The sequence below is a fragment of the Orcinus orca genome, chromosome 13 (genome assembly GCF_937001465.1).
Source record: "Orcinus orca chromosome 13, mOrcOrc1.1, whole genome shotgun sequence".
Classification (NCBI taxonomy): Eukaryota; Metazoa; Chordata; class Mammalia; order Artiodactyla; family Delphinidae; genus Orcinus; species Orcinus orca.
The window spans coordinates 29,709,312-30,862,744 of NC_064571.1; the positions used below are offsets into that span (position 1 = coordinate 29,709,312).

Consider the following 1,153,433-nt stretch of genomic DNA (forward strand, 5'->3'; position numbering starts at 1 on the left):
GGGCTCCAGAGAGGCCTATGGGTCCGGCCCGGCTCCCTCCTGGGCAGAACACAGTTCACGAGGCGAGGGTTCAACAAAGCTGCACGGGAAGCTATCCCAGCACCAGTGAGGAGGAACTGATGTAAACCAGGGTGTCAAGATGCTGAGAGCAAGGGCCATGGCTGCAGAGTGCCCATAGGAACCAAGCTCGGAAAGTCCCACGGTCAAGGGGACGTGCAAAGATCATTCCCTGAAAGGAAGGCACGCAGCTTAGGCCACCAGAGCTGAGGATAGCTCCCTGTGATCCCTCCACTTCAGCCACACGCAACGTGGGGTTCTCAAGGTGCTCGTCAACAATAGCTCAGCCGGTGGGGCTCTGCTGGGCCCAGGCCAGCCCCACCGAGGGGCTGTGACCGGCCCGGCTTGCTCAGGGAAGGCCTACTGAGCGCTGCTGTCCACCCGTCCTCGTGCTCACCTCTGCAGGGCCCTGATCTCCGGAGGGAGGAACGGTCGGGGGAAGGAAGGGAGCATCATTCCTCGGCTGCTTCTCCCCTTCCCAGCTGCATCTGTGTCTCTTCGAGAGAGACTTTGGTTTGTTCCCTGGAGAGGGCCCAAAAACTCCCAAATTAGCAAACCTGGCAAGCCCACAGCTCAGAAAATAGTTCATCCTGATTCCATGTTTTTCAGGCTCACAGAAGCCTTTATTAATGAAGTCACAACACCAATATTTACCGTCTGCGGGGAGAGGCACAACATGAGGGCATGGATGGGAGTGCGGCGGGGACTCCCGCCCCACCCCTTGCGGGCCTGGCCTAGGAAGATTGGCAGGTTTCTCTGGGTCTTTTCCAGCCCTTTATCTGGATGACAGGGGTGCTCTGCTGTGATCTTCCTGCACTCCCTCCCCCACCAAGTGAGAGGAACAATTTACCCATTCCTCCGCCCTGGGATGGTGCCAAAAAATGCCTCCTCTTCTTACCTTCACCCCACCTGTGCATACCTGCTCCCCAGAGGCTATCCAACCTGCCTGGCAGTGAGAGTCCACTGTGAGGTTCAACTTGGACTTTCCTGGTTGATGTCTGGGGAGGGTGTTGGGATGGGACACAGCCCGTTGGTTTCTAGCATTGACTGGACCCAGGAGAGACACTGACAGTCCCAGCAGCAGGACCTTCTGTGCTTTGATCCCTGCATGTGCCCCAGGCAACAAGGCTTGGCCCTTGACTTCTTTCCAATGACTTCAACATTGATCAACACCCCCCCCCCCCGGCCCCCAGGACATTCTAGGCGCCAAGAATAGGATAAGTAAAGGCACAGCACAGGCCAAACACGTGGCTCACCGGGGGATGGGGATGACGTGGGTGAGACTGAAGCAGAGGGCACCAGTAGCAAAGGAGGAGAGGCCAAGGGTGGGAAAGAAGGGAGCAGAGTGGGGGCCTGAGGAAGGGGGGTGGCGTGGTCCTCTTTGAGCTTGAGGAAGAGAACCCTAGCCTCAGCACGCAGGTCCTCCTCTGAAGTGAGCCTCATCCTTGACATCTGCACAAACCTCATTATGCCTCCCACCCCTGCCCTCCCCTCCCAAACCCCCGGGATCCATGTACACTGTTTCCCAAGGTAGAAGAAACCTTGGCTGTTGGCGAAGGTGGGCAATCCTGGAAGACAGCAAGTGGGGCCGTGAGTCAGCTGTGAACACGTTGGGTTTGAGGTGCTGGGGAGTGTGGAGGGCAGCAGGCAGCCGGCTCATAGGTTTGCAGCTCAGCAGAGGTTGGCTGGAGGCATTGGCTGGGAAGCAAAGAGAAGTCCTGGAGGTGGATGCAAAGGCCCAGGCGGAGGGCACAGTGAGGGAGGCGGGAGGAGCACAGACGGACCCCGAGGTGGACAGAGGCGACGGGACAGGGATAAAACTGGGGAGGACTCAGAAAGGCAGGAAGAGGTATCAGAGGTACTGGAGTGAAGGCAGGGAGGGGTGGGGGAGCCTAGGAGGGAATGGCCAGAAGATGGGGAGCAGTGAAGCCAGACAGGAGGTGTGGAGTCTGGCCACAAGGGTGGCAGTAACTGGTTGGTGGCGGTCATGAGCATCAGCCCAGTGGTAAGACAGAGGAGGGAGAGCAAGGGGTTGGGTAGCACACGGGAGCCGAAGAGGTAGAGGCAGGTCTGGACATCGTAAGGGAAAGGGTGTTAGGAATACAGGTTTTGTTTCTTAGGATGAAGGAAGACATGATGTGTGACAAGCAGGAAAGACAAGTGGACAAACTGGAGGCAGATGAACTAAAGAGATCAGCGGGCCGGGCCTTGAGCTCTTTGCCAGGCTGGGAGGCCCTGAGCCCTCGGGAACCAGGTGCGAGCTCGGCCTCAAGCGGAGGTCCGAAGCTTTCATCTGAAGCTTTCATCTGCTGAGAGGGTGGGGAGGGGGGGCTCTCCAGGGACAGGTGAGCATCCTGGTGGGGCCAGGACCTGCGGCAGGGACTGTCAGCCTCTGTGCCCTCAACCCAGCCCCCAACACTCCCCATTTCCTCTGTTTTTCCCTCAACTGGAGAAGCCACCAGAGCCCTACGCATGGGCAAGTACAGACGCTCTCTCCTCCCTGACCCACCTGGGCCTGATTCCCACTGCTCATTAAGTTTGGAGAGACTTGAGCATAGCCTCCCTCAAGACACAGGGTGGTCCTTCCCTACATCTAGCCTCAGGTTCTCTTGCTGTGGAGTTGAAGCTAGAGACTAGGGTCAACCACCAAGAAAGAAGAGTTCATGGACTGAGTCTCCAAGGCCCCACCCCAGGCTCCCAGGCCCTGAACAAGCTTGCTCTACCAGTTCCCCCAGTGGCCCTCAGAGCCAGAATCCACCACGCCAGGCTCGCAGGCTCTGGGGTTGGAGCTGGATGCCTGTGTCATTAAGAGAGAGACTTTTATTATTCCCATAGGGAAGGGAGACACGAGGGGATCACTAAGAACTACAGCGGGTGCCTGGAAAATAAATTAAAACAGAAACGCATCAAAACAAAAAGGAGATAAGAGAAATGGAGAGTGGCTGGGAGGCTGCAGTGGCCTGCAGCCTGCTCAGGCAGGCAGGCTCTCTGAGGAGAAGGTCGAGCAGTCCCGGGCCTCAGCCAGCCCATTTCTTGTCCCTCTGTCGGTGGTGGCCCCAGGCTCCAAGCCCTCTGGGGCCGTGACTTGAGGCCTCCGCGCAGCCTGGCCAAGGAGTGGCCAGAGTCCTGCCGGGCCCGCCGAGGGGCCTGGCCAGCGGCAAGCAGCACTCCGCCCTCGTGGGTTTGTGACCGCCCACACCCTAGTCATTGGAGGTGACGTCGATGTCCTCCCCGTTGGCCTGCTTCGTGGCGATGCGCCACCGGTTGATGTGGTGGGAGCCCTTCTTCTTCTGCTCAGACTCGGGCCCCTCTTCCTCCAGCTTCTGCCGCTTGTACTTTGTCCTCCGGTTCTGGAACCACACCTTCACCTGGGCCAGGGAGGGAGGGGCACAGGTGAGAAACACCCAGGAGGCCCCCAGAGCAGCCACCAGGGCCTCAGCACTCAGGCTGAGCTGGGAGCCGGAGAGGGAAACCGAGGCCAGGGTTGTCTCCTTTGGCCGGTGCCGCCTCATGCGTCTGGAGGTCTGCCCTTCCAGATGCAAATGAGGGGGGCCAGGGAGAGGGCACAGTGGGCCAGAGAGCGGCCGTTTTCCCGTCCCCTCAACAGAGGGAGAGGAGGGGGTCATGGAACTGCCAAGTATCCTGGTTCCTGGAACAGAGAGACCTGGGTCTCTACCAGTTTTCAGAGAAGAGATTAATAATTACTCCTTCTCAGGGTTGATGTGAACAGTAAATGAGGGAATATACAAGAAGCCGTCACACGGGTTCTGATGGCCCGGAGTGAGCCCCATCCCCCGGGGCAAGCCTGTGCTCTTTGTGGCACAAAGAGGCAGAGTGGACACGGCTACCTAACCAGGAGGTGGTGTCCACACCAAGAGCAGCGCCCAGGACAGCCAGAGCGCTCCTAGGGTCACGGACCCTGCTGCTCGAGGCTCTAACTTCTCATGCTGTCTAGGTTAGTCCGTTTCACCAGAGGACCCCGTCTTAGCAACCTCAGGTGGAATTCCAGAGGGTCTCTGGGGAAGGTGGTGCCGAAGGGCAGGGTTAGGAGGCATGGATGGTTTCCTGAAATGACAGCACATTTAAAAAGCAGGTAGGTTTAGCCAACTGCAGTTGGAGTGATCCACGGTGCCCATGCAGGTGGTGAGCGGTAAGTCGTGTGTGTGGCATGAGGATGGGCACCTCAGTTTGGCAGCAGCAGTGACTGCTGAGGGGAGATCCTTGAATCCCGGGCAGGCCTAAAGGCAAACCTCAGAAACACTACCCACTTCGGCCCCTGCTCCCTGAGAACGGGTGAAAAGTACAGGTCGTAGGCTTAAAGCCAAGCGGCGCAAGCCAAAGCAGGCCTGGCATCCGGGCCAGGGAGGAGCTTCGTGCCCAGGATGCCCCACTCTCACATTTCCCAGACACTCCCCTCTGTCCCCTCCATGGAGCCAACCCAACCCAGGGCTCCTCCGACAGCCCACCCCTCCCCAGGGTTTCCATGGTACCATCTGCCTTGCCCGTTGAATTTTGAGCATGAGGATAGGTGTGAGGGCAGCCAGTGGTCAATGACACACAGAGCAGCCAGCCAGGGACAGGAAGAGATGAGGTACCTGGCCTTGGTGGACGGCGAGGGAAGGCCTTCTTCCCTCATTTCCAGAGCTGGCTTCAAACCCATTGCCTGCACGTCCCAGCTCAGATAGATGGGGAGGATGGCAGATGCTCCAGGCGCAGGGCTTCTGGATTCCATGCCCACCTTTCCTTGGGCACAGGGCTAGCTGGGCCCTGGGTGGTTCCCGGCACAACCATTTGGCAGCCAGCCTGGCCCCTGCCCCCGGCCCTGGAGCCCACTGTGACTGTGCCAGCCCGTAGGCGGGTGAGCTCGCCCAGACTCCTGTGCAAGGCTTGTGTGTGACTCAGGCCTGGGGCGGTGTTCCTGAGAGCCCGAGGGGCTGGCTGAGGGCTAAGCATGGCCAGCCTGGTGATGCGTGATCTGGGGCAGCACGAGGGACACAGGGCCCCTTTCTGCACCTTCTCCCTCCCACACACACTCCCCAGTCTCCTTCCAGAAGGAGACTTGCCTCTAGTGGGATGGACCTAGGCTGCTACTCTTGCCCAGCATCACTGGCCCAAAGAAGGAAAACTTCTTGGGCACAGGGCACAGGGTATGTTTTCACACCAGGGCTGGTTTCCTGGTACTTACAAATGAAAAGCAATTCTGAAGACTTTCTCCATGAAAACTACTAGGGTCAAGGAGGCAGCTCTCCAGAAACAGGGACAAAAACTCTCTCCCCAGGCAGCCTGGCTATCTTCCGGAGAACAGCCTTGGGCTGAGTGTCCAGATGCTGTTTACAAAGACTGTAATAACAAGGGGATGCTTATGACTTAGTAATATCAGTGAAAGCTGCAGGACGCACAGTTTGGGCACAGTGTGATCACAACCATGGAAGAACAAAGCCTGTGCATGGAGAAAAAAGACTAGAAGGAAATGTACCCAAAGTATGGGTCACTTGTCTTTCTTCTTTCCACTTTTCTGACTTTTCTTTAATGCATTACTGAAAACAATTGCCAGTCATTTTTTATTTGGAAAAAGAAAAGGAACTGGGCTCCGAATGTAGTAAGAGATGAGAGTGACACCCCAGCCAGGCAACACTGAGGTCACCCCAGAACCCCTTCCCTAAAGGACAGAGGACATAGAAAGGAACCAGGTCACATACTGTGGGTACCAGCGCAGTGGGAGCGGCCTTAGGAGGCCTGCTTATTCTGCACTGCCTCCCCTCAACACCAGCATGCTACTCACCTTTCAAGTCCAGGGCGTACTTGGGGTACTGGCTGGAGGAACCCCTCACCCATCTCTGAGCCCTCTGGGTTTGGGGAGAGAGAGGTTCCTTGTGGCCGCCCAAGTTCCCACCTCACTCAATGTCTCTCAGTTTTTCTGATAAGCGAGATCCTTCCAAGAGTCTCTACTTTTGTCTGAGTTACACCACCTGGAATACTCTTACTTAGTCTTCGAAACCCTGCTCCCTTGTTCCTAGACTGGATGTGCCCCAACACCTGTCCGTAACTCCTTAGTGCTTTTTTCTGTCTCAGTAACAATGACCCCAGCAACATGTTAATTTATTTGCCCAAACCTCTGTGTCCTCATCAGATGGTACGGGAACCAGGAGAACGAAAGTGGTGTGTTAGCTGGCTTTGGAGGCCCAGTGGGCATGTCCCAGGTATGTTCAGCCAGCGGGGCAGAGGTGAAGTGACCTAGCCCTATGCTCTAGGAAAGAGGCGCTTGGGCCAACCTGGAAAACAGGAGAAAATCAATGGTAGAGGGATTGAGGTCTAATTGGAAAGGGGCTTTTGAAAGTGCTAACTGCTGCAGAGATGGGATCTTTTTTGGGCTTAGTTCAGTGGACACTTCTACAAGAGGGTCAGTTCTTAATTCTTCATGCTGTGGAATGGATTAACCACTTCTGGGGGGGGGAGGTGGAGAGGAAGATCCACTGTTGAGGGGACAAGGGTCAGCTTGAGTCAGGTAGGATAAAGAAGTTAAAACTGCTGCGGATGAATGAATGAAGGCATTAAGGCATTAGCAGATTGATCACTGGACGTATTAATGAATGAAAACGTGCATGAGTGAATGGACACATGAACTTACAAACAAGCAAACTACAACTCCAGCCAATGTTTCAGACTTTACCTTTGAATGAACCAGGTCTGCATCCCTTCTTTCCCACCCCTCCCCATCTTAGCCCATCCCAAATGGGAGAGTCCGTGGCTCCTGGCCCCTGCATACTTTCAAGTGAATACCTGTCTTCTCATCAAGGAGTTCAAAAACCTCTATCAAGGGACATCTGAGTCTTGTAACTCTGATACAAGAAGTTCCTCCTTATGTCCTACTGTTGTCTCTTCTGTTTTAATTTAAGCCTGTGTCCTCCTATTCTGTCATCCTCAGACACAGAGAAAGTCCTCATACTAGAGAGAAGCTTAGCGACATCAGTCAAGCCACTGCTCAGCCTGCTCACCCCCCTGCCCTCTCCGCTGGGATCCACTTCCTAACATGACCTGCTCTCAGTGTCAAGCCCAATGCCATGCGAAGCTCAGCTCCCACCCCACCAAACCGAGGTCACCTCTGACTCCCCATCAACTAGAGTCTGAACTCTTCCTGAGATTTCTCAGTTCCTCCTCTCTCAGTCCACCCTGGATGCTTGCCCTCACTCTCAGGGAGACATCACAAGATTTGCCTCCTCGCTCAGGACCACACCCTCAGAGAATCATTCCAGTCTCCCTTATCTCCCGTGCCCTCTCCTGCCTCCCACTGGACTCCCTGAGTTTCAGAGGTGTAGAAGTTCTTGGAGAAGAGCCAAGACTTAGAACACACAGTGAGCCAGTAACCTTTCCCTAAAATTCAAGTCCCTAGGATATCTCCCTCTCAGCCATCTCCCAAAAGGCAGATGTTCCAGGCAGGAAGTCTTCTTACCATGCCCCTGGGGGGATAATCCCATAGGCAGGTGACCACACACTCCTGCCTCCTAAGACCCCACCACCCATGCTCTCAACTCCCAATCCGTCTTAATCTCAAAGCCTCCCCTTTCTTCCTACCAACCCACACATCCCTCCAAACCTTGCATGTCTGCGGCCTCCCAGGGGATTTCCACCAATGCAGCTCTCCCCTGACTCCCTCAGTCCACAGCTGTGGCTTCAATGGGACTCCAGTCACTCACCCCTCACATGCCCTGGCACTGCATGAGGAATCTCCAAGGCCAAGACACCACGCTTTTCCCTCACAGTTTAGCTCAGCTAAACTGAGCCAGGGAAGGTCAAGAAACACCTCCTGAACTGTTCAGAGCTGGAGGAGCGGCTGGAAACACTAACCAATCAATCAGCTGAAGCAACCAAAGGCTTTCTCTCACTCCCCCCAAAACTAATGTGCCCCTCCCCACACATGCACAGAAGCTCACAGAGGCACTCCATGCCACGTGTACATAGGATAGCACCTGACCTTTGGGCATTGATCACACTAAGCCCACACGTGCTCCACATTATGGGCATACATATGTTACATACACCCATTACACACACACACACACACACACACACACACACACGCGAGGCTCTGATCTGACCCAGGCCCGAGTCTGCCCCAACAGCCACCAGGACTGAAACTTAGATGGGCTTCACTCCAGTCAGACTCCTGGCCTGCACAACAGTGAGGAACAAATAACTAGAGCCAGAAGGAAGACCTAGCCCTTGCCCAGGGCCCCTCCCTCCACCTCCTGGATTAACCCATGGCCGTCCCAGTACAAATACCCCACACGCAACAAAATTATAGCCCTACCCCAGCAAAGCATCTCAGGTTGCCCACCCCCAATATCCCATGCTAGAGCTTTGGGCATACAGACACCCCTGAACTCTGAACTAAGACCCCCACACCAATCTGCTTAACGCTCCCAGAAGTTTTATCCATGAAATGGTAAATAAAACTCGATCATCTAGATCAACAATCAGCTACGAAAGTGTAAGGGAATGATAGAAGGAGAGGGACAGAAAGGGAGCAGTGACGGTAGAGAGTGAGGGAAATGACTGATAAAGTTAACATATGGATAAGTATACAATCAAGAGAAACTTGCCCGTTCATTCGATACATATTTATGGAGCACCTACTTTTTGCTGGTCACGGAGCTGGGCCCTGGAGCACAGCGAGAAATAGGAAGGCTTGGCCTCTGCCTCCCAGAGCTGAGATGCTCAGGCCTATTGTTTATCAGGAACACCCAGAGAGCTGTTTTAAAATCTTTCCGGGGTCCCATCCTGGAACTCCTAAGAGAATCTCCTGAGCAGGGTCCAGGAATCTGCATTTTAAGATTTCTTTGAGAGACGGATGCAACCAGTGTACAGACTGACATTTGGACATGGAAGATTATTAAACAATAGCAAAGTCCTATAAATATTATGATATGCAGGAGATATGCTGTGAGTTCTGAGAACCTGGAGGAGGGATTATACAGAAACACAGAGAAGTAGAATATACATGAGCCAGAAGCTCAGGGCTGAAAAGAACCCTGGAGTTCATTTCATTCAATCTTTCAGATCAGCAACTGAGGCCCAGAAAAAAAAGACAAAGTGAGAGCTGATGAGGTGATAACCATTACAGACATATGCATACACCGTCAGCTGCTAAAGATCTATAGAGATGGAAGTTTGAGACGGATGGTAGATATACAGAAGGTAAAACAGAGTAGATGATAAAGAGATAATCAACAGTTGGGTAAATAGGAATTGTTAAGAAGAAGATAGAGTTAATTAAAAATAGGAAATATAAATTAACCAGCTTTGCAGAGGCAGTTTAATGAAAGCAGACAGAAGTACATGGCTAGATATAAAATAGCTCTCTGTGAGAGATGAATATAGATATTGACGGTACAAGTAGATGGCAGGGGGCTGATGGGAGTGACTGATGCTTGACAAATAGCTGATAGCTAGAAATGACAGGTCAGCCTGCCTGGCAAAAACAGAGAGATAAATAGATAATTAGTTAGTTATATAGCCTAGGTCTTAATGATAGTTACGAGAGGGACAGAAAGACAGCTCTGGTGATGAAAAAGACTGAATTAAGAGTCAGGAATTCCAGGTTTGGATCTTATTATAACGCTAATTTGACATATTACTTTCAACAAAAGGAAGGGAAGCACTGGGGATGAGAATTAATCTTATTTGAGTTCATATTAGGTGCCTTTAATCCTTAAACAACCTATTTTATGGATGAGGAAAACAGAACTCAGAGAGGTTGAGTAACTGGCCCAAGGTCACACAGTCAGTTAGCAGGGAGGCAGATACTGAAATCCCATCTGCCTGCACGGGGTGCTCTGCCTAATTCATCTCTCCATCTCAAAGGCCTCACCTGGAAAGACAGGACTCTACAAGGAGGTTTCTCAGGCTTAAATCTCCCACAGTTCTATTATTTTGTTTGTTTGTTTCATATGCTTAACCAGCTCATTTATAGACGGAACAAGATTAGCCATGCATTTTGATCGTTAGTGAAGCTGGGTACATTTTATTTTCTATCTGGTTTTGTTTTAAATATATGTTTAAGCACCTTATAATAAAAATGAAAGAGAAAATCATTGGGTTTACTAACTGGCATTGTTAGGAGCAAATATTAACAGGCAGGTAGGTTCAGTTGAAAGAAAGTCAATTAAAAATGCTCTGGCTGAGCTAAAAAATTGAAAGTTTAAAAACAATGACATTATTTCAACAAGTGTTAATCTGTGGGTGGTGAGCTTATAAACGGTTTTGTTTTCTTACACTTCTGCAATTAAAATTTAATAACTAATACTTTTAAAATGAAGTTAACTATAAATACCATTCTTAAACTGACACCTTGTTTTAAACAACAATTTTAAAACACTGTTTGCCAAGAGGGAAAAGGGGGTATTATTTTATTAACTTCTTTTTTAAAAAACATATCTTTCTTTAAAACGTTTTTAAAATTAAGTCCGTTGTTTTGTAAGCTTTATCTCTGCAGTTAGAACAGCCCAGCTAGCAAATCTGAAAAAGCCCGGGTCCTGCCACGGAGATGGGAGCAATGCATTGATGAAATAGGGCATCAGATAGATAGGACAATAGATACCAAAATGCGACGTGAGCGGCAAAGAGTGAGGTCGGGGCTGCAGGATGCTGGGGACGAAGTTTGGGTTTGGACTCCCTCACGACGCCTTCCGTCTATCCTCACTGCTACCCGGGAGACCCCAGGCTGCACACACACCCCACCCCCACCTCCAGTCGGACGCCTTCTCACTGTCCAGGACTAGGGTGGAGGACGGCGGTGTAAGAGGGGCGAGGCGAGCAGAAAGGGGAGCGGAAGATGAAATGCCGGCGGGCGAGAGCTGCTGGGCCTCGCCAGCCGACCTCTCTCTTTGCAAATCTGGGCGCTGTCAGGGACAGAAGGGAGTTAAGGTCTCCCGAAGCCCATTCAGATACTGAAATCCGCCTCCAGGGCAGCAGCCAGCCACCCCCGCACGTTGGACTCCAGGCGGACTAAGAGCTTAGCGGTGCTTCCAGACAGCATTTATTTATGGCAAAGTCTTTACTTACAATAAACCCAAATCTGCCTCCCTATAATTCCCTTCTAGTTCTTTAAATTTTTTTTCTAATTATCAATTACAAAAATACTACGTGGTGATTGTAATTTCACCCAGTTCAAACCCCTTCAACTCCATTGCAGTTTATTCCCTCCCCAACGCAACAGCCCTTCAAGAGATTGGAAACAGGTCCTGAGCACCAGAATCTGCTTTCCCACCGTTCCCAGGCCCCGCCAACGCCCGCGCACACACGCCACAGTTTCAGAGCCCTGCCAGCCGGGCTGGGCAGAGATCAGTGCCCCCCTTGGACCCCCAGCAGGGCTGCGCGCTCCCGCCTAATCCCTCTGCTTCTGATGTTTATAGCCTGAGGACACGTGGGCTTTCTCCCCACAGCACACCCGCTGGGGGACAGCGAGGCCTCCGCCGCTTTGCCCCTGCACAGCAGCGAAGCCAGTGCGAGACAGGCCTGGGCACCCCACACACCCCTGAGCGCCCCCGGAACAGTGCGGGAGAAGGGCTGCAGTAACCGCAGGGCTGAGACGGCGCCAGAGGGCCCCGGGTGGGCGCGGAGTGACCGCGGCTTGGGCGCTCAGCGCTCGGCCGGCTCCCGAGGGCGCCAGCCGCCTTCTGGCAACTGGCATCTCCTATGGGCTATGGGAGTGGGGTCGGGATAAGGTTTGATCCCAACCTCCCGGTGGGTCCTTAGTGCTTAATAAAAGTCCTGTGGCCTCTTCGAAGTTGCATACAGTCGGAGGGAAGACAGGCGTGACGGGGGCGCCGCAGGGGTAGCGGGAGAAGCTGGGGAAGGCTGGGGGCGAGGCCGGCCGCTCCGGCCCCCCCTCCACCCGGCTCCCGGCGCAGCGCGGATCATTACCTGCGTCTCGGAGAGGCTGAGGCTGCCGGCCAGCTGCTTCCGCTCGGCGCCCACCACGTAGTGGTTCTTCTCGAAGGCACGCTCCAGTCGCAGAAGCTGCGAGGGCGAGAAGGCCGTGCGGATCCGCTTGGGCTTGCGCGCGAAGGGGCCGTGCAGAAGCAGCCCGTCCTGGGGCACGTCGCTCGCTGCGGCCGCGCCGCCGACGGCAACACACGCAGATACAGACAGAGAGAAGGGCGCCGTGAGCCGCAGTCCGGCCAACGGGCCGCCCGCGGGAGCCAGCCAAGCTACTCATCGCACCGCGCTCTCGCACACGCCCCGGAGTGCTCCGATGCCCTCTCCAACCCTTGACACACGCATTTCTCTTTCTCTTTTGCCGCCCCTTCTGTAAGTCCACTCCCTTTCCCAACACCTCCCGGCTGAGGGGGCCTCGCAGAATCGCAGCGCTGCGGATCACTGTTAGGCCAGGAGGTGGGCCCAGGCCTGGTGAGGCCCAAATCCACAGTGCCTGGAGCAACCTAAGAGGCCAAGGAGTGGGAAGCTCTTTTTGTCGGCTCGCCCCGTCATGTCTCCCTCAAAGTGGACCAAGAGCAGAGACGGGGCTGGGTGTCAGGACAGTGGTAAGGGGAACAGCCAGGTTGTTAGGCATCCCCCTACCAAATACAGATTCAAGAACTGGAGGGTATCCCAGGAACTCTCCCTTCACACCTGCTTAAACCAGCCTTGCAACTAAATGCTCAGGCTACTAGCCCATAGAAAATTCCTTCCAACAAGCCAAGGCTCTGCCTTGCAAGTGGTAAAAATAGGCTAGGGGCTAAGTCAACATCCAGGCAGCACCTGGAGGTCTAAAGTTAGGTTTCTTCTTCCCGGCTTTCCCACCTTTCTCCCGTCAGGCCTTCAGGTAAAATCCTCTTCCCACAGGAGACTTACTGCTCTCTGGTGGAAAAAGGCCTTGCTTCATCCCTGAATAATCCGCTGCTGAAGAAACATGTGTATAAATATCTAGACGTCATTTTTCTCTCAATATATATAGATATAGATATATTGGTTTCTGCATGGGCGTGTGTAAATACATGCTCCAGCCTCCCTACTGTCTTCTTCTCTTATCTACCATACAGGATTTTCAAAGAGGGCAACTGTCCCTGGGCAAATGTTGGCCATCATGGGGACTCAGCTCGTACGTGCAGGAGGAGGGGCTGACATTGGGCTGGATGGGGCTGAGGTGGTGGGGTCAGGAGCTACAAAAGTGAAACTAGCTTCCACCCACAGCCCCAGTCTCAGTGAACCCCCCCCCCACTAGGCCTTCACACCACCTCTGGTTTGGTTGCACATGCCAACAAGACTGGAAACAGGCCCTGACATCGTCCACGGAGCCTCATGCAGTGGCACATAACAGTACCCTGACCCACCAACAATGCAGAGCACTAGATGAAATGTTTTGACAGTTAGTTGTTGAGATTGACTGATCCAATTAATTTCTTCAGAAACGGCCACTTGTTTGACTCAATTTGATTTGTTGTTTCATTTTTTAAGACAATTGTTTGGATAATTCGGTTGAGATCTCCCATCTCTGGAAATATCTCTGTAAGTGAATCAAGGGCACATAATTGAGATACTATGGCTAAAACTCTCCAGGTAACTGTTCATATCCCTCTGCTGGTGGAAACTGCCGGACATGACTTTCTCCACGTCCATGGGCTTTGGACACCTACACAGGCGAACTTTATTGTTGGGGTTTTCTGTGGAACAGCATTGCCTAGGAATGAGGGGCTAGTGCCTGGGGGGAGACAGAGTTGCCTGAGAGGGAGAAGCCACTAACTTCCAGTCACCTTATCCATTTCAAGTGGCTGGATCTGTGCTGCTGTAAAAGTGAGTGGGATCACATCATAGGAAGATGGAAGGAGGACACCCTGCCCATTGGGCCCTTCAAGGAGGGGGCAGATCCAGGGCTCTCAGGCCTGACAGAAGGAAGAGAAGTTTAGCTTGTGGTGGTGGAGGGGACAGATGATCAGGGGAGGTGGTCTGGCAGAGAGGGGTAAGAGGGAGAGAAAGGAGAAGAATGATCCAGTTGGGCATAAGAAGGATTAAGGCCTCAAGTGAGGGCCAGTGTGATAGGCCAGAGATAGAGAGGTGGGTGGGAAGCAAACACTTCTTCCTGATGTTAAAATAAATTGCCTCAAAAAAACAGCAGCATTCTGAGCTCAAGTCAAATACCAACAGTGGTTTCCTCTGGACAAATGAGCTGAAGAGGGAGAGAAAGCCCAGCCCTGTGATCGCAGGGTTTGGCCTCAGCAGCGTGACTGGCCCAGATTGGTCAGAAGTGAAGTGGCAGCGTGGAGAGACCAGGGAGTTGTGAGTGAATGGGATGCAGAAGTGTGGGGCTGAGAAAGCAGGACTGCAGCCTGCCTCTGTGTGTGTGATTTGATGGCTATTTTGTAATTTCGTGGTGTGTGTTGGTCACTTGTGTGGTAGAGTTCTCTATGTTTGTCTTTATAAACCCAAAGTGGAGGATGGAAGCAACAAGCTCCTCCTGACATACACGTCTCTTTGCTTCAAGTCAGGCTATTTTAGGGGAAAGGTAGGTTGCTTGAGGTCTCCATCAACTAGAGAGAGAATAGCCCCAGTTCACTGTAATGCCCTGAAGGGACAGAGAGCATGTATCCTGTAGTCTGTGTTGCATGTGCAGAAACACAGGGGTCCTTCTGACCCAACCAAGAAGCAGCAGAGGCCAGAAAAAAGTATTCAAGATGTTGATTAGTGATGACAGATTTGATTTCAAAAGAATCAGGGCTCTTTCCTGTAAGGAAGAGTATGTTTAGTACAAAACTGAGAAACTCACCAATAGCTGCATGTTTGTGTAAGAACTAGGGTGGTGCCTATGAGCCTGGGCCACTCTCACTCTGACCTATGGAGAGGGGGCCTCAAACGTCCCTACCAAGGCTTCAGTTTCCCTTAATTGGATCACAAGGGCAGAACAAGCTTGGGACTGGGTTGCCGTGTGGCCTGTTTAGATGCAGTAATTCTGGGCTCTGAGAGTGGGCTGTCAGTTTCAGACAAGGACAGGTGGAAAAGTGGAAAGGGGCTGGCTTAGTCTTTCCTGGAGCTAGTAACTGTACCCCACCCGCCCGCTTTCCTCCAGCGTTCTCTGCGGGCCCCTTTAAGGCACTGGCTGGGACCTAGCAACGGAGGTTCCCAGGAGTGAGGCGGCAGGAGGTGGGAGCTAGGGGTTCGAAGGCCCGGGGCTCGAGGTCCAGCTGCCTCCTGGAGAGGCCGAGGCAGACTGGGGGCTCTGGGCCGGATGGCGGGGCGGAGGGGCCTGGGGCTACGAGACGGAGAGGCCCGCACGGCAACGGAGATAACCTCTTTCCCCCTCCTCCGGCCGGAACAAAGGCGCCCTTTGAAGCACCGGCCCATTACCACCACCAGTCCCAGAGGGCCTTGTCTCCCACGGCCCCCTCCCGACGCTGCTCCTCGGCCTGGAAAGTTCCTGCTGTCCGGGGGAAATAGCACCGAAGTGCGGCTAACTCGTCGTCTCTACCAGCTCCTCCCCTTCAGGTCTCGAAAGCCGCCCCCGTCTTCGGCGTCCCGCCGCCTGGTCCCGACCATCCCGCGCTGGCTTTTCCTCTCCCACCGCCTCGCTCAGCGAAGAAGCCGCTTCCCTGCGCGCCGGGACCGCGCTGCTGGAGAGCGCTGCGCACTGAGCGCAGACGTGTTCCTTTTCGTTCGTGTAGGGTTTCGCTTCTTGCATTAAAACGGGGCTGAAATGAGCATCGCAGAGACCCGGTTCTCTAGAAAACGCGGCGCCGGAGGGTCTGAAATGGCTCGGCTCGTAGCCCCGAGGGCCCGCGGGATCGCAGGACTCAAGGGTGCCCGGGCCGCAGGGGTCTGCCCCGACGATGACCGGCCCTGAAGCCAAAACTTCTTAGGATTCGAAAAGTCCTTCAGTGCCCAACGGATTCCGTGTTCACCAATGCGACCACATTTGGCTCCATCTCCGCGTCCAGACACAGTTCTTGGGAGAAAAATGCAACCGTTTTTGCAACTCGACAACGTGCCCGCCGGGACTGACGGCTCAGGGAGAGGCGGCAAATTCCGAGGGTTTTGCGGAGGATTTATTCGGCCTCGTCTGACTGGGGATGCTCAGAGCTGGAGCCGGATCTCTCGCAAGGCGCCCCCGACGCTTGGCGCCCCCGGCCCTCGCACCCTAAGCCCGCGCGGGCGAGGCCAGAGGCGGGAAAGGTAGCACGGAGGGCGTGGAGCGCCGGGTCCAAAGCCGAGGGCGTCGCCGGGAGGCCATCTCCGAGTGAGCAGAGACTACAGGTGTCAGGACCAGCTCTGCCCTCTTCTCCGAGCCCCTGTCTCTGTACTAGCCTCTTAAACGCTGGTCCCTCCGCCGCCCCGGGCCCGAAGGTTCACAAACAGCCGCGACTCTCAAATTGGCCCGCGGTCGCGAGGTTTAGAGACCCAGGCTGGGGACCCAGTCCATGGAGGACCGAAGTGGTTTGCTCAATTTTAAACAATACTTCATTTTACCAGTAAACATATATTTTAATTGACAGGTTTCTTTCCCATAGCGGCTGACACCATAGGCTTCTCCCTCCCCGCCCAATGATTTGGGCAAATCTTTGAAATCTCCTGGGCAGACAAAACTGCCCACAAAGATTCTTGTTCAAATAATTACATTATCTTATTTTGTGGGATCTGTTGGGTCAGTATCCTTTGACCAGATAGGACTGAGAAAACTGTCTGACAAATCGGGGCCCGGGAAAGCGGCTTTCCGTGAAAACAGTTAAGCAGCTATAGCAAAAGCTTCCAGAGATCATTTTTCTTCTGTTAGCTAGATAATTGTACCCAATATCCAGTTTATTTTGACTGTGTACACCCAGTTTACCCTCGGATTAGCTCCAGGAGCCAAAGCTCTAGCCACATCCTTTTCATTTGTTTTGCTAAAATCAGGGTTACCTAGCTCTGAGTCATGGAACCTCATAAGACTGAGGTCCGGTCTACACTAACAAAATAAAACCAGAAACTAAACCAATTACTGCACAAATTAAGGACACTCCAAAAAAAAAAAAAAGAAGAAGAAGAAAGAAAAGAAAAACTCCAACAAATTCAAAGAAGCAAACGAACTCCAACTAATGGAACTCTTTCTTTTGGGAAAGTCAGATCATTGAAACCTGTGTGTGTGTGTGTGTGTGTGTGTGTGTGAGAGAGAGAGAGAGAGAGAGAGAGAGAGAGAGAGAGAGAGAGAGAGAGAGAGACCGAGACCAGTGGGGGATCTTCTTTAGCAAACCCACTGCCCAGTGCAGACTAGGGGGCTCAGACTGTCTAGGACCTTAAAAGCCCTCTGCCCCCGCCCCCTGCCTGGGAGGATTGCTGTTGGTCCCCCAGCAGCCGGTGGGTTCCCGGAGTCGGCGAGCGGCGGAGGAAGCCAGTTTGCTATTTCAAACCTTCCCACCCTAGGTCCGAGAAGCACGTGTGACTTGAAGAAGTCGGGTCGAGGTTGCTGACAAACATCCCAAGACAGCAGAGCACTCACCACTGAACATTAACTCTCCAGTTTGCCCTCCCCTCTGCCCCTTCTTCCCACAGACCCGGGGCACGCAGGTGGACTTTCCCCTGCCTCCAAGCGCCGGTGAAGGCGGATCCCTGGGAGTTGGTGGTGGAAATGCGAAGCATGGTCCCAGGTCCAGCTGGGTCACAGGCAGGGCGGCGGGCGCTGCGCTGTCTGGGATGGGACTGGCTCAGCCAGGAGAGATTAAGGCAGGCCGCAGAGAGGAACAGGAGAGGCTCCAAGGATGAGCCCGGGCTTGGCGTCCGGACCGGCATCGTTCTTGGGAAAGCCTAGAGGTCCCAACCTGGTTCTCTGGGAGGTAACCCAACGCGGCAGAAGCGCGGATGGATCTGGCGTGGCTCGTCCCTGCTTAAGAATCGGCCTTTGCAGACCCGCAGCCTCATCGGCAACAACTTCTGAACGGCCCCGCACGCCCCCGAGCCTCCCCGCGCCACCTCAGCACGGGCGCCGGCCGGCCGCCGAGGCGGGCACAACGTGGGCACTCACCCTGAAAGCGGTGGCCGAAGAAGCGGTTTCGCAGCACCCAGGGATAGAAGTGCAGAGGGTCCCGGTGCTGGGCGCCGAAGAAGGAGTGCGGGGGCTGCAGCGGGGAGGCGCCCAGCTGGTGCGCCGGGTGCACGGTCAGCGCAGGGTGGTTCATGGCCTCGGGGAACACGAGCTCGGGCCCGCCGTAGAGCGAGCGGCCGGCGCCCGCGGCGGCGGGGAAGCCGCTCACGAAGGCCGCTTCGGCCGCGCCGGGGTGAGGGTAATTGAGCGCCGTGGGCCGGAGCGGCTCCTCCGAGGCGGCCGCCGCCAGGGGATGGGAGCCTGCACCCCCGCCGCCAGTGCCCCCGCCGGTGCCGCCGTCCTTGGCCACCAAAGACTCGATGGTAAAGCCGCGCTTGGCTGTGGGCTGGAACATGGTCGCGGCCGCCAGAGCCGAGCGAGGCAGCCGGGCGCTGGGGAGCGCTCCGCGTCCTGGCGCCGCCGCCGTGCGGGGTGTGCACCCAGCCAGGCACATGCACACACACCAGCACCCCTCACCTCCCCCGCCCGCCCGCCCGCGCTCAGCCCCTGCCCACGAGCCAGGCGCGGAGCGGCGAGGGGTGTGCGAGCCAGTGAACGGAGAGTCGGGCCACGGCGCGCAGCTAGGCTCGCCGGCCTCTGCGGCCGAGCGGGCAGCTCCCGGCGCCTGCACTGGCGCGGGCTCCGTGCGATGCTGCGAGCTGCCTCTACGGCCTGGGGGCTGAGCCCGGCCCCCTCCCTCCCGAGTCCAGCCAGGACCGACCCCCGCCCCCGGTCCTCCCAGCACTGTCCAGCCCTGGCTTGGCCACCGCGATGCGAGGCGAGAGTTAGCGGGCACCTGCCCCGAGCCCGCCCATTGGCCGCGGCTCACCTGCCCCAAGGTGGGGGGCGGGGCGGGGCGGGGCGAGGGACAGCGGGTGGGGACGGAGCAAGCAGTCGGAGGCAAAAACCGGACTGGAGCTTGTGCGGGGCGATCTAGGCCTCCTCCCCATCTCGCGTCTTCTCTCATCTCCGCCCTTTTAGCAGAGTCTGGCTGCCGCCGCAACCGTCTCAACCCGCGCGGGAGCCGAAGGTGGCGTATAAGGGACCTGGGGCTTGGGAGAAACTCCAACCCCAGTCCCCAGTGTGTAAATCAGTTGAACCCTCTCCAGTTCGTCCCGGGATGTCGTTTCAGTTCTCAGATAACTTGGATCCGAGTGGAATGTGGGTGTTTGGAGTCCAACAAATAGGTTCTCCCGAGAACCAGCTCCCTGCTCCCCTGGCCTCCAGGACCCTCGGGATCACCCACCATCCGTCTCCTGGGCCGCAGTCTGAAGCCGCGGCCTTGGTCGTGAGGTTTCGCGTTTTCTGGGTGTTATGGGTGACAGCTCCGGAAAGGGGTCGCGCAATTCTTTTCACAAGGGCCCCCCGGGCCGGGGACAGCGCTGGAGAAGATAGCGGAGCGGTCCCCCTGCAGTCATCAAGCTGCAGTTCTCAGGGCTTGGAAGGAGCTCCTTGGCCCAGCCACAGACACCGCGGCCGGCTCGTACCGGGACGCAGGGCGATCTGCTTTCCTCCTCTTCTCTGGTCGTGGGGCTCAGGTGCAGGTGGGCCAGGCCAGGCCGGGGCCTTGAAGACACTGTCTTAAATTGGAGGTGGCCGAGCAGTCTAAAGCCATCCCCAAGAAGACATACCGGCTGTCCCGGGAACATAGCGGCCGCCTGGCCTCCCCCGACCCCCACCTTCCCCCCGCGCCCGCGGAGCAGCGGACTACTCCAGCCAGTTTCCATTTCGTGCACTAATTCTCCGGGGATAAGAGGGCAGTTGGGAAGGAGAACCAATACTCAGAAAACTTTTTCATCCGGGCCTTCCAGGCCGCAGGAAAACACCGCATTCAGGCCTAGGAAGGCGTTAGGCGGTGATAGGGAGGCTGGGACGCGGACCCTGACAGCGCACTACGAGAAGGGGACTGCAGGCCGATCCGCTTCCTCGCTCCTGCCCGGGTCAGTCAGAGCGGCCTGACCGCGGCCTGGGTGCGCGAATCCGGGCCGGGACTCCCGGCGCCCCGAGGCCAGGAGGTCCTCGTTCCGCGAGACTCTACAAGAACTCCAGGCCGGGTCTTGGGAGTGGCCCGCCTGAGCGCCCGGAGCCCCGGCCCAGGAGAGCGCTCCGGGCGCCCTTGTTGCCACAAAGCGGGTTAAAGTCTATTTTCCAGTCGACTGCTCCGAAAAGCCCCCGCGCCGAAACCGTTCCGGCCCCCTTGGGCTAGGTGGGGAGGGGACAGCGAGGGGGTGGGGGTGGGACTGCCGCACCCTGCAGCCGTTCGCGACCTGAGCAGACCCGGGCCGAGCACCTCGGAGGCGCCCCAGAAACGCCTGAGGAAGGAATCATTAAGGAATTCGTGGCGAGAGCCTGTGTCTCTTTTGCTGGCCTCTCCGGATCTCTCTGGCTCACTGTGCTGGTCTCTCCCTCTCTCCCGTTCCTGTCTCAGGCTCTCTGTCACTTTACCCCTTTCCTGCTTCCCAACCGTCCCCCCCCCCTTTTCCTCTATTTCTCCCCCCTCTCCCTTTGCCCCATCCTCAGTCCTAGATAAGGAGAAGCTCCCCAGAGTGGGGACAGGGACCTAACCAGGCCATATCGCTGGGGTGGCGAGGGTGCGGAGCTGGGCAAAGACATAGAGCGAGATTTTCGTTCTATATGGAAGGAGACAACGGGGATTTTGTTGGATAAGCAAGGTCCCCACAGGGGCGCGGGTTTAGTTGCATAAGTATTGCCTGGGCCTGTGCTCTGGTGGAGACAGACCGAGTGCTTGGGCCTGTGACCGAGAAGACAGGAGCCAGATCTAGTTAAACTCGGCTCCAGGGCCTTGTGCCCCTAGTGGGAGGTGAACCTCACCTGTCTAGCTGCAGGCCCCCACCTCCTACCCCACCTCAAGGCTGGACATTGACTCACTAAATTGGGCAGGTAGAGGAGCTTGGAATCTCCTGGGCCATTTCTAGACATATGTACACTGCACATCTACTTTCATCGTCTGGCTCTGGGTATACATCTCCTTATGTAAATCCATGGACCTTTATAATAACAACTCCTTCCCTTGTTGTGGTGCTTTCCAAATACTTTGACATCAGCTGTCTGTCGTTAACCCTGTTTACAGATGAAGAAACAGGCTGCACAGGACCAAAGACTGAAGTTGGTCATGGTCTGGGTTGAGGTGGGAGAGCTCAATGGTCCTGCCCTGGCTCAGGTTCCACCCCCATTCTACCCCCAAGCCCGCCACTGCAGCGTACTCTCACAGGATTAGTGATGGGGTACCCCGGTGCCCTGGGTGATGGGAGTTCTACGCCATTTTTCCTCTCCTTACCCACTCCCAACGCCCCTTTCTCTCACGTTCCTTTCCTGTAATTCCATAATTTCTCTCCTCCCCTTCCCTCCCTCTGCAGATATTCACCCTTTACCTGATTTCCTCTATTTCTGCTCCTCTTAGGGCCTCTTTCCCCGTTGTCCCTCTCCTTGCAGTAGGTTAAGAGAAGAATCTGTCAGCCTCAGGAGGTCTCTAAGTCTCCCACTGTGTTCTGGATCCAGCATCAATGACCCCCACCATGCCCCAATCTTTTCTTGTGCCGGATCCCCTGCTCAGTCCCCGCCAAGCTCTCAGACATTTCCCATTTCGATCTCTCCCCCAAACAGCTGACCGTGTACATGCCTCCTCTCTTCACCAGTGGACAGCCGCCCATCTTAACCAAACACCTGAGGCCCCTCCCCCACTTCTGTTCCCCAGCCCTTCCTCTCCACCTCCCTGTCCTCCCTTTCAGGCTGCTGAGTTCTGCGGAAGACCCCAGGTTGATCGTGCCTCCCTCATGCTGGAGTGCCCTAAAGTCCCACACATCTGCAGGCTGCTTACCTTTCACTCTGCACCTGCCTGAAGCCCAGCCCCTTCCCTGGGTTCCCATCTCCCCAAACCCAGCACTTTGGCTTTCTGCAGAGGAGCCTGATGCTTACTTAGAGTATAAGACCTGGACCATGTGTCCTGGTTCTAGCCCCACATCAACTTTTCTCCTCCCTCCATCTCTGGAATAGCCTGGGCTCAAACCCTGACTCATCCATTTACTAGGGGTGAGACCTGGGGCCAACAGTCTTGCCTCAGCTTGCACATCTGTGAAATGGCAAGCCTTGTATGGGACCTCTGTGGGGATTAAATGAGATCTAAGTTTGTGATGCGCAGGACCAGTGCCTGACTCCAGAGAGGCACTCAGTAAATATTACACTCTCTGCCTTTGTAGGAAACCTGGGAATCATCCTCAAATCCTCATTCTCTCTTATCCTCCTCATCCTTCAGGTCACCAAGTCTTGAGGTCAAGCACTTCTCAAATCTGTATCCTCTCCCTTTGTGCTTCTTTGCTGGGTAACTTCATTCTTCACAACTCAGTCCAGCTCCTCACAGAGCCACCACCCAAACCCTCACCACCTCTCACCATTCTGTCATAGCTTTCACCTGTGGGGTGGAGCATCTTGTGGAGAGATTGGTCCAAAACATCCCCAGCCATCTCCCTTTTACCTTCCATCTCTCTCTTTCCTCTTCAGCCGACTTCATCTTCATGCCTCCCTGTCCTCATGTTTTCCTCACTCTGTTAACTTTTCTTCTTCACCACCAAGTTTCTTGAATAACTTTCGTCTCTCTTCAGATCCCTTATTTCCCCCTTGACTCAGTAAGCCTTTGCAACCTGGCTTCCATCCCATCGAATTAGGAAAATGGCTTGCAAAACTCCAAAACTTTTATTATGGTGCTGTTACAACAGAAACATATGCTTATGGAGACGATAATAAGCACAACCTTGTGGCATTATTGTCAGACTGAATGAGTTATAAACCCCACCCAGTGGCCTTAGAGCAATGCCTAACATGTAGTAAGCGCTTGATAAATGTTAGCTATTATTTTATAGAGCTGTTCTGTCCAATATGGAAGCCATGTGGCTGTTGAGTGCTTGAAATGTGGATGGCCCAAATTGAGATATTCTTTTTTTTTTGAGATATTCTATAAATGTAAAATACACACCAGATTTGGAAGGCTGAGTGTTGAAAAGTGTTATCGTTGTTATCAATATTTTTATCATTAATATTTTCTATGTTGATTACATGTTACAATAATAATATTTGGGGGTTAAATAAAATATATTATTTTTTATCAGTTTATTTTTACTTTTTAAATGCAGCTACTAGAACATTTAAAATTACTTATGTGTCTCACATTATATTTCTATTGGACAGAGTTGCTATAGAAAATACAAGTAATCCAAAAGAGAGAGGGATGGTAAATGGATGTGGGGGAAGGGAAAACAGAGGTCTTATAATTGTCAAATCCTCCGACCCAGAAACAGCATCATGGAATTCTTATAGTATATCCTTCCAGTTCTGTCTATATGTACCTCCCTTAAAAGCGGGGCAGGGGGAGTCATACTGTACACAGTTTTGTAATCTGCTTCTTTATAACCATCACAAGCATCTTTGTATCCATTAAATATTCTCTGTTGTTGACATTTATGCTGTTTACAAATTTTAAACAAAATTTTGACCAACAGCTCCACGGCTGTACCTCACTATATGTCCCTGAGTATTACTTTTCTATACAAATTTCTAGAAGTAATTTCTAGAAAAGTAATTTCCAGATATGCAATATTTTAATTCTTTTGATCCACATTGCCAGTTTGGCTCTGGAAATGTTGTACCCATTTATTCTCCTATGAGAGAGTTTAAAGGTTTCTCTTCATCCTCTGAAATGCTCATCAGGACTCCTTATTTCCAAATCCCAGTCTTTCTAGTTATAATTGTCCGTGGGCTCCTCACATTTGACTAACTTCAACTCCCTTTTCTTTTGGAAACTCTCTCTTCCCTTCACTTTCCTAACAAGGTACTTGCCTAGATCTGCAGCCTCTGGGACTAGCTCCTTCATGGGCTTCCCTTTCTTCTCCTAACTGTGGGTGTCCATTAGGCTCCCTTGTCTATTGCAGCCATCTTATCTATCTATCTATCATCTACCTATCTATTATCTATCTATCTATCTATCATCTACCTATCATCTATCTATCTACCTATCATCTATCTATCTATCTCTCTCATCTATCTATCATCTACCTACTATCTTGTCTGTCATCTATCTACTATGTATCTATCTATCTACTATCTATCTATCATCTACCTATCTATCATCTATCACCTACCTATCTTCATCTATCTATCTATCTATCATCTATCGTCTCTCTATCTACTATATCTATCATCTATCTTTTTCTATCATCTATCTATGTATAATCTACCTATCTATCATCTCTCTATCATCTATCTATCATCTATCTATCATCTATGTACCTACCTATCTCTCATCTATCTCTCAATCTATCATCTATCTATCTATCATCTATCTACCTAACATTATTTACTCCCACAGCTTCAACCAGTACCTGATACAGACCCCTTTATGTGTTTGTAACACCAACTCTTTATTTTTCCCCAGATCAAGTCACTAATTTTTCAAATGTTTGTGAGATGCCTTCCCACAGGCTCCTTAGACACTCACAATACTCTCGAACTGAGCTCAACATCTTCCCCACCAAATTTGCGGCTCTGGCTTAGCCTCTTCTGAATCGACCCCACCTTTCTCCAAGACACCCAGCAGCTAGGAGGCATCTGTGATATCTTCCTCTCGGTCAGCACCCTGCACATCCAGGCTTTGCATCCATTCTTTCCTTACTGTTCCCTCTGCCACTGACCTACTTCTGGCTCTTGTTACCTTTCCCTGGTGATCCTCTTATGATAACCATTTGTGGTCTCTCCTCTCTACGATTCATCTTACACGTGGCTGCCAGATTTCTACAACACAATTCTATCCCGTTAAAGTATTTTCACACAACTGTGGGACCCAGGCCAGTTTCTTTACCTCTCTGTGACTCAGTTTTTCATCTGCAATCTGCAGATAATAATAGTACCTGGAGAGTTCTTTACAGAATTAAAATGAGGTGATTCATGTATAGCTTTTAACACATAGAGTAAGCACTCAATAAGCATCAACTATTAATGTCACTATCTCCAATAAAGTTCAAACTCCTTAGCTGGGCCTTCAAGGCCCTTCATGAGCAAGTCCCTACTAGATCATGTCCTCTGCTCACCTATGGGTAGCCGCACTGCAGCAATACTGTTGCCACCCAAGGCCTTTATCCAGAGACCTCTTGCTCTCTGTGCACTCCCTACACATTTCCCCTGCTAGCCTTCCTCAAAAATGTTACTCTAGAGCATATGTCAGTCCATCTTCCGAGAGGAGGAAAATTGTCAAAAGTGCATGAAGTCAACTGTATAGAATGCCAACTTCATGAGAACTTCATTTATCGTGTTCACTGCTGTGTTCCCAATACCCAGCATAATTGCCGGGCATATAATAGACGCTCGTTCAAAACTGTTGACTGAACATATCAATTTGAAAAGCATAATTTAAGATTATGTTTGTTCTGAGACAGTTTAAAACTGTAAATTTTCATCACCGTAGAACATAATGAAGAGATGATCCATGCTCTGTGGGGCCTGTGATGAAAGGAGAGTTGGACCTAGTCCTCTTCTTGGAAGATTTCTTCTTCAGAGCTTCCAACTGATGGGAAAGGAATCCCAGACACTTTGAATTTGAACCCTGCCCACTAATTCCCTAAACTCTTGAGTGTGGAGGACTATAAATTTTCCAGTGTGTCTCTATATTGTAAAATGTGTGAACTTGGAGTAAATATCTCTATCTTCTGGGAAGACCACTTCAATGGCTGCCTTACTTTTGCAAAGACAAACAAAAGACTTAATTCTTAAACAGAGCAATTAGAGATCCCATGACTCAGTGTTCTGCGTAATGATATAAACGTCTTCTCTCTAATAGGATGGTATCTTTGCAGATTACTATTGCTTCAGGGAAATGTTTCTTTTCAACATATGGGTCTAGGCTCTCTGTCCCTGAAAATTAGAGCTCTTTCTTGGGAGTGTGGTTGTGTTCTTATTCAAGCAGTTTTTCCACAGAACTGGAAAATGAAGGGCAGGGAGACCTTATCTTCACCTCCCACTGATAGAGGGGTCTTGACCAGAAGTGCCAAAGCCCACACTGAGCTACTGATTCTGCTGAATACCCACTCAGAATATCAATCCAGAAAGAATATTTTGACTTTTTATTATAAAAACTTGCAAACATACCCCAAAGTAGATGAAATAGTATAGCCCACCCATATTCCCTGTCACTTAGATTTTGCAATTACTAACATTTTTCCATTTTGCTTCATCCTTTTTCCTCTGAAGTAGTTTTGAGTAGGTTACAGGTATCATGATGTCTCACCTCTAAATATCTCACTATGAAGCTCTATAGGGAATTCTTTTTGAAAAACCAAGACATTTTATTATGTGAAATTTCAAACACACTTTGTAGAGAGAATGGTATGATGACTCTCCACTTGTTTATCACTCAACTCAATTATCAATCTTTTGCCAGACTTAAAAACATCTTTCTGAATGATGGCTGAGTTGGCACAAAAATAAGGAAAAATCCTTAATTGCCCAGAAATTATAGAAACTTGAATTGAGACAAGGAAGTGAGTTCTGAAGCTGGAGTTTCTGTTGGAACAAATCCCAGTTCACTGGTGGTCCAGAACTTGGGCTTTGAAGGGCCACAAGTGAGAGGGGGACAAAGAATGGGACAGGAAGTCAGATCAGAGACCTTTGAAAGGCGACATCTTTACTGAGTGAATGAGAAAATATTTCACCTGCCGCAAAAGGAGGTGGTAGACATATGTATCTGGGTTAGCTTTGGCTCTGTGTGGAAGGAAAAAAAAGAAAACATGCTTTCTGGAGAGGTCCTAACCACAGCCCTGGTATACTTGGATTTGGGGCCAAAAATTTTAGGAGGCCCTAAAAGATTCCAAGCTGAAATTTAGTATCCACTGGCAGAGGCAAACAAGCTTCTTTGGAGGAATATACTTGAAAGCCAAACTTTATTTTTTTATTTTTATTTTACATTGGAGTATAGTTGGTTAACAATGTTGTGTTAGTTTCAGGTGTACAGCAAAGTGATTCATTTATATATTTATAAGTATCCATTCTTTTTCAAATTCTTTTCCCATTTAGGTTATTGCAGAGTATTGAGCAGAGTTCCCTGTGCTATACAGTAGGTCCTTGTTGGTTATCTATTTTAAATACACCAGTGTGTACATGTCAATCCCAAACTCCCAATCTATCCCTCCCCGTTCCCCTTCCCCCCAGTAACCAGAAGTTCATTCTCTAAGTCTGTGAGTCTGTTTCTGTTTGAAAGCCAAACTTTAAATAACTTCCCCAAACAAAGTTCCAAGGAAGCTAAACTCACAGTCAAAAATCACAAAATACACAGGGAAATAAACTACCATGAGAGTTAGCAGATACTACAAACTACAAATCAGACCTGCAGACAGCATATGTTAGAACTCTCAGATATAGAATATAAAAAATTATGTTTAATATGTTTTTAAAATAAAAGAGAGTATTGAAAAGAAACTAAAAATACCTAGCATGGGTGTGGAAAATGGTACAACTTTGGAAAATTATTTGGCAGGTTTTCTTTGTTGGGTTTTTTGGCTTTTTTGGTCATGCCATGTGGCTTGCAGAATCTTAGTTCCCTGACCAGGGAGTGAACCCAGGCCCCAGCAATGAGAGCGCTGAGTCCTAACCACTGGACAGCAGGGAATTCCCTTGGCAATTTTAAATAAAATTAAAATGTACCCATTCAGCCATTCTACTCCTGGGTATATACCCAAGAGAAAGGAGTGCATATGTCTACAAAAAGACATTATTCATAATCATCAAAACCTTGAAACAATCTACATGTCCATCAACAGTAGGGTGAACAAATAAATTATTAGATTCATACAATTGAATGCAATAAAAATGAACAACGGATCATGTAACAACATGGATAGATCTCAGATATATTATTGGGTTGATAGAAGTCAGAATAATGGTTACCTCTGAGGGATTCCTGCCTGGAAAGTAGCAGAGTGGAACATTCTGAGGTCCTAGAAACGTTCTGTATTTAAATTTGGGGACTTCCCTGGTGGCGCAGTGGTTAAGAATCCGCCTGTCAATGCAGGGGACACGGGTTCAAGCCCTGGTCCGGAAAGATTCCACATGCTGTGGAGCAACTAAGCCCATGAGCCATAACTACTTAAGCCTGCACGCCTAGAGCCTGTGCCCCATAACAAGACAAGCCACCGCAATGAGAAGCCTGAGCAACACAACGAAGAGGAAAGCCTGCGTGCAGCAGCGAAGACCCAATGCAGTCAAAACTAAATAAATATTTAAAAATAAATAAATAAGTAAATAAATTTTGTGGTGTTTACATGGATACACACATATGTAAAAATTCATCAGGAAGTACACTTAAGATTTATGCATTTTACAATATGTAAATTACCTCGGTATAAACAAAAGGGACCTAGTCAATTTGGAAAGGTATAAGGGAGAAATCTAAACTAAAATCACTGAAATTACGGCTTCCCTGGTGGCGCAGTGGTTGAGAATCTGCCTGCCGATGCAGGGGACACGGGTTCGAGCCCTGGTCTGGGAAGATCCCACATGCCGCGGAGCAGCTGGGCCCATGAGCCACAACTACTGAGCCTGTGCGTCTGGAGCCTGTGCTCCGCAACAAGAGAGGCCGCAACAGTGAGAGGCCTGCACACCACAATAAAGAGTGGCCCCCACTCGCCACAACTAGAGAAAGCCCTTGCACAGAAACGAAGACCCAACACAGCCATAAATAAATAAATAAATTAGTTTTAAAAAATCACTGAAATTAGAAACTCAATTTATAGGAAATAAGTAGATTAGACATAGCAGAAGAGAGAAATCATGAACTGAAAGACCTAACGAGTTGAAGAAATACACCACAAAGAGAGGCAAAGATGTAAAAATTATTGAGAGGTTAAGAAATATGTAGGGTGGTCCATGAAGATTATATCTAATCAGGATTCTAGAAGTAGAGGATAGAGGTCATGGGGCAGAGGCATCATTTGAAGAGCTAATGGCTAAGAATTTTTCAAAATCGTTGAGTGACACCAATACTTGCATTAGGGAAGTCCATCAAATTTCTACAAGATAAATAAAAGAAATCCACACATAGACAATGTAATTGCAGAATACATAAGGAAAAGAGATTTTAAAAGTAGCCAGAGGGAAACAACAGATTATTACAAAGCGATGACGATAGGGCTGACAAGCGACTGTCAACAATGGGTGCCAGGAGAGAGTGGAATATATCTTCAAAGTACTGAGAGAAATTAACTTACAATCCAGAAATGTATTGCTGGCAAAAGTGGTCTTTCAAGAAAAGGAGTGAAATAAAGACATATTGGGGCAAATCAAAAATGAAAATTTCTACCAACCGACTTTCACTGAAGGAATTTCAGGCAGAAGGAAAATTATTGCAGAAGGAATGTCTGAGATGAAAGGATGAACGGTGAGTAAAGTTAATATAACAAATACTGGCTGATTCAAAAATGGGCAAAGATTTGAACAGACATTTCTCCAAAGAAGACATACAAATGGCCAACGAGCACATGAAAAAATGCTTAACTTCACTAATCATTAGGAAAATGCAAACCAAAACTACAATGAGACAGTACCTCATACCCATTAAGATGGCTACTATCAATAAGACAGAAAATAACAAGTGTTGGCAAAGATGTGAAGAAATTGGAAGGCTTGTGCACTGCTGGTAAGAATGTAAAATGCGGTAGCCTCTGTGGACGACAGCATAGCAGTTCCTCAAAAACTTAAAAAATAGAAGTATTATACAATCCAGCAAGTCTACTTCTGGGTGTATACCCAAAAGAATTGAAAGCAGAGTTGTGAAGAGATATTTGTACATCCATATTCATTGCAGCATTATTCACAATAGCTAATACGTAGAAGCAATTCAAGTATCCATCAACAGATGAATGAATAAGCAAAATGTGGTATATACATACAATGGAATATTATTAAGCCTTAAAAATGAAGGAAATTTTGCAATATGCTAGGACATGGCTGAACCTTGAAGACAATATGCTAAATGAAATAAACCAATCACAAAAATTAAACACTGCGTAATTCCACTTCTATAAGGTACTTAGAATAGTCAAAATCATAGAGACAGAAAATAGAATGGTGATTGCCAGGGACTGGGGAGAAGGGAAAACAGGGAGTTATTTTTTAATGGGTAGAGAATTTTAGTTTTGCAAGATGAAAAGAGTTTTGGAGATGGATGGTGGTGGTGGTTGAACAACAGTATGAATGTACTTAATACCTTAATGACCTGTACACTTAAAAATGGTTAAGGTGGTAAATGTTATGTTATGTGTATTCTACCATAATAAAAATAATTTTTAAAATAAATAATAAATAAATGATGGCATAGCAAGTAGTGTGTGTATATCCTAAAATATGTCTTTCTGGCAAAATAAAAACTTTGCAACACACCAATCTAAAATATAAATGTTGACTATAAAACCTTAATGTTCCTGTATAATTTGTAGGACTAAAAAAACTCTAAATATTGAACAATAAATAGCACATTAGTTGGGGTGGAGTGGTAACCAATTAAAGCATATTTGGATCATGTATTTTTCTGAAGAAAGGTAAAGAGAGTGATTAACTTTAGATATTTGGAAGTTACATATGCCTGATAAGATGTCTAGGGTAACCACCAAAAGAACAGAAACAGTGTATTATTTCCAAATTAGTAAGAGAGGAAAAAATAGAATTTTCAAAATCTAGGATGAAAGATAATTAAAGAACAATAAAACATCTTCTTAATAAAAACTGTAGTCAGTGGGAAAATCTGAAATCCATGGTTTCTAGGCTATTGCAGTAGAATGCCACTAGGCTGAAAGAGCCCTGCTTTGGGACATTAATCTGGTTAGAAAATAACTGAGAAAACATGGAAAGTGTCATAACAAGAAGTGTTAGAGAATCTGTCATTGGCATTCTCTTCTTGGAGATGGAACACAATCACTGAGCTATTCTAAATAAATACTTAAATCACAGGAAATTAAAACGTGATGTCAAAACAAAAGTTTGAGTTTCTATATTTCACAAAAATTTCTAAGAGTTTACCATCAAATTATGATGCCAATAGTACTGTGAGGAGTAATCACGTATTTCACCATCAAGAGTTAATCAGGGTTGACATGAGGATTGGTATAGAGAGTAACACATTTCAAGCCAAGGTTCTGTACATGGTTTGAAATTTATGAAAGAAAGTAATAAGCCTTTTCAATCTGAAACTACCTTCAAAGTACAAAAACTTCAAGGAGAATTAGAATATTCTTTTAAAACCTTTGTATCCAGACTGCTGATAGCTGGGACAGAGCATTGTAAAAGATGTGCTAATTTTTACCCGTTCTATGGAATGGGTATTTTTTTTATTCGGCTAACAAGAATTCAGGAATGAAAAAACTTGAAAAAATTACTGGAAATTTCAGACAACCAGAAACAATGTGGTATAGTTTTTTAGTAAACATCTACTTTTTGGTGACACTGTCTCTTATAAACTTTTATTTGACTAACTGAAGCATAACGAGGAAAGTAGAATGTATCGACAGTTGAAAATGAAAACTGTGTGTATCAAGGGGATAGGGAATCTAATCTTGAACAAAAGGAATTGTTCTGAATTGGAAATCAAAGAGAAATATCAACTAATTTAAGTTGGTTTCTACAAACTGTGCACACTTAATATGAAACTTAGGCAAGTTGCTTAATCTTACAGTGCCAGCTTCCTTTTTTGAAAAATGGGAATAAATCATAGAACCTGCCTTGAGAACATAAACGCAAAGCACATAAAATAGTATCTAGCACATAGCAAGTATTTAGAATTATTAATAAAATAATATAGACATTGTTTCCTTAAATTACTCATGAGATACAATAAGACAACTGATGGTATAATAACACTAAACTCTCAACCTGTGCAAGCTTCCTGCAGAAAATGTCCCAGGCCATCTTAATTAAGCAGATGTTCCTGGGTGCCACGGCTATAGATGACATCACGGGAAGGCTCTTACATGGGATTATTATGGAAGTTGATTTTAATAAAATGCGTGGCTATATCTACATGGGAGCTGCTGACACCAGTGAAAGATTTAATGTTGTTGCCACAACGTTTACGGAGGATGAGCCAAGAGCTTTATGCACATATTGTCATGCACGTCTTGGGGATTTAATGGTGTTGAGGTTTGTTGGGATATGAAAGAAGTCCGCAGTGATCTCAGTACTGTCAATTCTTTGCATGACAGTAGTCATGCATCTCTGAAAAGCTGGCAAATTTTCAAAACATTTGTAAGCGGAGTGAAGGCATAACATACAGGAAGTTCCAAGGTTGTTGAAAACATGTTGGATTGTTGGTTATGACTGAGGGACTTCTGCAGATTATTCAAACATGGGAAGTTGTATCAAGCTATTCTTGAAATGCGCAGGTGGCTGGTGCGGTGAGGCTGGCTTTGGTTTCCAAATCTGAATTCACCTTTGTTTACAAATTTTAACAAATTTTAAACAAAGGGATAAGCACTGCAGGCATTTTTTTTTTTTTCCTAAAAAGCGCTTCCAATGAAGCTATAGACATTTTTCTCTGCATCAAAGTTAGAAGCAAAATTTTATGGTTTATCATCTGAGAGAAGTGATAAATATTTCAAAACCATTTGGGATAGAATGGAGAAGTTATGCCAAAAAGTAATCCCCAAGGATTTCAAAGTGGGAAAAGTTGTTTTAAGAAAAAAAAGTTCACGGTAATTCAGGTAAGACGTTTCCGCTACTACATAAAAAAGTATAATAAGTGTTTATTTCTAATAAATAGTAGTCATATTGCTAAATTTGTATTTTTAAAAACCAGTAATAGCTGGTTAATAAAATGAAAGAAATTTCAGAAACACTATCTTGTGGAACAGTATATTAAATGAAGCTAAAAATGTGCAAGAATTTTCAGTGTGCCTGCCATGCCCGCCCTTCCATACATCCATACTGTCCTGGGTGAACCACGGGCCCTCCTGCTGGCCACAGCTGATTGGACTCAGGTGGTCACCATAAGCTTGCTCGTGACCTTGATTTGGAGCTGGGCTCAAACAATGAGATTGTCTCTCAGGCATTTGAGTTAAGTGACTCAGAGGGAAATGACACCTGGTAGTGGGCAGAGGGGCAGAGAGTACAGCAATCCGGAAGGTGGGGACAGTGCCTGGAGCCCCTGAAGGCTGGGCCTCCGAGTGAGCCCAGGGTAGCAGCCCATGCAGAAAGGCCATCCTGGCTTCAGGCCGAGGGCCTGTTGTACTTAAGGTCAGGAGCACAGGCGTATCGTGGGACTGCTCCCCCTGTGTCTGTCTCCTTTAGTCTTTGAGAGCACTCATGTTTTGTTATCTCGTGTCCTCCTACTGCAGATGTTCACCAGGCTTCTTGGTAAATGGATTAATTAGGATAAGAGGACAGTTAGGAAATTTGCTGGGTGAGTGATGTGATGAGTGTGATAGATACTTCAGGAGAGGACTCTCGACCTAGTACTGGATCCCCTGGCAGGTGGCCTTGAGTATTGGTGATATCAGTGGCAGGGAGGGGCCTGGAAGAAGAGACAGACTTGAGAAGTCTCAGGAACCTGGGGCTGAGGATGGGGGCCTGTTAATGTAGACACTCATCCCCAGGAGAGCAGCCCCGTGTGAGCCCAGTGCCTCAGCCCCAGTGCTTCAAAGACATCGGCAATGTGGCCTCATCCAATCTTAATAGACCATGGGCCACCCAGCTAGCTGGTGTCCCTGTCCTCACACACCATACCCCTCGGTGCTTCTGCCTTCCACCTCCCATCGAGGCGAACCCTGCTCAACTTTCAAGGCCTCTTCTAACCTCACTTCTCCCAGGCAGCCTTCCACACCCTCCTTCCCCTAAATGGTGCCCTTTGGAGTCTTCAGGCCTCCACTCACACTTGAATTTGTTAACTCAGAAAAGGCATGTGGCACAAACCCAGGACTCCCCGGGGCCATAGCATGAAAAGAACAAGGCAGCCACTGCCCTTGATTCCCCCACCAGCCACTTAGGTCCTCCTCAACCCCCTTTTTGCCTCATTCCATGACCCGTCCCCCAACGAGATAGGAGAGCCAGAAGACGTTCTTTTCTCCCACATCCATGTCTGGGTTTCTGGACCTCCACCTCCCGTGTCCAGGGGGCCTGTGGTTTCAGGTGTTCTCTCTCCTTCTGCCTCTGCAAAGGCACAGGATGCTCCTCCCAGGCTGCAGCCCATCCACTCACCTCCACCCAGCCCCAGGGACACCCTGTCTCTCCTTGATGCTGCAGCATCAGCCTGGGTCCACCCCCAGCACCCGGTAGCCAACCACACTTTAACGAGCACATTAGCGCTCAGGTGTGGCGAGCCCACAACTCTCAGTAAGCTGGGGTGAGCCTCTCGTTATTCTAATGAGCTGGCTGGCAGCTCTTCGGGAGACCCCCTCTCTTTCTCAAGGGATCACAGACTTTGTCCTCTCAGTTACACCACTGGGTCTGCATTGCCCTTCCCACCCTGCTGCCACCTGCCGCTCAGGTCTCAACATTGCTGCTCCCATTCCCTGTGTTCTGGGAGGCTGATTCCAGACCTTGACCCGTCTGATGTGCTCAGTGCTGACACTGTGGTTGGTGGAATTTCTGGTTGCTTAGACATGAACCACGAAAAAGGCCAGGACATGCTAAGACAAGCTTTCTCTTGCTGCAGTGGAAGCCCTATCTCACTTCTTTCAGTGCAATGTGCTCTTCCTCCAGGAAGCCTCCCTGACTACTCTAAATCTAACTCAGCCTGGATCTACCAGCTCTCTCCAGAGAAGTCTGATGCTCACAAATGATTCTGTAACACGTGTTCGCCTTTTGCATCTCTGTAAGACCTTTATAAATGTATAGAATGGTGTGATTATGCACTTTCCCAATATTCGACAGATACTTACTGATCACCCACTACGTGCCAAGCATTGTACTTGGTGCTGAGAACAAAGCAGTGCGCGAAACAAAGCATGGTTGCCCTGTCATGGAGTTTAACTCGTAGCATGTTGTGTGAAACAGAACAAGCAACCAGACACTGATGGTACGGTGTGAGCCGTGTTGAGTGGGTGGCGGGAGGTGTTTTGGGAGCAACATGGTAGGAGCACAATATCAAAGATGCCAACCATTCCTTGTTCCACCCAAACCCCGATCTGAGGAAACTTTGGTCCAAACAATCATAGTCTGCACTGTGTGAGCCATACAACCCCAAAATGAAGGAGACCCAACAAGACAGGCCCCTAGGCCGAGCTTAAGCAAGGAGTGGGATAGGTCAAGGGAGGCCGCCAGGGATGTGAAGAATCAGGAAGACTTAGTCACCCAGGAGAGGAGAGGGAGGGAGTTTCCTGGAGATAAGAGTGTTTGTCACGGTGTAAGACCTCCAGGGGTCTTACAACTGCACTCACTGCAGCATGAGCAAAACAGTAGACATTTGATAGAAAAAACAGCAGAGCTGCATTTGCTTTGAACAGTATAAATCCTTCCTTCCCTCCTTCCTTCTTTCTTTCTCTCTCTTTCTGTTTATTCTCTCATTACATTTAATTCATATTGCCAAGGAAATGAATTTTCACCGTGGAAAATTTTTAATATATTGTAAAGCAAAAAGTGCTACATAAAAATTCTTCAAAATTCCACCACTCAGATATCATTATTGTAAAAATCTTACTGTTATTAAGACTAATAGTAGCTAATATTTATTGAGCTCTTTCTAGATACAAGGCCCTATTCTAATAGTTTCCATGCATTATCCTCACGACACGAGTAGATGAGTAGTCTTTGTAACTCAACCTAGCAGATAGATGAGGAAACTGAGAGAGATGGTCTAAGTAGGAGACAAAACTGCGACATGAATCCAGGCAGCCGATAAGCAACTTGAATGATAAGCAGTGTTAACTTTTTGTTGTACATATTTATGGTCTTTTAAAAAAGATCATAATCAAATATGAACTCCTTTTCTGTTTCTTTTTACAAATATACTTTGAAGAAATTTCAAGTGACATATAGTCATAATATACTTTATATAGATCAAGTCATATATTTGTGTTGGAGAAAGTAAAAAATACAGATGATTGTAACAAGGAAAACAAAAATCATTTGTGATCCTCCCACCCGAAAGACTGCTGTTTACATTTAGGATCTATCCTCCATTCCTGGAGTGAATTTAGGATTAGGAACATAGCTGCAGCCTAAACCAGGCAACATCACCCAGGGAGCCTTTTAATGAGCTGGGAGGCCACGTGAGCCTTCGGCAGTCGGGCACGCACTGGAGGATGTAAATTATGTTGGAAACCCTGAAGAACACTTCTGTCTGATGCAGATGAGTATGTCACAGACTGTAAGGTTAAACGTTGCACAAAGTCTTTATAAACACCCTGGTGGCAGCAGAAAGGGAGCTGGGCCAGGGGTCAATAGAGCTGGACTCTCCTCCAGAGATGCACTAGCAGAAGTCATTTCCTGTCTGAGCCTCAGTTTCCTCATCTGTACAATGAGCTGCTACGTTTCGAGGAATGAGTGAATGTCAGCAGAGTTTCATTTCTGGGTTATCTGCTGCGTTTTGGACGATTCCTGACACAGTTCCCACCCAGCTCTGGTACGAAAGAGAAGAGGGCCAGTATTATGAAAGAAGCTGGGGTCAGGGAACACCAAAGGCTTAAGGATGCCCAAAGGAGGGTGTGAGCTCTATTTTCCTGGAGGGCTGGGCCAGCCGAGCCGATTAGGGGCCCGGAGCAGCTGTGGGCAGAGGGAGGCTGCTGGGAGTGAGGGGATTCAAACGGCTCTTTCCCACCCTCTCCCCCACCAGCCTGCTCTGTGTAAAAATTCCAAACTCCCAATCAAACCCCCATCTCTTTTCTTCTTTCATTCACCTGCCCATCTTCCTCTCCTCTTCTCTCCTTTTCTATCCAAACTCATAATTAATCGCTCAAGGCAAAAGTAATGAATGTTAATTGGCCATCTGTAGGAAGACTAATTAAAATCTACCACGCTGGGGTTTCAAACATACCTATAGCAACGGAGTGAATCGGGAATGAGGCGAGGAGGGACTGAGGTAACAGCTGAAAGACTGCAAAACACCATTGGGCTTAGGTGTGAGGGAACAACGCCAGAGAGGGGCTGAGATGCCGGAGAGAGGGAGAGAGAGGAGGGAGAGAAAGAAAGGGAGAGAGAGAGAGAGAGAGAGAGAGAGAGAGAAACTTACTTGATTTATTCTTACCACTGCAGGACCTGGCATTTTGTTGCTTTCTGTTTTGTATTTAACAAACACATTTATACATTTCCTTCTCACTGGACATGGCTTAAGGGGTGGCTGGAGTTTGTCAGCACACAACTGTCCCTCAGTCACAGGCCTGAACACACCCCTTGATTCAAGTACACCTGCATTTGTCAAAATCACACACACGCACATGCTGGTTAAATCTCATGCACAGCTTTGCCCAGGTTCAGGCTTGCAAGGTCATACCCTGTCTCATGTATACATATGCACACCCAGTTATAAGCTGAGAGCAACCAGGGACGTGTGGTTACACACAATCACACGTAATCACGTCTGCACATTGCTGCATGCATACATGGTTTAAACATACAAACCAACTGTGATGCAAATAAAAATGTAGGTGTGCACTCACAGTGGTTTACACTTACACTCAAAGTCATACAGTTGCCTTCTTGGTATGTGTAGACAGACACCCAGACCAACATTTGCATGCAAACACTGTTATCTGGCAAGTTTTACATCAAAACTTTTATACACAGGTATACACACAATTACACAAATTCCCCCTCCTCGCATAAGCAGAGCCAAATATTCAAGCATCCATATAACCAATATTGATACTAAGGCGGCAAACAGTGACCACACACACGTTTGGCTGGGGCCAGGGCAGGCCCGTGTGTCTTCATATGTGTCCATATATGTGCATACAGAGACCCTAGCCCCAGGAAAGAACACACCCTGCATGACGGCCACTAACCCTCCTGAGAACACAGGTCTGGAGCCACAGGTGCAAGGGCTTAGGCCTCATGTCCTCTCTCAGAACACCCTGCTCTGAGCAACACAGGCACCTATAGCCTGTCTACAATGTCCCATCCAACCTTTGGGCAGAAAGAGTGGTGGATCTGGGGAAGGAGGGAGAGATAACCTGGGGGTCATGATGGACTTTGATGAGGCAGGTCACGGGTGAGGCTGCCGGCGGGTGGGTTGGGTGGCAGGGCCTTTGGACTCCCCATATCTTGACAGGGTCAGTTCTGTGGGTCTGGGGAGGCTTCCACTAGTGGGTCTGGAACTGTGGGAAGAGCTTTGACCCAGGGGCTGGGTCCCTTTGACCAGGGTTCCTGTTTTCTTAGGCTGAAAATGCTGCTCTCCTTTCTGAATAGTTTCTGAGGCCTCTTCCTCATTGCTGTAAAATCTCTTTACAATAAGTTTAGATGAAAGCAGGAGGGCGTGCAAACACAAAAAAGAACTTCCTGACGTAGCGGGCCGGGGATGAAAACCTGGAAAGGCTCAGCAAAGAGAAGGGAGACAGAGCTCCACCCGGGGGTCCTTACCAGAAAGGGGTAAGCCTCCCCTGGGCCTTATGCCCACTCTCCCTGCTCAGGATCTGAGGTTCTCAGACCTCTGTAGCCCAGAGTCAGTGTCCAAGCACATCCCCGGGCCCAGCAGGGAAATCAGCTGGGAGAAGAGCCAGCCAGAGCAGGGCAATGGCCTCAGTGCTCGCAGAGGGAGCTGCATGCTGGGTGCATCCCTGGAGGTCAGGAGTCAGCCACAGAAGGAATCCCCAGCTATAATAAGAGGCTGCAGAGGATCCCTGAGATCCCAGGAGCAACAGACACGCGTGAGGCCAGCACTCATCACCACCCTTGTGGGATCCAGGGAGCTTGGCTACTTTACATCCCCACGTGAAAAGTGAGGACACCCAGCTGCTCCGACTGCCCAGGGCCATGTGGCTGTAAGAGGCCAAATCAGGCCACAGACGCCAAGTCTGGTGCTGGGCCTCTCCCCGTGCAGGCCAGGAGGGAGTGGGCCTGCTTCCCTGGGTGTGGACTTCCTGGAGAGCCTCCGGGCCCTTGGGATCTCTGAAGGCCTCAGCATCCTCTGGGAGGAACAGGCGCACACACATGCACACGCTTTCACACTCACACACACAACCCTATGACAGCTTCTACATTTGGAGCTGACAGATGTGCAAGGTAACAGCTCGGCACCGCCTGTGCAGCTGAGGCCCTGTGTCGGAGTGGGATTATTTCCAGCGAGGCTCAGGGCGGCTGCGTGAGCACACGACCGGGTGTGTGTGAGTGTGTGTGGCTTCTCTTGCTCTCTCTCCCTCCATCTAAATCTGTCTCACTATGTTTCAAATCTCTCTGTCTCTGTCTGTTTTCCTCCCTGTGTTTCTCCATCTTTCTCTCACTGTCCTGTTCACTCTGCCTCCGTCTTTCACCCTCGCTGTGTGTCCTGGATGCTCCAGAGAGGAGACCTGCCTCCTCTCCGCTCCCTCACTTAGCCTGGTCCCTTTCCTGTCACACCCGGCAGGCCTCAAGGACAGACCCTTAGAGAAAGCCCGCTTTGTTTCAGAGGACAATGCAGCTGTCCCTGCCCTGGGCACAGGGCTCCTGCCCAGGGGGACAGAGTGGTGGAATCTGGAGCCATCCCAAGGCTAAGAGAGCAACTCCTCCCTCCCTGCCTTGGTCACGGTCTTCAGGCTTGGCCTTCTTCTCCTACTGAGCCAGCTTACCCTGCCATTCATCATTTATGTGCAGGCCTCTTTTGCTTCCCAAAGTTGTCAATCTCCCTCTTGTTATTCCCAACTCCCAGCACAAGCTAAGCCTAGCCATGGCCCTGTGCTGATCCCAGATCTGGACTCGCAATGACCCTGACCTTGGCCATACGTTGCTCACTAGTTCTGACCTCAGACTAACCCCAACCCTTAAGCCTGACTCTGTCCCTTGAACTTCCCTTTCTTTGAGGGGCTGGCTCCTTTGATCTCTGCCAATACCACCTGGGTTTGCAAGGTTCACAGCTCACTTTTTAAATTAATTAATGACTTTTCACAGCTCACTTTGTAATGCTGTAGCGCAAGTGGGGACATATCTAGATCCACTGAATTGGAGTCTGCGGTAAAGGAGAAACAATGGGAGAGCGATTTTTCTTAACTCGCTGGGTGATTCTGACACAGGCCAGTCTTACCTATGTCCACAATACATACATGCGGGCTTTCCTTTAGGGATTCCAAGGGGCAATCCAAGGGGGGCTTGAACCCCCGCATGGGATGCCTGGGCTGGGTGGGGGCTTGTCTGCAGGCATCTGACTCCCAGGCACCGGTCATCACACCCAAGCCCTTTCAAATGCTTTACTATACACCTGGCAGTGGGCCACTAGAGCACTGACTTGTTCACTCTCTCATTCATTTTTCATCAAACACTCAACAAGGTCCCAGTGGATTAAGTCTGGGTAAGGTCTGTGGGATACACACAGCCCCTTGAGCCTGAGACCTTGGATCCCCAGGGTCAAGCTGGGCCTTGGAAGGGCAGGGCCTGGCAGGAAAGACCTCTGCAGCAGCTGGACCAAGACCTGAACCAGAGTATGGGCCAGACAGACTCCTGTGGCCCCAAGAGGAGGCACTGGGTCTGGAAAGTGGGAGCTAGGCCCCTCTCTTCCCTTGCCCTGGGGGTGGGGATGGGGGACATGGGCCTTGGGCTAACAGACCACTAGACAGCTTGCAGGTCAGTCAGCTGAGGAATCATCTGAGCCCATGGAGTCAGCTGGGGGTGGGCCTGAGAGGTGGATCCCCCAAAGGAAAAAGGAAACTTCCATCTCCCTTCCTTTCTTTTCCTGACCCCTTCCTGAAAATCAAAGGTCAGGGCTCTCCCAGCTCACACTAAGGACAGTTAGGGCTGACGGGATGGGTGAAATGGGAGACAAAGGGGGTGCTAGGGGAGTCTTTCTGTGAGTAACAATAATTTGGGTGGGGCTGGGGAGGTGGGCTTTACTTCAAAAGTCCCAGAGAACGTCCAGCATTAGCCCCATCTCCCAGCACTGCAGGCAGAAGACCTTGGGATCGGGGCAGGGGAGCACGGACGGCTCATTCCCTCCTCTCTCCAGCCACGCTTTGACCCTCCCCATGCTGGTCCCAGAGGCTCAGAGTGAATCCTCAGCTAACGTCCCTGCAAGCTGCCTAGTGGCTTCAGGTCCACACCCCTTCGCTCCTCTACCCCAGATCACTGTGAGTTGCTCTGGGGGCCCCACCCCGGCCACTGGCAGTGCCCTTCGCCCACCTTCCTGTCACCACATAGGACCCCAGTGGTGAGGGCACATGGCTGGGCACTGTGAGTGGGAATTACTGCACACACATCAGCACAGGGGGCTGTGTTCCGTGGGGAGAGACTGGGGGAGGGGAGGCCGGAAGGCAGTAGCCCAGAGCCCAGCTCTGAGGTGAGACACGGAGAGAGCAGGGTGGAGCACCGCCCCACAGGGTTTTCCTGAGTGGTGAGGTAGGAGCACCTCTGCACCTCCAGCCTCAGCTAACAGTGAACTCAAGCACCAGCCTGCATTTTATTCAGGGGACAAAGGACAGGAATTGGGGGTGGGGAGGGAGCTTCTGACCAGCCCAGTCCCAGCTGGTCATGCTCACAGACAGAGGTGCTGGAGCTCCCTGGGGTGGGCCTGGAATATTCCCCTCACTCTCCTGCTCCCACAGGCCAGCTGCTGGCCTCCAGCTCAGGGATATTAAACACAAAACCGAAAAACTACCCGCTCGTTCACGCCACAGACAAAGAAACCTTGTTTGTCTTTCGGCTAATCCAAGGCCCTGCATGGCAAGCAGCTGAGCTCTGGGCACGTGCAGGCATGTATTGTGTGTGTGTTCGCGTGCACTCCTGTGTGTGGTGGCCAAGGCCAGGCTGTGCACTCTGAGAACACTCGTGGCTTGTCCCTGGAGGCTGGCAAGAAAGTCTCCCTGCCCCAGTGGTGCAGGACCTGGGGAGGCTGAGTCCAGGCTAAGGAGCAAGACCTGGGCCAGAGCCCATGGATCACTTAGGAGGCCTGGGAAGCCTGCTGGGGAGAGTGATCCCAGCTCTTTCTGCCTCCCCAGTTCCCTGGGGGCCCCTGAGAGTCCAGAAGAGAGACAGGTCCAGGGTCTTCTCCAAGGCTCTTAAATCTCTGAGCTCAGAGAGGCTATGTCAGGTGTGGGAGGGCCTCGCCACCTTGTGGGGACATGTGGTACTCCTCATGAAGTCCTGGCCTTACCTCCTCCTAAGTCCTGGCCAACCAGCCCTCTGGAGAGGGAGTCAACCCCACGGGACATCAAGTAGGGTTGTGCTTACTTACACCACCCTTACACTCCCATGGGAGCAAGGGCCAGGTGAGGAAATCTGTCCCACACCCACCAGATAGAAGGGATAGCCCAGGCTGCACAGCCCCACCTGCAGTGGCAAATCTGATGCCAGCAGATGCAGCCTGACCGCACTTAGAGAAAGGTTTGTAGCAAAGAATCTTAGAGCTCATCTGTTCTAGGGAAACTGAAGCCCAGAGATAAGGCCCTGCCCAAGACCCACAGTATCTCCGACACAGAGCGAAGTGGGGCTAAGGGTTCGACTCCAAGGCTCAAGCGTTTTCCTGAGGGTTTGGTGAATCCAGGACCAGCTGTCCACACTGAACCCCAGTCCCACTGAGGCCCGGATTAGAGGCGGCGCAGTGAGAGTTCTTGCCACAGGTCAGCAAGGGGGAGGGCATCTGGGCCATGTGGAGATGAGGCTATACAAATGGGGCTCCAGGACGATCTGGATCTTGATATTAAAAAGAAATAAATTAGCATTTACGGGCACTTACTGCAATGCCAGCACTGTGCTAAACATTTACAAACATGGGGTCATTTAATACTCACAATGCCCCTTTGAGGGAGGCATCAGTATAATCCACTTTTTTCAGATAAGGAAACTGAAGCAAGGGGAACAACTTGCCCTGGGTGGCAAAGCGGGGACCTGAGAACAGTGATTTTGACTCCACTGAGGGCAAAGGCTCTGCTGGACGAAGAAAGTGCATGAGTTGCTCACTCTCTCCTAGGGAACCTAGCAGGGCACTGCCAGCTCTGGCCCAGGGCCTGCCTCCAGAGATAGGCCCTGCCACTGGTTCTCCAGGAGGCATGGCCTCGGTGCGCCCTCTGCCGTGCGTGAGGAGGAACAGAGAGTTCTGTCCTGCTATCTGATGCAGGGCTGAGTCCTGAGATGGCTGGCAAGGACCATGGTCTCTCTTTCCAAATAAGGAACAAGGACAGTGGTCTGGCTGGCTGTAGACCACCACCACTGCAGAGCTCCCAGCCTGGCCCACACCTAGTGATCCACAGAAGGATGGGTTTCGTCGCACCCCTGGTTTCTCAGGGCTTCTCCCTCTTAGAATCTTGTCCACCTCCCCCAAAGGCATGTTGGTCCTAAGTCCACCCCACTGAGGACCAGGACCGTGGGCCAGATGGACGTTACCAGGAGGGCCCACGAAAGGCCCCCTTAAGAGCTGGGATCCACTCAGAGCATTGCCATGTGGATAAAGGGCAGAGTTGGGAATCCAAGCGAGCCAGGGAAAGTACCCTTCCCCAAGGGCTGGGGTAGCTGCGAGTCAAGCCCTGAATGCTGGATACTCTTTAAACAGGTGAAGGGTGAGGAAAGGGTAATAAAGACTGGGGTAAGAATAGGCAAAAGCATAAAGGAGGAACAGGTGTCTGGGCAAGTCACCTAGGCCAACTTTGTTTGAACTTGGGCTTACTACTGAGTGGAGCTCAGTGAGAAAAGGCAGATAGCCCCAAGACAACGCTGCAGGACATAAGGGCAGCACCCCAAGTTTGGATTAACTGCTTCAGGAACACCCCTTGGGTCCAGCAAACCAGGGACTTAGTCATGGGACCTGTACCAGAATCGAAAGCAGGCATTAATAAAGGACAATCCAAAAAATAAAATAAAATAAAACAAAATAAAAAATAAAGGACAATCCATGTTTTATTTGTATCTGCCTTTAACATGTACATAAACTCTCGGGGCCCTTTCCCCCATCTGGTGGATACATGGTAGGTTCTGGAGGGAGGAAGCATTAGAGTTAGGATACAGAGTTCACCTGAAGGTCCTGCTACCCTGAGCAAGGAGCTTCCCTGTGGGCTGAGACTTGCGCTGTCCTCCCTTCCCTCCAGGCCATCTGTGAATCGACAGAGGCCCTCCTATTTGGCCCTAGCTCATCCCCTCTTCCCCATGGACTCTTCCCTCCTGCCATGGGCAGAACCATCCTCCTTTTTTCAGTGTTTTAGCTTCTTGTCCTGTTTTTCCCATCCCTAAAATTCTATTCCTGGGGAGAGAGAACACCAGCAGCCATAACTTGTCTCTCCTAAGTCTACTCCTAACTCAAGGTGGTCAATACAGACTCCTGAGAACTGGGAACTCCAGCCACCTGGCACCCTCACAGCTGGCTGGATCCGAGGGCAGGACAGTAAGCATGAGTGTTTATCTGCGTAAGGCAGGGTTGGCAGTGCCACTGTAGCAGGATGTGGGGAGGCACAGGACTCCTGGGCATGCCTGAGAGGGGAAAGAAAGTCCTAAGAACCAAGGACGTGGGCTTATTCATCGTAGAAATCGACATGGGCTCCAGACTTGAACTTGTCCTTTTGCAGCAAATTCAGAAGTTTCTGGGCTGATATCCTGCAATCCACAAGTTCCCCTTTTGTCTTCAGATCCTGCAGCCTTTTTCGCAAGTCTGGGTCCACAGAGGTCTCCCGGGCTAACTGCTGCATGTCTGTGTCCAGGGGACCTAGGGGATGAAGAGAAGAAGATGAGGCAGGGGCCCATGATGTATGTGTGGAGTTGGGTGGAGTCAGGTGTGGCCAGAGGCAACGCCTCATCTTGGCTGACACATGGTCAGGATCGCCAAGACTCCACACTGTCACCACTGAGCTCCAGACTCAAATTTCATTGTCCACTAAACATGGTCCCTCTAGACCACCAAATCTACAGATTCACACTACCCTATCACCCCTTCCCCAAGCCCCAGCAGCCAAGTGCAGAGAGAGACACCATCCCCATGGGAGAAGAAGAGTGAAGTGAGCACCCAACCTCCTTGGGGGCTCCCGAGTCAGCCTGCTCCAGCACCAGGCCAACTCCCATGGCCCGAGGTGGCCCAGGGCCTGCCTCCAGAGATAGGCCCTGCCTATGAACCCAGGCCTCCAGCTCATCCTGACACCCAGCTCCAGTGGTCCCAGCAGCCCCAGGCACCTCCCAAAGCCCCAGGCAGCTCCTGGAACTCCAGGCTCCTAGAGGGCCCCTGAGAAGCCAGGCCCCTGATCCACTCCAGCACCAGCTGGCTCCCACGGCCTCAGGTGGTTCCCATGGCGCCAGGCTCCCATGAACCCAGGCTTCTGGCACACCCCAGCACTAGCCAACTCCCGTGGCCCTACATGGCTCCTGTAGGTCACAGTGTCTGTGAACCTAGGCTTTAGGTGGGCACTCTCAAACCAGACTCCCAGTTGGTCTAGTGCCAGGATGACTACTGTGGACCCAGGCTTTGTACCCACCCCAGCAACAGGCTGCCTTAGGACTCTAGTGGCAAAACTGCCACGGACATCACCAGATGACCCACCCAGAATCACTAAAAGAGTTGACTGGTGAAGGGCTCTGCCTACTGAACTCAGTCTATAAAGACTGGAAGAGGTGTCTACTTCCTCAAATGTACAAATACCAACACAAGGCCACAAGATCATGAATAATCAAGGAAACATGGCACCACTGAAGGAAAGTAATACAACTCTGATGACGGACCCTAAAGAAATGAGATGTATGAACTGCCTGACAAAGAATTCAGAATAATCCTCTTAAAGAAATTCTGTGAACTCTAAGAAAACACAGACACCTAAATGAAATTAGGAAAACAATGCATGAACAAAAAGAGAAGTTCAACAAAGAAACAGAAACCATTTGAAAAAAACAAAAACAACCCAAAATCTAGAGTTGAAGAATACAATGACTGAACTGAAGAATTTGACAGAGTTCAACAGCAGACTGAACCAAGCAGGAAAAATTAGTGAACTAGAAAACAGGGCATTTGAAATTATCTAGTCAGAGGAGCAAAAAGGAAAAAGAATGTAAAAGAGTGAAGAAAGACTACATGAACTAAGGATTACCATTAAAAGAAACAATCTCTGTATTATGGAGTCCCAGAGAGAAAAAAGGAACAGAAAGCTTAAAGAAATAATAGTTGAGAACTTCCCAAATCTCTGAGAAGAGATTTGCACATCCAAGTTTATGAAGCTAATATTTCAACCCCAAATTATCTTCTCCAAGACACCAGGACTAGATAGTTTCACTGGTAAACTGTGTCTGTTTTTTATGCCAATACCGTAATATTTTGATTACTGTAGCTTTGTAATATAGTTTGAAATCAAGGCAAGTGATGCTGGAGAACTTTGTTCTTCTTTCTCAAGATTGCTTTGGCTCATGAGGTTCCATACAAATTTTAGAATTGTTTGTTCTATTTCTGTGAAAAATGCCATTGGAAATTTGATAGGGATTGCATTAAATCTGTAGATTGGGTTGGATAGTATGGACATTTTAAAAATATTAATTCTTCCAATCCATGAGCATGGCAACTTTCCATTTTGTACCTTCTTCAAATTCTTTCATCAATGTCTTATAGTTTTCAGTTTGCAGGTCTTTTACCTCCTTGGTTAAATTTATTCCCAGGTATTTTATTCTGTTTGATGCAACTGTAAACGGGACTATTAATTTTTCTTTCTGATACTTCATTATTAGTGTATAGAAATGCAACTGATTTTTTACATTGTTTTGTATCCTGCAACTTTACTGAATTTGTTTATTAGTTCTAACAATTTTTTGGTGAAGTCTCTAGGGTTTCCTATATATAATACGTCATCTGCAAATAGAGACAGTTTTACCTCTTCCTTTCCAATTTGGATGCCTTTTATTTTTCTTGTCTAATTGCTCTGACTGGGACTTCCAATACTATGTTGAATAGAAGTGGGAAGAATGGCTTCCTTGTCTTGTTCCTGATCTTAGAGGAAAAGCTTTTAGCTTTTCACCATTGAGTATATTAGTTGTGGGCTTGTCAACTTCCTCACAATGTCCAGGGCAGCCCCCTGAAATGTAACCCAGTCACATGGCACTCTAGAGTTTGCTCTGCTCCTGACTATGGTTTCCATTTGCTCTCTGTTGACTGAGTGAGTCCTAGGCTGAACTCAGGGTGGGTGCTGAGTTGAATATTAGCTGCAAGAATAACTGTATTACATTAGGGAGGGACAGAAGGAGGATTGGGTACTAGAGAGCATAAGGAAGTAGAAACTGCATTGATCATGACCTTGGAGGCAAGGTTTGATCCTGGCTATGCTGCATCTGGACTTTGGTCAGGTTAATCTACCTCTTTGCCGCTAGGGTTCCAAGGGGAATAGACTACTGGATCTCTATCTAAGTTGCTCAGACATCATGCAACAGCTATGTCACCACCTTCTAATTCCAGCAACCTCAAACTGAAAACAGAAGCCTCACTCTTAACAAAGGTGTACAGTGGCATCAGGGTAGGATGATGAGAAACCAGACCAAGTACCACAAGACCCCCTACCCTTTAACTTTCATGAGGACGGGGCTCTATTTTATTTATCTCAGCATTCCCCAGTGTTCCAGCACAGTTCAGCATGGGATGGTCAGCATTCAACAATGTCTGTCTGCTCTTCATTCAGCTAACATTCACTGCAGACTGGCTCAGTGGGGTGCTTTACTAGGTGCTGGGGATATAAAGATGAATAGTGCATAATGCCTGCTTTCAAGGCCTTCCTATGCAGAGAGAGAAGTAGAGAAGTATATATAGATATAAAGATAATACAGTGTGATAAGTCCTATCTAACAATTACAAATGCTAACAATTAGATAGCCCTTCACAGTTTGGGATCACTTTTACATGTTTTACCTCATTCAGTCCTACAAACTGCCCTGTGAGACAGGTAGCATCTTCCCCGTTTCACATGAAGAAATGAGGTACAGGCCTGGAATTCAAATCCTAATCATCTCTCAAACTTTAACATCTCAGACTTTCTGGGCCCACCCTCAAGTCCAGGCAGCTGCCCACTCTCAATCCATACCTGATAGCTACAGCTCCCTGCCCCTGCCAGCACTAACTTTCTTGCAGCCTGTATTTCTCTTAAGGAGTGATGGGTCATGATTCAAGGACAAAATATTCTATGGGTCCTTTCCTGGAGGAGACAGAGAAGGCTCCTTGCCCAGTCTCCAAAGGGTAACCAGCCGGTTCTGGGGACAGGGATGGCAATAATGCTTCACCTACCTGGGGCATAGCTCAGCACCCTCACACTAGGTTCCTCTGCGGCCAGAACCTGGAACATCATGTTACGGGCAGCCTTCCCCGCACAGTACGGTGCCCAGCCCTTGAAGGGCTGCAGGGCACAGACGGACGAGATATTAACCACAGTCCTACTGAGGCCAGGACTATCCGGGAAGGCCTTCAGAATGCTGGAAGTCAGGCAGAGCATGGAGGTCAAGTTCAGAGCCCAGTAGTTGTTCACTTCAGCTGGGTCAGCCAGGTCTACGAAGCGTTTGGACACATCTCCAAGACTGCCTGAAAAAACAGACCTTAGGAATCACTCAGTGCAGGCAAGGTTTTCTCTTCTCCCAGCCCTCTTCAAACTCTTCCAGACACCTCCTTCCCATCCAGACCTAAAGGAGGAGTCTCCCTAGTGCTTCTGAAGACACCTCCCTCTTCCCAGCTCTGCAGACACGAATACCTGGGGAATCCACTCACCTGAAGCTTCAAAGTGAGAAAGCGCATGCCCTTCTCTGGGGCTGGGGCTGGGGACACGAATACCTGGGGAACCCACTCACCTGAAGCTTCAAAGTGAGAAAGCGCATGCCCTTTTCTGGGGCTGGGGTTCGGGGGAACTCTGGGGGCCATTTGGAGAAGTGGGGGAATTTACTTCTGCTGGGAGACCCCATGCCCTAACTCACGCCTCCGCCAGAGAGCGCTGAGCAAGACGATCAGAAAAGTTCTTGGCGTTGAAAGGTGAAGGGGGGAAGAAGGGGGAGAGAACGAGCCCCAGACATCACCAGGTCTTCCTCCACACCCCGCTGAAACTACGGCTTTCAGGCGTCTTTTCAGACTTCTAGGAGTCACCTTTAAAGCTCTAAGAGGCGGGGGTAGTGAAAGGGAGGGAAAACAGAACTGGACGCTAAGCAGTATGCCAAGCGCTCACACGCCGGCAGGCGTCTTACCGGCATTGTTGATGAGCAGCACTCGCTGCAGGCCTTCGGGCCTGGGGAGCTCGCGCAGGGCACCGAGCAGCTGCTGCAAGCCGGCCTCGGCGCTCAGGTCGGCGGTCACCCGCACGAGGCGCAGGCCGGGCCACTCGGCGCCCAGCTCGGCCTCCAGCTGCCGCAGCGCCTCGTCACTGCGGGCGCTTAGGACCAGCACGGAGCCAGGCGACAGCAGCGGGGCCAGGAGATGGGCCAGCGTCCATCCGAAGCCGCGGGAAGCCCCGGTCAGCACGCACAAAGCGCGCCCCAGGCCTCCCACCTTGCCGACGCAGCCCTCCATACCTCCTACCTCGGCAATCTTGAGCCGCGTCCCAAGACCCGGAAGTGGCCGGGGCCGCCGCGGTGGGAGGGGCCGCGGTGGGAGGAGGAGGAGGCCCCGCCCGGTGCGGGCGGGAACCTAAGGCTTCGGGCAGAGACCGGCCGCCCCTACTTTCTTTTGCAGTTGGCAGTGGAAGTGGAGTTGTCTGCAAACTCCGACAGAGCGCGAAAGCACTAAACCGGAAGGGCGGGAGGCGCGGCCCCCACCGGAAATCCTGGCCCAGTGCTGAGCGCGGGCCTCGTCCTTTACCCTGCTAGTCGGTTCAGTACCCCGCTGGGATGTATTCTCCTCCGAAGTCCAGACCCAACTTTCTTGCATAAGTGACTTCCTCCAGGTCAGGCCATCTTGCTCCTTGCTGGGCATCCCTGCACGTGGCACGTGCCAGTTTAGGGACTGGGGACCCTACTGGGCTGGGGAAACTCACCGCCCCCGGGAGCGACCTTTGGGAAAAACACAAGTCTCCCCTCCATCAGATGTAAGACCCTCTTCTCCCTACTTGGCTCTGTGATCGCACTGATTCCCCTGCCTCTGAGATTTCTCACTCCTTCTGTCCCTAACGGTCTGTGTTCCCAGGGATCCTGCACCCACTCATGCTACGCTCTTCCTAGTAGGCAATTCCATCTACTCCCACATTCGAGTTTTCGCAAATGATCATCTAAGTCTGTACGTCCAGGCCTGTGCTTCAGAAAACGCACATTTCCAGCTTTTTTCAAGGAGAGAGGGAAGATGGGAAAGTTGGCAGACAGCCCCAGATCTCCGTAAAAAAGGAGTCTCTTAAGAGATTAGCAAGGGCAGCAAGCAACCTCCATAGCGCAGCCCAAGTCCTCACAGTGCTGTTCCTGTCCTGGGGACAGACAGCAAAATTGCCTTTCAAGGATCCTAGCAAAATGCATTTTGCTCCCTTGTTCTTTGGGCTGTCATTATAAACACCAGAACAATTTGGGGGAAGCTTCTCACTTTCCACTTAGGTGCCTTTACCACAAACTTTTTGTAAAATGTACAGCCCAGACTGTACATCACTGTGGAACATATTCTAAGAAAAAATGAAACTGCAAAATTTAGTAGATTATTTGTTAACATAGCATAGTATTATTTTGAAACTATTTTATGTAAAATATGACAAAGAAAACAAGTAATTATGCTAACTGATATTAGGAGCCAAGATTTTCAGTGTTAGAGAAAAGAGACCAAGAATGAATTCAAGGAAGTTAAGGGAACAATCTCTAAGTTTTTGAATTGGAAACCAGAAAATTGTAGAATTTACTTTTACCATTAAATTAAAATTACTTTTAATGTATTACTTACATTAAAATTAATGTATTACATTAATTTAATTTTAATGTATTACTTACATTGTATTACATTGTAAGTAATACATTGTAATTACTTACAATGTATTACTTACATTAAAATTACTTTTACCATTTTCTCTTCTGATGTGTTGGTTCTCCAATACCTACTGTAACAGAGAAAAACAAACCTAACTCCATATTGAATCTTCCTTTAGCTCTGACTTTTGTCCTCTGTTGTCTGTGCTTTTGTCATGCTGGCTCTGCACCTTTTGTAAAAGAATGTTGCCTATAGCCTGAAATATACAGGATTGCCCATTCTCAAGACTCTGACCTTTAAAGGTATATCACTCTTATTCACATAGAAATAAAAAGCTGCAGAACAGAGAATAACATTTGTCTTGTTGGAGGTTTATAGAAACATTTAGACAGACCTACTGGACACCCACAAGGACAAAGGATTCCAGCACCAAGAAGTTTGCAACAACCAGCCACACCCCCCACCCCTTTTAGTATAAATGAAACCTGAATTCTAACTCTGGTAAGATGGTTCTTTAGGACACTAGTCCACCATCTTCTCAGTCTGCTGCCTTTTTTCTTTTAAGTTTATTTTTATTTATTATTTTTGGCCGTGTTGGGTCTTCATTGCTGCACGTGGTGGGCTTTCTCTTGTTGTGGCGAGTGGGGGCTACTCTTCATTGAGGTGAATGGGCTTCTCATTGCGGTGGCTTCTCTTGTTGCAGAGCATGGGCTCTAGGCATGTGGGCTTCAGTAGTTGCAGAATGCAGCCTTCAGTAGTTGTGGCATGCAGGTTCAATTGTTGTGGCTCGCAGCTCTAGAGCGCAGTCTCAGTAGTTGTGGAGCACGGGCTTAGTTGCTCTGCAGCGTGGGGGAATCTTCCTGGACCAGGGCTTGAACCGGTGTCCCCTGCATTGGCAGGTGCATTCTTAACCACTGTGCCACCAGGAAAGCGCCCTCTGCTGGCTTTCTGAATAAAGTTGCTATTCCTTGCTCTAACACCTCTACTCTCAATTCATTGGCCTTTTGTGCAGCAAGCAACATGTGCTTGGACTCGGTAACACTATGACAATCCTTTTTAAGAGTTCTCCCTGCAACAGTGGTAGAGATTAAAGTGGTGCTGGATTAAGTCTACAATTGTGTTTTGTTTGGCCAATGGGGCTTTCTTTTTTCTTTTAAAATTTGAGGTGACATTTCTAAAGTGGAAGATTTTACATAGTATCAGAATCTCCAGCTTCTTTTGAGTAATAGGAATGTCTGGCAAACTGGGTTCTGATTGAGGTAAGCAATAGTGCCTCTTGGAAAGGAGACTGTCCTCCAGTTTGCCAAGATTTTCATCACTCATGGGTGTAGGCATTTTTGTTTCCCACTAATGATGCATAGCTGAATTCTTACCCAGTGGTAATGGTCAAAACATTTAACAGCCAGGGCATTGTGCTGGATTGTGGAGAGGTGGGTCTCAGGAGAGGTGAGGAGGCTTTTGATGTTTGAACACAAGTTGGACTATGTATAGCTGTATATCATTTGAGGCTTTCCTGCTTTTCACTTATCTGTTAAGGATGGAAGATACAGATTTTAAATTTGATTGCTCCAAAGCTAAACTCTCCTGTACTGCCCCAATGGCCTACTCTTTAAATAAATTTTAATAGCTTTTCCCTGCTCTCAGGCCTCAGAAAATAGGTTGGTGAAAGCACAATCCCATCCATCCATTCATTTGGCATTTATTGAATTTCTACCTTGTGCCAGGCTTTGAAGAAAGGAGGGAACAATGAAGGGATGGCTAAAAGTCAAACCTAGCCTCTTCTAAACCTAGCTGCTTGTAGGAGGAACCATTTGGAAATAGCACCCGAAGAGAGTGTGGTTTGCCTTGACTGGGAGAGAGACTGGAAAATTTTTCTTTTCTGAGAAAGATGATTATCTGCCATACACCTCCTCCCACTATCAGTCTTATTTCAAGTAATATTTCAGTAATTTGTGAATAATATTTCAGGGGCAACACAACCCATAGAATTCATTTAACAGTAGCACAGTGGTTTCCAGATTTGTCTACACATTGGAGTCACTGGGGAACTTCAAAACACTGATGCTTCTGTCCCACAGGCCTGGATTTGGGAATTTTTTATTCAATTTATTTAAACTAAAAAAACAAACAAACCCAGTTCACCCATTTCTCCCACCTCCACCCCCCGCCTCTTGCAACCACCAATCTGTTCTCTGTATCTCTCAGCTTGGTTTTTGGTTTTGTTTTGTTTTGTTATTAGAGTCCAGATATAAAAGAGATCATATTGTATTTGTCTTTGTCTGACTAATTTCACTTAGTATAATGCCCTTGAGGTCCGTCCATGTTGTTGAAAATGGCAAGATTTCATTCTTTTTTTATAGCTGAATGATATTCCACTGTATAGATATGCCACAATTTTTGAATCCATCCTTGGACACTTAGGTTGTTTCCATATCTTGACTATTGTAAATAATGCTGCAATGAACACGGGGTGCATATATCTTTTCAAATTAGTATTTTTGTTTTCATTGGATAAATACCCAGAAGTGGAATTGCTGGATCTTATGGTAGTTCTATTTTTAATTTTTTTGAGGAACCTCTATACTGTTTTCTGTAGTGGCTGCACCAATTTGTATTCCCACCAACAGTGCACAAGTGTTCCCTTTTCTCCACAACATCACCAACACGTGTTTCTTATCTTTTTGATAATAGCAATTCTAACAGGTATGAAGTGATATCTCATTGTGGTTTTGATTTGCATTTCCCTGATGATTAGTGATGTTGAGCATCTTTTCATGTGTCTGTTGTCCACCTGTATGTCTTCTTTGGAAAAATGTCTATTCAGATCTTCTGTCCATTTTTTAATTGGATTGTTTGGTTTTTTGCTTCTGAGTTGTGTGATAGTTTGTTTTAGCCCCTTATCAGATATATGATTTGCAATTATTTCTCTCGTTCAGTGGGTTTGTGTTTTTGTTTTGTTGATGGTTTCCTTTGCTGGGCAGAAGCTTTTTTTTTTTTTTTTTTTGAGGTATGCGGGCCTCTCACTGTTGTGGCCTCTCCCGTTGCGGAGCACAGGCTCTGGACGCGCAGGCTCAGCAGCCATGGCTCACAGGCCCAGCTGCTCTGCGGCATGTGGGATCTTCCCGGACTGGGGCACGAACCCGCGTCCCCTGCATCGGCAGGCGGACTCTCAACCACTGCGCCACCAGGGAAGCCCCAGAAGCTTTTTTGTTTGATACCATCTCACTTGTTTATTTTTGCTTTTGTTGCCTTTGCTTTTGGTGTCAGATTCAAACAATCATTGCCAAGACCAATGTCAAGGAGCATACAGCTTATGTTTTCTTTTAGAGATCTTATGGTTTCAAGTCTTACATTCAAGTCTTTAATCCATTTTAAGTTCATTTTTTGTGTATGGTGTAAGATAGTGGTTAAGTTTCACTCTTTTGCATATGGCTGTCCAACTTTCCCAACACCAGTTATTGAAGAGATTGTCCTTTCCCTGTTGTGTATTTTTGGCCCGTTTGTCATAAATTAATTAACCAAATTTATGGGTTTATACCTGGGCTCTCTGTTCTGTTCCATTGATCTGTGGGTCTGTTTTTATGCCAATACTATACTGTTTCAATGATGATAGCTTTGTGATATAGTTTGAAATCAGGGAGCATAATGACTTCAGCTTTGTTGTTTTTTCTCAAGAATTTTCTCTAGAAATTTTTAAAAGCTCTCCAGGTGATTCTAATGTGCAAACAAGTTTGGGAGCTACTGCAATAGCAATTGGCAGTAACATTTTTTTTTAAGGGTACAAATGCCTGAAAGGTAAGAAATATGTTAAAATAAATTTAAAAGCTTAAACCTGATAAAGGCCTTTAGAAGAAAAATTAGTGAAATTTGAATAAGATCTGTAGGTTAGCTACTGATATTGTATCATTTCCTGATTTTGACCATTGAGCTATTGTTATGTAAGAGAATGTCCTTCTTTTTGGAAATATACTAAAGTATTTAGAGGTAAAGTGCCCTTTATATATAACTTAGTCTCAAAAGTTTCAGAACAAAAATAGAATGAATAAAGCAAACGTAGTAAACCATTAACATTTGGGAAACCTGGGTTAAAGGTATATGGTTCTTAATACTATTTTTGCAATTTTTAAAGGTCTGAAATTATTTCTAAATAGAAACTTAAAAAAAATTAACCATACTTACAACTCAATGTTAAAAAGACAAATAAAATTGAAGAATAAATTAACAAAGCAGGAAAATCCAGAATGTGAGACTTTCTGCAGAACATCAGTCAGTTTCTTTGAGTCAATGGCATGAAAAAAAGGTGGTAGGGACAGCTTTATATTAAAAAGACATGACAACTCAATTAAAAATATGGATCTTGTTTGGATTCTGATTCAAGCAAACCAATGTAAAATATATATTTTAAATAATTGAGGACATTTCAATATACTTGGTATTAGATGATGTCAATGATTTACTGTTATTTTTTTAGGTGTAATAATGCATGTGGTTACATAAGAAAATGATGACTTTTTTGGAAAATGAAGAAAATGATGAAATTTATTTTGATTTCTTCTGTGAGTTGATTACTCATGCTCTTTGCCCATTTTTCTATTAGGCTTTCTACTTCTGGGCTTCTTTGTGTTTTATTTATTTATTTTTAATTTATTTTAAATACTTATTATTTTTAATAATAATTTTTATTTATTTTTAATAATAATTTTTATTATTTTTAATATTTATTATTTATTTATTTATTTTTCTTTGTTCCATTTTTTCCCCTATTGATTTGGAAGTTACAGATTCTGTTTTTAGTCTACCAATAGTTACTTTTGAAATAAAATTGTAAAAGTGTGAACTTTTATTTTTCTATTAGTATTAAAACCAAAACATTATACTTTGGGGAAAACAATATGACTGAATTTTGGAGGCAAACAGACCTGGTTGGAATCCCGGCTCTATCTCTTACTGTGAAAACTTGGCCAGGTCAAATGACATGTTTAAAGGTCGATTACTTTATAGGCTTGTTTACTCAACATTGCACAAATATTTGTTAAGTGCCTAACATGAACCAGGAAATGGGCTAGGCTCTGGAGATGTAATGATGAGCAACTCAGACAATCTCAGTGTTCATAGTGGGTAGAATAAGGCAGCTAAATATAAGGCACTTAGTCTATTGCTTTATAATACAATAAATAGTAGATATTATTATTATTACATCTCCATATTATGAGAGATTTAACATATTTTAATTCCTCCACACCTTCCCATGCACCAGCTTTTCAAAAACAATTTATATGGCCTTTAGATTCAACTTAATAATATTTATTTCATACATTATGTCCTCTTCGGGAATTATTTTTGATATCTTTACTGTTTTATCAGCATGGAAAAGAAGTATTTAAACACTGACTCTGGCTGAGTCAAGATGGCGGAGTAGGAGGATGCAAAGTTCCCGTCTCCCCACAACTAGGGCACCTAGGAGATGCTGGTGGGGGACCTCGACACCCAAGGGGATGGGAGGAACCCCGAATGACCAGGTAGGATATGGGGGGTGGGGAGCGAGGGGGGAGGAGAAGAGGAGGCCAGATGGGACCAGTGCCCCTGAGGGGTGACTAGGGGAGGGGTTCCTGCACCAGGCGGGATCCTTGGGGATTGGAGGATCAGGGAGGGAACGCAGCTGTTTCCCCCGCCCATGCAGGCCCTGGGAAGCCTGCTGGGCTCCCGGGCCTGGTCCTCTGCCTTCCGGGGCCCCCTCCGGCCGTGTGGGTCCTAGGGTCATGGTTGAGGGGGGAAAGAAGAGGAGAGGTGGATGGGGAGGGACCCTCTGGAATCAGAGGATCAGGGGAACTGCAGCTAGCATTTCCCTGCCCATGGAGGCCCCGGAAAGCCTGCTGGGGTCCCAGGCCTGGTCCTCCACCCTCCGAGGCCCCCTCCAGCCGCATGGGTCCAAGGGGCGTGGGAGTGAGGGGGGGAAGAAGAGTAGAGGCAAACAGGGGAAGAACCCTCCAGGACCAGAGGATGGGGGGGGGAACATTTCCCCCACCCACTCAGCCCCCAGGGAGTGTGCTGAGGTCCTGGCCTGACCATCTGCACTCAGAGGCTGGAGGCATTCTAGGGCCCCTCTGCCCACACTAAGACTAAGCCCCACCGCCAACCCCCAGGGCCTTAGGTGACCACAAGGGTCCTAAGCCTAGACCCCGCTCCCCGCCTAAACCACCCACCCACCCAAGTCTCTCCCACCCACAGCCAAGGCCTTTTCTGGCCTTTATTTTCCCTTCTTTTTTGCTTTTGTGGCTCTGTTTTACCTTCCAGTTGTTGTTTCATCTATATTTTTATTTTTTTTGACATATCTGTTAGTTTTCTAACCTTATTTTATTTTTACTTTTTGTTATTGTTCTGCTCGTTTTTTCTTTTCTCTTTTTTTTCTTTTTTGCCACCCCTCTCCCCCAAGGCTTGCAGGATCTTGGTTCATGGGCCAGGGGTCGGGCCTGAGCTCCTGTGGTGGGAGGAAACTGGACAGCTACATGTAAAAGAATGAAATTAGAACACCATCTAACACCATACACAAAAATAAACTCAAAATGGATTAAAGACCTAAATGTAAGACCAGACACTATAAAACTCTTAGAGAAAAATAGAGGAAAAATGCTCTTTGATATAAACCACAGTGAGATCTTTTTTGACCCACCTCCTAGAGTAATGAAAAGAAAAAGAAAAAGAAACAAATGGGACCTAATTAAACTTAAAAACTTTTGCACAGCAAAGGAAACCATAAACAAGACGAAAAGACAACCCTCAGAATGGGAGAAAATATTTGCAAATGAAGCAACAGACAACGGATTAATCTCCAAAATATACAAACAGCTCATGGAGCTCAATATTGAAAAAACAAACAACCCAATCAAAAAATGGGCAGAAGACCTAAGTAGACATTTCTCCAAGGAGGATATACAGATGGCCAAGGGGCACATGAAAGGATGCTCAACATCACTAATTATTAGAGAAATGAAAATCAAAACTACATTCTGACCTCACACTGGTCAGAATGGCCATCATCAAATGATCTACAAACAATAAATGCTGGAGAGGGTGTGGAGAAAAGGAAACCCTCTTGCACTGTTGGTGGGAATGTAAATTGGTGCAGCCACTATGGAGAACACTATGGAGTTTCCTTAAAAAACTAAAAATAGAAGTGCCATATGACCCAGCAATCCCACGACTACTATATACATATATATATATACATATATATACATACATATATACTGGGCATATACCCTTAGAAAACCATAATTCAAAAGGACACATGGAGAGGAGCTTCAAGATGGCAGAAGAGTAAGATGCGGAGATCACCTTCCTCCCCACAAATACATCAGAGATACATCTGCATGTGGAACAACTCCTACAGAACACCTACTGAACGCTGGCAGAAGACCTCAGACTTCCCAAAAGGCAAGAAACTCCCCACGTACCTGGGTAGGGCAAAAGAAAAGAGAAAAAAGAGAGACAAAAGAATAGGGACAGGACCTGCACCAGTGGGAGGGAGCTGTGAAGGAGGAAAGGTTTCCACACACTAGAAGCCCCTTCGCGGGCTGAGATTGCGGGTAGCAGAGGTGGAAGCTTCAGAGCCATGGAGGAGAGCACAGCCACCGGGGTGCGGAGGGCAAAGTGGAGAGATTCCTGCACAGAGGATCGGTGCCGACCAGCACTCACCAGCCTGAGAGGATTGTCTGCTCACCCGCCGGGACGGGCTTGGGCTTCAGAGGTCGGATTCCAGGGAGAGGACTGGGGTTGGCTGCGTGAACACAGCCTGAAGGGGTTAGTGCGCCACGGCTAGCCGGGAGGGAGTCCGGGAAAAGTCTGGAGCTGCCGAAGAGACAAGAGACTTTCTCTTGCCTGTTTGTTTCCTGGTGCGCGAAGAGAGGGGATTCAGAGCGCTGTTTAAAGGAGCTCCAGAGACAGGCGTGAGCCGCGGCTCTCAGCGCGGACCCCAGAGACGGGCGTGAAACGCTAAGGCGGTCACTGCCGCGACCAAGCAGCCTGTGTGCAAGCACAGATCACTATCCACACGTCCCCTCCCGGGAGCCTGTGCGGACCGCCACTGCCAGGGTCCCGTGATCCAGGGACAACTTCTCTGGGAGAACACATGGCATGCCTCAGGCTGTTGCAACGTCATGCCGGCCTCTGCGGCTGCAGGCTCGAGGCCTCTGCAGGCTCACCCTGCACTCCATACCCCTCCCTACCCCCGGCCTGACTGAGCCAGAGCTCCCGAATTAGCGGCTCCTTTAACCCCGTCCTGTCTGAGCGAAGAACAGACGCCCTCAGGCCACCTACACACAGAGGAGGGTCCAAATCCAAAGCTGAACCCCAGGAGCTGTGCGAATAAAGAAGAGAAAAGGAAATTTCTCCCAGCAGCCTCAGGAGCAGCAGACTAAATCTCCACAATCAACTAGATGTACCCTGCATCTGTGGAATACCTGAAGAGGCAACCAATCATCCCAAATTGAGGAGGTGGACTTTGGGAGCAATGATATATATATTTTTTTCCCCTTTTTCTCTTTTAGTGAGTGTGTATGTGTATGCTTCTCTGTGTGGTTTTGTCTGTATTGCTTTGCTTTTACCAATTGTCCTAGGGTTCTGTCTGTCCGTTTTTTTTTTTACTTAAAAAATTTTTTTCTTAATGATTATTCTTTTTTTTTTGCGGTACGCTGGCCTCTCATCATTGTGGCCTCTCCCGTTGCAGAGCACAGGCTCCGGACGCGCAGGCTCAGCGGCCATGGCTCACGGGCCCAGCCGCTCCACGGCATGTGGGATCTTCCCGGACCGGGGCACGAACCCGTGTCCCCTGCATCGGCAGGCGGACTCTCAACCACTGCGCCACCAGGGAAGCCCAATGATTATTCTTTATTTCAATGACTTTTTAATTTTATTTTATCATCTTTCTTTCTTTCTTTCTTTCTTTATTTTCTCACTCTTATTCTGCACCGTGTGGATGACAGGCTCTTGGTGCTCCAGCCAGACGTCAGGGTTGTGCCTCTGAGGTGGGAGAGCCAAGTTCAGGACACTGGTCCACAAGAGACCTCCCAGCTCCACGTAATATCAAACGGCAAAAATCTCTCAGAGATCTCCATCTCAACACCAAGACCCAGCTCCACTCAACGACCAGCAAGCTACAGTGCTGGACACCCTATGCCAAACAACTAGCAAGACAGGAATACAACCCCACCCATTAGCAGAGAGGCTGCCTAAAATCATAATAAGGCAACAGACACCCCAAAACACACCACCAGACGTGGACCTGCTCACCAGAAAGACAAGATCCAGCCTCATCCACCAGAACGCAGGCACTAGTCCCCTCCACCAGGAAGCCTACACAACCCACTGATCCAACCTTAGCCACTGGGGACAGACACCAATAACAACAGGAACTACGAACTTGCAGCCTGTGAAAAGGAGACCCCAAACACAGTAAGTTAAGCAAAATGAGAAGACAGAGAAACACACAGCAGGTGAAGGAGTAAGGCAAAAACCCACCAGACCTAACAAATGAAGAGGAAATAGGCAGTCTCACTGAAAAAGAATTCAGAATTATGATAGTAAAGATGATCGAAAATCTTGGCAATAGAATGGAGAAAATAAAAGAAACATTTAACAAGGACCTAGAAGAACTAAACATGAAAAGATGAAACAAACAATGATGAACAAAACAATAAATGAAATTAAAAATTCTCTAGAAGGGATCAATAGCAGAATAACTGAGGCAGAAGAACGGATAAGTGACCTGGAAGATAAAATAGTGAAAATAACTACTGCAGAGCATAATAAAGAAAAAAGAATGAAAAGAATTGAGGACAGTCTTAGAGAGCTCTGGGATAACATTAAACACACCAACATTCGAATTATAGGGGTTCCAGAAGAAGATGAGCAAAAGAAAGGGACAGAGAAAATATTTGAAGAGATTATAGTTGAAAACTTCACCAATATGGGAAATGAAATAGTTAATCAAGTCCAGGAAGCACAGAGAGTCCCATATAGGATAAATCCAAGGAAAAACATGCCAAGCCACATATTAATCAAACCATCAAAAATTAAATACAAAGAATAAATATTAAAAGTAACAAGGGAAAAACAACAAATAACATGTAAGGGAATCCCCATAAGGTTAACAGCTGATCTTTCAGCAGAAACTCTGCAAGCCAGAAGGGAGTGGCAGGACATGTTTAAAGTAATGAAGGAGAAAAACATACAAAGATTACTCTACCCAGCTAGGATCTCACTCAGATTTGATGGAGAAATTAAAAGCTTTACAGAGAAGCAAAAGCTAAGAGTATTCAGCACCACCAAACCAGCTTTACAACAAGTGCTAAAGGAACTTCTCTAGGCAGGAAGCCCAAGAGAAGGAAAAGACCTACAATAGCAAACCCAAAACAGTTAAGAAAATGGTAATAGGAACATACATATTGATAATTACCTTAAATGTAAATGGATTAAATGCTCCAACCAAAAGACATAGACTGGCTGAATGGATACAAAACAAGACCCACATATATGCTGTCTACAAGAAGCCCACTTCAGACCTAGAGACACATACAGACTGAAAGTAAGGGGATGGAAAAAGATATTCCATGCAAATGGAAATCAAAAGAATGCTGGAGTAGCAAGTCTCATATCAGACAAAATAGACTTTAAAATAAAGACTATTACAAGACACAAAGAAGGATACTACATAATGATCAAGGGATCAATCCAAGAAGAAGATATAACAATTGTAAATATCTATTCACCCAACATAGGAGCACCTCAATACATAAGGCAAACACTAACAGCCATAAAAGGGGAAACGGACAGTAACACAATCATAGTAGGGGACTTTAACACCGCACTTTAACCAATGGACTGATCATCCAAAATGAAAATAAATAAGGAAAAACAAGCTTTAAATGATACATTAAACAAGATGGACTTAATTGATATTTATAGGACATTCCATCCAAAAACAACGGAATACACATTCTTCTCAAGTGCCCATGGAACATTCTCCAGGACAGATCGTATCTTGGGTCACAAATCAAGCCTTGGTAAATTTAAGAAAATTGAAATCATATCAAGTATCTTTTCTGACCACAACGCTATGAGACTAGGTATCAATTACAGGAAAAAATCTGTAAAAAATGCAAACACATGGAGGCTAAACAACACACTATTTTTTTTTTAACATCTTTATTAGAGTATAATTGCTTTACAGTGGTGTGTTGTTTCTGCTTTATAACAAAGTGAATCAGTTATACATATACATATGTTCCCATATCACTTCCCTCTTGCATCTCCCTCCCTCCCACCCTCCCTATCCCACCCCTCTAGGTGGTCACAAAGCACCGAGCTGATCTCCCTGTGCTATGCGGCTGCTTCTCACTAGCTATCTATTTTACGTTTGGTAGTGTATATATGTCCATGCCACTCTCTCACTTTGTCCCAGCTTACCCTTCCCCTTCCCCGTATCCTCAAGTCCAATATCTAGTAGGTCTGCATCTTTATTCCCGTCTTGCCCCTAGATTCTTTGGACCTTTTTTTTTTTCTTTTTTTAGATTCCATATATATGTGTTAGCATATGGTATTTGTTTTTCTCTTTCTGACTTACTTCACTCTGTATGACAGTCTCGAGGTCCATCCACCTCACCACAAATAACTCAGTTTCGTTCCTTTTTATGGCTGAGTAATATTCAATTGTATATATATGCCACATCTTCTTTATCCATTCATCTGTTGATGGACACTTAGGTTGCTTCCATGTCCTGGCTCTTGTAAACAGAGCTGCAATGAACATTGTGGTACATGACTCTCTTTGAATTATGGTTTTCTCAGGGTATATGCCCAGTAGTGGGATTGCTGGGTTGTATGGTAGTTCTATTTTTAGTTTTTTAAGGAACCTCCATACTGTTCTCCATAGTGGCTGTATCAGTTTACATTCCCACCAACAGTGCAAGAGGGTTCCCTTTTCTTCACATCCTCTCCAGCATTAATTGTTTGTAGATTTTTTGTTGATGGCCATTCTGACTGGTGTGAGATGATATCTCATTGTAGTTTTGATTTGCCTTTCTCTAATGATTAATGATGTTGAGGATTCTTTCATGTGTTTGTTGGCAGTCTGTATATCTTCTTTAGAGAAATGTCTATTTAGGTCTTCTGCCCATTTTTGCATTGGGTTGTTTGTTTTTTTGTTATTGAGCTGCATGAGTTGCTTGTATATTTTGGAGATTAATCCTTTGTGCGTTGCTTCATTTGTAAATATTTTCTCCCATTCTGAGGGTTGTCTTTTCATCCTGTTTATGGTTTCCTTTGCTGTGCAGAAGGTTTTAAGTTTAATTAGGTCCCATTTGTTTATTTTTCTTTTTATTTTCATTAGTCTAGGAGGTGGGTCAAAATGGAACTTGCTCTGATTTATGTCATAGAGTGTTCTGCCGATGTTTTCCTCTAAGAGTTTGATGGTGTCTGGCCTTACATTTAGGTCTTTAATCCATTTTGAGTTTATTTTTGTGTATGGTGTTAGGGAATGTTCTAAATTCATTGTTTTACATATAGCTGTCCAGTTTTTCCAGCACCACTTATTGAAGAGGCTGTGTTTTCTCCACTGTATATTCTTGCCTCCTTTATCAAAGATAAGGTGACCATATGTGTGTGGGTTTATCTCTGTGCTTTTTTATCCTGTTCCATTGATCTATATTTCTTTTTTTGTGCCAGTACCATACTGTCTTGATTACCGTTGCTTTGTAGTATAGTCTGAAGTCAGGGAACCTGATACCTCCAGCTCTGTTTTTCTTTCTCAAGATTGCTTTGGCTATTCGGGGTCTTTTGTGTTTCCATATGAATTGTGAAATTTTTGTTCTAGTTCTGTGAAAAATGCCAGTGGTAGTTTGATAGGGATTGCACTGAATCTGTACATTGCTTTGGATAGTAGAGTCATTTTCACAATGTTGATTCTTCCAATCCAAGAACATGGTATATCTCTCCATCTGTTTGTATCATATTTAATTTCTTTCATTAATGTCTTATAAATTTCTGCATACAGGTCTTTTGTCTCCTTAGGTAGGTTTATACCTAGATATTTTATTCTTTTTGTTGTAGTGGTAAATGAGAGTGTTTTCTTAATTTCACTTTCAGATTTTTCATCATTAGTGTATAGGAATGCAAGAGATTTCTGTGCATTAATTTTGTATCCTGCTACTTTACCAAATTCATTGATTAGCTCTAGTAGTTTTCTGCTAGCATCTTTAGGATTCTCTATGTATAGTATCATGTCATCTGCAAACAGTGACAGCTTTACTTCTTCTTTTGCAATTTGGATTACTTTTATTTCTTTTTCTTCTCTGATTGCTGTGGCTAAAACTTCCAACACTATGTTGAATAATAGGGGTGAGAGTGGGCAACCATGTCTTGTTCCTGATCTTAGTGGAAATGGTTTCAGTTTTTCAGCATTGAAGATGATGTTGGCTGTGAGTTTGTCATATATGGCCTTTATTATGTTGAGGAAAGTCCCCTCTCTGCCTACATTCTGGAGGGTTTTTATCATAAATGGGTGTTGAATTTTGTCGAAAACTTTCTCTGCATCTTTTGAGATGATCATATGGTTTTTGTCCTTCAATTTGTTAATATGGTGTATCATGTTGATTGATTTGCATATATTGAAGAATCCTTGCATTCCTGGGATAAACCCCACTTGATCGTGGGGTATGATCCTTTTAATGTGCTGTTGGATTCTGTTTGCTAGTATTTTGTTGAGGATTTTTGCATCTATGTTTATCAGTGATATTGGCATACAGTTTTCTTTCTTTGTGACATCTTTGCCTGGTTTTGGTATCAGGGTGATGGTGGCCTTGTAGAATGAGTTTGGGAGTGTTCCTCCCTCTACTATATTTTGGAAGAGTTTGAGAAGGATAGGTGTTAGCTCTTCTCTAAATGTTTGATGGAATTCACCTGTGAAGCCATCTGGTCCTGGACTTTTGTTTGGTGGAAATTTTTAATCACAGTTTTAATATCAGTGCTTGTGATTGGTCTGTTCATATTTTCTATTTCTTCCTGGTTCAGTCTCGGCAGGTTGTGCATTTCTAAGAATTTGTCCATTTCTTCCAGGTTGTCCAGTTTATTGGCATATAGTTGCTTGTAGTAATGTCTCATGATCCTTTGTATTTCTGCAGTGTCAGTTGTTACTTCTCCTTTTTCATTTCTAATTCTATTGATTTGAGTCTTCTCCCTTTCTTTCTTGATAAGTCTGGCTAATGGTTTATCAAATTTGTTTATCTTCTCAAAGAACCAGTTTTTAGTATTATTGATCTTTGCTATTGTTTCCTTCATTTCTTTTTCATTTATTTGTGATCTGATCTTAATGATTTCTTTCCTTCTGCTAACTTTGGGGGTTTTTTGTTCTTCATTCTCTAATTGCTTTACATGTAAGGTTAGGTTGTTTATTTGAGATGTTTCTTGTTTCTTAAGGTAGGCTTGTATAGCTCTAAACTTCCCTCTTAGAACTGCTTTTGCTGCATCCCATCGGTTTTGGGTTGTCGTGTTTTCATTGTCATTTGTTTCTAGGTATTTTTTAATTTCCTCTTTGATATCTTCAGTGATCTCTTGGTTATTAAGTAGTGTGTTGTTTAGCCTCCACGTTTTTGTATTTCTTACAGATTTTTTCCTGTAATTGATATCTAGTCTCATAGCGTTGCGGTCGGTAAAGATACTTGATATGATTTCAATTTTCTTAAATTTACCAAGGCTTGATTTGTGACCCAAGATGTGATCTATCCTGGAGAATATTCCATAAGCACTTGAGAAGAAAGTGTATTCTGTTGTTTTTGGATGGAGTGTCCTATAAATATCAAGTCTGTCTTGTTCTTGTTTAATGTATCATTTAAAGTTTGTGTTCCTTTATGTTCATTTTGGATGATCTGTCCATTGGTTAAAGTGCGGTGTTAAAGTCCCCTACTATGATTGTGCTACTGTCAATTTCCCCTTTTATGGCTGTTAGCATTTGCCTTATGTATTGAGGTGCTCCTATGTTGGGTGAATAAATATTTACAATTGTTATATCTTCTTCTTGGATTGATACCTTGATCATTATGTAGTGTCCTTCTTTGTCTCTTGTAATAGTCTTTGTTTTAAAGTCTATTTTGTCTGATATGAGACTTGCTACTCCAGCTTTCTTTTGATTTCCATTTGCATGGAATATCTTTTTCCATCCCCTCCCTTTCAGTCTGTATGTGTCCCTAGGTATGAAGTGGGTCTCTTGTAGACAGCATATATATGGGTCTTATTTTTGCATCCATTCAGCCAGTCTATGTCTTTTGGTTGGAGCATTTAATCCATTTACATTTAAGGTAATTATCGATATGTATGTTCCTATTACCATTTTCTTAACTGTTTTGGGTTTGCTATTGTAGGTCTTTTCCTTCTCTTGGGCTTCCTGCCTAGAGAAGTTCTTTTAGCATTTGTTGTAAAGCTGGTTTGGTGGTGCTGAATTCTCTTAGCTTTTGCTTCTCTGTAAAGCTTTTAATTTCTCCATCAAATCTGAATGAGATCCTAGCTGGGTAGAGTAATCTTTGTATGTTTTTCTCCTTCATTACTTTAAACATGTCCTGCCACTCCCTTCTGGCTTGCGGAGTTTCTGCTGAAAGATCAGCTGTTAACCTTATGGGGATTCCCTTACATGTTATTTGTTGTTTTTCCCTTGTTACTTTTAATATTTGTTCTTTGTAATTAATTTTTGATGGTTTGATTAATATGTGGCTTGGCATGTTTTTCCTTGGATTTATCCTATATGGGACTCTCTGTACTTCCTGGACTTGATTAACTATTTCCTTTCCCATAGTAGGGAAGTTTTCAACTATAATCTCTTCAAATATTTTCTCTGTCCCTTTCTTTTGCTCTTCTTCTTCTGGGACCCCTATAATTCGAATGTTGTCCCAGAGCTCTCTGAGACTGTCCTCAATTCTTTTCATTCTTTTTTCTTTATTATGCTCTGCAGTAGTTATTTCCACTATTTTATCTTCCAGGTCACTTATCCGTTCTTGTGCCTCAGTTATTCTGCTATTGATCCCTTCTAGAGAATTTTTTTTTTCTTTTTTTGCGGTACACAGGCCTCTCACTGTTGTGGCCCTTCCCGTTGCGGAGCACAGGCTCCGGACATGCAGGCTCAGCGGCCATGGCTCATGGGCCTAGCTGCTCTGCGGCATGTGGGATCTTCCCGGACCGGGGCACAAACCCGCGTCCCCTGCATCGGCAGGTGGACTCTCAACCACTGCGCCACCAGGGAAGCCCCTTCTAGAGAATTTTTAATTTCATTTATTGTGTTGTTCATCATTGTTTGTTTGCTCTTTAGTTCTTCTAGGTCCTTGTTAAATATTTCTTGTATTTTCTCCATTCTTTTGCCAAGATGTTCGATCATCTTTACTATCATTATTCTGAATTCTTTTTCAGGTAGACTGCCTATTTCCTCTTCATTTATTAGGTCTGGTGGGTTTTGGCCTTGCTCCTTCATCAGCTGTGTGTTTCTCTGTCTTCTCATTTTGCTTAACTTACTGTGTTTGGGGTCTCCTTTTCGCAGGCTGCAGGTTCGTCGTTCTCGTTGTTTTTGGTGGCTGCCCCCAGTGACTAAGGCTGGTTCAGTGGGTTGTGTAGGTTTCCTGGTGGAGGGGACTAGTGCCTGTGTTCTGGTGGATGAGGCTGTATCTTGTCATTCTCGTGGGCAGGTCCACGTTTGGTGGTGTGTTTTGGGGTGTCTGTGACCTTATGATTTTAGGCAGCCTCTGTGCTAATGGATGGGTTGTGTTCCTGTCTTGCTAGTTGTTTGGCATAGGGTGTCCAACACTGTAGCTTGCTGGTTGTTGAGTGGAGCTGGGTTTTGGCATTGAGATGGAGATCTCTGGGAAATTTTTTGCCATTTGATATTACGTGCAGCTGGGGGGTCTCTTGTGGACCAGTGTCCTGAACTTGGCTCTCCCACCTCAGTGGCACAGCCCTGACACCTGGCTGGAGCACCAAGAGCCTGTCCTCCACATGGCTCAGAATAAAAGGGAGAAAAAAAGAGAAAGAATGATAGAGGAAGATAAAATAAAATAAAGTTAAATAAAGTTACTAAAATAAAAAATAATTATTAGGAAAAAAAAATTTTTACTGTAAGAACACCCCCAAAAAACAAAAAGAAACGGACAGACAGAACACTAGGCCAAATGGTAAAAGCAAAGCTATACAGAGAAAATCACACACAGAAGCATACACATACACACTCACAAAAAGAGAAAAAGGGAATATATATATATATATCGTTGCTCCCAAAGTCCACCTCCTCAATTTGGGGTGATTGGTTGCCTCTTCAGGTATTTCACAGAAACAGGGTACATCTAGTTGATGTGGAGATTTAATCCACTGCTCCTGAGGCTGCTGGGAGAAATTTCCCTTTCTCTTCTTTGTTCGCACAGCTCCCGGGGTTCAGCTTTGGATTTGGACCCGCCTCTGAGTGTAGGTCGCCTGAGGGCGTCTGTTCTTCACTCAGATAGGACGGGGTTAAAGGAGCAGCTGATTCGGGAGCTGTGGCTCACTCAGGCCGGGGGTAGGGAGGGCTACAGATGTGATGCGGGGCAAGCCTGCGGTTGCAGAGGCCGGCATGACATTGCAACAGCCTGGGGAAATTGTCCCTGGATCACGGGACCCTGGCAGTGGCGGGCTGCACAGGCTCCTGGGAGGGGAGGTGTGGATAGTGACCTGTGTTTGCACACAGGCTTCTACGTGACTGCAGCAGCAGCCTTAATGTCTCATGCCCGTCTCTGGTGTCCGCGCTTTTAGCCACGGCCCGCGCTCGTCTCTGGAGCTCCTTTAAGCAGTTCTCTTAATCCCCTCTCCTCGCTCACCAGGAAACAAAGAGGCAAGAAAAAGTCTCTTGCCTCTTCGGCAGCTCCAGACTTTCACTAACCCCTTCAGGCTGTGTTCATGGCGCCAAGCCCAGTCCTCTCCCTTGGATCCACCCGAAGCCCGACCCTCTGCTCCCAACCCCCACCAGTCCCGGTGGATGAGCAGACAAGCCTCTTGGGCTGGTGAGTGCTGGTCGACACTGATCCTCTGTGCGGGAATCTCTCTGCTTTGCCCTCTGCACCGCTGTTGCTGTGCTCTCCTCCGTGGCTCTGAAAATTCCCTCCTCCGCCACCTGCAGTCTCCCCCATGAAGAGCCTTCCTAGTGTGTGGAAACGTTTCCTCCTTCACAGCTCCCTCGCACTGGTGCAGATCCCGTCCCTATTCTTTTGTCTCTGTTTTTTTCTTTTTTCTTTTGCCCTATCCAGGTACGTGGGGAGTTTCTTGCCTTTGGGGAAATCTGAGGTCTTCTGCCAGCGTTCAGAGGTGTTCTGTTGGAGTTGTTCCACATGTAGATGTATTTCTGATGTATCTGTGGGGAGGAATGTGATCTCTGCATCTTACTCTTTCACTATCTTGAAGCTTCTCTCCCCAACACACTGCTTAATAACCAAGAGATCATTGAAGAAATCAAAGAGGAAATCAAAAAATACCTAGAAACGAATGACAATGAAAACACGACGACCCAAAACCAATGGGATGCAGCAAAAGCAATTCTAAGAGGGAAGTTTATAGCAATACAATCCTACCTTAAGAAACAAGAGAGGGGGCTTCCCTCGTGGCGCAGTGGTTAAGAATCTGCCTGGCAATGCAGGGGACACAGGTTCGAGCCCTGGTCCAGGAAGATGCTACATGCTGCACAGCAACTAAGCTTGTGCACCACAAATACTGAGCCTGTGCTCTAGATCCCGCAAGCCACAAGTACTGAAGCCTGCGTGCCTAGAGCCCCTGCTCCACAACAAGAGAAGCCACCACAATGAGAAACCCGTGCACCGCAACAGAGAGTAGCCTCCGCTCTCAGCAACTAGAGACAACCCGTGCACAGCAACGAAGACCCAATGCAGCCAAAAATTAAATAAATAAATAAATTAAAATTAAAAAAGAAACGAGAAACATCTCAAATAAACCACCTAACCTTACACCTAAAGCAATTAGAGAAAGAAGAACAAAAAAACCCGAAAGTTATGGGCTTCCCTGGTGGCGCAGTGGTTGAGAGTCCGCCTGCCGATGCAGGGGACACGGGTTCATGCCCCAGTCCCAGAAGGTTCCACATGCCGCGGAGCGGCTAGGCCCGTGAGCCATGGCCGCTGAGCCTGCGCGTCTGGAGCCTGTGCTCCGCAATGGGAGCAACCACAACAGTGAGAGGCCCGCGTACCATACACACAAAATAAAACCCCAAAAGTTAGCAGAAGGAAAGAAATCATTAAGATCAGATCAGAAATAAATGAAAAAGAAATGAAAAAATAGCAGAGATCAATAAACTAAAAGCTGGTTCTTTGAGAAGATAAACAAAATTGATAAACCATTAGCCAGACTCATCAAGAAAAAAAGGGAGAAGACTCAAATCAATAGAATTAGAAATGAAAAAGCAGAAGTAACGGACACTGCAGAAATACAAAGGATTATGAGAGATTACTACAAGCAACTATATGCCAATAAAATGGACAACCTGGAAGAAATGGACAAATTCTTAGAAAGGCAAACCTTCCGAGACTGAACTAGGAAGAAATAGAAAATATGAACAGACCAATCACAAGCACTGGAATTGAAACTGTGATTAAATATCTTCCATCAAACAAAAGTCCAGGACCAGATGGCTTCACAGGTGAATTCTATCAAACATTTAGAGAAGAGCTAACACCTATCCTTCTCAAACTCTTCCAAAATATAGTAGAGGGAGGAACACTCCCAAACTCATTCTACAAGGCCACCATCACTCTGATACCCAAACCAGGCAAAGATGTCACAAAGAAAGAAAACTGTATGCCAATATCACTGATAAACATAGATGCAAAAATCCTCAACAAAATACTAGCAAACAGAATCCTACAGCACATTAAAAGGATCATACACCATGATCAAGTGGGGTTTATCCCAGGAATGCAAGGATTCTTCAATATACACAAATTAATCAATGTGATACACCATATTAACAAATTGAAGGACAAAAACCATATAATCATCTCAATAGATGCAGAGAAAGTTTTTGACAAAATTCAACAGACATTTATGATAAAAACCCTGCAGAAAGTAGGCATAGAGGGAACTTACCGCAACATAATAAAGGCCATATATGACAAACCCACAGCCAACATTGTCCTCAATGGTGAAAAACTGAAACCATTTCCACTAAGATCAGGAACAAGAAAAGGTTGCCCACACTCACCACTATTATTCAACATAGTTTTGGAAGTTTGAACTACAGCAATTAGAGAAGAAAAAGAAATAAAAGTAATCCAAATTGGAAAAGAAGAAGTAAAGCTGTCACTGTTTGCAGATGACATGATACTATACATAGAGAATCCTAAAGATGCTAGCAGAAAACTACTAGAGCTAATCAATGAATTTGGTAAAGTAGCAGGATACAAAATTAATGCACAGAAATCTCTTGCATTCCTATACACTAATGATGAAAAATCTTAAAGTGAAATTAAGAAAACACTCCCATTTACCATTGCAACAAAAAGAATAAAATATCTAGGTATAAACCTACCTAAGGAGACAAAAGACTTGTATGCAGAAAATTATAAGATAGTGATGAAAGAAATTAAATATGATACAAATAGATGGAGAGATATACCATGTTATTGGATTGGAAGAATCAACATTGTGAAAATGACTCTACTACCCAAAGCAATGTACAGATTCAATGCAATCCCTGTCAAACTACCACTGGCATTTTTCACAGAATTAGAACAAAAATTTCACAATTTGTATGGAAACACAAAAGACCCCGAATAGCCAAAGCAATCTTGAGAAAGAAAAACAGAGCTGGAGGAATCAGGCTCCCTGACTCCAGACTATACTACAAAGCTACAGTAATCAAGACAGTGTGGTACTGGCACAAAAGCAGAAGTATAGATCAATGGAACAGGATAGAAAGCCCAGAGATAAACCCATGGACATGTGGTCAGCTTATCTTTGATAAAAGAGGCATGAATATACAGTGGAGAAAACACAGCCTCTTCAATATGTGGTGCTGGGAAAACTGGACAGCTACATGTAAAAGAATGAAATTAGAACACTCGCTAACACCATACACAAAAATAAACTCAAAATGGATTAAAGACCTAAATGTAAGGCCAGACACTATCAAACTCTTAGAGGAAAACATCGGCAGAACACTCTATGACATAAATCACAGCAAGATCCTTTTTGACCCCCCTCCTAGAGAAATGGAAATAAAAACAAAAATAAACAAATGAGACCTAATGCAACTTAAAACTTTTGCACAGCAAAGGAAACCATAAACAAGCTGAAAAGACAACCCTCAGAATGGGAGGAAACATTTGCAAATGAAGCAACTGACAAAGGATTAATCTCCAAAATTTACAAGCAGCTCATGCAACTCAATATCAATAAGACAAACAAATAAGACAACAAACATGAAAGAATGCTCAACATCATTGATCATTAGAGAAATGCAAATCAAAACTACAGTGAGATATCATCTCACACCGGTCAGAATGGCCATCCTTAAAAAATCTACAAACAATAAATGCTGGAGAGGGTGTGGAGAAAAGGGAACCCTCTTGCACTGTTGGTGGGAATATAAATTGATACAGCCACTATGGAGAACAGTATGGAGGTTCCTTAAAAAACTAAAAATAGACTTACCATACGACCCAGCAATCCCACTACTGGGCATATACCCTGAGAAAACCATAATTCAAAAAGAGTCATGTACCACAATGTTCACTGCAGCTCTATTTACAATAGCCAGGACATGGAAGCAACCTAAGTGTCCATCAACACATGAATGGATAAAGAAAATGAGGCACATATATACAATGGAATATTACTCAGCCATAAAAAGAAACGAATTGAGTTATTTTTAGTGAGGTGGATGGACCTAGAGACTGTTATACAGAGTGAAGTAAGTCAGAAAGAGAAAAACAAATACCGTATGGTAACACATGTATATGGTGTCTAAAAAACAAAAACAGAAATGGTCATAAGAACCTTGGGGCAAGATGGGAATAAAGACGTAGACATATTAGAGAGTGGACTTGAGGATACGGGGAGGGGGAAGGGTACGCTGGGACGAAATGAGAGAGTGGCATGGACATACACTACCAAATGTAAAATAGATAGCTAGTGGGAAGCAGCTGAATAGCACAGGGAGATCAGCTCAGTGCTTTGTGACCACCTAGAGGGATGGGATAGGGAGGGTGGGAGGGAGGGAGACGCAAGAGGGAGGAGATATGGGAACATATGTTTATGTATAACTGATTTACTTTGTTATAAAGCAAAAACTAACACATCATTGTAAAGCAATTACAGTCCAATAAAGATGTTAAAAAACAAAGAAAAAAAATCATACACATTTACTCTTGCTTCCTCCTGAAATATCACTAAAACTATCATAATGTTTTGTTGTTCTTTTTAAAGATACAAACATACTTGGATTAGGAGATGGGAAAGGGGCTCATTACAAAATTTTGGAGGCTAGAAATAATATGGATGACTTAGGAGACTCAAGGAAGCCAAATTGTTGGTAGCAGTGGGCAGAGCTGAGATCCAACTTAGTCTACTGGCAGAATTCTAAAAAGGATCTGGAATTGGCAACACCAACTATCTCTAGATTAAAGGTAAGGAGGCAGGCTACAATAACAAGTGGGTAAAAGCTATGTAAAACCCAGTGAGATCCTAAATCCCCTCCCTCACTCCACACCTATAACTGATTAATTCTCCCTTTCCCCAGATGAAGACTTACGGACTGAAAGTTTTTTCCCCCTAAAATTCATATGTGGAAATCCTAGACACCAATGTGCGATGGGAAGCTAATTAAATCATGAGGGTGGAGCCGTTATGAATGGGATTAGTGCCCTTCTAAGAAGATACTCCAGAGCTTGTTCTTGCTCTCTGCCATGTGAGATACAGTGAGAAGATGGCTGTTTGCAAACCCTCACCAGACACTGGATCTGCTGGCACCTTGATCTTGGATTTCCCAGCCTCCTGAACAGTGAAAAATGAATATTTGTTGTTTAAGCCACCCAGACTATGATAATTTGATATAGCAGCCTGAACTGTCAAAGACAAAGACTAAAGGTTTATTTTCTGGAAAGGGAAAAACATAAGATCTCTGGACTAGAGAATACCAAGTACAGCTGAGGGCACGAACACCCTAATAAATGGGGAGGAGGGAATGAGGAGGCAAGATTAAGTGGATAAATGAGACTGAAGGCTGGGACCCCCAGGCTTCTTTCCCCACTGAGCCCTGAGAATGATGGCACCCAGACCTTGATACTTCACACTGCAGATTAGAAAAATCTGATCACCCCAAGAGGAAATACCTAACATCAGGAGTTCACCATCAGATGGCCTAGCCAGATCACCTTATGATGAAGTTCAAAGTCAACAAGCCCCATTCAGTTACTCAGGGCTTTCAGATAAATTTTTAGTTCCCTTGCCCCAAATTTAAAATATCCTATGAATGAAACAAGAAGAAGATACTAAAAAAGAATATTCAGAGAACAGAGAAGTTGTTGGAAATTAAAAATATGATAGCAGAATTGTTATAAAAATTAACAGACTGTGTTTAACGGACTGTGTGATGAATTGGAAGATTGGGATTGACATATGTACACTAAAATGTATAAAATGGATAACTAAAAAGAACCTGCTGTATAAAAAAATAAAATAAAATTCAAAAAAAAGTTCTATTAAAAAAAAATTAACAGACTGGTAGGAAGATAAATTTGAGAATATTTTTCCAGATAGTAGAGCAAAAAAAGATAAAATAAGGCAAAAAGAAAGCAAGAATGTTAGTGGACCAATCCAGGAGATCCAAAATCTGAATGATATTTTATAAAGAGAGACAGAAAGAAAGGAAAAGAGAAAAGGAAATCATTAATGGAATAATTCAAGAAAAATGTTCCGAATTAAAGCACATGAATTTCCAGATCAAAAAGGACATGAATTTTCACTGAGTACCCAGCACAAGGGATGAAAATAGGCTACAACAAGGCTTATCATTATAAATTTTGAACAATGAAGGTAAAGGAAAGATCCTACAAGCTTCTAGAGAGAGAGGTAAAAGCAAAAAAAAAAAATCATATAGAAATAAAGGATGGTAATCCGAAAGTCTTTGGACTTCCAGACAGCCACACCAGAAATTCTGAAGGAAAATGATTTCTAACATGAATTCCATACCAACACAAACCATTAATTGTGCATGAGGGTAGAATAAAATGCCTTTCCAGATACACAGGTCTCAAAATAGTTCTCTTACATACTCTTTATCAAGAAGTTCCCTGACGATTATGACACTAAAATAAGATAAACGGCAACAACAAAAAAAGGCATAGGATATAGAAAAGAAGAGATAAAACACAGGAGAGAGGCAATAGGATCCCCCATGATAATGGTTGAATTACTTGACGGCAGATGGAAATGTATTTCTCTCTGTCAGAAGTAGGTGTGTTCTCCTGGGAAGGTAGGTTGCTCTCTCTTCCATAAGATTGTCCAGGGGCCCAAATCCTTCTATCCTGTTGCTTGGGCAACAAGATAGGATGTTGTCCTCATCTACATGGTCCAGTCTGGCTCACCAGCACTTCGTATACATTCCAGCCTTCAGGAAGAAGAGGGAAAACAGCTCTCACTCATATCCCATTAACCAGAATTGATTACATGATATATGTGCTAGGAAGAATGGAAATCACATGCTCTTGAGCTGGGTTATGGAAGTGGACTTTCCTTCCCTATAGCAACATTCCAACTTCATTGCTGTCATTGCCAGACAGCTCCTACCTCTCTTTCGTGGCTTGAGAAAAAGGGAAAGAAATCAGAGCCAGTCCCTCTGCCCTCCTCTCTGCCAAACCATGCGTGTCATTACTCCTCAAAACTCACCTTTTCTAGACAAATATCATATGATATTACTTATATGTGGAATCTAAAAAACATGATACAAGTGAACTTATTTACAAAACAGAAACAGACTCACAGGCATAGAAAACAAACTTATGGTTACCAAACCAGAAAGGTGGGGGAGAGGGATAAATTAGGAGTTTGGCATTAACATATACACACTACTATATATAAAATATATAATCAACAAGGACCTGATGTATAGCACAGGGAACTCTACTCAATATTCTGTAATAACCTAAATGGGAAAAGAATCTGAAAAACAATAGATATATGTATACATATAACCGAATCACTTTGCTGTACACCTGAAACTAACACAATGTTGTAAATCAACTATACTCCAATACAAAGTAAAAATTTTTTAAAAACTCACCATTTCTTTATTGCTTTCTTTGACCTGAGATTCCTTAATAGTTTGCCACCTGGTGACAGCTGCTCTATGTGTATTCTTTGGCTTCATTCATTCAGCAACTATTTATAGAGTGCCTATGAAGCATCAGCCTTCCAAGACATCACATCCACACTGCATTTAGGTGCTGGGGATACATCAGTTTAAAAAATAGGCTGAAACAAATAAGACATTGTAAGTCAACTGTACATCAACTATACTTCAATTTTTTTAAAAAAAAGGCAAAAATTACTGTCTTCCCAAAGCTTCCTGTAGGCTGGTAGGGAGAAACACACACACACACACACACACACACACACACACACACTCATTCACGCAAAGTAAAACCTGTAGTATGTTGGATAGTGATAAGCTTCAAAGGAAAATAAAACAAGGATGGTAAACATCAGTGCTAGGCTGAAAGGAGCTTGCAGTTTAATATAGAGTGACCCCAGAATGCCACACGGAAAGCACAATACTTGAGAAGAGAACTGCAGGAGGTGATAGAGTGATCTGTGCAGAAATCCAGAGGAGGAATATTTCAGGCATATATATTCCTTCGCGTAAGTGCAAAGGCTTTGAAGTGGGAGTGTGCCTGGCTTGTATGAAAAACAGAAAACGGTCAGGGTAGTTTTATTAGTATTAGAAAGACAGAGGGAATCTGGAAGGGAGATCAGAGGAATCATGGAAGGCCAGATTTGTATAGGACTTGTAGACTTTGTAGACTTTTCCTTTTATTAAGAGAGCATTGGAAAAGCACTGGAGGGATCTGAGCAGAAGGCACCTGCTTGGACTCAGGATCATTCTTGCTTCAATTTTTAGAATAAACTATAGATTCTAGGCAGAAGCAGGAAGACCATTTAGGAGATTATTTCTGTAATACAGATGAGTGATTGTGGAGTTTTGGACCAGGGTGATTTAGCAGGACGGTGGTGAGATGTGATCTATTTGAGGATATATCTTGAAGATAAAGGCAAAAAGTATTTGCTGAGGAAGTAGATATGGGGCATATGAAAAAGGGGATAATCAACAGTGACCCCAAGGTTTGGAGCCTGAGCAACTGGGAGGATAAAATCTCAGGAGATGGCAAAGGTTGCAAGACGAACAGGATTCTTTGCAGGGAGATCAAGAGTTTGGTTTTGCATATGCTAAGTCTAGATGCCTACTAGACATCCAAGAGGTAGATATTAAGTAGTGGATAATGTTTGGATTAAAGTGGAGAGGTCTGCACTGGTGATATAAATTTGAGAGTATTCAGCAGATAATTTTAAAGCCTCAAGGCAGGATGAGTTTGCATAGAGAGTGAGTATAGATGGAGAAGAGAAGAAGTTGAGGAGATAAGGAGGAACAGCAAAAGGAAACAGAGATGGGGTTGCCAGATGAAATAAAGGATACCCAGTTAAATTTTAATTTCAGATAAAGAACATATAATTTTAGTATATTATTATCTCATGTAATATTTGGCAAATATTTATATAAAAATTATTTGTTGTTTATCTGAAATTCATCTTTAACTGGGGATCCTGTATTTTGTTTGCTAAATCTGACATTTCTAGACCATGTAAGGTAGGTGGGAAATCAGAGTGTGATGTCTTAGTAGCCTGGTTTAAAAAGTACTTCAAGGAGGAATGTGTGATCGACATGTCACAAGCTCCTGATAGGTCAAGTATACAGAGAATTGGTGACTGGATTTAACAGCATGGAAGTCATTGGCGGCCTTCACATGAGAAGTTTCAGTGGAATGATGGGTACACAGGCTTAACTGAAGTAGGTTCAAGAGAGAACAAATGAGAGGAATTGAAAAATGCTGAGGACAGAATGTAGATTGTCTAAGACCTACTCATCATCCAGTTCTGCTATTGTTGAATCTTCATCTTCCATTTATAGATGAAATGCAACATAAAGTCCTTAGCCCCCAGGATCATCCAGGGTTTCCCTGTTTGTAACAGGCGTTCTCCTTACGGATCTGTTTGATTATGGAGCACCTTATCCTTCTCCCACTGTCTGATTCTATGAATCTATGGAATCTCTGTCCTTACTTACAACACTTTCTGCAGGGATCCCACATCCCAGATTAGAAGATGCCAGTGTTAACCTCCCTAAAAAATGTAGGTCAGCTTGACAATGTCAATAATACAAATGGAGCACATCATTTAGAACTATTGCAAAATTTAACTTAGAGTGGAAATATCATTCATTATATGCTTTATATGTTAATATTCTCTTACACTTTAAAGTATTATTGCAGGAGTAAAGTTCTGAGGTAATTAACAGTGACTGTAAAAGCTGTTAATTTTAAATATCAAAACAATTGTTACGAGATTTCAAGTAAAAGGGGGAATAGATTGAGTTGGTACAACATTAAGAAAGTGTGGGGCTTCCCTGGTGGCGCAGTGGTTGAGAGTCCACCTGCCGATGCAGGGGACATGGGTTCGTGCCCCTGTCCGGGAGGATCCCACATGCCGCGGAGCGGCTGGGCCCATGAGCCAAGGCCACTGGGCTTGCACATCCGGAGCCTGTGCTCCGCAATGGGAGAGGCCACAACAGTAAGAGGCCCATGTACCGCAAAAAAAAAAAAAAAGAAAGTGTGTAAGATAAACAATTTAGGTATAAAATTGTATCCTTTTTGGTCCAATAAATCTTTATTTAAAATGTAAGTATATACAGGCAAAACAATAGAGATTACAGTTGAAAACTGCTAAAAGAATAAGAAAATTTTGTAAGGTTAGTAGTACAAAATAAATTTTCTGAAATCAATGGTTTTCATAGTTAAATGATAATTAGTTAAAAGACATAAATAGGAGACCATATATAATTGGTGCATAAAAGAGAATACAAAAAAAAAAAAAAAAGAGAATACATACGTATAAACTTGAACAAGAAATATGGAAAGCATACATAAAGAAAGCTAAAACTTTCCCCCCAAACACAAAAATAGACCAGAATAGAAAAGTATAAATTGTTCTTGAACAGGAAGACATCACAAAGATGTTAATTCTCCCTAAGCTAATAAAATATTTTAATAGAATCTCGATAAAAATACAAAGAAAAAATGTTTTTGAATGAAACAAGCAATACTAGTTAGAAAATAAATGTGTGCCTGATGCTAGACTGGATCTTGTACTGGAAGTGGGAGAAATGGGGGAAAGGGCATCATTAGGTCAAATGGCAAAATTGAAATATGAATGGTAGAACAGGTAAAAGTGTTATATCAATGTACATTTATGAAGTTGATAATGGTACTGTGTCTATCTAAGAGATTATTCCTATTCTTGGGAAATGCACAGTTAGGGACATCTAGGGCTAAAGAGCCATGGTGTGTGAAACTTGCCCTCAAATGGCTCAGCAAAAAAGATGTGTGAGGGAAAAAAGGTGAAATAATAAAGCAAATGTTAACAATAGGAGATTCTGGGTAAAGGATATATGTTCATTCTTTGTACTATTTTTATTTCTGTAATTATTTGTAAATTTGAATTTATTTACAAATACAGTTTTTTTGTTTTATTTGTTTGTTTGTTTGTTTTAAGGAAAAGAATGAACAGAAAGATTCTGAAAAAAAAGATCAATAGAAGGAACTTGGTCCTACCACAAACACTACTGAAATTGTGTGCATTGGGCACCTGAATAGACACAGAAGAGGAAGTAGAATACAGCAATCCAGAAAAAGATGAAAAGCATAGGAGAATTTAGTCTATAATAAAGAAGATATCTCAATGTTAATATGTTATGTTAGGACAACCAGGTATCTTTCTGGAAAAGATAAATTGGGATCCATACCTCACACTATATACATCAAGACAAGCTCCAAATAGAGCAAAGATTTATGTGGAAAAAAATAAAACTATTAAAGCAGTAGAAAAAATATGAACAAATTTCTACATTGGTGTGAGAAAGGCCTTTCTATGATTCAAAGTCCAGAAGCCAAATAAGAAGGGATTGATATATTTTATTACCAAAAAAAATCAGATGGCAAAAAGCATAGACAAAGCTACAAGGCAGAGAAATAGGAAATATTTGCAACTCAGAAAACTGACAAAGGGCTAATCTCCTCCATATATGAAGAGTTCCTTGATATCAAGACATAAAAGAACACAATATGAAAATAGGCAAAGCATATGAACAGATGATTATCAGAAAAAAATTATAAATGACTTTAAACACATGAAAGATACTCAATTTCACTTATAATATGAGAACTGGAAATTAAAACAAAATTGACATACCATTTCTCATGTATAAGATTAGCAAAAAAAAATCCAAATTTTGATAGCACATACTTTTGGCAAGGAACCCTTATGCATTGCTGATTGGGGCCCAATATATTACAACCCTATGAAACGCAATTCGGAAATATCTTTCAAAATTACAAATGTTAGGGACTTCCCTGGTGGCGCAGTGGTTGGGAGTCTGCCTGCCAGTGCAGGGGACGCGGGTTCCATCCCTGGTCTGGGAAGATCCCGCATGCTGTGGAGTGGCTGGGCCCGTGCGCCACAACTACTGTGCCCACGCACCACAACTACAGAAGCCCACACGCCTGGAACCCGTGCTGTGCAGCGGAGGGGGCCACCACAATGAGAGGCCCGCTCGGTGCATCTTAGAGTGGCCCTCGCTTGCTGCAACTGGAGAGAGCCTGCGCACAGCAGGGAAGACTCAATGCAGCCAAAAAATTACAAAAAAAAAATTACAAAAAAAAAATTACAAATGTTTTTACTCTTTGACCAGTAATCTCACTTATGGAATTTTACCTCAGATAGACTTCCCATGTATTAAATAACTTAGGTTAAAGGTTTTGCATGGTAGCATTGCTTATAACAACAAAAGATTGGAAAAGATCTAAATGTTATAAACAGAGACCTGGTTAGATACACTATGGTGCATCTGCAAAATGGAATAATATGCAGGTGTAAAAATGAATGAAACTTTCTCTATGCACTGATGTGAGAGGATCTCCAGAATATACTGAGTGAAAACGGTAAAGTGAGGAACAGAAAAAAAGTATATATTATGCTATCTTTTGTGCAATAAAAGGGGAGGATAAAAGTATATGCTTAGATTTTTTTTACAGTCACATATTAAATACTAGAAAGATCCCTAATAAATTATAAAATTGGTCAACTACAGAAGAGGGAGAGGAGACTTGGGGTGGAAGTGAATATACTCAGAGTGCACCTTTTTGAATTATTTTGATTTTTTAAGCCATGTAAACGTATTCTCTACTCAGAATTAAATTAAATAGATTCTTGAATGAAAACAAACTGTACTAGAAAAAAAGAATAAAGACAGATTATATCATAATTTGAATCTTTATAGACTTGATTGGCATTTTAGCATTCATAACATTAAACAAAATAATCTTTAAGAACTAAATTTAATTCTTAGTTATTCAATTTTATTGAGCTTTGAGTCTTTCAAGAAAATGGACTATTTGGGAATTCTTCACATCACGTGAGAATGACTCACAAGAAGAACATCAGCTTTGCCACCACAAAACTTTATAAGAAGGAAAACTCTAAAATCCTGTAAAGCAACATCCATGCTGAAACAACTTTGACCCAGATATAACAAAGAATATAGACTATGAATAAAAGGAGAAAGTTTCAGAGAAAAATGTGATATCCCAAGCCCACTCTGCTCTTAACTAATCAAATTTCAAAACAACAGACTTTATAAAAACATTTCAAGAACATAGGTCCTTCTACTTTTGAGTCTATGCAAAACTTTAAACAGAAAGCTTGACAAAAATATTGCTATAAAAAAAAATTGCTATAGACTGCCAACTATTTTTAGTGCTAAAAGATGAAGAATTTTTGACAATTGATGAAGATAGAAAATTCCTTCTATAAAATATGTTACTAAAAACATTTTTTAGAATTAAAGGCTGCTGTGTATAAAAAAGTTAATGATATTATTAAATGTGCTTCTTTTGTATTCTGTACATCAGACACTTGAAAACGCAGAAACAACCAAGTCTTTAAAAAATATAAGATAACACTATGGATTGGAAATAAACAGTAGACCTTTTCCTTACTCTTCTCCAGATAAAGCAAACAATGTGATACACAAATACTTGGAATTGCTTTGTCATGTATTTAAGCAAGATGTTCAAACAAGGAGAAATAGCAGTTATTACACATCAAGAGGCTGTTGGACTGAAAGAAAGCCTTGACATTTTCTTTGCAGATAACAGTAGCAACACAGCAGCAATTCTTGGTAGCTTGAAGATAAAGCAGTTCATTTGCTGGAACACGCCAAAGTAATCAACTCAATTGTCTTGCGAAGGCAATGTTCCCTTCACTGTCTGAAACCTGCTGTTGGAGTGGGAATTTACCAATAAACACAAGCAGGGGGGAAGGCTAGAATGAATCATGTGATAATGGATTGGCATTGGCAGTATCAGTTTGAACACATATTTAGCATAATATAGACACAGAAGAATAAATAGACAAATAATTATAGATATGTGAGTATACGTATTTCCAAACTCTCTTTTGAGAGGGTCAAGAAGCAAAGATACCGCAGTAGCAGCGAGTACACCCAGTGTCCAGATCTTGGTTTGTAAAACCATTCTCCAGTAAAAAGAACGAGAGCTCCTTAGAGGAATGGCTGATTTTAGAACTTGTGCAGAAAATGGTCTGGAGCATCTTGTAGTGCCAGAAAGTAAAAAAAGTGCTTAAAAAAAATAAAAGCACTCACAATGATAGGGGTAGGTCAAAGAGACACAGGAAGCAACTGAAAGTGCTCACAGTGGCCAAAGTAGAACAAATTGAGCAACAAACCCAAGTAGACTGGATTGTGACTCAAAGCATAAAATAATTTTCCATGGGGCTTCCCTGGTGGCGCAGTGGTTGAGAGTTCGCCTGCCGATGCAGGGGACACGGGTTCGTGCCCCGGTCCGGGAAGATCCCACATGCCGCGGAGCGGCTGGGCCCATGAGCCATGGCCGCTGAGCCTGCGCGTCCGGAGCCTGTGCTCCGCAATGGGAGAGGCCACAACATCGAGAGGCCCGCGTACCACACACACACACACAAAATTCCATGAATCTACATGCTATAAATAAATGATTAAGTAAATAAACAAATGGAGGCGAATAGACAAATTTCTCATACAGAAGAATTCCAAATAATTCATGTAGATACTACCACCGTAAGGAGGTGCATCATAACTCCCCACTTCTTAAATGTGGCTGTGCATAGTGAATTCCTTCCAAATTGTATAGTATAGAGAAGGGTTGGGGGAGAAGACATTACAGTGGTGAAACCTGACAAAAACTATCTCAGCCTGGATATCAAGAGCAACATCAACGGTGATGAGTCATGTTGCTAGCATGTACCCTTGATATGATGTGATGCAAATGTCACTTTACCACTAAGGTCTTCCTCCCCCAAGCCCATAATCCCAGTATAATCATGAGAAATATATCAGTCAAACCTAAATAGAAGGACATTCTACAAAATACTTGGCCAATACTCCTCAAAAATATCAAGGTTATCAAAAACAAAGAAAGTCTGAGTAACTGTCATTGTCAAAAGGACACTAAGTAGACATGACAACTAAATATAATATGGTATACTGGAAGGGATCTTGGAACAGAAAAAGAATATTAGGTAAAAACTAAGGACATCTGAATAAAGTGTTGATTTTAACTAATAATAATGTATCAATATTGGTTCATTAGTTGTGAACAAATGTACCACACTAACGTAAAATACTAATAATAGGGGAAGCTGCATGTATGTATATTGTCACAATTTATTTTGTCAATCTAAAATTACTCTTAGGGCCTTCCCTGGTGGTGCTGTGGTTAAGAATTTGCCTGCCAATGCAGGGGACACGGGTTCGAGCCCTGGTCTGGGAAGATCCCACATGCCGTGGAGCAACTAAACCCGTGCACCACAACTATTGAGCCTGCGCTCTAGAGCCCGCGAGCCACAACTACTGAGCCTGTGTACCACAACTACTGAAGCCCCATGTCTAGAGCCCTTGCTCCGCAACAAGAGAAGCCACCACAATTAGAAGCCCGTGCACCACAATGAAGAGTAGCCCCTGCTCACTGCAACTAGAGAAAGCCCATGCGCAGCAATGAAGACCCAATGCAGCGAAAAAGAAATAAAATAATTTATTGAAAAAAATTACTCTTAGGAAAGAATCCACTCATCAACCCTTCTGTTCTTTTAAAAAATTACTTGAACTGAGGTCTAAGTAATGCATCCAAAAAATTATATGGATTAATGGAAGGATAGAGGGATAACTAGATAAATAGGCATGTGATAAAAACAACTATAGTAAATTATTAATAATAGAATCTAGGTTGTTGAGCAACAATTCCACTCCTACGTATCTACCCAAGAGAAATGAAAACATATGTCTCCACAATGACTTGCATGCAAATGTTCACAGTAGCATTATTCACAATAGCCCCAAACTGGAAACAATTTAAATGTCCATCAACTAGTGAATGGATAAACAAAATGTGGTATATACATACAATGGAATACCACTCAGCAATAAAAAGGAACAGTCCTGATACATGCTACAACATAGGTGAACCTCCTGAAAGAAGCCAGAAATAACTACATATTGTATGATTACATTTATCTGAAACTTCTAGAAAGAGCAAAACAATAGAGACAGAAAGCTAATCAATGGTTATCTAAAACTGAAGGTAGAAGCAAGAATTAGTTGCAAATAGACACTAGGGAACTTTTTGGGGTGATTGAAGTGTTCTAAAACTGGATTGTGATGATGGCTGCACAATTGTAAGAGTTTTCTAGTTTTAGTTCTTAAATTTAAGTTTTTGATCGATTTGGAATTGACTTATGTGTATGGTATGAGGTGATGGTCCAGCTTTGTTTTTTTTTGCCTGTGGGTATCCTGTTTTCCCAAAATACTTTGTTGAGGAGACTGACCTGTCTCCCACAGAATGGTCTTGGTACACTTGTCAAAAATCAATTGACTGCAGATGCGAGAATTTATTTCTGTGCTCTCAACTTTATTCCATTGGTCTATATGTCTACCTTTATGCCAGTACCACACTGTTTTGACAAATGTAGCTTTGTAGGAAGTTTTTGAAATTAGGAACTGTGAGTCCTTCAAGTTTGTTTTTTTCCTTCAAGATTGTTTTGCCTATTGAGCGTTTTTTGAGATTCCATATGAATTTTAGGATGGGCTTTTCCATTCCTGAAAAAAAAGACCAAAAAATGCCATTGGAATTTTGATAGGAATTGCATTGAATCTGTATATCAGCTTTCCAACCCATGAACATGGGATATTTCCATTTATTTAGGTTTTCTTTCAGCAAAATGTTGTAATTTTCAGTATATGTCTTATGCCTCCTTAGTTAACTTTATTCCTAAGTATTTTCTTTTTGATGTTATTTTCAATGAAATTGTTTTCTTAATTTCCTTTTTGGACTTTCACTCCTGGTATATAGAAATACAACTGATTTTTATGTGTAGATTTTGTATCCTGCAATTTTGCTGAGTTTGTTTATTAAGCTGTAACAGTTATGTATGTGTATGGTATGTGTATTCTTAGGGTTTTCTACAGATAAGATTATACCATCTATGTACAGAGATAACTTCACTTCTTCTTTTCCAATTTGGATGCCTTTTATTTCATTTTTGTAACAGAGAAGAATGAACCTGACTCAATATTGGATCTATTCCTTTAGCTCTAAACTTTATGCTCTGTTGCCTGTGCTTAGTCATGCTGGCTCTGTTGCCTATAGCCTGAAATATACATGATATCCCATTCTCAAGGCTCTGCCTCCCAGGCTTGAGCTTTAAAGGTATAACACTTTTCCATTCAAATAGATGCAGAAAATAACATTTGTCTTGTTGGAGGCTTATAGGAGCATTGTGGCCAGACCTACGTGGACAAGTGCAAGAATTCCAGCACCAAGAATTTTGCAAAAACCAGCCACACTCCATCCACTTTCAGTGTAAAAGAAGCCTGAATTCTAACTTGGGTAAGATGGTTCTTTGGGACAATAGTCCACCATCTTCTCAGTCTGCTGGCTTTCTAAATAAAGTCACTATTTCTTGCCCCAATACCTCTTCTCTCAATTTATTGGCCTGTTGTGTGGCAGTACAGGCTTGGGCTCGGTGACATTTTCTTGTCTAATTTCTCTAGCTAGAACTTCCAGTACAATATTGAGGAGAAGTGGTAAAAATTGACATCTTTGGTTTTTTCCTGATGTTAGGGAAAAAGCTTTCAATCTTTCACATTGGGTTTTTTGTTTATGGCCATTATCATGTTGAAGAAGTTCCCTTCTATTCCTATTTTGTTGAGTGTTTTTTATCTTGAAAGAAAGTTGGATTTTGTCAAATAATTTTCCTGCTCAATTGAGATGATCATGTTGGTTTTTCCCCTTCATTCTATTAATGAGGTATATAACACTGATTAATTTTATATGTGGAACCAACCTTTCATTCTTGGGATAAATCCCACTTGGTCATGATTATAAAATCCTTTTATATTCATAAAGGAATATTAGTCTGTAGTTTTCTTGTAGTGTCCTTGGCTTTGGTATCAGGGTAATAGTAAAGGAGATTTGAACAACACAGTTACAAGTTTGACTTAAAAGATATATACTGTGTGTGTGTGTGTAGAGAGTCAGCGAGAGAGAATATTTTGTATCCACAACTAAACAACACCAATCTTTTCTTTCCTTCTTTTTTTTTTTTTGCAGTACGCGGGCCTCTCACTGTTGTGGCCTCTCCCGTTGTGGAGCACAGGCTCCAGATGCGCAGGCTCAGCAGCCATGGCTCACGGGCCCAGCCACTCCATGGCATGTGGGATCTTCCCGGACCGGGGCACGAACCCATGTCCCCTGCATCGGCAGGCGGACTCTCAACCACTGCGCCACCAGGGAAGCCAAACAACACCAATCTTTTAATTACCCAAAGAACATTTACAAAACTTCATTGTGAACATAGAAATCTCTATAAATCCCCTAAAAGTCTCTTACCACAATGTAACAAAATGAAAAAATAGCAAATGATATTTTAAAAATTCACTTGAATTTCTAAAAACATCTTGCCAGATAACTCATTTCAAAGTAGAAATAGGGCTTCCCTGGTGGCGCAGTGGTTGAGAGTCCACCTGCTGATGCGGGGACACGGGTTTGTGCCCCGGTCTGGGAGGATCCCACATGTCATGGAGCGGCTGGGCCCATGAGCCATGGCCGCTGAGCCTGTGCGTCCGGAGCCTGTGTTCCGCAACGGGAGAGGCCACAGCAGTGAGAGGCCCGCGTACGGCAAAAAAAAAAAAAAAAAAAAAGTAGAAATAAAAATATGTTCATTAAATAATAACAATGAGAACACTTTGTATACTAGCAAACTCTTCTCAGAGGAAACTTTATATTACTAAATATTTTCTATTAGAAAGCAAAACAGACAGAAATGAATGAAGTGAGTTCATTGAGTTAAGGATATTTGTTTGCAAAAAACAGAAATCAAATCAGACAAAATAAAACAAAAAAATAAATTTTGGTTTAGCTCACAGCACTGAAAGAGAAAGCTATAAAAACAGGTCCATAAAGGGCAGAAACCCCAGGTGGCTCTGGGGTTGCTTTCTGAACCAGGAAACAGAAAGCCGTGAACCAGTACAGAATGAATCAGCTACTAGATGAATCAGCTCCAGCTGTTTCCAGTCTTATCATTTTGCTTAAGATTTAGTTGCCATGGAGAGAGCATAAAATTACCCTACATCAGGTTTCATGTCTACTTCTTAACCTAGAAAAGTTCAGTGCATCTTCATTGATAGTTTCACCAAGCAGTATCCAATAGGGAAAAGTTAGTTCCCCATGAAAAATTGGAGTAGTACTATCAGAGGAAGGGGCAATGAATATGGGGTGGCAAAACAACAAATTGTCCATTACACACCCTTTGAGGGTAGATTTTTTGCTAGGATGTTCACTATAGCATTTATTTATAGTACCATAAAGTTATGAGTTCTCAATATTAACTGAATGGATAAATGAAATATAGTGTTGCGACTTCCCTGGTGGTCCAGTGGTTAAGACTCTGTGCTCCCAGTGAAGAGGGCCCAGGTCTGATCCCTGGTCAGGGAACTAGATCCCACATGCTACAACTAAGAGCCTGCATGCCACAACTAAAAGATCCCACATGCTGGCATAAAGATCCTGCATTCCACAGCTAAGAGCCAGTGCAGCCAAATAAATAAATAAATAAATAAAGAGAGAGAGAGAAATATAGTATGCTTAAGATGGTCTATGATGCATCCACTATAACTATATTTTGGATTAATATTTAAAGAACAAAAACACTCACTATGGAAAAATAGAATAAAATCTGTTTAGAGTCTATGAATTAAATTCAGTTTAAAAGTTTTATTTATGCATGCAACTAACACCTGAGAAAAATGGGAAATGTGTGTGTGTGTGTGTGTGTGTTTGTGTGTGTGTGTATCCATAACCTAACACCTGAACCTGTGAATATGCCCTTATTTGGGAAAAGGGTCTTTGTAGATGTAAATATAATTAAATTAATCATTTTGAGATGAGATCATCTTGGATTATCCTCATCACTTAAATCCATTGACCAGTGTCCTTAAAAAAGACAGAAGAGAAGACACAGACACAGAGAAGGCCATGACCATGTGAAGACAGAGATTAGAGTAATGCAACTACAAGCAAAGGAATGCCTGGAGCCACCAGAAGCTGGAAGAAGCAAGAAACTATTCTCTTTTATCTTGAAGGGAGTGCAGCCCTGCTATAGACTGAAAGAAAAAATACACAACCTAAAAGTTGCAAGTTATGTTTTTCAGGGACCTTACTACTCAGGACTATAGCGCAGGAATGCAGTTCTCAAATAGCTCCGAGGAATTGTTCCCAAGAGGTAAGGGAGGAGCCAGGATGTATAGGAGTTTTTGCTGAAAAAAAATGTTGTTGAACATCAAAAGATTACTGCTAATCACAAAAAAAGTCTTAAATTAATGATTTTAGTGCTTTTTTATGTATGGGAAGATGCAAGAGTCTAGGCTCATTGAAATTATCCTTTTGATATGCATCTTGACTATTGAGGGCCAGTATCCTGTTTTTTTCTCCATCCTGAATTCCCCTCAGGGTGGCTGCAGTGCCCGACAGCCCGATGACTGATGGCTTGATGGCGGACAACATCCTTTGTTTACTGAAATGGCAGGCAACATTTTTTTGTCCACACTGATGACACCTTGATTTTAGACTTTGGCCTACCACAACTGGGAGAGAATAAATTTCTGTTATTTTAAGCCACCCAGCTTGTGGTAATTTGTTATAACAGCCATAGGAAACATACACACACACACACACACACACACATACACAAATAAGAGTAATCGCACTAAATAAAGATAGGTGGATAGATATAGAAAATATACAAAATATTTTCCCCAAATTTTCATATTTTTTTCACAATAAGCTATATTGTTTTAAAATGTAAGTATAAAGAAGGCTAGCAAATTTTACATCAGACAAAATAAATTTTAAGCCAAAAAATTAAATGTGCCTATATTCGCAGGAGCAATTCCCTTTGAAAATGCTGGCCACTGTAAATCAGGGAGCCCCTCCAGCCCTGTCTCCTGTTTGCTGCTTTGAATGCTTGGGCTCTTGTAGGGTCTTCCCACCTCCTTCAGGCATCTGTTTCTCTCTCCCTTCCACTCCTTCCCTTGGGCGTTAGGGTCGGCTGGGTAGACGTGTTGGGGTTGGGTCTTGCTCCTCTGTCTGCTGCCTTGGTTCCTGCCATCCCCACCTGTCTGGGAAGGGGGAATCAGATATTTACAAACAGGGGCTATTACCACTTTTCGGGTGCCTACAGCACATGTGGAGTTGTTAGGGGAAACACTGACTGCAACCGCGCCCGCAGGGAACAAGCAAGATAGTAGCCACTTGCATGAGTTCTCTCACAGCAGGAGGTCCTGGTAAGGAACACAGAACTAACAAGCTACCACCAACTGGAAGAATTCCAGAAAGGTCAAAAGGAGAAAGGAGACGCCAGTCCACACGTCCTACCAACCTCCTAGAATCCTTCTAGCTGAAATCCATCTTGACTGAGTGCTGCACGCGCCACCAGGAAGAACCCTGAGTCAGAATGATTGGCCAGAGACAACCAGGAAACTAATCCCGTCACCATAAAACCCAAGACTGCAAGCCATGTGGCAAAGCAGGTCTCCTGGATTCCCTTACCCTACTGCTCTCTGCTTGGGCCCCCCTTCCCAGTAAAGTCTCTTGCTTTGTCAGGACACGTGTCCTAGGACAATTCATTTCCGAGTGTTAGACAAGAGCCCACTCTCGGGCTCTGGAAGGGGTCCCCCTTCCTGCAACAGAGCGATGATGAGGAAACCCCCACAGTAACACGCTCGCACTACAGTGTGAATTACAATATAGAGCAATGTGGTGAATGTTTGCTACTCTCTAAGGGCCAAGGTGGGGATTAAAGTTATCTTTCTTGGTAGGGTCGGGGAAAGGTCAGGCGGTGAAAACGCAGACCACCTTATTTTGGAAACCGGGAAGTGGAAGGTCGTGTCCTCAGTATTCTTGGTGCCCAGTGTCCCAGATCACCCAACAAAGCAGGCGCCATCTAACTGGGCAGATTCTGGGAAGACCCGTAGCTCTCAGAGATGTCCCAGGCAGGTGGAGGGTCATTTGCAAAAGCGCCATCATCCCAAACAGGGTGTAAGCCCGGCCTGTCACACCACCACTGGGTGGTGCCAAAGCGCAAGCAGACCTGGTGGATTTGGATCCAGCAGCCTCAGACTAGACATGTCAGTAAAGCAGAACCAGACACTGCTGTAGGTGTCTTGAGAAAGGGCCTTCCCTGCCCTCTGCCCGCAACCCCCAGGGTCGGAACTCCCCTTAAGGGGATATGAACACCCCCCCTTTGCAGTCCCCTGTTAGGGATGTGAGATCCAAAAGTGGAGATTCTCTGGGCAGAACAGGGAGGCAGCAAGTCTTGCATAAATGAGTCCAGGCAGCCTGGCAAGGTATCAAGATTGTCAAGGGACTAGAGAACCTGAGAATGCAAAGGTTCCACAAAGGTGGCTGGGAGAGGGCTGGAAGAATGGAAGTGGCCTTGAGGTCTGGGCCAGAAATGTATGTACCAAAACTGCAAAGTGTAGGAAACAGGCCACTAAACTAATGTCTGCATAGTCTGTGGCAGGTGACAGGCTTGGGAAGGGAAGTCGATGTACATCTCAAGGGATGCCGAAGTGGGCAGGTGATGAACAGAGCATTCAGATGACCCTCCCGTAATGCTACAAAAGTTCCTCCTGACTTAGATGCAACCTCCTGTAAGAAGGTGGGAAGGGGAAAATTATAATTGATTGGGAAAATCCTGAAAAAGCAGAACTGGCTGAGTTTACCTAGAAATGACAAATATTTATGTGTGGTTGGTGAGGTTTTTTTTTTTTTTATGGCCATTAGGAGTAATAGATAACTCAAAATAGAGGAAAAGTTCTGTAACATAAAAAGTTACATATTGTAAAAAAAAAAAAAAAAAAGTTACATATTGTTTTACCAAACCTGAATCTGCCTGTGAAATGCATATCAGCTACAAATATTCATAAAAGTTGATTGCATAAAAAAACCTTAATACATTCCAAAAGCAGAAATTTTATAGACTGAATTCTGTAGCCACACTGTAACCAATAAACATGTCAAAACAAAACAAGAAAATCCAGACACTTGGAAATCATAAAAGGGGGAAAATATCCTAAACAGCACTAGAGTCATAGAGAAATCAAGATGACAATATAAGATTTTTTAGAGAAAGAATAAGTAAGAAAGCACAACATAATAAGTCTAAGTATATGGACAAAGTTGTGTTTTCACATATAAATTTGTAGTTTTAAATGCTTTTGTTAGCTGAGAGAGTCAACTAAATATTCCGCTTAGAATTTTAGAAAAACAAAAAATCATTTAAAAAGGAGTAAAGAAATAACTACAGAAATAAATTAATCAGAAAAAAGTACAGAGTTAGGTTAAAAAAAAAACTAATAGACAAATTACACTAAGAGAAATGCAAAATACACACCTCCTACTTACCTTGTCCTTCAGAAAGCACTAAGCCATCCAAGGACCCTTTCATCCCTCCAATTTGCCCACTGTGCCCCTCAAAGGAGAGTCACAGTACACCCTTCCTTGTAGGTTAGAGCTTGCTCCCGCAAGGTTTAAAGTAATCTTTAAAATCCCAAAGTTCCCACACCTACAGAGCCCAGCTGAGACAGGGAACAGTCCTCCTGCAGGATGACAGCAGGATGATGGGAGTTTCCAGTTGGAAAGTGCTTACAACTTCGTATGTGTGCACAAGTATGAGTGTGTGTGGTTTACTTTCACTCCTAGAATTATTCTAAATTGTTGAATCCAGATAGTCTCTAACCATACAATCCCAACACAAAAGTACATTTTTTTTTTTTTTTTTTTTTTTTGCGATACGCGGGCCTCTCACCGTTGCGGCGTCTCCTGTTGCAGAGCACAGGCTCCGGACGCACAGGCCCAGCCGTCATGGCTCATGGGCCCAGCCGCTCCGCGGCATGTGGGATCTTCCCGGACCGGGGCACGAACCCACATCCCCTGCATCGGCAGGTGGACACTCAACCACTGCGCCACCAGGGAAGCCCAAAAGTACATTTTTTATGTGTCCCATGACCAGTGATGAACATGCATTATAAATCAAGGATTCTGATCAATTCAAATTGTGCTCCCAAAATTTTTTTAAAAAGACTCCCAGAAAGGAACTACCCTGATTTCCTTGGCTACCTATAATCAATCATCTGTAGCAACTGAGCACCATATACTAAGGACTCAGTGCCAAACAATCATTATCTCAGCTAACCTCTTATCATGCAGGAAATACTGTTATTATTACCATGCAATACACAGGGTTCATGGATGGGTTAAAGTGACTTGCCCTGCATCACATAGCTAGCCCAAAGTCAAGCCTAAATAAGGTTTGTATGGCTCTAAAGATACTGGTCTTATCATTATGCTACGAAAAGTATTATAAGTATTTTTATAATAAAAGTAATTTTAAAGTATTTTTCTCCCATGCTTTTAAAAGTGTTTTTTCTCCATTCTTGTTGTATGCATATACAAAATAATATGTATGTCTGCGTTGGACGTTTTGGCCCTAAAATCAGGAGGCCCAGCACAAGAGCTGGGACACCGTGTTGTGGTCTGACCGCCATAAGGTGGCAGCAGAATCTGAAGCTTTTTCACTGACATGCAGCCCAGCCCCTTCTTGCCCTACAGGAATCTGCCCAGGTAGAGGAGCCCTCCTTGTCCTCATTATCCTTTGATCACTAGTCTGGCTTCAAATTTTGCTTTTCATCATCCCACTGCGCTGCTCCTCACAAGTGAGCAAACACAGAACTGGCTTGCAATAAAACACCACTGTTGGACTTCCCTGGTGGCACAGTGGTTAAGAATCCGCCTGCCAATGCAGGGGACACCAGTTCGAGCCCTGGTCTGGAAAGATCCCACAAGCCGTGGAGCAACTAAGCCTGTGTGCCACAGCTACTGAAGCCTGTGCACCTAGAGCCCGTGCTCTGCAACAAGAAAAGCCACTGCAATGAGAAGCCTGTGCACCGCATGGAAGAGTAAAGCCTGCATGCAGCAACGGAGACCCAACGCAGCCAAAAAAAAAAGACACCACTGTTGCTAACACACTGAATTTTCTGTACTTGAGTCCTATTCAAGATGTAACTTATAGGGCTTCCCTGGTGGCGCAGTGGTTGAGAGTCCGCCTACCGATGCAGGGGACACAGGTTCATGCCCCGGTCCGGGAGAATCCCACATGCTGCGGAGTGGCTGGGCCCGTGAGCCATGGCCACTGAGCCTGTGCGTTCGGAGCCTGTGCTCCGCAACGGGAGGGCCACAGCAGTTTAGAGGCCCGCATACTGCAAAAAAAAAAAGATGTAACTTATATAAAACCAAGGGACTTGGTTTTACCCTGGGACTTCCCTGGTGGTCCGGTGGTTAAGAATCCACCTTTCAATGCAGGGGGCACAGGTTCAATTCCTAGTCGGGGAACTAAGATCCCATATGCTGCATGGCACGGCCAAAAAATTTAGAAAATAAATAAATAAAAGAAGCTGTATTGAGGACTGCTAGTCAGAACATCCTTTTAACACACAATGAAGCTGAACCTATGACAGTCCTGTGGAACAGCGAGATACTGAATTTGAAGGTTCCTGGAGCTGGCACCAGGGGCAGTGGAATGCTACCCCTCCTCCATCCCTCCCCACTGTGCTCAATTCTCACCATCTTCATGAAGGCAATGAGCTCTGGCTAGATACAAGTGCCTGTGGCTCTGGAAAAGACTCTCGGGAGTGTAGCCCCAGAAGGAAAAAAAGCCAGAAGGGTTACCTAGACTGTTTCAGAAAAATTCTGCCGCTTCTCCTATGTTTGATTAGGGCAGAGGGTGAGTCTCCTTGTGGCCCCTTCTCTCCCATGGTGCTCTTTCTGACCAGGGCTCCTTTGGGTCTCTGCTCCTGACCACGATGCTCTTCCATAGCTGGGTGAAGCCCCACCCTACAAAGGTCCTTGTTGTCAATGCAACCACCCTCTCATGACACCTCAGACAAACATTTGAGAAATTATGCTCTTGCAGTGCGGGATGGACAGAGAGCGGGTGACCCGACTTTGAAGGAGGGGCGCCTCACTGTGGCAGCCCCTCCTACTACCATCATCTCCCCATAGCCCATTGTCCCAGCCCTTGACAAGCTCTAGGGTTTTTTCCCCTCTGAATTTGACTGTTGAGGGAAATGACCCCGCAATGTTACATTCATTTAATAGACCCCTTAGTTGGTCTGAAGGATGAAGGGGAGTGAAGAGATAGGTGTTGCAGTGGAGGGAGAAACACCCCAGGGTAAGGGGCCAGCGTGAGGGACAGCTGAGATGGCTGGAACTTTGACAGTAGGAGCAAGAAGCGCAAGATAAGATCAGGGGTTGATGGGGTTAAAATTTTTGATCTTTGTCATGATAGTGATGGAGAGCCATTCAAGAGTTTGAAACAGATTAGTGATATAACCTGATTTGTGTTTTAAAAGATTATCTGTCTGCAAAATAATGTGGAGCGGGGTAAGCATGTTAGAAGGATATAGCTGTGGCCTAAGTGAGAGATGATGGTGGCATGAGGGTGGTGGCAGCCTGGATGAAGAGAAGACCTATTTAGAATCTGGGGGGAGAGGAGTGAAAGATGCATTTACAACACAAAGATAAGGTTATTTTCCTGTGACCATGCTTACCCTTCCGTACACACTCACACCTACATTTATACTTTCTCTCCACCTTGGAGGGAAGATTTTCTCTGTCAATCATCTCAGAGGGAGAACTCAGGGACCTGGTGGACTGGGGTAAGGAGATAAACATACAATAGGTGAGATGAGAAGAGTGAGACCCCAAGGTGTGGGTCACTCTAGGTCAACAAATCTATTCAACTTCATCTCTCCAGGCCCTCCCTCAGAACCCTGGAGAAAAGCCAGCCAGCTGCTTCCCAGGAAACCAAGCAGCTCCCTGAGTCCTGGTCCCTAGAGAAGCTGCACCAGAGTGCCATGGCAACAGCGGTCATGTGACACACATAGGCCCCCACCTCCATGTCCCCAGGACCCGGGGCACCGCAGTTGGAAGGAGGTTTGGGAGTAGGACCCAAACCTCCTCAAGCAGGGCCTCTTAACTATCTTGGTGACAGACACAGCTGAGGTGTGATGTTTTCTGACTTTAGCTCTCCACAAGGGGCTAATCTAGCCCAGCCAGAGGGAAGGGTTTAGGGGGGCTACAGGCCAAAGGACAGGAAAAGCTGGAGGCCATGGAGGAAGAAGCCAGGTGCCAAGAGAGGGAGGTTGGCCACTGGCCTCCAAGCAATAGAATCAAAAGTAAGAAAGTGCTCAAAAAACAACAGGATGGGGGCGTATCAAAAGGACACGGGGGGCTTCCCTGGTGGTGCAGTGGTTGAGAATCTGCCTGCTAATGCAGGGGACACTGGTTCGAGCCCTGGTCTGGGAGGATCCAACATGCCGCGGAGCAACTAGGCCCGTGAGCCATGGCCGCTGAGCCTGCGCGTCTGGAGCCTGTGCTCTGCAACAAGAGAGGCGGCTATAGTGAGAGGCCCACGCACCGCGATGAAGAGTGGCCCTGCTTGCCACAACTAGAGAAAGCCCTCGCACAGAAATGAAGACCCAACACAGCAAAACAAAAAATAAATTAATTAATAAACTCCTACCCCTAACATCTGCTTTAAAAAAAAAAAAAGAACACAGGAACTGATCTAAAGGAGCTCCCAGTGGTCAAAGCTGGAACAATGTGAGCAATAAAATAAATAATATAGTATTGAATTATTATCCAAAACATGAAATAAACATACATGTGTTCATAGTGATAAAAATATATGTTTGAATACATAAGTAAATGGGGGCAGGAGAGAAATCTTCCCCCTGAAAATTCATTTATCATACGCCAATTTTCCCTTCTCTAGGAGGCAGAGATTAGCTCCCCTTCCACACCTGAGGGTGGACTTGACACTGGCTGTATGCCAAAGAATAGAGTTTGGAAAGGGAAAAATAGTAACATTACTATCAGGGGAGGAACCTGGCAAACACTGCCTTAATCATGTGATCAAAGTAAACATCATGGGTGATGTGTGGATTTATATGTCCCCTACTGTGATGCAATGAGAAGCGACTTCACCACTGTGGTATTCTTTCCAGAAACTCATAACCTCAGTCTAGTCATGAGAAAAACATCAGCGAAACCTAAATTGAGTGGTATCCTACGAAATACCTGACCGGTATTGCTCCTCAAAACCACCAAGGAAAGCCTGAAAAATTGTCACAGATTGAAAAAGACTGAGAGACCTGATGACTAAATGCTATGTGGTGTCCTGGATTGGATTCTGGAGCAGAAAGAGGTCATTAATGGAAAAACCCAGTGAAATCCAAATGAAGTCTGGAGTTTAGTTAGCAGAAATGTCCCAATATTGGTTTCTTAGTTTTGACAATGTACTATGTAATGTAAGATGATAACATTAGGAGAAACTGAAACTGAGTGAGGAATACACAGGAACTCTCTGCACAATTTTCACAATTTTTCTGTAAATCTAAAATTATCCTAAAGTTAAAAGTTTATTAAAAATATGTATCTCAGTACATAGAGAGCTTCCTCACTTGTTTTTACTACTGTATAGTCTCCATTGATGGATTTACTGTAATTTATTTAACCATTTCTTTACTGATGGACATTTAGGTTGTTTCCAATCTGTTTGCTATTACAAACAACGGTACATGAATGATATCACACTTACACATGTGCAAGAATATCTGTAGGATGAATTCCTGGAAGTGCTATTGTTAGATTAAAAAATATTGGTGAAACAGGAGGGAAGGGGACAGGGCACAACTTTTAAAAGAATGACATAGCCATAGGACTTCCCTAGTGGCACAGAATCTGCCTGCCAATGCAGGGACACTGGTTCGAGCCCTGGTCTGGGAAGATCCCATATGCTGTGGAGCAACTAAGCCCGTGAGCCACAACTACTGAGTCTGCACTCTAGAGCCCATGAGCCACAACTACAGAAGCCCGTGCCTAGAGCCTGTGCTCTGCAACAAAGAGAAGCCATCGCAATGAGTACCCCACGCACTGCAGTTAAAGACATCCTGAGCACAACAATGAAGAACCAGTGCAGCCAAAAACAAAATAAATAAAGAAATAAATTTATTTAAAAAAAAAAAAAAAGAATGACATTGTCACAGTACATGAGGAAAATTAGTGAGAACCAACTAGGTCCAAGAAGTTGGAAGATTCAACTTCCAGTAGACCTTGAGCCTCATTCATTGTACGCTCATTGTAATACACTGGCATGCTAAATGACACACCCACATGCTCCATGACAGTTTTGAAGGTAACCATAAAAGGTCAAAAGGTGGGCGGTGACCCAGTTCCTGGAAATCCCTGTCCCTTCCCCCAAATAGTTGGAATAATCCTCCCACTCATTAGCCTATGAGATTATCCAGCCCATAAAAACTAACCATGCCATATTTCAAGGCCTCCAAGATGGCCTGCACTCTGCCTGTGGAGTGTTTCTCCCAAGTTCTCTCACCTTCCGAGATGGCACACACTCTGTCTGTGGAGTGTGCTTCTCTCTAAATAAATCTGATTTTTACCTATCACTTTGTCTCCAAATTCTTTTGTGATGAAGAAAGAACCTTAAGTTCACCGGCTGCGTTGGCACTTGTCATTTTGGTCAATACAGTGAAATTGCCTTCTCTAGATGTTGAACCAATTTATACTCCTGCCAGCAATGTAGGAAATGCCTCTTTCCCCACATCCTCCCAACATTGGTTATAATCAAACCAGCTACAGATCAGAGGTTCCCATAAACCCCTCCTCAATTAATTTGCTAGGGCAACTCACAGAACTCAGGAAATAAGTTTACTTACTAGATTACCAGTTTGTTGCAAGGGATATTAAAGGATACAAATGAAGACATACACAGGACCTTCCACCCCAGTGGAGTTTGGGGTGCACTGCCCTCTTGGCACATGGATGCATTCTGGTTCACTAACCTGGAAGCTTTCCAAACCCCATAGTCCAGGTATTTTTATGGAGGTTTCATTAGGTATGATCGCTGAAATCATTGGCCATTGGTGATTGAACTGTCTCCAGCCTTTCTGTCCTCTCTGGAGGTCAGAGGGTGGGGCTGAAAGTTCTAACCTTGTAATCACATGCTTGGCTCCTCTGGCTACCAGACTTTATCCTCAGGTTGCCTGGAGAGCCTTATAATAGTCACCTTTTAACATGAACTCAGGTGTGGTTAAAAGGGCTTGTTACAAATAATAAGATATCAATTTCACATTTATGTTTCAGGAACTGAGGACAAAAGATCAAATATTGGGCTTCCCCGGTGGTGCAGTGGTTGAGAGTCTGCCTGCCGATGCAGGGGGACACGGGTTCGTGCCCCGGTCCGGGAAGATCCCACATGCCGCGGAGCAGCTGGGCCCGGGAGCCATGGCTGCTGAGCCTGCACGTCCGGAGCCTGTGGTCTGCAACGGGAGAGACCACAACAGTTAGAGGCCCGCGTACCTCAAAAACAAACAAAAAAAACAAAAGACCAAATATTATCACAAAAGATGATGTCATTGTTCCAATCATTTAGGAAATTCTAAGGATTTTGGGAGCTGTGAGCCAGGAACCATGGTGGAAGACCAAAATGTATATTTATTATAAATCACAATATTACAGGTTTATAATAGTGTGTGGTATGCAGAATAGTGGCCTCCAAAGATGTCCATGTCCTAATCCCTAGAATCTGTGAATGTTATCTTATGTGACAAAAGGGACTTTGTAGGTGTTATTAAGGATCTTAGATGGGAGATTGCCCAACATGTCCTAGGTGGGACCAATGTGAAGCTGAAACTGAGCAGGACCCTGTGGGGCCTTCCTGGGTACAAAATCCCCTCTGAGTCTCCCATTTCTTGCCTGTAGGAAAAAGGCTTTAGTTTCCTTGGTCTTTTCTGAGTTCCAAAGAGCAGGCACACAGGCAGTTACTAATTAGGGAAGTGAGGGAATGCAGAAACAAAGGAAAAGCAGTTAATCAAGAAAGGTAATGACAATAGTTCAGCAATAAGACAGAGTCCTAGTTTCTCCTCAAGGGATATACATAACAATCTGACACAAATCTTCAAGGTGTTCTGTAGGAATTAAGACTTGCCCCCAACCCATGCAGGTGGAGGATGGTGACCTCATGCTGAGCACAAGCACTAGACCCCAGACTAGCTGGAACGAGAAGGTTGATGATTAAAATTCCTGAAACATTACCCTGTTACCTCACCACCAGCCAACCAGAAGAAAGTCATGTATCCTGCAGCCCTCACCACAAATGTTGTCTTTAAAAGCCCTTCTCTGAAATCCATCAGGTTGTTTGGGGCTTTTGAGCATGAGCTTCCCATTCTCCTTACTTCGTGCCTGCAATAAACGCTGTACTTTCCTTCACCACAATCTGGTGTCAGTAAATTGGCTTTGCTGCCTGGTGGGTGAGTGGACCTAAGTTCAATTCAGTGACTTGACCCAAGTTCAACACGGTGACTTATAAGGGGCCTTATTGTAACAGGGAAGAGCCAATTCTGACTCCATGTTACATCTGTTTCTTTTACTTTATCCTTTGCTTTTTATTGTTTTTGTTATTATAATCACTGACTATAGCTTTAAGCATACATAATGGCCTGCCACAGGGAACCCTGCCCCTCTGCCTGACTGTTAAACTAAAAAGCCTTTATTCAGTTTACAGAGAGACATTCTGATCCTGCCCACCTGTGAATGGCTGCAGAAAAGAAGAAATTAACACATTCCCTCCTATTTTGCAAGATAAATGGCCTTTTTTTTTTTTTTTTGGCCTTTTTGCTTTACTTCCTCACCTCCTCCCTGTCTCTGTTCTATAAAAGAAACTGGCATCCAGACCCTGATATGGGGACCCTAGTGCACCATCTTCTTGGTCTGCCTGCTTTCCAAATAAAGTTGCTATTCCTTGCCTCAGCACCTCGTCTCCAAATTTATTGGCCTGTCATGTGGCAAGAAGAGCAAGCTTGGACTCGGTAACAAATTGTGTTTCTACCTTATGACTTTGCACTCTCTGTACCCTTTGCCTGTACTGCTTCCCCTTCACCCACAATCTTTACATGGCTGGCTTTTTCTTGTTATTCAGAGCTCAGCTTAAGCATCACTTCTTCAGAGATGCCTTCTCTAATGATCAATGTAGAAATTACCTGTGTGGCCTCTGCTGTGTCACTCCACTTAAAAACATATTTATTTATTTTTATTGTAGTAAAATATACATAACACAAAATCTACCATTTTAACCATTTTTAAGTGTGTAATTCAGTGACATTAAGCACATTTACACCGTTGTGTAACCATCACCGCCATCCATCTCTAGAACTTTTTCATCTTCTTAAACTCTGTGTCCATCATACAAAAGGTCCCCATTCCTCCTGCACCCCCAACCCCTGGCAACCACTATTTAATTTTTGTTTCTAAGAATTTGCCTATTTTAGTACCTCATATAAGTGGAATCATACAACGTTTGTCATTTTGTGTCAGCTTATTTCAGTTATCATGTCTTCAAGTTTCAGCCACGTTGTAGAGCATGTGTCAGAATCCCATTCTTTTTTAAGGCTGAATAATATTCATATATATAATGCATATATGTTATATATATATATATGTAAAACAGATAAATGGAAAAATAAAATGTGATACATTTTGCTCATCCATTCATCTGTTGATGAACACTTGGGTAGGTTCCATCTTTTGGCTAATGTTAATAATGTGACTATGAACATGGCAAGTATCTGTTTGAGTTCTTGGTTTCAATTCTTTTGGGTATATACCCAGAAGTGGAATTGCTGGATCATATGGTAATTCTATGCTTAATTTTTTAAGGAACTGTTATACTGGTTTCCACAGTGGCTGCACCATTTTCCATTCCCATCAACAGTCACAAGTGCCCCAGTTTCTCTGCAACCACACCAACCCTTGTTATTTTTTGTTTTTTGGTAATAACCATACTAATGTGTGTGAAGTGGTATATTATTCCATTTCAGTTCTCTACATAGCCCTTGTAACTAGCTGAGATTTTATACACACATACATTTTTGCCTCTACCAACTATGTTGTAATCTCCATAAGAACAGGGATCTTGTTTACCACTGTATTACCAGCACCTAAGAGTGCCTGGCAAGTAATATGAGCAACAACAATAATGACAATAGCTACAACAAATAAAATAGCCAACATTGTTATGTGCCAGGCGCTGTTTTATAACAATATAACAGTTCTATAGGAGAGGTATTATTATTATTATCATGATTTTACAGATAGGAAAATTGAGAGCAACTTGCTCAAGGTCACACAGTGTCACTTTAGTTGCTCAAAAAATATTTTTTGAATAGAAGAGTAAAGGAATGAATGATGGGGAAGGAGGATTTTAGGAAAATAAGTTGGTAGACTATTGTCCTGGCACAAGTTGTTAGACCTTGACTTCTGGTACTAGCAGTGGTGATAGACAAAGGGTGGGCGGATTCAGGCCACTGCAGAAGGAGAATAAATGACAAGTTTCATGGTGTAAATGTGTATTCAGGAATGTCTCTTTAATGTACAAGAAAATTAGATTGTCTGGGATAGGCACATAGGTTGTGAGAGGGGGCTTAGAGACAGACCTCAAGGAGGTGAAGGGAAAACTAACCCCAAACACTCCTGATGACGCCATACATTTTAGTACTTGGTTATTTTCAATTTACCACATTGTTGTATTCTGTCTTTATGAATTTTCCTATTTGATGTAGAGCAGAATAATGTAATTGAGCTTCTACTTTGTCTTTCATTCTTCTGATTTCCTTCTCCCATTCCTAGGGGGCAGTCTAGCTTTGGGTACCATTGCCTCAGAGCCATTTGTATGTCAAGACAGAAATGAAAGTAGTCAGAGGCAAGTTTAAGATCCTTGATGGTTGATACTAGACTACAGAAAGAGGGAGCATGTTAGTGTCTGAAGGGATAAGGCTAAAGTGGAGAGGGCAGAGGGGAAGAAAGAGTTCTGCAAGATTTTGGGGCTAACTTAGGGGTTCTTAAACATGTAAGAGCCCTGTCCCATTGGGGCATCCTGAAGCGGTGGTGAAACAGTAGAAAGGAATAGCACACAGTGCACCCCAGGCTCCAGGGTTGCCAGCCCTACAATGCTTCCTAAGGGGAAAAGTGGTCTGGAGGCTGTGGAGCTACTTCACAGGTCCCCCAGGGCTGGAACAATGAGCATCTCAGTGCTGCTCCCAGAAGGCCTCCTGGGCCTTTGCTCAAGACTGGATTGAGATTGAATTTTCACTAACCAGAAGGTTCAGAATTTGGAAGTAGATTTAATTTGACTGAAGGGAATTAAATTAATGCACTATTTCTTGCTTACCCAGTTTGTAAAGCAAAGTTTATGCCTGCTTTAGGTGTGCTAGTCAGCTTCCCCGAATAGAAGAGACACTCTCTAAATGCAAGGATCACTTTTTATCATTCATTTGGCCAAGAAAGATTTATTGAGCACCTTCTATGTGGTAGGCACTGATCTAGGTACTGGGTATACATTAAATTCAGACATGGTCCTTGCCCCCTTGGATTTACAACCTAGTGAGGGAGAAAGAAAATAAACAAACAAACAAACAAGTATATAAGTATAAATTGGGATGAATTCTATGAAGGAAAAGAACAGGGTCTTCATCTTAGTAGCAAAGTATCTAACATAGAAGCTGGCCCCGAAGCAGCACTGTCAGGGAGAAGAACTTGATGCAGTAATGTAGCCCATGCATCAGCTCCTCTGCTGGAGCAGCACCTCGACTGAACCCCAAGTCCTCGGGACTGATGCTGCCTTTTGCAATGGACAGACCTGCCAGATATTTTAAATTTGAACTTTTAATACTCAAACACCATGCCCAAGTCATCAGTCACATTCTGTTTGCTACTCTCTCTGAGGGGTAACTAACTTAAGACCTACTAACTCTGACTCATCCTGCAAGTCTCAAACATAAATTGCAAACCCTGAAGTGGTCAAGGTTTTGGTGTGTTTGAGGGACTGAAAGATGGCTGATGGCACTGGAGCGGTTGAACACAGGAAGAACAGGGCCAGATAAAGCTGGGGTAGCCGGGGGGAGGTGTCCCGGGCCATGGTTTAAGTTCGAATTTTTTTCTAAGTGCAATGGAAACAATGTGAGGATTTTAACCTGAGGAGTGCCTATCTAATTTTTCTTTTAAACCATATCCCATAGTGCTAAATATTAGGGGAAATGATTATCTATTTGGTTGTTTGATGATTCCTTGCCAAATTGAATTAAACTAGGGGTTGGTAGATGGAGGGAAAGAATCCCTTTATGGAGATGGCTTCCTTATGGCTAGCAAAGACTGGGAAGTTAAAAACCCAAAAGTTCAGTGTTGAAGCCCTTTTACGTTTCCAAGCCTGTGAGAGTCAGAGCCTGGAAAATTTGACAAGTTGTTCTAATTTTCTCTTCCTCAACTTTTCCATTTTCCAGTCTGAAGAAAACACTGAGGAGTGTTTTTTTGTTGTTGTTGCTGTTTTTGGATAATTCACTGTGTTTCCTGATTTATATTGGTGTGTCAGAGATTCCAGGCAGTGTGTGTGTGTGTGTGTATGTGTGTGTGTGTGTGTGTGCATAGCAAAGTATTGAGCGAAGCTTACAGTTTTAGGTGCAGGCAAGTTACGGTGAAAAACAAAAAGGAAAACTGTCCATACATAGAAAGAGACTTCTGGGCAAAGAAACGGATCCCTAAAATCATGGTTAAAAGTTGTCTTAGGCAGGGACGTGTGGGTCTGAGTTCCTAAGAAGCCCCATGGAATCAAGGGTGACGTCAGTGTGATTATGACCTTTGGGGCCTGGCAGAGCAGGAGGCTGACAACACCGCCCAGAGGATCCAGTGAGCTCAGATTCCAGGGAGGCCTCGTCACAGTCCCCAAAGATGCTGGAGCAGCAAACATGACCAAGGGGACCCAGGGGACTGAGCTGCTTTCATCTGCTGTGCAATTATTATCCTTTTCCTTCATGCTTCCACCAGTATAGAAGCCTACCTCAGCACTGGTGAGGGAGAAAGAAGGAAGGAGCATTGATGCTCTGCTCCCTGTAAATTTTAGACCTTATGGGGAGACGTATTTTTTCCCATAAGAGAGCCATCTGCTGGGACAGGTTCCTGCCCACAAGGAGCTCATGGTATAGGTGATGAGACGGACTTGAAAACTAATAAAAGCAATAAAAGGAAGTGTATGAGCTTTGAGGTTAGGCCTGGCTACTAACCTCAGTCTGTCAATTAGTGATTAACCATTTGACCTCGGGCAAGTTATTTAACCACACTGGGCTTCAGTTCCTTCATCAATAAAATGGAGACAACAATTTTTGTCCTATAGCAGAGTAACTGTGAAGATGAAATGAGAGAAATTGTATTATGTTCCTGGAACCCAGCAGGTATTAATAAACGATAGCTGTTATTACTGCCACTACTCAAGGTCACACCGTGTGACAGAGACAATATAGAGTCATCTATTAATACAAGATAGAGATGTTGACAAAGGATCCATTGTTCGACTGCCTGTGTTAGGAAGGGAAGGCTTCTCTTCACAGAAGAAGGTCACACAAGCTGGATCTTGAAGAATGATTTCAGCAAGTGAGCAAGGAGGAAGAAGGGGAAGTGTATTTCATATAGAAGGAAGAGAATTGCATATACAAAAACTGAAAAAAAGCACAAGCAGCTCAGTTCAGTTCAGTTCAGGTCCACTCAAGCTACATGAGCTAAGTGTCTTCTATTCCAAGTACTTAAAAGAAAATTTTATTGGAGTATAGTTGATTTACAAGGTTGTGTTAGTTTCACGTGTACAGCAAAATGAATCAATTATACATATACATATATCCACTCTTTTTTGATTATTTTCCCATACAGGCCATTACACAGTATTGAGTAGAGTTCCCTGTACTATACAGCAGGACCTTATTAGTTACCTATTTTATATATAGTAGTGTGCATATGTAAATCCCAATCTTCCAATTTATCCCACCCCCGCTTACCCCCGGTAACCATAAGTTTGTTTTCTACATCCGTAACTCTATTTCTGTTTTGTAGATAAGTTCATTTGTACCTGTTTTTAAGATTCCACATAGGGCTTCCCTGGTGGCGCAGTGGTTGGGAGTCCACCTGCCGATGCAGGGGACACGGGTTCGTGCCCCGGTCTGGGAGGATCCCACATGCCGCGGAGCGGCTGGGCCTGTGAGCCATGGCCGCTGGGGTTGCGCGTCCGGAGCCTGTGCTCTGCAGTGGGAGAGGCCACAACGGTGAGAGGCCCGCATACCACACACACAAAAAAAGATTCCACATATATGCAATATCATATGCTATTTGTCCTTCTCTGTCTGACTTACTTTGCTCAGTATGACAATCTCTAGATCCATCCATGTTGCTATAAATGGCATTATTTCATTCTTTTTGATGGCCGAGTAATATTCCATTGTATGTATGCACCACATCTTCTTTATCCATTCCTCTCTTGAAGGAGTTTGCTTCCATGTCCTGGCTACTGTAAATAGTGTTGCAATGAACATTGGGATGCATGTATCTTTTCAAATTATGGTTTTCTCTGGATATAAGCCCAGGAGTGGGATTGCTGGATCATATGGTAGCTCTATTTTTAGTTTTTTAATGAACCTTCATACTGTTCTCCATAGTGGCTATACCAGTTTACATTCCCACCAACAGTGTAGGAGGGTTCCCTTTTCTCCACATCCTATCCAGCATTTATTGTTTGTAGATTTTTTTTAAACATCTTTATTGGAGTATAAGTGCTTTACAATGGTATGTTAGTTTCTGCTTTATAACAAAGTGAATCAGCTATACATATATCCCCATATCTCTTCCCTCTTGTGTCTCCCTCCCTCCCACCCTCCCTATCCCACCGCTCTAGGTGGTCACAAAGCACCAAGCTGATCTCCCCGTGCTATGTGGCTGCTTCCCACTAGCTATTTATTTTACATTTGGTAGTGTATATACGTCCATGCCACTCTCTCACTTTGTCCCAGCTTCCCCTTCCCCTTCCCCGTGTCCCCAAGTCCATTCTCTAGTAGGTCTGTGTCTTTATTCCTGTCTTGCCCCTAGGTTCTTCATGACTATTTTTTTTTTTACACACTATATATATGTTAGCATACAGTATTGGTTTTTCTCTTTCTGACTTACTTCACTCTGTATGACAAACTCTAGGTCCATCTACATCACTACAAATGACTCAATTTCGATTCTTTTCATGGCTGAGTAATATTCCATTGTATGTATGTGCCACATCTTCTTTATCCATTCATCTGTCGATGGACACTTAGGTTGCTTACATGTCCTGGCTCTTGTAAATAGAGCTGCAATGAACATTGTGGTACATGACTCTTTTTTTTTTTAACATCTTTATTGCAGTATAATGGCTTTACAATGGTGTGTTAGTTTCTGCTTTATAACAAAGTGAATCAGTTATACATATACATATGTTCCCATATCTCTTCCCTCTTGTGTCTCCCTCCCTCCCACCCTCCCTATCCCACTCCTCCAGGCGGTCACAGAGCACCGAGCTGATCTCCCAGTACTATGCGGCTGCTTCCCACTAGCTATCTACCTTATGTTTGGTAGTGTATATATGTCCATGCCTCTCTCTCGCTTTGTCACAGCTCACCCTACCCCTCCCCATATCCTCAAGTCCATTCTCTAGTAGGTCTGTGTCTTTATTCCTGTCTTACCCCTAGGTTCTTCATGACATTTTTTTTTTCTTAAATTCCATATATATGTGTTAGCATACGGTATTTGTCTTTCTCTTTCTGACTTACTTCACTCTGTATGACAGACTCTAGGTCTATCCACCTCATTACAAATAACTCAATTTCATTTCTTTTTATGGCTGAGTAATATTCCATTGTATATATGTACCACATCTTCTTTATCCATTCATCCGATGATGGACACTTAGGTTGTTTCCATCTCCCGGCTATTGTAAATAGAGCTTCAATGAACATTTTGGTACTTTTTTTTAATGAATTATGGTTTTCTCAGGGTATATGCCCAGTAGTGGGATTGCTGGATCGTCTGGTAGTTCTATTTTTAGTTTTTTAAGGAACCTCCATAATGTTCTTCATAGTGGCTGTATCAATTTACATTCCCACCAACAGTGCAAGAGGGTTCCCTTTTCTCCACACCCTCTCCAGCATTTATTGTTTGTAGATTTTTTTTTTTTTTTTTTTTTTGCGGTACGCGGGCCTCTCACTGTTGTGGGCTCTCCCATTGCGGAGCACAGGCTCTGGATGCGCAGGCTCAGCAGCCATGGCTCATGGGCCCAGCCGCTCTGTGGCGTGTGGGATCCTCCCAGACCGGGGCATGAACCCATGTCCCCTGCATCGACAGGCAGACTCTCAACCACTGCGCCACCAGGGAAGTCCAGTGTTTGTAGATTTTTTGATGATGGCCATACTGACCAGGGTGAGATGATATCTCATTGTACTTTTGATTTGCATTTCTCTAATGATTAAAGATGTTGAGCATTCTTTCATGTGTTTGTTGGCAATCTGTATAGCTTCTTTGGAGAAATGTCTATTTAGGTCTTCTGCCCATTTTTGGATTGGGTTGTTTGTTTTTTTGATATTGAGTGCATGAGGTGCTTGTAAATGTTGGAGATTAATCCTTTGTCAGTTGCTTCATTTGCAAATATTTTCTCCCATTCTAAGGGTCATCTTTTCATCTTATTTATGGTTTCCTTTGTAGTGCAAAAGTTTTTAAGTGTCATTAGGTCCCATTTGTTTATTTTTGTTTTTATTTCCCTTTCTCTAGGAGGTGGGTAAAAAAAGATCTTGCTGTGATTTATGTCATAGAGTGTTCTGCCTATGTTTTCCTCTAAGAGTTTGATGATCTCTGGCCTTACATTTAGGTCTTTAATCCATTTTGAGTTTATTTTTGTGTATGGTGTTAGGAAGTGTTCTAATTTCATTCTTTTACATGTAGCTGTCCAGTTTTCCCAGCACCACATATTGAAGAGGCTGTCTTTTCTCCATTGTATATTCTTGCCTCCTTTATCAAAGATAAGGTGATCATATTGCGTGGGTTTATCTCTGTGCTTTCTATTCCATTCCATTGATCTATATTTCTGTTTTTGTGCCAGTACCACACTGTCTTGATTACTGTAGCTTTATAGCATAGTCTGAAGCCAGGGAGCCTGATTCCTCCAGCTCCATTTTTCTTTCTCAAGATTGCTTTGGCTATTCGGGGTCTTTTGTGTTTCCATACAAATTGTGAAATTTTTGTTCTAGTTCTGTGAAAAATGCCAGTGGTAGTTTGATAGGGATTGAACTGAATCTGTAGATTGCTTGGGGTAGTAGAGTCATTTTCACAATATTTATTCTTCCAATCCAAGAACATGGTATATCTCTCCATCTATTTGTATCACCTTTAATTTCTTTCATCAGTGCCTTGTAATTTTCTGCATACATGTCTTTTGTCTCCTTAGGTATGTTTATTCCCAGGTATTTTATTCTTTTTGTTGAAGTGGAAAATGGGAGTGTTTTCTTAATTTCACTTTCAGATTTTTTCCTCATTAGTGTATAGGAACGCAAGAGATTTCTGTGCATTAATTTTGTGTTCTGCTACTTTACCAAATTAATTGATTAGCTCTGGTAGTTTTCTGGTAGCATCTTTAGGATTCTCTATGTATAGTATCATGTCATCTGCAAACAGTGACAGCTTTACTTCTTCTTTTCCAATTTGCATTCCTTTTATTTCTTTTTCTTCTCTGATTGCTGTGGCTAAAACTTCCAACACTATGTTGAATAATAGAGGTGAGAGTGGGCAACCTTTTCTTGTTCCTGATCTTAGTGGAAATGGTTTCAGGTTTTCACCATTGAGGACGATGTTGGCTGTGGGTTTGTCATATATGGCCTTTATTATGTTTAGGAAAGTTTCCTCTATGCCTACTCTCTGGAGGGTTTTTATCTTAAATCGGTGTTGAATTTTGTCAAAAGTTTCTCCGCATCTATTGAAATATGGTTTTTCTTCCTCAATTTGTTAATATGGTGTATCACGTTGATTGATTTGGGTATATTGAAGAATCCTTGCATTCCTGGGATAAACCCCACTTGATCATGGTGTATGATCCTTTTAATGTGCTGTAGGATTCTGTTTGCTAGTATTTTGTCGAGGATTTTTGCATCTATGTTCATCAGTGATATTTGCCTGTTGTTTTCTTTCTTTGTGATATCTTTGTCTGGTTTTGGTATCAGGGTGATGGTGAGCTCGTAGAATGAGTTTGGGAGTGTTCCTCCCTCTGCTATATTTTGGAAGAGTTTGAGAAGGATAGGTGTTAATTCTTCTCTAAATGTTTGATAGAATTCGCCTGTGAAGCCAAAGAAAGCGTATTCTGTTGTTTTTAGATAGAATGTCCTATAAATATCAATTTATACTACAAAGACTATACTACAGACTATACTGCAAAGCTACAGTAATCAAAACAGTATGGTAGTGGCACAAAAACAGAAATATACATCAATGCAACAGGATAGAAAGTCTAGAGATAAACCCACACACCTATGGTCACCTAATCTATAACAAAGGAGGCAAGAATATACAATGGAGAAAAGACAGTGTCTTCAATAAGTGGTGTGGGAAAACTAGACAGCTACATGTAAAAGAATGAAATTAGAACACTACCTAGCACCATAAACAAAAATAAATCCGAATGCTTTGCTGAACTGCTGGAGTCCCAGGGGTGAATAATAGTATGAATATTAATACTTATTTTAAGTGCTTTGTATATATTAATTAATTTTAACTCCATGAGGTAAGTAGTATTATCTTCCCCACATTATGGATGAGGAAACTGAGGCATAGAAAGATGAATAATTTGCCAATCACATAGCTAGAAACAGGTAGAGTCAGGATTTTCATCTATACTGTCTGACTCTAGAGTGTCCTAATTACTCTGCTATAAGAGACTAAGTTATCCTGAGGGCAATAAATGGTAAAATCATGTGGTAACTCTTGGGACTGACAAATACACAGGAGACTGAGAGCCCAAATAGAGGGATGAGATCATAGAGTAAAGACTCCCCATAGGAGAAGGTGACTATGGAGTTAAGTCTTAAAGAATGAATGTGTTGTTCCTGGTAGAATGAACAACATTAACAAGAATGGGGGCAATTAGATTGGCTATAATAGTCCTGATATGAGGTGCAAGGACCTGAATTATGTAGGGCAGGGATAGATGCAATAAAGAGAAGTGAACAGATGAGTAAAATTAGCAGGGCTTGGTGCCTATTGGATGTAAGATATGAGGGGAAAGAAAGAATCTAGAATGACTCCTTAGTTTCTGGTGTGAGCACCTACTGTCATTAACTGAGATGGATTTGAGAAGGGAGAGAGTATAAAATCAGTTTTGAACAAATTGAGTTTGAAGTATGTGGGAGATGTTTAAGATCAAATATCTATTCAACAATAATAGTTGGAGGCTTCATTACCCTACTTTCAATAATGGATAAAACAGCTAGAAATAAGGGAAAAGAAAACTTGAACAACAGCAGAATACACATTTTTCTCAAGTGCACATGGAACACCCTATAGGATAGACTATCAGTAAATGTAAGAGGAAATAATACAAGGTATGTTTTCTGTACCGCAATGGAATTAAATTAGAAAATCAATTTGGGAATTCACAAATATGTGAAAATTAGACAGCATATTCTTAATAACCAGTGGGTCAAAAAATCTCATGGGAAATTAGAAAATAATTCAAGATGAATAGAAATGAAAGCACAATTTACCAAAATTTATGGGTGCAGCTAAAACAGCACTAAGAGGGAAATTTATAGCTATAAATGCCTATATTGGAAATGAAGAAAGTTTTCAAATCAATAACTTGAACTTTCACCTTAAGAAACTAGAAAAAAGAAGAGCAGACTAGATCTAAATCAAGCAGAAGGGAGGAAATAAAACAGAGTAGAAATAAATAAATAGAGAATAGAAAAATGATTGAGACAATCAATAAACCAATAGTTGGTTCAAAAGTTCAACAAAATTGAAAAACTTTTAGCTAGACTGACCTCTTCCCCAACTGCAAAACAAAGAGAAGACCCAAATAAAAAAAAAATACTTAAGAATAAATTTAGTAAAAGAAGTGTAAGACTTGTACATGAAAACTACAAAACGTTGTTGAAAGAAATTTAGAAAGACCTAAATAAATGGAAAGATATCCCATGTTCATGTGTTAGAAAAGTTAATATTGTTAAGATGGCAATACTCCCCAAACTGAACTATAGATTCACAAAATCCCAGTCAAAAGCCTAGCTTCCTTTTTTTTTTTTTCTGCAGAAGTTGACAAGGTTATCCTAAAATTCAATTAGAAATGTAGGGACTGGAATAGCCAAACAACCTTGAAAAAAACAAAGTTGGAGGACTTACTCACCCTTCCTAATATCAAAATTTATTACAAAGATATAGTAACAAAGACAATGCTGTAGTGTCATAAGCTGGACCTATGGATCAATGGAATATAATTGAGAGTCTAGAAATAATTTATGGTCAATTGATTTTTAAGAAGAGTGCCAATACAATTCAATAGGGAAAGAATAGGTTTTTTTATATATGGTTCTGGGACAAGTGGATAACCACAGGTAAAAGAATGAAGTTGGAGCCCTACCTCACACCATTTACAAAAATTAACTTAAACTAGATCCAGACCTAAATAAAAGAGCTAATACTATAAAACTCTTAGATGAAAACATAGAATAAGTATTTATTACCTTGGGTTAGGCATGGTTGTTAAATATGTTATCAGAAGCATGAATAACAAAAGAAGAAATAGATAAATTGGACATCATTGAAATTAAAAACTTTTGTTCTTCAAAGAACACTATAATGAAAGTGAAAAGACAATCCACAGGATGGGAGAAAATATTTACAAATCATATGTGATGAAGAATTTATAAAGAACTTTTACAACTCAATAACAACAGAAAAAATGTAAATAAACTAATGGAAATATGGGTAAAGGACATGAATAGACATAGCTTTAAAGAAGATGTATGAATGACCAATAAGCACATGAAAAGATATTCAACAGCACTGGTCATTAGGGAAATGTAAATCAAAACAGTAACAACGTGCTACTTCACGCCAACTAGGATTGCTAAAATGAAAAAGATATACAAAAACAAATGTTGGCAAGAATATGGAGAAGTTGGAACCCTCATATACTGCTGGTGGGAATGTAACGTGGTGCAAACACTTTGGAAAATAAACTGACAGTTCCTAAAAATGTTAAACATAGGGTTACCATATGACCCAACAACCCTGCTCCTAGGTATATACCCAAGAGAATTGAAAACATATGTCTGCACAAAAACATTTACATAAATGTTCATAGCAGCATTATTCATAAAAATGGAAAACATCAGATGTTTATCAACTGATGAATGGATAAACACAAATGGTATGGCTATATAATGGAATATTATTTGGCTAAAAAAGGGACGAAGTGTTGATATACGCTCCAACATAGATGAACCTTGGAAAAATTATGCTAAGTAAAAAAAGCCAGCCACAAAAGACTACATACTGTATGATTCTATTTATATGAAATGTCCCATTAGGCAAATCTGTAGAGGGAGAAAGTAGATTAGTGGTTGCCCAGGGCTGGGGAAGTTTGGTTGAAATGCAGATTATTGCTAACGGGCACAGGGTTTCTGTTTGAGGTGATGAAAATGTTCTAAAACTAATTGTGCTGATCGTTGCACAATTCTTTGAATATACCAAAAACCACTGAATCAAGGAATCTGTGAGAGTAAGAAAACTGTTGCTTTATGCTGTTTTGTAACATAGCAATAGTAAATGGAACAAAGCAGTTCTAACCTAATAATGTCTTTTATTACCATATTTTTTAAGGAAGGGGAGTTGTGGCAATCGTGTGTGTATGTGTGTGTGTGTGTGTGTGTGTGTGTAGTAGAGTTTTAGGGATTGAGAAGATTATTGAAGTGGCAAATGATTGCTGAGGAAAATGTGAGAATTGACTAAGGATAGGTAAAAGAGAATTGCGGGGTGGGGGGGTAGGCAACTCACAGATCTTTGCTGAGATTGGTACTTTGGGTTGGTGGCAACAACAGTTTGTATGTTTGCACTCTCTTCTCTAGTTGCCCTTGGCACTTCAGGTGTAGGAATGAAGGGTGATTGATTCACAGTTGGGGTTTGTAAGGCAGTACAGTGGACGAACGAGAGCCAGGCATGGAAGAATAGGATGGAAGAATAGGACTGTCAACCTTGCCTCAGGAAGGCTATAAGGAAGGTAGTGTCCTCAGAGGGAAGTCAAAGCTTATTCAAGGCAGGAACTGGGAGGACTGTTCTGGGAAAACGTGAGGGAGTCTGGCTTAAAGTAGAGGTCAGCACTGGGTAAGAATTCTAGAGAAGTAAGGGAGTGAGACAGTCCGAGGCTTATGCAATTTGAAAAGTAGTCAAGAGTGATTAGGATCGAAAGCAAAGAAGAAATCGTTCTGGTTCTACTCTCTGAATGAAGCTCAGAGGGTAAGCTTCTGGAGGTTGATCTCTGACCCAATCATGCTGGCAGAAGGCATCCAATCTGTGGGTCACCTTAGGTGCAGCTATTCACCCCAGGTGTCCTTGGCTTTGTCAGGACTGAGATGGACCTATACAAGTTTATTGGTATTGATTAAATAGTGGGTGGTTTTGTTATCTGTCAGAGGGAAGGCGGGAAAGAGTAAGAGCTGATTTTATCAAGAACTTTAGAAATTTGTTTAAAATATTGAGTTTGAAGTAGTAGGAGCATATTAAGCAGCAATATCCAGAAGGTAACCATAAATCTGGGTCTGAAGTTTTGAGGAGAGCATTAGGAGTCAATAGCAGAGATTATGTTTGATCCTCGAGGATTAAATGAGATGACTCAGAGAGAGACAGTGTGAAAGGAGGTTGAGAAGGGTACCAAGAGGATACATAGAATAAAAAAAATTGGTGAAGAAGATTAAGAAAATGCAAGGACAGTAAGAGTGAGCCACGAGAGTTAAGTGTCCTACAAACTAACGGAGGAGACACTTTTATGAAGGAAGGTAGGGTGTATTACATAGCTATTGTCTCAATAAAACTGTGTAACCAGCCAACCCAAAAGGCATGGCACACAACAAAAAGTATTTATTTCTCACTTATGAGTTTGTGGTCAGCTGCAGTGGCTCTGTTTCAGGCTACAGTGTGTAGATTAGCTGGGTAGCTCTGTTCTATATGTCTTTCTTTCTTCCTGGACCAGTGGGCTTTTTAGGCATGATTTTCTCATAGTCATGCCAGAAAGGCAAGAGGGTAAGCCAACCATGTAAGTACATTTTAGGCCTCTGCTTATCACTTGTTTGTCCCATTGGCCAAATCAAGTCCCATGGCTGAGCCCAAAGTCAAGGATCAGGGAAACACACTCTACCTGTAGTGGGAGGAATTGCAAAGTTACATGGAAAAGTGAAGCACTGGGAAGAATAATGCAATGAACTACATACAAGTAGTCAACTAGGCCTGCTCCCTAATATTTTGTTAAGACCTGAGATAAGGGTTTGAAAGGAAGTCTACTCTCCTCTCTTCCTATTTCCTGGCTCCACTCAGCACCTGGGGTCAACATTGTCAAATAACGGATAGAGACCAGGTAAGATGAAGGCTGGAAAAAGCCTTTGGATTTGGCAATTAGAAAGTTTACGATTTCCTTTGAAAAGCTATTTTCCAGGAATGATTCAAGACATTAAGGATAAGGGGGAAGTGGAGAGAAAGAGTGAATATAAAATACATTTCCAAGTAGTAAGGGAAATGGAGGAAATGGAGTAGCTCAGGGATGCAGGACTGAAGGGAGAGACTTTCTTTTTAATTTTAATTTTTCTTCCAGCTTTATTGAGATATGACATTGTGTAAGCTTAAGGTGTACAAAGTGATGGTTTGATGCACTTGTATATTACAAAATGATTACCACCATAGATTTAACTAGTAACTGCATCATGTCACATAATTGCCATTTCTTTTTTGCCATGAGAACATTTAAAATTTACTCTCTTAGCAACTTTCAGGTATACAATATAGTACTATTGTTATCAAGTCCAAGCTCTTTCTGATCGTCGCATGACAGGCTGATACATTGGGAGACAAGGTGTTGGAACAAGGAATAACTACTTTATTCGGAAAAGCCAGCAGACTGAGAAGATGCAGACTAATGTCTCAAAGAACCATCTTTCCCCAGTCAGAATTTAGGCTTTTTTAATGTAAGAAAGGGGATGGGAGGGGGTGTGGTTGGTTGTTGCAAACTTCTTGGTGCAGAAATCCTTGTTCTTGTAGCTGTTCATGTAGGTCAGGTCATGGTCAGGTCACGATGTTCCTGTAAACCTCCAACAAAATAAATGTTATTCTCTGTTCTGCATTTTTTAATCTAAAAGTGTAATACTTTTAAAGGTCATAGCCTTGAGAATAGGCTATCCTGTATATTGCAAGCTATAGGCAGCATTCTTTTGCAAAAGATACAGAGCCAACAAGACTAAACACAGGTGACAGAGGACAAAGGTTAAAGTAAGGTTAAAATAAAAAGAACAGGTCTAGTGTTGTCAGATTTGTTCTTCCCTATTATATTATTAATTATAATCACCATGCTGTACATACTCAGAACTTATTCATCTTATAAACAGGAACTTTGTACCCTTTCACCAACATTTCCTCATTTTCCCCATCTCCCATCCCATCTCTGTTTCTATGAATTTCTATGAATTTGTCTGTTTAGATTCCACACATAAGTGATATCACACAGTATTTGTCTTTCTCTGTCTGACTTATTTCACTTAGCATAATGCCCTCAGGTTTTATCCATGTTGCTGCAAGTGGCAGGAGTTCTTCCTTTCTCATGGCTGAATTTTATATATATATATATATATATATATATATATATATATATATATATCGATAGATAGATATAGATATAGGTATATATATAATATATAGATATAGATACATCTTCTTTATCCATTCATCTATTTCCAGACACTTAGGTTGCTGTTTCCATGTCTTGGCTATTGTGAACAATGCTGCAAAGAACATGGGAGTGTAAATATCTCTTTGAGATCCTCTTTTTATTTCCTTTGGATAAATACACAAAAGTGGGATTGCTGTATCATATGGTAGTTTTATTTTTAATTTTTTGAGGAACCTCTATACTGTTTTCCTTAAAGATCATACCAATTTCCGTACAAACTAAAAGTGCACAAATATTCCCTTTTCACTACATCCTTGCCAACACTTGTTATCCATTGTCTTTTTCTTTTTTGCGGTACGCAGGCCTCTCACTGCTGCGGCCTCTCCCGTTGCGGAGCACAGGCTCCGGATGCTCAGGCTCAGCGGCCATGGCTCACGGGCCCAGCCACTCTGCGGCATGTGGGATCCTCCCGGACTGGGGCACGAACCCGCGTCCCCTGCATCGGCAGGCGGACTCTCAACCACTGCGCCACCAGGGAAGCCCCCATTGTCTTTTTAATGATAGAAATTCTAACAGTGTGAAGTTATATCTCATTGTGGTTTTGATTTGCATTTTCCTGATGATTAGTGATGTTGAGTGCCTTTTCATGTATCTCTTGGCCATTTGTCTGTCTTCTTTGAAAAAAATGTCTATTCAGAGTGGACTGGCCAATATGACAGAGTAGGAAGACCCTGAGCTCACCTCCTCCCAGATGAGCACACCAAAATTACAACTATTTATAGAGCAACTATTGATGAGAGAAACTGGAAGACCAGCAGAAAAGATCTTCTACAACAAAAGATACAAAGAAGGAACCACAATGAGATGGGTAGTAGGGGCAGAGTTATGATCTACTTAAGACTCATACTCCTGGGTGGGCGACCCCAAAACGGGAGGATACTTACAATTGCAGAGGTTCTCCCCACGGAGTGAGGGGTCCAGGCCCCACATTGGGCTCTCCAGCACAGGGGACCTGCTCTAGGAAGACAAATACCCAGAAAGTTTGGCTTTGGAGGCCAGTGGGGTTTAGTTTTCAGAGAGCCATACAACTGAAGGAAACAGACACTCCATTCCTAAAGGGTGCACACAAAATCTCACATGCTCTAGGAGCCAGGGCCAAAGCAGTAATTTGAAAGAAGCCTAGGCAAACCCACCTGCTGATCTTAGAGAACCTCCTGGAGAGGTAAGAGGCAACTGGAGCTCACTCTGGGGACATAAACATTGGTGGCAGCCGATTTGGGGAGCTCATTCTGTCATGTGGACACTGGTGCTGGCAAGTGCCATTTTTGGACCCTCCCTCTAGCTTATTAGCTCCAAGGGCCCAGCCCCACCCACCAACCTGTCACCACCAGTATTGGGATGCCTCAGACCAAGCAACTAGCAGGCAGGAGACACAGCCCCATCTACTAACAGGTCAGCTGCCTTAAGTCTCCCTGAACTGACCACCACCCCAGGACTGGGTCCTGTCCACCAGAGGTCACAGGACCTGTCCCCACACAACAGTGTGCTTTCACTAGCCCCAGAACCCCCTGTAGCCAGAGACCCTGGGACCCATCTCCACCGACCAATGGGCCAGCACTAACCCCAGGACCAGCCTCACCCACCAGCCTCAGGACTCCTGGGCCTTAGCCCCACCCACCAGTGTGCAGGCACAAGCCCCAGGACCCCTGGGCCCTGGCTCTGCACACCAGCAGGCCAATGCCAGCTCTGGGACATTTTGGGTCCCTCAGCCAGCTGCCCCAGGATCCAGTCCCAACCACCCACCAGTGGGGCTGACACCAGCTTTGGGACACACTAGACCCCACAGCCAGACATGTTAGGAATTGGCCCTGCTCACGAGCAGGATCTGGGATTTCTAGGGAACTGCAGCCAGAGACCTGGAAACATAGATCTACCCACCAGTGAGCTGGCTGGAGCCTCCAGATGTCCTTGTCCCTGGCCGTGCCTACCAGCAGGCCAACACCAGCCCTGGGACCTTCCCCCATCCTAAGCCCTGCCCACCAGCCTGCTGAAACCAGCTCTGAGACACTTTGGACCACTCAGTTGGCCAACATCAGATTTGGGAAATACCAGACCCCACAGCCAACCATGACAGGAACCAGCTATGCCCACCAGCATGCTGACACTAGATCTGGGACCACCAGTCATGCAACTACCCACTCCAGAACCCAGCTCTGCCTATCCGTGGGTCACCAGCACTGGCGCTGGGACACCTGGGGCCCTTCAGCCAGCAGCCTTATGACCCAGCACTGCCTACCAGTGGCCACCAGCTTCAGCATGATGCAAGGTTTGGCAACCAACTGGACTGGGAACTAACCACACCTACCAGACCACTCATAGTAGTCAGCCTACCACAAAAGAAACCACACAACTCAAATAGGGGTCACCCCTAGAGCATATAGCTCTGGTGACCAGAGGAGAGTGCACTGCTGGGACACACAGGACATTTCCTACAAAAGACTACTGTTCCAAGGTTGGGAAACATAACCAACTTACCACATATATAGAGTGAAAACAGCAAATTAGGCAAAATGAGGCAACAGAGGAATATGTTCCAAATGAAGAAACAAGAAAAAAAAACCCAGAAGAAAAACTAAGTGAAGTGGAGATATGTAATCTACCTGACAAGAAGTTCAAGGTAATGATCGTGAAGATGTTCAAAGGACTTGGGAAAAGATTGGATGAACAGATTGAGAAGTTAAACGTTTTAAACAAAGAGTTAGAAAACATAAAGAAGAACCAAACAAAGATGAAGAATACAATAACTGAAATGATAAAAGAATCAACTAGAAAGAATCAACAGTAGATTAGATAAAACAGAGAAACATATCAGTGAGCTGAAAGACAAGAGTCATAGAAATCACTGAAGCTGAATGGAAAAAAAGGTAAAGAATAAAAAGAAATGAAGACAGTTTAAGAGACCTCTGAGACAACATCAAGTTTACTAACATTCACATTGCAGGGTCCTAGAAGGGGAAGAGAGAGAGAAAGGGGAAGAGAACATATTTGAAGATATAATAGCTGAAAAATTCCCTAACCTGTGGAAGGGGACAGACATCCAGGTCCAGAAAGTACAGAGAGTCCCGAAAAAATCAACCCAAAGAGGACCAACCAAGACACATTGTAATTAACATGGCAAAAATGAAAGATAAAGAGAGATAAAAGCAGCAAGGGAAAGGCAACAAGTTATGTACTAGGGAACTCCCATAAGGCTATAAGTTAAATTTTCAGCAGAAATTCTGCACGTCAGAAGGGAATAGTATGATATATTTAAAATGATGAAAGGGAAAAAATCTATAATCAAGAATTCTCTACCTGGCAAGAATTCCATTCAGATTCAATGGAAAGATAAAAAGTTTTACAGACGAGCAAAAACTAAAAGAGTTCAGCACCACCAAACCAGACTTACCAGAAATGTTAAAGGGACTTCTCTAAACAAAAAAGAAAAGGCACCAACTAGAAAAATGAAAAGTATGAAAGGTAAAATCTCATTGTAAAGACAAATACACAGTAAAGTAGTAAGTCAACCATGTATAAAGGTAGTAGGTAGGTTAAAAGACAAAAGTAGTAAAATCATTTATATCTGCAATAAGTAGTTAAAGGATATACAAAACAAAAAGATGTAAAATACGGTGTCAAAGACAATAAACATGGGGGGAGTAAAAATGAAAGGTTGTTAAAATATATTTGAAATTAAGAGATCAATAACTCAAAATAATCATGTAGATAGATAAATAGATATGGATATAGATACAGATAAATAGATAGGAGGATAGCTATGTATAAACCTCATGGTAACCACAAACTAAAAATCTATAATAGATACACACACAGGGCTTCTCTGGTGGCGCAGTGGCTGGGAATCCGCCTGCCAATGCAGGGGACACGGGTTTGGGTCCTGGTCTGGGAAGATCCCACATGCCACGGAGCAACAAATCCTGCGAGCCACAACTACTGAAGTCCAGGTGCCTAGAGCTTGTGCTCCACAACAAAGAGAAGGTACCGCGATGAGAAACCTGTGCACCACAACAAAGAGTAGCCCACTCGCTGCAACTAGAGAAAGCCCACGTGCAACAATGAAGACACAACACAGCCAAAAATAAAATAAATAAATTTTAAAAAATAGATACACACACAGATAAAAGAAAAGAATCCAAACATAGCACTAAAGATAGTCATCAAATCACCAGGGAAGAGAACAAAAGGAACAAAAAAGGAACTACAAAAACAACCCCAAAACAAGGAAAAAAATGACAATGAGAACATACTTATCAATAATTACTTCAAATGTAAATGGATTAAATGCTCCAATCAGAAGACATAGAGTGGCTGAAGAGATATAAAAACAAGACCCATATATATGCTGCCTACAAAAGGCTCACTTCACATCTAAAGATACATACAGACTGAAAGTGAGTTGCTGGAAAAAGGTATTTCATGAAAATGGAAATCAAAAGAAAGCTTGGGTAGTAATACTTATACCAGACAAAATAGACTTTAGCACAAAGACTATAATGAGAGACAAATAAGGACATTACATAATGATCAAGGGATCAATTCAATAAGAAGATGTAATAATTGTAAACATATATGCACCAAACATAGGAGCACCTAAATACATAAGGCAAATATTAAGAAACATAAAAGGAGAAATTGACCATAATACAATAATAGTAAGAGATGTTAACACCTCACTTACATCAATGGACAGATAATCCAGACGGAAAATCAGTAAGGAAGCACTGGCTTTAAATGACATATTAGACCATGTTGCTTAGTAGATATATATAGAACATTCCATCCAAAAGCAGCAGAATAAACATTCTTTTCAAGTGCTATGGAACATTCTCCAGGATAGATCACATGCTGGGCCACAAAACAAGTCTCAATAAATTTAAGAAAATTGAAATCATATCAAGCATCTTTTGTGACTACAAAGCTATGAGACTAGAAATCAACCATAAGAAAAAAAAGGGGACTTCTCTGGTGGCACAGTGGCTAAGAATCTGTCGGCCAATGCAGGGGACATGGGTTAGATCCCTGGTCTGGGAAGATCCCACATGCTGCGGAGCAAATAAACCCATGTACCACAGCTACTGAGCCTGCACTCTAGAACCCACAAGCCACAATTACTGAGCCCGCGTGCCACAACTACTGAAGCCCGTGTGTCTAGAGCCTGTGCTCCGCAACAGGAGAAGCCACCTCAATGAGAAGGCTGTGCACTGCAATGAAGAGTAGCCCTTGCTGGCTGCAACTAGAGAAAGCTTGTGCACAACAATGAAGACCCAGCACAGCCAAAAATAAATAAATTAATTTATTAAAAAAAAAAGAAAAGAAAAACACAAAGATGTGGAGGCTAAACACTATGCTACAACCAATGAATCACTGAAGAAATCAAATAGGAAATAAAAAAATACCTGGAGACAAATGAAAATGAAAATGCAATGTTCCAAAATCTATGGGATGCAGCAAAAGCAGTTCTAAGGGGGAAGTTTATAGTGATACAAGCCTACCAAAGGAAACAAGAAAAATTTCAGATTAATAACCTAACCTTACACCTAAAAGAACTAGAAAGAGAAGGACAAATAAAAGCTAATGTTAGTAGCAGGAAAGAAATCATAAAGATCAGAGCAGAAATAAAAGAAACAGAGACTAAAAAAAAAAAAAAGAAAAGGTTAATGAACCAGACAAAGATATCAAAAAAAAGAAAATTACAGGTCACTATCACTGATGAACATACATTAAAAGATCCTCAACAAAATACTAGCAAACCAAATTAAATAATACATTAAAAGGATCATACCATGATCCAGTGGGATTTATCCCAGGGATGCAAGGATGGTTCAATATCTGCAATGTTAATGTGATATACCACATTAACTATTTGAAAATAAAAATTGTGTATCATCTCAATAGGTGGAGAAAAAGCTTTTGACAAAATTCAACTTGCATTTATGATAAAAATTCTCAACAAAGTGAGTATAGAGGGAACATACCTCAACATAATAAAGGCCGTATATGATAAGCCCACAGCTAACATCATGCTCAATGGTGAAAAGTTGAAAGGATTTCCTCTAAGATCAGGAACAAGACTAGGAGGCCCCGTCTCACTACTTCTATTCAACTTAGTATTGGAAGTCTTAGCCATAGCAATCACTGTTTGCAGACAACATGATACTATACATAGAACATTCTTAAAACAGTACCAACAAATTACTAGAGCTCATCTATGAATTTGGTAAAGTTGCAGGATAGAAAGTTAATATACAGAAATCTGTTGTGTTTCTATACAATAACAACAAACTATTGGAAAGGAAAATTAAGAAAGCAGTCTCTTCTACAATTGCATCACAAAGAATAAAATACCTAGGAATAAATCTAAGGTAGTAAAAGACCTGCACTCAAAAAACTGTAAGACACTGGTGAAAGAAATTGAAGACAACACAAACTGATAAAAAGATATATCATGTTCATGGATTGGAATACTTAATAATGCTAAAATGACTGTACTACCCAAGGCAATCTACAGATTCAATGCAATCCCTATCAAAATACCAACAGCATTTTTCACAGAACTAGAAATAATTCTAAAATTTGTATGGAAACACAAAGGACCCCAAATAGCCAAAACAATCTTGAGAAAGAAGAACAAAACTGGAGATATCATGCTCCCTGGTTTTGAACTATACTACAAAGCTCCAGTCATCAAAACCATATGGTACTGGCACAAAAGCAAGCGCACAGATCAATGGAACTGAATAGAGAGCCCAGAAATGAGCCCAAAGTTATATGGGCAATTAACCTACAATCGAGGATGAAAGAATATACAATGGGTAAATGACATCCTCTTTAATAAATGGTTTTGGGAAAACTGGACAGCTACATGCAAAAGAATCAAACTGGACTACTCTCTCATACCATGAACAAAAATAAATTCAAAATGCATTAAAGACTTAAATGTAAGACCTGAAACCATAACACATCTAGAAGAAAAAACATAGGCAATACTCCCTTTGACAGCTTACTAATATTTTTTTGATATGTCTCTTCAGGCAAGGGACTCAAAGCCAAAAAAAAAAAAAAAAATCAAAAAAGAAAAAAACAAGTGGGACTAAAAAGCTTTTGCATAGCAAAGAAAACTATCAAAAAACCCAAAAGGCCACCTACTGAATGGGAGAAGATATTTGCAAAAGGTATATTAAATAAGGGGTTAATATCCAAAATATACAAGGAACTCATATAAGTCAACATCAAAAGAACAAACAACTGGATTAAAAAATGTGCAGAGGATCTGAAGAGACATTTTTCCAAAGAAGATATACAGATGGCACGTGGCCAATAGGCACATGAAAAAATGGTGAACGTCACTAGTCATCAAGGAAATCCAAATCAAAACCACAAATGAAATATCACTTCACACTTGTCAGAATGGCTATTATCAAAAAGACAAGAAATAACATGTGTTGTCAATGATGTGGAGAAAAGAGAAACATTGTACACTCTGGTGGGAATGTAAATTGGTACAGCCACTGTGCAAAACAGTATGGAGATTCCTCAAAAAATAGCAATTTCACTCCTGGGTATTTATCTGAAGAAAACAAAAACAGTGATTAGAAAAGTTATATGCACACCTATGTTCATTGCAGCATTATTTACAATAGCCAAGATGTGGCAGAAACCCATGTGCCCATGAATGGATGAATGGATAAGAAGATGTGGTGTATATATATATATATATATATATATATATATATATATATATATATATATATATATGAATAATAAAAAAGACATACACATATATATAATAAACACACACATATATATCTTGCTATTTGTGACAACATGGATGGACCTAGAGTATTATGCTAAGTGACATAGGTCAGACAAAGACAAATACTGTATGATTTTACTTATATGTGGAATCTGAAAAATAAAACAGAGGAACAAATATAAGAAAACAGAAACAGGGCTTCCCTGGTGGCGCAATGGTTGAGAGTCTGCCTGCCGATGCAGGGGACACGGGTTCGTGCTGCGGCCCGGGAAGATCCCACATGCCGCGGAGCGGCTGGGCCCGTGAGCCATGGCTGCTGAGCCTGCACGTCCGGAGCCTGTGCTCCGCAACGGGAGAGGCCACAACAGTGAGAGGCCCGCGTACCGCAAAAAAAAAAAAAAAAAAGAAAACAGAAACAGACTCATAGATACAGATAGATACAGAGAAGAAACATGATTCTACCAGAGGGGAGGGGTATGGGGGAGGAAAGAAATAGGTGAGGGAGATTAAGAGGTACAAACTTCCAGCTGAAAATAAATGAGTCACAGGTATAAAATGTACAGTGTGGGGAATATAGCCAATAATTTTAGTATGTTTTTATAATGACGTAGTGCAACTAGACTTACTGTTGTGATCATTTTGAAAAGTATAAAAACACCAAATCACTATGTCATTAGACAGGAACTAACATAGTGTTGTAAATCAATTATACTTCAAAACCAACCAAACAAACAAACTCATATTAAAGGGGATCAGATATGCGGTTACCAGAAACAGGGGATAGGGGGAGGGGGAATTGGATGAAGGTTGTCAAATAGCACAAACTTCCAGTTATAAGATAAGCAAGTAAAAGATATGTAATGTAAAACATAATAAATGTAATTAACATTGCTGTATGTCATATATGAAAGTAAATCCAAGAGTAAATCCAAGAGTAAATCCAAGAGTTCTCATCATAAGAAAAAAGTTTTTCTCTTATGTCTTTAATTTTGTATCTATATGGTATGATAGATATTCACTAATCTTATCATTTCATGATGAATGTAAATTAAATCATTGTGCTGTACACCTTCAACTTATACAGTGTTGTACGTCCATTATATCTCAATAAAACTGGAAGAAAAAAAGTCTATTCAGATCTGCCCATTTTTCAATTGGTTTTTTTATTGTTTGTTTGTTTTGTTTTGTTATTGAGTTGTATGAGTTCTTTATTTTGGATATTAACCCCTTATCAGATATATGATTTGCAAATATTTTCTACCATTTAGTATGTTACCTTTTCATTTCAATGATAGTTTTGTTTTTGTTCTGCTTTTTTTTTTTTTCTGGGCAGAGAAAAAAATCATTAGTTCGATGTAGTCCCACTAGTTCATTTTTGCTTGTTTTGCTTGCACTTTTGGCATCACATCCAAAAAAAATTGTTACGAAGACCAATTACTCTGTGTTTTCTTCTAGTAGTTTTACAGTTTCTGGTCTTACCTTTAGGTCTTTAATCCATCTTGAGTCAATTTTTGTGTCTGATGTAAGATAAGGGTCCAGTTTCATTCTTCTGCATTTGGTTATCCAGTTTGAAAGGAAAGATTTTTATTTGGAAAGACTCAAGCATATGTATACTGATCAACGTAAAGAAAAGAAGGAACATCTGAAGCTGTAAGAGGGAAGGTAAATAGTTGTGGGAACTTTTCCCAGAGGAGAAGTTGACTTCAGCAGGTGACAGTGATCCCCATTTCTCTTACACAGGAGATGAGGAAGAGTTGGATGAAAAGATGGTGAACAGTAGGGAAGTTGAAGTTTTCATAATGAATGGTGGTCATTTCAGTGAAGTGGGAGGCAAATGCCTTTTCTAAGAGCAAGAAGGATAGAAGCAGGTCTAGGATTTTAAGTAGAGAGGAAAGGATTATAAATGGGTGCTGTGAGCGGAAATAGAAGTCAAAGGATGGTTGAATAGCCTTGAGGGTCCAAATGATACTGAGCAACACAAATGTGCTGTGGTGCTAGTTGCCATGGTCACAACCTTTTGTCTCCATGACAGAAGGGGGAGGAATTGGCAGTGTTGGTATGATGAAGATCAAGATGTTAAAGGAAGCTAAAGATTTAGAAATGGTTTAGTCAAATTGGTGGCTCATGGAAGTATGGAAACATGGGGTAAGTAGCTTCTAACTTTTATTCTGCCAAGCCCTGTTTTGGGCCCCTTACATTAAGTATTCTTAATACTTACAAATGCCTAAGGTAGATATTATAAACTCCATTTTATACCTGAGAAAACTGTAGCTTACGGAAGCCACATAACTTACTCAAACTCACCTGCTGATTAGTGGAGAAGCCAGGGATCAAACTCAGATCTCTCTGAATCGGAAGCTTGGATAGAAGAAAATTCAGGATAGAAGGGGAAAATGCCAACAGATTTTATAAAAATCAGAAATGAAGACAAGGATTAGAGTAATGTGTAGGCCCCATGGAAATTAAGCAGAGGAAGAGGTGGATGGAAAGGGGGCACAGAGAGGAATTTCAGAGCTTGTAGTCTTGCCAATAGAGCAATGTTAATAGAACGTAAAGGAAAAAGTGAGGCTGTGAATGCATTGCCTAAGTGGCATGAGGAACATGGTTGGCATAGTTGGGATCCATGAAGTCAAGGTATTGGGTGGGTTATCCATGTTGATGTTGAAGTGTCTCAGGATGATGGCAGAGAATGAGGTGGATAGGGAATCTGTGAGCCAAGTGGTTAAATTTCTGAGGAGCATGACCACAGCTCAATCTGGTGCCCTACTTCATCAGGAAGGCTGAGAAATTAGGGGGTCAGAAGAACAGTTTAAACATGGCAGTGAAGAGTATTGAGAGGCTGTAAATCTACTGAGGCAGGAGACGAAAAATCGGTTCATTTACAGTGAATGAGGAGAAAGAGGTAGTTCTTTGAAGAGGGCTTCAAAGTGATCAGGAAGGGGTCTGAGAAATGACACAATCCATCATACTAATGTGGAAGCAGATGCGGAGAGGCAGAATGATTTGCTTAAGTTCACACAATAAATGCGTGGCAATGGAGGGGGTGGGTGGGACAGTATGGTTGAATGGTCAGGAAATAGAGTTTGGAATGAGATTGACTTGAGTTTGAATATCAGCGTGATCACTTACACTGTGAGGCTTGAGGTATTACCTAATCTCTCAGCTTTCTCATGTGTAAAATGAGATATATAATATCTATAGCAAAGGATTGTTGTAAGGACTTAATGGTGAATATGAAGTGCTTACTTTCTGTATTGTGCTTGGCACCAGAAAGTGCCCAATATATTTTAACTGCTAAACTGGAACTGAACTAAAGGGCCCCAAGTCTTAGTCTGGTACTCTTCTGGTCATTCCACACTGACCTGACATTCTATTTAGAGGGCATTCATGTTAGGCCATCTTCATTCGAGTTTCCTACACTAGTCACTCCAAACTCACACACCCTTGCTGGTAAGAACTCATGTGAGATCTCTGGCTTCTGAGGGGGCTAAAAAAAACCCCTGCTGACAGTGGCAGAAGCTAGTTTAACCACTACTATACATTTCTGGTCTACATACTTGTCTTCTTCCTGTGATGTACATACAAAAAGCTTTTTGCCGAGTGAGATGCTAAAATTGATGATTGAAGGGATCTTCTTTCATATATTTCAAGAGGTCTTTAAAAATACGGAAGGCTCCATACTCTCCCTACCTCTCCTACGTCTGTCTGAAATTGTTTAAGCATGAGTAATGAAACAAGGTGAGGACAGCCAGAGATTATCTAGAAACAGACAGGTTTAGCCACTTGCTCAGTTCCTTGCAAACCAGGACTTGTAATCCATTCTCCTCACTACTGGTTTATTTTTAAAATGTATTTTTAATTAATAACTACAATTTTTTTTGTAGTTATTAACTACAAAAAGCAGTACATACATGAGGGAAAGAATTCCAAAAGTGCATACATAGTAAAAATTATCTTCCTCCTACTTCAGGACCCTTCCTCCCAATCTCTCTCCTGGCTGCCACTACTGTTGACAGTTCCTTGGATATCCTTTCAGAAATATTCTATCTGTGTAGTATTTTATGTATATATAGGCATATATATGAATTTTTTCTTTGTGATTAAAAAAAAAAATTATTTATTTATTTATTTATTTGGCTGCCCTGGGTCTTAGTTGTGGCACTTGGGATCTTCATTGTGGCGAGTGGGATCTTTAGTTGTGGCATGCAGGATCTTTAGTTGCGGCATGCGGGCTCTTAGTTGAGGCATGCGGGATCTAGTTCCCTGACCAGGGATCGAACCCAGGCCCTCTGCATTGGGAGTGTGGAGTCTTAACCTCTGGACCACCAGGGAAGTCCCGTGATTTTTTAATTGAGGTATAAATGACTTACAACATTAGTAATTTCTGGTGTACAACGTAATGAGTAATTTCTGGTGTACAACGTAATGAGTGAAATAAGTGTAGTTAATATCCGTCACCATACGTAGTTACAGAACTTTTTTTTTCTTGTGGTGAGAATTTTTAAGATCTAGTCAATTAGCTACTTTCAATTATGCGATACAGTATTCTTTTTGGTTTTTTCCTTTCTTTTTTCAACAAATATATCTGTTCAGTTTTTTATTCAACCAAACAAAAAGATTCTACAATCAATTCCACTTGCATTTTTTCCTTGAAATATAGTTGATTTACAATGTTGTGTTAATTACTGCTGTACAGCATATATACATTCTTTTTTTAAAAAAAATAAATTTATTTATTTATTTATGGCTGTGTTGGGTACTCGTTGCTGTGCGTGGGCTTCCTCTAGTTGTGGCGAGTGGGGGCCACTCTTCGTTGTGGTGCGCGGGCCGCTCACTGTTGTGGCCTCTCCTGCTGTGGAGCACAGGCCCCAGGCGTGCAGGCTTCAGTAGTTGTGGCACGTGGGCTCAGCAGTTGTGGCTCGTGGGCTCTAGAGTGGAGGCTCAGTAGCTGTGGCACACGGGCTCAGCTGCTCCGCAGCATGTGGGATCCTCCCGGGCCAGGGCTCGAACCCATGTCCCCTGCATTGGCAGGCAGACTCCCAACCACTGAACCACCAGGGAAGCGCCTACATTCTTTTTTTAAATATTCTTTTCCATTATGGTTTACCATAGGATATTGAATATAGTCCTCTGTGCTATACAGTATGACCTTGCTGTTAATCTCCTTTTCTCTTTTTCCTGAAGTATAGTTGATGTACAATATTATATAAGTTTCAGGTGTACAACAAAGTGATTCACAATTTTTAAAGGTTATATCCCATTTATAGTTATAAAATATTGGTTATATTCCCTGTGCTGTACAATATATCCTTGTATCTTATTCATTTTATACATAGTAGTTTGTACCTCTTAATCCCCTCCCCCATCTTGCCCCTCCCCACTTCCCTCTCCCAACTTGTAACCACTAGTTTGTTCTCTATATCTGTGAGTCTGTTTCTTTTTTCTTGTATTCACTAGTTATTTTATCTTTTTAGATTCCACATATAAGTGGTATCATACAATATCTGTCTTTCTCTGTCTGACTTATTGCACTTAGCATAATACCCTCCAGGTCCATCATCCATGCTGTTGCTAATGGCAACATTTCATTCTTTTTTATGGCTGAGTAGTATTCCATTGTGTGTGTGTGTGTGTGTGTGTGTGTGTGTGTGTGTGTGTGTGTGTATACCACATCTTCTTTATCCATTCATCTGCTGATGGACACTTAGGTTGCTTGAATTTTTTTTTTAAATGAAAACATGCTCTATATACTGTTTCATGCATTTTTTCACTCTACCCTACAATTTGAAGACAGTTTCATATCTGAATATAGAGTCTTTTCTCTTTCTCCTTGATGATTGCATAATTATCCGTGGCATAAATTATTTAGCCTCAACTTCCAGTTTGGTTCTTACATGCCTTTTTTTGTTGATGGCACCATTCTCCCGGTTACTCTGCTCCAAACCTTGGAGTAATACCAAACATCTTCCTTCCCCATACCTAGTAAATCATGCCAATTCTGCTTTTACAATGCTTTTCCTACTTGTCCATTCTTTTTCATTCTCATTGCCACTTCCCTGGTTTAGGCCTTAACATTTTCTATAGCATTTTCCTGTCTCCAAATTTTCTATTTCTGTCCACCTTGCACACTTGCTTTAGATCAAGTTTCCTAAGGCCAAGATTTGGTTTGTGTCACTACTCTTCTTAAAAACCTTCAGTGGATTCCCAGTCATTGTGTTATATTTTAAAACTCAAGCAGTGATCAATAAATATGATTTAAAAATTCTAATCTGGTGAATTTATGAAATGCAGATGCCTGGATAAGAATGTCCATATGTAGGACCTTTGGTCTGTATTAAAAAAAAGGATCCAAGGTGCTTTTGATGCAGTTGGTTGTTGGACCAGTGGAGCCATTAGAATAAAGTACAAATTTCTCTTCCCAGTATTCCTTTTCCAAGATGCTTTTCCAGCCGCATCTCTTGCTACTACTTCTCTACACACCAGTGCAAATGAAGTTTTTGTTGGCCTTCTGGGTGCTCCTCACACCTTGCAATCACATCTTTAAAAAATGTTCAGGCTTAGTCTCTCAATGAATCCTTCGCAGCCAGAAGTGATCACTGTGCTCGATTCTCTGAACTGGCTTACAGGTACATTATGCCTTATCTCTTAGTTTCGGGTTTCTTAGTTTTGAGCTTTTCCTCCCTGTTAACTTGTAAGATCGCTGTCCGCAGAAACCTAGTTCGTCCTTTCTTAATATTCGTGCCTATAGAGGCTTTTGCACTTTGAGGCATGGGTCTTAAGAATTTGTAGGTTTAGTGCCATTGCCGGACTTAATCTCCGTTGCATATGAAGTCCTTAACTGTTCCTGCCTTAGAGCGGAGCTTTTAACACGTTTGCCGATTCAATGAATAACGTGTGGAACCCCATCTCCCAGAGAACTACAATCCCAGCGGGCATTGCGCGGAACGTCTGCGGACGCGGGGACGTTAGGGGGCGTGCCGCATGTGAGGGAGGGGTCGTCCTGCGGGTAGCAGGAGGCTCAGGAGGCTCTGGAGACTGGGGTGAGAGAGAGGAGGGAGAGAGAGAGAGAGAGAGCGGGAGAGAGGGAGAGAGGGAGAGAGAGAGAGCGCGAGCGAGCGAAAGGTGAGCCGAGCTGAAGGAGGGCACGCGCTGCCGGGCACCCCCAGTCTATGGAGCGGGGTAAGATGGCGGAGGCGGAGAGCCTGGAGACAGCGGCGGAGCACGAGCGGATCCTCCGAGAGATCGAGAGCACCGACACGGCCTGCATCGGGCCCACGCTCAGGTACCCTGGGTACCGGGGTCACAGATGGGCGGGCACGGGCGGGATCCGGGGGCAGGCTTCCTCCGGGCTGTGCGCCGGGCCGGCCACCCTCAGGGCCAGCGCCGGCCCCTCCCTTCGGAGAGCCAGGCGAGCGACCTCCACCCTCGGTGAGGCGGGTCCCCCTCCGCAGTCTCGCCGGGGGGTCCCTTCACGACCGTCGGCGCCGGCAGCCCCGTTACTCTGTAGGCTCCTGCCTCCCTTGGGGCGGGGGCAGCCGTCGTTCTCCCTCAGAGGCTAGACCGGCGCGGGCAGCGGGAGCGCGCCCGGCAGGTGGTGGCTTTTAGCAGAGCTTTCCCACTGAGGACATCACCCTTCTGTCTCCGACTCAAACCCCGTCCTGCCCTAGACCCAAGACCTGCTCTTCAGGCAAAACAGAATTCACCCCACGGTCTCTTGCTCGGAAATTAAACTCTTGCCTCAGAATCACAACCACTTCTCAGATTCGAGTTCTTGAAAATCCTAGGCCTGGAAGGAGGGAAGTTTCCTTCAGCGTCTCCTGTGAGCGGGTGCTCGCTGAGCCCTGTCAGGAGGACGACCTCCCCAAGTGTGCAGCCTCCTGGTACTCCTCACCGAAGAGACGTTATCTCCCCTCCGTTCCCTGTGACCATTACTTTGCCCACACACCCCCATTTTATTTGGAGTTGTCAAAACAAGCCGCCACCCACCTCAACTTATTTAACAAAACTTAGGTACCACTTACTATGTAAAGTGCAAGACATTTATTAAGCGATTTAAAAGTATAACTTATTCAAACTGCACAACAGCCCTATTAGGAAGGTACTATTATTGCCCTCCTTTTACAGATGAAGCACAGAGAGGTTAAGTGACTTGCCCAAGGTCACAGAGAAAATAAATTAGGAGAGTCGTGATTCCTGCTCACGCATTCTGGATCCAGAGTCTGCATTCTTAATCTCTGTTTTTCTGCCTCAGTTGGGGATCACCATCTACCAGTACTTTATGTTAATTACTCACCAAGCGCAATTTCAAACTACCTTTTTCTTTCCCCTCAGTTTATTAGTGCCCTAGAACTAACTTATCTTCGTCCTTCCTGTGGCACCTTCTGGTCTCCATGCAGCCAACAGAGAGAATTATCTTACCCACCTTGTACAGTCTTGGGTCGCTGTTCCTCCCCTCAAAAAAGTTATTACTCACTACTTTGTTTTTTCATGGGGAGAGTTGCCTCATGAAAGTGTTTGAAGGAGGGGCAGGCTGGAGACTAGACTCCTCATTTCCACCCGCACAGCTTCCTTCTCCAGGGCATATTGTTAGCACAGTTTTACCAGTGCCATCCCTGGACATGGGACATGACCATCCTTAGTAGTTTGCTTTTTGTCTCTTACTGCATTATGATCATGACCGTCATGCTCCTCTCTTTTTACATTTTCTTGAGTTCTTAGGGGTGAATGACCCTCATTTCATTATCTTTACTTTTATAAAAACTAAGGACTACTTACTGATATTCTATGTACATTATTAATGGTTATTAATATTTGGTTTTCATGAAACAAAATGTTATTAGAGTTACTGAGGATGCTGTTTCAGTGTTCTACTAAGAAATTTGGCTGCTGAGCTATATAGTTGGCAGCCAAGCAAAGCTCCTGCTGGAACAGTTGGGATTACCAGAGTTTTGAGGAAGGATTCTTCATCAGAACACCATTAATGTTGTCTTGAGTTGGTTGCGGTTTTTAATTGCTGTCGTTCTTGGTTTATAGGATAAATGACTTAATTTAGTGTTATCAATTTAGTTGTGATTTGTTATGTTAGCTCTCCACTGAATAGTAGTGCATATTTGTTCAACTGAATTTTGGCCTGTAATTTTCCATTATCTTGTCTGAAGAGTATACATATTATGTTTAAAATATGTTACCCATTCTCCCGCAGATTTGCCTCATTGTTATCACTGAGTTCTTTTTTCACTGGAAAGTCAGGTTTTGTTGGGGTATATGGATTAGGGATCTTTTGTCCTAAGGGGACATGGTAAAAAAAAAAAGTTTTGAAAACCGCTGCACTATCCTACTACTTTTAGTTGCTTTTCTTGACTCCCTTTTATCATTATTAGGGGCTTTTCATTTTTGGCCTCGCCTGGTCTTTGGTGGATAACCCTAAATCTTACTATCAGACCCAAGATTCAATTACTAGAACATCCTATAATACAAGTAATATACACTGTCTCTGTCTTTAGTCTAGCTTGTTCTTCCCATATTCACAGGGGACGATCTCATCTTTCTTTCTTATTCCATTCAGAGGCAGCAGCATGCACAGACTTGATGTTTCACATCTCATGCTTTACCCTGGGTGCACTTCCATAATCATTATCTCCTGGTTTTCCATCACAGTTATTAAACAGGTTTGATAAAGGCAGTAGGCTCTCTTCCCTAACTTTACTCTTAACTGTAAATCTCAAACTCTATCCCTCTTCATAGTCTTTCCTGTTTCTTCTGAGGTAGCATTTTTAAGGCACCGGGTTCTTAGCTGTTCCTGAGAAAGGTTTTGTAAGTGAAGAGGAACTAGATAATAATAATTTGTGGTACCAAATTATTCTTCCAGTTTTATCCCTTTTTGTTTGAGGAGCCACAGTGGCTTGACTTTTTCATTATATAACTAACCTTATTTAAGCTTGAACAGTAAATGCAATGTTAGTTGATTCCCATGTATCATAAGGAGTGCCTTTCCTTACTTACTGTAATTCTGAAAGTCCCAAGCTTATCCATGCATATAGAGGCTGTTGCCTAGCAAATTCTTTTGGGAAAGCAGCCATCTCTTTCTTCTCTGTCTTCATCTCAAAAATTATTTTGTTAACTACAAGTCCTGATTTTGCAGATGAGGAAAGAGACCCATAAGATGTTAGGGCATGTCTTGTTTTTAAAATAATATTGATTCTTGCCTTGTAGTGCTAATACTAAAATAGTGATCACAAATCACTCATGAACAATAGCTTCATAGTTTCATTTTTCAAATCACGTTTACATATCTCTAGTCTTCTTTCACATCAGTTATTCAGAATAAGCCATTTCCTCACTTTGCTCTCTGGGTGCTAGCAATTAACATTCAGTTTTAATTGCTATTTAAGATTTTAAAACAGACTTTTAAATTTAACAGTGAAATACATTGCCTTTAAAACAGTAGCTTTATTGGGATATAATTCATATCCCGTACAGTTCACCCATTTAAACTATACAATTCAGTGTTTTTTAGTGTATTCACAGAGTTGTGTAACAGTCACCACAGTCTAATTTTAGAACATTTTCATCACCCCCAAAAGAAACCCCATACCCATTAGCACTCACTCTTCATTCTGTCCCCCTTCCCAAGGTAGTCACTACTTTCTGTCTTTATGGGTTTGCCTATTCTGTTCACTTTGTATAAATGGAATCATACAACATTTTGAGGAACTGCCGAACTGTTTAACAAAATGTCTGTACCATTTTGCATTCCTGCCAGCAATGTGTAAGTGTTCCAGTTTCTTCATATCCTTGTCAGCACTTGTTAGTATCTTTTTTATTTTAGCCATCCTAGTGGATACGAAGTTGCGTCTCACTGTCGTTTTGATTTGCATTTCCCTAATGGTTAATGTTTTCATGTGCTTATTATTATTATTTTTGCGGTATGCGGCCTCTCACTGTTGTGGCCTGTCCCGTTGCGGAGCACAGGCTCCGGATGTGCAGGCCCAGCAGCCATGGCTCACGGGCCCAGCCGCTCCGCGGCACGTGGGATCCTCCCGGACCGGGGCACGAACCTGTGTCCCCTGCACCGGCAGGCGGCCTCTCAACCACTGCGTCACCAGGGAAGCCCATGTGCTTATTATTTATTTATCTTTTTTGGAGCAATGTCTATTGAGATCCTTTGCTCAGTTTTTACTTGGGTTGTCTTTTTATTATTGAGTTGTAAGAGTTCTTTATATATTCTGGATATAAGTCTCTTACCAGGAATAGGATTTGCAAATACTTTCTTCCATTCTTTTGGTTTGTTTTTTCATTTTTCTTGTTGCACAAAAGTTAAATTTTGATGTAAGTCCAGTATATCTAGTTTTTATTTTTTTGCTTGTGCTTTTGGTGTTGTATCTAGGAAGCCTTTGCTTTACCCAAGATTATGAAGATTTCCTCTTGTTTTTTTCCTGAGTTGTATAATTTTATCTTTACATTAAGGTCTGTGATCCATTTTGAGTTAATTTTTGCCTATAGTGTAAGGAAGGGTGTTCATTTTCATTCTTTTACATGTTGATATGCAGTTCTAGCATCATTTGTTGATTGCCATTTTTCTAACCCAGATATGTTTCTGGTTGATTTATCTTGGTCTTTTTGCCATTAAATTTATATTCCTTATTTGTAGCAGAAATGTAACCTTCAAGACCCTGTCATTGTGTTTGTTTGACTTTGCTGTTCAGCTTGACCTCCCTTGTTGAGTGCTCTCACCTGGGAAGAAGTTTGCTCTAATGTTTTCAGGTAAAGGTTTTCTCTTTTTTAGCTTAGTTGCTGCCTTCCATTTCTGAGGTTCTTGTGTTATAAGAATGATGTGATTGCTATATTTGATCTTGGTAAAGCACTTTACTTTAGGGACTGATTCTTGTCTTACCTCATGGAATGGTTTTGTGTTATACTGCTCAGCTTTAAGATTAACATAAGGTGTATTAATGATAGAATCTTATCTATTTGATCTTTTTCATTGTTGAAACATTAAAAAAGCTATTATATCAACATTTTAAAAATTTTGGAAGCTATATTAAGAATTACTTACACTCCTATAACACTGCTGCTGTTGTTTTGGTGCATTTCCTTTTAGACCTTTGCTTTATGTATTTTGTTGTTAAAAAGCTGTATTCTTGGTGCAGTAACAATTTTCTCTCTTGCTTATTTAATTGTGTGTAAAGCTGCCTCTTACAGAAAAGAAATATGGGAAATATTTTCAAAAGCTGTTTAGCTCAGTGTCATTTGATAATTAAATATGGGGAACTGGCTTCCCCACTTACTACTTCTGTGCCTTTGGCCACATGGCTTTGTTGTCCATCCTCTGCCCTCCCCTGTTAACCTAAGTTGTACAGAAACCAGTTAATCATAATCCTTGGTTTATGACACTGTCTCATTATTGGTCACCGCATGGACCTCTTTAAACAATTAATTACTTGTTTTTATAAGCAATTTACCACCCTAGTAGGCAAATTTTTCTCATCTTTAAAATGGGGATTATACCACCTACATTGCAGGAACAGTATCAAAAAAAAAAAAAAAGGAGATAAAGCATTCTTCACTGTACCTGCTAGGTAGTAGTAACTCCGATAATGTGAATCATCTGCCTTTTACCCTTGAGTTTGCTATGTGGACTTAGGTATTTCTGTTTTTGGAGTTATGTTAATTACAAAACTTAGTGTTTGGAGTGGTTCTTGACTTTTTTTTTTCCCTTCCACTCATACAGCTGAGGGATATAATATTCATCAATAATCAGACCCTGGAAGTGGTTACTTTGATATAGACTGGAGAATGGAGGAGGAGATGGGAAACAATTTTATAAAGGCAGTTCAGGTGACTGATATACTCCGTCCTTGACAATCAGTGAGGGGAAAGAAATGATCTCCCATTGCTAATTGCTTATTTTTTAGTAGTAGCTCCCTTCTAAAAATAAAATTTTTATATTTTAATTTATAAATGTAAGGTAATGACTTGTAAAAAGAAGAAACAGACAACAAAAAACTTAATCCTACCACCCTGTCACAATCTTATATTTGTATATTTCTTTTAAGCTTTTTCCATATTTATTACATTAGAAGAATATTATCATGTTGTGTCTTGCTTTTTCAGTTAACATATTATATACAGTTTTATACATTGTTATATATTATATATCTATATTATTTTGGTGGCTTCATTCATGAATTAATTTATGCATTCATTCTACAAATATTTATGGAACAACTTCTATGTGCCAGGTACTCTTCCAGGCTCTGGGGTACAACAGGGAACAAAATAGACATGTCCCTGCCCTTTTGGACCTTACATTCTAGCGGAGCACTCACAGAATAAACAAACACATAGATACATAAAATAATAGTGTTATTTAGTTGTTAGTGTTACATATGATGGGGTATTAGTTTTGATTAGGTGATTAGAAAAAGTTATTCTGGCAAAGGTTTGAAAAGAGTGAAGGAGCAAGCCATATGGCTCTCTGGGGGAAGTACCTTCCAGACAGCAGGCACAGTGTGAAGACTCAGGAGAAGCATAATGGGAGGTGATGGTAGGAAATTAGTGAGGGTCCAGATAGTGTAGACAAAGAAAGAGACTGATTTTATTTCTAAGTGTTATGGCAAGGTACAAGAGAGTTTTGAGCAGGAAAGTGACATGCTGTAACTTAAGTTAAACAAAGAACATTCTGGCTGCTGTGTGAAGATTGGAGTAAGAGAAGAAACAGGAAAACCAGTCAAGGGATATTTGCAGTAATAAGAACTAAGAGATGGTTGTAGCATGCAGTAAGATGTTGGGGAGGAGATGATGAGAAGTAGTTGGATTTAGAATATGTTTTGAAAGCAGAGCCAAAATATTGGATTAGTTATAGGGGTTAAAGAAACAGAGGAATCAAGCATGATTCCAAGGCTCTTGGCCTAAGTAAATGGGTGAATGGTGGTGCCATTTATTAGAATAGAGAATAAAGGGGGAGGAATTTTATTTTTCTTCGTGGCACTTACTATTGCCTGACGGATATAATTTTTAATTGTCTCCTTCATTAGAATGTGTATTCCAGGAGGGGAGGAATTTTGTTTCTTTTGTTTGCTGCTGTATCCTGGAAACCTGAAAGAGTGCCTGGCATACAGTTGGTACTCAATAAATATTTGTTGAATGAATAGAAGAATAAAATAATTGTACCATGAACTGTTAATGATTTGGGGGTTAATTAAATGATTTGTAGATTAACTGTCTTAAAAAATATGACTAGGCTTTTGAGGAAAAAATAAAACTGCTGAAAATCTTGAAAACCTCGGCGTGTTGGAAGTGTTTATTTTTTGGAATTACGTATGATTTTAGAGTTCCTCTTTCTCTTCAACAAAAGCGTAATCTAAAATAATTGGCCTCTAATGCCTGTGAATCTTAAATATTTTTGCAGTATTGTTAAAATTTTTCAAATATAAGTATGATAACTTTAGTGACTAAAATGTTATGATCTAAGTACACATTGTATAAATAAAGCTTAACATTTGGTAATAAGTTAAAATTTTTGTACATTTGGGAAAAAGGGGGTGGACAGTGTTAAATAAGTTTCAATTACAATATGGAATAGGATAATGAATTTTTTGTGGTTTAATAAAGAAAAGTTAGGTTTTATTTTAATAACTTCATTGACTTGTCAAGCAAATTGAAAAATGAAAAACTGAAAAAGCCCTCTTGTAGCTGATAAGACAGTGCTGGTTTGGTTCAATCAGCATTGGGCTCCAAGTCTGATTTTATTCGAGCTAAATAAACAAAAATTTTCATTGAAGCTCTTCCAGTGGAAGGTTATTCTGGTGTGTTATCTGATCAATTAGGTTCAAGCCATAGAAAAATTAGTAGTCACAGAGGGAAATTAAATGGGAGAGTAGCATTTGGCAATCATTCCTATGTTGAATTTGAAGAATTTATTAGTTATCATTAGATCAAATATATAGTGCTGGTGAAACTCATCTGGAAATTTTACCTAGTATAATTCTGAAAATAAAATATGAATGGGTAAATTATCTTTATTTGTATGGGTTTGAAATATTTAAAAAGTGGAAAGAAAATGATATGAACCATAAATCTAGTATTTTTCCCATTCCCTCTATTCCTCATTTTATTAGTTTGTTGTTTATTCTTCCATTGTATTTTTAATGCAAATATAGGCATATATGATTTTATTTTCTCCTCCCCTTTTACAAAAGAAGCAGTGTACTGTATATGCAGTTCTGTAGCTTAGTGTTTTATATTATTTCATCAATATATTTTGGAGATCTGTCCATATCAGTATGCAGAGATTTCCCTTATTCTTTTTTACAGCTACATAGTGTAAATATACTATGGTTTATTCAGCCAGTTCCCTATTTCTGTATACTTGGCTTATGTCCAGTCTTTTGTTGGACAAAATAATGCAGCAGTGAATAATCTTGAATGTCTGTAATTTCTTATTGTACATTTCCTACTGTATCTGTAGGATCGATTCCCAGAAGTGGGATTGCTGGGTAAAATAATGAGTGTACCTGTACTTTGGTAGGTATTACTTTCTACAGGGGTTGTACCATTTTGTTCTCCTTCTAGCCGTCTATGAGATTGCTCATTTCTCCATAGCATTTTCAGCAAAGTGTGTTTTAGACTTTTGAGTTTTTGCTAATATGATAATGACAAATGGTATTTCAGCGTTTTTATTTGTACTGTATGAGTGAGGCTGAACATCTCTTCATATGTGTAAAGACTGTGTGTGTGTGTGTGTACTGTCTGTCCGTGTCCTTTGATTATTTTTCTATAGGGTTGGTATTTTTCTCTTTGATTTGGGAGCACCAGTAAAGAACCTTTGATAATTATGCTTTGCTTAAATGCATCAGGAGTGTACAAACTAAAATGGGTTGTGATTACTAAAACAAAGAAACTATTGTTTTTTATGGAATGAAAGTTTCAAACCTGCCTTTCTGTTGTTTTAGTTATAAAGGAACATGAATAAACAGACATTTTAAAAGAATTAAAAAAAATCTTATACCAAGAGGCTATGATAATTTGAAATCAGAAGGTTTTTTGGGGGAATGCAGTAACATTATTAGATAATGCTGCTTCACATACAAATACAGTTCTTAGCAAATCAGAGGATGTCAACATTTTAATAAATTCTTTACGTTAAAATGTTCTGGTATGTATTCACATGTTTACATAATTTCCAGCATTTACCTAATTAGTATATGAATTAGTTGCAAAAAATTATTGATAAGGACAATTATTTAGTATGGTTTTGGAAGCAGTTTAGAATTTTAGAGGACTTTTATGACGTAGCTTTAGTTTGGAATATGATATGTATGAATATTGATTAGGTCATTGAGGAAAATAAAGATATTTTGATTCTTTACATCGTTGGATTTGATAGATTTTAGTATTCGCTAATGATGTAGTAATTTATTTACTCACATACAAAATCAAGCTTCCAGCTGAAAACAACTTGAAGAAATAAAATTAGTGAGTAGCTTCTCTATGAAACATGTTAATCTGGGTTGAGATGCTGAGCAACTATGACATTTAATATTTGCTTGGGGGAGATAGCAAAAATAATGAGGGGGGAGGAGTTAGTAAAAACTGAGTTAAAAATAAAGCTGAGCTTAAACCTGATGTGATTAATAGCTTATTTCTTAGAGATGTCTGCTATGGCTGTGGGAAAAAAGAGTAAAGCCTTTTTTTGCAGTGTAGTAGTATCTGCTGGAGTATTTAGAAAACAAGACAGTTTGCTGACTAGCTAATGTTACATGGACTTTGTTTGAATATTTGAAGTAAGGAGAGGTCAGTTAAGAGATAGTGATAATGAAATATTTTATTATTTTGGCTATTTTAGAAAGCAGTTTGTGATGTGTATCTGTAAGTTATATTTATGTTATATTTTACGTTCCTCGATGTCCTTGGAATGTTAAATGTTTTCTTTCAAATTGCGGGTAACATTAATATTTCCTTCACATTTTGACTGATTTTTTTGAAGGGTGATTAATTTTGTCTTAACTCTGTTTTGGGGTTATTCTCAGTCTCCTTCCCCTCTTATTCTGGTTGACAATTGACTGTTTTCTCTTTCTCTCTCTTTTTCTCTGGTTTTCCCCTTGCCTTGTAGAAAGGAATTAGATGGTTTCCAAAAATCTACATGATTTAAAAAGATATTGTAATAGATACATCAAAGGTGGTGAGCAAATTGGGGGGAGGGAAAACAAAGGTAGGAAAGAGAATATGAAGTCAAGAGTGAGAGCTGTTAAAAGATTATGTTTGTTAAGGTAGGCCATCAGTTTGGCTCTAGGCTTTCCGGCAGCTAGTGCAAAAACGAGATATGCTTTGTTGTTTGAGTTATGGTGTAAACTTAAAAAGTAGTTACTTTGGAGAAGCACAGCTATTCTTGGTTCTGAGAACTGTTTCTCCCATATGTCCTCACAAAGAAGGCCCTGTATAATGTAACTTTAATAGCCATATAGTAAATGCAGCAATATGTGACAGGCTGTTTCTTATATTGTCCTTTAGTGAAAGCATATGGCATAACCAAAGCACAATTTAGTAAAAGCAGTTCTGCAGGGAGTCAAGGGAATGCAGTTGTCTGCTTGTCTTGGCTTAATCAAGGCATAGATTTTATAATACCTACAGTGGAAGTTGATGGTGCATTATCCCGCTTACCCCCTTTTTTGGATTATTGATCACTTTGAGAATCTTTTGAATGCTATACACCCTTTCCTTAGTAAAATGCATGTGACCAGTCTTCATAATTTCTAGTCTAGAAGAGTGTATGCCTTGCATGTACGTTAAGTCTTCATAAATACTGCTTTTAGTAGTCAAAGTTTTTGATAACTGACAAGTATCAGTGAGTTCAAGATTATATTTTTTTGCCTTTCTTTGTGAATGTATCACTTGCATGTGTTCTAGGTTAAGTAAGACCTGTATGTGCTTTAAAAGTAAACCAGCTGTGGGTTGGAATATTATTTTTTTATGAAAGTTGAAGAACCTGGATAAGCCACTCTATTCCTTCAAAAGAAGTAGAGTGAGAGAGAGTACTTAAGGATAGGGCCAAGGTTCTTTAGAAGTTATTTGGGTTGTGTTCTAGAAAGAAAGAAATGCCGTTAAAGCCACCAAAATTTTATTCCTAACAGTCTTAAATTTGATGTTAAAGACCAACCCACCTTGGCCATTTAAAAAACTGCCAACAAATAAAGTAACCATAGATGTTTTGTCTGTGTAATTTAGAGTATACTTCCTGGAAAATGTATGCCTTATTAAGGAGGTTATTTACCTGGAATGTCTGGAACCTACCCTGTTCTGGATTTATAATTAAAAAAAAATTGAGATGTATAAGTCTCAAGAGCACAGAGATTGATAAAATAAAATTTAAGCGTGTAATATATATTTGCATAAAAAAACTTTAAAACATGCATCGCCCGGTTAAACATCTAAGTGAGCAAGAATTATCACATTGCAACCAACTAGGTTACCTTAATGTGATTTGTGATGATACATATGGACTAGGACTCTGTTAAAATACATGCCTCCCATTCACAGTCTTGGAGATCATCAGATTGACATGTATCTTGCACTGTAGTGAATTTACTTTCAGGTACTACTGTGATTTGATAAAAGCAAAAGCAAAAACAATGACAATAGCAAACTTTTTAAAAGAACAATTCTGTCATTTTTTGGGTATTTAGATGTTTCCAGTGTTTAGGAAGCTGGACAAATGTTCTGTTGTATATTAGATAAGTGACAAGGCCATTTGCCAAAAATGATGATTTGGATTAAAATAAGGCTCTTTTGCATATTTGTTTTTGATTAAAAAGCTGTGGAGTAACACAGGCTTTGAATTTTGATTGTGTTTTTATATACTTGGAACATGACAAACTGGGACGAAAGTGTATCTTTTGGCATTGTGATTTTGTATAGTGGAGCACTAACGTCTTGTTGCATGTCAGAACCTTTGCTTTTATTGTTCTCAATATCTCTATATTTAAAAAGTGTTTCTTTATGTTTTTTTCCTTTAAAAATTGTGGCTTTGTTTCTTTCCTCATATTTGTGCTTGCTTTTTGTATCTCCCTTCTGCTTTCTGTGAAACATCTAAGCAAGCAAGAATCATTGCAGTGCGACTAACTTTCACTTTCTAGGGAAGCTCTGGTGCCAATAAACAATAACATTTTAAGGGTATTGATATGAAATGTGATCTTACCAAGAAATATGAATGAATAAAAACAGCAGACATTGAGCTTGACTGAATCCATGTTATGAAACATTTTTGGTATGGAGTTTGATGTTAGGAAAGACATGTTTGTATAACACATTAAAAAAAAAAAAAGGAAAGAAATAAGGGAGCTAGCCAAACATTTTGTTTTTGATGAGGTAAAAGAATTACTTGACATTTGTAAGGGAAAAGTGTACAACAAAGATCTTTTGGCATTGGAATAGCAAAAGAAAGAGGAAAATGAAATGAGAAGAGCTCTGGAAATAGAAAAATAGGTTGTTGGAAGCATTTTTAAATGGTAAATATGGATCTGACTCTATACATTTATTATTTGATTTTTTTAAAATGAAACTTTGCATTTTGAAGTAATTGGAAATTCACTTGTAAGAAATTATACAGAGATCCCCTGTACCCTTTACACAGTTTCCTCCACTAGTAGCATCATGAGAAACTGTAGTACAATATATCAGGACTAAGATATTGCCATTGTGACAGTCAAAGTACAGAATATTTTCATCATCACAAGCATCCCTCATGTTGCCCTCTTACAACTACAACTATTTTCCTTCTGTCCCTATCTGCTCTTTAGCCCCTGAAAACCACTAAACTGTTCTCCATTTCTATAATTTTACCATCTCAAGAATGTTATATAAATGGAATCATACAGTATGTAACATTTTGGAATTGGCTTCACTCAATGTAATTTCCTGGAGATTCATCCAAATTGTGGTGTATCAATAGTTTGTTCCTTTTTATTGCAGAATGGTATTCCATGGTATAGCTGTACCACAGTTTTTTAATCATTCACCCATTAAAGGACATCTGGCTTATTTCCGGATTTTGGCTATTAAAATGAAACTGCTATAAATACTTCTGTAAAGGTTTTTGTGTGAACAAACATTTTCACTTCTCTAGGGTATATAGCTAGTGATGGAATTGCTGGGTCATATGGTAACTCTATGTTTAACTTTTTGAAGAACTACTAAACTTGTTTTCTGAAGTGGTGGTACCATTTTACGTTCCCACCAGCAATGTAGGTGGGTTCGTTTTTCCAGATCCTTGCTAGCATTTGGTATCACTATTTTTTATTTTAGCCATTCTGATACAGGTGTAGTAGTATCTTATTGTGGTTTTAACTTTTTTAACTTATTGTGGTTTGTATTTTTCTAACTGCTAATGATGCTGAATATCTTTTCATGTACTTACTTGGCATATGTATATCTTCTTTGTTGAATTGCTTCTTCATGTGTTTTGCCCAGTTTCTAATTGGATTTTTTTAACTGTTGAATTTTGAAAATTCTTTATATTTCTAGATACTAGTCCTTTATTGGATGTGTGGCTTGTAGACATTTTCTCCCACTCTGTGGCTTGTCTTTTCACCCTCTTAACAGAGGTCTGTTACAGATCAGAAGTTTTTTATTTTGATGAAGTCCAAGTTACCAATTTTTCTTTGTATGGAACATGTTTTTGGCGTCAATTCTAAGAACTCTGCCTAGCCCTAGATCTTGAGGATTTTCCCTGGTGATTTTTTTTATCCTAAAAGTTTATAGTTTTACAAAAATGAAAAGTCTGTGATTCATTTTTCAAAAAAATTCATTTATTTAATTTATTTTATTTTTGGCTGCGTTGGGTTTTCGTTGCTGCGAGCGGGCTTTCTCTAGTTGTGGCGAGAGGGGGCTACTCTTCGTTGCGGTGCGCGGGCTTCTCATTGCGGTGGCTTCCTTTGTTGCGGAGCACAGGCTCTAGGCACGCAGGCTTCAATAATTGCAGCACGCAGGCTCGGTAGTTGTGGCTCACGGGCTCTAGAGCGCAGGCTTGGTCGTTGTGGCACATGGGCTTAGTTGCTCCGTGGCATGTGGGATCTTCCCGGACCAGGGCTCGAACCCATGTGCCGTGCATTGGCAGGTGGATTCTTAACCACTGAGCCACCAGGGAAGCCCCTGTGATTCATTTTGAAATGATTTTTGTAATTTTTGTATAAGCAATGAGACTTCAAAATTTCTCCCTCCTTTTTTTTTGGCCTATGGATATCCAATTGTTCAACCACCATTTATTGAAAAGGCTGTTTTTCCTCTAATGAACTGCTTTTGCACCTTCGCCAAAAGCCATTTGGGCTTATTTGTGTTGGTCTGTTCTGGGGTCTCTCTTTTCTGTTGATCTATATGTCTATCCCTCTCCCAGTATCACAGTCTTGATTACTGTAACTATATAGAATAAGTCTTGATAATGGGTAGACTGATTCCTTCCACTTTAATCTTCTTTATCAAAATAGTTTTAGCTCATTTAGTTCCTTTGCCTTTCCATATAAATTTTAGAATAATTTTGTTTATATCTACAAAAGTATCTTGCTGAGATTTTGATAGGAGTTGTATTAAACCTGTATATCAATTTGTGGAGAATTGACTTCTTTACTTCATGAGTCTTCCAGTCACACATATGGTATGTTTATCAATTTGTTTAGCTCCCTTTTGATCTCTTTTTATCAGCACTGTGCAGTTTTTTGCATACAAACTCAGTCCATATTTTGTTAGATTTACACCTCAGTATTTCTTTTTTAAAAAGTGATTGTAAATGGTACTGTATTTTAAATTTTGGTGTCATTATGTTCATTGCTAATATGTAGAAATACAATTAATTTTTGGATGTCTATCTTGTATCTTTGTAACTTTCTTTATTAGTCTAGGACTTTTTTGTAGATTCCTTGGAGTTTTCTATGTTGATAATAGTGTCATGTGCAATAGGGACAGTTTTAGTTTTTCTTTTCCAATCTGTATGCCTTTTCTTTAACTTTGTTTCACTGGCTAGAACTTTCAGGACTATGTTGAATAAGACTGGAAAATGTGGACATCTTTACCTTGTTCCGAGTCCCAGAGAAAGCATTCAGTCTTTCCCCCATTAAGTATAGTGTTAAGTTATAGAATTTTTGCAAATGCTGTTTATCAAGTTGAGGAAGTTTCCTTATATTCCTATTTTCTGAGAGTTTTTATCATGAAAAAGTGTTGAATTTTGTCCAGTGCTTTTAGTGCATTGATTGATATGATCATGTGATTTTTCTTCTTTAGTCGTGTGGATTACATTGATTGATTTTGAATATTGAATGAGCCTGCCTTCCTGGAATAAAGCTAACTTAGTCATTGTGTATATTTCTTTTCATACCTTGAATTCTCCTTGCCCATATTTTCTTAGGGATTTTTGTGTTTATTTTTATGAGGGATATTGTTTTGTAGTTTTATTTATTTATTTGCTGTCTTTGTTTGGTTTTGACGTTAGGGTTGCTTCAGAAAAATGAATTGGAAGGTGTTTCCTCCCTCTTCTATTTTTTTCCCTCTTCTATTTTCAAGAAGAGACTTTAGAATTAATTCATAATTAGATTAATTCTGCTTTAAACATTTTGTAGAATTCTCCAATTAAACCATCTAGGCCTGGAGATTTATTTTTTGGGAGATCTTACAAATTCAGTTTCCTTCATAGTTCTGGGGCTATATAAATTACTATTTTCTAGTGGGTGAATTGTGATAATTTGTGATTTTTGAAGAATTGGTTTATTTCATCTAAGTTGTCAAATTTATGTCAAAAGAGTTTATAGTTCTCTTTTATTATCCTTTTTTTTTTTTTTTTTTGCGGTACGCGGGCCTCTCACTGCTGTGGCCTCTCCCGTTTCGGAGCACAGGCTCCGGACGCGCAGGCTCAGCGGCCATGACTCACGGGCCCAGCCGCTCCGCGGCATGTGGGATCCTCCCGGACCGGGGCACGAACCCGTGTCCCCTGCATCGGCAGGCGGACTCTCAACCACTGCGCCACCAGGGAAGCCCTATTATCCTTTTGATGGCTACAGGGTGTGTAGTGATGTCTGTGCTTTCATTCCTTATCTTGATAATTTGTTAGATATCTGTCAATTTTATCGGTATTTTCAAAGAATCAGACTTTTCATTGATTTTATGTATTGTTTTTCTGTTTTCTATTATACTGAATTCTACCCTCATATTTATTATTTCCTTCCTACTGTTTGTTTTTGCTCTGTAGTTTCTTGAGGTGTATGGGGGCTTCAAAGATTGATTTGAGGTTTTTTTCTCTTTTCTAATGCTATAAAATATCTCTAATGCTACATATCTCTATATTTATAATGCTGTAAAATATCTCTAGTGCTATAAATATCTCTCCCAGCACTGATTTACCTGTGTCCTATAAGTTTTGATATGTTGTATTTTCATATTCATTCAGTTCAGTGTATTTTTGGATTTCCCTTTAGATTTCCTGTTTGGCCCATGAATTATTTAGAAGTGTGTTGTTTAGTTTCCAAGTGTTTGAATATTTCATGTTATCAATTTCTAGGTTGATTCCATTGTGGTTGGAGAGCATACTGTGTATCATTTCAGTTCTTTTGAATTTGTTGAGGTTTGTGTTATGGCCCACAGTATGGTCTTTCTTGATATATGTTCTGTGGACTCTTGAAAAGTATGTATATTCTGTTGGGTAGAGTGTTTTATGAATGTCGATTAGATTCCCATTGGTTGATGGTGTTGTATTTTTTCTGTATCGTTGCTGACTTTCTGTCTCAATTGTTGAAAGAGAGGTGTTGAAGTCTCTTAAGTATAATTGTGGAATTGTCTATTTCTCCTTTCAGATCTGTCCACTTTTGCTTCACATGTTTAGCAGCTCTGTTGTTTGGTACATATACATTTAGAATTGCTATGTCTTCTTAGTGGATTGAGTATTTCATTATATAATGACCTATGTTGTCTCTGGTAATTTGCTATGAAATCTACTTTATCTGATGATAATATAGTTACCCCTGTTTTCCTTTGATTACTGTTTACATGATATATCATTTTCCATTCTTTTATTTTTAACCTGCCTATATCATTATATATTCATTTGAAGTGACTTTCTTGCTCATAGCATACAGGTGTGTTTTTTCATCTATGTTGTCAGTCTCTGGTGTAATTAGAACATTTGCATTTAATGTAATTATTGATATGCTAAGTCTTAATTCTATTGTTTCATTTGTTGTTTTCTGTTTATTCTCTCTTATGTTTTTCTATTTTCTTTGTCAAAGTAATTCTTTGAATTACTTGAACATTTTTAGAGAATTCCATTTTGATTCATCTAATGTTTTTGAGTGTACCCTTTTTGGTGGTTTCTCTAGCGTTAGTGTAGTTTTTATTTAACTTCCTGCATTTTACTAGTGTCATCATTTTCCACTTTGAGTGAAGTATAGAAAACTTACTCCCCTTGGGACTTCCCTGGTGGCGCAGTGGTTAAGAATCCGCCTCCCAATGCAGGGGACATGGGTTCGAGCCCTGGTCCAGAAAGATCCCACATGCCGTGGAGCAGCTAAGCCTGTGTGCCACAACTACTGAGCCTGCGTGCCACAGCTATTGAAACTCGTGTGCCTAGAGCCTGTGCTCCGCAACAAGAGAAGCCACCACAATAAGAAGCCTGTGCACTGCAATGGAGAGTAGCCCCCGCTCACCGCAACTAGAGAAAGCCTGCGTGCAGCAACGAAGACCCAACACAGCCAAAAATAAATAAATAAATAGATCAAATGTTAATTGTAAAAAAAAAGAAACCCTACCTCCCTTTATATCCCTTTATTTATCCACATTTTTGCTTACTGTGTCCTTTTTTCCTTTCTGATGTTCCAAGCTTTTCTTTTCTATCTGTCTCCTTTTTAAAAAAAAATCATTTCCTTTCCATTTAGAAAACATCCTACAGCCATTCTTTTAGAGTAGGCGTACTGGCAACACATTTTCTTTACATGGGAATGGCTTAGTTTTCCTTTATGTGAGAATGTTTTGATTTCCCCTTCATTCCTAAAGGGTATTTCTCCTGGGTGTAGGATTCTGGTTGAAAAGTGCTGTGCTACTTCTTTTTGGCCTCCATGGTTTCTGATGAGAAATTTGCTGTCATTCAAATTATTTTTTCCTTGTAGGAAACATGTCATTTTCCTCTGGCTACTTTCAAGATTTTTTCTGTCTTTAGTTTTCAGGAATTTAATTATGGTGTGTCTTGGCATGGATTTCTTTGGGTTTTTCCTGTTTGGGATTTGCTGATCTTTTTGAATCTGTAGGTTTATATCCTTTGCCAAATTTGGGAAGTTTTTAGCCATTATTTCTTCAAGTACTTTCTTGCCTCACCCTCTTTCTACTCTCCTGGGACTTGGGTAACATGAATGTTAGATTTTTTGTTATAGTCCAACAGCCCTTGAGGCTCTGTTCATTTCTTTCACTTTATTTTCTCATGTTGTTCTGATAATGTAATTTCTCCTGTTCTGTCTTTCATTTTGCTTGAGTTTTTCCTCTGTCCCTTCCACTCTGTTCTTCGGTCCATCCACTGAGTTTTTAATTTCAGTTATTGTATTTTTCAGTTCTGAACTCTACATTTGGTTATCATTTCCTGAATTTCTTTGCTGAGGCTCTTTTTTTGTTTCAAGCACGTTCATAATTGTTTGTTGAATCATTTTTATAGTGACGACTTTAAAATCTTCATCAGATAATTCTAACTTCTCTGTTGTCTCAGTCTTGGCACCTAGTGATTATCTTTTTTCATTAGTTTGGCAACTTCTTGGTTCTTGGTATGAAGAATGATTTTTAATTGAAATCTGTACATTTTTGTATTATGTTATGCGACTCTGGCTCTCATTTAAATCTATTCTTTTAGCTGGCTTTCTCTGACACCACTTTGGCAGGAGAAGATGTGGGTTACTGCTTCATTATTGCTTGGCAGAGGTAGGTGTCCACTTGGTGTCTGTTGACACCTGAGAGGGGCCCCTCATTACTGCTGGAGATAGCAGTTCTGATTCCATACTTGGTCTTTGCTGACACCGTGGTGTGGGTTGTAAACATCTGGTGGGGATGCAAGTCCCAGATCGCTTCTTGGCCTTCTCTGACACCCTGACTGAGGTGTTGGGTGCTTTGTTATTACCTGTGAGGGTGGAAGTCTAGGTTTTCTTTCTGCCTGTGGTGATGTGGGTATGGGCGGGGCACAGTCTCCCCCCCGCTCCCGCCCACTGTGGTGTTTATCTTGAATGGAAGGGTGATTGTATAAATATTTTCTGTCTTAGGCTGCCTTTTTTGTCATCTTTTGACTAGAGAGAGCAAGCTTTTGTTGGGGCTTTTTTTATTTGCACCTGTTCGTGTTTCTGGGTTGCCAGCCTCTTCAGTTCCAAGTCTGGGATATGAGGCAAAAAGAAAACAGAGGAAACTCACCATTGTGTCATTCTTTTTGTCCTGAGGTCCCAAGCCAGTTAGTTTGCTGCCTTCTTTCCACCTTTCAGACTTTTTAATTTTTGTTTTACATATAATGTCTAGAGTTTTTAGTTATACTTATTGGGAGGAATAGGAAAAACTATGTCGCTGCATCTTTCCAGAAGTGGAAGTCTTATTATAAGCCTTTTAATTTTCAAATTATTTTTCTTTCTATAAGTATGCTGCATGCTTATTAGTAAAAATAAAATCAAGCAGTACAGAAGAGTATAAAGAAGACACAAGTACATATCTGGCAGAAATCTGTTTCTGAGAAATAACCATCATTAACTTTAGGTGATCATCATTCCAGATCAACATCACGTCACACAAATATACAAATAGAAGGATGAGAAGAAGAAAATAATTTTCATGAAAATTGGATATACTATAATGCTATTTCTAATAAAAAGTATTACATTTAATTTTACTTGAAAAGGAAACTGAAATGAAACTTATATAATTATTGAATTTCAGATAAATGTATTTTCATCACAAATAATGTTCCTTTTTAAAAGATCTTTTAAACTTAGAGTAAAAAGTCAGCTTCTATATTTGTGATTAAAAAATTACATTCAATTTTAGGCAGTATTAATTGATTTCCCATTATGGAAGAAAAGGAAAATTAGTCCTTTTTCTTTTTTCACAAGAGCTTTATTGAGATATAGTTCACATACTATACAATTTACTCGTTTAAACTGTACAATTCAGTGGTTTTAAATATATTCTCAGGCTACATAATTTCTCCAGAGAAAAATCCCCTGATACCTTTTCAGGTGTTTGGCTGCTGGAATACCCATGTATGGGGTGCATGTGTAGGGGTCTGACTGTTCTGTATTAAGTCTTCCATTTAATCTGTTTGTTTTCAGTGCTTCCATTATTCTTGGCATTCTAAATCCCGACCTTCTCCATGGTTATGGCTGGTACCCAGACTCCCTTTTGGATTTCATTCCCTTGGCAAATACTCTAGGCTCTTTTTTGTACTATTCTGCTTCATCCTTACTGCCTTTGGACAGCTTTTCTTCCAGAAATTTATTGCTATATCTTGTTAGCTACAGGTTCTTTTCTTGTTCTTTTCCTTTAATGGGGTCTCAGAAGGGAGGAAGATAAATGCATGTGGTTGTTTCATCACACTGAAATAGAATTCTGGAAGCCAGAGTTAACTCATGCTGGCTCAAGTTGTTATCCTCTAGGCTGAAGCCAGTATATGTTAAATAGTGGATATTCACTAGAGTTTTAAAAATGAAGGAAAAGTCTAAAGAAGATTTTCCATAGCTACTAACTGCCCTGTCCTGTCCTCCATCCCTCATTTTTCAATATTGTTTTCATACGATGTGGTGACCCTCTCCCATTTATGGAACTCTTTCACTATCTCCTAATTTTCCTTCCACATATTTTCTGTCTTTTTTCCCTCTTCCCTTGTTTTTCACTGCTAGTCATTTCTTATCCAGTGTACCTCAGTTTTCTCTATCCATGATTATCCTGTAGAAGTCTTATTCATATATGTGTCCCAGTGTTTGCATTTCTTCTTTTTCTTTCATATTTTTGAAACAAACTTTTCAAAAGTTTATTGGTTTAAATGGTTTTCCTTTAAACTTTATTATTTCTATTTTATGTGAAATTATTTTGTCATATCTGTGAGTGTGTGACAGTCCCTAGGCAATTCTTTTAAAATTTTCTCTCATTAATTGAGTAACTTTTATGTTCCAGGTACTTTATTTTTAAACTGTAATGGCTTTTTTTTTTTTGCTGCATTGGGTCTTCGTTGGTGCATGCGGGCTTTCTCTAGTTGTGGCAAGCGGGGGCTACTCTTCGTTGCAGTGAGCGGGCTTCTCATTGCAGTGGATTCTCTTGTTGTGGAGCATGGGCTCTAGGCACGTGGGTTTCAGTTGTTGCAGCACGCAGGCTCAGCAGTTGTGGCACGCGGGCCCTAGAGCGTGCGGGCTTCAGTAGTTGTGGTGCATGGGCTCAGTAGTTGTAGCTCATGGGCTCTAGAGCACAGGTTCAGTAATTGTAATGCACAGGCTTAGTTGTTCCGCAGCATGTAGGATCTTCCCGGACCAGGGCTCGAGCCTGTGTCCCCTGCACTGGCAGGCGGATTCTTAACCACCATGCCACCAGGGAAGTCTTGTAATGGCCTTTAAATATTTTACAATTTTATAAGTTTATTATAAAAAAGTAACAATTTAGAAGTATATAAGTAAACTTTCCTCTCTTCCCCATTTTAAAGTTACCCCTTCAAAGCATTATTAGTAGTTTGATGGGTAGTATTCTAGACTTTTTTCTATGCTTATATAAGCATGTGTATATACATACATTTATATATACATACATAGTCTTATAGTTTTTCTTTTTAGCTGGGAATTACCATATACATTTTGATACACATTTATTTTTTTCTACTTAACAACATATAAATATGTCTGGTATTTTTATGAATTGAAACTTCTGGCTCTACTTTTGTTCTTTTTAATGACTGCAGAATATTCTGTTGTAGGAATTACATACTCCTCTCTTGATGGACATTTAGATGGTCTCCTTTTCCCTCCCCACATTGTTCTTACAGAAAATTTTGTATTCTCATAAATATCTGTTTACATATTGATACTGGTATTTCTGTAGGATAGATTCTTAAATGTGGGCTTGTTGAATATAAGCTTTGTAAATTTAACACTTTGATAGGTACAGTCAATTCTTGCCCTATTCTTTTTTCTTTCCAAATTAATTTACTGTGGAAAATTTAAAACAAAATTGAGACAATAGTACAATAAATTCCTGTGTAACCTTCTCACAGTCTTAACAGTTATCAACACATAACAATCTTGTTTCATCTAATTCTGTCACTGCCTACCCCTTCTCCCCATGGCAACCTTGGCTAATTTTGAAGTAAATCCTAGACATCATATCAGTTCATCCATAAACATTCAGAATCAGCTGTATTACTTCTGGAAATTATTGCTTTAATTTACAAATATTTGCTTCATACATATGCTCCCAGGAACTTATTTATTAAGTGAATCAGGGACTGCCTGTAGTTGGTCTGAAATTATCCTTTCTGGCAATAATTAGGCAGCAAGGTCAGTTTTCTGAGGTCACACCTAAAACTGTTTAAGCATATAAGATACAGCTTTTGTTTCCATTCTCTTTGGGGGTGGGGATGGGGAAGGAAAGAAAGGGGAAGAAAGGCATAAATTCAGCTCAACCAAGAGAGTTTTCAAATTTTTAGGGTATAAGACTAAATAACAATAAAAGAAGTCCTTATTTATCTCACTGAAAATTATCATCTGATGTTTCAGAAGACTTTGTCTATAGTTCCCAGCTCCTGTGCCAAATTTTAGGAATAGACTCTAACTACTTTTTTTTTGAGCTCATAAAGTTTTTACCGAGAGTCTTAAGGGTCCATAAAAGCCTCATGCAATTGATATTCTTTATTATGATTCATTGCATTCATTGAGGATGCTGGCATGTAATTGTAATGAATTATTTAGTATGTATAATACTAATGGATTATTTAGTAATGTACTGCTTTTTTTTTTTTTTCTTTACTGAGGATGATCAAAATGTTGTTCTTTAAAATAGTGACTCAGGCCCTACTGTCCAATCAGAAAGACCATTGTGTGGAGGAGGTAAATTGGCAAAGTGGTTCTTAGATAATTCTGGAGGAAGAAAATCTTTCTAAGGCTTTATTTAGCTTGAAGTTTTAAATCAGTTGTACAGTATGGGGGCATGTGACCAGTACTTTGAAGTGGCCTCATTTCAGTACACAAAGTTCTGAGAATTTATAAAGCTGGGAAAACAACCTCCCAAAGGTATACCAGATTTAAACTGTCATTGTCTCCATTATCAAATTTGGACAGCATGACCCAGAATTTGCCCTTGTTAACCAGACTTGTTAAAAAAAAGTCAGAAGTTTATAATAAATTAATTCTTTAAAAAGTTCCCAGGTATCCTTTTTGTGGTTTTATTTCCTATGTCATTACGTAAACTTGGTCAGAAGTTTTACATTTTGCTATCTGGCAGTCTTTGACAAAGTAGGAGGACAAATTCCATGTCACTTCCAGTTAGTAGTAGTAGTATTTTTTTGGCCGCACCCTGCGGCATGCGAGATCTTAGTTCCTCAACCAGGGATAGAACCTGCGCCTCCTTCCTTGAGAGTGTGGAGTCTTAACCACTGGACCGCCAGGGAAGTCCCTCAGTCAGTTTTAAATAACCACAGTTTGTTGATCGAAGAAGCAGGGAGAAATTTCTCAAGATACTTGAGGTAGAGTTGTAAAAGTATCATTGCATTACAAGTTGCTAGAAAGACTTTGAAAGACTCCCTTGATCCTTTTGGTTTTCCTCAGTTTGCTAGTCTTCTAAGGCCAATCATACATGGAGATGGCTCTGGAATAGCTCTTTTAAGAGTTAAATGAAGAAGAAATGCTCATCTGTCTGGTCTGGAGTAAAGTGGGGCTGCAGAATACTGCAAATTGCTATATACCTGAGCAGATTTACTTCTGGTATTATGGTTTTGCACCATTAGGTTCTGTTCATCATATAAAAAATTTAAAGAATATTTCATTCAAGTTAGTATATTGTCAGTAAAATAGCTAGTTGCTAGCAATCAGACCACTCATTTCTCTGTGGCCTTAGGATGGGCTGTATCAGACCTTTGTCTATTGTGGTATTCTTGTTTTTAGAGATATAACAGACAAAATAGGCAGCCAGACCTATTAAAAAAAAAGTAAGTAAAAATTAAATAGACTCAGAAGCAGATGAAGAATATGAATCTGCAGCAGAATTCTCAACTAATTTTGCTTTTCTATGTACTAGAATCCATAGTCTAAGCAGCATCATCCTGTTTGTTGGAAAAGCAAAGCGTCAGAGAACTACCTGCTGTTCTTTATCCGCTTGAGGCTGGAACCCCAGAGCTATATAGTTTTATCATTAGTTACTTGGAAAGATGAGGTTATAGGTTATGTATGTAGTGGGGAGACTCCTGTCAGTCTGTCCTCTGTCAGCTTTATGGTCAGACCTCTTAAAGATTTCTGATTCACTGTGGAGGTTCAGATATGGTCTAAATTAGGCTAATTCTTAAGCGTGTTTGCTTTGCACACTTGTGCAGGTTGTATAGTGCATAGCTGGGCCATATCAACGATGATACCATTTATAGCATATATAATGTGGGTTTATACATTCATTAGGACAGTTTTCCAGCAGATGGCAGGCAAGTATCTTGAAGAGGGGAAAGATACCATATGGACAAATGTAGACCCTATTTTTAAGTATATAAAAATTTCTTGCAAAACTGTAAATGAGAACTCTTTTTTTAAATTGTATTTATAGATGCAATAATTTTAAGTGCACTGTCCATATATTTAACCCCTCTTTGCTGTATTTATTATTTCTCCCACATTTTCTTTATTTTAATACTGATGGTGTTTTTTTTCCCCCCCTTCTGCTGGAGAAATGAGCTCTTAAGTGAATTTACTGTGAAAGTGTTTCAGACTTATTTTTGATGTGTTTAGTTTGTTCATAATTAAGTAACTCTGAAGCCTTAATATGGACGTTCTTGACATTTTGAGATGACTTAATGCTTGGATCCTGTTAATAGCTCCATTGTATGTTGAATAAACCTTATATCTTTGCCAGAGGGCTGGGTATTACTTAGTTGTGATTCTATCAGTGTGTGGTCAGTTAGGATTCCAAGTCCATTTGTTATTGCTTAGAGTTTTCAGAAGGTTGCCCTGGGTAGCACTAGGCTTTTGATAGTATTCACCATCTGGAGCTGTTGTTTCTAATGTTGGGCTTGGAAGTTTTGTTCTGTTTGCAACAGGATTAGTCATAGCTCAGGTGGGATTGCTGCTTCATTTCTGATATTTCAAGTATTTTTCAGGTCTTTATTCCCAAATTTTATCAGCAAGAAGGCTCTCCTGGGGGCTTCCCTGGTGGCGCAGTGGTTGAGAGTCCGCCTGCCGATGCAGGGGACACGGGTTCGTGCCCCGGTCCGGGAAGATCCCACATGCAGCGGAGCGGCTAGGCCCGTGAGCCATGGACGCTGAGCCTGTGCTCTGCAACGGGAGAGGCCACAACAGTGAGAGGCCCGCGTACCGCAAAAAAAAAAAAAAAGAAGGCTCTCCTGATGGAGACATCGCCTCCATTTGTTTGGATTTATGTGGCACTAACAATACCAAGAGGTGTTTAAATTGGCCTTTCAGATCGCCAGGTTTTGAGTTCATCTTAAACACTGGTTCTCAAACTGGAGAATGGATCAGAACCAACTGGATACAGATGTGGGCTCCACCCCTAGATTTTCTAGTTCAGTATGTCTGGAGTGGGGCTTGAGATTTTGCATTTCTAACTAGTTTTAGGTGATGCTGATCAGCTGCTAGTCACTTTGAGAACCACCGCTCTAAGATAAAATTGTCTTATTCTTCTCTAAATTTATAGTACTTAGCATCTGTTATGAAAAGAAATAGGTTCAGGTCGTTGAAAAAAGTATCCAAATCTTAGAATTCTTTCTTTATAAGATGAAAAGGGATTTTTTTCTCTGATTTTGAAAATAATATATGTATATAGTAAAAAATTCAAACTAAAAAGAAACGTTTAAAGATAAAAGTAAAAAAATACTTAAAATCCCATTATCAATACAGTAAACTAATTTTGGTATACTTCATTCCAGATGTTTTTCAATCCATTCATATACGTTTATAATCTCACTTAAAATGATTCAGTTTATACCTGGTATTTTGTAATCTATTTCTAAAATTCAGCAATATACATAGACACAGATGTACATCAAATTAGTATTCCATTATATAGATTGCACAATTTATTTAATCAATGATTGTGGTAAACATTTAGATTGTTTCCAATTTTCTAGCAGTTTTAAGTTTTTATATTACATTTTTGTACATATGTCTAATCATCTTATGAATTATAAGAAATGGTATTGCTAGGTCAAAGGAGATGTACATTTAAAATTTTGATATGTATTGCCAAATTGCCCTTCAGTAAGGTAGTGAATTAACACTTCCAACAAGCTTCCACAGGTTTTGCCTGGAAACTGAAATGGTTTTAAAGATAGTAACTTACTTTATTCCATTCTTCGTATGGTAGAAAATGTTTTTTCTAAGATGGACAATGTCTATTCTTGGAGCAAATAAAAATTCTAATAGTTCTGGGATTGAGAGTCTTTAGTTTTCTATCCCTTCAAATTTCATCATAGTTCTGATAAGATTACTTAATCTTGGTGAGTGGCAGAACACTGTCCCAGATGTACCTTTATATTCATGATACCTTTATATTCATCCCCTTCTGGGATGACAACTGCATTATTTGTCCTTCATTCAAGTTTTGTTGAAAGTTTCTGAGAAGGACCTTTATTGCAGGGTAGGGACAGTCAACATGGTGCTTTAGGAATTCATCTGGTGACCAGTTAAACAACTAAAAATATCCTGAAACTTTAGGGTGTAAAAGGAAACCTTTAAAATAAAAGTCAAACCATCTTTACAGTGATGTAAAAAAAAATTTTTTTTGCTAGTTGTCTATTTTTTGACCATGTATTCCTATCAGTAAACAATGAGCACACTTACCCTCTTTAAGTATATTTATTTATAAATTATATGCAAGTACTAAAATATTGTATGTATATATTTTGTAAAACATACACAGAAAAATAGAAATTTAAAAGAATGAGATTAGGATATTGATAGTAAGGATGCTAATGTTTTTTTTCTGTACTTCTATAGAAACTGCTGCTCTATGCAGGGTTTATTTCTTAAGCATCATTTTCTACAGAGAACAAGGGGCTTCCTGATTTGAGGCATATACCTGAACTGAATTTTTATACCTATCATAGTCCTACCAAGCCCAAATACCTATTTTGATATTTTATTCCTGAACCTTATAATGCAATTTATGTTTCTTTAGCTACTTCTGAAAAACTGCAGTTACTTGTAATCACCACAGTGGAGAATGAGAAGGAAGAGGATTTTATTTGTTCCGTTAGGTAGATGGATTTAAAGTCTTTGATAAAGCATATGTTACTTTTTTTTGTTTGTTTTTGGTACGCAGGCCTCTCACTGTTGTGGCCTCTCCCGTTGCGGAGCACAGGCTCCGGATGCGCAGGCGCAGTGGCCATGGCTCATGGGCCCAGCCGCTCTGCGGCATGTGGGATCTTCCCAGACCAGGGCACGAACCCGTGTCCCCTGCATCGGTAGGCGGACTCTCAACCACGGCGCCACCAGGGAAGCCCAGAGCATATGTTACTTTGACTTTAGATCCAGTTCTATTCAAAACCATAGAGTTTATAAAAGTATTGTGGAAATCATCTCTTCTCATTTCTCTTTATTACCTGAGTTTTAGTGTGGTGGTTTAGAACCCAGTCCCAGACTCTGGAGTTAGACTAGTTGGATTCCATTTCTAGCTCTGTTGCTTATTCACTGTGTGATGTTGGGTGAGTTACTTTCCCTTTTTGTGCCTTACTTTCTTTACCTGTAAAATGGGGCTGTAAGAGCATTCATCTTATGAGGGCTATTGTGAGAAATAATGTCTATCTTGTAGTCAGGGCTTCTATTAAATGTTTGCTATTGTTACTACTATTGATTCATTGTTATTAAATTAACTTCAAAGTAATATGAAAAGGAATATTTAACTTAAAATTAAAACTTGACAAATTCACTTATAAATCTCCCACCAGATATTTTGGTATTTTATGACAGGCAGAATGGCATATCTTTCTGGAATTCTGCTTGGGTTTGAACCCTGGCTTTATTACTTACTAGCTATATCACCTTGGTCAAATCAACTTGTGTTTGCCTCTGGTTATTTATCATTTAAGTGAGTGATAATAATAGTGCCTTAAAGTTGTCATAAGAATTAAATGAACTGTTACATGTATAGAGGTTAGAAGAATGCCTGGGTATGATAAGAGATCAATGAAATCTATATATTTTATTCTTTACAGTTACTTGAAAGCATATTTGTAAATTTCAATTTTTTTTTTTTTTTTTTTTTGCGGTACACGGGCCTCTCACTGTTGTGGCCTCTCCCGTTGTGGAGCACAGGCTCCAGACGCGCAGGCTCAGCGGCCATGGCTCACGGGCCCAGCCACTCCATGGCATGTGGGATCTTCCCAGACTGGGGCACAAACCCGTGTCCCCTGCATCGGCAGGCGGACTCTCAACCACTGCGCCACCAGGGAAGCCCTGTAAATTTTAATTTTTAAAGCAAATTATTTCGTAAATTCTTTTAATGTTTTTATTTTGTTATATTTATAATTTTTAATGTCTACGTAGTATTCTATAATTTTGAGATACTATGAACCCTAAACAATAATTATTTTGCTTCTTTGTTAGAAGTAAGTTGTTTTTTTTTTTTTTTAAATTTATTTATTTGTTTTTATTTATTTTTGGCTGTGTTGGGTCTTCGTTTTTGTGCGAGGGCTTTCTCTAGTTGCGGCGAGCAGGGGCCACTCTTCATCGCAGTGCGCGGGCCTCTCACTGTCGCGGCCTCTCTTGTTGTGGAGCACAGGCTCCAGACGCGCAGGCTTAGCAGTTGTGGCTCACGGGCCCAGTTGCCCTGTGGCATGTGGGATCCTCCCAGACCAGGTCTCGAACCTGCGTCCCCTCCATTGGCAGGCAGACTCTCAACCACTGCGCCACCAGGGAAGCCCAGTTGTTTTGTTTTGCTTGTCCCATTTCTTCAAAAAGAAAAAATTCTTTGTTTTTTGCTGTGCCACGTGGCTTGCAGGATCTTAGTTCACTGACCAGGGATTGAACCCATGCCCCCTGCAGTAGAAGCGCGGAGTTCGGAGTTCTAATCACTGGACCACCAGGGAATTCCCAAGATTATTCTTCTTGTAAACATTTCAAAAATAGTTTCTTTTAGACTTCCCTGGTGGCACAGGGGTTAAGAATCTGCCTGCCAATACAGGGAACACGGGTTCGATCCCTGGTCCAGGAAAATCCCACATGCCACGGAGCAACTAAGTCCGTGCACCACAGCTACTGAGCCTGCGTTGTAGAGCCCGTGAGGCACGTCTGCTGAGCCCATGCACCACAACTACTGAAGCCTGCGCACACTGGGGCTCGTGTGCTGCAACTACGGGGCTTGCGTACTGCAACTACTGACCCGTGTGCTGCAACTACTGAAGCCCACGCACCTAGAGCCCATGCTTCGCAACAAGAGAAGCCACTGCAATGAGAAGCCCGCGCATTGCAACGAAGAGTAGCTCCCGCTTGCCACAACTAGAGGAAGCCCATGCACATCAACGAAGACCCAAAGCAGCCAAAAAAACAACAAAAGAAGTTTCTTTTACATACATTTTGACATTAAAATGCAATTTTAAACCTTAATTTAGAACACATTTCAAATGATATTGAATGTTAGGCCAAATGACTACATAAAATAATACTTGGAAATAAATTCATTGCTGTTTTTATATTACTGTCAACTTTTTCTCATTTACCTAGTTGCATAGGCTTTTATGGCAACATTTCATTCTTTTTTTATGGCTGAGTAGTATCCTATTGTATATATATGCCACATCCTCTTTATCCATTCATCTGTTGATGGACACTTAGGTTGCTTCCATATCTTGGCAATCGTAAGTACAGTAAGTCCCCTACATAAAAATGAGTTCTGCTCCAAGAGCCTGTTTGTAAGTCCAGTTTGTTTATAAGTCCAACAAAGTTAGCCTAGGTACCCAACTAACACAATAGGCTATATAGTACTGTACTGTAATAGGTTTATAATACTTTTCACACAAATAATACATTAAAAAACAAAAAATAAAGAAAACATTTTTAATCTTACAGCACAGTACCTTGAAAAGTACAGTAGTACAGTACAACAGCTGGCATACGGGGCTGGCATCAAGTGAACAGGCAAGAAGAGTTACTGACTGGAGGAGGGAGAGGAGGGGGGAGATGGTAGAGCTGAAGGATCATCAGCAATAGACAGAGGGCAAGCTGCAATTTCACTCACGCCTTATGTTGATGGCACAGGTTCTGGTTCCTTGCTGAATTCAGTTCTATCTGCCCTCTTGAAAAAATGATCTAGTGATATCTGGGTAGTAGCTGTTTTTTTCTTGTCATAGATGACATGGTAGCACTGGATTGCATTCTGAACGGCTGCTGCAACCTTCGTGTACTGTTCTACGTTCAGGTCCTTTGCCTCAGAAACTAACAGTGCCTCCTCAAATAGAACTAACTTAGTGATTGGACATGCGAACACACGTTCGTGTCTTTGAAAGTTCACAACTTGAAGGTTCGTATGTAGGGGACTTATTGTAATGCTGCTATGAACATTAGGGTGCATGTATCTTTTCGAATTAGTGTTTTTGTTTTTTTCAGATATATACTCAGGAGTGGAGTTGTTGGGTCGTATGGTAGTTCTATTTTTAGTTTTTTGAGCAACCTCCATACTGTTTTCCCTAGTGGTTGAACCAATTTACATTCCTACCAACAGTGTACAAGGGTTCCTTTTTCTTCAAATTCTCGCCAACATTTGTTATTTGTAGCACGTTGTTATTTTAAGTCAACGTGCTACAGATCTGAGTTTTAACTTTTTAAAAGTTAAAAGTATTCAATTTTCATATGCTTTTTTTCTTTTGAATTTATGTAAGGTGAATTGATTCATAAATTAAATTTGTGATAAAGTTAAGAATTGTAAAAATCATATATACTTATTTTTCTTTGTTCCATAGAGTTACACAAAATGGGATTCTAATCTTTTATGTTTGTCTTTTCCAACAGGTAAATTTTTGGGGTGGAAAATGGCAAAGTTTACTAAGTTTACATCTCTAGAAGTGTTCTTTTAAATTTAATTGTTTGGTTTATAAATGTTTCTTAAATGTCTACTCTGTCAATTACTGTTAGTCCCAAGGGACATGAAGATAAAAATTAGAGAACATAGTTTATTGGGAATTTCTTTGGCAGATTCTTAAGTTGAAAAATTACATTTGAGTAATTTTTTTATAATGTCAGAATTTTTTTTCATGGAAAACAACTGTTCACAAAATATAAATATGGGAAGTAAAATTAGTTTTATCATCCTTTTTGTGGTTAGTTTTTTTCTGTTGGGGTGGGGATAAGGATGAAACAAAATTCTCCATATGCTGAAAATTAACTGAAGCTGGATGATAGGTACATGGTGAGAGATTCAGTTAATCTAGAACTTGAATCAAATGAAATATTGTTTTGACAGATATAGTATTTTGATCCAGTTTAGTATGTCTAGAAAATGTATTGGTCTAATTTGTGGTAAATTTATTCTTTGTGATTTAGCATTTGACTCAGTTTGTGTTTTGGTAAAATTAATATTTAGTTCTGAATTAACTGAATAATGAGATGAGAAAATAGATTATTAAAAATGAACATGGAAATAATATGTTACTTAACATTAAGCATGTTTTCCTTTTTCTTTTCAATACACAGAATATATTAAGAATTCTTCTGGTGTTTTCTATTGGCAAAGTATATTGTTTTAGCTATACTTTGTATAGCCTTGAGTTTATGATAATTTTTCCTAGTGGTGCTATGTTGGAATGACTCCTTGAGAGAGTTCTTAAATTTCTGTTTTTTAACTTAGTCTTTTCCCTCCAAATTCATCTCAAACTTAGTCCCGCCTCCTCCTCTAATAAAATATTCAAATTCTAGACCATTTACCCTTCCTCTGCTTTTCTATTCTTCTATATAGAGACCTTCTCTTATCTTTTCTTGTCTATTACCCACATTGAGCTAAACAATTTTGGGAAGTTCTTTATGTCTAGCTAGAGTTTCTTCCTTTAATGAGGGAATCAGAGAAAAAAGGGACATTTTTGTCAGGACCAGGTATAGCAAGAAACTGAGATATATAAACAGCTCTTCCCTTGTCCCTTCAGATAAACCACCCTTGCTGAGGAAGAGAACCAGACTAATGCTGCTTGATTAGTATGGGAAAGGATGTACCAAAGAAAATGATGGAGTGATCAGTGGTGCTGGTGGCGTCAGGCATGATGATACCAGTTTTGGGATTTCCAGAGGAAGCCATTCCTTTGACTCAGTTCATTCCTCCCATTGTTTATGTCTAAAGTCCCCTCCTACAATTAATTTATCCTCCCAGAAGCTTAATTTATCTACTCTATACCTCTTCTCCTTAGAAGTACTGTAGCCTGAGGTATATTTGTACATTATTAGACATGCTTTTTTGGGAAGTTTACTCTGCAGTGTAGCCTTATTCCCTTTTGGTAAATTATCTCCTCTTTATGGGTGCTCTCCTCCTGTGGTCTAAGTGAAATTGCTTCTGGTTGCAAATTGAGCTAGTTGTGTCCTCTGGCAATAAGAGACCAGTGGGGATGCCTGGGAGACTTCTTCCTCCAAATCTTGACCACGTAGAGTAGCATAGGGATTGTCCTGGTAGAAGGCCTATATGTACTGGTAGGGGAAGGAAGAGGAATACAGAGACATGAAAGTAGGGGTGAAGAGAGAGATTCATTTGTTAAACAAATAATTATTTAGTGCCTAATATGTGTTCAGGATGGAGAGATGAATAAAATAGGTCCCTGTTCTTGAAGAGCACATTGTCTAGTGGGGAAGAGGATTATGTAAACATCTAATTATGATATAAGTATATGTATTTATAAGGGAAGACAGATAAAATAGTAATTAATTCTTTGAAGGAGAGGTACTTTTTGAGCTGCACCTGAGATAATGAACTCAAATTATTTTTAAATAAGGAAGCATATTAATTTCCTATGGCTGCTGTAACAAATTACCACAAATTTAAAACAGCACACGTTTATTGTCTTATAGTTCTGTAGTTCAGAAGTGTGACATGAGTCTCACTGAGCTAAAATCAAGGTGTCAGCAGTTCCTTTCTGGGGGCTCCAGGGGAGAATTCGTTTCCTTGCCTTTTCCTTCTTTTGGAGGCCATCTACATTCCCTGGCTTGTGGCCCCCTTCCTCTGTATTCAAAGTCAGCAACAGAGCCCCTCTCTCTGACCCTGCTTCCATCCTCATACCTCTCTCTCAGAGTCTTATCTTCTTTCTCCCTCTTCCACTTTTCAAAACCCTTATAATTACTTTGGGTCCACCTGGATAATACAGGTTAATCACCCTATCTCACAGCTGACTAGCAACTTCAATTCCTCCTTAGTTCCCTTTTGACATGTAGCCTAGTGTATTCATGGGCCTCTTTGGGGGGGCCATTACACTGCTTACCACAGGAAAGGATAGTTTTTTTGTTTTTTTTTTTTGTGGTACGCGGGCCTCTCACCACTGTGGCCTCTCCCGTTGTGGAGCACAGGCTCCGGACGTGCAGGCTCAGTGGCCACGGCTCACGGGCCCAGCCGCTCCGCGGCATATGGGATCTTCCCGGACCAGGGCACGAACCCGTGTCCCCTGCATCGGCAGGCAGACTCTCAACCGCTGCGCCACCAGGGAAGCCCGGAAAGGATAGTTTTTATGTCATTCCTCTGTTTAAAAACTTGGTTACCTTATTGCTAACAAAAGAGATTTTTTTTGGGGGGCAGAATCCAAATGTGATGAAATGTATGATTACTTTCACTATAATAATGATCACGTAGAAATTTTGTAATAGTTTTGGGATGGCCTCTTAGAGGGCTAGTTTGGCTTTGAAGGCCTTTTCAGTCTAGCCCTAGTCTAACTCTAGCTCTCCCCTTCCTCCGACCCTATCTCCCAACCCAAGTAATCTTTCTAGCTTAGTGCTTCTCAAACCTGGCTGTACCTCAGAAACATCTGTGAAATGGTATAAAATTATATATCCAAGACTCAGTCCCTTTCCAGCCAGGGTTGAGAATCACTGATTCAGCCGCACTAGATTGTTATTCCTGGAGGATTTCGTCTTTTTCCTTTATTCCCCTCACCTCCACTGGATAAACTCCCAGTATTTTTTCGAGGCCCAAGTGAGATGGCGCCTCTTCTGTGATGTTTCCCTTACTTAGTTCCTATTAGAACTTCTCTGTTATTTCTTTTCACTTAGATTTCACACTTTTTATTATTTGTTATAGCAATTAGCTCATTATGGTTAGTTCACATTTGTTTCCTGAGCAGGTTATGAACTCCTTGTTTCTAGCACCTACTACAGTAAATGAGTCATGTTAGGTACTCAGTGTTTATTTGGATCATTTGTCAAATAAAAGTCACTGAACTCATTCATCTGCTTATGTTTAGGTCATAACATAGCAGTACCTTCTCTAGGAAGTGAATAAAGGAACGAGATTTATAAACTGGTAGGAAATGATTAAATTGTTTTTGATTATTGGTGTACTTTAAATGAATAAACTTTCTTTTTCTGTTTGTAGCTCCGCATCTCATCAAAGTATCTGGGTGACATTCACCAAATTTCAAAATTACCTTTGGTATTGTTTGACATTGACTTTGGGGAGCTCTGGAGGGAGGATCACCTGAAAACTAGATAATCATTGCAGAGCAGCTGATACTGAGTTAGGTTAAGAGGCCCATGTGACTGCCAGTTTGGAGAGTCATGTCATACATATTTAAGATGCCATACACAGAGAAACAATAGTTTCAAATATGAGCTCCAAATCAAAGGTCAAATGATGGGTTATCTATGTTTTACCAGAATTTAGCTGCTCCTAACAAGGGTGGATGTATATAGCATGAGACAGGATTTCTCTGTTTATATCACGGCTAATGAGTATACTGAGCAACATGGCAGTGGTCAGTGGGAGGGCAATTAGTTGTTCATAAATTAGTATTCATCTCTCATCCGTAATACCAAGGAACACCTCCCTTTTGGAGTGAGATTTAGAGCAGTTTCTGCTGGTACACCATGGCTCCAGTGAAGAGACTGAGGCTGAATTTAGTTTTCTCAGTGTTCCTTCTCTTCCATTTTATTAATATGCCTTACATACTATCTACCAACTTTTTGTCCATGTCATATTTGTTGTTCTAGGTACAAATTATTCAGGCATCTTGTTTTCTAGTGTACCTTTTTGTTTCTAGTAGATCTTTATCTTCCCAGTGGCAAAAGGGGCTCATCTCCCAGTTGAATTATCCGCCTTTAAAATAGTTTTTCCTGATGCTCTACCTAATGACTTCCTCTTACATCTCATTGACTTGTTTGTAAGGGTTGTCCTTTCAACCATTTTCCACCTCAAAACCATACCTACTCTTCAAGGCCCACTTCAGGTGTGTCATCTCTTTTTTCCTGACTCCTTTAGGTAGTTAAGTAGTTCATTTTCTTTGCTTCTAAAGAACATTGTTCGTATCTCTGTTGTGGAATTTATAACATTATTCTAACCCGTCAATTCTTTCTTCCCTTCAAGACTAAACATTTTACCCTTCTGTGAGTTTTATATTTGGAACCAATGCATCATAGTAATATGTGGGATGGGTGAGGAGTAAGCCTTTATTTTCTAAGGTTACTGTATTATAAATGTAGCCTGTTATTAGGCAGATCAGTTTTAGGAAATAGCATATATGGGTGTTAGGGTCTGAGTTGGATTCTTGAGAAACAGTATGCCCATTTACTATTTGGAAAGTTTTTGTGTGTTCTTTGTGTACTCTTTGTGTAGGTATGTGTCTGTTTGAAGGTCACTGCATAAAAGAAAATCTTTTGCATTTACATCAGGTTACATGTCAAGGAAATGATTGCAGCATCAATGTATATAATAACTAAAACATGGAAATGATTCAGATGTACAAAAACAATAGGGTTGTTTGGTAGAACATTATATAGTAATGAAAATTGATGACTCACAGGTAAGGTAGAACAACATGGATTCAGCTCATTATTTATGTAATATTGAAAGAAGTGGCACAAAAGAATAGTCTTATATGCCATTTGCATAATATTCAAGAATAAGCAAAACTAACCAATATTGTTTATAGTGCATATGTATATGGTAAAATATAAAGGAAAACAAGGAAATGATTATCACAAACTCAGGGTAATGGTTACCTTCGGGGCAAGGAATGTGAGGTCGTGATTAGGGAGGGATTCTCAGTAGGGCAAAAGTAATGATTCTAGTGACCAAGTGAATTGGGGCAAATTATCTAACCTTTTAACCTCAGTTTCTTTAACTGTAAACTGGAATAATATAACTACTTTATGAAAGTTGCAAGGATTAAGAGAGATAAACTATATAAAGCAGTTAGCTCAGTGTCTGGCTAATAGTTAACAGTAAGTAAATGATAATATTTTCCTTATTATATTTCTCTCACCATGACTTGAAGTAGATGCTATAGGCTTTTGGTAGGGAGGATAAAGTTCAAAAAAAGTGGATGGAATTGAAATAAGAAAATCTAGAAATAATGATAAGGACAAGGAAACTACATTTAGGTGCTACTGCTGCTTTGTGTCATATGTCTTGCTAGTTGGGTACATTATTTAATCTTCAAAATAATCCTGAGACCAAAGATTCAGTTTTAACAGCCAGAGTTAACCCATATCTTGTGGCTTTAGGTGTCATTATTACCAGTTTATGTCAGATTGGTTAGGTAACTTTCTCAGGGTTCTACAACTAATAAGTGATAGAGCTGGGATTTGAATCAAGATTTTTTTCCACTGTGCTGTTATTAATGATTAAATTTGACTTGAAAGTTGCCAGAAAATAGTTGGTAGTCTACATTCATTGTACATGTAAATGCTCGCCGAAGTATTTAATGGAGATATATCCTGAGAAAGTTCTATTGAAGAACATTAGATTATATCCGTTTCCAGGGAGGGACTCCATTTTTCTATGGCTATGTGGCAGAGTCTGGTTAAACTACTGTAGTTTATTCTGGGCCTCCAGGATTAATTCTCATTTAACAGGGTCCATTCTGGAATGCCAAAACTGGGATTTGAGGAAATTATTTGGAATTTTCAGTGAGTTCAGGATTACAAAGCAAAAACTTACAGGGTTGGTTGCTGAAGACCGTCTCATGTTGAATTATTGTGTGCCTCACTGTCTTAGGTGTTTACTGCAGTGAAGTCAGATGTGATGCTGTGCAATCAGATTTACAGTATACTCCAAGGATTGAAAAGATGACTTCATCAAGAATTGCTTATCCTCCACTATGTACATATCCTTTGAGTATTGACTCCTTCCCAGCTGTGTTTGTTCTCTCATCATTATTATTTCTTAATAAGCATTTATTTAGCCCTTGGTTTTAAATTTATTTTTAATTGGCCTATTTTCAGTTCAGAAAGTATGGTTAGTATTGCTTTCAATTTAAGCAGACAGATAAAGTGGCTTTTAAAAACCACCCAGAGAGGTTGCAGTGATATCAATATGTACATCCCCAGCTCCAGATTGCTTTTAGTGCCAATAGTAATCCTCTGATTTTCTAGACTCTTATTTTGTTTTCTACTGAGAAGTTTTGGATTAAAATGGGCCACTTTTGTCTTGCCTCCTACATTACTTAAGAAAGGAGCTATGAACAGTTTGTTCCCTATATTCAGCTTAAAGAATTCTGGAGACCAGAGTAAGCTGAAAGCATAGCTTTTGGTGGGACTGCTTTGGGTCCCAGAAACTATTTGACAGACCTTTTTAAAAAAAATTTCTTTATTTATTTTTGGCTGTGTTGGGTCTTTTTTTTTTTTTTTAAACATCTTTATTGGAGTATAATTGCTTTACAATTGTGTGTTAGTTTCTGCTTTATAACAAAGTGAATCAGCTGTACATATACGTATATCCCCATATCTCCTCCCTCTTGTGTCTCCCTCCCACCCTCCCTATCCCACACCTCTAGGTGGTCACAAAGCACCGAGGTGATCTCCCTGTGCTATGCGGCTGCTTCCCACTATCTATTTTACATTTGGTAGTATGTATCAGTCCATGCCACTCTCTCACTTCGTCCCAGCTTACCCTTCTCCCTCCCCGTGTCCTCAAGTCCATTCTCTACATCTTTGTCATTATTCCTGTCCTGCCCGGTAGGTTCTTTATAACCATTTTCTTTGTTTTTAGATTTAATTTATTTTTTTATTTTTTAGTGAATAGGCCCCCAAAATCTCTCTTTTTATTTGGAAATCAAGTTGAACAAATGTTTTTGAAATACTTTTCAAATACTCTAAGGTACCTAATACTGTTTTTTCCCTTATATTTAATTTTATTATTTTTTTATACGGCAGGTTCTTATTAGTCATCCATTTAATACACATCAGTGTATACATGTCAATCCCAATCTCCCAATTCATCACACACACACCCCCCCCCTTTCCCCCCTTGGTGTCCATACGTTTTTTCTCTACATCTGTGTTGCAATTTCTGCCCTGCAAACCAGTTCATCTGTACCATTTCCTAGGTTCCATATATATGTGTTAGCATATGGTATTTGTTTTTCTCTTTCTGACTTAGTTCCCTCTGTATGACAGATTCTAAGTCCATCCACCTCACTATAAATAACTCAGTTTCGTTTCTTTTTATGGCTGAGTAATATTCCATTGTATATATGTACCACATCTTCTTTATCCATTCATCTGTCGATGGACACTTAGGTTGCTTCCATGTCCTGGCTATTGTACATAGAGCTGCAATGAACATTGTGGTACATGACTCTTTTTGAATTATGGTTTTCTCAGGGTATATGCCCAGTTGTCGGATTGCTGGGTCATATGATAATTCTGTTTTTAGTTTTTTAAGGACCCTCCGTACTGTTCTCCATAGTGGCTGTATCAATTTACATTCCCACCAACAGTGCAAGAGTTCTCCACACTCTCTCCAGCATTGGTTGTTTGTAGATTTTCTAATGATGCCCATTCTAACTGGTGTGAGCTGATACCTCATTGTAGTTTTGATTTGCATTTCTCTAATAATTAGTGATGTTGAGCAGCTTTTCATGTGCTGCTTGGCCATCTGTATGTCTTCTTTGGAGAAATGTCTGTTTAGGTCTTCTGCCCATTTTTGGATTGGGTTGTTTGTTTTTTTAATATTGAGCTGCATGAGCTATTTATATACTTTGGAGGTTAATCCTTTGTCCGTTGATTTGTTTGCAAATATTTTCTTCCATTCCGAGGGTTGTCTTTCGTCTTGTTTGTAGTTTCCTTTGCTGTGCAAAAACTTTTGAGTGTCATTAGGTCCCATTTGTTTATTTTTGTTTTTATGTCCATTACTCTAGGAGATGGATCAAAAAGATCTTGCTGTGATTTATGTCAAAGAGTGTTCTCCCTATGTTTTCCTCTAAGAGTTTTATAGTGTCCGATCTTACATTTAGGTCTTTAATCCATTTTGAGTTTATTTTTGTGTATGGTGTTAGGGAGTATTCTAATTTCATTCTTTTACAAGTAGCTGTCCAGTTCTCCCAGCACCACTTATTGGAGAGACTGTCTTTTCTCCATTGTATATCTTTGCCTCCTTTGTCATAGATTAGTTGACCATAGGTGCGTGGGTTTATCTCTGGGCTTTCTATCCTGTTCCATTGATCTATATTTCTGTTTTTGTGCCAGTAACATATTGTCTTGATTACTGTAGTTTTGTAGTATAGTCTGAAGTCCGGGAGCCTGATTCCTCCAGCTCTGTTATTTTCCCTCAAGACTGCTTTGGCTATTCAGGGTCTTTTGTGCGTCCATACAAATTTTAAGATTTTTTTGTTCTAGTTCTGTAAAAACTGCCATTGGTAATTTGATAGGGATTGAACTGAATCTGTAGGTTGCTTTGAGTAGTATAGTCATTTCCACAATATTGATTCTTCCAATCCAAGAAAATGGTATATCTCTCCATCTATTTGTGTCATCTTTAATTTCTTTCATCAGTGTCTTATAATTTTCTGCATACAGGTCTTTTGTCTCCCTAGGTAGGTTTATTCCTAGGTATTTTATTCTTTTGGTTGCAGTGGTAAATGGGAGTGTTTCCTTAATTTCTTTTTCAGATTTTTCATCATTAGTGTACAGGAATGCAAGAGATTTCTGTGCATTAATTTTGTATCCTGCAACTTTACCAAATTCATTGATTAGCTCTAGTAGTTTCCTGATGGCATCTTTAGGATTCTCTACATATAGTATCATGTCATCTGCAAACAGTGACAGTTTTACTACTTCTTTTCCAATTTGTATTCCTTTTATTTCTTTTTCTTCTCTGATTGCTGTGGCTAGGACTTCCAAAACTATGTTGAATAATAGTGGTGAGAGTGGGCAACCTTGTCTTGTTCCTGATCTTAGTGGAAATGGTTTCAGGTTTTCACCATTGAGGACAATGTTGGCTGCGGGTTTGTCATATATGGCCTTCATTATGTTGAGGTAAGTTCCTCTATGCCTACTTTCTGCAGGGTTTTTAATCATAAATGGGTGTTGAATTTTGTCAAAAGCTTTCTCTTCATCTATTGAAATGATCATATGGTTTTTATCCATCAATTTGTTAATATGGTGTATTACGTTGATTGATTTGCATGTATTGAAGAATCCTTTCATTCCTGGAATAAACCCCACTTGATCATGGTGTATGATCCTTTTAATGTGCTGCTGGATTCTGTTTACTAGTATTTTGTTGAGGATTTTTATATGTGTGTTCATCAGTGATATTGGCCTGTAGTTTTCTTTCTTTGTGACATCTTTGTCTGGCTTTGGTATCAGGGTGATGGTGCCTTCGTAGAATGTGTTTGGGAGTGTTCCTCCCTCTGCTGTATTTTGGAAGAGTTTGAGATGAATAGGTGTTAGCTCTTCTCTAAATGTTTAATAGAATTCGCCTGTGAAGCCATCTGGTCCTGGGCTTTTGTTTGTTGGAAGATTTTTAATTACAGTCTCAAGTTCAGTGCTTGTGATTGGTCTGTTTATATTTTCTGTTTCTTCCTGGTTCAGTCGCGGAAGGTTGTGCTTTTCTAAAAATGTTTCCATTTCTTCCAGGTTGTCTATATTATTGGCATATAGTTGCTTGTAGTAATCTCTCATGATCCTTTGTATTTCTGCAGTGTCCATTGTTACTTTTCCTTTTTCATTTCTAATTCTATTGATTTGAGTCTTCTCCCTTTTTTCATGATGAGTCTGGCTAATGGTCTGTCTAATCAATTTTGTTTATCTTCTCAAAGAACCAGCTTTTAGTTTTATTGATCTTTGCTATTTCCTTCATTTCTGTTTCATTTATTTCTGCTCTGATCTTTATGATTTCTTTCCTTCTGCTAACTTTGGTTTTTTTTTGTTTGTTTGTTTTGTTTTTCTTTCTCTAATTGCTTTAGGTGTAAGGTTAGGTTGTTTATTTGAGATGTTTTTTGTTTCTTGAGGTAGGATTGGATTGCTTTAAACTTCCCTCTTAGAACTGCTTTTCCTGCATCCCGTAAGTTTTGTGTTTTCATTGTCATTTGTTTCTAGGTATTTTTTTGACTTCCTCTTTGATTTCTTCAGTGATCTCTTGGTCATTAAGTAGTGGATTGTTTACCTCCATGTGTTTGTAGTTTGTACAGATGTTTTTCCTGTGATCGATATCTAGTCTCATAGCGTTTTGGTCAGAAAAGATGCTTGATACGATTTCAGTGTTCTTAAATTTACCAAGGCTTGATTTGTGACTCCAGATATGATCTATCCTGGAGAATGTTCCATGAGCACTTGAGAAGAAAGTGTATTCTGTTGTTTTTGGATGGAATGTCCTATAAATATCAATTAAGTCCATCTTGCTTAATGTGTCATTTAAAGCTTTTGTTTCCTTATTTATTTTCATTTTGGATGATCTGTCCATTGGTGAAAGTGGGGTGTTAAAGTCCCCTACTATGATTGTATTACTGTCGATTTCCCCTTTTATGGCTGTTAGCATTTGACTTATGTATTGAGGTGCTCCTACGTTCGTTGTGTAAATACTTAAAATTGTTATATCTTCTTTGATTGGTTCTTTGATCGTTATGTAGTGTCCTTCTTTGTCTCTTGTAATAGTCTTTATTTTAAAGTCTGTTTTGTCTGATATGAGAATTCCTACTCCAGCTTTCTTTTGCTTTTCATTTGCATGGAGTATCTTTTTCCATCGCCACACTTTCAGTCTGTATGGGTCCCTAGGTCTGAAGTGGGTCTGTTGTAGACAGCATATATACAGGCCTTGTTTCTGTATCCATTCAGCCAGGCTGTCTTTTGGTTGGAGCATTTAATCTATTTACATTTAAGGTAATTATCGATATGTATGTTCCTATTACCAGTTTCTTAATTGTTTTGGGTTAATTATTATACGTCTTTTCCTTCTGTTGTGTTTCCTGCCTAGAGAAGTTCATTTAGCATTTGTTGTAAAGCTCGTTTGGTGGTGCTGAATTCTCTTAGCTTTTCCTTGTGAGTAAAGGTTTTAATTTCCCAGTTGAATCTGAATGAGATCCTAGCTGGGTAGAGTAATCTTGGTTGTAGGCTTTTCCCTTTCATCACTTTAAGTATGTCCTGCCACTCCCTTTTGGCTTGCAGAGTTTCTGCTGAAAGATCCACTGTTAACCTTATGGGGATTCCCTTGTATGTTATTTGTTGTTTTTCCCTGCTGCTTTTAATATTTTTTCTTTGTATTTAATTTTTGAAAGTTTGATTAATATATGTCTTGGCGTGTTTCTCCTTGGATTTATCCTGTATGGGACTGCCTGTGCTTCCTGGACTTGATTTACTATTTCCTTTCCCATATTAGGGAAGTTTTCAACTATAATCTCTTCATATATTTTCTCAGTCCCTTTCTTTTTCTCTTCTTCTTTTGGGACCCCTATAATTCGAATGTTGGTGCATGTAATGTCCTGGAGGTCTCTAAGACTGTCCTCAATTCTTGTCATTCTTTTTTCTTTATTCTGCTCTGAAGTAGTTATTTCCACTCTTTTATCTTCCAGGTCAATTACCCGTTCTTCTGCCCCAGTTATTCTGCTATTGATCCCTTCTAGAGAATTTAAAATTTCATTTATTGTGTTGTTCATCATTGTTTGTTTGCTCTTTATTTCTTCTAGGTGCTTGTTAAACATTTCTTGTATTTTCTCCATTCTATTTCCAAGATTTTGGATCATCTTTACTATTATTACTCTGAATCCTTATTCAGGTAGAGTACCTGTGTCCTCTTCATTTGTTTGGTCTGGTGGGTTTTTACCTTGCTCCTTCATATGCTGTGTGTTTCTCTGTCTTCTCATTTTGCTTCACTTACTGTGTGTGGGGCTTCCTTTTCGCAGGCGGCAGGTATGTAGTTCCCGTTGTTTTTGGTGTCTGCCCCCAGTGGCTAAGGTTGATTCAGTGGGTTGTGTAGGCTTCCTGGTGGAGGGGACTGGTGCCTGTGTTCTGGAGGATGAGGCCGGATCTTATCTTTCTGGTGGGCAGGACTGCGTCCAGTGGTGTGTTTTGGGGGGTCTGTGACCTTATTATGATTTTAGGTAGCCTCTCTGCTAATGGGTGGGATTGTGTTCCTGTCTTGCTAGTTGTTTGGCATAGGGTGTCCAGCACTGTAGCTTGCTGGTCGTTGATTGGAGCTGGGTCTTAGTGTTGAGATGGAGATCTCTGGGAGACCTTTCGCCATTTTATGGAGCTGGGGGTCTCTGGTGGACCAATGTCTTGAATTCGGCTCTCCCACCTCAGAGGCACAGGCCTGACACCTGGCCCAAGTACCACGCTGCTCAGAAGAAAAGGGAGAAAAAAAGAAAGAAAGAAAGAAAGAAAGAAAGAAAAAGGAAGTTATTAAATTAAAAAATAAAAAATAATTATTCACAATAAAGAAAAGGACTTCCCTGGTGGCTCAGTGGTTGGGAATCCGCCTGCCAGTGCAGGGGACACGGGTTCAAACCCTGGTCCAGGAAGATCCCACATGCTGCAGAGCAACTGGGCCCATGCGCCACAACTACTGAGCCTGCACTCTGGAGCCTGCGAGCCACGGCTGCTGAGGCCCGCATGCCTGGAGCCCGTGCTCTGCAACGGGAGAGGCCACTGCGGTGGGGGGCCCGCGCACCGCAGCGAGGAGTAGCCCCCGCTTGCCTCAAATGGAGAGGGCCCACGCAGCAGCGGAGACCCAAAGCAACTAAAAATAAATAATAATAAATTAATTTAAAAAATAAAGAAGATAAAAGAAAAAAGAAAGAAGAGAGCAACCAAACCAAAAAACAAATCCACTAATGATAACAAGTGCTAAAAAATATACTAAGAAAAAAACAAATCCCAAAAAACAAAAAAAAACGGACAGACAGAAGAACCCTAGGACAAATGGTAAAAGCAAAGATATATACAGACAAAATCACACAAAGAATCGTACACATACACACTCACAAAAAAAGAAAAAGGAAAAAAAAATATATATCGTTGCTCCCAAAGTCCACTGCCTCAATTTTGGGATGATTCGTTGTCTATTCAGGTATTCCAGAGATGCAGGGTACATCAAGTTGATTGTGGAGATTTAATCCGCTGCTTCTGAGGCTGCTGGGAGAAATTTCTGTTTCTCTTTTCATTCACACAGCTCCTGGGGTTCAGCTTTGGATTTGGCCCCGCCTCTGCGTGTAGGTGGCCTGAGGGCATCTGTTCTTCACTGAGACAGGACGGGGGTTAAAGTAGCAGCTGATTAGGGGCCTCTGGCTCACTCAGCCTGGGGGGAGGGAGGGGTACGGATGTGGTGCGAGCCTGCGGCAGCAGAGGCCGGCGTGACGTTGCACCAGACTGAGGCACGCCATGCGTTCTCCTGGGGAAGTTGTCCCTGGATCACGGGACCCTGGAGTGGTGGGCTGCACAGGCTCCGGGAAGGGGAGGTGTGGATAGTGACCTGTGCTTGCGCACAGGCTTTTTGGTGGCTGCAGCAGCATCCTCAGCGTTTATTTCCCGTCTCTGAGATCCGTGCTGACAGCCGCAGCTTGCACCCGTCTCTGGAGCTCCTTTAAGCAGCGCTCTTAATCCCCTCTCCTCGCGCACCCCGAAACAACAGTGTCTTGCCTCTTAGGAAGTTCCAGACTTTTTCCCAGACTCCCTCCCGCCTAGCTGTGGCGCACTAGCATCCTTCAGTCTGTGTTTGCGCAGCCAACCCGGATCTGATCTCCCAGCCCCCACCCGTCCCAGCTGGCGTGTGAGCAGACAAGCCTCTCGGGCTGGTGAGTGCTGGTCGGCATCGATCCTCTGTGTGGGAATCTCTCCACTTTGCCCTCTGCACCCCTGTTGCTGCGCTCTCCTCCATGGCTCCGAAGCTTCCCCCCTACGCCACCCGCAGTCTCCGCCCATGAAGGGGCTTCCTAGTGTGTGGAAACCTTTCCTCCTTCACAGCTCCCTCCCACTGGTGCGGGTTCCGTCCCTATTCTTTTGTCTGTTTTTTCTTTTGCCCTACCCAGGTGCATGGGGGAGTTTCTTGCCTTTTGGGAAGTCTGAGGTCTTCTGCCAGCGTTCAGTACGTGTTCTATAGGAGTGGTTCCACATGTAGATGTATTTCTGATGTATTTGTGGGGAGGAAAGCGATCTCCCCGTCTCACTCCTCCGTCATCTTGAAGGTCTCCCTGCGTTGGGTCTTTGTTGCCGCGCACGCGGGCTTTCTTTAGTTGTGTTGATCAGGGGCTACTCTTTGTTGCGGTGCGCAGCTTTCTCATTGCAGCAGCTTCTCTTGTTGCAGAGCATGGGCTCTAGGCGCGCGGGCTCTCGAGCGCAGGCTCAGTAGTTGTGGCACACGGGCTTAGCTGCTGCATGGCATGTGGGATCTTCCCAGACCAGGGCTTGAACGCGTGTCCCCTGCATTGGCAGGTGGATTCTTAACCAGTGTGCCACCAGGGAAGCCCGATGAGAGACCTTTTAATAAGCTAATTATCAAGCTTTAAATAAAGTTCCCATTTTCACATTTTTAGTTTGTTCCCTGTTTAAGAGCATAATGTGGATTAGGTCTCCTTTGAAGTTGAGGTATTGATGGGTACTAAATACACAGTTCTTTTCTTATTTCTGTTTAATGGAAAAAAAATCCCTCTTTTGCTACTTACAACCTACTTTGTACTTACTTTTTCTACTTACTTTTGCTGGTTACAACTTACTTTTTGTACTCTACAACCATAGAAACTCACTACTTCCTGCTTCTCCATAACTGCTTTTTCTTAGGTTTATTTGATTGTACTCAGCATTTTTTCTTGATTTTAAAAATTAAAAAAATTATCTCAGTAAAGGTTTCTAGTGCTGCCTTGGAGTGGAGATGTTATTCATGGTAGAAGCTTGGGAATACACTCACCAGACCAGTCCATTTCAACTGACTGTTAGAACAGATTTATGGCTGCCAGGTGGAAACTCCTTGTTCTAATTAGCCTTCTGCTGTTCCTCTGAGTGTGGCACTCTTAAGGGGATCTGTGAACATCTAGGTAGATTGATATAAGAGTTAATCAGGAAAAAATCAGAGAGATTTTGTTTTCTATTAATTAGATGCTATAAAAAGTAATTTTTTTTTTTCTCCCCTGAACTCTTGGAGTGTTAGTGTATGAGTGTGTCAAGTACTGCCCCTCTGTCCTCTGCTGTCCCAGCTTTTTATTCAGCAAAATTCCTAATTTACAGAAAAATAGGCCAATCACCTAGATTCAATAATTAACATTTGCCATTTTTACTTTATCTATACACATTTTCCTTTTTGGCTTTTTATTACATAGTTGAGAGAAAATTCAGGTTGATGTCCACCAGTTAGTAGTTCTGATTTTCACATTATTCCTGAAATGTAGAACATTTTGATTTCTGAGTCAGAAAATGGAGTCAGAAAGTGAAGTTTTCTTCTTGATGTTAATCATGATACAAACATTAAACATATAACCACACCTACCTTTTAGGAACTTTGGAGGCACACCTAAAATGAGGAAGTAGGAGATTGATATCATTAATTTACATTCAGCCCAGAAGATGTTGAGTTGTTGTCAAGAACCCCAGTGTCTCCAAGCTGTGCCTCAGCAAATTAACCATGCACACCCATGCTAGTCTGTCCTCCAAACTTTTTCACTGTATACTCCCTGGAGGTGGGGATTAAGTAGGGAGAAGGGTAGAAAGAAACTAGCATTTATTGATTGGAGCTAGATATATATCTTAGCTCATTTAATAATAATAGCAATGTTCTTATGATACTACTATCCGCATTTTATAGCTGAGGAGACTAGGTTCAGATAAGTTAAATAATTTGCCCAGAGTCACATACTGCTGGTAAGTAGAGAAGTAGTATTTTTGAATTAAAAAAAAAAACACCTGTTATTTTTAGGTCACTGTGATGACAGTATATCAGGTACATTTAAATTAGAGATCTCAGGTGAAAAATGGTTCTTTTAACATCTTGTAGTTGGATAAATTATTTGTCTCACATGATTGGCAGTCTGGGTGGGACTTAATACTGCTTCTTAGGAGATAGTTGACAAAGGTCTTAGTTCCTTTGGGATTTCAGGGGACTTGATAGTGCTAAGTGAAGAACTTGTAGTCATGTTTTGTGCTTTTCCTCACCCTGATAAAGAAATAGTGGATCAAAAGTACAATGAGGAATCACCTCACACCAGTCAGAATGGCCATCATCAAAAAATCTACAAATAATAAATGCTGGAGAGGGTGTGGAGAAAAGGGGGCCCTCTTGCACTGTTGGTGGGAATGTAAATTGATATAGCCACTATGGAGAACGATATGGAGATTCCTTAAAAAACTAAAAATAGAATTACCATATGACCCAGCAATCTGACAACTGGGCATATACCCAGAGAAAACCGTAATTTAAAAAGACACATGCACCCCAGTGTTCATTGCAGCACTATTTACAATAGCCAGAACATGGAAGTAACCTAAATGTCCATCAACAGAGGAATGAGTAAAGAAGATGTGCTTTAACATAGTAAATTTAACATAGTAAAAATTCCATATATACAATGGAATATTACTCATTTGTAATAAAAAGGAACAAAATTGGGTCATTTGTAGAGACATGGATGGACCTAGAGTCTGTCATACAGAGTGAAGTAAGTCAGAAAGAGAAAAAGCAAATATTGTATATTAATGCATATATGTGGACTCTAAAAAAATGGTATAGAAGATCTAATTTGCAAAGTAGAAATAGAGACACAGACGTAGAGAACAAAGGGTGCGGATACCAAGGGGGAAGGGGGGTGGGATGTATTGGGAGAGGAGGATTAACATATGTATACTGTTGATACTATGTATAAAATAGGTAACTAACGAGGACCTACTGTATAGCGCAGGGAACTCTACTTAATGCTCTGTGGTGACCTAAATGGGAAGGAAATCCAAAAAAGAGGAGATGTATGTATACATATAGCTGAATCAATTTGCTGTATGGTTGAACACAATATTGTAAAGCAACTATATTCCAATAAAAATTTTAAAAAATTAAGTAATTAATAAGGGCCTACATGTAAACCATACTATGCAATTTAAAATCTTTGCTTATAATAAAGTCCAATAATTTCTCAAAAAAAAAAAACCAGTGGAAAATTACAAGCTAAACCAGCCTAAATACAGCTGAATTCCACCACATCAGCATTCTTAGAAGAGATGATGCCAAACATGGCACCACACCCAGAATCAGCCCGGCACACCCCATTAAAGAGTCTAAATCAGGAATTCAGTGGAGAGGTTGTGACTCATCCCAGGATCCTAGAGAAAAAGCTGACGTTAAGATCTAAGGAAGATGGATGGACCTAGAGTCTGTCATACAGAGTGAAGTAAGTCAGAAAGAGAAAAACAAATACCGTATGCTAACACATGTATATGGAATCTAAAAAAAAAAAAAAAAGTCATGAAGAACCTAGGGGCAAGACGGGAATAAAGACACAGACCTACTAGAGAATGGACTTGAGGACACAGGGAGGGGGAAGGGTAAGCTGGAACAAAGTGAGAGAGTGGCATGTACATATATACACTACTGAACGTAAAATAGATAGCTAGTGGGAAGCAGCCGCATAGCACAGGGAGATCAGCTCGGTGCTTTGTGTCCACCTAGAGGGGTGGGATAGGGAGGGTGGGAGGGAGGGAGATGCAAGAGGGAAGAGATATGGGGATATATGTATATGTATTCACTTTGAATTTATATTATATTTGACTTTATATTCACTTTGTTATAAAGCAGACACTAACCATTGTAAAGCATTTATACTCCAATAAAGATGTTTTAAAAAAAAATGATCTAAGGAAGAAGCTCAGGCCAAGAATGTGGTTCTTGCTCAGGGCTTTACCGGTGGTAGCATTAGTAATGTGTGACACTCTTGGTATTCCTGAAGGATATATGTTGTTGAGAGTCTCCAGTTCCAGAACACTGCTAATATAAATGTTGATGTAAGGTAGTTTGCTAGGCTCATACACAGGCTAAATGACTAGCCTTCACATTCATCTTAATACCTATATTTGTATTAGATATTTTAAATAATAAGAGCAGTTAACATTTATTGAGTACTTACTTTGTGCGGGCCCTATCCTAAGCAGTTTTACACATATTAACTCATTTAATACAACAACCCTATGAGGTAGATAAGGAAACAACTCAGAGAGTAATGCAGAGATCATGGTTAGGCAAAGGAACGGAAATTTGAATCTAAGGAGTCTAGGTGTAGTGTTTTTGCTTTTGACTGCTGTGCTGTATCCAAACCATTGTGCTATATTAGAAAAACACTGTAAGGTAGGTATTATCTCATTTTTCTAATAAATTATTTTTTAAGGTCAAACTTGAATAGGAAAAATGTGAATATCAAGTATTAAGAAATTGTTTTAGTCATATCTCTCTCTTTTTTTTTTTTTTTTTGACTTTTGGGCACGCTGCGCAGCATGTGGGATCTTAGTTCCCCGACCAGGGATCGAACCTTTTCCCCTGCATTGGAAGCACGGAGTCTTAACCACTGGACCGCCAGGGAAGTCCCTAGTCATGTCTCTCTTATCTAGCTCAGATGGCTTGATGAGTCTTCCTTTTAGTCTTTTGAACTTGTAGTGCCAAATCTTAGAAATTAGACTAGTAGTCTCTTTCTGGATCTAAGCTAAAACCTTCTTGAAGTTTGTGTTATAATTAAAAGTAAATTAAAATCTTGAATTGCCCTTAAAACTGTTATGGAATATAAGAAAGAAGAAAACCTTAGAGATTGAGGCATGAAGGCTTTTTAAAGATCTTCTGAGATGAATTCGCAGTCGGTGCTAGTTGAGAGAATTGCTTTTTAATAACATGTAATACATTGTCAGGTAGTTGTTCCTAGAGTTCTTTGTGAGGCATCTTTGTGACCAGATTGCTTCTTTAGTCTCTATAACTGTTTTCTCTAAGTTCCTATAGTTCATAGGACATAGAACTTAGCATTTAAATAAAGACTAACTCAGTGTTGATGTTATACCTACCTCCCCCTGTCATTGGCCTAATTCAGGCCCTTATGTTTTTCTTGGACAACAGTTTCCTTACTGTTTCTCTGCTGCATGCTTCTTTATTTTTTCAACAAATATGTACTTAATAATGTCTGCTAGGTGTGAGACGCTGTGCTCAGCATTGGGTATATCAGCAGTAAACAAGACAGACATTGTCTTGCCCTAGCAGAATGTATAGTCTACTAATTGGTCAGTCCGTTTTCCATACCATTGCCATAAACGTTTTCGAAAATTCAGGTCTGATTTTTGCTGGTTCTCTTTTGCCTACCTCAGGCTTTTCATAGTCAAGTTGTAGCATACCATAACGGTTCAAATGACTTGTCCAATGAAGCCATCCTTGATCACTCCTTAGAAGCAGAAATAATTATTTTCTTATCCTGGTTCCCGTAGCCCTTTATAAAAATCCTTATCAGAGTATTTATTATATTTTATTATAGTTGTTTATATCAGTTTCCTCTAATTGTTTGTGAATTTCTTGAGACCAGCGATAGTATTTTATTTATTATTGTTTTATCCTCAGTGTCGGATATAGAATCTGGAATGTAAGTGCTCCATAAAAGTTTAAAGTATAGTATAGTCTTAGTACTTTCTATATCATGTCATGTATGTATGTTTTGTTCCTCCAACTATTAGGTTACAGACTGTCTTATAATTTCTTTGTATTCCTTCTGTTATCCAGGCTGATGCAAAGAACATCCTTAAAAAATATTTACTGATTGTTATTAGCCTTTCAGTATCTTCTGCATGGTAGTTCTTTTTTAGAAAAGCATTTATTGGTCCCTTGTTTTACAGAATGTCTCACTATATTTAAAAAAATCCAAATATTTTATTTAAAGGGGCCTTATTTCTATGATATGCCTATCTTAAGCAACAGCTCATTGATACTGTGACTGGTAAGATGGATCTTGCTTGCTTTCTTCTGTTTGTCTACTAGAATACTTAGAGGTAAATTTGTGGTTCACCTTCAGAAAAGATATGATATGCATCTTGTGTATCATCTTCACTTCTGGTCTTATGTTGCTGCCCTTTGTATCGATTATTGCTCTCCTGTTTTTAATTTTATTTAATGTTGTATTGTTTATGTCTTTATATGCCACTTTAGATCCTTAAACTAACTAAAAACCAGACAAAAACCTAGAAACCAGTGGTATTTTCATTTATCCTCCAAGTACTTATTGAATCCTGAGTCCTATGCCTTAAGAGATAAATAATACATAATACCTATCCCAAGAAACTGGAATTTGTTAATGTAGAAAACACTTGATGTAAGAAAGGTTAGACAAGAGGGCTTTGGGAGGTGATGGGAGGCATAGGGTTTGGAGATTTAGGTGCTTCTGGAGAAGGTGACATTTGAACTGAATCTTGAGAAATGGCTAGTATTTTGATTGGTAAAAAAGGAGAGATTGGGCATTCTAGTAGGTGGAAACAGTAAGTGACCAAGAAAATATAATTTGTGTTATTCATTAGGGTTATCCACCCAAAATTTCTGTTTCTCTTCCCAGTCACATGTTATGATTGCATGTCCTTGCCCCTTGGAAGTTAGGTGTGGCCATGTAAGTTGCTTTGACCAATGATGTGTGAGCTGAAGTGATCTGAGTCATTTCCATATAGAAGATTTAAGAATCGGTGCATTCACTATGCTTTCTTTTCCTCTGCCACAGTGATCTGCAGTGCTCTGATTAGCCTGTGGGCCAAATATGGTCTGCCTGTATTTGTAAATAAAGTTTTATTGGAACATAGCCATCGTGATTTGTTTATGTATTGTCTATGGCTGCTTTTGCACTACAACAGCAAAGTTGAATAGTTGTTACAGAGAGCGTATATCCCATAAGGCTGAATATATTTACTATCTGGCCATTTATAGAAAAGTCTTGCTGACAGCTGCTCTGGATATTGGCTGCTTAGAGTGAGGATTTTGTAGAGCAGAGACTCGTGCTGACCCACAGTGGACATATGCATATGCCATCAGAAAGAAATAAATCTGTATTCACTGATATTTTGGGGTTGTTTGTTATAGTAGTATAATCCAGCTCATCCTGACAGTCAGGCTCTTTATAGGAAAAATATTTCAGTTGCTCACAGAGGAAGAAACCTTATGGACAGGAGTAGTGTGGAACAAAGATGGATAGGAATGTTAGGGTACTGTTGTGAAAGTACGAGACTGTTAAGCTCAGGTGTTTAGATTTTATTTAGAATCCTCAATATGGAATCAGGACTTAACAATTTTTTTTGAGGGACTGAAGAATAGTATGGTGGGAGCTTTATGGTAAAAAGTTTAATCTGCCAATAGTTATAGAAAGGCTGGAGCATTCGTTGAGTCAGGAATTTGATCTCTGTAAAACAAAAGTCCCTGGAAACTGGACTGACAGTGGTTTAAATGGAGTTTTTTTTTCCTTAAAAAGTTGCAGTGACTTAATTTCTTGTGCCATTAATGCTTAATAGCAACCTCAGATTTTTTGTAATTTGAGCTGTTTATACAAGTGAGGAAACATCATTGTAAAGGGAGTTGTGATAGTTGAGGGCCAGTTTTTTTATTTCCTTCTTTTTTTCTTTGATTTCCTCTTTTTTAGGTAAAGCAAACACATCAGACACTGCCATCAACTCAGTGAAATTTGGTGTCAGGTAGCCTAAGGTAGTTTAAAGTGGAAAAATGGTCACTTTAGAATTCGGTCTTACTGCATCTCCTGTTACTTCATCTGCTATATATCTGCTGAAGGAAACCTTCGTCAGTTTGCCAAGTTACATGAATGCAGCTGAGAGGATATAGCAGTTCCTCAAGGTTAAAATATAATATTTTAGGTTACTGAATCCTTCAGGCTTCCTAAAGCAGTTTCATCCTGCATATATGATGTTTTGAAGATACATAGAAGGAAAAGAAGAATGATAATAACAACGAAAAATGCTGTAGAAAATTCCTGTATAATCAGGTTATTTTGTAAAGTGATGGACAAACTTGTTCTTCTAATCCTTTTTGGCTTTAGTGAAAGAATGTTCTTTTTTACTTGTTTTGATTTTACTGGCATAGCGGCCTTTAGAAATTTGGAAAATTCATTGCATTGCAGGCCTGTTTTGTTATTTATTAAACTGTTAATTATTCCTTTTCTCTTGGAGTTTATATTTTAATAATACAACATCTCACATATAGACCATTTCTTTAAAAGAAATAAACAGTACAGAAATATTTTTCTGCCTTTTTATTGATTATGAAAATAATACATGTTTATATTGCTTGGGACTCTGGTTGCAAGTTATAGAAACTCTATGTGAATTAACTTTAGCAGAACAGTTTAATATATTAGCTTACTGTGAGCAGGCATCTGCAGACACAGGGTGAGCTGGTATTAGGTAAGACTGCAACATGGGACTCTTGTGTTTTTCTCTTGGCAATGTGTTTTACATTTTTAGTAAATGTTTTCTGTGTAGTTGAAAAATGCAAACAATGTGTTTATATAACGTATATATTTATAAAGTTATGTATATTTTGTATTGGGGCAGCAAGTTATAATATGTACATTTCATATATGTATATTATATATTCTTTTTTTAAAAAAATTATTTATCTTCAGCTGCGTTGGGTCTTCGTTGCTGCACGCGGGCTCTCTCTTTGTGAGCGGGGGCTACTCTTCGTTGCGGTGCGCGGGCTTCTAGTTGCAGTGGCATCTCTTGTTGTGGAGCACTGGCTCTAGGTGTGCAAGCTTCAGTAGTTGTGGCACGTGGGCTCAGTAGTTGTGGCTCGCGGGCTCTAGAGCGGAGGCTCAGTAGTTGTGACGCACAGGCTTATTTACTCCGTGGCACGTGGAATCTTCCTGGAGCAGGGCTTGAACCCATGTCCTCTGCATTGGCAGGCAGATTCTTAACCACTCGCCACCAGGGAAGTATCTATATATTCTTTTTTTATGGGCAGATAGAGAAATAGATAAGTGTGGGATTCCGTGTCAGTATACTTATACTTTAATCATGGCTCTGTGACTTGGCAAATAATTTATCTTATCTGTGAGTCAGTTTCTTTGTATGTAAAATGAAAATAATACTGTTACTCTATATCATGGGATGGCTTTGAAATTAAGCAAGATAGTACATACAGAGTGTTTAGAACAGTCCTTTATAAGTAGTGAACATGGACTAAATGTTATTATAAATACTGTAATGTTTATATTATATTATTAATGTACACGTGCACTATATATATATATTGTGTTAATATATGGATAGATACTTAAGGACTTTGTATCTTGCTTTCTTCACTAAACTGTTTGTTTTCTTTATTATATTTTTGAACTTTAACACCTTTTAGAAAACTGACAAACCTAAAGGAAATAAACTTTAGAGTTCATTGATGATCTTAACTTTCCTCTGAAACATGGCATTTTTGGAAAACCTTTGCTTGAGCATGCTAGCCTTTAACCCAAAGATGTGATGTGTTCAGAAGGAATAGGAGATGACTAATACCCATGAATGGCTGAACGTGTTGGTTATTGAAATTTGTATATCCCTTTCCTGAATTGAAAAGATGACTTTTTGGTATAAACAGACTAAAGATCAACCAGGGACTCTTTATCAATATATAAAATGACAGTTTTTTCATTACTAGTATGAATCATATTATGACTAGATTTTAAGTCTGTTTTTATTATTGTGCTCTGCAGAATGACCGATTTGTTATTTGCACTACTTGTGTGGAATTTACTATTGCTGCCTGTTTATATTTTCAGATGTAGCCTGTCGCCCTCTTAAGATTGCCAGTACTTACAAACTTTTCTTATGGGACTGAGTGGTGATATAATGAATGTGATTTTTTGAATTGTATAATGAAATATATCAACATTTGCAAAACCCAGCGAACCAGTATTTTTCAAATGAACAATACCTGATGTTACAAAATCATACATGGGTAAAAGATTCATTTGAAGTATAAGATAGACCAATGAATTTTAATCTAGAACTCATCAAGTTTTGAGGTTGTATCATAAATTTGTGTGTGTGTGTGTGTATATATATATATATAAAGTTTTCTGAAAAGGCTTAAAAATACTTTCTCCCCTTTCCAACTACATACGTGCAAGGCTGGGTTTTCTTTAGGTACTGTAACCAAAACCCCACATTTTAATAGATTTAATGTAGAAGTGGTTATAGAGTCCAGATATCTTCTGCAGACATTAAAGATATTTGCACAAATGCAAAAGACTCTTCCAACTATTTTTTATTTGTTTATTTCAGAATATAAAATTATTTTTCATAAAATATATTCTTTAACATGTAAATATTATTGTGTTTTAATATTAATGAATTAATATTTTCTAATTTTCAGTTTTAATTTCTAATATAGTAAATATTGATATATATATAAATCAATGTAAACCAAAGTTCTTTAGGGTTCTTAATATTTAATAGTATAAAAATTAAAAATTGTGTTTAAAATGCTGGAGAGCTGATAGTTTAGATGAAAAAAACTGAAGAAACATGACAGTTGAATGTAATACATGGTACTGGGCCGGATACTCTCCAGGAGGAAATGAAAACACTCTAAAGAACATTATTGGGACAGTTGACAGGACTGGAATATGGACTATGGATTAGATTATAATTGTATCAATGTAAATTTTTTGAATTTGATAATTGTATTATAGTTAGATAAGATAGGAAATACACATTGTAGTTTTAAGGGTATAATACATGCAACATATTCTAAACATACATGTACATATATGTAGAAGAGAAAGTGTTAAAACAAATGTGGCAAAAACATTACAAATTGGTGAATTCTGTATAACGGCTAAATAGGAGTTCTCTATTATTTGTACAATGTGAAGTTATTTCAAAATAAAAATTAAAAAATTATGAAGTAATATAATGAATCTCTTAGAAGTGGATTTTACAGATTAATTGGTGAGTGTCTTTTTGTGCTTGTGAATGACTGAGAGGTTTTGAGCAGTGTATAACTGGCTATGTAAGTCCTTTGGAGTTTTCACTGCTTTTCAGAGGACACTCCTTGTGCTCTGCTGCCCCCTAGTGACTTTTATGCTCATCAGCAGTTTATTCTGCAAGTACAAGTTGGGAATTTGGATCACTGTAGTCATCATTTAAAAATAATTTAGTATCAACTAAAAGGATTGTTTTGGGGGGGTGGAGGAAGATACTACTGTGAAGATCTCATGATCTGTTTTGTCTTATAATTTTTTAAAAATTATATTTTTGTTCTTGTGGTTCCTTTGAATTGTATCCTCAGTCTCCCCTTCCCCCCCCCTTTTTTTGAAGATAGTATTTATTGGTTCCTCATCTGACAGAAACAGTAGAATTTCCTGTATTTTCTTTCCCTCTCTTTTCTGTGACCACAAGTATTAGTCAATAATATTATGTTAGTGTTTTACTTTATAGTCTTAAAATGTTTAGAATTCTGCTAGCCCATAATCTCTCATTTGCAATATGAAAATTCCAAAGACTCTGAAACCATTTGTCGTCAAAAGCTGTCTGAATTCATTTGGCAACAAAACTTGATGTGAGTTGCTGTGAGATAGTGATAGTCTTTATATTTACCACTTGTGTGAATATTCCTACATTTGCTGCAGAGTTACTAATGTTACTAAACTAAACCCCAAGGGTTTTAGATTAGGAATTGTAGACTTGTACCTGATTTGCTTAGCTTTGACTCCCAGTTATGAGGTATGAAGCGTCACCAGCTTATACTACTTTCTATCTTTTCTCTCTTCTTTTTATTAGTTGTATAATTTTTACATACTATTTAAAAAATTTTTATTAGAGTATAGTTGATTTACAATGTTGTGTTATCACATACTATTTTTTTTTTTCTTTCTTTTTTTTTTGCGGTACGCAGGCCTCTCACTGCTGTGGCCTCTCCCGTTGCGGAGCACAGGCTCTGGACGCACAGGCTTAGCGGCCATGGCTCACGGGCCCAGCTGCTCCGCGGCATGTGGGATCTTCCTGGACCGGGACACGAACCCGTGTCCCCTGCATCAGCAGGCGGACTCTAAACCACTGCACCACCAGGGAAGCCCACATGCTATTTTTATATACCATATTTTGTCACTCTTAATCTGATCTTTTTGTCTTAGAGTTGCAGTTAAATATGTTCCCTTATTACTTCCAGTCTTTTTTGTTGACGTTTCTCTTGTTATTTAGTTTGGTTGGAGTTTTTCTCTACCAGTTACCTTCAGATGGACTTATATAAACAATAATTTTTGAGTTCTTGTATATTCAGAATGGCTGCTCTGTAGACTGTACATTCAAAGGACAGCTTCATTGAACTTAAAACTTTGACTCGTATTTTGTTTCCCTGAGTATTGTCTTCTGGTGTTCGGTGTTGTAGAAAGGTCTGATGGCTGCTAGATTTTCTTTTCCTGATTATTGACTGTTTTTTTTCTTTTGCTGTCTTTTGGTTCTTCTTTTTCTAATCTATAGGAATTACTCTAAGGATTACCACATGCATCTTTGACTCATTAAAGTATAATATAAATTAATTCTTTTATCATTTCCTTGATACTACTAGGACCATATAACACTTCATTTTCATTTACCCTTTCCCATCTGTTAATCTATTGCTGTCATGAATTTTAATTTTACATGTCATTTAGTGCCCCCAAGACATTATTATTTTGTAGAGTCAGCATTCATTTATGTTTACCCCTTTTTGGTTTCCTACATTTCTGTGCTTTATTCTGAGATTACTTTCTTTTTGCATGAAGAACTCTCTTTAGCATTTCTTTGAATGCAAGCCTAATACTGACACATTCTCTCATTTTTTTGCTTGTTTGTATGAAAAGTGTCTTTATTTTACCTTAATTTTTTGAAATTGTCGTAAAATATACATAACAAAATTTACCATTTTAACCATCTTTAAGTGTATAGTTTAATGGCATTAAGTATATTCACATTATTGTGCAATCATCACCATCATCCATCTTCAGAATTTTCGTCATGTTCCCAAACTGAAATTCTGTGCCCATTAAACAATAATTCCTCATTCTCCCCTTTCCCTTCTCCTGGCAGCCACTATTCTACTTCCTGTCTCTATAAATCTGACGCTTCTGAGTACTTCATATATGTGGAGTCATACAGTATTTGTCCTTTTGTGACTGGCTTCTTTCACTTAGGATAATGTCTTCAGCGTTCATCCATGTTGTAGCATGTGTCACAATTTCCTTCTTTTTTTAAGGCTGAATAATATTCCATTGTATGTGTACCACATTTTGTTTATCCATTCATCCTTCGATGAACATTTGAATTGCTTCCTCCTTTTGGCTGTTGTGAATAATGCTGCTATGAACATAGATGTGTAAATATTTCTTTGAGTCCCTGATTTCACTTTTTTTGGGTATGTACCCAGAAGTAGAATTGCTGGATTATATGGTAAATTATTTTTAATTTTTTGAGGAACTGCCAAATTGTTTTCTGTAGTGGATGTACCATTTTACATTGCCTGCCTTAATTTTTAAGGGACTTTTTTTTTTAAAACTAGCTTTAGGATTCTAGGCTGGCAGTTTATTTTTTTTCAGCACTTTACTGTATATAATTCAATTGTTATTTGACATATATTTCCTGTTAAAAAGTTAGCTCTTAATCTTAATGTTGTTCCTTTAATATTTTTTACTATGGTTTTGTTTTTCTGCAGTTTTACTATGAGGTGCTTACGTATAGTTTTCATTGTATTTATCCTGTCGGGTTTGTAGAGCTTGAAACTGTGGATTGATGTCTTTCATTAGTTTTGGGAAATAGTTGACTCTGATGTTTTAAATATTGCCATTTCCCCATTATAGAAAGACTAGACCTCTTTCTGCAGAGTCACAAATTTAAAACTATTTTCCTAGTAACACTAAGATATTGCTTTCTTCTTTTACTCACATTCTTGCAGGAGAATATAGTGAAGTACGCCAGAGGCTATATGATATGTGAAGACAGTTGTTGTTTTAATGGCTAATGTAATATATGCTTGTGTATTCTTATGTTTAAATTTTTATTCAGCTTTAATTTTTAATGTGATAAATGTCAATAAATATAACCACGTATACAAAAGTTCTTGGGGAGATCCATATTTTTTAAGAGTATGAAAATATCCTTAAGCCAAACAGTTTGAGAACTGCTGGGGTAGGCATTTTGACTCTATCCCATATATTTCATATTTTTTATAGTCTTCTGTATTTTATATATTTTTATTTTCCTCTTTATGCTTTTTTTTAAATGGGAAGAGTAGGCATTTTAATTATGCTCCAAGGTGTTACAGAGCTAGATTAACAAATTTCAGTCAGTATAAAATAGACTTATTGTCAATATTCAGTCATAATACAACCCAGGTAAATGAATCATTACTTTATACAAGGCTCAGATGTTTAAAATCTATCTTAACTTTACACATGTACTATAAAATGATAAATACTTAAAATGACAATGCAAGGGAAATATTATAAAAATACAATTGTTGTAGACCCTTGTATGAAAGTTCTTTAAAGTTCTGCCTTAAGGAATAATACCATGCTGCATATCAGAACCAAAAATAAAGCATTTTCCTTGAGGTTACAATGCTCAGCGATATACTGGATGAACTCTAAAGTACCATGCCTGACAAGAATCAGAAGAGACAAGGCCTTCAATAATTTGAGAGAAAAAAAAAGAGAGAGGAGTAATCAATTGTCATATGCTGATTTCTGCTGGAATGGCCTCTTTAAACAATTATAGCACTGTGGAAGAACTGAAGAAGGGGACCAGTCTCAGCTTTATATAAAGGATTTCCAAGTCAGCACAAACTCAGACAGTGTTAAAAGGTACTGTTCCCAGTACTCTCCTTCAACCGTTTACATGGACTCCTCGTCCTAAGTCCCTGTTTTTTCTCTAATTTCTTCCTAAGGGCTTACCAAACACACTTTCTGTTTTCTATTATCCAACATACAAACCAAAAGGCATTAAGCAAAACAATATCTGTCAGTCAAGTCAGTTCTAAAGACACCAATTTTGGTTTAAGTATTAATCTTGAGATTTACACATAACCATCCTTCTTCCACAGACACTCCCACCTCCCCTTACATATTGACTCCATCCTAAACTGTGAAGCAATATGAAGTCTTAAGATTTTTTTTTTTCCTTCATCAATGATTTGCCTGTTGCCAAGCTGCTTGGTTGGCAGCAATATCAGGAGCTGTTTGGAATGCTTGGTCAGAATATATAAGAAGGATGTGGTCAGTGAATTACTGTAACCTATCAAAGTGAGCTTCTACAGGCAGACATGAAGAATTTACCTTTAGACTTCTCACACTCATTTCAGAAGGGAGAAAATGTGTCTTAAAAGGGAAAGGAAAAAAATTAGATAAGGAAATACAGCAAAATATTAATACTGTAGTAATAGGAAAGGGAATGCTACCTACATTGTGGGGAAGTTTCTGGCATAAAAATCAAACTTTCTCTCCCATTACTCTTTGCACAAGATTAACAGTTGATTTACATCAAGAGGGGCAGAAAGCCACTAAACACTTTCTTCAAAGGTAGGGAATTTCTTTTTGAAATGAGCATTAGAGAAGGGAGGAAAAGGTAGGGAAAGCTCAGTCAAAGAGGTCCTCAAACATGCGTTGTCTCATTGCTATGTACGCTTCCTTTTCATCTGGTGTCATTTGGGCCACCAGCTCTGGCTTCTGGCTCACTTCGCTGTAGGAGAACGGACGGCCAGCCACCATGACAATGGGGTCATCTGCTCCTTCCTCAAATTCATCCTCCTCCTCATCCTCTTCCCCATGATGTGCAGCCACAGCTGCCGCACAGGGTGGAGAGTCATTGTCTCACTCACTGGTCTCACTCTCAGAGTCACTGCCATTGGCAGTGGTCACAGGAGCAGCTGTCCCCACTGAGCCTGCTGTGGCAGAGGGGGTCTTCTTCTCATGAATGAGCAGTGCTCGCATGACCTCCTCATTATCATCTGGCCCCGCACGGCCTTCCTCACGCTCCTGAAACGAGTCTATATCTAAGCCACCTTCCTTCATCTCTTCAGAACTATGTGCTCCTTCGATAGTGCTCTCTCTTAACCAAATAGTTCTCTCTTTGGCAGATTTTCCCTCCAGTGAGGCTCGATGAAGATCGTCTTGGTCATCCATGTTAATGACAACATTCTGAGTGTATAAGTACTCATAAGACGGACCTTGGTGGCCCATGCTTCCTGGTGGTGCCCACCTGCCAGGCCAGCAACTGCAGCCGCAGTTGCTGCACGGTCCTTGCTCTGTTTCAGGGCTGGTATTTCTGTGGGTTCTGGCTCAAGTATTTCATAGGCCAAGTTCACATCCTCTGTCTCTCAAAGCAAAGCATAAATGGGCTCAGTTTGTTCATTAAACCTTGCCAAAAGTGTGTGTGCATCTTTTTTGGGCATTGCTGATTCATCTTCTTTGACCTCTGTGTGGCAGAAAATATAGCGGAAAGTTCCTGTCATGGGATCAAAGAGCTGATTATCTTCTAAATCTGTAAAAGTACCACTGCAGATGGGACATTTGAAGGAGGCCCGGTTGGTGGAATCTCTCTCATCAGTTTCAATCCTCCTTCTCATGTGGTCCAATTTATATTTTACCACATAAACAAGAGTACAATAATTGATAAAGTAGTAGTTGTGGTGAGTGGTTTTCCCATCTGCAGCAGTCTCCACTCTCATTCTGCACTTGATGAATTTGTCTCCCTTTAAATTATTCAAGAGTGATCGAAGTTGCTTCTGATCAAACTTGAGCAGCTCCAGCATGTCCTCCTCTTTCACACAGAGGTTTCGGATCAAGATGTCCAAGGCCAAAGCATGCTCAATGCCATAAAACCCCCGGATCACATACTTGGCTAACTGCTTCAATGCTGCAGGAACCTCGGTGAGGACATCTGGATCTGCCATCTTTAGCAGCAAACTTCAACTTTAAATGTACTGACCAAAGCACATCCTGCATGGGGAGGGCCCTGTGCCACATCATTTAGCCTGTTACCTTTGCCTGAAACACCTTAGGGGACCCAGAGTGAATCCTTGAACACTCCCACTGCAGCTTCCCTCAGCGCCTCCACTACTGGCTTAAACGAGCCGTGCCACTTGTGCGACAAAGAGAACGCCCTATTCCTGCGACCGGCTTTAGAAACCACGTGCTACTTTCCTCTTTATGCTTTAATCTGGATATTTTCTATTAATTTATCTTCACTAATCTCCTCTTGCTGATAAACTATCTATGGAGCTCTTAATTTTAAAAATAACATTTTCACTTCTGAATTTTCTCAATTTTTAAATAGCATAGATTTCAAGGCTCTGGTGAATTTTCCATCTTTTTGTCTATTTTGTTCTTTTTCCTTTTATTTTTTTTATCATATTAATCATAGACATTTCAAAGTCCTTTTCTCATAATTTCAATATCTGTGTCATCTGTGGATCTTGATTTTCAGTTATATGGTCCTCCCCCTTGGCATGCTTGGTAATTTTGGACTGCATGGAGATAAAAAACTCTTGGAGGTTCTGGGTAACCTTCTCTTCCGTAAGAGAAGGTTAAACTCCCCCCAACCCCGTCTTTTTCGGTAAGGTAGATAGAGTGGCAGTGATCTGAATCCAGTCAGGGTCAGAGCTATGGCTATCTCTGGTTCAGTACTGCCTTTTGCTATAGTCCTTCACATTTTCCAAACAGCGTTGGAGTGATGATTAGGGCCCCTATCCTCAGGTGGACACTGCATTCTAATCTTTACTCCATACCTCAAGACTACCTAAAACTCTGTTCTGCTTCTATGCTTGTCGTCTTAGCCTCTTGCCCGCTGTAGGTTAAGAATTCAGCGCATGTATTGAGGGAAAAACAGAAGAGTGTTGTGTTTTTTACCATTTTTCCTCTCTAGGATCTTTACCTCTTGTCTCTAATTTATGTCACTTCAGTGCCACAAAACTGTCAAAAGCTGATTTCTCTACCTCTTCTGCTTGATTCCTACACTGGAAACTTAGCCTCTTGTGTGCAGACTTGGCAAATATCTTGGGAAAAAGTGACTAAAGAATGTTGGCACACCCCTTCTCATTCTTCCCCTGGTCTCCAGCATTTTGTTCCCTTAATTTCTGATCATCTTAGCAGCTCTGTAAGTCAACCAAGAAAGAACATCAAAAATAGGTATGCAGAAAGCCTGGATAGGTGTCAGTTCAGATTGGAGCAGGGGAAATGGGAGCATCAAGAGAGAGTTTTCCAGAAAAAGGGGGGGAGATTCCCATAAGAAAGGAATGGTATACAACCTGGCTTAAAAGTGAAGAATATTTATATAGTTAAACTAATACAAATGTTGTTTATTGGTTTTAAAGACAAAGTACTGGTAAACCATAAAAGACAATTATGATTCTGGAACAGAATATATATGTTATTAACCCAACCCAGTCAATGTAAAATTCACTTCAACAGTTGGAAGAAAGTGAGGAAAACAAATGAAGAGAAAGTAAAGGGGAGCTAATGCCTCACTTTGCACAATTAGGGGGTCAAGGTAGTCATAGATGATGATGTAAGAAATAAAAGCATAAGTATATTATTAAGAAATAAAAGTACAATATTAAGCATAGTATATTAAATTACAAAAATAATCTTTAGAAAAACTAAAAGTGGTATAAGTATGTTGAGAGGAGAGGGAGGGGGAATGATATGGTATGATGAGGTAAATCTGCTCTGATTATAGCAGAAAGACAATATCTAAACTGATTAAAAAAAAGCAATATTATTATATGTTTTACAGATATGGGCTTACCTCCACAAAATTAAGACCAGAAACATTTAAAAAAGCTCCAAGTGGTTTTCTCTGGAATATTAAAATGGAAATCCAAGAAGCTTAAAGATCCTCAAGCAGGGTAAACACAAGCAACAAAACTACAGCAAGGCACCACAAAAGGAATCACAATAATAGCTCAAAAGATGGGAAGGGGGAAATGGAATTATACTTAATTAATTAAAAAGAAAGCAGGAAAAGAGGAAATCATTTACATTAATATAATTACCTATTTGACTAGGTTTAAGTCTGTTATCTTGTTATTTATTATTCATTTGTCCCATCAGTTCTTTGTCCCTTGTTTTCTCTTTTCTTACTTTCCTTAACTAAATTAGATTAACTGAATATATTTTAGGATTCAATTTTCCCCCACTATTGTCTTATTCAGTATACCTTTTTGTTATATATATATTTTAGTGGTTGCTGTACGGTTTACAATATGCATCTTTAACTTATTACATTTGCTATTGCCTGAATGTTTTGTGTCCCTTCAAAATTCATATGTTGATACCTTACCCTTCCCCCCCACTCCCCCTGCCAATGTGATGATATTAGGAGGTGGGGCCTTTGGGAGTTAATTAATTCATGAGGAAGTCATGAGAGTGGAGCCCTCTTGAAAGGGATTTGTGCCCTTGTAAGAAGAGACATGAGAGCTTGCTCTCTCTCTCTCTGTTCTCTGCAATGTGAGGATACAGTGAGAAGATGACTGTCTGGTAAACCAGGAAGCTGGCCCTCACCAAACACTGGATATGCTGTGCTTTGATCTTGGACTTCTCAGCCTACTGAACTCTGAGAAATAAATTTTTATGAAGCCACTCAGTCTATGTAATTTGTTATAGCAGCCTGAACTGATTAAGACAACAGTTTGCCTTCAAATGATATTATACCTATTCATATATAACATAAGATCCTTGTAACAGTATACTTTTATTTCCCCCATTGACCTTTGAGTTATAGTTAGCATGTATTTTACTTCTACATATGTTATGAATTCCACAATTCATTGCTATTATTTTTGCTTTAAACTTTCAGTTATCTTTTAGATAAATTTAAAAAATGATAAAAATCTTTATATTTATCATTTCCTATGCTCTTTATTCCCTTGTATATATCCATATTTTGACCTGATTTTATTTCTTTTCACCTAAGGAACTTACTTTAATGTTTCTTGTAGTGCAGGCATGCTGGAAACAACTTCTCTAAGATTTTGTCTGAAAAAAAGAAAATCTTTGTCCTTAGGTTTTGGAGAATATGTTTGCTGGCTATAGAATTCTAGGTCTACAATTTTTCCTTCAGCACTTTGGAGATATCTTTCCATTGTCTTCTTGCTTACATAATTTGGATGACAAATCTGCAGTCGTTTTGTTTGTTTGTTTGTGTTCTTTTTTCCCTCCTCTGTATCCTTTTAAGTTTTTTTTTTCCCCTCATTTTTTTTTTTTACTGTTTTTCAGCAACTCCAAGAAGCCTTTTCTGATTAATCCAATTCCACAGCAAACATTACGTTTTTATAATGCTGTACAGATTTAGGTGTACAGATTTAAACATTATATTAATTTCTATACAGATTTATAATTACCTTCAATTGTGTTTCCTTGTGTGTTTCTTATTATAGTATGTGTTTCCTCAAAGGGAAACATTCTTGTCTTCATTTTAGTAAATTCTCAATAAATGCTTACTAAGTGAGCCTATGATGGTAAAATGTCCAAACCACCTGGTATAGCCAGTTTTCTTGTTTCTGAGAAAACAGTTTTTTCTTTTTTTTTTTTTTTTTTTGGTGGTACGTGGGCCTCTCACTGTTGTGGCCTCTCCCGTTGCGGGGCACAGGCTCCGGACGCGCAGGCTCAGTGGCCATGGCTCACGGGCCTAGCCGCTCTGCGGCATGTGGGATCTTCCCGGACCGGGGCACGAACCCATGTCCCCTGCATCGGCAGGTGGACTCTCAACCACTGCGCCACCAGGGAAGCCTGAGAAAACAGTTTTTGTTTAACTTGCTGTGGTCATTTTATTTTATTATTTGGTTATTTTATTACTTAGTAGTCATATTTCTCTTGCCTTTTAAAAGTTTATTTCTTCTGGTTTAGTGTATCATGAACATTTAAGAAAATTACTCCCATTTCCCCTCATTAAGTAAACAATCAAGTTACTCCTTAGATTGGAGAACTGAAGTGTGATAAGCATATTCCATAGCTTTTGGAGAGTGACCTAAACATAACCCTATGGAGAAGTAATTTACTGGTAGGCAATATTTGTTTCTTCAGTGATGTTTGGGGCCATATTAGATTGTCATTTTGTTAACTGAGAATTGACCTGTGTAGGGTGTCAGATTCTCCAAAGAAGTCATATGATCTAGGCCAGATTAACTGATAATATATAATTGATGATAGATAAGTAATGAAAATATGCATTAGGCCTCAGGTAGATATCTAACGAATTATATAACAAACTTTAATCACAGGGTCATTTCTGAAAGGCAGGCAATTAATTTTTCCCAGTTACCCATTGTAAATTACTTAATTCCTTGTATTGAACCAATCATTTGGCTTTAGTGACCTCTGTTTTCAGAAAAATGTCTCTTAACATGTTAAGCTAGTCTGTCTCCAGTCTTTTTTTTTTATCATGTGAGTTTTGGTATCACTCATTCTGTTAAATTTTATTTTGATTGTTTTAGAACCATTTTTCCATATAAGTCCATATAGATCAAGGTTGTTTCAGATCTTTTTTTATCTTTCAAAGTATTAAAAATAAGATCATTTTAGTGTCATTTATGTAGTAGAACATGTATTTTATTTCTTGGTCTAGGCATAAAGTAAATTTATTGACTAGAGTGGATACTAAAATGACTCTATGTAGAGAGAGTTAATGACAGAAGTAAAGTCTTAATCAAAGACAGTGACCAGCATTTCTAGCCCTATCTTGGAACACAAAGGACTGTATAGCAAGGCTGACTGTGATATGCCAGGGCAATGTTTTGGGAGTATGATCCAGATCATTGGTTCTGGATGCTGACATTTGAAAATGATTTCTTGGTGGTGCATATGTGACCTTGGAATTATGAATTGTCTTAGAATTTCTTTTCAAGGGAAGGAAGCATATAAACGGGAGGGTAAACAAATATTTTGTTAATAATTTGCTGTAAAGACGGTTTATTACAGTTTAATATTAAACAGCTCAGGAGCCCTAAAATTTATCTCACTTGGTTCTAACTGGTGTTTCTTGCTGACACATGGTGTGAATCAACTGTCCTTCCAACTTGAAAAAGCAGAGAGCTCGCTGACACAACTCCTTTGTTCTAGGGAATTGTTTCCACTGTGCCTTCAAAAAAGAGGGACATTAAAAGCTTTGGCTCATAGCAAGTTCTCTCCAAGTTGGACACAGTTGGGGGGCTGAATCTTGGCTAAAGAAAGTGGGGTTGGTGATTTCTTTTGTATCTTGGATTTTTTTTTTTTTGAAATTGAACATTTACTTTTTCAAGCTCTCTACTTGACCTTATGTGATTAACAGTTCTTCCTTCCCCCTTAAAATGGAACCAGAAAATCTCTCATATGCTGGTGTTTTCCAGGGTGCTCCTTTCTTAGGTCCTAGAGTTGCTTGGGTTTCTGCCCTTCCTCATAGTTGAGTTTTCTTTTGTGAAAATATTCATGTACCTACTTAACAAAGCAAAACATGAACATGGAAGGTTTAATGACAAAATTATGTCTCAAAAGATCTCAGGGCTTCCCTGGTGGCACAGTGGTTGAGAGTCTGCCTGCCGATGCAGGGGACACGGGTTCGTATCCCGGTCCGGGAAGATCCCATATGCCGCGGAGCGGCTAGGCCCGTGAGCCATGGCTGCTGAGCCTGCGCGTCCGGAGCCTGTGCTCCGCAACGGGAGAGGCCACAACAGTGAGAGGCCCGCGTACCGCAAAAAAAAAAAAAAGATCTCAGAAGACTGGAAAAAGGATTATAATTGTAATAGATAGTAAGTAGTAGATTCAGACTATCAACTGAATGAATATAGCAATGTATTATAAAAACAAATTAAAAGATTTTATGTGACTTTAAGCTCAATGTACAGTATAACTGCCAGAAACACTAAAGCATTAGGCTGTTTTAATAAGGCCGAGTAACAAAGTTAAAGGAGATGAGTCTTATTTTCCTAGTTTGACCATGTTTGATCTGAAAATTGCTTGTATTTATAGCGTGCTTTCTGTGTGCCATGTACTGTTTTGAATGCTTTACTTACATTATGCCATTTAATCTTTACACAGCAACTGTATGAAATGGTTTTTATTATTATCTACATTTTATAGACGTGGAAACTAAACTATAGAGAAGTTTAATAACTTTCCCAAGGTCACAAAATTAATAACCAAGACGAATCCAGGAAGTTTGACTTTGAAGCCTGTGCTCTTGACTGCTGTACTACACTGCCTGTTTTGTTGCATTTTAAGAATGTTGACTACTAGAATGTGTCTAGAGGGTAAAAGCCTGAATTGAAAGGCTGTATGTAGAATAGTTGAATAATTTGGATTGTTGAGTCTGGAGAAGGGAAAGGAGGGACCAAGGACTCGTTTTTGGTGGTCCTTTGAGGGCAAAAATAAGATAATTGGTGAAAATTATAGGAAGGCAAATTTTATTTTTTATAAGAACTTTGCAACAGCTATTGAAATGGGATTGGTTGCCTTGTAATGAACGTCCCCTTACTAGAGCTGTTTCAGTGGAAGCTAGACACAAGTATGTGATAGAGATGTTTAAAAAAAATTGAACTTGTATTTGTGAATTAAGGCCAATCATTTCTGAGGTTCCTTTTTTTGGTACATTTCTATATTTCCATATTAAAGGGAGATCTTTGAAATGGCCTAGTGTATACTGCCCTTAAGCAAATGCTTCTGTGAAAAAAAGGCACAGTAATGATTCCTAATGGAAACATGGTGTGAGAGGAGGGGGTGTGTCCTCATTTATTTTCATCTAAAACATGAAGGGTTTTTTGTAAATAACTTTATGATATTGGTAGGGAGTTCTTTGCATATCATGTTAGTGGTATAGGAAACAACAGAAAATAGCTTACTTTTCCAATTCACAAATCAAGTTACTTAAATTGAGTAATAGATCAGAGGTTCCATGGTAATAACCATTGAGGCCCCCCTCTTCCCCTCCCATTTGAAGGATCATGAAAGAACATTAATTGGTGAGGTTCATAGTTGCTATGGAAGGGCTCTAGGAAACTGCTGTGTGAGTTTTTGAATAAAAAATTTCAGTGTGTCAAATATATGTATGTTTTAAATACATTTTGAAGTTATGATCAGTAATGAGAAGGTTAGAATATAGAAGAGATACTGAATTTTTAAAATTCCAGAATTCCCTGGCAGTCCATTGGTTAGGACTCCATGCTTCCATTGCAGAGGGGCATGGGTTCGATCCCTGGTCGGGGAACTTAGATCCCACAAGCTGCGGCAGCGTGACCAAAAAAAAAAACACAAATTCTGATCAGTGGTGATTGCTTCTTGGGTTTGTAGGTGATAGATTGTGAGAAGAAATTCTTCTCTATTTTTTTACATAATTGTTTTTGAATAATTATTAAAAACTAGGCCCCAGGTTACTCTGAAGTGTTTGTTCTTGTTTGGTTTTTAATTTTAATTAATATTTTATTGAGCATCTACTATGAACCAGGTACTATTCTAGACTTTTAAAAATGCACTTCCTTTTCTCAATTATAAAAGCAATACATGTTTAAGAAAATAAAAAGTTAGAGAAGTAGAAGAAAGTCACAATTGCCTTATTCAAACCATTTGAACCATTCAAACCATTTTGCCATTTGTATTATTTGTATTATTTTGGTGATTTTCTCCTCTGCCTCCTCCCTCTTGTGCTCATCTTCCTCTGTCCCATTTTCCTTTTCTTCCCTCTCATCCTTTTTCTTTCATCTTTTCCTTGATATAACTGTAGCAACCTGGGGAAGGTAGATGTTTTTGTGTACTGGCAATGTCAGAAAGGTTGCTTCATGCGTGAAATGATGATATTGGTAACTACTCCAGTAGGATTATTTTTGAGCAGTAAGTGAGTTAGTGTATGTAAAATGTTCAACAGAGGGCTTGGTACATTATTTTTAAAATGCTTATGTTTACTGTTGTAATTTTGAGCTGGATTTATCCTTTAATGTTCTGGGTGATATCGGTATAGTAAGATTTCCTAGACTGAGTTGCTGGGTGGTTGAATGATTGGCCTCTAATTTTCTTACGAATTGGTACTATACGTAACTTTCCCCCTCATGTTCTTGAGCCATCATTACAAACTCAGACTTGCACCTCAGAGTTTTTTCAAAACCATGATCAGGTATAAATCAACTTACCTGTTCCATATGATGTGTGGTAGGATTTCTCTGCATACCCCTGCGATAACCATTTAATAGAACACTTGATCCAGGTCAAAATAGAATAATGAAAAGTTGCTAAATAGCAGGGCATTTAGCATTGCCCTTTGTTCAGCTCTCCGTGACTGTACATTATGGTGTCTAGTCTGGGTATGAGACTAATGTTTATCATTATGGTACAGAATTCTTGACTACTTTTATGTTCTACCAAATAAAAATCTTTAACAGACTCCACCCTGCCCTCCCCCTTAAATAAAGAAAGACTTTGCCAACAAATTTTTTTCTCTCCTTTGAGAGTTAGCTTGGTAATTTGGAGCATATAACCATGATGTTTGGGAGCTGTTTCCATTGTTGCAGTCTGATTGTCCATGGTTTAATCATCAGTAGTTAAGAAAGAAAGCAAAAAATGGCTCCAGGCTGCAGAGTACCATAAAAACTTTCCACCTGGAAGCAATTTTTTTCTAAAAGCCCTTAGGGACTGCTGTCACCCTTCCCCTTCTATTGGCAACAAGGGCCAGAAATACCAGTTCCCTTCAGAGCCAGGTCTTGTTGCAATTTAATCATCTTCCTTTTCCTAGCTTCCAGAGAAGGTTTGAGGAGAGCTAGGGAAATAAATTATTCCCAGACACTTCTACAGTAGATTTCCTTGAACCTTCTAAGTCCCTTCTTCCTCTAATTCCTTCCTTTTCTATTTAGCATTTTAGCTGAAGTACAAATTATTTGCACTGCTAGAACTTGAATTTACTTTTGAAGCAAGAATGTTTATTATTAACTCTAGTGCTTGTCTTTGGAGAAAGTCTAAATCTTGAAACATTTTTGGGCACTGCTTTAGGCCCTTTGTCACTTTGTCTTCTCTGTGGGAGGTGGGCATTGTTCCAGGTGTAAACCCTCAAGGAACTCATGGTCCTGTAGGGGATATAGACATGTAAATAAATCATTACTGTGTAGAGTGCTCAGTGTAGTACCCTTTCAACAATATGAACAAATAAACATTTCAAAACAAAAGAGTATCAATTCAGCTTTCCATCAGTGAATGTCAATAGTGGTGGTGCCCATTAATTTCTAGGATATTATCATGCATTTGTTCAAGAACTTTAAGGCAAAACAGGATGATAGTACTTCTGGTGAAATTTACCTCAAATTACACATGGTTTCATAGGTTCAAGGATGGTTCAGATTTGCACAGTGTCAAAATGAGAGACAGGTGGTAAATGAGGATACTGTGACTGTAAAGGGGTACCATTTATCTTATATGACTTATCAAGGATAGGTCTAGGTGTTTTAACAGAATTTGTTTCTTCATCTTTTTAAAATAGAATTTTAAATATATTTCTTAAAAATAGGCTATTACATGCTGTAACAGGTTTTTTTTTATAAACATCTTTATTGGAGTATAATTGCTTTACAATGGTGTGTTAGTTTCTGCTTTATAACAAAGTGAATCAGTTATACATATACATATATCCCCATATCTCTTCCCTCTTGCATCTCCCTCCCTCCCACCCTCCCTATCCCACCTCTCTAGGTGGTCACAAAGCACGGAGCTGATCTCCCTGTGCTATGTGGCTGCTTCCCACTAGCTATCTACGTTTGGTAGTGTATATATGTCCATGCCACTCTCACTTTGTCACAGCTTACCCTTCCCCCTCCCCGTGTCCTCAAGTCCATTCCCTAGTAGGTCTGTGTCTTTATTCCCATCTTGCCCCTAGGTTCTTCATGACCATTTTTTTTTTCTCTTAGATTCCATATATATGTGTTAGCATACGGTATTTGTTTTTCTCTTTCTGACTTACTTCACTCTGTATGACAGACTCTAGGTCCATCCACCTCACTACAAATAACTCAATTTCGTTTCTTTTTATGGCTGAGTAATATTCCATTGTATATAGGTGCCACATCTTCTTTATCCATTCATCTGTTGATGGACACTTAGGTTGTTTCCATGTCCTGGCTATTGTAAATAGAGCTGCAATGAACATTTTGGTACATGACTCTTTTTGAATTATGGTTTTCTCTGGGTATATGCCCAGTAGTGGGATTGCTGCGTCATATGGTAATTCTATTTTTAGTTTTTTAAGGAACCTCCATACTGTTCTCCATAGTGGCTGTATGAATTTACATTCCCACCAACAGTGCAAGAGGGTTCCTTTTTCTCCACACCCTCTCCAGCATTTATTGTTTGTAGATTTTTTGATGTAACGGGTTTTTAATGTAGTTGAAGTTGGCTTCTTTTGGGAAAAAATGCCTAATATCAGCATATCAGTAAGCAGGAGAAAAGTAGCCTTCAGTATGAATCTTCAAAGAATGGACTCACAGTCCTATTTGGTGTAAATGTCTCCAGAGAGTGCAAGCTTAAATTCTTGCTGGCTTTATGAACAGTTTCTTAGGTTCTGCCTAGTTTGTAAGGAGGGGAGTTTCTATATTAGGGTATAGTAGTTGTAGTAGGAAGGGAGGTTTTATAGTAGGGGTGTGTTATGAGCTGAATCTTGAAGGATGAGGAGGAATTTCCCAGATAAAGTGATAATAAGGAGATTCTTGGCAGAGGGACTACATAGCACACTCAGGGAACTTCAAGCAGAGTTGTAGAGTGAGTGTGGGGAGTATTCAGAGATAAATCTGTACATGGATGGGGTCTTACATACTATGCTAGGGACTTTGGACTTGATCCTGAGGCAGGACTTAATCCTAAATTGTGGTGTGCGTGTGTGTTCTTGTGTGTGTGTGGTGTGTGTGTTTCATGATTATATTTCATTTAAAGAAGATTACTGTGAGAGAAGTATCGAACATGGACTTTTAGGAAAGTAAGGAGAGGGAGGTGAAAACAGTTGCTTGGAGGAGAGATAATGACGCAGGGCAAGGCAGTAGCAGAGGAGGATAGAGAGGAAGAAAAACATAGAAAAGCTATTATGGAATTAGATTGGGAGGCCTTAGTGATTGATTAGTTGGAGGGAGGTGTGAGGTTGAGTGAGGCGTCAAGGATAACTTATGTATTTCTAGTGTCGGTAACTGGGTGGCTCTGGTTGTTTCAATTGAGATGGTGAATATAGGAGGGATGTGCAGGTTTGGGTAGAAGAGTTAATGATTTTAACTTTTGACATGCACTGTTTGAGATGTATTTGAGGATGAATGGTGGTTGAATATTCAGGTTTACAGGATTTGAAAGATATGCCTTGTTATTGATTTGGGAACCAACGATGTTTAATTAACAGTGAAAGCTGAAGTATTGGTGATATCTCCGAGGGAATATGAAGAATGAGAAGAGATGAAGTCCAAGCAGGTATTGAGGGCCAGAAGGACGAAGAATTATTGGAGACTGAGAAGGGGAATGTAATAGAAACCCTGGGAGTAGATATTTAAGAAAGAGGAGGTGGTTAGCGATGGCACATATAAAAGAGGAGTCAAGTAAATGATTTGATTTGACAATTAGTAGGCTTTTATTGACCTTAGCAAGAATAGGTTCATTGGGGGGATGTGGGTAAGAAACAGGTTACACTGGATCGAAGAGCAAATCCAATTTGAGGAAATGGAGGAAGTGAGTATAGACTGCTCTTTTAAGAATCTTAACTGTGAAAGGAGAAAGAGGGAAAGAGAAAGGATACCAGATTAAAATTATTGGAAGAGAGATTTTAATTTAATAGTACTTCATTTAAAAAACACAAAAAAGCGCCAAGTTATTTTGTTAAGAGGGGACATGTTTTGTTAAGAAAAAGAAGTCAGTAGAGCTAAAACATGAAAAGTACAGACATTTAAAAAAGTATTGATGGGGTACAGGGGAAAGGAGATTTTTAGAACATAGGATTAGTCTTATAAGTAAGGTAAGTTGTCTGTTTTATTGAGATAGGAATGCACAAATGTAAGGGTAGATAGAGATATAGATAGACTTGTATATTGGAATGCAGGGAATTAAGAAGATTCATGCCTAATAAGCTTGTATTTTCTTTATGAAATTAGGTGGCAAAAGTAAGTTGCTGGATCAAGGTTGGACTCTTAAAGAGAATGGCAATAGTTTGGAATAAATGTTCTAGTCGTGGAAGAATGAGTTGGCAAAAGACACACCAGATGTTTGGATGCTGCTAACGGTTCATGTATTTGTATAATTAGCTCCATCAGTATAAGGTTCTACACACAACTGTAGTTGAGTCATAAAGAGAATGGCAGCCAGTTCTAAATGTTGGTAGATAGAGCTGAATAGAGAAGAGTGCTCTTCCTCTGTTGGGGGACTTCTTTTGGTGAGGCTTATAGGTTTGTCTTTTTACTTTGAGGATAACAACTTCCTGTATCTTTCATCAATTCTGGGAAATCCTCAGCTATTTCTCCGAATATTACATGTTTTTTGTTTTTTTGTTTTTAAAAATTATTTATTTATTTAATTTTTGGCTGTATTGGGTCTTCATTGCTGCATGTGGGCTTTCTCTAGTTGCGGTGAGCGGGACTACTATTCATTGCGGTGCTCGGGCTTCTCACTGCAGTCGCTTCTCCTTGTTGTGGAGCACGGGCTCTAGGTGCATGGACTTCAGTAGTTGTGGCTCGCGGGCTCTAGAGTGCAGGCTCACTAGTTGTGGCACACGGGCTTTGTTGCTCTGAGTCATGTGGGATCTTCCTGGACCAGGGATTGAACCCGTATTCCCTGCAGGCAGATGTCAGGCAGATTCTTAACCACTGCGCCACCAGGGAAGCTGTTTGTTATTTTTTACTAGAGCTCCCATTAAACCCATCCTATTCTCCATGTTCTTAACCTTTCTTTACTGTTTCCTGCTATAGGTTGAGTGTTTTGTGTCCCATCAATATTCATATGTTGAAATCCTAACCCCCAAGGTGATGGTATTAAGAGGATTAAGAGATGGGACCTTCGGGGGTGATTATGTCAAGAGAGTGGAGGCTTCATGGACAGGATTAGTTTTCTGGGCCATTATAAAGAGGCCCCAGAGAGTTTGCTTGCCCTTTCTGCCCTGTGAGGATACAAGTTAGCTGCCCAGAAGAGGGCCCTCACCTGACCATGCTGGCACCCTGATCTCAGACTTCCAGCTCCAGAACTGTGAGAGAGAAATTTTTGTTGTTTATGTTACCCAATCTGTGGTATTTTGTTATAGCAGCCTGACAGACTAAGACATTTTACATCTTTTGTCTCTGTGCTGCATTTTGTATAAGTTTTACGCATACTTCCTAGTTAAATATTGTCCCTTCCCATTTATTAAATTTTTAAATATCAGTAATTATAGTTTTTATTCAGAAAGTTCTATCTTTTCCAGTGTGTCTGTTTTTGTTTTGGTAATTCCCTCATGTTTCTTTAAATATATTACACATTTATTTTTAATTTATACATATTTATTTTCAAGCAGGTCTGATTCTGTTGTTTTTGTTGATTCTTGTTTATATGCTTTGTTTCCTTGTGTGTTTCATGGTTTTTGATACTTGAGTTCAGCTCAAAGGAATGTTATTATTTGTGAAAATAATTAGAACTATTGTTAAGATGTATTCCTCTAGAGAAGCTTTTCCTTTTCTTCAGTCAGTTTTCTGGGGTACTAACAACCAGACTTTTAAAATAAATTCTCAATTTGAGATATCTCAGACCACACAGGTAATATTAAGTATGAACATGGGCCCTCACTTTGGGTGAGAAGGCCAGGTTGTGGCTTCAAATTATCCCAGGAGTACGTCTCCCCGCTTCCCTGCCCAAAACAAGGAAGTTTCCTTTCAGCCACCTTTTATGGGGAAGAATTTTTCTACATCTTTCACTAAGGGTGTAGCCCTTGGGTGTCTTGGCTTTATTCACTTGGAGGCCTCTCATTGGACTCCCCGTCTCTTGTGGGCCCTAGGTTTTGTCTCTTGTTCTCTATATAGCTATAAAATAGAAGCATTAGGGGCTTCCCTGGTGGTGCAGTGTTTGAGAGTCTGCCTGCCGATGCAGGGGACACGGCTTCGTGCCCTGATCTGGGAAGATCCCACATGCCACAGAGCGGCTAGGCCCGTGAGCCATGGCCGCTGAGCCTGCGTGTCCGGAGCCTGTGCTCTGCAACGGGAGAGGCCACAACAGTGAGAGGCCTGCGTACAGCAAAAAAAAAAAAAAAAAAAAAAAGAAGCATTAGGTTGTAAGGGATTGGTAGAATCTGGAGTCCTGTTCTAGTTTTGTTTTAGCCTCTGGAAATTTTCCTTATTTTCTTTTTTGCTTAGCCACGCACTAAAAAAGACTTAGAAACTTAATGCAGCAGTTTTAGAAGTTTAGTAGTAGAAAGGTTTTTCATGGTATATCCAGTCTTACATATTGTCCATGGAACTTTATCCTGTTTTGCCTACTTAGTTCTCCATCATGTTTTAGGATGGAAACTATTCTCATACCTTTTATCCATCCTCCTTTCAGGGTCTTCATTGCTTATAGACTTAAGGTGTCTTAAATTGTGATCATTTATGGCCATGGGGTGTGAAATTAGACCAGGAATTGAATGTGATGTTGGCAAGTCTGGTTCTTTCTCAGAAAATCAGAAAAGTATGTGCGTGTGTGTTTGTTTCATGCATGTGTGTGTGTATCACAGATGCATACATATAGCATACACACTATATAACATACATATATGTGTATATAATGTGTACTTATGTAGGTACATACATACTATACACAACATACACATTTACAAATGACGTCACATTTATTATAGTTTGATTTAGTGATTCTGGGAAACTTGGCTGGTCTAATTTTGTTAGACCCACATTAAATCTACATGCATAAGGAGACCAGGACTATTCACTTAAGTGTTTCTAATACCTGTCCCCCATTGGTTTGTTTTTCTGTGTGAATACCTTTATGATCGCTGTCACTGTAGCCATAATGATAATTTTAAGTGTGGAGAATCTGAAGCATTTCTTCAATTAATAGGCAGTCTTTTACAATATTTTCATAGCTCTTCAGAGCAATTATTTAAATTAAATACTTAAATCTTTTGTAAAGGATCTTGAAGAGTTCTACTAACATACACTAGATTCAGACACATTATGATGGTGGTGGATAGTAAGTGAATCAGTAGTTTCATTTTGTTCTAGCTTTACCTGTTTAAGTGTTAAACTTGACACTTTGAATTCCATGCAGTGAAACTGGAGCTAATCTACCAGTGTTAATTATAACCCTGTATATACCAACCGTATTAGATTCAATCAGTATCACCAGGCTGTAGATGGAGTATTTCTTTTATTTGGCAGTAGCATCTGAAACCCAACTTTTAGCTGTCAGATTTTATGACCACCACTGAAAGCTGCAGTGAAATAAATCTTATTGCACTTAATGCAAATTGATACAGAGGCCAAGATGAAGCCACTAACATATCTTGTAGTGCTTTTGTGTCTTCAGTTGCTTATGCTGATTAATTGTTCTAACAGTGTGACATTATCATGGTAGTAGTTAGAGCAGTCTTCATATCCTTAATTTGGAGTTTTCTTGCTTTTGTTAGTTTATTTCCTAATAGTCTGTTGTTGATTTGACTGATGTTTTGTGACAAGGTCCCCTTCTCCACTTTCCTGTGCTATTTAACCAATACCTGGGTTTTAGTAGGCTCTTTGGCTAGGTGCCATTTGAAACTTCTCTACCCTGTTTTTATCCCTTTGAAAATAGCCATCATGGAAGTGTGGGGTTCCCTTCCTGCCTTGAGGGAGAGTTCCATCACAACTTCTTTTGGTTGCGTGGGCTATCTTAGTGAAGCCAGTTGGATACCTTGGTATTTGCAAAGTGGGAAAAGGATTTGAATGTATTTGGTCTCCTGTGGCAGTACAAAAACATTTGGGTGTAGTCTTCAGCTTAGACTTCATCAATTAGCATATGCTTCCCCTGTCATGGATGGTGATATACAGTGATCTACTTTCACATTTTGCACTCAGAGCATCCAAATTACCATAGTAAGGTCTGAATTAAATTGATAGACAAACTGAAGTAAGGAAGGGAAGGGGACTTTAAAATCCTCTTGACCTCCTGCAGTTTCTCTTTCAACATCCTGCTCAAATCTGTTTTTCTACTTTATTTTTAACTTTTGGAATAAACAGAAATACTAATGATGCTTTTATGGAGCTTAATAAGAAGAAAATGTTTCAGGACTAAAACCATGACAGAAGTTAAAAAACATATATATGAAAAAGAAAAGAACAAAAATTCTGGAATTTTTTCTTGGACTAATCAAAAACAAAAGCAAAATGTTCAGTCTTTTGTGTCTTGAAGTTCTCCTTGGTTCTGAAAACATCTCAACAGATAAACTGTGTTTGATATGATACTCTTTTGCATCCATCTTTGAGGCAGTCAGAAACCCACATGTTAGTTTCCTACCCTTACTTCTCTTTCTCTATCTTTAGCATACATGGAGGATCTCCTCTGTGCCAGGCTCTGTGCTATAAGCTGGAGATAAAATGGGTAAGACACAGTCTCAACACACAGGAGATTAACATTTTGGTGTGGGGAAACTGACAAGTGAATGGGTAATCAGAATATAGTTAAATAGATTCTGTGATGGCATTAATAACAAAGGAGGAACACATAACAGAGTCTATGTGATTAGAGAAGGTTTCCAGAAAAAGTAAGGTGCAAGCTGAGATTTGAAGAGTGGATTGAGAGTTAACTCTTAACTAAGAAGAAAACCAGAAAGAGCAGTCTAGGTCCTGGAAACAGGATTCCTTAGCCATGTTTAGACTTTGACTGGTTGCTGGTTGTTTCTTTGATTTGCCTGCTACCTTTGAAGAATGAACAGTGTTGTGCACTTAGGATACTTTGTTTTGAAAGTAGCAGACTATTGAGACAAAGTGGAAATAGGAAGTTTCCCTTAAAATAGGAAATTTATTAATGCACATAACATGAAGGCTGGAGATAGGACTGTTTCAGGATTGGCTCATCATCAAGGACCCAGTTGTTTTCCATCTTTCCCCTTTGCAATCCTCAGATTATTGGCAATATCTCCTCTCTTCTCAGGATGGTTGCTTCATCCCTAAGCATTGTATAGGACAATGTCCAAAGTAGGAAAAGCAGTTTCTTTTCCTGCATCCTTCAGGAAAGAAACCTTTCCTTGGATCCTCACTTCCAAAATTCCCTTTACTTCCATCAGTGACTTGTGTCATCTGTTAATTGGTCACTGACAAGGGGAATGGAATTACCATGATTGGTCTAAATTAGTATTTACCCCTTGCGGTAGGATGGAAAGGTGAAATACCAGAACAAATTGGAACTCTTCCAGCAGGAAGAATGGAATAGCTGTTGTGTAGGCACAACTAATAGGGAGCAAACTCATCATAAAGTGTGTGTGTGTGTGTGTGTGTGTGTGTGTGTGTGTGTGTCTTTTAAAAAACCACTTAGCTTTGTGTCAGGCTTCATATTGCATTAGTTTTTCCTGTTTTCTTTGGGAGTCAGGCCCAGGTGTATCAGTAACAAGCAATATAATTTTGATTAAGGCATTTAACTTTTCTTGGCTTCAGTTTCCTCCATTGTACAATAAAAGCTTTGTATTCCATCCCCGAGACCTCTTTCAACTCTAACGTTTTAGGGGTCCATGTGACTTTCTTACTTTCCTTTGCTCTAAAAGGAGACAGACTGATGTACTACAGAGAACACTTTCTAGCTGTGTGGATTTGGCAAATTACTTCATCTTCTTGGGTTTTAAGTTCCTCAGTTATAAAATGGGAATAATGTCTAATTTATAAGGTGCCTAGGATTTAAATGAGATAACACATGCTCATTACATTATTTATTTATTTTCTCTTTTGACAGATTGGAGCTGATGTTAAGTTCTTGCAAGTGATATAATCCTGTAATGATTCAGTACTTGGGAATCATAAATATTTTTGTTGAATAGAATTCCTGAAGTGTTTTATAAATTAAAATCTCTCTCTTAATCTAGGTGGAATGTTTAGAAGTATGTGTCAGATATGGACACTAGGGTAAAACATTTTACTTTTTGCAAAAACCTGTGGTTTACTTGGGATTTTTTGGAAATTAGACTCCACAAGGCAGCATTTATGTAGTTGAGTAAAAATTTAGGCTATTAAAAGTTGCTAGTTTCCAAACATATCTTATTGTTTACATTTCACTAGGTACCAGAATATTCTTTGGATTATCACAAATAATTAAACCAGTGGTGCAGTTTATTTTGTAGTCTTGTTTAATTGTGACATACCTATGGCACACATGTCAAAAGCATATGACTGTTTTCAAGATCCTGCTTTCTATTAGAAACGGATGTTTAAACATTAGAGTACTTTATGTAAAATATCATTTAATAACAAGTTATAAGACTTTGGCTAGCAAGTATTATAGAATATAGTTTTTAGATTTTTAAGCAGCCTCTCTTTGCTTGGTCACATCAAATTTAAGTTTCAAAGCATGTTGGAAATGGGCCATCACTAGATGGCAGTCTTTCTCCAGTTTAATCCATTTATTGTGGGGGAGGGAGATAACTGTTCAGGTGCAATGTTGATTACCAATATTAGGTTAATTTCAGGAGATCTATGACTTTTCCAGAATTTAAGACTTGTTTATTTTTGTTTTTAGCATTTTATATCTGATAGCTGGTTAGCACTAAGTCTGAGATACAGGTGAAATGCTGATGTGAGTTGAACTGTTAGGTACTAATTATAGTTGCCTTTTCCTGTTAGGCAGTTTGAAACAAAACCTTTAAATCAGTGGTTTTTAACCCTTTGATAACCAGATGAAAACTGTGGATGTTTTCCTTAAAAATTACACATATGTGCTTCTGCTTATACACATAAAATCTGGAAATTGTGGTTTTCCAGATGCATACTCATGGAACACAGGTTAATTAAATATAGTCCAAAACTCCTGTTTTAGATGTGTGGGTTTTACATTTTATTCTAACTTTTAAAATTCTCAAGATATTCAGGAGATTCACTATAAATCTTTCATGTTATTCAACATTATTATAATTGAAGAGACTATTAGAATCATAAAGACCCTAAAATAGGAGAAACAGGTGGGGCCTAGTGATAAGGATGTAGAAAATTCATTAACTTGTTTTGAACTACCTCTTTACACTGTTCTGAAAAATGTATGATCTTTACATTATTGCTGACTGGACTTGAAAGTGGAAGTGAATTGCAGAAATTTAGAGCTAGGCTGATGCTAAAGAGGATTTCTAATTGATTGCTTCCTATTTTCTAATGAGAAAGCTGAGGGTGAGAGAGATTAACTGAATTGACCAAAGACTCATAGCTAGTTAATTACATTGCTAAACACCAAGGCCATGCAGTCAGGCAGCAAAAATCCACTCTTCCTTTCTTTGATTTATACTTTTTTTTTTATAGAAAGTTCAGGGAGCTAGGATAAATTATGAATTTCTTAGCTATGAGATTTTCTTCTCCTTGAGGTTATCTTTTGTCATATTAATGTAGATCTTTGGAGGGAGAAAAATAAAAAGTTTTACATTGTAGAAGGAAGTATACTTACTACCTAACTTAAAAGTATTAATGGGTCAAGATATAACTGAATTTGAAACCAAGAGGCTTGTCTCAGTATTGAATAATAATCTTCTTATGCCATTTAGACTGATGAATTTTCCGTGGTTATTCCTCTTCTTCAAATGGCAAGGAATACTGGTGCCTTTACATGGAAATCTTTCTTTTCCTTTCCTTTGGAAGGGGAAAAGTTATGCTTTTTTTGAGGTTAGTTGAAATGTCAATAGTAGATTCTGTCTTGTGTTTCCCAATAGCTCTTCTAGGCAAGTGGTTATGCTATAGTATGTCTTAGTTGTCAAAGCCGGGATTGTTTATAATTTATTTGAAGATCTTGTCCCTTTATTTGAAATGAAGGAGAATGAATCTGGATTGCTCTGGTTTTTCTGAAGTAAGTGTTCAGAATTCTTACCGGAATCCAAACTTGTATATATATTTTCTATGGTTACTGCTTGAGTTCTGGGTAGTGGAAGTGATCTGCTGAGGAGTGGGTGCTCTCTTATCCACAGGACCAGGGTGGTGATCTGGTACCTACAAATGATTATAGAACCAGAAAATGTTGGTAATGAGCAAATGTATATTTGTTGAATAAATATCAGAGATCAAAGTGTTCTTAGAGATAATGTTATTTATTTACTCAGTGAACGTTTACTCACTGCCTATTACCTGTCTGGCACTGCTGTAGAGGTACAGTGGTGAATTGGCAGACAAAGTTCTTGCCCCGGAGTTTACAATCTAATTGGGATGGGTTGGGGGGAAGATAGATAACAAACTATGGATGATGAGAAGGAGAAAGTTGCTTGAAGATATAGGGGGTGAGTGTTACTAGCCTAAGAACAGTAAAAACAAAATTCTTGAGGCAGGAAGAGGCTAAAAAAAAAATCCTCTGTAGCAGGAGCATAGAGGATGGAGGAAGGCAAGGCTAGGGGGTGGGACCTAGAGAGAAGCAAGGTTAGAGAGCTAATCAGAGGTTAGATTATGTGGTATGTTATAGGCCGTGGTAAGGATTTGTGATTTTTATTCCTTTTGTAAAGAGAACGAATTGGAGCGATTTAAGCATGAGGCTACATCTGAACTATTGCTTCATAAAGACCATTTTTACTGCTGTGTGGAGAGTATCTGCATTGGGAGAGGGAGTAGAGGGGATGAAGAGTGCAGAACGGAGACTTTTACTTTTAGGAGGCTATTGCATTGATCCAGTGTGCCAATGATACAGGTTTAGACTAGGGTTTTAGTGGAAATGGAGGGATGGTGGTCAATTTTAAGATATGTTTTGGAGGTTGAGTTGTCAGGACTTACTAATGGATTGGATGGGGTGTATGATGGAAAGAGGTACATGAGGAGTGATTCCTGGATTTGCATTTTTGACTTGGGCAACTGGATAGTACCGTTAGCTGAGATGGGGTAGCTGAGTGGTGGGGAGCATCAGGTTTGGGAGTGGAGATAGTTTGGTGATAGATGATTTTTTTGTTTTTCTATGTTAAAATTTGAGATGGCTTTTGAAAATCCAATTGGAGTTGTTAAATTATAGCTGGGTATTTGAGTCTAGTGCTCAGAATTGAAGGTACAGATTAGGAAGTCTACCACTGTAATAGATAGTATTATAAAGACATGGGATTAGCTGGCATTTCTTGGTGAGAGGGCATAGGTAGGGAAGAGAAGAGCTTTTACGAATATTTAGAAAAAGAATAGAGGAGGAGGAGCCCAGGACGGAGATTGAGAAGGCATGTCAGTAAAAGGATGAAAATCACTTAGTGTGGTATCATTGAAGTCTAGAGAAAATGGTGTTTTAAGAAGGAAGGTATATTTAAACCATAACAAATGCTGCCTTTAGGTACAGTAGGATGGATGCTAACTAATGGGGGTTGAGGAAGTAGAAAGAAGTTTTGCTGGGAAGGGGAGCAGAGAAATGAGATGGTAGCTGGAGGGAAATGTGTAGGTAAGGACAGGTTTCTTAAAGTCATGTTTAAATAGCCATGAGAATGACTTAGTGGAGTGGGAGACATATATAATACAGGATAGGGATAAAAGGGAATAACTGCAGGAGTAAAGTTCTTAGAGACAACAAGAATGACTGTAGATAAGAGCTTGAAATACTTTTTCCATTGTTATAGGAGGGTGGACAGAATAGGAGTTTCAGATGTAAGTAGGTTGGTTGAGGAGAGGAATTTTTTTTTCCTGTGAAGTGTAGCTGAGAGCCAGAGAGAGGGTAGACATTTGAGGAGAGGAGAAGTAAGGTTTTCACACATTTTGGAGACTACAAAGTGATTTTTTGGTGGTGGTATTTGGCGGGATAATTTCATTATTTTTAACTGGTGTCTGGCTGCCCAATTTAAATTTGTCGTAAGATAGCTAAACTGAGTCTAGCAGCACAGTTACGTGATTTCTCTCCAGCAGTGTCAGGTTCTTGGGTATAATCTTGGAGTAAATGTATAGTTGGGTTTATCCAAAATTAAGTTTTTCTAGATTAGTTTAATTGAGAAAGAAAGGTACGGAGGAATTGTAATTCAATCCTTTCATTTTATGATGAGAATTCTGTGATGAATACTGTCAAACACTTACATATTTTTCAGTAAATAAGGAAACAAAATTTTGGATTTTCCTAAAAAAAATACTCATCTAGCATTGGGGCAACATTAATACAATTGGATTACTCTGTGGTTTATGTAACTTAAATACCTGATTTCCAAATAAATTTGCTTCTGGGTTTGTAATTCTGTTTCTCTTTCTTAGATGTAAATCTGGTATAATCTCCATGCCATTTTTTTAAAAGGTCTGTCTATGATGGTGAGGAACATGGACGATTCATGGAGAAGCTTGAAACTCGCATCCGCAATCATGACCGAGAAATTGAGAAAATGTGTAACTTTCATTACCAGGGCTTTGTGGACTCTATAACGGAACTGCTGAAAGTAAGAGGAGAAGCCCAGAAACTCAAAGTAAGGAGACTCTAAGACTTGTTTCTCTCTGTCTTGGGGTTTTGATGAACATTAAGAGTGGGGAATACATTGCAGGTGACATATTTGTACTAAACATTTTTGAATAGTAAGAAAGGAGTTTATACTGCAACATAGATAACTGGGATTATGGCTTTTAGCTGGAAAGGATACTGTTTTAAGTTAAAATTTATTTGGGATAACTATGTGTGGATGAGAACCAATGACAAGAATCAGTTTCTTTCACACAGAAACTCGGTTGACTCTTCATGTCATCTGTCTGCTTCCTTGCTAGATGAAAGCCATCACTATTGGATGACAGAATTGCAAGGCATGGCTGTAGAAGTCTTTGCAGCAAGGCAATCTGAGCCAAAGGAAATATAAAATTAGTGTTAGTTGGGGAATGTCTTCTACCAAAGCATGAAGGTTCTTTCTTGATATGACAGATTTAAGTTCAGGAAAGAGGCTAGCTATATTGGTTTTGTCCCTGGCATAGCAAATTCACGTATCTTGGGTAACTGACTTTGATACAGAAATATTACTGTATTTGATTATGGGATGCTGTCCTAGTGCCCATTGTTACATAATAAACAATATATACCATATTATCTTTATAAAATTTCCAAAATTTTGAAGTCCAAAACACATTGGGTCCCAAGATTTCAGATAAGAGTTTATGGACCTGTACAACAACTATCCAATCATCATAAGAAATATAATATTGCCAACAAAATTAAATCTCTCTTTTTTATCCTTCTCAGTGACTCTCTCCACCCTCCCCTCCAAAAGTAACAACTCTTCTGATTTGTTGTTAATGTTCTTTAATGCTTAACTATTTTAATTGAAATTAACTTAGATTCCTTTCTCAGTCAATGTACCAAATTTAATTTCAGATGAACTAAAGAGTTAAATGTAAAAAAACCATAAAGGAACTAGTAGAAAATATAGATGAATATTTATGTGATTTTTAGGAGTGAGGGATACATTTCTAAACACAGTTCCTAAGCCAGAAAGAAAATATTGATAGGTACGACAACATTAAAATGAAAGAACTTTCTACGTAGAAGTTAAAAATGTAAAGGTAAATAATAAATAAAAATATTTACAAATACACATGACAAATGATTGATATCCTAACATAGAAAAAGCCTACAAATTAATAGGAAAAATATGAACACTCTAATAGAAAACTGAGAAATACATGTTAATATACAGTTTACATAAGAAGAAATATAAGGGGACTCTACAATTTAGAATTAAAGGAATGCAAATTTAAACAATAAAGTGCCACCTAATAAAATGACAAAAATGAAACAAATACTAAGATTGGAGATGATACCTATCAACCTGGGAATGCCTGGTTGGAAGGTAGACTGTTACAACTTTTAAGGAGAGCAATTTTATTTATCAATACTAAAAACACCACATAGTTTTAAGATTTATTCTACAGCTACAGGTGCATGTACAGAGATGTTCATGTGTTTTTTTTTAAATGACTAAAACTTTAAGATGTCCCTGAAAGTGATGTACTAGAGGATTAGTGAAATAAATCATGGTATATCCATTTAAAAGAGTAATAAACTACAATATATTGTAGAAGGATATCTGACATGGGAAAGCATTAGAAATGTTTGCTTAATGTATAAAGCAGATTAAAAAGTATGAACAATTTGATTCCATTTAAAAAGTTATACTGAGTTTTGGGGGGCTGAAAAGCGTCAGATGGACAGAAGTATCTGAAATATGTGAAAACAAAGATACGGGGCTTCTGCCAGGAGCTGTGTGTGCTGTTTGTCCTCACTCAGCCATCCCAGCTTCCCATCCATCTTCACCTTGGGCTGTTCTTGATGCCTGTATTCCAAAACCTCTCCCTCTGCTCCTTGGGCTCTTTGTCCATGGTGGGCAACGGGGTGCTCTGTGTCTGGTTACTGAAGTAGTCATGTGGTTAAGTACCTGAATATTGCCCATAATGCTCACCATTAACACCTGGGAGACTCTGCTCTAGGGGACATCCATTCAACCTGTGTTAAGAGCCTATGGAACTTAGAAATTCTTGAACTTGAGAAAAGAGTTTAGAAAATGGAAAAGGTTAAGTATTACCTACTGTCAGTACTATTTGAACATAACAATGAAAAATCCTACTCTCTCTAGGATGTCCATTATTTCTTTTGATTCACAGTATGTATGTTGGTACGTGTGTGTGTATATATACACACATACATATATATGTTCTCTGAAGCAACAAGTAGCATCCTAGACAGGCAGTATAGATTTCCTCCCATTGTTATGTTCAAATAGTATTGAAATAGTAATTACCTTTCTTATCAGAAGCTTTGGTTAGTCTCCTATGGATGTTTTAGAACTCTGGTTTGCATGAAATCAATTTAGTGGGCCATGATCAGTATTTTTAATAAAAATTGAAATAGAATAAAAAAGGAAGCAACGAAGTGTATTACATGCAGTAAGTCCAAACATTGTTTCTTAAAAATTTTGTTTCTCTGTGTGTGTGTGTGCACGCGTCTGCATTCCCTATACTTGTGTACTGGGTTGCAATGTAAAATATATTTCTTACAATGAGTTTGAGGTAAAAAAAATTTCAGAAATGGTAAACAAGTTATTTTAGTAGAAACAGCAATGCTGAATTTAGTAGTATTTATGGAAGGTTGAATTTTTTGAAATCTGTTTATGTGAAAAAAAATCTATTCTTGAACAATGATCACTCAAGGCAACCCACCCCATTTTTATTCACATCGCTTAAAAGCTTTTTCTTGTATTGAGCTGATATTAATCCCATTTTTGAATAACATTCATTTATTGGTTTGAATAATAAACTTTTCAATCTCACTTATTCTAGACCAAGGATCAACAAGCTATATCTTGCAGGCCAAATCCAGCTTGCCTCCTAATTTTGTAATAAAGTTTTATTGGAACACAGCAATGCCCATTCATTTATGTTATGTTTATGGCTGCATTTTTGCTACAATGGCAGTGCATGTGGTAATCTGCTCAGAAAGTGATAGTCCAGGTATAGTGTATAGTGTATAGTTTAGGGCAAAGTTTTCAAAGGTGTGTTCCTGAAAAAGTAGTTTCTTAAGATGATCCTCAATAAAAGGATGTTACATAAAATAAGTTGGAAAACACTGTATGATATCTTCTTGGGCTTCAGGAAGTCCTGAATAAACTAACCTGTTTAGTGGTATTTCCCATACATATTGATATGTGTGTGTGTGTGTGTGTGTGTGTGTGTGTGTGTGTGTGTGTGTATGTACAGAGTGCAGAGTACCTTTTAACTACCATTTCTTGGTGTTCCAAGAGACATAATAGGAAATGCTGGGTTAAGGTAGTGTCTTAAAAGCGTAAGGAGTCGCAGTTATTGGTGGAAGTATGGAAAGCTTCTATTAAAGAAAGCTTTAGAAGTTAATGTTGCTCATATTTTGATAATGTTTAAGAAAGTGAGGAAATTACTATTCTATATACTTAATTTTTTTATATCAGTTGATTCTTCAAAAGTGGCTACCAAAATAAGTGGTGCCAGTTCCTTTAAATTATGAACTGTACCTAATTTTAAAGCTTGTTCACCTGATTTTGACTGTGTGATCGAGAGATTAATTTAGAAAAATGGGAATGTGGAAGTGTTAGAAACTATTAAGAATTAATAATCCAAAAAATTAAGATAAAAGGTTTTCTAAAATTAGATAAGTAGAAATATTTGACCTGAGTTAAAAAGTTCAATTTATACTCAAGTTTTCCAGGAATACATTGGTGAAGTGAGGACTATCTATGAAAAAATTTGTTCTTTGTACACATAGTAGAGATGGTAAGGTTCTTTGTGGGTTATTTTTTCTATTATATTTTTTCTTTCCTTTCCAAATGAAAGTGTGATCTTTAGTTATGTTATTTTAGTTTGTAATATTTCAAACAACATATTTTTTAGTAATTTTTTTTATTGTTCAAAAGGTCATACAAATGTTCAGTAGAAAAGTTGATATAATTTCATCCCAAGAGAACACCACTAAACCAAAATGTGGTGGAATATGGAAACAATCTGAATACCTATTCTTAGTCTTTTCATTTAAAATTTTGATCTTATCCAACTATTATCTAAGTGTTTTTTATGAGTTTAAATTGTCTTCTCTCCACAGAATCAAGTGACGGATACTAATAGAAAACTACAACATGAGGGAAAGGAAGTAAGGCCAGTTTACCTTTTGAAAAAATCTTTTCTGTTTCCTGTCATTCTCTTTGATAACTGTGTTCTTGATTTAGTGGCTTGTAAGACCATAAGCAGCATGTTGGAGGAACTTGGACATTATCTTTGCTTCTCCTAATGTTTATCTGAAGTAAATGAATATAGCACTAGAAAGCTTAATGAGAGTATGTAGCCGCCTTCCTTAGCTGTGTTTTTAAATCACTTGAGCAGTCATAATATGGCCAATGCTGTTTCCTCTGCCTGGAATGTTCTTTCCCACATGTTTACCTACTTCAGACTTTTGCTCCTCACATGTTACCTCCTTCATGAGGCCTTTTCTAACCACCTTATTTAGAATTGCAGTCTCACGTTCACGCCATGTATTCTTTTTATCTTTCCTGCTTTATTTTTCTCCATTGCACCTATCATGCTTTGGTATTATACAGTTTTCCTTATATGTTTGTTTTTTGTTTGTCTCTTTCCATTAGAAATTAAGCTCCATGAGGTCAGGATTTTTTTTTTTTTTTTAACTGCATTGCCATATCCCCTCTACCTGCCTAAACAGTGACTGGCACAACATGAATATGCATAAGTATTTGTTTAAAAAAAAAAAAGAATCTTTGATTCTGTTAATTGATATACTCACCATTTAAATCATCATAGTTTATAAGATTATTTTACATCCATTTTCTCACTTAATCCTCATGACAGACCTATGACAAGGTCAGGACTGGTATTATCACTACTTTATTGATTAGGAAACTAAAACAGATGATTTGCTAAAGTTTACATAGTAATTGGAAGGCTGGGACTAAAACCCAAGTTTTCTGACTTACAGTCTATTACCGTTCTCTGTATCATATACCTTCCTCATTGCCTAATACTTACTTAATGTTTAATTTTAATAATCTTTAAGATTAGCCTTTGATTGTCTTATCAGTAACTTAATCAGGACCATTCCCTTTTTTCTTTTTTGCGTAGTATCTAAGTAGATAACTTTTAGGAAAGGGTATGGGATAAATACTATAAGAGGCCATGTAGATTATTGCTTTTTAAAAGTTTGTCTCACATATTTTAAGTTTTTGCAAAGAATGCAGTTTCTTCTAGTTTTATTGTGGTATGACTTCAGATGGAAGACTTTAAAATGTTGTGAGAAGAAAAGTGAGTTACTCTTCATTAAACTGGAACTCTTGGAAAAGCCACAACTTCTAACTGTGTGGTTTATTTGTTGAAATACAGATTTAGTTGCAGATTATTTTCAAGATTCATTTGAAGCTGTATAGGAAGAACTGTTTTCCTCTAGGAGTCTAGCACTGATGACAGAAATATAGGATCTTCTTAGAAGATTGATGAAATATAAATCATGAAGAGTCTGAAGAGGGTGTGGAGCAAATATGCATGCTTTTTCTTTTCTCCTGGATAGCCCCTGAATTTTAAGATTTCATTTCACCTAGCCTTTTCTAATGTAGTATGTATGCATCTTGGGGAGAAAGTGGGAAACCATACAGGGATGTTTTACTGGTTGAGAAAGGCAGTTCCGTAGTCCACTTGGCAGATCTTACTATGAAACTGTCTGGGATTTTCTGATGAATTGAACATAGGGTGGAAAAATGTGACTGAAAGCTTTTTATTTACAGCTGTTGGCATAATTCAGTTTTTTCCCCTCTTGCTAAGCTGGTAATAGCAATGGAAGAGCTGAAGCAGTGTCGACTACAACAGAGAAATATTTCTGCCACTGTTGATAAATTAATGCTGTGTCTTCCAGGTGAGGAACTGGAAATAGAGTAGAATTCTTGATGCAATTCCTTTAGCTTTAATTAGTCTTTTCACTTTCTCTAAATAATGCTTGTGTGCTCTTTTTCCCCTTCTCTTTCAAGTCCTGGAGATGTATAGCAAACTGAGGGACCAGATGAAAACTAAAAGGTAAGATATTTTTTTGTTGAATACTTTGTATTATCTAAAATTTCTGTTATTTAGAATTTTTTTAAAAGTCCATATTTAGCATAACCTTTCAAAAAATAATTAAGTCCATATAACATCTTCTCTTGCCTTTTGTATATCTATTGATTCATCCTGAGAGTTATTTACATATGCTGATGTATTTTGTCATGTATTATGTTTAATAAAAAACACTACACGTAGTTTGATTTTTAGAAGACCCAGCTTTTTAGGGGAAAAGCATGTAACTGTTTTAGTGATAGTTAATTTGAGAAACATGCTTTGGTTTAGTATTATAGTAGAAAAAATAGTTACTGGTTTTGCTGGGGTGGATCAGTCAGGGTTCTCCGTTGAAACAGAACCAGTGGTGTGTGTGTGTGTGTGTGCAGAGAGAGAGAGAGAGAGAGTGATTTTTTTAGCAAATTGGTTCACATGATTATGGAGGTCCAAATCTGCATAGTAGGCTGATAGGCTAGTGTCAGGGAAGAGTAAATATTGTTGCCTGAGTCTGAAGGCAGTCTGCTGGCAGAATTCCGTCTTCCTCTGGGGAGTTTAGTCTTTTTCCTATCAAGGCCTTTAACTGATTTAACGAGGCCCACCCACATTATGGAGAATGTTCATCTTTACTCAGTCTACTGATTTAAGTGCTAATAATCTCATGTAAAAAAAAAACTTCACAGAAATATCCAGAATAATATTTGACCAAATCTCTGGGTACTATGGCCTAACCAAGTTGATATATAAAATTAACCATCACAAGGAACAAGGTCAAGGTTAAGTTCAGAGGAGTCTTTTCCTGTGTGTTATTTTCATCTGGTTTTATTCCACAGGAAACTTGATAGTGACTCTTTGGCTCTTCTTCCCAAACTAGAGTAAGCATCTCCACCCTCTCTGCCCTGGAGTACCCTGTGGTATGATGGGGGTATGTGAAGCTATAAGATAAACAGGACACATCTTCCTGGAATGTTAATTTTACCTAGTTTTGAGGGGAAAAGTATGGAATTAAAATGTATTTAATACTGAAATAAGATTAAAAATATTGTGAATAAAAATGATAAATTCTCAAGAATTTTAACATTAAAGCATGAGGCATCAATATTTTTTGAATTTCTTAAGATTATTTCCCAAACTGCCTTCTCCCTGGGAGGATACATTCATATAAGAGAACATAGGTTGAACAGTATGAGAAATTCTGTTCAGTGAGATAGAAAGTAATATTATTTCCCTGATAACCTTTTTGTGAAGTTCTAAAATTATAGAAAATTACAGAGATTAAAAAAAAGCTTCAGTATCAACTTCTCTGAATTAACAGATAGCAACAATTCCAGTTTTGATTCATATATATGTAAATATTTATGACATATATATAAACACATATGGACAGAAAGAGGTAAAATGTACATTTTAAAAAATTATAGATAAAACTCATATCCCCTTCCTCAGTCCTATCCCTTTCCCTACTCTGTTGGGGAAACTAGTATCATAAATTTGGTGTGTCCTTCTAGTCCATGTTTTTAATACCCATAAATCATATGTTGTATTTTGTGTTTTTAGAAACATTTACATGAATAGTTCTCAGTCCTTGTTTTTTTGAGAATCATTCATTCAATAAAAATGAATTGAGTACTTACTGTGTTGTTAGGCATTGCTCTTAGTGCTGGGAATATAGCTCTGAACAAAATAGACAAAAATATCTGCTGCTGTGGGGCTTACGTATTAGTGGAGAGCTTTTAAATTTATGTATAGAGATCTAGTTCACTTATTTTAATTGCTGTATAGTAGTCCCATTATATGAACAACCCACATTTCTCCTCTTAATTTGAGTGGCTGTCATAAGTACTGTTCACCAGTATTTCTAGCTCAACCTTTTTCTGGCACAAAGAGTAGGTTTATATGTCTTGGGCTCCTTTGAGCTGTATCAACACTGCACACTGAGTTGCCCTCCTATATTGTATCCTCCTTACTCTACTTGGGCTCTCATACCCTGTGTTATGCTTCTGTCTTCCCTGAATGCCCTCCTCATCCCTCTTTGGCTCTGACATTCCATGCAATGCTGCCTTCCTATACAGACAGTCTTACCTCACTAGGTCTCTTGTATCCCATGCTGGTCCATCTTACCCCTCACCCACCAGTATGAATGCTCTCATTTATTTAGGTCTTCTTTAATTTTTTTCAGCAATGTTTTTAGTTTTTAGTGAATAAGTCTTATCTTTTGTCATATTTATCCCTATTATTTTGTATTTTTTGATGCTTATTTTAAATGGTATTGCTGGGGCTTCCCTGGTGGCCCAGTGGTTAAGACTCTGCCCTTCCAATGCAGGGGGCATGTGTTTGAATTCTGTTCAGGGAACTAAGATCTCACATGCTGCAGCGGTGCAACCAAAAAAATTTAAAAAAAATGCTGTTGCTTTTTAAATTTCAATTTTCAGTCATTAATTACTAGTATACTATTAAATTTGTATATTTATCTTGTATTCTGCAACCTTACTAAATCACTTACTAATTCTAGTAGCATTTTTGTGTATTCCATTGGATTTTCTATGTAGCTGATTATCTTGTCTACAAATAAAGACAGGTATATTTCTTTCTTTCCAATTGGGATGCTTTCTTTTTGGTTTGGTTTTCTTGTTTTATTGAACTGGCTAGAGCCTCCAGTACAATGTTGAATAGAAGTAGTGAGAGTAGATATCTTTGCCCTGTTCCTGATCTTAGGGGGAAAGCATTTAACCATTAAGTCATATATGTTAGATATAGTCTTTTTGTACATGCCATTTAGAAGGCTGAAGAAGTTCCCTTCTAATTCTAGTTGTTGAAAGTTTCTATCAGGAATGAATATTGTTTTTGTCAAATGCTTTTTCTATGTCAGTGAGATGATCATATGTTTTTTTTTATATTTCTTTTTTAGTTTATTAATATGATAAATTATATTGAATGTTAAACCAAACTTGCATTCATGGAATAAATCCCACTTGGTCATGGTAAATTATCCTTTTAAATATGATGTGGTATTTGATTTGCTAAAATTTTGTTGAGGAGTTTTGTATCTATGTTCATGAGAAATACTTGTCTGTAGTTTTCTTTTTTGTAATATCTTTGTTTTTGGTATCAGATTAATGCTGGCCTCATGAATAACTTGGAAAGTTTTCCCTCTTTGGTTTTCCAGAAGAATTTGTGCAGTGTTGGCAATTACCTTCCTTAAATATTTGGTAGAATCTAACAGTGAAACCACTTGGCCTTGGAGATTTGTTTGTTTTTGGTGAGAAAGTTGTTAACTAAAAATTTAATTATAAAAATAAATACATGGCTGCTTGCATTTTGTGTTTCTTGAGTAAATTTTGCTTATTTGTATCTTTCAAATAATTTGTCCATGTCATCCAAGTTTTTGAATTCCTTAACAAAAGTTATTCATGATATTCCTGTATTATTTTAACAGTGTAGGATCTATAGTGATACTTTCTCTTTCATTGCTTATGTTGATAATTTGTCTTTTCTCTCTTTGTTTCTGTCTCTGTCTCTCTGATTATTTTGGCTAGAGGTTTGTCAATTTTATGATTTTTTTGAAAATAGTAATTTAGGTTTTATTGAGTTTTTTTTCCTTGTTTTTCTATTTTACTGATTTTCACTGGTATCTTTAGTATTTCCTTTCTCCTGCTTACTTGGGGTTTAATTTGCTCTTACAAATTGAAGTATAGTTGATTTACAATGTTGTGTTAGTTTCAAGTGTACATCAAAGTGATTCAGTTATATATATATATATATATATATATCTCATAATATATATCTCATATTTTCTTTATCCATTCATCCCTTGATGGACACTTGGGTTGCTTCCATGTCTTGGCTATTGTAAATAATTTGCTCTTTTTTTAGCTTTATTAGGTGGAGGCCTAGGGCATTGATTTTGGTTCTGTTTTCTAATGTAGCCGTATAAAGCTGTACATTTCTCTCTAAGCAGTGTTTTGACTGCATCTTACATGTTTTCTGATGTTGTGGGTTTTTTTTTTACATTTATTTCAAATATTTTCTAATTTCTTTTGTAATTTTTAGAATTTATTTCACCAACTTATTTAGAAGTTCATTGGTTAATTTCTAAATATTAGGGGATTTTCCAGATTTATCAAAATTGATTTGTAATTTCACTTCATTGTGTTCATAAATGTAAAACGTATGATTGCAACCTTTTATATATTTTGAGACTTGTTTTACGCCCCAGCATATGGTCTGTTTTGGTGAAAATTACATACACACTTCAAAATAATATATATTGTTATTGAGGAGAGCATTCTTTAACTGTCATTTAGATATACTTGGTGTTGTGCAGGTTTTCTCTATCCTTATGATTTTGTATTTGTTATTTGTTGACAGAGGAGTGTTGAAGTTGCCTATTATAACTGGCTTTGCATATGTCTTCTTTCTGTTCTTTCAGTTTTTGCTATGTGTATTTTGAAGCTCTCTTATTGGATGCATATACATTAAGCATTGTTGTATCTTCTTGACGAAAGGACCCATTTGTAATTATGGAAGGTTCTTCTTTATCCCTGAAATATGTGTTGTTTTTCTTTTTTTCTTTTTTTCTGAAATATGTGTTGTTTGGTATTAATGCAGCCAGCCACTGCTGCTTTCTTTTTAATTTTTACATTGTCTGTTTTTAATATCCTTTTTTCTAAAATATTCTTAACAGCTTCATTGAGACACAGTTTACCTACTTTTCACTTCATTCATTTAATGTATACAATTCAGTGGCTTTTAGTGTAGTCAGAGTTCTGTGACCATCACCACAATCAATTGTAGAATGTTTTTATTCTTCACAAAAGAAACTCTGAGCCCCCTGGCCATCAGCACACAATTTTCTCCTGTCCCCTGCCCCCCTTGCCAGCTTCTGGGAACTACTGATTTATTTTCTGTTTCTTCAGATTTGCCTATTCTGGACATTTCATATAAATGGAATCATATAATATATCGTTCTTTGTGATTGGCTTCTTTCATTTAACATGATGTTTCCAAGGTTAATCCATGTTGTACCATATATCAGTACTTCATTTCTTTTTTAAATTAATTAATTAATTAATTTTGGGCTGCGTTGGGTCTGCATTGCTGCACACGGGCTTTCTCTAGTTGCGGTGAGCGGGGCCTACTCTTCGTTGTGGTGTGCGGGCTTCTCATTGCGATGGCTTCTCTGGTTGCGGAGCACGGGCTCTAGGCACGTGGGCTTCAATAGTTGTGGCACGTGGGCTCAGTAGTTGTGGCTTGTGGGCTCTAGAGTACAGAGTAGTTGTGGCGCACGGGCTTAGTTGCTCTGTGGCATGTGGGATCTTCCCAGACCAGGGCTAAAACCCATGTTCCCTGCCCTGGCAGGCGGATTCTTAACCGCTGCACCACCAGGGAAGTCCCATCTCTTTAATTGCTGAATATTCCACTGTATGGATTTACCACATTTTATTTATCCATTCATTAGTTGATGAGCATTTGGGTTGTTTACAATTTTGGGTTTTTACAAATAATGCTGCTATGCATTTTTGTTTACAGGTTGTTGTATGGACATATGTTTTCATTTCTCTTGGCTATATACACCTAGGAATGAAATTTTGCTGGATCATGGTAACTCTGTTTATCCATTTGAGGAACTGCCAGCCTGTTTTCCAAAGCAGCTGTGCCATTTTACCTTCCCCCAGCAGCATATGAGGATTCGATTTTCTGTACATCCTAGCCAATACTTATTACTGTCTGTCTTTTGATTATGGCCATCTTGGTGGGTGTGAAATGCTATCTCGTTGTTCACCTTCATTTTGAAATATATTTTTGGTGGGCATATAATTCTAGGTTTATAGATTCATTAGTTCTTAAGATATCATTTTTTTGTCTTCTGGCTTATGTAGTTTCTGAGGGAGAAGTATATGAACAGCCTTAACTTTTTTGTCACTCTACTTAATGTGTCTTTTCTCCAGCTGTTTAAAAACTTTTGTCTGTATAATTTGTTCTCAGCAATTTGATTTTGATATGCTTTGGTGTAAATATGTTTGTATGCATGAATGTGTGTGTATATTTATACTGCTTGTGGTTTGTTTAGTTGCTTGGTTTTTTTTTGAAATTTTCATAAAATCTGGAAGATGTTCAGATATTATTTTTCCAAACCTTTTTTTTGTCCTTTTTCCATCCTCATTCTGAGACTTCAGTTATATCTATGTTGGACAACTTCACATAATCCCACAGGTGACTTGAGGATCTTCTTTTTCTCCAGTCTTTTTTCTTTGTGCTTTATATGGGATAGATTTTATTGCTGTGTTCTTTCTTTTTCATTGTCTAATCTTTTAATCTTATCCAGTGAAATTTTCATTTCAGATGATATATTTTTCATCGTTAGGAGTTCCATTTAGTTTTTTATGTTTAATTTCTTTTGTTAGTTTTGCATCTTTAAAAAATACCTGTAACAGAGCTCTAATTTCTGTTTTTATGTACTTCTTTGCTAGTTCTGTCACTTCTGGTATTTTGGATTTCTCTGAAGATTATTTTGTTTTTCCTAGTTACATGTCATTTTTTTGGTTCTTATCATGTCTTATAAGTTTTGATTGGATAATTGTCATTATATTATGTTGTTGAGTGTCTGGATTTTGGGGAGCTTTTTTTTCTTAGAGGGTGTTGGTCTTTGTTTTGGCAAATAGTTTAGTTGTTTTCAGATCCACTTGATCCCAATCCCATCAGACCCCATTTTTAAGCTTTGGTAGGCCCTCCTTCATTCCAGGGGTTGCTGTGGGTAGTATTCATCTACTTTGAAAAACTCAGAAACCCCCAGGGACTCTTCACTTTGGCTGTTCAGAGTTCAGATGTTTCTCTGTCTTGTCTGAGTTCCTTGAAGTGTTTTTCTTACATCTTGCTGCTGTCTGTCTGTCTCTCCTTCCTTGCCTTCTCTCCCTCCCTTCTCTTCCTTCTCTTCCTTCCCTCCCTTCTTCATGCCTGTTCATGCAGAATTTCACTTTTCCTATGCCTGGCCTAGTACTTAGCAAAGACTCAAGGGAACCCTTATGTAAATTTCTGCATCTTTTTTCTGCATTGCTTCCTTTTTTTTTTTTTTTTTTTTGGAATTCTGCTGCACAACCTTAAGGTGCACAAGCTTTCCTGAACTCCTGTCTCTGATGCTAACTCTGCTAAGTTGTTGGGCTCTGTTTGGGTTTTCTCTGACTGTGTCCATGATCTAGAAATCACATTCAGTCAGATAACCCAGATAACTATTTTTTATTTTACTTATTTATTTTTTGGCTGTGTTGGGTCTTTGTTACTGCGCCTGGGCTTTTTCTAGTTGTGGCGAGCGGGGGCTACTCAACGTTGCGGTGTACGGGCTTCTCATTGCAGTGGCTTCTGTTGTTGCGGAGCACGGGCTCTAGACGCATGGGCTTCAGTATTTGTGGCACATGGGCTCAGTAGTTGTGGCTCACGGGCTCTAGAGTGCCGACTCAGTAGTTGTGGAGCACGGGCTTTGTTGCTCAGAGACATGTGGGATCTTCCTGGACCAGGGCTCGAACCCATGTCCCCTGCTTTGGCAGGCGGATTCTTAACCACTGTGCCACCAGGGAAGCCCCCCAGATAACTATTAAATTCACCTTGTTTGTTTCTCTTTTTTCAGAGATCACAGTTCTGTGTTACTTGATGTTCACTATGTGAAAGCAGTTGTTTTATGTATTTTAGCCAGTATTTTACTTCTTAAGAGTGAGAGTTCATGTCTGTTCTTTGTTATTCCTTAATGGCTGGAAGCCTAGTTATTTTTTTTTTAAGCTATAAATACTCATTATACTACTAGGTTTTATGTTCCCTGAGGAAAGATATCTGACCATCTTTCTAGCTCTAGCACATAGAAGGGATTAAATATTTCTTAATGATGCTCTTTAATTAGGAAAGACACTAATATTTTCTGTGCAGAAAGATTTTGTTTTATATTCTTATCATACTCTGAATTTTAAGAAATTTCTCATGGGTAGTTGTAATCCACTTTGAAAGATTACTTATTAGAATTTTAAAAACCATCATTGTGAACGAGTTCCATACCATGACAAAAAAGTTCCAAAATTTAATTTGCCTAGAATCAACATTCCTCTTCTCAGGATAGCATTCAACCATGTCTAAGTTATTCTGACCTTAAGTTATCCAATTTTTAGGATTATTTAGACATCTTTTCCTGCCTTATTTTAAAAAATTTCTTGCTTTTATTTCATTTACTTTCTTTCTGCTCACATCTCTATTAGGGAGCCTGCATGCGGTGGGGGGAGGGGGAGAGCTAGCACATTTGGCTTTTGATTCAGTTTTAATGTTTAGAGGTTGTCAAAAGTAATGTCAAAATCTTGTTTTAGATTTCCATGGCCCTTGGAAATAGAATTCTTTTCTTTTGGTGTCTGCTATAGAGGTGTTTAATTGGCTGTCATTCTTTAACCTGTCACTGATATTGAAGTACACTAGAAATTTGAATGAATCTTATTGATCTGTTACAGTTGGAGTATGAGTGTGTTAGGGAAAGGACAATGGGGAAATAAAGTAACATTCTTTATTGCCAGAAATCACTGGGTTTTGTACTAATTAGCCTTGAAAAATGTGGAGTTATTTGACAGACCAGATGTTTTCACTGTGCAGCCATGTGTCTCATCAGTGAATGTGCCTTGTGTCTGCAGGCAACATTGTTAGATTTTTCTCATTCTATAAACAATGTTCCAAAATATAACTAAACCCTAAAGTGTGTTTATCTTTTTGGCTTAATTTCTAGGTTTATATCCATTCTAAAGTTTCTCTCTAGAGGAAATGCATTTTATTGCACATAGCTCTTCGTACCTAATTGTAGTATAAACACCATTCTGTTTATACTAAACCATGTGAATTGTATTGTTTGTGAGTCTGTAAAATTTTAATAAAAGCAACCATTTCAGATTAAACTATATTTGTAATTTTATTTCTTAATTTAGGGGAAATAATTCTTTCTTCCCTTCATTTATTTGGACTAAGATTTTGATTTTTGGAACACAGAAGGGAAAAACATAAGCAAAGAAAACAAGTAAATCCAACCTCTAATCTTTAGTGTTTGTGGTATTACGTGCATTGGAGTAAGAAGAGTTTAAGTATCTCCCATGGAATTCATTCTTAAAACCTGAAATAGAACTATAAGTCTTTTACTTACAGGATCAAAACTGAGTTTTTCCTATACTAAATATGGGAAATGTAGAAATTAAAAACGTGAAGACGAAAACTATTACCCATAATGTTCCTATCCAAAGGAAAGAAAAATCATGGTTAACATTTTTGTATATATTTTCTTAGTCATTTTCTATGTACTTATATTTGTGTGTGTGTTTATATTTAGTACTGTGTAGCTCGTACATACATATGTATACATAATTTACACATGTATAATTGTAATTTTGAAAAACATTATCATACTTGTAAGTTCAATTTTTTTGAAATAATTTTCACTCAACAATATTGTAAACACTTCGCTGTTTTATTATTCTTTGAATATACATATATACTACATGGATATATCATAATGCGTTTAACCAATTCCTTGTTAATAGACTTCTAGATTAGTTTTTTATTTGTTAATATAAATAACTACAGTTCAAGAGGCTTATACATATTTTTGTACATGTAATTTTTTTGTGGGGGAGAATGCAACTGCTTAGAATACTTGTTTGGTGAAATTTTTCATTGAAAACGTGAATCATTAATATAAATACGTTTATCAGCAGGCTGTGAATTCTCATTTATTAAAACCCCTGATGATAATATCCATTATTTTTTAAGAAATTGTTGGCAGTTTGAGTGACAAAATTTTATTTTTTATTTTCATTTCTTCACATCAGTTCAACTTTTTTTTTTTTCGTGTTTGCCATTTTGGGGGCTCTTTTGTGGCTTTTCTTTGTTCATTGCTTAAAAAAAAATCCCTCAAAAAAAATCTAATGTGTCTGATATTAATATAGCCATTCAAGCACTTTTATGGTTACTTTTGGGGTATATCTTATTCTAGCTTTTACTTCAGTCTGTTTGTATCTGTGATTCTAAAGTGGGTTTCTTGTAAGCAACGTATAGTTGGATCATGCTTTTTTTTTTTTGCGGTACGCGGGCCTCTCACTGTTGTGGCTTCTCCCGTTGCGGAGCACAGGCTCCGGACGCGCAGGCTCAGCAGCCATGGCTCACAGGCCTAGATGCTCTGCGGCATGTGGGATCTTCCCGGACTGGGGCACGAACCCGTGTCCCCTGCATCGGCAGGCGGACTCTCAACCACTGCGCCACCAGGGAAGCCCAGGATCATGCTTTTTATATTATTTACTTATTTTTAATTTTTATTTATTTTTTTGAAGATGTTGGGGATAGGAGTTTATTAATTTATTTTTGCTGTGTTGGGTCTTCGTTTCTGTGCGAGGGCTTTCTCTAGTTCTGGCAAGCGGGGGCCACGCTTCATCGCGGTGCGCGGGCCTCTCACTATCGTGGCCTCTCTTGTTGCGGAGCACAGGCTCCAGACTCGCAGGCTCAGTAGTTGTGGCTCACGGGCTTAGTTGCTCCGCGGCATGTGGGATCCTCCCAGACCAGGGTTCGAACCCGTGTCCCCTGCATTAGCAGGCAGATTCTCAACCACTGCGCCACCAGGGAAACCCTATTTTTTATTTTATTTTAGCCGCATTGTGCGGCATGCGGGATCTTAGTTCCCCAACCAGGGATTGAACCCATGCCCCCTGCGGTGGAAGCATGGAGCCTTAACCGCTGGAACGCCAGGGAAGTCCCTGGATCATGCTTTTTAAATCCTGTCTGACAGTGTCTGCCTTTTGAACATGTATTTTTTTTTTTTTTTAATTTTATTTATTTATTTATGGCTGTGTTGGGCCTTCTCTGCTGCATGCAGGCTTTCTCTAGCTATGGCGAGCAGAAGCCACTGTTCGTTGCTAGGGCATGTGGGATCTTCCCAGGCCAGGGCTCGAACCCGTGTCCCCTGCATTGGCAGGCAGACTCTCAACCTTCACGCCACCGGGGAAGTCCCTGAACATGTATTTTTAATTTTTTTATTGTTTTGCGGTACACGGGCCTCTCACTGTTTTGGCCTCTTCCGTTGCGGAGCACAGGCTCCGGATGCGCAGGCCCAGCGGCCATGGCTCACGGGCCCAGCTGCTCCACGGCATGTGGGATCTTCCCGGACCGGGGCACAAACCCGTGTCCCCTGTATCGGCAGGTGGACTCTCAACCACTGCGCCACCAGGGAAGCCCCAGTGTCTGCCTTTTGATTTGCGTGCTTATTAGTCCATTTGCATTTAATATAATTATTAATATGGTTGGGTTTTGCTCTTTACTTTCTATGTTTTTCATGTCTTTTTTGTTCTTATTTATCTTTTACTCCTTTTTTGTATTAAATATTTTGTAGTATACTATTTTAATTCTTCCGTAAACCTTTTAATGTATTTTTTGAGGTCTTTTTTTTTTTAGAGGTTACTCTGTGGATTATAATCTTCTTCATTTGTCACAGTCTACTTTAGGTCATTGCTCGTGTAGTTTTGATATAATATATAGAAGTAGTTTTGCTTCAACTTAGCTCCATTTCTTCCCTCTTCTTTTGTGCTATTATTGTCATTTATATTATATCTATATATTTTATAAACCCAACAATACAGTGTTATAATCATTGCTTTAAAAACTATTGTTTTTTACTGATAGTAAAAGAAGAAAAGAGAAAAAACCCCACATTTATTCAGTCTTTTATATTTAGCATATATTTACTCTTTCCTATATTCTTCATTTTTTTTCCTCTGAATTCAAGTTACTATCTGCTATCATTTCCTTTCTGGCTTTCTTTAGTATTTCTTGTAAGGCAGATCTGCTAGCAAGGAATTCTATTAGTCTTTGTTTATCTGGGAATATAATTCATTTTCATTTTTAAAGGCTAGTCATCAGCTAATGGTTGGTCCTGGGTGCTCAAAGAAACTTGAGCTGAGAAAGGTGTCTACCCTTTGTTAGTGGACTTGTATGTGGGTTAGGGAGTGCGTTCAAAATTCAGGCAAGTTTTCAAGTCTGCTGAGCTTTTATATTCTGCCAAGCCTTCTCCTATGTGCAGGCCTGCAGTCTCCTAGTCAGCTAAGGATGTGTGGAGTGCTTAAGCCCTTTTAGGTGTCCCCTGCATTTGTGCACAGCTTCTCAGTCAGCTAGGGATATTCAGAGAGCTATCAGGTTATTCTATGGGTCTCTTATTTCCAGGACTTCCCTGTTAAGTTTTTGGTTAGTCCTCCAGTCTGCTCTTTGTTCCAACCTAGACGAACTTCAGCCCATTAGAGCTGGAGGTTCCCCCCACTCTCTTCCTTTTTTAAAATGAGTTTGCTACTTTTCCTAACAACACCACTCCATATAAGATTTTCACCCTCTGCTCCAAATCATGTCAGCCCCTAACTGAAGAGAAGCTGCTGATTTTCCTGACAAGCCATAACCAGTGATGGGGTGAGGGGAGGTGGAGAGGGTGATGGAGGTAGCCCCAGGCAAGAATACCACAAAGTCCCTCTCTATTTAGCAGTTTTCATGAATAAACCCTTCTCAATTTGTTGTTCTCCTCTGCAGAGTCCTTTCCAATTTCCGGAATCTTGAAATGGTTGTTTGGGACAGTTTTGTCTAGTTTATATTTGCTTTTTGGGTAGAAGATTTGCTAAGCTCTTCTGTGTGCCATAGCTGGAAGTCTGTCCTTGGGTACTTTATTTTATGGGATGATTTTTGTGGCATTGATATGATCATTTTATATTTCCCTTTATTTATTTTTTCCTAGCAATGGCCTTTATTCTTTATGTAATGAGTTTCATTGGTGGATTTTCAAAGTTTTCTGTATTCTTGGGAAAAATCTTTTTTTGATTATAATTTATTAAGTCCTGTAATATATATATTGATTTTTAATAATTTTACATTAATTTTTCCGTTCATGTTTTTATTGAAACTTAATCCTGGATTTGTCTTAATGTACAGTGAAAACTAATTCAGGCTAGAAATTTTGCCTGAGGAATATATCTGTGGCCCTAAAGAAGACTGAGTTGAGCTAAAGGTGATGCAATTCCTTTTATAGGCATTATCCTGCACTGAAAACTCTGGAACATCTAGAGCATACCTATCTGCCTCAAGTAAGCCATTATCGATTCTGCAAGGTGATGGTGGACAATATCCCCAAGCTTCGAGAAGAAATTAAGGATGTTTCTATGTCTGATCTCAAAGACTTTCTGGAGAGTATCCGCAAACATTCAGACAAAATTGGAGAGACTGCCATGAAGCAAGTAGGTCTTGGGTTTATGATAGGTTGGCCAATGACTTTGCAAGTATTCTGTTAAACACAGATTTCTTTTTGCTAAATGTCTTAATTGTTTCTTGTCATTTTAGGGAAGTCCTTCATCTTTATGGGAACACATGATTTTAAAATATCTTTTATTTTCTTAGCAGAGCAGTGAATTATTTACTAGTATATTGTTTTGCTCTGTGAATATTCAGTACATACTGATTGATTGTGATGGTTTATATTGGTGCTTTGAAGAGGCTTTTCTATTTTTTGAATACTTTTCTTGACTTTGGGTATGATTTGAAGCCCAAGATTTTTTTTTCCCCCCAAGATTTTTAAAAGTTCTTTCTAGTTAATGAGCTAAATTGTGCTGCAGGTACCTTTGGTTGATTATTTACTATGTAATTAAGCAAGATGTCATGTTATATATGAATATTTCTATAACTGTTATTTCTGATATCAATGGGTATCAATGAAAAAAGACCTTTTGGGAAATGCTGGGAATTATGATCACAGAAAGGAATTTGTTTATAGCTTATAAATTAACAATGTGTTGAAAGTGTTTTGATTTTTTTCTTTCAATAACTTCATCTCTAAGTTATGAAAGCCACAAGGAACGTCCAGAAGTACTTTGTCGTTATGAATAAAGAACAGTAATAATTTGCAGTATTACTTGCTCTTTTGAAATTTAAGTCACACTGCTTTTATTAAAATTTCTCAGTATACCTTATGATGTAACCTATAACAATAAGTAGAAGATCCAGCTGTTTATGGAAAGTCTTTTTTGGTTCTATAAACAACTGTGTTCTTGAATAAGTCATTTGTAGTTCTTAATTCTGTGAGGAATGAGAGAGTAGGTCATATTTTTGGTCTCAACTAACCTTGGTAATCTTTTAGATATGTCTTTGATTCTGCAAAAGAAATCTGCCTCTTTGGAAATCCCTTTCCTAAGGGAATACACATATTCTTTTCCCAATTCTTCTTTTAATTTCCTTATTGTTATACTTTACGAAGTGGAAAGCTTAAAACTAGTTGATGATAAACCCTGATGGAAATAATCATATCATGTCATTTTTTTTAGTGGTGAAGAAACAAAATTAATCATTGAAAATACACTTTTGCCTTGCTGTGTATATTTTGAGTACAGGAATGAAGGTATCTTGTAAGACAAGTCTTTATTGTGGTTGACAAATTTTTACTAATTTTTCAAAATATACAAGAGTATAGTACAAAGTTGCTTTTTCTAGGCCTTTGCTTGAGAAATTACTTCCTTTTTGGTGAAAGAGAGGATTCCATGAAGAATATTGTTATTTCATTTAATGTGAGATATCTGGTCTCTCCCCTAATTATCTGAAGAAATTAAGGCCTAGGCCAGGGAAGTGATTTGCTCAAGTTCAGACAGCTTGTAAAGGTCAGATTCTGTAGTAGAATTCAGATTAGACTGAGATGAATTTGTCTGCTATGGCACTCAAAATGTGTAAACTGTTAACTGTTGGCTGTATTTTTGTCATTTAAAGAAACGGTGAAGAAACCTTTCGTGAATTCAGGACTTTTTAATTAACTGATAACCCTTTATTCCTCCTATAGCATTTTTCATCTCAAGTATAGCTCTTATTGCATGTATTACTATCCTATGCTATGGGATATATAAGATCATTGAATAAAGATATCTTACACATTTTAAAATCTTGTAGTACCTAAAAAGTAAGGAAAGTAGGAGGGAGAGAAACTACCATATACTTTGTACGTAGTAGGTGTTCAGTAAATATTTGTTTGAATTCATGGATGTTAGAAAAGAGGGAGAGATCTGGTTTATTTCTCACTTATGTCAAGCCCAAAATGATGTTTCTGATTTGTGATGGTTTTCTTTGCAATGGTGATTTAAGGAAAGTTTCCATTATATGGGTCTGTCATTTTTAATATGGTTTTGAAGATTGCTGCAAAAGGGGAAAGACCAAAGAGTATTGCATGTGGTAGGGTTTTTAAGGGCTAGGCATGGATGTGACACATCATCACTTTTCTGATTTCACTGGCCAGAACTTAATAACATGGCCATAGCAACCTGTAAGAGATGCTGGGGAATATAATCTCACTCTGTCTAAGAGAAGAACACAGTTTTGGTGCATAGTAGCTAGTCTCTGGCACAGTTCTACCCTTTTGGTCATCAAATATTTCTTCACTCCTGTTTTTTTAAAAAATAAATTTATTTATTTATGGCTGTGTTGGGTCTTCGTTGCTGCGCGTGAGCTTTTTCTAGTTGTGGCAAGTGGGGACTACTCTTCGTTGTGGTGTGTGGGCTTCTCGTTGTGGTGGCTTCTCTTGTTGTAGAGCATGGGCTCTAGGTGTACAGGCTCAGTAGTTGTGGCTCGTAGGCTCAGTAGTTGTGGCACACGGGCTTAGTTGCTCCGCTGCATGTGGGATCTTCCCGGACCAGGGCTCAAACCCGTGTCCCCTGCAGTGGCAGGGGGATTCTTAACCACTGCGCCGTCAGGGAATTCCATATCTGTTCACTCTTCCTCTCATCCATAGAACATACTTGTCCCTTCCCTAAGGAATACAACCCAATATCCCATCTAGTTACTACATCCATCTCAAAGTACGATATCTTCCAGGGATGCTCAGTACTCTCCATCAGATCCAGATGTGGCTCTTCAGTGGGCTGATGACCAGGAACTAAGATAGGTTATCTGCACCTGTGGCCCTCCCACCCTCAGTATACCATGGAGAAGCTAGAACAGAATAGCTACAACAAAAACTTCCATTTAGAAAAGGGAAGAACAGGAGATGTGCAGTATTACCTGCTTCATAGCAAATCATGTAATCCTTTTGGGCCATCATTGGGAAATCTTTCTGCCTTAGTAGTAGGGGAACTTCCTTGTCTAGATGTTGATTCTGTGGAAAGAACTCCTTTGCGCATTGTTCTCCTGGGCTCTTGGCTGCATCTTAGTTTTTCTTTCCCTATTTTTTTCTGTGTACATTTCTGAAGTGTGTGCTGGGGAATATACCTTCATTTGAAGATTTTTTTCTCTCTCTCTGTAGATATACACATACATCTGCATTTACACTTATATCTACAACCACATTTATATCTCTATCTTTCAGTGCTTACTTTCTGCTTCTACAAGTTTAGGAGCCCAAGGGTTGTTTTAAGGTTCTGAACAAAGTTTTATTTAGTCCAGATTTGTGGGGTTTTGACATTACAGTTAACTCAAAACTTAGTAGACCTCTGATCTGTCTCTTTCCAATAGGTTCTATTTAGATACCATACCCACTGTTCTTTTCTAAATATAATTTTCAGGAATGATTTTTTTTCTTCTTCCCTGTTTGGGGAGGTAGTAGAGTTGGGGGAGCATAACCCTTGCCTCATGTCTCTTTCTTACTTAGGCCCTACTTGGAGGCTATATGAAATAACGGGTAAGAAAACCATACCTGAATCTAATTTTTGCCTCAGGATTAAGTCACTTTGTTCAAGAAGGTCTTCTTTGGACTTAATTGCTCAAAATTTACCATCTTTTTCTTTTACTATTTGGGATCTATATGTGTTCAGCTTTCTAACCCTCTGAGGCCCAAGTTTCTGGCCTTGTGCTATTCCCTGTAATTTCAGTTTTCGAAGCAGGAAATTCTGTGCTCATCGTTTTTGTGTAAAACCTTGGTAAAAGCAGAAAGCAAATGCCAATATACACTATGACTCTCTCTCTACATTCACATATAGAGCTACAGACCCAATAGACATGCGGTGTGCCTTTTCATTTATTACAGGTTCCAGTTTTGCCAGTTGTTTTGCCACAATATCACAGGGCTTTTCAGGCCTTTGACTTGCTAAATATATATTCTTGTGGCCTACTGCCTGACCTCTAAACTGATGTCATTTATTTTAGGTTTTTTTGTTATGGCAACACCATTCTTCCAATGCCAGTGCCTGTTTCTTTAAATAACGATGCCTGTTGTAATAGCTAAGCTCTAAAATCTCACCGTAGAAATTTTATTTTTCGCTCATGTGACGTCCAAAATGGATGTTCCCGGTTGGGTAGCTCTTCTTTAAGTGACTGTGAAGGGATCCAGGACTCTTCCAACTTGTGGCTCTATCACTTCAACATGTGGCTTTCAATGTTACAGCAGTAGAGAAAAAAGTAAATAATGCCTGGAGATTTTTTTTTTTTAATTGACCAGGCTTGTAAGTGATACATATGACTGCTGCCAACATTACATCAGCAGAAGCTCATACACTGCAAGCGAGGATTAGAAATATAGTCTATCTGTGTGACCAGGAGAAAGAGGAAATACGTTTGGTGAATACCTAGCTAGTCTGCTACAACCTGCTATTACAGAGCTTAGAAAAATACATATTTCCGTGTCTCTTGTCTGTTTTTCTTCACAATTTCATCTCTTTGACATTTCTCCCCCATATGTTTGCTTTCTAATTTACTAATCCAGTTTTTAGCATTGTCTATGCCACTATTCAGAACTTTATCATCATCATCAGTTTTAGTTCAGCAACTGCAATTTTGGCCTTAAAAATGTGTTCTTTTCCTTAAAAAAAATTCTAAGTGGCCTTTAGAATCATACAAGAAAACAGATTTGAAAATATCACTTAATATTGATAGTTGGTCTGGGAGCTTCTGGAAATTATGTAAATGATTGTGCTTTTTCTTGGTGGACATCTCCCGTTTTCTTCTTCCACTTACCCTATCCTGAGTTGCTGCATTGACCCATGGGTGGGGCTTTGTCCTTAGTACAATGAAATGATGGAGGCAGTTGGTAGATTGGCTTATCTTTGGGATATACCAGTTAAACTACCAGAAGGACTCCACCCTAATTAGGGTTTAATGAGCAAATTTGGCTCCAGACTTTTACCTGAGATTATAATCTCAAACTGTTAGTTGTCCAATTTTATCAAGAGATATGATGCAAAAAATACTATTTGAGGATGATGCAAAAATACTGTTTGAGGATGACCTGAAGGATATGTAGTTTATACATTTCTCTGTATTCCAACTATTATATTCTCTCTGGATAAAGCTTTATCTGTAGGAAGCTTTTTGCTTTGATTACATGTGGGAGGCAGAATTCTAAGATGGTCCCCAGGATTCCTGCCCCCTGGTCTATGCATCCTGTAAAATCCTCTCCCTTGAGCGTGTGAACCTAATATGTAAGGTGAGAACCTTTAAAAGAGGGTCTAGAGGTCAGATATAAAGTTAGAGAGATTAAAAACTGCAGCAGATGCTTTACTATTGGTCTTGAAGAAACAGAATGCCATGCTTTGGAGGGGGCCACACGGCAGGGAACTGTAGGCAGCCTTGAGTTGCTGAGAGCTATCCCCAGCCGACAGTCAGCAAGAAAATGGGGACCTGAGTTCTACAACCACAAGGAACTGGATTCTGCCAACAGTATGAGTGAACTTAGAAGACTGTGAGCTCCAGATGAAACCACAGACCTGACTGACATCATGATTTCAGCCTGTCAAGACCCTGAGCAGAAGGCCCAGCAAAAACATGTTGAACTCCTGACCCATGGAAACTTAGATAATAATTGTGTGTAGTTTCAAGTCACTAAGTTTATAGTAGTATGTTACACAGCAGTAGAAAACTAATATTCTCTGTTACTTTGGTCTTGAATAGAATTACTTTTTACTAAACTGTACATTTTTATTTTAATTTTGCCTTTGGGTCTAGGAAACAATGGTATAGTCAGTCTGGTTTAAAAGGTGTCAAGCTAGAAGTTTCTGAGTCTTTCACTTGTCTTCCAATATACAATACCTGGGAAGCTGCAGAAAAGTAAGAAAAATGTATAAGTATGAAAACTAGGATAGAAGTTCAATCATATAGCAGAATCTGAGGAGGAATTTAAAAATTGTCCATTCTACTGTGTATTACCATATCGAATTTTAAGTCAAGCGGTCTTATTTTACAAAAAAAAACGTTTCATGTTCCTGTATATATCTTTTTAACATGGTATTGTAATGAAAGCATTTAATGGACCCACCTATGAGTCTGCCATGGGAAGTAGAGCCATAGTTAAAGCAAGTAGAAAAACCCTCCCTTTTATCCTATTCCATTTTCTGTGTTGATATTCTTACAGTGTGCTTCCAAAATACTGTGTATGTCTTATTTTTGAATAATCACCTTAGCTTGAACTGTTTTATAAAAAATGTCTAAAGTAGTTCTTCGTTAATTGTCTGCTGTTTTTTAGTTCTCCTTTTGAAATTGATTTCTGTAATTCACTTGTTAGGGAATTGATTTGTGCAGGAGGGAAGTTCTGTATTTGTTATTTTGGTTAGTTTGCCTTAGGCTTTGTGGGACTAAATAACATTTGTAAGGTAAACATTCTTGGCTAGGTTGATTTCTATGTGGGGCCCTTTAACAAAGGGAAGGATTTACTTACTTTTAAAATTCTAACTTGGCTTTGCCAAATTATATAGGTTATATGACTGATGCTTAGAAAAGGAACTGCTTGCTTATAAAAGAAATGGAAGGCTCCCCAGGCATTCTTCCTTTAGTAACTAGTTTTAAAGAAACTGCTCCTTGGGTGAGATTAACTGTCACCGTGGTTCTTTCAGCCCTTGACTTTCTTTGATTAAGTCTTGACTAGAGCAAAATGTGTTGTTTTATTTATTGTGTAGAACATCTTTGACTTAGATCAGGCATAGTACTACCAACTGAGTTCACATAGGCCATGCAATGACTGCCAAGTAAAAGCATTATTGCTGTTGAAATCTCTTTTGTGCTGGATGCTATGCAAAACTTCCACAGAATATGGCCTTTGGAGTCAAAGAAGTTGGTGCTCACTTGGTTTGGTGTTCCTGGATTTACTTTTTCTTTTCTTTTCTTCTTGATTTTGGTATTTTTGTGTTTGTACTAATTCTTGCTCCTTATTCTTTGATGATATGGATGGCCTGCGGGTAAGGTGGGGGAATGTGAGAGCTGTGTTATATGGGATTCTTGAAGTAGGCAACAATCAGAGTAGCTTATGATAGATAGTACAATTTTAGAATCTGAGCTTATGATAGATAGTACAATTTTAGAATCTGAGCTTATGATAGTACAATTTTAGAATCTGAGCTTATGATAGATAGTACAATTTTAGAATCTGAAGAGGATAGTAGGGATTTAGTTTACTGTTCAGTAATATGATAGTTAACAGAATAGACTTTGGAGTTTGGATTAAACTCCTAGATTTGTCATTTGCTAGCTGTATGACAGTGGGCAAGTTACTAAACATCACATTCAGTCTTCACAACTGTACAGTTGGAATTTTTAATCTTCTTTGAAACGATGTGGAAATATTTAGGGAAATCAAGTACTTAGCTTAGTCCCAGGCTTATAATACATGTTAAATTAAAAGAAAGAAAAAAAAGAACCATCCTAGATGAATGGTGAACGTAAATAGATTCTAAGAGTATGGAGAAGGAGAAGATTAAAATTAGAGTTAAACTTGATGATTGAACTACTTTTAATTTTATTCCTAAAATTCAATTTTCGGTGACAATTTTCAGCCTTGAATTAGATCTCATTTTTAATCAGTTTTTTTCTCCTTACCATAAAAATTATTTCTATTGTATACACTTCTAAAATATTTTGAACCTGAGTTCAGTTAAAAAGATGACAATTAAATTTAAAAGATCAATGACCCTTGATTCATGTTGAGTGAAAGAAGAAAGAGAATTTATTCCTTAAATCTAATTTGATGGCAATATTACAGTTTGCTTTTGAGTTTTCTTCAGGATAAAAAGGAAACTATATGGTGTGTGTATATATAATAAACATATTATTTATTTGCTTTGGCTAAGCAAAGCATACCAGCTTATCAGGAGAAATTTTCTTGTTATTAAATTTTAAGAGAAAATTGTCATATGGGTTCTCAGTATAATTTGTGAACATGGATTTTTAGTGTGCTCATCCTAAAATAGACCATTACTTTAGAGGAACAGCAGCTATTGCAATACTTACACCATCTCCCACAAATATACTACATATATGCATATATATATATATGTTTCAGTTATTTTAAGATTAAATTCTTTTGAGAATATTCCTTTTACTGAGCCTTGGCTTGTACTAGAAAGCAGTAATACTTAATTTAAAACAATATGGTATCATAAGAATAAACTGCTGAGTAGAACAGAATACAAGTTCAGAAATTGACCCAAATGTATAGTATAAGAATTTAATAAGTGATAAAGGTAGTGTTATACAAGAGGCATAGACACACACACATTAGTATTATGCCATATAGGTATAAAGTAACTTTTCCTCAGTAAACCTTATAGGCAGAAAGGTCAGAATAGTGCCTGAGAATACCATCTTCCTGTCATTTTGTGGAGGGACCTGATGGGTTCAACTTTGCTGTATAAACAGTGGGACATGCCTCAGGAGAAGGACCCTGCTCTTGTAATATTGATAGGGAAGCTGGGAGAAGGGCAAGAACATCTAGTCAATATGTACTAGGTGGATCCTTGCTGGTCAGAGAAATGACTTGGCTAGGGGAATTCTATCAATGCCTCTTAGATTAGCTAAAGAGACTTAGTATTCTTCAGATGAGCTGACTCAGTCTATTGAGTTAGTAACTAGTTTTACCAGTTCATTGCTAAGCTTTGAGAATGGGGAAGGTAGAGAGCCACTAGGGCCCTCCAAGGTAGCATCTCATGGCACTAGGGAATGCTGTTAGCATGACTGCTGCTTTACTTATCTGTCTTCCCAACCAGTTTATGGTCTCTGTAAGGACAGAGGTATGTTTTTTACCTTTATATCTTCAGCACCTTGCTAGCATAGTGCTTGGTCATAGTAGATAGTCAATAAATCAATTAATTACTCTTAATTGTGTATTTAATTAAATTTAATGTACCTACACCTTAACATTTTTCAGGAAAAGCCATCCTTTTTTTTTAATATTCTAAGGTATATCCGCTTATTCCAATTATATTCTTAAGTATATGAAAACATTAAAATTGCACTTTGAATGGATTTTGAAACTATCTGAAAATACTGTGGAGGTACTAAGAAGTGATCAAATTAACTTCTTGTTAAAGATAGTGGGTCGAACACATATATTTCTATCTTCCACCTCTCCAAACTCATAAAAACAACAGCTAAGGGAATTTTTTTAAAAAACACGAGCTCCCAAACATAAAGACTCTAGGAGAGCAGGTGATAGCAACATTTTTTGGAAATTGGAAAGTAAAAAGATGTGTGATAATTGTCCTAACATATCCAAGAAAACTCAGTCCTAAACCAGTAGTAGAAGAAAATGAGAACAACCCAATTTTTAGTGTTTTGCAGAACCCCTATGTTTAAGAAATTGCTGGCATCAGGGAAAGGGGGTAAAATTGATGGCCAAACAGGAAGATTGGTTGAATGTCTATTTCAGAACCAGTTAGACATCTGGATTCCTTACCCAGCTTTTTCCTATCAGTTAACTACCTGATCTCAACTCTAGCTGAAGATCAGAGAACAATAGACACAAACTGAAAACAGTGAAAGTTTATATACTAAATACTGAGATTTATCCTAAATCTCACAGCCCTCTTTTCTGATTTGGTTCCCAGAACCAGGCTTATACCCTTCAGGTGTGAGATTGGAAGATAATCTGAATACTCTGAATAATATGATTAGCCCAAGAGAAGTATCCTAAAGATATGTCCACTGAGTAGTCCCTAGTAAAAAGGGCAAGTCAGATCACTTTGAAGGCCACAGTAGACTAGACTGATGTACATTCAGTCAGCTTTTTAGTTTCCCAATTTAAAATTTGAGCAGATGGCTAAGGATCAGCAGATATTTGAGAAAAGATTCTAACATGAAAGTAGAGTCAGAACAAACACATACAAAGAAGCAACTTGGAGAAGATAGGGACTATGCAAGAAGAGGAAAACCTAAAAGGCAAAAAAACCCAAACTATCGTCAGTAGCATTAGAAAGATAATAGAAAATAAATTACATGTAAAAAGCAAGATCAGAATGCTGCATAAAAGGAGAAGTGCAGAGAACAAAAAGAATTTTAGAAATTAAAAATATGATAGCAGAAAACACTTAAAGGAGGGTTTGGAAAATAAAGTTAAAAATATATTCCAGAGAGAAGAGTAAAAAGAAAAAGAGATAGAACATGGGAAATAGAAAAGATATAAGAATATTAAGGGGCAGTGTAGGCGATCCAGCATTTGAATACTAAGCATTTTAGAAAAATAAAGCAAAAATGAAGGGAAGGAATTCATCACAGAAATAATATGGGAAAATTTCCCAAAATTCTAAGACATGAACATGCAGATTAAAGGACCCACCAAGTATCCAACAAAAGGCATGAAAAGAGGCTTATATAAAGGCATATTGTGAATTTTCAGAAGCCAGAGGTCAAAGTGAAAATCCTAAATGTCTTTAGAGGTTAAAAACAATATCTTATATGGCTTGGCTATGTATTGCATTTATACAGTTATAATAATTAAATGCTAAAAGTTAATATAGGTAATTAATCCATTGGTTTATCTCTGTTGTAGAGGGATATGTGAATGGACACTGCACAGATATTTGGTGCTGGTGTGTTAAGAATGTGAAAGAGGGCTTCCCTGGTGGTACAGTGGTTTGAGAGTCCGCCTGCCGATACAGGGGATGCGGGTTCGTGCCCCTGTCCGGGAAGATCCCACATGCCGCGGAGCGGCTAGGCCCGTGAGCCATGGCCGCTGAGCCTGCGTGTCCGGAGCCTGTGCTCCGCAACGGGAGAGGCCACAACAGTGAGAGGCCCGCGTACCGCAAAAAAAAAAGGAATGTGAAAGAGACCTTAAACCCCCGTCTTCCATGGTGGAAAGTCAATAGATAATGCTTAGAACTAAAAAACCCCACAATAACCAAAAGGCAGAAACAATCCTAGTGTCCATTGATGGATGGATAAACAAAATGTGGTATATACATATAATGGAATATTTTTTAGCCTTAAAAAAGGAAATTTGGACACATGCTACAACATGAATGAACCTTGAAGACATTATGCTAAGTGAAATAAGCCAGGCATGAAAGGACAAATATTGTATAGTTCCACTTATCTGAGGTTCTGAAGTAGTCAAATTCATAAAGACAGAAGGTAGAATGATGGTTTCCAGGGGCTAGCAGTAAAAGGGATGAGGAGTTAATGTTTAATGGGTACAGAGTTTTGGTTGGGGAAGATGAAGAAGTTCTGAAGATGGGTGGTGGTGATGGTTGTCCAACAAGGTGAATGTACCTAATGGCACAGAACTGTACAGTTAAAAATGGTTAAAATGGAAAATTTTATGTCATAAATTTTACCACAATTAAAAAAACCTACAGAAATAAGCAGTAGCACACATAAGCATGGTATGTAGAGATAAAGATGTAAGCATCAAAAGAGTGGTTGCTTCTGGGGAGCAGGATTTGGGGAGAAAGAGGAGAGGAGGAAACGGTTGTTTCTCATAATAAACTCTTTATGTATAACTTAACTATGCATATTTTTGCATGTATAACTTAGGGAAGATATATTGAACACACACAAAAGGAAAAGAAACTTAAGTCAGATTAGGTGTATGTGTATAATATGGGATTTGTTGGTGGACTGGATATGAGGTAGTAAATGTTCCAACTCTCAGGGTACAGAGGAAGCGTTCCCTTATTTAAGGGACTATTTATACCTATCTATGGCATTATTGATTTTCTTTTCTGTTTTATGTGGGTAATTGAGGAGTCTCCAGTCTTCAGATTCATAGCTGTAACAAGGTGGGAAAGGAATTATTTGTTAGTTGTAACTTAAACTGAGGTCCATTCAAATCTCTGTTGTATTGTGTGCCTTATTAAAGAAGTGAACAGATAAATTTGATTTAATAGGCAACAAAGCAAATTAAAAAAAATAATATAAAAATCTTGAAAGTGATGATAAAGGTTGCAAATTTGTGATAACCAGAATGTTCTCTTTCCCTTGCCTTGAATTCTTAAGTTAAATATTTACCATTGTTCAGAAGAGAATATGAGTTCTTCAATACCTTCCTTTGGTTGCAAAATGTCACACTACCTCACCCCTGCCACTGTTGCAGGTTCACACTCATTTCATACTTGGGCATGTGTTCTGGTGAGTGAGTAGTCCCTGTGCTGCTGCAGGAGAAGATGGGGAAAGAGGGAGTTAAAAGAGCAGTGAAGGAAAGTAGTGCTGATAGGCTAGCTTACATATAATTTGACTTGGCCTCAGAGTTTTGTGGGAGAGAGCCAGTGTTAACTTTCTGTTAAATTTACAATAAAGGAAAATGACCTACACTATGAAGTTTTTCTTCGGTAGTTCGTACAATAACTGAACTTCATTCCGTTACAATATTCCTGGGATTTCCTGCAGCCTCCAAGTATCATGAAAAATTGTACCACACTAATGTGGAAATGAAATTCAGGTCACTGAACTCACTTTTTTTTTTTTTTTGCGCTATGCAGGCCTCTCACTGTTGTGGCCTCTCCCGTTGCGGAGCACAGGCTCCGGCCGCGCAGGCTCAGCGGCCATGGCTCACGGGCCCAGCCGCTCCGTGGCATGTGGGATCTTCCCAGACCGGGGCACAAACCTGCGTCCCCTGCATCGGCAGGCGGACTCTCAACCACTGCGCCACCAGGGAAGCCCCCTAAACTCACTTTTGACTTGAACTTGAGACCAGCACTTTCAATCTAACTTATCAGGTGGAAATGAATTGATCTTATTGACATAAATAAGATGCTACCTGTTTGTGTTTTTATTATATAATTTAGCCTCTGAAATATGCAATGATATGAAAGGTTATTTAAAATGATGCCTTAAATATAATATGTAAATATACAGCCTAAGTGCTGTTAAATATTACTGTACAGGGGGCCAAGAACAACCACTTTATTGTCTTTATTATCAGATTAAGTTTATTATTATTTTTTAAAAAGCCTTTATTTTCAAATTGTATTTATTTATTTATTTTTGGCTGCGTTGGGTCTTTGTTGCTGCGCGCGGGCTTTCTCTAGTTGGGGTGAGCGGGCTTCTCATTGCGGTGGCTTCTCTAGTTGCGGAGCAGGGCTCCAGGCGTGTGGGCTTCAGTAGTTGTGGTGCGTGGGCTCAGCAGTTGTGGTTTGCGGGCTCTAGAGCGCAGGCTCAGTAGTTGTGGCGCATGGGCTTAGTTGTTCCGTGGCATGTGGGATCTTCCTAGACCAGGGCTTGAACCCGTGTCCCCTGTATTGGCAGGCAGATTCTTAACCACTGCACCACCAGGGAAGCCCCAAGCCTTTATTTATTTGCTTATTTATTTTTGGCCGCACAGCGCAGCTTGCCCGGGCCCTTGGCAGTAGAAGCACGGAGTCCTAACCACTGGACCACCAGGGAATTCCCATTATCAGATGAAGTTTAGATCTGTTCAGACACAGCCTCTCTCTGCCTTTCTAAATGATGAATGGAAGCAAGATGTATTTTCATCTCATTGGAATGAACTATTAAAGTTTATGTTTAATAGGTAGTGATCTCTCACTACAGGTCTGAACGAACTAGTATTCTTTCTTTTTTTTTGCTTTGTAATCAGTATATTAAGGAGACATTCATACATTTCAAGAATTGCTTAATTCTGATATCCAGATTTAAGCTTGTGAGAATATGACTTTAAACATACAATTAAAGCTATTCATAGTTTGCTATACTACCAACATTAAATTACAGTTTCTTTGGAGCATAAGTTAAATGGTTTAAAGTAAGCCTGTAATATACCTGCAAAACACCTTCCTAACTCATACATGCAAATTACTTCTTCATGTAAAGGTCTTATCACTCCAGCCTCTAAGTTACCCTGCTCCAGAAGTCACTACTCTTAAGGCTTACTGTGGTCCAAAGAGAAGGAAAAAAAAAAAAAAGTAACCAGGACCAATAACTAGATATATTAAAAAAAGATGGCCCAGCAGAAGGGAATGCAGTTCAACAAATGCAAGCCCTCAAGAAGCAGCATGTTATATGATAAACCCCTTCTTTAGAAAGGTATCATTTCTATCACTGATACCACAGGCTAAATTAAATTATATAGCATGCCATCTTCAAGTAACAGTTGAGGCAATAGAATAAAGGCAGAGGCATCACAATGAATCCCACTTAATACCACTGTACAGACCAACACTTCTCTACAAATTCTCTGACTGCCAGTTAAATCCAGTTTTAACTTCATAGCTGAACAATTAAGGGTCATACACTGAAGTCAATACATATACCTGGCATTTCAGTCTAAGCTATTCCATGTACATAGCTGAAATCAGTTACAAAGTATGGCCTAACAAATGCTAGGGGAAATTTTTTAAAGTAGTTTTTACAAGTATTCAACTTATCTTGCACACTGAAGTCATCATACATACAGGGCAAAGTCAGCGCTTTTATATTTGAGTTTATTCTTCATTTAACTTTTAAAACACTACTATAGTTGAATATTAAAACAAACAATAGCAAGTAGTGAGCATATTATGATTATAGTTCTTCACTCAATCACTACTGCAAATAAAATGCCAGCAGTGAGTGTTATTCACTGGCCCCATTAGGAGGTCTGACACTGAACACCACCCTGAGGATGATGTTCATCATCCTCATATGCTTCTCCATTGTGGTGGCACTGTCTTTCCTGATTTGGATCAAAGTCCACTAGTTCTGCCTGGTCCATTTCATCAGTCTCTTCCACTTCCTTCCTCTCAGGTTGGAGTTTTTCCAGCAAAGAGAGTTTATCAGGGGAGAGAAAGCCATTCTCAGGAAAGTTTACCTTAAATTCATCGATGATGCGACCCTTTTAATGTGATCTACGATAAATTGGCATGCCTTCATTTAGCACACACTTGATATCTCCACGCTCGACAGTCTGACCTGGATGAGAAGTGATGACTGTGGTGCGGTTGTCAAGAGTAGATATTGGCTTTTGGAAGCCACACAATGCCTCAACCAGCTGTATGTCCATACACATGAGAAGGTCTTCTCCTCGTCGAGTAAAAACAGCATGGTCCTCCTGATCTAAAATGATGATAATATCTCCTGGCTCCAGTCCTGGTTCTTGGTGTCTCCTTCACCGTGGAATGTTATCTTCTGGTCATCTTTCATGCCTTTGTTAATGTGAACATCTAGAATTTTCTTCTCTCAAACTACCTTCCCTCCATTGCAGCTTTTACATCTATCTTTAGGACTGATCTGCTCCCCATGGCCCTGGCACTCCATGCAGACAGACTGAATTTGCTGGACCATTCCAGGTCCTATTTGATGAATTCTTATTTGCATTCCAGTACCTCGGCAATTGAGAAGCACTTTACTGCTCCTTTCTTAGCATCTCGGCCTTCACATTTGTCACAAATCACATTCTTTTGCAGATCTAGTTTTCTTTTTGCACCATAAATCTTCTAAGGTTACTGTGAGTTGATGCACAACATTTTTACCTCTCCTTTCTCTTTGCATCCTGCCTCTTCCTCCAAAAAACATATCAAAGATGTCCATGGGGGAGCCCAAACCACCACCTGCTCCACCTTCTTTAATTGCCTGTTCTCCTCCTTTGTCATATAATTCCCTTTGCCTCAGAGAGCACTTCGAAAGCTTAAGAAATCTGTTTAAACTTCTCTCCTACATTTGGATTCTTATCAGGGTGGTACTTCAAGGCCAGTTTCCTGTAAGCCTTTTTCAGTTCTTCTTGGGTGGCATTGGGTTTGACCCCCAAAACATCATAAGTGGTTTCTTTCACCGTTTTCTACAGTCGGTGAGATGAGTGGGTCAGTGGGCGATGAGTGGGTCAGTGGGCCGGTGCCGGCGTGGGGGAGCGGGAAGGAGCGCGTTGTGGTGCGCAGCTCGGGCAGCCGCCACTCCTCCGCCTTTTCGAGGAGCGTACTATCTTACTCTGCTTGTGTATGGATGATGTTTTCTCAAGTCAGATATAACAACTGCATGATTGAAATATGGAATAGATATTTTAAAACAAAGACTTGCTTCTCTTTTACTTGCATCTCTTTATATGGTTGGGGTCCCCCTCTCCATTTCCTTTCCTTTTTCTTCTCTTATTTTTTCTCTATTTCTCTCTTTTTTTTTTTCTCTCTCTCTTTCTCTTTCTCTGTTTGCCTCTCTCTTAGTTCTAGAAATCCTGCTTGTAAGACCTGAGAATTCAGCTTCATCTTGAGCAGCCTTACATGCTGACCACCCCAACTGAGAATCTTTATTTTAAAAAGTCAACCATGATATAAGATCTGAAACCATAATAAAGTTTGAGAATCGTGGTATTTGCTCTCTATTATGTGTATGTTTAGCTGTGTGGATAATGGTTCTTTGGTCTAAAGAACAGTTCCAAGTTTGACATTTTTAAAGGGTTTAAATTCAAGGATAAGAACTCATCAGTTCTGGTTCTTCCCAGATCTCAGATTTTCTTGATGTTCTGATATGCTTTCACTATTAATTCTAATTAAATTCTAATATCTAATCTTATATTAACACAGTGAATGTACAAAGCAAACAAGGACACTAAAGACATGTTTTAAAATGGTTGTTAAGTCTTGCATATTTTTACTTAAATGTGATTAATCCTTGGGCCCTGCCTACAGATAGTAATTTATTCTACTGTTTGAACTGCATCTTAAATTTGGCGAATGCTTTCTCACATTTCGTGCTTATTTACCCCAAGTTTAGATCTGTTTAATATCATTTTATAAAATAGATCTCATAGAGATCTGGTCATTTGGTCATTTCAACTGTCTTTTATTTTTTAATGCTTTCATTGGGCTAGCAGGGATCATTAATACCCAAGAAAATTGGTCTCATGTAGTTGACTATAAAAATTACTGTAACGTTTTATAAGTAGGAGAATTATGAGTTATAAAATGTTATAATCAAAGAGGCATTAGCACCAATCAAAGCTACTTTTACTTTAGAAAGGTTGAGTTTGATTATATTGGTTATAAGAACACTTCGAGATAGTGGTCTTAGAATGTAGACCCTTAAATGGGAGAAAGGAGACTGGATCCATTGCTGACTCTCTCAAGGACCATAGGCATTTACTTATTATCAACTTGGCTTGCACTAATTGCAGACTAGGAGAGGTGGTGCCTTACCTTATCTTTGTCATGCAGTTATAGTGATAATAGAGAATACAGAGCAGCAGTCAACTCTCTTTGTAATAATTTTTAGAGAAAATTAGCTCATATCCATTCCTAGTCAAGTCTTTCTTGTAGAAAATTTCTTTTGTAGTGTCTTCAATATTAAAGAGCATAGGTTTGGAATCAAGAAAGCTGGGTTGAAACTTCTCACTTATAATGGGCAAAACACTTAATCTAAGCCTTATTTTCCTCTTTTATTAATGTGTCTAATAAGATCATGTATGCACTTAATAAATATGGCATTTTTGGATTTTTTTGTTTTGAGATCTATGTGATTTTATCAGGCAATTAGTCTTCAGTGTAGCTTGGATATTGATAGCTTAATACCAGCTGTCTTTCTGCCTCTCCATCTTCTTATTAAATGATTGCAACTACATTTTTTTCATAAGTAGTTTTAAACAAACTGATTTGGGAAAGCATGAGCCACTACTTTTAGAGGGAAAAAAATTTTTTTTAACCTGAAGGTTTTCCTTATTTTTTTCAGGCTTCAGTGTTAAGAAATGCAGGGTTTTTGTTTGTTTTGTTTTTTGTACTATATTGCAATAATTGCTTTAATGTCAGTGAGAAACCAAACCTTACATCTGCTTAAATGGGCAATTCAGACCTTAGAAATTAGTGAGACTTAAATGGATATCTTTATTTTGTTGATGGAAATTGTATTTTGGGTTCTTAGTCTTTCTACAGTCTCTTGAAGTAACTTCACTATGCATGTGGTGATCGTGTTTCTCAGTTACTAGATTGAGCTATACTCTGAGCTCAGTGTATTTTCTCATCTCCTGTGCTGATACTTCTTGGTATGAACAAGTCAGTTTACTGGTATGCTGTACTTCCCTTTTGACAATTCTAGATGCCTGCCACGTGTGCAGAGTGTAGTGGAGCCAAGTTTGAGGTTTGGATTTAGAGCCCTCCCCGAATCCCCGTGGTGTGCCCTTTGACCTGGGGGATAGTTCTTACTGGCCCTGGAGAAATCCAGTTGAGAATTCCTAGGATTGTTGTGCTCTCAGTGAGTGCTTTATTCTTGTCCTCTGCCAGATGTTTTCTTTACTGAGCAAAAAAACTCCATCAAAATAATGGTAAGGGAACTGGTATGTGAGGAAATAAAAAGAAAGGAAGAAAAAGAAATATTCAAATATATTCAGGAGGGCCAGAGATGTGGACCTAAGGATGTTCTAGAACAAGAGGAATCTATTTTCTCACATCCTACTAGATCTCCCTGCTAAAAAGTTTTAGCAAGTAACCCTAGAGTAGCTTCAAAATTAAAAATATTTACATACAATATATCTTTTTTTTGGTGTCCATAACTTTTTAAACATGCATAGATTCACGTAAACACCACCACAAACAGAACAATTCCATCACCTCCCCAAATTCCTTTGTGCTACCCCTTTGTAGTCAAACCATCTCTCTATTCCTAACCCCTTGGCCATTGGTCATGAAGTTTATCAAAAGTATAGGTTGGGAAGCATATTGAACAGGTAATGAGGACTACCAGAAACTTCAGTTAATTAATTATTGCTAATTATTATCTCACTGATTGAGAATGTGACATTTCTCTTATTCCCTCTTGTTTAGGATCTCAACAGAGAAATGAACCCCAAACTAAAAACGCAGAAAAATTAAATTTTTGCAATTGAATAGTGACAGATGACCACCTAAGTTGCTGCTTTTTTAGGTCTATGTGATTCTAAGCTTTAGAGGCTTTATGACCTCTGAACCTGACTGTACTGGGATGAATTCTTTCTGTCTTCATTAGGAGGTGAATGGATAAATGCCTGCACCAAGATGGCTAGGGAATAAAACTCTGGACTGGGAAGTATGGGAAGTGGTTAGATCATTAGAGGTGAATTTTTCACTCATAGACTCTTTTGTTCTTTGTTCTTTGTGAGAGGCTATTGAACAAAGCAGTGGCAAGAGTTTATACTGTGAGCCGGAAGTTTTCAACCGACTACATTTTATTTGTTTTGAAAGCTTGCAAAAAAGTTGTTTTGTTGACAAGTTCAGGCTACTTTACCTTCCTGACATAATTTTCTAATTGCACATCTACAGCAGATTTAGAACAGCTTTCAATTATTACTTTGTGTGTGCATGCAGAGGAGAAAATGCTCTGCAGATTGGGGCAGTTGTCTGGGGGGAAAGAAAAGGCCTTGTCATGTTGTAAGTGCCTACTTGCATGTGTGTGTTTGCTTAAACTCAGAAGTCAGCCAACCATTGAGGCCTCTAGTGTGGTTAGCTATTAAAACAGAACAGTGATAATGGATCTTTATATAAATGTTTAAGTATTTGGAAATTTTTAAAATTGAGAAAATTCTGTTTTACAAATCAGGGTGGGCTGTCAGGGGAGATGATTACCCTATACCAGTTGAGATGTTAATGAGATTGGGAAGGAAGTAGGGAATTTAAGAGCCCTTATTTTTAAAGTCTTGCAATGCCAGTGCTTAAGATGTGTTCTGTGGCACACCACCATAAATCACAGAGGACTCACTTGTAGAATACTAGGTAATAAAAGGGATCTGGGACACTTGTTTGGAGGAGGGGAACCTATAGCTAGGATAGAGTTCAGGAAGTGGAACTAAGATGATAATCACTTACTGGCATTTTCTCGAGGGCATATGTCTGAATTGGCTTCATCTTATTGTTCGCATAGAACCTAGCACACTGCTTTGTACAAACTAGGCATTCAGCAAATTTTTGTTATATTATACATACATACACTTTTTTTTTCCTTTGGCAGGGCACTTATGCATTTAAGGACAGAGAATTTCCATGGATATTGTAAGAGTTTTAATATTTTCCTGGTCTTCTTAGGCTCTTAATTTGCTGATGAAACCTGTAACTGTTATGTTCAATTTTGATATCTCGAGTTGCAAATTATCTTTGAAGAACCAGCTGAAACTTTTTCACTTAGGTATAATTTTATCTTGATTCTCCTCCAGTGAAACTTTCTCACTTCTGTATACCAGTGCTATTTTTTCTTGGTAAAATATTCATAACATAAAATTTACCTTCTTAAATCATTTTAAAACGTACGGTTTTGTGGCATTAATCAGTACATTCACACTGTTGTACAATCATTACCACCATCCATCTTCAGGACTTTTTCATCTTCTAAAACTGAAACCCTGTAACCAGTGAATTAAAAGCTTATGATTTGTGCTCCAGTACTGACTGAACAAATAAAATCTTTTATATATGTGTTGAGGAACTTGTGATCTCTTTCCAGGGAAGAAAAAAAGGCGAAAAGCAAAACCGGAATTCACACAATAGCTTTTTAATTTAATAAGAAATAGATTGTAGTTCTTGAATTTTATAGATAGGTTTTTCTCTTCTTTAGTTTCCTTGAGAAATTTGTTCAGAAGCAACAACTGGAGTAGCCCTTATTCTCTGAAAGTATTTCTAGTCTGTGTATGTGTGTGTGTGTGTGTGTGTGTGTGTGTGTGTGTGTGTATTTTTGTAGTCTTTGTAACTAACAAGACAAATAGAAAGCTATATTTTTACCTTAGGTTTTGTTTTTAGTGTAATTACTTGCTGGCTTGAACCGTGGTGGTCTTAATCTTCTTTTGAGGGTTGTGCCCTTGAGTATGGTGATTTTATTCTGGTGTCAAAGAATTTAAGGATAAGGAGTATCTTTTTTTTCGGTACTATAATCTTATTTTTTGACTTAGGCTGAAGTCTGTTATTAATTTGTACCTTTCCCTTACTTCCCATATAAGAAAACAAGCAAATGTCAAAAAATAGTACGGCCTACTTTCCAACAGAATGACTTCAGCTCTCCTCAGTTTGTTAAACATATGAATCTCTTAGCTGCCCTGATGAAGAGGCTGTGGTCTATCTGGGCATGTGTTATGTTTGTCTCTTGGTAAGTCTTTAAAGCAGAGTTGGTCTTTTAACAGTGGAGAGGAGAGAGATCTATAGCAGTAGTTCTTAAACATTTTAGGGACGTAAACCTTTTGAGAATCCAATGAAAGTCATGAACCCTCTCCTCAGAAAAATTATTGTGTGGACACAAATTTTTCATAAAATGTCAGAGGATTTGAGTACTCTGTGAAATATATCCTTGTGGGAGCCATCTGGACTGTTAAGATCCAGTATGAGTATTAGATTCAGTAGTGTATTCTGAGATGCTCCTTTTCTAGTTTCATCATGGTTTGTGAAGAATACATAGTGGAAAAGCTTGAATAAAATTATAACAGTCTCACAGTTCAATTTTACATCATTAGTGAAAATGGATACTATTTTTACTAACACACTGACAGGTAGATTCAAGATGTTGGTAAATTTTTCTGACTTGCCCAGTTTAGATAGTAGATAGGTGTCTGAGAATACGTTGACCTATATTGTATACTGTGAAAGTTGGATAAGGTGGTATTTCCAAACTTTGGTTTGCCTGTGATTTCTCCTGTGCTTTTGTTACTTCTTTTTTCTTCTTACTTCTGTTGTATAGGTACTACAGAAGAAATAGAGAAGGGCAAAATAACAATGAAAATAAATTTTAACTTGAAATAGCTAGTGATAGCATAATATGAGTAAACTTAAAATGGCATATTCAGTATGACTTACACTTAAAATTGGTCATATTCAGTAGACATAAAAAGGCATTTTATAATACTTCGGTGAAGATTCACCTTTTTCTTCATAGAGAAAATACTCCTTTTTTCTGTACCTTAACCCATGTCCTAGAGAAACAGGACTTTTAAGCAGAAATTTGCTTGGCTTTCAGTACTCTTACTGCTTAATTATATGTTTCCACCATTCTTTATTGCTTCAATTCCAGTTTCAGAGGAAGAGGCTATTCCTCCTGTTTAAGACTGTTTCTTCCACTTGTGCTCAGTCTTATTTCTTTTTCTGTCAAATGTTCCATCTTTCTCTTCCTTCCTTTTTTCTTCAACCTTTCCCTTTCACTGACTCCTTCCACTTTACAGTTGACATGCTCAGGTCTCCCTTTCATTGGCTTTACCACTGTAATCCCTCTCCCTGTCACCAAACCATCCAATGCTTTTCTTCCATATTTCCTGTCTTATTGAAAGATATCACTGTTCATCCAAGATAGAAATCTGCGATGCTAAGGAATTTGATAGTTGGGTGGTAATCTAAGTGTAGTAAGTAGCATAGTAAGTAAAATATTGTGGGATGGGGGGAGGATTCATAATATTGTAAAGTAAAAATGCATTGTATTAGTAAAAGCAGAATATTAGAACCATGGAGATTCTTACTTCCTGGGATAGTTTGGAGCTTGTAATGTCTGGAAATAGAGGTGGACTAAATAGCTTGATGAGGCTCTTTTTTCAACTTTTACTACATGTACTAGAGCATGACAGCTCACTGAAACTTTTCCAAAAAATTTGACACCCTTATCTTCAAACGAAATTGAACATTTATACCCAGTAGCTGTATATTTGTATTTAAAAATTATATATGTATATTAATTTCAGTAGTAATACACATATGGTTCTAAACTTTTTTGATTATGGACTGCCTTCAGTAAAACATTTTTGTGCATATATACCTTATATATGTATATGTTATTTATTATAAGTGGTATACATATGTACTATTATTAGCTACTGTCTCTGGGCAGGATGTATATTTAGGGAGAGAGTCATTGTTAATAATGCATTTAAATTCCCCTTTCAAATAGTCATTTCTATATTTCAAATTTGGGGTGTTATTTTCGGTCAGATCTGCTTTGATCATTCTTATATTTGCCACATGATATATTTGACAGGGGGCTCTTACCAGGTGTATCAGCTATCAATTGCTCTTAACAAACTACCTCAAAACTTAATGGCTTAAAGATAATATTGATATATTTTTTCTTTTTAAAAAATATTTATTGAGTGGCATAGCTGAGGCTTAAAAAAGAGGTTTGTTCATGTTAATTCTCGGCTTTTTTTTTTTTTTTTTTGGCTGTGCCATGTGGCTTGTAGGATCTTAGTTCCCCAACCAGGGATTGAACTCGCGCCCTTGGCAGTGAAGGCGTGGAATCCTAACCACTGGACCACCGGGGAATTCCCTGATGTATTTTTTCTTATGATTCCATGCATTTGTCTGCTGTCCTCACCTTGAAGTCACTCATGTGGTTAGCTGACAGTTGGTGCCAGCTGTTGTCTTGGTTCTGTACCTGAACTCTCACCCCATAGTAGGCTAAACTGAGCTTCCTCATAGCATGGTGGTCTTCCTCATAGCATTCCTCATAGCATGGGCTCAGACAGAGAAAGAGAGCTGAAGCTGCTGGGCCTCTTAGGACCCAGAGTCCAGAATTTGGCAATGTCCATCACCTTCTGCTAGCCAAAAGCAAGTAACAAAGCCAGTCCAGATTGAAGAGCATGGAGAAATGGTCTTTACCTCTTCATAGAAGCAGCAGAGTCACATTGCTAAGGGGCATGCACACAGGGAGGCTTGATTCTTGGGGACCAATATTATAATGGTCTTACCACACCAGGATGAAGACAGGTGTTAACCCTATTTTTTAGTATTATTTCAAACCACAGTGTATATCTAGGGAAACATTAAAACCATTTGCCCATTTTCTACAAGTTTAACTAAAACTAGATAGTATAATCTAATTTTATTTAACTGAGCACATGTAGTCTGCAACACATCACAATAAACTGAAAGAAAATCAACAAATGAGGGTATTACTATCAACCACTCTGCACTGTTTTTCCTCAGTATATATATTGTGAATTCCATATCTGGTACTTGACTCTTTGTCAGAGAGTGAGGGTGTCAGTGTCATTTCTTAAATCAAATATTAGTAACTTAGTTTCTTTGTTTTTTTAAGATGAAAACAAATATAAGTACTAATGTATTGTTCTTGCATAACCTTCCAGGTAGACACCGCCCCACTCTGGAGACGATCAGTCTAACTGATGTGGAACAGTTATGTGCCACAAATCTGTGCCTGTTAGTGTCCACTCTGATAGAAATCAGTGATTCAGCATGGCAGTCTTGCTAGACTAAGTTAGAGTCCTTCTCAGTGGACTAAGCCAGCAGTGATCTAGGCCATCTTTCACAAATGGATCATAGATGGCACATGGGATAAAATGTGGCTGTTATTCTGGTTATAAGAGATTAATTGTACTTGTGGAAGAGGTAGAATATTCATATATTTTGTAGTTGGCATTTGGGGAAGATCTTATCAACAGTATGTGTGTGTTTTGGGGGTTTGTATGAGGAACTTGGGGAGATAATGGCCTTCCATCTCTGTTTTAGTAATTGTCTTTTTTGTTTAATCATCAGTGGTAACTTTCCTTTGGCTCCCATATTCAAAGAAACTTTAATAATATTTTAATATATTGAATATTTTAAACTTACGTTTAGATAGGAGATGAAAACAAGTGTTTATGTCTAATATATGAGGTTTGTTTTAATCCTTTGTTTCTACAAAACTCAGTTCACAGTTGAAGTTTTCTGATGTATGAGAGTTTGCTGATGTGAGTTCTTTAGCTTTTGATATATGATTGTCCTATTGTACTGCTGGAGTTTTGTGCTTTTACTAAAGAGTTTACTGCTTGAAAAGCGTTGTTAAAATTCTGGTGTACTCACAGCTACTTCTCTTATAGTGTGCTTTTCTGTGTCTTGGTGACTGTGGAGAGTGCTTCTTCCATGCAGCCAGCAGGATTAACAAATAGCCAAGCTGAACCTAAAGCATTCAACCTTCTTTCCTGCTTTGACCCCATAACCTCTCTTCTGGTTGGCAGTGTGCTGGTGTTGACAGTTCTCCTGGTTCAGCCAAAGGTGAAAGATAATTGCTTGTGGAGTAGCGGCTGGGATGGTATGTGTTTTTGCAGCAAGCACCCCCACCCCCGTCCCCAGGCAAAGCTTTGGATCTGGTGCACATTTCAAAGCACGTGTTAAACTTTATGTGGTACTGATTAAAATAGAGGGCTCCAGGGTGAATTGGCAGAGCCCCACAACTGCATCTGCCAAATGACATACAGAGAAATGTCTTGCTACAAATGGAAGGGCTGAATTCTATCTCAGCAATATGTAAGCCCGCAGAAGGAAAGGTGACTCTGGGCACGAATACATACACAGCCTGTGGAGCATCCAGGATTCTTTAGTAACTTCTTTGTTCCTATGGCATTTTAACAGGAACGAAAGCCTTTTTATTTTCCTTCTCCTTTAAACAACAACAGCAAAATCCACATGGAAATAATAGTTCATATTACCATGTCCTTCACTTCGCCATTCCCACTGAACATTTATTAAAAACCTAACTTGGACTAAAGACAGAGGTGGAAGAACTATCTACCTTCTGAAGCTAGATTTATGGGTCTTTGGGATGAGATTTATGAATGTCATTGTTGAAGGAAGCAAACTTTTACAAAGCAGGTAAGTTTGTGTCCAGAGGTTTTTAGGTTCAAGATCTCCTCAGGATTTCTTTCTAAAAAGAAGTATGTATTTTTTATCTTATGTGTAGATCAGCACTTCCCCAGAGGGAACATAAACAACATTAGTATCTCAGGTCACATTTCCTTAGACATCTTGCCCTACTTTTATGAGTTAGGATAGAGAGACCATCAGTTCTTTCAAGAGATTTAGACATTTTGTTAGGAAAAGGTAAGGAATTTAGAGGAGTAAGAAGGGTAAGTGGCACACATGCAGGAATAAAAAACGAAGAAGGAGAAAGAATTGAAGAAATCGGTAGAAAGAGGAGGGTGAATAAAGAGATCAGTCAGGCTTCTAATTCATGGGTGAATCAGAGGGAACAAATATTAGGGATTACAAAAGGTGGAGTGGGTATGAAATATCAACAAAAAGTAGCCACAATTATATCGATTTATGGATTTAAATAACCCCACTAGACATTGATGTATTTCATCACATTCATTCCCTGCTCTAGAGAATGAAGAATTGTTTGATCCTTTGCAGTATCCTTTTGTTTCTCAGAATGGCCCAAAAGATGGCTTTGGGGACTTAGTATAGAACTTTGTTATCACCCAGGTTATATTTGAGGTGGGGAAGCATAAGTTGAACAACTTCACAGGCAAAGAAAAGCACTGTGTAGAGCAGATCCTGGGTTGGGAAAACAAATACATTTTATTGTTCAGAACTTGCTTTTATAAACTCTATATAAAAAACAAACACAAAAAAAGCAAACACTATACATATGGATATATTTCAGTTTTCCAGGTGAGACCATCAGATCTGTTTTGCTTTTAAGTGTTTTCTATCATGTATCCTATTTCTTTGTTAAATTTTGTCCTCCCCTCCTCCTCATGCTTCTCCTCCTTTGTACTCTTTTGAAACAAGGGTGGAGAATATGCAGGGAACAGAAAGAAAATGCTGGCTGTTTGCCTACTATTTTGGAGCTTTTGTTGAATTTCATACAGTTTCTTTGTTTTCCTCTGGTATTAAAGCTCACTGTTTCAGTCATGAAGATACTTATTTCTAAAGGATATTTTCCACAGAACTTTTATTTGAGTGGTTTGGGGTTGGGAGATTGATAATCTGTTTTTCTCTTTGCTAGAGTTTTGGTAGGGTCAAATAGGATTTGCCCTGAGGATATTAGTATTGACTTCATGTAAAAGAAGTGTGAAACCTAAGATTCCACTTAACTTCCTCTCCTGGGCTTTTGTAGCATATTTTGCACAGGGAGAAAAATGCAACTGGAATGTAGTTAGCCACCAATCTTAGTGAATGCCATTTCTTTCCAAGGATCATCTTAGAGTTTCACTGGGTCAGTTACTAAATGGAAGGTTCATTTTATGTAAAGTAATCTTAATTGATAAAGAATTCTATGAAAACAGAAGAGGAAGATTCTACACACTTCTTTGTGTAGTCAGAGTTGTAAAACAGAAGGAAGAATAATAGAAAAGGAATATGGAACTTGTTAGTAATCACATAGTATTCTCCTTATATAACACATTCATTTCACTATTTTATGTGTCAAAGATTATCCTTATTTAGAAATATCTCAGAATTTGAATAGTTTTAAAGAAGTCAAGATTAATATCGAGTGCTTACCCAGTTCCCACAATTGTATAACGTCAAGATTAATAGCTTTACACTTCATTTATTATTTCAGTCAATAAATACCTATTGAGTGTGTATTAAAAACAAGTCAGTTTAGTTTGTCAAATAGTGATATTTGCTATGCTGAGAAATCAAGCGGGGAAGGGGGAAGGTTTAGCTGTTTATTTTGAGATTGGATAAGGTGTTCTGTCCTTTAGTGTTCTATAGCTACTTAAAAATTAAATTTTGTATTTTCAAGATTCATTGCCTCTTCACATCAGCCAAAACTCATTATCTTGTTAGAGTTTAGGCTATCTTTGGGGGGCAGCACTTAATGCTTCTGCTTCTTCAGTAGCCCAGATTCTGACTATAAGCAGCTATTTTTAAGTAAATTGGTATAAAATTTTGTATTTGTCCGTGTTTTTCATAGTACCTTTGGCTAGTGTAAAGCCAAATACAACAGCAGGTCACCAAATAATAATATCCAATTTTTAAAAAAGAAGTACTTGAAACTTTAAAGAAGTTCTTATGCATTATAAATTTATATATTAGGTGAAAAGTGGATTTGGATGTATTTCCTCTTTTTGTTGTAGTTTTTAGATGATTGGTAGACACGTTTATGTTGTACTATTTTATTTCAGGGCTGAAAAGTTTCAAACCAGTCCGTCTTTTGGTTGATACTTGCAGTTTTTACTTTTCTACTCTGTAATAGGGTTTTTGAGATGGATTTGTTGAACCCCTTGAAGTGCCTTCAATATTTTGTCCTTGTGTGTGTATGTGCATTATCTTGGTTCCTAACTTTCATATCCTCTCAAAGCCGTCTATGTATCAGTCCAGGTTTAGTCAGAGGAGTAGAACCACTAGGAGAGTACTTACCCAGTTCCCACAATTGCATAAATCAGTCCCTAAGCAGAGCTGTTATCTTTGTGTCTGATGCTGGAGTTTGAAATCCAAAGGGAAGGTAGTCAGGAAGGGAAAGAAGATATAAAATAGGGGAGAGCAAAGACAAGCTGGAACTCACAGGTATGAGCTGGAACCCAGGAGAATGGACTGAAACCCATTAATTCTGGCTGCTTTTGATTTTGATGATCTGCATATACTGCAGGAGAAATGGTGCCCTTCATCTTGGAGCTAAACACACCTGGCCTAGGAGGAGCCGAAGGCAGTTCGGGGGGAAAGTGGAGTAACTGGCAGGTTTGGCTGCTGTCTTGTGCCAACAAGCTTAACTAGCAGATAAGTGTAACATGTGGGAGCTACAAAATGGCTGCTGCTCCCTTTCCACTCCCTACATCTTGCACAGGAATATCTTTTGTGCCTCACCTTAACTAGAAACACATAGGGAGGGCAACTGGGGGACATGTAGTTTGGCCTAGCCAAGTCGACTCATTACAACTATGTGTCTGTTTCCAGGACAATTAAAAACCATTACTCTGTAGCAAGGGTTGGAACTACAGCATATGGGTGAACCACCTGTTTTTTTAAGTAGAGCTTAATTGGAACACAGCCTTGCTAATTTGTTTACATGTTGCCTACTTTTGTGTTGCCAAGGCAAAGTTGAATAGTTGCAGTAGCCACTGTATGGCCTGCAAAGCCTAAACTATTTACTATCTGGCTATTTAGGAGCAAGTTTACTGACCCTCCTTCTGTGGGAACTAAGGGATTCTTTGGATCCCAGAGGACTCATATCTAGAAATGCTTCTCAGAAGCTCTAGAACATTTGTATTTATCCCTAGGAAGCCTTGCTAGTTTATATTTTCTTTTTGCAAGCATTCCTGTTAAAATTTTGTTTATCTTTACCCTTGGATTTTAAAGTTGTCTGAAATGTTAATCAGAAATAGAATAAAAGTTATTTATAACATATTATCAATTGACATTCTTTTTAGAGCTCTGTACATTTAACTGCATATTCATCATAGTTTTTCTATAAGTTTTATAGCTAAACTGTATTGTGTGTTAATTTTTTTTTTTCTTTTTAGTGTGATCCCTCAGTTTATAGTTAAATTTCTTAAGGTAGGTGTATTAGTTTCCTAGGGCTGTTGTAACAAAGTAACACAAATAAGGTGGCTTTAAAAAAACCAGAAATTCATTCTCTCACAGTTCTGGAGGCTAGACATCTGAAATCAAGGTGTGGGCAGGGTTGGTTAATTCCTTCTTGGGGCCTTAGAGAGTCTGTTTCATGCCTCTCCTAGTTTTTGGTAGTTGCCAGAAATCCTCGGCATTCCTTGGCTTGTGGCAGTATAACTCCAGTTTCTGCATCCTTCATCACATGGCATTCTCCCTGTGTGTCTGTGTCCCTTTTCCTTTTCTTATAAGGACACCAGTCATATTAGATTAAGGCCCACCCTGATGGTCTCATCTTAACTTGATTATGTCTGCAAAGAGACACTTTCCAAATAAGATCATATTTACAGGTTGGCAGTTAGGACTTCAACATGTATTTTGGGGGGGACACAATTTAACCCACGAAAGTAGAATTTAAGTTGATTGAGTGCCTGGCATGCCCTTGTTAGCAGCTTTCTCTGTATTGTCATGCCACAAGGAATGAGCTCTAAACACACCAGAAATTTTTAGCATAAGAAACTTTGTACTTTATGAAAAATGGATAAAAACTAAGTAGGTATAACAGGCTCTATATTAAGAAACTCAGGCTAATACAGTATACACAAAGATGTCAAATTGATTAAAAAGACTGATTCATGATTTGTTACTAGTGTTCATCAACAAGCTGTGCCTAACTTCAGTCAACAAATCAGTAGTAGTCATTGACATTTTTTGTGTGACCATTAAGTACAAGGACTTATATTAGGTATTGTCAAAAGGCTCGAAAGAATCCCTTGAGAACCTTTTCAGGGAAGATGAATTGATGTATGATCAACTAATAAAACTATTGAGGCAACTTGGGAATAAAGGAATGATTAGGTTAGTTTAATTTAGAAAATAAGATACTCCTCTTTATTTCTTGTCTCATGGAAATGAAATTATTGGAATATGCATGGGGATATGAAGAAAGCCATTTGTTAACTTGTCATTAGTTAATTATAATGTTGCTCTTCTTGGCTATCATGTACCCAGATGGTACTCAAATGATGAAAAGTTTACTGATGATATGAAACATCTGTTTAGAGGTTACTGTTGGCTATTTTTGTGAAGTAGGTCAGTGTTTTTTCCTTCTCTGCCTTAGGCTGTGGGGAAAAGCAACTTATCTGGACAGGCTGGCTATAGAACTTGATAATAAACTGATTTGAATTGAAGGTTTAATTCCTGGGTTTTAATAAACCACCTCTGCCCCCCTGGCGCGAAGATTTCAAACTTGTATAACAGGTTGTCTTGGCAGAGTCAGAGCTAGAATGAGAAGTTAGGCAATATTCCCTTGGATGTCTTATATGTGTTTTGGGCAGACAGTCTGTTTAAGACTGTCCCAGAAATCTCAGGGACACTTAAGCAGCACCTAGCTATGTCCCCTATTTGTCTGGTACATTATGGACCACATGTGCACAATTGTGCATACTTAAACTGGGATAAGGTGATCAGATTGCAAGGAGAGACATTGGAGCCCCTAGGAGAAACAAGCATGTGCATAAGGATCCTGGCACAGTGAGCCAGACTTTGGTACAGGACCTGAATATTAGAAAGGAGCATTGATCCAACCATTCTGACCTAGTCTTCTTCCTAACCTTGCTCTAGAGCCAAGCAGTTGTATACCTTAGGATATGAAACTTTAAGATTATATCATTAGGATTCCCAGTTCTTCTACTGTGAGGTACCCATCTTTAAACAAACTAGATATTAAAAGAGAAGGCATTTCTATAAAGAATAGAGAGACTCCTACAAAGTGGACTGTGAGTGAGAGTATGAGTGGCAACTGAAGTTCCCACTTTGATAAGTGAAGTTTTTGAGCCATTGGGTTTAGAGATATAATATCTTTAGAATAGCCTAGTAGGATACTTCAGTTAATGGGCTTAGGGGACATTCAGGTTGCATTTACCTTTCAGAGTTTTTTTTTTTTTATTTATTTTTTTTATTTTTTTAATCCTTTTATTATTCTTTTTTAACAAACGGCCCCAGGGATAGGGGACCAGGGGAGGGGGGAGGAGGGGAAGCGAGGCCCCAGCCCCACAACCCCTCCCCACCCGCCCCTTTACCTTTCAGAGTTTTAATGTTGCAGCCAGGTGTACTTTTTAGTTTTTGTTACTTAATTGTGAAATAAAGTAATGGACCTTTCTGGCCAGCTAGCTGCTCTGGGCTAAAATTCTTAGAGCTGGGAATTGGCATAATGTGAATGTGAAAGTTAGCAGGCAGTATGTTTTGAAAGTTTAAAATGGGTGCCATATGAGAGAGAAGCATGGACATATATACACTAACAAACGTAAGGTAGATAGCTAGTGGGAAGCAGCCGCATGGCACAGGGAGATCAGCTCGGTGCTTTGTGACCGCCTGGAGGGGTGGGATAGGGAGGGTGGGAGGGAGACGCAAGAGGGAAGAGATATGGGAACATATGTATATGTATAACTGATTCACTTTGTTATAAAGCAGAAACTAACACACCATTGTAAAGCAATTATACCCCAATAAAGATGTTAAAAAAATAAAATAAAATGGGTGCCATGAGTTTAACTTTTAATTTCACCTTAATTTACTTTTGGACCTTAATTTAAATTTGGACCTTAAATTTCACCTTAATTTACTTTTCGACCTAATGTATCACATTGTTGATTTAGACTCATTTTCTCGTTGGTGAAGTAGGGGTGGTTAATGATTACCATACAGAGTGATGAGGTTAGTATCATTAACCAAAATAATGTACAGCTTTGACTAGATAATTTTGTAAAAGTGCTTGATAATTTTGGGACCCCTGTCACTTACTACTAAGTTATTAGCTTTCTAAAAGACAGTTAAGAAAAGGATTCAAGAGTGAACTTCCAAGAGACAGTGTTTTACGTTGGATAAGATAGTGACACAAATAAGCTCAGTTATCATGATGGATGTAGCAAATACAGTTGTGCCCTGTTTATATCCCTTTAGACCTTACGCTTTCAGTGTGTGCCTACTGAACCTCCAGTTTCAGCACCTGCATTTCTTTGCCTAAGGGTTTTCTTTGGATGCCAGAGACAGGGAATTAATGCCACTCCTCCCACCCCAATGTCCCTGGTCCCAGTAGCCCTCAATCAATAACTGATGGAAGTTGGTGTGTAAATACGTCAGCTCCCTTGACCATCAGGTGGGAGGATGGTATAGAATACTTCTGAGGTAAGTATTCTATACTATATCTGAGTACTCCACGGAATTAAGTTTCAGTTGACCTAACTTGCTTGATAATAGACCCTTTATTGGCTTCTTTCTTTTCATTGTCTCACTTCTTCATGTCCCTACTAATCCTTCCCGGTGTCTTCTCCCAGATAAATTCCTTGGACTGAAAATCTTGTCTCTGGGGGATCTTAAAATAAGACAATAATCAATAGCAATGAGAAGTCTGGACCCTGTTTCTATACATACTCAGCAATAAATGTGAGTTTCTAGTAGATCCAAGACAAAGCATACTTACATAGCCACTTAACTCCAACTCCCATTGAAGTTGTTCCCTCTTCTGTTCCCCCCACCTGTAGGGTGATCTGGATGGACAATTTCTCTGGGGAGAAACTTCCTTTGTCAGTATCTTTTGGTGATTTTTTTTTTTTGGGGGGGGCGGCTGGTCAAATTATCCCAAGTAGGAGCTTCTAGAATCCTTCTTGCTTGCCAGCATTTTAAGGAGTCTAAGTGGGAGGAAAAGATTGGGGATCTCAACATTTAGTAAGTAAACTCTCATGCTTAATCTCCCATTTTCAGAATGATTCTTATGTTCTCAATTGTGACAGCTATTCCCCAGTCCAGAGACTTTCTAGCCTTTTGCTGTGATGAGGGAAGGATAGGTGGTGCCCAGATGAATTTAGAAAGGGGAATCTGAGAGTCTAATTGCTTCTTAAGCATACTTTCAACTAAGCCTATTCAAGCTTCATTTTCTACTCTCCCTTCCAGAGATACCTAGTGCTACTGATATGGTGCAAGTCAGGCTGCCACTTGGTTTTCCCCATTACTTACTTGGTCTGGTTACCAACTGGGCCCTCTACTTTCCAGCTTCCAGCATTTTGTTGTTGTTTGTTCTTCTGTACTCTTTGATTTTTGTACGTTTGTGCCTTTTAAAAAAAAGGCTGTTCAGTTTTATTTTAGTGGAGTTTTGAGGAAGGAGTTTAGCTCAGTGCATGCTCAATCTGCCATCATAGAAGTAGTTTTCACTAAAGAAAATATAATAAAAGAAGGCTGTATAGCCAGCAGTATTGAATAAAATGGTAGGTTGTGTATAGTGCCCCAGTAGTTAACAAATTATATATTTCTGAGCATCTGAGGGAAAACATTCCAAGCGATTATTTCTTTTCGGACTATTCATAAAATGCTCTTGAGTAAGAAAAACACAGAAGTGAAAGCTGGGGAAGAAACTAAGATCTTACAGTTTTAGTGGCATGGGATATGTGTTCTCTATTTGTGTAGGATATTTGTGCTGAGTTTCATTGTTTGGGATGTACTTACGTATATTGTACAGGGCCTCTTTTGTAGTCGGAAGAAAGGACTATAGCAGTAGTACTTATTTACTCTTACGTATATGAGAAATTCAAAGTCTTTAAACATAAATAACTTAGAAAGTTTGGTTAATTTTATTGATGGGGTGAATAAAGAATTCAGAATCTTGCTTTGGTTACACAGAAGTCTCCAAACAGGTTACATAGAAGTCTCTAATCCTTCATTTCTGAAACCTGGACTTTTTCAGATACTACTCCTTGGCAAAAAAATCTGTGCCATATGCATAAATTGTTTTACTTTAGTAGGATTATCAGATCATAATTGTACTTTCTAAGATACCTGTTGATTAGTAATTTTTCCCTAAGAGAATATCTTTCTTCCATCACCCATGGTATTGTGTGTTTTATTCTATTTTAGACTGTATTAACTCAGTGAATTTTGTATGTGGCATATTTGTTAAGTTACAGAATTCTGTGGGTGGTTTTCTTATCATGACTCTTTTGTCTCTTAGACTTAAAAGCCTGAGCCTTCCTCAGGAAACCCACTTTCCAAAACTCTAGCTTCAAGTGTGATGGAACTTAAAGAAAAGCTCTTGGCTGAGTTTGAATGCTGAGAACCAGCTAAGTGGTTTTCTCTGTCTGGAGAAAATTGGAAAAAGGGAATTATTAAGCCCAGCAAATGTAGTTATTGATGGAAATGCTGACAGACTGGTCCTGCTTGGTGCCACTGTTGTAAGAAGTCAATCAATATTAGATGTATTGTAAGAGCTGCTGCTTATGTACAAGTTGTGTCTTGTAGACCTTGTCACACATAAATAAACCCCTTCAAAAAATGTTAAGTGATCTCTATAAAAAACATTTATTTTGTTCTCCGTCTTAAGCCAAATTCTTGTTGTTTATGGCTTCCTGTACCCAACAGTTCCTGATTGTCTCAAAAAGCAAAACATGTCCTGCGTGGATTAAGCTGCTGAAATGCCTTTCAGGCATTGTTTATGAGTCTGTGCTCTTTATTTTCAGAGAGAAAGTGAATACTTTAATGTCTTCCATATTCCATAAATCTGTCCCATGCTGCAATTCAAAGCTGTGTGTGTTTTTGTTAGAAGGTACTTCTGGTTGTACTTAGGAAGAAAAGCTGCCTAAGAACGTTAGTGAATATTTGGGTGGTGGTGGCAGACTCCCCTAAAGAGGATTTGTACTGGTTGAAAGTGCTCTTGATTTTTTAGCGCAAGAAAGAAGTCACCAAAGGTGCTGTTACAGTTAGTAGTAGTGTAGAAGCTCTTTGATTGCTTTGCACCAGTGAGTTTCCTGTTTGGCTCATCCTTTGGGACTGGTCTTCCCTCCAGGCATGCTTGCTGATTTACCACTTTGACTCCACTACTAAGTAGCATATTGAGTGTGCCTCTCTAATGGTCTCAGTAGAGGGAAATTGGACTTTACTTGCCCCCAAATAAGGCTATCTCTGGAGACTGAGCAAAAAGTAATTTGAGTTGCAGGTCAAAGTTTACTTTTTTCTTAACATTTTATTTTGAAAAATTTCACACATGCAGAAAAGCTGGAAGAATTGTACAGTTGTACAGTTAACACCCATATTTAGATTCTACAGTTAACATTCTACAATACTTGTTTTGTCATCTATTATTCCTCAACCCATCACATCTTTTTTTATGCATTTCAAAGTAAGTGTGAAACATCAGTACACTTAATCTCTAAATACTTCAGGATGCATAACATTAGCTAGAGTTCAGTATTCATTTGATTATTCTTTTTGAGGTAAATTTAAAATACCATAATATGCACAAATTTGAAGTGAGTTTTTGATAAGTATATCCACTTGTTTAACCTAACCCCTGTCAAGATATAGAACATTACCATCTCCCTAGAAAGTTCTCTCATGCTTCTTTCTGTTCGGTCCTCTACTCTTTTCTCCCCAGAGACAACCACTTTTTCCACTATAGATTAATTTTGCCTGTTGTAGAACTTGATATAAATGGATTCATATAATATGTACTCTTTTATATAAGGCTTCTTTCACATATAATGATTTTGAGATGCGTTTATATTGTTACATGTTTAAGTAGTTCATTCTTTTTCATTGCTCAATTTTATTCTTTTACATCAATTGAACAGTGTTTATTCATTCTCCTATGGATGGACGCTCAAGATGTTTCTGTTTTTGGCTATTATGAATAAAGGTACTCTGAACACTCTTATAAGTCTTTTGTGGACATGTTTCATTTCCCAGGGTAAATATACCTGGGAGTGGACTTCTGGGTCACAATTTTGTGAGAGACTGCCAAACCTTTTTGCAAAGTGGTTGTTCCATTTTACATTCTATTAATATGTGAAAGTTTCAATTGCTCTACCTCCTTGCTAACATTCGTTGTGGCCAGCCTTTTTAATTTTTGTCATTCTGATGGGTGTATAGTATTCTCATTGTGTTCAACATTTATTTTTGTTTTAATGTGGGAATGATAAATAAGAGATGGAAGGGACATAAAAACCAAATTGTAACAGCTTACCTAGTGAATTTTCTGCCCTGCTGTTGGATGTGGATGGAGCTGTGAGTAAAGAAAACACAAAGGACAGTAAGACAGAAAGGTAGAGTGATAAGGCAGGTGACAAAGGACCTGAGGGCTACCAGGGCTGAAGTCACTTCAGGGATTTGGGAAAAAGAATAGTAGTTAGCTTAGAGAGATAAATTTAGTTGACTTTTTTTTCCAACATAAAAACATTTAAATTGTTTTGATATCCATGGGAGGGATTAATATTTGTTATTTAAAAATTTCATATACTCTATAATGATGTATGTGACCAGGAATGTGAGAATCATTCAAAAATCCCACTACTCACAGATAATCTTTTGGTGAAAAGATTTTATATTTTTAATCTATGGATAAATGAGAATCATTTGTATAATACATATACATGTGAGTATATACATATTTGCAAAAATGAACTTAAGCTATATATACAAACTATATAGCCTTTTATTCACATCTTAGACATAATGTCCATAAGTATACCAAATCATTTAAAATATTTTATATAGTATTTATATAATTATATAATAACTATACAGTTAAATAGTTATTATATAATTATATAAATACCATAATATAACTTTTCCTCTGTTTCTGGACATTGCATTGTTTCTAATATTTTTAAAGTAGCGTTTTTTTTCTTAATGTGCAAAGCTTTATACTAGGCACTGGGTGGGCAAGGTTAAGGAAGGCAGAGAATCTAAAATGAAAAAGACATAGTTCTGCCTTCTAGGAACTCATAAGCCAGTGAAACTGAATCAGATGCTAAAAGCTTTCAAAGTAAGTGTTTTTCTTACTTTGAGTGTGTGGTGGTTTGTGCAAAAACTCTTTAAGTCAGGTTTAATATGACTCAATTGCTTTTCAGTCCTTTGTTGATATACCTGGGCAGAAAGATTGCCAAATTTTGATAGCGTTTGGTATTCTAAGAAGTATTGTAAAAACTAGTTGCAGTTAGGAGTAAAAAACTGTTCCTGCGATTTTCATATGTGGTTCCACAGAACCTTAGAACTGCATGAGAACTTTATGGGGGTTCATTGAAAGAAAGAACAATTTTAGAGGGTGTGTCTTTTCCCGTGTTTACATATAATCCCACGATAGTATTTGAAGATCTAGGTTATAAAACAATACCACAGAATAGCTTCATAGCCTTTCTACTTTAATATGGGATCAAGATGGATTTCTTCCTTATAGTTTTCTTCTTAGTTATGTTTATAAAGTCAGAACAAAACCAGTTCAAATATTACTATTTGGTAACTTTGTTACCAGATCACATAAGTCTTTTAAAATCATTGAATAAGTGAACAGTTGGTTTTCTCCTGTGCTTTCTCCTTATCTCTTACGGTTACCCTGTGGTTTATTTTCGGGTCCATCATCTCTCCTTTCAAAAGTACTCCAAAACATGTTTTCTTCCAAGAACCTTCTTACAGAGTTTTCTTACAGAAGGGATAGCAAAGGAGGTGGAGAAAATAATATAAATAGAAAAAAGATAAAATATGTCTAGGAGTTTGTACACTTCTAATCTTACTACTGTCTGAATTTTATCTGGTTTAAATTGTGATCTTCAACTCCAGGGATCTTGTTTCTTGAATGGAATAAATAATGTCAGCCTGTCCATTTGTGAAAAAGGAATCTTAGGAAGAAAGAGCAGATGGTTGGAGCCATTGTGTTTCTTACCCAGCTGGGAAGAATACTATTTTCAAATGTTATTTCCATTGTGTTTAATACAGCTCAAGGGCCTATTTCCAGCACCTTTTTTATTTGGCCATGTGTTTTTCCCAACTCATTGTGCAAAAAGAACTCTGGTCAAGACTTTGATTATAGGAATTAACCAGGCATTGTGACTAGCAAGATTAAAAGGCTTCACAGACAAATTGTGTTAGTTCTCTTTTTTTAGATACTCTAGTTTTAGAAATAACTTTATGAACTGAAATTAGGCCATCCTGTTTCACTGCTAGTGGAGAGAAGGAACTTAGAAAGTTGTCATCTCATATGGTGTATGCCTCTGGCAGCAAAAGTATTTTCAATTATTAATATTGTTTTTAATAAATTAAGAACTCAATATTGTTTTACTGGTGTATATTAGGAAATCAGTGAACATGTTTTTAGGGGAAATGCCCTTTCTTACCAAACTACACTGCCATCTACTTTTCCTGAGATCTTGAGGCATGTAGCTGGTTTTTAAAGATGAAAACTTGCGTGGCTAACATTTTATATACTTGGTTAAAAGTATAGATTTTACTTAAACATTAGTCCTCTGCCTTGGACAAATGCTTTCATATGCTACTCAATAGATTATCCTTTGTCTACTGACATACTGGAATTTCTTGTCAAGATTCTTATCAAGAGATTAATTCACTCAACACTAATTGAAAGCCTATATTATATCAGGTTTTGTGCTTGGAATTAAAAAAACTTAAAATACATAGCTCTTGCCCCTAAGAAGCTTAAATTTTTTTTTTTTTTTGGCCATGCTATGGCTTGTGGGATCTTAGTTCCCCGACCAGGTATCGAACCTGGGCCCCCTACAATGGAAGCACAGAGTCCTAACCTCGGGACTGCCAGGGAATTCCCACCCCTAAGAAGCTTAGAACCTAATGAGCATGATAGACTAATCAGTGATTATAGTATGATACCGTGGTGGAGGTGTGCATGTAGGGTTTTGCGTGCTCAGAGAGGCATTTACATCATACTGAGATAAGTTTTGAGAGAGAATATGAGTTGGCTAGATGAATAAGGGTGAGGTCCTCTTCTAGGCAGAAAAAAATCATCTGTTTTAGGGATTGAAGGTTTGTATTCAGAGAACTACGCTGAGGCCTGAGTGAAGGGTATATTTGTGGAAGTGTGTTGAGAGATGAGAACAAAGAGGTATGCTGTAACTAAATCATTATGGGCTTTATATAATAAGTTAAAAGAGTTACAATTTTATTTAAAGCTAATATTGAAGATTTTAAGGACGGTATCAACTTATCAGATTGTATGTATAAAGAATTATATGTATAAAAATCCCGCTTGACAGCCATCAGAGAATAGGTTAAAGAATGACCAGCCTGGAGACAGGGAGCCCACACAAAGGATCAATAACCTTGAAGCTAAAGATGAAAAACCATGACTTTTCCCAGTTTGTTTCTTTTTTTCTGTAATTAGCTTAGTCTAAGGCAGAGAGTGGTGGGCTGAAATGGGGCAGGAATAAGAATGATATTTGGAAAGGAATGATAACAACAATAGTGATTAAGATTTGAGTGCTTCTTATTTGTCAGATACTGTTTTAATAAACACTTTGCATGAATTATTTCATTATCATTTTATTCTTTACAACAACTTGAGGTAGTATTATATTAATCCCTACTTTACAAATGAGGAAACAGAAGCAGAGACAAAGTTAAAAAACTTATTTGTCTAATGTCACATAGTGAGTGGCAGAGCCAGAATTTGAACCTAGACAGCCACGCTCAGAGCACATATTTTTAAATACTTTTTAAAGTAATTTCAGACTTGAAAAGTTACAGAAGTTGTACAAATAAGTATATATACACTTTATCCATATTGCCCAAATGTTTTCGTTTTACCATATTTGCTTTACCCATCTCTCTCTACATATAATTACACATATTATTAGTTTTTTCCAAACGATTAGTTGCAGACATAACTCCTCCTCTAAAAATGCATTTTCTTATATAATATATATATATCTTATATATATTCTCTTTTAAAATCACATTATCAAAATCAGGGAATTAATATTCATATTATCCAATCTACAAACCTTATTCAATTAAAAAATTTTAAAGATCTTATTGGCTTTATTCAGCGATTCGTGAATCAGGCAGCATCCAATCTAGCAGATAGACAGGAGCTCTCTAAAATTTTATAAAAGAAAAACATTTGTTTTGGCCCCAAATCCAGTCCACGATCACCTGTTCAGAGTTTGTGCTCTTAATCTCTATACTGTACAGCCTTCCCACGGGCTGTTCACCATTGCTAGTACTATCAGAATCATTGTCTCCAGCCAAATATTGATTCTATTCGATTTTTCTTTTGAAATCTTCTGTCACCATTTATATCAATTCAAAGATTTAATAATTTCAAGGTTCTGTTTTTCTCTTTTTCAGAATTTTTTCTCCAATTATAAATGTAAACTTTACCTTTTCCATCCTTTTCTCCCACATTTTATATACCATCAGTGAAGTCCCATGAAATTACCATTTTTTTTTTTTTTTTTCTCGGTACGCAGGCCTCTCACCGCTGTGGCCTCTCCTGTTGCGGAGCACAGGCTCCGGATTCGCAGGCTCAGCGGCCATGGCTCACGGGCCCAGCCGCTCCGTGGCATGTGGGATCTTCCCGGACCGGGGCACGAATGCGTGTCCCCTGCATCGGAAGGCGGACTCTCAACCACTGCGCCACCAGGGAAGCCCCACCAATGTTTTAATGTTAGAAATTTTATTCTTTCTCCTGAACTTCCTTTCTTCTCTCCTGGAAAATACACTTCTAAAAACATAATCTTGACAGATTACAACTAAGAGACCCACATTTCCTTTGTTTACCTTAAAATGTCCTTTTTTAGAACTGGAATTCTTTTTTTTTTAAATTGAAGTATAGTTAATTTACAGTGTTTTGCCAATCTCTGCTGTACAGCAAATTGACTAAGTTATACACATATATACATTTTTTATATTCTTTTCCATTATGGTTTATCACAGGTTATCGAATAAAGTTCCCTGTGCTATACATTAGGACCTTGTTGTTTATCCATTATAAATGTTAACAGCTTGCATCTACTAACCCCAGACTCCCAGTCCATCCCTCTCCGTCCCCTCCTCCCCCTTGGCAATCACAAGTTTGTTCTCTATGTCTGTGAGTCTGTTTTTGTCTTGTAGACAGGTTCATTTGTGCCATATTTTAGATTCCACATATAAGTGACATCATACAGTGTTTATCTTTCTCTTTCTGACTTCACTTAGTATGATAATCTCTAGTTGCATCCATGTTGCTGCAAATGGCATTATGTTGTTCTTTTTCATGGCTGAGTAGTATTCCATTATATACACACACACGCATGCATGCATGCACACGTGTGCGCACACACACACACAAAACACATCTTCTTTATCCGTTCATCTGTCAATGGACATTTAAATAGTTTCCATGTTTTGGCTATTGTGAATAGTGCTGCTATGAACATAGAGGTGCATGTATCTTTTTGAATGATAGTTTTGTCCAGGTATATTCCCAGGAGTGGGATTGCTGGATCATATGATAATTCTATTTTTAGTTTCCTGAGGAACCTCCGTGCTGTCTTCCATAGTGGCTGTACCAAGTTACATTCCCAACCAACAGTGTAGGAGGGTTCCCTTTTCTCCACAGCCTCTCCAGCATTTGTTATTTGTAGACTTTTTAATGATGGCCATTCTGACTGGTGGTACCTCGTTGTTTTGATTTGCATTCTTTGAAAATTAGTGATGTTGAGCATCTTTTCATGTGCCTACTGGAATTTTAGTCTGTGGTCCATGATCTGTAGGTCCATTAACCCTCTGCAATATTATATGTATTTGCAAATAATTTCTGGACAGAGTGATCTTACCTTCCATTGGGGTTTTAAAGTAGTTGATAGCCCAGAATGATTTTAAGAATTTTCCTGTTAGTTTGTTAATTTCTAGAGGAGAGAAATTACATCTTTGGGGGTTTTTTTTTTTGTGTGTGTGTCTTATGAAATCCTAGTAGACAACAAAACAGTAGGTCCTAGCAAATTTTAATCAAGTGCACTTTTTGAGAATTCATACTGCATGTCAATTTGATAGGTACACATGTACATGTTAGTATTTCTATGTTCCTAATTTAAACAGACTGCTATTGTGTATGTTTTAGCTGTTAGCCTGCTTCAGTTCCTTAATAAGCAGCACTGTCTCCTTCTCATTGCCACCTCTTCTAGGGAACCAGTGCCCAACCAGCCACACTGTTTTACTACTGGGCAGTGAAATCAGATTGTACACTAGTGGCAGCAGCATTTATAAGCATTGAAACAGAAATTGGTGATTGTGTTACAAATGTTCAGCAAGCCACATTTCATGACCAGCTTTACAAGAAAAAGTTGAAAGTGTAAACAGCTGTTGGTGCATTGCATTTGCATTTCTAAAATTTCAAGTGAAGATAAAACATTAGCAGCTGTGATAGATAGATTCCTGCATTTGACCTAGCGCCTCAGGGTGTATAATACATTGATGTCATCAGGCTGTCAGGGTCCTGGTGAGAAGTATGGAGAGAGGGAGAATCTAAGAGATGAAAATAGGTTTGTTGTTCCTTTAAGTTTTTTTTTTTTTTAAATCTAGATAGACCTACTGGAATCTAGCAATTCCCATAGTCAGTGAAAGAGCTTTTGATATAGAAATTCCAATAGTTGATTGTTCTCAGACCATGTATGCCTTAAAAATATTAAAGCAGTTATCTCTCTCATGGATTGCCCATTTTAAAATTTTGTCTATTCTGGATTGTATGCCTTTATGAGATTTTAATTCTCCTTTGAATGTGTTTGGGTTTCCTCCTCTGTCTTCACTTAAGGCACTGTTGAGGAACTCTTTTATGAGATCCAAATGCTTGAGGGCAGAATGAAACTTTATTGATGAAATTACTTTAAGCCCACTTCTCATAATATTTATTAATAAATTATATTTTCTTTCTCCTCTAGGAATTATGAAGTAAACTGTCAAGGAATATACCACTGTTTGACTTTCGGGCCCACTGAAGCTCAATGTGTAATGCTTTGGAGAGGGTCCAGATAAAACTGTTAAACAGGATTAAAAGTGTGAAGAGTAGGCTTGAAGGTGTTGAGTGCCTGAAGCTGTAAAAGAAAGAATTGGGGAGGGGCTGGAAAGGATCAGTTATCAGTGTTATAAGGATCTATTTCTTATAAGTTTGAAGGTACTTAATTATTCTTTACTCTTGTGCACTCATTGTCTCCACTTTGCTGAACTGCAGAAAGGAAGGTGTAGGGTTTGTGCTCTGATAGTTGAGAATCAGGTTAGAGATTAGGGCTGTATGGATTCTGAAACACTGGAATATATTCCAAAAGTTAGCAGATTTTTGGTCCAGGGATATTAATAAGAAAGGTAAATTTAATGTTTTGTCTGGAATGGTTTTATTTTAGAAGATCCTTGAAGATCTTTTAGTCCAAGATTCTATGTATTCTGATATTCTGGTACTAAGACTTAGTGGACCTTATGGTAAGAACAGTAAGTCATTTGAATTTTTTTGGTTTGTTTGTTTCTGGCTCATTTGGATCCAAAGCAAAACTCTGATGTGTCATCATGTGGGCTAACTCAGAACTTCTTTGTTTTGGGGTTATGTTTTGTTTTGTTTTGGGTGTTTTTTTTTGTATAGTTCTTTCCCTGTTTGAGAACCACGATAGTTTTGTAGTCAGTGGTATTATCTTTTTCAGTTGTCTAGGAGGCGGAAGATCTTGTGATCTGATTGTTTCTCTGAATACAGTTGACATCTGATTAGATAAAGATGCTTTTTCTTGCCTTCTTTTAGTTAGAGCTATTGCCTCTGTTTTGGAAATAGCATTTGGTGGTTCCCCTTTTACTCTCAACCACTAGACCTGTTAATCTTATTGAAGACTTGAGATTTTATGTGCAGCCTGTGCAGGTAGCCAGATGCCATATGCTGTTAATTTCTGATTCCATGAAGGCCAGATCATACAGCTGGAAATGATCGAAAGGAAAAGCCTGTTCTTTTGTTTAACAAGACAAAGCCTATTGTGTACTCTGCTTCTGATGCTTAAAAGATGTATTTTTTTTCTTACTGCATAGTACGTAGGGCTAAAAGTTTTGAACTCTTCACTTCAGAAATTACTTTTCCAGACAAAAGAGCAAAACAATGTTTGTTTAAATTGTTCTCTGGAACATGACTGATAGTGTTTACAACATTTCTATGACATTTTGATCCAGTGGGGAGTACTTGGAGAGGTATTTAAAGTGCTTTTCACTAAATCAGATGCTTTGTAGTGTTTGAACCTTTAAAAAAAATTATTTGAAAGGTTGAGTTGAGAGACAGAAAATGGCCAGGGCATTCTCTAAAGACTAAGAATGGCTTATCATAAGCAAAGCTAATTTTTTCCCTCAAAAATAGAAAACCTACTTCTTTTTTAACTAGAATGAGATGAATACATATTGGTTCAGAGCTTTGTTTATTCATGTCAGCCCTTTCATAAGGGTTGTTTTCCAGAGTCTACCTTCTAGTCAATGAGAATTTCTTTGGAAAAAGCCATTGAGGGTGTGTGTGTTTGTGTGTGTGTTTGTGTTTAAATTCTACTGCAGAGGAAGTTATAGCTTGATTCAGGTACTAGGGACATACTAGTAGAACATAGAGGAAAGCACTATGTAGGTGTCTGTATTGAGCCAAAGATAGAGTATACGTAGAGAAGTTTGTGTTTTGCACATTGTTTTTTCTGATCCTCATGTTTGACATGTGAGTTGAAGGCATTTAGCTGCTTGAAACTGCCTCAGGGGAGCTTATGAGCTATAAAAATTCCACAACATAAGTATTTAAGTAATTGACTCATTTTGCATAATCAGTTACTTATAGAGAATCCCAGCTTTTTTTAGAATCCCAGCTTTAGGACATCAGACTAGTGGAATGTTTAAATGCTATCTTTAAACTGGGAGAGATCATGTTCAGCTTTTATTTTATTTTATTCTATTCTATTCTATCTATTTAACTTTTTAATCAGCTATAGAAATTTTGCATTATGGAATTCCAGGTATGAAAGTCAAAACAAAGTTCAAAGAACCAGTTAGTGATATGCCCTGATCATATGACATTTATCAATAACACTCCTCAGGATTGGACTATGCTCTGTACATATCTGTATAAATTATGGCAGAGCAAGATATTTTAGTTTTGCCTGTTTTGAGTGGTATATAAAGAAACATGGTCAACCTGATTTTGTAGATGGGATATACAACTGAAGTGGCTGTTAACCTAAAGATATGAAAGGAATATATTTAAGAAGCATTCAAGTATCATTATTAAACACACTTATTGTTGTGTATTGGGCAATTTAGATAGTTAAATTGACACTATCTGTTTTCTAGGCCTTTGTAAGCTAAAACAGATAAACATTGTTTAATGTTGGTTTTCAGTCAGATGCACAGCCATTTTAAAGGTACATGAATCATTACTATTGGATAGATATAAATGATTGAAATAAATGGGCATCTGTAGAAATGCATCTTTGTGTGTACAAGAGTGTGAAAAGTAAGTGGAGAACATTGGAAGTTGAGATAGCACTGGTTCCAAGACTATTAATTAATGAAATGCTTTGGGACTCTGCATTTGAAAGAATATTGAAGGTGGAGAGCTTGATCGTCTATAAGAGACAGGACTTTCCTAATTATATAACAAGATCTGAGAGAAATCTCAGAAGAAGGGTGATGTTGTTGAAGGGAGATTGGGAATATGCTTGATTGATAGAGGTACAAAGGACCAAACTCGGGAAATAGGGAATTGGGGTAACTGGGACTTCCTAGTGAAACTCACTGAAATAAAGAAGTCATAGTTTCATAAAATCAAAGTGGTAAAGGATATCTTTTAAGTCATATAATCTAAACTTTCTGCCAATGCAAAAGTCCTTCTTCAGTATTACTAATGATTGAAGGGAAGTTTTAAATGTTTAAAAAAAAAGAACTCTTTTGGTCAGTCAATAAAGACTTATTGTCTGCTATGTGTCAGACACTGTATTATTAATGTAGTTGTGAAGGAAATACAGTCTTCTGCTCATGAATTTTACTGTGTAATTGGGTGTTGATGGTGTAGAAAGAATAATCTTTAGGAACTTAAAAACTAAATACATGCTTATAATTTTGTGATAAGAATTATTTTCTTTTTTTCTTAAATTTATTTATTTTATTTATTTACTTTTGGCTGTGTTGTGTCTTCATTGCTGCGCGCGGGCTTCCTCTAGTTGCGGCGAGTGAGGATTACTCTGAGTTGTGGTGTGCAGGCTTCTCATTGCGGTGGCTTCTCTTGTTGCAGAGCACGGGCTGTAGGTGCACAGGCTTCAGTAGTTGTGGCACGCAGGTTCAGTAGTTGTGGCTCACAGGCTCTAGAGCGCAGGCTCAGTAGTTGTGGTGCATGGGCTTAGTTGCTCCACGACATGTGGGATCTTCCCAGACCAGGGCTCGAATCCCTGTCCCCTGCATTGTCAGGCGGATTCTTAACCACTGCGCCACCAGGGAAGTCCCAAGAACTATTTTCTTTCCAGTAATAGAGAACTAACTCTAATTGCCTTCACAAAAAAAAGGCCGGTGGGGAGGAATTTACTGGTGTACATAGTTGAAAGTTCCAGGAATGGATCCACAGATGGATCTAATGTGCTAATTATATCTGCTTTTCTTTGTGATGACTTAGGGAGATTTTTTTCTACCAGGTGGCAAAGATGGCTGCCAGCAGCTCTAGGCTTATATAATATTAAACAGCCAATACTTCTCCAGATAACTTCAATAAAAGCTCAGAAAATGACTCAGCTTGAGTCATATGCTCAGTCTTAAACTATTACCAGAAGAATGGGATACTCTGGCTAGCCCATGTCATATGGGCACCGTTGGGGTGGAGCATATCACTGACAGTCACTTCATTCATTCCATAAATACCAATACCCTACACTCCAGACCAGTTGAACCTGAATCACTGAGGATGGGGCCTGGGCAATGGTATATTTTAAAAGCTTCTCAACTGATTCTAAGTATCCAGTCTTGATTAATGCTGATGTAGGCCTTGAAAGTTAGTATAAAGACTTACTTTTGAGTGAGAAGGAAGCCCCTGGAGGGTTTTGACCAGGAAAGAATTGATCACTTTTTAAAATTTATTTTATTTTAATTTATTTATTTTTGGCTGCGTTGGGTCTTCATTGCTGCACGCAGGCTTTCTCTAGTTGCAGTGAGCTGGGGCTACTCTCTGTTGTGGTGCGCGGGCTTCCCGTTGCGGTGGCTTCTCTTGTTGCAGAGCACGGGCTCTAGGCACGCGGGCTCAGCAGTTGTGGCTCGTGGGCTCTAGAGCGCAGGCTCAGTAGTTGTGGTGCACGGGCTTAGTTGCCCCGCGGCATGTGGGATCTTCCTGGGCCAGGGCTCGAACCTGTGTCTCCTGCATTGGCAGGCAGATTCTTAACCACTGTGCCACCAAGGGAAGCCCTGATCACTTTTTTGACCCTTGGGTACATCACTCTCACTGCTGTGTGGAATACAGACAGAGAGGGTAAAAGTAGAATAAGAAGACCAGGTAGGAGGCAATTTCAATAATGAAGGCATGAGAGGACTGTAGCTTAGATAAGACTGTAGTGGTGGAGAAGGCTTATACTCTGGATTTAATATATTTTGAGTGTAGAACCAGTAGGTGGATTAAGTAGGGTTGTAGCATAGAGAGATATCAAGAATGACTGTAAGGCTTTTGTTTTGAATAGCTCCAAGAATGGAATCGCTGTTTACCAAGATGGAGAAGAATGTGGGTGGAGCAGGTTTTTGGTGGGGGAGGAGGAGTTGGGAGAGGGAGTCAAGAGTTTGATTTTGGGTATGTTAAGTTTGAGATGCCTGTAAGACTTATGAGTACACATGTTGAGTAGGGAGATTTATGAGTCTGCGGTTCAGGAGAGAGGCCTCAGCTTGTAATATAATTTTGAGACTCATCACAGAACTGGATGGAATCACCTGAAGGGAAAGTGTTGATAAAGAAGATGTCTAAGGACTAAGCACAGGAACTTCTCCAAAATTGAGAGGGTGAGGAAAGGAGGTGAAGCTAGCAAAACAGATTAACTATAGCATTCAATAAAGAAGTAGGAGAGCCAGAAGAGAGAGGTGTTACAGGTTCTTTTATAATGAAGAAAGTTTTCAGTATGAGGGGAGAGAGAGAAAGTTCCTAAAAAGAAATATTGTTGGGCAAATAATAGTATCATATTATATAGGGTCTTGAATGCCATTTTGAGGAATTTGGGCTTTTTCCTTTAGCTCTGTAAAATGTTTATAAGCATCAGATGGGCATGACCACGTTTGTGTTTTGGGTAGGCTTGCTGGTAAGCAGTGTGATGGCCAGGTTAAACGAAAAAGGAGAGACTTGAAGAATTTCAAGGGAGAGGTGGTATAGTTTAATATACTGGTTCAACTCTGTCAGAGCTAATGCTGCCTTTTTATAAGGAATATTTTGTAATGCCCCCTTTACAGTTCTTAATAAGTAGATAATGTAATCTACCTCTGTACATAATTCAAAAACTAATATAATACCTAACTGTAATATAAAGGAGAAATAAAAGGAAAGTAACATAATAAAATATTATCATAACATAAAAATTGTATTATGATATAACTTATTGACTTGTAAAGTGTTTTTTTTTACAACCCATCCAGGTGTGCATGAGTGACTCTGGAGCAGGCACCATTAAGACTGTATAATTCCTACAGATGTGAATCTGAGCCTGTGTATTTAAAAAAATGTTTATTAAGCAGTTTACTCCAGTGGGGCTCCTACCAGACATCTCTCCATTTTGTCTCTTCTGACACTACAACCTTGAGGAAACAATTAGTAATTGGGAGTTGAGTGTTTACAAAATGAGGGTAGGAAGTATTACTGTGGTGGATCCTGCTCCTCCCTCTGTGAGGTCTTTGCTTCAGGGACGGGGGTCTTATTTTTATCCCAGCAATCTGAAGCTGTTTCCTTTTCTTAGGTCTGTTATATATTGTTTCTATAAAATATTATGAATTCTGGACATGTTTGTAAAAGAATTGCTTAAGATTTGTATAAAATGTTGTTTATGGATCTTCTAATGAATAAACACAAAAAGTTCCATAGGTGAAAAATTATGTATTTTTATCTAAAAATGCTTGAAGACATAGTGGAATATATTGAAGGCATAATGAAATGGTTAGATACTTGTTAACCTTGTATGTTATATCTATAAATGCAGACTCATACCAGCACACTGTGTGTGCAACTTAAATACCATAAGCAGCATTACTATTGATGCTTAATTTTCTGAATTGGAGAACAACTCTTTGTGAGGTTCTGGACAAACCACAGAACACAGTTTTCCCTTAATTTACATGGTCATTGCATTTGTGAAAGTTCAGTGTATGTTAAAGCTGTTTAAAACCTTCAAGTTATGGGTTCTGATAACTAATTACAGTTTTTGCTTACGGGAATGTGATTGGGACCGCAGACATTGCTTTTGTAGGACTATTTGACACATTCAGAATGTCTAGCATCTCTGACCCTGCTCACTGATGGCCAGTAGTGTCTGGATATAGTGATAACCAGACCTCCTCCACAGATTTCTTAAATGCCTCATCCTCAACACTCACACAGCATGGAGATCCCTAGTTTAAGGCATAATAGCATGTTTGATTTCTTTGTGTCTGGTGCTCTTTCTTTTTTTATAGAACTTTGAGGAGAAAGTTATGGTGAATTATAGTGTCATGTTGGAACTTCTTATGAATCATCAGGAAATGGTACTGTTTGGTTTGGTGTTTCTATAATTGTATAGATATACATTTAAATAGTTTCTGATCCCAGGGTTAATGATATATTTATTGTAGTATTAATTCCTCATATTTTGTTTTGAGCTCTGAAACATGTAAAAACAAATTGATGAAAACAGTACCCACTCTCTTTATAAATCAGAATCATTTCTTTGACTTAGTTTTTATCTCTTATTTTATTAAAAATTGAATGGTCTTTATCTTAGATTACAGTTACATTTGGGTAAGAGAAGCTTGACAGTGAACCTTCCACTTGTTTTTTGAGCGTTGTGAGGATTTCTTGGCCTCTTGAAGTGGTTGGAACTTTTGCCTGCTGCATTGTTCTTGATCGCTCATGTTCCCAGGATTTATAACTGTTTTTCTGTATTCGAATAATGGGTGGCTTCTTCTCTTTTTTCTTTTTTAAAATAAATTAATAGACTTTATTTTTAAGAGCAGTTTTAGGTTTACTGAAAATTTGAACAGAAAATACAGAGAGTTCCCATATACTCCGTAAATTCCATCATGCATTAGTGTGGTACTTTTTTTTTTTTTTTTACAATTGATGAGCCAAATTTATACATTATTATTAACTAAAGTCCATAGTTTACATTAGTGTCACTCTTTGTGTTGTATATTCTATGGCTTTTTTCTTCAACAGTATAAATAACACATATATAATGACATGTATCCACCATTCACTATCGTACAGAAGAGTTTCACTGCCCTAACAATCTCTTGTGCGCCACCTATTCATCCCTCCTTCACTCCCTCTTCCAGCCTCTGGTAACCACTGATCTGTTTACTGTCCCCATATTGCCTTTTCCATAATGTCATGAATTTGGAATCATATAGAAATAAACTTCCCTGTAAGCACTACTTTTTCTGCAGCATACAAATTTTTTTTTTTTTTTTTTTTTTTTTTGCGGTATGCGGGCCTCTCACTGTTATGGCCTCTCCCGTAGCGGAGCACAGGCTCCAGACGCACAGGCTCAGCGGCCATGGCTCACGGGCCCAGCCGCTCCGCAGCATGTGGGATCTTCCCAGACCAGGGCACGAACCCGTGTCCCCTGCATCGGCAGGCGGACTCTCAACCACTGCGCCACCAGGGAAGCCCTGCAGCATACAAATTTTGATAAGTTATATTTTCATTTTCATTTAGTACAAAATATTTTTAAATTTCTCTTGAGAGTTCCTCTTTGACCCATATGTTATTTAGACGTGTGTTTTTTAATCTCCAATTATTTTGGGATTTTTCCATCTATCTTTCTGTTACTGATTTGTAAAACTCCCTTGTGATGTTCTTTTATAGTCCTCCCCCCTGAGAGCACTATAGTTTCATCTCTTTGAGAATGTCATATAAATGGTATCATACATATGTACACTTTTGAGACTGGCATATTTCATTCAGCATAATGTCTTTGATATTCATCCAAATTGTTGCATGTGTCAGTAGTTCACTCCTATTTATTGTTGAATATTACCCCATTGTATGGATGTACCACAAGTTGTTTAGTCAACTTTTGAAAGAATTTGGGTTGTTTTCATTTTTTAAATAGAGCTGCTATAAACAGTTACGTACAGGATTTTATATGAACATAAGTTTTCTAGGATAAATCTAGGAAAAATGCTATAGAATGAGATTGCTGGATTATAGGGTAGGTGTATGTTTAACTGTTTAAGAAACGGTCAAACTGTTTTTAGAATATGCCCCACCAGCAATGTCTGAAAATTCCATTTTCTCTACATCCTCCACAGTACTTGGTATTGTCAGCTCCCCCTGCACCCCACCCCCACCCTCAGAAGTCTTAGATATATAGTGATATGTTATGGTTAAATTTGCCTGTCTGTACTGGCTAATGATCTTGAATATCTTTTCATGACATCCAGGTGATTTTTGTTTGGTTTGGTTTGGTTTGGTGAAGTGTCTGCTCAAATATTTTGCCCATTTTTAAATTGGGTTGGTTGTTTTCTTATTTTGGATTTTGGGAGTTCTTTACGTATTCTGGAAACAAGGCCTTTGTCAGATACGTGACTTGCAGATATCTTCTCCCAGTCTGTAGCTCATTTAAAAGTTTTTTTTTAACAGTGTGTTTCACACAGCAAAAGTTTTTAATATTGATGAAGTTCAGTTTTTCAGATTAAACAAATGGATCATGATTTTGGTGTCATGTCTAAGAACTCTAGGCTGTGAATATTTTCTTCTATGAAACATTTCATAGTTTTAGGTTTTGCAGTTAGGACTATGATTCATTTTTAATTTTTGTATAAGGTAAAAAGTTAAGTTCAAAGCTTTTTTTTGGGAGGGGGGGCGGGGTACATATGAATGTCCAGGAGTTCCAGCACCAGTTGATGAAAAGACTATGTTTTTCTCCAGTGAATTGTTTCTGCACCTTTTTCAAAAGTCAAATGGCCATATTGATATGAGTCTATTTCTGTCATTTCTGATCATTGATGTATGTGTCTATCCCTTCACCGATAATATACTGTCTTGATTACTGTAGCTTTAAAGTAAGTCTTAAAAACCAGGTAGTATAGTTCTTCTCACTTTACTCTTCTTTTTCCAAAATAAAAAAATATTTTAGTTCCTTTGCCTTTCTACATAAATTTTAGAATCAGCTTGTCCAATAGCTACAAAAAAATCCCACTGGGATTTTAATTGTAATTGCATTAAATCTGTGGTTCAGTTTGGGAAGGATTGACGTCTTTATATTGTTGGCTCTTTTAATAATACATGGATATGGTATGTCTCTCCATTTATGTAGGTCTCCTTTGATTTCTTTCATTAGCATTTTGTAGTTTTCAACATGCAGAGCCTGTATATATTTTGTTAGATTTATACCAGTTACTTCATATTTCAGTTACTTTAAGCTATTGTAAGTGATATTAAACTTTCTGTTTTCCAATTATTTATTGATAGTTTATAGAAGTACAGTTGATGTTTGTGTGTTGATAGTACATTCTCCAAGCTTGCCAAACTCACTTTTTTGTCGTAGGATTTTTCTTTTTTAAGGATTCTTTTTTTTTTTTTCGGTACGTGGGCCTCTCACTGTTGCGGCCTCTCCTGTTGCAGAGCACAGGCTCCGGACACGCAGGCTCAGTGGCCATGGCTCACGAGCCCAGCCACTCTGCAGCATGTGGGATCTTCCCGGACCGGGGCATGAACCCATGTCCTCTGAATCGGCAGGCGGACCCTCAACCACTGCGCCACCAGGGAAGCCCTTTAAGGATTCTTTGATGTTTTCTAGGTAGATAATCATGTCACCTGTGAATAGCAACAGTTTTTTTTTTTTCTTTCTAATCTGTATGCTTTTAATTTCCCATTCTTGTTTTATTGCATTGACTAGCTATTTTTCAGTTCCCTGGCTTTTGTTTTTAATCCTCTAGCTAGAAAGCTGGGGCTTTTCTTGTGGGACTTCCCCACCTGCCCTCTCATCCTGAGCCAAACAGTGGGAAGACAGAGAGAAAGAAAAAAGCACTTGGTTTGGCCCCACCCTCTAAGAACCACAGCTCCACTGTATGGAGGGAAAGGTTCTTCTCGCTTAAGGGTTTTAGCTCCTGTAGGATCTCATTAGTGACCAGTGCCACTGTTGTTTAGAAATTGCTTATAGGCTATGGTGGGATGGAGAAAAGAAAGAGAAAAAAGATGGAATATTTCTGTACTCTCTGAACTTTAGGTAGTCCCTTTCCTGTTTCTTGGGCCAAAATCAGAGGGCAGATCCTGAAGCTTCGTGGTCCACTTCCAAGTTTATGGTACATTGAGTTCAGGCTAGGAGATACCAGAAGGGAAAAAAAAAAAAGTACAGCCTGCTACTATTTACTTTTCAAAGTCCTCAAATAGCTGCTGTATGCCTTCTGTCCATATTTTATAGCTATATGCAAGTAGGAGAGATAGGTTTGAATATGTTTACTCCATTTTACCTGGAACTGGACTCCATTAATGGAATTTTACAGAGATTGAGCTAAGCCATCTCTCTTGTGTACAGACTAAATAATCAAGAATGAACAAACTCATGATGTTGCCATAGTTATAACAAAATATTCTGTGATAGATCAATTAATAGGCAAATACATTGATGGAGACAAAGTTGTTGTTAGAAGACATTGGATCAGAATAGCATTTGTACATTGCTCCTGAGGGGAATTTCAAGGATACTGTAGATAATTCATCTTTGTTGTGCCATTAGAAAGAGCTACGTTTCTGTAATTTTTAAAAAAGATTTATTTATTTATTTTATTTATTTTTGGCTGCATTGGGTCTTAGTTGTGGCACACAGGATCTTCGTTGAGGCTTGCGGGATCTTTTGCTGCAGCATGTGGGCTTTTCGTTGTGACGCGCGGACTTCTCTCTAGTTGTGGCTTGCGGGTTTTCTGTTCTTCTCTAATTGTGGCGCACAGGCTCCAGTGCGTGTGGGCTCTGTAGTTGTGGCGCGTGGGCTTAGTTGCCCCACGTCATGTGGGATCTTAGTTCCCTGACCAGGGATTGAACCTGCGTCCCCTGCATTGTAAGGCGGATTCTTTACCACTGGACCACCAGTGAAGTCCCCATAATTTTTTTTTACTAATTAAAGAGAATAGAAAAAGCCTAATTGTCAAAAGGCTGAGAAAGGAGAGTGTTTTCTGAATACCAGTCTACAAATGTCCCTGGAAGTATGTGCAATAAGTATGTATTGTTAACTATATTTAAGATAATTAAATTATTTCAGGCTTTTTCCTCCGAGCTTTTGGATTAGATTAGTCATAGTTTTTTTTGTGTGAATTTTATTTATTTTTTTATACAGCAGGGTCTTATTAGTTATCCATTTCATACATATTAGTGAATATATGTCAATCCCAATCTACGAATTCATCACGCCCCCCCCCCCCAACTTTCCCCCCTTGGTGTCCATACGTTTGTTCTCTACATCTGTGTCTCTATTTCTGCTCTGAAGACTGGTTCATCTGTACCATTTTTCTACGTTCCACATATATGTGTTAATACATGACATTTGTTTTTCTCTTTCTGACTTACTTCACTCTGTATGACAGTCTCTAGATCCGTCCACGTCTCTACAATTGACCCAATCTCATTCCTTTTTATGGCTGAGTAGTATCCCATTGTAAATATGTACCACATCTTCTTTATCCATTCGTCTGTCAATGGACATTTAGGTTGCTCCATGACCTGGCTATTGTAAATAGTGCTGCAATGAACATTGGGGTGCATGTGTCTTTTTGAATTATGGTTTTCTCTGGGTATATGCCCAGTAGTGGGATTGCTGGGTCATATGGTAATTCTATTTTTAGTTTTTTAAGGAACCTCCATACAGTTGATACAGTGACTGTATCAATTTACATTCCCACCAACAGTGCAAAGGGTTCCCTTTTCTCCACACCCTCTCCGGCATTGGTCATCTGTAGATTTTCTGATGATGCCCATTCTAACCAGTGAGAGGTGATACCTCATTGTAGTTTTGATTTGCATTTCTCTAATAATTAGTGATGTTGAGCAGCTTTTCATGTGCTGCTTGGCCATCTGTATGTCTTCTTTGGAGAAATGTCTGTTTAGGTCTTCTGCCCATGTTTTGGTTGGGTTGTTTGTTTCTGTAACATTGAGCTGCATGAGCTGTTTATATATTTTGGAGATGAATCCTTTTCTGTTGATTCGTTTGCAAATATTTTCTCCCATTCTGAGGGCTGTCTTTTCACCTTGTTTGTAGTTTCCTTTGCTTTGCAAAAGCCTTTAAGTTTCATTAGGTCCCATTTGTTTATTTTGTTTTTATTTCCATTACTCTAGGAGGTGGATCAAAAAAGATCTTGCTGTGATTTATGTGAAAGAGTGTTCTCCCTATGTTTTCCTCTAAGAGTTTTATAGTGTCTGGTCTTACATTTAGGTCTCTAATTCATTTTGACTTTATTTTTGTGTATGGTGTTAAGGAGTGTTCTAATTTCATTCTTTTACATGTAGCTGTCCAGTTTTCCCAGCACCACTTATTGAAGAGACTGTCTTTTCTCCATTGTATATCCTTGCCTCCTCTATCATAGATTAGTTGACCATAGGTGCGTGGGTTTATCTCTGGGCTTTCTGTCCTGTTCCATTGATCTGTATTTCTGTTTTTGTGCCTGTACCATATTGTCTTGATTACTGTAGCTTTGTAGTATAGTCTGAAGTCAGGGAGTCTGATTCCTCCAGCTCTGTTTTTTCCCCTCAAGACTGCTTTGGCTATTCGAGGTCTTTTGTGTCTCCATGCAAATTTTAAGATGTTTTTGTTCTAGTTCTGTAAAAAATGCCATTGGTAATTTGGTAGGGATTGCATTGAATCTGTAGATTGCTCTAGGTAGTATAGTCATTTTCACAATATTGATTCTTCCAATCCAAGAACATGGTATATGTTAAAAAATATTTATTTATTTATTTTTGGCTGTATCGGGTCATAGTTGTGGCACGCAGGATCTTTCATTGTGGCGTGCGGTCTTCTCTCTAATTGTGGTGCATGGGCTCTGTAGTTGTGGCGCACGTGGGCTCTATAGTTGCAGCACACTGGCTCTCTAGTTGTGCCTCACGTGCTCAGTAGTTGCGGCCCGTGGACTTAGTTGCCATGCGGCGTGTGGGATATTAGTTCTCTGACCAGGAATTTAACCTGTGTCCCCTGCATTGGAAGGCAGATTCTTAACCACTGGACCACCAGGGAAGTCCCAGTCATAGTTTTAAAGAATTAGGATAGTACTGCCTATCGGCAGACTGAGTTTTAAAAGCTAATCCTTCACTCTTACTCTAAAAAATGTTTACTAAAAGGAGAGGGTGAGATAGTGTTTAGTAAAGGAGACCACTGTACCAGTTTATGCTGTGATTGCTCATTTTGGGGTTTGTCCAGACTGATCTACATGGGATAGACCTTTTGCTGTTTTCAGATTGCCCTTTAGTAAGCTGAGGCTTTTAAGAGTTTAACATTACAAATACCTTAGGTTCATTGGCATATGCAGAACAAATGTGAATCAAACACAAAATTGATTCTTTCAAGAATTTTATTTATTGATGTGGTAGTGAAATACTACACTGTTTACAATAGAGAACTAAGTGGGATTTTGGGTATGCTGAGAAGTTGACAGCTTGTGGGTCTTGAACAAAATACTTTCTTTTGTGGGATAAAAGAAGAAAAGATTATGTTCTTGAAATGATTATTTATAAATTATTTGAAATCTTGTTCTGCTTCCAGCTCAAGAGGCTTTTGCCAGCATTGTGGTCACTGCAATAGAGAAATTTTGGATGCAAAAAAAATCTTCACAGAATCTGTTTGCATTTGAGTAACAAGTTAAAGAACCCTTATGTAGGCTCAGGGCAGTAAAATATAGTTGTGCTCACAGTTCTTTCACTTTCTTTTTTATGGTAAAATAATTAGGAATTGGAATTAAAAATTGTAGCAATTCAGTGAAAAGTGAATCATGGGTATGTGGAAAGGATTTTGCTTGTTATACAGTGGGTAAGAGATTAGCAGTTGCTTCATTGAGGGGATAGAGATCCCATGGAGAGATTTGCTTCTTGTGTGACTTTATCTTCTTTAGATGGGAAGATAATATCTCATTTTAGGTTGTTTTTTGAAATTTGAGCTATAGTCAAAAGACTGCATGTTTTTCATATTGTGTATGTTCCAGTTTGTTTATTAATTTATTGTATGTTTCTGCCTACTTTCAAAAAAAATTTGAGGTACGTTTGGGAAAAGGCATAGACCTACAAATACTGGGGTTAAATGAACAGTAATATAGTAATGAAAATGGTGGTGGATAGGGGGCATAATGAAAAGGAAGAGGAAATAATTATACCAGGAAATTGATCTACAGGATCAGCTAAGGTTAAAAAAGTCAACATGGGCTGCATAATTTTCATCATTATCAGATAAAAAGTATAACTTTTTCCCCTGGAAGTTTCTAAGAGAATGGAGAGGGTTTTTTTTTTGTTTGTTTGTTTTTAAACTCTATATTACTCTTGATCATTGGGGGAAGGGTACACAGTAACAGTGGTTAAAAATAGTAAAGGTATATTTGTGAAAAGAATGAAAATTACTAACTCTTAATAAAAATATATACATTTATTAGAAAGTGTTTTTTTTTTCTCGATCTCTCTCTTTCTTGCCCATCAGAATTGTAACCATCAAATGGCCATTCATATACGAAAGGCAAGCAAAAGCTCTTTCTTGGCTCTAGTACCGCAGTGTCAGGGCTATGAAGGCCAAGGGATTAGGTGATGGGAGAAAGGCAGTGGGAGGGAGGGAACATTGCAACTGGAACTGAGTCTTTGCTTTTCCCTGAATCCATTATAATATTTGAAAAAAAGAGAGCTCAGCTATGAAACTAACAATTACAAATTATTTTAAAAGACAGAAACAATTTGTTGCACTTTGCCAACAGTTTTTTTTTTGGTCCTTCTATATTGTTGAACCTTTATTGGTTTAAAAATTTTCAGTTGATTTTGTATTTTTTTTAAAAACTAGTTTTGCTTTTACTGTGATATCTTTGATTTTGTCTGTCTGCTGCTCCTTCCCTTCAGTTATCTCAGGGTACATTGATTTTTTAAAGGTCAAGAACATATCTGTATTGGTTCCTGGAAGATGTTTTTGTGTGACCTTCAGTATAGTGAAGGTGACCTTCACCTTTATTTTTTATAGAGAAAGTTAGAACTAAAGAGCAGGACCGGATAGTTAACCTGCTCTTTAGATATTTTCCAATACTTACTGCCTTATTTTAATTGTACATCTTTTTTTTTTCAGATTATGAAAGTAATACTTGTTTAGTGCAGGACATCTGGGAAGTAAATAAAATAAAAATTGCATATAATTAATACTTAGATGTTACCACTGATAATATTCTCATAGTGTTCTTATGATTCTTTATACGTCCACCTTTTAAAATCTAGTAGTGTGAACATTTTTTAATGTAAGAAAATATTCTTCTGTAAAAATAATAGCTAATATTTCTTGAGTGCTTTATTTTTCTCATGTAAAATTCTTATGGTAGGCTTTCCAAGACTAATGTAATGACTTTAGCCCACAAAATCATCAGAGACCCAGTCTTTTTCTAGCTTGCTGCTCTGTCATCTGTCAGTGCTACCTCAGGTTGAAGATGACTATCTGAATTTTATTTGTCTTAACCATATTCCAGCCAGGAGGAGAATTGTTGAAAATGGCAAAAGAAAAAAAGGAAAGACCTAATGTTGAACAGTCATGGTAATATGGCTAAATAGTTAATAAAATAGATATTGATGTATATTGTTAATTAAAAAATAACAGGTTATAAAATAATGCGTGTATATACAGTTGGCCTTCTGATTCAACCAAATTGCAGTTCGAAAGATTTGGGGGCAACAACCACAGAAAGTTTCAAAAAAAACCCTTGAATTTGCTGTACTCTAGCAACTATTTATATAGCTAGCGTTTACACTGTATTAGGTGTTATAAGTAACCTAGAGGTGATTTAAAGTATGGGCATATCTCAGAGATATTGTGAGTTTGGTTCCAGACCACCACAATAAAGGGAGTATCACAATAAAGCAAGCCACACGAATTTCTTGGTTTCCCAGTGCATATAAAAGTTATGTTTACACTATACTGTAGTCTAGTAAGTGTGCAAATAGCACTGTCTAAAAAAATGTACATGCCTGAATTAAAAATACTTTGTTGCTAAAAATGCTAACTATCATCTGAGCCTTCAGTGAGTCATAATCTTTTTGCTGGTGGAGGGTCTTGCCTTGATGTTGATGGCTGCTGACTGATCATGGTAGTGGTTGCTGAATGTTGGGGTGGCTCTGGCAATTTCTTAATGTAAGACAACAATGAAGTTGGCTGCATTGATTGACTTTTCCTTTCACCAACAATTTCTCTGTAGCATGCAGTGCTATTTGATAGCAGTTTACCCACAGTAGAACTTCTTTCAAAATTGGACTCAGTTCCCTCAAAGCTGCTGTTGCTTTATCAATCAACTAAGTTTATGTAATATTCTAAATCCTTTGAGGTCATTTCAACAATTTACACAACATCTTCACCAGGAGTAGATTCTATCTCAAGAAACTACTTTCTTTACTCATCTATAAGAACAACTCTTCATCCATTAAAGTTTTATCATGAGATTACAGTAATTCAGTCGCATCTTCAGGCTCCACTTCTCATTTTAGTTCTCTTGCTATTTCTACCACATCTGCAGTTCCTTCCTCCCTTCAAAGTTATCCATGAGGGTTGGAATCAACGTCTTCTAAATTCCTGTTAGTGTTGATATTTTGACCTTTTTCCATGAATCAAGAATGTTCTTAATGACATGGAGAATGGTGAACCCTTTCTAGAAAGTTTCAGTTTACTTTGCCCAGATTCATTCTAGGAATCATTATCTGTGGCAGCTATAGCCTTACAAAATGTTTCTTAAATAATAAGACTTGAACGTTGAAATTACTCCTTGATCCATGGACAGCAGAGTGGATATTATGTTAGCAGGCATGAAAATAATGTGAATGTCGTTGTCCATCTCCATCAGGCCCGTGGATGACCAGGTGCATTGTAAATGAGCAGTAACATTTTGAAGGAGTCTTTTTTTTCTGAGCAGTAGGTCTCAACAGTGGGCTAAAAATATTCAGTAAACCACGTTGTAAACAGATGTGCTGTCATCCAGGCTTTGTTATTCCATTTATAGAGCACAGGCAGAGCAGATTTATCGTAATTCTTAAGGATCCTAGGATTTTCAGAATCCTAGGTAAATGAGTATTGGCTTCAACTTAAAGTCACCAACTGCATTAACCCCTAAGAGAGTCAGCTTGTTCTTTGAAGGTTTGAAGCAGGCACTGACTTCTCCTCTTGACCTATGAAAGTCCTAGATGGCATCTTCTTCAATTATATCTATCCAGACCAGTAAAACTTTCTCCATATCAGCAGTGAGGTTGTTTTGCTTCCTTATCATTTGTGTGTTCACTGGAATAGCACTTTTAATTTCCTTCAAGAACTTATCCTTTGCATTCACAACTTGGCTAACTGGCACAAGAGGCCTAGCTTTTGGCCTGTTTCAGCTTGTGAGATGCCTTCCTGACTAAGCTTAATCATTTCTAGTTTTTGATTTAAAGTGAGAGACATGCGACTCTTCCTTTTACTTGAACACTTAGAGGTCACTGTAAGGTTATTAATTGGCTTAATTTCAATATTGTTGCGTCCCAGGGAATAGGAAGGCCTAAGAAAAGGGAGAAAGACAGGGAATGGCTGATGAGTAGAGCAGCCAGAACACACAGAATTATTAAGTCTATTATGGGCGCAGTCCGTGGTGTCCCCAAACAGTTAGAATAGTAATATTATGGATCTCTGACCACAGATCAGCATAACAAATTTAATAATAATGAAAAGTTTGAAATATTGCTGGAATTACCAAAATGTGATACAGAGACACAAAGTGAGCAAATACTACTGGAAAATGGCACCCATAACCTCACTTTGATGCAGGGTTTGCCACAAACCTTCAGTTTGTAAAAAACATATTATCTGCGAAGCACAATAAAGGCATAGCTCAATAAAATGAGGTATGCCTGTATACGGAAGGACGTACATAGGTTTTATGCAAATACTACATCATTTTATATAAGAGACCTGAGCATCCATGAATTGTAGTATATGTAGGGGGTCTTGGAACCAATTCCTCACAGATACCAAGGGACGATTAAATGAGTATATGTATGTATGCAACTGTATTTGTGTGCGCACACACACACACACACACACACACAGATTAAAAAGGTCTGGAAGGACATACACCAAAGTGATAGTAGTACTCATCTCTGGGTGGCAGTTTTATATATTAAAAAAATTTAAAAACAGTTCTATGATGAACATCCTTGAATGAAGATTTTTTAGTTTCATCAGTAGTGAATGAATGTGGCTGTTTATCTACACTGTTGGCAGACTTTTTTTTTTGCTGAACTATAGTTGATTTACAATGTCGTATTAATTTTTGCTGTACAGCAAAGTAATTCAGCTATACATATATATACATTTTAAAATATTCTTTTCCATTATGGTTTATCCCAGGACATTGAATATAGTTCCCTGTGCTATACAGTAGGACTTTGTTGTCCTATATGTAATAGTACATATTCTATATGTAATAGTAACCCCAAGCTCCTAGACCATCCCCACCCCCAACCACCCTCCCTCCCCCTTGGCAGCCACAAGTCTGTTCTCTGTGTCTTTGAGTCTGTTTCTGCTTTGTAGACAGGTTCGTGTCATATTTTAGATTCCACATATAAGTGATATCATATGGTATTTGTCTTTCTCTTTCCGACTTACTTCACTTAGTATGATAATCTCTAGTTGCATCCATGTTGCAGCAAATGGCATTATTTTGTTCTTTTTTATGGCTGAGTAGTATTCCATTGTATATACATACCACATCTTCTTTAGCCATTCATCTGTCGATGGACATTTAGGTTGTTTCCATGTTTTGGCTATTGTGAATAGTCATGTTGTGGCATACTGTGAATAGTCATTCTATGAACGTAGGGATGCATGTATCTTTTTGAATTAGAGTTATGTCCAGATATATGCCTAGGAGTGGGATTGCTGGAGCATATGGTAATTCTGTTTTTAGTTTTCTGAGGAACCTCTGTACTGTTTTCCATAGTGGCTGCACCAACTTACATCCCTACCAACAGTGTAGGAGGGTTCCTTTTTCTCCATACCCTCTCCAGCATTTGTTATTTGTAGACTTTTTTAATTTTGATCTCTATTTTTTAAAAATTTATTTATTTAATTAATTTATTTTTGGCTGCGTTGGGTCTTTGTTGCTGCACGTGGGCTTTCTCTAGTCGTGGTGAGCTGGGGGGCTGCTCTTCGTTGCTGTGCACGGGCTTCTCATTGCAGTGGCTTCTCTTGTTGCGGAGCACAGGCTCTAGGCACGTGGGCTTCAGTAGTTGTGGTGCACAGGCTTCAGTAGTTGTGGCTCATGGGCTCTAGAGTGCAGGCTCAGTAGTTGTGGCACACAGGCTTAGTTGCTCCGCCAAATGTGGGATCTTCCTGGACCAGGGCTCGAACCCGTGTCCCCTGCATTAGCAGGTGGATTCTTAACCACTGTGCCACCAGGGAAGCCCCTATTTGTAGACTTTTTAATGATGGCCATTCTGACTGGTGTGAGGTGGTATCTCATTATAGTTTTGATTTGCATTTCTCTAATAATTAGTGATGTTGAGCATCTTTTCATGTGTCTATTGGCCATTTGTATGTCTTCTTTGGAGAAATATCTATTTAGGTCCTCTGTCTGTTTTTCGATTGCATTGTTTTTGTTTTTTTAAATAAACGTTTTTGTGATATAAGAAGGAAAAATTGATATCTTATTTTTTGACTTGCAATTTTTTGACTATTTTATTTCTTCTTTTGTGAATTGCCTTTTTTTGGTCCCTTAAATTTATTTGTAGATGTTTTAGTTTTACGTAATCATATTTGATGAGCTTTTCCTTTGTTTTCTCTTGTGAAATCTTTCTCCATTATGAGATGAAAAAGTTATTCTCCTTTTTTTTTTATGGTATGTTTGTTTTAGTATGAGATAGAAACCTGGCATTGTATATTTTCACCAACGTTTATTCATTTATTCCATTTATTAAATAATTAACCTTTTCTTCACTGATTTGAGATACTACCTTTATAATTTTAGGCTGTTTTTGGACTTTCTAGTCTATTCATTTTTTTCTCCTGTCTATTGCACACTATTTTAACTATTATCGCTTTACGTATACTCTAACATCTGATATTTTAGCTTCCCTCTCATTATTATTCAGTTCAAGATGATTTTGAGCATTTTCATCTATTTATTTCTTCATTTCCAACATTGTCTTAGAAAACATTGTCATGTTTCATTAGGACTTTGTTAAAAGTTTGAAAAGAATTACCTTATATTTCTAATTTAACTTGTGGATGAACAGACTTTTTGCAGTAGAGGCATCACATCCAAGAATATGTATCTTCATTTATTCTGGACTTTTTATGTCTATTAAGTTTTATAGACCAAGATATTATCAGGAAATATGTAAGTTTAAACTGGGAGCCTTTGCAAAATATCTCAGGGATAGTTAACTAGCTCAGTATTACTAAATTAGAAAGGCACTTTATACATAAAAAGAAATTTGTAATTTTGGTCATCATGCTTTCAATAATTTTTTGGAATCTATTTTGTTAAATATTTTGGTGTTCATATTCAGACGTTGGATACTAGAGTTTCTCCACGTTGGGGTTCTTATTTTGATTAGTTTTTATATATGGGAGGGCATCTTTGAATACTTTTTCATTAAGTGTACATGGAATGGAATTTACATGGATGAAAATCTTTTGGAACTATTGTATAGCTGTATAATTTTTTTTACCCCTTTTTCTTTCTCTCACAAATAACAACTTTCTTGAAAACAGAATTTTTGTGTCACATGTTTTTTCCACCTCAGAAGGTATTTATTTTCCTCCATTGTCTCATTGCATTTATGGTAGAAGGCTTATGTCTGCTTGATTTTTCCTTTTAGCTTGCCTTTAAAAATATCTATAAATATAAAGAATTAAGAAAAGAAAAGACCCTGGTTAGTTTTGAATAAGTTAGCATACAGTTATTTGTAATATGTACTTCTAAATTTTTTATTGACCTTCATATTTCCCAGCTACTGAGGTGATCATAGTTACAGTTATTTCTGCATAAACTTCACTGCTCCTAGTAGTGCTTTGTGTAGAGCAGTTACTAAAATCTGCTTAGTTGTTTGAATCATTGATCCAGTAATTCTGGATACTGAGTCAGTAAGAAAACCAGATTTGTTTTTCAAAAGATAAATATACTTGTAAGTAAAAAAAATGAAGTAATTATTTCTTACTAGTTATATGTGGTACTATTTGTTTTCAATCAGTATATTCCTGTTCTTTTTTGGAAAGTGTTTAAGGTAGTTCATGTAGAGTAAAACCCAAGAAAACATGTTCAACCTGTTTTCTGCTCAATTAACCTATAAAATCATACAGCCTGCTAACTTGCTGAGAGAGTTTTGTGGTTGGAGCATTTGTGGCTATATTGATATGTGGGTGATAACAGCTGTTGAGAATTATATTTGAGGGCTTTGAATTTAAAATAATCCTGGCATAAAGTTGGGTGGTCAAGAAAGGTAAAAAAAAAAAAAAAAAAAAAAAGGAAGAAAGAAAACGACAGAAAGCGAAAGAAAAAGAAATTACTCATCCTTGTGTTCAGCATGTAAATATTTCATGTATTCAGAAAGGAAGAAAGGCACCTAGTTGTTTAATTTTCATCTCTGGAGGAGTCAAAAATAATAAGACAAAATCAGACAAACTCTATATGTCAGTTTAAAAATCTTATCTCCCCCTCAACCCAAATGATTGTTGTTAAATCCTTTGGGTTTTTTTCTTCGTTAACCTAGCTAATTATAAACATGAGAGAAATTTGGAAACTGACTTCAGTTATATGCGATATATGAACCCTTTGGGAATAAGATAAGACTTGTTAGAAGACAGTTGTTAAAGACTTCTATGTAGATTGAAAGCTGGAAGAAAATCTGATGTCTAAAAGTGTTTTTTAAAAATTAAATGCAGGATGTTGTGCAGTGGTATGTTTTCAAAGATAGCCTTACAATCCTTTCAATGTTATTAATACTTAATATCCTTTTAGATTCATTTCTAACAATGCTACGACCATTGTTTATAGAAGCTTGGAATATCGCACTGAAGCACATATATAGGAAGATTTATATTTGATAAAGCCTCTGCCAAATATTAGGCTCAAATGTTAAGTATCAAATTAATAACTTTGCTCAGCCCATTAACGTTATTCCTTCTTTAGACAGTATTTATATATTCAGGATTAGGGAGTAAAATTAGATGATTTTTAAAGTGTCTTTCAACTCAGTGTCAGTTGAAAGGTATTGCTCTCACATTGCTTTCTAGAAAAAAGCAGATTATAAAAGAGTAAGTAATTTTTCCTTTTCTCTATAGAATTACATACACTTATATGAAATGTTTTATAATTATATATGATATATACATAATATATGTATATACAGGTTCCCCCTACTATCTGAAAATACAGCGTTCCTATGAAACCTTTGTGAGCCTAAATGTTATAAAGTGAAGAATATGTACTCTGCTTTCTGAAAGTTCACATTATACCACTTTGCTTTTAGGAAAGTATGGTAATGGCTTTTTTCCATAAAAGTGAAAATCTTCCGGTTTCTTTTGGTTAGCGAAAGTGGGCCCTCCCCTCCCCCATCCCCACCGTCCCTCTGTACACACACACACACACACACACACACACACTACCCTTTTTCCTTCTCTCACAAATAACAACTTTCTTGAAAATAGAAATTTTGTGTCACATGTTTCTACCACCTCATAATGTATTTATTTTCCTCCATTGTCTCATTGCATTTATGGTAGAAGGCTTATGTCTGCTTGATTTTTCCTTTTAGCTTATCTTTAAAAAAACTATAAATTTAAAGAATTAAAAATTTAAAGAATATGTATACATATATATATATATAGATTGTTTTTGTGGAATTTTTTTCACTTAGGTAAGCAATAGAGATTATAATTAGCTTATTTGGTGTAGCAACAAATAAGAAAAATTTTATCATTAGGTCGTTGCTGATAATTGCAAAGTTTCACTTGATTAATCAGGAAAAATTATAGGTAGGAAGAATTCTTTTTCTATAGAAACTGTCACTCTGTGTTATAATTTCCCTTAGTTTTCTAACTTTAATATTTGCAGAACAAGCAGTAGCAAGGAGTTGGTAATCGTTGTGTGGTTGGTCGGTAATTTTGTTACTGAGCTAAATAAATGTAAGTATGATATCACATTGAAGAGGCTGGCAGGTCCATCACTGGATAATAGGATTTGAACTTATTATAAAGTCAGAACAAACTAGAAAGACACATAGATGCAAACTTAATAAGAATAGAGAGAAAGGAAATGTGTATAGGTTAGGCATAAGCTATATACAAATTCAATGGTTTATTAAAAGATGATTTCATTAAAACTACGTAGGGTTTGTTATAGAATACAAATCCTTAATTTTATGAAATAAGACTGTGTACCCTTTTTCTCGTTTTGTTAACATCTTTATTGGAGTATAATTGCTTTTACAATGGTGTGTTAGTTTCTGCTGTATAACAAAGTGAATCAGCTATACATATACATACATCCCCAATCTCCTCCCTCTTGCGTCTCCCTCCCACCCTCCCTATCCCACCCCTCTAGGTGGACACAAAGCGCTGAGCTGATCTCCCTGTGCTATGTGGCTGCTTCCCACTAGCTAGCTATTTTACACTTGGTAGTGTATATATGTCCATGCCACTCTCTCACTTTGTCCCAGCTTACCCTTCCCCCTCCCCATGTCCTCAAGTCCATTCTCTATAAGACAGTGTACTCTTTCTCATTACCACTGTTCAACATTTAATAGAAATTCGATCACTGCAATAAAAGAATAATATGAAATGAGTTGTGTAAAAAATGAAGAAGGAACAGGATGTTTTAAACTTGCAATGTAATGCCATTTATGGGATAGACCCAAGAAAATCAGTTGGAAAATGATTTGAACTAGTAATACAGAGTAGTAACTAGCTGTAAATATATAAAATTCTATGCTTTACCATATGCAAGAAATAACAGAAAAATAAAATGGGAAAAAAGATGCCATTTACAAGTGCACTGACAAGAACTATGTGTACTCAAGTATATATTTCCTTGGAAAAAATAAGACACAATTAAACAAATTAAACTAACAAAGAAGATGCAGAATCTATGTGAAGAAGAGAATAAAACACTATTAAGGGACATAAAATAAGACTTTAATAAATGAAGAGACCATGTTGATGGATGGGAAATCATAAATTAACATAGTTATAATGAAGATTGCAGTGAAATGTGAAATTCGTTTGGATAAAATGAAAAAGTGATTTCAGAATTCACTTGGTGGAGTAACTACAGTCATATTACTGGAATCACATTACTGAATAAGGATGTATGGCTTTTGTGGTATGTATTTGTGATTTGGTGCTAACATATGAAAATATATAATGCTATAACATACAGTAATGACAGAACATAAGACTAGAATAGAAAGTACATAAACAAACCTTAGTACGTGTAAGAAGTTGATATATGATAGGAAGCATTTTAAATTACTAGTAGGAAGACTGAAGGAGTTCACTGTGGCACACAGACACTACAAGTGGATTGAAAAAGTAAATATAAAATCCACCAAAGTGGACTTCCCTTGGTGGCACAGTGGTTAAAAATCTGCCTGCCAATGCTGGGGATATGGGTTCGAGCCCTGGTCCGGGAAGATCCCGCATGCTGCGGAGCAACTAAGCCTGTGCACCACAGCTACTGAGCCTGCACTCTGGAGCCCACGAGCCACAACTACTGAGCCTGTGCACCACAGCTACTGAAGCCTGCGTGCCTAGAACCCATGCTCCTCAACAAAGAGAAGCCACCGCAATGAGAAGCTTGCGCACCACAACGAAGAGTAGCCCCCAGCTCGCTGCAACTAGAGAAAGCCCGCACACAGCAATGCAGACCCAACGTGGCCAAAAAAAAAATTAAATAAATACATAAATAAATAAATTTATATAAAAAGAAGTCCACCAAAGTAACAGACAATATGATTTATTATTAGTCTTGGGGTCAGGAGGGGCTTCTAAACTTGATACCAGAGAAAGTATAACAACGTTTGGGGAAAATTTAGTAAATTTCATTATAAAATTAAAAACCTGTGTCTTATTTATTAAAATCAAAAGTGAAAGACAAAACACATACCAGGAGAGAATATTTCATATCCAATGAAGGACTTGTATCCATAATATACAAAGAACTCTTAAAACTCAACAGTAAAACAACTCAAAAAACTGGCAAAAGAGCTGAACAGACACCTCACTAAAGAAGACATTCACACAGGAAAATTAGCATATGAAAAGATCCTCTACATCGTATGTCATTAGGGAATTGCAAAGTAAGACAACAATGAGACACCACTACACACCTAACAGAATGGCCAACATCCAAAACACTGACAGCACCAAATGATGTTGGTGATGTCAAGCAACAGGAGTTCTCATTTATTGCTGGTAGGAATACAAAATGGTACAGCCACTTTGGGAGACAGTTTGGCAGTTTCCTATAAAGCTACACATACTCTTACCATATGATCCAGCAATCATGTGCCTGGGTGTTTACCCAAATGAGTCGAAAACTTGTGTTCGCACAAAAAAACCTGCATGCAAATGTTTATGGCAGCTTTATTCATCCTTGCCAAAAATTGGAAGCAACCAAGTTGTCCTTCAATTGATGAATGGATAAATAAACTGTGGTACATCCATACAGTGGAAAACTATTTAGCACCAAAAAGAAATGAACTGTCAAGCCATGAACAGACATGGAGGAACCTTAAATGCATATTGCTAAGGGAATGAAGCCAGTCTGAAAAGGCTACATACATATGGCTACATACATCAACTATATTTTATTCTGGACAAGGCAAAACTATGAGGGACAATAAAAAAGATCAGGGGTTGGAGCTGGGGGAGAGGATGAATAGGTGGAGCATAGGGGACTTTTAGGATAATGAAACTACTCTGTATGATACTATAATAATGGATACATGACATTATACATTTGTCAAAGCCTACAGAACTGTACAACACAGAGAGTGAAACTTAATGTAATCTTTGGACTTTAGTTAATAATAATTTATCATTATTGGTTCATCAGTTGTAACAAGTGTACCACACCAATGCAAAATGTTAGTTTTAAAAAAAATGCCTCAGAATGCTCTTTGACATAAATCACAGCAATATCTTTTTGGACCTGTCTCCTAGAGTAATGGAAATAAAAACAAAAACAAACAAATGGGACCTAATTAAACTTAAAAGCTTTTGCACAGCAAAGGAAGCCATAAACAAAATGAAAAGACAACCTACAGAATGGGAGAAAATATTTGGAAATGATGTGACTGACAAGGGATTAATCTCCAAAATATACAAACAGCTCATACAGTTCAATACCAAAAAAGCAACCCAATCAAAAAATGGGCAGAAGATCTAAATAGACATTTCTCCAAGGAAGACATACAGATGGCCAAAAGGCATATGAAAAGATGCTCAACATCACTAATTATTAGAGAAATGCAATTCAGAACTACAGTGAAATATCACCTCACACTGGTCAGAATGACTATTATAAAAAGTCTACACATAATATATGCTGGAGAGGGTGTGGAGAAAAAGGAACCCTCCTACACTGTTGGTGGGAATTTAAATTGGTATAGCTACTATGGAGAACAGTATGGAGGTTCCTTAAAAAACTAAAAGTAGAGTTGCCATATGATCCAGCAGTCCCATTCCTGGGCATATACCCGGAGAAAATAATAATTCGAAAAGATGTATGCACCTCAGTGTTCATTGCACCACTGTTTACAATAGCCAGGACATGGAAGCAACCTAAATGTCCATCGACAGAGGAATGGATAAAGAAGATGTGGTACATATATACAATGGAATATTACTCAGCCATAAAAAAGAATGAAATAATGCCATTTGCAGCAACATGGATGGACCTAGAGATTATTATACTGAGTGAAGTAAGCCAGAGAAAGATAAATATCATATGGTATCACCTATATATGAAATCTAAAAAAAAGGAGATACAAATTAACTAATATACAAAACAGAAATAGACCCACAGACACAGAAAACAAATTTATGGTTACCAAAGGGGAAAGGGGGGTGAGGGATAAATTAGGAGTTTGGGATTAACAGATACACACTACTGTATGTAAAACAGATAACCAACAAGGACCTACTCTATAGCACAGGGAAATATACTTAATATTTTGTAATAACCTATAAGGGAAAAGAATCTGAAAAAAATAGATGTATATGTATGTATAACCGAATCACTTAGCTGTACACCTGAAACTAACACAACACTGTAAATCAATTAACTTCAATTAAAAAAATGCCTAAAAAAATGCCTAAAAAATGAAAGGCAGAACAACTGGAATACATTTATATTGTAGAATGTAAAAAAAATAGTTAATATCTTTAGTTTTAGAGAACTCTATAGACAAAGAGCCTCATAAAATGGGCAAAGAATATGAACAAAAGAAGGCAAGTTCAGTAGAAATAATGGAAATGTACTTTAAAGTTCTAATATGATGTTATTTGCCGCCTGTGGAGTTGGCAGAAATATTCAAAAAGTGATAATGTACTGTGACCAAAATATAGAGAAACAACCGTTTTTTTACATATTTCTGATTGGAGGAAGTATCAATATTAGTGAGTAAAAGAAAATTTGAGGACACACATCAACGCTTTAAAGCCTTTGTCTAGAATTTAAAGGTTGACAGATTATCCCAGTTAAAATGATCAAGGGTGTGTGCAAAGATCTGGTTATAAGGTTATACTCTGCCCTATGTCACTAAAAATTGGAAACCACCTAAATGTCCCACCATTAAATAAATTATTGTATGTTTATACAGTAGAAAAATATGCTGAAATGGTTTTCTAGACCAGTGATTTTCAAACTTGAATGTACTTCAGAATTACTAGATCCCCGGAACGCCATCTTCAGAAATTCTGTTTTGGCAGGTCTGGAGTGGGGGCCATGAGTTTGCAGTTGATCAGCATCTGCTGATCTGGGGACCATATTTTGAGAACCACTTTTTAAGAGAAATATTTAAGGAAAGAATACAGATTATAAAAGTGTTTATAGTGTGATTCCACTCTTATAAGTGAAATAAGTAACATTCATTTGTAAAACTGTTGAAATAATATACAGCAAAATGCTTGCTGTGGTTGTTTTGTATGACGGAGATATGGGTGATTATTCTTCTTTTGTTAATGTGTTTTTAAAACTTTACATAATGAAATTTTTAAATAAAGGAAAAAATTGAAACAACTTAAAAAACAAAAAGGTAAGGTAGAAGAAGACTTAAATTCTTTTCAGGTTCAACATGAGAACTAAAAGCTTAAGCTATAGGTGATTCCTTTCTCCTCTGTCATCTCCCACATGCTATCAGTTGTAAAGATGTATCAATTTTACTTTCTAAATGTTTCTTTAATCTTTCCTTTGTTTGCCATTCCTTCAGCCATTACTTCAATTTGGTCTGTTATAATCTCACTGTTCCGTTTCTGGAATAGACTCCTAATCTGGTTCCCCTCCAATCCATTCTTTACTCAACAGGCAGAATAATCTTTATAAAATTAAAAATTGAATCATTAAGCACTTAATGTGTCCTTAGCTGCCAGAGTAAAATCCAGACTCTTACCTCTCTTGCTTATCTTTAATAGTTCTCCACTTCTACTTTTCCAGACATTCTGAGCTCCTTTTATTTTAAATCATGTAAGATGTATTTTAGTTTCACCATTCAGGTCTGAATACTTTTTTTTCCCCCCATGATTTTTGGGGCTTATCCTTCCACTTCACCCCTGACCTAACTAACTCCTAGTGACTTCAGCATAAATGTTTCCTCTGGGGAGCTTTTTCTAAGGTGCTTCCTCCCCTACTACTTCCTAATTCTACATTAAGCACTCTTTCTGTGTACTTACATGGCATTCTTATCATAGGACCTTCCGCACTGCATTTTAGTTGCCTCTTGTCTGTATTACCCATTTGACTATAAACCTTCAGAGGGTAGGGATCAGTGCCTGGTATAGAGTGGGAGCTTCAGAAATAATTGTTGATGACTGAGTGAATGAATGAATGGATGAAAAATGAAACATGAAGATGAGATGTAGAGATGCATTGATGTATGGTCCATTAAGTATAACTCATGTAACCTGCTCTGGTTAGACTAGAATTCTCTTTACTTCTTTGTGCTACCAGAAGTTAAACTTGGAAAGAATTTGGAGAATTACCCTGATATTTAAAGAGCTAGAAAGTAGAAACAATGAGGCAAAATTAAAGGAATTAGAAAATTATGAGTAGCCTGAATGTTAGCAGTATGGTCTAAAGCTGTATTTAAGTACATGCATGCACAATTAATTTTCTAAGAATATTGATCAACTATTCGCCACCATTTCATGAGGAAAAATAATTTGATTCTGTAGCAGAATTTAAATTCAATATATGGGGGAAAACTTAATGACTGCTAGTAAATCCTGGAATTATTTACTATGTGAAGCAATGGGAAGTGCCAACTTTTGTTTTAATTTGTAAAAATCCTTGTAAGTAGAGAAGTATTGTAAAATACTTGTAAACGTGGTTTCTGGTGTTTATTTTGTCAGTCAATAAAATACAGATAATCATAGTGCCTCAGATACTATGGAAATTTAAAACTAAAATTTCTCCTCCAAAAAAGCTGTTCAGACTTGAATATTGTTGATACCGAATAGTTTTCTGACTAATCTCTAAGGTAGCCTCACCAATTTCCTCTCAAGATTCAAGAAATTTTAGTCTTAAATCTATGGAGAAAATTCTGTCAAAATCTGAGATGTTAATAATCAATATATAGAGAGCTATTCTGGGGGTAACATGAGCCTAGCAGTGTTGACTTGAATGTGAGTGAGTGATGTGTATCCTATATAATCAGCAGAATGTAAGGTTTAGCTTTCTCTGCAGCTGCAGGAGACATATTTAATTAATACTGAAGCAATTATCTTGACAAGTAAATCAAACTCAATTATATCTCAATTAGAACATTAACATTTTCTCAAATATTGTATGGTTGCCAGATGGTTACACTTTTTTTTACCCCCCCCACTCCCCTTTTCTTCTTTTAAAGATTGACTTTCTCACTACTGTGTTTATTAGGTATAATTGTTTTGTTTTCTTATTTTGGGGAACAGATTTGAAATTTAATATAAGTGTATATCAAAATTCTCTTCCTAGCAATGCGTGGTTTTGTTTTATAGAAATTTGCAAAAGTAACAAATATTTACTTATTTATAAAATTAACAAATTCTAATTATAGATTTTGGATCGCTTAGGAAGAGAGATTTTTAGAAGGTATTTAATTCATAACCTTGCCAGATGCAGCCCAAATTACAACTGGATCTATGTATCACTGTGTCATAGTTATATTTTGTCTTCGAGTAGAATGGAATCATAGTTTTTTAAGACTTAATAAGCATAGGCGTCTGATTACAAACTGTAATGTAATGCCCACTAAATAAGAAATTACTGTAACATCTTCTACTAACCAGTTAGTTATACTTATGACAACTGTATCTTCAGAGGTTTTCCTTTCTAGTTCCTTTTCAAAGGTCAACTAAATTTATATCAATTCAGGTCCAGCTATTTTACCTCAGTCTTAAATTTAATTTCTTGCATCTTACTTGGTTGTTCACTCCCAGATAAAAGTGGAAGGTAGTATAGTAGAGGTAGTATTGAATCATGGAACAGAACTGCAGGTTTTGTGATCAGACTACATGAATTCTGAGTCCTGGCTTTCCCACTTCTTAGTCGTGAGGCTTTGGGCAAGTGACTTAACTTCTGTGATCCACAGTTTAAGGTAAAAAACCTAATTTAAAAGGATAGTTGAAGGTTTAAAGCAGATAGACAGTGTTTAGTGTAATTCCTTGTGCATAGTAACACTGAGTAAAAATTGGCTGCTGTTGTTATTATTCATTTACTTAATCATTGGTTTGATTCATTCACTAATACTTGGGTAATACTAGTCTTTAGATAACATTAATTCTTAAATTTAAGGATTCTGGATTTTATTGCTTAGCATATATGTAAGATTTTCAAGAAAGATGAAATACTCTCCTAAATTATTTTCTTGTTTCTGTTTTTGTCACTCTTCTATCCATTCTCCAAATATCCTACATCAGGTGTGGGCAAATATTTTGTTTCAAGGGCAAGAGAGTAAATACTAATAGTAAATATTTTAGGCTTTGGGGGCCACACAGTGTCTGTCATAAATATATATATTTCTAACTTTTTACTTTGAAATAAATATAGATTTACAGAAAGTTGTAAAGATAATACAGAGAGGTCTCATATACCTTTCACATACTTTCTACAGTGGTTACATCTTACATAATTATATTAATTTCACATTGTAATTCACCACTTCATATATTGGTTACATTGGTATGTGTGTGTAGAGTTCTGTGTTATTTTATCACATCTGTAGATTCCTGTACCTACCACCTCAATCTGCGATCAAGATACAGAATTATCTGATCAGTTGCAAAGAACTCCCTCATGCTACTCCTTTATAGTCATGCCCACCTCCTCATCTCAGTATCCCTAACCCCTGGAAGTCTCTAATCTGTTTATATTTTTGTCATTTTGAGAATTTTATATGAATAGAATGATATAGCATGTGATTTTTTGGGATTTATTTTTTCCCTTGTTCTTGAGATATAGTGTTTTATGTTATGATACACCACAGTTTGTTTATTGTGTGTAGTTTTCGAGGAATTGGTCCATTTCATCTTAGTTTCACCTTAGTTGTGTAGAGTTGTTTGTAGTATGGCCTGCATAGTGTGTGGTGATATCCCCCGGTTCCTTCGTGATTTACTCCTTTTCTGTTTCATTGTCAGTATTGTTAGAAGTTTGTCAGTTTTACTGATATTTTCAAAGAACCACCTTTTTGTTTCATTGACTTTTCTCTATTATTTTCCTGTTCTCAATTTAGTTGATTTGTGCATTTATCGTTATTTTCTTCCTTCTGCTTGTTTTGGGTTTATTTTGCTCTTTTTGTTTCTTGAGTTTAATTTATTTGAGACTTTTCCTCTTTTCTAATGTATACATTTAGTACTATGGATTTCCCCACTACTTTATCCCACAAATTTTGATGCACTTTATTTACACTTTCATTCAGCTCAGTATATTTTTGAATTTCCTTTGAGACTTTCTCTTGACTCTTGTGTTGTTTAGAAGTGTTTTGCTTAGTTTCCAAGGTGTGGGAGATTGATTATTTTCAGAGATTACACCCTGTTTCAGTTCTTTTAAAATTGTTGACATGCGTTTTATGGCCCAGAATATGGTCTGTCTTAGTATGTGTTCTGTGAGTACTTGAAAAGAGTGGGTATTCTGCTGTTACTGTGAGGAGTGTTCTATGAATGTCAGATCTTGTTGGTTGATGACATTTTGAATTCTTCTATATCCTTGCTTATTTCCTGTCTACTTGTTCTATCACTTGTTGAGATAGGGGTGTTGAATCTCTAACTATAACTGTGAATTTGTCTGTTTCTCTTTTCCATTCTATCACATGGTCTCCATTGGCACCGTGCAGGGGTTCCTTATTACTGCTCTGGCTCCCTACTCTGCCTTTTCTGACAGCATCCTTAAATGAGGGAGGAGTTAGAGCACCTCATTATAGTCTGGAGGGGTGGGAGTCTTGGCTCCTCACTAGGCCTTTGATGAGGCAGTGATGAGTGGGACTGCAGTTTTTTCTGCGGTGTTTGGCTAGGGTAGAGTGGTTACTGTGTAAGTTTTCTTTTTCTGTCTTGGTAGACTGCTCCTTTCCTAGTCCTTTGGCTAGAGACAGGGAACTTTTTGGACTTCTTTTGATCAGCTTTCATTGGCTTTTCCAGGTTGCTGGCTTCCCTAGTATCCAGTATGGTATATGTGAGTCAAAATAAAACCCAGGGAACCCACTGCCATGTTGTTTGTTGGCTCCCTAGATGGTCTGCTGCTTTCTTTCCTCCTCTCAGAATCTGTATGTAATGTCTAGAATTTATAGCTGTACTTAGTAGCAAAAGTAGGAAAAATACATTTATTCTATCTTACTGGAAGTGGAAGCCTGTTTTTTTTTTTTTTTTGGCGGTACGCGGGCCTCTCACCGCTGTGGCCTCTCCCGTCGCGGAGCACAGGCTCCGGACGCGCAGGCCCAGAGGCCATGGCTCACGGGCCCAGCTGCTCCGCGGCATGTGGGACCCCCCCGGACCAGGGCACGAACCCGTGTCCCCAGCATCGGCAGGCGGACCCTCAACCACTGCGCCACCAGGGAAGCCCGGAAGCCTGTTTTTTGTTTTGGTTTTTTTATTAATTTTTTTAAGACATTTTTTGGGGGCAGTTTTATGTTCACAGCAAAACTGAGAGAAAGCTACAGAGATTCCCCATATATGGCGCTGTCACATATGTGTAGCCACCTCCATTATCAGCATCCTCCGCCAGAGTGCACATTTGTTTCAACTGATGGACATGTATTAACACATCATAATCACTCAATAGTAGTTCAGTAATCACTTTGAACTGCTATTACATTATAGTCCACTGTTGGTATTGTACATTCTGTGGATTTGGACAAATGTATAATGATATATATCTACTCTTATAGTATCATACAGGATATTTTCACTGCCCTGGAAATCCTCTGTGCTTTGTCTATTCTCCACTCACCCCTGCAAACCTTGGCAACCACTGATCTTTTTATTAACTTCATAACTTTGCCTTTTCCAGAAGAATGTCATATAGTTGTTATTGTAAAGTATGTAGTCTTTTCAGATTGGCTTCTTTCACTTAATAATATAAATTTAAGTTTCCTTCATGATTTTTCATGGCGTGATAGCCCACTTCTTTTTACTGCTGAATAATGTTCCACTGTCTGGTTGTATCACAGTTTATCCATTCACCTAATGAAGGACATCATGGTTGCTTTCATGTTTTGGCAGTGATAAATAAAGCTGCTGTAAACACTCATGTATGTTTTTGTGTGGACATAAGTTTTCAGCTCTGTTGGATAGAAACCAAGGAGTGCAATTGCTGGATTGTATGAAAACTACCACACTGTCTTCCAAAGTGGCTGTACCATTTTGTATTCCCATCAGTAATGAATGAAAGTTCCTGTTGCTCCACACCCTTCTCAATATTTGGTGTTGCCAGAGTTCAGGATTTTGGCCATTCTAATAGGTGGGTAGTGGTATCTCATTGTTTTGTAGTGTTTTTTTGTACAATCCTTAAAAATGTTAAAAAACATTCTCAGCTCTAGGACTATATGAAAGACTATGGAGTGAATTTGGGTCATGGGTTGTAGTTTGCCAATATGATAGCTGCCTCTGTTTTTAAAGTCTCATCTTGAGTCTTTCTCCTGGTGACTCAGTATATTGCAGCCACTGGATTTTTTTTTTAAACCTGCCAATTCTTTCCTGTCTTTGGACCTTCAAATATGCACTTTCTTAATGGGTCTCATTCTTACCTCCATTGTTCCCCTCCATATCTCCTGTTTATCCTTTAGACTTCAGCTTAAACATCACCTTTTAATAGCAATCTTTTTTGACCCTTAGCAGTCTAAGTTAGATTCCCTACACTACTTCATAAAACTTTTCTTTTATAGTGCTTATGACGATTCTTAACTTTTATAGTGCTTATGATGATTATTCTAAACTTTTCTTTTATAGTGCTTATGACAGTATTCTAAACTTTTCTTTTATAGTGCTTATGATGATATCTTATTCTAAATTTTGTAAGTGTGACTGTTTGTTTAAACCTTGTTTTTATTTTTACAAAATTGTACGTTCTTCGGGGGAACTGAAACCCCCCCCCCCCCACCGCCGCCAATCTGTTTTATTCACCACCTTACACTGCCCTTAGAACAATATTTCAGTGCTTAACCCGGTAGTTGACACTTCAGCAGTTTATTAAGGGGAAGTTGAAATTTTCATTTGACTCAGCTCCAAGATATTGTTCTAGGTGTTTTACCTATGTTTGCTAATTTACTATTTATATAAATCTGTAAGGCAAACATTGTTATTCCTTTTTATAAGTGAGGATGCTGAACCTCTACGAGCTAAAGACATTTAAGGTTGGAGAGGTAGAACCAACCAGAGTTGGGTGGTAGCCTGAATCCAGACTTATTTTGTTTTTAATTACACCAGCGGTTCTCACTGAGGCCTCAGAATCTTGATGGCAATAGGAAATGGAGAAGTGATATTAAAATAACAACAACAGCAAAACCAAACGCTATATGATCCTATTTCCTTCCCCAGTTTGGGGGCAGGAAGACAGGTGGCCAGGAATGTGCTCCTGTGTTTAGAATCCCTGCACCTCCACCTGCTGGCAGACAGAGTACTTTTTGTTAAGCGGCTTAATACTTGGTCTGAGAGACAAATTTTGTGTTTTATAATTTGCTAATGAGGCAGAGTTAAATAAATGCTAAAATAAAAAAGGATATATCAATGGATATACCGAGGAGGGTACAATTCATTCTAGCTGGACAGTTTAAAGAAGTTTGTTCACATCCCATTTCCTTCATTGGGAAGCTAGGGTGTAAATTCAGAAGGTGGTGTCTGGGATTTACTTCCTGGGGGCCGGTTAGTGTAGTCTCTTACTAGATGTAACATTGGGTACTAAGAAGTAGGGGGTAAACTAATAATGTAAGAGACTACTGTTACTGAATTTTTGCTTATTTTCCTCTAGAATTTTTGTCTCCATGGCTGTGCTTTTAAAAGCATATTCTCAATCATACTGTATATGCAGTTGTGTATCTTATTTTATACATTTACTTATAAGTATTTTCACATTGTTTATTCCATGCAAACTTCACTTTCCATGAATGTTTTGTATTCATCTAGAGAGTCATTATGCTATATATTAATTATTTTTACTAAATGATGGATATTTAGATTATTTTTTGTTTTTTTGAATATTAAAATATCAACGATGTGCCCTAGCCTTTTCCATATTAAGATCATTTCATTAAGATAGATTCTGAGAAATGGAATTATTGAGTTAAACAATATAAATATCTTCAAGGTTCTTGCTACATATTAAAGAATTGTGTTCTAAATTGATTTTTCTCATTTTATTGATATTTTCAGAGAGTTTCTGTTTCCTTGTACTCTTGTCGGTAGAGTGTATTATTATTTTTTCAGTATTTTAAAATTTAATAGGCATTGTTTTACTTTGCACTTCTCTAATCACTAGTAAGACTAAGCATTTTAACATGTGTTTATCCACTAGTTATATTTCTCTTTTGTGAATTGTGTATTCATTTCCCTTGCTCATTCTTCTATTCTGTTGGGACATAGTACCTAGGTTTTTTGTATTTGTTTTTTTAAAATCATCAATTTATGTTTACTCCATGTAGTATCTTCTATTCTTTTTTCTTTGGGATTTCTTATTGTTTTTATGTTTGGATATTTATATTTGATCCTATTTTTTAAAATAGTTTTGAGTGTTTTTCTCCCTTAATTTAACTGTTTAATCCATTTGGAATTTATTTTGTTGTGCGGTTAAAGTAAAAATTATTGGATTATCCTTACATTCTATTATGAATTTGACTCCTGTACATGCCCATGTGTTTGTGCATTAACTTTTACTGGTTTGATGTCAGGAGTTAGAGTAGAGCAGTAGGGTTCTATATAATGGTGATGTGGGATTATGGATAATTCACCTTTACTCATTTACGTTACATTGTTTTACACACACACAGATATACATATATGCACATACATCCATAAACACACACACATAATTTTATGCTTTAGAACTCTGAAGGAATATTAACCGTGCTATATTACCTTTTCACACTGTGATATATTTTCCATTATAAATAAAAGTTAATTTTTGTCGGATGTTCTGATTAGTGATAGTAATGCAAAGTCATGATGAATGTGCTGTTATGTAGTTTGCTATGTTAGGACACCACTTTGGGATTATTTAGTTTCGTTTGGTGATTAGATATGGTGCCAGCATTTCTCCTTTAGGGTTGACTAGTGTAGCATTATTAGTCATATTGCTACCTCCTCCTGAGATTTTCACCTGAGCATTAGAAATTTTTTTCCAGTGCAAAAATACAGTTAATATGGTTTAGGATTGCCATTTCTCCTACTGTAATTGTTTAATTAGCTAGCTTGGGAGTTCCTTCCTCTCTTATTTAGCTTGAGAAGTAATCCTATATTTCCTAACTTCTGACAGCATTATTATTTTCAAAAATGTAAAATGTTTTATTTATTTATTTTTTCTGTTTGGAAAAACATACACACATTTATTGTACAATGCAGAAGAGTATGTAAGAGTTTGGTGATCTCAGAATAAGATTTCAGAGGTCCCAGTGGAAGGGTTGGGGGAAGAGGTCATGGACATGGATAGGACTAGATTGTACCAGGACAGATATTGCATATTCAGTTAACTCCAGGAATTAAGCAGGTGTGTAAATGAGTATGGTGAGGATTGTGTGGTTCTAAGGGGATTAGCTACTATTAGCTCTAGCTGATTGTTTCAGTGGGGCTCAGTGTTACCAGATGTTGTGTGAATTCTCTTAATTTCTAAATATTGGCAGGTCATACATTTGTGATCTTTCAGGAGATCTAGAGAGCGTTTGGGGATGACAGTCTAGAGGGAGATGAATGATTAAAGAAGGTTAGGCTTCATTACTGAGGTAAATAGATGTGAGGCATGATAGAATTTGTACATGAAGCCTATGAAATGATGGTGGGTAATTAGATTTCTTGCTCTGGTCTGGAATCTTTCTTTCTGAATTTGTTGGCTCTTTGAGGCTTGGCCTGATGTAATGATACCATAGCTAAAAGTGCTTCCAAATAAAGGCTTGCAGTCTGGTGAGTATGAAACACAAGTAAAGAAGAAATTATAACAAAGTACAGTGAATGTTGTAATAGGGGAAGTGCAGGGTGTTTCTGAATCTCAGAAGAGGGATAACTAACCTAGATTTGGGTGATCAAGGAAGACCTCCCATAAAAAGAGGTGTATTCACTGAGACAAAGAAGTCTGATGAAGGTGGGGTGGTAGGTAGGGCCTGTTGTGTGTAGAGGACGGAGTTTATAAAGGCCTGAAGGCTAGAGAAGATGGTGCATTTAGAAACTGGAAAGTAGTTCACTTTTGTAACTATCCCTCATTTTTAACATTGCTTTATATCATTGGCAGTTTAGTTACTGTTTATACACAGTGAACTATGAGTTGCGTAAAAAGACCAATAAATAGATAACTGGTTGAATAAAAAGTGCAGTGATAAATGAATCTGTACAAATAGAAGATGGCTGCTATTGTATAGTAGGGTCCTTTGTGTTGAGTATTGGCTTTTTCATCAGAATAAAGATGTAATGAATAGGATGAATATGAGAAACAAGATTCTGAAGGCTCTTTATAGGGTGATGAATCTGCCTTCATCCAGTAGAGTAAAATTTTGTCTTGAGTTGAAATTTTATCTTGAGTACGTTGCACTGCTCTTAAATCTATAATAATTAACTGTTAAGAAAAGTATGAGAAAATTTTGTAAGCAATGTGTGTGTGTGTAGCAATCTGGTCATTCAGAAAAGCCAAGGATGCATGAGTAGTTTATTAATGAATGAGGGTATTCTGTTTGGAATACATCTGGAATGTTATATTCAGCTTTTGGTGCAGCACTCTAATAGGCTACAAGTGAAGTAGAACATCTTCAGGGAAATGGAAAGAGAGTAGCTATCCAACAAAACACTGTTGGATATGATGAGTAGTTAAAGGACTAAAAGGTGTTTTTAATTTGGAAAACAGAAAACTTTGGGGGTCATCGATATGGCTTTGTATTTTGAAAGGGTTAATCATGGAAAATTAATTAGAATCGTAATGTTTTGGCACCGATAATGGCATCATATCAGATGGTTAGAAGCTTTGGGTTTGGGGAAAGATTAGGGTGCAGGAAGAAAGCGAAAGGATAGGAACTGACATTTCATACTTTAAATGTATTACATCATATAATCCTTATAACACCCTATACGTTAAATATTACTTTAAGAATAATTTTGTGTATAAACATTTTTATAATATAAAATATTTTTACAAATTTGCTAATTCCACATTTGCATAAAATTACATTTAAAAGCTAATCCTCTACATCAAATGGCTTCTACATCCTGCTTTTACAAAACTAGCAAAGAACAAAAAATGCATTACAGGGATACATTTATCACAAAAATACCGCAACAAAAAATAAGAAACCGAGGAACCTCAACCTTCTATACACTACATCTTTGTGTTTCTTGTGAGCAGATTTTCCAATCTTGGCATTTTCTGATTACAAGGACCTAAAGTACCAGGGATATGCTATATCATTTTCTTTCAAAAAAAAAAAAGACTTCTGCCAGGCCTTTGCAGAGCACATGCTTCCAAGGTAGCCAAATTATGCATGGCAATTGAATAACAGAAGCAGAAGCAACCAGTGCTTTTCAGTAACAGCTCATGTAAGAGCTTTTATTAGTAACTTTAATGATTTTTTTCTTTGAATATAAAAACATAACATATTCTAAATACTTGAAGCTAGCTCCATCCAAAAGCTTTTCTACCTCAGGAATGTTTTTTGTGGATGGAGCACTGGTTGCATAAGAATGTACAGCATAGTCTGTTAAATTACAAAGGTTCTGTTCTATGAGTGGCGAGTTATTATACAATTGGGCAGTGATCTCTAATGTGGCACCAGTAAAGGAAGCACTGCTGAAAAGGAGAGTGTTTTTAATATGTGCATTCGTAGGGTCTTAGACTCAATTAGAGAAGGAATTTAGTTTGTAGTTTGCCCTGACTTTTAGTAACCTGAGAAGCAGAGATGAAGAAAGGAACAATTTTGCATGCAGAACAGCTAAAGAGAAATAATAAGACTCTAACTTTTCATTTTGCTTACTAAAAGCCTGTGCATGAATTCTGTCCCCACCCTATCTTCATAATAGCTGAGAGCACAGTCTCTTCTTACTCAACTACAAAACATATGATATTCGTCTGATACTGCTCTCTTCCTTAAATCTTCAATCAGCCCACCCTGTGCAGTAGAATACTCCATCAGCCTCATTAAATAGAAATTAAAATTGCTTCTGAATATTAATAAGGCATAGATCAGAATCATCTTAATTAAGATCATTGCCCAGAAGGGAGCAAACGTTAGCCCACGTATTTAAAATAAACATATTTAAGGCTTCCCTGGTGGCGCAGTGGTTGAGAGTCCGCCTGCCGATGCAGGGGACACGGGTTCGTGCCCCGGTCCGGGAAGATCCCACATGCCGCGGAGCGGCTGGGCCTGTGAGCCATGGCTGCTGAGCCTGCGCGTCTGGAGCCTGTGCTCCGCAACGGGAGAGGCCACAGCAGGGAGAGGCCCGCGTACCGCAAAAAAACAAAAATAAAAACAAACATATTTAAAAATAATATAAAAGCAAAAAGAGGTTTTCTCCCATTTAAGTAGATTATAGGGTATCAGGAAGAGAAAAAGCTCCTCCTCATACTTAGCATGTTTAATAGTATGTGTAAAGTATTGTGCAAGTTAGATGCCAAAAAATTTATTAAAAGGTCATGATGTTGTCTTTAATATTATTATAGTCTATGTGGGAAGACAAAACTATTATACATAGAAAGAAACTAAAATGGTAGTATATAAATAGCAAATAAATGTTATAGGCAATGTGTAGTAAAGGTTATCAGTACAGGGAGAGATCACTGTTAGATCTCTCTAACAGTGTTGGTGGAATGGTCAAGGAAAGCTAAATCAGAGAATTCACAGTCTCATAGTTTGAAAGGACCCCAAAAATCATTTTGTCTAATAACCCACTTAAGCGTTGACCATACAGTCAGATACCTCTAAAGATTGGAAACTTACCTCTTTGGATGAGGCTAAATCATAAAATATTCCTCAAAATAGATTTCAGAGCTATTATGCCACCTATTTATTATCTTAAGAGGAACTATATACTATGAAGAGTCTTTGGTATTCTCTTTTTTATAACCATTTAGTGTTTATTCTCTTCTTCTCAGCTAGATAAATGCTGAAAAACCCAAGCATTTCTATTGTTGAATATGAATGAGTTCATCTATAAGAATGAACTTAGGATATTTTCATATTCCATCATGCCTTATTCTTTTAAAGTGAAAAAACATGTGTTTTGGAATTTTAAATTATTTTTTTCTAGATTTGGTGAGGTGTTCTGGGAGATGGAGAGAAGTGTATCTTTAAATTACTTGATTTATGCAGTAGTCCTGATGTAGGAAAGGAAGGGCTACTGTTTAAATTCTGAATGAAGGTGAATTCAGAAGGGAGGGATAGATTAGTAGAAACTTTAGAGAGTAGCCAGAACATGTAAGTTTAGTCTCTGAAACCATGGAAGAGTTATAATTTTGTAAAATCCACAGTAAATTCATTTGAAACCATTGTTTACTGTAAATGATGACCAAATGTGAATTGGAGATGAGGGTATTCCTGAAGTTAGATTTGTAATGGATCTGCTGTGGTGGTCTTGAAGCAACGGAAGGAGAATAGGAATACCCACTGATATTTATACAATTCAGTAAGACTAAGAATCCCAAGAGAATGCATGACGTTTGGGATCTTTAACAAGACTGCAGGAATTTGGAGGTAATTGGTATGGCCTGGTGCCTTTCTTGGCATATGTTAGCAAATTATGGGGAAAAAAAAAGTCCTTTTTCCAGATGTGTTACATGGGAGAGTTTTTCATGAGCTGCTGGAATGAGGACAATAGGAGAAACAAGAAACTGACGTTTCCTTGCCCTCCTTTGATGGTTAGGAGAGGGGGCCAGTCCCTCTTCGGAATCTGGAAATAAATTTTGTGTGAGAGATAACTGAAATTAGTGAACCTAGCAGAGCTATATTCAGGGTTCTGGACATGTACTTGACTATATAATTACAGACAAATATGAAAAGACTGTCTCATTTGAAATTTCATAAGTGAACGAATGTTAAAACAGTCTTTTTTTTTTATGTCTCTTTTTATAGAAAAGAAAAACTTTATATGTTCCTGAGCATGGAAAAAGATATGGAAAGACAGACCACCAGGCTGTTATCATTGATTAGGAGGTAGAAGAGTGTAGTGGTTAATGTTGTATGGACTCTGCAGCCAGACAAGCTGTTTCAAATCCTTACTCTGCCACTTACATTATGTGTGACCTTGGGGAAGGTACCTAACCTCTTGGTGTGTTTCTTCTTTCATAGGGTTGATATGAAAATTAAATAAGGTAATACTGTAAAGTACTTAGAATGGTGCCTTGCAAATGGTCAGTACTATATATAAATGCTTTTTAAAGTAAAATACAGTAAATAAGATTTTCTGACCTTGTTCTAAGGGGAGAAAATATAGAGTTACTCTTTATATCTTCAGTCTTCATTCTACTGAGGACTGAACACAATATATTTTTAAGTGATTGTGTCATCATATTAATGTGCCACAATTTATTGAACCATTTCTCTACTATTGGGCATTTAAATTATTTCCAATCTAAATATTAGGGTCAAATGGCTCTTTCAAAGATCTTATAAATATATTACAAAGTTGTAAAAAACAGGATCTTAATCTGACTTAAATATTCATACAGATATGCTTTTAATTTAAAAGGGGTGGGGTGGGAGGAATTGGGAGATTGGGATTGACACATATACACTATTGATACTGTGTATAAAATAGACAACTGATGGGAACATACAGTATAGCACAGGAAACTCTACTTAATGCACTGTGGTGACCTAAAAGGGAGGGAAATCCAAAAGGGAGGGGATATATGTATATGTATGGCTGATTCATTTTGCTGAGCAGTAGAAGCTAACACAACATTGTAAAGCAACTATACTCCAATAAAAATTAATTTAAAAAAGTATCTCTGATGGTTTTAATTGAGATTGAGTAAACAAAATCAATTTTTTTAACCTTAAGAATATCTCATTTTATATTCTATCCTATTGAACTTTATTCCCAGAAATGAACTGTGGTTTTTGAAAGAGCCAGTGAATTGCAAAATTAAGAAAAAATTATAGTTATTTCCTGTGGAAAGTTTTTTTACCTTTTTTGATTCAAAGACTAATGAAGAGGATATATATGAAACTGTAGTGTTGTGCCTCCTTTCTGGACTGTATCCAAATATTTAAGCAGATCATATTTAAATAGTACATTATCACTGTTTCCATTCCTATAAATGAGACAGTAAGATTAGAGCTTTTCCCCAAATTTTGATTTTCTATTTATGAGTCTAGGTGCAAGCGAAAGATAATTTGGTACACAAAACTCAGCCCATAGAATTTGGTTACCCTGAATAATGTTTGCATCTTTATATTAATTAACATTTATTAAACATCAACAGATAACGCCATCTTTATTGATATCTAGCTTAGACCTCTTTTGACCTTTGGCTTTTTTGACCATTTAAAAAAAATCACCCTAACTTCTTCTAGTTAACAAAGAATTTTCACTTTATTTCTTTTGTCCTTTAAAAATTTTATGGAGTTTATATTCATATGCCCCTTAGATTTTTTAAAACCTGAGTCATAAAAACATAAAGTATGCAGATGAAAAATAATACAGGCACTGAATTATTTAATTCCTTCTATGTGTTTGTTGCTTTCCACATAATTTCATTAACTTCACAGTGACTCTGTGAGGTTGATATTATCTCATTTTTATAAAGGTGAAAACTGAGGCTTTGAAAGTTAAACATTACTTGATCTAAGTCACATACCTGGTAGGTAGTACAGCAAGAATTCAGACCCATCTTAAACTGGTATCACATACTTCTTTCATCATACTAGGTTCTCTAAATATCTAGTATTTTCACTGTTATAATTATTTAAAAATATTTCTTGTTTTTTGATCTTTCTTCTTTGAGATTCTTATTATTTGGACACATATGTAGAAGAGACATAGGGAAAAGAAAAGGTTAATGCTACCTACTTTCTAGGGATATTACCGCTTTTATAGTAGAACAGGGTACTGCTTTATCACATTGTGAGTGTTCCTCAGATTTTCTCAGGCTGGAGTCCTTGCTTCTCTCAATCTTCAGTACCTACTGAAATTTGCCTAAAATTTGATACTCTGATATGTTTTTTAGCCACATCATTTATATTTCCTATATTTAGTGGTATTTTGCTTTGTTTTAAATCTTAGTTTTGCCATACTGTTAATGAAACTTTATTCATAAGTGTTTGAACTTATTCCTAAGATTCCTATTGATTATAGAATAGTTACATATTACATAGACCAGCCATCAATGCTGTCCACAGCTTGTCACAGCCTCTCTCTCTTATCTCATTGTCCTTTTCTCCTTTATTCAAACATTCTCTTCCCGCCCAGATTGTCCTGTGAACATCTCAGGACCTCAGTTGGCCTCCTAAATCCTTTGCTTGTAAGTAAAACCTAGCACTATATTCAGATCCCAGTCAATTGCTACCTTCTTCATATAGGTTTCTTGGTATCTTCAGTTAACTTTCTTAAAATTTTTAAACTTTAAAATAATTATAGAATTACAAAGGTTGCAGGGATAGTTTGAAGAAGTCCTGTGTACCCTTTACCCATTTTCTCCCATTGGTCACATCTTACATAATTATAGCACAGTATTAAAACCAGCGAACTGACAGTGGTACAGTGAGTATGTATGGATGAGTATGTGTCATTTTATCATTTGTGTAGGATATAGAACTATTCCATCACCACAGAGATCTCCTGGTATCAGTGTTTTACCAATTAAAGTGTAGAAATCTCTCCTCTCCATGTCTCTTTAGTCTCCCTTGAAGATAGTATAGTTGTCTTAAAATTTTCCTCTCTATGTGTTGAAATCCCTACCAGACAATACCATATTATATTTTTGCTTTGATCATTGAATATAATTTAGAAAACTCAAGAGGAGTAGGAAAGTCTGTTGTACTTATTCATGTTTTTTCTCTTTCTCTTTTTTCTCCTTCCTTCTTTCCTGATGTTCCAAGATTCATTCATTTATCATTTCCTTTCTATTTAAGAACATCCTTTAGGCATTTTTTAGGGTAGGTCTGTGGTGACAGATTCTCTTAGTTTTCCTTCATCTTTATGTTTTGAGACATTCTGACGACAATATCTGACATAATTTTCCCTTGACTTTTTTTTTGCTATTTATTTATTTATTTATCTATTTATTTTTTATTGAGATGTAGTTGATTTACAGTATAAAGTTTCAGGTGTACCACATAGTGATTCACAATTTTTAAATTTTATATTCCATTTAGTTATTATAAAATATTGGCTGTATTCCCTGTGCTGTACAATATATCCTGTAACTTACTTATTTTCTACATAATAGTTTGTACCTCTTAATCCCCTTCCCCTATCTTGCCCTTCTCCACCTTCCCTCTCCCGGCTGGTAACCACTAGATTGTTCTTGATATCTTTAATTTTTTTTTAATATTCACTAGTTTGTTTTATTTTTTAGATTCCACATGTAAGTGTTAGCATATAGTGTTTGTCTTTCTCTGACTTATTTCACTAAGCATAATACCCTCCAAGTTCATCCATGTTGTTGCACATAGCAAAATTTCATTCATTTTTATGGCTGAGTAGTATTCCACTGTGTGTGTGTGTGTGTGTGTGTGTGTGTGTGTGTGAGAGAGAGAGAGAGAGAGAGAGAGAGAGAGAGAGAGAGACAGACAGACAGACAGACAGACAGACATCTTTTTCCATTCATCTGTTGATGGACACTTAGGTTGCTTCCATATCTTGGCTATTGTAAATAATGCTTCAGTGAACTTTGGGTGCATATATCTCTTCATTTCCCCTTTACTCTTAAAGGATAATTTCACTGGATATAAAATTTGAGGTTGGCTGTTCTTTTTTTTCAGCACTTGGAAGATATTGTATCATTTCCTTTGTCCTCCATAGTTTCTGATATACAGTAGTATTATTTGAATTGCATTTTGTGTCTCCTGCCAAATATGGGAAGTTTTTAGTCATTATTTCTTTAAATACTTTTCAGCCCCACTGTCTTTCTCCTTTCCTCTGGGATTCCAATGCTAAGAATATATTTCCAGGTGTCCCAGGGGCTCTATTTATTTGTTTATAGTCCATTTTCTCTCTGTTGTATATATTGTTTTCTTCTCAAGTTAACTAATTGTTTTTTCCTCTGTTTTCTCCAGTTAGCCATTGAGCCTATCCATTGAGACTTTTAAATTTCTTGGTTATTGTAGTTTTTAGTTCTAAAAATGTTTTTAGCTCTCCGTAGTGAGAGGAATGAGGAGAAGTGCATCCTTTTCATGAGTTAGCTTTTGGGTAGTACTTTACAGTTGACAGTCCATTTGTTTCAAGCATGTTTATAATTGTTTGTTGAAGCATTTTTATGGCTGCTTCAGAATCCTTGTCAGATAGTTCCAACATCTGTGTCATCTTACTTTTTTTTTTTTTTTTTTTTGCGGTACGTGAGCCTCTCACTGCTGTGGCCTCTCCTGTTGGGAGCACAGGCTCTGGACGTGCAGGCTCAGCGGCCATGGCTCACGGGCCCAGACGCTCTGTGGCATGTGGGATCCTCCTGGACCGGGGCATGAACCCGTGTCCCCTGAATCGGCAGGCGGACCCTCAACCACTGCGCCACCAGGGAAGCCCTGTCTCATCTTACTTTTGGTGTCTATTGGTTGTCCTTTTTTTTTTTTTTTAAGTTCAAGTTAAAAGCTTCCTGATTCTTGATATTATGCATGATTTTTTATTTATTATGTGTGTTTTACATATTATGAGGTTAGATCTTATTTAAATTTTCAATTTTAGCAGATATTTTTAGCTGTGCTGGACTGTTTCAACAGAGAAGTTGGTTACATTTTGCTGCCAGTTGTAGTAGAAATTTGGGTTCCCCACTTGGCCTCCTTTGACACCCTGGGAGGAAGAGTGCTTTGTTACTAATAGAAGAAGGTAGGATTTCAGGTTTCCCCCAGGCTTTCACTGACACTTTCTTGGCTGAGAAGGGGAGAGACACCTTGATAATGTTCCTCAAGTGGCCTGTACTGACCCTGCAGTGGGAGAAGGATTTGTTACCACTGGATGATGGTAAAAGTTCTGACTTTCCCCACTGGGCCTCCTTTGACACTACCTTGTTGGGGTGCGGGAGAGGAATACCTCACTATTACTTTATTGGGGTTGAAATCTAGGATCCCCTCATAACCTCCACTGACACCATGGGGAGGGGCCTTGTTACTGCCTGATGAGGGTGGGAGTCTCTTCCCAACTTGGCCTTTTCTGTTGGGGTGGGAGTGGAATTTGCATTTTTCCCCCAGGGTGTTTGGCTGGAGTGGGATTCTCACTTTCTAAAAGTGTACTATCTTGCTAGATTGACCCTTTCCTAGTCCTTTGGCTAGAGAGAAGGGGCTTTTCTTTGACTTTGTCTGCTTTGGTTGGTTTTTCTTGGTTGTTAGTTTCTCTTATACCTGCTCTGCGATATATGAGACCAAAACAAAACAAAAATAATAACAAAAAACCCCAGGGAACTTAACCTCTGTGATGTTCCTCAGTTTCTGTGGTCCCTAGGCAGCCTTTCTCCTTCTCTGTACCTTTCAGAATCTTCATGTTTGTTTTATACATAATATCCAAAATTTTTAGCTCTACTTATTTGAAGGAATAGGGAGAAGCATGGTCAACTTAATCTTCCGTTAGTTAACTTTTGTACATTACTTGCAGTTGGCAAAATACTTTTATATATATCATCTCACTTGATTTCTCATAAGAATTTTATGGGGTATAGCTGTTGGTATTATTTTCTACTTTTAATAGATTTAGATTTGGGCTCAGGGGTTTAAAAAGAAATTGAGGAACAGAGCTCAGATTAGAAACTCAGCAATTCTTGTTCTACATTTCTTTTTCCTCCACTCTACTAGTTTGCTTCCCCGTCACTCCAGTCTATAGTAATCCTCCTTCATTTGAATGAGAATAGCATTTACTCTCTGATCATTAATTTGGTAATCTTCATGTGATTTTTTAAAAATTGAATCTTATTTCTTTATGTATTTGCCTTGACTCTATAATGAGGTTTTAAATTCTTTAAATGAATGATTATCCTCCTGAGCCTCATTTCATCTTTGGTTTCTTGTCCAATGTCTTGATCATAATTGGTATTTAAAAACGTTGCATTAAATGAATAGCTTGTGTCTCCTTCTTATGTTACTGCTTCAGATTGGCTATATCAGTGTCAGTGAGTAGTACATTTTGATTCTTTTGTAGGAGGTGTTGGCAGGAAAGATGGAAGGAGTAAAATGATGTTTTTGATAAGGGCAGTTGAATGGAAACAAAGAGTTATGGGCAGAAGTGGGCTTCCTTCTTTTCATCTCCATCTCTATCTTCATCTCTATCTATTCCTCCTTTCTTTTTTCCTCTGTCTCTGTCTATCTCTCTCTTTCTTCCTCTTTCCATAACCAGCTTGGTTTGGCATTGTATATTGTTCTTAATAGTCTTGTGCTAGGTACTGCTTAGGGTTTCCTAGTCTCTCTCCCACTTATGCCCCTCTGGCTGCCATGTTTTCTATTCCCCCTTTTCATTGCCTTTCCCGTCTTTCCATTATTTTCTCCATGATTTCCTAGTGGTTTAAGCTATTTTAAGAACATTTAAAAAAATATATAGGGCATTTGTCCCCCAAAGGGCTCTACAACCTGGTTTGATGCACTTGTAATAATGTCCAGGTTTTGTCGTTGGCCACTTTTTTGGTTTGTACTGTAGGCTTTCTGCCTAAGGAAACATGAAAACTGTCAGGACTTCAACTATTATCTATGTATCATTGACTCCTAAATATCTTTGTCTGCTCTGAACTCTTACCTGAATTCCACTCCTGTTTTTTGACTGCAGGACAGCTTCATCTTGATGAAACTCAAAACTCAAAATGGTGCCTAAGACTCAAATTGTCTGAAATTAAACTCATATTCATTCACCCTGTACGGCTGAACAAAGCTTTCTCTTCTCTTTTCTTTCTCATTTGGTAGCTGCACTAACTAGTCTTTCAAGTTAGGGACCTAGACATTCATCTTTCTCTCTTCCTCTTTTTACATGCACTTCATTATTACAGTCTGCCCCACCATTACTACTGCTGCTACTGCCACAGTTGCCAAACCATTTTTCAGTATTCATGCTTTGGCATGCACTATTCTGAGCTCTTTACATGTGTTAACTCATTTAATACTCACAGTACACCTATGAAGTAGGTGCATCCCTATTTTACAGATGATGAAATTGCCCAAGATCATACAGCTAGAGAGTGGAGGAGCTTGGCAGGTTTTAAGAGCAGGTGTGTGCTCTTACCAAGTCTTGAAGATATTTTTTGAATCTTCCACCTCATATCCACCTGTACTACTAATGCCCCAGTTTAGACTAGGTTATTATCCTAGGTTAACAAACTTTACAGCCTTCTGTTGTTTCCTCCTTCAGGTCCATTCTCTACATAGTCATTAGGATGACAGCACTAAAGAGCAACGTTTTTCAAATAGCAGTAGTTCCCAACACTTGGGAATAATATCCAGGCTCTTAACCCAGTATCCAAGGCTGTCCATTACTGTCTGGTTCCTGTCTAGTTCCTGTTCTTCTCCTGTCACTTCTTGTGCCTCTTTTCATTCTAGCACCTGTAAAGTTGATGGTTTCTGAAGTTATTTAGACAGAAACTGGTTATGTGAGCATTCGTTTTTTTAACTCCTTCATGGGCTCCTTTGTCATCCACTTTTGGTGTCCTGCCTTAGCCCATGAATCTTCTTTTTCTGTGTTCTTGCCATTGTACCTTTCCTCATATTCTCTCTTGTGCTTGGTATATTCTTCCCTTTTGGCTGAACAAACCTAGAAGATTCAGTTCCAGGTCACCTTATCTTAGAAACCTTCCCAGAATTCTTTCTCCCATTTCCTTCCTTTGTGGGCTAGTGTGGTACCCTGTACATACCTCTGTCATTGCACTTAGTCTTCAGTGCACTGATTCGTTTTTGTTGGTCTTGCCCAGTCAGTTGGACTATTTGAGGGTAAGACCATGTCAGTGATATTGGCATATAGCATTGACAGGGTGCCTCACACACAGTAGGTATTTAATAGACGTTTGTGTGTTTGAGCTGAATTGTTATATTCACTTTTATATTTCTAGTATTAGCCACTGTATGTGTCATATACTTGTTGCTGTCTTGGTAGGTGTTATATGAATTCAATTTGTTGATATGAAGCTGTGAGTTTTTTCACTGCACACAGAAATGAAACTAAACAGAAGTACATGTGGACAAGTTCATTGCTAAAATAGCCCATTTTGAAATGTTTCATTTATTCTTCTAAATATGGAATCAGTAATTTTAAGGTAAGTAAAATACTTTTTATAGTATTTTACTGGAAGCATGGTATATTGGATGTGGTGGTTCACATCTTGTTTCTGCTTTTCTAAGTGATAGTGGACCAGTAATATGTATCTTTTAACTTTGGTTTTCTCATCTGGAAATGCTGGCAATTAATGCGGAGAGTCTCCATGGACCAATGTAAATACATGTTATTGGAAATTGCTAGGCCATCATCAATACTTTTATAAATATTTACCTTTTGTCCTGATCTGTTCTTCATGTATTCTCTCATACTTTGCTTTTTCTTATGATCACCTGTTCATACCACTGGGTTTCATTAAGGTTTCTTGGGAATTCATTTAGCCTATGTTTTCTTTGGTGATTCTTTCTATTTTCTATACAGGCTAATTCTTGCCCCTGCCCTTGTATTTTTGTTGTTGCTGTTGTTGTTGTTGTTGTCAGTTTTCTCCCTTTGACATTGATGACGTCAGGACTTTATTCCTGTAGTCAACAATATCCCTACCATATCCTGCCAAATTGTTTTACAGCTCTTTGAATCTGATCAAATATACCCCCTGGGGCTTCCCTGGTGGCGCAGTGGTTGAGAGTCTGCCTGCCGATGCAGGGGACACGGGTTCGTGCCTCGGTCTGGGAGGATCCCACATGCTGCGGAGCGGCTGGGCCCGTGAGCCATGGCTGCTGGGCCTGCGCGTCTGGAGCCCGTGCTCCGCAACGGGAGAGGCCACAACAGTGAGAGGCCCGCATACTGCAAAAAAAAAAAAAAAAAAAAATACCCCCTGCATTTTTGGACACTTGGCAGGTAGAACTCTGAAAACAACCCTACACATTTGTTACACAGCTGTAATCTACTAGTGTTCGAAGTGCTTTGCATTGACAGTTTAATCCCTGTCACATCTTTATGATTTATATTGGATAGGATGAAAAAATGACAGGATTAGCCTTGTGCTTACCAAATTTGTCAGTAAGAAGAAAAAAAAGTGTTTAGCTTTCCATTCTGTGCTTACTCTGCCTTCTTTGAGAGTGGTATTATCCAAGAGTGAAATTTTTACCATATTAATTTTTACTGTTTTTGTTTGCAGTCATTTCCAATTTTACTCACATGAGAATATGTGTGAGTCAGTATATAATAGAGATTGTGTGTAGATCCTAAGCAGTTTGCACTAACATGTGAAGAAGAATGTTATGAGTGTATTAGGTTCTAGTTTTGCCCTAGTCTTGCTTGTGACTTTAGTGAAGTCATTTAAACTTCTTCAGTGTGTTTTCCCAACCATCACGTGATGTGGTTACCTTCTAGAATAGATCAAAATTATGAGAACTGCCAGCAGAATCAGCAATTCTGAGAATACTTGCTAAATACTTTGAGAGTGAGAGCCCTGACCTTTTAGATCTTTTAACAGTAGATTCTAGTATAAACCTTTAGGCTCAGTCTTCACTGTCACTTGACTTTGTATTCTATTTAAATTTGGCCTTCTTTTTCTTTACATGTACCTGCATTTTCTTAACATGATTTTTCTTAGCCGCAGTCTTCTTCTTATGATAACTGACACTAAAATGATTGCTTCTGTGATTTTATCCCCTTCCATGACTATGAGAATATAACATACTCCAGGGGATAAAAAGAAGGAAGACAGGAAGATGTCAACCTCTGTTTCACCTTTTATCTCTTGAGAATACCTTAGTTTTAGTAAGTTGCCTACCTGTTTTTTGACCTTTGTTGGTCTTGCATGGAAATGATAAATGCTATGTAACATCTGTAGACAGTTAATTATAAATTTGCACAATATGTTCTTTGGGGTCATGTGTTTTTGGCTTTATAAAAGACAAGTAAAATTTTTTTTACATCTAATTTTTTTCTACATCCAGTTTCAGTTGTGGGTGTTTGGAATAGTTTGTTACCCACATCTTTTGGTTTTTTATGGGGCTCTTGGCCTAAGAACATTGTGACCATTTCAGTATTCCACTATTTTTTAAAGTGTTCCAAAGGCTACATTATTGGAACTTCCCTTATGTAGAACATAAAAGTGTCATTGTTGTTGTTTTTAAAATTGCAACCATATTTTTTTTATTAAAATCAGTTGCAATTCCAGTGAACAATAAGTCAGAAAATTTTCCAAACATTTGCCTTGGGCTGTTGTTTCTATTTTTAATTTTATGGAAACTAACTTTTTTTCTGATTATAAAAGTAATATATGTTCATTCTAGAGAACTTGGAAAATGTTAAGAGGTACAATGAATAAATACACATCAATAATGATGTATCAGCCAGAAAGAGATTGTTAGCATTTTAACAGATTATACTTTTTTGAGAGATATATAAAGACACATATTTATTAAAAACAGACATCATATTTTTAAATAGACTATTGGATGTCTAGACTATATTTTTCATTTGTTATAAAATATATAATGCATTAAAGTATGTAATATATGAAAATATATAATAAATGTATAATATATGAAAATTATAAAACATAAAAGTAAGATAAACATCTTTGTCCTGCTCTCCAGCTTAAGATAGATATTATCAGCAAGTTTGAAGCCCTCTGAGTAGATCAATTTCATCATATCCCTGCTTCTTCCTCTACAAGATATAACTAGTATGCTACATTTTGTGTACATCATTTACTTCTGTTTTTTGTAGTTATGTGTCTAACCATATATACTGTATTATTTACTTTTCCTTGCTTTTGATCCCTACGAAAAGGGTAACATATTTGAGGCTTGTATTTTATACTCAACATTATGTTGCTACAAATCGTCTGTGTCTTTGTGGCTCATTTATTTTTTTTGCTCTATCAAAATATCATGAGGTACTTCACCATTCATCTGAAGGTGGACATTTGAGGATGGCTCAAGTTTGATAACCTCAAAGTAGTATAGTATGGTTTGATATATAAAATTATATATATAAAGGTTATGTGTGTGTGTATTATATTATAGTGCTTACTATCACTTTTTGTTTTATTTAGTTTGAAGCTGTGTTATTAGGTGTTCGAATCTCATTGTAATATTATTTTTATCTCTAGTAATGATTTTGCCTGATATTTTGTGTGATATTAAAAGAACTATGCTAGTATATATGTAAGTATGGTTAGTATTTTTATTATTTTCAGTTTTTTTGAAAATAAGTTTTTAGGTGTGTCTCTTGTGAATAGCATATGGCTGGACTTTTAAAACAATCCAGTTTGATCTATTATCAGTGCTATTTATATTTATTAACAGAGGTATTCAGTCCTGTTAGGTCTATATTTATTAACAGAGGCATTCAGTTTACATTTAGTCTACTACTAGTACATTCAAAATTTTATCTATCATTTTAATTTGTGTTTTCTGTTTTTTGGCTCTTCTCTGTTTCTTTCTCACCTTTTCTTGCCTCTTTTTGGATTGATTTTTAAAAATCCTTTATTCACTGTCCCTCAATTATCTCTCCCTCTTTGAAAGTTATACACACTTTCTGTTCTTTCAGTGGTTACCCTAGAAATTACAACATACATCCTTAACTTACGAAAATCTAAAGTTAATTAAACTTTTACTTTCCTCCTGGGTAAGGACTTCAGAACACCTAAATTCCGTTTACCTTCCACCTGATTTGTGGTATCATTGTTCTATATTTTAATTTTCTTTTTATTCCTGCTTGACATTATTATAGTTTCATAAAATAAATGTTAGTTTATATTAGCCTTCCATTTGAGATCACTTACCTTCTGCCTGAAGAATGTCCTTTATAATTTCCATTGATGGAAGTCTGTCTGCAACTAACATTTTTAGTTTTGTTTTCTGCTATTTGGCTTGAAATTTATTTCACCCTTATTTTTTTTTAACATCTTTATTGGAGTATAATTGCTTTACAGTGTTGTTAGTTTCTGCTGTATAACAAAGTGAATCAGCTATATGCATACGTATATCTGCATATCCCCTCCCTCTTGCATCTCCCTCCCACCCTCCTTTTCCCACCCCTCTAGGTGGTTGCAAAGCACCGAGCTGATCATGGCACCCTTATTCTTAAAAGTAGGAATGTAATTCTGAGATTGCAGTTATTTTCCTTTAGTACTTATCATATAGTAGCGCACTGTCTTCTAGCTTCTTTTTTTGATGGTTTTAAATTAGCTGTCAGTCTGACTCCCACTTTGAATGTAATTTTTCTTTTTTCCCCTTGTCTTCTTTAAAATTTTCTTCACGTCTTTGGTTTTCAGCTGCTTCATTGTGAAATGTTTGTGAGTAAATTCCTTTTTATTTATACTGTTTTGATTTTATTGCATGTTTGATTAGTGTCTTTCATCAGTTCTGGAAAATTCTCAGCTGTTCTTTTTTAAAATATTTTCCTTGCCTCAATCTCTCTGTTTTCTCTTTCTGGAATTTTAATTAAACGCATATTAGATTAATTTCACTCTAAACTCCATGTTTGTTATTTCCTGCTCTATATTTTTCATCATTTTTCTCTGACTTGATTCTCTATAATTTCTTCTGATCTTTCTTCCAGTTAATTAATTCTTTCTTCTGCTGTGTCTTATTACCAGTGATATACACTGAATTTAAAATTTGTGTTTTTTTCCCCATTTCTAGGATTTCTATTGTTTCCCCAAATGTGGAATCTCCCCTCCTAACAGTTTTCTATTAAAATTTTTTTTAATTGAAGTATAGTTGAATTACAATGTTGTTAATTACTGCTGTACAGCAAAGTGACTCAGTTATACATATATATGTACATTCTTTTTCATATTCTTTTCCATTATGGTTTATCACAGGATATTGAATACAGTTCCCTGTGCTATATAGTAGGACCTTGTTATTTATCCATTCTGTATATACCAGTTTAATAGTTTTCTATTTTTATAAGATATTGTCAACAATTTTATTTTCTTAAAACAGATAAAGAATAGCTGTAATATCTGTGCCTATTAATTCTAATACCTGAAGTCTTTGTGGGTATTTTTCTGCTTGTTCATACTCATGGATCTTGATTTTCTTTTTTGCCTAGTTTCCTTTGACTCTGTCATGACTATTACCATTGGAAAAATGTGTGTGTGTGTGTGTGTGTGTGTGTGTGTGTATTCCTTGAGGTCTGTCAGGTACCTAGTAGCACTGCCAATAAGGGAGTTTCTTAAACCAAACTCACGTGATCCATCAAGGTATGGGCTTCAAATTCTTGTGAGGCTTTGGCTATGATTACACCTTCCTCAGCATCTTGTTTTTGTTTTCCTCCTCTACTCCCTGACCTAACTCCCTGCCTTATTTTTGTTGTTGTTGTTAATATTGTGTTCTGCTCTGCACCAAGGTATCTTGCCTTTGACTCCCCTCTGGATGGTAAGGATTTAGTGATCTATCCTTACTTCTAGGGTGTAGTTGTCCTTTGAAGCTCTTTGTGGGGAGAATCTTGGATTCTTGGATGGATTTGAGTCATTCTGCCTTCCTTGCCCTTTCAGGCTCCCAAGATGAACCTCAAGTTTCTAGAATTGTAATTGGGAAATGTCTTCAGTTCAAAATCAGTTTGGTGCTCTGGTATTCTCCTTACTTCTCTGGGTATCAGGTTTCTTCTGGAATTTGTCCTGGTGTTTTCACAGTAGCTTATTAACACTTCATTGCTTTTTTACGTGATTTTTAAATGTTTTAGCTAACATTTACTTGTTTAAGAAGAAATGTTGGTTTGAGTAACCAAGCTCTCTGGTACTAAAAATAGAATTTCTGTTGTGATTTGTTGTTGTTGTTAGTGCTAACTCAGTTTCTTTGGACCTTTATTTATGGATGCTATAGTCCTTATGAGAAAATTGTATTAGCAGCTGCTCGTGGGGTGAGGGACATTGATTATTTAATTCCAATGTAAATTAAATTTTCAACTTGGTATTTTTTGAGCCCCAGATCTATATGCAGGCTGTGTAGTGGCCACAAATGCTCAGGGAAAGTCCTCTTCTTATTCCCTGGTCCCCTGTCCATGAATAGTTATTGTGGAAGCAGGCATGTGTCCATGCTATATGATTTTGTGGGATATATATTTCTCTAGTTCACTTGTGATTAAGTGTGTAGCCCTTTGTTGTTACTGCCTTTTTACCACATCTCCAGTTTAGTTCCTTGCCCTGTGTGAGCCAGAGGCTTTCTTTCCTGTCCCCTTTGTGTATTTATTAAAAATGAAGCTCTTGGCCAAGGGTTGGCAAACTTTTTCTGTAAAGGGCCAGATAGAAGATATTTTAGGCTTTGCAGGTCATACAGTCTCTGCTGTTGTGATATGAAAGCAGCTGTAGACAATACTTAAATGAATGAGCATAGGTGTGTTGTAAAAAACTTCATTTATGGACACTGAAATTTGAGTTTCATAAATTTTGTTAAGATTTCTTCTTTTTTATTTTCAACTATTAAAAAATTTAAAAACTATTCTTAGCTTATGACTATAAGCTGGATTTGGCTTGTGGGCCATAGTTTTCCAACCCCTGCTTTAGGCCATTAAGATAGCTTTCCTCTCTGCTGCTCTCATTCCTGGCTCTTTTAGAATTTTTCTCACTTCCAGGAAAGCTTAATATTCATTTTAATATGAAATTTAAAAAGTACATTTTCTGTTCTATCCAGCATTTTAGGTGTTTTGCAGTAGGAACATTTCAGAGTATATATACATATGGCCAGATTCATGTTTATTTTATCATTTCATATTTAGTAATACATAGTGAAATATGAACAAAAAGGCAAAACATTCCCTATTTGAGATTTTATGACCCTTTCTGATCCTTATTTTACATTATTCACAATCTCCGTACTTATTATTTAATGAATATATAATATTCTTTGTCTTACTGTACTACAGTTTCTTCAGTTAACTTCCTTATTTGGGAATTGGTTTTTTTTCCCCTCAGCTATTTGTTTTTGTTGTTGATTGTAACTGAGTAGTATAGCAAATAAAAAAGTGGAAATAGTTTCTGTCTCCCATCATGGTTCATTTTGTTAAGACAGTTTAAAGCACTTAAAGGGAGGAGCTTCTTGAAGAGAAAATAAGAGAAGATCTTATTTTATTCTTTTTTCACTCCAAATGACCTCTGCATAACAAATGCCTGCTCAATAAAATGTTTTGTTATATAAACACTACTCATTAAGTTAAAGTAAATTGAGAGGTTTAACTCTGATTTTATTGTCATTGTTTTAATAATAAAACAACTCAAGTTGTTTGTCCTTAGCCTTCCCCCAAACAAGGATGGAACAGTTCCTCTTCTACCTATCCCAGGGAACCTAAGCCAGTATTTATTGTGGCTTGAAAAATACCAAATACTACTGAGCTGAATGACTTTCTTAAAAGTAGATTTTGTTCTATTTTCAGGACATATAATAAGAAAAATTTGGGTACAGGAATCAGTTCTTTAATGTTTGGATTGTATACATGTGCTCAGAAGAGAAAACTTGAAACAGTGGTGCTTTAAAAAAAGGTGGGGGGGTTATTTTTGTTTTGTAACACAAAGTAGGGAGGTAGGCAGTTCAGGGCTGTTGCAGTTGGGGCCCAGGCTTCTTCTATCTTTCTGCTCAGAAATCCGTAACATGTAGATTTTACCCACATGTTTTCTTCTCATAATTTCACGATGACTGTTCTGTTACCAGTGTAATGTCAAGAAGAGAAGGGTAAGAGGTAAAGGGGAACACAAACTTAGCTGGGTCTTTACCCTTTTAAAGAGTGTTCCTAGATGATTTTTGTATACAATCAAAATGTAGTTTTTTACTTAAGCACACTGCTATTTTTAATAAAACTGGAAATCTTTTAGAATGGAAGGAGAGAATTGATCGCGGATAGGCAAATGTCAAATCTGCCTCATTTAGGATGATACTTTTGTAGAAACCTCAAAGGAGAGGTCATAGAATTGAAAATTTTACCTTCAGGCATGTGGTGCTCATCATACTTGGTACACCAAGAAGAGAATTTTTTAAAATCTATTATGTGGAAAATATATAGATTTCTTTAATTTACTTTGTTCCTTTTTCTGTGCATTATTGCCAGTGTGTGTGTACATTTTATAAGATTTAGATATTACTTATACAGTTTTTAATCTTGATTTTCACACTTGAAACATTATTTAGTAAGATTTTACCACATTGTTAAAATTCCTTATAAACATTTTTGAAGGTTACACATAGTATCCCATGATATTGGTGTACCATAATTTGTTTACCAGTTCTCTTGCTATTAAACATTTATTTAGTTAGTTTGATTTTTACTAATGTAATTATAATTTTGGGGAAATAGTTTGAGATTTACAGAAAAGTTTCAAAGATAATACAGAGAGCTCTTGTATGCCCCTCACCCAGTTCCCCCATTGTTAGCATCTTACATTTACACTTATCAAAACTAAGAAACCAGCATGGACACATCACTGTTAACTAAATGCCAGAGTTTATTTGTATTTCACCAGTTTTTCCACTAATATCCTCTTTCTGTTCATTGATTCAGTTGAGGGTAGCACATTGTTTAGTTGTCCTGTCTCCCCATATTCCTCTGATCTGTGATAATTTCTCACTCTTTCCTTGGTTTTCATGACCTTGGCAGTCTTGACACTTACTGACTAGGTATCCTGTAGAATGTGCCTCAATCTGGGTTTGTCTGATATTTTTCTTATAGTTAGACTGGGGTTGTGGGTTTGTGGAGAGAATACCACATAAGTCAACTTCCCTTTTTATCTCATCATATCGGGGAATGTGTGGTATCCACATAGCATCACGGGTGATGTGACCCTTCATCACGTGGATAAGGTGATGTTTGCCAGGTTTCTTCACTGAAGAGTTACAGTTTTTCCCTTTCCTTCCTCTTCTTTGGAAGTGAGTCACTAAGTGTAGCTTACACTTAAGGTGGTATTGTGTGGTGGGGTGGGGTGGGGAAGAGCAGATTAAGCTTCACCTTCTGGAAGGAGTATCTACATAAATTATCTGGAATTCTTCTGTAAGGAAGATTTGTCCCTCTCATTCCCCTATCATTAATTTATTGGTTCAATCCTTTATTTATATCAGCATGGACTCATGTATATTTTATACTTTGAACTGTAATCCAAAAGTGTATTATTTATTTAGTTTCTCAAATCATTCTGGTTTAGGTCATTGTAAATTCTTTAAAGGCTGTTTTCTATATCCTGTTGATATACTCCCATTAAAATTTCTTTTTTAGCAGTTTCTTACCTTTTAGTACCACAAGATGCTCCAATCTCATCTTTTATTTTTCCTGTCTTAGTCCTAGAATCATCCATTGCTCTGGGTAGCGCTGGTTCCTTTTTATTGGAGAATGGCATTTAGAAACCAAGATCTGGTTGCTCATTGCTGCTAGGGTATCATTGCTTCTAGTCCCTCGGTAGAAAGAGCTGCACTGTGTATGTGTGGAACCAGTGAATACACACATGTAGATTAAGTTTCATTATGTATTTTAATTGGTTTGACCATTTTATTATTATGAAATCTACCACTTTATCTCTGGTAGTAGGCTTTGTCTTGAGATTAATTTTGCCTGATAGTAATATAGACACACTAGTTATTTTTTAGGATTACTGTTTGTGTGTTGTCTTTTTCCATCTTTTTTTAGTTTATTTTTTATTGAGATATAGTTCATTTATAAAATTATATGTTTCAGTTATTTTAAAATATTGGCTATATTCCCTGTGCTGTATAATATATCCTTGCAGCTTATTTATTATACATAGTAGTTTGTATCTCATAATCCTCTAGCCCTATCTTGCCCCTTCCTCCTTCCTTCTTTCCACTGGTAACCACTAGTTTTCTATATAGATCTGTGAGTCTGTTTCCACATATAAGTGATAACATACAGTATTTGTCTTTCTCTGCCTGACTTATTTCACAAGCATAATACCCTCCAAGTCCATCCATGTTGTTGCAAATGGTGAAATTTCATACTTTTATATGACTGAGTGGTATTACATTGTATATATCTACCACATCTTCTTATCCGTTCATCTTGGCTATTGTAAATAATGCTGCTACAAACATTGGGGTGCATGTGTCTTTTCAAATTAGTGTTTTTGTTTTTTTCAGATATATACCCAGGAGTGGAATTGCTGGGTCATTTGGTACTTCTGTTTGTAGTCTCTCTCTCTCTTTTTTTTTTTGTTTATTTTTTTGGTCGTGCCATGCATCTTGTGGGATCCCAGTTCCCTGACCAGGGATTGAACCAGGGCCCTCAGCAGTGAAAGTGCAGAGTCCCAACCACTGGACCGCCAGGGAATTCCCTTGTAGTCTTCTAAGGAACCTCCATACTGTTTTCCACAGTGGCTGTACCAATTTACATTCCACCAACAGTGTACAAATGTTTCCTTTTCTCCACAGCCTCACCAGCATTTGTTATTTGTGGTCTTTTTGACGACAGCCGTTCTGACACGTGTGAGGTGATACCTCATTGTGATTTTGATTTGCGTTTCTCTGATGATTAACGATGTTGAACACCTTTTCATGTGCCTGTTGGCCATTTGTATATCTTCTTTGGAAAAATGTCTGTTCAGGTCTCCTGCCCATTTTTCAGTCAGGTTGTTTTTTTGGTATTGAGTTGTATGAGGTGCTTTTGTATTTTGGATATTAACCCCTTGTTAGTCATATCATTTACAAATATTTTCTCGCATTCAGTAGGTTGTCTTTTTATTTTGTTGGTGGTTTCCTTTGGTGTGTAAAGGCCTTTAATTTAATTTAATTAGGTCCCATTTGTTTATTTTTGCTTTTGTTTTCTTTACCTTAGGAGAAAGATCCAAAAAAAATTTCTAGGATTTATGTCAATAAAAAAGAAAAGTGTTCTACCTATGTTTTCTTCTAGGTCTTTCATGGTTTCTGGTCTTACATTTAGGTTTATAATCCATTTCGAGTTTATTTTTGTATATGGGGTAAGAGAATGCTCTAATTTCATTCTCTTGTATGTACCTGTCCAGTTTTCCCAGCACCACTTATTGAAGAAACTGTTTTTTCTCCATTATGTATTCACGCCTCCTTGGTCATGGATTAATTGACCATAAGTGTATGGGTTTATTTCTGGGCTCTCTATTCTGTTCCATTGGTCTATGTGTCTGTTTTTGTGCCAGTACCACACTGCTTTGATTACTGTGGCTTTGTAGTATAGTCCGAAGTCAGGGAATGTGATACCTCCAGCTCTGTTCTTTCCTAAGATTGTTTTGGTTTCAGGGTATTTTGTGTTTTCATACAAATATTAAAATTATTTATTCCAGTATTGTGAAGAATGCCATTGATATTTTGATAGGGATTGCATTGCACCTGTAGAGTGCCTTTGGTAGTATGGTCATTTAAACAGTATTCTTCCAATTCATGAACATGGTATATCTTTGCATCTGTTTCTGTCCTCTTTGTTTTCTTTCATCAGTGTCTTACAGTTTTCTAGTACAAGTCTTTTACCTCCTTAGGAAGTTTATTCCTAGGTATTTTATTCTTTCTGATGTGATTGTAAGTGTGATTGTATCCTTAATTTATCTTTCTGATAGTTCATTGTTAGTATATAAAAATGCAACAGATTTCTGTATATTAATTTTGTATCCTGCAACTTTACCGAATTCATTGGTGAGCTCTAGTAGTCTTCTGGTAATGTCTTCAGGATTTTCTATGTATAGTTTCATGTAGTTTTCAAACAGTGACAGTTTTACTTCTTCCTTTCCAATTTGAATTCCTTTTACTTCTTTTTATTGTCTGATTGCTTTGGCTTCCAAAACTATGTTGAATAAAAGTGGCGAAAGTTGGCATCCTTGTCTTGTTCCTGATGTTAGAGGAAATGCTTTCAGCTTTTCACCATTGAGCATGATGTTAGCTCTGGGCTTATCATATATGACCTGTATTATGTTGAGATATGTTCCCTCTATACCTACTTTCTGGAGAGTTTTTATCATAAATGGATGTTGAATGTTGTCAAAAGCATTTTCTGCATCTATTGATATAATTATATGATTTTTATTTTCAGATTGTTAATGTGGTATATCATTAACATTGCAGGTATTTAAAACATTTTTTTAATTTGGGTATAGTTGATTTACAATGTTGTGTTAGTACATAGCAGATATTGAACCATCCTCGCATCCCTGGGATAAATCCCACTTGATCATGATGTATGATCTTTTTAGTGTATTGTTGAATTTGCTTTGTTAATATTTTGTTGAGGATTTTTTTTTGTCTTGTTATCTCATTTTATTTACCTTTTAGAACTCCTCCAAATATTAGAGGAAAGAAATCAATATCAATTTTCACCTGTTACGTTCCACACTTCAATTATTATTATTATTTTTACATCTTTATTGGACTATAATTGCTTTACAATGGTGTGTTAGCTCCTGCTTCATCACAAAGTGAATCAGTTATACATGCACACATGTTCCCATATCTCTTCCCTCTTGCGTCTCCCTCCCTTCCACCCTCCCTATCACACCCCTCCAGGTGGTCACAAAACACCGACCTGATCTCCCTGTGCCATGCGGCTGCTTCCCACTAGCTATCTACTTTATGTTTGGCAGTGTATATATGTCCATGCCACTCGCTCGCCTCGTCACAGCTTACCCTTCCCCCTCCCCATATCCTCAAGTCCATTCTCTAGTAGGTCTGTGTCTTTATTCCTGTCTTATCCTTAGGTTCTTCATGACATTTTTTTTTTCTTAAATTCCATATATGTGTGTTAGCATATAGTATTTGTCTTTCTCTTTCTGACTTACTTCACTCTGTATGACAGACTCTAGGTCCATCCACCTCACTATAAATAACTCAATTTCATTTCTTTTTATGGCTGAGTAATATTCCATTGTATATATGTGCCACATCTTCTTTATCCATTCATCTGATGATGGACACTTAGGTTGTTTCCATCTCTGGGCTATTGTAAATAGAGCTGCAATGAACATTTTGGTACATGACTCTTTTTGAATTATGGTTTTCTCTGGGTATATGCCCAGTAGTGGGATTGCTGGGTCATATGGTAGTTCTATTTGTAGTTTTTTAAGGAACCTCCATACTGTTCTCCATAGTGGCTGTACCAATTCATATTCCAACCAGCAGTGCAAGAGTGTTCCCTTTTCTCCACACCTTCTCCAGCATTTATTGTTTCTAGATTGTTTGATGATGGCCATTCTGACTGGTGTGAGATGATATCCCATTGTAGTTTTGATTTGCATTTCTCTAATGATTAATGATTTTGAGCATTCTTTCATGTGTTTGTTGGCAGTCTGTATATCTTCTTTGGAGAAATGTCTATGTAGGTCTTCTGCCCATTTTTGGATTGGGTTGTTTGTTTTTTTGTTATTGATCTGCATGAGCTGCTTATAAATTTTGGAGATTAATACTCTGTCAGTTGCTTCATTTGCAAATATTTTCTCCCATTCTGAGTGTTGTCTTTTGGTCTTGTTTATGGTTTCCTTTGCTGTGCAAAAGCTTTGAAGTTTCATTAGGTCCCACTTGTTTATTTTTGTTTTTGTTTCCATTTCTCTAGGAGGTGGGTCAAAAAGGATCTTGCTATAATTTATGTCATAGAGTGTTCTGCCTATGTTTTCCTCTAAGAGTTTGATAGTTTCTGGCCTTACGTTTAGGTCTTTAATCCATTTTGAGCTTATTTTTGTGTATGGTGTTAGGGAGTGATCTAATCTCATACTTTTACATGTACCTGTACAGTTTTCCCGGCACCACTTATTGAAGAGGCTGTCCTTTCTCCACTGTACGTTCCTTCCTCCTTTATCAAAGGTAAAGTGACCATATGTGCATGGGTTTATCTCTGGGCTTTCTATCCTGTTCCATTGATCTATCTTTCTGTTTCTGTGCCAGTACCATACTGTCTTGATTACTGTAGCTTTGTAGTATAGTCTGAAGTCAGGGAGCCTGATTCCTCCAGCTCCATTTTTCTTTCTCAAGATTGCTTTGGCTATTTGGGGTCTTTTGTGTTTCCATACAAATTGTGAAATTTTTTGTTCTAGTTCTGTGAAGAAGGCCAGTGGTAGTTTGATAGGGATTGCATTGAATCTGTAGATTGCTTGGGGTAGTAGAGTCATTTTCACAATGTTGATTCTTCCAATCCAAGAACATGGTATATCTCTCCATCTATTTGTATCATCTTTAATATCTTTCATCAGTGTCTTATAATTTTCTGCATACAGGTCTTTTGTCTCCTTAGGTAGGTTTATTCCTAGATATTTTATTCTTTTTGTTGCAATGGTAAATGGGAGTCTTTTCTTGATTTCACTTCCAGATTTTTCATCATTAGTGTATAGGAATGCCAGAGATTTCTGTGCATTAATTTTGTATCCTGCTACTTCACCAAATTCATTGATTAGCTCTAGTAGTTTTCTGGTAGCATCTTTAGGATTCTCTATGGATAGTATCATGTCATCTGCAAACAGTGACAGCTTTAATTCTTCTTTCCGATTTGGATTCCTTTTATTTCCTTTTCTTCTCCGATTGCTGTGGCTAAAACTTCCAAAACTATGTTGAATAATAGTGGTGAGAGTGGGCAACCTTGTCTTGTTCCTGATCTTAGTGGAAATGGTTTCAGTTTTTCACCATTGAGGACAATGTTGGCTGTGGGTTTGGCATATATGGCTTTTATTATGTTGAGGAAAGTTCCCTCTATGCCTACTTTCTGCAGGGTTTTTATCATAAATGGGTGTTGAATTTTATCAAAAACTTTCTCTGCATCTATTGAGATGATCCTATGGTTTTTCTCCTTCAATTTGTTAATATGGTGTATCACATTGATTGATTTGCGTATACTGAAGAATCCTTACATTCCTGGAATAAACCCCACTTGATCATGGTGTATGATCCTTTTAATGTGCTGTTGGATTCTGTTTGCTAGTATTTTGTTGAGGTTTTTTGCATCGGTGTTCATCAGTGATATTGGCCTGTAGTTTTCTTTCTTTGTGACATCCTTGTCTGGTTTTGGTATCAAGGTGATGGTGGCCTCATAGAATGAGTTTAGGAGTGCTCCTCCCTCTGCTATATTTTGGAAGAGTTTGAGCAGGATAGGTGTTAGCTCTTCTCTAAATGTTTGATAAAATTCGCCTGTGAAGCCATCTGGTCCTGGGCTTTTGTTTGTTGGAAGATTTTTAATCACAGTTTCAATTTCAGTGCTTGTGATTGGTCTTTTTATATTTTCTATTTCTTCCTGATTCAGTCTTGGCAGGTTGTGCATTTCTAAGAATTTGTTCATTTCTTCCAGGTTGTCCATTTTATTGGCATAGAGTTGCTTGTAGTAATCTCTCATGATCTTTTGTATTTCTGCAGTGTCAGTTGTTACTTCTCCTTTTTCATTTCTAATTCTATTGATTTGAGTCTTCTCCCTTTTTTTCTTGATGCATCTGGCTAATCAATTTTGTTTATCTTCTCAATCAACCAGCTTGTAGTTTTATTGATCTTTGCTATCGTTTTCTTCATTTCTTTTTCATTTATTACTGATCTGATTTTTATGATTTCTTTCCTTCTGCTAACTTTGGGGTTTTTTTGTTCTTTTTTCTCTAATTGCTTTAGGTGCAAGGTTAGTTTGTTTATTCGAGATGTTTCCTGTTTCTTAAGGTAGGATTGTATTGCTATAAACTTCCCTCTTAGAACTGCTTTTGCTGCATCCCATCGGTTTTGGGTCATCGTGTCTCCATTGTCATTTGTTTCTAGGTATTTTTTGATTTCCTCTTTGATTTCTTCAGTGATCACTTCGTTATTAAGTAGTGTATTGTTTAGCCTCCATTTGTTTGTATTTTTTACAGATCTTTTCCTGTAATTGATATCTAGTCTCATAGCGTTGTGGTCAGAAAAGATACTTGATATGATTTCAATTTTCTTAAATTTACCAAGGCTTGATTTGTGACCCAAGATATGATCTATCCTGGAGAATGTTCCATGAGCACTTGAGAAAAATGTGTATTCTGTTGTTTTTGGATGGACTGTCCTATAAATATCAATTAAGTCCATCTTGTTTAATGTATCATTTAAAGCTTGTGTTTCCTTATTTATTTTCATTTTGGATGACCTGTCCATTGGTGAAAGTGCGGTGTTAAAGTCCCCTACTATGAATGTGTTACTATCTGTTTCCCGTTTTATGGCTGTTAGTATTTGCCTTATGTATTGAGGTGCTCCTATGTTGGGTGCATAAATATTTACAATTGTTATATCTTCTTCTTGGATCGATCCCTTGATCATTATGTAGTGTCCTTCTTTGTCTCTTCTAATAGTCTTTATTGTAAAGTCTATTTTATCTGATATGAGAATTGCTACTCCAGCTTTCTTTTGATTTCCATTTGCATGGAATATCTTTTTCCATCCCCTTACTTTCAGTCTGTATGTGTCTCTAGGTCTGAAGTGGGTCTCTTGTAGACAGCATATATATGGGTCTTGTTTTTGTATTCATTCAGCCAATCTGTGTCTTTTGGTGGGAGCATTTAGTCCATTTACATTTAAGGTAATTATTGATATGTATGTTCCTATTCCCATTTTCTTAATTGTTTTGGGTTCGTTATTGTAGGTCTTTTCCTTCTCTTGTGTTTCTTGCCTAGAGAAGTTCCTTTAGCATTTGTTGTAAAGCTGGCTTGGTGGTGCTGAACTCTCTCAGCCTTTGATTGTCTGTAAAGGTTTTAATTTCTCCATCAAATCTGAATGAGATCCTTGCTGAGTAGAATTATCTTGATTGCAGGTTTTTCTCCTTCATCACTTTAAATATGTCTTGCCAGTCCCTTCTGGCTTGCAGCGTTTCTGCTGAACGATCAGCTGTTAACCTTATGGGGATTCCCTTGTGTGTTATTTGTTGATTTTCCCTTGCTGCTTTTAATATGTTTTCTTTGTATTTAATTTTTGACAGTTTGATTAATATGTGTCTTGGCATATTTCTCCTTGGATTTATCCTGTATGGGACTCTCTGTGCTTCCTGGACTTGATTAACTATTTCCTTTCCCATATTAGGGAAGTTTTCAACCATAATCTCTTCAAATATTTTCTCAGTCCCTTTCTTTTTCTCTTCTTCTTCTGGAACCCCTATAATTTGAATGTTGGTGCATTTAATATTGTCCCAGAGGTCTCTGAGACTGTCCTCAGTTGTTTTCATTCTTTTTTCTTCATTCTGCTCTGCAGTAGTTATTTCCACTATTTTATCTTCCAGGTCACTTCTCTGTTCTTCTGCCTCAGTTATTCTGCTATTGATCCCTTCTAGAGTATTTTTAATTTCATTTATTGTGTTGTTCATTGTTGTTTGTTTCATCTTTAGTTCTTCTAGGTCCTTGTTAAATGTTTCTTGCATTTTGTCTATTCTATTTCCAAAACTTTGTGTCATCTTTACTATCATTATTCTGAATTCTTTTTCATGTAGACTGCCTATTTCCTCTTCATTTGTTAGGTCTGGTGGGTTTTTATCTTGCTCCTTTATCTGCTGTGTGTTTTTCTGTCTTCTCGTTTTGCTTATCTTACTGTGTTTGGGGTCTCCTTTTTTCAGACTATAGGTTTGTAGTTCCCATTGTTTTTGGTGTCTGTCCCCAGTGGCTAAAGTTGTTTCAGTGGGTTGTGTAGGCTTCCTGGTGGAGCGGACTAGTGCCTGTGTTCTGGTGGATGAGGCTGGATTTGTCTTTCTGGTGGGCAGGTCCACGTCTCTTGGTGTGTTTTGGGGTGTCTGTGGACTTATGATTTTTGGCAGCCTCTCTGCTAATGGGTGGAGTTGTGTTCCTGTCTTGCTAGTTGTTTGGCATAGGGTGTCCAGCACTGTAGCTTGCTGGTCGTTGAGTGAAGCTGGGTGCTGGTGTTGAGATGGAGATCTCTGGGAGATTTTTGCCATTTTATATTATGTGGAGATTTTTGCCATTTTATATTATGTGGAGGTGTCTTGTGGACCAGTGTCCTGAAGTTGGCTCTCCCACCTCAGAGGCACAGCACTGACTCCTGGCTGCAGCACCAAGAGCCTTTCATCCACATGGCTCAGAATAAGAGGGAGAAAAGAAAGAAAGAAAGAAAGGAAGGAAGGAAGGAGGGAGGGAGGGAGGGAGGGAGGGAAAGAAAGTAAGAAAGAAGATAAAATAAAATAGTTATTAAAATAAAAAATAATTAAGAAAACAATTTTATTTTCAAAAGAAAAAACAAAACAAAACAAAAACGGACGGATGGAACCCTAGGACAATGGTGGAAGCAAAGCTATACAGACAAAATCTCACACAGAAGCATACACATACACACTCACAAAAAGAGGAAAAGGGGAAAAAATAAGAAATCTTGCTCTCAAAAGTCCACCTCCTCAATTTGGGATGATTGGTTGTCTATTCAGGTATTCCACAGATGCAGGTTCATCAAGTTGATTGTGGAGCTTCAATCCTCTGCTTCTGAGGCTGCTGGGAGAGATTTCCCTTTCTCTTCTTTGTTCTCACAGCTCCCAGGGCTCAGCTTTGGATTTGACCCCGCCTGTGCGTGTAGGTCGTCGGAGGGCGTCTGTTCTTCACTCACAGAGGATGGGATTAAAGGAGTAGCTGCTTTGGGGACTCTGGCTCACTCAGGCCGGGTGGAGGGAGGGGTACGGAGTGCGGGGCGAGCATGCGGTGTCCAAGGCCAGCGTGACGTTGCACCAGCCTGAGGTGCGTCGTGCGTTCTCCCGGGGAAGTTGTCCCTGGATCCCGGGACCCTGGCAGTGGGGGGCTGCACAGGCTCCCCAGAAGGGGGGTGTGGATAGTGACCTGTGCTCGCACACAGGCTTCTTGGTGGCTGCAGCAGCAGCCTTAGCGTCTCATGCCCATCTCTGGGGTCCACGCTTTTAGCCGCGGCTCGTACCCATCTCTGGAGCTCCTTTAAGAAGCGCTCTTAATCTCCTCTCGTCAGGCACCAGGAAACAAAGAGGGAAGACAACGTCTCTTGCCTCTTCGGGAGGTCCAGACTTTTCCCCGGACTCCCTCCCGGCTAGCCGTGGTGCGCTAACCCCCGGCAGGCTGTGTTCATGCCGCCAACCCCAGTCCTCTGCCTGTGCTCAGACTGAACCTGAGCCTCAGCTCCCAGCCCCGCCCGCCCCGGCGGGTGAGCAGACAAGCCTCTCAGGCTGGTGAGTGCTGGTCGGCACCGATCCTCTGTGCGGGAATCTCTCTGCTTTGCCCTCCGCACCCCTGTTGCTGTGCTCTCCTCCGCGGCTCCGAAGCTTTCCCCCTCTGCCACCCGCAGTCTGCGCCCGCGAAGGGGCTTCCTAGTGTGTGGAAACCTTTCCTCCTTCACAGCTCCCTCCCACTGGTGCAGGTCCCGTCCCTACGCTTTTGTCTGTGTTTATTCTTTTTTCTTTTGCCCTATCCAGGTACGTGGGGAGTTTCTTGCCTTTTGGGAGGTCTAAGGTCTTCTGCCAGCGTTCAGTAGGTGTTCTGTAGGAGTTGTTCCACGTGTAGATGTATTTCTGGTGTATCTGTGGGGAGGAAGGTGATCTCCGTGTCTTACTCTTCCGCCATCTTCCCCTCGTCCGCCTGTTGAGGATTTTTGATGTATGTTCATCAGTGATATTGGCCTATAATTTTTTATTTTTGGTGATATCTTTGTCTAGTTTTGGTATCAGAGTGATGGTGCCCTTATAGAATGAGTTCAGAAGCATTCCTCCCTCTGCAATTTTCTGGAATAGTTTGAGATGGATGGGTGTTAACCCTTTTTTCAATGTTTGGTAGGTGTCATCTCAGAAGTACTGGACTTCTGTTTGTTGGAATTTTTGAAAATTTCTCTTCAGTTTCATTGATGGTAGCTGGTCTGTTCACATTTTCTATTTCTGCCTGTTTCTGTCTTGGGAGACTGTACATTTCTAGGAATTCATTCAGTTCTCTAGGTTGTCCATTTTATTGACATATAGTTGTTCATAGTAATCTCTTATGATCCTTTGTATTTCTGTGATGTCGGTTGTAACTTCTTTTTCATTTCTGATTTTATTGATTTAGGCTCTCTCTCTTTTCTTCTTGGTGAGCCTGGCTATAGGTTTATTGATTTTGTTTATCTTTTTAATGAACCAGCTCTTAGTTTCGTTGATTCTTTTCTATTGGTTTTTTAAATTTTTTTTTTTTTAGTAACTTTGAGTTTTGTTCCTTCTTTTTCTAGCTACTTTAGGTGTAATGTTGGACTGTGTATTATAGATTTTTCTTGTTTCCTGAGGTAAGCTTGTATTGCTATAAACTTCCCTATTAGAACTGCTTTTACTGTGTCCTGTAGATTTTGGAGCACTATGTTTTTATTTTCATTTGTCTCAAAGTATTCTTTGGTTTCGTCTTTGATTTTTTTCAGTCATCCATTGATTGTTTAGTAGCAGATTTTTTTAGCTGTCATATGTTTGTGTTTTTTGCTTTTTTTTCCTCGTAGTTGGTTTCATCTCATAACATTGTGGTTGAAAAAGTTGCTTGATATGCTTTCAGTTTTCTTAAATTTAAGGAGGCTCATTTTGTGGCCTAGCATGTGACCTATTCTGGAAAAATGTTCCATATGCATGTTGAAAATAATGTGTATTCTGCTACTTTTGGATGCAGTATTCCATATACGTCTATTAAGTTTGTCTGATCCAGTGTGTCACTTAAGGGCAGTATTTCCTTATTGATTTTCTGTTTGCGTGATCTGTCCATTGATGTTAGTGGGGTGTTAAAAGTCCCCTACTATTATTGTGTTACTGTCAGTTTCTCCCTTTATGTCTGTTAATATTTGCTTTATGCATTTAGGTGCCCCTATGTTGGGTGCATATATATTTACAATTGTTACATCTTCTTCTTGAATTGATCCCTTGATTATTATGTAATGGCCTTCTTTGTCTCTTGCAACAGTCTTTGTCTTAAAGTCCATTTTGTCTGATATAAGTATTGCTACACCAGCTTTCTTTTCCTTTCTGTTTTCATGATAAAACCTTTGTCCATTACCCTCACTTTCAGTCTGTGTGTCTTTACATCTGAAGTAAGTCTGTTGTGGGTAGCATATATATGGGTCTTGTTTTTGTATCCATTCAGCCACTCTGTGTTTTTTGATTGGAGCATTTAGTCCATTTACATTTAAAATAATTATTGATATGTACCTTTTTACTGCCATTTTTAAAATTGTTTTTGTAGTGCTTTTTGGTTCCTTTTCTTCTTTTTGTTTTTTTCTCTTGGGATTTGATGACTGTCTTTAGTGTTTTGTTCGGATTCCATTCCCTTTGTGTGTGTGTGTGTGTGTGTGTGTGTGTGTGTGTGTATTATAGATTTTTGGTTTTTGATTACTGTGAGGTTCTAAGTTGCTTATCTCTTAACTTCAAATGCATTTTAACAGTCCTGCATTTGTAGTTTCCTCCCCTCATGACTGCTGTTTTTTGACATCATATTTTCCATCCAATTGTTTTGTGTTTCCCTTAACTGCTTATTGTGGATATGGATGATCTTACTCCTTTTGCCTTCCTACTAGCTTTGTATGTGGTTGATTTTCTACCTTACTGTATATTTGTGTGTACTGATGAGCTTTGTTCTTTTGCAATTTTCATGTTTCTAGTTTTGGCCTTTTCTTTTTTGCTTAGAGAACTCCTTTTAACATATCTTGTAAAGCTGGTTTGGTGATGCTGAATTCTTTTAGCTTTTCCTGGTCTGTAAAATTTTCATCTCTCCATGAAATCTGAATGAGAGCGTTGCTGGGTAGAGTATTCCTGGTTGTAGGTTTTTTCATTTCATCAATTTAAATATATTGTGCCACTCTCTTCTGATCTGCAGAGTTTCTGCTGAAAAGTCAGTTGATAGCCTAATGGGAGTTACCTTATCCATAACTTGTTGTTTTTCCCTTGCTGCTTTTAATAATCTCTTTATCTTTTACTTTTGCCATTTTAATTAAAATGTGTCTAGGTGTTCTTCCTGGACTTGAATGTCTGTTTCCTTTCCCAGGTTAGGGAAGTTTTCAGCTATTATGTCTTCAAATATGTTGTCTGCTCCCCCCCCACCCCGTTTTTGTCTTTTCTTTCAGGGACTCCTATAAAGCGTTAGTATGCTTGATATTGTCCCAGAGATCTCTTAAAATGTCCTCATTTCTTTTTATTTTTTTTTGTTCTTTCTGTTCAGCATCAGTGATTTCTGCTGCTCTGTCTTCCAGCTCACTGATTTGCTTCTCTATATTGTTTATTCTACTTTTGATTTCTACTAGTGCATTTTTCATTGCAGTTATTATATTATTCATCTCTGTTTGGTTGCTCTTTATATTTTCCTACTCTTTGTTACAAACTTCTGTCTTCTCACTCTGTGTGTCCACTCTTCTCTCGAATTCTTTGGTCATCTTTATGATCATTACCCTAAACTCTTTCTGCAGTAGTTTGGTTATCTCCACTTCACTTAGTTCTTCTTATGGGGTTTTATCTTGTTCCTTCGTTGGGAACATGTTTCTTTCTTGCATCATTTTTGCCTAACTTGTTGTTTTATTTCTATGTATTTGGTAGGTTGGTCATGTTTCCCAACTGTGGAGGTGTGGTCTTTTGTAGGAGACATCCTATGTTTACCAGCAGCCCACTCCCCATTGGTTACCACAGTTATATGCTCTAGGGATGCCCCCATGTGGTCTGTGTGGGTCCTTCTGTTTTGTGGGACTGACTACTGTGGGTGGTCTGGTGGGCTTGGTTGGCTCCCGGTCTGATTGGTTGCCGGGCCCTGCCTTGTGCAGAGGCTGCTGGCAGCTCATTTGCAGGACTGGGTCATACTGCAGCTGGCTGAGGAATCCTGGAGCAACCCAGGGCTAGCACTGGCTTACTGGTGAGTGGAGTTTGTGTCCAGGAGATCCCAGGGCTGGTGCCTGCCCACTGGTGGGTGAAGCCAGGCACTGGGGCTAGTGCTGGCCCACTGGCAGGCAGAGTTGGGTACTGGGGTCTGGCTGCAGGGCCCAGGGGTTCCAGAGCTGGTGTCAGACTGCTAGTGGGTGGGACTGGGTCCTGACGTAACTGGCTGTGGGGTCCAGGGTTCCTGAATCTGGTGTTGGCCTGATGGTTGGTCAGCTGTGTCCTCAGGTTTTGGGGTTGTAGTTGTCCTCTGGCTGGTGTACTCTTGCTGATAGGTGAGACTACTTCTGAGGCTAGAGAAGACATGCTGGTGGGTAGGGCCAGGAATTCTGGGGCTAGTGCCTGCCCACTGGTGTGTGTAGGTGGGTTCTGTGGTCTCTGTCAGCAGGTTCCTGTGGGTCCCAGGTCTAGTGTTTGTACAGTGGTATACAGGGCTGGTCCTGGGCCCTTCTGTTGGGCAGGGGTGGCTGTGGGCTTAGGGAGTCTTAAGGCAGCCTCTCTGCTGGTGGATGGAGCTATGTGCCCACCTGCTCAGTTAATTGCTTGGCCTGAGGTGTCCCAGTACTGGTGTCTATACGCCATTGGGTGGGCATGGATCTGGATTCTGAGGCTAATAAGCTAGAGGGAGGATTCTAAAATTGTGCTTGCTAACACCAATGTCCACATGGTAGAACAAGCTCCACAGAATGGCTGCTGCCACTCTTTTTCCCCAGGGTAAGCTCCAGTTGCCTTCTACCTGTCTGGGAGACTCTCCAAAATCAGCAGGTAGGTCTTACCCAGGCTCCTTTCAAATTACTGCTTCTGCCTTGGGTACTGGAGCATATGAGATTTTGTGTGTGCCTTTTAAGAGTGATGTCTCTTTCCCTAGCATTCTGGGACTCCCAGAAGTAAGCCCTGCTGGCCTTAGAAGCCAAATGTTCTGGAAACTTACCTTCCTGGTGTAGGACCCCTGGGTTGGGAAGCCTGCTGCGGGGCTTAGATCCCTCACTTTTGGGGAGAACATCCGCAATTGTAATTATTCTCCCATTTGTGAGTCACCCACTTCAGGGTATGGGACTTGACTATACTGTGACTCTGCCCCTCCTGCCCATTTTGTCGTGGTTCCTTCTTTATATCTTTAATTATAGAAGATCTCATCTGATAGGTTCCAATCATTTTCATCAGTGGGTTCTGGAAGTAGTTGTAATTTTGGTGTGTCGTTAGAGGAGGTGAGCTCTGGGTCTTTCTACTCTGCCATCTTGACTGATCTCTTCTCCATCTTTTAACTTTGGCCTCTCTGTGTTGTTTTATTTAAAGTGTGTTTCTAGTAGATGGCAAGTTTTAGTCATTCTTTTTTTTGTTTTGTTTTAGTAAATCCATTTTGACAGTAACTTTTACATGGTATTCTTAGTTCATTTGCATTTATCATAAATCCTTATATAGTTGTGTTTAAATCTTTGTTTTTTTCTTTTTTACTTGTCATATCTGTTCTTTATTCATTTTTTCCTCCTTTCTTAACTTCTTTTGGGTCCTTTCAGCATTTTCTAGAAATGCAATTCATCTTCTCAATGGGCTTTTTGGCCGTAGTCTCAATTTTTAGCTATATACCAATTTTTTATTGGTAAGTCTAAAATTTTAATATGTATGTTTCACTTATCATAGCCTATCCCATATAGTACTAGTTAACAATTTTTGTACCTTACAACAGTATAATTCCACTTACCTGCACTCTCATTTTTTTGTACTATAGTTGTATTTTATTCCTACATATTTTACAAATCCCTTAATATGTTATTGCTATATTTCTTTTAAAGCCAATAATCTCTTAAATAAATTTTACAGGAAGTCTTTTATAGTTATCCACCTATTTAAACTGTTTGGTGCTTTTTTTTGTCCTTCATAACTGGGTTTCCATCAAAGATCATTTTTCTTCAGCCCGAAGAACTTAGTTTAATATTTATTATTGTGCAGGTCTTCTGGCAAGTTTCTTTCTGTTTTTACTTGTCTAAGTATGCATTTATTTCACCTTCATTTAAAAGTGTATTTTTCACTAGATATAAAATTCTAGGTCAGTTTAGTTTTTTTCCCTATCACTTTAATCATGTTATTTCATTGTTTTCTGCTTCCATTGTTTTTGATGAGAAGTCAGTTGTAAACATCATATATGCTTATATGTGGGATCTAGAAAAATGGTACAGATGAATTTATTTGAAAAGCAGAAACAGAGTCACAGATGTAGAGAACAAACTTATGGTTACAAAGGGAGCAAGGAGGGGTGGGATGAATTGGGAGACAAGGATTGACATATATACACTACTATGTGTAAAATAGCTAACTAATGAGAAACTATTGTATAGCACAGGGAACTCTACTCAGTGCTCTATGGTGACCTAATTGCGAAGGAAATCTAAAAAAGAGTGGATATATGTATACGTGTAACTGATTCACTTTGTTGTAGAGCACAAACTAACAGAATGTTGTAAAGCAACTGTATTCCAATAAAAATTAATTTTAAAAAAGTTCTATTCTAATTATTCTTCCCCTGAATGCAGTATGTGTTGTTTTTCTAGCAGTTCTTAATATGTTTTTTATTGTTGAGTTTGTGCAGTGTGCAGGTGAGGGTTTTTGGATGTGTGTGTGTGTGTGTGTGTGTGTGTGTGTGTGTGTGTGTGTCAGTTTTTTCATTCTTGGGGTTTACCGAGCTTCTTGGATCTCGGGTTTGAAATATTTTTTTAGTTTTGGGAAACTTTTCTACAGCATCTCTTCAGATATTTTTTCTGCTTCATATTTCATTCATGTCTCTTTTCTTTCTGGGAATCCAGTTATACATCTGTCATGCTGTTAGATGTTGATCATTGATCTCTGATCCTTTTTTTCACTTTTGATAGTTTGATTTCATTAGTGCTTTCTTCTGTTTCGTTCTGTCTGCTTTTAAGACCATCTAATACATTCCTCATTTCAGATACTGTATTTTTCATCACTAAAATTTCTGATTCTTTTTTTTTCTTATTGGAGTAAAATTGCTTTAAAATGTTGTGTTAATTTCTGCTGTACAATGAAGTGAATCAGCTGTATGTATACCTATATTCCCTCCCTCTTGGTCCTCCCTCCCCCCATTCCACCCATCTAGGTCATCACAGAGAACCAAGCTGAGCTTCCTTTGCTTTATAGCATTTTCCCGCTAGCTATCTATTTTATGCATGGTAGTGTATATATGTTAATCCTAATTCCCAGTTTGTCCCACCCTCCCCTTCCCCCGCTGTGTCCACATGTCCGTTCTCTACGTCTCCGTCTCTATTCCTGCCCTACAAATAGGTTCATCTGTACCAGTTTTCTAGATTCCACATATATGTGTTTTTTGTTTTTCTCTTTCTGGCTTACTTCACTCTGTATAACAGACTCTAGGTCCATCCACATCTCTAAAAATAAACCAACTTTGTTCCTTTTTATGGCTGAGTAATATTCCATTGTATATATGTACCACATCTTCTTTATCCATTCATCTGTTGTTGGACATTTAGGTTGTCCTGGACATTTATTTACATGTCCTGGCCACTGTAAATAGTGCTGCAGTGAACATTGGGGTACATGTGTCCTTTTGAGTTATGGTTTTCGCAGGGTGTATGCCCAGTAGTGGGATTGCTGGGTCATATGGTAGTTCTATTTTTGGTTCTTTAAGGAACCTCCATACTGTTCTCCACAGTGGCTGTATCAATTTACATTCCCACCAACAGTGCAAGAGGGTTCCCTTTTCTCTACACACCCTCCAGCATTTCTTTTTTCTAGATTTTTTGATGATGGCCATTCTGACCAGTGTGAGGTGCTACCTCATTGTAGTTTTGATTTGCATTTCTCTAATAGTTAGTTATGTTGATCATCTTTTCATGTGCCTCTTGGCCATCTGTATGTCTTCTTGACAGCTTTTTCTGTGTCTATTGAGGTGATCGTATGGTTTTTATTCCTTAGTTTGTTAATATGGTGTATTACAGTGATTGATTTGCATGTATTGAAGAATCCTTGCATTCGTGGGATAAATCCCACTTGATTATGGTGTATGATCCTTTTAATGTGTTGTTGGTTTCTGTTTGTTAGTATTTTGTTCAAGATTTTTGTATCTATGTTCATCAGTGATATTGGTCTGTAATTTTCTTTTTTTGTGATATCTTTGTCTGGTTTTGGTATCAGGGTGATGGTGGCTTTGTAGAACAAATTTGGGAGTGTTTCTCCCTCTGCAATTTTTTGGAAGAGTTTGAGGAGTATTGGTGTTAGCTGTTCTCTAAATGTTTGATAGAATTTGCCTGTGAAGCCATCTGGTCCTGGACTTTTGTTTGTTGGAAGATTTTTAATTACAGTTTCAATTTCATTACTTGTGAAAGGTCTGTTTATATTTTCTAATTCTTCCTGGTTCAGTCTTGGAAAATTGTACTTTTCCAAGATTTTTTCCATGTCTTCATGGTTGTCCATTTTATTGGCATATAGTAGTTTGTAGTAGTCTCTTATAATCCTTTGTATTTCTGTGGTGTCAGTTGTGATTTCTCCTTTTTTATATCTAATTTTATTGATTTGTGTCCTCTCTCTTTATTTCTTGATGAGTCCGGCTAAAGGTTTCTGTCTCATTCTTTGTAGAGTTTTCATTTCTCTGCTGAATTTCTTCCAGTTTTCTAAATTCTTTACATATTCGTAGTACTTATTTTAAAATTTTTGTCTGCTAATTTGGATAATTAAGTTATCTATGGGTCTTCTATGTGCATTAGTTCTGAATGTGAGGTCCTTTTTTTTTTTTTTTTTCGTTATTCCATGTCTCGTAATTTTTGATTCTTTGCTCTTCTAGCAGGGCCCTAGGATGTAAGAACTGTGAGGCTCTAGATTTCCCTGTGTTTTCCAATACCATCCATGTCTTCCCACATGTTGCTTACTTAGTTATGTGAGTAACTCTGTGAGCAGAGGTAGGGTGTGAAGTGGTAATCATATGGGTGAGGATAACTAGCTTTGTGTTTGGAACATCTCTAGGTTCCAACCCCTCATATCAGCCTAAGTGTTAATATTAAAAATTTGAGTGGTTTTTCCTTGTTCCAGCAATGTGCCTCTATCTGTGGTAGGCTTATTCCTCTTCTCACCTGTGACCCAGACTTGACAACTTTCCCTGCTGAGGATAATGGATGCAATTGTTTGCTAACCTTGAGAAGAGCTTGTCTCTTTCTGGTACTTTGTCCATTTAGATGTTTTTCATGCACATCTCCTGTATGTTTTTAAAGAAAAAAATACATATTAACTTTCTGGTATGTGTTTTTACTCTTGTTATTGGTATGGTGAAAGCAGTGGTCTTTTGTGGCCTTCTATAGCATAACTAGAATTGAAACTCCTTTTTTTCTTTGAATTTAGTTTTTAAAAATTTCTTTCAGATTTCACATTGCTTGTAAAAACATTAATGTACAGGGAAAATAGCCCCAAATCTCATGGCTCCTGTGTGTGTGTGTGTGTGTGTGTGTGTGTGTGTCTATGTGTATACAATAAAAAATGAAATTGTAAAGGCTCTTTGGTTCAGTAATGATTTTGAGCATATGTGACTATTTTGGGGAGAAGATATGAGGCTGGGTTTCACAGGAAGAACTAAACCATTAATCTAAGGAATACAAAGATCTTACTCAGTTGTTTCTAATGAGTGAAAATTCATTAGTCAGTAAAACTACTCAATGATTTCTAAGATCAAAGATTTTTTACTCCTTACAAGAAGGACTTTTAGAATTTAATTATCTTTAGTATCTAGAAATCTTGAGACTTTATTGTTTGTCCCTTATTCTCTGCTTTTTACACCTGTTTCCCTTTAATACCTTCTTTGTGATGGTACTGAGTAACTTATTAAGTCCTTAAGGGTTTTAAAAGTTCCTTAAAGCTCTGGGCTTTTTTGTACTAAATATTACTGCTCTACTCTGAGATACATGAAACTCAAGATTTCAGGGAGAGAATTTTTAGAATCTTTTATATTGTTTTCTGTTTTCATTTATTTAGCACTGTGCATTCAGGTCTAAATAGCATTGTTTAGTTAATTTAAACTTGTTATTTTTGATGATGCCCTTCTTTCATATTTGCTGAACCTATATAAACTGTCATTTCTTTAAATAATATTCCATTTGTTTTGGCTCTTTTCTGGTAATTAATGTGTTTTGTTCACTTTGAATTAGAAATCTTTTTCTTTCTTTATAGTAAAACTTTCATACTTAGTCTTTTCATTCCATCATCCAACAGTTATGAATATTTCAGTTTTAGGCTTTTGACCACCCACCAGAAAATCTTACGATAGTTCTATCTGATGTCTTCAAAAATTGGATGTGTTGGATGTGACCTGTCAGCTAGCAGGCTAGCTTTCTAACAGTATTGTAACCAGGTTTTCTTAGGTTGTCACATTGAATACAATCAAATATTTGGCTTATCATGTGTTGGCTCTTTTTTTAAACATATATATTTCTCTCTTCACAAATGGACATTTTTTTCAGCTTTATTGAGGTATAATTGTTAAACAGAATTGTAGGATATTTAACGTGTAAAACACGATGTTTTTATATACGTACACATTGTGAAAGGATTCCTTCCATCAAGTTAATGAACATATCCATAACCTCACATATTTACTTCTTTTTTTTCCTTCTCGTAAGAACATTTAAATTCTACTGTCTTAGGAATTTCAGTTATACAGTGCAGTGTTGTCAACTATAGACATGTTATAAATTAGATCTTCAGACCTTATTCATCTTACAACTGGAAGTTTGTACCCTTTTAACAACCTCTTCCTATTTCCCCCACCCCCACCATGCAGTCCCTGGCAACCACATTTCTACTGTCTGTTTCTATGAGTATGATTTTTTTTTTTTTTTTTTTTTTTTTTTTTTGCGGTACGCGGGCCTCCCACTGTTGTGGCCTCTCCCGTTGCGGAGCACAAGTTCCGGACGCGCAGGCTCAGCGGCCATGGCTCACGGGCCCAGCCGCTCCGCGGCATGTGGGATCTTCCTGGACCGGGGCATGAACGCGTGTCCCCTGCATCAGCAGGTGGACTCTCAACCACTGCGCCACCAAGGAAGCCCTTTGTTTGTTTTTTAAGTTACACATATAAGTGATACCAACACATGGGCATTTAATTGACTTAGTATGTTTGAAGAATCTTAGAAAAGTTAACTTATATATACATTTTTATGAAGTTAGAAAAATTTATCATGTTATTAATCATCCAATTACCATGTAAACCTCATTAAAAGGGAAGACTGTTTTTTTTTCCATCTGTGGACCAGGGAATGACTGACTGCACTCTAAGGTATAACATATATTTTTCAAGCATCCACCTAAAGACTTGGATTGAGCATTATAATGTATTTGTAAAAATGTTAGGTCTTGAGAGAGTTTCTAAAACATAGGTGATTTTAAAAATTGGGTGGGGATAGTCATATTTTCAATAAGTTATGAGACACAAGACTGTCCTAATTATTTGGGGAAATAACTTGAGATTTAGAGTTAGATTTGGTTCAAATCTAATGGTATTTGGGAAATAACTTTTTTATACTCTAATTTGTGTTCAGTCTCTTTCCTTAATGCTGTTCTGAGAATGGCAATATGTTTAAAATGACATGAGAAAATAATTTCACTGAAATAAATTCTTGTTTTGTTGTGTTAGATGTATTAGTCAAGAGGGTGATTTTGTTAAGTTTGATACTTGGAATATTTGGTAGATTAAATCTTGGTAACATTAGGTTAAAAGAATGTGAATGTACTGTATTTATATTTTTGGGAAGTGATTATCTTCTAAACTTTATATTACAGAGTCATTACTAATATTTGGTTTATTTTGGAAGGAGGGTGGGTGGAAGATTTTACTAATATGGAGTAGATTTTTAATGTTTAGTCCATAGGCCTGTCCAGTAGTATGTGTGTGTATTTATTTGTGGAATGTGTGTGTATATATGTGTGTGTATATACAGACACACACACACACACACACACACACACACACACACGTAGTATATATAAATCCCTTTATCTTAATAGGACACTGAATTTAAGCTTGGTAAATTACCTGATTGAACCCTTGAAAGATTTTGTTTAAAAAGTTGAAAGCACATAGAATGTTTTGTTTGAAATTTATGTAGATTAAAAATGAGAGCAATAACCGTTGGCCTATCTAGAAAATAAAATTGTACTAATGCATAATAATCTGAAAAATCTTTATTTCTCTTTTTCTGGTTCATCCACGGATGGCCTGTAGAGGGCATTACATGAATAGTAAATACAGCTTTGTGTTTTCAGTTTTAATCTGAAGTCGTTGTACAAGGTGAATAGGTTCTGAGTTATTATTCACATATTCTACGATATAACATAAATGCCAATATTATTGTCTTTAGTGATATTGGATTGAGATAAAAGATAGTTATGAAACTGTGAATTAATTTAATTACCATGAATTTTTGGTTATGGTAATATTTTTCATTAACTGTGATTTCATCTTTTGTGAGGGCTAAATGAAAAAAGTAGGCTTAAAGGAATTTTGAGAACATATAAATAAAGCTTCCTAAGAGATGTTTGCCTGGAATGGGTTAGTTAATGAATCAGGCTTTTTACATAGGTGTACTAGTGTAACCTTTCCTGAAATGCCACCTGAGTGATCCTTCCCACTGAAGAACAACAACAAAAAGAGTAAAGGTTTTTTCTTATTGCAGACATTTTGTGAACTTAAAATGCAAAGAAAACAGTTTAGTTCTTCTTATTTCTGAGACAAGTTAATATGATATAGTGAGAACTAGTAAAAACTTACAATATGCTTTTCCTGTGTCCTAAGAGAACAATTATGTAATCAAAATAAGAATGGGAAGAGACTATTAGATGGGACTGGAAGTTGTGAAGCCCTCCCCACTTTCTTTTCACAATATAAATTGATTAAGTGACATGCTTTCTTATCTTGGGGTTTTAGTATTCCTCTCTGTGAATTGGAGATTAATTGTAACCTTTATAGGTAGTGTTTTGCTTTCAGATTTTATGAGATTCTTAAGTGCATTAAGAGATGCTTGTGTTTTTATACACATACCACTGAATAATTAAATACATAGGGCTACCACTACTTTTTTTATGGTGTCAATGATTGGGAAATTGAGTAAATGAATGAGTGATTCTGAAGAAATAATTTGTGTAAAGGCTTATCTTTACAGAATGGAAAGACTTTTTTCTTTTTAAATAATTTCTCTCACTCTTTGGTATAATATATGCCAGATTTGGAATTAAATAATTTTAATATAAGATAGCCTGATATGATCAGCAAGAGATGTCCAATTATTATGCACATGAGAATATAGTTGTAATGATTAAGTATACAGCCATTATTGTTAGTTTGCCTTCAAATCTTGGTTGTGCCACTCTCTGGGATTTGTAATCTGTGGTCACTTAAAGAACCTTTCTAACCTTTAGATTCCTCTTCTCCAAAGTGGGAATAACAAAAGTATCTACTTTATATAGAGTTGTTTGTGGTTTAAATAAAATTATCCAGGTTATGAGTTTAGTATAATGCCTGGTGTATAAAGAGCATACATAAACATTTTTATTATCATTATAGGATTCCTGTTTGTAATTATTTTTTAAGGCAAAAAATGATGAGATTTTCCTCATTTTAAGGGTAGAGTGAAAATTTCAAAGTATTTTTGAAGGACCCGAAACCAGAGTTTATTCACAAGTTTTTTTGTAGTGAATTTAAGACTATGAATAACACTAACTCTCATGGGAAAATCTCCAGACATCTATGAGATCTATTTCAGTAACACTGATTTTGCATTTTGTATTATACTTCTTCCTAAGAAGGTTAGAGTCAGTAAGTCATTTGGGGAATCTAGAAGATCAGTGTGACAGAAACTTACATCAGCACCAAGTGACCAGATGCTAATAAGTCTAAGATTTTTTTTTTCTGGCACAATTAATAATTGTTCAGAAACTCTCTTGATGGAACATATAAATGTAAAGAAAACATTTTAACATATCAAGAATCCATTCCTGATATTAAGGGGGGAAAATAGTCCAAGACTATAAGGGAAAAATGTAGTGGGTGGGGAAGTCCTTGAAAAGTTGTTAACTTGGGTAAGGGAAATACCAGCATCTCTGTGGTCTTTCAGGAACAAAAAACATCTTTTGCAGAGGGCCTTGTATTTGAGCCAAGATATAAACTGACCTCCATGGCTGGCTGGCTCAACTTCAGGTTTTCCTAGGAGAGTCAGTCAGCATTGCTTTAGTGCTTGACAGTGGGCAGCATATCACTTATCAGTGGGAAGCAAGGAAATGATGGTTGAAGCAGGGAATGACTGTTATTTCTCACCAGCAGATAAGTACACATCACTTGCTGAAATGATTCAGCAGTTTAAAGTTGAGAGCTGTGAGACTTTGTGAGTTACCACATTGGAAACATAGGACCCAGGAGGGTCAGCTCCATTGGAATACTTCTGGGATTGCTCTATTCCCTTCTGCTTTGAATCACAGGCTGATGTACAGTTGTAGGCTTTTTCTTCTCACTCTTAACCCTACCCCCAAGGTTCCTTAACTATTTATAACAGAGTATTCTAGCCAGCAGCAGGTAAAACTTTTCAGGTGTGGGGGGACTTAAGGGGGCAGGGGAGGGATGGGAGGAGAAGGAAGTGCTTCATCTATCCCATTGGTATTTAAGGTACTTCCATCTTTTAAAACTGACATAATTCTGTTCCACACTCACTCCCTGGAAAAAAACAGGCCTCTTGTCTGGATCTTTTCATTTTAATGATTTCCATGAAAAAGCTTTTACCCAGGCTCTGACATGACTGTCAGAACACACATTTAAATAAATGCGAGACTGCTTTAAAGGCTATTGATATTCCCTGGTGGAAAAGATAGTGCTTAAAAAAAATCCATCTGTCCATGTACAAGTTAACCCTGACTATTTATTATTATTTCCTTTCTCTCATTCTTACTCCTTTTTTCTTTCCTCCCTTCTTTCCTCCCTCCCTCCCTCCCTTCCTTCCTTCCTTCCTCTCTCTCTTTCTCTCCTCCTTTTCTTCTCCTCCCCTCCCACTTTTTTGGTCAAAGACTCAGTTTAAAGCCAGATCCTTGTTCTCACAAAATTCATGTGCCACCATCTCTTAGAAGCTGTCATTTTTATACATTGATGTCTCTGATTAATTTAATCCATATTCATGGATGTTGAATGCTTAATTTTGATCTAAGGCTGCGTTGCTGTTTAGTCTCTGCAGACTGTTCTTTTTGAATATGGGGCTCATTTCTGTTTGTATGTCTCAGATATGTTAGCAGAAGTCAGTAATCTGTGTGATAAAAAGATGATATATACAACAGGAATTGTATGTAGTATTTATAATAAAAAACACACTGGGCATTAAAAAAAACCACATTGGGCCTGAATTTACTAAGAGTTAGTAGGAATTAAAGTTCCTATCAGAGTGCTATACTATATAAGCAGTCTTTTGTATAGCAAATGGGTTCTGAAGTAACAACCAGTTATTTGATAAGATTTTAATTAATTGACAGGCATGAGAATATGGAGCTGTCAACATGGTTTGTCTGTTCTGTTGGTGAGAGAATGTTCTACTTACTATTAACCACTATGTTCATTGTTGCCCTCTCTTCCTCACATGAGGTATGATGGTTTTATTGAACAAATAAGAGATTTAGGCAGGAAGTTCCATAACAAGAAAAAAATTACTGCTACTGAGAATTTATTCCTGGAAAAGGTAATATAATTATCCAGATTGTATCCATTATAATCATGCTACCTGAACTAACCTAGACATTTATGTCTACTTATAAATACTTATAATTATCTCACAAGTCCTGATTACTTTTCCTGGGGTGAATATTCTAAACTTTTCTTATGTTACTCAATCCCACGACTTTACCTCTATTCTGTATTTCAGCAGGTGAGCTTTTACCTAGAAAAGGGAGGTGATTAGGTAGAAGTTTAAAAGAGATCTAGGCCATTTCTCAAGTTTTTTTTTCTATTTCAAATTCCCTCTGGGTCATCACCCTTCCTTTCCTGTTTCAGAGAAAGAAGTGCCTGGCTTCCATAATGAGGCTAATAGCTACAAGCTTTTTGATCTTGCTTCTTCCTGATTTTTCTAAAACATTGTTTCAATAGTATATCCCTCTTCCTTACATTTTCAGTCCCTTAGTTGGCCCTTTTCCCTCTGCCCACAAACTTGGTGTTGTACTCTGTAATAATAATAATTAAAGAATAAAAAAAGAAAATTCTTCTAGTCATGCTTCCCTCTTGAATGAAACTTTAGCTTTTATAGTTCTTTTTAATGCTTTAGCAGTGATACTTTTGATGTTTTTCAGTTCAATTCTATATTTACTGAGGCCTGCATAGTGTGTGCTCAGCACAAAGGTGAACGAGTTATGGCCTCTGTCTTCTACGAGTTTATGTATATTCCAGTTGGTGAAGAAGAGTACGTCTAGTTATAATATTAAGTGATAGATGCTTTAATAGAGATATGTACTCAGTGCTACAGCAGTTTACCCTGGCATTCACAGTGTGCCCACAACTTGGCTTTTCACTTTTCACAACACTCTTATTGTTGAATATTTGATGACTGTCCCAATGCAGGATAAAGAAATTAATGCTCTTATACTATATCCTTTTTCTTTTCATCTCATTTATTCTTACCTTTTTTGTTTTGGAGGGCATAATTTCTGGTTATAATTATAATTAATTGTTCTTTTTATGTAATATGAAGTTTTAAAATATATTATAATCTTTATGTAATATAAAGCTTCTAGATATAGCAGTTTCATGTTGTCTTATCAATGTGTGGTAAATTATTTAGAGCTAATTCAATTTTAAAAGAATTAGTCTTTCTACTAATCCTTTAATAGCCAACTTCTTCAGTCACAAGTACTTTATTTTAAATCAAGATTAGTTGCATTTCTAACTTCAAGTAGGGTTTTCAAGAAGGACTCATAAAATGTGATTTTTCCCCAGGGATTAAAAAATATGAATACATCCCCCTAATATATGTGATTTTAAAATAACTTCTTGGCTTTTAAAAAAATTGATAGGCTGTATTATTTTGGTAAGTTTTAGGTTTATAGAAAAGTTGAGTAAATAGAATGTTCTCATATACCCCTTCTCTCCCCATTACAGTTTCCCCTGTTATTAATATCTTTTATTAGTGGAGTATATTTATTACAATTGATGAATCAGTATTGATTTTTTGAGATGTAATTGTGTAAGTTTAAGGTGTACAATGTGTGGACTTGATCCATTTATAATATTGCAGTATGATTACCACCATAGCTTTAGCTAACACCTCTATCATGTCACATAATTATAATTTCTTTTTTCGTGGTGATAACATTTAAGATCTAGTCTCTAAGCACTTTTGAAGTTTATAATACAGTATTGCTGACCATAATCACTGTGCTATGCTCTAGTGATTATGCTACAGTGATTATTTACTAGTTGCAAGTTTGTACTCTTTTCTTAAACAATATCTCCCGAATTTCCCCCACCCCCAGCCCCTGGTAACCACCGTTCTATCCTCTGGTTTTATGAATTTAGATTTTGGTTTTTAGATTCCATATATAAGTAATATTATACAGTATTTGTCTTTGTCTGACTTATCTTGCTTAGCAAGGGTTTACCTAAAGGAAATGAAAATAAGATATCAAAAAGATAACTGTACTCCCATGTTTATTACATGATTTATTCACAGTAGCCAAGATATGAAAACAACTTAAGTGTCTGTCAGTGGATGAATGGATAAAGAAGATGTGGTATGTGTGTGTGTGTGTGTGTGTGTGTGTGTGTGTGTGTATAAATAAAGTGGAATATTATTCAGCCACGAGAAAGAAGGAGATCCTACCATTTGTGACAACGTGATATATTATTATTAAATAAGATTTATAATTTAAATTAGGGCTTATTCTTTGTGTTGTACAGTTCTATAAGTTTTGAGACATGCGTAATGTCACATATTCATAATTGTAGTATCATACAGAATAGTTTCACCAGGCTAAAAATTTTCTGTGCTTCAAACTATTTATCCCTTCCTCCACCTCCAAATCTCTGCAACCACTGATTTTTTTATTGCCTCCATAGTCTTGTTTTTTCTAGAATGTCATATAATTAGAATCATATGATATGTGGGCTTTCAGACTGCTTTTTTCACTTGGCAGTATGCCTTTAAGTTTCCTCTGTGTCTTTTCATGGCATGATAGCTCATTACTTTTGATTTTACAATAATATTCCATTGTATGGATGTACCACAGTTTCTTTATCCTTTCACCTATTGAGGGATATCTTGGTTGCTTCCAAGTTTGGGCAGTTATGAATATAGCTGCTATAAACATTTGTGTGTATGTAAATTTTAAACTCTTCTGGGTAAATACCTAGGAGTAAATTCTGGGTGGATCATATGGTAAGACTATATTTACCTTTGTAAGAAACCACTAAACTGTCTTCCAGAGTGGCTGTACCATTTTACATTACCAACAGCAATAGATGAGAGATCCTATTGCTCCCCATCTTCACCAGCATTTGGTATTGTCAGTTTTTTGTTTTTTTAAATTTTAGCCATAATAGGTCTGTAGTGGTATCTTGTTGTTGTTTTAATTAGCAACTCTCCAATAACAGATGATGTTGAGCATCCTTTCAAATGGTTATTTGTTATCTGTATATATTCTTTGGTGAGGTGTCTATTCAGAACATTTGCTCATTTTTAAGTTGGGTTGTTTGTTTTTTTTGTTGAGTTCTAAGAGTTCTTTATGTATGTTGATACCAATCCTTTTATTAGATATGTGTTCTGCAAAGATTTTCTCCTAATCTGCGAGTTGTCTTCTTCTTCTCTTAACAGGGCCTTTCACAGAGAAGATGTTTTTAATTTTAATGAACTCCAACTTGCCAATTCTTCTTTCATGGATCATGCTTTTGGTATTGTTAACTAAAAAGTTATTACCAAGCCCAAGGTCACCTGGATTTTTCTCTAATCATCTAGTGGTTTTACATTTTTGCATTTTATATTTAGATCTATGATCCATTTTGATTTTTCTTTTCTTTTTTTTTTGTGAATGTTATTAAAGTCTGTGTCTATATTCATTCTTTTTGCATGTGGATGTCCAGTAGTTCTAGTACATTTGTTGAAATGACTCTCCCTTTTCTATTGAATTACCTTTGTTTTTTTGTCAAAGATCAGTTGACTATATTTGTGTGGGTCTATTTCTGGAATTTATTTTCTGTTCTATTGATCTGTTGGGTTGGCCAAAAAGTTCCTCTGGTTTTTAAGTAAAAATAAAAGACGTTTTTTGTTTTCACCAAGAACTTTATTGAACAACATATTCACCATTTTGTTCCACTGCCTTCTGCCATTTTTCAGGGAACTTCGTAATTCCATCTTTTTTTCTTTTAATATTCTCTTTTCCCTGACCATCAATTATACCTTTAATTTTAAAAAATTAATTAATTAATTAATTTTTGACTGTGTTGGGTCTTCATTGCAGTGTGTGGGCTTCTCATTGTGGTGGCTTCTCTTGTTGCGCAGCACAGGCTCTAGGTGCATGGGCTTCAGTAGTTGTGGCATGCGGGATCAGTAGTTATGGCTCGCGGGCTCTAGAGCTCAGGCTGAGTAGTTGTGGCACACGGGCTTAGTTGCCCTGCGGCATGTGGGATCTTCCCGGACCAGGGCTCGAACTCGTGTCCCCTGCATTGGCAGGCAGATTTTTAACCAATGCACCCCGAGGGAAGTCCCATAATTCCATCTTCCCAAAACTTTTTATCTTTTTGAGCAAAGAGCTGTTCTAGGTGCCTTTTACAGTCTTCCAAGGAATTGAAATTGTTTCCATTAAGAGAATTTTGTAAAGACCTAAATAAATGGAAATCTGAAGGTGCAATTTCTGGTGAGTATGGCAGATGAATCAGAACTTCCCAGCCAAGCTGTAACAGTTTTTGCCTGGTCATCAAAGAAACATGAGTTCTTGCGTTATTGTAATGGAAGATCACACATTTTCTGTTGACTAATTCCAGACGCTTTTCGTTGAGTGCTGCTTTCAGTTGGTCTAATTGGGAGCAGTACTTGTTGGAATTAATCATTTGGTTTTCTGGTAGGAGCTTATAATAGAGGACTCCCTTCCAGTCCCACCATATGCACAACATCACCTTCTTTGGATGAAGATCAGACTTTGGTGCGGTTGGTGTGCTTCATTTTGCTTGCCCCATGATGTCTTGTGTTCCACATTATTGTACAGTATCCACTTTTCATCGCCTGTCACAATTCGTTTTAAAAATGGAACGTTTTCGTTAAGTTTAAGTAGAGAATTGCACGTGGAAATACGGTCAAGCAAGTTTTCTTCTCTTAACTTATGTGGAACCCAAACATCAAAGTGATGATCATAACCAAGCTGGTGCAAATGATTTTCAACACTTGATTTGGATATTTTGAGTATGTTGGCTATCTCCCACATGGTATAATGTTGATTGTTCTCAATTAATGTCTCGATTTGATCGCTGTCAACTTCAACTGGTCTACCCAACTGTGGAGCATTGTCCAGCAAGAAATCTACAGCATGAAACTTTACAGACCACTTTTGACACATTCGATCAGTCACAGCACCTTCTCCACGCACTGCACAAATCTTTTTTTGCGTTACAGTTGCATTTTCACCTTTCTTGAAATAATAAAGCATAATATGCCAAAAATGTTGCTTTTTTTCTAACATCTTCAATATTAAAATGTCTACACAAAATTTCACTAATTTTGATAAGTTGTTTTTTTTTTTTTTAATGCACACTGATATGACAGTTGTCACAGTACAATCTAACAAAATTGTTTTGAATGAAGTTAAATACAACTTAAGTGCTACTAGAGCCATCTTATGGAAAAAAACCGAACGAACCTTTTGGCCAACCCAATATTTGTGTGTTCTTTTGCCCATACCACACTGTATTTATCACAGTAGCTTTATACTAAATCTTGAAGTTGGACATTATCAGTTCTCTTATACTGTTCTTTGTCTTCAGTATTATGCTGACTGTTCTGTGTCTTTTGCCTTTCTACAACTTTTAGAACCAGTTTGGTGATATCCACAAAATAACTTACTGGGATTTTTATTGGTATTGCATTGAATCTATAGAACAAGTGGTAAAGAACTGATATCTTAACAGTATTGAATCTTCCTATCAATGAACATGGACTATAGCTCCATTTATTTAGATCTTTCATTTCTTTCATCAGAGTTTTGTAGTTTTCCTCCTATAGGTTTTACATAGTTAGATTTATAGCTAAGTATTTCTTTTGGGTGCTAATGTAGGTAGTGTTGTGTTTAAATTTCTAATTCCAATTGTTCATTTCAGGAATTTATGAAGCAATTAATTTTTGTACATTTACTTCTATCCTGCAACTTTTCTGTAATCACTTATCTGTTTTAGGAGGTTTTTTGGTTGTTGTTGGTTCTTTGGAAATTTTTACATAGACAATCACGTCATCTTCAAATAAAGACAGTTTTATTTCTTCATTCTTAATTTGTATACATTTTATTTCCTTTTCTTGCCATATTGCATTAGGTAGGACTTCCAATATAGTGTTGAATAAGAGGGAACATCCTTGCCTCCTTCTTGATCTAAGGAGGAAAGCATATAGTTTCTCAACATTAACTATAATGTGCTATGTAAGTTTTTAATAAATGTTCTTTATTAAGTTTAGGAAGTATGTAATTATGTAATACCCTCTTTATTCTTTTCCTTGTTCTGAAGTCAGCTTTAGAACATAATATAGTTATTTCATTTTTCTTTGGATTAGTGTTAGCATGGTATATCTTTCTCCATTTCTTTACTTTTTAACCTGTGACTTTATGTTTTAAGTGGGTTTCTTGTAGGTAACATAAAGTTGGGTCTTGTTTTTTAATCCATTTTTCAGTCTCTGTATTTTAGTTGGTATATTCAGACCATTCACATTTAAAGTGATTATTGATATAGTTGGCTTAATATCCATCATATTTGTGATTCTTCAATTCATTGCATTTGTTCTTTGTTTTTGAAAAACTTTTTCTAATTCTGCTTTCTATAGTTTTGAGTATTTTATGATTCCATTTTCTCTCTTCTCTCAACAAATAATTATACTTTCTTTAAAATTTTCTTACTGGTTGCTCTAGCACTTTCAATATACATTTATAATTAATCAAATCCACTTTCAAATAACACTTCACAGGTTGGGAAGATATCTTAAAACAGAGTATTCCTAGGTCCTCCTTCTGTCCCATATATCATCATTGCTTTTGTACATTTCCCTTACCCATTAACTGTAATAACCTAATACATTTACCTATTATTATAAAATTTTAAAAAATCTTTTTAAAAAATTGAAGTGAAATTCAGATAACAGAATTACCCATTTTAAAGTGAATGATTTAGTGGCATTTAGTACATTCACAATGTTGTGTAACCACCACCTCTGTTTACTTCCAAAACATTTCCATTATCCCAAAAGGAAACCCTGTACCCATTTATTCCTCATTTTACCCTCTCTCTAGCAGACGTGATGTATCATATAATAGGAACTAAGGAAAACAGGATTTTAATGAGTGTTTATGTTTATCTGGGTAGGAGTTAGGCTGTATTTAATGTTTGCTATAACTGTAGTTGTCAGAGGCTTCAATTTTTGTCTTGCTTTTGTTTGACCTTTTGTCTTTGGGTTTCCCTACTTCCTCCTTTTTTTTTTTTGCGGTACGCAGGCCTCTCACTGTTGTGGCCTCTCCCGTTGTGGAGCACAGGCTCTGGACGCACAGGCTCTGGACGCACAGGCTCAGCGGCCATGGCTCATGGGCCCAGCCGCTCCGCTGCATGTGGGATCCTCCCAGACCGGGGCACGAACCTGTGTCCCCTGCATCAGCAAGCGGACTCTCAACCACTGCGCCACCAGGGAAGCCCCCTACTTCCTTCTTTTAAAATAGAGTCTTTTTCTTGTAGTTCTCTCAGTTGTAATTCATTGTAAGTACACTGGAGCCCTGTTGATGTGGTGGTAAGGTATTGGGGAAGGGAAGTAGTTTGTAGTTTGATGATTAGATCTCCATTTTTGTTTTGTTTTAGATTGGACAAAATCTCTGAGCTGTGACCTTCAGAGTTTCTTACCCTTTCTTTTTAATCCCCTCTGTGATAAAGCAGGGCTAGAGGGGGCATATTTCAAAATGGTTACTTTTCCATTTCCCCTGTCATAAGTATGAGGGAGTTTTTCTTGGATGTTCTCCATGAGAACCTTGGACGGCTTCTGGAGGTAAAACTCATGGATGTGTAGGGGCCCTCCTATCACCGGGTCCCCAGGAGTTTCAACTCTTAAGCTATCTCAAACCCAGCCTCCAGGAATTCAATTATTATTTAAGTTTTCCTACCAGTTACTGGGTAGGCTTTAGGCACTTCTCCTTCTGATAAGCTGTGATTCTCTGTGTCTACCTCTCTAATTCTTGGGTGGCAGTCTGCCTTGTGACCTCAGTTCGCTAATGGATTTAGAAGAGTAGGTTTGTTTTCTTGTTTTTTAGCTTTTTTCTTGTTATGAGGACGGGAGTGACAACTTCTAAGCTCTTTGCCCTTCAGAGCTGAAACTGGAAGTCTATTCCATTTTGGCTTTTTATATTATCTTTGAACAGGTCCTTCCTGGGCTTTCTCTCTCCTAATGCCCCCTTATCTTTTGTTATTGAGAAGAAGCCTGAGATCTGCTTGACTTCTTTTGACTTGATAATGATAAGATCTTTAGACTTAAACTTTTGGAATCTTACTAAGCTGTATCTTGGTATTGATTATTTTGGGGGGAACGTGGTAGTTTTCTTTGACGTAGAAATTTAGAACTTTAAAAATTTTTTATCCTTCAACATTTTTATATTCTACTTGTTTTTTTTCTTAATCTGAAATAGTACTTACCATTTCGTTAGCGTTTCATTGTTAGTTCTTTATATTTATCATCATTTCACTGATTTTTTCATATCTTTGTTATCTTATGTATATGTGTATTTGTCCTTTAATTTATGTCAGTTCTCTGCTTCTTGCCCCTAACATGGTGTATTGCTTCTGGCTTCTAATATGCTTTCAGTTCTGTAATGCTTTTAATATTTTACTCACTTTCTTCCACTAACACTCATCACTCTTAAAAAAAAATATTCTTCTGACATTTTCCCTTTTTTTGGCATGTTGTTTCTCTTCTTTGAGCACTTGTTTTATAGTACTTATGTTTTCTTAATTTCTCTGTTATTGTTTCTTTTACTACATCAAATTATGTTTTGAAAAAATTTTCTTTTAACAAAATTATTTTTATTTTAAAAATTATATTATTAGCCTGTCTTTTGATTTTATGTCTTTTCTTTGGTTCACTTTAATCCAATTAATGCTTAGTATGAGTCTCTACAAGGGCCTGTCTGATCCTGACTTAACCTTGTCAAAGGGTGCAACATTCAAGGTTTCAGCCATTAAGAAAGGTACACCCAAGGCCATTCCTCCCTGATGGAGACTTTTATTCCTGTTTCCTAATGTTTTGGTATTGCAAAGATTGCCATTTAGCCAGTCTGTTACCCTTTCAGTATTGGTAAATGCTCTCAAAGGAAAAATGGCTGCAGATGTTGGTGTCTCTTCCTCATGCCACTTCCCTTTCCTGGATTCTGGCCTACCTAATAAGTTTTCACCATCATTTAGCTTTCTGAAGTCTTTAAGCAGATGGCTTGTATATTTTGTTTAGTTAATTTTATCTAAATTATCTAGTTTACCATTGTCTGAAGTGGATATTCCTTTACAGTTGTTTATATCCGCATCTGTCTTATAAAATCTTAATATTGTATATATAAATTATATATTGATTTTTTTAAGTTAACATAATATTAAGAATATTTCTCGGGGACTTCCCTGGTGGTCCAGTGGTTAAGACTCCACACTCCCAATGCAGGGGGCACAGGTTCAATCCCTGGTTGGGGAACTAAGATCCCGCATGCCTCACAGTGTGGCCAAACAAACAAAAAAGAATATTTCTCTGTGTAACTAAATATTCTTTAAAGACATGTCTTTTAAATATTTATTGAGGGGCTTCCCTCAACCACACACAGTGGTTGAGAATCTTCCTGCTAATGCAGGGGACACGGGTTCGAGCCCTGGTCTGGGAAGATCCCACATGCCGTGGAGCAACTGGGCCCATGAGCCGCAACTACTGAGCCTGCGCGTCTGGAGCCTGTGAGACCTGCACATCGCGATGAAGAGTGGCCCCCGCTTGCCACAATTAGAGAAAGCCCTCCCACAGAATAAAATTTTTTCAAAAAAAAATATTTGTTGAATAATATTTCTTCACATTTGTGCTATATAATTTCCCATTAGTTTTTCTGATCCAATTCCCTATTAGTAGACATTTTATATTCCTTCTTTTTATTTGCTACATAGTGCTATTTCTAGATTCAAAATTATTTACAGACCCTCTACTTTACACGTTATAAATATAAACTTGGTCATCCTTACTGGGATAGATGTGCTGTGATGTGTGCTGTGATAACAAAATTGAATTTTTGGGGGAGGATGCCTGGGAACCTTTAATATCTTGAGAAACACCTGGCTTTTAAGTTAAAACTGGAAACAGAAGCTTGTGTAAATGTATAGTTTTACACCTAGCAATAAGAGAACACATGTCCGTCTGATCTTAGGAAGATTTCATAAGTTTCAAATGGGTCTTTGGCCCTGAGCCATTCTTGCTGTCATTTTTTATTAACTTTGTTCTCTTTTTCTTCTTATAGAATGCCTGCTTTTTGTACTATTGATATTTAAAAAAAAATACGATTCCATATATATTGTAAAATGGTGTCTTAAAATAGTGTGTCTCAGCCCATTAAAAAGACTCATAAAACATCGTAACACAAAATATGCAGTAATTAGAACCACAGAGTTAATCTTAACCCTCTTCTAGCTATTCATAGTAAATCATCTTGCAATGATCATCACAAAACAGCAAATTAATTTTTTTTTTAAACTAGCATTTCTAGCTTCTTTTGTGGGTAAGAATGAGGCATTTAAAATCACATTTGTTAGATGGACAGTCCAAATTGGAAATTTTAATAATGTCATTGAGATTAAATCTTACAGTTTACTACTCAGTTTTTGTGTAACATTTGTATCAGCCTTTAAATTTATTTTCATAAACTAGATCATATTTGTAATGTTTGGTCTTTCATAGATTGGCTAACTTGCAATTATTGCTATTCTTTTTCCTATGGCACTTTCTTAAGAGTAGGAGGTAGAGATATGTTCTCTCTATTCCATAACACTCTGCCTACTGTGGTTTTTCAAAACTAAATGTTGTGGGAAATTGGGTTCAGTTTTTTAATTCGTTTTTATGAACTAGCTCATGGTTGTTACGTTTAACCGTCTTTCTTAGGGTGACTAAATTGCAATTATGCTGCTGCTTTTCCTATGGTACTTCTTAAAGAAGTGGGTAGTAGAGATATGCTCTTGCTGTCCTGATATTCTTCGTACCTGCCTAGTGTGGTTCATGAAAAACGTATCTTCTGTGTTGATAGAAAGCAATTGATAAAGCAAGGAAATGTTATGTTATGGAAGGAAGAAAGAAACTGTTATTTTTCAAATGTCATTTCACATTTTACTGTGTGCCAGTTACAGTGCTAGATGATTTGCTTAGAACCTTTGACATTTTAATGAAAACTTTCAAAGTGGTTGAAGCTTAGCTTTGGAAAGTTAATTTGTGCAGTATTTTCTTTGTAATTTTTATTGTTTCCAGCAGATGTGAATCAAGTACAGAATAGTAACTTATGTAATTTTTTGCAAATATTCCCATACTTCATAGATTGGATCTCTTAGTAGCTTTTCTTTAAACAGTCTTTGTGTTAGAAAATGGACTTATGTTTAGTATTTTCATAACTTTCCTATTTATATTATAAACTACATTGTTATCTGTATTATTTTTCCAGATTTGCTTTATTACCAGTCGTTAATACAATGCATAAATTTTAGTAGGACCATAACCAAGTTTTTCCTTCTATGGAGTTTTTCTGTATGGGTAATTGTCCTATATGTATTTGCCTTCCCCCATCCTTGGTCTCATTAGCACTCCACATAGCCAATGAATTATATCCAGTAACGTTACTACAGTCCCAAGATCATGCCCCAAAGTCAAGGTAATTTACAGGATAGGAGAAGCATACCCTGGCTTTCCTAGTAAACCACACTAAAGGTATGGGTTTCCTCTGCTAAAAATTGGCTTCCTTCATCATTCTCCTCTCTTTAGAGGGCAGTTTGGAGTATTGCCCTTCACTTTGATGTGGTCTTTAAATTTCTTCTTTGCATTGGACTTCTTACAGAAGCCTTTATTTGAAACAGAATGTTTAAATCCAAATGTGGGTTTCTAACACATCATTTTTTTTTCATTCAATACCATGTCAAGTAAGTTATGTTGGATCTGCGAAATCATTTTCTTGATGCAAAGCCATGAGGAGAAGAGCATATGTAGGTAGACATGGGGAAGTAATTCTGGTAACTCAGTGCACGTACTTAGAGCAACTTGTTTTTAGACTTCTCTTAATTTTGCTAGGGGAAAATTAATTTTTAGGCAGACAGTATGTCTTACTGGATCTATTGGGTACAAAGTAATTACAGATATACCTTAACATCCTGCTCCTTTCCAAAATTTAAAACTTACTTTTTAAACAAAAGAATAGTTTTCTTCATCTAGACAATGTGCTTAAGTTTTTCAAATTTTCAGTGTATATTATTGAATATTTTCCATTTTGATAATATTTAAGAAACTCAGAGCACTTTGTAATATTTTGTCGAAGAAGATGGAAGGGAGAAAAATTTGCCATTTACTTAGAACTATGGTGACTATTTTTGATTCAGATTTTTTAGATATTAATTATTACAGCAGTTATTAACTTTGTATCTTCTATCTTGTCAGAAAGAGTTACGGTACTTAAAAAAACTGATCCCTTTTAAAATTTTTTTATTTTCAAAGTTGGATAATTATTCTACCCCTTTTTTAATGAGCTTATGTTGTTTCAGGTGTTGAAATAATAAATGTATTTATAATTTTCAAGCTAGAATTATCTTTAGAGACTCAAAATTTTCATTTTCTTTTCAGCAAGCAAACCAAAATCATGTTAGGTCATACAAGTAATGAGTAGTGCTTAGAACTACAAGTTACATCTCATGACTCTGTCCAGTATGTTTTTTTTTTTGGTCATGCTGTTTTGTTGTTTTGTCTTACTAATTCCTTAATTTTAACTTGTGAAGAAATCTATCATGAAGAATAATTCTTTCTGACAGACAATTAAAAACTGGGGCCTAATTGGATTCTTCTTTTTATGATAGGTTACTACAGAGAGAAAACCCTAATGGTACATTTGAAAGGAAGTATTATACTGGATTGGAATCTTCAATGTAATGTTGATAGAATGAGAAGCATTTGTCCTTTGGGTTCTATTAGTAGTGATATTAGATTTTTTGTTTTTTAGATTTACCTAACATTTCCTCTCCTCCTACTCCCTACCCTTCTCAGCTTCCTTCTTGCTCTCACCTGTACTCAGACAAATAACAAACAATCATTAGAGTTTGGAAGGGATGAAGAAATGTGGTAACAATACTTGCCTTTGAATAAATGACTTGTACCTCAGACATTTTTGAAAAATTGGTATCTCCTCTGTTTCTGAGAGCTCTTGAGACTCTGGATTTTATTACAAATGCATTCCAGAATTTAAAGGTATGGGCAAAAGGCAAGAATTACCTAGTTTCCTAGAAGGAAGACAGTGGATAAAGATTGATAAAGATATATAAAGAATTTTTATTTTTCTGAAAGGTCGAATCAGTAGAAGAGATAATTTTGGAATAATTCTTCCTGTTCAGGAATAGATCTCAAGTTGCTATTGATTTTACTTTCTACCACTACAGTTCTTCATTTTATCCTTGTGTTTTTGTTTTCCTTAAGTGGCTTTTGACTGTAAGTATTGTAAATGGAATAGAAAAAAAGAAGACATTTTTTCCATAAGCCTGTCTAATGTAGAAGAAATGAAAGGTTCATTGAGAATAATAGCTTATTGTCTACTTTGGTGATATACTATGACTGTGCTACCTAGTAACACTTTCTTTCATTGAAATATAGTTGACATACAATATTAGTTTCTGGTGTACAACATAGTGATTTGACATTTGTATACATTGCAAAATGAACACCGTAAGTCTGGTTACAATCCAGCACCATAGAAAGTTAATACAATATTAGTGACTATATTCCCCATGCTGTACTTTACATCCCCATAACTTATTTATTTTATAACTGGAAGTTTGTACTTCACGATCCCCCCAACTCTATCCCAGTCCTTCCTCCCTCCCTCGCCATGGTAACCACCAATCTGTTCTCTGTAGCTATGAGTCTGGGTTTTGTTTTGCTTTGCTTGTTTTGTTTTTAGATTCCACATATAAGTGAATTCATGTGGTATTGGTTTTTCTCTGTTTTACTTATTCCACTTAGCATAACTTTATCCTCAAGGTCCATCCATATTGTCACAAATGGAAAGATTTTATTCTTTTGTATGGCTGAGTAGTATTCCATTACACACACACACACACACACACACACACACACACACACACACACACCATATCTTTATCCATTGATGTGTCATCCATCAATGGACACTTAGGTTGTTTCCATATCTTGACTATTGTAAATAATGGTGCAATGAACATAGAGATGCATATATCATTTCAAATTATATTTTTGTTTTCTTTAGATAAATACCCGGAAGTGGAATTGCTAGATCATACATATTTTTTAATTTATGAAGAACCTTCATACTGTTTTCCATAGTGGCTGCACCAATTTACATTCCTACCAACAGTGCACGAGGGTCCCTTTTCTCCACATTCTTGCCAATGCTTGTTATTTCTTGTCTTTTTTATAGTAGCCATTCTGACAGTTGTGAGGTGATATCTCATTGTGGTTTTGCTTTGCATTTCCCTGATGATTAGTGATGTTGAGCATTTTTTCATGCACCTTTTGGCCATCTTTTTGTCTTCTTTGGAAAAATGTCTATTCAGATTCTCTGCCCATTTTTTTATTGGGCTGCTTTTTGTTGTTGTTGAGATATATGAGTTCTTTATGTATTTTGGATGTTAACCTCTATTGGATATATGATTTGCAAATATCTTCTCCCATGCAGTAGGTTGCCTTTTCATTTTTTTGATGGTTTCCTTTCCTATGCAGCAGCCTTTTAATAAATGTAGTCCCATTTATTTATTTTTGCTTTTGTTTCCCTTGCCTTTGGAGTCAGATGCAAAAAAAATCTCTAAGACTGGTTTGGTGTTAATGAGCTTAGTACTGCCTGTGTTTTCTCCTAGGGGTTTTATAGTTTCAGGTGTTATATTTAAGTCTTTAATCCATTTTGAGTTATTTTTTGTGTATGGTATAAGATAGTGGTTCAGTTTCATTTTTTGGTGTGTAGTTGTCCAGTTTTTCCAACACCCTTTATTGAAGGGACTATCCTTTCCCCATTGTATATTCTTGCCTCTTTTGTGTAAATTAATTGACCATATATCCATGGGTGTATTCCTGGGCTCTCTTTTCTGTTCCATTGATCTATGTGTCTGTTTTGTTGCAAATACCATGCTGTTTTTATGATTATAGCTGTGTAGAATAGTTTGAAATCAGGGAGCGTGATACCTCCAGCTTTGTTCTTATGTCCCAAGATTGCTTTGGCTATTCAGGATATTTTATTGTTCCATACAAATTTTGGAATTATTTCTTCTCATTATGTGAAAAATGCCATTGGAGTTTTGATAGGTATTGTGTTAAATATGTAGCTTGCTTTGGGGAGTATGGACATTTTAACAATATTAATTCTTCTAATCCATGACCATAGAATGATTTTTACTTATTTGTGTTTTCTTCAATTTCTTTCATCAATGTCTTTTAGTTTTCAGATCTTTTACCTTCTTGGTTAAATTCATTTCTTGATATTTTATTCTTTTTGAAGCAATTTTAAATGGGGTTGTCTGATTTCTGTTCCTGATAGTTCGTTATTTATGTATAAAGACAACAGAGTGTTGAATATTAATTTTGTATCCTGTAGCTTTAGTGAATTCATTTATTAGTTCAAATAGTTTTTTGGTGGACTCTTTAGGTTTTTTGACATATAAATCATGTCATCTGCAAATAGTGACAATTTTGCTTCTTCCTTTCTAACTTGTATGCCTTTTATTTCTTTTTCTTTCCTAATTGCTGTGGCTAGGAGTTCCAATATTATGTTGAATAAAAGTGGGGAGAGTGGGCATCTTTGTCCTGCCCCTGATCTTAGAGGAAAAGCTTTCAGCTTTTCAATGTTGAATATGATGTTAGTTGTGGGTTTGTCATATATGGCTTTTATTTTGTGAGGCAAGTATTTTAGTACCATGTTGTTTAATTTCCATGTTTTGGTGGTTTTTCCAGTTTTCTTCTTGTAATTTCTATTTTCACACCATTGGGGTCAGAAAAGATACTTAATATGATTTCAGTCTTCTTAAATTTATTGAGACTTGATATTTGGCCTAACGTGATTGATCCTGGGAAATGTTCTGTGTGCACTTGAGAAGAATGTGTGTTTTGCTGCTTTTGGATGGAGTGTTCTATATAAATCTGTTATGCCCATCTGATCTAATGTGTCATTTAAGGCTGATATTTTCTTACTGATTTTCTGTCTGGGTGATGTATCCATTGCTGTAAGTGGGGTGTTAAAGTCCCCTACTATTGTTATATTGCTGTTAATTTTCTCTTGAAGTTCATTAGTATTTGTTTCATATATTTTGGTACTCCTATGTTGGGTGCATACATATTTATAAATGTTATATCTTGCTGGATTAACCCCCTTATTGTTACATAGTGCCTCTCTTTCATTTATTGCAGTCTTTGTTTTAGAGTCCATTTTGTCTCATATGAGAATAGCTATCCCAGCTTTCTTTTCATTCCCATTTGCATGGAATGTGTTTTTCCAACCTTTTGCATTCAGTCTGTTTGTGTCCTTATGTGTGAAGTGAGTCTTTTGTAGGCAGCATATAGATGGGGCTTTTTTTTTTTGATTGGAGAATTTAGTCCAATTTATGTTTAAAATAATTATTGATAGGTGTGTACTTATGGCCATTCTGTTATTTGTTTTCTGGCTATTTTTATTGTTTCTCTCAATTCTTTTTCTCTCTTTCCTTGTGGTTGGTGATTTTCTTTAGTGCTTTGTTTAGATACCTTTCTCTCTCTCTCTTTTTTTTTTTTTTGAATATATCTTTATTGGAGTGTAATTGCTTCACAATACTGTGTTAGTTTCTGTTGCACAACAAAGTGAATCAGCCATATGCATACACATGTCCCCATATCCCCTCCCTCTTGAACCTCCCTCCCATCCTCCCTATCCCACCCCTCTAGGTCATTGCAAAGCACCGAGCTGATCTCCCTGTGCTATGCTCCTGCTTCCCACCAGCCAACTATTTTACATTCGGTAGTGTATATATGTCAATGCTACTCTCACTTCGCCCCAGCTTCGCCCACCCACCCCATGTCATCAAGTCCATTCTCTATGTCTACCTCTTTTTTCCTGCCCTGCAACTAGGTTCATCAGTACCATTTTTTTTTTCATTTTTGGATTCCATATATATGCATTAGCATACAGTATTTGTTTTGCTCTTTCTAACTTCACTCTGTATGACAGACTCTAGACATCCACCTTACTACAAATAACTCAATTTTGTTTCTTTTTATGGCTGAGTAATATTCCATTGTATATATGTGCCACACTTCTTTATCCATTCATCTGTCGATGGACATTTAGGTTGGTTCCATGTCCTGGCTATTGTAAATAGTGCTGCAGTGAACATTGTTGTGCATGTCTCTTTTTGACTTATGGTTTTCTCAGGGTATATGCCCAGTAGTGGGATTGCTGGGTCATATGGTAGTTCTATTTTTAGTTTTTTAAGGAACCTCCATACTGGTTTCCATAGTGGTTGTATCAATTTACATTCCCACCAACAGTGTAGGAGGGTTCCCTTTTCTCCACATCCTTTCCAGCATTTATTTTTTCTAGCTTTTTTGATAAGGGCCATCTTGACCAGCATGAGGGGATACCTCACTGTAGTTTTGATTTGCATTTCTCTAATAATTAATGATGTTGAGCATCTTTTCATGTGCCTTTTGGCCCTCTGTATGTCTTTCTTTGTGAAATGTCTATTTAGGCCTTCCACCCATTTTTTAACTGGATTGTTTGTTTTTTTGATATTGATCTCCATGAGCCATTTGTATATTTTGGAGATTAATCTTTTGTCATTTCATTTGCAAATATTTTCTCCCATTCTGAGGGTTGTCTTTTGGTCTTGCTTATGGTTTCCTTTGCTGTGCAAAAGCTTTTAAGTTTAATTAGGTCCCATTTGTTTATTTTTGTTTTTATTTCTGTTACTCTAGGAGGTGGGTCAAAAAAGATCTTGCTGTGGTTTATGTCAAAACAAGTGTTTTTCCTAAGTTTTCCTCTAAAAGTTTTATAGTGTCTAGTCTTACATTGAAGTCTTTAATCCATTTGGAGTTTATTTTTGTGTATGGTGTCAGGTAGTGTTCTAATTTCATTCTTTTACATGTAGCTGTCCAGTTTTCCCAGCATCACTTATTACAGAGGCTCTGTTTTCTCCCTTGTATGTTCTTGCCTCCTTTGTCGTAAATTAGGTGCCCATATGTGCGTGGGTTTATCTCTGAACATTCTATCCTGTACCATTGGTCTATATTTCTGTTGGTGCCAGTACCACACTGTCTTGATAATTGTAACTTTGTGGTATAGTTTGAAGTCGGGGAGCCTGATTCCTCCAACTCCTTTTTTCTTTCTCAAGGTTACCTTGGCTATTCGGTGTCTTTTTTGTTTCCATATGAATTGTAAGATTTTTTGTTCTAATTCTGTGAAGAATGCCAGTGGTAGTTTGATAGGGATTGCATTGAATCTGTAGATTGCTTTGGGTAGTATAGTCATTTTCACAATATTGATTCTTCCAATCCAAGAACATGGTACATCTCTCCATCTGTTTATGTCATCTTTGATTTCTTGCATCAGTGTGTTATAGTTTTCTGAGTACAAGTTTTTGCCTCCTTAAGTAGGTTTATTCCTAGGTGTTTTATCCTTTCTGTTGCAATGGTAAATGGGAGTGTTTCCTTAATTTCTGTTCCTGATTTTTCATTGTTTGTTAGTGTATAGAAATGCAAGAGATTTCTGTGCATTAATTTTGTATCCTGCAACCTTACCAAATTCATTGATTAGTTCTAGTAGTTTTCTGGTGGCATCTTTAGGATTTTCTATGTATAGTGTCATATCATCAGCAGACAGTGACAGTTTTACTTCTTTTCCAATTTGGATTCCTTTTATTTTTTTTTCTTCTGTGATTCCTGTTGCTAGGACTTCCAACACTATGTTGAATAAGAGTGGCGAGAGTGGATATCCATGTCTTGTTCCTGATCCTAGTGGAAATGCTTTCAGTTTTTCACCATTGAGTATGATGCTTGCTGTGGGTTTGTCATATATGGCCTTCATTATGTTGAGGTAGTTTCCCTCTATGTCCATTTTCTGGAGAGTTTTTATCATAAATGTTTGTTGAATTTTGTCAAAAGCTTTTTCTGCATCTATTGAAATGGTCATATGGTTTTTATTAGTTAATTTGTTAATGTGGTGTATCACATTGATTGATTTGTGTATATTGAAGAATCCTTGCATCTCTGGGATAAATCCCACTTGATCATGGTGTATGATCCTTTTAATGTGCTGTTGGAGTCTGTTTGCTAGTATTTTGTTGAGGATTTTTGCTTCTATGTTCATCAGTGATATTGGTCTATAATTTTCTTTATTTGTGATATCTTTTTCTGGTTTTGGTATCTTCGTAGAATGAATTTGGGAGTGTTTCTTCCTCTGCAATTTTCCGGAAGAGTTTACAGGGAATTGATTTTAGCTCCTCTCTAAATATTTGATAGAATTCGCCTGTGAAGCCATCTGGTCCTGGACTTTTGTTTGTTGGAAGATTTTTAATTACAGTTTCAATTTCATTACTTGTGATAGGTCTGTTTGTATTTTCTAATTCTTTCTGGTTCAGTCTTGGAAAATTGTACCTTTCCAAGAATTTGTGCATTTGTTCATGGTTGTCCATTTTATTGGCATATAGTTTTTTGTGGTAGTGTCTTATAATCTTTTGTATTTCTGCAGTGTCAGTTGTGATATCTCCTTTTTCATTTCTAATTTTATTGATTTGTGTCCTCTCCCTTTTTTTCTTGATGAGTCGGGCTAAGGGTTTGTTAATTTTGTTTATCTATCAAAGAACTAGCTTTTAGTTTTATAGATCTTTGCTATTGTTTTCTTTGTTTCTGTTTTCTTTATTTCTGCTCTGATCTTTATGATTTCTTTCCTTCTACTGACTTTGGGTTTTCTTTGTTCTCTCTCTGGTTGTTTTAAGTGTAGGGTTAGATTGTTTATTTGAGATTTTTCTTGTTTCTAGAGGTGAGATTGAATTGCTATAAACTTCCATCTTATAACTGCTTTTGCTGCATCCCATAGGTGTTTTCATTGTCATTTGTTTCTATGTATATTTTTATTTCTCTTTGATTTCTTCAGTGATATCTTGGTTATTTTAGTAGTGCACTGTTTAGCTTCCATGTGTTTGTGTTTTTTACAGTTTTTTTCCTGTAATTGATTTCCAGTCTCATAGTGTTGTGGTCAGAAGAGATGCTTGATATGATTTCAATTTTCTTAAATTTTTCGAGGCTTGATTTGTGACCCAAGATGTGATCTTTCCTGGAGAATGTTCCATGTGCACTTGAAAAGAAAGTATATTCTGCCACTTTAGGGTGGAATGTTCTGTAAATAGCAATTAGAACTATCTGGTCTATTGTGTCATTTAAAGCTTGTGTTTCCTTATTTATTTTCTGTTTGGATGATCTGTCCATTGTTGTAAGTGGGGTGTTAAAGTCGCCTACTATTATAGTCTTACTGTCAATTTCTCTTTTTGTGGTTGTTAGCATTTGCCTTATGTATTGAGATGCTCCTATGTTGGGTGCAGAAACATTTGTAATTGTTATATCTTCTTCTTTGATTGATCCGTTGATCATTATGTAGTGTCCCTTCTTATCTCTTGTAACAGTCTTTATTTTAAAGTCTATTTTATCTGATACGAGTATTGCTACTCCAGCTTTCTTTTTCTTTTTTTTTTTTGTGGTACGCGGGCCTCTCACTGTTGTGGCCTCTCCCATTGCGGAGCACAGGCTCCGGACACGCGGGCTCAGTGGCCATAGCTCACGGGCCCAGCCACTCCGCGGCATGTGGGATCTTCCCAGACCAGGGCACAAACCCGTGTCCCCTGCATCGGCAGGTGGACTCTCAACCACTGTGCCACCAGGGAAGCCCTCCAGCCTTTTGATTTCCATTTGCATGGAATATATTTTTCCATCCCTTCACTTTCAGTCAGCATGTGTCCCTAGGTCTGAAGTGGGTCTCTTGTAGATAGCATGTATATGGGTCTTGTTTTTGTATCCATTCAGTGAGTTTGTTTCTTTCAGTTGGGGCATTTAAACCATTTACATTCAAGGTTATCGATATGTTGTTCCTATTACCATTTTCTTAATTGTTTTCAGTTTGTTTTTGTAGGTCCTTTTCTTCTCTTGTGTTTTTTCTTCTCTTGTATTTCCCCCCTAGAGAAGTTTCTTTACCATTTGTTGTAAAGCCGGTTTGGTGGTGCTGAATTCCCTTAGCTTTTGTTTGTCTGAACAGCTTTTGACTTCTCCATCGAATCTGAATGAGATCCTTGCTGGGTAGAGTAATCTTGGTTGTAGGTTTTTCTCTTTCATCAGTTTAAGTATATCCTGCCACTCCCTTCTAGTCTGCAGATGTTCCACTGAGAAATCAGCTGATAATCTTATGGGGACACCTTTGTATGTTATTTTTTGTTTTTCCTTTGCTGCTTTCAATGCTTTTTCTTTGAATTTAATTTTTGTTAGTTTGATTAATATGTGTCTTGGTATGTTTTTCCTAGGGTTTATCCTGTACGGGACTCTCTGTGCTTCCTGGACTTGGGTGACTATTTCCTTTCCCATGTTAGGGAAGTTTTCCACTATAATTTATATATTTGCTCAGACTCTTTCTTTTTCTCTTCTTCTTCTGGGACCCCTATAATTCAAATGTTGGTGCGTTTCATGTTGTCCCAGAGGTCTCTGAGATTGTCTTCAATTGTTTTCATTTTTTTTCCTTTATTCTGCTCCTCGGCAGTTATTTCCACCATTTTGTCTTCCAGCTCACTTATTTGTTCCTCTGCTTCCATTATTTTGTTATTGATTCCTTCTAGTGTATTTTTCATTTCAGTTATTGTGTTGTTCATTTCTGTTTGTTCTTTTTTTTTTTTTTTGCGGTACACGGGCCTCCCACCACCGCGGCCTCTCCCATTGTGGAGCACAGGCTCCGGACGTGTAGTCTCAGCAGCCATGGCTCATGGGCCCAGCTGCTCTGCGGCATGTGGGACCTTCCCAGACCAGGGCACGAACCCACGTCCCCTGCATCGGCAGGCGGACTCTCAACCACCGCACCACCAGGGACGCCCTCTGTTTGTTCTTTAGTTCTTCTAGATCTTTGTTAAACATTTCTTCTATTTTCTTCACCCGTGCTTCCATTCTATTTCCGAGATTCTGGATCATCTTTACTATCATTACTCTGAATTCTTTTTCAGGTAGATTGCTTATTTCCTTTCCATTTATTTGGTCTTGTAGGTTTTTACCTTGCTCCTTCATCTGTGACATATTTTTTTTTTGCTGTCTCTTTTTTTTTTTTTTTTTGAGTGGGATTGTGTTCCTGTTGTACTGTTTGTTTGGCCTGAGGCTTCCAACACTGGAGTTTGTAGGCTATTGGGTAGAGCTGGGTCTTGGTGCTGAGATGAGGAACTCTGTGAGACCTTACTCTAATGTCTGTTCCCTGGGGTCTGAGGTTCTCTGTTAGTCCAGTGGTTTGGACTCGGAGCTCCCACTGCAGGAGCTTCCGCTCGACCTCATGCTTGCAAATCAAGATCCCACAAGCCGCATGGGGTGGCAAAAAAAAGATAAAAAACAATAACAAAGTAAAAAATAAAATTAGAGTAGGAAAATAACAGATATGTTAGCAAGAATATAAAAATAAAAATATAGATGAATCAGCAATCAGAAGGTACATCCGTACCACAATAGTAAAAAAGAGGAGGAGGGAAAAAGAAAAAAAAAGAAAAGGAGGTGGGGGAAAAGCCTTGGCTGTGGAGAGTGGGGGCCTAAACAAGGGCAAGGTTTGGGTGGTGGGTGGGGCCGATGCTCAGGACCCACAGGGCTGGAAAAGGCTCTGGGGGCTGTGGGGGGTGGGGCTTAGGCTCAAGGAACAGAAGAGGCCCACACATGCTCTTACCGCCCCCCCCCCCCGCCTCCCCGCCCCCATCTCAGAGGATATGGGACCTCTCCTGGGAGCCAGCAGGCTTTCTGGCCTTGAGTGGGCAGGGCAAACTCCCTCTTTTCCTCTCCTGCTTCTCTGGCCTGGCGTCTGGGAGGGCCCCTCCTGCCTGCCTCTCCTGATCTCCCCAGCCTCCCTGTTATGCCCCCAGGATCCACATGGCCTGGAGGGGGCTTTAGATTGCAGGGTACCAGCCTGGGAGCTCAGCAGGCTCCCCGGGCCCCAGTGAGCAGGGTAATTGCCCTCCGCTCCTCTCCCGCTCCTCCTGGATGGCCCCTTCCACCTGCCACTCCTGATCTCCCTGAACTCCCTCCTATGCCCCCAGGACCCATATAGCCTGGATAAGGCTTTGTTGGGGGGGTGGGGACTGGCTTGGGAGCTCATCAGGCCTCCTGGCCCCTGTGGGACAGGTGATCACCCTCTGCTCCTCTCCCGCTCTTTCCGGAGAGTCCCTCCCACCTGCCTCTCCTGATCTCCCCTGCCTCTCCTGTTCTCCCCGGCCTCAGGGACACCAATCTTGTCTGGCCTCCACTTGTCCTCCCCCGTCGGTCCCTCTTCAACCTACCGGTTCACTTGGGGGGGAGGATCCTCCCATCTCCTTGGGGGTTAGAGTCCTCCACCAGTAGCTGGCAGACGCTCTAGTTGTGGGGAGACACTAACTCTAGGTCTTCCCACACAACCATCTTGACTCGTCTCTCTCTCTCATTTTTATTTGTGTATTTACTATAAGTTTTTTCTTTGTAGTTATCATGAGGTTCACATGTATATCCTATGTATATAACAGCCTATTTTAAGTTGATAGCAACTTAGGTTTGAGTACATTACACAATTCTACAATTTTTACTACCCTCCACCACATTTTATGTTTCTGATGTCACATTTTACATCTTTTTATTTTGTGTTCCCTTAACACATTAATGTATTTTTAGCTAATTTTACTTCTTTTATCTTTTAAGCTTCATGGTAGCTTTATGAATGGTTGGTCTACCGTCTTATATATTTACCCTTTCCCCCGAGGTTTTTACTTTCATAAGTTTTCTCGATATTAATTAGTGCCTTTTTTTTCAGCTTAGAGAAGTGACATATAACATTTCTTACAAGGCTGGTTTAGTAGAGACCTCTTTTAGCTTTTGCTTATCTGGAAAACTCTTCATCTTTTCTCCATTTCTGAATAATAACCTTGCCAGATAGAGTATTCTTGGTTGTAAGTTTTTTCATTTCAGCACTTTGAATATGTTGTGCCACTCACTTTTGCCCTGCAAAGTTTATTCTCAGAAATCTGCTGATGGTCTTAACTTTTGACATTTTTATTATAATATGTTTTGGTTGGATCTCTTTGGGTTTATCTTATTGGAATTCTCTGGGCTTCCTGGACTTGGATGTCTGTTTCCTTCCCTAAGTTAGGGAAGGGTTCAGCCATTACTTTTTCAAATAGTTTTGCCCTTGCTCTTTCTCTTGTTTTTCTGGGACACCTATATTGCCTATGTTATTTTACTTGATCATGTTCCACAGGTCCCTTATTTTTCTTAAAAACATTTTTTTTTTTCATCTTACTGTTCTTTCTGTGTGAGTTCCATTGCTTTGTCTTCCAGTTCACTGATCTGTTCTTCTATTTCATCTAGCCTGCCGTTGAACCCCTTTAGTGTAATTTTCAGTTCATTTATTGTACTCTTCAGCTCTGTGACTTCTGTTTGGCACTTTCCTATATTTACTATCTCCTTGTTTGAAGTTCTCACTGTGTTCATCCATTCTTCTCTTGAGTTAGGTGAGCATGTCTATGACCATTACTTTGAATTATTTTTCAGGTAGATTACTTCTGTATCATTAAAGTTTTTCTCCTGAGGTTTTTGTCTTGTTCTTTCATTTGGAGAATATTTCTCTGCATCCTCATTTTGCCTGACTTTCTGTATTTGTTTCTTTATATTAGGTGAAACAGATAACTCTCTCAGTCTTGAAGGTGTGGACTTGTGGATGTGAGGAACCTTCTTGTTCAACCTTGCCTTAGCTGTTCGTTGTCTTTCAAACCTTTGCAGTTGTCTGAACTGCCTGATTTATTCTTGATGTGTCCTCATTGATGAGAGTGTACCAAGGCCTGTAAGTGTGTGCCCAGGGGAGGAATATCACTTAGCACCTATTTTCAGGCTCATTGGCAACCAAATCTTCAGGCAGCAGCTTTTAAAGTATGCAAATGTATACATTCCTTTGGGGCCAGAATCGTAATCCCTGCTGGCCAGCTGTCCAAGAGATCTGGAACATGTCCCCTGGGTGACAGTTGCAAAATTCAGGGCTCCAGATGAGTTTATAATCTCCTTTCTGGGAGGTCTTGTTGAGCTGTATCATGGCCAGAGGGATGCCCAGGGCTTGTGTCTCTCTGCTTACATTACCTGGGAGTGCCTTCTTATCCCTGGATGTATGTGAAATCTGAAACTTGTCCCTCAGACTGAAGCTCCAGGCTAAGTAAATAGACCTTTTTCACAGGAAGACTGGAGTTGTATTTCAGTTTGCTGTCTGTGTAGTGTCCTGAGAGTGGTGACCTGCCAAGAACTGTCTCTCTGATTGTTACTGTTCTGTGGAGCTCTGTAGCTCAAGTCTCTTTGGCCACCAAGGTCAGGTAATCAAGTAGTGTCCCCTGTGTGGATTGCATGCACCCGCTGGCTTTAGCAAAGGCAGCTAATAGCTAAAAGGCCTGAGTCATGCTAACCAGCTTCAGAAAAGCAGTGAGAAGATATCTTGACTGTGTGGTACTTGCATATGTTTCTGCAGTGCTGTGGGAGAATGCCTTGTCTGTGGATGTGTGCCAGTTTTAGGCCAGGAGTGGGAGAATGCCACAATTGCTTCTACTGTCCCATCCGAGCCAGGGAGTAGGGGTGTGCTACAACTGCCCATGCTTTTCAGCTTCAGGAAGGCAACAAAATAGTGCTGTGACCGCTTGCCCCTGCCTGTCTTAGCAAGGTGGTGGGAAGGTGCTGTCCAAACTTGCCTGCCTGTGCTAGCAGGGTAGGTGGAGAATACAATAATGGCATCTACCAGTTCCTTTAATTCCAGAGAGAGAGTTTCAAGCATCTCCTGCCCCTCCTGCAGGTGCTTTTAGATTAGTAAATGAGTATCCTTCACATATAGTCCAGGTGCTTTTCAAAGTGCTGTTTTTTTGCTGGGTCTTTGGTGAGTAAGCCCATCTGCTAGCCCTTTAAAAGGGGAATCTTGGTTCCCTACAGCACTTTGTGTCCCTTTGGTTTTCTAAGCAAGATGTTTTTAGTGCTTGTCTCTCTGGTGCAGATCCCAGGGATTAAGGTGCTTGATGTGGGGCACCAACCCCTTCCTCCTCCAGGAGAAGCACTGGACTGGTGAGATCCCTTCATCTTGTGTGTTGCTGCACTGAGCTGTGGTTTTTGCCAAGACTATGTCTCTGCCTTTCCTATCCATCTTGATGTGGTTCTTCTATCCTTTATCGTGGAGAAAAGTTCATCTCATTTTCGGATCTTTTTCATAGGGAAATGATCCATATGTAGCTGAAGATTTGGTGTGTCCACGGGAGGAGGTGAGTTCAGGATCTTCATATGCTGCCAGGTTGGACTCCCTGTAATATATTTATTAGGTGTTTACTTTTTAGATCTCCTTTAGTTTGGGTTGACTGAGAGGAGTTATTTATAAGTTATGTGAGTTGTTAAAATTGACCACAGAATAGGTGTAGAGGGATATATGCCTATAATTTTCTCCCCCAATTTTAGCAGTTGTCTTCTGAACCAAAAATAGGTTCCATAAAAGTAATACTTTTTTGGTATAATTTTATTCTTTGTTGTAATGAAAGCCTAGAAGTCAGATGGAAAATTGGCATCTTTGTTGATACCATAGTTATAATTGAAACTATTGGTTCAGTTGAAAAATGGACTGAACCAGTAGTTTAAATTAGAACTATTTCTGGCCCTTTTCAATTGAGATGGGGTGGTCCTTGGAGGAAACCTTGCTTATATATGACTTATCTTTCTTGGGAGACTCGGTTAATAAAATACTAAGAAGCTAGTACTACTTCCTACCCTAGATTATTTTTCTTCCCAACTTTACTTACATTTTTGATATTTGGGGGTCATTTTTATGATCACCTAAAAATTGACATTGGTAAAGGATGTAAAACTCAAACTGATATGTGGTAAAAAATTGTGGAGAAAAGTTAATGCTATTTTCAAAAATAATGTTAAAGATTATCTTGAAATTTACTTTATCCATTGACCAGCCTATCTTAGAATGATGCATATATGATCTCGAGTGATCTTTTAGTGTGCTAGACATTTAGCAAGCCTACCATAATGCTCCTGTCTTAGGTTATTGGCGTTCTAAAAGAATGTTGTATTTGAAAATGACTGAGGGGTTCTTGAAATATTATTAACATGGTAGATATTGTCCTTCCAGGTATTAGAATATATTATAATGTTTACAATAGTATAAAATCTGTGTAAGAATTCAGGATTAAAATATTAACTACATGTATGTCTCTTAAATCTCTACCAGTATTAAGTAAATAAACACTAATGTCTGAAACACAAATGCCACTTTATGAAAGATACTCTTCTTGATCACTCTGTATTAAAAAAGCAGCTTCTCTTTTCTTCTTTTATAATTGCTAAACTATTTTCCATTTTCGATGCCATTCATTCATTTATTCATTCATTCTTGAGAATCTGAGTTTCCATCTGGAATCATTTCCCTTCAGCCTGAAGAACTTCCTTTAGCACTTTTATAGTGCAGGTGTGTTGGTTTTAAATTCCCTTAGTTTTCTTTTATCTGAAAATGTTTTCCTCTTGCTTTCATTCCTGTATTAGTTTTCTAGGGCTGCCATAACAAAGCACCACAAACTGGGTGGCTTAATAAAAAAAAAAATCTACTATCTCACAGGTCTGGAGGCTACAAGTTCAAAATCAAAGTGTCAGCAGGGTCATGCGCCCTCTGAAACCTGCAGGAGAGAATCCTTCCTTGTGTCTTCCTTTATTCTGGTGTTTTGCTAGCAATCTTAGCATTCCTTGGCTTGCAGTTGCAGCACTTCAGTATATGGCTCCGTTATCACCTGATGTTCTCCTGTATGTCTTCTCCTCTTCTTATAAGGGCACCAGTCATTATTGGATTAAAGGCTCAGCCTGCCGCAGTATAACTTGATCTTGAATACATCTGCAGTGACCCTGTTTCCAAATAATGTCACATTCTAAGATGTTTAGAACTTCAGCATTTCTTTTTAGGAGACACAGTTCAGCACATAACAATTTCTGAAGGATATTTTCTGGATTTACAATTCTAGGTCGATAATTTTTCAATTTTGTTTTCATTTCTATTGCTTTCTGGCCTCTGTAGTTTCTGATGAGAGATCAATAGTCATTTGTATTGTTTTTCCACAGTATGTAATGGGTGTTTTTCTTTCCCCTATGGCTTTCAAATTTTTCTCTTGATCTTTGATTTTCAATAGTTTGACTATGATGTTCACATTGGGATTCACTGAGCTTCTTGACTCTGGTACTTTATGTCTTTTATAAAATGTGAGAAATTTTCACCCATTGTTCTTTCAGATATTTTTTCTTCACTATGTTATTTCTCCTTTTTTTCTAGGACTCTAGTTCTACTTAGGTTAGACTTTTTGATATTATCCCCCATATTCCTCAGGCTCTGTTTTTCATGTTTGTTTGTTTTTTTTAATCTGATTTTTTCCTAACTGGATAATTTCTGTTCATATATCTTCAAGTTCACTGACTCTTTTCCTTTGTTATCTCTGTTTGACTGTTAAGTGCATTAAATGATGAATTCTTTATTTCAGGTAGTACAGTTTTTAGTTCTAGAATCTACATTTGGTTGTTCTACATAGTTTTTATTTCTCTGCTGATATTTACTGTCTTTTCATTAATTCATAATGAGAATGAAGAGGGCATAATAAATCTTTGGCAGAAAGAGAGTGGAGGTGCATCTAATATCAGAGAACCTAAATATGTTAAACAATGCTCACAGCTCTGAAGGGAGAAATAGACAACAATACAATAATAACAGGGGACTTAAATACCCCACTTTCAACAATGAATAGATCATCTAGACAGAAAATCAGTAAGGAACCACAGGACTTGAACTAAACCTTAGACCAAATGGACTTAAAAAAACATATGCAGGTTATTCCGCCCAACAGTGGCAGAATACACATTCTTCTCAAGTGTACACAGAACATTCTCCAGGGTAGATTATACATTAGTTCACAAAAGAAGCCTTAGCAAATGTAAGAAGATTGAGATTATATTAAATATTTTTTCTGGTCACAATGGTATGAAACTAGAAGTCAGTAACAGATGGAAAACTAGAAAATTCATAAATGTGTGGAAAGTAAACAACACACTCCTGGACAACCTAGCCATAATGAAACAGGAAGAAATAGGAAATTTGAAAGGATCATTTATGAGTAAAGAGATTGAAACAGTAATCAAAAACCTCCCAACAAAGAAAACCCCCGGACTGGATGATTTCATCAAACATCTAGAGAAGAATTAACATCAGTTCTTCTCAAATTCCTCTAAAAATTGACGAGGAGGGAACACTCCCAAATTTACTTTACAAGGTGAGTCTTACCCTGATACCAAAGCCAGTTAAGGGCACTACTAGAAAACAGAACTACAGGCCAGTATTCCTGGTAAATAGAGGTGCAACAACTGTCAACAAAGTACGAGCAAGCAGAAATCAACCGTATATTAATAGTATCATGCATCATGATCAAGTGTGATTTATTCCTGGGATGCAAGAATGGTTCAACATACGCAAATCAATTAATGTGCTATACCACATTAGTAGAAGAAAAGATACAAATTATATGGTCATCTCAATAGATTCTGAAAAATCACTTAACAAAATTTATCATCTTTTCATCAGTAAAACTCTCAGCAAATTAGAATAGAATAAATATATCTCAACATAATAGAGTCCATATATGACAAATCCCCAGCTAACATCATACTCAGTGGGGAAGGCTGAAATCTTTCCCACTAAGATCTGGAAGAAGACAAGAGTACCCACTCTCACCACTCCTATTCAACTGAGTAATGGAAATCCTAGCAAGAGAAATTATTCAAGAAAAAGAAATAAAATGTATCCAAATTGAAAGAGAATAAGTAAAATATTCTCTATTTACAGATGATATGATCTTATATGTAGAAAATCCTAAAGACTCCGTAAAAAAACCGGAACTAATAAATAAATACAATAATGTTGTAGGAGACAAAATCAATACACAAAATCAGTTGCATTTCTATACACTAACAGTGAACTATCTGTAAAAGAAATAAAACAATCTCATTTATAATAGCATCAAACATAAAAAAATACTTTGGAATAAATGTATCCAAGGAGGTGAAATATCTGTACACTGAAAATTATAAGACATTGATGAAAGAAATTGAAGAAGCACAAATAAATGGAAAGATATCCCATGTTTATGGATCAGAAGAATTAATATTGTTAAAATGTCTATAATACCCAAAGTGACCTACAGATTATATGAAATTCCTATCAAATTTCCAATGGCATTTTTCCAAAAAATAGGAAAAAACATTCTAAAATCTGTATGGAACCACAAAAAACCCTGGATAGAAAAGTGATTCTAAGAAAGAACAAAGCTGGAGGCTTTATTCACAGTAGCCAAGATACAGAAACAACCTAAGTGTTCATTGACAGATAACCAGATAAAGAATATATATCTATATATACCTATATGTATATATCTATATATCTATGTTTCAGCCATGACACAAGGAAATCCTACCTTTTGCAAAACATGGAATGACCTTGAGGACATTATGCTAAGTTAAGTAAGTCAGATAGAGAAAGACAAAAACTGCATGTTGTCTCTTAGATGTTGAATCGATAAACCCAAACTCATAGAAATAGAGTAGAATGGTGGTTGCCAGGGACTGGGAGGTGGAGGAAATAAGGAAATGTTGGTCAAAGGATATGAACTTACAGCTATAAGATGAGTAAGTTTTGAAGATCTAATATACAGCACGGTCACTATAATTAACAATACTTTATTATATACTTGAAAGTTGTTAAGAGAGTAGGTCATAAATGTTATCACCACATACAAAAATGATAATTGTACGAGGGGATAGAGATATAAGGTAACTTACTCTGGTAGTCATTTTGCAATATATACGTGTGTCAAGTCAGCACGTTGTTTAATGTTAACTTCTGTATTAATTACATGTCAGTAATATAGCTGGAAGGTAAAAAAAGAAAGTGGAGGGAAGAGTGGTAAATATACATAGTTACCACTATATATAGCAGGGTGTATTAAGCCACAACTGAAAGTATAAACAGGTTCATTTGGAATGGAGGAAACAGTTCAATACAGACAACTCCAGACAAGCTGAATCTTTGGAGGTGTGAATTATTATAGATGATGTGGGTATAAAGGAGTTAATTCCTCTACTTCTCCTCTCCCTTGCATGGAATATTTGTACTTATATTCTTAAGTGGGAGATTGGAAAATTCTTTTCTAGAGAAATTAATAAAGGACTGCCACAAAGTGCCATTTGGATTTCCCCATCAAAGAGTTGATTTCCTTTGTAGAATTCCCTAAAGTGAAGCTTGCTACTTGACAAATCTTCCTATGCCCATAGACCTTCCTGTAAACTCTTAAGTGATTTATTATTAAATATGAATAACTGGCCAAGGATCAATAGATATTTGAGGAAAATATCCAACTGGAAAGAGAGAGATAAAAATACCAATATGAGAAAAGAAGTAACAACAATAAAAAGTACCTAGATGGAGCAAATAATGCAGAAAACAAAATAATATGTCAGAAAAATTCATTGGTATCCTCAAAAATTAAGTTTGTTATAGAAAAATATTACAAGGATCATCAGGAGGTGTACCAATGTTTTCTTAGGTCAGTCTCCCAAGGCAATAGAAATAAAAGCAAAAATAAACAAATGGGACCTTATCAAACTTATAGGCTTTTGCACAGCAAAGGAAACCATAAACAAAACAAAAAAATCCTATGGACTAGGAGACAATGTTTGCACATGATGCAACTGACAAAGGGTTAATTTTCCATATATACAAACAGCTCATACAACTCAATAACAAAAAAACAAACAACCCAATCAAATAATGGGCAGAAGACCTAAATAGCCATTTCTCCAAAGACGACATATAGATGGCCACTAGGCACATGAAAAGATGCTCAACATTGCTAATGATTAGAGAAATGCAGCAAAACTACAACTAAAAGTAGAGTTGCCATATGGTCCAGCAATCCCACTCCTGGGCATATATCTGGAAAAGACGAAAACTACTTTGAAAAGGTACATGCACCCCAATGTTTATAGCAGCACTATTTACAATAGCCAAGGCATGGAAGCAATGTAAATGTCCATCAACAGATGAATGGTTAAAGAAGATGTGGTATATATACACAATGAAATACTACTTAACCATAAAAAAGGAATGAAATAATGCCATTTGCAGCAACAGGATGGACCTAGAGATTATCATACTAAGTGAAGTAAGTCAGAAAGAGAAAGACAAATACTGTATAATATCACTTATATGTGGAATCTAAAATATGACACAAATGAACTTATTTACGAAACAGAAACAGACTCACAGACATTGAAAACAAACTTATGGTTAGCAAAGGGGAAAGGGGATTGGGGAGGGAAAATTAGGAGTTTGGGATTAGCAGATACAAACTACTATACATAAAATAGATAAACAAGGTCCTACTGTATAGCACAGGGAAATATATTCAATATCCTATAATAAACCATAATGGAAAATAATATGAAAACAAATATATATAAATATGTGTAACTGAATCGCTTTGCTGTGTACCAGAAACTAACACAACATTGTAAATCAGCTATACTTCAATTAAAAAAAACAAAGATCATCAGGAGGAGTTATATGAGAATTCAGTATCGATTAGGAGTTCTAGACAAGGGGAGAAAATCATCAGAGCATTAATATAAGAAAATCTCAGGACTTCCACATGTATTGCTTACTGAGTATAATGAATAAGTTAAAGACCTACACCAAGGTACATCCCCTGAGAAACTGAGAACATATACAGTAAAAGGTTTGAAAAGCTTCCAGACAGAAAAAGTAATATATAAAGGAATGAAGATCAATATATCATTGCTTTTTCCACTAGCAATAGGGGGTAATATAGGACAGTAGTGTGAGGAATGCCTTCAATAACCTAAGGGAAAATTATTGTCAACCTTGAACTCTATAGTTTATTTGGAGAAGGATTAAAGTCATTTTTAGAATGGAAGAATTCAAGAAATTTAATTCTTAATTCTTAAGAATTATCTGAAGATGCGTGCCAACAAAATGAGAGTCTGGATTAAGTGAAATATAGATATGGAATTATTGAAACTGAAATGAAAGTAAGTCCCCTCCAGAATGACTATTTATCTGCATAATTGCTAATACATTTATATTGGTATGCCAAAAAGTATCATACTTAAGTTGTTTTTTTTTTTTTGCAGTATGCGGGCCTCTCTCACTGTTGTGGCCTCTCCCGTTGCGGAGCACAGCCTCCGGACGCGCAGGCTCAGCGGCCATGGCTCACAGGCCTAGCCGCTCCACGGCATGTGGGATCCTCCCGGACCGGGGCACGAACCTGTGTCCCCTGCATTGGCAGGCGGACTCTCAACCACTGCGCCACTAGGGAAGCCCCCATACTTAAGTTTTTAAATCTGCTTTTTGCTCAAAAATATTTCGCAAATATCTTTCTCAACAAATAAAAATACTTAACAATAATATTTGCATTGTACTACATTTCAAAGAATGGATGTTTATTTGAATATAGACTACTATAGGACTTATAGGACAGTCCTTATAGGACAATCACCCCAAGTTATGCCTTTAGGAATAATAAGGTTTGGATAGAATGTCTATTATGATGAGCTTTTTGGAAAAAATCAAGATTGTTGTAGCTAGAATATTAGAGAATTTTTTGAAAATGTAGGCAATTTGAAACTCCAAGAAAAACAAAAAGCTGTACCAGAAAGGAACTATAATCAACTATGTAATCATTGCATATATACTTGACTCTGTAGTAAGATGGTTTGGTTACATGACATGATGATTAATATTGATTATTGTTTTTACTTAAAATACTTTGTTGAGAATATAATTTAAGAAGCAGTAGTGTAAGGGAGTCTATATTTTTAAATGATCTAAGTTTTTAACAGAAATTAAGGGTATTATTAGAAACGTGGGTATAAAAATATTAACTCTACAGAGCAGGATTGGGGATTGAAAAAGGCATAAGAGGGAGTCTACTGTTTTTTATTACAATATTTTCAGTATTACTAGATTTTTTAAACCATGAAATTATATTCATTTTGCAGACATTTAAAATAAAACAAATTGGGAAAAGATAAATTGTACTGTAAAGTTGAGTTGGGGTGAATAATCATATGAGGGAGTAGTTTTCTTCCTCTAATAAAATAATTAAGGATATCCACATAATTTTAGCTCTGGAGTTAGTCTTTGCAGCAGTTATTAAATAACAAAATATTAGAAGCAATATACATGTCCTATAGTAGAATATATTCAAATAAATATCCATTCTTTGAAATGTAGTACAATGCAAATATTATCGTAAGTATTTTTATTTGTCAAGAAAGATATTTGCGAAATATTTTTGAGCAAAAAGCAGATTTAAAAACTTAAGTATGATACTTTTTGGCATACCAATATAAATGTATTAGCAATTATGCAGATAAATAGAAAATACAGATGAGCAAAAAGAGAAATCTTTATATATGTGCAGAAAATAGGCTGGGTTGTAATTCATCAAGTAACTGATTATTACTGAATGGAAATTTTAGATTTTTTTTTCCATTTTTTTTCTTTATGTTTATTTTGTAATTTACAGTTAACCACAATTAACATTGTGCTTGTGGTGTATATATGTTGACGAAAGAAAAAGATAGTATTTAAAAAGCTGGGATTATCCTAATTCACAAGAGAATTCTTTTAACTTTTACTATTGCTTTATACAAATTGTAATACACTACGTCTAGTACATCTTGTTGAAATGAATTTTGTTAGTGCAAAGACTTTTTCCCCTCTATGAAATATAGGTTTAAATTTATTTATTTATTTAGAGCTGTGTTGGGTCTTTGTTTCTGTGCCAGGGCTTTCTCAAGTTGTGGCAAACGGGGGCCACTCTTCATCGCGGTGCACGGGCCTCTCACTATCGCAGCCTTTCTTGTTGCAGAGCACAGGCTTCAGACGCGCAGGCTCAGTAGTTGTGGCTCATGGGCCTAGTTGCTCCGCGGCATGTGGGATCCTCCCAGACCAGGGCTCGAACCCGTGTCCCCTGCATTAGCAGGCAGATTCTCAACGCACTGCGCCACCAGGGAAGCCCTATACGTTTAAATATGAACTGTAGACTTTCAAACAGCTAAGGATCTCAGTTATAATGTTGAAGGCGATATAGTGAACACCTTTTTCCATTAAAAAAAAATTTCTATGAATATCGTAATCCTAGATTTCTCATTCTACTGATGGAAATTCTTTGGAACCTGATTAAGTTGTATGAAAAACTTTATCTTTTTTAAAAAATATTACACAAAATACACATATATAATGCATGTATACACCCCTATGTACACTAATATGTAAATAACTTTTTGGATATGGTCTTGATATGTTCTATTTCCTTCATTTTAACTCACTATCCTTGTTTTGTTTTTATTTTGTTTGAACAAGATCTGATATTGGAGCTAGTCGCCAAAGAATACTAGTTGCCAGAGCTAGTGCTAATAAGCATGAAGAAACCTTTTTGAAATGACAGGTCTTGTAGTTCTTTTGATTGGTGAGAAGTGAAGATGGTAGCTTTGGAGTCTTTATATCTTGGTCTTGCCAGTTATTTTCATGGACATCCTTTGGGCTTCAGATATGGGGTCATAATCCTACTTCATTGTATTTTTGTATGGGATGTTATTTTAACCTTGATTTCCTTGGAGAAACCTGAGGAGTTGGTGTTTGAGTGGCGTATACAAGCATAAGGGTCAGGAGGAGTGAAAAGAAAAATTGTAGAGTAACTACCGTGGTACACTGTAGGGCAGTCTGGTTCCTTAATCCATTAAGAAGCTATATGGAACTCACCGTGGGAGGGATGCAATGGGGAGCATTTATCTGTCAGTTCTTTGGTCAAGGTTTGCCTCACTTCTGGGTTGAGAATCATGAGTGCTAAGTAGTTCTGGTGGGATTCCACACTGTGATGTCTGAAAAACCTCTGGGCAGGAAGCTAGAGGTGTGGTGTAAATGCTAGAGCTGGTTTCAGTTTACCCTATATGACACTTCCAGGGCTGCCCAGAACAGGTTGCTGATGTTCTACGTGGAATAAGAGCTGAGGCTGAGAAGATCTGAAATGGAGCACAAGAGGTGTGCAGTACAGATATCTAATACTTGGCATGTAGCACAAATACAAAATAGAATGGCAATGTGAAGCAGTATTAGATGCCATTAATGATTATGTATCTAAGTATTGCTAGATCTTCAATTCTTCCAGAATAGACGGTGAAACAAGATTCCTATCTCATATTCAGAGGGAAGACAGGTGGAACTTAAATTTTTAGTGTCTTTTTTTTTCTTTTGACTTATCTTTTAATTCAGGATAATTTACATGTATTGTCTCATTTAATCCTTGTTGCAGTTCTGAGGTACATTTTATTAACCTATTTTTTTTTTTTAATAGATGGGATGTTGGTTTGAAAAGAACCTGCCCATGGTTATGGAATTAATATGTTGCAGAGCTTAGATTTAAAGACCCGTCTTACTCCAAGAAGGTTTTTTTTCTTCTTCTTCTTTTTTTCTTTTCTGGTATAGCACCCTGTAATTGAAGTCCATGTAGTTAATTATATCAGGTCTTGAACCTATAAGCCTACACCTCTCTCCCTTTTCAACCCCTTTCTGATTTTCAAGCTCAATTTTATGTATTCTTGTAGTCCACTAGAGGTCAGTATTGGGCTGATAAAGAAAGGAGCCTTTGGCTTTTGATTCACAGAATTTTAACTCTGAGTCTTATTGCTAGGAACCCTTGGAAGTTGTATTCACAACAAAACTTTATTTAATAGCATGTGTAATGACAGTTGTAAAAGTTTTAGTAGCTACATTTTTAGGTGAATAGTTCAGGTTAGGTAATTCTTATGGGTTGCCCCCCCCGCCCCCCCCCCCCTCCACCTTCTAATAGGTAGGAGAATATCCAAATCATGTCTTTTACAGATATCCCTCTCTTTTATTGGGCCAAATCTCATTCTTAAATAAGTTTCTTTTGTTATCTTTTGCCTTTATATAGTAAACATTTATCTGAATTTACTGTGTATGTGTCACTGTATCTGAGCTTGTGGGATTCTCATAATGGTGAAGTATGTTTCCTGTCCTAAAGAAGAGAAGAGTTATACACTGAAGTGCCATACTGTTATTTTTTACTTGGATATCTGACAGGTTTATTGAACTCATCTTCTCTATCCTACCTTCAACTAATTATTTCTACGGTTCCTATTGTTTGGAATGATCCCACCATCTAGTAATAAAGACCAGAATACTTGGAGTTATTTTTATTTCCTTCCCCTCTCCCATGTACTACATTTAAATCAGTAAATTCTGTTGCTTCTACTTTTTCTGTAGCTGCTGCTACCTTAATTCAAGTCCTCATCATTGTTATTTGGACTCCTTTCATGATCTATATTGGTTTTCCTGTTTCTATTTTTTATCTTCTCCTAGTTGACCATTCCTCCGCTCCTAGGGGATTTGCCTAAATTGTAAAGCTGATCCTGTTCTTCCCCTGCTCACATTCTTCTGTTGTTTCTCCATTGCCTACTAGCTAACCTTGAAACTGCCTTGTATGGCATCTTTAACTTTATCTCTTGTTAGTCCTTCATAACCTATGTTCTTATACAAAATTATTTATTCCTTGTGTGGATAATGTTATTTCACATGTGGTGGTCTTTTCTCATCTGGTTTCTTTCTTCTGGAATGGTTACCCTTTCTATGTACTTCCCTTTGGAAAAATCATATTCGTCTTTTTTTTTCGGTACGCGGGCCTCTCACCGCCACGGCCTCTCCCGGTGCGGAGCACAGGCTCCAGACTCACAGGCCCAGCGGCCATGGCCCATGGGCCGAGCCGCTCTGTGGCACGTGGGATCCCCCCTGAACCGGGGCACAAACCCGCGCCCCCCGCATCGGCAGGCGGACCCTCAACCACTGCGCCACCAGGGAAGCCCCATATTCATCTTTTAAGAGCACAGTTTGCTACCTCTTCCTCTTACATCCCTACAAGCAGATATGATTACTTTCTCCTTTGTCTAATCACTGCACCTGTATTTATTTCTATCTTTATACTCTTTGCACTGAATTTCAGCCCCTCAATTGCTTACCTACTTCTTACAATAGAATGATGTGAGGTTCAAGAGTCAGAGAATCCATCTTATTCTTTGTATACTCAGTGCAATATCTGGTGCCAAGTAGATATTCAATACATGTTTGCCTGAAAGTAGGGATACAGAAAGAAAACACTGTGAGTTAGAACAGTGAGAGGAGGCTTCCTAAAGGAAGAATAATTTTACTTGGGTTTTGGAGGAAAGGTTGGATACAGGCAGGGAGAGGTCATCTAGAAGGGAAATGGCATAAGCAAAGATACAGTAGTGGAAATATTTTTAGTATATTATGAGGTAGATTCTGATCCAAGTAGAAGATTCACGTTGGAGAGTATTGGATAATACATTGGAAAATTAAGTTCAGCTTCCATTATTGTGGAGTCTTAGTGATAAGATTATGGAGTTTGAATTTGTACTTGTTCAAATTGTTTTCCCCAGTTTACCTCATGTTTAATTGGTGTGATGAATGATGTGGTTTAAGAAGAGTCTGGCTGCAATATGCATGGGAATTTTAATGAGAAGGTGATGAGTTCCATTTTAGGTATGTTGGAAGTGAAGTGATGGTAGAACACACAGTAGTAATACGAAACTAGAGATATGCTATTGGATCTTGGGAGAGGGGAAAGAGTGGTAGAAGAGTAGGGGCTTAGGCATAAACCTTGCTTAATTTCTGTGTATTAGGAAACCAGAGAAGAACACATGTGAGGAATCTTGAGGAAGAGGTGGGTAAATGTGTAAAGATTATTCACAAAGAGAATGAACAACCAAGGAAAAAAAAAGCCTAAATGCTTTCTTAAGCCTATTTGTGTGCTTGATACCCTTTTACCTCTACTCCAACCTAGGCAGCAGAAATCAGTAGCTGCTTCTTTGGCTCCAAGGTTGTCTTTGGAGGGACAGAATAAATGGTCCTGGTGAGGTGGCTTAGCATGTTAGAAAAGAGCTCTGAAGAGCTTTTATTATTATTTTTTTTTTATGGACTTTAGAGTCACATGTTAATTTTAATATATATTGCATATATTTACATATTTATATCTACGTTTACTCTTCTCCACTTCCTGCCAGTCCCATAGTATACATTTTGAATAGATGGTAGTTTTCCTTTGCTTCCTAATGGGTTATAACTGAGTATTTATTTAGTTGTTCTACCTGTTTTAGTATTTCCAACTTGGCCAGTTCTTTCTTGGCAGATCTGCCCTGACTGCTCATTTATAGACTGGAGAAGCCTTGATAATTTTGACAGAGAGCCCGGGTTCTCATAGAGACTTGGAATAAAACTTGCCGTGCTCTCATTTCTAGCATAGGGTTTGCTATTTTAATTTGCTGATTTGGCCTAAACTGCTTTGCGCTCCATCAGATTGATTGGTAAACCAGACACACCTAAAAAGAACAAATCATAGATGATCTAAAATTACTTCCATAGGATACTTTCAGATTTGTATCATTTCAAGTATAAATGATAGTGCTTAAGTGTGGCTCCTTTTGATTGCTTTTGGTACACTGATAGTATTTTAGTGATTGTGAAGGAAAAATATTTAACTTTGGATTCAATAAAATAAGACCAACTTATGAAAGCTTTTGGTTTTGCTGTACTGAAAGAGAGGATAAAGAGACAAGTGATTACTCTCTAGTTGAGAGCTTGTTTTTTTAAATATGAAAGCGTTAGATTTCTAGAGTCCTGGATCCCTTTTTGTGTGGTTTGCATTGGAAGTAAGTGGGGGAGAACTTCTTACTTTTGAGAGAAGTAGAGTGTTCTATCTAATTTGAGGTCTCAAATGCTTGGAGGGTATGTATGTCTTGTGTACAAACATAAATGTGCTTGGATACCTTCTCTCTCAGTTTTGTTACTGAAGCCATGTATTTTATGTAAGTCAAACCAAAATATCAACAAGTACTATGCAGAGAAACAAGTTAGTCCATTGATTCAAACCTCTGGAATGTAGATTCTTTTCATTTTCTTGGCAGAAACTAGCTCACATAGTTCAAGTTTTTCTCTGTCTTGTTATAATTGTCTCATTTAACCAGTACCTGGACTAACACCTTATACTGAGTATTTATCTAGAATTCCTTAATCTCATTCAGAATATTTGGAGATTCTGATTTTTCTCCTGAACTAATTTCTACTTGTCACTGAGTAGAAATATCATATATTGATTAAGCAATGTATATTCTGGGAGGTCACATTTCTTAAGCTTTGTATCTTCAGATGATACTAAGTATTAGTATTATTTCTTCTGAAAAGGAAAGTTCCACTGTGAAATACTTTTGGAATGTGCTGGGTTAAACCATATTAAAGAAGTTTCCTTAAAATAGGACTTCTCCCAGTTTTTATTCTGTTAATGTGCATCGTATATCTACAAGAAGGCTTGTATAACATGCAGTGTTTCCCGTTTATTTGACCACAGAACTCTTGTTTTTGGGGAAACATTTTCGTCATGCTTTGAGGGACTGTTGGTATAGTGGGAAGATCACTGATATGGAATTTAGGAGATCACACTTTGGGCTTCTGATTTATCACTTACTAGCCTTGTAGCTTCAAACAAATCCTTTGTCTTCTAGCCTATTTCCTGAGTGGTGACTAAGGTCCCTTCCAGCTCTAATAATTTGGTTTAGCTTCTTTTGTTGAGTCTGTATAGTCACACTTTCCACCTCTTTGGATCTATGGAAACCACACCATCATTTGAGTCTATTTTGTTAAGTTGAGGGAATTATACTTTTCTATAAAAGTTTAGAAAAAGAAATGCTTAAAACTCTGTTTTCCACAGACTAAGCTCATGAAATCCTGTTTAGTTAGTTCAGATTACTCTATTAAGATATTTTATTATCCTGATTAAAATTTATTTGTCTGTTGTATCCACATATGTGTTTCTAAGAGTCCCCTAAGCTTAAAGGCTCCTGTCCCTCTTCTCCCAACCACAGTGGTTCTAGTATAGCACTTATCTTTCAAGAGATAAATATGCAGTCATTTTTACTAATCTCTTGGCTACTTAGGTACAAATCAGTAGATTTCTTTTTTGTGATGATTTAGTGTTTGTATTTGAAAAGTCTCATGATAGTATTGACTGATTATCTCTTTTTCTATGGAAACTGGGGAATCGAATAAAGATAGGTAGCTCCAGGGTTAAAAATCTATACATTAATATGTTTGGTTTTATTTCTGGCACTAAAACTTTATGTATTAAGGGATTTTGTTGTATTTTTTTTAAGGTACCAATTAGTTCAAAATTAGAAGTTCTTTGAATACTTAATTAAGTTCTGTTTCTTTTGTTTCTTTTTTTGTTTATTTGCGTGTATGTGTTTCTATCCTAGGCCCAACAACAAAGAAACCTGGATAACATCATCTTTCAACAACCCAGGATAGGTAGCAAGAGAAAACCTAAGAAAGATGCATATACAATTTTTGATACAGAGATAGGAAGCACTAGCCCCAAGTCTGAACAGGATTCAGGAATTCTGGATGTTGAAGATGAGGAAGATGATGAAGAGGTAACTAACATTTGAACCGGGGAAGTGAACCTGTTGTTACGTTTCAATATGGTATGTTTGAGATGTGATGAAGAATTTATCCATATAACATAGCTGTGTTATCTTCTGGATATTAAATATCATTTTAAATACAAATGTTCCCTGATTTAAGGAAACTGAAGATGTACTAAGATAGCTTAGATTCTAATTCTTTAGACTTTAAATATACTCATCCTTTTTTTTTTTTTTTTTTTTTAAGTTTCAGGGTTTGTTGATTGTATACTGACTGGGTACTACATTAAGGGAAGAGTAGAGTTTACCTGACTTAGAGAAAGAGATCTATTGATAGATGATCTCCACTGAAGCTGGAACAAAGTTACTTCAGACAAATAAAAGATGTTACTTTAAACAGTAGGAGTAAACAGAGATTTCTTAGGCTTGAGAAATGGTTCAGATTGAAATTGTAAAAAGGTTCCAGAAAGTTGAGAACACATTTCTGGAGGAAATAAATGTATGAGTAATTATAGGGTATCTGGGAATTTTGTGATATATCCCTAACCTCTTAGTTCTATGACACTTTCAGGTAAAGAATAAGATTAAGTGGCTTAACTAGTACATTTTTTTATATCCTTCTTTGTTGTTGGAAATATGTTTAATGTGTTTTTAAAAATAAAACTACTATGACATTTGAGATTTCCAGTTAAAACATTTTTGAACTACTTATCATTTGCATAAACTGGATCAGTTTTTTGTGAGTATAGTGGTTAGGTGCATGAGCTTTGCAGACTTACAGACTGCATTCAGATATTGGTTTTGCCATTTTATTTTATTTTACTGTAAAAATTGTCATTAATGATCATATTATTTACATTATCAAATGCTCACTGACATGTGCAAGGAACCATTTACTCCTGTTCTCAGTAATCTGTTTTATCTTTAAGTATTTGTCTCCTTTTCATTGTTTCATTTCTCCAGATAAAACTGGGTTCAGTGTTTCTTCTCCATCATTGTTCTTTGTTATGCACTTACTAACCTTCTTACTCTCCTCTCCATACCAAAATACAGCCCCAAACTTTGTAATCTTAGGGTAATCTTGATCCCCTGAATATTTTTTAGCATTCTCTCTTGCCTGGAATGACTGGTATGGTTGGACATGGATCCACCCTGGAGATCAGATTGTCAGGGATTAGACCCATCACAGATGAAAAATTACAGTAATAGTACAATAAAACATCAGGATCAAGATAAATCCAGTTAACATTTTAAACTTACATTTTGGTTGCCCATTAAGGAAATTAAATTCTATCAGGCACTATGGCTTAAGGAAACAAGTTAAACATTGTCTGTGCCCCTGGATAATACACACCCCAAAGAGATGGTTATGTGATAAGATGAAAGCATGAAACGTACACAGTTCTCATATATTAGTGAGAACCTTCTGGATGTGAGCTACTGTTTATCATTAGCTCACTGAAGATACTGGGCAAGTCCTTTTTAATTTTTGTGCCATATTTCTTCATTGTTTTGTCGTCTGAGGTCCAAAGAGGATGAAGAAAGTACGACTAGTAAAACGTGTTGGGATCCCTCATAAAGGAAATATTGTAAGAATGTACTTGGAAGTTAACATTTTAAAATGGTTCTGTATCCCAAATCAAACAGAATTTGTATTAGAGATTTGCTGATTGAGCTCTTACAACAAGAATTCAGCACTTTGCTGTCACCTAATGGCATCCTATCTTAAAAAAAAAATCCTACCTTATATTTATTTACTTCTCAGTTTGAATCTTCTTCAAGTGCACATTCTTAATCTCAAACCTCATGTAGAGAATTATTTATTTAGATGTCTCCAAACTGGTTTCTTGGCATAGTTCTTGCATGGTGTGAATAAATTCTTCAGATAAGGTCTTCCGTGACCCACTGTGACGTTCTGACCTTCATTCTTGTCATTCTTCAACAGACCTCATTGAGAGTAGCGTAAATAGTTTTTGAAATATTTTGACTTTTAAACTGTGCCATAGAATCTAGTAGTTCTTAATCTATTTGGAGATCGTTATATTCCTGTGAGAGTTTGATAAAAAATATGGAGCCTTTACCCAGTAAAATCTGTGTATATTCACTCACAAAAAGTTCTGCATGAAATTTCAGGGAATTTGTGAAACTCATGTTGCCCTTAGGACCTGAGTTAAGAGCCATGTTGTAGAGAAAGTGCTTCTTGAACTTAAATGTGCATAGGAATCACCTTGGAATCATCTTTAAATGCAGATTCTGATTCTGCAGGTTGGGGGGTGAATCTGAGAATCTACATTTTTAACAAGCTCCCAGGTAAGGATGGTGCTTCTGGACCCTGGGCACACTTTGAGTTGCAAGGCTATAGTGGACCACGAGGAAGCATTTTTAGTACATAAAGCAAACAAACTCATGAATGTTTATGTGTCCTATTGCTTTTTCATTAATATGTCCTAACATTTTTCCAGCAATGAATACAGTACTTGAAGAGAAAGTTATATTTTGTCTTCTAAAATCTGTTGCTTGTAATAGATTACCTGCATTATTTTTTATGAAATTTTATGATTCTGATTTAATATACTTTAGGTATATTTTTCATTCTCTGAAGAACTTTTTGCCCTTTCCTGTGCTTTTAATGGAAGTGTACTTAATACATTCCTTGAGCCAAGTGACATTTGTACATTATTTAGTGTGTTTTTAGTTTGATAATACTTAATAGTAGACCATAGAATGAGATGGGTAAGGAAAACCAAACACCTAGAAAATAGCTTTGCACATAGTAAACAGATAGTTAATATATTGTTAAAGTGAAATAAAGTTTGTGCCAGAGATGGGAAAAACTTAATAGCCTGGGGAACTGAAGATGAAGTCATAGAAGTGAATTGTCATCTTGGATAAAAAACTGACTACATGTTGAGCTGACTGACAGTGTCAGTCTCCTGATTGCTGAGAAGTGTTGCAGGAAAACTGTTCCCCTGTAAATTCTCTTCCTATTTGTATTTTATTTTTGTCTAAACTAATGAAAGGGTCGCCTTAGTTAAGGTAAGTTTTTTTTTAACTTGTCTTATATTAGAGTTGAACTATATAAACTACTGATATTTGACCGTTTTTCATCAACAACTTAATTCGTTTTCAGTGGAAATATGTATGATTTGGGGAATTGAAAAAAAATTATATAAGTTTCAAGTGTACAACATTATAATTTGAGATCTGTATATACTACAAAGTGATCACACACCAAATGGTCACATCTGTCACCATACAATTGACCCCCTTGATGCCTTGCATCCCCCAGCCCCCTTCCCTTCTGTTAACCACCAATCTGTTCCCTGTAACTGTTTGTTTTTGTTTTATTTATTTGTTTTGTTTTGTTTTAGATTCCACATATGAATGAAATCATACAGTATTTGTCTTTTTACTTCTGACTTATTTCACTTAGCATAATACCCTCAGTTCCATCCATATCATCCCAGATGGCAAGATTTCATTCTTTTTATATAGCTGCATAGTATCATTGTGGGTATATCTGTATCTCTAGATCTGTATCTATACCTTTATCTACACCTATATGCCACATCTTTTTTATCCATTCATCCATTGATGGACACTTAGTTTTTTTCCCTGTCTTGGCTATTATAAATAATGTTCCAGTGAACATGGTGCATATATCTTTTTTTTTTAATTCCTCTACTTTTTTTTTTTTTTTTTAGCAAATTGTATTTTTTATTTATTTATTTTTGTCTGTGTTGGGTCTTCGTTTCTATGCGAGGGCTTTCTCTAGTTGCGGTGAGTGGGGTCCACTCTTCATCGCGGTACACGGGCACTGTCGCAGCCTCTCTTGTTGCGGAGCACAAGCTCCAGACGTGCAGGATCGTAGTGTGGCTCACGGGCCTAGTTGCTCTGCGGCACGTGGGACCTGCCCAGACCAGGGCTCGAACCCATGTCCCCTGCATTGGCAGGCAGACTCTCAACCACTGCACCACCAGAGAAGCCCCGTATATCTTTTTGAATTAGTGTTTTCATATTCTTTGTATATATACCCAGAAGTGGAATAGCTGGATAATGTGGTAGTTCTATTCTTAACTTTTTGAGGAATCTCTGTACTGTTTTCCATAGTGGCTACACGAATTTACAATCCCACCAACAGTATGTGAGGGTTCCCTTTTCTCCATATCCTCTCCAACACTTGTTATTTCTTAACTTTTTGTTAAAGCCATTCTAATAGGTGTGAGGTGGTTATACCTGTTATTATGGTTTTCATTTCTCTAGTAATTAGTGGTCTTGAACATCTTTTTATGTGATTTTTGGCCATCTGTATGTCTTCTTTAGTAAATTGTCTATTCAGATCATTTCCCCATTTTTTAATAGGGCTGTTTGTTTTTTTGTTGTTGAGCTGTATGAGTTCTCTGTGTAGTTTAGATATTAACCCCTTATTGGATATACGATTTGCAAATATCTTCTCCCATTCAGTAGGTTGCCTTTTTGTTTTAATGATGATTTCCTTTGCTGTGCAGAAGCTTTTTAGTTTGATATGGTCCCATTTGTTTATTTTTGCTTTTGTTTCCCTTGCCTTTGGAGTCAGATCCAAAAAACATCACTAAACAGAAGTCAGTGAGATTACCACCTATGTTTTCTTCCAGGAATTTTATGGTTTCAAGTCTTATATTCAAGTCTTTAAACCATTTTGAGCTAATTTTTGTTTATGGTATAAGATAATGGTTCAGTTTCATTCTTTTGTCTGTAGCTGTCCAATTTTCCCAATACCACTTATTGAAGAGACTGTCCTTTCTCCATTGTATGTTCTTTGCTCCTTCATCATAAATTAATTGTCCACATATGTGTGGATTTTTTTCTGGGCTCTTAATTATGCTCCATTGATCTGTGTGTCTGCTTTTGGGCCAGTACCATTCTGTTTTGATTACTATATCTGTGTAGTATAGTTTGAAATTAGGATCATGGTATCTCTGGCTTTGTTGTTTTTCAAGATTGTTTGGACTATTTGGGATCTTCTATGGTTCCATACAAATTTTAGAATTATTTGTTCTAGTTCTGTAAAATATTCCACTGGAATTTTGATAGGGATTGCATTGAATCTGTAGATTGTTTTGGGTATCATGAACATTTTAACAATATTAACTCTTCTAATCCATGAGCTTGGAATGTTTTTTCACTTATTTGTGTCTTCTTTAATTTCTTTCATCAGTCTTAGAGTTTTCAGTGTATAGGCCTTTTACCTCCTTGGTTAAATTTATTCCTAGGTATTTTATTCTTTTTGATGTAATTGTAAATTGGATTGTTTTCTTAATTTCTCTTTCTGATATTTCAATACTATTGTACAAGAAATGTCATAGATTTCTGCATATTGATTTTGTATCCTGGAGCTTTGCTGAATTCATTGATTAGTTCTAATGTTTTTTTGGTGGAGTCTTTAGGGGTTTCTATGTATAGTATCATGTCATCTGCAAACAGTAACAGTCTTACTTCTTTTTTTTTCTAATTTGGATGCCTTTTATTTCTTTTCCTTGCCTAATTGCTGTGGCTATGGCTTTGAATACTTTTTTGAGTATAAGTGGTGAGAGTGGGCATCCTTGTTTTATTTCTGATCTTAGAGGGAAAGCTTTCAGCTTTTCACTGTTGACTGTGGTGTTAGCCGTGGGTCTGTCATATATCACCTTTATTATGTTGAAGTATATTCCCTCTATACCCACTTTGAGAGTTTTTATCATAAATGACTCTTGAATTTTAAAAGCTTTTTCTGCATTTACTGAGATAGTCATATGATTTTTATCCTTCATTTTGTTAATGTGGTATATCACATCAATTGATTTGTGGATGTTGAACTATCCTTGATCCCTGGAGTAAATCCCACTTGATTGTGGTGTATAATCCTTTTAATGTATTGTCGAATTCAGTTTGCTAATATGTTGTTGAGGTTTTTACCTGTATGTCCATAAGAGATATTGGCCTGTAGTTTTCTTTTTGGTGTCGCCCTTGTCTAGTTTTGGAATCAAGGTAATGCTGGCCTCCTAAAAAGTGTTTGGAAGCATTCCCTCCTATTCATTTTTTTTGGAGGAGTTTGAGAAGGATAGGTATTAAATCTTTTTTGAATATTTGGGATGATTCACCAGTGAAGCCATCAGGTCTAAGCCTTTTGTTTGCTGGGAGGTTTTTGATTACTGATTCAATCTCCTTACTAGTAATCAGTCAATTTAACATTTCTATTTTCTCATGATTTAATCTTGGTAGACTGTATGATTTTAGGAATTTATCTGTTTCTTCTAGGTTGTCCCATTTGTTGGCATATTATTGTTCATAGTATTCTCTTATCATCCTTTGTATTTTTTGTGGTATCAGTTTTAACTTCTCTTTCATTTCCGATTTTATTTGAGCCCTCTCACTTTTTTTCTTGCTTAGTCTAAAAGCTTGTCAATTTTGTTTATCTTGTTAAAGAACCATCTCTTAGTTTCATTGATCTTTTCTATTGTCTTTTTAGTCTCTATTTCATTTATTTCTGCACTGATCTTATTATTTTCTTCCTTCTACTAACTTTGGGCTTTGTTTGTTCTTCTTTTTTTAGTTCCTTAAAGTGTAAAGTTAGATTTCTCTTGTTTCTTGAAGTAGTCCTGTGTTGCTGTTGACTTCCTTCTAAGAACTACATTTGCTGCACCCCACAGATTTTAGTATGTAATATTTCTGTTTTCACTTGTCTCTACATATTTTTTGATTTTACTTTTGATTTCGTCAGTGACCCACTGGTTGTTTAGTAGCATGTTGTTTCATTTCCACATTTTTGTGGGTTTTTTTTTTTTTTCAGTTTTCCTCTTGTAATTGATTTCTATTTTCATAGCTTTGTGGCCAGAAAAGATGCTTCATATAATTTTGGTCGTCTTAAATTTATTGAGACTTGATTTTTGGCCTAACAAGTGATTTATCCTGGAGAATGTTCCATGTGCACTTGAGAAGAATGTGTATTCTGCTTCTTTTAGATGGAGTATTCTGTATAAATCTGTTAATTCCATCGGATCTAATATGTCATTTAAGGCTGATGTTTTCTTATTGGTTTTCTGTCTGGATGGTGTATCTATTGCCATAAGTGGGGTGTCAATGTCCCCTACTATTATTGTATTGCTATTAATTTTCTCTTTAAGTTCGTTAATATTTGCTTTATATATCTTGCTACTCCTGTGTTGGGTGCATACATATTTTAAGTGTTGTTTCCGTAGTGTAGTGGTTATCACATTTGCCTCGCACATATTTATAAACGTTATATCTTCTTGCTGTATTAACCCCCTTATTGTTATGTAGTGCTTCTCTTTGTTTTTTATTACAGTCTTTGTTTTAGAGGCCATTTTGTCTCATATGAGTATAGCTATACCAGCTTTCTTTTCATTTCCATTTGCATGGAATGTGTTTTTCCATCCTTTTACATCCAGTCTGTTTATGTCCTTACTTATGAAGTGAGTCTTTTGTAGGCAGCATATAGATGGGTCTTGTTTTTTATTTTTGTTTTTTAATCCATTCAGCCACTCTGTCTTTTGATTGGAGAATTTAGTCCATTTATGTTTAAAGTAATTATTGATAGGTATATACTTATTGCCATTCTGTGATTTGTTTTCTAGCTATTTTTATAGTTTCTCTGTTTCTTTTTCTCTCTTCCCTTGTGGTTTATTGATTTTCTTTAGTGCTTTGTTTAGATTCCTTTCTCATTTTCATTTGTGTATTTACTATAAGTTTTTTCTTTGTAGTTATCAGGTTCACATGTATCATCCCATGTATATCAGGTTCACATGTGTCATCCCATGTATATAACAGTCTATTTTAAGTTGATAGCAACTTAAATTTGAGCACATTCCACAATTCTACATTTTTTACTATCCCACTACATTTTATGTTTTTGATGTCACATTTAACATCTTTTTATTTTATGTTCCCTTAGCAAATTGTTGTATTTTTAGCTAATTTTATTTCTTTTGTCTTTTAAACTTCATGGTAGCATTATATTATTATTATTTACCTTTTCCTGTGAGATGTGAATTTTCTTATGTTTTCTCCTTATTAATTAGTGCCATTTTTTTTCAACTTAGGGAATTCCCTGTAACATTTCTTAGAAGTCCACTTTAGTGGTGATAAACTTCTTTAGCTTTTGCTTATTTGGAAAACTCTTTATCTCTCCTTTAATTCTGAATGATAACCTTGCTGGGTAGAGAATTATTGGTTGGAAAATTTTTCCTTTCAGTAATTTGAATATGTCATGCCATTCACTTATGGCCTGCAAAGTTTCTTCTGAGAAATCTGCTGAAAGCCTTATGAGGTTTTCTTTCTATGTAATAAGTTGCTTTTCTCTCATTGCTGTTAAGATTCTCTCTTAGTCCTTACTTTTACCATTTTAATTATAATGGGTCTTGGTGTGGTTCTCTTTGGTTTTGCCTTACTTGGAACTCTTTTGGACCTGGATGTCTGTTTCCTTCCCCAGATTAGGGAAGTTTTCAGCTATTACTTTTTCAAATAATTTTTCTGACCCTTTCTCTTCTTTTTGCCTTCTGGGACTTCTATAATGTGAATGTTTTTCTGCTTGATGTTGTCTCAGAGGTCCCTTAGGTATATTCACTTAAAAAATTTTTTTTTCTTTTTGCTGCTTTTTCTAGATGATTTCCATGCTTTTCTTCCAGCTCATTGATTCATTCTTCTTCATCCAATCTGCTGTTGAACCCCTCAAGTGTATATTTCAGTTGAGTTATAACTGCTGTTTGGTACTTTCATATATTTTCTATCTTTTTGTTAAGGATATCACTGTGTTCATTCATTCCTCTCCTGAGTTTGGTGAGTATGTTTATAACAATTACTTTAAACTGTTAATCAGGTTGATTGTTTATCTCCATTTCATTAAGGTCTTTTTCTGGGCATCTGTCTTACTTTTTGGTTTGGAATATGTTCCTTTGTGTCCTCATTTTGCCTGGCTCTCTGTGTTTGTCTATATGTTATTAGGTGAAACAGCTGTCTCTCTCAGTCTTAAAGGAGTGTTCTTGTATAAGGTATGATCCTTGGGGCCTGGAAGCACAGTCTTCCCTGGCCACCAGAGCCAGGTGCTCAAGGGTTGTCCCTCATGTGGGCTGCACCTGCCCTCCAGCTGTGGTGGGACCTCAGCTGCTTCATGGAGAGAATGGGGAGTGGTGCATTTGGCCGGCCTGGTTTTGATGTTGGAAATCTGTTTTGAATCTTTATGTCATACTGTGGTATATGCAGATGTTATTGCTTTTCTCTACATGTCTAGACAGAACTTAAAAAATATTTTTAGAAGTAGTGAACATTTTAGCTTGAGAATATATTAGATTTTTCTGAAATATTATTTTTGAAATATTGGAACACATAGTACAAAGAACCACTTAAGGTGATATATTATTTGTGAGAAAGGGGACAATAATACCTTCTAAGGGTAGGGTCGTTGTGAGGATTGACTGAAGTAATTTATATGATGCTTCTGTCATAGTGCTTGGCACATACAATGCTACCAGTATATAATAGTTACTATTATGGCATTCTGACTGTGTGCTTTTTTTGGAATAAAGGTGAAATATATCTTGATGTAGTTTTTGATGATGTATATTTACATGGAGTGGTGACTACAATCTACTGTAAACAAAAAATCTACTGAAATAAAGCAGTATTGAGTAAGAAATAGCTTGAAGAAGCAGGACCTATGATTTCTTCTTTGTTTCTAGGTTACTTCAGAGCTTCTGTATTCTTAGAACACTTCATTGGTGTCATATTTCTGGCACGTATCTCTCTTAATTTGTTTACATACTGTTAGTGACCAGTGGTCACTGTGTTATCCACAAAACTCTTAATAGAGTATGGATCAAATAAATGTTTGTTGAATAAATGATCCATGTCAGGTTTAACTCTTAAGATTTTGGTGTCTTTTTTGAAATATGTAATTAACACGATGGAAGTGCTAATTTAAATACAAATGTCATGTGTTTAATATAAAGCCTTCTGAGATGTCTTTTTGATTATGGTACTTTACTAATTTTGAGGTAACAAGTTGTATTTGTTTGCTAGAGCTGCCATACCAGAATACCACAGTTTGCATGGCTTAAACAACAGAAATTTGTTTTCTCATAGTTCTGGAGGGTGATACTCTCAAGATCAAATTGCCAGCAGGGTTGGTTTATCCTCAGGCCTTTCCTCTTGGCTTGCAAATGGCTACCTTCTTGCTGTGTCCTCACATGGCTTTTTCTCTGCTTGCACGCCCCAGGTGTGTCTTCCTCTTCTTATAGGGACATCAGTCCTATTGTATTAGGGTCCCACCCTTATGACTTTATGTTACTTTAATTACCTTCTTATTAAAGGCCCTATTTTCAAATGCAGTCACTATGGGGGTTAGGGCTTCAATATATGAATTTTGGGGGAGACACAATTCAGTCCATAACAAGGTGATTGTAAAAAAACACAAGATTTGTCTATAGAAAGTGGTAAGTTCTGTCAGCTTTTGTGCTGTTGGAGGAAGTCCTATAATTTCTCTAAGCATCTCTTTTCTCACCTATAAAATAGTGACAATAATTAATTAATGTCAAATTGCTTATGTAAAATTTTGGTTATGATATTTGATCCAAATTTCAAATTGTTTATTGCAGAACTTTCTATTGACAGGAAGGTAACAAAATGGGTTATTTCTCAACAAGTTAAAGTGAAATAAAAGATGCCGTTAGGACTTTAGAGTTTAAATTAGAGGTTGTATATTGGCAGCCCATGGGCCAGAAACACCTTACAGAATGGTTGTTGGCTTGTACAGTGCTTAAAAGTTTTAAAATTAGTTTCAAACTTTGAAAAGTTAGTTGAATTCACATAAAAAAATCTATATTTCCAACCTAGTCTCTTTCTAAGCATGGTAGTAATATACTAGTCCTGAGCTTCAAGGTTGCTACCAAGGATATGGTTTTTCCACTAAGCCACAATCCCGGTTGTGTCTGCACATTGGATATTGCCATTTATTATCATATTTGTGCAGTTGTTGAGGGAAATATTACTTTTACTGAGTGTGTATTAAAAAAATGGCAAAATGGAAGATACACTGGCAGGACCACATGTTTGGGAAAAAAAGATGAGAATATACTCCATTGTAAAAATAAGTAGTAGTCCTAGATATTTCATATACAAAGTATGTCTGTTAAAAGAATACAGTTTAACACGCTGGCCTGCTTTGCTGGTTCCTTGTACCCACTGACCCCTGTCTCCTTTGAGTTTTCCATTTCTATTCTTTCTTTCTTTTTTTTTTTTTTGCGGTATGTGGGCCTCTCACTGTTGTGGCCTCTCCTGTTGCGGAGCACAGGCTCCGGACGCGCAGGCTCAACAGCCATGGCTCATGGGCCCAGCCGCTCCGCGGCATGTGGGATCTTCCCGGACTGGGGCACGAAGGCGCGTCCCCTGCGTTGGCAGGCGGACTCTCAACCACTGCGCCACCAGGGAAGCCCTCCATTCGATTCTTGATGAAAGCTGGTCTATTAAGGATAAATGTAGTCAAATGAAAAGTAGGTACCTGTATTTGTAACCAAATGGCAATAAAGACAATTGAAAAAGTTGAATGAAAACATTATGACATGCTTAGATATTCTGTTTTGCTTTTCTTATTCCTATTTTTTGATCTTTTGGGTCTGTCCATTGGCAGAAATTTATTATGGCTCTCATTGACTTAAGATCTTTAAAATTTTTTCATTTTCTGATAGTATAAAGTTCTTGTTTTGAAATTATTTGCCTTAATTATAAAAGTCTACTTGCCTTTTCAGGTCTTCTGGAATTTCTCCTTTATGTGCTCATTGCTTATTCAACTACCACCTTCACTCTGTGCTAAGTTGCTAATAACCCCAACTAGGGAATGTACTCCCCCACCACTCCTTGTCTAAAATACCAAATTCTACTTTTCCCTGAGGACTAGGTCAATCTCACCTCTTCTGTAACATCCTCTTCTTACTTATTTATAAGAATTTCTAATTACAGTATAAGTGACATATAACATATTAGTTTTGGGTGTACAATGTAATGATTTGATATTTCTGTGTATTGCAAAATGATCACCACAGTAAGTCTAGTTAATCTATCACCATACATAGTTGCAATTTTTTTTTTTTTTTGGTGATCAGAACTTTTAAGATCTACTCTCTTAACAACTTTCAAGTATATAATACATTATTATTAACTATAGTTGCCATGCTGTACATTACATGCCATGACATTTATTTTATAATTGGAAATCTGTACCTTTTGACCCCTTTCACTCATCTTGCCCATCCCCAACTCCCACCTCTAGAGTAATATCTTCTTTTAAAAAGCTTTTTTAAGAGAAATTTTATATCTTTAGAAAACTTACCAGAGTGGTAAGATGAACATACATATACCTTCACTTAAATACTTATTAGATTTGGAGATTTTTCTCTCAAAAAATTGATTTTGAAAGTCAATTTTATTCTCCACCCTCTCCCACTGCCCCAGCTAAAGTTGAATCATTTGAAAGAAAGTGGCATATTTCATCCATCATATTTGAACTCTCAATACAGAAACTTCTAGTTTTCTGAGAATATCCTTCCACATAACCACAATACCATGGTCACACTCAGTAATTTTAATTTTGATATAATACTACCACTTAATATTGTCACTTGTATACAAATTTCCCCATAATGTCCTTTACAGCAGTTTTTTTCCTTTTATTTTTTCCTGCAACCACATCTAGACAAGTATCACACATTGCATTTAATTTTTATGTCTATTTATTCTCCTTTAATATCCCTTTATTTAGGCATATCTGGTGCGTCCTCATGATTAGATTCAGGTTAATCATTTTTGGCAGGAATATAACAAAAGTAGTATTATGTTCTTTTCAGTGCATCATATCAGGATGTACACAATTGGTTAAGGTGGTGTCTACCAGATTTCTCCACTGTAAAGGTGCCTTTCCTCCTTTGTAATTAATAAGTGATCTATAGAGTGATACTTTTAGATCATGCAGCTATCCTGTTCCCTGTTTTTCACCTGTTGGTTTAGAATTCATTGATATTTTTTTCCTGAATCATGTGTTACTCTGGTGATTATAAAAATAGTGATTTTTCTATCTTTATCATTTCATTCACATTGATTAGTTGACATTATTCTTTAAAGAACTTTACTTTTCTCCCTTTTTTTTTTGTGTCATTGTTGTCACATGTATTCTTTTTTATATACAAGGGTTATAGTCCATTCTTGTCTTTCATTTTGATTCTCCAGTTGTTCCAAATTTGGCTAGTGGGAGTCTCATCGATTGTCTTCATCAGTTTTTGAGCACTTCCTTTTTTTTCTGGCACAAGATATTCCTGGTCTACTCCAGGTTTTGCCCCAGCCCCCAGTATTAGCTATTTTGTCAAAGAGTTCTTGTTCCTTTTACTGGATAGTGATATTTAGAAACTGAGATGTGGGCATTAGGTATGCTCCTTTTGTGGACAGAGTTAAGAAATACACATGCTATACCAACATAGGCATTTTTATAAATTGTGAGTTAAACCTGATGCTTCTAATTTAAAGCTGATATCATAGTTCTTCCTCTTCTTCTATTCCATATTTGTATCTCTGAGAATCCTGGTTCCCAGAGTATTAATATATTTACTCATTTGCCTAATCATATAACACAAAATAGTTTCAGAATTTCTATGCATGTGTCACTAAAAGCAGTAAACTTATTAAGTTCAAGATTTCTTTGCAGTTCTTCTCATCTTACAATACAGTGGAGCTATATAGTTCAGAGTATTTTGTTCAGATGTTTCTTGGCTATTTTATTTTCTCGTGTGTGATTGTTACCAAATTTATATATTCTTAGGTTCATTTGTTTCTTTTGTGTTATTTTTGGGGTTCCCCATCCTTATTAATTTAATTTTTTTGACTATGTAAAATATGAACATTGTTCAAAAGGCAGAATTATGTAAGAAGATATGTTCAGTGAAATCCCATTTTCCTCTTTATCTCTCCCTTCCTGATCCTACCCACCCTTTGTAAATAATCAGTATTTTGAGTTTGTGTGTGTTTGTGGTGTGTGTACTTACCCTTTCTCATACCTTACACAACATTAATAGCATCATACATATATATTTTTTGTACTTTGTTTTTTCACTTGAAAATATATCCTGAAAATAGTAATTTTCATATCACTTCATAGAAATCATTCTCATTCTATTTTTATTGCCAAATTGTACTCTATTATTTGAATGAACCGTAGTTTATTCAGCCAATTTCTTATAGGTAGGCATTTAATGATTTCCAATCTTTTCCTATGAAAGTGTAGTGTCTCTACTACATAGCTATTTGAATTAGCTTAACAAAATACCGACAAAATCAAGTACTGGCTGGGTGCTGAACAAATTAAATATTGCTGTGAAAATGCAAAATGGTACAGTCAGTTTGGAAAACAGCCTGTTAGTGTATTATAAAGGTGAACATACACTTACCATATGACCCCAGCGGTCTCACTCCTAGGAATTTACCCATTATATTCATACAATAACCTCTACCTGAATGTTTGTAGCAACTTTATTCATACATTGCCAGAAAGTAGAAGCAACCCAAGTGTCTTCCAATGAGTGAAGGGATAAATGAACGGTGGTATATCCATAATTAGAGTATCACTCTGCAATAAAAAGAAGTGAACTATAGATACATGAAACAACATAAATGAATCTCACATGCATTATGCTAAATGAAAGAAGCAAGATTCAAATGCTACATATGGTATGAGTCTATTTATATGACATTCTTGAAAAGGCAAAACTCTAGGGACATAAAATGGATCAGTGTTTGTCAAGGGCTGAGCATTAGGGAACAATTTGACTACAAAGGGGCATGAGGGAAATTTTAGGGGGGGTGGAACCCTTTTTTAAAATCTAGATTGTGATAGTGATTACAGGACTATATGGATTTTTTTAGAACATACAGAGTTGTTCACTAGAAAGGATGGATTTTACTGTATATAAAACACCTTAAAACTTAAAAAAAGTTTCATAATAAACCCCAAAACCTGAGAATTGTTTTCCATATAGTTGGAGATGTTTCTTCAGGGTAGGTTTCTAGATTGTTGATTCAAGGGGTAAATGCATATGTAGTTTTGTTAGATAATGTCAAATTGTGCTCCATAGAGGTTGTAACATTTTCTATACCTCCACCCTACCAGCAATGTATGAGGTGCCTATTTTCTTATAGCTTCCTTGAGACCATTTTGTTAAGTTACTGAATTTTTCCAGTTGCATAAATGAGAAATGGTATAGTTTGAGTTTGCATTCCTTTTACTGTGGGTGAAATGTAGTATCTGATAAGTTTGAGGGCTGTTTGTATCTTTTTTCCCCAAAAAACTATCTGCTCTTTTTTTTTGCCCATTTTTTTCTAATGATTTTGGGTTTTTTTCCCTTCAATTTTTATGATTTCCTTATATATTAGGGATATTAGTTCTTTATCTATAATATTATACTATTTTCTTCTACCTACTTTTGATCACCTTAACTTTTCCTTCTCTTAGAACTTTTTATATTTAATACCATATTCGTGCTAAATTTTCTTTTTGCCTAATAGTTTAGAGTTTCTTAGCATATAGTAGACCATTGTTAAATAAAGACCAGTTGAATTTTTATTTCCTAAGCGTTCAGGTTCAAGCAGAGAATTCTTGAGGGACCCTCATTTAATTTTGGCCACAAGGTTTTTTGCAATGTCTCAGTAAGGAGAAATGCCGATATTTTTCCTGATTTCTTCTGTTTAGTGCAAGTACTTGAGTAAATTAAGTGGTAATCTACTGAGGGATTTCTCAGGAAGAATTCTAATAATTTGTGAGAAGCTCAATAGAAAAATACTGTACTTTTTAGGATAGGGCTCTGGTCAGGGTATTCTTATATGTTTAAAAGCTTAGAAAATTTTTTATACTTTAGCCAATTCTAGTCACTTAGAATCCTGTGCCTTCTAGTTTGTGTGTCTGTGGTGTTTAGTCCAGCTTTATTAAAGCTTATGTCCAAATGAATTCTACCCTTCTTTTCTCTGAAACTTGGAAGTCAAGTAGCTCAGAAAAGTACACTGGCAAAAAATGTTTGACGGGTATTTCCTGGCTTCCAAACATAATATGGGCAGTCAAATTTGATCCTCTGAATTCAGAGGCAATGCCCCTTTAGCTAATCATTTGTTGTTTTCTCCTTTGAGAAAAATGCCTGGTGTATTTTAATGACTTGAGATCCAGCTAATTTTCAGAGATAGGCACCAAGTCCCGAGATTCATTTACCAATACCAAGAAACCAAAATACCAAAATACTGTTTTAAGTGGTAATCAAAAGTATTTTCAAAATGGAGAATGATTCAAATAATTAGTGACAAGCATATCTAAATTCCTTGCAAACTTCCATCATACTCTTTTTGGAAGATCCACCTACTTTAAAAGGGTTCGTAAGAGAAAAATAAATGGCCTCTGTGTGTGTGTGTGTGTGTGTGTTTGTGTGTCAGTATCTCCTCGGACAGCTGTGTGAACAACAGAACTAGAGCACCCTAATGCATTTCTGTTTTCATGTACTGTCTTTATCAGCAGCCTAGGTAAATCTCTCTTAGTACATTTGCTACTCTTCTTGAGTGGAAGGAGACAAGTGATGGTTTCTTGTACTCTATTCCCCTTTTCTAATGATGTGCTTACCCAGTAGTAAAGCAGGTAGATTTACCAGGTTGTTAGTGAGCCTTTAAAGGTAGTGGAAAGAACTAACTTCTAACTCCTTTTTTTGGGAAAATAAATATTAAATGAGTGTATCTGTTAAAACTTGAATGTCATTATTTTAAAATCAAAATCTCCTTTTTTAAAAAAATTAACATTTGCCTTATCATATATGAGACGAACTTACCCAGTAACCTTTCCATTTTCAGAAACTTCCTTTGACTTGAACTAAGATATATTAGAAAAGAAGAAAAACATATAAAAATCAGATCCTGATGTTTTGCAAGAATTTTCATAATCAGAAATACTCATGTTTCTTTTCTTCTTGACATCTAATATTCCCGTTTTTCCTCTGAATCTTTATATCTTCTCTAATGTATATTGTGTACAGAGGTTCAAAAGACTATTTTTTTCAGGGTGCTTTTCATTAGTTCTATTTATAAATTTACTTTTCTTACTTTGCAGCATCCTCTGTCCGGACTCTTTTTGCCATCTATTTAGTGGCATCATGTGATAGCTGGTATATTGACGGATGTAATGCTATTTAACAGCAAATAGTCTATAGACAATAATTAGGGAGTATTTCTTTGGCTGAAGCTGTTAATATTTATCATAGAAATATAAGGTTGAAACAGACAGATTAGCCATATATATTGGTATCTAACAGTACACAATCTCTAGTGGGCATGTGAATGTTTAATTGTCGAACGTAGTTGTTGCCTCCATGACATCTGCCTATGGATGTTGTAGGACAGTCACCTGTAAATTCTTTTAACAGCTTATTGTTATCTGTTATTTTAAAATATTTCAAAGTTCTTTTAATTTATATAATATTATAATGCGCTCTCAGGCATAGATTTCTTAGGTACATAATCTAAAATTTTGCCTACTATTTGCTCCTCCCTGAAAATAAAGAGGTTTGAGCTGGCAGAAGGCGCTCCATTCAGAAACCATATAGGGAATTAGGCAGCTGCTGTCCTTGGTGATGAAATCATTTCATGTGAATTCTTAAGGAAAACAACTAGTTAAAAAAGCAGGATAATCTTAAGTATATTGTTTGTGGCTACTGTTGGTATGAAGATAGATCTATCTGAACTAGAAAAATACAGACTCCAGTATCTTAATGTCTTGAGTTCCTGACTGCCATGCAGAGGAAATGTTTAACTATTTTAATCATGTTTCTGTATCTCAGAAAGAAAGCCCTTATGAGAGGAAATGACAATGTCCTACCACAAAGTTATCTCTTATCAGTTATAGTCTCAGTCGATAATGATTTGTCAAACTTGGACATGTGTAAAATGCAAGGGCTGTGTTATTTACTTTGGAAAGGAAAAATTAGATGAAGCTGATAAAGACGGAGTCATGGCTTTTGTTAGGAGACAGAAACCATTAGAGGCAGTCATTGTTAGCTTAGGAAAGTGTCCTTGGACCCCTCCCTCTGCCCCAGCTGAAACCTAAACCTGCTTGGATCATTCTTTGCAACCTGAGGGGAGGCAGGGGCAATGGAGAAGAAGAATGAAGACAGCTCTGACAGAGATTTAGCATTTTTTAAATAGGGAGCAGAATGTGGACCTTGAAATAGACTATTTATGTGAGTTAGGAAACATTGCCTTTTGTTCTAGTACTCCTTCCCCACTCCCATTTATTTAGGTTTTTGAAAGTTCATTTCTTATCCTTTCAAACGTGTAGCATTCCTTCACGTACAGTGTATGTTGCTCTCCTCCTTCCACCTTTCTGAAGATGTAAGTGATTCTTTTTCATTAGTGGAAGCAGAGAAAACACATCTAGCTCAAAGCAACATGAGTCAGTGCATGCTTTACATACCTTTCTTCTCACAGCACTCTTCTGGGTTCCTCACAGTGTTCCTAGTGTTCCTCACAGAAGGGAGCATGGAGGAAAAATGATTTCTAAACAGTAGGCTATTTGGAGGGTGGAAATAAAGTTTGCCCCATTCTGCTCCTTCTTGTCTAGATTTCTGTGTACCACTTTCAAAGCAGGAAAGCATGTGCTGCTTAGGAGGACTTAACTGGATTATGATTTCAGAGGCTAAGAAATAGCAGAGCCAGTACTTCCAGGTCAGAGTACTTTAAACAGTTTGAAGCTGAATATGATGATGTCAAGACAGCCTCATAGAAAATAGGTTTGATAAATATTTGGTGGAGATGACAGGAAAAGCCTTTGTCTCCTCTCTATATTTATTTTTTATTTGGCCCAGATAAACCAGTCTTCTCAGAACATTAGTAAAGGGCCCCATTAGGTTATTTGTCACAGATTTCTGGGGAAACTGTCCCCTAATGTGGATGTTCATTCTGTAAGGATGGGTCTGACTTGTGAAAGGACCAAGGCTCTGTCTGAGCAATGGCTAGAAGCAGTTTCCTTTTGAATGAAACCATGGCTCTGAGTTCAAAGCAAAACAAAATAAATAAACTGCATGAAGAAGAGCATATAAACAAAGTTGTGATGAAATTTGTTTAAAATTAGGTAAAGTTTTCTTAAACTTTTTTAAAGTATATATTTCTAAAAAATAACTTTATAATTGTTAATTCTAAATAAAGGGAAAAAGTTTCATTTTCTATACAGATCAAAAAAAAATTTTTTATGCATTTCTTTCTTGTCTTTTTTTATATGCACATGTAATTTTTAGGTAATTTAAATACTATTGTAAATATAATTTAATGGAAATTTTCTATTGTTTCTTCTTTTGAGATTGTTTTCCACTTAGCTCTAGTTTTCACTAGTAGGCTCTGGTTTTCTGGAAAAATAAAATAACTTTCCTTGAAATCTCCACTTCATAGAGGAGCGACTGTAAAGGTGCTTTAATATTGTGGTCATTTCAAATAAGAATGCCTGAAATGATCACCTGCTGCCTCTTTTTGTGTTAAGATGAAAATGAGTATCCATTGTGCTCTTAAAGTTAGAAATTTTACATGCTTTTTAGTCGTACTTTTCTTTACCTACATGGTGCCCATCTGTCCATAAAATGTTTTTCTCAGTAATTTGGCAATGCTCACTAACTGTTTCTTTCTCTTTTTGGCCGCACCACACGGCATGTGGGATCTTAGTTCCCCGACCAGGGATCGAACCCACGCCCCCTCCATTGGAAGCGTGGTGTCTTAAGCAGTGGACCGCCAGGGAAGTCCAATGCTTACTAACTTTTCTAAATGCCTTTTTTTTTTTTTTTTTTAAAGGGAAACTACGCTTTGGCCATGGTGTAGGATCTTAAGCACCTTATCATCTTTGGATTCACAAAAAGTTTGTTTTGAGTGCTTACAGAGTGCACACTGTATAGAGTGAGGTTCCCAAACATAGAGATTTAATCTCTACTCTCATGGATGCAAAGCAAATGAACAGAATAGTCAATAAACTTGAACCAATATATAGAGAGATGCGATGGTTTTGGAGGGAAAAGAAAGTAGGTATTGTACTGTTGAATTGCAGAATGAGTAGATTTCATTAGGAACAGCATCTTGATGAAGAATCTGTTACCTAAAGAAGATATGAGGCTTACTTTATGAAGTAAAGGAAACTGACCTTGTAATCATGAATCAGCCCAACCCAATTTAGATGTGCCTGCTGCCTATATTCTGATGAATGATACAGTTACTAGTGTTACAGTAAAAACTTTAGCTAGGTCTTTATTTTGACTACTGTGTTTCTTTATGTAATTTTGTCCTTTTTGTTTTATTTTGTTTAATATTTGCTTTCAGTGTTTCCTTTTATTCTTGTTAAATTTCTATGGGTCAACTGGATAGTTTGATAGTTCTTTTTTTTTCAGATGAGGAAATTGAGGTCAAAGTAAAGTGTGACGTATTCATCGTCACGATTGTAACAAATCAGTTTTAGCACTGTGACTATACTGCAGTTCTTACCTGATGTTTTTTGTTTTACTTTCTCTTTTGATGTCTAGGATTAATCTGTATGCATTGTTCATATTACAATTTTTTGATATTACTCTAGGTTTGGTTTTCCATTCATTATCTTACTTTTAAAAATATAGGGACTTCCCTGGTGCCGCAGTGGTTAAGACTCCGAGCTCCCAATGCAGGGGGCCCGGGTTCGATCCCTGGCCAGAGAACTAGATCCCACATGTGTACTGCAACTAAGGAGCCAGCGAGCCATAACTAAGGAGTCTGCGAACCACAACTAAGGAGCCCGCCGGCTGCAACTAAGACCTGGCACAACTAACTAACTAAAATTAAAAAAAAAAATCATCTCCCCCTCTTCCTGGCATATTTCTGTATTTTGATTGCATGCTGACTTAAATATTCTCTGATTCTTATGCCCTTCAGAAGTTGCCTGGCAGGCCATTCAAGTGGCAAGTTTTGTTTTTGACCACTGAAACTTAGTTTTTTTATGTAGGGTACCATGTATCTAAGAAGACAAAGTCAAGTTAGCAAAGTCACATTTCCACCTTTTTCTTTTCCTTCTTTTTCCTGCAGCCTCCAAATTGTCTCTAAAAGCAGATGCAGGACCAGTTACACCTGTTTCTGTTCTGTGTCCCAACCTTGGTGATATCCTCATTGCTTATTAATGCCATGGCTGAAATGCCAAAACTAGGTGTCTGGAAGCATACTTTTTTTTTTTAGCACTTGAGTATTAAAAATGAGTACAGTTGCTCTTAATAGCCTTGTTTGAATATTTTATGACAATCTTGGTTGTTTTGCAGGTACCTGGGGCCCAAGATTTGGTTGATTTCTCTCCTGTTTATCGATGTCTACACATATATTCTGTCCTGGTGAGTCTTTATCTGGCTCTGCCTAATAAAAATTTATATTGAATTCAAAACTCTGCATTCTCATATTTGATAGTTTTTCTGTTTAGTATTAAGAGTAAGGAATAAGAAACTGTTACTTAAGGAGTATCAATTATTAAAAAAATAATTCTTTTCTTCTTGAATCTTTTATTTGTGTTTGCCATGTGATACGCTATAGCTAGTAATGTTAATTTCTATCAGTCATCAACAGATTATTAGATTATACCTAGAAATAGTGACACACAAATTCAGATTTCTATTCTTAATTTAATAATGTAGTTATTTATACAATAGCCTGTCTTTACATATTAAAATAATATTTGTAAAAACTGTTTGCTTTATCATTCCTGATAATTCTTCCTTTGTCGTATAACACATATGGGAAGAGGAACCTCTCTGGGGAGAAATATTATGGGTATTAATGGGACTCTAAGAAAGGCGCTTTCTCCTTCTTGGTAGTACACCTACATGCAGACACACAGATACATACGGTCAATAAAAAAATTAAACTATGAAGCTAAAGTATCATCAAAGACAAATTGATGGGAGAAGTCCATTATCGATATATTTTATAGCAAAGTTCAGTGAAACTTCTATCATGTTGTTTTTAGTATATTTGAATATGTCTTATTGCCCAGTGTGTTATCCATTTTCTTTCCTCATATATTTACCATAGTGTCACTTAGTCATTACTGCAGATGGTTTGGGTGGACGTTATGGCCTGAAGTATTTTTGGTGATCTCTAGTAGTTTGAGAAAAGAACTGATAGTTTCTTCTCCTCTCCTCTCCTTCCTCCTCCCATTTCTCCTTGCTCTCTGCTTCCCTCTTTCCCTCTCCCTCTTTTCTCACTCTCTATTTCTTCTCTCCATTTATCATTCTTGCTATATATAGATGAAGCAAGATATAGATAAAATTGTATCAAGGCATCTAAAATAAGTCACAGTTTCTTTTCAATATCATGTACAGAGAGTTAAATAAATTATAAACATCTTGGTTTGTGACACACTCTTTTCATCATTTCATACAAGGCCCCTGTTGTATTTTATTTTATCATGTTTTTTCCATTCATCCCATGTCCATAAGCCCATTTGTCTCTCATCCCCAAGTATACTAACTCTGATATGTTTAATATATGATCATGGTTGTGTTTGTGTCCTTGAAAAATATATAGTGACTTGTATATGTATTTGTTTTTAACTTATTTAGATAGTATTGTCTTATGGACCTAGTTCTATTTCTTATATCTTTTGCTTAGCGCTATTTTTAATATCTGTCCTCCTTATAGTCTGTATATCTAGTTCATTGCCTCCCACTTAAACGTGATAGTTAATTGATGGTTTGTATTTGCTGTATTTAATTATCTATTACTTTAGTGATAACACTTAAATTGCCTATAATATTCTGCTGTAACAAATAGTACCCTCTTATGGACTGGTGTGTAAGTTTCTATGTTTTTTATACCTAGGCATGAAATTCTTGGGTTATAAGGTATATGTATCAATATAATATTTAATTTCACCAATTTCTAATTTCTGCTAATCTGATGGATATTGATATCATTTTAATTTGCATTTCTCTGATGACTGGTAACATTATGCTTCTCTCTATAGACTTACTAATCATTTAAGATTTTTCTTCTCTGAACGGCCTACTTTTGGTCTTTGTTCAGTTTTTTTAATTGGATTTCTTGTTTTTGTCTTTTCTGTTTGCCGGAAAGAGACATTTCAGAAATTCTTCCAATATTGTAGATATTAACAGTTTAAGATATTACAGATATCTTTTTTCCAGTTTGCCACCAGATTCTAAACTATGTATTATCTTTTGTGAAACAGAACTCTTTGATTTTAATATAATCAAGTCAATCAGTATTAACCTTATAATCTGTACTTTTTGATTCTTGTTTTTAAAAAATCCCTCTCTCTTTCAAGGTCATAGAGCATTCCTCTTCCATTACCTTTAACATTTTATCATTCACATTTTGATTTTGATCCATCTTGTTTTCACTGCTGTATGTATAGGTATGAGGTAGGGGTCCAACTCAATTGTTTTCTATGTGAGGAATTCAGTTTTATTAATCCCATCTATTACATAATCTGTACATCACTCAGTAATTCCTGGTAGTACATCTGGCATACACTAAATATTCATATTTATGTGAATCTGTTTCTCAGCTCTATAGTTTGTTATATTTGGTTTTGTAATATATCTACATATATAGTAAAAGAAGTACCTTCTAATTTTTCCTCTTTTAAATTGCTTTCACTATTTATAGAACTTTATTTTTCCATATATATTTTATAGTCAGTTTGACTTTATAAGAAAAACATTTTTTAGAATATTTGTTTGAATCAATTGAATTTATAGATAAGATTTGGGAAGAAGTGACCACTTTATAATGGTAAGTTATCCCATTTGTGGAAGAATAAGATCTACTTTAAAGTTATTTAATTAAGATGTGTTTCTATGTTAATAGCCTTGGGCATTTTTTTTTAAGTTAACAAGAAAATGCTTATAGTTTTTGTTGCTATTTTCTACTTTATTTTCTAATATTATTGCTGATATTGAGAAACACTATTGATTTTTGTAAGTTAACCTACATCTGGCAACCTGCTCAACTCTTTTGCTAGTTATTATAGTTTGTTTTTTTGGTTTATGATAGGTTTTCTGTGTAGTTGATCATAATATATGCAGATATTGACTTTGTTTCTTTTCTTCCTAGCCATATATCTCTTTGTTCTTATTGTGCTGTTGTATTGACCAGGATCATCATTACTTTGTTGTCTAGTAAAGTGATAGTGGACATCCTTCTCTGTTTTCTAATTTCAAAGAGAAAGCATCTAAAGTTTCTCCATTAACTTGATGTTTGCAATAGGATTTTGGTAAATATTCTTTAGTTATTCCTAGACTTCTTATAATTTTTTATAAAACAATAAATGAGTACTGAATTTTATTGATTTTGTTTTCCAAATATACTGATATAATGCTATGGTTTTTATCCTTTAATTCATGAAGGTGATGGATTTCATTGATAGATATTTCTGATATTAAACAATCCTTGCATTCCTTAGATAAATCCAACTTGATGACGATGTATTACTGCCTTTTTTTTTAACACCCTGTGGAATTCAACTGCTTTTTGTTTATTTATTTTATTTTTAATCTTTTTTGTGTTTCTGTTTATGGCCATAGTTTTCTTTTCTTTTCTTCTAACTTTGTTATTTTTGCATTGTCTTTATGTGGTTTGTAAGTCAGTGTTATTTTAACCTCATTAGAATTGTTGAACATTCTTCCCTTTTTTCTATTTTATAAAATGATTTGTATAAGATAGAAGTTATCTATTTATTGAAAGTTGAATAGAAATCACATATGCAGTAATACACATTTTTCCTTTGCCACGTACTTCCCTCTCCTTTCTCCCTTATTATCTTGCTTCCATGCTGCATGATTTTGTTTAGTCTCTTCAATAGTATGTATGGTTAAAGAACCATATTTGCTCATATAAAGTTTTATAAGCCTCATAATTGCAAAATCAAGTGCATATTTCCTTTCAAATAGTGTAAAGTCTTGAAAATGGGTAGTTTGTTTAGTTTAATGCTACAACATTAAAGTACTTACAACAGTACTTAGTGTAGGTACTCAATAAATATTAGTTGAATGAATAGATAAATAAGTGGTACCTAAAGATGGATAAGTCAAGGACTTATGCTTTTACAAAACTATAATATATCAGGAAAGAAGTTACAGCCTTTGAATGACTATAATATGACAGCACTGTATCATCACTGTGTGTATGCTAGTTTTTAAGCTTTATTAAGATTTAATGATATAGAAAATATAACAAATTTTCCTCAAGTGAGAATTCTAGTAGTGATTCATAAGAGTACTGAGGTAATTTATTTGCACACTAGTGGTGTTAAGCAAGTCACCCAAACATTAACTTTCTCACTTATAAAATGCAATAATAATTACCACTTAGTGCAGTTATAGATATTGTATGAACGGTGCCTATCTCTGGCACATAGTTGGCATTTAATAAATGGTAGTTAATATGGCAAAAATTATGTGTCTCTGATGTGGTCATTAGACAAGTTATTGGTATTTTTCAAAGTATATGACAAAGTGTAGACATGTTGATAGAGGTTGTAGTTTCTGCCATCAACATGCAAAGTTTATCAATTATTTAAAATTCACACATTCTTAAATATACAAAGCCTATATAATCTTAAATTGTGAGGACAAAACAGGGAGACCTTAAACTGCCCACTTCAAAATAAATTCTATACACTGGTATTCAATAATATTGAAATATTTATTGTTCATAAATTTTAAAGCATTGTTTATATGGCAGGAACTGGCCTCTTCCCCCAATCATAACGTTTCTTGAGTTTTGAAGAAACACCCTATCTCAACTAGGGTGATAAGAACTCAGCTCTATTTTTTCTGGAATACATGTTTATTTTTTAGATGTCGCTGTTCCATTCCTATAGGGAATTTAAATAACTCAAATATCTCATTTGCTAAAGCGAGGGCCACAGCATGTATAACTTCTAGGGTTGACTTTTCACAGCTTTTTGGGGGCAGTACTTTATCACTTTTCTGTATTTGTTTCCCCATTCTCAAATCACTAATTTGTATTATTGTATAATGAAAGATAGCTCCTCATAATGTTAATGACAAAGATATTTAATATAAATATTCATAATATTTTCTTATTTCCTGATGTACTTAATATTAACATTAGGCTTTAAGAAGAGATTTAGGAATAGAGAAATAGAGAAGCTTATTAGAGGACTGAGGAGAAAGTAGTTTTTCTCTCTCTCATTCCTTTCCATTCCTATACTTGTCTCTACTTCTTTACTCTTCATTCTCCCATCAAACCAGGATATTTATCTTCTGTTCATACCACTACCCTGAATCTGTATCTTACTGGACTTTTCAGCTGCTTTTGACTTTGTTGACAGTTTACCACTTAAAACTCTTAATCCCTTCCTTTTTTCTCAATAACATATCCAGATCTCCAAATCTTGCAAATGTTACCTCTTAAATGTAGTTCTACTTCATCCTCCCCATCCTAAAATGATTGCCCTAGTGCAGATTTTCATCAGGATTATTGAAAACAGTCTCCTAAATGTTCTCCCTACCTTGTATCATAACCCCCTCACTCACTTCTCACTGTAGTGTTAATAATCTATCTATCACACAAATCTGACCAATGTTGTCTCCTTAAAATGCTCTGATTGGTCATCCGTGGAGTAAAATATAGAAGTATAGAAGAAGATACAGCATATGGAAGTACATATCCATGTCTGGTCTGCCATATTTCCTGCTGCTTACCACCGTGCTTTAATGATACTGAACTGCTTCCAGTTCTTTGAATGTACTATGTTATTTCATGCATCTCATCCTTTTTTCATGCTAGTCCTTCTGCCTGAATTACTATTCCCATTTCTATTTTACTGATTCATATTTATTTCTTTTTTATGTCTTCTAGCAAATTTTCCTGATGTTTCACTTTGAGCACAGTGGACCCTCTTCCTCTTTGCACTATTATAGGACTCAGTACATATTTACATTAGTGCTTACTGTATTATATCATTGTATTCTAAATAGGCATTCTTTTTCCTCAATAGACTGTAAGCTTTTTTAGGGCAGATACCATATTTTATTCATTTTTTTAGTCCTAGCACTTTGCACTTAGAATTAGTAGTATATAATACTAAATAAATGTTCGTTTTTTATTTTGAAAGATAGCTACCCTCCTTTTGACCTGCAAATGAATCTAGCATTCTAGTCTCAGTCAGTGTTATACAATATCAGAGCTGGGACTTATACAAGGGAAAACAGTTCTATTGGTGTCCAACGGAAGGATCATAACAGAAGTAACAAAAAGTTCTAATATTTGTCATTTACAATAGTGTTTATCTGAACTTTTGGCCTGGAGGATAACAAGGCACACTTTGAATAAACATGGCAATATTTATTATTTTTAGTGAAACCGACCTTCCATTCACCCCCCTTTTATGGCTGTGCTGCTTATAAATTCCCAAAGGATTATTTGAAAAATCCTACTTATATCTGCCAGCCTTATCAGTAGGGCAGGAGTTCACGTATTGTAACAGGAGGTCAGATTTCGGTCATGGTCTTATAGATGGGGCAAGCACCTGTAAATTCTTCCTTTGGTGACTAAAGTGAAGTACAATATCAAACAGGCTGTGAGACTTTTCTAGGAAGTGCTGAACTTTGGCAGGAAGGGCAAACTTTGGCAGAAGGAGGGGAGGGAAGAAAGTGAACAAGGGTCAGATAGTGGTTAATTGAGACTTGGTCCTTGATGTAGTAATGCAAATGGAAGTGTGCAGGGCAAAGGTAGGTGTGTTTTATAGAATTGTTTTAAACAACTTACACTGTTTAAATCTTCCTGCACAGTTTGGAAATGGGCAGGTAAGGGACAGGATATGAAGCATTTTACAGTCATTATAGATAATTTTTTTAGGAAGGGAGAAAATAACATAAAGTAAAAATTTTATTGGAAGGGGAATGATGAATAATAATAATCTGAAGTTCTTGTACATAGTGTAGTTGTAGTTAAAAAGATGGATGGACTATCTGTCTAATGAAGACAGAAACCAGTGTGTCTTACAGATTTTTAAAAAACTCTATCCAGTGATGTCAGCCATGTTTATGGGCTCCAAGCCTCGAACTCCAGTCAATTTGGACAAAGATTTGTATGTACTTTAAGCTTCTCTATTTACTATAACATTTTTCTGACTTTTCTCCAAATTTGCTGCTCACTCACCCTTCTGTCACTGAAAGGGTGTATATATGTCCCCTAACAAGGATCTTGGGTATCATTAAGAGATTGGGGGAGCAAGCCTGTAAGTATAACTGTACCCCTAGTTTGTGCCTCATTTATGATCTTCTTGTGTTATATTGTTGTTAATGATCTGCTCATGAACAATTAAAAAAAATTCCCAGATTAAAAAATGTTGACAAATGTACACCTTTGATTATGTACTTTTCTGCACGTGTGTTATACTATAATGAAAAGTTTACTTTAAAGATTTCTGACATCTTGGGTCTAGGGATAGCTATTATAGCAATATATGGATTTTTTCTTAGTAGGCAGCAACCCCTCAGTATTACATAAATCATCAGAACCTTAGTTTTATCTAATTCTCCTTCAGTCACTAAAGGACACTGTAAAACAGCCTAAGATATAAGGAAAGAAGAATGATGTTGTTCCGTGAATTCATTATTATAAAGACAATATAATACTGCAAGTACAGTATTTCTTTTAAACTTTCTTCAGCAAGAGACCTCTGAGAATTAGATGAGAGCTGTGAACCCTTGCCGCAGACAAAATGCACGTATATACATGCACCTGATATTTTGCTTTGAATTTCAGAGGCTTCCCTAACTCCTGAATCTTATCCATAGGCCTAGAAAGAATTCCTCGTCTAAAGGGAACTACAAGCTGAATTAGGTTTCAGGTATCTACTGACCATAGACCTATGCCCCAGAATAGTTTACCCCATTCCGTTTGAGTATCCCCTTTTATAAGCCTCCTAGGGACTCCCTACCACCTTGTCTTTTTCTTAGATTTGGAAACCTTGCCAAAATCTAAATTTAAAAGCCTATTTCAAAGTGACCTTATTTCTTTGTCCTAAATCTTTATTCCCTGGAACCATTATATATGGGCAAGCTCGTGACCTGTTTTTCTGGTAAGAGTAAGTTAGCCTCAGCATCTAAACTAATAGTTTTGTCCCCTGAATTCTTCTACTTAGAAGGGTTCAGAGCAGAGATTTATAAATAATTATGAGAACTGGAGTTAGTAGTTTATCTCCCCGAATATAACTAACTGTGTTAAATTTCAGAATATTTTACCTCTTACTTGCGTTTAATAATCTCTCTTTTTAAGTACTTGGCTATAATTAGGAGAGGTGAATAAGCAGAAGAGTTAGAATTTACCCACAATTTCTTTACAGTCCTTCATGATTATTGTTGAGGCAGGGGATGGGGAAGGTTGGGTGGGCAGTAATATTCCTGGAACATGTTTCTCCCTTTATAATCTGATATAATCCCTTTGCGATCTATTGGTATGGTCTGTACTGGCAGCTGGGAGAATTTACAAACTCCATCGTCATTAACTACAGATATAGCAAGGAAAGGATTTGGAGTGTGGAAAAAGGAAAAGATATTAGCAGTTCTAAGTGACATGAGTTTTCTGCAGTGTTAAGGAAATTAATGAAATTACTTAAAGAACTTTGTGGTAACAATTGGCTATTATATAAAAGTACTTGGGGAATAAATATTTGAAGGGTCTAAGACACTATTGAAGTTTTCAATTAAAGAAAAATGATTAGTTTTGGCATTCTCAAGGTTAGACTTCAAGATCCTTTTGAGTAGTGGTAGTTGAAGTGTTGTTTCTTATGCATGTATTTATAATAATATTATCTTGGATTTTATATAGTACTTTGTCCAGCAGTCTCATAGTGCTATATAAATTTGACTGCATTAAATGAGGAAAACATCTCACTTGGTAGAGGCTAGCCTCACTCCAAAATAGTTCTTTTATTGCTACCAGAGGTAAGGTTTTAGGATTCTTATTTCTGTACTTTTATCAAAAGGCACTTTAGCTCTTTAATAACCAAGTAAATTTAGTAGCAAGAATTGGAACATAGACTTAAAGCAAATCTGAAGGATTGGGTGTATTTTTGATGGTCAGATTTTTTGTTGTTGTTATTGATTTAAAAAAATGAGACCCCCTTTAAAAAAAACAGCAAAACAACTCGGCTACATCTTGATTTTAAGATAGTTGATTGGCAAATGAAAAAAAAGATATTCATACATCAATTTCACATAACTTTTGACAATGCTTCTCACAGACCATTGATCTGGCAGTGAATGCTAATAAATAAATAGAGCTCTGACTGATTTTTTTAGTGTTCATTAGAATTGTACTTTTACCATAACCTAGTTTATTTTTTAGAGCTATCCTGATTCTACTTTAAACAGAGACTATTGATTTTTATTAATTTATATAACTGTAGTAAAAATCCATTATTTAAACTCTTTTAGTTTTTTACAAAGACACTTGAATGAATATTTAAATTTTGGTTTGGGTGTAAATACAAGTGGGATCACTTACTACTCTAATGGTAGAAATTAAGACAAATGAATAGGGCCTATATGCAAAATTCTAGATGCTTAGAGTTTGTGAATAAGGTGTTTTGTTTTTTTTCCCCTTATTTGACATTTCCAAAGATGGTGGTACAGAGAGAAGGAAACATCACTTGATTTTGCTGGTCACATGAAATTGGAAATTTTGGATATGGAATTTCAGCATTGCCAGAGGCAGACAGATAGCTTAATGATCTAGGTCTCCTTAAAGTTGTTTCTGGAGCTGTATTTCTGGGGAACACCACTTTCATCAGTTGATCTGTTTTTTTCTGTTTGAAAAAAAAGGAGGGGAGCCCTACTTCAAATGTCATTGAAGCTGTGTGTACTTTATTTCTGTCTTGAGTTTTTTACAGTTCACACTAGTATATTCGAGTATGTTCTGAGAAGATCTGCAAAAAATGAACATGTTATATTTTATTCAAGCAAGCATTTCCTAATACAGTGAAAGATGTAAAGATGATCGGAATGTTTCCTGATCATCAAACTTTTTGATGATCAAAAAGTTTATAATTTAATGGATCTAGAGAAAATCTCCTTTGTAAGAGACTCTGAAGAGGCCTGTTTTTTTTTTTTTTTTTAAAATCTATCATGTTTATTTGGGAAATACGAAAAGAAAGATTGAACTTTTAATCAAAAAGCCTTCCTGAGAACCGTAATTTGAAATGAGTAGGTACTATTTTCAAATCTTTATGCTGTTAGAACAGAGCTAGAAGCTTTCCTGATTGTTTCCATGGTGACCTTGAGTACTTCTGAGCAATAAGAATGTATTTTAAGTATTTTCTTTAGAGGTATTTTTTTTTAATGTGGAAAGTTTTGCCCTGAAGTATTTGGTGACTCCTAGTCCATCTTTGACACTTAACAGATTGTCTCATCACTCTCCTGCCATATCTCACTGCCTCCTAGTTTTACTGACCTACCAGTGCCTGGTGAGGTTAGATAGGCATAAACATAGATCATAGAGAAAAGCTGAGGGTGAGATACTTTGTGCACTGCATTGATAAGGACACAGGAAAAGCCATTTATAGTGATAACTTTCCTGTAGTATGGGCTAATGGGCCCTGGTTTGTAGTAGCTGTAATCTAACTTTTTATAATTGTCATGTTGCTCTTTTAACCTGGTGACCTTATTACCCATGGGCATACATATCATTTGGCTTTGAATAAAACAAGAGGCAAAAAAAAGTGATAAAAATTTTTTTTTTTCTAAACATGCTTGCATTTTTTTTTTCAAAATGCTTACTTTGGGAACGTTGAACTTCTCAAGTGTGCTTACTTTTTTTAAACAGGAATATCTCACGTTTTAAACAGCTTTAGATACCACAATAATATAACTATTTTTTAAGCCCTGACAAAATGAACAAGAAATAATTAACTTTCCGCATAATGCCCAGTAATCTTCCTAAACACAGCTGAAATCATGTCAAAACTGTGCTTTAAATACTTTAATTTCTTACTGTTCTCAGAATAAAGTAAACTTCTTAACTTGGTCTATATAGTTTTCCATATTGTATCCTTGGCTTATCTCTCTTACCTCCTTCCTAGTTGCTCCTTTCCTCCTTCCTGCTCATAGTCTGTGCTCCAGATGTACAGCCCCAGTGTTCTTTCATAATGATGCCTTTGCACAGGCAGTTCTTTCCTGAAACATACTTCATATTTTCTTTCTTTCTTTTGATGTTCCTTCCTATTAATTATGCCAAATTTCTTCATTGCTATGATCTCTGGATTTGGCATTTACAGTCTTCTCTCCCTCATCTCATATATCCATCCAGATCTCTTACATCTTTTTCTTCCTTTTCCTTTCTTTCTTGGTTGTGACTGCCAGGATTTTTGTTTGTTTTCAGTTTTTAAATTTAAAATTTTAGGGTTTTTTTTTGTTTCCTTCTCTAAAATGACTTCTATACTAGGTACTTAGTTTAATACATTGCCCCAATAGTTTTGGATGTTTGTGGGGGGCATAAATAACTGTTGCCGGAACCTTGTGATCTAAGCAAAAGGGCATGTAGGGAAGGAATTTCCTTTTGTTTTGTAGGGGAAATTTGGTCATTCATTTATGTAAGCTGCATGTGCCAAAATGATCTTCTAATCAGAAACAAATACTGGAGCTTGTGTTTTTCTGTGGTTGGTTGTAGCAGGTGTAATGAAGAGTTTGTTTTTAACGTATGACTGTAAATGATTTATTTTAAATTGTGGGGGATTTGAAAAGCTGAGTTTGAAACTGAAGTAGATTCTCTAACTTTTTCTGATTCCAAAACTCAGACCACAATCTTGAGGTGAAGTAGTGTAGGACTTTAACACTGGCGTAGAAACTCAAACTCTTTGCCTCTCCACACCTCAGAGTTTCTCAGGGAATGTAGGCAGAATTCATTTTAGTTCCTTTCTTCAGAGTCTTTAACTAGAGCTTCTGGAAATCTCAGAGTACTGTGTCATTCCCACTTCATAGAAGGAGCTTAACAAATAATTGTGGAATGAATGAATGAACAAATGAATTGTCAAAATACCTCAAGAAAATACAGTAAAAAATAGAGACCTATAAAAGGACTATAAAATATGCCATAGTCTAAGAAGATTTAGTTGTTTTGATTAAGATTAATATAGTTAATTGATTTATTATATAGAGTGTTATTATTTAAGATTTGGGATTTCTTCTTGCCCTGAAACAAAGTGTAAGATGTGTTAATGTATTATTTTAGATGTGAAAAATGAGGTCATGTATGATGTTTAATGGTGATGTTTGTAGCAGTTCAGATTGTATTTGGTTATGTGTAACTAAAACCCAACTATAATGGTTTAAATGAATACAGAGGTTTTTTTAAAAAATAAATTTATTTATTATTTATTTATTTATGGCCACTTTGGGTCTTCGTTGCTGCACGCGGGCTTTCTCTAGTTGTGGCGAGCGGGGGCTACTCTTCGTTGTGGTGTGCGGGTTTCTCATTGCAGTGGCTTCTCTTGTTGCGGAGCACCGGCTCTAGGCACGCGGGCTTCAGTAGTTGTGGCACGCAGGCTCAGTAGTTGTGGCTTGCGGGCTCTAGAGCGCAGGCTCAGTAGTTGTGGCACATGGGCCTAGTTGCTCCGCGGCATGTGGGATCTTCCTGGACCAGGGCTTGAACCCCGTGTCCCCTGCATTGGCAGGCGGATTCTTAACCACTGCACCACCAGGGAAGCCCAGAGTTTCTTTATATATGACAAGAAGTCCAGATGTAGGCAGTTCACTGTTGGTATGGTGGCTGCACACCGTCATCAAAGACTTAGGTTCTTTTAGTTGTTCCAGTCCTCCTTCTTTAGCATGTAGTTAATTTGTCTTCATTCTTTCAAGGTGGATCATTTTCATATTTCAGAAAGAAAGCAGGTGGGAAGGCCAAAGTGCAAAAGCTGCATTCCATCTGTGTCTATTTCTGTTGTCAGGAAAACAGTAGCTTCAGTCAAAAAATAAAAGGTTTTGTAAAAATGTTGAATTCTTTTGTAATTTTAAAAACAAAATTAAAAGCCTATTGATTTCTAGTCAACATGGTGTTTTTTTAAAAATTGGGAACAAATCAGATAAGCTTGAATCTAGATCTTGATCTACATACATTACTTAACTTCTCATAGCTTCAATTTCCCCATTTAAAAATGCAAGTAATAGTGTTTATCTCACAGTGTTTCTGTGAAAATGAAATGAAAGAGTATATGTAAAAACACCTGGCATACTAGCTAAATCTTAAAGAAATATTTCTCCTTCTAACTTGTACATGTTCTGCTCACCATCCCCCATCACCAAATTTTTATATTATAAAAAGGACTTTTAAAGAATGCAATGCAGAAGGAGTAAGGGACTAGGAACTAGACTAATGCATGTGTAGACATACATATGCAGATATAAGAAACAATACAAGAAAACCTGTACACTTCCTCCCACAGCCCATCCCCATTTAATGTTACATTTATAAAAATTCTAATCTAGAGATTAAAGGCCATGATATATTAGGGAGAGAAAGGCCTTTGTATACCCTTTCTTTTAGTCATCTCTTTTCACAGAAGGGGAAACCTTGGACTAGGGCAGTTAAATTACTCACCTAAAGTCACCTAGTGGTAAATAGCAGAATTGGAACTAAAAATTCTGTCTTGTGTTCTTTACTCCATCAGTTTTCATTATCATTAAAGCAGTTAAATTTATCATACTTTGTGTGATGTCCTATTCTAAGCACTTAAAAGTGTTAAGTTAATCAGTATATGATATTGTACCCAAATATGGTATAGAATAGATACATGAACTTTATAAACCTAATTAACCCATGGTTTTTCTTATTCCACTACAGTAATGGACTAGACCTGGTTTCCTGTCAGTAATGATCGCAAATAGGGATGGAGGTGGGAAAGCTTTCTATAATATATTTATTAGTCTATCTTAAAAAGAAAAAAAACTTTTCTTTTTCAGCATTGCCTTTGGTATATACTTCAACAGTTCTGTACTCTCAGTTTTTATGTGACTGTGTTTGTCAAAATTCTTACTCTGGTTGTCCAGAACCATCTTATGGGAAGGCCTGATGACCATAGTTGTAAGGAAAAGAACAGGATTTTCCTTTCTTAGTAAGGTCAGTTACTTTTCGTCCATAAAAATGGTCTGTTTGCTTCCTAGTTCTCTTTTTTTTTTTTCTTGTAATATAAAAAGATGCCATTGAAACCGGTATCTATAATAGAGTGAATAGTCCACACCAGACCACAGTTGGCTGCAACTGGTTTGGGGCTTAAGCTATCAACAGCAACTACTTGTGAGTTTTTTTAAGCTTTTATTCAGGTTTTTAGGAAGGCCTTGAGGACATTACCCTAAGTTTTAGTTGCATTTGGCCTATTGTCTTTCTAGATTTTCCTACATTATTCAGAAATTCACAAGCATAATTTCTTCCATCAAATGACACAATAAAGTATAGTTGGGCTTTAAAATCTTAATGGAAAATAGAAAAATAGGAAAATTTGTGAGTATGGGTATTTTCACTGGGGAAAAAGTAGAAAACCATGAATCTATACTAGTAGTAAACAGGTATATAAATGAATGATTACATATATACATTAAGTACATACATAAATAGAGAAGAGGGCTGTGATCTTACTCATAGTAGGGTGCTGCATGTCGACTTTTGGGAGACAATTATGGGTGTCTTGTATCTCTCTACATCTTGTGAGCAGAGGCACTGACTTTGTTTTGGACCTTCTTTTCAAGAATGTGTAGTCAGTGGCTTTATAAGGTAGGGATAATGTCTTTCACCAGAGGAAAAAGCAGGTGTGCTTCCATGTTTGGAAGATTGAGATAGTGTTTTTCTATGGAATAAAGATATTTTGATTCTCTACCCTCAGGGTTCCTCACCTTTAGAGCAAACCACTGTGTGTGCAGGTGTCACCTGGATTCCTTTGCATTGCCATGTGGAAATTGGGACTCTGGGAATTGGTGCAAGTATAAATGCTGTTGATACTAGTAATAAAGTCCTTTGTCTCTGATCCAGGGATCCAGGGTTTTTTTTGCCTTCTGCTAGCATCCATGAAACTGTGGCATGCTAATTTGTTGGCTTGCAAGTGGGTAAAATCTCAGACTCTTTATGGTTCTTCATTTTGCAGTCATTATAATAAAGACTTATTCAGGCAGGAATCATCAATAGATGCTAAATCTAGTGGTGAAGTTGGTAAGAAGTAGTTTATTTGTGTGGTCTTAAATTGTCTTCCCAAGATTGCGTATTAATAACAAGACAAAAATTGTAACTGGACACCATCTTTACCAGGTGATCAAAATTAACATCACAATTGAGGATCACTGTGTGCCTCTGAATGAGAAGCCCTGAGAGGGATATGGCATTGCTTATGTACTATTCTGACCTGGAGTGTATAACCTGAATCTAATTTATGAGGAAACATAACAGAAACTTAAACTGAGGAGCATTCTATTATGAAAGAAAGAAAGAGTTGGAGGGAGGGAGGGAATATTTTTCAAAAATATCAGTCATACAAGATAAAAACATGCTGAGAAACTCTTTCAGACTAAAGGAAGCTAAAGAGGCATGAACTAACTAAATGTCCTAGACCTTGGACTGGCAAACATTTTCTCAAAAGGGTCTGACAGTAAATATTTTAGGCGTTGAGGGCCATAGGGTTTCTGTTACAACCACTCAAGTTTACTGTTACAGCGCAAAAGCAGCCAAGACACAATATGTAAGTGAGTGAGAGTGGCTGTATTCTAATGAAACTTTATTTGCGTAACAGGTAATGGCATTTGACCCATGGGCCATGGTTTACTGACCCCTTTCCCAGATTGAATCTTGTGCTTGAAGGAAAACATGCTATAAAGAACAGTTTTGGGTCCATTGACAAAATTAGAACATGGACAGTAGATTAGGAAAATGTTATATTTTCCAAAATTGATAAATATTCTATTGTTAGAAATTATTCTTAATCTCAGGAAATACACAATGAAGTATTTTAGGAGTAAAGAGATCTGCTGTATATTACATACTTTCAAATGGCTAAGGAAAAAAATATATGTAGAAAGAGCACATGATAAAGGATATGGGGCAAAATATTAACAGTAGGTGAATCTGGGTAGAGTATATGGGTTTTTTTATACTATTCTTACAATTTTTCTATAAATTGAAATTATTGCCAAATAAAAAGTTAAAAGAGTATATGTGTTTATATATGTGAATTTATATGCATGCACATAGCCCATAGGGAGAGAAAAATATAAAAGCTTTGGTAGCTTCTTTATGCTCTCTTGATAGATACCTAGAAAGAGAAATTAACCAAAACATGAATTAAAAATGAAAATCTGTGGTTGATGTAACAAGGGAAGCCAGCAGACATCATCCTTGGCCTAATCTGAATGCACTTAGTTACCAAGCGGCTGTAGTCTAGGGGCCAGAGGCTTTAGTGTGGTCTGAAAATGATGGTGGGAGCCACATTTTCCAGACTGTGAAACACAGGTTACCTTGTTTAGTCAGCACAGTTTAGGTCAAATGTGGTTATGAAAAACAGATGAATTCTGGTGATCAAGTTGTACTTTGACAAATATTCCATTGTTTGAACATGCAGTAATTTCTGAAAAATGTGAAGCAGCCTGGACTGCAGAGATTGAGTTCTCTCTTCTCAACTCGCTTGCCTGCTCACAAAGGTCTTGTCATCATGGGGAGTAAAAATAACAGGGCAGAAGAAGTATGTTAGATACCCCCCCCACACACCTTTTTTTCCTTGCCTTTGCTTTACTGGTAAATCAAGCAGTTTTGGGCAGGCTGTTTTGTCAGCTGGAGGTCTTGCCCTACTCTGGGCTTTGGGGACAGCTTTTGTGCTTCAGTTTTATGCATAGTAGTGTGTTCTAGCGATTATGGATAGTGGTGTGTTCTAGTGAATTAGATACTTTGAGTTTATCCCATTAATAGAAAAATGGTATTTGGGGTTTAGTGAGACATCGTTATATTTCACTGGCTTCTCTGGTCATGACCTGGGAGTCATTATTTCATTCAGTGTCTACCCCTAACTCAAGAGGCTTATCCACAGAGCTCAGTTTCTATAACTTAAGAACTATAGTAATAGCATAACAGGCCAGAGATGCTTGATGCAGAGGACTCCACATAGAATCAAGTCCTCTTTGATGGCTTATCTTTCCGTTTATATGCTTGTGTTGCACTTTTTTTGTTGCTTCAGGGTTTTGTCTCACTTTACTCATTTCGTTCATTTATCCATTTAACAAATATTTATTGCATACTTACTGTATGCAGAGCACATGATCCAGCTTTTTGCCTTTGGGTAGGATTTTCATTTTGGGTGATTTAGACTTGTGCTGTTCAATATGGTATCCACCAGCCACATGTGGCTGTTGAGCACTTGAAACAATGGATAGTCTGAATCAAGATATATGTATAAAATACACGTCAGATTTCAAAGACTTAGTACAAAAGAAGTGCAAAATATTTTATTAATAATTTTTATATTGATTACAAATTGAAATGATGATATTTTAGATATATTGGGTTAAGTATATTATTAAATATTAATTATATATCAATAAATTAAATTTTATATCACCTTTTTTTACTGTGGCTTATAGAAAATTTAAAAATTGCATATGTGACTAACATTTATGGCTTGTATTGTATCTCTTCAAACATTGTTGCTCATCAAATATGAACCCTGAGTATTTTTTTTCTCCCGTCTCTTACATGAAGTGATTCTGGTCATTTCTAATATTAGTATGTTTAGCATTTTTATATAAAAGACTAATCAGCCACAATTACTATACCCTCATTTTTTTTCTTTCAATTTTGATGATGGTCAGTACATCTCAAAATACCATTAGTTCTTGTCAAATTGGTATGTCATTTATGAATAAATTTGGAATCTTGATGAATGTTTCTGAGCATTTAAATACCTTAATAACAAGCTGACATTTGTAAAAATGATAACTATTGGTCAGAAATCTTGAATGTAGTGTTCTCATGAATTCTGTTAGAACTTTTATATAAGCTACTAAAACCTTAAGGAAAGTTTCCATTGTTTTTGTTTGTTTTTTTTTTTAACTATTCTAGCTACAGGGAAGTAAGGTCATGGTAGTTGCATGAGTTGTAAAATATGAAAGAAAGAAGAACTCATCTCTAGTCTTGAACATTTAGTAATTTATAAAATGATAAGTGAGTACAGAATGATGCAGTGCATGTTTAATACTTATTTGTAAAGATTACTTTTTGTTGCTGAAATCCACAGTGCATTCTGCTTTGAGGAGAAGAGACTGGGGAAATGTTTTTGATGGCTGCCTGGCTGCATCTTTGGAAATGTTGGTTCTTTAATGGCCTGGGAAGGCTGCCAAGATATAAGTATTTCATTGCCCTACAGATGGCTTTATTTTTTAGAAGCTTGAATCCAAATCTTCATTGTTTACATTACAATGTATATATACTAGTTTTGGAGCTCTGCAAATGATTGTGGCAGTATTAACATCTTTTGTCATCATAGACCCATGGTTTGGATTTAGTTTGTCTTTCATTAGGTAAGTCATATTTGGTGTTAGTGGCATACATGAACTTGGGAAAGTTTTTAACCTCTCTAAGTCTCAACTGTGGTATAGATACTTCTCAGGGCTGTAGGGACTTCTATGACTCGAGGCCCCAGCAGAGAACAGTTCTGATGAGGAATGAAGTTGTGGGCAACTTTAAGGGAGGGGAGAAACAAACAAAATTCTGCTGTAGAATTGCTTAAGCAGAGGGTAGAAGCATGGATTTTAGCCAAGGAGAATCATATTCATGTGGAGCTCTACAATAGGAAGCCAGAATGGGAATTATCATCCTTTTTTTCTCTTTCATTTTTGTTTTTGTTTTTGTTTATTTTGTTACCTGGTAGTGACATATCTTTGCAATGAGCTTACTGGGAAAAAGACCAGTCAGTCTGAGAATATTGTTTTTACTATGTTTTATACATTGAGGAGAGACAAAGAAGTATGAGACATATTCTTACATTCAAGAAAAATTGATATACTGGGACTTGCCTGGCAGTCCAGTGGTTAAGAGTCCATGCTTCAAATGCAGGGAGCATGAGTTCGAGTCCCTGGTTGGGGAACTAGCATCCCACATGCCGTGTGGTGCAGCCAAAAATAAAACAAAGTGAAATAAATTCCTTAAAAAAAAGAAAAATTGATATAGATAAGACAAGAGATAACTACCAGTATGTACGGAAGTCTTTTAATTTGGTAAAAGGCATCTATGAAAAATCCACAGCAGAGTTCATACATAGTGACTAAACTTTACAATGATTCCCAATAAGTCAAGAAGAAGACAAAGACAAATACTAGGGGAAAGATGCCGACTGCCAGCCATCATGATCATTATTCCCAAGGTTCTAGGCCAAGGAAAAAAGATAAAAAAGAGAAGAAGATAGATTTAAAAACTTGTATAGCATACCCAATAGCAGTTCTCTAAATCAATTATATCCATCAAGAAATTACAATTGAAAATAAATAAACCCTTTAATAGGTTATATAGAAATTAACCTGAAAAATGTACAAGGCCTTTATGATGAAAGTACTGAATAAATGAAGAGATAGATACTCTTTTAATAGATAGGATGTCTGAACTTTGTAAAATTGTCAATTTCTCCCTAATTAGTAAAATTAATGAAATTCCTATAATAATCACAATATAGGAAGTTTGTGGTAACTTTGTGGTCCTTCTTGTAATTCATCAAAGTTGCTGTGCTATATGTATAGACTAGTGGCTTGCTGTCAATACTTGAGGCCACATTATGATGGCCTCTACCCCACAAAAAGCTCTCCTTTATTTCCACAAGGATACATTTATGAGAGTGTTTATTTTGGCATTGTTTAAGGTAGCAAATAGTGGAGGCAATCTAGGTATTCATCACTAGGGGACTAGATGAGTAAAATTTGTATTTACATATGATTGAATGTAATATGAAACACATACCAAGCATTGTAAATGATGAACTATATATATATATTTGCGGTACGCCGGCCTCTCCCGTTGCGGAGTACAGGCTCCGGATGTGCAGACTCAGCGGCCATGGCTCATGGGCCCAGCCGCTCCGCAGCATGTGGGATCTTCCCGGGCCGGGGCACGAACCCGTGTCCCCTGCATCGGCAGGCAGACTCTCAACCACTGCGCCACCAGGGAAGCCCGAACAATATTTTTATATAACAATATATTGTAAAGATTTCAGAAATATGGTGCTGGGGATCGGAGTAAGAAACAGTATAATTGATGGCTTAATATTATTTATATAAATTAAAATTAATCCATAAACTAACACTATACATACTTATTTCAAAGACACACGTAAATAACTATAAAAGCTTCATTTGAATGACATGTCATATGTAGTAGGATGGGTGCTTGTGTTGATAAAGGGAATGAAATTAGGAATGGGGTATAAAAGAAAAAAAATCAAAATGAATAATACTGCGTACTTCAACAGTATGTCTTGAGCTGGGGTAGTATTATAAGGTCAGTTCTTTGCAAGTGATGCCCTTAATAAAATGCTCTAAACTGCTTCTACCTGAATGTCACATTATCAGAGAAATTCCATTAGCATTTATCAAAAAGCTGCTGGGAATTTCCTGTAGAACTATTTTACCCTGAAAATCTTGACAAAATTGCCACAAAACGCAGGTGGAAGGTTTTGTATACTTCTTTTACTTTTCTGCAGCTTGAAAACCAGTAGTTCTTTTTAAGGTCATTAATGTACATGTCAGACCACAGAAAGTTGTTTTCTTTATCTATTTTGTAGAATCAAAATAGAAAAGATTTTGATGCTTACAGCAAGGAGTGTGTACACATCTGTATTCCTACAGTGATTTTTAGTCATCATATATTCTTTAAAGGTCAATCTTCAAAGGAAAACAAGTATACCAAAAAAAATAAGTAACTAATGCTTTAATACAGTCTACTTTATTCATTCAACAAATATTTATTACAAATATATTTTATTCTTTAAGGGTGAGTTTTAAACCAATTAACACACCAGACTCTGAAGAGGTACATCAGGGATTTCTTGCTTTGGAAAAAAAAAAAAGTTACTTGCTGAAAGTCTCAGCGCCTTTCTAAACGTAAATGACATTGAGAAGGTCCTTGTTCTTAAAGAGGGAAAGAGATGTAAATGATATGATTAGCAAGTTTTTCTTTTTAAGCTTTTCATCTCTAACCAATGGGTAAAACATTCTTTCACTAAAACGATTTGATGGAAGTTCCCTGAAACCACAATGGACCTGTCTACCTCCCCTGAACTTTAATGTGACTTAATCTGGAAAGTTTGATTTGGTGGAAGGGAGAGTTTCACAAGAAAATCTTCATCCATTCATGGAGGGGAAAAAAAACCCTACCCTTATTAGGTTCCTGCAAGTAGAATCTATGGAACTAGACAGAAAAACCTGTATAGAAAAGGGTATATTGCAAACAGTATGAGCTGGTATCAGACAAATTTGTATTGCTATCCATGAATTTTGTAACTTTGGCTTTCAGTTTCCTTATAGGGGAAAGAAAATATACTTTTTTTAAACTGGAGTATAATTGTTTTACAATGTTGTGTTTCTGCCGTACAATGAAGTGAATCAGAACTATATCCCCTCCCTCTTGGACCTCTCTCCCACCCCACACCCCCATCCCACCCATCTAGGTCGTCACGGAGCACCAAGCTGAGCTTCCTGTGCTTTATAGCATGTTCCCACTAGCTATCTATTTTATGCATGGTAGTGTATATATGTCAATCCTAATCTCGCAATTTGTCCCACGCTCCCCTTCCCCGCTGTGTTCACGTCTGTTCTCTGTATCTGCGTCTCTGTTCCTGCCCTACAAATAGGTTCATCTGTACCATTATGGCTGAGTAATATTCCATTGTATATATGTACCACATCTTCTTTATCCATTCATCTGTTGTTGGACATTTAGGTTGTTTCCACGTCCTGGCCACTGTAAATAGTGCTGCAGTGAACATTGGGGTACATGTGTCCTTTTGAGTTATGGTTTTCTCAGGGTATATGCCCCATAGTGGGATTCTAGTTCTATTTTATAGTAGTACTAAAAATAGTATTTCTATTTTTAGTTCTTTAAGGAACCTTCAAACTGTTCTCCATAGTGGCTGTATCAATTTACATTCCCACCAACAGTGCAACAGGGTTCCCTTTTCTCCACACCCTCTCCAGCATTTATTGTTTGTAGATTTTTTTGATGATGGCCATTCTGACCAGTGTGAGGTGATACCTCATAGTAGTTTTGATTTGCATTTCTCTAATAATTAGTGATGTTGAGCAGCTTTTCATGTGCTGCTTGGCCGTCTGTATGTCTTCTTTGGTGAAACATCTATTTAGGTCTTCTGCCCATTTCTTAATTGGGTTGTTTGTTTTTTTGATATTGAGCTCCATGATCTGTTTGTATATTTTGGAGATTAATCCTTTGTCAGTTGCTTCATTTGCAAATATTTTCTCCCATTCTGAGGGCTGTCTTTTCATCTTGTTTATGGTTTCCTTTGCTGTGCAAAAGCTTTTAAGTTTAATTAGGTCCCATTTGTTTATTTTTGTTTTTATTTTCATTACTCTAGGAGGTGGGTCAAAAAAGATATTGCTGTGGTTTATGTCAAAGAGTACTTTTCCAATGTTTTCCTCTAAGAGTTTTATAGTTTCCAGTCTTACATTTAGGTCTTTAATTCATTTGGAGTTTATTTTTGTGTATGGTGTTAGGTAGTGTTCTAATTTCATTTTTTTTCATGTAGCTGTCCAGTTTTCCCAGCACCACTTATTGAAGAGGCTGCCATTTTTCCATTGTATGTTCTTGCCTCCTTTGTCATAAATTAGGTCACCATATGTGCGTGGGTTTATCTCTGGGCTTTCTATCCTCTACCATTGATCGATATTTCTGTTTTTGTGCCAGTACCATACTGTCTTGATTACTGTAGCTGTATAGTATATTTTGAAATTGGGGAGCCTGATTCCTCTAGCTCCATTTTTCTTTCTCAAGATTGCTTTGGCTATTCGGGGTCTTCTGTGTTTCCATACAAATTGTAAAATTTTTTGTTATAATTCTGTGAAGAATGCCATTGGTAATTTAGTAGGGATTGCACTGAATCTGTAGATTGCTTTGGGTAGTACAGTCATTTTCACAATATTGATTCTTCCAATCCAAGAACATGGTATATTTCTCCATCTGTTTATGTCATCTTTGATTTCTTTCATAAGTGTTTTATAGTTTTCTGAGTACAGGTCTTTTGCCTCCTTAGGTAGGTTTATTCCTAGGTATTTTATTCTTTTTGTTGCAATGGTAAATGGGATTATTTCCTTAGTTTCTCTTTCTGATTTTTCATTGTCAGTGTATAGGAATGCCAGAGATTTCTGTGCATTAATTTTGTATCCTGCTACTTTACCAAATTCATTGATTAACTCTAGTAGTTTTCTGGTGGCATCTTTAGGATTTTCTATGTATAGTAGTATGTCATCTGCAAACAGTGACAGTTTTACTTCTTTTTTTCCAATTTGGATTCCTTTTATTTCTTTTTCTTCTTTGCAATGCTGTGGCTAGGACTTCCAAAACTATGTTGAGTAAGAGTGGCGAGAGTGGATATCCTTGTCTTGTTCCTGATCTTGGTGGAAATGTTTTCAATTTTTCACCATTGAGAATGATGTTTGCTGTGGGTTTGTCATATATGGCCTTTATTATGTTGAGGTAGGTTCCCTCTATGCCCATTTTCTGGAGAGATTTTATCATAAATGGGTGTTGAATTTTGTCAAAAGCTTTTTCTGCATCTATTGAGATGATCGTATGGTTTTTAAAAAAAAATAAATTTATTTTATTTATTTATTTTTGGCTGCATTGGGTCTTGGTTACAGTGTGTGGGCTTCTCATTGCGATGACTTCTTTTGTTGCAGAGCACGGGCTCTAGGCGCACGGGCTTCAGTAGTTGTGGCTTGCAGGCTCTAGAGCACAGGCTCAGTGGTTGTGGTGCACGGACTTAGCTGCTGCACAGCATGTGGGATCTTCCCGGACCAGGGCTTGAACCTATGTCCCCTGCATTGGCAGGTGGATTCTTAACCACTGCGCAACCGGGGAAGTCCCGATCATATGGTTTTTATTCCTTAATTTGTTAATATGGTGTATCACATTGATTGATTTGTGTATATTGAAGAATCCTTGCATTGCTGGGACAAATCATACTTGGTCAAGGTGTATGATCCTTTTAATGTGTTGTTGGATTCTGTTTGCTAGTATTTTGTTGAGGAGGTATGCATCTATTTTCATCAGTGATATTGGTCTGTAATTTTCTTTATTTGTGATATCTTTTTCTCATTTTGGTATCAGGGTGATGGTGGCCTCGTAGAACGGATTTGGAGTGTTCTGCCCTCTGCAATGTTCTGGAAGAGTTTGAGCAGGATCGGTGTTAGCTCTTTTCTAAATGTTTGTTGGAATTCGGCCGTGAAGTCATCTGGTCCTGGACTTTTGTTTGTTGGAAGATTTTTAATTAGTTTCAATTTCATTACTTGTGACACGTCTGTTTATATTTTCTAATTCTTCGTGGTTCATTCTTGGAAAATTGTACCTTTCCAAGAATTTGTCCATTTCTCCAAGGTTGTCCATTTTATTGGCTTATAGTTGTTTGTAGTAGTGTCTTATAATCCTTTGTATTTCTGTGGTGTCAGTTGTGATTTCTCCTTTTTCATTTCTAATTTTATTGATTTGTATCCTCTCCCTTTTTTTCTTGATGAGTCTGGCTAAAGGGGTATCAATTTTGTTTATCTTCTCAAAGAACCAACTTTTAGTTTTATTGATCTTTGCTATTGTTTTCCTCATTTCCATTTCATTTATTTCTGCTCTGATCTTCATGATTTCTTTCCTTCTACTGACTTTGGGTGTACTTTGTTCTTTCTCTAGTTGCTTTAGGTGGAGGATTAAATTGTTTATTTGAGATTTTTCTTGTTTCTTGAGGTGAGATTGAATTGCCATAAACTTCCCTCTTAGAACTGCTTTTGCTGCGTCCCATGGGTTTTGGGTCATCGTGTTTTTGTTGTCATTTGTTTCTAGGTATTTTTAAATTCCTCTTTGATTTCTTCAGTGATCTCTTGATTATTTAGTAGCACACTGTTTAGCCTCCATGTATTTGTGTTTTCTAGAGGTTTTTTTTCCTGTAATTGATTTCTAATCTCATAGCGTTGTGGTTAGAAAAGATGCTTGGTATGATTTCAGTTTTCTTAAATTTTCCGGGGCTTGATTTGTGACCCAAGGTGTGATCTATCCTGGAGAATGTTCCATGTACCCTTGAGAAGAAAGTGTATTCTGCCACTTTCAGGTGGAATGTCCTATAAATATCAATTAAATCTATCTTGTCTGTTGTGTCATTTAAAGCTTGTGTTTCCTTATTTATTTTCATTCTGGATGATCTGTCCATTGGTGAAAGTGGGGTGTTAAAGTCCCCCACTATTATTGTGTTACTGTCGATTTCCCCTTTTATGGTTGTTAGCATTTCCCTTATGTATTGAGGTGCTCCTATGTTGGATGCATAAATATTTATAGTTGTTATATCTTCTTCTTGGATGGATCCCTTGATCATCATGTAGTGTCCTTCCTTATCTCTTGTAACAGTCTTTAATTTAAAGTCTATTTTATCTATGAGTATTGCTACTCCAGAGTTCTTTTGATTTCCATTTGCATGGAATATCTTTTTTCATCCCCTCACTTACATTCTGAATGTGTCCCTAGGTCTGAAGTGGGTCTCTTATAGATGGCATATGTATGGGTCTAGTTTTTTATCCATTCAGCAAACCTGTGTCTTTTGGTTGGAGCATTTAATCCATTCACGTTTAAGGTAATTATTGATATGTATGTTCCTATTCCTATTTTCTTAATTGTTTTGGGTTTGTTTTTGTAGGTCCTTTTCTTCTCTTGTGTTTCCCACTTAGAGAAGTTCCTTTAGCATTTGTTGTAGAGCTGGTTTTGTGGTGCTGAATTCTCTTAGCTTTTGCTTGTCTGTAAAGCTTTTGATTTCTCGGTCGAATCTGTATGAGATCCTTGCTGGGTAGAGTAATCTTGGTTGTAGGTTTTTCTTCTGCATCACTTTAAGTATATCCTGCCACTCCCAAGTTTCTGCTGAAAAATCAGCTGATAACCTTATGGGGATTCCTTTGTAAGTTTTTTTTTTGCTGCTTTTAATATTTTTCTTTGAATTTAATTTTTGTTAGTTTGATTAATATGTGTTTTGGTGTGTTTCTCCGGGTTTATCCTGTATGGGACTCTCTGCGCTTCCTGGACTTGGGTGGCTATTTCCTTTCCCATGTTAGGGAATTTATCCATTATAATCTCTTTGAATATTTTCTCACACCCTTTCTTTTTCTCTTCTTCTTCTGGGACACCTATAATTTGAATGTTAGTGCATTTAGTGTTGTCCCAGAGGTCTGTGAGATTGTCTTCAATTCTTTTCATTCTGCTTTCTTTATTCTGCTCCTTGGCAGTTTATTTCCACCATTCTGTCTTCCAGCTCACATATTCGTTCTTCTGCCTCAGTTATTCTGTTATTGATTCTTTCTAGTGTATTTTTCATTTCAGTTATTGTGTTGTTCATCTCTGTTTGTTTGTTCTTTATTTCTTCTAGACCTTTGTTAAACATTTCTTGTATTTTCTCCATCCATGCCTCCATTCTATTTCCAAGATTCTGGATCATCTTTACTATCATTACTCTGAATTCCTTTTCAGGTAGGTTGCCTCTTTCCTCTTCGTGTATTTGGTCTTTAGGTTTTTACCTTGTTTCTTCATCTGTGACATATTTTTTTGTTGTCTCATTTTTTTTTCTTTTTTTTTTTCTATGGGTGGGATTGTGTTCCTGTCTTACTGGTTGTTTTGCCTAAGGGTTCCAGCATTGGAATTTGTAGGGTGTTGGTAGAGCTGGGTCGTGGTGCCGAGATGAGGAGCTCTGGGAGACCTCACGCTGATGAATATTCCCCGGGGTCTAAGGTTCTCTGTTGGTCCAGTGGTTCGGACTCAGAGCTCTCACCACAGAAGCTCAGGCCCGACCCCTGCCTCATGAACCAAGATCCTGCAAGCTGCATGGAGCCACCAAAGAAAAGGAGAAGAAACAGTCACAAAGAGTAAGAAATAAAGTAAGATTAAAAACTAACAGGTAAGTTAGAAAAAATAAAAATATAGATGAAACAACAACCAGAAGGTAAAACAGAGCCACTATAGCAAAAAAGAGGAAAAAGGAAAAGGAAAAAAAAGCCAGAAAAGGCTTTGGCTGTGGGGAGTGGGGCTTAGGCAGGGGGTGGGGCTTAAACAGGGGGTGGGGCCTATGCTTAGGACCCACAGGACCGGAAGAGACCCTGGGGGTGTCGGGGGTGGGGCTTAGGCTCAGCTCGGCAGGAGGGACCCAGGAGTGTCTCTGGCTTTGGAGGGCAGAGGACCAGGTCTGGGACCCCAGCAGGTTGCCTGGGCCCAAGTGGGCAGGTGAAATGTTAGGCACGTTTCCCCCATCCTGTGATTTTGGAGGGTCCCTACCCTTTGGTCTCTCTTCTTCTTCCCCTGCCCTCCTGTGCCCCTAGGACCACGCAGCCAGAGGGGACCCCAGAAGGCAGGGGACCAAGCCCAGAAGCCCAACAGGCTTCCCGGGGCCCAAGTTGGAGGGGGAAACGTCCACAGCAATTCTGATCCTCCGGTTCTGGAGTGTCACCCCTGTGTCTTCCTCTCCTCCTCTTCCCCCCTTCCTCCCTCCCGTCCATGCCCCTAGGACCCATGTGGCTGGAGGGGGTCTTGGAGGGCAGAGGACCAGGCCTGGGAGCCCGGCAGGCTCCCCAGGGCCCGAGTGGGTAGGGGGAGTTCTAGGCATGCTCCCCGCTGATCCTCCGATCCAAAAGGGCCCCTCCCTGTCTGTCTCTTCTCATCTTCCCTGCTCCATGCCCCTAGGACCAAGCAGCTGGAAGGGGTCCTGGAAGGTGGAAGACCCCAGCAGGCTTCCCGGGGCCCGAGTGGGTGGGGGAAATGCCCGTTGTGCCTCCCCTGATCCTCCGGTCCTGGAGGGTCCCCCCTCCACAGTCTGCCTGTCTTCCTCTTCCCCCCCTCCTCCCTCTCTCCCATGCCCTTAAGACCCACGTGGCCGAAGGGGGCCCCAGAGGGCCGAGGAGCAGGCCTGGGAACCCAGCAGGCTTCCCAGGGCCCGAGTCGGTAGGGGAAACACGCTCCCCGCCTCCCGTGATCCTCTGATCCCAGAGGGCCCCTCCCCGTCCACCTCTCCTCTTCTCCCCCGCACCCTCCTATGCCTCTAGGACCAACATGGCCTGGAGGGGTCCTTGGAGGGCGGAAGACCCAGGCCGGGAGCCCAGCAGGCTTCCCGGAGCCCTAGTTGTTGGGGGAAATGCCCGCTGCACCTCCCCTGGCCCTCTGGTCCCAGAAGGTCCCCCCCCCAACCCCTTCGCCTCTCCTCCTCTTCCCCCCTCCTCCCTGCCTCCTATACCTCTAGGACCTATGCAACTTGAAGGGGCCTCCTAGGGTGGAGGACCAGGCCCGAGACCCCAGCAGGCTCCCCGGGGCCAATTGGGCAGGGGAAACACTAGCCACACCTCCCCCTGATCCTCTGATCCCCTGAGGGTCCCTCCAGGCATGGGAACCCCTCCGTTCTCACAGCCACCCCTCAGGGCCACCGGTCCTGTCTGGCTTCCATTTCTCCTCCCCCCTCGCTCCCCACCAGTTCCTACCCAGTTGCTTGGGGGTTCCTCCCATCTCCTTGGGCGTTGAGGTCCCCCACCAGCGTCTGGCAGGTGCCCTAGTTGTGGGGAGATGTGAACTCTGTGTCCTCCCATGCTGCCATCTTGACTTCACCCCTGAAAATATACTTTAAAGAATTGTTGAGAATAATAAATGAGATAATAAAATTGTTTTTACAAAGCATATAGTAGGTGTAGTCGTTGCTCAGTATATATTAATTCTTTGTAATAAATATTTCTTAAAGCATCTTTACACGTGCCTCTTTCATTTCATCAAGTCTTAAATCCAACCCGTACCTCTTCAAGACTCTTAGGTGAAGTTTATTTTTATGAAGTATATAGTTAAAATATACCATCTTTAAGAGAAAATTTTATTATATGCTTTTTAAAACCTGAAGCATAGATTATTTCAGTTTTCAATTGTTGTTTTTCAAAATAATTAAAAATATTTGTTTCCTTGTGGCTTCTGTGAAATATCCTTTGCGAAAATGGCAAGCACAGAGGATCCAGTTTAACTTTTAGAGCGATATCTGTCTTCTCCTCAAACAGTGCTTGCAAGTATGAAAACAGAAAAGGATCAAACTGTAATCCTCATTAGAAGGAAGGATAGTTTTTGTTTTTTCTCCATTTGACAACATTAGCTGTATCCATAACGTGTTCTACAGTCAGCACCCCAAACTGCTGAGTTCTTTTGAGTTTAGGAGCCTTGTGTTTTTTCCACAGTACTTTCACACACACTATCTCATTTGAGCCTCAGAATACCACTCTGACATAGCAGGTTTTATAGTGAGCATCTTATATTGGCTTGGTGGTTGAGGAAACTGAAGCTCAGCAAGATTAATTTAGCTGCCCAATGGATCACAGCACTAGTGATTGGCAGAAATAGGAGCCAAGCTTGTTTTTGAGTTGTATTTGAAACCTCTTATTACTTTTCTGTATTATCAATGTTTCTGTTTCAGGGGCAAAATTTGTGCAGTAAGTAAAAAGACTTTTTCCATAACTATACATTCTGAACATACTACTAAAAAATAAACACGTTGGCATTGTTTTGCATTAATATCTGGTCTCTGAAGTTTGAGGAGAAAGAAAAATTTATAAAAGTTTTAATTAAGAAAGCCATGCTCTTGTAATTTATGGAAAAAAACTACTTTGAAAATAATAGTTATGCCCTTCCTTCTAATATTGGCAAAGACCTGGAAATCAGATATAAGGACCTGGAGAAACTCAGTCATATAAACCACATAGGTTTTGACTTAGAAAAATGACTGGGGTGGAGAGAGAAGATGGACAAAGTATGTTTAATATTTTGCTCCTTAGATTAGGAGTATTGGCTTATGAGGAACTCTAATAATGTGTTAATGTCGTCATACAAGGTGTCTTTGGGCCTGTCAGGGTTCAGCAACTGTCATGTAAAACTGCAGCCTTGCTGGGATAGTTCTCCACAGTTCATCCTAAGGGTTTTTTTTTTTTTTTTTCGGTACGCGGGCCTCTCACTGTTGTGGCCTCTCCCGCTGCAGAGCACAGGCTCTGGACGCGCAGGCTCAGCGGCCATGGGTCACGGGCCCAGCCGCTCCGCGGCATGTGGGATCCTCCCGGACCGGGGCACGAACCCGTGTCCCCTGCATCGGCAGGCGGACTCTCAACCACTGCGCCACCAGGGAAGCCCCCTAAGGGGTTATTTTTAATTAGAAATTATCCTGTGCTCTCTCTCTGCTCTTTACTCTAAACCTGGCTTGGGAAAATCAAGAGGGGAGGGTCAGGTGATAATATGGCTGTTTTAAAAGGATCATTGACAGCCCTAAGTTAGGCAAAGCCAAACTCACTCTGGACTAGTCTTAGGGTAGATCATCCCTCCTTGAGCTGCCAAATAGCCCTTCATAGTGCCAGGTTATTGTGCAGTTTGTTCCAGGAACAAGCTTCTTTTGGACCCTCCCATTCAGAAAAGAGCAAAAATTTCCCCTTTTTCCAGGCACAGCTTTATTACTCTCTTAAGGGAAGCTTTCAGATATTTGGCTATTTCAAAAGACCTTTTGTTGAAAGTTTCTACAGTGCAGGATGTCTTCTGTTGCCTGAAATCATCCTTGTAGAGTTGCATACTTGGTATTTACAGGGAGAAGTCTTCAGATAGCCAGGCACCTTGTCTGTAGTCACAAGTGGTAGATGACAGGGTCCATAAACTATCTGTTTTATGGTTTTCTTATTGGTACCAGGACAGTGAGTTCCTTTCCAGGTGCCAGCACTGTTACTCTAACTGTGTCGAAATCTAGGCGTAGCACAGGAGCCACTTTTATTCTCACCTATCAACTTTGGAGAAAGCACTGATTTTTTTCTCTTCTTGTGTTCTTTATCTTGGGATCTGAAAGTTTCTATACTTATCATTCCACTGTTGTCTGCTCTAGGCTCTTTCTGCCCTGACCTGGTGAGATCAGTCAGTGGACACTGTGATGCGTCTGATAAAAGGGAACTAAGGAAATATCTTTTTTCACCTAAATGTCATTGTTTAAAAAACTTGAAAAATTTGAAGAAACCAAATTACTTGCAATTTCACAAGTTGTGCAATACCACAATTTTGGTATACTTCTTGCAGACCTTATTCTCTGGACACATTTGATATACTTTTTACATAAATTGAATTATACTATGTGCATTTCTTTATATTTTGCTTCCGCCTCCCCTTAACATACACCATATCACAAAAATCTGTACATGTCAATAAATATAGATCCAACATTATTGTTTTTGTTTTCACTATATAGGTTTACTTAATCTAATGTAATTAATCATGACAATCATGACAGCGATGATAATGATGATGGCTACCATTTATTGAGAACTTAGTATATGCTAGGCATCATATTATATGATTTGCGTACACTGTCTTATTTAATCCTCATAGCAATTCTGACAAGTATATATATTAATATCCCTATTTTGCAGGTGAGGCAATTGACACTTAGATTAAATAAATTGCTTAGGATCACAGAGTTAGGAATAAGCCAGGATTCTAACCCATACTGTAAGAATATGAACCCAAGTTCTTTCAACTGTGTACATTTTAAGCATTTTTTAAAAAATCACTGGTCTGATGATTATTAAAGTGAGTTAAAGGGCATACACATTTTAAGCGTCCTGATACCTAATCTCTCAAAACTTCATAACAATTTGCATTCCTTAACAAAAGAATTTAGGAGTGCGGTTTTACCATACTTTCAATAATATTGAGTATTGTCCTTTTTCTTTTGCTAACTTGGTTGCAGGAAAACAAAGGGTACATTGGTGAATTTCATTTGCATTTAAAAAATCACTATTGATTGTGGACATTTTTCTTTTTTCTTTTGTTTACAAAATTGTTTTTTTAATTGAAGTATAGTTGATTTACAAAGTTGTGACAGTTTCAGGTGTACAGCAAAGTGATTCCATTATACATACATGTATGTAGATATATACACATATATATTTTCTTTTTTAGATTCTTTTCCATTATAGATTATTATAAGATATTGAGTATAGTTCTCTGTGCTGTACAGAAGTCCTTGTTGTTTATCTATTTTATATATAGCACTGGATATCTGTTAATCCCTAACTCCCAATTTACTCCCCCCCTTCCCCTTTGGTAACCATAAGTTTGTTTTCTATGTCTGTGAGTCTATTTTGGTTTTGTAAATAAGTTCATTTGTATCTTTTTTAGACTCCACATGTAAGTCATATCATATAGTATTTGTCTTTCTCTGTCTGACTTACTTCACTTACGATGATTATCTCCAGATCCATCCATGTTGCCACAAATGGCATTATTTCATTCTTTATCTATTCCTCTGTCGATGGACATTTAAGTTGCTTCCATGTCTTGGCTATTGTAAATAGTGCCCCTGTGAACATTGGGGTGCATGTATCTTTTTGAATTAGAGTTTTCTCTGGATTTATGCCAAAGAGTGGAATTGCTGGATTGTGTGGTAGCTCTATTTTTAGTATTTTAAGGAACCTCCAGGTTGTTCTCCATAGTGGCTGCACCAATTTACATTCCCACCAACAGTGTAGGAGGGTTCCTTTTTCTGCACACCCTCTCCAAGATTTATTATGTGTAGACTTTTTGATGATGGCCATACTGACTGGTGTGAAGTGATACTTCATTGTAGTTTTGATTTACACATCTCTAATAATTAGTGATGTTGAGCATCTTTTCATGTGCCCATTGGCCATCTGTATGTCTTCTTTGGAGAAATGTCTATTTAGATCTTCAGCCCATTTTTTGATTGGGTTGTTTGTTTTTTCGATATTAAGCTATACGAGCTATTTGTATATTTTGAAAATTAAGCCCTTGTCGGTTACATCATTTGCAAATATTTTCTCCCATTACGAAGGCTGTCCTTGTTTCGGTTTCCTTTGCTGTGCAAAAGCTTTTAAGTTTAATTAGGTGAAGAGGGTCAAGAGGTACAAACTTTCAGTTATAACATAAGAAGTCCTGGGGATGTAATGTACAACATGGTGACTATAGTCAATAATATTGTAGAGCATACTTGAAAGTTGCCATGAAATTAAATCCTAAGAATTACGTTTGTATGGTGATAGATGGTAACTAGACTTATTGTGGTGATCATTTCACAGTGTATACTAATATCTAATCATTATGTTGTACACCTGAAACCAACATGATGTTATGTATCAGTTATAGCTCAATAAAAAGCTTTCTTTAAAAAAAAATGTGTGGAATTGGAAAAGGGCTAGACAGATCAATGGGACAGAATAGAGAATTCAGAAATAAAAAAATATTTGACAAAGTTGCAGAAGCAATTCAACAAATGGTGCTAGAGCAATTGAACATTCATACACCAAAAAAGTGAACCTTGAGCTACTTCTCACATTTTGTACAAAAAGTAACTCAAAGTGGATCATGACTTAAATGTAAAATACAAAACTGTGAAACTTTTGAGAAAAATAGGAGAAGATTCTCAGATGCTAGAGATAGGCAAAGAGTTCTTAGACTTTACTCCAAAAGCACTTACCACAAAAGAAAAAAATCGATAAATTGGACCTCATCAAAATTAAAAGACCCCGTTAAGAGGGTGAAAAGCCAAGTTACAGACTGGGAGAAAATGTTTGCAAACCTCATATCCAACAAAGGACTAGTATCTAGAATGTATAAAGACTTTTCCAAACTCAACAATAAAAAATAATCCAGTTAGGATATGGACAAAAGACACAAATAATTCACCAGTGCAGATGTACAGATGGCAAATAAGCACATGGGAACATCTTTTGTTTAGCATCATTAGTCATTAAAAAGAATTCAGGGCTTCCCTGGTGGCTCAGTGGTTGAGAGTCCGCCTGCTGATGCAGGGGACATGGGTTTGTGCCCCAGTCCGGGAAGATCCCACATGCCGCGGAGCGGCTGGGCCCATGAGCCATGGCCTCTGAACCTGCGCATCCGGAGCCTGTGTTCCACCATGGGAGAGGCCACAACAGCGGGAGGCCCGTCTACCACAAAAAAAAAAAAAAAAAAAGAATTAAAGCCACCATGAGCTATCACTACACTCCTATCAGTGTAATGACTACACCAAATACCATTACGATTGCTGGTGGGAACATAATATGGTGCAGTCACTCTGGAAAACAGTTTGGCAGATTAAAAAACTAACCATGTGACCCAGCAGTTGCACTCCTGGTCATTTATCCCAGAGAAAAGAAAACTTATTTCAGGTATTTTACATACCTGATAGCAGCTTTATTCATGATAGCACCAAACTATTATATCTGATATATTTCAGTAGGTGAATAGTTAAACTGTGGTACATTTATACCATATCAGCATGGCATATTACTCGGTAATACAAAGGAAAGAACTATTGATATATGCAACAACCTGGATGAATCTGCAGAGATTTATACTGAATGAAATAAGCCAATCTCAAAAGGTTGCGTAATGTAAAATTCCATTTATATAACAGTCTTAAAATGACGAAAATTATAGAAATGGAGAACACATTAGTGCTTACCAAGAGTTCAGTAGGAGGTAGGGATGGAGGGAAGTGGGTATGGCTATAAAAAGGACGCTTGTGGGATCCTTGTAGTTTTGGAATTGTGCACCTTGACTGACTGTCAGTGTCCCAGTTGCAATAGTGGCCTATAATTTTCTAAGATGTTTACCATTGGAAAACCTGGGTAAAGGAACAAGGGATCTGCCTCTATTATTTCTTTTTATAAATTTATTTTATTTATTTAGTTTTGGCTGCATTGGGTCTTCTTTGCTGTGCACAGGCTTTCTCTAGTTGCGGCGAGCGGGCGCTACTCGTCGTTGCGGTGCTTGGGCTTCTCATTGAGGTGGCTTCTCTTGTTGCGGACCATGGGCTCTAGGCGCGTGGGCTTCAGTAGTTGTGGCACGCGGGCTCAGTAGTTGTTGCTCGTGGGTTCTAGAGCGCAGGCTCAGTAGTTGTGGCGCACAGGCTTAGTTGCTCTGCGGCATGTGGGATATTCCCGGCCCAGGGATTGAACCCGTGTCCCATGCATTGGCAGGCAGACTCTCAACCACTGCACCACCAGGGAAGTCCCTGTCTCTAATTTTTTATAATTGTGTGTGAATCTACAATCTTCTCATTATAAAAAGTTTAATTAAAAAATTGGTATTGAAGCAAATTTTATTCAACTTTCAGTTTCCTTTTTTCTCTTAAGCTATATTCTTACTTTTTCTTTTCTACCAAATATCAGCTGAATATATGTCCTTTTTCTTGCTTTTAGATATTCTGTTTGTTTTTCTAAACATCTGAAGTTCAGTATGACAATTTTTTTTTATTCTTACATTCTAAAGTTGTCTGTTTCTGTACAGTTTCTGTTAATGGGGGAGAAAAAGCATAGATTTATTTATATAGAATTTCCCCAGTCCTCACTTAACTATATAAAGGGCTATTTTGGGGTGTGTGTGTAGCAAATTTTATTTTGAAATGCAAGGAGCAGCCATGTGTCTTTAATAAAACAGCCATTACATACATTTATATATCATAAAAATAACGTGTATAGCTCTTTCAGTTTATAAAGTACTTAGACTGAGCCTCAGATTTTGTGCTTTTCCTGGCATTGACTTCCTTTAATATACATGGGAAGTCACTTGAAAGCTATTTGTCTAGTTCTTCTTGTATAAAATCTTATATTGTGTCTTCTGTTAAGCCAGCACTTTCTATTTACTTATTGTTAACAGTGAGAACTATTAGTTCTCATTGCCTTTCATCTCCATGAAGTGATTGTGTGTAACAACTGTGACATCACGATATTTTTATTTACATTTTTAGATGTTACATTTTTCTGTGCTCTCTTTAGTAATTGTTCAGAGGTCCTATTCATTTTGGAAACATGAAACAGATTAAGAGGTTTAAACTTCCGAATTTTGAAGCACTTCAGCTGTTTAAAAGATTGACAAGTGTGAGTTAGAAGAGGCTTCTAAACATCCTAATCAAACCATCATGCTGTATGCCTTCAACTTATACAGAGATGTAAGTCAGTTATTTCTCAGTAAAACTGGAAAAAAATATGAAGAACATTCTCTTGCTAATTATCTACAAATTGATTAAATCATATTATAATATACAATTAGCATATTATTTGTGCATATAATTGTATGTGCACAGTTATCTGCAGCTTATGCAAGCTCAGTTTTTTCTAACAAAAGGGACACATCTTAAAAGTGAAATCCAAGTCTTTTCCTGATCAATTACCTTAATCATAGAGGAAGTCTGGGTTTTTGTTCTAGCCAGGTAGGTAGGTTGTAATTTTAAGCAGTTTGCTAAGCATGATTAAGACACCGTTCCCTTTGAGGTTTACCCTTTCACTTCTAAGGTACAACTGTTTATCATCTTGGGTCAAAGGTTATAAAAAGTAGTCATCAATTAAAGCTTTATTGGTTGTAATTGGTAATGCTATGAAAGGAGCCAGCCAAACTGAATCTGATAATAAAAGACTCTTTGTTAAAATATTTAATAAATTAACACTCTCTCATGGAAGGGGGGAAGCTAATTACAAAGCCCAAGATTGTTAATCATAATGTTTACTTTCTTCAAAAGCACAGACTCAACTACTCCATAATCATTAGGCATCAGATTTCTTTCTTTTTCTTTTTTAAAATTCTGCAGACTTGGGTCATTCCCGGAGGGGATGTTCTTTTCTATGGCTCAGGCTTGGGGTATGGCAGAAAGAGGAAATGCCAAGACAACCATAAGTTAAAAGGGGCATCTTAAAAATAAACAGGATTCTGTTAGAACGTCAGACTGCCTTTCCTCTTCAAAAAGGATCAGAAGTTTATGTAGATTTACTTTGTAGGCTAATTGAGTGATACAAAGAATTGGGGCATTTGGAAAGTAATGTGTTCTTTTTTCATAATAAATTATCTACCAGAGTAATTATCCTTTCCTCATACATAGATTTTTTTTGAGGTGTTTGACGTTGTTGTGGTTCTTGAATTTTAGACATTTTTCAGAGCCCTAATATAGGTAAGCAGAGCTGTGACACATACCACTTTCATGACTCTTGAATGACCTTGCCTTGGAAACTTTCTGAATGGGCTTTTACATCTGGGAATCAAATAAATGTTTCTAGATTTAAGCAATAGGGGGCATCTTGGGTTTGTGCTTTATATGTGTTTCTGTAGTCTGATCTTTAGGGCACGTCTAATGAAAGAAAGTCCTGCTTTGGGCCTGCTGTGCAAATTAGCCATATGGTGAAGTGTAATATCCCGTTGAATGTCATTATGGAGCCCTGTGATATGTGCTCCCCTTTTCGCATGGAAGCAAATTAAAATGGCCCTTTCAGATTTTTTTTTTTTTTTTTTAAACACTCTGAATAAACCTGTCTTCACTTGGATGCTGGGACAGTTAAAAGGGAGTTCTCCAGCTGCAGTCAGGGTGGTGAAATTATAGGCTATGCCTAAGACCAAATGGAAATATTGCTTCCTGTAGGCAAAGCCGGAAGAACAATAGTGTGTGCTTCCCTCCTTCCATTTCCCTCTTGTCTTTGTGTACTTGTCCTTAGCTGTTTCTCAATCCAAGGGTTAACCTTCTGTTATTGTGATAGATGGGAAGGTCTCTGCCTACTTTCCAGCAGACCTCATATCAATCTCTACCAGGAAAGATACACTAGATGAGCTGTTTAGCCAAATAATGGCATAGTAAATGTTTAATGAAGAATATACAAGGTCTGTTCCTCTTTCCCTGTTATGTAGACATGTTGCCCATACGAAGTGGTAGTGTCCCAGCGTAAGTTTTTTTTTTTATTTCTTTGAAGCTAGACATGTAGATTCCACTAAGGTTTGGAGGCATGGGGATCAATAATTGTATGAAATGTTCAGGATATTTGTGTACATAGGGTACATTGTTACCTTTTAAGAAGGAAAGAAATCCAGGAAAGGTCTTTCATCTGGTCTTCTCTTTCCCCAGGAAGAGCAAGGATCACATGATCCTGACTTACTTGATTCCTGGTGCATGTTTGTGACCTGTAGCAACTAAAATTTGACTTTGAGCTTTGTTAGCAATGAATTTTAACACTTTTATATACAAAAACAAAAGGCTTCACTCATTTGCTCACATTGAGTGGCAATACTGTGTTTGTTATCTTATGTTTATATCCAGACAAGTGGGGACTTCAAAGTCATCACTGCGTTTTTATTTTTATTTTTGAACATTTATTCAAAGCCCATGTTTGTTCCAGCATTTGTATGACAGTTTATAGCATGTGTGTGAAGAAAGGGAGTTGGAACAGTGTTGTGCAGTAAAAGTGGGTCATACTGAATTATGATGTTCTAAAAAAGATTTCTGCATGGAAAGGTTAGTGAAAAGAGTATGTATAGTATGATCCTATTTATATATGTGTATACGCACATATGTGTGTAGGTAAAATATCTGTCTATTTAGAATAGAAAAACATTTGTGAGGGAGTACACCAAACAGTAAGCAGTAGTTATCTCCAGGTAATGGGGATTATGAATGACTTTTTTTTAAATCGAAGAAGGTTGATTTATAATATTGTGTTAGTTGTAGGTATACAACATAGAGATTAAAAATATTTATAGCTTATGCTCAATTTAAAGTTGTTACAAAATATTGGCTATGTTCCCTGTGCTGTACAATATATCCTCGTAGCTTGTTTATTTTATATATACTGTAGTAGTTTGTACTTCTGAATCCCCACACTTATCTCTTGCCCCTCCCACCTTCCCTTTCCCTACTAGTAACCACTAGTTCATTCTGTATATCCGTGAGTCTTTTTCTGTTCTGTTATATTCATTCGTTTTATTTTTTAGATTTCACACATAAGTGGTAACATACAGTACTTATCTTCCCTTTTCTAATTCATTTCACTAAGCATAATACTTTCCAGGTCCATTCATGTTGTTTCAAATGGCAGAATTTCATTCTTTCTTATGGCTGAGCAATATGTATGTATTGTACATATTGTATATATGTATATACCATACATACATATTGTATGTATATACCATATCTTCTTTTTTTTTTTTTCTTTTTTTTTTTTTGCGGTATGCGGGCCTCTCACTGTTGTGACCTCTCCCGTTTGCTGAGCACAGGCTCCGGACGCGCAGGCTCAACGGCCACGGCTCACGGGCCCAGCCGCTCCGCGGCATGTGGGATCTTCCTGGACCGGGGCACAAACCCGTGTCCCCTGCATCGGCAGGCAGACTCTCAACCACTGCGCCACCAGGGAAGCCCTACCATATCTTCTTTATCCATTCATCTGTTGATGGACATTTAGGTTGCTTCCATATCTTGGCAATTGCAAATAATGCTGCTGTGAACATTGGGATGCATGTATCTTTTTGTTTTTGTGTTTTTGTGGGGTTTTTTTTAAACATCTTTATTGGAGTATAATTGATTTAAAATGGTGTGTTAGTTTCTGCTTTAAAACAAATTGAATCAGCTATACATATACGTATATCCCCATATCTCCTCCCCCTTGTGTCTTCCTCCCACCCTCCCTATCCCACCCCTTTAGGTGGTCACAAAGCACCAAGCTGATCATCACGTGCTATGTGGCTGCTTCCCACTAGCTATCCAGTTTACATTTGGTAATGTATATATGTCCATGCCACTCTCTCACATCATCCCAGCTTACCCTTCCCGCTCCCTGTGTCCTCAAGTCCATTCTCTACATCTGCGTCTTTATTCCTGTCCTGACCCTAGGTTCTTCACAACCTTTTTTTTTTTTTTTAGATTCCATATATATGTGTTAGCATACGGTATTTGTTTTTCTCTTTCTGACTTCACTGTGTATGACAGACTCTAGGTCCATCCACCTCACTACAAATAATTCAATTTCATTTCTTTTTATGGCTCAGTAATATTCTGTTGTACATATGTGCCACATCTTCTTTATCCATTCATCTGTTGATGGACACTTAGGTTGCTTCCATGTCCTGGCTATTGTAAATAGAGCTGCAGTGAACATTGTGGTACATGACTCTTTTTGAATTATGGTTTTCTCACGGTATATGCCCAGTAGTGAGATTGCTGGCTTATATGGTAGTTCTATTTTTAGTTTTTTAAGGAACCTCCAAAATGTTCTCCATAGTGGCTATATCAATTTACATTCCCACCAACAGTGCAAGAGGGTTCCCTTTTCTCCACACCCTCTCCAGCATTTGTTGTTTGTAGATTTTTTGATGATGGCCATTCTGACTGGTGTGAAGTGATACCTCATTGTAGTTTTGATTTACATTTCTCTAATGATTAATGATGTTGAGGATCCTTTCATGTGTTTGTTGGCAATCTGTATATCTTCTTTGGAGAAATGTCTATTTAGATCTTCTGCCCACTTTTAGATTGGGTTGTTTTTTTGATATTGAGCTGCATGAGCTGCTTGTAAATGTTGGAGATAAATCCTTTGTCAGTTGCTTCATTTGCAAATATTTTCTCCCATTCTGAGGGTTGTCTTTTCATCTTGCTTATGGTGTCCTTTGCTGTGCAAAAGCTTTTACATTTCATTAGGTCCCATTTGTTTATTTTTGTTCCCATTTCTCTAGGAGGTGGGCAAAAAAGGATCTTGCTGTGATTTATGTCATAGAGTGTTCTGCCTGTTTTTTCCTCTAAGAGTTTTATAGTGTCTGGCCTTATGTTTAGGTCTTTAATCCATTTTGAGTTTATTTTTGTGTATGGTGTTAGGAAGTGTTCTAATTTCATTCTTTTACATGTACCTGTCCAGTTTTCTCAGCACCATTTATTGAAGAAGCTGTCTTTTCTCCATTATATATTCTTGCCTCCTTTATCAAAAATAAGATGACCATATGTGTGTGGGTTTATTTCTGGGCTTTCTATCCTGTTCCATTGACCTATATTTCTGTTTTTGTGCCAGTACCATACTGTCTTGATTACTGTAGCTTTGTAGTATAGTCTGAAGTCAGGGAGCCTGATTCCTCCAGCTCCGTTTTTGTTTCTCAAGATTGCTTTGGCTATTCGGGGTCTTTTGTGTTTCCGTACAAATTGTGAAATTTTTTGTTCTAGTTCTGTAAAAAATGCCATTGGTAGTTTGATAGGGATTGCATTGAATCTGTAGATTCCTTTGGGAAGGTAGTATAGTCATTTTCACAATGTTGATTCTTCCAATCCAAGAACATGGTGTCTCTCTCCATCTGTTTTTTATCATCTTTAATTTCTTTCATTAGTGTCCTATAATTTTCTGCATAAAGGTCTTTTCTCTCCTTAGGTAGTTTATTCCTAGGTATTTTATTCTTTTTGTTGCAATGGTAAATGGGAGTGTTTGCTTAATTTCTCTTTCTGATTTTTCATCATTAGTGTATAAGAATGCAAGAGATTTCTGTGCATTTATTTCGTATCCTGCTACTTTACCAAAATCATTGATTAACTGTAGTAGTTTTCCAGTAGCATCCTTAGGATTCTCTATGTGTAGTAACATGTCATCTGCAAACAGTGACAGCTTTAATTCTTCTTTTCCGATTTGGATTCCTTTTTCTTCTCTGATTGTTGTGGCTAAAACTTCCAAAACTATGTTGAATAATAGTGGTGAGAGTGAACTACCTTGTCTTATTTTTATTTTTAATTTTTGAAGTTTCTTTTATTTTTTTATACAGCACATTCTTATTAGTCATCAATTTTATACACATCAGTGTATATATGTCAATCCCAGTTGCCCAATTCATCACACCACCATCCCCACCCTGCTGTGGCTTTCCCTTCCTGGTGTCCATACATTATTCTCTACATCTGTATCTCAACTTCTGCCCCACAAAGTGGTTCATCTGTACCATTTTTCTAGGTTCCACATACATGCATTAATATACGATATTTGTTTTTCTCTTTCTGACTTACTTCACTCTGTATTACAGTCTCTAGATCCATACACGGCTCAACAAGTGACCCAGTTTTGTTCCTTTTTATGGTTGAGTAATATTCCGTTGTATATATGTACCACATCTTCTTTATGCATTCGTCTGTCGATGGTTGTTTAGGTTGTTTCCATGACCTGGCTATTGTAAATAGTGCTGCAGTGAACACTGGGTTGCATGTGTCTTTTTCAATTATGGTTTTCTCCGGGTATATGCCCAATAGTGGGATTGCTTGGTCATATGGTAATTCTATTTTTAGTTTCTTAAGGAACCTCCATACTGTTATCCATAGTGGCTGTATCAATTTACATTCCCACCAACAGTGCAAGAGGGTCCCCTTTTCTCCACACTCTCTCTGCATTGGTCGTTCGTAGATTTTCTGATGATGCCCATTCTAACCAGTGAGAGGTGATACCTCATTGTAGTTTTGATTTGCATTTCTCTAAGAATTAGTGATGTTGAGCAGCTTTTCATGTGCTTCTTGGCCATCTGTATGTCTTCTTTGGAGAAATGTCTATTTAGGTCTTCTGCCCATTTTTTGTTTGCGTTGTTTGTTTCTGTAATATTGAGCTGCATGAGCTGTTTATATATTTTGGAGATTAATCCTTTGTCCATTGATTCGTTTGCAAATATTTTCTCGCATTCTAAGTGTTATCTTTTTGTCTTGTTAATGGTTTCCTTTGCTGTGCAAAACCTTTTACATTTCATTAGGTCCCATTTGTTTATTTTTGTTTTTATTTCCATTACTCTAGGAGGTGGATCAGAAAAGATCTTGCTGTAATTTATGTCAAAGAGTGTTCTTCCTATGTTTTCCTCTAAGAGTTTTATAGTGTCTGGTCTTCCATTTAGGTCTCGAATCCATTTTGAGTTTATTTTTGTGTATGGTGTTAGGGAGTGTTCTAATTACATTCTTTTATATGTAGCTGTCCAGTTCTCCCAGCATCACTTATTGAAGAGACTGTTTTCTCCATTGTATATCCTTGCCTCCTTTGTCATAGATGAGTTGACCATAGGTGTGTGGGTTTATCTCTGGGCTTTCTAACTTGTTTCATTGATCTATGTTTTGTTTTTGTGCCAGTACCATATTGTCTCGATTACGGTAGCTTTGTAATATAGTCTGAAGTCAGGGAGTCTGATTCCTCTAGTTTCGTTTTTTCCCCTCAAGACTGCTTTGGCTATTTGGGGTCTTTTGTGTCCCCATACAAATTTTAAGATTTTTTTGTTCTAGTTCCATAAAAAGGGCCATTCATAGTTTGATAGGAATTGCATTCAATCTGTAGATTGCTTGGGTAGTATCATCATTTTCACAATATTGATTCTTCCAGTACAAGAACATGGTGTATCTCTCCATCTGTTGCTATCATCTTTAATTTCTTTCATCAGTGTCTTACAGTTTTCTGCATACAGGTCTTCTGTCTCCCTAGGTAGGTTTATTCCAAGGTGTTTTATTCTTTTTGTTGCAATGGTAAATGGGAGTGTTTCCTTAATTTCTCTTTCAGATTTTTCAACATTAGTGTATAGGAATGCAAGAGATTTCTGTGCATTGCTTTTGTATCGTCCAGCTTTACCAAATTCATTGATTAGCTCTAGTAGTTTTCTGTTGGCATCTTTAGGATTCTATATCTGTAGTACAATGTCATCTGCAAACAGTGACAGCTTTACTTCTTCTTTTCCAATTTGTATTCCTTTTATTTCTTTTTCTTCTCTGATTGCAGTGGCTAGGACTTCCAAAACTATGCTGAATAATAGTAGTGAGAGTGGACATCCTTGTCTTGTTCCTGATCTTAGAGGAAATGCTTTCAGTTTTTCACCATTGAGAATGATGCTTGCTGTGGGTTTGTCATATATGGCCTTTACTATGTTGAGGTAGCGTTCCTCTATGCCCACTTTCTGGAGAGTTTTTATCATAAACAGGTGTTGAATTTTATCAAAAGCTTTTTCTGCATCTATTGAGGTGATTATATGGTTGCTATTCCTTAATTTGTTAATGTGGTGTATCACATTGATTGATCTGCGTATGTTGAAGAACCCTTGTAACCCTGGGATAAATCCCACTTGATCATGGTGTATGATCCTTTTAATGTGTTGTTGGATTCTGTTGGCTAGTATTTTGTTCAGGAGTTTTGCATCTATATTCATCAGTGATATTGGTCTGTAATTTTCTGTTTTTGTAGTATCTTTGTCTGGTTTTGGTATCAGGGTGATGGTGGCCTCATAGAATGAGTTTGGGAGTGTTCCTTCCTCTGCAGTTTTTTGGAAGAGTTTGAGAAGGATGGGTCTTAGCTCTTCTCTAAATGTTTGATAGAATTCACCTGTGAAGCCATCTGATCCTGAACTTTTTTTTGTTGGAAGATTTTTAATCACAGTTTCAATTTCATTACTTGTGATTGGTCTGTTCATATTTTCTATTTCTTCCTGGTTCAGTCTGGTAAGTTATACCTTTCTAAGAATTTGTCCATTTCTTCCAGCTTGTCCATTTTATTGGCATAGAGTTGCTTGTAGTAGTCTCTTAGGATGCTTTGTATTTCTGCGGTGTCTGCTGTAACTTCTTCTTTTTCATTTCTAATTTTATTGATTTGAGTCCTCTCCCTGTTTCTCTTGATGCGTCTGGCTAACAGTTTATCAATTTTGTTTATCTTCTCAAAGAACCAGCTTTTAGTTTTATTGATCTTTGCTATTGTTTTCTTCATTTCCATTTCATTTATTTCTGCTCTGATCTTTATCATTTCTTTCCTTCTGCTAACTTTGGGTTTTTTTTATTCTTCATTCTCTATTTCCTTTAGGTGTAAGGTTAGATTGTTTATTTGAGATTTTTCTTGTTTCTTCAGGTAGGCTTGTATAGCTATAGAATTCCCTCTTAGAACTGCTTTTGCTACATCCCATAGGTTTTGGATAGTCGTGTTTTCATTGTCATTTGTCTCTAGGTATTTTTTAATTTCCTCTTGATTTCTTCAGTGATCTCTTGGTTATTTAGTAACGTATTGTTTAGCCTCCATGTGTTTGTGTTTTTTACGTTTTTTTCCCTGTAATTCATTTCTGATCTCATAGTGTTGTGGTCAGAAAAGATGCTTGATATGATTTCAATTTTCTTAAGTTTACAGAGGTTTGATTTGTGACTCAAGATGTGATCTATCCTGGAGAATGTTCCGGGCGCACTTGAGAAGAAAGTGTAATCTGCTGTTTTTGGATGGAATGTCCTATAAATATCAATTAAATCTATCTGGTTATTGTGTCATTTAAAGCTTCTGTTTCCTTATTTATTTTCATTTTGGATGCTCTGTCCATTGGTGTAAGTGAGGTGTTAATGTCCCCTACTCTTATTGTGTTACTGTCAATTTCCTCTTTTAGAGCTGTTAGCAGTTGCCTTATGTATTGAGGTGCTCCTATGTTGTGTGCATATATATTTATAATTGTTATATCTTCTTCTTGGATTGATACCTTTATCATTATGTAGTGCCCTTCCTTGTCTCTTGTAACATTCTTTATTTTAAAGTCTATTTTATCTCATATGAGTATTGCTACTCCAGCTTTCTTTTGATTTCCATTTACATGGGATATCTTTTTCCATCCCCTCAGTCTGAAGTGGGTCTCTTGTAGACAGCATATATATGGGTCTTGTTTTTGTATCCATTCAGGAAGCCTGTGTCTTTTGGTTGCAGCATTTAATCCATTCTTGTTTAAGGTAATTATCGATATGTATGTTCCTATTACCATTTGCTTAATTGTTTTAGGTTTGTTTTTGTAGGTCCTTTTCTTCTCTTGTGTTTCCCACTTAGAGAAGTTCCTTTAGCATTTGTTGTAGAGCTGGTTTTGTGGTGCTGAATTCTCTTAGGTTTTGCTTGTATGTAAAGCTTTGGATTTCTCCATCGAATCTGCATGAGATCCTTGCTGGATAGAGTAATCTTGGTTGTAGGTTCTTCCCTTTCATCCCTTTAAGTATATCATGCCACTCTCTTCTGGCTTGTAGATTTTCTGCTGAGAAATCAGCTGTTCACTTTATGGGAGTTCCCTTGTATATTATTTGTAATTTTTTTCTTGCTGCTTTCAATAATTTTTCTTTGTCTTTAATTTTTGCCAATTTGATTACTGTGTGTCTCGGCATTTTTCTCCTTGGGTTTATCCGGTATGGGACTCGCTGTGCTTCCTGGACTTGGGTGGCTATTTCCTTTTCCATGTTAGGGAAGTTTTCGACTATAATCTCGTAAAATATTTTCTCTGGTCCTTTCTCGCTCTCTTCTCCTTCTGGGACCCCTATAATGTGAATGTTGTTGCGTTTAATGTTGTCCCAGAGGTCTCTTAGGCTGTCTTCATTTCTTTTCATTCTTTTTTCTTTATTCTGTTCCATGGCAGTGAATTCCACCATTCTGTCTTCCAGGTCACTTATTCGTTCTTCTGCCTCAGTTATTCAGCTATTTATTCCTTCTAGTGTAGTTTTCATTTCAGTTATTGTATTGTTCATCTCTGTTTGTTTGTTCTTTAATTGTTCTAGGTCTTTGTTAAAGATTTCTTGTATCTTTTCGATCTTTGCCTCCATTCTTTTTCTGAGGTCCTGGGTCATCTTCACTATCATTATTCTGAATTCTTTTTCTGGAAGGTTGCCTATCTCCACTTCATTTAGTTGTTTTTCTGGGGTTTTATCTTGTTCCTTCATCTGGTACATAGCCCTCTGCCTTTTCATCTTGTCTATTTTTCTGTGAATGTGGTTTTCTGTTCCACAGGCTGCAGGATTGTAGTTCTTCTTGCTCCTGCTGTCTGCCCTCTGGTGGATGAGGCTGTCTAAGAGGCCTGTGCACGTTTCCTGATGGGAGGGACTGGTGGTGGGTAGAGCTGACTGTTGCTCTGGTGGGCAGAGCTCAGTAAAACTTTAATCTGCTTGACTGCTGATGTGTGGGGCTGGGTTCCCTCCCAGTTGGTTGTTTGGCCTGAGGCAACCCAACACTGGAGCCTACCTGGGCTCTTTGGTGGGCCTAATGACACACTCTGGGAGGGCTCACACCAAGGAGTACTTCCCATAACTTCTGCTGCCAGTGTCCTTGTCCCCAGAGTGAGCCACAGCCACCCCTGCCTCTGCAGGAGACCTTCCAACACTAGCTGGTAGGTCTAGTTCAGTTTCCCCTGTGGCCACTGCTCCTTCCCCTGGGACCCGATATGCACACTGCTTTGTGTGTGCCCTCCAAGAGTGGAGTCTCTGTTTCCCCCAGTCCTAAGTCCTGCAATCAAATCGCACTAGCCTTCAAAGTCTGATTCTCTAGGAATTTCTCCTCCCATTACCGGACCCCCAGGTTGGGAAGTATGACGGGCTCAGAACCTTCACTCCAGTGGGTGGACTTCTGTGGTATAAGTGTTCTCCAGTCTGTGAGTCACCCACCCAGCAGTTATGGGATTTGATTTTACTGTGATTGCACCCCTCCTGTCTCATTGTGGTTTGTCCTTTGTCTTTGGATATGGGGTATCTTTTTTGGTGAGTTCCAGTGTCTTCCTGTTGATTGTCCAGCAGCTAGTTGTGATTTTGGTGTTCTCACAAGAGGGAGTAAGAGCATGCCTTTGTACTCCACCATCTTGGTTCAGGGCCACAGTAAATCTGGACTGCCTTTTCTGGTTCCTGAAAAACTGAGATGGTTTCAGTTTTTTACCATTGAGAACGTTGTTGGCTGTGGGTTTGTCATATATGGCCTTTATTATGTTGAGGTAAGTTCCCTGTATGCCTACTTTGTGGAGAGTTTTTATCATAAATGGGTGTTGAATTTTGTCAAAAGCTTTTTCTGAATCTATTGAGATGATCATATGGTTTTTATCCTTCAGTTTGTTAACATGGTTTATCACATTGATTGATTTGGGTATATTGAAGAATCCTTGCATTCCCAGGTTAAAGCCCACTTGGTCATGGTGTATGATCCTTTTAATGTGCTGTTGGATTGTTTGCTAGTATTTTGTTGAGGATTTTTGCATCTATATTCATCAGTGATAATGGCCTGTAGTTTTCTTTCTTTATGACATATTTGTCTTGTTTTGGGATCAGGGTGATGGTGGCCTTGTAGAATGAGTTTGGGAGTTTTCCTCCCTCTGCTCTATTTTGGAAGAGTTTGAGAAGATTAGGTGTTAGCTCTTCTCTAAATGTTTGATAGAATTCACCTGTGAAGCCATCTGTTCCTGGGCTTTGGTTTGTTGGAAGATTTTTTTATTTTTTATTTTATTTTTTTTGCGGTACGCGGGCCTCTCACTGTTGTGGCCTCTCCCGTTGCGGAGCACAGGCTCCGGACGCGCAGGCTCAGCGGCCATGGCTCACGGGCCCAGCCGCTCCACGGCATGTGGGATCCTCCCGGACCGGGGCACGAACCCATGTCCCCTGCATCGGCAGGCGGACTCTCAACCGCTGCACCACCAGGGAAGCCCTGTTGGAAGATTTTTAATCACAGTCTCAATGTCAGTGCTTGTAATTGGTCTGTTCATATTTTCTGTTTCTTCCTGGTTCACTCTCAGAAGGTGTTGCTTTTCTAAGAATGTGTCCATTTCTTCCACGTTGTCCATTTTATTGGCATGTAGTTACTTGTAGTAATCTCTCACGATCCTTTGTATTTCTGCAGTGCCAGTTGTTACTTCTCCTTTTTCATTTCTAATTCTATTGATTTGAGTCTTCTCCCTTTTTTCTTGATGAGTCTGGCTAATGGTTTATCAATTTTGTTTATCTTCTCAAAGAACCTGCATTTAGTTTTATTGATCTTTGCTATTGTTTCCTTCATTTCTTTTTCATTTATTTCTGATCTGATCTTTAAGATTTCTTTCCTTCTGCTAACTTTGGCGTTGTTTTGTTCTTTCTCTAATTGCTTTAGCTGTAAGGTTAGGTTGTTTATTTGAGATGTTTCTTGTTTCCTAAGGTAGGCTTGTATAGCTCTTAACTTCCCTCTTAGAACTGCTTTTCCTGCATCCCATAGCTTTTGGCTAGTCCTGCTTTCATTGTCATTTGTTTCTAGGTATTTTTTTAATTTTCTCTTTGATTTCTTCAGTCATCTCTTGGTTATTAAGTAGTGTGTTGTTTAGCCTCCATGTGTTTGTATTTCTTACAGATTTTTTCCTGTAATTGATATCTAGTCTCATAGCATTGTGGTCAGAAAAGATAGGTGATACGATTTCAGTTTTCTTAAATTTACCAAGCCTTGATTTGTGACCCAAGATATGATCTATCCTGGAGAATGTTCCATGAACACTTGAGAAGAAAGTGTATTCTGTTGCTTTTGGATGGAGTGTCCTATAAATATCAAGTCCATCTTGTTTAATGTATCATTTAAGGTTTGTGTTTCCTTATTTATTTTCATTTTGGATGATCTGTCCATTGGCGAAAGTGGGATATTAAAGTCCCCTACTATTATTGTGCTACTGTCGATTTCCCCTTTTATGGCTGTTAGCGTTATGTATTGAGGTGCTCCTCTGTTGGGTGAATAAATATTTAACAATTGTTATATCTTCTTCTTGGATTGATACCTTGATCATTATGTAGTTTCCTTCTTTGTCTCTTCTAATAGTCTTTATTCTAAAGTCTGTTTTATCTGATATGAGAATTGCTACTCCAGCTTTCTTTTGATTTCCATTTGCATGGAATATCTTTTTCTGTCCCCTCACTTTAAGTCTGTGTGTGTCCTTAGGTCTGAAGTGGTCCTGTTATGGACAGCATATATATGGGTCTTGTTTTGTATCCATTCAGCCATATATATGGGTCTTGTTTTCTATCCATTCTTTTGGTTGGAGCATTTCATCCATGTACATTTAAGGTAATTATTGATTTGTATGTTCCTATTACCATTTTCTTAATTGTTTGGGGTTTGTTATTGCAGGCCTTTTCCTTCTCTTGTGTTTCCTGCCTAGAGAAGTTCCTTTAGCATTTGTTGTAAAGCTGGTTTGGTGGTGCTGAGATCTATTAGCTTTTGCTTGTCTGTAAAGCTTTTGATTTCCCCATCAAATCTGAATGAGATCGTTGCTGGGTAGAGTAATCTTGGTTGTAGGTTTTTCCCTTTCATCAGTTTAAATACGTCCTGCCAGTCCCTTCTGGATTGCAGAGTTTCTGCTGAAAGATCAGCTGTTAACCTTATGGGGAATCCCTTGGATGTCATTTGTTGCTTTTCCCTTGCTGCTTTTAATATTTTTTCTTTGTATTTAATTTTTGATAGTTTGATTAATATGTGTCTTGGCATGTTTCTCCTTGGGTGTATCCTGTATGGGACTCTCTGTACTTCCTGGACTTGATTAACTGTTTCCTGTCCCATATTAGGGAAGTTTTCAACTATAATCCCTTCAAATAGTTTCTCAGTCCCTTTCTTTTTCTCTTCTTCTTTTGGGACCCCTATAATTTGAATGTTGGTACATTTCATGTTGTCCCAGAGGTCTCTGAGACTGTTCTGAATGGTGTTCATTCTTTTTTCTTCTCTGCGATAGTTATTTCCACTGTTTTATGGTCCAGGTCACCTATGTGTTCTTCTGCCTCAGTTATTCTGCTATTGATTCATTCTAGTGAATTTTCAATATCATTTATTGTTTTTCATCATTGTTTGTTTGCTCTTTAGTTCTTCTAGTTCCTTGTTAAACGTTTCTTGTATTTTCTCCATTCTGTTTCCAAGATTTTGGATCATCTTTACTATCATTACTCTCAGTTCTTTTTCAGGTAGACTGCCTATTTCCTCTTCATTTGTTTGTTCTGGTGGTTTTTTACCTTGCTCCTTCATTTGCTATGTGTTCCTGTGTCTTCTCATTTTGCTTAACATACTGCTCTTGGGGTCTCTTTTCTGAAGGCTGCAGGTTTGTAGTTCCCCTTGTTTTTGATGTTTGCCCCCAGTGGGTAAAGCTGGTTCAGTGGAGTGTGTAGGCTTCCTGATGGAGGGGACTGGTACCTGTGTTTTGGTGGATGAGGCTGGATTTGTCTTTCTGGTGGGCCGGACCACGTCTGGTGATGTGTTTTGGGGTATGTGTTATCTTATTATGATTTTAGGCAGCCTCTCTGCTAATGGGTGGGGTTGTGTTCCTGTCTTGCTAGTTTTTTGGCATAGGGTGTCCAGCAGTGTAGCTTGCTGGTGGTTGGATCTGGGTCTTAGCATTGAAATGGAGATCTCTGGTAAAGCTTTTGCCGTTTGATATTACGTGGAGCCGAGAGGTCTCTGGTAGTCCAATGTCGTGAACTCGGCTCTTCCACCTCAGAGGCACAGGCCTGACACCCGGCTGGAGCACCAAGACCCTGTGAGCCACATGGCTCAGAAGAAAAGGGAGAAAATAAGAAAAAAATAAAAAAATAAAATAAAGTTATTAAAATGAAAATTATTAAAAATAAAACAATTTTAAAGTAATAAAAAAAAGAATGAAAGAAGAGTGCAACCAAACCAGAAAATAATCCATCAGTGATAACAAACACTAAAAACTATACTAGAAAACCACAAAAAACCAAAAACACCAGACAGAACCCTAGGACAAATGATAAAAGCAAAGCTATACAGAGAAAATCACACGAAGTCCGCAGCCTCTATGTTGGGATGATATTCCAGAGATGCAGGGTACATCAAGTTGATTGTGAAGATTTAATCTGTTCCTCCTGAGGCTCCTGGGAGAAATTTCCCTTTCTCTTCTTTGTTTGCACAGCTCCTGGTGTTCAGCTTTGGATTTGGCCTGCCTGTGCGTGTAGGTCACCTGAGGGCGTCTGTTCTTTGCCCAGACAAGATGGGGTTAATGCAGCAGCTGATGAGGGGGCTCTGGCACAGTCAGGCCAGGGGGAGGGAGGGGTACGGAATGCGGTGCGAGCCTGCAACAGCAGAGCCCGGCGTGACGTAGCACCAGCCTGAGGCACGCTGTGTTTTCTCCCAGGGAAGTTGTCCTTGGATCATGGGACTCTGGCAGTGGCGGGCTGGACAGGCTCCCGGGAGGGGAGGTGTGAATAGTGACCTGTGCTTGCACACAGGATTCTTGATGGCTGCAGGAGCAGCCTTAGCATTTCTTGCCTGTCTGGTGTCTGCTCTGATAGCCGTGGCTCATGCCCATCTCTGGAGCTCGTTTAGGCGGTGCTCTGACTTGCCTCTCCTCATGCACCCCGAAACAATGGCCTCTTGCCTCTTAGGCAGGTCCCAACTTTTTCCCAGACTCCCTCCCAGTTAGCTGTGGCACACTAGCCCCCTTCAGGCTGTGTTCACACAGCCAACCCCAGTCCTCTCCCTGGGATCTGACCTCTGAAGCCGAGCCTCAGCTCCCAGCCCCCACCCGTCCCGGTGGCTGAGCAGGCAAACCTCTCAGCCTGGTGAATGCTGGTCGGCACCGATCTTCGGTGCGGGAATCTCTCCACTCTGCCCTCTGCACCCCTGTTGCTGCGCTCTCCTCTGTGGCTCTGATGCTTCCCCCCCGCCAGCCCCCATCTCTGCCAGTGAAGGGGCTCCCTAGTGCGTGGAAACTTTTCCTCCTTCACTTTTCCTCCTGCCAGAGGTGCAGGTTCTTTCCCTATTCTTTTGTTTCTGTTTTTTCTTCCTTCTTTTGCCCTACCCAGGTACATGGGGAGTTTCTTGCCTTTTCAGAAATCTGAGGTCTTCTGCCAGCATTCAGTAGGTGTTCTCTAGGAGTTGTTCCACATGTAGATGTGTGGAGGATGGTGATCTCCACGTCTTACTCCTCTGCTATCTTGAAGGTCTCTCTGCAAACCTAAGTGTTTCTTAACTTAGTACTAATATACTTTAGATATATTAAAGTCTGAAAATTTACAATACTCATTGATAAATAAGGCTGATAATTCACGACGTTGTCCAAATTGGAATAAATTTTCTCTACATTTAGAGCTGATAGAATGGATTGAGAAATCCACCTGTTGAGTGATGTGTGTTTTGCTGTCATCAACAGAGCAAACCTTAAAAGTCAAAAGACAGTTTATCCCTTTTCCATGGTATGCCTTCTGGATTGAAAATACAATCCTGAATTGATGAATAGATTGGTTGTTCACCCCTCTACTGCATGGATTCTCCTTTTTCGTGCTACCAGAATGTGGGATGAGGGAACCCTCTTACACTGTTGGTGGGAATGTACATTGTTTCAGCCACTCTGGAAAACAGTGTGGAGGTTCCTCAAAAAAATAAAAATAGAACTACCATATGAACCAGGAATTCCACTTCTGGGCATTTATCCAAAGAAAATAAAAACATTAACTCGAAAAGATAAATGCATCCCCATGTTGCAGTATTATCTACAATAGCCAAGATATGGAAACAACCTAAATATCCATCAGTAGATGAATGGATAAAGATGTGGTACATATATGCACAATGGAATATTATTCAGTCATATAAAGATTTCAAATAAGAGATCTTTCTATTTGTGACAACGTGAGTAGACCTTGAGGTCATTATACTAAGTGAAGTAAGTCAGACAGGGAAAGACGGACACTCTGTTGTAACTCACTTATATGTGGAATCTAAATAAATGAACAAAACCCATCTGGACCCATAGTGACAGAGAACAGATTGGTGGTTGCCAGAGGCAGGGAGTAGGGGTTGGAGGAATTGGATGAAGGTGGTCAAAAGGTACAAACTTTGTTATAAAATAAATAAGTCCTGGGGATGGAATGTACAGCATGGTGACTATAGTTAATAATACTGTATTATATATTTGCAACTTGCTAAGAAAGCAGATCTTAAAAGTTCTCATTACAAGAAAAAAGTATGTATAACTACATGGTGATAGATGTTAACTAGAGTTATTTTGGTGATCATTTTGCAGTATACACAAATATTGAATCATTAAGTTGTACATCTGAAACTAATATAATGTTATGTCAATTATGCCTCAAATATTTTAAAGAAGCACAAAAATTTGAAAAATGTGGCACTAGATAGACCATGAAAAGAATAATTGTTTATAGTGTGTGAAGTGAAATAAGAAAGAAGAGTGTTGCTTTGTTCGGCCTCAGCTAGGAACATGTGCATCGGGCAACGCAAAATTTTCCCCACGCTGTGTACGTCCTTGAATGACTATGAAAGTGCCACGAGTATTGATTTTGAGGCTACACATAAATTTTAGCAGGTAGGCAAATTTGCAAATTAGGAAACCATGGGTAATAATCAACTGTATTTTCTTCTGATTCCTCTCTCATTAAATGACGCCACCAACCAAACTAGTTAACTAGGTTAGAAACCTCACATCAGCCTTCTTTCCTTCATGTCCTTTACCACATATATCCAATTGGCTTATGCCCCCTAAATATATATCAGATTCTGACTGATCTTTTTGTAGCTAATTTCTCCTTCCTTTATTCTACTCACTATATTACAACTTCTAGGTGTCTAAACCTAGAGTTGAAGTCCAAATATCTTAACACGATTTACAAAGTCCTCCAGCCTCGTCTCTTGTCATCCCTCTCCTTTACACCCTGAAGTTCCAGCCATGAAGAACTTCTTTCAATTCATGGGAAATGTGATACCTTTTTTCTTTGAACTTCTCTGTGTCTACAAGGAACATTTTTTTTTTTTCTTTCTGTTTACCTGGCTTATTCTTCTGAGTCATTCTTCAATTATGAGTATAAATGTCATTTTTTTCCTGAGACTCTTTCTCTAACATTCCTCCCACCCCCTAGGTGCACGTGCGCACATGCATACACACACACACTCAGACATACATCCCACTTCAATACATAGGATTCTAATATAATTTTAATAGGATTTTATATAATTGCTTGTTTAATTTCTAGTCTTCCACCATAGACTATAAATTCAATGAGGAGATTCTCAGTGTCTATCACATGGTGAGCACTTTATATACACTGTGACTAATTTTTCTGTGACATTGTATTAGTTCATTAATTATTATACAGCCTTCGTAGCACTGTCATACTAATGACATAAAATGAAAAACAGAACAACTTTTGCTTGCCTGCCGATTGTTTTATGTCTATTTGTTTATACCTTCAGTAGCTTTTGAGGTGGCTTTTTTGGTTTGTGTTTTGTTTTTTCATTTGAGTGATTAAAGGAGCTTGAGGCTGAAGTGGCAGAACTCTATAGTTCACTGTCTGTTGACTTATTTGTGAATAGACAGGCACTTCGTCATTTACTCAACTAGATTGGTCAGACCTCTATTTCTCAAATTTCTCCAATAAGCATTGAGTTGACAAAATTGGCAAAGGAAATAGAATAATCAGAGGTGAATTTATTTAGCACCCACTAGGGAAAATCTAGCTCATTTTTGTAAATGGGGAAGCCAGACCTATTAGATAAATTGGTTTTTTCTTATGTTTTAATTTTATTGAAAAAGCAAAATGTATATACTTTAGAATTAAGTAGAGGTTCATGATTTGGTTTTTATATAGAATTTCATCTTGTTTATTTTCTACCATTTACAACAAATAATTAAGTTAATATAGTGTGTTCTAATTAGAAGGCTTTCCCTAAATTCTCAGCTAAGTGTATCTTGGCTAGAAAGCATGTTGAAAGTGTAACGTCACACTAAAATAATAAAGGGCCTTTAGGGCTGTTAACCTTAAAATGAAAAGCCATTCAGTGTGTATAGAATGTAATTGACATTTAATAATACCTCTATGCTGTGAAATGGTGACAAGTGGGGAACAGCTTTAACAAACCAAGAGGCAGTTTCCACTTTTTATTTCTTAAATAGAATTATTTGCTACCTCACTAACTTATAGACTAAGAAAGCCTTGAAATAGCTGTCTTAATGTTTGTTTTCATTTTTTAGGCAGAAAAATTCAGATGTGTACAGTTATAATAACTTTAGTGTTTTAAAACCTTTGTTTTTAAGCTACCCCAGGGGTCATCAAACCGTGACTTATGGGCCAAATCCAGCCTACTGCCTGTTTCTGTATGACCTGTGTGAACTTTTACATTTTTAAATGGTTGGTATTCATTAAAAAAATCATAAGAGGAGTAATGTTTCATGACAGGTGAAAATGATACGAAATTCTAATTTCAGTTTTCACAAATCAGGTTTTATTGGAACACAGCCACACTCATTTATGAGTTGTCTATGGCTGCTTTTGCACTACAGCAGCAGAGTTGAGTAGTAGCATCAGAGACTGGATGGCTCGCCAAAGCCTATTTATTGTCCTGCCCATTATGGAAAACATTTGCCCACGCCTGAGCTACACTATTGAGGCTGCATGATTTAGTACCTTAAACAGTTTTCCTGGTTTAGGGATCTAACAAAGAAGTCATATTGAGTAAAATTCTTCAGACTTTTGGGAAGGTGAAGAAAACTGAACCAGGTATTTCATGGAGTTTATGTTCACATGGGCTGGGCTTTCTGTTTCATCACTGATTTCATCTTATTTATGTTTTAAATAAGTACTTGCATAGTGATTATTATTTATCAGGTACTATTCTAAAAGCTTTATAACTCTTCTAAATCCTTATTACAACCATGTGAGTTTGGCATCTCTACAAATGAGTAAACCATAGCACATCTATTAGTGAAAGGTAAAGAGTTAAATACTGGAAGTTAAAATAATGAAAGGGAAGCTATATAGCTAGTCATATGAGTTATACAGCTAGTAAGGGGCAGAGCCATGGTTTGAATAAAATCATTTGGTTCTAAAATCAGTACTCTTAACCACTGTGTAATGCTGTCTTTCCCTTTCTACTCTTGTTTATTTAGAAAAGTCTTGGGTTGAGAGTAGAGTTTAATAATGGGAAGCATCATGTTTTAAAAGCTTTGAGCTTATATCAGTTTCTTACGGCTGCTATAATCAAGTAGCACAAACTGGGTGGCTTAAAATAAGAGAAATTTGTTCTGTCACGGTTTTGGAGACTAGAAATCCAAAATGAGGATGACAGAAGGCCATCCTCCCTCTCAGATTCTGGGTAGAATCTTTCCTTGCCTTTCTGTAGCTTCTGGTGGTGGCCAGCAGTCCTTGGTGTTCCCTGGCTTGCAGCTGCATCAGTCCCATCTCTGCTTGTGGCACCGTATGGTGTTCTCCCTGTGTTTCTGCCTTCATATAGCATTTTCCTCTTCTTATGAAGACACCAGTTATATTGGATTAAGGGTCACCCTACTGTAGTATGACTGCATCTTAATTTAACTAATTACATCTGTAATGACACTATTTCTAAATAGGTTCATGTTGTGAGGTCCTGGGAAGGACATGAATTTTGAGAGGACACTATTCAACCCTAGTTATAGAGCTCATGAGTTAGCTTTTGTTCTCTAGAGCACCTTTCAGTTTAAGCCCAGAAACCCTAAATGAAAAGTAGAAACTGTGTGCTAAGACTTTTCAGGGCTTTGTTTCTTCCTTTTTGGTATTAATCCTGTGCTAGATTATATTCTGTCTGAGAAGACTGACTTAATGTTCTCAGCTCCTGCCTTTTTCCTGCCTCCCTTTGGCCTTTTGGTCATGATTTATTTGAGACTAGTTTTTATTCTGGAATGTTCTGTGAGGTTTTTTTTTTTAAGAACCATTTTCTAAACTGTTGTTATAACCTATGAGAATGTTGGTTTGTCTTTCTTGTGAATTTGTGATAATTGATTCAGAAACCAGCTTTGGTGTGTTGGAGGCTGAGTTCTGGTAGTTTCCTCTTAAGAATTTTTTGTATCGATCTCTATTGGTATTTGTAAGTAAGGTTCAATAAGTTATTTTTATTTTTCCGAAGATTATCAGTGTTAAAATAGCAGATTTTGAGAAATGTGGGGCTGCCTCAATTCCTGACCTGGGAATTTCCCATAAAATACTAGAGTAATTGGTCCAAATGTATCAACCCATTTCCTTTTGTTTGTTTAACAGGGTGCCCGGGAAACGTTTGAGAACTACTACCGAAAACAGAGGCGAAAACAGGCTCGTTTGGTGCTCCAGCCTCCTTCTAACATGGTAGGATCACCACCTTTACTTTTCTCCCTTTTTCACTTTTCTTCTCTGGTATCTTTTAATTATTTTCCATTTGGGCTTCCCCCCACCTCCACCCCAAACTGTCAGTCTGGGACCACTGGATGTGACTTGCATTAAGAAAGTAGCAACTAACATCTGTTGCTTGCTATGTGTCAGGCATTGTTCTAAGTACTAGATATGTATTATCTCATTTCATCCTCACTGTAATCCTATAAGGTAGGTACTATTATTATATTTACTTTATAGTCTTTGGAATTGAGCCTTAAGAAATTAATTAGCTGATTTTAACTGTCTTAATGTGTCAAAACAGAAACAATAACTTTTTTCTCTTTGCTTTGTTGCAGCATGAAACTTTAGATGGCTACAGGAAGTATTTTAATCAAATTGTAGGGTGGGTATGTGTGTGTGTGTTTTAAATTTATACACTTTCAATTGTTTATACACTTTTTGTGAGACTTGGAAAAGTATATCGTGTTCTTTGGGAAATTTTTTTTCTTTTCTAAATTCTTAAGACAAGATTTGTTTTGAATATCTGATGATTTTAAAGGAATGTCTATTCGTTTCATAGAATTATGTTGGGGAACATAATTCTATATTGTTGAGGAATCCTTTTTATGGATAAAGGGAGAAAAATACTGAATTGTAGTCATTATATGTGATGTTCTGTTTTTTCATTATTGTTAAGAGGGAACCAAATAATCAGCAAAAGTTGGCAAGTTTTTTTCTAAAAGGGCCAAATAGTAAAGTATTTTAGGCTCAGCAGGCCATACGGTTTCTGTTAGAACTATTCAGCTTTGTTGTGGTACGAAAGCAGCTATAGACAATATGTAAATGAAAGACAATGGCTGTGTTCCAATAAAACACTGTTTATAAAAACAAGCAGTGGGCCAGATTTGTTCCATGGACTGTATAGTTTGCCATCCTCATCTGGAGTATATATACTAGTATGGAATTGCAGTTCCCAAATAAACATCCCAAATATAGACAGCTTATTCTAATTGCAAAATAGTGACTTTGCAGTTAAAAAGAAGGGAAATAAGTTGGATTGTTCCATGAAATTTCTTTTTTTTCCAAGTTTAGATTGTTGCAATGTAATTGATACCTTTGATTAAAATGTATCATAACAATTCCCTATTTAAAGAATTGTTTTAATTTGTATGAATATTTAGGCAAGAAAGCTGAAGATACATTTTAGATGCATAAAAATTAAGAAGCCACAGAAGAATGTTAAAAAATACGTGTGTATTTTTTTTTTTACCTTTGTAAGATATCTTTTCAGCACTTTGATGAGAAAGTTTATATAAGCGGAATTATTTTGGTATTTTGTGTGTTGGATTCTTAAAAAAATGCGTGCTTTAACTTTCATTATCTCTTTAGATTCTATTCGTTTTTTAAAATGTATTAATGGGCTGTTGATTTTAATGTAGTGAAATTAGCCTTCTTTACCTATAAACATTTTTCTTCTTCCCTTTAAAATTTCTAGATAACATGATTAACATTTAATAGGAATGTAACTCCAATTTCTAAAGAAGTGGTTAAGATGATATCATGATCAGAGGTATAATTCCAAGTCTAAGAAATCTGATTTTGTTTGTGATACCAAACGGCTTTCTTTAAGAAAAAATGACTAGTATTAACTTCCAATTTGATGACAACTCTTAATGTTTGTCATCCCCTCATGATAGTAGTCAAACTGTAATTTCTGACAGCTGTGCTTTCTTTTTTCCTCAATCTTAGCTTTTTTGTGGTTGAAGATCACATTTTACATACAACCCAGGGTTTAGTAAATAGAGCCTACATCGATGAACTGTGGGAAATGGCACTTTCAAAAACCATCGCAGCACTCCGTACTCACTCGGTATGTAAGAAGCACGAGAGAAGTTCTTACTTCAAGCTAATTATCTATACGCTATTCAGTCTTCTACTGCTTTAAAATCATCATATGTGTATTGTTTGAAATCACCCATTTGGAGTCATCTTCTTCAAAGATGTATGGAAGTAGTCACTTCAAACTGCATGTTCTCTAACACTAAGCCCACTTTTGTGAATGCTCTTTGCAATAAGAAAACAGCAGCTAACATTTGATTGCTGTCTATGTCTCAGGCATTGTTATTATATTGTTATTGTGTACTGCATATATAATTCATCCTCACTTCATCCCTATAAGGCACGTGCTATTGTTATATTTACCCTATAGCCTGGGGAACTGAACCTCAGAGAGGTTAGGTAACCAGCCTGATGTCACCCAGTAAGTGGTGGAGCTTGGATTCAAACCGCGACTGTGTGACTGCAGAGCCCATGTTCTTAGCCACTACTCCATATTGCCTTCGTAATGCCTATTAATACTGATTTGGAGTTCACAGATTTATTCTTACTCTACAACATTTCAGTAAGTTGCTTAATTATGAGTTCCCATGATCTATTGATATATTTTATGATAGCATCAATTGTTGATGATAATCTACTTTATTACAAGCAGAGAATGCTGGCTCTGAATTATTCATTCATTCAATATTTCTTAAACAAGGATTACATGTTGGCAATGGGAATACAAGAATGAATAAGAATAAAGTCTTTGCTCTCAGAGAGTTATATTTTAATTGGGGAGATTCCCAATAAACAAATAAATAGGAATATCAGACAGTGATAATACAATGTAGACAATTAAAATAGAGTGATAGATTAGGGCAACAAGGTGCCTGCTTTTGACTGGTTGATCTGAAGTGGCATTCTGAGATCTAAATATCAAGGAGTAACTATTTGTGTAAAGATCAATTAAAAGATCATTCCAGGTGAAAGGAACAGTAGTACAAGGACTTTGAGGTACTTTTATGTCTGAAGTGTTTGAGGAATAATAGTGAGGAGTTAATAATAGAAGATAATTTGGTATTTAAAAAATTTCAAGAATAGTATACATCTAGTTATGCTAGCCAGAAACTTAAAAGTCATTCATAACCCTTCAACTCTCTTTATCTAGTCATTAGCAAGTGTTCTAGAGTAAATACCATGTGTAAAATCTATAATTGAAGGGATTGTAGCCATTTTAGGAAACTGAAAGATGTCCCGAGTGGTTAGAACATAAACATAGAAAGCTAGGCAACTAAGGTAGGAAGTGAGAATAAAGAAGTAGGTAGGTGTCATATTATTTAGGACCTGTTTGACCCTTTAAGCAGTGGGTTGAGTGAGTATGTGTGTGTTGGGGGCAGGAGTAGGGTAAATTGGAGTGAGAAAGTCAGATTTCTATTTTTAAAAGATTGTTCTGGCTAAATTACAGATGAGGGTTGAGAATGGATGTGGGGAAAACAGTTAGTAGGCTAGTCTAGTATTCCAGACAAGAGATGATGATTGCTGAACCAAGGTGATAGTAGATATAGAGAGATGTGGATGAGTTTGAGAGATTTTTAGGAAGTAAGATTAATTATACTTTCTGATGGTTTAATATACAAGAGGTAAGGTAGAAAGAAGTATCAAACTAATGCCTAGGTTTATAGTTTCCTTCCTTGGATGATAGTGTTGGTTTTGATGGTTTGGAGTGGGGAAGTCGTAAGTTATCTTTGGCTGTGATTACTTTGAGATACTTTTTGTGCTGTTCAAGCAGTAGGTTCTAGGAGATTGATTAACGTATGAGTTTGAAACCAACGAGGGTATGTCGTTATTGAATGTGTTGCAAATATTTTTCTCCTTTTATTTTTGTTGGTAGTTTCTTCTTTAGTATTTAAAATGTTAAATGTTTATGTATCTAATTATATTTATCTTATTTTAAAATGTCTCCCATTGCTTATTTGTGTCCAAGGACTTGACCTGACATTTTTACCATTAATATGCTTGTGTCATAATAAAGTCTGGAAAATTTAAAAATATTTTTTAAAAGTTCTGCCTGTTCTGAGACTAAAAAACAGTCTCAACTATTTCATGGCTTGATTGTTACACATTTATATAGTTACTACCACCTATTCTTATTGTCATTTAGAGTATGATTAAAGATCTCGTTTTATTTTTTCTTGCAATAGTATATCCATTGTCCTAGGATCATTTTTTTTTTTTTTTTTTAGGATCATTTTTTAAATGCTTTACTTTCCTCCATTGCATGGTGTGCTCTTACATAAAAAAGTTATACAAAGATAACATGGTTATTAAAAGATAGTTAGGAAATATTGATTATTAATAGTAACGAGTTTGGCCATGATCCCTGGCATGATTATTATTAGCTTTCTTATATGTAAATTTCAAGACCCCTTTTTCTGTGAATGAATACATGATATACAATATATATTTTACGTAAAACATGCTGTATTTTTCATTTAATATCTAATGAATTTGTATTAGTTTTAATGTGCATTTGTATAATATTCCATTTTTAGGAATGTACCATTTTAAAAAATTAATTCACTTGATATACTTTTTTAAAAAGTTTTTTTAAGCTGTTATAAACATTGAAGTAAATATTTTTATTAACATATCCTTGCACATTAATTATACTTAGGATAAATTCTTAGATGTGAATTTAGTGAGTTAAAGGATCTGTATATTTCTGAGGCTCTGGATGTGTATTGCTAATTTGCTATACAAAAAGATTGAACCATTTAGCATCACTAAGCATCATCTGTTAGAATTCCTATTTCCCTATTCCTTTTATTCCGCAGAAAGTTACGTTTAAAAACAATAAGTCATTCCCAATATAATAATAATGTCAGAAATTATATGTCAGAAATTAATTTAATGATTTTCTTTAATACTGATATTAAAAATCTCTTCACATCTTTTTAGTTATTTGTATATCTTCTTAGAATTTCCTGTTCCTATGCATTGCCTTTATTTTGTATTTTAATCGTTTTATTTTATATTTATTAGTAACACATGGATGTTAATGTTTAACATTAACCTTAATCTGAATGTTAATCTCTAGTCTGATGTATAGGTTGTAAATATTTCCTTAGTTTCATGTGTTTCTAACCTTTGATTTTCTTTTCCATGGCTTTACAGAAGTTTAAAATTTTTAATGGAGTTAAATTTATTGATCTTTAACCTTACTATTTATGTCTTCCTTATTCCAAATAAATGTAATTATTTGCCTATGTTTAGTTTTAGTATTTCTGTAGTTACTTGTTTAACATATAATTCATAAACTAAAAGTTTATTTTAGTGTTGTGTGTGAGGTTGGACTTTATTTTGAAAATGACTCATCACCTCCAATAACATTATTGTGATAATCTGTTGTTTTATTCAGCTCAGGTTACCATAATGAAATATATAGATTGGGTAGCTTAAACAACAGAAATTTATTTTCTCACAGTTCCAGAAGCTGAAAGTCTGAGATCAAGGTGCCATCATGGTTGGTTTCTGGTAAGGACCCTCCTGGGTTTCAGATGATCACATTCTCATTGTGTTCTCACATGGCCCTTCCTCAGCATGTATTCTAGTGTCTTCTCCTTTTATAAGGACACCAATCCCATCAGATTAGGACCTTACCCATATGACTTCATTTGACTTTAATTATCTCTCCAAGGCCTCTTCTCCAAACAAGGCTACACTGGCACTAGGGCTTCAAAATAGAATTTCGGGGGGAATGCAGCATTCAGTTCATAAATGTCTGTCCTTTCCCAACCTATTTTGAAGGCCACATTTATCATAATATGTTATATAAATACTAAGATCTGTTTCTAGGCTCTGATTGCTGCCTGCCCCCTTCCTTCTCTCTATATGTCTTGAACCAGTACAACATTGTTTTGATTATTACATCTGATATAGTATGCTTTAATTTCTTATATGACATATATGTCCTATAAAATCCTCTTTTTAAAATATACTATTTACCTCCTTATTATTCTTCTAGGTTAATTTGAGAATCACTTTGTCACATCCCTTCCACCTCTTACCTCCCCCTAAAACTGACCTATAGTGTTAGTATGCAGTAAATCTGCAAATTTAAATGGAGGTAATTGACATATTTCAGCATCTGGTATTTTTCAACAGGAATATATGTATTTTTCTCACTTATTTGCTTTTTTTTTTTTTTTGCGGTACGCGGGCCTCTTACTGTTGTGGCCTCTCCCGTTGTGGAGCACAGGCTCCGGACGCGCAGGCTCAGCAGCCATGGCTCATGGGCCCAGCCGCTCCGTGGCATGTGGGATCTTCCTGGACCGGGGCACGAACCCGTGTCCCCTGCATCAGCAGGTGGACTCTCAACCACTGTGCCACCAGGGAAGCCCTGCTTTTATATCTTTTGGTAAAATATTTTATGTGCTCCCTATCTAAGTCCTATTTTTGGTATTTTATGGTTTATTTCAGGTAGTATTTTGAGGAAGGTTTGTTTCTGATTCATATTTATTAACTAGTATTACTGTCATTCTGTGGGAGAGAAGTCTTTGATTTTGTTTATTTTATATCTGTCCATTTCCCTGATTTCACCAATTTTATTTTTTTCCTGGGAAAAGGTGTTTTTCTTTTAGAAAACTTAGATTTCTTCCAAACAATTTCTTTTTTTAAAGCAGTGGTTTTTCACATTTGAGAATGTGACAAATCTATAGGAGTCTCTCAGCAGGAAAATATACTGTTTTCCTCATCATGCAACCATACTTATTGTCATGAAGAATAGGACACTTTACAATGTGCTGATTAAAGTGTATATCTATGGAGAAAATTAATCTTAATGGAATGTTTCCTTGTAGATCTACTGTGTATTCTTTTGAACTGAAGAATAAATAACAAAAATACCTTTAAAAAAATAGTTTAGCATCAGTCTACAGAGGCAGAAAGAAACTAGTGGTCTCCTAGGGCTGGGAATGGATACGAGGAATAAGTAGGTGATAGCTTAAGGGGCAGGGTTTCTCTTTGAGATGAAGAAAATGTTCTAAAACTGACTGTGGTTATGTTTGCACATGTCTGCAAAAATATTTAAAAAACTAAAAACTGTTGAATTACATACTTTAAATGGGTGAGTAGTATGGTATGGGAATTGTATTTCAACAGAACCATTAAAATAGAACTCAGCATCACGTACATTTACTGACTGAACCATTTTTATCCATTATGAGACAAAGTAGTTGATGCCACAGATACCAATTCTATTTTATGACACTATTTATTGTGTTACGTTATCAGCAAGAAAGAAAAATAAGAACAACCTAAACATCAAAACAAATCTCAAAAGGAAACATTATATCTGAGTGGTTATTTTTTATAAAAAATCTGTATATTTTTCTAACTTTCTATGTCACTAATTAAAACTTTTTATATTTTCTGATTGAATTATCAGTCATTGCATAAATTGGAAACATTTTGAAAGATATAATATTCTCAGTGCTGATTTCAAAACATGATAAAAATCTTATGCAATCTTATACAATCCATCTAACTTAGAATTCAAATTTAGCAGTACCTGTATATTAAAAGAATAATATTCTAATACAAAGAATTCATATCAGGAATGGTTTAATATTAGAAGATCTGTTAATATAATTGCTAGTATGACTGCCAATAGAATGATAAACAGATCATCTGATAATACTACAAAGGTATCTTTTTACTATTTAAAATTATGGAACAATATAATTTGTGTGGCCAAAACTCCTCATGTTTTGTAGCTATTAAATATTGGACATTTTTTCTTATTATGTGATGGGCAGACAAGAGTGTATACTGTAATAGTGGGTTTTTTGTGTGTGTGTGTGATTGATTGATTTTAACATCTTTATTGGAGTATAATTGCTTTACAATGGTATGTTAGTATCTGCTTTATAACAAAGTGAATCAGCTATACATATATATGGAATCTAAAAAAAAAAAAGGTTATGAAGAACCTAGGGGCAGGACAGGGATAAAGACACAGACGTAGAGAATGGACTTGAGGACACAGGGAGTGGGAAGGGTAAGCTGGGACGAAGTGAGAGAGTGGCATGGACATATATACACTACCAAATGTAAAATAGATAGCTAGTGGGAAGCAGCCACATAGCACAGGGAGATCAGCTCCATGCTTTGTAATAGTGGTTTTATACACACCCACATCCATACCCACCCCCCCACAGACACACATATTTTAGATTTCTTTGAGTCAAAGGGTGTACTAAGCATATATGTCGTGCAGCTCTCTAACCAAATTGCTATTGAAATAACATGTAAGAAAAACTAAAAAGAGAAACACTGCAAAGTACCTCTATAGGCCAGAAGTTTTGAAAAATTTCTCTGAATTTAGAAAACAGAAGGAATCAGAATAATGACTCCACCTGAGAAAAGAAAATATTGCATTAAATATGGTGTAGAGGGTATTGTCAAAGTAGGAAACATTGTTCCAAATGGAATCTAGGAACACTCTAAATTCAGTCAGCAAATGTTATGAGCAGGAATGAGGCTGCGAGAAATCTTAAGGGAAATTATTTAGAGGTCTACCTTCTAAAAATCTTGGCTAGACAGCAGGTTACCCAATTCCTTTGGCCAACCTTACCATCAACATAAAGAGATGATAACATGATTAGTGAAGTTCTCTAGTACTACTTTTTGAGCAAGGTGATTCATCTGCCCCACCCACCTACAAAGAGCCTGTAGTCAGTTTTTGGAAAACAGACTTAAAAGCTGCAGAGGGTGAAACCCATACCGGTTATACATACTAGTCAATCTAGTCCTTCATTTCTAAACATAAACAAATGCCGAGTTGTAGAATATTTGAGGAAAACCAGTTACATCAAATAGAAGACAATAATAAACAAATTGCATAGCTATTCTTTAGCAAATACAAATAACTCATGGACTGGGAGATAAATTTATAAAGTAATAATTATTTCTCATTTTAAGAATATAGGAAGCTCGGTCATTCATAGCAGCTGTTCAGCTTGAAACAACTAAAAGTACTGCTTTATGTACTGCATATAAGATGTTGTTTAAGTCTAGAGTGCTTAGTAAGGTTATTAAGGAATTACCAGGCCAAATCCAGGGGAGATTGAGAGTCCAGAGGTCCAGAAAGATAGACTTAAACACTTAAGCTGCATTTGCCTTGAGGTTACTTGTTAGTCCAGGCAATTTGTACTCAGATTTGATAGTCTCTGGGGCCTATCTGGGATGGAGAGTCTAATATGGTGCCCTCCCCCACATTAAACTGGAAAGAACTATTCTTTTCAGGTTAAGACTGAATCAGAAGTAAACAAAAAGCAGTCAAAATTCTTCCCTTAAAGAAATCTTCAGGTCTAGGGAGTTTTTTTCTTGAATTCCTATCTTACATAAACTCTTGGAGAATAGAAAAGAGGAAACACCAACTCATTTATGAGGTGTGTGTAATCTTGATAATGAAGCCAGATGAGGATAGTATAAGAACTCATAAACTCATAAATATACAGGCTTATTCATAAATATAGATCAGAAATCTTAAATAAAATATTAGAAAACAGAATTCAGCAGTTTACAAAAAGCATTAATATGTTGAGTTTATCATTGCAAATGCAAGCTTAGTTCAATATTACAAAGTCTATTAACATAATTTAATGAATTAATAGATTAGAGGACAAAAATTATGTAATCATTTCAATAGATACAGAACAGCATTTAATAAAACACACCATAAATTCATGGTAAGATCTCTTAGTAAATTGAAAACATAAGAGAATTTCTTTAAACTGATAAAAATCTATCCTCAAAAACCTATAATAAGTATCATATTTAATTACCATTACTCCTATTTTGTATTGTATTTGAAGTCGTGCTTACTGTTGTAAAGATAGAAACATAAATAAATTAAAAAATACAACTTTGAAAGGAAGAAACAAAATTGTCATTTTTGCTGATGATATATTTTTGTACATTGAAAATTCAAAGCATTTACAATTAATGGAAAAGGTTAGCATGTTCCCTGATACAAAATCATTATGCAAAATCAACTGTCATTTTATAAACCAGGAGTAAAAGTTGAAAAGTTAAAATTTTTAAAAGATAAAATTGATACAATAGCATACATTAAAAGTAGTAGAAATATATCTAGCAAAATATGTTCAAGACCTCCATGGAGAAAATTCTAAAATGTTTTTGAGAGACGAAAAGGAATTAAAGAGGACCTAAATAAAATTGAAATAGCATGTTCATTGATTGGAAGAGTTATTATTGTAGATATCTGTTCTCTTAAAATTGATCTATAAATTTAATTCAGTGGCAGTCAAAATCTCAATAATCTTATTTTTGGGAGGATGAGTACCTTTGCAATCTGATTGTAATATATTGGAGTGTAATTGCTTTACAATGGTGTGTTAGTTTCTGCTTTATAACAAAGTGTATCAGTTATACATATACATATGTTCCCATATCTCTTCCCTCTTGCGTCTCCCTCCCTCACACCCTCTGCATCCCACCCCTGTAGGTGGTCACAAAGCACCGAGCTGATCTCCCTGTGCTATGCGGCTGCTTCCCACTAGCTATCTATTTTACATTTCGTAGTGTATATACGTCCATGCCACTCTCTCACTTTGTCACAGCTTACCCTTCCCTCACCCCATATCCTCAAGTCCATTCTCTAGTAGGTCTGTGTCTTTATTCCTGTCTTACCCCTAGGTTCTTCAGGACATTTTTTTTTCCCTTAGATTCCATATATATGTGTTAGCATACAGTATTTGTCTTTCTCTTTATGACTTACTTCACTTTGTATGACAGACTCTAGGTCCATCCACCTCACTACAAATAACTCAATTTCGTTTCTTTTTATGGTTGAGTAATATTCCATTGTATATATGTGCCACATCTTCTTTATGCGTTCATCCGATCATGAACACTTAGGTTGTTTCCATCTCCTGGCTATTGTAAATAGAGCTGCAATGAACATTTTGGTACGTGGCTCTTTTTGAATTATGGTCTTAAGCCAGTACAAAAGCCAGGAACAGCTAAGAGACTCCTTAAGACTGAGATAAGGTTGGTGGGTTTTCTCTGCTGGATATCAAGACTTAATTTAGAAATCTTATTAAATGAGTACCAGACACTCCGGTACTGTCATTGGATAAATAATGAAACAGAATATAGGGCCTCCAAAAAAGATCTTTGATATTTATAAAAGAGATAGTATTGCAGGTCAGTGGGTAGAGGACAGACATTTCAATGAATAGTACTGGGACAGTTGACTATCAGTATGGGGGAAATAATATACCAAAAAATGAGTTTCAGGTTGATAAAATATCAAAATGTAAAATGTAAGGCCATAAATCTTTCAGAAGATAGTATAAGAGAATATCTTTATGATTCAGGTTGGGGAAGGAATTCCTAACTAAAATACCAAAGGCACTAACCAGAAAGGAAAAGATTCATACATTAAATATTAAGCTGCGTTAAAGCTGTAAGAAAAAACAAAAAAATGAAAGATGTAGATAAAACAAGCTATATGATGAGAAATGATGTTTTCAACACAAAATCAGCAAAGAACTAACAAAAAATACAAAAATTTCACTATTCATCATGACAATAGAGACAGACAATAGAAAAAACAAGCAAAAGATTTAAACAGGTACTTCACTAAGGAAGGAATTCGCTTGGCTGAGAAACATGTGAAAGATGCTCAACTTTAGTGCATCATTGAAATGCAAATTAAAACCAAATGAGATAACATTATGTAAGAATTAATAACACAAATGTTGATAAGGATATGAAGTATTCAGAACCCCTTTGAAAAAAATTAGCATCATCTTTTAAAATCGAAGATCCTCATGAACCAGAAATACTTTTCCTAACTATATTCCCTTGAGAAGCTTGCCCTAATGCACCATAATGCACATGCAAGAATATTCATTCCAGCATTGTTGAATTTTCAAAATTAGAAATGACTTAAATGTCCATTGGTAATAAAATGAACAATCTGGGTTAAACTCCTAACATGCAATATTATACAGCATGAAAATGCCCACACTATAGCTGTATACAGTAGCATGGATGAGTTTCACAAGTATAATGTTGAATTATAAAAGCAAGACAGAAATTTATACATACAGATTTTTTCCACTTACATCATATTGAGAAAGAAAATATTGAGTAAGACTGAGTATTTAGATGGTTACAAAGCAATGAAGTTAAGAGAATGAACTGACAGGCATATGTGATAAAGGTCTGGTACTGAAAATATATAGAGAATTCTTAACACTCAACAGTAAGAAAAAAATTTAAAAACGGGCCCAATTAAAAGACAGGCAAAAATTCTGAACAGATACCTCACCAAAGAAGATATTCAAATGGCAGGAAAGCATACAAAAGATGCTCAACAACATATGTCCTCAGGGAATTACAAATTAAACAACAATGAGCTACCACCACACACCCATTAGAATGGCTAAAATACTGACAACACCAAATGCTGAAGAGAATGTGGAACAGCAGGAACTCTCATTGTTGATGGGAATGGAAAATGGTACAGCCAGCTTAGAAGAGAGTTTGGCAGTTTCTACAAAATGAAACATACTCTTACTATATGATCCAGCAAGTACACTCTAGGTATTTGCCAAATTAGTTGAAAACTTATGTTAACACAGAAACCTGCCCACTCATGTTTATAACAGCTTATTCATAATAGCCAAAACCTGGAAGCAACCAAGATGTCCTTTAGCAGGTGAATGGATAAACTCTGGTACATTCTTATAATTGAATATTTATTCAGTGGCAAAAAAGAAATGGTCTATCAATCCACAAAAAGATGTGGAGGAAAGTTAAATGCATATTGCTAAGTAAAAGAACCCAATCTGAGAAGGCTATATACTCATATGATTCCAACTATATGACATTATGGAAGAGGCAAAATTATGGAGACAGTAAAAAGATCAGGGTTGCCAGGATTTGGGAGAGGGATGGAGGGATGAATAAGTGGAAGACAGGGAATTTTTAGAGCAGCGAAGCTATTCTCTACGATATTGTAATGGTGGAATATGTCATTATACATATGTTAAAACCCGTAGATTATATAACACAAAGAGTAACTCTAATGTAAACTATGGACTTCAGTTAATAACAGTGTGTCAGTGTTGGTTCATCAGCTGTACCAAATGTTACCGCACTAATGCAAGATGTTATAATAAGGGAATCTGTGCATGAATTTCTGTGTGAAGGGATATATGGGAACTCTGTACTTTCTGCTCAATTTATCTGTAAATACAAAACTGCTCTAAGAAATAAAGTTTATTAAGTTAAAAAGTACAAAGAAGCAAAAACATGAAGGAAAGACATGGAAATGATTATCATAAATGTCATGATAATGTTTTCCTGAATGGAGAGGAAAGAAGTTGTTTTGGAGCTTCTGGCATGCTGGTGCTATTTAGTTTTGTTTGCCTGGTGAAGTTGTACATATAGGTTTTATTTATTATTTTCTTTATGTATACTATATTCACAATTTTAAAAAACGTGGTAAGGAGGAAAAGGAAGGAAGCAAGCCACAGAAGGATAGAAATCAAAGATAAACATTGCTTTCTTGGAAATTTATGACTACCATAATAGAGAAATTTAATTCAAAGATTAAATAGATAAAACAGCATATCATTCTGTGATCAAGAAGACAAAATCAAATATATATCCCCAAATATAGAGTGAAGACACAAAGAGATGGAAAATATGAATGGAAAGTTAAGGAACATGGATAATTGATGTAGATTTTTGGTTGTATCTAATAGGGATTTAGAAAGAAAGAACAGTCACAAAGCAGGGGACTTAAATAATTAAATAAAAGAGGGAAATTTCCCTGCATTAAAGAAAGAGTAGATTATTACAGTTGAAAGGATGCATTTTTTTGGTCAGGCAGGGTAAATTAGGGCAGACAGTTTTCTCGCATCTGAAATTGTGTATTTTAGTTTGAGTGCTGCAAAAGAAAGGCATTTCCAAACACATGAGGGTTCAAAGTTTACTTTTCACCCATCCTGTCTTACTGATGTTTTACCAAAGATGAAAAAGAAATTCTAAATGCAAGATGGGATGGGAGTAAATAAATGGGTGCAAAAATGAGAGTAAAACTCCTAGATAAATCTAAATAACTGATTGTTTGATTATTTGTAAAGTTTATGCTATTAAGAATCCCTAAAAGAGGAGAAGCTTAAGTTTAAAACATTTTTTAGATGAAAACCCCAGATTATTTCAAATAAACAGTGGGCAGAAAGTATATAACATTAATAACCAGTATAAGATAATCTGAAAACACTGATCCAATGAAAAACAGGAAAGGAAACAAAAAAGAAAGAAGAAATCATTGCAAATAGAAAACTTAAAATAAGATGGCTAGAATAGGTCCAAATATGTAAGTATTCATGAGAAATGCCAGAGTTGGAAAGTATTATAGTTTGGTTACTAAGAGAGATTCATACATTAAGATTACACAGAAAGATTGAAAATAAAGAATGGGGAGCAAAAAGGGCAATATTCTTCAAGAAAATTGGATTGAAGTTAAAGACCATTAAATGGGAGAAGAGAGGAACATTTGTTTTGATATTATTTTTAACCCACCAAAAAGACAATAACCCATTTACTGGGGACAAGCAAGCATCAGTATGTATATAAACAAAAACTGTTAAGTAGTAGGAAGAGAAACCAAGGGACCACACCATTGTGGGAGAATTTAACACTCCTTCAGGAACTGAGCAATTAAGTAGAGGGCAAGTAATCAAACTATAATTAAGAGAATTTGACTATCAAAGTCACTGAAAAATAGTGCCATATACATCTTTGTAGCTTGTCCACAGAAGATATCTTCCATGTCATTTCAGTTTTCAAATTTGTTGATAAGAGGTTATACATAGACTTTATTTGTAATTTGTATTTTCCTCTGTATTTATGTTTGTTTTTGTATTCTTTGTATTGTTTTGTTTTCTCTTTGTTGTTTAATTGGACTTAACTGTGATTTGTCTATTTTATTGATTTTATGTTTAACTTGAGCTTTTGGTTTCATTGATCAAATCTTTCATGTCTTCTCTATGTCATTAATGTCTGCTTTTTATTTTATCAGTTTTGTTCTCTCATTTATGGTTTATTTTGGCTTTTTTGGCCTAGCTTCATGAGTTGAGTGCTTAGTTTGTTTATTTTAAATCTTTTATGTTTTCTAATGTTCACATTTAAGATGTAATTTGTTTTTAAAATGGTGTTAGCTGCATTCCATAGGTTTTGATTTGAACTATTTCATTGCTGTTCATTTTTAAATAATCTGCAATATCAATTTTGATTTCTTCTTTAACCAAACAGTTATTTAGAAGTGTGTTTTTAAATTTCCAAGTGTTAAAAATGTAGATCATGGATTATTGGAGTCTTTACTCACTCTTCCCTGGCTGAATCTGGTGTTACTTTAAACCAGGAAGGTTTTCCAGAGAGCCTTTACCAGGTGCAGCATTAAGCAGTTGAGTAAATTAAAATTTACTTTTATTTTTAATAAAGGTGGTTTTCCTCATTGTCTTTTATTTCCTTTAGTCTTACTGCTCTGATCCAAACCTCGTGTTAGATTTGAAGAACCTCATTGTGCTTTTTGCTGACACACTTCAGGTTTGTGGTTTATGTTTACACAGACTTATCTAGATGAGTGTTTCATCATCTCTAAATCTTTTCATTGTCTATCTAAGCTTGAGTAAGTAACTTTTAGTTTTTAGTTGTTTCTTCTTTTCCTAGAGCTAGAACTTTTTATCTCTTTGTAGCATTTCCTGCTCATCACCTTGACCGTTTATGTTCTCATAAATTGTTCTCATCCCCCTTTTTTTCTCAAGGCAAATCAATTAATTGAACTCACTACCTTAGTTCTTCAAAATGTCCTTAATTCAGATCTAATGTCTAAGTGATTTTGGAGTTTCATAACTACTGTTTTAAATAATGAACCACATATTATATTCAATAGAATAGCATTAGAAGTGGGTGAGATTGGTAGCATTCTCATTTTCTCTCCCTATTCCTGAAGGTTGCTAAGATTTACAGAAGGAGTTGTAGGGAAAACTTAGCTGACATTTATACCCAGTATATATTAATTTTAATGTTCATCTTTTAATTTTTTTCTGACTGGCTTATATTGGTATATATCTTTTAATTCTTAAGAATGAACACTAGATATTAGGTGGGAATGAAAGATTTTTCTTATCATGGTTTTATTTAAATTGTTGGCCAAAGAACAAAAACATCTTTCAGTGCCTAATCTCTCATGTTGCTTAAAAAAATCACCTTATGAAATGAAGCTATTTTCTTATTTTGTTTCAGGTGTATGGTTTTCCTGTAAATCAGCTTTTTGACATGCTGTTAGAAATCAGAGATCAATATAGTGAAACTTTGCTAAAGAAGTGGTCAGGTATTTTCAGGTGAGAAATTGTCTCTAGTTGTGTGTGTGTGCGCACACACGTGTGTGCATGCATGTGTGTACACACGTCTTTATACATAAGGTTTTTCAGATGTAATAAGCAATAAGTATATGTAGCTTATTTTTTCTAGCTCTGATCCCAGTTATGATTAAGAATTCAAATAAGGTGTAGTGGTGTCCCAAATAAAGTTCCTGAGATATCCAGTCTCAGTATATTAGTACCTACTATGTGAGGAGTCCCCAGATCCCATTTTGGCTTTTTTGTTTTCTTGAATGAATGTCATATACCTTGGTTCATACCAACCAGATCACCTTGTGTCTTCTTAATCTGTTTTTTGATTTTCTCTTTGAGGATCATGCCCAGTCTATGTCTCACTTGTAAGGTAGTGGCTTTTGAGCCCTTTCAAGTAATTTAGTTTTTTTGGAACTTTTTTGAAGACTCACTCATGTGATTCCTCATCATCTTTATTCTCTTATACCCAGAGAAGAGATTTATTACAATCCAGTATTTGAAGCATATTATTTAAATAGTTACTGCAGCATGCATACAACAATAAGAAAATTATTGTATTACACCTCCACTTACAAATGTTTCCTTGCACTGTTTTCCTGGCACACAACTCATGTCAGCTCACTTGTTTCTTCTCCTTTTGCACCTTTACTCCTTAAAGTGATCTTTCTGCTTACTGTAAGACCTCTTCCCCAGATCAGCTTTCCCTACTTTCAGGTTCGTATAGCTTTAAGATATTACATTGTCCCTTTAATCTTACTCTTCACATTTTATGAACATGTCTCTGATAATCATGTAGTGCAACTCATTTATATATTAATATAAGCATTTGTGTTTCTAAAAGCCCAGTTTATTAATGATACAGTTTTATTTAGAGGAGGATTATCTCTTGAAAATTAGTAACATGATATATCCATGGTTTTAAGAGCATCTGATCTGATGCCTTCAGTAAATTTCTTTTTTGATTTTGGTAGTATGCTCTCTGCTTTTAGAGAACCCCCAGTCCAGTTAAGGAGGCGAAAGCTATGGATGAAGAAAAAGTCATTCTTAATGTAGAGCAGTAGATGAAGTAAATGAACATAATTTGGATTTATTATAGAACTTGCTTCTCCTCATCTGCCAGTTTTGAAAGTTAGATCTAGTACAGAATTAAAGAACATAATCAAAAATGTCTTATTTTTTAATAAAAGCAAATAAAACCTCTTTGCCTTCTCCAGAGCTCACATTCTTTTATTATTTACTTCTCACTTGCCTTAAGGCTTCAACATGTTGCCTTAAAATTTTCTGTCTGACCTGTAAATCTCAAATACTATGAGGTCATGTTTATAATTGTGTTCCATTTGTTTTAGAATGTAATTTTCCTTTTTTTTTTTTTTTTTTTTTAAAGATGTCCTTTCCTGAGACCAAATAGCTGTATTATAAAAGGAATAGATTAGGGACTGGGAAATATTTATTTTGGGTTGAGGTGGATATACAACTCTTGGAGCTCATCTGAAAATTATTTGTGATCACTGTAGTGATCAACTAACCCTTCTTTCCTTTTTACCTCCTCCCTTCCTTTCTTCTTTTATTTTCTTTATAGAAACATACTTGATTCTGACAACTACAGTCCTATACCAGTAACAAGTGAAGAGATATATAAAAAGGTGGTAGGACAATTCCCATTCCAAGATACAGAGCTGGAAAAGGTAAGGAACACTTTAAAATAAATTTCTCTGATTTGGCATCCCCTTAAAACTTTCTTTGTATCAGTCTCATTAAAGGCATAACTTCTAACTCAATGGGTTAGAAATCTAAAACACCTTCAAAGGATGATTTTTGGGCTTAGAAGGGCTTAGAAGAGCAGAAGTTCCTGTTTGGGGAATCAGTAAATGGCTTTGGGGTATTGTCACCTCTGAAGTGTTTGGGGGATTTCTGGAAGTGTTCCATTTTGGCTTACACTTTCAAATACTTTCTTTTATTATACTTTTAGGACATTTTATCCCCAAAACATACAGTAGAATTTACCATACTATATAACTGTATTGGTTTTGACAATGCATTGAGTCATGTATGTGCTACTACAATGATGATACAGAACAGTTCCATGATTCCAAAAAATTCCCTCATGCTACACCTTCTTAATCAGTTCCTCCTCTAACCCCCAGCCTTTGCCAACCACCAGTCTTGTTGCTATCCATCACTTTTGCCTTTTCTAGAATGCCTTATAAATGGGATCATATAGTATGTAACCTTTTGAGACTGGCTTCTTTCACTGAACATAATGCTTTTGAGATTCATCTAAGTTGTTGCATGTATCAGTAACTCATTACTTTTTATTGCTGAAAATGTATCACAATTTATTTATCAGGTTTTGGAGGACATTTGAATTATTGTTTATTTAATTTAATCTTATTCTTTTTAGTATCAGAAAACTTTCACAAATATATTTCTTTTAGTTTGAGATTGTTAAGCAGGCAGTTCACAGTGTGGAAGAAAATTTCCTTTGCATTTTAATTAATTTATAGGTATTTTCAATGTATGTTGGTTTGTGACTTGGCTTTCATTAATTCTTGCTTTTACAGCAACCATTTCCAAAAAAGTTTCCATTCTCTGAATTTGTGCCAAAAGTTTACAACCAAATTAAAGAATTTATCTACGCCTGTCTGAAGTTTTCAGAAGATCTTCATCTAAGGTATAGTATGAAACAATGGAAATACAACAGATAGTGAGATTATGGCTCCATATACATAAATATTCTGGAATACTTTTGATGTTCCCTTAGCTCTTATTTTGAAAGTCTTAATATTAACCCTTTACAGTGTGGCACTGCTATATGTATATGGTCATGGTGAAAGGGAATGTTGGAAACTCTTGAATAATTTCTTTTTGTTTATATTATTTACTTTATTCTCTGCTATTTTCTTTACAGATTTGCATTTCAACACTATCTAGTGAGAATTCACTAGAAAAGAATAGTATAATATACTATTTTTTACATTCTATTTGATGAAAATTTAAGGCCTGTAGGGGAGTAGCATGTAAAATTCTTTGGAAATACCATTCTTTCCAAATATTCTCTGGACTTGTTAAAGGAATTCTTATCTCCTTTAAGTTTAATTATTTCACTAACGTATATTGAGCCTGTTTATATACCAGAAGCATCCTGCTTTTTGGGGATGCAGGATTAACAGACAGTTTTTTGCCCTTAGATATCATCAGTATTTACTGAGGATAATAGACATGAAAATAGACAGTTAAAATATACCATGGTGAGTGTTGTAATATGTATAGTGTGCTTGCAAAACACTGAGAAGAACACTTAATTCATCTTAAAGAATTTGAAGGAGAATGATTGGCTTTTTAAAGGAGCCTCCTCCTCTCAGTGAGTATCACCGTTCGCCCATATTGGAAATCCGAGAATCATTTTCAACTCCTATTTTCTATTAATAACTATTTTTCTTAAAAATAAAGTTTCAGATATTGGTCTAAATTTTTATAAACCCTTCATGAATATGTTATTACATCTATAAAGCTCAAAATAGTACTTATCTATGAGGTACTAGGGAGCATACTCCATTGTTACAGAGGAGGAATGTGAGGGAAAGAGAGATTAAGTAACTTCATGAAGGTCACACAGGGAGTAAGTATTCAAGCCAGGATTCAAATCCAATCAGCATCAGCATCAACAAAATAATTACTACCATGTTTATAAACCTTATTCTTTGGCAATCATATTGTGAAGTATTTTACATGCATTATCTCAGGAATTTATAATATTTCTTTGAGGTAAGCACTAATTATTACCATTTAACAAATGAGGGCAGTACTCATTTGTAAATGAGCCTCTCTAAATCTAATTGAGGACAAAATTACATCGATTTCTTTTTTTCAGTTTTTCTTTTTTTTCTTTAAAGTTTTCTCTTCCCAGTATGGCTGCTTTAATTCATGTTGTAGTCATATTTGTCTTGGACTATTTAAGTAGTCTCCTAATTGTTCTCTTACCTCTAACTTTACTTTCCCAACCATCTGTCCTTTCGTTTTCCTTATTCTATTCTGTATGTCCCCTAGAGTAAGTTTTCTAAAATCAAATCTTATCATTTAACTTTATTCTTCTCACCTTTGCAGAGATTTCTCACGGCATACTCTAGCCTGACATATTTGTCTGTCTGCCTCCTCCCCCATTCCTTGACCTAGTCCCCTGTACCTTTTCCAGATTCATATCTCAGGGTAATTTCCCTGTCACCCCATGCTTCAGTCATACCAGCCTGTTTGCTATTTTCTGATCATAATATGCTATTTTTAACTCTCTTAATTTGCTCATGATTTTCTCTCTACTTGAAGTTATTTCTTCTCTTCTGAAGCTCCTGACTCACTTCTAACCATCTTTCAAGATTCAGTTTAAATATCATGTGCTGAATGAAGCTTTTTGACCACTTCCACCCCTAATGGAGTTGATCTGCTGACTCCTTTGTGCTACTTCGGTAATCTCTGAATACTGTCATTATAGCTCATCTTAGATTTTATTGCTCTATGCGTTTATTGTATCTATGCGTTTCTGTGTGTGCTAGACTATAAGCTCCTTTGTTTATTTATTTGTTTTATTCATCATGCATTGTGAGTAATCTATTATTTGTGAGATGGTGCTTGGCAGTAAGGACATTAAGTTGCTGAAAATGCATGTCTTCGAAGAGTACCTACTGTAATTGAGGAACTGTGCAATTATTATTAAGTGATGAAAATATACAGCAACAAAATAAGAACCGAGTCTGAGACAAATTGAGGATGTAAGAAAAGGCCTCTTGAAGGGTAGAAACATTTTAAGTTTTGTTCAGCACAATATCCTCTGCACCCAGCTTAGTAAATTTTAAAGGAAGGGAGGGAGGGAGGGAGGGAGGAAGGAAGGAAGGAAGGAAGGAAGGAAAGAAGGAAGGAAGGAAGGAAGGAACAGGAAAGAAAGAAGGAAAGAAAGAAGTGAGTGGATGTATGGTGTGCCACACAACTCTGAAAATAGACAATTGGAAAATAGTTTTGGTTACTTGCTTGATAGCCATTCTTACTAAGTAAAAAAATGAAACACAAGGTTTGTGTAATTAATTAGTTCTTTTCTCTGAAAATGAGATTGATTTCATAGAAATGTTCTTTTGGAAATGAGATTATCTTTGGAAATTATAAACCAAAACTTTTTTACCCTTCAAATGACCACCATCAAATTACTTAGTACCAGAGAATGGTCTCTAAGGTACTTTTTGGTACGTTACTGTATGTAAATTATTACAAGTTCATTGCATAATGACTTCTTCTATCCTTTTTTGGAGGAAAGGTAATATGGTAAAGGGACAATCTGAGTAAATTGTTCAGAAGTCTTTTTGCTGCTTAACTATATTAAGTTTTTGCCTGAAAACTCCTTTGATATGTTTAACATTGACAGTTTAAAAAAAAATATTCAGTTTGGCGGGGGTTGGTTTACAGATGCCTTTTACTCTTCAATTGCTGTTTATCTTATTTCCTGGGCTACATTTACATTATAACCTGGAGTGACAGAAATCACTTTGGCAATCGTAGCTGTCATTGTGGGGAGATTATATTATGAGGTGTAAGACATAATATGAATAAAAACAGTTAGTTTTCTTTAACACAAGGCTCTCAAAACAGCAAAAACTACTGTATTGAGATTCTTATGGGGACTTCCATGGTGGCACAGTGGTTAAGAATCCGCTTGCCAATGTGGGGGGCACGGGTTCGAGCCCTGGTCCGGGAAGATCCGACATGCCATGGAGAAGCTAAGCCCATGTGCCACAACTACTGAGCCTGTGCTCTAGAGCCCACAGGCCACAACTGCTGAGCCCACATGCCACAACTACTGAAGCCCATGCGCCTAGAACCCGTGCTTCACAACAAGAGAAGCCACTGTGAAGCCTGCACACTACAATGAAGAATAGCCTCCGCTCGCCACAGAGAAAGCCCGCGCACAGCAACAAAGACCCAACGCAGCCAAAAATAAATAAATAAATTTATAAGAAAAAGATAGATTCTTATGAAGCTTTAAGCATAATTATTTTCTTAAATCAAACTTTAATTTCTTTTCCTAGCAAGAATTTTGTCTTTTACATTGAACAGAGGATACTGAGAAAGATTACAGATATTGAATACATATGTAATTGTATGAATTCTGAGGACACAAAATTTATTTGAAAGTTTATTTTAAAAACAGGAAGTAAATGGCATTTCTATGGTAAAATAATGTTCTATCATTTGCACTTGACTTAAAAAATAGAATACACATATATATATGCAGATCTTTTTTTTAAGTTATAAAATTAGATCTCTGTAAAGAACTTGAGAGATATAGAATAGCACATAGAAGAAAAATGTAAATGACCCAAAAGTCTACCACATTAATAACCACCCTTTCTATATGAGAATTTCTTTCTTTTTTCTTTTTTTTTTTAGTCTTTCTTCCTTGTGAATACATGCACAGCACTTTTTTTCTTTTTAAAGCTAATTGCTATGAGTTACTTCTACTTATGTCTACAGTATAGAAAGCTGGAAAGAGTATTGCTTCTTCCCAATCAAAACAGATAAACTACAAAATGAAAACTTTTCTGGAACCCATTAGAGAGCTGGAGTTATGGAGTGGCCAAATACCTGGAAATCCAAGTTGAGACTAGCCCCTCTCAGGAGAGAGTGACAGGATGCCCTGATCTCCCTCATTTGTGACAGAGCAAAGAAGAAAGGCATAGCTATCACACAGGTGAGAAAGAGGAAATCAACTAAAGAGTTAATGGATCAGTAATATCTTAGTTGGAGCTAAGATCTAGGAGGAATTTAACTCATTCATATGGCCTTTTCCATGGACCTCCACTGAGTGCTCATGAGAAAGACTGGGAGCTGGGTAAGAGATCAGAGAAGGCCATCAGTGATGTTACAGGCATAGAGGATGGGATCCGCCATTGCTCTGAGAAAGGCATGAAGGCCCCCCCGCCGCCCCCAGTTTGGACCCTTCACTCATGTAGACCAAAAACTTTGTGACACTGGGGGATGGGCAGCAAACTCTTTCTGCAGAACACAGGTAAAGACCAATTGTTAAAACCGTGGAGAAGGTAAAAGAAAAAAAGCCTTTCAGCTCTTGGGAGAAGGACAGAAAATAGTCCTGGGCTTAGGGTCTTATACCAGTACCATTAGAGGTCTTCTAATACTGGAAGAGGGCAGAAAATTTCTGCATTAGACCCACCACATATACAAGGCAGAGCTTGGCTGCCACTGGAAGGAAGGACAAGGATGTTGAGCAAGCTCCATCCCTTAGCATCAGGACACATGACCAGTCTAAAACTGAAGCTGGCCAGGACAGCAGAGTAAGTCCTTTGATTTCCACTAATAGTCCAGTAAGAACTAAGTAACAAGTGGTAGCACCACTAGGTGATGGGCAAGAATGTAGGGAAAGAGAGATCAATTCTGTATTGTAAGCATGTAGGTATAGCTGAAAAATGTGGATGATGCAGAAACTTTTTGAAAAACTTGAAAAACCTTCTGGGACCCCAGTAATCACACATAGGCCCATGCTATCATTAGAAAAAATTGAAATCTATGAAGCACTGAAGGTAATCATAGCAACAGTAGAACCCAAACCCAGTTCAACTACTTATACTAATGGCCCAACAGAAGGAGAGAGATATAGGAGCACCTCAATATGTGAGGCAAATGCTAACACCCATAAAAGAAGAAATTGACAGTAACACAATAGTAGTGGGGGACTTCAACACCACACTTAACATCAATGGACAGATCATCCAGACAGAAAATCAATACAGAAACAGATCTTAAGTGACACATTAGATGGACTTAATTGATATTTATAGAGCATTCCATCTGAAAGCAGCAGAATACACATTCTTTTTAAGTACACATGGAAAATTCTCCAGGATAGACCACGTGCTGGGCCATAAAGCAAGCCTTGTGAAATTTAAGAAAATTGAAATCATATCAAGCATGTTCTCTGACCATAACACTATGAGATTAGAAATCAACTACAAGAAAAAAAAACTGTAAAAAACACAAACACGTGAAGCCTAAACAATATGCTACTAAGTAGCCAATGGATCACTGGAAAAATCAAAGAGGAAATCAAAAAATACCTAGAGACAAATGAAAATGAAAACAAGACAATCCAAAACCTATGGGACGCAGCAAAAGCAGTTCTAAGAGGTAAGATCATAGCAATACTATCTTAACTCATAAAACAAGACAAATCCCAAATAAACAACCTGGTCTTAAATCTAAAACAACTACACAAAGAAGAACAAACAAAACTCAAAGTTAGCAGAAGGAAAGAAATCATAAATATCAGAGCATAAATAAATGAAATAGAGATGAAGGAAACAACAGAAAAGATCAATGAAACTAAAAGCCGGTTCTTTCAAAACATAAATAAAATTGATAAACCTTTATAGCCAGACTCATCAGGAAAAAAAGGGAGAGGGCTGAAATCAATAAAATTAGAAATGAAAAAAGGAGAAGTTACAACTGGCACCACTGAAATACAAAGGATCATAAGAGACTACTACAGGCAACTGTATGCCAACGAAACGGACAACCTAGAAGAAATGGACAAACTCTTAGAAAGGTACAGTCTCCCAAAACTGAACCAGGAAGAAATAGAGAACATGAACAGACCAACCAAGCAATGAAATTGAAACTGTGATTAAAAAACTCTTGACAAACAAAAGTCCAGGACCAGATGGCTTCAGAGGAGAATTCTATCAAACATTGAGAGAAGAGTTAACATCTATCCTTCTGAAACTGTTTCAGAAAATTGCAGAGGAAGGAACACTTCCAAGCTCATTCTATGAGTCCACCATCACCCTGATACCAAAACCAGACAAAAATAGCACCACAAAGAAGAGAAAATTACAGGCCAATATCATTGATGAACATAGATGCAAAAATCCTGAACAAAATACTAGCAGTCCAAGTCCAACAATATATTAAAAGGCTCATACAGCACGATCAAGTGGGACTTATCCCAGGGACGCCAGGATTTCTCAGTATCCACATATCAATCAATGTGATATAGCACATTAACAAATTGAAGAATAAAACCCATGTGATCATCTCAATAGATGCAGAAAAAGCTTTTGACAAAATTCATCAACCATTTATGAAAAAAACTTTCCAGAAAGTGGAGATAGAGGGAACCTACCTCAACATAATAAAGGGCATGTATGACAAACCCACAGCTAACATCGTACTCAGTGGTGAAAACTGAAAGCATTTCTTCTAAGATCAGGAACAAGACAAGGATGTCTACTCTCACCACTTTTATTCAACAAGTTTTGGAAGTCTTAGCCATAGCAATCAGAGAAGAAAAAGAAATAAAAGGAATCCAAATTGGAAAAGAAGTAAAACTGTCACTATTTGCAGATGACATGGTACTATACATACAGAATCCTAAAGATGCTACCAGAAAACTACTAGAGCTCTCAGTGAATTCGGTAAAGTTGCAGGATACAAAATTAACATACATAAATCAGTTGCATTTCTATATGTTAACAATGAAATATCAGAGAAATTAAGGAAACGATGCCATTTACCATTGCATCAGAAAGAATAAAATACCTAGGAATAAACCTACATAAGGAGGCAAAAGACCTGTATTCCAAAAACTATAATATGCTGATGAAAGGAATAGAAGATGACACAAACAGCTGGAAAGATATACCATGTTCTTGGGTTAGAAGAATCAATATTATCCAAAGGACTATACTATCCAAGGTAATTTACATATTCAATGCAATTCCTATCAAATTACCTATGTCATTTTTCGCAGATCTAGAACAAAAAATCTTAAAATTTGTATGGAAACACAAAAGACCCTGAATAGCCAAAACAATCTTGAGAAAGGAAAATGAAGCTGGAGGAATGAGGCTGCCTGACTTTAGACTATACTATAAAGCTACAGTAATCAAATCAGTATGGTACTGGCACAAAGCCAGACTTATAGATCAGTGGAACAGGATAGAAGGCCAAGAAATAAACCCACACACCTATGGCCAATTAATCTATGACAAAGGCGGCAAGATTATACAATGGAGGAAAGACAGTCTCTTCAATAAATGGTGCTGGAAAAACTGGACAGCTACATGTAAAAAAAAATAAAATTAGAATATTCTTTAACACCATGCACAAAAATAAACTCAAAATGGATAAAAGAGCTAAATGTAAGACTGGATACTATAAAACACTTAGAGGAAAACATAGGCAGGATACTCTTTGACATAAATCACAGAAATATCTTTTTGGATTCACCTCCTAGAGTAATGAAAATAACAAAAATAAATAAATGGGACCTAATTAAACTTAAAGACTTTTGCATAGTAAATAAACCATAAAACGAAAAGACAACCCACAGAATGGGAGAAAATATTTGCAAATGATGCAACTGACATGGGATTAACTTCCAAAATATACAAACAGTTCATGCAGCTCAATATCAAAAAAACAACCCCATCAAAAAATGGGCAGAAAGGGCTTCCCTGGTGGCACAGTGGTTGAGAATCTGCCTGCTAATGCAGAGGACATGGGTTCAAGCCCTGGTCTGGGAGGATCCCACATGCCATGGAGCGACTAGGCCCGTGAGCCACAACTACTGAGCCTGCGCGTCTGGAGCCTGTGCTCCGCAACGGGAGAGGCCGCGATAGTGAGAGGCCCACGTACCGCGATGAAGAGTGGCCCCCGCTTGCCACAACTAGAGAAAGCCCTCACACAGAAACGAAGACCCAACACAGCAAAAATAAATTAATTAATTTTTTAAAAAATGGACAGAAGATCTAAATAGACATTTCTCCAAAGAAGACATACAAAGAAGACATACAGATGGCTGAAAAGCAGATGAAAAGATGCTTAACATCACTAATTATTAGAGAAATGCAAATCAAATCTACAAGGAGATATCACCTCACACTGGTTAGAAAGACCATCATCAAAAAGTCTACAAACAACAAATGCTAGAGAGGGTGTGGAGAAAAGGGAACCCTCCTACATTGTTGGTGGGAATGTACATTGATACAGCCATTGTGGAGAACAGTATGGAGATTCCCAAAAAATCTTAGAATAGAGTTACCATATGACCCAGCAATCCCACTCCTGGGCATATATCTGGAGAAAACCATACTTTGAAAAGGTTCATGTACCCCAGTGTTCATTGCAGCACTATTTACAGTAGCCAAGACATAGTAGCAACCTAAATGTTGTTCATCTACAGAGATGTGGATAGAGAAGATGTGGTACATATGGAATATTACTCAGCCATAAAAAAATAATGAAATAATGCTATTTGTAGCAACATGGATGGACCTAGAGATTATGAAGTCAGACAGAGAAAGGCAAATATCATATGATATCATTTGTATGTGGAATCTAAAAAGCGATTCAGATGAACTTATTTACAAAACAGAAAAAGACTCACAGGCTTAAAAAACAAAGTTATGGTTACCAGAGGGGGGAGGTGGGGGGCAGGAGGGAGAAATTAGGCAGCTGGGATTAACATATACACACTACTATATATAAAATAGATAATCAATAAGGACCTACTGTATAGCACAGGGAACTCTAGTCAATACAGTGTAATAGTCTATAGGGTAAAGGAATCCGGAAAAGAATAGATACACATATATGTATAATTAAATCACTTTGCTGTACACCTGAAACTAACACAACATTGTAAATCAATTATATTGCAATAAAAAATAAAGTGAGAATGATGCTGCCCTGGTGGGCCCCCACCCCTCCCTTCATGTGTGTTAACAATGGAGCTTCTATTATCAAACTTCGGCTTCGTCCTGTGCACACACCTGGTTGCAGCTCGGACCACACTCTAGCCCCTTTAGGGTATCTCTGCGCAGCCTACTCCAGTCCTCTTCCTGGGTCTCTCTGTTAAATCTGGATATTCAACACCCAGGCATCACACACACCTGCTGGTGTGTGCACATCTCTTTTGGGGAGTGCAGGGAGGTGGCCAGGACCACCTGTCATGGTCTCTCTATGTTCTACCTGCTGCCAGCTGGCTGCTACACTCTTATCTGAGCCTATGTCATGCCCTTTCTGTTCCTGCTGATCTCCAGCTGGTGAAGGGGGTGCCCCAGGTGAGGAAACCTTTGCCATTTTACAGCTTCCTTCCAGAGATGCACGTTCCTTTTTTCCCTTTCCTCCTACCCTGTTACGTTACGTGGTCATCTTTCTTGTAGTTTTGATTGCAAGAGATCTTTTGCCAGAGTTCAGCAGATATTCTGTGAGAACTGTTCCACATGTCAATGTATTTTTGATGTATTTATGGGAGGAGGTGAGCTCTACATCCTTTTATTCCACCATCTTGATCTCCTTTCCCAATCATATATGAATTTTATTCTTCAGTTTGTTAATGTGGTATATCACGCTGAGTAATTTGCAGATGTTGAGGTAACCTTGCATCCCTGGGGTAAATATCACTTGATGATGGAGTATGATCGTTTTAATATATTATTGAATTCAGTTTGCTAATAATTTAATGAATATATTTGGATCTGTGTTCATCAGTGAAATTAACCTGTAATTTTGTGGGGGGTGTTTTGTGGTGTCTGTGTCTTGTTTCAGTATCAGGGTTATGCTGTCCTCATAGAATGATTTAGGAAGTGTTTCTTCCTTTTCAATTTTTTTTACTAGTTAGAGAAGGATAGGTGTTAATTCTTTTAAAATGTTTGTTATAGTTTATCTGTGAAGCCATCTGGTTCTGCACTTGTGTTTGTAGGGGGCTTTCTTTAAATAATTGATTCAGTTTCTTTATTTGTAATCAGTCTGTTCATATTTCTATTTATTCTTGATTCACTCTTGGGAGATTGTACATTTCTAGGAATCTGTCCATTTCTTTCAAGTTGTTCATTTTATTGCTGTGTAAGTTTTTGTAGTAGTCTCTTATGATCCTCTTAATTTCTGTGGTGTTGGTTGTAAGATTCCCTCTTTCATTTCTGTTTTATTTATTTGTGCCTTCTCACCTTTTATTCTAATGAATCTGGCTGATGGTGTATTGTCTTTTCAAAGGAGCAACTCTTAAGTTTTATTGATTGTTTTTTAGTGTCTATTTTATTTATTTCTGCTCTAATCTTTATTATTTATTTCCTTCTGCTTACTTTGGGTTTTATTTATTCATCTTTTTCTGGTTTCGTTAGGTGTAAAGTTAGCTTGCTTATTTGAAATTTTTCTTATTTCATGAGATAAGCTTTCATTGCTATAAACTTCCCTCTTAGAGCTGCTTTTACTGCATCCAATAGATTTTTGATTGTTTTGGTTTTGTTTCTGTTTGTTTCTAGGTATTTTTAAATTTCTTTCCTCATTTATTCGGTGATCCATTGAATTTTTAGTAGCATATGGTTTAGTCTCTAGGTGTTTGTGTTCTTTTGCAGTTTTTTTCTTGTACTTGATTTCTAGTCTCATACCATTGTTATCAGAAAAGATTCTTGACATGATTTCAGTCTTCTTAAATTTATTGAGACTTGTTTTGTGGCCTAGCATGTGATTTATCTTAGAGAATGTTTCATGTGCAATTGAAAAGAATGTGTATTCTCCTTTTGGATGGAATGTTCTAAATATATCTATAAAGTACAACTGATCTAATGTGTTGTTTAAAGTAAGTGGTTCCTTATTGATTTTGTCTTGATGATCTGTCCGTTGGTGTAAGTGGAGTGTTCATGTCCCCTGTTATTATTATTGCTTAATATTTGCTTTATGTATTTATATGCACCTACATTGCGTGCATATGTATTGAGAATTTTAAAATCTTGCAAGATTGACCCCTTTGTCATTATATAATGTTCTTTGTTTTTTGTTACCATCTTTATTTTACAGTCTCTCCTGTCTGATCTCTGTTGCTACCCCAGTTTTCATTTCCATTTGCAGAGAATATGTTTTCCATTCTCTCATTTTCATTCTGTGTGTGTCTTTAGCTCTGAAGTTAACCTCTCATAGGTGCCATATATATGCACCTTGCTTTTTTTTTTTTTCACATCTTTATTGGAGTATAATTGCTTTACAGTGGTGTGTTAGTTTCTGATTTATAACAAGGTGAATCAGTTATACATATACATATGTTCCCATATCTCTTCCCTCTTGCATCTCCCTCCCTCACACCCTCCCTATCCCACCCCTCTAGGTGGTCACAAAGCACATAGCTGATCTCCCTGTGCTATGCGGCTACTTTCCACTAGCTATCTATTTTAAGTTTGATAGTGTATATATGTCCATGCCACTCTCTCACTTTGTCACAACTTACCCTTCTCCCTCCCCATATCCTCAAGTCCATGCTCTAGTACGTCTGTGTCTTTATTCTCGTCTTACCCCTAGGTTCTTCATGACCTTTTTTTTTTTCTTAGATTCCATATATATGTGTTAGCATACGGTATTTATTTTTCTCTTTCTGACTTACTTCACTCTGTATGACAGACTCTAGGTCCATCCACCTCACTACAGATAACTCAATTTCATTTCTTTCTATGGCTGAGTAATAATCCATTGTATATAGGTGCCACATCTTCTTTATCCATTCATCTGTTGATGGACACTTAGGTTGCTTCCATGTCCTGGCTATTGGAAATAGAGCTGCAATGAACATTTTGGTACATGACTGTTTTTGAATTATGGTTTTCTCAGGGTATATGCCCAGTAGTGGGATTGCTGGGTCGTATGGTAGTTCTATTTTTAGTTTTTTAAGGAACCTCCATACTGTTCTCCATAGTGGCTGTATCAATTTACATTCCCACCAACAGTGCAAGAGGGTTCCCTTTTCTCCACACCCTCTCCAGCATTTATTATTTGTAGATTTATTGATCATGGCCATTCTGACTGGTGTGGGATGATATCTCATTGTAGTTTTGATTTGCATTTCTCTAATGATTAATGATATTGAGCATTCCTTCATGTGTTTGTTGGCACTCTGTATATCTTTGGAGAAATGTGTATTTAGATCTTCTGCCCATGTTTGGATTGGGTTGTTTGTTTTTTTGTTATTGAGCTGTATGAGCTGCTTGTAAGTTATGGAGATCAATCCTTTGTCAGTTGCTTCATTTGCAAATATTTTCTCCCATTCTGAGGGTTGTCTTTTGGTCTTGCTTATGGTTTCCTTTGCTGTGCAAAAGCTTTTAAGTTTCATTAGGTCCCACTTGTTTATTTTTGTTTTTATTTCCATTTCTCTAGGAGGTGGGTCAAAAAGGATCTTGCTGTGATTTATGTCATAGAGTGTTCTGCCTATGGTTTCCTCTAAGAGTTTGATAGTGTCTGGCCTTATATTTAGGTCTTTAATCCATTTTGAGTTTATTTTTGTGTATGGTGTTAGGGAGTGTTCTAAATTTCATACTTTTACATGTACCTGTCCAGTTTTCCCAGCACCACTTATTGAAGAGGCTGTCTTTTCTCCACTGTATATTCTTGCCTCCTTTATCAACGATAAAATGACCATATGTGTGTGGGTTTCTCTCTGAGCTTTCTATCCTGTTCCATTGATCTATATTTCTGTTTTTGTGCTAATACTGTCTTGATTACTTGATTACTGTAGCTTTGTAGTATAGTCTGAAGTCAGGGAGCCTGATTCCTCCAGCTCCATTCTTTGTTCTCAAGATTGCTTTAGCTATTCGGGGTCTTTTGTGTTTCCATACAAATTGTGAAATTTTTTGTTCTAGTTCTGTGAAAAATGCCAGTGGTAGTTTGATAGGGGTTGCACTGAATCTGTAGATTGCTTTGGGTAGTAGAGTCATTTTCACCATGTTGATTCTTCCAATCCAAGAGCATGGTATATCTCTCCATCTATTTGTATCATCTTTAATTTCTTTCATCAGTGTCTTATAATTTTCTGTATACAGGTCTTTTGTCTCCTTAGGTAGGTTTATTCCTAGATATTTTATTCTTTTGTTGCAATGGTAAATGGAAGTGTTTTCTTAATTTCACTTTCAGATTTTTCATCAGTAGTGTATAAGAATGCAAGAGATTTCTGTGCATTAATTGTGTATCCTGCTACTTTACCAAATTCATTGATTAGCTCTAGTAGTTTTCTGCTAGCATCTTTAGGATTCTCTATGTATAGTATTATGTCATCTGCAAACACTGACAGCTTTACTTCTTTTCCAATTTGTATTCCTTTTATGTCTTTTTCTTCTCTGATTGCTGTGGCTAAAACTTCCAAAACTATGTTGAATAAGAATGGTGAGAGTGGGCAACCTTGTCTTGTTCCTGATCTTAGTGGGAATGGTTTCAGTTTTTCACCATTGAGGATGATTTTGGCTGTGGGTTTGTCATATATGGCCTTTATTATGTTGAGGAAAGTTCCCTCTATGCCTACTTTCTGCAGGGTTTTTATCATAAATGTGTGTTGAATTTTGTCGAAAGCTTTCTCTGCATCTATTGAGATAATCCTATGGTTTTTCTCCTTCAATTTGTTAATATGGTGTATCACGTTGATTGATTTGCGTATATTGAAGAATCCTTGCATTCCTGGAATAAACCCCACTTGATCATGGTGTATGATCCTTTTAATGTGCTGTTGGATTCTGTTTGCTAATATTTTGTTGAGGATTTTTGCAGCTATGTTCATCAGTGATATTGGCATGTAGTTTTCTTCCTTTGTGACATCTTTGTCTGGTTTTGGTATCAGGGTGATGGAGGCCTCATAGAATGGGTTTGGGAGTGTTCCTACCTCTGCTATATTTTGGAAGAGTTTGAGAAGGATAGGTGTTAGCTCTTCTCTAAGTGTTTGATAGAATTCGCCTGTGAAGCCATCTGGTCCTGGGCTTTTGTTCATTGGAAGATTTTTAATCACAGTTTCAATTTCAGTGCTTGTGATTTGTCTGTTCATATTTTCTATTTCTTCCTGGTTCAGTCTTGGCAGGTTGTGCACTTTCTAAGAATTTGTCCATTTGTTCTAGGTTGTCCATTTTATTGGCATAGAGTTGCTTGTAGTAATCTCTCATGATCCTTTGTATTTCTGCAGTGTCAGTTGTTACTTCTCCGTTTTCATTTCTAATTCTATTGATTTGAGTCTTCTCCCTTTTTTTCAAGATTAGTCTGGCTAATGGTTCATCAACTTTGTTTATCTTCTCAAAGAACCAGATTTTAGTTTTATTGATCTTTGCTATCATTTTCTTCATTTCTTTTTCATTTATTTCTGATCTGATCTTTATGATTTCTTTTCTTCTGCTACCTTTGGGCGTTTTTTTGTTCTTCTTTCTCTAATTGCTTTAGATATAAGGTTAGGTTGTTTATTTCCTGTTTCTAAAGGTAGGATTGTATTGCTATAAACTTCCCTCTTAGTACTGCTTTTGCTTCATCCCATAGGTTTTGGGTTGTCGTGTCTCCATTGTCATTTGTTTCTAGGTATTTTTTGATTTCCTCTTTGATTTCTTCATTGATCACTTGCTTTCTTTTTAAATCCATTAATTCACTCTGTGTTTTTTTTATTGGTAAGTTTAGTTCATTTACATTTATGGTATTTAGTGGTAGGTTTGTATTCATTGTGGTTTTTTTGGTTTTCTGGTTGTTTTTGTAGTTGTTTTTATTGTTGTTGTTTCTTCCTTCTTTTGCTCTATTGCCTGTGATTTGATGAGTAGTGTTAGTGTTATGTTTGGATTCATTTATATTTTTTTGCCTGTGTGTCTATCATAGGTTTTTGGTTTGTAGTTTCCATGAGATTCATATGTGACTACACACACACAGACACACACACACACACACACACACACACGATTATTTTAAATTGAACATCTCTCACCTTTGAATGCATTCTAATAACCCTTCATTTTTCCTCTCCTCTACATTTAATGTTTCTGGCATCATATTTTATATCTTTTTGTTTTGTGTGTCCATTCACTACTTACTGTGTATATAGATGATATTTACTACTTTTGTCTCTTAATCTTTCTATGAGCTTTATAAGTGATTGATCTACTGAATTTACTGTATGTATGCCTTTATTAATGAGAGTTTTTCTTTAATAATTTTCATGTTTCTAATTGTGGTCTTTTCTTTCCTGCTTAAAGAAGTCCCTTTACTGTTTCTCCTAAAGCAATTTTAATGGTCCTGAAGTCTTTTAGCTTTTGCTCATCTATGAAACTCTTCATTTCTCCTTCAAATCTGAATTATAGCCTTGCCAGGTACAGTATTCTTTGTTGTAGTTTTTTTCATTTCAGCACTTTGAAAATATCATCACTCCCTTCTGGCTTGCAAAGTTTCTGCTAAAAATATCAGCTTATGGTCTTTTACTAATTCTCTTGTAATAACTAGTTGCTTTTCTCTTGCTGCTTTTAATAATGTCTCCTTAACTTTTCCCATTTTAATTATAGTGTGTCTTGGTGTGGTCCTCTTTAAGTTCATCTTTTTTGAGACTCTCTTTGTTTCCTGGATCTGGATTTAGGTTTCCTTTTCCAGGTTAGAGAAATTTTCAGCTATTATTTCTTCAAATAAATTCTGTGCCTTTTTCTATTTCTCTTTCCACTCTGGGACCCTGATAATGCAAATGTTAGTATGCTTTATTTGTCCTGATGTCTCTTAAATTATACTCAATTTTTTTTTTTATTTTTTTGTGGTATGCGGGCCTCTCACTGCTGTGGCCTCTCCCGTTGCGGAACACAGGTCTGGATGTGCAGGCTCAGCGGCCATGGCTCACGGGCCCAGCCACTCTGCGGCATATGGGATCCTCCCGGACCGGGGCACGAACCCGCATCCCCTGCCTCAGCAGGCGGACTCTCAACCACTGCGCCACCATATATAATTTAGGGAAGCCCTAAATTATACTCAATTTTTGCGAATTCTTTTTTCTTTTTTTCCTGTTCATTTTGAGTGCTATTACTTTCTTCCAGTTCACTGGTTTGTTCTTCTGTATTATCTAATTTACTGTTGATTCCTTGCATTGTATTTCTTATTTCAGTTATTTTATTCTTCAGTTGTTCATATTTTTTTTAACTCTTCATTAAATCTATAACTGTGTTCATCCATTCTCCTTCAGTGTTCGTTTAGCATTTTTATGACCATTACCTTGTACTCCTTATTGTGTAGATTGCTTGAGATAAGCACTTTGCTTTTTTTTGTTCTTTTGAGGTTTTGTCTTGTTCTTTTCTTTGGAACACATTACTGTGCCTCCTCAATTTGTCTTATTATCTGTTTATTTTTATACATTAGGTGGGTTGGTTACATTCCCAATCTTATAGTGGCCTCACGTAGGGGACTTCCTATGGGGCCCAGCAGCACACTCCCATGTGTTCACTTGAGATACATGCTCTAGGGCGGCCCCCTGTGTGGACTAAGTGGACCCTTCTTTTGCAGCTGACTGCAGTGGGTACTCTGTCAGGAAAGGCTGACCCCTGGCACAGTTGGCTGCTAGGCCCTGACTTGTCTAGTGGCTGCTGGCTTGTGATGGACTGTGCTAGGTTCTGGCAATGCTAGCTGTATGGCCTGGGATCTTACAGGGCTGGTGCTGACCTATTGGTAGCCAGGCCTGGTTCCTGGTGTCAGTGGCTGCTCAGCTTAAGTGTCTTGGGACTAACGCCAGCCTACTGGTTGGTGGAGTGGCATCCTGAGGCAGCTGGCTGTTCGGCCCCAGGGGTCCCTAGACTGGTGGGCTTGTGGGTGGGGTAGTGTCTCAGTGCAGCTGTCTTGAGGACTCCATGGCGCGTGGGCTGGTGCTGCTTTGATGTTGGGCATAAGCCCCCATGGATAATAGGTTAGAGGGAGGAGTCCAAAATGGTGCTTGCCAGTACCAATGTATTTGTCGTACAACATGCTTCCAAATATGGCTCCTGCCAGTGTCTCAGTTCCCAGAGGGAGTCCCAGTTGCCTCCTTCCTCTTTGGGAGATTCTCCAAGATCAGCAAGTATGTCTGACTAGGTTCCTTTCAAATCTCTGCCTCTTCACTGGGCCTTGGAGCATGAGAGACTTTGTGTGTGCCATTTCAGAGTGAAGTCTCTGTTTTCTATAGCCCTCTAGCTCTCCCATACACAAGCCTCACTGGCCTTAAATGAGACATTCTGGGGAATCATATTGTAAGTGCAGGACCCCCAGACTTGGGAGCCCAATGTGGGGCTCAGACCCTTTGCCTCTTTGAAAGATCCTCTGCACTTGTGATTATTTACTGATTTGTGGGTTGCCTCCCTGTGGTTGTGTGTCTTGACTATACCAAGTCTCTGTCCCTCCTACCTGTCTCACTTCTTTATATATCTTTAGTTGTGGCGGATCTTTTCTGTTAGTCTTTAGGTAGTTCTCATAGATAGTTGCTTTATATATAGTTATAATTTTGTTGGGCTTTTGTGAGGATGTATCCTCAGGGTCTCCCCACTCTACCATCTTGGCCCCTCTATTTTTGATACTATTCTAAATGATATTGTTTTCTTAAGTTTCTTTTTTATATAGTTTCTTGTTAGTGAGTAAAATCTCAACAGACTTTTGTATATTGATTTTGTATCATTCATCTCTACTGCACTTGTTTATTATTTCTGATATTGTTTTGGTGGAGTCTTTAAGGTTTTCTATATACAAGATCATGTTATCTGCAAACAAAGACAACTTTTTCCTTTCTCTGTTGCATACCTTTTATTTATTATTCTTGTCTAATTGCTCTGGCTAGGACTTCTAAATTCTGGCTAATGACTCTGGCTAGGACTTCTGAATAGAAGTGGTAAGAGTGCACACCTTTGTCTTTTTTCTGATCTTAGAAGACAATATTTCAGCTTTTCTTTGTTGAATGTGTTGTTAGCTGTGAGCTTGTCATATAACGGCCTTTATCATGTTGAGGTATGTTCTTCTGTATCTAATGTTTTAAGAGTTTTTACCTTGCAAGGTTGTTGAATTTTGTCAAATACTTTTTCTGCATCTATTTAGATGGTACTAGGATTAAAAAATATTTTAAATTTTAATGTTAATTTTCCAATTTTCCTTTTGTTATTTCTCATTTCATACCATTGTGGCTGGAAAAGAGACAAGATTTCAGTCTTCTTAAATTTCTTAAAACTTGTTTTGTGGCACAACATATAATATATTCCTGGACATTGTTTCTTCTATGCTTTAGAAGGATATGTGTTCTGCTGCTGTTGGTTTAAATGTTCTGTGTATGTCTGTGAACTTTATTTGATCTTTAGTGTCATTAATGTCAACTATTTTCTTACCGATTTTCTATCTTGATTATTGATTAAAGTAAAATATTGAAGTCCTGTACCATTAATATAATGCTGTTTATTTTTCCCTACAGTTCTTTTAGTATTTGCTTTATATATTAGGTGCTCCAATGTTGGGTGCTTAAATATGTATAGTTCTTATATCCCCTTGATTAATTAATCCCTTTATCATTAATTAGTGATCTTCTTTGTCTCTTGTGACCGATTGTGAGTGAAAGTGTATATTGTTCTATATAAGTATAGTGATTCCTGCTCTCTTTTGGTTACCATTCACATGGAGTATGTTTTTCTGTCCCTTCACTTCAGCCTATATGTGTTGTTAAAAATAAGGAAAATCTTTTGTAGGCAGCACATTGTTGAATCCTGTTTTTTTTATCCATTAGCAATGATGTGTAGTTAGGTTGGAGAATCTAATCCATCTACATTTAAAGTAATTATTGATAGAGAAGAAGTAATTATTGCCATTTTGTTAATTGTTTTCTCATTGTTTTGTATTTTCTTTGTTCCTTTCTTGCTGTCTTCCTTGTAGGTTTGTTGATTTTTTGAAGTATGCTTTGATTCCTTTTCTTTAACATTAGTTTGACTTCTTGAGGTTTTTTTTGTTTGTTTGTTTTTACTGTGAGGTTTATATAAGACATCTTAAAAAGTGTCTTTTAAGGGCTTCCCTGGTGGCGCAGTGGTTGAGAGTCTGCCTGCCAATGCAGGGGACGCGGGTTTGTGACCGGTCTGGGAAGATCCCACATACCGCGGAGCGGCTGGGCCCGTGAGCCATGGCCGCTGAGCCTGTGCGTCCGGAGCCTGTGCTCCGCAACGGGAGAGGCCACAACAGTGAGAGGCCCGGGACCGCAAAAAAAAAAAAAAGTCTCTTTTAAGCTGTTAACAACTTAGCTTCAATTGAATCCAATAACTCTACCCCTTTTCTCCCCCCGCAACACATTTTGTGCTACTGATACCATTCTGTATATTTTTTGGTAATATGTATCCATTAACAGACTGTCGTACTTATAATAATTTTTAATATTTTTGTCTCTTAACTTTTACAGTAGATTTCAAACTGACTTATGTACCATCATTACAGTGTTATGCTCTTATGAATTTGTGTATTTGCTTTTACCAGTGTGTTTTATACATTCATACATTTTCATGTTGTTACTTTGCCTTTTAAAATTTCAATTTGAAGAACTCCCTTTAGCATTTCATATAAGATATGTGTAGTGGTGATGAAAATCCTCCACTTCTGTTTGGGAAAATATTTAGCTTTCCTTTTTTTCTTAAGGACAGCTTTGATGCATATACCGTTTTGGTTTGGCTGTTTTTTTCTTTAAGTTCTTTGAGTATATCATCCCACTGCTTCCTTAGCTGCAGTGTTGCACGTATTTTCTTGCTTCTTTCAGTATTCTCTTTTTGTCTTTGACTTTTGATAATTTCATTATAATACTTTTGGCTGTAATCTTCCTTTGGTTGATCTTGCTTGAGGTCCTTTAAGATTTATGTATCTGTATGTCCATATTCTTGCCAAAATTTGGGAGGTTTTCGCTATAATTTCTTCCTTTTTTTTTAACATCTTTATTGGAGTATAACTGCTTTACAATGGTATGTTAGTTTCTGCTTTATAACAAAGTGAATCAGCTATACATATACATATATCCCCATATCTCCTCTCTCTTGCATCTCCCTCTCACCCTCCCTACCCCACCCCTCTAGGTGGTCACAGAGCACCAAGCTGATCTCCCTGTGCTATGCGGCTGCTTTCCAGTAGCTATCTGTTTCATATTTGGTAGCATTTATAACTCCATGCCACTCTCTCACTTCGTCCCAGCTTACCCTTCCAACTCCCCGTGTCCTCAAGTCCATTCTCTATGTCTGTGTCTTTTCCTGTATTGCCCTAGGTTCTTCAGAGCCACTTTTTTTTTTTAGGATTCCATATATATGTGTTAGCATACGGTATTTGTTTTTCACTTTTTGACTTACTTCACTATCTATGACAGACTCTAGGTCCATCCACCTCACTACAAATAACTCAATTTCGTTTCTTTTTATGGTTGAGTAATATTCCATTGTATATATGTGCCACATCTTCTGTATCCATTCATCTGTTGATGGACACTTAGGTTGCTTCCATGTCCTGGCTCTTGTAAATAATGCTGCAATAAACATTGTGGTACATGACTCTTTTTGAAGTACGGTTTTCTCAGGGTATATGCCCAGGAGTGGGGTTGCTGGGTCGTATGGCAGTTCTATTTTTAATTTTTTAAGGAACCTCCATAGTGGCTGTATCAATTTACATTCCCACCAACAGTGCAAGAGGGTTCCCTTTTCTCCACACCCTCTCCAGCATTTATTGTTTGTAGATTTTTGATGATGGCCATTCTGACTGGTGTGAGGTGATACCTCATTTTAGTTTTGATTTGCATTTCTCTAATGATTAGTGATGTTGAGCATCCTTTCATGTGTTTGTTAGCCATCTGTATATCTTCTTTGCAGAAATGTCTATTTAGGTCTTCTGCCCATTTTTCGATTAGGTTGTTTGATATTGAGCTGTATGAGCTGCTTGTAAATTTTGGAGACTAATCCATTGTAAGTTGCTTCATTTGCAAATATTTTCTGTCATTCTGAGGGTTGTCTTTTCGTCTTGTTTATCGTTTCCTTTGCTGTGCAAAAGGTTTTAAGTTTCATTAGGTCCCATTTATTTATTTTTCTTTTTATTTCCATTTCTCAAGGTGGTAGGTCAAAAAGGATCTTGCTGTGCTTTATGTCATAGAGTGTTCTGCATTTGTTTCCTCTAAGAGTTTTATAGTGTCTAACCTTACATTTAGGTCTTTAATCCATTTTGAGTTTATTTTTGTATATGGTGTTAGGGAGTGTTCTAATTTCATTCTTTTACATGTAGCTGTCCTGTTTTCCCAGCAACACTTATTGAAGAGGCTGTCTTTTCTTCATTGTGTGTTCTTTCCTCCTTTATCATAGATAAGGTGACTGTATGTGCGTGGGTTTATCTCTGGGCTTTCTGTCCTGTTCCATTGATCTATATTTCTGTTTTTGTGCCTGTACCATACTGTCTTCATTACTGTAGGTTTGTCATATAGTCTGAATTCCTGGAGCGTGATTCCACCAGCTCCATTTTTCTTTCTCAAGATTGCTTTGGCTGTTTGGGGTCTTCTGTGTTTCAATACAAATTGTGAAATTTTTTGTTTCAGTCCTGTGAAAAATGCTATTGGTAGTTTACTAGGGATTGCATTGAATCTGTAGATTGCCATGGGTAGTTTAGTCATTTTCACAATGTTGATTCTTCCAATCCAAGAACATGGTATATCTCTCCATCTGTTTGTATCATCTTTAACTTCTTTCATCAGTGTCTTATATTTTTCTGCATACAGGTCTTTTGTGTCCTTAGGTACGTTTATTCCTAGGTATTTTATTCTTTTTCTTGCAAAGGTAAATGTGAGTGTTTCCTAAATTTCACTTTCAGATTTTTCATCATTAGTATATAGGAATGAAAGAGATTTCTGTGCATTAATTTTGTATCCTGCTACTTTAGCAAATTCATCCATTAGCTCTAGTAGTTTTCTGGTAGCATCTTTAGGATTCTTTATGATACTCATGTCATTTGCAAACAGTGCCAGCTTTACTTCTTCTTTTCCGATTTGTATTCCTTTTATTTCTTTTTCTTCTCTGATTGCTGTGGTTAAAACTTCCAAAACTATATTGAATAATAGTGGTGAGAGTGGACAACCTTGTCTTGTTCCTGATTTTACTGGAAATACTTTCAGTTTTTCACCACTGAGTATGATGTTGGCTGTGGGTTTGTCTTACATGGCCTTTATTATGTTAAGTTCCCTCTATGCTTACTTTCTGGAGGGTTTTTATCATAAATGGGTGTTGATTTTGTCAAAAGCTTTTCCTACATCTATTGAGAGATCATATGGTTTTTCTCTTTCAATTTGTTAATATGGTTTATCACATTGACTGATTTACGTATATTGAAAAATCCTTGCATTCCCTGGTTAAACTCCACTTGGTCATGGTGTATGATCCTTTTAATATGGTGTTGGATTGTTTGCTAGTATTTTTTTGAGGATTTTTGCATCTATGCATCAGTGATATTGCCTTGTAGTTTTCCTTCTTTGTGACATCTTTGTCTGGTTTTGTTATCATGGTAATGGTGGACTTGTAGAACAAGTTTGGGAGTGTTCCTTCCTCTGCTCTATTTTGGAAGAGTTTGAGAAAGATAGGTTTTAGCTCTTTAAAAGTTTGGTAAAAGTCACCTGTGAAGCTCTCTGGTCCTGGGCTTTTGTTTGTTGGAAGGTTTTTAATCACAGTCTCAATTTCAGTGCTCGTGATTGGTCTGTGTATATTTTCTATTTCTTCCTGGTTCAGTCTCGGAAGGTTGTCCTTTTCTAAGAATTTGTCAGTTTCTTCCAGGTTGTCCATTTTGTTAGCATGTAGTTGCTTGTAGTAATCTCTCATGATCCTTTGTATTTCTGCAGTATCAGTTGCTACTTTTCCTTTTTCATTTCTAATTCTATTGATTTTAGTCTTCTCACCTTTTTTTCTTGATGAGACTGGCTAATGGTTTATCAATTTTGTTTATCTTTTCAAAGAAACAGCTTTTAGTTTTACTGAGCTTTGCTATTGTTTCCTTTATTTCTTTTTCATTTATTTCTGATCTGAACTTTATGATTTCTTTCCTTCTGCTAACTTTGGGGGTTTTTTGTTCTTCTTTCTCTAATTGCTTTAGGCGTAAGGTTAACTTGTTTATTTGAGATGTTTCTTGTTTATTGAGGTAGGATTGTATTACTATAAACTTCCCTCTTAGAAGTGCTTTTGCTGCATCCCGTAGGTTTTTGGTTGTCGTGTTTTCATTGTCACTTGTTTCTAGGTATTTTTTGATTTCCTCTTTGATTTCTTCAGTGATCTCTTGGTTATTAAGTAGTATATTATTTAGCCTCCATGTGTTTGTAGTTTTTACAGATTTTTTCCTGTAATTGATATCTTGGCTCATAGCGTGTGGTTGGAAAAGGTATTTGATACGATTTCAATTTTCTTAACTTTACCAAGGATTGATTTGTGGCCCAAGATATGATCTATCCTGGAGAATGTTCCATGAGCACTTGAGACAAAAGTGTATTCTGTTGTTTTTCGATGGAATGTCCTATAAATATCAATTACGTCCACCTTGTTTAATGTATCATTTAAAGCTTGTGTTTCCTTACTTATTTTCATTTTGGATGATATGTCCATTGGTGAAAGTGTGGTGTTAAAGTCCTCTACTATGATTGTGTTACTGTCAGTTTCCCGTTTTTTGGCTGTTAGTATTTGCCTTATGTATTGAGATGCTCCTATGTTGGGTTCATAAATATTTAAAATTGTTATATCTTCTTCTTTGATTGATACCTTGATCATTATGTAGTTTCCTTCTTTGTCTCTTGTAATAGTCTTTATTTTAAAGTCTGTTTTGTCTGATATGAGAATTGCTACTCCAGCTTTCTTTTGATTTCCATTTGCATGGAATATCTTTTTCCGTCCCCTCACTTTCAGTCTATATGTGTCCCTAGGTCTTAGGTGGGTCTCTTGTATACAGTATATATACAGGTCTTGTCTTTGTATCTATTCAGCCAGTTTGTGTCTTTTGGTTGGAGCATTTAACCCATTTACATTTAAGGTAATTATCGATATGTATGTTCCTATTACCATTTTCTCAATTCTTTTGGGTTTGTTATTGAAGGTCTTTTCCTTCTTTTGTGTTTCCTGCCTAGAGAAGTTCCTGTTGCCTTTGTTGTAAAGCTGGTTTGGTGGTGCTGAATTTCTTAACTTTTGTTTGTCTGTAAAGGTTTAATTTCTCCATTGAATCTGAATGAGATCCATGCTGGGTAGAGTAATCTTGGTTGTAGGTTTTTCCCTTTCATCACTTTAAATATGTCCTGCCACTCCCTTCTGGCTTGCCGAGTTTCTCCTGAAAGTTCAGCTGTTAACCTTATGGGGATTCCCTTGTATGTTATTTGTTGTTTTTGCTTTGCTGCTTTTAATATTTTTTCTTTGCCTTTAATTTTTGATAGTTTGATTAATATATGTCTTGGCATGTTTCTTCTTGGAGTTATCCTGTATGGGACTCTTGCGCTTCCTGGACTTGATTGACTATTTCCTTTCCCATATTAGGGAAGTTTTCAACTATAATCTCTTCAAATATTTTCTCTGTCCCTTTCTTTTGCTCTTCTTCTTCGAATGTTCGTGCATTTAAATGTTGTCCCAGAGGTCTCTAAGACTGTCCTCAATGCTTTTCATTGTTTTTTCTTTATTCTGCTCTGCAGTAGTTATTTCCAGTATTTTATCTTCCAGGTCTCATCCATTCTTCTACCTCAGTTATTCTGCTATTGATTCCTTCTAGAGAATTTTTAATTTTATTTATTGTGTTGTTCATCATTGTTTGTTTGCTCTTTAGTTCTTCTAGTTCCTTGTTAAACGTCTCTTGTATTTTCTCCATTCTGTTTCCACGATTTTGGATCATCTTGACTATCATTACTCTCAGTTCTTTTTCAGGTAGACTGCCTATTTCCTCTTCATTTGTTTGGTCTGGTGGTTTTTAACCTTGCTCCTTCATCTGCTGTGTGTTTCTCTGTCTTCTCATTTTTCTTTCCTAACTGTGTTTGGGGTCCCCTTTTCGCAGGCTGCACGTTCGTACTTACCCTTGTTTTTGGTGTCTTCCCCCAGTGGCTAAATTTGGTTCAGTGGGTTGTGTAGGCTTCCTGTTGGAGGGGACTAGTGCTTGTGTTCCGGTGGATAGGGTGGATCTTGTCTTTCTAGTGGGCAGGACCATGTCCAGTGGTGTGTTTTAGTATGTCTGTGACCTTATTATGATTTTAGGCAGCCTCTATGCTAATAGGTGGGGTTGTGTTCCTGTCTCCCTAGTTGTTTGGCATAGGGTGTGCAGCACTTTAGCTTGCTGGTCATTGAGTTGAACTGGGTCTTCACATTGAGATGGAGATCTCTGGGAGATCTTTCGCCATTTGATGTTACATGGAGCCGGAGGTCTCTGGTGGACCAATGTCCTGAACTGAGCTCTCCCACCTCAGAGGCTCAGGCCTGACACCCAGCCGGAGCACCAAGACCCTGTCAGCCACGTGGCTCAGAAGAAAAGAGAGAAAAAAAGAAATCAAGAAAGAAAGAAAAAATAAAAATGAAGTAATTAAAATAGAAAGTAATTATTAAAAGTAAAAAAGTGAAAAATTAATTTAAAAAAGAAAGAAAGAAAGAAGAGAGCAACGAAACCAAAAAACAAATCCACCAATGATAACAAGTGCTAAAAACTATATGAAAAAAAGGCAGACAGAACCCTAGGACAAACGGTAAAAGGAAAGCTGTACCGAGAAAATCACACAAAGAAGCATAGACATACACACTCACAAAAAGAGAAAAAGGAAAAAAATTTATATACCTATATATATATTAAAAAAAGAAGCGAGCAACCAAATCAATAAGCAAATATACAAATGAAAGTAAACTTTAAATACTAAACTAAGATAAACATAAAACTAGAAACAAATTAGATGCCGAAAGCAAACTCCAAGTCTACAGGTGCGCCCAAAGTCCACTGCCTCAGTTTTGGGATGAAATGTTGTCTCTTCAGGTATTCCACAGAGTCAGGTTACATCAGGTTGATTGTGGCAATTTAATCTGCTGCTGCTGAGGCTGCTGGGAGAAATTTCCCTTTCTCTTCTTTGTTCGCACAGCTCCTGAGGTTCAGCTTTGGGTTTGGCCCTGCCTCTGCGTGTAGGTCCCCTGACAGCGTCTTTTCCTCACCCAGACAGGACGGGGTTAAAGGAGCAGCTTATTAGGTGCCTCTGGCTCACTCAGGCCACGGGATGGGAGGGGTACACAATGCGGGGCGAGCCTGCAGCGGCAGAGGTCAGCATGATGTTGCAACAACCTGAGGCGTGCCGTGTGTTCTCCTGTGGAAGTTGTACCTGGATCACGGGACCCTGGCAGTGGCAGGCTGCACAGGGTCCTGGGAGAGGAGGTGTGGATAGTGACCTGTGCTTGCACACAGGCTTCTTGGTGGCTGCAGCAGCATCCTTAGCGTTTTATGCCCATCTCTGGTGTCTGCACGGCTCACACCTGTCTCTGGAGCTCATTTAGGCGGTGCTCTGACTCGCCTCTCCTCGTGCACCTCGAAACGATGGTCTGTTGGCTCTTAGGCAGGTCCAGACTTTTTCTCGGACTCCCTCTCGGCTAGCTGTGGTGCACTGGCCCCCTTCAGGCTGTGTTCACACAGCCAATCCTAGTCCTCTCCTTGGGATCTGACCTACAAAGCCGGAGCCTCAGCTCCCAGCCCCCATCCATCCTGGCAGGTGAGCAGAGAAGCCTCTCTGCCTGGTGAGTGCTGGTCGGCACCGATCCTCTGGGCGGGAATCTCTCCACTTTGTCCTCTGCACCCCTGTTGCTGTGCTTTTCTCCGTGGCTCCGAAGCTTCCCCCCTGCCAGCCCCCGTCTCCGCCAGTGAAGGGGCTCCTAGTGTGTGGAAACTTTTCCTCCTTCACAGCTCCCTCCCACAGATGCAGGTCCCGTCCCTTTCCTTTTGTCTCTGTTTTTTCTTTTTTTCTTTTGCCCTACCCAGGTATGTGGGGAGTTTCTTGCCTTTTGGGCTGTCTGAGGTCTTCTGCAAGCATTCAGTAGGTGTTCTGTAGGAGTTATTCCACATGTAGATGTATTTCTGATGTATTTGTGGGGAGGAAGGTGATCTCCGCGTCTTATTCCCCCACCATCTTGAAGGTCTCTCCCAGCTATAATTTCGTTAAGTAATCTTTCTCTTTTTCTTTCTTCTTTTTCTGGGATTCCCATAATGTGTATATTTGGTTTTTTAATGGTAATCAATAGGTCCCTATGCTTTCTTTATTTATGTTTTCTCTTTGCTCCTCTTTCTGATATCAAATGGCCTGTCTTCTAATTCCCTGATTCTTTCTTCTGTATGACTTAGTCTTCTCTTGAAGCTCTCTGCTGAATTTTTCAGTTCTATCATTGTATACTTCAGCTCCAGGATTTCAGTTTGGTTCTCTTTTATGGTTTCTATATCTTTATTAACCTTCTCTTTTTGTTTGTGCATAGTGTTCCAGATATAATTTTCTTGTCTTTCTGTGTTTTCTTGCATATTATTGAGCTTAAGATGATATTTCAAATTCTTTGTTAGACAGTTTGTATGTCTCTGTTTCTTTGGGATTCATTACTAGAACATTATTTGGTTTGTTTGGTGGTGTCAGGTGGGTTGTCAAGTCTTTGTGATCCATGTAGCTTTGTGTTGATGGCTCTGCCTTTGTGCTTGTCTTTGGGGGCATGGAGTTATGTGTCTCCCTCCAGGTCCCTGGGTTGAAGGACTATTCCTATACCATGTCTGAAAGGGTCTGGAGTCAAAACACAGGACCACTTCAGTTTCACAATTAGAATGACTGATAGATTGCAGCTGTGTAATTGCATTGAGGGATTCATCTGGGGGTGCTTATGGGGATTCCTTGTGGTGCGTCTCTGGGCAAATAGGGTTTCTCTTGGACCATAGTTGGGAGTGGCTGGTGCCAGATTCCAGAGACACTTCAAGATCCACAGTGAGACTGAGGTCAGTGGGCCTCTCTCTAGGGGCACATATGAGCGTGTCTCCTGCTGGATCCCTGGGCAGGCAGGACTGCCTCCCATCCATGGCTACAAGGGGCTGGAGTGAGGTCATGGGGCACTTCAACATCTATGGTCAGATTTGAGGTTGGCAGCCCTACCTCCAGGTGCATGGAAGGGTATGTGGCCCGACAGGTTCTTGAGTGGACTGGAGTACTCCTGGTTTGTGGCTATGTGAACATGGGGTCAAGTTACAGGGATTTTTTTAGTATTTGCAATCAGACTGAGGTTGGAGAACTTGCCTAGGTTCATGGGCAGGCATGTCTCTACCCAGTCATATGCAGGCAGGGTTGACAGCTAATAGCGTCTGGAGTTGGGTCATGGAACAATTCAGTGTTTACAGGTAGAACTGAGTTTGGTGGGCCTATTACCCTGTTACCCTGGATGCCTGCTACCGCATCCTTTGGCAAATGGTGATGATGGAAAGGCCAAACAGGCTGTGTCCATAGGTGGTCAGGGGCCAGAGTCAGTTCCTGTGTCTGTAGCTAGGACTATGGTTAGCAAGTATGCCACCTGCTTGAGTTTGGGCTTGCCTTCTGAAAGCAACCCTCCTTAGTCTTGGGCTCTGCCAGATTTTGCAGTCTTCCTTCCTGAATCCAGAGTTCCACAAGAGTACTTTTGTCTCTGCTTGGCTGCCAAATTATTGTTGCTGAGAAGGGATATATGTGCAGGACTTCCTGTTCTGTCATTTCTAATGTCATGCCTTTATTTTTAATTGCTCTTAAAGAAAATTGCTTGTGTAAAGGAAAAAAAGTAACAGTGTCTAGTAAAGGAAAAGTAAATGTAAAAGTAAATGTATGGTAATAATAGGACAAATGATATGAGAGAGGAATTTGATTTACTGTTTAAGGTTTTTACATTATACATGAAGTGGTATATTATTTGAAAATATATTCTGTTATATTCTCTCTCTATATATAGTATAACGTATAGCAACCACTGAAAAAATGGTCAAAAAAACATGAAACAGGTGAAAGTAATAAGCCAATAATGAGGATAAAAAGGAATCATAAAAAGAACACTCAATCTAAAAACAGTCAACGAGAGTTAAATGGGATATAGAACAGGTGGAACAAACAGAAATCAACCATCAAGGTGGTAAATTTAAATCCAATTACAACAGTGTTTCGTGTACACTTGAATAGAATGTGTATTCTGTAGTTGTTGAGTGTTGTATTCTCTAAATGACAGGCTAAGTTTATTAATAGTATTGTACAAATTTTCTGTATCCTTCCCTTTTTAGGTCTACTTTTTCTGTCAATTACTGAGGAGTGTTAAACTATCCAGCTATGATTGTAGATTTGTCTATTTTTTTGTGTGATCTCTCAAGTTTGCTTCATTTTCATTTCATTTCATTTGAATATATCTTTTTAAGTTCATACACAGTTTGATTGTTATATCTTCTTATTGTATTCATCCTTTTAATTTTGTGAAATGTCCCTCTTTATCTGTGTTAAAAATTAATCATTGTCTTCTTTGCCTAATATTAATATAACCATTACTTTCTTTTATGGTATACGTTTGTCTGTTCTATTACTTATAACATTTTCTTCTTTTTTTATCATGTTATTTTCAAATAATTTCAACATTAAGGAAGAATTTCGAAAATGTTGTGATGAACTGAAATTCTCCAATTTTTGACTTTTTGCCATGTTTGCTTTATTACTTCCTCCCTCTCTCTTTGTCTGTCTCTCTGTATGTGTGTGTGTGTGTGTGTGTGTGTGTGTGTAGTATTTCAATCCCTTATGGTTTATGTTCATTTTGATTAACTATTTAAGATGTTGTCTGTTTTCTCCATATAGTTATAATTTTTCCTTTTGTAATAAGTACTGTTTGTTTTGAAATACGTTGAGACCATGTATTTATTTTGTTAGTTACCAGATGTCCTTCACTTCTTTACCTCTTATAGTATTCATTAGTGATTCTTGCCTGAAATCAGTTTTTTTCTCTAATAATCATTAATATATGATTTTAACTAATTTATTTATTTTTATTCCTTTTATATGTATTACTTGGCATTCCATATTAAGGAGTCCTTCCCCATTATCTATCTATATAGCTAGCTAGCTACCTACCTACCTACCTATCATTTCCTATTATCATATCAGATTCATGGATTCTTACTTCATTCAGTTGGGTTATTCCTTTAATGACCTTATTCATTTTGATACTCAAATTGTCCCAGATATAGCTAGTGTGAGCCACTTCATGCTGGCTCCTGTGCCTTGTTGATGTGTTCTTATCACTTTGGGGACATTTCCTAACTTAACCATGATATTACTCATTCTTTCAAGGAGCTCAGTTCTTTTTAGTGCTGAATGGCATCTTGACAGTAAGATCTAGACATGTTCCTTGTATTTAAATGTGTGTCATTTTGAATCAACAAGTAGTTTGGTATTGGTTTTTTATTCATTCTGCCTAATTGGAATGTTTATTCCATTACATTAATATATTTAGTGATTTGTTTGGATTTAAGCCTTTCATCTTGCTGTTGTTTTTCTATTTGTTCCATTCATTTTTATTTTTGCTCCTTTTTTTCCTTTTTTCCTTCCTGCTTCTCGATTAAGTTTTATTAGTATTATGACTTAGTTTCCATATTGGCTTACTGGAGTATAACTTTTAGTTTTATTTATTATCTGTTTGTGTGTTTGCTCTGGGAATTATAGTGTGTATCCTTAACTTATCACAGTTACATGTAATTTAAGAATCTTACAGCAGTGTAGTGTAATTTATCTTTTCACTTCCTTTTCTGATATTGTTGGCATATACTTACTTATACACTTGTTTTTAAACACTAAAATATGTTATTGTTTGTTTGAACATTTGATAGTATTTTAAAATTCAAGAAAGAAAAGTAGTTCATTATATTTATCCTCATATTTGCTATTTCCAAGCCTTGTCCTTCTTTCTTACAGATCTGTGTTACCCTTTGGTATCATTTTCCTTCAGTGTGAAAAATTTCTTCTAGCTCTTCTTTTAGTATATATCTGCTGGTTTAGATTTTCTTAGCTTTTGTTTGTGTAAAAATCTTTTTTCATCTGTTTTCAAAAATATATTTTTTAAGATGTAGAATTCTAGGCTGGCAGTCCTCCCTCTCCCCACACTTTAAAGATGTTATTCCTCTGTTTGCTTTCATTGTTCCTGAAGAGAAATAAGCCATTATTCTTATTGTTGTTCCTCTAACTGTATTGCCTTTCTTCTCTGGTTGCCTTTAAGGTTTCCTCTTTGTCTTTGCATTTTGCAATTTAACTGTGATTTTCCTGTGTGAGGTTTTATTTGCATTTATTGTGTTGGGGTTTTGTTAAACTTCTGAGATCTGTGGGTTGAGATCTTTTATTAGGTTTGGAGATGATGTTGCCAATTTATCCTTATATATGTCTCTTTTCTCATTTCTTCCTCTTCTGCAATTCCTAGCTACTTGATGTATCATTCAGATTTCATCATTACTTGAGTGAACTGAATGTGAGTCTCAGTTTTTATTAGTTTCAAATTACTTCTGATTTCAATTCTACAAATGCTATGGTAGAAGTCTTTTTGTCTTTAAGACTCTGAAATTCCAAAGCTTTTATCCAGGGACTTATCTTTTATTTTAACAGGATTTGAGTTGGGCTGGGTTTCAGCTTTAGTTAGTTTTTACTCTCCTTTGGATTGAATTCGAGTAGAATCTAAATCCCTTTCAAAATTTGGAATCTAAATCTCTTTCAAAAATTGCAAAATTTGCAAATCCCTTGGAATCTAAATCCCTTTCAAAATTTGCAAGACTTCTCTCTGATTTCTAGCACTACCCCTACCATTTCTTATGGAACAGAATTCTTATAGGCAAGAGCTGTTGTGCAACTCTCTCCTATTATTTTTGTTTGGGGGCTCTTCCAAGATTCCAATCTGTAATAGCCGCCCACACTGTTAAGGGGTTGGATGATTTTTTTTTTGTCCCACCAGAGTCTCTCAGTCTATGAGTATTTCACTCCCTCATCTATGTGTACCCAGATTAGGCAATTGGCCTTAGATATGAAAGTAGCTGCTACTCTTTGCTTATCTTTCAAGGGCTTTATCCCAGTATGCAATTTAATTCAGTTATACATTTTTTGTGTTCATTATACTTCATTAACATTAAAGGAATATACAGCTTTTAGCTTAGATCTAGCTTTCTTGTGCTTTTGAAGGTAGGGACAGTTTTTCTTAATCTTCTACATCATATCCAAGAATGGAACTTCTACTAGATCTTCATAAAGCATAATAGAAATAAGTAATAAGTAGAGATGCCAGGAGAGTGATTAATATCGGGGCACCAGATTATTTTGGACACCTGTGTTAATCACTTTTATAGCAGCCTGTACTTATTCATAACTCATATTACAATTGATATGATATAATTATGAGTTTAACATATGAATGTAGGAACCATGACTATTTCTTCACCACTGTAATTTCAATATTCCATCAACACAATGCCCAGCACCTTATATATTTTTGGAATGAAGTTTTAAATTCAGTAATAGTTTTTGAAAGGGTAGCAATAAGCCAGAGGTTATTGTTCAATTAAATATATCTTTACATGGACCCTGTAAAAATATTTTGAGGTATCGTTTTTTCTAACTGAATTTCCTAACTGAATTCCTTGCATTCTGTAGTCTTATTTATTTCTAATATTTTTGTCTCCACATAGCATGACAATGTAGCTAGCCTGTATATTTAGTATTTTAAGATTTTTAATTGAACTATACTAAGCCTCTGATTTTATTCTGTAGAAAAAAAATCAATGAGATAAAATTTGTGACCATTGTTCACAAGCAATAAATTATTGAAAAAGAACTGCTCACAAATCTTTACATTTATTTCTTGATAAAGAAGTATCATTACAATACTAACTTTATTATTGAAGAAATATTTGTCTCAAAAGGATATCTTTTATAGAAACCATCTTGGGTGATGCTTTCAGGGGCTTATGAAGGATGTATAGGTCTAGAATTTCATTTGTTGGTTGCAAGATTGTTGTTTTCTTTTTTAAACTTTGCATATAAAGATAGCTTTGGAATCATTTTTTTTACGTTTAGTTTCCTTTACTGAATAGAAAATGTCATTATCGATCATTTTTGGAATAGTAAGGGTTATAAAACATTTATGCAGAATTAAACTACTGGTTTAGTTTCAAAGTCAGTGGTTACCAGTGAGGAGAGGGGAGAGAGGAGGGGCAAGATAGAGGTAGAGGATTAAGAAGTACAAACTACTATGTATAAAACAAATAAGTTACAAGGATGTATTATATAGTACAGGGAATATCACCCATATTTTATAACTTTAAATGGAGTATAATCTTTAAATTTTTTGATTCATTATGTTGTACACCTGAAAATTATAAAATCTTGTAAATCACTTTTTTAAAAGTCCAAAAAAAGTAACTATTGGCTTGAAACAGCCATTTTGGAATGAGAGCTAAATAGACATTATATGAAAGATGATGACATAAGAGCAGAGATTTTTTTTTTTTTAGGGACTTTATCAGCTAATTGTGCAGAAAGTCTACAAAGAGATCAGGTTGAAAATTATAAATATTAACTGCGAAGGAACTTGAATGTATGGGAGAAATAATGGTTTCAGAATGCAGAATCATGTTAGAGAACTCTGTCCTGAGATGCAGTATAGCATAGTATTTAAATACTGGAGCCTTTAGAGCTACACTGCCTGTATTAAAATCCTTTTTTGCTATCTACTCACTGTGTGACCTTCAGCAAGTTACTTAACTTCTCTTTACCTTCATTTCCTCATCTGTAGAGATAATACTAAAACTAATTCATATGGTTATTATGAAGGTTAAATGAATTTTGATACATTAAAATACTTGGAATCTAATTTCTGATATACAATAAATGTTATTTCTTGTTGCCATTATTATCACTATTATTATTACCATGAGTACCACTGGCACATTGTTTGTTTGCAAAATAATTTTCCTACCTGGTATGATTGACTCTTGACATTTCCTTTTCAGTTCAACTGAAGTTGATGACATGATTCGTAAATCTACAAACCTGTTGCTAACTAGGACTCTGAGCAGCTCTCTGCAGAATGTCATTAAAAGGAAGAATATTGGACTTACTGAGGTAAAGCTGCTCTTATTGGAGGCAGCCAAGGCAATTTGTGAACAGATGTCCTAAGCTCTGGGGCTTGTGTGTGAATTAATTATAATTTTCTATGTGCTCTATCATGTTCTTTCTGATGGACTCACGGTGAAAGTGCAAAATAAATTCCTTGTGTTTTTCATTCAGTGCCTTGGAGAAATCCATTATTTTTTGGAAAAGTCACTTTTTTTCTCTCTCTCATTGTCTTCTCTAGTTTAACTGGTTCTCCTTTCTGAGGTTGTTGGATTAAATTTGTATTATTTGCCATTGATTATATAAAAAAATTGTTAGTTGGAGAATAGAGTCAACATCAGTGTCCTATTTAAAATAATGGCAGTTCAAATACAACATACAGCATGAAATCACATTTTGCCTACGTAAGTCATTGATGCCAGGGATATTGGCATTCATAGTCACTGGTTAGCGTTAGATTTTGTTTTTGAGATACATCACATGTATGAGTGGTAAATTACTCTTTATTAGCATGTAAGTCTGGGGATTTGGGATTGAGGAAATGTGAGAGAAAGGCAGTCATTACATTTCTGTGGAAGCTTACACAATCTCACAAAGGGTGGAGGGTTATTGTACATAGGTTGAGAACAGTATCTTGGCAAACTGAAGATTTGACGTATTGGCTTAAGTCCTAAAACTTAGAAAGATGCGACGTTTCTCTTCTCTTAGAAACCCAGGTTTGTTTGGGAGCCTCAACCTCTCATTTTATGGAAATTAGAGTGCCAAGTGTGAGAGAGCTTGGAGGAATTTTCTTCACAGATGAAGGGAAGGGCTGTTGGTCATCTGTTTTTAGAGGTGGTATAGTTTCAAAGTCAGTTGGTCTAGGAAAAACTGACATTTTCAGATATACATTATCAAGGATGAATGTCAGTAAGTGGTTAACGATACTGACCCATAGATGAGTACAGCTGGAAGACAGGTGAACATCTACTTCTGATTTTGGAATGATTGTTTCTTTTCCTGTGTTAAGATTTAAAAACACTGTTAAATACTGTATTATAATATGGGACATTGGCAGTGATTGAATTCTACTTATAACCAACTTTTTTTTTTACAATTTAAAGTCACATTCGACATTATTTGGACAATCCCCTCATTTTGCAGAGCTTCGTTTCTCTTGCCTGGTATAGAAATATTAAGCATTGCCATTATGTGTCTGAGAATAGGCTAACTTCTTTTGTAATCAGGAATGCTACAGAAAAGCAAAGTTGGATTGAAAATTTGGAGGTTCTTATGCTTTTGTAGATTATTCTCTTCTCCTTTTCTGAATCCCAAGTAGGACAGAAAATTTATTTTGTGAACTACCTCTACATTAAAACTCTTGATATAATTCTTCTTAGGCCATTTGATTTATCAATCTCTTAAAAGCCATTTTATTTAATTAATTTATTTTTATTTAAGTATAGTTGATTTACAATATTGTGTTAGTTTCAGGTGTACAAAAATAAATCTGTTTTAAACAAGTAGCATAGCAGGAACATGGTGTGATAGAAACAGCTTTGGACACAGAAGACTCTGGAATTTAGATGTGACTATGCCATTGTTTTACTGTAGCATCTTAAAAGAAGACCTAACTCCTCAGTTCTTCAGTTTTCCTGACTCCATTGTCCATTTCAAAGGCACTGTACAGATCAAGTAACAATAGGAAGAAGCAGTAGGAGCTTATCAAGAAGTACTGTATCATAGTTCTTGACATAATTTCAGTGAATGCTAAATGTTATTCCTAAGTCATTGGAGCTGTTTCGGCAAAAATACTTTTGTTATCAAAATCTTTACATATGAATGAAGGAACATCCACACAAGTTTATTTATTTTGGCTATGATGGTGGTGTGTACCTGTATAGACACGTACAAAACCAGTGATTTTTTTCATCACCAACCAGTAAATCTTTGACTAACTCTATTATTCACCTTTTATGAAAGGGAGGACATTATATCCTTCTTTATAGGTAACTAAAGTGATTTCACATCTGGAATCATCATCAGTAATGGGCAGTGTTTGTGGAACAATTTATATTCTTCAGTGTCCATTCACAGATAATCACCTTATTTATTACAATAACATTTGAAGCAGGCTGGGCATGTGTTATTATTTCCATTTTATAGAAGGTGTAATTAAAGTTCAAGGAGAACGCCCAAGCTAGCAAAATGATAGAAATGAGACCTAAGTTCAGGTTATTTTTTTCCCCAAACTTACTCACTTTTACTATAGTGTACTACTTTCCATATTGATTTAATTATTCTGTCATAACAAAGATAGAGATATTTACAGGAGGTCCATAGTAACATTGAAATTGTTCTAGTTAGAGGTGATTTTGTAACAGGGAGCAGATATCCACTCAAATGATAAAAGTATTATAAGCACTCAAAACTCACAGAATCCTATTTCTGGTTACCAGATAAACAATTCTTTTAGTATTTAAAAGTTTGTATAAGCTAATGTCTTTCTGCCTGTCTTGATTTGAGGTTATACGGTATCTTATCTCTTATTTTTTCTGTCCATATGCTCTATTCTTTTATCTCTTTCTCTCTATATACTGGCTTTCATGCTTTTCTCATGGCTTCTTTACTTCCCCATGTTAAGCCAACTCTGCATTACCTTTCAGTTCTACCACCTACTGTAACTTGAATGCCTTGTATTCTCAGACCCTAAGTGATGATCTCTAGTTCAGTCAGCAGACACAGCTGTTTTCCTAGGGCTGCTTCTTCCAAGTCTGTGAGAAGAAGGTCAGTCTTGAGTATATGTTCTAAAGCAGACTGCCCAGGTTCCAGTTCTGGTTCTCCCCTTAATAAATGTGTTCTTGGGCAGATTGCTTGGCTTTATGTGTAAAATGGGGACAATAGTAGCATGTATTTCATAGGATTGCTGTGAAGATTAAATGAACTTGTAAAGTGCTTAGAATAGTGCCTGGTTCACAGTAAATACTCAGTGCATATTGCCTATTACTAAGAAAGAGATCTGGGCAGGTAAACAGTGGTTGTTAGGGCTAGTATAGAAATGGAGTTTTTCAAATAAGAGAAGTCAGAAGATTAGAACAAGATGTCCTGTTAATTAACTTTACAATATTTATTGAGTGCCTCCTATGTGACAGGTACTGATCTAAGTCTTAAGAATAAATAAGTAAACAACAAGAACATCAACAAAAGAGATTCTTGCTTATATTCTAGTGGCAGAAAACAGGTAATAAATGGTACAGAAAATAAATAAGTAAATCATCTAGTATGATAAAAGGTCGTGAATGCTGTGGAGAAAGAGAAAGAACCTGGGTTAAGGAAATCAGGAGTCTGGTGGAGGTTCAAGGTTGGTCTTATTAAAAAGAGCAACATCTTGACAGTAAGTTATTATTGAAGGGAAAAGAGCATTTTTGACAGAAGTTAGAACTAGAGCAAAGGTCTGAAGGTAGTTAAGTTATTGGCAAGTTTAGGGAATAATAAGGAAGCTGGGGTAGCTGGAATGGAGTAAGGGGAAGAGAAACAGTAGATTAGATCAGAGAGGTACCAGGGGTTCATGGTAGGCCATTATAAAGAGTTTGGCTTTTATTTTGTATGAAATGGGAGCCATGGCAGCATTTGATTAGTGGCATCATCTGACATATTCAAAAAGGATCACATTGACTGAGGTATTGAGAATAAACTGTAGGGTATAAGCAGGGAGACCAGTTAGGAAGCTATGACAGTAATCCAGCAAGACTTGATGGAAACTTGGGTGATAGAGGTGGTGACAAGTGGTCCTATTTGGACTGTAGAGCCAGCATAGTTTCCTGATGGTTAAAAGTAAAGGAAGCAAGAAAGTGAGGAACTGAAGATAACCCCCCAATTTTTTTTATCTGATCAACTAGAAGGCTGCATATACCATGTGCTATGATGGCAAAATCTTCAATTAGAGCTAAATTTGGGGTGGAGGAAGATTGGGAATTTGGTTTTGGACATATTCAATTTGTAGTGTTTATTAGACATACAGTTTGAGATACTGAGTTAACAGTTGTATATATGAGTTTAGAGTTTGAGAAGGCAGTTCAGCTGGGAGATAAAAAGTTGGGAGCATAAAAATGATATTTATGGGCTTCCCTGGTGGCGCAGTGGTTGAGAGTCCGCCTGCCGATGCAAGGGACACGGGTTCGTGCCCCGGTCCGGGAGGATCCCACATGCCGCAGAGCAGCTGGGCTCGTGAGCCATGGCCACTGGGCCTGCGCATCCGGAGCCTGTGCTCCGCAATGGGAGAGGCCACAACAGTGAGAGGCCCGCGTACCGCAAAAAAAAATAAGATCAAAAAGTCTACAATTAATCAATGCTGGAGAGAATGTGGAGAAAAAGGAACCCTCCTACACCGTTGGTGGGAATATAAATTGGTACAGCACTATGGAGAACAGTATGGAGGTTCCTTAAAAAACTAAAAATAGAGCTACCATATGATCCTGCAATCCCACTCCTGGACATACATACAGAGAAAACCATACTTTGAAAAGATACGTGCACCCCAGTGTTTATAGCAGCACTATTTACAATAGCCCAGACATGGAAGCAAACCAGATGTCCATCAACAGATGAATGGATAAAGAAGATGTGGTATATTTATACAATGGAATATTACTCAGCCATAAAAAGAATGAAATAATGGCATTTGCAGCAACAAGGATGGACCTAGTGATTATCCTACTATGTGAAGGAAGTCAGACAAAGGCAAATATCATATGATATCACTTATATGTGGAATCTAAAAAATGAATCAAATGAACTTACTTACAAAATAGAAGCAGACTCACAGACTTAGAAACTTATAGTTACCAGAGGGGAAAGTTGAGGGGGAGGGATAAATTAGGAGATTGGGATTAACGTATACATACTACTATATATAGAATAGATAATCAACAAGGACCTGCTATATAGCACAGGGAACTCTACTCAATACTCTGTAATAACCTATCAATATATGGGAAAAGAATCTGAAAATACATATATAAGTATGTATAACTTAATCACTTTGCTGTACACCTGAAACTAATACAACATTGTATATCAACTATAATTTTAAAAAAAAAGATTTGAAGTAAGTTTTAAAATAAGATTTCTTTTTTTCTATACCTTTGCTTTTTCACCAGACTAATTTGAAAATGATATCATAGAGAGAAAGGAAATAAACCACTAGTTTATTAATCTCAGAATATCAGAGAATTAGTTAAATTTGGAAGGTTTACAGTGAATCAAAGGATACTCTGGTTCTTTGTGAAGAATGTATTGATAGTCTTAAAATATAAATTAGATTTAAAAGAATTAATTTATTACAGATGATAGCAGAATACCTTCACTTAAGTCCCTACTCAAATGTTATTTCCTTAAGGAGCCCTCCTTGACCACCCTATCTCAAAATAGCTCAGATCTAACATCCCCATGTAACTCTTTATCCTCCCTTCTATTTCCAGTGTTTATTACCACCTGCCATCATACTATATGTTTAGATGTGTATGTGTTTACTGTAATATCCATGAAGCCAGGGACTTTGTCTTGTGTATAACTGTGGACAGCTCTATCCCAGTTCCATGGCACATAGGAGTTATTAATTAATGAAAGAGAGAAGAAAGAAAAAAAAAGGAAGTAGGTAGGTAGGTTCTTAGGGCAAAGTTAAAGAAATTCAGAGGTCCTGGTAGTGACACCATTTTGAATACTTATATTTTTATGATTATAATAATGCCCCAGAAGACCTGAATAAATGACCAATGATTTGTATTCACCCTTTGTTTTTATTATAGTCTGGATTGATGACCATATCTCCCACATACCATTTGTCTTCATCCCCAATTGTTAACAGCAGTGATGTTGCTAATATTTTAAAACATTTTAGACGTAAGTCTTTTCAAATATGAGCTCTGTACTAGACCTTTGAATTTGCAGCCAGGAGTTCCAAGTATTTTAGCAGTTTATGTATTTGCCTTGGAGAGGGTATAAAATGAGTAGCTGACACAGCTTTTTATACCCTTGCTGGGGTGAAGTGGAGATAAAATTCCTTGAAGTCTTATGGATAGCTTATTTTTGTGAATGAGAACCAAGGCTGTTATTTAGTTCTTCATCTTCCTGCAAATCACTATTGAGAGGCATCGATGGTGTGGAGAGGAGGCATTTTCTTGGTTTGGATTAGTCTGTTTGGAGCTCCAATGTACTAAATTCTCTGATTTGGGGAACAAGATAATACTGATCCTAATTACAGGTAGATGTGTATACCCCAGAAGTAATTTATAATTGGGAATGGACACCTAAATTTGTGGAATTTAGGGCTTAGTTTTGAACTGTTGAAGAAGATGAAGCCTTTTTTTCCCCTGGAGTTGGTCAAAAATACGAATATCTTCTGTGATCATGGTTCAGACTCTGCTGTGGTAATCGGAGCAGGTTGGAAAAGAAGTGACTTCCACAGTCTAGTCTGTGCCTTCCTTATTAGATTCTCTCTGATACTAGGAAGGAAAGACAAAAAATTTCTGCTTCTTAATGGTTTTCAGCCTAAGTGACTTCTATCATTTAGCTGTGAGAGGTGTTTGTTTGCTTTATAGTGTTTTCTTTTCTTCTGGACAGGTTTCACAGAACTCCACTTTATATAAGATATAACCAGTATCTTAATACATTGTTAGTTCCATGTCCTTGAAACAATAAGGACAGTTTGGATGGCTACAGTGATATATTTTTGTAAGAGAGGGGGAAGTAGGGGCTAAAAATATCAAAGGAGCTCAAACTCTGATGGAAGTTGATACTTGAAATTGCTTCATTTCACCCTTAAGTTCAAAATTACCCCCAAAGCATCTGGCTTCACATTTGTAAATGCCGTTTTAAGGATTTTGGTTAGCTGTCATTCAGGAGTAGAGATCACTTAGACCTCAATAACAGACAATATTCCCTTTGAAAATGACATGGTATCTACTGTAATCCTAGAGTGTTTTAATAGTCTATTCTATGCTCAGCAATGAAACATTTCAAAAGTGACTGACAGCCAATTGATGTAATTCATGGTGATCTTTTGTGTTGACAGATCTTTTAAAAGTCATGGGAAATTACTACTGTACCCAGTGAAGCTGCCTCTTTATTTTTTTTTTTAACTGCCAATATCCTGCAAAACACGACAATTTTCTCTTTGACTGCCACTGTTTTTTATTTCTATAACATGACACGATTCCTCCTTATTATTAGGATTTCTTTTGATAGATAGAATGTGTTCCCTATAGGTAATGCTCATTTTAAAATAGAAAATTTTCAGTTCCCCAAATTAACTCTCTTACTTTTCTGGCTTCCCTATCATGACAACCTTGCCACTAGCCACCTTCCCACTCATGAAGAAGAGTGATTTAATGTAGACAATTTAAATTTTTAAATATAAATATTAAAAATTTTGTCCTCCTCTGAAGGAGAAACATGTTGAAAGGAAGAAGGTGAGGAATTGCTTATTTTGGTGAGTGTTTTTTTATCTCTAAAGTTAAAAAGCTGATGTTTTGGGTAATTTTATAGGTGATGGAATTTGTGTCCAAAACTCAAAGTCTCTAAATTCAAACTATTTTTTAAACATCTTTATTGGACTATAACTGCTTTACAATGTTGTGTTAGTTTCTGCTGTAAAACAAAGTGAATCAGCTGTGTGTATACATATATCCCCATATCCCCTCCCTCTTGCGTCTCCCTCTCACCCTCCCTATCCCACCCTGCTAGGTGGTCACAAAACACCCAGCTGATCTCCCTGTGCTATATAGCTGCTTCCCAAGAGCTGTCTGTTTTACATTTGGTAGTGTATATATGTAAATACTACTCTCTCATTTCGTCCCAGCTTACCCTTCTCCCTCCCTGTGTCCTCAAGTCTGTTCTCTACATCTGCTACTTTATTCCCGTCCTGCACCTAGGTTCATCAGAACCAGTTTTTAAAAATTTTAGATTCCATATATATGTGTTAGCATATGATATTTGTTTTTCTCTTCCTGACTTACTGCACTCTGAATGACAGACTCTAGGTCCATCCACCTCACTACAAATAACTCAATATCGTTTCTTTTTATGGCTGAGTAATATTCCATTGTACATATCTCCACATCTTCTTTATCCATTCATCTGTCGACGGACACTTAAATTGCTTCCATGTCCTGGCTATTGTAAATAATGCTGCAATGAATATTGTGGTACATGACTCTTTTTGAATTATGGTTTTCTCAGGGATATGCCCAGGAGTGGGATTGCTTGGTCATATGGTAGTTCTACTTTTAGTTGTTTAAGGAACCTCCATACTGTTCTCCATAGTGGCTGTATCAATTTACATTCCCACCAACAGTGCAAGAGGGTTCCCTTTTCTCCACACCCTCTCCAGCATTTATTGTTTGTAGACTTTTTGATGATGGCTATTCTGACTGGTGTGAGGTGATACCTCATTGTAGTTTTGCTTTGCATTTGTCTAATGATTAGTGATGTTGGGTATTCTTTCATGTGTTTGTTGGCCATCTGTATATCTTCTTCAGAGAAATGTCTATTTAGGTCTTCTGCCTGTTTTTGGGTTGGGTTATTTGTTTTTTTGATATTGAGCTGCATGAGCTGCTTGTAAATTTTGGAGATTAATCCTTTGTCAGTTGCTTTGTTTGCAAATATTTTCTCCCATTCTGAAGGTTGTCTTTTCATCTTGTTTATGGTTTCTGTTGCTGTGCAAAAGGTTTTAAGTTTCATTAGGTCCTATTTGTTTATTTTTGTTTTTATATCCATTTCTCTAGGAGGTGGACCTAAAAAGATCTTGCTGTGATTTATGTCAAAGAGTGTTCTTCCTATGTTTTCCTCTAAGAGTTTTATAGTGTCTGGCCTTACATTTAGGTCTTTAATCCATTTTGAGTTTATTTTTGTGTATGGTGTTAGGAAGTGTTCTAATTTCATTTTTTTATACGTAGCTGTCAAGTTTTCCCAGCACCACTTCCTGAAGAGACTGTATTTTCTCTATTGTATCTTCTTGCCTCCTTTATCAAATATGAGGTGACCATATGTGCGTGGGGTTATCTCTGGGCTTTCTATCCTGTTCCATTGATCTATATTTCTGTTTTTGTGCCAGTACCATACTGTCTTGATTACTGTAGCTTTGTAGTGTAGTCTGAACTCAGGGAGCCTGATTTCTCCAGCACCATTTTTCTTTCTCAAGATTGCTTTGGCTATTCGGGGTCTTTTGTGTTTCCATACAAATTGTGAAATTTTTTGTTCTAGTTCTGTGAAAAATGCCAGTGGTAGTTTGATAGGGATTGCACTGAATCTGTAGATTGCTTTGGGTAGTAGAGTCATTTTCACAATGTTGATTCTTCCAGTCCAAGAACATGGTATATCTCTCCATCTGTTTGTATCATCTTTAATTTCTTTCATCAGTGTTTTACATTTTTCTTCATGCAGGTCTTTTGTCTCCTTATGTAGGTTTATTCCTAGGTATTTTATTCTTTTTGTTGCAGTGGTTAATGGCAGTGTTTCTTTAATTTCTGTTTCAGATTTTTCATCATTGGTGTATAGGAAAGCAAGAGGCTTCTGTGCATTAATTTTGTATCCTGCTACTCTACCAAATTCATCCATTAGCTCTAGTGGTTTTCTGGTTGCATCTTTAGGATTCTCTGTGTATAGTACCATGTCATTTGCAAACAGTGACGTTTTACTTCTTTCCTGAATTAGATTCCTTTTATTTATTTTTTTTCTCTGATTGCTGTGGCTAAAACTTCCAAAACTATGTTGAATAAGAGTGGTGAGAGTGGGCAACCTTGTCTTGTTCCTGTTCTTAGAGGAAATGCTTTCAGTTTTTCACCATTCAGAACGATGTTGGCTGTGGGTTTGTCATATATGGTCTTTATTATGTTGAGGTAGTTCCCTCTATGCCACTCTCTAGAGAGTTTTTTTATCATAAATGGGTGTTGAATTTTGTCAAAAGCTTTTTCTGCATCTATTGAGATGATCATATGGTTTTTCTCCTTCAGTTTGTTAATATGTTTTATCACATTAATTAATTTGTGTATATTGAAGAATCCTTGAATTCCTGGGGTAAACCCCACTTGATCATGGTGTAGGATCCTTTTAATGTGTTGTTGGATTCTGTTTGCTAGTATTTTGTTGAGGATTTTTGCATGTATGCTTATCATTGATATTGGTCTGCAATTTTCTTTTTTTGTCACATCTTTGTCTGGTTTTGGTATCAGGGTGATGGTGGCCCTGTAGAATGAGTTTTGGCGTGTTCCTCCCTCTGCTCTATTTTGGAAGAATTTGAGAAGTATAGGTGTTAGCTCTTCTCTAAATGTTTGGTAGAATTCACCTGTGAAGCCATTTGGTCCTGGGCTTTTGTTTGTTGGAAGATTATTCATCACAGTTTCAATTTCAGTGCTTATGATTGGTCTGTTTATATTTTCTATTTCTTCCTTGTTCAGTCTTGGAATGTTGTGCTTTTCTAAGAATTTGTCCATTTCTTCCAGGTTGTCCATTTTATTAGCTTATAGTTGCTTGCAGTAATCTCTCATGATCCTTTGTATTTCTGCAGTGTCAGTTGTTACTTCTTCTTTTTCATTTCTAATTCTATTGATTTGAGTCTTCTCCCTTTTTTTGTTGATGAGGCTGGCTAATGGTTTATCAATTTTGTTTATCTTCTCAAAGAACCAGGTTTTAGTTTTATTGATCTTTGCTGTTGTTTCCTTCATGTCTTTTTACTTCATTTCTGATCTGACCTTTATGATTTCTTTCTTTCTTCTAACTTTTGGAGCTTTTTTGTTCTTCTTACTGTAGTTGCTTTAGGTGTAAGGTTAGCTTGTTTATTTCTGATGTTTCTTGTTTTTTGTGGTAGGATTGTATTGCTGTAAACTTCCCTCTTAGAACTGCTTTTGCTGCCTCCCATAGGTTTTGGGTCGTCGTATTTTCATTGTCATTTGTTTCTAGGTATTTTTTGATTTCCTCTTTTATTTCTTCAGTGATCCCTTGGTTATTAAATAGTGTATTGTCTAGCCTCCATGTGTTTGTATTCTTTACATATTTTTTCCTGTAATTGATATCCAGTCTCATAGTGCTGTGGTCGCAAAAGATACCTGATATGATTTCAATTTTCTTAAATTTACCAAGGCTTGATTTGTGACCCAAGATATGATCTATCCTGGTGAATGTTCCATGAGCACTTGAGAAAAAAGTGTATTCTGTTGTTTTTGGATGGAATGTCATATAAGTATCAATTAAGTCCAACTTGTTTAATGTTATTTAAAGTTTGTGTTTCCTTATTTATTTTCATTTTGGATGATGTGTCCATTGGTGACAGTGAGGTGTTAAAGCCCCCTGCTATTACTGTGTTACTGTTGATTTCCCTTTTATGGCTGTTAGCATTTGCCTTATGTATTGAGGTGCTCCTACACTGGGTTCATTAATATTTACAATTGTTATATCTTCTTCTTGTATTGATACCTTGATCATTTCGTAGTGTCCTTCTTTGTCTCTTGTAATAGTATTTATTTTAAAGTCTCTTTTGTTTGATATGAGAATTGCTACTCCAGCTTTTTTTGATTTCCATTTGCATGGAATATCTTTTTCCATCCCTTCCCTTTCAGTCTGTATTTGTCCCTAGGTCTGAAGTGGGTCTCTTGTAGACAGCATATGTATAGGTTTTGTTTTTGTATCCATTCAGCCAGTCTATGTCTTTTGGTTGGAGCATTTAATCCATTTACATTTAAGGTAATTATCGATATGTGTGTTCCTATTACCATTTTCTTAGTTGTTTGGGGTTTGTTTTTGTAGGTCTTTTCCTTCTCTTTTGTTTCCTGCCTAGAGAAGTTCCTTTAGCATTTGTTGTAAAGCTGGTTTGGTGGTGCTGAATTCTCTTAACTTTTGCTTGTCTGTAAAGGGTTTAATTTCTCCATCAAATCTGAAAGAGTTCCATACCTTGAAGGTTGATTACTTGGATTTGAATCCCAGTTTTAATGTTACATGATCTAGAGTAAATCAGTTCATTTTTTTTCTTTTTTCTCTTATAGTAGAATGGAAGTAATAATTATGCCCACTTAACTTACTTCTTCTGGTTGCTGGGAGGCGATCTAAGAAAATGAATTGTGCAGTGCTTTATAGACTTTAATTCTATACAGACAGTAGTATTCTTCCTTATCCTCCTCTCAAAGTAATTTATAGATGAGTTTTTATCTTACCAGTACTGCCTTGTTTAAGGATCTACTCTGTAAGAAAAGGAAAATAGTATTAACTAAAGAATATTTAATTTTCATAATAAGTCTGTGATTTAGAAATTATTATTAACATTTTACGGTTAAAGAAAGAGGCTTAGAGAAGTTAAGTAACTTTCTCAATATCAATAATTTTATAAGTATTTGCTCCCTGGTTTCTCTGACTTCAGTGCTCATGTTTTTTTCTTTCACAAACTAATGTAGTTTGTTAATATACTGCAGCCTGTTCCAACATTCCTTTGTTCATCATGCCTAATTTTGAAACTTCTTGACATTTCAGTCATTCTTGTTCTTTTAATTGGAGTTCATTTATTTCATGCATTTGGCAATTATTTATTGCCAGGTACTATGCTAAACACTATCAGTTTTTGATCTTAGTTTAGTCTTTATTTTGAACAGAAGAAGACAAGTTTAAAATAGTGACACTTGCTCCTATTGTTCCCCGTATATTAGGGGGAAATACAAGTTGCTTTGGGAAGTCAGGGAAGTCTTCACGGAGGAAGTGATACCTAAGCCTGTGCTCTAACATTAACTTTTTATAGAATACAGATGGCCTCTGCCATTATGTCTTTTGTTTTTGTTGTACCATCAGATTCATACTGAGCCACTCATCGTAGGGTGAATAGTCAAATTACTCTTACATGTTCTTGTTATTTTCCAGCTTGTCCAGATTATTATCAATACAACACACTTGGAGAAATCCTGTAAGTACTTGGAAGAATTCATCACCAATATCACTAATGTGCTTCCAGAGACAGTCCACACCACCAAACTGTATGGCACCACGACTTTTAAGGTGAGAAAGCCCTACATTACTGTAGAAGTGCTTCTGGTGTGCTGGGGCATTCTACCTAACATGACTTTGTTTCTCCCATAAGTCATACATGGTCTTCAGAATAAGTCCTTATGATTTCCTTAGAAAAACAAATATCAATGCTAATTTTGGGGTGTTTAAACTAAAAACGGTCTACAGCTGTGTCCACTAAATCTTCCTTATATTTCATTCATGAAAATGACTATTTCCTCAGTTGACCACCTGACAGGCAAGTATTTTTAAATATGGTCTAGAAAAGAGTGGTTGCAGCTGAAATCAATAGCAATTTAAAAATTTTCATTTAGCTATCCTTTCTTTTCTGTGTCCTGGGTCCAGTTTTTTTTTCTTTTAACTTTACATTTTAGTGAGGAATTTCTGTCCCTTGCTATTGTAGTTAGCAATTTTATAATCATCTTACAAGGCCACAGGACTAGTTTCGATGCAGTGTTGGATTAAATGGAAAAAATGACACTCTTATAGAGCAAAAGAAGACTTGATGGTAGATGAGTTTCTGGAGAGTAAAGAGCCTTAGGAAACTCATTTATATTGCCATGTGAGCTTTAAATAAATATTAAGCAGGGCAATATCTTAAACTAAAATGGTAGATTCTGACATAATGGCCAACATGTATGCTTTGAGAGTTTGTTATTGTTTGATTATGTTAGTTCTGAAACAAATCTATGTCACCCTTTTGAAATCTAGAAGTTGTTAATAGATATGACGTGGTAGAGTTGAAATCATGATTTATGTTTATGGTATCTCCTTTTTTTGATGATTTCGTTCTCTTTGCCTATTTATTGGTACCTTCCCTTGAGAATGGATTTAACAGAAGAAATCCAATTTGATTCATATTGCTTATTATATTTTAAGACATATAAAAATTGTTGGTATGATCTACTCTTTTTTCTGTTCCAAGAAAAAAAATATGAAAGATCCTGGCCAATGCAATCTTGAGAGAGAAGAACAAAGCTAGAAGCATCACACGTCCTGATTTCAAATTATATTATAAAGCTATAGTAATCAAAACGGTATGGTATTGGCATACAGGCAGATACATAGATCAGTGGAACAGATTGGAGAACCCAGTATTAAATCCATGCATATATTGTCAATTAATTTATGACAAAGAGGCCAAGAATATACAAAGAGGACAGGATAGTCTTTTCAATAAAAGCAAGTCAAAACTGCAGTGAGATAATACCTGAAATAAACACATGTTAGAATGGCTATCATCAAAAATACAAGAGATAACATATACTGGCAAGGATGTGGAGAAAAGGGAAACTTGTACACTGTTGGTGGGAATGTAAGCTGATACAACCACTATGGAAAACTGTATGGAGCTTCTTCAAGAAATTAAAAATAGAACTACTGTGTGATATGGCATTTCTGCTTCTGAGTGTGTATTAAAAGGAATTGAAATCATTATCTTGAAGAGTTATGTATACTTCCATGTTCACTACAGAATTAATCATAATAGCCAAGATATGGAAACAACCTAAGTATCCATCAACAGATAAATGGATAAAGAAAATGTTACATACATATTCTCCATATATGTATCCATATATATGTGTGTATGTGTGTATATAAATGTATATATGAATATTATTCAGTCATGTAAAATGAGGAAATCCTGCCATTTGAATCTTAAAAAAATTCAAACTCATAGAAACAGAGAGTAGAAAAGTGGTTGCCAGGAACTGGGAGAGTGGGTTTGGCAAAAGAGAGAAGTTGGTAAAAGGGGTACAGACTTTCAGCTATAAGAGGAATAAGGTCTGAGGATCTAATGTAAAATATGGTTTCTATAGTTGATAATACTGTATTGTATAATATTTGCTAAGAGGATAGAACTTAAATGTTCTTACTAAAAAAAAAAAAGATAAATATGTTAGGTGATGAATGTGTTAAATAACTAGATGATAGAAAAGAAATCCTTTCACAATATATTTGTATATCAAATCACCACAATATGTATTTTAAATGTGTTATAATTTTGTTTTCAGTTGTACCTCAGTGAAGCTGAAAAAATGGAAAAAGTGAGATGTGTAACAACAAGATAGTCTTTATCTATGTTTATGATTAGGTTAGTTGCTAGATGAGTTACACATTCATGATGTGACCATGGGTTGTTTAAAACTCCCTATAAAATTACTTACAACAGAATTAATTATGCATGATATTATGTTGGTATCTTTACTTGTAAACTTTTCAATGATGTCTCCTTGTAGTAATACTGATACAATTTTACTGATACAAATTTACTCTTTATTTCATAAAGAGGCCCCAATTATTAGTATGAAAATATGACAAGAGCTTTAAGAATTTCAGGACGACCTTCCTTAGATAGTTTAAAGGAATTATAAGTACTCTTAATATTAGCATTATTATGGAGCATGGGTAATAATTTTATCAAAAATATTTCTACATGATTTCTACATGTGGAAGCCAAAATTTCTCTAGGAGAGAAAATGAGGGAGACGCTTATAGTTAAGTGTTCAATAGAAAATAGGAGTTAGAGAGTTAGAATATGATGTTCATTTATACTTGTTTATCCTATGGGGAATATGTAATATGTACTGCTATTCTTCCCGTAATCCATCTCAATTTTCTTATTTCAAGGGCTTTTCAAATTATGGTCAGGGCTTCCCTGGTGGCGCAGTGGTTGAGAGTCCGCCTGCCAATGCAGTGGACATGGGTTCGTGCCCCGGTCCGGGAAGATCCCACATGCCGCGGAGCGGCTGGGCCCGTGAGCCATGGCCGCTGATCCTGCGTGTCCAGAGCCTGTGCTCCGCAGCGGGAGAGGCCACAACAGTGAGAGGCCCGCATACCGCAAAAAAAAAAAAAAAAAAAAAAATTATGGTCAGAAATCCTCCCAAAGGGTGGCTTGTGTATTTTGTTGTTCCAGCATTAAAATTGCTGAGGGAAAATTAAAGGCAGACAGGAAGCCATAGAGGTTGAGCAGCCAGTTAAATACTTAGTAAAGGAGAAGTTCTGGAGACCACTAAAGGTCATGTTGACAGTGCTTATTGGAAACACTGATTGCTTAAAACACATTGAAAGTTTATTTTTACCAGGACTGTTTCAGACCAACTAACCCAGAACTCAGTATAAACATGGCAATTATAACAGGTACATATTGTGTATTTTCCTAAGCTACTGTTTCCAGAAAACTTTCGCTTGCAGATGGAAACCTTAATGCTGAAAAAGGGGCAAAAACAATCAGAAGGTCTTCAAGGTATTTTCTTGCAGAGTTCCTTCTTGTTTCTACAATATGTGACCTAATCAAGCTGGTATCCTTAGCTTTCCTTGTTTATAAGAATTCCCTCACTTACAAAATAGAATGAAGGTATTTATTAATTTACCCCATCACAAATATTGCTTGTGTACCTACTATAAAATATGGAAGAGAAAATACTTAGTCCTTGGATTTAGAGTCTATAATCTACGGGGAAAACAGAGACTGTAAGTTCTATAAAGAACTGTGCAAAAAATACTGGAATAATGTAATAAATACATTAAATCTCTCACTGATTCTCCAAGTTTTTATAAAGCATCTGCTACATACCAGGCAATAAAGCAGTCTCCTGACTTTACACAGCATATATTCTCATGAGGGTGATAGATGATACAGAAACAAAAATTTTAATATAATGTGAGGTAGTAGTAAGAGCTAGGAAGAAAAATAAATGACCTGAATGAAATAAGAAATTGAATCACTTGGATTTCTGATAGATAAGCAGTCCAGTCAGAGGTAACAATATGGTAGAAGGTATTGGTGTATTCAAGGTGATCAGTATGCAAGGGGGTCAGTCTGGCCATGAAGTATTTATCATTGGTAAGGGTGGTAAGAGACAAGATCGTCAGGAGTCATATGATTTCTGGACTTGTAGGCCCCAGTAAATGCTTTCTATTTTATTTTGAAATGAAATATGAGGTCATTAGAAGATTAGAAATGGTGGTGATAACCTGATTTATGATGGGTAACCCTAGTTGCTATGTGAAAAATATACTATAGGTCAGTAAGAGTGGAAGAAGAGAATCCAATTTGAAGGTCATTGCAGTAGTCTAGGTAAGAGATAATGGTCACTTGGACTACAGTGGTAGGGTTGGAAGTGGTACGAAATATTTTTGAAGATAGAGATGGCAAGTTTTATTGCTAGATTAGGTATGAGATTATAAGAGAAAGAATGGAGTCAAGGATAATTCCAAGATACTTAAACTAAGCAAACTGGATTAACTAAGATGGGGAACAGCGAGAAAATAAGTTTTGGGGAGTGGCAGTAGAATCAAGATTTCCATTTTTCACATATAAAGCTTGAGGTATTTATTAGTCATTTATCATAGAGATTAAATTGACAGGATAAAGTCTTAGCTGGACATAAAAATTTAGAATTCATAAGTGTAAAGATGGTATTTTATGCCATGGAGCTGGCTGTCTTTTGGGAATTTAATATAGATAGAGAAAAGGTGTGAGGATTGAGCTCCAAGGGAAATCAACATTGACAGGTCTAGAAGAAGAGGTGAGTGGTACTTATCTCAGTTCTGAGACCTTCAGGGAAGACTTACCAGAAAAGGCCCAGTAGGAGGTGTCCAGCAGGAGTATCTTGGGACCAGCAGGAGGTGTCCAGGTGGAGAAAGGATGAGGAGGGAGTAAGGGACATTTTTAGGTGAGGCAACTTCATGTAAAAAGATGAAATAATGAAATAAAATCATACTTCTTTGGTGTAGAATAAGGGTAGCAATGACATAGAGAAGTAGGTAAATATCAATTGTGAAGCACTTTGTTTTATAATGATAGATAATTTGGACTTTATCCTACTAAAGTCTTTGAGAGACTTCAAGCAAGGATGTGTTGCAATTGTAAAAATAATCATTTACTTTGCCTAATTAGAAGGAAGGAAGGAATGATAAAAGCATGGAATGCAGGAAAGGAATGAGACAAGAAAAAAGAAAGGAAGGAATAAATAAATCACAATTACTTGAAATTCATAATCAGAGGAAATGAAATACCGAGAATACTTTGTATAACTCTGTGCTAATAAATTTAATGATCTATAGGAAAATATGTGATTAAAAAAGTGATTCAAGAAGATAAAGAGGACTCCCTGGTGGTGCAGTAGATAAAACTCGGCACTCCCAGTGCAGGGGGCCCTGGTTCAATCCCTGGTCAGGGAACTAGATCCCAGGTGCATGCCACAACTAAGGGTTTGCATGCCACAACTAAGGAGCCTGTGTGCTGCAACTAAGGAGCCGGTGAGCCACAACTAAGGAGCCATGAGCCACAACTAAGGAGCCCACATGCTGCAACTAAGACCCAGTGCAACCAACTAAATAAATAAATATTAAAAAAAGAAAAGAAGATAAAGAAAATTGACATAACTATGAAAAAAATGAAAAAGTTGTTAAAGACTTCTTAAAACTGGGGAAGATTCACATGATTTTACCAGTGAATTCATTCAGGCTTTCACAAAACAGATAATTTCTGTATAATTTAAACTACTCCATACTGTAGAGAAAAATGGAAAATATCTCAGTTAATTTTTGTGAAGTCAACATAACAATGATCCAAAACTTAAAAAAAAAAAAAAAAGTTCTGAAGACCCTAGGGGCTGGACAGGAATAAAGACACAGACGTAGAGAATGGACTTGAGGACATGGGAAGGGGGAAGGGTAAGCTGGGATGAAGTGAGAGAGTGGCACGGACATATGTACACTACCAAATGTAAAATAGATAGCTAGTGGGAAGCAGACACATAGCACAGGGAAATCAGCTCAGAGCTTTGTGTCCACCTAGAGGGGTGGTATAGGGAGGGTGGGAGGGAGATGCAAGAGGGAGGAGATATGGGGATATATGTATATGTACAGCTGATTCACTTTGTTGTAAAGCAGAAACTAACACACCATTGTAAAGCAATTATACTCCAATAAAGATGTTTAAAAAAAGATAATAGCAATTGATAAAATAAATATTAGAGCAACAGAAAAAGAGAGATTTGGTCATAAAATGAGGTTAGCTAATATTTAATAAGCTCATGGTTCCCTCAGGTGTGCCAGGCTCTTTATGAAAGTTATTAGATTTAATAAAGGTGTTAAAACTATGGAAAAAAATATAGTAGCTGAAATTAAGTTTAAAAAGAAAACTAGAGAAACCATAAAATCCCTGAGTAATTAAAGACAAATATTGATGTAAAAATCATAAATAATAAAATATCAAACAAAATCCAGAAGTGCATAGAAAGCAGGGATAAAGTAATGTTAAGAATGCAAGGATGATTAGTATTAGAAAGTTGTTTAAAATTATTCACTACTGTAATAGATCAGGTGAGAAAAAATGCATGAGTATTTAAAAAGATACTAAAAAGGTATTTTATGTAAGGCCACATCTCTTCCTGATAAAATCTCTTAGTGAACCCCTCTGTCAGTAATTGACAGATCAAGGAGGCAGAAAATTAGTAAGGATATTGTTGAACTGAATGGTGCTATCAATCAGCTAGATCGAATTGACATTTATAGAATACTTCATCTAACAACAGCGTAATACATATTCTTCTCAAGCTCATAAGAACATTCACCAAGACAGACCATGTTTTGGGTATTAAAGCACATCTTAAAAAATTTTAAAGAATAAAAATCATATAAAGCTTGCTCTCAGACCAAATGGAATTAAACCCTGGAAATAAATAACAGAAAGATAGTTAGAAAATCCCCAAATATTTGGAGATTAACCAGCACACTTCAGAAAAACACTTGGGTCAAAGAAAAAGTTTCAAGAGAAATTAAACAGTACTAAAATAAAATAAAGTATAACTTACTAAAACTTGTGGCATCAGTGAAAGCACTGCTTATAGGGAAATTTATAGCATTAACTGCATAAATCCCAAAAGAAGAAATTTCACGATCAGTAATCTAAGCTTCTACCTTAGGAAACTAGGGAAAGAAGAGCAAATTAAATCCAAAATAATCAAAAGAAAAGAAAAATTAGAACAGAAATAATTGAAAACAGAAAAGCAAAGGAGAAAACCAATGAAACTAAACGTGGGTTTTTAGATCAATAAAATTGATAAACTTCGAGTTAGGCTGACCAATAATAAAAGACAGAAGACACAAATTACTAATATCATAAATGAAGAAGGGTCCATCACTACTGATTCCATAGACATTAAAATATTAATAAGGGCATATTAATAAGGGCATATTATGAACATCTATATCCACAAATTAACAACCTACATAAATCGAACCAATTTTTTCAGAGACACAATTTACCAAAACTCACACAAGGAGTAATAATCTAAATAGCCTTATATCTGTTGAAGAAATTGAATCAATAATTAATGGCTGGGCTTCCCTGGTGGTGCAGTGGTTGAGAGTCCGCCTGCCAATGCAGGGGACACGGGTTCGTGCCCTGGTCCGGGAGGATCCCGCATGCCGCGGAGCGGCTGGGCCCGTGAGCCATGGCCGCTGGGCCTGCGCGTCCGGAGCCTGTGCTCCGCAGCGGGAGAGGCCACAACAGTGAGAGGCCTGCATAACGCAAAAAATAAAAAAAAAAAAAAAAAAATAATTAATGGCTTTCGCAAATAGAAAACACCAGGCCCAGTTGAAAGAAGTTGAACAAGACACAAGTAAATGGAAAGATATTGAATGTTCATTAATTGGAAGAATTAATATTGTTAAAATGTCCAAGCTACCCAAAGTGAACTACAGATTCAATGCAATCCCTATCAAAATGGTACTTTTTTTTACAGAAATTGAAAAAAATATATTAAAATTTGTATGGAACCACAAAAGACTCTGAAAATCCAAAGCAATCTTGAGAAAGAACAAAGCTGGAAACAACACACTTCCTGATTTCAAATTATATTATAAAGCTATCATAATGAAAACAGGATGGTATTGGCCTACAAACAGACACATAGATAAATGGAACAGATTGAAGATCCCAGAAATAAGCCTATACATATATGGTCGATTAATTTATGACAAAGGGGCCAAGAATATACAATGAGGAAAGGATAGTTTCTTAAATAAGTGGGTTTGGTGAAACTGGACAGCCACATGCAAAAGAATGAAACTGGATCTCTGTCTTATACCATAGACACAAATCAAATCAAAATGGATCAGAGACTTGAATGTGAGACTGAATCCATAACACTCCTAGAAGAAAACATAGAGGGTAACTTCTTTGACATTGGTCTTAGAGATGATTTTTTGGAGTTGACACCAAAAGCGAAGGCAATAAAATCAAGAATAAACAAGTGGGACTTCATCAAACTAAAAACTTTCTGTACAGCAAAGAAACCATCAACAGAATGAAAAAGCAACCAATTGAATGGGAGAAAATATTTGCAAATCATGTATCTGGTAAGGGGTTAATATCCAAAAAACACAAAGAACTCATACAACTCAATAGCAAAAAAAAAATCTGATTAAAAAATGGGCAGAGGAACTGAATAGACATTTTTCCAAAGAAGACATACAAATGAGCAACATGTAAATGAAAAGATGTTCAACATCACAAATCTTTAAGGAAATGCAAATCAAAACTACAATGAGATATTACCTTACACGTTAGAGTGGTATCATCAAAAAGATAAGAGATAGGGTATATATCCAGAGAAAATTCTAATTTGAGAATATACTTGCACCCCAGTGTTCATAGTGCACTATTTACAATAGCCAGGTCATGGAAGCAACCTAAATGTCCATCAACAGATCAATGGTTAAAGAAGATGTGGTATATATATACAATGGAATACTACTCAGCCATAAAAAAGAACGAAATAATGCCATTTGCAGCGACATGGATGGATCTAGGGATTATCATACTAGTAAATAAAGTAAATCGGACAGAGAAAGGCAAATGCCATATATCACTTATATGTGGAATCCAAAATATGATACAAATGAACTTATTTACAAAACAGAAGTAGACCCACAGACATAGGAAACAAACTTATGGTTACCAAGGGGGAAAGGGGATGGGGGAAGGATAAATTAGGAGTTTGGGATTAGCAGATACAAACTACTATATATAAAACAGATTAAAAAGTTCTACTGTATAGCACAGGGAACTATATTCACTATCTTGTAATAAACCATAATGGAAAAGAATATATGTGTGTGTGTGTGTATAAAATATATGTATAGCTATACTTTGCTGTACACCAGAAACTAACTTAACATTGTAAATCGACTATACTTCTATTAAAAAAAAGAGACACAAGAGATAACAAATGCTGGCAAGGATGTGGAGAAAAGGGAGCCCTTGTGTACTGTTGGTGGGAATGTAAGCTGGTACAGCCACTATGGAAAACAGTATGGAGGTTCCTCAAAAAATCAAAAATAGAACTACCATATGATCCAGCAATTCTACTTCTGGGTCTATATTCAAAGGAATCAATATCTTGAAGAGTTATGTATACTTTCACATTCATTACAGCATTAATCAAAGTAGTCAAGATATGGAAACAACCTAAGTGTCTCTTAATGGATGAATAGCTAAATTACACACACACACACACCACATACACACAGTGGAATATTATTCAGCCATTAAAAAAAGAAGAAAATCCTGATCAGTTGCAAAAATATGGACAAACCTAGAAGGCATTATGCAAAATGAAATAAACCAGATAAACAAATACTTCATGGTATCATTTATATGTGGAACCTAACAAAAAAAGTTGAACTCATAGAAACAGAGAGTAGAAACATTATTGCCAGGGCTGGGGGGTGAAGAAATAGAGGTTGATAAAAGGGTACAAACTTTCAATTGTAAGATGAATAGTCTGAGCATCTAGTATATAACAATGTGACTATAGTTGATTACACTATTGTATAAATGATAATTGCTAAGAGAGTAGAACTTCAGTGTTCTCACCAAAACAAACAAACAAAAAAGTAAATATGTGAGATGATAGCTGTGTTAATTAACTTGATGTGGGGAATCCTTTTGCAGTGTATACCTATATTTAGTCATTATGTTTTTCATTTTAAATATCTGACAACTTGGCAGTTATACGCTAATTAAGCTGAAAGAAATTCTACCTAATATTTAAGGATGAAATGTCACCACTTCTCTATAATATTTTCCAGGAAATAGAAGCAGAGAGAATACTACGTAACTCACTCTATGAGGCTAGCATTACCATAATACCAGCCAGACATCGCAGGAAAGGAAAGCTACAGACTAATATTTCTCATGAACTTAGATGCAGAATCCTCAACAAAATATTATGAAATTGAATCCAACAATGTATCAGAATTATACACTACCACCAAGTGGGTCTGCAAGACTTACTCAACATCAAAAATCAAGTATTGTAATTCATCACATTAATGGGCTAAAGAAGAACAATTATAGAATCATATTAATAGATATAGAAAATGCATTTGACAAAATCCAACACCTATTCATGATAAAAACCTCTCAGCTAACTATAATAGAAGGGGAATGCTGTCAACTTGGTAAAGAACATCTACAAAAGTCCTACAAATAACATCATACCTGATAGTGAGAAACTAGAAACTTTCCTGCTAAAATCATGAAAAAGGCCGGAATGTCCTTTTATACCACTCTTATTCAACATTCAGTAAGCCATGAAATAAAAGACTTACAGACTGGGAAGACAGAGATAAAACTGACTTAGTTTACAGACAACATGATTGTCTAAGTAGAAAATATGAACGAATTAACAATAACAAAAAGACTGCTGGAAGTAATAAATGAATGTAGCAAGGTTCAGCATATAAAATTGATATACAAAAGTTATTTGCTTTGTCATTATACCAGTAACAAATAACTGGAATTTGTAATTAAAAACATAATGCTATTTACATTAACATTGAAAAAAGAAATAGATATAAACCTAACAAGATAAACAATATCGATGTGAGAAAACCTGTAAAACTCTGATAAAAAGTAATCAAAGAAGTAAGATCTAAATAAGTGGAGATATGTTCCATATTCGTGGATAAGAAGATTCAATATTTTATCAAGATATCAGTTCTTTTCAACTTAATCTAAAGATTCAGTCCCAGTCCAAATTCCAGCAACTCATTTTGTGGATATTGACATATTGTTTCCGAAGTTTATGTGGAGAGGCAAAACACCCAGAATAGTCAACACAGTATTGATGGAGAAGAACAATGTTGGAGAACTGACACTACCTGACTTCAAGACTTATTATAAAGGTACAGTAATCAAGACAGTGTGGTATTGGAAAAAAAAAACAAAACAAAAAACGATAATTAGGTCAAGGGAACAACATAGGAGCCCAGAAATAGACTCTCGCAAATATAGTCAACTGATTGTTGACGTGCAGTAAACTCAGTTTAATGGAGAAATGAAAGTGTTTTCAATAAATGTTGAAACAACTCGACATCCACCTGCAAAAAAGAAAAAAAAATGAACCTAGACACAGATGTTACACTTTAAAATTGAGTTAAAAATTTGAGTTTGAGTTAAACTCAAAAAAAATTGAGTTAATTGAGTTAAAAATTAACTCAAAGGGGATCACAGACTTACATGTGAAACACAGCACTATAAAACTCTTAGAAGATAACATAAGGGAAAATGTTGGTAACCTTGGGTTTCACTATGACTTAAGGTACAGCAACCAGAACACAATCCATCAAAGAAAATACTGATAAGATGGACTTCATTAAAATGAAAAATTTCTGCTGTAGAAAAGACACTGTTAAAAGAATGAAAAGAAGGAGAAAATGTTTGTAAAATGCATATCTAATAAAGGACTTATATCCAAAATATACAAAGAACAGGTAAAAGTCAACAATAAGAAAATTAAAAAGTGGGTTTAATGTGGGCTCACTTTAAAAATGGGCAAAAGATCCGAATAGATACCACACCAAAGGATGGAGAGGGAGTTATAAGTTAAAACAACAGTGATACCATTGTACAACTCTTAAAAAGACTAAAACTGAAAACACTGACAACAAATGCTGGAGCAATAGCAGCTCTCATTCATTGCTGGTGCTAATACAAAATGGTAATGTTATTTTGGAAGACAGTTTGTCAGTTTCTTACAAGGCTAAACTGAAATAGTCTTCCCATGCAATTCACCAGTTATGCGTCTTGGTAACTATCCAAGTGAATTGAAATGTTAAGCTACACAAAAACTTACACATAAATCATTACAGTAGCATTATTCAAAATTGACTACACTCAGAAGCTATCAAGATGTCCTTCAATAGGTAAATGGATAAACAAACTATGATACATCCTGACAATGGAATATTATTCAGTGATGAAAAGGAATGAATATCAAGCCATAGAAAGACATGGAGGAAAATTAACTGCACATTGCTAAGTAAAATAAGCCAATCAGCTACATACATGGTTCCCAGTATAAGACATTGTAGAAAGGCAAAGTTCTGGAGAAAGTAAAAAGATGGTTTGTTTCCAGGATTTGGGGGATGAGCAAGGGAGGGATGGATAGAGTAGAGTGGATTTTTATGACAAGAAAACTATTCTGTACGATTCTGTAATAGTGAATACATGACATTATCTATTTGTAAGTACCCATGGAACTGTACAACACAAATAGTAAACCCTGATGCAAACTGTAAACTTTAGTTAATAATAAAATATCAATATCAGTTCATCTATTGTAACAAATGTTCCACACTAATGCAAGGTTTTTTAAATAGGAGAAACAGTGGGAAGGGGATGGCGGGCAGTATCTGGAAATGCTCTGTACTTTCTGCTCAATTTTTCTTTAAGCCCAGATTTCTAGAAAATAATGTTTATTAATTAAAAGAAAACTTAGTAAAATGGGAATTCAAGGACAGTATTAAATTATCATACAAGTAAGTAAATATGTAAGCAGAGAAATGCTCTTAGAACTGTGTTCATATAAGTAAACATAGTCAATGCCTATATTATAGTATGTAAATACCTGTAAAATTATGCAGCCATTAAAAAGGTGAAAATGGAGAGGCGGGTATGAGTTCGAGTAAAGTTTTGGGGGTAGAATTTATAGGACACCGTGACTATGAAGGAATGAATGGAATCTGATATGTTGCTTAAATCTCTGCCTTGGCCTGAAATGAACAGGTGAAGAGTGGGAATTATGATTATTCTTGTCCTGGACTTACAGTATTCAAAGTTTCTGTGAGCCATAATGCAGGAAACAATCAGAAATATGGGTCTTTAACAAGAAAGGGTTTGGACAGATATAGTGGAAGCCATAGGAGGTGATGAAATCATCCAGCGGAAGTGAGAGGATTAGAGGCCAGAAAAGTAAAAGTAAAACTATGTCCTGAAAGCCAACAGAGAACAGGGTAAGATGAGACTGAAAAACGGATATTGGATATGGTAGCCTGGCGGTCATGGATTACCCTGGACCAGTCCATGTTGATGGATTGTTAGATTGCAGCGTAGACTGTTTTCTCCTAAAAATGTTTTTCTTGGAGCTTTAGTCCCATAACACTTCTTAGAGCCTTTTATGTGCCAGTGTAAATCAAGACTCTTTTAAACTGGGGTTCTCAGACTTAATTGATCTAGGAACTTTTTTGCTGTCATTTAAGCATTTTTCAGGACTGTTGTTAATTAGAGCATATTTTAGGAAATGTGTGCCAATCTTTGAAGAAACTTGATTATAAAGAATCTAGAAAGGTAGGATAGTAACTAGTGGGAACATACAGCATTAAATTAGAAACTTCAGGATACTTAAAATAAGCAAAGTGAAGAGACTAGCAACTATAAGAGAGGTTGATATTGCAGGAAGGGAGGTTCTTGGAATTCCAGAAGAGAAGAAAGAGAATAGGATCCTGAGAATGAGTGTAGTTTTAAACATAGGTAAGAAGGTACAAAGGATGCAGATAGCTGAGGGCAGTGAAGGCAGTTTCTCTATTTGGTGAATCAATATAATAATTTGTCTTGCAGATACAAAATAGAAAGGACTCTACTGAGCTTTTGAAAACAAGAAAAATTAATGGAGACTGTGATATTACTTGATATTCTCAATTATGTTACTTAGTTTGAGATGTCTCCAAGCAGAGATTTCTGCTTTGCTTATACTGGAATTTTGAATGACTATTCAAATTTCACATTTCACAGGATGCCAGACATGCAGCTGAAGAAGAGATTTATACCAACTTAAACCAGAAGATTGACCAGTTTCTACAGCTGGCTGACTATGACTGGATGACAGGAGATTTGGGCAACAAAGCTAGTGATTACCTAGTAGACCTCATTGCCTTTCTCCGTAACACCTTTGCTGTCTTCACACACCTTCCTGTAAGTGACCATTGCTTTTACTTTGTCCATCATATAGAAAAAAGGTTTCTTAAAATCTAGATTGGTAAAATATGTTTGTTTCTGCTTTACCTAGCCAGAAAGCTGTGGATATAAAAGCTCACACTATAATTATCATCCCTTAACAAGATTTAAAGACCTCTTTCTCATTTTTTCATTGACATTTGCATTTTGTTTATTCTGGAAATGGTTCCTAATATTATGTCTACTTATATCCCTCCTAACTTCAAGGAAATTAGTACAAACATATAATGAATGCCTTGGTAGAAGTAGAATAGAAAATTAGGAGTTAGAATTTTAGATATGTATTTTTTAATTCTAGAATGTCCATTTAAATTTTTTTATATCCTCAAATTTCTGGTGAAATTCTCCATCCTTTTTCCAATTTGTCTATCTTTTCTCTATTTTCTTGAGCATATTTATCACAGACTTTTAAAAATTGAAGTATAGTTGATTTACAATATTATATTAGGGACTTCCCTGGCAGTCCAGTGGTTACGACTCTGTGCTCCCAATTCAGGGGACATGGGTTTGATCCCTCGTCAGGGAACTAAAATCCCGAATGCCTCACGGTGCAGCCAAAAAAAAAAGTTACAATATTATATTAGTTTCAGGTGTACAGCATAGTGATTCAGTATTTTTACAGATTTTACTCCAGTAAAAGTTATTATGAGATAATGGCTGTAATTCCATGTGCTATATGATATATCCTTGTTGCTTATCTATTTTATACATAGTAGTTTTGTATCTCTTAATCCCTTTCTCCTGTCTTGCCCCTCCCTCTTTCCCTCTTTTCTGTTGTTTCTTGATCTTTATTTTATTTATTTCCTCTCTAATCTTTATTATTTCCTTCCTTCTGATGACTTTGGCCTTTGTTTGTCTTTTTCTAATTTCTTTAAGTGGTTGGTTAGGTACTTTATTTGAGGTTTTACGTATTTCTTGAGGAAGGCCTGTATTGCTATAAACTTCCCCCTTAGAACTGCTTTTGCTGCATCTCATAGATTTTGGAGTGTTGTGTTTCCTTTTCCCTTTGTCTCAACGTATTTTCTGATTTCCTCTTTGATTTCTTCATTGACCAGGTGGTTTTTTAGTAGCATGTCGTTTAGTCTCCACATGTTCATGCTTTTCCCATTTTTCTTCCTGTAATTGAGTTCTAATTTTATACCATTGTAGTGGGGGAAAATGCTTGATATAATATCTATCTCCTTAAATTTGTTCAGCCTTATTTTGTGGCCCAGTGTGTGATCTGTCCTGGAGAATGTTCCATGTGCACTTGAAAGGAATGTGTATTCTGCTGTTTTTGGATGAAATGTCCTGTAGATATCTTTTAAGTTTAACTGTTCAAGTGTGTCATTTAAGACCACTGTTATATGATTGATTTTCTGTCTGGATCATATGTTCATTGATGTAAGTGAGGTATGAAAGTTCCCTATTGTTATGGTATTGTCATCAATTTCTCCCTCTATGTCTGTGAATATTTGCTTTATATATTTAGGTGCCCCTAATATTACACTGAGTGTAATATCCTTGTCTTGTATTGATCCCTTTATCATTATATAATGCCCTTCTTTGTCTTTTGTGATAGCCTTTGTTTGAAAGTCTATTTTGTCTGAAGCGAGTATTGTTACCCCGGCTTTCTTATTGTTCCTGTTTACGTAAAATATCCTTTTTCATTTCCTCACCTTCTTTGTGTATGTGAGTTTCTTAGGCGACATATAGAAGGGTCTTGTTTTTTCATTTAATCAGCCACCCTGTGTCCTTTGAGGGAGCATTTGTCCATTGATATTTAAAGTAATTATTAATAGGTATGTACTTATTGCCATTTTGTCACTTATTTTCTGCTTGTTCATGTAGTTCTTCTCTGTTCATTTTTTCTTCTCTTTGTTTCTTCCCTTGTGGTTTTGTTGATTTTCTTTAGTAGTATATACCAGAGAACTCCTAGATGTTTTCATTTTTTACAATTTGCTCCTTTCTTTTGCTGTTCTGATTGGGTGATTTACATTATTCTACCAGATCACTTATGCATTCTTCTGTATCACTTAGTTTGCTATTCATTCCTCCTAGTGTGCTTTTAATTTCAGCTGTTGAATTCTTCATTTCTGATTGGATCTTTTAAAATACTTTCTAGTTTCTTATTAAAGTTATTAGTGTATAGATAGATTCTTTCCCCTAATTCAGTTAACATTTTTTGTAACCAATGGTTTGAATTCTTCTTCAGGTAAATCGTTTATTTATGTTTCATTTTTTTTTCAGCTGTTTTTTCTTGCTCTTTCAATTGAGAACAGTTCTTCTGCCATTGCATTTTGCTTAACTTTCTCTGTTTCTATGAGCTTAGGTGAAACAGTTACCTATTGTGGTCTTGAAGGGGTGTGGCAGCATCCCTATGTGTGCCCAGTGCCTTTGGTGGGAGAGCTGGATTTGGTGTGGAAACAAGTCACATCTTTCCTCAGGATGTGCTGGTAGCTGTCAGCTTGGTAGGGAGTGGGGCTAGAGATGGAGGAGCTAGAGCTGGCACCAGGTGTGAAGTGGGACTTCCCCTCTGCTCAATGGCCATGACCACCCTATGAGGGGTGGGGTCTGATCCCAAATTCCTGGAGCAGAAGCCCTGAGGGTCTGGCCTGGGCCAGCTCTGTTCCCTTTGTGCTTCCCCCTTTTTCCACTCAGAGCCTTGCCCAAGTGGTGGGAAGTGCTGAAGTAAGTTGGGTCCATGGGGTCTCTTGGCCTGTGTTGATTGCAGACAGAGGTTCAAGCTGTCTCTGATACACTGCCTGTATAGGTTCCCACAATTGTTTCCCTCACAGCTGGTTACTGCCCCCATCCCTGCTGCCCCTGCCCTGTTGTGGAACCACACTGTAGAGCTGTTGTTGTCTATGTGGACTTTCAGTATCAGGAGTTGAGCTATGTTCGAGTGCTGCCATCAGAGATTTGGGCTGCTTGTGATGTTCTGCTTGAGTAAGCATTAACAATGACCCCAATCCCACCCAGCCTCCGCCCAAAGACCAGGTTGTCTCTGCATCCCAAGATCGAATTTTCTCCCTGGTCATGACCACCCCAGATTTAATGCCCTGCTGCGACATGGAGTGAGCAGCACTGGTGCATTGGCTCGGCTCAGGCTGAGGCACGCACTGAGGCGGTTGTGGGAAACCTGGCAGCCACTAGAGCAGAACTCTTTCCACCCTGCCTTGAGGGCAACCCAGCACTCATGTGCTCTTCATGAGCAGTGTTCAGGCTTCCCACTGCCCCCCTGTTAGTCCCAGTGGTCCTCCAACCAGCCAAGGAGTCTTGTCTCTCCTGCACAGGACCCCAGACTTGGGCATCCAATCTGTGGCTCTCACCACTCACTCCCCAGGGCAGGTGTCCACCCATGTATTCTTCCTGTTACTCTGAGTCACCTCCCAGGAACACAGGGCCCAACCTGGTCACGTTCTTCCCATTCTGCCTGACTACCTGTGTATCTTTCTTATAGCCTTGTTTGTACCGGATTCCTTCTGCCAGTTTCCAGTTAGTTTTCAGTGAGAATTGTTCAACATGTAGATGTATTTTGATGAGTTCATGGGGAAATGTGAGCTCCATGTCCTCTTAATCCACTATCCTGATCCTCCTCTACAGTTCTTTTAAAGACATTTATGAATGCCTATGTGTAGTTCACCTACATATTGGTTCGATTTGTTTCTGAGGTTTTGGTTTTTCGTTTTTTTTGCTGTTGTTTTCAGTCATATGGTCCTATCTCTTCCTACCATTTTTTGGTATATATTAGACATTGTTTTTGAAATATGTAGAGGTTCCAAATGATATCACCAGCCACCAGAATCAATTCATCCTTTCCCTTACTAAGTAGCTAGAATGAGTGGGTGGGTTGTGGTTTGGGCCTTATCATCTTAATCCAATCATGGATTGATCAGGGTTGAGCTTGGGTTGCAGTTGTAATGTACCTTTGGTTTACCTTTTTAAAATTTAATTTAATTTAATTTTTTAACATCTTTATTGGAGTATAATTGCTTTACAATGGTGGGTTAGTTTCTGCTGTATAACAAAGTGAATCAGCAATACATATACATATATCCCCATATCTCTTCCCTCTTGTATCTCCCTCCCTCCCACCCTCCCTATGCCACCCCTCTAGGGGGTCACAAAGCACCAAGCTGATCTCCCAGTGCTATGCAGCTGCTTCCCACTAGATATCAGCTTTACATTTGGTAGTGTATATATATCCATGCCACTCTCTCACTTTGTCCCAGCTTCCCCTTCCCCTTCCTCATGTCTTCAAGTCCATTGTCTAGTAGGTCTGCGTGTTTATTCCTGTCTTGCCCCTAGGTTCTTCATGACCTTTTTTTTTTTTTTAGATTCTATATATACGTGTTACCATATGGTATTTGTTTTTCTCTTTCTGACTTACTTCACTCTGTATGACGGACTCTAGGTCCATCCACCTCACTACAAATAACTCAATTTCGTTTCCTTTTATGGCTGAATTATATTCCATTGTATATATGTGCCATATCTTTTTTATCTATTCATCTGTCGATGGACACTTAGGTTGCTTCCATGTCATGGCTATTGTAAATAGAGCTGCAATGAACATTGTGGTATATGACTCTTTTTGAATTATGGTTTTCTCAGGTATATGCCCAGTAGTTGGATTGCTGGGTCGTATGGTAGTTTTATTTTTAATTTTTTAAGGAGCCTCCATACTGTTCTCCATAGTGGCTGTATCAATTTACATTCCCACCAACAGTGCAAGAGGGTTCCCTTTTCTCCACACCCTCTCCAGCATTTATTGTTTGTAGATTATTTGATGACGGCCATTCTGACTGATGTGAGGTGATATCTCATTGTAGTTTTGATTTGCATTTCTCTTATGATTAATGGTGTTGAGCATTCTTTCATGTGTTTGTTGGGAATATGTATATCTTCTTTGGAGAAATGTCTATTTAGGTCTTCTGCCCATTTTTGGATTGGGTTGTTTGTTTTTTTGATATTGAGCTGCATGAGCTGCTTGTAAATTTTGGAGATTAATCCTTTGTCAGTTGCTCCATTTGCAAATATTTTCTCCCATTCTGAGGGTTATCTTTTCGTCTTATTTATGGTTTCCTTTTCTGTGAAAAAGCTTTTGAGTTTCATTAGGTCCCGTTTGTTTCTTTTTATTTCCATTTCTCTAGGAGGTGGGTCAAAAAGGATCTTGCTGTGATTTATGTCATAGAGTGTTCTGCCTATGTTTTCCTCTAAGAGTTTGATAGTTTCTGGCCTTATATTTAGGTCTTTAATCCATTTTGAGTTTCTTTTTGTGTATGGTGTTAGGGAGTTTTCTAACTTCATTTTTTTACATGTAGCTGTCCAGTTTTCCCAGCACCACTTACTTATTGAAGAGGCTGTATTTTCTCTGTTGTATCTTCTTGCCTCCTGTATCAAATATAAGGTGACCATATGTGTGTGGGGTTATCTCTGGTCTTTCTATCCTGTTCCATTGATCTATATTTCTGTTTTTGTGCCAGTACCATACTGTCTTGATTACTGTAGCTTTGTAGTATAGTCTGAAGTCAGGGAGCCTGATTCCTCCAGCTCCATTTTTCTTTCTCAAGATTGCTTTGGCTATTTGGGGTCTTTTGTGTTTCCATACAAATTGTGAAATTTTTTGTTCTAGTTCTGTGAAAAATGCCAGTGGTAGTTTGATAGGGATTGCACTGAATCTGTAGATTGCTTTGGGTAGTAGAGTCATTTTCACAATGTTGATTCTTCCCATCCAAGAACATGGTATATCTCTCCATCTGTTTGTATCATATTTAATTTCTTTCATCAGTGTTTTACAGTTTGCTGAGTACAGGTGTTTTGTCTCCTCAGGTAGGTGTATTCCTCGGTATTTTATTCTTTTTGTTGCAGTGGTAAACGGGAGTGTTTCCTTAATTTCACTTTCAGATTTTTCATAATTAGTATTTGGAATGCAAGAGATTTCTGTGCATTAATTTTGTATCCTGCTACTTTACCAAATTCATTGATTAACTGTAGTAGTTTTCTGGTAGGATCTTTAGGATTCTCTGTGTATAGTATCACGTCATCTGCAAACAGTGACAGCTTTACTTCTTCTTTTCCGATTTGGATTCCTTTTATTTCTTCTTCTTCTCTGATTGCTGTGGCTAAAACTTCCAAAACAATGTTGAATAATAGAGGTGAGAGTGGGCAGCCTTGTCTTGTTCCTGATCTTAGTGGAAATGGTTTCAGTTTTTCACCATTGAAGATGATTTGGCTGTGGGTTTGTCATATATGGCCTTTATTATGTTGAGGAAAGTTCCCTCTATGCCTACTTTCTGGAGTGTTTTTATCATAAATTGGTGTTGAAGTTTGTTGAAACCTTTTTCTGCGTCTATTGAGATGATCATATGGTTTTTATTCTTCAGTTTGTTAATATGGTGTATCACATTGATTGATTTGCATATATTGAAGAATCCTTGCATTCCTGGGATAAACCCCACTTGACCATGGTGTATGATCCTTTTAATGTGCTGTAGGATTTTGTTTGCTAGTATTTTGTTGAAGATTTTTGCAGCTATGTTCATCAGTGATATTGGCCTGTAGTTTTATTTCCTTGTGATATCTTTGTCTGGTTTTGGTATCGTGGTGATGGTGTCCTCATAGGATAAGTTTGGGAGTGTTCCTCCCTCTGCTATATTTTGGAAGAATTTGAGAAGGATAGGTTTTATCTCTTCTCTAAATGTTTGATAGAATTCACCTGTGAAGCCATCTGGTCCTGGGCTTTTGTTTGTTAGAAGATTTTTAATCACAGTTTCAATTCCAGTGCTTGTGATTGGTCTGTTTATATTTTCTATTTCTTCCTGGTTCAGTCTCCAAAAGTTGTGCTTTTCTAAGAATTTGTTCATTTCTTCCAGGTTGTCCATTTTTTGGGCATATAGCTGCTTATAGTAATCTCTCATGATCCTTTGTATTTCTTCAGTGTCAGTTGTTACTTCTTTTTCACTGCTAATTCTGTTGATTTGAGTCTTCTCTCTTTTTTTCTTGATGAGGCTGGCTATGGTTTATCAATTTTGTTTATCTTCTCAAAGAACCAGCTTTTAGTTTTATTGATCTTTGCTATTGTTTCCTTCATTTCTTTTTCATTTATTTCTGATCTGATCTTTATGATTTTGTTCCTTCTGCTAACATTGGGGGTTTTTTGTTCTTTCTCTAATTGCTTTAGGTGTAAGGTTAGGTTCTTTATTTGAAATGTTTCTTGTTTCTTAAGGTAGGATTGTATTGCTATAAACTTCCCTCTTAGAACTGCTTTTGCTGCATCCCATAGGTTTTGGGTTGTCGTATTTTCATTGTCATTTGTTTCTAGGTATTTTTTGATTTCCTCTTTGATTTCTTCAGTGATCTCTTGGTTATTAAATAGTGTATTGTTTAGCCTCCATGTGTTTGTGTCTTTTCCAGATTTTTTCCTGTAATTGATATCCAGTCTCATAGTGCTGTGGTCAGAAAAGATACTTGATACGAATTCATTTTTCTTAAATTTACCAAGGCTTGATTTGTGACCCAAGATATGATCTATCCTGGAGAATGTTCCATGAGCACCTTAGAAGGAAGTGTATTCTGTTGTTTTTGGATGGAATGTCCTATAAATATCAAATAAGTCCATCTTGTCTAATGAATCATTTAAAGCTTGGGTTTCCTTATTTATTTTCATTTTGTATGATCTGTCCATTGGTGAAAGTGAGGTGTTAAATTCCCCTAGTATCATTGTGTTACTGTCAGTTTCCCCTTTTATGGTTGTTAGCATTTCCCTTATGTATTGAGGTGCTCCTATGTTGGGTGTATAAATATTTACAATTGTTATATCTTCTTTGTCGATTGATCCCTTGATCATTATGTAGTTTCCTTTTTCTCTTGTAATAGTCATTGTTTTAAAGTCTATTTTGTCTGATAGGAGAATTGCTACTCCAGCTTTCTTTTGATTTCCGTTTGCATAGAATATCTTTTTCCATCCCCTCACTTTCATTCTGTATGTGTCCCTAGGTCTGAGATGGGTCTCTTGTAGACAGCATATATGCACTTCTTGTTTTTGTATCCATTCAGCCAGTCTATGTCTTTTGTTTGGCACATTTAATCCATTTGAGTTTAAGGTAATTATTGATATGTATGTTCCTATTACCATTTTCTTAATTGTTTTGAGTTTGTTATGGTAGGTCTTTTCCTTCTCTTTTGTTCCTGCCTAGAAAAGTTCCTTTAGCATTTGTTGTAAAGGTGGTTTGGTGGTGCTGAATTCTCTTAGCTTTTGCTTGTCTGTAAAGGTTTTAATTTCTCCATCAAATCTGAATGAGATCCTTGCTGGGTAGAGTAATTTTGGTTGTAGGTTTTTCTGTTTCATCACCTTAAATATGTCCTGCCACTCCCATCTGGCTTGCAGAGTTTCTGCTGAAAGATTAGCTGTTAACCTTATGGGGATTCCATTGTGTGTTATTTGTTGCTTTTCCCTTGCTGCTTTTAATATTTTTTCGTTGTATTTAATTTTTGATAGTTTATTTAATATGTGTCTTCGAATGTTTCTCCTTGGATTTATCCTGTATGGGACTCTCTGTGCTTCCTGGACTTGATTAACTATTTCCTTTCCCATATTAGGGAAATTTTCAAATATAATCTCTTCAAATATTTTCTCAGTCCCTTTCTTTTTCTCCTCATCTTTTGGGACCCCTATAATCCAAATGTTGTTTCGTTTAATGTGTCCCAGATGTCTCTGAGAGTGTCCTCAATTCTTTTCATTCTTTTTTCTTTATTCTGCTCTGCAGTAGTTATTTCCACTATTTCATCTTCCAGTTCACTTATCCGTTCTTCTGCCTCAGTTATTCTGCTATTGATTCCTTGTAGAGAATTTTTAATTTCATTTATTGTGTTGTTCATCATTGTTTGTTTGTGCTCTAGTTCTTCTAGGTCCTTGTTAAACGTTTCTTGTATTTTCTGTATTCTATTTCCAAGATTTTGGATCATCTTTACTATCATTATTCTGAATTCTTTTTCAGGTAGACTGCCTATTTCCTCTTCATTTGTTAGGTCTGGTGGGTTTTTACCTTGCTCCTTCATCCTCTGTGTGTTTCTCTGTCTTCCTATTTTGCTTAACTTACTGTGTTTGGGGTCTCCTTTTCGCAGGCTGCAGGTTCGTAGTTCTCTTGGTTTTGGTTTCTGCCCCCAGTGGCTAAGGTTGGTTCAGTGGGTTGTGTAGGCTTCCTGGTAGAGGGGACTAGTGCCTGTGTTCTGGTGAATGAGGCTGGATCTTGTCTTTCTGGTGGGCAAGTCCACATCTGGTGGTGTGTTTTTGGGTGTCTGTGACCTTATTATGATTTTAGGCAGCCTCTGTGGTAATGGGTAGGGTTGTGTTATGTCTTGCTAGTTTCTTGGCATGGAGTGTGCAGCACTGTAGCTTGCTGGTGATTGAGTGGAGCTGGGTCTTGGCGTTGAGATCGGGATCTCTGGGAGATTTTCACCATTTGATATTACGTGGAGCTGGGAGGTCTCTGGTGGACCAATGTCCTGAACTCGGCTCTCCCATCTCAGAGGCACAGGCCTGATGCCTGGTCGGAGCACCAAGACCCTGTCAGCCACATTGCTCAAAAGAAAAGGGAGAAAAAAAGAAAGAAAGAAAAAATTAAATAAAATCAAGTTATTAAAATAAAAAATGGAAAATAATTATTACGAATAATAAAAAGAAAGAATGAATGAAGAGAGCAACCAAACCAAAAAACAAATCCACCAATGATAACAAGTGCTAAAAACTTTACTTGAGAAAAAAAAAAATACGGACAGACAGAACCCTATGACAAATGGTAGGAGCAAAGCTATAGAGACAAAATCACACACAGATGCATACCCATACACACTCACAAAAAGAGAAAAAGGAAAAAAATATATATATATATCGTTGCTCCCAACGTCCACCACCTCAATTTTGGATGATTCGTTGTGTTTTCAGGTATTCCACAGATGCAGGGTACATCAAGTTGATTGTGGAGGTTTAATCTGCTGCTCCTGAGGCTGCATGGAGAAATTTCCCTTTCTGTTCTTTGTTTGCACTGCTCTGAGGTTCAGCTTTGGATTCGGCCCCGCCTTTGTGTGTAGGTCGCCTGCGGGCATCTGTTCTTCACTCAGACAGGACGGGGTTAAAGTAGCAGGTGATTAGGGGGCTCTGTCTCACTCAGGCCATGGGGAGGGAGGGGTACAGAATGTGGGGCACGACTGTGGCGGCAGAGGCCGGCATGACGTTGCACCAACCTGAGGCGCGCCTTGCATTCTACCGGGAAATTTGTCCCTGGATCACGGGACCCTGGCAGTGGCGGGCTGCACAGGCTCCCAGGAGGGGAGGTGTGGAGAGTGACCTGTGCTCGCACACAGGCTTCTTGGTGGCTGCAGCAGCAGCCTTAGCATCTCATGCCCGTCTCTGGTGTCCACGGTGATAGGTGCGGCTCACGCCTGTCTCTGGAGCTCGTTTAGGCAGTGCTCTTAATCCCCTCTGCTCACGCACCGCGAAATAACGTGGCAAGGAAAAGTCTCTAGCCTGTTCAGCAGTTCCAGACCTTTTCCCCGACACACTCCCGGCTAGCTGTGGCAGACTATCCCCCTTCAGGCTGTGTTCACACAGCCAACCCCAGTTCTCTCCCTGGGATCTGACCTCCAAAGCCCGAGACTCAGCTCCCACCACCCACCCACCCTGGTAGCTGAGTAGACAAGCCTCTCGGGCTGGTGAGTGCTGGTCAGCATGGATCCTCCTTGTGGGAATCTCTCCGCTTTTCTCTCTGCACCCCTGTTGCTGAGCTCTCCTCCATGGCTCAGAAGCTTCCCCCCTCCGCCACCCCAGTCTCTGCCAGTGAAGGGGCTTCCTAGTGTATGGAAACTTTTCCTCCTTCACAGCTCCCTCCCAGTGGTGCAGGTCCCGTCCCTATTCTTTTTTCTTTTGCCCTACCCAGGTACATGGGGAGTTTCTTGCCTTTTGGGCTGTCTGAGTTCTGCAAGCATTCAGTAGGTGTTCCGTAGGAGTTGTTCCACATATAGATGTATTTCTGATGTATTTGTGGGGAGGAAGGTGATCTCCTTCTTACTCTTCTGCCATCTTGAATGTCTCTTCTGGTTTACCTTTGTTGCTGGGATGTGGGTTTTCTGAGCTTTCAATATGAGCCTGGCACATTATTGTCTCTTCAGTACTGAGAGGACTACGGAAATTTCTCCTTTTCAGATAAACTTATCTCTTCAGCCTCCTGCTTTTTTCAATTTTAGAATTTGGCAAATATCTTGAGTAGAAGTCTTACCCATGTCAGCAATTGCCCACAGGAAAAAATGTGGTTAGAGACTGTCAATATCAATTCATTACTCCCTGAAGAGCTTTCAAGCTTCCACCTGAGATTCTCATGAATCCTCCCACTAGTGAGTCTTTTTTTCTCAAACTCTGTGAGACTGCAGGAAATTTTACTTTGCTTTTGAAAGATTTTGGCTTAGACCTTTATTTTCCTCAGCTGTGTAGCTTTAGAATTCAGAAAATGTCTTGAAGAGAAAGCTGGCTCTGAGATCTCTAATTCTGGCACTTCAGCCCCATGGAAGCAACAAAAATTCAGTGATTTTTTTTTTTTTTTTTCACCCTGGTAGCTACTCTCTGCCTGGACCTAACCCAGATTCTCAGTCTGTTTCTGTTCCTAGGTTTGCCAAATGCCTCCAGGGACAGCTTCAGATCCTTAGCTCACCTTTAACAGGTCTGCCTTCTTTGCAATTTTATTCCCTTTAGTTTTCATTGCTTCCCAGCCTTCTGGTGTCTTTAAATATATGTTTTCTCTAATTTTTTTTTTTTACTACCTTTTCTAGTTTTGGGTGGGAGTATTGGCCTGTAGAAAACTAGGTCATTTGCTCAAGCTTCATCTTGATACCAAAGCCAGAGAAAGTAGCACAAAAGACAAAACTTACAAACCAATCTCACAATTATGGATGAAAACAAATTTAGCAAGTCAATTCCAAAATATTTTAAGAAAGTAATTTAGCATAGGATGTAGGATTTATTTTAGGAATGCAAGGATGGTTTGATATTTAACAATCTAATAATATCACAGTACTAGGTGAAGGAGATAAAGTATATGAACACTTTTATATATTCTAAAAAGACATTGTATAACATCCAGCCTGCATTTCTGCATTTCTGCATTACTAAAATACAAGCAATATAATATTTCAGTAACGTGTTAAAGAGCATCTATGTGAAATTCAGCAGCCACCATAGACTTAGCAGTGGAAACTAAAAACATTTATTTGCATCAACTTCAGAAGAATGGTGAAGATTGTTCTCACCACTGCTTTAGAAGTTTTATCAAATAACTATGGTAAAAAAAAGAATAAATTACCAATAGTACAATGAGCCATGTATCTTATCATTATTCATAGGTTATTATTGTGTGGTTGGAAAACTCAAGAAAATCAACTGAAAAATAATTAGGACCAATAATACTTTTGTTTACATGGTACACTTAAAAAACAAATCAGCTTCTCTTATGTTAGCAAACCCTCATATAAGTATTGCCTTAAAAGTGCCCTATTTGCTATTGAGGCATAAGATATAAGATCTCTGTGAGTAGACTTAACAAGTAATGTATAACACAAATGTGAAAAACATGTCACAGAGTAATTTAAAAGATACTTCATTATGTACAAATATATGCATATTATGTACAAATATATGTGTTCTAGGATGAGAATATTTCATATTGTACAGAGTTTCTCTGAAATTAATCTAACTGCAATGAATATCAAGTGGATTTGTTGGTGGTGGGTTATCTTAACAAAATAATTCTACAATTCATTCAGAGACAAAATTGGAAAATATTTGCCAAAAAAATATGAAAAAGAAAATTAATGAGTGTGGTCTTTTCAAATATAGAAAGGTTATTATGAACCAAAATAACTTAATATTCTTCTTACACTGGAATAGACTGGTAGATTAAAGGAATAGTTAAATACAAAATCTATAAATATTTCAAAGTATAAGTAAGAATTTAGTATATGATAAAGATGGCATTTAGCAATTGCTGTTACCAATACTATCTGCTCATTTGGGTAAAAAACATATTAACTCTGTCTCATATACCAAAATGAATTCTAGATCAAATTTGTGTTCATATTTTTAAAAGAAAGAAATTATGGGGAAACCAATAAAAATATTAGCAAATATTTCTATAATCTGAAAGTGACTCACCATCATAAGGATGACACCAAAGACTGAAATCATTAAGGAAAAGGTTAATAATTTGACTATAAAAAATGATTTTTAACCAGTTAGGTTTAATGCACCTAAATGGTATTAATTAAGAAAATAGAATGTAAGATTATCAGTAAAAACAATTACAATAAATATTCCCAAAGGTTAATATCTATAATATATAACAAAATCACACATTCTTTCAAATTTAATAAGAAGATACAACTTGATGAAAAAGTTTACAAAAGTTGTATTAAGGCAGTCAGAAGACAAGAAAAATAAAAGACTAGTGATAACATGAACAAAGCATGTAATTCTAGTAATAAGATATATATAAATTTGTGGTGTATTTTTGCCTATAAACTTGCCAAAAGTAAATAAGAAAATGATAACGTTCAATATTTATGATTAATATTTCAGGGAATAGCTCTCCTGATACATTTCTGGTAGGTGTGTAAATGGGTATAGTCTTCTTAGTGGTTAGTTTTTCAATATCTCTCATCTTTTAAAATTTGTTTACCTTTTATCCTGCAATCACATGTATAGAAATCTAACGGAAGTAATCATAGGTATATTATAAAATTCAGATATAAATATGTTCATCATAGTGTTATCTTTTGTATAGTAAAGAGTTGGGAATAAATTAAAAGTCCAGTAACAGATTTATTAGCTAAATAAAGTATTATATATTCACATAATGTGATGTCAGTCATTCACTAAATTAACTTAGATGATATTTATTCATTTAAAAATATGTTATTCATCTCTTAATTTGAAAAGCAGATTGCTTTTCAAACTGGTTGGAGGCAAAGTGAAGTTCAATGATGCTCTTGATTTTAATCCCCACATCACTCATCACCTTGTTCTTTTTTTTTTTTAATATTTATTTTTTTATTTATTGGCTGTATTGGGTCTTAGTTGTGGCACTCGGGCTCCAGAGTGCATGGGCTCTGTAGTTGTGGCACTCGGGCTTAGTTGCCCGGCGGCAGTTGGGATCTTAGTCCCCTGACCAGGGATCAAACCGTCCCCTGCATTGCAAGATGGATTCTTAACCAGTGGACCACCAGGGAAGTTCCCATCACCTTGTTCTTAAATAAAGAAGCCTGGGACCTAAGAAAATAAAAAAGGGAATTCCCTGGCTGTCCAGTTGTTAGGACTCAGCACTTTCACTGCCAGGGCCCAGTTTCAATCCCTGGTCAGGGAACTAAGATCCTGCAAGCCACTTGGCGTGGCCACAATAAAAAAAAAAAAAACAAACCAAAACTGTAACAATATGATCTCATTTTTGGAGCATTATTCATCTATATTATATATAGTAAAAATCTAGAATTAAATACTCCCTGATTTACTGTACTCATCTTTAGTCTGTAATTTTTCCCTTTTGTTTATCTGTGTTAAAAGTATTTTTTCCTGTCATGAAATATTTATAATCCTGGCTTGGGAGAAGGTGATGTTTAGAATCATTATTCTCTATCTCAAGATTATTTTGTCTTTGATAATTAATTTATATTAAAAAACCCACTTTTATTGATGAAAGAGTTTTTTAGATGTGTTTCATATTTTGAAAGGAAAATGGGCAGTAGTATTTTGGTCATTATGTCTCCCCCAGCATTGTACAGTTATTTGAGTGAGTAAGATTTTAGAGTATCATAGGGTAAAAATGCAATACTGCAAGTCAAAATCATCCTGTATAGGTATTCTTAATATTCAAATTTCTTGTTTTTTTATTTCTCTATTCTTAAAATATGAAAACAACCCACATACTAAGTGTTACTGTTCATACATGTCATATAATACAGTGGTTCCTATATATACAGGAGCTATCATATGTCAATACCATACTTACTTTAACATCCAGGCAATTTAGAAGTAGTACTCTGAGTTAAACTCATGTTTGTCTAACTCCAAATACATGCTTTTTCCACCTATAGTGATGTGATCTTTGGTACAGGGTTATATTGTAAGTAATTAGTTGAGGGTTTTTTCCTTTTTTTTTTCCTTATTCTAAGCTACCATTGCTACCTAAATACTATACAGTAACCTCTCAGTGTAGATTGAGTTGATCCTACCATTCATAATCACCTTACCACTTACCATTCAGAATTGAAGTCAGAGGTAATTCACATCCCTGAATCCTCAATATGGCTTTCATAATTGCCATGTTTTTGTCTTGTCTAATATAGAGATGTCTTTCTGAAACTACACGTTCAAAAAGTAGTCACATTCACCAACTATTGTATTCATTAGAATCAAATTAGTATGATTTATAAAACTGTCCCTTGTTCTGATTTTCCACAGGGAGCAAATTAGATGACTCAGCATTTATGTTCATGTTCCCCAGCATGCTAGATAAATTCTTCATGGAACCTCATTTTAGTAAAATGTATTAGCAAAACAGAGCTGTGTCTAAAATTCACTCTTGTACATTATTAGCGAAAGATGAGAGAGGAAGGAGCTAGCTATTTCTGAGAAAGAACCAGAGTCATTTGTCTTTTAATAAATATAAATACTTCTTTTCATTAAAAAATTCCCTAGCAATAGTGACTCTCTGTCAAAGAGGATTGAATGATAGGAAATAGGGATATGGAAAGAACTGTAAAGAAAACAGCAAAGACTGTCTCGTTCTCTTACATTTTGAAATCCCCAGTTTTTCTTACTTCTCAGGGGTGTTTTGTCACCACAATAGCGACAAAGCTAAAGGGGTATGTTAATGTGTGTGTGTGTGTGTGTGTGTGTGTGTGTGTGTGTGTGTGTGTGTGAGAGAGAGAGAGAGAGAGAGAGAGAGAGAGAGAGAGAGAGATGATATCCTAGATTATACTTTATTAGACAGTGAATGATTAGGGGAAAATTATTGAAATTTGTAACTATTTTCCCCTTGAAGTTTTGGTGACCAGGGTAGCTTAGCTCTTTTCATGAGGCACCCACAAATCATTGTAATAATAAGGTTTCCACAGTTAGACTTCTAAAATGTTGCTGTATCCTTTGAATTAACAGATGAGGTAAGCACACAAGCATTTTATCAGGCTCCAATTGTATAATTTACAGTTGCATGCATAGCTACTCATTTTGCATGCTCAGCATAAGAACATACTTTTGAGAGCTTATCCTTGTTATTCTGATAATTATCTTTCAGAAATGCTTGAGAGAGAGGAAATACTGTCTCAAGTAACAGACCCAGAGGAGGGAATCTTGAGTTAGTTTTCTTTGTCTGCTGTTAATGTTAATTTATATGACCTGGGGCAAGATCTCTCTTAACCCACCTTGTTTTGCCTTAGTTTCTTTGTCTGAAAATACAGTGATACCTGTCCTTGGTCATCCTTCCTGGGCAGTTACTTGATGGCTTATCTTTAAGGGAAAGTTATTTTCTACATACAAGTTCCTGAAATTTTTCCTGTCTAAAACTTTTAAAAACAGACATTTCTGGTGGCACACCATTTAATTCTGTGAACTGCTGCCATCTCAAGACTAACCAAATGATTCTGCTATTTAGAAACTGTCAGTGACTTCCATTAAGTACAAAATCTGCTCTGTAACCATCAAGACTTTCCATAATATGACCCCCACACTACCTTTTTGTCTTTGTCTCAGTTTTCTATTAGCCCAAGACTGAAGTATTGCTGTTTGTCAAGCACACTCTACTGTTTTCTACCCTTGGTGTTTTTTCGTGCTTTTGTCTACTTTTACTGCTTCTGCCCCTTACCTGTATCTGTTGAAATCTTACCCATCCTTCAAGGCTCATTTGAAATCCCACACCTTCCATGAAGTCTTCTCCAGTTCACTTAACCAGATGTGACATCTTCCTTTTCTGTGGCACTCCTTTTACAGCACTAGCCTAATTCAGTCTTGGGTGGGTTGTGTCCTTCATTTGTGTGCTTACTTCAAGAAATGGGAGAGTGGTAATTAAGATGTATGTGTGCCAGATGCTTTACATGTGTTATATGTCATCCAGTTAATGAAGACTCAAAATGCCTCAATCAGATAAGTTTTACATTTTAGTAATGAGTACATGAACTCAGGGAAGTAATGTACTTTGTAAGAGATACAGCATATAGGTGTCAGGGTCAGGATTTAAACAGATTTATTTGAATTTAAAACTTTTCCATTTTACCATCTTACCTACTAGATTGATTGCCAGATGTAGGGCTGAACTCTGGATAGATGGAGATTTTGTCTTATTCATCTCTATCTCTGTGTACAGTTCAGCATCTCCCATGAAATGGTACACAGTAAGTTTTTGTAGAGTTCTTGTTTTGAATTATAAAATAAGTGAATTCCTACCTGGGGATCAAAAACCATTTTGGGATCATATACATTATTAAAAGTAATCATTTAATTATTAAAAATAAAAGTCATAAACTATTATTCTGAGATAAGCACCAAAGGTTTGTTTGGGTTAAAATTCTAAATTGGTCTTTTTCCTTCCATATTCTCTCTTGCTTACCCAAATAAAGAAGGTAATTGTTTTTCAAGTGACAGAATTTTAATTATAAAAATGCCTTGCATTTGTGTATTACTTTATTATATTCAAACTTCTTTTGCATATTCTCATTGTCTCATTTGGTTTTTTAAACAACCTCTATGATGTATGAATAGTTATTATTTTTCCTTGTGGACAGATATGGAAACTGAGACCTAAAGTGGTGTTGCAGAAGGTCAGAAAATGAATCATTAGTAGGGGTAAATCTTAGGTTTTTTTACTCTGAGTCATGCTTTCTCCACCATATAAAACTGTCTCTCAATATTTAATAATAGCTACTATCTTTTGAGTACATATCATGTACCAGGTACTATATTAAGCATGTTTTCTCTGTGTGTGTGTGTGTTTGTGCATATGAATTTGTTGCAAGGAATAAATGAGAATGTATGTATATCATATATGTACGTGTATATATATATATGTGTAGACATGTATTTTTTTCCTCTGTTGGAGCAAAATTTACAGATTTACTGATGATTTCTCTGTCTATTGAGAAATTGTTCCCTTTTTCTGTGCGGTTAAGATTTTGGTTATTTGAGCTGCATAGAGTACTTTGAAATAAAATTAGCTCATTATTAGTGTGGTATTGGAGTTGTGAGTTCAGTTAATCACTTACATCCCTTAGGAGTTTCATATTTCTACAGAGGTATCTTTGTATGAGCTATTACTTAGCACTTTCCCCCCATAAAACTACTATTAGCAATAGCCATAGCCGTTGTTTCCGGTAGTATTCAGCCAGTAGTCCTTTGCCCCTTTAATGATATTGATCGCTGGGTTATCTCCTGCTCTTATAATTATTAAATAAAAGAGTAAGAAAGTTTGAGTCCAAATACTAATCCTTCTAATTCTTTATTTGGTGATGAGATAAAGTAGAAAATAAGGAGAATCTAGAGCTTAAAGGACTATAAAATCCTACAACTTTAACGCTCCATATCTGATATGCTGTTTAAGAGTCAGAGATACCAGTGAGAACATCTTGGATACTGCTGTATCTGACCATCTTAATATCTTGGATACCTTTATAAAATGGAAAGGAGGCTGCTCTGATTTTTCTCATTGGTGCTGGGGTAATGGGAAACTGGATATTTTCTGAGTACAAAACAATTATTTCTATATAGCTTATAATAGCAAATAATTAAAAACAACCTTAATTGTATAATAGGTAAATGGTTATATAAACTATAATACTGTTGCTCAATGAACTATTATGCATTTATTAAAATGAATTTTATGAATATCAAATAACATTGCAAAATATTTATAATATAATGTTAAATGAAAGAAGCAGAATGAAAATTTTGTAAGCAAAATGATTACAGGTGTGTAAAACTCTAAAAACATGTTAAAGTTCAGAAGGAACTATGTTAAATGTAAATATTTGTGTTTGTAGTAGGGCTTCCTAATCTTTTTCAAATTGTGGGTATATTATAATTTTTTGTTATTGGTATTTTAAAAAATATTTTTTAAAAATCTTGAGATTTCATAGCTCCTCTTCCAGTTCATATTTGCCTTTGCTCATACAACAGTGAAAGAAAAAAAAATCCACATTTTAAAGTTTATTTATGTTCTGGTCTTCTTCATTTAGCTCATTTCAGTCTGCAAATTAACCCCTTTTTACAGATTAAATTTAGGTATAGACAGTAAATCATTGCCCAAGATCATACAAGTAATACATGGTAGAACAGAGAGGCCTCTCGTGCTGAAGCCCACGATCTTTTACTAAGTAAACGAGTTGCTTTTTCCTAAAATTTCAGACTAAAGAAGATGTTTGGAATATGTAGGGTTGCTGTAGAGTTGAGGTATCCTAGTAAAGTTCTAGGCAAGAGGACTGAGAACCATGATCAAGATTAGATCAGGGATAATAAATCATAACTGAGGACAACTGAGGGTATGTGGTTGTTAAAGGAAGAGCATAAGGCAGAGTTTCTCTTTATGCCAATGTATTTCCAGATGTGTACTCCAGAAACACTGATGTCTGTCATGCCCTGTTTTCATCAATTTTTAGTGATTCGTATGCCTTCTAGTGTAACTCTTGTCCATACTATGTATATTTCCCATAATTCCTTTACATAAACCATTTGACTTCAGCCAAGTGTATCTATTCATTGTTCCTAAACATACTATGCTTATTCCTGGCTGTAGATTTTTGTTTATACGTTTCTTTCTCCTTGGAAGGACTTCTCATCTCACTTTAAAATATTTCCTTCCTTTGAAATACAATTCAAAGCCTATTTTCCCCATGAAGTCTTTCAGGACTGGTCCCCTTCCTCTCCAGAGGGAGAAAAATCCCAAGGGTTTGACTTTCTTGTAAACATCTATAGATCTTATTATGTCCATTCTCTATTTGAAGTTTAAGATATATTATCTTTAATTATTACTTTTTCTATATATTCCCATTATCATCAACTCAGATTACAAGTTCTTTGAAAGAAAATGTCTTAGACTTTTTAATATATCGAACACTGAGTAAGTATCCAGTGAATATCATGAAGAGATTGGATATGTCTAAAAGGGACATCATGTATGAAACAGTGACCTCCAACTCAAATGACTGTTCGCCATCACATGACATCTTTTCTGATTACAGCTCTTTATTACAAATTTATTTTGCTTTACAATTCCATTTCATAAGAATGAGGTTGGGAAAGCAGTGAAAATGTATTTATCCAAGTTCCCAAGGAAGAAATTACCGCTGCTTAGGAATATTGCAGTTAGGTCATTATAAACTACATTTTTACTTCTTTGACAAGATGGTAAATTTGAGCCTGCCATTTGGTGCCAAGATACTCTAGCACATCTAGTGCACATACTATGGGGTGAGGAGTTCACAGTTAAATTAACAGGAATCTGGCACATGCCACTGTTCTGCAGTACTTTCATGGTGGTTTACAGCCACAGTTTTAATATGGTTTAGTAAGTGCTTGAACTTCTCCAAACAAATAACACACATTATTGGAAATCAGACACAGTGCATACTTGCCTCTGGGGACTCCTCCTACTTTGAATTAGGAATTGCAGGCTTGTTGCTTTTTAGCTCCCTGGTTGTAGATGAGGTCCAGGCTCTTCTTAGGGAAAAACTACCATCTTGAAAAATTATTTTTGTGACATACATATACACACACAAAGCCAAAAAAATGAATTTTCTACCCTGAAATACTTCCCTGAATGTGTATTACAATATATTTTAAAAATATAGCAATGCATTTCTGATTATGTTAAGATTATCTACTTTTTCTTTTCATTTTATTTAGGATAATTTGATTGCCCTTACAATATTCCTGCAAATGAATTATTTACTACCTTTGTTCCAAGATGGAGACTTTTTTCAACACTTACAGTGACAGTTAAACTAACAAAGTGAGGACGTTTTATGTCGTGTCTTTGAATATGAGTGTTTTGTTTTGGTGAATTGCTGGCTTTTGTTTTTATTTTAAGTTTCATTGTTTTGTATCTTGATAACTCCTTTGGAAGATAGTCTTAGGATCAAGAACTGACGAGGACCTGAAAATGGGAAGCTGTCTTTCAATAGTTGGAGCCTACAGGCCCCAACTCTGTAGGCTCAAGGAGTCTAACATGAACCCTTTGTGAAGGTAGTTTTCTTCTATGCCTGTTTCTGCTATATGTGAATATAGATCCAACTGGAACTGTGTAAAATCTAAGGATTGTTCTCTAGAACTGTATTTTTGGTGCCATGTTGACCATATCTATATTTCTGCTGTTGTAAAACAGATATGGTGACCCCTATAGCTCATTGTTTTATGTAAGAGGCCCTTGAAGATATGTGTTTTTTAAAAAATACTCCATCCTTGAGAAAAGGAAATAAGTTTATTTACTTATTTTTAATTGAAGAATAACAAACATATAGAAAAGTAAACAAATCATAAGTACATAGTTTGATGAATTTTCACAAAGTAGACATACCTGTGTCATCAGCACGAAGACCAAGAAACAGAATATTACCAGTTTCCCAGAAGACCGTTCTAGCCTTTCCCCTGTCAAATCTTCACCTTTCTCCCTGTGGGTAATCTTTATCTGTACTTCTAATACTATAGCTTGATTTTGCCTATTTGTGGAATGATACAAATTCCATTCTTTTGTGTCATATGTATTCTTTTGTGTCATTTCTTAGGTTCACCGTAATTAATCTGTGATAACTAGCATTTGTTCATTCTTATTCCTATATAATATTCCATTATATGAATATGCCATAATTTGTTATCTGTTCTAAAGTTTTTAGGCATTTGAGTTGTTTCCAGTTTTTGGTTATTAGAAATAGTGTTGCTTTGAAACTTCTTGTTTATGTATTTTGGTGAACATATTTCTTTTGAGTACATACTTAGGAGTGAAATTGCTGTGTCATAGTGCATAAAATGTTCAGTTTCCTGCCAAACAATTTTCCAAAGAATTATACGATCTATATTTAGGTTTATTTGTCTTTATCATTTTAATCTTTCTATTGGATATATAGTGGTATTGCATTGATATTTCATTTGAAATTGAACAACATTTCACATGCTTATTGGCCACTTGTATATACTTGTATATACTTCTTTGTGAAGTGTTGTTCAAGTCTATTGCCCATTTTTTAACTGGGTTATCTGCCTTTTTATTAAAGATTTTCTGTTCAGGATATATTTAGTTAAGCAGCTGTGGTATGTTAATGGCAAAAGGAACTTTGAAGATATGATTAAGCTAAGGTTCCTGAGTTAGGGAGATTATTTTGTAATATCTGGATGGACCCAGTGTAATCTCAAGGGTCCTTATAAGAGGGAGGTAGGTGTGTCAGAGTCAGAAAGGGAGATGTAATGATGGAAGCAAAGGTCAGAGTGATATAGCCAGGAGCTGGGAAACGTGGGCAGCTTCTAGAAGCTGAAAAAAGCAAGGAACAGATTTTTTCCTAGAGCCTCCAGAAGGAAGTTGCCTTAATTTTAGCCCTATAAGGCCTATTTTGGACTTCGGACTCCCAGAACTGTAAGAAGCCACTAAATTTGTACTGATTTGCTGCAGGAGCAGTAGGAAGCTAATACAGCTGTACTCAAACTTTTGGTCTTCAGACTCCTTTTTATTGAGGAATCCAGAGCTTTTGTGTATGCTCTTCATATCTATCAATATTTATCATATTGAAATTAATACTGAGAAATTTAAAAATATTTATCTGTTTATTTTAAAATAACAATACACCTATTATTGTTAATGTGAATAATATATTTTTCAAGAAAATAATTCTGTTTTCCAAAACCAAAGAAATTTAGTCAGAGGAATGACATTACTTTTTTTTTTAATATATAACTTTAATGTCTGGCTTAATAGAAGACAATTGGATATCACAAATCTACTTCTGCATCAGTCGATTGTGATACGTTGTTCTGGTGGAAGTATATGAGAAAATCTAGCCTCGTAGATATGTTGAATAAAGGAGTATTTTAACAGCCTTTTTCAGATAATTTTTTATACTTTTTGATACTATAGCAGAACTTGACATATAATAGATTCTTATAGGTTAGTTGCAATGTAGAATCTGAAACCTTATCAATGAATTTTTCATATTCTGTAACCTTAGAGTTCATTGGTCTATTTTGTACTTTGAATAGATCTTTTACCCATGCATGATTTTGTAGCATCATGCATTGTTCATTTAGAAAATATTGGTCCACTGAGTTGTCCAGATCTTCCAAATGTTGACATATTTTAGTATATAATATAAAAAAATCACACTCAGTATTATTACTACCAGTCTCATTTAAAAAGTCTTTAAGTACTGGTGAGCTATATCATGATGGCAGGTACTAGTTTTTCAAAATTCAAAATTTTGCTTGTAAGCTTGAATTGTGTCATTGGCAACTAATACTGTCAGTTGTTTTCTTTTAAGTGGCAGACTCATTCTGATCATTTTCAAGAAAATCCCTACCAAAAACCCAAGTCTGAATAACCATAAATTTTCTGTCAGCTATTTTTTCAAGTGAAAAGGATGTTCCCTGAAAAAGGGAGCTAGTTCACCTTGCAACTCAAACTATCATGCAAGTGCTTTTCTTTATCATACTTTAGTATGCAGCATAAATATTTTATGCATACTTACCAATTTGTCACAATATAAAAGAGACGTACGTACTCAAGGGTTGGGATTTAATAAAATTAATAACTTTTACTGCTTCTTCAAGGACATTCTTACACAAAACTGGCATTTGTTTTATTGTGCATGCCTGGCATTGAAGAATACAAGAATTACCAGTACAGTTTGGTGCCATGCCATTAATTCATGTTAAGGCACCAGTTGTTTTGCCCATCATTACTTTTGCAAATGTCAACACGAGGGAAATGCCATCAGTGCAGATTTCAACACGGTGAAAAAAGCAAATAGCATGTTAATGTTATTGTGAAAATTGTTTTGAATTTGTGGACCCTTGAGAGAGTCTGAAAGACTCCCAGGCATCTGCAGATTACACTTCAAGAACTACTATTCTAGTTACTAGTCTTTTATACCTGTACTGCACATATTTTCTTCCAGTTTTTGGCTTGCCTTTTCACTCTCTTAATGATGTCTTTTGGTGGTACGTATTGCTCTTTGAGAAGTATACATTTCTTATTAAATATAATTTTCAAAATTAAACCTTTTTTCTCCCTAAGGGATTGAAGTATTGGTCATGACAAGTTGTTCATGTTATCATTTCCCTATTCTACTTCTCTGTGCCACATCTCTGATTCCTAATCTCTCTGTTTTCTTGGTGATATTGAGTTTTCCATTCTGTACTGTTGATGTGTATGATCTCTCTTCTTATAGGTCTGCACTCTTTAATTATATGTATTTACTATATTTTACTTTATGGTTCAAACATCACAGGTGACCTGAAGCATTCATGATATTAACTGGTAGATTGGAGAGGAAAAGGGAAAGATTATAAAATTATATCTCAACGATTTATGTGAAGTTAGGTTCCTCTAGATCACAGATAGTTTTTCATTAACAGTTATAGGCCTGCAGAAGTTTTATTTCAGGTAATGATTTATTCAGGATTATCCTAAAACCATGAAAACTTTTATGGAGTAAATAATATTGCTTAATATGTGGTAAACATTTAATAAGTATTAACTATAAAGTTTGTAATAAATAATACTAAATCTTATGTAATAGATGTAACATATTATTATTAAAACTTTAAAATTCTTCTATAGTATGTATATAAGAAACATTCATTAATTTGAGATTATTGAAGGAATAGTGTTGATATGCTACCTTGTCATAAAGGAAATATGAAAGGTCAGTTACTGAGGGGACATTTAATTGTGATCTTTCTTTAGGGTTTCCCTTTCCTTTAACAGTGGTCCATAGGGATGCATCCAGTGGTTTTTGTTTACCTCTTTACCTTCCTCATGGAACTTGGACTCCCATGTGTAGGACAGGGACTGAGTCTAATGAGCATAAGCTTTATAGCATGTTGAGTTTCAATAGTTCAGGTCTGATCTTAGTTCATGGCCCCAGTCTACTGCAAATGATATGGCAATGATTAGCCCTAATCATACCTATTCTGCGATATTGAGGGAAGATTGCTAGACCTGGCATGATTTTATTACTGATGCTAACTGTGGAGAGTCATGAGGAACATCTAGTAATCTTCTGTCTGATTCAATGAATTCCTCTATTTTACATAGCATTTGATCTGCTTTTGAGTAAAAACTGCCACTACCGAAAACTACCAAACCACAATGTCTTTATGGATAACTCACAAATATTTACTTTTCTTATGACTTACCTTGACTCTGTTTTGCCATGAGTTAATAAGTAATCTCTGTCACTGTTTAATTCATTTGCTTTTTAAATATCATGTGAAAGTCCGATGATTAACTTTTAATATGTTTATACCATCTACAGTATATGATCTCTGCCTTTGAAGGCCGTCTGGTAAACGTGCTTTCTCTGATTTCATGGAACCTGAGCAGATATTTGGCTCAGTTGCTTCTATCCAAAAGCCTGGGGGCACTCTGAGAAAGTGATCTTGTCCAAACACCAGAGTTTAGCTTCTTTTTCCTCTTTACTTCAGATTTCTCTGCGGTCTGTTTTACCCTCTCTGTAGTAACAAAGTATGTGAATACTGAGGAGCCTGCCACAATTTTCTGGAGTTTATTATTTTTCCAAAGGATAGACTTTCACATTGTTTTAGAAATAAAGCAGTTTATAGCTTGCTGCTATGAATATTGTTCCTGACTCTTACCAGTAATTTGCTGCCTTTTTATTTTAGAATAAAATTTGGATAACCTCTGTTTCCTCTTCTAGAAATGGGAAATCCAAATGCTGGAAAAAGTGGTTGTATGGAAGATAGATTAGACCTGTTTTGAATGGATCTAAAAAGTAGAAGTTAGAGAGAAGTAAGTTAAATAGAGCATGAACTAGTTAATTCATGGTCAGCATTAAAATAGAGGATAGTATTTTTATGGGACACTTGCTGTAAAGGCAGTGCATGCATAGGACAGAGTGCTAGACTAGGACTCTGAGTCTTCCAACCCTGAGATTCCTGTGCTTCTACCTCTATGTGCTGGAACCACAAATGACGAATAACTTGGTGTATAATTTATCATGGTGTCTGCATAATGTTTAGAGGTCATCCAACCCAATAACTTGAAAAGCATATTAGAAATTATACTAATAGCAAAGATAAATTTTGATTGACCTGAATTTGGAGTTGCTTTCACCTTATATTTCTTGTATTACTCTTATTTAGTTATTAAATACTTATATTTGATCCAACATAGTTATAGAACTTCATATTGCGAGGGATCTCTTCTAAAGCTTCATTATAATTCTGTCCTCCAATAACTGCAATGGAAAAAATGCTATAAGACAAATTGGAAAGTGAAGTGAGGAACATAAACACCAAAGGTAAAGGACTGAGAACATAATGTATAGTTTACTGCTCTGGTATAAGACTTCCAAAATCTATATAATGTAAGCTGAGGATTATTTTCCTTTTAGACTTAAGTATAAGTGAAACAATAGACTTAAAATTGTATGCTTTTCTCTTATTTCATTTTTGGCACTATGGAATGTCATATGACCTTTTCAAATTTGTGAATATGTAAAAGAATGCTGATGACACTTACTCTCTCCTCGAAGTCCTTAGCCACCTTCCCAGATGCAGTTGTGACAATCACAGTGTCCTTTCCAATACTGGGCAGAGCTTATCCTGAAGTGAACTGATCCATGGTTAGTCTCCTGTCCAGAAGTTCTAAGACAGCAGTGAATTCAATACTTATAAAGAACTTAGATTTGAGCAGTTTAGATGTGAACATATTATTGATTTAGCCAGATGCTCCAAATCAAGGGAATTGTTTTTATATCACAACATATTGTCATTTTGCTAATTTTTATATTCTACTTTCATTTTATATTTACGCCATTATTTTAGTTGTCTAGGGTGATATGTTAGGTGTAACATTTTGTTCTTTTATTCTGTGATCCCAAAATAAAAATCCTTTTGTTAATTGAGAATCAATGATCATAGATGTCTAAACTTTTTTCCCACAAGTTATTGTTTTAAATATACCTCGGGAGCTCCCCTGGCTGTCCAGTGGTTAAGACTGTGCACTTCCACTGCAGGGGGTGCAGGTTTGATCCCTGATCAGAGAAATAAGATGCTACATGTTGTGCGACATGGTCAAAAATAAATAAATAAATAAATAAACCTTAAGTGAAAATGCATTAAATAAAAAAAATATTGAAAATATGTTGAAAATGTAGAAAATATATTAGTTGTCTCTTTGAAAGTTGTTACCTATATCATCATGAGTTGATTTTGAAATGGTTGCCTAATCACAATTTGAATACCAGTTAGTTAAATTAATAGAGAATGGGGTCAGTGTCAGGCCCAGCAGCTGGAGGCCAGGCTCACCACACACATCGCTCTCTTTTGAAAGGAAAAGAAAAAAAAGAGGAAAAGAGAGAAACTACAGGAATCTACATCAGTCTAAACTGAACCTGTAATGTCTCCAACATCTGCCTGTTCATACTTTAATTGATTAAAATTTCAAAAAAGGACCAGAAAGCAGAACAAACATAGAGTATGGGAATATTAGCCAGACAAAAGCACAGAAGAATGGAATGAAAGACAAAGAATTATAAAATAAACACTTTGAGAGCAGAAGCAAGAAGAACTATAATCCTGCAGCCTGTGGAACAGAAACCACATTCACAGAAAGATAGACAAGGTGAAAAGGCAGAAGGCTATGTACCAGCTGAAGGAACAAGATAAAACCCCAGAAAAACAATTAAATGAAGTGGAGATAAGCAACCTTCCAGAAAGGGAATTCAGAATAATGATAGTGAAGATGATCCAGGACCTTGGAAAAAGAATGGAGGCAAAGGTCAAGAAGATGCAAGAAATGTTTATAAAAGACCTAGAAGAATTAAAGAACAAAAAAATACAGATGAACAATACAATAACTGAAATGAAAACTACACTAAAGGAATCAATAGCAGAATAACTGAGGCAGAAGAAGGGATAAGTGACCCAGAAGACAGAATGGTGGAATTCACTGCCACAGAACAGAATAAAGAAAAAAGAATGAAAAGAAATGAACACAGCCTAAGAGACCTCTGGGACAACATTAAACACAACAACATTTGCATTATAGGGGTCCCAGAAGGAGAAGAGAGAGAGAAAGGACCTGAGAAAATATTTGAAGAGATTATAGTTGAAAACTTTCCTAACATGGGAAAGGAAATAGCCACCCAAGTCCAGGAAGCACAGAGAGTCCCATACAGAATAAACCCAAGGAGAAACACGCCAAGACACATAGTAATCAAATTGGCAAAAATTAAAGACAAAGAAAAATTATTGAAAGCAGCAAGGGAAAAATGACAAATAACATACAAGGGAACTCCCATAAGGTTAACAGCTGATTTCTCAGCAGAAAATCTACAAGCCAGAAGGGAGTGGCATGACGTATTTAAAGTGATGAAAGGGAAGAACCTACAACCAAGATTACCTGGCAAGGATCTCATTCAGATTCAATGGAGAAATCAAAATCTTTACAGACAAGCAAAAACTAAGAGAATTCAGCACCACCAAACCAGCTCTACAAAAAATGCTAAAGGAACTTCTCTAAGTGAGAAACACAAGAGAAGAAAAGGACCTACAAAAACAAACCCAAAACAATTAAGAAAATGGTCATAGGAACATACATATCAGTAATTACCATAAACGTGAATGGATTAAATGCTCCAACCAAAAGACACAGGCTCGCTGAATGGATACAAAAACAAGACCCATATATATGCTGTCTACAAGAGACCCACTTCAGACTGAAAGTGAGGGGATGGAAAAAGATATTCCATGCAAATGGAAATCAAAAGAAAGCTGGAGTAGCAATAATCATATCAGATAAAATAGACTGTAAAATAAAGAATGTTACAAGAGACAAGGAAGGACACTACATAATGATCAAGGGATCAATCCATGAAGAAGTATAACAATTATAAATATATGTGCTCCCAGCATAGGAGCACCTCAATACATAAGGCAACTGCTAACATCTCTAAAAGAGGAAATCGACAGTAACACAATAATAGTGGGGGATTTTAACACCTCACTTACACCAATGGGCAGATCATCGAAACAGAAAATTACTAAGGAAACACAAGCTTTAAATGACCCAATAGACCCAATAGATTTAATTGATATTTATAGGACATTCCATCAAATAACAGCAGATGACACTTTCTTCTCAAGTGCACATGGAACATTCTCCAGGATAGATCACATCTTGGGTCACAAATCAAGCCTCAGTAAATTTAAGAAAATTGAAATCATATCCAGCATCTTTTCTGACCACAATGCTCTGAGATTGGAAATCAATTATAGGGAAAAAAACATAAAAAACAGAAACAAATGGAGGCTAAACAATATGTTACTAAATAAACAAGAGATCACTGAAGAAATCAAAGAGGAAATCAAAAAATACCTAGAGCAAATGACAATGAAAACATGATGATCCAAAACCTATGAGATGTAGCAAAAGCAGTTCTAAGAGGGAAGTTTATAGCAATACAAGCCTACCTGAAGACACAAGAAAAATCTCAAATAAACAAACTAAGCTTACACCTAAAGGAACTAGAGAAAGAAGAGCAAACAAAACCCAAAGTGAGCAGAAGGAAAGAAATAAAGATCAGAGCAGAAATAAATGAAATAGAAACAAAGAAAATAATAGCAAAGATCAATAAAACTAAAAGCTGGTTCTTTGAGAAGGTAAGCATAATTGATTAACCAGTAGCCAGAATCATCAAGAAAAAGAGGGAGAGGACTCAAATCAATAAAATTACAGGACTTCCCTGGTGGCACAGTGGTTGAGAGTCCGCCTGCCGATGCTGGGGACACGGGTTTGTGCCCCGGTCTGGGAAGATCCCACATGCCACGGAGCAGCTGGGCCCGTGAGCCATGGCCACTGAGCCTGCATGTCCGGAGCCTGTGCTCCACAACAGGAGAGACCACAGCAGTGAGAGGCCTGCGTACAGCAAAATAAATAAATAAATAAAATAAATAAATAAAATTATAAATGAAAAAGGAAAAGTTACAACATACACCACAGAAATACAAAGCATCCTAAGAGAGTACTACAAGCAACTCTATGCCAATAAAATGGACAAGCTGGAAGAAATGGACAAATTCTTAGAAAGGTATAACCTTCTACGACTGAACCAGGAATAAATAGAAAATATGAACAAACCAATCACAAGTAATGAAATTGAAACTGTTTAAAAATCTTCCATCAAACAAAAGTCCAGGACCAGATGGCTTCACAGGCGAATTCTATCAAACATTTAGAGAACAGCTAACACCTATCCTTCTGAAACTCTTCCAAAAAATAGCAGAGGAAGGAACACTCCGAAACTCATTCTATGAGGCCACCATCACCCTGATACCAAAACCAAAGATACTACATAAGAAGAAAATTACAGACCAATATCACTGATGAATATAGATGCAAAAATCCTCAACAAAATACTATCAAACAGAATCCAACAACACATTAAAAAGATCATACACCATGATCAAGTGGGATTTATGCCAGGGATGCAAGGCTTCTTCAGTATACCCAAATCAATCAATGTGATACACCATATTAACAAATTGAAGAATAAAAACCATATGATCATCTCAATAGATGCAGAAAAAGCTTTTGAGAAAATTCAACACCCATTCATGATAAAAACCCTCCAGAAAATGGCCATAGAGGGAACCTACCTCAACATAATAGAGGCCATATATGACAAACCCACAGCCAACATCATTCTCAATGGTGAAAAACTGAAAGCATTTCCTCTAAGATCAGGAACAAGACAAGGATGTCCACTCTCACCCCTATTATTATTCAGCATAGTTTTGGAAATCCTAGCCACGGCAATCAAAGAAGAAAAAGAAATAAAAGGAATACAAATCAGAAAAGAAGAAATAAAACTGTCACTGTTTGCAGACGACATGACACTGTACATAGAGAATCCTAAAGATGCCAACAGAAAACTACTAGAGCTAATCAATGAATTTGGTAAAGTTGCAGGATACAAAATTAATGCACAGAAATCTCTTGCATTCCTGTACACTAATGATGAAAAATCTGAAAGAGAAATTAAGGAAACACTCCCATTTACCATTGCAGCAAAAAGAATAAAGTACTTATGAATAAACTTACCTAGGGAGACAAAAGACCTGTATGCAGAAAACTGTAAGACACTGATGAAAGAAATTAAAGATGATACAAACAGATGGAGAGATATACTATGTTCTTGGATTGGGAGAATCAATATTGTGAAAATGACTATACTACCCAAAGCAATCTACAGATTCAATGCAATCCCTGTTAAATTAGCAATGGCATTTTTTACAGAACTAGAACAAAAAGTCTTAAAATTTGTATGGGGACACAAAAGACCCCGAATAGCCAAAGCAGTCTTGTCAGAGAAAAACGGAGCTAGAGGAATCTGACTCCCTGACTTCAGACTATACTACAAAGCTACAGTAATCAATACAATATGGTACTGGCACAAAAACAGAGATATAGATCAATGGAACAGGATAGAAAGCCCAGAGATCAACCCACGCACCTATGGTCAAGTAATGTATGACAAAGGAGGCAAGGATATACAATGGAGAAAAGATAGTCTCTTCAATAAGTGGTGCTGGGAAAACTGGACAGCTACATGTAAAAGAATGAAATTAGAACACTCCCTAACACCATACACAGAAATAAACTCAAAATGGATTAGAGACCTAACTGCAAGACCGGACACTGTAAAACTCTTAGAGGAAAACACAGGAAGAACACTCTTTGACATAAATCACAGCAAGATCTTTTTTGATCCACCTCCTAGAGTAATGGAAATAAAAACAAAAATAAAAAATGGGACATACTGAAGCTTAAAAGCTTTTGCAAAGCAAAGGAAACTACAAACAAGATGAAAAGACAACCTTCAGAATGGGAGAAAATATTTGCAGACGAATCAATGGACAAAGGATCAATCTCCAAAATATATAAACAGCTCATGCAGCTCAATATTAAAAAACAAACAACCCAATCCAAAAATGCGCAGAAGACCTAAATAGACATCTCTCCAAAGAATACATACCAATGGCCAAGAAGCACATGAAAAGCTGCTCAACATCACTAATTATTAGAGAAATGCAAATCAAAACTACAATGAGTTGTCACCTCACACCAGTTAGAATGGGCATCATCAGAAAATCTACAAACAACAAATGCTGCAGAGGGTGTGGAGAAAAGGGAACCCTGTTGCACTGTTGGTGGGAATGTAAATTGATACAGCCACTATGGAGAACAGTATGGAGGTTCCTTAAAAAACCAAAACTAGAATTACCATATGACCCAGCAATCCCACTACTCGGCATACACTCTGAGAAAACCATAATTCAATAAGAGATATGCACCCCTGTGTTCATTGCAGCACTATTTATAATAGCCAGGTCATGGAAGCAACCTAATTGTCCATCGATAGACGAATGGATAAAGAAGTTGTGGTACATATATACAATGGAATATTACTCAGCCATAAAAAGGAACAAATTTGGGTCATTTGTAGAGACGTGGATGAATAGAGACTGTCATACAAAGTGAAGTAAGTTAGAAAGAGAAAAACAAATATCGTATATTGATGGATGTATGTGGAACCTAGAAAAATGGTACCGATGAACCAGTTTGCAGTGCAGAAATTGAGATACAGATGTAGAGAACAAGCGTATGGACACCACAGGGGGAAAGCGGCGGGGTGTGGTAGTGGTGGTGCTGTGATGAACTGGGAGATGGGGATTGTATACACTATGTATAGTGTATTGTATACACTATGTATAGTGTATTGTATACACTATGTATAAAATGGATAACTAAGAAGAACCTGCTATATTAAAAAAAAATAAAATTCAAAAAAAATAAAATAAAAATTAAAAAAAAATAGAGAATGGGATGTATTCTTCTGTAGCTAGAGGTAGACAAACATAACTATGTTTTTTAAAAAGATGAGGATCCAAAAAATTAGGTACAGTTTCATATACTGTATAATCTTGTAGAAGATAAAGGAAAAGGCAACCTTACTTGTGTGTTAGATGTTGAGAATTCAGCAAAATATTGTCTTTTTTAATGTGGCAGCCTCTGTCTTTTCATATTACTATAGTATCTAGCATGATATTTAGCATATTTCATTTCACAGAGATAAGAAAATGAATCTCAAAGGCCTTAAGTGACTTATTCAAGCTATTATAATTGCTTATTGGCAAACAAAAAATATTAAAACCCAGATCTCCTGATTGTTACTCCAGAACTCTTTTTAGGTATTATACTGCTTCTGAGATTTTTTTCAGCTGTGATATGTGTGTGTATTCACACATATGTGTGTATGTATGTGCATATATGTATATGTGAAGAGAATATGTATATAATATGTGCATCTATGTAGTATATGTATGTGTGTTTATGTATATAGATGTAGCTAGCTAGATAGATAGGGTCTAGGTGAAAGGAAAATAACTGATATGTTAAGTCCCCTGCAAGTAAACACTTTATTTATTCTTGGAGTGGTAACTTCAAAACCTTTTACCTCCACTTTCTGATTAAAAATAGATGTGATGTTCAGCAATCATTCAGATGAGTTCATTGAACCCCTACTATGTGAAAGGCACTACACAGATATTTTAATAATGATAGGTCAATGTAAGATGTGATCGGTGCCCTAAGAGTGATACAGATAAAGCACAATGGAAGTCCAAAGAGACTTTAGCTGAGAAAGAGGAAGTTTGGGAATTATAAAGAAAATGCCATCTGCAGTAGGTCTTGAAGAATACTTAGAAAAGGTCTTTGAAGATAGAAGTAACCCCATAAAGAAAATAATAATGACTGAAAGCTTGGGGTCTGTGTGGGAAATAATGAGCATTTTGATATTTCCTGCACTTAGGTTATGTAAAGGAAGACAGCAGGGAAAAATAAATCAGAAAAGCCAACGTCCAGGCTGTGGAAGACCCCAGCTAGCAAGTAAAGGAAAAATGGAGAATCACTGATAGGTTTTTAATAAGGAAGTGTTAAAATAATAGCTTTGTTTCTGGAAAATTAATTTGATAGCAGGAAATTGGATTGGAGGTGGAACAGATTACGGATAGGAAAACTAATTAAGTGTTAGTTGCAGGGACTTCCCTCGTGGCGCAGTGGTTAAGAATCCACCTGCCAATGCAGGTGACACGGGTTCGAGCCCTGGTCTGGGAAGATCCCACATGCTGTGGAGCAACTCAGCCTGTGCCCCACAACTACGGAAGCCTATGCACCTAGAGCCCTTGCTCCGCAACAAGAGAAACCACTGCAATGAGAAGCCCCCGCTCGCCACAACTAGAGAAAGCCTGCACAGCAATGAAGGCCCAACACAGCCAAAAATAAATAAATAAATATTTTTAAAAAAGAGTTAGTTGCAGAATGTCCTCCTAGTACATCTAGTTTAGAAGAATGTTTGACTTGACAAAACAGAAATGAAGAGAGAATTAGTAACAGATATTATGGAGGTAGAATTAATATAAGTGGATAATGAGTGGATGTGTTGAGCAAGAGGAGAGTTATAGATGACTGAAAGCTTTGATCCAGTAGTTGAGATGGTGACAGTATCAATAAGATAGATAACCTATAAAGAAGAGCAATTTTAGGACTAGGTAATGAATTTATATTTGGACATAACTGTGAGGTCGTTTAATATGTACTTATTCTTAGGATTGCAGTGCTATGCTTATGGCATTTTGTAAAATATTTGGAATAGACAGACCTAAATGGTTCCTTTTACTGATAATGATTCTATGTCTTTCAACTTTGTCCTTTTACAGAAAAGCTAGTGGAGAGGTTATTGCTTTGTACTTAATGAAAGCGTATTTCTGATATTGAAATTTCTTAAATGTGTTCACTCTGTAGGATGTGAGTAGCATCTATATTTTATATATTGTTGGTGGTAGGTTATATAGCAAGAATTACTGACCTTTGTCATTATGATTCCAGGTATCTTTTTTCACTTACAAGAGATGGAATAGGATTCCAGATCAGAATAGCACTCAAGGCTCTCATTTTTATTTTAGAAAAAGAAATATCTTAAATGAGGCCAAATGCAAAAACAGAAAGAGTTAAGTGGAAATGTTTTGATTTATAGATTTTACAATAATCTTTACATTGCTATATCTGGGAAATAAGCCTTTTGAGGTTGTTTCTCCCCAAATAGATTTTATTTATTTAACAAAAACATATGCACCTACAGTATACACCAACTGTTCTAAGTTACTTTACAAATATTAATTGTTTTAGAACCCTGTGAGATTGGTAGCATTTTACTCATTTAATGGATGAGGAAACTAAAGCATAGAGAACTTAATTAAATTGCCCAAGGTCACACAGCTGGTAAGTGGAAGAGGTAGGATTTTGCTCCTCTAGTTCCTGAGTAAAAGCATCACCAACCTTTTACAGAATTAACCTAGTGTTTCTTAAAAACCAATGTTTCTCTAGACAACATTGTGGAAGTTAAATAAAATTAGGCTTTAGAAAACATTTTAAATGAAAATTCTGGTCCTTTGACTCTGTGTTTGTATACTTGCTTCAGATATCCATGTAGCAAAACTCTAAACTGTGATCTTTTTCCAAAGAAGACATACAGATGGCCAACAGGCACATGAAAAGATGCTCAATATTGCTAATCATTAGAAAAATGCAAATCAAGACTGCAATGAGGTATCACCTCACACCAGTCAAAATGGCTGTCATCAAAAAGTCTACAAATAATAAATGCTGGAGAGAGTGTGGAGAAAAAGGAACCATCCTACACTGTTGGTAGGAATGTAAATTTGTGCAGCCGCTATGGAAAACAGTATGTAGGTTCCTTAAAAACTGCACATGCATGCATACACACATACACACACACACACACACACACACACACACAATGGAACATTACTCAACCATAAAGAAGAATGAAATGATGCCATTTGCAGCAACATGGATGGACCTAGAGGCCATCATACTAAGTGAAGTAAGTCAGAGAGAGAAAGACATATTATATGATATCACCTATATGTGGAATCCAAAAAATAATACAAATGAATCTATATACAAGACAGAAACATACTCACAGGCATAGAAAATAAACTTATGGTTCCTAGACGGGAAAGGGAGGCGGGGGAGATAAATCAAGAATATGGGATTAACAGATACAAACTACTATATGTAAAGTAGATAAGCAACAAGGATTTACTGTATAGCACAGGGAATTATATTCAATATCTTGTAATAACCTATAATGGAAAATATTCTTAAAAATTATACATAACTTGATCACTTTGCCATACACCTGAAACTGACACAGTATTGTAAATCAACTATACTTAAATTAAAAAGAAAACAACTTGGATTTGAAGTGTTAATGAGAAGAGAATGCATTAAATGTGAGTTGAAGGTGATTTCTAAAAGAGTAAGGAAAAAGTATATATACTGGTCTATAAGAACATATCTTTCTCAATATTGATAACTACAGACCCAAATTTCAGAATTATCATATTCTTCCCTCCGGTGTTTTTCCAATCAAGTTTTAATGTATCTTCATAGTCTAATGCCTTAGATAAATTACTAATAATGCAGTTCTAATTCAATTACCTTTCCTTTGCATTGTTTAGTCTATTTTATTATGTGCATAACTTTAGAATAACATGAGCTCCTAGAATTTGAAATTTAGCTCAACGAATATTTATTGAACACCTGATATGTGCTCAGTGATACGCTGTGCTGCCTGGTAATAAAGACGAAATCGCTTTTCCAAGGAAGAATATAGTGTAATGATTTGAGTATTGCTGATTTAACTGCACAGGATGCATTTGTAATCCAGTAATCCTAAAGATGCCGTTTAAAAGTAATTCATCACTAAGATAAGCTGATATCAGTAAATAAAGAGATTTACTTGGGGTTTAATTCTTTGCCCTCACTAAAGATCTAGGTAAGAGCACAACCTGATCCTGCTTCTGTTCTTACAGCCACATCAGAAAAGAGCAACTCCTTAATTCCATGTCCAGTATTGGTAGAGGTAATGTGCAGTAAAATTTAAAGGACTAAGCTAGTCCTCAAAATAATTTTTTAAAATTTATTATGAAATTGTTGGTGAAACTTATTTGAAGCCATGATAATAATTCTGGAAAAGTATGGGCAAAGTGAGAGTTTCTGTACTAGGTAAGAGTACTCAATAACTGAAAAATGGTATTGTGGTCTTCTTAATGCTCTAGGAAGTTAAATCAGGCAGGCTGAACTATTTGATCTTTTGGTCTCTACTATGATTTATGATTATAATAGTACACGACACCTGACAAGACAGATTTTAGTATCCCTCTTTTACAGTGGAGGAACTTAGGACACTTACGGTAAAGTACCTTGTTCCCATAGCCGTGAATTGGTTGGCCCCCAAATCAGTCTCAAATCTCTGGCTTTAAAGTTTGTTCTCTTAAGTGCACAATGTATTATAGTGCTCATTGGCAGGATTGGCATTATTGGCAGCTCAGTTTCTTTGAACAGTTTTACCAAAAGAGAAATTCAGGATTTCTTCTTGCTTTTAAAATTTTCCCTTTAATTAAGATTTTTCATTTCGTTCAGTGGACGTTGGTTGCTAGTGAGATGATATCTAAGTGAGTTACAAAGTTAAACTTCCCTCTGGTGTAACTTTTCAAGACTAAGGAGTTTCTATAGGTTCTATTTTCCATTTACATCTTTTTTTCTCAGACTTTATCATAAAGAGTATTCAAGACTTGTAGGGAGAAACATCTCTTCCATCCATACACTTGGAAGCAAAGACCAACTTTATAGATGAGCAGAAGATGTTGACTACATCAACAGTTTATTTTTGGTTTCTTATAAAACTCTACAGGTAAGAAGATGAAGAAATTTAACCTGATCTCAGGGGAGTGTGTGTGCGTGTGTGTGTGTGTGGTTTTTAAAGCAATCATATCATAACATACTTCTAAATAAATTTTGTCCTTCATTATAGTCTTCTTGGAAAGCTATTACAGTTTTCTCCAAAACAGTATATTTAGAGACACTTTGTGAATCGTGTCATTTTGTAATTATTATCCCAAAGAGTGTTATTCAGTTTAGTTATTTCTTCATCCATGAAATATTTGTTAAATGCCTATAGATTGCAAGGAACCATGCTTAAGCGATCTCCCATCTTATTCTTCAGTCTTGGCTCTAAACCACGGCACTATTGACATTTTGGGCTGGGTAATTCTTTGCTAAGGGGGCTGTGCACTGTGGGATGTTTTACAGTATCCCTGGCCTCTACCCATTAGATGCCAGTAGTCCCCCTGCCAATATAGTGATATCCAAAAATGTTTCCAGACGTTGCCAAATGTCCCTGGAGAGCAAAATCATTCCCAGTTGGGAATCTCTGCTCTAATGTCTGAATTAAAAATTAAAAAGGAAAAAAAAAAACACAGACAGTGAGTAATTGCTCCCACTGAAGATGATAAAAGCAATGGCTATGAAAAGTGTTCTAAAAGACAAGTTTCAGGAACACTGGGAGAATGATTAGCACTATTGTATAACCTCCTGTCATTACCTAAGTTCTGAAACGTGTATTAAAAGAACTAGACCACTTTATGCTTGTATTGTATCATTACTTGTCCTCGATGCTTTATTCATTTCTCCTAATGTGGCCTGTTTGCTTTTAATCAGACTTGTTTAATCATCTAAAACAATCTTTAACTTAAAAAATGTTTCAGTTATCTTCCAATATCTTCATTTTTTTAATCTGCCTTTTCCATTTGGGGTAAGGGCAGGAATAGTCCACTGAAAACAATTGGGTGCTCATTTGACAGAAAGTACCAGAATATTTCTAAGCATCAAATGTAATGACATCAGGATATGTGACTCCATGATGATTTTTAGAAAAGTTCTTAGAATGATGACAGTGTCATTGGAACCAAACAAAAACTAAAAATAACTTTTTCTTGTTGTTTGCTTCTGCTCTTAAAGGTATGAAACTAGTGAAATTGTATTAAAATGCTCTAAATCAGCATAAAATTCAAATATAATTACCACTAATTACAAAGACCTATTATTTGATATCCTTAAATCTGGCTTCATCAACTTTTATGTGAAATCATCTGAAATTTATGTGAAAATTTAAATTTGAGATTTCTAGGAAAGATGGCTGATTGAACTGATTGCCCTACCTGAAACACTCTGAAATGGACATAAAGAAGCAAAAATAGAGATGTAAGCTTCAGCTATAGATGAAACTATAGGAGTAACCTTAGCTCCATTCTATTTATTGCAAAGACTGTTTTCTAGATATTAACTTAGAGATAGAAGCATTACGGATACAAGTGGCAAATACCAAATTGGGGCTGATTTTCATACTTCAGAATATGAGATGACAGGGGGGTGAAGCTGTTAGAGGGTCATGCTGTACTATGTTTTTCTCAACCTAACTTCCTTTTGTAGAAAAATCCTTCCACTTGTGCTGCTAGCTCTGAAATAGATAATGGCTAAAATCTGAACTACCCACATGTAATCAATTCAGAACAAGAGAGTTATCGAATTTGATAAGAAAGTATTTGGAGATAAAATATTTGAGATTAGGTCATCTCTACTAGATTCACTCTTTTCTACGAACCTCTCGCTCCTTTGCAGGGCATATAAAGGAGTGAACACAGACATTATAGCCAATCAATTTCTAGCTTTCCAGCTCAGAGTATAAAGTATGTCTTAAAAAATGACTGAGAAGCAGAAGAATCCAACCACGCTAATCATAATAAATAGCAGATAGAATCAAATTGCTCCTTTTCTTAGCTAAATGACAGGCACAGCTTAGAACCTGTATATGAGTGCTACCAAAAATAAATAAAATACATGGAACATAAAAGGCAAATGAGGAATATATTTTGAAAGAACTACCTCAAGAAACTAAAGAACACTTAAAGAAAAAATAATTTTCAACATTCTCAAGGGGATAAAAGTGACTGTAGACTCTATGATAAGAGATCAAAGAAGAGATTTAAGAGATTAAGATACAGATAAAAGGACACCAAAGTTAGATTAAAAGAGAGCAGGCAGAGGGGGATGGGTAAAACTATAAAAATAATTAAAACCACATTAGATACAGGAAGATGTAGAGTCAATGATGCAGCAGATGGACTTAATAACTTAAAGGAAATGCTTGAGAAAAATCACACATAATGCAGTGAGAAAGATTAAAAACTATTAGTGGAAATTTATTGATACAGAAGGGAAAAAAATCATCCCTGAAATAAAGGACCTCAACCTACAGGTTGAAAGAGTTTACTAAATACCAGGAAAAAGTAATACAGACTTAGACTTCTCCGGGTAACTTTTTTTTTTTTTTTTTTTTAACATCTTTATTGGGGTATAATTGCTTTACATTGGTGTGTTAGTTTCTGCTTTATAACAAAGTGAATCAGTCATACATAAACATATGTTCCCATATGTCTTCCCTGTTGCGTCTCCCTCCCTCCCACCCTCCCTATCCCACCCCTCCAGGCTGTCACAAAGCACCGAGCCAATATCCCTGTGCCATGTGGCTGCTTCCCACTAGCTATCTACCTTACTGCCTTTGTTAGTGTGTATATGCCCATGACTCTCTCTCGCCCTGTCACAGCTCACCCTTCCCCCTCCCCATAACCTCAAGTCCGTTCTCTAAGAGGTCTGCGTCTTTATTCCTGCTTTACCCCTAGGTTCTTCATGACATTTTTTTCTTAAATTCCATATATATGTGTTAGCATACGGTATTTGTCTTTTTCTTTCTGACTTACTTCACACTGTATGACAGACTCTAGGTCTATCCACCTCATCACAAATAGCTCAATTTCGTTTCTTTTTATGGCTGAGTAATATTCCATTGTATATATGTGCAACATCTTCTTTATCCATTCATCCGATGACGGGCACTTAGGTTGTTTCCATCTCCGGGCTATTGTAAATAGAGCTGCAATGAACATTTTGGTACATGACTCTTTTTGAATTTTGGTTTTCTCAGGGTATATGCCCAGTAGTGGGATTGCTGGGTCATATGGTAGTTCTATTTGTAGTTTTTTAAGGAACCTCCATACTGTTCTCCATAGTGGCTGAACCAATTCACATTCCCATCAGCAGTGCAAGAGTGTTCCCTTTTCTCCACACCCTCTCCAGCATTTATTGTTTCTAGATTTTTTGATGATGGCCATTCTGACTGGTGTGAGATGATATCTCATTGTAGTTTTGATTTGCATTTCTCTAATGATTAATGATGTTGAGCATTCTTTCATGTGTTTGTTGGCAGTCTGTATATCTTCTTTGGAGAAATGTCTATTTAGGTCTTCTGCCCATTTTTGGATTGGGTTGTTTGTTTTCTTGTTATTGAGCTGCATGAGCTGCTTGTAAATTTTGGAGATTAATCCTTTGTCGGTTGCTTCATTTGCAAATATTTTCTCCCATTCTGAGGGTTGTCTTTTGGTCTTGTTTATGGTTTCCTTTGCTGTGCAAAAGCTTTGAAGTTTCATTAGGTCCCATTTGTTTATTTTTGTTTTTATTTCCATTACTCTAGGAGGTGGGTCAAAAAGGATCTTGCTTTGATTTATGTCATAGAGTGTTCTGCCTATGTTTTCCTCTAAGAGTTTGATAGTTTCTGGCCTTACATTTAGGTCTTTAATCCATTTTGAGCTTATTTTTGTGTATGGTGTTAGGGAGTGATCTAATCTCATACTTTTACATGTACCTGTCCAGTTTTCCCAGCACCACTTATTGAAGAGGCTGTCCTTTCTCCATTGTACATTACTGCCACCTTTATCAAAGATAAGGTGTCCATATGTGCATGGGTTTATCTCTGGGCTTTCTATCCTGTTCCATTGATCTATCTTTCTGTTTTTGTGCCAGTACCATACCGTCTTGATGACTGTCGCTTTGTAGTATAGTCTGAAGTCAGGGAGCCTGATTCCTCCAGTTCCTTCTTTCGTTCTCAAGATTGCTTTGGCTATTCGGGGTCTTTTGTGTTTCCATACAAATTGTGAAATTTTTTGTTCTAGTTCTGTGAAAAATGCCAGTGGTAGTTTGATAGGGATTGCATTGAATCTATAGATTGCTTTGGGTAGTAGAGTCATTTTCACAATGTTGATTCTTCCAATCCAAGAACATGGTATATCTCTCCATCTATTTATATCATCTTTAATTTCTTTCATCAGTGTCTTATAATTTTCTGCATACAGGTCTTTTGTCTCCTTAGGTAGGTTTATTCCTAGATATTTTATTCTTTTTGTTGCAATGGTAAATGGGAGTGTTTTCTTGATTTCACTTTCAGATTTTTCATCATTAGTATATAGGAATGCCAGAGATTTCTGTGCATTAATTTTGTATCCTGCCACTTTACCAAATTCATTGATTAGCTCTAGTAGTTTTCTGGTAGCATCTTTAGGGTTCTCTATGTATAGGATCATGTCATCTGCAAACAGTGACAGCTTTACTTCTTCTTTTCCGATTTGGATTCCTTTTATTTCCTTTTCTTCTCTGATTGCTGTGGCTAAAACTTCCAAAACAATGTTGAATAATAGTGGTGAGAGTGGGCAACCTTGTCTTGTTCCTGATCTTAGTGGAAATGCTTTCAGTTTTTCACCATTGAGGATGATGTTTGCTGTGGGCTTGTCATATATGGCCTTTATTATGTTGAGGAAAGTTCCCTCTATGCCTACTTTCTGCAGGGATTTTATCATAAATGGGTGTTGAATTTTGTCAGAAGCTTTCTCTGCATCTATTGAGATGATCATATGGTTTTTCTCCTTCAATTTGTTAATATGGTTTATCACATTGATAGATTTGCGTATATTGAAGAATCCTTGCATTCCTGGAATAAACCCCACTTGATCATGGTGTATGATCCTTTTAATGTGCTGTTGGATTCTGTTTGCTAGTATTTTGTTGAGGATTTTTGCATCTATGTTCATCAGTGATATTGGCCTGTAGTTTTCTTTCTTTGTGACATCCTTGTCTGGTTTTGGTATCAAGGTGATGGTGGCCTCGTAGAAGGAGTTAGGGAGTGGTCCTCCCTCTGCTATATTTTGGAAGAGTTTGAGAAGGATAGGTGTTAGCTCTTCTCTAAATGTTTGATAGAATTCGCCTGTGAAGCCATCTGGTCCTGGGCTTTTCTTTGTTGGAAGATTTTTAATCACAGTTTCAATTTCAGTGCTTGTGATTTGTCTGTTCATATTTTCTATTTCTTCCTGATTCAGTCTTGGCAGGTTGTGCATTTCTAAGAATTTGTCCATTTCTTCCAGATTGTCCATTTTATTGGCATAGAGTTGCTTGTAGTAATCTCTCATGATCTCTTTTATCTCTGCAGTGTCAGTTGTTACCTCTCGTTTTTCATTTCTAATTCTATTGATTTGAGTCTTCTCCCTTTTTTTCTTGATGAGTCTGGCTAGTGGTTTATCTATTTTGTTTATCTTCTCAAAGAACCAGCTTTTAGTTTTATTGATCTTTGCTATTGTTTCCTTCATTTCTTTTTCATTTATTTCTGATCTGATTTTTATGATTTCTTTCCTTCTGCTAGCTTTGGGGTTTTTTTGTTCTTCTTTCTCTAATTGCTTGAGGTGCAAGGTTAGGTTGTTTATTCGAGATGTTTCCTGCTTCTTAAGGTGGGCTTGTATTGCTATAAACTTCCCCCTTAGAACTGCTTTTGCTGCATCCCACAGGTTTTGGGTCGTTGTGTCTCCATTGTCATTTGTTTCTAGGTATTTTTTGATTTCCTCTTTGATTTCTTCAGTGATCTCTTCATTATTAAGTAGTGTATTGTTTAGCCTCCATGTGTTTGTATTTTTTACAGATCTTTTCCTGTAATTGATATCTAGTCTCATGGCGTTGTGGTCAGAAAAGATACTTGATACAATTTCAATTTTCTTAAATTTACCAAGGCTTGATTTGTGACCTAAGATATGATCTATCCTGGAGAATGTTCCATGAGCACTTGAGAAAAATGTGTATTCTGTTGTTTTTGGATGGAGTGTCCTATAAATATCAATTAAGTCCATCTTGTTTAATGTATCATTTAAAGCTTGTGTTTCCTTATTTATTTTCATTTTGGATGATCTGTCCATGGGTGAAAGTGGGGTGTTTAAGTCCCCTACTATGAATGTGTTACTGTCGATTTCCCCTTTTATGGCTGTTAGTATTTGCCTTATGTATTGAGGTGCTCCTATGTTGGGTGCATAAATATTTACAATTGTTATATCTTCTTCTTGGATCGATCCCTTGATCATTATGTAGTGTCCTTCTTTGTCTCTTTTAATAGTCCTTATTTTAAAGTCTATTTTGTCTGATATGAGAATTGCTACTCCAGCTTTCTTTTGGTTTCCATTTGCATGGAATATCTTTTTCCATCCCCTTACTTTCAGTCTGTATGTGTCTCTAGGTCTGAAGTGGGTCTCTTGTAGACAGCATATATAAGGGTCTTGTTTTTGTATCCATTCAGCTAATCTGTGTCTTTTGGTGGGAGCATTTAGTCCATTTACATTTAAGGTAATTATCGATATGTATGTTCCTATTCCCATTTTCTAAATTGTTTTGGGTTCGTTATTATAGGTCTTTTCCTTCTCTTGTGTTTCTTGCCTAGAGTAGTTCCTTTAGCATTTGTTGTAAAGCTGGTTTGGTGGTGCTGAACTCTCTCAGCTTTTGCTTGTCTGTAAAGGTTTTAATTTCTCCATCAAATCTGAATGAGATCCTTGCTGGGTAGAGTAGTCTTGGCTGCAGGTTTTTCTCCTTCATCACTTTCAGTATGTCCTGCCACTCCCTTCTGGCTTGTAGGGTTTCTGCTGAGAGATCAGCTGTTAACCTTATGGGGATTCCCTTATGTGTTATTTGTTGTTTTTCCCTTGCTGCTTTTAATATGCTTTCTTTGTATTTAATTTTTGACAGTTTGATTAATATGTGTCTTGGCGTATTTCTCCTTGTATTTATCTTGTATGGGACTCTCTGTGCTTCCTGGACTTGATTAACTATTTCCTTTCCCATATTAGGGAAGTTTTCAACTATAATCTCTTCAAATATTTTCTCAGTCCCTTTCTTTTTCTCTTCTTCTTCTGGAACCCCTGTAATTCGAATGTTGGTGCGTTTAATGTTGTCCCAGAGGTCTCTGAGACTGTCCTCAGTTCTTTTCATTCTTTTTTCTTTATTCTGCTCTGCTGTAGTTATTTCCACTATTTTATCTTCCAGGTCACTTATCCGTTCTTCTGCCTCAGTTACTCTGCTATTGATCCCATCTAGAGTACTTTTAATTTCATTTATTGTGTTGTTCATCGTTGCTTGTTTCATCTTTAGTTCTTCTAGGTCCTTGTTAACTGATTCTTGCATTTTGTCCAATCTATTGTCCATTCTATCTCCAAGATTTCGGATCAACCTTACTATCATTATTCTGAATTCTCTTTCAGGTAGACTGCCTATTTCCTCTTCATTTGTTAGGTCTGGTGCATTTTTATCTTGCTCCTTTATCTGCTGTGTGTTTTTCTGTCTTCTCATTTTGCTTATCTTACTGTGTTTGGGGTCTCCTTTTTGCAGACTGCAGGTTTGTAGTTCCTCCTGTTTTTGATGTCTGTCTCCAGTGGCTAAGGTTGGTTCAGTGGGTTGTGTAGGCTTCCTGGTGGAGGGGACTAGTGCCTGTGTTGTGGTGGATGAGGCTGGATCTTGTCTCTCTAGTGGGCAGGTTCACGTCTGGTGGTGTGTTTGGGGGTGTCTGTGGCCTTATTATGATTTTAGGCAGCCTCTCTGCTAATGGGTGGTGTTGTGTTCCTGTTTTGCTAGTTGTTTGGCATAGGTTTTCCAGCACTGTGGCTTGCTGGTCGTTGAGTGAAGCTGGGTGCTGGTGTTAAGATGGAGGTCTCTGGGAGATTTTCGCCGTTTGATATTATGTGGAGCTGGGAGGTCTCTTGTTGATCAGTGTCCTGAAGTTGGCTGTCCTACCTCAGAGGCAGAGCCCTGCCTCCTGGCTGGAGCACCAAAAGCTTTTCATCCACAGGCTCAGGATAAAAGGGAGAAAAAGTAGAGGGAATTAGTAGAAGTATGAGGAAAGAAAGAAGGAAAGGAGGGTAGGAAGGAAGGAAGAAAGAAAGAAAGAAGCAAAGAAGGAAAGAAGGCAAGAAGGAAAGAAAGGAGGGAGGGAGGGAGGGAGGAAGGAAGGAAGGAGGGAAAGAAGGAAAAAAGAAAGAAAGAAGATACAGTAAAAATAAAATAAAGTATAATAAAGTTATTGAATTAAAAAATTCTTATTTAGAAAAAAAAAAAAGGGACGGAAAGAACCTTAGGACAAATGTTGGAAGCAAAGCTATACAGACAAAATCTTACACAGAAGCATACACATACACCCTCACTAAAAGAGGTAAATGGGGAAAAATCCTAAATCTTGCTGTCAGAGACCACCTCCTCAATTTGGGATGATTCGTTGTCTAAAGGAGGGAAGGAAGGACGGAAAGAAAGAAAGAAAGAACGAAGGTAAAGTATAATAAGGTTATTAAAATTAATTATTAAGAAAAAAAAAATTTAAAAAAAAACATGGACGGATAGAACCCTAGGACAAATGGTGGAAGCAAGACTATACAGACAAGCTCTCACATAGAAGCATACACATACACATTCACAAAAAGAGGAAAGGGGAAAAAATCATAGATCTTGCTCCTAAAGTCCACTTCCTTAATTTGGGATGATTGGTTGTCTATTCAGGTATTCCACAGATGCAGGGTACGTCAAGTTGATTGTGGAGCTTTAATCCGCTGCTTCTGAGGCTGCTGGGAGAGATTTCCCTTTCTCTTCTTTGTTCTCACAGCTCCCAGGGCTAAGCTTTGGATTTGGCCCTGCCACTGCGTGTAGATCGCTGGAGGGCGTCTGTTTTTTGGTCAGACAGGATGGGGTTAAAAGAGCCGCTGATTGGGGGCTCTGGCGCACTCAGGCCGGCGGGGACGGAGGGGCACAGAGTGCGGGGCGGGCCTGCGGTGGCAAAGGCCGGCGTGACTTTGCACCAGCCTGAGGCGCGCTGTGCGCTCTCCCGGGGAAGTTGTCCCTGGATCCCGGGAACCCGGCAGTGGCGGGCTGCACAGGCTCCGCGGAAGAGGGGTGTGGAGAGTGACCTGTGCTCGCACACAGGCCCCTCGGTGGCGGCAGCAGCAGCCTTAACGTCTCCCGCCCGCCTCTGGGGTCCGCGCTTTTAGCCTCGGCTTGCGCCCGTCTCTGGATTCCGCGCTTTCAGCCGCGGCTCGCGCCCGTCTCTGGATTCCGCGCTTTCAGCCGCGGCTCGCGCCCGTCTCTGGATTCCGCGCTTTCAGCCGCGGCTCGCGCCCGTCTCTGGATTCCGCGCTTTCAGCCGCGGCTCGCGCCCGTCTCTGGATTCCGCGCTTTCAGCCGCGGCTCGCGCCCGTCTCTGGGGTCCGCGCTTTCAGCCGCGGCTCGCGCCCGTCTCTGGGGTTCGCGCTTTTAGCCGCGGCTCGCGCCTGTCTCTGGAGTTCCTTTAAGCAGCGTTCTTAAACCCCTCTCCTCACGCCCCAGGAAAGAAAGAGGGAAGGAAAATTCTCCTGCCTCTTCTGCAGGTGCAGGCTTTTCCCCGGACTCCCTCCCGGCTAGCTGTGGTGCACTAACCCCTTCAGGCTATGTTCAAGCCGCCAACCCCAGTCCTCTCCCTGCGCTCCGGCCTCAGCTCGCAGCCCCGCCCGCCCCGGCGGGTGAGCAGACAAGCCTCTCGGGCTGGTGAGTTCCGGTCGGCACCGATCCTCTGTGCGGGAATCTCCCCGCTTTGCCCTCCGCACCCGTTGCTGTGCACTCCTCCGCGGCTTCGAAGCTCCCCCCTCCGCCTCCCGCAGTCTCCGCCCGCGAAGGGGCTTCCTAGAGTATGGAAACTTTTCCTCCTTCACAGCTCCCTCCCACTGGTGCAGGTGCCGTCCCTATTCTTTTGTCTCTGTTTTTTCTTTTGCCCTACCCAGGTACGTGGGGAGTTTCTTGCCTTTTGGGAGGTCTGAGGTCTTCTGCCAGCCTTCAGTAGGTGTTCTGTAGGAGTTGTTCCACGTGTAGATGTATTTCTGGTGTATCTGTGGGGAGGAAGGTGATCTCCGCGTCTTACTCTTCCGCCATCTTCCGCCTTCCGAGTTCCGGGTAACTTTTAAGATTAAAAAAATTCCTTAAATGTTACTATAGTAAAAAAACAGGGCTTCCCTGGTGGCACAGTGGTTGAGAGTCTGCCTGCCGATGCAGGGTACACGGGTTCGTGCCCCGGTCTGGGAGGATCGCACATTACCACGGAGCGGCTGGGCCCGTGAGCCATGGCCGCTGAGCCTGTGTGTCCGGAGCCTGTGCTCTGCAACAGGAGAGGCCACAGCAGTGAGAGGCCCACGTACCGCAAAAAAAAAAAAAAAAAAGCCACCTTTTTAAAGTTGGCCTCATATTTTTTTCTCATACCCCAAATGACACTGTAATAATGTCTATAGAATGTTGAAGAAAAAAAAATGACAATTTAAAAAGTAAGAAATTACAGCCTTTATGAACCCTTTCTAAAAATTTACTTGGAAGATAAATCAAAAGAAGAAATCCATAAATGGTAAAATTATCATATAGAAAGACTGGTGGTGAACATGTTAAACACAGAATCAAACAGACTTGGAAAACAGGAATGAAATGTTTGAATTCTTAAATAGAAGATATATAATTTAGAAAAAATGTGATGCTAGTTAACAGGGATTAAAAGTTCAGAAAGAGCCAGCAAAATGGAGATTTTTTAGGGTATGGGTTTGAAAACAAAGGTCATATTAACATGCTAATTACTTCATCATTCCTAGGGGAGTTTAGTTTTGAAGTATATAAATGGAAAAATGTGACTTCAGCATACTAGTGTATGTCATCAGTTGTAAAGAATTTTTTTTTTTTTTTACATTTTAACATATCTGGAATTGGAATGTATCTCCTAATCAATAGTGACTTAACAGTTATAATTGGCACCATATTTTCTTTCATGGTCATTTTAAAATAACAATGCATCTTATAGTTATTCACATTTTTGAGTGCATTAAATATATATTTTAAACATTAAAGTCATCACTAATGGAACTAAAACTGACAATTTTTTGTACTATTTAAATTAATGATTAAAGGGAATAAGGGGAATAAGAGAATTAATAAAATACAGACCAGGGCTTCCCTGGTGGCGCAGTGGTTAAGATCTGCCTGCCAATGCAGGGGACATGGGGTTCGAGCCCTGGTCCGGGAAGATCCCACGTGCCTCGGAGCAACTAAGCCCATGTGCCACAACTACTGAGCCTGCGTTCTAGAGCCCATGCACCGCAGCTACTGAGCCCATGTGCTGCAACTACTGAAGCCCGTGTGCCTAGAGCCTGTGCTCCACAACAAGAGAAACCTCTGCAGTGAGAAGCCCTCGCACCGCAACGAAGAGTAGCCCCTGCTCGCCACAACTTGAGAAAGCCTATGTGCAGCAATGAAGACCCCACGCAGCCAAAAATAAAAAAATAAATGTATTAAAAATAAAACAAAATACAGACCATAAAACAAAAGATTTAAAACAAAAGAAATGCTGTTAAAGGAGACAATAGAAAATAATAATAGTTGAGAGCTCCTTCTATGGAGTCACACTGACCTGTGTTCAAATTGCAAAGTCAGTCAAATTATCTGTGTAATAATGACATGGACAATTAGAAAATTTTCTATTAAACAATTCTATGATTGTAAAAGAAATCAAAAATATAACTTCAGAATATTTTAAAACTAGTGATAATAAAAACAAAATATCTCATAGCCGATGAGCTACAATTAGAAGCATTCTTCAAGGAAAATTTATAACCTGTTTCCAGTTTTAATCTAACAGGAGTTCAAAATGAATATATTTTTTTAATTAATTTATTTATTTATTTATGGCTGTGTTGGGTCCTCGTTTCTGTGCAAGGGCTTTCTCTAGTTGTGGCAAGTGGGGGCCATTCCTCATCGTGGTGCGAGGGCCTCTCACTATCGCGGCCTCTCTTGTTGCAGAGCACAGGCTCCAGACGCGCAGGCTCAGTAATTGTGGCTCACGGGCCCAGCTGCTCCGTGGCATGTGGGATCTTCCCCGACCAGGGCTCGAACCCGTGTCCCCTGCATTGGCAGGCAGACTCTCAACCACTGCGCCACCAATGAATATTTTTTTAAAAAATCAGAAACAAAAGGAAAGCAACAGGAACTAATTAATAATGACAAAACCATTAATTAATTAAATATCAATGGAATTGATAGATTTAATAGCTTTTTCGTTGATAATGTAAAAGTCATTAGTCTAAAGTTGAGGAAATGAAGAAAGCCCAAAATATACAAAATTATAAAAGTAAGAATTGGGAGAACATTGAATGCTGCAACTTTGCACAAATCTGTCTACAAATGTGAAATTTTAGTTGGAAATAGATGATTTTCTGGGAAATTTTAAGCAAATTTAAAAGGAGATAGAATATTTAAACAGAAAAAAGAAACCCATAATGGTAAGAATAAAGCTGTTCTAAAGAATAGTTTATACCGCTTAATTAAAATGCCTTCTAGATGGCTTTGTGGGTGAATTGTCCTTAGCTATCAAGGAACAGATAATATTAATGCTGTTTAAACTGTCCTTGATAATGGAGATGGAAGGCATAATTAACAATTACATTTATGAGACAACGTAATATTGATACAAAAACATGATGTTGAAAAGCAAAAAGAATCTGCAAGTCCACCTCACACAATATTGATGAAGATAATCTTTAAAAATTTTGCAAATGCAATACAGTGCTGTATTAAAGCAACATAGGCCATGGCCAAATAAGAGTCATTCTAGGATGCACGGTTAGTTCAGTATAATTTTCAGGCTATATTGAAAAAAAAGATTAAATTTTTGGATACCTGAAAACACTTGATGTAATTGAATATTCGTTTCTATATAAAACCCTTAGATTTTATATATTTCCATGGATGGATAAATAATACCTTAAAATAAATGTGTGTGTTTAATACAAGACAAACACTATTATTAAATGCTTTTTTCTCTGGAGGTGCTAGCTAAAGCAATTATGTAATAGCAACAAATTTAAATATTGGGAAAAGAAGAGGTAAAATTATTACTACTTGTTGATTATATGGTCCAGTATCTGGACTACCATGAGGCTTACCTAAGGAATAATTGATTAGAAACAAAAAATTACATAAATTAATAAACACATTAATTTGTAGTTTTCCTGTGAATAAACCAGAACCTACAAAATGTAAGGGTGAAAGGATTGCATTAGTAAATGGCAACAAAATGATTGGAACATTTAGTAATAAACATGAAATATGTGAATAATATATTAGGGAATTTATAAAACTCTGAGTATCATAAAATAATCTTTTCATATGTGGTGAGATGTTTGTAATAAAGTCTGTTATCCAGTAATCCAGTACAGTTCAATAAAAATTCTAGTGGGAATTGCATTGGAACTTATAATTAGGTAAAATTTATTTGGAAGAAAGAATGTGAGAAAAGGAATGATCAGTAGAATTCTAAGAAAGAAAATTAGGGAGAACACGATTTTCGTACCTAATCTGGAAGGTTAGAGTCATTCAAACATTAGGCACTTGCAAGGATATGAATATATAGTTCCTGGAAGTAGAGTAGATAATCCAGAAATAGATCCAATACTATTCAGGAATTTGATATATGATCAAGATATCTCAGATCACTGGGAATAAGGATGGACTATGGAATAAATATTGTAACAACCAAGTTAAGATGGGGAAAAATTGATTCCTTTCACTGCCCTTACACCATAGATTTAAATATATGTTTTAAAAAGTCATAACAGTACTAGAAGAAAATGGAGTGGAGATTTTCTCAGCATGGAACAAAACTCAGGGGCCATAAAGAAATGTCTGTTAAATTTGATTATGAAAACTCAGTACTTCTCTGTCAAAATTACCATAATGAGTCCAAAGTCTGGTAGGGACAGACAGGGCTAATTTCCTAAAAAACAAAATGCTCTTATATATTAAGAGCATGTAATATTAAGAGCATGTAATATTAAGAGCATATAAGATGCTTTTTCATATTAAATTAAAATATTACCAATAAAAATGTACAAGATCGGCTTCCGTGGTGGCGTAGTGGTTAAGAATCCGCCTGCCGGGCTTCCCTGGTGGCGCAGTGGTTGAGAGTCCGCCTGCCGATGCAGGGGACACGGGTTCGTGCCCCGTTCCGGGAAGATCCCACATGCCGTGGTGCGGCTAGGCCCGTGAGCCATGGCTGCTGAGACTGCGTGTCCGGAGCCTGTGCTCCGCAACAGGAGAGGCCACAACAGTGAGAGGCCCGCATACCGCAAAAAAAAAAAAAAAAAAAAAAAAGAGTAGCCCCTGGCTTGCCACAACTAGAGTAAGCCCACGCACAGCAACAAAGACTCAATGCAGCCAAAAATAAGTAAATAACTTTGTTAAAAAAATACTTCTATCAGAATATGTGTAATTCCAAAAAGTTAGTTCCAATTCAACCCTGATATTATTTTTTAAAAAAAGTACAAGATCAAGATATACCAGGTATACATATCCAAATATTTTTAATCCTCCAATCCCATAAAATAGTAAAGCAGATATGTATTTTAATGCAAATAAATTAATAACAGTGCAAGGAAACAAGAAAGAATTTTATTGGCATACCAAATATTAAGGGATTTTTGAAATATATTAAAAATATATGAGATTATTTAGAGAAAGAATACTGGAATAAACCATCCTGTAAAGGTCAGGTAGGAAATCACTCTGGTTCCAGTCTGCCAAGCTCAGAGCCAGCATGTCTCTTTCTTCTCTTATATTCCTGCTGACTAGCTCAATTCTAGGGCAATTAGGATAAGGGTACTGAGAACAATCTAAGCAGAAGGCTCCCTGGATTTCTCCAGACTCCAGCCTATTTATATAGTGCTCTAGGAGAGAAAGTCTGTGGTTCCTCCTCTGCACTGATGTTAGTGAGTAGAACTGGCAAGACAACATGGATATCTAACTTCATAGCATCCATGGTAGTACTTCCCAGAAGCTATCTTGAGTTATCAGGATAAGCTTAACACTTTTACACATAAATCATATTCTTTTCCTTCATGTCTTTATTTTTTTCAGTGGCATGACCCCGCTCTCAAACTATGGTTAAAAAGAACATATTTGGCCCAGTTTTCACATACGGTTTATTTCATGCTTTTTTCTCATTGCCATGCTGTGGGGTCTATTGCCAGGGCAACTGGGAATGGAATTATATGCCATGCATCTTTTACTAACACTTTTAACTCCCCTTTGTGTAATTTCTGTTCCCCTAGCTATCCTCATGCGTGTGGTTAAAAGGGTTCAAATCATTCCAAGGTTCTGACAGCATTTTCTAGTAGTCATACTCTCGACTCTCTCCAGAGGGTCTGGTTTTCTTTCCACAAGGTTTGTCTCACCTTCAGAATTCTTTCAAATTTACTGATGACTTCTTAATGTCTTACCCTTTTCCCATAATAGATATCTTTTTAAAATTAATTATTTCTACTCAACACAGTTAATACAAGTAGGAAATGAGCTCTGGGACAATTGTCAGTGTAATTTTGGTTTTTTTGGTGAGCAGTTGGCCCGTTGACCCCTAACACTTTTTTATTTCTATCCAGTGGGCAACTGAGAAGTGCTCTGTGTGTGTAACAAAGTGTGTGGCAACCACAGCTGACTTGACAAGGCAATTCCTACGTAGATACTGCCCCTTAAAGAGGGATGGGCATCACTAACAGCCACAATATAAACTGCCAATACTCTTCCCAGAAGCATGTCCATCCTGTACCACACTCACTGAGGGTGTATTGCTGTAGATATAACCAACATTAACAGAAAGATAAATGGATTCTTAGATACAAAGTTGAACAGACAAATCAAACCAATAATTGAGGAAACCAGCAATATGAAAGGTAGGCATGAAATGACAAAGAGAAGAACTAACATCTGACTTAGAAGAACTTTCAAAAATAAGTTTAACTAAATCCTCAGAGAAATTCAAAAGGAGGGAAAATTTAAAAATTAAAAATATGCTAAGTGAATTTTTTTAAACCTCATTGTGCTAGCTAAATAGAATAGGCACAGCTGAAGAAAAATTATTTTGAAATTAGACTTCTATTACATCTGAAATAGTATTACAGTGGCATAGCAAAATAAAGACACTGTTGGATGTGGAAGAACTTTAGCTTTCCATCTTTCTTGGAAATCACTCAAAAATATATATCAGCAAAATTAAACTTAAATCCTGGTAAGATCAGTGAGCAAAGAAACCAATATAATATATATTTAAAACTAAATGATATGTTAATAGTAAAAGACAAATGTCAAATAATCTCAACATACAGCAGATACTAGGCAGGAGAAAGTATCCTAAGATTTTTGTCTTATTCTGCTGGAGACTGTTGATATTGATTAACTCTAGATACTAACTGAAATACCTTAAAAAAAAAAGTTTAAAAGCGTTCAGGGTAGCAATTTAAAATACTAAAACAAATATAACAGCATATGTAATACATATTATATATGCGTATAATATAAACAAGTATAACAGCAGAAGGAAAACCAGAAACAGGAAAACTTGACCAATGTATATTCAGAGAAGATAAAAAGAATAATAAAAGAGAAAGTGTGAGAAGTCCTAGCCACGGCAATCAGAGAAGAAAAAAATAAAAGGAATTCAAATTGGAAAGGAAGTAAAACTGCCACAGTTTGCAGATGACAGGATACTATACATAGAAAGTCCTAAAGATGCTACCAGAAAACTACTAGAGCTCATCAATGAATTTGGTAAAGTTGCAGGATACAAAATTAATACACAGGGGCTTCCCTGGTGGCGCAGTGGTTGAGTGTCTGCCTGCTGATGCAGGGGACATGGGTTCGTGCCCCGGTCCAGGAAGATCCCACATGCCGTGGAGCAGCTGGGCCCGTGAGCCATGGCCGCCGAGCCTGCACGTCCGGAGCCTGTGCTCCGCAACGGGAGAGGCCACAACAGTGAGAGGCTCGTGTACCGCAAAAAAAAAAAAAAAGAAATTAATACACAGAAATCTCTTGCATTCCTATACAATAACAATGAAAGATCATAAAGACAGAGTAAGGAAACAATCCCATATATCATCACATCAAAAAGAATAAAATACCTAGGAATAAACTACCTAAAGAGGCAAAAGACCTGTACTCAGAAAACTATTATACACTGATGAAAGTAATCAGATATGACACAAACAGATGGAAGGATATACCATGTTCTTGGATTGGAAGAATCAATATTGTGAAAATGAATGTACTAGCCAAGGCAATCTACAGATTCAATGCAATCCCTATCAAAGTACCAAGGGCATTTTTCACAGAACTAGAGCAAAAAAATTTTAACATTTATATGGAATCACAAAAGACCCTGAATAGTGAAAGTAATCTTGAGAAAGAAAAACGGAGCTGGAGGAATCAGGCTTCCTGACTTCAGACTCCACTATGAAGATACAGTAATCAAAACAGTATGGTACTGGCACAAAAACAGAAATATAGATCAATGGATAGGAAAGAAAGCCCAGAAATAAACTCACACCCCTTTGGTCAATTAATCTATGACAAGGGAGGCAAGAATATAAAATGAAGTAAAGACCGTCTCTTCAGTATGTGGTGCCAGGACAACTGGACAGCTTTCACGTAAAAAATGAAATGAGAACAGTCCCTAACACCATACCCAAAAATAAACTAGAAATGGGTCAAAAACCTAAATGTAAGGCTGGACAATATAAAACTCTTGGAGTAAAACATAGGCAGAACACTCTTTGACATAAATCATGGCAATATCTTTTATGATCCACTTCCAAGAGTAATGAAAATAAAAACAAAAGTAAACAAATGGGACCTAATTAAACATAAAAGCTTCTGCAAAGCAAAGGAAAACCATCAACAAAATGAAAAGACAGCCCACAGAATGGGTGAAAATATTTGCAAATGATGCGACTGACAAGGGATTAATCTCCAAAATACACAAACAGCTCATGCAGCTCAATATCAAAAAAGCAAGTAACCCAATCAAAAAATGGGTGGAAGATCTACAGAGAGTTCTCTAAAGATGACATATAGATGGCCAAAAAGCACATGAAAAGATGCTCAACATGACTAATTATCAGAGAAATGCAAATCAAAACTACAATGAGGTATCACCTCACACCAGTCAGAATGGCCATCATCAAAAAGTCTACAAACAATAAATGCTGGAGAGGGTGTGGAGAAAAGGGACCCCTCCTACACTGTTGGTGGGAATGTAAATTGGTACAATTACTATGGAGAACAGTATGGAGGTTCCTTAAAAAGCAAAATAGAACTACCATATGATCCAGCAATCCCACTCCTGGGCATATATCTGGAGAAAACCATAATCCAGGAGGATACACGCACCCCAGTGTTCATTGTAACACTGTTTACAGTAGCCTAGACATGGAAGCAACCTAAGTTTCCATCAATACATGACTGGATAAAGATGTGGTACATATATACAATGGAATATTACTCAGCTGTGAAAAAGAATGAAATAATGCCATTTGCAGCAACATGGATGGACCTAGCAATTATCATTCTATGTGAAGTAAGTCAGACAAAGACAAATAATGATTTCACTCATATGTGGAATCTATTTAAAAGAAATGATACAAATGAACTTATTTACAAAACAGAAGCTGACTTGTAGATATCAAAAAAAAACACAAATGGTTACCAAACGGGAAACATCGGCAGGAGGATAAATCAGGCACTTGGGTTGAATACACACATACTACTATATATAAGAAAGATAACCAACAAGGACCTACTGTATAGCACAGGGAACTCTACCCAATATTCTGTGATAACAGAAATATAAGAAAGAATATATATAAGAAAGAATCTAATATAGAAAGAATATAGGAAGAATCTAATAAAGAATGAATATAGTAGTGAAGTGGATGGACCTAGAGTCCGTCATACAGATTGAAGTAAGTCAGAAAGAGAAAAACAAATACCATATGCTAACACATATATATGGAATCTAAAAAAACAAATGATTCTGAAGAGCCTAGGGGCAGGACAGGAATAAAGACACAGACGTAGAGAATGGACTTGAGGACACGAGGAGGGGGAAGGGTAAGCTGGGACGAAGTGAGAGTGGCATGGACATAAATACACTACCAAATGTAAAATAGTGGGAAGCAGCCGCATAGCACAGGGAGATCAGCTTGGTGCTTTGTGACCACCTAGAGGGGTGGGATAGGGAGGATGGGAGGGAGACTCAAGAGGGAGGAGATATGGAGATATATGTATATGTAGCTGATACACTTTGTTACAAAGCAGAAATTAACACACCATTGTAAAGCAATTATACTCCAATAACATGTTTAAAAAAAAAAATGTGATCCATCCATACCATGGTATATTACTCAACCATAAAAAGGAATGATGTACTGATTTTTAAAAAAAGGAATGAATACATGTATATGTATTACTGAATCACATTGCTGTACCCAGGAAACTAACACAACATTGTAAATCAACTATACTGCAGTAAAATTAAAATATTAAAAAAATTAAACTTCATTACTAAATTTAAAAAAAGAGAAAGTGTGAAATAAGGTAATAGTAATAAGTCCAAAATGCATTAAAGATCACACTAAATATGAAAATAGTAAAATTTCCTTTCAACATAGAGGTTGCCAGATTTACTTTATACAAAAATTTGGCTTTGTATCGTTTACGAGAGATACTACCAATAAAATAAAATAGAACAATATAAAATAAATGTGAGAAATAGTCGAGGCTGGTGCTAAGACAAAGAAAGCATATTAACATTATATGGTTAGCAGACATTTTGTCCTTTTCCAAATGTTCATACAACATTAGGTCCATGCCAAAAGGTCCTTGATATTTTGTCCTATTCAAAATCATTTGGCATGCTTATGGGTGTTTTGGATAGGATCATATTTCAAGGACCTTTTGGTATGGACCAAATGTCTTATGGTCATTTTGGACAAAACCAGATGTCCTGCAAGGCATTATATAAAATAGAACTTAAGGCAGACAAACTCAAAATTAGATAAAAGAGGTATATAACGTACTTTAATCCTGCCAAATCCTTGGATCACTACTATTGTTTGTCCTTTAGAGCAGCAGTTCTCAAAACTTTCTGGTTTCAGGAACTATTTATACTCCTAAAAATTATCAGGGAACCCAAAGAACTTTTGCTTATTTTTGTTGTATGTACTGATATATGCCATATTATAAATTGTCTTAGACATCTTTTGTGGTATTTTATTTTAAAAGAGCAATAATAAATCCAATGTGTTAACATAAATAACACTTTAATGAAAAATTACTATTTTCTAAGCAAAAATTTACTCTTGAGTAGCACTATTTTACATTTTTGCAAATCCCTTTACTTTCTGGCTTAAGAGAAGACAGCTGAATTCTTATACATCCTTTTACATTCAGTTTGTTGTGTTACATTGTTTTAGTAGCTTGTATTATTTTCAGTTATTCAGTTCCCTTCCCTGTGTCAGACTTGGCCATGTGACTTGCTTTGGCTAGTGAAATAAATACCTTACGTTACTTTTCAGAAGAAGTTTTAAGAGCCATTTTGTGGTTCTTCATCACTCTTTTCCCTCTGCTATGTGCATAGAATGTCCTAAAGAGTATCTGCTTCATTTCCAACTTTGTTCTAGAATAAAAATGTCATGAAGCAGAGCAGTTGATCCTCGGCCAACAATATTGAGGGAGGATTGAACCTTGTTTGTAAGACACTGAGATTTAGTGGTTATTTTGTTATTGTATCATAACTGAGTATAAGGTGACTGATACAGAAATTGATAACTGAATGAGATACTGCTGTAATAAACACACATACAAAAATACCTAAAATAAATGACATTGACTTTGGGGCTAGGCAAAAGGTGATTCTCAGGATAAAACTTCTGGTGAAGTTGTCCCTTGAGATAGCCGGAAATCAGATAATGTACCAGATGAGTATGTAATATTGATACTGACCAGGGTTCTTGGCCTTCCCCCATCAATAGAAATTGACTAGAAGCCAGACAAGAAATTCAGGCAAGGCTTTATTGGGGCCCCTGCTGCAGCAGCGGGGAGTGAGAACAAGCGCCAGCTTCCCTTGCTCGCTTGCTCACTGAGGGGGAAGCAGCTTGGTCCTTACATGGGGTGAGGGTAGGGGTGTGCTCAGGGGTCAGGCTGGAGGGATGGCTTAGGTGTTTTGCCCACCCCTTAGGTGGTGTTGTGTGCAGGGGACATGTACAGTACCCTGCTTTTGTTCCCAACACCCTGTTTTTGCTCCTGGCTCTTCAGAAGTAGCAGTTGGGTTTTTGGTCTCTTTGTATCTTTTGTCCAGAATTTGCCCCAACTGCGCATGCATGCAGTTATTTTTAATCCCATATAGTTTCTTTGTATTTTGTTGCTCAAGGAGAGGTTTGTCCACGTGCAAGCATTCAGCACTGCAGCAAATGGTCCCAGGTTCTAGCCTATCTCAATATTGAGCAAAAAGAGTTTGGGAAACAAAATTCTGACGAATATTCTGTGGTTGCTATTGGCTTCATCTGATTACAAAATAGAGATGAGCTCAGGAAAGAATTGGCCTGTTTATAATCAGAGTGTAAAGGGAATGGGGAGAATCTAGAAATTTCAAGAATTGAAGGGTCAAAATACATAACTTTCTCATTTTCAACTGGTAATTATATAATTGAAAAATTATTTGAATGGACAGAAGCCTATTATATTTCAGCCATCTATCAAAGACCACATGAGGGCTAGAAGCAGCATATTTTTTTTAAAAACCTTAGATTCAATTAAAGTAGGTACCCAGTAAATTGCTCCATTTGATTGAAATGGCTCAGAAGGGAAAAAAAGCACTGGGTGTGTGGTTATCCCATAGAAACTTGCTGACCTCAAGGAACTTGTAATTAAGTCTAGAGTAAGAGGTATATATATCCTTAAAAGATTTGTGAGTCTGGCTATTGGCCTAACAAGATGACTGCAATTAAATAAGATTTTGAGAGTGTTGTACTGCCAAATGAGCTAGTAGGTTCTACTAAAAGAGATTGTGATTGTTCATGACTTGTGTGCCTCCTACCTTCTGTGAATGGGAAGTAGCTTGAGAAAGCTGCTCAACCACCAAGGTAGTAGTAGTGAAGCATAGTCTTCAATACCTTATCTGTGGATCTAATGAGGATCAAGGAAAATGAATGACCTCCTAGAGGGCAGAGCCAGCAGCCTCAGAACACAGTGAATTAGGAAGCTACCCCAAGAACGTAAAACCAGGGCCCAAGTAAGGAATGTTTGCTACTTTCAGGGCAAGTGTCCCTTGCAACTTCAGAATTCATATGAATAACTGCATATGACTGCCTGTGTCCAATGTAATGTGAACAGAAGGGATGGATGTCACCTCCAAGCAGAACTGTTAGAAGCATTACCTTGTTCTGCCATGGCTGTCTTCCCTTTGCTATGAAGTTAGCATGTCCCAGAAAGGGGCTGCTTCTTCAGCCTGATCCCCAGCTGACATGTAACATGAGTAAAAAATAAATCTTTGTAGTTGTCAGCCACAAAGATTTGGGAGTTATTTGTTATTGCAGCATAACCTAGTATAAGCTGTCTGACAAATCAGTATTGGTTGAAGTTTTTGTGTTTACTGCTAGAATCCTGAAGATGCTAAGGCTCCAAAATCTCCTAGAAATTGCTTTTTCTCTGTACTTTACTAATGGAAGATATAGAGTAAAAACTATTACTGCTATTTGGCACTGTTTCATATATACCGTGTATACTATTGTTATTTTTTTATGGTTCCAATCTCCTACTTGCTTTAATGTCAGAAGGCTGACCTTGCTTTAAGGCTATTTGTCATAAGGTCAGAAATTTCACTTTGTGCTACCTATTCCTTCTCATTAGTGGAGTGAAGCAGTGTTCTGCAACAGTTTTATTCAATTAGATTTTATACTGGCATGGTTAATTCTAGAAGCTGTGATCTACATTTGTTTGTCATACGTTGGACACTTAGAGACAGTGAGTTGTAGAAGCTGTCTATGATTGATTACAGTCAAAAAACACATGGAAATGTCTCCATACTTTTCAAACTACAGTGTCAGTACATTTTGAAGAGTTTTCAGGATCCTTTTCACACATAGTTTTTGTTTTTTGTACCCTGAGAAGACTTTGCTACTTTCCCCCACTGCTTTCTCTTGCCACAGCTACAATGATTTGGCCTTTGATCAGTGTATTCTTTGGAGGACCCCAGGCTCAGCATCTTTTTCTTTTTATTTGCTCTTTGACTTGTAAGTTTTCAGAACTCCGTAGCTGAGTTGGGAAGATTGGGGAAAAGCTGCAGACAGGAAATTTGTTTCTTTAATTTGGCTGAATTGTAGAGCCTTAAGGTTCATTATCTTTCCTCACTTCAAAATATGAATGAATACCTGAGTTTTAAGAATCTTTCAGGGTTGCTACAGCCATTGATTATGCTTCATAAAAGAAAGATATATAAAAACACAGCATGTTCATATCCTTTACAAAAACATTTTTACCAAGTGAGTGAGAGGGGAGTGTTTATTATCAGGCTAATTCAGCCAAGGCTGTGGACATGGAGTCTTAAATTAGGCCAGGAAAAAAGGACTGTCATAAAAGTTAGATTGTAGTATATGTATAACTGATTCACTTTGTTATAAAGCAGAAACTAACACACCATTGTAAAGCAATTATACTCCAATAAAGATGTTAAAAAAAGTTTAGATTGTAATCTAATAAATTGTCTGACTATTGATCCTCTGCTAACCAAAGCATCTTGAATTGAGGTAAGTATGAGCAGAGCGGGCCATTTCAATGAGCTGGTAAATTTTTATAGACTTGAAGATTTTGGATTTATCTTGGGATTTATCTTAAGTCTGTCAGACTGACTTGAATTGAACTTTGGTGCCCAAGATGTTGGCACAAAAAATAACTAAGCAAAGCTATGTGAAGGTCATTAATTTTTAAAGATTAACAAATTGACACTGAGTGCATCTGGTCTTGAAAGGTTGTTTTCTGAGTATATTAATATCCCTGCCTAGAGGGCCTCTGTCAATATTATGTGGAATTGGTAGGGTTCTTTGTCTTCATGTCACATTACCTAACTGGGGTCAAGTGCTCAAATTTGAAAGTAATTTTTTTTTTCAGTTTTGGGTAAGCAAAACTGGTTTTTTGGACAACTCATAATTAGTTAAACTATTCATATAGTTGTAAAGGAAACATTTATTTTTCAAGGGTTTTTGGAAAGCATTATATGGTTGATTCATTGTTTTTTGACATCATTAGCAATTCTGTTATGGAATTAAAAAAAATAATTTGTAGAATGCTCAGTCCAGAGCCTTTGACTTCTCTTAATGTCGGGGAAAGGACACCAAGAGATCTTAAAAAACTGGCTTGCTTATAAATTAGAGATGATGGAGGTCTGGAACTCCTCTTAGTTTGATGAACTAAAGCTAAAATATAAGAAAATAATATACTCTCCTTCATATATGAATGTCATTATTGGTCTACCATGTGTAACATGCATTTTGTTGATTTTCTCAATAGAGATAGAAAACAAGGAATGGGAATGTTTAGTTGGTTATTCAAATCAATTGTGCCTGTAAAAAGAGGCTCGAGAATTTAAGTTGACTACAAATTCAGGTTTAGTAAGCAAGATGACCTACCAAAAAGCTAAACCGTTGTAAGATTTTGTTATAGAAGAATATTATCTAACAGTTTCCAAAATGTGGTACCTGGAACAGCAGTGTCAGCATTTTGTTAAAAATGAATGATCTCAGGCCCCATCCCAGACATATGAAATCAGAAACTTGGCTTTTGCCCTAGCAATGGGTATTTTAATAAGTCCTCCAGGGAATCCTGATGTATGCTAAAGTTTAAGAACTACTGATCTAGAACAAAATCCTCTCTGATGCTAATCAGAGCATTTCTGGATCAATTATTTTGTAGTCTAAAAAAGATGCTGACCAGCTGGAGTCTTCTAAAAGAAAATGCTGTGGTATAGAAAGGACTAGAAACTAAATCCTATAGGGATATTTGAAAAAGATAATGTTTACTTAGCCTAGAGAAAAGATAACTTAGAGGCTTGAGGCATATAATTGTGACCTTCAGTTAGCTAAAGGGCTGTCTTAGCTCCAGAAGGTAAGACTTAGCTGAAAAAACATGGCAAAAGTTTTATTTGATGTCTCTGTGATTTAGTGACCTTCACTTCTCTGGAGGCATTTGTGTAAGTTCTGCACACCCTCTTAAGGGCAGTGCTGTAGTAGTCATTTGTGAAGTGGTTTGAATCAAATGCTGCTAACTAAGGCCTTTTCTATACTTAGTATATATCTATGACTTGCACTAAGTTACCATATTCTCAGTGAGCTTCTGGTTATTACCTAGAGCAGTATTCTCAGATTTAAGTGATATATGAACCTCTCTTATCTGAAAATGTTATTATTTCACCTCTGTTCATCTCTAGCTAGACTTAGAATTATGAATTAAACCTTATTTTCCTTCTGCCTATTGAAGTTATTATTTCACTGTCTTCCAGCCTCTTGCTGCTGTCAGTCTTATTTACTGTTCCTTTGTAGGCAGTTTGTCTTTTCTTTCTTGTTACTTTTAAGATTTTTATCTTAAAAGTATCTTTATCTTTTGTCTTATAGTCCAGTCTATTGTTTGTATAATCTATTTTAAATTTCAGTGACAGTATTTTTCTAGTAGTCCTATTTTGTTCTTTTTCATATCTGTCTGTTCCATAGCGTTCTGTTATTTTGTAATGATTTGAATTTCTTTTATCTTGTTTATCACCTTAAACATAGGTATTTTATTTTAACTTCCAAAAAGTTCTTTTATCTCAGGTCTCTGCCTATTGCTTTTTATTCTTTTTGATCTTTAGACTCTACCTCATGAAAAATCAGTTCTTTATGCAGTTTTTAATTTTGACTGTGAGCTTATCTTTAACATGAATTGTTTTTCCTTGGGAACTCATTTATGTTTCTTAGATTATAAAAGTGTCCATGTTGAGCTCTTTTACAATTGTTTTTCCTGGTTTTCTCAGAGGTTTCACTGATCTAGGACCAGTTTTTTTGTTCATATTTTAGCCTAGGGCTTCCTGTACTACATTTGTATTGTAAATTCTAACAGCACATCAACACTTGGATTTTGATTTCTCATGGGAGACTATTTTTTTCCCAATGCCAAGTGCACAGGTAAAATGAAGCTTCCATGTCACTTTAATCTGATTCTGTTTCACTGAAAGTATAGCCTTTTTGAGGTCTCAAAAGTATGCACATGCTATGGACTGAATATTTGTGTCCCCGTAAAATACATATGTTGAAATCTAAATTCCAATGTGATGGTATTTCTGGATGGTCCTTTGGGAGGTAATTAGGAATGAGGGTGGAGCCCTCATGAATAATGGATTAGTGCCCTTGTAAGAAGAGACCAGAAAGCTAGCTTGCTCTCTGCTCACCATTTGAGGATACAATGAAATTGGCAGTCTGCAACTTGGCAAAGGGTTCTCACCAGAACCCAATCATACTGGCATCCTGATCTTGGACTTCCAGTCTCCAGAGCTGTGAGAAATCAATTTCTGATGTTTACAAGCCACCCAGTCTATGGTACTTTGTTGTAGCAATCTGAGGTGACTAAGCAGGAGCCTAGTTTATATCCCTGTTCCTTCTGCAGAACCCAAGGCCTATCCCTGTGCTGATATTAAAATCCAACATGTAGCTGTTAGGTAATTCTGGCCTTATGTCCTCCTGAGATCAGGGCAACAAAATACTAGCAGAGTGAATCCAACAGAATATTGAAAGTTTCATGCACCTTTACCAACTGGGATCTTACCTAGGAATGCAAGAGTGGTTCAGTGTAAGAGGGTCAATCATTGTAGTGTAATACACTACACTAATAGAATGAAGCAAAAATACCACATGATCATCTCAATTCTTGCAGAAAATTGATTCGACAAAATACAACACCTTTTTGTGGGAAAAAAAATCAGAAAACTAGGAATAGAGGGGAACATCCTCAATATGATAAAGAGCATTTATGAAAATTCCACAGCTAGCATCATACTCAATGGTGAATGACTAAAAGCTTTCTTCCTAAGAGCAGGATCAAGACAAGAATCCCTGCTTTCACTCTTGCTGTTCAACATTAAACTGGAAGTTCTAACCAGATCAACTAGATGGGAAAATAAATAAATAAAAGCCATCCAAATTGTAAAGGAAGAAGGTAAAGTATCTCTATCAGCAGATGACATGGTTCTCTATATAGAAAAACCAAAGAATTCACAACAAAATCAGCAAAGTTTTAGGGTACGTGATAAACATACAAAAACCGGTTTTGTTTCTATACACTCACAGTGAACAATCCAAAATGGAAAGCAAGAAAGCCATTCCATTTACAATGTCTTTAAATATTTCACCCTTAGTATGATATTTTCTATATTTCTGCAGCTGTTGGTTGCTTGATTTTTGGTAGGAACACTTATCAGATTAATACATTTCCTGATATTCGAAGATTATGAATAGTTGTTATCCGTTGTTATTGAATTCTTCACTTTCTTTTCTTACATTTATTGAAAAAAAGTATGTGATTTTTTTCCCTTTATTCTGTTATAAGATGAATTACAATGAATGACTCTTGCAATCCTGGAATAAACTGATTGTGATACATTTTTATCTGAAACTAGGTTTCATTTGCTAATATCTTGTTTAGAATTTTGTTTCTGTATTCATGTGGGAGATTGCCCTGTGCTTCTTCCCTGTAATGTCTTTATCAGACTTTGGTATTAGAGTTATTCTGCCTCACAGAACAAGTTAGGAAATGTTTTATTATCTGGAAGTATTTGTGTAAGATAGATATTATTTGTTTCTTTACTGTTGGAAGATTCAGGGAAGCCACCTGGGCCTTTGCTTTCAAGGAAAGTTTGGGTGTAAAATTTTTAATTACAGTATCAATGTATTTTACACGTTAAGGCTATTCAGATTTTCTTCTTGTGTCAATTTTGGTAAGTTGTGTTATTTATTCATTTCATCTACCTTGTTAATTTTATTGGTGTTTATTTGTTAATAATATTCTCCTTTTAGTGTCAGTATTTATAGTGATGTCTTGTTTTTCAACATTGCTGATATTATTGATGCCTTAAATCCTCTTGATATTATTTATGCCAGCCATTGAGTTGTTTATAACCTGATTTATGCTTTCAAAAGCCAACTTGTGGTTTTGTCAGTTTTCTCTATTGTATATTTTTCCATTTCATTTATATTTGTTCTTATTTTTATTATTTCCTATTGATATATTTTAAAATACAATTTCCTATTTTTTCTTAGCTTTTTGAGATGGGTTCTTAGATGATCAATGTACAGCCTTTTAAAACCTATATATGTTTATGGCTGTAAATCTAATAAACATATCTTTACTTGCATTCCTCAAATTTTGATACATTATATTTTTATCCTAGTTTAGCTCACAGTAGTTTTTAGTTTACATTGTGATTTATTTCTTGGCCAATAGATTATATGCTTGATTTTCAATTTTTGTTGTTGTTGCTGTCGGGAGGGGATTTCTTTTTTTGGTGTCTTTTTTCAAAAATCCATTTCTAGCTTAATTCCAGTATGGCCAGTGACCAAAATCATTATTAAATTTTAATACTATCAAATTCATAGGGATTTATGCTATGACCCATTACTTATATGAGCACTTGAAACACATGTATATTCTGCAGTTGTTAGGTGCTGCATTATTTTATATATGACAATTAGGTTAAGTTTTTTCATTGTGACATTTGAATATTCTATATTCTTCTGGTTTATTTGGATTAATCTTGTTTTTAGTTCTGTTATTTTTCTTTAATATTTTTGAAGCTTGTAAGTACATATAAATTTAGATTTATTATATCTTTTCGTTGGATTAACCCTTTTATCTCTGCGGATATTTTCATACCTTATAATCTTTTTCTGATGTTTGCTAAGCTACACAAACTTTCTTTTAATTTTTACATAGTGTATCTTTTTCCATCTCTGTGTCGTTACTTAAAGGTGCATCTCTTTCAAGTGACATATTATGTATGTATTGCTAAGTATTTTAAAAAATTATTTTGACAGTTTTTCTTTAAATTGTACTGTTTATTCAACATACTTCTAATATGATTACTGTAGCATTTCTGTTTAAATTTACTACCTTACTTTTTGGCTTCTATTTGTCCCCTGTTTTTTGTTTCTTCATTTTCTTCTTTGTCTTCTTTTGATTTAATCAATTCTTAGTATTCTGTTGTACTCCTATATTAGCTTTTCACATAAGTTTATTATTTTTAGTTGTTTCTCAAGAGATCACAACATGCATTTAAAAAATTGTTTGGGAACATCCCTGGCGGTCCAGTGGTTAAGACTTCGCCTTCCAGTGCAGGGGGTGCAGGTTCAATCCCTGGTCAGGGAGCTAAGATTCCCACATGGATGGCAGCCAAAAAACCAAAACATAAAACAGAAGCAATATTGTAACAAATTCAGTAAAGACTTTAAAAATGGTACACTTTAAAAAAAAAAAAAATCTTAAAAATAAATAAATAAATAATTCTTTAAATGTACTACAAATAATTAATTTTGCCAGTGCCTGAATAGCGCAAGAATGTTGTAATACTACTACTCCATTACCTTCCTTCTGCCTTTTGTGGTACTGTTGTCATATATGTTGATTTTACATTTATTTCAAAACTTTTAAAACCTTATTATTACTATTTTTACAGTCTATGCACTAACCGCATTTTAAATTTCTTTTTGTAGTATCTTACTTCCTTCTTGGTATTATTTATGTCCTAGGGAATTCCCTTTAGTATTTTTTGTCTGTGTGGCTTTACTGGTAGCAAATTCTCTTATTTTTGTGTGTCAAAAGTTTTTTTTATTTTTTCTTCATTCTTGATTCTTTTTAATTAATTTTTATTTGGATATAGTTGGTTTACAGTGTTTCGTTAGTTTCTGCTTTGCAGCAAAATGAATCGGTTATACGTATACATATATCCACTCTTTTTTAGATTTCCTTCCCATTTAGGTCATCACAGAGCACTGAGTAGAGTTCCCTGTGCTATACAATAGGTTCTCATTAGTTATCTATTTCATACACAGTAGTGGATATATGTCAGTCACAATCTCCCAGTTCATCCCACCTCCCAACCCCCTTGGTAACCATAAGTTTGTTTTCTATATCTGTGACTCCATTTTTGCTTTGCACATAAGTTCATCTGTACCATTTTTCTGGATCCACATGTAGGCAATAGTATACAATATTTGTTTTTCTCTTCCTGACCTACTTCACTCTAGATCCATCCACGTCTCTGCAAATGACACTATTTTGTTCCTTTTTATGGCTGAGTAATATTTCACTGTACATATGTACCACATCTTCTTTATCCATTCCTCTGTTAATGGACATTTAGGTTGCTTCCATATCCTGGCTATTGCAGATAGTACTGCAGTGAACATCAGGATGCATGCATCCTTTCGAATTCTGGTTTTCTCCAGATATATGCCTAGGATAGGAGTGGAATTTGCTGGATCATATGGTAGCTGTATTTTTAGTTTTTTTTAAGGAAACTCCATACAGGTCTCCATAGTGACTGTATCAATTTACATTCCTACCAACAGTGTAGGAGGGTTCCCTTTTCTCCACACCCTCTAGCATTTATTGTTTGTAGATTTTTTGATGGTGGCCATTCTGACCGGTGTGAGGTGATACCTCATTGTAGTTTTGATTTGCATTTCTCTAATAATTAGTGATGTTGAGCATCTTTTCATTTGTTTGTTGGCCATCTGTATCTCTTCTTTGGAGAAACCAAATTGGAAAAGAGAAAGTAAAACTGTCACTGTTGGCAGATGACATGATACTATACATAGAAAATCCTAAAGATGCTACCAGAAAACCACTAGAGCTCATCAATGAATTTGGTAAAGTTGCAGGATACAAAATTAATACACAGAAATCTCTTGCATTTCTATACAATAACAATGAAAGATCAGAAAGACAGATTAAGGAAACACTCCCATTTATCACTGCATCAAAAAGAATAAAATACCTAGGAATAAACTACCTAAGGAGGCAAAAGACCTGTACTCCGAAAACTATAAGATACTGATGAAAGAAATCAAAGATGACACAAACAGATGGAGAGATATACCATGTTCTTGGATTGGAAGAATCAATATTGTGAAAATGACTGTACTACCCAAGGCAGTCTACAGATTCAGTGCAATCCCTATCAAATTACCAAAGGCAGTTTTTGCAGAATTAGAGCAAAAATTTTTACAATTTGTATGGAAACACAAAAGACCCTGAATAGCAAAAGCAATCTTGAGAAAGAAGAACAGAGCTGGAAGAATCAGGCTTCCTGACTTCAGACTATACTGCAAAGCTACATTCATCAAAACAGTATGGTACTGGCACAAAAAACAAATATAGATCAATGGAACAAGATAGAAAGCCCAGAGGTAAACACACACACCTATGGCCACCTAATCTGTGAAAAAGGAGGCAAGAATATAAAATGGAGAAAAGACAGCCTCTTCAATAAGTGGTGCTGGGAAAACTGTACAGCTACATGTAAAAGAATGAAATTAGAACAGTCCCTAACACCATACATGAAAATAAACTCAAAATGGATTAAAGACCTAAATGTAAGTCTGGGTACTATAAAATCCTTAGAGGAAAACATAGGCAGAACACTCTTTGACATAAATCATAGCAAGATCTTTATCAATTCACCACATACAGTAATGAAAATAAAAACAAAAATAGACAAATGGGACCTAATTAAACTTAAAAGCTTTTTCACAGCAAAGGGAACCATAAACAAGACAAAAAGCCAGCCTTCAGAATGGGAGAAAATATTTGCAAATGAAGCAACTGACAAGGGACTAATTTCCAAAATATACAAACAGCTCATGCGCTCAATATCAAGAAAACAAACAACCTAATCAAAAAGTGGGTGGAAGGGCTTCCCTGGTGGTGCAGTGGTTGAGAGTCTGCCTGCTGATGCAGGGGACACGAGTTCATGCCCCGGTCCGGGAGGATCCCACATGCCGTGGAGCAGCTAGGCCTGTGAGCCATGGCCACTGAGCCTGCGCATCCGGAGCCTGTGCTCTGCAACGAGAGAGGCCACAACAGTGAGAGGCCTGTGTACCAAAAAAAAAAAAAAAAGTGTGGAAGACCTAAATTGAAGGATTTTTTTAGATTTTAGGTTGCCACTTGTTCACACCTCATTCCCCAAAACCCCCACCCCCAGCAATTTAAAGTGGTAATCCAGTTATCTTCTTACATCAATCATTGCTATTGAAAAGTCAGCTGTCAATATTATTGTAGCTATAATTTTTTTCCTCTAGCTACTTTTATTATTTCTTTTTGTCTTTACTTTTCTGCATTTGTATTAAGATGCTTGGATGTGCGATTCTTCTTATTTATTTTGTTTGACATTCATAGAGCTTCTTGGATCTGGAGCTTAATGTTATTCATTAGTTTTGGAAAATTCCCAGCCAATATCCCATCAGCTATTTCTGTCCCTTTCTCTCTCTCTTTACTTTCTTTCAGGGACTTTAGTTACACACATATTTTATCTTTTACTGTGTTTTATATGTTCTTACAATATTTTCTGTCTCTTACATCTGATTTTCTATCTGTGCTTGAGGCTGAATATTTTCTTTGGACCTATCTTCCAGTGTTCCAGTCGTCTCTTATGCTATGGCTAATATGTCATTAAAAACATCTTTTGAGTTCTTAATTTCAGAAATTGTGGTTTTTAGTTGTAGAATTTCATTGATTTTATATTTATAGAACTCAAGTCTCTAGTGAAATTCTCTATCTTGTTACCAATTTTGTAAACATATTAAATTATTTTGTGTAATAATTACAATATCTGAATCACATGTTTTAATTGAACTATAGTTGATTTCCACTGAATCACATTTTTTATCTTGTTTCACCTCACCACCTTCCATGATATATTTCTTTCTTTTCTCAACTCTGATAATTTTGTCTATTGAATACAGAAAATCATCTATACATTTTTTTTTTTTTTTTTGGCGGTATGTGGGCCTCTCACCGTTGTGGCCTCTCCCGTTGCGGAGCACAGGCTCCGGATGCGCAGGCTCAGCGGCCATGGCTCACAACCCAGCTGCTCCACAGCATGTGGGATCTTCCTGGACCAGGGCACGAACCCTTGCCCCCCGCATCGTCAGGTGGACTCACTCTCAACCACTGCGCAACCAGGGAAGCCCCTATAAATTTTTTTTTTAATAGTTCTAGATCATGTACTCTCCCTGCAAAGTAAGATATCCTTAAGGCTTTGTAAAGATTGATCTATTTCTGGTTTACACTTAGTCATAGGGCATAGTTCTGCGGGGATCTCAGCTTGAATCCTGGGCTGTATACCATGGTCCTTGCTCCTTGGTAGAACCTGATCTCTAATTTTCTGCCCAGCTTTATGAGTCTGCTTAAACTCTGCTTAGCTTTCTCAACTCTTAGCAGGTGCTTCCTTACTGTTGTTTCTGTTTCATACCTCATATTTCATTTAGGATTAAATAAAGACAAACAATATAAAGAATATTCTTATTTCTCTACAATGCACTGTACTCCAGCATCATTTTATTTCCTTTTTTTTTTTTTTTGCGGTACACGGGCCTCTCACTGCTGTGGCCTCTCTCGCTGCGGAGCACAGGCTCTGGACACGCAGGCCCAGCAGCCATGGCTCACAGGCCCAGCCACTCTGCAGCACGCGGGATCCCCCCGGACCGGGGCACGAACCCGTGTCCCCTGCATCGGCAGGCGGACCCTCAACCACTGCGCCACCAGGGAAGCCCTGTTTCCTAATTTTGACTGCCTTTGCTGGGGAGAGGACCTGGGGGGTGAGAGTACTGAACTCCATTATTCTTCAATTCCACATTATTGAAAGGCTCCTATTTTCTTCTCAGTTTCCGTGGCCTGTGTTGGAAATAAGAAAATTCCCTGAGGGGAAGAAACATTGGAGAACTTCCAGGTCACCTCATGTTTAACTTCTGCCTTTTGTTTCCCTAAATTCTTATGTTTTTGATTGCTCTTTGATGCTTTCAAACAGCTCTCTTTCTTTTGTTTCTGTTATTTTATCACTTTTACAGTGGGTCTTGGTGGGAAGATTTGTTTTATATAAGCTACATTGTCAATGAAGGCTCTTTAAGTCTCTTTTTGTCTGTAGGTAGTCTACCTTTTTTTTAATGCTTTGCCCATTATTTGTTAAAGTAACTAAGTTATTTGTTTTATAAGGTTTCCAATAATGCATTCCTGTGATGTTACTTAACATGTTCTTGTGTGCTCTGTATTTCCTTTAAACAGATGGTTAGATATAGATGTAACTTTGCAAAAATTCTTTATAGATATTTGTGTGTATTTCTAATTGCACTGAATTTGGAGACTCATGTCTCGTTTTTCTCTGTTTTTGTAATGTTAAAATTAATCCATGGGTTCAACTTTATTTTAATTTGCATTTGTGTCTTTTGGTAAATGTATGTTTTTAACTTTTTAAGATACTGACAGTGGTTTTTGAAAGTATCTATACAATTTTATGTTCCCAAAACCAATGTATGAGAGTTCCAGTTGTTCAAAATTCCTGTCAACATTTGGTATTGTCATTTTTTTGTTGTTAATTTTAGTCACCCTAATGAATATGTACTGGCATTTCCTTATGGTTTTATCATTTCTCTAATGCCTAATATGCTGAGCATTTTTCATGTGCTCAGTGGCTATTCATATATCTTCTTTTGTCAAGTCCCTGTTCAAATCTTCACCCCATATTTTATTTTATTTTATTTTATTTTATTTCCTTCCAGTTTCATTGATATATAATTGACATACAACACTGTATAAGTTTAAGGTATACAGTGTAATGATTTGACTTACATAAATCATGAAATGATTACCACAATAAGTTTAATGAACATCCATCATCTCATATAGTTACAAAATAAAAGAAAAAATGTTTTTTCCTTTTGATACAAACTCTTAGGATTTACTCTAACAACATTCATATATAACATAGCAGTGTTAACTATATATTTATCATGTACATTATATTCCTTGTACTTACTTATCTTATAACTAGGAGTCTGTACCTTTTGACAACCTTCATCCAGTTCTCCCTCCCCATAACCCTTATCCACAAATCTGATCTCTTTTTCTATGAATTTATTTGTTTTTGATGTGTATTTGACCTACTGTACTCTGTTAGTTAGTGGTATGTAACATAATGATTTGATATTTCTGTACATTTCAAAATGACCACAATAAGTCAAGTTACCATCTGTCACCATATGTTACATGATCATTGACTATATTCCCCATACTGTACATTTCTTACCTGTACATCATTTATTTTATAACTGGAAGTTTGTACCTCTTAATTTCCCTCATCTACTTCTGTTATTCTCCCACCATCCTTCCCCATATTTTAAATTAATTTATTTTTCTAATTATTAAGTTATAAGAATATTTTATATATACCAGTTCTATTTCAGTTTTATATATGGTGAGTCCTTGCCTTTTTATTGTGTCCTATCTAAGAAATCTATTCCAAGTTCTAGAAGTTTTTCTCCTACATTTTTTTTAGAAGATTTATAACTAACTTTTTGGCTTTACATATAAGATCCATTTAGATATTTACTTTTGTATAACATTGAAAAAATAGTTGAGGTTTATGTTTAGCTATGTGGTTATCTACTTGCTCAAGCATTAATTCTGAAAAATCCTTTAGTATTTCATTGGAAATTATCAGTTAGAAGACATATTTCCTGACCATGATATACAAAGTTCAATATATGTATATTTTTAAAATCCATATTGTTGCATTATTATTCAGACCTCACTTATCATTGTAATTTTTCTACTTGATCTGTCAGTCTCAGTATATTTTGTTAAGACCTTTTACTATCATTGTGCTACCCATGTTTATTGGTATTTTCTCCTACCTACAATTTTTTTCTTTATGTATTTTCATACAATATATATGTTGTCTTAGGGCTTGTGGTAGTCAGATCTTTGCAGAATCCTAATAGGAAATGACTCTTTTGTTTAATAACTTTTGCCTTGAATTTGAGCTTATCTATTATTAATATGTTACTACCTCTTCTTTTGTATTTGCTTTTCTCTTTTATGCCTTTACCCATTATTTTGTCAGTTTCATCAGTTTTTTTTGTCTTGTCTTTCTTTGTCTTTTAATAAGATAATTTAAAGAATATACAGTTATTGTGCTCTTTATTGGCTGTAACTGTGTTATTTTGTTTTACTCTTTCTCTCTTTAATGTTTCTTTTGTTTTCTTTGTTCTGCTTCATATGCCATATTTTTTAGTTTTGCAAATCCCCAGAGCTTTGAGGGACATAAGTCCTTTAATTTTTTTCAAAGTGTTCTTCAACTTACGATTCTCTAAGCATTGGAATTAAACATGCAGAGTTTTATTTGTGACATAGTAAATAAGTGGTTTATAACACATTTTTATTCTCACTCTTCCTCTCCTATATTTTTAAATATATTAAGTTGTTTTAGATCAGGAGTGTTATTATTACAGCATTGTTTTCTCTGTTATATGTCTTTTTTCAACAGTAAACACTGAAACTTATATTTAGTTTTAAGACAGTTATTAAACTCATCTCACTTTTAATTAACTTCCATGCTTTAGACCATGGCTTTTACAGTGTATTCCTTCAAGTAAAGATATTTGTTTATATTTTATGAGGCCTTTCTTATGTATTTCATAATGCTTTCTTCTCCCCTTTTAGCTTGATTAAAAATTTTTTATGTTACATTTTTCCTTTCAATACTCCGTACATTTTGTTTCACTGTCATCTAGGTTTTAGTGTTGCAGTAGAGCAATCTAATTTTGTTCCCTGGTTATCAGCCCAACTTTTCTGCCTGAATATTTGTACTATTTTGTAAATTTTTTCCTCTGATATGTTGATTATTCTTGGTGTTTAATTTTTTTCTTGGCTCCCCTTTACAAACATCAGTTGACCTGGTATTAACTTAATCTTCTGTCTTCAAATTGATCATCTTCTCTATTATGATTTTTAGCTTCATACTAGTTTTCTAAGTTCTGGGAAATTTTTTCATGTTTGTTTTTCAAATAACTTGGGTAATTTTTCACAGCATAAATCCTAAACTTATTCTCTCTCATTTGGATCTTAAACTAATTACTATGCTTTTGGTTTTCTTAATGACTCTTATCTTATTCATCTCCCTTTATATTTCTAACTGACTTTTTGATTTATCATGCTGTCATTTCACCTCACATTATTTTCTCCTTATTGTTTTATGCTTCTCTCTTTTTTAAATGTAAATTTGTCCACTTTTATTTATTTATTTATTTTTAACATCTTTATTGTAGTATAATTGCTTTACAATGGTGTGTTAGTTTCTGCTTTATAACAAAGTGAAAGAGTTATACATATACATATGTCCCCATACCTCTTCCCTCTTGCGTCTCCCTCCCTCCCACCCTCCCTATCCCACCCCTCTCGGTGGTCGATGCTTCTCTTTTACTGGAAATGTTTTATTTTATACTCTAGTTGATGATGCCAAAGAGTTTTTTGAAAAAATTTTTATCAGTCCTCTAATATACAATTTTCTGAGGCTTGATAATTCTCCTAGTCTTTTGGATATTGTATTAGTCAGGGTTCTCCAGAGAAATAGAACCAATAAGATATGTGTATATATATCTAAGAGATTTATTATGAGGGATATGCTCATGCAGTTATGGAGGTTAGGGAGTCCCAAGATTTGCTATGGCAAGCTCGAGACTCAAAGTCGGTATAAGTTCCTGACTGAAAGGTGGCATGCTGAAGATCCAATAAGAGCCATGATTCAGTTTGAGTCTGAAAGCTGGAAAGACTGATGTGCAGGCTTACGGCAGTTAGGCAGAAAGAGTTCCCTCTTACAGGTGGATAGCCTTTTTTTTCTATTCAGTCCTTCAGCTGATTGGATGAGGCCCACCCACAATAGGGAGGGCAATCTGTTTTACTTAGTCTGCTGATTTAAATATTAATCTCACCCAAAAATACTCTTACAGACACATCCAGTATAATGTTTGACCAAATATCTGGACAGCCCATGACCCAGTCAAGTTGACACATGAAATTAACCATTGCAGATTTTGTGCCCTTTCCTTTGTTTTGCAGTGTTTTTACTTGGGTTGTGTGCTAATTTTTTACTTTCCTCCTTACTTGACCTCAGATATAGAAGTCCTTTACACACTGTATACTTGTCAAAAAACAAGGTAAGTAGGTATCCTTTTATCCTTTTCTCCAAACTATTTATGTGCATAATGATGTACACATCTCTCATCCAATTTCCTGATTCTACTGGCTTTCATTTGGTTATAAGTTATGAATAATAACAGCTAACCAACTTCAGTAGTTTGAATACCTGAGAGTGTATTTCCTCATATAATAACAACTCCAGAAATGATAATGGCTTAAAGTCTCAGGAATATCAGGGCTAAGGTCTTTGCCTTTCTCTTGATCTTTTCCTCAAGGTTCCAAGGTAGCTAGAATTCTAGCTATCACATCCACATTTAGACAGCAGAAAGAAGGAAAGATCAGGCCAGAGGGCTTCTTGAAGACATTTCTACTTTTAATTCATTTGCCTTCCACATCTGACAAGAGGCTGAGCGATTAATTATCCTGTTTATATTGCCAAGTATTATTTTGTTAAGGTAGAAGGGAGCATGGATAATGAGTAGGCAACTAACATTCTGCAGGTATATTTTTTTCTTCAGTGGCGGCATCTTCTTCCTATCACCAATGTTTGGTTCTCTGGAAATTTTCTGAACTTGTGGAATACGATGTGAATGATCAATATCTAGCATGTCCTGTTATAGAGATCCTTCAGTTCTTCTTTTTTTTTTTTTTTATGGTACACAGGCCTCTCACTGTTGTGGCCTCTCCTGTTGCGGAGCACAGGCTCCGGACGCGCAGGCCCAGCGGCCATGGCTCACGGGCCCAGCCGCTCCGCGGCATGTTGGATCTTCCCGGACCGGGACACGAACCCGTGTCCCCTGCATCAGCAGGCAGACTCTCAACCACTGCGCCACCAGGGAAGCCCCTTCAGTTCTTGTTCTTACTTTGCTCAAGGAACTTTACTCTGAGATCACATTCCATTCCACTAGTTTGTTTTTTTTTTTCAACCAAACTTTATGCCATTGCCAAGATTTGCAGCTTCTGATTAAATAAGAAAGTAACCAGGCAGCAGGTAGTAGGTGAGGGACTCAGTAGGAATAGGGAGAACCACATTCTAACTTAATGGCTAGGCATAGCAAAGTATAAAGAGGAACAGCTGCCTAGCTCTGTATTAGGCAATGATCAGAGTCTCTGAGAACAAGGGATAGATGGTAGAGGACTTTAAAAGAATGCTTGATGTCTTATATTCTGAATTTCTAAGAGGCTTTTTTAAGTCATCTTCTGCCTTCTACTTAGGATAACTTCATCTCTGGGTTTGTCAGTCTTGGTTTTAGCATTATTGTGGCTTTTCATCTTTTTCTGGGTCTTTATTATTGGAAGTGTTTGTAAAAAGCTATATTGAGGGGCTGTTAGCCAGGCAACCTTTATTCAGTGGGTATTTATTTTAATAGCCATTTGGTTTCATTACCTCTTAATGAGTTCTTTGATAGCAAGTTCCTTAATTAACAAGGCAGTCTTTCAGGTTTCCTCTTCTCTAATTGTTAACATATTTTGGTGCTTTCACAGATACACTGTGATGAAAAGTTTCCTCTTTTATAGCTCCTGTAGGGCCATTGAGAAGGGAAAAAGACAGGGATGGGAAGAATATGCAGCATGTTTCCTTGAGATATAAATGGTTTAAGAGCATTTATCCTCCCAAACTGAGACATAGTCTTACTTTGTGCTCAATTTCCTGCAATATGAGTAACTCAGAGTGAATTTCTAGCTGTATAAAAGTTGATTTAGTCCAGCTCACATTAGAATTTGTATGTTGAATTTTTATATAACCACTTTCCAAGAAATGTGGCACACTTAATTCTGCCTGGGACCCAAATAAATTTTCCTCGAACTATGGGCAGTGCTCCTCAAAATGACAGGAATATTTTATAATAAAGTACCTACCATTCATTGAGCCTCTACTATGTGCCAGACACTGTATAGGGTTCTATATTATATTATTTATAGCATACATTTTCTGCAAAGTTGATATCATTATATTCATTTTACTGATGAGGAAGCTGAGTCTAACCAAGATTAAACAACTTTCCTAATGGTCACTTAAGTGATAGGGCCAGGATTTGAGCCTAAGTTAATATGAACCAAAGTTCTTTATCTATGTCTCACTTCTACTCTAGTCCTATCTTGCTTTCACTACCACTTACCATAAAATGGATATGATGGTTCATGCACTTTTCTCCCAATAGTGAGGTTAATTATAGAGCTAATTAAATTCTTGTAAAGAAGATCTTAAATTATCTTCCTCAGAGAAACCTAAGGTTTTAAATATTCGGAAATGAAGCATTGAAATGAAACAATTTGTTATTGGCACAAAATAAAGAACCAAAGTACCTACAGGATATGTTAGCTCAAAAAAGCAAAAAAGAAACTCAGGCTAATGAGGTGTTTGGGTGGAGAAATGCTTTTATTTAGGGTATTGACCAGTTAGAGAACTGAGTAATAAGTTGTATGTGGAAGTTAAAGCGACCGGCTGGCAGACAGTCAGGCGTCTGTAGCATTGTGTTTTGTAAACTTTCTCCTACGGCTGTGGTGTGTTTTTTCCAAGCCCACTTAATTTTTTATGAGGTTTGTAAAGGTCTTGAATAAACAATTGAGATTATAGAGGTTTTCCTGGAAGCTTTGGTTAATATTTTAATATGCTCTGCTTTGTCACATTATTAAATAGCTTATTGGAAGGTTTGAAAGAGAGGGTTTCTTTTTTATTTTTCCTATTTTTCTTTTTCTCTCCCTCTCTTTTTCTGTTCTAGTAGTTAAATATCAAAATTGGATGTAATTTTTAGCTGATTCCTGCTCTTCTTTTTATTTTAACTTTATACCTCTGCAAATCACCCTTGGACTGGGAATTCAGCATCTGGGAGGCCTCCACTTAAAATGCACTTCAAGTGAAATTACTGTTTAGAGGGTATATCTTGAAACTAAGCCAGTGACTGTAAATGTATGTAGTAAGAGAGGACTCTGGAAAGGGAGAGGGAATTGGATAGGGTCAGAAAACAGGAACTAATAGAACTTTGGAGATTACCTTATCATGACCTTTTGCTCATTAATATTTGAATCTGATTCTTTGGCATCTTGGTTGCAGTCCGGTGAAATGTCAAGCATGGCAAAGACTGAATGCCCTTAAAGATATTTCTGTGTTAATGAGATGACTTGATGAAATTGACCTTTAACCCGAATAGCAGTTGAGAAAAGGGAAAGGAAAAGTTCTTATTTCTCATTCTGAGGACTTTTTATTCTATGGAAGTTTGCATAGTAATAATTGTTGTTATTTGTAGAGTACTGTATATTACCTCATTTCAAATTGGGAGTCACTTAAATAATTCCATGTTGTTGTTGTTGGGATGCAATGAAGGTCACCCAGCAAATCCTACCACTTTTTTGAAGACTTCTCTGATTATTTTGGCCTCATAAGCTTTTCTTCTAAAATCATATAGTACTTAGAGTTTATTCTGCTCTATTTTGCACTTAATTGCATGTTGTCCTTGATTTGCTATAGAATAGGAATACACTTTCCACTTTTTTCATGACAGAATTTTTGGCTTAAAAGAAGAAAATCATGTGACTCTATAAAATGCATAAATGGTTAGGAAATATTATGCACTCATGAAATACTTACATTTTAAGCAAGTATACCCAATGTCTTTTTCTACTATTTTTCATATTCAGGCTCATAGGAATAAAAATTATAATAATCATAAGACATTTACTGAATACTTAATATAAGACAGGTACTGTGGTAAATACTACACAGGAATTATTTTTATTTAACCATTATAACAGTCCTATTTTACAGATAATGAAATTGAGACAAAGGTTAACATTAGTGTTATGGGGCATTGTATTTAATGTGTATGTTGATTTTCATTAAACCACATATCTGTACTTTCTCCATTTACGTTTATATATTTTTCTTTGTTTTGCTCTGACACTGTTTTGGACTATGGCAGTAGAACATACAAGTTAAGATTTTTGCTGATGGTGATATTGTTGTTTTGTAATGGGCATGTACTGATTATTGGCTATATCCATTATCCCTTGTTGTAAATTTGAGTTCAAAAGATACATATATGTATGCATTTTCTTTATAAAGCAAAAATGATTGACAGGCTGATAAAGGAAATCAAGACTAGGGCATATAAAATTATTGGCTGGAGAGAAATTCTTTAAATGGCTATTACAGTTTTTTTCTCCTTGATATGTATTGTTAAATGAAGGTTGTTTGGGGGTTCTAGTTGTGATGCCATAGCTAGTATCAGACTTATACTCTAGTCATAAACCCTTATAAAAACTGGACAAAATATAAAGTCAGGTATTGTCAAAAGAATGAATCAATGCTTGGGATGCCAATAAGAATAGGTTGTAGAGAAATAGAATATCAAAGAAGAAAGAAACACAGAAAAAGGACCAACTCCCACCCCACCCCACCCCCACCAGTGTCTTTATAAAATTCCCTTTCAGTCCTTGGCCAATTTCTAAGCTTCATATGAATAGGGCACACTATGGGGCTTTAGAAGACATCAGTTGCTGAGATAGTGATAGCTGAACAAATATTCTAGAAGTTGCACAGCAGAGACATTGCAGATTGGACTCACAGAGAGACCTGATGAACATTGTGGGCTTTTGGTTTAAATATCAGTAAATCCGTTTTCAGGGATTAAGGACAACGTCCTAAGAGTAGGGGCAAAATCAGTGTAACTTTTTTTTTTTTTTTTTTTTTTGCGGTACGTGGGCCTCTCACTGATGTGGCCTCTCCCGTTGCGGAGCACGTGCAGGCTCAGCGGCCATGGCTCACGGGCCCAGCCGCTCCGCGGCATGTGGGATCTTCCCGGACCGGGGCACAAACCCGTGTCCCCTGCATCGGCAGGCGGACTCTCAACCACTGCACCACCAGGGAAGCCCCAGTGTAACTTTTAAAACAAACCTGACAAAATCAGTATGGTCCACTAATAATTTAAATGCCTGCCTAAACAAAACTCAAAACGCTATTGAGGAAGATAAGATAATCTAGAGCCTCTATAGCTTCTTATCTACAATGTATGGCTTATAAAACAAAATTTCTTAACATGATAATAAGCAGAAAAAACTGAACTATAATCAAAAGTTAAAACAGTCAATAGAAGCAGATAATTAGATAATCCAGATATTTATGCTAGCAGTGATTTCAAAATAACTATGATTAATATGTTAAAGAGGAAAGAATGGACAAAATACCAAAAAAATTATTTGTACAGATATTAAGAAGCAAATGTGTATTCTAGAATAGCAAAATACAAAATCTGTAATGAAGAACTCATTAGGTGAAGTTTTAAAAATGCGTTAAATGGGTTTAGCAACAGACTCAACAAAGCAGAAGTCAAGATTAGTAAACTCAAAGATCTACAAAAAAAAATCTAAACTTAAACACAGAGAGAAAAAATAAAAATTTTAATTTTAAAAATGACAAGGAGCATAAAAGAGAAATGGAACGTAGTTGAAAGGTGTAACATATGTGTCTTTGGAGTGTCAGAAGGAGAGGAGAGAATGAAAATGTTACAGAAGCACTACTTAAAGAAAGAATGCTTGAGCATTTTCTATATCTAAAGAATTGCATCAATCCACAGATTTTGGAAGTTCGACAAGCATTGGGATCCCACTGAGTCTTTGGCTGAATACTAACTGTTCATGTTTAGGGTGAAAAATCCATGAGGTCAGGCAAAAAACAACTTCCAGGGCACAGAAGCTGAGCACAATTGCCAGAATTCACAGAAGGAAGGGAGATGTTCAAGTTCCAACTTGTAAGATGGGAAAGACCCCACTGAACTCCTGAAGCATTCAGTAGAGCTGCCAGAAGAGTGGCTAGTAGAGGGTTCTAAAGTATCATTTATACTGGGCCTGAAGTAACTAGAGAAAAGATGATTCTAATCCCTACATAAAAGTGCATGCCAACAAACCTCAAAATTTCAAACTGAAACAAAAGAAATGGAATTGTTTGCCACAACAGAAGTCAACACTCTTTAAAGAAATTCAGCAAGATAGAGACTGCAATAGGTTAAAGATGCATATTATAAAGCCTAGAGTAACACTACATGTATAAAACAAGGAGCTGTAGTTAATAAGCCAAAAGTGGAGTTAGATTCATAAAAATATTCAGTTAATTCGAAAGAAGGCAGAAAAATAGGAAAATGGGAGAGCAGATTGGATGAAAACAAAACTAAGATCAAGGTAATAGACTTAAATCCAGCCAAAACAATAAATTGTTTCTATAATTTATATTGTATAAACACTCTGAATAAATGGCAGAGATTGATTATTCTGGATGAATGAAATTATTCAACTATATTCTGCCTATAAGAAACTCACTTTAAATTATAATGACGCAGATAGGTTAAAAGTAACAGGAAGGAATAAAGATATACCAAGTAAACAATAGTCATAATAAAGTTGAGTTTCTGTATTAATATCAGGTAAAGTAAATCTCAGAAGAATGAATATTCTAGGGATAAAGATTGACATTTCATAGCAATAAAATGGCCACTTCATCAAGAATATATTACAATCTTAACTGTGTCTGCACTCAGCAATGGATCTTGAAAATGCATGAACAAAAAACAGCTGAGGACTGCAAAGACAGACAAATTCACAATTACAGTTAGCTATTTTAACACTCCTTCAGTAACTGATAAAACAAGTACAATACCAGTAAGGATATTGAAGACTTGATCAGCAATATCAAACCATTTGACTTAATTGGCATTTATAGGACAGTCCACCACCAACAGCAGCCTTGTTTTTTCCAGTGTAAACGGAACATTCACTAAGCTAGAGCATATTCTGGACCATAAAACAAGTCTCAATAAATTTAAAAGGAGTAAAATCATATTGACTATTTTGCCATCCACAACAGAAATAAATTGAAAATTAGTAATAGACACATTTATATAGATATAGTGCATCATCTTTTTTTAATATGATGCTGGATTTGATTTGCTATTATTATGTTAAATTTTTGTGTGCGTTTATATGAGATACTGGTCTATAGGTTTCTGTTCTTGTTTTGTCTTTGCCTTTTATTTTGTTATCTGGGTAATGTTGATTTCATAAAATAAGTTTAGAAATGTTTTCTCCCCCATCTCTTTTGTGAAGGATTTTGTTTAGAATTGGTTTAATTTCTTCCATAAATATTCAATAGAATTTACTAGGGAATAATCAGGGACTGGAGTTTCTTTGTGGGAAGGTTTTAAAATACAAATTCAATTTCTTTATTAGAAATAAGCTCATTCAATGTGTATGTTTGTGTGTGTGTCTGTGTGTACATGTGATCAACTCAATAGATGCAGAGGAAGCATTTAATTGTCATGAAAAAAACTATCAGCAGACTAATCTAGTCTTATCTAATCTGGTAAAGGGTATCTATGAAAAACCTACCGCTGATATTTTACTTAATGGCAAAAGACTGAAATTTTTACCCCAAAGGCAAGTATGTTTGCTCTTACCATTTCAGTTCAGCATCCTATTGGAGCTGGTTAGTGCAATATGGCAAGTAAAAGGAATAAAAAGCATGATACTTGACAGGGGGAAGAATTAAACTTTATTCTTCTTTTTAAAGATAACACTGGTTTTTTTTTTATTCTTACAAAATATTTATTGAAAAAATAAGTAAACCACAAGAAAAAGACTTACAAATTGGACTACATAAAAAGTTAAAATTTCTGCATTACAAAATACACAGTACAGGGGCTTCCCTGGTGGCGTAGTGGTTGAGAGTCCGCCTGCCAATGCAGGGGACGCGGGTTCGGGCCATGGTCGGGGAAGATCCCACATGCCGCAGAGCAACGGAGCCCGTGCACCACAACTACTGAGCCTGCGCTCTAGAGCCCGTGAGCCACAACTACTGAGCCCGTGTGCCACAACTACTGAGCCCGTGCGCCTAGAGCCCCTGCTCCACAACAAGAGAAGCCACCGCAATGAGAAGCCCGCGCACCGCAAAGAAAAGTAGCCCCCGCTCGCCACAACTAGAGAAAGCCCACACACAGCAACGAAGACCCAATGTGGCCAAAAATAAAATAAATAAATTTATTAAAAAAAAAAAAATACACAGTACACAAAGTGAAAAAAAAATCAAGCTACAAAGTCATAGAAGCCTTGCAGTACATAAAGCCAACCAACCAACAAAACAAAACAAAACAAAAAAACAAACCAAGAAAAACCCACTGTTGTCTATGTAGAAAATCCTAAGACATCTACAAAAAAAAGATATTAGTACTAATAGTTTAGCAAGATCAAAGAATACAAAGTCACTATGCAAAAAGCAATTCTATTTCTATGTACTAATAATGAAATAATTAGAATCTGACATTTAAAAAATCAGTATAATTTAAATAGCATCAAAAAACAGGAAGTACTTTGTAATAAGCAAAATATGTGCAAAACTTGTACGTTCAAAACTACAAAACATTGTTAGCTAAATTAAAGATCTAACTAAATGGAAAAGTATACTATATTTATGGACTCAATATTGTTAAAATGTCAGTTCTCCCAAAACTAATCTATGGCAGCTCTTCACCAGGCTTCTGGGTGGGAATTAAGCCTTAATGCTCTAAGGCATCCATTATATATAATAAATTAACATTTCTTATATTCATGTAAAATCATACTATCTATACCAATCTTGAGGGAATGAATGTAGATGTTAACAAGCTGATTTTAAGATCTATATGAAAATTCAAAGGGCTTAAAATAGTTAAGACTATCATGAAAAAGAAGAATAATGTTGGAGAACTTGATGCTGCCTGATTTCTATATCTACTCTAAAGCTTTGGCTATTAAGACAGTGAAGTGTTGGCATAAAATTAGACAAAAAGATCAGTGCACTAGAATGGGGAGTCTCAAAATAGACCCACACCTATGTGGTCACTTGATTTTCAACAAAGGTGCCTATGCAATGCAGTGGGAGAAGGATGAGTCTTCTCAATAGATGTGTTCAAGCAATCCAGTATTTGAATTGAAAAGAAAATTAATCTTGACATCTACCCTACACTATAAATTAAGATGGATTATAGAGCTAAATGTGAAAACTAACACAGTAAATTGTCTTAAAAATGTGTGAGAATATCTTCAAGACAAGTCGCAAAGGTCATGAGCCATGAAAAGAAAAGTTGATACATTGTACTTTATCAAAATTGTACATTTCTGATCATCAAAAAACACCATTAAGGAAGCAAAAAGGCAAGCCACAGAACATGTGAGAGTATTTGCAATACATCTATGTGACAAAGCCGTCATCCAGAAAAGACAAATATCTTGTACAAATCTCTAAAGAAATAGACAGTCTGCACTTTGACCCACTCCCAACATGGACAATAAACTTGATCAGGTACTTTACAAAAGAGGATATCCATTTGACCAATAGGCACATGAAAATATGCTTTTAACAGAATTACGCATAAGGGAATATAAATTGAAACTGCAGTAAGATGCCACTATACTCTGGTAAAATAGCAGGAATTAAAAAGACTTCTAGGGGCTTCCCTGGTGGCACAGTGTTTAACAATCCGCCTGTCACTGCAGGGGACATGGGTTTGATCCCTGGTCCAGGAAGATCCCACATGCTGTGGAGCAATTAAGCCTGTGTGCCACAACTACTGAGCCTGCACTCTAGAGCCCACGAGCCACAACTACTGAGCCCACGTGCCACAACTACTGAAGCCCGCGTGCTCTAGGGCCTGTGTGCCACAACTACTGAGCCTGTGCTCTTGAGCCCATGTGCCACAACTACTGAAGCCCACGTGCTCTAGGGCCCGCATGCTGCAACTACTGAGCCCACGTGGTGCAACTACTGAAGCCTGTGCTCTACAACAAGAGAAGCCTAGAGTCCATGCTCCACAGCAACAGAAGCCACCACAATGAGAAGCCCGCACAACGCAACGAAGAGGAGCCCTCACTCACCGCAACTAGAGAAAGCCTGCACACAGCAACGAAGACCCAACGCAGCCAAAAATAAATTAAAAAAAAAAAAAAGACTTATAATACCAAGTATAGGAGAAGATATGGAACAACTCTCATACATTGCTGGTGGGAATATGAAATAGTATTATCACTCTGAAATTTTGGCAGTTTCTAATAAAATTAAGCATACAACTACTCTATGATCCAGCAGTTTCAATCCTAGGTATTTTTCCAAGGAAAATAAATAGTTCCACTTAAAGACTATTCATAATAGCACCCAATAGAAATAACCCAAATAGATATCAATAGGAAAAATGAATAAACAAATTGTGATTTATTCATACTTCTCAGCAATAGAAAGGAAGAAACTATGGATACATGCAGCAACATGGATGAATCTCAAAAACATACCGAGCAAAAGAAGCTAAGCATAAAAGAGGACACCACTGTAGGGTTCTTTTTATATGAAGTTCAAGAAAGAGGCAAAACAAATCTATGGGGCTATAAGTCAGAAAAGTTACCTCATGGTGTGGGTGGATCTACTGATTTGAAAGGGGCATGAGGAACTTTCAGGTTTATGGAAATATTTCCTATCTTGATCTGGATGGCAGTTTTATAGGTTTTTACATATGTAAAGGTCATCAAGCTGTATATTCTTAAGAGCTCCATATGTACTGTTTGTAATTATACCTCAATAAAAGCATGCATAGCAAAAAGTGTTTTTAAAAAGATTTCTGTGTTTCTTGAAAAAGGACTGAATAAGAAAGCGAAACAAGTGGATAAGTCTGAGAACCAGGTTTATGCCATCTGTTACATCCCTCCTCTGACACCTCCTTCCATCTACATCCTGAGTATATACTTCCAGTTTTCTTTTGACTATGCTTTTTCCTTCGAGCTTCTTAATTTTTTCATGACAAATTAAGTAAGGATTGTTTACCTCTATTTACTTTTTTTTTTTTTTTTTTTTCGGGTACGCGGGCCTCTCACTGTTGTGGCCTCTCCCGTTGCGGAGCACAGGCTCCGGACACGCAGGCTCAGCGGCCATGGCTCACAGGCCCAGCCGCTCCGCGGCACGTGGGATTTCCCGGACCGGGGCACGAACCCGCATCCCCTGCATCGGCAGGCGGACTCTCAACCACTGCGCCACCAGGGAAGCCCTATTTACTTTTTGTTAGTTTTTCTTATTTTTGATTTATTAGAGGTTCACCATCTCATTGTAGGCTCTACTAAAGTCATCAAATAATACCAAATATCTTGCCCAAGATATATTAACTGTCAGCCTTGGGCTTCATTTTCTTTAGCTGTTAGGGAACATTTGTTTGTCTAAAATAGGGATTTGTGAATCTTTTAATGAGTGGATATTTGTATAAATTCTCTAATTTAAATTTAAGAATGTTCTTTAAGTAGGATTGTAATCCTTCCTAAGACATGGGTACAGTTGTGGGAAAATCAACTTGGAGAGGATATGTGATTTTTAAGGTTGTTTAGGTATAAAGATAAAGTAAGACTTTGTCATAGGGTTTCTGCAGCACATGGGAACCAAAGTTCCAAGCATGGGTCCCGGATAACAGGAACATATGGGAAGATCCAGAACTCTATCCTCTGAATGTGGCTTATTTAATGTCCATCCTAAGTAAATAGGAGGCTTAGTACTATGGGAATGAAGTGGCCTCACCCATAGCCATGGGATATTGAGGAAAAAGGAACAAGACAGCTTCCTTGTTCAGTGAAGGAAGGGGCAGGCCAAAGAAACTGTCTACAGTAGTGGTCAGGGTAGAAGGTTAAGGAATTAGAGGTATAGGTACACAGAAAGAACTAGCAATTTATAGGGTGGCTTTACTTTACTTTGAGTAGTTCTTACTTGCCTTGCTAGATCAGTTTCTGTGTCTGAACTTTTCTCTATTTCATGGTGACATAACTCATTAAATAACTAAAGAAAGATAAAATCTGACACACCAAAATGTAAGCAAGGGAGTGTTACTCAGAAAGCAGAGGAGAAATTTGGTGTGAAAAGACAGCTGTCTTTCCTGGCTCTCTTTAAACATTCCTTACTGTGAAACTTGTTAAGATTATCCAGAGAAAGAGAAATTTGGCTTTGGCCCCTTAAGTCATTTAGTTAAGATTCTTGATGATCTGGAACTCAGATCTGACCCCAGTAGGTTGACAGAGAGCTGTGGTTGGAGTCCATTCTAAATATCTGCTGTGAATCCAGCATTCATCTGATGCTTCCTTAGATGGAGAAGGGAGAAAAAAAAAATGTTTTCTTCTCGTCCTCTTCATTCCCTTACCCAAAGTCGCAAAGCAACAGGACAATGTAGCAACTACCCCAAGGCCTTTTACTGGGAGGCAGGGTCAAATGATTGTTAAGAGCCTTTGGAATTTGACAAGGCTGGATTCACATCCTAGGTCCACAACTTATAAGGTATATTCAGATGGCTTAACCTCTCTGTCCTTATCTATAAGTAGAGGGTTAAATACCTCATGGGGTTCTTGTGAGAATTATGCGAGAAAATACTTTCAAAACATTTGGCACATAGTCAATGCTCAATAAATGGAAGCAGCTGCTCTGGTGATGGTGGTAGAGTTTGTGGTGATACTGAGGATGAGAATGCTTTCTCTAAGCTCTTCACCTCTGCTCACTTGTATTTAGTACTATGACATAACACTTAGTATTGTGTAATTGAAGTACGTAGTAATTGAAAGTAATGAATACTGAGCTTTCTGTATTTTGAAGAAGGAATTTATAAGATTCCTATTTGTCTTAATTGTGTTAAATTGTGCTTTTGTGTAAGAAACAATGGATGATATCTCCCTCTGTGTAGAAGAGAATGAGATACCTCCAAGGCGTAAAGTTGGGCGGCAGTGTGTACCTACTTTGCAGTCTAGAGCTATGCTTCATTTAGATATACCAAAATAAAAATGCAATAGTTTCTTTCCTTGCAAATCATGTACTTTTCAAGGAAACATAAATGCATGAAATGGCAGTGCAGTAAATCATCTAGTGCAAAGTTTTATGGTACAAGTTAAGACAGTAAATAGAGAATAGGAGGTAGATGGAATAATTCAAATTAGAGGATATGAATCTGGGTATATTTTTGAAGTAAATGAGTTGATTACCAAAGAGGTACGTGGTGAAAATCAAAAAAGTATTTTCATAGATCTTGACTCATGCCCAGTGATGGTTCTCACTGTGGTCATAAGCCTGACTTTGAATTAACAACATGAATTTAGTCACCAATGTACTCTTCTTCCCTTCCCAAAACTTTTTTTAAAAAGGTATTTTAACAGGCTTGAGAAGTAGTATGAATTATTTAAGTGCTTTGGTAGTTGACTTTCAGTTCATTCAGTTGATATTTATTGGCTGTCTTGGAATACAGAAATATTGTAGCTGCATTAAGAGGCAGTATGATGTTGCCTGTAGAGCTAGTTGTAAGATACTGTGACTCAGATCTCCCTGCATGCCAGGTTCCTCATATGTTCAAAATATGATGATAATACTTAGGTCATTTTTCAGCTTTGGCATTCTGTTTCTATTTCTTGTGTAGTCTCTGTACACTGCGACTATCATAGCTTCATAAGATATAATCTAGTTGTGATTATCACTGATTTGAAACTGTTCCTGGAGGTATATGCAAAGGCGGTTTGGGTCAGTTTAGGCTTTGTTCCAAATTCTTACCCTGTCCTAGAGATTGGCAGTTTGTTCCTAGAAAGAATCTGCTCCATGAAGAGGGTGAAAGCACCAATTTTTATTGCTTAGTGTGTTGATAGTTATTGCCTGGGTCTCTGTTTATCCTTTCTTAGAAAATCTATGGATACCATGGTAGTAATGGAAACCAGAAGTGAAAAAGAGAATGGATAGCAGACTGTGAATTAGCAAAGCTCCAAAATGCTTTCTAGAATTAGAAAAATATTTAACAATGAAAATATACATTTCTGCAATTATCACTGTGTTTGGAAATAAAGAATTAGCTTGAGGGGAAGTAGGGTGGAAAATGATTGGAGGACAGTTAAGTAACTCAGTATGTTAGGGTAGTATAACATATGATCATGAAAAGTGCCTTTGGCTCTATTGATTGATATAGATTTGTTTCATGTTAAAGTTAATAAGCTGCTTAATATTTTGAGATGAATAATGAGTCTGAAGTGTCAACTAACTTACACTAAATTACACTTCTAATGAGTGGTAGAGATAAAAAGTCAAACTTGGGACTTTCTGACTGTGAGCTATCTTATTTTCATTTTATTAGGCCAGTTTCCTTTCTCCTTGGCAATCTGTTTTGACCACTGGAAACAAGCCTTTCAAATGCTGTCTTCTCAGCCTCCAGCTTAATTGGGCTTTTAGCTCTTTGATTTTTACAACATCTCCATGTTCAGTTTGTTAGGACCTTTAAGTGTTGGCCTTGGCCTAGATAGTTATGCTGGACCACAGTTAAAAAGCATGCCCCAGCAGATACTCAGTATTTGAAGAGTTGGCTCCTGAACTACAAGTGTCTTACCTGTTTGGACCTAGTTTTTATGTCTTGGATAACCTGTTAACCCTGTTATTATCTGGATCTGTTTTTCCCCAGCTGTTCCAGTATAAAATTTAGTGTTGCTTTTTAGGTGATGAGTTACTGGAAAGATATGGATTTAGGATTGGGTAGAAGTAACAAATAGCTGTATGACTTTGTCTAAATTTCTTAACCTTACGGAGAACCTTCGTTTATTCATCTACAGGAAAGGAATAATACCAACTGCTTGGGTTGATTGTGAGAATTAAGTGAAATAACATAAGATGTCAGCTGCCTAAGTATAGCACATCTTGGGCATATAGTAGTGTCCAAGAGACAGTAGTTTCTTTCCCCTTTTCTCTGCCTTCTGATCTGCAGTGTTGTCTCTGGACATCTGCTCTAGTCTATCCTCATTTCTTCATTGCACTCCCACTCTCACTGTTGAAAAGCCATAGGGCTTCTCACAACTTTGATCTGCCCCCTCTGATTCTTCTCATGGGGCATAGCCTGACAATTATGTTGAACTCTATGGCTCCTTGGTGATACCTGTTCCAGGTCTCCAGTGGGTTTAGTTGAAAGCATGCCATTTAATATGGATTTCTTTTACGTAACTTTTCTCTTTAGGATTCTTTACGCTTCCATTGCCTCGTTTCGACTTGGTCTCTACGGCATTCCCTACTTAAGTATTTCCATTTGTTGTGTTAAATCACCCACAGAGTGTGGGTCTTCAGAACCTACAAACAGAACCATAGAGGAGAAACATTTTTAGAATGTGTAATATAATAGGTCATTGTTTATTACTGTTACTTTTATTCTATAAAATAATATTTTAGTCAAATGAAAATTTAGAAGATATTCAATCTCACAAAATAATCAAAGACAAAAATCATAAAGTATCTCTTGTTTAATTAGTAGAAAAATTTGTAATAGTACTCAGTGCTGGTGATTATGCAATTAAGTGATACTCTAGGAAATATCTAGGGACATTGTAAATCAGAATATACCGTAGGCAAAGCAGTTTATAGTTAGATATTTGGAAATCTGGCTTCCACCTGTGTTCCTCTTCACGTATACATATGTGCATTCTGAATCACAGTACATTGATACCCCTCATTCTAGTAGATTTGAGAAATAATCTTAAAGGAATTATCCAAAGTATATAAAAAGTCATGCAAATTTTAAAATTCATTCTGGTATTATTTGTTATATGTTTTTCCATTTAAAGCCTGCTAACTTTTGTGGAAGGTCCTGGCCCAGTGAAACATATGAAAAATATATATATTAAAAAAAAAAAACTACAGTCAGAATCTGGCATTTTCATGAAGACTGACATTACTCTATGAGCTACTCTGTTTGTAATAGCAAAAGAAAAAAAAGAAAAGAAACAACCTAAATCTCCAACAACAGAAGAATGGACAAATAAATTCTGGTATACTCCTAAAATGGAATACTGTGGAATAATTAAAGGAATAAACTACAACCACATGTATTTCATTTATAAACATTCACATTCATAACATTGAACCAAAAAAGCAAGTTGTAGAAGGACATCCTTTGTAATACAGAAAGTTTCAAATACATAAAATAATAAAAATATTGTTTCTTATTATATACTTGTCATATAGTATTTTTATAATACAAATGGTATACTCAACACAAGAAACGGTCACCTCTGGGGAGAAGGAATAAAATGATTTAAGGAGGTCATATAAGGGCTTTAACTATATTTGTAATGTTTAGTATGTACATAAGTGTTCATCATATAATTCTATATATCTTTCTGAATGACGGAAGTATTTCATGATTTCAAAAAAGAAGGACCCACTGACTAATATGAGGACTCAGACTTTTTCAAACTTATCCTGTTTTTCAGACTAGATGATAACAAAAATAAAATGGGTATATATCTGGGGAAGAAATGGATATATCTTTCATGATGTATAACTCAGACCTGGAACTAAGATATAATTCACTAGTGTAAAGTGAATCTTTTAAAGAAGATGGTAAAATACTAATTTTAATATCAGTATTTAAAAAATTAGCTTAGAGTGCGTGTTCATAAACCTCAGTGTTTATTTTTTAAGAAAACAAAATTTATCCTTTTAATTATTTTTTTCAGAAAACCATTTTGTTTTAAACCATTCTTTTCATTTTATATGTGTTAAATCATAAAGTAGTAAACACTTTGGTTTCAAGATAAGTTAGGAATTGTTTACATTCGCTTTTTAAGAATTATGGTATTTTTAGAAGGGACTCTTTGAAATTTATTCTCTGTGGAAACATTCCTTCTCAGTTTAATTAAGATTTTGAATATTGTTAATCTATTGTTGATTTAGGAAGAAAGCACTTCGTAAATAAATAGCTGGGCTTTATGAATTTTAGCTGAGTGTTATACTGACATGACTGATGGTAATGGAGCTAAATATTTAAGATGTTTGCCATGAGGTCCTATTAATTTCAAAGTTATTTGAATGCAAGGGTTATCATGATGGAGAAAACCTTCAAAGAAATTGCTAATTGAAAAATAAATGATTTTAATTTTCGTTGGAATTTGATTTTAATCCATCAGCCTTATGATTTACATTCTTGTATTTCAGGGAAAGGTGGCCCAGACAGCATGTATGTCAGCTTGCAAGCATTTAGCCACGTCCTTGATGCAACTTTTGCTGGAAGCTGAAGTAAGGCAGCTCACCCTGGGAGCATTACAGCAGTTCAACTTGGATGTCAGAGAATGTGAACGTAAGACAGTAAACCATCTCTTCGCTTATTTGTTTTACCTGCATATTCACCTCTGTGGAAAAAAAAGTTTTAGGTCTGTGGGGTTTTGGTCCTAATGGAGTCAAAGAGTACTAGAAATAAGAGTCTGTCACCAAGCTAATTTGAACACCCAAGAGTGCCTAGGCCCATATGTAGAACAAAGAAGATCCCTGGCATGGAAGTTTGCAGTCTAGAGGGGGATACAAGGCAGACATGCATTTAATACACACCAAAGAAAACCTGATTAGTTCAAAGACTTCAAAGAATGCAGTTCTCAACCATTTCCTTTTTATGTTGTATTTGAAAACTATTTTTTCATCTTATCTGCAAACTCTTCTTAGTCTAAAGAACAAATGGAGTATGCATTTATCAGTCAGAAATGCTTTCTATGACAGGTAGAAACAGAAAACCTTAGACAGAGTGGTTAAACTAAATAGGTTTTATTTTTCTTAGAGGCAGTGAGTTGCTGTATTAATTTAGTTGCTTAGTGATGTCATCAAGGACCCAGGCTCTTTTGTTCCCTCTCTTCTGTCATACTTAGAATTTTCCTCCTCATACATATTATAGTCAGAAGGGACTCACATTCAATGCAGGAGGGAGGTGCCAGCATCACCTGTTTTTTTATTAAAAAAATTAAAATCTTTTCAGTAAACCCCTAACAAACTTCCCTGTGTGTCTCATTGGTCAAAATATAGTTGTGTGGTTGCCTCCAGCTCTCAGGGAGACTGGGAGGTTGAGTATCTGGCAAAGAGAAAGAGGAGCATCATTATTGACATAGTTGATTTATCATGAATTGTCTACTTGGAATTAAACACAAAATCAGGCTCTGGTTAGCAAGAAAGAAGGAACAAATGAAGAGTGTTGTGGTGCTTGTGCCATCAGTGAGAAATGAAAATGAACAAAAATGATATGATTCCTGGAAACTTTTTTCTGATTCTAGGAAAATTAACATAGTGGAAAATTACATGAGTCTGCTAATACTTCTGCCCCACCTTTTAATTTTTTTTACTGTTTATTGGTTTCCCTTGGTTGACTTTTTTTTTTTTTTTTTTTTTCCTGGCCACACCACACAGCTTGCAGGATCTTAGTTCTCTGACCAGGGATTGAACCTGGGCCCCCTGCAGTGGAAGCACGGAGTCCTAACCACTGGACTGCCAGGGAATTCTCCCGCTTGGTTGACTTTTGATGGCTGGAAATTAAGGCTTAATTGGCTATACTATTTTTAATTAATTAATTAAGACTTCCAGTTCCAGCCATCACAGAGTAACAGGTATCAAGGTCACCCTTCTGCCATAAACAGCTATAAAACTGGATAAACTGTATGAAACAACTCTTTTCATGCATTAGACAGCAGAGAGCACAAGGCTATGATCCTTCAGAGGGGAAATGTACAAGGTAAGCTTGACATTTACTCTTGTTTTCTGTCTGGGGGCACTATCCAAACACAGCACAGGAAAGTACAGCTCGAATAAAAAGCAGTGTTTTGCACAGAAACCCCCCCCACCCAGGAATTGGCTTATAAGGCTGTTGAGGCAGCTTAGGTTTGTGGAGAAAGGTACCTGAGAGCAAGGAGTTGTTTAAAGAAGTTGCTCCAGAAATCTGCATTGGAGAGCCCTTGAGTCTTTGATCAAAAACCAAGTTGCCATGTGTGGTGTGAAACTCTGGGAGGCTTAGCGGAGAATAGCCACTGAGGATCTATGAGCTGAATAGGAATGCCAGTAGTCACAGAGTGCTAGGAAACACTGGAATTCTGACCAACTAGAGTGGAGAGACCACCTTAACATATTGTGCATTCAGTAATACCCCAGAAGGTTAGGCATTAAGAATGCTATTCAAGCTCTAGAGTAAGAGCTAATCTTGAGCCTCCCTAATAAAGTCTAATAAGAAGACTTGACAAGATAAAGGTAATCTGCCAGTAAAATAACTGCCTGCCAAAACACTCAACAATCTTTGAAGGAAGAGGAACATGAAAAAGTTTTCAGATTCTCAACCGCATAGCATCTACAATTTCACATCAAAAAACTAAAATTCGACATTCAAAAAAGTAGGAAAATATGACCCATAACAGAAGAAAAAAATAAACAATAGAAATAAACCCACTGATTATACAGATGTTAAAAATAGTGGACAGGTCCTTTAAAAAACTGAATATAAATATATTCAATAACTTAAAGGAAAAAATGGATATAATGCATGACTGGAGGAAATTTTTTCCAGGTTTGATTTAAAAAAAGTATTAACTCACTGATTCAAAAAGCTCAACAAATCTTTAGCAAGATAACATATAGCCACACCCAGGCACATTATAGTCAGATTGCTAAAAATAACAGCAATAAAAGAGAAAATCTTAATAGCAGAAGAAAAGACACATTATATAATAAAGAGCAATGATAAGAGTTACTGCTAATTTCTTGTCAGAAACAGTGCAAACCAGAAGGCAGTAGAGGAACATCTTTAAAATCCTGAAAGAAAGAAAAAAAAAAAGCCTGTTAACCTTAACCTGAAAACTCTATCTTGTGAAAAATATCCTTCAAACATAAAGGTAAAATATAGACATTTTCAAATAAACAGAAGTTGAGAAAATTTGTCACCAGAAGATCTATACCACAACACATTTAAAAGGTAGTTTTTCATGTTGAAAGGAAATTATACTAGATGTCAACCCAGCTCTACAGTGCAGATTACATTGTTCAAAGATGTCTACCACAATATCTCTTTTCCTAGAACCGGGAAGCCCGGTTTTTCTTTTTTAATTTTATTTTTTATAGAAGTAATACCTGCTCTTTGTGGAAATTTTGGGAGAAAAAAGTAACAAAAAAATTATCTCATCATTCAGAAATAAGTACAATTCCAGGGCTTCTCTGGTGGCGCAGTGGTTGGGAGTCTGCCTGCCACTGCAGAGGACACAGGTTCGAGCCCTAGTCCAGGAAGATCCCACATGCCGCGGAGCAGCTGGGCCCGTGCGCCGCGGCTGCTGAGCCTGCACTCTAGAGCCGGCGAGCCACAGCTGCTGGGCCCGTGCGCCACAACTGCTGAAGCCCACGCGCCTGAAGCCTGTGCTCCTTAGCAAGAGAGGCCACCGCAGTGAGAGGCCCGTGCACCACAATGAAGAGTAGCCCCCGCTCACCTCAACTTGAGAGAGCCATCACGCAGCAGTGAGGATCCAACACAGCCAAATAAATAAATTAATTAAATTAATTAATTAATTTTTAAAAAAAGAACTGGTATCTGAGATTTAAAAAAAAAGAAATAAGTACAATTACAGGGATTACATCCAGACATGATAACATCCAACAGCCACAGAATTGTTTCTAGAAGCCATCCACTGGATTCTTTGCATCTAGTTAACCAGAATTGTTTTACATGGCTCTGTCTTAACCAGTTACTTCCCAGGAGAATGAAAACATAATGGTTGGCTAAGCCAGTCAAGATTGATTCTTAATGTTGAATACAAAGTCATCATTTTCCGAGTCTTGAGGAATAGTAGAACCTCATTCTGATATAAATAAAAGGGAGAAAAAGGCTTTGGGGTAGGTGACCAACCATTACCAATGGTTGAACGGCAAAGCCTGATGAATGATTGGGAATAACTCAATCAAAGTGACTGCATTTTTGATAGAGCTAAAAGGTAAAGAGGGATGGAGGGTAATAAGCTAAAATATATGAGCCTTGAGGAAGAGGGGTAATGGTCTGAGAGAAGCACCAATGAATAAGGAAAATGCCCATCTTATAGCCTGATTCTGAAGTACATTTTTTGTAGAAGAATGAACAGCTTCTACTTTAGAGAACTATAGGCGAATTGGTATCCTTAGCAGAGAGCCAGCTTTCAGTTGACTAAGAGGTAGAGAGATCATTTAATGAAAAGGTGGAAACTATGAAAATAGTTTGTTAACTATGGCAGAGGGTTTCCAGAGAGCCAGTGTCTTGCCTGAAAAGCCATTCAATATTTGTAATAGCCTTTCAGACTTAGGATCAGCTTGACACTAACATTTGTGAGGCATGGCAGTGTCTCTAATAACCATATTACCACTGAAATTTTTTCCCCATATATTTAGAGCCACTAAGGTTCATTGATTTAGAATTTAATGTTTCATTTCTGATTGGCATTAATTTGTCTGTCAAAAAACTTTCCATGGACATTTATTTTAATTTAAAAGAAAGAATTCTATGTCTTTTGCTATACCATCCCCCTCATTTTCTTCTTTACATGCTCAGTGGTCTATAAAAAATCTTAAAGAAATGATACATAAGATTCACATAACTATACAGAGGCGTATAAAAGCAGCCCCAAATGACAAGATAATTAACACTTACATCTTTCTACCCAGTGGTGTGTACGTGAGGTATTTTTGCTATTGTCTGTGAGTCATTGGAAGAACTGTGTATAGGTCCTGAAAGAAATAAAACTTTGGACAAGATAGAATGTGAATGTATCTTGAGTGTTTGACTCTGAGGCCTGGGCTGCCACTTTGTTAGATCCCAAATACATACAGGAATTATATGCATGCAAGCCTGAGATATTCAGCTAGTATAGTGTAGTCATTAAGAACACAGATTTGAGAGTCAGCTCAATCAGATGTTCAAGTCACCACTTCTTTTTAGTGTGACCATATATAAATTATTTAACCTCTCACAGCCCCATTTATGAAATAGGAATAATAATAGAACCTCATTACAGGAATGGGGTCAGAATTAAATGAGATAATGCATAAAAGGGTTTATTTCATGGCTGGCAAAACATTAAATATGCAATAAGGAGTAGCTTCTCCTGTTATCATTATCAGCAGCAGTAACAACAGCAGTAATAAATATACAGCAACTCTCAGAAGGTCTTTTGCAGACCACGCAGACCTTTGTCTGTAGTTTGTGAATCAGTTAGGTTTGGAGATGCCCTTTTATTCAATGTAAGTTTTGCTTTTTGTAGTTATCTGTCGAACTTCTGTAGTTGTTCTGAAAGTTACCATCCAGAACTGATGATTTTCTAATTCTCAGCCTATGCTTTTGCAAGAAATCAATTAGTTAGCTCAGATGTTTACTAGAGATGGTAACTACTGCTTTGGATACCACTATCTAATAGGAGTGTTGTTGATTCTTACTGACAGGCTAATCAAACCAAGTACCTTTATGGTGAAGATTATTAGGATTTAGGAGATGTGAAGAAAATATTCCTTTCCCTTTAAAAATTGACAGTGACCTCTGGGTATTTCTGCTCTGTATGAATTTCATCTTATATCTCCATATGTTCAGAAACTGGATTTTAAATACTAGCAGGTCTTGATGACCTAATACTTACCTCCTTGATCAAACCTGGGCTACTGTAGCATTCATGTACTAGGATGTTCAGTCTGTGTCTGGATTTGGAATTTCCAAACCTTTTTCTTTGTATATTCTAAAGATAAGGAGGTCTAGGTTCATATTCCAGCTCACCGACTTGTTAACGGCGCTTATTCAGTAATCTGTTCATTTATTCAGCAAATATATGTGGAGCCCCTACCCCTACTTTGCATGATACTACATGCAAAGTACCATGCTGGAAGCTTGAAAAAAAATGGGAAACCATTGGTGTTAAATAGGAGAGTGACTTGGTTAGATTTGTGCTTTTGGAAGGAACTCTGCAATTTATCAGGGGCCTCAGAGATCAGTTATAAGGCTGTTGCAGTAATCCATGACGGAGATGATTTGGAAGCTTCAGCATATTTATGCATCATAATTCAAGCCATTGGAGTGAATAAATCAACTCATCTACCCTCCCTGAGTCCATCAGTAAACTAGAAATATTAATCCCTGCTATAGTTTTCTCACAGTATTGTTATGAAGTCAAATAAGATACTACGCATAAAATCATTTGTCAACAGCCATGGAAATTTTATTTATTACAGTTTTCACTTCCTTATGCATATGCTTTCATGTGTTTTTGTCTTGTTTTCTTTCCCACTTCCATTGTTATATGGTTTGTAATGTTAAATATTTCAGTTTTTAGTTGTCTGCTCAGGTTCCTATATTATTCAAAAGATTGGCATATTTAAAATATAATATAATTAATCCAAATCCAGGGGACATTTGGTTGTGAGGAAATGCAGCAGCAATTGCATCTTTTAAAATTTAGTGTAATCCATCTTTTCGCAGGGCCCATCGCCTTTTGCACAGAATAGACCGAGTCCCTGTACAGAAAGGTAATAGAATGCATCTTGCCAAATTCTCAGTTCTTTGATGGTCAAGTTAATATGAGCTTGGGAACAAGGACTCCAAAGCCTTCCATTTCACCCTTCTTACCATAATAGCCCTTACTTTACAGGTCAGGAAACCAATGTGGAGAATCTGCCTAAACTCAGGATTTAATGAAACAACTTTAGAGTAGATTCATGATCTCACTGAGCCTACTATGATATAAAATATTAGCAGAACACCATTTGTCACTTAATTCCATAGACCCCACTCTAACTGAAAGATCAGATTGCTTTCTGCATCCCTAGAGAAGTAGTTTTAGCTCAAGGCTAAAAAAAAAAAAGTCAGGATCTAATAGTCCAGGACTGAGAAGTTTGAATTTTCCAACTCTTAGTATATATTCACTAAAAAAAAAATGGCTGCAAGTTCCCTTGTGTGGTATAGCAGGCTCTCCTCTGACTCAGGTGTGAGATGTTTTAGCAAATCTTAATCGGGCAAACCTTAATAGGCTTGCTTATGATTTTGCACTGGGGCTTCTGAACTAAGGAATCTTTGTAAAGCGATCTCTCTGAACCTTAAGTACCAGGCCCAAACACCTGCCATTTGGGGGTAACTGTATTCACTTATTTTTATTTTCTCCATTACTTGATCCCAGCTATCTTTGACTCTCCACGTCCATATAGTTAATTATCCACCATTGGTCATTCCCCACAAGAGTCTGTCTTAAGCCTTCAGGCATTCCTTTACCAATCTCTTCCTGATGTGAGGGAGACAGAAGAGAAGTGAGTCCTCAGGACCCTGGTCAGAAGCGTAAGGGAAGCAAATGTGACAGGTCTTACTATCATTCTTCTCTTGCAGCCTTTGAAGTTTACATTTTGCAAAAGGAGTTTTGGTCCTTAATAACTAAGCCAGTACTAAACCCAAACTGCATCAGCCTACCAAACAAACTGTTAAAGTGACTACCAGCTCGTACATTAAATCAAGCCTCTCCGATAAGATGCCCAATAGTAATTAATTTGTCATTCAAAATTATGTTTAGTCATCCTTGAATAACTAGTACAAAATGTGTACCCACACAGGTTTGTTTGGTCTTTTTTCCTGCAATTCCTTAGAAAACTCTTACATTCCCTTCTGAGTATAATTCTTTTCTCCCCTACTCTTATTTTGCTATCACCCTTGAGCCCATGTTGTGTTTAGGTCCTAGTCACAGGACAAGATTCAATAAGGGATAGAGCAGAGCAGAGTGCTACCCTTTTTTGGCAAGGGAGATACAATAGAAAGCATTCTGGAGAAGGCTGAGGGATCAAGCTTTCACAGTTTCGCTTAGCACCCTTGCATTTATCAAGGAAATATGGTAAAAGTATGAAGACAGCTGGTGTATCAGTTCATAGATCAGTTTGTGCTCTTGATTTTCAGCTCACCCAGCTATCCAGCTGCAGACAGAAGGGGATTATTATAGTAGTGCCTCATGATGGTTCTGTGTTTTCTTGGATTTTTGAGCTATGCATTCTAGCAAGGACCAGAGTGCCCCCATTTTCATTGTAAGTTGCCCAGTGTTATTAAAAGCTTTCACATGAAAGCTTTCCATATTCTTCAGTTTCTTTAAATTGAGCAATGGCAGGACAACCTAGTCCTCCAAAGCTTCGCCCTCAATGGGAACTTGTTCCCAGGTGACATAAGATAATACCTTAATTATGAGCTTGGCTGCCGCATTCCACTGACTGTTGACTTCTCATCCTGGGAAATGAAATGATGTCTTAATGCCCTTTTCCCTGCCATCACTTGTTAACGAGTTCCAAATATTCTACATTTTCTCTGAAGTCTTTGTTTTGCCAGCTCAATCCATAATAATCTGTCTTAATTAAATTATGTTTATTTGCAAGGAACAAAAATTTATTCAAAACAGTTCAAGAAAAGAGGAGGGCTTATTTTGAATATATGGATTTCATAGGATCCAAGAAAAAGGTAAACAGCAGATCATGTCTGCACACTCCTGTCTCCTTAGCCTCTAGCACAGTGCCTGACATATGGTACTTGCTTAATAAATATTTGTTGAATGAATAAAAATGACTCAATTAGCAACTACCTAAGTTTCTGGATCTTTTTGGTCAGCTCTGAAGATGGAAGGGAGTAGAAGTAGGAAGTGGCTTGGGATGGAAGTCATGTGATATGAATAGCAAGGATGTAGTTGGAATCCTAAGGAATACTCTCTTAGGAGGATGTACAATTGGCAACTTGAGTACACATATCCTGCCACCAACTTCTATGGATTATCAAGCCATTCTTGCCACCAACAGTCAATTCTCAATATATCATCTGTATAATATATAATAATTAAAATCAGAGGTAATAAAAACAGATTGACCTTTGAAACCAATCTGTTTCTATCATCTCTGATTTTTGTTATCATATATTATATTTAGTAGTTTGGGCATACTTTATTCCTCTTCTTAATCGTATCTTTATTTATAAAATGAAGTTACAGTTATACTATCTCACAGACTTGTTGAGATGATTAAGTGAGTAACACATAACAAATGCTCAGTAACTGCTAGCTGCCATCCTCATTGTCAAGTGTCATCATCATCATCAGAAAGAGTACTAAGCTGGAAGGAAAGCTGTTTTGCCACCAAGTTTTGCCACCAAGTTGCTGTGTGATCTTGGGAATTCATTAAACCTGTTTGGGCTTTGGGCTTCTCATTTATAATATGAGAACACTTGGCTAGATGATTTCTGAGTTTCCATTTAGTTCTAAGACATTACAGTTTATCATGGGAGGGAAGATTGTGTGGATATTTTCATGTGTATGGAAAGTTGTTTTAAAAATTAAATGAGATAATGCATATGAAATGCTTTACAGATCCTAATACACATATATTTGTAACCACTAGTAAATATTAAATATGTTTATTATAGTTTTAATTATAGTTATTATGATAACATGTTCATCAGAGACTTAGAATATATGGAAGCAGAAAGCAGGTTTTGAGTGATTACCATCAGGAGCTCATAAATTTAATGACCATTGGAATAGGGTCAGTAATTTTTTTTCTCAAAGAAACTTTCTCTATAATTGTTCTCAGAGTCTGCTTTATGGTATTTACTTTTGGATAATATTAGTTTAGGAAGAAAGCAAGCTGTCTAGTGAAGACCTAAAGCACTATAGTATCCTGTAGAAATGTCAGTGTGGTTGTGGATAAGATCAGGGTTGCCATGATGAAACGTGTTACTTAAGCAGTCCTGAATTTCAGAAGAGTCTAAAGAGTATGAATACATTTCTTTTGGAAACTTAGTTATTAGGACATGAGTACTAATATAATACTGATATGACAGATAGATTTAAAGAAGACAAGTTGGCTTTCTGTGAGATATACTTCAATCTTAGAAATGTTAAATTGTTGTAGCAACTGGTATCATTACATACTGTGGGACTCTTGTGAAAAGTTTTGAATTTAAATACTTCCTTTCCAATTAAAGTATATATTTTATATTTTATCAGAATAACACTTTTCAAATTGTATCTTAATTATCTTAATTGTACCTCTGCAAGTCTTAAAAAGAGAGCCATTTTAAGAATATAGGGTTTGAAGAGAGACAAATGGAAAAAGTTGGAGCCCAGTAAAATTTTAAACCTCATCTCCTAGGTTATAGCAAAATAACAGATGCCTCCTTCGTTTGAGGATATGTAATTCCTGAAGATGCAAATTTCCTGTTGTAGACTACTCAAGGACATTTTGTGTGTTTCAGTATCATTGATTTCAGATCCCTTAGCTTCTATCCTCAGCCTCATCTTTCTGAATTATAATTTTAAAACAAGCTTTCCTGTTCTGCCTTCTTCCATCTGAGAAACATTAAGGTAAAAAGATTGATGATAGACTTGGAGTTTGTATGCAGAAAAATAAACTTGCTTCCTATAATTTGCAGTGTTCTGCACATGTGAAAATCTAAGGATAATTAGTTATTGTTGCTTTAATGTGATGGAGACGATAACTTGTTCTATGAGACAAGCTCTATGGCTAATGAATTTTGTCTTTTGGTTGATTGACTGGTTAATGGAATCAGAAAAAATATTTTTTGTTTCTTCTTTACAAAAGTGCTTTCATTCTCTATTCTCTAAATGGATATAGGGATTTGGGTAGCCAGTTTTTGTTAGAGCACATCCTTCTTTATTTATTTTATCATTTGTTTTCCCCTTTTCTCAGTTATGTTCTGTATTCTTGTTTCTAATTCTCATTTTGATTCAGTATTTGCAGTGAAACTTACAAATTTGGAAGGGAGAATCATTAAGTTGGCAATTATATATGTATATATATTATATATAGTTATGGTTATCAACATTTCATTCATTCTCTTCATTCCTTGTTTTCTCTGCAAGACCTGGAACACTGTAGATATTCTATACAAGAAACCAGATTTAAAACTCAAGTGCAGTGGGAATTTGTAGGATGAAAGTAGAGGCCATAGTCTGGTACTTTCTCAGACACACAGCTCTCAGTCAATCTATGCAAAAGCTTCCCCAGATACTTATGGACTGTATGGCTTTGTCTCTCTCCCACTTCCCAGGCCCTTACCCATTCTTTTTAAAAGCAGGATTGAGCTTGGATTCTCAGCTCTAAAATGGTGTGGGAAGAGCACAAACTGCAAATATCTTCCTTCTGTCAAAAACAGGCAGTAGTTGTCATCCTAGGTGCTATGCTATTATGCTATGTTGTTATGATGTGCCTTTCTTAGCCATGAAAAACCCAAACAGAGGGCTTCCCTGCCATTTAAATGGCCATGTCACTTCTCTTTGACTGTGGATGATGGACCCTGTACCCTCCGGAAGGACTTTTCTCAGACATGGATCAGTGAGTAGTGCCCACTCAGCAGTTATTATGAGCTGAAGTTCCTTGAATTCCAGGAGATAAGGCAGTCATTGTCTCTCTGAACCCATTGCCAGACACCCAGTCATTTGATAGTATGTGCTGCCAACCTGAGCAGTGAAGGCGGGCAACCTGCTCTTCCTCACCATGGCCTAAGATGCCATCCTTGTCAAGCGAATGGAGATGGATCATGCTGCTCTAACCTTGTTATATATCACTGTCAAACCCTGCTCTTGGCTTCCAGAGATTGGCCAACAGAGACAAAGTACTTTTTCTGGTAGCAAATGTTACCTTGGATTGTTTGTGAGGCATTTAAGTGATGAGGAAGTACAAAGGACCTGCTACATGAAGAATCATAATACCCAGTTAAGCTTCTTTATCTGAGGCAAACCTCCCAATACGCTAAATTCTGTTTGGCTCTTTGGTAAATGCGGTACTTATCCCAGCTCTAAATAAGGACAGTGGCTGATTCCTCTTAGAAACTGTTTAGATTTTTCTTTGAGACCTTACACACTTTGGAAGTTTCAGGGACTAGAAAGATTAAGAAATGCCATTTCAAAGAAGAAAAAGTTTAAAAATATATTGTGGTTATTGCTGTTTTCCTATTACTTAAGCCTGGTTCCAGACTTGGTAAAAAGACTTTTCCTAAAGTTAAACGAGTATGTTATAACAATTTCATAATCTCCGAAGCCTTTTTACTATTCCTTTATTAGAAACTTTATAAAACAATTATTTAAAAATTTTCATTAATCCTCATGATTTGCTTGAAAACACCCAGAAGCATTTTCATGGAGAAATGAGCCCATTGAAACAATAGCTTGTCTTAATCATTGCAAACCAGAGACCTTACCTCACCATTAGCACCAGAGCAACGTATGGCCATCTCTTTCTGCTATATCAGCTAGCTACAAACATCACCTCAGCTGAAAATTATTTCTTTAGCACCGCTACCTCATTCCATCAAGCCATTTGCACCTCCCTTTTACTCACATAGGCTAAAATCCTAATGTTTGTAGTAAGCCAGACTCTCCCAGGAATATCTGATGCATTCACTGCTCTTGTCTCAAGGTGTTTACACTGGGACATTTTATACATTTTATATTTTCTTTGGCCCTCACTTCATGTCTTTGGGGCTGAGGCCAGTAAACTATTTATTTTAACTGGGCCATTTTATAAGGTGTAAACCAGGAAATCATATTAAATACCATGTCTATTTAAAAATTATTATAATAGTTGAAAGTTGACAGACTTCTACTCAAGCCTACAAGAAATTCCTGTAACATTCTAGCCATCTGCTGCCTTTAGGTGGAAACAGTACCTTATACATCTTAAAAAACTGACTAAAGTCCTAATTTTTATGAGACATTTTAAAAGAAATAAATTTCAGTCCTTTCCACTATTACCTGCTCTAGTATTTCAGCAGTTAACAAATTCTGATTTGAGTTCTGTTGTTTTAATTAAATCATCTATCTAGTCTACTTTTTCTATTACAAATTTTAGAAATTTATCCTTTCTCTCTTCCTCCCTTTTATGTGCGTGTGTGTGTGTGTGTGTGTGTGTGTGTGAGAGAGAGAGAGAGAGAGAGAGAGAGAGAGAGAGGCACCACAAAATCCCCTTAGCATTCCCAATTTCATGTTTCTAAGAGTGGAATTTAGAAAACGTGAAGAAAATATCATTGCCAACACTTCCATTTAGAAAAGCTGAAGTCTTCAGAAACTAGTGAGTCAATTTGTAGAATTTTTAAAGTCTTACCTATAATGTTCTATAATGATGGTTGATCTATATTTTACTTCTATAATCTACTCCTTTCCTGGGAGGAGAAGGTGGTTTATGGTAGGGTCTCTGGTAGGATAATGTACACTTGTATGGGTGAATTGAGGCCTTTGTCTTTGATCACTAAGTAGCTGTGAATTTGGACAACACACTTAATCTCTTTCAAAATCTTTTTACCCATTTGTTATATGTGAGTGGTTTGGACTAGGGTATCCCATTGGACTGCATGGCTAGGGATTAGCCATTCGAGTACGATGAGGTAGGCTGGGAAGGGTGTTCTGACAAAAGCAAGTATTTGTATAAATTCTGGGAGGAAATAAAGAACATGGCATATTAGGGAACTAAAACTAGTTCATTATGACTAGAGAATAGGGTGAAATGAAGTGGGGTAGCCAGAAGGAAATGTGGAGACATAATCATTGTTAGTGGATCCAAAGCAGATTTTAGAGAGAGTACTTTTAATGGAAGTAGGGTGATAGACCAGACTGCTGAGAGTTGAAGGATGAATGGAAGATAAAGAAGCTGAATCAGTGCTTGTAAAAGACTCAGAAATTGACATGGAAAGAGAGGAAAGAAAAGGTTGTTTATTTAGTTGCCTCTCTTAAGCCTAATAATTGGGACTGTTTAATTATAAATAACACCAAATATTTTATATAATGTAACCAAGAATAGGAGAAAAATAACACTTTATTTTCTTTGTGGGTATCAGTAAAATTTGCCTGGTAATCTTTCTCTTCTTTTTGTCTTTTTCTGCCCTTTCTTCCTGAATGATGTGCCTTTCTGAAGAAATTCAAGGCTCCTCAGTTTTTCACCACATCCCAGCAGTCACATGGCTTAAGGCCTGCCCTTCCCCTCTGACTCACAGGAATCTGTCAGCTGTCTGCCTGTCAATGGATGGAAACAAGGTGTAGCATCAGCCCCTGCCCAGGCAATTAACCAGGGAAAAGGATGAGGTTCTGTACTCTTCTGTAGAAAAGCATTTTTGAGGGCTTTTAAACATTTTAAAGACAACATTTTAAAGACAGGAGTGCTTTTAATACTTGAGATGCTCATTTATCTCCTATACTTCCTAGTAGTTAAGATATTCCTTTAAAAGCACCCATTTATCATGGAAAGAAGTTGCTTAGGTACCTTAAGAAACAACTATTTTCATTTCCTTTTTCTCCAACTAGCCTAAATTCTCTTAAAACACTAATCTCCCCCTCTCTTACCAGTGCCTAGGAGTTAAAAATGCCTAATGCTTCCTCTAGCGTTCCTGTTGTGTCTGCAGTCAATTCCCTGATCTTGTAACTACCAGCCTAAGGTCTCAGGTTTCACTGACAGAGATTCTCTTTTTCTCCTTCTTTTGTTTTTGTTTGTTTTAGGGGAAAAAAAGAAAAGGAAAACACACCCCAAACTGAGCTCTTAGTGGCAAAGTTTATATTCTCTAGTAAGATAGATCTTGACCTCTGAAAATAAATTCATTAGTCTGTGTAACCATAATGGCAGACCAGTATTTATGTTCATATTGATCTTTCACAAACATTTAACATGGATGTTGACCATTGTTTTAATACTTTACATTATAATTCCATTGAGGGGGTGGAATTCCCAACTAATACTAGAATAATTATATGAAGCAAAGCTAGAGAATATAGAAAATATCTTTCTCTGGGCAAGATATGCAGAACTTTTTATTTTGCCATATCAAAAATGATCTCTTGGGGCTTCCCTGGTGGCACAGTGGTTGAGAATCTGCCTGCCAATGCAGGGGACACGGGTTCGAGCCCTGGTCTGGGAAGATCCCACATGCCACGGAGCAGCTGGGCCCGTGAGCCACAATTACTGAGCCTGCGCGTCTGGAGCCTGTGCTCCGCAACAAGAGGCCATGATAGTGAGAGGCCCGCGCACCGCGCGATGAAGAGCGGCCCCCGCTTGCCACAACTAGAGAAAGTCCTCGCACAGAAACAAAGACCCAACACAGCCATAAATTAATTAATTAATTAATTTTTAAAAAATGATCTCTCATAATGAAGACTTGCTTTAGTGTAATATCTTTAAATTTTTTGATTCATTGAAGAAGTGACCATGTAGGCAAAAAAAAAGCATAGTATTATTTTATTGTATCCAATTCCAGTAAATTTCACATTACTTATGCTGGGACACATCTGGCTATAACCTAGATATTAAAATGGACTCAATATCAAGTTGTAATGTGCTTGATCTGGATTGGACCTTGTGTTCCAACAACAGTTTTCCAACACCAACTGGGTGTTCTACAATTTAATCCAGTTCTAACACTAACTACCTGGAGTTAGTGCAGACTCCACAGGGTAAGGGGTCAGTCCCTCAAGACTGCCCCTCTTCAGGCATCAGCCACAAGTCACAGGTGACCTCAAGCCACCCGTACTTCTTCCTAGCTGACTACAGATTTGGGGCTCATCACATCTCCTTTCAGTTCAGTAATTCACTAGAAAAACTCACATAACTCACCAAAAATGCTGTACTTATGATTACAGTTTTATTATAAAGGCTGTAAGTCAGCAACAGCCAAATGGAAGAGATGCATAGGACAGGATCCTAGGGAGGAGGGGGCAGAACAGAGTTTCCATGACCTGTCCTTAGGATTCCAGGCATGTCAACCTTCCAGCACATCAGCATGTTCACCCATCAGGAATTCCTGATCCACTGAGCTTCAGTGTCCAGAGTTTTTATATGGGGGTTTCATTACATAGGCATGATTGAATAAATAATTGGCCACATGATTGAAATCAATCACCTTCCCCTCCCCTCCCTGGAGACTGGGGGTGGGGCTGAAAGTTTCAAACCTTTAGTCACAGGCTTGGTCTTTCTGGCTTGTCCAGCCCCTCCCTTAAAACTACCTAGGGGCCCACAGGAGTCATTTCAGCATAAACTTAGGTATGGTCAAAAGGAGCTGATTGTGAATTGCTCAGGAACTTTCCTATTGCTCAGGACCTTTCAAGGGTATTTGAAACTCTGTGTCAGGAGCTGGGACCAAAGACCAGATATATTCCTTGTTATACAATAGACCTCAAGAGTATATTTGATTCAGTCGCATAGCTTTAAGCAAGTGAAATATTATTAATTTCATTTTACAGAGGAGACATCTGGCACTAAAAACTTATGTGATTGGCACAAGGTCACATAAGTAAATTCTAGAAAGGATTGGAATCCCAGTTACCTTAGCTAGTATATCCATTTTCTGTGGACATCCATCAGCTTAGACTATGAGACTCAGTTTTCCTGGCAAATTGTGAGACTATCCATGATATGTATACCAAAGAAGCATTAACTATCTGCTTTCAGTTTAGAAAGAATCATCATTGACTTTTTAAAAAATCTAGCTCTTTTAGCTTGGGAAACATCCTATGTGGAACCTACCTTAATCATTTCTCTTTAAGTATTTTTCATAGCTTTGTGTGACATACCTCCACCCTGTTCAAGAGCGCTGACAGTGTCTTGATACTTTTCCTTTTAATGAGTCAGCATTTGTTTTGTATTGTATACTTACAAAACATTTTGCAGTTATAGATCAGGATTGCTACTGGTATCACTTGCTGGGGAAATGGAGAACCCAAGAGCTTTGTCCAGAAACATATGCTGCTCAACTATTATTATTTTTTTTTAATTATGCCCGAATCATTCCAAAAATGATTTGAGACCAGTTTCAGTAGGATAAGTTGAAAAAAATAATAAATTAGATATAAGAAAAGAAAATGGGATGAAGAGAAGAAAGGTGAGAATACTAGCATAAGAATTAATAAAGAGGTAATATAAAAATTTATTGACAGGCACAGTGAAGAGCATACAAAGTATATAGCTCTCTCAGAGGTTGACCTATTTTTAAAATATGGGCTGCATAGAAGACATTGTGTAGTGTCAGGAATATTTGCTTCAATACTAATTTCATAGCCAATGTAAAAATGGAATTCATATTGTTATGAATTTGGGGAGTGCTCTTTCCTTGTCATTTCAAAGTCTGAAATCATTCTTTGCACATTTCATTTTAGTTTTCATTCTTTACAGTCAACATCATCTAAAGCTGTGCTGTCCAGTACTATAGTTACCAGCCACAAGTGGCTATTGGAGCATTTGACATGCAGCTCAGAAATGAGTTGTGCTCTAAGTGTAAAATACATCCTGGATTTTGAAAAAACCTCATGAAAAATTTTTAAAATACTAATTTTATGTTGAAATTAATATATTTTAGGTATATTGGGTAAAACAAGGTATAATATTATTAATTCTAAAATTAATTTTTGTTTTCTTAACCTGTCTACTAAAAATTCTGAAATTACACATGCAGCTCACACTTCTATTTGGACAGTGCTTTTCTAGAGAATTGATTTTCACCGTTATGTTAAATGCCCTACAGAATCCTTCTCAATGTAAAATTTCAGATAGCTTAGCTCTGAGGCTATGTTCATACAGCAGAATAATCAGTGCTGAACAAACACACGGATAAGATTAAGTCATTGAAAGCAGAGTAAAAATATCAAGGATACAAAGTTACTACTTCAGAACACAAGTCTTTCTCATCTCTCAGGAAACCCACGCCTTTCATGGCAGATCCTCAGTTTTCTTAGAGATGCACAGAAGCACTGCTGATTGCTAATTGGGAGAGGCTTCTTTTCACTATAGTTTTAAAAGATCTATTATGAAATTGGCCCTTATTTTGCAAAATTGCAAAGCATTTGGGAACTTCAGAGGACTATTGTGGCTTTACACAGATCTATATATTTTTATGATTTTATTCTCTAACTAAATGAAAAAGATATAGATACATACATATATACATATATATGTGTGTGTGTGTGTGTGTGTGTGTGTGTGTGTGTGTATATATATATATATATATATATATATGGAACATGTAGAGTGAATATTTGCTTTTAGACATTCTAGAGCAGGGATGCATATTGAAATAATAGAAAGACAGAGGGATTAGGTTCTATCTGGTTCACTGACTTACCTTTTTTGCTTTTTAATTTTTTCTTCTGTAAAAGTCCTCAGTAATTACAAATGCTCCTTTCAGCTTTAGGATTCTAGGTTGTAAACGCAAGTGCTAGGACATCTTGTGCTATGTTTTTGGTGATTATTTGTGGAATATTAAGGGAAAGTCCAGTGCCATGTGGCATGACATTGTTCTGCCACTTGTTATGGTCTTGGCTTTCCTTAACCTTCTTCCTCTGCAGTGCAAAAGATACTGTTTAATTTGGTGAATACAGCTAAAGTATTCTTATCCACCATTTAAAATATTATTTCCTTAAACAAAGAACAGTACCCAGTAGCCTCCTGGACTCCATGACATGGTAGGAATTTATGTCATCTCCTTCTTTTAAATCTCGAATAAAATTGTTTTCTAATTTGCTTTGCTAGATTCAACCAATTAATTTCATTAAACTGTTTACAGATTTTTCTTATATGTTAGGTACGTTAGGCAAGGCATAGAAATCAGCTTCTCGAATTTTCTAGGTTTATTCCACATAAGACAGCTACTCTCTCCAGGGGAATGTATATTGTCATTGACACCAGTCACTGCCAGTACCTGAACCCTCATTTCCTCTCAGTGGTACAATATAAGGGACAGCCAGATGGAGACTGATTGGCTTATTTACTCAGCATCATCATGAAAGTTCTTCATGCTTGTGGCCATTTCCTAGCTTATAGGGGATTAATCCCTTACTAATTAAAAAGCTATGTCTATCTGTCCTAGTTTTCAGTTGTCTTTTAGAGCAAAAGGAGTTAGGAGAATTAAACTTTGAAAACAATTTATAAATCTGTTTAGAGTACTGGTTTGGCATTTGCTATCAGACTTTGTTATTATCAGTTTTAATCATATTTCTCACACGGAAACTCAGAATAGGTTAGTTAGACTGGACTTTTCTCTGCCCTTCTTGAGGTAGGAGATCTAGTGAGTTACCTATTTAAAATATGTAAAAACAAAGAAAAATTTACATCACACAATTATACCCTAGATAATTAAAGGTAACTATTTTTTATGATCACGTGTTCATACAAGTAAACTTATACAAGTATAGTCAGCTGAATCTCCAAGGAACTTTTCCCTCCCACCAGTCCTCCCTCCCTTTTTCTGTCTCCTTGATAGCTCTCTCCTTAGTACTTACTTCCTTATGTTCTGGCTGACCTTTCTCTGACCAGCAGGGCCTCGAGTGAAGTCCCTGTGGAGTCCGTCAACTCTTCTCTGTAATTGGCTTAGTGGAGCCACTGTGAAGTGATGCAAGAAGGTTTTAGCTTCCCCTTAGCCACACTTTGTAGTCTAGCATACTCCTTATCTGTTGCTCCAGGGACCCAGATACCAGGAAACCATTATATTAATACAGCAACAGCAGCTCTTACTTTTTTAATCCCACAAAAACCACATGTGACCTGACATGATCTTAAGCTATAAACAAGTACCCAACATACTTTGGGCTCCAGAGTACTGACTTTTCTTTCTTACCTGACATTTTGGCCAAAAACCAAACCCTTAATCCATTCAGTGAAGGCTGGTGATGCTATCTTGTCCACTGTTTGACCTGGAACTTCACTGGGAGCAATAGTATATGATACTAACCAGGAACCTCTGGTTAAAATTTTGCCCACTACCTTTTCAACTTTCTCTTATTTGAGCAAATTAGCTTTTCCTCTAAGAATTGCTATTTTACCTATTTCCCAGATATTGTACTAGTTTTGATTTTCTGAAATAAATTTTACCTTGCTCATCTCCTTTGAAAATTATTCTTGTTCTATGGACAATTTGCAAAGATTCAGAAGAATTACTTTTATATTCTGTTTCCAACAGCTTGCTTTTGATAAATTCTCAAATGTCCTGTCTAGACATACAGATTACAGACTCAGGCAGTCATTTTTTTTTTTTTGAGAGTTATGTTTTATTTGGTGACCTTACTGAGAACTAAAGCCCGGGAGACACCTCTCAGATAGAACTGTTCCAAAGAGGTAAAGGGAGGAGTCAGGGTATATAGGAGTTTTTGCTGGAAACAAACAAACAAACATGGAGTCAAACATCAATAGATTATAGCTAATCACAAAAAGCAGACATCTCAAATTAATGATTTTAGTGCTTCTCTATGTATGGAAAGATGCAAGAGTCTGGACTCATAGAAATTATTCCTTTGATATGCATCTTAACTATCCAGGGCCAGTATCCTGTTTTCCTTCATCCTGAAATCTCTTCAGGGCACACTGTCTAGGGTGGATGCAATGGTTGGTGGCTTGATGGTGGGTAACATTCATTGTTTACCAGAATGGCAGGCAACATTCTTGTTTACTGAAATAGCAGGCAACGTTCTTTTACCACACCAGTGTTAAAAGTCCTGTATTGGGCTTCCCTGGTGGCTCAGTGGTTGAGAGTCCGCCTGCTGATGCAGGGAACACGGGTTCGTGCCCCGGTTCGGGAAGATCCCACACGCCGCGGAGCGGCTGGGCCCGTGAGCCATGGCCGCTGAGCCTGCACTTCCGGAGCCTGTGCTCCACAACGGGAGAGGCCACAACAGTGAGAGGCCCGCGTAGTGCAAAAAAAAACAAAAACAAAAGTCCTGTATCCTGGGAACCCTACATGCAAGTAGGGGCAAAAAAAAAAAAAAGAGTGAGACGAATGCATAAGTCAAGCTTTTCCAGGTCCTTACCAGCCAACTTCACCTATAACCTTTTATTTTTTTAATTTATTTATTTTTTTAACATCTTTATTGGAGTATAATTGCTTTACAATGGTGTGTTAGTTGCTGCTGTATAACAAAGTGAATCAGCTATACGTATACATATATCCCCATATCCCCTCCCTCTTGCGTCTCCCTTCCACCCTCCCTATCTCACCCCTCTAGGTGGTCACAAAGCACCAAGCTGATCTCCCTGTGCTATGCGGCTGCTTCCCAGTAGCTATCGATTTTACGTTTGGTAGTGTATATATGTCCATGCCACTCTCTCACTTCGTCCCAGCTTACCCTTCCCCCTCCCTATAACCTTTTAACCTTTCTGAGTTTCATTCATTTCCCTCTTCTCTCTCAAGGCCTTGAACTCTGAAAAACCAGAGTACTTTTCTCTGCTTGTAAGGCAGTCATTTTGATTCCTCAAAGCCCCTTCTAACTCTGACTTTCCCGTTTTATTCTAATTAGGGTTCTCTGCTCTTTATAAAATTTATATTTTGTTTTCCTCAGCCAAATATGAATGTACCAGATAATTTTTAAGTTGATTTAAACATTTTTTTCCTCCCCCCATCTAAGTGGCAGTTAATTTTAAGACCAGCCTTCAAGCAGTGTAGAAAGCATTTTGAAATTAGTGGAATCCCTCCTTTTTCTACTTTGGCAATTTTATTTCATTATTATATGAAGATTATTAGAAATGTAAAACTGTAGGATACTTTTGAGAAATTAATATTGCTTTAAAAACAATTGCCACACCTCATCGATTTAAGTGTGTGTGAGAATGTGAAGGAATGTTGGATATTTGTTAAGTGAGGGGTTTTTTCTTTCCCTCTTTATACCTTTATACCTCTTATTTTCTTTCCCTCTTTATACCTTCACTTAACAATATGCCTTCTTTCCTATAACTTTGTACACCTCCTTTTAATTTTTTTAAAATGAAAATTTATCTCATTAAAAGATTTTTCACATTTGCAAATTGGATCTTGGAGGCAGGCCCTGATCCCAGCTTCAACTCTTGTCCATACTGTGATTGGACAAGGGCAGGGAAGAGCTGCTGGGGAGAGCCGAGCTCTCTGAAGGATGGCTGGGTGCTGGTCAGGGGCTCCACTAACCTGAACAAGTTTTCGAGAGGAAGCTTTCTTGCCAGCCTCATTGGAACCTTGATTCAGTCCCCACATAACATAAGGTAGTCAAAGGTAGGATTTGGTTCTGTGTTAAGTGGAGGGCCACTCTGCCAAACTCCAGCCTTTGGAAACTTTGGCACTGGCTTAAGCCACTTAGAGACTGAAAACATACCACAGACCTTGGAATCCAGAGACAAGTCCAGAAAGAGACTTTTTCACTGTGCCCCATATATCCATCGGTTCCACTTGGCCCCTAGTACAGACATGTACTCCTTTTTATGATGTCAAAAGAAGGAAAGTTTTTATTCATGATTCTAAAGAAAAGCTTCTGTGTGTACATATAATCAGTTTGTATATGTGTCCGCAGACTTGGGGCTCCTTGTCCCCTCCCATGTGTAGTTTTCCTTCTCTCTATCAAGCAGCCTCTGAGGACATGGGTGTGCAAATCAATCCCAGTTGCCTATAATTCTAAATCTTGAACAAGTTCTATCTCTTATTACTAGAGAAAATAGCACTAAATAATTTTTAGGGGTGTGTGTGTGTGTGTGTGTGTCCTTCTATTTCCTTTTCTCTGATTATAAAAGTGGTCTCTACTCATTTTTAAAGTTTATAAAATGTAAAGAATAATAAAATCCCTTGTAATCTTCCTCTCTTTAACAGCCTCAGTTAACATTATGAAATAAATGCTTACTGTCGTGTTTTCTATTCATATTGTATTTTACATAGTTGACATCAGACTGAATACAAACTTTAATTTAAAAACTATTCACACTTTCTTACGCTATTAACATTTTTCATATATGGAAAAAATTGGCTGTAGAAGAACAGTCATGTTTTAAAGGAAATAATTGAATCACAAAATTATGGGAGACCTATTTCATGCATTTATTGATTTCTAAAATAATACCAGTGAAAATTACTGTGCTGTGGCTAATACACTAGTAATTAGTCACATCAGCTTCCTTTAAGTGAAGCACTTAAATATTTGCTTATAAATTTTCAATACCAACTCACTAACTCATAACTGAATAGTAGCTGAATTTCTTCTAATGTTTTGTCCTGGATATAGAATAGTGTCTCTTGACCTTTGGTCACCAACCCTCTGAGAAGTCAATAAAAGATATGAACCTTCTTCACAGAGAAACACATATTCCCACAAAAAACTAATTGTAATGATAATCAATTATGATATACCAGGTACTCTGCCAACTGCTTTACATAGTTGTTTCACTTAATCCTCATAGCAGCACTATAAGGAATATACTGTTACCCTTATTTTTGAGATAAAGACATTGAAGCTTTAAGGAGATTAAGTAGTTTGCACATGGCCTTAGAGCTAGTAACTGGAGCTCAAATTGATTTTTATGACCCAAAGCCCATCTCCTCAATCATTGGGCGTCTAATTTTAGGGAGCTTATAAATTCCTAAAGCCTACTTATTGATACTCAGGTTAAAGGCACCCTACTATTGCAATCCAAAGATTTTCCTTGGCAGTAAAGAATATGTGTAATTAGTTAATCTTGTTATTTCTGTAAATTAATATATAAGTATTTGTTGGACATCTACTGTTTTTAATACTTGCTACGTTCTGTGATATGGTCCTTATCCCTAAGGACTTTACTGCCTACATGGGAAGACAAGAATTACATATATAAAACAAACAATTACATATATAAAACAAGACAAGAATTACATATATAAAACAATATAAAACAATTACATATATAAAACAATGAATTACATATATAAAACATGGGAAGACAAGAATTACATATATAAAACAAAAATGTAAATATGAAGTTGAATATATAGTAGTTAAACATTTCCATAAGCTATACACAAAAATTAATCTCTTTACTTTGTCACACATGATGTAATTTTCATTCCCTGATTTATAAAAGGAAAACCAAATCTAAAAGGCCACCATGTCCTCTGGGAACCTGGAAGATTCAGTGTGTCATAAAATGAGGTCTATAAAGTACAGCTCTGACTAAATATGTATCACATCCAGATTCCTGAGTGGTTTCATCAGCATCATGTCAACCCCAGGGGGCATGCCCAATAAGGAGATTCAAGCATGTGTAGCCACCTCTCAAGCATTCAAACCATGTATCATAGGGCAATCCTGTTGAACTGAACATGTGTAGGGCAGCAGAACACCGTGATAGTTGCTGCATCTTGACTCAAGTAGGGTTCCTACTGACAGAGAGGACTTCAGATGATGCAGCATAGCTGTTATGTCATACGGGAGCAACAGTGATAATCTACCAACCTTGGATGAAACTACCAGGCATGGGAAGCTTATTTAAGCTGACCACCTGACAATCAAGACAAAAAGAGTGGCTGTGGCTATAATTCAAAGAACTGCTTTCTACAGGAGCATAGTATGGGAAAGTTGTACTTGTAATTGAGCAGTGGCCATATACAAGGTTATCACAGATAATGGCTATTGTAAGATATGAAGGATGGATTCTGTCAAGCTTTTATTAACATGGCTCTCATCATGTATTTGTATAGTCTTAGAACTTTACTTTTTTAAAACTTTAATCATTTGGGCTATACATATAGAATTCATTTATAAATGGTATATAGATTTTCTTTCCAAAGTAAATAGAAACAATGTGCTAATCATTCTATATCGTTTATCTCCTTCCATTTGAGTCATTTTTCTTTAAAATCTCTAGAAGAAGAATATTTTGTGTTACAGTTGTACAACACTTTGTGTTCTATACAATTCGTTTAATAACTTGTTTTAAATTTCATTTCACATAATGTTTTTGTGTTCCCTGCAACTTACCTTGATAACATTTTTTAAAGTAGGTCAAGGAGTTTATGCAAACCTAGTAGACATTTCCTAGATGGAAAATATTTTTAAAGAACAGAAATTCCTGTCATTGTTCATAAATCATCATTTGAATCTATGCAGTTACTAGTTGTTTGAAGTAATTTTCCAGACATATATGCAAATATCTTGATGGATTTTATTTAATTTCAAAAGACTAATATGATACCAACTTTCTATAATTTCTTAAATTCATTCCTGAAGAAAAATATAATTGAAAGGAAAACATTCCTTTTCATATTTGCTTTGAGCAGATACTTGTTATTTTTGAGGTAAATAGTAGATTGATGTTAAATGTTTATCATGCTTTGGCTTCACAGAGAGAATTCAAGGCATAGTTAGTAACTGTCCAACTTTTGAATTTGCTCTGTATGTATGTGTGTGTGTGTGTCTTGTGTGTATGTAGGGGCTTAAACAAGACCTTTTGATTGCATAATAAGCAGGGCTTAGGGACAATAAAATCTGACATTCTTAACTGTTACTAGTATTTGTCCCTATAGCCCTGTGCAGTTATCTTCTTATTAACAATGTAGAAGCCAGAGTCATAAACTGAGCCTGTACCCAAGGCGCTACTGTAAATTGCAAATAGCATTCATGTGGTCTCTTTTGACCTAAGACTAAATTGGGATAGAAGGAAGAGAAAAAAGAATTTTTGAGAGTGGAATAGAAGTAGAAGTCAAGAACAAAGAATACACTAGAAGGATGGACATGTACAAATGTTTCCTAAGTTTTTGCTGTGAGATTTATTTAGATGGGTCTTTTCATATCTGCAGTACTCTTTTACTGAAGAGCCAAGCACTAGATTGGGGCAGCCTCTGCTGCTGGTGTGTGTGTGTGAGTGTGTGTCTGTGTGTGTGTTGGCGATAATGCACTCATGAGATAATACAAATAATCAGTGAGGGAATAATTAATGATGTGGCAGGGAATATTTTTTGATAAATGCTTGGGGAATGAGGTGACAGGCGTGAAATTAGAAAATTCCTTCAGCGATCTAAAATATAAATAGCTTTCGGAACTGAAAAGAGTTTCACAGCTGAAGATTTTATTGTGTTGAGAGGAAAAACTTTTTTCTCTCCCCCACTCCCTCCTCCTTTGCAAGTTGTTTGTCCATTCACAAAACAAATACTCTGAAGCCCAGCGCAGCTCATGGGAATAAATTTCAGGTCGAATTAGTACAGTTTCCTTGCTGTCAGGATGCTGGAATTAATGGTGTTTTGATGACACGAATTTTGAAGGGCAAACAAAGAAGCTGAAGGGAGAGAGACATGACTCCTTAGAAGCTTGGTCCTCCTCTCCCCCAGCCTCTCTTGTCTTCCCTGTCATCCGTCTGCCAATCTCCCTGTCCATGGTTAGTTAAAGGCGCTTTTTATCCTCTTTTCTTTCCCACAGAGTTTGCCAGATCCGGCCCGGTGCCTGGGTTCCAGGAGGACACGCTGCAGTTGGCCTTCATCGACTTGAGACAAGTAAGTCTTTGTGTTTTTGTTTTTTGTTTTTCTTTTAAGATGTGTGACTGAAGACCATCAGGTCTTAAGGAAAAGGGGAGGGGAGGGGGATTGGCGTTGGCGATTCACACTGGAGACCTAAGGGTTTTTCCCTGTGTTTGAGGCCACCTCTTTTATTTAGCTATCTGGGATCCTTAGCTATGGTGGAGTTAAAGGTTTTGTGGGTGGAAGGGAAGGCAGGAGGTGGGAGGAGGGACCCAGAATGTAGAGGGACTCAAGTGACCCTCAAGTGATGTGACCCATTGTGCTATAGTTGGCTTCTGCAGACACAGCAAAAAGATAGCTCAGCAAACCAATGCTAAGCAGGTGCACTGATGCAGAGACTGCCTGCCCAGAGGACTTTTGTTTGCAGATAATGAGGGCAGTAGCATTTAAGAAAGATGAAATATTTTGCATTCTGGATTGTTGGTTTGGTTTGTTGACTTTTTTCTGTTGCCTTAAGTCTTCCCATCCCCTCCTTTGTAGAATGCGGTCAGCCATGAGTGACTAAGTGGTCATTTCAGATACTTAGCAAAGGCCCTGACCAGTCATGCTAACCTGACAGGCGACCCTACTGAAGTAATGTGATGAAAGCTGGTACTTAGGTATACCTGAGCTTTGCAAGCCCATTAGATAGAAAGAGTCGTGCGATAGAGCTGTTGCTTGCAGATTGAAAAGGGTGGGTTGGTAGGCCTTGGTGGATTGGGTATAGAGGAGCAGTATGGGCGGGGGCCGAAAAAGGGAGAGAGTTAACTGGGCTCTGTCATCTCTTCACTCTGAAGATGGATGGGGTTGGATAGAAAGTGTGAATGAAGTAAGAATCAATGACTGATGCTTCTCTCCTATTAAAACAATCTTTTTTTTTTTTGTCTGTTTTTTAAAAGGGGGCTGGCTTTGTTTCTCCTGCCATAATGATGCAGTGCCTCTTGTTTTCAGAGCTGACAAAGTTTGCATTCTGAGAACTTTTAGATGCCCAGGGTATTTCTTAAAGCTGTAGGACCCCTTGTATTGGTAGTCTCCTTACTACTGTGACTCGATTCATGCTAGAACAGCTTTTAACCCATAATGGATGGCCTGAGCTACCCCTGAATCCTTGTGGATGGGTGGTGTAATCTGTCATCTGATGACAATTCTGGAAAGCCCTGTTAAGCAGAAAACAGAAAATTGTGTCTCTATAGACCCGCCAAAGTTTGAGGATTCAGGCCGCGTCCCAGAAACGTGTGTCAACTTAATATTTAGGAGTTGAGGTGGGGGTTCTCTTACACATAAAGGCTTTCCCAGCATGGTCCCAAATGCAGCTGAGTATCTCTTTCCACACTTAACACCTTCCACCTGTGGATTCAGCCACTCAACCGAGATGTTCAGGTTTTAACCCCTTGGCTGATGTAAACCTGAAAGATTGGGATTTTGCTTTATGGTTTTGTGGAGCGGTATCTGCTTGACTTTCCCAGCACTGTTTCTTCTCAGAGACTTCTGAGCCAATTGGCGTTTCTTGGAAAGCAGAAATTGAATTTCATTGGAAAAACACATCCAAGGAAAAATTTTTCCCTTCTCACTCTTCATGGAAAGGAAGTGTGGTCATTCTCTCGAGTTTGTGGTTTTGGTCCCTATGGAAAGCAACTAGTGTTCACAGAAAATGTTAACTAAGGGAGTAAGTTAGAAAACACAGCCAAAATAAGGTGGATCTGAGCTGGGGATGAATGCTCAAGTACTTGTGAGCTCTCAGTGAGCACTGTTGCTTATGTTTAAGTTCCTATTTTCTGTTACAGTTTTGTTCTGAGGGTTCCGATTACGAAGTTTTAGTAGTAGAAACCAAAACTCCAAAATTTCACTGAGTCATGAAAGAATATGCCTCTTGCTATTCAGTCTATCACTTAATTTCTATTTATGTCTGTCTCTATTAAAGCAGCTTACATTTTTCTTAGATCATTTGAAAAACTTGCCTAGCTCATTATTAGCAGGCCTCAGGTAGGTTGAATCAGTGTGACAAAAATTACCTTTCCACATCCCGTGCTGAAAATATTTATCTCTTTGCAGTTCATCTTAGTCATTCTCATAACTTAAAGTGACCATCATTTTTAAAGTGAGCAGCTAATGAACTATAAGAGATGTGCCGATTATAATAGAAAGTCTGAAAGTGTGGTTTCAAAGGAGATAGCTTGACCTCAAATGAGACATGACTAGGTGTCCTTGAGTATGTGTCCTTTTGCCTGTACTCTTTGCAATCCTAAAATAGAGTTATGGAATTTGGGGGCTGGGTGCTAATCTTAAAAATCATGTAATATAACCTTTGGCTTGATACTTGGAATCCCTGTACAGCACCCTAGACTGTGCTTGAATATTCTCCTTGAAGAGAACTTGCTTCCCCAAAGCAGCAGGGTCCACCTCAAGACAATCTGATTATAAGAAACATATTTCTTAAAAAAAAAAAAAAGAAAGAAAGAAACGTATTTCTTAAGTTGGCTACAATATGTCTCACTTAACTTTGACCCTTTCACTCTTTGTATTTTTATTAATGCATTCCAATTTGGGGGACAGCCTTTCTATCCTGATTTATTGAGCTTCCATCTGCTAGTAATTGAGTCTTTTTCACGTGTAGCATTGTTACTCATTCCATATCTAGTCTTTATGTGGTTGATTTTATACACCACAATTGAAGACTTTACTCTCTTTGGTCTGCGTTTTCCTTTTTGACATTCTATTAACAAACCAGATTTTAATCATTCTTATTTATTTAGCCTGTCTAAACCTTTTAAGGTCCTGACTCAGTTATCCACCTTACTACCTGATTTAACCATTATGCCCTTTATAAGTCAAAGATAACAATATTAATCAGGAATGGCCGAAGTTAAAGGAAGAAGTTAAAGTTAAGGCAAGTTATAGGATACATACGCGCACCCATGCAAAAAGGGGATTTGTCCCCAGTTCAGTGCAGCAAGGATATTCTTTTACTGTCATTGAGTGTATTTCCTTCACTGGTTTATGAATATATTCATTCTGATCATGCTTTCATGTTCTTTTGCTTTACAGTGTTTCAGGCTCTATCAATTGAATGATAATTTTTAAAATATTCAAAACATGGAATATTTGATGAACTCATCTCTGTATAGACTATAATAGCAGAGTGTCATTTAAAAGCCATAGAATTTTATTAGGAAGCAAATTAGATGTGGATAGCAAAACTATTCATCCTTTCTGAGCCGTCCTGTCTATTCTAATTTTTCTACTTCTTAAGGAAAAAAGTGAAATGACATTTTGAATACACAGGCTTTCATGATATTTTACACTTTTATAGCACGTCAAAGTTAAAGTATATTTACCTACATAGCTCATTTGTCAGGTTTCTGGGTTTAGAAAACCAGCTGTTAATGTGAATTAGTGCAAATCAAAATCTTCTTCTTTGCCACTTTATAATTTCTATATTCCCAAGCTCATAAAAGTACGATTGCAGTACAACTTCACATTCATGTATCAAATCTATGTGCATATTTCTATGAAAATCCAAATTTGGGTTAATGCTAAATCTTGAGAAGGACAACTTAAAGGCTCATTTATTATCTATCTTGAAGTAGCATTTATATTCCAAGTACTGATAATTGCTGGCCCTTAATGGTTCATAATTGAGAATAACAACACAAGGCCAATAGTAGATCCTCAGTAGTTATTTGATTCTTAAGCAGTACTATGGTTTGTATTTTCTTCTGTTGTTAAACATTAAGTAAATTATGCTGATGAACACCGGAATTTGAACTTCAGATGATTTTCATTTCAGTTTATCAAACTCTGAGTGCCTACTGTGAACAAAGCACAACTTAGGTGTTGTGGGAATACACAAATGAATATAATACAGTCTCTGCCCTCCAGTAACAAAGAGGTGAACAGCAAATACTTGATTCTAATATAAGGCACAGTATGATTAAGTATTTCATTGGAATGCTAAAACAACTGTGTATGTTTCAATTATTGCAATAGCTTTTGCTGCATAACAAATCACCCAAAAACATTGGCTTAAAACAAGAACCATTTATTTAGCTCAAGTTTCTACAGATTGGCTAGGTTCAGCTGAGTTCACGCATACTTTGAGATCAGCTGCCGGATGGGCTCTGGCTTGCCTGAGGTCAGGTGCCTTAGCTCAGTCGACTCTTCTCTGCTCCCTGTGATCTCGCACTAGCCAGCAGCCCAGTCCAGGCTTATTCACGTGGCCTCCTGGCAGGGTTCCAGGAGAGCAAGAGGAAGTGTGAAAACCTCTTGAGGCCCATGCTTGAAATATCACTTCTTCCACATTCTGTTGGCTAGAGCTAGTCACAAGGCCAGCCCAAATTCAAGGAATGGGAAAAGAGACTCCAACTTACACTCTAGTTGGAATATAGGACTTTTATATAATCATGTGACATAAACAATGCAAATCAGGAGCAAGATTGAATCTCTAAGTACAAAAAATGGCCATGAAGTACAGAGGTCTTTGTAGGCCTGAGTAGTTATAAAATATTTCATGGAAAATGTGGAGAGTTAAACTGAGAAGAAGTTAGGTGTTGATGAGGGGTAAAGGTATTTCAGACATGGAGAAGAGCTGGATTTAAGTTTTGTTTGTAAAAATGTGTGTGCATGTTTGTATGCATGTGTCTGTGTGTGTCTGTGTGTGTGTGTGCACGTGCGTGTGTATTGATTTAACCAGGATCTAGACTGTTCTGCCACCTTTAAGTATTAAACTAATCTCTTTAAATCCCCTTTTCTTAATTTCTCTTCTTTGTTCTTTGCTTTTACTTTCCAGCTTCTTCATGGACCTCTCTTTTATGTTCTGTATCTCCTCATCAAATGCTGCTTATTACAGGCTACCCTGAAACACTTCACATTTCTGTTTTTCCATTCATTGTGAGAGAATCTTAACTTCCCCAGATAATTGTTACATTATTTATTAAATTTTAGCTGTTCACCTTCCATGTCTGACCAACAGGAAGAGGTTTGAATATGTTCTTTAGAAACGTTTCTGTTCCTTGGCACCGTTTTTTACTTCCAATATACGTAAGTTTTTATAAAGCTGAATGAATTAGGTTGTGACATTGCATCAGATCTCCTGAATGGAGCTTGTTGGCAACAACTCTTATACAGCAAAGTCATCCCAAGATATCTGTGGCTTTTTTTAGATTGAGTTGGTGACGTTCCCTCTAGGCCACTTATTCCCCAATTTCTAAACCTTCAGTCTAAAGTAAGTGCAGTGCATTTCCATTGCAGGCACTTAAACTGCCTTAAAAACAACTATAGAACCTAAGAAAAATAATTGTATATTTCTTTGGAGACGTTGAACAGATTCTGATGTTATGCCTATTAGAGGTATAAAGGTAAAATCAGTATTTTCAGTTAGTCAGCATCAGGTAGGGAAACCTGAGAACCACTCAAGAATCTGACTGTGTAGACACCTCCCCTTTTATTTCCCCTCCTATCTTGATCCTATTCAATAAAATTTTGGTTTTTGAATAAAATTGCCTTCCCTTCTTTTTGCCTTACCTTCAAGTCTAATGAACAATACTCCCATTAAGAGGAACATGTCCCCTTTGCATGACTGCTGTTGGCGCTTATGGAAAAAATATTAACTGTGCTTATATTTTAGCCTCAGTAGAACATCCATTTATATCAAAAACTGATTTTGTCTGATATGGTACATATCAAAATGAGGCTCAATAGAATTTCTTTTATAATATTTCACCCTAACCAGGCAATTACATAGGAGGCTGGGGTGGGGGTAGGGCAGGCCCACATAAAAGGCCTCAGGGATCAGTCTTCATCACAACCCTTAAGCTATATTAAACTGGAAGAAAGCCATCCCCCACATGTACTTCTTAGTAGGGAAGGGTGGTGGCCTGTAGTTTTCCCAGGTATTTACTGAGCAGTTGTCAGTGAGTCATGGTAAAGAAGGGAGGTGTGGGTGTAGGTAGTAGGGGAAAGTTTTTATGAAAGGATATTCTTGGTGGAGGAAAATATAGTGGTATATGAACCCTCTAGTAGTGAAGTGTGTGGATCAGTAATGTTGTCAGTAGAAATACTCTCCAGGTGCTCAACTGAAATATTTTGTTGATCTTGAATAATGGCCTATAAAACTGGGAGTCATCTGCACCAGAGTTAGTAATCAAACAGTTTGATAACTCATGAAGTTAGAAGATGTCATTTCTATAACTGATGTTAATGGTGGGGTTAGAAGGAATGGTTTAAGCCATAAAGCACATTATCTTGGAAAAGATTATCTGCACAACTGATATGGTAGCACATATAGCATGTATATGTGGGTAGATGTCATTTCCGAAATGAAATCTGAGGTTATCATATCCCAAAGGCATTTGTTGATTAGAAGAGGATGTAGTAATATTAATATATTAGAACTCCTGCACAAATCTCTGCTGATACAGAGCCACTAAAAGCTCCTGCAGACTATAGGCCATGTCTTGACATAGGCACAGCAAGCACTTGAATGTAGATATAGACCTCCTTAATCAGGAAGTATTCATTCATTCAACACTATGCCTAGCACTGTTATAGTGGGTACAGTGGCATAGAGGGTATAGTGTAGTGAATAAAATATGGTCCCTGCCCTTGTGGAGCTTACATTCTGGTGTAGTTTGCCCATGCTTGTAACATAGGCCTTTTTAACATTCTGCCCTTCCCAAAATCTCTCTTCAGGTGGCCCTGGTGCTTTGAGGAAATGCTACTTTGTCTAGATTTTTATTTTTTGTATTGATGCTCTATTAGTCAGTTTTAGGGACAGCTGCAGAATTTTCTGGAAAGATCCCCAGGACAAGGCCAAATGTGCTGTATACTGATAAGCAGGCTTTCAGAAAAAAACGTTTAGCTATGTTTGGCAGCCTGGCATAAATAAGATGGTCAACTTGAAATACTTCCTTTCCAAAGGTAGTCCTTTGGTTTTTGAAAGCAGGTTTTTCTGGCTGTATTAACAAAATTGTTTTGCCCATGTTGTTTTGACAGACACTTATAACCTTCACAGTGATACCTCTAACCTTAAAGGAAGTTCTGACAGCAAATAATTCCTATTGCCAAGTAGAAAAGAGCTAACACCTTTGGGTCCGGTTTTGTAGAAGAAGAAGAAGAAGAAGAAAATCGGGAACATTTCTGAGAATAGATTCCACTGAGCTAGACCTTTGACCTCATATAAGCCAACACTAGATCAGCATACACAAGGATAGGGCACAGGTGAATAAGGTCTTCAGCTATGGGATGTGGCTGCAGCTTCTGCAAATCAGATATATCCCCTTACTTTGCTTGGGACATTATTAACTGGAGCCACCATAGAAAATTTATAGAAGGAATTGCCAGTAATATGTAACACATTCTGGGATTTGCTGAGTGTTTTTGGTTGATTGGAGGAGAATTTATTCTAGAACTGCTGAGACTTTGTCTCACCTATACCAGCCTCTTAACTGGGGAGGAGGTGTGTCTGGAAATGCTGAATCATTAATGACAGGGTCTTTAAACTGAATTAATGGCAGATATGTGGAAATAAGCAATGGGTGAAGAACCTTCAGTTAGAGGGGTTGTGGACAATCTTTTGGGTGGCAGGAGACAAAACACCAGACTTTTGATGTATTTTCCCATGAATAATGCATTGGATTTGGCCTTTGACTTATGGGCCTCCCAGGCTAAGATTATCCATTGTTACTGGCAGCCCATATTGGTACAGTCCTGGGTTAGATGGCTAACCTAATCTAAAGCTTGGTCAACAGAGTTGTCCACCACTTCCTACTTTAAACTGGAGGCAGAGAGCTCTGCCACCTAGAGATTTCACCAGAGTATAGAACAGCCTTTCCAGTAGTGGCTAGAAGGACCTTTTCCAGAAGTGTGAGTCTAGTCTGTGACAACCCTGCTACCCCTTTGGTCCAGTAAAACAGCTGTAACTTTTAATGTGGACATGGTGCCAGCATCACTCCAGATAGCCTCATAGTAAAGTCTCTCAGTTCAGAGGCTAGAGTTGCATTCCATTTCAACTCTTGTGTGAAGAGCTAATAAGCGTAGCATAGTAAGCCACCTGGTTATTTCTACCTTAGCTCATAGACAGCATTTGTGATCCTCGTGCTAAACAATAAAAGACCTAGGTAGTCTGTGAGGCCAGCTGCTAGGCTAGCCTGAGCCACTGCACTGCTCTCTGCTTTCCCAAGAAGCCAAGCCTCAGAAACTCAGGAGGTCTCTTTCTTACTTCCAACACAGCATGGATATGCATACCCATAAACCTGGAATTTGTGAATTTCTCAGATAATCACATCTTCAAGAGAAAGGACAGGAAAGTCATCACCAATGAATTTCCCTGGGAGTAGCAGTGGAATCAGAGGCTGTTGTGGTAGTGCTGGCTGAGTTAAAGCCTATTGGGTTCTGAACACAAATCTCATCTGCATTAACTACACTGTCTAGTGTCCTGTTAGAGGACGCTCATAGGCCACAGAAAGGACAGTAGAGCCAGGCCTTGGAACTAATTTCTGACAAGTGTATCCTACTGATAGCCGCTGGAGGGCAGCAGAGAGTGACAACAAAGGGCTAGATGTAGGGAATTGGGGCATATTTCAGTTTGCCAAGAAAGAAGCCCCCCATAGCTGTAAGAGAATTAGCTATCTGGGAGCCACCATTACAAGCATAGGCGCCTGGGGAACAAGGAACAAAAAGAGTGTCCAGAACCCTGATCTGAGGGTTAAAACCCTCCTACTAGGCAAGTTCAGAAACCAGTAAAGAAATGACGTAGAACAAACTATGAAAGGGGAACCAGACAGCATCAGTAAAGACAGGGAACCAAAAGGACTAAAGTATCAAGTCCCAAGGGGGCAAGCAAAGATGGAACAGGAACCAAGTGAAAGAAAGAACTACAGTGGGAAGCAAGCCAGAGTGAGTGAGTTGAAGAGGCAAAGGGACAATCCAGAAAGACTGATTCTGAGGCAGCCATACCCAGGAAGGAGTCTTTCTGTAGGACACCTATCAGCAAGCAGAGAGCTGCAAAGGAACAAGTTTCCTACACAATCACACAGCTATATCAATGGGACGCTTATCTCTTAAAGTAGTCCCTCCTTGATTAGCCAGGATTATTTCCTTCTTGGTCTTTCTTCATTTCAGGAGCAAAATAACTCTTTGCAAATATGGAGAGAGAGAGAGAGATGATACGGCATTTTAAGATGTGACTAAGGGATTCTTACACATGAAATGAAATTAAACTTGGGCTTGAAGCCCTTCTAGATAGCATTGGTGTCAAAGGACAGCTCACTTTCTTAGAATAGCTTATGATACTGCCTTTTGATATTTTACACTGTAACATTTGCTAAGAATATCCAGTGGAAAAGAAAAACTGGCTCTGGTGACTAGTTATATAGGCAAGATCCCAATCGATCCAAGGATTTAGGATCTGTTCCCAGTAGGTTAGCAGAGAGCTGTTTGGAGTCTCTTCTAACTGCTATGTAAGCAGTTTTCCAAACCCCTTAAGGATGGAGAAAGAAAACTCTTTTTTGGCCTATTAAACTTCTAGTGTCTCCCTTCTTTGTCTCAACTCCTTAAACATCAGGAAAATGGGACTCCTGTAGCTGCAAATTCCAGTAAGTATTTAATGCTTACTCCAGGATTATAAGTCTTATAAGCTATAAAACCTTTATTTTTATAGCCTAAGAAATGTTTCCAGTAGGTTAGTTCATAAATATAACAGGTAAATGACTAAATAAATTATGCTATACCCATATAAAGAAATATCGCTCATCAATAAAAAGAATAAACTATTGATACATCCAGCTCTCAAATTTATGTAAAATTCCAGAAAGGGAATTTCATACAGCATAATGTTTTAAGATTCATCCATGGACAGATTCAATGCAATCCCTATCAAATTACCAATGGCATTTTTTACAGAACTAGAACAAAAAAATCTTAAAATTTGTATGGAGACACAAAAGACCCCGAATAGCCAAAGCAGTCTTGAGGGAAAAAAACGGAGCTGGAGGAATCAGACTCCCTGACTTCAGACTATACTACAAAGCTATAGTAATCAAGACAATATAGTACTGGCACAAAAACAGAAAAATAGATCAATGGAACAGGATAGAAAGCCCAGAGATAAACCCACACACCTATGGTCAACTAATCTATGAAAAAGGAGACAAAGATATACAATGGAGAAAAGACAGTCTCTTCAATAAGTGGTGCTGGGAAAACTGGACAGCTTTCATGTAAAAGAATGAAATTAGAACACTCCCTAACACCATACACAAAAATAAACTCAAAATGGATTAGACACCTAAATGTAAGACCAGACACTATAAAACTCCTAGAGGAAGACAGAGGAAGAACACTCTTTGACATAAATCACAGCAAGATCTTTTTTGATCCACCTCCTAGAGTAATGGAAATAAAAACAAAAATAAACAAATGGGACCTAATGAAACTTAAAAGCTTTTCCACAGCAAAAGCTATATCAGCCTCTTAACTGGGGAGGAGTTAACAAGACGAAAAGACAGCCCTCAGAATGGGAGAAAATATTTGCAAATGAATCAACAGACAAAGGATTAATCTCCAAAATATATAAACAGTTCATGCAGCTCAATATTAAAAAAACAAACAACCCAATCAAGAAATGGGCAGAAGACCTAAATAGACATTTCTCCAAAGAAGACATACAGATGGCCAAGAGGCACATGAAAAGCTGCTCAACATCACTAATTATTAGAGAAATGCAAATCAAAACTACAATGATGTATCACCTCACACCAGTTAGAATGGGCATCATCAGAAAATCTACAGACAACAAATGCTGGAGAGGGTGTGGAGAAAAGGGAACCCTCTTGCACTGTTGGTGGGAATATAAATTAATACAGCCACCATGGAGAACAGCATGTAGGTTCCTTAAAAAACTAAAAATAGAATTACCATATAAGCCAGCAATCCCACTACTGGGCATACACCCTAAGAAAACCATAATTCAAAAAGACACATGCACCCCAGTGCTCATTGCAGCAGTATTTACAATAGCCAGGTCATGGAAGCAACCTAAATGCCCATTGACAGATGAATGGATAAAGATGATGTGGTACACATATACAATGGAATATCACTCAGCCATAAAAAGGAACAAAATTAGGTCATTTGTAGAGACATGGATGCATCTAGAGACTGTCATACAGAGTGAAGTAAGTCAGAAAGAGAAAAACATATATCGTATATTAATGCATATATGTGGAACCTAGAAAATGGTACAGATGAACCGGTTTGCAGAGCAGAAATTGAGACCTAGAAGTAGAGAAAAAACACGGACACCAAGGGGAGAAAGCGGCAAGGGGTGGGGGTGTGTGTGTGATGAACTGGGAGTTTGGGATTGACATGTATACACTGATGTGTATAAAATGGATGACTAATAAGAAAATAAATAAACATACACAGGTTAAAAAAAAAGATCATCCATGGTATTGGATGTATCAATAGTTCATTCCTTTTTATTGATGAGTGATATTCTTTATATGGATATGTCATACTTTATTTGGTCATTCATCTGCTATATTTGTGAACATTTTGTTGTTTCCAATTTCACACTGTTATGAATAAGGCTAATGAACATTCATGTACAAGTGCTTGTGTAGATATATTGATATGTTTTTATTTCTCTTGAGTAATACTAGGAGTGGAATTGTTGAAGTATACATTTAACTTTTTTTTTAAATGTCAAACTATTTTCCAAAGTGGTTGTACCATTTTCCATACCTGTCAGCAGTGAATGAGAGTTCCAGTTGTTCCACATTCTCTTCAACACTTGGTGTGACAGTCTTTTATTTGTTTGTTGGTTTGTTGAGTCATAATTAACATATAGTAAAATTCATCCTTCTTAGACATACAGCTCTGTAAATTTTTGCAAACTTGTGCAGTTGTGTAACTACCACCCAAATCAACATGCAGAATGTTTCCATTACTCAGAAAATTCCTTTATGCCTCTTTGCAATGAGTCTCCTCTTTCTACTCCCAGCTCCTGGCAATGACTGTTCTGATCTCTGATGCTACAGTTTTGTCATTTAAATGGAATAATGCATATAAATGGAACCATACTCTTCATTTTGGCCTCTTTCACTTAGCATGATGCTTTTGAGGTTCATTCATATTGTTGCATATGTTAGTAGAGATTCATTCATATTGTTGCATATATTAGTAGTTTCTTCATTTTTATTGCAGAATAATATTCCATTATGGGGATAATTTGTTGACTCATTCACCAGTCGATGAATATTTGGATTGTTCCCAGTTTGGGGATATCATGAAAAAAAGCCACAATAAAGATTTGTGTAAAGGTTTTTATGTGGACATATGTTTTCATTTCTCTAGAGTACTTAGGAGTGGGATTACTGAGTCATATGGTAAGTATATTTTTAACTTTATAAGAAACTATCAAACTGTTTTCAAAGTGGCTTTACCACTTTACATTTTCACCAGCGATATATGAGAGTTGCAGTTGCTCTGCACCCTTGCTAATATTTGGTGTTGTCAATTTTCTTTTCATTTTTACCATTTTAGTAGGTATGTTGTAGTATCTTGTGGTGGTTTTAATTTGCATTCATGTAATGACTGTTGATGCTGAACATTATTTTTTGTGCTTATTTGACATCTGTATCTCTTCTTTTGTGAGGTGTTTGTTCAAATCTTTCATCCAGTTTTAAAAATAATTATTATTGAGTTGTAAAAGATTTTTATGTATTGTGATTAACAGTTCACTATTAGATATGTGTTTGACAACATTTTCCCCCTAGTCTGTAGCTTTTAATTTTCTTAATAGTATTTCTCTAAAAGTTTGAGTGTTTTATCTTAATAAAATACAGTTCTCAGTGACATCATTTTTTTCTTTCATGGCTCCTGCTCCATGTGTCCTATGTTAAGAAATTTTTGCCTAACCCAAAGTCACAAAGATTATCTCCTATTTTTCTTCTAGGACTGTTATATATAGTGTTAGGTTTTTTTACATTTCATCTCTGTTGACACATTTTGAGTTAATTTTTCAATATAATGTACAATATGGTCAAGGTTCATATTTTTATATAGAATGTATAGTTGTTCCAGCACCATTTGTTAAAAAGAGTATGTATTTTTATTGATTTGCTTTGACACCTTTATCAAAAGTCAACTGACTATATATGTATTCTTCTATTTCTGGACTCTATACTTTGTTCCGTTGATCTGTGTGTCTATCCTTTTGCTATGTCTTGATCTTACTTTTATACTAAGTCTTGAAATCAGGTACTATGGTATGAGTCTTCTAACTGTTTTTTCTTTTTCAAAATTGTTTATTTACTCTAGGTCCTTTACATATATATTTTAGAATCAGCTTGTCAATTCCTACAAAAAAACCTTGATGGAATTTTGACTAGGATTTTATCAAATTCATAGATCACTTTGGAGAGAATTGACATTCTGACAATATTGAGTCTTCTAATCCATGTACATAGTCTATCTCTCCATTTATTTATGTCTTTGATTTCTTTTATCAGTGCTTTGTAGTTTTTCAGCAGATCTTGCAAATATTTTGTTAGAATTAATCAGAGTATTTCATGTACATTTTAAATGCTATTGTTTTATTCAGTTTTTAATTGTTCATTGCTAGTATATAGAAGCACAATTGGTTTTTGTATGTTGATCTTGAATCTCAAACTTTCTGAACTCATTTATTAGATCTAGTAGTATTTTATACATTCTTTGGGATTTTCTAGGTAGACAGTTATGACATCTGTGAATAAAGACAGTTTTACTTCTGCCTTTCCAATGTAGATGCCTTCTGTTTCTTGCCTTGTTGCACCAGGACCTCCAGTACAATGTTAAATAGAAGTGCTGAGAGCAGATATCCTTGCTTATTCCTGATCTTAATGGGAAAGTATTCAGTCTTACACCATTAAATATAATAATAGGTGCAAGTGTTTTATGCTTTTCATCAGTTGAGGAAGTTTCTTTTAATTCTTAATTTGCTTAGAGTTTTTATTATGAATGGTACATCAGTTTTATATCCCATCATTTAATTAGCCATTATTATTTTTGAACTTACAAGTTATTTCTAATGTTTTCTTTTTATATTTAAATTATAATATATGTGTTCATACTTATAGCCTTTTTTTTAACCTGAATTTTTCCTTAAGGTAATTTCTTTATGTAAGAGTTATAAAAACATTTTTATGGTTTTTAAATGTATTGTTGGTTCCTATAACAAAGGGTTATTATACCAACTTAAAGTACACCTAGCAGTGTATTCGTGCACTAGTTTGACAGCAGCCTGACCAACACTGAGTCTATAAATTATAAATTTTAAGTGTTTGGTTAATACGATAGGTTATGAGGGTACCTTTATTTTTTTTATTCCATGTCTTTTTTTTGCTACACGTTAAAAAAAATTGAGTAGCCCATGAACATCAGTAAGGGCATGAATTTATCAATGTCTGGTTTTCAATTCTTATTGCCCTGTCCTGTGATAGGTTTTTTGCAATCTGATTTGATGCACCACTAATTTAACGTTAGCTTATTACAATCTAGTAAGAAATACAAGACTGATATTTATAAAAGTTAACTACTAGTAAAAGGTATATGTTTAAGTAACAAATTAAGTATTGTGCAAGCATTGCATGAGTTTGAAAGAGGGAAACATTGCTGAGCCATTAGAAGTGATGATTCTTGCCTTTCTGGTTAATGGGTCAGTAGGAGCTGATTTTGTTTCTTTTGTTTATTTAGTTTTATAAAAGCATTCTGTGACCAAAACATTTGAGATTCACTCTTCATGATGTCTCTAAAATTGTGTGTGAAATTTAATTCCCTGCTAATAATAAAAAATGTTCAAACCATTGTTTGTCTCCAGTGTTACTATAGAAAGAGCAAATTAGCCGGCTATTGGCTAGAAGAGCTAAGGTGTGAGGTCTCTATTTTCCAGAGTATGCTAAAAAAATATGCTCTAGAGACTTAATCTGAAGATTGAGGTGTGGGTGTTCACCTAAGCTAAACATCAACCAGAAAGAGGCCTCCCAAATTCTTCCCAGAGTTCTGATGCTTTGGGCCTGATGAAGACAAGTAGCAGGTTCTCTACAGCAATGTTCTGGCTGCCTTAAAAGCTACTGCTAGTATAGTCTGTAGTATTCTGTGACTTAGCACCGCAAGAGACTTGGAGAGACAGTGGGGAGAAAGTGGTTCTCAGAAGCTACTGGTACACCAAGGCTATATTAAAAAGGACTATCTCAGGCAATAGTAAATTAGCAACATCACTGAAAGTGAATGTGTGTTATGAGGCAAGGGGAGACGTATCGTTCCTTTTAGAGTGTATACTGCTAATCATCTGTCAATATAGCATTTGTAGTGTGTGTGCTTCCCTGTTCTAAATCCAAGTGTGATTAGAGTTCCATATGATGCTCTTAATTTTTCCTTCCCTTAAAGCCTCTGATTGAAATCATTAAAAGAGAGAAGGTGGTTTTACATGTGTTTTCTCTGGAATGCTGCCTTCCTACATCTATCTATCTGTGTGAACCTCTTTTCTTTCCCTGTCTGCTTGATGAAATGATAGTGAAAGAAGACAGTTAATTTCATTGGAGGAGGTAACGATAGGCTTGGGGAATGGGGAAGGCGAATGGAAGTGGATAGTGGGTATGTTCATGGTTCTTTCTATTAAGTATGAAACTATTTTATTCTTACTTCTTCTCTTGATCTGTCTTATGCTACTACCATTGAGCATCTTTTATTTCTTTTCTTTCGTTCTGCTACCTACTGATTTTTAAAAACACAATTATGATTATGTCATTTACCTGCTTAAAAAGCCTGAGAGCTCTCTGTTGCCCAGTGAACAAAGGACAAACTCCTAGCAAAGCAAGTCTGGTCCCAGCTTGTCTCTCTCGTCTCCTTTTCCTGTCATTTTTCCCCCTGTAATCTCTACCAGGACCACTCTTTACACCTCCCTGATCCAAAAACTGGACAAGCTTTAGGCCCCCTCTGCCTGTCACAGAGTGCTCTCCCTTAATAAAGTGACAAACTCCTTCCCTTCCTAAACTGCTTGGCTCAAATGTCATCTCCTTTATAAATTCTTCCCAACCTCCTCAGACAGATTTAATTGTTCCCCCTTTGGATCCCTGACATTTTATATGTCCCTTCATTACTAATTCCTTTGTAATTACTTGTTTAATCATCTGCCTTCCCCATTAGATTCTGAGTTCACCAAGGGCAAGATCCCTGTTTCATTTATCCTCAAATTCCCCCTCCTCCAGTGGGTAACATAGTTCCTATTAGGTATTATGCTTTCATAACTGCTTTCTGAATGCATTGACTTAATATTGTTTTGTGTCATTTCGGAAGTAAATGGAATTAGATTGAATTTCTGAATAATATTTGTACTCAAACTCCCTTAAATAAATAGTGTTCATTATTTTCCTCCCACACCATGCTCTTCATTTTCACTTTAATCTTGTTAAATGAAGTGCAGAGGTCACAACCCTGAGGAAAGGAAGGACCAAATATGGGGAAAGGGAACTTAGCTGGTAGTCCCTGTACCCTAGCATAGGGAGGACATTCTATAGTGAGAGTCAAGAGGGAAGCCTACCTAGGAACAGCACCATGCAGCTAGAAGGTTCATGCTGAAAAGGAAAATAGCTCCTCACCTGGTAAATTATTCTCACTGCTTCAACAGGAGATAACTTCTCAGATGAAACACTTGGTCATATTCTTCCAACCCTGGTGAGCACCTGGGTTCAAGTATCAGGTGTTCCCTTTCTGTGTCTATGCCCAGATGGGGGCCATTTTTCTTAATGCATGTGCACCCTTAGAGTTCATCCAGCATTTCATCCTTGTCGTATCTGTCTGAGATGCATGTATCCCACCTAACTGAGCTCCAAAATTAGGCCAGAGTGTCAGTCCAAACTCTGAAACCAATTCAAGATGTTGAAATCTTTTTTAGAATGACTTCTTGTTTACAAATATTTCCTGCTGAGGCAGTTAGGAATTTTGAATGAAAGTGATTAATGCGTTGAAAATGTAACATGGCCTTATTCTCCATGCCAGAAATATACTTATCTTCATCCTGTATAAATAATAAAAAAACTCCTAATGTGTTATATCCTATTATAATTTAAAATGTTCTAAAACTAAGTTCCTGCCTGTTCCTTCTGCAGTCTTCTTCACCTCAATTAATGGCAATTCTGGTCTTTCTTCTAGGAATAGAAATCTTGAAGTCATCCTTGACTCCTTTCTTTCTCTCACATCCCACATCCAGTCTATCAGCAAGCCATGTTTTCCCTCCCTTCAAAATATATCCAGAAACCAGCCATTTATAACTATCATTTCTTTTCTCATGATTCAAGTAATAATTATTTCTCATTGTATTCTTGCAGTGGTTTCTTAACTAGTCTCCATGGTTGTGACTTTGCCCTTCTATAGACTGATCTCAATATGGCAACTAGCACGAGACAGTTAAAGCAGAAGTCAGATCACATCAGTCCTCTGTCCACAACCTCACAATGACTTCCCATTTCACTCTAAGTAAAAGCCTAAGTCCTTTTAATGACCTACAAGATACTACAGAATTTTCAGGCACACACACATACTACCACTTAACTGTCTGACCTCATCTCCTACTTCTTTTCTCCTCACTCTGCTCTGGCTCTGATAGCCTCCTTATTGTTTTTCAAATATGTCAGGTACAGGCCCATCTCAAGGCCTTTGCACTTGATATCGACTCTTCCTAGAAGGCCCTTTTCCAGATACCTGTAGTTCTTGCTCCTTTATCTTCCTCAGGTCTTTATTCACGTCATTTAAAGTTCACCTTTTCATAGAGGCCTTTCCTATTTAAGGTTGTAATTTCACTCTCCCACTACCCCTGCCACCCCACCACCAAACCAAAACCAAAGCAAAACTCTATCCTTTTCCCTGCTTCATTTTTCTCTGAACAATTTATTATCTTCTAGCACATTATATATCTTACAGATCTTATTTAATTCGTTTTCCCTCCACTAGAAAATGATTTCATGGGGGTAGAGATTTTGCCCATTTTGTGAACAACTTTATTCTTATTGCCTAGAACAATTCCTAGCATATGGTAGGCCTTCAGGAAGTATTGTTGAAGGAAAAAAATGTAATCTCTACATGTTTGCCTTAGTTTTAAGTATTTACAGGTTAATAGCCTTTAGACATGAATTGTTCTACAAAGCAACCTGATATACACCATTAAAAGTAGGGATTTCAGAAAGTTTTTAATCAGCGGTTTAAAGGTGTGTTGTACATATTGGACTCTACCTTTCAATGAAGTAGAAAAAGGATATTTCCTAAAAGTGTTCTTGGTTATGGATTTCTTTGCTTCATAATATAGATTGATAGATACCTGCTGATAAATGTCTCTCTCTAATCACATATTACCCAGATCTTGGTGATGATGATGATATTAAGTCTGGAGAGGTAAACTGTGAGCCGGGTGCCACAGTTTCTGATCACAAGTTGGCAGTGAGACTTGAGACAACCCAGCTTATCAAGAAATGCAGAAGTCACTTAAAAATGGTCAAAGTAAGTCAACAGAACATGTTGGGGAGCACTGTTTTGGTAGATGGAAAATTGACTCCTGATTGCAAAAGCGTGTTGTGACTTTTACAGAGGACTTTTAGTGTTATGCAGGGGCAGAGTAACCTCTTTTTCCAGCAGAGTACAGTAGAGTATGATGAGATATGGAGAGTTTGGGAAATCAAGGGATACCAGGTGAATGTGACACCCTGGATAATGAGTGTGAATATACCAAGGAGAGAGAGGCACTGTGGTAGTCCAAATACAGTATTTTGTATAACAACAACAGCAAGAGATATTTTAACTATGTAACCTACAATTAGAATCTATAAATTCAGTAGCTCATCCTGAGAAGTGGCAGAGAAATCTGAAATAAGATATTCAAGGCTATTTAGTCCCTTTGTGGCTTTCTTCATGTCCTTTTTCTTCATGTCCTTTCTCAATACAGTTGTTCGTGTCTGGAGGGCTTTAGGCCCACAAAAACCCAGAGAAAGGAGGGTGATCTGTGGAGGATCTAGCCTGCTGAGATCTCCCACTTCTTTTACAAAAGGCAACTGGCAACAGCTCACTATCCTTAAGTAGCAAGTTGCCTGGACAGGGATCATAGGATTTAATTGTTAAATCTGTGACTGGCTAATTGCATAGATGCTAGGGTTGGGTGGCCTAGATAGGCCAACTGACTCCTTAAAATGTGGTTTTTTTGTTTTTTTTAATTTCCCAGTCTGGAACAGAAGAAAATAGCTGTGGTTTTATGTTAGTTGTATCCTGTAGTGTGCTGGGGAGCATAAGTTTCAGAGATTTCTTTATTGTGGCTCCCGCTTTTTATGAGGTAATAGAACTAAAAAAATCTTGGCACAAATCAGAAGTGGCAGAGGTAAAACCATTCACCTTTTTTCCTACTTCCTCTTTCCCACTTTCATTCCCCAGAATCTAGTGGTAATTTTACATTCATACACACACCTCAAAATCTCTTATGCAGAGCTATTGAGTTTTGAGTTGTGTACTGTCTCCTGGTCTTCTAGGCATGCTAGCCCCTGGGAGCGACCTAGAGTTCATTGGTTTTCCTAAGGCATCCCCTAATACATTTGAAAAGATGTTGTTTAGCCTCAGAGGTCATAGAACTGAGTTTCCAGTAGAGCAAGGCTAGAATTGCTCACAGTGTTAAAGCATTGTGAGTGGCAGTGCTTCACCCACATTTTTGTCATCCTCACTGAGGTCCCAGGATAAAGTGGCTGAGAAAAGAATCCATTTAGCAACTGATAGTAGAGCCACCCACTATGGACCATCCCAGAATGTAGAATATTGAAGGGGAAGTCAGGATATCTGTGATGTTGCCAGCAACTAGGTTATTTTGGGAAAGTCGCTTGCTTGTATTTTAATTTCCCCAAAGTAAAATGAAAAGATTAGGTTAATCTTCATATTCTGTTTGATCTCTTGTGTCCTCTGATTTTGGTTCATCCTTACTAGCTTTAAACTTATCCTCTTCAAGATGGTTTCTTCCTTAACTTCCCATATGTACTTGCTTAGAATTCCTATATGCCTATATTTCAATTTTAGAAGATAGCATGTATTTAATAGGAAGCTTTTTGGCTTTACTGTCACTGATTATCCTCAGCTTATGACACAGGATCCACTGAAATCTTTTAGTTAAATTAATACTTATCACTCCACAAGTCTGTATCTCATAGAACTTATTGACTCAGCTGGGGGGAAAAAGTATTGACACCAGGAGATTCCCTGCTTAGTTTCTCCTTTTGAAAACCTGAGGTCAGGATCTTACTTGCCAGCAGTGGAATCTGCCATCAAGGTATTGCAGCTTTCCACAGCTACCTTGCTTTAGGGAGTTCTAGCATGATCTATTATTCTATTGCCTGGAGCAAGATGTTCCTGGAAAAGAGGTCTCTGAATGTTCAGCCAATTTAGCAATTCATTGGCTCAGTGTTCTGAGATATTTCAGGATATTATGTGCAGAATTGAAATTTGTCTGGTCACTGCCCAAGAATCAGCACTATTAACGATGGCTGGATTAGGAGGTAAAAGACTGGGCAAAAGAGCTTTGAGAGAATTGTTTCCAAGTTTAAAGAGGAAATCAGTAAGTCAAGAGCAGGCAAAACTTCACACAAGAATCTTTAAGATACCTCTGGATCTACCTCTTCAATTGCTTCTTCTCAGGCTCTTTTTTGCAGGGGCGGGAGTGGGTGGGTTTCTTTTCTTCTGCCTATCCCTTAATATTGTACTTCAAGGGCTCTACCAGTCTTCTGTTCTATCAGTTCTGTTAGTTCTCTGTTCTCCTTACTCTGTATATTTACCTAGCTGAGGAAAAAATATAAGGGTCTGTGTGTGTGTGCGTGTACAGCAGAATAAATGCCCTGTTCCCCCAAAGATGTCCACATATTAATCCCTGTGACTTGTCCATGCTACCTTTAGGACAAAAGAGATTTCACAGATGTTGTGATGTTAAGGACCTTGAGCAGATTATCCTGGAATTATCTGGGTGAGTCAAATCTAATCCTGTGAGTCCTTAAAAGCAGAAGAGAGAGACAAGATGGAAGAAAAAAGAGAAATTCAAAGTGTGAGAGGGATTTGACCAACCTTGTTGGTTTAGAAGGTAGAAGAATGAGGCCATGAGCAAAAGAGTACCGGTGGCCTCCAGAGGCTAGGAATAGCTGACAGCCAGCAAGGAAATGGGGATCTCAGTCCTATAACCGCAAGAAACTGAATTCTGTCAACAACCTAAATGGGCAAGGAAACCAGTCCTCCCCTCGAAGCTCCAGAAAGGAATGCAGCCCTGCCAACACCTTGAGTTTTGTTGGTGGAAACCCGTGTTGTATTTCTGACCTATAGAACTATAAGATAATAAATTTGTGTTGCTTAGACCACTAAATTTGTGGCAGTCTATTATGGAGGCAATAGAAAACTAATACAACATGCATTTCCTCTTTTGTTGCCAAAATCAAAAACTTTATATTATGCTATTTAATAATGAAATGCAGTGCAGTAGAGAAAAAAGAGTAGGGTCTGTACAATTAGACAAAGCTGGATTTGAATCTTGCCCCTATCATATCCTACTGAATGACTTTGAGAAAATTCCCCTTTTGAACTTTTTTTTTTCCTCTAGAAAATGGCCCAATACCAACTAGGTCAGAGAGAGGGAGAATGAGAGTAAGAGCAAGAGGGGCAGGGGGGGTGGGGAGAGAAGGAACTGAAAGAGCACATATAAAATGCCTGGCATATGGTAGTAAGTTGATAATTATAGTGATTAATATAATAAAAATTAAAGCCAACGTTGACATATTTTAGCTATCAAAAGAAGCACCATAGTTAAATATGATATCAAAGAAACAAGCAACAAAAGAAAAATAGATAAATTAGACTTCATCACAATTAAAACTTTTTTGTTTCAAAAGGCACTATCAAGAAAGTAAAAGACAACCTATACAATGGAAGATAATATTTGCAAATCATGTATCTGCTAAGGGACTAGTATCCAGAATATATCAAAGAATTTACAACCTAACTAAAAAAAAACCCAATTTTAGAATGGGCAAAGGATTTAAATAGATATTTCTCTAGAGAAGGTATGCAAATGACCAATAAGCACCTGAGAAGATGCTCAACATCATTAACCATTAGGGAAATGTAAATTTAAAACCACAATGCAATGTTACTCTGTACCCACTGGATAACTTTAATCAATAAAATGGAAAATAACAAATGTTGGTGAGGATATAGAGAAATTAAAACCTTGTACATTGCTGGTGGGCATGTAAAATGGTGCTACCTCTGTGGAAAACAGTTTGGTGGTTCCTCAAAAAGTTAAAAAGAATTACCATGTGACCCAGCAATTCCGTTCCTGAGTACATACCCAAAATAATTGAAAACAGGTGTTTAAACAAAAACTTGTACTGATTATGCGTAGCAGCAATATCACCATAGCCAAAAGGGGAAACAACCCAAATGCCCATCAACTGATGAATGGATAAACGAAATGTATTATATATACAATGGAATATTATTCGGCTATGAAAAGGAAGTACTGATACTGGTACAACATGGAGGGGCTTTGAAAACATTATGCTAAATGAAAGAAGTCAGATGCAATAGGTCACAAAGTGTATGATTCCATTTATATGAAATACCCAAAGTAGCCAAATTCATAGAGACAGAAAGCAAAAGGAACTAGGCAGGAACCAAAAATGTAAGGATGCATGTTCAGACTAATTTTCAATAACTCCACATTTTAGTGAGGGGTATATAACGAGAGGTTCACTTGAAGGCAACGTTTCTGAAGAGATTAGAAGATTATCATCATGTTGGCACCAAATGGAGCCAAATGAATCCCCTATAGTAGCCAAATCATCTTCTCCTCCTTCCAACTTCTCTTTCCAATCTACCTGTTTTTTGTACCTCTTTTCTCCTATAAAAATCATTAGGTGGCCATTTAGGATCAATCACAGAAGTAGAGAAAAATGAAAGCAGGAAAACTTCAGGGCAGTTTTGTGTTGCTGTGGAAAGCCACATCACCTCTTGGTCAGAGGGAGTCTCGGTCTGTTAGGGCTGCCATAACAAAAATATCACAGACGGATCACTTAAACAACAATTTCTTTCTTTCTTTCTTTCTTTTAAATTGCAGCAGCTAATACTTATTGAGCACTTGCTTTGTGCCAAATACTCTTTTGAGTACTTTATATACATTGACTCTTCTACAGGCTGTTAGTATGTCTCAACTTATAGGAAACAGCATACAGAGATTAAGCAACTTGTCCAAAGTCAGTCAGTGCTCAAAACAGGCTAGTTGAGCGCTTTCAAATTTATCTCAGTTGTTTTCTTACCAGTACGTATCTTATAAGTACTTTCAATTGGTATTAAATTTCTTGAGTAAGAGGTATTTTCCTTAGGTTGATGCCAATTGCTTGTTCTCACTCAGGGCCCTCCTGGGTTGTAATATATTTGTACTAGTAAGAGCTTAATCAGTGCAATTCATCTAACTTCAAATTGAAATGATTTCAACCTGTTTTTAGTGACAACTTTAGTAGATTAGATTATTGTACAATAGGTTCTGCAGTCTTAAAACACAAATTACTTGTATTTTTTAAAAATGAACTTCAAGTGTTTTTTCCTTTGTTTATATCTAATTTATGACCAATTTTCTCTCTCCTTTTTTAAAAACATTTTATGTCACTTTCTTGATCAGAATCCTCCAGTGGTTTCCCATTGCACTTAAAATCAAGTTTCAGTTTCTTAACAAGGCTAACATAATGTCTTTTTTTATTATTAATTTTTATTGTAGTGTGGTTGCCTTACAGTGTTGTGTTAGCCTCCACTGCACAACAAAATGAATCAGCCATGCACATACAGATATCCCCTCCCTTTTGGACTTCCCTCCCATTTAGGTTACCACAGTGCCTTAGGTAGAGTTCCCAAACATTTATTTCTTGCAGTTCTGAAGGCTGGGAAGTCCAGTATCAAGGCATTGGCAGATTTGGTGTCTGGTGAGAGCCTGCTTCCTAGTTCATAGACGGTCGTCTTCTTGGTGTGTCCTCACATGGCAGAAGAAATGAGGGAGCTGTCTATAAGGGCACTAATCCCATTTAATGAGTCCTCTACCATCGTGACCTAATTATTTTCCAAAGGCCCCATTTCCCAGTACCATCACATCAGGGGTTAGGGTGAATTGACAGGGAGATGCAAAACATTCAGTCTATAATGTAAGGTTATTCTTTGATTCCCCATGATTCTGCTTGAGGTGACTTATTTCCTAAGGTGTTTTTATTACTTTTCTTTCTATCAGATTTGCCATCTTTTTATGTTAGTAGAAATTATTTTTTTCTAATGACAATAAAAGCAATTTGATTTACGTACTTCCCTTATACATTTAAAGTCATCATTTTCATTTAAATGACAGAAACCACCTTTCTTTTCCTACTAATAAAAAATAAAAGAAGTAGACAAAAAATTTTAACTAAAATAGTTTTAGATGTTATGAGGAACTTCCTGCCTATTAGGATGGGGAAAGTAATCATGTTGGGATATCAGGAACTTCCCTAGAAATGTACGTATATAGAGGCTGTTGTCAGCCATGAATAAACTAGGAGGTCTCTTCTTGGCCCAGAATGCTGGCCCAGGTTTTTATTTACTTAACTTACTTTATAACTTCTAGCTGCCTAATGAGAAATAAAAAAATAACATGATAGTAGTGCCAGACACTAAGCATTTCATGTGCGTTAACTCATTTATTTCTTATAATACCTCTGTGAGGTGGATACTCCTGTTATTCTCACTGTACAGATGTGCTTTTGGTAGCAGAAGTTGATCAGTTAGAAACATTGTTTTACTTTAATGTGTTCCCTGTTACTTACCTGTTCCATAGCCATCCCATTACTTATTTATTCCATAGTTGTCCCTCTTTTACCTTTTTAGATCTCTTTGTTTAGGCTTTCAGTGTATCTACAATAAATGAGAGTTGATTTTGAAAGTGAATAATGCCATAAAACATTAGGATCCAAGGATGAGATGTTTAAAGGATGATCCACTGTCGTGGAAAGGAGGTAGTGTTTGGAGTTGATAGTTCTGGTTGGGCATATGCCAGTGGACACATGGGCATTTCCTGGAGACTTTAGGATTATTTGGACATAATAAAGCAAGTGGGAAAAGCAGAAAATATTTAGGTGTTGTGATCTTTGCTGGGTTTTCCTTCTTTGAAGTCTCTGCAGAGGAGATTTCTTCACTTCAAAGTATTTAAAGAACTTAACTTATTCAATTTTATAAGTCTTTCCAATGAGTCAACTATTTTAACTCAGCATTTCTGATGAATTTTCAACAAGGGACTCTAGAAGTCCGTATGGCTATGTTTTTGTGATGTGTGGTTGCCTCTTCTGATTATATTCTATCGTATAAACATATTTATAATGTTTTATGTTATAATATTAAGGAGTATTTGCCAGACACAGACTTTACTAAGTTTGCTCTTTGTATTACATGTTGATATAAATCCGTTGAACTCTTAATTGAGTGTAAGATGCTGTGCTCAACTTTGGGTGGAAGAGATACATAAGAACTGGTCCTTATCTTTGGTATATACACTGGTAGGGAGACAGTATATACAGTATCAAGTTCTCAAACTCCTGAGGTAAAGAATGCCTGCTTACTGCTCACCTGAAAAAAGGGTCTTTGCTCTTATAGTTTTTTCTGCAGTTTACCAGAGGGATCAGACATTCAATAAGTAATTTTGAATAAGGTGAGCTGGATAGTGAGGGAGCTCTAAATTAGTGGTGGACTTCAGTGACATTTAAGAGTAGCTCCATAAAATTTAGCTGGGAGAGGGAGTGGCAGTCCCAAGGTGCATGCATTTGAAGACCCCAAAGTAGGAGAGAATGAAATATACATGGCCAGATGTTCCAGAGCTGTATAGACCAAGTTAAGATTTTTGGACTGTATCATAAAAGTAATGGGATGGGAGACCATTAAAGATGTTAAGAAAGGGATATAATGAGACTTGAGTTTTGTTTTGTTTTGTTTTAAACATCTTTATTGGAGTATAATTGCTTCACAATGCTGTGTTAGTTTCTGCTTTATAACAAAGTGAATCAGATATACGTATACATATATCCCCATATCTCCTCCCTCTTGCGTCTCCCTCCCACCCTCCCTATCCCACCCCTCTAGGTGGTCACAAAGCACCAAGCTGATCTCCCTGTGCTTTGCGGCTGCTTCCCACTAGCTATCTATTTTACATTTGGTAGTGTATATATGTCCATGCCACTCTTTCACTTCGTCCCAGCTTACCCTTCCCGCTCCCCGTATCCTCAAATCCATTCTCTAGTAGGTCTGCGAGACTTGAGTTTTTAAAATGTCGTTCTGATTGCAACATGGAGGAATTGAAGGAGGGCTTGACAGACTTGGGAAAACAAACTAGGAGGTTCCTTAGTTTATTATGTGAGATAAATTTGATCCTAAAATGTGTGCTAAAGTGAGCACCTAAAAAAGCGACATGAGAGGAATCTCATTTATAAACATAGATGTAAATATCTTAAATAAAATCAAATTCAGTTTTAATGGCATTATCTAGAAATTCATAACTAGTAATTAGGAACCATTATCACATTTTCCCAGAATTATAGAGATTGAGAGCATATGGAAACTCACTACCAGTTACAAGAGAAGACTAGGATTTTTGGAGATGTAGGCTCAGACGTAATTGAGTAAATTACCAGTCGTTTTGGAGAGGAATTTAGCAGTATACAATGAAGATCATAAAATGACCACTATTTTTGACCTAAAAATACTCTTTATTTTCATAAAATTACACACAGGGGGTAAAAGAGGAGTACTGTTATACGTAAGATATTTGTAGCTGCACCATCAATATTTTTAATAAAGAAAAATGAGAAACAGTATAAATATCTAACAGTTGAGGAGTTAAACTGTTGTGTGTTAATCAAAATTGAATATTGTAACTAAAATCACAAAATTGTGGACTGTGTTAGTGCATGTGAGGGGAATAATACACATAAAATGTACAACAAAGTGATTTTTTAAAAATCAGAAAATGGCACATCCGTAATGATACAATTATATAAAATGTATTTTTAATAGTAAACATAGGAAACATTTATGTCATTTATGTTTCTTAGACTCAGTTCTGTTAACTGTGAAATGAGGATATTGGATTATAAAGGTATACATATTCTGATCTATGAATTATTTACCCCCTTTCTTGTAAATATATTTAAGTGGGCAATATATATGAATATATCTTGAGATATGTCTTAATATGAGTCAGCCTATTGGGAGTAGGAAAAGTTCTTCCTTTCCTTCAGCTGGGCCTGCTCTTCCCAAGAGGAAAAACATTCAGAATTTTTAGGTCTTTGGGACCCTGCTGCTTGCTCCACCTTTTGGAATAGAAGAACAAGACAGGAGGCCCAGTCATGTGCTATATATAAAAATTAGAACAGATTTCTGAGCCCTAGAAATATAATCTTTTTATTTCACTGGCTTCTTGAGATAGTTTGAATCTAATCAGCTAGTGTTCAGAGTTTTAACAAACCTAAATTAATTTGAAGAATCAGTAGAAATTAGTTTCCTAAAAATTAGGAGCATAATAATATATTGAAACTTGCTATTTATTAGAGCAGACAAGTAATTTGGTGGAATACATTAGAGGGAAGCTTTGTGTAACTATATGCTGGAAGTATCTTCTTATAGATCCTTCATGTTGAACACAGAATCTGTCTATCTTAGCACTGTAATCTAGTTAACGCTGCAGTCTTAGGTGGATAATTTGACTATATAATTTTAGTATTCACATGAACACAGTTAACATTCCATGAAGACAAATCCCCTAACCTTTCTCCACAGGGTTCAAAGGGAACAACTGTATAAAGCATATAACCTGATCAAACATTGGAGAGGAACAAAAAAACATCATACACATACCTACAAACACACACTCAGACACTCACTCTTACACCATATATTTTTTCAACTTAATTGTTTTAGGCATTCCCACGAAATCATTCCCCCACTGGCCTCAGAGCCAAAGCTAACCTGGCATTCACCTACGTAAACTTAGCAATATAACTCTGAACAAGTTCATAACCTTTCTGTGCTTCGATTTCTTCACTTGTAAAATATACATAATAACAGTAGCTACCTCACATGCTTGTTGTCATGATTAAATAAGCTAATCCATGCAGAGTGCTTAGCATACTACTTGTCATATGATAAACATTGAAAAAATGTTTGTAATTTGTAGTTGTTCTGTTCAGAAACTCCTTCATCCTTTAGATACATGCACACATTGGGTTTATTGAAAGAAAGAAATGTATGATATATCTGCTCCCAGCCTCTCTACCAGGTGCCTCTGAACGCCTACTTTTCTTTCTTTTTTTTTTTTTTGCGGTAAGCGGGCCTCTCACTGTTGTGGCCTCTCCCGTTGAGGAGCACAGGCTCCGGACGCGCAGGCTCAGTGGCCATGGCTCACGGGCCTAGCCACTCCGCGGCACGTGGGATCTTCCCGGACTGGGGCACGAACCTGTGTCCCCTGCATCGGCAGGCGGACTCTCAACCACTGTGCCACCAGGGAAGCCCCGCCTACTTTTCTTAAGAAACCTTGTTCTCAATCTCAGCTGCCTGATATTGACCCAAATAACCTAGCTTTAGTCTTACTGAATTTGTTCCTTGTTGTCTAGGAGCCCTTGCAACTTAAAAGCTGTCAGGTTCCAAAACAGTAGTTTCCCATTTTGGGTAAAGGAGGTTAATTATAATAGAACTGATGTGACAAAAAGTGAGGGTCCTGTTGAGTGCAGAGCTGACTAACCTTTTCATATCACAAAAAGGGTTTTGTGTTAGAGGGTTCATCTTCAAGTTGACTTTCTGCTATGTAAAGTTCACTCCATCTACTCCATTCTATTTAGTTTAGCATGACTTTTGAGAGCCCTACTTACTGACAGGCTAGAAAGAGATGGGTGGTAGGCAACAGACAGATCATCACATAACACTGAAAGGTATGTGTTTGTTTTAATTTTACTGCATTAGAAAAATGAGAAGTTACCTAATTTGTCCTAGTTTGGATCAGCTGGACTTAGGTCTTCTGCATCTCTCAGAAGCAGCAGTCTAGAACTCAAGGTGTGCTATGGCAAATTAGGGAATGAGATACACTCTTCGCCCACAGTGAAGTGAGGCATAACTGTTCTAGAGGTATGGTAGGTATTTTATTCTTTGTTTTGGTATTTTATTTTAATCTAGATATTTTTAATTTGGAGATAAAGGATCAATTTCTTGGTTACTGAACCTGATATTTCCACTACATATTTGATCATAAATATTTCCCCAAAATTATTGCTCAGAACTGCTTCCCACCCCCACCCTTGCCCAATACTCAGTTTTGGACCCGAATCACAAAGAAAACCTCCTGGGTGAGGAGGCAGTGACTAGGTCTTTGTTGTTCTCTCCTTAGTGGAAGGAAAGTACATGAATGACTAGCTTTTGTTATCTTGTTTTATATTAATATTTTTATATTTTCTTGCTATTTTGCTTGTTTCCGCTCTTTTGCTCTTTGGCCTACTATGTTTTCATTGTTTTTTATTTTCTCTAGTAAACAGAAGATATGTGTTATACTTTTATTTCTACTAATTTTTAGTTTTACCATACTTAATTTTATTTTCTCATTCATGTATGAGACATTATCTATTTATTCATGCTCCTCTCCCATCTGAATAAATAAGCATGATTTTTCTTCTCCTAGTCGTTTCCCTCAACCTTGGTTTTGCTATTGATACTTGTATATATACTACAGTAGTATACATATAGTAGTATACCGATATATAAAATATATATATTGTCAGTAAGAAACCTGGAGAGAGGAGGGGTAGGTAAGTGACAGTTGCTTAGTGAGAGAACTAGAAAGTTTAAACAGGAGATGACAATACAGTATGACAAATGCTATAAAGGAAATCAGGGCACACAGTACACACCTAACCTGAATTAGGGATGGGAGTCCTTTCAGGAAATAGTATTGGCATTCGTGTCCTGTTTTATAGTTATATTTATAACAATTTTTAGATTTAATATGTTTGACTGATTTCTGTGTTCATTATCAGAACACAGACCACATTGATAACATGATTTTTCCATTCATGAATTCTTGGTAGACTAGCGGGTGTCTTTGCATAATATTTTCAGGAGTAGATTGAAGTAGATTTTGTACGTATTTATTTACTTGAAAATCTCTCTTTTTTAGTGTCACATGGAAATAACAACTTGAAGAGTATAAATTTCTTGGGTCATATCCTTTTTTCCTCTTGGACATTGCTTTGTGGCCAGCCTGATTTTTGTTACTTGGTAATTTACCTCTTTTGCTGCCCACGTATTTATAAGCTTATTTCCTTATCCTTGAAGTTTAACAGATTCCCCAGGATATATATCCAGGTATTGATCTCTTTTCATTAAGTTTGCTAGTTATATGGTGAATCTTTCTACTCTGTATGCTTAGGGCTTTGCACTGCTCAATTATTTTTTCTATTTTATTAATTTATTTTCCATGCTCTTGTCTTCTTCATAGATTTGAATAATCTATATGTCATCAAAACTTTATATTCACTATTATGTTCTTTCTGTCCTTTCCTCTGCTTTCAGAGGAAACATCTCCAACCAAATGGTTAAATCTATTGGGTTTTTCTATTTTCAATATTGATTCTACACTTCACTTTGTAGGGCAGATTGTAGTTTTACTTGCATTTTTATTTCTTTACCATCTCTTGTATCATCTACCTCATTTTAGAATTCCATGAAACTAATACTCTTTCTGTTGTGTTCTGTATTTTTATTTTTCAACTCTTTCCCACATAGAATCTATCATTCCTTGAAATCTATTGAAAACATTAAAATTTTCTTCTGTGCTAAAGTTTATTTCTATAGTTTACTTTCTTTTTATTATAAACTCCATGTATATTCTGTTAAGTTACCAAATTTTTCCATGTGTTCCATGTTTCTTTTCTTCCTTTTCCTTAAAACTATATACTTAACTCTGAAAAGAAAGGTCTGTTTGGATCTATTATTTGCTTGTGAACAGGTTGTCACATAATTACCAAAGCATGGTCTGCACACTTCTCATCCAGGAATTGTTAGAAATGTAGAATCTCTTGCCCTACTCTGGACTTACTTAAACAAGATACTCAGGTGATTGATATATATATTAAAGTTTAAAAAGCACAAGTCTACATTAATGCTATTAGAATACATATAATCTCAAGTTTCAGGGATGATTGATAGAAGCATCACCTAGACCCATTTGATTAACTGCTTGATTATTTTTATATAGGGAAGCAATCTGTAGTTCTTTTGCTATAAAAATTGGGGGAGGAGCAGGAATCAATAACCTACAGAATACACTACTCTCATGGGTTTTCCAGGCTCATCTCCTTGTTGACAACTTTTCACTCAGAGGTAAAGCTGTACCCCTTTGCTCTTTCAGCCTCAAACTATGTTGTATTACTGGTGTAGAAGAGGAAATACTTTTATTTTATACCCTCAGGTTCTGTTTGGGGGCCTACAAATTAAACTGACAAAAGACAGACTAACAGGAGAAAAGGCATTAACTTTTAATATTTTTACATACGTGGAGGCTTCACAGAAAAGAATGGAAAACCGGAAGAAGCAGCTAGATTCAGTGTCTTATATACCATTTTAACAAAGGGTGATAAGTTGTGGAGAAGTGACTAGATAAAGGAAAGGGGATTTGGGATCCTAGGGGTGGTGACTTGCGGAACAGTGATTGGAAAATGTATGATAGTTAAGGGTTGTTTAGCAAGGTTTGTTACGCAGACTCATCTGGTGTCGTATCTGGTCTTCTGGGTGTGGGAGAGGGGGGACACCTTTACAAATGGAAATTTATGTCATCTTTACAAAGGAAAATTTACGCCCTGCTCTGAGGCTGAAAGTGAGAGGGCAGAGTGTTCTTCCTGTGTAAGCTGTTTCTCATTTGCCTTCAGCTCAAAACAATCCTAAATAATACTAAAGTGGTATATTTTGGAGTGGCATATTCTGATCCGCTTCGTTGGGAATCATAGTCTTGAAATGCCCTTGTCCATGCTTTAAGGCCGTATCCATGCTTTGAATATTGTGAATTCTTCCTGACAAATAAGTGTCTTAGTTTCTAATCAGGTTGAAACTTGTCATCACTTACTGTAGTTTCATGAGAATTTTAATGTGAAGCTGAGGAAGGGCAAATAGGGCATTGTTAACATTCCCATCATTGTCTGAGGAATCCTCACTATAAAAATGCAGGAGCCAGATGGCCATATTTGAGAATGCTGTATGAAGAATTCCTCACTGATGGAAGATTGCATGGGTGACTTGGAGGTATCCTCCCACCCAAACATATTACCATTTGATGGTCCTTTTGTTGCATGTAGTCCAGTTTATATACCTCTCTCTAACATGGAATCAAGTGAAAATGTGTAAATGCATACATCTTACAGTGTTTAACTATAAATACTGTTTTACTTTAAGATTTTTGACCTTCTTAGAGAGATTGGGCTCAGTCCTTTTTTAATCATTTAAAGTGTTGAATCATTTCTAGTATTTAGTTTATAATTTACACACATTACCTTAATGTATATCTCCATGTTACTCTTTTGAGTCACATTTTACAATTAAACTAAAATGTGGCCAAAGAGATTAAGCAATTTGTTTAACATAATTTAGCTGATAATTGCAGAACCGCAGCTACCTACTGGCTGTGTAACCTTCTCAAATGACTAACCTCTTTATTTTTCAATTTCCTCATTTATAAAAAGGGCTTGTACCTTACTGCAAATAGTTCTTGTGAGGATTGAGCATGTCAATGTATGTCAAAGCGTCTAGCATAGTGTCTGGTAAATAGTAAATGTTCATTAACTGTTTATTTTTTCCCTTTTCTGCAGTTGTGGTTTCCCAGGCACACTTTGTGCCTTTCTGGTTTCATGTCTCTACTCTCTCTTCTCTCTTTGCCACTAATCTCAATCCATTGAAAAGGCACCCATTTAATTTAGACTAAGGAAATAATCACACAACTGCACAAAGCTGTATGTACCAAGAAGTTTGTCACAGTATTGTTTATAATGACAAACATTTGGAGTGATTTGATTAAATTTTAATTTAGTTAAATTAAAATTTGATTTATTAAATCCAAGTTTGGATTAAATTATTGAATCAAAATTTGATTTCTTTAATCTGATTAAATAAATTATGATACATATATACCATATGGTATGGCATGGAACATACCTCAGATGTAATGATTAAGTGGGTTGATATTTATAAAGCACTTAGAACAGTGTCTAGTACATAGTAATCACTATGCTTTTATAAAATGGTAAATTCAAATCACAGAATGTGATGCACTTGTTAAAAATGATTTTTTTTAAATCTACTTTTATTTATTTTCTAATTGGTCACAATATATTGTTAAGACAGAAAATAGGTCATAACACAATTATCTATGATGTCACTTTAAAAGGTCTGGAGAGATATATTAAAAATATTTGTTAAAAAGTGCAGAGCCAGATATACAGCCTGATTTTTCTAACGCCCGGCTTCCTTGGCAATAAGTCAGAATTGGGTTATATATGACCTTGGGAGATTTATTTAATGGTGATGAGTTTTAGGATTTTACCTCAGCTCCTCTTAGTCCATGTGGCTGTCAAAGTAGATTCTTATGGGCCTTGTTTTTATTCTGATTGAGTAAGAGTGATGAGATTCTAGAGCCCAAACTGATTAGGCTTGCTTACTTGGAATTAAGGAGCCTTGGGGTTAGAGGACAAGTGGCAACTTGCTTAACACACCTTAGATGGGGGTGTTCAGATATAACTAACAGATTTCCTTAAAGGGGAAACTGTCAGAATCTCCTTTCTTTGAGAATGCTATCTGGGGAGACTAATTCCAGTTAGATAACCTCATGGGGTTGTTGTGAGGATTAAATGAATTAATATATTTAAAGCACTTAGAAGAATACCTAGCATATAGTAAGCACTATATACATTTCTTGATGCTTGTGTGTTTTTTTTGAGCCATGCAGTATTTAAATGGAGCAGAAGTTCTAGTGAAGTATCTGTCACCCTATGACTACTGTCATTCAACCAAAAGACAGGGAGAAATAATGGCTTTTTCTCAGCATTTGTTTTTTTTTGTTTGTTTGTTTTTTTTTTTGCCGTACGCGGGCCTCTCACTGTTGTGGCCTCTCCCGTCGCGGAGCACAGGTTCTGGACGCGCAGGCTCAGCAGCCATGGCTCACGGGCCCAGCTGCTCCGCGGCATGTGGGATCTTCCTGGACAGGGGCACAAACCCATGTCCCCTGCATTGGCAGGTGGACTCTCAACCACTGCGCCACCAGGGAAGCCCATCTCAGCATTTTTGACTAAATATAAATATGTATGTATATATATTTGAAAGGAGGAAACAAAGGTGTCCTTATTAACAGAGTATATCATCAGCAGCCTAAACATATCAAGTGAATTGATTGAAAATTAATATGCTAATAAAAAATGGTGAGCAAGACGGTCAGACATAAAATTAATATACTAAGACAAATAGCTTTCTTATATAATGGAAAATACCAGTAGAGGGGAAAAAAGTCCCGTTTATAATAAGAACAGAATCCAGGGAATATGGGGATATATGTATACATATAGCTGATTCACTTTGTTGTACAGCAGAAACTAACACAACACTGTAAAGCAATTATACTCCAATAAATATATATTTTTAAAAAACAGAATCCATAAAAATCCTGAGGAATAAACCTAATTAGAAATGTACAACGTCTGTAGGGAAAATATTATAAAACTTTGCTGAAGGAAAAAAAAGAAGAAATGGAGAGACACAGCATGTTCCTGGATTGGAAGATCTAGGAATTTTGTCAATATTTTTGTCAGTACTTTCTCCTTGAAACTAATCAAGAGATAGTTTTAGTGGAATATTAAACAAATACCCTGTGGAATTTTTTTATGAAACTTGATAGACTGATTCTCAACCTTATCCTGAAGGTAAAATGTGTGAGAATAGCCAAAAAATTTGGAATAATGGCTTATCATATTTGAATTCTTACTATGTGTTAGGTACTGATTTAAGTACTTTACATATCTTTCCTTTTTTAATCCTACTAGTAATAAAATGTAGGAACTATTAGTATCACCATTTTTCAGATCATATCTACTAGAAAAGTACAGAGAGATTGAGTAATTTGCCCAAGGTCACCCAACTAGTAAATGACAGAGCTGAGATTTCAATTGTCTGATTCTAGCCCCTGTTCAACCACTACACTACTGCTTGTATACTAAGGGAATAGTTTCATCACTTGATATCAAAACATCATATAAAGCTATAAATTAAAAATTATGATTTTGTGCAAGAATAAAGTTAGCACAATAGAATAAATTAGGTCCATGGGAATTTAACTTATTTATGATAAAGGGGCAATTTAAAATCAATCAGAAAAATGTTGGTAAGTGGTACTAAGACAACTCACTATCTCTTTGGGGAAAACCTTAAGTTAAATCCCTGCTTCATACCATTCCCCAAAATAAATCCCAAATGTATTAAAGACCTACACATAAAAGGTATTTAAGAAAATTGGGAGAATATTTTTATATGCTCAAGGTGGGAAAAGACTTTCTAACTAAAATACAAAATCTAAAGCCGTAAAATAAAAGATTGACAAGATTTAAGACTAATATGGCAGAAGACAGTGTAAACAAAGTTCAATCACAATCTGAGAGAATAATGGCAATATCTATAATGAAACAATGATTAATATCCAGATAAAACTCTGTGGACTCAATTAGAAAAAAATGCTAACAACCTAGTAAAAATGATCAAAGGATAATCAACAGGCAGTACTTAAAATCGGAACTAAAAGTCCCCCCACCCCAAATGAAGATACTTACTTTCATTATTAATGGAAACTAAATAATAATGAAGTATCATTTTTTGATTATCAGATTAGAAAAGAAGTTTTAATTTATAATATCTAGCATTTCAGAAAGGAGTGAAGAAACTGATACTATTTGAAGCTGTAAATTAGGGTATAAATTGGTGCAGCATGTTTGAGAACAGTTTTGGAAGTAACTATCAGTATTTTATTTCATCTTATTTATTTTTTTAAACACTTTTCAATCTCCCTTTTTTTAAAATTTTATTTAATTATTTTTTTTGGCTGCATCGGGTCTTAGTTGCAGCCCTCGGGATCTTCGTTAAGGCCTGCGGGATCTTTCGTTGTGGCAGGCGGGCTTCTCTCTAGCTGGGGTGTGCAGGTTTTCGCTTCTCTAGTTGTGGTGGACAGGCTCCAGAGCGCGTGGGCTCTGTAGTTTGAGGCACGCAGGCTCTCTGGTTGAGGTGCGCGAGTTCAAAAGTTGTGGTGCACGGGCTTAGTAGCCCCGCGGCATGTGGGATCTTAGTTCCCTGACCAGGGATGGAACCTGCATCCCCTGCATTGCAAGGTGGATTCTTTACCGCTGGACCACCAAGTCCCAACTATCAGTATTTTAAATTACACCTTCCATTTGGTCTCTAGTAATTTTACCTCTAAGAATCTATTCTAAAGAGATACTGTCATGTATCAAGAATATAAGTATAAATTATTCATTAAGGTATTCTGTGTAAGAGTGAGAAATTAGAACAAATATCCATTAGTAGGAGAATGGTTAAATTATGAGCCATTTCTAATTGGGTTATTATATATCCCTTGGAAAAGTTGAAGCAGTCATATATATACTGGCATGAAAAGATCTCCAAGACATAACCAAGTTTAAAAACATAAGTCACCAAACAATACTTAGAGTAAAATCCCATCTACACCTAAAAATCTGTTTATATTATGCATATTTATATTTGTTAACAGTTAAATTATCCTTTCCTCTTGAGGAAGGGAGAAAAGGGAGAATTTCAACTTTTACTTGTTATCCTTCTTTAAACTTTGGAGAATTTGTTCACATATTCCTTGCATACTTTTTCAAAATGCAATTAAGTATAGAGGATAAATTTAGAGGTGGAAAATTTCTGTAGAATAATTTTGTTCATCTCTTTTCTTTCTTTTTTCTGCAGGTGTATTCTCTGTAGAATAGTACGAAAAGAGCAGTCTTTCACATGACTGCAAACAGTGTTCCTCAGGGAATTTAGTTCACAAGTAGAAACTTAGGAAAAAACTTAGGAAAAATAAACATTCTGTTTATCCTGCCTTTTCTTTTGCCTAATTTCATCCCATTACACCTAGTTAAAGTCTCTTGAGATGTTTTACTCTTCTCTCCTCCTTGACAGTCACGTTTTAAATACCTGGAGAATCATCATACGATCATGTCATTTCTATTTCCATTTTAAAAGCATTACTGTACACATATCTTTTTTTTGAATTTTGAATTTTACTTACTTATTTTCTATACAGCAGGTTCTTATTAGTTATCTATTTTATACATATTAGTGTATACATGTCAATCCCAATCTCCCAATTCGTCCCACCCTACCCTCCCCGCCACCTTCCCCCCTTGGTGTCCATACGTTTGTTCTCTACATCTGTGTCTCTATTTCTGCCTTGCAAATCAGTTCATATGTACCATTTTTCTAGATTCCACATATATGCATTAATATACGATATTTGTTTCTCTCCTTCTGACTTACTTCACTCTGTATGACAGTCTCTAGGTCCGTCCACGTCTCTACAAATGACCCAATTTCGTTCCTTTTTATGGCTGAGTAATATTCCATTGTATACATGTACCACATCTTCTTTATCCATTCATCTGTCGATGGGCATTTAGGTTGCTTCCATGACCTGGCTATTGTAAATAGTGCTTCAGTGAACATTGGGGTGCATGTGTCTTTTTGAATTATGCTTTTTTCTGGGTATATGCCCAGTAGTGGGATTGCTGGGTCATATGGTAATTCTATTTTTGGTTTTTTAAGGAACCTACATGCTGTTATCCATAGTGGCTGTATCAATTTATATTCCTACCAACAGTGCAAGAGGGTTCCTTTTCTCCACACCCTCTCCAGCATTTGTTGTCTGTAGATTTTCTGATGATGCCCATTCTAACTGGTGTGAGGTGATACCTCATTGTCGTTTTGATTTGCATTTCTCTAATAATTAGTGATGTTGAGCATATTTTTATATGCCTCTTGACCATTTGTATGTCTTCTTTGGAGAAATGTCTGTTTAGGTCTTCTGCCCATTTCTTGATTGGGTTGTTTGTTTTTTTAATTATGAGCTGCAGGAGCTGTTTATATATTTTGGAGATTAATCCTTTGTCCATTGATTCATTTGCAAAATATCTTCTCCCATTCTGAGGGTTGTCTTTTCGTCTTGTTTGTAGTTTCCTTTGCTGTGCAAAAGCTTTTAAGTTTCATTAGGTCCCATTTGTTTTTTTTGTTTGTTTGTTTTTATTTCCATTACTCTAGGAGGTGGATCAAAAAAGATCTTGCTATGATTTATGTCAAAGATTGTTCTTCCTCTGTTTTCCTCTAAGAGTTTTACAGTGTCCGGTCTTACATTTAGGTCTCAAATCCATTTTGAGTTTCTTTTTGTGTATGGTGTTAGGGAGTGTTCTAATTTCATTCTTTTACATGAAAGCTGTCCAGTTTTCCCAGCACCACTTATTGAAGAGACTGTCTTTTCTCCATTGTATATCCTTGCCTCCTCTGTCATAGATTAGTTGACCATAGGTGCGTGGGTTTATCTCTGGGCTTTCTATCCTGTTCCATTGATCTATATTTCTGTTTTTGTGCCAGTACCATATTGTCTTGATTACTGTAGCTTTGTAGTATAGTGTACACATATCTTTTATCATGAAATACCTAGAACACTTTTTGGGAACAGACAAAATAGGTAAATAACCATAATAAATCATGATATCTTCATCTATCTGCTCTACTCTCATCTACTATTTAAAGGGGCCCTCAATAAACACTGAATGAATCATCTTTAAATATTTAGGGGACTCTCTTTAACTCCCCTTCTTCCCTGTCCATGTGTGCTATAAAGAGAACAGTGGTATTGTTATTAGGAAGGTCAAGGAAATTTGACCTTATGGTTTTGGCAATTCAGAAAGCTTTTCCACTGGAAAAATCTGAAAGACACATGTTTCTTCTCCCCCAAGCATATCAAGGTATCATTTCAGCTAGCTCAAGCTATATTACATTAGAAACTTTCTGTTTTATATTAGAAACTGCCAGAATGAATATAATCTTATATTCAGCACTTCAGTAGTACATACTCATTTATTCTGAAGGAAATATGTTTTATTTAATATATTTTTATTTAATATCATGTAAAATTGAGACATACATGTTCAGGATTCTGTTATGATTCTCTTTCTGTGTACCCTTGGACAAACCCATAACTACTCTAATCCTTCAGTTCTTCATCTTTAAGAGGATATCTTTGTATTTACTTTACAGAGAAATTATGAAGCATAATTCTTACTACAAAGACTCCTTATAAAGATTTAACTTCTACCTTCTCCTTTATACAATATATTTCGCTATATTCTAGAAAAAATACATACTGTAAGTCTGTTTTTCTCTTCTTAATTTGTTTTATATTCAGGCATCTAATCTTTTAAAATAGATATACTAGAAGTGACTTCACAATGTCATCTGCTCTAATAATTGGGTAAGCAGATGCTTCAAGAACCCAGGACAGTCATCTTTTCTCTTTTTGAAAAACCTGGGAAGATGAAAACTTCACATCTTTCCTTTTTCAGTCATTTAGCATGAGACCCCTGAGATTGAGGAAGTAGTTCTTTAAGCCCTGTCCCAGTTCTTACTGTTTTAATAAACACTTACTCTGGTGCTCCTTGACCATAGAGAACAGCTCAGTATCTACTCGTATGAACATTCCTTAGACTTAATGGACAATTTTAACTTACTCCTTAATCATTTCTGTTAGTTATCTTCTGCTGCATAACAAATTACTCCAAACTTAGTGACATGAAATAACACTTTTGTCTTACAGTTTCTGGGGGTCAGGAATGAGTGTGGCTTATCTGGGTTCTCTGGCTCAGGATCTCCCACAAAGCTGCAGTCATTTCAAAGCTCTGTTGGGAAAGATTTACTTCCTTGCTTACTTAGTAGTTGGCTATTGGAGGATCCATTTCCTTATAGGTTGTTGGACTGAGACCTCAGTTCCTCAAGAGCTGTTGGCCACAGACCTTCTTTAGTTCCTTATCACATGATCCTCTCCCTAGAGCATCTCACAGCATGGCAGCTTGCTTCATTAGAGCAAGCAAGTGAATGGGTTAGAGAGTATGATAGCAAGACGGAAGTCAGTCTTTTGGAACCTAATCACAGAATCCCCTCACTTTTCCCATATTCTACTTTTTTATTCTAGTCTGGGTTTAAGGAAGTACTAATAACCTACCTGCTGACATGACCAGACACATGACAGCAAATATCCAGTTGTTTCTTATCAAAAACAAAAAATTTCACCTCTAGCTATAGAGATTTAAGAACTATACCAATCTGTAGTCAGCCGAATTCATACCTAGGGCCAGGATTCAAACTAGGGATTGATTCAGCAAATCACCTGGCAGAACCTTGAAACCAAATATTCCTCATGCCTTCCTCTTTCCTCTAGACCTAAAAGGTTGGATAAAAGATAAACCGAGGCACACGTGTCTGAAAAGTAATACAGAAACTCATGTAGATGATGAAACATCTTCACTTTCAAACTAGATCAATACACGTTGAAAGCTAGGCTTATTTCTCTCCTACAGAAAGTTATCACCTGTAATGACCACCTGTAATGAACCAGGCAGTAACCAGGCAGTCCTGGAGCACTGTTACCATTGGAACACTGTTACCATTGGAAGATGTACATATGAAACAAGAAAGCAAATCAGATCAGTTTTGGTAAGGAAGGGGGCTTCTTGAGGAATAAAGCAAGGGAATCTCTTTCTCTCTCGGTCATCCTGAAGTTTACCTATCTTAGAAAATTAGGGTGGCAGTTTATTAGGTGGGAGGGAATGGTTTTCACTGTCTTTGAGAAAAGAGATTCTGCAGTCTCATGGTAACTTTATTCCAGTATTTTCAACCCTTCACTTGAAACCTGTTTCTTGTTATTCTGGCCTTGATTGAGCTCACAAGCCATTCAAAACTATTATTGCTTTAATTTTGGATCACAATTGGAAATGGACACACATACCACTGTATATACCTAAACAGGTACATACACTTAGGGAATTTTCCTTTCATCCTTTCTTCTCAAGGTTCAATTCTCCCCAACTTCATTAGCCTTTCCTAGAATCTGTGTTCTATCTCTTAAACCTTGTGGCTTAAGGCATTCTTTGAATTTTTAGTGTAGTTTTTTTCTACCTCTGTGGTTCTGACAGCCTTAATTTCAGGTATTTTTACAGATATTTCATATAAAAGTTAGTTTTGCTTTTTGTTTGCAATCCATTTTATCCAGTCTCTCAGTCTTTTTTTTTTTTTTTTTTTTTTTTTGGTTAATACAGAGGGATTACAGGATTACATTTTTATAATATAGGTCCTAGACATCCCCGCAAATATATAAATAGATAGGTAGATACAAATATATAGAGAGAAATATGTACATAGATATAAACACCTAATAAGAATTTTATTCTGGCAGATCTGCTATAAATTTAGGAGAGATGAAAAAAGAGGCAAACCAAGGATATCTGCTCTGAAAATCAAGAGAGTTTCCTTGTCCTTTTTTTAAATGGTATTTTGAACTCAGAGGCGTTGTCCTGGCTGTGCGTCCAGTTGCAGTGTACACTGGTCCCACTAGATTGTGATGCATCTTTCTCTGGATTTATTAGGAGTCCCAAAGCTCTACTTTCCTGGTAACTGACTCCTTATCTCTCCCCCTTTCTCCTCCTACCATCTGGAAGACATACATCTCCTGATATAATTTCAATTCCAATTTCTTTCTTACAGTTCCGATTTGGTGACAATGAGAACCCCACCCATTAGAATCATTGAAAGCTTCATACATATCATTATACTGCAAGATGCGTGCAAATCTTTCTATATTCCTTTTCCAGTCAAGTTCAGGAAGCAGACAAGATTGAAGTTATTACTCTTCATTCTGTATACCGGTCTGGGTTTGTCTTACTCATAAAGAATTACAGAACCTTTAGGATTCATCCTAAAGTAAAGCCCTGTTGTTTCTGTAGTCATCAGAATGGGACATGGGACAGACTCTTAGGCCTGCTTTTATTTTACAGAAAAACCAAGTTTTCTACTGATAGAATGAGCATGTCAAAAGAAATTAAGCAGACTCTCAGAGATTATGTGCTTTAAAGAGAGCATATTTGGTCATTTAGGTTTTAAAATACTCATTGAAGCTATGGTTTTACTTTTTAAAAAAATCACAGTAAATAATGACAACATCTACTAGGCTTATGGTCCAGTCTCTATTATAAGAGAAACAGAGAGTGGAGAGCATAGATAGAGCTGTGCCTCTCATTTCACGTACTATCATCTAACATTAGAGGAAGGTTGAACTCAACTAGACTGGTTCCACACCTTTTCTCTGTAGCAAGAGTTGGCAATCTGTGGCCCACTGCCTGCTTTTAGAAATAAAGTTTTATGGGAACATAGGAACTCACTCATTTGCCTGCTGTCTGTGGCTGCTTTCACACTACAATGGCAGAATTGAGGACTTGATACAGAGACTAAATATATGGCCCACAAAATCTAAAACATTTACCATCTGGCCCTTTACAAAAAAGGTTTGCCACCTCCTCCTGCCTTTACAGTATTAAATGCAAGAAAGTGAAAATCTTTACAAACTGGTAAAGGAAAAAAGTCTCTATAATAATAATCAAGTTCATGTTGTTGTTTTTTTAGCATCTTTATTGGAGTATAATTGCTTTACAATGGTGTGTTAGTTTCTGCTTTATAACAAAGTGAGTCAGCTATACATATACATATATCCCCATATCTCCTCCCTCTTGCGTCTCCCTCCCACCCTCCCTATCCCACCCCTCTAGATGGTCACAAAACACCGAGCTGATCTCCCTGTGCCATGCAGCTGCTTCCCGCTAGCTATCTATTTTACATTTGGTAGTGTATATATGTCTCTGCCACTCTCTCACTTCGTCCCAGCTTACCCTTCCCACTCCCGGTGTCCTCATGTTCATGTTTTTGATCAATAGAAATATGTGTGTGGTTTTTTTTAAGTAAGAGGATGTGATTGTGTAAAAGGACTGGTAGGGAACATTAAAGTATTTTTAAGCATGATGTCTGAATAAATTTTGAGAGACATATTTTTAATATTTAAGATATTTTTATATGTAAATACTTCAAAATACTTTAAGAAACTGGTCTGAAATCTCTAATAATATCAATCATATTGGGAGAAGAAGAGTAGGGTTAATAAACGCTCTTTTATTCTTGACACTGATAATTATGTTTACATTTAAAAAATTGAATTGAGACTGTATACATTCTAAATCATTAGCAAAAACTAATCAAAGAATATTTCTGTGTAGCAAAGGAAACAACAAAGAAGAAAACAAAGCAGAGAGCACAAAAACAGATAATACAAGACCAAACATACTCATTATTATAATAAATGTAAATAGATTAAATGTCCCTACTAAAAGGCTCAGACTAGCTTTTTTTAAATATCCAGATATCAAAAAGTAACTTGGAGATGTTAAAAGACAAATGAAAGGCAAAAATTGAAGCAAACACAATTTAACGGAAAGTGTAAGTTGTAGTATTAAAATTGTTTAACTTGTTAGGAGTTAGTATATTGATTTTTACTTGAAGAAATTTAAGTGTAACTACATTTAATTTCACTGAACATTGTTACTGAGTTATTGATGAAGCAAAATTGTTCAGGCCTATCATTGTAGTAAACATGTAAATACTCTCTGGAGATTATAGTATATTAGCTTTTGGGATAGTGCATAAATGTGTGGAAGAATAAGAAAGTCTAGTAAAGAGCAGCAGAATATACCCAAGTTTCTGAGGAAAGAAAGTCAGACACAGGTGATTATTGCCTATCTTCAACATGTGCCTTCCTAATTCTGAATGCCTTGAAATGAGAGCCACACTGGTCAGAATTCTAGAGCTAAGCAATTGTTAACAAATTCTCAATGGTCTGTTTCTATTGTGAAGAGTCAAACTGAGGACAGGAGAAGAGAATGACTCTAATGTTAACTTTGGAGAGTAAACAATAAATAATTGTTCATTCAATTTTTAGGTCTTGTCTCCCCATACAAATCATTTTCTCTTTCTATTTATCTCTTTCTTTCATCTCAGCACTCTTATGAAAGTTATTCAGGTTTGTCCTTCATGTCTATTATTTAAATTGCTGAAGTTATGATCATTACTACCTTTAATATTTATTGAAATTCTACTATTGCATTTTTTTGCAGTTTCCACTGTCTCCCTTATCATGATTACTTTCATTGTGGACTTCTGCTTCCTTGCATTATATTAAGAATGCAAATTAGCTTTTAAAATTTCTTTCTGGTTTCTATATTAAATCTTTTTTAGAAATATGCCTTTTCTCTTTACTTCAGAATGATAGTCCCTTCTACGATCCTAGAGTATTCTTCCGTAGTTCTTTTTTTCCCCTGATTATCAATCATGGAAGGAATATTTAGATGCATTCTGTATATCAACAGACAAGATACATAGTTCACTATGGTCCTGTTTACTTGGGTTTGTTTGCCATATAGTATCCCAAGAAATATCAGGAAAGAACGTTCATGCTCTTGTATCTAAGTTAGGAGTCAGCACAGTAGCGTGTATTATGAGTCTAGAGGAAAAAAAATGTTGTCTCATAGGCCACATCACCATAAGTCATTTCTAGGCCAAAAGCTCAAATACCAGACTTTCAGTTTTAAAAATCAGACACCTGTTTACCCTGTTCTTGAGTGTGATTAGCCTCATCTCAGGTCCATAGCTGGAGAACACATTGATATACACAATTCCTATCCAAGTAACCCACCATTAGCAATTATTCATCAAATGCCACATGAATGGTTTATCATCAAATGCAACATGGTTTATCATAAGCCTATACCCACATTGTCTCTTTCTCTGACATTAACCAGAAGATGAAGGAAAGTGCATTGCCCCAATGTGTCCTCTTACTGGGATCTTTAATCTGTATCCACATTGTGACTCCATAATGCTTTGCATCACTCAAGTCCTGTTGCCTTCTGCCATGTTATAAAAGCACAAGTACTAGGTAGGGGCTGAGAAAAATGATATCCAGCTTTGCGCACCTCAGGAGGCCGCAACTGGTAAACGAACTGCTGGGAAGCATGCAGCACAATTGGATCTCTCATGTATACGTTACTGGTGGGAATATAAAATGGTACTGTCACTCTGGAAAACAGCCTAGCAGTTTCTTATAAAATTAAATATATGCTTACCATATAAACCAGCAATCACGCTCCTGGGCATTTGTCCTAAAGAAGTGAAAACATGTTTACAAAAAAACCTGTACATGAATGTTCATAGCAGCTTTATTTGTAATAACCAAAAACTGGAAATGTACTTCCAATGTACAGTCCAAATGTACTTCAAAGAATGAATGGATAAACAATCTGTGATACATCTATACAGTGGAATACTACTTGACAGTAAAAAGGACTGATCTATTAATATATATTCAAAAACTAGGATGGCTCTTGAGGGCATTATGTCAAGTAAAAAGTAAAAGCCAATCTCAAAAGGTTATATACTGTAGAATTTCATTTATATAACATTCTCTAAGTGACAAAGTTACGGTGATGGAGAACAAATCAGTGGTTGCCAGAGGTTGGGGCTGGGACTAGGGTAAGGTTTGACTTGTGAGAAGTAAAACAAAGGAGCTCCTTAATGGTGATGGAACAGTTTTGCATTCTTTACATAAATCTCCATGTGATAAATTTTTATGCAACTGTATACAACATACACACATACAAGTGCATATAAAACACATGTATATGAGAATGTGTGTAAAAACTGGTGAAATCCAAATAAGGTCTACACCTGAATTCATGGTATTATACCAGAGTCAGTTTGCCGTGTTTGACAAAGTATTCTGGTTATATAAGGTATTATCATTGGGGTAAGCTTGTTGAAAGGTTTATGGAAACCCTTTGTATTATTTTTGAAACTTTTCATGAGTCTATTTCAAAATTTTCAAATTAGGTTTTAAAAAAAGCAACAAGTATGCAACAGAGCGATGTCCACCCAATTTTTGTAATTCGTATAGACCAGTAGTTTTCAAACCTGGGAGATCATCAGATCATGTAAAGTGCTTTATAAAAAAAGTATTCACTTCTGGACAACTCCCCCTGCCCCCATCCCCAACACCAGACCTATGAATCAGGATCTCTAGAAATGGAGCCAAGGAATCTGTATTTGCAGAAAATTGGCCAGTGTTGGAAAACAGTGTTATAGAGCCTGGTTTCTGAGGCAGGGGTAGGTTTATTCTGTATGAGCCCTGGATTGTGATTCTCAATTCTGCTTTAGTCTTGTTAGTTTGAAAATCCTTCTGAATTTTGGCAATAGTTTAACCAATAGTTTAATTCATTGGCAATAGTTTAATTCATTGGCAATAGTTTAATTCATTTTAGATTTTAACATTGTTAAGAGTTTTTACCTTTTTCAGAGTTTTTATAGCCATTTCAATGGGAAGTGTCTTGAGGCTGTGTCTTTAGCTACTAATCAGTTGGCAGTTTAAACCAGAAGCAGGGCAGTAGTACTTTTTTTTTTTTTTTTTTTTTTGCGTTACGCGGGCCTCTCACTGTTGTGGCCTCTCCCGCTGAGGAGCACAGGCTCCGGACGCACAGGCTCAGCGGCCATGGCTCACGGCCCCAGCCACTCCGTGGCATGTGGGATCTTCCCGGACTGGGGCACGAACCCGTGTCCCCTGCATCGGCAGGCGGACTCTCAACCACTGCGCCACCGGGGAAGCCCAGTAGTACTTTTATAGATGGTCCCTGTCTTTGCCTTATCTACATGTGAATGGTGACTTGCTTCCAGCTTTCCCCAGTTAGGCTACAGAGTTCTACTTTACTTGATTAGATTTTCATATTGATGTGGCATCAACATAAATCATGTTTCCCCCAAGATTGGCTAGTGAGTGGAAGACAGCCAAGGCACACCACAGTGAAGACATCAGTTAGGAAAATTACATCCAAAACCTGAAAGCGGCTGTCACTGAAGTTTTTGTTTATGAAAATTGGAAGAGCCCTCTCCTCTCAGCCACTGACATCCCTGATTTATTGTTTCTTCACTGAAAATTATCCAAAGATGTTTTCAGACATTAGCTGGTGAAAGCCAAATTTACTGACGGTGGAGGAAAATGTAAAGAACCATTATATTTGTGAATTTCTCGGTCAGACATGGCAACCTTTTAATAGCTAGAGTTGACCAGATTCTTTTTGTGCATGTAAAAAAAATATCATTTGAGGAGCTATAATATGACCCATAGTGCTAGAAGGGACAGATATCTAATGCTGTGGTGCAAAGAATTCTGCCCAATAATCAGGACACTTGAGTGTTTACCCTGACTCTGCCACTGACTAAAACTGTATTCTTAGTTGACTGCTTAACTGCTCTGGGTCTTGATTTCCTTATCTGTAAAATTTGGGGGTAGACATTAGATCCAAATCTACTTATATGATGTGTTGTTTGAAATTTTTAATTTTGAATATTAAAAACCGATTTTTTAAAATTTCAAGTTGTGTTTCTAAATAAAATAAGAAAAGCTATTTCATGCTAGTAAGTGCAAGTATTTTTCAAAAATAAATGTCACCATGATAATCTTAAATCCTAATAAATACAGAGTCAAATTGAATTAAACACATTTCCTCTTTTTAAATATCAGTTTTTAAAAGACTAAGAATATTTTTAGGTACATTATAAGGAGTTTGATCAATGAATGCAACTACAAGTTCAAGATCATATTTCAGACTTATTTGCAAAATTATAATCATTTTTATAGTCTATATATTTTTATTTTTTCAGTATTTCTCATGTTTTCTGCCTTTAACAAATAATCTATTATGGGCAAAAATTAAGCAATATATGAGTGTATTAGTCAGACTTCTCCAGAGAAACAGAACCAGTAAGGTGTATGTGTATGTATGTGTATATACTTATTTACTTACTTATTATAATGAATTAGCTCATGTGATTATGGAAGCTGGCAAGTGTCCCAAGATCTGCAGTCAGCAAGCTGGAGACACAGGTATAGTTCCATAAGATGCTAACAGGCTTGAGACCCAAAAAGCTGATGTTTTCATTTCAGTCCAAAGGCCAGAAAAGACTGATGTCCCAGCTCAAGGCAGGTAGACAGGAGTTTCCTCTTATTTGCAGGAGGGTCAGCCTTTTTTGTTCTATTCAGTTCCTCACCTGACTGGATAGGGCCCACTCACATTAGGGAGAGCAATCTGCCTTACTAAGTCTGTCGATTAAATGTTGATATTTATCCAGAAATACTCCCACAGACAAACCCAGGGTAATGTTTGACCATATGTCTGATGCAGTCAAGTTGACACATAAAATTAACCATCACAATGAGTAAAAATGAAGACATTTTCAAATTTTATGATGGTAAAAATACATACACACACACTCAGATATCACAGAACCTAGCTGCATTCAGGGGAGGGGAAAACCAGCCAAGTGACTGGATCATGAACACAGTCTTCTGAATTCCTTTTGCTGCTACTCGTGACTTACTCTACACCCACTTAGAGGATCTCAAGCAATACAGATTTAAAGGAAGAAAGTTTACAGATGAACTTACTTACAAAACAGAAATAGAGTTACAGATGTAGAAAACAAACTTATGGTTACCAGAGGGGAGAGCGGGATGGTGGGGAAGGGATAAACTGGGAGACTGGGATTGACAAATACACACTACTATATCTAAAATAGATAACTAATAAGAACCTGCTGTATAGCACAGGGAACTCTTCTCAATACTCTATAATGACCTATACGGGAAAAGAATCTAAAAAAGAGTGGATATATGTATGTGTATAACTGATACACTTTGCTGTACAGCAGAAACTAACACAGCATTGTAAATCAACTATACTCCAATAAAATTTTTTTAAAAAAACAATTCACATCTACTTCTTAATAAATTCTACCTGTGAAGAAAAAAATAAAGGAGGAAAGTTTTATTCCTTTTATTGACATTTTAAAGTAAAGGTTATTGTAGAACACAAAAAGCTATAAATCATAATTATGCAACTTGATGTGTTTTTGTAAAGTGAATGAGCCCATGAAACCCAGATAAAAAAAATAAAACATTACTAACATACCCTGAAGTTCCCATTATACCTACTCCCAGTCCCTAATACGTCCCATCCGACAGTAATCACTCTGCTTATTTCTATCAGCATTGAATAGTCTGACCTGTTTATGAGATTCATCTAAACTGTTGCATGAAGCAATAGTTCATTTTCTCATTGCTGTAAAGCATTCCATTATACAAATATGCCACAATTTATTCATTCCTGTTTGATTGTTGATGGACATTAGGGATATTTCTTGGTTGGGGTTTTTACGAAGAGTGCTGCCTTGAATAGTCCTGTAGATGCATTTTGATGTGCCCATTTCTGTTAGAAATATACCTAGGGTTGGAATTGCTGGTCATATGTTAGGATATATATGTCAGCTTTAGTAGATACCACTAGTTTTTCAAAGTGATTGTAATCAGTTTACACTAAGAGTGATGATAGTTCAACTTGCTCCCACATCTTCAACAACACATGGTATTGTATTCTTTCTAATTTTAGCCATTCTGGTGGGTGTGTACTGCTATTTCATTGTGAGTTTATTTTGTATAATATTATAATATATTGTATAACATGATAATTTGTATTGTTTCCCTAATACTAATGATATCGAGCAACCTCTTCATATGTTAATTAGCCATTTTGATATCTTCTTTTGTGGAGTGCTAGTTCAACTATTTTGCCCAATTTTCTGTTGGATTTCCTTTCTTATAATGGCCTTTTGGGGTTTTGATATCAAGGTTATGCCAATCTACTAAAAATAGTTGGGAAGTTTTCCCTCATTTTCTTTCCTAAGAAGAATTTGTGTAAGATTAGTATTATTTATTTTTTTCCTTCAGTGTTATAAAGCTTTCACCAGTGAAATCATATGGACCAGGAAATTTCTTTCTGAGAAACTTATTATAGACTCAACTTCTTTAATACACAAGTGACTAGTCAGATCTTCTATTTATTCTGTCAGTTTTGGAAAATTGTGTTTTTCTAGGAATTTGTCTGTTTCATCTAAATTTCCTAATGTATTGGCATAAGGTTGTTCATAATATTCTCTCATTATATTTTTAATATCTGTAGGATCTCTAGTTATATTCCCCTTTTCCTTCTGAGTACTGGTAATTTGTGCCTTCTCTCTATTCTTCTTGATAATTGTTGATGCAGAGTTTTGTCATTTTTAGTAGTCTTTTCAAGAGCCATTTTTGACTTTATTGATTCCACTTTTCATATGTATTCTACTTCTCTTATTCTGCTATGAGCAGTACAAGCAGCAGCAGTTTGCTATTCTTTAACTTCTTGAGATGCATATTTAGATCTATCTTCTTTCTTTTTCAGTTTTTCTTCTTTTTTAAGGTATTCATTTAGGGCAATAAAGTTCCCTTGAGACACCTTTGTCCCAGAGATCTTGGTACATAATATTTTCATTAACATTTAGCCCAAAATATTTTCTAATTTCCATTTTTATTGCTTCTTTGACACATGAGTTATTCAGTAGGGCATTATTTTCCATTTTTAGATTTCCTAGCTGTCTTTTTGTTGTTGATTTCTACCTTGATTCTACCGTGGTCAGAGAACATAATAGAACTTCTAGTCCTATGAAATTTGTTGAGACCTGACATTTGGTTCAGTGTTTGATCAATGTTGGTAAATATTCTACATGCTCTTTACAAATGTGTGTGTGTTTACAGTTACTGGCTGCAGTGTTCTATAAACATCAATTAGATCAAATTTGTTCATCATAATGGGTAAATCTTCTATATTTCTACTGATTTTTTTATTTTATTCTAATTGTTCTGTCAGTCCTTGAGAGTTTTGTGCACCTCTCCAATTATTATTGTGGATTTATTTCTTTTAGTCCTTTCCATTTTTCCTTCAAGTATATTGAAGCATATATTACTGGGGACATATAAATTTAAGATTGTTGCATCTTCTTGTTAGATTGACTTTTAACATTGTAATATGTCCCCCTGTATCTCTAATAATGCTCTTTACCTTAAAGTCTACTTTGTCTGATATTAACATAGGCACATCAGCTTTCTTTTTGGCTAGTGTTTGCATGGTACATGTTTTTTCATCAGTTTACTTTCAACTTTTCAAGATTATGTTTAAGGTGTGCTTTAATAAGTGGCATGTAGAATGTTCTAACAAATTTTGCTATTTAATTGGAGTATTTTGTTAATTTGCATTTCAATTAATTAGTGAGATATTGGGATTTATACATAGCATTTTACTTCTTGTTTTCTCTTTTTGCCCTCTCTTGGGTTTTTTTTTTTTTCATGTTTTCCTTCTTTCTTGCCTTTTAAAACTTAATTATATTTTATTATTCTACTTTTTTTCTCTATTAGCTTGTTTGTTATAGTCTCTAAGTGGTTCCTCTAAACACTACAACAGATACCTTTGACTTATTAAGAGTCTGATATAACTTAAACCCCACAAAAATGCTAGAACTTAAAACAACTTTAATTTACTCCATTCCTTCTTTTTTATTTTTACTATCATTTTAACTTCACAAATATTTTAAATCCAAAGGAACATTAGTATTATGACTGATAACATTTGTTTATATGTATCTACATATTTAACCTTTTGTTTCTTTGCACATTCTTTTTAATATATCTTTTAGTGTAGGTCTGCTGATAATAAATTATCTCAGCTTTCGTTTGTCTTGAAATGTTTTTTTTTGTGGGGGGGTGGTTTGCCTTCATTACTCAAGAATATTTTTACTGGGTAATGAATTTTAAGTTGCCAGTTATTTTCTTTTAACATGTCGATGTGCAGTTCCATTGTTTGCTGATTTCCATCATGTTTCTTGATGGAGTCAAGTGTAAGTCTTGTAGCTACTCCTTTGAAGATTTGTCTTTGGTTTTGGCAATTTTACTCTAATGTGCATGGTGGGGTTTCCTTTGTGTTTTTCCTCTATGGAGTTTAAAGTGCCTCTTGAATCTGTAACTAGGTGCCTTTTATAAGTTTATAAATTTTGCAGCTGTTATCTCTTCAAATTTTCCTTCTCCCATTCTCTAGCTCCTGCTTTTTAGGACTCCAGAGACTCATATTTTGGCTCTTTTCACTGTGTCCCATATGTTCTATCTTTTAGCTTCAATCTATGAATTTGCTTCAATCTAGATATTTTGTACTCACTACTATTCCAATTTATTAATCTTCTCTTCGTCTATGTACAATCTGTTCTTCAATCCACTACTATATTCTTAATTTTAGTTATTTTTCAATGCTAGAATTTCTTCTTTTTTAAATATTTCAATTGTATGGTGAAATTCTGCATTTTCTCCTCTATTTTATTGTACATGTTAGTCACAGTTATTTTAAAGCCCATTTCTGATTTTGTTCACCTGTAGGACTGTTTCTATTGTCTAGTTTTCTCTTACTGCTGTTTTTGGCATATCTAAATTTTTATTGAATCCCAGCCATTGTGAGTGAAAAAATGTTAGTGGTTCTGGATGATGATATTCTACTCCAGAGATTCATCTTGTCTTTTGGCAGGTATCTAGAGTGTGGGGGACATCACCATGATCCATTCACAAACTTTGCAGACTTGTATCTGGGATGCAGTTTTTATGAGGTTCAGCCTACACTTTGTTCATATCTACCATTATAGGTATTGCTCTTTGTGTCCTAACTGAGAGCCTAGGACATTTTAGTCAGGCCTCTCCTAGGCGGGACCTAAACTCTAATTTTTATTTCCTCAGCACCAAGAGTCTGTAGAAAACTCTTTTCTACTTCTCAGCCATTATCTGTTTGGCTTCTCAGCCCCCTGCCTTCTACAGCTTAGCATCAGCACATGCCAGTAGGTTCACTTTTCTGTCCCTCGCTTCCCTCTGCCATCTTGATTACTTAAATTCTTTCTCCCTTGGTAGCACCAGACTTCAGTTTTCATCTTTCCAGCCCTGTGAGTTTGCCGGAAGTTCTCCTGGCTTCTCTGCCTTTCTTCCAACACCAAGAACCTGGTATACAGAATTTTGGATTCATCTCAAAAAACTTCTTTTTCTTCCAAATCTTGTCGTCTGGATGCCTCAGTAGTTAGCTGATGCTTTTTTTTTTTTTAATTTAGCTTCTGGCTTTTCTAATTGTTTTTGGCAGAAGTGTTGGTCTGCTTCAAGTTACTTCATTATACTCAAAAACCTGTTTATTGATTTAAAATAGAAATTCTTAGTGATGCCATTACCACCTTGAACACTTTGAAGCCTCAGGGGTTCCCAGCCATGTCTCTGACTAAATGATTTCTGAGGTATATTTAATTTTAACTTCCCATGATTCTTTCATGTAAACGTCATGGACTTTAATGGTGTATGGGAAATGGTAATTTCTTTTTGCTTAATTCTAACATCTGTTTTATCTTGAGGTACTTTATTAGAAAAAGGGTTATGAGCACAAGACATGTGAATAGAAAGAAAAAATAGTGAGTTTCCATGGTTGAAACATATTTGAATTAATTTGTGAACCAGTCATAGGCAATGAAGTCTCCCCAAAAAAGATTATGGGATGTAATAGGGAAATAAAAGTACAAAAAGGAATGTCAGGATATGTTCTTTGATTCTATCTCATAAAAAATTGCTGTGTTCTCATGCCATTTTTTTAAAGTACATAAAGGAGAAAATAGCAAAATTGAACTAGAATGACAAGATGAAATTAATGATGACCAGAGGTTGTAATGACTAGGACCCTATGCAGATTAAGTACTTGATACATGCTTGCTATGAGACAAATGAAAAATGTACGTTTAGGAAGCATTGCTTGGTTCAGTAAAGCAGGATTTTGTTGTTGTTGTCGTCATTGTTGTTGATAATGATGTTGTTCCCCAGTCATCTGTTTCTCGATGACTTAGTACCTTTAGGAAAATTATCTATTTCGCTAGTTCACTAATGTTGATTCAGAGGGAAAGGGTAAGTTTAGCTTAGCTAAAGTTCCTTTGTCATCAGAACTTTAAGAGGAATAAAAAATGGCTTCCAGGGCTTCCCTGATGGCGCAGTGGTTGAGAGTCCGCCTGACGATGCAGGGGACACGGGTTCGTGCCCCGGTCCGGGAAGATCCCACATGCCGCGGAGCGGCTGGGCCCGTGAGCCATGGCCGCTTAGCCTGCGCGTCCGGAGCCTGTGGTCTGCAACAGGAGAGGCCACAAAAGTGAGAGGCCCGCGTATCGCAAAAAAAAAAAAGAAAAAAAGGCTTCCAGCTCAGAATTATATTTTATCATATACAAAAAGCAATTCTTTAGCATTTGAACCCTAATATAATTTTTGTGTGGATCAAGGTCAGATTTTCTAAGCCACCAGGTCCCTTACCATAGCCGTCTTGACTCTGATCTAAAGGACTGGGTCAGATTATCCCTGAGCGGAATCTAAAAATGTGACTTTGTGACTCCAGAAAGTTTGGCAGAGGAATAATTAACTAAAGGAACAGATCTTAACACTGGTAATAGGCCTATGACTTCTTCACTTCTGAGAATATCTAGACTCTGTTCTACTTCCAGGTCAGTCCTGATTCAGGTATAAAAGAAGGAAAGAGAGGGATTTCCCTGTCAGTCCAGTGGTTAAGACTCTGTGCTTCCACTGCAGGGGGCACAGGTTCGATCCCTGGTCAGGATGAGAAAGCTGTGGGGATTGAAATGAAAGTACTTTTCATATCGTGGAGCAACTATTAGTATGATTTCCCTACAAAGTAAATGTGGCTCTGCTTCTGCCTTTAATCTTAGTAATTGAACTGAATCCAGTTCAATTTGATATATCCTGAGGCTTACTTTGGAACAAACCCAGAGCTCTGGGTCCCTCCCACCCCCATCGCACAACTTTAATCCCCTAAAGCTAAACTTGTACCCCTGAGCCCCTTGGGTATTAAAATACAAATTGCCTGGATGTTCACCTTATGGCAGTTGATTTACAAAGTCACAATACATTTCCTTCGAATCTCTCTTTTTACTCTTGACGTACTTAGGATCCCGCACAGGATCCTGAATCAGTTATATACCAGGAAGAGTGCTTGATATTGTCATAAATATTATCTTTTATATCTTGAAAATAATCTTGTGAGGTAGCAAATGTTATTCTACTTAGAGAGGTGAGAAAACAAATACTCAAGGTGCTCTCAAGCAGTATCTTACTGCTATGAAGTAACAATCTTAAATTCGGGCTCCAGTGTTCTAACGTCAAGTTCAGTGCTCTTTTTAGAAACACAAAGGATATCAGTAAATACTTGGTTGATTGTTGACTGAGAAGGAACAAGTTTCCTAAAATAAAAGGCAGACTTCAAATGACTTCCTTGCTTCAGTGCAACACTCATTACCTCCTTTTGAATGCCAGCCAAGGGAAATGATTAGTTTGATTATTGCCATTTATAAATGGGAAAGTTGAGACCAAATAAGCTTTATTGAAGGCCTCAACTTTCAGTTGTCATTCTACATTTCTCAGTAAGGAAAGCTGAGATGTGTGGCGGTTGTCACCTTGTTTGAAGGTGAGATGGAGTGTTTCAGTGATGAAGAGAGTCTGATATGATGACTAGGATTTCTGGGTGAATACAGAGTGAGAGAGGGGGCAGATATCATTTCTGCCCCCTTAAAACATGTTCTGCACTGAAAATAATTTTTTCCAGTCTGAGGCATTGTAGTGCAACATTTATTAAACATTTAGGATGAGCTAGGTATTGTGGGGGGTATAATATAAACAAGCCGAAGCTCTGGTCTTCAAGACATAGTCATTTAATGGAAAAAAAAAGTTCTGACATGCTCATTCACATAGTTCTGAGTTAATTAAGTTTGAGGAAATGATTTGCCACTTACAAATACCTACTTTCTAATTCCTACCAACACCAAGTCTTAGTAGCTTTTAAGCTGTATTGCGTGGCAGCTAACGGTTCTGTTGAGCTCCCTTGGGTGTGATTCTGTGCTGTGATGGTAGAAGTTGGGGAAATGGGGGAGGTAGACAGGCTGAGCTGATAGGTTCCTGGGTGGTTTATCCTAAATTTGCCTAAGCAGCTTTGATATTATATGTTTTGTATTTTGGGCTTCTTCGTAAGATTCATTTGGGAGAAGTAAACAGGCTCTGCAACTAAAAAGTTTAAATCATATTGCTATGCAACAATAACAAAACATTCAGGCTCTCTGGTGGGGCACTCATCTAAATTCTTTGTGGTCCTGCAGCAACCAGAAATTACTTCCCTCATTTGAAAAGCAGTATTGAGATAATCTGCGGTTAAGTTTTGAGAGTGAAAAGGGTTGTTTCACCACCCACTTATTTGCCAAGAAAGGATCCTCTGAAGAGGGAATGAGTGAACATTATAGAAATTGTCCTTTCATTTTGTCAAAAGGGATTGACAAGATACATCAAGCTGTAAGAAGGCAGATGCAGCCCAGCCAAGTGGGATCTAAATGCCAGGGGAGACTTCTCTTAAACAATCTGAGGCAGCGTACCGTGCAACTAATAATTGTTTCAAGGGGAATAAATGGCCAAGAATGACATATGCTAGTGGGGTCTCTACTTATTTTTTGTCTCTCCAAGACAGTTCATAGTATGAACAATAAACACTAAGCAGTTCAGTCATTTAGATAGTTTGAAAAGATAAAAGAATTAAAACAAGCAAAACATGGCTAAGTTCTGTGAAATGGAAAACAAGATTTCCATGCAGATGACTGATGAGTTATGCATAAATCATTCCTGAGCAAAAGCTTTGGGGCCACTTGTTTTTGGTTTGGTTTGGTTTGATTTTTAAGTGGGAAAAGGGGTCAGTTGGTCTTATAAAACATTCCCACAAAACTTGTCATTCTGACATGGGGTACAATATAGGCAGCAGAGATAAGAAAAATCACATCTGAAATGACTCCTCTCATTGATGTTACCTGGGATCCTTCAACCTGATTTGTAAGAAAAAGAGCGCTTGTCTGTAGAAAACATTCATCCCTCTCAAAACTTCCTTTTCTGTTCCTACTCACTGAGGAAGCAAAAGGAAATCAGCATCTGTCCCAGTTGCCTCCAATGCAGAATCAAGCTTCCACCGTTGTGATCACTTAAGAATGAAAATACAAGGCTGCTTTTGACCCAGTTTTGTTTCTGGCAGTGATGTAATCATTAAGGAAAGATCTAGAAACTCCTGTAAGGCTCCACCCCAAAAGTGCAGGGCCTTCCCCAACGAGCCAGAATCAGCTAAGATGGCCATTGGTAGCAAACGTCTCAAAACTCCAGAAGGCAGGAGCCATAGCTCTGCTTCCCTTTTCTACCCTCTCCCTTCCTTATCCCCCATTCCCTTCTACCTTCATAGCTACTAAGTGCTCCCTCTGGAATGTTTGAAGGTGAGGATTTAGGTTTGAGCAACCTGTTAAAAATATGAATTGTTACCATGAACTCAAAGTGGCCTTTCAGCTTTGCTGACAGAAATTTACTCCCATGTAGACAACCCCCCACCCCCCCAAAAAAATTAAGCAGGTAAGGTCATTTGGAGTTGAAACAAGCATGCAGTCGGTGTGTTTGAAAATGAAATTATAATTAACCTGCTGATGGCTGTGAGGTGTTACCTTGAACTCTGTGTGGCCTCTTGGCACAGCGGCTGAACTTGCTTTATTGAATACCCAGAGACCTGAACAGGTGAAATCAGGATATGTCCAGGGCCAATTGTACATTTAGAAAGAAGGTTATGTCTCTTTTAGTGCCTGTTGTAAGAGAGTGGAGGATTAATTGAGCAGCACTAATCAGAAAATAAAAATGAGTTTTGACCATCCATGTCTATGTGAAACATAAAATTTGTTACAACTGCTGAGGAAAATGACTTGCCCACTTGGTGAACTGATTCCTGAAGTGATGAAAGATTACTAAGCCAGATAGTGGCCTAGGAAGATTATTGCAATTTGGAAATCATATATTATCTACATGTTTAGGAAAACATTGTAATTACCAGCTGAGAGCTATGAAGTGTTGCTCGAAGTCCAAGTGGTCTGTTGACACATGGTTTGGACAACTTTATGGAACTATTCAAAATGAGGTAGGTAAAATTATACAGCAGTAACTTAGCATTGTTAATGACAAGGAGGGATGGTGAGTTCATTTATGGTGTTGAATGAATGAGTCAGAGATAAACTTTAACTCTCTCTTGTCCATGAAATATTATTTTAAAGGAAATGTGCAGCTTACTGCCTTATATAATCAACAGAATTGAATAATGGTACTGCAGTTGTCAGGTATGTCCTAGGTTAAGGGAATACCATAAACAATTAATTTATTGACAGAGTTGGTTATAAGGTGTACCTTGTCGTGCCTTTAAACTGGCAAGAAATCCATGTCATCCCTTGTCACACTGAGTAAAAACGAACTGCATTATTCTGTTACTTCTGTCTTCACATCTCTTCCCTCTCATTATACAATATCAGTGCATGGTAAAGTCACATTTTACAAAAGCAAACATTGGGGGATCCTCCTTGTTTTGGCTGAGAGTACCTATTGTTAGACTAAACAAAGTGTTTGGTTCATTTTGTGCTTTTGACAGACGGGCTAGAATGAATGCTCTTGTTGGTTTATTAAACGAAGAATAATAATCCAAAATGGGGTTTTATTACTGGGTGGGATTACTCATTCATGGAATGATCTAATTGTTCACACCTCTGCCTAGTTTAAGCAATAAAGTATAGGTAACATGGAGGTTTTCCTATTTCAAAACAAGTTTCAGTTAGGACACATATAAAAACACTCTTGGCCTTCCCAACTTTTTTTTTTAGTAGGAGCCTATGTTATATACACTTGTATTTCTTATAGTATACTTAAATGAAGAAGAAACTTCACAAGGTACAAAACCAGTAATCCAGGCTCATCTCAACTTAATGCATTTCACTTGGTTGGTGATTAAGGTTCAACATTGCTAACAGACCAGAGGGATCTATCTTTTTGAAAGAAAATGCTTTGTGTTTGCCCAGCGTGTTTAATCTCAATCCAGTGCACAAACTTAGAAATAGACTAAACCCTCTACCGTAGTTTTAGGTATGATCATGTCAGCTCAGTGTCAACAGAGGTTGACTGCCCCACTGTCCACAGTGATTGACTGCCTAGTCCCACTTTGGGGTGCCATATAGATTTTGATGGACTTTGGTGTAACTTGAAATACCTGCCTAAATGTATAAGGCCTCAGATAATTTTATTCCTCTTGTTTTCCCCAACAGTCTGATAGGTGTCCTCCAGTTCACAGGTACATCATGTTTCTATCCTGTATTTAGAAGCATCACACTTTATTTGTGCTATTTCTGCAATCTGGGATGCTCACCCTATCCTAGCTTCGACTGTATCTGTCTGCCTGCCTTCTCTGTGAAGCCTTTCCTTAGCATCCCATTCCAACCTCTGAACTCTTATATTGATTTTCTATAGCACTCATAATGGTGGCAGATACATGACATAACTTATGCAAGTATCCACACTAATATCAGCACTTATAAACTTTATCGTAGTTATTTTACATATTTGTCTCAATGACTCCTCTGCTTTTGCATGTTAGCCCCTCCCTTCCAATTATTGCCAAAGTGACCTTTCTAAAATACAAATTTGATTGATCATTCTTCTGGATCTGCCCATCATCTGCAGGGAAGAAAGAGAAAGCCCAGAGAAAGCCCTTGCATATAACTATCTTTTTAGGCCAGCTCCTACCTGCCTTTCCAGCTGTGTCTTCTACCACTCCCTTGGTATACCCGCACAAAATTTGTTGCCGTTCACCCAGCATGACATAGCAAAGTGTCTTCCTTTTAGCTAGGCACTTATACCCCTGGCAAACATTTACTCAACTTTTAAGACTCAGATGTCTCCTCCCCTTGGAAACCTTCCCTGACTCTCCCAGGCAGGGACTGGCCTGCTCTTTGCACCTCCTTAACACCTTACACAATGCTCTGATACAGCGTATCTTACTATACTGTATTTATTTTCCTATATGTCTCCTCTACTAGCTGTGCACTGTTTAATTAAGATAGAAACTGTTGCCTTCCTCGTTTTTATATCCTTACCTTGGTTCCTGGCACATAGCAGCTGTTCAGTAAATGTTTGTCAAATGAATGAATGAATGAACAAATGAACTTTTTTAAATGAAAATTTTTTAAAAGCCAAGTAATCTCCAATGAGAGAGATGCTTTAAATTAAAGTTATTTTATATCTATAAATGTCCTTCTTTTATGTCAATATATGAACTACTTGCTAAGGGGCCTGGGGACACACCGCTCTATTGTATTTCAGCAGAGAATCCAGTCCCTTGAAATGTGTCTTGACCATGAATACTTTGAAGAAAGCCTTGTAGTTTGAGTGGAAGTGATTATTACCATTGTTGTTGATCACACTTAGATTGCAAAGTAGGTCAGATAGGTGTAAGCACAATTTGACTGTAACAAGAAGGGTAGAGTCTTTAGTCTCACCTTTTACCTTCTGTTTAATGCAATGTGAGCTTCAGAAAGTGAACACTGTTCCTTAGTGTTTTGAAATATTTTCAGCCAAGACCTTAACAGGAGGGAATTAGTCCATATTCCCACCTGCTTTGTAATTATTCTCCAGTAAGACCCAAGCAATGGCCAATTCTATCCAAAATTAGCATAAGAGAAGAATGCCACTAACATCCTATTCAGGGCCAACCACAGGGCTTCTCCATCAGCCAACCCTCAGCCCCCAGAACTGAAAGCACAAACTTGAGATTTGATCTTGTGTTTCTTATTCTGTCACTGAGACTTGGTTCTACCCGCCAGGGCTCTGTAAGCAGGTAAGAGAAGCAGCTTAGGAATAAATAGTGAGAACTGCCATTTTACAGAAGAGTAGAACAAGGCATGCCAAGGTCATGTAGTTTGTGAAATGATGATGGGAAGGTTCAGGTACAGGTCAGTGCAGTGCTGAGGAAAGCACCCAGGTATCCTTGACAGATACCTTGGCTAAACACCCAACACTTCCACCCTGGGCAGTTTAACTTGTGCCAGTGATCCCACAGATTTTCTGAATGAATTACTGTAATTGGACTTAATTAAGGGGGGGATGTTTCCTGTACACACCAAACAAGCTGCACACTGGATTGTTTTGCCTAGATGACAGGGAAGAAGAAACCCAACAGGAAATATATCTTTGCAAATTAGAAAAGTTGATACGCTAAGTCCTGCAAACATTGGGCACTTATCCAAAGTGAACTCCTAGTGACCCCCTGGCACCTTGGCTCACCTCACCATACTTCATAGCCAGAAGCATACCAGGTGGATTCCCGTTCTTACCTCCCTGATAAGGCAGCAGGACCTTGCCACACCCATCCTCACATCCAGTCTCCTTCCCTGCTTCCCCTGACCCCAGGTCTGTTAGAAATCAGGGTGATAATGCTATTGAGGTACAGGCTATAAACCATATCAGTATGTACGTAAGTAGAGGGAGGGGAAATCGGGAGGAAAAAGCACAAAAGGCAAATGGAGAGTTCAGCTTCACCTCTAGGTGACCTTGGCAGCATGTGGAGTAGAAGGGAAATTGCCAGGAACTTGCAGTCTTTTGTTGAGCATTGTTTTGACTTGGCTTTGCTACAGAGCAACTTTGGGGGACTGGGGCAAAAAATAGGTCATTGTGAACCGCAGGTGCAGTTTTGATCTTGAACTATAATCTGTTGCAGTATATGTGCAAACCCAGAAGTATTTATCAAGACGAAAATGAAGCTTTTCCTCATAGGTACACAGACCACTTTACATTGTAATAGCACCAACAACATAAGTGGGTTTTTTCCCCAAAAAATGGAAGGATAAAATGGCATTCTCTCCTTCCCTCCCCCTGCCCCTCTCCCTTCCTTTTTCTCTCCCTCCCTCCCTTCCTCCCTCAATCTGTCTCTCTACCTCTCTCACCTTCTCTCACCCCCTCCTTCCTTCACCCCCTCCTTTGATAGACTATGCTTCTCTGTTGTGAAAAACCTCATTTGACAAACCAACTCTTGACTCTCAAGGTTCCCTCCTCAGGAGATACTGATTAATGTAGGCAGACTCACTCAAAGATTCAGTGACAGGCAAGATATTCAGAAGGCTGGGATTTTAACTCTTACTCACAAACAGTCAGCATTCACCACGATCTTTGCCTACTTAATTTAGACTCTTGAGAGTATGCACGCCAGTGTGCAGAAAGAACATACCCCAACGAATGAAAGGAAGAGAGTTCTAAAACCCTTACTCTTGGCCTCAATCATGTCACTTAATCCCTCCCACCATCTGTTACCTCATTTTCTAAACGTAATAGGAAACATGTCAAAGCACCTGGCTGCTAAAATGATAGGCACTGTCTCTGGACGAAGATGAAAATCTGGAGAGTATTGCTCAAGCAATTTTGTACTTGAGAATTACTAAAAAACATTGCTGGGTTGCTGATTTCTTCCTTCCAAAGTATTTTGTACACACAAAGACAATTAAGAGAGCAGAGGTTTAAATTTCAGCAAGAAATACTTAGATTAGCCTAGAAATGCCCTGCCACCTATTTGTCTAGGGAAGGAGCCATTTAGGTGAGGCTTAATACCAAGAAAGTAACTTTTATTCATTTTCTGATCACTGTGACTTTTGAAGATTAATAAATAGAGGAAAATAGGTACCTGCTACTGATAATTTTGGGGCAAAGTTGGATTCATTGACAGAAAATGTTGTTGAAAAATGTAAACAGCTAAGAAAAGCAGTTTTATTATGTTTTTGACAGTGGCTTGTGATGTGTTCTGGATAGCACAGGCGGGAAGGTGGAAAAGGAAGGATAGGTAGACAGATGGACTCCTTTGGAGGCTTCTTCAAATTTTGTGATTTAATATGTTTGAAGAGCTCAAATTTTTTGAGGTTTTTATTCTGAACCTTTATTGATATTTGGAGGAAAGAGGTATAGAGTATTGTCCCTTTTCAGGAGGAAAGCGAGACTTGGAGCGGACAGATATCTTAGGACAATCTGTTGGCCTTCATTTGGGATTCCTCCCCTGTAATTCAGGGTGGGATCCCCTGAGACCACTAGGCTGCTTAGAAAGAGTACCAGCCGCCATCACCTTCCAGTGCCCCAGAATTTTGTCCACCCAGGGGACTCAGCTGCTGCCAACAGAAAGTATCACATTTCTGTGATCTCTGGAATCCAGGTTCCCAGAGGGGAGCAGTGATCCAGAGTACCTAGCTACCAGCTACACCTCTGTTGTTCTAGAAGCCTAAAATTCCCAGGCCTGGATTCTGCTAAACTAGAATAGTGACTCTCAGTGATGATGGGTGGGGGTTGGGGGTTGGGGGTTGGGGCACATCTAGAAGACTTCCTGTCTCTGGTCACCACCTCACATCCTATACTTACTTATTCACCCCTTCATATCTCCCACTATTATGATGGAAACCTCTCATATTCATCATGTATGTAAAATTAATAAAAGAATGGTTAACTTTAAAAAGCCCATATATTACAATAAATGGTCCCTCATCCCTTTCATTTTCACTGACCATTCTTTGAATATTTCCTATGTGCTAGGCAAAAACTTAGCAGTGTATTCATACATTAGCTCAGAAAATTTTCCAAAAACTATGTGAGATAAGAATTATTATTTCCATTTTATAGATGAGGAAACTGAAGCTCAAAAAGGTTAAGCAGCATAGCTAAAGTCACACTTTGTGGCCGAACCGGGAGTTGAGCCCAGATCTGTCTGATGGCAAAGCTACTTAATTGTTATGCTATTCTGCCTCCTCTTGCCAATGACCTTGCCTAGAACTAGTATAGCTGAATGGCTGGCCCATGTCTGAAGTAGCAAATGTTCATTCAGATAGCCATGAACTCTCCACCTTTAAGTTTCAGAGGAAACATTAAACGGTGTTAAGTTTTTACTTATGTTTAGAATTCCTGACATCCCACAGATGCATTTTTCCATACCTCAAAGTAAATACAGTCAAGTGATTGGCCCCTTTGAGACCTCATTTTTTAAATAAATTTAAATATAACAAATACTATATCCCTACTATCCAGACTTGAAAATTATCATTTTTGTTTGTTTGTGTCATCTTTATTTTTATTTAAAAATTTATACAATTGGTAAGAAATAGAAAAAGAAAGGAAAAATAGTTGCATGAAAATAAATAAAAGAAAGCAAAACATTGTAGCATAGGTACCATCCTACCTGATACCGAGGCAAGCCCATTCCTGCCATGAATTTGGCATTTATCCTTTCAGGTTTTTTTTAATATTTTTAAGCCATTTATGAGTGCCTGGGTATTATATGTAATGTTGCTTTGTGTGTTTTCTAAGCTAATGTATGTAGATCATGCTGTGTATCATTCTGCAACATTTTTTTTCATTCAGTAGTATTTTCAGAATTACTTCATGCTAATAATGAGATCTAATTTGTTCCTTTTATCTGTTACGTAGTATTCCCTTAATTGCTATGCCATATTTTATTTTCCATTCTGCTATTGATGAACATTTCAATTGTTTCCATTTTATTATTTTTTTTCCAAATAGTATTTCATGGAACATTCTTGTTTGTTTCCTTGTGCATACATATGTGTGTTTCTTGAGAGTTTATACCTAAAAGAATACCTAGAAGTAAAATGAATGGCTTATTGAGTTGTCTTGTCTTGACGCACATGAGATTTTTATATGTTGCGATGAACCCAAATGAAACCATCAGTGTGTGTTTACAGTAAGAGAAGAAAGGTGGGGATAGTGTCAATGCAGAGTGTAGAAACGAGAGACTCTGGCTCCTATGGCTGTCTATAGCATTGTTCCCATTCAACATGTAATGTCAGTCTTCAGCTCTATAGGCAGGAGAGATCAACGTGGTTCAGTGGATTATATATGTCATCTTTATTGGTCCATTATCCCTTTTTTATACACATGGGGATAGGCCCATTCCTTAATTCAGGAAAAGGAAATAAAATGTTTTATGCCCCAGATTCAAACATCAGCCAGCTCTGTGGTGTTCTAAGCAAACTGCTTTCAGGATCTTCATAATATTCCAGCTGTCCATCAGAATGCTTTATTGTGGTGCCTGCAGCAGAACCTGAAAGAGAGAATTCCCCTTTGCAGGAGTGGCTGAGAAAGGCAAGATTGTGCATTGTCTGGGCATTCTGCTGCATTTATAAAGTATTTATTTACTTTATTTAGTGGTTGTGGCTATGACTTTATCTTCTTTTAGCTCATTTTCCAGCGTAACATGATAAGACCACTCCTGCCATTATGATTTACCATGCAGTAAACAATGAGGGCTTTTGGTTTGCATTTTATAGAATTGCTTTATTCTGCTCTCCTTCCAACCCCTTTGGGAAACCATTGACGATTGATGTTTCTCTTTCGGATTTCTCAAAGTGAATTGAACATTCCTAGATTTGGTTTCTATTTGTTATTCAGCTTGTAAAATCCATCACTTTGGGGATAAGAATGGCTTGTGTCCAGCATAATAGCTTTTTGCTTACTAGTCTACCTGGTGACAGGAGGGGAAGCACAACATGGCTTGCCCTGGCCCTATCTCTATTGTTCTTTTCATATTCTACTTCAAACATAGCAGTGGCCCACTCCCAAACAAACAAGGATTGAGTGTCACTTTTGACCATGGAGCATCGTCTCTTCACAGCAGCCCATCTTCAGTCATAGGAAGTTCAGGTATATCAGAGTCAAAGTACTGCAGAACTGACCATACTGGGATATGCAGGCCAAGTCTGACACTGGCTGCTGTCCTCCTGTTAACCGGCTCTAGCAGCCTGTTCTACAAACCTGCTCATCCTAGGGACCAGTTAATTTCATAAGGCAAGTTTATTCCACTGATAGAAGAAGAAGAGTTTCTGGATCTTTTGTGTTCAGAGGCTTTCATGTAATTTTCAATCTGATGTCAAATATAAATTAATCCCAATTTTAAATTATCCCCCAACTTTGGATCTTGCTTTCAGAGGAAAAGCTTCAGTATAGGTGTGTTTATATTTTATGCATCCATTTTTTTCTCATATCAGCATAGCTTGTTTATTGTCTGCATGTTTGTCTTTTTAACATTAGTTGCTAAGTTCCTTTAAGGCAGGCCTCATTCTCTTTTTTGTGAGTTTCAATTCTCAGTGCCTTTTGTCTTGTTGATTTGCAGTAAGTATATATTGAATTAATTCCATATGTATTTTGAGGGATGAATTCAGAACTTATGGGAGGTAGGAAAGATAAAAAGAAAGCACGTAAGCCAAAACCCAACCAGTATGCAACAGAATGCTATTTTGCCCAATGCTCTCAAACTTAATTTTAACTACTACCCCAGAGGTAATATACGTCATTTCATTCTGCACCTTTGCTATATATATTTTATATTCAAAATTCTGATTAAAAGGTGAGTATAATTTATATCCCAGGACTTCACCTATTACCACCTGGGCCAATATTTAATTGTCTTGAATTTCTTTATGATCTGTCTTTAATGTCGGGGAGTAAGTGTTGGGATTTCAGTTGGGAGGTGCAGGAAGCCCATCTGGGCTGAACTGGACCTCTGAAACAAAGAGCAGGGGATGCTCACTCAGATGTTTTGATCCTCTGCTACTAGATCCTTTAAGACCTCTATCCAGAGAGGTTAAGTAAGACTATATTTTCTTCTCCTTTGTGGACAGGAGTGGAGACCCAAGTAAGGAAGTTAAACTGGCCTAGAAGAAGGAAGTTCTTGATCCTAAGACTCATTGTTTTCCATTCATTCCTTTTGTCATCACAAAAACTCTGTTATCCATGTTGAAGAAACATATTTTTTCTGTCCAACAGGTTATTTTCAATATGATATATGGAAAGAATTCTGACCTAAGAATAAATAGATTCATTTCCTATTTCTGTCTCTGCCACTACCTTCTTGAGTAAATGGGAACAAGTAATCTAACCTTTCTTGTCAATTGTCATTGGAGGCAGTTAGCTGTGAGAATAAGCCCATACCTAAGGCATTGCATTTGATTTGGAATACCACATTTTAAGCAGGACACTGATAAAGTACATTTAGAAGAAAAAATTAATCAGGTTATCAAGAAATCTGGAAAACCTATTTAAAGAACTGTGGGTATTTCAACCTGGAAAAGAGAAGACTCAGGAAATTTATGATATCCAGTTTCAAATATATGAGGACCTAACTTGAAGAGAACTGTGAGTAGACTTACTTCTGTTTTGCTAACTAGGACCCATGATTGGAAGTTAAAGGGAAGCAGATTTCCTCTCAGAGAAAAACTTGTCAACAGCTAGAGAGCTCAAAAATTGTAGCAGACCACATTTCCTATAACTTGAGGCATGCAAGCAGAAAACAGATTCACATTTATAAGGGCTGTTTTATATTGGGTAGCAAATTATACTAAATGATTGCCAAGGTCCCTTCCCAAGCTAAAAGTCATGATTTTGTGAGTAGACAAAGTCAAACTCCTTCCACCCTTCACTTCTATCATCCTAAAAGATCCATATGTTTTAACAAACTTTTCTTGAAATCATGAGAAGAATAGATAAAACATGTTGTTTTATTACTTTTGAATCTGGCAGAACTTCTCAGTCTCTGATATGATCACATGTTCCCTGGAGGGGGTGCTCCAAGCTTGTTCTTCCTCTGCTTGTTCTCTCTCCCTCCAAGCACATCTGCCACGTTTTTTTTTTTCTTCTTCTTCTTAGTGATTTTTGTATTTCTTTGAATCTTTACAGGTGGTAGCAATTTTGGTTCATCTGACTTGATGGTATGAAATTCTAAATAGTTGGGGGTCATTTGGAGTGATTACTTTTTTCTTTGTATTCTGGGTGCCTGGGGGAGTGTGTTTGGAGCTGTATTAGTTTATAGTCCTTGTCAACATAAACTCTTTATTCATCTTCACATCTCTCTGAAGAACAGACAGAGGAGGTTCATGATATCACAGATGTCATGCAGCAGACACAGAGTCAAGCAGAATTGTAGTAGTCTCTAAACTGGATAAATTTAGTAACATATTCTTAAGTCAGTGTTTTAGGGAAAAAAAATCTATGGATTATCACCAGTTAGAAAGTAAACTTTTGTTTTGGTGGACAGTGTCTCTAATAGGAAATTTGTTGGAATATGCTCTTGCATGTGGGAATATCTTCACCTCACCATCCCCCCAAGGATTAAGTTACCGAGAATTGCAGCTATTACAAGGAAATTGCCAAGATCTTCTCTGTTCTCTTATCAAATTATCTGGATGGCTGGGTTTTTCTTTTTCTTTTTTTTTTTTTACTTCCCCCACTCCCCTTTCTGAAATCTGCTGGAGCCCACATTTTATATGAGATTCTTTCCCATTACACTTTCCGGGTGTTTGAAATCCTGTCTAGATTATTGGCCATGGGGCAGGGAAAGGGAATCTTTGAACCTGATCTCTGTGGCAACATATTTTAAAACAATCTCTTCCAACTTCACAGAGGTTGTGCTAGTGACCCTCTGCTCACAATTGTTGCTTCACATAATCAAAACTGGATATGATTTCTGTCATCCTACAGACTTGCTCCAAAGCAAATTTTCAAAAGTAGATTGCCATTCTTTCATAATGCCCCAATCAGGCTTACCTCACCCTATGATATCGATGAAAGCCTGAAAGTCTCCATGGACCCCAGCATTCCCCTTGGATATGCACACACAGTTAAATTTCCCTTCATATATCTGCATTTCTTTAAGGTATAATTAAAGGTACTGCTTTATTATTATCTATAAACTTTATTAGCTATAAACTTAAGGGGGATCTCAACCACTGCTACTCTTCTAAGACAAAGGAGTCCAGAATGTCATACTGGGGTGACACTAGCTGGAGCTAAATTGTTCAGTAAAAAATGGGCTGATTATGGGCTTCCCTGGTGGCGCAGTGGTTGGGAGTCCGCCGGCCGATGCAGGGGACACAGGTTCGTGCCCCGGTCCGGGAAGATCCCACATGCTGCGGAGCGGCTGGGCCCGTGAGCCATGGCCACTGAGCCTGCGCGTCCGGAGCCTGTGGTCCGCAATGGGAGAGGCCACAACAGTGAGAGGCCCGCATACCGCAAAAAAAAAAAAAGGGCTGATTATAGCAACCAGAATGCTCCTACATTGTTGATGGGAATGTAAAATGATATTCACTTTGGAAAATGGTTTGGCACTTTCTTATGAAAGTAAACATGTACCTACTTTATAACCCAGCAATTCCAATCCCCCAGGTATTTATCCAAGACGAAAACATATGTCCACAAAAAGACTTTAAAAAGAATGCTCATAGCAACTGTATTCGTAATTGTAAAAACCTGGAACATCCCAAGTGTCCATCAATAGGAGAATGAATAAACTGTAGTATATTCATGTGATGGAATATCATTCTTCAGTAAAAAGGAACTGCTGATACATACAACAACATGGGTGCATTTCCAAAAGATGATACTGACCGAAAGAAATCCTATGTAAAAGAGAGAATATTGCATGCTGTTGTTTATGTGAAATTTCACAACAGATGACTATCTACTTTACAATATTCATGAATCAAGCAATACTAATAAGGTGGGAAAATAATCAAAACAGTGATTGCCTCTGAGAGGTAGGGACTGAGTGATGGAAATATTCTACCTTCATAGGGATTGGGGTTACACAGGTGTTTGTATTTGTCAGAACTCATCTAAATTGTACACTTAAGATTTGTGCATTTCATTACTTGTAAATTTTATCTCATAAAAAAAAGTAGAATTGTAAACAAATATCGAACTCCAATGAATGATATGCATGATGAAATTGTCTACAAATACTTTGAAACACACCAAAAATAGAATAATTGATGAATATGTGTATGATAAAGCAACTATAATAAAATGTAAATTGTAAAATTTAGGGGATGGGTATATAGTTGTTCATTGTTAAATTGTTTCAACTTTTCTATACGTTTGAAAATTTTTATAAAATGTTGGTACGGATAGTTGAGAAACATTAATAGACACAATGACAAGAAAAGCGAACCTTAAAATTTTCAGTGGAGTAATTACTGTCTCAGTCTGTATATATTAGGGCCTTCTAATACTATTATTGTTAATATTATTATTATTATTAATATTATTATTATATTCACTCATTCACTTATTCAACAAGCATTCGTAGAGTACCCACTCTGCATCAGTCCCTGGTCTAATTGCTGGTAACACCAGAATAAAAGAAACAAACCCTGCCCTTAAAGAGCGCACAGTCTAATAGGGGAGATAAGAGATGCTTCCATGCTGTTCATACTTAACTTTCTAAAAGAAAAACATCTTTGTTTCCTTGCTTCTTTGTCTTAGTAGTCTGAGAATTTAATAATAAATAATTGAAAGAATGCTAAGCCATTTAGGTTTAAAGAATGCATAAGTACCATTTTTTTTTTAGATTCCAAGACGTAGACATAGAGAATGGACTTGAGAACATGGAGTTGGGGGTGGGGGGGAAGGGGAAGCTGGGGCAAAGTGACATATATGTGGCATGGACATATATACACTACCAAATGTAAAATAGCTAGTGCAAAGCAGCAGCATAGCACAGGGAGGTTAGCTCGGTGCTTTTCGAGGACCCAGAGGGGTAGGATAAGGAGGGTGGGAGGGAGGCTCAAGGCGGGGGCGGGGGGAATATGAGGATATATGTATGCATATGGCTGATTCACTTTGCTGTACAACAGAAATTAACACAGTATTCTGAAGCAATTATACTCCAATAAAGATTTTTAAAAAAGAATGCATAAGAATCTAATCAAAGTAGGATTTTAGTTGTAAAGTACTTAAAGACTCTAAAGGTGAAATCTAGTGAGTGAACCAGCCTCCTTCTGAAAATCTCAGGATAGAAGTTCCCAGAGGGTGTCCATTTTGTAGGACTGAATACAGAACCGTGGGAAGAGTCCCAGTTGCCTGAATGAGATATTTCTGTGCCCATTTAACTTTAACTCTTCAAAGAGACTGGAGTTGTAGGAATCAGAATGCTGTCTGGGATGATGTGATTCCTCCCCATCAGCCTCATACTGTCCTGTGACTGTGTAGGTTTTGGTGACTAGCCCAGCCCTGGAAAATGGGGTGGTTGGAACAAACAGAAGAAGTAACTCCTGCTTTGATCTTCCTCAAGATAAGGAGGCATCCGTGTTTCATTGATCTTTCTAGGTCTTCCTAATTCTGCAGAATTCACAAATCCTGTGATCTTCTGTAGCTGACAGACACGTAGTTCAGGCTCTCTATGTTAACAGGCCTTGTTAACACATGGTATTCAGCAAATGGTAAACATCAGAATAATACATTTCCTTCCTTGTTGACTTAATGACCAGGGATTCATAGTGATTTTTCATTCTGCTAAGATTGGGTTCACTCAGGATCAACAAGCTTTAATGATTAATTTTAGGCTCTAATACAAATATAATTTTTCCATACCTACTATTGCAGTTAGACATTAAGTTCAGGAGAAAAAAAAAAATGTTAAACTTGAGAGCCAAGAAGATAACTCAAGCCTGGGTTTGAAAACAAACAAACAAAACCATATTTAGTCAAACTCGACCTTTTTTCTAAGAAGGAAGATGTGTTTTATTCTCTTTTTTAAAGCTGTGTGACTTCTGAAAGATGGAAAAGATTTTGTGAATATTCTTCTCAGATGTGACAAATCCATGTTGGCAGTACTAGTTTATATACAGACACTTTGAACAATACCTGTTTCACTTGGCCCGTGTTGTGTCACGTATGTACTTTCCCTTTGTGGAGAGAAAATACATAGTCATTTTGTTCACAGAACATGATGAGATGGGACAGGAGGGAGTCAGCCTAGGGACAGTGACTAGTTATGTAGAACAAAGGATATTAAGGGTTACTTTAGGCCCAAATTCCATGCCCCTGGAACCTGGAATAAATAGGTTCCAGATACTCGCTTTTACATTCAGCCTCTTTATGTTCACAGATACACACAGTCCACACCATCCGTACATTTAAGTGTTGAAAACTATGAGAATAGGTCTCTAATCCAATATAAAATTTAGCACTAGAAGGGATTTAATAATCATCTCTCCCTGTGATTCCCAAACTTAGTGGTCTTTAATTATGGGAACTTTTAAAAGATAGATAGATTTCAGAGCTTCAGTGATTCTGAGTTAGCAGGTTGGACAGGGGTGGTGTGATATGGGCTGGGAATCTATAGTTTTATGTAAGCTTCCCATGTGATTCAGTTGATCAGCCAGTTTTGAACTGTATTCACCAGTACTCATCATTCTCATTCTCAGTTTTTCAAATAGGCAACTAATGCCCAGAGAAGTTATGACTTTTCCAGAGTCCTACAGCTAAAGCCAGAACTAGAGCTCCAGTCTCCTAATTTTCATTCCAGTGCCTTTTCACTCTACCTTGAAGCAACAGTTGCAGAGACCATCTGTTTCATGCTTTTTCTTTAAACTGAAATCACTTAAGTTCTTTAAATTTTAGTTACCTTATCTGCAGAATGTTATCTTATTTGCTGTATTAGTTTCCTGTGGCTGCTATAACAAATTACCACAAACTTGGTGGCTTAAAGCAACAGAAATTTATTGTTTAACATTTCTGGAGGCCAGAATTCCAAAATCAAATGTCAGAAGGCTCATGCTGTCTCCACAGCCTATAGCCTATAATCCTTCCTTGCCTCTTCCAGCTTCTGGTAGTTCAGGGGTTCCTTAGCTTGTGGCTTGCATTACTCCAATTTTTGCCTCTGTGTTAACATGGCCTCTCTTCTCCGCATGTATTCTCCTCTTTTGTCTCTCATAAGGATAATTGCCATTGGATTTAAGGCTCATCTGTTTAATCCAGGAATGATGTTTTCTTAAGACCTTTAACTAAGTTACATCTGCAAAGATCCTTTTTCCAATATGGTCACATTCACAGACACTAGAGATTAGGACCTGGACATATCTTTTTGTGGATCATCATTTAACCCACTAAATTTCACCTTCTGGCTTTAAAAACTTCAAATCCATCCCACATGTAAAACACATTCACCCTACTCCAACATCTCCAAAAGTTCAACCCATTACAACATTTACTCTAGGTCTGAAATCTCATTTAAATATTATCAGCTCAAAAGTCCCAAATTTCATCATCTAAATCATCTGTATCAGATGTGGGTGAGAATCTGGGTATGAGACATACTGGAGCAAAACTCCTATCTATGGCTCTATGAACCTAGAAAATAAGTTGTTTCCAGAATACTATGGTGGGACAGGCACACGATAAGCATTTCCATTCCAAAAAGAATACCAAAATTAGGAAATTTACTGTTAGGAAAGTGTGCTCTTGGGAAAAAGACAAGGGTGTGCCTGGATAACCTTTTGCTGAAGAGATTCTGTATGTGACTCATTGATCCATTCAACCATCTCAGCAGAAGCCAGCAGAAATAGAAATGGGTTAACCAGGAAAGATCTATGGTGGGCCCTCTTTTTTAATGGTATTTCGCCTCTGGCTAGTGGGTACAAATCTAGATTGAGCCAGTGGTAATCAAGAGTAGATGAGTTGCATGTTTTTTTGTGAAAATAATCTCTCCCCACCAGTCCCCCGTAACCAAAACACACACACACGCGCGCGCGTACACACACAGGATTGAGCAAGAAGAAAGAATGTCTACATAAGGCAACAGTGACAGACATTTCATCCTTGTTTATATAAATACAATTAAATAAAGTTGTACAACTTCCAAAAATAGCTAAAACCCCTTCTGTGGCTCCAATGCCCTTCTCCCCTTTCCTGTGCCCTAATTTTACTCAGGAGTTATCAGATTGAGAGATAATACAACTCTGTTTACATGGTGATGGGATTAATAAAGAGGGAAGAGTTGATTCTAGAGCGAAAGAGGGGATAATGGCAGGAACAAAGCTTTTTAGTAGGCAAAAAAGAGTGGGATTAGTGTGCAAGTGAAGGAGCAAGGATAGTTCATTCATTATAACAGAGGAAGAAGCAGAAGGTATGGATACGGATGCAAGTGCTAATAGATTTGGTGGTGATAAAATGGTATAAACAAAAATAGTTGTCTAATGTTGATGTTGATCAGGTGTGAAATTATTTAAGCTTTACATTTGCTAAATGTTAAATGAAAAGTCAGATTTTATTTCAGTTATAGCTGTGTTAATCATGATTATGCTTAATAAATAAAGTTACAAAAGAGTAGAACTGAGGAAATGCTAAGTCAAGTGTTCGTCACACCCAATGACCAGTATATTTATACATTTCTCTGTAGGGAGTATCACAATATGGGTAAAGTATATTTTCCTGAGACCCAGTTATCTCAAGTGATTTTGAAGTGGTTTCAAACCTCATCCACGTCATTTGTCCTACTTAGAAAAATTAAAATTAAAATGCTATCCTCAAACTTACACATATATCTCATTAACTAACCTCTTGACACTTTTAGTTTCAAATGAATAACAGTGGGAATGGATTTGGTTCATATCTATGCTTACCAATGGAGAAATAACCCAGTTCACATTTGACAGCAGGTATGTCATCATCATACTTACTCCTTTCGTATAAGGCATTTAAATTAACTACTTCTTTTAGATTATTAGACTCTGGTGAAGAAGAAATTTTGTTACCTAAACATAAATTCCCATGTACACTTTGAACCATTCTTTGTGCCTAGAAAACCTATACTAAGAGGTTAGTTTATGATGAAAGGCTTGGAATCCAAGTTGGAAAAGTTCATCAAAGAATAAGATCAGGAAAAAGCATGCTAAGGATTAAGTAGATGGGTGAGGTGGAAGGGAAAGGCAAGTATGAAGACACTGGCAATATCAAATAGAAAGTAAGCATGTGAAATAATGAAGACCCATGCTTCTTTCATCTTCAGAAAACAAATTGAAATTGAGTCTTTAATAAGTGATAAGAGGAAAAGGAACCATAAAATTTCCCCCAAATCATAATAGATTTAAAACCAAATAAATGTATTCGCTTACAAAAATCTGACTTTTGCAGAGTATGCGCATATCTAGACAGTGTTGTCAAGATCAGAAAGGTACCAATCTGTTTGGTTCAACATAATAGAGACTGTATAGGGGCGACACATTCTGACTTTGATTGCCATGCTTATACAGGAATTTAGAGACTGCTTTTATCCCCAGAATTATAAAAACGGATTGAAGCTTGATCATCAATCTTTTTACTCTGTCCTTTAAGCTTTATGTTACTTTGTGAATGGAAGATTTCCTTGAAATAACGCAAGGAGTAGAACATTCATTAATTCAACAAAGCATTTTTGGATACTTACTATATGCCAGACAGTAAGGATTTGGCAGTAAACAAGCTAATCCAAATCATTATTTTCAGGAAGCTTACATTCTAAATAATATCAATCAAAATTGATCTTACTCACTCTTGATGTTTAACCTAAATAACTTGCTACAGCTATTATATTAGGTTGAACCATATAAAACCACCAGTAGTCAGTGAAAACACCAATTTCATGCAGCTTAACCAGCTATTAATTGGGTGAATACCTACCTACCATACCAAAGAAAGTGTGCATTTTTTCTGTGACATTAACATAGCTTTATTTATTTAAATTTTTGTTTATTTAAACTTATTTAAGCTTTATTTATTTATTTAAATAGCATTATTTCTATAAACTAGAAATGATTATAAGAAACAAGTAAAGCCATTGGCTAATAGTTAACCCACTTAAATTTATTTGTATTTTCAGCAAGCACTTATTGAGCACCTTCTCTGTGCCAGGCATTCTTTCATGAGGCAGGAACACAATGCTGAACAAGACAGACAATCCCCACTCTGTTTACAAGCTGATGGAAAGAGACAAATAAATGACCATACAAATAAACAATAAATTATCAGGTAGTGATAAGTTTTATGGTGAAAATAAACCATATACATTTGACTTTTGATGCTGATATAAGAAATATCCATTTGGAAACAATTTTACAAATCTTTTATAAAATTAAAGTCAGAAACCCTGTATACTTTTTTGTCCACCATGCAAAAAAATTTCTCTCCTAGAATTCAATACCATGAAAATGTTTGACTGTTCAGATGAACTCTACTGAAACTAGAAATTTAGTGTGTTTCTCTTTGTTTGGCAACTAGGAAGCCAGTAAAGCTGTTTAATTCTCCATTACAGTGATAATGGAGATTTACCCAGATTCCCAGTTCATCTTTCTTTCTCTCCTATTTTTAAATTTTTTTAAATCTAACTCTTTTCTATTTGACAAAACTACTAGCCATCCTTCCCCTCTCTCCCCCCAAAAAGAATCTCATCTATGAGCCAATCATCATGTTCTGATAAATTTGCAAATTTCCCATATTTGCCTTCCAAGGCAGCTGTAGAAAAGGAGATGGGAGTTTACATGAGTAGTTACAGTCACAAACTTCAGCCTGCCAAAAACTGTCTCAGTTTCATAGCAGATCTAAGAGGGAGGACTTTGACATCTGGATGGAGCTGGAAAGGCCAGAGGCACACCATCAGGTCAGCACAGTATATTATCCTTGGGAAACCCTGGAAGAAGAGCTAGAGGAAGATTAGAAACTTTTAAAACGCACTGAGCAAACAACGGAATTTGTATGATAATGATAGCATCCTCAAGTGTCCTTGTTCTCTCAGACAGTAGCCTCTGCTGAATTTTTTCCCCTACTACTTCAGGGGAATCCTTCAAAGACTTCTGGCTTCTCACAGGAGGGGTCATAATTCCCTATCTTGTACACATGGTGGTATCAGTAGTACAACTCCTGGTATCTGCCCATGTCTTGCCTTTCCACTTCATTCCTGAGACAAGGGTAAGATTGACCAAATAATCACCCCACAGAACAGAATCTCTTTCGTTAATTTTAAAATATTTATCAGACACATTCTCTTCATCTTCTTGATGACATCTGGATGTTTGCCTTACAGCCCAGAGTCTTACCTTCTGCATTTTTAGGTAGCAGTTTTTGCTACCCTCTTCTAGAAATGTGTGTTTGGTACCATGTGGGCCACTTTCCTTTGTAGGTAAATAACTGTTAAATTGTTCCTATGGGGAACTATGTTGTGGAAACTCAAAAGCCTCAACAAAACAGGTCATATCTTTCAGCTCCCTGCTTTCATAGATTTACAATGGAAAATGATCTCAGAGAAATGTTGTTCAGTCTCTTACCCAGTATTTCAGATCTGTTTAGCTCTGTCTCCAGGAAGAGGGTATCAACTGCTTCCTAAATTAACCTATTCCAGAACGTCAAATCGTCAGTCAGTCAGTCAACTAGTCCTGAGTACCTACTGCTAGCCACTACAGATATAACAATGAGAGCTACAGGCCCTGCCTTCATGGAACTTACATTCTGGAAAATAAAACAGGCAGTATGTGATGAATATGACAAACGCTATAAAAGCAGAAGTGTAAATTACAGAAGTATAATTTATAATTACCTAGCCTAATCTGGAGGAGTTGGAAATGACCTTTATGAAAAAGAGACGTCTAAACTGAGTCTTCAGAATGAAGGGTGACATAGACTGGTGCGTATGAGGAGCTAAAATAATGCAGTATCTTTAGAGCTCAGTGAGATGGATAGATGATGAGTTTATAGACAGCATATGGGTCATGGCTTTGTAGGCCATGTTAAATTTTTAAAATTTAAAAAATTTTATCCAAAAAGCAATAAGCCCTTGATGAGTTTTAAGCAAGGCACTGATGTAATATGATTTTTTAAAAAAAAATCACTATAACTACAAATTGGGGAAATAAAGAATAAATGTGGGGTGGTGGTGGGATGAATTGGGAGATTGGGATTGACATATATACACTAATATGTATTAAATAGATAACTAATAAGAACCTGCTGTATAAATAAATAAATAAAATTTAAAAAAAATAAAAAACACAAAAGGAATAAATGTAAGACACCAATCTGGAGGTTTTTGCAGTAGGTCAAATGTGAAAGAAAGCAAGAAAGAAAAAAAAAGAAGGAAGGAAAGAAGGAGAAAGGAAGGGAAGGGAAGGAGGGAGGGAGGGAAGGAAGGAAAGGGAGGGGAGGGGAGGGGAGGGGGAAGGAAAGAAAGAAAGAGGGAGGGAGAAAGGGAGGAAGGAAGGAAAGCTTGAACTGCTATAATAGCAATAGAGGTAAAGAAAAGTGGGTGGATTAGAAAGAAGTAGAATTGACAATATTTGGTGAAAGACTGAGAAGCAGGGAAGAAGAAAGAATCAAGGATGATGTATAGTGTGTAAACCATGAGTTCTGAGAAGGCTCTGTTTTCTTTGTTAAGATGTGTTTAGTTTTTGTTGTATCCTTAGTATGTAGCATATATGAGGTATTTAAATAATGTTTGAATGAATAAATGAATACATGATCATACATCCAGGATTCTAATTTGAGCAACTGGATTAAGGGTGATGCTATTTATTTAGATAAGGAACAGAAAAGGAGGAAAATATTTAAGGAGAATGCGAGTTTGATTCCTTGATTATTCATATCTAATTATTAAAAAGAGATATGGTAGATATAAAACAGAAATATTTCACCTTTTAAAAAATGAAGGGCTTCCCTGGTGGCGCAGTGGTTGAGAGTCCGCCTGCCGATGCAGGGGACACGGTTTTGTGCCCCGGTCCGGGAAGATCCCACATGCCGCAGAGCGGCTGGGCCCGTGAGCCATGGCCGCTGAGCCTGTGTGTCCAGAGCCTGTGCTCCGCAACGGGAGAGGCCACAGCAGTGAGAGGCCCGCGTACCGCAAAAAAAAAAAAAAAGAAGGCTATTTTTTAGAGTTTTATATTTATAGAAAAATTTATTAGAAAGTACTGAGTTCCCACGCACCTCCTTCTCTCCTCTCCCTGCCATAGCTTCCTCTATTATTTACATCTTTTGTTAGTATGGTACGTTTGTTAAAATTGATGGACGAATATGAATACATTATGATTAACCTAGTTTACGTTAGAGTTCTCTTTGTATTGTACATTCTGTGGGTTTTGACAAATGTATAATGACATTTATGTGTCATTATATGTTATACAGAATAGTTTTCCTGCCCTAAAAATCTCCTGTGCTCCACCTGTTTTTTCCTTTCCTCCCTCCATCCGAACCACTGGCAACCACTGATTTGTTAACTGTCTCCATAGTTTTGCTTTTTCCAGAATGTAATACAGTTGGATTCATACAGCATGTGGACTTTCCAGATTGGATTTCTTCACTTAGCAATATGCTTTCAAAGTTGCTCCGTGTCTTTTTGTGGCTTGATACCCCATTTATTTGTATCATTGAATAATATTCCACTGTATAGATGTACCACTGTATGTTTGTCCGTTCACCTATTGAAGGACACCTAGGTTGCTTCAGTGTTTTGGCAGTTATGAATAAAATTCCTATAAACATTCATGTAGAGGCTTTTGTATAGACATAAATTTTCAACTCATTTGAGTAAACACCAAGGAGCAAAATTGCTGTATTGTATCCTAAGATTATGTTTAGTTTTGCGAGAAACAAACTGTTTTCTAAAGTGGCTATATGATTTAGCATTCGGAGCAGCCATAAATGAGAGTCCTTATTGTTCCACATCTTGTCAGAGTCTTGGATTTTAGCCATTGTAATAGATGTATAGAAACATACCTTGTTTTATTGTGCTTCACAAACACTGACCTTTTTTGTATTTTGAAAGTTTGTGGCAACCTACGATGAGCAGGTCTGTCACTGCCATTTTTCACAGCATTTGTTCATTTCATGTCTCTGTCATATTTTGGTAATTCTAACAATATTTCAAACTTTCGCATTATTATTTTTTTAATGGTGATCTGTGATCAGTGATCTTTGATGTTACTACTATAACTTGCTAAAGGTTCAGATGATGGTTAGCATTTTTTAGCAATAGAGTACTTTTAAATTAAGGTACATACATTGGGTTTTTTAGACATAATGCTATTGCACACTTAACAGACTACAGTATAGTATAAACATAATTTTTATATGCACTGGGAAACCAAAAAATTTTTGTGACTCACTTTATTGTGATATTTGCTTTATTGCAGTAGTCTAGAACCAACCCCACATATCTCCGAAGTATGCCGGTATTGGTGTCTCATTATTGTTTTAATTTGCAATTCTCTGATGACATATAGCATCATTTTATATGCTAATTTTCCATCTGTTTATCTTCTTTGGTCAGATGTCTGTTCATATCTTTTGTCCATTTCTAAATTAGGTTGATGGTGTTCTTATTGCTGAGTTTTAAGAGCTCTTCATATACTTTTTTTTTCTTTTATTTATTTCTTCTTCATATACTTTAGATATAAGTCTTTTATCAGATACGTGTTTTGCAAATATTTACCCCAATATGTGGTTTATATTTTCATTCTCTTAAAAATGTCTTTTGCAGGGCTGAAGCATTTAATTTTAATGAAGTGCGACTTATCAATCATGCTTTTGCCATTGTATCTAAAGACACTGGCAAACCCAAAGTCACTTAGATTTTCTACTATGTTATATCTTCTAGTAATTTTAGAGTTTTGCATTTTACACTTCGGTCTATAATCTATTCAAATTAATTTTTATAGAGGGTGTAAAATTTGTGTCTAGATTAATTCTCTTTCATGTGGATATCAAGTTATTCTAGCAACATTTGTTAAGAAGACTAACGTTTCTTTGTTAAATTGTCTTTGCTTCTTTCTCAAAGATCAGATGACTGTGTTTATGTGGGTTTATTTCTGGGCTCTTTATTTCATTCCATTGATCTATTATACTTGGGTATTCTTTTCTGATACCACACTGTCTTGTTTATTATAGTGTTAAAATAAGTTTTGAAGTCAAATAATGTGAATCCTCTGACTTTGTTCTTCTTTACTATTATGTTGGGTATTCTGGGGCTTTTCCATCTCCTATACACTTTAGAATCAGTTGGTTGATATCCACAAAATAACTTGCAAGAATTTGACTGGAATTACACTGAATCTATAGATCAACTTGGGAAGAACTGACAACTTGGCAATATTGAGTCTTTCTGTCCATGAACACGGAATATCTCTACATTATTTATATCTTCTTTGCTTTCTTTCATCAGAGTTTTATAGTCTTTCTTATTCAAATCTTGTACATGTTTTGTTACATTCATATGTACGTATTTCACTTTTGGAATGCTAATGTAATTATAAGTGTAATGTATTGTATTTTTAGTCTGAAATTTTAATTCATCATTTCTGGTATATTAGGGAAAAAAATTGACTTTTAATTATCCCTGTACCTACAACCTTGCTATACAATTGCTTATTAGTTCCTATAATACTGATTTATTATTCCTTTATTCCCAGCTTTATTGAGATATAATTGACGTAAAACATTGTATAAGTTTAAGATGTGTGATATGATGATTTGATATGCATATATGTTGTGAAATGATTACCACAATAAGGTTAGTTAACACACATATCACCTCACATAGTTACTATTTTTTTGTGAGTGTGGTGGGAACACTTAAGATCTACCCTGTAAGCAACTTTCAAGTATACAATACAATATTGTTTACTATAAGTACCACGCTGTACATTACGTATCCAGAATTCTTTCATGCTATAACTGGAAGTTTGTACCCATGACCAACATCTTCCCATTTCTCTCACTCTGCAACCCCTGGTAACCACCAATCTACTCTCTGTTTCTATGAGTTAGGCTTTTTTAGATTGCACATATAGGTGAGGTCATACATTATTTGTCTTTCTCTGTCTGACTCACTTCACTTAGCAAAAAGCCCTTAAGGTTCATCCATATTGTCACAAGTGGTAGTATTTCCTTCTTGTTTATGGCTGAATGATATTCCATTGTGTGTGTGTGTATATATACACCACATTTTCTTTATCCAGTCATCAATTGACAGACACTTAGGTTATTTCCATGTCTTGACCATAGGAAATGATGCTGCAATGAACATTGGGATGCAAATATTTTTTCAAGATAGTGGTTTCATTTCCTGTGGATATATACCCAGAGTGGGGTTACTAGATTGTATGGTAGTTCTATTTTTATTTTTTTGAAGAACCTCCATACTCTTTTCCATAGTGACTGTACCAATTTACATTGCCACCAAAAGTACATAAGGGTTCCCTTTTCTCCATGTCTTTGCCAGTACTTGTTATCACTTATCTTTTGGATAATAGACATTCTAGCAGGTGTGAGATGATATCTCACTGTGGTTTTGATTTGCATTTCCAGGTGATTAGTGATGTTGAGCACCTTTTCATGTACCTGTTCTCTATTTATAAATCTTCTTTAGAAAAATGTCTATTCAGATCTTTTGCCCATTTTTTAATGAGGTTTTTGTTTGTTTTTGTTGTTTTTGAGTTGTATGAGTTCCTTATGTATGTCAGAAATTAACCCCTTATCATATAGATGGTATGCAAATATGTTCTCCCATTCCATAGGTTGCCTTTTCATTTTATTGATTATTTCTGTGTTGTACAGAAGCTTTTTAATTTGCTGTTGTCCCACTTGTTTATTTTCACTTTTGTTGCTTGTGGTTTTGGTGTCATATCCAAAAAAGCATTGCCACAACCCCTGTCAAGGAGTTTTTTCCCTAGGTCCTTTCTAGTTCTATGGTTTCAGGTCTTACATTTGAGTCTTTAATCAACTCAAGTTAATTTTTGTGAGTGGTGTAAGGTAGGAGTCCAGTTTCATTCTTCTGCATGTAAATATCCAGTTTACCCAGCACTGGTTATGAAAAGACTTCCCTTTCCTCATTGAGTATTCTTGGCACCTTTGTCAAATATTAGTTGACCATATGTGCATGGGTTTATTTCTGGGCTCTCGATTCTGTTCCATTAGTCTGTGTATCTGTTTTAATGCCAGTATCATACTGTTTTGACTATTGTAGTTCTGTAATATAGCTTGAATCAGGAAGTGTGATACCTCCAGCTTTTTTCTTCTTTCTCAAGATGACTTTGGCTATTCAGGTCTTTTATACTCATGCAGATTTGGGGACTTTTTTTTTCCTCTGACAAAATGCCATTGGAATTTTGATAGGGATCTCATTGAATCTATAGATGGCTTTGGCTAGTACAGACATTTTAACAATATTAATTTTTCTGATTAATGAACATGGGTTGGCTTTCCATTTATTTGTGTCTTCTTCAGTTTCTTTTATCAGTGTCTTGTAGTTTTAATGCTCTTGTAAATGGGATTGTTTTCTTTATATCTTTTTCAGATACTTTGTTGTTCCTTTATAGAAACACGACTTTTGTATGTTGATTTTGTATGCTGCAACTTTACTGAATTCATTTTCTTGTTCTAAGTCTTTTAGTGGACTCTAGGATTTTCTATTTTACCAGTGAAACCATCTGGTCCTGGGTTTGTTAGGAGATCTTGAGTACTGATTCAGTCTCCTTAGTTGTTACTGGTCTGTTCAGATTTTCTATTTTTCATGATTCAGTCTTGATATATTATTTGTTTCTAGAAAGTTATCCATTTTTCTATGTTGTCCAATTTAATGGCATATAATTGTACATAGTAGTCCTTATGATCCTTTGTATTTGTGTGGTATCAGTTTTAATGTTTCCTCTTTCATTTATAATTTTATTTATTTGAATTTGCTTTTTTTCTTCATTAGTCTAGCTAAAGGTTTGTCAGTTTTGGTTATCTTTTCAGAAAACCAACTCTTAGTTTCATTGATCTTTTCTAGTATTTTCCTATTATTTATTTCACTTATTTCTGCTCTAATCTTTATTATTTTCTTCTGCTAACTTTGAGCTTGTTTTTTCTTCATTTTCTGGTTCCTTATTATGCCGTGTTAAATTATTTATTTGAAATCTTCCGCTTTTTTATTTTTTTAACATCTTTATTGGAGTATAATTGCTTTACAATGGTGTGTTAGTTTCTGCTTTATAACAAAGTGAATCAGTTATACATATACATATGTTCCCATATCTCTTCCCTCTTACGTCTCCCTCCCTCCCACCTTCCCTATCCCACCCCTCTAGGTGGTCACAAAGCACCGAGTTGATCTCCCTGTGCTATGCGGCTGCTTCCCACTAGCTATCTATTTTACGTTTGGTAGTGTATATATGTCCATGCCACTCTCTCACTTTGTCACAGCTTACCCTTCCCCCTCCCCATATCCTCAAGTCCATTCTCTAGTAGGTCTGTGTCTTTATTCCCGTCTTACCCCTAGGTTCTTCATGACCTTTTTTTTTTTTTCTTTTTTCTTAGATTCCATATATATGTGTTAGCATACGGTATTTGTTTTTCTCTTTCTGACTTACTTCACTCTGTATGACAGACTCTAGGTCCATCCACCTCACTACAAATAACTCAATTTCATTTCTCTTTTCTTAATGTAAGCACTTACAGCTATAAACTTTCCTCTTAGTGCTTTTGCTACGTATCATAAATCTTTGTATGTTGTTTCCATGATCATTTGTCTCAAGATATTTTCTGATTTCACTTTTGATTTTTTTCTTTGATCCATTGGTTGTTGAGGAGTGTGTTGTTTAGTTTCCATGTATTTGTGAATTTTCCAACTTTCCTTCTGTTATTGAATTTTAGTTTTACTGTTGTGATTGGAAAAGATACTTGATATAATTTCTGTCTTCTTAAATTTGCTGAGACTTGGCTTATGGCCTAACATATGATCTAATCTGGAGAATGTTCCATGTGCACTTGAGAAAAATGTGTACTCTGCTCCTATTGGAAAAATGTTCTATATATGTCTGTTAGTTTCATTTGGTCTGTAGTGTTCTTCAAATCCACTCTTTCCTTATGGATTTTCTATCTGGATGATATCCATTGTTGAGAGTAGAGTATTAAAATCCCCTACTCTTATTGTATTGCTGTTTATTTCCCCTTTTAGGTCTGTTAGTATTAGCTTTATATTTATATATTTAGCTGCTCCAGTGTTGGGTGAATAAAATTTACAATTGTTATATCTTATTGATGAATCAACTCCTTTATCATATATAATGACCTTATCTGTCACCTGTGACCATTTTTAGCTATAAGCCTATTTGTCTATTTTATCTAAGTACCTCTGGTCTCCTTTGGTTACCTTTTACTTGGGATATCTTTTTTCATCCCTTCACTTACAGCCCATGTGGGTCTTTCAAGATAAAGTGAATGTCTTGTAGGCAGTGTATTGTTGGATCTTGTTTTGTTATTCATACGGCCATTCTGTGTCTTTTGATTGGATACTTTAATCCATTTACATTTAAAATAATTATTAATAGATAAGGACTTACTATTGCCATTTTGTCAGTCGTTTCCCAACTGTTTTTGTAGTTCCTTTGCTCCTTTTTTCCTTACTACATTTTTCCTTTGTGATTTGATGACTTTTTGTGGCAGTATACTTTGATTCTTTTATCTTAGTTGTTATGTATATAATGCAGGTTTTTCCTTTGTGGTTATACAAATTATCTTACAATGTCCCAATTTAAGCTGATAACAACTTACATTTGATAGCATACAGAAACTCTGTACTTTTACTTCTCCACCCCCTATATTTTAGGTTATTGGTGTTAGCATTTACATCTTTTTTATATTATTTATCCAATAACAAATTATTAGAGTAATAGTTATTTTAGTATTTTTTAAACTAGCGTTAAATGCTGTTTACGCACCACAATTACAATGTCAGAGAGTCGACTTTGACTGTATATTTACTTTTATCAGTGAATTTAAACATTTCTATGTTTTGTTGTTGTTGATTAGAGTCTTTTCATTTTAGCTTGAAGAATTTCCTATTTCTTATAAAGGTGATCTAGTGGTAATGAACTCCCTTAGCTTTTGTTGTTTGGAAAAGTCTTTATCTCTTCTTCATTTCTGAAAGACAGTTTTGTCAAGGATAATATTGTTGCTTGACAATTTTTTCTTTCGTATTTTGAATACATCATCATACTCTCTCCATGGCTGCCAGATTTCTGCTGAAGGAATCCACTCATAGTCTTTTGGAGTCTCCCTTTTTTTAAAAAATTTATTTATTCATTCATTTATTTTTTTCGCTGCATTGGGTCTTTGTTGCTGCACACGGGCTTTCTCTAGTTGCAGTGAGTGGGGGCTACTCTTCATTGTGGTGCACAGGTTTCTCACTGCTGTGGCTTCTCTTGTTGCAGAGCACAGGCTCTAGGCACATGGGCTTCAGTAGTTGTGGCACATGGGCTCAGTAGTTGTGGCTCACAGGTTCTAGAGCACAGGCTCAGTAGTTGTGGCACACAGGCTTAGTTCCTCTGTGGCACATGGGATCTTCCCAGACCAGGGCTCAAACCCATGTCCCCTGCATTGACAGGCAGATTCTTAACCACTGCACCACCAGGGAAGTCCCTGGAGTCTCCCTTATATGTGACAAGTTGCTTTTCTCTTGCTGCCTTCAAATTTCTTTTTTTCTGTCTTAACGTCTGACAATTTAATTATATGTCTCATTATATCCTTTTTGGGGGATACCTATTTGGGGATTTTTGGGCCTTATGAATCTAGATGCCCATTTCCTTCCCCAAGTTTTGGATGTTTTCAGCCATTATTTTTTTTAAATAGACTTTCTGTCCCTTTCTCTTTCTCCTCTCCCAGGATCCCCATAATGCATATATTGTTTGGTGGGTTTTTTTTGGCTGTGCGTGTGGGATCTTAGTTCCCCAACCAGAGATCGAACCTTTTCCCCCTGCTGTGGAAGCATGGAGTCTTAACCTCTGGACCACGAGAGAAGTCCCTATTGTTTATTTTAATGGTGTTCTGTAAGTCCTGTAGGCCCTCTTCACAATTTTCGGGATTTTTCTTGCTCCTTTGACTATTTAATTTTAAATGAATTGGCTTTGAGTTCACTGATTCTTTCTTCTTGGTCCACACTAGCTTGGTCCAGTGTGCTAGTGAAGCTCTACTGAATTCTTCAGTTCAGTCATTGCATTCTTCACTGATTTGTTTTGTTTCTTTTTTATGGTTTCTTTTTCTTTGTTGAACTTTTCATTTTGTTCATACATTGTTTTCCTAATCTTTTAGTTGTCTATCTGTGTGTTCTTATAGTTCACTGAATTTTTTAGAAGATTATTCTGAATTCTTTGTTAGACAGTTCATAGATCCTCATTTCTTTAGGGTCAGTTATTGGAGCTTATTATTTTTCTTTGGTGGTGTCATGTTTACCTGATTCTTGGTGATCCTTGTATCCTTGTGTTGGTATACGTACATTTGAGGAAGTGGTCTCCTCCTCCATACTTCACGTGTTCACTTTTCCGTGAAAAGGCCTTCACCAATCAGCTCAGCTTGGTGTTCTGGACAGGTCATCTGATAGCATTTGTGAGCAGGCTAGGCTTGATTTTGAGGTCTACAGTTGGTTGAAGCCTCTACCCGTGCTCTGTGATTTCAAGGGAGGCGGGGCACTGCCTGGGATCCATGATTGAGAGGGTCTTCTGGCTATGCTCCACATTCAATCAAAGCCACTATCTGTGCTCACTGGCTGGGAGGAGCTGTGCTCTGTGGTCAGATGGAGCCAGTAGCTAGCCTTGTAGTTAACTGTGGTTGGACAGGGAAGCAGGCTGTGCTCCCTGGCAGGGCAGCACCACTAGCCGGACACTGTGATTAGGCAGGCCTGCATTCTGTGCTCTGCAGTCATTCTTGGCCTCAGGCTGTGCTGCCTGTCCAGGTGGTGTCACAGGCTGAACTCAAGAGTTCAGGAAGGGCCACAGGGAGGGCTTCACAATAGAGCAGTGCTTCAGGCTGTGGTCTGTGATCAGGTGAGGTTGCAGTCTGTGCACTAAAATTGGGCAGAGCTGCAGGCTGGGTTCCATTATTGGAAGGGCTGTTGACTGTGCTCCACTGTTGGATGAGGTTAAGGCTGCACCCGCTGGTCAGGCAAGGACTCCAGCTATACATTGCAGTTGGGTGAGGATAGAGGCTGTGCTCCACGGTCAAGCACTGTTGCTGTCCAGGTTCTCTGATCAGGTCGAACTGCAGGCTGTGCACCATTGGGTGAATCACTGGCTCATCTCCCTGCCTGAGTAAGGCTGCAGTCTGCTCAGCAATTGGGTGGGGCCATAGGCTGGCCTTCAAGGCTCCCCAGGATCACTCTTCAGTGTCCCTGGTCAGGTAGGCAAAAGGACAGCTGGTTTTCCTCTTTCCCCAAGAGGAGCTATAGGATTTGCTCTTTGGCTGCCTGGGGTCTCTGGCAAGGCTTCCTGTTTGGGCAGGGCTGAGACTATATACTCAGAACTTGGGTGGAGCTGTTGACTTGCTTTCCTGTCCAGGTAGTGCTGTCTAAAGGGCTCCACAGCCTGTACGATTCATTTACTGGGGACTAAAACCAGGCAGAAATGCCACTTGAGTTCCCTGGCCAGACAGAGCCACCAGCACAGCTATGCAAATACGCAGAGTCACTGGCTGGAATCTCTGCTGAGTGCTGCTGCTGCCAATAGGAACATGATCTGCCAAGATCAAAATGCTGGCTGCTTTAAGCGGCACCCTCTTCTTCATCTATATGTGATTCCCCCATAGTCCACCCTCCCAGATTCCCCAGGTGGGGTAACACCCAAGGGGGGTCTCGTGGGAATCGTCCATCAATGCTGGGGAAACTGGATGTCCATCTTGGGCTCTCTTTTTCCCACTCGGGAAACCAAAGGTCCAGGCAGGCCCTCTCAGGGTGGCACTGTGCCAGCTTGTGGCGGGAGGGTGATGCAGTCAAACTGAGACCACTCCTCTTACTCTTTTACTGCATTCCTTCTTTGTCTCTGTGTCCAAGGGGTTCTTCAGCCTTACCTTGAGTTCTGGGATTTTTACAAAGGTGTCTTGTCTTTGCATATTTGCCACTTGTCTTTACGTGAGGGAGCTAAAGTCAGAGACCACCTGTTCTGCCATTTTGCTGACCTTTTATTATTCTCTTAATGTCAATGGTATCAGTAGTGGTAACCTCACTTTCATTTCTTTTTTTTTTTAATTTTTATTTTATATTGGACTATAGTTGATTTACAATGTTGAGTTAGTTTCAGGTGTACAACAATGTGATTCAGTTATACATATACATATATCTATTCTTTTTCAAATTCTTTTCCCATTATTGTTAATAGGTTATTACAGAATATTGAGCAGAGTTCTCTGTGCTATACAGTAGGTCCTTGTTAGTTATCTATTTGAATATAGTAGTGTGTGTATATCAATCCCAAACTCCCAAATTATCCCTCCCCCTCACCTTTCCCCTTTGAAAACCATAAGTTTGTTTTCTAAGTCTGAGTCTGTTTCTGTTTTATGAATAAGCTTGTTTGTATCACTTTTTTTAGATTCTGCATATAAGCAATATCATATGATATTTGTCTTTCTCTGTCTGACTTACTTCATTTAGTAGGATAATCCCCAGGTCCATCCATATTGCTGCAAATGGCATTATTTCATTCTTTTTAATGACTGAGTAATACTCTATATATGTACCATGTCTTCTTTATCCATTCATCTGTCTATAGATATTTAGGTTGCTTCCATGTCTTGGCTATTGTAAACAGCACTGCAATGAACAATGGGGTGCATGAGTCCTTTTGAACCATGGTTTTCTCTGGATATGTGCCCAGAAGTAGGATTGCTGGATCATATGGTAGCTATATTTTTAGTTTTTTAAGGAACTTCTGTACCATTCTCCATAGTGGCTGTACCAATTTACATACCCACCAACAGTGTAGGAGGGTTCCCTTTTCTCCACACCCTCTCCAGCATTTGTTGTTTGTAGATTTTCTGATGATGGCCATTCTGACTGGTGTGAGGTGATACCTCATTGTAGTTCTGAATTGCATTTCTCTAATAATTAGTGATGTTGAGCAGCTTGTCATGTGCCTCTTGGCCATCTGTATGTCTTTCATTTCTGATAATAGCAATTTGTGTCTTCAATCTTTTTTCCTTAGCCTGGCTAGAGGTTTATCAATTTTATTGATCTTTTTAAAGAACCAAGTTTTCATTACTTTATCTATTGTTTTCAATTTTATTGGTTTCTTTTCCTAAATTTTATTATTTCTTTTTTCTGCTTATTTCAGATTTAATTTGCTCTTGTTTTTCCAGTTTCCTTTGGTGGAAGGTTTGATTATTAATTTTAGTTGTTTCTTCTTTTCTAATATCCTCATTCAGTGCTATAAATTTCCCTCTGAGAACTACTGTCACTGAATCCCACAGATTTTTAAAAGTTGTATTTTCCTTTAATTCAAAATATTAAATTTCTCTTGAGACCTCTTCTTTGTGTAATGTTATTTAGAAATGTGTTATTTAATCTCCAAGTATTTGGGGATTTTTCAGCCATTTTTCTGTTTTTGGTATGTTGTTTTTGATATCTAGTATGGTCTTGAAGAACTCTTTGTATGATTTCTATTTTTCTAAATTTGTTAAGATATATGTTTTATGGCCCAGACTGTGGTCAATATTAGTGAGTGTTCTATATGACCTTGAGAAGATAATCTGTTCTGCTCTTGTTGGACGAATTTTTCTGTAAATACAAGTTAGATCCACTTGATTGATGGTGCTGTTCAGTTCAACTATTTTCTTACTGATTTTCTGGCTGCTGGATCTGTCAGTACCAATAGAGGTATGTTGAAGTTTCCAGTTATAATAGTGGATTTGTCTATTTCTTCTTGTAGTTATATCAGTTTTTGGCAAAGATATTTTATGCTCTGTTGTTTGACACGTATGTACTAAGGATTGCTATGTCTTTTGGAGAATTGACCTCTTCATCATTATGCAATGCCCTCTTTATTCTTTTTTTTTAATTGAAGTATGAAGTATAGCTGATTTCGCAAAATAAGTTCATTTGTATCATCTTTTTAGATTCCATAAATAAATGATATCATGCTGACTTACTTCACTTAGTATGATAATCTCTAGTTCCAGCCATGTTGCTGCAAATGACATTATTTCATTCTTTTTATGGCTGAGTAATATTCCATTGTGTGTGTGTGTGTGTGTGTGTGTGTGTGTGTGTGTGACATCTTCTCTATCCATTCATCTGTCCAGGGACACTTAGGTTCTTCCATGTCTTGACTATTGTAAATAGTGCTGCTATGAACATTGGGGTGCATGAATCATTTTGAATTAGAGTTTTCATCTTTTTCAGATATATGCCCAGGAATGGGATTGCTGGATCATATGGCAACTCTATTTTTAGTTTTCTGAGGAACCTCTATACTGTTTTCCATAGTGGCTGTACCAACTTACATTCCCACCAGCAGTGTAGCAGGGTTCATTTTCTCCACACCTTCTCCAGCATTTATTATTTGTAGATGTTTTGATGATGGCCTTTCTGACCAGTGTGAGGTGATACCTCATTGTAGTTTTGATTTGCATTTCTCTAATAATTAGCGATGTTGAGCATCTTTTCATGAGTGTTGGCCATCTGTATGTCTTCTCTGGAGAAATGTCTATTTAGGTCTTCTACCCATTTTTTGATTGGGTTGTTTGTTTTTTTATATTGAGTTGTATGAGCTGTTTGTATATTTTGGAAATTAAGCCCTTGTCAGTCATTTGCAAATATTTTCCCCCATTCCGTAGGTTGTCTTTTCATTTTGTTTGTGGTTTACTTTGCTGTGCAAAAGCTTTTAAGTTTGATTAGGTCTCATTTGTTTATTTTTGCTTTTATTTCTTTTGCCTTGGGAGACTGACCTAAGAAAACATTTCTACAATTTCTGTCAGAGAATATTTTGCCTATGTTCTCTTCTAGGAGTTTTATGGTGTTGTGTCTTATACTTAAGTCTTTAATCCATTTTGAATTTATTTTTGTGTGTGGTGTGAGAGAGTGGTCTAACTTTGTTGATTTACATGCGTCTGTCTAAATTTGCCAGCACCATTTGCTGAAGAGACTGTCTTTTCTCCATTGTATATTCTTGCCTCCTTTATTGAAGATTAATTGACCATAGGTGTCTGGGTTTATTTCTGGGCACTCTACTCTGTTTCATTAATCCATATGTCTGTTTTTGTGCCAGTACCATGCTGTTTTGATTACTGTAGCTTTGTAGTATTGTCTGCAGTCTGGAAGGGTTATGACTCCAGCTTTGTTTTTTTTCCTCAGGTTTGCTTTGGCAATACTGGGTCTTTTGTGGTTCCATATAAATTTTAGAATTATTTTTCTAGTTCTGTGAAAAATGCCCTGGGTAATTTGATAAGGATTGTGTTAAATCTGTAGATTGCTTTGAATGACCTCTTCATTCTTGATAATTTTCCTTGACTCTGAAGTCTACTTTGTCTGAAATTAATATGTTTTATTCCATCTCTTTACTTTTAATCTATCTGTGTCTGTATTTAAAGTGAGTTTCTTATAGATAACATATCTTTGCATCTTTTAAATTCATCCACTCTGTTAATCTCTACCTTTTAATCGATATTTAGGTCATTTACATTTGAAATGATTATTGATATAGTTAGAGTAATATCTACCATATCTGTTGGTGTTTTCTACTCATTGCCCTTGTTCTGTATTTGTTTTTTATTTTTATTTTTGTGGGTTTTTTCCTCTCTTTCTGCCTTCTGTGGTTGTAATTGAACATTTTAAAGATTCCTTTTTCTCTCCTGTCTTATCATATCAATTATACTACTTTTTTTAGTGGTTGCCTAGAGTTTGAAATATAAATTTACTATGACTTCAAGTCCATTTTCAAATAACAGTGTCCCTTCATGGGTAGTACAAGTACATCATAACAAAGTATTCTCAGTTTTCCCCACCTGTTTCTTGTAACATTTCTGTCAATTTATGTCACTTACCCATAAGGTATATGATGTTGCTATTACTGTTTTGAACAAACTGTTAGATCAGTTAAGGTTAAGAAAATAGATTTTATATTATCTTAATTTATTCCTTCTCTAATGCTCTTTATTTAGAGCTGATTTTCTGATGTATATAATTTTCTTTCTTTTAAGAACTTCTTTTAAAATATCTTGCAAAGCAGGACTACTGGCAACAAATTCCTTCCATTTTTATCTTTCTGAGAAAGTCTTTATTTCTCCTTCATTTTTTGAAGGCCAGTTGAACTGTGTACAGGATTTTAGGTTGGTGGGTTTTTTCTTTCAATGCTTTAAATATTTCATTTTACTCTCTTTTTGCTTGCATGGTTTTTTGTTTTTTGTTTTTTAAGAAGTTCAAAATATTTCTTGTCCATGTTCCTTTATAGGTAAGATGTTCTTTCCTCTGACTTTTTTCAAGATTTTCTCTTTGTCTTAGATTGTTTGCAGTTTCAATATATGCCTAAGTGTGGTTTTTAGATATTTATCCTGCAGGTGTTCTCTGAGCTTCCTATATCTGTGGTTTTATGTCTGTCTTTAATTCTCATCACTGTTACTTCAACTATTTCTTCTCTTCCTTCTTCCTTTTCCTTCTGGTGGTCCCATTACACATATGTTACACTTTTTGTAATTGTCCCACAGTTCTTAGATACCGGAACCCCCACCCCACTTTCTGAAAGTTCATGTTACACCACTTTGCTTTTACAAAAGACCTACATTAGAACCTGTTTTCACTAACCAAAATAAATCCAAAGGGAATTTTTGGTTTTACAAATTAAAAAACTGTTACCATACTACCATGGGCCTTTCATAAAAGTAAAGTGACATGATGCAAACTTTTGGCAAGCATGGGATAAGTCTTCACTTATGCCATTTTGGCTTATAAAAGTTTTCATAGGAATGCTCTGCTTTCAGATAGTGGAATAGACCTATATTCTGTTCTTTTTCATTTTTTTTTCTCTTTACATTTCAATTTTGAAAGTTTCTGTTGACATTTCTTCAAGCTCACTGATTCTTTCCTCAGCATATCCAGTATAGGGATGAGCACATCAAAGGCATTCTTCATTTCTGCTCCAAAGGGCTTTTGATTTCTAGCATTTCCTTTTGATTTTTTCTCGGAGTTCTTATCTCTCTGCTTACATTACCCATCTGCTCTTACATGTTGTCTACTTTCCTCACTAGAGCCTTTAGCATCCTAATCATAGTAGTTTTATTCCCTGTCTGATAATTTCAACATTTCTGTCATATGAGTCTGTTTCCAGTGCTTGTTCTGTCTCTTCATCTGTCTGTGTGGTTTGCCTTTCAGTATGCCTTGTAATTTTTTTGTTGTAAGCCAGACATTATGTACAGGGCAAAATAAACTGAGGTAATATGCCTTTAGTGTCAGGTTTTATGAATATCTGGATAGGAGTTAGGTTGTGTTTACTATTTGCTTTAGGTGTGTCAGAGGCTAAAATTTTCTCTGGTGTCCTTGTTTTTGTCTCCCTTGTCTTTGGTTTTCCCTAGAAATTTTTTGTTTAAATAACACCTGAGATATGTTATTCATTCAGTTATATTCCTCTTGTATTATGCAGGAGCTCTATTGATATGGTCACAAAGTGTGGGGAGAGGGTAAGTGTTCTATAGTCGTGGAGTTTGGTCTTAGTCTTTTAGTGAGCCTTTGCTCTTGGGATATTACCTTCACAAGCACATCTCAGCTCTCCCCACCAACTTTGATGGAACAGGAAGGCTAGAGAGGGCTGGAGTCCAGTATTTTCCTTCCCCCAGGCTGGAAGGAAAAGCTTGGAACAGTCTGGAGCATTTCCTTTCCCCAGGATTGTTAGGCTTTGATAAAACCCCAGTTAGGTTCTTACAAAATAGTTTTTCTTGAGAGCAAGCCTTGCTAGGAGCAAGCCTTGCCTAGCAAGAACAGAATGCTCTAGGAGTATTTCAAAATGACTACTGAAAATAGCTACAAGGTTTCTTTCTGGACTGATGAAAATGTTCTAAAAGTGATTGTGGTGCTTGGCGCACAGTTATGTGAACATGCTGAAGACCATTGAGTTGTACACTTTAAGTGGGGGAACTTTATGGTGTGTGAGTTGTATCTTAGCTAAACTGTTAAAAAAAAAAAAATGTTTCCTCAAGTCCAAAAGTGAGAGAAATTTTTGTTTCCTTCTTTCTTTGGCCTTGGCTTTCTCCTGCCTCTTCTCCACCCATACTTCAAGCCAGTAGCCTCCAAGGAGCACTCAGTTTACAGCCCCTGCTGCCACAATGTCAAACTCTGTAGAAATATGTTACGCAGATCAGAAATCAAAAAGTCATAGTATGTGAAGTCCGACACAAACTGGCAATTGCGCAGACACTTAGAGGTTAGGCCGGGGGCGAGGGTAAGAAGAAGGACAAGCTGACTCTGGAACGTGTTTAAATTCTCTTTGCCATGTAGCTTGCTTTATATTGTCTGCTAGAGGCTTTACCTCATTTATACTCCAGTTTCCAGTTTTTGTGTGTTTTGTTCCTAATCTACAAGTTGAGTTCTTTGCATATTTTTATTATGCATATCTATTGACTCTTTGTGCCCCTGTAGTATTTGCCCTCTTTTTCTAGGAAACATGTATGATTGAAATTTGCATGCTTATATTTTCAAATTCATGACTGTATTCTCAGAGAGCGAAGTGTATTTGGCCAATGATAAAAATATTGATCAGAAGTAAAGGAGATAGAGTCTCAATTACCAGCTGCCTGTCACACAGCACACATGCTTTCCTAGTTTGGTCTTGGCATTTACTCATCTTAGTGATATATTTAACTTTAGGAACTTAATAGTTTCCATTTCCACTACTTAACAAAATGCCTAACCCCTGTTAATGTGCTCCATAAATATTTATGAATTAATGAATGAGCTACCTGGATAGCCTCTACCTAGTACTGATGCTTCCACTGTCTTCTTTTCTCTGGGCCACTATGCCTTTTTCATTTCCAAGCCTGCCTTTCTGCCTTGAAGTCTCAGGAAATATTGACTCTCTTTAGAGTTTATAGCCATGTCATCTGTCTACCCTGCAAGTAGAAAATCATTCTGGAAGAAAAGAAAAACATGATTACTACTCTTCTGTGTCTAAATATGAGACTAGTCATCTGCTGTTGATAGTGACCAGAGACAGCATTGACTTTGCCAAAGAGCAGTGGAATCACCTGAAATTGTATAGGAGGAATGGAGACCCTTGTGGTCTCCTGAATTTTGATGTCACTCTTTGCTGGCAATTCCACTGTATATCTGTTTGCACTAGATCTGGCTAAATGATAGTTAAGTTAAAAGTTGCCAGGAAAGTAACTACATCTTACAAGACTCTTCTGCTGAGTCACAGAAATCCCAGCCACTTTGCCGTGGAATAGCAACACTAACTGATTGAGTCATCATGGGCCAAACATGTCAAAACAATTCAAAGACAGGGACAATGCTGGTATGAAGTTTCCAGGGCATTCTGCAGAACCTAAGAATACTTGAATTTGTTGGTAGCTGTCTTGCAGGAAAGTGTGTTGAAAGTTACATTGTATTTGAAAGCCAAAATATTTAGTGATTTTAGAAGTCTAAGTTCAAGACAGTACTGACAAGTCAGTGCCAGGATGTGATTTACTTCCCCTTGCCCTCAAAATAGTGTATACAGAGAGTTATTTTCCAAGCTCAGAGAAAACCAGGATTCTGAATATTTCAAACCATTTCATCTCCTCTTGTGTATGGAGTAGCCTAATATTACAGACCTATTCTCCAACTGCCATGTGCCTGCAAACATAAGTCAATACCAGCTATGCTGGTAAGCGAGCAATGGTACTGAAGGCATCAGATACTTTGATTTGCCAATAGGCTGCCTGATCTGGTCAGGAGAGAAGCATTCTTAGTTCTTTTGGGTTCAGCTCGAGAATCTAAGGGAAATAAGTTAACTCTTCTAGATGTTAATTTTCATTTCCATAAAATGTAAGTAGGAATCCTTTCTTCTCAGGAATGGTCAGAAATGGTTAATACAGTATTTCTTAGATGTTTTAAGCTGTGTCATCAACTGATACCTGTTAAACACTTTTGTATGGCTGTGTTTACAGTCCTCTTGATGAAGGAGGCAAAATATACCTGTAAAAAGATAAGCCGCAATACAAGGTGGTGTATGATAAATGCCAAGTAAGTGGTACAAGCATTGGGAAGAAGAGGTGATAGCAAAGGCTGCAATGGTGTAGAAAGACTGCCTGGAGAGACCAAGGGCCTTAACCATGCAGCAAGTGGGGAGGAGAAGGACTGTGCTGTAGAAAGGACAACATATCCAAAAAGCATGGTTGGGAAAGAGGGCTGGAGTAAAGGAAGTTATAAACCGAAAGCCCCATACACCTGTGAAGTGAGATTATCCTTATGTTTCACTCCGTTTCTAGATAGCACCATTTAGAAGCCATAGTTATCCATTCTGCCTAAATTTCCTAGTCCCTTTCATTTAATAAACAAAATATGATCCCACAGTCATTTGATCTTTTGAGGTTCTTGGTTCCATTGTCCTATTTTAAGTGTATCATATTTAGTAAGGTTTATTTCCCTGAGTATAAAAGTAATACATGTTTATTATAGAAAGTTTGAAAAATATGTTTACCCATGTTTCATAGGAGCATTACATTCTTATCAGTTGTAGCTCTTCATAGAGTAATTACTTCTTTGTCATATATACTGAAGACATTTTCCATGGTTTCTTTGCCTTTTATTTTTATTATATACATATATTAAAGCTGTAAATTTGTATGTAGTAATATGAAATTTCTCTTATTTTATTCTTCAAAAGTCCTTCCACGATCAGAAGTAAGACTAATACCACCATTTCTTCATTATTGTTCCATTTTTTAAAAATTATATTGTAAATGCATCTAGAATTTATTTTGGGGAAAGGTCTGAAATTAGGATTTAATTTATTTTTTTTTCATGCAGTTAATTTTCCCAGCACCATTGTTGATTAATCCAGTTCCCCAGATTTGGCAATCCTGTCTTTTAAATTTACAGTGCTACCTACTTAAAGAGTGTGTGTGTGTGTGTATGTGTGTGTGTGTGTGCTGTTTTCATGGAAGATAGGAAGTTGGGAAAATCTTCCACCATGTTAAACCAGAACTAGGTTCTATTTTCGGTGGGAACTTTTAAATCAAACATTCTCAGTGGGTTTGATTTTGTCAAATCAGTGTTATTTTTTATCTCCAGCTGTTCTCATTGATGGGAAAAGATTTTAACTGTTTCCGTATTGACTCCTTTTTTTTAACCTTTACTCTCTGACACATACCTGTAAGGCCTGTTTCTTCATTCTTAGGAATATGTCATTTTTATTCCTGCTTTCATTCATAGTGCTTTTTGCCTGAAAGGCCCTCTTTCTAGTCGTCTCCCAGTAGAACCTCAATACCCAGATCAGATCCTAATTCTTCCAGCTAGGTTTGTTTGGTCCTCTTAACTCCAGTAGCACTGATAATCTATACGTAACAATTGAACCCTTTCATTCATTTTATCCCATATGTAAATCTTGTTTTACCAGATATTGTAAGCTTCTTGCAGAGACTATTTCTTATCTTCCTTCATACCTAGCACTGAGATTTTCTTTTAATCTCATTTAAATATATGGATCAGGTCAACAGCTAAAACATTAGAATGCAGAGAATCCATTGTTATGTATTTGCCACCTTCTCTGCCAGCATCTCACACAGCTAGTATCAGGGTCTCTATAAGACCAAGGCAAAATGAATTACTTTCCCCACTTGACACGAGAAAGAAAGAATTGTAATGCAAAAAAGTACCATGGGTTACTTAAAGATATCACTCAGAAGTAAGACCTCCCAAATTCAGTCCTTTTGTCTTTCTACTAGCTACTTTTGTCTTTCTACTAGCTACTAGCTACCTTTCCAAAGCTACTTTGTTGCCAAATAATTTTTAAAATTTAGCTTGTATTTACCAAAGTATGTTCAACAGAACCGTAGTTCCATAGCATGCTAATAAGTGTCTTGCAATGAAAGAGTTCCATAGTAAATAAATTTGGGACATGCTGAGTTAAACAAATTTCAAATGGGCTTCTTTACAGCAGAAATTCTCAGAATCCTTAATATGGTACTTAAGGTAGTGAGTCAAACTTACTGCCTGCAGAACTTTTTTTTTTTTTTTTTTCCCACAAAGAATCTGTGAACATACTTTGGGAAATAGTGCTGTTCTATTCCTTTCTCTCTGCACTCACCCCTTTCTTTCCTGCTTCTTATATTCCTTTTTTGGTTTTCTATCTAGGGTATATTGTGCAGTAAGGTGATCCTGCCATTATAAGATGCCTTGAGATGGGGATGCTTGTCAGAAAGAATCTCTTGTCTTGATATAATTACATGTACTACCACAAAAATAGCCAGAGCTTTATCATTTTAAGGAATGTTATTAAGTGGCATGTGGTATCTATTGCTTTGAAACAGACAGCTTTTCTAAAAGAAATGTTTTGAGTTAGTATACCAAAATTTACCAATTTGAATCTTTGTTGGGAATTTAGATGATTTATCATTTTTGCTATTGCAAGTGACTCTATAATATACATTTTCATGCAGTATTAACTAAAGAAGAATGAAAATGGAACAGATATTTGAATTTGTGAATTGTCTCTCTCCTCCTTTCTTCCCTTTGTGTGATGTTCCGCAGCCTCCATTGGGGAACTCCCTGCCTTGACCCCTCTGATAAATACCTGATTTCTTCCAGGCCTGGAAAGAGTTGTCTTGCTTATCATTATAGACCATAAATTGTTGGACTAAACTTGTCCTGTTGTCATAAAGATTGCAAATGGCAGGCTGATTCTGGTTGCTCCGTTTCTGCCAACTTGAATCTTTCTAACCTGTAATCTCCACTTGCTTCCTCCGTTGCTTGATGCTGCTTCCTGTAAACTCTCCCATCACTGTCAGAGTTCGATCTTCTCCAGGATGTCCCAATAGTACTTCAAATGCAGTATAGCCTAAATTTCATGCTTTATTTTTCCTTTTTTCTCCATTCCTTCTCCCCTTTGATGGCATCATTACCCAATCCATCACTCAAACTAAAAAATCTTAAATTTATCCTTGATTCCTCTTTTTCTCCCACTTACTACTCATTCTCCTGGGTATAGGGTAGATTTTCAAGGGATGTCAACGCTATGCCCTCACCACATCTCAAACCAATTGTTTACTCTGTATCTCTATTACTTCTAACCCCAATTAAAGCTCTTTCAACTTATCACTTTCTTCATTATTTCTTCAGTGTAGTCCATCCTCCACAATGGAGTAGAATGACCAAACTTATCAACTCCACACTTAGACATCTTTGATCACTTCCCTTTGTCTAAATGATAAAATCCAAACTTCCTTCTCCTGTATAGAATCCAAACCTGCTGACTCTAGTCTACTTTCACAGCCTCTTTTCTACCTTTTCCCTCTCATCCTATGTATGCTTCAATCAGACTTTCACCCTCAATGTCTTGCTCGTTCATATCTTTTTACCTTTATAAAGTGTTCCTCCACCAGCAATACTCCTTTTGTTGGCGTGATGAATACTATTAGTGAGCAACATTACTTATGTAATGCTGAAATGACCAAGTTGTTTTTCTAAGTTGAGTAAAATTATTAGCTTCCTGATGAAAGATTATCTTGTTTAAAAAATAAATACAGGCAGCTTCAAGTTATTTATGATTTTATTGCACTGATTCCAAGAATATGGTCGTTTTCGAGGTTTCCTTAAGGGCATCTTTGTGATCTATTTTTGTAAACACCCTACACGTGCTTGAAAAGAATGTGTATTTTCTAATAAATAAATGCAGGGTTACAGATCCAGTGAATCAAACTTAACAACTGTGCTATTCAAATCATCTGCATCTTTACTAATTTGTATAAAACCTGCTTTATCCAATTACCAAAAGAAGAGTGTTAAAACCTCCCTCTATTATTGTGGTGTATCATTTTATTCTTAATAATAGTGTCAGTTTTTATTTTGTATATTTTGTTGTATATTCTGAGACTGTGCTCTGGGTATATAAAAGTTTAGAAATTTTATGTCTTGGTGAATTATTCTTTTACCAGTATATAGTGACCCTCTTTATTCCTGCATATTGTTTTTTTGTCTTATAGTCTATACTGCACCTACTTTCTCTTTTGTTTTTAGTATCTGCTCAGTATGTCTTTTTCCATTGCTTGACTTTGAACTTTCTGTATCCTCATAGTTATTTTTAGATTTATCTCTTATAAGCAGCATACAGTTGTATTTGCTTATTAATACATGAAAACTTCTATCTTTTAACTGATTAATTTAGATCACTGCAGTCACATTTTTGTTTCTAACAAACATCTTATTTGTGCTATTTACCATGCCTTTTCCTTGTTTCTTTTTGCTTTTATCCTTTCCTGCTTTCTATTTTTTATATTTTGGTTTTAAAATGTTAGCATTACAAATATGAATTTATAGAACGCAGATTTTTTTTAACTATTTTACACCTGGAATCACTTTCAGTCTTTACACACATATCAAGGATTATATCTTTTTTTGCTTCTATATAATGGGTGTCAATTCTACTGCTTCCTATTTACTTGACAAATACACTGACAACTTGCTTCTAGTTAAGAAGGCAGAAAAATCCCTAATTTCAAGATATTCATTTTTCCTTTTGCCATTATTTATTTGAATGACAGAGATGTCAGATTTAATATAATCAACACCACTTGGCTGTTTACATAATGTGAATACCAATTCACTGATGTACCTAGTCTGCTGACTTATTGAATGAAGTTAGTCCCTTTGCAGTTACTACCAGAATGACAGTGCTTTGGTGATGGTATTAAGAGCTAATCAAAGTGAACATAAAACCTAAATTCATATTTTTTCTTTAAAACGTGCGAACCAACTGACAAAGGTTTAATCTCAAAAATTTACAAGCAGCTCATGCAGCTCAATATCAGAAAAACAAACAACCCAATCCAAAAATGGGCAGAAGACCTAAATAGGCATTTCTCCAAAGAAGATATACAGATTGCCAACAAACACATGAAAGAATGCTCAACATCATTAATCATTAGAGAAATGCAAATCAAAACTACAATGAGGTATCATCTCACACCGGTCAGAATGGCCATCATCAAAAAATCTACAAACAATAAATGCTGGAGAGGGTGTGGAGAAAAGAGAACCCTCTTGCACTGTTGGTGGGAATGTAAATTGATACAGCCACTATGGAGAACAGTATGGAGGTTCCTTAAAAAACTAAAAATAGAACTACCATACGACCCAGCAGTCCCACTACTGGGCATATACCCTGAGAAAACCATAATTCAAAAAGAGTCATGAACCACAGTGTTCATTGCCGCTCTATTTACAATAGCTAGGACATGGAAGCAACCTAAATGTCCATCGACAGATGAATGGATAAAGAAGATATGGCACATATATACAATGGAATATTACTCAACCATAAAAAGAAACGAAATTGAGTTATTTGTAGTGAGGTGGTTGGACCTAGAGTCTGTCATACAGAGTGAAGTAAGTCAGAAAGAGAAAAACAAATACAATATGCTAACACATGTATATGGAATCTAAAAAAAAAAAATGGTCATGAAGAACCTCAGGGCAAGACGGGAATAAAGACGCAGACCGACTAGAGAATGGACTTGAGAACACAGGGAGGGGGAAGGGTAAGCTAGGACAAAGTGAGAGAGTGGCATGTACATTATACACGACCAAATGTAAAGCCGATAGCTAGTGGGAAGCAGCACATAGCACAGGGAGATCAGCTCGGTGCTTTGTGACCACCTAGAGGGGTGGGATAGGGAGGGTGGGAGGGAGAGGGACGCAAGAGTGAAGAGATATGGGGATATATGTATATGTATAGTTGATTCACTTTGTTATAAAACAGAAACTAACACACCATTGTAAAGCAATTATACTCCAATAAAGATGTAAAAAAAGATATCTTATATTATTTATTTACTTTTTATAAATTTATTTATTTATTTATTTACTTTTGGCTGCATTGGGTCTTCGTTGCTGCGCGCGGGCTTTCTCTAGTTGCGGCGAGCAGGGCTACTCTTTGTTGCAGTGCGTGGGCTTCTCATTGCAGTGGCTTCTCTTATTGTGGAGCACGGCTCTAGGCGCACAGGCTTCAGTAGTTGTGGCACATGGGCTCAGTAGTTGTGGCGCACAGGCTTGGTTGCTCCACGACATGTGGGATCTTCCAGGACCAGGGCTCAAACCCGTGTCCCCTGCATTGGCAGGCAGATTCTTAACCACTGCACCACCAGGGAAGTCCCAAGATCAAGATATTTTAAAGGGATGTTATAGAAAAAGGAATAATTCAGTAACTCACACATTCAGGGATGCACCTTTACTCTCCAGCAACACGAGGCTACCTCTAGTTCCTTGCATGGATAGTGCTGTTTCCCCCTCCATGTCTTTGCTTTTACTACCCTCTTCCCTTGCTGGGATGTCCTTCACCTTTCCCCTGTTTTTTATGTAAAGTATGGGGGGAAATATTTTAGATTTACAGAAAAGTTGCAAAGATAATACAGAGAGTTCCTGTATGCCTTTCACCCAGTTTCCCCTAATGTTAACATCCTTTCTCTTACCATTGTATATTTGTCACAACTAAGAAATCAACATTGGCACATTATTATTAACTAACTATAGACTTTATTCAAATTTCATCAGTTTTTCCACTAGTGTCCTTTTTCTATTTCAGGATCCAATCCAGTATACTACATTGCATTTAGTCATCCTATCTCCTTAGACTCTGCCTTCTATTTGATTGTTTTTTTTAAATCTCCTTTCCCTCTTTTTCCCTTTAGTTTGATGGTTTTGCATTCTATTTCTGTTCTTTTAGAACTTACCAACACACCATGTTTCCTGGGATATGGAGAGACTGTCACATATGTTGCTGTGGTGGTATAAATTGGTACAACTTATAAGGAGGGAATATAGTGTGTATATCTTTTAATCCAGCAGTTCCCCTCCAATGACTCAGTCCTACAGATTTATATACTTGTGCACATGTACTAGGTTATTTACTACATCATTATTTATAATTGTTTAATAGGATACGAATGAAGAAGTTTTATATACTGATAGGAAATGATGCCCAGTATATTATTAAGTGGGGACGGGGAAGCAAAATTCAGAACAGTGTATTTAATATGCTTTGATAAAAGGTTTCCTTATTCCTACTAGATTTGTTTTCTGGCCTGCCCTTTCACTAAGGTTCAGCCTGTGAGGAGTCTTGTCTTTTCACAGCGATCTCAGTTCTAACCAGGCTGCATAGACAGGTCCAAGTCATTGTCTCCAGTCCCCATGTGGGCTTGAAAACCCAAGCTTCAGGCACTTCCCTGCACGCTAGGACAACCAAATGAATTTTTCATTACTCCCTGTTTTTGATAATGACTTTTTACATCAATGTAAAAAACTACTCTGTCACCTAGGAATATGAAAATTAAATGAAGAATAATATATGCAAAGAATTTAGCTCAATACCTGATCCACAGTACCCAATAAACATTAACTATTGTTGTTGAATTGCTTTTTCTAGTTTTCTGTGTGCTGTCAGACCTACTATTGCTATTTAGATTGATAATGCAGATCACCAGACATTAATCTAAAAAAATCCTTATTTAGGCTTTTGCACTCTGAAAATATTTGGAGCTTAAACAAACTGAAAAAAGGAGAGAAATTAAACTAGAAAGTGGCTGTGTTTATAAACAAGCAGTCTTGAAACACAAGACCATTGTGGTAATTGGAATGGTCTGTATCCCAGAATGTTCTGCTTAATAGATGCAAAGCTCACCAGCTAGCTGGGAAAAGGCAGAGCACTGTGTTTACCCCCAAGGTGGTCAGATGAGGCAAATCTGAATTCCTAAGCTCCACAATTACTCTCTACCCAAAAACTTACCATGGCCCTCACCATCTAAATGTTTACATTAAGGATTCTGTTATCCTGAAGTGTTACAGCATTCTGGCTCTTAAAAAAAAAACAAAAAACAAAAAACAGGCATCTACTAGATCTGAGAACATTTTCTCTCTTTATAAATGTATTTAATAATAAAATAGAAACACATGTTCTTTTTCCAAATACCATGTTAATTCAAAAAAGGCCTTTTCATTAGATGATATATACACAAGGGCTAAAGATTACAAAGGAAAAAAATTAAATTGTAAACTATACAAGGATGCTTAGGAGAAGACCTTAACAGCGGCCGTAATCAAAGATGCTATCCCTTCTGCTTGCTCTGTTTGCAATCTGACATTCATGGGGAATACTGTCTAGGGAGAGCCTGAAATGGTTTCATAATCTGTAACCACAAAGGGATGACTCAGATCTTTATCTTTTATAAACTGCACTCATAACTTGGTGCTTTACTCACTTTCCCAAAGTTTAAATGTTTGGTCCAATGATTTAAAACAAGTTGAAGGCATCTCTTTGTTTTGGGTTTTTTTCCCCCACTGCATTTTCTGAATAGTGGTTTCTCAGTGGCTATTAGCTATTGCAATCCGTTAACCCTTATAACTTTATCTGCCTATGGGGCTCTTTCTATCGTCTCACAAAATTAGAGTGGAGCCTGGTGACCAAGGAAAAGACAGTGGTATTCTTTGCCAGGAGGGATGCAGGGCAGAGGAGATGGACCTTAGACATACTGAACACAGATGCTGCTGCCACCACACATTTTCTGTGCTGGTGACTCACACAGAAAGCAGCTAGTCTCTGAAGAGAGAGTGAGTGTACTGCAAGGTCTCACATGAAAGTAAGTGTCTCTTCTCCTCTTAGTGTCTTAGCCACCAGCCTCATCTTATTGGTTGAGTTATTAAGGAATGGTAAATACATGAAAGGACCCCTAGCATGAAAGTCCCCTCTGCCCAGTTAGGGTTCAGAGTAGCTTGTGATGAGTTATTTGAAGTGTTGTACATATGTTCAATGATATACACAACTCATTGTGCAATAATAGCATTTTCCAGGAGAATTACTCATGTAGCCCAGGGAACCCCATGACCTCTCTCTGACATAGGCCAGAATCAGATACTTCTGAGAAAGCTACTAGTGTACCCGGAAGGACTCAGTTACAAAATACTCTATCACAAGAAGAAAGGCTGTGTGCTCTGCGTGCTCTCCAGCTGATAATTAGCTCAGTTTCTAGCCTAGGGCTGTTTGTTTGTTTGACTTTGAGATTCTATAACTAGGTACAGTGCTACTCAAATATATCGTAACGTTTTTATATTAAAAATGATTAAGAAGCTTCTTGAATAAATTGTCCAATGCCTTAAAAATATAATTATTACATAGCTGTTCTCATGTCTGCACAGAAATATTTCCTTCCATACTTTAAGGCCTACCTTTCCTGTAGAAAGGTTTCTCTGATAAATTCTGGACACAAAGATGGCCTTTTGAACTTTTCTCATATATGGCATTTCCCTACTGCAGTGAGTAGGTGTTTGTCAGCTTGGGATATAGCACTTGCCTCTCTTTTTTTAGATCTGACTCTGTTTTCCAGTGGCAATCACAGAATTCTCTGTGTCTTATAGGACTTGTTATTCAAGTGCCCAGAACACACCAGGTAGTGGGGTCCAGACAACAAAAGGACAGAAATTGTAAATGTTTAAAAGAAATACCATCTTCTTTGGCTGTTTCATTAGTGAATCTCCCAGATTCTGAGAAGCTCTTAATGACTTGTCTCATTATTGTGAGAATACCGGCTGTTTCTCAGTTATTCTGGATCTCTGCTCAGTTATCCCTTACCTTTTGCTTCATATCCCTTGCCTTTGCCCAGCCTCACCTCCCCAGCTTGACCCTCTTACCAGCTGGTTAATTCATAAGGGTTTCCCAAAACCAAGGAGAAGACAGATAAAGGAAGGCAGTCACAGAGTATTTATGGGTTTCAAATACATATGTCAAATAGGATGTGTTTTCAGACATCTTCTGGGCCGAAACGCTGAGTTGATTACAGTGACACTCAAAAGAAGGTAGCCTCGGGGGCTTCCCTGGTGGCGCAGTGGTTGAGAGCCCGCCTGCCGATGCAGGGGACACGAATTCGTGCCCCGGTCTGGGAGGATCCCACGTGCCGCGGAGCGGCTGAGCCCGTGAGCCATGGCCACTGAGCCTGAGTGTCCGGAGCCTGTGCTCCGCAACGGGAGAGGCCACAACACTGAGAGGCCCACGTATCGCAAAAAAAAAAAAAAAAAAAAAAGAAGGTAGCCTCTGCCCTTAAGTAATTTAAAAGTAAGTTATTCTTAGAGGTTCATTCGTTCATTTATTCAATAAATATTTGCTGAGCCTCTGCTGTGTGCCAAGCACTTGAGATATATCAGTGAACAAAACAGACCAAGATTTCTGACCTCATGGAGCTCACAATTTAGGATAGAGGAGTGAGGAAATAAATAAGGAGAATAATTAATCAACTGTATACTTGCAGGTGGGTAATAAGGATTGTGGAAAGAATAAGAAAGTAGAACAAGGAAAAGGGGGGTGAAACTACGGAGATTTGGAGAGACAGGTCACAGTATTAAATAAGAAAGGGTAAGCCTCCTTGAGGGTGAGATTTGAGCAACACCTTGAGGGAGATGATATAATTAGCCAAGCAGGTACCTGAGAGAAGAGCAGTGTTCCAGGTGACGGGAGAGCCATGATTTATCATTTAAAATTTGCAGGCATTTTTAAATTTAGCAATTTGATGTAGATTGTTTCCTTCTTCTTTTTCAAATGAAGAAACTGGATATACCAGCTGAATATCAGCTTTGGCTTAAAGCAACCGTCAGTTGAGGTAGATTTTAGACAGAGGCCGTTGTCCTGGTTTTACAGATTGGGAAAAGTAGAACACATAAAGGAAAGGGGAACTAAATTCCTTAGAGTCATGAAACAACAACATGGAACAGGCCACAGTCTTTTAGATTAGCACTGCACTAATATGTCATCACAGGGTTTGTCTTCCTTGGGGCTGATAGATTTCTTCCCTTGTAAATTGATTTCAGATATTTTCTCTGATATATTAAATTGTCATCAGTTTCCCTACGTGATATGATGTACTTACACTTGTTATAAAGCAAGTTAAATGAATTTAAATGAAGAGGGGGAAACTATAGCATGGAGACCCTAGACATAAGTCTGGTCATTTCTTAGCAGCATTGCCACACTGTACATGCTTTGAATGCCCTGGAAATTATTAGGATGTTTTCCTAGAGGTCAGAGTGCCCATCTGGAAGTTCTGTAGGGAATCTGCTTGTGATCATCTCTGCTGCCCCAGGGGGCATGAAGAGCCAGCCCTCCTCTGGTATTTTCTCACCGTCTTGGCCGGTTAGCAGGCAGCCATCTGCTTTGGTTCAAGTGAGGAGGGCCAGCAGAGAGAGGACTTGCAAGTAGCAGGGCCATCACCTAGCAGCAGTTTAGAAAGATCTCGGTTTATTCCCTAAGCTCAGTCCAGTTTATATACTTCGTAGACCCTGGAAAGTATGAGCACTCACAGATAAATTCATCTTATTTCCACACTTGGGTACCTAATAGAGCCTTAACATTCACCAGAGTTTATTAAAACATATATGTAACACTCGGAATCTCCACAACCCTTTACAACTATTTATTGGCTAATGAAGCTCTGCAGCTTCCCTGGGAAGCAAGTTGGTACCTTCATCCCCATTTTAGAGATTAGACACAAATAGATTAAGTGGCTTACCTGAGGCTGTACCGTGAGTCGGGTCCCCAGTAATTCCACAGTATGTGAGCTGGTATTCAACCATGGTCCCACCAGCACAAATCACTTAACCTCTCTGAGCCTTAGTTTTTCATGTATGTATGAGACACTAATGATCTTCGTCCTACCCATTCCAAAGAACGATTGTGAAAATAAAACAAGACAAACTGAAAGTGCTATAATGCTCGTTATAATTAGGTAATGGATTAAGGCAGAAGGAATCAGCAACCTCAGTATTTAATATTTAGGGAGTGCTACTTGTTTGGGGCCAGAGTGGAAAAAATGGAAAAAGAGACAACCTATCGCTGACCCTTTGACAAAACTGAGTCCTTCTGCTTGTTTGACTCAGCTTAGATTAGAGTAGGGAAGAGAAGAAAAACAGAAAGTAGTAAACTAAAGATTAAAAGAGTGAGTAATGCTAGGAGGAGAGAAATGAAAGAGGTAAAATTACGAGTCTTCCCAAGATTAGCAGTAAACTGCTAATCTCGACCTAAGAATCATTATCTGAATTCAAGCAGTATTGCAGCATACAGGGAGAAGCTTCAAATTCCAGAGCAGAGGATGCTAGCTGGATTCTGCTGTCCAAACCATTGGTCTGTGTCCCAGATCTGGTAATGATCTTTCAAGATCATGTAGTCCTGCACTCTCTCCCTCCCAATCCGCTCTCCACCCCACTCCCTCCTGCAGCTGCCTAGGCCAAGCTTTAGAAAATGAGACCGTTACTTGGTTGTCAGTATCCACGCACTGGCTGACCACTTGATGATCGCAGCTGGCGTTCCCTTCGTCCCTCTCTAGTCTGGCCTTGAGAATTCCAGACCAGCCCTTTCTTTCAGTATCATCACTGGCTAATGCCAGTGCCTCTTGTTGCCTGTATAAAGCAAGGCCCCCAGATAAAAGCAATTGCAGGTACAGTCAAGTTGCTAAAACAGCCTTCTTTTCATCCCCTCTGGTTTTTTTGTTTGTTTGTTTTTTTAAAGTTGGGCCATATAAGAGTAGAATTGAAGTTTTAAGGAAATATAAAAACTGGAGTAAGTGGTGAGGGATAGATGCAAAAGAAGAGGTCCTGGGAACAAATAAAAACTCAGCAAGGTGATGAGCAGTGTTGGAGGACAGTGGACAAATAAATCATTACTAATCAGGTTAATTTGTTATAGATGAAAATGCATACATACGCATGCATTTGTGCATGCACACTCACACATATGCCATGTTATGAGACCTTTGTTAGGTGGCCTCCTTATTCTAGGTTGAGTCCCTAGAAATTAAGATAGGCTCGAAGAATTCATTCATATCCATAAAAGCTAAAGTGTAAAATGTCTTTATGCTTAGGATTAAAGCTCTATAGCTACTAGAGCAGGAAGCTACCTGAAAAATTCACCTTGCTGAGGAGCTGAACACTAAGTAGCCATTCTATAAGCCTTACTGCGCACATCCACAAATAACAAATACATTTATGAGGTGTTTTCTTGGTTGACACAAGGCACACAATATTTTTCCTCTGAGTACACACCGACTTGTTAACGGCAAAAGTTTCTACCTTCATTGTTCCTAGTAGCATGCATTTTCCTTTTCCAAAGAGTCCTTCAGCGATTTAGAACAAGTTACTTAACCTCTCTGGCCTCATTCTCTTCAACTGTAAAGTGGGCTTATTAATAAACCCTGCCTCATAGGGTTGTTTTGAGGATAATTAAAATGATATATAAAGATGCTTAGCACAGTGTCTGGCACGTAGTAACCGTATTAACACTTAGCACTTACTGGATGCCTGCTGTCTGCTAGGTCCTTTTTAAGGCAGTTGAGGCACAAAGAAAATAAAGCGTAATCAAGGAAACTTCAAGATGCTCATCCTCTCTTCAATTCCTGGAAATTCCTAACTAAAAATGCCTGATACCAGTCCCTTGAAGCAGACCCAGTGTGCGTAAGCACTCAGGCACCCATACTCACACTGTGATTGTCTTGTATCTCTTTCCCCATCTTCCACTCTTCTGTCTGGCCTCTTGAAGGCAAGTTCCCTCTATCCTACTTTGAACAAGGAATACCCCTACGGTAAAAGACTGTGTCTTGGCCACTAGGTCAGAATCTCCCCGGTTGGGGACTTTTCCTTCCTCCACTGCAGGCACTTGGTACATCGTGAGTCTTGCCCACAGTGAGTCCTCTGAATGTAAACGGAGCTCACCCACTCCTTTTACACCAGCTCCATTTTGTAGCTGAGGGGACTACATGCAGCAGAGATAATCAATACCTTCATTCTACGCCACTGAGTTTGCAAGTCCAACTTGGGTAGCCATGCTATACCAACTTCTTGATCCTCGTCTGTGTTTGTTGTATGCTCGTTCCTTATCCTAATCTGAGTAAAGAAAAAGTAGCCAGGAGGGAGAGATTGTGAGATTTAGGTACCAGAATTGCATAATGTTTTTAATCCTTAACTTCTCATGACCTGCAAATATTGGTATTATCCAAGGCATGCCTGCAGTGGGAAAACAGGGTATAATCGGAGTCTATGGAGGCGCACAGTGTACACCTTTAATCCCCAAAGCTAGGCCTGTAGGAGCAGAGAGAGACACCTCAGTTCAGGCCACCTTCTTCCCTTACCTCATTTGCTACAACTTTTCTTCATGATCTCCCTGCTGCCAGCCTTACTGTCCGCTGGATGATATGTTCCATGTTGCTGTCAGGTGGAAGTCATCTCTTGCTGATCAAAGATCCCATAACCATAGTTCTCTCTTTTGACAGTTATTGCGTTCTACCTTGTCCGTGGAACTGTGTGTGAGTATCCTGTCTTTGCCAGATTAGAAGGTTATAAGGTCACTGTGCTGCAATATCTTTCCCTCCTTTGATTATCAGGGTTCTTTCATTTATGAGCTGTGCGGTCTATAGTAGTCTATGGAATCAATTGCCTCTATTTACATCCTGGCCCTGCTAGCTGTCTGATCATGAGTAAGTTAACTTTTCAGTGCCTCCGTTTCCTCATTTATAAGAAGAAGATGATAATAGACTCTTGTAGAGCTACTAAAGATCAAATAAGGAGATACATGAACAATACCTGGCATGTAGTTAATAGTCTGTAAATGTAAGCTGCTGCTACTACTACTCCACTACTACTACTACTAGTCAGATGACAGTCTTTTTCTTCAGGGCTTCTGAGGTTCTGTGCTTGCTTCAAAGGTGACAACCTTCCCGTAAAGAAGACTCATTCTTGGTCATGGGTAAGAGTACCTGCTACGGTACCAGCTCTGAAAAAGCAGAATCTGTCCTTACTTAACTCTGTATTCTTCACAGTGCTGTGGAAATAGATGCTAATTAATGTCTTAAGATTTATTTTTCCAATTTTAAAGCTAATAAATACTCATTAAATAAACTTAGAAAATGTAAGGTGTGATTCAGAAAGAAAAAATATTACCCATTGTTTTACCACACAGAGATGATCACTGTAAATATTTTGGTATATCTTCTTTCCTCACTAATATGTAATATGTATAATTGAGCTCATTCTGTATATATAATTTTATATGCTGGTTTTCATATACCGACTATTTTAAGAACATTTTCTCCTATATTTTTACAAACATAACTAAAATTGTCATGGCTGTACTGTAAATTACATTAACGTTCCCTTATTGTTGAATGTTGCCCATTTTAAGTTGTAATGAGTAAAATCTGTAATGATCATTTTGGTATATAATGCTTTTTTCAAAGCATGTCAGGTGATTTAGTACTATAAGCTATCAAGAATAAAATTATGGCATCAGAGAATATCAGTGACAGTATATGAAATGTCAATTCTGGTTTTCAGCATCCATTTTCTTCCCTTTTTTGAAAAACGTTGAGACAACATTTGGTCAACTCCATGCTTCTTATTTTCCAGTAGTCCTTAAGCATCTGTATATTCAAAAAATAAAATTAAAGGTGAGGAGGCGTCTGCAGAGGACTGGCCTGGCAGGCATATCAGTCTGAGCAGGCTGAGAAGGCTGTCCGTTTGGAGGGTAGCCTGGCGCAAGGACCTGGGGCGCAGGAGGGTGAGGAAGGCCTCCCCACAGAGAGCTGGCCTGGGGTGGGCTGTCAGAGCCCACGCAGGGTGAGGCAGGAGTGTGTGCATGGGGGCAGTCTGGCTCCAGGTGTCAGAACCCACATGAGCAGGGGAAAGCACACACTTGGAGGAGTGGCGTGGCATGGGCAATCAGAGCACAGGGGCAGCATAAGGGAGTCAGAGCCCAACACAAAAAGGAGGGTATCCGCATGACGGAGAAGGTAGAAACTCATTATATAAAGGAAAATTGATTAAATAAGTGAATACATTAAGGATAATGAAAGCCAGTTTCTAACTGTCAGAGAAGGGGTTTACAGATATGGAAAGGGAAAAAAGTCAAATGAACCCTAAGGTGTGAACTCATGGTTTTTTATTATAGATAAATATAGAAATAAATATAGAAGTAAATAAGTATATGTGTTATGTATACGTACATAGGAACATATATAATATGTATGTTCCCTAAGTTGGTCTGGGAACAGTAATACCCCCATGGCAATGAGCAAGCATGTCTAGTGCTATATCTTGGCTTCTCAGTATAATTTACTAAAAGGAACCAGCGTATTTTGGACAAATGACTATTTCCTGGGAAGGTACAAGATGAGCCTAGAACATCTTTTTGTACCAGAAATCAAGTGCTCAAAGAATGATGGGGATATGTCAGAATGATACAGAAGCCAGCCTGAAGGGACCACCACTGGCTAAACTGGGGATAATTTGAGCACCAAAATAAATTATTAGAGTAACAAATTATATTGAAAAGATAAGAAATCACAAGTCAATACAGATACAAATAAAAAACTGAATACATTGAAAGTTTGATGAGGAATGGAATATTTCTGTAATTTCAAAGTATGTATCTCCCCACAAAATACTTATTAGTTAAGAGGGAGAAACTATGCCGTTACATTGGAGAAGCCTAGCAGACATCACCTTAATCAAATGATCAAAGTGAACATCATCAGTAACAGGGCAGTTTGAAATCAGGTGCCGCTAGATAGGATGCACTGAGGGAAAAAGCAAGATCACTGGTATAGTATTGCCAAAAATGAATCTTCTGAATCTAATCATAGGAGAACATCAGACAAATCCAAATTGAGAGACAGTCTATAAAGTAACTTGTCTGTAATCTTCAAAAGTGTCATGGTCATGAAAGTCAAGTAAAGTCAAGGGACTAACAGTTCCAAATTCAAGGAGTCTAAATAAATGACAATTAAATGCAACTTGTAATTCTCAGCTGGATGCTTCCATTCTAAAAGACAGTGAGATAACTGGTGAAACTTGGGTGGGATTTGAGGGTTAGATGATAGTAACCTATCATTGTAATTTTCTGAATTTGCTGGTTGTATTGTGCTTATGTAGAATAATGTCCTTGTTTATAGGAAATATATGTTAAAGTATTTGCTAGAGATAGGGCATCAGATTGGCATTTTACTCTCAAATCGTTCAGGAAATTAAAAAAAAATTTTTTTGTACTGTACTCCAACTTTTCTGTAAGTTTGTGATTATTTCAAAGTGTAAAATATTTAATTAATTCAAAAAGGGAAAAAATAAAGCAGATTCAAAAATTATATGAAAACCGAAATAACTTAATTGTATATTAAATTGATAACATAACCATGTAGAACAAATAATAATTTCAAATTACTTTTGAAAACAGTTCTGTTCTTTCCACAAAAGGACTGCAAAAAATCTTTTAAATTTTATAAGTTCATTATAGTTGGTAATACTGATGTTATACTGTGAATCAATTTTATGTATATTATAGGTAAACAACTTAATAGATTGTTATTAGGAACAAAGATTTTTACTAAAAGAAAGAAACTAATTTAAAATAAGTAATAGAGACTTGAGGGCTGAACGGTGCTCTGATGAGGTTTTTTTCCTACATATTTAGTGAATAATTCTATTTAATGTACTCCTGTACAACACTATTTAAATTATATCAGAACTTTAGAAAAATAGAACATTTTCCCAGTTCACTTTATGAAATTAGCCTAATTCTAAAAGTTACATTTCCAAACAAACACACAGAAAAGTAAGCTATCATTTTTAATTAGAACATGGATTTCTTTTAATCTCAAATAAAACAACACTGAGTGAATTCAACAGCATTTTAAAAGAATAATCTATTTTGACCAAATGGGATTTATCTGAGAAACACAAGGATATTTCACATTATCAGTAGATGGTACTGATACTTCTTCACTAGGTAAGAAAACAAGAATGCCCACTGTCACCAGTACCATGGTACTATATATTCTGGTTAATGAATGTGACAAGCAGAAATAAGAGGCAAGGAAAAGAAAAAACAATTGTCCTCAATTATAAACAATATAATTGTATGCTAATAAAACATAAGAATAAATTGAAAACTAATTGAAGTTTGATGAGAACTTATAAAGAAGAGTTGAAATACAAGTAACAGACTAGAAGAAAATGTGTTCAATATCTGTAATTGACAGGTTAATATCCAGAATATATAAAGAGCTCTCACTAATCAATAGGAAAAAGTCCACAGAAAAGTGTGCAACAGATGTGAACAGGAAAGTCGCAAAATAAGAAGCCAAGAAGTATATGAGGTCCCTTATAATTGAGAAAGTAAAAATAAAAACAATGATAACATTTCTCTCTATCAAATTAGCAAATTTTTTAAAAGACAAACAATATTTAATCCTGGAAAAGGTACAGAGACTGGCTTTCACATTCGCTACTACTTGGAGTGTAAATTGGCACAAACTTTTATGTTGTCCTTTTTTAAAAGTATTATTGAGGTATATTTTACATACAGCAAAATTTAATCTTTGTACTGTACAGTTCTGACAAGAACTTAGGGTCATGTAACCACCACCATAATCAAGATATAGAACAGTTCCATCACCCTAAAGAATTATTTCATCTGCTTTGTAGTCAAACCCTTTCTCTTCCCACCCCCACTTCCAACACCTAGCTTCTGAAAATCACTGCTCTGTTTTCTGTCCCTGTATTTGTACCTTTTCCAGAATGTTATATAAATGGAATTATACATGCAGCCACTATGGAAAACAGTATGGAGGTTCCTCAAAAACTAAAAATAGAGTTGCCATATGATCCACGAGTCCCACTCCTGGTGGGCCTATGTGTGGACAATATTATAATTCGAAAAGATACACGCACTCCTATGTTCATAGCAGCACTATTTACAATAGCCAAAGCATGGAAGCAACCTAAATGTCCATCAATAGATGAATGGATAAAGAAAATGTGGTATGTATATATGTATATATATATACACACACAAGCATATATACACATGTATATGTGTGTGTGTGTGTGTTACATACACAATGCAATACTACTCAGCCACAAAAAAAAGAATGAAATAATGCCATTTTCCAGGAACATGGATGGAGCTAGAGATTACCATACTAAGTAAAGTAAGTCAGAAGAGAAAGACAAATACCATATGATATCACTTATGTGTGGAATTTAAATTATGACACAAATGAACTTATTTACGAAACAGAAACAGACCCACAGATATAGTGAACAGACTTGTGGTTGCCAAGGGGGAGGAGGGGTGGTGGAGGGATGGACTGGGAGTTTGGGGTTAGCAGATGCAAACTATTATATATAGAATGGATAAACAACAAGGTCCTACTGTATAGCATGGGGAACTATATTCAATATCCTATAATAAACCATAATGGAAAAGAAAAACAAGGAATTATACACTATGGAGCTTTTTCATTCTGGCTTCTTTCACTTGCATATGCATCTGAAATTCATCCATATTGTAACATGTATCTGTAGTTCATGCCTTTTGTTGCTGGGCAGTATTCCACTGTATGGGTGTACCACTGTCTGTTTATCCGCTCATCAGTTAAAGGAAATCTGGATTGTGTCCAGTTTTTTGCAATTATGAATAAAGCCATTTTAAGCATTCACGTACAGGTTTTGCTCTGAAAATAAGTTTTCATTTAGCTTTTATAAATACCTAAGAGTAGGATTTGTATGTATGAATTGTATGTTAAGCCTTAATGAGAAATTGCAAAGGTGTTTTCCGAAATGGATGTACAATTTTGTTTTTAATTTGAGCTAATAGGTGTGTAGTGATCTTCCTGTGGCTTTAATTTCTATTTCCCGAATGACTAATGATGCTGAGCATCTTTTCATGTGCTTATTGTCATCTGTGTACCTTCTTAGGTGAAATGTCTATCTAAATCTTTTTATCATTTTAAAAATCGGGTTGTTGGGCTTCCCTGGTGGCGCAGCGGTTGAGAGTCCGCCTGCCGATGCAAGGGACACGGGTTCGTGCCCCGGTCCGGGGAGATCCCACATGCCGCGGAGCGGCTGGGCCCGTGAGCCATGGCCGCTGAGCCTGCGCGTCCGGAGCCTGTGCTCCGCAATGGGAGAGGCCACAACAGTGAGAGGCCCGCGTACCGCAAAAAAAACAAACAAAACAACAACCAAAAAAAACGGGTTGTTTTTCTTATTATAGCGTTTTGAAAGGTCTTTTTTTAATTCTGGATACAAGTCCTTTATCATACATACGATTTGAAAATATTTTCTCCCAGTCAGTGGCTGTTTTTTCATTCTCCTTTGAAGAGCAGAGGTTCTTAATTTTGATGAAGTATAATTTATCAATTTTTTAGTTTTATGGATTATGCACTTTGTACTATATCTAAGAAATCTTTGTCTAAGCCAAGGTCACAAAGATTTTCTTCTAGAAGTTTTATTGTTTTAGATTTTATTTTTAGGCATTATCCATTTTGAGTTAATTCTTGTACATGGTGTAATAATGTATAGATTGGAATTTTCTCTTTTTTTTTGTATGCATCTGTGGTGGGCTGAATAGTGGTCCCCAAAAAGATATGTCCATGTCCTAACCCCCAGAACTGTGAAAGTTACTTTATGAGGCAAAAGATGTGTTTAGGTTAAGAATTTTGAGAGGAAGTGTTTATCCTGTATTATCCAGGTGGGCCCTAAATGCAATCACATGTATCCTTATAAGAGAGGGGCAGAGGGATTTTTTTTTGAAACACACAAAGAGGAGGAGGTATTTTGACCACAGCAACAGAGATTGGAGTGATGTGCCCATAGGCCTATGAATACCTTGAGCCACCAGAAGCTGGAAGAGGCAAGGAACAGATTCTCCTCTAGAACCTTCAGAGGGAATACAACCCTGCCAGCAACTTGATTTTGGACTTCTGGTCTACAGAACTGAGAAGGAATAAATTTTTGTTGTTTTAAGCCACTCAGTTTGTGGTAATTTATTACAGTAGTCATAGGAAACTAATATAATGACTCTCCAATTCTTCCAGCAGCATTTGTTGAGAAAGCTTTCCTTTCTCTATTGAATTGCCTTTGCACTTTTATCAAAAACCAATCACCACACGTATGTGTTGGGTCTATTTCTGGACTTTCTATTCTGGTCTACTGACCTGTATGTCTGTAATTTCACTAATACTACTAATACTACTTTGTCATGATCACTGTAGCTTTATAGTAAGTTTTGAAAATAGGTAGCGTGAATCTTCCAATTTTGTTCTTTTTCAAAATAGTTTTGGCTTTTCTAGTTTCTTTGCTTTTCTATATAAATTTTAGAATCAGCTTGTCAATTTCTACTGAAAAGTTCCTGCTGGAACTTTAATTGGAAATGTGTTTAACCTACAGTTTGGGAAAATTTGACATCTTACCAACCTTGAGTCCTCCAATCCATGAGCACAATATATCTCTACATTTGTTTGGGTCTTCTTTGATTTCTTTCATCATTTTGTAGTGTTCATCATACAGTTCTGGCACCTAAGTATTTCATGGTTTTTGGTGTTGTTTTTTAATAAATTTACTTCAATTTCCAATTGTTTCTTGCTAGCATACAGCAGTAGGGTGGATCTTTTTGTATAGTGATCCTGTATCCTGATCTTACTGAACTTAGTTATTAGTACTAGTAGCTTTTTTGTAGATTTTGGGGAGATTTTCTATGTAGATAATCTTATCATATGTGAGTAGTGCTATTTCTCCCTTTCTCTCTTTCCCTCTCTTTCTTTTCTTTCTCTCTTTCTCTCTTTCTCTTTTCCTTCCTTCCTTCCTTTCCCCTATTGCCTTGCCAGAAACCTCCACTACAGTGTCGAATAGAACTGTAGGAGTGGCCATCCTGATTCTAGGTCTTCGCTTTGTGCTTCATCTCAGAGTGTCTGTCCTCCAGCAGTTTACTGCAGGCATTGTGCAGGCATTGGTTATTCATTATTTGCTAGCTTGGTGATGAGGGGTGGAGGTGTTCACATTTTCTGTTCTCAGTAATCCTGTCCCTCCCTCAGCAGTAAGGAATCTCTAATGATCGTGGATACAAGATCCTTTTTCTCTCTCTCCCCCATGGATACAGGGTGTTTTTTTTTTTTTTTTTTTTTTCTGTTCCCTTCCCCCAGCTGTACTAGATCTCCTGTGCCCTGGATGCTGCCCTTTCTTTCCTAAACAGCTTAAGGTTTTTGCTTTGTAGTGGAGAAAGGGTAGAAGCACCTAGGGCAGGGCTTTGTGCCTTTCTTGAAGTGGCTACTACACATCTTCCCCAGGCCTCCACCGTGAAAGAAACCTTTTCTAGTCTCTCCTGTTCTGCTCCCAATCTCCCTTGAGTGGTGAGGTCTGTGAGAAAGAGTCTCCTAAATTCCTCTTGCATATGTTCCTCCCAGAGGTTGCATACTCTCCTGCTCCTCCACACTCAGCCTTTAAGGATGTGTTAACAATTTTAGCTGACTTCTTACCAGCTTGCCTGGCACCCAGCCTCTGCTCCAGGTAAGTAAATGCTCATGTCCGTGTCCCCCATCTGCTTGAAGGTGCCTGTCTTTCTTTAGGTTTCAGGTGAGTTGGTTCTGCAACCTCAGCTGTCTGATAGGTTCAAGAGTTGTTCCTTCCTTCGAAGTTTTTACTCTGCTTTGATTTTCTTGGTCATTTTTATGTATTATAAGGGTTTCTTTCTTGGAAGTTAAGTTTAGTTAATAAGCACTGTGTTTAGTAGGGGAGTAAGACGTGTTACATAGGTGATGTGAGGCAGAAGATACATCTGCTTTGGTCTTCTTGGTTACTGGGTGATGGTAAGGTGGTAAATCAAAGAGACATGATGGAACCTGTGCCCAGCCCAGGGCAATCCCAGAGTGAAACAAGATTTCTCCTCCATAACATCTTACCTCAGAGGAGAAACATGATACTCTAAGACTTATTAACTTGAACATCTGTGCCTTCTTTCTGTGCCCAGCCAGGCCAGAGAGGTGTTCTTGAGTAGGCAAGTAGGAAGGAGATGAGACTATTTGGCCTCCTCTCACTATTCAGCAAGAGGACACATGTGATGTCCTCATGAGTAGCTCTTGTTGCTCCCCATTTCCAATGTAAGCCAGACTCCTGTGATTAATGTGATAGGGCATTCACTAATGCTTTTAAAAGATGGATCATTGTGAAAAGGCCCAACCCTGTTTGCTGCATTTCCTCCCTAAAAGCAGTCAGTCTTGACAGAAGCTATGCGAGTCATCCTGTCTCCCATTAACAATGACCTCAACTGTTTGTTTTAAAGAGTTCACAACCCCAAAGCAAAATTTTCACATACAAAAACATAGCATGAACCAAACCCTTTGGGAAAGCTTCTCCTGAGCCCTCAGCCTGTGCTTCTGTTCATTAAATCAAATCAACCCTTTAGAGTAGGTGGGACTCTTCCACCTATGGCATTGGTATGATCTTAAAGAAGGAAGCCTGCAAGTGGCCTCCTCTCCATGTGCCTGATGCAGTCTAACTGCACATCAGGTGATGAGTGGAAAGTATGGCTAGCAGGAAGGAAATAGAAGAGATGATTCCATGGAAGCGGGGTTGATTGGCTAGGGAATCTTAGTCAGAAACAGAACTGAAAAGGGGCTTGGGCTACCACAGTGGTATGTGGTAACAAATGGTCATCAGGGATGGTACTTGTGAGCACATCCTGTGCCCCAGGCACCAGTAACAATTCTCAATAATAGCAAATGACAAGATCAACAGAAATGACTCATTCTTGACTTAAGTTTTCCGCAGAAGGAAGAGGCTCTAGGGGGTGGTGGGCAAAAGAGCATTATTGGAGCCCCTTTTTGAGCAAGAATGAAGAGTTTCTGTTTCAAGAGCTACCAGCCTACAGAGAAAAGTCAATTTTCCCTTGAAGGCTTCCTTTCAGTAAGTGCCATTCAGAAATCCTAACAAGACTTACTATAGAGAATCTAAGGGAGTTCATTCCTCCTTTTTCCCCATGTTCAGTGGATTGTTAAAACCAGAAGGGTGAATTTGAGACTTCAGACTCTCTCTGACTGAGTTCCCAAAACTGTGACTATCTAACCTGTTGCTAGAATTTATCTAGGAGGGAGATTTCCACCTGTTTTGATTATCTTTTGCTAATGTTAACCAGCTACCCCAAATTTAGTGACTTCAGTAAACAATCATTTTATTTGTTCACCATTCTGTAGGTCAAAGATTTGACCAGGGCTCAGCTGGGCAGTTCTTCTGCTTTACATGGTGTTAGCTAGTGTCTTTCATGAGATTGCAGTCAGATGGCAGCTGGGGTTGGAGTACCGGGATGGCTTCATTCACAAGTGTGGCACCTTGGGAGAGCTGGCTAGGAGGCTAGGATGTCTCTCTACTTCTTCACATGGATAGCTTAACCTTTACATGGCAACTGGATTCCAAGAATGAGTATTCCAAGTGGTGAAGAGGAAGCTATGATCTCTTAAGGCCCAACTACAGAAGGTACATATATAGCATCATGGTAGTCTTTTGATGAAAACAAGTCCTAGGGCTAACCTGTATTCAAAGGGAGAAGAATAGACTCCACTTCTTCATGCAGGAGTGGAAAGGTTACTATTCAAAAGAGCTCATGGCATGGGAGATATTGTTGTAACCATCTTTTGAAACACAATCTGCTACACCACCTAATGCACTCCTTCCAGTGCCTCAGGTTCTGCTCTGGCAAGAACTGTTTTGTATGTAACCAAAGCATTGTGTACTGCAATTGGCATTCATGCTTTTTTGTTCACTTTTTACTGGAAATGGAGAATATAGGAGTCATTATCCCTTCATACGTCCCTGAAAGGCTGATTATCCAATAGGCTTGAACCCTGCTTAAGTAAGATTAGGAGTTGTGAGGAAAAACTTGGAAGGAAACTAGATGCAAATTCTTGGTTCATTTTCCCCGTTATTTAAGTCAAATGCATTTTTATTATTATTAAGTTAAAGGTGTTTTATTATCCACACAGGGATTTTCAGTTCAGTTAATATGCTTGATACTGACATTTAATTATTTTATTACCCTATTCTTTTATCCCTTCTCAGGACCAGCAACTCCAAGTCCTCTTTTATAGGGCTATTATTTTCTAGGGCTATTCTATTCCTGTGTGTGTTAGAAATTGGGTTTATCTCTATGACATGTTAGTAATTAAAGCAAATCTCTACAACAAGCCATAAAACGGCCTGACCTGCCCCAAGAAAGTGGAACTATGGAGAGCACTAAGAGCTGAATCAGACAAAGATAAAAAGCTGTGTTGGTAGCTGATACATCCAGCCCGTTACACACTTTGAAACAGTTTCTGCTCCTTACATCTAGACGTGCTTCAGGTCCCCCTGCGGGCAAAAATGCCACCTTTCTACAAAGAGAGGCACCAACCTAGCCAGACAACTACCTTTGAAACAGCACTCGTTTGACTCAGCATTCTTGGGCCAAAGGGAGAAACATATTCCAAAGCAATGGAGCCTTTTTCTTTTTTTCCACCTCAACACACCTAAGGGATTCCACACACTCCTGTCAGTGGTAGAGACTCATTAGGGCAGTGAAGGGCTTTGTGGTTCGGGAAGAGTCCACCGTTGAGAATCACTGGGATAAAACTTTAAACAGTTTAAGGTAACACTGGATGGCAGAGAAAGCCAAACCAAAGGAACAGGTCAACCAAACTGATATATATACAACCTCCTAAATCCTTCACACAGCCTCTGAGGTTAACAAAACAAAAAATACTTTTATCCAAAATCACACTGGTTTCATAGTAATCCCTGATTATGCTACCTGACAACATAATAAATTTACAGTGAGAAGTGGGGAGTTGGATAATTAAAAATCATCCATAAGTCTGCACATCACCTTCTAGTAACCTTGCGATGCATGATGCCTCATTCAAATCTCCATAAAACCTGCCCTATGGTGGGTGTGGTGTAATGTTCCATCTTAAGCAGCGACCAGGTTTTTGTTTCTGTTATGGCTTTGCACTCTTTGGGGCATATGGTAGGCATTCATTATAGGTCTTCATTAACGAGTAGATGAGAAAATGAATGCATGTGTGGAAATAACTCTGCCAACCTTAGTCCTGACCTTGTACCTGACTTCTCGAAAGGCTTTACTTTCCCTGGCAGTACAGCTTTAGCAGAAGAGGAAGGCTCAATTTCCCACCTCAATCTCTCATTGGTGAATACGGCATATTTAAAGGGCCCTTAGAAATCAATTAGCCCCCAAACTTCATTTTACAGATGGGGAAATTGAGTCCAGAAATATTATGACTTTTTCCAGCATTGCCTGTCAGTACATCTGTAACTGAATCTCTGCAAGAGGGGCATGTAAACTGGTCCACAGAGGACTGAGTCTTAGAGGTCACAGGTGCCCGGGCATTTGGTGCAGACAGGACACATTTCAGGTAGAGAGGGAGGAGAGTAAAACTGCTAACCCTTTCCTGCATCAGCTCTGGCAAGAGGATACTGTGGCTGCCTCGGGAGGGTGAGAGGTGGTGTATTTGCCTTCTACAGAGACGATTTGACTCAGCCTGCTGCTCTCTTTCTTAATCAGCACCCTCAAATAAGTGCTCAGTGAAAACACTTTGAGAAAAAGCCCTCGTAAACTAGTGTGGCTGTCTTGTAACTCAGCTATAATATCAAAGATTTCATGGCTGAATACCCTCTCCCGGTCAGCAAATGGCTGACAGGGGTACAAACCACAGGGTTTCCATGGGGATGTGTGCATGTTTTGCTGAGGAAACAAGCCTCACCACTGCAAACCTGTATCACCACCCACCAAAATCCCAGTCTCATTAGAAGCGCAAACCAAGCTCCCATGGGCACTGTCCCCAGAGAAGCAGCATACACTGACTTGCTACGTGAGGCATACCCCCTCTGGGATGGCTGCCAGAAAACTGCACAACCTTATGGAAATTGTAATGACTCAGGGGCCCTTTGGGGAAGGTAGATGTCCTGGGAAACATCTGGTCCCTTAGCTTTGAAATAGATGGCAGGTCAGGAGGGAGGGGAATTCATTCTATAAATACTTATTGGTTATCTACTATGTGTCAGGCACTGTTCTAGGAAATGGGTATGTGGTATGAACCAAATAGTGTTATTGTCCACTACTCTTTCTTCTAAACCTGTGGTGATCCATACCTTCCTGCACACCAATGTGCTCATTTTATTTAGCATCAATGGAAAATGAACAATATGCCATCCATAAACATAGTATTTTTATTACTTAAATATGTTGGTCTGGATCCCCAATTAAATGGTAGCCTCCTTGAGGGCAGAGGTAGTACTTTTTCCTTTGTAGTCCTCATAGCATTTCACATGATGGTAAGTGCAGAGAAAATATTCAAAGGGTGATGAACTAGATCCCTAAAAAATCATATCTGTAGACAACCAAAGAGAATTAGGGAGGAGGCTGATAGCAGGCAAAAGTTTAGGACCCAAAAGAGATGGCACCTCCAGATACCCACCAAAAGAAAGCTTTACTATTTACAGTAGTTTTTTAAAATGTAAGTCTGCATAATCCATGCATAACAGCATCATGAGGTGCATCGTATTTGAATGTGAAGAGCAGTCATAAAATACATTATCATTGAAGACCAAAATTAAATACCATGTATTTTAAGAAAGAAGGATTGCCTTGATTGTGGCCATTGTATTCAGATGCTCACAATTATATTTTCAGTGCACTTGTCTTGATTTTAACACTCAGGACACACGTTATAGCACTCATGCTCTAATGTAGACCTAAGTCTTTACTTCAGAGAATACTGTAATGATCAGAAATGTAACTAGAGCCCAGGTTTTTTTTGTTTGTTTTTTTGTTTTGTTTTGTTTTGCGGTACGTGGGCCTCTCACTGTTGTGGCCTCTCCCGCTGCGGAGCACAGGCTCTGGACGCGCAGGCTCAGCGGCCATGGCTCACGGGCCCAGCCACTCAGCAGCATGTGGGATCTTCCCGGACCGGGGCACAAACCCGTGTCTCCTGCATCAGCAGGCGGACTCTCAACCACTGTGCCACCAGGGAAGCCCTAGAGCCCAGTTTTTAAATGAGCCACTTGTTCTTTTCTGCTATGAGCTTAAGTCTGCATTGGGTCTTTGGCTGAAACACATATAGCTATTAGCAGGGGAGGGTGCTAAGGTGGAGATATTTAGAGAGGTCCTGAAGACACCAGGCTGAGCTTTGCTTCTTTAGAACCTGAAAAATTAAGAAAGAAGGGCTTTGGGAGGAGCAGGGAGCATCAGGAGAGAAGCAACTAAGGAACTTTCACTTGTTAAATTCTAGTAAATGCTCACCCTTGATGAAGGGAGAGACAACCAAGTAAACTCAAATATTTCAAGCTACTTCAGGAAACAAGATTGTATCTTTTTTAACTCCTTGCCTGTGTGTCCCTTTGATATATGAGTTACCATGGAATAGAGAGAAATAGCTGTGGTTGCAAGATAAGATCCAAAGAGAAGACGATTCTGAATGCCTGATTAGTGGCAGTGAAAGGCAAGAGAACCCTAGAGAGCTTTTGATGTGAGGTGAAGGGCAGAGGCGCCCCGAGCCTATAGCATTATGAGGTGCAGGGCTGGGTCTTAAGATCTAGAAAACTGAGTTAAGAGGAGACTTGGCATCCATTTTATTTTGTAACTTAATCATCCCTCAGTTGTCCCAGTTGGAAAGTATGAGTTTTCATAGCCAATAACTTATTACTGTGGAAACGTATTGTTTTTACTACAAAATAAGAATATATTCGAAAATATTTTACAAATTATAAAGCACTATATAAATGCAAGTTAGTACTCTCCTTCCAAAATGTTCCAGGTATTTTCAATGGGTTCTTTGGATTTTCAGTACATTTATATGATTTAGGAATTACGGCAAGGAAGCGTGGGATCTTACGGTAGATAAGAATCATTGAGGTCCCTAAAGCTTTTCATTCATCTAGGCTCTATTCAGGTATTTCCATTCAAAAAATACTCTGATATATGTTAATGGGAGAGTAAATTGATACACCATCCTGGAGGGCAGTTTAGCAATGGATATCAAAAGCTGTGATTGAGAATTCTGCTCCCAGGAAATTATCATCCAGTATCATCATCAACATCATTATGGCTAACGTTTGTCATGCATTTACTGTGTGAAAGGCACTGTTCTAAGTGCTTTGCATGAAGTAACTCATTCAGTCCTCACAGCAATGCTATGATATGTGTTATTATTATCCCTGTTACATAGATAATGAAACTGGATTATAGAGAAGTTATATAACTTGCCCAAGGTCACAAAGCTGGTAAGTGGAAGAGCTAGCAATCTAAGTTAGGCTGTCTAGATCCAGAGTCAACACTTTTAACCACTGTACTATATTGTAACTTGTGTTTTTTCCTAAGGAAACAATTGAAGAAACGCACAAAGATGTATATTCAAGTATTTTATCAAGGTATTGAGTAATACAGGAAAGGATTGGGGGGAACCCAAAATAGCTACCAGCAAGGCATTTGTTCAACTTAGTATGGTGTATGGCCATTAAAAACAGATACTTTGGTGTCTTTAAAATGATTACGTTCATCTATATAAGTTCTCTTACATGTAAAAAATGTCTGTGCTGTATTAGTAAAAAAAAAATCAGCTTTTGAAAGTACGTATAATTTGCTCTATTTTGGTGAGAAAAAAGTCTTTAAGGCTAGTTACCAAATCATTGACAATTATTATCCCTCAGAGATGAGATTATGGATGATAGTTTTTCCAGTATGCTTTTTTGAGTTCAAGAAGTTTTTCTTCAATTTTTTTACAGAGAGCATTTTTTGCTTTTATGAAGAAATACACAATAAAGCTACATCATTTGGGGAAAAAAGTATACTCAAAAGAAGTAGGTCTCATTCTACTCTCACATACATATCCCTTACACCCTCCACTCCAGCACATTCCACTGACGAACAACTCTCTTCCTTATAAAATGCTTCCCCATTTTGTGCATTGAGTTTTTTGTTGGTTTCTGGGGGCTTAGTCACAAATGTATTGAGGCCCCACTGTGTGTCCCTTGCTGTATTAGGCATTGTGGATCTCAGACTGCAAAGAATTGACTTTCTATTTATTCTGGGAGACTTTATCTCCCTTAGGTTTGGGTTTCTCTCTATATCAACATCTGGTTTACCGACATAATCAACTGTTCAGTTGTGAGGGACAAACAGTTGGAAGAATAGAAAAATATGTGATACAGTGCTTCCTGTGCACCATAAACAATACGTACAAGTGGAGTTCAGAGAAAGGATAAATCTAAGAAGCTGATAGCAGTATTCAAGCTCTCCTAAAGGAGATAAGGACTTAAGCAGGATCTTAAAGGATGGTAGGAAAAGGAGGAACACATTTTACTCAATCTTACCCGCATGAACTTTTGTATGTTTCCTTCCTGGTTCTAAGATTCTACTCTCATATTTAAAGATGCATTGAATCAAATAAACCTGGGTTCAAATTCTGACTTCTTTATTAGCAGTGAGCTTTCGAGCAGTTGCTTAATTGCTCTATGCCTCAATTTCCTTATCTTTAAAATGGGCATGGTAAGAGTATCTTCCTCTTAGAATAACATTAAATGAGACAGTGCCCCAAAAGCATTTAATATAGTGCCTGGCCCACTTTCAGCTTTCAACAAACGTAACTTTTATTATGCTTCCCACCCCTTCATCCCCCAGTTTCCACCCAGTGGTCTTATTTCCTATTTTCTATCTCTTGGCACAGATTTATTTGCCTTTCTTCCTCTCAGGTTTGCCTTTTCAGTTCCTAGCTGCCCTGTTGAGTCTGTCTCATTGCCCTTGGCTGGTATCTATGTGTTGTGCAACTGTTTGCCTGATTTCAGACTGTCAGCTTCAGTACAGCCCGCTGATGGCTCACTCCACTTTCCTGTGATTCTCATATCCCAGCCTCCATATGTTCAGACTCCTGGACTCACCACCAAACACAGAACTTGAATTGAGAGGCAGGAACCTATTTTCTTTCTTCTCCAAGTCCAGCCTAAAGCTTTGGACACCAGTTGCCCCCTGGGAACAGATGATGACTTCAGAACTCCCATGCCAAACTTAAATATCCCCAGTACTGTTCTGGCTCCATGGCCATTTCACTTCCCCACTCAGCTCTGTGTGTCAGAGGCAATGCCGAAGCGTTTCCGAAGGCCTCATTCTTCTTACAAGCAGAGAGAGATCTTGCCTAGAGTAGAAGTTGAGCTAAGCCGTCAGCTGCTTTTCTCATGTGATGGACCCTGCTCTTTGCTGCTTTTATGGTCAAGGCCTTGCCAACCGTAGGAACAATGAGCCTCTTTAGCACCCCTGTCTCTGCTGTAGGGTAACCAGAGACAGAACAACTCCTTTCCAAAGGTGAATTTGCTGGCCAGAGCCTATCGCCTCAGTCTGGGCTTCCTGACCACTTTTTACAATTCTTTTGGATCAAATAGAGTGCTCCATGGCCTTTTCTGATTATAGAGGTCTCATTGTTTAATGGTTAGTACAGGCCTTTTGCAAGCATATCTTGGCTTTGGAATCCTAGATGCCAAACTTTACTTCAGTGGAATATCCATTTTGTTCTTACTTTAAGCATGAAACAGTGAATCATAGAAACAAATGTTCTTGGGTCATCTGGTCAGCCTCCCGGGTACAGCTACAGGGTGTTTCCGTTAGAGTACGATCTAGTCTTTGTACAGTCGCCGTTTAAACGTCCCAGATGTTAGGGCATCTTCATCTCATAGCAGCTCAAAGAACAAAACAAGCAGTGTTTTCTTGCAGGCTTCTTTCTCCTGCCTGCTGCCCTGTCAGCTTGCCCCATACTTTATAGCAAACCCAAGGAAGAGCATCTCTCCCTCACAGGCAGAAGTATGACTTCAGGGATACCCTTCACGATGAGCCAGAGCAAGGGTACAACACGTTTGTGTTCACCTGCAAACTTGCAGATTGCCTGGAAATGGGACCAAGAGCAACTCATCTCTTCTGTTGAGTTGGGGGCTTTCGAGCCTTCTAGAGCTTTAACTTCTCTCACGTGGCCTAATTTCTTTCCCCTTCTTTCTGGGACACCTATGCAATGTTTTCTCCTTTGTTCAGAGCTGTGAAAAGGAACTGTTTGTTTGACTATGAGTTTCCCTTTTTTTAACTCCCTCCACCCTAAACCCATAGCTCTCTTCCTCTCCCAAAGAAGAAAGAGGAAAGCAAGCCACAATAATACTTCTGTAAATTTATGGCCACTCTGTAATGTTTAATCACAGCTACGTGACTGGGGGCTTCAGAGCAGGCGTACAAGTTCAGCGCAAGGTGAATCTTGTCTGAGATAATCTGAAAGTTCATTCAGAGGTGAGGGCAGCAGCCTCTTGCAGACGGGTGAGGTTAACAGGAGGTCACCTGCTTTTTTTTTCCTCTGGTCTTCTCCCGTTTAATGTGTAAACAAAGGGAAAATGTAACTTCCAATGAACTTGGCATATGTTGTGCTCACGCTAATCTTGGCCTGGCCAACTGTAAACAGTCCAATATCCTGTAGCTGAGTCTTTCCACCCATTCTCCGCCTTTTGGAGAGCATGAAGGAACAGAAAGCAGACACTAGCACCTAGTGGAGGCAGCATCCAGTGCCCCCAGAGAACCACCAGGGGCCCAGGGGAGGCCCTGGAGAAGACCGCAGACCAAGGTGTTTGCTGTCATGCATGCAGGGCCTCCAGCACTCTGGCCTCTTGTGCTGCTTTCTGACAACCATCAGTCAGCATTCATTCACTGAGCTTCTTTTCTGCCCCGCTACACAGTGCTAAACACTAAGAAGACAAACACGGATGAGCCCTAAGGTGCTTACAGGCTGAAAGGCGAGAGGACCTATGATCTGGCCCTAGAGGTAGGAGGATGAAGGAGGGGACTTTGCTGGTATCCAGAGAAAGCTGATGACAGCTTCTGGATAGAACCCTGTCAGAAGTTCCCCTCCATTGTAGGACTGTGTTTGGTTTCCATCCCATTTGCAGACATGTCTCCAGGCCAGAGAATTCCAGAAGCTTACAGAGGCAGTATATGCGAGCAGTATGGGGGCCCATAGTCTGAGCATCAACAGCTTTTGGTAGAGCCGTGGCTGCTTGATGATTTGTGACCAACTCTCATTCGCCATAAGCCCAATTCCTTGGGAGTCCAGAGCCTCTGGGCCAATGCAGATGTGCTTGAGGAACATACCTCTGCTGTACCCTCTTGGAATGTGGGAGTGTAATTAGTATTCCAGTATCCAGAGCAGGAATTAATAATTAGTGAATTATCTGTGGCAAGTGTTAAACCTCAAACCAGCTTTTAGAACCCCTTACTCATTTGAGGAGTATTTAGGGAAGGTGGACTTTCCCAGCTTTCAGCCAACATAGGACCATTTTAGTAGTATGAGGCAGTAAGGAGGTCCTGAGCCGCCAAGAAGATACAGTCTTCAGCTGTGAAATTCCCTTTGTACTGTGCTTGGGACCACTCTGTGACCAGGAAATAGAAACCTCTTTAACTACACTTGATGCTGAGTATTTCATAGCTAACATGGGCCCAGACCTGTGCCAGGTAGAAGCAGAGAGAAAGATCCTGTCCTTAAGCAACTTATAACCTCCTTGAGGAAGCAAGACAAAAATAATAATAATAATAATTAGGAGTTTAAGATAGGCTTTGGTACTATCAAGTGAGATATTATACCTGGAGCACCTAATAATAATTAGGAGTTTAAGATGGGCTATGATACTACCAAATGAAATATTGCGATGAAGCCTTCTTAAGGGTCTCTTTAGAAAGGGAAGGATCTGGATAGGACAAAGAGAAAAGGGGAGGTATTCCAAATCAGAGAACAGCATGAAGGCATTGTGAGGGCAGAAATGAGTTGGTCAGCTTCATTGTCATCATCTTCTTCTCCTTCTTTTGTCATTGTCATCATCATAACTAATATTTGCTGAGCATTTACTATGTGCCAGGCACTATGCTGAGTACTTTACCAAGGTAGGTATTATTATTTCCACTTTAATGAGAGGCTGGTATCTTCCCCGGGGCCATAGAAGTGAGAAACAGTGAAAATTCTGAACTATAGCTCCTAGGCAGAATGACTTGGATTTGCCTCAACACCACTCATCTTTATAACTCTGAAGATTTCCTAACCCCCTTCCCTCTGCCCCCAGCCCAGTGTTGTAAAGTGTTTGTTTTTGAGATCCACAAAGGGGACAGGAGAAGGTGTTGAGAAAATTTAGCTGTTAAAGAGGACACTTTCAAGTCAGGAAAGGGGTTAGTCCATGGAGAGGAATAGTTAAGGGGTGACAAGATGATGGTGATTTGCCAGTGCACTGTGGTATCTCTTTTGGGGTTATTTTCTTATAGACATGGGAAAGATCTCAGGTAAAAGAGTAGATTGTTTTTCCCACAGCTTGCCCAGGGTGTTTAAAATGTGGGTGGTCCCCTCCTAAAAACCATTGCTTATGATCTGGCCCTTGAAGGAACTCTGCTCCCAGGGAACAAGCCACATGGACAAATGCTAATCTGGAGAATGTCCATCTGCCCCTGGCTCACAGAGAATATGGACATGATGGCCCTGGGGTCAGGAGAAGAGAGCTGCAGCTTGAATGAAAGCCAGGGGCTCCAGCCAATGTTACATTGAAGCAGAAGTCAGACAATTGTTGTTGCTCTAAAGTTCATGAAGGGTAATGTTTAGTTGCTTTTTAAAAATGTCTTTGAATAGTAATGATACGCTGTGATAAGAGTGTTATTAACTATAACAATGTGAAATTTTCAAGTGTTTTCACATACTATATCTCTTTTCATACCTTTATGCAATAAATTGAAGAAGGTGTTTTTTTTAACAAATTCACATCAATGATTGAGTCACTGAGTCAAAAAAACATAATGATTTGTTTGAGACCTCACAACAAGCCATACTATAACCCAGAGATGATAAACACAAAGATCTAGTGTTGGGTAAAGGCTCCCATGCCATCAAGGACTAAAGACGTTATTACTCTGGCCATACAAGGAATCAGAAGACTGAGTTTATCTTTGCAAAAATAAAAGAAGAAATTTTTCCATTCTAGGATCTCTGAGAATGACACCAAACTCTCCCACAAGGAGGCTTCTTTCTTCTCCTAATTTCTCCTTCCCACCCAACTCAAACACTAGCTAATGGGCATTCAGATGCTCCAAGTTTAAGGCGATAGAGGTTAATGGCTATGGAAGCAGAGTTTGCCATTCTCTACCATCCCAGGTCAACCTCAAATATCTTTGAAAATCCTGTGGAAACTTCCTGATCCATTCCCAAAGACTCAGAAACGGATGTAAATTCCTGACATTACTATTCAGAGAAGGAATATTTTGTGTTTATCTTAATTCTAGTCACAGTGGGCGTGCTTCTTTCTTTATTCCTCTGCATGTTTTTTCTCAAGGAGAGATGGAGATCCTTTTAGTTATCTCTTTAAGAGTCTTAGCCTGGGCTTCCCTGGTGGCGCAGTGGTTGAGAGTCCACCTGCCGATGCAGGGGACACGGGTTCGTGCCCCGGTCTGGGAAGATCCCACATGCCGTGGAGCGGCTAGGCCCGTGAGCCATGGCCGCTGAGCCTGCGCGTCTGGAGCCTGTGCCCCGCAACGGGAGAGGCCACAACAGTGAGAGGCCCGCATACGGAAAAAAAAAAAAAAAAAAAGAGTCTTGGCCTGGACTGAGTTTCCTCTGTGCCACTTGCTGTGGTATCAGATTCAGGGGGTATTTAAGTTGGCCCATTACGTGACCTGACACTTTTACATCATTTCACATATGGATGGACTGATAACTCCTTTCTCACTGTACTCACCTAGAATGCTGCCTATTCCCTGGATACAGGCAAGCCACTGCAGGGATTCCCTATCAGCCAGAAACACAATTGTGCAAATTCTCATCATTAATGAATTTGATAAATACAGTGTGTATATTTAAGTACACTTATACCGTGGAGAATACTGTTTAGCCATCAAAATCCATGAACTAGGTTTACATGGATCAACGTGGATAGATCTTGAAAACATAATATTGAATGAAAAAAGCAAGTTGCAGAATGTTGTGTACAATATTATAATATATATGTAAAATAAAACACAAAACATTACCATTTCTCTAGTAAAAGCATAAAAACATGTAGGAGACACATAACCAAATCATGACAGTGGTCTGTATCCTCCAAGAAGGCAGAAGGGAAGGGGATTTCACCTTTATTTATAATGTTTTTTTTCTTAAAAACAAAGGGAGGATCTAAAGTAAATTAAATGCTAACAAAATTTTAACATTTGTTCACTAGGGCTAAGATGGACTTTATATTCTTTTTTACTTTATTTATTTATTTTTTGCGGTACGCGGGCCTCTCACTGCTGTGGCCTCTCCCATCGCGGAGCACAGGCTCCAGACGCGCAGGCTCAGCGGCCATGGCTCACGGGCCTAGCCGCTCCACGGCATGTGGGATCTTCCCGGACCGCGGCACGAACCCGTGTCCCCTGCATCGGCAGGCGGACTCCCAACCACTGCACCACCAGGGAAGCCCTACTTTATTTTTTTAATTAAAAAAAAAAAAAGCCTCTCTTTCTTCTCCTTCGTCTCTCTAGGCATCTGACTTGCATTCTGTTCTCATAGGTTTTGGTTCTTCACCAGCTGGTTAAATTGCACCACATAGCAGAAAGAAAAGCAGACCAGGAGGCAAGGGCTTATGTTCTAATCCCACATCCATTCATAGTAGCTTTGCGTGTGATTATGAAATCTTTCTGGACCTCAGTTTCCTCCTCTGTAAGAATGAAAGGACGGTCCCATTCTCTGCGATTACTCACAGTTTGCCATTTTAGCAGGCTCACTCCTGCTAAGTGATGAGAATTACTCTCTCTGTCCTGTAGCTATTTACTTCCTGATAAGGAATTATCTAGATTTAGAATCTTGGAGCTGGAAGGGACATGAATGTCGTTGGTCATCAGTAAGTGTGATTTTTAGAGGAGTCCTACTTAGTAGTAGGACTGTCTGCTAGTGGTAGATCCAGGGCTACAGTGCTAGGCGTCTGTCTCTTATTTTGGCAGTATGAAAACCCTTGAAAAGCCAAAGGAATACATCTAAAGCTGGCAAAGGAAAGCAGGGTGGCTAAAGGTATGTTTACTAACCAAGAGGCAGATAATATAGAACAAACCAAAAAGGTTTGGGATCCTGAGTGTTTTTAAAATGCCAGGCATAATTCAGGCAAAACTTGTTCCTCCTTCAGAGGAAAATTCTGAGAAGTAACTTTGTGACAGTTTCTGACATGAGGACAGTTTTAGAAGGAGATTCTGTTAGAAAAAGGAAGGCCATTCATGGTTGTTGGGGACGGGGGTGGAAATGGAGGTGGAGAAGAGGCTCTCTAGGGTTTAGATAATTTCTAAGATTCCCCTGTCTCTCTCCGCCTTAACTGACTTTAGTCACACTGAAACCTGCCACAGGCCCCTGGCCAGCCTGACCCTCTTACCTGTAAAACTCGCAGTGAGCAAGGCCGAAGGGAAATGCAGGGCGTGTATTTCCCTCCTCCATAGCTTAAGCAAAAGGCAGGTGTGAGAACTCAGAGACATATTGATTCATCTGCTTTTGTTTGGAATGAGAATGGTTATAGGAAGCACCTGCTTGATTCATTCATTTGTATTACTTGCCTGGTCCCTGGAGGATACCGATTTTGAAAACTCTGCTTTGTGATCACCATTTAGTCTGCCCTGTCCCCCTCCAACACTCAGCCAGCCTTCAGTCCTTCAGTTGGACCCGATAAAGTCAGTAGCCATCCTGTCGTCCTATTACTGCCATCTTAATCTAGATCCTCATTACCTCAGATCTTCCTGCCTGAAAATTTTCTCCTCAAGTCCATTTAGCTTACTGATAAATTGCTACTGGGCTTCCCTGGTGGCTCAGCGGTTGAGAGTCCGCCTGCCGATGCAGGGGACATGAGTTCGTGCCCCGGTCCGGGAAGATCCCACATGCCGCGGGGCGGCTGGGCCCGTGAGCCATGGCCGCTGAGCCTGCGCGTCCGGAGCCTGTGCTCTGCAACAGGAGAGGCGGCAACAGTGAGAAGCCCGTGTACTGCAAAAAATAATAAATAAATTGCTACTGAAATGTTACCACTCCCCATGGCATATAAATTTTTTAAAAAATCCTTATAAGGGCAATCAGCACTCTTCGTAGTCTAACTCAACTACTGCCTCTTCAGTCTTCCCACTCCCGTTCCTCTATATGCCACCTCTGCTCGTCCAGGCCTTTGAGAGAAGCCCAAAAGGGAAAAGAGGGAAAGGCCCCATCTTGGGGGTCAGACTATCCTGGGTCTAAGTCTTGACTCTATCACTTACTGAATATGTTCCTTTTGGTCCATTCTTTTTACCTTTCGGGGCCCTCATTTCTTCATCTGTAAAACAGAGATACTAACCTCTTAGGCTGTTGATTTTCCTGGAAATGAAATGAAATAGATGAGTAAGTTGCCTGGCCCAGCAGAGTATCTGTCACGTAGTAGGTGTTCAAGAAATGCCCCATTCCTTCTTCCCTTGAGCACATCTCAGCTACTCCTCTTTCTGCACCTTGGCTTCCACTAGTCTCTTTGTTTCCTTCTGTCCTCTTCTCTGTTTCATCTAAATTGTGCCCATCCTTTTGAAAGACTAGAACTTGAAATCTTCTGGGCCTCTCCCATCTCTCCCATCTTTCCTTGTCCTGAATGCATCCTGCACTCGCTTCCCCAGGACCCTTCATTTGGCTCTTAAGCGCAAGTGCCATGCTCAAAGCACTTTTTATCAAATTTGTTTAATTCCACCTATTTCCAAAATGGCCTTGAGGTGACTCATTAAAATGGTACATAAAATATAATTAGGAAAATAGAATTGAAAGGAAGGAAAGAAATTTAATGAAAAGGGAACCAGCAAATATTTACACCAACCCCATGGGACTGAGTCTCTAGCCTTCCCAGGAGCTAGTAGTGTTTACTTAACACAGTCTTTGGGAGGCGGAAACCTTTTGAAGTTTGTAGCTTATAGAGGGGAAACAAACAAACAAAAAGCAACCCTTGGTGGTTGAGAACCATTTATCATCAAATACCTCTTTAACTGGTCTATTGATTAGTTCCAAAATTTGACAGCGGAATCTGAGTTGCAGTTGTACTCAGTCTCCAACCCCTCATGCACAGAACAAAATAGATTTTAAATGCGTATCTGACTGGGCTAAGGGTCTTAAGAAGTTAGCCATCCAGTGTTGAGCCTTTTGTCCAGATGCACGCTCATTTCCCAGGCCATGGAGAGTCTAGCTTTTTCTAAACTTATCCAGGGTATAAGGATGTTACCTGCTTAACTATCCTTTTGATGTCAGATATCTTTTCTTATGCCGATCATGAAGTTCCTGGACTGTAATTTGTAATGACTCATATAAGACAAGACAACTAATGTTTCTAATTTATCCATTTACAAAAAAGAACCCAAACCATTTTCATTATGAATTTGTGATCGTTTTTCCTGCAGATTATCTAACCAGTGTCTCCAGACTTTTTTGATTGGCCACTACTGATGACAAAGAAATCTTGAGGACTCACCCCCAATATATGTATATATATAACAATTTATTAACAAATTGTTAATAAATAAAATTGCTCTCCTCTGCTCCTCCCCTGGGCAACTCAAACAAATAGTCTAAAAACAATACTCACGGTAGCTCTACTTCTAATCTCATTATTGGCAATTAGCCTGGCCTATGAATGAACTCAAAAGGGACTAGAATGAACTGAATATGGTATTTAGTTTCAAACAAAACAAATGATTTCGACTCATTAGATTATGACTAAACTCATAACTACCAAGTGTCTTTAGTGTACACAAATATTATTATAGCTTTCACAATATCCCTTGTAGGACTGCTAATATATCGATCCCACTTAATGCCCTCACTATTATGTCTAGAAGGCATAATATTATCACTATTCATCATGGCATCCCTGATAATCCTAAACGTACACTTCACCTTAGCCAGCATAATAGCAATCATCCTATTGGTGTTCGCAGGCTGTGAAGCCACACTCAGATTATCCTTGCTAGTAATAGTATCAAATACGTATGGCACTATGTACAAAACCTTTACCTCCTCCATTGCTAAAATGTATTATCCCTACTATACTAATACCCCTGACTTGATTATCAAAAAATAATATAATTTGAATTAATGCTACAACCCATAGCCTGCTGATTAGCCTCACAAACCTGCTTCTTCTTAGCTAGTTTAATAGCCTTAATTTCTCATTAATATTCTTTTCCGACTCCCTATGTGCACCACTACTGCTCTTGACAATATACCCCTACCTCTGATATTAACATCCAGTCAGTCTCACCTGCTCAAAGAATCGCTGACCTGAAAAAAACCATACATCACTATACTAATCATATTACAAATATCTTTAATCATAACATTTACCACCACAGAAGTAATTCTATTTTACATTATATTCGAGGCCACACTAGTTTCTACACTCATCATCATCACTCGATGTGGTAACCAAACAGAACGCCTCAATTCAGGGCTGTATTTTCTATTCTATACACTAGTCGGATCACTTCCACTGCTAGTGGCATTAGTGTATATCCAAAACACCACGGGCTCTCTGAATTTCCTAGTACTCCAACATTGAACCCAAGCATTCCAACTCCTGATCCAACGTCTTTATATGACTAGCCTGCATAATAGCCTTTATGGTAAAATTACCCTTCTATGGCCTCCACCTTTGACTACCCAAAGCACACATAGAAGCCTCTATCGCAGGCTCTATAGTCCTTGCAGCCGTATTACTAAAACGCGGGGGCTACAGCATACTACGAATTACAGCGATACTCAACCCCCAGACAGAATTCGTAGCATACCCTTTTCTTATGCTTTCCTTATGAGGAATAATCATAACCAGTTCAATCTGTCTACGCCAGACAGACCTAAAATCACTTATCGCATATTTTTCTGTCAGCTACATAGCACTTGTTATTGCAGCTATTCTCATCCAGACTCCTTGAAGTACGTAGGAGCCACCGCTTTAATAATCACCCATGGCCTCACATCATCTATATTATTCTGCCTAGCAAACTCAAACTACGAGCGAGTCCACAGCCAAACTATAATCTTAGCCCGAGACCTACAAACTCTCCTCCCACTAATAGCCACTCGATGACTACTGGCAAACCTGACAAACTTAGCCTTACCCCCAACTGTTAATCTAATCAGAGAACTGTTCGTAGTTATATCAACCTTCTCATGATCAAATTTTACCATTATCTTAATAGGAACTGACATTGTAATTACAGCCCTATATTCTTTTTTTTAACATATTTATTGGAGTGTAATTGCATTACAATGTTGTGTTAGTTTCTGCTGTATGACAAAGTGAATCAGCTATACGTATACATATATCCCCATATCTCCTCCCTCTTGCGTCTCCCTCCCACCCTCCCTATCCCACCCCTCTAGGTGGTCACAAAGCACTGAGCTGATCTCCCTGTGCTATGCTGCTGCTTCCCACTAGCTATCTATTTTACGTTTGGTAGTGTATATATGTCCGTGCCACTCTCTCACTTTGTCACAGCTTACCCTTCCCCCTCCCCATATCCTCAAGTCCACTCTCTAGTAGGTCTGCATCTTTATTCCCGTCTTGCCCCTAGGTTCTTTATGACCTTTTCTCTATTTTTTTTAGATTCCATATACATGTATTAGCATACGGTATTTGTTTTTCTCTTTCTGACTTACTTCACTCTGTATGACAGTCTCTAGGTCCATCCACCTCACTACAAATAACTCAATTTCGTTTCTTTTTATGGCTGAATAATATTCCATTGTATATATGCGCCACATCTTCTTTATCCATTCATCTGTTGATGGACACTTAGGTTGCTTCCATATCCTGGCTATTGTAAATAGTTCATCCCTATATTCTATATATATACTAATTCCGACGCAACTCAGTAAATACACACACCATATTAATAATATTACACCCTCTTGCACATGAGAAAATGCCCTTATAACCCTCCACATTCTACCCCTCCTACTCTTGTCACTAAATCCCAAAATCATCCTAGGCCCCCTGTATTGTAAATATAGTTTAAAAAAAAAACACTAGATTGTGAATCTAGTAACAGAAGACTGAGACTTCTTATTTACCGAGAAAGTATTGCAAGAACTGCTAATTCATGCCCCCATGCCTAACAGTATGGCTTTTTCAGGCTTTTAAAGGATAATGGTTATCCATTGGTCTTAGGAGCCCCAAAATTAGTGCAACTCCAAGTAAAAGTAATAAACCTATTTTCCTCTTTTGCTCTGGTCACACTGCTTATACTAATCATCCCAATTATAATAACTAACACAGATTTCTACAAAAGCAACAAATATCCAACATATGTAAAAAATACTGTCTCATATGCTTTTATTACCAGCCTAGTTCCAACAGTAATATTCTGCCACACAGGCCAAGAAATAATTATTTCAAACTGACATTCAATCACTGTCCAAACCCTTAAATTAACACTTAGCTTCAAAATAGATTACTTCTCAATAATATTCATACCAGTAGCATTATCTGTTACATGGCCCATTATGGAGTTCTCAATATGATACCTACACTTAGACCCTTACATTAATCGGTTCTTCAAGTACCTACTCCTCTGCCTCACCACCATGCTAATCCTTGTTACTGCCAATAACCTCTTCCAACTTTTTATTGGTTGGGAGGGGGTTGGAATTATATCCTTCCTGCTTATTGGGTGGTGATATGGGCGAGCAGACACAAACACAGCTGCTCTCCAAGCAATCCTACATAACCACATTGGGGGTATCAGGTTCATTATATCAATAGCATGATTCCTGTTTAACTCAAACACAGGAGACCTGCAACAGATTTTTATGCTCGACCTAAATCCCTCAAACCCTCCCCCTTATAGGACTCCCTCAAACCCTCCCCCTTATAGGACTCATACTAGCGGAAGCTAGAAAATCAGCCCAATTTGGACTTCACCCTTGACTCCCCTCAGCAATAGAGGGCCCCACCCCTGTATCAGCCCTGCTCCACTCAAGCACAATAGTTGTGGCAGGAGTCTTCCTACTTATTCGATTTTACCCTTTAACAGAAAACAACAAACTTATTCAAGCAATAGTGCTGTGCTTAGGAGCCCTTACCACCCTATTCACACCTGTATGTGCTCTCACCCAAAATGACATTAAAAAAAGGGTTGCTTTCTCCACTTCAAGCCGATTTGGCCTAATAATGGTAACAATCGGCATCAACCAGCCCTATCTAGCATTCTTACACATCTGCACACATGCTTTTTTTTAAGACCACACTATTCATATGATCTGGGTCCATTATTCACAGCCTGAACGACAAACAAGATATTCGAAAAATAGGAGGCCTATTCAAGGCTATATTATACCTTTCACCACAACAGCCCTTAATATCAGGTGTCTGGCATTGACAGGAATGCCCTTCCTCACCGGCTTGTATTCTAAAGACTTGATCATTAACGCCTGAGCCCTGTTAATAACTCTAATTGCCACCTCCCTCACAGCTGTCTATAGTACCCGAATTGTCTTCTTCACACTATTAGGACAACCTCACTTCTCTCCCCTAACCTCTATCGATGAAAACAACCCCCTCTTAACTAACTCCATCAAACGCCTACTAATTGGAAGTGTCTTTGCCGGATTCATTATCTCCAACAACATCCCCCCAACCACAGTCCCCCTAATAACCATACCCTTACATCTAGAACTAACGGCCCTTGCAGTAACCATCCTAGGCTTTATATTGGCCCTCACCATTAACCTGAACACACAAAACTTGAAATTTATCTACCCCTCAAATACCCTTACATTCTCTAGTCTCTTAGGATATTTCCCCACCATCATGCATCGCCTACCTCCTCACCTGAACCTATCAATGAGCCAAAAATCAGCATCCTCCCTTTTGGACTTAATGCGACTAGAAAACATTTTACCGAAAACCACATCCCTTATTCAACTTAAGTTCCCCAAACTAATCTCAAGCAAAGAAGTCCTTATCAGACTATACTTCCTGTCATTCCTTGTTACTCTCACCTTTAGCACGCTTTTATTTAATTACCAGAAGTAATCATAATAACCACAACACCAATAAACAGCGACCAGCCAGTAACAGTCACCAACCAGGTACCATCACTATATAACGCCGTATTAGATACTGAACAGCTATGAAAGAATAGTCCTACACGCACCCTTCTCCCCACCTCAGTTTAAGAAACAGAACATTGGGCTTCCCTGGTGGCACAGTGGTTGAGAGTCCGCCTGCCGATGCAGGGGACATGGGTTCGTGCCCCAGTCCGGGAAGATCCCACATGCCGCGGAGCGGCTGGGCCCATGAGCCATGGCCGCTGAGCCTGCACGTCCGGAGCCTGTGCTCCGCAACAGTAGAGGCCACAGCAGTGAGAGGCCCGCATACCGCAAAAGAACAAAAAGAAAGAAACAGAACATTATTATTACCTTTGGAAGTCGGCTTGTGTGTATGCCCATGTGCATGTACATACTCATGTTACTATCATTACTATTTCAAGGCACAATATGTACTTAAGCTAAGTAAAGTTCATTGCTCACAACAGTGGATGCAAAAAGTGTTTTAAATCGCCTTTTTATAATTTCAAGTTTGGAGGACTACTTTATCAAATCTAATGAGTCATCATTGTTTTTACTTTGTAATGTGGATGACGAAGAGCTTGCACGTGATGTGGAGACTTGTAAGTTCTGCCATTTTCTTAATGTTTGCTCATACTTACATTGTTAATATTGTCTTCAATTCATGGTGTCTTTGCAGGGGTATTTTTATTTTATTTATTTATTTATTTATTTTTAAAATTGGAGTATAAGTGCTTTAATTGCAGGGGTATTTTTAAACCACTTATTTATTTTGGCCAGAGAGGGAGGGAGGGTAGTTTAGTTAAAACTCAGTAGTATAGTCCCTAGTCCGCTCACCTAGCAACCTTTAACAAATCACAATATCCCAGAAGGAAACTGGCCCACGGCTCCCGCCCCCTTCTACCACATCTATGGCGGCAGCTCCATCCCAAACTGACACCTGCCTGCCTCCCCGCTTCCCCACCGCAACAAGGGGCAACTCAGTCAGCCCAGGGCAGAGGTCTCCCATCCTCCCCTTGAACATGTATGTACAGTATGGTTATTATCGCCCTGCAGCAGGATAGATGCTGTCATCAATGAGAAATGGCCTTATAGGACAGTCTCTGACACAATGGAATGCTTGGTGTTCGATTTTTTAAATTTTGGAAATCTTCCCTCAGACACCAACTGATGACAGTGGGAGAGCCTTAAGCCTCCCTATTTTTCTTTTTCTCTTTACCAGAGTAGTCTCAGAGGTGAAAAGTTTAGATAGCAAACCTATAAACCCACATTTATGAGGCAAATAAATATTTTTCAGAGCGACATCTCCTTTCAGGCAGAGCTGCCGATTTGCAATTGGTCTCTGATAAAGAGCTGAATGAACCCACCTGGCAGCTGGGCTGGAGGGAAATCAGGGATCAGCACAGCCACTGCTTACCCTTTGCCTGCCTGTACTCAGCCAGGGGGAAAAAGAGGAGGAGGGCAGAGCTTTCTGGGAGGCCCCGGTGCCAGCTTATGGAGTGGCCATTGTTGCAACTCAGGTATAAGCCAGATCCCTTTAACCTATAGAGATCCAGAGAAACTTGGAGCCTCTCCCCACTCCAGCTTCATAGCCTGTGAAATAGCCAAAGGCCTCTTTCAAATTTCTGTGAATCCCTAGACCTCCAGTCTTCTTGTTTCCTGGGCTCCCCTTTACACGGTGTAGTTCTTCAGCTTTCTAAGTGTGAAAATCAGCCTTTCTGAGTTCAGAGGGGGAAAAAAAATCATTCACCCAAGCAATTAAGAACACAGTAGATTTACCTAAAGAATGGGATTCAGGGCATGGATTTTTAGGGATTTATATCACATACTACACAGCAAACAGCTTTGAAAAAGTCACTTATCAGGACTTCCGTGGTGGCGCAGTGGTTAAGAATCCGCCTGCCAATGCAGGGGACACGGGTTCGAGCCCTGGTCCAGGAAGATCCCACATGCCACGGAGCAACAAAGCCCGTATACCACAACTACTGAGCCTGCACTCTAGAGCCCACAAGCCACAACTGCTGAGCCCACGTGCCACAACTCCTGAAGCCCGCATGCCTAGAGCTCGTGCTCCGCAACAAGAGAAGCCACCACAATGAAAAGCCTGCGCACTGCAACAAACAGTAGCCCCCGCTCGCTGCAACTAGAGAAAGCCTGCGTACAGCAACAAAGACCCAATGCAGCCAAAAATAAATAAATAAATTTTTTTTTTTTTAAAGTCACTTATCAGACATCCCAGATCTCCAAAGATGTTTGGGGCCATAATAGCAATAGGAATTCCCTTCTTAACCCTTCTCATACATGTTAGTTAAGTCTCCTCTCTTTAGATTAGCTCCCTGCCTCTCAAGAACCAGAGTAACAAATTCCATCCCCCTTCTCTACCATATATCTTGGCACCTTGGGGATCTTACAGAGCAAGATATTTCCCCCAAACAGGTTTCTCTATCCTAAAAGAATTCCAATGCCCGATGTTAAGATGATGACGTTTTTGCCATCTCATTATAATCAGAATGGTCTCCTTGAAACCATTTTCTTTCCTTCTTTTCTTTAATTTAGTGGCTATTAGACATTTTACATCTGAGAGAATTTCAGACCACACTGCCCTCCCTGGCCTGGATCTAGAGGCAAACTTTTTCTGTAAAGGACTAGATAGTGAATATTTTAGGTTTTTCAGGCTATAATGGTCTCTGTCACAACTACTTAACTCAGCTGTTATAGCACATAAACAGTCATAGACGATCTGTCAACCAATGAGCGTGGCTGTGTTCCAGTACTTTATTTACAAAAACAAGTGGTGGCTGTAGTTTTCCTGCCCATGATCTAGAAGAAAGCACATAGCAGCTTTGATGAAAACAAGTGGAGAAGCCTCCAGGCTAAAATTCAATCTCCTTAGCTTGTTAGCATATGAGGCCATTTATCATTTGCTTCATTCGTACTGCTTATTCTTAAGGCAGTCCCCACCTACCTGACTCAAGCTTAGATGCCCTTCTTCTGAACTTTCTTTGCACCTTGTTAGAGTACATCTCAGAGCGCTCACATCACTCTGTTATTTACTAGTTTGAGTTCCTCAAGACTAGAGATGTCTTATTCATCCTTTCATGTGCCTAGAAGAATGCCTGATACATTGTTGGTACTCAGTTTGTGTTTGTTAAAATAATTGCTGCTTTCTCTTTCCTGTGTTTGCCTAGATTTCTGTGTCAGGAAGTGCTCCTGAGGATACGTGGGAGGCAGACAGATGGTCTTCTCTGAATGAGAGTGACCCAGCACCAGGGACAAGGCGTTGGGGGAAACTTGGGCAATAAACACAAATGAGTCATTAGTCAAGTCCATGCCTTTTGGTGGACTTCCCACAATTGTCCTCTTGATCTGTCCTCAGCTATTGATAGGAGCTGTTATGTTTCCATATCCGAATGAGAAAAACAGATTTGGTGACTTATCTGGGGTCACGCTGTCAGTCAGGGGACCCCCAGCCTGAGGGTCTTTTTGCTGTGCTAAACTGCCTCTTAAAAGGCACCTGTGCATTAGTGTTTATGAAAAATACTTTAAAATGGTGCGATTGGTTTCATCCTGTCAAAGACTGGGAGTGGACCAAAAAAAAAAAAAAAATCTCCTGGCTTAGTGTTCTGTATGTTTACTGTTCTGTTAAGTAAGTAAGTAGACTATGCTTTATATGGTAGCTGTGTTCTGAAGAGGTAGCATATTTAGAATTTTGTCATTTAGATTATATGTTAAGTATTCCAGAGGAGCATGTTATTTGAAATCGTTCTGCCGTCTAACCTGTTTAACATGAAGATTTCTTCTGGAATGTATATAAAGTGCAAGTTCAGATTTCCGTAAATCAAGTTTACTTCAAGGACATACCTACTTTGGGAACACAATTCTCTACAGGACTCAGTGTGCCTGTTCAAAAGAAAACATGTAAAGAAAATCACCCCTGGGGGAAAGAGGTATGGCTATTGTCAGTGTGGTTTTGTGTCTGTCTGTGTGTACCTTCGCTCCTATGGTCCTTTGCTTCCCATGGCATCTTTAAGAGGTGGCTCTCCCTAACATGAGGTAGGCCCCATGCTGCCCGCTAGGAGCCAGCCCCGATGACTCCTTGAAGCCAAACATCTGCTGAATTCCCATTCACTAGTCATAGGATCTTCCCCTGGGACCTTAGAGCCAAATATCCAGGGCTGGGTTCCCACTCATCTGTCATAGCTATTATCACTCCTGTTTGATGTTTCCTTCTTCCTCAGACAACCTTCCTTCTAGTGCTGGTCAGAAGGACCCTAGGTTTGGTCTATTTGGAAAGATTGTTGCGAGAAACACAGATTATAAGTCCTTCCCACCATCTATCCAATGTTGTTCCTATAACATTGTCAGTTTACCTACTTTAATTCTATGTAACATGTTTTTACTGACTACCTGCTAGTAATCTAGCCCTATGCTGGCCCATGCTGTAGAGTAGTCGAAGGAGAAAACATGATCCCCATCCTTGGGAAGCTGCCAGTCTACATGGGTGATAAGGCTCACATCTCAGGAATTAGTGGTAAAGGCGAGAATATATAAAACAATTCTCCTCACCAAAATTAGGCATGATATGAACTGCTTTGGTAACAAATACTAGTCTAGTAGTGGGAACAAGCTGGGCATTCTTCACCAGTCTTTTCATTTTTACTTTCTGAGTTCTGTGGGTAATCCTTTCTGCCTGTGAGAACACAGGGGCACCCTCAGGTTCATTTGCTTGCATATTAATCTATAATTCTCCTTCACCTGTGAACAACTCATCTATTTGAAATCACTTCTACATCTTCTGTTGGAGAAGTATGTATGTTGATATGCATGAACAAGGATCAACGAGTCCTACTTTATCTTAGTATCTCATTTCGAAGGTATTTCCTAGAAGTTTGCAATTGTTCTGCTATTCTAATGCTATCTGCACTCTGTCCAGTTAACTCACTCTCTGGTCTTGGACTAGTTTTCACTTTGACTCATTTGGATTTTGCTAGTCTTTCTTAGCTACCATTGCATAAAAGAAAGTCTGTTCAGAAGTTTGACCTAGCCTTAGGCAAGTACCTTACCCAAAGGCTGAATCAATGAAGATTTTGAAAAATAAACAGCTATGGTGTCTTGGGGAATGTAAACCATCAAGCCGTCTCTACCACTTGTCTACTTTGTGATTTTCAGCACTTTGCTCGTCCTTTCTGGGTCTTTGTCCTTCCCTCTCCCCCACCCGCATGAAATCAGAATTGTAATTTGAGTCCTATTAAGCCATGAGCATGTTCTGAAATAACAGAAATATATTAGAGACAGCTTTAGAACTGCCAAAGCCCTAGTTAGAAGACATAAAAGTCATAGAGGAGGCAAAAAAAAAAAAAAAAGAAAACAGATATTCCATCGTAGTAGATTGTTTAGTATAACCTGATTCAAATGTCTTTCCTTGTCCTATCCTTTCCTACTTGTACACATTTTTGTATAATAACCAATAATCACATAATTTACAATTTTTATTAACCTATGTAGTTTATAAGATGTCACATCAACTACTACAGGAGTTTAATTCTCCTGTTCCAATAAATACCATAAACAAATAACCCTGTGTTTGAGGTCAAAGCATCATTAATGATTGGTTGAGTTTGCTTTTGATTGAAGTAGCCATAACATTTATCAGTATGTTCTACTCTGAAAATATCTAACACTCCTCTTCCACCAGTTAAATGGTAAAATGCCCCCAAACATAATGTCTGATGTGTCCCTTGAAAATGACTTATCTAGTTTACAAAAACCACACGTATATGAATAAATCAAGAATACGATCATTAATAAGGAATTAGCATCTTTTGGAGTGAGTTCTAGGATGACGGTTAAGTGAAAAAAGTAGAAGTGCAAAAGAGTATCTATTGCATGCTACCCTTCAGGTGAGAAAGAAGAGGATATAAGAAAATTCACATGTATCTTCTCATTTGTACAAAAGAAGTAAAAGAAGGATAAACCAGAACCCTGCGAAGGGTCGATAGGAAAGATGTAGAAAGAAATGGGGAGAATAGAACAGCTTAGCTGGGATGAGGAGGGAACGATACTTCTGAGCATACTTTATTTATTTATTTATTTATTTTTGCAGTACACGGGCCTCTCATTGTTGTGGCCTCTCCTGTTGTGGAGCACAGGCTCTGGGCAAACAGGCTTAGCGGCCATGGCTCACAGGCCTAGCCGTTCCACAGCATGTGGGATCTTCCCGGACCGGGGCATGAACCCACATCCACTGCATCGGCAGGCAGACTCTTAGCCACTGCGCCACCAGGGAAGCCCCCTGAGTATACTTCTTCATGTAGCTCTGACTCATTTCCCAAAATAAATGATTTAAACCAACCAGTATGTGGTGGGGTGGGGGTCCAAATTGAATACAAGCAGTGAAAAATAAATCTAACTAAATTATGAAAGGATAGCATAATCACACTGAAAGGAGTGAGGAAGAAAAGAACTAAACTAAGTAATTTAAAAACCAGTATTCTGACTGACATAAAGAATCCTAAAGATGCTACCAGAAACCTACTAGAGCTAATCAATGAATTTGGTAAAGTAGCAGGATACAAAATTAATGCACAGAAATCTCTTGTATTCCTATACAATAATGATGAAAAATCTGAAAGAGAAATTAAGGAGACACTCCCACTTACCATTGCAACAAAAAGAATAAAATACCTAGAAATAAACCTCCATAGGGAGACAAAAGACCTGTATGCAGAAAACTATGAGACATTGATGAAAGAAATTAAAGATGATGAGATGGGTTCAAGATGGCGGAGTAGAAGGACGTGTGCTCACTCCCTCTTGCGAGAGCACCAGAATCACAACTAACTGCTGACTAATTATTGACAGGAAGACACTGGAACTCACCAAAAAAGATACCCCACATCCAAAGACAAAGGAGAAGCCACAATGAGATGGTAGGAGGGGTGCAATCACAATAAAAGCAAATCCCATAACTGCTGGGTGGGTGACTCACAAACTGGAGAACACTTATACCACAGAAATCCACCCACTGGAGTGAAGGTTCTGAGCCCCATGTCAGGCTTCCCAATCTGGGGGTCTGGCAACGGGAGGAGGAATTCCTAGAGAATCAGACTTTGAAGCCTAGTGGGATTTGCTTGCAGGACTTTGACAGGACTGGGGGAAACAGAGACTCTACTCTTGGAGGGCACACGCAAAGTAGTGTGCACATCAGGACCCAGGGGAAGGAACAGTGACCCCATAGGAGACTGAACCAGACCTACCTGCTACTGTTGGAGGGTCTTCTGCAGAGGCAGGGGATGGCTGTGGCTCACCGTGAGGACAAGCACACTGGCAGCAGAAGTTCTGGGAAGTACTCCTTGCTGTGAGCCCTCCTAGAGTCTGCCAATAGCCCCACCAAAGAACCAGGTAGACTCCAGTGTTGGGTTGCCTCAGGCCAAACAACCAACAGGGAGAGAACCCATCCCCACCCATCAGCAGACAAGCACATTAAAGTATTACTGAGCTCTGCCCACCAGAGCAACACCCAGCTCTACCCATCACCAGTCCCTCCTATCAGGAAACTTGCACAAGCCTCTTAGATAGCCTCATCCACCAGAGGGCAGACAGCAGAAGCAAGAAGAACTACAATCCTGCAGCCTGTGGAACAAAAACCACATTCACAGAAAGATAGACAAGATGAAAAGGCAGAGGGCTATGTACCAGATGAAGGAACAAGATAAGACCCCAGAAAAACAACTAAATGAAGTGGAGATAGGCAACCTTCCAGAAAAAGAATTCAGAATAATGATAGTGAAGATGATCCAGGACCTCGGAAAAAGAATGGAGGCAAAGATCGAGAAGATGCAAGAAATCTTTAACAAAGACCTAGAACAATTAAAGAACAAACACCTAGAAGAATTAAAGAACAAACAAACTGAGATGAACAATACAATAACTGAAATGAAAAATACACTAGAAGGAATCAATAGCAGAATAACTGAGGTAGAAGAATGGATAAGTGACCTGGAAGACAGAATGGTGGAATTCACTGCCACGGAACAGAGTAAAGAAAAAAGAATGAAAAGAAATGAACACAGCCTAAGAGACCTCTGGGACAACATTAAACACAACAACATTCGCATTATAGGGATCCCAGAAGGAGAAGAGAGAGAGAAAAGACCCGAGAAATTATTTGAAGAGATTATAGTCGACAATTTCCCTAACATAGGAAGGGAAATAGCCACCCAAGTCTAGGAAGTGCAGAGAGTCCCAGGCAGGATAAACCCAAGGAGAAACACACTGAGACAAGTAATCAAACTGACAAAAATTAAAGGCAAAGAAAAATTATTGAAAGCAACAAGGGAAGAATGACAAATAACATACAAGGGAACTCCTATAAGGTTAACAGCTGATTTCTCAGCAGAAACACTACAAGTCAGAAGGGAGTGGCATGATATATTTAAAACGATGAAAGGGAAGAACCTACAACTAAGATTACTCTCCCCGGCAAGGATCTCATTCAGATTCGATGGAGAAATCAAAAGCTTTACAGACAATCAAAAGCTAAGAGAATTCAGCACCACCAAACCAGCTCTACAACAAATGCTAAAAGAAGTACTCTAAGTGGGAAACACAAGAGGAGAAAAGGACCTACAAAAACAAACTCATAACAATTAAGAAAATAGTAATAGGAACATACATATGGATAATTACCTTAAACGTGAATGGATTAAATACTCCAACCAAAAGACACAGGCTCCCTGAATGGATACAAAAACAAGACCCATATATATGCTGTCTACAAGAGACCCACTTCAGACCTAGGGACACATACAGACTGAAAGTGAGGGGATAGAAAAAGATATTCGATGCAAATGGAAATCAAAAGAAAGCTGGAGTAGCAATACTCATATCAGAAAAAATAGACTTTAAAATAAGAATGTTACAAGAGGCAAGTAAGGACACTACAAAATGATCAAGGGATCAATCCAAGAAGAAGATATAACAATTATAAATATATATGCACCCAACGTAGGAGCACCTCAATACATAAGGCAACTGCTAACAGCTATAAAAAAGGAAATTGACAGTAACACAGTAATAGTGGGGGACTTTAACACCTCACTTACACCAATGGGCAGATCATCCAAAATGAAAATAAGGAAACACAAGCTTTAAATGACACGTTAAACAAGATGGACTTAATTGCTATTTATAGGACATTCCATCCCAAACCAGCAGATTACACTTTCTTCTCAAGTGCACACAGAACATTCTCCAAGATAGATCACATCTTGTGTCACCAATCAATCATCATTAAATTTAAGAAAATTGAAATCATATCATGCATCTTTTCTGACCACAACGCTATGAGATTAGAAATCAATTACAGGGGAAAAAAACGTAAAAAACACAAACACATGGAGGCTAAACAATATGGTACTGAATAACCAAGAGATCACTGAAGAAATCAAAGAGGAAATCAAGAAATACCTAGAGACAAATTACAACAAAAACACAATGATCCAAAACCTATGGGATGCAGCAAAAGCAGTTCTAAGAGGGAAGTTTATAGCAACACAAGCCTACTTGAAGAAACAAGAAAAATCTCAAATAAACAATCTAAACTTACACCTAAAAGAACTAGAGAAAGAAGAACAAACAAAACCCAAAGTTAGTAGAAGAAAAGAAGTCATAAAGATCAGAGCGGAAATAAATGAAATAGAAACAAAGAAAACAATGGCAAAGATCAGTAAAACTAAAAGCTGGTTCTTTGAGAAGATAAACAAAATTGATAAACCATTAGCCAGACTCATCATGAAAAAGAGGGAGAGGACTCAAATCAATAAAATTAGAAATGAAAAAGGAGAAGTTACAACAGACACCCCAGAAATACAGAGCATCCTAAGAGACTACTACAAGCAACTCTATGCCAATAAAATGGACAACCTGGAAGAAATGGACAAATTCTTAGAAAGGTATAACCTTCCATGACTGGACCAGGAAGAAATAGAAAATATGAACAAACCAATCACAAGTAATGAAATTGAAACTGTGATTAAAAATCTTCCAACAAAAAAAAGTCCAGGACCAGATGGCTTCACAGCTGAATTCTATCAAACGTTTAGAGAAGAGCTAACACCCATCCTTCTCAAACTCTTCCAAAAAATTGCAGAGGAAGGGACACTCCCAAACTCATTCTATGAGGCTACCATCACCCTGATACCAAAACCAGACAAAGATACTACAAAAAAAGAAAATTACGGACCAATATCACTGATGAGTATAGATGGAAAAATCCTCAACATAATACTAGAAAACAGAATCCAACAACACATTAAAAGGATCATACACCATGATCAAGTGGGATTTATCCCAGGTATGCAAGGATTCTTCAATATACACAAATCAATCAATGTGATACACCATATTAACAAACTGAAGAATAAAAACCATATGATCTTCTCAATAGAGGAAGAAAAAGCTTTTGACAAAATTCAACACCAATTTATGAAAACACTCTCCAGAGAGTGGGCATAGAGTGAACCTACCTCAACATAATAGAGGCCATATATGACAAACCCACAGCCAACATCATTCTCAATGGTGAAAAACTGAAAGCATTTCCTCTAAGATCAGGAACAAGACAAGGATGTCCACTCTCACCACTATTATTCAACATAGATTTGGAAGTCCTAGCCACAGCATTCAGAGAAGAAAAAGAAATAAAGGAATACAAATTGGAAAAGAAGAAGTAAAACTGTCACTATTTGCAGATAACATCTCTATACTCTACATAGAGAATCCTAAAGATGCCTCCAGAAAACTACTAGAGCTAATCAATGAATTTGGTAAAGAAGCAGTATACAAAATTAATGCACAGAAATCTCTTGCATTCCTATACACTAATGATGAAACACCTGAAAGAGAAATTAAGGAAACACTGCCATTTACCACTGCAACAGAAAGAATAAAATACCTAGGAATAAACCTACCTAAGGAGACAAAAGACCTGTATGCAGAAAACTATAAGATGCTGATGAAAGAAATTAAAGATGATACCAAGAGATGGAGAGATATACCATGTTCTTGGATTGGAAGAATCAATACTGTGAAAATGACTATACAACCCAAAGCAATCTACAGATTCAATGCAATCCCTATCAAATGACCAATGGCATTTTTTACAGAACTACAACAAAAAATCTTAAAATTTGTATGGGGACCCTAAAGACCCCGAATAGCCAAAGCAGTCTTGTCAGAGAAAAACGGAGCTGGAGGAATCAGACTCCCTGACTTCAGACTATACTACAAAGCTACAGTAATCAAGACAGTATGGTACTGGCCCCAAAACAGAAATATAGATCAATGAAACAGGATAGAAAGCCCAGAGATAAACCCATGCACCTGTGGTCAACTCATACATGACAAAGTAGGCAAGGGTATACAATGGAGAAAAGACAGTCTCTTCAATATCTGGTGATGAGAAAACTGGACAGCTACATGTAAAAGAATGAAACTAGAACCCTCCCTAACACCGTACACAAAAATAAACTCAAAATGGATTAGACACCTAAATGGAAGACCGGGCACTGTAATACTCTTAGAGGAAAACATAGGAAGAACTCTCTTTGACATAAATCACAGCAGGATCCTTTTTGACACCTCCTAGAGTAATGGAAATAAAAACAAAAATAAACAAATGGGACCTAATGAAACTTAAAAGCTTTTGCAAAGCAAAGGAAACCACAAACAAGATGAAAAGACAAACCTTAGAATGGGAGAAAATATTTGCGAATGAATCAGTGGGCAAAGGATTAATCTCCAAAATATATAAACAGGTCATGCAGCTCAATATCAAAAAAACAAACAACCCAATCCAAAAATGGGCAGAAGACCTAAATAGACATTTCTCCAAAGAAGATATACATATTCCCAACAAACACATGAAAGAATGCTCAACACCATTAATCATAAGAGAAATGCAAATCAAAACTACAATGAGGTATCACCTCACACCGGTCAGAATGGGCATAATCAGAAAATCTACAAACAACTAATGCTGGAGAGGGTGTGGAGAAAAGGGAACCCTCTTGCACTGTTGGTGGTGGGAATGTAAATTGATACAGCCACTATGGAGAACAGTATGGAGGTTCCTCAAAAAACTAACAATAGAACTGCCATATGACCCAGCAATCCCACTACTGGGCATATACCCTGAGAAAACCATAATTCAAAAACAGTCATGTACCACAATGCAGCTCTATTTCCAATAGCCAGGACATGGAAGCAACCTAAGTGTCCATCGACAGATGAATGGATAAAGAAGATGTGACACATATATACAATGGAATATTACTCAGCCATAAAAAGAAACAAAATTGAATTATTTGTCATGAGGTGGATGGACCTAGAGACTGGCATACAGAGTGAAGTAAGTCAGAAAGAGAAGAATAAATACTGTATGCTAACGCATATATATGGAATCTTAAAGAAAAAAATTGTTCTGAAGTTCCTGGGGGCAGGACAGGAATATAGACCCAGACATAGAGAATGGACTTGAGGACACGGAGAGGGGGAAGGGTAAGCTGGGATGAAGTGAGAGAGTGGCATGGACATATATACACTACCAAATGTAAAATAGATAGCTAGTGGGAAGCAGCCGCATAGCACAGGGAGATCAGCTCAGTGCTTTGTGTCCACCTGGAGGGGTGGGATAGGGAGGGTGGGAGGGAGACGCCAGAGGGAGGAGATATGGGGATATATGTATATGTATAGCTGATTCACTTTGTTATGCAGCAGAAACTAACACACCATTGTAAAGCAAGTATACTCCAATAAAGATATTAATTAATTAATTAATTTTAAAAATTAAAAAAATTAAAACCAGTATTCTGACTGGCAATTGTAAGGCTAAAGACAAAAAACAACTGTATGAAAATACTATACTCTAGTTAGTAAACTTGTTTTTCTCACATGGGTGTGGATTAGCAATTCTGAAACTACTTTATACTGCACTAGGACTGAACCAATAAGTAAAATATAATGAGAGCCAGGTTTCTCATTGTCAGAGAAAGAAGTGATAAATAAGGAAAGAGGGAAGGAGAGAATGAATCCTCTGGTGTTTGACTGGAATCATAGACATCAAATATGAACTCATGACTTTAAAATATATTCACAAAAGATATAGATGTGTTAATAAACATACATATATTTCTTAGCTCTGTCCACTGAGAGGGCCTAGAGGCAATAACACCTCAATAGAACTGAGCATGCTAAGTGCTCAGATCTTGGTTTCTAAAAACCATTCCCCAAAACAAGGAACTAGATAGAGCTCCTTGGAGAAGTACCTGGTTCCAAAGCAAGGGCAGGGAAAGTGCAAGATGAGCTTGGAACATTTTATAGTGCCAGCAAGTAAGGAATTGTTCAAGAAAGGATAGGGACAGGTGGAAAATACACAGGAAAGCCAGTCTGAAGGCGTCCCTAATGGCCAAAGCCAGAATAAGTTGAACAATAACATGAATAATGATTGTATTAGATTATAACCCACGAAATAAAATAAATATCTGTGAGGTCATGCTGATATAAATAATTGGACAAATAAATAAATGGAGGAAAAGGGACAGCACTTTTCCTCACAGGAGAATTCCATTTAATAACTACATATATTAAAATTATTAATATTATCAATATTAATAATAAATATTGTTGTAGGCAGGATCCACCAATGGATGTTAAAGTTAGTGGACAAAAGTTTGAGGAGAAACAGGATATTTGCGTAGTATTAAAGTATATCTCCCATAAGAAATGTATTAATTATTTACAAAGGTAAAAGTAATAACTTTGCAGTAGAGAAACTCACCACCTTAACCAAATGATCAATAATGAGATATGTAGGTGGGCATCATATATACCTGATATGATGCACTGAGAAGGGGGCAGTATCACTCCTTTTCTACAGTATTTTTGCAAAAAAAAAAAATGCATAACCTCAATCCAGAGTTTCTTAACCTCAACACTATTGACATTTGGGGCTGGTAATTCTTTGTTGTGGGGCTGTCTCGAGCACTGTAGGATGTTTAGCAGCATTCCTGGCTTCTACTGACTCGATGCCATCACCACCACTACCATCACCCAGCCTTGTTACAACCCAAAATGTCTCAGACATTGTCAGATGTCCCATGGGAGGCAAGATCTCCCCTAGTTGAGAACTACTGCCTCAATCTAACCATAAACAAATATTGGGCAGACCCAAATTAAGGGACATTCTGCAAAATAAATGACTGGGGACTTCTGCAGCGGTCCAGTGGTTAAGACTCCGCACTTCCACTGCAGGGAACACAGGTTTGTTCCCTGGTCGGAGAACTAAGATCCTGCATGCTGTGTGGCACAGCCAAAAAAAAAAAAAAAAAAAAATTAAATGACTGAAAGTAAAGTGTAAGTATCAAGGTCTTGAAAAATAAGAATGAGGAACTATAACACATTGGAAGAGCCTCAGGAGGCATGATGATTAAATGAAATGTGGGATACTGGATTGGATCAGAAAAAGGACATTAGTAGAAAATCTGGTGAAAATGGAATGAAATCATAGTTTAGTTAATAGTATTGCACCAATGTTGATTTCTTGGTTCTGATCATTGTAATATAATATGTGAACATTAGAGAAACTGGGTGAAGGGTATAGAGGAACTGTCTAAACTATTTTTGCAACCTGTATGTAAGTCTAAAATTATTTCAAAATAATAACCATTAAACACTAAATCATGTTATAGTCTTTGTGATGCCAAAGGGAACGTCTCATTGTGGTGCTAGTATTTGAGTTATCTTCTATTTCTGACAAGTATGAATGGTTTCCCATTTGTGAAAATGATGTAAAGTATTGTTTACAAAATTTTTATGACCAAAATATGAATCAATACAAACAAAAATGTTAAGTTAATAATAACACATGTGGCATGAGGATGTGGTAAAAACTGCAAAAGTGATACTCAATAAAGTTTGAGGAATAGTGATCTTAAGTTCAGTCTCCCACCTTTGATGCTCCTCTTTTTTCTTCTTCTCCCTCCACCACCTACTTACAAACATCAAGAAGTAAGATGCCTTAAAATGCATATATAGTATGCTACTTTCTGTGAAAGAAAGAGGAGGGAATAAGAAAGCATACGTGTATCTGCATATCTTTACAAATAGAAACATAGGAAGGACAAATCCAAAAACAATGGAGTTGGGTACCTATAAGGCATGGTAGGAATTGGGGTGAAAGGGATACAACAAAGGAAAGAGTGACACTTTTCTGAGTTAACGTTTTTGTATTGTTTTGACTTTTGGAAGCATGTTAATGTCCTATATATGTAAAAAATTAAGAAGGATGGGAGGGAGGAGCCTAAAACTAAAAGCAAATGGAAACAAATGAACCCAGTTGTATTTAGATGAATACCATAACCAAACTGAAGGGAAAATTTAAAAAGGACTAATCCAAGTGGCTTACGAGCACAGGCTTTGATTATACACACTCAAGTTGGGAGAGGAAATTGCAAACAAATCTCAAACTCTTTTTAGCAGGCTTTTTTGTTTTTGTAGTGGTATATACAAACAATTCTGAACTGATTTTAGATATATTATAGGATTAAGCAAATTAGTGAATGAGATGATGTCGTTGAGAGCCAGGATTCTCAGTGTGGAAGAAAGCATATGTGGGATAGAGGAAGGCAAAAAAGAACTCCGTGAGAATGATTAGAATTGGAGGTATTGGTGTAAACTCATGATCTCTAAAATGTGTGTGCATATGTGCTTATATAAGTACACATGGATGTACGTATGTATATGTATGCGTGTCTATATGTGGATTATATGCATATATTTCCTAGCTCTGTCCGCTGAGAGGGCTTAACTCCCCATAGATTGTCCCCAAGTAGCAATGAGCACACCTAGCACCCAAATCTTGATCTCTAATAACCTTCCCACTAAAAGAAACCAGGGCTGTTCAGAGAAATGGCTGATTTCAGAGCTGGGCATGGTAGATACAAGATGAACTTGCAACACCTTATTATGCCAGAAAGTAAGGAAGTCCTGAAAAAAAAAAATCATGGGGGCATGTCACAAGGACGCAGGCTGTAGCTTGACAGATCTCCCACTTGCCAAACCTGGGACAATTGGAGCATCAAAGTAATTAGGTATAGTAATGAATATAAACCATTGAAAAAATGGAAACCTATGAATCCATACCAATAATAAAATAGATAAATTAATGGGGGAGAAGGAGAGAGCACTTGTTTATGGTAGAATGCTGAGTGACAACTGATAAACGTGGAGGGAAGGATAGAATTGGAATGTCATCAGTGTGAGACCATCATAGTAAAGACCAAAGCGAAGAAGAATCCTCAATAGATGCTAAATCTAAGGGGAAATTTTAACCAGGAGCAGTATATTCACATGGTCTTAAATTGTCTCCTCAATTGCTTCCTAGTTGCAAAAGAAAATATAATACCTAGACGGTAGAGAAATCAGACAACGTCTTGACTGGGTGATCCAAATTAATATCACCAATGAGAGACAAATGAACATTGTATACCTCCAGATGTGATGCCCTGAGGAGGACATAACATCACATGTGATATTCCGGCCCGAAATGCATGTCTTATATCTTATTATAAGCATTAGAAAAACCAAAACTAAGGGGGGAAAAAGGAGACAGGGAACTTTTGAAGAGTTGACATCCTTCAAAAATGTCAATATCGTATAAGAAAGAGACAGACTGTGGAAATAGTCCAGATTAAAGTAGGCTCAGTAGATAACTAAATGTAATACCTAATCCTAAATAAACAAAAAGGCTATGCAGGATTTTATTGGGTCAACTTATAAAATTAGGGTATGGACAGTATCAATATTAAATGTATTAAAGTTAAAAACCATACTGTGATTATGTATGAGAATAGCCCTAATTCTTAGGAACACTGAAATATTTGGGGATAAAGGGTCATGATGTATGTAATTTACTCTCAAGAGACTCCAAAAAGAGATACTGTGTGTGCAAAGAAAGAAAGAGAGAGAGAACACAAATGATGGAGCGTATGGGGTAAAATGTTGACAATGGATGGATCTGGGAGGAGGGTATATGGTGCTCCTTATACTACATCTATTCTTAGAACTTTCTGATAAATTGAAAATTATTTCCAAATGAAAAATTTTAAAAATAAAAAAGAATGTGATCGTTAGTGATGACTGAATGTTCTGCATCCTTGAGAGAGACTTTACTGAGATTTAACAAGGCCATTGCATGCAGAGAACTAGGCTGAGAGGGCCTGGTTCACCTTTGAAAGTCATAGTCTGGAGACCAAAGTGCTGTATTGATAAACAGGCCTGCCAGTTTTCTTGTTCTCTTATTCTAACACTGTTTCTAAGCAATCCAGTAGAACTGCACCCCAAGGCAGTTAACTTAGTTAAGTCCCACCCAGACTCTAGTATGTGTCCATCTGTCTCAGAGGAGGCCATCAGACCTAGGTACAGGCCACTGAAAAGGACTGTAGAAAGCAGCACAGACGCGGAGTGTGAGCTACAGGCTCATACTGGTTGAGCTTAATAGAGTTTGTGTAGCTTCCATGCCTGGAGTGGGATAAATTAGGTAGCTTGTCATCCCAGAGCTCTTAGTCTCAGTACTGGCATTGAGAGACTTTAGCAAGAATTTAAAAATAGAAAACTTAGAGCTGAGTAATGAACTGCCCTCCACACCCCACTGGTGATTTACCCAGGCTTCATCAGCCCCAAAAGAAATGGTGTTCTTTTCAGTAAATCAGAAAATACTGATACCATTAATTCCATCACTGAAATTAGGAATTCGATAGTAGAGAAGGTAGTTTTATTAAATGCATATATATGTCCACATCTGAAAAGTAATACCTGAAATAGCTTTAAGAAATCATGTTTTCATGTTTTTCCAATTAAACTTATTTTTCTTTCACCTTTCTTTTGTTAGCTCCCTAGCATGCAAACAGTAAAAGGTTTTTTAAATTTTCTGAGAAAAAAATTTAATTAAGAAAATGCTATCTTTTTCATAGTTTTTTCCTTGGGATTTGGAGGAAAAGCGTAATCATATTTGTAGACGACCTTTAGAACAAGGGACACTCCAAGTGTCTGTCATGCTCCCTAGGAGAAACTGTCTTGACGGGTCTTTGGACACTATAGGATAGAAATACTAAGATTAGAATAGGAAGTCAAGGAAATATTTCTTCTAAAGGAGAGCTCTGCAAGGCCTGGGGACAGCAAAAGGAAGTGGTAGAAGCCCTTTTACTTGCCAACTAACATAGGCGTGACCTAAAAGAGACCTGAGAGGGCCTTTTGGGGCCGTGCTGACCCAGGCCAACCAACGTGTCTGTCTCTCTCCCCCTCTCCTCTCATCTTTAGCATCCCTTTCCTGGCTGAGGGTGTAGGGGCTTTTCTCTGTTTTAGCAAAATTTTGGGGACTTCAGCCAATTCCCATCCTGTCTGAGGAAGTTCATAACAGCCATTCTAAGAGAGTGGATAGAAGAGGAAGCTTGGCCAAGTAGGGCAAGGCCCACACTGCCCATTTGCCCAGCTGGGCAGTGAAGACAGACAAGGGAAGAAGATGTGCCTAAGAGCCCAGGCTCTGGCATTGGATTGACTCTAGGCCTCTCTTTGTTCTGCACAGAGTGATAGCCATCTACAATCTTCATCAACTGTTATCTCTTGGAAAGGGAGAAGTAAAGAAATGTCTTGATCCAAAAGCACTTATATGTATCTCATTGCTAGAAAGCCAGCTTGAAGGCCCTTCTTCTATGTAGTGATGTGAGTCTGGGATGGTGACCCCTCTAGAAGTTTATAGAGGGGAGCTAGCACCTTCCCTTTCATCACCCTTACCTTTGAAAGGCACTGATTTCATTTTTCTTTTTTAGCTTTATTCAGTTACAATTTAAAAATATTTATTAGAGTGATACCTGAGGCTAAAGCTGGCTGGGAAAGAAAGCCTTTGACAAAATGTATTTAGTTAACAGGTTTCCATCTGTTCAGCCAGTGTCCACGTAGGTGTAATATATTGCCTCATGTAAATATTGCATGGCCCATTTATGCCTTGGTTCAGTGTTTCTGTGTTGTCTGTGTGTCTGGTTTGTTTCTGGCATGTGCATGTGTCTATATCAACGGAGTAATTTGGGCAAAGTCAACACAGCAAGTCATGAAACTCGTACTTGAACCCAGACCTTCCAACCTGAAAGCTCATATAGTTGCATATGTGGCACTGGACACATCCACCTTTATTTGTTCATTGTTGAATTCTGAGCTCCTAGAATGGTGCTTGGCACATGGAAGGCATTTCACAAGTATTTATTAAGCAAATGAGTGATTATTATGGTAGTCTTGTGTTTTGATTCAGTCCAGTGTTCGTTTCATTACAGGCCTGCCTCTGAGAGCTGTCTGCTAGCAGCGTGTACTCTTAGCAACAATACAGTGCTTATGGAAGAGATGACTCTGCCTATAGTGATTACTCATTTATTTTCTTAATTGCAATACAGTCTGTAGCCATTCTTTCTCTTACTATGTTTTAAATTTTATTCTTCAACTCTACTGTAGATGGTAGTGAAGGATGCGAGGGGCTTCTGAGATCCTGATTTGTCTTATCTGTCTGATGATATTTTACAGCTTTTAGATCTCTTCCTCCAGTGGGATTGGTCAACCTACCTTGCTGACTATGGTCAGCCTACCTGCAAGTACCTCCGGGTAAACCCTGTGACAGCTCTGACCCTGCTTGAGAAGTGAGTACCCATCCAGTGGTCTGTGTTGGGGGGTGGGGAAATGGGGATGGCGGGTTGGTATAGAGGATAATTTTCTCTTTGCCAGTACCTTGAAAAGACAGCAAAGAGGCCCCATTCTTAAAGTCTCCATAGGTGCTCTCGGCAGTCTCCATCATTAGATTTGGCAGGCCAGTCTTCCTCTTGTGGCCTCTTAATTCCTGAGCCTTGACAAGCTAGGGCAAGTATGGGTCAATGGGGCTCTGACATTACCTCAGAGCTTACCTAGAGATGACAAGAGGAGAAAGGAAGATGCCTTAGTTTGGGGCTCAGTTCAGCCTGGTGGACAGAGTGAGCCTGGCCGCAGCCATCTGGAGTATGATGATGGATGGAGGACAGCCCCACAGAACAGATGGCTTCTGGTTCCTAGCAGAGAAGCTCCTGAAACTACTGAAACCTTCACCTGCCCCTCCAAGCCCCGCCCCTGCCAGACTGAGCTCTACTGTGCTGACTGTCCCAAGAAAGCTGTGTTGGAGGTGCCTCATTCTTGCCTTAGGCCGTCACTGGCCCGCAGAAGTCCTGCTACAGGGCTGTAGCATCTCTGACGGAGAGATGCTTCCACTGAGATTGAGTTAGCCAGGTCCGGAGCATCTCACTAACCAATAAGTCACCCAGATGCTGGAATCTGCTATTCATTGTAGCCTGGCTCTGGCTTTAGCTTACCTGGTTGAGAGCTGGCAGACCAGAGACTAAGACCCACGTAAAAGGGAAGCTTTTTCTTGTCATCAAACTAGATAACCGCTGGCTTCTTAGCAGCTTCCTAGGAGAGTGCCTTGCATCTCGACAGTGTAGCAAGTCTACGGATATAGCCAGGCAAGCAGGTCTCAAATCCTAGCAAGGCAAGGATCAGAGTCCAGGAGGCCAGAGTGGAGCCTTAGACAGAAGCAGAGGCTGAGGTGTACCTTCCTACTGTGCAATATGACAGGGGAGAGAAGGGGAGGGGCAGAGGTGTGTGTTTGGAGCCAAGAAACTAAGAGCCCAGAGTTGACTTTCTTCAGATCAAGACAGAGACTGATGTTTCCATTTTGACTTTGTTTCCCATGGTTCTCTCTCCCAATGACCTTCTTCCCTAGGATATCTAGAGAGTAAGTATATTATTCACTTGGGCCTTTTCCATCGCTTTGAGGCAAGTCCTTCCGGTCTCCTCGTTGACACTAATGACTACACTAATATCCCTACCCTGTGAGTTGTCCCCACCCTGACATACTAATCTACTAAACCAGTCTGGTGCCAACTGGCTGGCCGCCTCCTCTCTCCTTGGTCCTTAGAGTGACCCTTGGCTTCCAGTTCCTTTGGGGCTGGGAGTGGTAACAGGGATTTTCCCCCATCGGTGCCAGGTGAAGGGTTGTTCCCAGCCAGCTTCCTGGCACACGCAATACCCTTGCTAGCCCTGGCAATTCAGCCCTGACACACGGGAGCTCCTCAGCAGTCTCCCCTCCCTCCCAGTGGTGAGGCCCATGGCTTTAAGATCTCCCGTCGAAGACCCTTTATTAGAGGCAAGGCCTCATCCCAGAGTTCTCAGTACCCAGATGAAATGGCTTTTGAGTTGGTGCTTAGATGTCATATTCATTATGTGTCTAAACGGGCTCTAGGATTCCCTGTGGCCCGTTGCCTCTCCACCGTTCTTTACTCCTCTGTTCCTGAGAATCTCTAGATCCAAGAAGTACTGGCTCATCTACTTCCTATGCATCAACAATAGGCTAAAATAATCAGCCTCTCGGGAGCATTCTGGAGGCCTAGCCAGTAATAGAGCCACGTGCTTAGCCTGAGCGATCAGCAGGGTTTAAAACCTCCCTTCCAAACACAACAGGGCCAAAGGCCACCCAGGTCACTAAAATCTGTATTTCCCAGCCTCATAGGAATCAGTCCCTTTACGTGACCCATTCCTGCTTTCCCCTTGACACTCTCTCCTTTTCAACCTGACACTTCTTAGCAGGGTGAGACATGGAAAGACCCAAAGACCTGACGAGGACATTTCAGGAAAGAGAAGAGGCCCCTGTTCACTGAGAGGTGGCCGTAGCCAAAGTAGATCCAGATCCTAGGCTTACAGAATGCAGTGGGGCGTGGGGAGGGCTCTCCTTTGGTTTCAGAGCGTTCCAGGGTACAAACCAGCAGGCCACCATCAGCCCTCAGGGCACCTGAGTTTCTCTTTCAAGTAATCCCAACTCCAGGTCTTCATGGCTAAAACATCCTGGCCTCTGGGGCCTGGAGACCACCCTCTTTTTCCCTTTCTCCTCCCTTACTTCTGGAACTTCCCTATGGGAGCTGAAAGCCAGCTCTGGCTGCCTATCTCTGGGCTGCTTTGAGGAGTCATGAAACTAATGATCACATAGGATGTTAAATGAAATGTCTTATAAAGGTAGGAAGTGTTTTTATTCCCTTATTGTTTCTTTCTGTTTTGCTTTGTGTTTGTTGTGTTTGTAGTATATCCAGAAAAGGTAAAGGAGGTGTTCTCTGGGATAAATAATACTAAATCAAGCCAGTTCCACAAACATAATTGTGCAGTTAATGTTTAAGGGACCAAATACAATAATCATCATAGCCTTGGGGACCTTTGTGCTTTCTTTACAACCTAAACCTCTAAACCTCTGTCATCTCTCCTTCTTCCTCCCGTCCAAGCACAGGCCTCCACGTGTGGGTGGTTGTACCTTATTCGCAGTGTCTAAGCATGCTTGATGAGTAATTCCAGGCTGACGGCCCTAAAGCTTAGGTCAGAGAGAGAAGTCTCAATTCGTTTGTGGCTGTCACTGTCAGCCAGAGCCATAAAGCAATGGTGCTCATTAGAACCTCCCTACCATATGGATATAAATGTCCTTATGGGCTCTCTGGCCTTTTGACTCGCCTCTAGTCTGTCCCTCTGCACATGGCCACCCCACAGAAAAAAAAAACATGGGCCAGGATTGGCCAAAAGCCGTGGGAAGTCTGCCTGAGAGCAGTTTACTCCCCAGTGCCAGGTTCCTTCCATCCCCTCTCCTAGCCTATCTCCGTGCAGGCCAGGGGACTGTGAAGTCAGAGCTGGCCAAGTTCCTGGGGGACGGTGGTGAGGAACCGCCTAGCCTGACCCCAAGGAGAAATGAGTCTGGGCAGTGTCCTTAATTCTCTACCACTAGAACTAGCCGTGGGCTGGAGGTCCAGTGTGCAGAGGCTGGGGCCAGAGTTAACAATCACCAACAGATGTCAGGGGCTGTGGGCCCTTTTGGGGGAATAACAGATTCCTGGGATCTGTCACAATGGCTTAGTCGGGCTTGGGGGCTGCTCCGGCGACCTCAGCCTGGCCTTGACTTTCTCCATCCATGCTTCCCAGTTAGGTCTCTCCATCTGGTGGAACTGGTGGCCAGAACTGCCCATGGTTTGTGCTCTAGGAATATTCCGTCCCTGGAGTTTTAGCATGAGCCAGTTAGAAAGTTTTCCAAAGGTCAAGATCTGAAGACATAGCAGCCGTTGAGAACTTAGGGGCTTGTCTTGCCTAAAGCCCCGGTTGGCTCAGTCTTCTGGCGCCTGCTCTCCTCAGCACCATGCCCTCTGACCACCTCACTGCCCCTGGGCCCCTGCCCCGAGGCAAAGGAAAAGAGATCAGTCAAGCCCTTGGTTTTGTTAGCGGTAGGATAGACTAACCAGGTAGAGTAGGGTTTGGAAATGCACAGTGGCTTTCAGTTACTCATGTTCTTTTGGAATTGCTCATTAAGAGCAGCGTTCTGCTTTACCTTTCAAATACCAGCTGTAAGGTCCCAGCAGGATTTAGTAGGCTTATGAGGTGATGAGAAGACCTTAGACATTCTCTAAGGTCCTGTTGACCGTCAGGGCTGCAGCAGGTGCCAGATACCTACAACAGAGGCATACCTGGGCATAGAAGGGAAGGAAGTAGGTAGGGTGGGTATGGATGAGGAGGCGAATGGCCATGGCCGGCTCTTGACTGTTCTCCAAAGGTGACTGAAGTGGGGAGGCCTCTGGGTGCCAGGAGGGCAGCGTCGTGAGTAGTAGTAGGTGAGCATACGCCTGACAGTGGAAGTGTTCTGGACTCTCTCAACTCCGGGTGGTGGTTAAGACACACTAGCTGCCATTGCCGCCTCAAACACTTTGCTCTCTTTCTTCGCTTCTCTGTTTAGGATGAAGGACACTAGCCGCAAGAACAACATGTTTGCACAATTTCGGAAAAATGAGCGAGACAAGCAGAAATTGATTGACACTGTGGCCAAGCAACTCCGGGGACTCATCAGCAGCCACCACTCATGAAGGCGGGCCTCAGGCCCACAGAGGCTGCTGGCTGCAGCCCCAGGGTCCGGACCCCAGCACTGGCTGGCCCTGCATTTGTGCATTCTTCTTCAAAGAGAGCAAATGTATTTTTTTAATAACCTATGTACAGTATTCGCATAACCTTTCCCTATAGTGAAAGAGGCACGAGGGTAAGCAAGTCCACGAGCTGTTGCTGGGCTTCAGGGGAAGTCACACTACACTGTCTGTATTTTCCTAGGGATGGCGGTGTCATCAGTCCAGTATGATAAGCCACCTTTCATCTGTGGCTCTAGAGCTTAGATCTGGGGCTCAGAAACCACACAAACAAAATGGGTACTTGGCGCTGGGAGGTAAGGTGAGTAGGCAGAAGGATAATAAAGTACATCCTGTTCACTCCTTGGTGCCCCATTCACCGTGTAGGTGAGGCCGATTCTTCTTGATGCAAGGAAAGGGCCTGGAAAACATTACTACTTAGTCTATCAAAGACCAGCACACAGTTCTGGAGGTTCACCTCTTCAGTCCACTGACTTTCACTGACCAGTGAACAAGCGTGCTGTGTGGCAAGATGACGGCTTCGCTCCAGTCCCCGCAAGGATGGCATTTTTTAGCCTAGATCTGACCCAATGCTTTTACTTCTAAGTTTTCTGGGGCTCAGTAGAGCTGAGTATGCAGCGGGAAGAATTGGACCTCATGACTAACTATAGGCTGCCCCACACCAGGAGGAGATCTTGAAAGCCAGTGCAGATGGAATCAGAGCCCCAGCCCTTCCCCATTCCTCTCATTGCCTTCTTCCAGGGTCAGGGTACTTGGCTCAGGGCATAGGTCAACAGTTATTCCATAGACAGAGAGTCTCAGACTTGGCCTCTTCCAGCAGTGTCATTGGGATAGTCAGATTCCAGAAGCCTGAAAATGGCCCTTACTTTACCCTTAGGTAAAACCTTGGAATCATTCCTTTGTGTTTTAAAGCCAACTTTCTGGCCACCATCTTTAAAGGAAATGTCATCAACTCTGAACTGTGGGGACAGCTATAGCTGGACTGGATGCCTTTAGGGATGGAACCACTGTCACCGTGAAGTAGAGCGGGTCAGCCATGGCTAGTGGTTTGTTACCCATGGCACAGCTGTCCCTCACTAAGTCATATCCTGGATAAGCTCTTCTTGCTCTAGCCCAAAGCTTCCATCCCCTTTTGAGATCCCCATAGCTATCTTTTGGCTTCATCTGAGAAGGATTGCCTGTAATCCCATCCCTCAGGCTCTGGAGTTTGCAAAGGAACCTGGACCAGCTAGCTTGGAGGCTGTGTCCTCTGTCCCAGATGGACTCCCGAGACTTAATGCAAGGGCTTCACTATGAGGTCAGGCAGAGGAATCTGCCCTTTAAGACACTTCAGGAAGATGCTACTAAGGCTACTGGCAAGAGTATAATTGTGCATCACCAAACAATGACAAATAAGCCACACAGTCATTTCCAGCTTGGGTTAGTGGAAGGAAAGACTCATCAGACAGAATTCTTCACTCCCTTTGTCAGCTGCTGAGTTGCTTCTAGGGAAGGCAGTGCTTCCTTTTTCACACACCCCCACCAAATATTGTATCACGACTTAAAAACCATGAGGAAGAAAATATGCACACCGACAGGCAGGCTTCCTCAAAGCTGGAGACCAGGCTGCGTGTGGGCTCTGCAGAAGCCTGAGGCTCATCCTAGGGGCTAGGCAGTTTGCCCAGGTCTCAGAACGAGGCTCAGAGATGAGTGCTGCTACCCAGAACTTCCATAGCCAAGGAAACACAGGGGTCCATGGGAATGAGACCCAAACTACCATCTCTCAGGCTCTGGACTTTATTAGAAAAGAACGAGAAACGACCACACTAATCCCATTGCTTCAGAAGGGCCCCCAGCACCCTCCTTCACTAGATGCCAGTTTACGGCGAGATCTCTTCCGCTTTGCGTGCTGAGACTTTGAAGTGGAATGGAGAGAACCTTAAGCATATCACAATATTTTTCAACTGTTATCATTGCTGGCCTGGTCTCCAACCTGTACCCTGGGGCTTCCCTGGTGGCACAGTGGTTGAGAGTCCGCCTGCCGATGCAGGGGACGCGGGTTCGTGCCCCGGTCTGGGAAGATCCCACATGCCGTGGAGCGGCTGGGCCTGTGAGCCATGGCTGCTGAGCCTGCGCGTCCAGAGCCTGTGCTCCGCAACGGGAGAGGCCACAGCAGTGAAAGGCCCGCGTACCGCAGAAAAAACAACAACAACAACAAAAAAAAACCTGTACCCTGGAGAAACAGTGCTATAGAAGAGAAAGTGAACAGGGTGGAGGAACGGGGGTTACTCTGCCCCTTGCACACAGAGGTCCCTCTACAGAGAAAGCTTATTCCAGCCCAAGACTCACAGGGTGGATCCTTTGCTAGATCCCTTCTTCCCTCTCGGTCTGCCTCAGCCTTCCCTAATGAAACCAACATGCAGCTACTGAGTTGTCTGTAGGGACGCACTCTTGGTGAGCAGAGAAAGGTAAAAAAACAGGGACCAGCAATGTCCAAGCTGTTTGAATTGGTGAAGTAGGAGTTTTCAGTTTTGTCTGTAGGCCTCTAGCTGCGCCAGCCCTTGCGAGGACTTGTACAAAGCATGGGTGTCCATGCCCTTCAGACTCCTGACATCTGGGCTCAAATGCCCAGAGGTGTAGAAGTGCCCTGGAGGCCTCAGTAAGAGGCGAGAACATGGGTGCCTGGAGGTCTTTCCGTCTTCTAGTTGGCCGAGTTCTTGGGAAAACCAGGTCCATATTCCTGAAGGGACAGTCAGGTTCGGGACCCTAGTGGGTTTCAGTAGTACTTTAGGCAGCTGGTACAGTTTTAACGTATCTCATAGCAAAATCCCTTTGAGTAGACTGTACATGAATCTCTTGGGGATGGGGAAGAACAGGACCTGGAAATTGGAAACAACAGAGAGTCCCCACTGGTAAAGGGAATATACAGGCCTACAGGGAGAAGTCCCCAGTATTTTCATTGTCTCCCAGGCCTCCAAGTCAGCCTGCACACCTGACAAGTGCTTGCTCAGCAAATCCCAGGCCCAGGGCCCTTTATCCCCAAGATTGGCATTGCCCATGACTCTCCCCATGAGGCCTCCGAGCACACTCCCTGGGGCCTGCTGCAGAAATCCCCCTCACCGTAGCTTCGCTTCTCCCAAGACTCCACCTGGCTGCTTCCACTGCCTCTTTTGTTTTTCTTTCTTTTGCCTGAGTTTGCAGTTACTTTTCACTAATGTGTTGGAAATGGCCTTTTTATTTTGCACATTTATGGGGGATATTTAGGAAAGTCCATTTTTAACTCTAAAGGGAACTTTTTTCTTTAAAACCAGTAAAGCTACTGATACAGATGGGCCTCAAGGTTAGTAGAAAACCTCTTACGTGGAAAGAGCATGTTTATTCCTCCTGTACGTTTTCCTCTTTTAACTGCTATTAAATAAGACAGCCTACGTACCTGTTCAAAAGCCACGGTGTCGTCTCACGGTGTTTTGTTCTCCCGCCCCTTTTGCACACTGCAGCCATGGTTGGCGATCGGGATGATGGCCATTGCGCCCCTTGAACCGGACTGAGGACTAGAGCAGGCAGAAGCCTGGTGGGGAGGAGAAAGCCTGCCTGCCAGACAAGGCAAGGAGTCGAATTGTGGCCTTGGAAACATTCCAAATCACTGGGCCAGGCTTTCCTGTCTCTACAGTTAACACTGGCATCATCATCAAGAGGAATAACCCTTGACATGCCTGGTTTGTGGGGAGCTGGGCTAGGCAACTGGGGGCTCAGTGTGTTTTGAACACCAGCCCTGCCGTGGAAAGGCTCCTGGGTAAGATGGAGCCAGGAGGGATTATCTAGAGGAAGGAGCGAAATGAGCCCGCCTTAGAGCTCGGTGGCGGAGAGGGACAGGCATCACGGTCTGGTGTAGGAACGGGTCTGGTCAGGGAAGACAGCACAGGGAAATCAGGATGTTCATCAGCTGGGCCTTGAAGGAATTAAATTCAATATGGTGCCGACCACATGAGAGTGAAAAGTTGGCACAAGTCTGGTGTACGCTGGGAAGAGAGTGGGGGACCTGGTAGGCCTACCTGAAACCATGGTGAGTAAGGCCCGAAATGTCTGTGTAACAACACCCAGCCTTCTTGGCCCCGAGGCTGGCATGGAAGCCATGGGAATAGGCTGGAGAGAGTTTCTTCAGTTATTAACAAGTCTGACTACTGCAACTGGGCTTTGGTGCCTCAGAGACCTGGGCTTCACTTCCTGCTGTGCCACTTACTAGCTGGATGACTTTGAACAATTAACTCCCTAAATCTCGTAATCCTCAGTGAAAGCAGAACCTAGTGCCTAATTGACAGGCGTGCTGTGAAGTGTAAATGACCTATGCATGGTCGATATGCCTAGCCAGTTCCTAGCCACAGCACACGAACTCTTTCAGGCCTTTCCCTCCCTCCCCTCAGATTCCACAACATGCTGTAGCTGAGCATTGGACAGAAGTGTCCACAGCTTCTCTGCCACCTGGCTTCCACTCCCCAAGCCCATCACAGGCTTAATGGTACTGAGGCCCCTCGAGCACCTGTGTAGACACAGAGGAACAAGCCCTTCACATCAGCCAGCCAGTTGCCTGGCTCAGAGTTGAGCCAGTCCTTCGGGTAGAATCTGCCCCTGAATTCCACCTGGGACCTTCTCTGCCACAATGTATTCCTCCTTTTAGAATTCAGGAGTTCTTGACCAGAGGTCCATGAACCCTTGGAGTGTGTGTGTGTGTGTGTGTGTGAATGCACGTACAGGCGCGCAGGCTTGCATCCACTCATTTTTCTGGCTAGAAGGTACATGGCTTTCATCAATGTCTAAGGAAGATTCAGGACTGAAATCCTGAATAATAACCAAATCCCTCTGGAAGTATAGATCTCCCCGTGAGGAAAAGCCAGACTCCGAGCAGTTACCTCCTCTCCCTGCCTCGTAGAGTTCTGGCAGGGAGATTTTTCAAGACCTGCAGCCCTGCCGCCCCCCTCTTCCAGGAACCCTCACACGATCCCCAGGTCACACCTAAAGGCCGGTACAACCACCGTTCCTAAGCTTGATCTCCCCAAACCAGTTCAAGGTACTGAGGGAGGCACGAGGACCCTGTACTTCTAAGAATACAGAGACTTCCACCTGGTTGAGGGGATCGCAAACCAGAGGGTCCAGTACAGAGGCGTGGGCTGTCAAAGCCAAACTGAACCCAACTCATCCCCCCCGCCGAATGTTTCCCACAGCTTCTGAGTCAGCACTGACGGGGACAATGTCTTGCCCAAGGCCTTATCCAGAGAGGGCTCTGCGGGGAACCAAACCAGGGACAGATGTGAAGCCGTCACCAGCTTGCCCCTTGTCTCATCTGATCACCAGGCAGATGAGGGTGGGGAATGGCTAGTGGGAGATAAGGGGAGGGAGGAGAAAAAGTGCCAGACCCTTTCCCCAGAGGCCTCAGCTTTGAATTTAATGGACAATATTTGCTGGGAATGAGAGAGACTCCAGGCCCAAGAGACCAGAAGACAAAGGCTCCTGAGGAAGTGCAGGGAGGAGGAGGGGTGCGGTGGGGGCCAGGCATTGTGCGGGGGGCACCACCCCTCTATCTGTTTCCATCACTGCTGGGGTTAGGGTTACCCTGCATTTGGGGCCCCAGCTGCTCTGCGGGGTCTGTGACATCAGCTGTTGTGATGTTAATGCAGGGGCCTCACACAGGGTTACCCCTTCGCGACGGCCAGCCCACATGGGCTCCTGGAGAGGATTCCAGCTCCTGTTCCCTCAGGGAGGGGGCAGTCTGTGGGCCCAGAACCGAGCCCAAGACAGCAGCCCCCCTCCCGGTCTGAGCCCACTGCTAAGTGTACCTTCCAAGCCCAAGCTGTGACCTTCCTCTCTCCAAAGCTCCAGAAAAGGAATGAAATCTGAACATTGAGACGCTTTTCTGGCCCTAAACAATCCTTCCATTCTCTAGGCTCAATGATGGGTCTATTTCCTCCTGTAAATGGGTCTCGTAATCTTCAACTTTTACCTTTGCTTCTAAGGGTAATTAATTGTATCTCCCTCTTGTTCTCCTCACACACTCCCCTCTCTGTTACAAGGCTCAGGTTAAGCTGGGTGGATGGCTTTTCTTTCTTTCTATTCCACGGAGTGCTTATTTTTAAAGCTGATGGAGTAACGCCCTGCCCTCTCCAGTGAACCTCTTTTCCAGAGAAGACTGCTGGGGAAACACCACTTCCATGGGCACAGGAAAGGGGCCTCAGACTGCCCAGCTATAGGTTTTTCAGATAGCCAGTTCTGAGCAACCATTTCACTTTTGTTCCCCCAGGTATGTTTCCAAGGTTTTAGGGAAGGCATTTTCACGTACCACTCAGGAGCAAAGAGGAGGGTTAAGTTGTGATCTGGACACTGGAGACAAAGGGAGGCAAAGATGGGCATGGGAGAAAGTAAGACCAAAGGGTCAGAGTCTCTTTTTTTCCCAGGATGAGGAAAAACGGTAAGGCTTCAAGTGCAGGGCAGCTTGAGGGCATCAAGTTAGGAAGGGTGAGGATAGGGCCCATCCAGGGCAGCTGGCAGAGAAGCTGCTTTGGGGAAGCGGGTCATACAGGCAGTAAATTGAACCACAGAGAGACTGATGGTTTCTAGTGTCTGAGTACCTGTCTGGTGCCCCTGCTCTTCAAAGGCAGGAAAGACATCACACGCCTGTCTGAAACTCTTGCAGCACCTTGCCCAGCCAATGGCACATGGGCACTCATGACCACATCAACCACACTTGGTAGTGATTTGCTACCAAGGGAGGGGACTGTGCAAGCAGCACTCCTTGCTAGGAGGAATATTTTGTCACTGACGTTCTTTAGAAAGCATATGGTGGTAATAAAAAGCAAACCAACGTTAAGCCAGTTTTATTATCGTGTAAAATTCTCTGCAAATATGTACCACTCCACTCTTGGTATGCCATGGAATAAGGAACAGGTTGAAAACAGATTGAGCAAGGTGAGAAATCAGAGTAGCAGTTTAATTCCTGATGGGCAGAATGTGGTCCTGGTGGTGGTGTTGAACGTGTGTGTACATGTATATGTACGTGTGTACACAGGTATCTGACAGAACTACTGGAGGATTTCCCCGCTGAGCCCTAATCCCATTTTCCACATATAATCACTGCTAACAGGATGGTGATGTTCTTTCAGATCACTTTACTACATATATACTGACTTTTTTCTTTAAAAGAATTATAATTATAGTGTATTAAATTACAGGGTTTTTTCTACACTTAATGTATCTTAAACATCTTTAGTAGCAACATATAGGACATCTTATCCTTTGTGAAGCCCATAAGTATTTCCATTGCATTGTATATACCTTGAGTTTATTTAATTGTGAATCGATGGGTATTTAGGATGTTTCCAGTATTTCACAATTACAAACAATATTTCAAGACATTTGTATACATCTTTGCCTTCTTGCTTAGGTATTTCTATAGCATAAAATTTCAGGAGTGGAATTGATTGGTTAAAGCCTATAAATATTATAAATATTAATAAAAATTGTCTTACTCTCTTGAAATCTATCCACAGGTGCACAAGGAGACATGTATAAGATTGTTCACTCTATCATTGTTTGTAATGACGAAAAGTTAGAAATAACCTAAATGTCCACCAAGGAGAGAATAGATAAATTGTGATATATTCATCTAATGGAATACTATACAGCAGTTAAAATGAACTATAGCTACATGTGTCAACATGAAAACATCTTTAAAAAGTTGTTGAGTAAGAAAGCAAGTTGAAGAATGATAGTGCAATACAATTTAAACTTTGAAAACATGCAGGAGAATGATAAACACCAAGTTCCCTCTGCAGAGGGAACAAAATAAGGTTCACTGGGGTACAGAGGGTTTTTTTTTTTTTTTTACTTTATAAAGTCTAATTTCTTTTTTAAAAATCTGAAATGAACACGGCAAAATGTTGAAATGTTTTTACAAATAGATTTGTAGTCTACATAATGGTCTCAACCTTTTTAGTGGCTGCATAGTATTCTGTGGTGGGACTACCCCTTAATTCAGCCATTTCCTTATTATTTATTTAACTTGCTTTCACTTACTAATTATAACCAAAACTGCTGAAGCAAGCACCTTTGATATCTTTTTGCATATGTACAAACATTTCTATAAGATTCCTAGTAATTCCTAGTAGCGGAATTATTAGGTAAAGGGTATACATTTTATATTTTGCTAGACGATGCCAGCTGTCTCTCATAAAGGCTATACTAATTTATATTCTCACCAACAACATAGGAGATTGCCTATTTCCCAGCACCCTCAGTGAGACTGTCAAACCGGAGTTGGGAGAAATGGTTTATTAATTTGCAATTGCTAATTTCTATTAGGCTGAATCATCTTTTCATGTCTCATTAGCCATTTATAGTATTCTCAAGAAATTGCCTGTTGATACTTTTATCAGTTTGAAGTATGTTCAGCTGCAAGTAATTGAAAATGGACTATGAGTACAGTAAAGAATAAGGTAGGGTTTTTTTGTCGTTCTTTATTTGGTTTGGTGTTTTGTTTTGACATAAGAAGAATTCTGGAGGTTTAAGCACAAGCAATACAGGACTAGAGCATCTGAGGAGCAGAGACCCAGGCACCTTCTGTCTTCCTGTTCTGTCATCCTTAGCATGCTTATCACTTCACAGGCACAGGGCAGCTGCATCACCTCCAGACATCACATCCACTTTCCAGGCAGGAGGAAGAAGGAAAAACAAAGAGATAAAGGCCTGTGCAGGTCGAATCTGTCCCTTTCTTAGAAGCCTGTGATTTTCATCTTTCTTTAACTTTGAATATTTATTACCCTAAGATTATGTATTCTCAGAATTATTTAAATTTAAATTGCTATTTAACACTATCCCTTTATATTACCTCCACTTACATCTTTTTTTTTTTTTTAATTTGATTGTGCTGGGTCTTAGTTGCAGCATGCGGGATCTAGTTCCCTGACCAGGGATCGAACCCAGGCCCCCTGCATTGGGAGCACAGAATCTTAACAACTGGACCACCAGGGAAGTCCCAACCTCCAGTTACATCTTACTGGCCAGAATTGAATCACATAGCCACCCCTAAACCAATCATGGCCAAACCAATCACGGCCAGACTATGATGTCTGATTTAGAGCAATGAGGGTTCATTCCCTATAAGCTCCATGAGAGCAAGGGGTTCTGTTCACAGCTTTATCCTCACTGCCTAGAAGACTTTCTGCCACATAGAATATGTTCAATAAATTTTGCTGAATCAACTAACTGTATGCATGAATGAAAAGATAAATGAAGCTGGGATAGGGGCGGGAGATCAAGGGATCTGGACCACTATTTGAGCCAATCTGAGTCCTGATAGCAGGGAAGTCATGGGGAATGAATGCTGTCAAGAGAGGGGGTCTAATATCCTCAATCCACTGATCCAATTGATGCTTTGTGTTTGTTATATATGAGCAAATATTTTCTCCCAGCCTTTCACTCATTTTTTAAACTTAATTTTCGAATAATTTTAAGTCTACAGAAAAGTTGCAAAGTGGTACAGAGTTCTATATCCCTCACCCAGATTCCTCCATTAACATATTACCATGTGCATTTGTGAAAATTTTAAAAACCAACAGAGTTTTCCTAGCTCCTTAGTCTCCTCTGGTCCGTGACAGTTTCTCAGTCTTGTCTTTCATGTCCTTAACCGCTTTGAGGAGTACTGGTCAAGTATTTTGTTAGAACATCCTTCAGTTTGCATTCCTCTGATGTTTTTCTCTTGATTAGACTGGGGTTATGGGTCTTTTGAGCGAATACCACACAGCTGAAGTGTTCTTCCCATTATATATCAGAGGTTACATGATGTCCATATGACATCACTAATGATGTGAACCTTGATCACTTGGGTAAGGCAGCGTCTGCTATTTATCCCTTTCCATATTCTGTTTATTAGAAGCAAGTCACTAATTACAGCCCACACTTAAGATGGTGACAGGGAGAGGTGGGGTGTTAAGCTTTACCTTCTAGAAAGGGTATCTAAATAAATTCTTTGGAATTCTTCTAAAAGGAATTTTTGTCTCTTCATCCTCATGTATTAATTTAAATCATTTATTTATATCAGTGTGAACTCATGTACATGTTTTTGCACCGGTTTTAGGCTTTTTTAATTTTTTGTAATTTCTTGTTGTGATATAACTCACACAACATAAAATTCATCATTTCAAAATGTACAATTCAATGTACGTTCGTCTTCTCCCAATGTTGTGCAGCCATCACTGTCTAGTTTCAGAATATTTCCATCACCCCAAAAGAAAAGCTGTATTTATTAACAATCACTTCCAATTCCCCTCTCTCCCTATCCCCTGAATCTACTTTCTTTCTCTATTAATTTGCCCATTCTGGACAATTTCATATAAATGGAATAGTAATATGTGTCCTTTTGTGTCTGGCTTTGTTCACTTAGCATAATGTTTTCAAGGTTTATCCATGTTGTAGCATGTGTCAGTACTCATTCCCTTTATGACTAAATAATATTCCATTGTATAGATGTACCACATTTTGTTATCCATTCATCTGTTGATGGACCTTTGTGCATCAACAAATGGACAGATAAGTCCAAAAAATATGAACAAATAACTTGTTTCCACTTTGGGGTTATTATGCACAATGCCGTTATGATCATTAGTGTACAATTTTTTTTGAACATGTGTTTTTAATTCTCTAGGTCCATACCTAGAGGAACTGCTAGGTCTCTATATTTAACTTTTTGAGGAACTGCCAAACTGTTTTCCAAAGTGGCAGCATTATTTACAGTCCCACCAGCAATGTATGAGGGTTCAAATTTCATCACATCTTTGCCAACACTTCCTATTTTCTGGTTTACTTTTTTTTTTTTTTTTTTAAATAATTGCCATCCTGGTGTGTATGAAGTGCTATCTCATCGTAGTTTTAATGTTCATTTCCCTAATGACTAACGACACTGAGAATCTTTCCATGTGCTTATTAGTCATGTGTATATTATCTTTGGAGAAATGTCTATTTCTTTGTTCCTTTTAAAATTGGGTCATTTGTCTTTTGATTTTGAGTTATAAGAGTTTTTCATATATTCTGGGTACTAGACCCTTATTATATTGCAAATCATTCAATGGAAAAAATCATTTGATACAAAAAAGTTTTAAATTTTGATGAAGTCCAAATTTATCTTTTGTTTTTGTTGTTGCTTGTGCTTTTTGTGTGATAGCTAAGACTCTAAGAAACTGTTGCTTATTTTTAGCTTTTTAAGGAACCTCCATACTGTTCTCCATAGTGGCTGTACCAATTTACATTCCCATCAACAGTGCAGAAGGGTTCCCTTCTCTCCGCACCCTCTCCAGCATTGATTTTTTGTGGATTTGTTTTTTTTTTTTTTTTTTTTTTTTGCGGTACGCGGGCCTCTCACTGTTGTGGCCTCTCCCGTTGTGGAGCACAGGCTCTGGAAGCGCAGGCTCAGCAGCCATGGCTCACGGGCCCAGCCACTCCGCAGCATGTGGGATCTTCCCGGACCGGGACACGAACCCGTGTCCCCTGCATTGGCAGGCGGACTCTCAACCACTGCGCCACCAGGGAAGCCCCTTTTGTGGATTTTTTGATGATAGCAATTTTGACTGGTATGAGGTGATATCTCGTAGTTTTGATCTGCATTTCTCTAATAATTAGCAATGTTGAACATCTTTTCATGTGCCTCTTTGCCATCTGTATGTCTTCTTTGGAGAAATGTCTATTTAGATCTTCCACCCATTTTTCTATTGGGTTGGTTGTTTTGATGATATTAAGCCGCATGAGATGTTTGTAAATTTTGGAGATTAATCCCTTGTTGGTCACATCATTTGCAAATATTTTCTCCCAATCTGTGGGTTGTCTTTTCATTTTGTTTATGGTTTCCTTTGCTGTGCAAAAGCTTTGGAGTTTAATTAGGTTCCATTTGTTTTTGATTTCATTTCCATTACTCTGGGAGACGGATCAAAAAAGATATTGCTGTGATTTATGTCAGAGAGTGTTCTGCCTATGTTTTCATCTAAGAGTTTTATAGTGTCCAGTCTGACATTTAGGTCTTTAATCCATTTTGAGCTTATCTTTGTGTATGGTGTTAAAGAATATTCTAATTTCATATTTTACATGTAGCTGTCCAGTTTTCCCAGCACCATTTTTTGAAGAGACTGTCTTTCCCCGATTGTACAGTCTTGCCTCCTTTGTTGTAGATTAATTGACCATAGGTGCTTGGGTTTATTTCTCGGCTTTCTATCCTGTTCCATTGATCTATATTTCTATTTTTGTGCCAGTACCATACTGTTTTGATGACTATAGCTTTGTAGGTATAGTCTGAAGTAAGGGGGCCTGATTCCTCCAGCTCCGTTGTTCTGTCTCGAGATTGCTTTGGTTATTCAAAGTCTGATCCTGCAGCCCCACTCCTGGGCATATATCTGGATAAAAACATGGTGCGAAAGGATACATGCACACCAATGTTCACTGCAGCACTGTTTACAATAGCCAAGAAATGGAAGCAACCTAAATGTCCTTTGACAGAGGAATGGATAAAGAAGACATGGTACATATATACAATGGCCATTAAAAAGAATGAAATAATGCCATTGCAGCAACATGCATGGACCAAGAAATTGTCATACTGAGTGAAGAGAAAGTATTTCTCAGACTGAGAAAGAGAAATATCGTATTATATCACTCATATGCGGAATCCAAAAAGAAATGATACAAATGAACTTGTTTACAAAATAGAAACAGACTCACAGCCTTAGAAAATGAACTGATGGTTACTGGGGGGAAGGGTGGGTAGGGGGGAAGTTAGGGGGTTTGGGATTGACATGTACACACTGCTATGTTTAAAACGGATAACAAATAAGGACCTACTGTATAGCACAGAGAACTCTGCTCAATATTATGTAACAACCTGAATAGGAAAGGAATTTTAAAAAGAATGGATACACGTATATGTATAACCGAATCACTTTGCTGTATACCTGAAACTAGCACAACATTGTTAATCAACTATACTCCAATATAAAATAAAAAGTTTTTAAAAAGAGAAAAGAAAATTGATTTTTATATATTGAAAAAAAAACCTGTTGCTTAGTCCAAAGTCATGAAAATTTATGCCTTTATTCCAAGAATGTTTTAATTTTACCTCTTAGGTTTTTAATGATCCTTTTTTTTTTTTTTTTTTTTTTTGCAGTACGCGGGCCTCTCACTGTTGTGGCCTCTTCCGTTGAGGAGCACAGGCTCCGGATGCACAGGCTCAGCGGCCATGGCTCACGGGCCTAGCCACTCCGTGGCGTGTGGGATCTTCCTGGACTGGGGCACGAACCCGTGTCCCCTGCATCGGCAGGTGGGCTCTCAACCACTGCGCCACCAGGGAAGCCCCTGATGATCCATTTTGATTTGGATTTTTTTATGTGGTATAAGTTAGGGGCTCCAAGTTCATTCTTCTACATATGAATATCCAGTTGTCCCAGCACATTTGTTGAAAAGACTATTCTTTTCCCATGGAATAGTCTTGGCACCCTTGTTAAAATCAATTGACTGTAGATGCATAAGTTCATTTCTGGACTCTCAGTTCTGTTCCATTGATTATACATCTATCCTTTGGATTTATATATTTATTTTATCTTTTGTGTTATAATCCAGTGTTATATTATTTATTTTATTGCTCAGATAATTACATGTTTGGTAATGGGAGCTCTTTCACATTGGCTCCAGTGTACCTTTGATAACCCCCCATTCTTTTGTTAAAAACATTTCCTTGCTTTATAAAACTACAAGATGTTTTAAGATTATCTTGTCCTTTCCATGTTCCAGCCCTAGAATTAACCAGTTCTTCATGGAGCCCTGGTTCATTTTATGAGAGAATGATATTTAGAAACCAAGATCTGGGTGCTTGGTGTGCTCATTGCTATTGAGATGTCATCTTTTTGGCTCTCAGCATTCAGAGCTAGATACTTTATTATGTATGATAAACCATATATACACACATATCTGTAACTGTTTCTGTATCTATACATCTATGTGTATATGTGTGTATGGTATGATACATATATCACTGGACAAAGGTTCAGTGAGAACCTGGCTCCCGCCATCTACCAGCCATTTACTTATTTATTCAACCCCAGTACACAGTTTCAGCATTGTTAACCCATACGCTCACTTTCATCTATTTTTAATTGTTTATACTAGCTTTCCTCATACAGAATTCTGAAATTTGATTTAGTTTGTCAGTCCTTTCCTTTAACCTAGAAAGGCTTTCCTACCCACCGCCCACCCCCATATTATAAAAATAGTTTTGTTTTACATTTAGATATTCAACCTTTCTGGATTTTATTTTGGGGTTATATAACATGCTGATCTTACCTTTTTTTTTTTTTTCTCCTCAAATGGCTATCTGAAGGTCCTAAACACATATTATTGGTCAATCCTTTTCTCACTGATTTGCAATGCATGGGTCTATTCCTAGACTCAATATTTTACTGGTCTATTTGTCTATTTCTGTGCTGATAGGAAACATTTTAGTTTTTGTAACCTTAAAATATGTTCTGATATCTAGTAGGGAAATTCTTCCATCATTGACCTTCTCCAAAAATTTCTTGGCTCTTCTTGTATGTTTATTCTCACAGATGAGCTTTAGAATTATTTTGTGAAGTTTTATTTTTTAAAATCCCATAGGGATTTTGATTCAGATTACACTGAATTTATTCAATTTTGGAGAAACTGACTCCCAACATGGTGAGTCTCTGTTTCAGTCTTCTTTTATGTCTTACATAAAGTTTTATGTTTTCTTCCCGTAACTATTGCATTATTCATGAATTCACATTATTTGCATTACTCATATAAATCCACATGAATATTCATATTATTCACTACATATTTTAAATTAAATTTTCAATTTTATTAATGCTAACATTCAAGAAAGCTATTGATTATATATTTGTCATATGTCTGAACAAGTTACTGCATGCTTATATTAGATCAAATAGGTTTTCAGTTGATTATCTGGGATATGCTATTGTAGGCAGTCCTAATATCTGTAGATAATGACAATTTCCAATTCCTTTGTAAATCAAAAACTTTATTGGTGGGGGAATGAAACACACAAATCACTAAGCAAACCTAATCAAGGAAAAACAACGTAAAAAAGTACAGATACTATCTTGATTTCTAAACAAAATTAGGAATCAGAAAATGGAAACTACCACAGAAAAGGAAGTTTAAATAATAGTTTAAATATAGGTAACGTTGAGAATAATCTATGTAATTTTGTGGAAATAAGTCCATAAACCTAAAGAAAGATGGATGATGCTTCTAGAAAAATATGTATTACCAAGATTGACCCAGGAAGCGAGAGTATTTATAAGAGTATTTATACTCATAATTTTTATTTACCCTTGCATGTCTGATTTTTTTTCTTCATTTAATTAGCTAAGACAACCAGACAGTGTTGAATATTAGTGGTAATGGTAAGAATTTGTCTCTTTTCTTGCTTTAATCAAAATGCTTCTAATGTTTAGTTATTAAATATGAGGTTTGCTATAGGCTTATAAAGTTGAGGGAGTTTTCTTCTATTCTTAGCTTACTATAAGCTTTTACAAGAAACTAGTGTTGAACTTTACTAAATGCTTTTTTCAGCATTTTCCTTCACCTATACATATAGTAAAGTCCTAATGTTGGAACATCTTTTTGGTTCATTTATGGGTTCAACCATAAATTGGTCATGATGTATTATTATTTTGGTGAACTTCTGAATTTTATTTAGTACCATCTAATTTAGGATTTTTGTATGAATATTCATAAGTAAGATTCGTCTGTACTAACACTGTGTTTGTGCTGCCTTCAAAATGTTTTGGTACTCAGGAAGAATTTTTTTTGAGAGCAATCTTTTTTTTTTTTCTTTTTTTTGCTTTGGTGTATTAAGGGTTATCTGTTCCTTGACATAACTTGTAAAATTAACTTCATCTGGGGTAGGTGGAAGTAGCTAGAGTGCTGGTCATTGAGGTTTGTGATTCCTATGAGCCCTCAGATGAGTGTGGATGGGGAGAAGCAGTTAGGGTGGGAAGTAACCGGAGAAAATAGGTTACCAGCATACTTAGTTTGTATATATTGTCTCTAAACAAACTCTTAACCATCCTGAAGATTCCTCTACTCCGAGGACAGTGGAAATGGGAACAGGGATGAGGGGTAGATTCAGGAACCCACATGGAAGGTGAACCAATTGACTTTGGTTAACTAAACAGCCAGGGAGGTGGGAGATGTCAAGTTAATGTCTCCTTGATTTATTGTAAAAAAATGACAAGGTTGCTGGAAACAAGAGGTTCCAGAGGAGGGTTGGTTTTAGGGAAGATGAGGAATTCAGTTTGGGACATATCCTTCAGAAGCTTGATGAAGGAAACAGATTGAGCACAGAGTGCTGTCCAATGGTGAATGTAATCCTCACAACTAATTTACCTCTGATGTACAGATCAGTAAACTGGAGACCTGGAAAGATTGAGTTCTTCAAGGTCTTTTAATTCTGATGATCATGTTCTTTCCAATGCGTGCTTTATAAGGTATCAGCCCAGAGTTCGTTGGCATCAAGGGAAAGTCTTTTCAGGCTAAGAGAGATATTGGCTTGGTCACAGGCAGAAGGAAAGAAATGTTTAGAAATGGCTAGAATAAAGTTGGTTGAAGTGAGTGAGGTCCTGGAGTACATAAGACAGGACTTATTCAGGAAAATACTTTTTGAGAGCACAGACACTAGGACCATGAAGAGCAAGAGTGCACAGTTTCTGTACTTGATATAATTTTAATCTATCAAGAAAAACGAGCATGTCGTGAATTGCCCGATTTCCCAGTTCCCACTGATATAGCCCACCCCTCCTTCACTCTTCTTCCTCCCTCTTTCCAATGGTTCCAAAAGGCAGGAACCATATCTGCCTTAATGGCCAAGGTAGAGGTAGTGTGTGAATGAGGAAGAGAGAAAGGATTACAGTGAGATGATAAACATTAGGATACAATGTACAGAATGTTCTGGAGCACCAAGGAAAGGGTAACAAACTGGAAAACTCCACACAAATAATATGATACTTGAATTGGGTTTTAAAAGATAAGTAGGAGGGACATCCCTGGTGGCACAGTGGTTAAGAATCTGCCTGCCAGTGCAGGGGACATGGGTTCGAGCCCTGGTCCAGGGAGATCCCACATGCAGCAGAGCAACTAAGCCCGTGCACCACAACTACTGAGCCTGTGCTCTAGAGCCCGCGAGCCACAACTACTGAGCCCACGTGCCACAACTACTGAAGCCCACATGCCTAGAGCCTGTGCTCTGAAACAAGAGAAACCGCTGCAAGAGAAGCCCGCACACCACAACGACCCTACTCGCCACAACTAGAGAAAGTTCACGTGCAGCAAAGAAGACCCAACACAACCATAAATAAATAAATTCATTTAAAAAAAAAAGTTAAGTAGGAGTTTACCATTCAATGAGAGGAGGATATTTAAAGCAGAAGGATATTCAAAACAGTGGTAACTGGTATGTGTACAGGCTTAGGTTACCTTATACCGATCTGACTGGCAAAATTAGAAAATGGAATAATGCAAGTGTTGTTTATGATGAGGGGAACCAGCCATCTTTGTTCACAGCTGATGAATGTGGACCAGTGCAGCCTGTCTGGAGTCACACAGCAGAACTTAACTTAAAAATGCACATCCCGTAGGACCCTGTAGGCTCATTCCCGGTTAAACGCCCAGAGAAAATGACGTTCACTGCATAATGTTTGTAGAAATAGGGAGTTGGAGGAAATCTAGGTGTCCAGGGTAAAATGTGGTAGATACCTATTTTGGAATATTTTACAGCAGTCAGAGTGACAAACTAGAAGTACATAAAGCAACATAAACAGATATCAAAGACAGTGCTACATTTTTAAAAACCCAAAACAAACAAGATCTATACTGCAAGATCTTTTATGTTAGTTAAAAATGCATACATACAAAAGATCGCACTATTTTCAAAGATGCACACACATCACCTGCGCACATACCACCACGATGGATTGCGGGTCTGGAGGTGAGAGCTGGGGATCAAAGGGGAAAGAGAAACGAGTGAAGCCTGCGCTGACTGAAATATACAGCAACTGACGGGTATGATGATCAGTTTCCTGCCCCTGAAGTCCAAATAAAGGACCTAGAAGTGTAAGAGTGTATGTCATGCTTTTGCCACAGAAGAGGCTGGGTGAGTTGGAGGGAGCCCCAGAGCTGAGGCTGGGGGAGGGGCTGGAGTCAGAGTGCCAGCCCGGGGCCCCATCCTGAGGGCAACAGGGAGCTGCTGACAGCTTTTAAGGAGAAAAGAACATTTTGCTTTAAAAGGTCCCCTCTGGTGACCTAGAGGAAAGCTTGGAGACGGTGCAGTGTTTAGAAGACCACTTTAAAATGACAGGAGAAAGACACAGAGATCAGAACTAATGTGGGTAGGTGGGGTAGCAAGACCGTGGGTGGCCTGGAGTGAGTGCCTTCTAGGGGCCCCTGTGGGAACCCACGCCAGACCACCTGCTTTTTGAACTGAAGCAGCCACTGGCTTCCCTCCTTTCAGGAGAGCAGCTGGGAGGCCAGAGTAACATTGTATCTCCTCTCCTAGTTGCGTTCCCTCCTCCATCTCCGCCTACCCTGACACAGAAAGCAGGAGACTCAAGTGCTAAGTCCAGCTCTTCCCTCTGGTTCCAGAAGAGACCTTGGACAGGTCACAGCTTCTCTCTGGGCCTCACTTCCCCTCTCCCTTTTCCAGTCTGCATTTTCTTTGGTTCCATATTATTTCCCTAGTAATAGCCCTCAACAAGGAAATCTTGCCCCCTCTTGAAATTCCCCCCCCGCCAGGTGTCTCAAAAGTCCTGACATCCTCCTTAATCTTCCAGCTCCTCTGCCCCGCCCTGGTGAGGAGGACCAACAAATTGGTATTACAATGGCCCTGCTGATCGCATTATGGGTGTCTAATGCAATATGCCCTCGTGAGGACCATCCATCAGAGCAGAGCCCCTCCCCACGTCCCTGCCATCCCCAGTCACATTAGTCAGGCAGCCCATTCATCACTACCACGCACCTCCATGGAGACCGGCCTAGACAGATGAGGGGCCGAATCAGATTTATGGGGAGGAATCGTGGAAAAAATCAGCCCCATCCATCTCCCAGACACTGAAGAGGGAGCCCTGTGTCCCCACTCCCTCCAAGGCTCCTTAGGGAAACGGGTACTAATGGAGAAGGCCAGCCAAGTTGCTTTTGTCTCCCTGAAGGCCCATTCCTGAGCGCCAGGGTTGCCTAGCACCGCCCTAGAACTGGCTTCTTGAGGAGTTCATAATTTTTGGAGCAAAGGCCCCACCAGGACTGGGACACAGTGCCCGGAGTCAGCCCAACTTCTGAGAATCCAGGGAATTCATTCAAGGGGGTCCCGGGTTGGGTTAACTGCTGTGAGCAAAGGCTGGGGAGCAGTAGGCACTAAGCCCAGCTCAGGGATGGGGCCAGGCCCAGGGTAAACATCTCAGGGAAGGTGATTGCACCCAGGCCTTCCATCTGGGATGAGGCCTTGCTCGGGGCTCATTTCAGCTCTGCCCGGCCACACCGGGCCCCTCTCCTGGGCACAGAAGTGGCTGAGAGGACTGAGGATGGAGTGGCGCAGGAAGGGGAACAACTGCCTTGCAGGTCCCAGGATCTGTGAAACCTGAAGCTTGTATGACTCAGTGAAGCCTCTTGAGGGAAATAATGCCAAGTATGAATTGCCAGGGCTTTGGAAGGAGACTGTACAAGTGAGAAATCCCAACGTTTTGGCTTCCTTGGCTTTACCTTGAATCTGTCCCAGCTCTGAGCCCCAAATGTCACAACTGCCAATTGCCCAGTAAGGCAAGACTTCTTCTCCCCCTTCTTATAAGAAAATTGAGCCTGAGACGTGAAGTGACTTGGCCAAGACTATACAGCTGATGAATGGCAGGACTGACTCCCTGACCTGTGCTAGCGTTGGCGGGTCCTATGGGGCGGGGCCTTCTCTCCAGGCCATCCCCAAGCTGTGGACGGGGTGTGCCCGCTGCCCTCGGCTGCTCTCTACCCTGGTGCTGCAGCTGCCCTGGGGATCCTGACAAGGGACCAGTCACAGGGACAGGGGGGTGGAAGAAATCCTCGTACCGTTAAGCCCTGAGGGATCAGTGATGGGTGCTCTGAGCTCGGGGCTGCCCCTGCCCTACAGTAACTATTCTTGCTTCCCCTAAATTGACCAGGGTGCCATCGGAGATGGGTCCTGGTAGGGGGAGCTCAGGGGCTGAACAGCACTGGAGGCCTGGATCTTGGGCCCAGGCAGAGGGCCACGAAGGGTCCTTTTTATGTTTGTGTACCCTTCTCTGAGAAGCCTGCCCTGCCCCACCCCCAGTCTCATCCCCCAGGCCTTCCTCACTCCACCCGGGCCCTGGTGAGCTGTCCCTTACCCAGCAGGCCAAGCCAGTCACTGCTCATCTGGGTACTATGGTGCTGAGAAGACTGGGTGGCCCTCCTCCTGCCAGGCCAGAGGCTCCAAGGCCCTGAAGCTCCACCCTGAACCAGCTTGTGGAGAATGGGGAGGGGTCTGGGCATGCGTAGCGGTGGCGGGGGGGGAGGAGTGGAACGGGCGAGTCTCCATGAGCATGTATGAATGCACAAGGAGCATCTTTGAGAATAAGAACGTATGTATAAAGCAGAAACTAACACACCATTGTAAAGCAATTATACTTCAATAAAGATGTATATATATATATATATATATATATACACACACTAAGGTATTATTAAAAAAAAAAGTATAGTTGAAAAAAAAGAAGAAAAAAAAAGAATGTGTGTGTCCACCCAAGAGAGGAAGCACTGCAAACGTTTCCCTGCTCATTTGCTCTCCCTGTGATGATTGTGCTGGGTAACTTCCCCACAGCTGCCACTTGCCCCTGAGGGCAACGCCATGCCTTGTCTCCCCTCAGAGGGCAGGCCTAGCCTAGGGCTGTCTGAGCTGCCGCTTTCTTAACTAGCGTGTGGAGACCTTACCTAAGTACCTCCATCCTCCTCCCCTTCCCTCACCAGTCTCTCACCCTTCTCTCCTGGGTTCCCCCAGCCCAGGCCCCTCCAGGCCAGCTCTGCACCCCTGCTTGCTCTTCCAGCACGTGGACTCTCCTGGATGGGTCAGGAGAGTGCGTGGGAAGAGAGTGCATCCCTCTCTCTTCATTGCCTGGTTTGCTTCCCATGTTTTCTGCATTCCCCATTCCCACATGGGGTTTCAGTGTGACCAGTCCATCGATTAGGTTTGGTCCTCCTTCTGACCTCACTGGATCCTCACACACCCTGATCCCACAGCGGCCCCCTTCCTGTCTCAGCCCTGAGCACAGAGCAGAAGGCTACAGAGTCAGGTTGTGTTCTCCAGGAACCCACAGTCTGCTGGAGCACACAGTGCAGTGAGGGAGTTCTCCTTTGACATGCAGCCTGGACGGAGTCTCAATCTGGGGCAGGCAAGACCCAGACCCACTTAGGAGGTGCCCCTAAAAGTGTTATGTCACCATATGACATGGTGAAAATCTCTGTGAAATAGATGGTTTTATATACAAGTATAAGATGCCAAAATTAACTCAGCAGCTGGATAAAGAATCCTACCGGGCTCCCCTGGTGGCGCAGTGGTTGAAAGTCCACCTGCCGATGCAGGGGACACGGGTTCGTGCCCCGGTCCGGGAAGATCCCACATACTGCGGAGCAGCTGGGCCCGTGAGCCATGGCCGCTGAGCTTGCGCATCCGGAGCCTGTGCTCCGCAACGGGAGAGGCCACAACAGTGAGAGGCCCGCGTACCGCAAAAAAAAAAAAAAAAAAAGAATCCTACCGATGGGAGTTCATAGGTCAGGAAGCTGTGTGTGTGTGTGTGTGTGTGTGTGTGTGTGTGTGTGTGTGCATGTGTCCCTGGGTTAGACAGGGGTGAAATTACTAACCTGAGTTCCTTGGTAACCCTGAGATTCTAAGTGCTGAGGAGAAACAAACAAATAGGATAACCGGTCTCAGGTGAGGTTAACGAAGGCATGAGTTTTGGCCAAAGAAAAGAGGTCCCTATTTCCCAGACTCCTTTTCCTCCTCTTGTGCCTTAAATGTGGATGTTCCTTGGGGCTCTATCCTAGGCCCACTTCTCTTTCTGTGTAGGCTTCTCTACTCTCCTGTCTTCCTTTAGCACCTGAATGCCGATGATGTTTAAATCGCCTCTAACAGCCCACCAGGAAGCTCCATTGGAATATCCCTTAGTTATACAGGACCTTCCAGGGTAAAACCAAACTCATCATCTTGTCCCCTAAGCCTCCCTCTTCTCCTGAGCTTCTACTCAGTAGATAATCCCGCCATGCTTCCAGCTACCCAGCCTGAAATCCTAACACCCCTCCTCCCTGCCAGATATGTCACCTTTTTTACTGGAACTCTAAACACTTCTAAAATATGTCCACTTTCCTCCATCCTCACTGCTGCTAGCTTGGTCTTGTCCTTAGTGTACTGGCTAAGAGCTCAGACTAATCCGGATTCCCTGGGTTTGAATTCTAGAGGAGATTAAATCTAACACCCCAAATGCAGCAGGATTCACTTGGGCAAGTTTTCAAATCACTTGGTGCCTCAGATTCTTCCTCTATAGAGTGGGAATACGGTATCTACCTCCTGGGGTGATGTGAGGATTCAATGAAATAATATATGTGAAGTGCTTTCAAAAGCGCCAGACACATAGGAAGGGCTATTGTTACTGTGATGTTGTTATCACTATTGTTGCTACTGTTATTGTTCCTGAGTTATCACCAGTCTCCTAACAGGAATCTCTGCCTCAACCCTCATTCCCTTCTAATCCATATACCACACTGAAGAAGCATCTGGGGCTCAAATGGGGAAAGCGCAGTGCTCACGGTAATGAGTGGCGGTGCAGATTTGGGGCCCAGGTCTCACAGATTCCAGACCCATTGTCTTCGCTGTAAGCCACTCTGCCTATTTGCTGTATGATGGATGAATGGATTTGGAATAGCAGGACATCGAGGAAGGAATGAAACCAATGGAGGAAAAACTAAAGAGAGCGTCAGAGGAGCTACAGATTTTCCATACAGAAGGGATTTCAGGGTGGCAATCTAGTTGCAGGGGGTGGGAGACCAGGGGACTTGTATTGAAACTTGCTTTGAAGAGGAAGCATAGAGCTTTGCTGATGGAAAGAATGTGTAGGAGGGGCCCAGGTCCTCCCAAGAATCTCCTGGTACCTCAGAGTGGTCAGGCTCAGACAGTGAGGACCAGGGGAAATCCTGAAGGGATCACAGGCACGTGCTAGAATAGCCTTGGCCGTCAGAACAATCTGGACCACAGGGCATCTTGCTGGGAGTTCCTCCTCTGACCTGTGGCCACCCCCACCAGTGTCTGGGGCATCTGAAACTGAGTTAGCTTGGAGCTGGGGTGGATGGTGGTAAATAGGTGTGAGAAGAGAGGTGGGGGGCATTCAGGTGGGCAGCCCCACAGCCTCCCTGCTCTGCATCTCCTCCACCTCCGTCTCCTGAGAGAGTCAGCAGGAGCCACGGTCTCATGCAAGAGGAAGGGATTTGGACTCGGGGGTGGGGAGCTCTGCCAACCAGCTTCTCAGGTTAGCTCTGCTCTCTGAGCTTTCTGAGCAGGGCTGCCAGTCAGTCGGCCGGCCTGCCTGCTGGGTGGCTTCTGGACCAAAGCCAGCTGGGAATGGAAGGCTGGGTAGGGGTGGACTTGTTTCAGGCACTGTCTCAGAACTCTGGATAAGGGGATATTCTTCCTGACTTGTTCGTCTGCACCTGTGGCTGGGAACTTGGGTTGCTGCCCTCCCCTCTACCCCCAAAGAATGAAACCCTTTGGGAAAGCAGTCCAATGACCCCATGTACTTTGCTTCAGGCTCCAAACTGCCTTGACAGTTCATCCTTCTCCATCTAGCCATCTTCAGAGCTCAGGTGCAGGGCAGAACTTTGGCAAGGAAAAGTCTGCCCCATCCCTGCCCCAACCAGACCCCAGCAGAGAAGCTGGCTGCACAGGCTGAGATGGCGGGGTGGGGGTGGGGGTGGGGGGGGGGAGCGGAGGGCACTGTGCCTCTTTGAGTGACTTCTCTGAGAAGGCTTCCCTGGCATGGGGGGCTGGGAAGGGCAGCCCTGGAGGGAGGAAGCAGTGCTCCAGCTTGTCTGACTCAGCCCATGTGAAAATGAACAGTGTTCCTTTTAAAAATCAACAATCTTGCAATTTCTAGGCTCCCTGGGAGTTTTGCAGCTGAGGTTGACGGGTGGGGGAAACAGTTTGCAACACCAAAGAACATGAAGGCAAATTCACTCAGAGCTACCCGACCACATCCCCGCCTTTGACATCGGTGTTTTACCTTCCACAAAAGCCCTGGGTTCTCTGTCATGCCTTTCTTTTTTCTTCCTGGATCTCTAATTGTCAAGCCTTCAAGAAAATGCACTTCAGTCCTTTGTCACTGAGTGTAATTTGATAAACTGAGCAGAAACACACTGCTCTCCCCATCCTTTCAAAAACTGTTACTGCCAGAGAAAGAGGATGAGGGAAAGAGATCTGAGGTCTTTGAATGGAAGTTTAAGCACGAGCGCACGCGTGAGTGCGCGCGCGCGCGCGCGCACACACACACACACACACACACACACACACACACACACACACACACAGTCTCATGCACATACCAGGACATGGAGTTGCCTGGGATGGGAGGAGGTGGCATCCCAGATTCCTGTGCGTGGGGCCTGGCCCTGGGGTCCTGGGGCGGATGCCCTCCCAGCTCCTAGCGACTCCCCTAGTTGCAGGCCTGGTTGCAACCGCCCAGTGGGCGGTGCCAGGGCAGGTTTCAGGCTATAAAGGGCTCTTGGCTCCCCGGGCCTGAGGGAACGCAGTCGCTGCGGCAGTGTCCCTGCCAGCCAGAGCCAGCTTGGGGCACTGCCGGTGTCCCATCGCCACCGGGCAGCCTACTCTTTTCCAGGCAGTGCCGACTTGGACACTGCCAGCTGCGTTCCTCGTCCCTACCTCGTTCTCTCCATCGGCAAGTCCCTTTTGGGGTTGCTTTCGTGTGGGTTGGGTGTGGGATGGGAGGAAGGGGACTGGGTGTGGGAGCTCTGACAGGGGAGGGTGCGGGTATTTTCATTTCTCTGAAAAAATTCCTTCTGGGGCAAGTGTCTGAAGCTGCAATTTCTGAGATTGAGGTACGGGGTGAGGCTTGTTCCATATCCAGGCAAAGGAGAAAGCCACAGAGTTCTTTCCTGAGGGCCTCCCCCTTCCCAGGGCCGCAAGGGGGCGGGTGGGTGAGGGGCTCGGCCCCGGCTGTGGGTCTCTGAGCAGCTGGGAGTGAGGGGCCAGGCTGTGCCTGCATCTGGCCCTGCCAGGTATGGACGCTTGGATGGGGGTCGTCATGGATAGAGCCAAACGAAAACAAAAAAAAGTCTAAAGAGCCAATGATGAGAGGATACTGGGGGTGGGGTGCGCACAAGTCACACTAGGGGACAGAGAAGAAGAAGAAGAAGGAAACCTTTAAGTAATAAGTAACTGGCATCCAGAATCGAGCTCTGCTTCCGAAGCACCACCGATAGCAGGATGGCGGCTCCAAATGGGTGGGCGGGCTGGGACGCGGCAGGTGGTGGTTTTGAAGGGGCCAGAAGGTGTTCCAAACAACAGCCACAGAACGCTCGACGCTGCAAGGCGGGGGCCGGAGGAGAGCTTAGCCTCTGGGGGCTGTAGAAAGGCAGGATCCGTGGCACTGTGGTGATTTCCAAGCCGAGTTGGGTTAAGTCCTCACCCCCGACCGGCATGGACAGTGGGGGACCCAGCCCTGCTCAGAATCGCCAAGGCACAGTCAGGGACTGTCCTCTAAACTGTCCTTGAAGATTGGTCACCAGAGGGGCACTGCCAGCCTTGCGGTGCCCGATCTGGAGGGAGGGTACAGCATGAGAGAAGGGCAAACAGGCCTCGGGATGAATATCTGGGGCCACAGCTGGGATCCAGGGCCAAAGGGGCTCTGCTAATCTGCTGGGGTAGCTGTTTCTTCTCGAGTTCTGGAGAAGCAGTGGAGGAGCATGTCTGAGCAGGACCTGGTGGCAAAGGGTAAGCCCTCTCCTCCACTGCCCCTCAGAAAGAAACAGAATGTTGCTTCCCCACTGGACTTGAAATTTTTCAGGCAAGGGGTCCCGCCACTGGCAGGTGTGTATGAAGAGGCCTCAGAATGAAATGGGGACCAGCCTGAGGCCCTGGGGAGGATGAGTAGCTGAGAGCTGATTTCCAAGGGTCCTTTGGTGCCAGCGAGGCAGGACAGGGCAGCTTCGTCCCTCAGGCTAGACTACCATGGGCCCAACGGGAGGCCGGCAAGACCCTGCAACCTCTGTTAGAGCCCTGAACACCAGCCCTGTTTCCTGCCCACAGCCTCCTGGTCTCTGCTCTGGCCACTGGCCACCCCTACTTTTTATCCTGGGCTTTTGCTCCTTTCCATTTGGCTATGGTTGGAGGAAGCAGAGGTAGTTTTAGGGGAAAGGAAGTAAATAAGCATCAATTTAAAGAATTCAGGGCCCCAACTATGCAAAATGAAGTGTAAAACTAACAGCTCCCCCCGTCGTCAGCTTTAACGGTCAGAAGCATGGATGTTAAACAAAGGGGCAGCTGCCACGTGGGACAGGATCTCGCGTCTCATGGGGCTGCGTGCTTGATGGGGGAGAGGATCTAATGTCTACAAATAGCGTTCTCACAGGGCTGTGTGGAGATGAAATAAAATAGTAGCTGTAGAAGACATTTGTTGGCCCTACAGGGCTGCACACATGTAAGGGATTTGGCAAGTGCAATGTCTTTATTCCGTTGGGCATAGAAAGGCTGGGATACTCCTGGGGAGCTCTGTGCCTCTATGAGGAGCAGATCTGTCCTTGTTGATGGGTGTTTCCTGAGCCCGGGAAGAGGGCACAGAGACTGTGCCTTGCCCCACTGGCTACATAATTCCAAGAGTGTCTGATACCTGCCCTCTGTATTCTCCCAGCCCCTCTGCCAAGCGTTGCAAAATTCATCCAGGCAGAGCTCCACTTGAACCAGCATTCCCGTGACTGATCCCCCAGTCTGTTCTGACTGATTTCAAGGTACCTGTAAGGCTACAGGGACATGGGAGGCAAGCTGTGAACCAAGGCTTCAGAGCACTTCAGGCAATAGCTGAAGCCCCATGGAAAAAGGTTGTAGCTGGAGCAGGGGGTGGGAGGGAGACATTCTGTCCTACAGTCCAGTTCTGCTCCCAGAGCCTCACAGGTTGAGCTGTGCCCCATCTCTGGGGAGTCCACAAGGGGCCAGACATACTCCTCTCACCAAAGGTAGGGTTGGATGATGCTTGAGAAGACTGGGGTTCAGTCTGGGGTCAGGGACAGGGTCACTCTATGACCAGGATTAAGGGTCAACCTGGGATTCGGCTCAGGGGTCTGTTTTAGGTCAGGGTTAGGGGTCAGACTGAGGTCTGGATCAGGGCTTGGTCTGGGACCAAAGTCGGAAGTCCAAGTGAAGCGGATGAAGGAATGTCCTCGGATGGAACCTGACGGGTGAAGTTGGCTGCTGGCCCTTCTCTGTCCTAGCCCCACTCTTAACAAGGCTGCTCCACAGCCCTAGGATTCCTACCCTCCTCAGCACCTCCGGCAATGCAGTGGATTACAATACCACGGCTTCTTTTCTTCTTTTTTCTTAAGTACTCTTTGGGATTTGAGAAGAGAGATGGTTCCAATCAGGAAATCCAGCGACTACTGCTGTGAAGCCATGCTGTCCCTATGGACATTCCCCAGGACTCCACTTGGTGGCTGGGCCATAAGAACTCAGAATGACTCCCCCAGGGCCCCTCACAACTCCCACCTGAACAGGAAGCCAACAGTGAAGTAGGAGCGGGGGAGGGGAAGGCAATGGTTCGTGGAGACTTCTGGGGCTCTGATCCCTGCAGAGCAGACACCTCCTGTGGTCTCTTGAGGTTGGAGGCAGGTGTTGTGTGAATTTGTTGACAATGATTCTCTAAGTGTACGTGCCTGCGTCTTCCTGTGTGTGTGTGTGTGTGTGTGTGTGTGTGTGTGTGTGTGTGTGTGTGCTTGTGCGTGCCCAGGCTCTCTCAGTATTTGCCTGTGCATCTGTTTGCATCTCTATAAGGCTGTGTGTCCATCCATTCAGAGGTTGATGTCTCCACACATGGGTTCCCCAGGGCCACCTTGCCTATTCTGCCATCCCGGAGGAGTGCTGCGTCTGGGGGTCAGGCTATATTCTTAGGGCTCTTCAAAACAGCAAAGCCTCAACCATCTCCCCCAGCCCCACTCCTGCCCACTTTCACCCACCACCCCCAGCAAAGGGAACGGTGTGGTTTTGGTCTCGGGGCTCCTGGGTACCCAATCCAGAGTTGATTGTCCTGTGAAACCTCCCTGTTGTGAGGATGTGCCCCAGCTCTCTATTTCTGGGGTCACGGTGGTCCTGACAGTGACTTTGTGAGGGTCTGGGCCCCAAGCCGCCTGAGGTGGAAGTCTGAGGGCACCGAAGCAGGAGTGGAGCCACTTAGGAGCCTGCAAGCAGGCCCTTTAGGGCTGATCTTCCCTGTGAATGGAGACAGAGGGAAGGGGGGGAGCAGGAATTGCCTCCCCCTGGATCTGTAGTGCTACGACTGTCCACCAGGTGGGGTTCCAGGGCAGAGAGTGAGAGCCGAGATGACCCAGCGCTAGAAGCAAGAGAGCTTTTAAATCTCCGCCCGCCACATCAACCTCGGAAGGGCTCACACGGGGAGGGACAGCACAGATGCTCGCCCCTTAGACACATACACGTTCTCTTCTGGTGAACTCCAAAATAGAACTCGTATTGGATGCAGGGAGGTGTTAAAAGGGGAATCTAATTTCGTTTACACACACGCCATCCTAACTGAAGGTTAGGTCTTCTGTTCTGGGAGTGCAAGAGTGAACGACGGAGAAAAGGGGGCTGGGGGAAAACAGGACGCGCGGGAGAGGGCGAGCCAGGCACCAGCTAGACCGTGTCGGGGTTGGCACGCATAGCTCCATGTATCACAGACACGCAGGAGGAGAGCCCAGATGACAGACGGATGCACGACGCACAGACACACATACAGCACCAGAGAGAACACACAAACCCGCAGACACGCCACACAGCTCCATAGACGTCGGGCCGACCCGGGGACACACTCGCGCGCGCACACAGTTGCGGCCCCGGGCCACACGCACACCTCGCACAGGCACGCGCGCTGGGCCCTCAGCGGCCGGCTGGGAGAAGGTGGCCGCGCTCACCTGGCGTGTTTATTTGCTAATTTATCAATGAACATTTGTACCCGACACCTCCTGCCTCCGGGTGCCGGGGCCGCAGCATTTGTCCTCTTCTCAGGACATTCACCGGACCAGCATCGGGGTTCCTCCGACGCAGCGGGGGGGGGGGTGGTGGAGGGGACTACAAATTAGGGGGTCTCGAGGTGTCCGAAAGGAAGGCTGCGGCGTCAGCTGCCCGGGACGCGCACGGGGAGAGGGGGAACTTCGGGGTCCTGTAGGGTAAGAGACGTATGGGGGGGGGGAGGGAAGGGACCCTGGCCTCCGAGGTTTGAGGATGTCCAGATCTGGGATGGAGGACCCCCCGGCTAGGAGAGATTGGGAGTGGCAAATGAGAGGATTGAGGGGTTCCGGGAGATAGGAGCCAGCGGGGTCCCGCGGGATAGGAGCTGGAGACCCTAAGCACAGGTTTAGGGGCCTTTGGCGCCTCTCAGTCGAGGGGCAGTCCGCCTGAGACCTCAGCTGCTGGGGCGGCGGCCCACGCGGGACTGCCTGGGATGCGGGAAGGGGGCCGGGGCCCGACAGGCAGGAAAAGAGGGAGGGAAGTAGCCTAGCAGCCAAGCGGGCACCGTGCGAGCGCACACCGTGTGTGTGTGTGTGTGTGTGTGTGTATGTGTGTGTGTGTGTGTGTGTGTGTGTGTGTGTATGTGTGTGTCTGTCTCATCTCGTCCGTCTGTAGGTGCCGGGCTCAGCGAGACGCCGGCGAGAAGGAAGAGGAGGCGAGAGGTGAACTGAGTTTGATCCTGCGGCGGCTACAAGTGGGTCCGGGGCGGGCGGCGGGCTGCGGGCTGCGGGCGGCCTGGGCGGGGCTGGAGGCCGGCGGGCGCTCACACGCTCCGGCCGCCGGCCTCTCACCACGCCTCCGGCTTCGAGAGCGCGGCGGAGGTGGGGGTGGGGGTGGGAGTGGGGGGTGCTGGCGGAGCGCCCACGGCGCAGCCTCCCGGCTCTATATAAACACACGCATCGCCTGGCTCTCAGAGGCACAAATTCACATTGAGAGAAGCTTTTAAAACCATCAGCCCTGAAATCCTGCCTCCTGCTTTTTCCCTTCTTTCATTCCTTTTGCCTTCCTTTCTCCCCCCACCCCCCCCCCCTTTCTTCTCCCAGCAGCAACTCCTGAGCCGAGAGACTGCGTCCCGGGACGGACTGCCTTTTCTTAATTGATACAATAGCCCAGCTCGGGTTTTCACCTCCTCCCCCAACCCCACCCCGCCTCACCCCTCCCGCCAGCCGCCGCCGCCGCCGCCGCCCCAGCGCCCGCCCGGGGCTCTGTCGCCGGCTGCGTCCCGTCCGGGCCGCGGTCCGCCGGCTCCGCACCCGCGCCCGCCGCGCCGCCTCGCCCGCCGCGCCCGCCTCGGGGGTGCAGCGGCGGCTCTGGGGCTCCGGCGCGCCGCCCAGGGCAGCCCAGGGGCGCTGAGCTCGGCCTCTCCACTCGCCTCAGCCGGGGAGCCTTCCCTCTCGCACCCAAAGTTTCTGGGTTCGTTGGAATTTGGGGATTCAGGATTTTTTCCTTTTTTTTTTAACCTAGGAATTTGAGGGGAAAACTTTTGACAAATCGATCGCACTTTCTCTCCGCTAGTTCTCTGTCCCCACCTCTCCCCCCACCCCGCCCCGAGCAGGGGAAGGGGCTTACGAGAGAGGCTCCCGCTGGACAAAGTTTTCCAAAGTTTTCCGAGTGTGATGGTTGCGGGGAGAGCTAATCCACCAGCTTGATTCACGGCTTCGTCTCATCACCCCTCCAGCAGCCCCTAAGTCCGCTATAAGGGAACAAACAAACAAACAAACAAACAAAGTTACACTCCGAGTCGCCTCGTGTCTCCTCTCTCTCTGTTCTTTTAGGCGATTTCCCCCCACTGTCTCCGCTCCCTTCGCAGCCTCCACTTCCCTTCCCTTGGCTCCTTGCTCCTTTTCTGTTTCGGCCGGAGGTGCCAGGACCCCCGGCGGCAGCCTCCCCTCCCCCGCCGCTCCCGTCCCTTCTCGTCTGGCCCTCCCCTCCCCCGCCGCGGCCAGCACAGCCAATCCCCCGAGCGGCCGCCAACATGCTCTTTGAAGGCTTGGAGCTGGTGTCGGCGCTGGCCACCCTCGCCGCGTGCCTGGTGTCGGTGACGCTGCTGCTGGCCGTGTCGCAGCAGCTGTGGCAGCTGCGCTGGGCTGCCACCCGCGACAAAAGCTGCAAGCTGCCCATCCCTAAGGGCTCCATGGGCTTCCCGCTCATCGGAGAGACCGGCCACTGGCTGCTACAGGTAAGGGCGCTCTAGCTCCGTTGCTCTCCAGGGTCCGCTAGCGGCGAGCACCAGGCGGATGGAGCCGCGGGCCGGCCAGGGGGCGCCGGGAGCCTGAAGGCACGGGTCCCCGCCCCGCCCCTTCCCTCCTCTCTGCCTGAGCCGCCCGGGCTTCCCCTGCCCGCCTGCGGAGTGGTTCCGAGCCCGCTGGCGCCGGGCGCGCAGGTTCAAGGGGCTGGTAAGAGAGGTTCCCGAATCCGAGAGGGCTCCCAAGACCGACTTTTTCCAGTCGCGAGCGACTCAGCAGGGGTGCATCGAGCGTCCTGGGGGCTCCCCGCGCAGCGCGAGCCGGAGGGGGCATCCAGTCGTGAGCCGCTTTCGCCTCCCCTTCGCGCTCCAGGCCCCAGTCACCGTCGACTTCCCGGGCTTTGGCGGTGTCACTGGGACCCGAAAACTGAGTCAGGGAAAGAAAGAGTGGGCCAGTGGCAGCCAGGATTGCCCCTTTAAGACCCGGGCTGTGTTCCCGCCGCGTCACCGGCCACGCCAGGTACTATAGCCCCGTTCTACGGTCTGAGAAAGTGTGTGTGTTTTGTGGTGGGGGAGGAAGGAGGTAACCCAAGGAAAATGAGAAGCCTGAGACCCGAGGTTTCTCGGCTTTCGGAGAAAAGGGTCTATTTACTTACTGGGTGGGGACAGTTTAGCAGGGGAGAGTAACTTGGGAGAGGTGTGTGTGAGACCCATAGAGTGCGTTTGTGTCTGTTGTGAGACGCCACACAACCCGCACTGCTGGTGATAATGGGGGTGGGTGCGTCGGGGACCGGACCCAGGTAGGTAATGGGGAGATTAACCTGGAATTAACATCCTCAAGTGCTAGATAATCGCTTTTGCAATACGATACACAGCAGGTTTTTCTTTGGGGAGGGGGGGGTCCTCTGGGTTAACCGCGGAAGGTGTGTTGTGTGGGCGTGTGCACGCGTGTTTGTCCGGCAGATGCTGTTAGGAGTTAGCAGAAGGTAGGCTGTACTGAAGCAGACAGCCTCGGCCCGGGAAAGCGGAGGCGGGAGGTGAACGCAGAGACCTGTGAGTTTAGAAGTACGAAAGCTTGGCTTGAAATTAACAGACGCGTGTAATCCGCGTGCACACACACATACACCCTGCGGAGCCCCGCCCCGCGCCAATTGACAGCAGAGCTGGGGCGGGAGGGGCACGCGAGGTTCCTCTGCCCTGCGGTTTTCCCAAGTCCCGGTATCAGCCCATCTCTTTGGGGGCCTGTTCGTGCAACAAGGTGGGGTTCACTTCAACCAATGGGACCTCCCCCCGCCCCGCTGCCGTAAAGAAATCCCCAGAGCCTCTCCCGTGCCAACACACTTAAAGGGTTAACTGCAGCGGTGGTCTAGGCTTTTGGCCGAGAATTTAGGAAATAAAATATATTCACAGGGGCGTCGGCCCCTGCCGTATTAGAGCCAATTTGCAGAATTCGCGGTCTGTCACCGCCCCCCCTTCCTCACCGCCCCCACCCCACCCCCGCCACCAACGTCCCCTGACCGTTTCTCCGAATCCCACAAGGGCCTCTGGGGCTCCGCGTCCGACCCGCACGTAAGATGGGGAGGGGGAAGCAGGCCTACGCCACCCAATCCGTTCGCCCCCGGGGCCCTTGACTCTGAGGTGAGAAGGAAATGGGAGATGCGTGTAGAGAAGCACTGAAGGGGTTAATGGGAGCCCTCTGAATCCCAGCTTTATTTTTTCGGAGTCATTTATCAGATTTTACGGGGGGACCTCCAAGGGCTCTCCGTTTCCACCGTGCGCCATCTAAACAGAGCCCAGGGCTAAAAATACAACATTTTTGTATAAATTGGACTCGCGGCTCGAGCGGCCGCCCCTATGAAAGTCCTCTTTGTGAAGACCGTGGAAACGGCGGACAAATAACTCTTTATTAATGCCACAAAAAACGCACTTTAATTATAGTTAGGCAGATCAGAGGCGGGGGAGGGGGTGCCGCGGGAGAAAGGCGGCGGCGACCTCGGAAAATTCACAACCCAACTTTTGTGTCGAAAGAAAAGAAAAACAGAGGAAATGCAGGAGAGGAGAGTCAGACGTAGTGAGAGAGACCGGTACAGCAGACCGAGGAAGGGAACCCCGCTCTCTGCCCCCTTTTGTCGCACCTCCACCCTCGCCTTGATTTCTCTTAAAGGGGTAGACGCCGTCTAGAACCGCGGCAGGGTGGCGGGAGTTCTCCCCGACCCGCCAACCTGGGAGTGGGGCGGTGTTCCCCGCGACCCAGGCCCCCTCCTGGAGGCGCGGACGCTCCGAGCTCGCTCCCTGTCGCGCGCCCGGGCCGGAGGCACACGTGGAAAAGTGATTAGGGCTCCGGGTTCTGCAGAGTCACTTTTCGGCAGGGCTGGGGTGTGTACACATCTAACTGGCGAATGCTTTACCGTGGAAGAAGGGAAAGTGAGGAGGGGGACCAACCCGGGAAAAGAGGAAGCGGAGTGTCCCTTCGGGGAGTGCATGACCCCACAGGTCTGGAGCCGGCATCCGCACGTCTGCAGGCGGGCAGGCGGGACGGCCTGACAGGTGGCGCCCCTCCCCTTCTCACCGGCTGTTGCCCTGGCCGGAGAAGGGTTAATGCAGGGTGGGGTGGCGAGCTACTTCGTCAAAGGTGAGCGGGACGCCCCTGCTCCCGCCCTTCGGAGGTCCCCTCTGTTTCCGGTACCCGCGTGGGGCCGACACAGCCAGCTCCTCCGAGTGCCGGGCCCGGGCCGGGGCCTGGCTCCGCTCTGCTCGCGCTGCCGCCACCGGGGATCCGGTTACCTGAGACGGCGGCCCCGCCCAGCCCTACCCCGCCCCTCGGGAAGCGCCTTCCTCTGCTCTCGCGTCCCAAACTCCAGGGCGACGACGAAAGTCCTCCTCACTTATTTCCAGGGCATGTTGCATTAGGAAAATCGCGGCTCCCGGCCCATGACTCTACCCTGCGGAGCCCTCAGAGGGCCGCCGTGTCCCTTCGTGGCCCACACCAGCGAACGGAGGAAACCCCAACCCCCATCTGTAGTGATTGCCTCCGGGCACCGACCGCTCGCCGCTATAAATAATCTTTGGCCTGCGGCCACCCCGCGGGGTCTCGCCAGCCCGTGGCCGGGAGCCTGGAAATATTTATTCCGAGAGTCTCCCGAGCGCGAGGCGGGGGAAGGGGGAGGCGGAGGTTCTAGCTTCTGGTCCCGCAGTCTAGGATATCTTTTCCCTCCCGCAAGTCATTACTAAAAAACCACCTCCCGGGGGGTTGCCCTGGGCCTCTCGCCCCCTTCCTTTATTGATTATCCTCTAGGCCCCAGTTCTTATGCATGCTGTGAAAAATAAAACCTACGTGCGTGCATGCGTGTGTGTGTGGGGGGGTAGGGGACTGGTGCCCCCGGTGGGATCCTCCGCCCCTCCCCCGCGGGCCCTAGAGGCTGGGCCTCCCAGGTGTCCCATCTGGAGATGTGGGCCCTGAGAAAGTTTTTGCGTGGCAGGGTTCTGGCTTCCAGTCGTCGCGGAGGGAGAAGTATGGCAACGTGTTCAAGACGCACTTGCTCGGGCGGCCGCTGATCCGCGTGACGGGCGCGGAGAATGTACGCAAGATCCTCATGGGCGAGCACCACCTCGTGAGCACCGAGTGGCCACGTAGCACACGCATGCTGCTGGGCCCGAACACGGTGGCCAACTCCATCGGCGATATCCACCGCAACAAGCGCAAGGTAAGAACTCTAGGCCAAGAGCCCCGCAACCGTGCTCTGATCCTCTTCTCTCGTGCACCTCCCTCGGGGTAAGGCGTTCTCGGAGACTCGGGGACGTCCCTACCAGAGTCCGCGCCCCCATTTGCACACCATGTGGGAGGATCCCGAAGCTCCCTGCCTAGACGGCTGCGATCCCAGATCCAGGGCCTGTACAGGCCTCTTGCGGGTCTGCCCTCTTGGTAAGCCACCAAGCCGTGCGCACTACCAGGCCCAACGGGTGGCTAATTGGGGGTTGGTTTGGACAACTTGAACATGCGGCGACAGGGGCGTCCAACGCCTGTCATCGTCGTGTTCCACAAACCTGGAAAAAAGAGAGGGCGGACGGTGGCCAGCGCTCCTCCTTTTCGTCCCCTGGAATTCCGAGGACTGTTAACGGATCGTTCTAAAATCACACCTAGCTTCCCGGCCACAGGTTGCTTAAGGGCGACGCGGGCAGGCGCGGGGGCTGGGGGCACCTTGTGGGCAGCGGTTGCTGGGCCTTGCCTGGGAGGGATGAGGTGAAATTTGGGCCACTGCGCGCACCGGTCTGGACAGAGGGGGAAGGGCGAGGGGTGGGAGAACTTCGGCGAGCCGAGGCGCGGCGGGGGATCAAAGCGCACCTACCCCCTCCCATAAAGAGGAAGAGAAAGTGGGTGTTTATCCTGTGGATTTCCCGAGCGCCTGGAAGAGGCGCGGAGGAGGCGAGCCAGCGCGCAAGGGGCAAGCCTCCCCGCCCCCTCCCAGGGCAGCGCCGCCGCTGCGGCTCAGAGCGCGGGCGGCACGTGCTGTTTGAACTGCAGTAACCCGAAAGCTGAGCCGCCGGCGGGCGGGGCGCCGGCCCGCCGGCTTAAAGCGGCCGCGACTGGGGTGCGGGGGTGGGGAGGGGCAGCGCTGCACGACCTCCCCTCCCTTCACTTTTTCCATTGGGTCAGAGGACTCACCCGGTTTGAAACCTAAAGGAAAGGGAGAGGCAGCCTCTGATCTCCGGGAAAAGTGGCAGAGCCTGGGAGACAGGAGAGGGCCATGGTGGGGCAGACCCCTCCTCCGGACGTGTGTGTGTGAACAGAGGAGTTCATCCTGTAGAATCTGTCGTCTTCCGAACTGCCTGCGAAGAGTAGTTCTCCGTAACAGATAAAAGGAGGAAAAATCAGAGGGGACAGGTCAGCACGTACACCACCCCGCCCCCCCGCTAAAGCACGTATTTCAGGGGCTGGGAAAGGGGCTCTTGAAGTGGTCTTCCCATCTGCTTCACTAGAGCAGGAAGCAGCTAACAGAGCCCGGGGGCAGATGGGAGGGTTCTTGGGAGTGGCTGGGAGGGGGCCCGTAGGCTCAAGAATGGGGGCTCATCAAATATGCCGAACACTCCTTTTTTTCTTCGTCTTTGTGACTCCACCAAAAGCGTATTTCAAAGAGTTAGGAGAGAGCCTGAGCCTCAGAAACCCAGCTCCAAAGAATGTGGCTGCTTCCTCATTTTACCTTTCTAAAGACTTTGACAAGAAAGCAATTACTGTCCCTTTCTCACAGAAGAGGAGCCCGAGGCTTGGAGAGATTGAGGGACTTGAACCAGGTCGGGAAAGGAAGCAAAGGCAGGGCAGGGCCTGTAACACGGGCCTCCATGGGAAGAGTTGTTTCTAAGCCACCGAGGAGAGCCCTCCTCAGCCCTGCCCACCTGGGCTGCCAGAAGCTGAGGGTCAGGGTGGAGGCGGGGAGGGAGTGCTGGCGGGAAGAAGGCTTGGTCAGGACCTGAGTGTGAGACCCTGGGGGTGCAGAGGGCTTTGGGGAGAGGCTGTTGCCCTGCCATTCCCTGCACCCTCTGCCTGACTTGGCTTTGGGCCTCCAGGTGGGGAGGGCCCTCCTGGAAAGCTCCAAGGTTTTGGCTTACATCGTCCATTTGGGAGGAAGGAGGGGGGTGCAGATGAATGCTGCTGGAGGAATACACCGGGGAGGAAGCTGGAGTGAGGGACAGGGTGAGGGGGTGGGACCTGGGTGGGGCCAGAAAGGAGGACCACAGATGAGGCATAGGTAGTCTCTCTCTTTCAGGCACCCTTGCCCTCTAGCACCTTGCGGATAAGGGAGCAGCCAGAAACCAGCTCATCCTGACAGAGGCTTGGGAACCCAAAGCAGGGTTTCTGTGTGCTAGTTGCGTGCTCGCTATGTGGCATGTGTGTGGGTCCTGTGTTAAATGGGCAGATGAAAACATCCTTCCCCCGCCAAATCTCTAATCGATGTTCCATAAACTTAAGTTTACTGAGTTAAGTAGCAGGCCTTAGATTAGATACAAGCATAGAAGCTGGAAACTTCGTCCTTGCCCTTAAGAAGTAGAATCTAGCTGGAGGGATGAGAAGAGAGTACTCAGAGGCACACAGGTTGGTCCTGGAGAGAATGGCCAGTCTGCTGGACCCAATGCCCAGTGCACCCAACTTGGCCAGGGTGGGGACTGCCCTGTGCCACTCACACTGTCTTAGCCAGCCCACGCTGCAAGCAGGGACCTGGCTGGAGAGCGGGCTGCTGGGCCAGGCCCAGCCTGGTTAGGATGTACTCGCAGGAAGTGGGGGCCAGGTGTACTGAGGCCCTGCTGGCGGGGAGCTAGGACCATCACTATTTCCACTGGGGCTGCTACCCCACCCCTTCTCTGGAGGTCTGACCAGGTGTGCTGGGAAAGGGGTTCCTCACAGCCATCACTGCACTCCAGGTGTTTGCCCAGGCTGCCCTGGTGGTCTAGGGCCAAGAGGGAGGGGTAGGGTTGCCAGGGAGAACGTCCAGAATACCTTGCCCAATCTAACAGAATCCTCTCTGGAAGCCAGGCCTGTGTCCCTGTAGCTGCGACCTCAGATTCTGTCCCTCGTCCTTTGTTACCCCTTCCCTACCTGGGGCCAGGAGGTCTCTGGTTCATGGGGGAGGGACTGCATCTCTCTTTGTATGCAAAGAAGCTGGGAATTGCCCTGGAAGCGTGGATGGAGTCTGATAGGGAAGATGGGGCGGGAGGCTTACCAGAGAAGGGGGTGGTTGTCATGGGTAGTTCTGGAAGCGTCCAGTGCCCAACCCCACACACCAGGATCAGACATTTCCTCTTTTCCTCTGGAGATAGGGCTGGGCCTCTGTGCACCAAAGGGCCAGCATCTGCAGGGCATTTCAGGCAGTGGCCTTCAGATTCTGTCAGAGAACTTGGAGTGCATCCCAAGGATGAACTTGGCTTTGGAACTCTGGACTGGAGAGACCCTAGGAGTGGTCTTCTTGCCCCTCCTCCCCTGACCCCTGACTTCAGGGACTTCTGTGCCCGTGGCTGAGGTGGGGGAACAGCTCCAGACGTTTTGGGGATAGGAATGAAGAAGCCTGACCTGCCCACCCACCGATCCTCACTGACTTGGCCTTTGGGCCCCGTCCTGGCTCGGGGAGGAGCTCAGGCTCAGGGTTACTGCACTCGCCTCAGACATCCTCTGTAGGCTTGGGTTTATGTCGGGGTGGAGAGGCCAGGAGGTGCCTCAGCAGGAGGGCAGAGCCAAGAGGGCCTATGGTCGTGGGGTCCTGGGGGAGGCCGGCTCAGACTGGCTCCAGATGGCCTTTGAACCACTGCACAGCCTCTGGCTTCAAAGTCATGTCTGCCAGGCTCAGCTCAGGGCAGAAGTTTCCACCTGTGTGGGATGGGAAGGCGGTGGCGTGGCCAGGCAGCCCTGCTACTGGGAGCTCTGTCCCCACCCCCTGGCAGAGGCACGGAGCCTTTGTGCTGCCAGCGGAGGTCCTTCACCAAAAATTACTGTAGCACCAGGGGCTGCTGAGGGGGCAGGTGGCAGGAGCGGATGTCTCTGAAGGTCAGCGGGGGAGGGTGCCCACGGCCAGCCACCAGGGCGCCTGGGAGTGGGCTCCTCCCTCTGCGTGCCCTTGTGTCAGGCAGGGGTGAGTGGTGTGGGCCCTCCCTTTCACCCCCCTCCGCGTCCTTTTCCCAGGGCAGGGTGGGGTCCAAGGCTGTGATGCTGCGATGCTCGCTCTCCCAGCCTTGGGAGACAGTTGTGGCCTTGGCGGGAAGTGGGGAGGCTTGGCTGGGGTCTGCTCTGGCCCTGACCCCTCTAAGCCAGTTGTATCTGTTCCAGGTTCCTGGGGCTGAAGGGCAGGGCGGGTGTGCCTCCAGGGGCTGACAGAGTAGCCAAAACAGCTGGCCTTACCCTCAGAATAGATTTGGGCCCTAGAGGAGCGTCCCCTTCTAGCTCTTAGATACATCAAGAGCCCCCAGGACTGGTAGAGCGTGGCTCAGCGGGGTTTGGATTGGTGGGAGGCAGGGTGTTCAGGGACCCTGGTGAGTGTGGCCAGTTGTGCCCCAGACTGTGACCTTGGGAAAGCCCTTCCTTCTTTGGGCCTCAGCTTTCTCAGGGGTTTTTTCTATGGTTGGAGGAGGGATAGGAGGGTCTGGACAGAACTCAGAGCCCGGCAGGTATGTGCCAAGTGCTGCTCTCTCCCCTCAGCCACAATGTGGACAGTCAGAGCTGGACTCGAGTTGGGGACAGATACTCTGCCCACAGATGCTGGGGACCCAGAAGGGGCATACCCAGGCTGGGGGATCTGGCCAGCCTCTCCCAGTCAGAGGGGCTGAGTGGGGACTGGCTCGGGAGGCAGCCAGGGTGGAGTGGAGGTCCAGTGGAAATGCCAGGCAGCTGAGGGATGACGTCCCTTCTTGTCCTCCCCCTACTTGAGCATAAAGTACGCACCTTGGCCTTACCCCTGCGCTGTTCGGACAGCTGCCTCGGTGGCTGCCCGCCCTCTGTTATTCTTTCCACTCCGCAGGCCGCGGCCCTGGTGGCTTGGCGGGGTGGCCTGCCTAGGCCCCCACCCTCCCGGGCAGCTGCCTCCATTCCTCCCAGTCTGAGTCACTGGACCGGGGAGTGGGTCCCCTCTCTGGCTCTTCCTGCTTCTGAGGCTGCCCATCCTTCTCTCCATCCATCCACAGCCGCCAGTTGAGAAGGGGAGGTTATCGGGCTGAGCGGGTCCACGTGCAGGGTCATGGGGCTCCAGTGAGCGACTCCCCTCCCAGGGGCGCTGGCTAAGAGGCAGGAGTGGGGAGGGAGGCCTGGGGGTGTGGGGGAGACATTTGTAGGAACAATTATACGGAATTTGAGCCTTGACGAGCCCCCTGGTGGTTCCCCCGACCCTGGGTATGGATTCAGCTTTTATTACAGGGAGAGCGAGAACCCAGGATGTGGGCTCTTGAGCCAACTGCATTGTTGGGAAAACCCATAGAGGTTGGGGGAGGGCTTCCAAGCACATCCTTCAAGGCCAGAGCCCGTCCTGCTCGGGGTATGTGCCTGGAGTTCCCAGGTCTCCCGTGCACTTCCGCCCTGCTCTCCCAAGTGCCAACCCTCATGGGATGTCCATACCTGCTTCTCCCTGTGCAGGGCTCTGCCCGAGCCAGGCTGGTTCCCGGTGACCTTTGTCCAGCATTCTTGGCTCACTTGTGGGAATTCCAAGGGAAGCCCCAGAGGGAAACAAAGCAGCCCTGGCTCCTGCTGCAACTGCGGTCAGGCCGTGGGCTCTGGGGCCTCTGGGAACCCTTCCCCTCTTCACGATGAGCTGCTCCGCCGGTGCCTTCCCCTGTGCCCAAGTCCCGACCCTGATCGCCCCCACGTGCCCAGGCCTTCCTGTGCCCTGGGCAGCACCTCCACCTCCTCCTGGCCTTTGTGGTGGGCGGTGGTTTCTGGGCTGCCCTGGCTTTGGGAAGTGCCCACGTTGTTAACCCTGGGCACGGTCCCAGGGATGAGGCCCTGGAGTTTCCCGGTGCCTGGGAGGCTCTGATGCCTGTGGAACAGCTGGGCGGGAGGCAGGAGCATGGATTTGGTGACCACTGAGCAAAGCCCCTTGAACCTGGAGTGCCCGCAATCTGCCTTTGCTCGGCTTCTCATTTGGGTAGTTTCTCCACCTCTGGGGGCCTCTGAGGAGAATCATGGGACAGCCAGGAGGAAAGGGACCCCAGAGCATCCAGTTAGACTCCTTTCTGGGTCAAGATAAGAGCCCTGGTCGTGGCTGAAATTCTTTCAGAAGCCCCACCCCGGGGGGCCTGCAGGTGCAGGCTTCCTGCGGTCATTTCAGCTCCTGACCTTGCTCAGGGCCCCTTCCCACCTAGAGGTCAGGTGTGGACCCCCTGCCTTTGGAGTCACTCTGCCCAGTCCCAGGTCCCCTTGGGTCCTTCCTGCTCTCCGTGGCCCCCAAGGCTGGAGAAGGAGCGATTCAGCTGGCCATCGCTAGAGGGCGCAGGGAATGTAACCTTTGGGACAGACGGGGCAAGGCTTGTCCCTGGGTCCTGTCTGGCCACTCCTCGGGGTGCAGTGGGGTCCCTCAGAGCTCCCCCTTTGGTAACCCTGGGATGGCCCTTCCTGAGCCACCGTAGCCCATACGAGGTGTGTGAGTGGGGGCCCGGCAGACACTTACACCAGGTGACGGATGCCGTGCCGGATTCTGGGTTTCTCTGAGGGGAGAGCGTCTACTTAGGGACACACGGATACTGGTGTTCGTGTGATCTGTGCATTGAAAGGGACCACAGAGATCCCCTGGTTCAACCTTACCAATTCACAGATGAGGAAACCATGAGGCCGCAAGGTGACGTGGCCATGATCCCACAGTAAGCTGGTGGATGATCTGGGAATAAAACTCAGGTTTCTGGGTGCCCAGCCTGCCTTTTCCCACCACCCACTGCATCTTGGGAGCCTGGCTGGCTTTGACTTCGGCTGGTCCTGGTCGGCATGGGCCTCTGCTTGATTCCCCCTCCACATGCCCACCTTTGGGCCCAGGTGTCCTGTGTGCTGGGGGCCCTGGCCAGCCCCTGCTACGTTCCCTCCAGGGCAGTGCCCTTGACTCTGCCCTAGGTTGGCTGGCTCTGGCCAGACGTGGCCCCCCTGCCCCTGCCTGCCCTACCTCCAGCCTCCCCACCAACACTTGGCAGCCACAGTTACCATCCTGCATCCCTCAGGAGCCTGCTTGGCTCCCACGGAGCACTTACTGCTCCTTCTGTGGGCTCTTTGCTGTTCATAAGGGCCCCTAGCAGGCCAGTGATGGGCTCTGGGGCAGGGCCCCACTCCTACCCGTAAAACTCCTAGACCAAGAGTGGAACCTGGCATCCTAAGGACACTAGGGTCCAGGGGGGCGGGGCTGAGGCAGAGGGCACCCTGGCGGGAGGTGGCCCTGGAAACTCCCCGGGCCCTCACAGCTGAGCAAGGTGTGAGTGACCTGGCCAGGCCTGGGCTGCCCCTGGCCACCTCCCCTCATCCTTCTACATTTCAGCTGTCCCTTAGCAGCAGGAGCAGCCCCAGACAGTGCTGGCTTTTCTGCCCCTCACCGGCCTCCTTCTCTCCCTCCCTCTGCCCACCGGGAATTTCGGAATGAAAGTGCTATTGTGAACGCCTGGCTGGGCCACTGAAGGGCCAGCACTGTTATTTCTGCAAACCAGCCCTCCCATTAGCCATGCAGGGCTGAGGCCAGGAAAATGTTACCTTTTCCTCCTTGAGCTGACTGCAGGGGAAATTCTCACATTTACAGTTTGTGCGGTGGTTGTGTTTGGGGGCAGGAGGGGAGGGTGGGCGCGTGTGTGTGGTTTGCGTGGGGTTGATGGGGTGCGGCTAGAGGAGTACTTGTCTCCTTCCTCTGCGCTGCCCGCCCCCCCACCCTCGCCTTCCCCGGTGAACTTTCCCTTGGCCCCGGTGGGGGCACCCCCTTCTGCTCTGGACTCTGGGGGTCGGGGCTAGACATTGTTGGTTGCCCGTGTGACCCACCGGCCAACAGTAAATAAACTAACATCTTACCCTGTGCTGTACACCCCGGGCAGCAGCGTGAAACTATGCGCAGGGGCATCTGGGGGAGGAGGGGGCAGGGAGGCTGAGGAACTTGCTCAGGAATCAGGAGGACTGCAAGCAAGGGAGGTGGAAACAGGGACTCACTGGCTACTTAAAATGGACCGGGAAGATGCGGGAAATTAAAAGGCCTTCTGTTTGGCTTTCTGATCTTTTGAGGTGGGAAGTCTTGCCCCCATCCCTGTGCCTCCAGACCCGGCCACACTGAAGACATTTGGATGGCACAGTTAACAACCCCCCTACGATCTCTGCCCAGTAGGTACTTCCCAGGGAGTGAGAGCAGTCTTGGGTCTCAGGAAGTCCTGCTTGCAGTCTAGCCTTGGACTCTCTTGCTCTCCCATCAGTGGAGGAAAAGAGCCACTTACTGCTTTCCACCTCTTCCTTGTCCAGTCCATTCACCTGTGTTCTGTTCCTCCTGGGCACGTCTGCCCCGTGGCCTGGGCATTCGGGAATGGCCCCTGCAGTGGAGGGGCAGCCTCCCCTCCAGCCCTGCCCAGCGCCCTCTTGTGTTGCCCCCCACTCTGGTATGGCCACATCGCCTGCAGACCTGTTGGCAGCTGGACTGCCCAGTCCCCGGGCTTTGCCATTATTCGGAGCACATGATTTTCTGGGGTTTCAGAAAGGAATGCCCAGCTCAGGTCACCCCGTGAGTGATGTTGAATGTCCCGACTTTGTGAACTGGGTTTTAATCCCGTCCTTCCCCTGCCTCCGCTCCACGACGTGGGCAGTAGGAGGGGGGTTCAGAGTAGAGGAGCCGGCAGAGGGACTGTGTCTGGAGACGGCAAGGCTTGAGCTTGGTCCGGGTAAGGACCTGGAGTGTCCCCTGATCACGGTCGTGGGAACGGTGCTTCAGCTGGGCCGAGCGGGCCGGCCAGAGTCCATCTGACCCTCTGCCTTCCAGGTCTTCTCCAAGATCTTCAGCCACGAGGCCCTGGAGAGCTACCTGCCCAAGATCCAGCTGGTGATCCAGGACACACTGCGCGCCTGGAGCAGCCACCCCGAGGCCATCAACGTGTACCAGGAGGCGCAGAAGCTCACCTTCCGCATGGCCATCCGAGTGCTGCTGGGCTTCAGCATCCCCGAGGAGGAGCTCGGCCACCTCTTCGAGGTCTACCAGCAGTTTGTGGAGAACGTCTTCTCCCTGCCTGTCGACTTGCCCTTTAGTGGCTACCGGCGGGTGAGCACCCAGGGCCTGGGAGGAGAGGAGACGGGCATCCGTGAGGCCACCCTGAGGGAGGGGCAGCTGACTGCTAAGATGGTCACTGGTCACACAGACAGAGGGGAGGTTTCAGCGGGGGCCTTCACCCAGGGTCACTGCTGCTTAGATGGGAACTCTCAGAAGAGTCCCCACCCTGCCCTGCTCCGCCTTGGGAGGAGGCCCTCAGGGACCCTGCCCTTCCCCTTGGGTAACCAGATGGCCTCCTCCCCGCCTCAGGGCATTCAGGCACGACAGACCCTACAGAAGGGCCTGGAAAAGGCGATCCGGGAGAAGCTGCAGTGCACGCAGGGCAAGGACTACTCAGATGCGCTGGACATCCTCATCGAGAGCAGCAAGGAGCACGGGGAGGAGATGACCATGCAGGAACTGAAGGTGGGGCGCCCCTCCCCACCCACCTCAGGCAGCACAAGCGCTCCGTGCTGGGGCTGCTCAGGGTGGGAGCACCCACACGGACGGGGTCGCCCCTGCCCTCCCCATGGCTTGCTCTGCACCCAGTTCTGGTGGTGAGTGGTCCTCACAGCAGCTGGGCCCCGCTGTCTCCATCCCACCCACAGTCCCATCTACCATGTTGGAAAAGATACCGAAAACTGGTTCTTAGTAACCCTGAACAGACACGGCGTCCGCAGCATCATTGACCCCCTCACTCTCCCCAGCCAGCCCCCCACCCCGGTATTCACTATTTCAGTGCATTTCGTGGTCACAGTAGCCCTAGGAGGTCACCTAGGGGAATGCGGGCCCAGAAGGAGAAGCCACTTGCAGGAGGGCAGCCTCAGCCCTTGGGGAAGAGCAGCCTTTTCAAGTGGGTGGCACTTGACACTCTCCCGGCCTGCCTGGCACTTGCGATGCCCAGTTGGGCTGCTGGCCCCAAGACTGTCCACACTGGGCTCCAGGAAAGGCTTCCTGCCCTTTCTTAGGATGGATGTTCCACCCGAGGAGGGAGCATTAGTCCATCCTCGTCTAGACTCTGCCACTCACGTGCTTGCCGGGTGCCTGTGGACACTTCACTGCCGACTGCTCTGTCCCTACTGTCTCTGCTTCTCTGTATTCTAGCCCCAGTTTTTTTTTCCTCATGAGCCAGGAAGGAGCCCCAAAGACTTTCCCATTTCATAAGAAGTTTTGTGACTTGTAGGTGGTGGCATGGCAAGTAAAGGACCTGTTCTTTCACTCCCCTCTCTGGGCTCAGCATTTGTAAAATGCAGGGCTTGGAACAAGATAACTTGGTGGGGCCTTTCTGTGGGGCCACTGCTCCCCAGAGGACCCTGGAGGGGCTCTAAGTCTTCTGGGGACCACCTTCCCTCAGCCTTCTCACTGCAGTTCCATCCCAGGTCCTCGTGGGTATGACCCCAGACTGCTTTCCCAACCCCTCAACTCTCCTGACCACCTACCAGATGTCCTCCTGCGGAGGGAGGAAGGAGCTGGGGCTGCCAGTCTGGAGGCCCAGGTTGAGACCCTGCACCTCACCCCCCCTCGCCCGCACAGTGCCCGCTCCTTGGGATTTGCTCTCTTTCTGCTGTGAGCTCACTGCACTCATTAGGGCTGCTGAGGCCGGCCCTGGAATTCGGCAGAGAGTGAGAAGCAGCCCTTCCCCAAGGGACTTTTAGGCTCGTGCTTCTGCCCAGCCAGGGGACTGGACCCGTGACCTCTGTCCATCGTGGCCCAGATGGCTCAGCAACGTGAGGCTCAGAGGAAGCAGCAGGGCCCAGCTAGATAACCCTGGGGCCTGGGGGGACACCGGCAGAGAGGGGCTGCCCCCAGGCTGGGGCCACCAGGCCGAACCCAGGTTGCAAGCGGTGCCTCTTTGCTTCTGCAGGACGGGACGCTGGAGCTCATCTTCGCCGCCTACGCCACCACCGCCAGCGCCAGCACCTCGCTCATCATGCAGCTGCTGAAGCATCCGGCCGTGCTGGAGAAGCTGCGGGAGGAGCTGCGGGCCCAGGGCATCCTGCACAGCGGCGGCTGCCCCTGCGAGGGCACGCTGCGCCTCAGCACGCTCAGTGGGCTGCACTACCTGGACTGCGTCATCAAGGAGGTCATGCGCCTGTTCACGCCCGTCTCCGGTGGCTACCGCACTGTGCTGCAGACCTTCGAGCTCGACGTGAGGCTGGGCCCGTGGGCTGTGGCGTGGGGGGTTGGCCGATGGGAAAGACCAGCTCCCTGTGGGGTGCCTCAGCCTCATGGGGAGACGGTGCTCGCTTTCAGGGAGCTTTCAGGCTGGCGGGAGGGACCCAGCAGGGACCTTGCCCCAGATGCTGGGTCAGATGCAGCCCAGCTGGGTGTGCTGTGAAGCTGCATGGGGACATCTATAAGTAGATGGACTGACATGCCAAAAGGGGAGGCTGGCCAGGCCCCCGGGGACCACAGTGGGGGTGCCTCCAGGAACCTCTGGGTGGGGGCTGGCAGGCAGAAGGTCCTGGGTCCTCTCAGACCTCCTCTGGTTCTCACCACTGCATCCCACCCCTGCCCCCGCCTTGCCTTCAGGGTTTTCAGATCCCCAAAGGCTGGAGTGTCATGTACAGCATCCGGGACACACATGACACGGCGCCCGTGTTCAAGGACGTGAACGTCTTCGACCCTGATCGCTTCGGTCAGGCGCGGAGCGAGGACAAGGATGGCCGCTTCCATTACCTCCCTTTCGGTGGCGGTGTCCGGACCTGCCTGGGCAAGCACCTGGCCAAGCTGTTCCTGAAGGTGCTGGCGGTGGAGCTAGCCAGCACGAGCCGCTTCGAGCTGGCCACCCGGACCTTCCCCCGCATCACCTTGGTCCCCGTCCTGCACCCTGTGGATGGCCTCAGTGTCAAGTTCTTTGGCCTGGACTCCAACCAGAACAAGATCCTGCCAGAGACGGAGGCCATGCTGAGCGCCACGGTCTAGGGCGCCAGGCCTCGGGGCGGGAGGCGATGGAAGGGTAGAAACCTGTGTGTGGGAGGGGGCTGGAGCCCGGGGAAGAGGAAGGGCCCCCCAGGCCTTGCCCGCCCCTCTTCCCCTCCCTGGCAAACCTGCCCCAAGTCAAAAGGGCTCTCCGGGGTTGGGCGCTCCCCCTGGCCCCTGCTTCTCTCTGGTCTCTCCAGTCCCCAACAGCTTAGCTCCCCCGGGAAAGGGCCTGGCCCCCCGCCCCGCATGCCCATCACAGTGTTAGATGTCGGCTGTGCTGCAGCCTGTGCTTGTGATGTTCTGAACTGGTCTCTCCCCTCCCTTTTCTTTCGGACTCTTTTCGTGTGAGGTCAGGTGGTTGACGTGGGGGGAGGGAGGAAAAGAGGTGCCCCCTCTGGCCCTCTCTTCAGCACCCCCTCCCCTCCTGCCTCGGCTCAGATGGGACGAGTGCCCCTCCCGGTGTGGCCACCAGTGCCCGCGGGGAACAGCATCCTGGGTAATAGAACACCAGTCCCCCTTGGCAGGGCGGAGCCAGGCTGTAACCAGCCTGGAGGCCCACCCCTTGCCGTTTTGGACGTTTGAAATTACCTATTGCTGCTACTTTTTCTCTCTTCTGACCTTAGGGCAAAGGAGCCCCAGGCCCTGTCCTCCCAGCATCCTCCCTGGTGGCCCTGGGCACGTGCACTGACACCCGCACCTTTCTGCCAGGCGGCCTGGAGCCCGCCCTGCTCCCTGTTACACATACACCCAAGGCCCTCGGCTCATGGATGGCCTTCCCCCCACCCCCATATTTATTCACTAATATAACCGAATCTTGGTGTCACTGGGACTGGAACAAGTATCTCCTCCGTCCCCTGGCCTCCATCCCAGCTGTCCCCGGCAGGACTTCTGCAAGTGACCCAGCCACCCCCCCCCGCCCCCCGCCGGCCTAGGGTCGAGCAGCTCCCCCAGGCGCCAGACCTTCTGTGGGTTCAACCTCAGAGCCTCACTCCCGAGGTGAAATCCAGCACCTCTGCCTTTGTCCCCTGGTGGGGATGGGGAAACGGCCCACCGCCTCCCTCCTCGCTCTGTCAGAAACCTTGATCACCGGGGATTTGAAGGCCGCTGCCGTGTCCCACTCGGTCACTCTTCACCCCACTGCCCCCCACTCTGCCTAGTGAGTATAGGGAAGGATACGGGTTCTTTCTTCTGACGGGGAGCCAGGGCCTCCGTCGTCCCTCCCTCAACCCTCACCCTTTGCCCTTTGCCCTTGGAAAGGTGTCCTTGAAGTCCCTCCCCCCTCTATGCCACTGTCTGCTTAGCCCAGCTCAGGGGTGCGGGGACCAGGTGAAAGCAAGGGGAGGTGAGTGCAGACGCAGCCCTTCCTCAGAGCCGACTCAGGCCCTCTGCTTGGTCTTGAGGCAGCTGAGGAGGGCGCTGCAGCGAGAGCTGAGGAGGGTACGTGTGATTCGTCAGAAGTGATTTGGCTGAAAACCGGCTGGTCAGGGGATGAAAGAAGAGCAGCTCCTGCCGCTGGCATCTTGAGTGTTGGCAATTAGGGATGCCTCCCGGGGAAGGTTTGGGGCCTTTGGTGAGTCTCTAAGTGATTGTGTCTGTTTTCAAGTTTTTCTTTGCTTTTCGTGTTTCTCTGTTGGCTTTTGATGTTATAAAAGAGGCGAATCCGCTTTAGGAGAAAATCAAAAACACACAGAAGAAGAATGTGGGACGTGGATTCCCCGGTTGCCTCTCCGTAGCAGTGGCCCGTGTGAGCAGCTCAGTGGCGCCCCCAGTGGTGTTCAGTGGGCAGGCGGCAGCCCCCGGCGCCCGCCCCCATGCACACCTGCCTCGTGGCGGGCTTTACAGGAATGGCTCGTGCCTGCGGACTGTTCTGCCACCCCCATTCTCAAGTCTTTCATTTGGTTCCTACCTTTTCACTGTTAAAAGGCAAGTGCGGCACAGACGTTATTGGCAAAAGTTGACATTAATAAAATGAGTAATATCTCTCAATCTCCCCCACCCCACCGCCCCATTCTGAAAAACAGGCAAAAATGTGCAAAGGCTCATCAAAGCTTGAAAACAGCTGCATGGTGCACCAGAATCTGTTACCTACAAAAAAGCCCGGTGCCTGGAAGGTTCACGCTCCTCTCAGCTGACCCAGCTTGCCCTGAACCAAATGTCTTTGACTAAATATCGAGGATTGCAGTAAGTGCAGCTCCAGACAGGAAGCCTGCCAGGCCTGGCCCCGGCGAGGGGCAGGGAGCTGGAAGGCTGCGGGAGACCTCAGTGGCCTTTGGTTTGGGTGACCAGCCTGGGAGGGGCAGAGAAGGCAAGGCCGTGGGGATCCCTGTGAGGGAGGGAAGAAGGATCATTTGCCCCGCTGGGTCTCAAAGGCAATAAGAAGGGAACTGAAGAAAGCTCTTGACTGGCTGACAGGAGGGTTCCAATGTTGAGACTCACCCATGTCTCCTCTTTACATCCATCCGTGTCTGTGTGCTAGCATGTAGGTTTTATAGAGGTAGCATCAGATGGGTGATGTGTTCTCACTTAACCATTCCTACTATTGTAACTTGACATGAAAAAGACAAAACCCCACAAAACTCTTCCCGCCATGGGCTTGCAGATTGAAGCACTTTCAATGTTGGGCGTTGGCATTTGTGTTCTGGTCACCATCCTGACCCTGCCCAGATCGCTATAATATAATTTTATACACAAAACTTGTTTTTTCATAAATGTTATAATTTTGTGTCTGTCTTTATAAACTATTATAAGTACTATTTTTGTTATAATTCAAAATAGATATTTAGTATAAAGTTTTTGCTGTTAAATATTTGTTATTTAGTAAAATATGAAGTTTTTCCTCTATTGTAAACATGGTTCAAAATGTTAATATGTTTTTATCACAGTTGTTTTAATATTGAAAAAGCACTTGTGTGTTTTGATATGAAACTGGTGCCGTGTGAGTGTTTTTGCTGTCGTGGTTTTAATCTGTATATAATATTCCATGTTGCATATTAAAAAAAGTTGTGCATTTTGTGATTTTGGAAATACTCAATGTGGCTCTTTTATAGGCTTCTATAATAAACCTTGAGGACTCACCCTCGTTTGGCTGTCTGGTCTCTGCCTTTCCAGCTCCCTGAAAGGATCCTCCGGTCCATCCACCTTCCCTTCAACAACACCCAGTCCCACCTGTCAGGCAGGAAGTTCTTCCCCGCAGTGTTTGCCCTGAGGGGCCAGCCCCCATTCCCTGCATGAAAGCACACAGAGGTCCCGTGACTGTATCCTGTGAGCGGTAGGTTCCCTGGGGAGGGGAGGATGGACCTGGAGGGCCACTGTCCCCAGAGACCTGTTGCAGCATGGGGGCAGCTGGGGGCCGCGTCCCTGGCCATGTGGCCGGGCCTGGGTGGGCCAGGTGTCTCGGTCCTGGACGTGGCAACCAGAGCACTGCAGAGTCCATCTTGTTCACACGAGTGAGGACACGGATGTCCACAGCCACGTGGCACACGTGCGCCACGAGAGCAGAATCCAGTTCTCCCGACTCCCAGCCTCATGCGCCGTGAGGCACTTCTCAGAGCCTGTTTCGCGGGTGCTGCAGGAGCAAATGGATTCTGGGATCGAATCAGTCTGGGGAAGGGCTTAAACAGCGCTGGGCAGATTCCTTCACTGCGGGTCTGCTCAGGACCTTGAGCCCGGGGCTGGGCATGCTGAGGGACTGAACAGTGTAGAGCTCAGAGTTTGCAGGGCTCCCCGAGCCCACTTGACGACGGAAACCATGTCCTCTTTGCCCATTCTCACACTCTGTGAAAAGCTGCTCTGCCGCCTGACTGTCCCGGAAGCCCACAGGTGACCCAGCGAAGGGCGTCGTCCACTGCCAAACAAGGAACGTCCAGGGCGGTCCCCAGAACCTAGGGTGGGGAAGGAGGGCAGTGAGTGGCAGAGCCGTGGCTCCTGGAGCTGCACCAGGAACTGGGGGGTCCGGCCCTGGCAAGGGGAAGGCCTCACAATGCCCAGGCCAGTCCCAGCCCCTGTCTTAGCAGGTCCCCTCCCCAAGCCCCCACTGAGCCAGCCTGAAAAAGCCCATTTTGTGGCTACACTGTCAGACCCAGCCTCGACCCAGATACATCCCAGGACACAGGGCCTCTCTCAAAGAGCCTGGCACCCAGAGGGACATCACCATCGTCTCCTGAACAGTGCCACCGGGTGGTCTGCTCAACCTGTCCTTTTCCCTGTGCCATCTTTCTGTCTCACCTGACCCTCCCCAGCGCAGGTCTCCGCTCCCCGAGCCTTAATCTCCACCCTGGGGAGGGGGAGGGGAGAGCAAGATGATCTCCTGTTTTGCATCAGATGAAACAGAGCCTCAGCATAGCAGGGACCTTCTCACAGTCACACAGAAGCAGAGGCTGGTCCTGGGCCAGAACGGGGGCCACCTGCCCTGCACAGCACATGCTCCACCAAGGGGGATCCCTCCAATGGAGGTCTGCAGGGTCAGCGAGAAGAAGCAACGGACACCCCCAGCTTCCACTGGGAAATGTGCCAGTGGAAGGTAGTAGTTTTTCAGAGTGTAAATTCCATCTGTCCCAGTGGAATGTCCTGTGTGGCAGCAGAGGTGAAGGAAGCGTGGTCCTTGGGCTGCCCTTGGTCTGACCGCCCTGCCACGGGGTGGGAGGGCCCAGCCGGGCGGGTGGCTGGCTTGTCATCGCCCAGTCTGTCCTTGCCTCTCCCCCGTAGGCCTAGCGGGTCGGTGACGTCCCCCACACGGCTGCCTGCCCTCGGGATCTCCTGGCCTGGAAGGAGAACACAGGCCGCTGTGGACAGACCGACACGGCCGCTGTTTGTCCAGGGGCTGGGGCGCCAGTTTGGAGGGAACTCACAGACCGCACATTCTGCCGCCTCCCAACACTTTTCCAAAACAGCCTGGCCTTGGTTGGGCCTGGCTGCCTGGGGTGGTCGGGGGCTGGGAGCCAGGAACAAGGCAGGGGAAAGCAGGGCCTCAGGGCCAGCAGAGTGAGGTGACCAGGTAAGAGCAGAGACAGCCCTCTGCCAGAGTCAGCCTCATCAGCTCTGATGGGCCTTGGTGGGGAAAGAGAGAGAGGGAGGAGGACTGCACGTATCTGGGTTGGGGGCTAAAGGAAAAACGAACCTGACTTGCCGAGTCCTCAGGCTGAGCCAGCCGGGCTCGTTCCTCACAGAGGCTCTAGAGCACTGATCGTGGCGTGGAGGCAGTGATGGCGAAGCAGCAGCAGGCCGGGACTCGGCTTCAGTTCCTCATCTCCCGTCCCACGTCCCTTTCACCAGATTGGTCTGCCCCAAGGTTTGGCCTCCACTGGCCTCACCCACCCCCAGGGACTGTGGCCTCCCAGGACACACTTATTCCAGGCCCAGCAACCTTGGCCTTCCCGTAAGGAGAATGCCTCCCCTCGACCCCCCAAGCCCTGGTGTCTAGGACTTAGGTTCCCTCCAACTGATACCCCATTCTGTACAGCAGACGAGTGACAGGTGAGCCCACAAAGACTTCCATGGGAGTGTGGCACCGTGACACCACCCTTGGAAGCAGCTGGGCCTGCCCTGGGGGCTGTCGCAGGCACAGTAGGGGTTCCTTGGCTGGCAGTAGCCATGTGGCCGGATTGCTGGCCCACGTGAGGGCATCAGGCTCCCTGGGAGTGAACGTAGGTGGTCTGGGAAGCAGATGTGCCTGGGCGGGGCCTACCTACTTGGCTACAGTCCCCTCCTTCCTGGCTTGTTGGCTCCCAGAAAAGCCCTTCTTGCCTTGCCTGGTGTAGACTTGACTTTTGTTTTTTAGACTTGTCATTTTGGTAAGTCCTTCTTTTTCACAGCTTCTTCTTCTGGGACTCAGGGTTAGATTCCCTCTGAGTGTGATGTTTTGTAGAACACGTTGTCAGTGGTGCCCCCAGAGGTATGTGGCCAAGAATGCATCACTCTGAGCCCATAACTGCAGCAGTCACATGGCAACCCCCGGCAAGGACTCTGATGGGTCCAATTTGAGTCACACGCGGGAAGGAGGATGGCTACCTCTGATTGGTTGCCCTGGGGTGGGGGCACAGAGGTGGCATATGATTGGCAGCCCAAGGAGGAGATGTGAGGGAATTGTTGGAGGGGACAGATGGAAGTGAAGTTTACCCTAGAACCAGCCAAAGAAGGAGGGAAAGGAACTAGCAATATGGGAGACGATTGGGGCTGCTGAAGCGATGTGCCAGGAGGGTAGAAGGAGGATGGATGATGAATGATATTTCAAGAGAAGAGAAGGTCTTAAGTGGAAGACGTGGCCACTTCTGGTGAGGATGTTTGCATTACTGTGGTGTCAACTCTTCCTCCATCAGAGTAATATCTGCCATGCTTCCAAGGGCTTTGTGTGACTGTGCATGTGTGTGCTTTATTTTGAAATAATTATAGAGTCACAGGAAGTTGCAAAGATAGTACAAGAGAGGTCCCATGTACCTTTCATCCAGTTTCTCCCAATGGCTTCTTACGTAATTATAGTACAATATCAAAACAAGAAAATTGACACTGGCACAACGTTTATGTATAGTTTGATGCCATTTTATCACACCTGTAGATTTGTATAATCATCACTGAAATGAAGATACAGAATTATTCCATCACCACAAAGATCTCACTTATGCTTTATAGTCACTTGCTCCCTCCCCACCACTCCCTACTCTTCCTAACCCTTGGCAACCACTAATTTTCCATGTCTATAATTTTGTCATTTCAAGAGAGTTATATAAGTGGAATCATTCAGTGTGTGGTCTTTTGGGATTTTTTTTCACACAGCAAAATGTCCTGAAGAGCCATCTGAGTTATTGCATACATCAGTAGTTTGTTTCTTTTTGTTGCTGAGTAGTATTCCATTGTATAGATGTACCACAGTTGACTTAACCATTCACTCGTTGAAGGATATTTGGGTTGTTTCCAGTTTGGGGCTATTACAAATATTATGTTGAGGTAACTTCCTTCTATTCCTAGTTTGTTGAGTGCTTTTACAATGAAAGGGTGTTGAATTTTGTTAAATGCTTTTTCAGCATCTGTTGAGATGATACTGTCATTTCCCCACAGTCATTCTGTTGAGAAGATGTATTACATTGATTGAATTTTATATGTTGAACCATCCTTGCATTCTAGGAATAAACCCCACTTGATCATGGTGTATAATCCTCTTAATGTGTTATTGAATTCTGTTAGCTAGTATTTTGTTATGATTTTTACTTCCATATTCATCAGAGATATTGATCTGTAGTTTTCTTTTCTTGTAGTGTCTTTGTCTGACTGTAGTGTCAGGGTTATGCTGGCCTCATAGAATGAGTTTAGAAATGTTCCCATCTCTTTAATTTTGGGGAAACATTTGAAGAGTATTGGTGTTAGTTATTTTCTAAACATGTGGTAGAATTTATCAATGAAGTCATGTAGTCCTGGACTTTTCTTTGTTGGGAGGTGATTTACTAATATTTTATGGGGGAGTTTTGCATCTATATTTATGATAATATTTAGTAGTTTTCTTTTTTTGTATTGTCTCTGTCTGATTTTGGTTTCAGGATAATGGCCTAATAAATTTTTTAGGAGGTATTCTCTCCTATTTTTGGAAGAGATTGTGTAAAATTGGTGTTGATTCATCTTTTTTCTTTTAATAGATCTTTATTGAAGCACAATTGCTCCACAATACTGTGCCAGTCCCCATTGCACAACAGAGCGAATCAGCCACATGTACACACTTGTCCCCACCCCCCCTCCGTCCCGAGCCTCCCTGCATCCTCCCCCTCCCACCCCTCCAGGCCATTGCAAAACACTGAGCCCATCCCCCCATGCCTTGCTGCTCCCTCCTACCAGCCAACCTCCCCACATCCGGTAGTGTACACATGTCCACACCACTCCCACTTCACCCCAGCTTCCCCCTCCCACCCTGTGTCCTCAAGTCCATTCTCTATGCCTACCTCTTTATTCCTGCCCTGCCCCTAGGTTCAACAGTACCATTTTTTTTTTTTTTAGATTCCATATATATGTGTTAGCATACAGTATTTGTTTTTCTCTTTGTGACTTACTTCACTCTGTAGTAAAGTACAGACTCTAGGTCCATCCACCTCATTACAAATAACTCAATTTCGTTTCTTTTTATGGCTGAGTAATATTCCATTGTATATATGTGCCACAACTGCTTTATCCATTCATCTGTCGATGGAGACTTAGGTTGCTTCCGTTTCCTGGCTATTGTAAATAGTGCTGCAATGAACATTGTGGTGCATGTCTCTTTTTGAATTATGGTTTTCTCAGGGTATATGCCCAGTAGTGGGATTGCTGGGTCATCTGGTAGTTCTAGTTTTAGTTTTTTAAGGAGACTCCATACTGTTTTCCATAGTGGCTGTGTCAATTTACATTCCCACCAACAGTGCAGGAGGATTCGCTTTACACCACACCCTTTCCAGCATTTATTGTTTCTAGCTTTTTTGATAATGGCCATTCTGACCGGCGTGAGGTGATACCTCATTGCAGTTTTGATTTGCATTTCTCTAATAATTAGTGATGTTGAGCATCTTTTCATGTGCCTCTTGGCCAAATGAAAACTGTATGTCTTCATTTGTGAAATGTCTGTTTAGGTCTTCTGCCCATTTTTTAACTGGATTGTTTGTTTTTTTGATATTGAGCTCCATGAACTGTTTGTATATTTTAGAGATTAATCCTTTGTCTGTTGTTTCATTTGCAAATATTTTCTCCCACTCTGTGGGTTGTCTTTTTGTCTTGTTTATGGTTTCCTTTGCTGTGCAAAAGCTTTTAAGTTTAATTAAGTCCCATTTGCTTATTTTTGTTTTTATTTCTGTTACTCTAGGAGGTGGGTCAAAAAGATCTTACTGTGGTTTATGTCAAAGAGTGTTTTTCCTCTAAAAGTTTTATAGTGTCTGATCTTACATTTAATTCTTTAATCCATTTGTAGTTTATTTTTGTGTATGGTGTTAGGGGGTGTTCTAATTTCATTCTTTTACATGTAGCTGTCCAGTTGTCCCAGCACCACTTATTGAAGAGGCTGTCTTTTCCCCATTGTATGTTCTTGCCTCCTTTGGAGTAAGTTAGGTGCCCATATGTGCATGGGTTTATCTCTGGGCTTTCTATCCTGTACCATTGATCTATATTTCTGTTATTGTGCCAGTGCCATACTGTCTTGATTACTGTAGCTTTGTGGTATAGTTTGAAGTCAGGGAGCCTGATTCCTCCAACTCTGTTTTTCTTTCTCTAGATTGCTTTGCCTATTTGGGGTATTTTGTGTTTCCATATGAATTGTAAGATTTTTTGTTCTAATTCTGTGAAGAATGCCATTGGTAGTTTGATAGGGATTGCATTGAATCTGTAGATTGCTTTGAGTAGTATAGTCGTTTTCACAATATTGATTTTTCCAATCCAAGAACATGGTATATTTCTCCATCTGTTTATGTCATCTTTGATTTCTTTCATCAGTGTTTTATAGTTTTCTGAGTACAAGTCTTTTGCTTCCTTAGTCAGGTTTATTCCTAGGTATTTTATTCTTTTTGTTGCAATGGTAAATGGGATTGTTTCCTTAATTTCTCTTTCTGATTTTTTGTTGTTGGTGTATAGGAATGCCAGAGATTTCTGTGCATTAATTTTGTATCCTGCAGCCTTACCAAATTCACTGATTAGTTCTAGTAGTTTTGTGGTAGCATCTTTAGGATTTTTTATGTATAATATCATGTCATCAGCATATAGTGACAGTTTTACTTCTTCTTTTCCAATTTGTATTCCTTTTATTTCTTTTTCTTCTCTGATTGCTGTGGCTAGGTCTTCCAAAACTATGTTGAATAAGAGTGGTGAGGGTGGACATCCTTGTCTTGTTCCTGATCCTAGTGGAAATGCTTTTGGTTTTTCCACCATTGAGTATGATGCTTGCTATGGGTTTGTCATATATGGCCTTTATTATGTTGAGGTAGGTTCCCTCTATGCCCATTTTCTGTGTAGTTTTAATCATAAATGGGTGTTGAATTTTACCAAAACCTTTTTCTGCATCTATTGAGATGATCATATGGCTTTTATTCCTTAATTTGTTAATGTGGTGTATCACATTGATTGATTTGTGTATATTGAAGAATTCTTGCATCCCTGGGATAAATCCCACTTGATCATGGTGTATGATCCTTTAATGTGCTGTTGGATTCTGTTTGCTAGTATTTTGTTGAGGATTTTTCCATCTATGTTCATCAGTGATATTAGTCTATACTTTTCTTTTTTGGTGATATCTTTTTCTGGTTTTTGTATCAGGGTGATGGTGGCTTCACAGAGTGAATTTGGGAGTGTTTCTCCCTCTGCAATTTTTTGGAAGAGTTTGAGAAGCATTGATGTTAACTCTTCTCTAAATGTTTGATAGAATTTGCCTGTGAAGCCATCTGGTCCTGGACTTTCATTTGTTGGAAGATTTTTAATTACGGTTTCAACTTCATTACTTGTGATAGATCTGTTTATATTTTCTAATTCTTCCTGGTTCAATCTTGGAAAATTGCACCTTTCCAAGAATTTGTCCGTTTCTTCATGGTTGTCCATTTTATTGGCATACAGTTGTTTGCAGTAGTCTCTTATAATCCTTTGTATTTCTGCCATGTCAGTTGTGATTTCTTCTTTTTCATTTCTAATTTTATTGATTTGTGTCCTCTCCCTTTTTTTATTGATGAGTCTGGTTAAGGGTTTATCAATTTTGTTTATCTTCTCAAAGAACCAGCTTTTAGTTTTATTGATCTTTGCTATTGTTTTCTTCATTTCTATTTCATTTATTTTTGCTCTGACCTTTATTATCTCTTTCCTTCAGCTGACTTTGGGTTTTCTTTGGTCTTCTTTTTCTAGTTGTTTTAAGTGTAGGGTTAGATTGTTTATTTGAGATTTTTCTTTTTTCTTGAGGTGAGATTGAATTGCTATAAACTTCCCTCTTAGAACTGCTTTTGCTGCATCCCATAAGTTTTGTGTCATTGCGTTTTCGTTGTCATTTGTTTCTATGCATTTTTAAATTTCTTCTTTGATTTCTTCAGTGATCTCTAGGTTATTTAGTAGCACACTGTTTAGCCTCCATGTATTTGTGTTTTTTGCAGTTTTTTTCTCTGTAATTGATTTCCAATCTCATAGCATTGTGGTCAGAAAAGATGCTTGATATGATTTCAATTGTTTTAAATTTTCCAAGACTTGATTTGTGATCCAAGTTGTGATCTATACTGGAGAATGTTCCATGTGCCCTTGAGAAGAAAATGTATTCTGCCACTTTTGGGTGGAATTTTCTATAAATATCAATTAGATCTATCTGGTCTATTGTGTCATTTAAAGCTTGTGTTTCCTTATTTATTTTCTGTTTGGATGATCTGTCCATTCGTGTAAGTGGGGTGTTAAAGTCCCCTACTATTATTGTGTTACTGTCGATTTCTCCTTTCATGGTTGTTAGCATTTGCCTTATGTATTGGGTGCTCCTATGTTGGGTGCATAAACATTTATAATTGTTATATCTTCTTCGATTGATCCTTTGATCATTATGTAGTGTCCATCCTTATCTCTTGTAACAGTCTTTATTTTAAAGTCTATTTTATCTGATACGAGTATTTCTACTCCAGCTTTCTTTTGATTTCCATTTGCATGGAATATCTTTTTCCATCCCTTCACTTTCAGTTTGTATGTGTCTCTAGGTCTGATGTGGGTCTCTTGTAGACAGCATATATATGGGTCTTGTTTTTGTATCCATTCAGGGAGCCTGTGTCTTTTGGTTGGGGCATTTAATCCATTTACATTCAAGGTTATTATTGATATGTATATTCCTATTACCTTTTTCTTAATTGTTTGATCCATCTTTAACTGTTTGGTAGAGTTTTCAAGTGAAACCATCTGGGCCTGGACATTTCTGTTCTGGGAGAAATAGCGAATTCAATTTCTTTAATGGTTATAGGACTATTTTAGATGATCAACTTCATTTTAGTTGAGTTTTAGTAGTTTACGATTTGAGGAATTGGTCCATTTTTTCCAAGTTGTTGAATTTGTGGGTGTAAAGTTATTTATAGCATTCCCTTATTATCTTTATAATGGCTTCAGGATTTGTAGTGCTATCTGCTGTTTCATCCCCAGTATTGGTGATTTGTGACTTCTCTCTTTTTATTTTTGTAAGTTTTTATAGAAGTTTATCTATTTTATTGATTTTTTCAAAGAAGAGGCTTTTGGTTTCATTGATTTTCTTTATTATTTTCCTGTTTCAATTTCATTGATTTCTACTTTCCTCATATTTTTAAGATTTTTTTAATACTTCTTTCTTCCAATTTTATTGAGGGATAATTGACATACAGCACTGTATAAGTTTAAGGTGTACAAAATAATAATTTGACTTATATAAAATATGAAGTGACTATTACAATAAGTTTAGTGAACATCCACCTTCTCATATAGACAGAAAATTAAAGAAATAGAAAAACAATTTTTTCTTATAATGGAAGTCTTACAATTTACTCTCTTAACTTCCCTATATAACATACAACAGTGTTAATTATATTAATCATGTTGTACGTTGCATCCCTAATACTTATTTATCTTGGAATTGGAAGTTTGTACCTTTTGACTGCCTTCGTCAATTTCCCCTCCCCCAATCCCCTGCCTCTGGTAACCACATATCTGATGTCTTTTAATATGAGTTTGTTTGTTTGGTTGGTTTTGAAGTACAATTGATTTACAACACTATGTTAGTTCCTGTTTAAACAATATAGTGATTTGGTGTTTTTATACATTTCAAAATGATCGCCACAGTAAGCCTAGTTGCACTATGTCATTATAAAAAGATACTAAAAAGTTATTGACTATATTCCCCACAATTTACATTTTATACCCATGATCTTTATTTTGCAAATGGAAGTTTGTACCTCTTAATCTCCCTCATCTATTTCTTTCCTCCCCTTACTTCCCTCCCCTCTGGCAATCACCTGTTTCTTCTCTGTATCTATAACTCTGTTTCTGTTTTGTTTTGTTTGTGCATTTGTTTTGTTTTTAGATTCTATATATAAGTGAAAATATACAGTATTTGTCTTTGTCTGACTTACTTCACTTAGCATAATACCCTCTAGGTCCATCCATGTTGTTGCAAATGCAAGATTTCATTCTTATTTATGGCTGAGTAATATTCCATTATATATGCATACATAATATTGTATATATAATATATATGTGTATATATATGTATATATAAAACACATCTTCTTTATTCATTCCTCCATTGATGGGAACTTGGGTTGCTTCTGTATCTTGGCTCTTGTAAATAATGCTACAATGACCATTGGGGTGCATATATCTTTTCTATTTAGTGTTTTTGTTTTCCTCACATAAATACCCAGGAGTGGAAATGCTGGATCATATGGTAGTTCTATTTTTAATTTTTTGAGGAATCTCCATGCTGTGTTCAATAGTGGCTGCACAAATTTATATTTCCACAAACAATGTAGGGGGGTTCCCTTTCCTCTACATCCTCACTAACACTTTTTATTTGTTGTGTTCTTGATAACAGTCATTCTGAGAGGTGTGAGGTAATATATCATTATGGTTTTTTTTTTTTTTTTTTTTTTGATAAAACTCTAGCCAGTCTTATTAGGAAAAAAGGAGAGAAGACACAAATAACAATATTACCAATGAGATAGTTTACATCATTTCAGATTTTACAGATATTAAAAGAATAATAAGTAACTTTTATGAATAACATCATGCCAATAAAAATGAAATTTTATATTAAATGGACAAATCTCTTAAAAGACACAAACTACCAAAGCTCACTCAAGAAAAACAAAATAACCTGAATAGCCCTGTATCTATTAAAGAAAATTGAATTTGTAGTTAAAAATCATCCCACAAAGAAAACTCAGATGGCTTCACTGATAAATTCTACTAAATATTTAATGAAGAACTAATTCCAATTCTGCACAATCTCTTCCAGAAAAACTGAAGAGGAAGGAATACTTCCCAACTCATTCTATGAGGCATTATCCTGATATCAAAACCAGACAAAGAAATTACAAGATAAGAAAACCACAGACCAATATCCCTCATGAGTAGATGAAAAAAGATAAACAATCGACAGATGGTGCTGAGACAACTGGATATTCACATGCAGAATGTATTTGGACCCCTTCTCATGCCTTATGCAAATTTAACTCAGAATGGATCATAGAACTAAATGCAAGCACTGTAAAACTCCTAGAATAAAACAGAGGGGTAATTTGTGGCCTTGGTTCAGCAAGGTTTCTTTTTTTTTTTTTTTTTTTTTTTTTTTGCACATAAGCTCTTTTATTAGATAATTGAGAAAATCTAGCTATTTACAGGTGTCTTCACTTTTGTGCCTTTAACAATTCGTTAGATTTCAAAAGCATCAACTTAGTTCTGTTGTTCACAATGGCTTTGAAAAGGTGTTAAGACTTCTGGAAATTCATTGAGAGTGGGCAGTACCTTTGCCTATGCTTTTTTTTTTTTTTTTTTTTTTTATAAACATCTTTATTGGAGTATAACTGCTTTACAATGGTGTGTTAGTTTCTGCTGTATAACAAAGTGAATCAGCTATATGTATACATACATCCCCATATATCCTCTCCCTCTTGCGTCTCCCTCCCCCAGAGTAACTGTTAATTCAGAGCCAGGCTGTGGAGTCTTCCTTGAGGGTTGTTATAGCTTGTAATTGGTCTGTTCATATTTTCTATTTCTTCCTGAGTCAGTCTTGGCAGGTTTTGCCTTTCTAAGAATTTGTCCATTTCTTCCAGGTTGTCCATTTTATTGCCATAGAGTTGCTTGTAGTAATCTCTCATGATCTTTTGTATTTCTGCAGTGTCAGTTGTTACTTCTCCTTTTTCATTTCTAATTCTATTGATTTGAGTCTTCTCCCTTTTTTTCTTGATGAGTCTGGCTAATGGTTTATCAATTTTGTTTATCCTTTCAAAGAACCAGCTTTTAGTTTTATTGATCTTTGCTATCGTTTCCTTCATTTCTTTTTCATTTATTTCTGATCTGATTTTTATGATTTCTTTCCTCCTGCTAACTTTGGGGTTTTTTTGTTCTTCTTTCTCTAATTGCTTTAGGTGCAAGGTTAGGTTGTTTATTCGAGATGTTTCCTGTTTCTTAAGGTAAGATTGTATTGCTATAAACTTCCCTCTTAGAACTGCTTTTGCTGCATCCCATAGATTTTGAGTCGTCGTGTCTCCATTGTCATTTGTTTCTAGGTATTTTTTGATTTCCTCTTTGATTTCTTCAGTGATCACTTCGTTATTAAGTAGTGTATTGTTTAGCCTCCATGTGTTTGTATTTTTTACAGATCTTCTCCTGTAATTGATATCGAGTCTCATAGCGTTGTGGTCGGAAAAGATACTTGATACAATTTCAATTTTCTTAAATTTACCAAGGCTTGATTTGTGACCCAAGATATGATCTATCCTGGAGAATGTTCCATGAGTCATTATGGTTTTGATTTGCATTTCCTGGATGATTAGTGATGTTGAGCATCTTTTCATGTGCCTGTTGGCCATCAGTTTGTCTTCTTTGGAAAAATGCCCATTCAGGTCCTCTACCCATTTTTTATTCATTTTGTTTTTGTTTTGTTTTGTTTTTGTTTGTTTGTTTGTTTTGAATTGAGCTCTTTGAGTTCTTTGTATATTTTGGGTATTAACCCCTTATAAGATATATCATTTGCAAATATCTTCCCCATTTAGTAGATGGCCTTTTAATTTTTTAAAAAATATTTATTTATTTGGTTGCATGGGGTCTTAGTTGTGGCAGGTGGGCTCCTTAGTTACGGCATGCAAACTCTTAGTTGCGGCATGCGTGTGGGATCTAGTTGTGTGACCAGGGATCGAACCCAGGCCCCCTGCATTGGGAGCACAGAGTCTTATCCACTTTACCACCAGGGAAGTCCCTGGGCTTTTAATTGTGTTGATGGTTTCCTTCACTCTGCAAAAGGTTTTTAGTTTGATCTAGTCCCATTGGTTTATTTTTGCTTTAGTTTCCCTTGCCTGAGGAGACATATCCAAAAGACTATTACTAAGAGTCATGTCAAAGAGCATACTGTCTATGTTTTCTTCCAGAAGTTTTATGGTTTCAGGTTTTATATTTAAGTCTTTAACCCATTTTGAATTTATTTTTGTGCATGGTGTGAGAAAGTAGCCCAGTTTGATTCTTTTATGTGTACCTGTCCAGTTTTCCTTATGCCATTTATTGAAAAGGCTGTCTTTTCCCCATTGTATATTCTTGCATCTTTTGTCATAGATTCATTGACCATATAAGTGTTGGTTCATTTCCTGTTTTTCTATTCTGTACCATTGAATTTTGTGTCTGCTTTTGTGCCAGTACTACATTGTTTTGATGATTGTAGCTTTGTAGTATAGTTTGAAATCGAAGAACGTGATACCTCCATCTTTGTTTTGCTTTCTCAAGATTGTTTTGGCTATTGGGGGTCTTTTGTGTTTTCACACAAATTTTAGAATTATTTGTTCTCGTTCTGTTAAAAATGCCACTGGTACATTGATAGAAATTGCATGGACTCTGTAGATTGCCTTGGGTAGTATGGTCATTTTAACAATATTAATTCTTTCAATTCATGAACACAGTACATCTTTCCATCTGTTTGTGTTGTCTTCAATTCCCTTCATCAGTGTCTTATAGTTTTCCGAGTACAGGTCTTTTACCTCCTTACTTAGATTTATTCCTAGGTATTTTATTCTTTGTGATGTGATAGTAAAAGGAACTGTTTCTTAATTTCTTTTTCTGATAGTTTGTTGTTAGTGTATAGAAATGCAACAGGTTTCTGTATATTAATTTTTTATCCTCCAACTTTACAGAATTCATTGATGAGCTGTAATAGTTTTTTGGTGGCATCCTGAGAATTTTCTATGTATACTATCATGTCATCTGCAACCAGTGACAGTTTTACTTCTTCCTTTCCAATCTGGTTTCCTTTTATTATTTTTATTGTCTGATTGCTGTGGCTAGAAAGTCCAATAATATATTGAATAAAAGTGGCCAGAGTGGGCATTCTTGTCTTGTTCCTGATCTTAGAGGAAATGTTTGCAGCCTTTCACTATTGAGGGTGATATTAGCTGTGGGCTTATCATATATGGCCTTTATTATGTTGATATATGTTCCCTCTATACCTACTTTGTGGAGAGTTTTTATCATAAATGAATGCTGAATTTTGGCAAAAGTTTTTCTGCATCTACTGAGATGATCACATGATTTTTATTTTCAATTTGTTAATGTGATTTATCACATTGATTGATTTGTGGATACTGAACCATCCTTATGCCACTTTATCATGGTGTATGATCCTGTTAGCTGTGTTATTGAATTTGATTTGCTAATATTTTGTTGAGGATTTTTGCATCTATGTTATCAGTGATATTGGCCTGTAATTTTCTTTTTTTGTGATATCTTTGTCTGATTTTGGTATCACAGCAATGCTGGTGTTGCAGAATGAGTTCAGAAGCATTCCTTCCTCTGTGATTTTTTGGAATAGTTTGAGAAGGATAGGTGTTGATTCTTCTCTAAATGTTTGGTAGAATTCACCTGTGAAGTCATCTGGTCCTGGACTTTTGTCTTTTGGGAGTTGTTTTATTACTGATTCAACTTCACGCCTTGTAATTTGTCTGTTCATACTCTCTTCCTGGTTCAGACTTGGAAGATTGTACATGGCTAGGAATTTGTCCATTTCTTCTAGGTTGTCCACTTTATTGGCATATATTTGTATGTAGTAATCTATTATGATTCTTTGTAAACTTCTTTTCATTTCTGATTTTTTTTTTTTTTGATTTGGGACCTGTCTCTTTTTTTCTTGATGAGTCTGGCTAAAGGTTTATCAATTTTGTTTACCTTTTCAGAGGACCAGCTCTTAGTTTCATTGATAATTTTCATTGTTTCTTTAGTCTCTATTTCATTTATTTCAGCTCTGATCTTTAGGATTTCTTTCTTTCTGATAACTTTGGGTTATGTTTGTTCTTGTTTTTCTGGTTCCTTTAGGTGTAAGACTAGGTTGTTTATTTGAGATTTTTCTTACTTTTTGAGGGAGGCTTGTATCACTGTAAACTTCCCTCTTAGAATTGCTTTTGCTGCATCCCATAGATTTTGGATCACTGACTTTTTATTTTCATTTCTCTCCAGGTATTTTTAAAAAATTCCTCTTTGATTCCCTCAGTGATCCATTGGCCGTTTAGTAGCATATTGTTTAGCCTCCATGTGTTTGCATTTTTTGCAGTTTTTTTCTTACAGTTGATTTATATTCTCATAGCATTGTGGTCAGAAATGATGCTTGATTTGATTTTTCAGTTTTCTTAAATTTACTGAGACTTGTTTTACTGTGGCTTAGACTGTGATCTATCCTGGAGAATGTTCCACATGCACTTGAAAAGAATGTGTATTCTGCTACTTGGGATGGAATGTTCTATACATATCTATTAGTTAGAACTGATCTAATGTGTCATTTTTTTTTTTAACATCTTTATTGGGGTATAATTGCTTTACAATGGTGTGTTAGTTTCTGCTTTATAACAAAGTGAATCAGTCGTACATAAACATATGTTCCCATATGTCTCCCTGTTGCGTCTCCCTCCCTCCCACCCTCCCTATCCCACCCCTCCAGGCTGTCACAAAGCACCGAGCCAATATCCCTGTGCCATGCGGCTGCTTCCCACTAGCTATCTACCTTACTACGTTTGTTAGTGTGTATATGCCCATGACTCTCTCTCGCCCTGTCACAGCTCACCCTTCCCCCTCCCCATAACCTCAAGTCCGTTCTCTAGGAGGTCTGCATCTTTTTTTTTTTTTTTAACATCTTTATTGGGGTATAATTGCTTTACAATGGTGTGTTAGTTTCTGCTTTATAACAAAGTGAATCAGTCATACATAAGCATATGTTCCCATATGTCTTCCCTGTTGCGTCTCCCTCCCTCCCACCCTCCCTATCCTGCCCCTCCAGGCTGTCACAAAGCACCGAGCAAATATCCCTGTGCCATGCAGCTGCTTCCCACTAGCTATCTACCTTACTGCGTTTGTTAGTGTGTATATGCCCATGACTCTCTCTCGCCCTGTCACAGCTCACCCTTCCCCCTCCCCATAACCTCAAGTCCGTTCTCTAAGAGGTCTGCGTCTTTATTCCTGCTTTACCCCTAGGTTCTTCATGACATTTTTTCCTTAAATTCCATATATATGTGTTAGCATACGGTATTTGTCTTTTTCTTTCTGACTTACTTCACTCTGTATGACAGACTCTAGGTCTATCCACCTCATTACAAATAGCTCAATTTCGTTTCTTTTTATGGCTGAGTAATATTCCATTGTATATATGTGCCACATCTTCTTTATCCATTCATCCGATGACGGGCACTTAGGTTGTTTCCATCTCCGGGCTATTGTAAATAGAGCTGCAATGAACATTTTGGTACATGACTCTTTTTGAATTTTGGTTTTCTCAGGGTATATGCCCAGTAGTGGGATTGCTGGGTCATATGGTAGTTCTATTTGTAGTTTTTTAAGGAACCTCCATACTGTTCTCCATAGTGGCTGAACCAACTCACATTCCCACCAGCAGTGCAAGAGTGTTCCCTTTTCTCCACACCCTCTCCAGCATTTATTGTTTCTAGATTTTTTGATGATGGCCATTCTGACTGGTGTGAGATGATATCTCATTGTAGTTTTGATTTGCATTTCTCTAATGATTAATGATGTTGAGCATTCTTTCATGTGTTTGTTGGCAGTCTGTATATCTTCTTTGGAGAAATGTCTATTTAGGTCTTCTGCCCATTTTTGGATTGGGTTGTTTGTTTTCTTGTTATTGAGCTGCATGAGCTGCTTGTAAATTTTGGAGATTAATCCTTTGTCGGTTGCTTCATTTGCAAATATTTTCTCCCATTCTGAGTGTTGTCTTTTGGTCTTGTTTATGGTTTCCTTTGAAGCTTTGAAGTTTCATTAGGTCCCATTTGTTTATTTTTGTTTTTATTTCCATTACTCTAGGAGGTGGGTCAGAAAGGATCTTGCTGTGATTTATGTCATAGAGTGTTCTGCCTATGTTTTCCTCTAAGAGTTTGACAGTTTCTGGCCTTACATTTAGGTCTTTAATCCATTTTGAGCTTATTTTTGTGTATGGTGTTAGGGAGTGATCTAATCTCATACTTTTACATGTACCTGTCCAGTTTTCCCAGCACCACTTATTGAAGAGGCTGTCCTTTCTCCATTGTACATTACTGCCACCTTTATCAAAGATAAGGTGTCCATATGTGCATGGGTTTATCTCTGGGCTTTCTATCCTGTTCCATTGATCTATCTTTCTGTTTTTGTGCCAGTACCATACCGTCTTGATAACTGTAGCTTTGTAGTATAGTCTGAAGTCAGGGAGCCTGATTCCTCCAGTTCCTTCTTTCCTTCTCAAGATTGCTTTGGCTATTCGGGGTCTTTTGTGTTTCCATAAAAATTGTGAAATTTTTTGTTCTAGTTCTGTGAAAAATGCCAGTGGTAGTTTGATAGGGATTGCATTGAATCTATAGATTGCTTTGGGTAGTAGAGTCATTTTCACAATGTTGATTCTTCCAATCCAAGAACATGGTATATCTCTCCATCTATTTGTATCATCTTTAATTTCTTTCATCAGTGTCTTATAATTTTCTGCATACAGGTCTTTTGTCTCCTTAGGTAGGTTTATTCCTAGATATTTTATTCTTTTTGTTGCAATGGTAAATGGGAGTGTTTTCTTGATTTCACTTTCAGATTTTTCATCATTAGTATATAGGAATGCCAGAGATTTCTGTGCATTAATTTTGTATCCTGCCACTTTACCAAATTCATTGATTAGCTCTAGTAGTTTTCTGGTAGCATCTTTAGGGTTCTCTATGTATAGGATCATGTCATCTGCAAACAGTGACAGCTTTACTTCTTCTTTTCCGATTTGGATTCCTTTTATTTCCTTTTCTTCTCTGATTACTGTGGCTAAAACTTCCAAAACAATGTTGAATAATAGTGGTGAGAGTGGGCAACCTTGTCTTGTTCCTGATCTTAGTGGAAATGCTTTCAGTTTTTCACCATTGAGGATGATGTTTGCTGTGGGCTTGTCATATATGGCCTTTATTATGTTGAGGAAAGTTCCCTCTATGCCTACTTTCTGCAGGGTTTTTATCATAAATGGGTGTTGAATTTTGTCAAAAGCTTTCTCTGCATCTATTGAGATGATCATATGGTTTTAATGTGTCATTTAAGGCCCCTGTTTCCCTACTGATTTTCTGTCTGAATGATGTGTCCATTCATGTAAGTGGGGTGTTAAAGTCCCCTACTATTATGTGTTACTGTTGATTTCTTCCTTTATGCCTGATAACATTTGCCTTATATATTGAGGTGCTCCTATGTTGGGGGCATATATATTTACAGTTTATATATTTATATTTCCTTCTGGGATTTGTCCCTTAATCATGTAATGTCCTACTTTGTCTCTTGTTACAATCTTTCTTTTAAAGTCTATTTTGTCTGATATAAGTATTGCTACCCTGGCTTTCTTTTCATTTCTATTTGCATGGAATACCTTTTTCCATTCCTTCACTTTCAGTGTGCGTGTGTGCATGTCTTTAGACCTGAAGTGAGTCTCTTGTAGGCAGTATATATATGGTCTTTTTTTTGTATCCACTCAGCCACTCCATGCCTTTTGATTGGAGCATTTAGTTATTTAAATTTAAAGTAATTATTGTTAGGTATGTATTTATCGACATTTTGTTCATTGTTTTCTGGTTGTTTTTGTAGTTCTTTTTTGTTCTTTTCTTTATCTTTTGTTGTCTTCCCTTGTAATCTGCTGACTATTTTTAGTGTTATATTTGTATTCCTTTCTCTTTTCTGTGTGTGTAACAATTACAGATTTTTTGGTTTGTGGTTACTGTGAGGCTTACATCTATCTATCTATCTATCTATCTATCTATCTATCTAGGATTATTTTATGTTGCTGATCTTTAAAGTTCAAATGCATTCACCCCTGCATTTTTACTCTCTCCTCCCACATTTACTGTTTTTGATATTACATTTTGCATCCTTTTGTTTTGTGCATCCCTTAACTGCTTATTGCTGATATAGATGATTTTATTACTTTTGTTTTTAACCTTCCTACTAGCCATATATGTGGTTGATTTCCTACCTTAACTATATGTTTGCCTTTACCAATGAGATTTTTCCTGTCATAATTTTCATGTTTCTTTTCTTTTTCACTTAGAGAAGCCCCTTTAACAATTCTTATAAAGCTGATTGGGTGGTACTGAACTCTTTGAGCTTTTGCTTCTCTCTAAAACTTTTTTTTTTTTTTTTTTTTGCAGTACACGGGCCTCTCACTGTTGTGGCCTCTCCTGTTGCAGAGCACAGGCTCCGGACGCGCAGGCTCAGTGGCCATGGCTCACGGGTCCAGCCGCTCCACTGCATGTGGGATCCTCCCAGACCGGGGCATGAACCCGTGTCCCCTGCATCTGCAGGCGGACTCTCAGCCACTGCGCCACCAGGGAAGCCCTCTCTCTAAAACTTTTGATCTGTCCATCAAATCTGATTGAAAGCCTTGCTGGGTAGAGTATTCTTGGTTGTAGGTTTTTCCCTTTCATCACTTTATTGTGCCACTCTCTCTGGCCAACAGAGTTTCTGCTGAGATGTCAGCTGTAAGCCTTATGGGATTTCCTTTGTATGGAACTTGTTGCTTTTTCATTGCTGCTATTAACATTCTCTATTTATCTTTAATTTTTTCCATGTTAATTACAATGTGTCTTGGTGTGGTCCTCTTTGGGTTGATCCTGTTTGGTACTCTCTATACTTCCTGGACATGGATGTCTTTTTCCTTTCCCAGTTTAGGGATGTTTTCAGCTATTATTTCCTCAAAACGTTCTCTGCCCCTTCTCTCTCTTTTCTCCTTCTGGGACTCCCACAATGTTAATGTTAATAGGCTTGATGTTATCCCAGAGGTCTTTTAAACTGTCCTCATTTCTTTTTATTAAAAATTTTTTTTTCTGTGCAGCTTCAGTGATTTCCACTACTCTGCCTTCCAGCTTGCTGTTCTGTTCCTCTGTATCATCTAGTCTACTGTTGACTCCTTCTAGTCTGTTTTTCATTTCAGTGATTGTATACAGTACTTCATCTCTGTTTGGTTCTTTATATTTTGTAACTCTTTTAAAATTTCTAACTCTCACTGTTAATCCAATCTTCTCTCAAGTTCTTTGAATATCTTTATGATCAGTACCTTGAACTCTTTATCCTGCAGATAGCCTATCTCCACTTCACTTAGTTTTTCTTCTGGGGTCTTATCTTTTTTTTTTTTAAATTGAAGTATAGTTAATTTACAATGTTGTGTTAGTTTCTGGTATACAGCAAAGTGATTCAGATATATATCTTTGTCTATCTACATATCTATTTATATTCTTTTTCATATTTTCCATTATATTTTATTACAAGATATTGAATATTGTTCCCTGTGCTATACAGTAGGACCTTGTTGTTTATCTATTTTATATATAGTAGTTTGTGTCTGCTAATCCCAAACTCCTAATTTATCCCTACCCCCATTTTTCCCCTTTGGTAACCATAAGTTTGTTTTCTATGTCTGTGATTGTTTCTGTTTTGTAAATAAGTTCATTTGTATCATACTTTAGATTCAACATATAAGTGATATCATATGATATTTGTCTTTGTCTGACTTATTTCACTTAATATGATAATCTCTAGGTCCATTCATGTTGCTGCAAATGGCATTATTTCATTTTTATTTTATGCCTGAGTAGTATTCCACTGTGTATATATATATATATATATTCCACACCTTCTTTATCCATTTATTTAGGTTTCTTCCATGTTTTGGCTATTGTAAATAGTGCTGCTATGAATATTGGGGTGATGTATCTTTTCAAATTAGAGTGTTTCTCCAGATACATGCCCAGGAGTGGGATTGCTCGATCATATGGTAACTCTATTTTTAGTTTTTTTAAGGAACCTCCATACTGTTCTTTATAGTGGGTGCACCAATTTACTGTCCCACCAACAGTGTAGGAGGGTTGTTCTGGGGTTTTATCTTATTCCTTCATTTGGAACATATTCCTCTGTTGCCTCCTTTTGCCTCATTTGATGCTTTTATTTCTATGTATTTGTTAGGTTGGTTATGTTTTCTGACATTGGAGTAGTGACCTTTTGTAGGAGACACCATATGCATCCCAGCAGCAGACTCCTCTCTGGTCATCAGAGCTATATGCTCTATGGTGACCGTATGTGTGCTACATGGGTCCTTCTGTTGTGGCAGGTTGACTACTGTCGGTAATCTGTAGGCATAGCTGGCCCCTGGTCTGGTTGGTTGCAGGCCCCACCTTGTGTGGAGGCTGCTGGCCTCTGGTTATTAGGGCTGTGTCACTAGGCAGCTGACTACAGAACCCCAGCAAGTCCTGGAGCTAGTGATGGCCCACTGGTGGGTTGAGACTGGTTCTGGAGTGCATGGTTACAGGATCAGAGGTCCTGGATCTAGTCTTGGCCTGCTGGTGGGTTGGGCTGGTTCTTGACCCAGCTGGCTGTGGGATCCAGGGTGCCCCAAAGCTGGTGTTGTCCTGCTGGTGAATGGGGCTGGATCCTGGGGCTTATGCTGAGGCACTGATTTTTGGAGCTGAATTCTGGACCCTGTGGTGGACAGGGTCAGCTCCTGGGGCTAGTGCCAGTGCACTTTTCTTCTGGGGTCTTATCTTTTTTTTTTTTTAAATTGAAGTATAGTTAATTTACAATGTTGTGTTAGTTTCTGGTATACAGCAAAGTGATTCAGATATATATCTTTGTCTATCTACATCTACATATCTATTTATATTCTTTTTCATATTTTCCATTATATTTTATTACAAGATATTGAATATAGTTCCCTGTGCTATACAGTAGGACCTTGTTGTTTATCTATTTTATATATAGTAGATGGTGAGATCCTGGGGCAGCTGGGGGCTCAGGAGGTTCTAAGGCAGCCAGCCTGCTGGTGGGTGGATCTGTGTCTCTGCCCAGCTAATTGCTTGGCCTGAGGTGTCCCAGTTCTGGTGCCAAAAGGCTGTTGGGTGGGGCCGGGTTCCAGTGCTAATAAGTCAGAAGGAGGATTCCAAAGTTGTACTTGCCAGCACCAGTGTCCATGTGGCAGAACAAGCTCCCCAAAATGATTGTTGCCAGTGTCTCTGTCCCCAGGGTGAGCCCCAGTTGCCTTCTGCCTCTCTGGAAGGCTAAGATCAGCAGGTGAGGCTTACCCTGGCTCCTTACAAATTACCCCTTCTACCCTGGGTCCTAGAGGTTGTGAGATTTTGTGTGTGCTCTTTAAGAGTGGGGTCTTATCTTCCCAGTGCAGGATCCCTGGGCTGGGGAGCCTGATATTGAGCTTGACCACTCACTCCTTGGGGGAGAACCTCTGCAATTGTAATTGTCCTCACTTTTTTGGGTGACCCACCCAGGGCTATTGGTCTTGACTATACCATGTCTCTGCCCCTCTTGCCCATCTCATTCTGGTTCCTTCTTTATATATTTAGTTGTAGAAGATCTTTTCTTCTAGTTTTCCATTTTTCCTCATCAATAGTTGCTCTGTAAAGAGTTGTAATTTTGGTGTACCTGTGGGAGGAGGTGAGCTCAGGGTCTTCCTACTCCGCCATCTTGGTCACTCTTTCTCTACTTTTCTCTTTATTATTTCTTTCCTTCTTCTTGCTTTGGGTATCTTTTGCTCTTCTTTTTCTAGTTTCTTGAATAGGAATTTAGATTGTTGATTTGAGGCCTGTCTTCTTTTCTAGTGTATTCTTTAGTGTATAATTTTCCCTCTTAGCACTGCTTTAGCTGCATCCTACATATTTGGATACATCATATTTTTATTTGCATTCAGTCCTATCTATTTTTTATTTCCTTAAGGTTTTCCCTTTGACCCTTGGATTATTTAGAAGTGTATTGTTTACTTACCAAGTGCTTAGACTTTTTTCTATTGTTTTTTGTTACTGATTTCTGCTTTGATTCCATTATGGTTAGAGAACATATTCTGTATGATTTCAATTCTTTTAAATTTGTTGAAGTTTGTTTCATGGCCTAGGGTATGGCCTTTTTGGTGAAAAGTATGTGTATTTTGCTGTTTTTTGAGTGGAGGATTTTATACATCTCAAACAGAACTTGTTGAGTGATTGGGTTGTTCAGATCTTCTATATCTTTGTTGATTTTCTCTCTAGTAGTTCTAATAGTTGCTGAGAGGGTTTTTTTTTAAGTCCCCAACTATCATCGTGGACTTGTTTATTTCTCTCTTCAGTTCTATACATTTTTGCATTATGGAATTTGAAGCTTTGTTGTTTGGTGCATACACATTTAAGATTATTATTGCTTCTGGTATATTGATCCTTTAATTATTATGTAATGTCTTTTTTTCTAATAATTTTCTTTACTTTAAAGTGTACTTTATCTGATGTTAATATAACCACTCCTGCTTCTTAAAAAATTAATGTTTGTGTAGCATGTAGGGTATATAACCCCTCCCTCTTGAGCCTCCCTCCCACAACCCCCATCCCACCCCTCTAGATCATCAGAGAGCACAGAGCTGAGCTCCCTGTGCTATACAGCAGCTTCACACTAGCTATCTATTTTACACATGGTAGTGTATATATGTCAGGGTGAGGTGTAGGAAAGGTATCTGAATGTATTCAGAAATGTTTTGTCCTCGGCTCGCACACACACACACAATGTACTTATGTATAAAATGAATGTATCCCCCACAACAATCCAAAGAAGTGGGTTATTCTTTCACAAATGAGGAAATTGATACCTGGAGAGGCTAAGTAACTTGTCTAAGGACAACAGAAGTGGCCTTCTGCCAACAGTGGAACAACCTTGCTTCCTTTTGAAGAGTGACCCCAAGAAACAGAACATAGAGGGATTCAGCAGGGGATTTATTAATTGGGGGTGGGAGGTGGCGAGTAGGGAGAGGAAGCAAAGAAAACCTCAGGAGCATTCTGCAGAGGCCACCATTAAGGGCAATTGTCTGGCATGGTTTCCATGGTGATAGATAGCCACTACTGCCACAAAACCTCATCCTTGTCTAGGCAGAGAACCTGATTTGATGATTTCACTCAAGCTGTGGAACCAGAGCCACTCAATCCTGTGTCAGCTCAGGGAACTGCCTCTAGAAAAATACTTTTTATTTTAGTAGGTCATTATTAACAATTATTCTTTCTTGTCTCAGAAATGTTCTCCTGCTCAGTGATGTGCTGAGTGAATAAGTGTTTTCTGAAATTTTCCATATTCTTCAGATTTGGTTCATGTGAAAAAGAGTTGAGAAGGTGGAAAATTTCCTTTACCCATACTGAAATGTGCATCACCAGTTGTCTCTATATACGTGAATCTGTGATGTGCTGTTTTCTCCTTAACATCCAATAGTAGTTTTGATGTCAGATGGTGGTTTTGGTTCAATTCCCAGACCCATCCCTCCCTAGTTCTGTGATTTGGAGCAAGTTAATAAACCTCCCAGAGTTTCAGTTTTCTTATCTATATTGTGGGATATGATGCTAATACTTGTTTCATAATGATAAAATGGACATAAAGTGCTTAACACACAGCCAAAAGCTAAATAAATTATTAATCTCAAAAAAATTAATGTTTGTGTAGTATTTTACTTTTTCAATTATTTTACATTCAATCTAATTATGTCATTGAATTTGAAGTCAGCACCTTGTAAACAATATTTAGTTGGGTTTTCTCTTTTCATTCACTCTTCCAAGCTCTGTCTTTTAATTGGTGTATTTAGATCATTTACATTAAAGGTAATTATTGATATGTTGAGGTGTAAGTCTGCCATTTTATTATTTGTTTTCTGTTTGTTTAATCTGTTTCTCATTTCTTTGTTTCTCTTTTGCTGCCTTCTTGTAGGGACTTGGACATTTTAAAAGAATTCCATCTCGATTTATGTATAGTGTTGTTTTTTTTTTTTCGGTACATGGGCCTCTCACTGTTTTGGCCTCTTCCGTTGTGGAGCACAGGCTCCAGACGCGCAGGCTCAGCGGCCATGGCTCACGGGCCCAGCCACTCTGTGGCATGTGGGATCTTCCTAGACCAGGGTATGAACCCGTGTCCCCTGCATCGGCAGGCAGACTCTCAATCACTGCGCCACCAGGGAAGCCCTGTATAGTGTTTTTGACTGTATTTCTTTATGGTTTGCATTTCTTTTGGTTGCTCTAGGTATTATAATATATATGCCACTTATAAAAGTCTGCTAATATCAACATTTTAATACTTTGAGTGAAGCATGGATTAATTCTATTTAAGTCTATTTAAGTCCTTTTACCTAGCTCACTTTTAAATATTACTGTCTTGGGTTTCAGATGGTGTTATAATTTTTGTTTCAGTCATAAAACATGGTTTATAAAGCTTATAAGGAGAGAATAGTTTGTTGTATATACACATATTTATTTTCTTTCTATTGTTTTATTTTCCTTCCTGATGCTCCAAGATTCTTCCTTATATTATTTCCTTTCCATTTGGACAAATTCCTTTTGCCATTCTTTAAGGCTAGCCTTAAATTCTCTTTTTATTCATATGAGAATGTGTATTTCTCCTTCATTCCTGAAGGATAGTTTTACCCAATGTAGAATTCACAGTTGATAGTTGTCTTATTTTTGCATCTGAAAAATATTATGCCACTTCCTTCTGCTCTCAATGGTTTCAGATGAGAAATTTGTTATTCAAGTTGGTGTTCCCTTACAGTTAATGTGTCATTTCTATTTGCCAATTTCAAGATTCTCCCCTCGTCTTTAGTTTTCACAAATTTAATTATGATGTATCTTGGCATGGATTTCTTTTGAATTTATCCTTTGGTTTCATTCAGCTTTTTTGATCTGTGGGCTTTTGCCAAATTTGGGATTTCAGCCATTATTTCTTTGAGAACTTTTTCAGCATTTCCCCTCCTCTTCTGCTTCTTGGATGACAATTGTATGAATGTTGGGTCTTTTGTCATTTTCACATAGATCCCTGAAGCTCTGTTTATTTATTTATTTATTTTCTTTAGTCTTTTTTCTATCTGTTGTTCAGACTGAGTAAATTCTATTATTCTGTCCTCAAGTTCACTGATTCTTTCCTCTCTCATCTCCATTCTACTATTTTGCCTATCCAGTAAGGTTTTTTTTAAAAAAGTTCTGTTATTATTATTTTTCAGTTCTATAATTTCTGTTTGCTTCTTTGTTATAGTGTCTATTTATTGGCTGAAATTTTCTATTTTTCATTTGTTTCAAGATAATTTATAATTGTTTATTGAAGCAACTAACGCTTTAAATAATTTTAAGATAAAATTAAGCAACTAACGCTTTAAGATAATTTATCTTATTGTGGGCATCAGTTGATTGTCTTTCCTCATTCAAATTGTGATTTCCCTGACTCTTGGTATGATGGGTGATTTTTTTTTTTTTATTCTATCCTGTATGTTTTGGCTATTATTTTAGGAGACCCTGGGTTTTATACAAATTTTTAATTTCAGTACTCGGTCACCCTGTTTAGGTTTAGCTCAAAGGTCTTGGCTTACTTTTATGAGCTGTAGTTTCAATGAAAACTTAATTTTCAGAGTTATTGTGGTCTACTTAGTTATCTAGTGCTAGTGAGGTTACCACTGGTCTTTCTGGTGCTGCTTGAGAGGACAGACTGGGTTGCCTGCTGCTTCTATTTGGGAGAAGGGAGTCTCCAGCCTGCAGGGATAAATTGCTCTTCCAGGGCTGGGCACTTGTGACAGGATAGTCCCTACCTTGAGCAAAGGAGAGCATTTCCTAGGCTGTGTGTCAGCTGTGAGGGAGTGGGAGCATCAGGCTTGCAAGATGAGGGTACTTCCCGGGTTGGGTGCTTGTCCTTCTTATCGTAGCTTAAACTTGGGTAGAATGATTTCTTCCACATTATTCTTCCTTTTCAACATTGTTTTAGCTATTCCAATTCTTTTGCCTTTTGATACAAAATTTAGAATAATCTTATATATATCTACAAAAATTCTTGCTGGGATTTTGATAGGAATTTCATTAAATTTGTATATCAATGTAAGAATAATTGACATCTTGGCAGTCCAAGGTTAAGATGGGGAGGAATGGGGGAAGGGACAGATGGAAACTAATGTTATCCCAGAGGAAGGAGAAGGAGCTAGCAAGACAGCGAGTGGGCTGGGAGTAAGAAATGACATTTTAAGGGTAGAGAAGCTCTAAGATGAAGCTGCTGTTGCTCCATGTGAAGTTGTTGAGTTATTATGATGTCAAATCTTCCTCCTTCAAAATTAAGTCTACCACATGCCAAGGGCTTTGTGTGACTGTGTGTGTGACTGTGTGTGTGACTGTGTGTGTGTGTGTGTGTGTGTGTGTATCTTTAAAAATTAAAGCAGGAGTGATTTTCACATCTGGGTCCCTGAATACAGAGGTGTTAAGATGCATAGAGACAGGAGTTCAGCGTCCAAGGTCAGAGGGTAGGCGGAATGTATGCCCCTGGGAACCCCAGGGCTTGTCACTTGTACAGTCAGCGGGGATGGGAGATGCTGAGGTTTTTTTCCCTATCTCTTAAGAGCAGAGGAACCTAGCTGACATCTTTGGTTTGCTCCCATTCTGTTCTAAAAACAACCAGAATTGGAAATTCCCCCAATAGTCCTCTACCAGTTTAAAGAGTGAATGGGGAAAAAGAGGGTGAAATTAAATCAGATGTGGCAGAATGATTTCTATTAGGGACAGAAAGGGCCCATGGATGAGTGTGGATTGTGAAAAAACCCTGGTCTCCTCACCTCTTCTCAGAGAGGCAAGGTCAACCCTTCCTATAGAGAGAATTTACCTCAGAAGTGGCCTCCACAAATGCTTTCTTGTTCCCATGTTCACTTTTTCACTCTCCACTTCAGGATTTAGAACCAGTTTCCCATCCCCTTGAAGGGATGAGAGATTAGAGAAAAAAGAGGAGGAGTTTGAACCAACCCAGTCCCATCTCTACCACCACTCCCAACTAAACTTCCAGACCACCCTGTCCTACCCAAAAGCACCTACATCCCAAGTAAAGCCCCACAAGGCCAGATCTTAATTTCATTAAAAAATTGGGGTATCTTTTGGAGTTGATTGCAAGAATAAAAAATCATCCTCAAGTTTGAGCATCTTCTGCTGTTTCCACCCTGCTTGGGGGTTAGAAGATGCATCAACCCTCTCTGTGAGGGCTGTCACCTGGCAACCCCTCCCAAGGTGTTCAGACCAACAGATGCCAAGCTTGCCCCATGGACTTGAGACATAACCCACACATCTTTGCTTGACATGATCCAGGTGTCTCTTTAGTAATTTCATCATTCAAATCATAACTCATGAATAACTCAATGCCCCAGTTAGCACAGGGGTTGGTTATAAAAAGCATTACAAATTTCTAAGTGCAAATATATGCTCTTCAGCCAGCCAATATGGCCCGTAGATAGAAACAGTGCTGGCTCAGAGAAGAGCAGGGTCCAGACAACACTGCCCAGAACTCTCACTTCTGCTTCCTTCTCCCCGTCCCCCCGTCAACCTTCAGGGCAAGTCCAGAGCAGGTGGCCTGTGGAGAATGGAGAATGTGCAGAAACCTGGCCCCGTCCACGGGCACCTGGGCACTCTGATTCTAGGCAGGCAGTCCTGGGAAGATTGGCGTAGTGTGGAGAGAGGCTGAACAAATATTTGCCGAGTATAGAAAGGCCCAGAAGTGGAGATGCGCAGGCAGGGAGCCCTAACGACAGGGAGCTCAGTGGAGGTCACCAGCCTACCTGATCCTTCCTGGCTTCCGGGGGCATTTGACACAGGACACCCCCTCCCCTGCATTCCAAACGGCTGAGCGAATCAGTGCCACAGGAGGGGTCGCTCCTGCCACCCTTGGACTGAGGAGGGGTGGTGTAGCTCCCTGGGCACACCAAGAAGGCCCAGCTTTCTGGCAGGATCCCCCAGTGCTCCTGGCTGCTGTGTAGGTGAGAAACCACCCCCGTGTGCCCAGGACATTCCTGGATTTAGCACTGAAAGTCCTGTGTCCCAGGATATCCTTCAGTCCTGGGCAAATGGGGACAGTTTTTTTTTACCTGATTTCTGTGAGTGGCTGTGAAAGTCATTTCTAAGCCACTTGGGGGGCAGCCCTGAACACTGTCTGGCGCTCACAGGTTGGCTGAGTGCAACTTAGAGGACTTCTGGAGGAGGAAGGGTATTGAGTGTGATGGGCACGTGAAGAGCGTGCCCCTTCCAATCAGCTGCCTTCTAAAGCAGGGGTCAGAGCATCCCCACCTGGGACACATTCCTGGGGAATCCACACCCAGTCTGCACCCATTCTAACCCAACCTCCCACCTCCTGGAAAAGCAGGCAGATATTGCCCACCTGTCACCCGGACACCAGGAGGCCAGGTGCCCTCTTCCACAGCCTCACGGGTTTTCCTCGGGAAGCGGCTACTGCTGGTTTCACCTCCCTGCCTCTGTACCTCCTGACACCGCTCCGAACTTCCATGCTGGGACGTGCTGAGGTCACCCAGGCAGGAGGACTGGCTAAAATCTGACAGCTGCAGCACGGCTCTCTGATGTCCTCACAGGCAGAATGTCAAGGGTTCCAAGAGACCTTTGCAGACCAGTGAAGTGTGTTTCCTTCCTCCCTTTTGCCTGTAAGGAATTCAATGCCAAAGTCACTTGACAGTTAGCACTGGAATTACCATCCAGGACGCTGCATCCTTGGCTTTCTGTGCAGTCCCCGTTGTCCCTGATCTGGGCAGAGGCACAGGTATCTTCTCTGCATCAAGGACCCAGAGCTAAAAGCCAAATCTAATGTAACCATTGGGGCCCATGCCTTAGGGGTTTGAACTGGAGAGCCCCGACAGTGAGAGAACTCAGGGTCTGCTCCAGGGGACCCTCCCACAGCCTCTCCCTGTGCTGGGTGCTGGAGGAGGTTGAACAGTAGCTACACTGGTGTTTGATTTATTAATGTTTTCTACTCTATACATTTATATATTGCTGTGTGCTATTTCTGTTGGTCTGGTGTAGTTCACACACACAAAACTTAAAATTCAAAAGAACATGAGATTTGTCCCAGGTAAGAGATACAGGGAAGTGATGAACAGGGCATGGGGCCACGTCCTTCTGAGGACAGCCACCCTGCCTGGAGGCACCTGGGCCAAGATGCTGGCGGGTGGCAGGGAGCCTGGTGGGAGAGAGACCCTGCAGGTCCCACAGGCTTCCCCCCTGCTCTGCCAGGATAGCTGCTGCCATCTCCAGGCCCTGATTAGAATGGAGCACGAAGCCGCATGGAACTCCTGTCTGCCTCGCATGACCCTGAGAATGTGCTCCTGGATGGGTAAACGGGAGCAGAAAAAGCGCTTTGTTGCGGGCCCAGAGTGACCAGGAACAGTGGCCTCAGACAGCCCTGAGCTCCAAGCCCCAGCCCACACTGCATTTGTGGAACAGATTTCTAACCCGGGGTTCATGGATGGCTGCAGAGGCCTTTCCAACCCTGGTATTATAGTTACAATGTTTGTATGATGTGCCTTCCTAGAGGTGAGAGGTCATAGCTTCCAGAGCTTCTCGAGGTGCTCCAGATCTAGAGAGAGGTTAAGAATTAGTCTTTACATTTACGTCAGTAAGAGTAAAACAAGAAGAGACTATATTCATTTTCTTCTATGTCCCAGGCCCCATTCTCTCTTTTCTCAGATGAGGAAACTGAGGCTCAGAGTGCTACTCAATTTGTCCAGGTTCCCAGAGCTGCAAAGTTGGAGTCCTCAGACAGAGGCTATTTCTTGGGGTTTTCTGCTGACGAGGGGAGGAGCGGGGTGGGCCCCAGTGTGCGGCTCGCAGGAAGCCCGGGGCCTCTCCCTGCTCAGCGTGCGAACGCAGAAGTTGGGATGGCTGCCCGATGGGCCTGGGGTGTTCGTGCAGAGGCTCCACATCGGTGCAAGAGCTGTCAGGCGTGGCCTCCTCCCTGCTCTCCGTGTGGTGGCAGAGAAGGGGCTGAACAAAGGGACAAGTAGGCCCCTCTGAGGGCTCTGAGATAGCGGGGGGAAGAACAGCTCCATGCAGCTCCTTCTCTGGCCTTTAAGGGGCTCTGGGGCTGGGGGTGACCCTGAGGGACTCCTCGGAGTGGCAGGCTGGGATCTGCACCTGGGAGGTTGGGAAGGGTGATGTGAACACAGAGAAGAGGCGGGGCATGTGTGGGCTCAAACAGGAGAAATAGCATAAGGTTTGTCCTGAGGGGCCAAACCGACAGCGTTAATACAGGGTGGGAGAAGCTGATGAGGCACACATTCTTAAGAAAACGACCTGGGGGTCAGGGCTGGCCCCAAGCTGGCAGTGAGCAGCTCTTAGAGAGAGGGGATTGTGGGGTGGGGCCCATGACAGGGTGCGGAAGGGTTGAGAGCCAGAAAGTGATCTTTCCTCAGCGTTCAGCATCAACCCCACCCTCCCTGGGGTATCCTGTCCTCTGAAGGGCAGGCTGATGTCTGGCCTGGAGTTGGGGGACCACTGGGTGAGTCTAATGCCTGTGCGTGGAAAGGGGGTGCCCTTCCCTGCCCCTCAGACTTCACTCACACGCTCAGTCTCTCAGACTGAGGAGGGGTGCTGGAGAAGGAGTGAGTGAGGAGGGATGCGGAGGGTCCCACGGGGCTGGGTCTGGAGGATGCCCTGTGTCAGGAGCCTGCCCTTGGCGCCGCCCTTTCCCGGCACTTTCACTCCCTCCTGTCTGTCAGTCCCCAGCCCCTGCAGGCTGAGTCAGAGATGCTCTGGGGGTGGGGGCCGCCTGCCAAAGGCCTGACTCACTGAGGATGGCTGACTGATTCCCCCACCTCTGTGCCTCCCGGTCCCAACACGCCGAGGGGTGAGGGCTGGGGGAGCGCACCGCATCTCTCTCCAGGGCAGCTCCTCCCACAGCAAGGGGCACTGGGCTTCTGTCCTGCTCAGGGCCACCCCCTGCCACCGGGACCCCAAACTGCTGGCAAGGCCCTCCCGTGGGGGCTTCTGCCCACTCCTGAGCCTGACACAGATCGTGCACGTGCTCAGAACACCCCTGGTGACTGAAAGAGTGATGCCCTCTTCACTGCTGGCTGAAAGTGACACTCAAGCCCTCCCCAGCCCACACAGGATCGTGTAGACCCCCGGCTTCCTCAGTTCCACAAGATGGGAAACGCTCGTTTGTGTGCCATGGTCCAAAAAGACATTTTCCTAACATCCTACTTAGTCCCATCATTAGTTCTGATTTCACATTTTATTTAAATGAGAAATAGCCCACTAACTTTCAAGCTAAGGAGACAAATGGAATGAAGGGTCTGGGCAGGGAGGGAGCCTTGAGTGTACGTGCTATGGAGCAGCTCTTCAGAGCAGGCTGCATTTCTGCCTGGGGCTCCCGGCTGGGGCTCCCGGCTGAGGCCCGCCAGCTGTGCTCAAACGCCACCCAGCCCCTGGGATGCGTGGGCACCGTGCCCTGGCTCTGCACCTATGCTCTGAGCTGCAGAAAGGGACTGTCTAGGACCGAGGTCCTCATCGTGTTGAAGCTGAGGCTGCAGGGCCACAGGTGCTGCATGGTGGACTGAGGTGGGTGAGGGCTGCAGTGACAGCTGATGGGTGAAGGTCCAGGCGCACAGCACCCTGTTTGTTAGGGTGGTGTCAGTCAAGACCCTTTCATTTACAAGCAACAAGGAATAGGACCCACTGGCTCCCAGAGCTGCCAAGTCCAGCTCAGGCATACTGGTCCTGGGGTTCAGATGCAAACTCCCATCTGATTGTCTGTGTCTGGCTCCATTCTGAGAGAGTAGGGGGCAGGTTGGCCATGGACTGCCCCGTCCGCGCAACTCCGGTGGAAGGAGAGCTCTCTCTCTGTTCATACGACAATGCCAAGGAAGGCTCTGGCTGTGGGCAGGGTCCAAGTACGTGGTTGGGGTCACATGCTTACCCCTGTGGGGTGATGGTGGGAATGTGACTGTCAGTCTTGCTGTGAGTGCCTGGAGGGAGAGAGGAGCTTCCCAGATGACCGCAAGGAGGGTGGGAAGCATGCCTCCTCCAGCCCCTCTGGGATGCTTGGCCTGCGGTGCACATGGGCATTTGCAGCTCTGACCCTTTCTAGCTGTGTGACGGAGTGAGTCCTGACCTGTTGCGAGGCTAACGGTTCGGGGAGATAATAGGCCTGAGGGACTTAGTGGGAGACTGTAGCAGAACTGCTGTCTCAATGACAAAGAGAATTTCAAGCCAATTCCAGGCAGAAAACCTCCCACAGGGAAAACTTTTCCCTTGTGACCAGCAAACAGAGACCTGTGATCAGGGCGCACACATTTGCGGGGTCTTCTGGAGGAGTTGATTGTGGGGAACTTCCAGCCCCGGGGCCAGCAGGGCATTTGGGTCATTGTCACTCACCTCATGTGGGGGTTGCAGGGCCAGATGTGGTGTCTGGGAGAAGGACTACAGTTGTGGGGCTCCTAGGCTGCGTGGTGAGGATTCCGTCCCCACTGGGTAATGCAGCTCTCTGCCCCATCCACCTTCCTGTGGAACTAACCTCTTGGCACTGGGCTGAGGCTAGTTTTGGGGGCCCTGTAGGAGGTCAGCTCCCTTTTTGGGAGACCAGGCCACAGAATTCGTTTCCAATAAGATAACTCTCACCTCTCACCTCCCTCCCTTGGCCCGGCCACAAACCACCAGGTCCTGCACAATTATCCTCCAAACACCCGCCAGCTGCAGAGAGTGCAGCAGGTGTGGCGTGGAACCACAGGTGTTCCCTGCCACGGGCTCTGTCAGCCACCAAATGGGGTCAAACCCAGCACAGCTGCTGGAGGCCTGGTGTTAGAACATCCTGAAGCTTTCCTACAGACTGAACACTTGACACTGGGGAGTGTCTGATGGTGACACTGCATCCTGCAGCCGTGGAGAAGGCCTCACGCCTGAGGAGTGGACACGGCACCCCCTCCAGAAATCTTCAAAAACTCCTCCACACCACGGCTCCCCACATTTCCATTCCCTGTTGGCCTGATGTTGCACTCACCCCATGGTCTACAGACCTGAACTCGTGACTTTCACCTCTCCCCCAACCCACCCTTTGTTCTGACCTCTTCAGCCTTTTCTGAACTAACAGGACACTTAGCTCCAGGGGACTTCCGCCCCCTCCCCTGCGACTTCTTTCAGTGCCCATATGGGAATCTGCCCTCGAGTCAGCCTCTGCTTGTACTGATGTCTGAGTGCTGTGTGTGGCCCTGTCTTCTCAAGGAGAACAAGGCCTCTTTAGTGACCCTGGTCACTTTGTCACTTGTCAGTGACCCTGGCACTCTGTAAATGTTTAACAAGTAGAGACCATGAGGTTAAAATAGATGTGAGCTTCATTTGGTCCAAACTTTCCACTTTACAAGTGAAGTAACTGAGGCCCAGGGAGGAAAAGCAACTTGCCCTTATCCAGCCGGCAGCTGAGGCTGGAACTGTTTGTGAGACCTGTCTTGGCTCTCAGGCCAGTGTCTGTCCACCTGCTAGTGCCGCCCAGGGTACTGATTCAGTGAATGAGTCCCCTCGGAACCAGGCACTTGAAGGGATCAAATAAAAATCCTCAGACTTTCTCGTGCATGTCAGAACAGGCCATTTTGAGAAATGCTCAATAAGCAAACATGTATTATTCAGGATTCTTTCAGTTGCAAGTGACAGAATCCCCACTCAAACTAGCTTACGCACAAGAAGGAATTTATTGCCTCCTGTTCAAGGCAGTCCAGGGAGGTGCTAACCAAGAGGTGTCAGGCTGGTGCCAATCTGGATGGACAGAGAGGCTGCCTGAGACTGAGGACCAGCTAATGCAGCTCCTCCTGGGGAAGGGGGTGGGGATTCCTGGCAGAGGGAGGGGCTGCAGCCTGTGAGACTTGTAGGGGGAGGTGGGGGGCGAAGAGAGTGAATGCTCAGTTGCTGAGTCTAGAAGGAGCCCCCAGTGTAAAGTCCTGGGTCATGAAGATGTGAGAATCTTTTCTTTCTGATTTGTTACATTGTGAAGTATTTCTTACATATTGAAGAGCATTAAAGAATAACAATAAAGCAAATACTGTGGAACCACCACTCAGGATGAGAAAATGAACTCTGCCAGACCTGGTACTAACCCAGTGAAACTCACCTCAATTGTACACCATTCCCTTTCCATCCTCTTCAATTTTGGGCTTATTATTCTGTTTCCTACCTTGGAATGTAGCCTTAAGCAAAACAATATCTCGTGTTGCCTACCATCTTGTAAATAGAATCATTCTTCTTTCACTCATTTCTTTTGCTCCATGTTATGAATTTTGAGATTCCACAAAATTATGTTGATATGTGGAGTTGTGGTTAATTTTTTTCACTACTGTATAATATTCTATTATATATTTAAACATACGTTGATTTATCTATCCATTCTACAGTGGACTGTTTCCATGTTTTTTTCTCCATAGGCAGTGCTACTATGAATGTTCATGTGACCTGATGAACAAATTCCAGAGGTTCTTTAGAAATAGGTTGTAGGATACATGAGTGGGAGGGTTCAGCTTTACAAGATGATGTCAAGACTGTTTCCCAAAGTTTGTTCTTCCTGTGTGGTTGTTCACTCCTGATACTGCCCTAATGCTTCCATCAAGAACATAGTCTAAACTCTATGGTCTGATGAGTTAATTTAATAGAGATTAATGGTTTCATGACAGGAAAGAGGGCATTTGTCTCTTGAATGCCTTGCAATGTGAACTTGCTGGGGCCTGTAGCAGTCCCTTGGAGACTCAATGTAGTTTCCAGGGAGATCTATACAAACAAGAAAGAAGACCATCACTGTGACCTCATGGTTGGCAGAGATGATAAAAAGGATGGCTGGGTAGCTTGCTGGCTCTAATGTTTGGGAGGTGGGAGAGGCCCTTGCTAACACTAGCATTCAAATATGCCCATACAGAAAGCCCTTCTGCACGGTGAGGAAGCACCTGGCACCAGGCTTACTGAGCCATAGAAACTTTTGTATTCATCAAGAACAAATAGACCTCTTGACAGGAAAAGTAAAGTTACAGTAAGAGCTCAACCTTTCTCTTCTCCCTCCTGAAAGTGTTGAACAGAGACCCACATGCTTTCTGGCACAACCTATCTCAAACTCCAATACTGGGTATGTGGAGGGAAAGTAACATTTATTGAAATGACCAAGTAGTTCAAAAGAAGGGGACTATATCAGTTATGTATGGCTGCTTAACAAATTATCCTAAAACTTAGTAGTGTCAAACAACAATAAACACTATCTCTCAAAATTTATGTGGGTCAGGAGTTTGGAAGAGACATGGAGGGGCCGTTCTGGCCTGGGGACTGTCATGAGGGTGGTTCTCCAATATGTTGATTGGGCTACTGTCAACTGAAGGCTTGTTGGGTTGGGATGGTCTGCTTCCAAGGTAGCTCACTCACACAGCTGACAAGCTGGCACTGGCTACTGTTGGCAGGACTCCTTATTTCTTTTCCAGGTGGACCTCTCCCCAGGGTTGCTTGGGTGTCCTCATGACATGATGGTGGGCTTCCTCCGGAGTGAGAGATCCCAGAGCACAAGGAGGAAACCACAATGCCTTTATAACCTAGCCTCAAAAGTCATACACCATAATGTCTGCATGGTAGTGAGACACCATTGGTCTCACAGGTCACCCTGGTTCACTGTGCAGGGGGAACACAGAAGGGCAGGAATAGCAGGAGGTGGGGCTCTTTGGGAGACTTTTTGGAGGGTGGTTAGACCAAGGAAACTGAACAAATATTCTCCTGTGGAGCAGAGTTACTGCAAGAAATAGGAGAAAAACCACCAAAATGAAATGAAATAAAATACTATATGTCTTTTTATAGTTTCTACAATTTTCATTGCACCTGTGAGAAAAGAGTAATTACAATTACAAAAATTTCTTTTATATGAAAAACCACTAACATAAAATTATAAGATGTGAATAGTATAAAAACAAATATTAGAAAACTAGCTTGAGAATTTCTATTAAATACCAGAGGAAAAGTCGAAAGAGATGAAGGAAAACATAAGCGACATAGAGAATACAGGTGATACAACGTTTGTATAATTGGAAGATGAAGAGAACAAAGAAGAAGGAGGAAAAAAAGATTCCTTCTTTCATCCACTTGTCATTCATTCAGCATATATTTATTGAGTCTATTAGGAGCCAGCTATAGTGGAGATTTTTTTATACTCATTTAAAGTTTCTAGTTAAGACAGAGAAAGACAAATACTATATAATCTCACTTATATGTGAAATCAACAACAACAACAAACCAAATTCATAGAAAATGATGTGGTTAACAGAGGTGGGGGTGGTGAGTGGGGGAACTGGAAGGAGGTGGTCAAAAGGTACAAATTTTCTGTTATAAGATAAATAATCCCTGGGGATGTAATGTAGAACATGATGACTATAGTTAACACTGCTGTATGGTATATTTGAAAATTGCAAAGAGAGTAGATCTTAAAAGATCTCATCACAAGAAAAAAACATTTTCTCTTTCTCTCTTTTTTTGGCGATTATGTGAAGTGATGGCTGTTCACTAAACTTACTGTGGTAATCATTTCACAATATATGTAAATCAGGTCATTATAATGTACATTTTGAACTTATAGAGTGCTGTATGTTAATTATGCCTTAATAAAACTGAACAGAAAAAAATCCAAAAAACTTTCTAGTTAAAGGTTTTGTTTAATTATTTTCTGTAATCTACTATTTCTATAATCAAAGGAATAACAGAAGAAATTTTCTCTGATGTGAAGGAAGGTGTAAGCCATCAGATTTAATGGCTGAAATTAATGTGAAGTGACACATGCATACTTGTATCTTTATAAAATCTCAAGTTTCAAGGATAAAGGAAAAACATTTTCATTTTTTAGGAAAGAAAAAGTTTACCCACATAGAAAAAATGGGCTTGTCCCAGACTTTACTAAGGTAACTCTAAATTCTAGAAGACCATGAAGCAATATTTGCTGAATTTTTAGAAGCAACAAATGTGAAGAATTCTTTAAGTAACTATGATGTCATTCATACATGGGTCAAGAGAAAGACATTCTCAGACATGTAAGGACTCACATAATCCGCCTGAAAAATAATGCCCCAAAAGGTCCACCAGTCAACTGAGAAATGAGTCAAAATAAAGAACCCAAGAATGGAAGAGGTGGTACAAAAGAAACAACCATGAGTAATTAAACCAGTAAAGAATAGTTAATGTCTAAATCATTGTTTGGAACATGGTTATGAAACCAAATACAAATGTCAAAAATAATTCTTGAAGGGAAAGAAATGTAAATCCCAACTATATAATTATTCTGACAAAAATTTAAGATGAGGGAAAAGCAAAGAAGGAAGTGCCCTAAATTTCTCCACCAATTTCATTGTGGTTATAGATATTGTTTAATTCTTGAAATTGGTAGAATATTTTGTTTTAAATATTTTGTTTTATTCTATATGTACCTAACTTTCAAATTATTACAGAAAATCAAGCCAAGAGAAATTGATCAACTAAGCAAAATTCAGAAAAAAGAAACAGCAAGGAAATAAAGCAAGCACAAAATATTATAACAAAAACAATGCCAAACATAAAAGTTTCATTCAAATATGAATGTATGAAATTCTACTATTAATAGTTGAAAACTTTTAGATTGTATAAAAAAATTAAAGTATTCTGTTTATCAGAAACATACAATGTTACGGAAAAGTGAAAAACAAATGAATGTGAAAGTATTATATTCAGGAAATGCAAACAACAACAAAAAAAGCAGAAGTAGCGATATTGAAAGTACATGAGGTAAAATTCAAGAGAAAATGCAAATAAGAGAGTGTTAATATTGATCAAAAGTGTCAGTCCACCATAAAGATACATGGCAAAACTTTTATGAACCAAATAGCATCTCATTAAAAAACAGAAAGCAAAAACTATTACAAAAGAAGAAATTCACAAATCCATTGTATTAGTGGGGGTTTAAAACATATGAATCCCTGTATTTGACAAATTGAGGGAACTAAAAAGAGTTGTAGAGAAATTGAATCCCATGTATATAACAGTAAAGTAAAGGGGAAAAGTGGAGACTCCCAAGGTTTTGTTTGAATAGTGCAGAATCACCTTCTAAAGCTGCTCTGCTCCCTTCAGAGTCTGTTGGGAGAGAAAGGAGCACAAACACTTCATCCTCAGCCTAGCCCAAGGTTTTATTCTGGGATTAGATCACACTCTCGCCTCAGTGCCTTTACACCAGCTTTCCCTTAGTTGGGGATAACCAGACCTCTGCCTCACCCATACTTACCTGACTCATCCTCACTGCATGTTTTTGAAAGTTAGAAAGTCACCTCCTCGAAGAGGCCTTCCTTGTCTCTTCATGATAGGATTTTCCCTGCTGGCTCTAGGCTACCACTATGTTCTCATCCTGCTTGCTTTGTTTATTTTCTGAACATAAAATTATCACTACTTGACATGATTATATAAGCATTTGGTTCGTTCGCTTTTCTATCCCCAGTACGAGAACTCCGGCACACAATAGTATTGGCTCAGTAGTATAATTCATAAGTGAATGAAGTTCCAAACAAAAAAATTTTTAAACTTCTGCATGTTCATTGTGTTGCTATAAATCAGTGGTTCTTGACTAGAGGTGATTTTGCACCCACTCCACCCAGATATATTTGGTAACTCCAGGGGACATTTTTGGTTGTCACAACTTGGTAAGGGTATTGCTACCTGCCAGCAGCTAGTGGGTAAAAACTGGGGATGCTGCTAAAATCCTATAATGCACAGGAAAGCTCCCACCACAAAGGATTACCTTGGCCCCAAATAATACTGTGGAGGTTGGGAAACTCAGCTATTAGAGCCATGATTGCCTTCTTTGTTCAGGAAGATACCTTCTTAGGATTTAAAAAATTGTAAATAGGTAATAAGGTTAAAAATCAGTTTTAAGTGTTTGCAAGAGGTTAGGGGGTAGAGAGAGATGAATAGGCTGAGCGCAGAGGACTTTTAAGGGGTGAAACTACTCTGCGTGATAGTTGTGAATACACGTCATTACACTTCTGTCAAAAATGTACAATGCCAAGAGTGAACCCTAATGTAAATTATGGACTTCGGGTGATTATAATGTGTCAGTGTAGATTCACCTTTTCTGTGGGATATTGATGCTGGGGGAAGCTGTGCATGTGTAGGGGCAGGAGGTAGATGGGAAAATGCTGTACCTTCTGCTCAATATTGCTGTGAATCTAAAACTGCTCTAAAAAATAAAGCCTATATAAAAAAAAGCAGAGTTTTACCAAGGCACATAGGGATTCCAGCTCTTTGATGTTCAAATCGTGGTCTTCAGATCAGGTACATCGATGTTACCTGGGAGCCAGCTTGTTAGAAATGCAGACTCTGGACCCCAGGCCACGCCTGCGGAACGAGGACCTGCCGTTTAACCGCAACCTGGGCCCAGCACAAGCACACTTGACTTTGAGAAGCAATGGGCCAGGACACCCATTCCCATTCGTGGCCGTTCATTGGGACCACCTGGAGAGCTTTAAAAAATCCCAATGGCCAGGCCACACCCCGCACCGATGAAATGAGAAGCTGGGGGCTGGGGCCCAGGTATTAGTTTTTTGTTTGTTTGTTTGTTTGTTTTTGCGTTACGCGGGCCTCTCACTGTTGTGGCCTCTCCCATTGTGGAGCACAGACTCCGGACGCGCAGGCTCAGCCGCCATGGCTCACGGGCCCAGCCGCTCCGCGGCATGTGGGATCTTCCCGGACCGGGGCACGAACCCGTGTCCCCTGCATTGGCAGGCGGACTCTCAACCACTGCGCCACCAGGGAAGCCCATGTATTTTTAAAAACACCTCAGGTGATTTCAGTGTGCGCCCAAGTGGTGAACGACTGCAGAGACCATATGCAGAAGTGACAACAGACTTAGTAAGAAACTGGTTTTGTGACTTGGGCCTCTTGTAAAACCACCGAGTAAGGGCCAGGTGGTTGGGGTTAGAGAGGATTTGAGAGGGAGGGTCTCCTTGGAGAATGTGGGCATGAGTGAGCCTCAGTCTCCCCCAAACCTCAGGGCCTGGGAGAGCTTGGTCTGCGTGTCCTGGATGTGGGGATGCAGCGGACTGGGGTCTGACAGCTTCCTGAGCAGAGGCTGAGCTGGCAGGGCAGAGGGAGCTTGGCCACACGGGGACTGAGGTGACTTCCACCGAGGGCTGGTCTGGGGGTGCCTGTTTCTCATGGACCAGAGTGAGCCTCGTGGTTGAGAGCTCACCAACTGGCCTGAGGGCTGTGGGCCCTTCTAGTGACAGTGAAAATGGGAACGGGCCAAGGGAGAAAAGGCATCTCCCCCTTCAAAGCAAGTGCAGCAGGGGGTTCCCACGGAGGTGTGCACTCAGAAAGTCATCTTTAAATCACAAGAGTGTAAAGCCATTTTGTAACAGTACCTGTCAGGTGGAAACTCTTCTGTCGTCCATCTCCTTACTCCTTCTTCCTCTCCTCCCTCCCAAGACCCCCAGCCCTGGAGGGGCAGATGCCATAGCTACTGGGCAGGGGAGGTAGCGGAGTGCCAGGCAGTGAAAGAGAAAACAAGTCTTATGCCCAATGCCCACCCCCAGTTGCCCCCTATAGACACCCCCCTCACCCCCATAGGGAAGAAAATCAAAATCAGGTTTGAGGATTTTATTCTCACTCAGGGGCCTGGATGCTTCGAATTTAGTCCCAAGGACTTCAAGCAATTTTTATTATCTGAAAGTGAGATAGAGAAAAAAAAATAATGCTCCAATTTTTAACCCAAGGGTTGGGGATAAAATAACACCGCTCACTGAATAAAGCTTAAAGGGCTGATGATGGGAGACAGGAGTAAAGGAGCTTTCTGATGCCACTGTATGATCCAGGCCCAGTGTGCAGGCTATAGGAGAGGGCTAGATCCTTCCACATAATTGGGTAATGAAGAAGAGAAGGAAGGGTGTTGGGGTGAGGGGCAAAGAGAGAGAGAGAACTGGGAGAAGGGACTCGGAGAGCAAAGGCAAGGGTACGGGCTTGTCCCCGAGAGATGTGGACCAGGGGCCCTGCAGTGCTGGCACGTCCCAGTGTGCCGCTCTGAGAGTCTGTGCGGGTCACACATGTGCATGTCTGGATGTCTAGACCCACATCACTGCACTTTGTCTTTTTCTAAGCAAGACAAAGCAGTTAAGCCACGGGTAATTAGGTTCTCTTTTCTTTGAGTTTGTGTCAGGATTAAATGACTCGTCTCTTCCCTCAACCCGCCCCCTCCCCTCCCCTGTCGCACTTGGGCGAGAAGGGTCAGTCAGGAGCAGAGCTGGTTCCAATGACACCTTGTGGCTCCACTTGGCCCCTCTGCCTTTTCCCGTTCAATACGTGGGCAAAATTGGGACTGCAAGTGGCCAAACCAGGCTCCTAGAGGGGGCCCACACCCTCACCTGCCCCAAGCGTCCGGAGGGAGAGCTTCCAGGCCACCCTGGGTCCTGCCTCGAGCAGGAAAGCAGGACAGGGTGGGGTGCTCCTGCCATCCCCTCCTGGAGGTGCCTTTGCCATCCACAGATCCACACCCTTGGTCTCTTTTCCTCTTTCTGAAGGAGCTGGTTGGATTGGCCCGGGGGGGATTTAAAGTCATGTTTTCTCCATCCTTCCAGCTTGCTCAGGGGTCATCTGAGAGGATCCTACAAGCAGGATATACATTCTCTTCAAACACTGTTGAGAACATTTTCAAAAATTGTTCTTATGCCAGGTCGCAAACACATTATCAATAACCTCTAAAATGTACAAATTGTACAGGTCTCATTCTCTGACCAGAATTAAGAAAACTAGAAATGAAAAACCATATGATAAACAAACAACAAAAGCACTGAACCACTTGGGAAATTAAACGTCACTTTTCTAAGTCACTCTTGGGTCAAAGAGGGGGATACAGACATCCATAACGGGCAGTATAGAACATAACGATCATGATGACCACACAGAGAAATAAATGAGCCAAACATTTATTTCCAGATGCCAGAAAGAGAGAAAAGCAAACTACCACCACCATCACCACCACAACCCAAAGAAACAAGAAGGAGAAGCTAATAACAAAACCCCCAGAAATTAATGAATTAGAAAATGGGAAACATAGATTGATAAATGCATTCAGAGTCTGGCTCTTTTAAAAGACCAATGACTTAGAGAAATCATTGGCAAGGCTAATCAAGAAAAGGAAAATGTGATCGTGCAGAAATGAGAATTGGTATTCAGTAAACGAAAAATATAGAGGAACAGGTTTTATGACTTTATGCTAATAAACTTGAAAATCTCAATGAAGTGGATGGTTTTCTGGGAAAATAAAAATGATCAAATTTGACTGAAGAAGTGATAGGAAAGCTGTATAGATGAATAATCCTGGAAGAAGCTGAAAAAGATGTCCAAAAAAGTATTAAACCCAGACCATTTCAGAGGTGAATCAAGGAACAGATCATTCCCAAGTCATTTTAGTAAGTCAGCGTTGCCCCAACACAAATGCCAACCAGTCAGAAAGGTAAAAGAGAAACTGCAGCCCAGTGTCACAAATATAGAAACGAAATATTAGAAAATCGAATGCAACCAAATGCGTAAAATAACAATACACCATTATACCAGCAGGGCTGACATTAGCAAAGCAAATGTTATTCAATATCAGGAAATCTCTTAATGTGATCAATTTTGTTAGTAGATCAAGGAGAAAAACCACATTATCGCTGTCTTAAGAGCTTAGGTTTTGAAATCAGAAAGACTGAGTACAAATCCTGCCTTTTTTCGCTTCCTAACTGTGGACCTTGGGCACTTTCCCTATCTTCAAGTTTGGAAAATAATGTCTAAAGTCAGAGACATGTACAGATTAAATTAAATAATGAATATAAAACTCTTGACACACAGCTGGACACATAATCAGGGCTCAGTAAATGAGAGTTTTAGAAAAATTCCAAGACTTTGCCATCTATTCCTGGTGCTGTTTTGTAAATAAAATAAGAATGGAAGAACACTCCTCCTTTCATATTACAAAGATAGTCTCTCTCAAACCAAAGCAACAGCATAATTAACTGTGAAAATATTAGTGACATCCAGTTAAGCTCAGGAACAAGATAAGGATGCCTGTACCTCTCCACTATTATTAATGTTCTGGAAGTTCTAGCAATGGGATTAAACAAGAGGATAAAATAAGAGTCACAAATATTCCCAAGGTGGAAACATTATCATCCTCATTTTCAGGGGATTTTTTTTTTTGTAATTTGAACCTCTCAAAAAAATCAATGGAAAAAGTTGTGGAGCTAAGTAATGAGTTTAGTAGGGTAGCAGTCACAAAATACAGAAATAGAGATGTAAAACCGATACCTTTTTTATGATAATGAGCAAACCGTTAGAGCATATTATGGAAATATATTGCATTTACAGCAGCAACAAAAGTCATGGGAATTAACTCAACAAGATTTATGCAAAGAAAAGAAAAAAATTTTAGAGAGAAACTCAAAATGAGACAAGAGGAGAGACACTCTTTTCCAAGAAGAATCAACAATATAAGTTTTCAGTTGTCCCAAGGAGGCTATAAACAAACAAATTCCAATCAAAATCTCAACGAGGTTTTTTTCTTAGGGAAATCTTGACAAAATTATGGTAACTTTCTCTGGAAGACTAGAAGTGTGAAGAGGGAAATGTTGCAGGTGGCTGGACTTGCCCTACCAGATATTGAATAAAATTAAGGATTCCAACAATTAAAACAGATTCACTGGTAAATAAAAACAGACAGATGGATTCATGGGACAGACTAGGAAGGCAGGAACAGATCCAAGTGTGCATGAGAATTTATTATTGATTACGGAGGTATTTCGTAGACCAGTCAATAAACAAATCTCAGCTTCTACTTACGTATATTTTTATTTCTGACTTTTTGTTTTGAAAAGATTTCAAATTTTTAGAAAAGGTGCAAGAATAGTACAATAAATTTCATTTTCTTTCAAGATGATTCACCAATTGTTAGCATTTTACAATCGCTTATAACTTTATGCTAATAAACTTATAAATCTTATGAATTCAAATCCTGGCTTTTTTCCACTTTTTGACTGTGGAATTTACTCACACACACACAATTTTTTTTCTGTAACAACTGAGAGTAAGTTTCAGACAATATGTACACTTTACCCTTAAATACTTCAGTGAGATTTTCCAAAGAACAAGGGCATTCTTTTATGCAACCACAACACAATGATCAAATTCAAAATATTTAACATTGAGACAACACTATATCTAATGGTTAGTCCATATTCAAATTTTGCTAAGTTTCCCATTAATATCCTTGACAGACATTCCTCTTCCTCTATCCAGGACTGGAATCTGGAATCATTCATTATATTTAGCTGTCATGTCTTTAGTTCCCTTTAATCTGGAATAATGCCTCAGTCTTTCTTTGTCTTTCATGTTACTGATATTTTTGAAACATACAGACCAGTAGATTTGAAGAATCTCCCTCCATTTCTGTGTATCCAGTACTTCATAATTAGAATGAAGTTATGCATTTGTGTGGGAGCCCTACACAAGGCATGTTGTGTCCTTCTCGGTGCCACACTCTGGGAGACACATGATGTAGGCTTTTCCATTATTGGTGATGTCAACTTGGATTGATCACTTGGTTAAGTAGTGGTTAATGGATTTCTCCACTGTGAAGTTACTCTATTTCCTTCCGCGATTAATACAAAATCTATGAGAGGCTACTTTGAGGCTGTGTGAATATCTATTACCCATTTTGCCTAAATTAGTTGCTGCTAGGATTGTTGTAAGATGGTGGTTTTCTAACTCTGTTATTCCTTCTGTATTGATTAGTCGATCCTCTATTGTACAGAAGAGCTTTCTCTCCCTGCTTTTCTCCCTCCCTCTCTTTTCTCTTCTCTCTTCCCTCCTCTCTTTCCTCCCATCAGTATGAACTCATGAATTCTTATGCTACTTGATGGACCATCAGCCATTACCGTCATTATTAATTTTGATGCTGAAATTGCCCCATATTTGGCCAGTGGGTCCTTTGGCCTTGTGAACAATTTCCATCATTTGTAAAGCTCTCCTTTGCTTTCTGGCACAACAAGACGTTCCAGGCTCATTTTGTACTTTCTCTGCTCCAAACTTGGAGTCAGCCATTTCTCTAAGGAACTTTGGTTCTTTTTCTTGGGAACTGGTATTGAGAAATAAAGATCTGGGCATAATTAAATGTAAAAAGTTAAATCATGAAAGAACCATAGATGAAGAGTTGTATAATCTTTGGGTGAGAAAGAACTTTTAAATATAGTATCAAAGGCAAAACTCATAGATTTAACTGTGTACAAATTTAGGAACTTCTCTAGGAAATCATCATAAGCAAAATATTGAGAGGTCCAAGGCTCATTCCTTTAATTTCTTCTCTTCTCTTTTCACATTCCTTCCCTTGGTGATTTCATTTGATGTTATGGCTTTAAGGACTATGATGTTCTGATACTTAGCAAATTTGTATCTCCAGCCTGGACCTCACTTCTGGACCCCAGACTTGCATGCTCAACTGCACATTCAGCATCTTCACTTAGATGTCCACTATGGTTCCCAAATGTCTCTACCCCTTCCCAGTTTACTCATACCACATCATCCCTCTATCAGAACCGCGCCCCTGCCCGTCCACCACTGCCCGTAGCTCTCATAACACTTGGAAAAGAAGCCCAAGTCCTTATCATGGCCTCCACAGCTCAACATCATTGGTTCTTAACTCTGGCTGCACGTTAGAATCATCTGAAAACTTTAAAAGAAGTAGAGATGCCTGGAGCAGGGCCAATTACATGAGAATCTCTGAGAGTGGTGTGTGGCCATTGGGAGCGTAGGGAAGCCCTCAGGGTCCTAATGTGCAGGTGGAGCGGAGAACTCCTGCCCTACACAATCTGCCCCATTACCTCTTTGTCTTCATCTCCTACAACTTCTCCTTTCTCCCTTTACTCGCTCCATTCCAACTGAACTGGCCTTTTCACTGTTCTTGAGTACACTAGGAATGCTCCTGCCTCAGGACCTTTGCACAGGTGGTTTCCTCCTGCCTGGAACTTCTTTCCTCAGACATCTGAATGGCTTGGCTGCCTCATTTCCTTGAAGTCTTGCCCTGACTTGAAGATATGCCCTTCTCACGAGATCTCTTCCTTGTTTAGAGTTACAATCCCTATCTCCCTGCCAGCATGCTTTGTCCTCTTCCCTGCTTTATGTTTTTTTCTTTAGCACCTCAATAATCTGACATTTTACGTATGCATATATGTATGTATTTATGTATTTATTGTATATCTCACTCCTCTAGAGCGGAGCTTAGCAAACTACAGCATGTGGGTCAAATTCAGCCGAGCCTGTGTTTTTACAGGCCAGCACTGTAAGCTATGAAGACCTAGTCAGAGCACCCTCCTGCACCCATTTTCCCCTCAGCCTCCAGGGACTGCCTCCCTGTTCCACCTCCCAGGCTCCCAGGATCCTCTGGTTGCCATCTCTGTGCTGTGGGCAACTGCCAGGCACTGACTGGTGGAATCTCAGTGCAGGAGACAGAGACTCAGCCAGCAGCCTCCTCTCTAAACAACTGTTCTGGTTGAAATGGCAGGCTTTCCTGGAAGAGCAAAGTGCGTTGGTGTTTGGTTGTCCCTGGGACAGAGGGTGAAACTGCCCATTGCAGCTGCACCTCCCTCCTGCCTGCTCCCCCACCCACCCGCCTTGGGATGGTCACTCCTCTTCCCAAGAATGTCTGCAATGGACGGCCACCTGTGCAAATTGCGCCCATCATCCCAGCAACTGAGGTGGGGCAGGGAGGAGTGGGAGTTTTCTCTCTTGTTACATAAGTACCTACCTCGAATATGCCTACTGACCTAAAGTATTTAGTATTATCTGGTCCTTTTACAGAAAAAGTTTATGGACTTTGCTTAAGCTTCATGAAGTCATGTTTTTTTAATCTTATTTTGTTCACTGATGATTTTTATGTATCTAATAGGGTGCTTGGCACATAGTAAGTACTCAACAAATATTTAATAGATGAATACAAACCAAATGATAAACTAGAAAATATAATTTATAAAAGTATATTAAATATTATACATAACAAAAAGCCTTAAAATATAAAGAGCCAGCATATATCATTAAGAAAAACATGAACATACTAAGAGAAAATCAGGTAAAGACAAGAAGACAAAGGTTCACAAAGTAGAAATACAAAGACCAGTAAACATGTGAAAACTTTAACACCAATCAAATAAATCCAAAATAGAAAAGGATAAGTTTCATTTATCAGGCTGGCAAAGACTAAAACAATGGAAATACCTGGTTTTAGGAAGGCTGTTTGAACTCGTTAGTGTATTAATTTCTGGGTAATGAGATTATGGATGTTTTTTTTTTCTCTTTATCTTACATGAATTTTTGAAGGTTTTACACTGAGCACATATTACTTAAGTAATGATCTAGAAAGTTATTAAAGAACAAGTGGAGTTGCTGGGACAGCAGGATATCTATATGAAAAGAATAAATCTCGATCCTTACCTCTCATAAAAATTAACTCTAAATGGGTCATGGACCTAAATGTTAGAGGTAAAATAATAATGTTTCTAGAAAATAACAGGAGAAAATATTTGTGACAGTGGCTTAGGTAAAGATTTCTGAAACAGAACACAACAAACATGAATCATAAAAGAAAACTGATAAAATGAATTTTATCAAAGTTACAAAGTTTTGCTTTTCTAAAGACAACATTAAGAAAATGAAAAGGCAAGCCACAGAATGGAAGAATATATTTACTAAACATATGTCTGACCCAGGACTTGTATACAGAATATTTAAAGAACTCTTACAACACAATAAAAAGACAAATAACCCAATTTAAAAGTGAGCAAAATATTTACAGAGACATTTCACTAAAGGAGACACATGAATGACCAATAAGCACATGAAAATATGCTTGACATCACTAGTCTTCAGTGAAATGCAAATTAAACTCACAGTGAGAGACCATTACGTGATGCCTGCTTGAATTAAGTTAAAATGATTGACCATACCAAGCATTGTTGAGGACAATCAACTAGCATTCTGATTTCTTACTTTGGAATGTAAGGTGGTACACCCACTTTGGAAAACAGTATGGTCCACCTTATCATACCACCTAACAATCCCACTCCTAGATAGTTACCCAAGAGAAAGAATATTTGTCCACTGACATACTTGTATGTGAATGTTCACAACAACTTTATTCATACATGGCCCAAACTGGAAAGAGCCCAAGTGTTCATCAACTAGCAAATGGGTAAAAAAATTGTGGAATTTCCATATAATGAACTTAACAATAAAAAGAACAAAATAGTGATATATACACAACAGAATGAATGAATCTCAAAAGCATTATGCTAAGTAAAAGAAGTAAAGCATAAAAGGCTACCTACTGTGTGAGTCCATTTATGTGTAGTTCTAGAAAGGGCAAGATTATAGTGACAGAAAGTAGATCAATGGCTGCCTAAACCTGTGGGGCTATTGGAAGGGACTAATACGGAGAGATACCAGGAAACTTTTTAGGGTGATGAAAATGCTTTATATTTTGATTGTGACAGTAGTTACATGACTGTATATAATTTCCCAAACTCATCAAACTTTACACTTAAAATGAATATTAATGTGTGTAAATTATAACCTAATAAGGCTGATTTAAAAAATCACAGGGAAAAAAGTAGAAAAATAATAGGAAGGACATTCAAAAAAGAGGGAATGCAAAGAGATCTCCTTCTCATTCTCAGAGCGGGTGGGGATCACTGGAACCTGAGGGATATTGTGTCCTAAGACAGAGAACACAGTGTTTTTGGTAAGAAAAGAGGTCTTAAGAGTAATGCTTAAATTAAAGCTGTCAGCCTTGGCCATACCTCACCACCGTAATTCTCAAGAAAAATGCTGGCCTAGACAGAATTTTCTCCATTCAAGGGTGAATAATAAACAGAAAGGAATCGTCAAGAAAACTGGTACAACAGAGAAAGGAGAAAAGACACATAAAAGTAGAAAGCTGATGAAGAATGTATATTGGAAAAAAAAATTACCTCAGGAAACAGAGGAGCATGTCAGCAAAATACTCTGTCCTTGATCTCAAAGAAATTAATGAGAACATGAACTCTTAAGGGGGAAATGGAAGGAAGAGAAGAGATAAAAGAGATTGAAGAAACAACTTTAAGACAATGGAGAGAGATTAAAAAGTGAGACAATAAAGATAAAAAAGTAGAAATGTAAGATAATAATAAGTGTGTTAGAAACATAAAAACCTTATTGGCAATCACAAAACTTGAGCATACTTTTGAAATCAGAGTAAGTAGAAAAATATGAGAAAAATCTCATAAAATGAAATGGAAAGAACAAATAGAAAAAATAGGTTAAATGTTCAAGATATACCAAAGAACTCCAGCATGTATGCAATTGTTGTTCCATTAGAAGTGACAGAGTAAATGGAGGAGAAAAAAATTCAAAAGTAAATGAAAACTGTCCTATAAAGGAAGACCTGGATGTACAGTTTGAAAGGGCACGTTTATGTTCTAGAAATAACATATCCTAGTGAAGTAATTAGGTATTAAAGTTAAAGAAAGAATCACATGGGCATCCAGGAAGAAAAAGCAAGTCACTCAAGGGAGGAAATGATATCAGCTGGCCTGAGCCTTATCCTCAGTGACATTCAGTAGCAAAAGAGAGTGGAGCAATGTCTCTAGAGTTCTGAAGGACATATGACCCAACAAGTTTTCACTCAGCCAAACTGTCACTCAAGTCTACAGGCAACAGTCATTCACAAACCTGAAAATATGCCAGGACCTTTGCATCTGGTACTTCTGGGAAAACTACCTGGGGATGGAATCTAGTTAATCAAAGGACAAATCTAAATAAAGAACCCTGGAATGAAGACACCATTATATTAAATGGTGGGTGATGAATCTTTAATAATAAATTTATGTGTCGAACTATTATGTTTATATTATAAATATAATATTGAAAATGTAAAAACTCTTCTTGTAAGGCACTGAAATTTTGGGATTGCTTGTTACTACAGGCTAAACTAGCACAAGCTAATTGATACAACAATATTGGTCTAACAAACCAGAGTTTATTTGAATGAGAGACTGAGGGGATTTCGGGGAAAGAATTTGTCCTAGGATTAGAAAGATCTTGGTTTGTCTTGGAGAGGCTAAGGGAGTCTAATACAGGGTGATGTCTTTTACTTAAATATGTTCTTGACCACATCCCATTAATTCATATCTTATCCTGGGGGAGAGAGAGCTACAGTGCAAGTAAAACCAAAATATCTGTTTCACTAAAAATCGAAAAGATAGTGTGGCCAGAACAATTAGCTTTGAGATTCTCTCCCACACTGTAACATGATGAGGGAAGAGAGAGTCTGTCTCAATGACCTGACCCTCTGGTGGCTTTGCATCTTGACGGTTCCAGGCCAGTGGTGGCTGTGCCCACTGGGAAGTACTGTATGTAGGAACCATGTTCAGGAGTGGAGATCAGAGCCCAGTGGGAAATGGCAGTAGTACACTGTTTGTTAGGGTGTGTTGGATGGTGTTAGATTGCGGATCTGGCCTGTACAGAGGATGTAGCGATGATGGTTTCAATTGCAGTTAACAGGATTGTTAACAATGGAAACAATAAAGGGAATTTATAGGCTGAGTATATGGAAATGTCCAGCAATGCAGTGAGATGAAGGTAATTTTTTCCAGAAGTCTAAGGATGTCACTGAGGACTTGATTTCTTTCCATCTCTCTGTTTGATTTCCATGAGATCAACTTCATCCTTCAAATGGGTCCCCTTGTGTTTGCAAGATGGCTATACCTCCAATTCCTCAGTTGACACACACAAGCAGGTGGGGAAACAAAATCACTGAACACAGCCCTCGATCTTCATTCTTTTGTTGTTGTTGCTGTTGTTTATCGCTGCGTAGCACGCAGGATCTTATTAGTTCCCTGACCAGGGATCGAACCTTTGCCCACTGCAGTGAAGTACAGAGTCTTAACCACTGGACCACCAGGGAAGTCTCTCTAATTCTCTTTTTTTTTTCTTAATTTTCTTTCTTTCTTTCTTTCTTTTATATAGCAGGTTCTTATTACTTATCTATTTTGTATATATTAGTGTATATAAGTCAATCCCATTAGATCTTCATTCTAATTGGACCAGTTTAAGTCATTTATCCAAACTAATAATGGAAAGGGAATGACATTATGTAATTGGCTTAGGCCAGCAGTTCTCAACCAAGGGCAATTTTGCCCCCAAGAGGACATTTGGCAATGTCTGAAGGCATTTTATCACAAGTGGTGTGTGTGTATGTGACTGGCATCTAGTGGATAAGGGCCAGATACACTGCTAAACATCCTACAATGCATAGGCCAGCCCCACTCCCCACTCCAAAGAAAGAATTATCTGGGCCAAAATGTCCACCGTGCTGAGGTTGAAAAACACTGGCTTGGACCAATCAGGATCCCCTTTAGAGTTGAGATGGGGTCAGGACCTTCAAACTGCCTGGCAAGCTACACGCAGGAAGGATGAAATGGATGCTGAGAGGGCAGTGTGATACCTTCCACCAGGGCTGATGAACCTCTAGGTGGCAAATGGACTTGTGTGTTGACATGGGTAAGGCACTCCTGGGACCTCCCAGACATACTTGGAGTGCAGATGGTAAGATGCCACATTCTTGTACAATGTGGACCAGAGAAATCAGGGTTATTGTCAATAGGTTGACTTCATTTGTTCCCAGAAGCTAGTGAGGGCTTGGCTAGCCCAGGTTACACAACTGTAGGATTTTGGAATAAGACCTGGAGGCCTGGGTACCATTACCTGCTTGAGTTGGGGAGAAGGTCTAGGGATGAGGTCTGGGGCAGAGCAGGAGCTGTAGAAGTGGGCAGCTTCAGAACGGGAGGGCTGCAGGCCCAGCCAGAGATGGCCATCTCCTCCCAAAGATGATAAGTATCCCTTGAGAGATGTTAAAAAGGGGAATGATCACCGGGCTCGCATTTTATAAAAATTATACCTTGTGTGGAGGAAGAGTTAGATTGAGGGTAGACATGGGGTGGGCAGGATCGTCTCCAGTTAGGAGACTACAGCAGCATCCAGGGTGAGGCCAGATGACGCATGGTACCAAGAAGGAGGTGGAGAGGAGGACATGGGTTTGACAGTCCCTAGGAGAAGGCAGTTATAGGATCTGGAGATGTGATGAATAAAGGAGGTAAGGGAAAGGGGGTAGTCAAGAATATCTCCCACATTTCTGACCAAAACTGCTGGTTGGGTGATGGAACCACCATCAGAGACGAAGCACAGAGGAGGGGCTGGGGTGCTGGCGTGGGGAGGAGATGGTAGGTTGGGTTTTGAATCTGTTGGGTTTGAGGGCCTTGTGGGATTTGGATCTGGAGCTCAGGAGGACTAGAAGGAGAGAGCCTGAGGGAGGCCCAGGAGGAAAATCAGAGAGGGAGAGACACTTGGGAGAAGCAGGGAGTTGCCAAGTATCAGACACTACCAGGAATCATGTACGATAAGGCCTGAAAGCATCTATTGAATTCAGCACCAGGAGGCAGCTGGCGACCTTGGGAACCAGTTTTTCTGCAGTGATAGAGGCGGAAGTCAGATTGCAAAGCCCTGGGGAGAGGATGTGAGGTGAGGAGATAGAGGAGGTGAATCCAGACCCCTCTAAGGAGAAGGTTGATCAGGAAGGGAGAAAAAGGAGATGGTGGCAGGAGAAAGGGAAAATCGGATAGACAGAAAATTCAGAAAAACCACTGCTTCTATTAAATTTAAAAACCAAATAATTAAAAAAAGTTAACAGACAGTGAGCTAAATTGCATTAATAAAGGACTTCCACTGAAGGAAAAAAAAGTGAGTGTTAATTCAAACTTTAAAAAAAATCAATGCTTTTAAGCCAATATGTTTAGCTTTTGTTAAGTAATATGATATTTTCTTATTATAAAAGCAATATAGAGAGCAGTCTCCTGGGTTCCCGTACCCTGCTGCTCTCTGCTCGAACACCCCTTTCCAATAAATTCTTTTGCTTTGTCATTAAAAAAAGGAAAAAAAAAAGCAATACATGTTACTTAAAACTCTAATTTAAATTTTAATAGCAAAATTAAGTTAATTATATCATTTTACACTAAATATGATTTATGAATATATGAAATACATATACATTTAGTATATATTAAATCATTTTATAATTTATGTAACTGTTTCTCTTAGTGAAGTTATTTTTGTTTATTACGATGGTCAGAACTTTCATGCTGAGGGGAAGTGGAGGGGAAGAGAGAATGAGATGCCCTGTTCCAAGTTCACAGTCCCCCTAAGACCTTGAAGTATCCTGTTCTGACTCAGGGACTCCTTTAATTTCCCACATATTTGAGGAAGAGATAACTAAGGTCGAGGGACGAGCAAGCTCTTGCCAGCGGAAGTCACCATCCTTCTCCAATGCCCAACGCCTCCGTCTCACCTTCCAAGTGAGATCATTTTCTGGAAATTTATTACGTCTGCTTTACATCCATGTTTCAAAATGTGCAGTGACAATACACTGAAAACCTATAGTAGTTGTTTCCTCGTGTGAGTTGGAGGAGTTTGGACTTGACCTTACAAAATGAGTGAGAAATAGGCTCCTATGCTAATCACCCCCTAGTGTAAGCAGGCCTGCTGCTGCCCTGCCTGAATCTTTCCTCCCCTTAGGTGAATGATCCAGAATGAATGCAAATGTTCCATTCCACCACTGCCCTTGTGAACCAATGATTCAGATGATACCCAACCATCGCCTCAGGGTAATCAATCCATGTGCCCATATCCTGTTCTAAGTGGGGGTCAGGACCGCAGGCTCAGAGACAGCCGCATGGTTGCACAACTTCAAGTCGTCATGGAAGCTGGGAAGGGATCAGGAAGCCTGGCCCAATGCCATTCTGAATTTAAAAACTGAAGAGAAGATGGATTACGGCAGGAGGTATCGTGCCCAAGTTGGCTCCTTGACTGGATGGGTGAAAAAGAAAGTGGTCGTGCCAGGAACCGCCCTGTCTCTGCTAGAAAAACCTGTGAAACACCTTCATGTTCATTTATGATGGATTATGAATTAAAAGGAGGGGGCAGGTGTGTCTATTTTACCCAAAGTTTCTCAGGTCACCCCTGTGGGTCAAATGGTGATTCCAGGGGCTAGGATGACCTAGCCCTTCTCTGACCCTGCCTCTTTCCTCCCTTTACAGCTGAGACCTGGTGGATGTCCAGCTACCTAGAAGGTTGATTCAGGAATAAATCCCAACCAGGGTTTTGGGAAATGTAAGGAGCTCAGTGTGGAATTGGTTAAGTCAGTACAGTTACCTCTTATTTTCAGCCTTGCCTCAGATCCAGAGATTAGGGGTGGCCTTGAACTCCATCTAACAGAGGGTCCCTCTTGTCCCTGAGCCCTTTCAGGAACTCTGGTCTATCCAAGTGTTGGGTCTGTGTCTGCTGCATCCCCTCTTCCCAGAGAACCACAGCCTGTGCCATCCGGCCTGCCAGGATTGCCATTACCGTCTGAGGCTTAGTCCTCTCTCTGGCCCCTCTGGCCCCTCTTGCCAGGCCTCTCCAAGGATGACCCTGCCTTGGCAGTATCCGCTGTCAGTCTACTCTCTTTCCACTGGCCCAAGCTCACTTCCTGCACCCATGACAGCTGTGTGTCCCGAGCAATCGACTGCTCCACAATCATGTTTTGTTTCTGATCCTAGCATTCCCACAGCCTGCAAGCCTCCCGCTCCTGTTCTCACAGGTTGGAGCCAGAAGCACTAGTCTGTGGAACTCCAGGTGCCTGCAATCCCCACTGTCCCCTTGTGAAGACAGTGGCCTTGGGCATCTGCTTGCAAGTGAATGCTGGGTGTTATGGTCCGGGACTTTGCTCCTCTCTGCCCACAGTGAGCTGGCCCAGGAATTAGGACTTGAGCCCAAGGAAGCCATTTTTTGGCTGGATGCAGGTGAGACTAACATCTCATGAACTAGCTCAGCTGGGTGGTAAGATTTTGCACATAGGGCTGTTCCATGTTGGACAGTGACCAGCTGGTTCCATCAGATCTTCTCTCTTGGGAATTTTGAAAGTGAAATAACTCATAGAAGTCAGGCAGTGAAAAGGAGAAACAAAGGCAGAGGAAGGGCAGAAGGTCTGCCTGCTTCTGAGTTGGGGAAGACACACTCTGCAGCCGTGTTGAGCATTCCTGGGTACCAGATATCAGTCTGGCTCCCCGACCTGGGAGCCCAACATGGCTGAGCCCTGGCTGGGGCAGGTTTTTCTCACTTCGCCGTCTCCTAAGGTTGCCCTGAGCCAAGCTTTGGTCTTACCCAGCCTCTCCAGGAGTGAATGGCCACACCTAGAGAGCATTAATTGAGGAAATGATTGAGGTCAGATGGAGGGAGTTTTCAGCAGAATGTCTGGGCTTGTTATTGATTCTAGTAGCTAAAGAGATGAAGACATAGGTGATGTGCTTATCAAATGAGTGTGTGACTCAGGATTGAGACGGGTAGCGAATGGGTATCAGGGTCAAAGATCAAAGAGACTTAGTGTCAGGCTGGAGAGATGGGCCAAATCCAATGTGATGACACTCAAAGGATAAACAGGAACTGCTCCCTTCACCCACCTTGTAGCACTACAGCTCTTTAAAAATACTTGGCATGTCTCATTGGCTGCAGGAAAGTAGCTCAGAGTGAGGGAGTTGCCCCAAAGGGAAACCAAAATGTTTGAATCCTATAATAATGAGAGTATGGTCTCTTGTTCAACCTCCAGCTGGGACAAAATGTCATGAGGCCCCATGGGCTATTCTAGTAGTGGGTGGAGCTTTCCGTGGGAGGGGTAAAGAGGCCGATGGTGCCCAGGGCATCACCCTAATCTTTCCTTCTTAATCCTTCCTTCCTTCTTAACCCTTCCTTTCTAAACCTTCCTCCTTCCCTCCCTTTCTTCCACCCTCCCTCCCTCCCTTCCTTCCTCCACTTCTTCCTTTATCAAACACTGACTGAACACCTCTTGTCTGGCATCATGGTAGGTATTTGGCCTCACAGGAGAACAAAGAGGCCAAAGAAGTTTTACAGAGAAGCTTGTGTCTGGAGGAATGAGTAGGAGTTTCGTTTAGTCAAGCAGATTTAGGAGCAGGTGGGGGGGTGGAGGAAGATCATCCCAATTTGAGAGAATGGTGAGAAGTTTAAACTGCCTGGAGGTTGGGGAATGGAGGAAGAGAAGTTGTGATTCCCACAGTGGAAGACATTATATATGCTGCCTCAAGGACTGTGGCTTTTATCCCGAGGTTGATTATTAAGAGTTTTTAAGCAGGGACAACACAACCAAATCTGAGATTAGGAGGATCTCTCTGGTGGCAGGATGGAGGATGGTCTAGAGAGGAAAATGATCGAGGGCAGGTAATCCAGTTACCCAGAATGGCAGCCTTCCTTCTCTCGCAGGCAGAAACCACGCCCTGGCAAAGGACTAAAAATGTCAGACACTCACTTTCCCAGCCTCCTTTACAGCTAGATGTGGGCATGTGACCTGGATTGGCCAATCGAACCCAAGGGAATACTCCTGGGGATGGGTTTCTGGGGAAGAAAATTCTTCCCTGATAAAAAGAGAAAATTGAGGTGGAAAATATCTTCTTCTTTGCCTTCAGACTTTGCCTTGTGCGAATGTGATGTTGGATTCCATGGCTATTGTCTTACACGCTTCAGGGGAAAGCCACGGGAATCAAAGCACGGCTGACCCCAATCCCTAACATCTGGGTGGCTGAGTTAGCCAGTCCTGGTTGCCTGCCTCTTGGCTACCTGTTGTGGAATAGTTGAGGCTAACATTTTTTGAGAGGTCTCCCAAGAACTTTACATGTATTGATTCTTTAATTTCTTATAATAACCTCAGGGAAATTAAAGAAACTATATATATATATGATATATATATGATATATATAAATCTATACATGTTATATATATTATATAATATATATTATATATAATCTCTACATGCTATGTATATAATATATATTATATATATAGCTATATATATAATGTATATAATCTATACATGTTATATATATTATATATATAATATACGTATATTATCTATGCATGTAACACATGTAGGTTATTATCCATACCTTAGAGATGAGGAAATGGATACACAGAGGACCAAAGTGACTTGGGCACAGAGAATGCAACAGCTACTGCATAAAAGAACCAGTATTCAGCATCATACTTGGTTAAGCCTCTGTGAGCTGGGCACCTTGTAACTGACGGGCAGAGGCATCCTGACTGTTGGAGGAGCCACTGCTGTGGTTTAGGGAAGAGAGGGTCAGGTGAGCCGGGGCACTGGCTCTGGCATGGGAAGAGAAGATGGATGAGAGAGACATTTGAGGCGTAGACGGTCAGCCGTGGTGCCCCATTGGGTGTGGGAAGTGAGGGAGAGGAAGGAGTGAAGAAACTTCCTGAGTGCATGGTGAAGTTGTGGGGTGACAGGGCAGGAGGGGTCTCTGGAGGAAGAGGAATTTGGTTGGGAACTGTCAAGTGGGGTGTCACTTTGGAGTTGTTAGGTAGCACTGGGGGTCCAGCAGGCCCTCAGAAACTCTCATGTGGCAGGAGAACTGGAGCTCTAGGTCTGGGAGCTGTTGACACAGGCAGGGAGCTAAGCCGTGCGGAGTGGAGTTGTGCAGAATCGAAGGTTTGGAGGTGGTGTGGTTCCTTGGGATGAACTATCTTCTCACCTCCTCCCCTGCTGTGCCTCTTCTCCCCTCTCCTCCTCCTGCCCCTGTCAGTGAGGGCTGCAGGGGCTTGAGGGAGCCAGCCGGCCCACAGTGGTGCTAGGAATGGAGCCTGGGCAAAGGGCAGCTTCCTCTGGGCAGCCTTCCCAGGTTGGCGGGGAGCTGGTGGGCTCCCACACAGCTTACAGCTTGCCCAGTGGCCTCGCTCCCCAGTAACTGGCTTGACTGCCTCGTGTCATCACTTTCATTGATCCTGACTCTTACCTTGGCCTTTGTGTAGCGGGCGAGTGTCTGTCTGTGAAGATGCCTTTCTCTGTCGAGACTGGGCCCTCCTTTCTCCCCGAGGCACACTCTGGGAGGCAGGTGGTCTTGGGGTATGGCGGGCTGGGAACCCCCCAGGGTTTTACTGGGGCTCCAGGGCAGAGTTCCCATGAGGAGGTATCAAGAGGGGACTTCAGGGGGCTTCCCTGGTGGCGCAGTGGTTGAGAGTCCGCCTGCCGATGCAAGGGACACGGGTTCGTGCCCCGGTCCGGGAAGATCCCACATGCCGCGGAGCGGCTGGGCCCGTGAGCCATGGCCGCTGAGCCTGCGCGTCCGGAGCCTGTGCTCCGCAACGGGAGAGGCCACAACAGTGAGAGGCCCGTGTACCGCAAACAAAAAAAAAAAAAAAAAAAAAAAAGAGGGGACTTCAGGGAGGTGAGATGTCCTTCCAGGGCTGTGGGGTTCCTGAGTCCCACCTTCTGCCTCCAAAGCCTTTGGCCTGGCTGAGTTCCACACCTCTGCAGCTGTCCTGGCTTGGGGGAGCCCTTGCTGCTCCAGACCCCCAGGTACCTGCCTAGGGGAAGCCTTCGAGGGGGCAGCCCTGCTGGGTGGGGCACAACAGGTCACCCAGCTCTGGGGCTGCCAGCCTCTCCTGCCTCTCAGTCTGTATCCTCTTTCAAGGGAGAAGGAAGTCCTTGGGGCCACTTGCCTCTGTGGGCAGCGGTACCTCGTGCAGAATAAACCCTGCTCCAGGAGAGGCCCTGGAGCCAGGCTGCTTGGGTTCAAATTCTAGCTGCGCAGGTGCCAGCAGAACAACTTACGGGCACGTTTTTTAACCTCTCCGAACTTCCGTTTCCATTTGTAAAATGGGGCTAATAATGGTACCCACTGCATGACTAACGTAAGGATTTAAATGAGATGATCCACGAGCCTGGCGCTGTGGTGTTTTGTTCCTTGGCGTCCTTGTCAGCGGCAGTCCTGCCCCCTGCCTGCTGCAGGCACCCTCCATCCCGGGGGAGCAGACAGACAGGAGACAGCGCCGTCTGAGGCAGGCTGCGCGTGTGTCCAAGAGGAGCGGATCCGTGAAGCGGAGGCTGGCATTCCCTACACTCATCTGCCGGATCCCAAATGGAAACAAATACAAAGCCTCTCTGTAAACAAAGACGGCGTCTTAAAAGGAGAACAAACCAATGAGCCGGTCTGAACTGGAGTTGACCCTCTGGGTTTTCTATCTAAATCGAACACCGCCCCCACCAGCCCCAGACCTGACTGTCCTCCGGGCCTGGACGCCGGTGGCTGGTGCACCTCCTCCCACAGCCCAGCCACGTGCCGGGAACTCTCCAGCTGTGGGAACTTCTTCCAGCGGCTTCTCTTACAGTGCCAGCCAGCTGGGAGGGAAGGTGATGAGGCCCTTGCCCCTTGAGGGACTGAGTTTAGTGGACACGTTCTCCCCGACCCAGGACACGCGAGGCTGAGGGCTCCCATGCTCCACCCGCCCCCCGCCCCCCCGGCCCCAGCACCCACCTCGGAAGCAGAGGTCGTCATGGACGAACAACGTTAGCGTTTTCGTCTGGTCTTGGCGTCACCTTTCTTTCACCTTCCCGGGGGCACACGGGTTGCCTCCGCCCACCTCCCAGCCCCAGGCCTCCCCACCCCAAGGCCTGTCTCCCACCTTCACAACCTGTGCCACCACTTGTGTCCCTGCCGACCCTTCTTCACTGGCCCATCCCAGCTCCAGCCTGGCTCCCCCCACATCGCACGGCTGCCGGAGGCTCAGGCACAGTCACTGCACCCGCGGGCGTTTACTGGCCGCTGCAAAGGGCCCGCCTCCGAGCAGTACCTGGGAAAGTCGTGGCCTCTTCTCCCCGCCGGCCCCCTTCCCCAAACAGCTCTGACTGCATGCCTGTGCCCACGCGGCCCCCATCTCCAAGAGGAGAAAATCAGGGACCTTAGCAGGCGTCCGAGACTCTTCACAATCTTTCTTAATTTTCGCTTCGAATTCCTGCGTCCCTATATGCCACCCACCTTCGGAGCCCAGCACACACCTTCTTGCAGCCATCAGGCTCCCCTAGCACCCTCAAGGGGTGACAGGTAGTGGGCCTGTGCAGTCACTGCTCCCAATCTGGCTGTTTTATGTCCATGCCTCTGCTCATGAGTCTCAAAGTGCGGCCTTCTCGCACCTCTGCCCGCCCTCCCCCCGCTCCCCCCTCACATGGGACTCTCCTGGGAGACACGGTGGACAAGCAGACTGCAGGGTTCCCGCAGGGCCCCCAGACCCCGTAGACTCAGAGCCCCTGGAGTCACCTCTTAGGCCAGCTGCCCTGGTGGTGTTCTGGTTCTTACTGACTTTTGAGGAGCCCTGTGGACGCTGAGGGAGACTGAAGTCTGGTGAGGGACTGTCTTTCTCGGCCCCACCCTTCCCACAAAGCCCAGCACAAAAGGAACTGGAGGAAAATCGTGTTCCATAGGAGGCCTGACCCTCCATGGGTTGTCCTGCCTTCAGGTGGGGACACTCATGTCAGCAGTGACACAGGAGGGAACCTCAAAATACCAGTTTCCTTTATTAAAGGGAGGGGAGAAAACAGACAAGAGGGCTTTCAGGCCAGGGTCCATGCTGGGAGCTCCCACCCTTGTGATGTCCCCAACCTGATGGGTAAAGGACACAGTCCCCATCCTGGGGTGCACACTGGAGGATGCACCCATGAATCAACTTTTTCTGAGAAGGTGACAAGTGTGGGGTCTCAGGAAGGAGGGACCAGCTGCCCAGTGATTCCTGAGGTGCTCCTGATCGTGGCCGATTCATCCTCCAAGCCAACCATCATTGTCTGTGAACAGGTATAATTGTACACCCTCATTGCACCCTGCACCCCAAAGGGAGGCTGCAGCCAGGCAGGGGTGAGGTGTTCTCCATGCCACTCGGGCCTGACACGAGGGCGACGCTGGCCTTCTGTCCTCCAGCCGGTTTCTGACATCCAGTAGCCCAGGCTCCACGGGGCCACCACTCCCTACATCCCCTTTCCCCCGAGGCCTGGCTCGCTCTAAACCTGTTGTCAGCAGTCCATCGGGGCCACCATGGGCACAGGCAGCACTCAGAGCAGCAGAAACAGAACAATGCATGACTCAGAGTTCCACGCTTCTGTTGTGGGTTCTAATTTTAGGCCATTGTTCCATTCCTCTCTTTGACTTTCCCAGAATTCTAATGGGTGGGGACAGGCCACCTTGCTAAGATGGAGACCAAGGAGGCGGTGGGGTACAGGACCCAGAGGTGGCACTGAGGCACTTGCTCTGGGGGCTGAGCTGAGAGCGGGCTGTGAAGAAAGATGACCCTTTTAGGACGAAGGGTCTCTGCCACCCTCCGGAGAGCAACGTGAGGGTGGGGACACTGGTGGCTCTGACCCTTGTAACCTCTCTGTGATTACTCGGAGATGCCATCTGAGCTCAAGGGAGGGAGACCTGGAAACCCCATAGCTCTGAGTCACTTGGGTTTGCAGGCAAGTCAAAAGCCCCACAAATCTCAGGGAGACGGCAGGCTCGTGCCCTGGTGTCTGAGCTGGGGGTGCCTTCTGTGGCTGCAGTGAGGGCTGAAGAGCGGCTCCATGGCCCCTGGCTTTCCCCACCCCATCCAAAGAGGGACTGGCAACTGCCCTGCTTACCGGTGGTCCAGGCATGAGGTGAACACTGGGTGTGGGCCCTCACTGCCAGGAATCCATCCAGGCACTCTTCCCTTCCTGGGCTCTCAGCATCCGTGTTGGTTATGAAGGGTGGACAGAGAGCCAGTCTGGAGTCTGACTGCCTCGTGTTCCCGTGTTTCTGGAAAGCTTTTCAGAGCCCACATTTCCCCTGAGCAGAATGTGGTGCGTGATTCATAGCTCCCTGAAGTCTGATACGTGTGTGTGTGTGAGAGAGAGTGTGCATGTGTGTGCGAGTGTGTGCATGTGTGTGTGAGCCCACATGTGCATGCCAGCGCAGTAGACTCCCTCCCTTCCTGGAAACCAGCTTTGAGCTGGGATGTGAGCCCCCTCGCCTGACCCCCCCGCACCTTTCTGCTCTTCACTTCCTCTGAGGTGATTACTTAGGTGCAAGCAGGTAGAAGGAACAGGGGTGGGAATCCAGGATCCCTTGCATCTGGCTCCAACCCTGGACTGCTTCTGCGGCCCTGGGCAGTTTCTTGTTCACCCTGGCATATGTTCTCCCAGAAGCTGGAGCCCTGCCTGCCCTTCCTTTCCTCCTCAGAGAACTTGGGATGGTGGAAGGGCTCTGAAGGGAGCCGTGGGTCCCACTGCGTGTGGCTCTTGGCCCTGCGAGGGTTTCACTGGCAAATGAAGATGGCACTTCTCCTCCCTTGCTGACGCAGGCAGGGGACACAGCAGGCTGGGAGCCTAGAACCCCACGAGGGCTCAGGGGCTGGCACCTCCTTCCACATCCTCCCTGCTTTCTCCCCCTGGGTCCCCTGCCCCTTCACCCCTCACTCAAGGAGGCTCTTTTGGCCCACATGACTCCTCCACCAGCTGTGACCCCTCATCCCTTCTCATCCACTTTAGGGCTTATTTTCTCTCAATTCAGTGTCCTTTTTCCTTACCCCACTTTCTTTCCCTCAAGATCAGAAATATTTATTCTGTCTCTTCCCCTGCAAATTCCCTGTGCCCACTAACGTCAACACAAACCATGTCTTCATTAGCTCCAGTCCACGAAAGCATTTTGCACTTCTCCTGGCCCTGAGTGGTCTGCCCCAGTAAATTATCGCCATGTAACAAACAACCCCCAAACTTTAGAGGCGAAAGACAACCACCATTTTATTACATGTCACAATTTTGTGGGTCAGGAATTTGGATGGGGCTCAGGTGGACAGTCCTTCTGCTCCTCGTGATGTTGGTTAAAATCACTCAACAGTCCTTAGCTGGTGAAAGGGCTGGTCTGCAAGATCTAGGATGCTTCACTCAGACGTCTGGTACTCCCAGTTGACTCTTCCCAGAGTGAGTGTTCTGAGAGGCCTGGATGGAAGCTGCCAGGCGAAGTTGAGCTGGGGCTCTCACCTGGAGTGCTTACAGGTGATCTCTCCAGCATGGTGGTCTCAAGGGTAGGCATTCTGGGGGACAGCCTCAGCTGAGCCAGCCCACATTCAGGAGGAGGGATTAGACTCCACTCTCAATGAGGGGACTAGTGAAGACTTTCAAGCCATCCTTCATTTACCAGAACATCTTTCAAAGTCTTGCGCTGAGGCCTCTCACTTTGCCCTTGCAGGCGAGCTGTTGCTTTGTAACTCTTTCTTAGGTCGTTGATGGTCTTGGCCTTCCCAGCTGGGCTGTGCACTCTTCTAGGGAGGGAGGAGGGGGAGGTCTTGGCCAGATGCTGCAGGCAGAGGCTACACCCAGCAGATGTTTAACAAAGACAGCCGGAGAGGCCCCCAGGAGCTGGAAGATGAGTTGTATAGGTTGAGCATCATGTCGATGACACGTATCATCCATGAGCTGCCCTCCACATACCAGGTACAATCATGGGACCATGAAATCCTAGCTCAGAGGACTTGTCAGGGAGCAGGGATGTGGGGTTCCAGGCAGATGAGGCAGCAACCACCTGGTCAAAGTGCGCAGGGCTAGTGCTGTCCCGATGATGGCAGTTCTCACTCACAGGCTCTTGCCTGCTGCAGATTTGAAGCTGGCTGACACAAGTCAGACTGAAGCTTGTCATTTCCACCTGCTTCCTCAGCATGGAGCTGTGAGGCATGAAGTGTCAGTGCACAGGCTCTGGAACCACAATGCCTACATTCAAAACCCTGATCTACCACCTGGACTAAGTTGCTGCATCTCCCAGAAGCTCAGGTTCCTTTTCTTTAAGATAGAACAGTTAATAGCACCCATCTCATCATGCTGTCGCAAGGATTTAATAAGATAATGAAGGTTAGCCTCTGTCATTACTGTCAGTATTGTCCTCAATCACTAGGTTCCAACCAGGAGGAGAAGAGAAAGAAAATGTTCAGGAAAATTAATAATTGCAGAGAGAAAAACCATTAATTAAAACACATAAAGAGAATATAATTTGTGACAATTTATATGGCTACAGTACTAGTTAATTTACAATATGCCTTCACAAATGTCAGCACCTTACCTAAACCTGTGTTTTAGTTTGATAAAGTTATATATGTACATGGTTGAAAAAGTTTAGTAGTTCCACCTCTTCCCTCCTCTGAGTCCCACTTCCCAGAGAGTCATTTTTCACTTTTTCAGTGACATTAGTCTCCATATTTTTAAGTATCATACTTAACTATATCTTTTTGGTTGAACTAATATTTAATCTTGACATTTTGACCATTTAATCCATTCTTCACCGTTGAGCCATGTAGTGTACTATGATTACATTTCCTTTCTTGTGCAACTTTTGTTTTCTCTGGGGTCAATAACTGTCCATTTTCGGTTGTTTGGTTTCTATACCTATCACTTATTAATCCCTTAACTTTCCGAAGGAAGTGAAATATCCTCTCAGTATGTTCAGACATATTGTAATTAACACTGGTAATCAATCAACTCCATTTTATTCTTGTCCACAGTCTTCATCATATGTTGGTGATCCTTGGTTGTCTGCTTATATTTAAGAATGGGGCACTAAAAATTTACTTGCCAACTATGTGCATGGGTGAAGGTTTTGACTATAGGTGATAGTCTAGGGCAAACTTTCTGGGCTGATTTGTTGGGAGGTACCACTGAATGTCAGTATCTGCAGGTCTTTTCTCCTGGGCTAGTTGGTTTAATCAAAAAGGGATCCACCGTCTCTTGCCCAAGGGTGGGAGTGGTGCCTAAATCTTGCTGCAGGAGTGTGGGAGCTGAGTTGGGGGAATGGACTGCATGCCCTCTTCACTTAATTCCCCTGTTTACAGCTTGGAATCCTCCCCCTGATCCTTGGCTACTCCCTGTGCTTCTGAATTCAGAGCTTCTCCGTTTCAGTCTCTCTAGAGAGGTAAACTCTAGTCTTCTGCCAGGATGGGAGAGAGTACTGGGGGTCTAAATTACTCCTCATAAAGACTTTTAATCAAACCTCCTATTTTCAGCCTCATCTGCACCCCCCTCAATTTAAAAGGTACCTGGTACTTCCAATTCTTAGATTTTTCAGGGACACTGAAGCCCAATTAGCCTATCATTGGTTTCCGGAGCCTATTGTCAGTTACCATTTGGTTATCCACTTTTCACCTTCCAATATTTTGTGACTGTTTTCTATTCTATTTGTCTTTGTGTGTTTGTACCTAAAAATTATTCACTTTTGTTTTAGTGGGACTTCCAGAGACAGTGGCTCAGTCTGCCATGTTTAACTGGAAGTCCCATGGGGCATTACTTAGTCACTTTATAATGAGAAAACTCAAGCTCACAAAGGACGTGAGCTGTGTAAAGACACAAAAACAGTGAAGGGACTTGAACCCAGATCAGGTTCTAAATCTTGTACTTTTTCTTGACCCAGCCTTTGGTCATTTTTCTAATGATCATTTATCATAAGACAATTTTGTGCAGCAGGATCTGCTGAAGGTTCAAGGGGGTAATGGGAGGAGGGCTACATCACAGGGTATATAACTCAACAGTGAGTATTAGATGTTTTAATACTCAGTTCTTCCCACAACTGGGAATTTATTACTGACTACTCCTTTCCCTTTGGCCCCCAAGCTACTCCCCACTCTGGTCTTCTTTCCTCTCTCTATTTCTCTCCATATTCCAGGTGACTTCATTCTCCCTTTCTCAAGTTACCCATGAAAACTCAAAATTTCTCTCACAATATTCTGCACAACAATTTAGCTACTTCTTCTGTATTCTTTCCATGCCATGGAAGTAGCAAGAAGATAGGGAATGGGGAAGAATTGATTCTGACTAAATAAAAATTCCATTGTATTAGTTAGGGTAAAAGGGTAAATTTCTGGAAAAAAAGAATCCAAAATTATATGACTGAAAACAATTTATTTCTCTTGTGTTGGGGTAGTTGGTGGGGGTCTATGCTCCATCCAGTCTTTCAGGGAATCAGGCTGATGGCATCTCTGCCAACTTGAGCATTGGTTTCCAAGGATGTTCTAGTCCTTGTCATCTCAGCTGAAGGACTATGGAGAAATGAATGAGCAGGGCCCTCACCTGCCCCATCCTCCTGGGCAACTGGAAGCCACCCTTAACCAAAAACTAACAGAATGAAAGCAAAGAAAAAAATCTTTTTATCCAGGACTAAAAATTTGAATAGGATCCAATACCTAAACTATTGCTGATAGACTATATTGTAAGTCCTAGTCCTGGACAAATATATGTACCTTCTGTATGGGCAAACAAAAGTCACCAGACACATGAATAAATTCAGCAGCTCTAAGCAAGTGATTCACTGAGAAAGATAAAGAAATATGTAAGAAAATATGAAACAAATGTATTCCTTTGAACCCTATTTTAAAAAGAAATTGTCTATATATTTCCAGTGAGATGAAGGAGGAGTCTGAAATTAGGATCCAGTGGTAATTGAACCTCTCTTTGGGATTTTTAGTTGTTAATCAATACATTTTCTTTTCTGGCAGGATCCAGGATCTGGGTGTAGATTCCATCTTCTGTCATCCCTCAGCTCTGCAGTTACTTTGGGCTGGCTTCTTTCTCAGGTAGGCTGTCTACATGGTGGTCCAAATGGCCATTAATTGCTCTGAGACTTTGCTTTTATAATAGTTCCAGCAAAACCAATCTCATTGGCCTGGCATTGGTCAATGCCCATTACTGTACCTATTATATGGCCAAGGAATTGCTATGCTTTTATTGTCATATATCCGTTCACCCCTGGGATCTGGGGATAGAGTCATCTCCATCCAGCCCACATGAATGGAGAATGAAGAAGAGGAGGTTCCTTAAAGGAAGAGATGGGTGATTGGCCACCAGAAACAATTGTTCACTTACCCAACCTAATTACTGTTCATGTGGAAGACAACACAGAGACATTCTTAGATGTGCTTGGATTCATCTATTATCCCTTCTGAAAAGTTGTTTGAAGAAATATAACTGAGAAATGAATCAAAACAAGAACTCCAATATGGAAGATGTACTATAAAAAAAATGGTGGCAAGCAATACAACTGTAAAACTTAATGTATATACTATTGCTAGTAACATAGTTAGAAATTTAATAAAATGAGAAAAAATTCTTTAGAGAGCTAACCAAAGTGAAAAGAAATTTGTAGTAATAACCAGCACCGAAAAGCCTCTGGTTATTCCAATGAAAATCCTCAGATTAGGTTAAATCAGGAAGGGAGATAGATGTGAAGTAGGAAAGAATAAGAGCAAACTTGAACCCATCAGGACAGACAGGAACGTGTGTCTATCTCTCACTGCTCTAGTAAGCTGGCATCAACTGTAGGTGCAACAGAGTCGGAATTCTGAGGAGCAGGAAGAGATCCAGTGGTGCTGAGGGCCTGGCTGCTGACCGCACCAAGATCAGCCAGCAGGTATGCAGCATTTGTGAACTGCAATAGTACCTGGCCCTACACTGACCTTTGGTGTAAAACAAATGACTGCTCCATCACTTCTGCCTTCCAAACCCCATGTAAATTTCCTTTGGAGGCCATTCTAATGCACAATCATATAAGGAAATATGCAGTTCTTCCAGCCTAGCTAAGTGGTCAGAGTACAAAGCCATCACCATAACTAAATAAAAGCAAATGAAAGCAAAGTGCATTCAACAGTTAACTCAAAAACTTAGAGAAGAGTAATAAAACAAACCTAATGAAAGTAAAAGGAAAAAATTAATAAAGACAAAAGCAAAACTTAATGAATTAGGAAATGAAGACTCAATAGATTTATTAAACAAACCAAAGTGTTTATTTGTGCAAAGCCTAATAAAATAAGAAAATCTTAACAGTGCTAATAAAACAAAAAAGTGCACACAAAATGTTATGAATGAGAAATAGCATAAAACTCTGGAAAGAGTGACATAAAAAAAAGTACAGCAATATACAATTGGAAATTCAAACTTAAAACACCAGTTTCAAGAGCATTAAAACCTTAAAATAATCAAGGGTAAATATAACAAATTATGAGCAAGACATGTACACTGAAAATTACAAAACCTTGCTGAGAAATTAAATACAACTGAAATAAAAAGAAAGATATACCATGTTCATGAATTGGAAGACTTAATATTGTTAAGATTTCAGTTGTCCCCCTTTCTATAGATTCAAAACAATCCAAATAAAAATACCAGAAAGCTTTTATTTTTTGGAGGGGAGGAGTAGAAATTAACAAGCTGATTCTAAAATTTATATAGAAATGCAAAATGTCTAGAATACCCAAAATAATTTGGTAAAAAAAGACGAAGTTATAGGACTTAAATTATTTGATTTCATGAGCGTTAAAGCAACAGGAATCAAGATAGTGTGGTACTGGTGTGAAGACAGATCAATGGAACATAGACAGGCATTTTCTACACAGGTGTTAAGGTAATTCAATGGGGATACTTTCTTCAACGCATGGAACTGAAACAATTGGATATCCATATGTAAAAAAGTGAAACTTGATCCTTACCTCACATCATAAAAAATGAACATGAAATAGACTATAGACCTAAATGTAAGAGCTAAAACTATAAAGCTTCTAAAGGAAAACAAGAAAACCCTTGTGTTGTTGGGTTAGGCAGATTTCTTAGGACATAAAAAGCACAAAGTGTAAATTAAAAAAATGAACTTCATCAAAATAAACAGTCTTGCTATTTGAAAGACCCTGCTGAGAAATTGGAAGATTGGGAGGAAATATTTGCAAACATAACTGTTATGTAAATAATTCTTATACATTAATAATAAGAAGGCAAACAACTGAATAAAAAGTGAGTAGAAGATTTGAATAAAGACTTCACCATTAAAGGTATGGAATGGCAAAAAGTACATGAAAAGATGCTCAACATCATGAGTATTCAGGAATAATATACATTAAAACCACAATGAGATGTCTCTATGCACTTACTAAAATTAAAAAGACTGATCATAACAAGTGTTGGCAAGGATGTGAAACAACAGGAATTTATCCAAGAGAAATGAACAATGTGCCCAACACCTAGATTTGTACACAGAGGTTTATACAGCAGCTTTATTTGTAATAGCCTCTGAACTGGTTTCCTGAGGCTGCTCTAACAAATTGCCACAAACGTGATTCCTTAAGACAACATAAATTTATTCTCTCACCATTCTGGAGGCCAGATGTCCAAACAGTTCACTGGAATATAATCAAAGTATAAACATGGCCATAAACATTTTGGAGACTATAGGGGAGAACAGAGTTCTTGCCTCTTTCAGCTTCTAGAGGCTGCTGGCATTCCTTGGCTTGTATCACTCCAACATCTTCAAATTTCTCCCTGCTCAGTCTGCACATTACCTTCTCTGCTGTGTGTGTCAAATCTGCCTCACTCTTACAAAGATACATGGGATTGCATTTAGGGCCCACCCTCGTGATCCAGGATAATCTTCCCATCCTAAGATCCTTTATTTGATCACATCTGCAAAGATGCTTTTGTAATGTTTACAGGTTCTAGGGATTAGTATGTGAATATTTTTAGAGGGCCATTTTTTCAACCATGGCCTCAAACTGGAAATAATCCAAATTTTCATCAACTGATGAACGGATAAATACATTTTGGTATATCCATACAATAGGATACTATTCACCAATAAAAAGAGCCAAACTCCTAATATATGCATGCATGAATCTCAAAAACATGCTAAGAAAATGAAGTCAAATATAAAACACAAACTTTATCTGATTCCATTCCTACAAAATTCTAGGAAAGGCACAGTTACAGTGATAGAAATCAAACCAGTAGTTGCATGGGGGAGGGGCTGGAGAGGGTATTGACTGCGAAGGGGCAAGAGGGAACTTTTTTGGCATGATGGAAATACTCTGTATTTTTGGTGGAGGTTACAAGAATGCCTTCATTTGTTAAAACCCACTGAACTGGACACTTAAAATAGGTGAGTTTTTAAATGTTAATCACACTTCAATAAAGCTAATATTAAAAAGGAAAGACTAAAAGGCTGAGAAATTTGAAAATCTAGTTGAATTGGTTGAGTTTTAAGGAAAATATAACTAAAATAGAGTCAAGAAGAAAAAGAAAGTCTGAATAGAGCAATAAACATGGAATAAATCAAGAAGTTTGTGAAGAACTTTGCCCCCTTTCCCCATATCGTCTCAACTGAACCATAGGAACAGAAGGTAGACCTGCTTGCTGGTGATTTATTTCAAACGTGAGAGAACTTCTTTTCTTTTTTTTTCTTTTTTTTGACTGTCAATTTTATTGCATTATCAGCTGTTTTCTTGTGTTTACATTGTTCTGAGTACAATGCTTGAAAAAGATTTCCTTTTAGAGAGTGAAAAAAATAGGTATCGAGCTAAAACTGGAGGTTAATTTTGTTCAACAAATGTCTATATATTTCATCATCCAACTATAAGGCAACAAGTAGCAATGAGAGAGTATGTACTCACGGAAGACTCAGGGTAGTGTTCTGTAGTCCAGTTAAATGTTGTCTCACACATTTGTCCCCTCAGACCCCTTACTTAGGACTGGTGAATTAACGATAGGAAGAAAAATAAAAGTCTTGTTTAATTTTTAAGTTAAGAGGACTGTTATCTATTGAAGTCTTTATGTTATTGGAGTATAACTGCTTTACAATATTTTGTTTGTTTCTGCTGTATAATGAAGTGAATCAGCTATATGTATACCTATATCCCCTCCCTCTTGGACCTCCCTCCCCCCTGCCCCCCATCCCACCCATCTAGGTCATCACAGAGCACCAAGCTGAGCTCCCTGTGCTTTATAGCAGGTTCCCACTAGCTATCTATTTTACAGATGGTAGTGTATTTATGTCATACGTAATCTCCCAATTCATCCCACCCTCTCTTTCCCGCCCATATTATGTACCACATCTTCTTTATCCATTCATCTGTTGATAGACATTTAAGCTGTTTCCACGTCCTGGCCATTGTAAATAGTGCTGCAGTGAACACTGGGGTACATGTAACATTTTGAATTTTTTTCTCAGGGTATAAACCCAGGAGTGGGATTGCTGGGTCATATGGTAGTTCTATTTTTAGTTTTTTAAGGAACCTCAATACTGTTCTCCACAGTGGCTGTGTAAATTTACATTCCCACCAACAGTGCAAGTTCCCTTTTCTCCACACCCTCTACAGCATTTATTGTTTGTAGATTTTTGATGATGGCCATTCTGACGGTGTGAGGTGATACCTCATTGTAGTTTTGATTTGCATTTCTCTGTGATGTTGAGCATCTTTTCATGTGCCTCTTGGCCATCTGTATGTCTTCTTTGGTGAAATGTTTATTTAGGTCTTCTGCCCATTTTTTGATTGGGTTGTTTGTTTTATGATATTGAGCTGCATGAGCTGTTTGTATATTTTGGAGATTAATCCTTTGTCCATTGCTTTGTTTGCAAATATTTTCTCCCATTCTGAGGGTTGTCTTTTCGTCTTGTTTAAGGTTTCCTTTGCTGTGCAAAAGATTTTAAGTTTAATTAGATCCCATTTGTTTATTTCTGTTTTTATTTTCATTACTCTAGGAGGTGGGTCACAAAGGATCTTGCTGTGGTTTATGTCAGAGAGTGTTTTTCCTCTGTTTTTCTCTAAGAGTTTTATAGTGTCTGGTTTTACATTTAGGTCTTTAATCCATTTTGAGTTTATTTTTGTGTATGGCGTTAGGTGGTCTAATTTCATTGTTTTACATGTAGCTGACCAGTTTTCCCAACACCACTTATTGAAGAGGCTGTGTTTTCTCCATTGTATATTCTTGCCTCCTTTGTCATAAATTAGGTGACAATATGTATGTGGGTTTATCTCTGGGCTTTCTATCCTGTTCCATTGACCTATATTTCTGTTTTTGTGCCAGTACCATATTATCTTGATTACTGTAGTTTTGTAGTATATTTTGAAGTTGGGGTGCCTGATTCCTCCAGCTCCATTTTTCTTTCTCAAGATTGCTTTGGCTATTCAGGGTCTTTTGTGTTTCCATACAAACCGTAAAATTTTTTGTTCTAATTCTGTGAAGAATGCCATTGTTAATTTGATAGAGATTGCATTGAACCTGTAGATTGCTTTGGGTAGTAGAGTTGTTTTCACAAAATTGATTCTTCCAATCTCCAATTGATGGAGAAACAGATATTTCTCCATCTGTTTATGTTATCTTTGATTTCTTTCATTAGTGTTTTATAGTTTTCTGAGTACAGGTCTTTTGCCTCCTTACATACATTTATTCCTATGTATTTTATTCTTTTTGTTGTGATGGTAAATGGGATTTTTTCCTTAATTTCTCCTTCTGATCTTTTGTTGTTAGTGTAGGAATGCAAGAGCTTTCTGTGCATTAATTTTGTATCCTGCAACCTTACCAAATTCATTGATTAGTTCTAGTAGTTTTCTGGTGGCATCTTTGGGGTTTTCTATGTATAGGAACATGTCATCTGCAAACAGTGACATGATTTGGATTTGGATTCTTTCCAATTTGGATTCCTTTGATTTCTTTTTCTTCTCTGATTTGCATGGCTAGGGCTTCCAAAACTATGGTGAATAACAGTAGAAAGAGTGGACATCCTTGTCTTGTCCCTAATATTAGAGGAAATGCTTTCAGTTTTTCACCATTGAGAAGGATGTTTGCTGTGGGTTTGTCATATATGGCCTTTATTATGTTGAGGTAGTTTCCCTCTATGCCCACTTTCAGGAGAGTTTTAATCATAAATGGGTGTTGAATTTTGTCAAAAGTGTTTTCTGCATGTATTGAGATGATCATATGGTTCTTATTTTTTAATTTGTTAATATGGTGTATCACATTGATTGATTTGCATATATTGAAGAATTCTTGCATCCCTGGGATAAATCCCATGTGATTATAGTGTAAGATCTTTTTAATGTGTTGTTGGATTCTTTTTTTTTTAACATTTTTATTGGAGTAAAATTGTTTTACAATGGTGTGTTAGTTTCTGCTTTATAACAAAGTGAATCAGTTATACATATGCATATATCCCCATATCTCTTCCCTCTTGCATCTCCCTCCCTCCCACTCTCCCTATCCCACCTTTCTAGCTGGTCACAAAACATCGAGCTGATCTCCCTGTGCTATGCGACTGCTTCCCACTAACTATCTATTTCACATTTGGTAGTGTATATATGTCCATATATACACTACCACTCTCTCACTTTGTCCCAGCTTACCCTTCACCCTCCCCGTGTCATCAAGTCCATGCTCTAGTAGGTCTGTGTCTTTATTCCTGTCTTGCCCCTAGGTTCTTCATGACCATTTTTTTTTTCTTAGATTCCATATATATGCGATAGCATGCAGTATTTGTTTTTCTCTTTCTGACTTACTTCACTCTGTATGACGGACTCTAGGTCCATCCACCTCACTACAAAAAACTCAATTTCTTTTCTTTATATGGCTGAGTAATATTCCATTGTATATATGTGCCACATTTTCTTTATCCATTCATCTATTGATGGACAGTTAGGTTGCTTCCATGTTCTGGCTATTGTAAATAGAGCTGCAATGAACATTGTGGTACATGACTCTTTTTGAATTATGGTTTTCTCAGGGTATATGCCCAGTAGTGGGATTGCTGGGTCGTATGGTAGTTCTATTTGTAGTTTTTTAAGGAACCTCCATATTCTTCTCCATAGTGGCTGTATCAATTTACATTTCCACCAACAATTTATGAGGGTTCCCTTTTCTCCTGTGTTGCTGGATTCTGTTTGCTAGTACTTTGTTGAGGATTTTTGCATCTATGTTCATCAGTGATATTGGTCTGTAATTTTCTTTTTTTTTTGTGATATCTTTGTCTGGTTTTGGTATCAGGGTGATGGTGGTCTTGTTGAACGAGTTTGGGAGTGTTCCTCCCTCCACAATTCTTTGGAAGAGCTTGAGATATATAGGTGTTAACTCTTCTCTAAATGTTTGATATAACTCACCTGTGAAGCTATCTGGTCCTGGACTTTTGTTTGTTGGAAGATTTTTAATTACAGTTTCAATTTCATTACTTGTGATTGGTTTGTTTATATTTTCTAATTCTTCCTAGTTCAGTCTTGGAAAGTTGTACCTTTCCAAGAATTTGTCTTTTTCTTCCAGGTTGTCCGTTTTATTGGCACACAGTTGCTTGTAGTAGTCTCTTAGGATCCTTTGTATTTCTGCGGTGTCAGTTGTAATTTCTCCTTTTTCATTTCTAATTTTATTGCTTTGAGTCCTCTCCCTTTTTTTCTTGATGAGTCTGGTTAAACAAAATTGATCAATTTTGTTTATTTTCTCAAATAACTAGCTTTTAGTTTTATTGATCTTTGCTATTGTTTTCTTCATTTCTATTTCATGTATTTCTGTTCTGATCTTTATGATTCTTTCCTTCTACTAACTTTGTGTTTTCTTTGTTCTTCTTTTTGTAGCTGCTTTAGGTGTAAGGTTAGATTGTTTATTTGAGATATTTCTTGTTTCTTGAGGTGAGATTGAATTGCTATAAACTTCCCTCTTATAACTGCTTTTACTGCATCCCATAGGTTATGGATCATGGTGTTTTTGTTTCTAGGTATTTTTAAATTTCCTCTTTGATTTCTCCTGTGATCTCTTCATTATTTAGCAGTGCACTGTTTAGCCTCCATGCATTTGTGTTTTTTACAGTTTTTTTCCTGTAATTGGTCTCTAACATCATAGCGTTGTGGTCAGAAAAGATGCTTGATATGATTTCAATTTTCTTAAATTTTCCAAGGCTTGATTTGTGACCCAAGATGTGATCCATCCTGGAGAATGTTCCATGTGCACTTGAGAAGAAAGTGTATTCTTCTGCTTTTGGATGGAATGTCCTCTAAACTGTACCATAGGAACAGAATGTAGACCTGCTTGCTGGTGATTTATTTCAAACCTGGGAGAATTTCTATGCAACTTAAATTGCTCTAGTGAATAAATAAAGAAGGAAAAGATTTCCATTTGTTTAATGAAATTTGTTTAACCTTAATACAAAACCGTATAAAACAGCACAAAACAGAAAGCTACTAAATAATATGCACTTGAATACAACATTAATAATACATTAGCAAATCAAGTACATTCCTGTGTGAGAAGAATAACAGTACTAAATTAGAGTTCATTCAAGACATACATGGTAAATTTGAGGAACTAAGAAAAATAGGTAGAGATTAACTTTGAACTTTTGCTTCCAACCCCACCCTCTCCAAGTCCCTAGGACAGATGATTTCTATCTGCTGGGAAGGGAGGGGGGAGCTCCTCACAGTGCTTGCTGTTTCTTTCTGGGGTGCAAAGGGTGAATGAAGCCCAGCCCAGAGCTGTTTTGTGGGGGTGGGTAGTGATTGAGATGGATTTCTGGTGCCTTCCCTTTTCACCCCAGGTCTCTTCCACACTTACCCTGTCAGCTCTTTGGGACTCACATAGACAGAGGTCTGGCCTTCTCTTAGTTGCACTGACTCACAGAGCCAGCAACATCCCCAGAAGAAAATGAGCTGAGATCCAAATAATACAGTTTAGAATCATAGCCATTCCAAACAAAAAATAACACACAACTGGAGTACAGGTTACTTCAGAAGGAGAAATATTAGAATAGAGAGATGAACAATTTAGAATTAGAGTAATAAACTAAAAGTGATAGGGGAAGATATTTGCAATATCTAATATCTTAGAATAAGAATAAGGAAACATAAACAAAGACCAAGCAGAAATATTAGTATGAAAAATATGGTAGTTAAAATAAATAATAGAACAGTTCAGATGAATAGCAGCCATGATCTATGTGGAGGGGATGCATTAGTGATGTGGAAGACTAAACTGAGATCATCTTAAGGAAGAGGGAAAAGACAAAGAAATAAAAAATATGAAATGAAAAGCCAAGACATACGGAAAATAAAGTTGAAGTACTAACATCCAGATAATAGAGGTGCCATAAAGAGAAAAAAATAGAGAGGAAGACATATTAGAAGAAATAATGACGATAAAGTTTCCAGAGTTATCTAGAGGGAAAAGAGGAGGAAAAGAAGGAGGAAGAGAAAGAGAAAGGGGAAGGGGAGAGGAAGAGAAAGAGAAGACAGAGGAGAAGAAAGGCTTTCGATTGAAAGATACTGCAGAGAATAGATAGGGAATACAGAATGCAAATGTGTAATTTAAGAATAGCAAAGTCTAAGAGAAAATTCTAAAAGTTTCCAGAGAGAAAGAATAGTTCACACACAAAAGAACAAGAGTTAGATTGACCATAAGAGATTTTTCAAATAAGCACTATATACAGGAAGTCATGAGTATCATTTAAAAAATATTAGAAGGAAAGAATTTAGACTCCGTAATTTTATATTTAGCCAAGACATTTACATATGAGGTCATGACAGAAATATTCTTAGTCCCATAAAGCTTCAGAAGGTTTGTCACTGACAAACCACACTGACAAAAATCCACACTGACAGCTGTTTTGGATGAAGTATATAATGAGGAAATGCAAACCCAGATTTGGCTACCATATTGAACAGCACAAGTGTAGATCCTTGCTATTCAAAGTATGGTGTCTGAACCAGCATCGGCATCACCAGGGAGCTTGTTAGAAAAACTCAAGTCCCACCCTAAACATCCAGAATCAGAATCTGCCTTTTAACGAGAATCCTAGATGCCTTGAGAGTTTGAGAAACACAGTTCTAGATACATCAATATGATTGGGGTTAGGAAGGAGGGAAAACTAAGGGAAGGTAAAAATGTGCTAAAATTCTTATCAAATTAGAGGGCAAATGATTGAAAAGAAGCATTAAAAAGTAAAACAACTGAAAAATTAAGATGGTAAAAACGAATCCAAATATATAAAAATAATTATAATAAATGTGAATGGACTTAACTCACAAGTTAAAAAGCAAATATTGACAGATGGGGTTTAAAAATCCAGATGTATGTTATTTACAAGACATACTTAAAAAGCTAAGAACATGCCCAAGTTAATGGTAAAAGGAAAGAAAAAGATATATTGGCAAATATTAACCTAAACACAATAGCTATATTACTATCAAATAAGATTGACTTTAAGGCAAAGGGCATGACTAGGGATGGATAGAGCACTACATTATGTAATGATAAAGTGTTCATTTTTGCCAAGGAGACATAGCAATTTTAAAGATGTATGCATCTAACAAAATAACCTCAAATATCTATATAAAGCAAAAACCAATAAATAACACGGAGGTGATAAATCTACCTCCATACTAGGAGATCTCAACTTTCTCAATTGTATCGGCAAGGATATAAAAAATATGAATAATACAAATGATTAGCTTTACCTAATGGGCATTTATGAAATTCTGAATACAAAAATTAGAAAGTACACATTTTTCTCAAGCACATCAGAAATATTTACAGTTTCAAATAATAGATATAACTCAGAACATTATCTCTGACCACAGCATACTTAATTTTGAAGTGAGTAATCAAAAGATAAATAAGAAACCTTACATATCTGAAAACTTGAGAAATATACTGCTAATCAGCCCATGGATCAAGAAAAAAATCATAATAGAAACGTACAAATACCTAAATCTTAAAGATTGTGAAAACACTAAATATCAGACCTTGTGGAACTTAAAAAAAGTATAGCTTTAAATATGTATATAAGAAAATAAGACAGCCTCAAAGTTAATGAGCTATGTGTCTACCTTAAGAAGGTAAGGAAAAAAAATAGAATAAAACAAAAGGAAGGAGAAACAGATAAACATAAGAATAAAAAATCAAGAAATAAGAAAAAAAATGCGGTAAAGAATATCAACAAAACCAAAAGTTGGATCTTTGAATGACTCATAAGATAGACAAATCTCTATTAAGACTAACCGAAAAAAAAAAGAAAAGACACATATAAACACATACTATGAATGGAAAGGGAGGAATAACTTCACACAGAGATTTAAAGATAAGAGGATACTATCAGCAGCTATATGCCAACAATTTTGAATATGTAGACAAAATAGGCAAATTCCTAGAAAATTACAACTGAAAGTGCAGCTTAAAAAGAATTAAAACAAAGCATCAGTCCCAGATGGTTTTACAGATGAGTTCTACAACACTTTCAAAGAACTCATCATTCCATTTTATACAACTTTCATGTAGCAGAAAAAGAAGGAATGTAACTTTTTCTATGAGGACTGTACTACCCTAATGCCAGAGCCAAACAAAGACATATTGAGGAAGGAAGAAAAAGGGAAGGAAACAAAGAAGGAAGGAAGGAAAGAAGGAAGAAAAAAAGGTAGGGAGGGAGAAACGGAGGAAAGACTATAGGCCCATTTCACTCAAGGGTATAGATGCAAATATCCTAACAAAATATTTTCAAATAGAGTCCAAAAGAATCCAACAGTGTTTAAAAAAGATTAACACACCACGACTAAGATGAATTTATTCTAAATGAGCAAAGATGGTTTAATATTTTAAAACTCATAAACATTAACAGATTAAAAGAAAAAACTGCATAGTCATTCTAAAAGTTGTAAAAGAAGTTATTTGACAAAACTCATTCATGATTAAAGCACTTATTAACTCAGGATTAGAATGGAAATTTATAAACATTGTAAAGAGTACTTATGAAAAGTCCCCCAAATGGGGAAATGATTTCATTTATAATCAGGAAAAAGATGCCAACAATATCACCACCATTCCTCATTTTATTGGATGACCTAGTCAGTTCAATAAAGCAAGAAATATAAATTAGAGGTATAAGGATTGGAAAAGAGAAATTAAAACCATCATTATTTGTAGATGATCATGTAGTTACATAAAAACACCAGAGAAGTCTACAGATATATAATTAACAGAATAGATTCTAGCAAGATGAGTGAGCATAACAAGAATAAACACAAATCAGTTACATTTTTACATAGCAGCAGCAAACTAGAAAACACAGTTAAAGACATCATTTAAAATATCATCAGAGAATGTCAATTATCTAACAAATGGTGTATAAGACTTCTACAGGGAAAATTATAACACTTTACTAAGAGAATTTTAAAAGGTATAAATATATGGAGAGATACATTCAAGGGTAAGAAAACAATAGAGTGAAGCTGTCAATTCTCCCTAAATTAATTTACAGATGTAAGGCAATTCCAATCAAAATTCTAACATGTGTGGAACTTGAGTACAAGAAAGAGGTGGCATATCACATAAGCAAAGAAGTGAACATAGCTGGAAAATAGTGGTTATCCATGTGGAAGAAGATGAAATTGTAATCCTGCTTTTCACCATGTACAGATATCAACTCTAAGTGAATTGAAGACTTACGCTTTAATATCTAAGACTCCTAGTAGAAAAATATTTTTAAACAAGATACAAAAATGTCAACTCTAAGGGAAAGATTGATAGATTTGTCTATATTAAAATTAAGAACTTGGTGCTGGAACAAATAGATATCCTTCACAAAAATTAACTCAAAATGGATCACAGACCTAAATGTATAATGCAAAACCATAAAACTCCTAGAAGATAAAACAGGAGAAAACCTACATGATGTTGGGTATGGTGATGACTTTTAGATATAATGACAAAGAAATAATTGATAGGATGGACTTCATTAAAATTAAAAGCTTTTGCTTTACGAAAGACAGTGTCAAGAGAATGAGAAGATAGGCCACAGACTGAGAGACAATATTTGTAAAAGACACATCTGATAAAGAACTATTATCCAAAATATATAAAAAACTCTTGAAACTCAATAATAAGAAAATAAACAAACTGATTAAAAAACGGGCCAAAGACCTTAACAGACACCTCACCAAAGAAGATATACACATGGCAAATAATCATATGAAAATATGCTCCACATCATATGTCTTTGAGGAGATGCAAATTAAAATAGTAATGAGATACCACTACACACCTATTAGAATGGCCAGTACCACTGGCAATACCAAATATTGGTGAGGATGTAGAGCAGCAGGAACTCTCATTCCTTGCTGGTGGGAATGCAAAGTGGTACAGCCACTTTGGAAGACAGTTTGGTAGTTTCTTACAAAACTAAACATACTCTTATTGAACGTTCCAGCAATCATGTTCCTTGGTACAAATGAGTTGAAAACTTATGTCTACACAAAAATCTGCACATGAATGTTTATGATAGCTTTATTAATAATAATGCAAAACTTTGAAGCAACCAAGATGTCTTTCAGTAGGTGAATGGATAAACTGTGATACATTCAGACAATGGAATATTATTCAGCACTAAAAAGAAATGAGCCATCAGCCCATGAAAAGACATGGAGGAAATTTAAATGCATATTACTAAGTGAAAAAAGCCAATCTGAAAAGACTATAGACATATGGTTCCAACTCTATGATATTCTGGCAAAGGCAAAACTATTGACACAGTAAAAAGATCAGTGGTTGCTAGAGGCTGGGGGTGGGGGAGGAGGGATGAACAGGCAGAACACAGAGGATTTTTAGGGCAGTGAAAATAGCCTGTATGATACCATAATGGTAGATACACACTATTATGTTTGTCAAAGCCCATAGAATGTGCAATAGCAAGAGTAAACACTAGTGTATACTGTGGATTTTGGATGATTATGATATGCCAGTGTAGGTTCATCGATTGTAACAAATGGACCACTCTGGTAGGGAATGCTAATAATAGGGAGGTTATGCATTTGTGGGGGGATGGGGTATATGGGAAATCCCTGTACCTTCCCCTCAATTTCACTGTAAACCAAAAACTGCTGATAAAAAAAGTCTTAGAAAAAGAGAGAGAGAAATTAAAACACTATGGCAAAATTTTTAAGAATTAAGAATTTTAGCCATCTAAAGGACTTTTAGGGACTTCCTCGGCGGTCCAGTGGTTAAGACTTTGCCTTTCACTGCAGGGGGTGTGGGTTCGATCCCTGGTTGGGGAGGTAAGATCCCACATGCCTCATGGCCAAAAAACCCAAACATAAACAACAAAAGCAATATTGTAACAAATTCAATAAAGAGTTTAAAAATGGTCCACATCAAAAAAATCTTAAAAAAAAAGACTTTTAAAAGAAAGTAGAAAGTCAATCTAGAAACTGAGAGAAGATCTTTGCAATATCTACACATGATAATGAATTTGTATCAAGAATATATAAAGAACTCTTACAAAATAGTAAGAAAAGCACATATAACCCAACAGAAAATTGTCCAGAGATATGAGGAGGCATTTCACAGAAGAGGAAACACATATTACCAACAAATAGATGAGGAGATGTTCAACATCACTAGTGATAATGAAATTAGTGATTATTAGTGATAAGAAAATGCCAATTAGCACTACAATGAGACAGAATTTAATACCCATCTAATTGGCAAAAATGAAAAAGTCTGACAATATCAAAAGTTGGAGTGGATATGATTCCAGATGATCTCTTTCTTATACATTGCCAGTAGGAATTTAAATTGACATAAACATGGTGGAACACAATTTGGGATGACCACCTAAAGTTTATCATCTCTTTTATGCCAGCAATTCTACTCCTAGGTATATACCCAAAAGAAATTTGCACATGTACAACAAGAAGCAGCCACAAGAATGTTCATAGCAGCAATGTTCAAAATAGCAAAAATCTGGCAATTAAAGTGCCCATCAATGGAAGAGTGAATGATTAAACTGAGATATTTGCATGATAAAGAAGTACATGGCAGACAAGACAAATGAACTAACATGATACACAACCATATGGATGACTCTTAGTACTATAATATTAAGTGAAAATGTAAGCCCTAAAAGATTACACTTTTTTTAACTAAAATAAAAATATGTACAATTTTAATGAATATATATGCAATAAAATTATAAAAAAGAAAAGTTTAAAAAATGATGACTCCAAGATTATGAATGATGATTAACTAAAGTTGGGACAGGAAGGGGAATAAGATAGAGGGAGACCATGTAGCTAGATACAGGTTATTCTCAAGTTCCAAGCTTTTGTTTTGGATGTTGGGTTCACAGATGCTTATTTAATAATTAGAACTAACTAACCAACTAAGTAACTAATTTACTACCCCTTTCAATTATTTATTGTTACACAACAAGCCACTCCAAGGTTAATGGCTTAACAGAACATTTGTTATTATCATACCTCATGATTCTCTGTGTCGAGAATTTAGACAGAGCACAGAGAGGCTTGTCTTTGTTCCACAATGGCTGGGTCCGTTGGGACGAGTCCAACAGCAGGGGGCTGGAACAATGAAGGACTGGCCAGGCATTTCTCTCTTTATCTCCATGGGGCTAGGGTTTCTCACAGCATGGCAGCCCCAAGGTAGCTGGACTTCTTACATGGTGGCTGAGGACTCTAGAGTGACTAGGTGGAAGTTGCAAGCCTTCTTGTGATGTTGCCTCAGAAATCAAGAGAAAGGGAGGAATAGACTCCATCTCCCTTCACCTCTGGAGAGGCAGGAAGAATGAAGAAGAGAGGAGTTGATGGCAACCATCTTTACATAAAAGCCAATGGGAAGACTCTATCATAAATAGATCTATTCTCCCCAAAATAACCTATTAATTTGATACGAGTCTCATCAAAACTCAAAGTTCTAAAATTTACAAAGATTCAGCGTGAAAAATGTTCTAAAGTTTATGCAAAGATTCAATAAGAAAGAACAGTCAAGAACATTATAAAAAAGAGGAGTAATAAGAAGATACTTTTCCTAGAAGGTATAAAATATATTCTTGGGGAGATGGAAGTGGGGAGGAGCAATATAGGGATAGGGGATTAAGAGGTACAAACTATTCTGTATAAAATAAGCTACAAGGATATATTGTACAACAAAGGGAATATAGCCAATATTTTATAATAACTAAAAATGGAGTATAACCTTTAAAAATTGTGAATCACTGCATTGTACCCCTGTAACCTATATAATATTATACATCAACTCTACTTCAGTTAAAAGAAAGTAAAGCATAAAAGTGGAAGTAAATAGAAAGTCCAAACCCAGACAGGTGTTTATAGGGATTTAGTATAAGGTAGAAATGAGATTTACTTCAGTAAGGAAAGGACAGGCTATCTGATAAATGGTACCTGCATAATTGACTTCTTTTATTAAGAAAAAATTATGGTTGGATTCTCTTCCTTATTCCTTACTTTAAAATAAATTTCATATTGAATACACATTTAAATGAAAAAATTAAAAGAGAATATAGATCATATGGTAGTTCTATTTTTAGTTTTTTAAGGAACCTCCATAGTGTTCTCCATAGTGGCTATATCAACTTACATTCCCACCAACCTAAGTGTCCGTCGACAGATGAATGGATAAAGAAGATGTGGCACATATATACAATGGAATATTACTCAACCATGAAAGGAAACTAAATTGAGTTATTTGTAGTGAGGTGGATGGACCTAGAGTCTGTCATACAGAGTGAAGGAAGTCAGAAAGAGAAAAACAAATACCATATGCTAACACATATATGTGGAATCTAAAAAAAAAAAAAACTGGTTCTGATGAACCAAGGGGCAGGACAGGAATAAAGAGGTAGGCATAGAGAATGGACTTGAGGACACAGGGAGGGGTAAGGGTAAGCTGGGACGAAGTGAGAGAGTAGCATTGACATATATACATCATCAAATGTAAAATAGGTAGTTAGTGGGAGGCAGCCTCAAAGCACCTAGGCGGGTGGGATAGGGAGGGTAGGATGGAGACTCAAGAGGGAGGGGATATGGGAATATATGTATACATATAGCTGATACACTTTGTTATACAGCAAAAACTAGCACAACATTGGTTTACAATTATATGCCAATAAAGATGTTAAAAAAAAGAGAATATAGAATATTATTTTTACTGTTTCAGAATGGGGAAGACTTTCTACTCTTGACGGCAAGAGCAATAAAGTTAAGATACCGATAGATTTGACTACATAGAAAGTACAAATTCATGTTGTAAAAATTATTATTCTGAAACAATGAAAAAATAAAGATATCAAAGTGGAATTTTTTGCAAAAGTACATTGAGTTAATATTCTCTATGTAAAGAACTCTTAAAAATCAGTAAGAACATGAATAGCCTAATTGTAAAAGATGGCAAATTACAAAAGCAATTTACAAACGAGCCAATACATATAAGAAAAAAGATGATATTCTTTAAAAAATGCAAAATGAGATATTTTCTCCCCCTATTAGATTGGCAAAGATTAAAAGGAGTAAAACTGCATAATGCTTATCAGAGTATAAAGAAATAATCACTTTCATACCCCACTGGTTTGAGTATAAATTAGACTTTCCTGGAGGGCATTTTGACCATCTCTACCAAAAGCCTTAAAATGCAAGCAAGCCCTCTGGCAAAGTAATTTCGTTTCTGGGAAGGAATTTATTCTAAGCAGATAATTGGAGAGCTTCAAGTTAAACATGGCGGATTGAAAAAAATTGGATTTAACCCTGCCCCTCTCCTGAAACCCCACCAGACTGATACAAAGTTAAAAGAGAAGTGTAAAGTAACAAGGAGATGACAGTGGGATAGAGTTGTCAACATAACTTTGGAAGATGAAAATGGATGAATGAGCAGAGAATGGCAAATTGAACACATGCGTTTAATTTTGCTCTCTTCCAAAAATCCCACTAAAGCTACAGTAAAGGGATTGTTTAAAAAGGCTTGAACCCACAATGGTGTGGGGAGAATGGGAGAGGAGAAAGGAGGAACACAATTTTGTACGATAGAAAGTTGGTGGATGAGTCATAATTTACTTGGTGAACCTGAGAAAGCTGAGAACTCACCTGGTTTATACCACAGAATCTTCAAAGGACAGAAGAATTGGAGGCCCCAGTTCCTCTGGAAGGAAGTGGGGGAAAGGATGTGCGTGACTAACATAGGGAAGATTGTTTGAAAGCTACTTAAGATCCCTATGCCCCCTATTCAACTCTGTGTCACTGAGTTCCTGCCTCTCCCCTACCCTAGCTGGTGACTGGAGGTTTATTCTCCCTGGAGAAGGCTGTTTGCATTCCTTTTTAAAAAAATTAATTCGTTTGTTTATTTATTTATTTTTGGCTCCGTTGGGTTCTTCATTGCTGTGCATGGTCTTTCTCTAGTTGTGGCGAGGGGGGGCTACTTTTCATTGCAGTGCACGGGCTTCTCATTGCAGTGGCTTCTCTTGTTGCAGAGCACAGCCTCTAGGTGTGCAGGCTTCAGTAGTTGTGGTACACAGGCTCAGTAGTTGTGGCTCACGGGCTCTAGAGCTCAGGCTCAGTAGTTGTGGCACATGGGCTTAGTTGCTCCACGGCATGTGAGATCTTCCTGGACCAGGGATTGAACCCATGTCCCCTGCAGTGGCAGGCAGATTCTTAACCACTGCACCACCAGGGCAGTCCCTGTTTGCATTCCTTGACCTGTGGCCATGTCATGCCAGTCTCTGCCTACATGGTCACATTGCCTCCTCCTCTTCTGTGTCAGTCTTTCTCTGCATAAGGACACTTATGTTGGCATTTGGGACCCACTTGAATAACCCAAGGTTATAACCTCACCTCAAAATCCTTGAGTTAATCTCACCTGCAAAGACGCTTTTTCCAAATCAGGTAACATTTATAGGTTCCAGAAATTAGGATGTGAATATCTTTTAGGGGACCATTTTTCAGCCTGCCAAATATGTTAAATTAAATTTATTGATTTTCAAATGTTAAACCAGCTTTCCATTTCTGGGATAAACTGTACTTTGTTTATACTGTATTACCCTTTCTGAAAATACATTGTTAGATTCAACTTACTAAAAATTTTAATAGATGTTTTCTAGGTCAAATGTCATGAATATCATGAAGGACATTTGTCTAAGACTTTTTGTACTCCCTGTTAGGTTTAGATATCATGGTTGTGATGTCAGTTTTTACTTCATGTATTTTGAATAACTAGTTTTTGGTTTCACTGATTTTTCTTTATTGTTTTTCTACTTCCCTTTTTAAAATTGATTTCTGTTCTTTATTATCTCCTTCCCTTTTTTTACTTGGGTTTAATTTGCTTTCTGTTTGTTTGTTTCTTTTAGTTTCTTAAACTTAAACCATTAGTTTGCAACCATTTCCCACTTTGCCCCCCCTTCATATATTAGCATTTAATGCTACAAATTTCTCGTAAAGCACTGCTTTATTTGTAACCTATTTATTTTGACTGACTGTATTTTCACTTTTATTTAATTCAGAATATGCTTTTATTTTGTTTGTGAATTCTTTGAAGCATAGGTTATTTAGAACTGTTATTTAATATCCAAATATTTGGAAATTTCTCAGTATTTTTCTGTTACTGATTTATAGTTTAATTCTGTGTGGTAAGAGAACTTTATCTGCATGATTTCAATTCTCTTAAATTTATTGAGACTGCTTTATGGTCCAGAATATAGTCTATTTTGGTAAAGGTTCCACATGTCCTTGAAAAGAATTTGTATTTTTCTATAGTTAGATGGTGTGATCTATAAATTTCAGTTAAATCAGATTAGTTGACTTAAGTTGTCTTCCATATTCTTACTAATTTTCTACTTGTTCAATTACTGAATGAGGACTGCTGAAAAATTATAATTATTTCTTCTTTCAGTTATATGCTTTTACTTCATCTATTTTGAATCTCTATTATTAGATGCATACACATTTAAGATTGTTTTGTTCTTTTGATGAATTTATTCTTTTATTCTGTCTTTAGCCCTGGTAATATTCCTGTTATGAAGTCTACTGTATATGATATTAAGAGAGCTACTCTAGCATTCTTAGGAATAGTGTTTGCAAGATACATCTTTTTCATTATTTTACTTTTAATCTATCTGTGTCTTTGTGTTTAAAGTGGGTTTCTTGAAGAGAATATATTGTTGGGTCTTGCTTTGAAAGAAAAATCAAATCTGACAGTCTCTGCCTTTTAACTTGTATGCACAGACCATTTATATTTAGTGTACATTTAAATATTTTTCAGCTTAAATCTACCAACTTCCTCCTTGTTTTCTTTTAATTCCAATGCTATTTGTTCCTTTTTTCCTCTTTCCTTCCTTCTCTGGATTAAATTTAAACTTTTTAATTTTATCTCCGCTTGGCTTATTACTCTACCTCTTTGTTTTATTTTTTAGTTATTGCTCTATGGTTTACTATAAACATCTTTAACTTATATTATAATTACATTATAGTCTAATTAAAATAATATATTACATCACATATAGTTCTAGGAAACTTAAAATAGTATATTTTCATTTCCCTCTCTATCCTTTATATTAATTTTCCTTATACATATTTGTAAACTGCATAATAGATTGTTATTATTTTTACTTTAAATAGTCTATCATCTTCTAAAGAGATTCAAATGTGACTTTAACATTTCTAGTGCTCTTTATTCTTTCTGTGGGCCCATTTTTCTGTCTGGTTTCATTTTCCTTCTGCCATATGATCTTCCTTTAACTTTTCTTATAGTGCAGGTGTGATGGCAATAAATTCTCTCAGCTTTTGCCTGAAAACTTCTTTATTTTCTTTTCAGTTTTGAAAATATTATTTTCTTCCTTTTTTTGGCCATGTCACATGGCTTGCAGGATCTTAATTCCTTCGCCAGGGATTGAACCTGGGCCCCAGCAGTGAAAGTGCAGAGTCCTAATCACTGGACCACCAGGGAATTCCCAAAAAATATTTTTTTGAGTAAAAATTCTAGGTTGACAGATTTTTCTTTTGTTCAGGACTTTAATTATATCTCACCTTTGTTTTCTGTCTTGCCTAGCTTCTAATAAGAAGTCAGTAAGCTGGTAAAATCATAGAGCCCATTTTGTTTGTTTCCCTTCTCTCAGTTATTAAAGTCCTGGGCAACTTATTCCAATGTCTAAAAACCATTATTATATTTTTTTTCTTGTTTTCTGATTGTGTAAAGAGAGAGTAAATCTTGTCACTGTTACTAAATGTTGGCTAGAAGCTGAACTCTACTGTTATGATCATTTTTAAGTTTCTATTATGATTTCTTTTTGAATCATTGTTTAGAAATGTGTTTCTACAATAATCATAGTTTTGTTATTGAGTTCTCATTGAATTGCATTGTGTTGAGAGATTGTGGTTTGAAGTTATAGCAATTTTTTGAAATGTGTTAAAGCTTGCTTTATGTCCTGGTGTGTAGTTAAGTTTGTAAATTATTCTTGTGTGCTTAAGAAGTATGTGTATTTTCTTACTTTCTTTCTTTTTTCTTTCCCAATTAAACATTTATATGAAGGAGATTAATTCTCCTCCCCCTCAGAGAACCTGTTTGTAGCTGGGGCTGCTGGTGACCAGTGGGGGAAGTAGTGTCTCCAGGGAGGGGCAGGAGCAGGGGTGGGGTAGGGTGAGGGCTTGCAGTGGAGCGACTCCCCTCTGTGCCTGGGCCACAGCCAGCACCTGGTCAGCACCCCCTTTCCACACCAAGTCCCACAAAGGGGCCGCTGCTGACTGGTCATGACACCTGCAGGGTCCCTGTTTTCAGGGCTCCTGTGTTGGCTGCCAAGTCTGTGTCTTGAGTGATTTATCTGCGAGATCAGTCATGTGCACCTCACTGAGGTTTATTTGGCAGAGGGGGTGCATGAGGGTCTGGCAGAAGAGGGCGGGCAGGCTGCCCCTTGGGCCCAGGCTGGTTATGCCCTGGAGCTGTCCCTGCAGACTCCAGGGGACAGTGGCAGGGTCTCCTCCTTGGAGGGTTTTGGGTGTTGATGTGGAGGTATGGTAACTGGTGGTCCTCAGTGCTCTGCTCTGTAAACCTGTCCACACTACATTCCTCCTCCCCCCAGCCCTGCCCAGCCCCTGCTCAGAACTCCCACTCTGAAAATCCTTGAATAAGTTGATACCCTTGTACAAAGGCTGGGGCGGGCAGGTGTGTGTGTGTGTGTGTGTGTGTGTGTGTGTGTTTACTCACAAATGCCATCTGAACAGCTCTCTGCATGTGGCTCCAGGAGCAGACCCCAGACTCCACACAGCGGTGGCATCCTGCAACTCCCTGCCTTTTATAAACCTCAGGGGTGGGGACCCTCCTGTCTGCCCTTCTGCAGGTCTGGCTTTCTGAAATGGTGATGCACATGACCCCCAGCAATGCACCCCACCCCCCCGTCAGCCTGGTAGGTGGGAACTGCAGCCCTTCCAAACACGTTGCTCTGATGCCCAGAGCAAACTGGGGCTCCCTGTTGGCTGCCTGTGGGCAGTCGTTCCCCATGTGGGCCGGTCCACATGATTCTCTCACACTCACCTTCACATCCACGCCTGCGATCCATCTGGAGACAGCTTTTTATAAAGACCAGCCTTCTCTCCCCAGGGATGTGCCATGTCCCCAGCACGTGTCCCCTGGTCGTTGGTCACTGGTCCCCTTTGGAGCCCACGAGTCCCCAGGCCCGTTCAGGGTGACCTTGCTACTTCATTGGCAGAGCTGGCCTGTCACTTATGTTATCGTAGCGACCACAGCTTTGGGGTTATCTCCATTCTGGGGTAGCAAGCGCTTTCTCTTTGCTCTTTTTCACTTCACATCCCCATTCCTGGGCCTTTATTCCTCCACGGGCCAATTTAGGAGGAGTTTCCTAAAAAAAAGCCTGCTGGAATTTGGATTTGCATAACATTGACCTAGACACTAACTTGGAGACTTTTGTCAGCTGTGCTGTCCTGACTGCAGCACTTTCTCCATTCTGTTGCTCATCTGCATCCTTCTGTGGAGTCTCAAGAAGGTCATGAGCATGTCTGCTCTTTGGTACTTAATTACTGGCTTCAGCTGCTGTTGTGAGCAGTGTCTTACTTTCTGCTTATTATTGCTGGTGTGGAGTCTTATGATTTCTGTAGGTTTATCTTGTGACCCATTTGTTCCAGTGGTTCTTGTGTTTATTTGGTTACACTTTCTATGAAGACAGTCACATTATTCACAAGTGATGAGGGTCTTATCTTTTCCTGTCCAATCCTCACACCTCTGACTTCATTTTTTTGTCTTGCACATTTCCTGGGACTTTCAAGATTATGTTCAACAGAGTAGTGGCAAGTGACATTCTTGATTTACTTCTGATCTTGAAGAGATTGTGTCTTAGATTTCTCTTTTTTTTCATTCTTTTTATCACATCTTTATTGGAGTATAATTGCTTCACAAAGTTGTGTCAATTTCTGCCATACCTCAAAGTGAATCAGCTATATGTATACATATATCCCCATATCCCCTCTCTTGAGGTTCCATCCCACCCTCCCTATCTCATCCCTCTAGGTCCTCACAAAGCATTGAGTTGATCTCCCTGTGCTATGCAGCAGCTTCCCACTAGCTATCCGTTTTACATTTGATAGTGTATATATGTCAATGCCACTTTCTCACTTCATCCCAGCTTCCTCTTTCCCCCCACATCCCGTGTCCTCAAGTCTGTTCTCTACATCTGCATCTTTATTCCTGCCTTGCCACTAGGTTCATCAGTACCACTTTTTTAGTTTCCATATATATGCATTAGCATACGGTATTTTTCTCTTTCTGACTTACTTCATTCTGCATGACAGACTCTAGGTCCATCCACCTCACTACAAATAATTCAATTTCATTCCCTTTTATGGCTGAGTAATATTCCATTCTATATATGTGCCACATCTTCTTTATCCATTCATCTGTTGATGGACATTTAGGTTGCTTCCATGTCCTGGCTATTGTAAATAGTGCTGCAATGAAAATGTTGGTACATGAATTTTTTGAATTACGGTTTTCTCAGGGTATATGCCCAGGGGTGGGATTCCTGGGTCATATGGTAGTTCTATTTTTAGCTTTTTAAGGAACCTCCATACTGTTCTCCATAGTGTTTGTATCAATTCACATTCCCACCAACAGTTCAGGAGGGTTCCCTTTTCTCCACACCCTCTCCAGCATTTCTTTTTTCTAGATTTTTTGATGATGGCCATTCTGACCAGTGTTAGATGATACCTCATTGTGGTTTTGATTTGCATTTCTTTAATGATTAGTGATGTTGAGCATCTTTTCATGTGCTTCTTGGTCATCTGTATGTCTTCTATGGAGAAATGTCTATTTAGGTCTTCTGCCCATTTTTGGATTGGGTTATTTGCTTTTGTGATATTGAGCTGCATGAGCTGCTTGTATATTTTGGAGATTAATCCTTTGTCCATTGCTTCATTTGCAAATATTTTCTCCCATTCTGAGGGTTGTCTTTTCATCTTGTTTACAGTTTCATTTGCTGTGCAAAAGCTTTGAAGTTTCATTAGGTCCCATTTGTTTATTTTTATTTCCATTACTCTAAGAGGTGGGTCATAGAAGATCTTGCTGTGCTTTATGTCATAGAGTGTTCTGTCCATGTTTTCCTCTAAGAGTTTTATAGTGTCTGGCCTTACATTTAGGTCTTTAATCCATTTGGAGTTTATTTTTCTGTATGGAGTGAGAGAGTGTTCTAATTTCATTCTTTCACATGTAGGTGTCCAGTTTTCCCAGCACCACTTATTGAAGAGGCTGTCTTTTCTCCATTGTATATTCTTGTCTCCTTTGTCATAGATTAGGTGACCATATGTGTGTGAGTTTATCTCTGGGCTTTCTATCCTGTCCCATTGATCGATATTTCTGTTTTTGTGCCAATACCATACTGTCTTGATTACTGTAGCTTTGTAGTATGGTCTGAAGTCAGGGAGCCTGATTCCTCCAGCTCCGTTTTTCTTTCTCAGGATTGCTTTGGCAATTCAAAGTCTTTTGTGTTTCCATAAAAATTGTAAAATTTTTTGTTCTAATTCTGTGAAGAATGCCGTTGGTAATTTTGTGTGTGTGTGTGTGTGTTACGCGGGCCTCTCACTGTTGTGGCCTCTCCCGTTGCAGAGCACAGGCTCCAGACATGCAGGCTCAGTGGCCATGGCTCATGGGCCCAGTCGCTCCACAGCACGTGGGATCTTCCTGGACTGGGGCACGAACCCGTGTCCCCTGCATCGGCAGGCAGACTCTCAACATCTGCGCCACCAAGGAAGCCCTGCCATTGGTAATTTGACAGGGCTTGCATTGAACCTGTAGATTGCTTTGGGTAGTACTGTCATTTTCACAATGTTGATTCCTCCAATCCAGTAGCATGGTATATCTCTCCATCTTTTTATGTCATTTTTGATTTCTTTCAACAGTGTTTTATAATTTCCTGAGTACAGGTTTTTTGCTTCCTTAGGTAGGTTTATTCCTAGGTATATTATTGTTTTTGTTGCGATGATAAATGGGATTGTTTCCTTAATTTCTCTTTCTGATCTTCTGTTGTTAGCATATAGGAATGCAAGAGATTTCTGTGCATTAATTATGTATCCTGCAACATTACCAAATTCATTGATTAGTTCTAGTAGTTTTCTGGTGGCATCTTTGGGGTTTTCTATGTATAGGATCATGTCATCAGCAAACAGTGACAGTTTTACTTCGTTTCCAATTCGTATTCCTTTAATTTCTTTTTCTTCTCTGATTGCTGTGGCTAGGACTTCCAATACTATGTTGAAAAATAGTGGCAAGAGTGGGCACCCTTGTCTCATTCCTGATCTTAGAGGAAGTGCTTTCAGAGTTTTACCATTGAGAATGATGTTTGCTGTGGGTTTGTCATATATGGTTTTTATTATGTTGAGGTAGGTTCCCTCTATGCCCATTTTCTGGGGAGTTTTTTTTTTTTTATCATAAATAGGTGTTGAATTTTGTCAAAAGCATTTTCTGCATCTATTGAGATGAACATATGGTTTTTATTCTTTAATTTGTTAATATGGTATATCACATTGATTGTTTTGCGTATATTGAAGAATTCTTGCATCCCTGACATAAATCCCACTTGATCATGTTTTATGGGTTTTTTAATGTGTTGTTGGATTCTGTTTGCTAGTATTTTGTTGAGGATTTTTGCATCTATGTTCATCAGTGATATTGGTCTATAATTTTCTTTTTTTGTGATATCTTTGTCTGGTTTGGGTATCAGGGTGATGGTGGCCTTGTAGAACGAGTTTGGGAGTGTTCCTCCCTCTGCAATTTTTTGGAAGAGTGTTAACTCTTCTCTTCTCAAATTTGATAGAATTTGCCTGTGAAGCCATCTGGTCCTGGACTTTTGTTTGCTGGAATATTTTAAATTACAGTTTCAATTTCATTACCTGTGATTGGTCTATTTATATTTTCTAATTCTTCCTGGTTCAGTCTTGGAAAGTTGTACCTTTCCAAGAATTTGTCCTTTTCTTCCAGGTTGTCCATTTTATTGGCACACAGTTGCTTGTAGTAGTCTCTTAGGATCCTTTGCATTTCTGTGGTGTCGGTTGTAATTTCTCCTTTTTCATTTCTAATTTTATTGCTTTGAGATCTCTCCCTTTTTTTCTTGATGAGTCTGGCTAAAGGTTTATCAATTTTGTTTATCTTCTCAAAGAACCAACTTTTAGTTTTACTGATCTTTGCTATTGTTTTCTTCATTTCTATTTCATTTATTTTTGCTGTGATCTTTAGGATTTCTTCCTTCTACTAACTTTGTGTTTTCTTTGTTCTTCTTTTCGTAGTTGCTTTAGGTGTAAGGTTAAATTGTTTATTTGAGATGTTTCTTTTTTCTTGAGGTGAGATTGAATTGCTATAAACTTCCCTCTTAGAACTGCTTTTGCTGCATCCCATAGGTTTTGGATCATGGTGTTTTTGTTGTCATTTGTTTCTAGGTATTTTTAAATTTCTTATTTGATATCTTCAGTGATCTCTTGGTTATTTAGTAGTGCAATATTTAGCCTCCATGTTTTTGTGTTTTTAAAGTTTTTTTCCTTTAATTGATTTCTAATCTCATAGCATTGTGGTTGGAAAAGATACTTGATACGATTTCAATTTTCTTAAATTTTCTAAGGCTATTTGTTACCCAAGATGTGATCTATTCTGGAGAATGTTCCATGTGCACCTGAGAAGAAAGTGTATTCTTCCATTTTTGGGTAGAATGTCCTCAGAGTATCAATTAAGCCTATCTGGTCTATTGTGTCATTTAAAGCTTGTGTTTCCTTATTTATTTTCTGTCTGGATGATCTGTCTGTGTAAGTGAGGTGCTAAAGTCCACCACTATTATTGTGTTATTGTCATTTTCTCCTTTTATGGCTGTTAGCATTTGCCTGATGTATTGAGGTGCTACTATATTGGGTGCATAAATATTTATAATTGTTATATTTTCTTGGACTGATACCTTGATCATTATGTAGTGTCCATCCTTATCTCTTGTAACAGTCTTTATTTTAATGTCTATTTTATCTGATATGAGTATTGCTACTCCAGCTTTCTTGTGATTTCCATTTGCACGGCATATCTTTTTCCATCTTCTTACTTTAGTCTGTATGTGTCCCTAGGTCTGAAGTGGGTCTCTTGTAGATAGCATATATAAGGATCTTGTTTTTTATCCACTCAGCCAGTCTGTGTCTTTTGGCTGGAGCATTTCATCCATTTACATTCAAGGTGATTATTGATATGTATGTTCCTATTATCATTTTCTTAATTGATATGGGTTTGTTTTTGTGAGTCTTCTTGTGTTTCCCACTTAGAGAAGTTCCTTTAGCATTTCTTGTAAAGCTGGTTTTGTGTTGGTGAATTCTCGTAGTTTTGCTTGTCTGTAAATGTTTTGATTTCTCCATTGAATATGAATGAGAGCCTTGCTGGGTAGAGTAATCTTGGTTGTAGGTTTTTCCCTTTCATCACTTAAAATATATCCTGCCACTCCCTTCTGGCCTGTAGAGTTTTTTTCTGATGAATCAGCTGATAAACTTATGGGGATTCCCTTGTATGTTTTTTGCTTTTCCCTTGCTGCTTTTAACATTGTTTCTCTGAATTTAATTTTTGTTAGTTTGATTAATATGTGTCTTGGTGTGTTTCGCCTAGGGTTTATCCTGTATGGGACTCTCTGTACTTCCTTGATTTGAGTGGCTATTTCCTTTCCCATGTTAGGGAAGTTTTTAACTATAATCTCTCCAAATATTTTCTCAGACCCTTTCTCTTTCTCTTCTTCTTCTGGGACCCCTATAATTTGAACATTGGTGCTTTTAATGTTGTCCCAGAGGTCTCTGAGGCTGTCTTCAATTCTTCTATTTCTTTTTTCTTTCTTCTGCTCTGTGGCAGTTATTTCCACTATTTAATCTTCCAGCTCACTTATCTGTTCTTCTGCCTCAGTTATTCTGCTATTTCATCCTTCTAGAGCATTTATAATTTCAGTTATTGTGTTGTTCATCACTGTTTGTTTGCTCTTTAGTTCTTCCAGTTCCTTGTTAAACATTCCTTGTATTTTCTCCATTCTTTTTCCAAGATTTTGGATCATCTTTACTATCATTACTCTGAATTCTTTTTCAGATAGGTTGCCTATTTCTTATTCATTTATTTGGTCTTGTAGGTTTTTACCTTGCTCTTTCTTCTGTAACATATTTTTTGTCATTTCAATTTTTTTTTTTTTGATGAGTGGGGATGTATTCCTGTCTTACTCGTTGTTTGGCCTGAGGTGTCTAGCACTGGAGTTTGCAGGCAGTTGGGTAGAGCTGGGTTTGGTGCTGAGATCAGCACCTCTGGGAGGCCTCACTCCAATAAATATTCCCTGGGGTCTGAGGTTCTCTGTTAGTCCAGCAGTCTGGACTCAGCTCTCCCACCACAGGAGCTCAGACCCAACCCCCAGCCTGGGAACCAAGATCCCGCAAGCCATGCAGCATGGCAAAAGAAAAGAAAACAAGGAGCAGTACAATAACAAAGAATAAAAAATAATATAAAATTAGAAAGATAGGGCTTCCCTGGTGGCACAGTGGTTGAGAGTCTGCCTGCTGATGCAGGGGACATGGGTTTGTGCCCCGGTCCAGGAAGATCCCACATGCCGTGGAGCGGCTGGGCCCATGAGCCATAGCCGCTGAGCCTGCATGTCCGAAGCCTGTGCATCGCAGTTAGAGAGGCCACAACGGTGAGAGGCCCGCGTACCACAAAAAAAAAAAAAAAAAAAAAATTAGAAAGATAAAAACTATATTAGAAAAAATAAAAATGTAATTGAAACAACTGCAAAAAGGTAAAACAAAACCACAACAGGAAGAAAGAAAGAAAGAAAGAAAAAGGAACAAGCCCAAAGGAAAAGAACAATAACAAAGTATAAAAAATAAAATATAATTAGAAAAATAAAAGATTTATTAGAAAAAATAAAAATATAAATGAATCAACAACAACAAGGTAAACCAGAACCCCAACCTAAAAGAAGAAGAAAAAAAAAAGGCTGGAAAAGCCTTTGGGTATGGGGGGCAGATCTTAGGCATGGGGTGAAATTTAGGCAGGGGTGGGGTTTAGGGTGGGGCAGGGCCTATGCTCAGCACCCACACAGCCAGAAAAGACTTTGGGGGTGGGCCTCCGTGGGCGACATTCAAGCATGGGGCAGGGCTTGAGCTTAGGACCTGTGCAGAAGGATCTGTGCAGAAGGGGAAAGGCAGCATGTCCAGCAGGGGGCCTTCAGAGAGTGTAGTTCTGGAGTTTGGAGGTAAGGCCCCCGGTGAGGGTGAGTGGGTGGAGTTTAAGCCCAGCGCGGTTGAAGGGGGTCTCAGAGGGGTTCTCCAAGTGCTAAGTGCCACCTGTAGAGTTAGGGTCCTGGGTGTGGTGCGGGGGCGGGGCTTGGGCTCTGTGTGGCAGGAGGAAGGCTCCAAGGGCCGAGGATTAGGTTCAGGAGCCCAACAGCCTCCCCGTTGCCCAAGTGGGCAGGAAAAGTACTGGTGGCTCCACCTTCCATTCCTCCGCCTCCCCCGTCACCGCTGGACCCCCTAACCATGGGTGGGTTCTGCCGGGTGTAGGAACTCCTCCCCTCCCCCAGCCACCCCTCAAGGGTGCTGATCCTATAGGTCCATCCTTTACTTTTGCTCCCCCTTCCCTCCCTCCCACTCCCTCAGGATCTGCGTGGCTAGAGGGGGCCTCGGTTGGCAGAGGATCAGGCCCGGGATCTCAGCAGGCTCCTGGGGGACCAAGTGAGCAGGGGAAATGATGGCTACACTCTCTTTTGATTCTCTGCCCTCCCAACGGTCCTCCCTTTCACCCTCTGGGCGTGGGATCCCTTCCCCTCCCCCAGCCACCCCTCAGGGTGGTCCTGTCCTACCTCCACTTCTCCTCCCCCCTCACCCCCCCCATCCTACCTGGTCACTGAGGGTTCCTCCCATCCCCTTAGTTGTCCATGGTCCCCCACCAGTGTCTGGTAGGTGCCCTAGTTTTGTGGAGATGTGAATTCCACGTCCTCCTAGTCTGCCATCTTGACTATGCACCCTGTATTTTCTGACTGTAGTGAGAATATCCACTAAACCAAACTATAGTCAATTGTTCAAATGTCATGTATCATTACTGATTTTTATTTTCCTTTATCCATATGTACTTGAGTAAACTGTGTTAAAATTATTCATTATAATGGTGAATTTGTCCCTGGGTCTAGCACCTATTCTAATAAGTATAGACAAGTTGATGATTATTGTATCTTCCCACTACATTAAATTTTTTCTCATTATGAAGTGATTCTTTTTATCCTTGATAATGCTTCTCATCTTAACATTTGTCTCTTATAGATAGCTGGCTATCTATCTTTTCTTTGTAAGTACTTGCTTACAGTATCTTTTCTTATCCTTTTACTTTCAGACTCTCTGTCTTCATGTTTTATATGTGTCATTCTAAACAACACATAGATAAAATTTTTAAGTCTAAACTGACCATATACATCCTTTAACTATTGGTGTAAGTCTATGCTACTTTATTTCTCTTTACTTTTTTTAAAAAAATATTGAGTTTTGGTTGATTTCCTTGTTTTTCTATTGTAGTGCCAAAATTGGCATTTGCCCTCAGGATCACTTTTTCTTTTACATTTGTTTATGTTTCACTTCTAGTTTCCTTTTCTTTTTCAAGTTTTATTTATTTATTTATTTTTGATTTTTTTTGTTTGCTCTTGGATTTATTTTAAACCAAGCTGTAGATTTCATTTTATTTTTAACTCCCTGGAAATTGATTCAGTATGATTCAGTAATCCCCAGAGATGGGATTAATAGGGTTTTTAAAAACTAATATATGACACAGAAAATCCTTCAGCTGATGCATAAGCCATTGCTCTGGAAGAACTGTGGATTATTTATTGATAAAAAATATAAAGAAAAGTAATTATAATTCCCACTGAATAGCATATGAAGCAACTAATAAAGATGTTTTGAGGTTTTTAGTTGAATGACTTGGCAGACAAAGTAAATTCAAAGGCAAATGAAAGAACTTGGGTTCTTTGCTTCCATAGTCTTTTTTTTTTTTTTTTTTTTTGCAGTATGCAGGCCTCTAACTGTCTGTCGTGGCCTCTCCTGTTGCGGAGCACAAGCTCCGGATGCGCAGGCTCAGCGGCCATGGTTCACGGGCGCAGATGCTCCACGGCATGTGGGATCTTCCTGGACCGGGGCACAAACCCGTGTCCCCTGCATCAGCAGGCGGGCTCTCAACCACTGCGCCACCAGGGAAGCCCTTCCATAGTCTTTTTAATGTGAGTTACAAAACTCTTTGCCTGGATTGGAAGACTTAATATTGTTAAGATGTCAACACTACCCAAAATGTTCTATAAACTCAATGGGTCCCTATCAAAATCCCAGTGAAGTTTTCTGCAGAAATAGAAAATACAATCCTAAAATGTATATGAAATCACAAGCGACCCTGAGTAGTCCACAATTCTGAAAAAGAAGAGCAAAGTTGGAGGTCTCACAACTTTGTGATTGCAAAACTTACTACAAAGCTACAGTAGTCCAAATAGTGTGGTACTGCTATAAAGACAGACATGTATACCAATGGAATAGAAATATACAGCCCAGAAATAAACTGTTGTATATATGGTCAAATGGTTTTCAACAGAATGCCAAGATTATGCAATGGGGAAATGTCAGTGTTTTCAACAAATGATGTTGGGAAAACTGGATATCCACATGCAAAAGAATGAAGTTGGACCCTTACCTTACACAGTATACACAAATTAATTCAAAATGGATCAAAGATCTAAAGGTAAGAGCTAAAACTATAAAACTCTTAGAAGAAAGCATCGGGTAAAATCTACATGACATTGATTTGATAATGATTTTTTGAATATGACACCAAAAGCACAGGTAATAGAAGAAAAAATAGATAAATTGGACTTAATAAAAATCAAAAACTTTTATGCATCAAAGGGTACTATCAGCATAGTGAAAAGGCAACCAGTGGAATGGGAGAAAATATTTGCAAATCATACCTCTGATGAGAGACTAATATTCAAAATATATAAAGAATTTCTATAATTCAAAAATAAAAAACAGGGACTTCCCTGGTGGCGCAGTGGTTAAGAATACACCTGCCAATGCAGGGGACACGGGTTCGAGCCCTGGCCCGGGAAGATCCCACAAGCTGCGGAGCAACTAAGCCTGTGAGCCACAACTACTAAGCCTGTGCTCTAGAGCCCGTGAGCCACAAATACTGAACCCATGAGCCACAACTACTGAGCCCACATGCCACAACTACTGAAGCCCGTACATCTAGAGCCTGTGCTCCACAACAAGAGAAGCCACCACAGTGAGAAGCCTGTGTACTGCAACGAAGAGTAGCCCCTGCTTGCTGCAACTAGAGAAAGCCTGTGCACAGCAATGAAGACCCAATGCAGCCAAAAATAAATAAATAAATTTATGGAAAACAAAGAATAAAAAACAAAGAATTAATTCTACTAAAAAACAGGCCAATAAGCACATGAGAAGATGCTCAACATCATTAATCATCAGAGAAATGCAAAACAAAATCTCAATAAGATATCACTTCACACCCATTAGGATGGCTACTATAACAACAATAACAACAGCAACAACAACAACAATCCAGAAAATTACAAGCATTGGTAATGATGTGGAGACACTGGGATATTTGTGCATTCCTGGTGGGATAAAAAATGGTGCAGTTGCTATGGAAAACAGTATGTGGTGCCTCAAAAAATTGTACATAGAATTAGCATATTCTAGCAATTTCACTCTGAGGCATATACCCAAAAGAATTGAAAGTAGAAACTCAAACAGATATTTATACCTCTATGTTCATAGCATCATTATTCACAGTTGCCAAAAGGTGAAAACAACCCAAGTGTCCATCAACAGATGAATGGATAAACAAAATGTGGTATATACACAGAATGGAATATTAAAAAGGAAGGAAATTCTGACATGTGCTACAATATGGATGAATCTTGAAAACATTATGCTAAGTGAAAAAAGCCAATCACAAAAGAACAAATACTATATGGTTCCACTTATATAAGGTACCCAGTGGAGTGAAATTCATAGAAACAGAAAGTAGAATGGTAGTGGCCAAGGGCTGGAGGACGGAAGGAATCAGGAATTGTTGTTTAATGGGTACAGGGTTTCAGTTTTGGGAAATGAAAACAGTTCTGGAATTGGATGGTGGTTATGATTGCATAACAGTGTGACTGTACTTAAAGCCACTGAACTGTACAGTTAATGATGGTTACATGGTGAGTTTTGTGTTATGCATATTTTACCACTAAAAAACCCCAGCATTTTGCATTGGACCAGGAGAGATTTCTCACTAAAAAACAATCTATGCCCATCCCCATTGAAGACCAATTAATTGAAGACCAATTAAATCAGATTCTGGGGTATCACTTTATATATATTTTAAATCTCTACCAGTAATTCTAATGTAAAGCCAGTATTGAGGACATCTGACCTGACTTATACATCTCAATGATGGAAGACTGTTTTCCTGACTTTATATTTATTTCCCTTATGTTTTTGAGTTTGGTTATAAAATATAAATTGTATTTAAGGTAATTTTTCTAGTATCTGGCTCTATTTTAGTAGGAGGAACCTTTAAAATATAAATTTAGAATTTTATACCCAGCCGAACTATTCATCGATCTGGAGAGTAGAATAAAGGCAATTCAGACACGTAATCTCTCAAGAATTTTATCTCCTATTCTTTCCGAAGAAACTTCAGGAGGTTGTATTCCAACAAAATAAGAGACAAGCTAAGAAAATGAAAACAGTGGAACTAGGAACTAGGCTCGCCAACATAAGAGAGAAGCAAAGTGAATTCACAAGATGATGATGAGAGAAATATGAGAAAAAAAGAAGTATTAGGTGGTGTAGAAGTACATATAGTGGTATGAAGTGCTTAAGAGCCAGACCAGATGAGAACAACAAGGTAAATAACTACTTGAGGTGTTGACCTTATTTAGAAAGGTTTCATAGTTCTGTCAGAGAGTTTGAGAAGAATTAGCAAAAAGTATCGATAAAGTGAGGTAAATTAAAAATGGAGGCAGTTATTAACTCCAGGAAGAAGTGAAAATTTTACAGGAAAGGAAATGTAATCATAGTATACTACATGGCTCAGACTTAAGAATGTTGTAATTTAACTCTATTGGAAGATCAAGGAGAGGGGAATTGTTTGTGTGTGTCAGTATAAGCACTCCCTTCTCATCTCCCATAGAAGGAAGTAAATAGATGATGTTTAAACTTGGTTAATTAAGAAAGTAGAATATAAACAAATTATTTATATGTATGCAGTTAAAAACCACTAAAGGAACTGTGAAGGTCTTGGCGGAGGGGGAGGAGTGAGACAGGGCACTGCTGGTTTTCATTATGAGATTTTTTGACTTTTAAAATTATGTTCAGGGCATTCCTCTGATTGGTGAGATGTTTTTCAAGTACACAAGTGCATAAAGGTGTATTGTAAGGATGTTCATCTCAGCATTGCTTATGATAGCGGAAAAATTACTATCTACTTGGGGAGATAATTTGAGTGTATATCTTACATGCAATCATTCTGCCAAGGAAAATAACAGTTGAAGAAGACAATAGAAGGAATGTTTGTGATTAGTGGCCAGATGGATTATTAAGGTACATGGCTGCAGGATTTCAGAAGAGGGAGAGAGCCTTCTGGCTGCGATTGGTTTTGGGAAGATGATGTCTGTGTTTGGCTGTTAAGATGGGACTCAGGGAGCTCTGAAACTGGGGCAGGGGGTTATCAAGGGCCCAGAAGAAGGCGGGAGCCCAGGGTCAGGGAAGAGTGGGCATACTTGCTTGGCAGGTGGGGGAGGGGATGGTGAGGAGGAGAAGAGACTCAGCTGTGTAGGGCGTTAAGGCCACTCTGGAGAACAAGGGCTGTGAATGGCTGGTGCAGTCTTTTCCCATGTGTAGCCAAGTGTCATTCCCACCAAGCCCTGCAGTGGGGTTCTCTGTGGTGTTTCTCCAGAAACAGCTACATGCTCTTTTCCTTTATCTCTGAGATCAAACATGCAGTTTTGAAGTGGCCAGTGGCCAAGATTAGGCTCAGTGAAGGTGGAGGAGTTGGGACTAGGGTAAGTCTGAGGACAGGTTTAGTGGTGAGTCTGTGGCCAGGGTTAAAGTTCGGTCTGAGGCCAGGTCTAGGGTTCAGTCTGTGATCAGTGTTAGGGTTTGTCAGCAGATGCTGGTTTCTGACTGGATCCCATTTTTTCCCATGTCAATAAATGTTGCTTAATTTCATGGGTGAATTGCAAATTTTAGCCAGCTATTCTTTTCAAAGCCTTTCAGCCTCTGCCCCTTCTTCTGGCTTTTTGTCTCCCTCTTACCATACCACACATACAGGCATCTCTCCCAGACCTCCCCAGGCCCAGCTGTCACTAAGTCTCAACGCACTACCTCCCCCTGTTCTCATTAGCTGGGGTCCGAGCCCTCAGGCAGCGGATGCCTGGCCCGTGCTGTGAGGAAGGGGCTGCATGGTGGGAGGTGGTGGTGTTGCTTTGGTCTCCTGCAAGACGTGGCTGGGCTCCCTGTCCCCCTGCCCACCTCACCCCAACCAGTGGCCAGTGGGTCCTCTCCCCCCATCATGCTGGGTTGTCTACCTTACTCAGTGCCCAGGAATCCTGGCCCACACAGTGCCTGGGTGCTTTCGAGGCAAGTTACTGAAACTTTTATCCCAGCGTTCCTTTCATTCCTGATCTTCCCCACAACTGCCATGGTCTCAGTCGGGCCACTCCCTTTCCTTGTCCCCAGTAGACACCCGAGTCAGGCCTTGGAGGAGGAGTTCCCATCCAGCCCAGCTCAGCCCTCTGGGTGAGGGACTGTCCCTTGGCTAGGTCGGGGTGGAGTGGAGGTATGATGGTGGGGGCCATGGGACGGGGCAATATCTCCTTGACTCACTGCCACCCCCCTGGGTGTATGCGTCCCTGGCATCTGGTGCTCGGCTGCCTTCCAATTTGACTGCCTTCTTCCTGGCCTTCGTGCTCCAACGTGCAGGAGTTTCAGGAGTGGCTTTGAGGGTGCACAGCCCAGCCTGGCACTGAGGCAGCCAGGGAGGGAGGGGCACACGCTCTGGCTGCCCTTCTGTCTCTCTCAGCTTCTGTTGGCCTTCCTCTCTGTTGTCTCTGTTTGCTCTCTTTTTGTCCCTGCCCCACCCAGGCCCTGGCCTCTTCCTGTCTCTGCTTGCCCCTCTCCTCTTTCCCGGACCTGTCTGTCTGTCCCTGTCACTGTCTTGCTTCTGCTCCATATCTCTGCCTCCATCCCTGGCTGGGCTCCAGCCCCCGTCTTGCTGCTCCTCCCGTTTTCTGTCTGCATCTCTTGCTTGCAGACTTTTCACTCCATCATCACAGATTGGAGGGGCAAGTCTCATCCTTAATTACTTGGCAACAGAGACGTATGACAAATACCTGTTGGTGATGATCTTAATTTGAGGGAGGGACCCTTCCCCTAACCTCTCCCGACCCAATGATCCCCATATAGGAAACTTCCTCACCCACTCACTTCTCGGAGCTAAGGAATTCAAAACCACAGAATGTTCTCTGATCTCCTACCAGGCACGTACCAGCACTCTGCTGGGGGCTGGAATGTGTTAGTAAAACAGGTCTTCATCCTCCAAGAGTTTACAACAGAGTAGATGTGACGGTGGAGGCAAGAACGCAAATGCTGAAAAAAGGAACAACAATCTGAGATGAAAGTAATTGTTGCAGGCAATAACTGGGGGCTCTAGTGGACCATGCAGGCATATCTCCCCTACTGTTTTGAGGACTAAGCAGTCATCACGGGCTGAGGGAGCTGTGCAAATCCTTCCAGAGCTCGTGAGTGCTGGGTGGGATTCACAGATGAAGTGAATGCGTGTGGGGAGTGAAGCAGCCCTTCCAAGGTGGGAAACATAAACAATGGTGCAGAGGTAAAAATGTACATGAGGCCAGGGTCCTGGGAGGTTCGCCTGCTGAGACCTTGGTGTTGGTGTTTGTGAATAAATGGGGAAAAATTGAGAGGCCACTTGAGCCCAGATAGTGGACTCGGACTTGACCCATTGGGCAGTAGGGAGGCAAGGTAGCTTCTTGAGCACAGGCCTGATGGGCCTCAAGTGGCCATCAGGAAGCAACTCCAGGCTGCTGCATGCATCCTGCTTCCTCCCTCGACCCACAGGCACCAGAGGGCTTGGACCACAGACATTATCCATGTCCACAAAGGCAGCTGTGCAGATCCTGGTCTCCACTGAGGAGCAAACTCAAGACCACAGCATCTGTCTCCAGTGGCAGGTCTGCAGGGATGAGGACCGCTGGGCATATGCCCAGGCAGGTCAGGGAAAGTTGTGATGGCTGTGTGCCCTGTGCTCGTGCTCTACAGTGGCTTCCCCGGTGCCTAGAATAAAGCTTAGAATCTGTGCAGGGGTCGCAGGCCCCACCTGGCCCGGAGCTTGTGTCCTGTAGTGTCTCCCCATGGTGGGGTCCTCTCACATGCTTCGACTGTCTCCCCACGCACCATCTCGCAGCCCACTCCTTTCCGCCAGGGGCTTCCACATGGAGGCCTGCCTTGCCCACTTCAGATGAGGTTTGGTCCTGCCCTTGTGTCACACTTAGGGAGCCCTGGATCCTCCATGGTGGGGCACCTGGCTGCTAACTGGTGCCTATAAAGCACTTGAAAACATAAAGGATGACACCAGTGAGGAATGCAGCTTCTAATCTCAGTGTATCTTGAGTCAGAGGAGGAAATGGGGAGGGGACAGTCCCGAGAAGCTTCTGGACTGGTCTCCTTTCCATTTTCAGGAAATCTGCCCCTTCAGGGTCTGCACCCACGGGGAGGGTCCCAGAAGACCCTCTTTCCAGGAAGCACCCCTTAACAGTGCCCCGGTCATGGTTGCTTCTGTCCCTCGGGATGAGGTAGAGTGCAGGGTCAGGAGACCCAGGCTCTGATTTCTAGAATGGCTGTGAGGTCATTAAAACACATCTTGTATTTGCAAACCCAGGTGACAAGTAACTGAAGGCCAGCCTCAAAGCAGCTTAAACAAGTGGGTTTATCTTCTTACACAGCAGGGAGTCCAGGTGTAGAGTGTTTCCAGACCAGCGGACCTAGCAGGCCAACTGTCCCTCAACCCTCAGGGATCTGGGACCTCTCATCCTTCCTCTGCCTAAAGCAGCTGTTGCAGTGTCTCCCTCAGGGTGGTAAATAGTAAAATTGCATCTCGCTTTTCAACAGTGAGAAAACTTTCCCTCCCTCCCAGGTCCTATTGACTAAGATTGGGTGACACACTCAGGCCAGGGGAGTGAGACCCTGTCATCAGCCTGCACCGCTGGCTCTCAGAGGCAGGCCATGGCACGTTGTGGTTGTCCTGGTAATGGGGGTGCTACGGCATTTGGAAGGGTGTGGCTGGAGATGGCCTGCCACGCATGGGATGGTTTGCATCCTCCATGACTTTTGACTGTCATACAAGCCATTCATGAAGGTGAAAAACCTTACTTTTATTATACAAGCATAGGCCCTAACTCCATGTTATAGAAGTGTTCTTGCCCAAAACTTACCACTTAAATTGGGGGAAAATTCTCCATGGTTTAGAGCCACCCACCGCTTTGGAAGATCCCAAAGCCTGGGTGAGGCTGCATGGGGCACGAGTGACCACTGCCCCTTGGGTCACTGCCTTTGCCGCTGTCCCAGTGCATCCTCTGGGGTGGTCCTACTTGACCATGTAACATATCAAAACACAATCATCTTATTAGGAATTGCTTTTCCTGTATTCCTCCTTTATGTTAGGTATGGCATTGTGTTGAGTTTTTTCTTTGAAACTACATTATCTACGGATTTCATTTCAGGATAGGAAGGGGGCTGGCTCACAAAGTCTGCGATCAAAAGCGGGTGTAGGGTTTGAGAGGGTTGTGAGCCACTGCCTTAGGCTAATAGAGTCCGTCCCTGGGGCCAAGAGGGGGCATCCTCCTTGGGCACCTGGGATGATAAACTTCAGGACAAAATTGGGGGTTCCCAGCAACAGAATCTTCTGTGGGGTGGGGTAGAAAGTCAGGTGGGAAGTTACACTTATCCCACAGTGGGAGGGGCCTCAATTTGCTCATCTGTGAAATAGGCTGTTAATTTCAGCTCTGCTCACCTCCTCCCTTGTGAGACTCTAATGCAGGGAACTGTGAACTTTCCTGGAGAGGGGCAAAGTGCGGTTGACTAGGAGAGCCCTGCTGTGTCTTTATGGATCCCCGTTCATGCCCTCAGGAGCCCATGTCCTCCCAATCCCATATTTTAGCCCCAGAATCATTAACACCATTAACAACAAACAGAAAGGCAGTTACCAGACACAGAGAACAAACTTGTGGTGGCCAAGGGGGAGGGGTATGGGGGAGGGATAGAGTGGGAGTTTGGGATTAGCAGATGTAAACCAGTATATATAGAACAGATAAACAACAAGGTCCTACTGTCTAGCACAGGGAACTATATTCAATATCCTGTGATAAACCATAATGGAAAAGAATATGAAAAAGGATATATATATATATGTATAACTGAATCACTTTGCTGTACACCAGAAACACAGCATTGTAAATCAAGTATACTGCAATAACAAAATAATTAATTAATAAAAAAAGAAAATACAAAAATAGATAAGTGAAAGACCAAAAAAAAAAAAAAAGGTTGTTACCAAAGCATCCCACCAGTCCACCAAAATATGGTGTTTCTTAACCCATCTCCCCAGGAGGCTAGCACATTCCATTGGACTGCCCCTCCCAGGGCAGGACTGCCTGCAGATGGGCCCTGTGTTCCATAGAAAAGAAACAAATGGAGATGGTGAAATTCCAAGCATCAGGAAGTGTGGAGATGGGGCAAGTGCTCCCCTGGAATTCACTCCTGGAGACTCAGATGCTGGCTCTCAGTTTCTTCCGGGAGGCGGGGGTAGGAGGGGTAATGGGGGTGATGGGGGGGGCGGGGAGAGCTTTGGCAAAGCTGCAGCTTGTCTGAGTCGGGTGGGGTGGGGTCAGCCTCAGCCTTACAGGCATATCGTGGTTAAGAGCAAGGCCGACGACCTGGTTGAAACCACCCGGTTTAAAACCAACGCCTGGATCTAAATGCTGGAGCCACATGTTAACCTCTCTGTGCCTCCGTTTCCTCATCTATACATGGTATAGCAACGTATCATGGGATTCAAAAAAACAATGTCTATAAAGCTTTAGAACCGTGTCTGGCACGGTATGATTTTGCCATTAGCTGACTTGCTGCTGATGCGTGAAGTTCTGAGGCTGAGAGCAGCGTGCCGCGGAGGCATCCCTGTCCTTTGCTGGGCCAGTAGCTGTACTGCTAGGGATCATGACTCACAGGTACTCTGGGGGAGCTGCCTCGGAACCTCTGCTTCCCCTCCCAGGCCCGGGGTGGCTGGGCCCAGGGAATGACCTCATCCAGGAAGAGGAGTCTCTAGGGCTGCCTCCCTCTGGGGCCCTCCCCACTCCACGTTGTGCTGATCCTAGCAGCTGACCCACAGGCAGCAGGTCCCCAGGGGTCACCCCAGCGACTCAGTGTGGCCTCTCCATCCAGACCCAGTGCGTGGGACCCCTCGGCCCCTCGCTTCTGCAGCCAGCCCCAGTCTCAAACGCACCATTGACTTTGACCTCTAGCTGATACCTCAAGCCTGCTTCTGACTGATGTGTGACCCTGACCTTTGACTGACCTCTGACTCTGGACACAGACTGACTCCTGGGCTCAGACAATCCCAGTTCTGGTCTTTGGCTGAGGCCTGGCCTGGCTACAGACTGACCCATCTCCCAGGCATGGAAGGTAGTCAGGGGGCTTCTGGGATGAAGTCCTTCTCTTGTCACCACTCGTCCTTCCCTTCTGATCCTGGTTTCTGGGCTGGGGTGCTCCATCTGCCTGGCAGTCTGACTCCCTAAAGGCAGGGAGTGCCTGCCTGACCCCCCTTACTGGGAGTGGTCACCTGGAGAAGGGGCCTTGGCCTGGGAGGAGAAGAAGCTGGCTTTGTCACTTTTGTCCACTTCTCAGTGCTGCCCACCAAGGAACATTCTTCCTCCTGCCCCTTCTGACTACAGCTCCCAGATGGAAGGGACCAACCTTTCCCCACGCCCCCTACCCCCTGTTAGCCCAGGGGGTCCCTAAGAGCAGTGACAGAGCTCCCCAACTGGACCAGGTTTCCTAAGGAAGAACTATGTCTCTTCCATCAGACTGGGGCATCCCCCAAAGCTGGAGTTGTGTCTCAGTCACCTGAGGGGGGGTCCCCAAGAAGAGGATAAGGGCAGCTTGAGTGCTGGAGTTGTATATACTTGGATTCAAATTTTGACATCGTTCATTAGCATGTGTCCTTGGACCAGTCTCTTAACCTGTCTGAGCTCAGTTTCTTCACCTGCAGAATGGGGCCAGTGACATTACTTACCCCATAGAGTTGTGAGGATTAAATGAGATGAGCTTCAGGAAGCTCTGGGCATAGTGTCTGGCACTTGTAAGCGCTCTGCAGGTGTCAGAAGTCATGGATATTGTATTGCCGTCTTGTTAGGGGTTCCGCAAAGGCAGGTAGGCTCAGCGAAGCTGAGATCTCTGCCCTCCACCACTCAAACCAGGTTGTCACTGGGGAGGGATCAGATGGCAGTGTCTGGGCTGGCCTCCCCTGCTACCCGCAGAGGCTCTGGGACTGCAGAGCCTGGTCCAGCCTCTCCGTAAAGCTCCTCTCTGCCCTTCACCCTAAGAAGGCTTCTCCTCCTTGGCTTCACCCCTCTACATCTACACATCCTTTTTGGGTTGCGGGCCCAGCCCGGTCTCTCCAGGAAGCCTCCTGGGTTTATGTCTTCCAGGGCCCAGCTCTCTAAGGCTAAGTCACAAAAGCCAGGGCTGATCCTCCACGGCTGATGGCCTTACCATGATCCTTGGCTGCCTGATTCTCCAGAGACAGTGAGGATCTGGGGCCAAGCCTGCCCTTCCCACCATGGACCCTAGGACAGGGCTGGGGTAGAGGTGGGGTGAGTCGTCTGAACATAAGCCACTGCGCTGGGGACATCTCTGTAGCACTTGTGACCCAAACAAGTACCCAAACTGTCCTTGGAAGGGTTTGGGGTCTTTTTCTCTCTCTTTTCAATTAAGCAAATCAATTAAGTCATTTTGAATCGCTTCAGTTGGACAATTGGGGCTTTCTCCTTAGTGAAGCCTGATTCATTAAGACAACAGGACAGGTGCCAAGGTCAGCTATGACTTCATGAGCTCAGGGCATACTTCCTGTGGGCAGGCTGGGGGGTCCTGCCCACAGACCATTACTCCGGAGAGAGAAAAGCAAGGCAGGCACCCCCAGGCATGCCCCATGACTGACCTCCAGGGAAAAGACCAAGAAAACAAGGATGTGATTGATGCCCTATGGGGTCACTTGGCCAAAGCAAGGTGTGAACTCAGGTTGCCCCAGAGACTGGGGCATCCATTTTTTTCAACCAGCGATGAGCATTCTTCAGTAGTCTTCTAGATGCAGGTTTGGGGGGAAGATCTTAAAAAATGGTTCTATGACTCCTGGAGACTCCCTCTTTACCTTGGCTGCTGGGGACCTCAGATATTAATTTAATCCTGAATCACAATGAGCTGTGCCACCCTCTATGTGTGCCATATTTGTGTCTTTTTCCTCTTGAATTTTTATTTATTATTATTATTTGGTAGTAGCAGCATAGTAGGATGCATGTATTTTATTGTAAGCTACGTTGTGTCCTCTCTGGAAGTAAGTAGAACGTAAATGGAAACTCAAATAGTGGGCTCAGAGGAGCTCACAGACCATTGAGGGGGGCTCGTGGGATTGTATATTTTCTTCTTGGTTGGAGGCAACCTCAAGCTAAAGGGTGTGGATAAAGTGAATTTTCTGGGGCCTGAGGACCTGGAAACAAATTTCAGCTACAGCCTCTGGTTGGGGTGAGGAGGCCCTTGGCCCAAACCATGGCTCTCTGTGGAGGGAAAGTGGTCCAGGTTTAGGGCTGCAAGCCCTGACTTTTGGCCCCAGCTCCACCTTTCTCTGGCAGTGGCAGCTCCTTTTGCCCCAGTGGGCCTCTGTTTACCTGGGTGTTAAGTGGGTGTGATGGGGGGCCCGACTTTGGCTTTCATGGGGCTCCTCCAAGGCTCCCCTGAGCCAGTGGGTGACTTGAACAATTTCTCTGGTCAGGACTGGATTACATGCTGCCCTTTCTACTCAGAGAAGGAACGGGGAGGGTTTGCCCAGACTTCAGAGCTAGAAAGGCTCCCTACTCGTAGCTCTGTAGCTCCTAGAGGAGGAATCCATGTGTTATAAGAATGGCTGCTTCCGTTGCCAGAAAGACCTGCCCCCCACCTGAGGCCTAGTGCCCCCTGGCCACTGCCTCTTCCACTGGCCTGGATCCCTGTGTGTCACATTCCCGGCATCCCGTGGTGACCCTGCGCACATGTCATAGCTGCTCACCTCCCTTGGAGCGGCAGCTGGCTTCTCAGCTTGGGGGTGCCCGCCTGAGGCTCTGAACAGGAGGAGGCTGCTGAGAGAGCCGACGTGAGCTTCCAGGGGCATCTCTAACCTGGAAACGCGCTGAGTGGGCCCTGAGCCACCTGCCTCCCGATGATTCTGTGCAGATGATATCATGGGCACAGACAGCATTTACTGAGCACACGTCATATGCCACCTGCTGAGCCGAATGCCTTCTTTAATCCACAAAACAATCCTAGGAATCAGGTACCATTATTAGCTTCATTTCACAAATGGGGAAACCGAGGCACAAAGAGGTTGTGTCACACAGTTAGGAAATCGTGAATTACCAAAGTTCTCTTAACCATTACAGTCTACAGACTTTCAGTCATTCATTCCACAAGTGTTTCCTGAGTGAATATCTCATGCCAGGTGGTAAGGATCCATTAATGAATGAACCAGACTGGAAGCCCTGCCCACCTGGAAGTGACATTCCAGAGGGGGAAGAAAGACAATAAACAATAGACACTGGTAGACAAGCAAATGATCTAATACGTTAGAGGGTAACCAGTGCTATGGGGAAAATAAAGGAGAGTAAAGGGGACTAAGGAGAGAGGGAGTGGGCACAGGGCGTGTTGCAGTTGAAGTGGAATGGCCAAGGAAGGCCTCATTTCTGGGAAGACTTGAGGGAGGTGAGGGAGGGAGCCCTGTGGCTCCCTGGGAGAAAGACACGTGTGGGCCCTGCGAGTGAGCCTGGCAGCAGGGGGCCGAGTGTGGCCGGAGCGAGGCTGAGGGGCATGAGGAGAGAGAGAATGGGGGACCCGGACACCGTGTGCAGGCCCCTGATGGCCACTGTAAGACCTTTTTTTTCTCCAAAACCACATTGGTTTTATTATAAGAATAGGAGGATGGCTGCATCATCAGGGCTTTGGTTTCTACTTTGAAAATAATGGGCAGCCTTTGAAGAGTTCTCAGCACTGAGGGACCCGGTCTGACTTCATGTTTACAAAGGGCCTTCTGACTACAGAGGGGAGAGCTGATGGCAGGGTTTCAAGGGCTGGACTCCAGCAGTCGTCCAGGGGAGACCCCAGGGCCTGGTCTGGCCAGGGAGGAGAGGTGCGGTGAGAAACAGTGGGATTCTGGATCTATTTTGAAGGTGGACAAAAGATTTGCCACTGAATTGGATGTGGATGGGAGGCAACAAGAGGCGTCAAAATGTGTGGCCTGAACAACTGGTAGGATGAGTTACCATTTACCCAGATACAGGGTGGAGAAGTTTCTTTTTGGGGTTTGGGGGAGGATCCAGAGTTCAGTCTCGGGCGTGTTGAGTTTGGGCTGCTTATCGTGCATCCCAGGCAGAGCTGTTGAACAGGCAGCTGGACCTATGGGTTTTGAGTGCAGGGAGAGGCCAGGCTGAGGCCATGACTCTGGGCATCCCAGCATCAGAGCTTAGGGGTTGCTGAGGACCAAGAACAGGGAGAGGTCAGGCCACGCAGTAGGCAAGTAGCAGGGCTGGGACTGGCACCCCATGCTAACCCTGGGGGAAAGGAGCCCCTGTATCCACTGCCTCCCAGCGATGCAGCCAGGGCAGTAGAGTGCTGTGGCTCTCTGAGCCCTCCATGCCCTGGAACAGAGAAGGGAACTGAGGCCCACGTGCCTTGCCTGGCCCGGCGAGGACAGGCGGCAGAGCTGGACCCTAGGCCTCCCTGACGCAGGGTTCAGAGATTTGTGCGTGACAAGATAGCACTCGTGGAAGCGCCCTGACAGGTCTGGAATGTGGGAGTGAGCGTGGTGCTGATTATTTGCCCCATTGGCTGGCCAGGGGTACCTTTCAGCAGGATTGCCCTCTCACCCAGTGAGCTCTGGGGACCGGCTCAAGCTCCTCCTGCTGGGAGAGGGCCGGGCCCCTGGGTGGGGGCCTCACGCTCAATCCCTGCCTCCTGATTCATTCCAGCTCTCCTGGTGGCCTGAGTCACTTTCTTTCCAGGTGAGAACTGCTGCCTGTTTGGCAAATCCCTGGATCCCAGGGGGAGCAGTGGGAACTAGAGCCCAGGCTGGTCCTGTGTGAGGGAGGCAGCCACCCATACCTGCCCCAGATCCCTGCCCCAGCCTGGAATTCACTCACTTGTCTCGCTCTCCACCCAGCCAGCAAATCTTGAGTAACCATCTCTGTTCAGGTACTCCGTATTGTGCAGGTTACAAGCCACTTTCAAATGGTCCCGTTTTGCAGATGATAAGACCAAGGCTCAGAGAAAGGAAAAGGCTGGTTCAAGAGTGCCCAGCTAGTTCGTAGAGAGCCAGGGTCCAGCCCCGCCTTGTCTGACTTCATGAGCTTTTCTGTTTACAGTCACTACTGTCGCCAAGCCTGGCTGCCATTTTCCAAGTCTTGGCCCCAGTTCTCCGCTCTGGGAGGCGAACTAGGACCTTGGGAAAATCTGTCAATTGGCCTTGTACTTTGGGTGATGGAAGAAGGAGACAGGGGCCAGTGAGGAACAGCCTCCTGGATGACTGTGCAGCTGTGGGAGAAATCCTGGTGGGTGGGAGCTTAGCAGCAGCTCTGCGGAAGCGATGAGAACATCAGGGGAGAAGCCAGCTGATAGAAGGCATTCTGGGGAGGGAAATAGCCAGAGGAAGGGAATGAAGTGTGTTCAGGGGCCAGGATCATAGGGTGTGTGCATGGGGTGGGGGAAGGTCAAATTGCAGACGTTTCTGAATGCCTACGGAACACTCTGGGCAGTACTGGTGAGGGGCTAAGGCACCTCTTCTCCCAGGAAGTCTTCCTGTGTAAACTGTTCTGGTTCCTTTGCCCCAGCCGGCTCTCCTTCCTTCCCTGGCATAGCCTGTACTGCAGAAGGAAAGCACAAAACTTCCTGGGTCATGCCCTCTCTCCCAGGAAGCAGGGCATGGGGCAGCTCACAGGGTACCCACATTACTGATAGAAACCAGAGACTTTCCCAAGAAGGATCAAAGCTCCAAAGGAGGACAGGTGAACTGTGTTTTAGTTGAGGTGTATCCAGAAATCTTCTCTCCAAAGAGCCCCAACCAAATGTTATGGTGCCTCGAAGTCAAGCAGTGAAGATTCAGCATTTTGGACGAGGGCACACCCCCTTATCATAGGCAGATTTCCTGGCAAAGAGTGTCATTGTTCCCATCACTGTGAATGCCACAATTTAACACTTTCCTCCCTGGGTGGGTGGCGAGGGTGGGATGGGGGGCCCAGAGAGGAGGAGGGCAGCCTGAGAGCCCCGCAGGAAGGCCGGGTGACAGAGGCACCTCGGGCCACTTCACACCTGTGCTGTGGGAGGCCCGGGTCCATTTGGAGTCTTCACAATAACCCATCCCCACGTTTTACCGACGCCCCGGCAGCTGGGTCAACTTTTGCCCTCTTTCAGTAAGACTCTTGGTGGGTGTTGGTCTTCCCTGTTATAGGTGGGTGTAGGGGCTGATTTAGGGGGACTGAGAAGGGGGCTTTTGGAGCCCAGTGCCCCTTAGCAGGCAGAGCCTAATTCAGGAAAGCAAACCTGAGCACCTGTCAGGTAGCCAGTCTGTAGAGGGCACAAAAGAGTCAAGCTGTAAAATGATGCCATCTCAGGTTTCCACCTATGACCCCATCATAGCTGCCCAACGCAAATAAGCTCCACTCCCAGTGAAATGGACAGTGTCCTTGAGCAGAATTAAGAAAGCGTTAATGCCAACCTATCTTGACTGCGTATTTCTGCAATAAGTATTGCAGAAGAAGAGTGTCCTTGTTCCCATCACTGTGAATGCCACAATTTAACCCTTTTCCTCCCTGGGCCACTGTGGTGGCCATGTTGCGTGATGCATCTATATGCCACTCCTCTCACGTAAACCCAGAGTCGAAGCTGCAATCAGCCAACATCTTGCAACCAAACAATGTATGGTGCACGTGGCATTGCTTTTTGGGAAGGAGGGATTTGTTTTATTATATAAAGTTAAAGCTTTTGACGTGACCCTCCAAAGCAGGTCTGGTTTAGAAAAAGGAAGTCTGAGAACTTGAGGAACGTAGCCAGTGGATGACCATGAACCAGAATAAAAATAATGTTTAAATGTATTGTGGGCTTCCCTGGTGGCGCAGTGGTTGAGAGTCCGCCTGCCGATGCAGGGGACACGGGTTCGTGCCCCGGTCCGGGAAGATCCCACATGCCGCGGAGCAGCTAGGCCCATGAGCCATGGCCGCTGGGCCTGCGCATCCGGAGCCTGTGCTCCGCAACGGAAGAGGCCAAAACAGTGAGAGCCCCACGTACCGCAAAACAAAAAATAAATAAATAAATAAATGTATTGTGAATAAGGCTTAGTAATGATAGGTATAAGGTTAAGAGTGTGCTTAATAGTGGTCAGTTATAAATAATAGGAAGATTGTGAAATAAAGACAGTTCCAAGTAAATTAAAATGTATTACATTTACCTCAAATAGTTGATTCCTTGTTTTGAACATAAAGAAAAAAGTATGTAATTTACATTATCTGAAAATCTGTATCTTCAGTTCCACTGACTAAAACTGAACAAAAATATGTTTAATGGTTTATTGGGACATGAAATTATTAGCTCTCTTGCGTTGAATGAGTGCTTTGTTCTTTCCTTATGCGAATGGCTGGCGGCATAGAGGCTGCTTATGGGGTATTTGGGAATGTTGGTGCTACAAATTTGTGATATAATAATACATGTGCTCCTTATTAGTGCTTTAAATAATAAGATCTAGCAGCAGGTTTAAGAATTATTGCAATTTCAGTGTAATGATGAGCATTTATGATAATTGAGAATATTTTCCCAACCGGTGCGATCTGAAAATACCTGATTTCAATTGGTGACCAAGTCCCAGGTACTTTTGTTTTCTTCTGTGGTGTGTGGCCTATAACAATAATTAAAAGAGAATTAGGGGTTAGTGAAGGTGTAATTCCCCCCACCACCACCACCCGCTCACCCAATTCCCAAACCCTCTACATTCAATCCATGGATTCCCAAGGGGTCTAGGGACCCCAGCGTAAGGATCCTGGCCTCTGAAGCTGCACCTCCATCCCAGCCCACCGGGCACAAGCCTGGAGAGTGAGGTTCCAGGGCTGAACTCCCCTCTGACTCTTCCTTTGTGCTGGTGTCTTGTCTACCCCTCCCCACACTCTCCCCTGGTGGCTGCTACTCGTGGCTCCCTGCTGTGCCCCCATCCGCCTGCCTGCACGTCCCCTCTGCCTGGGGGCCTCCTGCCTGGCCTGCTGCTCCTCTCTGCTGGCTTCTCGTTGCTTCTCTGCATGGCAGCCAGGGGGATGGCAAGATGCAAAGTTCATCATGTCACCCTCTGCTTAAAATCCCTCAGCGGCTTCCGAGCACACTGAGGGGAGGAAAAAGAGGCAGGCCTTGGCTCCCAGGGCCCAGCCCCGCTGTCTCCACCTGCACCAATCTCATCTCCCACTGGCCCCTTTCACTTTTTTTTTTTTTTTTTTTTTTGCGGTGCGCGGGCCTCTCACTGTTGTGGCCTCTCCCGTTGCGGAGCACAGGCTCCGGACGCACAGGCTCAGCGGCCATGGCTCACGGGCCCAGCCGCTCCGCGGCATGTGGGATCTTCCCGAACCGGGGCACGAACCCGCATCCCCTGCATCGGCAGGCGGACTCCCAACCACTGCGCCACCAGGGAAGACCCCTTTCACTTCTTGACTCAGGCTGGGTGCCCATCCGTCTGACCTTGGCTCTAGCTGCTCCCTCTGCCTGGGGTGCTCCTTGCTCAGACATGACCTCCTCCAGGCGCCTTTCCTGCTCTCTGCAAGGCCCCTGTTCCACACTGGCTGCTCTGCTCAAAGCCAAGTTATTATAATGTGATTTTACCTCTCACCTGGGAGATGCTTGGAGGTCCTTTGACATGACAAGGGAGGCACTGGGAGCATCCTACCACCTGGGAGGACTGAGCGGCCCTGGGAGGACCCTGGCTCGAGGCTTGTGCTGACTTCAGGGGCTAACGCAGCACTGGGACCCCGGGCCCATAAACCTGCAGTGTGGTGGGGAGAAAGGCTGCCCTCCCCATGGGCGACTCCCACTGTGTGGGCTCTCTTTGCACCCTGGTCTTTGGTCTAAAGCCCCGAATGCAGTTGCAATTTTCCTTTTCTTTGATGGAGATCATCTCCCCATCCAGACTGTAAGTTCTGAGGAGGCCCAGACGGCGCCCGTGGCTGGCCTCTCGCCTGTGCCTGGCACACAGTGGAGTTCAACAGTTACTACTGATTTCTGTTCCTGGCAGGCGGTCAGGAAGAGCCTTCAGACGCTCACAGCTCCCCTAGCCTCTTCAGAACGCGCACACTCCCAGCTGGGCTTACTCAGTATTTCCCCGCCCAACGGCTAGGTCATGGCTTACTCGTCTCGCGGAGGGTTGCCAGTGACTCAGACCCGGCGTGGTGGGGCCTGGCTCTGAGGGAGCTCCCCGGAGACTGGGTAGGTGCTCAGGAAACGTGTGCCGAGTTGACTGTCAGCCAAGCTTGGAGGCAGAGGGTTGGACAGGATGGCCTGGTTGGAGGAGGGTGGCCCCTCAGAGGAGGGGACAGACAGGACAGGTGCCCAAGGTCAGGGTTCGATTTAGGGTCAGGTGACGGGGCCCAGCTCAGGGGAAGGTGCTGCGGAGCCTGGGGAGTTCCACGCCCTGTGATCTGGGCTGGGTGCTCCAGATAGGATCCTGGCACACCCCCAGTGGCCTGCCCCCACCTGTTCCTGGGGCAGGGGCAGCAGGTGGGGCCCACTTATCTCCAACCAGGCCAGCAGGTGGAGCTGGCCCGGCTCTGGGGAGATGGCAATCAGCTGGCGCTCCTCAGTGGAAAATCACCTCATTGCACAGCCCCTTACTGGGAATGGGAACAGAAAGAACCTGGGAGACATGGGGGGCAGAGGGCCACCACCAGGTGTTGGGGTCTGTGGAAGATGCTCAGATTCCTTTCACACTAGAGGCAGGTGGGCCTCTTCTCTGCAGGACACACAGGTGGGCAGTGGTCAGACTGGCTCAGTCCTGGGCTGTGTAGATCTTGGCCTTCTGGGGTCTTGGAAAGCAATTGCAGCCTCCTTCTAGGCCCTTGGGGGAGGGTTCTCTAAAATCACCTCTAATCAGTAGGCTTGGACCAACTTCAGTCACGGTCTCCTGAGGTGTGACAGCACCCTTGGCCAGGGCCAGATTGGGGGCTGAGTGCTTGGGATAATTTTTTATGGGGGCTGGGGCTGCTGGCCTTCTTATGTTCAGGGTGGGCAGGCTGAAGAATGTCCACATCACTTACTAGTTAATCTGCTTCAACACAAAGACTTTTACATGACATGTGTGCATATACTCAGAGCATATGCTTTCCCACACATATCCACAAATGAAGACATGCTCTTGAGTGACCACAGACATAATCAGGCCCCGGTGCACCAGTGCAGAGGCTCAGTGCAGTGGTACATGCGTATACCAGTCTCCACGTGCAGGATCAGTGCCCCGGTCCTGTTTGGGAAGGTGGGTAGTCAGGCAGATCTCCTTGCAGCCTCTTTTCTATGCACTTGAAAACCATACTTACAGGTGAACTGTTTGTACAATTTTGTAGCTCATGTCATGAAACACTTTTTATAAGCATCACTTTAAATCATTGCATAATCTACTGTCACATGGGCGGACCATAATTTATTAAAACCAATTCCCTACTATTGAACAAGTAAGTCGTTTTCAGATTTTTCACAAGACTGTGCATAGATATCTCTCCACCTAACAGACAACTTCCTTGGGCTGAATTCCCACAAGTCACAATACTGTCAAAGGGTAAGACTTTTTTCCCCATTTTTATCGAGATATAATTGATGTATAAAAGAGTAAGACTTTTTTTAAAGGCCTTTGATAAATACTGTCAAATTTACTGAAATGGTCAATTTATATGCCCATTAGCAGTGTTCATTTTCTCATTCCCTTGCCAAGCCTAGACACTCCTATTTCAAAAACTATTTCAAGTGCAAAATTGTTTTTTGTCATTCTTTTAGTTTGCATTTGTGGATTATTAATGATTACAAACATTTTTACATGTTTGTTAGTCATTTATACTTCCAATTTTTCTGTTTAGGTCCTTTTACCATTTATCTATTTTGACCCTAGCTTTTTTTTTTTCCCACATTGATTTGTAAGAACTCTGTATATGAAGGACATAACTCTCCCTTTACTGGCCATATTTATTTCAAATATTGTTCCATGTTTCCTACTTGATTTTATATTTTGCTTATTTTTTTCTGACATAGTGAAGACATACAATCTAAGCGATCAAAATTAAAATGTTTTTCTTCAGAACTGCTCCATTCAGTTTTAAGAATGCTCTTGCCTATTCTAGCTGTTGATGATCACTTCTGTTTTCTTCTTGTGTATGTGTGGCTTCATTTTACATACAGCTCTAAAATCATTTGGGAAATAAGGAAGAGATGACATTATCCCTGCCCCCAAGGAGCTTGCAGGGGACAGAGGTGAGGGAGTACCAGCTTGTGTTATCACTGCTTTCATCTGTTCAGATAAGGGTTCAGTGAAAGGAAAAGGAAGCTACATGGAGGAGATGGGACTTTACTCAAGTTTGCACTGGGCTGAGAGAGGTTTTATTTATTTATCAAACACATACCTAGGATTATCATGTGCCAGGCATTGTTTTAGTGCTTTATAAATTTTAACTGATTCAATCCTTATAATAATTTAGAATGATTATCTTACTATTAATATCCCCATTTTATAGATTAGAAAACTGAGCCCCAAAGAGTATAAATACCTTACCCAAGATAGTGTATGGAAGGGTCAGGATTGGAACTTATGAAGTCTGGTCGGGTTGGAGGGAAGCAGGGCTACTTAAGACTAAGGGACTGGAATGTTCAAAGGAAGAATTTAGACCAGCAGTTGGCTAGCAGTTGGCAAACTTTTCCTGTAAGGGGCCAAAGAGTAAATATTTAGACTTTGCAGGCCAAGCTGGAAGACTGAGGATATTATAGGTACTTCTATAACTAGAGAGAAAACAAATTCCCACAAATTTTTATTGATGAAATTAAATATAATAATAATAATAGAGTACAATTTTAAAAAATAATATAGGTCTACAAATGTGAAGAATGGAATATTTCTGGAGAGATATACCATGTTGCTCAATTGGGATTTAAAGTTAGTGGTCCCAGTCACCTGACTGATTGCGAATGTTCATCTGTAAAAGCCACTCTCAGCTTGCGGAGCCTTAGGAACACAGACTTGGCCTTGCACGTTGTCGGCTGACCTCAGTGTGGACCTATTCCTGTAGGGCTGAGCTGCATTGAGAAATGATGGATGCCCTTGTGGAGCTGTGCACCAGCTACTGCTGGGGTCCAGGGGTCCACCTCAGGGTAGAGCAGTGTAGGTGGGGAGGCAGGACAGACTTGCTACACTTTTCTGAGGTGGGCTCCCAGGTGACTAGCTGTGAGGAGAGGGTCCCAAAGACAAGGTGGGGTGGTGGGCATGACGTGGCACAGGGAAGCACAGTCCTGCCCACCGAGTCAGCAGTACCCTAGCACCTGCCTTCTCTCAGACGGCTCAGAAGAGCCCATCCGGAAGCCTTGGCTCAGGGCCGGTACACCAAAGAAGACAAGGACATTGCTCCTGCCACAGTGCAGTGGGGCAGTGCTGTGCAGTGGAGCCGCGCTGTGCTGGGGTGGGGGGGGGGTGCCGTGCTGTGCGGTGGGGACGTGCTGCTACCGGGCACCAGAAGGGCTCTGCAGCCAGAAACAGTCTCCACGTTGCTCCACATGGCTCTGACTTCAGAGCGACCACTCTCGGGCTCCAGCGCTGCCCCTTCAGACTCCTTTTACAGGCTGGCGGGACAGCCAGACCTTCCCTTTCAGGGCGGATGAGGGGAGGGGCTGTATGGTGGATGAGAGACTATTGCTGAAATGGGGGGAGGAACACAGAAAGGGAATGTGAGGCCGTCACCTCCGCGGCCACAGTTTTGACTGAGGCCCGTCCCACTATTGGGAAAGGCTCTGGGACTTCTCTCCCTCATACCACCTCGAGGAGCACAAGCCTGCCCCCTCCTGTGCCCTGTGTCGGGGGCAGAAGGTGGCCACTTCCTGCGGCTGGGCTCTGTAATTAAGTCTGTAGCAATGGGCAGGGGTTAGGACACATCTCATCCCAAAGTTCTTGTTGTCAGTGGGCTTAAATGCAGACAGGTGGCTTCCGAAACGCTCCTGAGAAATCATCGCGGGTGAGCCCAAGCTGCGCCAGATGCAGATGAGCCCGAGGGACAGACGCAGGGTGCCTCAGCTGTGGGTGCGGTCGCCCCTCCCGTCCTCAGGTCCAGAGGGGCCTCGGAGAGCAGGGTTAGAGGGCTGAGGGCCAGGGAGGGGGTGGTTCGGGCCCACGGTGGTCAGCACTGGGCTGAGAGAGTGTCACTCCCATGTGCAGGCTTGTCCCTTAACCCTGACCTCAGAGTGACCCTGTTCCAGCCTGACTAACCCTTGACCCTGGCCTCAGACACAGCTTTAATCCTCCTCCCTCTCCAGGCTGACTTTGAGCCCTATTCAGCTTACACAGCAAGCATTCTTTATTCCAAGGGAGACTGGGCACAGCCGTGTGGCAGCTCCATGTGGATCCAGAGAGACTCAGCCCACAGCCCGAGTCTTAAGCCTGGAGGGTGGGCCATGGACAGGTCTGGAAGGTCACTGGACTGAAAATCGGGCCCGGCCTTCTCCCCCGGCTCCCACTCAGCTGGATGACTCTCGGCAACTCTCTTAACCAAAGTGAGGTCTGGGTACTCAGAGAGATGCACTCATCTGTCCAGTGGCAATAACTACACCCCAATATCTGCTTTTGCCATCTCTTGAAGTAGGTGTGAATGTTCAATGGGGAGAAGTGGCAGTGATTTGGAAACCATAGAGGATTATGATACAAACTTGTAGTATTAAAATGAGAAGGATTGCTTGCGTAGACTGCCTGCCATCAATCAGTCTGTACTCTGTGCTTCCAAACCCTGCTACATATGGTAGCTTGGTTATACGTTCCTTTCCCCTAAAATTTTCTACTCTTTCCATTCCTTTTCCTTTTAATATTCATTGAGAAAAGTTCCAAACATACTCAGAAGTAACTAGTTTAATGAACTCTTTATGTGGTGGCCAAGAGAGCGTGCTCTACTGCAGGTGCCCTAATTGACCTGGGGTCTAACTGCTGGGCTCTAATGGGGCAGGGGCTGCACCTCCCCAGGGCTGGGCCCTGCTAGCATGGCCATGCCATCCTGGGAGATGTGGGCTCCTGTGCTGGCGACTTCAGCTTTGTGCAACTGACCTCAGCCTTCAAGTAAGCCCTGAAGTCTCAGATGCACCTCCCCAGTCTTTCTCCTCCCTCCTTCATTCAGGGGCAGACTTGCATTTATCAATAGAATGACAGCTCTCCCAGCCTTTCTGCCCCTTCTCTATTCTCTTTCTCACAGGTATTTCCTCTAATAAAATAAACACTTTTAATCCCATTTTGGAGGACATGGACTGACAGACCTGATATTGCATACATCCGTCCTCCAAGGTCAACAGTTATCAACATTTTCCCACATTTGCTTCATCTCCTCTTTCCTCATCCTTTCTCCCTCCGATGAAGTGATTTACAGCAAATCCCAGACAAAATGCCATTTCACTCTTAGAAGAGTTATTGCTCATTATTCACGAATTCTGAATTTGCAAGTTCACCTACTGCTAAATTTTATTTGTAAGGCCAAAATCAACACTGCTGTGCTTTTGTGGTCATTCACAGAGTGGTCAAAAACCTGAGTTGCCAGCTGTCCTCAGCTGAGGTCAAACAAGCCAATGTTCTGCCTTTTTGTTTTTTGTTTGTTCCAGCTTTATTGAGATATCATTGACATATAACATTGCGTAAGTTTAAGGTGTACAAGGTGTTGATCTGATAAACGTATATTGCAAAATGATTACAGCCATAGCATTAGCTAATACCTCCGTCACATCACATAATTACCATTTTCTTTTTTGTGGGGAGAACATTTAAGATCTACTCTCTTAACAATTTGTTCTGCCGTAGCAAGCGGCCTTTACACAGTCTGTCTGGCGCCACATTTTTTGCATTTTTGTGCCTTTTTTGGGTGATTTTTCTGTTTAAAATGGTCCCCAAGCATAGTGCTGAAGTGCTGTCTAGTGTTTTTGAGCTCAAGAAGGCTATGGTGTGCCTTGGGGAGAAAACGTGCGTTAGATAAGCTTTATTTAGGCTTATGAATTATTCACTTTCATGAATTATAGTGCTATTGGCCAAATTAAATGTTAATGAATAAACAATATATATTAAATAAGGTGTCTTTAAACAGAAACACACATAAAACAAGGCTATGTATTGATCAATTGCTGAAACTGTGACCAGAAACTCACAGGAACCTAACCTTGTGTATCCCCTGAGAACAATGGTTTAGTATTCAATAATTCAGTGTTTTGGTGATTTTATATAACTTCCAAAGATAATGAAAACCAACTGTTAATGTATAATGAAAATTTCCTTACAGGACCACAATGTCATTATCACACCTAACAAAATTAACACTTGTTCCTTGGTAGCATTTAATAGCCCATTATCGAACTGCTTCAACTCTCTCAAAAATGTCTTTTTATGGTTGAGTTATTCAAACTGGGCGGGATCCAAACAAGAGCCACATTTCATATTTGGTTGTTATTAAGTTTTTGAATCTAGAGCATTTCTCCCTCTCCTTTTAATTTTTTTTTCCCATGCCACTGACTTGTTGAAGAAACCAGGTCAGTTGTCCTGTGAAATGTCCCACATTCTGTATTCTGTCTGTTTGCCTCCTTCTGGTATCATTTATCATATATTTTGTGGCAATGGAATTTATTTCTAGAGGATTCTATTACTGGTGGGGTCAAGGTATGAAAGGTGAACGGTGAGAGTTGGGAATGGAAGTTAGGGTTGTACTGAAGAGGGTGACATTAGGGTTGGGTTGGGGTGGAGTTTGAATTCAGGGCAGAGCTACATTTGGCAGGACGATCCAGTGGTTAGCAAAGACTCAGAACTCAGGATTTCTGGGTACAAATTGTGCTTTGCCACTTAATAGATATTGACCTTGAACAAGTTATGTAACCTCTCTGTGTCTTAGTTTCCTCATTTGTAAAATGAGGATAACAAGAATCCTTACCTCAGGGTTGTTGTGGGGTTTAAGTGAGTTACTATACGTAAAGCACTTGGATTGGTGCCTGGAACATGGTGATTGCTACATAAGTATTTGCTATTCTATTGTTCTTGGGGTTAGACTGGGGGTTGGGGCTGGCTTAGTTGCAGGGTAAGGGTGATTTCTAGTTCATGATTCTACCCAGTACTGGAGGTTCCACCTCATGATCAGAGAGGTTTGGGGGTGGGGAGTACCAGGACCAGCCCTGCTTGGATGGCCTTCCCTCACTCCCTGTCTGGATACCAGTTTGGGATTGAATGGGTGGCCGGCAGGGCTCCATCTCACTTTCCCTTGGAAGCCTTCCCATTCCATAACCAGTTCCGACCCTGACCCTTCTCCTTCCTTGCTCGTGTGCCAACAGGGCGATGGATGTTCTTTGATACCACCATAGTCCTGAGTGAGGTTTTAGAAGGGTGGGGGGAAATAGGCCTTGGCCTCTGACTCACTTCTGAGAAGGAAATTTTGCAGGGTGAGGACACTTGTGTGGACATTGGGATCCGTTGCATGAAGCTACAATGGAGAAGGGCTACTACAATTCTAACTCAAGAATAAGACAGATCCTACAGTGGCCACTAGAGGTGGTGGTGGATATGGATGTAGTATTCATCTATCCATCTATATGTCAACCGTCCATTCATCCATCCATCCATCTGCTTATTCGTCTATTCATCCATCCATCCATCACCACAACAAACACCAGGCGCCCCCTCTGAGTCAGGCACATCCTCCTGGCACTCAAGCAGCTCATTGTCTAGAGAAGAACGCCGTGTATTTAATGACTACATGCTGTGCTAGTGGAGGAATGTACAATATGTGAAGAGATTTCTGGAGAGGGTGGAACCATCTATGGCTGGGGCCAGGGGCTAGAAAGGAGGCGTCCTCCTTCTCTACCTTGTACCTGATTTTTCTGCCCTGGTGGCAATTCCTGTCCTAGGGTTGGGTCCACAGGCAGGCTAATTCTTCAGTTTCCTTGTTCTAAATCACTGGGTTCAACTTGAGAAGAGAACTGTTCCTTCTGGGAAGGAATTTTGGAGTTGCCAAATCAATCCACCGTGCCTGGCCAGGCACCCTGGGGGTCATAGCCAAAGTCTCTGAAGATAGGCTCTCTTCCTCATGAAGGCCCCCTGGGGAGATGTCCAGGCCACATGGACACAGTGTCCAGGCTACCTCCACCCACGGGACTGGCAAGGCCATGGATACAGTAGCGTTGCCCCAGTTTGGAGCTGCTTCCTTACTTGGGGCAGTGGACAGCAAGCCAGAAGCCCCTCTTGTGCCCTTCTACTCTGCTGCCCCCCCACCCGCTACCCCGTCCAGCCCACCTCCTGGCCCTGGCTTAGGTCGTTATTAATGGCTCTCAATCTTGAGTATCCTGATAGGGAATATTTTGCCTCTAACTAATGGAAAGCTCCAGAATCAGAGTGCAGGAAATGTGATTCCCCCAAATAAGACCAGGCTCCCCAAAGCTGCTGCATCGTACAGGCCGTCTTTGCCATTGGCCTGGGGGTCAGATGGCAGGGGCTGTGTCTGGTCCACCAGCCTAGGGCAGGGGAAAAGGCCCCGCCCTTCATGTCTCCCCAGCTCCAGAGCAGCAGCAAGCCCATGGAGCCTCGCAGACTGGCCTGTTTATGGGAAGAACCTGGCCGGGGCCTGAGGTGGTTTCAGCACACTCTCCCTCCCTCCATCTGTCTGACTAATGCTTCCATCTGCAAATCCCAGGTGAGAGACGGCCGTGTCTCCCGCGGCTGCCCCAGTGAGTGGCTGTGTTTACGGTGTAACTGCCTGATGGCATCACAGAGGGTGGTTTGGGTGAGCTGTCTCTTGGGAGTGTCTGCCTGTTGTCTGCCTCAGCCCCAAGCCGGACCCCACGCCAGCCTCTGCCTGAGCTCATTGCATTATTCATAGAACCGTAGGCCCAGCACCCCTGCCCCCAGTGCTGTGAGACCCCTCCCTGGTTGATGCTGGTGTGTGTGTGTGTTTCAGAGTAGGGGGTCCTCTCTGCACATCCTCTTGAACTAGCCCCAGGATTTCTCCTCTGACATGTCCCTTAGTAGAAGCTCTGCAGACATAACTGCCGCCAGGGTGTCTCTGGAGATGGGAGGCCTTGTTTCCATCTTCCGGCTCACAGAGAATCCCAGCAATGAGCCCTGACGTCTGGCTCCCCATTCCTGAATGGCCCCTAAATACCTTTTCCTGTACCAGTGGGTTCCCAGCTCCTTATACGCGGAGATATTTTTCTCTGCTCCTCCCAGCTGAAGAGGGCCTCTTCCTGGCCCCAAGTCCCTCCCACAGTAAGAGAAGACAAGGGACGATGCCATCAACAGAACTTGGTTCCCAGCCTGGCTCAACCCCTACCACCAGCTGTGTGAACCACCACCAACAACCCACCTCTCCCACTGTGCCTTAGCTTCCCAAGCTGTAAAATGGGAATAATAGTATGAAGAGTCCCTTTGGGGTTAAAAGAGATCATGTGTGCAAAAGTGTTGGATGCAGGACTCCAATTCTTAACGTTCTTCCTCTCCCTGACTCTGTCCCTGCAATACTGTATTCCCCAGGGACTGTCTCCTGAGCAGCAGTCATGCACAGAGTGTATCAGAGCAGAAACGAAAACACAAGAACTAATGGAGGGAGAAGAGCCCCACCCTATAGCATCCTCTGAGCTGATGGGAGAGATACACTCTCTGGCAGGGGAGCTGTGCGTGTGTGTGTGTGTGTGTGTGTGTGTGTGTGTGTGTGTTGGGGGCATCGTCCAAGCGCCCAGATACATGTACCTAGGTTAGACCAATGACTGTGGTATCTTTTTAACAGGCAAGACCAATGAGCAAATTCATTAAGTTCCTGTTTTTGTTTTTTTTAACATCTTTATTGGAGGATAACTGCTTTACAATAGTGTGTTAGTTTCTGCTGTATAACAAAGTGAATCAGTTATACATAAACATGTATCCCCATATCTCCTCCCTCTTGCGTCTCCCTCCCACCCTCCCTATCCCACCCCTCTAGGTGGTCACAAAGCACCGAGCTGAAAGTTCCTGTCTACCATCAATTGTCAAAACTAATAATTTGATATAACTAAGCTGATTATCTTCATTAAAAATCATTAGTTTCGGGGCTTCCCTGGTGGCGCAGTGGTTGAGAGTCTGCCTGCCAATGCAGGGGACACGGGTTCGTGCCCCGGCCCGGGAAGATCCCACATGCCGTGGAGCGGCTGGGCCCGTGAGCCATGGCCGCTGAGTCTGCACATCCAGAGCCTGTACTCCGCAACGGGAGAGGCCACAACAGTGAGAGGCCCGCGTACCACCAAAAAAAAAAAAAAAAATCATTAGTTCCCATATGCAAATGTTCCTGTGTTTGCATTTTCATAATTATGTTGACATTTCACAACTTGCATTTCAAGGGAGTGCTGCGCTCAAATTCCTCTTCCACCCCAGCCCACAAGGCACTCTGTGTTGACCTCCTCAGCCTGGGGGCTGTGCTAGTGTCGGGGGACAGTGGGGAACAAGACAGGCCTGGCTGTCCTTTGCCTGCAGCCCACACTTTGCATCCATCTCATGCTGCCTCTGGTGTCCTGGATGGTCCATGCCCTTCTGTCTGTGGGCAGGGCCAAGGTCAGCCTGACATCCAGTTTCAGGAACCTCCAGGTGCCCGGTTGCCTAACTGAGTCTCCTGCAAGTGGGACAGCACTCAACACAGCCTCTCAGGGTCACCATTGATCAACACGCCCACCATTAACTAGGGGAAGGGAGGCCCTCAGTCCCCCTTCAGGGAAGAGGAAGCACCCAGTGTTTGTTGAGCGCCCACAGCTGCCAGGTGCTGGCACTGAGGTTCCTTCTTTAATCCCTCCAGGAATGTATCAGACGATCTGTTTTACAGAGGATGAAACTGAGACTTGGGGAAGTTAAGTAACTTACCCAAGTTCACATGGCCAGGAAGAGTGTCGGTTCTGGGTCTGCACTCCAAGCCTGTGCCTTTTCACCCCATCCTGCCTTCCTTCCCAAGAGAAAGGTAAACGCAGCCCCAGGTGCTCCTTATTCCTGGCTCCCTAAGGTTTTCCAGTGCTGGCTTCACTGGCTGCATTGGGAGAAATGGGAGCCGACATGACATCGCACTCCACGAGGGTGGGTCTCAAGGACGCCGGCCTTCCCCCAATGCCCTGTGATTTTCCCTTGTATCACAGGTCCTGGCCTGGCCCAGGAGGTATCTGAGTCCTAAAGAGTCTTGTGCATTTTGGGTCCTGGGCAAAAGAGTGCCTCACCTCCCTTCAAATCCCCTGCAGCCCACAGGCAGGCTGTGCTCAGGGCAGCTGGAGCCCACCATCTGTCCTCCCACCTCTCTTGGCTGGTGCCCTGGCGGGTTTTCCTAGATGTCCAGCCCCTGGAGTGAGGGCCAGGGTCTGGGTCGGGAAAGTGTGGAGACCGCACAACCTGGGAGGACTCCAGATGCAGCAGAGGAGCCCGGCTTTGTAATAACAGCCACCGGAGCTGACATCCATTGAGCATCGGCCGTGTGCCCAGGCCCCGTTCTAAGCACCTTGTCACCGACAGGCAGGAAGATGTGCCTCTTGGAGCCTCGGCCTCCCTATCTCCTTGTTCCCGCCCAGGGATGTGTGTCCTGTGGGAGCAGAGGGCTCTGAGCTTGGATTTCTGGGCTCTGTGGACACAGCCTGCCTTTGTCCCAGACTGTGAAGCAGGGGGGCTGTGTCTGCCAGGGTCTCCCTTGCTGGCCCCGCGAGTTGGGGCGAGTCTGAGCCTGGAGGAAGGAAGGGCCCTTTCCCAAGGATGGCATGAGGGCCCAGCCCCACACAGCCTCCCCCGCTCGGCCCCTTCCCTCCCTGTGTGCCCTGCTTCCTTTTCCTGTGTCCTGGCTTCCTCCCCACCTCTCTCTCCTCAGCCCCTCTCTGACTTGCTTGGCCCAGGCCTCACCTGGGGGTGCCATTCCCAAGGACACCCCTGCAGCCCAGGTGCAGGAGACCAGTGCCCCCTCCCCTCACACAGCACAACACGGTCCCTCCCTGGGACCCCGGGCCCTCCCGCCTGCTGTCCTTTCCCTCGCCTCCGGCCTTCTCCTCCCATCTCTGCCATCTCCTCTCTTTCCCCTGCCTCCCTCTTCCTGCCTTCCCATGCCGGGAGCTGTCTCGCTGAGTGTGAACACCTCCCAGCCCTGTTCAGCACCTCCCATCTCACGGTCCTGTCTCCCGCTGCCCCCCCACAACACCCCCAGACCTGAGATGGGAGCCGCCTCTACACTTGAGAGAGACAGAAGCTTCTAGACTCTAATGAAAGGAGACCAAGGGCCTGGATGGAGGCCTTGGGTCTTGGACTTTCGGAGGAGCCAGGGGAGCCCAGCAGAGGAGACACATTTTGCTCAGAAACCCAAGAGAGCCTGTGGTACGTTCTTTGGCATGTGTTCCTAAGGGAAATCTCCTGCTCTCTTTGAGGACAGAATTGACCTTTTAAAAAAAGTTTAGGCTTCCCTGGTGGCGCAGTGGTTGAGAGTCCGCCTGCCGATGCAGGGGACACGGGTTCGTGCCCTGGTCCGGGAAGACCCCACATGCCACGGAGCGGCTGGGCCCATGAGCCATGGCCGCTAAGCCTGCGCGTCCGGAGCCTGTGCTCCGCAACGGGAGAGGCCACAACAGTGAGAGGCCCGCGCACCGCAAAAAAAAAAAAAAAAAAAAGTTTAAAGTTATCGCGACCCAGGTGGTGAGTGAGGTGAGTTAGAGAGGACCCTGTTGGGTGGGAACCTGGGCCTGGCAATACGGGAAGACTGCTTTTGCGTGCCTTGTCAGATCAGGTCTGCTCTCTGGGAGACAGCCGGCTCCACCTGTCCTCTGGAGCTCACATCCAGTGGACGGGCTACCTGAGGGCTGCTGAGAGTGCTTCTGGGTATGAGAGAGAGCAATGCAGTTCCTAGGGAGAAGGCAGATTGAGATGTGGGAATTCTTCTTGAAAACGTTTGCCGCTGGGACGTGAAGGATTGGGAGTCATCGTGCCAGGGAAGCAGGCCTGGGGCCCACTGGGTTTGTGTTCCAGCGTCACCGCTTTCTGTGTAACCTTGAACATGTGACTCTCTGGGGCTTGGTTTTCTCACCTTTAAACTGGGAATAATGTTCAGACCCATCTCATAGTGTTTGTGTGAGGCTTAGCAACTGAAGGGGCTCAAGACATTTTTGCTTTAAAAAAGGACATTTCTGGGCTTCCCTGGTGGCGCAGTGGTTGAGAATCTGCCTGCCAATGCAGGGGACACGGGTTCGAGCCCTGGTCTGGGAGGATCCCACATGCCGCGGAGCAACTGGGCCCGTGAGCCACAACTACTGAGCCTGTGCTCTAGAGCCCGCAAGCCACGACTACTGAGCCTGCGCGTCTGGAGCCTGTGCTCCGCAACAAGAGAGGCCGTGATAGTGATAGGCCCGCGCACCGCGATGAAGAGGGGCCCCCACTTGCTGCAACTAGAGAAAGCCCTCGCACAGAAACGAAGACCCAACACAGCCAAAAATAAATAAATAAATTAATTAATTAAAAAAAAGGACATTTCTAAAAAGTGTCGCATTTCGAAAAACAGTTTTAAGTGAAGCATGAACAGCCTCCCAAGCAATTACACAGGAGTCCAGCCATCCTTTGGTGTGCCCAAATGGAAAAGCTAGATTCTACTTTGTCTCTGCCACTCCCCTGCTGTGTGCCCATCTGTAAGATGAGGAGGCTATAAAAGATGTTTCTCAGTTCCTGCAGGTTTGACATTATTTCCTCAAGAATCCAGTGTCACTGTTCTTTTGGGTTTGTTTTTTGGTCACTGGCCCATGGCAGTGGAAACAGTCAGATGGCGGCTGGGTGAGGGGAGGTGGTGGGTGAGAAGAAGGCCTCCTTCCAAGAGCCTGGATCCAGGAAAAAGAGACCAGACAGGAGAAATCTGGTCTTGAGTCAACTTCTAGAAGGAAATAGGGTCCATGCCTGCCCTGGGGCCCCAAACCCAAATATTTGGAGGTTTCTGCAGCTGGGGTATGGTAGGGGTGAGTCACCCAGCAGGGGAAAAAAGAGGGAAAACATTCCTCTTGTCCTCCTCACTTCCCCATCCTGGGCTCACGAGCAGGGAGGCTGAGCAGGGTCAAAGCCACACATACCCCCAAGAGACAGACATATTTAGCCCCCAGGCCTGGGGGAGCGGGGAGGGTGGAACGGGAGGTGGGGGGGCTGTTTCAGGATGTAGCAACGAGAACATGCACACCTCCCTCCCCACCACCTTGCAGTGGCTTTAATGAGCTCCTTGCAAAGCTATGACCCTTTAAACAGATCACGTCTATCCATGTCAGGAAGAAAGCATTATTAATAAGTGGCCCTGGGCACCTGGTGATGCTTGTGAGTGGTGGTGAGCCGGGGTACACGAGGGCACTGCAACTTGAAAGGGAACATTTTCCAAAGGGAGGTGATAGGTCTTGATAATTGTTATAATAATAGCTCAGCGGGCCTGTGTTGGTTCCTTTCATCCTCTGAGGTCATAAATGGCTTTCTCTACCAGGGAAAGGACAGGGCCTCCACCCACCACAGACACCCTCTTGCCTGCACTCACCCAGCTGGGGATTCGCCCAGCTGTTATTTCTGAGCTAGGAAAACTTTGGGATTGTTAAAACAAGGTGAGCTAATCACGCCTGTGTGCACCATTCCCTCCAGATAGGAGTGGAAACTCCACTTGTCAAGTAGGTTCTAGAGTCCTCGGCCAGGAAGCCTGGTCCATTATACTGGCCCGGCTGCCCCTGTTGTCTCTCACACAAACCTGGAGTGTGTTGGTAGTCGACTCTTTGTTTGCTGCGTGAGTGACCACAGATGCATGGCTGATTTACTTTCCTCTTCTCCTCAAGTGTGCTTACACTTGAAGAGTTGACAGTTGTGTCCTGAGGATGGAAGGGTTAACACAACTCTGACTTACATCTTTGTTGGGCTCTGAGCATCTCTGTAAGGCTCTACCGGTGACCACTTCGCAGGGTCAGCAGCCAAAGGGTGGGCTGGCAATCAGAGTGCCAATGATTCATGTATAGATGTTATCCAGACCGCATATTTATTTAAGGCTCTTGGTCCTCTGTTCTCTTTTATGATGGTCTGAGATGGTGAGATGACAAGAGCATGGTCTAGTGTGTGCCAACCTGAGACCATGGTACCGTGGGGGCCCCCTCGCCCCACTAATTCCCATGCAGAGGAGGTGGCCACGTTCACGGTCACTTGGTCTGGAAGATGATGGTGCCACCTCCACTTTGCTCCTGCCTCTGCTCTGGTTCGAAGCTGCCTGCCCTATGTGTGGCCTCTTCCCAGCCCTCAGGCCTGGCCAGGCCCCCTCCTCGGCCCTTCATAAAGGCCCCTCTGGGGTCTTTGGTCCCAAGATATTGGCCTTGCTGAGTAACCACAACCTTCCCTGGGAGCCTAGTGGAAACACACATCCCTGGCTTTCCTGTGAATCTTGATTCAATGTTCAACCCTTTGTTATGCGCTGGGCCATGTTTAGAATTTGGGAAAATGGCCCCTTGATCTTCCACGCCAAACTTCATCACTTCGGCACTTAGGTGCTGTGTGGCACCACGGATGTTTTCACATTATGTTCTGTTCTCTTGTTTGACTACACAGACCTGGGCACAGAACAGGCTTCTGGGAAATGCTGTTGAGATTGAATGGAGGATATCTAAAGATGGGCAGGTGTGTAGAGAGCTTAGGAACAAGGGTTCAAACTCTGATCCTGCCACTTGAGCAAGTTATTTGCCTTTGCTGCTTAGTTTCTTCAACTGTATAATGGGGATAAAACACGTACGTCATAGGATTGTGAGAGGATGAAATGAGTTAATGCAGGAAGAACATTTACAGCAGTGCCTGGCCATGGACTGTCAGCTGCGGTAGTAATCATTATTGTTATTATTGTAAAAGTGGAGGAGCTGAACTCTGACCTTTCCAAGTCCCACTCCCCAGAGCCAGGGCCGCCATGATTCACAGGTGTGGAGTGGGCTACCAGCCGCCAGCAGACAAGGATCTTGTTAGAGCCTCTGAGACCATCCTTAACTCTCAGCGAGCTTCAGGCTTCCCCTGTCGGGCGGTTCCCCTTAGGTCAGACTTCTAGCCTGCGTGCTACAGCCAAACCACACCTCTGTGCCTCCCTCGTGCTTCATGTAGAGAAGGAGGCAGGCCCAGATTCCCAGGCTACGAGATATCCCAGTAACCAGAGTCCAAAAGGTGGGGATGATGCCAGAGTAGCTCCTGGGCATGCCAGCCTGCTAGCCCAATGCCTGTGGCCCCAGTTCCTTGGATCCAGCCCTTGAAGCGAGAGCAACCACTCAAACACCCAAACGGAGTGCCCATAAAGGCTCTGTGTACAAAGCCTCACTGTATCCAACCCTCGCCCCAGAGCAGCGTCTGACTGCAAGGGCCACACAGGTGTTCTGTCACCATGACTTTCCCTCCATCACCTACGACACAAGGAAGGTATGTTCTCCCATACATCAGTTCACTGTCCACACGGGTGCTACCACAAAGGGTGTTCTCTTCACTCTGTGCTGACTCCTATCCATCCTTCACAGCTCGCTCACATGTCACCTTCCCCAGGAAGCCTTCTCTGACCCCTTTGGTCCATACCACGCTCTCCCTCTCTGAGTTCCTCTGGCCCTTGGCATTGATATGAGATAGGCCAAAGGTTTATCAGGGCCTATCCCACCCTCCCACCCTATGCCTCTGTGACGGCTGAAGTCTGTGGCCAGGATGAAGTGACAGGACATCACAAAATTTCTTCAGAAGCCAAGAAACAGACCTGCAGTCCCGCCCTTGGGGAGGTGCATCTTCCCCTGCACAAGGCTGTAATGGAGCCCTGGCCACATCTGCTTCTGAAAGGAGGGGAAGAGTCATTGGACCTCACTTTGAACTTGCCGTGAGAGGCATACAGGATTCAAAGTTAAGGGCCGGGGCAGGAGAGGACGGGCTGGCCTCCCTCAGTGTTGGATTTGGAGGTCAAGTGCCAAGAGGTAGCTATCTGGGAAGCACCGGTGTCTCAGTGAAGACTGCTTTGCAGCTGGTGCGCCCTCGTCCTGCAGCCCTGATGCTCTTTGGATCTCCCTTTGCCCCTGTTGCTGTCTCTCGGTCTCTGTGCCACCGTTCCTCAGCCTTCTCTTAAGGCAGGCTCACACCGGCACCTGGACTGACCATCCTCACACGTCAGCAGAGGAGTGTGGAGACCCAGCCTTGGCACAAAGAGCCTTCTGCTCAACACCCCCCCTGCCCAACCCCCGCCAGCCTCCCGTCTGACATCAGCACACCGCCAAGGCAAAGACTGGCCAGCTGGCCCCCGGTATCCATTTTCCAGGCAGGCACCGGCAAAGTCCTGAGTCTGAAATGCCAACCTGTCATGGTTCCCCACACTCTGGATTATGCTGGAGGGAAGCCCCCTTGGCTCAGAGGTTACTTTTTTGTCTGAGATTATCTACATCACAAATGCAAAAGAGAGAAAATAAACTGCCTTCCAGAAGAGAGAAATGAGGGGGTCAAAGGCAGGAAACGACCATGACCCAGTGTCAGCCTCTGGGGTGGCCGAGCTCTGACCTCTGCTTCTTCTGCCACGGCTCTGACTCGGTAGCCGCAGGGAGCGAAGGAACCACGTTAGGTAACTGGGCAGGGTGCTGGGATAGTGGGGAGAAAGGGGTGGCCCAAAAGTCAAAGACCAGGAGAGGTGCATCCGGGACGAGACCGCCACCCTGAGGCAAGACTCCGCTCCCAGATCCAGGCATCTCTCTTTGCGTCCTGGCCGGACACACCTCGCCTCTCTCTGGGGATCTCCTTCCCCTCAGGAGTTTTCACACACAATGTTTGGCAGACTCTGACATTTATTTTCATCACTGTTTTTAAGGTGAATGGCATCTGTCACATTCCTTCCTGGCCGGCTTTGTTGTGGGGCGATTTCCCACTCCCTAATGACAGGTAAGGAGCGAACACTCAGCACCTCTGGGCAGCCTCTCCATTCCTGCCAGATCTGGTTCCCACAGCAGCTGTCTCTATTCCCGGGATCTTAATTAAGATCCTCTGTAATGATGGCAGGGGACTTCTCCCGCGATTACCTCCTTGCTTTGCCAGGTCCCTCAGGCTCCCGCTCTCCATCCTCCTCCCAGCTCCCACAGGGTCCGCCCCTCGCCCTGATGTGACACAGCTTTTCCTGAGGGTTTTGGGGGTTCACGCAAGGGTTTTGGGAATGTTTAGACATTCCAGCGATGCTTGAGTGCAACATAATAATACCATGCAGATAGTTTTAATGCCTGTGCCCTAGAGAAACTGTAAAACTACAATGTAGCCCAGAGCCCGGTGCGCAAACAGAACTAATTACACGTGGGGTTTCATGAGTGAAATGAATGAAAAGATGAGCGTGTGGGTGAGTTCAGTACTGAACACAAAATGTGGACAGTTGGGGCAGAACACTTCTGCTTTTCTGACCGGAAGCCGTCTTAGATTCCAAGCCTCTCTCTGAGAGCTAAGCGTCTACATTCATCAAGTCCGAGACATGGGGGTCTGCTCACGACGTGCTGAGGGTGTGCAAGGCCACACAGGGGGGACAGCACCGGCCCGGGCCCTGCCATCCCAGCTTCTGTCCCACTTCTGCCCTGACTTCACTTTTCTGGCCTCCGTTTTCTGGCCTGCAAACTGGGGCTCTCAACCCCAGTTGCACAGGTAGATTGTGAAGCAGCGACCAGACCCTGCCTGTAAAAATGTCCGGCAAGAGCCATTCCAGGTTGATACAAGTTGAAGGTGGGCCTCGGCTTCTCCATCTGGAGGCAGAAGGGACTGGCCATTCGAGGACTCCGGGGCCTTGACCTGGGCTGCAGCCGCGGAGTCCCACACTGGCCCGGCCACAGCTCGCAGGCTTCTCCCTGGCCCAGGGCTCCTGCTCTTCTTTCCTCTCAGGGTCCTTCCTCCTCCCGCCCTCTTCCAGGCAGCCTTCCTGCCCCCAGCTCCCACTGCAATCCGATGCTTAACCTGTTCCTTCAGACCCCCACGGGGTCTACCTCACTCAGCCACGTCTCGTATCTCCGAGGAGGTTACCACTTTCCTAAAGGAAGTTCTGGAATCGTATGACGAACACTGAGGCCAGAAGGACGTACAACTCATTCAGGTCAACTCCTTTATGGTAGTTGAGAATAGGCTTTCCAAGGTTAAAGGGCAGGGCCAAGGCCATCCAGATGGTCAGCTGTCCAGGCTGGAAGGAATTGATGCCCAACCCTACACTCTTCCTGGAAGACCTAGTGATCAGGACTCATACAGGGTGGCGCAGACACGTGGGAGGTGGAGGGGAGGTATGTGTGTGTGAGTGAGAATCCCTATCCTCCCCCGATTCTGACTGAGTCTTGCACTTTGCCCGGCTCTGAGTGTGGCAAGGATGCTCTGCATAGGAACACAGCTTGTTTCCCCTACCTCTCTCTGAGCCTCAGTGTTCCCAGCTATAAAGTGAAGGGTGGCAATAGGAAAAGTCTTGAGTTGCCTCTGGCTGAGTCATTCCCTGGCACCATGAAGTGAAACAGGAGATGTGGTGGCAATCGTGTCCCAAAGACCGCCCTAGCCCGCCCTCTCGCCTTGGTCGCCCTCACACGCCCCTGTCCACTGTGCGCTCCAGTGGCCCTGCGGGAGGCTGACCTGTCCTGAAAGATGGCTGGCTTTGGGTGGGAGTGCTGAGTTGCAGGCTGGGAGCCTGGAGTTTGGAGCTCTGTCGCCCACCTGAACATTCACTCGTAGCATAGCTGAGAGAAAACAATGGGATGATTTTTGAGCCTGATTATTTGCAAAATTGAGATAACAATTAGCTTCCAATCACCCACGTCCTTGTGGTTGTGGGGCAGATCAGGAGATCTCCTGCCCTGCCAGTAAGGGGCTATTATGACTAACCCCGAAGAGCCAGCGAAAGAGTGAGAAGGTGGAGAGAGTGAAGTCAGGTCAAGCCCAGAGGACAGAGGGGGCTGGAGGGATAGCTGAGAGGGGGAGGGCAGAGCCCCCATAGGGGCTAATTCTGCACAAGGCATTGGAGGTTGAAAGGCAGCTCTAGCAGAGCCAGGAAGCTGAAAGGTGGCCGTGAGCGAGCCCGGGGCTTCCTAGGGCTCCAGATACATCAGACTTAGGCTGGTGGATGTGCTGAATATTTGTGGATTTGACAGAATGTTTTAATCGTGTCAAGAAAGATTTAGTGAAGATGCTAGAAGGACTGCCAACCCATTTCTTTGACCTGGTCCTAGAGCTGAGAACTTAGTTTTGGGAGCTGGGGCCCTGAGGGGTGTGGAGGTCTGGCAGGCTTGGAGCCTGCCCTGCCATTCAGGTCTTCCTGGAGCTCTTCACCCAGAGCTTGGTTTTTATTCGCCTAGCGCCTTCCTTCCCAGGAACTCAGAGGAGGGGCACTTTGTTATCTTGGAAACTTTCAACATCCGGGGGAGGCTGGGAGGTGGCTGGGATCCTTATCAGGAGTGTGGCCCAGGCCTGGGGAGGGGCCACCCCATCTCTGTTCAAACTCCTGGCAGCCCATAGTCTAGATTTTCTGGGGCAGCTTGGTTTCAGCATTCGGACCCAGGAGACATCTGGCCCTGCTGTCTAATTGTTGCCAGAAAGAAAGACCTCAGATCAAATCCTTTATTCGCAAAATCATGATTTTTGGTGCTATCCCTGGGATTTTAACGTCAGTGAATCATCCCACACAGGTCTTCTCCAAGCTTCCTTGCGTTGCACTTCACGAATGGTTTATCTTGGAAGGTTTAGCAGGAAGGAGACTGCTCAGAACTCTGCATCCAGGAGACTTCACTGACACACAAAAAAGCGGGTTGGTGTTTAGCTGGCTCTGGTTTAAAATGTTCCCAGGCTCAAGTCACTCGCAACATATTTCACTGAGTCCATCATTATTTTCTGGGCCTGTTTGATTTTCGCAAGAAGATGTCCAACCTTCCCCGGTTTGACATCTGGCGGCTCACTGGGTCTTATACAAAATTTCGTCACCTGGAAGGGCTTCAGGGAAGGCCAGTCATGAGAACTTAAAGTCCCCACTGTCTGCCTGAATCTGGCCCAGAGACACTTGCCTTCAAAAGCATTTTAGGGATCTGCAGACAACACCCTCCATCATTTGCTCTGACATCTTCCGCTGGATAAATTCAGATCATCAGGAACTCGTGTAGCTGTACCGAACCTCACATCCCTAGCCCCTCAACTGACTGCATTTCACATTAGGCAGACTCTCCTATGCCCCGCTGATGAATTTAAGAAACAAAGCTGACAGCCGTGCCTGCTGCAAAGATGCCTCTGAGTGCTTTGCCCGCTGTCTTATCCGCTGTCCTCTTTGTGTGTGTGTGTGTGTGTGCGCGCGCGCGCGCGCGCTGGGGGCGGAGGGGAGAGATTAAGGAGACATTTCTTTCTGTTCTTTGGGACACCAGGAATGCTGGTGTTTCTCCTAGGCAAGTAGTTTGCTTTAATCTTGAGGATCCTGGGAACTGTGCAGCTGATCGTGTTTCATCTTGGCACTGGCTGTTAGAAGTTTTCGAGCCAAATTTTTGGCCCACCCCTAGCAAATGGATCAAAGTTTATGGTACGTTTATTTTGTATTCGTCCCATCCTTGGCTCCATTTTATGGCTTTACCCTTGCTTTTTCAGTTTTTTCTTTCTCACCTGCCTCTAATTTATGTCATCTCACTGAATTTTATGCATCTTTATAAGCTGCCTGAAATCCTTTTGTGAAACAAAGAGGTATACAGACAAACAAACAAATGAATATTCCCCATCACTAGACAACACACCTTAATTTCTGATTTGGGAAGTCAGGTCCATAAACCTCCAGCTGTCCCCAGGGCCGCCATTCTTCCACAAGGCCGGCCAAACAGATCAACTGGGAAAGAAGCTCAGCATCTACTTCCCAAGGGATGAAGAGAAAAAAGCAAAAAAATAACAACACGAAATCAGGTGATGCTAAGGGCTGTGATGAAGATAAAGCAGGGCAGGGGGACCAGGGGACAGACAGCCTGGCGAGGGGTGATCTCACTGAGAGGAGACTTTTTTTTTAACATCTTTATTAGAGTATAATTGCTTTACAATGGTGTGTCAGTCTCTGCTTTATAACAAAGTGAATCAGTTATACATATACATATGTCCCCATATCTCTTCCCTCTTGCGTCTCCCTCCCTCCCACCCTCCCTATCCCACCCCTCTAGGTGGTCACAAAACACCGAGCTGATCTCCCTGTGCTATGCGGCTGCTTCCCACTAGCTATCTATTTTACGTTTGGTAGTGCATATGTGTGAGAGGAGATTTTTGAGCCGAGCTCAAGGAAGAGACGGAGGTACTCGGGGTGTCCATGGTGGAAGAGCATCCCAGGCTGAGGGACTGGCTAGCGCAAAGCTTGGTGGCACGCTGAGAATGTTGAAGAGACTCAAGAAGGCTGGTGTGCCCGGAGCTGGCCAGTGAGGAGCGTGGCAGGAGATGAGCAGCAAGTCCTTGACCCCAGGCCACAATAAAGACTTGATGATCTTCTGAGAGGAGGAGACTTTGATGGTTTTGAGCAGAAGTGTGGCATGTTCTGACTTAAGTTTCAGCACAACTACCGTGACAATCAGGGCAAGGATGAAGCAGGGAGAGGAGTTAGGAGAACACTGCGGTCCAGGCAAGAGCTGATGAGCGTTTGAACTACAATAGCAGCAAGAGAAGAGGTAAAAAGTGTTCTGATTCTGGATCTTTCTCCACACTATCACCAAACTAGAAATCTGTATTGTCTACTTTCTTTGTCTACGTGTCCTCGTCCTTTTCATTCTCAAACAGTGTGAGCCAGCTGCTGCTCCCAGCCCCTCACAGGTCACTAAGAACTCCTCCGCGGGACGGTCACTCCGGAGTCCTCGCTTCTTTTGCTTCCACTACCCACCTCTCCTGTATCTCCTCCCACCTGGCACAGGCTTCTCTTGTACCACCCACCCCTTTCAGCTTGGTGCTTCAGAACATTTTGTCTTTGTCCTTCTTACCTGCAAAAATTGCTACATAATTTGTAGGGCCCAGTGCGAAATGAAAATGTGGAGCACCTACTCTGAAAATTAAGAAATCCAAGATGGCGACAGCAGAGCATTAAACCAAGCATGGGGCCCTTCTGAGCACAGGGCTCTGTGTGGTCACACACCCATGAAGCCAGCCTTGCTCACTCTGCATGTTCCCAGGACAATCCCATCCATGTTGCCATTAACTATCACACACTCTAATGACTCCCAGATACATCTTCTTTCTTGGGCTCCAGACCCAACTGTTGGCCCAACCTATTATCACTCTACAGGCAACTTAAAAGCAGTCATTTCAAGGATGAACTCATTAACTTCCCCCCAAACCGGCTTCTCCTCTTGTATTCTCTATCTTGATGAATAGAAACATAATCCTCTGAGTTGCCCAAACCAGAAATCTCTGAGTCATCCCTGACTCTACCCTCTGCCTTACCCCCATATCCAATAGGTCTCCAGGTTCGAGTGATTATAGTTCCCTATTATCCCTGGAATCCATCTCATGCTGTCAGTGTCTGGGGCCACTGTCCTAGTTCAGGTGCTCAGAAGCTCCTGCTTCCCTTCCTTTGGTGCAGTTGTTTCCTCCCCACCTCTTTCTTCTCAGCATCCATCCAACCTCCTCCACCTTGTCATCACAGTGATGTTTCTAAAACACAAAACCGAATTACCTCACTTCCTTTTCTACAACTCCCAGAGTCTTCAGAGCAAGTTCAAACTCTTTGGCATCGTATGCCAGCTCTTCGGGATCTGGCTTCTGCCAACCAGTGTCTCCCAACCCTGATTCAGGCCACACCTGTCCAACCGGCCAATGATGCCAATGGTCCAGCTATTCCTGTCTCCCCTAACGGGCCATGAACTTTCATACGGCTTACCTTTGTACATCCTGGTCTCCCAGCACGGTGCCCACTCCCTAGCTCCCTCTGAATGCTGTACTCCTTCTGGACCATCATGAAGCAGCTCCAGGATGACACTTCTAACCTCCCAAAGAGGCACTGAAATGACCAATGAGAGACCATTGGGAGATGGTGACCAATAAGAGCAAGAGTTAGGAAAAGTCCATAGCAGCACTGATAAACAGAGGAGGCTGCTATGAAAAGAGAAGACATTTATAGAAATTTCTGGAAGAAATGAAGCAGATAGTGTCAGGTTGGAGGGACATCTAATCAGCACACAGGTGAGCATGCATTATAGGTGAAGAAATTGCCCCTGAAAGTGAGAGGAGTGGCCTTCCCTACAAAACTTTGAAGGACCCAGTGCTTGCAGCAACAGGGTCAGCAAACAGGGGTGTGTGGCAAGACAGTCTTGCTGGCAAATTGAAAGGACATGACTGGAAACTGGGTCACTTCACCATGGTGAGAGTGGTGGATTCATTTTATGTGTGTTCCTTACCATGTCTCAGTGTGGACTGAAGAATAAAGTGGGTGTGGCAGGGCCACAGTACCACAAACTCTGAGCAGTACCACAAATATGGAGAATTGAAAGATGGTGAAATCCCCTAAAGCACCCACAGTGGCAACTCCTTTCCTTCTTCCTGTTGACATCATTGTCTTTGCTAAAGACACATGTGCCCTGAAGTTCTCTCAGTAGGAGGCCAGGAAGCTATCAGCAAAAACCTAATGGTCTTCCAGGGCTGCCCAGAGCTCTTCATCCCAGCTGTTGGCCAAGGCAGTCTATAGCCCCCAGGCTATATACCACTTGAGGATGAGGTGGGGAGCTGTTATGGCCATGAGCCTTTTACTGAGAACTGTGGCCTGCTGCTCTGTTCTTTGCCCACCCAGCCTGAAAGGAAACCATTGTGGTTCAAGTCAGTCCCCACCCCAGGCAGACCCCACCTCTGAAGCCTGGCAGCCGTCACTCACCTACCTTTACTAGAGGAAATTATGGTGACCTGGAAATCTATACCAGCCCAACTGATGTTCATAGGTGAGAGACAAAGAAAAGCATTTCTAAAACAGAGAAGTCAAAATACCTGCATGCCGTTTCTGGAAGGGCAAGGCAGAGGGGTTGAGGAGAAACAAAGCAGAAAATGAATCAGAGAAAAATAAATCCAGGTGAAGGAAGATCCAGGATATAAGAAATAGTTTAATCCAAATGAATGTGTTAGTAATGAGATTTGGAAATTTAATGCAAGTATTATGGAAGGATTATAAGAAGAAAAACATAAGTGTAAAAATCTGGGAAGTAGGGAGACACAGGAAATAAATTTAAAAAAGCATATTCAAATTTTCATTTTGTTTTTTGAGACACTGTTTATTAAGGTGCATATTTTATTCAGATTTATTTGTTAAAAATTAGAGATAACAAATCATAAGATAGTAATAGGATGTAGGACTTTGAAACTACTGCAGAATAAATAGAACCAAAAATTTATACAGTAAAACTTAAAAAAGGAAAATAGAACTTATTAATAAATACAAACTAGAAGATAAAATATCAGGAATCAGATCAAACATAAAAACGACAATAAGTGTAACTAAGTTAAATTCTCTATTTACAGAAAAAAAATCTTAGATTGGTTGTAAAAGCCAAATCCAGTATTGTGCTGTCTATAAGAGAAACATGTAAACCAAACTGATATAAAATGTGAAAAATAACGATGTGGATAAAGATATATTGGGAAATGAATGTGCACCAGAAAGGGAGAGAGAGAGAGAGGGAATTAGGAAAAGGATTGGAAGCAGGGATGGCAATATCAGTATCAGAGTAAATAGAATTCAGGGCAAAAAATTAGATTGGAAAAAATGGAATAACTTATATTTATAAAAGGTATAGGACTTCCCTGGTGGTGCAGTGGTTAAGAATCAGCCTGCAAATGCAGGGGACAAGGGTTTGAGCCCTGGTCCGGGAAGATTCCACATGCTGTGGAGCAACTAAGCCCATGCACCACAACTACTGAGCCTGCGTTCTAGAGCCTTTGAGCCACAACTACTGAAGCTTGCATGCCTAGAGCCCGTGCTCCTCAACAAGAGAAGCCACCTCAATGAGAAGCCTGCGCACTGCAACAAAGAGTAGCCCCCACTCGACACAACTAGAGAAAAGCCTGCGTGCAGCAATGAAGACCCAATGCAGCCAAAAATAAATAAATAAATTTATTTTTAAAAAGTATAATCAATGAAAATATCCAATATTAATGAAACTTTGTGCTTTGAAAGCTAAGTATAGAAAGGTATAAACTGTTAGAAATGCAAGAATTTAATGAAATCATAGCCATAGTGGGAGGTACCAGTACATCTCTGTCAGAATTGGACAGACATTCAAAAGGATTTAGATAACACAGTTAATTTGATTTAATGTATTTAATAGAACTTTATACCCAATATATAGAAATACATCTTTTCAAATACCTGCGAATCATTTACAAAAATTAACCATGTATAAGTACATTAAAAAATTCTCAATAAATTTCCAAAACTGACCACAGTGCAATAAAACTAGGAATAACTGTTAAAAACCAAAAAGTTTTCTAAAAATGGAATCACTTAGAAACAATTTTAAAATTATTTTCTATTGAAAAATTAATAACAAAGAAAATAATATATCAAAACTTATGAGGTGAAACCAAAGCTGCACTCACAGTAGAATTCATTACCTTAATTATTTTATTAAAAATAAAACATTGAAAGGGAGTGCTTGAGAGTTTTGTTTCAGAAACTAGAAAAGAAACAACAAGACATCAAAAGAAAGTAGAAGGAAGAAATTGAAACATTAGAAAGAAAAGAAAAAAAGAATTTATATAGAAAGCCAAAACAAAACTCTATTGATTTACCTTGTCAGTAAATATTTATTGTGTGCCAAATTTGTGCCAGGTACTGCACAAAACCCCTGGGGATCCTGAGATGAACACTGCAGATGTGATTACTATTCATGAGGAATTTCTTTGAAAAGTTTTATAAAATAGAAAAAAACTCTTTCAGGACAGGCAAGATAAAAAAGGAAAGGGTGAAAAAGAATACAAATACACAATTTTATAAATAAGAAAGTGGATATAATTACATATATGGAGGAAAAACTTTTTAAAGTTAGTGTCATATAGATTTATGTCTGTAAAGTTGAAATTCTAGATGAAATGGGCACTTTTCATGACAAATATAAATAGCAAAATTAGTTCAAGAGAAGACAGAAGACCTAAAAATATCAATAAGCACAGAAGAAAGTGTAAAGGTAATAAAATATGTAACCTCAGGCCAGATGGTTTTACAAGTGAGTTCTATCAGATCTCCAAAGGGCAAATATTTCTTATCTATACTTAGAGATAAAGCCCTTCCAGAACAATTTTATGAGACTCATTTAACCCTAATGCTAAAATCTGACAAAGAGAGCACTAAAATATGAACCAATTTATGGAAGTATAAAAATCCTAAATAAATCATTGGAACTTTCAATATATCAATACAACTTTTAAAAGAGAAAAATACCAAGCTTAATTATTCCAGACATTCAAGGCTGATTCAATGTTAAGCAATTCATTAATTTATGTTAATAGATTAAGGAAAAAAATCGTGATGATCTCAATAGATGCAGAATGTTATTTGGCTAAAGTTAAATTCTGGTCTTGATGAAAACTCCTTGTAAGCCAGGTGGGCTTCCTGAATACCAACAACAACCTGTTAGAAAATAAAATGTTAAAAAAAAAAAACAAACAACTCATTCAAAGAGCATGCTTAACTACAAAATATCTAGTAACAAATTTAATAAGAAATGTATATGATGTATATGAAACAGATTATAAACTTTTTAAAAAGGGTATAGAAGAATATTTGAATTAATAAATGGAGAGACACAATAAGTTTTTGGATGGGTAGATTTAATTGTGTAAAAATGTCAATTCTTCCCAAATTGCTCTGTTAATTTAATTTAGTTCCAATAAAAAACCCAATGCGATTTTAACATTTGAACATGGCAAATCAATTGTAGTTTTGTAAAAAAAATAAATAAAGAGAGAGAGAAAGAGTTTGTTTTATGAGCTATCAGAAAGTACTATAAAATACAGTAATAAAAATTGTATGACAGAGATACAGAACAAGAAAACGATTAATCAAAGAGAATAAAGAGTGTAAAAATAGATGGATGTACATACACATATAAAAAGAACTAAGTATGTGAAGTACAAAAAAAGGTTGCAATCATATTAATAGAGGCAGAATCTTTTAAATAAATGGTGTCAGAATATGTAGACATTCATTTGAAAAAAATATGGTGTCTATAGCTTCTTGACACCATACACAAAAATAAATTTTATTAAGTAATTAAATGTAAAGCATCTTACCATTAAAATATTGGAGAGTACTTGCATAATCTTTCCATTTGTAACACCTCTCTAAGCATAACTTAAAGCCTAAAAGTTATAAAATGAAGCAATGTCAGATTTTATTAAACTTTTATGTCCAGTGAAAGACCTAAAAAGACTTTAAAAGACAAATGCAAAACTGGAAATAACATTTGTAATATATATACCAGAAAAAATCATTAATAATCACAATATATAAAGAATTTTTTAAAATATTGATAACTCAGAAAAAAGGGGAAGGATTATGAAAAGCAATTCATAGAAATCAATAAATATGAGAAAAGATGCTCAAAGAAATTCAAATTAAAATTTATCAGCTTGATAGGAAGGATTAAGAGTATTGATGCGAATTGTTAAGGAGACTAAGTTTGCAGTGTCTGTCCCTTTTAGTCAGCAATTCCATTTCTGAGAACTAAAAAGTTATATATAAGGATGTTTATATGTATGGTTTGAAATAATGAAAAATCGGAAACAACCTGAAGGTTCATCAATTGGGGACTAATTAAATTAATTATGGTCAATTCAAGTGCCAAATTGTGCAAATGTGTACAAGAAAGGTGAGGAATTGGGAGGGAAAACCTGGCAGCAACATAGCTGAACATCATATGCCTAATTCTGTAACCCAGAGGCCATAATCCACTTGGATACTAGGATAGAACTTGGAGATCTAGATTTAACACGTTTTTCTGAAGATGAGGAATCTGATCCTGACAAATGTTTGTCCATCTTCTATTTGATAGACCTTGAGTGGAAACCCTGGTAAAACATACTTCCTTAGGTAAAGCAAATCTGACTCTCTGAAACCTACTTGTCATCAGAGAGCAGCTGAGGAGACTGGGAATGATGGATGGGAGTCAAAGGAGACAGAGTTCAGTGTAACGAACAAAATCTTCAGGATTGACTGAAGGTGCCCTGGTGGGATGACTGCTGGGAAGCACTGTAGAAGGAATGTAGATGTTATTTGTGGAAGTTGATTAATTGAACATCAAGCCTTAAGATCTCATGATTCTGTGGTTCCACTCATTGGATTCAATTTTGTCCTTTGGAGAAGCACAGATATAGCCTGATCTCTCTCTCTTTAACGCCCTTTAAGTAACTGTAGAGCACTCTCCAGTTCACTTCTCGTGTTTTCTTCTTCAGGCTCTTTGTCTCCAGTTCCTATTTTTTTAAACCATTTTTCATATATTATGACTTATTGACTCTTCCTCCTCCTGTCCAACTTCTTTTGGTCTTTTTCTTTTTTAACTTAAACTATGGAACCTATAATTTAACCAAGAATTCTAGCTATGGTCTAATACAGAATACAGTGAGATTTTTTACTTTCCTTACTTGGGACATACAGCTCCTGTTTGTAAAGTCCTAAGCTACTCCTTCAACTGCCATTTAACATAGCTGGGTCATACCAGACTCACAGAAGGGATGCTCTAATGTATAGTGAGTTTACATACTGCACAACTCTAGGGGGCTCTATTTACAACAGATTGTAGATTTATATATTTCTTATAATAATTTCCAGCAGATGGCAGTAAAGTGTCTGAGGAAGGGGGTGCCTTTTCTAATTCATACAGAGACCTTCTATGGGCTAGCAATGACCCTGGATCATAGTCAATGAAAGCAATAGATATTTTTAATATGAGTATACAGTCTTTATGGCAGACTCCCCAATATTCAAATATTCATCTCTTCCCTTCTTCCTTCCTAACAAACCACAGGTTTGTTCACATATCCATCCCTCTCATGTGACTTTTGGGAAGGCAATCCCTCAACTCTCCCGGGTGAAGATTACTCTAAATCAGAGTTTCTTAGGACTATGGACATTTATGCCGGATAATTCTTTGTTGTGGAGGCTATACTTCGTAGGATGTTTAACAGCATCCTTGGCCTCTCTCTCTCCACTAAATACCAGTAGCACACACCATCCCCCCAGCTGTGACAACCAAAAATGTCTCCAGACATTGTCAAATATTCCCTGGGGGAAAGTACCCCCACCCCCCACCCCCATTGGTTGAGAACCACTTTACTTTCAGAGAAGTAAAACTTTCACACCTGCAGATACTTTTCCTCTGTTTCTTTGTTATAGGAGATGATAAATTGCCTTATCCATCTTGAACATGTATTTTTGTTACATGCAGCCCAAAGCATGCCCATCTAATACAAGGAATTACTGCTAACTCATGTCAACTCTTCCTGTGCTTATATTATTGCTTTTTTGTTACCTAAATGAAAAACTTTTCACTGCTTCCATTCACTTTGTTAGTGTTAGCTTTAGTCTAAGTTCCGCTCTATCCAGAGACTTTGGAATCCCAGTTTCATCATCTAATTATTAGTTATTCCTGCCAGTTTGGCATTCTTGGCAAATCTGATAAACATGTCATAAATACTCTTGTCGTAGTTGCTGATTAAAAATATTTTATCAACATCCTTTAGGTATTGTTGTTCAGCCAGATACACATTTACCTAATGTATCAGTAGCCAACTCACATGTCTTTATCTCCTATACTAAAATTTCCAGAGAGGCTTTGTCAAATGGCTCACTAAAGCAAGGAGGAGCCCTGCTCATACTGCTGTCTAACTCATAAATCAAATAACCAAGTGGAAATCAACGAGGTTATTTTGTGTGAGCTATTCATTCCTTGAGAATCCATGTTTATGCATAGCAATTTAGAGTACGGAATCTGTTTATTACTCCATTCTGGTGTTTTGCTGGTAAGAGGTGTCACACTCATCAGTCTGCAATTCCCACATGCCATCTATCTTTCCTACATGAAAAATATTCACCATCTGTTGGTCTCCTGTTTCGTGGTCATCTCTAGTTTTCTAAGAACTCTCAAACATTATCAACCATGGTTCTATAATCACATTTGCTATGGTATTTGTTGTTCTGAGACTTAATTCATCTAATACATGAATTCATTTAAAGTTACCTCTTGTGTAAAAGATACTAAATAAAGGAGCTTATACACTTAACCAATACCACATACGCAAAGGATTGTCTACTAAACACAGTGCTGATGGGCCTGATGAATAAATACCATAGGGCTTCCCTGGTGGCGCAGTGGTTGAGAGTCCGCCTGCCGATGCAGGGGACACGGGTTCGTGCCCCGGTCCGGGAAGATCCCACATGCCGCGGAGCGGCTGGGCCCGTGAGCCACGGCCGCTGAGCCTGCGCGTCCGGAGCCTGTGCTCCGCAACGGGAAAGGCCGCAACAGTGAGAGGCCCGCGTACAGCAAAAAAAAAAAAAAAATGAAAAAAAAATACCATAAAGAGTTGTCAGGCTCTACCTCTGTATCCAAAACAAATAGGATGTTTGGTAGACTAAGGGGAGAAGAGAGCCCTTGGAGAGCCCCTTGGGCATGAGAAAGGACTCTGTTGAGAAAGGAAAATAGAAAGAAATGAATCAAGCTGGCAACTTCCACTGAGTTGGATTGAATTCCTTTCTCCTCTTCCGGCTGACCAATTCCTTCCCCCTTCCCCCACTTACTCCTGCAGCCTCCACAAAGACATTGTTGATAGGAAACTTCAGTGACAGCAGGGCCCACTTAGCTGTCAGAAGTGAGCATCTGCAGCAGATGCCAGCCCTGGGGGATGAGCCAGACCTGGCAGAAATAGCAATGTTGAGAAGTGGACCAAAGGAACCACACTCAGTGGTTCCCCTTGACAGTAGGGAAATGGAGGTCTCATCACAGAGCTATCTATAAGAACCATGGAGGGACACGGACTTATCATTCTGTACCAGGAGAATGGCATGGTACACACAGTCTGCTTATTGATGAGGAGTGAATCTTCATTGACTCTCCTCCCCCGCCTGGGCTCTCACTCCTTACCTGTAGGTCGCAGTTAAGGGGGCTGGAGCCAGACTGATTAGGTTCAAATACTGGATCTCCAGATTATCAGCTATGGGACCTTGGGCAAGCCACTTAACCTCTCTGAGTTTCACTCTTCTTGTTGGAAAACAAAGGGGCACGCTTGGTATGGTGCCTAGCACACAGGATGTTAGCAACTATCACTTTTAGATCATCCGCTTTGGAAACTTCCTCCTTGCAGAGGTTTCCTCCCTTGAGGGAAGAGAAGGCCAAGGCATTCAACGCTTGATCCTCAAACTGAGAATTGGTCCTGGGGTTTGCATAGTCCTGGTAAAGAGGGTGGAAGCTTCAAGTGATTTTCTTTGTTGCTAGAGGTGGGTTCTTGGATTCATTATTGGGCAATAGCCCTGTGATTAAGCAAAGCAAAGGGAATGGATTTCCAAAGAGCTAAGTATCTGCATAACAATGTTAACAGGCTATCTTGAACAAGAGTGATGGAGGTGGGGAGGGGTGGTTAGAGTTGCACTCTGCAGAAACATTTAAAGAAATGCCTCTTTCACAACTACTGGATTAGGCTGTCTTTCTTGGTATAATATTGCTTGTTCTCAGGAGGCATTTTTTAGAGGAGACCCTGAAGATGACAGAAAGCCTGTACGAGTCTGGTCAACACTTGTTGCTGGAGAAGAGAAGAAAGGAGTGGTTTAGTGTTGGCTTAGACTTTTGATAGCTCACAGATGGTATTTTTCAAGACTAAATAAGTTGGAGTCTGGGAAATGTCTTGATTTGTAACTTTGATTTCAGACATCTTTTATAGGTCAAAGGGCAAGATCGTATCCTTGTGGGTTGGGTTGGGCTTTTCTTGAAGGAAGCTGATTTCTCATTGTCATTCATCCTTGTCAAAGGTTAATCACAGGACTGAAAAATAAGACCTTGGAAGGTGGGCCGGAGAACTGAGTGAGGGAAAACTGCCTCCTGGCTGCAGGCCTTGGGATATGACTCAGTTGGATCTTGGGTTGGGCCATCATGCTCAAGGCTACTTCCTTTGGGGTAGACTTAGTAACAGGTAGCAGATGGGGACAAGGCACGGAGGCTGACCTCTACCCGAGAGAGGCGGGCAAGTATCAAGAGAAAGGGGAGGGCAGTAGCGGGTCCCTGTGAAGGGGCCTGGGCCTGTTGACTCAGGGTAACCATCACTAACATTCAGTATAAACCCTTTGTGCAGTAATCCTGCCTGTCATAGCCTACCCCTCAGCCAGCCTGTGTTAGGTTCTATATCAACAGAGGAATGGCAGGAGTGTTCCTCTCATACTTGGGGAAGAGTTGGTTCCAGGAGAGCAGGAGCATCTTGAGGGAAGCTGACCTTGAGCCTACAAAGGCAACATTCAGAAGAACAAGCAGTGTTCCAGAGCCAGATGCTGCCTGGAGGTGGGAAGAACTCAGGAGGTGTTTGGAGAACTCACCAATATTCCCCAGGAAGTCCAGGCAGAGCTGGGTAGGGACAGTAGTTTAGAGTTCTATGAATCAGGGATTAAGGAGAAGTATAGCATGTGTGGCTTCCTGAACTTGTAAAGCCTGGGATGTCAGGGAATGCAACCATGTCACCTTCTGGCTGCATGGCTTCGTGCAAGTTACTTATCCTTCTGTTTCTTCATCAGGAAAATGGGGATAATAACACTGACTACCTCATAGGATTCTTGTGAAAATTTAATGAGCTACAGTAATAACCCAATTCATAGTAACTATTGATACTAACCCCAGGAGTGCTGGGAAAGGGGGATTAGTGCACTAAGCAAAAAGCCATTACAACTAATTGACAGGAGAATTCATATAAGGTATATAGGTAGAACTGTTGCTCAGGGAAGAGGTGCTCTCAGCTCATCACTGAGATGAGAAAATAGCCCTGACCTAGGAATCTGATGTACCAATGGGCCTTCAGAAGCTCTCTTCAGCTGAAAACCAACAGACCTGTGTCCTACAGTAGCATCTCAAGGCCTTGAATCTCACCTTCCCTAAGCAAACATCTACTTGCTGAGGCCCAGAGATGATTCAAAGGAGAGTGCTAACCCAGAAAACTCTGCTGGAAATGGGTGTGGAGGATTCAGTACCAAGCTGCCTCAACCCATTCTTCTCAAGCTCAACTTTGGCAGAGGCAAAAGAACAAGAACTTTGCCATAATTCTACCTGGATCCCTCAGTGGACAGTCAGCCATGCCTGTATTGAGATGATTTGATAATGAGCTTCATGCTGACCCAGAAACTATTCCCAGCCCTTCCTTGTCAGCCTTCCTGTCCAGCTACTTGTAGCCAAGTTCCCTGTGGTATTCCCTTGAGCATTCTGGCTCCAGCCACTGGGCCCTGCTCTCTACCCCCAGAGCTGTTCCCTCCCAGACTTGGTGCCTTCTCTCATGGGATTACTGTTTTCTGGAAGTTTCTGCACACCTGCACCACCAACTAGGGTGAATTAGGAGTGAAGTGCCCCTCCCTGGCACTCCATTAGTCCATCATGCTTAGCACTGTCATATCGTTCTATGTAGTCACTGACTTTCTGGTCTCTTCTCCAGTTGGAATGTTTGTTGCTTTGGGAGAATGGGCCATGTCTTCTTCCCTTGTTTGTTCCTATTTCTAGGTCAGTGATTATTCCTATTTCTAGCATAGTAAGCACTCTTTAAACATGTGCTGAATAAATTCTTCAGCATACGAAATGAACTCAAGTATAGAGAAGTCAAACTAGAAAAGGCATTCATTAATAAATCTGCTCAAGCATTGATTGAGCACCTAGTGTTTGCCAGACACTCCTCCAGACACTGGAGACACAGTGGTAGACACTAGACCCAAGCCCTGCCTCAGAGCATGCAAATTCCAGTCAGTGTGGAGGCCTGGAGGTAAGTGAGCAGATGGTATGCTCTCACTTGGCAATGTGTGCTATGAAAAAAATAAAGCAAGGAAAGGTGGGGCAAGCCCTAATTATTACACTGAACATTTTCAAGACAAACATTTTAAGTAAAAATGTATTAAACATTAAATAAAAATAAAAAAGAAGATAAACAGTTCAGTCATATTTAGAAGAAAATATTGGAGTTCATAACCCAGGATTAAGTTTTTTTAATCTGAAATTATTAGAAACATGGAAGATGCAAAAGAACTAATTTATTTATTCTTTCATAAAATGACTACAAAGTTATTATTTGGTCTTTGTCTTTTAAAGTTATTTAATTTCTTTGTGCATATACACAGGTAATGTTACAAAAAAGCATGAATGTGCTGCGTTTGTTTCCCTTTTCTGTTTGGCAACTCTTTCCCATCTCTTTCCCCCTCCCTCTATAATAGCACTGTAATCCATGTTAGTGAATTACTATGTAATCTGTATTTTTCTCTATGCTAATATGATGATTTACATATGCATATACATACACACAGTCATATACATAATAAGAGCTTTTTTGTTTCTCTGTCATTTTTTTATACAAATATAAAGAGGAAATATATTTACCCTTTTCTACATCTTGCTCAATAAAACCTCATGTAAATCTCTCTACGGCAAAAGGTATATTTCTAATCCTATTTTTAAAAAAAAGCTGCATAATATTCCATGGTATAGCCAAATCATATTTTCTCAGCTATTCTCCTATTTATAGGAATTAATTTTGCTTCCAGTTTTTCTTCCACAATAACAAAGCTGCAATAAATGCCCTTGAATATATGTCCTTATATACACTAGTGCTCTTAATGCTATGGTCAGATTCCCAGCAGTAAGAGCACTAGGTTATAGGTGTATATATATATATATATATATATATATATATATATATATATATATATATATAGCTTAATTTCATAGATTGCTTTTCATAACAGCTGTAACTTTTCATATTGCCATCAGCAATATGTTAGAGTTCCTTTTCCTCCACATGTCCTCTAGAAATAGATGTTGTTGAATGAAGTGACATTTCATTATTACTTTAATCTGTGTTTCTCTGTCTACTGGTGATTTAGATTTTGTATTTGGGTTTTAGTAATTCAATGAATATCATTTTTAAGTAAACTTTTTATAGAAGCACAACATGTACACAGAAAAGTACACAAACCCTTGTGTGCAGCTCAATGAACAAATCCTTAAAACCAGCATCCAGATCAAAAAATAGAACATCACCAGCTCCCCAAAAGTCCTCTCATGACCCCTACCAGTCACTAGCTCCTCCACCTCCAAGGGGGATCACTATTCTGACTTTTATCACCATAGATTATTTTTGTTTACTTTTGAAATTTATATAAGTGAATCACATAGTCTATACTCTTGCCCAATATTATTTTGTGAGATCCATACTGTCGCATGAAGCAGTAAATCTTTTACTCTCTTTGCTATAAAGATTTCCATTATGTAAATAATGGAATTTATCTGTTTATCTGTTCAATTGTTGATGAACATTTGGGTTGTTTCCAGCTTTAACTATTATGAATGTTGCTGCCATAAGCATTTCCGTACGTCACGATATCCTGTTGATATATATCTAGCAGTGGAATTACTGGGCCATAGATATATCCATGTGTTCACTTTCAGGAAATACTGGCAAGGATCTACTGCCAAAGACCACTGCCAGAAACGATTCTTAACGAATTCACACTACCCCAGCAGTGTTTGAGAGTTCTAGGTCCTCTATATCTTTGCAAGCATTTTTATCTTTATAACTTTAGCCTGTTGGGTGTGTTTTTAATTTACATTTTCCTTATGACTAATGATACACACACATTTACATGTTTATTGACCATTTAGATAATCCTGTTTTGGGGACATGCCTATTCAAGTCTATTGCTCTTTTCTCTAGTCATTTACCTGTCTTTCATGATTTACAAGACCTCTGTATATATTCTGGAAAAATGTTTTTGTCTTCTTTGTCAGATATCTGTATTTTAATGTCTCCTCCCATTTTGCTGCTTGTCTTTTCTTTCCCTTAATGGTGTTTTTGGATGAATAGAAGTTTTTAATATTAATGTAGTCTGATTTATCTTTTTTTTCCTACTGTACTTAGTGCTTTTTGTGCTATTTAGGAAATCTTTGCCTACCCCAATATCATGAAGACATTCTCCTGTGTTATCCTCCAGAAAAATGTTTCTCAACCTTTTTTTCCATCCCTGTGATGAATAGACTCTAAGGTGGTCCCTATAATCCCCACCTCCCAGTATTTATGCCCTTGTGTAATCCCCCCACCTTGAGTGCAGGAGGGACCTGTGACTTGCTTCTAGCCAATAGAGAACAGCAAAGGTGATGGGCTGTCACTTCCACCATTATGTTACCAAAGATTGCTAGTGGACTCTGCTTTGCTGATTGTGAAGCAGCTTCCATATTGTAAGCTTCCCGAGGAACTGAGAGTATCCTCTAGATGACAGCCAGGAAGAAATGGAAGGCTTCAGGCCCAAAACCTGCAAATAACTGAGTTCTGCCAATAACCTTGTGAGCTTGGATGTGGATCCTTCCCCTAGGCAAATTTTCAGATGAACCGGTGCTGGTCAATGCCTTAGTTGCACTCTTTGGGGACCCATCTAAGCCATGCCCAGACTCCTGGCTCACAAAAACTCTGACAGACATGTGGCTTTAAGCCACTGATAATTGTTTTGCAGCGATAGATAACTAAAATATTGTTATATTGTAATATTGTTTTGCAGCGATAGATAACTAAAATATCACACCTCCAAAGGAGATCTCTTTGACTTTTTTTTTCCTAATTACTACCCACCCCTCCACTGTGCAACTTCAATACTATAAATATACTATATATCTGTTTATGTACTATATGTATATCTGTATTTTATACATAAAAAGAGTAAGATTTTTTTCACCTCCAGAGAACTATTTTCAACCCCCCTGGGGGCAATATTGCTTTTGTTGACAATGCATAAGATGGTGTTGGCAAATTAAAGCCTACCACCAGTTTTGAAAATAAAGTTTTATTTAACACAGCCATGCATATGCATTAACATATTGACTGTCACTGCTTTTGTGCTGCAATAACGGAGTTGAGTAGCTGCAGCAGAGACCATATAGCCTGCAAAGCATTGAGTATTTACCATCTAACTATAGAAAATATATGCCAACCACTGCTCTAGAAATTTCATAATTTTACCTTTCACATTTAGATCTATGGTCCACCTGGAATTTAAATTTTGACAATGATATTAGGTAAAGGTCAAGACTCTTTTTACTTTCCATGTGGATTTCCAGCTACCCAACATTATTTACTGAAAAGCCATCCTTTCCCCATGGCATGGTAGTGTCACCTTTGTCTAAGTCAATGACTGTGTATATGTAGGTCTCTGTGTGTGGGGGACATAATTTGGAGACAACTGATAATTTTACAATATTGAGCTTTCTAATTGTTGACATGATATATACTTTCATTTATTTAAATTTTTAAAAATTTTCTCAATGGTATTTCTATTCTTCTTGTAGAGGTCTTATACCTATTTTATTAGATTAAGTCCTGGACATTTGATCAATCATAAGTAGTATCATATAGTCATTTCTACTCTTTAATTGTATGCTGCTAGTATATGGAGGTACAATGGCTTTTCCTATATTAATTTTGGTTTTAGAGACTTTGTTAAATCCATTACTAATTGTAATAGTTTACCTGCAAATTATTGCTGATTTTCTATGAACACAATCATGTCCTCTGTGAATAATGACAATTTTATTTCTTCTTTTGTAATTTTCAAATCTTTTAATTTATTTTTATTTTCTTGCCTTAACTTATTGACTAAAATCATTAATAAACATTAAATAGAAGTAATAGCAGATATCTTTGTCTTATTCTGGGTCTCAATTGGGAAAGCTTTCAATATTTCATCATTAAGTATGATGATTTCTGTAAGCCTTTTGTTGATACTGTTCATCAGATTAAGGAAGTTTCCTTCTACTCCTAGTTACTAACAGTTTTTATTTATTTATTTTATCATGAATATGTATATTAAGCTTTATAATTTTTTCTACATCTACGAGATAATCATTTGATTTTTCTTATCAGTTATAATTTATGTAGTGAATTACATTGCTTGAGTTTTTTGAATGTTAAACTAACCTTTCACCTTGCGTTCTTGGAACAAACCCACCTTAGTTTTTTATACATATCACTGGATTCACTTTGCTATAATTTCTTTAATTTTTTGCATCTATCTTCATAAAACAACTTGGGAAGTGCTTATTCTTTTTTTTTCATTCTTTGGAATAGTTTATAAAACATTGGTGTTAATTCTTCCTTAAATGTTTGGTGAAAACTTCTGGACTAGAGCTTTCTTTGTGGAAAGTTTTCAAATTACAGATTCAATGTTTAAAATATATGCAGTACTATTCAGATGTTCTGTTTCTTATCTAGCAAGTTGTTTGTTTAATTGAAATTAAATATTTTTGGCATAAAGTTGTTAAAAATATGAGCTCATTAGCTCTTTAATGCCTATAGAAGTTGTAATAAACTACCATTTCCATTACTGAATTAGTCATTTGTGTGCCTCAATTTTTTATAAGTAAGTTTTGCTAAGGTTTTATTAATTTTTATTAGACTTTTGAAAGAAAAAACTTGTTTATTTTCTTTATTGTATGATTTCTTTCTCTTTCACTGATTTCTGCTTTCTTTTTTATTTTTAAGTTGAAGTATAGTTGATTTACAATATCATGTTAGTTTCAGGTGCACAGCACAGTGTATAATATATGTGTGCGTGTGTGTGTGTATATATATATATATATATATATATATATATATATATATATACACACATTCCTTTTCAGATTCTTTTCCCTTATAGGTTATTACAAAATATTGAGTATAGTTCCTTGTGCTATACAGTAGTTCCTTGTTAGTTATCTATTTTATATATAGTAATGTGTATATGTTAATACCAACCTCCTAATTTATCCCTCCCCCTACTCTCATCTTGATATTTCTTTAAAAAAATTTTTTGTACTTAATCTTCTTTTCTTTCCTAAGTGCTTGAGATGGTTACTTAGTTCTTTAATTTTCATCCTTTCTTCTTTTTTAATATATGCATTAAAATTATCAATATCCTTTGAAGCCCGATTTTAACTGCATCCCACAAAAATTCGGTTAATTTTTTCCCTTAATTTTCAATGTTACTTCTTTTTTGATCTATCAATTATTTAGATGCATATAACTCAATTTCACAATATTTTTTTCTACCTTTTTGTTATTGATTTTTAACTTAACTGCAGTATGATCCAGAACATACTCTGTCTTATTCCATTTTTTGAAATTTGTTGAGGCCTGCTTTATGGCCTAGCATTTTTGGAAAATATTCCAAATGTGAATTCTGAATTTCTTTGGTACAGTGGACTCCAAGTTTATTAATGATGTTATTCAAATTTTCTAAATCCTTATTGATTTTTATCTGATTGTTCCATGAGTTACTGAGAGAGGCCTGTTAAAATTTCCAACTTACAGTTGGAGTTGTTTATTTCTCATTTTGGTTTTGTCAATTTTTGCCTTACGTATTTGGTTGCTAATTATTGGATGTTTACATATTTAGAATTGTTATATCTTACTGCCATATTGACACTTTAATCATTATGAAATGTGTGTCTGGTAGTGCTCTTTGCCTTAAAGTCTATTTTTTTCTGTTATCATATAGCTACAACAACTTTATTTTGGGTAACTTGCATGGTATATCATTTTACACCATTTTACTTTCAATATTCCTTTGTCTTTATACTTAAGCTCTGAACTTGTCTCTTGTAAGAAACATGTTGCTATTGTTGCTGCTGCTGTTGTTTTAATTTGGTTTTATAATCTTTAGCTTTTGATTAGAGTTTTTAGTCCATTTACATTTGCTCTAATTTTTGGTATACTGGGATATACATCTACCATGTCTCTGTTTTCTATTCATACCTATTGTTCTGTCCTTGTTTACTCAATTTTATTATCTTCTTTACATTAAACAAGTGTTTTTTAAAATTCTAGTTTCTCTTTAGCTTATTGGATATGCATTCTTTTATTATTCTCTTAGCAAATATGAAACCAGCAAGGATACAGAAGATTACCATATATATTATTATCATTGCCTATTTCAGGCAATGTAAGGGCTCTAAAGACCTCCCCATAAAGCTTTTGTTTTATTACTCCCATTTGCATTAATTTCACATATGTTTTATATCCCACAAGACTTTATTATTACTGTTATATAGGGTTAATATTATTGAGATTAATCCCAATATTTACTCCTTTGAAGGTAATGTGTCTTTCTACTTGGAAGCTTTTGAGATTTTATCTTTGATTTTCATTCTTAACAGTTTTACTAAGATATGCATAGGTGTGTTTTTCTTGGTAGTTATCATTCTTGCAGTTCATAATGATTCTTAAGTCTTTTTCATCAGTTTTCTTCCAATAGTGCTTCTGCTCCATTCTCTTTCTCCTCTCCTTCTGGGTCTCTAATTACATGCATGTTATATCTTTTCACTAGGTTCCCTATGTCCTTTATGCTCTTTTCAGTATTTTCTATCCCTTTTCTCTCTTCATGATTTAATCCAGACTTTTCTACTCACATATATTTCATTGTACTAATCCTCTTTTAAACTTGGCTCAATCCACTTATAAATACATCTATTGAGTTTTTAATTTCAGTTACTGTGTTTCTCCATTTTGATGGGTTTTTTAAAATGTATGTAGCTACAATAAGATAACAGAAACATAAAGGGGAGGGTAAAGAGCTCTATCTGGTGGTAATGTTTCTATGTTCTACTTAAAATGGTAAAATACTGAATCTAAGAGGACTGTGAAAAGTTGTGTGTTTATTAGAACCCTGCATGAACCACTAAAGAAACAACACACAAAGATATTTTCAAAGCAAAATAGGTGCATTAAAAAGGAATACTGAAAAATGTTCAAATAATTCAAAAAAAATAGGAAAGTGACAGAGGAACAAAAAATTGGGGAATAAACAGAAAACAAATTATAAACATTAAATTAATCCCAACATAGCAATATTTATGTTAAATGTAAATTGTCTAAATACACTAATTAAAACACAGAGATTGTAAAAATAGATTTAAAAACATATGCAGTATAAAAATATTCATTTCAAATGCAATAATATAAGTTAAAATTATAAGTAACATAGCATAATAATGAATAGGCAATATATAAGTATATAAATATATAGACAAATATATAAATAATAAATAAATAGTATAATAATGTAGGTTAACAGTAGAAAGAAAAGAAATGTCATGTAAACACCAATCAAAAGAAAGTTGGAGTTGTTTTTTTGTTGTTGCTTTTTTGCGGTACGTGGGCCTCTCACTGTTGTGGCCTCTCCCGTTGCAGAGCACAGGCTCCAGACGCACAGGCTCAGAGGCCATGGCTCACGGGCCCAACCTCTCCGTGGCATGTGTGATCTTCCCGGACTGGGGCACGAACCCGTGTCCCCTGCATCGGCAGGCGGACTCTCAACCACTGTGCCACCAAGGAAGCCCTGGAGTTGTTTTAATAGTATCATGAGAGGTAGACTTCAGAATAAAAGTTACCATAGATTAAGAGCAATCTTGCATAATGATAAAAGGGCAAATTCATTAAGAAAGCATATCAATCCTAAATGTATATGTATTTAAAAACAGAGCTTCAAATACAGGAAGCAGAAACTAATGGAACTGAAATGAGAAATAGACAAATTCAAAATTATAATTAAATTACTCTTCTCTGAGTAACTGATAGAACTGGGAGGTAGAAAATCAGCACAGAACTGAACAACACCATCAACTGTATTTAATTAACGACTATAGAACACTTCACCCAACAATATCAGAATTCACATTCTCTCTTTTTTTATAAATTGAAATATAGTTGATGTAAAATACTATGTTAGTTTCAGATGTACAACATAGTGATTCAACGTTTAAATACATTATGAAATGGTCATAATAAGTCAAGTATTCATCTGTCCCCATACAAACTTATTACAGTCTGATTGACCATAATTCTAATGCTGTTTATTATATCCCAATGACATTTATTTTATAACCAGAAGTTTGTACCTCTTAATCTCCTTCACCTATTTAGCCCAACCCCCCAATTCTCCTCCCCTCTGCCAACCACTTATCTTATTCTCTGTATCCATGAGCCTGTTTTCACTTTGCTTTGTTTGTTCATTTGTTTTGTTTTCTAGATTCCACATATAAGTGAGATAATACAGTATTTGTCTTTCTCTGTCTGACTTATTTCACTTAGCATGATACCCTCCAAATCCATCCATGTTGTTGCAGCTGTTGATAGACATTTATGTTGCTTTCATGTTTAATATTTTGAGGACACTCCATACTTTTCTCCATTGTTGCTGCATTTGCAATTTGGAATTACAATCCTACCAACAATGTATAAGGGTTCCCTTTTCTCTACATCCTTGGCAACACTTTTAATTTGTTGTCCTTTTATGCTGGCCATTCTAACAGATGTGAGGTGATATTTCATTATGGTTTTGATTTGCATTTCCTTGATGATTAGAGATATTGAGCATCTCTTTATGTGTCTGCTGGCCATCTGTATGTCTTCTTTGGAAAAATGTCTTTTCAGGTCCTCTGCTCATTTTTTTTAAACATCTTTATTGGAGTATAGTTGCTTTACAATGGTGTGTTAGTTTCTGCTGTATAACAAAGTGAATCAGCTATATGTGTACATATATCCCCATATCTCCTCCCTCTTGTTTCTCCCTCTCACCCTACTTATCCCACCCCTCTAGGTGGACACAAAACACCAAGCTGATCTTCCTGTGCAATGTGGCTCCTCTGCTCATTTTTAATGGATTTTTTTGCTATTGATTTATATGAGTTTTATATATTTTCTATATTAACCTCTTATCTAATATTAATATATTGTTTACACACCTCAATCTTTTCTGATTCAGTAGGCTGCCTTTTCATTTGTCAATGATTTCTTTCACTGTGCTAAGCTTTGTAGTTTGATGTACTCTTATTTGTTTATTTTAGCTTTTGTTTCCCTTGCCTGAGGAGACAGAGCCAAAAACATATTGCTAAGGCTTATGTCAAAGAGTGTAATACCTATATTTTCTTCTAGATGTTTTATGGTTTTAGGTCTTACATTTAAGTCTCTTTAATTAATTTTGTGTTTATTTTTGCATATGGTGTGAGAAAGTGGTGCAGTTTCATTCTTTTACATGTAGCTGTCCAGTTTTCACAACACCATTTATTGAAGAGGCTCTCTTTCCCCTGTTGTATATTCTTGCCTCCTTTGTCATAGACTAATTGACCATATAATCATGGGTTTACTTCTGAGATCTCTATTTTGTTCCATTCTATTCTATTGAGCTAAGTGTCTCTTTTTGTGCCAGTAACCCTACTGTTTTGATGATGGTAGTTTTGTAGTATAGTTTGAAATCAGGGAGGATGATTCTCCAGCAGTGTTCTTCTTTTTTAAGATTGCTTTGGCTACTTGGGGTCTTTTGTCATTCCATACCTTTAGTATTATTTGTTCTAGTTCTGTGAAATATGCCATTGGTATTTTGCTTGGGATTGCACTTAGTCTGTAAATTACCTTGAGCGGTATAGACATTTTAACAGTATTAATTCTTCCAATCCATGGGCATGGTATACCTCACCATTTGTTTGTATCATCTTCAATTTCTTTCATCACTGTCATTATTTTCAGAGAACAGCTCTTTTCCTTCCTTGGATAAATTTATTCCTATGTATTTTATTCTTTTTGATGCAATTGTAAGTGAGATTTCCTTAATTTCCCTTCTGAGAGTTCATTGTTAGTGTTTAGAAACTCAACAGATTTCTGTATAGTAATTTTGTGTCCTACAACTTTATTGAATTCATTTATTAGTTCTAATAGTTTATTGGTGGAGTTTTTAGGATTTTCTACATATAGTATAATGTCATCTGCAAACAGTGACAGGTTTACTTCTTCTTTTCCAATTTGGATTCCTTTTATTTCTTTTTCTTGTCTGATTGCTGAAACTAAGGCTTCCATTATTATGTTGAATAAAAGTGGTGAGAATGGACATCCTTGTCTTGTTCCTGATATTAGAGGAAATGCTTTTAGCTTTTCACCATTGAATATGATGTTAACTGTAAGCTTGTCATATATGGTCTTTATTATGTTTATGTATGTTCACTCTATAGCCACATTGTTGAGAGTTTTTATCATAAATGGATGTTGAATTTTGTCAAATGCTTTTTGTGCATCTTTTGAGATGATCACAAGGTTTTATTCTTCATTTTATTCATGTGGTGTATCACGTTGATTGATTTCCAAATATTGAACCATCCTTGGGATTAATCCCATTTGATTATGATATGTTATTCTTTTAATGTATTGTTGGAATTGGTTTGCCAATATTTTGTTAAGGATTTTTGGATCTATGTTCATCAGAGATATTGGCCTGTAATTTTCTTTCTTTTTACTTTTTTGATGTCTTTGGTTTCTGTATGAAGGTGACACTAGTCTCATAGAATGAGTTTGGAAGAATTCTTTCCTCTTCAATTTTTTTGGGAAGAGTTGGAGAAGAATAGGTGTTAACTCTTCTTTTTAAATGTTTGGTAGAATTAACCTGTGAAGATATCTGGTCCTGGACTTTGGTTTGTTGGGGCTTTTAAAATTACTTATTCAATTTTATTACTACCAATTTGTCTGTTCAAATTTTCTATTTGTTCTTGTTTAGTCTTGGAAAACTGTATGTTTCTAGGAATTTATTTATTTCTTCTAGGTTGTACAACTCATTGGCATATAATCATTTGTAGTAATCTCTTAGGATACCCTGTATTTTTATGGTGCCAGTTGTAACTTCTCTTTCATTTTTTGACTTTATTTATTTGAGCCCCCTCTCTGTCTTTTCATTAGTCTGACTAAAGGTTTATCAATTTTATTTATCTTTTCAAAGAAGCAGCTCTTAATTTCATTGATCTTTTCTATTTCTTAAAATCTCTATTCCATTTATTTTCACTCTGATCTTTATTATTTCCTTCCTTCTTACTAACTTTGGGATTTGTTTACTCTTCTTTTTCTAGTTCCTTTAGGTGTAAAATTACATTGTTTATTTTAGATTTAACTTGTTTCCTGAGGTAAGCCTGTATCATTATAAACTTCCTGCTTATAATTGTTTTCACTGCATCTTATAGATTTTAAAATGTCATGTTTCCATTTTCTTTCGTCTTAAGGTATTTTTTATTCTTCTTTCATTTCTTCAGTGACCCACTGGTTGTTTAGTATCATATTGTTTAGAATCCCCATGTTTGTGTTTTTACCTACTTTTTTTCTTGTAGTTGATTTCTAGTCTCATACCTCTGCCATCAGAAAAGATACTTGATTTGATTTCAATCTTCAAATTTATTAAGACTTGTTTTGTGGCCTAGCATGTGATCTATACTGGAAAATGTTCTTTTTGCACCTGAAAAAAATTGGGGAACCTTCAAGATGGCAGAAGAGTAAGATGTGATCACCTTCCTCCTCACAAATACATCAAAACTACATCTACATGTGGAACAACTCCTACAGAACACCAACTGAATGCTGGCAGAAGACCTCAGATCCCCCAAAGGCAAGAAACTCCCCACATACATGGGTAGGGCAAAAGAAAAAAGAAAAAAACAGAGACGAAAGGATAGGGACGGGGCCTACACTTTGGGGAGGGACCTGTGAAAGAGGAAAAGTTTCCACACACTAGGAAACCCCTTCACTGGTGGAGATGGGGGCTGGTGGGGGTTGGGGGAAGCTTCGGGGCCATGAAGGAGAGCACAGCAACAGGGGTGCAGAGGGCAAAGTGGAGAGATTCTCACACAGAGGATCGGTGCCGACCACCACTCACCAGCCTGAGAGGCTTTTCTGCTCATCCAACGGGGTGGGTGGGGTCTGGGAGCGGAGGCTCAGGCTTCGGAGGTCAGATCCCAGGAAGAGGACTGGGGTTGACTGTGTGAACACAGCCTGAAGGGGGCTGGTGCACCACAGATATCTGGGAGGGAGTCCAGGAAAATATCTGGAACCGCCTAAGAGGCCAGAGACCATTGTTTCAGGGTGCGTAAGGAGAGGGGACTCAGAGCTTCAGAGATGGGCGCGAGCCATGGCTATCAGTGTGGATGCCAGAGATGGGCATGAAATGTTAAGGCTGCTTCTGGAGCCACCAAGAAGCCTGTGTGCAAGCACAGGTCACTATCCACATGTCCCCTCCTGGGAACCTGTGCAACCCGCCACTGCCAGGGTCCCGTGATCCAGGGGCAACTTCCCTGGGAGAACACATGGTGCACCTCAGGCTGTTGCAACATCACACTGGCCTCAGGCTCGCCCCACATTCTGTATCCTTTCCTCACCTCCGCCCCCCAGTGAGCCAGAACTCCCGATTCAGTGGCTCCTTTAACCTCATCCTATCTGGGCAGGGAAGAGATGCCCTCAGGCGACCTACACACAGAGGTGGGGCCAAATCCAAAGCTGAGTCCCAGGAGCTGTGTGAACAAGGAAGAGAAAGGGAAATTTTGCCATGTAGCCTCAAGAGCAGCGGATTAAATGTCCACAATCAACGTGATGTACCCTGCATCTGTGGAATACCTGAACAGACAACGAATCATCCCAAAATTGAGGCAGTGGACTTTCAGAGCAATTGTAGACTTGGGGTTCACTTTCTGCATCTAATTTGTTTCTGGTTTTATGTTTATCTTAGTTTAGCATTTAGAGCTTATTATCATTAGTAGATATGTTTATTAATTTGGTTGCTCTCTTCCTTTCATTATACATATATATATATATTCTATTTCACTTTTTGTGGGTGTGGCTGTGTATGCTTCTCTGTGTGATTTTGCCTGTATAACTTTGCTTTTACCATTTGTCCCAGGGTTCTGTCTGTCCATTTTTTGGTTTTTTTCCTATAGTTTTTAGTGCTTGTTATCATTGGTGGATTTGTTTTTTGGTTTGGTTGCTCTCTTCTTTCTTTCTTTCTTTTTTCTTAATTACTTTTTTATTTTATTATTTTTAATAATTTGTATTTTAATAACTTTGTTTTATTGTACTGTATTTTTTTTCTGTTTTTCTTTCTTTTTTCTCCCTTTTCTTCTGAACCATGTGGCTGACAGGGTCTTGGTGTTCCATGGGGGGTCAGGCCTGAGCCTCTGAGGTGGGAAAGGCAAGTTCAGCTCTCCACAAGAGACCTCCCAGCCCCACTTAATATCAAACAGTGAAAGCTCTCCCAGAGATCTCCATCTCAAGACTAAGACCCAGCTCCTCTCAACAACCAGCAAGCTATAGTGCTGGACAGCCTATGCCAAACAACTAGCAAGACAGGAACACAACCTCACCCATTAGCAGAGAGGCTGCCTAAAATCATAATAAGTTCACAGACACCCCAAAACACACCACCGGATGCAGTCCTGCCTACCACAAAGACAAGATCCAGTCTCATCCACCAGAACACAGGCACCAGTCCCTTCCACCAAGAAACCTACACACCCCACTGAACAAATATTACCCACTAGGGACAGACACCAAAAACAACAGGAACTACAAACCTGCAGGCTGCAAAAAGGAGACCCCAAACACAGTACGTTGATCAAAATGAGATGGCAGAGAACCACACAGCAGATGAAGGAGCAAGGTAGAAACCCACCAGACCAAACAAAAGAAGAGAAAATAAGCAGTCTACCTGAAAAAGAATTCAGAGTAATGATAGTAAAGATGATCCAAAATCTTGTAAATAGGATGGATAAAATACGAGAAATATTTAACAAGGACCTAGAAGAACTAAAGAGCAAACAAACAATGATGAACAATACAATAAATGAAATTAAAAATCCTCTAGAAGGAATCAATAGCAGAATAACTGAGGCAAAGAATGGATAAGTGACCTGGAAGATAAAATAGTGGAAATAACTGCTGCAGAGCAGAATAAAGAAAAAAGAATGAAAAGAATTGAGGACAGTCTCAGAGACTTCTGGGGCAATATTAAATGCACCAACATTCTAATTATAGGGGTCCCAGAAGAAGAAGAGAAAAAAAAAGGGACTGAGAAAATACTTGAAGAGATTATAGTTGAAAACTTCCCTAATATAGGAAAGGAAATAGTCAATCAAGTCCAGGAAGTGCAGAGAGTCCCATACAGGATAAACCTATGGAGAAACATGCCAAGACACATATTAATCAAACTATCAAAAATTATATACAAAGAAAATATACTAAAAGCAGCAAGGGTGGGCTTCCCTGGTTGTGCAGTGGTTGAGAGTCTGCCTGCCGATGCAGGGGACACGGGTTTGTGCCCCGGTACGGGAAGATCCCACATGCCACAGAGTGGCTGGGCCCATGAGCCATGGCCGCTGAGCCTGCATGTCCGGAACCTGTGCTCTGCAATGGGAGAGACCACAACAGTGAGAGGCCCGCGTACCACAAAAAAAATAAAAAATAAAAAAAAAATAAGAAAAGCAGCAAGGGAAAAACAACAAATAACATACAAGGTAATCCTCATGAGGTTAACAGCTGATCTTTCAGCAGAAACTTTGCAAACCAGAAGGGAGTGGCAGAACATATTTAAAGTGATGAAAGGGAAAATCCCAGAACTAAGATTACTCTACCCAGCAAGAATCTCATTCAAATTCGATGGAGAAATTAAAACCTTTACAGATAAGCAAGAGCTAAGAGAATTCAGCACCACAAAACCAGCTTTACAACAAATGCTAAAGGAACTCCTCTAGGCAGGAAACACAAGAGAAGGATAAGACCTACAATAACATATCAAAAACAATTAAGAAAATGGTAATAGGAACATATATATTGATAACTACCTTAAATGTAAATGGATTAAAAGCTCCAACCAAAAGACATAGACTAGCTGAATGAATACAAAAACAAGACCTATATATATGCTGTCTACAAGAGACACACTTCAGACCTAGTGACACATACAGACTGAAAGTGAGGGGATGGAAAAAGATATTTCATGCAAATGGAAATCAAAAGAAAGCTGGAGTAACAATTTTCAAATCAGACAAAGTAGACTTTAAAATAAAGACTAAAACAAGAGACAAAGAAGGACACTACATAATGATCAAGGGATCAATGAAGAAGAAGATATAACAATTGTAAATATTATGCACCCAACATAGGAACACCTCAATACATAAGGCAAATGCTAGCAGCCATAAAAGGTAAATCGACACTAACACAGTAATAGTAGGGGACTTTAACACTTACACCAATGGACAGATCATCCAAAATGAAAATAAATAAGGAAACACAAGTTTTAAATGACACATTGAACAAGATGGACTTAATTGATATTTATTGGACATTCCATCCCCAAACAATAGAATACACTTTTTTCTCAAGTGTTCATGGAACATTCTCCAGGATAGATCATATCTTGGGTCACAAATCAAGCCTTGGTAAATTTAAGAAAATTGAAATCATATCAAGTATCTTTTCCTAGCACAACACTATGAGACTAGATATCAGTTACAGGAAAAAAATCTCTAAAAAATACAAACACATGGAGGCTAAACAATACAGTACTAAACAACCAAGAGATAACTGAAGAAATCAAAGAGGAAATCAAAAAATACTTAGAAAGAAATAACAGTGAAAACATGATGACCAAAATCCTATGAGATGCAGCAAAAGCAGTTCTAAGAGGGAAGTTTATAGCAATAAATCCTACCTAAAGAAACAAGAAACATCTCAAATAAACAACCTAACATTACACCTACAGCAATTAGAGAAAGAAGAACAAAAATATTCCAAAGTTAGCTGAAGGAAAGAAATCATGGAGATCAGATTAGAAATAAATAAAAAAGAAATGAAGGAAATGATAGCACAGGTCAATAAAACTAAAAGCTGGTTCTTTGAGAAGATAAAGAAAATTGATAAACCATTAGTAAGACTCATCAAGAAAAAAAGGGAGAAGACTCAAATCAATAGAATTAGAAATGAAAAAGGAGAAATAACTGACACTGCAGAAATACAAAGGATCATGAGAGATGCCTACAAGAAACTATATGCCAAAAAAATGGACAACCTGGAAGAAATGGACAAATTCTTAGAAAGGCACAACCTTCCAAGACTGAATCAGGAAGAAATAGAAAATATAAACAGACCAAACACAAGCACTGAAATTGAAACTGTGAGTAGAAATCTTCCAACAAACAAAAGCCCAGAACCAGATGGATTCACAGGTAAATTCTATCAAACATTTAGAATACAGCTAACACCTTTCATGTTCAAATTATTCCAAAATATAGCAGAGAGAGGAACATTCTCAAACTCATTCTACGAGGCCACCATCACCCTGATACCAAAACCAGACAAAGATGTCACAAAAAAAGAAAACTACAGGTCAATATCACTGATGGCACAGATGCAAAAATTCTCAACAAAATACTAGCAAACAGAATCCAGCAGCACATTAAAAGGATCATACACCATGATCAAGCTGTGGTTTATCCCAGAAATGCAAGGATTCTTCAATATACGCAAATCAATCAATGTGATACACCATATTAACAAATTGAAGGATAAAAACCATATGATCATCTCAATAGATGCAGAAAAAGCTTTCAACAAAATTCATTACTCATTTGTTATAAAAATGCTCCAGAAAGTAGACATAGAGGGAACTTACCTCAACATAATAAAGGCCATATATGACATACCCACAGCCAGCAGCATACTCAATGGTGAAAAACTGAAACCATTTCCACTACGATCAGGAACAAGACAAGGATGTCCACTCTCACCACTATTATTCAACATAGTTTTGGAAGTTTTAGCCATGGCAATCAGAGAAGAAAAAGAAACAAAAGGAATCCAAATTGGAAAAGAAAAATGAAAACTGTCACTGTTTGCAGTTGACATGATACTATATATATAGAATCCTAAAGATGCTACCAGAAAACTACTAGAGCTAATCAATGAATTTGGTAGAGTAGCAGGATACACAATTAATGCACAGAAATCTCTGGTATTCCTATACACCAACAATGAAATATCAGTAAGAGAAATTAGGGAAACACTCCCATTTACCATTGCAACAAAAAGAATAAAATACCTAGGAATAAACCTATCTAAGGAGACAAAAGACCTGTATGCAGAAAGCTATAAGACACTGATGAAAGAAATTAAAAATGACACAAACAGATGGAGAGATATACCATGTTCTTGGATTGGAAGAATCAACACTGTGAAAATGACTATACTACCCAAAGCAATCTCTAGATTCAATGCGATCCCTATCAAACTACCAATGGCACTTTTCACAGAACTAGAACAAAAAATTTCATAATTTGTATGGAAACACAAAATACCCCAAATAGCCAAAGCAATCTTGAGAAAGAAAAACAGAGCTGGAGGAATCAGGCTCCATGACTTCAGTCTATACTACAAAGCTACAGTAATCAAGACAGTATGGTACTGGCACAAAAACAGAAATATAGATCAATGGAACAGGATAGAAAGCCCAGAGATATAAACTTACCCACATATGGTCACCTTTATCTTTGGTAAAGGAGGCAAGAATATACAATGGAGAAAAGACAGACTTCAATAAGTGGTGCTGGGAAAACTGGACAGCTACATGTAAAAGAATGAAGCTAGAACACTCCTTAATACCATACACAAAAATAAACTCAAAATGGATTACAGACCTAAATGTAAGGCCAGACACCATCAAACTCTTAGAGGAAAACATAGGCAGAACACTCTATGACATAAATCACAGAAAGATCCTTTTTGACCCACTTCCTAGATAAATGGAAATAAAAACAAAAATAAACAAATGGGACCTAATGAGACTTAAAACTTTTGCACAGCAGCAGAAACCATAAAGAATATGAAAAGACAACCCTCAGAATGGGAGAAAATATTTGCAAATGAAGCAACATACAAAGGATTAATCTCCAGAATATATAAGCAGCTCATGCAGCTCAATATCAGAAAAACAAACAACCCAATCCAAAAATGGGCAGAAGACCTAAATAGACATATCTCCAAAGAAGACATACAGATTGCCAATAAATATGTGAAAATCTGCTCAACATTACTAATTATTAGAGAAATGCTAATCAAAACTACAATGGGCTTCAACAGAAAATCTACAAACAATAAATGCTGGAGAGGGTGTGGAGAAAAGGGAACCCTCTTGCACTGTTAGTGGGAATGTGAATTGATACAGACACTATGGAGAACAGTATGGATGTTCCTTAAAAACTAAAAATAGAACTACCATACGACTCTGCAATCCCCCTACTGGGCATGTATCCTGAGAAAACCATAATTCAAAAAGAGTCATGTACCACAATGTTCAGTGCAGCTCTGTTTACAATAGCCAGGACATGGAAGCAATCAAGTGTCCATCGACAGATGAATGGATAAAGAAGATGTTGCACATATATACAGTGGAATATTACTCAGCCATAAAAAGAAACGAAATTGAGTTATTTGCAGTGAGGTAGATGGACCTAGAGACTGTCATACAGAGTGAAGTAAGTCAGGAGGAGAAAAACAAATACTGTATGCTAACACATATATATGGAATAAAAAAAAATGGTTCTGAAGAACCTAAGGGCAGGACTGAATAAAGATACAGACATAGAGAATGGACTTGAGGACATGGGGAGGGGGAAGGGTAAGCTGGCAAAAAGTGAGAGAGTGGCATGGACATATATACACTACCAAATGTAAAATAGATATCTAGTGGGAAACAGCTGCATAGCACAGCGAGATTAGCTCGGTGCTTTGTGTCCACCTAGACAGGTGGGATAGGGAGGGTGGGAGGGAGACGCAAGAGGGCGGAGATATGGGGACATATGTATATGTATAGCTGATTCACTTTGTTATACAGCAGAAGCTAACACACCATTGTAAAACAATTATACTCCAATAAAGATGTTTTTAAAAAGATAAAGGTAACATATGACTATGCTTTAAAAATAATATATGTATTCTACTAGCTTTGGATGGAATGTTTTATATTCAGCTGTTAAGCCCATCTGGTTTAATGTGTCATTAAGGCAAGTGTTTCCTTATTGATTTTCTGTCTGGATGATGTGTCCATTGATTTACCAATGGGATGTTATAGTCCTTTACTATTACTGTATTACTGTCAGTTTCTACCTTTATGTTTGTTAATATTTGCTTTTTGTATTTAGGTGCTCCTATGTTGGGTGCATATATATTTGCAAGTGCTATATCTTCTTGTTGCAGTGACTCTTTCATCACTATGTAATATCCTTCTTTGTCTCTTGTTACAGTCTTTGTTTTAAAGTTTATTTTGTCTGATATAAGTATTGCTACTACAGCTTTCTTTTCATTTCCATTTGCGTGGAATATCTATTTTCATTCCCTCAATTTCAGTCTGTGTGTGTCTTTAAACCTAAAGTGAGAGTCTTGTAGGTAGCACTATATTTGGGTCTTGTTTTTTCTATTTGGCCACTCTAAGCCTTTGACTGGAGCATTTGGTTCATTTACATTTAAAGTAATTATTGACATGTATGTAATTATTGTACTTATTTTGTTTGTTGTTTTCTGGTTATTTTTGTAGGTCTCTGTTCCTTTCTTTCTCTCTTGCTCTCTTTTCTTGAGATTTGATGACTAGTTTTAGAGTTATGTTTGGATTCATTTCTCTTTATTTTTTGTGTGTCTCTTAATAGGTTTTTGGTTACCATGTGGTTAATAGATAACAACATATGTGTGTGTATGTGTGTGTGTGTGTCTATTTAAAGTTGATGATCTCTCAAGTTTAAATGCATTCTAACAACTCTACAATTTTACTCTGCCCTCCCCACGTTTTTTTGTTTTTGATGTCATAGTTTGAATCTTTTTATTTTATATATCCCTTAACTGCTTAGAGTAGTTATAGATGATTTTACTACTTTTCTCTTTTAACCTTCCTACTAGCTTTATAAGTTGTTGATCCACAACCTTTACTTTATGTTTACCTTTACTGGTAAGGTTTCTTCTTTCATAATTTTATTTCTAGTTATGGCTTTTTCTTTTCTGCTTGAAGAAGTCCCTTTTTAGTTTCTTGTAAGGCCAGTTTGGTGGTAGCAATCTTTTCTAGCTTTTGCTTCTCTGTATAACTCTTTTTAAAAATCTTTTCTTCAATTCTAAATAATAACATTGCCAGGTAGAAGATTCATGGGAGCAGGATTTCTTCCTTTTCAGCACTTTGAATATATCATGCCACTTCTTTCTGGCCTGCAAAGTTTCTGTTGAAAAGTCATCTGATGTTCTTATGAAAGTTCGCTTGTATGTAACTAGTTCTATTTCTCTTGCTGATTTTAAGATTCTCTATCTTTAGGGCTTCCCTAGTGGCAAAATGGTTGAGAATCTGCCTGCCAATGCAGGGGATACAGGTTCGAGCCCTGGTCTGGGAAGATCCCACATGCCACGGAGCAACTGGGCCCATGAGCCACAACTACTGAGCCTGTGCGTCTGGAGCCTGTGCTCTGCAACAAGAGAGGCTGTGACAGTGAGAGGCCCGCGCACCACAATGAAGAGTGGCCCCCTCTTGCCACAACCAGAGAAAGCCCTCGCACAGAAACGAACACCCAATACAGCCAAAAATAAATATATAAATAAATAAAATTTTAAAAAAAGATTCTCTATCTTTAACTTTTTGCCATTTTAATTATAATGTGCCTTGGTGAGGACCTCTTTTGGTTCATCTTGTTTAGGACTTGCTTCCTGGACCTGGATGTCTGTTTCCTTCCCCCGTTTAGGGAAGTTTTCAGCAATTATTTCTCTACACATTTCCCTGTCTCTCTTCTCCTTCTGGGACCCCTATAGTACAAAGTATATTTAGTATGGTTGATGTTGTCACACAGCTCTTTTAAGTTATACTCATTTTTAAAAGTTCTTTTTTCCTTTTTCTGTTCAGACAGGATAATTTCCACCACTCTGTCTTCCAGATTGCTGCCTCCATTCTTCTTTATCATCTAATATACTGTTGATACCTAGTGTATTTTTCATTTCAATTATTTTATTCTTCATCTTTGATTGGTTCTTTTCTATATTTTCCAGTTTTTTGTTGAAATTCTCACTGTGTTCATCCATTCTTCCCTCAAGTTCAGTGAACCCTTTACAATCATTACATTGAACTCTTTATCAGGTACATTGCTTATCTCCATTTCATTTCATTTAGTTACTTTCTGGGGTTTTGTCTTGTTCTTTCATTGGAAAGATATTTCTCCATTTCCTCATTTTAGTTAATTCTCTATATTTATTTCTATGTATTGGGTAGGTACATTATGTCTCCCGATCTTGGAGAAGTGACCTTATGTAGGAGACATACATAAATAGTCCAGGAGTATGCTCCTCTCTGGCCACCAGAGTTAGATGCTCCGGGACTATGCTTTATGTGAGTTGCATGTGCCCTTCTGTTATGGTGGGGCTGACAGCTGTAGGTGTACTGGTAGATAGGGCTGGCCTCTAGCCCAGCTGGCTGTGAAGCTCTGTGTCATGTGGTTGCTGTAAGCCTGCTGGTGGGTAGGGCATACCCTAGTGCTAATAGGCTAGATGGAGTATTCCAAAATGGTATTTGCCAGTGCTGGTCTCAGCACAATAGAATGGGATTCAAAAAATGGCTGCTGCCAGCATCTCTGTCCCCAGGGGGAGTTCCCACTGCCTGCAGCCTCTCTTGGAGGCTCTCCAAGATCAGCAAGTGGGTCTGACCCAGACACCTTTCAAACTCCTGCCTCTGCAATGGGACTCAGAGCATGTGAGATTTTGTGCATTCCTTTTAAGAGCAGAGTCTTAGTTTCCTATAGCCTTCTGACTCTTCCAAACATAAACCCTGCTGTTTTTCAAAGCCAGATGTTGTTTTCCTGGAACCCTGGGCTGGCAAGCCTAATGTGGGGCTTGAACCCCTTGCTCCTTGGGAAGGAACTCTGTGGTTGTGATATGCTTCCAATTTGTGGGTAGCCAACCCAGAGGTATGGGTCCTGACCAGACTGAATCTCCACCCCTCCTATCCATCTTGCTGTTGCTCCTTTTTTATATCTTTTTTTGTGGAAAATCTTTTCTGCTAGTCTTCAGATTGTTCTCATAGATAGCTGCTCTGCACACAGTTGTAATTTTGGTGTGTCCATGAGAGGAGGTGAGTACAGGGACTTTCTACTCCACCATCTTGATCCTACCCTCTGAGTTCACATCCTTTTCAAGTGTTCATGTAATGTGCACCAAGATATACCTATTCTGGGTGATATAATGTCTTAACAAATGTAAAAGAATAGAGATCATACAAAGTATGTTGTCTGACAATGATGGAATGTACTAGAAATCAATAATAGAAGGATAATAGGAAAATATCTGAATTCATGAGCTTTAATGCTTATACTTCTAAATAATACTTGGGTCAAATAAAAAGTCTCAGAGATATCAGAAAATATTTTGAAATGAACAAAAACGAAAATGTAACCTAGCAATTTGTAGAATGCAGCTAAAGCAGTGTTGAGAGGGAAATTCATTATATTATATGCTTATATTGATATTACAAAAGAAGAAAGTTCTCATATCAATAATCTAGTCTTATGAATTTAAGAACAAAAACAAATTAAGGGAAAATAAGCCTAATGTAAGCAGAAATAAAGACATGATAAAGATAAGAGCAGATATCAATGAAATTTACAAAAACAACAAAAATCAGTTGAACCAAAATCTGGTTCTTTAAAAAAAATCAATAAAATTGATAAAGTTAATAAGAATATCAACAAGATTGACAAAGAAAAAAGATAGAAGACAAGTTACTGATATCAGTGATGAAAAGGGTACAACTATAGACCTTACAGTCATCAAAAGGAAAATAAGGAAATAACTCTAAACACATGCATTTAATAACTTTAATGAAATAAACAAAGTCCTTGAAAATCAAAAGTTACCAAAACTCAACCAAGATTAAATAGGTAATATGAAAATTTCTGTAACTATTACATGAATTGAGTTTTAGTCTAGGACATTCTAGAAAAGAAATCCCTAGGCCCAAATAATTTAGCTAGTGAATTCTACTAAATGTTTAAAGAAGAAATAACACTAATTTTAAGCAATCAATTCCAGAAAGTAGAAGAGGCAGAAACACTTTCCAACTTATTTTATGATGTTGGCATTACCATGATACCAAAACTAAAGAAAGAACCCCCTCCCCCAACCCCCCAAAAAAAGAAAACTATAAATTAATATTCTTCATGAACATAGAGGCAAAAATTCTTTAACAAAGAATTAGCAAATTGAATCCAGAAATGCATAAAAAGAATAATATACCAAGGTCAAATTGGGTTTATCCCAGGGAATTTATATTTGTTCAATATTTGGAAATCGATCAGTGTAATCTACCACATTGACAGTCTAAATAAGAAAAATTATATGATCACATCATTTGATACAAAAAAGCATTTGATAAAATTCAACATCCTTTCATGATAAAAACTCTCAGCAAACTAGGATTAGAAGTGAACTTTCTTAACCCAACAAAGTTAATCTACAGAAAACCTACAGCTAACATTTCACTTAATAATGAAAAACTGAATGATCCCCCCCATGATCAGAGACAAGGCAGGAAGGTTCACTCTCATCACTCGTACCGAATAATCTACTAAAAGTCCTAGCCAGTGCAGTAAAGCAATAAAGATAAATAAAAGCCTTACCAATAAAGAAAGAAGAAATAAAAGTCTCTCTATTCACAGATGACACAGAAAATCTCAAGGCATCCAAAGAAAAACTTCTAGAACTAATAAATGATTTAGCAAGGATGGAGGATGCTAAGTCAATACATAATTTATATTTCATATATACTAGCAATAACTAATTGTAAACTATTGGAACTGAAATTTTAAAAAAAACACAGTAGTTCAAAAACTAAAACAAATCTTACAACATATGTACAGAATTTGAAAACTACAAAATATTGATGGAAGAAATAAAAATGTTCTAAAAAAAATTGGAAAAACATACTATGTCCACAGATTGGTAGACTTAACAAAGTAAGGATATCAATTTTCTCTAAATTGATTTATAGATTTAATACAATTCCAATCAATATCCCATTCAGATAATTTTGTAGACATAGACAAGCTAGTTCTAAAATTTTTATAAACTTCATACCATATACAAAAAAACTCAAATGTATCAAAACTTAAATGTAAGAGCTAAAACTATAAAAACTGTTAGGAAAATATAGGGATAAATTTTTATGACCTTGGATTTGTCAAAGGAGTCTTATATATGACACCACAAACATGAGTAACGAAAGAAAGTATAGATAAATTGGACTGCAACAAAATTAAAAACTTTTGTGCATCAAAGGATACTATCAAGAAGGTGAAAAGGCAACCCACAGAATGGGGGAAAATATGTACAACACATATACCTGATAAGGGTCTAGTTTCCCGAATACATAAAAACTCCTACAACTTAATAATAAAAGGACAAATAGCTCAATTTAAAAATGGGCAAAGGATCTGAATAAACATTTCCCTAAGGAAGATATACAAATGACCAATTAAACACATGAAAATGTGCTCAACATCACTAGGTATTAGGGAAACACAAATCAAAACCACAATGAGATTCTACTTCACGTGTACTAGTAAGGCTACAATCAAAAAATCCTATAATTACAAGTGTGGGGGAGGATGTGGTGAAATTGGAACCCTCACTGACTGCTGGTGGAAATGTAAAATGGTGCAGCCTCTTTGTAAAACATTTTGGCAACTCCTCAATAAATTAAACATAGGGTTACCATATGACCCTGTAAGTCCACTCTTACGTATATACCCAGGAGAAATGAAAACGTATATACAAATGTTCATAGTAGCATTATTCACAATAGAACAAAGGAGGGAACAAACGAAATGTCCATCAACTGATCCAAACTGATGAATGGATAAACCAAATGTGGTATATCCATGCAATGGTGTATTATTCAGTTACCAAAAGGAATGAAGTATTGATACATGCTCCAACATGGATGGACCATGAACACTAAGTGAAAAAAGCCAGCCACAAAGGACCACATATTATCGATTTCATCCATATGAAAGTTCAGAACAGCAAAGTCTCTAGAGACAGAAAGTAAATTTGTCTAGGTTGCTTAGGGCTGGGATAATAGATAAAAAATAGGGATTTCATTTTGAGGTTATAAAAATGTACTAAAATTGACTGTGGTGATGGTTGCACCTATATGTGAATATACTAAAACAATTGAATTGTATATGGAAAATGGGTGAATTTAAGTGATAAGGAAATTATATCTCAATAAAGCTGTTAAACATTTATATGGAAAACAAAGGAACTAGAGAATAGCCAGAACAATTTTGAAAAAAAAGAATAAAGTTGGAGGAATCACACTACCTAATTTTAAAATTTACTATAAAAATATGAAATTTACTAAAGCTACAGAAATCAATAGTGTGAAATGAATGAAGTGGTAGACATAAATCAGTGACACAATGGAGAGTCTAGAAATCACACACACAAATGTGGCCAATTGCTATTCTTGTGTGTGGTAAAATACACGTAACATAAAATTTACCATTTAAATCATTTTAAAGGGTACAGTTTATGGACATTTAATACATTCACAGTGTTATGTAACCATCACTACTGTCTAGTTCCAGAACAATTTAATCACCTCAAAAACAAACGCTGTTCCCATTAAACAGTCATTCTTCATTCCCCTCTGTCCCCAGGCCCTGTCAATCACTAATCTGATTTCTGTCTTTATGGATTTTCCTATTCTAGATATTTCATATAAATGGAATGATGCAATATTTAGCTTTTTGAGTCAGGCTTCTTTTAGTTAACGTAATGTTTTCAAGGTTTATCCATGTTGGAGCATGTATCAGTACTTCATTCCTTTTGATGACTGAATAATATATTGTCGAATGGATATACCACATTTTGTTTATTCATTCATCAGTTAATGGATATTTCCACATTTTGGCTATTGTGAATAGTGCTGCTATGAACCTTTGTGTACAAGTTTTTGTTTGAACATCTGCTTTCAAATCTTTTGGATATATACCTGGAAATGGTATTGCTGTGTCACATGATAATTCTATGTTTAATTTATTGAGGAACTGACAAACTGTTTTACGTAGTTGCTGTAACATTGTACACATATTACTTCCCAGTTTTGTTTTGTTTTATTATGGGCACCCTAGTTTGGGACTGAAGTGGAATCTCATTGTGGTTTTGATTTGCTTTTCCCAAATGACTAGTAATGTTGAGCATCTTTCCATGTGTTCATAGGCCATTTGTGTATCTTCCTTAGAGAAATAGACATTCAGATCCTTTGCCCATTTTTAAATTGGACTGTCTTTTTATTATTGAGTAGTAAGAGTTTTTTTATGTATCCTGGATACAAGACCCTTATCAGATATATGTTTTGTAAATATTTCCCCTCCTTCCAATTCTGTGGGTTGCCTTTTCACTTTCTGGATAGTGTCCTTTGATACAGAAAAGTTTTAAATTTTGTTGCAGTCCAATTTGTTTTTTGTTCTATTGCTTCTGTTTTGTTGTCATATCTATGAAACCAACGTCACAGAGATTTACAACCATCTTCTAAGAATTCTACAGTTTTAGCTCTTACATTTATATATATTTAGGTCTTTGGTCCATTTTATGTTAATTTTTATATATGGTGTGTGGTTGGTAAATTGATTTTTGACAAAGGTGCAAAAGCGCTTCAATGATGAAAGGACAGTCTTTTCAATTAATGGTTTGTAACAACTGGATATTCATATGCAAAAGATGAACCTCAACCTATACCCCATACCTTTACCTTAGGAGAGAGAAGACCATAGATAAGCTTAAAAAGAAATTTAGAGAGAACACTGGCGTCCAGAGTTGTTTGGAAGTCAAATGGCAAATCAACGGAGCAGGGGTCATTCTCTTCCTTTTTACATAAAACCCAGCAAAGCTTTGTTATCCCAAGGATTGGAAGGTTTGGCATATGCAAACCTTGGAATATGCATGTTGGCATGGATAATGGGGGCTCATGCTGGCCAATAGCAGTGACAACTTGACTATTTTTAGAGATGGGCTAATTTCATAGTACACCACGCAAAGTGCTGGTCCAAAGAAGCCCTCTGAAGGTAAGCCCAGGAAAGTACAAGTGTAGAGCCCTCGTTAAGTAATAATGACAACCTAATGATACCCAGGAACTGGATGCATTTACTAATCCAATTCATTTTCTCACAATCCTTGAGAAGTATTGAAACAATCCAAAGTTTCTACAATTCTTTTCTCCTGTTGCTCGCCGTTGGTATTTAGAGAGAAATGGGAATCCCATTGGGGAATGTCATTTTCTCTGAATTAAGGGAGTGGTAAGGATGGTGCCTGGCAATGGAATGAGAATTATAAATGTCTGACTCTGTGCATGATGTATCTTGGTCTTTCTTTGACAATAGGAGGCTGAAGTTCTTACATTTCCTATTACTCATAAATCCCCGAGGCTGAGGGCTCTTGGCCATTCCTCAGAACTGAAGAATGAATTCCAGTTGTAAACAACAGTTGCTGTGATGACAAGATGTTATGGTTTATCTATTTGCTTCTCAAAAGCACACAGAATATGAGGCAACTAAGGTCTTTACATAAGCTTGCTCTTGGTCTGGTTGGGAGTCTCTTTTCTGTTCACTCATCTTCAGGAGAGCAATGTGAAGGGAACCTGGGCTTTGGAGTCAGATAGATACACCCTGTTTCAAACCTCGATCTAGTCAGGGTTTTAGCTGTGTGACAGTGAACAAGTTTCTTAAGCTAACTGAACTTCAGTCTCCTCATGAGTAACAATGTGAATAATAGCACCCATTTCACAAAATTGTTGGGAGGAAATATAGGTGGAAAGATAGAGAAGGTGCTCAGAAAATGTTAATTTCTCTTCTCTTTTCTACTTTAAATGAATGACTGAAATTCTCCTCTTTGATGTCTGTAGCAGTTAGGTATTAGCATTGGTGTAACACCCCAAGTAACAGTGACTTAAATTTAAGAGAGAAGTTTATGTCTTTCTCATCTAGTGTCTGGAGATAAGCAATCCAGGTGGTCTAGGAACCCCACTGCTCCAGCAACCCCATGGTCCAGGGTGACACCACATCCATACTCCAGACAGCAGGGTGCTCCTTCCTTCAGGGAAATAAACACTATTGCCTACATCATTTCCCTGCACATCCTAGTGACCAGATCTTGGTCCCATGGCCACCTTAGCTATAAGGAAGGCTGGGAAATGTATTTATTCTGAGCAGCCATATGCCCAGGTGATAATTGAGGGTTCTATTATTGTAGAGGAAAGGGAAATGGGTATTAGGGGACAGCTTACAGCCTCTGTCCAGTGTCTATACACTTTTCTCTTGCTCTTGTCACAGAGTTGAAAATTTTAAGCATAAGTTCAAGCTATGTCAATAATAAGTAAAACCAAAATTAATCTTACACAATTAGAAAATGCATAGACTAAATTATATTAGAAAACATGTAAACAAGAAATCAGAAAAAGGAGAGTTAAAGACAGAGAGAATGATGAAAGGTCAGTTTCTATTGATGAGAGTTAAAACACATAGGGACTTTTTAACAGTGTGGAGTCTTTGTGCTGGACACCTTCTGTGTTGCCCTCTGGACCCACTCTTCACCTCCTTGCTGCTCTGGGGCCCAGGAGACAGACCTGTAGGAGCCACATTTACAGCTCCCTTGCCCTTTGCTTGCACCTGGGTTTGGCCAACAGAGAGCATCAGCAGGAGAGGGGACGTTGGAGGCTGCGACTGGGTGCCCAGAAGCCTTCCTGCAAGGGTGCCACAGGTTGTCTCTGTCCCTCCCCTGAGCCCACATTTCCCACAGGGGAGCTTGTTCCATATGGTGCTCCCTATTTCCAGGTTCCCATATCAGCTTTCACCCTTGCCCCTTCCAGCCTAAGGAAGATAATGGTCCCCTGATGTTTCTAGCCCTAGGGTGCTGTACTACCACTTTGGTTTCACTGCACCAGAACCACAGCTTTGCATATAGTCTCTTTATTAAACCCTTAGAGTAGGCCATCTCTTTCCTCTTAGAACCCAATCGATGCTTAATGCTCCAAACACTATAGCATCAAAAGGCACAAAGCAAAACCTATCAGAATTGTAGAAAGAGACTTATAAAAGCAAACTTTCTTGAGATATTTTTAACCAACCACTATCCATCTAAACAGTTTAAGCAATAATGTAAAATTTGCATCTTAGCTAAAAGAATATGTACTATTTTCAAATGCCCGATTTAGAACATTGAACAATACCTCCAATAAATACGGCAAAAAGGTAATGTTCTTAAAATATAAAGAGTTTTGAAACAAAGTTATGAAAGGTTAATAACACATTTAAAATTTTTAACATGACTGGTGATTAAAATATGCAAATTAAAGCCATGAGGTGTCTTTTTTAGCCTAACAAATTAACGAAGATTGAAAAAAATAGTGCTTGCAAGAGTGTGATATGACACTGTTATTCACAGCTGGTGGGAGTATGAACTGATAAAAATTTTCTAGAAAGAAATCTGTCCTCTATGTATCAAGAGTCTTATAAAGATTCATAGTCTTTCAACCAGTAATTCCACTTCTAGAAATTTATTCTGAAGAAATAATAAACAATGCAGATGTGTTTATGGATGAATAGCACACACTATTTATAAGAGCAAAATAGGAATAGTCTAGATAATTGACCATAGTTGACGGTTACTTTAAGTTATATCTATGGAAAAATACAGAGACATTAAACTAGGGTTTTTAAAAAAAATAAATGAAATAGGACAATAACCCCCAAATAATATTAACTTATCATAATGGGACATAAAACTGTAGAAACAGTTTGATTCTTAAGTTTAAAATATACATAAAAGTATTAACAGTGTTCATACAAGTAGTGAATTGCAGATAAGTTTTACATCTCTCTCCACTTTTCTTCAAGTTCCAGTTGTTGTACACTGAGTCTGTATTACTTTCATCACACTGTGTATTTTTAAAGGAGAAGCAAAATTGTGAAAGGCCCAAGCTACTTAAGAAGTAAGTCATTTTCACAAACTGTAATGTTTCAGGAGCCCAAGTGATACTGAGGTAGAGCACACCCTTTCCACCTTCTCTGCTCCACACTGAGTGCACCATCTTGGAAAGGCGCATTCTTCTCACCCTGGAAGAGATTTGGAGCTATCTTAGTCCAGTTCAAACTGAGTGCTCTAATGTGACAATTCCAGAGCTCTCGGAGTCCCCCCAATTTAACATTGCAATAGCCCTTTGCACGCCTCCCTCCGGAAGCTGTCTTATCCATCTTCATATTCTCAACACCCATCCATTGGCAGGTGCAGAAGTTTTGGACTCGGAATAGAGAGACCAGGGTTGTAACTCTGGTTCTGCTAGCAAAAGCTATGTGAGCTTGAGGAGAACCTTGAACCTATCTGGGTCTCAATTACTTCATCAATAAGAGGAAGGAGTGACTTCGATGGGGTCCAAAATTCCTTCCAGCTCTAACATCTTTTAATTTTCTGATTCTAAATTCTACATCTGTAGGCTGAATCAGTCAGAGCTCTGGTCCTAAACCTGCCTGCCCAGCATTTCCATTTGTATGTCCCAACATGATCTCAATCTCAAAAACTCTGAAACCAGTCATCATTTCCTCTCACAACATGGTATTTTTTGTTTCTACCAATGTGACTATTGTTCTTCCAGACACCAAGACTCAAATATTTGGAATCATTTTTAACGGCTTACATGCTTTTATCACATATGTTTAAGTGATTGCCAATTACCACTCTCTCTTCCTTAAAAAACTCTCGCAGTCATCCTGGTTTGGGCTCTTACTGCCATTTGTTAAGATTAATCTAGGTCTATCTATCTCAATCTCTATCTCTGTTTTTCATATATATCTACATTGATAGTTGTATCTGTACTTGTGTCTACACCTACATCTACATTTATATCATCTGTATCCCCAGTCTCTGCCTTAAGTTTCAGGCCCATGTCTTCAAATATATACTGAAAATGTCTACCTGGCTTTCTCTCAGGCAACCCAAACTCATTGTCCTCTCCTCAAATGCCTACTTCTCCTCTTGTGTTACATGTCTTGAGTGGAGTTGTCACCATGCACTGGATTTCCCAAGCTATAACCTTGGACATAAATTTAACTCCCCCTCTAATCCCATTCGTTCTATCTCAGAAATGGCTCTCAAACCTTCCCCTACTCCCTTGAACGTACCTCCTCAAATTGCCCTAGGTCAGGCTTTTGTTATCTTTCACTGAACTACTGCAACAGTCTCTTAACAAAATCCCTGATGCAATTCTCAGCCTACCCGATTCTTTACATTGATGTTAGAGAGTTCTTTTCAGGGCACTAAACCCCCTTAGTACATCCACGGCTTGGCACCTTTCAAGGTTCACCCTTTTCCTATGGGATCAAATCCAAATGTTTTAACAGAGCCTGAAATGACAAAATGATAAGAAGAAGGTGTCCTAAGGTGGGTAGGAGGTGTTCAGAAATGATTTCAAATGGTAAAGCTCCCAAGAGAATTTTCTCATGAACACAGATAAAATAAGAGGTAAACAAAGATGGAGACCTGGTGCATCTAAGGAAAATCAGATTTCATTAAGAACTCAGGCTTGAAAAAAAAATGCAAAATGCTAACTTAAGTATTGGTCTCTAGTGGGATGACCAGGCTTCTATCTGATTTTCTCCTTCTTTCTCCCTCCTACGATGAGGATGCTCAAGGTTGAAGATTGGTCCATGGGACCAGAGGCGTGGTCTGCTTTCTCTCCTGAATTCAGTGATGACTTACTTACACGGGGATGGCAAGTTGGGTAAACCTGGTGATGCTCCCACTGCTGAGGTGGTCCTCCTGGATCACTGCTGACCTGGGTTCTAGGGCCAACACCCTCTTCATTGCACACCCTCCTCTTCTTTCCCAGGACAGGAGTGCTTAGGATTGCCTTTCCTCACATGGCGACAGATCCAGGATCTGAGACTGGGCTCAGCTGGAGAGGAGAAAGTCACCCAGGGTAGCCAAGGGAGAACTGGCTCAGCCCTGCACTGGGGTCTGGATGAAGTCCCCACTGGAAACAAAGGTATCCTTTGCTTAATTTTGTCTTCTGTGTTTATTTTCCCTTTGGGGGAGTCTGGGGAATGCTTGTTGTTGAAAGCCACATTTGGGAGCCCATATCTGGGCCACTTATGTCTCTCCATATACCCATCAGTACATCATTCTGATACAACTCAAAACCCTCATGATTACTTTGTGTCAGACAAAGCAAGAGGAATAAGGAAGGGATAGGAACACGTTTTCTAGCAGATGGTATCTGGGAACAGATGACAAAGAGAAGACAGGTCAGTCAACTCCTACTGAAAGGAAAAATTGGCTTTCTCTGCCCAAGACAGAGATCTTCATTCTCGGAAGTATAGAACAAATGTGCTTAGGAAGGAATGTGAATATATAAAAATAGAAGTAGGTGGTAAGAGAGCAATTTATTGCTTTTGAAAAAAATTTAATGGTAAGTTTTTTAACTTTAAAGAACAGTTTGAAACTGAAATGTAGAAAGAAGGAAAGCCACTGCTAGTCCCACAAGCCAGAAATGACCTTTATTATTATTATTATTTTACTATTTATTCAATCAGTTTATTACCACAAACAAGGAAATAAGCAAACAGATCCATTACCATCCAAACAATTTTTAAAGGCCTCCACAATAGATCTACATAAAGTAAGCTGTTAAAACAGACCTATACACAGAAGGCTGCCAAACTGATGCAAAGTAAGTTCAAAATAATGATACTAACATACTAAGAAAAAAACTCAAGTCTGAAAGCAAGGATCCGGATTATATTATCTCAGAACAGCAAGAGACTCTGTTATTTTTACTTGCCAATATTTATATGAATATTGTGTACCAAATAATCACGTTTTAGTTATATCATCATCCAAAGGCATACAACTCCCTATACACTTAAAGCATATTATCTGCCTTCGACTCATCTTTGAGAAGGATGGATATGTAGTACAGAGGTTGGCATTGTCACAACTCAGTGGCTTGGTGCCAGAATCTGTAACAACACTGCCTAGCAACTTCCCCATATCACAAATAACACAACAATGTACTGGTGGTTTGAGGAGAGCAAGACAGAATAAAAATTTACATATAATAAATGACATTATAAGGGACAAATATTCATCTATTTAATATACTATACTAAAGTGCATTAAAGATTTTCATAAGCCAATAAAAATGTAAATGCAATATAACAAATTCTGATGACTAGAAAGCATTTTATTGTCTGATAGTTGTACATTCTTTTATATACAGTCGTCTTTGTGTGTTTTATTTTTTTATTTATTTATTTTTCACACACACATTGTATTTTATTTTTACAAGAGGTAAATAAACTGACACCAAACATTGTAAATGGATGACAACAACAAAAGCAACAATGATTGCAATTACCAAACACGAAACACTCATACTATGTCATAATATTGACATTCAGTCCAGTAATCCTCCACTGTAACAGCTCCTTTACTTTGCAGTGAAAATTGATTTGTATATTTTTTGCCTCTGAGTCCTTGTGGGATTTTGTTTTAATTCAAACAGAAAGTCACAAAAATTATAATCATCCTCATCAATTCACTCAGTCCCATGTAATTAATTTTTTTTTCATCTTGATCTTTTGTTAGCACTTTTATGAATTCATCAGTTTTCCATTAGAGTTCTGAAAATGCTTATTCATTCAGTTCAGCAGTATAGTCAGTTACCAGAAACCTGTACTTGTCAGAGTCTTTTCCATGAATTCCTTGAAGATGAAACCCTTTTATAGGAATATTTTTGCAAAAGCATCAGAGTACACCCAGAACAGTCTGTAAATGACAAAAGACTTAAAAATGGCCATGGTTAAAGATTTGATGAAAGTTCATAATAATGCAATTGACAAGGAAATTTAGTTATTTCTGATATATACATTTTAAAGTAATAACTAGAATTATGACTTATAACATTATACCAGAACATATAAGATTTTTAGAAATTTCATGTAATGTCTGAAACATTTATATTAACATATTTCCAAACAAATAACCCAAAGAAAGTTTAGTATTAGTTGTTTTGTTTGTTTGTTTGTTTATACTGCAGGTTCTTATTAGTCATCAATTTTATACACATCAGTGTGTACATGTCGATCCCAATCACCCATTCAGCACCCCACCATCCCCACCCAACCACGGTTTTCCCCCTTGGTGTCCATACGTTTGTTCTCTACATCTGTGTCTCAACTTCTGCCCTGCAAACCGGTCCATCTGTACCATTTTTCTAGGTTCCACATACATGCGTTAATATACAATATTTGTTTTTCTCTTTCTGGCTTACTTCACTCTGTATGACAGTCTCTACATCCATCCACATCTCAACAAATGACTCAAATTCGTTCCTTTTTCTGGCTGAGTAATATTCCATTGTATATATGTACCACAACTTCTTTATCCATTTGTCTGTCGATGGGCATTTAAGTTGCTTCCATGACCTGGCTATTGTAAATAGTGCTGCAATGAACATTGGGGTGCATGTGTCTTTTTGAATTATGGTTTTCTCTAGGTATATGCCCAGTAGTGGGAATGCTGGATCATATGGTAATTCTATTTTTAGTTTCTTAAGGAACATCCATACTGTCCTCCATAGTGGCTGTATCAATTTACATTCCTACCAACAGTGAAAGAGGGTTCCCTTTTCTCCACACCCTCTCCAGCATTTGTTGTTTGTAGATTTTCTGATGATGCCCATTCTAACTGGTGTGAGGTGATACCTCATTGTAGTTTTGATTTGCATTTCTCTAATAATTCGTGATGGTGAGCAGCTTTTCATGTGCTTCTTGGCCATCTGTATGTCTTCTATCGAGAAAGAAGGTCTTCTGCCCATTTTTGGATTGGGTTGTTTGTTTCTTTAATATTGAGCTGCACGAGCTGTTTATATATTTTGGAGATTAATCCTTTGTCCGTTGATTCATTTGCAAATATTTTCTCCAATTCTGAGGGTTGCCTTTTTGTGTTGTTTATGGTTTCCTTGGCTGTGCCAAATCTTTGAAGTTTCATTAGGTCCCATTTGTTTATTTTTGGTTTTATTTCCATTACTCTAGGAGGTGGACCAAAAAAGATCTTGCTGTGATTTATGTCAAAGAGTGTTCTTCCAATGTTTTCCTCTAAGAGTTTTATAGTGTCCAGTCTTACATTTAGATCTCGAATCCATTTTGAGTTTATTTTTGTGTATGGTGTTAGGGAGTGTTCTAATTTCATTCTTTTACATGTAGCTGTCCAGTTTTCCCAGCACCATTTATTGAAGACTGTCTTTTCTCCATTGTATATCTTTGCCTCCTTTGTCATAGATTAGCTGACCATAGGTGTGTGGGTTTATCTCTGGGCTTTCTATCTTGTTCCACTGATCTATGTTTCTGTTCTTGTGCCAGTACACTATTGTTTTGATTACTGTAGCTTTGTATTATAGTCTGAAGTCAGGGAGTCTGATTCCTCCAGCTCCGTTTTTTTCCCTTAAGACTGCTTTTGCTATTCGGGGTCTTCTGTGTCTCCATACAGATTTTAAGGTGATTTGTTCTTGTTCCGTAAGAAAATGCCATTGGTCATTTGATAGGGATTGCATTGAATCTGTAGATTGCTTTGGGTAGTATAGTTATTTTCACAATGTTGATTCTTCCAATCCAAGAACATGGTATATCTTTCCATCTGTTGGTGTCATCTTTAATTTCTTTCATCAGTGTCTTATAGTTTTCTGCATACAGGTCTTTTGTCTCCCTAGGTAAGTTTATTCATAAGTACTTTATCCTTTTTGCTGCAATGGTAAATGGGAGTGTTTCCTTAATTTCTCTTTCAGATTTTTCATCATTAGTGTATAGGAATGCAAGAGATTTCTGTGCATTAATTTTATACCCTGCAACTTTACCAAATTCATTGATTAGCTCTAGTAGTTTTCTGGTGGCATTTTTAGGATTCTCGATGTATAGTATCAAGTCATCTGCAAACAGTGACAGTTATACTTCTTCTTTTCCAATTTGTATTCCTTTTATTTCTTTTTCTTTTCTGACTGACGTGGCTAGGACTTCCAAAACTATGTTGAATAATAGTGGTGAGAGTGGACATCCTTGTCTTGTTCCTGATCTTAGAGGAAATGCTTTCAGCTTTTCACCATTGAGAATGATGTTTGCTGTGGGTATGTCATATATGGCCTTTATTATGTTGAGGTATTTTCCCTCTATGCCAACTTTCTGGAGAGTTTTTATCATAACTGGGTGTTGAATTTTGTCAAAAGCTTTTTCTGCATCTATTGAGATGATCATATGGTTTTTATTCTTCAATTTGTTAATATGGTGTATCACATTGATTGATTTGCGTATATTGAAGAATCCTTCCATCCCTGGGATAAATCCCACTTGATCATGGTGTATGATCCTTTTAATGTGTTGTTGGATTCTGTAGGCTAGTACTTTGTTCAGGATTTTTGCATCTATATTCATCAGTGATATTGGTCTGTAATTTTCTTTTTTTGTAGTATCTTTGTCTGGTTTTGGTATCAGGGTGATGGTGCCTTCATAGAATGAGTTTGGGAGTGTTCCCGCCTCTGCAATTTTTTGGAAGAGTTTGAGAAGGATGGGTGTTAGCTCTTCTCTAAATGTTTGATAGAATTCACCAATGAATCCATCTGGTCCTGGACTTTTGTTTGTTGGAATATTTTTAATCACAGTTTCAATTTCATTACTTGTGATTGGTCTGTTCATATTATCTGTTTCTTCCTGGTTCAGCCTTGGAAGGTTATACCTTTATAAGAATTTGTCCATTTCTTCCAGGTTGTCCATTTTATTGGCATAGAGTTGCTTGTCGTGGTCTTTTAGGATGTTTTGTATTTCTGCAGTGTCTGTTGTAACTTCTTCTTTTTCATTTCTAATTTTATTGATTTGAGTGCTCTCCCTCTTTTTCTTGATGAGTCTGGCTAACGGTTTATCAATTTTGTTTATCTTCGCAAAGAACCAGCTTTTAGTTTTATTGTTCTTTGCTATTGTTTTCTTTGTTTCTATTTCATTTATTTCTGATCTGATCTTTTTGATTTCTTTCCTTCTGCTAACTTTGACTTTTGTTTGTTCTTCTTTCTCTAGTTCCTTTAGGTGTAAGTTAGATTGTTTACTTGAGATTTTTCTTGTTTCTTGAGGTAGGCTTGTAAAGCTATAAACTTCCCTCTTAGAACTGCTTTTGCTACATCCCATAGGTTTTGGATAATCGTGGTTTCATTGTCATTTTTCTCTAGGTATTTTTTGATTTCCTCTTTGATTTCTTCAGTGATCTCTTGGTTTTTTAGTAACGTATTGTTTAGCCTCCATGTGTTTGTGTTTTTTACGTTTTTTCCCCTGTATTCATTTCTAATATCATAGTGTTGTGGTCAGAAAAGATGCTTGATATGATTTCAGTTTTCTTAAATTTACTGAGGCTTGATTTGTGACCCAGGATGTGATCTATCCTGGAGAATGTTCCATGCACACTTGAGAAGAAAGTGTAATCTACTGTTTTTGGATGGAATGTCCTATAAATATCAATTAAATCTATCTGGTCTATTGTGTCATTTAAAGCTTCTGGTTCCTTATTTATTTTCATTTTGGATGATCTGTCCATTTGTGTGAGATGTTAAAGTCCCCCACTATTATTGTGTTACTGTCGATTTCCTCTTTTATAGCTGTTAGCAGTTGTCTTATGTATTGAGGTGCTCCTATGTTGGGTGCATATATATTTATAATTGTTCTATTTTCTTCTTGGATTGATCCCTTGATCATTATGTAGTGTCCTTCCTTGTCTCTTGTAACATTCTTTATTTTCAAGTCTATTTTATCTGATATGAGTATAGATAATCCAGCTTTCTTTTGATTGTCATTTGCATGGAATATCTTTTTCCATCCCCTCACTTTCACTCTGTATGTGTCCCTAGGTCTGAAGTGGGTCTCTTGTAGACAGCATATAGATGGGTCTTGTTTTTGTATCCATTCAGCAAACCTGTGTCTTTTGGTTGAAGCATTTAATCCATTCACATTTAAGGTAATTACAGACTTGTATGTTCCTATGACCATTTTCTTAACTGTTTTGGGTTTGTTTTTGTAGGTCCTTTTCTTCTCTTGTGTTTCCCACTTAGAGAAGTTCCTTTAGCATTTTTTGTAGAGCTGGTTTGGTGGTGCTGAATTCTCTTAGCTTTTGCTTGTCTGTAAAGCTTTTGACTTCTCCATCAAATCTGAATGAGTTCCTTGCCGGGTAATCTTGGTTGTAGGTTCTTCCCTTTCATCTCTTTAAGTATATCATGCCACTCCCTTCTGGCTTGTAGAATTTCTGCTGAGAAATCACCTGTTAACCTTATGGGAGTTCCCTTGTATGTTATTTTTCATTTTTCCCTTGCTGCTTTCAATAATTTTTCTTTGTCTTTAATTTTTGCCAATTTGATTACTATGTGTTTCGGCATGTTTCTCCTTGGGTTTATCCTGTATGGGACTCACTGTGCTTCTTAGAGTTGGGTGGCTATTTCCTTTCCCATGTTAGGGAATTTTTCGACTATAATCTCTTCAAATATTTTCTCGGGTCCTTTCTCTCTCTCATCTCTTTCTGTGACCCCTATAATGTGAATGTGGTTGCGTTTATTGTTGTCCCAGAGGTCTCTTAGGCTGTCTTCATTTCTTTTCATTCTTTTTTCTTTATTCTGTTCCAAAGCAGTGAATTCCACCATTCTGTCTTCCAGTTCACTTATCCGTTCTTCTGCCTCAGTTATTCTGCTATTGATTCCTTCTAGTGTAGTTTTCATTTCAGTTATTGTATTGTTCATCTCTGTTTGTTTGTTCTTTAATTCTTCTAGGTATTTGTTAAACATTTATTTCTTCTTCTCGATCTTTGCCTCCATTCTTTTTCCAAGGTCCTGGATCATCCTCACTATCATTATTCTGAATTCTTTTTCTGGAAGATTGCCTATCTCCACTTCATTTAGTTGTTTTTCTGGGGTTTTATCTTGCTGTGTCATCTGGTACATAGCCCTCTGCCTTTTCATCTTTGTGTCTTTCTGTGAATGTTGTTTTTGTTCCACAGGCTGCAGAATTGTAGTTCTTCTTGCTTCTCCTGTCTGCCCTCTGGTGGATGAGGCTATCTAAGAGGCTTGATGGGAGGGGCTGGTGGTGGGTAGTGCTGACTGTTGCTCTGGTGGGCAGAGCTCAGTAAAACTGTAATCCACTTGACAGTTGTTGGGTGGGGCTGGATTCCCTCCCTGTTGGTTGTTTGGCCTGAGGCAACCCAACACTGGAGCCTACCTGGGCTCTTTGGTGGGGCTAATGACAGACTCTGGGAGGGCTCATGCCAAGTAGTTCTTTCCAGAACTTCTGCTGTCAGTTTCCTTGTCCCCACGGTAAGCCACAACCTCCCCCCCACCCCGCCTCTGCAGGAGACCCTCCAACACTAGCAGGTAGGTCTGGTTCAGTCTCCCCTGGGGTCACTGCTCCATCCCCTGGATCCTGATGAGCACACTACTTTGTGTGTGCCGTCCAAAAGTGGAGTCTCTTTTTCCCCCAGTCCTGTTGAAGTCCTTCAGTCAATTCCCACTTGGCTTGAAAGTCTGGTTCTCTAGGAATTCCTCCTCCTGTTGCCGGACCCCCAGGTTGGGAAGCCTGACGTGGGGCTCAGAACCTTCACTCCAGTGGGTGGACTTTTGTGGTATAAGTGTTCTCTAGTCTGTAAGTCACCCACCCACCAGTTATGTGATTTGATTTTACTGTGATTGTGCCCCTCCTACCATCTCATTGTGGCTTCTCCTTTGTCTTTGGATGTGGGGTATCTTTTTTGGTGAGTTCCAGTGTCTTCCTGTCATTGACTGTCCAGCAGCTAGTTGTGATTCTGGTGTTCTTGCAAGAGGAAGTGAGAGCACGTCCTTCTACTCCGCCATCTTGGTTCCTCCCCAGAAATGAACTTTATTAACAATTATTCACACGTTCCTCCCATACCCCCACTTTTACTTTAACTGTGCATACATTTTTCTTCTACTTATTTTACAAACTGCAGTCTTCATATACACAAAATTTTGTATTCTTTTTACAGGAACGTTACAGAATAGTCATCCTTATGTTTTATTGCACAGCTCTTGTAAATGTTTGTTAGTTTGATGAATACTCATCAAATACTTGCAGTGCCCAGGTATGGGCCAGTCACAATGAGGCCTCTTCCCTCATGGCGTTCACAGTTGAGTGAGGCCACAGCACGAGGACGTCAAGCCTGCAGATGCCTGAGTATGAGACAAGGGCAAAGAGAGGAATATACAGGATCTGGGGGGAGCACATATGAGGAGCTCAGATGTCTGTGGGGTGGGTGTCACAGAAGCTTCCTGGAGGAAGGGTGAGATTTGGCCAGGAAAAGAAGGTGAGGGAAAAAGTGTGTCCAGGGGTCTGGGAGAGAGCGAGAGCACGAGAGAGTGGAGGAAGTTTGATCTATGGAGCATGTGGAGAGCTGGGGTGTAAGCACAGGATGGGGGCAGGTTCCAGAAGAGGGAGAAGCAAGAGAGGGGACCTGTTGTGGGAGCAGAGGCAAGATGGGCCCTGTCAGCTTTGCCCAGGAGTCTGAACGCTGTCTGGAAGGCAGTGGGGTGCAGAAAGCGCTTTCAGAAAGGGAGTGACAGGTTAGGACTGCATTGTAGAAAGACTGCTTAGGCTGTACCGTGACGGACACACTGGGACGAGATGAGAGTCCAGTCAGGGAGATGGTCTAGGACACGCGGCAGTACTCCAGGTGAGAGCCGGTGGATCTCTGAACCCGTCTTCTCTCCTTCCAGCCCTGCTCTCCACCAGGTGTAGAGGAAACAGCCTTCCACAGGCTTCTCCACTGACTTTCTTTGGGACCCACTCCTGGCTGGCTTCAGGGGGCTCTTTGGTGACTTTCTTCTGATCTTCCCCTTTAGGACTTCTGCTTTCCTAGCTTTCCCCACACATCTGTAGTGTCTTATTCCTATAATATACCCCCCATTTCTTAATGCTCACAGCGTCTCTGCTTCCTGACCTAACCCTCACAGATGCCGCCCTCTTGGCCCCCAATCATGCCAACCCATGACTCTGTTGGCACTTATCCTGCATGGAGTGGCCTTGTCTCCTTGTACAGTGTTGGTCTCTGCTACACCGTGAAGCCCCCAAGAGCCGGGTCTTGATCTGTTTTGCTCCTGAGAACAGTTCCTGGTCCACGGTAGGTGAGCAATCTGTTTGAGTGTATAGGTGCAAAGCTCAGGGGAGAGCTCTGGGCTGTAGATGGAGATTCTAGTCACCAAGGCCATGCCAGTAGATGAGATCCCCCCGGGGAGAGTGTGGAGTGAGAAAGGAAAAGGAGGAGAGTCAAAAGCAGAATTCTAAAAAAAAGCTCATGATGGAGAATGAGAAGACGCAGCCAGAGGTAAGAGTCAGTTCAGGGGCGCTGTGCCGAGACAGGCAGGGGAAAGAGCATGGTGAGCTGGAGAGGTGGGGCCGCGTGCTGCTGAAATTGGATTTAGCAATAAGGAAGCCTTTGGCTGCTTGGAGAGAGAAGTTTCAGGACAGTGGTGGGGACAGAAGTAATACTACTATGGATTGAGGAGAGAATAAGGGTGAGGAAGGAAGGCCAGCAAGCGTGTGTACTTCCAGGAAGTCAGCTGTGAACAGAAGAAGGGAGTGAGGGTGGCAGCTGGTGCTGTGTAGCTTTAACATGGCAGATGCTTGACCATCATAAATGCCGATGGGGAAGGGGTAATAGAGAGCAAGAGATTAAATCATGGAGGGGGCGCAGGGGTGCTAATTGCAAGAGGGATGTCCCCGAGGAGGCAGGAGGAGACATCTGTGTGGCTCTCACTGGGGATGGAGCCCAGAGGGGGCAGAGGCTTGGAGCAGACAGCTCCCCCATGTTAACTCGAGGGGAGGACCAAGGGAGCCCTGTATGTCTGGGAATAGGAGATCCAGGGATTTCCATTCCGCTGCTTCTCCTCATGGGGAGGTGGGAGCCAAGGGCGTCTGTTCCACGGGCTGGGCAGTGGAGGGATAAATGATTTCGGCTCCCGTCCCATTAGTTCACTGAATTCTTACTAAGGAGGACACCTCCTGGGGCCAGAATGCCACTGGTCCCTCAACTAGGCCCTGAAAGTGTTAATTCCCATCTGGAGTCTTTGACTAAGAAGAGTTTCCCCTTCTTTAGGAAAAGATCATTTCTTAAGCTCTTCTGAGCCTACTCCCCACACTTCCTCTGGGGGCAGCCGAGGGCCCGGCCTGCCCTCCCGCCCAGTGCAGTCCCCGAACAGGGCAGTATTCTCACAGGTGGGCCCTGTTCTAAGGAGCCCCCTTATAAGAAGACTCCACCTCTTTAAACTGGGGCCAATAAAAGAATTTGCGGAGAGGGTCTTTGAAGTAATGACCTCCCTAGTTAGTGCCTTGAAACATATTTTTACATCTTGGAGGAGAGATTATGGGCTGGGGGGCCCGAGAGCTGCGGGAGGGCAAAGACCCCGAGGGTGGCAGAGCCTGGCTGCTGTCCAGAGGCCCCAGCAGGCGAGCCGAGGTTGCTGCTTGGGGAGGGCCCTGCGGCCTGGGGAGTCAGCTGCACAGAATTCTAAGCCCAGCTCCTGGGCAAAGCGAGATTCATCCGGATTAGACCTGTTTATTCTCCACAAACCCAGCCCAGCCGGGCTCTGTGTGGGGCCGAGGCCAGCTGAAGCTGTGTGTTGTGGCCCCTTTCCCTGTGTCCCGTAAGAACGAGCAGGGTGTGGGCAGAGGACGGTGAGGGGTGAGGGCAGGAGTGTAGAGAACAGAGAGAGGGGAGATGGGCCCAGAGGGAGGCTGACCCATGTGGTCGTAAGCATCTTTAGCATGATTTTAAAAATTGTCTCATTTTCCCATCCATTCATTCATTCCCCAAATCTTTATTGAGCACCTACTATATGCCAGGCTTATTGCTGAGTGAGATAGGCTTGGTCCTGGCCCCACGGAGCTTACATTCTGTGGGAGAGACAGACCATAAACAAATAGGTGTGCCAATGTGTAATGAGGGACCATGAAAGAGATACAGAGAGGAGTTCTTATAAATGTGAACCATGAAAGCATATAACAGGGACCCTGAAGGGTAGAGAGTGCAGTGGCTGGGGTTCTGGGGAAGCCATCTTTGAGCTGGGACCTGCCGCCAAAGTGGGCATTCACCAGGGTTGTGTAGGATTTGAAGCCGAGGGAACAGTATGTGAAAAGGCCCTCAGGAGCCAGAAGTGGGCTCTTCTAGGAAGCAGAAGGCCTTCAGGATAGTGGGACACAGAGATGGCGTGTGGGGTGTGGAGGGGGATGAGATGAGGGAGGTTGGCAGGGGTCAGATCACGCAGGGCCTTGTGGGTGGCGGTAAAGGGTTTGGATTTTATTCTGGGCATAAATTGGAAGCTCTTGGCTGCCATGTAGTGGACGGCAGAGGTTTGGTGTGGAGGCCTCCTGCAGGCAATGATGTGGCCCTTCTGGTCAGGAAATAGAAACAGAAGTCCACACCACCACTCCCAGCCTCCCTTTCCATTGGATTTCTCTCCACCCAGGAATGTCCCCAGGGAACAGCTAGAAACAGAGGGACACCCGGCTTCTCCCTGCTCTGGACTCTCAGGCTTCCCCGCAGGATCGTGCCATTGCCTGCAGGAGAACGCCAGGTGTGGTGAAAGGCCGTCCTCCTCTGGTCTCAAGGACGTACAGACTGACGTGGGAGCAGGCGGGAGCTCTGCAGCTCCCACGGGGCATTCAAGATGCCAGAAATGCTTCACCCAGAGGCCTCAAGTACCTCCCACCTGCATCTTTGGTGAACCCTTATTGTGAACCAGATGCTGTAGGAGGGAAAAAAGCAGGCAAGATGTGTGTGTGTGTGTGTGTGTGTGTGTGTGTGTGTGTGTGTGTGTGAAAAGAGGCTCAGAAATGTGATGTGATTTCTTTGGAGTCCTCTCAGCAGATTGGCCCACGTCAACGTTAGGAATCTTGTATGGTGCTGGAATGCAAGATGAATTGATGGGGTGTGGGGTGAAGAGATAGGGGGCAGGGCCAGCAGTTCCGAGGCTGCTGTGGTCTAGGAGAGAAATAGTCAGGTATGATTATGGGGGAGGCAGGGAGGTTGGGGAGGAGTAGAGGCTGGGGTGCTGCCAGCAGAGGCCCCAGCGGAACTTGTTGAGAGATGAGCTGTGTGTGTGTGCTTGTGCACGTGTGTGTGCATGGTGGTGGTGCTGGTGTGAATCTCAAAGGATTCACAGCCCACTTCCGGTTCCTGAGGACCTTTTCACATGCTGTTCCCTTGGCTTCAAATCCTCTACCACCCTGGTGAATGCCCACTTAGGAGTCAGGTCCCAGCTCAAAGATGGCCGACGACACTCTTAGATGACTGTGGCATTTGGTCCAGGTTGGGGTGCAGGGTGTGGGTCACTTTGGCCAGGCCCACGCTGAGGTGCTGAGCAGACACTCAGCTCAGGAAGCCAAGTGGAGAATTGGAGAGTTAAGCCTAGAACCCCAAACGGAGGAGCTCTGAGGTTAACTAGCTTCCGGTATGAATTCATCACCCATTAACAGATTATTCTATAAGCAAAATGCTGCCTCTATGAATTCCCACACTTCTCAGTCAAACCCTGCCACCCCAGTTGTTGAATTCTGACCTGTCATCCCGGAGGTCAACCCCACCCTTGACTATCAGTAATGACAGCATTAGTTCATCCTTCATTCTCTACACCTCTACCTCCTCTTCCAACTCTGAGTGGAAACATACAGGGAAGCTCACCTCTCAATTCCCATCTGACGTGACTTATCTCCTGAGCTTCCCTAAGGTTCCATTGCAACCCCAGGGCAAATGGCATGGCTCAGTCATTTGAGTTCTCACTGACATTTTTGCTCATGTGTTTGGCCCGTCCTGGTGCTCCTGCTGGGATGTCCACCCTTCTCCTGGCTTATCTCAGCTTTCCCAGGGGGGCAGCCAACAATTCTTGTAGGTTGAAAACCACAAGGCTACGTGAGCCCTGCCCATTTCCCAAGCCCCGTCCCTAGTTTCACCCCCTCCAGGGAGTCTCCCATGATTACGCTTCAGCCAGCTCCCCCTACAAGGCCAGCAAGGTGCCAACTCTGTATTATACGGATTGCTTGCATTGCATGTGGCATTTGCCCAGCAAGCTAGAACTTGGTCCTCTTCTGCCTGTTTTTGCTGCTCCCTGCTCATTTTGTGCAGGTGGGCTGTGCTAATCTGACTAGCCCGGAAATCCGGCCTCTGGGGAAGCAACAGGTTCCCTGTGAAATCTCAGTAGCGTCACACGATGCAAGTTTATTTCTTACTGATGCTGATGCTCTGTGTCCCCTGTGGGCCACTGAGAGGCTCTGCTCCTTTCTCACTTGAGGATCTGGGCTGATCGTGACCTGAAATCTTGGAGCTTCACCACCTAGGATGCTGTTGTCCAATAGAGCTTTCTGCAAGGATGGGGATGTCCTGGATGTGCTGTGCAATGCCATCTCTGCCCACCACATGTGACTATCAAGACCTTGAAATGTGGCTAGTGTGACTAAGAAACAGAATTTGAAATTTCACTTAATTATAACTGATTTAAATTGCCACAAACTGATTTAAATGTTGCTACCACATTCGGCAGTGCAGATCTGTACTATGAGGTCTCCGTGTTCACCTCCTAGGTGTCAGGAGGAAAGAGTATGTGGAGGATCGTGGCTGCCCTTCTATGCTTAGCCAAGAATTCATCATGGGTCAGAGCTGGACTCCAGGCCCACCTGACTGCAAGTCTTCTAGAAAATGTGGGGGAACCCATGAATATTCAGAAAGCAAGAAATAGCTTTGCCACAGAACTCTTCTAAGTGCAGTTGAAACTGCCTGAGGCTAAGATGCATGCAACTTTGGGGTTAGGGGAGCAGATTGAGGTTGTCTGGATGGAGGAGGAAGGGCAGGGGTGGACTGAGATAGTGCAGAGGGGTTGTAGCTTAGAGATGTAGAGACAGGCCCAGAGAGGGCAAGGAGTACACACAGCCAGGCTGGAGTCTCGAAGTCCTGGCTCAGGGAAGAGGGAAGGGGGAAGGCGCGATGCTCTACCTGCCCTTGGGGAACAGCAGCCCTGGCTGAGAAGCATCTAGCCTTCCATTCTGTGTCCCTGGGAAGGGAAGAGCTCAGAGCTGCCAAAGGCCTGTTCTCAAAGCCCTTGGATGGAAAGGGCCCCACAGGGCTTTCAGTTTTCAAATGGCCTTGGCTCTCTCCCCCTGAGGTGATTCACTGAGCTGCCTCCTGAGAGATGAACAGATGAACAGCAGGGCAAGAGCCCAGCATGAGGTCATCTGGGCCACACTTCCCGCCTGACCCCGGCCCTGGGGCCAAGTTCAGGGAGTTTCCCAAGGCCAGCGAGGAAGGGGGTCATGCCCCGACTACTGCGGAGCTCCAGCCACTGCGAAGGGGATGGAGGTGGGCGGGGTAGGTGCTGTTGGGGTCAGGGCCCAAGAGCCGCGAAATGGATCTCAGCTGGGGTAGGAAGCTGAGACCCAGAGAGAGGCCCCAAGACGCTCAGGAAGTCAGCAGTGGAAGGCCCTTTGCACCGCACACTAAGGAGCCCCTGAAGCAGTGCTGCCCAGATTTCATCCTCACCGTCTCCAGGTTGGTGCCTATTCCAGCTGTTTCTGTTTTTCCTAGAGACCCACATAACCCAGGCTCTGTCCACTTCTGATTTAAATCTTTGCTGCTGTTGGAACCCATTTCTTTTCCTCTCATCCCCCCCGGGAGAGATGGGCAGAGAAAGACCAACGTGAGCAAAGGAAATGGAGCCAGGGAAGTTAGCCTCTGCTTCCACTGACCAGGTGGACACAAATCCGTATTTTCCAAAAACTAACTACAGTTGGAGAAATTCTTCACTTTACAAACGACTGCTCATTTTAGAGCAGACTTTACCATAGGTTTCCATTAAGGCAAAGAGTTCCTGGTGTATTTCGTATGGAATCTGATTCACAAACCATCTAATTTCATCAGCAAAATGCTATTAACAATTACCATCTATAAGGCACCAAAGGTTTTTAAAAGTATGGCACGTCAGCAAAGTCAGGCCTGCCTGTGCGTTCCTCGAGCTTCAGGGAACCCCAAATCAATTTGGACTATGCCGGCCTCCAATCTGTCCAGATTGGGAGAATTTAACCCCCATTTCATAAAGGGAAAATGGATGTTGGAGTAAAGAATTAGAGCCAAGACCAGGGAAACTGTCAGGCCTCTACTGTGCAGCGGAGGGAGTGCTGGGAAGCTGGTCCTTGCAGAACTTCTCCTTGCCCACATCCTCCCACCTATTCCCATGGGTCCTGCGGGCTGGGGGCTGCCTAACCAAGTGATTAGCTCCCACTGTGCCAGAGGCCAGTGTGCATTCCAGAAGCAAACTCTCTTCCCCTCTTTCTAAATGCTGTTCAGAAAGCCCAAACCTCAGCACAATCTGACCTGCCCTCTGCTGGTTCGTGGCAGACGGTATTTTCCAGAGAGTTCCAAATACCTCTGATCCACCTGTTCTACAGCGTGACCATGCCATGCCCCCATGGAGGGTGGAGTCTAATTCCCCTTGTCTTGTTTCTTATTTCTTCCCCCTTGATTGCTTGAACAATAGAGCACAGTGGAAGTGATGCTTCTGAGGCTGGGTCAGAGAAGGTGACGCAACTTCTGCCAATTTTCCGTAACTTGGGGCTCATGGAAGAAATCCAGACACCTTGAGGCCGACCACCATGCTATGGTGCCTTCTCCACAGGCAAGCCACATGGAGAAGCCACATGCAGGTGCTCTGGCCAGCGGTCACGGCCCAGGTGCCGGACTTGTGACCGAGTAGCCTTCAGATGATTCCAGTCCGCAGCCGTAGAGCCCCTCCCAGCCTTGGGTTCTACCCAGCTGAACCCCAGACAGCGTGGAGCAGAGACTAACCATCCCCACCAGGCCTTTCCAATTCCCAGCCCACAGAGTCTGCGAGCATAATAAATGGTTGTTTGGAGCTGCAAAGTTATGGGGTCATTTGCTCCATGGCCATAATAACCGATTGATACTTCGTTCTCTTCCGTAGCACCCGGTGCAATGGTAATTAATGAACCCACTATCAGGCGATTCCTTCTTGACTGTCTTTCCCATTCAACTCTGAGTTCCAGGAAGACAAGGGATGCTGTCAGGCCCAGCACTGTACTCCTCGGGAGTTGGCCACGGAGACGCTCAGTGAATATTTAATGGATGACTGATCTTAACACTGTCCTCAGACTGACCCCTAAACCTGACCTCAGAATGACTCTGGCCCTGCATTCAGACTGACTTTAATCCTGGCCACAGACCAACCTCTAATTCTGGCATCAAAGACCTAACCTTGGCAACAGCCTGAGCACAGCCTCTCGCTCTGGTGCCTGACCACTAAGCCCAGCTTCAGACTGACCCCTAAACTTGACCTCAGAATGACCCCTGGCCTCGCCATGGCCCAGATGCGCTGGCCCCAGCCTGGGTCTCCTGGCTCGCCTTTCCCAGCGTCCCACCTCTATGTTCCTGCCGCATGCCCCTCCTTTCAGTCGCTTCAAGGAGCAAAGTTCCCTCGGGTGTCAGCACCCCAGAGTATACTTGGCCCGGCCAGGAACACTCTTTCCCTGCTAACTCTGCTCTTTCTTTCAATCTTGCCTAAATGTCACTTCCTTTAGGATCAGCTAATTTAAATGAGACCCTTATACATAGAATTAAGTAGACTGCCTGTGGCCCAATGGCCGAGGGTGGTAGAGATGTTTGTGGTATTTGTTCCATCTATTAAATATTTATACATTAAAAAATAAAAAAATAAATGAGACCCCTTTATAAACGCTGTTAGCATTCTCACACTTTATAACTATAGATGTGTTTGCTATCTGCTCGATGTCTTTCTGTTCCTAGAGACTGGACTCCTTCTGTGAGTACAGGGACCACATTTGTTTTACTCACCACTCCATGCACAGTATACCCAGCGGGGGCCCTGGCACCTACAAGGGGGCTCCTGATCAATTGTGAGATGACCGAATGAACCCATGACTGGGTATCCCATCTTCTAGGAAGCCATCCCTGTGGCCCTCCCGGCCCTGGTGGGGCTCCTGGTCTTTCCTGCTCTCTCCCCAGACGCCATGAACAACCAGGTGGGAGCGCTCAGCCAGGAGCTGGGTGATTTTCGTGCCTTCCTGTCTCTCCCACCGGTGTGTGGCCTCCTCCAGCCCCAGGCCCAGCTTCTCCCCTTGGCAGCTCCAGCACGCACAGGCCCGGGCAGCTCAATAAATGTTGGTTGAACTGTTGAACTAAACCAATCCTTCTCTCCAGCCTCCTTTCTGGCCTCAGCTCTCGACTGATTCATGTGAGGGGCCATCAGGAGCAGCGCTTCAAACAGAGAAGAAACAAACGAAGAAGCCGAGACATCAGCAGTAGGAGACAGGCGGAGACATCCATCTCCTCTTGCCCTCTGTCCTCATCGCCATCCCCCTGAGGGCTGCAGGCAGTCAAAAGTTCAGGCTCCACGTTTTCTGGAAGAGGGAGGGAAATCTGTGTGGGGGGGATAAAAAAAAGTCCCCAAACTCAAATCACGCACACAGAACAACAAGCCATAAAACAGAACACCACTGGGAGAAGATGGGGTCACATGGTGGGAATCTGGATTGCAAGGGGGGGGGGGGTGGGCGGCACTTGAGAAAACGCAGCCCGCTCAATGGGAACCAGATGGGCTGCGTGTTCTTAAATAGAATCCCAGACTTGCAGTGCTGGCGGGAGCCGGGCCGGGGGGCTTTCCCCTTGGCCCCTTCGTGGGCAGAGGGTACGTGGAGACAGAGGGAGATGGTGGCAGGGCCCGAGGCTGCGACAGAGCTGCATCTAGACCCTGGCTCCTGGCTCCGGGTCAGGGCTCCACTCACCCTGCCACGCTGTCTCCCAGCCTTTTGCCAGGATCTCCAAATTAGAAGCATATCGAGAAGCAATACTATTTCCCCCTTTTCTGGTCTTTCTTCGAATTCCTTCTCTTTGCAGTATAATTTTAGAGGTGCCAGGAAGTCCTCCTTGTTCCAGTATCCCTGTTCCCACCCCCACCCCCTCAACAGAACACATGACAAGACCTGTGACGGACCCTGGGGGGCAGGGGCTCTACAGCTCTCTGCTCATGAAATCTTCCCAACGCCTGTGAGGGAGGTGTCGGTCTCTTAGTTCTGCAGGATGGAAGGGAGGATGGGGTCAGATATGCCTTTTTGCCTTTTATTGACCACTTAAGATTTAGTATCTTAACCAGAGATCCTTGTGGCAAAAAAAAAAAAAAAGCAAAAATAAAGCTGTCCCTGCAGAAACCATTGTGTGAAGACACAAAAGTGGCCTTGCATTCCCTTTCCTCCCTGACCTCTCCTCCCAGGGCAAAGGCATCGCTGGTCTCTTTCCCCCTGAGAAACAGACTCTAGCAATAACCTCCGCGGGGCGCTGCATGTGGCCCTGTGCCCTGAACAGCTCCAGGGGCACCATTTAATGATGTGAATGACAGCGCCAGCCCCCTGCTGAGCCTTCCTGATGCCCACCCAGGCAGGAGGCAGGACCTCAGGCCTCCTCCGGGCATGGTGAGGAATCCCTGCTCCTCTGGGAACTCAGAGAAGTCTGTGTCTCCTAATAGGAGGGGTAACAAATTAAGCATCCACTTAGACATTTGAAATCTTTCCCCTCTGGGTGGCCCTGGGGCTGGAAACCCTTCCTTTTTAATCCTTCCAGGGGTGAGAGTGTCACCAACAACCAGTCACTCAGTCGTCCAACCAGTGGTGGCCAGCACCTTGCAGTGCGCTCCTGAATTGTAGGCGAACGAGCTGCGGACACGGGGAGGGTGTCCTGACAGAGGAAGAGCCAGAGCAGAAAGGCCAGGAGGGGAAAGGGCTGGAATACACGGGGGCTGATGCGGCCGTAGCACAGGGAGGGGGGAGGAGGGCAGCAGGAGAATCAGGAGGTGTGAGCTTGAAGCAGGGACTGACCCCAGAAGGGTCTGGAAGGCCGTGGCCAGGAGTCTGGTTTCTATTTGTAGCGTGGTGGGGAAACCTTTGAAAGGCTGTAAGCAGGGAAGTGGCATGACTGACACTTTTGCCGCATCTCTCTGGCTGGAGTGGATTAGAGGGAACAGAAGTGGAGCGGAGCATCAAAAGAGGAGACTATTGCAGGGGTCCAGTGGGGGGAAGAAGGTGGCCTGGACAAGGGCACTGTCGGTTAGATGGAGAGAAGGGGATAGATTTGAATATAGGTTGGAGAAAGGCTCCTGGAGTTCTCGTGGGACTGGATGTGGGTGTGAGGGGCGAAGAGGGTCCTAACTTTGGAGCCTGTATAAGCAGCGTAGCTGGAGGGGTCATTCGCCGGGACAGGAAGTTTGCCTCCTTTCCTAACCCCCCGCCCCTGACTGCTGCAACCCGTGACTCCAGCAAGTGAGTCACACGTGCTGTGGCCTCTCTCTGCTCCCTTCCTTGCAAAACAGATGGCGAGAGAAGGAAGAAGGCCAAGCCTCCGCGGCTGTGACTGTACTTTCCACTTTTAGCTCAGCAGTTGGGAGCCCATGGCCTTGCCATTCCTTGCCTCCCACTCCTGGTTCTCCCAGCCCTGCTCTAAATCAAATTCGCCTCAGAATTACTTGCCGAGCACCTGCTGTGGCCCAGCCACATAAAGGCACTGTGGGCTAAATAGGAGAAGAAGCACATGGGGTCCAGCCATTATGGCGTGGGGACAGCCAGGGGCAGGGGCAGAGAAGGGCCCGAGCAACCAGGGAGGCCTTCCTGGAGGAGGCAGGTGTTTGGCTTGGCATGAGGGATGGCTACAAGCTGGCTGGTAGAGAGATCAGGAGGGGAATCCCCATGAAATTACTTTCATGGGAGAGAAAAAGAGTCCTAGAAAGCTGTGGACACTTATTTGAGGTCAAACAGTGGGACTTGGAGGAAGAGTCAGCAGTTCGGATGAGCCCCTGAGTCACGGAAAGGCCAGCACCAGCTGCATGGCTTTCTCTCTCCCTCTGTCTCTCTGTCTGTCTGTCTCTCTGTCTCTCTCTCACACACGCACGCATGCATGCACGCACATACCCACATGCCTACTTCCAGGAGGCCACTTCTGACCTCTCACCTCCGGCTTATTTCTCCCTCCTCCCTGATGGGGTGGAAAGAAGGAAGGAGACGGGCCATCATTTGTCCACTTCCCTGCCTCACCATCCCAGACCACCCCCAGAGAGCCAGCTAAGAGGCTTTTGAAGACAGCCATTTGCTGACCTTCTGTTCTGAACTTCCCCACATGGCAGGTCAGCTGGTCCATGCCTCTAGAAAGCTCCAGAGGTTCTCAAGGTGTGGACCCCAGATCAGCAGCATCAGCGTCAACCTGGGAACTTGTTAGAAACGAACATTCTCGGGCCCTACCCCAGACCTGCTGAATCAGAAACTCTGAGGGTGGGGCCTCAGAATCTGTTTTCACAAGTCCTCCCCCGGGGAATTGGGGGCATGCTCAAGTTTAAGAACCTTGCTGTCCTGGGACAAAACTTTCCCAGAAAGCAGAGATGTATCTCTTCTGCTGCCGCCCCGAGAGGAAGCTCCCACTCGGCCCCTCCAGGGTCTAACCCTGCTCCTCCCCAGAAGTCGTTTCCGCCCATATGGACTCTTTAGCTCTTCAAGTTTACGGCCCACTCCCACCCGACCAGGGGCTGTGGGAGTGAAGACCAGGTGGCTGCATCTGCCGCCTTCTCACCCTCCCACCCCACCCAGCCTGTTCTGCCACATTAATGCAGTGTCCTCAGAGAAGCCAGAGTCATCCGTGGAGAACATTCTAGGCAGCAGAATAAGTGGGTTGGCTTGTGAAAAGGAAGGGGGGTACCCCAATGGCCCTGTTCCAGTGCAGTTTACCCGGCTCCCACTTCTTCCCCAGAACACTCTCCCTCGCAGAGGGCCAACACCAAGCCGTTGGCACGCCGCTTGGCTCCTGTAGATTAAAGATGAAAGGCTGGTGTGCGTTGCAGACAGAATCATTTGTCTGCTGGCTGCTTCCTGGGATGGGACAGTTTCATTGCCCCTAGGGAGCTCATGTGACAATGTTACCTCCAACCAGGGGCCCCTGTTTTCTTTAAAACTACAAGCAGGAGTCACCCGCTGAACACTTACCCCTTCGCGGAGCTCCTGTTTGGGGGGGCTCTTGTCCTGCGGGGGGCACTGGCTGGGGGCGGGGGTCTCTGTTGCTGTACTGGGCAGGGCCAGAGAGAAGGGGTCACGAGCCACGCAGGCAGAGAAGGCTGTGTGGGTGAGCACGCACGGTCCAGCCAGCCCCTGTTGGCAGAAGGGAGAACTGGGGGGTCTAGCCCAAGCTCCATTACCAACAGACTGAGTGGCACTGGGGGAGTCAGCTTCTTCGGGCCTCAGTTTACTTGACAGACAAATGGGAACAATATTAGCTCTGTCCCCCCCTCAGGACCATCATGCTATCCAAATGAGCTACCGTCTAAAATGGCCTTGAAAATATTGATACGTAAAGCAAGGCATCGTATTCACAACAAGGTCATTGCCTCTTCCATGCAGGCTGAGACTGCGGCTTTCCCACGTTTTATATTCCCCAGGGCACCTGATCCCACGTGTGGCAGGTGGTCAATCAATGCTTGTCGAATGGATGAAATAGAAGACACAGTCCCTGTCTCCATGGAATTGAAGATCTAGCTGGTGGACGGTGGTGGGGATGAGAAACACACAGTGGAAGAAAATTAAGAAGAGTAGAGAGGCCCGTGTTAGCGCTGACATGTCTAATTTAGAATTTGTTGACGCTTTCGCAGGGCCAGAGAGGAATTGGACCCTGCTGATTGGAACGTGCGCTGAGCAAACTCCTAGTGGGAACGAGATAATGATAACAGGAGTTCCCGGGCCTCCGAGTGCGGGGTGTGTTCCAGATGGCAGAGGGAGCTCTGTGCCCTTCGGCAACACCCAGTTGCAAGGGAGCAGTTAGCAGGCCAATCACAAGTGAACTCTGACCTCATCTCTGAAGAAGCCACCACCTTTCCTTGACCATGTTTTGTTAATGGCCGTTCAGGGTGACTTCATGTATTTAAGGAACATAAAATTTTATTTTGTTAAGACTAGACCGTTACTGGCCTCCCTCTGCCTCCTCCCAAGCATCTCAGATCCATTCACAGTTTTCAAATAGACTTGGTGACAAGGAGCCTGCAACCCATTCTATCTCATCTTCCCTGGACCGGGGGACGTGGGCTCGCTTGGCAGCAATCAAGGGGGCTCGTGGGCCTGGCAGAGAGCTCTTGTCTCTTGGGATTTGAGCCAGCCACTGGCCCTTTCTGGGCTACAGTTGCCCCAATAAAATGAGGAGGTTGGATCAAATGAACCTCGAGGAAGGTGCCTGCTGCATTGGACTCCCTAGCTCTGAGGATTGCCCAGGCCTGGAGCAGTGTGAGAACACAATGGCTCCTCTCCTGGCCACTGCCTCCTGCTGCCTGGTGCTCTGGCTGGGAGGCGATGTGGGCTCCATAGGCTAGAGGCAGAGGTGGCCCGGGTTGTTTTGTCCATCCTTCTTGGTCCCAGATGCTTGGGCTAGGCTCCTAGTGGAAAGGGCCTCAGACGGGAGGAGTGTCCAGTTAAGCCCTGCCAACAGGGGTGGGAGAGAGCACAGGTCAATGCATGAGCACCCCTGTGGCAGCGGGAAGGTGAGAGCTCAGGTCCCTGCTGGAGAGAGGGGTGCCGTGGGTAGCGTGGAGATACAGCTCTAGGGAGAGGGGCTCAGTCTTAACGGGTAAGAGGGAGTCATGGCTGGCTGTGATCGAGGTCCTGGGCACTGGTCTGCAGCCACTCCAGTGAGACAGGCTAGAGCCCACAGGCTCTAGGTGGGAGACCTGGGGGACCGGCTGGCTGCAGAGGTTCAGCCCCAAGGGCCACGGGGCAGACAGTGGACTAGCAGAGCTGGAAATCCTTCTAAGATCAGAAGTGCTAACTAGGGGCAGTGAGAGGGGCCCTGGAGAGACCCCTCTGCCCATAAATATCTCAGATAATAGAGATTCAGTAACCCCTGACCCCAGCCTGAGTCCCACAAGGCAGCTACAACTCTACAGAAACCTCACACAGCCGTCAGCACTGTCGTTATTATCCTCATCTTGTGAATGAAAAACCCCAAACCGGAGGAACTGGCAACGTAGCTGGAGGTCACAGGCTGGGAAGGGGCTGAGGCTGGTTTTGGAGCCCCGCCTGTCTGACTCCAGAGCCCCTGCTCTATCCATAGTACTACCCCCCACCCCCATGCCTGCAATGGCCGCCACCTCCAGGCCCAGAGGTGGCATGGAGATCGGGCTCCCAGTGAAGGTGCAGGCACCCGCTGGGCACAGGGTCTTGTCTCACACCCCAGCCCTGGAGGGCAGCTGGGCCTGATCGGTGGAGGGGGTGGGTGTGGTCCTGGCAGACTCCACTGTGGAGTTTCTGGGTCTAAGTGGCAGGGGAAGGCTGGGTGACATCCTGCCCTAAACACACCCCGTGTTTTCTGCCCAGAAAGCCCTTATTCGGAAGCTTTTTCTCTGCCAGTACTGCCACTTTCTGGCTGGGTTTCCGGTCAAGTCTCCTCACATATCTTCACACCTCCATTTCCTCATCAATAAACTGGGGCTAATAACAGTATCACGTGGTTGTGAGCGAATAAATGGAACAATATAGGCTGAAGTCAGTGGACTGCTTTATTCCGGAAGCCTTATCTGCAGACTTCTTCCCATTTCCCCTTGTTCACCTGTTACGCATTCCACTCATCTTTCAAAGCCCAGTGTAAGTGCCTCTCATCCCTCTTGGCAGAATCTGTTTCCCTGATTTCTGTCCTGCTAGAAGCTTGGTAACAGCTTTATTGCATGATCTATCGTGGTCTGGCTGTAATCAGTTGACGATATGTCTGCCCTTCCAGACAGCGAGCCCCCGAGGGCAGGGGCTGTACTCACCTCATTTGTTTGCTCCTCCCTGGCTCAGGAGGGGGCAGCTGTTAGGAGAGCTCTCAGCAGTCCCCAGACACGTGCCCTCGGGCCATACCCACTCGGGCTCCCTCCTCTCAAAGGAGAGGCCTCTGGTCTCAACACTTGGCTTCCTTAAGACTTCCTCATCTCTCAGCCTCCACGACCTGCTTCCTGACTCCCAGGCCACCTGTGAGCCCAGCTGCTATTCTTTATCTTGCTGACTCTTTCAGTGCCTGATAATGCAGAGTCCACCGCCTTTATCTAGAAACGAAGTTCTCCTTTTGGCAGTGTCATTATTTTCCTAGGTTTTTCCTTGTTCCGGCCGGTCTTTTTCTCTATCCTTCATAACAAAGATGGATATTCATAACACTTCAAAGCGATTCCAACTCAAGGCAGTTCTGAGAAAGGTTGCCCTCCATGGACCTTCCACATGGTTGTCCTTCTACCATGTCTGCATGTGCTTCTGCTTTTCTGCTGTCAAGTTAACAGATCTAGATGAGCTGACAGCAAATGCAATCACACTGAGCCATCAACATAGAGGGAAAGACAATGTCAATGTGTTTATATCCACAGAATGGCAGAGATGCTAATGTGTTCTCCAAACCTCACTTCCTCTGCCTCCTGGACCAGGCATCTCCCACCTCCCTTGCAGGGACTAAATTCTGGCCAATGGGATAAGAGCAGAAGTGATAGACGGCACTCCAGGCCTGGCCCTGAGAACCTCCCCTACAATATTCCATCCTGGCTGGATATGGAGAATCCAGCAGAAAGCTCTGGAACTACGGAGTTGACAGATTCCAGGTCCCTGAATCACAATAGGAGGAGAGTCACCCAATCAGCAGTACTTGCGTTGGATTGCTACAGTAGAGAGAAACAAACTCTAATTTATGTTAAGCCATTTCAACTTGGGTTACCCTACCCTGATTACTACAACCCCAAGTGTACTTATGCAGCTTACACAGATATTTATATCAAGAATATAAGTATAAATAGCTAAGGAAATCAAGATGGGGGCAAAACAGATTAGGGAGGTAAGATGAAGTCGAGGGTAAAAGGAAGTTGACAAGGTCTAGAGGTCTAGAGACAAAGGCTCTGAGCAGGTAGCTTCCAAGTGAGTTAACTCCAAAGCCAATGCGTATATGAAAAGATGCTCCTGAGTAATTAGGGAAATGCAGTTTAAAGAAAGAATGACATAATCACTCCTCCTTCGAGGAAATACGAAATTCCTCATCTTGGCAAAAACTAAACATTGTGATGATACCCAGTGTTGGTGAAGAGAGGGAGAAACAGCAACTCTGGGTCTCTTGATGGGCATGTTAATAACTCTAACCTCCTTAGACAGTAATTTGACAATATCTAGTAAAGTTGAAGATGAGCACCTCTACAGAAACTCTCACACATGCACAACTGATACAGAAGGGATGTTAATTTGCCTCTGAGCTTCCTACCAGCCAACGCAAGGAGCAGCAGATGATTAATTACAAGATTCTCAATGCCCATATAACAATAAAAGGCTCTGGGTTTTTGGCCATGAAGTTGGAGAAAATTTTCTCCTCTGAATTGCCCCTGGGAGCAATGTGTACTTTAATAAACAAGATCTTGTGCAACCTTCCCATAAAAAATAGTAAATTGCATACAACTTACTAAGTTTCAAAGCACATATACAGTAATATGAAACTTAATATTGATTATAGGAATGGAATTCAAGCTGAGGCCCAAAAGACAATTCAGTAACAGCCGTTATAGGAGCGTTCAAAGCCATGTGGTCCAAGTATGAGCTCTCCTGTAGCTTAGGATAGCCTGGCTTCATTCAAGAATAAGATACTTAATATCACCAGGAACCCTCCCTCCCTGCCCCCATGATGACTATTTCTCCAAAGCAGGCTTTTGAATAGAGCTGAGTAACAGAGAGTTCAGGTTACAATATCAGGCAAGCAACCAGAGTGAAAATATCCTCTACTGTTGATTTAAGACATGACTATGAGCTTTGTTGATGACATAAGCAAGAAAATGGCTGTCTTTTCATGAAAATGAAGGAGTCCTCACTGGGAACAGTAGCTAGCTAGATAGGCCCCAAATCCAGAGGTGTGTAGAGGGGGTATAGGTAAATAAGGGAAAATGATATCAAGAAATCACTTAACCACAAGCTATGGCTGGTTCTTGATCACAAACTTTTGATAGGAGCTTCCTTGTGGCCTAAAGGAAAATGGACAGTGACAGTATGCAGTTCTATCTTATATTGCTTCTCTGTGGGAGTTCATTGACATTTGTTCTGAAAGGTCCAGGTCATGGTCCAAGTGCCCAGTTTTGTGGTTCAGGAGCAAAGCTGGGAGCCCCTGGAGGAGCGAGTACTTGCCTTGTCCCTTAGCCCAGTCTTTCTGGTGATCGTGGCAAAAGCTGCACACCTGGACCAAATGTTTGGTTCCGAGCAAGGAGGGGCCTCAAAATCAGTCCTCCTTTATCCCATTTCGCAAAGGGACTCTCTCTGTCAGATGGTTACTCCTGGGACTCCCAGCGTCGTAGGGTGGTCATAGACATTCTCAGGACATACCTGAGCCTTACTAAAACCACACAATTGGCCCCAAAGTGATTCCTGTCTAGGAGTTAAAGGCCAGGACTGTGGGACCCAAACTGGGAAGAGGATGCATGGTTTTCAGCTATTGCCTGTGTTGGGTAGAATAGTGTGATGGGCCTCAATGAGGGGATCATTGTCATCCCAGATTTGAAGCTTACAGAAGAGGATCTTCCACCTCTTGCTAAGCTTGAAAGCAGCTGGCTGATAGGTCTGACACTTAGAGCAGAGGAGCTGCCCCTTCAGTGGCGACCCAAGACCCTGCTTTGGGTTCAGCCTTTGTTACCTACCCAGGAATAGGCAGTTTGCAGGAATTTGGACCCGCAGCTTAGGGCAAAAGTTTAAGAGCTCTGGGAGCAAAGAGACCCTTCAGTTGCATTCCTCAGCTCTAGGAGGCAATCTTTAATCCATGACGTCGCCAGGTGAAAAGGATGATTTTGGACTCCACCCAGATGCCTTTTGCGGTTCTTTGTGCCCATCCCCCAGCTCTTGTGAGCTTCACTCCTAAGAGTTTGCACCTTTGAAGGCTACTGTTGGGTCACTAGAGCCACTTCACCTAGACTCCTGCAGATCTAGAAATGCTGAGTTTCTATCTCCCTGGGGCAGACTGAAGCTACTGCCTAATTGCTGGAGGAATATCTCCTTATCTCTGTGGGGAGAAACTCTGTGATGTAATTTATGCCCCAGAGCTCCTTGCAGGATCAGGTAGAGCCTGGGACTTCACCTGAAATCACACTGTTACTGAGTGTCTCCCCATCTCTGTCCTGCTTCCCCCACTTCCTTTGCTGGTTTTTCTCCTGGGAGAATTTCCTTGATGAATCACTTGTACATGAATCCCCATCTCAGGTTCCGCTCCCGGGAGACAGCAGGTCCGCTAAGGGGGCTTTCTGGGGCCTGATGCGGAATGGAGGAGGAGACCTGGGCCTGCACTGACTTGTCCCCCGACACCTCATTCCTCTCGCTCCGCCTGGGTCAAGGGCAGCAGAGTCCTGGGGTCTCTATTCATTGTCAGCCTTTCACGATGCAGCCAAGGACCTCCTCCAAGACCTGTGACAACTGGCTGGATGTCGAGGCTTTTGAGAAATGTGTTGCTCATCAAGTGACTGAGATGCAGTGCATTCTGACCTCCTCCACCTTGCTCCTCCGGGGCTGCCCTTGTAGGCTTGCCAGGGGACTTCTGGCTTCCCAGAGAACCTCGTAAAACAAGAATTTTATAGCCAGAGTCTCTGCTGTCCAGATCAGGGAAGTCAGACAGACATCAAGCAGCCCCACTGGTGCTGTGTGGCCACAGGGAAAGCACCACCCAGAGACGCGGCAGTGACTATGCGTCCACCCCTCAGACCTCAGGGTGGTCCCAGCCCTCCCAATGTCTTCACAACCGCCCGACTGAACCTGTCCAGGTTCCCCAGAGTTTATCTGAGGCCACCTATGTGCAGGGGGAGTTTGCGGGTAGACAGGCTCCCTTTTGGAACCCTCTAGAACGCCCACGTCACAGATATGGCAGTTGCATCATCAAAGACACCAGCCCTTTGGCTGAACTGTGAGCCCATTTCCCATCAACGTGTGTGATGGGCTGTGTTGAGCAATAACGTGTCAGTTGGATCGGATGGCCCCCTTCAGTCCCGATGACTTTCCCAGACGTGTGGCCCATGGAGAGGCAGTCTTCGAAGACAGCTTGCCTGCAGATGGGGCCCAGCCCGGGCCCATTTGCCAGTATTCCTGGCATCCAGGTCACTTCCAATTAGCACGACAATCAGTAGTGGGCTGGATGGGGAAGCTGGGACCCTGCGCCAGAGGAGCCTCCCCTGAGTCGCAGCAAAGGAACACAGATGGTGAAACTGGTCCTGTAGGGCTCAGTCAGGTGCCTGATATTCTCCAGGGGCAAGGCAGCCGGCCTCCAGCAGGTCACCTTGTCAGCCATTGGCCGGTAAAAGCCAAAAATCCAGGGTTCTTACAAAGAGCATCAGCTTGGAAAGAAGGGCCGGGGGCTCCACTTGGAGCTCCTCCCACATTCTAACCCCACCCACTCCCTGCCCTTCTCCCAGCTGGGCACAGCCCTCCATCTCACATCCAGAAGCACCTTCCCTCCCGTCTCAGAGGAAAAGTGTCTAGCATGCTCTCCAGGGCTGCAGAGGGCTTCTGCTCTGAGAACCAGCCCTCTGCTGACTTCTCTGAGACCATGTCCCAGCACTTAGTTTTGTGATCCCATGTCAGTTATTGTTCAGCCTGTGATGTTAATCCCACCCTCAGAGTGACACAGAGGACTGGCCCGCTCCACCTGCCGCTGAGGTCTGGCCTCTGCTCTGTCCCCTCATGCCACAAAGGCCATCCACGTCCTCTGCAACCAGAGACGGAGGCGTCTCAGTTGTCAGTGTGGTGTTCTCTCTCAGCCTAGGAGGCTGTTCGTCGTGTCCCCCTTCTTGACACCACCTTCGCTGTCCCCCCCCACCCCCGGCCGTGCCTTCTCCAGTCTTTTGCAGGCCCTTCGTCCTCTGCCTGTAGCCTGGGCCCCTCTCTCCTCACTCTTCTCACTCTCCCTGGAGAGGTATGGCTGGGCTGTTGCCTGGCGCCAGTGACCATCTCTGTGCCGGTGACCCCTGTTGCCCCTTCCTGATGGTGTCCCTACTGGACATCTCCCTGGGAATGCGGCGAAGTCTCGGCCAGCTCACTTGCCCCAAACTAAACCCATCTTATCCCCACTTTCCCCCAAACCTGCTCTTCCTTACTAAACTCGTCACGTTTTGCACCCACCTGCTTCTCTTCCTCCAACACTTCCCATCACAGCCAACAGCATCACTGGCTATGTAGGCGCTCACACCAGAAACTGGAGCACCACCCCACTCCTTGCCCTTTCACTCCTTGGCCCTGTGTGGGGCCCTGTTGGGTTTCTCTACACGTGACTTGTTAGTTCTGTCTCTTGTCTCTGTGGCCAGGGCCTAGGCTCTGCTCAGACCTCATCATCTCCTTCCAGCCCCCTCCTGGAGTGTTTTTGCCTTGGAGTGCCAGGAACAGGAGGGAGAATGAGGGCAGGGCTGGGGATGGGCCACAAGCCTAGCTCCTTGCCAGGAGGATCTGAAGCCATATGGCTGGACCTAGGTTAAGGTCTGTCAAGAGTGACGGGAGCCTTCCCTTGTTGGCTGAGTGTGTCCAGAAGCCTCTCACCCAGGCAGACTCAGTCCTGGGGGCATCTTCACTCCACGGCCATGCAAAGCTCCATCTGCAGAGACTTGTCTGGTGGGTGGAGTAGGGGGTGGAAGTGCCCCAGCTGTGACCTCATCTGGATGTACACTGCCTGCACCACGCTCCGGCAGCCCCTGTGCCTCCCCACGGCGTGGAAAGCCCTGCTCTGCCTGCCCCAGGACAGCAGCCCCTCAGCAGCACAGCCCCCTCCCCAGATCATTGTCTCCTAGCCCAGTCACTCTGGAGTCTCCAAGTTTATTGTTTTAAAAATCCTGAACCACCCTGACCCAAACACCACATGTCCGACTTGGGAAAAAGCCTCTTCTGCACCCTCACTCCCAAATGAGGAAAAGTGGGACCTCAGGCGTGTAACGAGACCCCCTGGACCCTCAGAGGGGCTGCCTGTGGTGGTTTATTTCGGGGAAACTGCCTTGCTCCCCGCAAACCCTCTGACTTGGTGCAAAGGCAAGGCACTCCCGGGAATTCTTCATTTCTCTGGGGCAGATGCCGCTACAGGCTGAGAAGTCCCATCGGTTTATCAGCAGCTATGACTAGCCCCGTGGAGAAAATGGACAGTGGCCTGAGGGGTGTGTGTGTGTCAAGGGGAGGCATGGAAAGGCAGGGGAGCACCCCTGGGGACCTGCAGGCTGAGGGGAGTGCCGTGTGGACACATCGGGGCCCCTGGGAAGTCGGGGTGCTGGAGAGAATCCCTGGGCCTGGCCGGCTTCGGGAACCCAGCGTGGTGGCCTGGGGGAGGGGTGGGGGCCGGTGGGAGAGAGGCTTTCAGACTTTCAGGGAACGTAAATTTTACCCCCGGCTACTTTCTCTGGGATTTATTTCTCGGTGAACTTGAGACTTTGCCTAATTACGTTTGGGTCTCTTTCAAAGCACATAAATTGCATCCAGTTCTTCTGCCTCCTTCTTAGGAATAAATTGTCCCTGTGCAAGGAGGGGTCCGGGGGAGAGAGTGAGACTTTATTAATTCGACACAGAACTCTGTTCCCCTGCCCTCCCCTCTGCCCCCTGTTGAATAATAAAATAATGAAGATTTGACTTGGACCAGGATGTGTGGATAAATATATTGGTGACATGAATGGGAAGGGATTTACTACATAAACAGGAGACTTCATCAATTTAAACCCGGCCTCCTTTCAATGGGCATAAATTACATTTTCTTTTCCTACCAGTTGCTGTTGTGTTTTTTTTTTTTAAGAAACTGGATTTATCGGAATTGAGATTTCAGTAATTTATTTCATGAAGCCTCATGCTTCCTCTTTCTGCCCAACTCATTAAAGACAGGTTTTCTTCTAGCCACCCTTCTCGGGTCTCCCCCACCTCAGGCCCAGAGCAGCTCTGCGGCCTGCTGGGACTTTGTGGTGAGCGGTGGCCTGCAGTGTGGGCTGTCTCGTTGGGCCTTGAGAGACGTTCATGCCTCTACTCCCTCTAGAGCCATTCAGTCCGCCTTAAGAAGGTTGCTGCAACAGGGCGTCCAGCCCAGAAGCAGAAGAAGGTCCCTTTGCAGGCCCTGAGGACGGCCTAGGATGATCTCGGCTTGTCCCAGGATGGGTCAGCAGGCAACGGCAGAGAGATTGTGCCAACAGGATTGCTGGAAGAGGTTTGGGTGTGCTTGGCCAGGAGTCCCAGGTGAGGTGGGGTGGGAGGGGCACAGAGAGTGCTAGAAGCTTCCATCAAAGACCAGTGGCAGAATGCTCATGGCACAAGATTTGATTTCGGCGTCCAATTTATATAGACTCCCTTCGTTCCCCTCTTCCCCCTTCTGCTGCTGCTTTCTCTTAGCAAAATGGGCGTTCAGAGCAGCAATAACCAAAATGTTTGGTTGGAGCAGGAAAGGTAGCTGGAAACTGTCTGACAGTAGACCATGTGGCCTTTGGAGTCTGACCTGGATTTTTCTGTACCTTTGCTGGCATGTCAAGGTTACCTCCAGCCTGGGAATTGCATGTATGGAGCCTCCTATCTGCCTTGCCCCAGGAATCTGCCCTCCAACTGAGTGCTGAAAGTCTTGAATATTCTCATGGACTTCAAGTGCTAAGAAACTCACTATGTTGACACTCCTCAGATATACGGATGGCAAAGAAGTGTGGCTGCCATCCTATTTAGAGAACCTAAAGACAATGACTAACTCAGGGGGGTGACTTATGGGGGGCGTTTGGGGCACTGCAAGAACCAGCCAGTGAGAGATTCCTGTTCACTGACCCTTCCTGACCCTCGAGTCCCCCGTGGCAACGGGAAGGGCGCTGCCTCGGCAACGCTGGCCCGGTGGGGGCTGAGGGAGGAGGGGAGAGGGACGGAAGACACCACCACCACCCAAACCCTCGCTCCCATCTCCCGACCCACCCTCTTCCCCAGCCCCTGGATGGGCAGGGGGGCCAGTGGCGGCTCTGCAAGCTGTCATTCACCAGGCCTCTGTCTGGTGCAGGTGTTTCTAATAAGGGCTGCTTCAGGCTTGCTTCATCCAGGAGGATGTTTACAAGAAGGTTTGATGAGAAATTGTCTCCAAATGCTGTCTTGTAAGCAAGACGTTGAGAAGGGATGGGGGTTAGTGCCTCAGGCTGTAAGCAAGCAGGGCTCCTGGAATGGGGCCTGGCCAGTGTGCCCCCCACCCCCAGTCCTCTTGGCCAGGACTGGCAGGCTGGGGCCTGGGCAGGTCTGGGCCCACTGCCAAGGGTGCTGTGTGCCATGGGGGTTGGGTTTCAATAAACAAAAGCAATAATGTTGGAAGAGCCTGTGCCCTAAACAGAGACTGGGGCATCCCAATATTGCTACCCAAGCCCTAAGGCCTTTTCTCTGATCCTGTGATCTTTCTTCAGCCCCTCCTCCTGCCCCAGGTTGGGGGCAGGCAATCACAGGTTTTATGACCATCAGAATGAACAATCCGCACATCATTAAGGAGTATCTTTTTGGAGAAGCCCAGAGAAGGAGGGGAGGTAGGCTATATCCAAGCCTTCACACACAGAATCTTCTAGTGTGGTTAAACCCTTTGGGAGGAAGGTAGGGGATGCGCAGCAGAGGTGGCAAACTGTTTCTGCAAGGGCTGGAGAGTAAATATTTTTGGCTTTGGACCCCATATTGTTTCTGCTGCAACTACTCAAGTCTGTCACCGTTGGGTGAAGGCAGCCATAGGCAGCAGGTAATTGAGAGGACGTGGCTGGATCTGATCCACCTGTAGTAGGTTGCTGACCCCTGACGCATAGCATCAAATGAGTCCCAGGGAGGTGAAGTGATCAGCTGAGATCACACAGCTTGTGGGCAAGTGAGCAGGACAGTCACCCAGGCTCCTGACCCCTCGCCCAGCAGGCTGCACAGACTGCCGTGACCCAACTTGGTGTAGTGCCCGAGAGGGTTCCCTGGAGACCCGGACTTGGCATAAGGGAATTATAGCTCATGGAAGAGGTCAGTATGCTCCAAGTTGGAGTGGAATTTGAGACTTAGTCAAGTTAAACGTACAAATGAGAGGAGGAATGTAGCTGCTGGTCTCAGTGTTCCTGGGTAAGAACTGCTGGTACCTTCCCTGGGTCACGGAGCTAGGCCATAAGGAGAACATCAAGGTCCCAGGTCTAGGCGCTGCTGCCCACAGGAGTCTGGAGATGGTACTCGCTCTCTGAGTACCATCTCTGTGTGTGCTGCTTATGTAGGGTCAGAGGCTCCACAGGGCCAGGTTGTATTAGAGAATAGGGTACCGTTGAACTTGGGTGGTCTCTGTGAAGATGGAATTTCAGGTCCCTTCAGGTGTGAGGTTGAAGGGCACAGAGGGAGTCTGGGCTGGCAGTGTTCTGTGGTGGGTTGGTGTGTATACACGATTTGAAGGCCCCGTGGGGCTGGGGGTTCTGTGCGGTTGGGATAACCAGTGAATAGTGAACAGTGGGTAGGCTTGGGGCTGCTATCAGAGTGCCCTCTGTCTCTGTGGAGGGCAGTGAGGTTTGGCACAGGGTGTTCAGCTCCCAGTCAGGTTGGGGGTTAGTGTAGTGTTTGGCTCTGGGGTCAGCATGTCTTTGCTGGTTTGGGCTGGTGGTAAGAGCATGGAGGGAGTGTGAGAGTCAGTGTATGCTCGAGACATGGTCACTTTGAGGTTAAGTCAAAGTCACTCTTTGTTGGGACTGAGAGTGAGGTGAAGTTCTGTGGTTAAGGATAAGGCCTTGTTTGGGGGTCAGAGTGCCTGGTTTTGGGGTAGCTGGGACTGAGGTCTTTGGTTGAGGTTCATGGCCGGAACTGAGGTCATTGGTTGAAGGTCATGAGGTTAATGAGTGCTCAGCTTGGGGCATCTATGCCGGTGGCTCTAACTGGATGGTGGGCACCCATGTGGGGCTTGAGATGGGAGTGACAGGCAATTATTGGGACTGGGGGTCAGCTTGTGGTTGGAAAGCTGGCTCTGTGTCTTGTTGAGTTGAGAGGGTTAGTGCATGTGCTGTTGGGGACTGGGGAGCTGGTGTGTATTAGGGATTGCAGCACCGTGTGTGGGACTGAGTTCAGAGATAAATGTGTGGCTGGGCTGCATATTCCAGTGTGGTTGTGTCTGTGGGTCAGTGTGTAGGGAAGGGATGGAACCGAGGCATCCGTGTGTGGTTGGCATTAGGGGCTCAGCGTAGTTTGGGGTCAGTCGTGGTTGAGGATTCAAGATATAGTTGGCCTTGCAGTGTGTGGGTCTTTGCAAGTTGTGTTATCAGATTGGAGGAGCAAGGTGCAGGCAGGTTTGGGTGGTCAGTGGGGGTTGGGAACCGGTTGGGCATTTTGAGGTTCAGTTGGAGAAGTCAGGATGTGGAGGAAACTGGGGATGGGGTTGGATGAGTGGTCTCCGGGGAAGACTCCCAGAGGAAGGGAACCCCGTAAGCAGAGGTCCCAAGGCTGCATTGGCATCAGCTGGTGACTTGGGTGGTGGGTTCCACATGAAGTGGGGTTTAGAGGTCAGCTGGTCAGCATGTGATGATGAGGGTGAGAAAGAGTCATAGGCGCTGGTGGAAAGAGTGTATTTGGAGAGTCAGTGCCTTGTTTGGGGTGGAGAGTTCTGGGTGTGGACTTTTGAAACTGGGCTTCTTAGAGCATGCAGAAACCAGGGGCTATACTGGGGTCAAGTTTACTTGACTATTTGGGCAAAAACACTGTCATAGGGCTTCCCTGGTGGCGCAGTGGTTGAGAGTCTGCCTGCCAATGCAGGGGACGTGGGTTCGTGCCCCAGTCCGGGAGGATCCCGCATGCCGCGGAGTGGCTTGGCCCGTGAGCCATGGCCGCTGAGCCTGCGCGTCCGGAGCCTGCGCTCCGCAACGGGAGAGGCCACAGCAGTGAGAGGCCCGCGTACCGCAAAGAAAAACCCACTGTCATAAATTCTACTGTTGCTCTGCCCATACCCCCTTGGTACTCACCATTCCTTATACGCTGATTGCTTTTTACACCTGCAACTCTGCCTGGGCGCATGGTCTGGCTGTGCAAGCAGGTTTCTTCCTCACCATGCAGGTGCCTTCAGTGACAGCCCAACACTCATGATGGGCAGGAAATGGTGGAGAAATACCCCGGCTTTGGGTCTTCAGCAGGACTGACCCCCTTTCCTAAAGAGTCCCTTGCTCATTAATCCCCCCTGTATGGGCTCCCTTCCCTGCCCTGGCTCGTGGCTTACGTGCCCACTCGCCTATGGTGCTTCCTGGGATCACGGCCCAAGTAAACAACTTGCCCTCATATCCTTGTCTTGGGTTTGCTTCTGGGGAACCCAACCTAAGAGAAACATTTATATAATGAAGCTAACGAAGATATATTATAGAGCGTGAATTCCACATGGTTTTTCAAGATAAAGCAAAACCATGATAGGGAGTGCATGCTCCTGACATTGGGGGCCCCTCTCACACCTCACCAATAGGGGCTCTAATCTGGGAAACTGGCTGGAAAGCAGAGGGCAAGGGGGGCACGGTGCAGTCCCCAGAGGCCAGCCTCCTGGGTACAGACAGCGCAGAGAAGGGTGGGACGGGAATTTGGGTGGGGACTGGAAAGTACTGAGCAGAGCGGTGCCCTTGAGTTTGGGGGTGGGGGTCGGCATGTGGCTGGGGTACAGTAAGGGTGCTGGTGAGATTCCTCTTCTGTTTCTTCTATTATAGGGTCAGTGGCAGACTGAGGTAGCTCAGCCTAATGATCAGTTACGTTGGGGTGGTCTGTGTCCTGATGACTTTGTGGGAATCGATATGGAGTTGCTGTGGGGTGACCAGTTTTGAGCATTATATGCTGAGTGGACAATCAAAGCACGCTCAGGATCAGGGGGATCAGCAAATTATTTAAGTCAGGAGCTGACAATTGTCATGAATTTTGATGGTAGGAAGCCTGTGAAATTTGGGAGTACAGGGAGTCATTGGATTTGGGGGTCAATGTTTAAAGCAGTCAAGGTAGAGATCTAGATTTATCCAAGGGAGCTGTGAGCATGGCTGCCAATCATAGAGCACCTTTGTGTGGGTTTTTAAAATGCCCCACTCTGAATAAAGACACAGACCTACTAGAGAATGGACTTGAGGATATGGGGAGGGGAAGGGTAAGCTGGGACAAAGTGAGAGAGTGGCATGGACATATATACACTACCAAACGTAAAATAGATAGCTAGTGGGAAGCAGCCGCATAGCACAAGGAGAGCAGCTCGGTGCTTTGTGACCGCCTGGAGGGGTGGGATAGAGAGGGTGGGAGGGAGGGAGACACAAGAGGGAAGAGATATGGGAACATATGTATATGTATAACTGATTCACTTTGTTATAAAGCAGAGACTAACACAGCATTGGAAAGCAATTATACTCCAATAAAGATGTTAAAAAAAAATAAAAATGCCCCACTCTGGGCAGATGTAGCCCTGCCCCAGGGGACAGGTGTGGTGGACAGAATGCGGGTGGATTTCAGCCCTCAATTCTGTCTGCATGGGTGCCTCCGGGCAGTGACCAACCTGTGAGATTCCACACATCAGCCTTAGGGTTGGTTGGGGTCTCTGAGCTGGGGATCCCCACTGACCCCAGCACCCTCCACCCCCTCCCCAGCGTCTCCTCCAGCTGTCCTGATCTTCCAGAGGAGGCTGAGCAGGTTTCTGCAGCGTGAGCCCCTGCACCCTGTGAGGCTTGGGAGCTGGCTTCCTGGAGTGAGGGTCAGGGTCAGAGTTCGAGTCCTGGCCACGTCGTATATGTGTCAGAATGAGCAATGCCTTTTTAGGTCACATATACTTTGGACTTCAACACTGCTTTATGTAGGCCGTAAAATTAATAGGTGGGAACGAGATTTATGGGCCCCACTGGGCTGTTCTTTGCTTGTTAGGTTAAACACACTGATTTCCTGGTACAAAAGTGCTTGTTAAAATAATCTCCCCTAGCATGTTCAGAGGGGACATATCTGTCTTATTTGGGGGAGGTGGGGAGAAGACCGCAGCGCCCCATCCCTGCCTCCCGAATGGCCCACCTGTCATGGCCTCCCCCAGCCCCAGCTGTGTGTGTGATGGAATGAATGATGATGTTTCTGGGTGGGGGCGGGCGAGGGAAGGAATGTGCCTCTGTGCAGATAATGCCAGAGCCAGACGTGCACTCCCATCACCCGCCCCCTACCCTGAAGAGCCCTAGTCTTTGTTCCTGCCACTGCTTGAGAAGGAAGGCTAGAAGCACGGGGCATGGTGGTGTTGGAGCGGACAGAGGATGTCCGCTTCTGAAGATTCGAATGTCAGAAATGGAAGCAGAGAGGAGAGGCGGGCCCTGCTGCCTGAGCACTTCTCCACTTCTTCCAGCTGAAGTAGCCTCAGGTGGCACCGTGCTCGCAGGCATATGGGGCTCGACTCTGCATCTCTGCCGCTGTCCCTCATCTCCTACAACGCCCCGGGGCGGGCCTCCTCTGAATGCCTCAACTACACGAGGGAGTGGAGACTGTCTTCGCATCTCCTGCCCTGATGGGGTATCCCTCTCCCCCTGGGGGTATGATGGTGGGGTCACAGGTAGAGTGGATTATGCAGACTATGTCGGGATCTTCTGACAGGTCCAGGTTGCTGACAGATGTGCAGGGCAGAGCTGGGAGGTGGGCCTGGGTGGGGCTTGAGTGGGCCTGATACAAGTGAGGGCAAGACAGGGCAAGACGCTGCGGGACGCATCTGTGGTGCAGAAGAAGGGCCCAGGCTGAGCCAACACAAGACTGGTGTTTGACCCTCAGGTGTCCCACAAGGTGCTCGTTGAACAGTGGCCTGCTGACTGGAGCACTCTCAGTCCGGCTAACTGTGAGACCCTCTGAAGATCACATTTCCCAACCCTGGCATCATGGAACAGAGGGGCGCTCCCTGAGTTCTTTTCCTGCTGGGAACCTCATCCTCCTGTCAGTCAACTGCTCCACCTGGGAAACTCATCTCATGGTCCCTACTCTGGACTCCCCTTGCCTTTCGTGTTTGACATTTGTGGGTGTTCCAGTAAAGCACACAGGCCACATTATGCCTGATTCTTCTCCCATTTGACCCTATGGGGTCTGTATTACACCTAATTATAGACAGATAAAAAAACTGAAGGCCTGAGAAATCTGTCGACTACCAAGGCCACCCCCCTGTGAGCAGAGGAGCTGGGCTTGAGCCAGGTCTGAGGACTCGGTAAATGCCCGGCCCCTTAGCTGCTCCCCACCTCCATCACCCCAGGGCATCAGAGAGCTCCCAGAGCGGGATACCGTCTAGACCACTTTTGGGTCTCTAGCCCCCAGCACAATACTTAATGCATGATGGAAATTCAGGATAAGCTATGGATTTAGGCATGATATTACATCTGTACAGAGTTTAAATCTGGATCTGGGGTTAGGGTGCCTGGGTAAGAATCTTGGTTCCAGTACTTCCTGGCTCTGTGTGTACTTCCTGGCTTCTCATGTGTAAAGTGAGGCTAATGATAGCACTTACCTCATTGAATTGTTGTGAAGTTTCAGTGAGATGCTCTGTATAAAACATTTATGACAATGCCTGGCACATAGTAAGAGCTCAGTAATTCCTCTATCATGGTCCTCACTTGTCACCTTCTTGTTCTGAAATACTGCCACCTGCTGGTAGGCTTCTGGTGCAACCACCATGTACCATCAGTGCCCAGAGCAGCTGAGCGCCCCACTGGCAGCGCCCTGGATTCCTCCATTTGGACCATCCCCCTCCCCTCCACAGTAAGCCCTGATCCTCTTCTTCTTGCAGATGCTGCGTAACAGCACCTCCTTCTGGGAGCTTCCTTGATTATCAACCCTGCACACTGGGGAGCATAGAGCCATCTCCAGCTTTCCCCCTCAGTCTGCCCATCCCCTTATTTCTTTGGTTGCATGGATTTTAGAGCCAGGCAGATGAGGATTTTGCCCCTGGTGTCGACACCTAGTAGCTGGTGACATGGAGTAAATGACTGAAACTCTCTGACATGGAGTAAATGACTGAAACTCTCTGAGCTTCATGATTAAAGGAGCCCCGCCACCATAAAGGGTTACTACTGTCACTATTCATCTTCTACACCCTTGTCTCATTCAGCCCCTGGTGTCCCCCCTCAGGGCCCCACAGGGCACCACGTGCCTCCTGATTCCCAATTGCATATACCCTTGTGGCAGGTTCTGAAGACTTTTCCCTGCCGGTAGCCAAAGGGGAAAGGGAGCAACGTGCACACAGAGAAGGAGGTTATTGTAACAGTTGCAGCCCATCGTGAGGGTGACACAAAAGGACCCGGTCCCCACTCTCTCGGTTCTGTTCTCACTCCCATGTGTTTCATCGTAGGTCTTGCTTGGAGGGGGCCCAGCCTTCCTTGTGTCTCCTGACCACACCCCATGCTCTCCCAAAGCAGCAAGCCAGAGGAGCTTGGCTTACTGCAAATCCTTCTGGAGGGGATCGGTAAACATGGGGGTTGGACCACAAAGTTCTCTGAGGTCTCTCCTAGCTCTGGCATGCGTTGCGTTTGAGACAACCAGTTTTGGCTGAATGACTCTCAAGTGTCTGCTTGGGAGAACTTGCCTTTGTACGAGTAATTGACACTGAGTACCACCCACATTGACCCAAAAGGAACCTGCTGGGCCTGAAGGTGGTAAGTAGGTGCTCTCCTCTTGATGGAAGACAGTCTCTTTGTTCAAATCCAATACATGCAGGTATGAGGCTGAGAAATAATGGGAGAGACAGGCTGGGGCAACAAGGCACATTGCTTCTTCCTCATCACTTACTCTGAGATGGGCACAGTGCCCACTGTGATGGACGCCCCACGCAGGGCCCTTTGCCCCAAAATGTGCTTTCTGCACCTGGAATCTCACTATTTGTGTCCTTCCTTTGGGTTCTCCTCTACAGGCTCATCTCAAACCCAGCCTTACCCCAGAAAGGACGACATATTTGGTGCCCCTCCCCAGGCCATGTGAGTTCCCCAGACCCTTGCAGGCAGCCTGAGAGCTCCCAAAGAAATGGAAGGTGGCGGGGAAGGGCTCCAAGGGGGCCGGGCTGGGGAGCGCCATTCAGACAGCCCTGGTCGTGGTGGTGCAGAGCCTGCTCACAGGCCTGGTGGATTAGAAGCGGTGTTTGGTGAGCCCATAACCAGCCTGCAGTGGCGGGAGCTCTGCTCAGAATTTGTAGACCATCCAGTGGTCTCTTTCAAAACAGGATTTTGATGAGTTAAGTGTAAATGAATCAGAAACACATGGGTTGGATTTCCCTCCAAATGCAATGGGGTTTGAATACAGCTCAGGGAGAGAAGGGCGGGGGGTGGGGGGGTCTGGGGAAGAAAGACGTGGCTCAATCAGACAGGTCTTTTCTTTTTCAGTTAACATTTGCCACCACTGCCCCAGGGCTCCCTGGCCTCCACCGCCTCCCCTACTCCACCCCCAGGAGTGGGAGGCCTGGACCTTTGCTGCCCGTGCTCAGCGTAAGATCCAGGGCCAGCCCTGCCGGCGTCAGACTCGGGGAGAGCTGGATGCTCCCAGCCTCCCTCCGGCGGCCATCCAGGATGCCTGGCAGAAGCAGCTGGAAGGCTTTTCTCTGGAGACTATGCTTTGCTGCTCATCCTAGACTTCTGAGGTGGGTGACCCGGGCGGGAGGGCAGAGCCAGGGAGTGTGCAAGGCCCTCATCAGGGTAGCCCCCTGGGACTCACAGGGACTAGACCCCTTCTTACAATGTGGTGTCTCATGAGGAGGCAATTTCTCAGGCAAGACTGTGTGTTCATCTATTTAAGTCACATGTATTCTTTTACTTTTTTATAAACATCACTTTTTTGGTGTAAATCTTAAAAGCACAGAAAAGCAAAATGAAATAAAAGCTACCTGTAACCCCACCCAGAGGTGACTTTGTTAACATTTTGGTACAGCTGCTTCCAGGCCCATATTGTATGTTTTTTTAAAAAATACAGATTCAGAGTCATGCAGGATGGAGACAGTAAAGTGTACTGGTTAGAATTGGGGTCTAGACTAGACTACCTGGGTTCAAATCCAAACTCCACGATTTGCTGCATGTTATATCACTTTTCCTAAACTTCAGGTCCCGCATCTCAAATTGATAACAACAACAATGACAACAATAATAATATGGTAGTTGCCAGGATTGAGTGGGATAGCATACATAAAGCATTTAGAGGAGTCCCAGTGCATAGTAGCCACTCAATAGTTGTTAGCTATTAGTGTTTCTATTTTGTGTCCTGTCTTTTCCTCTTATATGTATGACATCAACATCTCCATAGGTCACTAATATTCTCTATGACATGATTGAATGGCTGTATTCTTGTCATATGTTATTTGGCCAACCTTTTCCTTTAAACATCTGTTATAAATAACACTGTGATGAACATCCTTCTGCATTCTAATAGAGCACAAGCTTGAGTCTGATTTGTTCTCACACAAGTTTATTTTTGCATAAGTTAATTTGCATGAAGAAAATTAACTTGGAGAATATTTATGCTTATGAACTTGGAGGAGATATTGGAGATTTCTAATCCCTATAGTTTTGCCTTTTCTAGAATGTCAAATAAATAGAATCTTATTGTACGCATTGTTTTGTGTCTGGCTTCTTTCATTTTGCATAATGCTTTTAAGATTCATTCATGTTGTTGCATATATCAATACTGCATTTCTTTCTATTGCCATGTAGTATTCCATTATATGGGTATAACATAATTTACTTATCCATTTATTAGTTGATAAACTTTTGGATTATTTCCAATTTGGGCCTATTATTATTTTTTTTTAGATTTTATGGAAGTATAGTTGATTTACAATGTTGTGTTAATTTCTCCTGTACAGCAAAGTGACATATATATATATATATTCTTTTTCATATTCTTTTCCATTATGGTTTATCACAGGATATTGAATATAGTTTCCTGTGCTATACAGTAGGACCTTGCTGTTTATCCATCCTATATATAATAGTATGCCTCTGCTAATCCCAAACTGCAATTCCCTTCCTCCCCTACCGCCCCCCACCCCTTGGCAACCACAAGTCTCTTCTCTATATCTGTGAGTCTGTTTTTGTTTTGTAGCTATGCTGATTTGCATTGTATTTTAGATTCCACATATAAGTGATATCATATGGTATTTGTCTTTCTCTTTCTGACTTCCTTTGCTTAATATGATAATCTCTAGGTTCATCCATGTTGCTGCAAATGACAATATTTCATTCTTTCTGATGGCTGAGTAATATTCCATTGTGTGTGTGTTTGTGTGTGTGATTGTAAATATCACATCTTCTTTATCCATTCATCTCTCAATGGACATTTAGCTTGTTTCCATGTCTTGGCTATCGTAAATAGTGCTGCAATGAATATTGCGGTGCAGGTGTCTTTTCAAAGTATGGTTTTCTCTGGATATATATGCAGGAGTGGGATTGCTGGATCATATGGCAACTCTAGTTTTAGTTTTCTGAGGAACCTCCATACTGTTTTCCATAGTGGCTGCACCAATTTATATTCCCACGAATAGTGTACGAAGGTTCCGATTTGACCTATTATAAATAAAGTTCCTAAAAATTTACATTCCAGTCATTGGAATTCTTCTTGGGTAAATTCCTAGGAGTAGAATTTCTGAGTCATGTATAATAGTAAATGTATCTTTAACTTTATAAGAAACTGCCAAACGTTTTTCTCAGAGGCTGTATTATTCTGCATTTCCACCAGCAATGGTTGAGACTTCTGATTAATCATATTCCTCAGCAGCACTTGGAATTATCAGTTTTTAAAATTTTAGCCATTCTAATAGGAATGTAGTGGAATCATATTGTGCTTTTAATTTACATTTTCCTAACCATTAATAATGTTGAGCCTCTTTTCATGTGTTTATTTGCTATCCATATATGTTCTTTCGTTAAGAGTTTAAATCATTTGTACATTTTTTAATTGGGTTAATTGTTTCCCTATTATTAAGTTGTAAGGATTCCTAATATATTATAGATACAAATTCTTTATTGTATATGTGTTTTGCAAATATTTTCTAACAATCTGTGTCCTGGCTTTTCATTTCCTTAACTGTGCCTTTTGAAGAGCAGAATTTTTTAATTTGATAAAGTCTAACTTATTGATTTTTTTCTTTTATGAATTGTGCTTTTTAGGTTATAGTTTAAAAACTTTTCTCCACCCAAAGGCACAAAGGTTTCCTCCAAAGTTTTTTTCCGGAAGTTTTACAGTTTTAGAATTTACATTTAGGTCTATGATACATTTTGAGTTAATTTTTATATGGAGTGAGGTATGGATTGAAGTCAGTTATTTTGCGTGTGGATGTCTAATTGTTTCAGCACCATTTGTTGAAAAGACTATCCTTTTTCTAATGAATTTTTAATCCTTTGTTAAAAATCAGTTAACCATATTTGTGAGGGTGTGTTTCTTGACTCCATTCTGTTCTGTTGATCTTAGTGTCTATCTTTTCACCAATACAACTATCTTGATTACTGTAGCTTTATATTAAGTTTTGAAATCAGATAGTATGAGTTTTTCAACTTTCTTTTTCAAAATTATTTTGGCTATTGTAGTTCCTTTGCTTTTACATATAGAGACATGTAAAAGTTATGTTTACATTATATTGTAGTCTAAGTTATGTGTACACTATACTGTCATATGCAATAGCATTATGTCTAAAAAAACAATGTGCATACCTTGATTTTAAAATACTTTGCTGCTAAAAAATGTTCATCATCATCTGAGCTTTCAGCAAGTCATTATCTTTTTGCTGGTGGAGGGTCTTGCCTCAATGTTGACGATGTTGACGGCTGCTGACTGATCAGGGTGGTGGTTGCTGAAGGTTGGGGTGGCTGTGGCAATTTCTTTGTGTGTGTGTGTGAGTGTGTGTGTGTGTGTGTGTGTGGCAATTTCTTCAAATAAGACAATAATGAAATTTGCCACATCAATTAACTCTTCCTTTCATGAACAATTTTTCTGTAGTATGCATTGCTGTCTGATAGCATTTTACCCACAGTAGAACTTCTTTCAAAATTAGAGTCAGTCTTCTCAAACCTGCCATTGTTTTATCAATCAACTAAGTCTATGTAATATTCTAAATCCTTTGCTGTCATTTCAAGTCTTCAGAGAGTCTTTACCAGGAGTAGATTTCCTCTCAAGAAAACACTTTCTTTGCTCATTGTTAAGAAGCAACTCCTCATCCATGAAAAGTTTTATCATGAGATTATAACAATTCAGTCACAGCTTCAGGCTCCACTTCTAATTCTAGTTCTCTTGCTATTTCTACCACATCTACAGTTGCTTCCTCCACAGAAGTCTTGAACCCCTCAAAGTCACCTGTGAATGCTGGAATCAACTTCTTCCAAACTCCTGTTAATGTTGGTATTTTCACCTTGTCCCATGAATCACAGATGTTCTTAATGACATCTAGAATGGTGAACCCTTTCCAGAAGGCTTTCAATTTACTTTGCCCAGATCCATCCAAGGAATCACTATCTATGGCAGCTAGAGCCTTATGAAATGTATTTCTTAAATAATAAGGCTTGAAGGTCAAAATTATTCCTTGATCTATGGACTGCAAAATGGATGTAGTGTTAGCAGGTGTAAAAAGATTAATCTATTGTACATCTCAATCAGATCTCTTGTGTGGCCAGGTACATTATCAATGAACAGTAATATTTTGAAAGGGATCTTTTTTTCTGACCAGTAGGTCTCAACAGTGGGCTTAAAATATCCAGTAAACCATGTTGTAAACAGATTTTCTATCATCCAGGCTCTGTTGTTCTATTTCTAGAACACAGACAGAGTAGATTAGCAAAATTCTTAAGGGCCATGGGATTTTCCAAATGGTAAATGAGCATTGGCTTCAACTTAAAATCACCAGCTGCATTAACCCCCAATAAGAGTGTCAGTCTGTCCTTTGAAGCTTTGAAACTAGGCATTTACTTCTCTGTAGGTATGAAAGTCCTACCTGGCCTCTTCTTCCAATACAAGGATATTTCGTCTACATTGAAAATTTGTTGTTTGGTGTACCACCTTCGTTATTATCTTAGCTGGATATTCTGGATAACTTGCTGCAGCTTCTACACCAGCACTTGCTGCTTCCCCTTGCACTTTTCTATTATGGTGATGTTTTCTTTCATTAAACCTCATCTGCTAGTTTCAAACTTTTCTTCTGCAGCTTCCTCACTTCTCTCAGTCTTCACAGAATTGAAAAGAGTTAGGGCCTTCTCTGGATTAGGCTGTGGACTAAGGGAATGTTGTAGCTGGTTCGATCTTCTATCCAGACACTAAAATTTTGTCCATATCAGCAATAAATCTGTCTCACTTTCTTATTATTCATGTGCTCACTGGAGGAGCACTTTTAGTTTCCTGTAGGAACTTTTCCTTTGCATTCACAACTTGGCTAACTGTTTGGTGGAAGAGGTCTAGCTTTTGGCCTATCTCAGCTTTTGACATGCGTTCCTCACTAAGCTTAATCATTTCTAGCTTTGATTTAAAGTGAGAGACATGTGATTCTTCTCTTCACTTGAACACTTAGAGACCATTGTAGGGTTATCAATTGACCTAATCTCAATATTGTTGTGTCTCAGAGGATAAGGGAGGCTCAGGAGAGGGAGAGAGGTGGGGGAACAGCCAACTGGTGCAGAAGTAATAACACATACAACATTTATCGATTAAGTTCACTGTCTTGTATGGGTGTGGTTCATGGCACCCCAAAACTATTATAATAGTGAGAGTAAAGATCACTGATTACAGATCACCATAACAAATACAATCATAATGGAAACATTTGAAATATTGCAAGAATTACCAAAATGCAACAGAGACACTAAGTGAGCAAATACTATTGGAAAAATGGCACTGATACACCTGCTCAGTGCAAGTGTATCAGTGCCACAAACATGCAATTGGTTAAAAAATGCAATATCTGCAAAGCACAATAAAGCAAAGTGTAATTGAACAAGGTATGCCTGTAAATTTTAGGGTTAGCTTGCCAATTTCTATCCAAAACTTACTGGGATTTCTATTGGGATTTCATTGAAACTATAAATACAGGGAACAAGTCCTCCCCACCCCAGTATTTCTATTTGATTTTTTTTTTATCATTTTCATCTCTATGTTTAAATTCCACATCTGTTTAAGCATGCTTTTTCCACTAGATCCTTTAATGAATTAATCAGTTATTTTAAGGTTCCTATTTGATCATTCCAAAATCTGGGTCATCTCTTGGTCTGGTCCTATTGACTGCCTTATCTCTTAATTTTTGATAGCTTTTTAAAAAGTATCTTGTAATTTTTTGTTGAATGTTTGACATGGTGTGTAGTAAAATAGCAGAGACTGACATAAATAGTACTTTTGCCCTGAAATGGATACGACTCTTTTTCTCTGAGACCATTTGTGTGTGTATGTGTGTGTGTGTGTGTGTGTGTGTGTGTGTCAGGGGAAGTTGCTGAGTTAATCTAGTCAATATTTGAACTGGGTTTGAGTATTGCTCTTGCTATCGTTATCTTCACAATATCACATCTTGCAAATTCCTCTAGCAGTGGGTCACTCTTACTTGTGCAACCACCCCTTTCTTCTGCCCTCTGCCAAAAGGAAATAGTTTGTGTGTTCCATTTCTCCTCAAATGGGCTTTTTACTCTTTGAAATCTAGTTCATGTGATAGCCTGTGACCTCAGCTCTCTGATGGTTTCAGGCAAACTGATAATTCTCTAGATTATCTGGCTTTTCTTTTTTTTTTTTTTTTTTTTTTGCAGTATGCGGGCCTCTCACTGTTGTGGCCTCTCCGGTTGCGGAGCACAGGCTCCGGACGTGCAGGCTCAGCGGCCATGGCTCACGGGCCCAGCCGCTCTGCGGCATGTGGGATCTTCCCAGACCGGGGCACGAACCCGTGTCCCCTGCATCAGCAGGTGGACTCTCAACCACTGTGCCACCAGGGAAGCCCTGGCTTTTCTTAAACCATTTTTATGAGGGGAAACAGTGTTCCGTTGTGATTTTCTGAATCTTAAGAGAAAGCAGATTTTTCTTGCCTTTTCATGCCTATCTAGATGATCATTGTGTTTTCTCCTTTTGCCTAAGGATGCAGTAAATTATATTAATGTAACTCCTATTAAATCATATCTACATTATTTTAATAATGCCCATTGCCTCATGTTACATTACTCTTTTACTGTAGTACTAGATTTGATTTTCTAGTGTTGTTAAGTGATTTAGTTTTGTTAGTTTATTTCTTGTGTTTTTGTATCATGATTATCTACATTTATAAAATCAACTGTGATCTTTTATATCTTTTTCTCTTCTCTGTCAAAGTTTATGTAGCATTTAAATCCTCAATTCCATGAACATTTGAGTGATAAAACATTCAGGTCATTGCACCATTTTTGGAGGTAGTTCTATATGAACCTTCTCAATTTGTTCCTTAATTATTGGTCTTTTAAGGCTTTATATTTCTTTAATTCCTTGTGGCAATTTGTATTTCCCAAGAAAATAATTTACCTTATTGAATGCTTTAAGTGTAGACTTGACTGAGTTTGTAACCCTTGGATTAGCATGAGAAGGAAAGAGAGCCTAGAAAGAGGCTCTAGGAGCACCAATATTCAAGATCAGGGGAGGAAGAAGTATTAGAAAGGAGTGTAAGAAGGAACATCCTGAGAAAGAGGGAAGAGCAGAAGGCCTGGAAACAAAGGAAGAGAAATTTCTCAAGATTGACAGTAATCAAGCTGCGCTCTTATTTCTTTGCCATGTTACATAGCAGAAGAAATTAAAAGCAATCTATCCAGAATTTTTAAAGGAAAAGTTGAGATTCAAGAATTCTACAAGCAAGGTAAGGTGCCATTAGTGTATTAAGGCAATAGAAATAAATTCTCAGTTATATACATATTAAGGAAGAATACCACACATCTACATTTTCCAGAAAAAAAAACCCACTTAAAAAGATAAACCAGGGCTTCCTTGGTGGTGCAGTGGTTGGGAGTCCGCCTGCCGATGCAAGGGACACGGGTTCGTGCCCTGGTCCAGGAAGATCCCACATGCCGCGGAGCGGCTAGGCCCATGAGCCATGGCCGCTGAGCCAGCGCATCCGGAGCCTGTGCTCCGCAACGGGAGAGGCCGCAACAGTGAGAGGCCCACGTACCGGAAAAAAAAAAAAAAAAAAAAAAGATAAACCAGCTAACAAGGAGATAAAACACGAGTTCACAAAATGGTGATAATTGAAGTAATGTGGACACAAAACAGTCTAAATTATTGTAGTTATTGTTTTGAAGCAGACTGCTTTCTTAGTTGTATTTTTAGTTGTATTTTTAAAAGATAAAAATGTAAAAACAATAATGACTGATAAAACTGAGGTAAAAATATCAAATCATTTTGACAAAAATTGAGAGGAGATATTTAGGGGAAGTCTGACATAAACATATACCAGTTGTTTATTTTTCATAAGGTCACCTTAATAGATATTCTTTTTAAATATACATTTTATTGGGGTATAGTTTACTATGGTAAAACACACACATTTTAAGTATATGGACAAATGAGTTTTGTCAAATATTTACAACAATGTGACCACCACTGTAGAAAAGGTATAGTACATTTTATTTGCCCTAGAAGGTCTACTTGTGGCCCTTCCCAGTTAATCACTGCCTTCCACCCCACCGTGACCTCAGAAAACCATTAATTTGTTTTCTATCTCTCTCTAGATTAATTTTCCTAGAGTTTAATATAAATGGAATCATGTAGTATGTTCTCTTTTACACCTGGCTTCTTTTCTTCAGTATAATTAATAAGCTTTGACATCAAATATTGTAAGTTCTCCACCTTTGTTCTATTTTTTCAAAATCATTTTATCTATCCTACTTCCTTAACATTTTCATGTAAATTTTAGAATCAGCTTGTGAACTTCTATTTTAAAAGGCTACTGGAATTTTGATGGAATTTCCTGTTGAATCTATAGATTGATTTAGGTAAAATATGCATCTTAATGATCTTGAGTTTTCCAATACATGAATATGGCCTGTCTTTATCCACTTACTTAAATTTTCTTTAATTTTTCTCACAGTGTTTTATATATTTTAAGTCTAAATGCTTCATATTTTTATGGTAATATAAATGGTATTTTTTAAACATCTTTATTGGAGTGTAATTGCTTTACAATGGTGTGTTAGTTTCTGCTGCATAACAAAGTGAATCAGCTCTATGCATACATATATCCCCATATCCCCTCCCTCCTGTGTCTCCCTCCCACCTCCCCACCCTCCCCATCCCACTCCTCTAGGTGGTCACAAAGAACCGAGCTGATCTCCCTGTGCTATGCGGCTGCTTCCCACTAGCTATCGATTTTACATTTGGTAGTGTATATATATCCATGCCACTCTCTCACTTCATCCCAGCTTACCCTTCCCACTCCCTGTGTCCTCAAGTCCATTCTCTACATCTGCATCATTTTTCCTGTCCTGCCCATAGGTTCTTCAAAACCTCTTTTTTTTTTTTTTAGATTCCATATATATGTGTTAGCATATGGTATTTGTTTTTCTCTTTCTGACTTACTTCATTCTGTATGACTGTCTCTATGTCCATCCACCTCACTGCAAATAACTCAATTTCATTTCTTTTTTTTTTTTTTTTTGCGGTACACGGGCCTCTCACTGTTGTGGCCTCTCCCATTGCGGGCCTCTCTCCGGTTGCGGAGCACAGGCTCCGGACGCGCAGGCTCAGTGGCCATGGCTCACGGGCCTAGCCGCTCTGCAGCATGTGGGATCTTCCTGGACTGGGGCACGAACCCGTGTCCCCTGCATCAGCAGGCGGACTCTCAACCACTGCGCCACCAGGGAAGTCCTCGCTTCTTTTTATGGCTGAGTAATATTCCACTGTATATATGTGCCACATCTTCTTTATCCATTTATCTGTCGATGGACACTTAGATTGCTTCCATGTCCTGGCTATTGTAAATAGTGCTACAATGAACATTGTAGTACATGTATCTTTTTGAATTATGGTTTTCTCAGGGTATATGCCCAGTAGTGGGATTGCTGGGTCATATGGTAGTTCTATTTTTAGTTTTTTAAGGGACCTCCATACTGTTCTCCATAGTGGCTGTATCAATTTGCATTCCCACCAACAGTGCAAGAGGGTTCCCTTTTCTCCACACCCTCTCCAACATTTATTGTCTGTAGAGTTTTTGATGATGGCCATTCTGACAGGTCTGAGGTGATATCTCATTGTACATTTGATTTGCATTTCTCTAATGATTAGTGATGTTGAGCATCCTTTCATGTGCTTGTTGGCAGTCTGTATATCTTCTTTGGAGAAATGTCTATTTAGATCTTCTGCCCATTTTTGGATTGGGTTTCTTGTTTCTTTGATATTCAGCTGCATGTGCTGCTTGTATATTTTGGTGATTAATGCTTTGTCAGTTGCTTTGTTTACAAATATTTTCTCCCATTCTGAGGGTTATCTTTTCCTCTTGTTTATAGTTTCCTTTGCTGTGCAAAAGCTTTTAAGTTTCATTAGGTCCTATTTGTTTATTTTTGTTTTTATTTCCATTTCTCTAGGAGGTGGGTCAAAAAGGTTCGTGCTGTGATTTATGTGTTAGAGTGTTCTGCCTATGTTTTCCTCTAAGAGTTTTATAGTGTCTGGCCTTACATTTAGGTCTGTAATCCATTTGGAGTTTATTTTTGTGTGTGGTGTAAAGGAGTGTTCTAATTTCATTCTTTTCCATGTAGCTGTCCAGTTCTCCCAGCACCACTTATTGAAGAGGCTGTCTTTTCTCCATTGTATATTCTTTCCTCCTTTATCAAAGATAAGGTGACCATATGTGAGTGGGTTTATCTCTGGGCTTTGTATCCTGTTCCATTGACCTATATTTCTGTTTTTGTGCCAGTACCGTACTGTCTTGATTACTGTAGCTTTGTAATATAGACTGAAATCGGGGATCCTGATTCCTCCAGGTATGTTTTTCTTTCTCAAGATTGCTTTGGCTATTTGGGGTCATTTGTGTTTCTATACAAATTGTGAAATTCTTTGTTCTAGTTCTGTAAAAAATGCCATTGGTAGTTTGATAGCGATTGCATTGAATCTGGAGATTGCTTTGGATAGTAGAGTCATTTTCACAATGTTGATTCTTCCAATCCAAGAACATGGCATATCACTCCATCTGTTTGTATCACCTTTAATTTCTTTTCTTTTCTTTCTTTTTTTTTTTTTTTTTTTTTTGCTGTATGCGGGCCTCTCACTGTTGTGGCCTCTCCCATTGCAGAGCACAGGCTCTGGATGTGCAGGCTCAGCGGCCATGGCTCATGGGCCCAGCCACTCCGCAACATGTGGGATCTTCCTGGACCAGGGCATGGACCCCTGTCCCCTGCATCGGCAGGCGGACTCTCAACCACTGCGCCACCAGGGAAGCCCTCATCTTTAGTTTCTTTCATCAGTGTCTTATAGCTTTCTGCACACGGGTCTTTTGTCTCCTTAGATAGGTTTATTCCTAGGTATTTTATTCTTTTTGTTGCAATGGTAAATGGGAGTGTTTCCGTAATATCTCTTTATGATTTTTCATTGTTCGTGTATAGGAATGCCAGAGATTTCTGTGCATTAATTTTAGATCCTGCTACTCTACCAGATTCATTGATTAGCTCTAGGAGTTTTCTGGTAGCATCCTTAGGGTCCTCTATGTATAGTATCATGTCATCTGCAAACAGTAACAGTTTTACTTCTTCTTTTCTGATTTGGATTCCTTTTGTTTCTTTTTCTTCTCTGATTGCTGGGGCTAAAACTTCCATAACTATGTTGAATAATAATGGTGAGAGTGGGCAACCTTGTCTTGTTCCTGATCTTAGTGGAAATGGTTTCAGTTTTTCACCATTGAGAATGATGGTGGTTGTGGTTTTGTCATATTTGGCCTTTATTATGTTGAGGTAAGTTCCTTCTATGCCTACTTTTTGCAGGGTTTTTATCATAAATAGGTGTTGAATTTTGTCAAAAGCTTTTTCTGCATCTATTGAGATGATCATATGGTTTTTATCCTTCAGTTTGTTAATATGGTGTATCACATTGATTGATTTCTGTATATTGAAGAATCCTTGCACTCCTGGGATAAACCCCACTTGATCATGGTGTATAATCCTTTTAATGTGCTGTTGGATTCTGTTTGCTAGTATTTTGTTGAGGATATTTGCATCTATGTTCATCAGTGATACTGGCCTGTAGTTTTCTTTTTTTGTGACATCTTTGTCTGGTTTTGGTGGCCTTGTAGAATGAGTTTGGGAGTTTTCCTCCCTCTGCTATATTTTGGAAGAGTTTGAGAAGGCTAGGTGTTAACTCTTCTCTAAATGTTTGATAGAATTTGCCTGTGAAACCATCTGGTCCTGGACTTTTTTTTTTAATATTCTTTAATTTAATTAATTAATTTTTAACATCTTTATTGGAGTATAATTGCTTTACAGTGGTGTGTTAGTTTCTGCTTTATAACAAAGTGAATCAGTTATACATATGTCCCCATATCTCTTCCCTCTTGCATCTCCCTCCCTCCCACCGTCCCTATTCCACCCCTCTAGGTGGTCACAAAGCACTGAGCTGATCTCCCTGTGCTATGTGGCTGCTTCCCACTAGCTATCGATTTTACATTTGGTAGTGTATATATATCCATGCCACTCTCTCACTTTGTCCCAGCTTACCCTTCCCCCTCCCCATTTCCTCAAGTCCTTTCTCTAGTACATCTGCGTCTTTATTCCTGTCCTGCCCCTAGGTTCTTCAGAACCCTTTTTTTTTTTTTTTTAGATTCCATATATATGTGTTAGCTTACAGTATTTGTTTTTCTCTTTCTGACTTACTTCACTCTGTATGACAGACTCTAGGTCCATCCACCTCACTACAAATAACTCAATTTCGTTTCTTTTTATGGCTGAGTAATATTCCATTGTATATATGTGCCACATCTTTTTTTTTTAACATCTTTGTTAGAGTATAATTGCTTTACAATGGTTTGTCAGTTTCTGCTTTATAACTAAGTGAATCAGTTATACATATACATATGTCCCCAAATGTCTTCCCTCTTGCATCTCCCTCCCTCCCACCCTCCCTATCTCATCCCTCTAGCTGGTCACAAAGCACCAAGCTCATCTCCCTGTGCTATGTGGCTGCTTCCCACTACCTATCTACTTTATGTTTGGTAGTGTATATATGTCCATGCCACTCTCTCACTTTGTCCCAGCTTACCCTTCCCCCTCCCCGTATCCTCAAGTCCATTCTCTAGTAGGTCTGTAGCTTTTTTCCTGTCTTACCCCTAGGCTTTTCTGACCGTTTTCTTTTTTTTTTTGTTTTTTAAATTCCATACATATATGTTAGCATATGGTATTTGTTTTTCTCTTTCTGACTTACTTCACTCTGTATGACAGTCTCTAGGTCCATCCATCTGGCTACAAATAACTCAGTTTCATTCATTTTTATGGCTGAGTAATATTCCATTGTATATATGTGCCATACCTTCTTTCTCCATTCATCTGTTGATGGACACTTAGGTTGCTTCCATGTCCTGGCTATTGTAAATAGAGCTGCAATGAACATTTTGGTACATGGCTCTTTTTGCTTTATGGTTTTCTTTTGTTTGTTGGAAGATTTATAATCACAGTTTCAATTTCAGTGCTTGTGATTGGTCTGTTTATATTTTCTATTTCTTCCAGTTTCAGTCTCTGAGGGTTGTGTTTTTCTAAGAATTTGTCCATTTCTTCCAGGTTATCCATTTTCTTGGCATAGAGTTGCTTGTAGTAGTCTCTTAGGATCCTTTTTATTTCTGTGGTGTCAGTTGTAGTTTCTCCTTTTTCATTTTTAATTTTATTGCTTTGAGTCCTCTCCCTTTTTTTCCTGATGAGTCTGGCTAATGGTTTATCAATTTTGTTTATCTTCTCAAAGAACCAGCTTTTAGTTTTATGGATCTTTGCTATTGTTTCCTTAATTTCTTTTTCATTTATTTCTGATCTGATCTTTATGATTTTTTTCCTTCTACTAACTTTGGGGTTTTTTTGTTCTTCTTTCTCTAATTTCTTTTGGTGTAAGGTTAGGTTGTTTATTTGAGATGTTTTTTGTTTCTTGAGATAGGATTGTATTGCTATAAACTTCCCTCTTGGAACTACTTTTGCTGTATCCCCCAAATTTTGGTATGTTATGTTTCCATTTTTGTTTTTCTCAAGATATTTTAAATTTTCTCTTTTGATTTCTTCTTTGACCCATTGGTTGTTCAGAAATGTGTTGTGAAATTTCCAGATATTCGTGAATTTTCCTCCTGTTACTGATTTCTAGTTTTATACCATTGTGTTTAGAATAGATACCTGATATGATTTCAATATTTTTAAATTTGTTGAAACTTGTTTTGTGACTTAATATATGATTTATCCTAGAGTATGTTTCATATGGGTTTGAGAAGAGTGTATTCTGCTGCCGTTGGTTGGAATGTTCTGTATATGTCCATTTGGTATAAAGTTTAGTTCAAATATATTATTTTCTTGTTGATTTTCTGTCTGGATGATCTATCTGAAGTGGGGTATTGAAATCCCCTAATATTATTTCATTGCTGTCTACTTTTGTCTTTAGATCCATTAATAACTTTTTAATAATTTTCTGGGAAATTCTTTTTCTCTCTTTCATTTCTGAAGGACAACTTTTCTGGGTAAAGTATACTTGGTGGACAGTTTTTTTCTTGGTCACTTTGAATATACCATCCCACACTCTCCTGGTCTGCAACGTTTCTGCTGAGAAATTTGCTGATAGCCTTATTGGAATTTCCTTGTATGTGATGGGTCTTTTTTCTCTTGTTGCTTTCAAATTTCTCTTTGTCTTTGATTTTTGAGACCTTGATTATAATGTGTCTCAGTGAAGATCTCTTTGGGTTAAACTTATTGGGAATCTTTGAGCTTCATGTCCTCTGAGGACCATATCTCTTCCCAAATTTAGGAAGTTTTTAGCCATTATTTATTTAAATAAGCTTTCTGTCCCTATCTCTCTTATCCTTCTGGGACTCTAATAATGCATATATTGTTTTGTTTGATGGTACCTCATAATTCATGTATGTTTTCTTTACTCTTTTTAATTCTAAATTATTTTTTCTCTGACTGGATAATATCAAGAGATCTGTCTTCGAGTTTACAGATTATTTCTTTTGCTTGGTTGAGCTTGTTGTTGAAGCTCTCTATTGCGTTCTTCATTTCATTCATTGTATTTTTCAGTACCAGAACTTGCTTGGTTTTTTTTTATGATTTCTATCTCATTGTTGAACTTCTCATTTTATTCAGGCTCAGAGCAGGAGTGGCTGGGGTAGTAATAATGGGACAAAGCAAGGGGCTGGGGCACAGAGAAACAGCAGTTTCATTTCCATATATGGTGAGGTGTTGTAGCATCCTGATCCTCAAGAGCAGGGCACAGAACCAACTGGGACCCCTGGAGGCAGGTCTCACCTCAGTGACAGCCCTGGTCCCTGGGAAGAGATTCAGTGACAGGAACTCTGAGCAGCTTCATCAGCTGGGATCAGTGTTGGCAAAGACAGTAGAAGGACTCAGTACCAAAGACTGCAAATGTCCACAAGGTGAGACTGGCTGGGATTTCCCCCTCTTCTTTCCCCCATGGAGCGAAATGCCTTTAAGGGTATCCCTCTTGGCTGCGAGCAGCTCTGAAATATGAGACACGGTAATGCAGGTACAATGATTGCTATATTTTCTATGTGACTATCCTCAATTTTTGAGCTCTGCAGGGTTTTGCCTGATGGTTCTTTGTAATACAGAGTTTTCCCTGAGATATTTTCATCAGTTTGTAGTTGTTTCCTTATTGGTTTTATGGGAGCAGATGAGCATTGGGACTCTTTGCCCTCCATCTTGCTGATGTCACCCTCTTTATTCTTTCATTTACTGAGAAAGGCATATTCAAAATTACAAGTAGTTATGGATTACTCTATTTTTCCATTCATCTCTGTCAGCTTTGGCTTCATTTATTTTGATGCTGTGTTATTGGTCACCAGAACATTTAGGATTATCAAATCTTTTTGATGAATTAGCTTTCCATCATTATGAAATATCCTTTTTTATGTCTGATAATATTACTTGTTATTGAGTTAACCTTGTTATTAAAATAGCTAATCCAGCTTTCTTATGATTAATGTATGTGTGGCATATATCTTTTCATTCATTTACTTTTCATGTATTGGTAAATATATATATATATATTTTCACATCTTTATTGGAGTATAAATGCTTTCCAATGTTGTGTTAGTTTTGACTGTACAACAAAGTGAATCAGCTATATGTATACATCTATCCCCACATCCCCTTCCTCTTGAGCCTCCCTTCCACCCTCCCTATCCCATCCCTCTAGGTCATCACAAAGCATCAAGTTGATCTCCTTGTGTTATGCAACAACTTCCCACTAGTCATCCATTTTACATTTGATAGTGTATATATGTCAATGCTACTCTGTCACTTCATCCCAGCTTCCCCTTACCACCCTGTGCCCTCAAGTCCATTCTCTATGTCTGCATCTTTATTCCTGCTCTGCCACTAAGTTCATCAGTACTGCTTTTTAAAATTCCGTATATATGAGTTAACATACAGTATTTGTTTTTCTCTTTCTAACTTACTTCACTCTGTATGACAGATTCTAGGTCCATCCACCTCACTACAAATAACTCAGTTTCATTCCTTTTTATGTCTGAGTACTATTCCATTGTATATATGTGCCACATCTTTTTTATCCATTCAACTATTGATGGGCATTTAGGTTGTTCCCATATCCTGGCTATTGTAAAGAGTGCTGCAATGAATATTGTGGTACATGTATCTTTTTGAATTATGGTTTTCTCAGGGTATATACCCAGGAGTGGGATTGCTGGGTCATATGGTAGTTCTATTTTTAGTTTATTAAGGAACCTCCATACTGTTCTCCATAGTGGTGGTATCAATTCACATTCCCACCAACAGTGCCGGAAGGTGCCCTTTTCTCCACACCCTCTCCAGCATTTCTTGTTTCTAGATTTTCTGATCATAGCCATTCTGACTGGGATGAGGTGATACCTCACTGTCATTTTGATTTGCATTTCTCTAATGATTAGTGATATTGAGCATATTTTCACATATTTATTGGCCATCTGTATGTCTTCTTTGGAGAAATGTCTATTTAGGTCTTCTGCCCATTTTTGGATTGGGTTGCTTGTTTTTTGATATTCAGCTGCATGAGCTGCTTGTATATTTTGGAGATTAATGCTTTGTCAGTTGCTTCATTTGCAAATATTTTCTCCCATTCTGAGGGTTGTCTTTTCATCTTGTTTATGGTTTCCTTTGCTGTGCAAAAGCTTTTAAGTTTCATTAGGTCCCATTTGTTTATTTTTGTTTTTATTTCCTTTACTATAGGAGGTGGGTCAAAAAGGATCTTGCTGTGATTTATGTCATAGAGTGTTCTGTCCATGTTTTCCTGTCAGAGTTTTATAGTGTCTGGCCTTACATTTAGGTCTTTAATCCATTTTGAGTCTATTTTTGTGTATGGTGTTAGGGAGTGTTCTAATTTCATTCTTTTACATGTATCTATCCATTTTTCCCAGCACCACTTATTGAAGAGTCTGTCTTTTCTCCATTGTATATTCTTGCCTCCTTATCAAAAATAAGGTGACCGTATGTGCCTGGGTTTATCTCTGGGCTTTGTATCCTGTTCCACTAATCTATATTTCTGTTTTTGTGCCAGTACCATACTGTCTTGATTACTGTAGCTTTGTAATATAGTCTGAAGTCAGGGAGCCTTATTGCTCCAGTTCCGTTTTTCTTTCTCAAGATCCCTTTGGCTATTCAGGGTCTTTTGTGTTTCCATACAAATTGTAAAATTTCTTTTTCTAGTTCTGTGAAAAATGCCATTGGTAATTTGATAGGGATTGCATTGAAACTTTAGATTGCTTTGGGTAGTATAGTCATTTTCACAGCATTGATTCTTCCAATCCAGGAGTATGGTATATTTCTCCATCTGTTTATGTCATCTTTGATTTCTTTCATCAATGTTTTATAATTTCCTGAGTACAGATTTTTGCTGCCTTAGGTAGGTTTATTCCTAGGTATTTTATTCTTTTCGTTGCAATGGTAAATGGGGTTTTTTCCTTAATTTCTCTTTCTGAACTTTTGTTGTATAGGAATGCAAGAGATTTCTGTGCATTAATTTTGTATCCTGCAACAGTATTAAATTCATTGATTAGTTCTAGTAGTTCTCTGGTGGCATCTTTAGGATTTTCTATGTATAGTATCATGTCATCAGCAAACAGTGACAGTTTTACTTCTTCTTTTCCAATTTGTATTCATTTTATTTCTTTTTCTTCTCTGATTGCCATGGCTAGGACTTCAAATACTATGTTGAACAATAGTGGCAAGAGTGGGCAACCTTGTCTTGTTCCTGATCTTAGAGGAAATGCTTTCAGTTTTTTACCATTGAGAATGATGTTTACTGTGGGTTTGTTGTATATGGCTTTTATTATTTTGAGGTAGGTTCCCTCTATTTCCACCTTCTGGAGAGTGTTTTAAAATTATAAATGGGTGTTAAATTTTGTCAAAAGCTTTTTCTGCCTCTATTGAGGTGATCATATGGTTTTTATTGTTTAATTTGTTAATACAGTATATCACATTTATTGTTTTGCATATATTGAAGAATCCTTGCATCCCTGGGATAAATCCCACTTGATCATGGTGTATGATCTTTTTAATGTGTTGTTGCATTCTGTTTGCTAGTATTTTGTTGAGTTTTTTTGCATCTATATTCATCAGTGATGCTGGTCTGTATTTTTCTTTTTTTGTGTGATACCTTTGTCTGGTTTTGGTATCAGGGTGATGGTTGCCTTGTAGAACGAGTTTGGGAGTATTCCTCCCTCTGCAATTTTTTGGAAGATTTTGAGAAGAATAAGTGTTTAACTCTTCTCTAAATGTTTGATAGAATTCGCCTGTGAAGCCGTCTAGTCCTGGACTTTTGTTTGTTGGAAGATTTTATTACAGTTTCAATTTCATTACCTGTGATTGGTCTGTTTATATTTTTTAATTCTTCCTGGTTCAATCCTGGAAGGTTGTACCTTTCCAAGGTCTTGTCCATTTCTTCCAGGTTGTCCATTTTGTTGGCATGTAGTTGCTTTTAGTCATCTCTTATGATCTTTTGTATTTCTGCAGTGTCAGTTGTAATCTCTCCTTTTTCATTTCTAATTTTATTGATTTGAGTCCTCTCCCTTTTTTTCTTGATGAGTCTGGTGAAAGTTTTATGAATTTTGTTTATCTTCTCAAAGAACCAACTTTTAGTTTTATTGATTTTTGTTATTGTTTTCTTCATTTCTATTTCATTTATCTCTGCTCTGATCTTTATGATTCCTTTCCTTCTACTAACTTTGTGTTTTCTTTGTTCTTCTTTTTCTAGTTACTTTAGGTGTAAGTTTAGATTGTTTATTTGAGATGTTTCTTGTTTCTTGAGGTGAGCTTGAATTGTTATGAACTTTCTCTTAGAACTTTTTTTGTGTGTGTGTCCCATAGGTTTTGGATCATTGTGTTTTCCTTGTCATTTGTTTCTAGGTACTTTTAAATTTCTTCTTTGATTTCTTCAGTAATCTCTTGGTTATTTAGCAGTGCACTGTTTAGCCTCCCTGTATTTGTATTTTTTCAGGGTTTTTTCCGTAATTGATATCTAATCTCATAGCATTATGTTCAGAAAAGATGCTTGATACGATTTCAATTTTCTTAAATTTACCGAGGCCTGATTTGTGACCCAAGATGTGATCTATTCTGGAGAACGTTCCATGTGCACTTGAGAAGAAAGTACAGTCTTCTGCTTTCGGGTGAAATGTCCTAAAAATATCTATTAAATCTATCTGGTCTATTGTGTCATTTAAAGCTTGTGTTTCTTTATTTATTTTCATTCTGGATGATCTGTCCATTGGTGAAAGTGGGGTGTTAATGTCCCCCACCATTATTGTGGTACTGTCAATTTTTCCCTTTATGGCTGTTAACATTTGTCTTATGTATTAAGGTGCTCCTATGTTGGGTGAATAAATATTTATAATTGTTATGTTTTCTTCTTGGATTGATACCTTGATCATTATGTAGTGTCCTTCCTTATCTCCTGTAACAGTCCTTATTTTAAAGTCTATTTTATCTGCTATGAGTATTGCTAGTCCAGCTTTCTTGTGATTTCCATTTGCATGGAATATCTTTTTCCATCCCCTCACTTTCGGTCTGTATGTGTCCCTAGGTCTGAAGTGAGTTTCTTGTAGACACCATATATAAGGGTCTTGTTTTTGTATCCATTCAGCCAGTCTGTGTCTTTTGGTTGGAGCATTTAATCCATTTACATTCGAGGTGATTATTGATATGTGTGTTCCTATTACCATTTTCTTAATTGTCTTGGGTTTGTTTTCGTGGGTCTCTTTCTTCTCTTGTGTTTCATGCTTAGAGAAGTTCCTTTAGCATTTGTTGTAATGCTGATTTGGTCGTGCTGAATTCTCATAGTTTTTGCTTATCTGTAAACCTTTTGATTTCTCCATCGAATCTGAGTAAGGTCCTTGCCAGGTAGAGTAATCTGGGTTGTAGGTTTTTCCCTTTAATCACTTTAAATATGACCTGCTACTCCCTTCTGGCTTGCAGAGTTTCTGCAGAAAGATCAGCTGTTAACCTTATGGGGATTCCCTTGTATATTATTCCTTGCTTTTCCCTTGCTGCTTTTAATATCTTTTCTTTGTATTTAATTTTTGATAGTTTGATTAATATATGTCTCAGTGTGTTTCTCTTTGGTTTTATCCTGTATGGGACTCTGCCTTTCCTGGATTTGATTGACTATTTCCTTTCCCATGTTAGGGAAGTTTTCGACTATTAACTCTTCAAATATTTTCTCAAACCCTTTCTTTTTCTCTTCTTCTCTGGCACCCCTATAATTCAAATGTTGGTGAGTTTAACATCCCAGTGGTCTCTGAGACTGTCCTTAATTCTTTCCATTCTTTTTTCTTTATTCTGCTCTGCGGTAGTTATTTCCACTCTTTTATCTTCCAGGTCACTTATCTGTTCTTCTGCCTCAGTTATTCTGTTATTGATTCCTTCTAGAATGTTTTTAATTTCAGTTATTGTGTTATTCATCAGTTTGTTTGCTCTTTGTTAGATCCTTGTAGATCCTTGTTAAACACTTCTTGTATTTTCTTCATTCTGTTTCTGAGATTTTGGATCATCTTTACTATCATTACTCTGAACTCTTTCTCATGTAGGTTGCCTATTTTGTCTTCATTCATTTGATCTTGTAGGTTTTTACATTGCTCCTTTGTCTGTAACGTATTTTTTTGTCCTTTCCTTTTTTTTTTTTTTTGCTGGGTGGGGCTGTATTCCTGTCTTACTTGTTTGGCCTGAGGCATCCAGCACTGGAGTTTGCAGGCAGTTAGGTAGAACTGGGCCTTGGTCTCAAGACGAGGACCTCTGGGAGGCCTCACTCTGATTAATATTCCCTGGGTCCTGACGTTCTCTGTTAGTCCAGTGGTTTGGATTCAGTGTTCCCACAACAGGAGCACGGGCCTGACGTCTGGCCTGGGAATCAAGATTCCACAAACTGCTTGGTGTGGTGAAAGAAAAAAAAGAAAAAAAGGAACAGTACAAACAAAGAATCCAAAATAAAATAAAATTAGAAAGATAAAAAATATATTAGAAAATATAAAAATATAATTGAAGAAAACTGCAACAAGGTAAAACAAAACCACAACAGAAAAAAGAAAAAAAAAAAAAGAGTTGGGGGAACAATCCAAAAGGAGCAGAACAATAACAAAGTATAAAGAATAAAATAAAATTAGAAAAATAAAAGATTTATTAGAAAAAATAAAAATATAAATGAATCAACAACAACAAGGTAACTCAGAACCCCAACCTAGAAGAAAAGGAAAAAAAAAAAAGGCCATGGCTACAGGGTATGGAGTTTAGGCAGGGAGTGGAACTTATGCAGGGGTGGGCTTAGAGTGGGGCGGGTCCTAGGTGTGGGAGAGTGACGTTTGAACTTGGGGCAGGGCCTAGACTCAGGACCCACACAGCTGGAAAAGCCCTTGGAGCTGGGGCCTAGGCAGGCCCAATGTTAAAGTGTGGGGTGGGGCCTCTGCTTAGGACCTGTGCGGAAGGGGAGAGGCAGCACATGTGGAAAGTGGAGTTCCCGAGTTTGGAAGCAAGGCGCTGGGTGAAGGTGTGTGGGTGGGGTTTAGGCCCAGGGTGGTTAAAGGGGGTCTCAGAGGGGGTCTCCGAGTGTAGCAGTAGGGCCCTGGGTAGGGGTGTAGGGGCAGGGCTTGGGCTCTGCATAGTAGGAGGGAGGCTCCAAGGGCAGAGGATTAGGCCCAAGAGCCCAACAGTCTTCCCAATGCCTAAGTGGACAGGGAAAGTGCTGGCCATGTTTCTTCCATTCCTCTTCCAGTGTCTGGAAGAGGAATGGAAGTGTCTCCCCCATCCCCACTGGAGACCTAACCGTGGTTGGGTCTGGCTGGGTGTAGGAAGTCCTCCCCTACCCCAGCCACCCCTCAGCGATGCTGGTCCAGTAGGTCTGGCCTTTACTTTTTCTCCCCCATCCCTCCCTCCCATTCCCTCAGGACCCACGAGGCTGGAGGGGGCCTTAGTGGACAGAGGATCAGGCCCGGGATCTCAGCAGGCTCATGGGAGCCTAAGTGGACAGGTAAAACCTGACCACACTCCCTTTTGCTCCTCTGCCCTCCCAATGTCCCCCAATTTCCCTCTTCAGGTGTGGGATCCCTTCCCCTCCCCCAGCCACCCCTCAGAGGCGCTGGTCCCATCCTGCCTCCACTTCTCCTCCCCCCTCACTCCCCTCCATGCCCCACATGCTGCCAGGTTGCTGGGGGTTCCTCTCATCCCCTTAGGTGTCTGTGGTTCCCCTCCAGTGCCTGGTAGGTGCCCTAGTTGTGCAGAGACACGAATTCCACATCCTCCTAGTCTGCAATCTTGACTCCACCCCCGGTAAACTTATATTTTAAATGATTTAGAGCATATGGTTGGAATTTGCTTTTTTATCTAGACTGAAATTTTCTGCCTTTTTTTGGAGTTGTAGATTAGAGGTCAACAAATTATATTCTGTGGACCAAATATGGCTGTACCATTCAGTGTCATATTGTCTACCACTGCTTTTGCATGTTGACTAGTTGTGACAAAGATTGTATGGCCCACAAAAGCCTAAAATACATATAATCTGGCCCTCTACAGAAAATGTTTACCAAACTCTGGTTTTGACCATTTACATTGAATGTGATTATCAGTACAGTTGTATATAAGTCTACCATCTTACCATTTGTTTTCTTTTTGTCCCATTTATACTTTTTGTCTTCTTTTGAGTTAATTCTTTTTTTTTTTTTTTTTTTTGTAGTACGTGGGCCTCTCACTGTTGTGGCCTCTCCCGTTGTGGATCACAGGCTCTGGATGCGCAGGCTCAGCGGCCATGGCTCACGGGCCCAGCCACCCCGTGGCATGTGGGATCTTTCCGGACCGGGGCACGAACCCGTGTCCCCTGCATCGGCAGGTGGACTCTCAACCACTATGCCACCAGGGAAGCCCTGTTAATTCTTTTTTATAATTCTATTTTGGCTCCACTATGATTCATTAGCTATACTTCTTTGTTTTATTTTTAGAAATTGCTCTAGTTTTGCTTTTGTTTTTTTTATATCTCTTTAACTAATCACAGTCCACCTTCAGATACCATTATACTGTTTTATGTATTACATAAAACCTTACAACATACTTCCACTCTCTCCATTCTTTGTGTTGTTATTGGCATACATTTTACCTCCTAATAGGTTATAAACCCCACATTTCATTCTTATTGTTTTCAAACAATCAAATTATATTTTAAAGAAATTTATTTTTTCCTTCCAGTTTTATTGAGATATAATTGATATATAGTACTGTATAAATTTAAGGTATATAGCATAATAAGTTGACTTACATGCATCAAGAAATTATTATCACAATGAGTTTAGTGAGCATCCATCATCTCATGTAGATACAAAATTAAAGAAATAGAAAAAATTTTCCTAATGATGAGAGCTCTTAGGATTTACTCTCTTAACAACTTTCATATATAACATACAGCAGTGTTAATTATATTTATCATGTTGTAATTTCATCCCTAGTACTTATTTATCTTATAACTGGAAGTTTGTACCTTTTGACTGCCTTTATCCAATCCCCACCCCCACCCCCCACCTCTGGTAACAACAAGTCTGATCTCTTTTTTTATGAGTTTTTTTGTTTGTTTTTGAAGTATAATTGACCTGCAACACTATGTTGTTTCTCGTTACACAACATAGTGATTCAATATTTCTATACATTTCAAAATGATGACCACGAAGAGTAGTTACAATATGCCACCACACAGAGATATTACAGTTACTGGCTATACTCCCCACACCATACATTTCATACCCATGACTCATTTATTTTGCAACTGGAGTTTGTAATATCCTAACCTAAGGTTAGGTTACCCTAACCCTAACCCATTAATCCAATCTACTCACCTTTTTTTTCCTCCCCCACTCACTGCACCTCTGGCAACCACCTCTTTGTTTTCTGTATCTGTAATTCTGTCTGTTCTGTTATGTTTTTCATTTGTTTTGCCTTTTAGATTCCACATATAAGTAAAATCATACAGTATTTGTCTTTCTCTGCCTGACTTATTTCATGTAGCATATACCCTCTAGGTCCATGCAAGTTGTTACAAATGACAAGATTTCATTTGTTTTTATGGCTAATATTCCATATATATATATATATATATATATATATATATATATATATATATAAAAACACATCTTCTTTATCCATTTATCTATTGATGAACATTTAGGTTGCTTCCATATCTTGACTATTGTAAATAATGCTACAATGAGCATAGGGGTGCATATATCTTTTCTAATTAGTGTTTTTGTTTTCTTTGGATAAATATTCAGGAGTGGAATGGCTGGATTATATGGTAGTTCTATTTTTAATTTTTTGAGGACTCTCAATAGTGTTTCCCATAGTGGCTGCACCTATTTACATTCCCCCCAACAGTGCATGATGTTTTCCTTTTCTCCACATCCTCGCCAACACTTGTTTTTTGTAGTCTTTTTGAAAATAGTCATTCTGACAGGTGTGAGGTGATATCTCATTGTAGTTTTGATTTGCATTTCCCTGATGATTAGTGATATTGAGCATCTTTTCATGTGCCTGTTGGCCACCTGTATGACTTCTTTAGAAAAATGTCTATTCATATCCTCTGCCCATTTTAAAATCAGGTTGTTTGTTTTTTGATGTTGAGTTGTGTGAATTTTTTGTATATTTTGGATATTAACCCCTTAACAGGTATATTATTTGCAAATATCTTCTCCCATTTAGTGGGCTACTTTTTGTTTTGTTTCCTTCACTGTGAGAAAGCTTTTTAGTTTGATGTAGTCCCATTTGTTTATTTTTTATTTTGTTTCTCTTCCCTGAGGAAACATATCAAAAAAAATGTTACTAAGATTGATGTCAAATAGACTACTGCCAGTATTTTTTTCTTGAAGTTTTATGATTTCAGGTCTTACATTAAAATCTTTAATCCATTTGTAATTTAATTTTGTGCATGGTGTGAGAGAGAAGACCAGTTTGATTCTTTTGCATATAGCTGTCCATTTTTCCCAACACCATTTCTTCAAGGGGATGTTTTTTTCATTGCATATTCTTTCCTCCTTTGTCATAGATTAATTGCCCATATAAGTGTTGGTTCATTTCTGAGTTCTCTCTTCTGTTTCATACATCTATGTGTCTGTGTTTGTGCCAGTACCATATTGCTTTGATGACTGCAGCTTTGTAGTAAAGCTTGAAACCAGGGAGCATGATACCTCCACCCTTGTTCTTTCTCAAGATTATTTTGGCTATGCAGAATCATTTATATTTCCATACAAATTTTAGAATTATTTGTTCTAGTTCTGTGAAAAATGCATTTGGTATTTTGATGGTGGTTGCTTTGAATCTGTAGGTTGCCTTGGGTAGTATGGTCATTTTAACAGTATCAGTTCTTCCAATCCATGAACATGGTATATTTTTCCATCTGTTTGTGTTATCTTCAATTTCTTTCAATAGTATCTTATACTTTTCTGAGTACAAGTCTTTTATCTTCTTAGTTAGCTTTATTCCTAGGTATTTTTTGTTTTTGATGCAATTGGAAATGGATTCCTTTCTTAATTTCTCTTTCTGATAGTTCATTGTTAGTGTATAGAAATGCAACAGACTTCTGCATACTAATTTTGTATCCTGCAACTTTACCAAATTCATTGATGCATTCTAGTAGTATTTTGGTAGCATCTTTAAGATTTTCCATGTATATTATTATATCATCTGCAAACAGTGACAGTTTTACTTCTTTCTTTCCAATTTGGATTTCTTTTATTTTTTCTTCTTGTCTGATTACTATGGCTAGGACTTCCAATACTATGTTGAATAAAAGTGGTGAGATTAGTCATCCTGGTCTTGCTCCTGATCTTAGAGAAAATGCTTTCAGCTTTTCAATGTTGAGTATGATGTTAGCTGTGGACTTCTCATATATGGCCTTTATTATGTTGAGGTATATTCTCTCTATACCCACTTTGTTGAGAGTTATCATAAATGGATGTTGAATTTTGTCAAAAGCTTTTTCTGCATCTATTGAGATAATCATGTTCTTTACTCTTCATTTAATTAATGAAGTGTATCACATTGATTTATTTTCAGATATTGAACCATCCTTGCATCCCTGAGATAAATCCAACTTTATCATGGTGTATGATCCTATTGATGTATTGTTGGATCTGTTTTGCTAATGTTTTGTTGAGGATTTTTGGATCTATGTTCATCAATGATATTTTCTTTTTTGTGATTTTTTTTTCTTCTGGTTTTGGTATCAGGATGATGCTGGCCTCAGATAATGAGTTCAAAAAGTGTTCCTTCCTCTGCAATTTTGTGGAAAAGTTTGAGAAGGATAGTTGTTAACTCTTCTCTAAATGTTTGGTAGAATTCACCTATGAAGCCTTTGATACCAGATTTTGTTTGTTGGGAGTTTTAAAAATTATTGAATAAATTTCATAACTGGTAATTGATCTGTTCATATTCTCTATTTGAGAATAGAAAATTCTCTATTTCAGTATTGGGAGATTGTAAATCTCTAGGAATTTGTCCATTTCTTTAAGGTTGTCCATGTTATTGGTGTATAATTATTCATAGTAATCTCTTATGATCTTTTGTATTTCATAGTGTAAGTTGTAAATTCTCTTGTAATTTTATTCTGATTTTAATTGATTTGAACCCTCTTTCTCTTTTCACTATTAGTCTGCCTAAAGGTTTATCAGTTTTGATAATCTTTTAGAAACAGCTCTTGGTTTCATTGATTCTTTCTTTCTTTCTTTCTTTTTCTTTCTTTCTTTCTTTCTTTCTTTCTTTCTTTCTTTCTTTCTTTCTTTCTTTCTTTCTTTCTTTCTTTCTTTCTTTCTTTCTTTCTTTTTTGTCTCTATTTCATTTACTTCTGCTCTGAGTTTTATGATTTCTTTCCTTCTACTAACTTTGGATTTTTTTGTTCTTCTTTTTCTAGTTCCTTTAGGTGTAAAGTTAGATTGTTTATTTGAGATTTTTCTTCTTTCCCAAGGTAGGCTAGTATCGCTATAAACTTCCCTCTTAAAACTACTTTTGTTGCATCCCATAGATTTTGGATTGTTGTGTTTTGTTTTCATTTGTCTCCAGGTATTTTTTGAATTCCTCTTGGATTTCATCACTGAACCATTTGTTGTTTAGTAGCATATTGTTTAGCCTCCACACATTTGTAGTTTTTGCAGTTTTTTTTCTTCTCATAGTTGATTTCTACTCTCATAGTGTTGTGGTCAGAAAAGATGCTTGATATGATTTCAGTTTTCTTAAATTTACTGATATTTCTTTTATGAACTAGCATGTGATCTAACCTGGAGAATGTTCCATGTACACTTGAAAAGAATGTGTATTCTGCTGCTTTTGGATGGAAGTTCTATACATATCTATTAAGTCTATGGTTTAATGTGTCACTTAAGGTCAATGTTTCCTTGCTGATTTTCTATCTGAATGATATGTACATTGATGTAAGTGAGGTGTTAAAGTCCCCTACTATTATTGTGTTACTGTCAATTTATCCCTTTATGCCTGTTAATATTTGCTTTATGAATTTAGATGCTTCTATGTTGGGTGCATATATATTTAACAACTGTTATGTCTTCTTGTTGAATTGATCCCTTGATCATTATGTAATGTCCTTCTTTATCTCTTCTCTTTGTTTTAAAGTCTATTTTGTCTGATATAAGTATTGTTATCCCATCTTTCTTTTGATTTCCATTTGCATGGAACAGCTTTTTCCATCCCTTCACTTTCAGTTTGTGTGTGTCTATAGATCTGAAGTGAGTTTCTTGTAGGCAACATATATATATAGATAGATAGATAGATAGATAGATAGATAGATAGATAGATAGATCTTGTTTGTGTATCCACTCACCCACTCTATGTCTTTTGAATGGAGCATTTAGTCCATTTACATTTAAAGTAATTATTGATAGATAGGTACTTATTGCCATCTTGTTAATTGTTTTGGGGTTGTTTTTATAATACTTTTTTGTTCCTTTCTTCTTTTGCTCCTTTTCCTTCTGATTTGATGACTATCTTTAGTGTTATGTTTGAATTCCTTTCTCTTTTTTGTGTGTTTATCTATTACAGATTTTTGATTTGTGGTTACCATGAGGTTTATATATAGTGATCTATATAGAAAAGTGATTATTTTAAATTTCTAATCTCTTAAGTTCAAACACATTTTAATAACCCTGCATTTTTCTCTTCCCCAACCATGTTTACTGTTTCTGACACAATATT

The 1,153,433-nt window shown here is 39.6% G+C and overlaps 4 protein-coding genes and 2 pseudogenes across 19 annotated transcripts; 2 read left to right on the plus strand and 4 right to left on the minus strand.

Moving 5' to 3' along the window:
- Positions 1 to 2,859: 2,859 nt before the first annotated feature.
- EMX1 (empty spiracles homeobox 1) lies at positions 2,860 to 19,456 on the minus strand. Its single transcript, XM_004277071.4, has 3 exons — positions 18,041 to 19,456; positions 11,980 to 12,164; positions 2,860 to 3,425 (listed from the first exon to the last, which is right to left on the minus strand). The coding sequence occupies exons 1-3, from the start codon at positions 19,065 to 19,067 to the stop codon at positions 3,258 to 3,260; spliced, it is 1,380 nt and encodes a 459-aa protein (XP_004277119.2). The 5' UTR covers positions 19,068 to 19,456; the 3' UTR covers positions 2,860 to 3,257.
- A 24,615-nt stretch (positions 19,457 to 44,071) lies between these two features.
- On the minus strand, positions 44,072 to 49,809 carry SPR (sepiapterin reductase). Its single transcript, XM_004277070.3, has 3 exons — positions 49,364 to 49,809; positions 48,423 to 48,713; positions 44,072 to 44,888 (listed from the first exon to the last, which is right to left on the minus strand). Exons 1-3 carry the CDS (start codon positions 49,683 to 49,685, stop codon positions 44,698 to 44,700), a joined length of 804 nt encoding a protein of 267 aa, XP_004277118.1. The 5' UTR covers positions 49,686 to 49,809; the 3' UTR covers positions 44,072 to 44,697.
- Positions 49,810 to 131,708: 81,899 nt separating this feature from the next.
- On the plus strand, positions 131,709 to 853,113 carry EXOC6B (exocyst complex component 6B). Of its 15 annotated transcripts, none has more exons than XR_007470913.1 (24): positions 131,709 to 132,022; positions 216,638 to 216,803; positions 220,943 to 220,990; positions 222,664 to 222,754; positions 222,867 to 222,912; positions 235,988 to 236,192; positions 390,327 to 390,374; positions 405,562 to 405,738; positions 427,083 to 427,151; positions 484,607 to 484,690; positions 485,053 to 485,099; positions 486,446 to 486,566; positions 500,099 to 500,170; positions 500,870 to 500,967; positions 502,559 to 502,664; positions 503,541 to 503,650; positions 537,775 to 537,886; positions 550,754 to 550,888; positions 564,990 to 565,169; positions 658,695 to 658,836; positions 684,674 to 684,747; positions 697,102 to 697,133; positions 703,142 to 703,281; positions 845,252 to 845,364. XR_007470913.1 is itself a non-coding variant. In XM_033400476.2 (24 exons), the coding sequence occupies exons 3-24, from the start codon at positions 216,672 to 216,674 to the stop codon at positions 849,631 to 849,633; spliced, it is 2,337 nt and encodes a 778-aa protein (XP_033256367.1). In that variant the 5' UTR covers positions 131,709 to 132,022; positions 196,059 to 196,170; positions 216,638 to 216,671; the 3' UTR covers positions 849,634 to 853,113. The 15 variants fall into 15 exon arrangements, 13 of the variants coding, with proteins under 13 accessions (XP_033256367.1, XP_049552098.1, XP_033256366.1 ...); XM_033400476.2 differs by lacking the exons at positions 697,102 to 697,133; positions 703,142 to 703,281 and adding exons at positions 196,059 to 196,170; positions 849,507 to 853,113; XM_049696141.1 differs by lacking the exons at positions 697,102 to 697,133; positions 703,142 to 703,281 and adding exons at positions 210,766 to 210,823; positions 849,507 to 853,113.
- Positions 192,887 to 194,232, minus strand: LOC101287161 (general transcription factor IIE subunit 1-like; annotated as a pseudogene).
- Positions 250,627 to 252,087, minus strand: LOC105748361 (dnaJ homolog subfamily A member 1-like; annotated as a pseudogene).
- Positions 853,114 to 879,584: 26,471 nt separating the features above from the next.
- On the plus strand, positions 879,585 to 899,934 carry LOC101286392 (cytochrome P450 26B1). Of its 2 annotated transcripts, XM_004277067.4 has the most exons (7): positions 879,585 to 879,728; positions 880,810 to 881,213; positions 884,699 to 884,923; positions 893,672 to 893,947; positions 894,206 to 894,361; positions 895,800 to 896,084; positions 896,468 to 899,934. In XM_004277067.4, exons 2-7 carry the CDS (start codon positions 881,010 to 881,012, stop codon positions 896,858 to 896,860), a joined length of 1,539 nt encoding a protein of 512 aa, XP_004277115.1. In that variant the 5' UTR covers positions 879,585 to 879,728; positions 880,810 to 881,009; the 3' UTR covers positions 896,861 to 899,934. The 2 variants fall into 2 exon arrangements, with proteins under 2 accessions (XP_004277115.1, XP_049552106.1); XM_049696149.1 differs by lacking the exons at positions 879,585 to 879,728; positions 880,810 to 881,213 and adding an exon at positions 881,353 to 881,739.
- The last annotated feature ends 253,499 nt before the right edge of the window (positions 899,935 to 1,153,433 follow it).

Coding starts and splice junctions, on each gene's coding strand:
- EMX1 (XM_004277071.4), bottom strand. CDS start 19,067: ATGAGAGAAGACGCGAGATGGGGAGGAGGCCTAGATCGCCCCGCACAA. Junction 12,165..18,040: donor CTTCGGCCACCGCTTTCAGG/GTGAGTGCCCAC, acceptor GCGCGGCCGCAG/CGAGCGACGTGCCCCAGGAC. Junction 3,426..11,979: donor TCAGCCTCTCCGAGACGCAG/GTAATGATCCGC, acceptor TCCCTGGCCCAG/GTGAAGGTGTGGTTCCAGAA.
- LOC101286392 (XM_004277067.4), top strand. CDS start 881,010: ATGCTCTTTGAAGGCTTGGAGCTGGTGTCGGCGCTGGCCACCCTCGCC. Junction 881,214..884,698: donor CCGGCCACTGGCTGCTACAG/GTAAGGGCGCTC, acceptor TTTGCGTGGCAG/GGTTCTGGCTTCCAGTCGTC. Junction 896,085..896,467: donor TGCAGACCTTCGAGCTCGAC/GTGAGGCTGGGC, acceptor CCTTGCCTTCAG/GGTTTTCAGATCCCCAAAGG.
- EXOC6B (XM_033400475.2), top strand. CDS start 131,910: ATGGAGCGGGGTAAGATGGCGGAGGCGGAGAGCCTGGAGACAGCGGCG. Junction 216,804..220,942: donor GAGAAGCCCAGAAACTCAAA/GTAAGGAGACTC, acceptor TTCTCTCCACAG/AATCAAGTGACGGATACTAA. Junction 484,691..485,052: donor TCCAGCCTCCTTCTAACATG/GTAGGATCACCA, acceptor GCTTTGTTGCAG/CATGAAACTTTAGATGGCTA.
- SPR (XM_004277070.3), bottom strand. CDS start 49,685: ATGGAGGGCTGCGTCGGCAAGGTGGGAGGCCTGGGGCGCGCTTTGTGC. Junction 48,714..49,363: donor GCTGCTCATCAACAATGCCG/GTAAGACGCCTG, acceptor CTGTTTTTTCAG/GCAGTCTTGGAGATGTGTCC. Junction 44,889..48,422: donor GGTGCTGAGCTATGCCCCAG/GTAGGTGAAGCA, acceptor TTCATCCCCTAG/GTCCCCTGGACACAGACATG.